At 47.9% G+C, this 885,631-nt stretch overlaps 2 protein-coding genes, 1 long non-coding RNA gene and 1 other non-coding gene across 18 annotated transcripts; 1 reads left to right on the forward strand and 3 right to left on the reverse strand.

Moving 5' to 3' along the window:
- Positions 1 to 17,111: 17,111 nt before the first annotated feature.
- On the forward strand, positions 17,112 to 105,604 carry dhx30 (DEAH (Asp-Glu-Ala-His) box helicase 30). 3 transcript variants are annotated; one of them, XM_072468122.1, is made up of 19 exons: positions 17,112 to 17,214; positions 22,847 to 22,974; positions 25,068 to 25,178; positions 25,732 to 26,030; positions 27,339 to 27,459; positions 30,541 to 30,690; positions 31,796 to 31,948; positions 33,788 to 34,612; positions 38,575 to 38,650; positions 44,963 to 45,067; positions 46,075 to 46,250; positions 65,217 to 65,423; positions 73,053 to 73,134; positions 74,170 to 74,363; positions 83,645 to 83,804; positions 92,358 to 92,515; positions 96,218 to 96,321; positions 97,202 to 97,341; positions 104,126 to 105,604. In XM_072468122.1, exons 1-19 carry the CDS (start codon positions 17,127 to 17,129, stop codon positions 104,350 to 104,352), a joined length of 3,504 nt encoding a protein of 1,167 aa, XP_072324223.1. In that variant the 5' UTR covers positions 17,112 to 17,126; the 3' UTR covers positions 104,353 to 105,604. The 3 variants fall into 3 exon arrangements, with proteins under 3 accessions (XP_072324223.1, XP_072324222.1, XP_072324224.1); XM_072468121.1 differs by lacking the exon at positions 17,112 to 17,214 and adding an exon at positions 17,315 to 17,585; XM_072468123.1 differs by lacking the exons at positions 17,112 to 17,214; positions 92,358 to 92,515; positions 96,218 to 96,321; positions 97,202 to 97,341; positions 104,126 to 105,604 and adding an exon at positions 17,315 to 17,585 and having other exon boundaries at positions 74,170 to 74,380; positions 83,645 to 83,793.
- LOC140385699 (uncharacterized) lies at positions 24,618 to 27,007 on the reverse strand. The gene is made up of 2 exons (XR_011933426.1): positions 26,919 to 27,007; positions 24,618 to 26,214 (listed from the first exon to the last, which is right to left on the reverse strand). It is a non-coding gene; the product is annotated as an uncharacterized lncRNA (long non-coding RNA).
- Positions 105,605 to 129,012: 23,408 nt separating the features above from the next.
- On the reverse strand, positions 129,013 to 790,841 carry LOC140385700 (uncharacterized). 13 transcript variants are annotated; one of them, XM_072468125.1, is made up of 21 exons: positions 790,670 to 790,841; positions 632,267 to 632,552; positions 619,256 to 619,330; positions 423,703 to 423,831; positions 411,688 to 411,819; positions 395,576 to 395,683; positions 394,740 to 394,850; positions 391,742 to 391,846; positions 371,220 to 373,904; positions 270,299 to 270,393; positions 269,400 to 269,609; positions 209,519 to 209,696; positions 208,313 to 208,375; positions 193,469 to 193,797; positions 188,851 to 188,967; positions 165,009 to 165,101; positions 161,573 to 161,629; positions 154,948 to 155,029; positions 145,959 to 146,071; positions 139,973 to 140,138; positions 129,013 to 137,536 (listed from the first exon to the last, which is right to left on the reverse strand). In XM_072468125.1, exons 2-21 carry the CDS (start codon positions 632,532 to 632,534, stop codon positions 137,532 to 137,534), a joined length of 5,121 nt encoding a protein of 1,706 aa, XP_072324226.1. In that variant the 5' UTR covers positions 632,535 to 632,552; positions 790,670 to 790,841; the 3' UTR covers positions 129,013 to 137,531. The 13 variants fall into 13 exon arrangements, with proteins under 13 accessions (XP_072324226.1, XP_072324229.1, XP_072324225.1 ...); XM_072468128.1 differs by lacking the exon at positions 790,670 to 790,841 and adding an exon at positions 790,183 to 790,344 and having other exon boundaries at positions 411,688 to 411,756; XM_072468124.1 differs by lacking the exon at positions 790,670 to 790,841 and adding an exon at positions 790,183 to 790,344.
- Positions 148,609 to 148,715, reverse strand: LOC140386118 (U6 spliceosomal RNA). The gene has a single exon (XR_011933585.1). It is a non-coding gene; the product is annotated as a U6 spliceosomal RNA (small nuclear RNA).
- Positions 790,842 to 885,631: the final 94,790 nt, after the last annotated feature.

Here is an 885,631-nt window from a genome sequence, read left to right on the forward strand (position 1 = left end):
GAGAAAACGAGCTGAATAGGAAGGGACAGTATGTTTCTTATACACTAGAAATTGCTGTGTTCTACCAGGACTGGCATGAGGGTCTAAGCAAGTGTTGAAAGAGGGAAGGCTATTCAATCATGAAACCAGTTCCTTCCAAGTTCCAACCTACATGGTTGTGGACACCATTTCCTGATGGAAAGAGCTTTACAACCATACCCTGATCGCGAAAGTCTATTAAACACAAAATATCTCTGGGTTCCTGGGATCGAAAGCAGCATTAATATCCGCCAATATCTTGCTGTGTTTGCCTGCTGAATATTAATTCCGTGGCTGTGATGGCCGGAGGATGTAAAATGTGTTTGTTTCCCTTGCTGGCAGCTTTATGTGAAATTTACAGCCCAGAAGCCGGTCATTGGCCCACCTCATTTATGTTGGTTTTATGTTCTACATAAGCTTCCTCCCACAACAGAAACATAGAAATTAGGAGCAGGACTAGGCCATTTGGCCCTTCGGGCCTACTCACCATTCAATCTGATTATTGCTGATCCTCTATCTCAATGCCATATTCCTGCTTTCTCCCCACACTCCTTAATGCCATTAAAATCTAAAACAAAAATATGTCCTCTTCTTGAATATATTCTGTTACTTGGCCTCCAAAGCTTTTTGGGGTAGAGAATTCCACAGGTTCACTGTCCTTTGAATGAAGACATTTTTTCTCATCTCAGTCCTGAATGGTCTGCCCTGTATCCGGTTCCAGATTCCCAACTAGGGACAACATCTTCACTGCATCTAGTCTATCCAGCCCTGTTAGAATTTTATACTTTCAATTAGATCTTTTCTCATCCATCTAAACTCTAGTGAATTCAGGCCCAGTCGAACCAATCCTCATAGGACAGTCCTGCCAACCCTAATACCAGCCGAGTGAACCTCAGCTGCACACACTCTGTGGCAAGTGTATCCTTAGGTAGGGAGACCAAAGTGGCACACAAGATTCCAGGTGTGGTCTCACTAAGGCTCTGTATAACTACAGTAAACTCTCTCCTGAACTCAAATCCTCTTGCAATGCAGGCCAACATACCATTTGCCTTCCTCATTGCTTGCTGCCTCTGCTCCTCTACTTTCATTGATTGGTGTACTGAGGCTCGGCTCCGGAGCCGCAGGGGTTAGGGATTGAGCGGCGGCGCAAGGCCGGTTATCATTGAGCAGTTGATGAATGAACTGTTGCTGTCCCTCCGCCTCCAACCATTATTTGTTCCCCATTATAATTTCCCTGGCTTCTGACTGTAAGGGACCTACATTTGTCTTTAATCTTTTTCTCTTCATATATTTGTAGAAGCTTTTCCAGTCGGTTTAAATGTTCCCTGCAATTTTACTTTCATACTCTATTTTCCTTCTCTTGATCAATGTTTTAGTCCACTTTTGCTGAATTCTAAAATGCTCCCAAGCCTCAGGCTTGCTGTTTTTTCTGGCAATTTTATGTTTCCTCTTTGGATTTAATATTATCCCTAATTTCTTTTGTAAGCCATGGTTGAGCCATCTTTCCTCTTTTATTTTTGTGCCAGATGGGAATGATTTTTTAAAAAAAAATTTAGAGTACCTAATTCATTTTTTCCAATCAAGGGCCAATTTAACAGGGCCAATCCACCTACCCTGCACATCTTTGGGTTGTGGGGGTGAAACTCACGGAAACACTGGGAGAATGTGCAAACTCCACACGGACCGGGACCCTGAGCCGGGATCGAACGTGGGACAGACAGGAATGAATAATTGTTGTAATTCATGCACATGTTATTTAAATATGAACCATTACCTATCTATTGTCAACCCCTTTAGCAAGGTTCCCCAATCTAGCCTAGCCAATTTGTGCTTCATACCCTCATCAGAGGAATCTTCCGCTACTATGTTACTCATGTGTTTATCAAGTTCCATTGAATGTATCTATATTAGAATCATTGAATGGTTACAGCACAGAAGGAGGCCATTCAGCACATTGTCTTTGAGTCAGTTCTCTGCAACAACTCATCCAGTCCCACTCCTCGACCTTTTCCCTGCAGCCCTGCAAAATCTTTTCTCTTTAGATAATTATCAAGTTCGCATTTGAAAACCACAATTAAATTTATTTCCTCACGTTAAATCCAAACCACTTGTTCCATAAAGAAATTTTTCCTGATGTTGCCTCTGGTTATTTTGTTAATCCCCTTGGGGTTCTCAGCACTCTGCCGATGGTAATAGTATTCCCCATTTGCACTATCCAGACCCCTCATGATTTTGAACATTCTCCAAGGAGAACAGCCATAGCTTCGTCAATCTATGCACATAACTGAAGTCTGGCTTCCTCAGAACCAATCTCATAAATCTTTTCTGTACCTTTTCTTTTTATTGATTTTTTCAATTAAGAGGCAATTTTTAGTGTGGCCAATCCACCTGCACATCTTTGGGTTGTGGGGGTGAGACCCACGCAAACACGGGGAGAATGTGCAAGCTCCACATGGGCAGTGACCCGGGGCCAGGATCGAACCCAGGTCTTCGGTGCTGTGAGGCAGCAGTGCTAACCACTGCATCACCACGCTTTCCTTCTGCACCTTTTCTGAAACTTTCCATTGAGGCTGAACCAGTGTTTTATGAAGGTTCATAACTTGCTTCCGTATTATTATTCTGCGTCCTGCATTTACTTCTGAATTGCACGCTTTATTTTACCTCGCCTCGTTCTCCCAACCAAAATGTACCACTTCACACTATATCAAGTTTCATCTGCCGCATGTCTACCCATTGCACCAGCCTTTCTACATGCTCTTGAAGTCTATCACTGCTCTCTTCACAGTTCACAATACTTCCGAATCTTGTGTCATTTTCAAATCTTGAAATTGTGTCCGGTACACCTAGATCTAGGTTATAAATATAAATCAAGAACAGCAGTGATCCCTCGATACACCATCCCTCAGTCAGAAGTAAGTAAAGTTTTCAGTACTCCATGTTTTTAATAAGTTTGAATTAAATAAGTAAACTTGCATAATAAAATTCTAGCTATGTTAAATACCAGTGATTCAAAATACCACATGGTTTGAAATAAAATGCCTACCAGCTCTAATATTTTTCACTTCTAAAGCATGGTGTACTGATGTTTGGGGATTGAAATGATTAATACAGAGGAAAACAACGTAATAGATTTAGAAATGACATGACAACACTTCAAAATGTACACCACAACCCTGGCTATTCCCATTTATACCTTCCATTTCTTTAAATGTTCTGTTACTAGGCCCTTTGGCCTTGTACCATCATTCCTTTTGTCATTCAATTTGTTCTCCCTCCACCCTACCACAGACCTTCCCTTTTGTCCTTTCCTCACCATTCCCATTTCCCTGCCTTTGTACTCATTCCAAACCTTTTAAATCACAAACTTTTTCTAGTTCTGTTGAGAAAGTTCATGAACCTGAAAAATTTCCTTTTTCTATCTCACCGCGGATGTTCACCAGTAGTTCCAGTATTCTCTGGGGAAATTGGGGCAATTCCTGGGATTGGATCACTGGGAAAGGAGGAATGTGGAGGAATCTTGGTATTGGGATGACTCTGGGTTCAGGGAATCTGTCGAAGAGATTCTGAGCAGCAAGAGTGGTGCTTCAGATCTGGGAGGTTGGGGAAATCTGGGAAACAAGAGTCCAGCAGGATTGCACAGGCGAGCTTGTATGATTTGGAGTCCAGAAGTCGGCATTACTGAGAGCTGGGATATGACTGCATCCGACAGTGTCTACTTGATTTATGGAGAATTTAAAGGGGTGGCACAGTGGTTGACACTGCTGCCTCACCGCACCAGGGACCCGGGTTCAATTGTGTCCTTAGGCTGTTTGTGGAACAAAGAACAAAAATGTACAGCACAGGAACAGGCCCTTCGGCCCTCCAAGCCCGTGCCGACCATGCTGCCCGACTAAACTACAATCTTCTACACTTCCTGGGTCCGTATCCCTCTATTCCCATCCTATTCATGTATTTGTCAAGATGCCCCTTAAATGTCCCTATCGTCCCTGCTTCCACTACCTCCTCCGGTAGTGAGTTCCAGGCACCCACTACCCTCTGCGTAAAAAACTTGCCTCGTACATCTACTCTAAACCTTGCCCCTCTCACCTTAAACCTATGCCCCCTAGTAATTGACCCCTCTACCCTGGGGAAAAGCCTCTGACTATCCACTCTGTCTATGCCCCTCATAATTTTGTATACCTCTATCAGGTCTCCCCTCAACCTCCTTCGTTCCAGTTGAGAACAAACCGAGTTTATTCAACCGCTCCTCATAGCTAATGCCCTCCATACCAGGCAACATTCTGGTAAATCTCTTCTGCACCCTCTCTAAAGCCTCCACATCCTTCTGGTAGTATGGCGACCAGAATTGAACACTATACTCCCAAGTATGGCCTAACTAAGGTTCTATACAGCTGCAACATGACTTGCCAATTCTTATACTCAATGCCCTGGCCAATGAAGGCAAGCATGCCGTATGCCTTCTTGACTACCTTCTCCACCTGTGTTGCCCCTTTCAATGACCTGTGGAACGGTACTCCTAGATCTCTTTGACTTTCAATACTCTTGAGGGTTCTACCATTCATGTATATTCCCTACCTGCATTAGACCTTCCAAAATGCATTACCTCACATTTGTCCGGATTAAACTCCATCTGCCATCTCTCCGCCCAAGTCTCCAGACAATCTAAATCCTGCTGTATCCTCTGACAGTCCTCATCGCTATCCGCAATTCCACCAACCTTTGTGTCGTCTGCAAACTTACTAATCAGACCAGTTACATTTTCCTCCAAATCATTTATATATATACTACAAAGAGCAAAGGTCCCAGCACTGATCCCTGTGGAACACCACTGGTCACAGCCCTCCAATCAGAAAAGCATCCTTCCATTGCTACCCTCTGCCTTCTATGGCCTAGCCAGTTCTGTATCCACAATGCCAGCTCACCCCTGATCCCGTGTGACTTCACCTTTTGTACTAGTCTACCATGAGGGACCTTGTCAAAGGCCTTACTGAAGTCCATATAGACAACATCCACTGGCCTACCTGCATAAATCATCTTAGTGACCTCCTCGAAAAACTTTCTCCCAGTGTCTACGTGGGTTTCCTCCCACAGTCGAAAGATGTGCAGGATAGGTCAATTGGCCATGTTAAATTGCCCCTTAGTGTCCCTTGGGTTAGGTGGAGTTATAGGGATATGGTGGGGGAGAAGGCCTAGGTAGGGTGTTCTTTCAGAGGGTCGGTGCAGACATAATGGGCCGAATGGATCCCTTCCGTACTGTAGGAATTCTAAAGGAGATTAAGAATCATAACTCTAGGATGTTGTATGATATAATAAGAAAAACAAACTAACAATACAGAAGTCAGTTAATTCCTTTGTGTTATGAGAATGTATTCTGTGCCATTGGGACACAGTGTAAGTTTGGTTGTTGGAAGGTTGCAACGTAAGCAGGAAGTATCAGGTTGATGTAATTCAAGAAACAAAGCATTTATGCAAGAATTAGAACTATCTTGAAGACAACACATTACTTCTCAACTGTTCTGGTATGGTGTGAAGTTTATAAGCTTATAAAGTTGTGTTATCTGCTACATAAAGGGATCTAGATACAACAGAGAGAAACTGCAGAAAGATTGAGAACCCAGAAGACACTGATTTTTAAGGTGAATGGTAAATAAACTAAAGGTGACATAAAGAAACATTTTATTTGCAGTGATTGACTAGGACCCTGAATGAGCACCTGAGAATGGAGGCAAATTCAACCATGGGTTTCTTAACTACAAGCGGAAAAAAGGATGGAGGCATGAGATTGGCTAAATTGCTCTTGCAGAGAAGCAAGGTCATGCTGGGTTGAATGGCTGTAAAACCGTGTTCCAGTGAGAGTAGTGTATGTGGTGCGACATTGCCATCTACTGGTATAGTTGTATTTGACACAAAGATTACATGACTGCATTCAGAAGTGATAGTATGTAAACTGGACGTGAGTATTGGGGGTCAATCATGGCCGCAGGACATTGCTGCAAGAGTTTGTCGGTAGTGTCGTCGGCCCAATCACCTTCGTCCATGATCTTCCCTCCATCTTTTTTTAAAATACTTTTTAGAATTTTCATTTTTAACATTATCACCATATAAAAACAGATGTTTCAAGTTACAATATAAAAGAAACACAACCAACAGTATAGATCACATCGAACAAACCCCAAACCCCCCAACCATAAACTAAACCATCCCCCCACCACTACAACTGACGGTGGCTAACTCTTTAAAAAAGAAATGGCCATCTTAGCTAGAACCCTTCAACCAACCCCCTGACGGTGTATTTGATCTTCTCCAAATGCAAAAATTCCATGAGGTCACTCAACCAGACCGAGGCATTGGGTGGAGTAGGGGACCTCCACCCAAGCAGAACTCACCTCCGGACTGTTAACGAGAACATCTGCCTCAACCCCTGTCTATAGCACCAGCGAGTCTGAAAATGGCCACCAAAGGACAAGTCTTCAGCTCAATGTTAAAAATGGCTGACATGGTGTTAAAGAAGGAAACCCAAAAGCTTAGCAACTTGGGTCATAACCAGAACACACGAGTGTGGTTAGCTGGACGCCGAGGACATTACTCACACTTGTCCTCCACTCCCAAAAAGAAACCACTCGTCCTAGCCTTGGTCAGATGAGCCCAATGCACTACCTTAAACTGGATCAGGCTGAGCCGTGCACAGGAGCTCGTAGAGTTTACGCTGTGAAGAGTCTCACTCCACACCGCCTTGTCCAAAATGGGTCCCAAATTCCCCTACCACTTTGCCTTCACCTCATCCACCTAGGCCAGTTCTTCTGATCAGATATGGCTGCAGACACGCAAAATACTCCCCCATCAGACCCAGCTAAAGACCGAATCCTCCTCAACGGGGAGGACGGTGGCGACAAGGGAATTGAGAGAAAAATCTTTTGCACAACGTTACAAATCTGGACGAATCGGAACAAGTTCACCCCAGAAAGTTGAAACTTTACAGGCAGCTCCTCAAAGGTGGCAAACCATCCGTCCATTAACAAGTCCCCAAACTTCTCAAGACTCTTTCCCCTCTCACGACCTAAACATCGAGTCCAAACTTGACAGCTCAAAAACATGGTTTGCACAAATAACACCAACAACGACATGGAGCAAAGCTTAAAATGTTGTGTAAATTGCTTCCATATCCTCAAGGTCGACACCACCACCAGGTTGGAAGAAAACCTCATGGGAGAACAGAAGTGAGGCAGTTACCAAGGCACCCAAACTAGAACCCCTATACGAACTTGCCTCCATCTGCCCCCATATGGTACTCAGTTTGCTAACCCACCCCATCAACATCTCAATGTTGACCGCTCAATAATAAAATAGCAAATTGGGTAACACTAAACCCCCTAACTGTCTTCCCCTCTGGAGAAACCCCTCAGGATCTTTGGGGCCTTGCCCGCCCAAATAAAGGAGGATGCCAACTTGTTAACCCTAACAAAAAGGGACTTGGGGAGAAAAATGGGGAAACATTAAAAAACAAATGAAAACTCCAGGAGGACATTCATTCTAATAGTCTGGACCCTATCCGCCAAGGACAGAGGGAGATTATCCCACTTTCGTAAATCAGATTTAACCCCACTCGCCAGACTAGCATAGTTCAGGTGATAAAGTGAAGCCCCAATCACCTGGACTCCCAGATAACCAAAGCTAGATCTGGCAGATGAAAAGCTAACACCCCAGATTGGCTCTGCTCCCCGGGGCATTGACCAGAACGTATTCATTCTTATCCAGATTCAACTTATACCCAGAAAAAGAGCCAAAACTAAGTAGCTTTATTAGCTTATCCATAGTAGACCAAAGCCATAAAATAAAGGAGCAGGTCATCAGCGTACAAAGATACCCTGTGTTCCCTCCTTCCCCACCCTATCCCCTTCCATTTATCAGAAGATCTTGACGCTGTGGCAAATGGTTCAATTGCTGAGACAAACAAATTTCTATCCATAGTCTTCTTTCCCCTGGCTTTTTGTGGCACCACTTTAATGTAGTACCTTATATTATCAGTTAATGGGAGTTTTCGAAAAATTGATACCGGAAACTGGGCAGATAAGGCCAAAACTCCAGGACCCTGTCGGGAGCTACCTTGTGCGCGATTTCTCCCTACACGCCACCCCGGAAGTCTTCCCTCCATCTTCAGGTCAGAATTTATGTTTACGAATGATTGCAAAGTTTTAATTTCCATTTGCAACTCCTCGTTAATGAAGTAGTCCATGCCCACATGCAACAAGATCTGGACAATATGCAGACTGGAGCTGATGAGTAGTCAGTGATATTCGTGCCACATAAATGCCGAATAATCACCTCTTCCAACGGGAATGTGTTTTACCACCTCACCTTGATATATCAGAGATTACCATCACTGAATACCCCACCAACATTATCTTTGGGTTCACTGTTGTCCAGAAACGTAAATAGGTGAGACACATAAATATTGTGACGGCACTGCAATGCCATACCTGAGAGTGTGTCGAGGCAAATTCTATCATGGCTTTCAAAAGGGAATTGGCTAATTATCTGAAGAGAGAAAAGACACAGGGAAAAGGCTGGCCTGTGGTACTCGTTGAGTTGCTCTTCCAGAGAGCCAGAACAGACATGATGGGTCGATTAACTTCTGTGTTAGAATCATTCTCTGATTCTACACGAGAAGGTCAGAGATGGTTTTCCACAACAAGTAACAAATCTGACTCCTTTTCACCATCTACAAGGCACAAGTCAGGATTGTGATAGAATGCTGTCCACTTGCCTGTGCTATGATCCTAGCTGATAATACTGGTTAAGCCATATCTCAGGATGGAACCTGGTTTGATAGATCGTAAGTTTTAAACCATGGAGGGTATTTACTGAATTGATTCAGACTTCTGTGTTGATTTTTAAACAAAAAGTTAGACCAGGGAACTTCCGGTAGCGGCCATGACCTGCTAGGTCACGCGAACGGCAGCTCCTGCCGGGATCAGTGTTTCGGGCCGCTAAAAGGAGCGGCGGCGGCAGTTAACAGGAGGGACCGGCGTGGGAACAGACGTGGGAGAGCCCGCCCCCCCACACACACACACCGCCCCCCGCTGGTGCATGGATAGGACCAGGAGCAGAGCCGGCAGACGCGCGAACCCTGGGAAGAAGGTCGAGAAGGTCTGGGAGGACAAAATGGCAGCCGGAGAGGATCGGGAGGTGTGGGCCCAGTGGGCCAGAGAACAGCAGGAGCTCCTTAAAAACTGCTTCGTGGTGCTGAAAACGGAGATGCTGGCCTCCATGGAGAGAATTGTGGTGGCCCAGAAGGCGCAGGAGAAGGAGATCAAGGAGGCGAGGAAGGTGGTGGAGAACGAGGACGAGATCCTGGGCCTGGCGGTGAAAGTGGAGGTGCATGAGGCGCCCCATAAGAGATGGCAGGAGAGGCTGGATGACCTTGAGTGCAGATCTCGGAGCCACAATCTGCGGATCCTGGGCCTTCCTGAAGAAGCGGAGGAAGCGGACGCGAGCACGTACGTGGCCACAATGTTGGGGACGCTGATGGGCGCGGGGGCCTTCCCACAGCCCTTGGAGCTGGATGGGGCGCACAGGGTTCTCGCCAGAAAGCCGATGGTGATATGGTTTCAGCACTTGGCAGACCGCGAGTCCTGCGGTGGGCGAAGAAAGAGTGGAGCAGTAAGTGGGAGATTGGCGAGATACGAATTTACCAGGACCTGGGAGCTGAGCTGGCGAGGAGGCGTGCAGGTTTTAACCGGGCGAAGGCGGTCCTCCACGGTAAAGGGGTGAAGTTTGGGCTCCTGCACCCGGCGAGACTGTGGGTAACATACCAGGACAGGCACCACTATTTCGATACCCCAGATGAGGCGTGGTCGTTCATCAGGCAGGAGAAGCTGGACCTGAACTAAGGGACTGTTGTATGGGGGTGAAATGTGCGGGTGGGGAGGGACCGAGGGGAGGACGGCGGGTAAAGCATTAGTTTATGGGCATGTCTGCCCTAGTTTGGTTGGGGGTTTTGTTGTTTGTTTTGCTTGTTTTCCAGGTGTTTTGTTTTCCAGGTGTTCGGTGCTAGGGGGTGGGAAACGCCCGGGACGGGCTGTTCGGCGCACGGGGAGATCCCAGATGGTGCTTGCCCCTCTACCCTGCGGGGGAGGGGGGTAGGACGGCCGGAAGGAGGCAACAAGTTAAGGATTGGTATATAGGGATGAGGTCAACCTTTCCGTTGGCCATTGCGCTCAGGACTTCGGGGGATTGGAGGGGACTGGTGCGCGGAGGGGAGGAGCACCGGGTCTTCCTCTACGCGGATGACCTGCTGTTGTATATTTCGGACCTGTTAGAGGGGATGGGGAGGTCATGCGGATCCTGAGGGACTTCGGGAGGTTCTCGGGGTATAAGTTGAACGTGGGGAAGAGTGAGCTGTTCGTGGTCCACGCTATGGGCCAGGAGGAGAGACTGAGGGAGCTCCCGCTCAGGATAGTGGAGAGGAGCTTTCGGTACTTGGGGATACAAGTGGCAGGGAACTGGGATGCCCTACACAGGCTCAACTTAACCCGGCTGGTGTGGCAGATGGAGGGAGAGTTTAAAAGGTGGGATATGCTCCCGCTTTCCCTGGCGGGACAGGTGCAGACTGTGAAGATGACGGTTCTCCCCAGGTTCCTCTTCGTATTTCAGTGCCTCCCCATTTTCATCACCAAGTCCTTCTTTAAGCGGGTGAATAGGATTGTTATGGGATTTGTGTGGGCGAATAAAACCCCGCGAGTCAAAAGGGTATTCTTGGAGCATAGGTGGGGGGGAAGGACTGGCACTGAGGATCTGGGGGCAATGGAGGAGACACAGGGGAGAGGAGGGGGCCTCGGTGTGGACCCCGATACGGAATAACTACAGATTTGCTCCGGGTAGGTTGGATGGGGGATACCAAGGCTGGTATAGGGCAGGTATTAGGAGGATGGGGGACCTGTTTATAGATGGGACTTTCCCTAGCATGCAGGGGCTGAAGGAGAAGTTCGGCCTACCCCCGGGGAATGCGTTCAGGTACCTCCAGGTTCGGGACTTTCTTAGAAAACAGGTGGGGACATTTCCGCTGCTGCCCCCGCGTAGGATCCAGGACAGGGTGGTGTCTGGCATCTGGGTAGGGGAGGGCAAGGTGTCGGACATATATCAGGAGCTGCAGGAGGTGGAGGAAGCCTCAGTGGAGGAGTTGAAGGGCAAGTGGGAGGAGGAGCTGGGTGAGGAGCTGGATGAGGGCCTGTGGGCCGATGCCCTGGGCAGGGTGAACTCCTCCTCATCATGTGCCAGGCTCAGTTTAATCCAGTTTAAGGTGGTGCATTGGGCGCATATAACAGCGGCAAGAATGAATACGTTTTTTGGGGTGGAGGACAGGTGCCCGAGATGTGCAGGGAGTCCGGCGAACCATGCCCATATGTTTTGGGCATGCCCGGCGCTTCAAAAATTCTGGCAGGGGTTTGCGAGGGTGATGTCTAGGATTTTGGACACTCGGGTGAAGGCGAGTCCAACAGTAGCGATATTTGGGGTGTCAGAGGATCCGGGAGTGCAGGAAGCGAAAGAGGCCGAGGTACTGGCCTTTGCCTCCCTGGTAGCCCGGAGACGGATCTTGCTAATGTGGAGGGACTCGAAACCCCCGGGTGTGGAGACCTGGGTTAGCGATATAGCGGGGTTCCTCAGCCTGGAGTGAATAAAGTTCGCCTTGAGAGGGTCCTTGATGGGGTTCTCCCGGCGGTGGCAACCTTTCCTTGACTTTCTAGGGGAGCAGCAGCATCCTGGGGGGGAGGGGGCACTGTTGATACAATGTGAGTTGGGCATGGAGACAAAACCCACCTTGTTGTTTTTTTTAAAAATTCTGTTGTGTAAGTAGTTTCACTGTAAGCTTTGGGATATGTTTATTATTTTTTATTACTATCTGTATTTCTACTTTTGTTATGTAAAAACGCTCATTGGAAAAACTTTAATAAAACATTTATTTTTTAAAAAGTTAGACCAGGCATTGTCAAACTCGGGTGCGACCCGCGGGTGGTTTGCGGGCGGGTGTCGGGAGGGTCGCGGAGCCGTCTGTCATGGCGCTCCCGATCGCGCAAATCCGCAGCAGCCGGCTTTTAATAATGCCGGCTGCGAGCATCCTTCAAAATGGCCTGAAAGAGATTTTTAAAAATTCGGCCGCACTGTGCATGCGCACCAATGATCGGGCACACATGCGCAGTGCGGCCGCATTTTTAAAAATATGGTCGCAGCCTTTTTTTTTCAAGTTCGGAGGGACAAAGGGACCATTGGGGCCAAAGGGACCCAAAACCATTTCCCCCATTTTTGTCAACAACACACAAGGTAAGAGAAAATGGTGGGTCGTGCAGGTTGGCCGGCGTGGGCCGCAAAGGTCGGCCGGCGTGGGTCGCAAAGGTCGGCCAGGTTAGGTCCCGAAGGTTGGGCGGTTGGTAAAAATGGGTCCCCGGAAAAAAAAATTGTAAAACATTGCACTAGACGACATACAGTTTGAAAAGATTTCCAAGCAGGGTAGTTTTTTCCAGTAGACTTAACAGTCACTGGAGGCCTTGACATCCAGAAAACTTACTCTAAATTCATTATTACTTTAACTTTAGACCAATATATATGAGTTCTTTAAACTAATTTCTTCAGCAGTCTTGCAATATTTTTAGCTGGAGAGAGTAGTAGACCTTTCTGTTTTCACTCTCTGGTATATCCTTATCAATTTAAAGTAAAGCTGTTTTTCTTGTCTCTCCCTGTCTCTATGTGGGTCTTAGCTCTGATCGCGTGTTGCTAGGCAACTGCAGTTTTTTCCTACTCTGTGTTTGTTTTAACTTCCTGTGCTTAACAAATAAAAATGACTTAAAATTATACCTAGTTCCCAACGCCTGAATGAATGCAGCTCCGATAACACTCACTTTGCCATTGTAACCCGGGAATGTAGGATTGAAGATGTCATCATACTCCTGGGAGGCATGTGTAATGAGGCAGGGTGTGATCCAGATCCCCAGGAACACACTCTGTAAACAGTTCATGGTGCTTGATATTGTCATATTGTCCTGAGAAGCGTCACAGTCTTGGTTGCAGGGGATGAAAACCGATTGTATTTGAGCAAAATGCTCATAGAACCCCGACAGTGAAAAAGGAAGCCATTTGGCCTTTTGAGTCTGCGCCAACACTTTGAAAGAGCACCGTACCTAGGCCCACTCCACCACCCTATCTTATTTTTTTTTCATTTTGAAGTGTCCAATTATTTTTTATTCAATTAAGGGGCAATTTAGCGTGGCCAATCCACCTACGCTGCACATATTTGGGTTGTGGGGTGAGACCCATGCAGACAGTGGTAGCGGGATTATCCGCGCCGAAATCGCACTCGGCGCGGGGACGGAGAATGGTGCGTCAGTCCCGCGATCGGGTCTGACGCCTGTCCACGGCCGCCCTGGTGGGGGCGGGGGGGGGGGACCCATCATCGAGGGGGGGCCTCCAAGACAGCCAGGCTTGCGATCGGGGGCCACCAATCGGCGGGCGCATGCGATCTGGGGAGGGGGCCTATATTGTTGGGGTCGGCTTGCTGTGTGGGTTCCCCAGGACGCGTGGGGCCACCACCTCAGGTGCGGATCCGCAGCCGGAAGTGCAGGGCCCCCTATCAGCAGTCAGAGCTGCATGGACGACTCCGCGGCACTGCAAGCCCCTTTCAAAATGGAGAATCACTCTGGACTTTCTAGAAAAAAGTCCAGAGTGATTCACGCCCGTTGTCTCGCAGGCGCGGGACATAGCCCCATTTTCAGAGAATTTCACCCAAGGAGAATGTGCAAACTCCACACGGACAGTGACCCGGGGCCGGAATCGAACTCAGGTCCTCGGCGCCTTGGGGTAGCAGTGCTAACCACTGCCGCCTACCCAACCTAACCTTTTTAAAAATAAATTGACAGTACCCAATTCATTTTTTTCCAATTAAGGAGCAATTTAACATGATCAATCCACCCACCCTGCACATGTTTGTGCCATGGGATGAAACCCATGCAAACACGGGGAGAATGTGCAAATTCCACATGGACAGTGACCCAGAGTCGGGACTCGAACCCGGGACCTCAGCACCGTGAGGCAGCAGCGCCAACCACTGCGCCACTGTGTTGCCCTCCCCCACCTAACCTAAGGGGCAATTTTATCATGGCCAATCACCTAATCTGCACATCTTTGGATTGTGGGAGGAAATCAGAGCACCCGAGGAAACCCACAGAGACAAGGGGAGAATGTGCAAATTCCACATAGACAGTCACCCAAGGCCAGAATTGAACCCGGGTCATTGGTGCTGTGAGACAGAGGTGCTAACCAATGTGCCACAGTGCCGCCTCTCATTGTGAGGCAGGTCTTTTAATTTATAGGAGAGGTTCGCAAGGCGAATATTGTCAACGGCACTAGACAAAATGTGAGGTAGAGGCCAAATGTTGTGTGGCTTGGTACACTTTGGTCATGGCCTTAGCGCAATGTCGTACCTCTGTTTCATTAGACGAGGTACGCTGGAATGAATTAGTTGTTACCAATGTAGGACCATTACGTTTTCCAGTGAGTATGTCATATCTGGAAGAACGTGATTACTGAGCCCACCTTTCAGCAAGAGGTTATCGTCATAGAAGGACACAAGTAGGCTTACATTAACACTGCAATGTGGTTACTGTGAAAAGCTCCTAGTTGCCACATTCCGGCGCCTGTTCGGGTACACAGAGGGAGAATTCAGAATGTCCAAATTACCTAACCGCGTCTTTTGGGACATGTGGGAGGAAACCGGAGCACCCGGAAGAAACCCAGGCAGACACAAGGAGAACGTGCAGACTCCGCACGGACAGTGACCCAAGCGGGGAATCGAACCTGGGACCCTGGCGCTGTGAAGTAACAATGCTAACCACTGTGCTGTTGTGCCATCAGAGTATTTTTTTTAAATATAAATTTAGTGTACCCAATTCATTTTATCCAATTAAGGGGCAATTTAGCGTGGCCAATCCACCTACCTTGCACATCTTTGGGTTATGGGGGCGAATCCCACAAAAACACGAGGAGAATGTGCAAACTTCACATGGACAGTGGCCCAGAGCTGTGATCGAACCTGGGACCTCGGTGCCGTGAGCCAGCAATGCTAACCACTACGCCACCGTGCTGCCCCCCGTCTGAATCTATGATTCACTTCTCCGAGGTGAAACCATCAACAAGGAAGGGATCAGAGTTAGAATCAAATATCAAAGTATAGATTAGGTCTGATGCTGATGATTAAATTAATGAAATGTTTCAATGCACTGCTTCGGTGCCTGATGTCACAGTTTCTGCTGTTACTGTATTGTAATACATACTGTAGACTAGATATAAATATCCACATGCACATGCCAATCACCAATTTCCTTTGGTTTGATTTAGCAAACGTTATTCTCTGAAGCTAAGGACAGCCTCATTTGCTGAATTTAAGGCAATGAGAATGCCACTAAGTCTATAGAGAGGATCCTCAGTAATGTGCAGCATTATTTGTGCCTCTCTTCAAGTGTAGTTTGTACTGATGTCCTAGTGGTGCAGATTGGCTGCTGAGGGGCTGTCTTCATCCTGTTCAGCAAGGACCACTCTCGTCCTGATAGTTCAAAGTCGACAGATGGGGTTTGTCATTAGGAAATCCTTAGAGACTTCCTGTATGTCTGCTGATAGATCCTACTAAGGAAGGTTGCTTCATGGGGGGGTGCAATGGATCAGCATCTGTTTATCACACCCCCATCAGTACCCAGGCCCCCCTGCAGAAGCAAATGATCCTACCAGCAGACTCAATTCCGAGAGAAACATTTTGAACTTGGAAAAAACCCCTTGCTGAATCTCAGTCCCCTCAGAACCGGCATGCTGGTTCTCAACACTGAGAAGCCACCTGGCTTTATGGCAAGAGGACATGCTTACCGAATCTTACACTTTGAATCATAGAATAGAATCCCTACAGTGCAGAAGAAGGCCATTCGATCCATCGAGTCTGCACCGACCCTTCAAATGAGCACTCCACCCATTTACACTCCCCCGTTCACCCCACCCTATCCCAGAACCTAATCTGCACATCCCTGGACATTAAGTGGCCATTTAGCAGAGCCAATCCACCTAACCTGCACATCTTTGGACTGTGAGAGGAAACCGGAGCACCCGGAGGAAACCCACGCAGATATGGGGAGAACGGACAAACTCCAGACAGAGGCCTGAATTGAACCAGGGCCTTTGGCACTGGTGAGGCAGCATTGTGGCACTGTGCCAGTTAACCAACCCTCAGAATTTCCTTTGAGAAGCGTGGAAATATTCATACACATTAACAGCAGAGCGATTAACATAAGGCGGTGCTGGTTATCCACCATGATCCGGTGTACTGAGGATCTTACCAACTCCTGTCAGAATCTGCCACACACTCAGTGGAAGGGTGATACCTCCAATTTTCGCCTGGAAGATGCTTTAACCTCTGCCCTGTTGTGTCATGTAATTTGGAATAACACAAGCTGCCACTTGATGCAGTTTTGAGTAAATGATGCTCCAGACTTTGAAGTGAGTTCAATGTGTTTTATTGAACTATTAGCAGTTCTCAATGAGTTCAACTCTCTGCTAATCTAAATTTAGTAACTCAGTCTAACTGAACCAGCCTTGCTCTAAGTCACGTGCTGGGGTGTGATGCTGAGGATACACCCTGTCTCACTCTGTAGATGTTGGTCTGTGGAAAGAGGTGGGGTGTGAGTGACTCATTCCTGTTTAAAGTGAGATCCCACCCCTGAGTGTCCTGACTGCTCATTGGCCGTGTCCTATTCTATGTGTTCATTAGCTGCATGTTTGCATATCATGACGTGCCCCTAGAGTGATCTGGATGGAGCAATGGGAGTGAAAAACCTGGAACTGTTTATAAGCAATAAACAGATGCTGCAAGGGGAGGATTATGTTGCCTTTATAGCTGAATTAAGATAGACTAAATGGTTATCCTTGCTCTAAATTATTGCGTTATCCTTGAAGTGATGGGAGGGCTCAGAGACTGCTTAACACTCGTTACATTGCAGTAACCATTTTCATTGTCAGGTTGTTTAGTACTATATAGCAAGGGAATGTGCAGGGATTCTCGTAAATATGGTAACTCATGAATGGAGAGCCTGGGAACCGGTCTCCACTTGTTCAGAGGGAGGAGATTTGATCTTCTGCGCCTGCAAGGGATCCTCGCCGCAATCAAAGGTCAGTACCTGACTCTGCCGCGAGGGGCTGCGCTGGGCTCGTTGTTGGAGTTCGTGGATTCGGGTCCATCTTGTCAGCTGTTCGTTGTCTCTCCGCGAAGCCCTGGAGCCGGGCAGCCCGACTGTGCTTTCAGGCCAACATGGCGGCTGTGGGGTTCTTATTGAGGAGGCTGTGCCCGCTGAGACACCCCAGCGCTGGGCCATGGGCTCCGGCCACCGTCTTCGTCTGGCACTCGCAGTGGGACTGCGGCCGGACTGCAGCACTGAGCCGGTTTAGAAACACGGCGAGTGGGCGCCAGCAGCAGCCTGAGCCGGGGGGAGAGGAGGAAGAGCCGGAGCTGCCGCTGGCAGCAGGGACGGGCAGGCAGCAAGGTGGGAGCCGCCGGGTCCAAACATCAACCTTCACCATTTGCTGTCTATACAAGCGGGCACAAAATATCATTTATAATATTACAATACTAAAACATCAGTTACCAAACATTAGAGTATGATAGCCATTGAAGTATTAAACTCAGCATAAATATACTTTATCACAGAACGAGTGGTTCGGGTCGGGAATGCACTGCCTGTAAGCGTGGTGGAGGCAGGTTCATTCTAGGCTTTCAAAGGGCATTCGATGATCACTTGTGTTGGGGTACGGGGAAAAGGCAGCAGAATGGTACCAAGTCATGATGCTGATTTGAATGAAGAGTAAGTGCAGACACGATGGGCAAAAGGCAGCTTCCTGCACTAACTATTGTGATTTTAATTGGATTAGAAGCAGTGCAGAGAACGTTCATGTGACACATTTCTGGAATGAAGGTTTATCTGATGAGGAAGGGTTGAGCAGGTTGGGCCAATGCCAATTGGAGTTTAGAAGAATGAGATCTTATTTAAACATAGGATCTTGAGGGGACTCGATAGGGTGGCTATCAGGAGGATGTTTCATCTTGTGGGAGAACCTCTGGGACAAAGTTTTAAGAATAAGCGGCATCCCCTTTAAGGCAGATGAGAATTGTTTTTCCCTGAGGGACATTAGAATGTGAAATTGTTTTCCACAGCAGGTAGTGGAGGTTGGGTATTTAAATTTATTCAAGATTGAATTCAGGAGATTTTTGTTACACAAGGGTTGTGGGGGAAAGACAGGAAAGTGGAGCTGAGACCACAACCAGATCAGCCATGATCTTATTGAGTGGTGGTGCAGACTTGAAAGGGCCTGCTCATAAGTTCCATCTTCCTAAATATTCAACTGAACTAAAATAAATATTTAAATGGTGTACTGAATATGAAATTGAAGTCATGCATTTTGGTCAGTGGAATGAGGAGAGGCAGTATAAACTGAAATTTAATTGGCGTGCAGGACAAGTTGAGTTTTAAAAAATATCATACAGCACACTGCTTTATAAATGGAGGCATAGAAAACAAAAGAAAGGAAGTTACACAAAACCTTTATAAAACTCTAGTTAGGCTCCAGCTGAAGCTTAACTAGTAAGTTTTGGGCTGAATACTGCACAGAAACTACCTCCTTCTGCATCTGCCCCTGGAATAAACTATCCCCCAGTTCTCTTGCAACTGCACTTTAAAAATCCCAATCGTCTAGCCCCTGGCTCTTCATTTGCCACTATTTCTGCAGCTACTGATTTACTCAATCACACCCTAACTTGCACCTTTGATGCCCTTATCCCTAATAAAACCATTACTTTCTCTCGCCCCAGCTGTTCGCCGCTACAGTCCTCATCTCAACTTCTTTACGTTCAAGAAACTCAGACTTTAAAGGATATGATGCTTAATGTGTTAAGCCATTCACTACTGGATCTGGATGGACCACATCAAGAAATATCAGGTTCTGCTCTCATCTGCTAAACCTCACTTTACAGGATCATCCTAAAATGGAAAGATAACCTTGGCTTTTCTCTACTGCAGATTGTCTTAAGCTCCTCTGCCACCGCCATCCTCACGGCCAACAATAAGTTGAGGGAGCTCTGGACTTTTGTCACTGAGCACAGGGCCATCTAATGTGCTACCTCTGCTGGTTCCACCCCTTCTATCCTACAGAACCAAATTTCCTCTATGTTCTGTATGCCCTAACCCTGAACTTGCATCTTTCTTTACTTTCTCTCCTGTCTCCTCTTTTGAGCTCATCTTGCCCATGAGTCTCTCTTCCTGCTCTCTCTACCCTATTCCCAATAAATATGGACCACCCAGCTTTCCCACTTGGTCCGATGTCCGCCACCGTCAATGTTTCTCTCATCAGGTGTTGTCCCTCCTTTAAACCTGCTATAATTTCCTCAAAAAAACAACCCTTGATCCATTATCCATGTAAAGCAGTGTTTTTCAAATTTTATTTCCCCGGGACCCATTTTTACCAACCGGCCGAACTTCGGGACTCACACCGGCCGACCATTGTGACCGATCATTTTTGTTTATCTTTAATGTGACGGGTGAGCCTGCTTGGTCCTCATGATCTCACTTGCTTTGTCATTCAATGTTACAATTCTAAGGACTTCAGTTGATTATTTAAGTTCACGTCCATCCTTCGAAAAAAATCAAGAGCTTTGTCTTCGAACCTGCCATGCCTTTGAAGTTTTGAGTGTTTTAATCTTTCATTTGCCAGTACTTCCCAGCACATAACACACATGGGCTTTGCATCCTGATTTGCATTGACACAATTAAAGCCATACCTCAATAAATTATCTTTTACTGCTTTGATCCTGATTTCAGCATCTTAGTGGGTTGTTCATCAGAGGACCTGAAGCTCACACCAGCTGAACCAGCACTGCTTTGCCCTGCCGTGGATTCTTGAGAAGCTCTCTCCAGCATATTCAGTTGTGAGATCCGAGCATGTTTGTGTCTCTGGTCCTCTCTTCCTTATTCCAAAATGATCCATCTTCAATTCTTCACACAATACTGTGGCTTGCTTGCTGACAGCTACAAAACGGAGGAATCTCTCCTTCGTGATTTCATGTCCAAAGCACGGAATGTGTGACCTGCTCTCTGCCGCTGCTTCTGGCGGGAAGATTGCCATTTTAAAAAATGAATTTGGTCCTTGGACGTCAGACGGAGACGGTACTGGGACAGCGCACTGACGTCGGGAGGAGGTAGTCTGCCCCGCTGGGCTCTGGACCTGTGCACTGCCGGATCTGCCTGAGTGGGGTACGCAAGCGCGGGGCAGCAGGCATTCTCAACCTAAAAGCCGGTCACAGCCGGCTTCTTCTGCCATCGGGAACGTGGCCACCAATTGCTCCGTGACCCTCCCAACACCTGCCCGCGAGCCTGAGTTTGAAAAAACCCTGATGTAAATACTGCAACATCTCTAACCTCCCGTTCCTCTCAAGTCCTTGAACATGTCGCCATCCAAGTCCACCATTCCTGAAGCTCCAAGATTGAAGCGTTTCAAACAGGTTTCCATCCCTGGTAAGGTACCTAAACAGCTCTTGTCAAAGTCACATGACATCCTGTGTGTCTAATGATAAAAGTAAACTATCCCTTCTCATCCTTCTTGCGTTGTCTGCAGTCTTTGACACAGTTGACCACACCATCCTCCTCCAACACCTCAACTGTCATCCAGCTGGTTGGGATTACACTCACCTGGTTCCACTCTTAATCCAATTTTAGCCAGAGTATCACTCACAATCACTGTTCCCTGCCCTGCACAATTCCCCAAGGATCTATCCTTGGCCTCTCTTCCTTTCTCATCTACATGCTGCCCCTCAGTGACATCATTCAAAAGCACTTTGTTTTTATATGTACGCTGATGATACCCAGCTCTACGTCAGCATCATTTCTCTCAAATCTTGCATTGTTGCTAAATTATCAGATTGCTTAACCGCCATCCAATACTTGATTACCATAAATTTCCTGCAGTTAAATAGGGAAAGGTTAAAACCCTGCTCCAGAGTGTGTTCCTTTGTTAAAAACTTCATCCTTCGCTCTGGGAGTTGTTTCAGGCTCATCAGACTGTTTGTAAACCTAGTGTCATATTTTACCTTGCGATGAGCTTCCGTCCATTTATCTGCATCACCGCTAAGATTGCCTAATTCCTCCTCCATAACGTCACCTGGTTTTAATCCTGAATTTGTTCATCTGCTGCGGAAGCCCTCAGCCTCTGTTACCTCAAGACAACTGCAAATGCAATCCTGGCTCACCTACCCTTTCTACCCTCTGAAAAGTTGAGGTCATCCAAAACTCTGCACATCCATGTCCTTACTCTCATCAAGTCTCATTCCCCTGTACTCCAGTGATTGCTGACCTATATTGCCTTCTGATCAAGCAATGCATTTGGTTTAATATTCTCATTCTTTTCAGATCCCCCTCATGGCCTTGCCCTTCCCTATCTCTGTTATCTCTTCCAATCTTTCAACGGGTTGATCTAATTCTGCGTCTTGAGCATCGCCAGTTTTAATTGTTCCACCATTTGTAGCCACGTCTTCAGTTGCCTGAGAGCTAAACTCTGGAATTCCCCCCTAAACCTTTCCTCCTCTCTACCATTCGTTCGTGCTTTAAGAAGCTGCTGCTTAAAAACTACCTCTTTGACCAAGCTTATGGCCATCTGAGCTAATATTCCCTTCTCTGGCTCGGTGTTTAATTTTGTTTTATAACACTCTGAGATGTTTTATTATGGGAGCTGTGTAAATATAATTTATTGATTCTGTCATTATTAAACACCCAATTAAATAGTGCAGTTAAATTAGATTCAGTTGTCCCTCTAAAGGATATAAATGCTAGTATCAGCTGTCAGATTGTCTTAAAATACCAACTGGTTCACCAATGTTCTTTTAGAGAAGAAAACCTGTTGTCCTTACGCAGTCTGATCTATGTATGACTCCAGTCCCACACCAACTTAATTGGTTCTTCACTGCCCTCTGAAGTGGTCTAACAAGCTACTCAGTTCAGTCAAGAAGGCAGCCCAGCATCGTGTTTCTGGGGCAACAACTTCTGGACTAATCAGTGATACTCACATCCTGAGAATGATTTTTTAAGAAGTAATTGAGTAAACAGTAACAATGCATTAATAAACCCTAATACTGGGTTAGCTCGTAGTAATTTGATGAGCGCTAATACATTAATAAATAGTACGCAACAACAGCTTTGACAAAGAGCCCTTCTCTCTCCACACATGCTGTCAGACCTGCTGAGGTTGTCCAGTATTTTCTGTTTTTGTTTCAGATTCCAGAATCCGCAGTAATTTTCTTTTATATTGATAAATAGTAACTAAGTTATTTGCTATAACTTCTGCAACGTTGCTCGGAGCAGTCAACATCATGAAATCCTAGGAATGAGCTTGATGGTTGGTGCAGAGGGGCAGGAATTGGCCCTTGGATTGGGGTGATGTGATGAGGAGACGAGGGAATCGCCCAGGGTATCCATTACTATCGTTTTCCAGTGACATAGCGAGTGCACCGTTGGATGTTGAGTGAAGGCAGGACCACGGTAGTCTGTGAAGCCCCCCACCCACACACACAGTGGAACAGCTCTGCAAGTTTTCTGATCTGTGATCACGCCTTGCATAATGGTTGTTTGGGTTATGGTGGTCTGTGTCCGGAGATCTGTACTGCAGCAAGCCGGTGGCTGATAGGGGAGAAATAAATAATTGCCCCAGGTTTTACGAATCTGGTAATGGTTGGCATACTGACTTAACTAAAACTTTTGTTTAGATTTACAGGCTCTGCTCCAGGAGTTTCCACAGCCTAAGGGCCTACTGACACAGGTTATGCAGCGAGCTCTAAAGGTTTCCAATGTAAAGGATCACATTGTCTACAAATCGTTTGATGGAAGCGTTAAAGTAAGTGGTTATCTTGTGTTTATTTTTCAATTTAATTTTGGCAAATAACTCTGGACAGTTTGGCTTTGGCACCTCTGCTGTGAAAAGGATAAACGGACAGGCTTTCTGATTCCACACCCTAGCTGTTCGACCTAACAACCTGCACTAAAGTTATTAGATTAATAGTCCACTGATCTGCATAATAATCCAGAGAACATGAGCGAAAGTCCCACTAAAATAGTTTTAGAATTTGAATTCAGTCAAAACAAAATCTGAAAATAAAAAGCTGATCTCAGTAATAAGTGACCATGGAGTTGTTCAACAGGCTCATCTGATAACTATGACAGTATTATTGATTGTTATAAAAACCCATCTGGTTCACTAATGTCCTTCAGGGAAGGAAATCTGCCATCCTTACCCAATCTGGCCTACATGTGACCCCAGACCCACAGCAATGTGGTTGACTCTTAACTGCCCTCTGCAATGGCTAAGCAAAACTTTCAGTTCAAGGGGCAATTAATGCTGGGGAACAAATGCTGGACCAGCGACACCCATGTGCTGTGAAGGAATAAAAAACAAAGAGTAAACACAAACTCAGCACAAACACCCCCACTCCTTGACGGAAATCAAATCCGCAAAGTGTAAGATAAACAAACCCCATCTCGGGCTGGTTTAGCACAGGGCTAAATAGCTGGCTTTTAAGGCAGGCCAGCAGCACGGTTCAATTCCCGTACCAGCCTCCCCGAACAGGCGCCGGAATGTGGTGATTCGGGGCTTTTCACAGTAACTTCATTTGAAGCCTACTTGTGACAAGCGATTTTCATTTCATTTTTAATTTTCATCTGCCCCTCTCAGAGCAAATTTCACATTCTCCAAATATAGGAACTCTATTAGATCCCCTAGCCACGCCGAGGCACAGGGAGGAGAAGCTGACCTCTACCCCAACAGAACCCGCCTATGAGTGATCAATGAGGCGAAGGCTAAGACATCTGCCCCCGCACCCGTCTACAACTCCGGCAGGTCTGACACCCCGAATATGGCCTCCAGGGGACCAATCTTCGATTCTAATTTACCTGGGCAGGTCTGTTCCACCTCTTTGAAATTGGCCCTCCTCCAATTAACTATTTTTATTCTGGATTGCACCTTGTTCATTTCCAAAGCTAAGTTACACCTTAGGGTACTTTCCTAAATAATATATAATGTTTCTTAAATATTTCCCCACTGACACTTGATCCACTTGATGAACCTCATTCTCTCGGACGAGAAACATACTGATATAGAAAATAGATCTGAACACACTTCATAAACTCTTTCCCCACTCTGCCCTTTACAATATTACTATCCCAGTCTATATTAGGTAAGTTGACAAGCCCTTAAATCTCTTCAATTCTTGACCTCTGGTTTCTCCTTTGAGATACTCCTTAAAATTACCTCTTTGAGCAAGCTTTTGACCATCTGTCCAGCATTGCCATATGCTTCTTGATGTGTAACTTTGTTTTATAGTGCTCCTGTGAAGTACTTTGGATTTCTTTATTACTTTAGAGTTGCAACGTAACCATAAATTGATGTTGAGTATGTGGCCTGCTTAATCTTCCTTTCAAGATGTGCACCTTACACTTGACTGTTTTGAAGTTAATTTTCTAATTGCATATCCGATCTACAAATTTATTATTGACTTCCTTTATTTTGTTGCAGTTCCCTTTTTCATTAACCTCATTTCTGATTTGACATTGCCTGTAAATTTTGAAATTGTACTTTAGATTCCTGAGTCCAAATCTTTACTGTAAATAGTGCTCAACAGTGGCCCCACCACTGATCCTTGTGGTGACTGTGCAGCCAGTTCTGATCACGTTCTCGCCCCATGAAATCTGGTACTTGTCCGGTAAGCAGGGATTGTGGTTTTTCTCGCACACTGGACCTTGCCTTGTCAAATGGGCCTCGGCTTCCTCTACGCAGTTCTAACCTTTTGGCCTTGTTTTATCCTTAGTAGATTTCAGTAATTGTCTTATTTTACATCATTGTCATCAGTGTATTGGGATGTTACTTGTATGTTACTTCTGTGTGGACCCTGTGTTTTGTTAGCAATTTGCAGCAATCTTCTTTCTTTTACAAAGAAAACTGTTCTGCACATCAGTTGGCCAAGAAAACTGAAAGTGGAAGGCTTTGGCAATAAGAAAGTTGTTGCGGAGAAACACGCTGCAGCAACTGCCTGCAGGATATTCAAGGTACGATTACACTACATGCTGGTCGTTGTGGACGGTCACAGTTGGGGCTGAGTGGCACAACAATTCCACTTGTTCCCCATGGGTTCCCAGGGTGACTTGGCTGAGGGACTCCCTTAGAAGCTGCAATGGGAAGTCTTGCTTCTTGCTGCTCTTTCATCGTTCAGAGGGTAGAAATCTGGCGCAGTGTGGCCTCTGATTATTGGGTAAGATAACTGAGGGTTTCTGAGTGTATTTCAGTTTTTGTTTGTAGCAAAAGACAGGGAGAGATCAACTTGCCATTGATGGTCAGATATTCTTGCCAACTTGCTTATGGAAGAGTAATGCACATGAGGGTCACCAGTGCCCATTTAAATAGTTACAAAGAATGGGGCAGTATTATTAAGCACTGAGGACAAAGCTCCTGCCTAGATGTGGTGCTGTGAGTCCCCTGCTTTCGGGACAGATACATATGTTCCAAAATCCCATCGTTTCTACTTTGTACACAGTTCACGATTGATTGATTTGCAGTTTTGCTGATGATGTTTGTTTTAAGATTGTTGGTTGTATTTGGCAGCAATGGGGCCTATTGGGACCAAAGAACCAGCTGTTCCAAGCTCAAGAGTACCAGGATTTGGCTGCAAAACTTTCAGCTTCAGCTGTCGGAGAGGGACACTTGGTGATGGACAGCACAATCAACAAAGCTCATATGAGAGCCTTCAGGAAGGAGAGTTTTAAGAAAGAAGCATCTCAACCAAGTGAAGAGGGTCTATTGGAGGAAAATGAGGTGGACGAGGAAGTAGAGGAAGGGATAATGGACTGTACAGAGTTTCTGTCTGTCACAGACAAAGCATCTCAGAACAAACCCATGTCAAGGTAATCCGAATAATTTTTCATCTTGCTTTGAAATGGAGTGTTGGCAGAGACTCTTATCAAAATTGTCGTTGATGCTTCAAAACTGATAGTTGTGATTGTCTGGTTTGATTCCATGCTCCTGATCTATCTGCAGCTACATTCAGCTCTACACCTTCAAATGGGTGAGTCTGTCATGAGGAAGATTCTGCAAAAAAAACAATTTGTCTTAATAATAGAACAAATCTGGAATGCTGGAGACACCCGGCTCAGACAGCTTGTGTGAAGAAAAGCAGAGTTAATGTTTCGGGTAAAGGTGATCTTTCTCAGTACTGCGCTGAAGTGTCAGGCTAGAAGTGCTCAGGTCTCTGAAGAGAACCCTGAACCTACCCTCTTGACGCAGATGAGAGTGCTAATGCTGAGATGAGGAGGGATGGAGTCTGGGAAGGCCCTTAGGCCTTGGAAATCCAGGGCTCAAAGCCCTGGCAATTCTGCTGCATTTTCACTTGCATTTCCTATTCCTGTTTGTTCTTTTTGAGTTTTGTGGGTATGAAGGCTTGCAATAGATTTTTGTCTTTGGATGATCCTAAATGGGAATCTGCATTGTCAGCAACTTTTGATGGATGGAAATTAATGGGAACTGGGATCTAAAATATGTGGTTCTCTAGGCTTCATGTACATGCCTATAGGTCTCTGACGAAAAAAGGCTTGCATCTTTTGATTTAAGGGTCATTGGGAGGGGAGGGAGTGAAATTGTTGAAATGGATCTCACTGTCTGTTCATAATAAATGTGATAATTATCTTCCAGTTTGTCAAATTTTGTGTTTTAGCATTGCTACCCTTGGCTTCAATCCACAATAGGTTTTGGAGGTAAATGTTAGGAAGCAAAAGGAAACATGGGGAGCATCAAACCTTGGTGCATTGGAGATGGAGGCCTTGATGGAAGACTGGCCTGGGTGTCAATCTGGCTATTGTGCAGACCACTAATCTTGGTTCTGGGATCTGCTCTGACTTTTCCTTCCCTTTCAAGCTCACTCTGATGTCATAAACTGTTGTGATATCAGAGATGCGGCCATGAGCTCACAAAGTAACAGTTTCATCATCATCCTATACTGTCACTCTAGAACAAGATTTACTTTTGAATGCATTCCGTACACAATCTCTTTGTGGCACTGTATAACCAACCTGTGGCCGTGTGCATCCTTTCATGTACTCGCTGTTTATGAGGGCCAGTGTTAACACTGATTTTTGTTTATGAGGGCCAGTGTTAACACTGATTTTTGTTTATGAGGGCCAGTGTTAACACTGATTTTTTTACTGTACTTTGGGCAGAGCAGTGAGGGGTATCATGACTGATGACACCGGCGCGATGAAGGCCCTCTCCCAGTTTCCTGAGCCAAAGAACCTCCTGTCAAAGGTTATACAGATAGCGACCACCTCCTCTACAGTCACAGTGAGTAAAAGGGAGGGACATGGAGATAATTTGATTGCTATCCCCCTCAGTGGGTCTGAAGTGGTGTCTGAGTTGGGGCTGAGAGAAGGTAGAAGGAAGGGAATGTTGGCTGTGGATGGTAGCAAGTCGGAATTGGGTACTTGAAATGTGAGGACAAATCAATGCTCTGGAGTTTTGCTTAATTACTCTTGCCTACCAAGAGATTAAATCGGTATGTCAAGTCCAATATAAAATAGTTTCTGCATGGTTTGGGGGCAGGAATTAAATGAGTGGGCAGAGTCCTTGATAGAGTTGAGGATACAGAACTACTCTTGCTGCCTGTCCACCAGTGCACTCCTTGTCTTCCTGTTCAAATGTCTCTATGGCCTCAGCTCTCAGTAGCTCTACAAATATATTCCCTCTGTGTAAAAGCAAATTACTGCGGATGCTGGAATCTAAAACGAAAGAGAAAAAGCTGGAAAATCTCAGCAGGCCTGACAGCATCAGCTTTGGACAAAGAGTCATCGGACCCGAAACGTTAGCTCTTTTCTCTCCCTACAGATGCTGCCAGACCTGCTGAGATTTTCCAACATTTTCTCTTTCGTTTCATATTCCCTCTGTAAATCATCTTGGGTTGTTTTCTGAATACATGTTATTGCCACAAAGTTGAGGTCAGTAACTGTAAAATGGCGATTGTGCCTGGACTAGGAGAGGATGAAAATCAAATCATCTGATGTTGCACTCTTGTTTCGTGGCCACCCATAGACATTAGATTTGATCAGGATTGGGCATGCTGTGATTACCTTCTTGAACAGCTCACCAACACTTACAGTCGAGGCTGCCACATGAAGTATGGCCACTTGGTTGAGGTAGCAGAGGCCTACTGCTGACTACTACATGATTTGGCAGGTTTCTCCGGCATGCAATGAGGGAAGCAAAAGCCAAGGCGTCGGCTCTCTTCTCCAATTGAAGATATGGGTGGTCCAAAACCCCGAAGACTGCCACTCTCGGGCATGGCTCCACCCTCACTCCCATAACCTTGGACATCACGTCAAGGAAGGCTGTCCAGAACCCGACAAGTTTGGGGCAGGCCCAGAACATGTGGGCGTGGTTGGCCGGGCCTCCCTGGCACCATTCACATTTGTCCTCCACCTCCGGGAAGAACCTGCTCATTCGAGTTCTAGTCAGGTGGGCTCTGTGCACCACTTCAAACTGCATGAGGCTTAGCCTAGCGCAGGAGGAGGTGGAGTTAGCCCTGCTCAGTGCTTCGCTCCAGAGTCCCCAACCCACTTTTGTCCCCAATTCGTCCTACCATTTCCGTCTAGTTGCATCCTGTGGTAGTCTTGCCCTGTCCAGCAACCAGCCGTATATGTTCCCACAGTTTCCCCCCTCTTTACTGTCCATGTTGATTAATTCCTTCAGGGGAATGTCTCTCGGGGCCCTGGGGTAATTTGCCGTCTCTTTGTCGAGAAAGTGTTTAATTTGGAGGTGCCTGAGCTCCTGTCCCATCGGTTGGTCCTCCGTCAGCTCGTCCAAGGTCACAAGTCTGTCCCCCATGTAAAGGTCCCTAACCGCTAGCGTCTCCATGTCCTGGCTCCGTTTTTTAATGGTGGCTTAAAATTCAATTGTGACAAAAATAGTCATACAACGAGAAAGGATGTTTGATTCATCAGCTGGTGTTGATTCCTCAACTGTAGACCTAAGTCTTTTAACCTGCTCCATTCTTCAATTCTTTATCCCCTTTTTGGTCACCACCTATCTAATTTATTTTAAAATGTAACATGGTCTGTGCTTCAATCGTGAACTCTGGAATTATATTTCAGCCTCTGCATAAAAAAGGTTTTCCTGTCCCCAAGCCTCTCGCATATAATCTTCTAACTATAATCTCCTTGTCCCAGATCTCTCAAATCACATGAGACCATTCATGTCTGCTCTGCCCCTTTATAAAATTGTAATCACCTCTGTCAATCACCCCGTAATCTTAAATAAAAGCAAAATACGGATGCTGGAAATCTGAAATAAAATCAGAAAATGCTGGAAAAACTCAGCAGGCCTGGCAGCATCTGTGGAGAGAGAAACCTTTTCGGGTCCGTATGATCCTTCTGCGAAATGTTGTTTCCAGATCTGCTGAATTTATCCGGTATTTTCTTTTCTTACCCATAATTTTCACTGTTTTAAAGCCCTGGTATAACTTGGCTTAATTTTATTAAGAGCTATCTCCTGAACAAGCTTTGTTAAGTAGAGAGTTACCAATCCCTACGGAGTTAGGTAGGGAGTTATCACTTTAAACTTTAAACTTAGAATTTTACTCTAGACAGTAATCTCCATCTGGGTAAAACATTTTGAGAGATAAAACAGGGTTGCATTTAGATAGCACCTTTCACATCCTTGGGATGTCCCAAAATGAAGTTGTCTCATTTATTGAATGCCTGACCAGATGCCCATCCAGTATTGTTATATTAAATAGGTTGTTGGACTTCCTGTGTGATGCTCCCTGTAACGCAATCTTGTTTTTTAAAATTTAGAGTACCCAATTCATTTTTTCCAATTAAGGGGCAATTTAGTGTGGCCAATCCACCTACCCTGCACATCTTTGGGTTGTGGGGACGAAACCCACATAAACACGGGGAGAATGTGCAAACTCCACACGGACAGTGACCCAGAGCCGGGACCTCGGCGCCGTGAGGCTGCACGGCTAACCCACTGCGCCACCGTGCTGCCCTGCCACACATTTTTTTTAAAGTACAGAGAAACAAAAGCAGCCACTTGCAATGTACAGATATATTTTCCAAGAACAAAAAATGCCAGAGCCATGCTCTCTGCAACTTCTTCCTTTATCTTTTCATTAACAAAGTGTGGTTTCTAATATTCAGCCTGATGTTTGGACTTGCCTAGTGTCTATTTGTCATTTAGCTTGTAGACTTAAAAGGACTTCAGCTTCAGAACAGTGTCAGGTGTTTCACATAGTGTAACTCCAATATTACACGAGTGTCAGAATGGTAGCAGGGGTAAACTAGATCAACCTTTTGGGTCCAGCAATTCGTATATTTCAGTTCATATAAGTGGCAGTGATACTTTAACATGTATGTGCTACTCCATCAGGACTATCTGAAATACACCACAGAAGATGGTTCAGTGAAGATCTGTCACCTTGATGTGAAGTGGCCAACCCCAATGACCTTTGTTGCAAGTGGTCGGCGGAAAGCAGAGGCAGAAAGAAGAGCGGCAGCTCTAGCCTGTAAGAAGCTGAAGGTGATTGCAACTTGCTGCAAGCCACACTTGTGCACAGTGTTGAGCTGGGGGCTGTGGCTGTCATTAAATGTTTCTTACTCCTCCCATGTGGAGCACCAGCTGAGTGATTTTGTGGATGACCTTTTATTGCTCTTCAATCATTTGAGCTATCAGGAAGAGCTAATGTATTCTTACTCAATCAACTATTTTAAAGAAACTTTTAAGTGTTTCAATGCCTCAATGTGCAAATGTAGCACTGTGATGTGGCATGAACCATACAGTGTTGGTTCAGTCCCAAGTATGCTAATTTAGCAGCTATTGGCTATCGGCTGGGGCATTGCCATGGGCTGTTGCAATTGTGCAAGCACCAATACCACATGGACTGCAGAGGTTTAAGATAGCCCATTTCCTCAGGCCAACTAGGGAGGGGCAGTAAATGTGGTCCTACCAGTGGTGTCTGCATTGGGAGAAAGATTTGCCCTCATGCTGGTGCAGGGAAAGGAAGAAATATCAGACCTAGTTCCTTCTCTTACTTGATGGAAAAAAGGTTTCTCTACATTGTCCCACAAACTGTCCCAGGACAGGTACAGCACTGGTTAGATATGGAGTAAAGCCCCCCTCCAGACTGTTCAATCAAACATTTCATAGGCAGGTACAGCACAGGTTAAATAAAGTAAAGCTCCCTTTACGCAGTTCCAGCTATGTGCCTCAGCCTCAACTTCAGCCCCGTACTGCACCAGAGAGACATTTTCTCATTTTTCACACCAGCCATTGTGAGGTTGTTAATCAGGAGGAGGTATCTTTCAGACTGTACGTGCTTACCCAGCGGGAATTCTAATAGAACCTTCTCATACTTATTCCTTCAATTTGAATTACATTCAATGTGATCCCAATGATGAAAAAGTGTCTTTGTGAATCACTACACCTCTCCATCCACAATAACTGGACTTGTTATCCATTTGTCTGACATAGTCCTTTTTTTCACTGCGTTGTGCTAGCTGGACAAAATATTTTAGAAAAGTAGAGAAATTTACATGTCTCAACCAAAAGATGGCAGGCAATGAAACACTCCCTAAGTGTGGAAAACAAACCCTTTGATTTCAATTTATTTTTCTGTGTTTTGCAGGATCTAGGCTTGCTTAACCAGAAAAATCATCCACTGACCCATGCTATGTACAACCTGACTGCAATAAAAGAGTTGAGCGAAAAGGAACGGCAGCCGACCAGGCTAGAAATTCCTGAGTGCCTCCAGGAACGAGTCCAGCAATATCTGGATCAGGTAAATTGCAGTCTGGTATCCCTTAAATTAATGCTTCATATGCCTGCCTTTTACTTCAGAGAATTGCTAATCCAGAATATCTTGTTTGTTTTATCTTCCGATCTTATCTTACCCTACTTGGACTGTAATTGGTGATGTGCTTTTCAAATTTCAGTAAACTTATGAATAATTGTGGAGAGACTAGAGAAGCTGGGATTGTTCTTCTTAGGGCAGAGAAGGTTCAAACCTTGAGTGATTTTTGAAAGAGTAGGTAAGGAGAAGCTTTCCACTGGCAGAAGTATTGGTATTCAGAGTTCACGGATTTAAGATAATTGGTAAAAGAGCTGGAGGTCAGGTGAGAAGAAATATTTTTGTACAGCAAGTTATAATGTGGAATGTACAGCCTGAAAAGGCTGGTGGAAGCAGATTCACTAGTAGCTTTCAGAGATGTATACTTGAAGGGGAAAACTTTGCAGGACCGTCAGGAAAGAGCAGTGGAATGGGGCTAATTAGATAGTTTTTTCAAAGAGACAGCACAGATATAATGGACCAAATGGCCAACTGTCCAATAAGATGCTCATTTTATTAGCAGTTCTCCTCGCACGGCATTGGTTGATGCTGCTTTTGAATTGCACAGGCACTGGGAGTCTGCTAGCATTGTAATTGAATGTCATTCATTGATTGTAAGTCTAGTCACTGAGTGTCTTCTGGGTTTCTGCTTTTGGAGATTATTGTTGGTGCAGGGGCACGGTATGTACAGCAGCAAAACCTGATCCCATTCCCATTCGACAAATCTCCAACCACATGTCCCAACAGAATGTCTTAAATCCTGGAGTAGAAAACCTGGTGGATATTCTCCTCCCTTCCCATCCTTGTAGCCAAGTGACAGCAGGACCAGCTGTGCACAGCAACTCCCATGATAATGTGCTAAAGATTATTAAGATTAGTAAAAAAAATGATCCCTACTCCTCTTTGAAATAGTACCATGGAATGTTTTATTTCTGCCTGAGAGGGCAGTCAGTGCCTCAGCCTCATCTGAAAGATGGCACATAGTGAAACACTCCCTAAGTACTGAACTGTAGTGTCAGTGGGAAACCTACTCTTCAACTTCAATTTATTTTTCTAACAGAAACTAATTTTAAAAAGCAAAAAAATAAAGGTTGCTGTAATTTAATGAACCCTTTCCTTATTTGATGAGTTCACCTGCCATCTCTCCCCTCCCTTACTCGTTTGCTAGTCCAGTGAAACTACCACTAAGCCATCATCTCCCCATTGTCTTCTGACAGTCCTAGGAAGCTGCTCTCTTGTACAAGGAATTGCTCCTCAAAAGGCCCACCACCACAACCATCTCTGGGGTAATTAGAGTTGGCCAATTAACATGGTTCTGCTCGTGTTGCACACATCTAAGCAGCAAATTACAACCTCTGATACTGAAGGCTGTGGGTAAAGTAGATGAAGTGGGATTAACTGGATTGATCTTTCAGAGTTACAGCACACACATGATGGACTAAATGGCCTCCTGTGCTGTGTGTTTCTACAAATCATCGCCTGAAACTATACACAAAGAATGTCTAATTATGTAAGATATCAGAGAAATTGGGAAAGAAAGGGCTTGCATTTATGTGGAGTCTCATTGTGCCTCTCAAGCACTAAATGTTCCTCCCATTACTTTAAACCAAGTTATGGCCAAGAGCTGACATATTTAGGAAAGAAAGGGGGAAGTTGGGAAATTATTCTATTTGAATGTTCAGCATTCTTTTTTGTCGAATGTTTTCAATATTTTCTCCTGGAACAGAATTGCAGCTAACTGTTTTATTTTTTCTCTATCTATCGTCCCCACCGCACCCATCCTTCCCCCAGTACACAGTAGTGGCAGCCCCTGATTGTGAGCTCAAGTCTATCAACCCCGGCTTAGAGATGGTAGATTCATTGTCTAGCAATGCCCTGATTAGTGATGCCATCACAGGAGAAATGTATGTCCCTATGTTGCATGGAGAAGCAGAACGCATCAGTCAGAAACTGCTCTGGCTTTGGCAGAGATCCAGGCCTGTGAAGGTTAAGCCATTGCCTGTGGACATGCACAAGAAAGCAATAGTCTCTGCCATTGAAGAAAATCGGGTCACAGTCATAGCCGGAGAAACCGGATGTGGAAAGACCACCAGGATACCTCAATTCATTCTGGAGAAGTTCATAACCGACAACCGTGGAGCTCACTGTAACATTTTAATAACACAGCCCCGGCGTATCAGTGCTGTGTCGGTGGGGCAGCGGGTGGGCTCCGAGATTGGGCCGAGCCTGAAGAAAAATGTGGGCTACCAGGTGAGGCTGGAGAGCATGTTGCCCCCGAGGGGTGGGGCCTTGCTCTTCTGTACCGTTGGCATCCTCTTGAAGAAATTGCAAGGGAATGCCTCACTTGAAGGCATCAGTCATGTCATCGTTGATGAAGTCCATGAACGTGACATCAACACAGACTTCTTGCTCATTTTACTGAAGAATGTGATGGAAGCCAACCCAAATTTGAAGATCATTCTTATGAGTGCCACCAGCGACACTGAGCGGATATCAGAGTACTATGGGAATTGCCCCATCGTGACCGTGCCAGGGTTCATGTTTCCAGTGAAGGATTATTACCTGGATGACTTGCTGCCAATGCTGGGGAAAAGGAAGATCACACAGCTCAATCAAGTAAGTAGTCTATTAAAGAAGGAAATAACTTGTCTTGATGGGACTCCTTTCTGTTTCCGAATGCCTGAAAACAAATTACAGCCAAATTACAATTTTGTAGCCGTAGTGTCCTAGACAATCTCTAGCTGCTTCATCAATGACCTTCCATTATCAGGTCAGAAGATGAGGATGTTCACTGACGATTACACAATGTTCAACACCATTCGCGACTCCTCAGGTACTGAAGCAGTCCATGTCCAAATGCAGAAATGCCTGGACAATATCCAGGCTTGGGCTGACAAAGTGGCAAATAACATTTGTGCCACGCAGGTGCCAGGCAATGGCCAACTCCAAAAAGAGAGATCTAACTATCATCCCTTCAATGGAATTACTGTGACTGAATTCCACACTATCCACATCCTGGTTGTTACCATTGACCAAAAACTGAACTGAACTAGACTAGCCGTATAAATACTGTGGCTATAAGAGCAGGTCAGATACTAGGAATCCTGCGGCAAGTAACTCAACTTCCTGACTCCCTTTCCAAAGCCTGCCCATGATCTACAAGGCACAAGTCAGTGGAATATTCTCCACTTGCCTGGATGAGTGCACCTCCAACAACATTCAAGACGTTTGACACCATCCAGGACAAAACAACCCGCTTGATTGACACTGTTATAATCTGGCAGATGTTAATTGCCTAACAAACGAAATCCCAAAGGAAAACTTGGCCCACTTATCACAACTTTTTGTCTATACTGACCATGAGAAGATAAGTTTACTGAATTCAGAAGCCACTAATTTTTGTACCCTTTTGGGATTTAAAATATTAAATTAAATGTTTATTAACAAGAGAAAATGTAAACGCACAAGAATAGAGTTCCATAGTTAAAATTCCAAAACGACTTCCTACCTGATCAGACTCCAGAGGTAAACACCCATTAGGCAATAATCCCTCATAGATGTTTAATTATAAAAATTCCAGTAATATTATCACAAGGCAAACCTGATGCTGGATGAAAGGTATATTATATGACCTCTCACTCTCCTCCACTTCGTTGTGGAAATTCAAGAAACTTCAAAACAATACCCTGCTTTCTGAAAAAGAAACTTTTCTATGTTGCTGCAATGGCTGCTTCAGATCTTTTCCCAACTCAGAGCGGCACCCCAGCAGGTCTCACGTGGCCACTCTACCTAAGCTCTCAATATCCCTCCGTAAGGATTTTGTTTTCCTCTTTCATCTTTGTTTTCTTTGAAACTTTCCTAGAATATAAAAATATTTCATGTTCTCCTTATTGCCCCCACTTTGAGATCAAATAACAGTTAATAACCTTGCCTTGTTTAGTTATGAAATCATTGAAAGCTGTAAAAGTATTTTTTCTTTTTTAAAAACTGAATTTAACAACTGAAAATAACTCTGCCTTCTCTTGTAATACAAATTTCTACCCACAACTTGCTTACTGAGGGAAATTGACTTGCCATCCTTACTTCAGATGTATGCCTTTTAAAGGCTACATTGCTTAGATGTTCTAACCCTTGTAGACAATCAGTCCCCAGCTTAATTAAATTAAGTTCACTCACAGACGCATAAGCCTACTTCACGGAATAACACAAACTCCAAAAATATTAAATATAATACCAGCTCTTGTCGCAGGCACCCATCCACAAACATTCACTCCCTCCACCATAGACGCATAGTACTCACAGTGTGTGCCATCTCCAAGATGCACTGCAGAAACTCACCAAGGTTCCTTCAACAGCACCTTCCAAACTCACGACCTTTACCATCTAGAAGGACATGGGCAGCAGATACATGGAAATACCACCATCTTGAGTTCCCCCCCAAGTCACTCACCATCCTGACTTGGAATTATATTGCTGTTCCTTTGCTGTTGATTGGTCGAAACCTGTCCCTAATAACACTGGGTGTAGCCACACCACCGCCTTCTCAAGGGTAATTAGGGATGGGCAATAAATGCTGGCCTAGCCAACACATCCCTGGAATTATTTTTTAAAAATCAGGGAATAAGAAGAATATGTGATAAGAATAATACAGTTGTCTTGGCTGAATTCTTCATATAGACTTGGCAAATACTTCATAGACTAGACAATTCATATTGGCACATTTGCAGTAATAATATGGAGGACAAGTTCATGGAATGTATAGAAGAGTTTTTTAATATGTCGAGGAACAAACTACGGAACAGGCTATTGTGCAATGAGAAAGGCATAATTAACCTAGTAGTAAAGGGAAAGGTAGCCACAGTATGATAGAATTTTATATTGTGTTTGGAAGTGATTTCATTGAGTCCGAAACAAAGGTCTTACATTTAAATAAAGCAAAGGTACATTGGGAACTGCATTAAAAGATAGTTGGGGAGATGGTGGTGCAGTGGTAATGCCACTGGACAATTAATGCAGAGGCCAGGCTAATGTTCTGGGAACACAGGTTCAAGTCCCACCAAGGCAGCTGGTGGGTTTTAAATTCAATTGATAAAATCTAGAATGTAAAGCAGGTCTCCATAATGGTTCCTGTGAACCATTCTCAATTGTTGCAAAAACCCATCTGGCTCACTAATGTGAAGGAAATCTGCCATCCTCAGCTGGTCTAGCCTACATGTGACTCCAAACCCACAGTAATTGACTCTCAACTGCTCTCTGCAATGGTCTAGCAAGCCATACAAAATGGGCAACAAATACTGACCTTGTCAGTGACTCCCACGTTGCAAGAAATCATTACAAAAGGCACAGACTAGCATTTAAATAATTAAAACATAAATTTCAACAAATAGAGATCTCTCAAAGGTACAAAAAAACCTACAGAAAAAGTGGTCCAGTTGTGGTTAACAATGGGGGTTGAAGATAATTGATCAAAGAAAGGAACTTATCATATTACAAAAACACTTAAATATGACGATTGCATTGACTTGGAATTCAGCAAAGGAGACCATGAAATTGATAACCAAAGAGTTCATCAAAGCACATTAGCATGAGACATAAAAGCAGACTGGAAAGGTTCCTCTAATTTATGTGAATAGGAAGATATTAGTAAAGGTGGGCCCATTAAGGGGAAAAAGATGAAATTATGGGGAAAAAATGGAGATTAAGAAAATGGTAGAGATATACAACAAATACTTTGCATCTGTCTTCATGACAGAAGTCATGACAAGGCACAAAGATCAGTGCAGGAATAACGGGAAAACAAGGGTCTAGTGACAATGAGGAGCTTGAAGAAATCAGCCTTAAGTGAAGAAATAGCACTGGGGAAATGAATAGGACTAAGTAGCAACAAAGCCCTGGGCTGAAGACCTGCATTCTAGACACTGCAGATGTGGTGAATGCACTGGTTTTGATCTTCCAGAATTCCTTGGATTTTAGAACAGTTTCCAATGATTGAAAGGTAGCAAATTAGACCTTGCTATCTAACGGAGAAAGATAGAAAATGGTGAACCATAGGCCAGTTAGCCTGACATCAGGGCAGGCAAAAGGCTAGAATGTTACTAGAGTTTTGCACTAACAAGCAACAATTTATAGTGAAAGCTTTCCTGTGTCACAAGCAAGTCATGACTTTCCCTTTCCCTGTCACACCTTATTGACAAAGTAGCATATCCTCCAGCTTGCTATGAACAGCACCACAATGTGGTCAGGTTGCTACTGCAGTTACCCAGCCCTTTACTAAAGGCAGTCTTAGTTCCTGAACTATGATTTGACACAAACTGAGGATGATCAAATTTGAGGTATTCATTATCTGTAGTGCATTACGCAATCCAGTCATTGAGCCATCAAGAGATTTCTGAATCTCTGATGGGCTCTTTGAGAGAGTGCAGGATCTGCATGTATGACCTGTGACTTGCAGCACTAGTCTTCTATAAAATAATTGATCCTTAATCTCTGAAGGAATTATAATATGTTATCGTATTTGATAAAGCTGTTTAACTTATTGGTGGTATTAATTGCCTCTTGGTTTTATTATGACTCAACAGGATGAAGATGATCCTGTCCCTGATCTCGACCTGGTCACCGACACAATTTTGCATATTGACTCTTGCAGTGAGTGCGGTAAGCGAAACTTGTTTGAGTTCTTATTGGGGTTTGCTGCTGAAAATAGGAGAGGCATATTTTTAGCCCTCTTTCAGATTTAGTGGGTGACTTTACTGTCTGGTTTACTCCTCAAATACGAGGTCCAGGAAGGCCCCAAGTTTGATTCCTAATACATTCTGAGTTATTGATCTTGGCAAGAGTAACAGCACAGAATAGGAACAGCTTTTACCAAAGGAAATTCTTTTTTTCAATAAATTTAAAGTACCCAATTCTTTTTTTTTCAAATAAAGGCACAATTTAGTGTGGCCAATCCGCCTACCCTTCACATTTTTGGGTTGTGAGGGTGAAACCCACGGATACGAGGAGAATGTGCAAACTCCACACGGACAGTGACCTGGGGCCAGGATCGAACCCGGGTCCTCAGCGCCATAAGGCAGCAATGTTAACCACTGCGACTCGGTGCCGCCACAAATGACATTCTTTGTGACTGTGACAAAGTATCCACCTTTGTCCTGCACAACCTGCCTGTAGCCTTTGACACAACTGACCACTCCATTCTCCTCCAACGCCTCTCCATCGTCATTTAGCCGTGTGGGACTACACTCACTTGTTTTCATTCTTACCTGTCCAAAGATAACCAAAGAACCACCTGCAATAGCTTCTCTTCCCACTGCTGCATGGTGTCTTCCCAAGAATATATGCTTGTTGGCCTTCAATTCTCATCCAGAGGGCGCCCCATAGTGACATCTGCAAATGCATTAGTTTTCAAAAGTTCGCTGATGACTCCCAGCTCTCTATCGCCATAAACGTTCTTGACTCCTCCACTGTTGTTGAATTATCAGATTGCTGATCTGATACCCCGGAAGAGCAAACATTTTCTCCTACTAAATAATGGGAAGACTGAGGCCATTGTTTCTGGTCCCTAAAACAAATTCTGTTCCCATGCTGTTGACTCTATTCCTTTTCTTCACAACTGTCTGAGGCTGAACAATTATACAACATTGGTGTTATATTTGACCCCAAGCTGAACTTCCGGTTACACATCCATACTGTTAATTTAGACTACCTATTTCCACCTCTGTAACGTTGTCTAGTTCTGCAATTGCTCAGCTCATCTGGTGCTGAAAGTCTCATCCTCTGGACTTGACTATTCCAACACACGCCTGGCTGGTCTCCCACATCCTACTCTCTGTAAACTTGAAGTCATCCAAAACCTTGCTGCACACATCCTTACTCCCACCAAGTTCCATTCACCCATCACCCCATACTCACTGATTTTAAAGTTCTCATTGTTTTCAAATCCCCCGTGTTCTTGTCCTCCCTCTGCCTAATCTCCTCTAGACGACAACCTTCCGAGATATTTGCATTCCTAATTGTGGCCTCTTGGGCATCCTTGATTTTAATTACTCCACCATTGCTGGCCACACCTTCAGCTCCCAAGGTCCTAAGCTCTGCAGTTTCCTCCCTAAACCTCTCCATCCCTCTACCGTGGCTTTTCCCCTTTAAAATGCTGCTTAAATAGTATCTCTTGTTCAAGATTTTGGTGATCTATTTGTTGTGAATTACTCACTCGCACAGGGATTTTCATTCAAATGTCAAGAGGCCTTTATTCTTTTCAACTAGCTGTGAGATAATCTCTAGTAGTAAATCAGGAGACCTCTCCAATGATGCAGAGTTTCAAACCAATTTATATACTATTCTAGTTGTATTACAATCACAGTGCAGCTTACAACAGGACTGATACTATCAAAGGGACTGGAACCTAGTGACATAGATAACCACCACCTTGTAATTGAATTAAGGAATGCAGGAGGTCATTGTTCCAACCAAACCTAACACAACATCCAATCACCCTCTATCAGCTCTCAGAAGGAGAGAAATCTTTACATAAAATATCAACTTTGGAGCCAGGGACAGCTTGGGATCCGTTTGCTTCAGTTACATAGAAACATACATAGAAAATAGAAGCAGGAGGAGGCCATTTGGCCCTTTGATTCTGCTCTGCCATTCATTATGATCATAGCTGATCATTGGGGGCAACACGGTGGCACAGTGGTTAGCATTGCTGCCTACAGCGCTGAGGGCCTGGCTTCGAATCCCGGCCCTGGGTCACTGTCGGTGTGTAGTTTCCACATTCACCCTGTGTTTGCGTGGGTTTCACACCCACAACCCAAAGATATGTGCAGGTTAGGTGGATTTGGCACACTAAATTGCCCCATATTGGAGAAAAAAATAATTGAATATTCTAAATTAAAAAAAAAAAGTAGCTGATCATCAAGTTCAATACCCTGTTCCCGCCTTGCCTCCAAATACCATAAGAAGTCTTACACCTGGTTAAAGTCCAACAGGTTTGTTTCGAATCACTGGTTTTCGGAGAACAGCTCCTTCATCAGGTGAGTCACCTAATGAAGGACCTTGCGTTCCGAAAGCTAGTGTTTCAAAACAAACCTGTTGGACTTTAACCTGGTGTTGTAAGACTTCTTACTGTGCCCACCCCAGTCAAATGGCGGCATCTCCACATCCAAATACCTTGATCCCTTTTGCCCCAAGAGCTATATCTAATTCCTTCTTGAAATTACAGTGTTTTGGCCTCAACTACTTTCTGTGGTGAAGACATTTCTCCTCACCTCAGTCCTAAAAGGTTTACCCATGATCCTAAAACTATGACCCCTAGTTCTCGACTCCTCCACCATCAGAAACATTCTTTCCGAATCTATCCTGTCTAAGGCTGTTAGAATGTTATAGGTTTCTATGAGATCCCCTCTCGCTCTTCTAAACTCCAATGAATAGAATCCAGTCTTTCCTCATATGACAGTCCCGCCACCCCTGGAATCAGCCTGGTAAACCTTTGCTCCACTCCATCCTTAGCAAGAACATCCTTCCTCAGATAAGTACACCATAGCTGCATACAATACTGCAGGTATGGCCTCACCAGTGCCCTATAACATCTCTATTCCTTTACTCAAATCCTCTTCCTATGAATGCCAACATACCAATTGCCTTCTTCACTCTTGCTGTACCTGCGCGCTTACTTTCAACGACTGATGCACGAGAACACCAAGGTCTTGCTGAGTATCCACCTCTCAATTTACACTCATTCAAATAATAATTTGCCTTCCTATATTTGCTACCGAAGTGGATAACCTCGCATTTATCCACATTATACTGCATCTGCCATGCATGTGCCCAGTCACTCAGCCTGTCCAAATCCCGCTGAAGCATCTCTGCATCCTCCTCATGGCTCACCCTCCCACCCAACTTTGTATCATCTGCAAATTTGGAGATAATACATTTAGTTCACTCATCCAAATCATTAATAAATAATGTGAACAGTTGGGGTTCTAGATCCGTGCGATACCCCACTAGTCACTGTCTGCCAATCGGAAAATGACCCATTTATTCCAACTTTTTGCTTCCTGTCTGCTAACCAGCTTTTTATCCATCTCAATACACTCTCCGCAATCCAATGCACTTTAACTTTACATAGTAATCTGCTATGTGAGACCTTGTCGAAAGCCTTCTGAAAGTCTAAATAAACCACATCCACGGGTTCTCCCTGGTCAACTCTACTAGTTACACCTTCAAAGAATTACAGTAGATTTGTCAAGCATAATTTGTCTTTTGTAAATCCAGGCTGACATTGTCTGATTGCACCATTGCTTTCCAAATGCTGTGCTATGAAATCCTTGATAATGGACTCGAGCAACTTCCCGACAAGGGGCTGGTTTAGCACTGTGGGCTGGCTTGTAATGCAGAACAATGCCAGCAGCGCGGGTTCAATTCCCGTACCGGCCTCCCCGAACATGTGCCGGAACGTGGCGACAAGGGGCTTTTCACAGTAACTTTATTGAAGCCTACTTGTGACAATAAGCGATTATTATTATTACTACCGACATTAGGCTCACTGGTCTATATTTTTGTCTACCTCCCTTTTTAAATAACGGGGTTATATTAGCTACCCTGCAATCTGTAGGAACCTTTTCAGAATCCAAAGAATTTTGGAAAATGATCACCACACACCTACTATTTCTCGGGCTACTTCCTTAAGTACTCTGGGATGAAGATAATCGGGCCCTGGAGATTTATTGCCTTCAATCCCATTAACTTCCCCCAAACCATTTTTTTACTAACACTAATTTTCTTGTGGAAATAATGTCACTAATGTCTGCCTGGGACAGGATGCAGGCTCAAAGTGGGTGCTAAGCACCAATCGTCCAGCAGGATGTCCTTGGGAAAGGTGTTTATGAGATTGTTTACTGAAACAAACCATGTGACTCACAGGTCTGCACTTTATAAGCTTAGCATCCAAGAATCATTTTAACCTCATAATTGCTGTATGGCTCGGAAGTCCCACTTCGCTGTCCAAATATATCCTAAAGTGGTTCAGTGTCGCACCTTGTTTCATACTGCTGCTTGGGATGTTTTAGTATGTTCAAAACACTGTACCAATATGAGCAGCAGGTTGGCTCCGCTGCTTGCACACTCGTGAGAAGTAGTGAGGTAGCCAGGGCTGGTGCGGGTTACCACCCAGTAGATGCCAATATCTGGTGCGGACATGGTTGGATTAGGCTGTAAAAATGACATGCTGAATTTAACAAGCGTGGGAGGAACATCTTGACATTGAACTTATTCCAGCACTAAGGTATTCCTCGCCTGAAGTTAGAAGAGATTGATTTCTAAAATTAATCAGTAACTCCCATTATCATTGTTTTATGAGAGTGCCAGAATATAAGAAGGCAAATTAAATGAGCCTTGGTGTTTTTCTGTCCAGCGATTACAATTTTCTGTCTCACACGGATAATTGTTGTTTTCTCTCATGTCAGGAACCTTGGGCAGTGTTGTAGCATGAGTCAGTGCCTTCAAATTGCTGGAGTTTCTCAATTAAAGATAGTTCCGGGATCCAGTTTTCACTTCTATTACAGTAATACATGTATTTCAGGCTTTGTCCAGCAATTGGTTGTCTCGTTTAGTGTAGTTTTATAATGCAGGAAATACATAAAAGTTACATCACGATAATGCATTATCCAGCACAAGCAGTCCATTTTCCCTCCATGCGAATAAATGGTTGTAGACTAATTTTCCCACTCTGTTCCCATATCCCCTAATATCTAGTCCATCATCCACCTTTCCGATTTAATCTTGAATGTTGCCATATGATTTTATGTATCTTTGCCTGTGTTAGCGCTGGGTTTTTAATTTTATCCCCAACTAACGGGCAATTTGGCATGGCAGGTCCACCTACCCTGCACATCTTTGGGGTGTGGGGGTGAGACCCATGCAGACATGGGGAGAATGTGCAAATTCCACACGGACAGTGTTCCGCGGCCGGGATCGAACCTGAGGCCTCGGTGCCGTGAGGCAGCAGTGCTAACCACTGCGCCACTGTACCGCCCAGGCACTGGGTTTTGATAAAATATATTGATGGACATGTGCAATTTACTGTACAAGTCCACATGCATTGTGCAAAATTCTCCGTAATGCAGTTATAGATTCTGTCTTGAGAGTGGATGGTGCTTCAAGGAAGCATTTTGAACTACCGGGCATAGGTGGGGGCAAGTTCTGCCAGCAAGAGTACTGTCACTGGAGCTAGGAACACCTAGAATCATAGAATCACTACAGTGCAGAATGAGGCCATTCAACCTATCATTGCACCAACCCTCTGAAAGAGCACCCTATCCCCGTAACCCAATAACCTCGCCTAATCTTTTGGACACTAAGGAACAATTTAGCATGGCCAATCCACCTAACCTGCGCATCTTTGGACTGTGGGAGGAAACCGGAGCACTCGGAGGAATCCCATGCAGACACGGGGAGAACATGCAAACTCCACGCAGACAGTCACCCAAGGCTGGAATTGAACCCGGGTCCCTGGAGCTGTAAGGCAGCAGCACTAACCACTGTGCCACAGTACCACCTTTTGTGATGTATACTGCCCTCTGCCTCAGCAGGTGAAAGCACTGCCTGATTTTGTCCCGAACTTTACGGATGATAAGGTACCACAACCTGTGCTGTGTTGGCTGATCACGATAAACAATGTACATCTTGGTTTTCAGATGGGGGGAAAGAAAATCAACCAATTCTCCATCCAAATCAAGTGACACTTGTGGTGGAATGCACTATGGGGGTGGGTACCAGTAATGTTTCTGGCTGTGATGTGCTTGGTGATTGAATAGCCAACAACATTCATAGAAAGGCTGTCTGAACCCAGAAATCTTTAACAGAGAAGAGGAGACAATGGGAGAGGGTGGCGTTGGGATGGGGAAGTGATAGAAACCTGACTCTTTTTCACTCTGCCTTTGGCTAACTTCTTGTCGTATGTTTGCGTTGCAGGTGGGATCTTGTGTTTCTTGCCAGGATGGCAGGAAATCCGAGGAGTTCAGCAGAGACTTGAGGAACGCCTTTCCAGTAGGAAAGAAAACTACATAATTTTACCTGGTGAGTCTCTGTAAACTCAGTGCAGTTAGGAAACAAGTGGACCTCCCATCGGTTTGCTCTCAGTAATCAGAGGAGGAGGTACATGGCTGAGGATTCTACAGCAAGTAACTCACCCCTTGACTCCCCAAAACCTGCCACCAATTCCGAGTCACAAGTCAAGAGTATGATGGAATACTCTCCACTTGCTTGAATGTGTGCAGCTCCAACAACACAAGAAGCTCAACTCCATTCAAGAGAAAGTAGTTTGGTTGATTGGTATCCCAGCCACCACCTTAAATATTCACATCCTCCATCAATGGTGCACAGTGGCAGCAGTGTGCGCCATCCACAAGATGTATTGCAGCAACTTGCCAGTGCATCTTTAACAACACCTGCCAAACCCAAGACCTCTGTCACCTCCAAAGACCAGGGCAGCAGACACATGGGAGCACTGCCATTCCTTCACTGTTACTGGGTCAGAAACGTGGACCACTCTCCATAACAACACGGATATCTTATGCCACATGGACTGCAGCAGTTCAAGAAGGTGGCTCATCCCCACCTTCTCAAAGGCAATTAGGGATGGGCAATAAATGTTGGCTTTCCCGGTAATGCCCACATCCCAAGAGTAAATAAAAATAAATGCAATGTCTGCTGGCCAAAATTACAGATAAATGTGGCTGACTGGAACCACATGACCGGAAGACTGACATTCATGTTTAAAATATAATCCCTTGTGCTTAAATTCTATACATAGCGGAAAAACCTGTTTGGATCTCATTCGTCCAAACCTTTCATAATTTTAAACACTTCTACCATATCCCTTCCATATCCCTTGGTCTTTTTTCAAGCGAGAAAAGACAGAGTGTCACTGTTTTCCTGGAGAATGGGTGCAAATTCTCAGCTGATTTTGTCCACATGACCGCTGTCACTCACTTCAGAAGATATAATTATATCTAAAAAATTATGAGATGTTCACAATAGGTGAGATAAGGCATTGTTCAAATATAAGTCATCTCTTCTCACAGTTCACTCCAACATTCCTGTGGTGGATCAGCAAGAGATCTTCCGTCAGCCGTCCCCTTGGGTGAGGAAAATAGTGCTGGCGACAAACATCGCAGAAACCTCAATAACTATTGATGATATAACACACGTGGTTGACACAGGGTGTCACAAGGAGCAGCGCTATGATCTGAGGACAAAGGTAACCTGGGTTGTTAAAATTATTTTGAAAGTAGGGGACAGCTCAAATTTGTAAGACAAGTTTTTAGCATTGAAAGCAGGAAAACCTTCACACAAAGCAATCAATACTTGGAACAGACTTGATGCGGAATGGACTCGATCAGATAAGAGGAGTAAGAGGTGGAATACCTGGGCAATTATCATAGAGGAATCCCGGAAGTGCAGAAGGAGGCCAGTCGGCCCATCGAATCTGCACTGACCCTCCAAAGAGCACCCTACCTAGGCCCATGCCACCACCCTATCCCTGTCACCCCACCTAACTTCTGGACACTAAGGGACAATTTTATCATGACCATTCCACCAAATCTGCACATCTTTGGACTGTGGGAGGAAACCGGAACACCCGGAGGAAACCCACGCACACACGGGGAGAACGTGGAAACTCCACACAGGCAGTCACCCAAGGTCGGAATCAAACCTGGGTCTCTGGTGCTGTGACAGAGCAGTGCTAACCACTGTGACCATAGTGTACTACATTTGAAGGTGATTATAGAGAAGACTAAATTACAGATGTGCAATAAATGCTGGATTTGCCAGTGATGCCCACATCCCAAGAGCAAATACAAATAAAAGATGTCTGCTGGCCAAAATTACAGATAAATGTGGCTGACTGGAACCACAGCATCACCAGTTGTGGGAGGGCTGAAAATGATTAAAACCAAATGATTAAAACCAAGTTAAAGATTTGAGAAAAGCTGATTTTGAGAATAGAACTTGGGAAAATAAAGTGATCAAGAACAACCATGGAAAATATTTAAACCAGTCAGTTGCTTGGTAGTGCGGAACTTCAATATTGCTGAAGAGAGAGAGTCATGTCGCTGGGCGAGTAATTCAGAGATGCAGGATAATGATCTGGGAACCCAGGTTCGAATCCCACCATGGCAGGTGGCAGTGAAATTTGAACTCCATAAAAGTCGAATGATGACCATGAAACCATTGTTGATTGTAGTAAAAATCCATCTGGTTCACTAATGTCCTTAAGGGAAGGAAATTTGCCGTCCTTACCTGGTCTGGCCGACATGTGACTCCAGACCCACAGCAATGTGGTTGACTCCTAAATGCCCTCTGAAATGGTCTAGCAAGCTACTCAGTTGTATTCAAAGGCTACAAAAACACAAAAAAGGAATGAAACCGGAAGGACCATCCGGCACCGAACCAGGCACAGGAAAAGGCAACGGCAAACCCAGCCCTGCCGAGCCAGCAAAGTCCTTACTAACATCTGGGAGCTTGTGCCAAAGTTGGGAGAGCTGTCTCACATACTAGTTAAGCAACAGCCTGACATAGTTATACTCACAGCCTGACATAGTCATACTTACAGACAATGTCCCAGACACCACTATCACCATTCCTGGGTAAGTGGTAAGGGAACCAACAAGAGGGAAAAACATACTTGACCTCATCCTCACCGATTTGCCTGCTGCAGATGCATCTGTCCATGACTGTATTGGTAGAGGTGACCACTGCACGGTCCTTGTGGAGACAAAGTCCCGCCTTCACATTGATGATACCATCCATCATGTGTGGCACTACCACTGTGCTAAATGGGATAGACTTCATACAGATCTAGCAACTCCAGACTGGGCATCCATGAGGCGCTGTGGACCATTAGCAGCAGCAGAATTGTATTCAACCAGAATCTGCAATCTCATGGTCCGGCATATCCCCACTCTACCATTACCACCAAGCTGGGGAAGAACCCTGGTTCAATGACGAGACCATGCCAGGAGCAACACAGGCATACCGAAAAATGAGGTGTCAATCTACTGAAGCTACAACACAGGACTACATGTGTGCCAAACAGCAAAAGCAGCAAGTAATAGACACAGGGAAGCGATTCCACAACAAATGCATCAGATCTAAGCTCTTCAGTCCTGCCACATCCAGTTGCGAATGGTGATGGACAATTAATTCGCTGGAGGAGGAGGAGGCTCCACAAATATCCCCATACTCAATGATGGAGGAGCCCAGCACATGTGTGCAAAAGACAGGGCTGCAGTATTGGCAATAATCTTCAGCCAGAAGTGCCGAGTGGATGACCCATTTCGGTCTCCTCCGTAGGTCCCCAGCATCACAGATGTAAGTCTTCAGCTAATATGATTCACTCCATATGATGTCAAGAAACAGCTGAAGAAACTGGATATTGCAAAGGCTATGGGCCCTGACAATATCCCGGTAATAGTACTGAAGACTTGTGCCCCACCCCTAGCCAAGCTTTTCCAGTACAGCTACAACACTGGCATCTACCTGGCAATGTGGAAAATTGCCCAGGTGTCTCCTGTAGTCATGAAACCGGCCAAATCCAACCCAGCCAATTACCGCCCTCTCAGCCTACTCTCCATCAGCAACGTGATGGAAGGAGTCATCAACAGTGCTATCAAGCGGCACTTACTCGGCAATAACCTATTCAAGGATGCTCAGTTTGGGTTCCGCCAGGGTCACTCAGCTCCTGACCTCATTACAGCCTTGGCTCAAACATGGATAAAAGAGCTGAATGCCAGAGGTGAGGTGAAAGTGACTGCCCTTGATATCAAGGCACATTAGACGGAGTATGGCATCAAGCAGCCCTAACGAACTGGAGTCACTGGGAATCAAGGGGAAAACTCTCCACTGGTTGGAGCCATACCTGGCACAAAGGAAGATGGTTGTGGTGGTTGGAGGTCAATCATCTCAGCTCCAGGACATCACTGCAGGAGTTCCTCAGGGTGGTGTCCTGGGCACAACTACTTCAACTGCTTCAACAACGACCTCCCTTCTATCATAAGGTCAGAAATGGGGATGTTTGCGGATGACTGCACAATGTTCGGCACCATTCCTCTGATAACAAAGCAGTCCATGCCCAAGTGCAGCAAGACCTGGACAATATCCAGGCTTGGGCTGAAAAATGGAAAGTTACATTTGTGCCACACAAATGTGAGGCAATCACCATCTTCTACAAGAGAGGATCTAACCATCGCCCATTGACATTTAATGGCATTACCATCACTGAATCCCCCACAAACAACATTCTGGGGATTACCATTGATCAGAAACTGAACTGGACTAGCCATATTAATACTGTGACTACCAGGGCAGGTCAAAGGTTCGGAAACCTACCGTGAGTAACTCACCTCTTGACCCCCAAAGCCTGTCCACCATCTACAAGGCACAAGTCAGGAGTGTAATGCAATACTCTCCACATGCCTGGATGACTGCAGCTCCAACAAAACTCAAGGAGCTCAACAACATCCAGAACAAAGCAGCCCGCTTGATTGCTCCCCCTTCCACAAACATTCAAACCCTCCACCACAGTGGCAGCCATGTGTACCATCTACCAGATGCAATGCAGTAACTCACCAAGGTTCCTAAGACGGCACCTTTCAAACCCACGACCACTACTATCTAGAAGGACAAGAGCAGCAGATATCTGGGAATCTCACCACCTGGAGCTTCCCCACCAAGTCACTCACCACCCTGACTTGGAAATATATCACTGATCCTTCATTGTTGCCAGGGCAACATCCTGGACCTCCCTCCCTAACAGGCATACCTGCACCTGAAGGACTGCAGCGGTACAAGAAGGCAGCTCACCACCACCTTCTGAAGGCAACTAGGAATGGACAATAAACGCTGGCCTAACCAGCAACACCCACATCCCGTAAATGAATTTTAAATAAAGCCCACACTCTCAAAGCTCAAAACAAAATGTTTACTGGTAGAATATGATTCTACAATTGGGCAATGCTTGCTGAACAATCATGAGTGCTAAAAATTACTCTGATAACCAAATTAAGACCAAAAGTTGAACTCCTAAGTGGCTCATTTACTCATGGTTTGTGTCTTAGAATCATAGAAGACCTACAGTGCAGAAGGTGGCCATTGGGCCCATCGAGTCTGCATCGACACTCTGGAGGGTGGAGGTGAAGTTAGAGGCCTTGGGCGTTGACCACCATGCTAGCTGGGCGGGCTAGTTAATGGAAGTAAAGTGGGGGGCACGTCAGGAGGAAAGTGTGTGCGGGGGATGGGGTTAGTTCTTTGGGCTGGAGAGGCGGAGGGTTGCTGGCATGGGTGTGGTTGGTGTGGCACAGTTGGGAAGGGAGAGATGGCGGCGGGCATCTGAGGGCAAGCCCGGAGTGGTGCGTGACGCGGGCCGGGGACAAGCTCAAGAAGGGGTATGGCTGATCGGGGGGGGGGGGGGGGGGGGCTTTGATTGAGCTGGTTAAATGGTCGAGTGTGTTTACGCATCTGAGGAGTCTGCAGGTGCACGTGGTGTTTTTACAGGAGGCACATCTGAAGTTGGGGGATCAGGTGAAGCTGAGGAAGGGATGGATGGGGCAGAGGTTCCACTCGGGGATGGATATGAAGATGAGGGGAGTAGCAGGTGATCAGTAAGAGAGTGACGTTTGAGATGGGAAGCATTGTGGCCGATCTTGGGGGGTAGATATGTGGTGGTCAGTGGGACACTGGAGGGGTTGCCAGTTGTCCTGGTAAACATTTATGGACCAAATTGGGATGATGTTGATTTAATGAGGCGGGTGTTGGGGAAGATTCTGGATTTCGACACACTGGTTGATAAAGGGGGGAGACTTTAATACTGGACCCATGTCTGGACCGGTCGAGCCCGAAGTTGTCGAGGGTGTCGGCAGTGGCTAGGGAGCTGAGGGGGTTCATGGAGCGCATGGGGGCGGGGTTGGGGGCAACGTGCAGAACCGTGAAGGTTTGGGAGGCCAAGGATGAAGGAGTTTTCATACTTCTCCCATGTGCAACGGGTATATTCTCGGATTGACTTTTTCGTGATGGACAAGGCGCTGTTGACGGGGGTGGCCGACTCGGGGTATTCGGTGATCTCTGACCATGCGCCACATTGTGTGGATTTGCGGGTGGCTCTGGGTGAGGCCCAACAGCTGCAGTGGAGGTTAGATGGGGCTGTTGGCGGATGAGGGGTACGGTCACAGCCGCCACGTTTTGTGAGGTACTCAAGGCTGTAGTTAGAGGGAAGTTTATTTTGTTCGCCGTCAGACTCCTCAGATGCGTAAACACACAAGACCGTTTAACTAGCCCATTCAGCCCTATCACATTCCATGTGACCAGCCTGGTCAGGGGGCTCCCTGCCCCCCTCCCTGCACAGGGAGGGGGTGGAATGGAAGGAGAGGGCAAGGCTGGTCAATGAGATCTTGAAGGTGGATTGGAGGTACTCGGTAGCACCGGAGGAGGGGTTGCTGAAGGAGAGACCGAGGCTCCAGATGGGGTTTGGGTTAGTGTCTACGGGGAAGCCGCTGAGGCAGTTGCAGAGGGGCAGTTTACGAGTGTGGGGAGAACACCACAGCCAATCACCAGTTAGAGCACACTCACTATAAAGACAGGGGACATCAGAGTTCCCGCTCATTCGGGATGCAGCCTCCTACAAGGACAGAGCTTACAGCTTCCAGCACAGGTCCTCACCATGTGCTGAGTGCATAGACTGGTTCGAACAGGCATAGGTCTTTAGATTAATCTAACATCGTGTTAACCCACAGTGAAAGTATGTTCAACAGTTTCTAACTTAATAAAATAGTGTTGCACTATTTTATGTGTTGGTGGCCTGTATGTGTTCCACGGATCCAGAACACCCAACACATCAGGGGACAGAGGGTATGAGGCGGTTTCTGGATGGGCTGAAGTTTCCCAAGGTGGATGAGGGGTGGGTTCAAGGTCTGGAGGCCCTCTTGGGCTGAGGGAGGTGATGGTTGGCAAAGGGGCGATACAAGTGGGGAAGGCCCCGGGTTCCCAATAGAGTTTTATATTAAGTTTGGGGAGGAGCTGGGGCCACTGCTGGTTAGGACGTATAATGAGGCAAGGGAGAGGGGGGACCTCCTCCCTACGTTATCACAGGATTCCAACTCTGATTATAAAAAAGGATAAGGACCCGGAGCAGCGTGGTTCATACCACCTGATATCATTATTGAATGTCGATGTCAAGCTTTTGGTGAAGGTGCTTGCATCGCGGATTGAGGATTGTGTGCCGGGGTGATTGGGGAGGATCAAATGGGTTCTGTGAAAGGAAGGCCGCTGCGGACGTTACTTATCGTGATTATGATGCCCTCGGGGGGGAGGGGGGCAGGAGGTGGAGGTACTGGTGGTGATGGACGTGGAAAAGGCTTTTGACCGGGTGGAGTGGGCGTATCTGAGGTGTTGGGGCAGTTTGGCTTTGGGCAGGGGTTGTGGATTGGGTCCGGCTGCTGTCTGTATAAGGCGCTGATGGAGATTGTGCAGACAAACCGAGTGAGTTTGGGGTATTTTGGGCTTCACCGCGGGACATGGCAGGGGTGCCCGCTCTCCGCAATGCTGTTTATCTTGGCGATAGAACTGTTGTTAATGGCGCTTAGGGAGTCAAATAATTGGCGCGGGATTGAGCAGAAAGGTGCTGAACATCGGGTTCCACTGTATGCGGATGACTTGTTATTATATATTTCAGACCCGTTGGGCAGCATTGGGGGGATTATGGAGATCTATGGGCAATTTGGCCTGTTTTCAGGATATAAATTGAACATGAGAAAGAGTGAGGGGTTCCCGATCAATGCCAGAGGGCAGGAAAGGAAGTTAGGGGAGTTACCGTTCAGAGTGGTGGGGCGAGCTTTAGGTACCTTGGTATTCAGGTGGCTGCATAGATTTAACTTGGCTCGATTCGTGGAGGGGATAAAGGTGGATTTTAAGAGTTGCAACGTTTTGCAGCTCGCTGGCTGGGCTTGTGCAGACAGTGAAAATGATGGTGCTGTCTAGGTTTCTTTGTGTTTCAGAACCTCCTTACCTTTGTCCCTAAGTCATTTTTCAGGAAAGTCAATGGGTTGATCTCGGGGTTTGTGTGGGCGAATGTGGCGAGCTATTTTGGAATGACCTGCGCTGCTGACTTTGATAAATTATTATTGGGCGGCAAATATTGCGCTGGTGAGGAAACGGGCTGTGGAGGAGAGGTCGGTCCGGGGGCCTGTGGGCGGGTGGAGGCGGCATTGCAGAGGGAAACGGGTTTGACGGCTTTGTTGTTGGCGCTTTTGTCGTTCTCATCGACCAGGTACTTTGCGAGCCCAGTGGTGATGTTGGCTTTAACGGTGTGGAGACAGTGTAGGCAGCACTTGGGATTGGAGGGTATTTTGCTGTGGGCGCCGATTTGTGACAACCATTGGTTCATGCCGGCCAGACTGGATGCGAGGTTCCAGGGGTGGCGTCAGCTGGGGATTGAGTACTTCAGGGAATTGTTTATAGCGGGCAAATTTGCGGGGTTGGAGAAATTGTATGAGTTGCCCAAGGGGAATGGTTTTAGCTACCTGCAGGTTTGGGATTTTGTGAGGAGAGAGGTGCTATCCTTCCCGTGCCTGCCGCCACTGCCGTTGCAAGACAAACTCTTGTCAGAGGACGAGATAGGAGAGGGGAAGGTGTCAGATATTTATAAGGAATTGATGGAGAGGGAGGGCGCCCTCTGGAGAATGTTAAGCGCAAATGGGAGGAGGAGCCGGGAGGGGAGGTGGGGGTTGGGACATGGGCTGAGATCTTCTTTGCAGGGGTGGAGGATAGGTGTGGGCGGTGCGCGGGGGTGCCTGCGAATCACATCCCCATGTTTTGTGTGTGTCCCAGACTGATGTCCGAGGTGCTGGGTGTGGGAGTGGTTTCATGTCCGGAGGTGGCGATATTTGGTGTGTCGGAAGGCCCTGGAGTCCAGGAGGGGGAGAGGCCGATGTATTGGCCTTTGCCTCCCTGATAGCCCGGAGATGGATTTTGCTGGGGTGGCGGGACTCGGAGCCGCCAAAAGTGGGGTGTGGGTGAGCGACCTGACGGAATTCCTGAGGTTGGAAAAGGTCAAATTTGCTCTGCAGGGTCAGTAGAAGGGTTTGCCTGGAGTAGAATTGAGGGGTCAGCAAGGAGGAGGGGGTTAAAATGGGGAAGGTGGGGCATAGCAAGAGGTTGGTGAGGGGGGCTGGAGGGTTGTGGTAGTTTATTGGGTTGATGTTCTCTACATTTTTGTTAAAAAGCTTGAATAATACTTAGAAAAAGAGTCTGCACTGATCTTCCAAAAGAGCATTGTACCGAGGTACACTCCCTCGCCCTGTCCCGTAACCCCACATAACCTTTTAGACACATTAACGGACAATTTGACAGGGCCAATCCAGCTAACCTGCACATCTTTGGATTGTGGGAGAAAACCGGAGCTCCCGGAGGAAACTCATGCAGACATGGGGAGAGCGTGCAAACTCCACACTGTCACCCAAGGTTGTAAGCGAAACTGGGCCCCTGACGCTCTGAGGCCGCAATGCTTAGCACTGTGCCACCCACGGTGGTGGTCAATTCTGTTAAACATTGCCTAGAAGGAGCCCCACTTTGGCATAGTAGTATCTGCTGTATTTGATGCAGATGAAGGCTGATAGAGTGCAGGATTCATGGGCTCTGTTTACTCTGGGCTCTCTCAACCAGCTGACCTTTCTGTTTCCTCACCTCTTCCAATGCCCCTCTGAACAGTTAGAGGGGAAAACTGTTGGCAAATGCTGTCTTTGTCAAAGCTTGCCACCGTTGCAGTTTTTTGGCAGGTGACCTGGTATTGTGACCCAGTAGGCAATTCACCATACAGAATGCACTTGGGTATATGGCTGACATTCAACCAGTGAACTTGACCAAGTCATCACAGATGTCATTGGCATAAAATGAACATATGCAAGGTTTTCACGACTCCAGACCCTTCAGATATCTAATAGCAAAGTAACATTTCCGTTAGAAGTGAAGTACCTCTTTGAAAATGTTTCAATCACACAACAGAGGGCGCTTGAGGACCAGGCCAAATGCTCGCATTCCAAGCATTGCCTGGCATCTTTGAATCTGTCTATATATATATATGTTTCTGGAACATACCTCTTCATTCACCTGAGGAAGGAGCAGCGCTCCGAAAGCTAGTGACATCGAAACAAACCTGTTGGACTTTAACCTGGTGTTGTAAGACTTCTTACTGTCCTCACCCCAGTCCAACACCGGCATCTCCACATCATATCAGAATGATCAGCAACTCAGTGCTTTGGGAAAGTCTTTGAACTTATGACAGAACTCTACGGTGTACTTCTGTTTAAAGAAGCTCTTCACAAGCTCTGTCTAAGATACAGAATATGGAAGGGGAAGTCTCTCGTCCTAAAAAATGTGTATAGTAATCACGCTAAATTGCACCTTAATTGGAAAAAAAGAATTGGGTACTCTAAATTTTTTTTTTAAATCAGGAACCTCTCAATCTCTGCTTTAAATATACGCAATGACTGAGCTTCCACAGCCCTCTGGGGTAGAGAATTCCAAAGTTTCACAACCCTCTGAGTAAAGAAATTTCTTCTCATTTCAGTCCTAAATGGCATCCCCCTTATTTTGAAATTGTGCCCCCTGGTTCTAGACTTCCCGACCAAGGGAAACATCTTACCTGCATCTATCCTGTCTATTCCTTTAAGCATTTTGAAGGTTTCAGTGAGATCACTTGTCTTTCTCCAAAGCCTCCACGTCCTTCTGGTAGTGCGGTGGCCAGAATTGTGCGCAATATTCCAAGTGCGGCTGTACCAAGGTTCTATACAATTGTAACATGACTTGTCAATTTTTATACTCGATGCCCCATCCAATGAAGGCAAGCATTCTGTATGCTTTATTGACTACCTTGTCCACTTGTGTTGCCACCTTCAAAGATCTGTGGACATGGACGCCCAGATCTCTCTGACTTTCTGTATTCATAAGTTTTGCCATTTTCTGTATATTTCCCCTCTATGTTAGACTTACTAAAATGCATTACCTCACATTTGTCTGGATTAAACTCCATTTGCCATTTCTCTGCCCAAGTCTCCAACCTATCTATGTCCTGCTGTATCTTCTGACAATCCTCAACACTACCTGCCACTCCACCAATCTTGGTGTCATCTGCGAGCTTACTAATCAGACCGGCTACATTTTCCTCCAAATCGTTTATGTACACTACAAACAACAGAGGCCCAAGCACAGATCCCTGTGGAATACCACTAGTCACAACCTTCCATTTGGAAAAACACCCTTCTACTGCTACCCTTTTCCTTCTGTGACCGAGCCAGTCCTGTGTCCATCTTACCACCTGACCTCCGATCCCGTGTGACTTCACATTTTGTATCAGTCTGTCATGAGGCACCTTGTCAAAGGCTTTACTGAAGTCCATGTAACCAACAACCACCGCCCTCCCCTCATCAATCATCTTTGTCACGTCCTCAAAAAACTCGATCAAGTCAGTGAGGCACGACTGCCTCTTCACAAAACCATTTGGATTTCGGCGGCAGCGGTGCGCAGGGGCCTTCTGGGAGGTGAGTAGTTAGTTTAAAAGCACTTACCTTTGCAGGAGCAGCCCTTTGGATTTCGGCGGCAGCGGTGCGCAGGGGCCTTCTTGGAGGTGAGTAGTGAATTTAAAAGCACTTACCTTTGCAGGAGCAGCCCTTTGGATTTCGGCGGCAGCGGTGCGCAGGGGCCTTCTGGGAGGTGAGTAGTTAGTTTAAAAGCACTTACCTTTGCAGGAGCAGCCCTTTGGATTTCGGCGGCAGCGGTGCGCAGGGGCCTTCTTGGAGGTGAGTAGTGAATTTAAAAGCACTTACCTTTGCAGGAGCAGCCCTTTGGATTTCGGCGGCAGCGGTGCGCAGGGGCCTTCTGGGAGGTGAGTAGTTAGTTTAAAAGCACTTACCTTTGCAGGAGCAGCCCTTTGGATTTCGGCGGCAGCGGTGCGCAGGGGCCTTCTTGGAGGTGAGTAGTGAATTTAAAAGCACTTACCTTTGCAGGAGCAGCCCTTTGGATTTCGGCGGCAGCGGTGCGCAGGGGCCTTCTGGGAGGTGAGTAGTTAGTTTAAAAGCACTTACCTTTGCAGGAGCAGCCCTTTGGATTTCGGCGGCAGCGGTGCGCAGGGGCCTTCTTGGAGGTGAGTAGTGAATTTAAAAGCACTTACCTTTGCAGGAGCAGCCCTTTGGATTTCGGCGGCAGCGGTGCGCAGGGGCCTTCTTGGAGGTGAGTAGTGAATTTAAAAGCACTTACCTTTGCAGGAGCAGCCCTTTGGATTTCGGCGGCAGCGGTGCGCAGGGGCCTTCTGGGAGGTGAGTAGTTAGTTTAAAAGCACTTACCTTTGCAGGAGCAGCCCTTTGGATTTCGGCGGCAGCGGTGCGCAGGGGCCTTCTGGGAGGTGAGTAGTTAGTTTAAAAGCACTTACCTTTGCAGGAGCAGCCCTTTGGATTTCGGCGGCAGCGGTGCGCAGGGGCCTTCTTGGAGGTGAGTAGTGAATTTAAAAGCACTTACCTTTGCAGGAGCAGCCCTTTGGATTTCGGCGGCAGCGGTGCGCAGGGGCCTTCTGGGAGGTGAGTAGTTAGTTTAAAAGCACTTACCTTTGCAGGAGCAGCCCTTTGGATTTCGGCGGCAGCGGTGCGCAGGGGCCTTCTTGGAGGTGAGTAGTGAATTTAAAAGCACTTACCTTTGCAGGAGCAGCCCTTTGGATTTCGGCGGCAGCGGTGCGCAGGGGCCTTCTGGGAGGTGAGTAGTTAGTTTAAAAGCACTTACCTTTGCAGGAGCAGCCCTTTGGATTTCGGCGGCAGCGGTGCGCAGGGGCCTTCTTGGAGGTGAGTAGTGAATTTAAAAGCACTTACCTTTGCAGGAGCAGCCCTTTGGATTTCGGCGGCAGCGGTGCGCAGGGGCCTTCTGGGAGGTGAGTAGTTAGTTTAAAAGCACTTACCTTTGCAGGAGCAGCCCTTTGGATTTCGGCGGGAACCGGAAGTTCGACCTCTGGCAAGTGCCCCCCCTCCCCCCCCCCCCCCAATAAATTCTGGTGGAGAGGAAACCCGAGACACTACACGTGTAGTGTCTCCCACCCGCCCTCCTCCTCTAACCTAATAATAAGACCCATTGGTGTAAGGTAAGTGCCATATTATATTATTATATTATTAGCATTGTGCAGGTCAAGGATTGGAGGTGGAGGAGCAGTCTCTGTCAGCGAGGGAACCTGAGAACATCTCAGAAGGTAAGCAAGTGATTTTTACTTTTATACCTGTTTTTCAAATTGTGTGTGTCGGGGGGAAACTGAAGTGACATCACAGAAAAGCTGTGACCTGAGTGGCTGGTTGGGATTCTAACCTAAATTTTTTTGAGTATTTGGGATCTAATTAAACATAATAACTTAATTATAATTTAGAGGATATCTAAGCCAGAGATCGGAGAATATTATAGTTAGCTATCGCATTTCTATTAGAAATCTAGTGCTAGGAAACAGATAGTTGACAGTAACTTTGAAATTTAAAAAAAGTATTAAAAAAAAAAAGACAAATTTTAATTTTAATTAATTGACGCAATGTCAGTTAGAGGGGTGCTGTGCTCTGACTGTGAGATGTGGCAGGTCCGGGAGGCTTCCAGTGTCCCGGATGGCTTCATCTGCAGAAAGTGCACCCAACTGCAGCTCCTCACAGACCGCATGGTTCGGTTGGAGCAGCAATTGGATGCACTTAGGAGCATGCAGGTGGCGGAAAGCGTCATAGATCGCAGTTATGTAAGTGTGGTCACACCCAAGGTGCAGGCAGAGAAATGGGTGACCACCAGAAAGGGCAGGCAGTCAGTGCAGGAATCCCCTGTGGTTGTCCCCCTCTCGAACAGATATACCCCTTTGGATACTGTCGGGGGGGATAGCCTATCAGGGGAAAACAGCAGCAGCCAGAGCAGTGGCACCACGGCTGGCTCTGATGTTCAGAAGGGAGGGTCAAAGCGCAAAAGAGTAATAGTTATAGGGGACTCTATAGTCAGGGGCACAGATAGGCGCTTCTGTGGACGTGAAAGAGACTCCAGGATGGTATGTTGCCTCCCTGGTGCCAGGGTCCAGGATGTCTCCGAACGGGTAGAGGGAATCCTGAAGGGGGAGGGCAAACAGGCAGAGGTCGTTGTACATATTGGTACTAACGACATAGGCAGGAAGGGGCATGAGGTCCTGCAGCAGGAGTTCAGGGAGCTAGGCAGAAAGTTAAAAGACAGGACCTCGAGGGTTGTAATCTCGGGATTACTCCCTGTGCCACGTGCCAGTGAGGCTAGAAATAGGAAGATAGAGCAGACAAACACGTGGCTAAACAGCTGGTGTAGGAGGGAGGGTTTCTGTTATCTGGACCACTGGGAGCTCTTCCGGGGCAGGTGTGACCTGTATAAGATGGACGGGTTGCATCTAAACCGGAGAGGCATAAATATCCTGGCCGCGAGGTTTGCTAGTGTCACACGGGAGGGTTTAAACTAGTATGGCAGGGGGGTGGGCATGGGAGCAATAGGTCAGAAGGTGAGAGCATTGAGGGAGAACTAGGGAATAGGGACAGTGTGGCTCTGAGGCAGCGCAGACGGGGAGAAGTTGCTGAACACAGCGGGTCTGGTGGCCTGAAGTGCATATGTTTTAATGCAAGGAGCATTACGGGTAAGGCAGATGAACTTAGAGCTTGGATTACTACTTGGAACTATGATGTTGTTGCCATTACAGAGACCTGGTTGAGGGAAGGGCAGGATTGGCAGCTAAACGTTCCAGGATTTAGATGTTTCAGGCGGGATAGAGGGGGATGTAAAAGGGGAGGCGGAGTTGCGCTACTTGTTCAGGAGAGTATCACAGCTATACAGCGAGAGGACACCTCAGAGGGCAGTGAGGCTATATGGGTAGAGATCAGGAATAAGAAGGGTGCAGTCACAATGTTGGGGGTATACTACAGGCCTCCCAACAGCCAGCGGGAGATAGAGGAGCAGATAGGTAGACAGATTTTGGAAAAGAGTAAAAACAACAGGGTTGTGGTGATGGGAGACTTCAACTTCCCCAATATTGACTGGGACTCACTTAGTGCCAGGGGCTTAGACGGGGCAGAGTTTGTAAGGAGCATCCAGGAGGGCTTCTTAAAACAATATGTAAACAGTCCAACTAGGGAAGGGGCGGTACTGGACCTGGTATTGGGGAATGAGCCCGGCCAGGTGGTAGATGTTTCAGTAGGGGAGCATTTCGGTAACAGTGACCACAATTCAGTAAGTTTTAAAGTACTGGTGGACAAGGATAAGAGTGGTCCGAGGATGAATGTGCTAAATTGGGGGAAGGCTAATTATAACAATATTAGGCGGGAACTGAAGAACATAGATTGGGGGCGGATGTTTGAGGGCAAATCAACATCTGACATGTGGGAGGCTTTCAAGTGTCAGTTGAAAGGAATACAGGACAGGCATGTTCCTGTGAGGAAGAAAGATAAATACGGCAATTTTCGGGAACCTTGGATGACGAGTGATATTGTAGGCCTCGTCAAAAAGAAAAAGGAGGCATTTGTCAGGGCTAAAAGGCTGGGAACAGACGAAGCCTGTGTGGCATATAAGGAAAGTAGGAAGGAACTTAAGCAAGGAGTCAGGAGGGCTAGAAGGGGTCATGAAAAGGCATTGGCAAATAGGGTTAAGGAAAATCCCAAGGCTTTTTACACTTACATAAAAAGTAAGAGGGTAGCCAGGGAAAGGGTTGGCCCACTGAAGGATAGGCAAGGGAATCTATGTGTGGAGCCAGAGGAAATGGGCGAGGTACTAAATGAATACTTTGCATCAGTATTCACCAAAGAGAAGGAATTGGTAGATGTTGAGTCTGGAGAAGGGGGTGTAGATAGCCTGGGTCACATTGTGATCCAAAAAGACGAGGTGTTGGGTGTCTTAAAAAATATTAAGGTAGATAAGTCCCCAGGGCCGGATGGGATCTACCCCAGAATACTGAAGGAGGCTGGAGAGGAAATTGCTGAGGCCTTGACAGAAATCTTTGGATCCTCGCTGTCTTCAGGGGATGTCCCGGAGGACTGGAGAATAGCCAATGTTGTTCCTCTGTTTAAGAAGGGTGGCAGGGATAATCCCGGGAACTACAGGCCGGTGAGCCTTACTTCAGTGGTAGGGAAATTACTGGAGAGAATTCTTCGAGACAGGATCTACTCCCATTTGGAAGCAAATGGACGTATTAGTGAGAGGCAGCACGGTTTTGTGAAGGGGAGGTCGTGTCTCACTAACTTGATAGAGTTTTTCGAGGAGGTCACTAAGATGATTGATGCAGGTAGGGCAGTAGATGTTGTCTATATGGACTTCAGTAAGGCCTTTGACAAGGTCCCTCATGGTAGACTAGTACAAAAGGTGAAGTCACACGGGATCAGGGGTGAACTGGCAAGGTGGATACAGAACTGGCTAGGCCATAGAAGGCAGAGGGTAGCAATGGAGGGATGCTTTTCTAATTGGAGGGCTGTGACCAGTGGTGTTCCACAGGGATCAGTGCTGGGACCTTTGCTCTTTGTAGTATATATAAATGATTTGGAGGAAAATGTAACTGGTCTGATTAGTAAGTTTGCAGACGACACAAAGGTTGGTGGAATTGCGGATAGCGATGAGGACTGTCTGAGGATACAGCAGGATTTAGATTGTCTGGAGACTTGGGCGGAGAGATGGCAGATGGAGTTTAACCTGGACAAATGTGAGGTAATGCATTTTGGAAGGGCTAATGCAGGTAGGGAATATACAGTGAATGGTAGAACCCTCAAGAGTACTGAAAGTCAAAGAGATCTAGGAGTACAGGTCCACAGATCACTGAAAGGGGCTACACAGGTGGAGAAGGTAGTCAAGAAGGCATACGGCATGCTTGCCTTCATTGGCCGGGGCATTGAGTATAAGAATTGGCAAGTCATGTTGCAGCTGTATAGAACCTTAGTTAGGCCACACTTGGAGTATAGTGTTCAATTCTGGTCGCCACACTACCAGAAGGATGTGGAGGCTTTAGAGAGGGTGCAGAAGAGATTTACCAGAATGTTGCCTGGTATGGAGGGCATAAGCTATGAGGAGCGATTGAATAAACTCGGTTTGTTCTCACTGGAACGAAGGAGGTTGAGGGGCGACCTGATAGAGGTATACAAAATTATGAGGGGCATAGACAGAGTGGATAGTCAGAGGCTTTTCCCCAGGGTAGAGGGGTCAATTACTAGGGGGCATAGGTTTAAGGTGAGAGGGGCAAGGTTTAGAGTAGATGTACGAGGCAAGTTTTTTACGCAGAGGGTAGTGGGTGCCTGGAACTCACTACCGGAGGTGGTAGTGGAGGCAGGGACGATAGGGACATTTAAGGGGCATCTTGACAAATATATGAATAGGATGGGAATAGAAGGATACGGACCCAGGAAGTGTAGAAGATTGTAGTTTAGTCGGGCAGTATGGTCGGCACGGGCTTGGAGGGCCGAAGGGCCTGTTCCTGTGCTGTACATTTCTTTGTTCTTTGTTCTTTGTTCATGCTGTCTATCGCTTGAGTCCATTTGTTTCCAAATGGGTATAAATCCTGTCCCTGAGAATTCTCTCCAATAATTTACCGACTGCCGACGTGTGGCTCACCGGCCTATAGTTTCCAGGATTATCCCTGCTCCCTTTCTTAAACAGCGGTACCATATTAGCTATTCTACAGTCCTCTGGGAACTCACCTGCAGCCAATGGGGATTAAAGATGTCAGTCAAGGCCCCAGCAATTTCCTCCCTTGCTTCCCTCAGTATTCTGTGGTAAATCCCATCCAGCCCAGGAGACTTGTCTACCTTAATATCTTTTAAAAGACCCAATGTCTCCTCCTTTTCGATGTTAACATGATCCAGACTGTCCACACACCCTACCCATGAATCATCTTCCACAAAGTCCCTTTCTTTGGTGAACACGCCTTCTGAAAGTCCAAATATACTACGTCCATCGACTCTCCTTTATCAATTATGTTCGTGATGTCTTTAAAAAAACTCCCAAGTTCATCAAACACGAGTTCCCATTCATAAACCCATGCTGACTATGCCCTATCAGATAATGATTGTCTAAGTGTCTATTTATCACATCCTTTGTAATAGATTCTAACATTTTCCCTATCACTGATGTAAGGCTAACTGGTCTGTAGTTCTCTGTTTCTCTCTTCGTTTTTAAATAGTAGAGTGACATTTGCTACCTTCTAATCTTTAAGAACCATTTCAGTATCTATAGAATCTTGGAAGATGATCACTAATGTATCCATCATCTCTATAGTAACCTCTTTCACCACTCTGCAATTCATAACTTCAGGTTCCGGGGACTTATCAACTTCCAGTCCCATTAATTTTTCCAATACAACCTGCTTAATTATACTAATTTCCTTCAACTCCGCAATCTCCCCAGACCCTGCAATCTTTACATCTGGGAGGTTGTTTGTATGTTCGTATGGTTATAAAGATGAAGGGCTTTCAGAGACATGGATAGATTTGAGAAGCTGGGGTTGTTCACCTTCGAGAATAGAAGGCTGAGCTAAGATTTGATAGAGCTGCTCACAAAAATGAGCAATGCAGACATAGTAAATCGAGAGAGACTGCTCGCAGTGGCTGAAGGGAGAACCAGAGAAGATAGATTTAAGGTGATTAGCAAATGAAGCAATGGCGACAAAAGGGAAAATCTTTTTATGCAGTGAGTGCCTCGAATCTGGAATGCACTGCCTGAGAATGTAGTGGAGGCTGGATCATTTGTGGTTTTCAAAATGGGTAGTGGGACTGGCTGAGTTCTTCCAGAGAGCTGGCATAGACACGATTGGCCAAATATTCTCCTCCTGTCCATTCTATGATTGCATTAAAACAGACAAAAGGTAATGGCATAAAACTGAAGGAAAAAAAATGCAAAAGTGTTAAGAGTAGTGTCGATCCTGGGAACCTGGCGAGATCTAAAGAACAGGAAAGCAAGCCAAAGGAAATAGGAAAATTAACTTTTAAGATACATCAAGATGGACATTTTTTTATCAATTATAGTAGAAATAAAATGGTCATCAAGGAGAATAGAAAAAGTAATGCTACAAAAGATTAACAATTCCCAGGATTTGATGGTTTCCAGCATAGGAGTTTAAAGGAGGTAGGTGAGGGAATTGCAGATACTTTAGCAATAATCTATCAAAACGTTTACGGTTCAGGAATTATTGTCTTATCAGAAAATTGCAAATCAAATTCGACACTTTGGGTGGGATGCTCCGTCCCGCCAGCCCCATTTACCGGCGCAGCATGCCCCTGCCGGCAGCAGGGTTCTGTGTTCCTGCAGCCGGCCAATGGGGTTTCCCATTGTGGCCACCCGTCGGGAAACCCGGGCTTGGGTGCACTTCCGGCAAAGTGGAGGATCCCGCCGACGGAGAATCCCGCAGCATGCTCCTTCAGTAATTTATGACAGACAAAGTACACAAGGTACTCAACCAGCCCAGTGCTTACAAAGCACAAACCAAACTTCTGCTGTTAGATGTGTTTTTGCAATTGGGCAACATTTGCTGAACTATCCTAAGATGGTTCAGCTCCCACTCTCGCCAGTACTAGTGCCAGTGCCCCATGAATTGAAACCCATTTCTCCCATACCAGTCTTTGAGTTACACATTCATCTCTCTCCAATAATCCAGAGATTATTACCGTTGAGATTCTGCTCTTTAATTTTGCCTCCAGCTGCTCACACTCCCTATGTAGAACCTCCTTCCTAGTCCTATCCATGTCATTGGTACCCACGAAGACCACAACAACTGGATCCTCCCCTCTCACTGCAAGCTCCTGTCCAAGCCTGGGTAGATATCCCAAACCCTGACATTGGGCAGGCAATGTAGCCTTCTGGACTCTCACACTCGGCTGCAGAGAACTGTGTTTATTTCCCTGACTATACTGCCCCTATTACCACAGATGCCTAATGACTTCCCCCACTTGAATGGCTTTGAGTACCATGGTGCTATGGTCAGTTCAGTCACCCACCTTGCAGCCCCATTTTGACCCATGCAAGCTGTAAGAGCTTTGAACCTGTTGGACAATTCTTTACTTCAATGGAAACCTATGTTGTGGTTTCCACCTCAAAGGTGGAAATGAGGACAATGCAAGAGTTTTGAAGGTCACATTTTGGGTAATAATGAGTTATTGCGAAAGATGATAGAGCTTTATTCTCTGTGTTACAGGTTTCATGTCTCAACACAGTTTGGATTTCCAAGTCGAATGTGAAGCAGCGGCGTGGGCGTGCAGGTCGCTGCCAGCCGGGTAATGCCTACCATTTGTTCAGCAGGGAGAGGCTGGAGAAAATGGATGACTTTCCGATCCCAGAAATCCTGCGTACCCCTCTAGAGAACATTGTGGTCCAGTCTAAAGTCCACATTCCTGACATTACGGTGCGTGGTGGTCCTTATTTTTGAGGATTCCTCTTTCCGCCATAGGAATGTAGCTGCAAAGGAGGCACGCAGTACTCCAGCTAGGGCCTAACCAGTGTTTTATACAGCTCCCTCTGCTCTTCCATTCAATTTTCCAGGACCTGTATTATTCACCATGTAGGAGACCAAGCTGGAAATCATTTTTATTTAAAAAAATGTTTTTTATTGGGTTTTTGTACAGAGTATATTTCGCCGTTATGTACACAGGATATGATATATCGACTTCCGGGTGCGGCTATGCAGAGCTAGGTCGCATATTCGGCAGCTCCTGCTTGGAACGGACTTTTGGGCTCTTTTACAGGGCCCCCACGGCATTTGTTTGACATTTCCCGGTGTGGGAAGAAGGCGGCAATATTCCCCCGACAGTGTCCCCCAGGAAGGGTATGTCTCTTGGTTGCCAGACACACGCAGAAACAGTGAAAGATTTGGCTGCAACTACAGGATAAACAGGGCCTCTTCCAGCATGCAGGCGGGGGAAGGGCAAGCTTAAAGCTGCAAGCTGACCTGAGGGCCTGTATCAAAGGTGAATTCTAGCAGCAGAGGGAACAACTGTGAACAGACCTCATCAAGGCCACTGAAGGGACTTCCGGTTGCGGTGATGCCTAGCTAGCCGCACGCTTCGGCGGCTCCAGCTCCGACGGACCTTCGGGCTCTTTTAAGAACCTCAACGGGGAATTTTTCGACGACGCAACCCGGTGTGGGGCGTGTGAGAAGGGAGTCCCCCCCAAACGAAGGAGGAAAAAACCAGCGGCGGCGGCTGCAGCGCGAGGAATCGTCGACCAAAGGGTCAGAAAGAGAGAAGTACAAGATGGCGGCGGAGAAAGCGCAGGCGACATGGGGGCCTGAGCATGAAATTGTGAGACGGTGCGTGGAGCTGCTGAAGAGGGAGGTGCTGACCCCGTTGCTACAGGCAATTGAGGGGCTCAAGGAGACATTAAAGACCCAGGAGACAGAGCTCCGTGTGGTGGAGCAGAAGGTGACAGATATTGAGGACGAGATCCTGGGCCTGGCGGTTAAGACACAGACGCACGAGGCACTTCATAAAAAGTGTACTGAAAGGATCGAAGCCCTAGAAAATGGAGCGCGAAGGAAGAACCTTCGGATACTGGGTCTCCCCGAGGGTGTGGAAGGAGTGGACTGTGGAGCGTACGCAAGTACGATGCTGAGCTCACTGATGGGTGCTGAGGCCCCTACGGGCCCCTTGGAGGTGGAGTGGGCAAATCGGATTCCGGCGAGAAGACCAAAAGCGGGAGAACCACCCAGGGCGATAATCGTGCGATTTTACCGCCTTAAGGATAGAGAAGAGGTCCTGAGATGGGCTAAAAAGGTGCGGAGTAGCAGATGGGAGAATGCAGTGGTACGGGTATACCAGGATTGGAGTGCGGAGGTGGCGAGAAGGAGGGCGAGCTTCAACCGAGCCAAAGAGGTGTTGCATAAAAGGAAGGTGAAGTTCGGGATGCTGCAGCCGGCAAGACTATGGGTCACGTATCAGGAGAGACACCATTATTTCGAGACGGCGGAGGAAGCATGGACCTTCATCAAAGAAGAGAAATTGGATCGGGACTGAGGGACTGATGCTGCAGGAAATGTTATTGATAATGTTACGGTGGAAGTTAATTGAGAAGTAAACAGGGAAGGGGGCAGACATTGGGGAAATGTGGGCGCCGGTGAGGGGGGAAAGACGGGACATAGTTGGAGAATGGGGAAGGGGAGGGGGAGGGGAAAGGGAGCTGCGCCATAAGAGGCGGGTCAGGTAAAGGGATGTTCCCGCACCAGAAAGAATAAGGCGGGAAGACGGGCGCAAGGCGGATGGGAGTTCCCCACATGGGGAGGTCGAGGAGTGAGCAGGAGTAGCCGGGGTCAGTTGAAGTCAGCTGACTTACGGAAGTAATATGGGGGGAGCAATCAAGCTAGAAAGAGATCTAGCGGGGAGGGGAGCAGGGAGGGAGAAGGGGGGGCGGGACAACTGGGTTGCTGCTGCGGAAATCCAAAAGGAAATGGCTAAAGAGTGGGTGGACGGGGATGGTGTGCGACGCTGGGGGAGCGAGCGGGAGCGCGGAGGCGGGATATGGGACTGGCCTAGAGAAGGTAATGGCTAGTCGACACGGGAGGGGGGCAGGTAGCCCCCTAGTGAGGCTGATCACGTGGAACGTGAGAGGCCTGAACGGACCGATAAAAAGGGCCCGAGTGCTCGCGCATTTGAAAGGACTAAGGGCAGACGTGGTTATGCTCCAAGAGACGCACCTAAAGGTGGCGGACCAAGTTAGGCTAAGGAAAGGATGGGTGGGACAGGTGTTCCACTCAGGACTGGACGCAAAGAATAGAGGGGTGGCCATTTTGGTGGGGAAACAGGTCGCATTTGAAGCAAAGAACATTGTAGCAGATAGCGGAGGTAGATATGTAATGGTGAGTGGCAGGCTGGAGGGAATGGAGGTCGTGTTGGTTAACGTGTATGCCCCAAACTGGGACGATGCGGGATTTATGAGACGGATGCTGGGGCGTATACCGGACCTGGAGGTAGGAAACTTGATTTTAGGAGGGGACTTTAATACGGTGCTGGACCCGGGGCTAGATAGATCCAGCTCAAGGACCGGAAGAAGGCCGGCAGCGGCCAAGGTACTTAAGGGGTTTATGGACCAAATGGGGGGAGTGGATCCATGGCGATTTCTTAGACCTAGGGCTAGGGAGTATTCCTTCTTCTCCCATGTCCATAAAGTGTACTCCCGGATAGATTTTTTTGTTTTGGGAAGGTCGTTGATCTCTAGGGTGGAAGAAGCTGAGTACTCAGCCATAGCGGTTTCGGATCATGCCCCACATTGGGTGGACCTGGAATTAGGAGAGGAAAGGGAGCAGAGAACACTCTGGCGATTAGATGTGGGACTGATGGCGGATGAGGGAGTGTGTGCAAGAGTGCGGGGGTGTATTGAGAGATACCTGGAGGTCAATGATGACGGCGAGGTCCCTGTGGGAGTGGTATGGGAAGCACTAAAAGCGGTGGTCAGAGGAGAGCTGATCTCCATTGGGGCCCACAAAAGGAAAACAGAGGCCAAGGAAAGGGAAAGATTACTGGGGGAGATTTTAAGGGTGGATAGGGAATTTGCAGAGACCCCGGAGGAGGAATTGTACAGGGAGAGGAGACGACTCCAGACGGAATTTGACCTTCTGACCACCAGAAAGGCGGAGGTACTGTGGAGGAAGGCACAGGGGAGGAGGTATGAATATGGGGAAAAGGCGAGTCGCCTGTTGGCTCATCAATTGCGAAAGAGGGCAGCAGCGAGGGAAATAGGAGGAATTAGAGATGAAAGGGGAGACACGGTGCGAAGGGCAGGAAAGATAAATGAGGTGTTCAAGACCTTCTATGAGGAACTGTATAGGTCTCAACCCCCAGAGGGAGAGGAGGGGATGCGGCAGTTCCTGGACCAATTGAGGTTCCCGAAAGTGGAGGAGCGGGGGGTGGTAGGCCTGGGGGCACCGATTGGGGTGGACGAGGTTATTAAGGGACTGGGAAGCATGCAAGCAGGGAAGGCCCCAGGACCAGACGGGTTCCCGGTGGAGTATTACAGAAAATATGTGGACTTGTTGGCCCCGTTGATGGTGAGGACGTTCAATGAGGCCAGGAAAGGGGGGACACTACCCCCGACGATGTCGGAGGCGACGATATCGTTAATTTTGAAGAGGGATAAAGATCCGTTGCAGTGCGGGTCCTATAGACCCATTTCATTGTTGAACGTGGACGCCAAATTGTTGGCAAAGGTACTGGCATCGAGGATAGAGGACTGTGTCCCGGGGGTGGTGCACGAAGATCAGACAGGGTTCGTAAAAGGGAGACAACTGAATGTTAACGTGCGACGACTATTAGGGGTGATAATGATGCCCCCAGTGGAGGGGGAGGCAGAGATAGTGGCGGCAATGGACGCAGAGAAGGCATTTGATAGGGTGGAGTGGGAGTATTTATGGGAAGTGTTAAGGAGGTTTGGGTTTGGGAACGGGTTTATTAGCTGGGTTAGACTTCTTTATGGGGCTCCAACGGCAAGCGTAGTTACAGGTCGACATAGATCGGAGTATTTCCGACTATATAGGGGAACAAGACAGGGATGCCCGCTGTCTCCATTGTTGTTCGCGTTGGCAATTGAACCTCTGGCCATGGCGTTGAGAGACTCCAGGAAATGGAGAGGGGTGATTAGAGGGGGAGAAGAACACCGAGTCTCGTTATATGCGGATGACCTATTGTTATACGTGTCGGACCCAGCGGGGGGAATGATAGAGGTTATGCGAATTTTGAGGGGGTTCGGGGATTTCTCGGGGTATAGGCTAAACATGGGAAAGAGTGAATTATTTGTGATACATCCAGGGGACCAGAGTAGAGAGATAGAAGGCTTGCCTCTAAGGAAAGTGGAAAGAAACTTCCGATACCTGGGGATTCAGATCGCTAGGAGCTGGGGAACCTTGCACAGACTTAATCTGACACGGTTGGTAGAACAAATGGAGGAGGACTTCAAGAGGTGGGACATGCAGCCTCTATCGCTGGCGGGCAGGGTGCAAGCAATTAAGATGATGGTCCTCCCGAGGTTCTTATTTGTATTTCAATGTCTCCCTATACTAATCACTAAGACCTTTTTTAATAAAATAGACAGGAGCATCACGAGCTTCGTGTGGGCAGGGAAAGTTCCGAGAGTAAGGAGGGGGTTCCTTCAGCGTAGTAGGGACAGAGGAGGATTGGCACTACCGAACTTGGGCGATTACTATTGGGCCGCCAATGTGGCAATGATACGTAAATGGATGATGGAGGGTGAGGGAGCGGCGTGGGAAAGACTGGAGAGAAAGTCCTGTAAAGGGACGAGTTTAGAGGCGCTGGTGACGGCGCCGCTTCCGATCTCACCTAAAAAGTTTACCACGAACCCGGTGGTGGCGGCAACATTGAATATCTGGGGACAGTGGAGGCGACAGAGAGGGGTGCGGGGAGCCCTGGTGGGGTCCCCAATCAGGAACAACCATAGGTTCGCCCCAGGAAGAATGGATGGAGGATTTCAGAGCTGGTTCCAGTTGGGAATTAGGAGGGTGGGAGATTTATTTATAGATGGGACTTTTGCGAGCTTGGGAGCATTGGAGGAAAAGTATAAGTTGCCCCGGGGAAATTTCTTGAGATATATGCAGGTGAGGGCATTTACTAGACAACAGGTGAGGGAATTTCCATTGCTCCCGACACAGGGGATACAGGACAGGGTGCTTTCAGGGGTGTGGGTCGGAGAGGGCAAGGTGTCCGAGATTTACCGAGAGATGAGGGAAGAGGGGGAGGAGTCGGTGGGCGAACTAAAAGGAAAGTGGGAAGAAGAACTAGGGGAGGAGATAGAGGAGGGTATGTGGGCTGATGCCCTAAGCAGGGTAAATTCCTCTTCCTCATGCGCCAGGCTTAGCCTGATTCAATTTAAGGTGCTACATAGAGCACACATAACGGGAGCAAGATTGAGCAGGTTCTTTGGAGTGGAGGACAAATGTGGGAGGTGTGGCGGGAGCCCGGCAAACCACGCACATATGTTTTGGGCATGCCCGGCACTGGAAGGGTATTGGAAGGGAGTGACGGGAGTGATTTCGCGGGTGGTGAAGGCCCGGGTCAAACCAGGCTGGGGGTTAGCTCTATTTGGAGTTGCGGAAGAGCCGGGAGTGCAGGAGGCGAAAGAGGCCGACGTTGTGGCCTTTGCGTCCCTAGTAGCCCGGCGCAGGATCCTACTCATGTGGAAGGAGGCGAAACCCCCCGGACTGGAGGCCTGGGTAAATGATATGGCGGGGTTCATTAAACTGGAGCAGATAAAGTTTGCCCTGAGAGGATCGGCTCAAGGGTTCACCAGGCGGTGGCAGCCATTTCTCGACTACCTAGGGGAACGTTAGAGGGAAGACAGATGACCAGCAGCAGCAACCCAGGGGGAGGGGGGAGGGGGGGGGGGGGTTTAGTTTAGGTCAAAGATAAAGGGGTTTTGTTACTTGTGTATTGTTTAAAATTTCTGTGTTGTTATTGTTGCGTTTGCTTTGTAAGAGGGGAAAAATTGTTGTTTGGGAAAAAATTTTCAATAAAACATTTATAAAAAAAAAAAAAGGATATGATATATCTATACACGTGTAAGTAGGCATCCGTTTGTGCCGGCGAGGCACTTCCAGAGGGCAATCCTCGAGTGGGTCTGATGCCGTGTTGCCCCTCGCCGGTTGGATTTCGCCATTGTTGTCTTTTTGTGCACGCTGCCACTTCAGCCGGCCCCGTCCTCCGCCTGTGTTCTCCTTGTTCTCAGATCCTGTGGATGTCAGGTTGGCTAACGTTTCCCTGCCTCTCTTCCCCCCCCCCCCCCCAAATTGATTTGGATGTGAACGTGGGGAGCACAATTGGGAAATTTGCAGACAACACAAAGATTGGCTGAGTGGTGGACAGTGTAGAGGATAGCTACAATCTCCAGAATGATATAGATGGGTTGGTGGAGTGGGCAATAAAGTGGCAGATGGAATTTAACACAAGAGAAGTGTGAGGTCATGCATTTAGGGAGGTCAGTTATAGGGAGTACACAATAAAAGAGGGGTGGATGAAGTGAGAGATCTTGGCGGACATGTACACAGGTCCCTAAAGACAGCAGTTCAAGTAGACAAGGTTGTTAAGAAAGCATATGGTATGCTCTCCTTCATTGGCAGAGGTATAGAATATAAATGTAAGGATATAATGTTGGAATTATAAGACATTGGTGAGGCCATAACAGGAGTATTTTGTGCAGTTCTGGTCACCACATTACAAGAAGGACCTTATTGCTCTGGAGAGAGTGCAGAGGAGGTTTAAAAGAATGTTGCCAGGGCTAGAAAAGCTATGAGGAGAGACTAGATAGGTTGGGGTTATTTCCGTTGGAACAAAGAAGGCTTAATTGAGGTGTACAAAATTATGAGGGGAAGAGATAGTGTGTACAGGATAAAATTGTTTCCCTTGGTGGGGAATTCTAGAACCAAGGGACATAGATTCAAGATAAGAGGCAGAAGGTGTAGAAGGGACATGAGGAAGAACTGTTTTACGCAGAGAGTGGTGGGCGTCTGGAACTCGCTCCCCGAGTTGGTGGTGGTGGCAGAGACCCTAAACTCTTTTAAAAAGTATCTGGACCCACACCTTAAGTGCTCTAAGCTAGAGAGCTATGGACTGGGTGCAGGAAGGTGGCATTAGAAAGGGCACCTGGGTGTCCTTGGGCTGGCATGGGCAAGATGGGCTGAATGGCCTCCTGTGCTGTAACTTTTCTATGATTCTATGAACATATGGCATTATTTTGAAGTGCTAGGGAGTTATCGCCAGTGTCCTAGCTGATCTGTAACATCCTAAATTAACATCAAATAAGATTGTCTAGGGCACTTTCACATTGCTGTTTGTGGAAGTTTGCTGTGGTTTCTTTATTTCCAACATTACAACAGTGCCTAAACTTCTACAAGTACTTTGTTGGCTGTAAAGCGCTATGGGATGTCCAGTGGCTGTGAAAGGCGCTGTAATACAGGCCTTTTTCTACTTACTTGGGGAAAATGTAAGCAAACAATTTCATTTTTTTAACCACTCCCCTCTTTCAATTTATCCTTCAGGCTTCAGATTTTCTTTCTAAAGCAATGAATAGTCCCAATCCTAAGGCTGTGAATGAGGCTGTGCGAATACTACAGGAGATAGGTGAGTGTGGGGTGTATGGAAATTTACCACTGGAGGAGGATGCTGCAAGACATTTTCAAAGATGCCTTGGAAACTACTCGCATCTAGATGTTTCTACGTTGACCCCCAATTGCCCAGTAAATTTAGTGAAATGTTAAAATGTATAGACCAGTAAATTGAAATTTAATTCCCATTCTGAACTGGTTTCAGTTGTAAATTTGACCAGGGTTCGCACTAATAGAACCCATTCTGTGCATGTGTGTGTAGGACAGGACGTGGCCATGCTTTCTCAACCCATTCCTGAGATCATAGAGCCTATGCCCATGAAGAATCACTAGGAATCCCATTTAACTTGTGCAAAATCAAACATCTGTTAGAGGCAACATTTTCAGGAGTAAAATAAAACACTGTGCTCTATCTCCTCTGTGTGTTAGTTGTAATTGGGGACCCGATAAACCCTGGTAGGTTCCCACTACCAAGTTAGAACATTGTACCACCATTGTAACTAATGAACCATATAGTCTTTGCCTCTGGTTTTGTAATAATGAAAGGAGATATATATCACATCCTTGGAGTATACTGCACGATTACAGCTCAGTTTTCACCTACAAATTAACAACATGTTTTTATTGAGTTAGTTGGTAAATGCTGTTGCATTCCTACCAAGGTTTGATCTTTGGTCTGTACTGAGTCTGGACCTCTGCCAGAACTTGAATGCTATTATTGGCGCCCAGTACAGGGCCAATCAGGCCTTCATGGGGTTTGGATGTCAGGTGACTATAGGATTGTCTGGAAATTACTTCTACTATGTAGGGCCACATGAGGAAAGGCCATTTACATCACTAACACTCAAGGAAACACATTCCAGTTCTGTGCTGCTCTGTTCTACAGAGAAATTCTAGGTGGAGGTTTTAATTCTATTGCTGCAAATATAAGGAGCAGTGATTATTATAATCAGAGCCTGCACACTTTCATGTCATCTGGTTTAAGTTGTAGTGCCAAGAGAAATGGATGAGGAGAATTTACCATCATCTCTCCTCTTCCACCCCACTGCAGGAGTGATCGATGAAGATGAATCTCTCACTTTACTTGGGCAGCGCCTGGCCCACATCTCCACAGACCCGCGGCTGGCAAAGGCGATCATCATGGCCTCCATTTTTCGCTGTCTGTCCCCTGTATTAACAGTTGTCACATGTCTGACTCGAGATCCATTTGTGAACAGCTTATTGAACAGGACAGAGGTTATGAAGGTATAAAAAGAGATCAGGTGATGGGCCTCAGGTGATCTTGGAGTATGTTTTAATTTTTTTGTCGTTCTCCGGATATGAGATGCAGCATATTTCCCTAATCAATCTTGGTTTGAGCCTAGGTCAGAGGTATAGGTTGGTGGCTGATGAAGGAGAGACTTCTTTTTACTGGTTTTGCTCTCACTCGCTCGACACAACTTTGAATGAGGTCAAGAGCACTTACCCCGCCTGTGCCCCCACCGCAACATTTTCCCAACATGTAGATCATTATTCTACAGCATGGTATCCTAAACTGGGTTCAGCACGGGGGCAACCATTGAAAAAAAGCCGGACACACAGCTTGTGCAATTGGAGCTGGTATTCAACGTGCTGTCTACTGACAGGCAACGGGTGAAGGCCCAGCAGAGCAGGTGGCGGGGCAAGGTCCCAGTAGACAGCATAGTACCGGGCAGGGGCCCAGTGGATGGCAAAGCGGATGACGGAGAGCAGAGCAGGTGGTGGAGAGCAGAGCAGACAGGATGGTGGAGTGAGGTGTGGACAGCGGGTGGTGGAGCAAAGGCGAGGGAATGGCAGAGGGGGGCCATTTGTTGAGGACTCTGAGGCAGGGCAGGAGTAGAAGCAGATTTGGAGACTGGGCAGGAGGCGAGGCCATGTGGGAGCAGAAGCGTACTCTGAGGAACAGAGGTAGATGTGAGAGAGAGAGAAAGGTGTGATTGTGTGAGACAGAGAGAGGTGTGCATGAGGGTGAGAGTGAATATGCATGAGAGTGGGGAGTGAAAAAGAGAGGTGAGTGTGTGTATGTGAGAGATGAGTGTGTGCGAGACTTGAGTGCGTATGAGAGAGGGTAGTGTGTGTCTAAGAGGTGTGCTTATGAGCGAGAAGTGCGTGTGTGAGTGAGAGAGAGATGTGAGAGATAGAGCTGTGTTTGTGTGTGTGTGAGAGATGAGAGTGAGTGTTATGAGCGAGAAAGTGTTGATGCTCTCCCTATTTTCCCTAGTTCGAAAGGTTTACTCCAGATACAGCAATCCAAGACCACAAGTGACTTTTCAAACCACTTTGTTCATTATTAAAACTAAAGTTGATAATAGCGATACATTACTGCTACAATACTCATACACCTCAACTGGTGACGGACCTGCTTATGTGGGCTTATCCGATATCCGGACCGGGGCAAGTGATTAGCTTATTCCACTCTGACCGCCAGTTGTTGATCAGATGACTCTGTTCCTGAGCTAGCTGGGTAGGGGGGCTGTGAACTACTTTCTTATAACTGATCATCAAGTGGCTGATGCCTCACTGGTTGTTAAGAGGTGATTGATTGGCCTCCTGATTGACGTTATCCATGAGAACATCAATCACCGCCAGCAGTTCCGCTCTTTGTTCCCTTATCACCACCACAAGTGTACCTTGGTCCTGAGCCTATTATTGCATCCCCCCCACTACTAAGTGCTGATTCCTGCTGATACAGATGAGATTTTCCAAGAGTAAAGCTCATCCAATACATTCTGCGGTCACCAGTTCAGTTTATCCCACTCTCACTCAAGATACCTGACATTTTACTATTGTTTAAAGTATTTCCAAAGAATTGATCTAGTTAAGCTGTTTTGTATCCTGTTGATATTTGCAGAAGTTGTCTAAACATAATAACCTTGAAGCTAACCAGATTAAGTATTTCTAAAGAACTGCTTGTATTTGCACAAATTGTTTAAATATAATAGCCTTGAAGGAAACAGCATTAAGTATTCTTTGACACAGGTGTCATGGTGGCGCAGTGGTTAGCACGGCTGCCTCACGGCACCGAGGACTTGGATTCAATCCCGGCCCCAGGTCACTATCCGTGTGGAGTTTGCACATTCTCCCTGTGTCTGCGTGGGTCTCACCACCACAATCCAAAGATGTGCAGGTTAGGTAGACTGGCCACGCTAAATTGCTCCTTAATTGGAAAAAAACGTATTCTTTGACACAAGCAAAAAGTGGCCACAAGAGAGGTGAGTGTGTATGAGAGAGAGAGAGATGAGTGTGTATATGAGAGAGACAAAGAGATGAGTGTGTATGAGAGAGTTGAGGATGGAAGTGCTGTGATTCCGAAATGCAAACTCCCTCCTTCTCCCCTCTTTCAAGATCCATCTTAAACCTACCTCTTTGAGCAAGCTTTGGGTCATGTTTCCTAATGCTATTGTCTTTGGCTGAGTATCAAATTTTGTATCATTCTGCTCCTGTGAAGTGCCTTTGAGCAATTCGTTGTTTAATCAAGGCTAATGTTTTTGGCATTTGAAGGGTTAATTGTGCAGAGGCTCAGATGTCTCTGGCAGGACTGCATAGCTTCCCATCATCCTTCAGCCAGCCTCCTGTGAATCATCCGTTTCTCATCAAAGCAGTCTTTTAATTTGTTTGCTCTGTGTTGTCAAATCAGGAAGAGGTTTATTTGAATAACAAATTGATCTAGTTATTTTTTGAGTGTGGAGGAGGTTATTGCTCCATAAGAAAATCCAGACTTTTCAGGCAATATTAATGTTTAGAGCAAAAATAAACCAATTTCCAACGTATCAATGTAAGAAAAGCTGTGATATTTTACCCAGGCTTTTGTAATATGATCAGAATGAGTGTTTAAATTACTCCATTTGGAATGTGCTGTGTGTATATATAAACACGTAGTGTGTGCATGTATGTTTATCCATATGGTGTGTGTGTTTATACATATAGTGTATGTTTATACTTGTGTGTGTGTGTGTCTGTATGTGTATATATATATATATACACACACACACACACACACACACACACACACACACACACACACACACACACACACACGTATAAACACACACTATACGTATTTCTGCAGATTCTTCCCAAAACACTGCCAAATCCCGAAACCTTTTGGCTTGAGAATTGAGGGACTGACATCAGAAAGATTGGTGCTGTCCGTGTGGAGTTTGCACATTCTCTTTGTGTTTGCGTGGGTTTCGACCCCACAACCCCAAAGTGTGCAGGCTAGGTGGATTGGCCACGCTAAATTGCCCCTTAATTGGAAAAAATGAATTGGGTACTCTAAATTTAAAAAATAAATAAATAAAAACAAAAAAGGTTGGTGCTGAAAAACAGATTTTTCTAAAAACCTCGCTAGTTCCCCAGGTTCCTTCAGGGAGAGGAACCCTTCAACCCTACCTGGTGGCCGACACAAAACTCCCTAAGTCACTGCCAGTGACCTCTGTGATACTCGTCCCGATTTGGCAAAGTGAGCAGCCAATTGACACGGCTTCCTTGATAGGATAATCCCCAGAGAATAATGGGGAAACTGTGTAGCTACCACTAGTACATGCCTGGAAACCTACACCATTAAAAGGACAATATCAGTTTTTTACAACAACGTGTATTTATTTAGAGTCTTTAACATAGGAAAACATCCAAAGGTATTTCACAGTAGTGTAATCAGAATATAAAGGAGGTTTAGGGCAGGTGATTGAAAGCTTGATTAGCTTATTTGGGATGGCAACAAAAAACGATTATTCAAAATCGCCCACAATCTAATGCCAGAATAAAAAATCCAAATCAGTTGATCAATAATAAATATTTCTGAATCTACCCCACAAAGTCCAGAGAACAGCCTGCAAGATGGCTCCTAGACAATCAGCACCTCCAGATATGTCTGTCTGTGGTGGCCATCTGCTGCTATCTATTGCTCTTTCTCCCCCTTAATCCTCTCTGTTGGATGCATTTTGACCAAAACTTCAAGTTAACTATCATTTTAAAAGACCTCCATTCGTTCGTTCAAACCATATACCCAGACCTTACCTAGTGAGCTATGGTAAAGTTAGGAAAAAGCCCTGCTGCAACCCTCATTCATGCATTTGTTACCTCTAGAATAACTATCCCGATGCACTGCTGGTTGGTCTCCCACATTCTGTTTGCCTATCACCCCTTTACTTGCTGATTTTCTCTCCGGTTTGGCAGAAAATTACTGGAGATCTCTGAACATCGCGACCACGTTGCTGGGCTTGATTACATTGGAATAAACTATAAGATTTTACTTCTGTCTATAAGCTGCGGCTCTTTGTTCTTCTGTGAGCTGTGGAAAAGAAGTAGAAAAATCTAGATTTGCCTTTTCCAGCTCTCCCTCACTTCTATCTCTCTTGACTTCTCCATGTTATTAAATTATCAGACTGCTATATCAACAGGCTGCACTGGATAATCAGACATTTCCTCCAATTAACATTGGGAAGGTTGAAGCCACTGTTGCATAACTACCCACTCCATCTCTCTTTTCTCCAACTCCATCTCTCTTCCTGGCAACTGTCAAAAACTGGCAAGATTGTTTACAACCTCGTCTTCTCCCCCCAAGTTAAGGTTCTAACCACCTATTTGCACCATCACTAAGACTGTCTGTTTCCGCTTCTGCACTGTTGCTCGACTTCAACCTCATAGAATCATAGTATTTACAGTGCAGAAGGAGGCCATTCAACCCATCGGGTCTGCACCGGCCCTTGGAAAGAGCACCCTACCCAAGCCCACACCTCCACCCTATCTCCGTAACCCAACCCAATGCAACCCAACCTTTTTGAACACTAAGGGTAATTTAGCATGGCCAATCTACCTAACCTTCACATATTTGGACTGTGGGAGGAAACCGGAGCACCCGGAGGAAACCCACGCAGACACGGGGAGAACGTGCAAACTCCGCACAGACAGTGACCCAAGCCGGGAAGCGAACCTGGAGCTGTGAAGCAACTGTGCTAACCAGTGTGCTGCTGTGCATGACCCCATTGGCTGGTCTCCCACATTCTGCCCACCACAGGTTTCAGGCCATCCAAAACCCTGCTGCCAAACTGCACCAAGTAGTGTTCACCTATCACCTACACTGGCTTCCGGTCGAGCAGCATCTTGATTTTAAAGTTCTCATTATTGTTTTCAAATCTCTCCATGACCCGCCCCCCCTTTCTCTTTCTCTGCGATGAATATTAGTTCATATAGATCATTTTTATTCTACTGTTCTCCGACCACGCACTATGGTATGATTCTGAGAGACGCTACAATATATCAGGATAGATGCCAATCAGCCCAAGGTTCATAAGCTGACTTATTGAAAAAGCTATCTAATTAGTTCTATTCTCCTCTTCTTTCCCAATAGCCCTTCTCTACATCGCTAATTCCCCATTGAAAATTACTCCTGAATCTACTTCCACCTTCCTGTTAGGAAGTGCAATCCAAATCATAACTCACTGACTAAAAATCAAATTCTCGACACGTCTCATTTACCAGTTATTGTAACATGGCAGAAGCGTTGAAAGGATATTTTGTGTCTGTCCCCATTGTAGAAGAAACATATAACATCCCCAAAATACTTGTAAATCAAGAGGTGCTTGGGAGGAAGGAGCTTAAAACAATTGCAATCACCAGAGAAAGAGTACTGAGAAAACTATTAAAAAGAAGGACTGACAAGTTCCCAGGTTCTGATGGGCTTCATCCTAGGATCTTAAAAAAGAGATAGTAGAAAGAGATAGTAGATGCATTGATTGTAATTTTAAAAAATTCCCCAGATTCTCACAAGTTCCCATCAGATTGGAAAATAGTGAATGTAACTCCTCTTCAAGAAAGGAGGGAGGCAGAAAGCAGAACACTATTGGCCAGTTAGTCTAATATTTATCATAGGGAAAATGCTGGAATCTATTTTTAAGGAGGTTTATAGCAGCATACGTAGAAAATCTTGATGAGATCAAGTTGATAAATCATGGTTTTGTGAAAGGGAAATCATGTTTGACTAATTTATTGGAGTTCTTTGAGGAAGTAACAAGGATAAAGGGGCACCTGTAAATATTGTATACATTTCCAAAGGCATTTGCTTAGTTGCCAGATGAATGGTTACTACACAACACAAGCTCATGATGTAGGGGATAACATATAAGCATGAGTAGAAGATTGGTTAGCTAAAAGGAAGCAGAGAGTAGGGATAAATGAGTCATTTTCAGGTTGGCAAATTGTGACTAGTGGATTGCCACAGGGATCAGGTGCTGTCAAATAATCTTTTTTTAAATATAAATTTAAAGTACCTAATTTTTTCCAATTAAGGGACAATTTAACGTGGCCAATCCATCTATCCTGCACACCTTTAGTTGTGGGAGTGAGACCCACACAGACACAGGAGAATGAGCAAACTCCACACATAGTGACCCGGGCCGGGATTGAACCCGGACCCTCGGCGCCGTGAGGCAGCCGTGGGCTAACAAAGGATCCTTAACGAATTGCTACAACACATCTTACTGCAAACACCAATGATTTGTATGAAGGGAATGAAAGTAGTTGCTAAATTTGCTGATGGCAGCATGGTGGCACAATGGTTAGCACTGCTACTTCACAGCGCCAGGGACCAGGTTCAATTTTGGCCTCTGATGACTTTGTGGAATTTGTACATTCTCCCTGTGTTTGCGTGGGTTTCCTCCGGGTGCTCTGGTTTCCTCCCACAGTCCAAAGATGTGCGGGTTAGATGCTAAATTGCTCCTTAATGTCCAGGGATGTGCAGGTTAGGTTATGGGATTATGGGGATCGGTAGGGGTAGACACTTGTAAATGGGCAGAGTGCTCATTCGAAGAGTCTGTGCAGACTCGATGGGCCAAATGGCCTTCTGCACTGTAGGGATTCTAAAATTCTATGGCACAGGAAGAAGCGTGGTATAGTGATAATGTCAGCAGAGCAACAATCCAAAGGCCCATGCTATTACTCTGGGGACAGTGGTTCGAATTCCACCACATAGTAATGGTGACCATTAAACCATTGTCGATTGTTGTAAAAACTAATCTGGTTCATTAATGTCCTTTCGGGAAGGAAATCTGTCGTCCTTACCTGGTCTAGTCTACATGTGACTCTAGACCTACTGCACTGTGGCTGACTCCTAAATACCTCTGAAATGGCCCAGCAAGCCATTCAGTTATATCAAACTGCTACAAAGTCGACTGAAAGGAATGAAACCGATGGTGACACAGCAACATTTAGCCATTTATGGCATCAAACAGCTTTAGCAAAACTGGAGTCAGTGGGAATCAGGGAGGAAAACTTCCCCACATTGGAGTCATACCTAGCACAAAGGAAGATGGTTGTGGTGGTTTCAATCCCAGGACATCACTGCAGGAGTTCCTCAGGATAGTGTCCTAGGCCCAACCATCTTCAGCTGCTTCATCAATGACCATCTCTCCAATATAAGGTCCGAAGTGGGGATGTTTGCTGACAATTACACAATGTTCAGTATCATTTGTGACTCCTCAGTTACTGGAGTCTGTGCCCATCTGCAGCAAGATCTGGATTACAAACAGGCTTGGGCTGATAAGTGATAAGTTATGTTAGCGGCACAAGCAATGACCATCTCCTTTTGACATTCAATGACATTACCATCACTGAATCCCTCACTATCAACATCCTGGGGGGTTACCATTGACCAGAAATTGAACTGGACCATCCATTTTTAAAAAAGAATTTAGAGTACCCAATTCATTTTTCCCAATTAAGGGGCAATTTAGCGTGGCCAATCCACCTAGCCTGCACATCTTTGGATTGTGGGGGCAAAACCCACGCAAACTCAGGGAGAATGTGCAAACTCCACACGGACAGTGACCCAGAACCGGGATCGAACCTGGGACCTCAGCGCCGTGAGGCAGCAGTGCTAACCACTGTGCTGCCATGCTACCCTCAAACTCGACCATCCATATAAATACTGTGGTTACAAAGAGCAAGTCAGAGGCTGGGAAGTCTGCTGTGAGTAACTCACTTCTTGACTCTCCAAAGCCTGTCCACCATCTACAAAGCATAATTCAGGACTGTGATGGATTACTGTCCACTTGCCTGGATGAGTGCAACTCCAACTATACTCAAACTCAATACCATCTAGGACAAAGCAACCTACTTGATTTTTACCCTATCCACCATCTATTCCCTCCTCCATCGATGTACTGTGGCAGCAATGTGTACCATCTGCAAGATGCTTTGCAACTCACCAACGCTACTTCGACAGACCCTTCCAAACCCAGGATCTCTACCACATAGAAGGACAAGGCCAGAAGATGCATGGGAACGTCAACACTTGAATGTTCCCTTTTCAAGTGGCACATCAACCCGACTTGGAACAGCATCGCTGTCCATTCACTGTTGCTGGGTCAAAATCATGGAACTCCCTTCCTAACAGCTCTGTGGCTGTACCTACACTACATGGACTGCTGTGGTTCAAGAAAGCAGCTCACCATAATTTTCTCAAGGGCAATAAGTGATGGGCAATATAAATGCTGGTGATTTCCACGTCCTGTAAAGGGATTTTAGGAGACATAAGGAGCCTGCAAACGTGTATATATACGTTGAGTGAGTGGAAAAAAATTGGCAGATGTTGAAAAATGTGAACTTGTCCCTTTGGTGGGAAGAATAGAAAAGCAATATATTATTTAAATAGAGAGAGATTATAGAACTCTGTGGTACAGAGGGACCTTAGTGGGTGGTACATGAATCACAAAAGTTATTATGGAGGCATAGTATGTAATTAGGAAGGCAAATGGAAGGTTGTCATTTAATGCAAGGAAAATGGAATATGGCAGTAAGGAAATGTTGCTGAAGTTGTACAGGGTGCTGGTGAGGTCTCATCTGGAGCACTGTGTACAGTTTTAGTCTTCTTACTTAAGAAAGGCTATAATTGCAGCAGAAACAGTTTAGAGAAGGTTTACTCGTCTGATTCCTGGGAGGAAGGGATATCCATTGACGTTTATAAGAATGAGAGGTGGTCTTATTGAAACTTATAAGATCCTGAGCAGAGTGGATGCTGAAAGGTCGGTTCCCCTATGAGAGACGAGAAGTATGCGACACAGGGTCTCCTGTTTAAGACGGAGATAAGGAGAATTGTTTCCTCTGAGAGTGGCTAGTCTGTGGAATTCACTTCTCCAGAGTGCAGTCGTTGAATATTTTTTAAGATGCGTTAGATAGATTTTTGATTGACAAGTGAGTCAGAGGGTATCGGGGTAGAGGGAGAGTAGGCAACAATCAGGTCAGCAATGATTTTACCTAATGGCGGAGCAGTTTCGAGGGGTCGAGGCCTTTTGCTGTACCTAATGTGTATATTTGTCTGTACACATTTATCCTCTGGTTGCCAATCCTCTTGCCAATGGTGAGTAGTTGGGAGAAACTATCAAAGAGCCTCATAATGTTGAACAGCTTTTAAATCTCCCCTTGATCGTCTCGGCTCTAAGGAGAATAATCCCAACTTCTCTACTCTTTCCAAGTTGCTGTACAAACCCAGGTTCTACTTTGTTCTTTAGGCTAAAACCCGTCTGAGTGGAGAGAGCCGAAGTGATCATATGGCATTTATTAAAGCTGTTGAAGGCTGGAAGAAAGTTCTGCAGGAGCGTGATGCAGACTCCAAGAAAGAGTACCTGGAAGAGAACATGCTTTATGCTCCGAGCCTTCGCTTTATTCATGGTAGGTTGGACAGTCTGCAATAATGAGGTTAGAGTTGGAGTAATTAGACTCGTAAGAATATAAGTTGACCCTTTATGTCTGTTCCACCATTCAGTAAGATAATGGCTGATCTGCTACATTATGCTATGATCTATGATTTAAAAATCTATCCTGTCTGTCTTGATTTTATCCAATGACTAAGGAATCTTAGCTTTCTCGGATGGAGAATTCGAAAGATTCACAACCCTTCGAATGAAAAAAAAAAATCTCCTCACCTCCATCCTAAATAGCCGACTCCTTGTTCTGAGAGTGTGACCCCTGTTCTAGATTCCCCAGCCACCGGAAACATTTTCTCAGCATCTACTCTGTCGAGCCCCTTGAGAATTTTATATGATTCTGTTAGCTTACCTCTCATTCTTCTAAACTCCAGGGAAAATATGCCATGTCTACTAACCTGTCCTTGGAGGACAATCCCCTCATCGTAGAAATCAGTCTATCAAATCTTCAGTGCACTCGTTAACAACTTCCTTCTTTAGGTAAGGAGACCAAAATTGCACATGTGTGGCCTCACCATTGCCATATATAATTGTAATAAGGGTTCTTAACTCTTATGCTCCAATCTCTTTGCAGCAAAAGGTAACATACTATTTGCCTTCCTAATTACTTGCTGTACCTGCATATTACTTTTCTATGATTCATGTGCAAGGACACCCAGGTCCCTCTGAATGCAAACATTTCTACAGTCTCTCTCCATTCAAAACATATTCTGCTCCTTTATTTTCCCACCAAAGTGGATAACTTCACACTTGCCAAATTGTATTCCATTTGCCGTGTTCTTGCCCATGCATTCAACCCCTTTGTGGCCTTGTGGTGTTTTCCTCGCTCCTTACTTTCCTGCCAAACTTTGTACCAACAGAAAATTTGAATAAGTTACACTCAGTTCCCTCATCTAAGTCATTAATATATGAGCTGAGGCCTAAATACTGATCTTTTCAGTCCCCCAGCCTGACAACCTGAAAATGTCTTGTTTATTTGACTATGTTTTTCTGTTCATTAACAAATTCTCAATGCATGCTAATATATTACACTCAAATCCATAATTTTGTATAATAACCTCTGTGGCACCTTATCAAATGCTTGACATACTAATCCACTGGTTCCCCCTTATCTATCCTATTAGTTACATCCTTATCAGATTTATCAAACACAATTTCCCTGTCATAAGTCTGTGTTATCATAGAATCATAGAATCATAGAAGTTTACAGCATGGAAACAGGCCCTTCGGCCCAACCAGTCCATGCCGCCCAGTTTTTACCATTAAGCTAGTCCCAGTTGCCCGCACTTGGCCCATAACCCTCTATACCCATCTTACCCATGTAACTATCTAAATGCTTTTTAAAAGACACAATTGTACCCGCCTCTACTACTACCTCTGGCAGCCCATTCCAGACACTCACTACCCTCTGAGTGAAGAAATTGCCCCTCTGGGCCCTTCTGAATCTCTCCCCTCTCACCTTAAACCTATGCCCTCTAGTTTCAGACTCCCCTACCTTTGGGAAAAGATGTTGACTATCTACCTTATCTATGCCCCTCATTATTTTATAGACCTCTATAAGATCACCCCTAAGCCTCCTACGCTCCAGGGAAAAAAGTCCCAGTCTATCCAGCCTCTCCTTATAACTCAAACCATCAAGTCCCGGCAACATCCTAGTAAATCTTTTCTGCACTCTTTCTAGTTGAATAATATCCTTTCTATAATAGGGTGACCAGAACTGCACACAGTATTCCAAGTGTGGCCGTACCAATGTCTTGTACAACTTCAACAAGACGTCCCAACTCCTGTATTCAATGTTCTGACCAATGAAACCAAGCATGCCAAATGCCTTCTTCACCACCCTGTCCACCTGCGACTCCACCTTCAAGGAGCTATGAACCTGTACTCCTAGATCTCCTTGTTCTATAACTCTCCCCAACGCCATACCATTAACTGAGTAGGTCCTGGCCTGATTCGATCTGCCAAAATGCATCACCTCACATTTATCTAAATTAAACTCCATCTGCCATTCGTCGGCCCACTGGCCTAATTGATCAAGATCCCGTTGCAATCCTAGATAACCTTCTTCACTATCCACTGTGCCACCAATCTTGGTGTCATCTGCAAACTTACTAACCATGCCTCCTAAATTCTCATCCAAATCATTAATATAAAACACAAATAACAGTGGACCCAGCACCGATCCCTGAGGCACACCACTGGTCACAGGCCTCCAGTTCGAAAAACAACCCTCTACAACCACCCTCTGCCTTCTGTCGTCCAGCCAATTTTGAATCCAATTGGCAACCTCACCCTGGATCCCGTGAGCTTTAACCTTCTGCAACAACCTACCATGCATTACCTTGTCAAAGGCATTGATAAAGTCCATGTAGACAACGACTACTGCACTGCCCTCATCTACCTTCTTGGTCACTCCCTCAAAAAACTCAATCAAATTTGTGAGACATGATTTTCCACGCACAAAGCCATGCTGACTGCCCCGAATCAGTCCTTGCCTCTCTAAATGCTTGTAGATCCTGTCTCTCAGAATACCTTCTAGCAACTTGCCTACTACAGACGTTAGGCTCACCGGTCTGTAGTTCCCAGGCTTTTCCCTGCTGCCCTTCTTAAACAAGGGCACAACATTCGCCACTCTCCAATCTTCAGGCACCTCACCTGTGGCTGCCGATGATTCAAATATCTCGGTTAGGGGACCCGCAATTTCCTCCCTAGCCTCCCACAACATCCTGGGATACATTTCATCAGGTCCCGGGGATTTATCTACCTTACAAACAAAGAACAAAGAAATGTACAGCACAGGAACAGGCCCTTCGGCCCTCCAAGCCCGTGCCGACCATACTGCCCGACTAAACTACAATCTTCTACACTTCCTGGGTCCGTATCCTTCTATTCCCATCCTATTCATATATTTGTCAAGATGCCCCTTAAATGTCCCTATCGTCCCTGCTTCCACTACCTCCTCCGGTAGTGAGTTCCAGGCACCCACTACCCTCTGCGTAAAAAAACTTGCCTCGTACATCTACTCTAAACCTTGCCCCTCTCACCTTAAACCTATGCCCTCTACCCTGGGGAAAAGCCTCTGACTATCCACTCTGTCTATGCCCCTCATAATTTTGTATACCTCTATCAGGTCGCCCCTCAACCTCCTTCGTTCCAGTGAGAACAAACCGAGTTTATTCAATCGCTCCTCATAGCTTATGCCCTCCATACCAGGCAACATTCTGGTAAATCTCTTCTGCACCCTCTCTAAAGCCTCCACATCCTTCTGGTAGTGTGGCGACCAGAATTGAACACTATACTCCAAGTGTGGCCTAACTAAGGTTCTATACAGCTGCAACATGACTTGCCAATTCTTATACTCAGTGCCCCGGCCAATGAAGTCAAGCATGCCGTATGCCTTCTTGACTACCTTCTCCACCTGTGTTGCCCCTTTCAATGACCTGTGGACCTGTACTCCTAGATCTCTTTGACTTTCAATACTCTTGAGGGTTCTACCATTCACTGTATATTCCCTACCTGCATTAGCCCTTCCAAAATGCATTACCTCACATTTGTCCGGATTAAACTCCATCTGCCATCTCTCCGCCCAAGTCTCCAGACAATCTAAATCCTGCTGTATCCTCAGACAGTCCTCATCGCTATCCGCAATTCCACCAACCTTTGTGTCGTCTGCAAACTTACTAATCAGACCAGTTACATTTTCCTCCAAATCATTTATATATACTACAAAGAGCAAAGGTCCCAGCACTGATCCCTGTGGAACACCACTGGTCACAGCCCTCCAATTAGAAAAGCATCCCTCCATTGCTACCCTCTGCCTTCTATGGCCTAGCCAGTTCTGTATCCACCTTGCCAGTTCACCCCTGATCCCGTGTGACTTCACCTTTTGTACTAGTCTACCATGAGGGACCTTGTCAAAGGCCTTACTGAAGTCCATATAGACAACATCTACTGCCCTACCTGCATCAATCATCTTAGTGACCTCCTCGAAAAACTCTATCAAGTTAGTGAGACACGACCATCCCCTTCACAAAACCGTGCTGCCTCTCACTAATACGTCCATTTGCTTCCAAATGGGAGTAGATCCTGTCTCGAAGAATTCTCTCCAGTAATTTCCCTACCACTGAAGTAAGGCTCACCGGCCTGTAGTTCCCGGGATTATCCTTGCTACCCTTCTTAAACAGAGGAACAACATTGGCTATTCTCCAGTCCTCCGGGACATCCCCTGAAGACAGCGAGGATCCAAAGATTTCTGTCAAGGCCTCAGCAATTTCCTCTCCAGCCTCCTTCAGTATTCTGGGGTAGATCCCATCCGGCCCTGGGGACTTATCTACCTTAATATTTTTTAAGACACCCAACACCTCGTCTTTTTGGATCACAATGTGACCCAGGCTATCTACACCCCCTTCTCCAGACTCAACATCTACCAATTCCTTCTCTTTGGTGAATACTGATGCAAAGTATTCATTTAGTACCTCGCCCATTTCCTCTGGCTCCACACATAGATTCCCTTGCCTATCCTTCAGTGAGCCAACCCTTTCCCTGGCTACCCTCTTGCTTTTTATGTACGTGTAAAAAGCCTTGGGATTTTCCTTAACCCTATTTGCCAATGACTTTTCATGACCCCTTCTAGCCCTCCTGACTCCTTGCTTAAGTTCCTTCCTACTTTCCTTATATGCCACACAGGCTTCGTCTGTTCCCAGCCTTTTAGCCCTGACAAATGCCTCCTTTTTCTTTTTGACGAGGCCTACAATATCACTCGTCATCCAAGGTTCCCGAAAATTGCCGTATTTATCTTTCTTCCTCACAGGAACATGCCTGTCCTGTATTCCTTTCAACTGACACTTGAAAGCCTCCCACATGTCAGATGTTGATTTGCCCTCAAACATCCGCCCCCAATCTATGTTCTTCAGTTCCCGCCTAATATTGTTATAATTAGCCTTCCCCCAATTTAGCACATTCATCCTCGGACCACTCTTATCCTTGTCCACCAGTACTTTAAAACTTACTGAATTGTGGTCACTGTTACCGAAATGCTCCCCTACTGAAACATCTACCACCTGGCCGGGCTCATTCCCCAATACCAGGTCCAGTACCGCCCCTTCCCTAGTTGGACTGTTTACATATTGTTTTAAGAAGCCATCCTGGATGCTCCTTACAAACTCCGCCCCGTCTAAGCTCCTGGCACTAAGTGAGTCCCAGTCAATACTGGGGAAGTTGAAGTCTCCCATCACCACAACCCTGTTGTTTTTACTCTTTTCCAAAATCTGTCTACCTATCTGCTCCTCTATCTCCCGCTGGCTGTTGGGAGGCCTGTAGTATACCCCCAACATTGTGACTGCACCCTTCTTATTCCTGATCTCTACCCATATAGCCTCACTGCCCTCTGAGGTGTCCTCTCGCAGTATAGCTGTGATATTCTCCCGAACAAGTAGCGCAACTCCGCCTCCCCTTTTACATCCCCCTCTATCCCGCCTGAAACATCTAAATCCTGGAACGTTTAGCTGCCAATCCTGCCCTTCCCTCAACCAGGTCTCTGTAATGGCAACAACATCATAGTTCCAAGTAGTAATCCAAGCTCTAAGTTCATCTGCCTTACCCGTAATGCTCCTTGCATTAAAACATATGCACTTCAGGCCACCAGACCCGCTGTGTTCAGCAACTTCTCCCCGTCTGCTCTGCCTCAGAGCCACACTGTCCCTATTCCCTAGTTCTCCCTCAATGCTCTCACCTTCTGACCTATTGCTCCCGTGCCCACCCCCCTGCCATACTAGTTTAAACCCTCCCGTGTGACACTAGCAAACCTCGCGGCCAGGATATTTATGCCTCTCCGGTTTAGATGCAACCCGTCCATCTTATACAGGTCACACCTGCCCCGGAAGAGCTCCCAGTGGTCCAGATAACGGAAACCCTCCCTCCTACACCAGCTGTTTAGCCACGTGTTTGTCTGCTCTATCTTCCTATTTCTAGCCTCACTGGCACGTGGCACAGGGAGTAATCCCGAGATTACAACCCTCGAGGTCCTGTCTTTTAACTTTCTGCCTAGCTCCCTGAACTCCTGCTGCAGGACCTCATGCCCCTTCCTGCCTATGTCGTTAGTACCAATATGTACAACGACCTCTGCCTGTTTGCCCTCCCCCTTCAGGATTCCCTCTACCCGTTCGGAGACATCCTGGACCCTGGCACCAGGGAGGCAACATACCATCCTGGAGTCTCTTTCACGTCCACAGAAGCGCCTATCTGTGCCCCTGACTATAGAGTCCCCTATTACTATTACTCTTCTGCGCTTTGACCCTCCCTTCTGAACATCAGAGCCAGCCGTGGTGCCACTGCTCTGGCTGCTGCTGTTTTCCCCGATACGCCATCCCCCCCGACAGTATCCAAAGGGGTATATCTGTTCGAGAGGGGGACAACCACAGGGGATTCCTGCACTGACTGCCTGCCCTTTCTGGTGGTCACCCATTTCTCTGCCTGCACCTTGGGTGTGACCACATTTACATAACTGCGATCTATGACGCTTTCCGCAACCTTGATGCGCTTTAAGACTTCCAGCACCTCCTCCTCTGTAATATGCACACTTCTCAAGACATCACTATTTATTTCCCTTAGTTTCCTAACATCCATGCCTTTCTCCACCGTGAATACCGATGAGAAATATTCATTCAGGATCTCACCCAACTCTTGTGGCTCTGCACATAGATGTCCTTGTTGATCCTTAAGAGGCCCGACTCTGTCCCGAGTTACTCTTTTCCCCTTTATGTATCTGTAGAATCTCTTTGGATTCTCCCTTGCATTATTTGCCAAAGCAATTTCATGTCCCCTTTTTGTCCTCCTGATTTCCCTCTTAACTCTATTTCGACAATCTCTATACTCTTCAAGGGATCCACTTGATCCCAGTTGCTTATGTACGTCATATGCCTCCTTCTTCTTTTTGACCAGAGTCTCAATATCTCGAGTCATCCAGGGTTCCCTACTTCTACCAGCCTTGCCCTTCACTCTAAAGGGAATGTGCTTACCCTGCACCCTGGTTAACACATTTTTAAAAGCCTCCCATTTACCAGCCGTCCCTTTGCCTGCCAATAGTCTCCCCCAATCTACCTCTGCAAGTTCCTGTCTGATACCATCAAAATTGGCCTTGCCCCAATTAAGAATTTTAACTCTTGGGCCAGACCTATCATTCTCCATTGTTGATTCTGTGTTGATTCTGCTTATTCATATTATGATTTTCCAAGTGCCCTGTTAGCACATCCCTAATAATAGAATCAAGCATTTCCCCTCCTGCTGACATTAGGCTAACTGGCCTGTTTCCTCTCTTCCTCCTTTCTTCCCTAGTGGGGCTTTGTTTGATATCATCTAATCTTGGAACTATCCTAGAATTGAAAAGATTCTGAAAGATCAAAACTTATGCATCCAATATCTCTTCACCTTTCTCTTTTCAAACCCTAGGATGCAGGTAGTCAGGTCCAGGGGATTTGTTGCCACTTAGTTCCATTAATTTCTCTAGTACTTAGTTTTTTTAAAGCATATTGATTTCTTTAAGCTCCTCATTTTTGCTGGAGCCTCGGTCTCCCCATTATTTCCCCAAATTTGTTGTCTTTTACCTTGACAGATATAAAATATTTGTTTAATGTCTGCCATTTCTTTAATCCTCATTATAATTTCAACTGTCTCTGCCTTTGTGGGCCCACATTTGCTTTTACTAATCTCTTCCTACTTACATACTTATAGACATTCTTGGAAGTCTGTGTTTATGTTTCTTGATTGTCTACTTTTCTATTCTCACTGAAGTGTATGTTACAACAGGCCCTTTATCCCTTCTCTATCTGCTCTTCTGGAAGACTTCAGAAATTGAAATGGATTAGCGAGGCTCTGATTCTGGACACAGTTTATTGTCGGAAATATTGCACAATTCCGGCGTCTCAAATTACCACTGGCACCTTGTTAATCAGGTTTAGTTTCTAACGTTTTCCAAAAACTCCGGAGGGCAGGTTGTAATTTCTTTGGAGTACTTTGTTTAGCTATATGCATTCCATGTGGGGATATTTATTTTGCAGAATGTTCAGTGATGTTTTAGCAGGGATAAAGGAGATTGAGCTCCGATGACAATGGTAAAGTTAACAAAAGTGGCAAAAGAGGGGTTTAAACTAATCAAAGCACCTGAACAGGAAAGATGGTGAATCTAAAATGATGAAGACACAATGACAGAATTTGAACTGAACCAGCTAAAGTGAGGGATGTGTGAATGTAGATTAAAAGGGAGATAAAAGAGTATGGGGTTAAAAATATAGATTACCCCAGCAGCCTGCATGGACCTAATGGCTGTAGCCCCTTACTAAATTTGGGATATCCATAATAAATTAGCGTTCATTTTCATTGTCTTTTTATCTCCGTCTTATTTTAGTCATTATAACCTGTTTAATTTTGATTTTAATTCTGCAATTAAATGCATTAATTATATTTAATTAATTTAATTATTTTCCTAAACTAACATGAAACTGTTTGTGCTCTGTTGGCCCAGGATTGATTCTGCAGTTCTCTGAAAATGTTTACAATGCTTTCTTGGTGTCGAATCCTTCGGACAGCACACGTTCCTACTCCTTGTGTAACCAGTACAGTGGGGAGGAAGAACTGATTAAAGGTGTGCTACTTGCTGGCCTGTACCCCAACTTTATCCAGGTGAGAAAGAGAAGCCCCAAGCGTCAGGCTTGATGTGGCTATAATATGTACTTATATTTGTGTAACACCTTTTAATATAAAGAAAAGTCAACAATATGTATGAGGGATGGATGTTAAAGTCAGGAAAGAAGAGAGATCGAGAGGGATAGTAACCGTGCAAAAGCAGGGAAGGAAAAGCGAAGCATTTCTGAAGTGTGTTCAGGAGGATTTTCTAGATTAGTATGTTTTGGACCAACAAGGAAGGAGGCATTGCTGGAGCTGGTTTTGGGGGAAAAGTTTGATCGTACAAGTAAGAACTCAACTGAATATAGAACATTTCAAGGGCGAGTGAAAAAAGTAATGAGATGCAAAGAGAGAGTATGAGATGAGACTGGCAGCTAACATAAAACAGAATCCAAAAGTCTTCTATATGCATATAAATAGTAAAAGAAGGTTAGGACTGACTAGGGACAAAAAAGGGGATTTCTATATGGTGGTAGAAGACATGGCTGAGGAACTAAATGTGGACTTTGCCTCTGTCTTTATCAAGGAAGATGCTACCAGTGCCATGGTGAAAGAGGAGTTAGTTGAGACACTGGATGGACTAAAACTTGATAAAGAGTAGGCATTAGAAAAGCTGACTGCACTTCAGGTTGAGATAAGATGCACCAAAGGATATTGAGAAGTAAGGGTAAATATTGCAGAAGACTAACCTTAATCTTCCAATTCTCCTCGGATTCTGGGGAGCGCGGGGATTATTGATGTGGAATACATGGACTTCCAAAAGGCAGGTGATAAGGTGGCATGTAGCACGTGTGTCAGCAAAATCCCAGGAAATAAAATAATGGCAGCATGGATATTGAAGTTGGTTGAATGTCAGGAAACAGAGTAGTGGTGAATGGTTGTTTTTCAGATTGGAAGACACTATACTATGGGGTTCAGTACTAGGACCACTGATTTTCTTGACCTATATTAATGACCTAGACTTGGATTTGCAAGGCACAATTTCAAACTTTACAGACGAAATAAAACCTGCAAGTTTTATGAACTGTGAAGAGAGTAATGAAGACACATAGACAGGCTGGGGGAACGGGTGGACGAGTGGCAGATTAAACTTAATACAGAGAAGTGTGAAGTAATATATTTTAGTAGGAAGAATGAGGACAGGAAATATAAAATTTCAGACAAAATTCTTTTTCTTTCAATTTAAAGTGCCCAATTGTGTTTTTTTCCAATTAAGTGGCAATTTAGCGTGGCTAATCCACCAACCCTGCACATCTTTGGGTTGTGGGGGTGAGAGACACTCAGACACTGGGGAAAATGTGCAAACTCCACACGGCCAGTGACCCGGGGCTGGGATCGAGCCCAGGTACTCGGCGCCATGAGGCAGCAGTGCTAACCACTGCGCCACTTTGCTGCCCATAAGACACAATTCTAAAGATGCAGAAACAGAGAGACCTGGGGTGTATGTGTACAAAATATTAAAGGTGCGGAAGTGGTTAATAAGGATATTATAGGATCTTAGTTTTATAAATAGAGGCATTGAGCACAATTCTCTGGCCATCTAGCTCTTGAGCAAGAGCATAACGCAGCCGGAGAATCTCTGGAGAGCCGTCTCGCGGACTTCTTGGCAACCTCCGCACCTTGCGGCATTAACCCAAGTCCCGCGAGGCGTTTAATCCGGAACTCTGCCCCAAAAGGGGGGTGAGCAACTGGCGCTCGCGTAAGCAGGTCCTCAACCTACTTAAGACCTCCCTACCCGATATCCACCGGCCGCCCTCGGTTTTCCGACCTTCCCAGGGAGGCTGCAGCTGGGCCCCAATCTACAAGAACATGGACTAGGCAGACCAGCACCCGGGCGGCCAGCGATAGTGCAGGGTGGCCCGCTGGCCCTCCCCCTGGAACTTGGGCACCTTGGCACTGCCACCCTGGCACTGGCAATCTTCCTGTGTGGCACCGCCAAGCTGGCTAGAGCACTGCCTGGGTGTAAAGGTGGCAGTGCAAGGATGCCCAGGTGCTAGGATGGCACTGATAAGTGTCAGAGCCCGATGGGGGCCATGCCCATGAAAGGAAGGTGGGGATGGGTTTGAAGGATGGGTGTGTGCGGGGCAGGAAAGTAGGGGCTGCCTCCAGGAGGTTTGGTGGGTGACGGGTGGGGGTCCTGGAAGGGAGGGGGTGCTGTAAGGGGGTTTGGGGGGGGGGGTTCTGAAGAGGGGGGGGGGGGCTCACAGGGAACCCATAGCGGTGTGTCCTCACTTGGGGGGTGTGGGGTAGTGTCCATATGTGTGGAGTGTGACTTTGCCCATGGGAGGGGGGTTGTAAGCTCACTTAGAGATTGGGGCACCCTTTCAAAACGGCGGCCCGAACTCTGGGTTCAGCTCCACCGTGGTAAAAAAAAATTCTAAGGGCGCGATCTTCCCAAAAGGGAGAAAAGTCCCCGAGCGAGCGCTTTTAGCCTCGTTTTTCCCAGCACTGTAGTGCCAAGAAACACACGGCTATTCAACGCGACTTGCTCTGAATAAAGGGCCTAAACGGGTAACGCGTGGTCGCACATAGCCACGTTTTTGGTTTGGTGTGGTGATGCTGGGTTTCTCAAGCTCCCTGTTCTTGGTGTGCATATAGGTGGCGTAGCATCATTGTCTCATCGTTTGAAGGTGTTCCGCAACTAGTCTGCTGCGTCCTCTGACGTGCGACAACGCAGAATCACCGAGCAGAAACGTATAGCCAAGTTCCGCACGCATGAGTACGGCCTCAACCGGGACCTGGGATTCATGTCGCATTACATTCATCCCCCACCATCTGGCCTGGGCTTGCGAAATCCTACCAACTGTCCTGGCTTGAGACAATTCACACCTCTTTAACCTGGGGTCACCCCTCTCTCTGGACCTGTAAAGACTTAATTACCTGCAAATGCTCGCATTCTAAGCATTGTCTTGCATCTTTGACTTTGTCTATATATATATATATATATGTTTCTGGAACTTACCTTTTCATTCACCTGAGGAAGGAGCAGTGCTCCAAAAGCTAGTGATTTGAAACAAACCTGTTGGACTTTAACCTGGTGTTGTAAGATTCTTACTTAGATTATTGAAGAAGGAAATTAGCTGGGGTTACTGCCTTTGATCGGTCTCCAACTAATGAATTTGGGGATAGGTTCAAGCTTGTCTATAATACCTGCTTTAGGAAGGGGACACTGATATAGATATTAGTTGGGGACAAAACTGCAGATTCACCAGAAGGATATCAGGGCTTAAAGGGTTAAAGTATGCAGACAGATTGGATAAACTTTACTTATTCTCTTAAATTTGAGAGTTTGAATTGGGGTGTTTAAAATGATACCGGGCAGATAGAGAGAGGCTATTTCCTCTTGTGAAAGAGTGAAGAATGAGTGGGCATAATTTTAAAATTAGGTTACATCATTTGCAAGTGAAATAAGAAAGTATTTTTTCTCAATTAGTGAAAATCTGAAACTCTTCCAAAAAAGCTGCAGATGTCAGGTCTATAGGAATTTTCAAGACACAGAAATGATAGATTTTTGTTTGCTAAGGGACATGAAGTAAAGCCTGTTAAATGAAGCTGAGCTACTTATTCAATCATGATTTACCTGAATGGTGCAACAGGTTTAAGGGGTTGAATGGCCAGCTCCTGCTCCTATGTTTTGGGCCTTAGACTGGCTACCCTTTTTAAAAAGCCTGCTTCTTTTTCTCCTGGTTTGCTTTACAGCTGAGACATGGGAAGGTCACCAAAGAAGGAAAGTTTAAACCCAACAGCCTAGTCTACCGTACTAAAAGTGGCCAAGTACTGCTGCACAGGTCTACAGTCAACAGGCAAGTTATGATGTGGGGAGGAAGTGGAGTGATGAAGCTGTTTATTATGTACTAGAAGATCTCTCGTGTCACTGCTTACTTAGATGCATAGCTTTATAAAGCATGGGTTTTGCATCATCTAATGCAAGTTAATAGAAAGCTAATTACATTTTACCTCATTCAACAAAGTGCTCAATCTCAACCATGCTGAGCAGTGGGACTGGCACTGGGGACTGTCGTTGTCCCCATCACTCCTCGGACAGTGCGTAAAGGGAGTTGGTGAATGCAATTACGTGTCCCTAAAAATAAACAACTCTCTGGGTTTGATTAGTTGGTGCTGGTAATGCCCCCAAGTCAACATCAAAAGAAATAGGTATTGTAAAGATTATGTTACTGAACGGGTGATCGAGAGAACAGGAGATCAAATTCCACCAGCGCAGTCTGAGAATTCGAATTCAGTTAAAAAATATGGAAATAAAAAGCTGGTATCAGGAAAAGTGATGATGAAGCTGTCAAATTAATTCACTAATATCCTTCTAGGATGAAAATCTGACCCTACACGCTCTGACCTATAAGTGCCCAATCACACATCAAAGTGGTTATCTAAATGGCCGAGTAAACCACTCGGTCAAACAAACTGCTAAAACAGCACCCACCACCTTCTAAAGAAAACCTAGGGATGGGAAATAAATGCCAGCCTGCCAGAGGTGTTCACATACTGAGAATTGCTACTGTTCGGCTAAGTCACTAAACTGAAGCTCCATCAATCTGCATGTAATGGTGTCAAAGAGGAGCAGGGAGTTCTCTCTTGCCCCTTTTCCAGAGGCCCATCTCAGTGTCAGGAATTTGAATTTTAAACTGTGTTTCTGATCAATGCTAACAGTTTATAATCCACTATCAGGAACGAGGAATCTTTTAAAAGCCGTTGGCTGACCTATTTCACGGCTGTGAAATCCAACGGGAATGTCTTTGTCCGTGACTCCTCCATGGTCCATCCGCTGGCTCTGCTGTTGCTTACAGATTGTGACCTCAATATCAAGGGTAAGTGCTGTGTGGGAGACCTGTTTTACATTTTTGGTAAAGGAGCACATGATTCATTTGCAGGTTATAAAGAGACCTCAGGCTATATAGCGGTGGATGCTTCTGTTAACCAAAGACTGGTTTAAATGGTAATACTTCCACACTTCCTGGAAACTTTTCTAATTAAAAAAATAATAAATTTAGAGTACCCAAATATTTTTTTTTTACAATTTAAGGGCAATTTAGCTTGGCAATCCACCTAATCTGTACATCTTTGGGTTGTGGGGGGTGAAACCCACACAGGCATGGGGAGAATGTGCGAACTCCACACCGACAGTGATCCAGGGCCAGGATTCGAACCTGGGTCCTCAGCGCTGCAGTACCAGTGCTAACCACTGCACCGCATGCCGCCCCAACTTTTATAATTATAAGCAATTCCTGCAAAACTAACCCCCCTGTCAGACTCCATGACTGGAACAGAGGAGACATATAAGCCAACTAAACTCTGCTTCAATTCCTGGGCTTTTGGCACATGCCTGATCTCGGCTTTGGGCAGAGAGGGGCTAGAATTGTCCTTGGTGACCCTGAGCTAGGGAGAGGACAAACCAAGCAGGGTTCCTGCTCTTGATCACCATACAATAACAATGGGTGAGGATAAGAATCTGCTTGATTCAGAGTCTCCCACAGTCAACGTTTGACAACAAATTGTTGTTTTACTGTGCATCGCAAGTGTAATCAGACAAAAATAGATACTGAGCCAAGTTGATAATATTAGGAGCTACCAATGCTCACTGGTCTAGGGTCTTTAATGAGGTGTTGGAGAATTTACTGCACACAAACGCATCTGTGTACAAGTCATAGCCTTCAGAAGATGGGGAAGAGGGAAATATAATTGTGGGCCTCAGCCATGAGAGAATAAGTGATCAGGCCAGGGTTTCAGCCACAAAGAGAACTGCTCTTGGGTTTTAATATTGGTTTATACATTTGAGTGAGTTGCCTGAAGTTCATTGACTTGAAGCCTGGTAATAGGCCAGCTGATTGAGCAACAACGTAAATGTGCTGGTCTTCCAGTTTGTTTCCTCTACAGCTAGTCAAAAATAATCTGCAACCAGAGCCCGACAATCACTCAATGACTTGTTCAATGAACTGCAAAAGGAATGGAAACTAGCTAACAACACATCAGCCTTTAGAAAAGGGCATAGGGATAGCTCAGAGGACCCATAAAATAACCTCCATTGTGGGGCTAAGAAAACACACATGCCAGTGAAGCATAGGCAAGCATCAAATAGGATCAGAATGCAGAATAATGTTAAAACGTCAAAGTTGAGGACACTCGAACTGAATGTATACAGCATCCACAAGAAGGTAGGTGATTTGAAGGCTTGAATAGAGGTAAATGAGTATGATTTAGTTGCCATTATGGAGACGTGGTTACAGGGTGACCAAGAGTGGGAACTGAATATTCAAGGATATTCATGATTTCGGATAGGTAAAACGGAAAAGGAGGTATTGTAGCACTGTTAATAAGGGATGAGATCAGTACATTAGTGAGAGGGATCTTAAATCGAAGTATCAAGATGTAGAATTGTTTTGCGTGGAGTTGAGAAACAGCAAGGGGATCAAACATTGGTGGCAGTTGTTTATTGTAGTGGTAATGTGGGCCCAGTATAAATCAGGAAATTTGAGCTACATATAACATGGGTAATGCTTAATAATGGGTAACTTCAGTTTACATATAGACTGGGTAAACCTTTTGAAAAATATTTTTATTCACCATATTTTCTTCATTTTCGCCATACAAAGACAGAAAACAACAACAAAACCCCAACATTATAAAACCTAAAACATAGACTCGCAATTCAAAAGCGAACCAACCCCCCCCCCCCCCCCCCCCCCCCCCCCCCCAGGCATTCAACAGCAGCCAACTCCCGAAAGTGCATGATAACAAACCCCAAGAATTGTAGAACCCCTCCTTCGCCCCCCCTCAGCTCAAACTTCACCTTCTCCAGGGTCGAAAACTCCAGTAGGTGCCCAAGCCGAGGCACAGGGCGGAGAAGCTGACCTCTAGCCCAACAAGCGATCAGAGAGGCGAGGACGAAAATGTCTGCCCCCGCACCCGCCTGCAACTCGGACCGGTCCGACACCCCGAAAATGGCTTCTAGGGGACCAGAGTCTACATCCAAATGCAACACTCCCGCGATAGTACCAAATCTGGTTTAGCTCAGTGGGCTAGACATCTGGTTTGTGATACAGAACAAGGCCAGCGCGGTACCAGCTTACCCGAACGGGCGCTGGAATGTGGCGACTAGGGGCTTTTCACAGTAACATCATACTTGTGACAATAAAAAAAGGTTAGGTTTAGGTTAAATATCTCCCTCCAAAACCTTTCCAGCTTCAGGCAGGACCAAAACATATGAACATGGTTTGTGGGGCCCCTCTCACATCGCTCACAGACATCCTTTACCCCCTCAAACAGCCCACTCATCCTTGATTTTGTGAGGTGCGCCCTGTACAGTTGTATCAGTCCCAACCTCACACACGAGGTTGAGACATTCACCCTTCGCAGCACAACACACCACAATTATTAATCACCCACCCTCCACCCAGCACTTCCTCCCATTTCACCGTAACCCCCTACATGGACACCCTACCCTCCTCCAGAATCCTCCCATAAATCGCAGATACCACCCCTTCTCCAATCCCCCCCTACCGACAGTACTGCCTCCAACGAGGAGGCCAGCATTATTGGGAAGGTTGGGAAAACCTTCCTTGCAAAATCTCGAACCTGCAGTTGCCTAAACTCTTCCCCCTACGCCAACCCGTACTTCTCTTCCAGCTTCTCCAAGCACGCAAATCGTCGCCCAAGAAACAGATCCTTAATTTCCTTAACCCGCCTCTTCCATCTCCGAAACCTCTCATCCATTCTCCCGGCTTAAACCCATGATTCCCCCGACCCAGCCCCCAGCTTAGAGTTCTGCTAAAACTGCCTCCAGATCTTCAAAGTGGCCACTACCACCCGACAGCCCAAATACTTCCCCGCGCCATCAGGAGCAGCGCTGTTGCCAGTGCCCTCAACCCCGAGCACCTCCACAAGCCCTCCTCCATCTTAAACCACCGGGACTCTGCACACACCCTCCCCCCGGCACCTTCTCAGCATTCGCCGGCCAGTAATAGTACAGTAACTGTAGGAGGCCTAGCCCCCCCCCCACCCCCCACCCCCTTGCCTGCCGCACTATCTGCAAGACGACCCTCCTGACCACCTACACCCCCACCCCCAAAAAATAAACAAAGTAACCAATTTGTTCACCTCTTTGAAGAAGGATTTCGGTTGAAAGACCGGCAGGCCCTGAATTAGGAACAGAAATTGCGGTAACACATTCATTTTAACTGCTTGCACCCGACCCGCCAACGACAGAGGGAGGTTGCCCACCTTTCCAAATCGGCCTACACCTTCCCCACCAAACTAATAAAATTATATCTTCGAAGCCCACCCCAGTCCCGTGCCACTTGCACCCCCAAGTACCTAAAGTGGGTTGCCGCAGATGAAGTGGCCCCCCCCACACCTGCTCCCACCTCCGGCTGGGAAACTATAAAATACTCACTCTTGCCGAGTTCAATTTATACCCCGAGAACGACCCAAATCTTTGGAGCAGCTCCATTATATCCCCACCGATGTGCCCAGCTTTGAAATGTACAGTAACAGATCATCAGCATATAAGGATACCCTATGCTCCACTTGTTCCCTCGCTCCCCCTCTCACTATCCCATTCCACAACCCCGAGTTCCTTTGCGCAATGGCCAAAGGTTCTATAGCGAATGCAAACAACAGGAAGGACGTAGGAGACTCCTGCCTCGTACCCCGGTGCAGAGCAAAGTACCCCATATTATAGGGGACCCAGCAAAGATCCTTTGGACACTGGACACCGGCTTCCAGACACTAAAGCAGCCGTCTGGCATCACCCTCTGTCTCTTACAGCAAAGCCAATTTTGAATCCACCGTATCAAGTTACCCTGCATCCCATGTGCATTTATTTGCCTTCTTAATAAGTCTCCCATGTGGGATCTTCCTGAAATCCAACTGCACCCAAGGTGGCTCATCACGTACCTAAATGTGCCATTACCATCAAGACAGGGTCCTGTTCAAGGAGGAATGCAGGAGAACATGTCAGAGCAGCACCAGGCATTCCTGAAGATGAGATGCTACAACACAGGACGATGCTAAACTGCAGAAGTAGCATGAAATAGGCAAGGAAAAATTATCTGACAACCAATGGATCAGGTCAAAGCTCTGCAGTCCTGCTACAACCATTTATGAATAGTGGTAGACCAGCAACTAACTGAAGGTGGAGACTCCACAAACATCCCCAATGATAGGGGAGCCCAGCATGTCAGTGCAAAAGACAAGCATTTGTAACCTCTTTAGCCAGAAATGTTGAGTGAATAATCCATTTTCGCCTCTTTCTGACATTGTCAGCAATACAGAGACCAGTTTTTAGATAGTATGATTCATTCCATGTGGTGTAATGTGGCAGCAGTGGAGAGAGTGGATGTTTGAGCTGATGGATGGGGTCCCAAACAAGTAGGTTGAAAGCACTGGATTCAGGAACGGCTGTGGACCCTGACAACACACTGAGGTGGTGCTCCAAAACAAGACCAAGCCAAGCTGTTCCGACCCAGCTACAACACTGGCAACTACCTGACAATGTGGAAATTTGTTCACAAAAAGCCAATCGGTCAATTACCGGCCAATCATCTACTCTGGATCATCAGCAAAGTGATGGAAAATACTATCAGGTGGCACTTGGAGCTCCCCGATGCTCAGTTTGATTTCCATGGGGGCTCTGCTCCAAACCTCATTCCAGCCCTGGTCCAAACAGGGACGAAACAGCTGAATTTGAGAGATGAGTCACAGACCTTGACATCAAGGACCGGATGTGGTATTAAGGAGCATTTAACTCCGTGGGAATTAAGGAAAAAAACTCTCCACTAGGTTGAGTCAACTTAGTATAAAGCAAGAAGGTGGTGGTTGTTGAAGGTCACTCATCTCAAGACTGTGTTCTAGGCCCAAATATCAATTAGGCTTCATCAATGATCTTGCCTCCACCATAAGATCTCCAGTGGGCAGTGGAAAGATGCGAGGCCCCCAAGCGTGGAATCCTGGATCAGCGATATGGCAGGGTTCATTAAATTGGAGAGGGCGAAATTCGCCTCGAGAGGGTCGGTACAAGGGTTCTTTAGGCGGTGGCAACCGTTCTTAGACTTTCTGGCAGAACGATAGACATTGGTCAATGGCAGCAGCAGCTCGGGGGTGGGGGGGTTTTACTTTATTTTTGTTTATGTTATTTACACTGGAGAGTCTGAGGGGGTGTATACACCTGTTGTGTTAAGTCGGGGTGTTAATGTTAATTTATTATTTATGTACAGGAGGGGAGGGGCTTGGGGGGTTGCTTTTTTAGATTGTGTTTTGTACTTAACCCTGTTGGGTTCTTTTTTTTTCTCATTTTGTTATTGATATTTTATGAAAAGCTTTAATAAAAATGATTTAAAAAAAAAAAAAAAGATCTGAGTGGGGATGTTTGCTAATGATTGCACACCATTCAGCACCACTTGTAATTCCTCAGACACCGAGACAATCTGTGTCCATATGCAGTATGACTTTCTGGCTTGGGCTGATAAGGGGAAAGTAACATTCGTACCACAAGTGCCAAGAAATGAGAGAATTCAACAAGAGAGAATCTAACGGAGGGTGGAGGAGGGGGGTTAATCATTGACCAGCAAATGAGCGGACCAGCCACATAAATACTGTGATCACAAAAGCAGGTCAGAGGCTGGTAATTATACAGCGAGTAACTTGCTTCCTGACTCCCCAAAACGTGTTGTCCATCGACAAGTCATGAGTGTGGCGGAATACTCTCTGCTTACCTGGATGAGTGCAGCACTAACAACACTCGAAGCTTAACGCCATCCAGGACACAGCAGTCTGCTTGATTGGCACCCCATCACCACCCTAAACATTTATTCCCTCCACTGCTGCCGCACAGTTGCATCGGTGTGTTCTATCTACAAGATTCACTGCAGCAACTCACCAAGCTTCCTTCAAAAGCCCACAATCTTTACTATAAAGAACAAGGGCAGCACCACCTGCAAGTTCCCCTCCAACTCGCACACCATTCTGACTTGGAACAATATCACTGTTCCTTCACTTTTACTGGGGCAGTATCCCTGAACCCCCTCACAAGCCTTACTGTAGGCGTACCTACACCACATGAACTCTGGCAGTTCAAGAAGGTGGTTCACCATCACCTTCTCAAGGACAACAAAGGCTGACCTTGCCGGTCGCGCTCACATCCCATGAACAAATTAAAAAACCTTCAGGCTTTGTTGGCAGTGAGCCAACAGTACAGTGTACTGGGGTGAGGGAGCTCTTCAAAAACAGTGATTCACAAATGGAATAGACTGCAGGATAGATCAGCAGAGGCGAAAAGACCAGGCCTTAATTATTCAAAAGCTGCACTGGGAGAACCTGAGGCTGATTCTGGATAGGGGAATTAATATGAGTTGAATGAGCTCCCTATGTGCAAGTGTTTTGAGGGTGAAGAACTGGCAAATGATGTGATGAGGCTACCTGAGAATCGTACTGTGTAACAGAAATATGTTTTGGCTTTGCTGTAGTCTTTGAGTGACTGTTGACAAAAACAGCCCACTGTAGTCTGGAAGATGAATCTTGTAAAGAATTTACTTCTTAATAAAATGGTCTGAGGCTCTGCATTCCTTATGTTTGAATTTAGCTTCAATTCTTTTTCAGGGGATGGTGACTCAGTGCAGCTCACACTCGCTGACTCTAACCTCTTACAACTCGATCTGGACTCGAAGACTGCCTGCTTGCTATGCAGCTTCCGCACAGCGGTGCACAAGATGGTAGAAAACTGCCTGCATCATGAGCTCCCAGAAACTTCCTCCAATCTGCGCAAGGAGCATGGGGAAGTGTTATCATTGCTTGTGGAGCTCTTGAACTGCTGGCCAACAGTGTGAAGGGTTCACTAAGAGGAGGGTAGGTGGGCGATTGTATTGTATTCTGTATCAGAATTGCCTGACACAATGTACAAAAAAATGAAATATATATCTGCTGTATTTAATGCTTTTGAGAGATTAAAACTGCTCTCACCTCTCTGCGAAATTACTTGAAACTGATGGGCTGACAAGTCTATCATCTCAGATAATTTATAACTGATGTTTATAATGGATTGTGTGTAAAACTGTAATCAGAATAATCTTATTGAGTGAAGGCTGAAGAAGGTGGGTGACATGTTTCTGTATGGATCCATATTTAAAAAGTATACTTTTGTCAACATGTTTTTTGTCTTTTTTTAAACTTGCTTTTCTGCACACCGTGAGTTATTGGTGGCATTTTGGCCTCCAGGTTGAGACCGAGTCAGAGGGTTCATTCTACACTCCGGTTTTTCAGCACTATTGATGACAGTGTGGCCAACCTCCCTCAATTAACACCACCAGCAAAAAAAAGTCATTTGTCTCATTGATTGTTTTTTGAAAATCTTTTGAGTTTGAAAGATTCCCACTAATTACCATAAACAGGTTGTATAGTTTCTTGGTTTGTTATTTTAGCACACCAGCTAATGAATTTTCATAATTTGCAGCAGGCATTATTCTACCAACACAATTAAAAGGAGGCAGGCATAAATTTTAGGTCAATGCCTGCACCAATAAAAATAGTGCACAGAAGAAATTTAAATCATCCATTCACTTTGGGCTGAAAGCAAGTTCCATATTTAGCTGATGACACTTTTACTGCTGGCAAGAGGGTGATCTAATTTTTGGCTTTGGTTGTGCAAGATCTTTTTTCAGGTCTGGGCACTGGTAATTCCAAAAATGGATCACAGTCCCTTATGACCAGAGTGCAGCCTTTTACTGTCACAACTACGTCAAGGATCAGGGACTGATAGAGGATCGTAAACCAGAATTCCCAATTATTGAAATATCTCACGCACTGTCAAGTGTGTTCCCTCTTTGAAAAGCACATGCTGTAACCATACAAGCTCGCTATTTATCTGGCTGTTAGGTTTGGTGTATCTCAGCTTGAAAGCAGACCTAGCTTTCTTGCATTTCTGTATCTTCCTTCTAAAACACTGCTCATCTACTCTGTTAAAATTGAATTCACTCATACATATTTCATCACGATTGATGTTAAAACAGACTTATTCTCTATTATTTGCAAAAGTAAGCTGTCATGTAGTGAACTGCAAGAAATAAATAACTTGTATTTATATAGTGCCTCAAAGATCTCACAACATCCAATTGCACTTCACAGCTTTTGGAAGTGCAATCAATGTTATTGGGGAACACAGCAGCTAATATGTTCACAGCTAAACTGAGTGAGACACCTCATGTGATAGATGGATAAACTCCTTGAATTGCTACTTGGAGCTAATCAAAAATTCAGTCCAGCCAAAATCCAAATGGTGAAAGAGTCTTGTGGGGAGCGATGCAGAGCACTCTAACACACATCCCATTTTGTTTTGTTGACTGTGGCCGACCTTGGAAGTTGAAAACCTATCATTTCTTATTGTACAATTGAAGGAATCACATGGTGAATGTGTCAAAATGCAGATGGGAGAGCACCAACATAGTTCATCCTCCTCATGGTTCATCCGCCCCAAGGAGGACAATTTACCACGGTGATTGAATACCTTCTAGAATACAAGGACAACCAGTAATCCATCAGAATAAATTTGCCTGCAGATAACTAATGCATAGATGAGAGTTTCAGCAACAGATGATCTAAGGCAGGGATGGCAGTCTTGGTGACGGAGAAGGTTTTTGCAGGTCAGAAATGAAACCAAGATTACAAATAGCCTTGATCAGCCTCAGATCAAAGGAATAGCTTTGTTGAGGGGAACCAAAATCAACACTTTAAGTCTTTCAGCTATTGGAGAAAGTTTCTGCTCATCTAGTAGTGGATGGCAGACAAACAGCATGATAAATGAGAGGCAGTGAAGGAATCAAGGGGCGGCGGTGGTGAGTTAAAGCTGTGTGGACAGCATACATGTGAAACCTGCTGTGTTTTCAGATTGCACGTGATAACCAAAGGAGTACTGCCTCTACGAATGTCAGGTCCATAATCCATGAGAGAACCCAGCTGAATACAGAGAGTATAGGAGAGAAATTTTTAAAAATGATTACAAGAGTGTATGAAAATAGATTATCAGATAATATAAAAAGGAACCCCAAAGTATTTTTAAGCATATAAATAGTAGAGTAGAAGAGGGGCTGATTAAGGACCAAAAAGAAAGTTTCTTATTGAAGCAGATGTAGAATCATAGAATCATAGAAGTTTACAGCATGGAAACAGGCCCTTCGGCCCAACCAGTCCATGCCGCCCAGTTTTTTACCATTAAGCTAGTCCCAGTTGCCCGCACTTGGCCCATAACCCTCTATACCCATCTTACCCATGTAACCATCTAAATGCTTTTTGAAAGACACAATTGTACCCGCTTCTACTACTACCTCTGGCAGCCCATTCCAGACACTCACTACCCTCTGAGTGAAGAAATTGCCCCTCTGGGCCCTTCTGAATCTCTCCCCTCTCACCTTAAACCTATGCCCTCTAGTTTTAGACTCCCCTACCTTTGGGAAAAGATGTTGACTATCTACCTTATCTATGCCCCTCATTATTTTATAGACCGCTATAAGATCACCCCTAAGCCTCCTACGCTCCAGGGAAAAAAGTCCCAGTCTATCCAGCCTCTCCTTATAACTCAAACCATCAAGTCCCGGCAACATCCTAGTAAATCTTTTCTGCACTCTTTCTAGTTTAATAATATCCTTTCTATAATAGGGTGACCAGAACTGCACACAGTATTCCAAGTGTGGCCGTACCAATGTCTTGTACAACTTCAACAAGACGTCCCAACTCCTATATTCAATGTTCTGACCAATGAAACCAAGCATGCCGAATGCCTTCTTCACCACCCTGTCCACCTGCGATTCCACCTTCAAGGAGCTATGAACCTGTACTCCTAGATCTCTTTGTTCTATAACTCTCCCCAACGCCATACCATTAACTGAGTAGGTCCTGGCCTGATTCGATCTGCCAAAATGCATCACCTCACATTTATCTAAATTAAACTCCATCTGCCATTCGTCGGCCCACTGGCCTAATTGATCAAGATCCCGTTGCAATCCTAGATAACCTTCTTCACTATCCACTGTGCCACCAATCTTGGTGTCATCTGCAAACTTACTAACCATGCCTCCTAAATTCTCATCCAAATCATTAATATAAATCACAAATAACAGTGGACCCAGCACCGATCCCTGAGGCAAACCACTGGTCACAGGCCTCCAGTTTGAAAAACAACCCTCTACAACCACCCTCTGCCTTCTGTCGTCCAGCCAATTTTGAATCCAATTGGCAACCTCACCCTGGATCCCGTGAGCTTTAACCTTCTGCAACAACCTACCATGCGGTACCTTGTCAAAGGCTTTGCTAAAGTCCATGTAGACAACGTCTACTGCACTACCCTCATCTACCTTCTTGGTCACTCCCTCAAAAAACTCAATCAAATTTGTGAGACATGATTTTCCACGCACAAAGCCATGCTGACTGCCCTGAATCAGTCCTTGCCTCTCTAAATGCTTGTAGATCCTGTCTCTCAGAATACCTTCTAGCAACTTACCTACTACAGACGTTAGGCTCACCGGTCTGTAGTTCCCAGGCTTTTCCCTGCTGCCCTTCTTAAACAAGGGCACAACATTCGCCACTCTCCAATCTTCAGGTACCTCACCTGTGGCTGCCGATGATTCAAATATCTCGGTTAGGGGACCCGCAATTTCCTCCCTAGCCTCCCACAACATCCTGGGATACATTTCATCAGGTCCCGGGGATTTATCTACCTTGATGCGCTTTAAGACTTCCAGCACCTCCTCCTCTGTAATATGCACACTTCTCAAGACATCACTATTTATTTCCCTTAGTTTCCTAACATCCATGCCTTTCTCCACCGTGAATACCGATGAGAAATAGTCATTCAGGATCTCACCCAACTCTTGTGGCTCTGCACATAGATGCCCTTGTTGATCCTTAAGAGGCCCTACTCTGTCCCTAGTTACTCTTTTCCCCTTTATGTATCTGTAGAATCTCTTTGGATTCTCCCTTGCATTATTTGCCAAAGCAATTTCATGTCCCCTTTTTGCCCTCCTGATTTCCCTCTTAACTCTATTTCGACAATCTCTATACTCTTCAAGGGATCTACTTGATCCCAGTTGCTTATGTACGTCATATGCCTCCTTCTTCTTTTTGACCAGAGTCTCAATATCTCGAGTCATCCAGGGTTCCCTACTTCTACCAGCCTTGCCCTTCACTCTAAAGGGAATGTGCTTACCCTGCACCCTGGTTAACACATTTTTAAAAGCCTCCCATTTACCAGCCGTCCCTTTGTCTGCCAATAGTCTCCCCCAATCTACCTCTGCAAGTTCCTGTCTGATACCATCAAAATTGGCCTTGCCCCAATTAAGAATTTTAACTCTTGGGCCAGACCTATCATTCTCCATAGCTATCTTAAAACTAATGGAATTATGGTCACTTGTCCCAAAGTGATCCCTCACTAGCACTTCTATCACTTGCCCTTCCTTATTTCCCAAGACGAGGTCAAGTTTTGCCCCCTCTCTAGTCGGTCCATCCACATACTGAATGAGAAATTCCTCCTGAATACACTCAACAAATTTCCCTCCATCCAAGCCCCTATTGCTATGGCTGTCCCAGTCAATGTTGGGAAAGTTAAAGTCCCCTACTACTACCACCCTATTATTCTTGCAGCTATCTGTAATCTCCTTACATATTTGCTCCTCAATTTCCCGCTGACTATTTGGGGGCCTGTAGTACAGTCCTACCAAGGTGATCTCTCCCTTCTTATTTTTCAGTTCCACCCATATAGACTCAGTGGGCGAACCCTCGGATATATCCCCTCTAAGTACTGCCGTGATGTTCTCCCTAATCAAAAACGCCGCTCCCCCTCCTCTCTTACCTCCTGTTCTATCCTTTCTATAGCATCTGTAGCCCGGAACATTGAGCTGCCAGTCCTGCCCCTCCCTTAGCCATGTTTCAGTCATAGCTATAATATCCCAGTCCCATGTGCCCGTCCATGCCCTGAGTTCATCCGCTTTGCCCGTCAGGCCCCTTGCATTGAAATAAATGCAGTTTAATGTAGACCTTCCTTGCTCTCTGCCCTGCTTTCTCTGGTCATGCTTTACACACTCTCCCTTCCTGCCTTTTGTTTCTGTCCCCACTGACTTCCTACATCGGTTCCCATCCCCCTGGCACATTAGTTTAAACCCTCCCCAACTGCACTAGCAAACACCCCCCCGAGAACATTGGTTCCGGTCCCACCCAGATGCAGACCGTCCGATTTGTACAGGTCCCACCTCCCCCAGAATCGGTCCCAATGTCCCAGGAATTTGAAACCCTCCCTCTTGCACCATCTCTCAAGCCACGTATTCATCCTAGCTATCCTGTCATTCCTACTCTGACTATCACGTGGCACTGGTAGCAATCCTGAGATTACTACCTTTGAGGTCCTACTTTTTAGTTTACCTCTTGGCAGAGGTACTAAATGGGGAGCAGTTAAAGGAGGAGGCAGTAGAGAAATTAGATGTGGTAAAATACATTAAAATGTATTTTAATGGTTGGTTGCACTCAATGTACAAAAGTAATCTAGTTGAAGTGCATCCCAGGCAGCTGGGGAAAACGGAAAACGCCATCGCAGTGCCTGCCATTTTCCATTCATCCTGAGGATTGCAAATGTTTAACAAAAGGGGGGGGGGGGGGCACGATAAATCCAGCAAATGCAGCATAGCTAGTGTAATAATGGCCATCGTGGGGGAACCTTTAGAAACACCCAAGACCAAATTCGTCAGCACTTGTAAAAATGTAAGTTAATAGATGAGTCAGTATAAGTTTCTTTTTAAAAAAAAAAATATTTATTAAAGTTTTTTACCAACACAATTTTTCCCCTTACAAACAATAACCCCCCCCGATAACAAAATAACACAAAATCGCACTGAGCAAGATATATACATGGCAAAATGGTATATTTACATAGCTTTATACACTGGCTCTCTCATGCCCCCCCCCCCCCCCCCCCCCCAAGCTTTATGAACCCAGCCATGTTGTTTATCCAGGCCTCCACGCTAGGGGGCTTCGCCTCCTTCCACATTAGCAAGATCCTTCGCCGGGCTACTAGGGACGCAAAGGCCAGAATGCCGGCCTCTTTCGCCTCCTGCACTCCCGGCTCGTCCACTACTCCAAATATTGCGAGCCCCCAGCTTGGCTTGACCCGGACTTTCACCACCTGAGATATTGCTCCCGCCACTCCTCTCCAGAACCCCTCCAGTGCCGGGCATGACCAAAACATATGGACATGGTTCATCGGACTCCTGAACACCTTCCACATCTGTCCTCTACCCCAAAGAACCTGCTCAACCTCGCCCCCGTCAAGTGTGCTCTGTGAACCACCTTAAATTGTATCAGGCTGAGCCTGGCACATGAGGAGGAGGAATTAACCCTACCCAGGGCATCAGCCCACAAACCTTCCTCGATCTCCTCCCCCAGCTCCTCCTCCCATTTACCGTCCAACTCTTCTGCTAGCGCTTCCCCCTCTTTCATCTCTTGGTGTATTGCCGAAACCTTGCCCTCCCCGACCCATACACCTGTGATCACCCTGTCTTGAATTTTAGTATAAGTTTCTTAAAGGAAAAATAGAATCGTAGAATTTACAGTGCAGAAGGCCACTCGGCCCATCGAGTCTGCATAGCCGTTGGAAAGAGCCCCTACTTAACTCCACGCCTCCACCCTCTCCCCATAACCCCACCTACCGCTTTGGACACTAAGGGGCAATTTATCATGGCCAATCCACCTAACCTGTACATCTTTGGACTGTGGGAGAAAACCGGAGCACCCGGAGGAAACCCACGCGGATACGGGGAGAAAGTGCAAACTCTACACATTAGATAGTTACCCAAGGCCGGCATTGAACGTGGGTCCCTGGAGCTGTGTGGCAGCAGTGCTAACCACTGTTCTACCAAGCCGTGATTACATTTTTGGAAGAGAGGGGGAATGATGGCAGGATTAATGTAGTGTAATGTAACACTATTCAGGCCCAGGCTGGAGTGTTGGGCGCAATTTCTAAGTGTGGTAGCGAGGGGAAATTGTCACAAGCTTCCCGGCACTCGGGAAGATCTGATCTCTTTCTTTAATCTAAAAACTTGATTTTGTGACAACCTTCACAACTTTTAACCACCCTGAAACACTAGAATTGTGTGTTCTCCCTTCAAATCACTTCTGGCTCACCAGCTGATTCGTCAGGACTGCTCTCGCCAACCACTACCCCCAGCTGCTAACAAGGTCAAGCAGCACATCAGCTGCACTTGCTCCGCCAACCCCAGCCAGCTCGCAACAATGGCGCCCAGGAGACCGACCCCAAGATTCGGAGATGCTGACCTGGGAAGACTGTTAGACGGCATGGAGGCCAGGAGGGATGTCCTGTTCCCCTGAGGGTCCCGGAAGGTGAGGCGCAAGGCAGCCAGAGCTGCCTGGGATGAGGTGGCAGAAGTGGTCAGCTCGAGGAGTATGACCAGGAGGACACCTTCAGTGCAGGAAGGTCAACAACCTACATCTGGCAGCACAAGTGAGTGGACAACAATGCCCACCCCCTCCCCTCCCCCCCATGGGAGGATCCACCCCGAACTCTCCATGTGAGCCCCAGCCCTTCCTCCACCCCCTCTCCCACCACTGTGAACCACGCCCAGGTAAGAAAGCAATCGGCAGCCTGCTGGATCCCAAGACCCAGCTGGGTCTCAGCATGATGGTAAGCGTGTGGTACAGAGGTACCCGGAGCTGATGGAGATGATAGGGAGCAACCTGGGCGTTCAGAGATGTCAGCATCACTCCAGCTGATCCATAGAGTGGGCGCAGGGGATGGTGTCGACAATGAATGGCACTGAGGCCAACACTGAAAGTGTGGCGATCGCAGTGGAGAGCCTGATGCATGATGGCGGCACCATGAGTGAAGGTGTCCAAGTGTTGCGCAGTCGGTGACGGCCATGGCCCAGGACTCGGCAGAATGTCCGACTTGCTGGGGGATGTCACCCAGGACCAGGCCAACCTTGATGAGGTTGAGCGGGACATGACCAGCTCTCAGATGGGCCTGGCTGAGGCGCTGTGGAGCTTGTCCCAGTCACAGGTGGACATGACGGAGGAGCTGCAGAGCATGTCCCAGTGACTGAGGAGCATCGCCGAGGGCGTCGACACGATGGTGCAGACCATGGGGAACTGGCTGAGCCAGATGATGCAGGGACAGCCGGGGCTCGAACCAGCTGCCCCTCCATCCCAAGGTGAACCCCAGGGCCCTATGGGCACCGATCAGGAGGAGGGGGCGATGAGTGCCAAGCTAGACCCGTCTTATGGAGTGGTCGATGGTGGCCACCAGCTCCGCCGAGTTCCAACCCTCTGATGAGGCCGCGTCTCACAGTCAGCACATGGGACATGGCGGCATGGGGCCCTCCGGCCTCAGAGCCCAGAGGACACCCGCCAGGGGCATCGAAGGCCACGGGATGAGGTAAGCAGCTGGCTGCCTTTACCTCAGGTGTGCATCCTGGAGAAACATCAAGACATAGTGGTAGAGCTAGGAGGGCCAAGCACGTTGAGGATCACTGAGGGCACCGGGGTAGGAAGGGGGTGCGGCTCCAACGGAAGTCGCACAACCATTATGATGCCTCTGTCACTTCCTTCCGCAATGCGGGCTAACCTCCAGACCCTTTGCCCATCTCTGCAGGCATTCCCCTACCCTCCCTGTGGCTCTCACCCATCCTCTTACAGTGGGCATGTCCCCGGAGCTGTGACCCATCCCCTGGGTATTCTGATGTTGCGTATGTGATGTTGCCTCCCACAGTGTTTTAAAAAAAAAAATTTTGATTAAGGTTTTCATAAAATATCAATAACAAAATGAAAAAAGAACCCAACAGGGTTAAGTACAAAACACAGGCTAGAAAAGCAACCCTCCATACCCCCCTCCCCCCTGTACATAAATCATAAATTAACATTAACACCACGAATTAACACAACAGGTGTATGCACCCCCTCAGACCCTCCAGTGTAAATAACAAAAACAAAAATAAAGTAATCCCCCCCGCCCCCCCCCCCCCCCCAGAGTTGCTGCTGCCATTGACCAATGTCTCTCGTTCGGCCAGGAAGTCTAAGAACAGTTGCCACCGTCTAAAGAACCCTTGTACCGACCTTCTCAAGGCGAATTTCACCCTCTCCAACTTAATAAACCCCGCCATATCGTTGATCCAGGATTCCACGCTTGGGGGCCTCGCGCCACTGAAGAAGAATCCTTCGCCGGGCTACCAGGGACGCAAAGGCCAGAATACCGGCATCTTTCGCCTCCTGCACTCCTGGCTCCTCTGCCACCCCAAATATTGCGAGCCCCCAGCCCGGTATGACCCTGGATCCTGCCACCCTCGACACCGTCCTCGCTACGCCCTTCCAAAATTCCTCCAGCGCTGGGCACGTCCAGAACATATGGGTGTGATTTGCGGGGCTCCCTGAGCACCTAACACACCCGTCCTGACCCCCAAAAAACCGGCTCATCCTTGTCCCGGTCATGTGTGCCCTGTGCAGCACCTTAAACTGTATGAGGCTGAGTCTCGCGCACCATGAGGAAGAGTTCACTCTCCCTAGGGCATCTGCCCACATCCCTTCCTCAATCTCCTCTCCCAACTCCTCCTCCCACTTACCAGGTGATGCAGGAGGAGGAGGCCTCGGTGGTGGAGGTGAAAGGTAAGTTTCTGAGATATTCCCCACTCCCACCCACCCCCCCCGATAGCACCCTGTCCTGTGTGTGGCAGTAGCCGCGGGAATTCCACCACCTGCCGTCTGGCAAACGCTCTTACCTGCAAGTATCTGAAGGTGTTCCCCGGGGGGAGCCCGTACTTCTCCTCCAGTTCACCCAGGCTCGCGAACTTCCCGTCCACAAACAGGTCCCCCAACTTTCGTATCCCTGCCCTGTGCCACCCCGAAAACCCTCCACCTGTTCTCCCTGGGGCGAACCGGTGGTTCCCCTGTATTGGGATCCACGCGAGGCCCCAACTTCCCCCCTATGCCGCCTCCACTGCCCCCAAATTTTGAGGGCAGCCGCCACCACCGGGCTCGTGGTATACCTCCTTGGAGGGAGCGGCAGCTGCGCCGTTGCCAGCGCCCCCAGACTCGTACCCACACAAGACGCCATCTGCAGCCTCTTACATGCAGCCCCCTCCCCTTCCATCACCCACTTGCGCACCATCGTCGCATTGGCAGCCCAGTAGTACCCACAGAGGTTGGGCAGCGGCCAGTCCCCCCCCTATCTCTACGCTCCAAGAACACCCTTCTCACCCTTGGAGTCCCTCGCGCCCACACAAACCCCATTATACTCCTGTTAACCCGCCTGAAAAAAGCCTTTGGGATAAACACGGGGTGGCACTGGAAAAGGAACAAAAACCTTGGGAGCACCGTCATTTTAATTGACTGCACCCTACCCGCCAAGGACAGTGGCAATGCATCCCACCTCTTGAACTCCTCCTCCATTTGCTCCACCAGCCTTGCAAAATTAAGCCTATGCAGGGCCCCCCCAGCTCCTGGCCACCTGGACCCCCAAATACCCGAAGCTCCTCTCCGTACTTTTTAGTGGGAGCTCGCCAATCCCCCTTTCCTGGTCCCCTGGGTGAACCACGAACAGCTAGCTCTTCCCCATGTTGAGCTTGTACCCCGAAAAGACCCGGAATTCCCTCAGAATCCTCATTACCTCCGGCATTCCCCCCACCGGGTCCGCCACATACAGCAGCAGATCGTCTGCATAGAGCGACACCCTATGCTCCTCCCCACCCCGCACTAACCCCCTCCAGTTCCTTGACTCCCTCAGTGCCATAGCCAGAGGTTCAATCGCCAGTGCGAAGAGCAGGGGGGACAGGGGACACCCCTGCCTCGTCCCTCGGTGCAACCAAATGTACTCGGACCTCCTCCTGTTTGTGGCCACACTCGCCATCGGGACCTCATACAACAGCCGAACCCACCTGACAAACCCCTCCCCAAACCCGAACCTCTTCAGCACCTCCCACAGGTACCCCCACTCTACCCTATCGAAGGCTTTCTCAGCGTCCATCGCCACCACTATCTCCGCCTCCCTTGCCTGCATCATGATAACGTTCAAAAGCCTCCGCACATTCGCGTACAACTACCTCCCCTTCACAAACCCCGTCTGGTCTTCATGGATGATCTGCGGCACACAATCCTCAATCCTCGTGGCTAAGACCTTCGCCAGCACCTTGGCATCTACATTTAGCAAGGAAATTGGTCTGTAAGACCCACACGGCAGGGGATCCTTGTCCCACTTCAGGATCAAGGAGATCAGTGCCCGGGACATCGTCGGGGGCAAAGCCCCCCCCCCCCCCCCCCCTTGCCTCATTGAAGGTCCTGACTAGCAACGGGCCCAACAGGTCCATATATTTTTTATAGAACTCGACCGGGAAACCGTCCGGCCCCGGTGCCTTCCCCGCCTGCATGCTTCCTATCCCTTTGGTCAGCTCCTCCAGCCCAATCGGGGCCCCCAATCCCGCCACCAGTCCCTCTTCCACCTTTGGAAACCTTAATTGGTCCAGGAAGCGGCCCATCCCTCCCTCCTCCCGTGGGGGCTCAGATCGGTACAATTCCTCGTAAAAGTCCCTGAAGACCCATTGATGCCAACCCCACTCCACACCACACTCCCTCCCCTGTCCTCAACTCCCCCAATCTCCCTAGCTGCGTCCCGCTTCCGAAGCGGATGCGCGAGCATCCGGCTTGCCTTTTCCCCATACTTGTAAATCGCCCACTGGGCCTTCTTCCACTGCACCTCCGCCTTCCTGGTGCTCACCAGGTCGAATTCGGCCTGGAGGCTGCACTTCTTCCTCGACAATCCTTCCTCGGGCACCTCTGCATATCTCTTGTCTACCCTCACCATCTCCCCCACCAGCCTCTCCCCCCGCTCCTTGTGGGCCCTAATGGAGATCAGCTCTCCCCTCACCACTGCCTTCAGTGCCTCCCATACCATCCCCACTCGGACCTCCCCATTGTCGTTGGTCTCCAAGTACCTCTCTATACTTCCTCGGACCCGCTCGCTTACCTCCTCGTCCGCCAACAGCCCCACCTCCAAGCGCCACAACAGGCGCTGGTCCCTCTCCTCCCCCATCTCCAAGTCCACCCAATGCGGGGCGTGGTCCGAAATGGCTATTGCCGAATACTCGGTATCCTCTACTCTCGCTATCAGTGCCCTACTCAAAATGAAAACGTCGATTCGGGAATAAGCCTTATGGACATGCGAGAAGAATGAAAATTCCCTCGCCCCCGGCCTTGCAAATCTCCAAGGGTCCACCCCTCTCATCTGGTCCATAAACCTCCTCAGCACTCTAGCCGCCACCGGCTATCTACCCATCCTAGACCTGGAGCGATCCAGTGCCGGATCCAGCACCGTGTTAAAGTCTCCGCCCATTATCAGGCTCCCCCCCACTTCCAAGTCTGGGATCCGACCCAACATACGCCACATAAAACCCGAATCATCCCAATTCGGGGCATACACATTGACCAGTACCACCCTCTCTCCCTGCAACTTGCCACTTACCATTACGTACCTACCGCCATTATCTGCCACAATGCTCAACGCCTCGAATGACACCTTCTTTCCCGCCAAGATCGCCATCCCTCGATTTTTAGCATCCAGCCCCGAGTGAAACACCTGACCTACCCACCCTTTCCTCAATCTTACCTGGTCTGCCACCTTCAGGTGTGTCTCCTAGAGCATAACCACATCCGCCTTGAGCCCCTTCAGGTGCGCGAACACGCGGGCCCGCTTAACTGGCCCATTCAGTCCCCTTACATTCCAGATTATCAGCCGGGCGACTTCCGGGTGCAGCTATGCAGAGCTAGGTCGCATATTCGGTAGCTCCTGCTTGGAACGGACTTTTGGGCTCTTTTGCAGGGCCCCCACGGCATTTGTTTGACATTTCCCGGTGTGGGAAGAAGGCTGCAATATTCCCCCGACAGTGTCCCCCAGGAAGGGTATGTCTCTTGGGGGCCAGACACAGCAGAAACAGTAAAAGATTTGGCTGCAACTGCAGGATAAACAGGGCCTCTTCCAGCATGCAGGCGGGGGAAGGGCAAGCTTAAAGCTGCAAGCTGACCTGAGGGCCTGTATCAAAGGTGAATTCTAGCAGCAGAGGGAACAACTGTGAAAAGATCTCATCAAGGCCACTGAAGGGACCTCCGGTTGCGGTGATGCCTAGCTAGCCGCACGCTTCGGCGGCTCCAGCTCCGACGGACCTTCGGGCTCTTTTAAGAGCCCCAACGGGGAATTTTTTGACGACGCAACCCGGTGTGGGGTGTGTGAGAAGGGAGTCCCCCCCAAACGAAGGAGGAAAAAACCGGTGGCAGCGGCTGCAGCGCGAGGAATCGTCGACCAAAGGGTCAGAAAGAGAGAAGTACAAGATGGCGGCGGAGAAAGCGCAGGCGACATGGGGGCCTGAGCAGGATGAAATTGTGATACGGTGCGTGGAGCTGCTGAAGAGGGAGGTGCTGACCCCGTTGCTACAGGCAATTGAGGGGCTCAAGGAGACACTAAAGACCCAGGAGACAGAGCTCCGCGTGGTGGAGCAGAAGGTGACAGAGATTGAGGACGAGATCCTGGGCCTGGCGGTTAAGACACAGACGCACGAGGCACTTCATAAAAAGTGTACTGAAAGGATCGAGGCCCTAGAAAATGGAGCACGAAGGAAGAACCTTCGGATACTGGGTCTCCCTGAGGGTGTGGAAGGAGTGGACTGTGGAGCGTACGCAAGTACAATGCTGAGCTCACTGATGGGTGCTGAGGCCCCTACGGGCCCCTTGGAGGTAGAGTGGGCAAATCGGATTCCGGCGAGAAGACCAAAAGCGGGAGAACCACCCAGGGCGATAATCGTGCGATTTTACCGCCTTAAGGATAGAGAAGAGGTCCTGAGATGGGCTAAAAAGGTGCGGAGTAGCAGATGGGAGAATGCAGTGGTACGGGTATACCAGGATTGGAGTGCGGAGGTGGCGAGAAGGAGGGCGAGCTTCAACCGAGCCAAAGAGGTGTTGCATAAAAGGAAGGTGAAGTTCGGGATGCTGCAGCCGGCAAGACTATGGGTCACGTATCAGGAGAGACACCATTATTTTGAGACGGCGGAGGAAGCATGGACCTTCATCAAAGAAGAGAAATTGGATCGGAACTGAGGGACTGATGCTGCAGGGAATGTTATTGTTAATGTTATGGTTGAAGTTAATTGAGAAGTAAATTGGGAAGGGGGGAGACATTGGGGAAATGTGGGCGCTGGTGAGGGGGGAAAGATGGGACATAGTTGGAGAATGGGGAAGGGGAGGGGGAGGGGAAAGGGAGCTGCGCCATAAGAGGCGGGTCAGGTAAAGGGATGTTCCCGCGCCAGAAAGAATAAGGCGGGAAGACAGGCGCAAGGCGGATGGGAGTTCCCCACACGGGGGGGTCGAGGAGTGAGCAGGAGTCAGTTGAAGTCAGCTGACTTACGGAAGTAATATGGGGGGAGCAATCAAGCTAGAAAGAGATCTAGCGGGGGGGGGGGGGGGGACAACTGGGTTGCTGCTGCAGAATTCCAAAAGGAAATGGCTAAAGAGTGGGTGGGCGGGGATGGTGTGCGACGCTGGGGGAGCGAGCGGGAGCGCAGAGGCGGGATATGGGACTGGCCTAGAGAAGGTAATGGCTAGTCGACACGGGAGGGGGGCAGGTAGCCCCCTAGTGAGGCTGATCACGTGGAACGTGAGAGGCCCGAACGGACCGATAAAAAGGGCCCGAGTGCTCGCGCATTTGAAAGGACTAAGGGCAGACGTGGTTATGCTCCAAGAGACTCACCTAAAGGTGGCGGACCAAGTTAGGTTAAGGAAAGGATGGGTGGGACAGGTGTTCCACTCAGGACTGGACGCAAAGAATAGAGGGGTGGCCATTTTGGTGGGGAAACGGGTAGCATTTGAAGCAAAGAACATCGTAGCAGATAGCGGAGGTAGATATGTAATGGTGAGTGGCAGGCTGGAGGGAATGGAGGTCGTGTTGGTTAATGTGTATGCCCCAAACTGGGACGATGAGGGATTTATGAGACGGATGCTGGGGCGTATACCGGACCTGGGGGTAGGAAACTTGATTTTAGGAGGGGACTTTAATACGGTGCTGGACCCGGGGCTAGATAGATCCAGCTCAAGGACCGGAAGGCCGGCAGCGGCCAGGGTACTTAAGGGGTTTATGGACCAAATGGGGGAAGTGGATCCATGGCGATTTCTTAGACCTAGGGCAAGGGAGTTTTCCTTCTTCTCCCATGTCCATAAAGTGTACTCCCAGATAGATTTTTTTGTTTTGGGAAGGTCGTTGATCTCTAGGGTGGAAGAAGCTGAATACTCAGCCATAGCGGTTTCGGATCATGCCCCACATTGGGTGGACCTGGAATTAGGAGAGGAAAGGGAGCAGAGAACACTCTGGCGATTAGATGTGGGACTGATGGCAGATGAGGGAGTGTGTGCAAGAGTGCGGGGGTGTATTGAGAGATACCTGGAGGTCAATGACGACGGCGAGGTCCCTGTGGGAGTGGTATGGGAAGCACTAAAAGCGGTGGTCAGAGGAGAGCTGATCTCCATTGGGGCCCACAAAAGGAAAACAGAGGCCAAGTAAAGGGAAAGATTACTGGGGGAGATTTTAAGGGTGGATAGGGAATTTGCAGAGACCCCGGAGGAGGAATTGTACAGGGAGAGGAGACGACTCCAGACGGAATTTGACCTTCTGACCACCAGAAAGGCGGAAGTACTGTGGAGGAAGGCACAGGGGAGGAGGTATGAATATGGGGAAAAGGCTAGTCGCCTGTTGGCTCATCAATTGCGAAAGAGGGCAGCAGCGAGGGAGATAAGAGGAATTAGAGACGAAAGGGGAGACACGGTGCGAAGGGCAGGAAAGATAAATGAGGTGTTCAAGACCTTCTATGAGGGACTGTATAGGTCTCAACCCCCAGAGGGAGAGGAGGGGATGCGGCAGTTCCTGGACTAATTGAGGTTCCCGAAAGTGGAGGAGCGGGGGGTGGTAGGCCTGGGGGCACCGATTGGGTGGACGAGGTTATTAAGGGACTGGGAAGCATGCAAGCAGGGAAGGCCCCGGGACCAGATGGGTTCCCGGTGGAATATTACAGAAAATATGTGGACTTGTTGGCCCCGTTGATGGTGAGGACGTTCAATGAGGCCAGGAAAGGGGGGACTCTACCCCCGACGATGTCGGAGGCGACGATATCGTTAATTTTGAAGAGGGATAAAGATCCGTTGCAGTGCGGGTCCTGTAGACCCATTTCATTATTGAACGTGGACGCCAAATTGTTGGCAAAGGTACTGGCATCGAGGATAGAGGACTGTGTCCCGGGGGTGGTGCACGAAGACCAGACAGGCTTCGTAAAAGGGAGACAACTGAATGTTAACGTGCAACGACTATTAGGGGTGATAATGATGCCCCCAGTGGAGGGGGAGGCAGAGATAGTGGCGGCAATGGACGCAGAGAAGGCATTTGATAGGGTGGAGTGGGAGTATTTATGGGAAGTGTTAAGGAGGTTTGGGTTTGGGAACGGGTTTATTAGCTGGGTTAGACTTCTTTATGGGGCTCCAACGGCAAGCGTAGTTACAGGTCGACATAGATCAGAGCATTTCCGACTATATAGGGGAACAAGACAGGGATGCCCGCTGTCTCCATTGTTGTTCGCGTTGGCAATTGAACCTCTGGCCATGGCGTTGAGAGACTCCAGGAAATGGAGAGGGGTGATTAGAGGGGGAGAAGAACACCGAGTCTCGTTATACGTGGATGACCTATTGTTATACGTGTCAGACCCAGCGGGGGGGGATGATAGAGGTTATGCGAATTTTGAGGGGGTTCGGGGATTTCTCGGGGTATAGGCTACACATGGGGAAGAGTGAATTATTTGTGATACATCCAGGGGACCAGAGTAGAGAGATAGAAGGCTTGCCTCTAAGGAAAGTGGAAAGAAACTTCCGATACCTGGGGATTCAGATAGCCAGGAGCTGGGGAACCTTGCACAGACTTAATCTGACACGGCTGGTAGAACAAATGGAGGAGGACTTCAAGAGGTGGGACATGCAGCCTCTGTCGCTGGCGGGCAGGGTGCAAGCAATTAAGATGAAGGTCCTCCCGAGGTTCTTATTTGTATTTCAATGTCTCCCTATACTAATCACTAAGACCTTTTTTAATAAAATAGACAGGAGCATCACGAGCTTCATGTGGGCAGGGAAAGTTCCGAGAGTAAGGAGGGGGTTCCTTCAGCGTAGTAGGGACAGAGGAGGATTGGCACTACCGAACTTGGGCGATTACTATTGGGCCGCCAATGTGGCAATGATACGTAAATGGATGATGGAGGGTGAGGGAGCGGCGTGGAAAAGACTGGAGAGAAAGTCCTGTAAAGGGACGAGTTTAGAGGCGCTGGTGACGGCGCCGCTACCGATCTCACCTAAAAAGTTTACCACGAACCTGGTGGTGGCGGCAACATTGAATATCTGGGGACAGTGGAGGCGACAGAGAGGGGTGCGGGGAGCCCTGGTGGGGTCCCCAATCAGGAACAACCATAGGTTCGCCCCAGGAAGAATTGATGGAGGATTTCAGAGCTGGTACCAGTTGGGAATTAGGAGGGTGGGAGATTTATTTATAGATGGGACTTTTGCGAGCTTGGGAGCATTGGAGGAAAAGTATAAGTTGCCCCGGGGAAATTTCTTGAGATATATGCAGGTGAGGGCATTTACTAGACAACAGGTGAGGGAATTTCCGTTGCTCCCGACACAGGGGATACAGGACAGGGTGCTTTCAGGGGTGTGGGTCGGAGAGGGCAAGGTGTCAGAGATTTACCGAGAGCTGAGGGGGAGGAGTCGGTGGGCGAACTAAAAGGAACGTGGGAAGAAGAACTAGGGGAGGAGATAGAGGAGGGTATGTGGGCTGATGCCCTAAGCAGGGTAAATTCCTCTTCCTCATGCACCAGGCTTAGTCTGATTCAATTTAAGGTGCTACATAGAGCACACATAACGGGAGCAAGATTGAGCAGGTTCTTTGGAGTGGAGGACAAATGTGGGAGGTGTGGCGGGAGCCCGGCAAACCACGCACATATGTTTTGGGCGTGCCCGGCACTGGAAGGGAGTGACGGGAGTGATTTCGCGGGTGGTGAAGGCCCGGGTCAAACCAGGCTGGGGGTTAGCTCTATTTGGAGTTGCGGAAGAGCCGGGAGTGCAGGAGGCGAAAGAGGCCGACGTTGTGGCCTTTGCGTCCCTAGTAGCCCGGCGCAGGATCCTACTCATGTGGAAGGAGGCGAAACCCCCCGGACTGGAGGCCTGGGTAAATGATATGGCGGGGTTCATTAAACTGGAGCAGATAAAGTTTGCCCTGAGAGGATCGGCCCAAGGGTTCACCAGGCGGTGGCAGCCATTTCTCGACTACCTAGGGGAACGTTAGAGGGAAGACAGATGACCAGCAGCAGCAACCCAGGGGGAAGGGGGGGGGGGGGGCTTAGTTTAGTTTAGGTCAAAGATAAAGAGGTTTTGTTACTTGTGTATTGTTAAAAATTTCTGTATTGTTATTGTTGCGTTTGCTTTGTAAGAGGGGAAAAATTGTTGTTTGGGAAAAATTTTTCAATAAAACATTTAAAAAACAGATCATCAGCCGGATCAGGGGGCTACCCTGATGGCCGACTAGCCATGAATCCTCCTCGGCCAGCCACGCGCCTGCACCCCACACCCGGCACGTTCCCCACAGCGGCATACCCCTGTCTCGACCCCCCCCACTCGCTCCAGCTCCCCCTTGACCATAGCAGCAGTAACTAGATTCCCCCCCACCCCCCGGCTAGGACCCATTCTAGCTGATTTACTCCCTCCATTGCACTTCCGCAAGTCAGCTGACCCCGGTCACTCCCGCCTCTCCTTCGACTCCTCCCATTGTGTGACACACCCTCCTTTCCCGTTCCCCATCCATAGGCTCGCCCCCTCCCATTCTAAGCGCTGGAAACAACCCTCGCTTCCCCGCCCCGGCCACTCCAGTCTTCAGCGCGGGAAAAAGCCCGCGATTTCCACCTACCCGGCCCCACCGCCTCCCACAGTGTTAAGCAGTTTCCAGGTATCAGGGTGTGATTGGGATGCTAGGCAATGACTCCCACATGATACATGGCCTGATCACCCACGGGAGTCCACTTTGCATGTGTGAAGTGCTCATTTAACCGCGCTTGCCAATTCTCTATTAGCGATAGCCTTCAGCTGTAGGGCCAGAGGCTTCGGCAGCGGTTATGAGTAGTCGTTTGGTCAGACGGGCAGGGACAGGGGTTGCCCCCAGAACGGGAATACACAATCCAGGGTTTGGCATGGTGGTGCCGCGAGCATTTGCCCCCCGCAGCAATCTATCCCTGCAGAGTGTCCCCCACCGAGCACTGGGGTGGCAAGCCCAGCACCCCCGGACTCTGCCTGCGAGCAACGATGGCTACTCACCTCCTCGGCTTCTCACAGAAGTCTTTCCGCCATGTTCACGTTTTTCAAAAAGAGTACCAATCGGCGCCAGCCACTGAATGACAGGAGGCTGTTGGATATGGTGTGGCTCTTGTTAATTGTGTGGAAATGGGTCTTAAATGGTGATAATTGGTTTCTCACCACGCTACAGCGAGATCCCGATTTTGCCTACGGGAGCGGGCAGGTTGCATCACAAACTGTTTGGCGCCTGACACGGATCAGTTTTTGGACTCTCCTGCTATTCACCGGCCTCATTACGCTCGACTGAGAGCACAACGATGCTGGAGAATCGCGCATATTGGGTCCAATTTTGTGCAAAATACTTAAGTACTTCAGGAAGGATCTCAAGGCTTAGGTGAGGGTACAGAGAAGATTTACTGGAATGTCACCTGGGATAAAAATTAATTGGATAATTGTGATAAATGCAGGATTTTAGATAAATTGCCAAATGTTTATAATCCAATATAATCCAATAATTGCCTTGGTCTGCTTTCAAAGCACAGGGCTAAATCGCTGGCTTTGAAAGCAGACCAAGGCAGGCCAGCAGCACGGTTCAATTCCCGTAACAGCCTCCCCGAACAGGCACCGGAATGTGGCGACTAGGGGCTTTTCACAGTAACTTCATTGAAGCCTACTTGTGACAATAAGCAATTTTCTTTCTTTCTTTTCTTTCTAAGGGTTAAAAGCTGGAGTTAGTGTGTGACTGCAGTAGCCATGATTTTAAAAATAATCTTTTTTTACAAGACCCGAAAGCGTTTAGGAGCTCGAGGTGAAATTGGCTAGAGTAAAAAGCATGGGGGAGTGCACTGTTTGACTAGGGGCAGGCCTTGGGGAGTTAATGTGTTTTCAGCTTGGGGAGATGATGGCATTGCTGTGTGGAGACAAGGCATTCAGACATTTTGAGAAAGCTTTTGATTTGAGTTCTCATCTGGCTAACAGTGAGTCCGCAAGTAAGATCTTTTGCTGTCACAGTGGGAAAGGTGGAGGCCAGTTTAGCTTAGTGGGCTAGATAGCTGGTTTGTGATGCGGAACAAGGTCGGGGGGGGGGGGGGGGGGGGGGAGGGGGGGGGCTCATGGAACCACCATGCCAACTCCTGGCTGAGGTTATTCATTAAAAACCCACCTTCTCAACCTTGACCCTCGCCTGCAATATGGTGATCCTCTGGTTAAACCACCACCAGTCAGCTCTCTCCCTCAAAAGGGAATGCAGCCTATGATCATCTGGGTCTATGGTGACTTTAGGATAGTTAATACAAAAGATTAATAGTATTTAAAGGACTGCAGACTTGTTTGAGGATAAGGGGGATGCTGAATTAAACCAGTTGAAACAGTGTTTTGAAGACCTACAGCCAGAGTCTGCAGGGGTACTAACAGGAGCCATATCTGTTCTGGAAAGCAAGTTTTACCCTGCGCCATTGGGATGCAGGATTGATTGAAAGCTCTATGATTTTCATTTCTTGTTTAATTGGGAATAGATAGTAATTAAAGGTATTATATTTAGTCGTATTGTTTAAGGGGTAATTGTAAGCTATTTTCGGGTGTGATGTTAATGAGTTTAGTAGTGTGTTGGTAATAAAGTTTTGTTTTAAAATACTAAATCCCTATTTCTTCGAGCAATCACTCCTGAAGTGAAGTATTCTTTCTGCACAGTCTTACAAAATAGACTAAAATATTGGGGCTTTGGCCCAGTATCCTAGTCACTGTTGGGGTCTAGTCTGTGACCATAATACTTGGAGCCACTTGAGAAACAGGTTCTCCTTAGACAAGGTTAAGGGAGATTATACAGAGATGTTCAAGGTATTGAAGTGTTTTGAGATAGTAAATAAAGAGGATCTGTTTCCAGTATGAGAAATCTCAGAAAGAGGACACAGATTAAGGTAATTATGAAAGTAACCAGGGACGTCATGCAAAAGCTTTTAAAAAAAAGGGTAGATGGACAAAGTGGAACTCAATAAATACTTGATAAGAGCCAGCACAGGCTGGATGGGCTGAATGGCCACCTCTTGTCCTGTATTAGAGAGGGTGCAGAAGAGATTTACCAGAATGTTGCCTGGTATGGAGGGCATTAGCTATGAGGAGTGGTTGAATAAACTCGGTTTGTTCTCACTGGAACGAAGGAGGTTGAGGGGAGACCTGATAGAGGTCTACAAAATTATGAGGGGCATAGACAGAGTGTATAGTCAGAGGCTTTTCCCCAGGGTAGAGGGGTCAATTACTAGGGGGCATAGGTTTAAGGTGAGAGGGGCAAGGTTTAGAGTAGATGTACGAGGCAAGTTTTTTACGCAGAGGGTAGTGGGTGCCTGGAACTCGCTACGGGAGGAGGTGGTGGAAGCAGGGACGATAGTGACATTTAAGGGGCATCTTGACAAATACATGAATAGGATGGGAATAGAGGGATACGGACCCAGGAAGTGTAGAAGATTGTAGTTTAGTCGGGCAGCATGGTCGGCACGGGCTTGGAGGGCCGAAGGGCCTGTTCCTGTGCTGTACATTTCTTTGTTCTTTGTTCTATTATTTGTGATACTACCTTAAAATGATGCTGAGTTTATCTTTTCAGTTCAGTTTGATATTTTACATATTTGTGTAACTCCCTGCCCCCAACCTCTCATGATCTGTAGAAGTTCAAAAACCCTACTTTCCTGACTGTTCCAGACTACCTCCCACACCAAACAATCTCACACTCCCAAATGTTACCCGAATATTACCAAGGCGTCAGACCTGGCTCATGTGTAGCATGGAGGGGAATGAAAAAAAGCAAAGGGTCAGTGATAATAAAAAAAGCTCATTACCTAAATGGTGAGAGGTTACAGAGCTCCAAGGTGCAGAGGGATCTGGGTGTCCTAGTGCATAAATCACAAAAGGCTAGTACACAGGTACAGCAAATAGGAAAGCTAATATAATAGAATGGCAGCATGGTGATGCAGTTGTTAGCCCTGCTGCCTCACGGTGCCAAGGACCCGAGTTCGATCCCGGCCCTGGGTCACCGCCTGTGTGGAGTTTGCACATTCTCCCAGTGTCTGTGTGGGTCTCACCCCCACAACTTGAAAAGATGTGCAGGGTAGGTACATTGGCCACGCTAACCTGTCCCTTAATTGGACAAAAAGAATTGGGTACTCTAAATTTATTTTAAAAAAGGAAAGCTAATAGAATGTTAGTTTATTGGGAGGTAAAATAAAAATGTAAGGAAGTTATGCTACAGTTGTACAGGACATTGGTGAAATCACATCTGGAGTACTATATACAGTATTGGTCTCCTTACGTAAGGAAAGATTAACATTTTTAAAGTCGTTCGGAGAAGATTTACTAAGCTAATACCTGGAATGGGTGGGTAGTCTTACGAGGAAAAATTGGACAGGCTAAGCTTCTATCCACTGGAGTTCTGAAGAGTAAGAGGCGACTTGATTAAAACATACAAGATCCTTGCAAGCTCTTGACACGGTGGATGTGTAGAGGATGTTTCCACCTGTGGGAGAATCTAGAACTAGGGGTCAGATGGGAAGAACATTTTCCTTCCAGTGGAAGCAAAGTCTTTGAACGTTTTCAAAGTAGAGGTAGATAGATTCTTGATAAAACAAAGGGGTGGAAGGAATTTGGGGGTAGGCAGGAGGTTGCAGTCAGATCAGCCATGATATTGAATGGGGGAGCAGGCTCAAAGGGATGAGTGGCCTACCCTGCTCCTAATTCACATGCATTTATACAATGCCTTTAACAAAGTGTCCCAAGACATTTCACAAGAACATTATCAGATACAATCTGCCGCCGCCAGATAAGGAGTTATTAGATGACCAAAAATATGGTCAAAGATGTAGTTTATAAGGAATGTCTTAAAGGAGGATAGAGGGAGATTTAGGGAGAGAATTTCAGAATTAGAGCCAAAGCAACTTCCAAGGCATGGCTGCAAATGGTGAAGAAAATAAAATAGGTAATGTGCAAGAGGCAAACCTAGAAACGTGTAGAGGTCTCCAAAGGTTAGAAGAAGATACAGCGAAAGGTAAGGATAGGATCTTGAAGAGATTAAAAAACAAGGATAAAAGTTTTGGGTGTCCGATGAAAGGTCATCAACCAGATAGATTAACTGTTTCTTTGTCCACAAATGCTAGCAGATCTGCCAAGTATTTCCAGCAACCATAGCATTTTGCTCCAATAAATGTTAATACCGTCATGTTGACGGACTAGCAACAAATATAGGCCAGTGAGTTCAAGGATGCTGCAGTGCTATTTTGTTACTTACATTAATTTGGTGCAATCTATTTCTGGAAGCGTGTTGCATTCATAAGGCTGGATTTGAAAGACCAGTGTCCAACTAGCATTTCCCCGTTTTATGTTCTGAACAGCAAGGAACAAGTTCTTAGCTCCAGCATTCATTTGGAGCAGGTTACGGACTTTCCATTTTCAGTTTGCATACTTCCTGGTGCCTTTAATCAAGATGCAATCAACCCTTTACCTAGGCTACTCTCTCTACTCCAGGAGGCACCATGAGTATCAGGTCAGCTGAACTAAACCCTTTTCCACAAAGAAACGTTACCTTTGTTTTAAGCTCTACACTTCTCCCACTCCTCCAAGAACCAAAACCGGGAACAGCAAAAAAAGTAGAACTGAACTGTAATAAGGGACAAGATCAATGGCAAAAGCTTACACATATATAGCACCATTAACACAGTAAAAGATTCCGAGGGTCATCACACTGAGCCAAGATGACTAAAGACTTGATCAAAGATGCAGGCTTTCAGGAAGCGAGAAGAGGTTTAGGGACAGAATTCCAGAGATGGTGAAGACACAGCCATCAACAGGATTGAAGGATGGACAATAAGTCAAGAGTGAAGATGAGGATACAAGCAATACCTGGGAATAAATGTAACTATCTCTCGCCCCTCCCCCCCACAGACAGAGTTGTGAATATACCAGATGAACATTGGTTAGAAAGATTGGTGTCCCTGAACTACTGGGAACTTAACACGGAGGCCAATCGCCCCAGCAGGACCACTACACCATAACATTTTGGATATATACACATGGTATAACCTCAGAAAACGCAACACAAAACACACACACACGGCTAACATCAACATATAAGCTTTATTTCAAACCTTTACTTGTACAATAAGGACTGAACAATGGGAATTGAGTTCTGCCACATGAATGATGCTTATCAGCGGCCAAATAGCAAAAGCGAGAAGAAAATTCCGGAACATTAAAATGTGTGGACAACAGCAGCAGCAGAAATACTGTACAACCTCACCCAGATACTCACTGCTGGAGCCATTTACTGTTTTTAAAATCTATTTCCAGATTTCAAAAAAAACACACGAAACACAAATGTCAACTCATGTTCCTCAGTCTTCAGTAACAGGTTATGTTTTAAAAGTCTCGCTTCTCTCATTTCACGCTGTAGAAACAACGAAAAGTCCTTTATTGTAAAGAATTCATGCCTCGAAATTATGTTTGTGACCTTAGTGGATGGATGCTTAAGGCTTCATCACATTTCTCTGTTAGGGAACGATGATTTGATTAAAATGGCCTCAAAGGAATTTTGAACGGGCGCAAGTGAAATAAACTGAAATCTCAAGATCTTTAAGAGTCTCACCATCATAGGCCATACCCCCACTTTAAAAAAAACAAACAAAATAAATGTAAAACCGGTGGGAAAAAAAGACTCCAAGAATAATTTTTGAAATGAATGAAAATTATTGGAAGAAACTAACAGACAAGGTTAACTGCAGACTGATATTTCCAAAATACAGGTAGAGAGAAGGAAAGATGAAGAGAGTGGGAAAGTGTAGGGGAAAGAAAAATGGGAGGGGAGAGGGTGTTGGGGAACTGATGGTTGCGCTACTACAATGGTCTCATCCCCACCTGTTTTTACTAAAGATCTGAGGTGCTTTTGTCAAGTCTCTTTTCTGCTGTTTGTTTTTGTTCGATGTTGGTGGTTCGGGGCATGAATCAACATTTGAAGGGATCATTGATCTGAAGTATGAGAGAGGTGAACCATGAACAGGCGGACATAAACACAATAATGCAGCATCAAAGGAGTGCAGAATTTGTGATGAGAAAGAACCAAATCATTTCAACTTCTGTCGAGGAGGAAATCAAGTCCCTTTGAACAAAGATAGTTTTCTCTCAAAAACAGACATTCGGATGGTGAGACTCTTACTTTAATAGGACAGCCAGCATTTGAAGTTTCTGTGCAGTCTGTCAGAGATACTGGCTCTCCATAACTTACACAAAGCCACAAATCATCCAGTCTCACAGTGGACACAAACATTTTTTAAGGGGATGGCTCTGAATAGACTGCAGTGTTTTTAAAAATATTTATATATAACAGAATCTACATCATTAAACATCAATCACAATGTCTGTCACATCACACACCTGCTCTGTAATCTGATGCAGGTCACACTGGGTTCCACACTCCCCAGGGACACCTGGCTCAGAGTGAAAACTGTCAGTGGCCTGATCATTTCACTGCCTTCCCCCACAAAAGCTGTTAGCTAAAACTCCATATCAGATTTTTGTTTTTGTTTTTAGAAATCTAGGTAGCACATGCAGATTTTAAAAATGTAATATTTCAATATTCATTTAAAGGAACAATTCACAAGCAAATAAATCAAATTCATTCTGGAGAGTATGGTCTGGTATCACAGTGATCAAGTAACAGGAGTAATGTTTAGCAGGCAAGGGGGGTGAGATGCTAAGATGAGGACATTGTAAGACAAATCATTACCTCTGGAATCAGATCCCACTGATTACTGAAATACCAAACCATTTACACATTCCCCAAAACGGGCCCTCATTCAAGACCATCTTTTAACCGCCTGCAGGTTTTCCTCACCCCTCTTCCATGTCACGAAGAATTGGATCCTACCTCCATGGGTACCCAGTTCATGACTATTCATCACATCCAAGTCTAGGTGGACTATTCATCTATACAGGACATCAAAGCCTACTCCTCCTTTCTCTCGACATCTATTAGGTATATTAACGCTGGAGTCAGTTGCTGAATAGCCATTGAAAACTGGAACCCAGGCTAATTTCCACCCTACACTTTCCCTGCCCCCTCCCCAGTCAAGAAGATACTGATGTCAATTGTGGAGTTTCTACTGCTGCTTTAGGTGAGCATGACTGGCCACAATCCCATTATAATAGCTTCATGCTAACTCCAGGTGGCACCGGGAAGTGGTATTGGTGGTTTTAAAAACACAAACAGCATTCAGACGATGTTAAGGGGTTACCATTTGCTCCTGACACAGACCAATTCACATTAAACCACACAAAGGCAATGCAACTAAAACAAAACAAAATCACAATCACAGCAGCACGAACATCACATTAAAATTGATTCTGGTAACAAGTACACATGCACGAAACATCCCGCACAGAGCGGATTGTACAATTCTTTACAAACTGTTGGATGCATAAAATTTTAAGATTGCATTTTTCAACACAATTGTAAACCTGAACCAATCTGTCATGGGATTCTCGGGCCCACATTAATCCTCCCTTTATCACAAAATCAATTCTGTGCAAATGTTTCTTTGTACTGAAATGAATCAAACCTAGTTCCACCAGTAAATGTAGCAATGCTGGATGGCAACGCCTCTTCTCAATGGATTTTTAACAAGTTATTGAAAACAGACAAGGGCCCACGGAACACGAGCCCTCACCTTTTTTTCCTATTAGGAAGTTTGAAGGAAAGGATAAAGCTGACTGATTTACAATGAAGACACTTCTAAAAGCCAACAAAAACCCCCGATAAACGTCATTAATACCTCAGTTTCTTTAACATCTCTCGTTAATTTCCATCCCTTCCTCTCTTGAAGGATGCAGACTCTTGCTGGGAGCCGTTAGTCATCCCCAGACATTGGGTGCAGAAACTCAATAAGAAACAGGCTATTCCAGCACAGCAAAGGCGATCTGACAGCCTGCAATCACATGTGAAACTTTGCAGTTGGGGATCTACTGGGGACATGGTGATCTGACAGATAATCCATACTGCAGGTAACTATACTGCACCAACTGCTGAGTCCACTGAGATCAAACCTAGGACCTCCTCCTGGTCCACAGGGCAAATCCTGAAGAGCCACTTTAATATACTCAAGGGACACAACTTTAGCTGATGGATCCCATGGGGTTTGCTGCCTTTTATTTACTGGATTCTGCAGGAGACATATGCATTGAGGTGCCAATTGAGGGCCTGTTCATTGGGAACCACCAATTGATGAGTAAATTGATGAGTAAATTAGAACTTCACCCACCAGACACTACAGTCCCAGCATGAGTCACTGCTTTTGAGAGAGGAGGGGGTAACGGATGAGAGGAAAAACTGACAACACATCAATGAATAGTGTATCCACATTAGAGAGTCAGGAATCCCAACTACCCCTTGGACAGCAATTCACTGGAATCTCGGTCATCCCCAGGCTCTCAAATATTAAAACCCATTCTCATTCACAAAAATAAAACTGCACTTACATTACCATAGTACTGAAGTCATTGACCTATTGAGCAGTTAAAGTGAGTTTGCTATCTTTCCACTGGTGTAAGTTCTGAACACACTAACATACACACACACTTTAGTCTTTAAAAAAATAACCCAAATTCGTCCACACATCCTTTTCTGTTTCCCAACATACACACGCACAACCGCACACCACCTAGACATTAGTGCAGAGAATAAAGCAATGTTGTTATAACCAGCCATCTTCTACAGCTACTTTGAAGTAAGTGTAAACAACAGAAAATATATTTATATATTAAACGCTTGAGCAATTCTGAATAGTGTTTAAAAGGTTAAGTACAGGCTACGATTGCAAATGCAATACAAGGCTGGAGAGAAGCAGTGTTGGTACCGAGACAGACTGGTACAGAGGCAGTAAATTCATGACATTTAGATTAGGATAAACAAGCAGCGAGTGTTTAACACTCTGCATTCTTCTCAGCAATACCATTAATGTCTACCAAATCTCCATCGATAAAGCAAACATTAATTCTACAACAAAATACCCAACTTCACCTGGAAAGTAAAACCCTGTTTTTGCAAACTTAGATGCACCTACATATGGTTCACCTTCCACTCCTATGTTTCATCTGCCTTAGGGAGATAGGGACAGATTGACTAAGTCCAGGAAGGGTTTAACTCACCATCAGAATCATCTCCCAATTGTACTTTCATCTAGGATACTAAACCTTATTTATGCACCTTCCACTACAGACAGCCCACTATTGATGAGAGAAGGAGAACTCTGCGCCTCTGGTGGCATCCAAGTCTCACTCGGTGACTGCCAGAGGCAGTGTGAAAAAAAGCATTGTCCCTCTTTCTAGTGGCTCTCCACAAACTGAGGGAGACGAGCAGCAGCCCCAGGACTTCACTCTCATCACATAGCATGCAGATAATTTAGAAACTCCTCCGAGGGGAAGGATGTTGCCTACATCTCTGGCGTCACACTTCAGTATTTCATTTCTGGATTGTTCAGACAGATACTTTATACCCCTTTCCCTCTCATTGCTACCAGACACCGTGGTGAAGACCATTTCAGCAATTTATGGTCCAAGCTTTTTCTTTGGAGGCCAGTTACCGAACACCATTGCACTGTGCACAGCTCTCACCCACAATGTGTGTGTAAGTGAGACCTACAAATTTACATTTTTCAAATTTAAAAACTTACAAAAGGCACAAAGGCCCAGACTCCACTCTGTGGTAGCTACCATCTTTTGTAACTAACTTGAATGTCACAGTCCATTAAAGTTTGATTCACTGCTTCACGATGGTGTATGACCAAAACGTGTTTTAACAGCCTCTCTTTCCCTGACCTTTCACACCACATAACTCTACACGAACATCATTTCCACGTACAGCTGCCTTCCTGCTATAGCAAACATCACCGAACGCAAGCCTTCCCACATGACACTAACCCACTCTACCATCCTGCCTGCAACTAGTTATCCTAACAAGGCAGTGCTTCATTTGACACAACCTTAAAGATTATATTGTTTAGAAACCAAAGTTAATTGTATTTTTTTAAATCACTACTCATTTTACAATAGTCAGTACTTCATCACCAAAGATTAACTTTGAAGAAATCTACAAGTTAAAACAATTTACAGTTTTTGTTGAAAGTTTTAAACACCGAGGCGGAAACAGAGAAGCTACAAAGACTACAAGGAAAAAGATGCCTCTGTTTTATTCACTAACAGGACTTGTTCTTATTGCGAGAAAACCAGGTAATGGCTTTGATTCACACTGTAGAGAAATCCAGTTGTGACCCCACTCCCTTCCTTGAGACAAATCCCCCTCAAAACAGCTGCGAGAGGTATCCCACAGAAGAGGATTTATTTTAATTGGACTGAAGGTTGGAACGGAGTTGCTCCAGCTTCACCTGACAGATGCTAGCACTGCAAGTGTCTGTTTTGAACGGCACTATTAATACAGTCTAACATGTGATCCAAATAAAAGATGCTTAAAATAAAGTCCCTTTTCAACAAAGCAGCATCTGGGGACAGGTTCTAAAATTAAGACCCTTTTGAAAAAGGATGAGGTGCCTAAAAATAAAATTACAATCATTAACTGGAGGGATTAAACATTTTAACCATGTTACGTGTAAAACACGTTGTTACATAACTGGGGATCTTTAAACTGGTCGAAATAATATTTTGAGGAAAGGTCGGATTCTTTATTAAGGTGGAGATGGTTCCTGAGAATGTAACACGCAACTGAAAGGAGGAATAAGAGCAAAAACAAAATTATCCCACTTCAACAAAAAGAGAAACAGCATCTCTGGAGAAAGGAAGGATTAATATTTCAGGTCAAATACCTTTCTCTCTGCACATGCATTGCTGGCAGACCTGCCGATTGTTTCCAGCATCTTGGGTATTTTGATTTTTGTTTGTCCTCTTCAAGTTGCTGCTACACTCAAAGGCAGACTGATAACTGGGGAGGATTATGTCAATAGCTTAACAGTTTAGAGAATGAGGAAACTGCAGAAATTTAGGTTGAGCGAATGGATTCAGCTCCCAGACCTACAACAGATCTCTCTATGGTGCACAAACTGGACTGCAAAATATCCACAAGCATTCTGCTGGTTTACATTTTTAGATTTCAATGATTTTTAGTCATATCTACCCTCAGCCAAGCTCAGCTTTGAGAATGAGGAGAATTCATATTGTGATTAGGTTTTAAAGTGCAGGCGGCACGGTGCCGCAGTGGTTAGCACTGCTGCCTCACGGCGCCGAGGACCCCAGTTCGATCCCGGCCCCGGGTCACTGTCCATGTGGAGTTTGCACATTCTCCCCATGTCTGCGTGGGTTTCACCCCCACAACCCAAAGATGTGCAAGTTAGGTGGATTAGCCACGCTAAAGTGCCCCTTAATTGGAAAAAATTAATTGGGGACTCTAAATTTATTTTTAAAAATTTAAAAAGTGCATCCACTAGGTCATCTACACCTCGGGTCAAATCAGCTGTTGCCAATATTTGTAACTCAGTTGAAACACCAAACAAAATCGAGAGGCTCCTCAGATGGAGGTGGCCTTTGACCCTACTCTGTTCCCATTCCAGCTGTAATATCCAGTTCAACAGGATGAACATGGGAACTGAGTGACAACAGAGTAGTTGTGGACTGAAGCACCAGACTCACTAATGTTCTCAAGTGCTGGAGTTAAGCTCAAACTGACAATTTCTTGAGCCAGAGATGGGAGTGTGAACCCCATGAGAAATTGATAATTGAAGAGTGATAAAAAGCTACAGGGAAAGAGTTGGGGGGGGGGGGGGGGGGGGGGAAAGAGGGGAGAGAGTTGGATAGCTCTTTTTACGAGTTGGCACATGAATGATGCGCCAAGAGGCCTCTTTTTGTGCTGTAGGATTCAATAATTTTATTAAAAAAGCATAAAAGGGAAGTGAGTCATGAACAACTCCCCAAATTAGTTCTCTTTACATAAGAATCCAGTGACTAGCACTGTGAGAAACATGGCCAAGAGATTACAGAGCTTCACAAGAGAAAAATAATCAATGCCCTCCTCCTGTTCTCTATCATTCTATGTTTCTGCTCTATAATAATGACTGCATTTTATTTTTTTTAAATGTTAAGAAACAAATCTTTTAAGATTTGAAGATTCCTCATTAACATTCACTTCAAACTTTTTTTCCCCTTTAAATCAAGCTGAACTGAGTTTCTCACCCCGTCCTCTCCTTTCTGACTGTACAGGAAAATTCAATGTGTTCTATTTATTTTGCTGACATTTATGATTTATTTATAGATGAAAAAATAAAGAAGAAATAAATCTGGAAAACATCGACTTTTAGAAGAAAATGGGGTTAGGATTTTTACAAGTTATTTGGAAATTTGGCAGAAAGGGAAAATGATTTTGAAAATGTTTAATTTTTTTTATCCCATCGTTAAAGTTACAAAGCCAATGCGCAGAGTGGAAAGGGCAAACCCTTAATCCATCTCATTGCTTGTTCCGAAAAACAATTCAAATTAAAAAATTGTTAAAAAAATTTAAAAATTTTTTTTTTCTTTTTTAGAGTAACCAATTTTTTTTTTTCTAATTAAGGGGCAATTTAGCCTGCACATCTTTTGACACAGGGAGAATGTGCAAACTCAACATGGGCAGTGACCCAGGGCCAGGATCGAACCCAGGGGTCTTCAGCGTCGTGAGGCAGCAGTGCTAACCACTGTGCCACCGTGCTGCCATAAAACAATTCAAACTGAATCCAATTCACAGTCTCCACAAGAGAAACATGCAAGATCCAAGCTGACAAAAGGCATTGCACCTCATCATGGCTTGATCTGATGCTTGATCTTCGCCAAAAGTCCGAGAAGCGATTTAAATAAAAATGTTAATTCACAGCTGGCATCAGAATTTCAAGGCGAGGGTACAGAAAACAGAATGTTTCAAATTTATGGGAGAATGCAGTTTGGTAAAGTAAAAATGGGAAAAAGAAAACGGAAAATTTCCTTCATTTAGTCAACTGTCTGTTGGCAAGGCAGGGTTCATATTTGGGCTGCAGGTGGGATTGGGAATTAACTAGAACCACTTCCCCAGTCTATCACCCATTGATGATCAGATGATCTATTAGATTCTTCCACTCAAGTCTTCAAATTGTTGTGCCAGACACTGGTTCCTCCATTGAAGTATCAAGCTCAGCTCTTATCTCAAAAGAGCAGAAGTTTATAATTTATTCCCCAATAAGGTTCCATTTGGTAGTAGTACCTCAGATCTGTATTGTGGATTTTTAAGATAAAAGAGTGCAATATAGCCACCCAGCCCCGAAATAACTCAATAGGAACAAATCCTTTTTAAAGCACAAATCCTGTTAATGACGCTAAACTTCTTGGTTCGGTTAAATGTAGTTTGAAAAGAACATGAAGGAAAAAAAATCAGTAGCTTTGCTGTCCTAGAGCAGCGCACAGATCTTCAGCGAGAGTAGAAAGCTGCGGTGATCCGAGGGAGCTGAGGCTTTCCGCCAGTGATGTGCTGCAGAGAGGAGAGGTATTGTCTGAAACGTTGGGGGATTTGTACACAATGTCTGCTCCGTGGTCTGTCCTGGCCTTGGCATTCTCACGGAACTTCAACTTGCGAGATTCAATCTGTTGAAGAGGAAGAGGAGAGAGGGAAGAGTGAAAAATCTTGTTAGGAGAAAAAGTCATTGTGCTCCCCAATCAGCTAGTGACCCTAGCTGGAAACAAGAGTAGAGGAACAGGGGTACGTAATACTGGCCCTCAAGCTTCTCAATTACTTAATCAGATCGTGCTGATCCTCGACTTCAACTCCACTTTCCCACCTGATTCCCATATTCTTCAGTTATCTAGGCCCCAAGCTAGAGTACCTTTGCTACACCTCCCTGCCTCTCTAACTTACTTTTCTTCTTTAAGACATTCCTTAAAGCCTACTACTTTGACCAAGTTTTTGGTCATCTGAGCGAATATCTCCTTACATGGCTACGTCTTGTACTTTGTTTTATAATGTTCCTGTGATGTGCCTTGGGTTTGGTTGTGTTAAAGGTACTATATATAAGTTGTGGTACAGTTGAAGAGCCATGGCAAAATCTGCTGAAGCAGTCAATGCATTCCTGACCTACTGCAGGTTCTTTCATTTCAGCTGAGACCATCAGTTGAAAATTCCACCCTTACAGTCAAGGTTTATACAGGAGTGTCCACTGGTGTGATACCAAGAGAACGCCAGACAAAAGAGGCTCCTTTCGGAGGGAAGGGAGCAAAAACATTGTTTATTCTAAAAGATGACTAGATCATGAACAGTCCAAGGGAATAGGGCAGATCAAAAACTGCCAATACTCACGCTGATACTAAAACAGCTTATATTGTCCTATAACTTCTGAAAATAAAATAAACCTCAACAAATTTTAAATAAAACCATTAATGACGGCACTTCAAATAGTCTTCTTTTTCTCCCGATTCTCTTCCAACTTTATTCATCCTGCTCTTCTTCAGGAACGGACTCACACGGTTACTGTGCTGATGATGGGGAAAGACTATTTGAGCAAAACACTGAAACATCTTTTTTGCATCAATTTAAATGGTGGGTTCGGTCATTGGTGCTAATGGGTTATTTTTGTACTCTGGTGTTAATGGGTTCTTAAAAAAAAAAGAAGAAAAAAAAAGGAACCGACTCACCGGAGTTCTAGCTCAACATGGATGTCATCGAGCACGCCAGCTGCATTCTGAGAGCTTGCTCAAATATCAATTCCTCATGCGAAAGCTTGGACAGTGACCAGGCAGTAGTTGACCCTCACAACCCAGATTGACATTCACCTTGCTAGATAGATGGTCACACTGTACACTTTCTAGTACCATGTAAAAATCAGGAGGTGGACCTCGATCTCAAATTCCCCCATAACCCCTAAAAAATGGCGCTGAACCAAAATGCCTTACACCTGGTCTAGATGAGGAGCCCCACTCTTGGTCTAGATCAGATAACTCACCGTGCATCAGAATGAACCATAGATTGTAGAATACAAAGCAGTGCATTTACCATCTGTGCTCATAATGCCAACAGGTTAGAAATACCTCTTCTATTCATGACCAGAGACTACGAACAAGTGCACTTTAATCAAAAATAGTGAACATACAAGCCTGACAAACTGATAAATAATCCAATCTGTTAAGCTGTGGAGCAAATGACTGCTGTGACACGACGTCCTGTGAATTTCTACACTTGTTGCGCACAATTTTAAATAAAATGCCAGAGACATGAGAATGGAGGTATCTGATAGGATCTGAGCACATGCAGCAACTAATAATTTATCACATCATAGTTAAGGTGCAGGATAACAAAACACACTCATTAAATTCCAAAAATAATTTGAGTAAAAGCCCCTTTTCTAAACTTGCTCAGTTGCATAAAGTTTGGTTTGCACGTACTAGGTCTTGGTTACCGCCCCATCAAACACTCCCAGGCCAGGTACAGCACGGGCTACATACAGAGTATTGCTCCCTTTACACTGTACCAAACACATTCTGGGTAGGAACAGCTCAGGTTAGATATAAAGTACCATGGACACTGTCCACATAAGCACACTCAGGACAGGTACAACGTAGATTAGTTACAGTGTAAAGCTCCCTTTACACTACACCAAGCACTCTCTGGGCTGCTGCAGCTCTGTTTAGGTGCAGTGTAAAGCTCTCTTCAGGTCACAACATAAATCAGTTATAACATCTTGTTTGATGCCATTCCCTCTACACAGGTCAACAATTTTCCAGAACTCTAATCTAGATCAATCACTGCTGCATCCTCACATCCACTACATTAGCTAAACTCTGGTCTTTCGGACTGAGTCAACTTTGGGACTGAAGCAGGGCAATTTTCCATGTGGACCTGTACCCATTAGGAGGTGGAGTGGGACTGCCCAAAGAACAAAGAGATTTTGCAACCTACCAGTCTAGCTTTGATTTGAATCCGGTTCCCAGAGTGAAAGGCCAGCAACAAGTCTACTTTCATAACTAGTGCCCAATTATCAATATTTTTCACAGAACTACACCCCCCACGCAGGCCAAGCATTCACTTACATGTTTCCTGTATTTGTAACTCTTGGCTCTGAGTTTCGTCAGACCTGGCAGTGGGGTCCTCCCCTACTCCATTTTGCTGTGTCCCACTCTCAGCTTGTCCCATCAGATCACCATTTTCTGGAATCTGACTGATCGTTGCTGATTCTGATTCTTCTTCACCCTCATTCTAAAAATAAAATCATGGGGTGGGGTACAATCGTGTATAGTTATAGCAGGGCGTGAAATGAAATGCAAAATATATATACATGAGAAATTTAAAAGAAACAAAATGTTCAGGATTCAAACAATCAAATGCACTGATGGACTGAGTCTAATCTTTGGTAACTGAGGACACATCCTAAGCAATGTGTCAGATTTTATCAGAGGGCAGCAAAGAATAGATTAAAACTACAATTATGCTTTTGTCTATTCCTCTTCTTCATCTCAGGTCACAATCTAATATCGACCTTGCAATGAAATCCTGCCTTGGAGATCTGTCAACCAACCAGATTGGCTATCAGCTCTCCAACTGTCCAGGCACAGTGTTGCAGTGGCCAGAAGAGGTAATAATAATAATCTTTATTGTCACAAGTAGGCTTACATTAACACTGCAATGAAGTTACTGTGAAAAGCCCCTAGTCGCCACACTCCAGCGCCTGTTTGGGTACACCGAGGGGGAATTCAGAATGTCCAATTCACCTAACAAGCATGTCTTTTGGGACTTGTGGGAGGAAACCAGAGCACCCGGAAGAAACTCACGCAGACACAGGAAGAACGTGCAGACTTCGCACAGTGATTCAAGCAGGAATTGAACACGGGACCCTGGCACTGTGAAGCAACAGTGCTAACCACTGTGGTACCGTGCCACCCAACAAAGTCCTGGGTGAGTCCCGGGGATGGAGGGGCAGCGGATTCCCAGTGGTCCGGGGGGAGGGGGGGGGGGGGGTGGAAGAGAGGAGAGAAGAAAGAGAGAATGAGAACTAGGGGCTTTTCACAGTAACTTCATTTGAAGCCTACTTGTGACAATAAGCCATTTTCATTTCATTTCAAATAGTATCAAACTTTCAAATAAAAAAAGTCCATGAGTTCCTTGCACTTATTGCTGGAGATGAGGCTGAAGGAGACTAGGGGGGGAGAGAGAGAGAGAGAGGTGGGGATGAGGTGGTGGTTTGAGACACCGTTTTGTGGTGAAGGAGAGAAGCCGGCTTTTATCGTTGCCTTCCTGGATAATCTTTGAATAGTGAGAAGTTTTAGTGATGGAAAGCAGGACCCAGTAATGCTTTATATGATCCAGCCAGATGGGACAATGGGTAGTTACGTCAGATAGAGACACAGAGTTGAGAATGGTTATGGATAAAGGAAGATTGAGGCTTTTTCATTTCATGGAAAAGCTGAACATTTCAGGAGCACCAGAGTTGAAAGACTCTGTGCACATCAGCTTGAAATGTATTGATGGGTGAAGGTCTCCCATCTCTCTAGTCCCCAAGTGCATTTTCTTTCCTTATCACCATTTCAAAAGTACTGCAAAGATAAAAGATATGGGAAAAACTAAAGAACACAACAGGCAAGGTCAAAATTCAAGCCATTCTGTTTCCTGTGCGTACAGTAATTCCTTAAGTGAAATTACCAGGCACAGATTCTGTGCAGAAACATAAAATGCTGTCACATTGACTTTAATTAAAAAGACACAACACTGTGAAACATCAAGATGGTAACATTTCTAAACACAGTGATATTAGGAGTGCTCAGTAAACAATTAGCAATAGGGAAATCTAAATGTGAATTCAAAAAACGTTTTCTTACCCACTCCAATTTTTCAGCCATTTTAAATGTATTTTTCCAATTTCCTTTCTCTGCTGAAGGTGGGACTCTTACTTGGACTTGATGTTATGTTTGTACCTACCATCCCCAAGGAACCGATCCCAAATTTCCAATATTTGCGCATATTTATCAGCAGGCTACCCAGCTGTGAAGGCATCACTACCAAATTCTATCCAGACAACGATCAGAGGTAGGGATGATTCTTCTCCTCCTCACCACAGGGGTACTAATGCGAACTAGCTTTCTGCTGTTGCTTGCCTCAGATCAACGTCAGTAAGGAAAATGAATTGAAGGTACAAATTGAAGGTTCAATCTACTACTTGAAGGTATCAAACCAGGCAGTGTGTTCACCCATTGAGCCAACAGGGAAAGAGGTTATGAGAAGTGAAGAAAATAACCTATTTCTATTTTGTGACTTGGTTTAGTAGGACAGTTCAGATGCTAAAACATGATATTGTAATGATGGCAGACAGTACAACTGCTGACTGGCAAACACTACAGTGCTGGTTCAGATACCAGGGCACCTCTATCTAGAGTGTGCCAATGACTTCAGACTGGAGTAGTGAGTGGGATCCTTGGTGGAGGGAATTACATCATAAAACAAAAATGATAATCCTTGAATTATCCCATGGCCCCCACAATCAGCAAGACATGATGCAGTACGGAACAAGTCAACAAAAACTTCTGATAATAGGTGATTGATTATGATGACAGTCTGAAAGGAGAAGTGCCTTCCTAGATGGTGAAAGGACTTTGTGTGACCAAGGTGTGGTTTTATTTTAAAGGTGGGAAAAAGGAAGGAAGAAAAAGCATCCACAATGCAGTAAAGGATTAGAAGGTGACAAAAAATGCCAAAGGGTGGGTCATTTAGACAGTCAGCACCGAGCAAACCTTAGCATTGCTTGATCTTCTACTGAATTGACAATTTTCCTCCCTATTCCTCTGAAGGCACCAACTCTTACTGGACTGCAATTCTATGAGGCAGGGCACTACCCAGTACCTCGCGCATTCAACATCTTTAGCATTGTCAGAGAGTGACAGCACCAAGTCAATCATATTCAAGTCCAACCCCATCTTCATCCAATTTCTACACTTCCAGAAAAAAAGGATGGGTGCGGAGGTCAGTAAGCGGAGTGAAACCAGGAGCAGGAACCGCAAGCAGAAAGAGATGTGGTCCTGCAGTCAGCGTTTGGGGAGCTAGGTAGGAAATTAGCAAGCAGGACCCCAAAAGTAACAATCTCTGGATGCTCCCGATAGCACACGCAAGTGAGCATAGATGTGGGATGAAAAAAACAGATGAATGTGTGCCTGAAAAATGGTATAGGAGGCAGGGCTTTAGATTCCTGGGACATTGGGACCAACTCTGGGAGAAATAGGACATGTACATGCCGAATAAGTTGCACCTGAACAGAGTTGGGACTGAGTTCCTTGCGGGTCTATTTTTTAATGCCATTGGGGATGGTTTAAACTAACTTAGCAGGGGTGTGGGCACCAGAAGGTAGTATCAGAGAGAAATACTAACGTGCACAGAATGCTGGGATAGGTAGCAGTAGAGTAAGAAATAATAAGTTATTACGTGGGTTCAGAATAAGGTGAAAATAATAAGATCAGAATTGGCCGAGGACATAAAACAGAGAAGTCCAAAGGTATGCAGGTTAGTTGAGGTTATGGGATTACAGAGAAAGGGCGGGGAAGTGGGTCTAGGTAGGGTGCTCTTTTAGAGTGTCGGTACAGACTTGATGGGTGGAATGGCCTCCTTCTGTACTATAGGAATTCTATGGTTCTAAGTGGTTAATGGGAGTTTCTTGGGCTGGAGGAAGATTAGTAGTGGAGTGCTCCAGGAATCAATGTTGGGATCCTTGCTCGTATCCTTCAGGAAGGAGGAAAGGCAAGGGGTGGAGTGCTTGTGGCCTTCCTGATTTTTCTTATTAAATCAGGTGTGGGGAAGATCACTTAAGATCCTCACCCTGCCTCTGTTGAAATTCTACCAGCAGCATGAAGGAGGGGTCACCCTGTAAAGGTTAACAGCCTTCTTGCAAGCTCACGAAGGGTGATCGGGAACCCTGCAGCCCATTGAGGGCCCCTTCTGTAGCAAAGGTCACCTTTGCTGAAGGAGTGCTCCACAACAAAGCCCCTCCCCCACCTCCTTATCAAGACTGAAGAGCTGGCAGCCCTCTGATTCGCTAGCAGCTCTTGGAGATAAGATCTTTGTCTATAAAAGCATGGAAGACCTCACGGCAGGCAGTTAACTGGCTGATTGACATTTAATCCATTCAGGGCTTCCGAACAGGGTTGTGGCAAGATCACCCCTGTACCCTGCTTTCTGGCCAGTGGATAGGGCCACTGCTATGGTCATTAAATTCAGCCCAATGTATGCAGACCAAACACTCTTGAGCTAAAGTTGATTTAAAATTTTTTTTTTTTTTAAATTTAGAGTACCCAATTCATTTTTTCAAATTAAGGGGCAAATTAGCGTGGCCAATCCACCTACCCTGCACATCTTTGGGTTGTGTGGGCGAAACCCACGCAAACACGGGAGAATGTGCAAACTCCACACGGACAGTGACCCAGGGCCGGGATCGAACCTTGCACCTTGGCGCCGTGAAGCAGCAGGGCTAACCCACTGCGCCACCGTGCTGCCCTGAGCTAAAGTTTATTGAGTTGAAGACTCTACAGTATCTCAATCCTGGAGGACAAGCGTTTAATATTATTGCTTAACATTTTAATCTTCATGCAAAAAGGTACAAACAATATTTTGTGTACAAAGAAAAATGGAAGCTTGTGATTACCTGCACCCTATTCCACTGGCACTTCCAGGTTTGTTCTTTGCTACACCATTCAACTTAATCTTTCTTACCCCAAAGTCCAACTCAAAGGTGGCAAGACTTCACACCATTGACATTTTTTTAAGTGCCCAATTCTCTCTTTTTTTCCCAATTTATGGGCAATTTAGCATGGCCAATCCACCTACCCTGCACATCTTTGGGTTGTGATGGTGAGACCCACGCAGACACATGGAGAATGTGTAAACTCCACACGGACAGTGACCCGGGGCCGGGATTGAACCCAGGTCCTCGACGCTGTGAGGCAGCAGTGCAAACCACTGCGCCACCTTGCCGCCCGTAAAACTTTAGACCTCGATTGTCAACCAATGTATTAATAAATCAGTATAAAAGTGACTAGGACAGCATGTAGAAAGTACACACTGCAGCCATGCCACCAGATGTTTGAAAGAGTGGATGCTTAAGTCATTGGACAGGGTGATAATCAATCAGAATGATTTGTCCTGGGTAGTGTTCAGCTTGAATACTGGCAAGTGCCAAGGAGAAATTTTGCCATATTTCTGGTTCCTTCTCCCCCACTGGGAGAACGTGGAGCGAGTGGTACACATCTGGAAGTGGAGAGGGTGATTGGGTATTAGGTGGGTCACAGCTAACTACTTCTTAAAACAGGTCGGTTGATAAAGACAACATTTGCGCCAAATAACTTCAAAGTCCGCTGAGTTGACTGACTTAAAGTTGGGGTGATGATAGGTGGTAAGGAGGCTTTAGGAAAAGAAAAAAATATATATTTTCCAGTGCTCTTGATCGCTTTCCATTACCAGAATTGCACCAGTACAAATTTTAAGTGAGGACAGTATAAGGCTTCTTGATAATGACCTCACAGCTCTTGCTGCTCCATACTACCTACACCCACTCTTGTAAAGTACCAATCAGTCACCAACATCATCCGTGGACCCACACACCCAGCAAGGACATCAATTCTCTTGAGAGGAGAGAAAAGCAAGAAAAAACTTGGCAGAGGCTGCAGAGCAAAGAATGATGCAAATTAGAAGAGAAAGCAGAACGAGTTCCACAGCCCTTGCTCACAGCTGGTGTGACCAGCTTCTGCTTTTGTGGCCACTATTCTTTTTTTGTTTATAAATTTAGAGTTCCCAATTGATTTTTTCTAATTAAGGGGCAATTTAGCGTGGTCAATCCACTTACCCTGCACATCTTTGGGTTGTGGGGGCGAAACCCACACAAACACGGGGAGAATGTGCAAACCCCACATGGACAGTGACCCAGAGCCGGGATCGAACCTGGGACCTCGGTGCCGTGAGAGTGCAGTGCTAACCACTGCGCCACCGTGCTGCCCTTTGTAGCCACTATTCTGGTCTAGTTTCTGCCATCCTGCATTGCCTCACCTTCACATTGCCTCCTCCTGGGGTATGGTTGAGGTTGTCCAAGGACCCGATTTTTGACTCTGCTTTGTTTTTGAAATCAGTCTTGGTGGTCTCGATCTTCACATCGCCACCACCTAGAACCAGTTCAGAAAGAAATAACTTTTTTCATTATTTGTTTTTTTGCTCCCCATCATACCTCTAAATTTATGATGAATTTCAAAAACATAAGTGAAATAGTAGAAGCAATGGATGCAGCCAGTTAGAAATGAATATAGAACCTGCTTCCAGTTTGTGTTGAATAGGGGGAGGTGGGCTGGTGGTAGAAAGAGATGATTTAAGAAATGAGATAAGCACAGAGGGGAAGAGATGAACACAATTTACAAGCCTGCACTATAGCACTTTTTCAAAGGAATTATACTTGAGCAGTGACTTGTATAGAAAATACTAACCATTCTACGTTAGTAGCATTCCTCAATCATTAATAAAACTGATCCATTTTTTTGTTGTCAGTGTTAATTGAGTGAGGAATGTTGGCTAGGACACCACAAGAACGTCCAATACTCCTTCAATTTAACTAGCGGAACGACAATTGGAGTCGGACACCTAACATCGCATTCAAAAGAAAATATCTCAAATGATGCAACACTCCCTTAAGTAAGGTTTTGAAAAGGCAAGATCGGAGCCCCCCCCCAGGAAAGTAGAGGGTGATCGGAAAACATGTCTATATTGATAAAAAGGTAATTTTCAGCTGAGGAAAAACAAAGTCATTACTGCTGGTTCCTGTCATGATATGCAAACATGCAACCAATGAACACTCAGAATAGGACACAACCAATGGGCAGTCAGGACACTCAGAGGTGGCATCACCACAAGGGGGCATGACATAAACACTATAAAAGGGATGAGGCACTCACACCAGGCCTCTTTCCACAGAAAGACATCTAGAGAGTTAGACAGGGTTGATCAGCAGCATCACACCCCAGTATGTGGCTTAGAGCAAGCTGGTACAGTTAGACTGAGTTACTACAGTTAGATTAGCAGAGAGTCGAACTGATTTGAGAACTGTGCTAATAGTTCAATAAACACGTTGAACTCACTTCAGAGTCTGGAGCATCCTTTAGTTAAGACTGCATCAAGTAGCAGCCTGTGTTATCCGAAGCAGCATAACACAACATGATACCAGGAGTGACTGTTCAATCTATTTAGTGCAACTCATCAAGATCCGTGACAACCAGCTACAGAATACAGGCACAGTGGACAAGATTCAGGCTCCTCATCAGCTCAGGACCACCGGCAATCTTAGTGTCAACTGGCGATCATTCAAGCAGAAATTTCAACTATTGTGGAAGCATCCGACCTCAATGGCGCGACCGATGCTCGGAAGATAGCTCTTCTACTTACCACTACGGGTGACCATGCGATAGAGATCTTCAACTCCTTTCACTTTTCCGAAGGGCAGGACAAAACGAAGTACCAAATCATCCTGGACAAATTCGACAGGCACTGTGAGGTGGACACCAACGAAATCTTCGAGCGCTACATCTTCAAGCAGAGGATGCAAGGTAAAGACGAATCCTTCAACTCCTATCTAACTAACCTTAGACTGCTAGCGCAATCCTGCAACTTTGGTGAGATCACGGACTCCATGATCAGAGACCAAATCGTTTTTGGAGTCCATGCTGATCCTCTGTGAGAGTAATTGTTGAAAATCAAGCACATAACCCTGCCAGTCATGATTGAAACGTGTACTGTGCACGAGCACTCTAAAAGTCGCTATTCACAGTACAAAACGGCAGAAAGTGAAAAACAAGCCTCCCACGAGGTGGAGTGTGTTCTGGCCATCTCCCGGATGCAGCGCCTCCACATTGACGAAAGCGGCCATTTTGCGCGCTCTTCCCGGGGCCCGACACATGCGCAATGCGATCGGGAACACGAAGCGGCCGGAAACCGCACTGCGCAGGTGTCCGAGAACCGCACCGCGCATGCGCAACGACGCACTGAGTGTCATAACGCTGACACCGCCCATTTAAAAAAAAACTGCCCTGCAAGAGCCAAACGCTGTTTAAACTGTGGGAAACCAAACCATTATGCAGCTCTGTGCAGATCTGCACCACCAGTCAGGAGCCAGCGCTCCCAATTCCGACAGCGGCGCATCCGAAGTGTGCAACACCGAATGCATGACTCTGATCCAGGCAGTGCGACAGATCCAGATGATGAATACCTGGACAACACTTACCGAATGGGCATTATTACGAAGTGCGAATACGCCACACCGGACACATCGAGTCCAATCAATCCTGGCCGTGGATTCCGAGGACGAATGGCATGCAGTGATGAAAGTTAACCACTGCCCCATCCAGTTCAAACTGGACACAGGTGCCTCCGCCAACCTGATTACGCAGGTGGACTTCAAGAGAATCAAGAAGCCCCCCACAATCCTTCCAGCTGCCTGCAAGCTCCTGGACTACAATGGAAACGCAATCAAGGCACTGGGGTCCTGCCATCTGCAGGTGTCCAGCCGACACACACAAGCAAGCTTACGCTTCGAGATTGTTAAACCAGACAGGGCGTCCCTGCTAGGTGCGCACGCCTACAAGCAACTGAACCTCATTCAAAGGGTCTACACCACAACGCCGTCCCATTCGGATCTTCAGGCCAGCATCAACGACATCCTTTTTTTTTTTTTTTCACGAATTTGCGTGTCATCCTTGCGCAGGGGCCATGCTAATCTTCTCTGTATCGTTCCAATTTTAGTATATGTGCTGCCGAAGCGAGCACCATCAACGACATCCTAACCCAGTACCCAGATGTATTTAGCGGGATGGGCACACTGCCATATGAGTACAAGATTCTACTGCGGCCTGATGCCAAGCCAGTGGTCCACGCACCACGACGTGTCCTTGCTCCACTGAGAGAGCACCTGAAGGCAGAGCTCACGAGTCTACAACAAAAAGGCATCATCTCCAAGGTCACTGAACCAACCGACTGGGTCAACTCGATGGTGTGCGTAAAGAAGCCTTCGGGGGACCTACGCATCTGCATTGACCCCAAGGATCTAAACAAACACATTATGCGGGAACATTACCCCATCCCGAAGAGGGAAGAATTCACGAGTGAGATGGCACACGCGCACTTCTTCACAAAATTGGACGCATCCCAATGATTTTGGCAAATCCAACTTGAAGAATCCAGAAGGCTCTGCATCTTCAACACGCCTTTTGGCAGATTCTGCTACAACCGAATGTCATTTGGCATCATCTCGGCATCAGAGATTTTCCATTGCATCATGGAGCAGATGATGGAGGGAATAGAAGGGGTTCGTGTCTACGTTGACAATATCATAATCTGGTCCACAACCCCAAAGGAACATGTGTCACGACTCAAGAAAGTATTCCGACGCATACATGAACATGGCCTCAAGCTAAACAGTGCTGTTTTGGGACATCCGCGCTGAAGTTCCTGGGCGATCAGATTTCGCAACACGGTGTGCGCCCAGACACAGACAAAATTAAACCCAGCGAGGCAATGAAAGTCCCCGAGGACAAGAAGGCAGTACTGCGCACTCCTGGAAATGGTCAATTTCCTTGGTAAGTTCACCCCGAATTTGGCTACACACACCACGGCCCTATGCAACCTGGTGAAAAAAATCAACCACCTTTGAGTGGAAGGTGGAGCACCGAACAGAGTGGCTGGAGCTGAAAGCCAAGCTCACCACTGCACCCGTCCTTACATCCTTTGACCCTGACCGAGAGACGAAGATATCCACAGATGCGTGTCAGGATGGCATTGGGGCGTTGTTGCTTCAAAGAGACGACAGGTCATCCTGGGTACCAGTAGCATACGCTTCACGGGCAATGACACCCACTGAGACCAGATATGCGCAGATTGAGAAGGAGTGTTTAGGTCTTCTCACCGGCATCCTCAAATTTCATGATTATGTCAATGGCTTGCCAACATTTACTGTTGAGGCGGATCTTGGGCCTCTGGTCCACATCATCCAAAAGGACCTGAACGACATGACGCCTCGTTTGCAGAGAATTCTGTTCAAACTCCAGAGGTATGATTTCAATTTGGTGTACACACCTGGTAAGGAGCTCATCATCGCCGATGCATTGTCCCGCTCCGCCAACTCACCCAGTGAACCACTAGAGATCATCCAGCACATTGAATTGCAGGTACAACTGTGTGCAAGCACTCTCCCGGCAACAGATGAGAAGATCGTTCTCATCCGAGAAGAGACGGCCAAAGTTGCAGCGAGTCATCCACAACCTCAGCAATGGCTGGCAGAATGGGCAATGCCCTCAATTCTACAACGTCATGGACAACCTGACGCTGATCGACGGCTGGACAGGATAGTCATCCCGCTATGTCTCCAGAGCATGGTGCTGCGGCAGATTCATGAGGGACACCTGGGCGTAGAAAAGTGCAGATGCAGGGCCCGGAAAGCTGTCTACTGGCCCGGCATCAACCAGGACATCACGGACATGGTCCTGAACTGCGAAACCTGTCAGAGGTTCCAACCAGCGCAGAGCAAGGAGACGCTCCAACCACATAACCTAGAGGCCTCTCCGTGGTCCAAGGTTGGCATTGACCTATTCCACGCGAACGGTCGCGATTATATCTTAATCATCGATAACTTTTCGAACTATCCTGAGGTGCTGAAGCTGCCAGACCTCACCTCACGGACCATCATCAAAGCGTGTAAAGAGACATTCTCACGGCATGGCATCCCAAACACCGTCATGAGTGACAATGGCCCATGCTTCCACAGTCGAGAATGGTCCACGTTTGCCAAGAGCTACAATTTCAGGCATGTCACCTCCAGTCCGCACTATCCGCAGCCCAATGGCAAAGTCGAAAAAGGGGTGCACATCGTTAAGCAGCTCATCCGCAAGGCCTCGGACTCCGCTTCCGACATACACCTTGCACTACTTGCGTACCGGGCGATGCCCTTGGCCACTGGCATGTTGCCAGTTCAACTGCTGATGAACAGGGACCTGCGGACGATGCTTCCAGCCATACACCTGCCCGACCTTGATCACCTCCCGGTGCTGCAGAAGATGCAGCAGCTTCGCGACAGCCAGAAGCAGGGCCATGACGCACATGCCACCAATCTGGACGTGCTATCCCGACAGACACGGTCAGGATCAAGTTACCAGATGGTGGTTGGTCTGCTCCGGCTGTCGTTGTTCGACAGCCGCGCCCAGGTCCTATGTCATACATATGGCTGATGGCTCCAATGCGCGAAGGAATCGAAAGGCACTGCGAAGGGTTGCTTGCCCACAACCACCTTCCCCTCCATTTCCACATGTCGAATTGCCACCTCCAGACACCTCGAATCACGAGGCCACCAGTTGTGCCTCCCACTCGCCTGTCAAGACACCGTCATCCCCTCCACCACCTCTCCGGCAGTCGACGAGGATCAGACGCAAGTCTCAGAGACTGGACTTATGAGCATTTGTTTTGTTTGTTCTGTTCTGTATCCCTGTCAGTCACATTAGACAGACACATTCACATGTATATACGTCTAAAAAAAAAAAGGGGAGATGTCATGATATGCAAACATGCAACAAATGAACACTCAGAATAGGACACAACCAATGGGCAGTCAGGACACTCAGAGGTGGCATCACCACAAGGGGGCATGACATAAACACTATAAAAGGGATAAGGCACTCACAGACAGATGTCTGTCTGTTTCCACAGACTGACATCTAGAGAGTTAGACGTGGTTGATCAGCAGTGTCACACCCCAGCACGTGGCTTAGAGCAAGCTGGTACAGTTAGACTGAGTTACTACAGTTAGATTAGCAGAGAGTTGAACTGATTTGAGAACTGTGTTAATAGTTCAATAAACACATTGAACTCACTTCAGAGTCTGGAGCATCCTTTAGTTAAGACTGCATCAAGTAGCAGCCTGTGTTATCTGAAGCAGCATAACACAACAGTTCCATCCTGGGTTCAATCTGTAATCCTTTTCCCTTTGATGGAATAGAACAAATCAAGAACTCAGCAGCCAACCTAAACGAGTATGCCACCACCGTCACAGACTTCATCAGCAGGTTTGTAGAAGGTTGTGTGCCAAAGAAGGCAGTACGTACATTCCCCAACCGGAAACCATAGTTTAATCGGGAGATCCACTCTTTGAAGGCCAGGTCTGAGGGATTCAAGACAAGTGACCCTGACCTATACAACGAATCTAGGCACGACCTCCACAAAGTCATCAGGGATGCCAATAAACAATACCAGACTAAGCTAGAGTCATCGCCTAACAGCATGGACTCTAGTTGGTTGCGGCAAGGCTTAAACAACATAATAGGAAACCATCAAACCGCTGTCAACTGCCCCAGCAGCCTCGGACACACCCATACCTACCATCACAGCTTCCGAAGTCAGATCGCCATTTTTGAAAGTGAACCCTCGGAAAGTGACACATACTGATGGAGTCCCTGGTCGTGCACTCAGATTCTGCGCGGACCAACTGGCAGGTGTGTTTGCGGACATCTTCAACCTCTCCCTACTCCGTTCTGAAGTTCCCACCTGCTTTAAGAAGGCCACCATCATACCGCTGCCAAAGAAGAACCAGGCAATGTGCCTCAACGACTACCATACCTTGGCATCTATCATTATGAAGTGCTTCGAGGCGTTGGTCACATCAACTCCATACTCCCAGAATGCCTTGATCCACTGCAATTCCCATACTGTCAAACCGGTCCACAGCTGACACCATTTCCCTAGCCCTACTCTCATCCCTGGAGCATCTCGACACCAAGGACTCCTACGTCAGACTACATAAGACCATAAGGCATAAAGCACAATTAGGCCATTTGGACCATCGAGTCTGCTCCGCCATTCAATTATGGTTGATATGTTTCTCATCTCATTCTGCAGCCTTCTCCCCATAACCCCGGAACCCCTTATCAATCAAGAATCTATCAATCTCATGGACAGCATGGTGGGGCAGTGGTTTAGCACTGCTGCCTCACAGCGTTGAGGACCCGGGTTCGATCCCAGCTCTGGGTCACTGTCTGTGTGGAGTTTGCACATCCTCCCCATGTTTGCATGGGTCTGACCCCCACAACCCAAAAAGATGTGCAAGCTAGGTGGATTGGCCATGCTAAATTGCCGATTAATTGGAGATAATAGAATTGGGGACATTAAATTTGAAAAAGAAATTGAGAACCTATCTATCTCTGTCTTTCATTGACTACAGCTCCGCCTTTAATACCATAATCCCAGCCAAACTCATATCAAAACTACAAAACCTATGACTTGGCTCCTCTCGCTGCTACTGGAGCCTTGACTTCCTCACTCATAGACCACAATCAGTAAGGATAAACAAAAACACCTCCTCCAAGAAAGTCCTCAATACCTGGCCCCCACATGACTGCGTACTAGCCCCCTACTATACTTCCTACACGCACATGACTGTGTGGCAAAATTTGGCTCCAACGCCGTCTAGAAGTTTGGTGGTGTCACGACCATAGTGGATCGGATCTCGAACAACGATGAGTCAGAGTACAGGAGGGAGATAGAGAATCCCTCCTTCAGCTTCAGCGTGAGTTCCCTCCGGGTGCTCTGCTTTCCTCCCACAGTCCAAAGATGTGCAGGTTAGGTGGATTGGCCATGCTAAATTGCCCTTAGTGTCCAAATAGGTTAGGTGGGGTTACTGGGTTACGGTGATGGGGTGGAGGTGTGGGCTTAGGTAGGATTATTTTTCCAAGGACTCGATGGGCCGAATGGCCTCCTTCTGCATTGTAAATTCTATGATCATAGAATCATGATCTCTAAAACTAAAGAGCTGGTCATTGACTTCAGGAAGCAAAGTATCGTACACACCCGTTTACATCAATGGTGCTGAGGTGGAGATGGTTGACAGCATCAAATTCTTAGGTGTGCACATCTGATATTCTACCTGCAGCATGAAGGAGAAGTCATCCTGTAAAGGTTAGCAGCCTTCTTGCAGTATCACCAACAATCTGTCCCAGTCCACGTCGACGCTACAACCAAGAAAGCACAACAGCGCCTATATTTCCTTACGAAACTAAGGAAATTTGGCATGTCCACATTGACCCTTACCAATTTTTACAGATGCACCATAGAAAGTATCCAATCTGGCTGCATCACAGCCTGGCACGACAACTGCTTGACCCAAGACCGTTATAAACTACAGAGAGTTGTGAACACAGCCCAGTCCCTCACGCAAACCTGCCTCCCATCCATTGACTCTGTCTACACCTCCCGCTGCCTTGGGAAAGCGGGCAGCATAATCAAAGATCCCTCCCACCTGGGTTATTCTCTCTTCCAACTTCTTCTATTGGGCAGGAGATACAAAAGTCTGAGAACACGCACCAATAGGTTCAAAAACTGCTTCTTTCCCGCTGTTACCAGACTCCTGAATGACCATCTTGTGGACTGAATTGATCTCTTCACACATTGTCTCTACCGAGTAGTACTACACTCCATATGCTCACCCGATGCCTGTGCATATGTATTTACATTGTGTATTTATGCATGTCCTATATTTTTTTATGTATGGAACGATCTGTCTGGGCTGTACGTAGAACAATACTTTTCACTGTACCTCGGTACACATGACAATAAATCAAATTCAATTCAAACAGGTCTTCATTCAAATTCCACGGCAGGGGTTTTCACAGTTTCCTACCCATTATTAAGGGAGTGCATTGTGCAAGTAACCGTGTTTTGGATGAGACATTAAACCAAGGCCCATTATAGGTCCCATAACTCTGTCCAAGAGGAAGTTCTCCCAAGTGGTCTGGCCAACATTCTTTTCATGCCTGCCTTCACCAGTGACAGATTAGAAAGTCATTTTTAAGAACTCACTGCTGTGCCTTGAATTGGTGGGGGGAATATTTTCCTGCAACAGTTACTGCAGTTCAAAGTAATGCATTATCTATATGAGAAATATGATTAGATGTTGCTTAAATGTAAAAGCCTTTAAAGTTTCAATATTTGAGTTTAATTTTTTGGAATATATTAGTAGTACCTGCTTTGTGTTTTAGATTAGTCTTGGATCCGCATTTGGAAGATGCACGGCTCATGTCCACCTTTGATTTTGGAATTTGCACCTAAGAAATGAAGAATGTTTAAAAATGCAAATCATATCAATGCTTAAAAATCTTTACAATGAAGGGAAAAAAATAACCACATCAGCAACTGATGCACTACATCAAAGCGTATAAAATATTAAACTGCATAATGTATATCCAGAATATTACTTCAATTAAACCAAAAATCGAGGCCCAGGGAATGTGAAGAGTGAACCCATCAGGAATGGCTTTTTTATCCATAGATTGATGAACATTTTGAAAAATTTACAGAGCAAAGTACAGGCAATAAAAACACTGCTGTCATTAAAAGTACGACAGGAGAATAAATGAACAAGAGAGATTGGTTTTCATAGTCTGGGTACTGTTGCATAGTGGTTATGTTATTGAACCAGTAATCCAACAGACCTGAATTCAAATCTTAATAATTTGAGTTCAGATAAAATAAAATAAATCAGTACAAATGACCATGGAGCTGCCTCATTATCATTAAAAAGAAACTAGCTCACTAATATCCTTCAGGGAAAAATCGAATCTAGTTTATGTGACTCGTCCCACGCCAAATGGCAAAGCAAACCACTCAGTTGCCCCAAGTTGCCAGGCAACCCACCACCATCTTCTCAGGACAACTGGTGGTGAATAATTACTGCTGACCCCATCAGTGATGCACACATGCCCCGAGAATGACTTTAAAAAAGTTTTAATGGCCTTTTCACACCAATTAAACCAACCTCATATTGTTTAACATGGTTTTGGGGTTGTTGATTCACAATGCAGCGAATGGCAAACTGGAATGAACCCGCTGGCTTTAGGCATCTAGGAAGTTTGGGCTGCAATCTGGATCCAGGACTTAATATCCGCTTACAGATACATATTACATACACACATGGCACAGAAAAAACAATGAGCTCAAAATACCAAATGAGTAACATCGTCATGGAATTATTTTAGAACTGTTGTGAAAAGGCCTCAATATTAGTGCTGTGGAAATTACAGGCTAGATTTAATGCTCTCCTGCTGGCGGGTTTGAAGGCAGGGGACTCATTAAATTCAGTGGGAGGCTACCCACATGTGGGCCAATTGAGGCTCTCAAGTGAGCAATTAATTCCCCATTAAGGGCCTCACCTCACCACCGTTCGGATTTAACTGGTAGCAAGAGAAACCCAAGCCAAGCACCAGCTCGATAGGTTTCCCTCCATGAGTTGCTGTTTGGGGGCGGGGGGGAAATTAGGGGTCGCCCTGCCTTAAAGGGCCCCCTGGGTCCATCGGTGGTTCCCTCAAGATGTAACCTCCCTCTCGGTTCCTCTCCTCCCATGGCCTTTCTCTCCACCTGCTTGCCAGGGCCTGCCAGCTTGGCACCAGAAGCAACCAGACTCACCTGCTGGGCTTGATCCAACACAGTGTGCCTCCTCCAACCTGAGTGCAATACAACAGTGGCCACCGCTCCCGGTGGTGCTGCCGATACTGGCATCTGATTGTCCAGCAGCTCTGGTTTGAAAAGTAGAAGTCCTGCCTGAACTTCATTAACAGACAACTGGCTATTAAATAGCTGCGGGTTAGCTGTACATGTGACTGCACTCCTACCCCCTCCAAACTTTCCGGGGGTGGTGGTAGTGGGGCAGAGTAAACGGCATGTCTTTAAATCCAGCAGTGTGTGTAAAGTATGGGAGAGGAGTGCGGAAATTCTTTCAGGGCGAGGTGATCTACCACTACCTGAATAACTCAAAGGCTGAGATTCAAAACACAGGAACCTGGGAGGCGATTCTCCAAAATGGAGATGAAGTGAACGACGGCGCGAAATGGGCACGGGGACGACCGATTCTGTCCCCCACAGGGGGCTGCGCCAACCCGCGCATGCGCAATTAGGCCGCACCAACCTGCGCATGCGCGGAGGAACTTCTTCAACGCAACCGAGGGGGGGGGGGACGGGGGGGGGGACAGAGGCTGACCCGCCGATCGGTGGGCCACGATCGCGGGCCAGACCCCCTCGGAGGCCTCCCCCCGGTGAAGGAGCGCTTTTCTTCGCCCCACAGGCCGTCCCCTGACCCTTCGCGCAGAGTTCCCACCGGCAGCGACCAGGGGTGAAAGGCGCCGGTGGAACTCTGTCGTATCCGTGCGGCCGCTTGGCCCATCTGGGCTGGAGAATCGGTGGCCCCGCCGATTACAGCGACCCGCGGCGCGTCAAATGCGCCGGCGCAAATGGTGCCGATTCTCCGCAACTCAGAGAATCGCGCGCCGGCGTCGGGGGGCGGTTGCGCAACTGGACCAGGAACCAGTTAATGCTCCTTGGATTGTGGATCTGTGGATCCGGCCCGGCGCGGGGCTCGGAGAATCACCCCCCTGATTTAACAATGAAGGTCAAACACAGTAAACAAGCTGGAAGCAATTTGAACATTTAAAAAAAATTCTTGTAGCAGCCTGTGAACTCTAGATCCAGTACTTGAAAACAAAAATTACCTAGTGATTCAAACCCATTTTTTTGGTTCACTTTAGGTATATGTACTCAGTTGAACCATTAATCCACAGATCTGTTATTCGACTTCCCCCTGACCCTGTTACAAATGAACAGGCATTTTTCTAGACCAATTCTCTCCCTTCACCCCAAAGAGGTTGACACCTCGCTAGGATACAGCTCTAAGTGTGCTAGCTGTCTATGGTACTCTACATCCTGTGGAAATATATCACTGTACCTTCGCGGTCATTTGCTGGGAGAAAATTCCCTCCCTAAAAGCACTGTGGGTATACCACATGGACTGCAGCGGTTCAAGGCAGCTCACCACCATCTTTTCAAGGGCAATTAATGCTGGTCTAACCATTGACTGCCCACATCCCATAAATGAATTTAGAAAACTTTTCCCAAGTAGCCATTCATCATCTGTTAACACAGGAAGCTTCTTCAGACTATTCAATTTATACAGAGATTCTTGTTCTCACCTGAAGTGGACATATGTATTTCCCCTAGAGCTCACTGGAAAGTGATCAGGAACTGATTTCCACCACATACTCCTTTGACCAGGTCACCTATAGTATTCATTCCCAATGTCTTTGGTCTTTGTGGAGATCAGCACATATTGGGGATTGAATGTAGGACCTTTAGGTCTGTAATGGTTTAGAACCTGGGCAATAGTTTTAATTAGTCATTGGTGGAGCAAATACCTTTTCTATGTGGAAATTTACTGAGACAAATAATGATCCAGTTTTAACCTGAATTTATCCCAAATGACCTCTTTTCCAGTTTACAAATACCTTGAGCCTTGATCCCCATCTCCTACAATCACCCATTGATAACTGCTTCTACAAAGGTTAGAAACATGAATTTATTCAGCAGAATATCTGAAATCTCTGCAATGAGCATCATTTGTATATCCCCACCAGCCCTCTTCACCAACTTCAAAACAAAATCCAAAATTCTAAGCAGGGGTACAAATGGCCAACTGAGTACATAACATTACACAGGGAGGTATAATAGCAAATGTATGTTCACTCAAGTAGATGACTCGAAATTTAGTTAAGTCTTTAAGAAGATTTAAGTAAGGTAGCAGGCTTCAACCCAGATCCACAATCCAAGGAGCATTAACTGGTTCCTGGTCCAGTTGCACTAGCCTCTGCAGTTGGTCTAGTCCACAGCCTCCCCCTCTCGGTCTCTGTACATAATTGGCAACACATGCAACAGTAAGAAGATAAAAGCGAATTACTTTAGATGCTGGAATTGGAACCCCCCGCCCAGAAAATATTTGAAAATCTCAGCAAGTCTGACAACACCGATGGAGAGAGAAGGTAGCTAGCGTTTCAAGGCTAGATGACTCTTCGTCACTGCTCAGATTATCCAGTATTTTCTGTTTTTGCAACAGTAAGTGAATATTGAAGTCAAATTTCATACAGCACAGTGACTGGATATTACACCTGGAACATCAATTTCTCTTCCAACACTACGAATTGTCAGCTAGGGAGTAACGTTGTCAAGTATGTTAGGGAAACCTAATTAGATACAGGTCTGCGCATCTCCAGGAAATGACTACACAGCACCAAGGGTACCTTCGCTTAACCTAATTTTCCACAGTTTAAAGTATTGTAGTGTTGGAAAAAGAGGAGGTCCTTGAGGGGGCAAGGACAGAATCAATTTTGTTACAGTTGAGAATCAAAAAGGGTACGATCATACTACTGGGGATAGTCTCTAGGCCAACAAAGAGCGTGAAAGAGATAGAGGAATAAATCTGCTGTAAAATCACAGATGTGCAGGACCCAAAGAATGATATTGACATTGGGGATCTTCAATCACCCAAATATCAATTGGGCCAAGTGTAGATGAACATAAACCTGATTGTCCTCATCAATAATTCACTGAAGGCTAACATATACGTGGAGCAGGAAATTAGGAAGGCTAATGGTATGTGTTGGCCTTTATCGCAAGAGGATTTGAATACAGGAGTAGTAAGTCTTGCTTCAATTGTGTAGAACTTTGATTAGACCGCAGCTGGAGTGCTGTGCACAGTTTTGATCCCCTTACCCTAGGAAGGATACTAATACAATAGAGGGAGTGCAACAAAGGTTCACCAGAATTGCTCCTGGGATGGCACGTCTTATGAAGAGATTGGGGAAACTGGGCCTGTACTTTCTATAGTTTCAAAGAATGAGAGGTGATCTCACGGAAACCTACAACATACTTAAAGGAATAGGCAGGGTCGATAGAGGTAAGATGTTTCCCCCGGTTAGGAAGTCTAGAATGAGGGGTCAACATTTCAAAATAAGGGGAAAGCCACTTAGGACCAAGAAGAGGAGAGGGTTGCAAATCTTTGGAATTCTCTACCCCAGAGGGCTGTAGGAACTCAGTCAATGAGTATGTTAAGTGAAGATTGACACATTTCTAAATTCCAATTGTGGAAAGGGATATGGGGATAGTGTGGGAAAAAGGCATTGGAGTGGATGATCCGCCATGATCATATTGAATAGTGGAGCAGGCTCGATGAGCTAAATGGCCTATTTGTACTCTTATATTTCTATTATAGTAACGTAAAGGGAAAGGAATGGGAGAAATTTCTGAAATGTATTGAGGAGAACACATCGAGAGTACTGTGTACAGTTTGGATCTCTTTATTTAAGAAAGAATATAAATGCGTTAGCAATTCAGAGAAATTCACTCGATTAATACCTGGGATGGGGATATGAGGAAACGTTAGACAGAATGGGCCTGTATCCACTGGAGTTCAGAAGTTTGAGAGATGATCTTCTTGAAACATACAAGATCATGTGGGGGGCCTTGATAGGGTGGATGCTGAAAAGTACGTTTCCTCTTGTGCAAACAACGAGAATTTGGGGATAGTGTTTTAAATTAAAGGGTCTCCCAGTTAAGAGAGATGAGAGAAATTTGTTTCTCTCAGAGGGTTGTGAATCTTTGAAATTCTCTTCTAAAGAGTGGATATATTTAAGGCAGAGGTAGAGAGATTCTTGACTAACAAGGAGCCCTAGGTTATTGGAGATAGGCAGAATGTCGAGTTGAGGCCACAACAAGATCAGCTATGATCTTATAATAATAATCTTTATTAGTGTCACAAGTAGGCTTACATTAACACCACAATGCAGTTACTGTGAAAATTCCCGAGTCGCCACAGTACAGCTCCTGTTCGGGTACAATGAGGGAGAATTCAGAATGTCCAATTCACCCAAGAAGCAATGGCTGGATTCTCTGATCCTGCGGATATGTCCCCAGGATCGGTCTGGCCTTATGGCCAGAAAGTCGGTGCCGCCCCACACCGATCCTCCGTCCGGTGGGGGGCTAGCAGCCGCACAGCGCAATGCCCCCAGCTTTACCTGCGGATACGGCCGGAGAATGGCCGGGTCCGTGGCCGCACATGCGCACGGTGGCGGCCTGCGGCGACCGCGCCGTACAGCACGGCGGTGACCGCGCACGGACCCGGCCTGCCAAAAACTGCCCTCCTGTAAACAGCCTCGCCACCCCTGGATCACCCCCCCCACTAGTCCCCCAGCCCCTGCCGAAGGCCCCCTTGCCAGCGGAACAGCCCCCCCCCCCCCATCCGACTGTGGTGGCGCTGGACTCAGTCTGCAGCTGCCACGCGAGGTCCCCGTGGTGTGAGCACACGCACCCCACACCATCAGGGACTCGGCCCATCGGGGGCGGAGCATCGTGGGAGCATCTCAGGTGACGTCCTGAGGCCGTCCATACGGTGTGCCACCGTTTATGAGGGGGCGGAGCATTTCAAAAACAGCACCGCCCCCGATTTCGGCGTAAACAGGGATTCTCCAGCCCATCGCCGAATGCGATTTCGGCGTCGGCGATTGGAGAATCCCGCCCCACATCTTTTGGGACTTGATGGGGGAAACCAGAGCACCCGGAGGAAACCCACGCAGACACAGGGAGAATGTGCAGACTCCGCACAGACAGTGACCCAAGCCTGGGTCCCTGGCGCTTTGAAACAACAGTGCTAACCACTGTGCCCCATACTGAATGATGAAGCAGACTCGAGGGGCCAAATGGCCTATTACAGCTCCTGATTCATATGTTCATATGAAAATTTCCTTGACCAGTACATTCTCAGACCAACTCACAGGCAGCATTGCTGAATCTGGTGCTGGATACTGAAGTGGGACAAGTGGACCACGTGTCTGTGGGGAAAAACATGGGTAAGAGTAAACCATAAGGTTTAGATTAGGAACGGAGAAGAGCAAGGAAAAACTTAATGTTGACCTTCTAAATTGGATGAGGACTAACTTCATTGGGATGAGAGGGGATCTATCCAAGGTAAAATGGAACCCCAAACTGTCAAGAAAAATGGTAACAGAACAATGGGTGATATTCAAAGAGATGATGTTTCGGGTAAAGGCTAGGTACATTCCAACAAGGTCAAGGTATGGGAACCAAAGCCAGGGCTCCTTGGATGAAAAAGGTGATAGAAAATATGATGCATGTCAGCTGAATTCTTCAAGAGAAATCCAAGTCAAAAACAATAAGTTGAGAGGGAAGTGAAGAGGAAAATAAAGAGAGAGGATCAAAATAGAATGGTTGTTAACATAGCAAGGAACCTGAAAAACTTCTACTGGTTGCCTATGAGGAAGGTGAAGTGGGGACAATGATTTCAAAAGGAAATTGGATGGGCAATTGAGGGTTTGCCCATTGGCTTACCTCTGTGCCATAATGACTCTATCACTATATCATAGGGATATGAGACAAGACTTGTTTACCTATCAGGAGTTGGGCATATGCTTTGTTATCATTCAGCAATCAGTATACTCACTGCCTCCAAGCTTTTTTAGGCATAAGTATGATACTCAGTCAACAAATGTGTGCAGAAGCTAGCACAAATCATATTGCCTTGTCATGAGCACTCTCCACTCCCTGGAGAAATGCATGCGATACCTGGCTACACACAATAAGATCCTCTGGTCATGTGATGGAGAAAGACAGCTGATCACTCTCTGCTTAGTTACTTTTTGCAAAGAGACTTTTATTGGCTATTCACAGTGGGTTCAGATGTTAGCAGCAAGTCCTTCATGTTAATTGATAGAGTGCATGCAAGCAAGGCAATTCAGAAGGTTAGAATAGATAAGGATGGCAGGTCCCCTGCTTGAACAACTTTACTAGCTCACAAATAACCACATCTATTTAAGTCAATTTCACACTTACCATGGTGGGATTTGAATTCAGGACCTTTGGATTACCAGTTTTCTACCAAAACCAGAATGGTAAAAACAGCATTTCTACCAAATTCCCTTTCCTCCTTGGGTATTTCTTTGCTACTGAAGACTCCAACAATACTGGTGCTGGAGGGTGTGCAGAGGAGATTCACTAGGTTAATCCCAGAGCTGAAGGGGTTGGATTACGAGGAGAGGTTGAGTAGACTGGGACTGTACTCATTGGAATTTAGAAAGATGAGGGGGGATCTTATAGAAACATATAAGATTATGAAAGGAATAGATAGGATAGATGCGGGCAGGTTGTTTCCACTGGCGGGTGAAAGCAGAACTAGGGGGCATAGCCTCAAAATAAGGGGAAGTAGATTTAGGACTGAGTTTAGGAGGAACTTCTTCACCCAAAGGGTTGTGAATCTATGGAATTCCTTGCCCAGTGAAGCAGTAGAGGCTCCTTCATTAAATGTTTTTAAGATAAAGATAGATAGTTTTTTGAAGAATAAAGGGATTAAGGGTTATGGTGTTCGGGCCGGAAAGTGGAGCTGAGTCCACAAAAGATCAGCCATGATCTCATTGAATGGCAGAGCAGGCTCGAGGGGCCATACGGCCTACTCCTGCTCCTAGTTCTTATGTAATTACTGGAGTTAGCTGCCAGTTATCTCTCAAACACCATTCTCCTGTACAAATTTAAACAACATCATCTGAAATGGGGACATCTCAGAGAGGCTGATCCAGTTCCCATGTAAGTTCCCAGCAGGAGTCAAGTCGACAGTGTCGGAGTCTGCACATCCTCCCTGTGACTACGTGGGTTTCCTCCGGGTGCTCTGGTTTCCTCCCACAGTCCAAAGATGTGCAGGTTAGGTGGATTGACCGTGCTAAATTGCCCATAGTGTCCAAAAAGTTTAGGTGGGGTTCCTTGGTTACAGGGATAAGGTGGAAGTGTGGGGTTAAGTAGGGTGCTCTTTCCAAGGCCCGGTGCAGACTCGATGGGCCAAATGGCCTCCTTCTGAACTGTAAATTCTATGATCTATGATCCCAACACTGCTAACCTATCCATCAGCTAGCTCATCACAAACAAGATGTGGGGAGCCGATGGGTTAGTGGTAATGTCATTGGACAAGTATTCCAGAGGCCCAGGCTAATTCTCTGGAGATAAAGGTTCAAATCCCACCATAGCAGTTCATGTAATTTAATATCAATTACTTTTTAAAAATCTGGAATTGAAAGCAAGTCTCAGTAATGGTGAGCATGAAACTATCTTCAATTGTCGTAAAAATCCATCTGGTTTGCTAATATCCTTCTAGGAAGGAAATCTGCCATTCTTACCTGGTCTGGCCTACATGTGACACCAGGCCCACAGAGATGTGGTTGACTCTCAACTACCCTCTGAATTGGCCAAGCCAATTAATTCAAGGGCAATTAGGGATGGGCAACCAATCCTGGCCTTGGAAGCAACATCCAATGAAAGAATATTTTTTAAAAAGAGTTATCGACTGTCGCCCACTCCTCCTCTCTTCTTCCCAAGCTGCTCTCCTGGTGGAAGAACTGTTTGAACGAAGTCTAACCTTATCGAAGAACAGCAAATACTTTCTATAGTAGTGAACATTTTCAAAGACAACAGTAAGATTTAACAGATTAGTTTTCCTTGCATTCACATAACATACAGCAGACGAGACATGGAAATACAGTACTGTCACTAGGATTTAAGTAATAGAAGTGTCCAAGCCTTTGTCTTTGTGGGACTTTGAGTGTCTACCACAGAACCTTAAGTTTAAACCTATGCTCCCATTAATTTGTGAATACTTAATATAATCTTACAGCTTTGATGGAGGTCTGTGATTCTTGTGCTGACCTTTTACAAGAGCTATCCAATTAGTCTCACTTGCCTACAGAGCTGTTGATGTTAATAGATCGGATTTAGCATCCATCAACACAAAGGACAGTTTCCTTCCTGACTGCCAGGCCCATAAAATTCAAATACAGCAAGCCAGCAAGAAAGACTTAGTGGGCTGCATGATAGGGCTCATGGTCTGCATGTGGCCGACAGTAGCCTGGGCATCCACTCAATGCCCGATGTAAAGTGTATGAGATTTTCTTCAGGAGTCCACTGGAACTGTAGATTCTGTCCTTTCATACTTGTACTATGTAGGAGGGGTCTCAGAGTTGGACAATATTAAGGCGATGCACTGCGAACACACACAGGTAGTGGTGGCAGGTGATGAATTAACATGCCTGATACACTTCTTGTAAATGCAACATTTTCCGACATAACAGTGGCGCCATAGACCAAACAAGCCTAGTGACAGTAATGAAATGGAAGGAGATTAGTGCAGAGAGCCCAAAAGCAAATACTCACATTACCACCACCAGGAACATGCTTAATGTTATCCTTGGAGCCGCACTTTGATTGCACATGACTGTAGTCAATTTTTTTGTTCATAATCTGGACCTAAGACACATTGGAACAAATCAATTCCACATCAGTTTCCTTTATAGAAATCCAAAAGGCGTTTTTGAGGATCCTCAGCTGTATGTGTGATATTTTACAAGAAAGTCAAAGACGAAAATTTATGCAGAGAAAAAATATGTTCAGTTAAACAGATAATACAATCACATCAATTCTTGTCCCAGTTATAAAACACCATGATGTGTGCTACAAAAAACGGGCAGATCATCAGTTTTTGGTGAAGAAAAGCATGCTCAATGCAAGATGAGTGAAGATCAAAAATTAAAAGCATTAAACAGTTTAACGGCATGTTGTACTCAATTATTCACATTTAACCCTCTCTAGCTTTGTTGAGGTTCAGTACCATTTGTTCCCCAGTAAATTCTAGACCACCAACCCGGTACATTTCTGAAACCTAACCTGAACAAGTTCCAAAAGATGAAATAATTCTCCTCCCCTTGATCTCACAGCAATATTTGTTTGCTAGTAGCAAAGCAAACATCACAACTCAAATCTTGTGCCTCTTCATGTCTGAACTTATTCAGGGCCCTAAAATGAGGTACAGTAAGAGAGGAGAATAGTGAAATTAGAAACAGGAAAATCAATCAACTTTGTATTTGAACCTGTTCTTCTTCGGAACCGTGCTGCATTATTAAAGGTGCCATCATTTTTGATGAAAGGAAAGAACATAACCTTGTCTATCCGCTCTGATGGATCTTAAAAATGCCATGAGAACATTAAAGAGGGGGCTCTCCCTGCGTCCTGGCCAATATTCCTCCCTCCCTTAACTGGTCATTCATCTCACTGTTGTTTGAAGTTTGTTTTCATAACAACAGTCACTATCTTTTTGGGATGCAGCATATGTAATTTGAGAGGTGACAGATGTTAAGTTTGTTGACTTTGGACCGATGGTTCACAGAATCACAGAACGATGCAGTGCAGAAAAGGCCCTTCACCCCATCAAGTCTGCATGAAAGGCACCTGATCTTCCAATTTTAATCTCATTTGCCAGCACTTGTCCCATAGGCCTGAATGTTATTGTGTGCCAAGTGCTCATCCGGGTACTTTTTAAAAAATAAATGTTTTTATTCTCCATTTTCACATTTTCCTTCAAAATTTACACCCCACCCACAAACAGTAAACGGTAGCAAATACAAAATAAATCCCCTTAACAATACCAACGATCCCATGCTCCCACCACCCCAAATAACGGCCCACCTGTCAATATATGCATCCAATAAAACAAACCCTCCCACGGTGGCAACAAAAAAAACAAAGGAGAAAATGAAAAAGGAGCCTGGGACCGCCCATGGTCACCATTGACCTATAGAGTCCACTCCCCCTCCACCCCCTACACTCAACGCCCTCCAACCTCAGAGTACCGTACATGATACCCAAGAGTTATAACCCCCCCCCCCCCCCCCCAGTCTCCAACTCCTCCCGTCCACTGCCTCTTGTAAAACTCCTCCTCCCAACCTCGGTTCCTTCCCCCCAACTTTCCACTCCGGCTAGACCACTCGGACCCTGTTCTGCCAGGCTCCGATGGCTGCAGCCCCTCCCCCACCTCACTCCCGTTCACTGGCCGGCTTAAACCGGCCAGCGTGGAGGCCCCCGCCCGGGTCCCTTTCTCCCTTGCCCAGCCCTAGGAAAGTCCAGAAATACCCTTTTAGCACACAAACCCCGCACATCCACCTACACCACAAAGAGCCTTCATTTCGAGTGAAAGTCCCATCACATCCCTTGTCCAAATATATACAACATTGGCTCCTTTAGCCCATACACCCGCACACAGTGAAACAAAAAAGAAGAAAATAGTCATCAGGTTACATCGGAACATGGCCATTTCTCAATTCTGCCACAGTCTTTCTGCCTTCGCAAACTCCTCCGCTGCTTCCGCCGTTCCAAAATAAAAGTCCCTGAGCTTGTAAGTCACCCTCAGCTTCGCTGGATATACAATGCCGCACTGCGCCTTGCTAATGTACAGTGCCCTCTTCACCCGGTTGAAGGCAGCCCTCCTCCTCGCCAGCTCCACCGTAAAGTCCTGGTATACACGTATACCAGCTCCAGCCCACTGCACCACCCGCTTATGCTTGGCCCAGCTCAGGACCTTCTCCTTCACACTGTACCTACAGAAGCACAGAGTCACTACCCTTGGCGGCTCACTCGCCTTTGGTCCAGGCCTCCACGACCGATGAGCCCGATCCAGTTCATATCGGGAGGGATCCTCCCCCTCCCCCAATAGTTTCGCCAGCATCGCGGCAAAATACTCAGTCGGCTTCGGTCCTTCAACTCCTTTGGGAAGCCCCACAATCCTCAAATTCTGTCGCCTGGATCGGTTTTCCAGGTCTTCCATTTTTCCTCGCAGATCCTTGTTAATGTCCATCACCTTCCACATCTCCTTCCCCATCGAGGCAAGTTGATCACCGTGCTGCAATAACGTCTCCTCCACTTCCTTCAGCGCCTCCCTTTGCTCTCGCACCTCTGCCACTGTGCTCACCACCGCCTTAGTCACCGGGGAAATCGCCTCCTCCACCAGCACACTCAAAACCTCTCTCATCTCCTTCCTCATTGTCTCCATGTATTTTGCAAACTGCCTTTCAAATTCCGCAGCAATCACCTTAATTATTTCTTCAGCCGTAAGCAATGCGGCCTCCTCTGGTGCTCCAGCCTCCATTTTCCTTGGTGACCCCGCGGTGACCTTTCCACTCCACGAAGGACCTCCAGCTGTTTTCCTTACGGACATTCTTTTGCTCACCCTCGACATTTTTTTTCACTGTGCCTTCACTCTGCTGCCTGTGCCTTCTCCCTGCTTTTGCTGCCTCCGTAGACCCTGGGACCGGGCTTAAAACCCCGAAAATGCCGTTCCCGAACAGGAGCCCTCCATTGTGCAGCCACCTCCCGCCCGCCGTCACCGGAAGTCTCATCCAGGTACTTTTTAAAGGATGTGAGGCAACCTGCCTCTACCACCCTCCCAGGCAGTGCGTTCCTGACTGTCATCACCCTCTGGGTAAAAAAAGGTTTTCTTCAAATCCCTCTGAACCTCCCGTCCCTCACCTTGAACTTGTGTCCCCTCGTAACCGACTCTCCAACTAAGGGGAACAGCTGTTCCCTATCTCCTGTCCACGTCCCCCATAATCTTGTACATCTCAATCAGATCAGCCCTCAGTCTTCTCTGCTCCAGCGAAAATAACCCACACCTATCCAACCTCTCTTCATTACTTAAATGTTCTCAAACTATTTCAGCACTGGGACCTACCCTCTCTCTATTTCTCAGTCTGTAGTAGACGAATTGATGCATTAATTGCTATGATCAGCAATAAGTTCATCATACTACTATTGGGTAGATGGTAGAAAGTAAACTAGACAGACCTGAATTGTTGCTCATCTAGTAATTCCGATGTTCACAATAATTCACTGAAGTGCAACAGAACATGATGGTTCATTATACAAATCCAAGTTACTCTGATAACAGGCAAGATCTAAAATGGCAAATGCATTGGTTCGCAAAGGGCCTTTCATCAGAAATGTTTACCTCTTACACCTCTGGCATGTGAACAGGCCAGTGTAATTCCAGTATTTGCCTTTTATGTTTTTTTTTTAATTAAAATAAAAATTTAGAGTGCCCAATTCATTTTTTCAATTAAGGAGCAATTTAGCGTGGCCAATCCACCTACCCGGTATATCTTTGGCTTGTGACGGTGAAACTCACGCAAACACGGGGAGAATGTGCAAACGACTCACGAACAATGACCCAGAGTCGGGATCGAACTGGGACCTCGGTGCCATGAGGCAGCTGTGCTAACCACTGCGCCACCGTGCTGCCCTATATGTTTATGATGATATGACCATAAGACTATAAGATATAGGAGCAGAATTAAGCCACTTGGCCCATCGAATCTGCTCCGCCATTCAATCATGGCTGATATTTTTCTCGTCCCCATTCTCCTGCATTCTCCCCATAACCCCTAATCCCCTTATTAATCAAGAATTTATCTATTCCTGTCTTAAAGACACTCAGTGATTCACCACCCCCTGGCTGAGAAATTCCTCCTCATCTCTGTTTTGAAGGATTGTCCCTTTAATCTGAGATTGTGGCCTCTGGTTCTCGTTTTTCCTGCAAGTGGAAACATCCTCTCCATGACCACTCTATATAGGCCTCGCAATATCCTGTAAGTTTCAATAAGATCCCCCCTCATCCTTCTAAACTCCAACGTGTACAGACCCAGAGTCCTCAACCGTTCCTCACACAACAAGCCCTTCATACCAGGGATCATTCTTGTGAACCTCCTCTGGACCCTTCCCAAGGCCAGCACATCCTTCCTTAGATACAGAGCCCAAAACTGCTCACAATATTCCAAATGAGTCTGGCCAAAGCCTTATACAGCTTCACATGCACATTCCTGCTCTTGTATTTTAGCCCTCTCAACATGAATGCTAACATTGCATTTGCCTTCCTAACTGCCGACTGAACCTGCACGTTAACCTTAAGGGAATCGTGAATAAGGACTCCCAAGTCCCTTGTGCTTCTGATTTCCTAAGCATTTTCCCATTTAAAAAATAGTCTATGCCTCCATTCTTCCTTCCAAAGTGCATAACCTCACACTTTTCCACTATGTATTTCATCTGCCACTTCTTTGCCCATTCTCCTAACCTGTGCAAAATCTTTTGCAGCTCCCTTGCTTCCTCAATACTATCTGTCCCTCCACAGATCTTTTTATATCATCTGCAAACTTAGCAACAGTGCCTTCAGTTCCTTCTTCCAGATCATATATTGTGAAAAGTTGTGGTCCCAGCATACATCCCTGAGGCACACCGCTAGTCACCAGCTGCCATCCTGAAAAAGAACCCTTTATCCCCACTCTCTGCCTTCTGCCAGTCAGCCAATCCTCTATCTATGCCAGGATCTTACCCTGAACACCATGGGCTCTTAACCTATTTAACAGTTTCCTATGCGGCACCTTGTCAAAGGCCTTCTGGAAATCTAACTAAATCACGTCCACTGGTTCTCTGTTGTCTAACGTTCTTGTTACCTCCTCAAATTATGCTAATGCTAATGCGCTGGATTCGGTCCCAAGGTGCACAGACAAAGGTTGCATATAAAATTTGGAACAACGTTTGGTTGCAGTTTACCCGGTTTCACACCAGGATCTGTTGGCTTCAATCACTTATAATCAGAACCCAGCACCAGCCCAAATTTCAAACCTGATTTTCTGTTAGACTGAAGTCTGAAACAGAATTCTTTCAGGAGAGTGACTGATCCACTATCCAGATTTTTCTGAATCAGGCAGGAGACTCATTTAGAGTTCACCAAATTGAATCATCTGAACAAGAAACTTCCATAATTGCAAGGTATTAAATGAATAATTTAGGATAATAGTGGTTACAAAGGGAAATTAGGTGAATATAATTCACATATAGATAAGGGATGAAGGAGGAAATACATGCCTTTACAGCCAGTGCAGTGTAGTCACTGTTCTAATGTCAGAAATGTGACTGTCAATTTCTTTTTTTTTTATATAAATATTTTATTGAAAATTTTTGGTCAACCAACACAGTACATTGTGCATCCTTTACACAATATTATAACAACACAAATAACAATGACCTATTTTATAAACAAAAAATGAATAAATAATAAATAACAAAAATGAAAACTAACCCTAATTGGCAACTGCCTTATCACAAGTAACACTCTCCAAAAATATAATTTAACAGTCCAATATATAATTATCTGTCGCAACGACCTATACATATTATACAGTATATATTAACAACCCTGAGAGTCCTTCTGGTTCCTCCTCCCCCCCCCCCCCCCCGATCCTGGGCTGCTGCTGCTGCCTTCTTTTTTCCATTCCATCTATCTTTCTGCGAGGTATTCGACGAACGGTTGCCACCGCCTGGTGAACCCTTGAGCCGACCCCCTTAGAACGAACTTAATCCGCTCTAGCTTTATAAACCCTGCCATGTCATTTATCCAGGTCTCCACCCCCGGGGGCTTGGCTTCTTTCCACATTAACAATATCCTGCGCCGGGCTACTAGGGACGCAAAGGCCAAAACATCGGCCTCTCTCGCCTCCTGCACTCCCGGCTCTTGTGCAACCCCAAATATAGCCAACCCCCAGCTTGGTTCGACCCGGACCCCCACTACTTTTGAAAGCACCTTTGTCACCCCATCCAAAACCCCTGTAGTGCCGGGCATGACCAAAACATATGGGTATGATTCGCTGGGCTTCTCGAGCACCTCGCACACCTATCCTCCACCCCAAAAAATTTACTGAGCTGTGCTCCAGTCATATGCGCCCTGTGTAATACCTTAAACTGAATCAGGCTTAGCCTGGCACACGAGGACGATGAGTTTACCCTGCTTAGGGCATCTGCCCACAGCCCCTCCTCGATCTCCTCCCCCAGCTCTTCTTCCCATTTCCCTTTTAGTTCATCTACCATAGTCTCCCCTTCGTCCCTCATTTCCCTATATATATCTGACACCTTACCATCCCCCACCCATGTCTTTGAGATCACTCTGTCCTGCACCTCTTGTGTCGGGAGCTGCGGGAATTCCCTCACCTGTTGCCTCGCAAAAGCCCTCAGTTGCATATACCTGAATGCATTCCCTTGGGGCAACCCATATTTCTCGGTCAGCGCTCCCAGACTCGCGAACTTCCCATCCACAAACAGATCTTTCAGTTGCGTTATTCCTGCTCTTTGCCACATTCCATATCCCCCATCCATTCCCCCCGGGGCAAACCTATGGTTGTTTCTTATCGGGGACCCCCCCAAGGCTCCAGTCTTTCCCCTATGCCGTCTCCACTGTCCCCAAATCTTCAGTGTAGCCACCACCACCGGGCTTGTGGTGTAGTTCCTCGGTGAGAACGGCAATGGGGCTGTCACCATAGCCTGTAGGCTAGTCCTGACTGTCAATTTCTAAACAACCAACTCCCACAGACAGTAATGTGCCAATGATCAGATAATTTTATTCTTTATGATGTTGATTGAGGGATAAAATTGGGAATGTCAGGAGCGGCACGTGGCACAGTGGTTAGCATTGCTGCCTACGGCGCTGAGGACCCGGGTTCGAATCCCGGTCTGGGTCACTGTCCGTGTGGAGTTTGCACATTCTCCCAGTGTCTGCATGGGTTTCACCCCCACAACCCAAAGATGTGCAGGGTAGGTAGATTGGTCATGCTAAATTGCCCCTAACTTGGGAAAAAAAAAATATTGGGTACTCTAAATAAAAATTAAAAAATTAGGAATGTCACTGGAAATAACCGTAGAACCATAGAATCCCTACAGTGCAGAAGGCCACTATTTGGCCCATCAAGTTTGTACCTGCCCTCTGAAAAACTTCCCAGTTTTTCATTGAAATAGTGTCATGGAATCTTTTATACCCACTCAAGGCCTCAGTTCATCATCTCATCCCAAAGACAGCATTTCAAACAGTGCAGCCCTCCCTCAGTACTATGCTGGAGTATCAGACTAGAATTTGAAGCCAAGTCTCTGGGGTAGGGCTTGAACCCACACTTGCGAGATGAGTGGTTCCCATTGAGCCACGGTCATCATTGAGCTATGAGATCAGCTATTGGGGTAGGACATTTGGCCGAGTATGGCATCAAGGAGCCCTAGCTAAACTGGATTCAATGGGAATCAGGAGGAAAATGCTCCGCTGGTTGGAGTCATAACAAGCACAAAGGAAGATGGTTGGAGGTCAATCATCACAACTCCACGACATCACTGCAGGAGTTCCTCAGGGCCAACCATATTCAGCTGCTTCATCAATGACCTCCCTTCTATCATAAAATTAGAAGTGGGGATGTTTGCGGATGACCGCACGATGTTCAGCACCACTCGTGACTCCTCAGATTATCAAGTAGTCCATGTCCAAATGCAGCAAGACCTGGACAATATCCAGGCTTGGGCTGACAAGTGGCAAGTTATATTTGCGCCACATAAGTGCCAGGCAATGACCATCTCCTACAAGAGAGGATCTAACCATCTCCCCATGACATTCAATGGCATTACCATTGCTGAATCCCCCACAATCAATATCCCTGGGGGGGTTACTATTAATCAGAAACTGAACTGGACTAGCCACATTAATACTGTGCCTACAGGGCAGGGCAAAGGCTAGGAATCCTACGGCAAGTAACTCACCTCCTGACCCCACAAAGCCTTTCCACCTGCTACAAGACACAAGTCAGGAGAGTAAAGAGTGGTGAGCCTGTGTAATTCATTACCACAGGAAGTAGTTGATGCTAAAACTTTGAATATATTCAAGAAACAGCTAGATACAGCAATTGGGGAGAATGGGATCAAAGGCTATGGGGAGAAAGCAGGATTAGGCTATTGAGTTGGATGATCAGCCATGATCGTGATGAATGGCGGAGCAATCTCAAAGGGCCAAAAGGCCTCCTCCTGCTCCTATCTTCTATGTATCCATGTATCTATGTAATCCACTTGCCTGGATGAGTGCAGCTCCAATGACACCATCCAGGACAAAGCAGCCCGCTTGATTGCTCACCCTTCCACAAACATTCAAACCCACCACCACCGATGAACAATGGCAGCCGTGTGTACCATCTAAAGATGCACTGCAGTAACTCACCCACGACCACTACCATCTAAAAGGACAAGAGCAGCAGATACCTGGGAACCCCACCACCTGGAGGTTCCCCTCCAAGTCACTCACCACCCTGACTTGGAAATATATCACTGTTCCTTCACTGTCGCCACGGCAACATCCTGAACATCCTCCCTAGCTACCTTCACCTCAAGAACTGCAGCGGATCAAGAAGGCAACTCACCACCACCTTCCGAAGGGCAACTAGGGATGGGCGATAAATGCTGGCCTAACCAGCGACGCCCACATCCCGTAAATTAATTAAAAAAAAAAAAATTGGATATTTCCAAGAGAGAAGCAATTCGGGATATGGCAAAAAATAGATAACGCCTGTGCTTTTTGAACAGGGAACAGGATCAGTGTTCTCCTGACCTTCATAATTATGTTCCTATGATGTGTCACTTTGAGCTCCAAGTGCAGTTTGTTCTCTCAACAGCAGCAAATGTTGAAAATAGCAGAGTCTCAGGGAGGTTTCAAGAAATAACTCTTTGTAGTGTGATGTTCTCTTTGGGATTGGAGACTTTGCAATACAGGTTGGCCGAGTAAGCATGGTTACAAGGTGGTGCCATTGAGTCAAGAACACCTGCAAATTACCTCTGTGCATGAGGACACCCAACAAACAAATTGTGTGACCCATAAATAATGCAGGTATATGGAGGCCAACTCCAATTCATTGTATGCACCAGAGACAGCAGCCAGAAATTATATTAATGATGAAAGCTTTTGTCTTATCTGATACAGTTTACAATTAAGCAACTTAAAAACAAAACTCAGTTGATGTTTTATTCTTCCTGCTTTTCTTAAGAGGCACAATCTCATGCCAAGGATGTTAGTCACTCTGCTGCCATTGCCCAAGTGTCCTTGTTATCATAAGAGGCCAGCTAATTTCAACAATCGACACAAACACTAACGTCTTGCACAACTTCCTAACAGGTTGCCACTGGATAGTGTTGGGAGAGGTCTTGGTTTCACATTACTCCAGCACTCCCCATCCATCTTTAAACAAGGGACATGTAATTCCGCTCCGCAGTCCATCACAACAGACTTTAATAATAATCTTTATTGTCACAAGTAGGCTTACATTAACACTGCAATGAAGGGACTGTGAAAAGCCCCTAGTTGCCACATTCCGGCGCCTGTTCGGGTACAGAGGGAGAATTCAGAATGTCCAAATCACCTAACAGCACATCTTTCGGGATTTGTGGGAGGAAACAGGGACCACCCGGAGTAAACCCACGTAGACATGGGGAGAACGTGCAGATTCCACATAGACAGTGACCCAAGCCGGGAATCGAACTTGGGACCCTAGCGCTGTGAAGCCATAGTGCTAACCACTATGCTACCATGCTGCCCTATACAACGATTAACATACATGCTACCCATTCCTGATATCTATTCCCATAAGGACTGATGTTTTAAAATAAACTTTCCATGTTCTTCCCCTCTGTTTTCCCCCACACTGATTCTAACAATAGTTAATCTGTTACAAATATTAATTATAGTCTAACTGCGATCATCATTTAAATCGAAGTTTCCGGTATGGTGTATAATTTTACAGGCTGAACCTCAATTGTTTCAATTACAATAGTAGCAGATTCCATCACTAATATGGCCTCTGAACAGTTATTACATTGCCGCAAAAGCACCATCTGGATGCTTCAACTCATCCCCAACCCCCTTCCCAACACACACACACACAAAGTTGTGATGTCAAATCAGGCGAATGAGAGAAAAGGAGATAGGTCTGTCATTTTCTAGCTCTAATCTATGTGAATAACTGCAATACAAACAAACCCTATTCTTTGTAACCCTAATATTAAGTATTAAATACACCATTCAACAAAATGATTAGTGGGAAACAGCATAATTAAAGCCCGAACAGTAATTTATTTTTAAAAATTCATGGATTTTATCTCTTTTCCTCTTTTGTAGCAGGGTTTGATTGAAACAATATCCACAGGCAAAGCAGCAAATATCAGCCTCCAGTGTCTTTGTTCTCTCTGCCCAATTTATGGATAAAGAATGTTGGATAAAGAATGAATGCTCCCTTGCTGGCTCAACAATGATTGGCTAGCTGATCTTACTTGGTGTAAACCTGATGCTGCATCCTTCGGCTAGAGACAGGGCGTTGGGAAAGGACAGGAATCAAAGTATAGTACGGCACAGAAGGTTGCCATTCAGCCCACCAAGTCTGCTCTCACTAGCCCTTGCACTTTGCCCAAATTCTTCCAAGTGTCTGAAATGTTATCACTGAATCTGAATGTTATGACCAAGTCTAAGTCTGGTAGTACATTCCACACCTTAGCCATTCAAAGAACAAAGAAAAGTACAGCACAGGAACAGGTCCTTCGACCCTCCAAGTCTGCGCCGACCATGCTGCCCGTCTAAACTAAAATCTTCTACATATCCGGGGTCCGTATCCCTCTATTCCCATTCTATTCATGTATTTGTCAAGGTGCCCCTTATACGTCACTATCGTCCCTGCTTCCACCACCTCCTCCGGCAGCGAGTTCCAGGCACTCACTACCCTCTGTGTAAAAAACTTACCTCGTACATCTCTTCTAAACTTTGTCCCTCACATCTTAAACGTATGCCCCCTAGTAATTGACCCCTCTATCCTGGGAAAAAGTCTTTGACTATCCACTCTGTCTATGCCCCTCATAATTTTGTAGACCTCTATCAGGTCGCTTCTCAACCTCCTTCGTTCCAGTGAGAACAAACCAAGTTTATTCAACCTCTCCTCATAGCTAATGCCCTCCATACCAGGCAACATCCTGGTAAATCTCTTCTGCACCTTCTCTAAAGCCTCCACATCCTTCTAAAGTCTATATAGACAACATTCATTGTGTCAATGTTTTCCCTCATGTCACCTCTCATTCTTTTGGTAACCATCTTAAACTGTGTCCTTTTGGTAATTGTCTCTTCAGTCATTGGCAAGTTTTTCTTTATTTACTCTATCTAAATCCTTCACGACATTAAACACTTCTATCCCATCACTACTCGAAGGAGAGCAACCCTAGCTTCTCTAGTCTATCCGCAATAACTAATCCTTGAGACCTGGAAACAGGCCAGTAAATTTCTTCTATACCCTCTCCTATGCCTTAAATCCTGAAGTGTGATATCCAGAATTGGACTCAATACTTTTATCCAAGGCTGAACTAGTATTCTTATACAGGTTTCCTGGATTTTGTATGCTATGCCTGGGGTTTACAAGTCCAAGGCCCCATCCATCTGCATTATTAACTGCTTTGTTGGCCTGTCTTCCCATCTTCAAAGTTTTGTGCACAAACACCCCAACTGGGACTTCATACACCCCCTTTAAAATTATACCATTTAGCTTGCATTGTTTCTTATGATTCTTCATCCCAAAATATATCTCGTACTTTTATGCTTTGAATTTCATCTGCCACGTTCCCAAGGATTCCACCACTCTATGTCTTCTTGAAGTCTATTTGTATTTTCCTCGCTGTTTACTACACTTCCAGGTTTCATATCATCTGCAATGTTGAAATTATAATACACACCAAAAACATCAATGGTCTTGGTACTGAACCACATTGTTTACTTCCCTTCAATCTAGAATGCAAGAGCAAGGATGTATTCCTGAGGCTGTATAAGGCTCTGGTCAGACCCAGTTGGAGTATTATGAGCAGTTTTGGCCCCCATATCTAAGGAAGGATGTGCTGGCCTTGGAAAGGGTCCAGAGGAGTTTCACAAGAATGATCCCTGGAATGAAGACTTTGTCGTATGAGGAACGGTTGAGGACTCTGGGTCTGTACTCATTGGAGTTTCGAAGAATGAGGGGAGATCTTATAGAAACTTACAAGATATTGTGCGGCCTGAATACAGTAGACGTGGAGAGGATGTTTCCACCAGTAGGAAAAACTAGAACCAGATGGCACAATCTCAGACTAAAGGGAAGATCCTTTAAAACAGCGATGAGGAGGAATTTGTTCAGTCAGAGGGTGGTGAATCTGTGGAACTCTTTGCCGCAAAAGGCTGTGAAGGCCAAATCACTGAGTGTCTTTAAGACAGAGATAGATAGGTTCTTGATTAATAAGGGGATCAAGCGTTACAGGGAAAAGACTGGAGAATGGGGATGAGAAAAATATCAGCCATGATTGAATGGCGGAGCAGACTTGATGGGCCGAGTGGCTTAATTCTGCTCCTATGTCTTAAGGTTTTAAAATCTGATAAACAGTTCTTCACCACAATTCTGCCAATTATATATTCATACTGCTACTGCCCCTTTTTATCGTATGGGCTGCAACTTTGCTAATAAGAATAAAGTGTATGTGACACTGCACTGCACTTATCCACCTCATCACCTCATCAAAAAAGCTCAAGTTAGTCAAACAGGATTTGCCCTTAATCTGTTTTGCCTCACCTTTATTAGTCCTTATTCAAGCGCCTGTTAATTTCCCCCCGATTTGTTTTTTTGATAAGCTTCCTCACTACTGACACTAGACTGGCTGACTTCTAATTGCCAGGTTTATCCTCCCATTTTTCTGAAAAGGAGTCACAATTGGAACAATTGTGAGCAGTTTTGGGCCCCGTATTTAAGGAAGGATGTGCTGGCCTTGGAAAGAGTCCAGAGAGGTTTACAAGAATGATCCCTGGACTGAAGAACTTGTGGTATGAGGAACGGTTGAGGACTCTGGGTCTGTACTTGATGGAGTTTAGAAGGATGAGGGGGGATCTTATTGAAACTCACAGGATACTGCGAGGCCTGGATAGAGTAGGCGTGGAGAGGATGTTTCCACTTGTAGGAAAAACTAGAACCAAAGGACACAATCTCAGACTAAAGGGACGATCCTTTAAAACAGAGATGAGGAGGAATTTCTTCAGTCAGAGGGTGGTGAATCTGTGGAACTCTTTGCCGCAGAAGGCAGTGGAGGCCAAATCACTGAGTGTCTTTAAGACAGAGATAGATAGGTTCTTGATTAATAAGGGATCAGGGGTTATGGGGAGAAGGCAGGAGAATGGGGATGAGAAAATATCAGCCATGATTGAATGGCGGAGCAGACTCGATGGGCCGAGTGGTGTAATTCTGCTCCTGTGTTTTATGGTCTTATGGAATCCTCCAGTCATTTGGCAAAAGCCCCATATACAAGGAGGATTGGAAGATTGTGGTCAGCATCTTTGCAATTTCTACCCCTATTTTCCTCAGCAGTCTCGAATATATCCTATCTGGATAGGATGACTTATTCACTTTTAAGTACTGCCTCTTTATTTATTTTTATCTTATCCTATATTCCCATAACTTTTTCATTTACTATGGGCACAATTCTCTGGAAAAATTTCTAAGTGTGGTAGCGAGGGGGAATTGCCGCGAGCTTCCTGGCGCTCGACCCAGCGAGGCCAGCAACGTAATTCAATGTTAATTGGTCTGCTTAACGAGGCCTCATGGCCCTCTCGTCGCAAATGAAGACTCACCAGCTGATTCGCCAGGACTGCGCTCGCCAGCCCCCCACTAACAAGGTTTTTATTTATTTTTTAAAATATGTTTATTCAACTTTTTCCAACAAAATTTTTGTTAACAAACAAACCCCCCCATAACAAAAAGAACACAAACACCACAATCAAAAATAATAGACTACTTATACATTGGGTTTCTCCCGCATATATTAACCCCCCCTTATGACATTCAAAAGTACCCTTGGGAAACCCCCCCACCCGCCCAAATACCCCCCAAAAGAGACACCCATCCCCTCCCCCCCCCGGGTTGCTGCTGCTGCTGACCTCCTCCTAGCGCTCCGCGAGATAGTCTAGGAACGGTTGCCACCGCCTGAAGTACCCCTGCACAGACCCTCTCAAGGCAAATTTTATCCTCTCCAGCTTAATGAACCCTGCCATGTCATTCATCCAGGCTTCCACGCTGGGGGGCTTCGCATCCTTCCATATAAGCAAGATCCTCCGCCGGGCTACCAGGGACGCAAAGGCCAGGATACCGGCCTCTTTCGCCTCCTGCACTCCCGGCTCGTCCGTTACCCCAAATAGCGCCAACCCCCAACTCGGCTTGACCTGGACTTTCACCACCTTGGACATAGTCCTCGCGAAACCCCTCCAAAACCCATCCAGTGCCGGGCACGACCAGAACATGTGGACGTGATTCGCCGGGCTTCCTGAGCACCTCCCACATCTGTCCTCCACCCCAAAGAACCTACTCAACCTCGCCCTGTCATATGCGCTCTGTGAGTAACCTTGAATTGTATTAGGCTGAGCCTGGCGCAAGAGGAAGAGTTAACCCTACTCAGGGCATCAGCCCAGAGACCCTCATCAATCTCCTCCCCAAGCTCCTCCTCCCACTTGCCCTTTAGCTCCTCGACCGAAGCCTCCTCCTCCTCTTTCATCTCTTGATAGATCGCCGAAACCTTGCCTTCTCCGACCCATACACCCAAAATCACCCTGTCCTGAATCCTCTGTGCCGGGAACAACGGGAATTCCCTCACCTGCTGCCTCACAAATGCCCTCACTTGCATGTACCTGAAAGCATTTCCCGGGGGTAGCCCAAACATCTCCTCCAGCGCCCTTAGGCTCGCAAACGTCCCATCTATAAACAGGTCCCCCATTCTTCTAATCCCTGCCCGATGCCAGCTACCAAACCCCCCATCCATCCTTCCCGTGACGAACCGATGGTTCTCCCGAATCGGCGACCAAACAGAGGCTCCCACCTCGCCCCTATGCCGTCTCCACTGCCCCCAGATCTTCAACGTTGCCGCCACCACCGGACTTGTGGTGTACCTTGTCAGCGAGAGCGGCAGCGGTGCCGTCACCAGCGCCCTCAGTCTCGTGCCCCTGCAGGACGCCATCTCCAACCTCTTCCACGCCGCCCCCTCTCCCTCTATTACCCACTTACGGATCATCGCCACGTTGGCTGCCCAATAGTAGCGGCACACATTCGGCAGCGCCAGCCCTCCCTGTCCCTGCTACGCTCCAGAAACACCCTCTTTACCCTCGGGGTCTTATTTGCCCACACGAAACCCATGATGCTCCTACCTACCCGTTTAAAAAAGGCCTTGGTAACCATAATGGGAAGGCAGTGGAACACAAAGAGAAACCTCGGGAGGACCATCATTTTAACCGACTGTACCCTGCCCGCTAGCGAGAGTGGCAGCATATCCCATCTTTTGAAATCCTCCTCCATCTGCTCCACCAACCACATCAAATTGGGCTTGTGCAGGGCCCCCCAGCTCCCAGCCACCTGGATCCCCAAGTACCGAAAGTTCCTTTCCGCCCTCTTCAATGGTAGGTTGTCTATCCCCCTTCCCTGGTCCCCTGGATGCACCACAAAGAGCACACTTTTCCCTACGTTGAGATTATAGCCTGAGAAGTCCCCAAACTCCAGAATCCGCATGACCCCCACCATCCCCTCCATTGGATCTGCCACATACAGCAACAGGTCGTCCGCATACAGCGACACCCGATGTTCCTCTCCCCCTCGGACCAACCCCCTCCATTTCCTGGACTCCCTTAGTGCCATGGCCAAAGGCTCGATTGCCAATGCAAACAACAAGGGGGACAGGGGGCACCCCTGCCTCGTCCCTCGGTACAGCCGAAAGTACTCCGACCTCCGATTCGTAGCCACACTCGCCACCGGGGATCTATATAGAAGCCTGACCCAACTGATAAGCCCCTCCCCGAACCCAAACCTCCGCAACACTTTCAAAAGATACTCCCACTCCACCTGGTCGAAGGCCTTCTCCGCGTCCATAGCTGCCACTACCTCCGCCTCTCCCTCCACCGATGGCATCATAATCACGTTGAGGAGCCTCCGCACATTAGTGTTTAGCTGCCTGCCCTTTACAAATCCCGTCTGGTCCTCATGAATCACCCTAGGAACACAGTCCTCAATTCTCGTAGCCAGCACTTTTGCCAGCAACTTAGCATCCACATTGAGGAGCGAGATCGGTCTATACGACCCACATTGCAGTGGGTCCTTCTCCCGCTTCAGAATCAGCGAGATCAGCGCCCCGGACATTGTCGGGGGCAGGGTCCCCCCTCCCTTGCCTCATTTAAAGTCCTCACTAACAACGGGCGTAGCAGGTCCACATATTTCCTATAAAACTCAACCGGGAACCCATCTGGCCCCGGGGCCTTCCCCGCCTGCATGTTCCCCAATCTTTTAACCAGCTCCTCCAACCCAATTGGCACCCCTAAACCAGCCACCTCCTGCTCCTCCACCCTCGGGAACCTCAGTTGATCCAAAAATCGTTGCATCCCCTCTTCCCCCGCTGGGGGCTCAGATCTGTACAGCTCCTCATAGAAGTCCTTAAATACCTCATTTACTCTCACCGCACTCCGCACCGTATTCCCCCTGCTATCCTTAACGCCACCTATCTCCTCGCTGCCACCCTCTGACGGAGCTGGTGTGCCAGCATCCGGCTCGCCTTCTCCCCATACTCGTACGTTGCCCCCTGTGCTTTCCTCCACTGTGCCTCTGCTTTCCCTGTGGTCAACAGGTCAAACTCCGTCTGGAGGCTTCGCCGCTCCCTAAGTAGCCCCTCCTCGGGGGCCTCTGCATATCTCCTGTCCACCCTTAAGATCTCCCCCACCAACCTCTCCCTGCCTCTCTCTTCTCCCCGTGGGCCCTAATGGAGATTAACTCTCCCCTGACCACCGCCCTCAACGCCTTTCAGACTACCCCCACCTGCACCTCTCCGTTGTCATTGGCCTCCAAGTATCTCTCAATGCACCCCCGCACCCTCCCGCACACCTCCTCATCCACCAGTAATCCCACATCAAGACGCCACAGCGGGCGCTGGTCCCTCTCCTCTCCTAACTCCAGCTCCACCCAGTGCGGGGCGTGGTCTGAGATGGCTATGGCCGAATACCCCGTTCCTTCCACTTTCGGGATTAGCGCCCTACTCAACACAAAGAAATCTGTCCGGGAGTAGGCTCTATGTACATGGGAAAAGAATGAGAATTCCCTGGCCAGGGGCCTAGAAAACCTCCATGGATCCACTCCCCGCATCTGGTCCATAAACCCCCTAAGCACCTTAGCCGCAGCCGGCCTGTTCCCGTCTTGGATCTGGAGCGATCTAATGCTGGATCCAGCACCGTGTTGAAATCCCCCCCCATTATCAAACTTCCTGCCTCCAGGTCCGGAATCCGACCCAGCATGTGCTTCATAAATCCGGCATCATCCCAGTTCGGGGCATATACATTTACCAGTACCACCCACATCCCCTGCAACCTACCGCTCACCATCATGTATCGAGCTCCATTATCCACTACAATATCCTTGGCCTCAAACGACACCCGCTTCTCCACCAGTATTGCAACCCCTCTGTTCTTCACATCCAGCCCCGAATGGAATACCCATCCCTTTCTCAACCTGACCTGGTCTGCCACCTTCAAATGTGTCTCCTGAAGCATGACCACGTCTGCCTTCAGTCCCTTTAACTGCGCGAACACTCGGGCCCTCTTAACCGGTCCATTCAGGCCCCTCACATTCCAAGTTATCAGCCGGATTGGGGGGCTTCTCACCCCCCCCCCCGCCCCCCACCCCCGGCCGACTAGCCATCTCCTTTTCTAGGCCAGTCACGTGCCCGTGCCTCCCGCACCCTCCAGTCCCCCAGATGGCGGACCCCCGCCCCGACCACCTCTCCTATTTCCAGTTCCCCATTGGCCAATGCAGCAGCAACCCTATACCCCCCCTCCCCCCGCTAGATCCGTATCTAGCTCTTTTGCTCCCCCCATAACACTCCCGTAAGTCAGCTGACTCCTGCTGACCCCGGCCTCTCCCAAGATCTCAACCTCGTTCTCCAAGGCTTTCTGCCGCACCTCCCGGATCGCCGCCCCCTGGGTCCCCACTAGCTTCTCAATCTCCGCCTTCATTGGCGCCAGCATTTCTGTCTTCAGCTCCTCAAAGCAGCGTTTAAGAAACTCCTGCTGCTCCTGCGACCACTGCGCCCATGCTGCTTGGTCTCCACCCGCCGCCATTTTGCTTTTTCTCCCTCTCACTTTTCGCTGCTCCAAGATCCCTTTTTACACCGCTCCACTCCTGGTCCAATCCATACACTGTCGGGGGGACCTTGCTGTCACCTTCCCACACTGGAAGCCGTCGAACAAGTGCCGTTGAGGCCCCTCTAGAGAGCCTTAAAGTCCGTTCCCGGCGGGAGCTGCCGAACGTGCAACCTATTCAGGCATGGCCGCAACCGGAAGTCATCCCCCACTAACAAGGTTGAGCAGCAGTTAAGCTGCACTTGCTCAGCCAACCCCAGCCAGCTCGCAACAATGGCGTCGAGGAGACCGACCCCAAGGTTCGGGGATGCTGACCCGGCGAGGCTCCTTGACACGGTGGAGGCCCGTAGGGATGTCCTGTTTCCCCGAAGGTCCCGGAGAGTCAGCTACGAAGCAGCCAGTACTGCTTGGGATGAGGTGGCATTGGCTGTCAGCTCGAGAAGTGTGACCAGGTGGGCTGGCCTCCAGTGCCGGAAGAAGGTCAACGACCTACACCGGACAGCACAAGTGAGTAGACATCAAGCACCCCCCCCCCCCCACCAACGTGACCTCCAGCCCTTCCTCCACCCCTTCCCTCTTCATCCCCCCCCCATCACCCCCCAAAAAGCACTTGCTGGGGAAGCTGCTGAATGACAGGAGGACATTGGATATGGGGTGGCTCTAGTTAATTGTTTCGAAACGGGGTTTATATGGTGATAATTGGTTTCTCGCCACATTTCGCCGAGGTCCCGATTTCACCTATGGGAGCGAGCCGGTTGCATTGCAAACTGTTTGGCGCCTGGTGCGGATCTCGTTTTTGGCCTCTTCCGTTATTCACCGGCCTCATTACGCTTGAGGGAGAGCGTAACAAGGCCAGAGAATCACGCCCTATAGCTTTAGCCAAATCCTCTTACTTACTAAACATCAATGCAAAGTACCTGATGATATCTTTTATCTTCATTTCGGTTCCTAATAGTTTTCACCAGTTCTCTGACATCTCTTTTACTATTAATATGCCTATCAAAGACATTTGGGTTCCTTTTTACATTAGCCACTGACCAATTCTCATATTGTCCGATTTCCCCTTTTATTTCTGTTTTCACTTCAACTCTGAACCCTTTATATTCACCTTGATCACCTTTGTAGTACCTAGCTGACATCTATCATACACCCCTTATCCTACTCTCAACTTCTTGGTCATCCTGGGAGCTTTGCTGTTGACTGATCTCCTTTTCTGCCTGAGTAAATGTACCTCAATTTTACCGAAACTATCTCCACTTAAGGTCACACATTGCTCTTTTACATGTCTCTCTCTGCCAGCCTCTAATTTATTACGCAGATCTCCCCAGAATTTGATGAAATTCGCTCTCCTCCAGCTCAGCATTTTTGTTCTGGGGAGTTGGTTAGCACAGTTGATTGGATATCTGGTTCGTGATGTAGAGCCGTACTGGCTGAGGTTATCCTTTTCAACCTTGCCCCTTGCGTGAGTGTGGTGCCCTCACGTTAAATCACCTAGTCAGCTCTCTCTCAAAAAGGGGAGAGCAGACTTTGGTCCTCAAGGACAAAGGTGACTTTCTTCTCATTTTTAATCTAGGTTGCGCTCCTTGTCCTTCTCCCCAACTAATTAAAATCTTTGATACTATGTTCACTATTCTCAAGGCTTCCCCAACTTTGCCATTTGACCCACTGCATTCCACAGAATTCGATGCAGCAATACCTCCTTTCACATGAGAAGGAAACATTGATCAAAATAATATCCTGAAAATTCTTCAGAAATCCCTCCCTTTCTTAGCCCCACTCAATAGTGGGGCAATTAAAGTTTTGCATTATCAATACTTAATAGTCTTTTTAACCTCCCAGTAATTTCTTTGCACATTTGCTCTTCCATTTTCTTCCCATTATTTAGGAACCTATAAATTACACCAAGTAGCATAATAGCTCCTTTACGGTTTCTTACCTCCAATTAAACAGATTCTGTCCTTGGCCTCTCGAGGACCTTCTCTCTTTCTAACAATGTAATATTTTCCATAATCAAAACCGCTAAGCCACCATCACTATCTTTCCTGATGTTTTGCACCCAGGAATAGTAAGCATCCTTTTATATGACAGATCTTAGTTATTGCCATTACATCATATTTCCAGGTTGCTATTCACGCCTGCGGCAATATTAACCACACGTTGTGCATTTACAGATTGGCAAGCGCAAAGTGGAAAGCGTTGAGTGTGGGCAGGGTCAGGTTCAGCTCTTATGTCTTTCATGCAGGAATAATCTACTGATGCTTAACATTGTAGACTTGCATGTAAATAATGTTTCCAGAGGATTACTCATGAAGCTGAACACCAGGAACAAAGAAAAAAAAGTCAGTTAAGCTTTCACAGTGTTATAACAATCGTGCATCTCCAAGACTCTGTCATTAATTTGGACACATATGCCTGTATGGTTATCTTCTTCCTCAATAATTAGAGGACATCATCTCAGATGTTCACACCTCTTGTCTATTCATTGTCAGGCTTCTAAAAGTATGAAGTTGCATAGTAGAGGATGTAAAGAGGGAAACGCGATGGGAGCTATGAGGTTTAAAGAGCAAATATTGTAATTGAGTGAATTTTGTTACTATCTTTTTGCTTCAAGCCCTTTTCTATTAATCCACTCCACTCCTGCAGGTGCTGACTATTGCTGGAGTAGAGTTCCAAGAATGCTTAACACCCTCTAAAAAGCGTGAGGGGAGAGCTGGTGTGATGAGAACGTTGGCGGAGTCAGGGGGAAGGGTTGGGGGGTGAGATAGTGGGGACTGAGAGGGCTGGAGGCCAGGGAGAGCTGGAGTGGTGAGTGAGGGAGGGACGGGAGCGGGGTAGGGACGGGAGCGGGGAGGGACGGGAGCGAGGGGGAGGGACGGGAGCGAGGGGGAGGATAGGAGCGAGGGGGAGGATAGGAGCGAGGGAGGGATGGATGGGTGGGAGAGTGGGAGAGGGCAAGGGCTGGAGGATGGGAAAGAGGATAGGGCTGGAGGATGGGAGAGTGGGAGGGCTGGAGGATGGGAAAGAGGATAGGGCTGGAGGATGGGAGAGAGGGAGGGCTGGAGGATGGGAGAGAAAATAGGGCTGGAGGATGGGAGAGAGGGAGGGCTGGAGGATGGGAGAGAGGGTGGGCTGGAGGATGGGAGAGAAAATAGGGCTGGAGGATGGGAGAGGGTCAGGGCTGGAGGATGGGAGAGAGGATAGGGCTGGAGGATGGGAGAGAGGGAGGGCTGGAGGATGGGAGAGAGGGAGGGCTGGAGGATGGGAGAGAGGGAGGGCTGGAGGATGGGAGAGAGGATAGGGCTGGAGGATGGGAGAGAGGATAGGGCTGGAGGATGGGAGAGAAGACAGGGCTGGAGGATGGGAGAGAGGATAGGGCTGGAGGATGGGAGAGAGGATAGGGCTGGAGAATGGGAGAGAGGATAGGGCTGGAGAATGGGAGAGAGGATAGGGATGGAGGATGGGAGAGAGGATAGGGCTGGAGGATGGGAGAGAGGATAAGGGCTGGAGGATGGGAGAGTGGGAGGGCTGGAGGATGGGAGAGTGGGAGGGCTGGAGGATGGGAGAGAGGGAGGGCTGGAGGATGGGAGAGAGGATGGGAGAGTGGGAGGGCTGGAGGATGAGAGAGAGGATAGGGCTGGAGGATGGGAGAGAGGATAGGGCTGGAGGATGGGAGAGAGGGAGGGCTGGAGGGTGGGAGAGAGGATAGGGCTGGAGGATGGGAGAGTGGGAGGGCTGGAGGATGGGAGAGAAGGAGGGCTGGAGGATGGGAGAGAGGATAGGGCTGGAGGATGGGAGAGTGGGAGGGCTGGAGGATGGGAGAGAGGATAGGGCTGGAGGATGGGAGAGAGGGAGGGCTGGAGGATGGGAGAGTGGGAGGGCTGGAGGATGGGAGAGAGGATAGGGCTGGAGGATGGGAGAGAGGATAGGGCTGGAGGATGGGAGAGAGGATAGGGCTGGAGGATGGGAGAGTGGGAGGGCTGGAGGATGGGAGAGAGGGAGGGCTGGAGGATGGGAGAGAGGATAGGGCTGGAGGATGGGAGAGAGGATAGGGCTGGAGGATGGGAGAGAGGATAGGGCTGGAGGATGGGAGAGAGGATAGGGCTGGAGGATGGGAGAGTGGGAGGGCTGGAGGATGGGAGAGAGGGAGGGCTGGAGGATGGGAGAGAGGATAGGGCTGGAGGATGGGAGAGAGGATAAGGGCTGGAGGATGGGAGAGTGGGAGGGCTGGAGGATGGGAGAGTGGGAGGGCTGGAGGATGGGAGAGTGGGAGGGCTGGAGGATGGGAGAGAGGATAGGGCTGGAGGATGAGAGCGAGGATAGGGCTGGAGGATGAGAGCGAGGATAGGGCTGGAGGATGAGAGCGAGGATAGGGCTGGAGGATGAGAGCGAGGATAGGGCTGGAGGATGAGAGCGAGGATAGGGCTGGAGGATGAGAGCGAGGATAGGGCTGGAGGATGAGAGCGAGGATAGGGCTGGAGAATGGGAGAGAGGATAGGGCTGGAGGATGAGAGCGAGGATAGGGCTGGAGGATGAGAGCGAGGATAGGGCTGGAGGATGGGAGAGAGGATAGGGCTGGAGGATGGGAGAGAGGATAGGGCTGGAGGATGGGAGAGAGGATAGGGCTGGAGGATGGGAGAGAGGATAGGGCTGGAGGGTGGGAGAGAGGATAGGGCTGGAGGATGGGAGAGTGGGAGGGCTGGAGGATGGGAGAGAGGGAGGGCTGGAGGATGGGAGAGAGGGAGGGCTGGAGGATGGGAGAGAGAATAAGGGCTGGAGGATGGGAGAGTGGGAGGGCTGGAGGATGGGAGAGCTGGAGGATGGGAGAGAGTGAGGACTGGAGGATGGGGGAGAGGGAGGGCTGGAAGATGTGAGTGAAACGAATCAGAGGAAATGAATCAGAGAGAGAAAGAGAGGTGGAGGAAGGGAGTGAGGGTAGGTAGAAAGTGAGAATTCTTTCTACATTAAAAGTGCTACAAAAGTGCAAGTTGTTGTTGTTTGGACTATTGCATCAATGTTCACTCGACCTCCAAGAGTGAAAGTTATCATCTGCACAAGGCCGTCCTGTAAACAATCTTTTGATTGATCTTCATAGGGACCATGATGGAAATGCACAGACATTTATTCAACTCAGAAATGAATGTGAAACCAAAATTGACATTTTTATTCACTCACTTTGCCATTGGTTTGTTTTGGGCTATCTTTCATGCTTGTGGTTTTAGTTACTCGAGTGCTGGATTCAATTTTTCGGTTCAATCTTACCAGCTCAGGCCTTTTCTCTACTGGTTTAGCCTAAATGGACAACAAAAGGGATGGAGAAAAAAAACAAGTACACAGACACATGTAATGAAGAAAAATGCTAAAATGCCCTGGAATGAAATGAAATTGAATAATTAACCCAGAGTGAACATTTAAAATAAAAAAATGTATCATCACAATACAGTAGGATAATGTTTTACAGAATGTTGTACAATATTTCATTTCTTAATGGTTTGACATAATTCCAAAGTCATTTACTTACTGATGGTCCAAAACACATTTTCTCCATAGAAAATAGCACCAGGAAATAACCCAGAGTGGTCACTCTTAATTTAAGGCAAAGATTTGACTTTTCTTTCAAAATAATTATTTTCCCTAACATTTGCTTGAATTCAAGAAGGGTAGTGCTCTGAATTAAATACATACCAGCCCCTAACCCCACTGCTCAACTTTCCTCAACATTTAAGCAACTCCTCAGGTGTCAAGTTATTTGAATTGTAAGAAGACCTTTTCTTTATCCATTCCTAAAGCCTATACATTGCTATTTCGTCATTGCCAACAGAACTGTATAAGCACATGCAACAAGCAGTCACTAGGCATAGACACGGAGCAGGGTTGGCAACTAGCCAGGTCTCAACAGTCAACAGATTATATACATATATAAAGTATGTCATTTTTCTGATCCATCACCTAATAGATAGAAAGAAGCATTGCTTAATGTAGCATGAATCAAGAATAACCAGAGGATCGCAAGTCCAATTCCTGGTCTATTCTTGCTGGAGTAGCAATAAGGGTGATGCAATTGGCTCCAGGATTTCTGGGGAAATTCCCTATCCCAGTTTCTATCCATTGACCTCAACCAGAAAGTGCAGCTTGCGGACATCAAGCAAAACAGGATTGAGCTCACCTGCAATATCTCCTACAGTCAAATAGTCTACTGATATGTTCAAGCATCAAAAATCTTTCTTAGGCAAGGTATAAGGTGCTCCTAATACTCATGATCCTATACAGCAAAATATATCAATGCTTTGAGAAGGAGTAACAAGAAGCATAAAAAGCAGCTGATAGTTGGTTCAAAGATTTCTATATAAAATGAGTTTGCATATTCTCAGGGTCAAAAACGTTTCAGAGCCAGGCATAAACTTAATTTAGGGCAAGTCACAAGTTTGGTCGCTTTGGATGAAAGGTAATCAACCTGTAATGTTTTTTTGGTTTCCCTCCATTGATGCTGCCTGACCAGCTGAGTATTCTTGCATTTTCTGTTTTTATTACGAGGATGGCTGGTTTGAGAGATGGGGGAGGCAAGTGGTTCAGAAGGAGATGCAGAAGAGTTAAGCGGTAATTATTTAGAATTATAAAATATAGGGAGGGAGTTTTATTCCACATCTACAGAAAATGCTGGAAAAATTCAGCAAGTCTGGCAGCATGTGTAGTGAGACAGGGTTAATGTTTCGAATCCAATGTAGGTGTTAATAGCAGAAAAAGAGGTCAGCTCTGTCTGAAAGCAAAATACACGAGAACAAGATGCAAACTGGCACTTGGAAAATAAAATAAATCTGTTTTCATTGGAAAAATGGCTGAGGGGGAACTTGATAGAGGTATTCAAGATACTGAGTATTATGGACAGGGTGAATAGTGTGAAACTGTTACCTCTCAAGGGTATATCAAGAACTAGAGGGTACAGATTCAAAATAATGGACAACGGGAGTAAAAGTAATGTGACGTTGTCACCCAGAGGATGGTTGGAGTCTGGAACGAACTAGTGGAGGAAGGGTTGATCAAGATATTCAAAAGGGAACAGGATTGCTATCTGAAAAGAATGTGCAAGGTTACAGGAATAATGCAGGGAAGTGTGATTAAGTAGAATACTCTTCCAGCGAGCCAGTGCTGACTCGATGGGTTGAATGGCCTCCTACAGCAGTGTGAAGATTCTGTGACGAATCTAATTCTCTTTTGAACGCACTATTAAATATGCTTCTATCACACTTTAGGTATGCATTCCAGATCACAGCAACTTAGTGTAAATTATTTCTTCCTGTTGTGTCTGGTTCTTTTGCAATTACCTTAACTTTATACCCACTGTTTAGCAACCGTTTTGCCAGTGGAAACAGTTTATTCTCATACACTTTATCAAAACCATTGATTTTCAGCACCTTTGTCAAATATACCTTTGTCAAATCACCTCTAAACCACCTCTGCTCTCAGGAAAATATAATCAGCTTCTCAAATCTTCCACATAATTGAAGTCTCTCATTTTAATAATTTTCTTCTGCATTTGAAGAAATGTTTTCTCACCCAGAGGGTGGTGTGAGTCTGCAATGCACTGCCTGGGAGGGTAGGAGAGGCAGGGAATATCACAGCCTTTAAAAAGTGCACGGATGAGCACTTGAAATGAAATAACATTCAAGGCTATGGGCCAAGTGCTGGAAAGTGGAATTAATGTAGACTTAATGTAATTTTGACAGTGCAGACCTGATGGACTGAATGGCCTATTCTGTACTGTATGACTATGGCAACTCCTCTGAGGCCATCCAGTGCCAAGAATCAAACAAAATACTCAGACCTAACCAATATTTTATAAAGGTTAGTGTAAGGACCTTGGGGCAGCACGGTAGCCTTGTGGATAGCACAATTGCTTCACAGCTCCAGGGTCCCAGGTTCGATTCCGGATTGGGTCACTGTCTGTGCGGAGTCTGCACATCCTCCCCGTGTGTGCGTGGGTTTCCTCCGGGTGCTCCGGTTTCCTCCCACAGTCCAAAGATGTGCGGGTTAGGTGGATTGGCCATGATAAATTGCCCTTAGTGTTCAAAATTGGCCTTAGTGTTGGGTGGGGTTACTGGGTTATGGGGATAGGGTGGAGGTGTTGACCTTGGGTATGGTGCTCTTTCCAGGAGCCGATGCAGACTCGATGGGCCGAATGGCCTCCTTCTGCACTGTAAATTCTATGACCTTGCTTTTGTACTCTATTCCTCTATCAACAGAGCAAGGATACCATATGTTTTTTTTTTTAATAACCTTCTCAGCTTTGCTCGCCACCTTCAAAGATTTGTGCACACTTAAAAAAAAAAAATTATAAAGTACCCAATTTTTTCCCCACTTAATGGGCAATTTAGCATGGCCAATCCACATATCCTGCACATCTTTGGGCTGTGGGGGCGAAACCCACACAGACACGGGGAGAATGTGCAAAATCCACAGACGGTGACCTGGGGCCGAGATCGAACCCGGGTCCTCAGCGCGTAGGCAGCAGTGCTAACCACTGTGCCACCATGCTGCCCCGAGGTCATTAATATATATCAAATATGGAAAAGTCCTGATACCATCCCCGAGGAACACTACTGTATTTTCTCTCCAGTCTGAGAAAGAACTGTTCAATGTTGCTCATTCTCTCCCGTCCTTGAGCCAAATTTTGTGTCCATGTACTGTCCTTTTTATTTCCATGGCTTTAATTTTGCTACCGCTGATTTTGATTTGACTTTGGGGGTCCCATAAAGATATTTAAAAATTGATTAAACCTCTGCAACTGAGGCCAGTTTGCAGCGAACATGCCTCACAATCTTGGTCAAAACCCTTCAGTTCAGCACCATGTCAAGCTGCATTAACTCTGCCCAGTCCAGTTAGATTAGAATTAAAAGCAGAACATATTGGGAAAAGCTGCAGATAAAGTCAGCGTCTGGTTGGGGAGAGGCAGCATCTTGAGTGATAGCCTTCATAAATCTCCAGTTCATGATAATCACAGTAGTGTTGTGTCTTCTAGTCAGACCCAGTGCGAGTGTTGTATCTACTATTTCAGGTGCTGACTAACTTCATGCTCTTCGCTTTGCTGGAAGCATATCAGTCTTTAGAAACTAAAGGAAGGATCTATAAAGTACTCGCCAGGCACTTCTTAGGAACACTGTACTGCTCTTGTCACATCACAATAAAAAAGATGGCAAGTGGGAAGAGGACAGGAATGAATGATATGAAAATTATGAAGGGCAACATGTTTAGAATAAGCTGTTAGGCATATACATCAGCAACTTACAAAAAGCAACTGGACTTTCAAAATTTCCTACAATAGTGACTGCACTTCAAAAGTATTTAATTGGTTATAAAGTGCTTTCGGACTCCTGAGGCAGTGAAAGGCAGTATTGAAATTCCTGCTTTATTTTTGGTAATGGGAAAATTAGGATATTAAAGGAATGAGTTTTGTTCTGTTGAGTGTCCTTTAATTCACCAGTAATATTGCCCGATTTCCAACACTTCCTTTTTGTTTGTGAAGTTAATTGGACTGGGTAAGCAGATAGGGGAATCAAAATCCATAGAATCCCTACAGCGCAGAAGGAGGCCATTTGGGCCCTTCAAGTCTGCACTGACCCTCCGAAAGAGCACTCTACCCTATGCTCACTCCTCCGCCCTATTCCCATAAGCCTGAGCATTAATCATGGCCAATCTACCTACTCTGCACATCTTTGGACTGTGGAAGGAAACCCAAGCACCCGGAGGATCTTGCTCTTCATTTATCTCCAAATAAAATAAGCAATCTCTTTCTTACCTTGCCTCCTCCGGGTTGGTGTTTGATATTATCGGTGGATCCAATTTTCGACTTGACATTTTTCAGGTCTGGTGCTGGGGCACTGGTTGGCCGTGGTTGCTTTGGAGCATTTGTCACGGTTGATTTTGAAGGAACACGAGGAATGGGTGCAACCCTCTTGGCCTCTGATGCAGCCGTTGTCTTCAATGCCATCGTTCTGGGTGCCCGAGAGGTGTTCGATGATGCCATTGTAGGGGCACTGGTGCCCAGTGGGGTGCTTGGTGCACTTGGAGTAGTACCAGTGCTCTTAACAGAGGTTGAGGAAGCAGTCTTTGGACGGCCTGTCTCACCTAAGGCAAAACAAATTAGGCTATTTTCTCCACAATTGTCACTAGTTCCTATGTCAAGCTGGTCTAGTAGTTAAATTGTGATAATAAAAATAGGAATTATTGACTTCCGGGTGCGGCGATGACCAGCTGAGTCGCACGTTTCGGCAGCTCCCGGTGGAACGGACTTTTAGGCTCTTAATAAGAGCCCCAACGGCAATTTTAACGGCTAAAAGTACTGTGCGGCGAACCAGAAGGGAATCCCCCCTGGATACGGATGAAAAAAGGAGAGGAAGGTGGCCGGATTGCGGTGGATCCTTTAGAGCAGCGGCAAGGAAGGCAAGCAAAAACCAAGATGGCGTCGGAAGGTGGCAGTTTAATATGGGGCCCTGAACAACACGAGTTCTTGAAACACTGCGTGGAAGAACTCAAAAAGGAAATGAAGAAGGAGCTGTTGGCCCCGATATTACAGGCGATCGAAGGGCTAAGGGAGGAGCAAAAGACCCAGGAGCGGGAGCTTCGGGTCGTGAAGGCAAAGGCTGCCGAGAATGAGGACGACATACAGGGCCTGGTGGTGAAGACGGAGATGCACGAGGCACACCATAAACGATGTGTGGAAAGGCTGGAGGCGCTGGAGAACAACGCGAGGAGGAACAACCTAAGGATTCTTGGTCTTCCTGAAGGTGCGGAGGGAGCGGACTTCGGGGCATATGTGAGCACGATGCTGCACTCGTTAATGGGAGCGGAGGCCCCGGCGGGTCCGCTGGAGGTGGAGGGAGCATACCGAGTGATGGCGCGAGGACCGAGAGCAGGAGAAATTCCTAGAGCCATAGTGGTGAGATTCCTCCGTTTTAAGGATAGAGAGATGGTCCTTAGATGGGCAAAGAAAACTCGGAGCAGTAAGTGGGAGAACGCGGTGATCCGCGTATATCAAGACTGGAGTGCGGAGGTGGCGAGAAGGAGGGCGAGCTTTAATCGGGCCAAGGCGGTGCTTCACAAAAAGAAGATAAAATTCGGAATGCTGCATCCGGCAAGACTGTGGGTCACATATCAAGGGAGGCACCACTACTTTGAGACGGCGGATGAGGCGTGGACTTTTATCGTGGAAGAAAAATTGGAATGAGAGGGTTATTTAATAATAATTTTAAAAAAAGAACGTTTGAAACAAAGTGGTGGGGCGAGTATGGGGGGCGAAGAGGGGGGTAAAAAGGGGGGAAAGAGGAGTTTTATGTTATTAATCCTGTGATGTGGTAACTTTTCTCTCTTCCACAGGAGGTGGTGGGGGGAGGAAAGGAGGTGGAGGAGATGGGGCGTTGGCCATTGGGGGCGGGGCCAAGGGGGAAGCGCGGGCTCAGTTCCCGCGCTATGATAATCATGGCGGGAATAGGGAAGCAGGAAGGAGGGGGCGTCGCACGGTGCGAGCCGAGGTCACGGGGGGAAGCCGAGGTCGGCCAGAGTTTGCTGACTTCTGGGAGCAACATGGGGGGTGTAACTACGCTGGTGGGGGATCTAGCGGGGGGGGGGGGGGGGGATTATTGGGCTGCTGCTGCTGGGGAGAGGGGGGAGCTGGTATGGGGTGGGATGGGCGGGGGGGGCACCGCCTGGGGGGGACACAGCTGCGTGGGAACCGGGTGAGGAGCTGGAAAAAGGGGATGGCTAATCGACAAGGGGGGGCGGGGTAAAAAGCCCCCCAACCCGGCTGATCACGTGGAACGTGAGAGGGCTGAACGGGCCGATAAAGAGGGCACGGGGACTCGCACACCTTAAGAAACTTAAGGCAGACGTGGTTATGTTACAGGAAACGCACTTGAAACTGATAGACCAGGTGAGACTACGCAAAGGTTGGGTGGGGCAGGTGTTCCATTCGGGGCTAGATGCGAAAAACAGGGGGGTGGCTATATTAGTGGGGAAGTGGGTAATGTTTGAGGCAAAGACTATAGTGGCGGATAGCGGGGGCAGATACGTGATGGTGAGTGGCAAACTACAGGGGGAGACGGTGGTTTTGGTAAACGTATATGCCCCGAACTGGGATGATGCCAATTTTATGAGGCGTATGCTAGGACGCATCCCCGACCTAGAGGTGGGAAAGTTGGTAATGGGGGGAGATTTCAATACGGTGTTGGAACCAGGGCTGGACAGGTCGAGGTCCAGGACTGGAAGGAGGCCGGCAGCAGCCAAGGTGCTTAAAGATTTTATGGAGCAGATGGGAGGAGTAGACCCGTGGAGATTTAGCAGACCTAGGAATAAGGATTTTCCGTTTTTCTCCTATGTCCACAAAGTCTATTCGCGAATAGACTTTTTTGTTTTGGGAAGGGCGTTGATCCCGAAGGTGAGGGGAACGGAGTATACGGCTATAGCCATTTCGGATCACGCTCCACATTGGGTGGACTTGGAGATAGGGGAGGAAACAGAAGGGCGCCCACCCTGGAGAATGGACATGGGACTGATGGCAGATGAGGGGGTGTGTCTAAGGGTGAGGGGGTGCATTGAAAAGTACTTGGAACTCAATGATAATGGGGAGGTCCAGGTGGGAGTGGTCTGGGAGGCGCTGAAGGCAGTGGTTAGAGGGGAGCTGATATCAATAAGGGCACATAAAGGAAAGCAGGAGAGTAGGGAACGGGAGCGGTTGCTGCAAGAACTTCTGAGGGTGGACAGGCAATATGCGGAGGCACCGGAGGAGGGACTGTACAGGGAAAGGCAAAGGCTACACGTAGAATTTGACTTGCTGACAACGGGTACTGCAGAGGCACAGTGGAGGAAGGCACAGGGTGTACAGTACGAATATGGGGAGAAGGCGAGCAGGTTGCTGGCCACCAATTGAGGAAAAGGGGAGCAGCGAGGGAAATAGGGGGAGTGAGGGATGAGGAAGGAGAGATGGAGCGGGGAGCGGAGAGAGTGAATGGAGTGTTCAAGGCATTTTATAAAAAATTATACGAAGCTCAACCCCCGGATGGGAGGGAGAGAATGATGGGCTTTCTGGACCGGCTGGAATTTCCCAAGGTGGAGGAGCAGGAAAGGGTGGGACTGGGAGCACAGATTGAAATAGAGGAAGTAGTGAAAGGAATTAGGAGCATGCAGGCAGGGAAGGCTCCGGGACCAGATGGATTCCCAGTTGAATTTTAGAGAAAATATGTGGACTTGCTCGCCCCGCTACTGATGAGGACCTTTAATGAGGCAAAGGAAAGGGGACAGCTGCCCCCGACTATGTCTGAGGCAACGATATCGCTTCTCCTAAAGAAGGAAAAGGACCCGCTGCAATGCGGGTAATATAGACCTATTTCCCTCCTAAATGTAGACGCTAAGATTCTGGCCAAGGTAATGGCAATGAGGATAGAGGATTGTGTCCCGAGGGTGGTCCAGGAGGACCAAACTGGGTTTGTGAAGGGGAGACAGCTGAATACGAATATACGGAGGCTGCTAGGGGTAATGATGATGCCCCCACCAGAGGGGGAAGCGGAGATAGTGGTGGCGATGGATGCCGAGAAAGCATTTGATAGAGTGGAGTGGGATTATTTGTGGGAGTTGCTGAGGAGATTTGGTTTTGGAGATGAGTATGTTGGATGGGTGCAGCTGTTGTATAGGGCCCCAGTGGCGAGTGTGGTCACGAATGGACGGGGATCTGCATACTTTCGGCTCCATAGAGGGACAAGGCAGGGATGCCCTCCGTCCCCATTATTGTTTGCACTAGCGATTGAGCCCCTGGCAATAGCACTGAGGGGTTCCAAGAAGTGGAGGGGAGTACTTAGAGGAGGAGAAGAACACCGGGTATCTCTGTATGCGGATGACTTGTTATATGTAGCGGACCCGGCGGAGGGGATGCCAGTGATAATGCGGACACTTCGGGAGTTTGGAGAATTCTCAGGATATAAACTGAACATGGGGAAAAGTGAGTTGTTTGTGGTGCATCCAGGGGAGCAGAGCAGAGAAATAGAGGACTTTCCGCTGAGGAAGGTAACAAGGGACTTTCGTTACTTGGGGATCCAGATAGCCAAGAATTGGGGTACATTGCATAGGTTAAATTTAACGCGATTGGTGGAACAAATGGAGGAGGACTTCAAGAGATGGGACATGGTATCCCTGTCACTGGCAGGGAGGGTGCAGGCGGTTAAAATGGTAGTCCTCCCGAGATTCCTCTTTGTGTTTCAGTGCCTCCCGGTGGTGATCACGAAGGCTTTTTTCAAAAGGATCGAAAAGAGTATCATGAGTTTTGTGTGGGCCGGGAAGACCCCGAGAGTGAGGAAGGGATTCTTACAGCGTAGTAGGGATAGGGGGGGGGCTGGCACTACCGAGCCTAAGTGAGTACTACTGGGCCGCCAATATCTCAATGGTGAGTAAGTGGATGGGAGAAGAGGAGGGAGCGGCGTGGAAGAGATTGGAGAGGGCGTCCTGTAGGGGGACTAGCCTACAAGCTATGGTGACGGCCCCATTGCCGTTCTCACCGAAGAAATACACCACAAGCCCGGTGGTGGTGGCGACTTTGAAAATTTGGGGACAGTGGAGACGGCATAGGGGAAAGACGGGAGCCTTGGTGGGGTCCCCGATAAGAAATAACCATAGGTTTGCCCCGGGGAGAATGGATGGGGGATTTGGAATATGGCAAAGAGCAGGAGTAACGCAACTGAAAGATCTGTTTGTGGATGGGAAGTTCGCAAGTCTGGGAGCGCTGACCGAGAAATATGGGTTGCCCCAAGGGAATGCATTCCGGTATATGCAACTGAGGGCTTTTGCGAGGCAACAGGTGAAGGAATTCCTGCAGCTCCCAACGCATGAGGTGCAGGACAGAGTGATCTCAAAGACATGGGTGGGGGATGGTAAGGTGTCAGATATATATAGGGAAATGAGGGACGAGGGGGAGATTATGGTAGATGAGCTGAAAGGGAAATGGGAAGAAGAGCTGGGGGAGGAGATTGAGGAGGGGCTGTGGGCGGATGCCCTAAGTAGGGTAAACTCATCGCCCTCGTGTGCCAGGCTAAGCCTGATTCAATTTAAGGTGTTACACAGGGCGCATATGACTGGAGCACGGCTCAGTAAATCTTTTGGGGTAGAGGATAGGTGTGCGAGATGCTCGAGAAGCCCAGCGAATCACACCCACATGTTCTGGTCCTGTCCGGCACTACAGGGGTTCTGGGTGGGGGTGACAAAGGTGCTTTCAAAAGTAGTGGGGGTCCAGGTCGAACCAAGCTGGGGGTTGGCTATATTTGGAGTTGCACAAGAGCCGGGAGTGCAGGAGGCGAGAGAGGCCGATGTTTTGGCCTTTGCGTCCCTAGTAGCCCGGCGCAGGATACTGTTGATGTGGAAGGAAGCCAAGCCCCCGGGGGTGGAGACCTGGATAAATGACATGGCAGGGTTTATAAAGCTGGAACGGATTAAGTTCGTCCTAAGGGGATCGGTTCAAGGGTTCACCAGGCGGTGGCAACCGTTCATCGAATACCTCACAGAAAGATAGAGGGAATGGAAAAGAAGAAGGCAGCAGCAGCAGCCCGGGGGGGGGGGGGGGGGGGGGGGGTTGAGAGGAACCAGAAGGACTCTCAGGGTTGTTAATATATATGTATAATATGTATAGGTCGTTGCTATAAATAATTGTATATTGGACTGTTAAATCATATTTTTGGATTTTATCTGAGACAAGGCAGTTGCCATTTAGTTTTCGTTATATATTATTTATTCTTTGTTTATAAAACAGGTCATTGTTACTTATACTGTTATATTATTGTGTAAAGGATACACAATGTACTGTGATGGTTGACCAAAAATTTTCAATAAAATATTTTTTTAAAAAAAGGAATTATTCCACAAGCTAACAGGAGAACTGCCTCCTGGCTGGTCCCAAAATTCAAAAAATACTATATTATGCTCCCATCCTCCTACATCATTTATTTCACCAAACAACAAAATAAAAAATACCCAGCTCTCTCTTCGATTAACTGATCCATTTTCATGGGCATACCATTGTTGTTAAGCCATATTTGGGATTTGTTGGGGGAATGGGACTTTGTTCTGGCCGAGATAAGGAGAGCAAACATTATCAAAAAAACAAGCACTGTTCCAAGGAAAGGTCTGCGCTCATTCCATGTACCTACATTCAAATGGACAGGCCAACAGACTGCCACTGAAAAATAATCATCAGTTTAGCAAATCTAGATACTTTTAAAAAAATAAATGTTTTTTATTGGGTTTTTGAACAAAGTATATTTACCGTTATGTACACAAAATAGAATACATATATACCCATAGAAGATAAGGGAACACGCACAAAAAACAAAACAAACAACAGCAAAAAAAAAGTCAGAATAAAATAACTGGTAGGGTATTATGTGCTAGCTCAACAACAGCAACTCTGGACAATTGGCAATATTGTTTTTAGCACATAAGTAGGCATCTGTTTATGGGGGGAGGGGGGAACTGGGGGGGGGGGTACATATACATTTGTCGCCAGGGAAACAATTACAGAGGGCAATACGCGAATGGATCTGGTGTTGTCGCTTGCTTCTACCGGATGGTTTTCGCTGCCGTTGTCGTCTCGCAAATCTAGATACTTTAATGACTCAGTGATTTTATTCACTGGATGGCTGAACCATTCAGGTCAAAATGATTCCTGGGATGGCAGGACCGACGAATGAGGAGTGCGCGATTCGGGAGTTCAGAATAATGTGGGGGGGATCTCCGAAACCTCTAAAATTTCAGCAGGATGAGACAGGGTAGATTCAAGAAGGATGCTCCCGATGGTAGAATGTGTCCAGAACCAGGGGCGTCATTCTCCGCCGGCGGGAGTCTCCGTTTTGCCGGCGCCCGGGGTTTTCCCGACGGCGTGGGGCTGCCCCACAATGGGAAACCCCATTGACCGGCCGGTGTAACGGAGCATCCCGCCGGCGGGTCGGGACAGAAATGTGGCGGAGCGGGATGGAGAATTTTGCTCCAGGGGTCACAGTCTGAAGATGCAGGGTAGCCCATTTAGGACTGAGATGAGATGAAATTTCTTCATCCAGAGAGTGGTCAACCTGTGAAATTCGCTACAGTAAGCAGTTGAGGCCAAACACTGCATGTTTTCAAGAAGCAAGTCGATTTGGCTGTTCGGGCAAAGAGGATCAAAGGATAATGGGGGGGGGCGGCTGAATCAGGTTATGGAGTTGGATGATCAACCATGATCATAAAAAAAAATGAATATTCTGCTGAGGTTCATTTTTCAGGCTCTCCTGATCTTTATACCAAAGGTCTTTTTTCAGAAATTGGACACGATCATTTCAGACTTTGTATGGGCGGGGAAGGTGCCGAGGGTCAGAAGGGTCCTGCTACAGAGGCAGAGGAAGCAGGGGGGGGGCGTTGACGTTGCTGAACCTGCTTCATTATTATTGGGTGGCGAATGTGGATAAGGTGCGGCAATGGTGGGAAGGAGAAGACGTAGAGGGGGTTAGGATGGTGTAGAAATCTTGTAAGATGTCTAGTTTGAGGACTATGGTGACGGCAGCGTTGCCAATGGCTCCGAGTAGGTATTCAGGGAACTCGATGGTGCAGTCCATGGGAAGATATGGAATCAGTTGAGGAGGCATTTTAAGGTGGAAGGCATGTCGGTGTTTTTTTTTTTTATTAAATATTTTATTGAAAATTTTTGGTCAACCAACACAGTACATTGTGCATCCTTTACACAATATTATAACAACACAAATAACAATGACCTATTTTATAAACAAAAAATGAATAAATAATAAATAACAAAAATGAAAACTAGCCCTAATTGGCAACTGCCTTGTCACAAGTAACACTCTCCAAAAATATAAAATATAATTTAACAGTCCAATATATAATTATCTGTAGCAATGACCTATACATACTATACAGTATATATTAACAACCCTGAGAGTCCTTCTGGTTCCTCCTCCCCCCCCCATCCTGGGCTGCTGCTGCTGCCTTCTTTTTCCCATTCTGTCTATCTTTCTGCGAGGTATTCGACGAACGGTTGCAACCGCCTGGTGAACCCTTGAGCCGACCCCCTTAGGACGAACTTAATCCGCTCTAGCTTTATAAACCCCGCCATGTCATTTATCCAGGTCTCCACCCCCGGGGGCTTGGCTTCTTTCCACATTAGCAATATCCTGCGCCGGGCTACTGGGGACGCAAAGGCCAAAACATCGGCCTCTCTCGCCTCCTGCACTCCCGGCTCTTGTGCAACCCCAAATATAGCCAACCCCCAGCTTGGTTCGACCCGGACTCCTACTACTTTTGAAAGCACCTTTGTCACCCCCATCCAAAACCCCTGTAGTGCCGGGCATGACCAAAACATATGGGTATGATTCGCTGGGCTTCTCGAGCACCTCGCACACCTATCCGCCACCCCAAAAAATTTACTGAGCCGTGCTCCAGTCATATGTGCCCTGTGTAATACCTTAAACTGAATCAGGCTTAGCCTGGCACACGAGGACGACGAGTTTACCCTGCTTAGGGCATCTGCCCACAGCCCCTCCTCGATCTCCTCCCCAGCTCTTCTTCCCATTTCCCCTTTAGTTCATCTACCATAGTCTCCCCTTCGTCCCTCATTTCCCTATATATATCTGACACCTTACCATCCCCCACCCATGTCTTTGAGATCACTCTGTCCTGCACCTCTTGTGTCGGGAGCTGCGGGAATTCCCTCACCTGTTGCCTCGCAAAAGCCCTCAGTTGCATATACCTGAATGCATTCCCTTGGGGCAACCCATATTTCTCGGTCAGCGCTCCCAGACTCGCGAACTTCCCATCCACAAACAGATCTTTCAGTTGCGTTATTCCTGCTCTTTGCCACATTCCATATCCCCCATCCATTCCCCCCGGGGCAAACCGATGGTTGTTTCTTATCGGGGACCCCCCCAAGGCTCCAGTCTTTCCCCTATGCCGTCTCCACTGTCCCCAAATCTTCAGTGTAGCCACCACCACCGGGCTTGTGGTGTAGTTCCTTGGTGAGAACGGCAATGGGGCTGTCACCATAGCCTGTAGGCTAGTCCCCCTACAGGACGCCCTCTCTAATCTCTTCCACGCCGCTCCCTCCTCCTCTCCCATCCACTTACTCACCATTGAAATATTAGCGGCCCAATAATACTCACTTAGGCTCGGTAGTGCCAGCCCCCCCCCTATCCCTGCTACGCTGTAAGAATCCCTTCCTCACTCTCGGGGACTTCCCGGCCCACACAAAACCCATGATGCTCTTTTCAATCCTTTTAAAAAAAGCCTTCGTAATCACCACCGGGAGGCACTGAAACACAGAGGAATCTTGGGAGGACCACCATCTTAACCGCCTGCACCCTCCCTGCCATTGACAGGGATACCATATCCCATCTCTTGAAATCCTCCTCCATCTGTTCCACCAACCGCGTTAAATTTAACCAATGCAATGTGCCCCAATTCTTAGCTATCTGGATCCCCAGGTAACGAAAGTCCCTTGTTACCTTCCTCAACGGTAGGTCCTCTATTTCTCTACTCTGCTCCCCTGGATGCATCACAAACAACTCACTTTTCCCCATGTTCAATTTATACCATGAAAAATCCCCAAACTCCCCAAGTATCCGCATTATTTCTGGCATCCCCTCCGCCGGGTCCGCCACGTATAGTAGCAAATCGTCCGCATACAAAGATACCCGGTGCTCTTCTCCTCCCCCAAGTACTCCCCTCCACTTCTTGGAACCTCTCAACGCTATCGCCAGGGGCTCAATCGCCAGTGCAAACAATAATGGGGACAGAGGGCATCCCTGCCTTGTCCCTCTATGGAGCCGAAAATATGCAGATCCCCGTCCATTCGTGACCACGCTCGCCACTGGGGCCCTATACAACAGCTGCACCCATCTAACATACCCCTCTCCAAAACCAAATCACCTCAACACCTCCCACAAATAATCCCACTCCACTCTATCAAATGCTTTCTCGGCATCCATCGCCACTACTATCTCCGTTTCTCCCTCTGGTGGGGCCCATCATCATTACCCCTAACAACCTCCGTATATTCGTGTTTAGCTGTCTCCCCTTCACAAACCCAGTTTGGTCCTCGTGGACCACCCCCGGGACACATTCCTCTATTCTCATTGCCATTACCTTGGCCAGGACCTTGGCATCTACATTTAGGAGGGAAATAGGTCTATAGGACCCGCATTGTAGCGGGTCCTTTTCCTTCTTTAAGAGAAGCGATATCGTTGCTTCAGACATAGTCGGGGGCAGTTGTCCCCTTTCCTTTGCCTCATTGAAGGTCCTCGTCAGTACCGGGGCGAGCAAGTCCACATATTTTCTATAGAATTCGACTGGGAATCCATCTGGTCCCGGGGCCTTTCCCGCCTGCATGCTCCTAATTCCTTTCACCACTTCTTCTACCTCGATCTGTGCTCCCAGTCCCACCCTTTCCTGCTCTTCCACCTTGGGAAATTCCAGCCGATCCAAGAAGCCCATCATTCTCTCCCTCCCATCCGGGGGTTGAGCTTCATATAATTTTTTATAAAATGTCTTGAACACTCCATTCACTCTCTCCGCTCCCCGCTCCATCTCTCCTTCCTCATCCCTCACTCCCCCTATTTCCCTCGCTGCTCCCCTTTTCCTCAATTGGTGTGCCAGCAACCTGCTCGCCTTCTCCCCATATTCGTACTGTACACCTTGTGCCTTCCTCCATTGTGCCTCTGCAGTGCCTGTAGTCAGCAAGTCAAATTCTACATGTAGCCTTTGCCTTTCCCTGTACAGTCCCTCCTCCGGTGCTTCCGCATATTGTCTGTCCACCCTCAAAAGTTCTTGCAGCAACCGCTCCCGTTCCTTACTCTCCTGCTTCCCTTTATGTGCCCTTATTGATATCAGCTCCCCTCTAACCACCGCCTTCAACGCCTCCCAGACCACTCCCACCTGGACCTCCCCATTATCATTGAGTTCCAAGTACTTTTCAATGCACCCCCTCACCCTTAGACACCCCCCCTCATCTGCCATTAGTCCCATGTCCATTCTCCAGGGTGGGCGCCCTCCTGTTTCCTCCCCTATCTCCAAGTCCACCCAGTGTGGAGCGTGATCCGAAATGGCTACAGCCGTATACTCCGTTCCCCTCACCTTCGGGATCAATGCCCTACCCAGCACAAAAAAGTCTATTCGCGAGTAGACTTTATGGACATAGGAGAAAAACGAGAACTCCTTACTCCTAGGTCTGCTAAATCTCCACGGGTCTACACCTCCCATCTGCTCCATAAAATCTTTAAGTACCTTGGCTGCTGCCGGCCTCCTTCCAGTCCTGGACTTCGACCTATCCAGCCCTGGTTCCAACACCGTATTAAAATCTCCCCCCATTATCAGCTTTCCCATCTCTAGGTCCGGAATTCGTCCTAGCATCCGCCTCATAAAATTGGCATCATCCCAGTTCGGGGCATATACGTTTACCAAAACCACCGTCTCCCCCTGTAGTTTGCCACTCACCATCACGTATCTGCCCCCGTTATCCGCCACTATAGTCTTTGCCTCGAACATTACCCGCTTCCCCACTAATATAGCCACCCCCCTGTTTTTCGCATCTAGCCCGAATGGAACACCTGCCCCACCCATCCTTTGCGTAGCCTAACCTGGTCTATCAGTTTCAGGTGCGTTTCCTGTAACATAACCACATCTGCCTTAAGTTTCTTAAGGTGTGCGAGTACCCGTGCCCTCTTTATCGGCCCGTTCAGCCCTCTCACGTTCCACGTGATCAGCCGAGTTGGGGGGCTTCCTACCCCCCCCCTTGTCGATTAGCCATCACCTTTTTCCAGCTCCTCACCCGGTTCCCACGCAGCTGTATCTCCCCCAGGCGGTGCCCCCCCGCCCATCCTCTCCCATACCAGCTCCCCCCTCTCCCCAGCAGCAGCAACCCAGTAATTCCCCCCTCCCACCCCCCCCGCTAGATCCCCCGCTAGCGTAATTACTCCCCCCATGTTGCTCCCAGAAGTCAGCAAACTCTGGCTGACCTCGGCTTCCCCCCGTGACCTCGGCTCGCACCGTGCGACGCCCCCTCCTTCCTGCTTCTCTATTCCCGCCATGATTATCATAGCGCGGGAACCAAGCCCGCGCTTCTCCCTTGGCCCCGCCCCCAATGGCCAACGCCCCATCTCCTCCACCTCCCCTCCTCCCCCCATCACCACCTGTGGGAGAGAGAAAAGTTACCACATCGCAGGATTAGTACATAAAACCCCTCTTTGCCCCCCACATTCGCCCCACCACTTTGTTCGAACGTTCTTTTTAATAACCCGCTCATTCCAGTTTTTCTTCCACAATAAAAGTCCACGCTTCATCCGCCGTCTCAAAGTAGTGGTGCCTCTCTCGATATGTGACCCACAGTCTTGCCGGTTGCAGCATTCCAAATTTTATCTTCTTTTTATGAAGCACCGCCTTGGCCCGATTAAAGCTCGCCCTCCTTCTCGCCACCTCCGCACTCCAGTCTTGATAAACGCGGATCACCGCGTTCTCCCATTTACTACTCCGAGTTTTCTTCGCCCATCTAAGGACCATTTCTCTATCCTTAAAACGGAGGAATCTCACCACTATGGCTCTGGGAATTTCTCCTGCTCTCGGTCCTCGCGCCATCACTCGGTGTGCTCCCTCCACCTCCAACGGACCTGCCGGGGCCTCCGCTCCCATTAACGAGTGCAGCATCGTGCTCACATATGCCCCGACGTCCGCTCCCTCCACACCTTCAGGAAGACCAAGAATCCTCAGGTTGTTCCTCCTTGCATTGTTTTCCAGTGCCTCCAACCTTTCCACACATCGTTTCTGATGTGCCTCCTGCGTCTCCGTCTTCACCACCAGGCCCTGTATAGCGTCCTCATTCTCGGCTGCCTTTGCCTTCACGACCCGAAGCTCCCGCTCCTGGGTCTTTTGTTCCTCCCTTAGCCCTTCGATCGCCTGTAGTATCGGGGCCAACAGCTCTTTCTTCATTTCCTTTTTGATCTCTTCCACACAGCATTTCAAGAACTCTTGTTGTTCAGGGCCCCATGTTAAACTGCCACCTTCCGACGCCATCTTGGTTTTTGCTTGCCTTCCTTGCCGCTGTTCTAAAGGATCCACTGCAATCTGGCCACTTCCCTCTCCTTTTTCCATCCGTATCCAGGGGGGATTCCCTTCTGGTTTACCGCACAGTGTTTTTAGCCGTCAAAATTGCCGTTGGGGCTCCTATCAAGAGCCCAAAAGTCCGTTTCACAGGGAGCTGCCGAAACGTGCGACTCAGCTGGTCATCGCCGCACCCGCGGCATGTCGGTGTTAACGACACTGTGCGAGAATCATGGGATTGAGCCAGGTGGAATGGATAGTGTATACAGGAGGTGGTGGGAAGTGGGGCTGGTCAAGGTGAGGGAATTGTATTTGGAGGAAGGGTTTGCCAGTCTGGAGGAGCTAAGGGACAGGGTAGAGCTGCCGAGGAGAAGTGAGTTCAGGTATCTGCAGGTTAGGAACTTTGCGTGAAAGGTCTGGAGGGGATTCCCTTGGTTGCTGGGATACACTCTGCTGGAGCGACTGCTGCTTCCGCATGTGGAAGGGGGGATAAGAATTGGGGATATATACAAATAGTTGGGGAGGCAAGCGGGTGGTGAAGATCAAGGGGAAATGAGAAGGAAAGTTGGATGGGGAGATCAATTGGGGAGTATGGCGTGAGGCACTGCGTACGGTAAATGTCACCTCCTCCTGCGCAAGAATGAGCCCGATACAGTTTAAGGTGGTGCACAGGGTGCATATGACTCGGGCGAGAATGAGTGGACTCTTTCAGGGGGTAGATGAGTGTGAGAGGTGTGGGCGGGGGCCAGCAAATCACACGCACATGTTTTGGGGTTGCAAAACATTGCGAAGATTTTGGGCGGGAGTGTTCGTGGTCTTAGCCAGGATAGTGGAGGAGGTGGAGGACCTAGACATTGGTGGCGATATTTGGGATTTCGCCTCTCTGATTGCATAGCGGCAAATTTTACTGGAGTGGCGGTCGGCATCGCCACCAGGGGTAGCGGCTCAGTTGGGTGACCTGTACGACTTCCTGCTGTTGGAGAAGATAAATTATGAGTTAAGGGGCTCTGCAGAGGTGTTTGAGAAAAGTTGGGGGATGTTTGTGACCTGTTTGAGGAGCTGTTCATTGCCCCGGGGGGGGGGGGGGGTCCTCCTGCTCCTATTTTCTCTATGTTTAGATGATTTCAGGGTTTATCCCCAGTCTTTGTAATTAGTTAGTTCTGTGCTGAAGGGAAGAGTGCTCAACAACTAGTTAGGGATATGGTACAACTTTGCTTACAACTTAGAGGTGCCTTAAAATCACTGGGCTAGCAATCCTGGTGGAAAATAGACATGTGCGGACATTGGATGAAGCCAGGCTCGGGTTGTGTTGTTAAGACCAACAATGATTTGAATAATCTGCCAAAATTCATTGTCCAGATTCACTTAGATAGAGGTTCCAGTGGGCAGTTGGTGCACATAGGACAACACCCCAAGGAGCAAATGCCTTCAGGTGAGGACCAAAGGGAGAAATTGTGTGGCAATGCAAAACTATTTGGGTTGGGCTGGGTGAAACAGCAATAACAAAAGAAACAACAGCAAAGAGAATTCACATTACCCAAGGGTGATTTTGCAGACAGAGACTTCTTCATCTCTGCAGATTTGGGTTCAGTCTTGATAGCTAAAAATAAAATGTTTAAAGAGTTATGATAATTTCTATACCACTGGCCCATTGCTAGCTCTTTAACTGCCACTGTCTACTCTACTTTCCCCACCTCTTCAACACACTGTCATATTGTTCTTTCTTTGCCAGGGAAAGTAGTCCTTCCTCTGTACTCCCTCTCCATATAGCCCAAGTTTAAGACTGTTCAGGAGATAAGCCTGAGATCATTGTTACATGATGCAACTATGTGGTGTGAGGTTAAGTAACTGGATATTGAGCCAATCTTTGTCAATGAACTTGAGCCACAATCCTCAACTTCATAGTCGATTATTGAACCTACTTATTGCATCACCATATGAGCAAAGTAACAGGCCAACTCGGGAGGTCACTCCTCCAATATTGGATTGGGAGAGGTACAACAAAACTGGAATAAAGTACTCAGATTATTACTAATAATTTAGTAATTGATATTTCTGAAGCAAAACTCTGATTTGCATTAATTAAGATGAAGGTAGGTTATCACTGGAGAATGGACGCTTTCCCAGTTCAGGCACCCAGTACTCCCAGGTTAGGTATAGCATAGTCAAAGGGAGCAAGGAGCTTTCACATTTCAGCCCCCTCAGAAAAGCACACAAACTATGACTTTCTTTTGCATTTCCCATGCAAGTAATTTTGAGGCCTTCCTGGGTGCATCGGTGGAAAAAGAAAATTTAACCATTTAAGTCGATTATCTTTTCTCTCCACAGATGTTGCCAGGCCTGCTGAGTATTTTTAGCATTTTTTGCTTTTATTTCAGATGGCACAAACTCATTTCACATGGAAACCTTATAGGCAGACAAATGTACCAATCTGGGGCAAATTGGAACCCTAGGGCTGGGGCAGCAAAGTGGCACAGCGGTTAGTACTGCTGCCTCATGGCGCCCAGGTCCCGGGTTCAGTCCTGATTCTGGGTCACTGTCCGTGTGGAGTTTGCACATTCTCCCCGTGTTTGCGTGGGTTTCGTCCCCACAACCCAAAGATGTGCAGGGTAGGTGGATTGGTCACGCTAAATTGCCGCTTCATTGAAAAAAATGAATTGGCCACAAAAAAAAAGAAAGGTACCAGCTAACCCACAACACTGTCCCTTCACACAGCCAGTGACATCAAAACTTCAATACGCACATGTTGGCCTTTTCGGAGTGGAGAGCGTGGTGTTTCTCGGAGTGGACCCAGTAGTAGGGGTCATTTTTTGCAATGATGTCGTATTGCTCTTAACGCTAGTGTTACTGTTCGTTTTTGTCACACCTGCAGACGATGGTCTGGTTGAGGGGAGCTTCACTGGGCTCTTAGCCTCAGTTGCCTGCAACAAAAGAAGTTTGCAGCATCAGTGTCTGGTTTCTAGCATCAAACTTGAGGAGAAACTAGAGCTACCCCTGATGCATCAGTGGGTAAAAGGAGCAGCCTTGCATTCACATAGCATCCCAATGCATCGTTTCACTATCTTAAAATAGTTCATATACAATGAATTACTTTCAAGCGCATTGCGATATGGAGCTAAATGAAGCAGACTTGACAAGAACCCACAAATAGCAATGAGATGAATAGCAAGCTAAAGGATTTTCTGGTTGTGGCTCAGATAATGGAAACCCCAATGATCGTCTTTGAATATTGCAATGGGACACTTGGCATATATTTGAACTTTAGGAAAAGGCTGAGAGAATCTTGGCTTTGTGCTGCATTGAAGGATAGCTATAAAAACATTGATATGTTTTTACATTGTTTTCAATTTAACATGGATAAAAGCTGTAATGAGAGAGGACTGGTTTAATCTGTGTTCTTTAAAAAAAACATCTTTTTCTATCATGTTCTCTAAAACCCTTCTCCACGCAGCTGATAATAAAAGGTTTTGAAGCATAGGCTTTTATCACACCAGGGGTACTTTGAGTGCATGCATCACAGGATTGTTTCCAACAGGGCCATGACTTAGGAAAGCAATAATAGGAAGTAACAGTCGCGTGTAGTAAAGTATAAAGTCTCTCATGTCTAAAACTATTTGAAACAAATAGACCGATGTAAAACATTAAGATAGGGTTGCAGTTGGCAGGAAGAAAACTACAAACAGAAAGGGTACAAAACAGACGCTATTTTCTAGGCAGAAAAAATAGAGTTCTCATTACTGTTGAAACATGGATTGCAAAGAAGCTTGGAGATGCCATCATCAACACTAAAATGGAAACTTGGCTTAAGGAGGGGCACAAAATAGCAGCTCAATATCCCTGGATATAGAATTTTCAGGCAGAATAGGGAGAGGGTAAAAAAGGTGGAGGTGGAGCATTACCGGTTCAATAATCAATTACAGCTGTGAGGAGGAATGATATACTAAATGAAGCATCAAATGGGGCCATACGGGTAAAGCTCAGAAATAAAAAAGGGGCAGCCACACTGCTTGGACTTTAGTACAGAGAGGAAGAGCAAATATGTAGACAGACTTCTGATTTCAAAACAATAGGGCAGTAATCGTTGGCGACTTCAACTAACCGAATATCAATTGGGATACAAACAGTGTGAAAAGCACAGAGGGTACTTAATTCTTGAACTGCATTCAAGAGAATCTTTTTAGCCAGCACGCAAAAAGCCCAACAAAAAGGTGCGCAATTCTAGATTTAGTCTTAGGAAATGAAGCTCGGCAAGTGGATGAAGTAGCAGTGGGAAATCATTTTGGAGACAGTGACCATACTATAATTAGATTTAGCATCATTATGGAAAAGGACAAAGATAGAACAGGAGTAAATGTTCTAAATGGGGGGGGGGGGAGATGGCACAGTGGTGAGCACTGCTGCCTCACGGTGCCAAGGACCTAGGTTCAATCCTGGCCCGTGTCACTGTGTGGAGTTTGCACATTCTCCTCGTGTCTGCGTTTTTCTCACCCCCACATCCCAAAAAGGTGTGCAGGGTCGGTGAATTGGCCACGCTAAATTGCCCTTTAAATGAAGAAAAAAGGAATGGGGTACTCTAAATTAAAAAAATAAATACACGGGGGGGGGGGGGTGAAGAGAGAAAATTTTTACATAGCTGAAAGATGAGCTGTCTAGAGTGAATTGGACACAGCTATTAGAAGGCAAAACGTGTGTCAAATCAGAGGGACCCATTCAAAGGGAAAATTCTACAGGCACAATGTAGACATGTCCCCACAAAGAAAAAGGGTGGTACTGCCAAATCTAGAGCCACTAGTTATCCAGATGCACACAGACCAAAATAAAACAGCAAAAGAAAGCTTATGACAGCCACAAAATACTTAATACGGGGTGAAGTAAAAATGGAAATTAGGAAAATAAAAAGAGGATACAAAGAAATATTGGCAGGTAAAATCAAAGAAAGGGCGGTATGGTGGCGCAATGATTAGTACTACTGTCTCACGGCACCGAGGACCTGGGTTCAATCCCGGTCCAGGTCACTGTCCACGTGGAGCGTGCACATTTCCCCGTGTCTGCGTGGGTCTCACCCTAACAAATCAAAGATGTACAGGATAGGTGTGCTGGCCATTCTAAATTGCCCCTTAATTGCAAAATTTATTTTTTCTAAAAATCAAAGAAAATCCTACACGGTTTTACCAATTAAGAGCCAGAGAATAACTAAGGAAAGTAAATATCAGAGATGCACATGCTAACTTGTGGGTTGATTCAAAGGCGCGGACTGAGTTCTCAATGAGTACTTTGTCTCTGTCTTCACTAAGGAGATGAGGGATGATGCAGACAGTCTAGTTAAAGAGTTGTAATGTGAAATATTTAGTACAATAAGCATTGAAAGAGAAGTACTACTGGTGGGACTGGCATCCTTGAAAGAGGATAACTCACCAGGTCCAGATGGATTGTATCCCAGGCTGTTGAAGGAAGCCAGGGAGAAAATAGCAGATGCTCCAAGGTTAATTTTCCAATCCTCATTCGATACAGGTGAGGTCCCAGAGGATTAGAGGTCCATGAATGTTGTACCATTATTTTAATAGGGTCCGAGGAATAGGATAGAAAACCATAGGCCAGTCAGTCTGACTTTAGTGGTGGGAAGATTATTGGAAACAATTCTGAGAGGCAGGATAAATTGTCACTTAGAAGGCTACAAATTGATCAGGGATACTCAGCATGGTTTTGTTAGGGGGAAATTGTGTCTTTCTAACTTAATAGAAATTTCTGAGGAAGGACCCAGAAGGATCAATGAGAGTAGTGCAGTGGATTTTGTCTACATGGATTTCTGTAATGCATTTGACATGGTCCCACATGGCAGACTGATCAGAAAAGTGAGAAGGTGGGGAAGGTAACAGATTGGTTCCAAAATTGTCTCCGGGACAGGAAACAAAGAGTAATGGTCAATGGATATTTTTGCGAATGGAAAATAGTTTCAAATGATGTCGCACAGGTCTCAGTGTTGGGACCTTTGCTGTTTGTTGTACATATTAAGAATTTAGACTTAAATGTGAGCAACATGATTTTGAAATTAGCAGATGACACAAAAATTGGTCATGGAGTTGCAGTCGACAGTGAAGAGGCTAACTGGCAACTCAAGAATATCAATGGTTTGGTTGAGTGGGCAGAGAAGTGGCAAATGGAATTGAATCTGGAAAAGTAAAGATATGCATTTGGGGACGGAAAACAAAACAAGGGAATACTAACTAAACGGGAAGATACGGACAGGGGTTGAGGAAGTGCGAAAGTTTGGAGTGCATATCCACAGGTTCTTGAAGATGGCAGGACAGATGGAAAAGTCGGTCAAGAAAGCATGTGGAATGCTTTCCTTTGTTGGACAAAATATTGAATTCAAAAGCAGGGATGTAACAATGGAACTGGAAAGAAAGGTTGGTTAGGCCACAGCTGGAAGTTTGTGTGCATTTTGGTCACTGCATTATAGAAAGAACCCGAGGAAGGAGCAGCGCTCCGAAAGCTAGTGACATCGAAACAAACCTGTTGGACTTTAACCTGGTGTTGTAAGACTTCTTACTGTCCAGAAAGAACATTATTGGTCTTGTGAGACTGCAGGGAATATTTACAAGAATGTTGCCAGAGCTTGTGAATTGTAACTATAAGGAGGCATTGGATCTGCTAGGGTTGCTTTCCTTAGAACAGAGGAGGTTAAGGGGTGACCTAATTGAGGTGTGCAAAATTAGGAGGGGTCTAGGTAGAGTAGACAGGAAAGACTTGTTTCTCTGAGCAGAGAGATCCATTATCAGGAGGCATAGATTTAAGGTGACTGATAGCAGGATTAGAGGGGACACGAGGAATAACTTTTTCACCCAGAGGGTGGCGGGCATCTGGAATTCACTGCTTAAATTGATGGTTGAGGCTGAAATACTCCAACTTATTTGAAAGATACCTGGATCTGCTTCCGAAGTGCTGCAACCTACAAGGTTATGGACCAGGTTCTGGAAAGGGGGATTAAAATGAGCGGTTAGTGTCTTTTTTCTCTTTTTTGGCTCGTGCAGACACGATGAGCTGAATGATCTCTTTCTGCATTGTAACTTTTCTATGTTTCATCAATATTTAAGCACGAGTCTCAGACATGAGGCTAATGTGCATTACACTTTGTGATTGCATAGAGCATTTAAGATTGTGTTGTCGATAATAAATCAAGTGGATTATCAAATATTATTACTGTCTCTAGGTGCACAAATCTAGTTAAAAGGATAAAGGGGGAAGTATCCAACATTAGGAACTCTGACAAAGTATATCCCTCAGCACCGCAACAAAGTGTAGCTTGGATTATATGTTGAGTTCACAGAATGCAACTGGAACATAGAACCTTCTGATTCAAAGACAAGTGTACCACAAACTGAGCCAAGCTGGTATGATGCCAAGCCACAAAACCACAACGTTAAATGTTTAATTCTCATTCTAAATTTGTTAATCACAGTCTGTGCATTACGACACTTGGTTTCAGTACCATTGGAAGAGGAAATACCAGGCTAGATTCTTACTTGCGATTATAATACAACAAACATCTGGGGCTTTGGCGCTGAGACTTGCAAGGTTGAATGCCACACCAATATTTGCTGTCTAGATTCACTAGGTAAAGAATGACCATGTGGGTGAAATACAGGCAAATATATGGAGTCTATGGATTTGAAACATGAGTCAGTACCTTCAGACCGAGGAACAAAATTGGAGGAAAGGCCGCTGCATGATAAATTGAATATATAGACCCCACTATATCTAATGTCAAGCAATTTGATAACATGGGAACTTGTACATTATTGCTTCAACATGAGATTGGGAGGGGTGGTGTTTAACATGCAGACTTACTAATCAATTCTAAAATAAGGGAAAATGATGTTTTTAAAATTATGAAATTACTTACCCAAATGCAGACAGCTGACAAAAGGGCTAATTCTGTGCTCCGAGCCTTGCCGTAAGGACTTAAAGACGCAACGCATTTTCCATTTTTGCACAGCGCTCTCCGTAAGCTTGGATCCCATTGGAAATACAGCTTGAGGAACTGGCTCCATGCTTTAGAACATAGAACGATACAGCGCAGTACAGGCCCTTCGGCCCACGATGTTGCACCGAAACAAAAGCCATCTAACCTACACTATGCCATTATCATCCATATGTTTATCCAATAAACTTTTAAATGCCCTCAATGTTGGCGAGTTCACTACTGTTGCAGGTAGGGCATTCCACGGCCTCACTACTCTTTGCGTAAAGAACCTACCTCTGACCTCTGTCCTATATCTATTACCCCTCAGTTTAAAGCTATGTCCCCTCGTGCCAGCCATTTCCATCCGCGGGAGAAGGCTCTCACTGTCCACCCTATCTAACCCCCTGATCATTTTGTATGCCTCTATTAAGTCTCCTCTTAACCTTCTTCTCTCCCCCAACGAAAACAACCTCAAGTCCATCAGCCTTTCCTCATAAGATTTTCCCTCCATACCAGGCAACATCCTAGTAAATCTCCTCTGCACCCGCTCCAAAGCCTCCACGTTCTTCCTATAATGCGGTGACCAGAACTGTACACAATACTCGAAATGCGGCCGTACCAGAGTTTTGTACAGCTGCAACATGACCTCCTGACTCCGGAACTCAATCCCTCTACCAATAAAGGCCAACACTCCATAGGCCTTCTTCACAACCCTATCAACCTGGGTGGCAACTTTCAGGGATCTATGTACATGGACACCTAGATCCCTCTGCTCATCCACACTTCCAAGAACTTTACCATTAGCCAAATATTCCGCATTCCTGTTATTCCTTCCAAAGTGAATCACCTCACACTTCTCTCCATTAAACTCCATTTGCCACCTCTCAGTCCAGCTCTGCAGCTTATCTATATCCCTCTGTAACCTGCTACATCCTTCCACACTGTCGACCACACCACCGACTTTAGTATCGTCTGCAAATTTACTCACCCACCCTTCTGCGCCATTCCTCTAGGTCATTGATAAAAATGATGTGCAGATGCCGGCGTTGGACTGGGGTGAGCACAGTACGAAGTCTTACAACACCAGGTTAAAGTCCAACAGGTTTGTTTCGATGTCACTAGCTTTCGGAGCGCTGCTCCTTCCTTGTCCTGAGGAAGGAGCAGCGCTCCGAAAGCTAGTGACATCGAAACAAACCTGTTGGACTTTAACCTGGTGTTGTAAGACTTCGTATTGATAAAAATGACAAACAGCAACGGCCCCAGAACAGATCCCTCTGACAGACTGTGAAAGGACTCCTCAGACATTCCTATTCCAAACTTGCCAAGCTCCTCTGCTCCCCTCAATCAATAACTTTCTAATCAAGATGCTATGGATTAATGGGTCCTTCAGATCCACATCTTTCTAAGGTAACATGCAAAACTGAAAATTTGTTTTCAAACATAGTGAACAATGAAGATGTTAAAACTCTATCAACAGATAAGCCAGGAAATCACAGCTGCCATTTCAGAGAGAAGCTTTCTAGCTTTATTCAAATACAAACGTCAGTCAAGCACATCACCTTGCCCGAGGCATTAATTCTCCATGAACCAATTACTTTCTATTTTGGTCTGCCTCATCCATGCCTTTGTATTCTTCAGGCTTGATTTATGCAATGCCACTCAAGCTCTACCCTACATGACTTTTAACTTGTCCATAACTGCTTTACAATTTACTATACAGTTTCTATTTTGCATTAAGTCTAACACTCACCATGATACTAATCAACGGCAACAAGACATAGAAAGGCGAGCATAATGGGCAGACAAGTGGCTGATGGAATTTAATAAAGAGAAGTGAGGTGATGCATTTTATCAGAAGCATATAGACACAACGGCAGTAATCGAAGGACTAGGGATAACCCAGAAGGCCCACGAGGTGAAGATTCAGGAGGTCCAGAAAAGAGTGCGTGAGAATGAGGATGAGCTCTTGGGCCTGGCGGTGAGAGTGGAGCGGCACGAGGCGCTACACAAGAAGTGGGCGGGAAGACTCGAAGACCTGGAGAACAGGTCGAGGAGAAATAATCTGAGGATCCTGGGTCTCCCAGAAGGAGTGGAGGGGGCCGATGCCGCGGCATACGCGGGCACGACGATCGGGGCGATGATGGGCGCGGAGGCCCCTTCGAGGGCGCTGGAGCTGGACGGGGCGCACCGGGTGCTGGCGAAGAAGCCCCAGGCAAATGAGCCGCCAAGGGCGATTGTGGTGAGGTTCCACCGGTTCACGGACAGAGAGTGGGTCCTGAGATGGGCCAAGAAGGAGCGGAGCAGTAAGTGGGACAATGCAGAGATCCGAATATACCCGGACTGGAGCACGGAGGTCGCTAAGCGGAGAGCGGGTTTCAACCGGGCCAAAGCGGTGCTGCATCAGAAAGGAGTGAAATTTGGAATGCTGCAGCCAGCGCGACTGTGGGTTACATACAAGGACCAACACTACTACTTCGAAACGCCTGAAGAGACGTGGACCTTTATACAAGCTGAAAAGTTGGACTCTAACTGAGGGTTTGTGAGGGTGGGGGGTGTTTAAGGGTTGAAGTATAATGGTTGTTGTATATAGGGGGTCAATCACGCGCAGGAAATGTTATATGGGCTGGGGGAGAGAGACTAGGCTGCGACAGGAGCTGCGCCAGAAAGGGCGGGGCAGGGTTTGGAAAGCGCGTTTTTTTTTCCCGCGGGCGGGAAGGGGAACGAAGGATTGATTGGGAGATTCCCACACGGGGGGGGGGGGGGGGGGGGGGGGGTGGTCAAAGGGACGGTGGGGGAAGCTGGGGTCAGCAGGTGTCAGCTTACTTACGGGAGTGATATGGGGGGAGCAAAAAAGCTAGACAGGGGTCTAGCGGGGGGGGGGGGGGAGAAGGGTTGCTGCTGCACTGGCCGAAAGGGAATGGGACACAGAAGAGGTGGTCGGGACGGAGGTCCCCCGGCTGGGGGACTGGAGGGCGGGGGAGACGCGGACACGGGACTGGCCTAGAAAAGGAGATGGCTAGTCGGCAGGGGGGGGAGAGAGCCCCTCCAATCTGGCTGATAACGTGGAATGTGAGGGGCCTGAATTGGCCGGTGAAGAGGGCTCGAGTGTTCGTGCACTTGAAGGGACTGAAGGCAGACGTGGCTATGCTCCAAGAGACACACCTGAAGGTGGCGGACCAGGTTAGGTTAAGAAGGGGATGGGTAGGACAGGTATTTCACTTGGGACTGGACGCGTAAAATAGTGGGGTGGCAATTTTGGTGGGAAAGCATGTGTCATTTGAGGCCAAGACTATCGTAGTGGATAATGGAGGGAGATATGTGATGGTGAGTGGTACGCTGCAAGGGACGTGGGTGGTGCTGGTAAATGTATACGCCCCGAACTGGGATGATGCTGGATTCATGAAGCGCATGTTGGGGCGCATTCCGGACCTGGAGGTAGGAGGCCTGATAATGGGAGGGGACATCAATACAGTGCTGGATCCAGCACTGGACTACTCCAGATCAAGGACGGGAAAAAGGCCGGCGGCAGCCAAGGTGCTTAGGGGGTTTATGGATCAGATGGGGGGAGTGGACCCATGGAGGTTTGCAAGACCGCAGGCCAGGGAATTTTCTTTCTTCTCCCACGTGCACAAAGCCTACTCCCGGATAGATTTCTTTGTTTTGGGCAGGGCGCTCATCCCGAGGGTGGAGGGGTCGGAGTATTCGGCCATAGCCGTTTCGGACCACGCCCCGCACTGGGTGGAAATGGGGCTGTGAGAGGAGAGGGACCAACGCCCACTGTGGCGGCTGGATGTGGGACTGCTGGCAGATGAGGTGGTGTGTGGGAAGGAGAGGGGGTGTATCGAAAGGTACTTGGAGGCCAACGACAACGGGGAGGTGCGAGTGAGGGTGGTATGGGAGGCGTTGAAGGCGGTGATCAGGGGAGAGCTAATCTCCATCAGGGCTCATAGGGAGAGGACAGAGGGCATGGAAAGGGAGAGGTTAGTGGGGGAGATTTTGAGAGTGGACAGGAGATACGCAGAGGCCCCGGAGGAAAGATTACTTGGGGAAAGACGACGGCTCCAGACGGAGTTTGACCTGTTGACCACGGGGAAGGCGGAGGCACAGTGGAGGAAAGCGCAGGGGGTGACCTACGAGTACGGGGAAAAGGCTAGTCGGATGCTGGCACACCAGCTCCATAAGAGGACGGCAGCGAGGGAAATAGGGGGAATTAAAGATGGAAGGGGAGCCACGGTTCGGAGTGTAACAAAAATAAACAAGGTATTCAAGGCCTTCTATGAAGAGCTGTACAGATCCCAGCCCCCAGGGGGGGAAGAGGGGATGAGAAGATTCCTAGACCAACTGAGGTTCCAGAGGGTGGGGGAGCAAGAGGTGGCTGGTTTGGGGGCACCAATTGGGTTGGAGGAGCTGAGCAAGGGTTTGGGGAGTATGCAGGCGGGGAAGGCCCCGGGGCCGGACGGGTTCCCGGTGGAGTTCTACAGAAAGTACGTAGATCTGTTGGCCCCGCTACTAGTGAGGACCTTTAACGAGGCAAGAGAGGAGGGGACCCTGCCCCCAACAATGGCGGAGGCGACAATTTCCTTGATTCTAAAGGACCCACTGCAATGTGGATCGTGCAGGCCGATCTCGCTCCTCAATGTGGACGCTAAGTTATTGGCAAAAGTGCTGGCCACGAGGATTGAGGATTGTGTCCCGGGGGTGATCCACGAGGACCAGGTGGGATTCGTAAAGGGCAGGCAATTAAACACTAATGTGCGGCGGCTCTTAAACGTGATAATGATGCCATCAGAGGAGGGAGAGGCGGAGATAGTGGCAGCTATGGACGCGGAAAAGGCCTTTGACCGAGTAGAGTGGGAGTACCTCTGGGAGGTGTTGCGTAGGTTTGGGTTCGGGGGAGGGTTTATCTGCTGGGTTAAGCTCCTTTACAGAGCCCCGGTGGCGAGTGTAGTGACGAACCGGCGGAGGTCGGAGTACTTTCGGCTGTACCGAGGAACGAGGCAGGGGTGCCCCCTGTTGTTTGCATTGGCGATTGAACCCTTGGCCAGATCACTGAGGGAGTTTAATAAATGGAAAGGGGTGATCCGAGGAGGAGAAGAGCATCGGTTTTCGTTATGCGCGGATGACCTGTTGCTGTATGTGGCGGACCCAATGGAGGGGATGGTGGAGGTCATGCAGACTCTTAGGGCGTTTGGGGAGTTCTCGGGCTATAAGCTCAATGTAGGGAAGAGTGAGCTCTTTGTATTACAGGCAGGGGACCAAGAAAGAGAGATAGGGGACCTACCGCTGAGGAGGGCGGTGGGGAGTTTTCGGTATCTGGGGATCCAGATAGCCAGGAGTTGGGGGGCCCTACATAAACTGAATCTGACGAGGTTGGTGGACCAAATGGAGGAGGACTTCAAAAGATGGGACATGTTACCGCTCTCGCTGGCGGGTAGAGTGCAGTCGGTCAAAATGGTGGTCCTTCCGAGGTTTTTGTTTGTGTTTCAGTGCCTTTCCATCGTGATCACCAAGGGCTTTTTCAAGAGAGTAGGTAGGAGTATTATGAGGTTTGTGTGGGCGAATAAGACCCGAGGGTAAGGAGAGGGTTCCTGGAACGCAGCAGGGACTGAGGAGGGTTGGCGCTGCCAAACCTAGGGAGCTACTACTGGGCAGCAAATGTGGCGATGATCCGCAAGTGGGTTATGGAGGGAGAGGGGGCGGCATGGAAGAGGATGGAGATGGCGTCCTGTAAAGGAACGAGCTTGGGGGCGTTGGTGACGGCACCGCTGCCGTTCTCGCCATCAAAGTACACCACGAGCCCGGTGGTGGTGGCAACGTGAAGGATCTGAGGCCAGTGGAGATGGCACAGGGGTGCAGTGGGAGCCTCGGTGTGGTCCCCGATCAGGGGTAACCACTGGTTTGTCCCGGGGAAGATGGACGGGGGGTTCCAGGGCTGGCATCGGGCGGGGATTAGGAGAATGGGGGACCTGTTCATTGATGGGACATTTGCGAGCCTAGGGGCACTGGAGGAGAAGTTTGAGCTACCCCCAGGAAATGCATTTAGATATATGCAGGTGAGGGCTTTTGTGAGGCGACAGGTCAGGGAATTCCCATTGCTCCCGGCACAAGAAATTCAAGACAGGGTGATCTCTGGTGTATGGGTCGAGGGGGTCAAGGTTTCGGCAATACACCAAGAGTTGAAAGAAGAGGGGGAAGCACTAGCAGAAGAGTTGAAGGGTAAATGGGAGGAGGAGCTGGGGGAGGAGATCGAGGAACGTTTGTGGGCTGATGCCCTGGGTAGGGTTAATTCCTCCGCCTCATGTGCCAGGCTCAGCCTGATACAATTTAAGGTGGTTCACAGAGCGCACTTGACGGGGGCGAGGTTGAGTAAGTTCTTTGGGGAAGAGGACAGATGTGGAAGGTGTGCAGGGAGTCCGACGAACCATGTCCATATGTTTTGGTCATGCCCGGCCATGGAGGGGTTCTGGAGAGGAGTGGCGGGAGCAATATCTCAGGTGGTGAAAGTCCGGGTCAAGCCAAGCTGGGGGCTAGCAATATTTGGAGTAGTGGACGAGCCGGGAGTGCAGGAGGCGAAAGAGGCCGGCATTCTGGCCTTTGCGTCCCTAGTAGCCCGGCGAAGGACCTTGCTAATGTGGAAGGAGGCGAAGCCCCCTAGCGTGGAGGCCTGGATAAATGACATGGCTGGGTTCATAAAGCTGGAGAGGATTAAGTTTGCCTTAAGGGGGTCTGCGCAGGGGTTTTACAGGCGGTGGCAACCGTTACTAGACTATCTCGCGGAACGTCAGAGGAAGTTCGGTCAGCAGCAGCAGCAACCCTTGGGGGGGGGGGGTGGAAGAGAGAGATGGGGGATTGCTTGGGAGGATGGAGGAGCAGGAGTTAACATGAAAGGTGGGGGAAACTGGCACGTGCGGGAGAGAGCCAGTGTATAAAGCTATGTAAATATACCATTTTGCCATGTATATATCTTGCCCAGTGCGTTTTCGTGTTATTTTGTTACGGGGGGGGGGGGGGGGTTTATTGTTTGTAAGGGGAAAAAATTGTGTTGGTAAAATACTTTAATAAATATTTTTTTTTTCGAAAAGGGGCCTTGGTAGTATTAGTCAATGTATACACCCCAAAGTGGGACGACGCTGAGTTTGTCAAAAAGACCATGGCAGAGATCCCTGACCTCGACTTTCACCAACTGATCATGGCGGGAGACTTTTAACTGCGTACTGGACCCGAGGGCAGATATAGGTCCAGCCCTAAATCGGGAGTTAAATCAGGAATGGCGAGAGAAGTAACCACCTTCATGGATCAGATGGGGAAGGGGAGAAGGTGCTGGTGGACCCATATAGCTTCAATCACCTGAGGTTCTCCTCCTTCTCCCACGGCCACAAAGCCTATTCCTGTATAGACCACTTTGTAGGGGGAAAGTCGGTGCTTCCGGGGGTAGTAGGGGCGGAATACGCCACAATTGTAATATCGGACCACGCACCACGTGGATGTGAGGTTGGAGATGGCCGGGCCCAGCGTCCCCCATTGAGGCTGGTCACAGCCCTCCCCGCCAAAAAGGCTTTCTGCGAAAGAATGTCACGCGCCATCGACAGATATGTAATCTGGAACCTGGGGAAGTCACCCCCCCTCCACGTTCTGGGAGGCACTAAAGGCAATGACCAGGGGGTAATTAATAGCTTCTCGGGCTCATAGAGACAAGGAAGTGAAGGCAGCCAAACAGCAGCTGATCGACTCCATCTTGGAATGGATCAGTGGTCCTCCATGGCCCTGCCTTTGGAGCTGCTGGCGGAGAGGAAAAAAAAACGCAAATGGAATTTGACCTGCTCGCCACCAAGAAAGCAGTGAACCAGCTCCGCCAGACACAAAGGACCTTATTTAAAAAAAAAAAAAAAAAATTTTTATTCAGGTTTTCATAAAATATCAATAACAAAATGAAAGAGGAACCCAACAGGGTTAAGTACAAAGCACAGTCTAGAAAAGCAACCCTCCATACCCCCCTCCCCCCGGTACATAAATAATAAATTAACATTAACACCCCGACTTAACGCAACAGGTCAATACACCCCCTCAGACCCTTCCAGTGTAAATAACAAAAACAAAAATAAAGTAAACCCACCGCACCCCCCCCCCCCCCCCCCCCCCCCCCCGAGTTCCTGCTGCCATTGACCAATGTCTACCGGTCGGCCAGGAAGTCTAAGAACGGTTGCTACCGCCTAAAGAACCCTTGTACCGACCCTCTCAGGGCGAATTTCACCCTCTCCAACTTAATAAACCCCGCCATATTGCTGATCCAGGATTCCACGCTTGGGGGACTCACATCCTACCACTGAAGAAAAATCCTTCGCCGGGCTACCAGGGACGCAAAGGCCAGAATTCCAGCCTCTTTCGCCTCCTGCACTCCCGGCTCCTCTGCCACCCCAAATATTGCGAGCCCGCAGCCCGGTTTGAACCTGGATCCTACCACCCTCGACACCGTCCTCGCTGCGCCCTTCCAAAATTCCTCCAGCGCTGGGCATGCCCAGAACATATGGGTGTGATTTGTTGGGCTCCCTGAGCTCCTAACACACCTGTCCTCAACCCAAAAAACCGGCTCATCCTTGTCCCGGTCATGTGTGCCCTGTGCAGCACCTTAAACTGTATGAGGCTGAGCCTCGCGCACGATGAGGAAGAGTTCACCCTCCCTAGGGCATCTGCCCACGTCCCTTCCTCAATCTCCTCTCCCAACTCCTCCTCCCACTTACCTTTCAACTCCACCACCGTGGCTTCCTTCTCCTCCTGCATCACCTGGTAAGTTTCCGAGATCTTCCCGACTCCCACCCACCCCCCCGAGAGCACCCTGTCCTGTACTGTGTGTGGCAGCAGCCGCGGGAATTCCACCACCTGCCGCCTGGCAAACGCCCTTACCTGCAAGTACCTGAAGGTGTTCCCCGGGGGGAGCCCGTACTTCTCCACCAGGCTCGCGAACTTCCCGTCCACAAACAGTTTCCCCCAACCTTCGTATCCCTGCCCTATGCCACCCCGAAAACCCTCCATCTGTTCTCCCTGGAACAAACCGGTGGTTCCCCCGTATTGGGGTCCACACCGAGGCCCCAGCTCCCCCCTGTGCCGCCTCCACTGCCCCCAGATTTTGAGGGCAGCCGCCACCACCGGGCTCGTGGTATACCTCCTTGGAGGGAACGGCAGCGGCGCCGTTGCCAGCGCCCCCAGACTCGTACCCACAAGACGCCGTCTCCAGCCTCTTCCAAAAAAGAACAAAGAACAAAGAAATGTACAGCACAGGAACAGGCCCTTCGGCCCTCCAAGCCCGCGCCGACCATACTGCCCGACTAAACTACAATCTTCTACACTTCCTGGGTCTGTATCCTTCTATTCCCATCCTATTCATATATTTGTCAAGATGCCCCTTAAATGTCCCTATCGTCCCTGCTTCCACTACCTCCTCCGGTAGCGAGTTCCAGGCACCCACTACCCTCTGCGTAAAAAACTTGCCTCGTACATCTACTCTAAACCTTGCCCCTCTCACCTTAAACCTATGCCCCCTAGTAATTGACCCCTCTACCCTGGGGAAAAGCCTCTGACTATCCACTCTGTCTATGCCCCTCATAATTTTGTAGACCTCTATCAGGTCGCCCCTCAACCTCCTTCGTTCCAGAGAGAACAAACCGAGTTTATTCAATCGCTCCTCATAGCTTATGCCCTCCATACCAGGCAACATTCTGGTAAATCTCTTCTGCACCCTCTCTAAAGCCTCCACATCCTTCTGGTAGTGTGGCGACCAGAATTGAACACTATACTCCAAGTGTGGCCTAACTAAGGTTCTATACAGCTGCAACATGACTTGCCAATTCTTATACTCAATGCCCCGTCCAATGAAGGCAAGCATGCCGTATGCCTTCTTGACTACCTTCTCCACCTGTGTTGCCCCTTTCAATGACCTGTGGACCTGTACTCCTAGATCTCTTTGACTTTCAATACTCTTGAGGGTTCTACCATTCACTGTATATTCCCTACCTGCATTAGCCCTTCCAAAATGCATTACCTCACATTTGTCCGGATTAAACTCCATCTGCCATCTCTCCGCCCAAGTCTCCAGACAATCTAAATCCTGCTGTATCCTCAGACAGTCCTCATCGCTATCCGCAATTCCACCAACCTTTGTGTCGTCTGCAAACTTACTAATCAGACCAGTTACATTTTCCTCCAAATCATTTATATATACTACAAACAGCAAAGGTCCCAGCACTGATCCCTGTGGAACACCACTGGTCACAGCCCTCCAATTAGAAAAGCATCCCTCCATTGCTACCCTCTGCCTTCTATGGCCTAGCCAGTTCTGAATCCACCTTGCCAGCTCACCCCTGATCCCGTGTGACTTCACCTTTTGTACTAGTCTACCATGAGGGACCTTGTCAAAGGCCTTACTGAAGTCCATGTAGACAACATCCACTGCCCTACCTGCATCAATCATCTTAGTGACCTCCTCGAAAAACTCTATCAAGTTAGTGAGACACGACCTCCCCTTCACAAAACCGTGCTGCCTCTCACTAATACGTCCATTTGCTTCCAAATGGGAGTAGATCCTGTCTCGAAGAATTCTCTCCAGTAATTTCCCTACCACTGAAGTAAGGCTCACCGGCCTGTAGTTCCCGGGATTATCCTTGCTACCCTTCTTAAACAGAGGAACAACATTGGCTATTCTCCAGTCCTCCGGGACATCCCCTGAAGACAGCGAGGATCCAAAGATTTCTGTCAAGGCCTCAGCAATTTCCTCTCCAGCCTCCTTCAGTATTCTGGGGTAGATCCCATCAGGCCCTGGGGACTTATCTACCTTAATATTTTTTAAGACACCCAACACCTCGTCTTTTTGGATCACAATGTGACCCAGGCTATCTACACCCCCTTCTCCAGACTCAACATCTACCAATTCCTTCTCTTTGGTGAATACTGATGCAAAGTATTCATTTAGTACCTCGCCCATTTCCTCTGGCTCCACACATAGATTCCCTTGCCTATCCTTCAGTGGGCCAACCCTTTCCCTGGCTACCCTCTTGCTTTTTATGTACGTGTAAAAAGCCTTGGGATTTTCCTTAACCCTATTTGCCAATGACTTTTCATGACCCCTTCTAGCCCTCCTGACTCCTTGCTTAAGTTCCTTCCTACTTTCCTTATATGCCACACAGGCTTCGTCTGTTCCCAGCCTTTTAGCCCTGACAAATGCCTCCTTTTTCTTTTTGACGAGGCCTACAATATCACTCGTCATCCAAGGTTCCCGAAAATTGCCGTATTTATCTTTCTTCCTCACAGGAACATGCCTGTCCTGTATTCCCTTCAACTGACACTTGAAAGCCTCCCACATGTCAGATGTTGATTTGCCCTCAAACATCCGCCCCCAATCTATGTTCTTCAGTTCCCTCCTAATATTGTCATAATTAGCCTTCCCCCAATTTAGCACATTCATCCTCGGACCACTCTTATCCTTGTCCACCAGTACTTTAAAACTTACTGAATTGTGGTCACTGTTACCGAAATGCTCCCCTACTGAAACATCTACCACCTGGCCGGGCTCATTCCCCAATACCAGGTCCAGTACCGCCCCTTCCCTAGTTGGACTGTTTACATATTGTTTTAAGAAGCCCTCCTGGATGCTCCTTACAAACTCCGCCCCGTCTAAGCCCCTGGCACTAAGTGAGTCCCAGTCAATATTGGGGAAGTTGAAGTCTCCCATCACCACAACCCTGTTGTTTTTACTCTTTTCCAAAATCTGTCTACCTATCTGCTCCTCTATCTCCCGCTGGCTGTTGGGAGGCCTGTAGTATACCCCCAACATTGTGACTGCACCCTTCTTATTCCTGATCTCTACCCATATAGCCTCACTGCCCTCTGAGGTGTCCTCTCGCAGTATAGCTGTGATATTCTCCCGAACAAGTAGCGCAACTCCGCCTCCCCTTTTACATCCCCCTCTATCCCGCCTGAAACATCTAAATCCTGGAACGTTTAGCTGCCAATCCTGCCCTTCCCTCAACCAGGTCTCTGTAATGGCAATAACATCATAGTTCCAAGTAGTAATCCAAGCTCTAAGTTCATCTGCCTTACCCGTAATGCTCCTTGCATTAAAACATATGCACTTCAGGCCACCAGACCCGCTGTGTTCAGCAACTTTTCCCCGTCTGCTCTGCCTCAGAGCCACACTGTCCCTATTCCCTAGTTCTCCCTCAATGCTCTCACCTTCTGACCTATTGCTCCCGTACCCACCCCCCTGCCATACTAGTTTAAACCCTCCCGTGTGACACTAGCAAAGGCCCCTGCGCACCGCTGCCGCCGAAATCCAAAGGGCTGCTCCTGTAAAGGTAAGTGCTTTTAAACTCACTACTCACCTCAAAGAAGGCCCCTGCGCACTGCTGCCGCCGAAATCCAATGGGCTGCTCCTGTAAAGGTAAGTGGTTTTAAACTAACTACTCACCTCCCAGAAGGCCCCTGCGCACCGCTGCCGCCGAAATCCAAAGGGCTGCTCCTGTAAAGGTAAGTGCTTTTAAACTCACTACTCACCTCAAAGAAGGCCCCTGCGCACCGCTGCCGCCGAAATCCAATGGGCTGCTCCTGTAAAGGTAAGTGGTTTTAAACTAACTACTCACCTCCCAGAAGGCCCCTGCGCACCGCTGCCGCCGAAATCCAAAGGGCTGCTCCTGTAAAGGTAAGTGCTTTTAAACTCACTAGTCACCTCAAAGAAGGCCCCTGCGCACCGCTGCCGCCGAAATCCAATGGGCTGCTCCTGTAAAGGTAAGTGGTTTTAAACTAACTACCATGCAGCCCCCTCCCCCTCCATCACCCACTTGCGCACCATTGTTGCATTGGCGGCGCAGTAGTACCAACAGAGGTTGGGCAGCGCCAGCCCCCCCTATCACAAAGGACCTTCTATGAGCACGGGGATGAAGCCAGCCATCTACACTGGCACACCAGCTGACGAAACAGACAGCCACAAGAGAGATAGCGCAGATAAGGGATGAAAAGGGTAGGGTGGTCACCAGTCCAGAGGAGATCAACGGAGTCTTCGCAACCGTCTACCAGGGACTGTACACCTCCAAGCCTCTGGAGGGGGACTTGCAGATGAAGCAGTTCATGCACGGGCTGGACTTTGCAGCTGTAGGGGAGGGAAATAGGCAAGGGCTGGGTCTGGAGATGATCATGGAATGCATCAATTCCATGCAGTGAGGGAAGGCACTGGGCCAAGACGGGTTCCCGGTGGACTTTTACAAAAATGTATGGCAGCAATGGCCCCGCACCTGCGGGAGATGTTCGCTGACTCACTGTCGAGGGGGACCCCACTGCCCATGCTGGCACAGGCCTCAATCTCACTGATCCCAAAGAAAGACAAAGACCCGACGGAGTGTAGGTCATACAGACCCATCTCACTCCTGAACATTGACTCGAACGTCCTGGTGGAAGCTCTGGCGAGGCGACTGGAGAGTAGCCTGCCAGAAGTAATCACGGAAGATCAGACCGAGTTTGTGAGAAGCTCCAGCTCCTGAAAGGGAACGAGCTGCAATTCCGTGACTTCCCCGCAAGAAGGCCATAACGTTCCCCCATACACACCCTGCTGGACAGGCTGTTAGTGCAGGACAAACTAAGGAACAGTAAATGCACAGGCATATATGGACGACTGCTAGAGGTGATATGGGCCCCACTGGACGGGGCAAGACAAAGGTAGGAGGGAGAGCTAGGTAGCCAGATAGGGGGAGGGATCTGGGGCTTGTCATATATAGGGTGAACACCACCTCCTTATGCGCAGGGCTGAGACTAATGCAGCTAAATGCACAGCGCGTACCTAACCAGGACATGCATGAGTGGATTCTTCTCAGAGGTGGAAGTCAGATGAGAGTGGTGTCACGGGGGTCTGGCCAACCACTCCCACATGTTCTGGTCCTGCCACAAGCAAATCTTCACCTTCTTCAAAGCCATGTCCAAGGACGTGGGAGTTGAGCCATGCCCATTAGCAGAAGTCTTCGGTGTGTCACAGCAGCCAGAACTCTGAGGGGTAAAGGGCCGACACGCTGGCCTTGGCCTCCTGGTGCCCGGTGGAGAGCCCTGCTCGGATGGAGTCTGCAGCACCACCCAAGGCTGTGGACTGGCTGTCTGATCTAGTGGAATTTCCAAGACTCGAAAAAATAAAATTTGCCATCAGGGGGTCGGAGGAAGGGTTCGACTGCATGTGGAGGCAGTTTACCATCTTCTTCGAAGACCTGTTCATAACCAGCAGCTAGGGGGGAGAGGGAGGAATAGCCAGAAGGAGGAGGTAGCACCCATATCACTGCAAGGAGAAATCAAAGTATTTCCACTACACCAGGAGAGCAGGTACTCACAAGCAGCAGTACAACAAAATGGCCCAACAAAGGGCGAAATCTCCATGCCAGTTTATCTCCTTTTTCTGCTTCTATGTGTTTAAAAGGGCAGCACGGCAGCCTTGTGGATAGCACAATTGCTTCACAGCTCCAGGGTCCCAGGTTCGATTCCGGCTTGGGTCACTGTCTGTGCGGAGTCTGCACATCCTCCCAGTGTGTGCGTGGGTTTCCTCCGGGTGCTCCGGTTTCCTCCCACAGTCCAAAGATGTGCAGGTTAGGTGGATTGGATTTGCCATGATAAATTGCACTTCGTGTCCAAAATTGCCCTTAGTGTTGGGTGGGGTTACTGGGTTATGGGGATAGGGTGGAGGTGTTGACCTTGTGTAGGGTGCTCTTTCCAAGAGCCGGTGCAGACTCGATGGGCCGAATTGCCTCCTTCTGCACTGTAAATTCTATGAAAAAAATTCTATGAACCACCTCCTCAGTTAACAACGGGATAATTCATTTAAATAGTGGGAGGGGCCAAAATTGGGATCCGCACTGGGCGTGAATCGGTTCGCAATCTAACCATCCTGCTCCCATCAACGGGTTCCAGATCCCGTAGACATCAATTGAGACCAATTAAGAGCAATCTCCAGCTCATTAACAAGATGGAAACCCAATCTGACAGCCTCCCAGGGACTAACTGGCTCCCCAGCAAGAGGTCACGCGGACGCAGTTTAGCACTCCTATTTAAAAACAGGAAGCTAGCTCAACGGCTGCTGAGGCGAGCTGAAGAGGTGAGTACCCATATCCAAACCCAGGCATGCAGCCCAGGGACACTGGAGTTGCTGCCCCAGTGCTCGGGGCGGGGAAGAGGCAGACGGGCTTGGATGGGCGGCTGAGCACTAAAGGTCGGGGGTCGCCCCTAGGCTAGGTTGTGAGGGGCTCGCCATCTGCGGGCCATCCTCCAATATTGTACATATCCATAACTGGGGCTACAACAGCTGCTGTCTGTCTGTCCTACCCAACACTTCCCTTCCAGGACAAAGTCCTGTTCATGGTTATAAGATGAAGGTTATTTTAACTCCCTTTGGCTTTGAGCAGCCTTTGGCTGCACAGCTGTGGCTATTGCAAATAAAGAACTGGTATTGTTAGTTGTGAGAGCACTTCCCAGCTGTAGGTTGTGTTTGCTGCTTGCTCCTGCTGGTGGCTTGGAAATGTCTGGAATCTACTGCTTATTGCTGCCTTTTCCTGCTTGTCTGCTGCCTCTTTCCCTTGGACTTACTTGCTGCTTTCTAGATGAAGGTAAGGAAGAAAGAAGGTAGTTGCCTTTCGGTCTCTTTTACCTATCGTGCGACGAGCTGAGTATTTTAGCAGGCCTACCACCGGGCTGAGTTGCAGGAGGGCTTGCTTGAGCAGTCTGTGAAGGTCTGTTTTGTTTGTTGACTGTGTATTCTGTTCTGGACTTGTGGCTCACCTGTTTTTCTGTGGCCAGGTCTTTGGGCAGGGTGATGATGGAAGATCAGACGCCGGTACTGCCCGACTCAACTATGCAACCCAGCGGTTGCGTCAGGACACTTTTGTGGACTACCGCTGACTTCTTATGTTTAGTAGCCATCTTCTACTCCCGTTCCCTTTCTTCCCTCCCTCCCACCCATTTCCCCCCTTTCTCCCCACCATGCCCCTCCCTCCCACCCATTTCACCTCTCCCTGCCCCACCCCCGACCCTCCCCGCCACTCCCCCACCCTCCCAGCCATTCTCCCTCCCCCCGCGACTACTCTGTTCCAACCTTCCAGGATCTGTGTAACATCGCTCCAGGGTGATGGGCCTGAGTTGGCACTGTTAGCGGGTAACAACACCAGGCAGGCGAGTGATGATAACCCACTGTGAGGTAAGCTCTGGTGCTCCTCAGTTTATGTCAAAGTCTGACTCCTGTCTTTCTGCTGACAGCACGCTCACACCCGCACCTGCACGGGGTCTGCATCAGGGGCTCTTGATGTAGGAACATTGTGCCCAGAGAGTGAGGGAGCGGAGGAAAGCTGGGTGTGGGGTGCGGGCATGCCTGCTGTGAAGAATAATGTGGTAGAGGTTTCACATGTACCAGGTGTAGCATGTTTTAATAGTGAACAATCGAAACCCCCATTCTCCCAAGCTCCCCCCCAGGGGTCTAAAATCTTCTTCATCTTTCCTGCTCTACTGTCATAACTAGGTGTATCTCTAAGATGCCCATCAGAGGATGAGGCAGCTTGCTGCTTTCCAGGTCCTGTGGCCTTTGATGCTGTTTGTGGGCGCCTTCTGGGGGACCAGGAGCTGGAGGGCCCCAGTTGACTTACTGGTGTCACTAGCATCGCCATGTCAATCTGCCTGCCCAATGACCTTGAGACGTGACGGTATCAGGAGGGGGAGGATCCTGTATTCCTGTATTTGCTAACTATTTAAAAGTGTGTTTTGACCAGAGATGAGTTTTGCTTGATTGGAGAAAAAGATAGTGATTCGACTGAGTATATCACTCTCGCATGCTCTTCTGTAGAGAAGGTTAACTGTATCAACACGCTGGGAATATTATCACCTTCTGCTGTCCAACTTAGTCTCACGCCATTGTCATATGAGAGTACCTTTAAGAAATGGGTGTTTATAAATGGGTGTGTATATAAATATCTGTAGTGAGAGTACCGTTAAGAAATGGGTGTTTATTACCGCAGTGATGTCAGACAGTGGGTGGAGCTGGGCTGTCTGTCAGCTTTTTACTTTCGTTTTAGGCTGTTTGCTGCAGGGTGTGTTTTTGATTCGTTTTCAGAGCTGGATAGCTGCAGTCACAGCCAGAAGGTGTATTAGAGTCTCTCTCTGTAATCTAAGAATGTAAATCGATCCTTTGGTGATTTAAAACTAATAACTGCTCTTAGTAGTGACTTTAACCTGATGTGCTAATGCCGAAAGGTTTTTTTTTTCAGTCTTCTGGATGTTAAAAGGATAGCTTAAGAATTACTTAGTGTTGTATTCTTTGGGGGTTGTATTTGAATTAATGGTTGCTGAGATGTTCACTGTATGTTTTAAAAAGGTTAACTTGAGTTCATAGAATAAACGTTGTTTTGCTTTAAAAAATACTTTTCCATTTCTGCTGTACCACATCTGTAGAGTGGGCCCTGTGCTCCCCAGACCACAATCTAGTAAAAATTGTGGGTCAGGTGAACTCCATGATACACTTTGGGGTTCTCTAAACCCTGGCCCATAACAAATTGGGGGCTCGTCCGGGATAAAAGTCTATCTATTGGATTGGCTTTGTGAACTTAACGACAGTGAGGGGTGAGCATGTTGTGGTTGCTTTTCAGGTGTGGTATTTTAGTTTAAGTAGGGAGTGTGTTGTGGACAATGGCTCTTTCAGAGGCTCTGAGGTTTTTGGGGGTGGAAACGGCCACACGCAGTACCTTACGGACAGAGACTAAAAGCAGACTGTTAGATTTGGCAAAAACATTGCAGTTGACATTACCTGACAAGATTAGTTAGTTTTGGGAGATCAGTTTCGGGAGCAGGCCTATTGGCTGACTGTAAATCAGGAAGGATACAAAAGGTGTGGCTGAAGTGCCTTTAGAAACAGAGTGCTGGAAGCAAACAGAGTGTATCTGAGTTTGGGTAAGGCTGAGTTTGGGTAAGAGGTGAGTGTGGGCTGTGTTTTTTGGAGTTTGGGGTTGAGTTTCCAAAAAAAAAAAATCCAATTAATTAAGTAAATTAATTAACTAGTTAAGGGAATTTGGTGCTCATCTTAAGGAGGTGCAGAGAAGCAGACCTGTGAGGGAGTCTCGGGAGCAATTACATCACAGCCAGCAGGTAAGTGATTGGCTTGTGACTGGTAAGTGATTTTTCTCTCTTTGACTTTCTCTTAGCTGTGTAGTGTAGTTCAAATTTAACTTCAGGTTTAAGTCATGGCAGGAGAGCTCAGACCTGTGTCATGCTCCTCTTGTGAGATGTGGCAAGTCAGGGACCCTTCTGGTGTCCCTGACTCCTTCATCTGCAAGAAGTGTGTCCAACTGCAGCTCCTGTTAGACCGCTTGATGGCTCTGGAGCTGCGGATGGATTCACTTTGGAGCATCCGCGATGCTGAAGACGTTGTGGATAGCACATTCAGTGAGTTGGTCACACCGCAGATTAAAATTACTGAGGCAGATAGGGAATGGTGACCAACAGACAGAGGAAGAGTAGGAAGGCAGTGCAGGTCATCTCCCTCCAAAACAGATTTACCGTTTTGGAAACTGTTGGGGGAGATGGCTCACCAGGGGAAGGTGGCAGCAGCCAGGTTCATGGCACCGTGGCTGGCTCTGCTGCACAGAAGGGCGGGAAAAAGAGTGGCAGAACTATAGTGATAGGGGATTCAATTGTAAGGGGAATAGACAGGCGTTTCTGCGGACGCAAACGAGAATCCAGGTTGGTATGTTGCCTCCCTGGTGCAAGGGTCAAGGATGTCTCGGAGCGGCTGCAGGGCGAACAGCCAGCTGTCGTGGTGCATATAGGCACCAACGATATAGGTAAAAAACGGGATGAGGTCCTACAAGCTGAATTTAGGGAGTTAGGAGTTAAACTAAAAAGTAGGACCTCAAAGGTAGTAATCTCAGGATTGCTACCAGTGCCACGTGATAGTCAGAGTAGGAATGACAGGATAGCTAGGATGAATACGTGGCTTGAGAGGTGGTGCAAGAGGGAGGGTTTCAAATTCCTGGGACATTGGGACCGGTTCTGGGGGAGGTGGGACCTGTACAAACCGGACGGTCTGCATCTGGGTGGGACCGGAACCAATGTTCTCGGGGGTGTGTTTGCTAGTGCAGTTGGGGAGGGTTTAAACTAATGTGGCAGGGGGATGGGAACCGATGTAGGAAGTCAGTGGGGACGGAAACAAAAGGCAGGAAGGGAGAGTGTGTAAAGCATGACCAGAGAAAGCAGGGCAGAGGGCAAGGAAAGCCTACATTAAACTGCATTTATTTCAATGCAAGGGGCCTGACGGGCAAAGCGGATGAACTCAGGGCATGGATGGGCACATGGGACTGGGATATTATAGCTATGACTGAAACATGGCTAATGGAGGGGCAGGACTGGCAGCTCAATGTTCCGGGGTACAGATGCTATAGAAAGGATAGAACAGGAGGTAAGAGAGGAGGGGGAGTGGCGTTTTTGATTAGGGAGAACATTACGGCAGTACTTAGAGGGGATATATCTGAGGGTTCGCCCACTGAGTCTATATGGGTGGAACTGAAAAATACGAAGGGAGAGATCACCTTGATAGGACTGTACTACAGGCCCCCAAATAGTCAGCGGGAAATTGAGGAGCAAATATGTAAGGAGACTACAGATAGCTGCAAGAAAAATAGGGTGGTAATAGTAGGGGACTTTAACTTTCCCAACATTGACTGGAACAGCCATAGCATTAGGGGCTTGGATGGAGGGAAATTTGTTGAGTGTATTCAGGAGGAATTTCTCATTCAGTATGTGGATGGACCGACTAGAGAGGGGGCAAAACCTGACCTCGTCTTGTGAAATAAGGAAGGGCAAGTGACAGAAGTGTTAGTGAGGGAGGGATCACTTTGGGACAAGTGACCATAACTCCATTAGTTTTAAGATAGCTATGGAGAATGATAGGTCTGGCCCAAGAGTTAAAATTCTTAATTGGGGCAAGGCAAATTTTGATGGTATCAGACAGGAACTTTCAGAGGTAGATTGGGGGAGACTGTTGGCAGGCAAAGGGACGGCTGGTAAATGGGAGGCTTTTAAAAATGTGTTAACCAGGGTGCAGGGTAAGCACATTCCCTTTAGAGTGAAGGGCAAGGCTGGTAGAGGTAGGGAACCCTGGATGACTCGAGATATTGAGACTCTGGTCAAAAAGAAGAAGGAGGCATATGACGTACATAAACAACTGGGATCAAGTGGATCCCTTGAAGAGTATAGAGATTGTCGAAATAGAGTTAAGAGGGAAATCAGGAGGGCAAAAAGGGGACATGAAATTGCTTTGGCAAATAATGCAAAGGAGAATCCAAAGAGCTTCTACAGATACATAAAGGGAAAAAGAGTAACTAGGGACAGAGTAGGGCCTCTTAAGGATCAACAAGGACATCTATGTGCAGAGCCACAAGAGTTGGGTGAGATCCTAAATGAATATTTCTCATCGGTATTCACGGTGGAGAAAGGCATGGATGTTAGGAAACTAAGGGAAATAAATAGTGATGTCTTGAGAAGTGTGCATATTACAGAGGAGGAGGTGCTAGAAGTCTTAAAGCGCATCAAGGTAGATAAATCCCCGGGACCTGATGAAATGTATCCCAGGATGTTGTGGGAGGCTAGGGAGGAAATTGCGGGTCCCCTAACAGAGATATTTGAATCATCGGCAGCCACAAGTGAGGTCCTGAAGATTGGAGAGTGGCGAATGTTGTGCCCTTGTTTAAGAAGGGCAGCAGGGAAAAGCCTGGGAACTACAGACCGGTGAGCCTAATGTCTGTAGTAGGTAAGTTGCTAGAAGGTATTCTGAGAGACAGGATCTACAAGCATTTAGAGAGGCAAGGACTGATTCGGGGCAGTCAGCATGGCTTCGTGCGTGGAAAATTATGTCTCACAAAATTGATTGAGTTTTTTGAGGGGGTGACCAAGAAGGTAGATGAGGGCAGTGCAGTAGACGTTGTCTACATGGACTTTAGCAAAGCCTTTGACAAGGTACCGCATGGTAGGTTGTTGCAGAAGGTTAAAGCTCACGGGATCCAGGGTGAGGTTGCCAATTGGATTCAAAATTGGCTGGACGACAGGGTGGTTGTAGAGGGTTGTTTTTCGAACTGGAGGCCTGTGACCAGTGGTGTGCCTCAGGGATCGGTGCTGGGTCCACTGTTATTTGTGATTTATAGTAATGATTTGGATGAGAATTTAGGAGGCATGGTTAGTAAGTTTGCAGATGACACCAAGATTGGTGGCACAGTGGATAGTGAAGAAGGTTATCTAGGATTGCAACTGGATCTTGATCAATTAGGCCAGTGGGCCGACGAATGGCAGATGGAATTTAATTTAGATAAATGTGAGGTGATGCATTTTGGCAGATCGAATCAGGCCAGGACCTACTCAGTTAATGGTATGGCGTTGGGGAGAGTTATAGAACAAAGAGATCTAGGAGTACAGGTTCATAGCTCCTTGACGGTGGAGTCGCAGGTGGACAGGGTGGTGAAGAAGGCATTCGGCATGCTTGGTTTCATTGGTCAGAACATTGAATACAGGAGTTGGGATGTCTTGTTGAAGTTGTACAAGACATTGGTACGGCCACACTTGGAATACTGTGTGCAGTTCTGGTCACCCTATTATAGAAAGGATATTATTAAACTAGAAAGAGTGCAGAAAAGATTTACTAGGATGTTGCCGGGACTTGATGGTTTGAGTTATAAGGAGAGGCTGGATAGACTGGGACTTTTTTCCCTGGAGCGTAGGAGGCTTAGGGGTGATCTTATAGAGGTCTATAAAATAATGAGGGGCATAGATAAGGTAGATAGTCAACATCTTTTTCCAAAGGTAGGGGAGTCTAAAACTAGAGGGCATAGGTTTAAGGTGAGAGATTCAGAAGGGCCCAGAGGGGCAATTTCTTCACTCAGAGGGTAGTGAGTGTCTGGAATGGGCTGCCAGAGGTAGTAGTAGAGGCGGGTACAATTGTGTCTTTTAAAAAGCATTTAGATAGTTACATGGGTAAGAAGGGTATAGAGGGTTATGGGCCAAGTGCGGGCAACTGGGACTAGCTTAATGGTAAAAACTGGGCGGCATGGACTGGTTGGGCCGAAGGGCCTGTTTCCATGCTGTAAACTTCTATGATTCTATGATTCTATAAGATGCAAAAAGGTGAGGTCATTATGGCAGTGGCTAAGCATTTAACGTTGCTGAGATACAGTTTGACTCATTGGAAATGGCAAAAATTCAGTTACAAATTAAACAAATGAAACATGAGAAAGAATTAAGCAGCTTGAATACGAAAGAGGGAGAGAGGAAAAAGAAAGTGAAAGAGAGAGGAAAAAGAGAGAAGAAAGGAAAACAGAAAGAATAGCCCCAACAGAACAAAAACAAAGAGAAAGGGAGATACAGATCAGGGAAAAAAATAAAGAGCGAGAGTTTGAACTTCAGAAAATGGCCATGAAACATGATAGTCAGTTAAATTTGGCAGACGTAAAGGGAAACGTACAATTGGATGATAGTGATGAAGATAGTGAGAATGAGCGTCAAAGTCGAAGGCTTGGTGGGAATCTATTTAAATATGTCCAAGCAATGCCTACGTTTGACGAGAAGGAGGTAGAAGCCTTTTTCATTTCATTTGAGAAGGTGGCTAAATGAAATGGCCACAGGACATGTGGATATTACTGATTCAAACAAAGCTGGTAGGTAGGGCTAGTGAAGTGTTTGCATCACTACCGGAGGAGGTATCGGAGACGTATGATGTGAAAAAATCCATCTTAGGTGCATATGAACTAGTGCCTGAAACCTACAAAGGTTTAGAAATTTCAGGAAAGAATTTGGTCAAACATACATGGAGTTTGAAAGGATCAAACAGAGTAATTTTGATAGGTGGATAAGGGCTTTGAAAATAGACCAAACGTATGAAGCTCTCAGAGAAATTATACTTTTGGAGGATTTTAAAAATTCAATTCCCGATGTAGTGAGAACCCATGTGGAAGAGCAGAGGGTTAAAACTGCGAGATTAGCAGCAGAAATGGCAGATGATTATGAATTAGTTCATAAATCAAAGCTTGGTTTCCGAAATCAGTTTCAGCCTGTGAGGGATAGAAACTGGGGACATGAGAAATACTCAAGTGGTAGAGGTAAAGGAGATCTGATGGGAGATAACAAGGAGAGTGTACCTCAGACTAAAAAGGAAATCCAGGAGGGTGGAAGAGACATGAAAAGTTTCAAATGTTTTCACTGTAATAAACTAGGCCATGTAAAGTCAGTGTTGGTGGTTGAAGAAAAGCACTGGGAAGGCTGATGTGGTAAAACAGGATAAGACAGTGGGGTTTGTTAAAGTGGTAAAGGATAGCCCAAGTGAAGCGGAGGTGCAAAAGATTGTACAGCCTGATCAAGAGGTGATTGATAAGAAGGTACCAGATCTCATTAAAGAATTTACTTCTGTGGGTAAAGTTTACTCATATGTATCAGGAGGAGTAGATAAATAAGTCACAATTTTAAGAGATGCGGGAGCTGGTCAATCTTTAATGGTAAGAGATGAGGAGTTATGTAGTTTGGGAAGAATGTTGCTCGAAAAGGTGGTAATATGTGGAATTCAGGGTGAGAGCAGTAGTGTTCAATTATATAAGGTAAGGTTGGAAAGTCCAGTGAAGAGTGGTGAAGGGGTAGTAGGAGTAATAGAGAAACCATCTTGTCCAGGAATACAGTTTATCTTGGGTTATGATATAGCTGGATCACAGGTGGGAGTGATGCCTACTGTGGTTGATAAGCCAGTGAAAAATCAGACAACTGAAGTGTTGAAGGAAGAAAATCCTGGGATTTTTCCAGATTATGTAGTAACAAGGTCGCAAAGTCACAGGTTAAGACAAGAGGAGAAATCAAAGAGTGAAGATGAAGTTGAAGTGCAATTATCAGAAACGATTTTTGATTAGATGGTTGAAAAAAAACAAGAACAGGTGGAGGATGAGGCGGATATTTTTCGTTGAGGAAAATTGGCGGAGTTACAACAAAAAGATATAGAAATAAAACAGATGTATCAGAAAGCATACACGGAAGAGGAATCTGAGTGTATACCAGAGTGTTATTACCGTAAAAGTGATGTCTTGATGAGAAAATGGAGACCTTTACATATGCAGGCGGATGAAAAGTGGGCAGAAGTTCATCAAGTAGTATTGCCAGTAGGGTGTAGAAAGGAGGTGTTGCGAGTTGCACATGGGGTACCAGTGGGTGGTCATTTGGGAATAAGGAAAACTCAAGCTAAAATACAAAAACATTTTTATTGGCCTGGACTACATAAAGGTGTAGTTAAATTTTGTCAATCATGTTACACATGTCAAGTAATTGGGAAACCTCAAGCAGTGATGAAACCAGCGCCCTGAATACCCATTCCAGCATTTGAGGAACCTTTTACAAGGGTCCTAATTGATTGCGTAGGACCACTTCCTAAAACGAAAAGTGGGAATCAATATCTTTTTACTATAATGGATGTGTCTACTAGGTTTCCAGAGGTCATTCCAGTACGTAATATTACAGCTAAAAAGATTGTGGAGGAGTTATTTAAATTCTTAACTAGATATGGACTACCCACAGAAGTACAATCGGATCAAGGATCAAATTTTACCTCAAGGTTATTCAAAGACGTTATGGATAGCTTAGGAATAAAACAAATTAAATTAACTGCGTACCATCCAGAATCGTAGGCAGCGTTAGAAAGGTGGCATCAGACATTAAAGACAATGTTGAGGGCTTATTGTCAAGATTATCCAGAGGATTGGGATAAAGGAATTCCATTCGGACTGTTTGCAATTAGGGATGCACCTAATGAGTCTACCAAATTTAGTCCTTTTGAACTAATTTTTGGTCATGAGGTAAGAGGACCACTTAAATTGATTGAGGAAAAATTGGTGAGTGAGAAATTGGAAATTACATTATTGGATTACGTGTCAAATTTTAGGGAACGATTTAATAGAACAGGTGAATTGGCTGGACAACATTTAAAAGTTGCACAAAATGTGATGAAACGGGTAGCGGACAAGAAATCCAAAGTTCGTAGTTTTGCCAGTGGAGATAAAGTTTTAGTGTTGTTACCAGCGGTAGGTGAACCTTTAAAAGCAAGGTTTTGTGGACCTTATTAGATTGAAAGGAAATTAAGTGAGGTGAATTATGTGGTAAAAACACCAGATAGAAGGAAGACTCATCGAGTGTGTCATGTAAATATGCTTAAAAGATATTTTGAAAGGGAAGGAGAGAAAAAGGGGGAGGTTTTAATGATTCAACTCAAAGTGACGAACCAAATCCAGATGACTGTGAATTTGACATACCTCAAATTAAATTGGAAAACGAGTATGTTCTTAAAAATTGGGATAAATTGTTGAGTTACCTTCCAGAGGAAAAACGGACTGACCTGAAAGAGTTATTAATATCAAGTGGGCGAGTTTGTAGAGATAAATTAGGAAGTATTAAAATCGTTATGCATGATGTAGATGTGGGAAATGCTGTTCCAATCAAACAACATCCATACAGACTTAACCCTTTAAAATTGGCACAGGTTAACAAAGAGATTGAGAGTATGCTGAAAAATGGCATAATTGAAGAGGGTTGCAGCCAACGGAGCTCACCCATAGTGATGGTACCTAAACCAGACGGTACCCAACGGTTGTGTGTGGACTATAGAAAGTTTAATACAGTTACAAGAACGGACTCTTATCCTATCCCACATTTGGAGTATTGCATTGAGAAAGGGACAATCAGCTTTTATTTCCAAACTGGATTTACTTAAAGGTTACTGGCAGGTACCTTTATCCGAAAGGGCGAAGGAGATTTCAGCTTTTGTGACTCCAGATGGTATATACCAATTCAAAGTTATGCCATTTGGCATGAAAAACACCCCAGCCACATTTCAACGGTTAACTAACAAAGTCGTTTCAGGATTACCCAATTGTGCGGTATACATCGACGATCTGGTAATTTTCAGCCAGACATAAGAACTAGAAGCAGGAGTAAGCCATCTGGCCCCTCGAGCCTGCTCCACCATTCAATGAGATCATGGCTGATCTTTTGTGGACTCAGCTCCACTTTCCGGCCCGAACACCATAACCCTTAATCCCTTTATTCTTCAAAAAACTATTTATCTTTATCTTAAAAACATTTAATGAAGGAGCCTCTACTGCTTCACTGGGCAGGGAATTCCATAGATTCACAACCCTTTGGGTGAAAAAGTTCCTCCTAAACTCAGTCCTAAATCTACTTCCCCTTATTTTGAGGCTATGCCCCCTAGTTCTGCTTTCACCCGCTAGTGGAAACAACCTGCCCGCATCTATCCTATCTATTCCCTTCATAATTTTATATGTTTCTATAAGATCCCCTCTCATCCTTCTAAATTCCAACGAGTAGAGTCCCAGTCTACTCAACCTCTCCTCGTAATCCAACCCCTTCAGCTCTGGGATTAACCTAGTGAGTCTCCTCTGCACACCCTCCAGTGCCAGTACGTCCTTTCTCAAGTAAAGAGACCAAAACTGAACACAATACTCCAGGTGTGGCCTCACTAACACCTTATACAATTGCAGCATAACCTCCCTAGTCTTAAACTCCATCCCTCTAGCAATGAAGGACAACATTCCATTTGCCTTCTTAACCACCTGTTGCACCTGTAAACCAACCTTTTGCGACTCATGCACTAGCACACCCAGGTCTCTCAGCACAGCAGCATGTTTTAATATTTTATCATTTAAATAATTATCCCTTTTGCTGTTATTCCTACCAAAATGGATAACCTCACATTTGTCAACATTGTATTCCATCTGCCAGACCCTAGCCCATTCACTTAGCCTATCCAAATCCCTCTGCAGACTTCCAGTATCCTCTGCACTTTTTGCTTTACCACTCAACTTAGTGTCATCTACAAACTTGGACACATTGCCCTTGGTCCCCAACTCCAAATCATCTATGTAAATTGTGAACAGTTGTGGGCCCAACACTGATCCCTGAGGGACACCACTAGCTACTGATTGCCAACCAGAGAAACACCCATTAATCCCCACTCTTTGCTTTCTATTAATTAACCAATCCTCTATCCATGCTACTACTTTCCCCTTAATGCCATGCATCTTTTATCTTATGCAGCAACCTTTTGTGTGGCACCTTGTCAAAGGCTTTCTGGAAATCCAGATATACCACATCCATTGGCTCCCCGTTATCTACCGCACTGGTAATGTCCTCAAAAAATTCCACTAAATTAGTTAGGCACGACCTGCCCTTTATGAACCCATGCTGCCTCTGCCCAATGGGACAATTTCCATCTAGATGCCTCGATTTTTCTTCCTCGATGATAGATTCCAGTATCTTCCCTACTACCGAAGTTAAGCTCACTGGCCTACAATTACCCGCTTACTGCCTACCTCCTTTTTTAAACAGTGGTGTCACGTTTGCTAATTTCCAATCCGCCAGGGCCACCCCAGAGTGTAGTGAATTTTGGTAAATTCAGACATGGGAAGAACATTTAAAACATCTGATGGAGTTATTCGATCGACTTCAGGAGGCAGGTTTGGTGATAAAACTAGCCAAAAGCGAATTTGGAAAAGCCCAAGTCACTTTCCTTGGCCATCCAATTGGACAGGGTTGAATGGTCACACGGGATGTGAAACCAACAGCTATTGAGGCGTTTTCAATACCCTCAAGACAAAGGGAAATAATGCGATTTCTTGGCATGAGTGGATTTGATCGAACATTTGTGCAACCCTACTCTGTTCCATTCTTCCAGGGTTTGTGTAACATCACTCCAGGGTGATGGGCCTGAGTTGGCACTGTTAGCAGGTAACAACACCAGGCAGGAGAGTGATGATAACCCACTGTGAGGTAAGCTCTGGTGCTCCTCAGTTTATGTCAAAGTCTGACTCCTGTCTTTCTTCTGACAGCACGCTCACACCCGCCACCTGCACAGGGTCTGCACCGGGAGCTCTTGATATAGGAACACTGTTCCCAGGGAGTGAGGGAGCGGAGGAAAGCTGGGTGTGGGGTGCGGGCAGGCCTGCGGTGAAGAATAACGTGGCAGAGGTTTCACATGCATCAGGTGTAGCATGTTTTAATAGTGAACATTCGAAACCCCCATTCTCCCAAGCTCCCCCTCAGGGATCTTCAATTTTCTTCATCTTCCTGCTCTGCTGTCATAACTAGGTGTATCTCTAAGATGCACATCAGAGGATGAGGCCGCTTGCTGCTTCCTGGGTCCTGTGGCCTTTGATGCTGTTTGCGGGCGCCTTCTGGGGGACCTGGAGCCGGAGGGCCCCAGTCGACTTACTGGTGTCACTGGCATCGCCATGTCACTCTGTCTGCCCAATGACCTTGAGACGTGACGGTATCAGGAGGGGGAGGATCCGGGTGTATTCCTGTATTTGCTAACTATTTAAAAGTGTGTTTTGACCAGAGATGTGTTTTGCTTGATTGGAGAAAAAGATAGTGATTCGACTGAGTATATCACTCTCGCATGCTCTTCTGCGAAGAAGGTTAATTGTATCAACATGATGGGAATATTATCACTTTCTGCTGTCCGACTTAGTCTCACGCCATTGTCATGTGAGAGTACCTTTAAGAAATGGGTGTTTATAAATGGGTGTGTATATAAATATCTGTAGTGAGAGTACCTTTAAGAAAAGGGTGTTTATTACTGCAGTGATGTCCTTGAGTGGGTGGAGCTGGGCTGTCTGTCAGCTTTTTACTTTCGTTAGGCTGTTTGCTGCAGGGTGTGTTTTAGTTTAGTTTGAACTCCATTATACTTTGGGGCTCTCTAAACCCTGGCCCATAACACCATCCTGAATTGCGAGATGTTTATGGTGGCATGGGCGGCACAGTAGCACAGTGGTTAGCACTGTGCATGTGTTTCCTCTGGGTGCTCTGGTTTCCTCCCACAAGCCCCAAAAGGCATGCGTGTTAGGTGAATTGGACATTCTGAATTTTCCCTCCCGAACGGATGGCGAGTGTGGGAACTAGGGGATTTTCACAGTAACTTTGTTGCAGTGTTAATGTAAGCCTACTTGTGACACTAATAAAGATTATTATTATGATTGGAGGTCAATCATCTCAGTTTCAGAACATCACTCCAGGAGTTCCTCAAGGTAGGGTCTGAGGCCCATCCATCTTCAACTGTTTCATGAATGACCTTCCTTCCAAAATAAGGTCAGAAGTGGATATGTTCGCTGATGACTGCCTAATGTTCACCACCATTCATGACTCTTCAAATAGTGAAGCAGTCCATGTCCAAATGCAGCATAGCCTCGACAATATTCAGGTTTGGGCTGACAAGTGTCAAGTAACATTCGCGCCAATGACCACCACCAACAAGGGAGAATCTAACCATCGCCCCATGACATTCAATGCCATTACTATTGCTGAAACGTTGTCAGAAAGGTACTGCAATAATCATGAGGGATTTTAATCTACATGTACATTGTAAAAATCAGATGGGCTGATGTAGCCTAGATTAGAATGTTTTCGGGATAGTTTCATTGAACAGCACGTTCTGGAGCCAGAGGACAGGTTATACTGGACCTGGTATTGTGCAATGAGATCGGATTAATTGATAACCTCAGTAAAGGCATGCTTAAGTAGCAACAATCATAATCTGATTGAATTTTACATTCAGTTTGAGGGAGAAGAGAGTGCGTTCAAGGCTAATATTTTAAACTTCAGGGCAATTATGAGGAATTGAAAGCAGAGTAGCTAAAGTGAACTGTAAATACTTAAGGGATACATGAACAGACTTCAATGGCAGAGATTTAAAGGGATATTTCAGAATACACAGAATAGGCACAGTCCAATGAGAAAAAGAAAGTCCAATGAGAAAAAGAAATTCCAAGGAGAGGGCCAATCATCTGTGGTTAACTAAAAAAATTAAAGACAGTATTAAACTTAAAGAAATATCATATATTTCTGCAATGACGAGTGGCAAGTCATAAGATTGGAAAGAATATTAAAAACATCAAAGATTGACAAAAAGATTGATAAGGAGGGAAAAAACTAGAGTATGAGAAAAAGCTGGCCAGTAATATAAAGACAAACATTAAGAGTTTCTATAGATAAGTGAATAACCTATTTTAGGCTGCACCGGAGGACAAGACAGGGATGTCCCCTTTCCCCACTGCTGTTTGTGTTAGCCATAGAGCTGCTGGCAATTGCTCGGAGAGCTTCAAGGGGTTGGAACGGGCTGGTTGGGGGGAAGGGGGGGGGGGGGGGGGGGGGAAAGGGTATAGGGTGTTGCTGTACGCGGATGACCTACTCCTATATGTAGCAGATCCAGGGGCAGGGATGGGGGAAATTCTGGGGGAATTTGGCCGGTTTTCGGGATAACAAACTGAATATGACGAAGAGTGAGATGTTTGTAGTCCAGGCAAGAGGTCAGGAACGTCGGCTGGGGGAAGTTACCGTTTAGGTTGGCGGGGGACAATTTTAGATATCTGGGGATACAAGTGGCGTGCGCCTGGGGCCGGTTACACAAGTTGAACTTGTCCCGGTTGGTTGAGCAGATGAGGGGCAAGTTTCGGAGATGGGATGTGATGTGTTGGGTAGGCTGGGTCGATGTGGACTGCACTTGATGCAGTGTAGCGAGAGACAGACCTCCAACACTTGATAAGATGCAACACGATTTTATTTAACATCTAAACTATTATACATGTTCAACTGTGGGTTGACACTATGCTGACTTGACTGGAGACCTGATACTAGCCTAACCAGACTTACTAGCTACCACATGGTGTTTGCACTGGCCAGCTCACAAACTCTGACTGTCTCAGAGACTGGGTCCCGAGAGAGCGGGAAAACTGGTGCCCTCTGGCTTTATAAGGGTCGTGTCCTGTCTGGTGATTGGTAGCTCTGTACTGTGTGCTTACTGGTCATCCTGTGTGTCAATCACTGCCTGTCTGCACCCCATTGAATACATAGATGTATATTATGACATCTGCCCCCCCCTTTTAAATTATTTTTTATTGTTTGTGTAAAGATAATAAATATTAAGGTGCATGAGCGTGTGGAGGTGTATATGTGCGTGTGGAGGTGTATATGTGCGTGACTATATACAGAATGTGCTAAAATGAACTTATGTACATAGGAAGGTGTCGCTAGTGCAGATATAGGGCAGATGAAACGGTAAAAACGCTGGCTGAAATTTCTGACATGTGGGGCAGTTGAGGACCGTGTTGGCAACGTCCTGGCTGATGCCCGGCCAATAGAGCTCTGGGTCGACATTTCTTGACCCCCAGGTGACCCTCATGGAGTTGGCCGACCACCATAGCTCGCATGCTCTGCGGAATCACAATCCTATTGAGCTTCATGAGGATGCCGTCCACCACCGTCAGGTCGTCCTTGACGTTGTAAAACCGGGGACACTGTCCCTTCTGCCAGCCATTCATGAGGTGCTGCATCACACGCTGTAGCAGAGGATCCTTGGCCATTTCCTCACAAATTTGGATGACCCTCTCATCAGCGGCCGGAAGGTTGGAGGCACACAATTGTACCTGCGCATCGATTTGGCAGACAAAGTCAGTTTGTTCACACGGTGTGGTGATAGACCTGGAAAGGGCATCTGCAACAATGAGTTCTTTGCCTGGCGTATAGACAAGTTCAAAGTCGTAGTGGCGTAGCTTGAGAAGGATTCATTGTAACCGAGGCGTCATGTCATTTAAGTCCTTCTGGATTATGTGGACTAATGGCCTGTGGTCCGTCTCAACTGTGAATTTTGGGAGGCCATACACATAGTCGTGAAATTTGTTGATTCCCGTTAGGAGGCCCAGGCATTCCTTCTCAATCTGAGTGTACCGTTGCTCAGCGGGCGTCATAGCTCTGGAGGCATACGCAACTGGGGCCCATGAGGATGAGTCATCCCGTTGGAGGAGCACCGCCCCAATACCGTCCTGGCTCGCGTCAGTGGATATTTTGGTCTCCTTGGTAGGGTCGAAGAACGGCAGAACCGGGGCTGTGGTGAGTTTTGCCCTCAGCTCACGCCATTCGTTCTCATGAGCGGGCAGCCACTGGAATTCCGTCGGCTTTTTGATGAGATGGCGGAGGGCTGTGGTGTGGGACGCCATGTTGGGAATGAACTTCCTGAGGAAGTTGACCATCCCAAGAAAGCGGAGGACCGCCTTCTTGTTCTCTGGGGTCTTCATGGCGTTGATCGCCGAGACTTTGTCAGCATCTGGCCGCATGCCTTGCTGCGAGATGTGGTCACCAAGGAATTTGATTTCTGATTGACCGAACGAGCACTTGGCTCTGTTGAGTCAGAGGCCATGCTCATGGATTCTGTGGAATACCTGCTTGAGGCGATCGATGTGTTCTTGAGGAGTTGTGGACTAGATTATGACATCGCCAACATACACGCACACCTCCTCGATACCCTCCATCATCTGTTGCATGATGCGGTGAAGTACCTCTGAGGCAGAGATGATGTCAAAAGGCATCGCAGTCGCTGTATTTGCCAGAACCCCTTGGAGGCGTCCAGCTTCGTAAAGAATTTGGCGTGAGCCATCTCGCTGGTCAACTCTTCTCGTTTTGGTATCGGGTAATGTTCCGTCATGATGTTGCGGTTTAGATCCTTGGGGTCAATGCAGATTCGAAGCTCCCCTGACGGCTTCTTGACGCAGACCATGGAGCTGACCCAGTCCGTGGGGTCTGTGACCTTTGATATGATGCCCTGGTCTTGGAGGTCCTGTAACTGCTGCTTGAGGCGGTCCATGAGGGGTGCCGGCACCCGACGTGGTGCGTGGATCACAGGAGTGGAGTTTGGTTTAAGCAGGATTTTGTATCGGTATGGGAGTGTGCCTATTCCGTCGAACACGCTGTGGTACCGCGTGACGATGTCATCAATTTCAGCCTGGAAGTTCTCATCAGGCTAGGCCATCACCTGTGAGGATGACATGGTGTGGATCGCTGAACCAGGTTCAGGAGTTTGCAGGCCCGAGCACCGAGCAGGGATGCTCTATCAGGTCCCACGATCTCAAATCGCAGTGTCGCTTTAAATGACTTATTGGAAACTCCGAGTTGGCATGAGCCACTGGCAGCTATGGCATTGCCATTATAGTCAAGGAGCTGGCAGGCCGGTGGAAGAATGCTTGGTCTGACGCGGATTGTGTCGAGATCGGATTTCGAGATGAGGTTCGCCAATGCGCCGGTGTCCAGCTTGAACCAGATGCGAGCCTTGTTGACTGTGAGGACAGCGCGCCACTCGTCGTCGGGATCCACGCTATGGCTGGGATCGCTGGATGCTGGGCAGTGGAGCAGATCTGCAAAGGGCTGCGTAGTGGCCAGGCTTGCTACACTGTAGACACCGTTGTGATTTTGCCGGACATTGTCGCTTTAAATGGGTGGAGCCACAATTCGGACACGTCATGACGCCAACATCAGCGCGTTCCGTGCGCCATCGTGCATGCGCAGTGCGGTCGAACGACGTACGCACCTGCGCAGTCTGGTCGTCGGTCTCGCCGTCCCCTCGGTCGTGGCGCACATGCGCAGGGGCCCGGGAGAAGAGCGAGAAATGGCCACTCTCGTCGATACTTAGGCCCTGCATTTGTGCGATGGCCTGCACCCGTTCCGCCTCGTGGGAGGTTAGCTTTGCCGTTTCTGCCGCCCTGATGTGTGAGTACTGATTGTTAGCATGTTCGTGGAGAATGCACGTTTCGATGGCGATGGTTAGGGTGAGCTGCTTGACTTTCAGGAGCTGCTGGCAAAGGGAATCGGGGTGGACCCCGAAAACGATCTGATCCTGGATCATGGAATCAGTGGTCGAGTCATAGTTACATGACTGCGCGAGGATGTGGAGATGGGTCAGAAAGGATTGAAAAGGTTCACCCTTACCCTGAAGCATCTGCTGGAAAACGTACCGTTCAAAGCTCTCATTCACCTCAATGTCGCAGTGGCTGTCGAACTTCAGTGGGACTGTTTTAAATTTTGTCTTGTCTTCGCCTTCAACGAATGTAAGGGAGATGTAGATGTGGATGGCGTGGTCTCCGGCTGTGGAGAGGAATAGTGCAATCTTCCTGGCGTCCGATGCGGCCTCGAGGTCGGTGGCTTCGAGATAAGAGTTGGAACTTTTGTTTGAAGGTCTTCCAATTTGCATCGAGGTTGCTGGCGATGCGGAGCTGCGGAGGAGGGCGGATGTTTTCCATGTCACCGGATGGCTGTTTGCTGGTCAATGCTGATTCACTCAAGGTAGGTTCGTCAATTTTCAGCATCACTCACTGGTACCATGATGTGTTGGGTAGGCTGGGTCGATGTGGACTGCACTTGATGCAGTGTAGCGAGAGACAGACCTCCAACACTTGATAAGATGCAACACGATTTTATTTAACATCTAAACTATTATACATGTTCAACTGTGGGTTGACACTATGCTGACTTGACTAGAGACCTGATACTAGCCTAACCAGACTTACTAGCTACCACATGGTGTTTGCACTGGCCAGCTCACAAACTCTGACTGTCTCAGAGGCTGGGTCCCGAGAGAGCGGGAAAACTGGTGCCCACAGGCTTTATAGTGGTCGTGTCCTGTCTGGTGATTGGCTGCTCTGTTCTGTGTGCTTACTGATCATCCTATGTGTCAATCACTGCCTGTCTGCACTCCATTATATACATGGATGTATATTATGACAGGATGCGCTTCTGCTGTTACTGGCGGGGAGGGTGCAGACGGTTAAGATGACGCTATTGCGAGATTTTTATTTGTGTTCCAATGCCTCCCAATTTTCAACCCGTGGTCCTTTTTTAAGAGGATCAACAAAATCATTTTGGGCTTTGTTTGGGCGGGTAAGTCCCCACGGGTGGAAAAGGTGATGCTCGAGAGGAATCGGGGGAGGGGGGCTTGCCCTGCCAGATTTTAGTAATTATTACTGGGCGGCCAATATTGCGATGGTAAGGAAGTGGGTGGTGGGGACGGGGGCGGTTTGGGAGCGGATGGAGGCAGCTTCATGCAGGGGCACCAGCTTGGGGGCGCAGAAAACGGCGCCTTTGCCGTTCTCGCCGGCGAGATGTTCCACCGGTCCCGTGGTGGTGGCGGCCCTGAGGATTTGGGGTCAGTGGAGGAGGTACGTTGGTGCAGTGGGTGCATCGGTTTGGTCCCCAATATGTGACAACCATCGGTTTACTGCGGGGAGCTTAGATGGGGGGTTTCGGGTATGGCAAAGGGCTGGAATTGAGAAGATGGGGGACCTGTTTCTGGAAGGGAGCTTCCCTCGCTTGAGGGTGCTGGAGGAGAAGTTCGGGCTGGTAGCAGGGGATGACTTCAGATATCTACAGGTGCGGGACTTTCTGCGCAGGCAGGTATCATCCTTCCCACTCCTGCCACTAAGAGGGATTCAAGATAGGGTAGTGTCTAAGGGCTGGGTGGGGGAGGGGAGCGTCTCGGACATCTACAAAGAATTAATGGGGGCGGAGGAGACGCATATAGAGGAGCTGAAGCGTAAGTGGGAGGAGGAATTGGGGGGCGAGATGGAGGACGGCTTATGGGCGGAGGTGTTGAGCAGGGTCAACGCAACCGCTACATGCGCAAGGCTCAGCTTGATCCAATTTAAGGTGGTGCACCGGGCGCACATGAGAGTGGCCCGGATGAGCAGATTTTTTGGGGTGGAAGGCAAGTGTGTCAGATGTGCGGGTGGACCAGCGAACCATGTCCACATGTTCTGGGCATGCCCAAAACTTAGGAGTTACTGGCAGGGGTTTGCGGATATCATGTCCAGAGTATTGAAGACAAGGGTGGAAATGAGTTCAGGGGTAGCGATTTTTGGGGTGTTGGAAGACTCGGGTGTCCAGGAGGAGAAAGAGGCTGTTGCCTCCTTGGTAGCCCGGCGACGGATATTACTGGCTTGGAGGGATTCTAGGCCTCCGAAGCCGGAGGCCTGGTTAACCGACATGGCGAGCTTTCTCGGCTTGGAAAAGATCAAGTTCGCCTTGAGGGGGTCCGGGTTCGCCCGGAGGTGGCAACCATTCACTGACTTCTTTGCGGAGAATTAATCGTCAGCAAGTGGGTGGCATAGAGTAGGGGGTTAAGTAGGCGGGCCTTGGAGGGACGGATGTCAGCGGCTGCATTATGACTATTGTTCTTTGTACTCTATTTTTTATACTGTGGTTGTTTGTAATGCCAAAAATACCTCATTAAAATTGTTTGATAAAAAAAAAAGATAAGTGAGTAAGAAAAGAGTTAACAGTGAGCAGTTGTCCTGGGGAAAGTGCATCTGGAGAATTGGTAATGGAAAGTAGGGCTCTGGTGGATGAATTGAACAGGTATTTTGTATCAGTCTTCACTGTAGAGGTCACAAGTAACATCCCAGAAATAGCTGTAAATCAGGAAATGGAATGGGCTGGAAGGAACTCAGGAAAATTTACAATCACCAAGAAGTGGTTGAGAAAATTGTTTGGGTCTGCGGGCTTGGATGGACTTCATCCTAAGGTCTTGAAAGAAGTGGGTAATGAGATGGTTGATGCATTGGTTTTAATTTTCCAAAATTCAATAGATTCAGGGAAGATTCTATTAGATTGGAAGATAGCAAATGGAACTCTTTTATTCAAATAGGGTGGGAGACAGAAAGCAGGAAACTATAGGCCAGTTAGCCTAGCATCTGTCATAGGGAAAATGTTGGAAGCCATTATTAAAGATGTTATAGTTGGGGGCTTGGGAAAAATTCAAGGCAATGGGGCAGAATCAGGAAGTGGTGTGACACAGGGATCAGTGCTGGAACCTCAAATTTTTACAACTTATATAAATGACTCGGATGAAAGGGCGGAAGGTATGGTTGCTAACATTATCGACAACACAAAAATCTGGAAAATGGAATAGGATGTGGACAAATGTGAAATTGTCTATCTCAGAGATTCAGAGGGATCTGGGTGCCCTAGTGCGTGAATCACAAAAGGCTAGTATACAGCTGCAAGTAATTAGGAAAGGTAATAGAATGTTATAATTTATTTGAGGGGAATTGGTACAAAAGTAAAGATATTATGCTTCGGTGGTACATGGCATTGATGAGAACACATCTGGAGTATTGTGTAGAGTATTGGTCTCCTTATTTAAGGAAAGATATACATGTGTTAGCAGTTCAGAGAAAGTTTACTGGACTAATACCAGGAATGGAAGGTTGTCTTATGAGGAAAGGGTGGAGAGGTTATATTTGTGTGCACTAATGTTTAGAAGTGCAGGAGGTAACTTGATCAACAACTTTAAGATCATGAGGGGTATTGACAGTGTAGATGTGGAGAGGATTTTCGTCGGAGAATCTAGAACTAGGGGTCACTTTTTAAAAATAAGGGGTCGCTTATTCAAGATGGAGATGAGGAGAAAATGTTTCTCTGAGGGTAGCGAGCATCTGCAACTCGCTTCCTTAAAAGGCAGTGCATGCAGAGCCTTTGAATATTTTTAAGGCTGAGCTAGATAAAATTATCAGGAGGTAGGCAGGATTGTGGGATTTAAATTACAATCAGATCAGCAATGATCTTATTGCATAGCAGAGCAGGCTCAAGGGGCCGAGTGGCCTAATCCTGCTCCGAATTTGTATGTTCGTATGAATCTTCCATTATCAGCACCCTGGGAGTTACCTCTGACCAGAAACTCAACTGGATTAGCCAGAGAAATACTGTGGCTACAGGAACAGGTCATGAATTGAAATGTGAAACTGCGGCCGGAATTCTCCGGCTGTTGTGATTCACTTTTCCCGTTAGCAGCGCACCCATACCTGCGGGGTTCCCGGCGGCGTTGGGTGGTTCTAATGGGAAATCCCATTGACAAGAGGTGGGAAGATAGTGAATGGCGCGCTGCTGAGAAATACGTGGCTGGGCAACCGGAGAATCACGCCCCCCATATTTTCTCTCCCAAGACAGCCCTGCTTCCAGTGGAGACAAACTGGCAATGTAAATCTAAATGTAGGAGGGAAGCATATAGACGGTAATTTGTTATCAGTGCCACAAATAATCTATAGTAGTCTTTGATTCTACTTCCCTACTCTTGCTCTGATGATATTAGCAGGAGTAGAGGAGCAAGTGTTTGTTTTATCTTCATCTAATTCTAAACAACAGGGATTCTCTCCAACTTGGTTCTTCTTTTGATATACATTGAAATCAGTCACTGCTTTTCACTCGCCCTTTTATTGCTTCTCCTTTTAAGAGTTTTTTGTCTGCTACAAAGAACTTTAAACAAGCTCATTGATATTCAGAACCTCTTTAAAACCCTCCAAATTTGCACAGAGCAGTGGCTTGTGTTTAAGTGGCATAAGTAATGTGGTTCAAATAAACTGCTACATATGATGAAGCCTTCTTCCTGCAAGCTTCATCAGAATCTGACTCATACAAATAAAGAATGATGTTTTGATAAACATTGGGCGGGATTCTCCCATCGGGCGGCTAAGTGCCGACGCCGGCATAAAAATGGGTGTGTTTTACTCCGGCGTCGGCGCCCGTTCCGGGACCCCATTCTGCGGCCCACAGTGGGGTAGCACGGCGCTGGAGCGGCTCATTCAGCTCCAGCTGCCGATCCCGGCCTGAACCCGGCTCCGCGTGGTCCGCGCATGCGCAGATGGGCCGGCGCCAACTAGCGCATGCGCAGTGGCCTTCTTCCCTGCGCCGGCCCCGACGCCAAATGGCGCAGGGCTACAGGCGCCGGTGCGGAGGAAAGGAGGCCGGGGGGCAGAGAGGCCGGTCCGCCGATCAGTGGGCCCTGATCGCGGGCCAGGGCACTATGGAGGTCGTCCCCCCCTCCCCCCCACAGGCCACTCCCGGACCCTTCAACGCCAAGGTCCCGCCGGCTCAGTGCATGTTAGAACGGCGCCGGCGGGACTCAGCTTTTTGATGACAGACGTTCGGCCTGTCCGGGCCAGAGAATCGGCGCGCCAGCCCGTGCCGGAGAGTTATCGCAAACCCCGACCGGAGCCACGCTGGCCCCAATGGCGCCGATTCTCCGCTCTTCAGAGAATCGCGTCCCGGCATCGGGGCGGCGTGGCGCGATTTGTGCAGCCCGCCAGCGAATCTCCGACCCGGCCCGGGGGGGGGGGGGGGGGGGGGGTCGAAGAATTCTTCCCATTAAATTTGAACTATTGCTGTTTGGGTTTAAGGTAACATTTAGCTATTCCTTTAATGAGTAAAGTACTGTGGACTCAACTGAAAGCTTACAGAAAAGCTAACATGGCTCAGCGCATTTAATGGTAACCCTGTAGGGCTGTTTGTTCACACAGAACAATGTTACTGGGTCTTGGGCAATCAGTGGCACCATGGCAGAGCTACACAGCAGCAATCAATGGAACTTTAGATAATGTAAAAGAGTTAACCATTGATAGATGTAATGCTGTGGTTGCACAAAAAGGTGTGAAATTACCATAACAGGGTTCAGAAGAAGAGAGTGCCTTGCCATTCAGCCAATTTGATCTCATCTTCAACCTGATCTTGTTCATGCCCAAATTTTGGAGTTGCTGTCATTTGGATAATATTAGTCTGAGATTTGCCATTTCCTGTTCCATTATGGCCTTAAAATTGCATCATTTTGTTCACAATGTCTATCCTCATTTTTCCTAATTTCATCTGCCTTTACTAGTCCATCTTTGTTCTTCTGATATCTGTTCCTATCTTCCTCCTTTTACATCATCTTCAAATTTTGAAATTATTCCGTGTATTCCAGTCCAGATCATTACATCAAAAAGAGCAGTGGTCCTGATACTCAACTCTGGAGAACAGCACACCCTGCATTCTGAAAAACAACTAATTACCAGTAATCTCCACTTCCTATTTGAAACAATTTTGCATTATTGCTGCCTCTGTCCATTTTATACCACGTCATTCAATTTCACTAATAGGTCTATTATATGAAACGTTATCAAATGCCTTTTGAAAGCTTTTGGGCAGGATTCTCCGACCCCCCGCCGGGTCGGAGAATCGCTGGGGGGCGGCGTGAATCCCCTCCAAATATCGGTGCGGTGTGAGTCGTGCCGCCCGCCTCGGAGAATGGCGGGGTCCAACGCGACTCAATGGGCGCCGGGGCTGCCCGAATTCTCCAGCCCGCGATGGGTCGAAGTCCCGCCCGTCTTTTGCCAGTCCCGCCGGCGTAAATTGGAGTAGGTCCTTCCCGGCGGGACCTGGCGGCGCGGGCGGGCTCCAAGGTTCTTGGGGGGGGGTGCGGGGGGATCTGGTCCCGTGAGGTGCCCCCACTGTGGCCTGGCCCACGATCGGGGCCCACCGAACCGCGGGCGGGCCTGTGCCGTGGGGGCACTCTATCCTTCCGCACCGGAGGCTGTACCGGTCCGCCATTCCCGGTGCGGAAACAAAGCCCTCTGCGCATGCGCGGGGATGACGCCAGCACGCGCTGGCGCTCCTGCGCATGCGCCAACTGCCGCCGGCCGGCGGAGGCCCTTCGGCGTCTGTTGGTGTGGCGCCAAGCCCCTTTCCCGCCGGCCGGCGGGCCGCAAACCACTCTGGGGCGGGCCTAGCCCCTGAAGGTGCGGAGGATTCCGCACCTTTGGGTTGGCCCGGCGCTGAGTGGTTCACGCCACTCTGTCCCTCCGGGACCCCCCGCCCCGCCGGGTAGGGGAGAATCCCACCCTTTATGTACATCAACAGCACTAACGTCATCAACATTCACGAACGAACTCCAACAATTTAGTCACACATAATTTGCCTCGAACAAATCTGTGCCATTGATTATCAGCCCCTACTTTTCTAAACTCCAATTAATGGTATTCCAGAATAATGTCTCCGAAAGTTCCTCCACTATTGATGAAAGACTGACAGGCCTGCAGTTGTCATGGTTATTGCTCACCCCTTATTTAATTAGGGGTGTAGTATTTGCAATCGACCAGTCCTTTGGCACCAGCCCCATTTCCAAGGAGGAATGGAAGGTTGTGACCATAGCCTCTGCAATTTCTACCTTTACTTCACTCAATAACCTAGAGTGTATCCCATGAGGGCGGCACAGTAGCACAGTGGTGAGCACTGTTGCTTCACAGCACCAGGGTCCCAGGTTCGATTCCTGGCTTGGGCCACTGTCTGTGCGGAGTCTGCACGTTCTCCCTGTATCTGCCTGGGTTTCCTCTGGGTGCTTCGGTTTCCTCCCACAATCCCTGAAAGACGTGCTTGTTAGAAGAATTGGACATTCTGAATTCTCCCTCCTTGTACCTGAACAGGCGCCGGAATGTGGAGACTAGAGGGTTTTCACAGTAATTTCATTGCAGTGTTAATATAAGCCTACTTGGGACAATAAAGATAATTATTACTTGGTCCGGTAAACTTTTCTACTTTGAGGAACACCAAGCTTTTAAGTACATCCTCTTCTTAATCTATTTTTATCTAATACAATACTACTGATAGTGTCAATCTGGCAATAAATTAAGAGGTATCTGTCTTCACTAGAGACGAGGATGCTAACTACATAAGAACTAAGAAATAGGAGTAGGACGCACAGACCACAATAAGAAAATGACTGAACATATACATCAACTCCCGCCTATCGCTGTATCTCTTGATTCGCTTCTTGGTCAAATATTTATCAAATTCAGTCTTGAATATACTCAACAACCGAGCATTCACAGCCAAGTGTAATGGAGAATTCAAAATATTCACAGCCCTCCAAGTGAAGAGGTTTCTCATCCGAGTCTTGAATAGCCAACCTATTCTCCTCAATGTTTACTCATAGGTTACTCATCCCAGGAATCAATCTAGTGAACCTTCATGGCACTCCTTTAAGGCAAGTATATCCTTTGTTGGATAAGGAGATTAAAACTGTAGACAATTCTCCAGGCGTAGCTTTATCAAAGCCCTATATAATTGCAGCAAGACACCCTTACTTTTATACTCCACGTCCTTGCAATAAAGGTTAAAATGTCATTTGCTTTCCTTATTGTGTGTGTTAACTTTGTACTCATTCAGTACTTGAGCCATATCCTCTGGCTCCTTTTAGGTTCCTAATTGGCATTACCCTTTCACTATCTGTGTGTTTATAAAAATCCTTTGCGTTTCCTTTTATATTAGCTGCTAACCTATTCTCATGCTGTGGCCAGAATCTTCTCAAATGCTGATTCAGGCAAGGAAACCAGTTTGAAGCTCACAGGCTTTTAATAATAATAATAATAATTGTGGATAGCACAATTGCTTCACAACTCCAGGGTCCCAGGTTCGATTCCGGCTTGGGTCACTGTCTGTGCGGAGTCTGCACATCCTCCCAGTGTGTGCGTGGGTTTCCTCCGAGTGCTCCGGTTTCATCCCACAGTCCAAAGATGTGCAGGTTAGGTGGATTGGCCATGATAAATTGTCCTTAGCGTTGGGTGGGGTTACTGGGTTATGGGGATAGGGTGGAGGTGTTGACCTTGGGTGGGGTGCTCTTTCCAAGAGCCGGTGCGGACTCGATGGGCCTCCTTCTGCACTGTAAATTCTATGATAATAATAATCGCTTATTGTCACAAGTAGGCTTCAATGAAGTTACTGTGAAAAGCCCCTAGTCGCCACATTCCAGCGCCTGTTCGGGGAGGCCGGTATGGGAATTGAACCTGCGCTGCTGGCATTGTTCTGCATTACAAGCTAGCTGTTTAGCCCACTGTGCTAAACCAGCTCCAGTTTTCTCGCCGTATTCACAGAATAATAGTGCAGAAGAGGCCCTTTGTCCCATTGAGTCTGCACTGATGCACAAAAAACACCTGACCTGCCTACCTAATCTCATTTGCCAGCACTTGGCCGATATCCTCGAGAGATATGATGTGCCGAATGCTCACCCAGGCACTTTTTAAAAGGATGTGAGGCAACCCGCCTCAACCACCCTCCAAGCCAGTGCATTCCAGACAGTCATCACCCTCTGGGTAAAAACATTTTTACTCCAATCCCTCTTAAACCTCCTGTCCCTCCCCGTGAACTTGTGTCCCCTCGTAACTGACTCTTCAACTAAGGGGAACAGCTGCTCCCTATTCACCCTGTACATGCCGATTATAATCTTGTACACCACAATAAGGTCGTCCCCTGAGTCTTCTATGCTCCAGCAAAAACAACCGAAGCCTATCCAACCTTCCTTCGTAACTTAAATGTATTGAGCAGCACTCTTGTGCAATTTCAAAGGGGAAGCAAGATTCAAACAGTAGCTGAAGCGCGAGGCCCAAGTCAACAATGCTGCAAATCCAGAGAGGTTTCCCAATCTCCGATTTAAATAAAAGGCAGCCCTCCCCACCGCCCAAAGACGTGGGGAACCACCCAACCCCATCACAGTGGAGCTCCCCAGAAGCATTGCATGAGTGCCAGCAGGTAATGCCCAGGCATGTCCCTCACACCCAAAGGCTATACCAACGTGTGCGCCCCCAGCGTGGTCATCCCGTGATTGACTTTCGTTTTTGAAAAAGATAATGAGTCCCGCCTGCATGACATCATACCAGCTGGGTGGGTAGAATGAGGATGAAAGTTGTGGCGTCAAGCCCACAAATGCGCTGTTAATTTATGCAAATAGGCTCATGCCCTTCCTGAGTGTGAACCTGATTACACTGGCAGGAGGAGGGGAAGATGTCATTCTGAGATTTCACCGGTGCAAATCCCGCTTTTGGCCCCTCGTGAGATTTAGCGGCCATTATGGGATTTGCACCTGTGGCTAAAGAGGTCACTAAATCATGGCCTCTTTCTTTGGACAAGGGAAATAAATGTATTATGTCCAAATTTGTGGATGATACAAGATAAGATGGGAGGGTGAGTTGTGAGGAGGATGCAGTGATGCTTCAATGGGATTTGGACAGATGAGCGAGTGGGCATATGCATGCAGATGCAGTATAATGTGTATAAATGTGAAGTTACCCGCTTTGGTAGTAAAAATAGGAAGGCAGATTATTATTTGAATGGGTGCAAATTGAGAGAGGTTGATACTCAGCGAGACCCTGGTATCCTTGTGCATTGGTTGCTGAAAGTAAGCACATAGGGGGGCAACACGGTGGCGCAGTGCTGCCCCACAGCGCTGCGGTCCTAGGTTCGAACCCAGCTCTGGGTCACTGTCCGTGTGGAGTTTGCACATTCTCCCCGTGTCTGCGTGGGTTTCGCCCCCACTACCCAAAGATGTGCAGGGTAGGTGGATTGGCCACACTAAATTGCCCCTTAATTGGAAAAAAGGAATTGGGTACTCTAAATTTATTAAAACAAAGGTAGGTACAGCAGGTAGTAAAGAAAGCGAATGGTATGCTGCCCTTCATAGCGAGATGACGTGAGTACAGGAAATAGGGATGTTTTAATGCTATTGTATAGAGCATTGGTGAGGCCACGCCTGGAGTATTGTGTATAGTTTTGGTGTCCTTATTTGAGGAAGGATGTTCTTGCTATGGAGGGAGTGCAGTGAAGGTTTGCCAGACTGATTCCTGGGATGGCAGGACTGTCACATGAGGAGAGACTAAGTCGGTTAGGATTATATTCATTGGACTTCCGGTTGTGGCTATGCGGAGCTAAGTCGCACATTCGGAGGCTCCCGCAAAAACAGACTTTTGGGCTCTTTTCAGCGCCCCCAACGGCACTTTTTCGACGTTTCCCGGTGTGGGAAGGAGTTTATAACAGCTCCCCGATAGTATATGGCTTCTACTAGGAGTGGGGCGACTAAAAAGATGGTGGTGGACCCGAGGAAGGTGCGAGGGAAGAAGAACAAAATGGCGGTGGGCGGGGACCAGGCAGCGTGGATGCAGTGGGCGGAGGAGGTTATCCAGCGCTGCTTCAGAGAGATTAAAGCGGACCTGCTAGAGCCGATGAAGGCTTCTATTGATAAGCTGCTGGAGACACAGACGGCCCAGGGGGTGGCGATCCGTGAGGCTCAACAAAAGATCTCCGACAATGAGGACGAGATCTTAGTCCTGGCGGTAAAGGTGGAGGCGCACGAGGCGCTCCACAAGAAATGGCAGGAGCGGTTCGGGGAGATGGAGAATCGGTCGAGGCGGAAGAATCTGCAGATTCTGGGCCTCCCGGAGGGGCTGGACGTGGGGGCCTATGTGGTCACCATGTTGAACTCGTTGATGGGAGCGGGGTCCTTCCAGGGGCCCCTGGAGTTCGAAGGGGCCCATAGAGTGCTGGCGAGGAGACCCAAGGCTAACGAGCCTCCGCGGGCGGTGCTGGTGAGGTTCCATCGGTTCGTCGATCGGGAGTGTGTGCTCAGGTGGGCCAAGGAGAGGAGCAGCAGGTGGGAGAACGCGGAGGTTCGAATATACCAGGACTGGAGTGCGGAGGTGGAGAAGAGGAGGGCCGGGTACAATCGAGCGAAGGCGCTGCTGCACAGGAAGGGGGTGAAGTTTGGCATGTTGCAGCCGGCGCGACTGTGGGTTACCTACATGGACCGGCACCATTATTTTGAGTCTCCGGAGGAGGGGTGAGCCTTTGTTCAGGCCGAGAAGTTGGACACAGATTGAGGGTCGGGATGGGCGATTGGGGACTACGATTGATATGTTACTTTTATTTTTTTGAGGGGGGGGGGGGGGGTTTCTTTTTCTGTGTTTTTCTCTTTCGGGGCGGTGAGGGTGGTTGGGGCGGGTTGGGCACTGTTTTGGTTGGGTTGGTCGGGGGGGGGGGGGGGCTCTTGGAGGGGGTAGGTAAACGGAACAGGGGTAGTGGACGGCGGTGAGATGGGGCCCTGCGGGGGAGGGGGAGGCACGAGTCGGGGGTGAGGGGACTGGGCCTGTAAAAGGAGCTGCGTCAGAGGTGGTGGGGCCGGGTAGGTGGAAAGCGCGGGCTTTTTCCCGCGCTGTAGACTGGAGGGGGCGGGGAAGTGAGGGTTATTTCCTGCGCTTAGAATGGAAGGGGGAGGGGGAGAGCCTATGGATGGGGAACGGGAGAGGAGGGTGTGTCACACAATGGGAGGAGTTGAAGGAGAGACGGGAGTGGCCGGGGTCAGCAGGAGTCAGCTGACTTGCAGGGTTGCTGCTGCTATGGTCAAGGGGGAGCTGGAGTGAGTGGGGGGTGGTCGAGACGGGGGTATGCCGCTGTGGGGAACGGGCCGGGTGTGGGATGCGGACGCGTGGCTGGCCGAGGAAGGGTCATGGCTAGTCGACGGGGGAGGGGGGGCGGGTAGCCCCCGATCCGGCTGATAACCTGGAATGTAAGGGGACTGAATGGGCCAGTTAAGCGGGCCCGCGTGTTCGCGCACCTGAAGGGGCTCAAGGCGGATGTGGTTATGCTCCAGGAGACGCACCTGAAGGTGGCAGACCAGGTAAGATTGAGGAAAGGGTGGGTAGGTCAGGTGTTTCACTCGGGGCTGGATGCCAAAAATCGAGGGGTGGCGATCTTGGTGGGAAAGAAGGTGTCATTCGAGGCGTCGAGCATTGTGGCAGATAAAAGCGGTAGGTACATAATGGTAAGTGGTAAGTTGCAGGGAGGGAGGGTGGTACTGGTCAATGTGTATGCCCCGAACTGGGACGATGCGGGTTTTATGCGGCGTATGTTGGTGACCACCAGGAAGGCGGAGGTGCAGTGGAAGAAGCCCCAGGGGGCGATTTAAGAGTATAGGGAAAAGGCAAGCCGGATCCTGGCGCATCCGCTTTGGAAGCGGGACGCAGCTAGGGAGATCGGGGGAGTTAAGGACAGGGGAGGGAGTGTGGTGCAGAGTGGGGTTGGCATTAATGGGGTCTTCAGGGACTTTTACGAGGAATTGTACCGATCCGAGCCCCCACGGGACGAGGGAGGGATGGGCCGCTTCCTGGACCAATTGAGGTTTCCAAAGGTGGAAGAGGGACTGGTGGCGGGATTGGGGGCCCCGATTGGGCTGGAGGAGCTGACCAAAGGGATAGGAAGCATGCAGGCGGGGAAGGCACCGGGGCCGGACGGTTTCCCGGTCGAATTCTATAAAAAAATATATGGGCCTGCTGGGCACGTTGCTAGTCAGGACCTTCAATGAGGCAAGGGGCGGGGGGGGCTTTGCCCCCGACGATGTCCCGGGCACTGATCTCCTTGATCCTGAAGCGGGACAAAGATCCCCTGCAATATGGGTCTTACAGACCGATTTCCTTGCTAAATGTAGATGCCAAGGTGCTGGCGAAGGTCTTAGCCACGAGGATTGAGGATTGTGTGCCGCAGATCATCCATGAAGGCCAGACGGGGTTTGTGAAGGGGAAGCAGTTGAACACGAATGTGCGGAGGCTTTTGAACGTTATCATGATGCCGGCGAGGGAGGGGGAGGCGGAGATAGTGGTGGCGATGGATGCTGAGAAAGCCTTCGATAGGGTAAAGTGGGGGTACCTGTGGGGGTGCTGAAGAGGTTTGGGTTTGGGGAGGGGTTTGTCAGGTGGGTTAGGCTGTTGTATGAGGTCCCGATGGCGAGTGTGGCCACAAACAGGAGGAGGTCCGAGTACTTTCGGTTGCACCGAGGGACGAGGCAGGGGTGTCCTCTGTCCCCCCCTGCTCTTCGCACTGGCGATTGAATCCCTGGCTATGGCACTGAGGGAGTCAAGGAACTGGAGGGGGTTGGTGCGGGGCGGGGAGGAGCATAGGGTGTCGCTCTATGCGGACGACCTGCTGCTGTATGTGGCGGACCCAGTGGGGGGAAAGCCGGAGGTAATGTGGATTCTTAGGGAATTCGGGGATTTTTCGGGGTACAAGCTCAACATGGGGAAGAGCGAGCTGTTCATGGTTCACCCAGGGGACCAGGAGGGGGGGACTGGCAAGCTCCCACTAAAAAGGGCGGAGAGGAGCTTCAGGTATTTAGGGGTTCAGGTGGCCAGGAGCTGGGGGGCCTGCATAGGCTTAATTTTACAAGGCTGGTGGAGCAAATGGAGGAGAGGTTCAAGAGGTGGGACACGTTGCCGCTGTCCTTGGCGGGTAGGGTGCAGTCAATCAAAATGACGGTGCTCCCAAGGTTTTTGTTCCTGTTCCAGTGCCTCCCCGTGTTTATCCCGAAGGCTTTTTTTAGGCGGGTTAACAGGAGTATAATGGGGTTTGTGTGGGCGCGAGGGACTCCGAGGGTGAGAAGGGTGTTCCTGGAGCGGAGTAGAGATAGGGGGGGGACTGGCTCTGCCCAACCTCTGTGGCTACTACTGGGCCGCCAATGCGACGGTGGTGCGCAAGTGGGTGATGGAGGGGGAAGGAGCTGCATGGAAGAGGCTGGAGACGGCGTCCTGTGTCGGTACGAGTCTGAGGGCGCTGGCAACGGCGCCGCTGCTGCTCCCTCCAAGGAGGTATACCACGAGCCCGGTGGTGGCGGCTGCCCTCAAAATTTGGGGGCAGTGGAGGCGGCATAGGGGGGGGAAGACGGGGCCTCGGCGTGGACCCCAATACGGGGGAACCACCGGTTCGCCCCAGAGAGAACAGGTGGAGGGTTTTCGGGGTGGCACAGGGCAGGGATACGAAAGTTGGGGGACCTGTTTGTGGACGGGAAGTTCGCGAGCCTGGGTGAGCTGGAGGATAAGTACGGGCTCCCCCCCGGGGAACACCTTCAGGTACTTACAGATAAGGGCGTTTGCCAGACGGGTGGAATTCCCGCGGCTACTGCCACACCGTACAGGACAGGGTGCTCTCGGGGGGGTGGGTGGGAGTGGGGAAGATCTCGGAAACTTACCAGGTGATGCAGGAGGAGGAGGAGGCCTCAGTGGTGGAGGCGAAAGGTAGGTGGGAGGAGGAGTTGGGAGAGGAGATTGAGGAAGGGACATGGGCAGATGCCCTAGGGAGGGTGAACTCCTCCTCATCGTGTGCGCGGCTCAGCCTCATACAGTTTAAGGTGCTGCACAGGGCACACATGACCGGGACAAGGATGAGCCGGTTTTTTGGGGGTGAGGACAGGTGTGTTAGGTGCTCTGGGAGCCCAGCAAATCACACCCATATGTTCTGGGCATGCCCAGCGCTGGAGGAATTTTGGAAGGGCGCAGCGAGGACGGTGTCGAGGGTGGTAGGATCCAGGGTCAAACCGGGCTGTGGGCTCGCAATATTTGGGGTGGCAGAGGAGCCAGGAGTGCAGGAGGCGAAAGAGGCCGGCGAAGGATTCTCCTTCAGTGGAAAGATGCGAGGCCCCCAAGCGTGGGATCCTGGATCAGCGATATGGCAGGGTTCATTAAATAGGAGAGGGTGAAATTTGCCTTGAGAGGGTCGGTACAAGGGTTCTTTAGGTGGTGGCAACCGTTCTTTGACTTCCTGGCAGAACGGTAGACATTGGTCAATGGCAGCAGCAACTCGGGGTGGGGGGGTTTACTTCATTTTTGTTTTTGTTATCTGCACTGAAGGGTCTGAGGGGGTGTAAATACCTGTTGTGTTAAGTCGGGGTGTTAATGTTAATTTATTATCTATGAACACGGGGGAGGGGGGTATGGAGGGTTGCTTTTCTAGACTGTGCTTTGTACTTAACCCTGTTGGGTTCTTTTTTCATTTTCTTATTAATATTTTATGAAAACCGTAATAAAAATTATTTATTAAAAAAATGTATTGTATTCATTGGAGTTTAGAAGAGCGACAGCGGATCTCATAGGCGGCCAGACTTCCAGTGATGGCCATGGAGTGAGTGGTCGCTAATTTGGTGGCTACCGCTCGTGGCGGTTTTTTCAGACCTTTTCCCTGGTTAACAGGTGGTTGTGAGACGGAAAAAAACCCCGGAGAGTGAGAAATGCGTAGGAGAGTGAGTGGAAGAGATTGACCCTCTGGTGTATGGAGCTGTGGATAGAAGCAGTCGAAAAAGAGGGAATCAGCCGATTGGAGCTGGTGCAGCGCCTGCGACGCACATGGAGATGACGGAGGGGCAGGGAGCGGCCCCGCCGGCTCAGTGGTCGATGGACCAGCTGGTGAGCTTCTTGAACAAGAAGTTCACCTAGTGTAAGGAGAGTCTGGAGGACCTGGTCCCGGCAGTGGATTCAATCAGAGCATGGTTGACCGTGTATAAACGAAGCTGGCGGCCCAGGGTCAGGTAATCCAGAAGGTGGAGGAGGAGGTGGGGGAACACGAGCAGCAGTTCACCTCGATGGCAGCGGAGATGGGCTGTGCGGGACCAGCAGAGGTGGCTCTAGGAGAAGGTTGAAGACCTGGAGAACCGGACACGCAGGCAGAACATAAGGATCGTGGGCCTGCCGGAGGGGAGTGAAGGGGCCGATGCTGACGCGTATTTGGGGAGGGTGCTGGAGAAGCTGCTAGGAAAGGGTGCGTCGGCCGTTGGAGGTGGACCGAGCGCACAGGATGCTAATGAGGAATCCCCAGGGAACGAGCCGCCGAGGGCGATGGTGGTGCAGTTGCACGGGTTCCTGGACAAGGAGAAAATTATGAGGTGGGCCAGGCAGACAAGGCGCTGCACCTGGGCGGGCAACAAAATCAGAGTGTACCAGACCTGGGTGCAGAGCTTGCCAGGAGGAGAGAGAGCTTAAACAGGGTCAAGGCAGCCCTCTACAAGAAGGGGGTGAAGTTTGGGCTACTGTACCCGGCATGTCTGTGGGTGACCTACGAAAGCCGGGAATTGTACTTTGGATCGGCGGAGTAGGCGGTAGAATTTGTCAGAGACAATGGACTGGCAGGAGAAGCTGGACTTTGAACTTTGGAGGAAATGCTGTGATGCTGCTGTTAACTTGTGTTTGTGGCTATTTCTTTTTCAGCTTCAGGTTTGCCCTTTGTTAGAGGATGGGGGATTGGTCTCTTTGTTTGGGCTTAGGGAGGGGGTGTTTTGGTTTGTCTGTAATAAGGTTCGAGCGCGAGGGAGGGGATTAGTGGGGGGTAGGATACTAGGCGCTATGGGCGGGGGCTGCCAGACTAGCTGGGAGGGCTAGTTCACGGAAGCGTAGTGAGGGTCAGTAGAAGGCTAGTGGGGTTGTTGCTGAGGGATTTTGGGAGAGGGGGGGGGGGGGGGGGGGGGGGAGTACTGCCTACAGAGGTAGGGCTTTTAAAGTGTAAGGGGAGGAGGATCGATGATGGTGGGCGCCCGAGGGCAGGCCTGGGGAGGTGCGGGACATGGACTGGAGGCTGGCTCAAGAGGGACTAATGATTGATCGGCAGGGTGCCCCCCGACCATGCTGGTCATGTGGAATTGCAGGGATTGAATGGACCAATCAAAAGGGCCCGTGTGTTTGCACACTTAAAAGTGATTGAGGGCAGATGTGGTCATGCTACATGAGACTCACCTGAGGATGGGGAACCAGATTAGGCTGAGGAAGGGATGGGTTGAGCAGGTATTTCATTCGGGATTCGACTTTAAAACAAAGGGGGTGATGATTTGAGGCGATGCAATCAGGCAAGGCCCCGGGACTGGACGAGGCCCCGGGAATGGACGGGTACCCGGTGCAATTTTACAAGAAGTTCTCAGGGGTGTTGGGACCGCTGTTGGTAAGGGCCTTCAATAAAGCAAAGCAGTTGATAGTGCTTCCCGACATGGTCACAGGCGTCGATCTCCCTAATTTTAAAGCGGAATAAGGATCTGGAAAACTGTCATACAGACCAATCTCCCGGTTAAATGTGGATGCCAAACTACTGGCGAAGATCCTGGCACAAGGATCGAAGACTGCATCCCAGGGGTAATAGGGGAGGACCAGACGGGGTTCCTTCAGGGGCGGCATTTGGTGACCAATATTAGGAGGTTGCTTAATGTAATTATGATGCCTCCAGAGGGGCGCAAGATGGTGGTGGCCATGGACGCAGAGAAGGCCTTTGATCGGGTGGTGTGAGAATACTTATGGGAGGTCCTGGTGCGGTTTGGGTTTGGGCAGGGATTTGTAGACTGGGTCCGATTGTTATATCAGGCACTGGTGGCGAGTGTGCGGGCGAACAGGGTGAGATCAGACTATTTCAGGTTACACCGGGAGACAAGGCAGGGATGTCCACTTTTCCCACTGTTGTTTGCCTTGGCTATAGAGCCGTTGGCAATGCCATTAAGAACGTTGAGGTTCTGGCAGGGGGTGGTGCGGGGGGAGAGAATGGAGCACAGGGTCTCGCTTTACGCGGACAATCTACTTTTTTGGGGGGGGGGGATTGGAGGGATTATAGGGTTATTAGAGGAATTTGGCTGGTTCTCGGGATACAAATTGAATATGGGTAAGAGTGAGGTCTTTGCGATCCAGGCGAGGGGGCAGGAGACGAGATTGGGTGAGATGCCGTTCAAGGTGGTGGGAGGGAGCTTTCGACATTTGTAAATCCAGGTGGCGCAGGAGTTGGGCGAAGCTGCATAAACTGAATTTGGGTCGGTTGGTAGAACAGATGAGGGGGGACTTTCGGAGGTGGGACGCGCTCCCGTTGTCATTTTGGCGGGCGAGTTCAGACAGTTAAAATGATGGTCCTCCCGAGGTTTTTGTTTGTTTTTCAGAGCCTTCCAATTTTTATCCCCAAAGTGTTCTTCAAAAAAGTGAATGCAGTGCTCTCGGGATTTGTTTGGGGGGGCGGGTTGATGCTGCTGGAGCGGGGGCGTGGGGGGGGGGCTGGCTCTTCCGAATTTCATGAATTACTACTGGGCGGTGAATATTGCGATGATCAGGAAGTGGGGAGTAGTCGGTATGGGAGCGGGTAGAGGCGGCATCATGTAAGGACACAGGATTAGGAGCACTGTTAACGGCACCTCTGCAGATTATGGGAGGAGACCCTGAGGCGCGTTACTGCATCCTTATCGTACGTCAGGCTCAGCCTGATACATTTTAAGGTGGTCCACAGGGCATACATGATTGTGGCCCACATGAGCAGGTTCTTTGACGGGGTGGAGGATAGGTGTGGGCACTCTGCAGGGGGGGGGGGGGTCCTGCGAACCATGTCCATATGTTTCGGCATGTCCAAGGCCGAGGGTTTTTTGACAGGGGTTTGCTGATGTCACGTCAGAGGTCTCAAGAATGAGGGTGGTGCCGAGTCCAGAGGTGGTCATCTTTGGAGGCACGAGAGAGGTCAGGAGAACCAACTGAGGGGAGGCTGGGGAAGTTTCATAAAGAATGTTCCCGATGGTCGGGGAGTCCAGAACTAAGGGTCATAGTTTGAGAATAAGGGGTAAACCTTTTAGGACTTAGGTGAGGAGAAATTTCTTCAACCAGAGAGTGGTCAATCTGTGGAATTCAGTACCACAGAACGTAGTTGAGGCCAAAACTTTGTGTAATTTCAAGAAGGAATTTGATATAGCTCTTGAGCTAAAGGACCGGGGGGGGTTCAGGGTATTAAACTTGATGATCAGCCGTGATCATAATGAATGGTGGAGTAGGCTTGAAGGGCCGAATGCCCTCCTCTTGCTTCTATTTTCTATGTATGCTTCTATGTATGCCCTGTAACTTCTTTTACTGGATCTTCTCTGTTTTCTTCTACATTCAGCTCGGTTCGCTACTGGATTATGAACAGTACAATCATCATAAGCCTAATTTTTCTGTCTGATTTTAACCTCTAGAATCTTTAGTCACCCAGGTAGCTCTAGCTTTGGATACCCTTTTACTTTCTCCCTCAGGAATGGGTGTATTCTGTTTCTAAACCATCTCCTCTTTGAAGGCCTCCCCATTTTACAATTGTTGTTCTGCTTATCAAATTTTGCTCCAAATCCAAAGATTCCTTTTGAATTCACTGAAATTAACCCCCTTTCAGCTAAGTATTTTTATGTTTGATTGCATGTTGTCTTTTTCTAAATTTGATATTATGATCACTCTGCCGCAAATGCTCACCCACTGAACAAAGCTCCACTTGCCCTACTTTATTTCTCAGGACTAGGTCCAGCACTGCTTTCTTTTTTGTTAAGTTAGAAATGAACTGATCCAGAAAGTTCTCTTGTACATGTTTTAGGAATTTCTCCCCCTCTTTTCACTGCTACCAGCCCAGTCTCTAGGATTAGTGAAGCACCCATTATCACTATTCTGTAGTTCTTGTATCTTTCTGTAGTTTGCCTGCCAATTTCTTCTTGTATCTTCTTCCTACTATTTGATGGCCTATCATAATAGCTCTCTATTGTTCACCAAATAGATTCCATCTTTGATCCCTCAATCACATCATTCCTCTTCAGTTTACTTGATCAACTGCCGTAGGCCCCACACACCCAATCTTTTGTCTTACCTTGTCTATCCTGTAAGTAATTCCTTGTTGGAGTACTATGTAATAATTATTCTTCGTACCTTTTAGACATGCAAGAGCCCCAGTATCTGATGGCAAGTTATTCAATTGCTGGGGAACATCACTTTCAAGACTGATCCTGTCTCAGCTGGTACCATAGAACCAGTAGGAGCCAAGAGACAGAAAATAGGAGAGGCAATTTTCCCAAATCACCATCTCAGAAGCACAGAGGAGATTATCATAGAATTTACAGTGCAGAAGGAGGCCATTCGGCCCATCGAGTCTGCACCGGCTCTTGGAAAGAGCACCCTACCCAAGGTCAACACCTCCACCCTATCCCCATAACCCAGTAACCCCACCCAACACTAAGGGCAATTTAGTATGGCCAATCGACCTAACCTGCACATCTTTGGACTGTGGGAGGAAACCGGAGCACCCGGAGGAAACCCACGCACACACGGGGAGGATGTGCAGACTCCGCACAGACAGTGACCCAAGCCGGAATCGAACCTGGGACCCTGGAGCTGTGAAGCAATTGTGCTATCCACAATGCTACCGTGCTGCTGAATTGCATTGCATTCAGTCCTTATTGTTGTCCCAGTTAACATCTGTTAACTCAGCAGAGACCAGGGATTGAACACGTCAAATTTACCCCAAAAAAAGCCATCGTGAGGAAGGAAGCTAATTATTTTGAATTTATTAAGGAAAAGGAAAATAAAATTAGCACCTGACACATATGCACACTCCACCCCCTCCCAACCCTTACCTTTGGCTTCATGTCTTTGGTGTTCGCAGAGGAAGGCCGCATCAAACTAGAAGAAGAAACCCGCTTAGAAGTAGAGGCTGCTGTCGTAGCTGAAGAAGACCCAATTAGTTTTTTATTGGGGCTTGTAGCAGCTGCTGTAGGTCGCTTAAGGGAGGCTGGTGGCTGTGGCTTACTTTTGGTTGGTGAGATCTTTGTAGCTGGTGTGCCCGCCTTTTACGTATCAGCAAAATAAAACAAAAGTCAACAATACCAAAGGAAGCATGGAATTAAAAGAAGCAAACCAAATTTAAAAAATAAATGCCAGTGATAATTTTGCGAAGTAAATAAATTCTGTGGTTCTGAGATAATTTTTAATTGTATAGAGGCTGAGGATTGATTTAATTGTCATAAAGTAGAATCCCCCCTCCTCTAATATGACAAAGGATTAGGGGCCAAGCAGGAGTGAGGGCTGGAAGGAGTGTGATGGGGAAGAGAAGGAAGGAAAGGGAAATGAGAGCAGGAGGGTTTATACCATGCAGCCTAATGCATGTATGCCCAGGAGACTGAGCCAGCAAGTCGTACCTCACTCACACCAGCTTAATCACATTGCATTGCTCCAGAGGTAAATGTGACAGTGTCCAGGCACATATGCATTGGCTCAAGTCATATTGAGACATTCTGTGGTGCTCCCTGGCTTTTAAAGGAAGTGGGAATTAGTGGCAGACAACGGCGGCAGCAATTTTTGAAAGATCGTGAAGACATATTTTGTCATTTTACCAAAGACAGAATCAAAGCATAAAGAGAAAAACTGTCTCAAAATCACAGGCTTTAAACTGCATTATGACTGAACAAATTTAACAAAACAATACGAAAATGTAAACCAAATACATAAGAGGATTTTGTAATGGATATATGCCTACCTTTCCCTTTGTATCTGTGCTCAGTGGGCGTTCTTTGGAAGTTACAGCACTTTCTGTTCCAGTCATGCCTTCTACTGATGGTTCCTCTGGTTTGGCTGCAGATATTTAAAAAAAAGCACAATGCAATCTTCGAAATTGAGAGGCCAAATGTTTTAGCTCTTGTCGCGAATCCTTGCTGCTTCATTTAGGAACATTGCGGGAGACCATTTCAAACACTATTACAGTATGCATGGGTGCAGTGTGCCCTATCAAAAGGATGCACCACAGTAACTCAATGTTCCTTAGGTAGCCCCTCTCAAATTCTCAACCTCTACCATCCGAAGAATATGCGCGGGGTAGATGGATGGGAACACCATCACATTTTTCTCCAATTCATGTATTTTCCTAACATGGACATATATTCCCATTCCTTCATAATCATTGGGTCAAAATCCCAGAATTCTAACTATCCACTCTATGAATACCTGAACACCTTCACCTCATGGTCTGCAGTCATTCCATTCAGCACCAGCTTCTCAAGGGCATCTAGGGCTGAGGAATAATGCTAGCCATTGTAATCATGGCCACATCCAATGAATGAATAAACAGATACAAACCCATGTATACAGAGCATGCTTTTAGCCTTTGAGGTAATGGACATTACTGCTTTAAAATGTGGTCCACTGAATTCCACTCATCAGTTCATCTGTGAAACCAGTATGGAGGTTTGACCCTCAAGTCAGTATGGCATCAGCTAATTTCAATTGGGCAAAGTTGGCCTCAGTGGGGTTAAAGTTGCAGAAATCACAACATGGAAACAAGCTGGGACGACCAGCCAGCCTCAGGGTTTTATCCTCCAGATAATTCACTGTACTCACTCTTTTCCATATTCCTTTATCCCCATTTTTCCAGCCACCTATCTAACCTAATGTTAATATAGCCACTGATTGTAATGCACTCAAGGGATTTAAACTCAAGGAGAATGAAATGTTCAGATACTGAGGGATTGGGAACCAATGCACTGGAGGCTTGCACAGTAAGGATAAATACATCAAGCATCACCATAAAGGGGAACCATATCATTATAGTCTACAAGTGCTGCAATACTTGGAAGTCCTCCTTCAGCTGAAGCTCACAAATCTGTTTTGTATTCCCTGAAAAGTCCACCCTTGCCGCTTTTAAAATATTTCTTAAAATTGATCAAACTTTAGGTCACCTGACTTATTATCGCCTTCTGTAGCACAGTTTCAAACTTTGTAAGGTTGCTTATGAAGTGCGTTCGGACATCTTGTTGTTAATGGTTCTATATCAATGGAAGCTACTCTCATTTAGTTAGCTAATCCCAGCCAAGATGGCACTCCACAATTAGGTCTCATCATGCTGCTGCAGAGAGCTTCAATGCCTGGTCATTATCTAGTGACTTCTGCTGGAAAGAGAATGCCACATTAAGACAGGACTGAACTTTGCCGTGATAGCCTGCTGAATTAGTTAATATCCAGGACTGCCAAAAGGAATAGTCAACTGAGCTAGGAAATGTAATGCTGCTGGTTTCCTGTGGAACTGTACCCAGACAACAGTTTGCATCTTCAGATGATAATTTTAAAAAACCTCCCTAAAAAGATATACAAATGCATTTGTAGGGTGGTGGTGGTAGGGGCAATAGTAGAGCAGTGTTGGGTGTATCAATTAACATATTTGCATTGTTCATCTTAATAATGAAGCTGGCAATGTTCTTGCAGGAACTGAATTTCAAAGGCTAGGCTTTTGTCTGCCTCTCATGATGTATAATGAGGCCAGGCAGCATGAGAGCAGAAAAATCTCCATTTCACTGATGTGTTAACTCCTCCCCTCTCTCCCTTTCCTAATTCCTGTAAAACTTCAGCCTGCAAACAAGTGCTGTTGAAGTATTTATGAAGCATTAAATTATTGCTTCACCAAACCACATCTACTTCATTTTGCACAGCAAGATAATTACTGAATATCAATAGATAGCATATGAATAGAATCCACTTAACCAGTGAGAGATTCTTCCCCTTAATTTTCTTCTGAATGAGCAGATTCGTAGGATACAGGCCACAGACATGGGCAACGAAAGTGAGTAGAACTCCCTGCATATACAAGTCTCAATAATGAGCTTTGGAAACGTTTTGGGAATCGCTATCAAACCTAATTCTATGTTCATATGATATTCAAACAAGTACTTCCAGTAATACACACTAAGTAGGCATCAGGAACAAGAAACTTATTCTCTCCTTATTGGGTCAACTGTGAAATCTCGAATACTCTCTGGCTGGGATGTTAACTCAGCACAGGCCAGGAAATAAATAGTGCTACGATCATTCAAGCAATCTTGTGGCACGGTGGTTAGCATTGCTGCCTCAGTACCGTGGCCCTGGGTTACATTCCAGCCTTGGGTGGCTGTCTTTGTGGAGTTTGCACTTTTGCCCGTGTCTGCGCGGGTTTCCTTCGGGTGCTCTGGTTTCCTCCCACAGTCCAAAGATGTGCAGCTTAGATGGATTGGCCATTAAATTGCCTCTTAGTGTCCAAGGATGTGCAGGTTAGGTGGGGTTACGGGGATAGGGCAGATAAGAGGGCCTGGCTGAGGTGTTTCAGAGGGTTGGTGCAGACTTGATGGGCCGAACTGCCTCCTTCTGCGCTGTAGGAATTCTATTCTGTTATACCTGGTGTCAAAATGTTTATGCAAAATCCCTCTCCCTATGAAAACTCCTGCCAGACTTTTCTACCATAGAAGTAATAGGGAGAGGGATTTTGCATAAACATTTTGACACCGGGTATAACAGAATAGAATTCCTACAGCGCAGAAGGAGGCAGTTCGGCCCATCAAGTCTGCACCAACCCTCTGAAACACCTCAGCCAGGCCCTCTTATCTGCCCTATCCCCGTAACCCCACCTAACCTGCACATCCTTGGACACTAAGAGGCAATTTAATGGCCAATCCATCTAAGCTGCACATCTTTGGACTGTGGGAGGAAACCAGAGCACCCGAAGGAAACCCGCGCAGACACAGGCAAAAGTGCAAACTCCACAAAGACAGCCACCCAAGGCTGGAATGTAACCCAGGGCCACGGTACTGAGGCAGCAATGCTAACCACTGTGCCACCGTGCCACAAGATTGCTTGAATGATCGTAGCACTATTTATTTCCTGGCCTGTGCTGAGTTAACATCCCAGTCAGAGAGTATTCGAGATTTCACAGTTGACCCAATAAGGAGAGAATAAGTTTCTTATTCCTGATGCCTACTTAGTGCGCATTACTGGAAGTACTTGTTTGAATATCATATGAACATAGAATTAGGTTTGCTGTCCAGTAAGACCATTCTCTAACATCAGGGAAATAATTATAAAGCAAGAAATGTAACTTTAGAACAAATACATAAACTTTACAGAATTGATTCTATAATTTACAGTAACAGGAAAGAACAATATTTAGAAGAAGTAAGGAAAAACCTAGAGTGGTATAGTCCCTTTCTTCACCCCAAGGATATCTCAGGACTTTACAGCCTCTCAGAGAGAGTATTCACACTGAGCTGCAGCTGGTGCGATGTTATTTAGTGTTTTCACTCAGGGTACTTCATAAAGAATGGAACGTATTACATTTAATGTAGTCACTTTATTATAATAATAATCTTTATTGTCACAAGTAGGCTTACATTAACACTGCAATGAAATTACTGTCGCAACATTCCAGCACCTGTTCGGGTACACAGAGGGAGAATTCAGAATGTCCAATTCACCTAGCAAGCATGTCTTTTGAGACTTGTGGGAGGAAACCGGAGCACCCGGAGGAAACCCACGCAGACACGGTGAGAACGTGCAGACTCTGCACAGACAGTGACCCAAGCGGGAATCGAACCTGGGACCCTGGCACTGTGAAGCAACAGTGCTAACCAGTGTGCTACCATGCTGCCCCTAATATAGCCAAACGTGGCGCTCAGTTTTCACCCAGCAAGATTCCACAGTAAAGGGACAAATGATTAGTTACTCTGTTTCAGTAAGGTTGATTGACCTGAACACCTTTTCAAAAAGCGTGCTGTGCAGTCATCTGAACAAACAGAATCTCACTATAATATTTCATCTAAAAGTGGCCACCTCTGACAATGCAATACTGTCTCAGTACTGCAGTAGAACAAAGGCACCTACTCTTGTGCCACCCTTTAGTTACATGAACTATGAATGATCCCTGTCATATTACAATACAGATCTGAATCTAGGTAATTTAATTTTGCATTGGTTGGCTTGACCCTACAATTTATTCAAACATATTTCACCTCAACGAGATAATCTGCCAGCAGTTCCCTAGACTACATCATACACTAGTATACATAGCATTGGCAAGCTATTTGATGTGGGAGGCAACAGAGATCAATGAGATTATTTTTGTCCAACCGATCTTTTAATCTTTCTCTAACAATGTGCCTAATTGTAGGGCTCGACAGATCAACTGACAACAGGCTGGGGATTGAACCTGGCACCTTTTGAGTCCATGTAATTTAGGATCACATCAGATCGTGCACTTAAGGGGCTGGTTTAGCACAGTGGGATAAATCGCTGGTTTGTAATGCAGAACACAGCCAGCAGCGCGGGTTCAATTCCTGTACCAGCCTCCCCGAACAGGTGCCGGAATGTGGTGACTAGGAGCTTTGCACAGTAACTCCATTGAAGCCTACTTGTGACAATAAGCGATTATATTATTATTATTAAGCAACTGATTGGAAGAGCTGCAAAATATTCTTCTTTACAGAAGATCTCAGCCAGACAACAGTTTTTTTAATATAAATTTAGAATACCCATTTCTTTTTCTTCCAATTTAGGGGCAAGTTAGCATCGCCAATCCACCTATCTGCACATCTTTGGGTTGTGGGGTTGAGACCCATGCAGACACGGGGAGAATATGCAAACTCCACACGGACAGTGACCTGGGGCCAGGATCAAACCCAGTCGTCAGGGCTGTGAGGCAATTGTGCCTGTTCATGTGGACATTAAATTTCTATCGCACTGAGGGTTCTTCTGATGCGTTAGCACTGCGCCACCCCTCAGCCAGACACAGTTGGTAGACTCCCAAACATTTGATCTGCAGATTATGGGTTAGAACCCAATTGAACATGTGCTGCATTGTCAAAAATGCTCGAGACCTGAAACCCTGTGGCCTCATTTGCCTGTTCATGTGGCCAATAAATTTCTATCGCACTGACTGAGGGTTCTTCTAATGAGTTAGCAAAATATCTTCTCTCAGTCGATACCAACAAAAAAAGTATCAACTTTGAACATGTACAAATGGCTTTCCTTTCAATGCTCACTGATCTCATTACTGTTCAAAAAACATTACAGATGCAGAATGCACTGCATACATCATTGTAATTCAAAGATTGTAATTCAATACTTGTGTTTAAACATTCAATAATTTGTATTTATATTGCACCTTTAACGTGATACAACATCACAAAGAACTTCAGAGAGTATAAAGCAAGGATGTACATCGAGTCACTCAGGCAACAACACGGGAGACAGCCAACGGCTTCTTTATAGAGGCAGATTTTAAGGAATGTTTTAAAAGGAAAAAAAGACAGGTACGAGAATGATTTAAAGGAGGGAATTCTGGATCTTAATACATAGGCAGTTGAAGACACATGTCAGGGTTGTGAAATTGGAGGAGATTACAGAGATAGGGAGGGATAAGAACACAAGGGATCTGAAAATAAGGATGAGAATTTGGTTTTGATCACAAAACTCATTCTAAATGAATATATATATTACCATGGTTGCACTGAACATTACAATCAATGTTCAGTTCAACAGTTCTGAAGAAGCCATATTGGACTCGAAGTATTAACTCTGTTTCTCTCTCCACAGATACTGCCAGACCTACAGTGTTTCTCCAGCACTTGCTGTTTTCCTTACAATCCATGAGGTCATGGGTGTGATCCCTGGTGGAGAGAATTTACAACTGGGTAGGAAGAGATAAGGAAGTAGTGAGAAAGAATTTACTGAGGTTCCTTCTCTGGGATCACCATATAGAAATACAGGAGCTGCTGATTGGCTGTTGTGGGCTAAATTTGCATACGCCATTGTGCTCACCCTAACGTGAAGGTGTACCTGAGCAAGATACCCTAGCTGTTCAAGTGAAGACACACATCCAGCAGGGGGCAGTAGCGGGGAGCTGCAGATTGGCTGATGCAGGGGAAATTTGCATACGCCATTATGCTCACCCGAACTTGGAAGGTGTACCTGAGCAAGAGACCCTAGCTGTTCAAGTGAAGACAAGCATCCAGCAGAGGGCAGTAGAGCAGAGCTGCTGATTGGCTGTTGCGGGGGAAATTTGCATACGTTGTTGTGCTCACCCAAACTTGAAGGTGTACCTGAGCAAGAGACCCTAGCTGTTCAAGTGAAGACGGGCATCCAGCATAGGGCAGTAGAGCGGAGCTTCTGATTAGCTGTTGCGGGGGAAATTTGCATACGCCGTTGTGCTCACCATAACTTAAAGGTGGTTTGTGGAGGAGCTGTTGTCAAGTGACACTTCTTCAATGCCAGGAGCATCCGGAATAAGATGGGTGAACTTGCGGCATGGGTTGATACCTGGGACTTCGATGTTGTGGCCATTTCGGAGACATGGATAGAGCAGGGACAGGAATGGTTGTTGCAGGTGCCGGGGTTTAGATATTTCAGTAAGTGCAGGGAAGGTGGTAAAAGAGGGGGAGGGGTGGCATTGTTTGTCAAGGACAGTATTACGGTGGCAGAAAGGACGTTTGATGAGGACTCCAGTTCCTGACGCAGGCCACAGGCTGCAGGGTTGCTAGGAGAGGTGAGTGCATATTTAAAAGAGACTTCAGTTCCTGGAGCAGGCTGCAGGGTTACTGGGAGAGGTGAGTGCATATTTAAAAGAGACTTCAGTTCCTGGAGCAGGCCACAGGCTGCAGGGTTGCTGGGAGAAGTGAGTGCATATTTAAAAGAGACTTCAGTTCCTGGAGCAGGCCACAGGCTGCAGGGTTGCTGGGAGAGGTGAGTGCATATTTAAAAGAGACTTCAGTTCCTGGAGCAGGCCACAGGCTGCAGGGTTGCTGGGAGAGGTGAGTGCATATTTAAAAGAGACTTCACTTCCTGGAGCAGGCCACAGGCTGCAGGGTTGCTGGGAGAGGTGAGTGCATATTTAAAAGAGACTTCAGTTCCTGGAGCAGGCCACAAGCTGCAGGGTTGCTGGGAGAGGTGAGTGCATATTTAAAAGAGACTTCACTTCCTGGAGTGGGCCTATTGGCTCATTGGAAATCAGGCAGGGTACAAAAGGTGTGGCAGGAGTGCCTTTAGACACAGAGTGCTGATTGGAACAGAGTGCACCTGAGTTGAGGTGAGTGCCTGAGTGCTGATTGGAACAGGGTGCATCTGAGTTTAGGTGAGTGACTGAGTTCGGGTGAGTGGCGAGAGAGGGCTGTGTTTTTGTTCGTGTTTATCCTTGAGGTACTTTAAAAAAAATTATTTAAATTAATTAACTAGTTGAATATGGCTGGACAGGTGATGTGCTGTTGCTGTATGATGATGGAACTGGTGGATCCCATTGAGGCCGTCAGTGACCACATCTGCAGCAAGTGTTGGCTGCTCGAGGAACTTCGGCTCAGAATCGATGAGCTGGAGACCGAGCTACACACACTGCGGCACATCAGGGAGGGGGAAATTACCTGGACGCTTTGTTTCAAGAGGTAGTCACACCAGGTAGAATAAGTACTGTTAATTTGGTCAGTGGTCAGGGACAGAGTGGTGTGACTGCAAGGGAGGCAGGTAGGGGGATCCTGAGTTTAGGAGTGGAGGAGCCTCAGCCCTTGACCTTGTCCAACAGGTATGAGGTACTTGCTCCCTGTGTGGATGAGGAAGAGGGCTGTAGGGAGGATGCGTTGACTGACCACTGCACCGTGGTACAGGAAGCCATTCAAGAGGGGGGAGCAAAAAGACAAGTGGTAGTTGTAGGGGATTCTATAATTAGGGGGATTGATGGCATCCTTTGTAAGCCAGATCGTGAGTCCCGCATGGTATGTTGCCTGCCCGGTGCCAGGGTGAGGGACATCTCTTGAAAGGATTTTGGAGAGGGAGGGGGAGGATCCAGTTGTTGTGGTCCACGTTGGGACTAACAACATAGGTAAGACTAGGAAAGAGGACCTGTTTGGGGATTATCAAACACTAGGGACTAAATTAAAGAACGGGTCCTCCAGGGTTATAATCTCTGGATTACTACCCGAGCCAAGTCCCAATTGGCATAGGGTTGAGAAAATTAGGGAAGTTAACACATGGCTAAAGGGGTGGTGCGGGAAAGAGGGATTCCATTTAATGGGGCATTGGCATCAGTACTGGGGCAGGAGGGACCTGTACTGTTGGGACGGTCTTCACCTGAACCATTCTGGGACCAGTGTTCTAGCGAATAGGATAAATAGGTTGGTCGCAAGGACTTTAAACTAGCAATTTGGGGGGAAGGGAAGGGTAAAGCTATGGACAGTATAATAAGACCATAAGACATAGGAGTGGAAGTAAGGCCATTCGGCCCATCGAGTCCACTCCACCATTCAATCATGGCTGATTTCAACTCCATTTACCCGCTCTCTCTCCATAGCCCTTAATTCCTCGAGAAATCAAGAATTTATCAACTTCTGTCTTAAAGACACTCAACGTCCCGGCCTCCACCGCCCTCTGTGGCAATGAATTCCACATACCCACCACTCTCTGGCTGAAGAAATTTCTCCTCATCTCTGTTCTAAAGTGACTCCCTTTAATTCTAAGGCTGTGCCCCCGGGTCCGAGTCTCCCCTGCTAATGGAAACAACTTCCCTACATCTACCCTATCTAAGCCATTCATTATCTTGTAAGTTTCTATTAGATCTCCCCTCAACCTCCTAAACTCCAATGAATATAATCCCAGGATCCTCAGACGTTCATCGTATGTTAGGCCTACCATTCCTGGGATCATCCGTGTGAATCTCCGCTGGACCTGCTCCAGTGCCAGTATGTCCTTCCTGAGGTGTGGGGCCCAAAATTGCTCACAGTATTCTAAATGGGGCCTAACTAATGCTTTATAAAGCTTCAGAAGTACATCCCTGCTTTTATATTCCAAGCCTCTTGAGATGAATGACAACATTGCATTTGCTTTCTTAATTACGGACTCAACCTGCATGTTTACCTTTAGAGAATCCTGGACTAGGACTCCCAAGTCCCTTTGCACTTCAGCATTATGAATTTTGTCACCGTTTAGAAAATAGTCCACGCCTCTATTCTTTTTTCCAAAGAGCAAGACCTCGCACTTGCCCACGTTGAATTTCATCAGCCAATGAAATGGTTAATGGAGAGCAAGGCAGCAGGTTACGTGACAGGTTATTATGTGGCGATATGGGTTCAAAGACAAGGAAAATTAGGAGAAAGGGTAAGAGGAAAAATAATTTGCGAAAAGTTACTGATCAAGGTGTTAGGATTCATAACAAAGACATAAAAAACAGCATAAGTGTACTTTACCTGAATGCGCGTAGTATACGGAATAAGGTGAATGAGTTGATAGCGCAAATCATCGGGAATGACTATGATTTAGTGGCCATTACTGAAACATGGTTAAAAGATGGTCACAACTGGGAGTTAAATATCCAAGGGTATCAGACTATACGAAAGGATAGAATGGACGGTAAGGGCGGTGGTGTAGCTTTGTTGTTTAAGGATGGCACCCGGGCAATAGTAAGGGATGATATTGGTGCTATGGAGGACAAGGTTGAATCAATTTGGGTGGAACTCAGGAATAGTAAGGCGAAAAGGTCACTGATAGGAGTAGTCTATAGGCCACCAAATAGTAACAGGATGGTAGGGCAGGCAATAAGCAAAGAAATAACGGATGCATGTAGAAATGGTACAACGGTTATCATGGGAGATTTTAATCTGCATGTCGATTGGTTTAACCAGGTTGGTAAAGGCAGCCTTGAGGAGGAGTTTATAGAATGTGTCCGGGATAATTTCCTGGAACAGTATGTAATGGAACCTACAAGGGAACAAGCGGTCCTAAATCTGGTCCTGTGTAATGAGGCAGGATTGATTAATGATCTCATAGTTCGGGATCCTCTTGGAAAGAGCGACCACAATATGGTGGAATTTAAAATACAGTTGGAGGATGACAAGGTAAAATCAAACACTAGTGTTTTGTGCTTAAACAAAGGCGATTACAATGGGGTGAGAGAAGAACTAGCTAAGGTAGACTGGCAGCAAAGACTTCATGGTGAAGCAGTTGAGGAACAGTGGAGAACCTTCCGAGCGATCTTTCACAGTGTTCAGGAAAGGTTCATACCGACAAAAAAAAGACGGTAGGAAGGGGAAAAATCGACCGTGGATATCTAAGGAGGTGAGGGAGAGTATCAAATTGAAGGAAAAAACATACAAATTAGTGGGAGACTAGAGGACTGGGAAGTCTTTAGGGGACAACAGAAAGCTACTAAAAAAGCTATAAAGAAGAGTAAGGTAGACTATGAAAGTAAACTGGCTCAGAACATGAAAGCAGATAGTAAAAGCTTCTACAAATATATAAGACAAAAAAGAGTGGCTAAGGTAAATATTGGTCCTTTGGAAGATGAGAAGGGAGATTTAATAATAGGAGACGGGGAAATGGCTGAGGAGCTGAACAGGTGTTTTGGGTCAGTCTTCACAGTGGACGACACAAATAACATGCCAGTGACTGATGGAAATAAAGATATGATAGGTGAGGACCTGGAGATGATTGTAATCACTAAGGAGGAAGTATTGGGAAAGCTAATGGGGCTAAAGGTAGACAAGTCTCCTGGCCCTGATGGGATGCATCCCAGAGTGTTAAAAGAGATGGCTAGGGAAATTGTAAACGCACTAGTGATAATTTATCAAAATTCACTAGACTCTGGGGTGGTCCCAGAGGATTGGAAAGTAGCAAACGTGACACCACTGTTTAAAAAAGGAGGTCGGCAGAAAGTGGGTAATTATAGGCCGGTAAGCTTAACTTCGGTTGTAGGGAAAATGCTGGAATCTATCATTAAGGAGGAAATAGCGGGGCACCTGGAGGGAAATTGTCCCATTGGGCAGACGCAGCATGGGTTCATAAAGGGTAGGTCGTGTCTGACTAATTTGGTAGAATTTTTGAGGACGTTACCAGTGCAGAAGGTAACGGGGAGCCAATGGATGCGGTATATCTGGATTTCCAGAAAGCTTTTGACAAGGTGCCACACAAAAGGTTGCTGCATAAACTAAAGATGCATGGCATGGAGGGTAAAATGGTAGCATGGGTAGAGGATTGGTTAACTAACAGAAAGCAGAGAGTGGGGATAAATGGGTGTTTCTCTGGTTGGAAACCTGTAACTAGTGGGGTCCCTCAAGGATCAGTGTTGGACCCGCAGTTGTTCACAATTTACATCGATGATTTGGAGTTGGGGACCAAGTGCAATGTGGCAAAGTTTGCAGACGACACTAAGATGAATGGTAAAGCAAAAAGTGCAGAGGATACCGGAAGTCTGCAGAAGGATTTGGATAGGTTAGGTGAATGGGCTGGGGTCTGGCAGATGGAATTCAATGTTGCCAAGTGTGAGGCTATCCATTTTGGGAGGAATAACAGCAGAATGGATTATTATTTAAACGGTAAGATGTTAAAACATGCTGATGTGCAGAGGGACCTGGGTGTGCTGGTGCACGAGTCTCAAAAAGTTGGTGTGCAGGTGCAACAGGTGATTAAGAAGGCTAATCGAGTTTTGTCTTTCATTGCTAGAGGGATGGAGTTCAAGACTAGGGAGGTTATGCTGCAATTGTATAAGGTGTTGGTGAGGCCACATCTGGAGTATTGTGTTCAGTTTTGGTCTCCTTACCTGAGAAAGGACATATTGGCACTGGAGGGAGTCCAGAGGAGATTCACTAGGTTGATCCCAGAGTTGAGGGGATTAGATTATGACGAGAGGTTGAGTAGACTGGGACTGTACTCATTGGAGTTTAGAAGGATGCGGGGGGATCTTATTGAAACATATAAAATTATGAAGGGAATAGATAGGATAGATGCGGACAGGTTGTTTCCACTGGTCGGGGAAAGCAGAACTAGGGGGCATAGCCTCAAAATAAGGGGAAGTAGATTTAGGACCGAGTTTAGGAGGAACTTCTTCACCCAAAGGGTTGTGAATCTCTGGAATTCCTTGCCCAGTGAAGCAGTTGAGGCGCCTTCTTTAAACATTTTTAAGAAAAAGATAGATACCTTTCTAAAGAATATCTATCGATTGCCCAAATCGATTTCGGCGGGAGAACAGCTGGTGAGTCAGTTTAAGCGGGAGCAGTGCGGAAGTGGCTGCTGGGAGGTAAGTCTGTCCTTTAAAAGCACTTGTCTTTGCAGGGGCAGGCCAGTCGATTTCGGCGGGAGTGGAGCTGGCTGGTTAGTCAATTTCAGCAGGAGCTGAGAATTTTTCTTTTTTTAATTTAGTGTTTTAGGCGGGAACAGGAAGTCGACCCGCGGACGTCTGGGAATACCCTCACCATTAAATTCTGGTGGAGAGGAAACCCGAGACACTACACGTGTAGTGTCTCCCACCCGCCCTCCTCCTCTAACCTAATAATAAAACCCATTGGTCTGAGGCAAGTACCATATTTTATTATATTATTATTATTTTTTATAAAAAATTTAATTTAGTTGTTAGCCAGATCTTGGTAGAAAGTTAGAGGAATGGCAGGGAAGGGATGCAATGTTCCTCCTGCAGGATGTTTGAGGTGAGGGATGCAGTTAGTGTCCCTGCTGATTTTACCTGCAGGAAGTGCTGCCATCTCCAGCTCCTCCAAGACCGAGTTAGGGAATTGGAGCTGGAGTTGGAAGAACTTCGGATCATTCGGGAGGCAGAAGGGGTCATAGATAGCAGCTTCAGGGAATTAGTTACACCAAAGATTGGAGATAGGTGGGTAACTGTAAGAGGGACTGGGAAAAAGCAGTCAGTGCAGGAATCCCCTGCGGTCGTTCCCCTGAGAAACAAATATACCGCTTTGGATACTTGTGGGGACGACGACTTACCAGGGGTAAGCCATTGGGTACGGGCCTCTGGCACGGAGTCTGTCCCTGTTGCTCAGAAGGGAAGGGGGGAGAGGAGCAGAGCATTAGTAATTGGGGACTCTATAGTCAGGGGCACAGATAGGAGATTTTGTGGGAGCGTGAGAGACTCACGTTTGGTATGTTGCCTCCCAGGTGCAAGGGTACGTGATGTCTCGGATCGTGTTTTCCGGGTCCTTAGGGGGAGGGGGAGCAGCCCCAAGTCGTGGTCCACATTGGCACTAACGACATAGGTAGGAAAGGGGACAAGGATGTCAGACAGGCTTTCAGGGAGCTAGGATGGAAGCTCAGAACTAGAACAAACAGAGTTATTATCTCTGGGTTGTTGCCCGTGCCACGTGATAGTGAGATGAGGAATAGGGAGAGAGAGCATTTAAACACGTGGCTACAGGGATGGTGCAGGCGGGAGGGATTCAGATTTCTGGATAACTGGGGCTCTTTCTGGGGAAGGTGGGACCTCTACAGACAGGATGGTCTACATCTGAACCTGAGGGGCACAAATATCCTGGGGGGGAGATTTGTTAGTGCTCTTTGGGGGGGTTTAAGCTAATGCAGCAGGGGCATGGGAACCTGGATTGTAGTTTTAGGGTAAGGGAGAATGAGAGTAGAGAGGTCAGGAGCACAGATTTGACGTCGCAGGAGGGGGCCAGTGTTCAGGTAGGTGGTTTGAAGTGTGTCTACTTCAATGCCAGGAGTATACGAAACAAGGTAGGGGAACCGGCAGCATGGGTTGGTACCTGGGGCTTCGATGTTGTGGCCATTTCGGAGACATGGATAGAGCAGGGACAGGAATGGATGTTGCAGGTTCCGGGGTTTAGGTGTTTTAGTAAGCTCAGAGAAGGAGGCAAAAGAGGGGGAGGTGTGGCGCTGCTAGTCAAGAGCAGTATTACGGTGGCGGAGAGGATGCTAGATGGGGACTCTTCTTCCGAGGTAGTATGGGCTGAAGTTAGAAACAGGAAAGGAGAGGTCACCCTGTTGGGAGTTTTTTATAGGCCTCCTAATAGTTCTAGGGATGTAGAGGAAAGGATGGCGAAGATGATTCTGGATAAGAGCGAAAGTAACAGGGTAGTTATTATGGGAGACTTTAACTTTCCAAATATTGACTGGAAAAGATATAGTTCGAGTACAATAGATGGGTCGTTTTTTGTACAGTGTGTGCAGGAGGGATTCCTGAAACAATATGTTGACAGGCCAACAAGAGGCGAGGCCACGTTGGATTTGGTTTTGGGTAATGAACCAGGCCAGGTGTTGGATTTGGAGGTAGGAGAGCAATTTGGGGACAGTGACCACAATTCGGTGACGTTTACGTTAATGATGGAAAGGGATAAGTATACACCGCAGGGCAAGAGTTATAGCTGGGGGAAGGGCAATTATGATGCCATTAGACGTGACTTGGGGGGGATAAGGTGGAGATGTAGGCTGCAAGTGCTGGGCACACTGGACAAGTGGGGCTTGTTCAAGGATCAGCTACTGCGTGTTCTTGATAAGTATGTACCGGTCAGGCAGGGAGGAAGGCGTCGAGTGAGGGAACCGTGGTTTACCAAGGAAGTGGAATCTCTTGTTAAGAGGAAGAAGGAGGCCTATGTGAAGATGAGGTGTGAAGTTTCGGTTGGGGCGATGGAGAGTTACAAGGTAGCGAGGAAGGATCTAAAGAGAGAGCTAAGACGAGCAAGGAGGGGACATGAGAAGTATTTGGCAGGAAGGAGCAAGGAAAACCCAAAAGTTTTCTATAGGTATGTCAGGAATAAGCGAATGACTAGGGAAAGAGTAGAACCAGTCAAGGACAGGGATGGGAAATTGTGTGTGGAGTCTGAAGAGATAGGCGAGATACTAAATGAATATTTTTCGTCAGTATTCACTCAGGAAAAAGATAATGTTGTGGAGGAGAATGCTGAGCCCCAGGCTAATAGAATAGATGGCATTGAGGTACGTAGGGAAGAGGTGTTGGCAATTCTGGACAGGCTGAAAATAGATAAGTCACCGGGACCTGATGGGATTTATCCTAGGATTCTCTGGGAGGCCAGGGAAGAGATTGCTGGACCTTTGGCTTTGATTTTTATGTCATCATTGGCTACAGGAATAGTGCCAGAGGACTGGAGGACAGCAAACGCGGTCCCTTTGTTCAAAAAGGGAAGCAGAGACAACCCCGGCAACTATAGACCGGTGAGCCTCACGTCTGTAGTGTGTAAAGTCTTGGAGGGGATTATAAGAGACAAGATTTATAATCATCTAGATAGGAATAATATGATCAGGGATAGTCAGCATGGCTTTGTGAAGGGTAGGTCATGCCTCACAAACCTTATTGAGTTCTTTGAGAAGGTGACTGAACAGGTAGACGAGGGTAGAGCAGTTGATGTGGTGTATATGGATTTCAGCAAAGCGTTTGATAAGGTTCCCCACGGTAGGCTATTGCAAAAAATACGGAGGCTGGGGATTGAGGGTGATTTAGAGATGTGGATCAGAAATTGGCTAGCTGAAAGAAGACAGAGGGTGGTGGTTGATGGGAAATGTTCAGAATGGAGTACAGTCACAAGTGGAGTACCACAAGGATCTGTTCTGGGACGTTGCTGTTTGTCATTTTTATCAATGTCCTAGAGGAAGGCGCAGAAGGGTGGGTGAGTAAATTTGCAGACGATACTAAAGTCGGTGGTGTTGTCGATAGTGTGGAAGGATGTAGCAGGTTACAGAGGGATATAGATAAGCTGCAGAGCTGGGCTGAGAGGTGGCAAATGGAGTTTAATGTAGAGAAGTGTGAGGTGATTCACTTTGGAAGGAATAACAGGAATGCGGAATATTTGGCTAATGGTAAAGTTCTTGAACGTGTGGATGAGCAGAGGGATCTAGGTGTCCATGTACATAGATCCCTGAAAGTTGCCACCCAGGTTGATAGGGTTGTGAAGAAGGCCTATGGAGTGTTGGCCTTTATTGGTAGAGGGATTGAGTTCCGGAGTCGGGAGGTCATGTTGCAGCTGTACAGAACTCTGGTACGGCCGCATTTGGAGTATTGCGTACAGTTCTGGTCACCGCATTATAGGAAGGACGTGGAGGCTTTGGAGCGGGTGCAGAGGAGATTTACCAGGATGTTGCCTGGTATGGAGGGAAAATCTTATGAGGGAAGGCTGATGGACTTGAGGTTGTTTTCGTTGGAGAGAAGAAGGTTAAGAGGAGACTTAATAGAGGCATACAAAATGATCAGGGGGTTGGATAGGGTGGACAGTGAGAGCCTTCTCCCGCGGATGGATATGGCTGGCACGAGGGGACATAACTTTAAACTGAGGGGTAATAGATATAGGACAGAGGTCAGAGGTAGGTTCTTTACGCAAAGAGTAGTCAGGCCGTGGAATGCCCTACCTGCTACAGTAGTGAACTCGCCAACATTGAGGGCATTTAAAAGTTTATTGGATAAGCATATGGATGATAATGGCATAGTGTAGGTTAGATGGCTTTTGTTTCGGTGCAACATCGTGGGCCGAGGGGCCTGTACTGCGCTGTATTGTTCTATGTTCTATGTAGAGGAAAGGATTGCAAAGATGATTCTGGATAGGAGCGAAAGCAACAGGGTGGTTGTTATGAGGACTTTTAACTTTTCAAATATTGACTGGAAACGCTACAGTTCGAGTACTTTAGATGGGTCCATTTTTGTCCAATGTGTGCAGGACGGTTTCCTGACACAGTATGTAGATAGGCCAACGAAAGGCGAGGCCACATTGGATTTGGTACTGGGTAATGAACCAGGACAGGTGTTAGATTTGGAGGCAGGTGAGCACTTTGGTGATAGTGACCACAATTCGATTACGTTTACTTTAGTGATGGAAAGGGATAGGTGTATACCGCAGGGCAAGAGTTATATCTGGAGGAAAGGCAATTATGATGCGATGAGGCAAGACTTAGGATGCATCGGATGGAGAGGAAAACTGCAGGGGATGGGCACAATGGAAATGTGGAGCTTGTTCAAGGAACAGCTACTGCATGTCCTTGATACGTATGCACCTGTCAGGCAGGGAGGAAGTGGTCGAGCAAGGGAACCGTGGTTTACTAAAGCAGTCAAAACACTTGTCAAGAGGAAGGAGGCTTATGTAAAGATGAGACATGAAGGTTCAGTTAGGGCGCTCGAGAGTTACAAGTTAGCTAGGAAGGACCTAAAGAGAGAGCTAAGAAGAGCCAGGAGGAGACATGAGAAGTCTTTGGCAGGTAGGATCAAGGATAACCCTAAAGCTTTCTATAAATATGTCAGGAATAAACGAATGACTAGGGTAAGAGTAGGGCCAGTCAAGGACAGTAGTGGGAAGTTGAGCTTGGAGTCCGAGGAGATAGGAGAGGTGCTAAATGAATATTTTTTGTCAGTATTCACACAGGAAAAAGACAACGTTGTCGAGGAGAATACTAATATTCAGGCTACTAGACTAGAAGGGCTTGAGGTTCATAAGGAGGAGGTGTTAGCAACTCTGGAAAGTGTGAACATAGATAAGTCCCCTGGGCCGGATGGGATTTATCCTAGGATTCTCTGGGAAGCTAGGGAGGAGATTGCTGAGCCTTTGGCTTTGATCTTTAAGTCATCTTTGTCTACAGGAATAGTGCCAGAAGACTGGAGGATAGCAAATGTTGTCCCCTTGTTCAAGAAGGGGAGTAGAGACAACCCCGATAACTATAGACCAGTGAGCCTTACTTCTGTTGTGGGAAAAATCTTGGAAAGGTTTATAAGAGATAGGATGTATAATCATCTGGAAAGGAATAATTTGATTAGAGATAGTCAACACGGTTTTGTGACGGGTAGGTCGTGCCTCACAAACCTTATTGAGTTCTTTGAGAAGGTGACCAAACAGGTGGATGAGGGTAAAGCAGTTGATTTGGTGTATATGGATTTCAGTAAAGCATTTGATAAGGTTCCCCACGGTAGGCTACTACAGAAAATACGGAGGCATGGGATTCAGGGTGATTTAGCAGTTTGGATCAGAAATTGGCTAGCTGGAAGAAGACAAAGGGTGGTCGTTGATGGGAAATGTTCAGACTGGAGTCCAGTTACTAGTGGTGTACCACAAGGATCTGTTTTGGGGCCACTGCTGTTTGTCATTTTTATAAATGACCTGGAGTGAGATGGGTGAGTAAATTTGCAATTGACACTAAAGTCGGTGGAGTTGTGGACAGTGCGGATGGATGTTACAAGTTACAGAGGGACATAGATAAGCTGCAGCGCTGGGCTGAGAAGTGGCAAATGGAGTTTAATGCAGAAAAGTGTGAGGTGATTCATTTTGGAAGGAATAACAGGAAGACAGAGTACTGGGCTAATGGTAAGATTCTTGGCAGTGTGGATGAGCAGAGAGATCTCGGTGTCCATGTATATAGATCCCTGAAAGTTGCCACCCAGGTTGAGAGGGTTGTTAAGAAGGCGTACGGTGTGTTAGCTTTTATTGGTAGAGGGATTGAGTTTCGGAGCCATGAGGTCATGTTGCAGCTGTACAAATCTCTGGTGCGGCCGCATTTGGAGTATTGCGTGCAATTCTGGTCGCCGCATTATAGGAAGGATGTGGAAGCATTGGAAAGGGTGCAGAGGAGATTTACCAAAATGTTGCCTGGTATGGAGGGAAGATCTTATGAGGAAAGGCTGAGGGTCTTGAGGCAGTTTTCGTTAGAGAGAAGAAGGTTAAGCAGTGACTTAATTGAGGCATACAAGATGATCAGAGGATTGGATAAGGTGTACAGTGAGAGCCTACTTCCTCGGATGGTGACGTCCAGCACGAGGGGACATAGCTTTAAATTGATGGGAGATAGATATGAGACAGATGTCAGAGGTAGGTTCTTTACTCAGAGAGTAGTAAGGGCATGGAATGCCCTGCCTGCAACATAGTGGACTCGCCAACACTAAGGGCATTCAAATGGTCATTGGATAGACATATGGACGATAAGGGAATAGTGTAGATGGGCTTTAGAGTGGTTTCACAGGTCGGCACAACATCGAGGGCCGAAGGGCCTGTACTGCGCTGTAATGTTCTATGTTCTACATCTTATCTAATAGTATCTATGCTCCAGTATGAATCACTGCTTTTAGGAGGGGAGGGGAAAAGTAGAAAAAGCTTGGACAACAAACTCCTGGGGCACGATTCTCCACTCCCGCGACGGTTGGGAGAATCGCCTGGGTCGCCAAATTTCCCCGCGACGCCGGTCCGATGCCCTCCCGCGATTCTCCCAAGCGGCGAGGACGGCCCCGTCGAGTTCCGCGCGGCGCAGGCCGGAGAATCGCCAGAGACACCCAAAATGCCGATTCGCCGGCACCCCTGCCATTCTCAGGCTCGGATGGCCAAAACGGCGGGTTCCCCCCGGCGCCGTCCACACCTGGTCGCTGCCGGCGGGAACAGCGCGGGAATGCTGGGGGGGGGGGGGGGGGGGGGGAGGGCCTCAAATGTGGTGTGGCCCGCGATCGGTGCCCACCGATCGTCGGGCCGTCCTCTCTGAAGGAGGACCTCCTTTCTTCCGCAGCCCCGCAAGATCAGTCTGACATCTTCTTGCGGGGCGGACTCGGAGAGGACGGCAACCACGCATGTGCGGGTTGGTGCCGGCCGCGTCATGTATGCGGCGCCGCCTTTACGCGGCGCCAAGCCTGGTGCGCGTAAATGACGCGGCGCCGCTCCTAGCCCATTATCGGGCCCTGAATCGGTCGGGATAGGGGCCGTTTCGTGCCGTCGTGAACCTCGAAGACGTTCACGACGGCGCGAACACTCTGCCTCCATTTCGGAGAATCCCGCCCCTGGGCTTTGTAGTTATTTTTAGATCTCCTTTAATGGTTTTATTCTTGTTGGAATTGTGGGATGTAATAATCACCAAATTGCATGGCTCTAAGCAGTGACTTACAGGAGTCGCTATCCAGTTTATCACTGGTAATAAATAACCTGTATGGCAGTCCAGTTGAAGGGGACTGATTAACTGTTAAGGCCAGGTTCTTTGTGGATTGGGACAACAAGCATACGCTCTTTGCTAATTACTGAGAGCGAAGAAAACCTTGTTTTCTTTGAGCATGTCTTCCAATAGCCGCGCTATTATAATTGTAGGAAGGGGGGTGGGTTAACATCCAAAGATGAAAAATACTGGGCAATTGGGCCCCAAAAAGCACGGAGAGGGAGGGTTAACGATTTCTGAAGGAAAGGAGAGAACTAGTGAGGTGAGGAGATTTCTGAAAGTTTCAAAATGTGTGGATGTCGTCTGGCATGGGTTAGAGGGAGGACGAGTAAGCAGTAAAAAGAGTGGGCCTGCAGATTTGGACAGATGACTGTCAACAATGCAAACTGTTATATTATAGAGTAATTCAAGGTTTGATCCTTGAAGGTACTGTGCTGGCATACGTAAAACTTTGTGCTACTTCCATTTGAAATTCTGTATCCTCAATTCATTCTTCGGTTCAATTCCTAACCATTCTCTGCCACAGAAGAGACTCATGTATTCATCAGCGATGCTTTTGAACTAACAAGTGTTACATCTTAGCACATTTTGCCTCTCCTCCCAGGACGATGTTCGATGTATTTGGTTGACTGACAAAGATTTAGGTTTGGCAGTTTGAACAAAACTCTGCAGTTGTGAAAAACATGGGCCGCTTTTTTCATGACCTCATCGGGTGTTTTTTCTGCATGAGGCATGTAAAGTGGGAGAGAAGTGCACCGCCCCACCTTCCCAACTATCCTAAGCTGTCACCTATTATACATGAGGTGGGCGGGTGCTGAAATCGGCAGCACGCCTGCCATATTTAAATAAATTAACCGGATCAATTAGGCTTGTTACCAAGCCAACTCGGGAAGGAAGGATTCCATCTTTGGGGGTTGCACTTTGCGGATCGGGGAGGTACCACATCCCAAACCACCACATCCACCTGCTGCCTTAAACGCACCAGCCTCACCTCCCTCCCTAATCTGCACAAGTCCTCCCTGCCCTGGGCTTACCTGCTTCTGGGAATCCATGGGCCTTCTGCTTCCCTGTTGCAGTCACAGCAGTGCTCACTAATGTGAGATTGGCTGGCAGCTTCAAGGCCGGAACTTCTTCCCCAGTGAGAGGCTAAGTACCACAGGCTGTCCAGTTAGCCCACCTGCGGTGATTCATGGCTGCAGGGCAGGCTGGTGTGGACTTTGCTTCTGGGTGGGAGGTTATGTGGTGATGATGGTGGCCAGCCACCTGAGCCCCCACCTCCAAATAATATTCTGCCCCATATCTCTACTTATAGTTCTGACTCTTGCTTGAGCCTGATTTGTGATGTGTTTGGTCTTGAAGAGGTCTGTTGCTGGAGCTCAAGGGCATGGAAGCTAGGTCATGTTGATCATGGAGATTCTATGGAAGAGCAGTGTCTACTTTAGGTTGCTTATATTTTGTCCATAATATATATATTTTCCTTTATTCTCTGTGGTTTCTTGGGTTTGTTCTTCATTAAAGGTGCTATTAAAAATGCTAGTTATTACTTGCTACTCCTAATGTCGTAAAGAAAGAGAAGTGGAGAAGTTAAGGGAGGAAATTTCAGTAGGTGAGGCCAAGTTGGCTGATGGCACAGTCTCCAATGGTGGGATTAAAGTTGTGGGAAATATACAACTGGCCAGAGTTCTTGAAAGAGGTCACAGAGGGTTTTAGGACTGGTGTAATTTACAGCGATAATAGGGTCTGAAGGTCATGGAGGGATTTAAATACTAGGATGAAAATTGCAAAATCTAGGCGTTGTTGGATCAGAGGTCAATGTCAATCAGCAAACAGAGAACAAATAAACAGAGAATCAGGTGTACTTCCAGGAATATATATCGAGGCAAGAACATAAAAGTGATGACATAGTGCAATTGTAGAATCAGAAGGGACTCTACAAAATATCGGAAATCAAGTAAAATCTAGAAGTTTAGAATATGGATTGAGTATGAACATACACATTAAGAAACTGGAGTGAAGATTGAAGTGGATGGTGTCGCACTGGGACAAATGAGAACAGAAAATAAATGGCAGATGTGATACAGGAGTAAGAAGGATAGAAATAGCCAGATGTAGTTTTGTGAAGAAAAGGATGTATTAGCAGCAAGAAAACAACGTTTGTAAAAAGGAAAGAAAAATCATTAGATGCTACATTCTATCCACTTTCCTGTCTGTGTACCACAGAAATATGGACAATAAGTAGAGAGATCTGTGGATGGACATAGAGGCCTTTAAAATGTGGAAGACAATATTTATGCTGGAAATTCTATATACACAAACATAAATCAAAGGAAAAGATACTTGCAATAGCATGAGTGACACAAACTCCATTTACAAAAGAAAGTGTCAGCATTTCAGCTGTTTTGATCACAGCTGAAAAGCTACAGAAATCTCTCAGAGGGCAAAGTAAAGGACAACAGAAAGATGAGGATCTATGCACAATTGGATGACACATGTCACAAAGTGGTTGCAGATGGGCGACAGCGGATGTGTTGGAATGGTGCAAGACAGATGAGTGGGGCATACCATGATTTCCTAACAAAAGCAGTTACAAGCACGAGCAGCAGTATAATCTACTACCTAACAATGGATGTCCTATGAAAGATTAGAAACACTGAAAAATATCTAGCAAAACCGAAGAAGAATAATATTAGCTTTGAAAGGTTATAGCAAAGAAATAAAAATTTCCTTCCCGAGCAGATAGTGTTCAGGAGGAGGGATCTAATAAAGGTTTTCAAAATATAAAGACCGTGACAACATAAATGGGAAAGATCATTTCTACTGATTGCATCATCACTGGAAGAAGTGGGGAAAGTCAGAAGAAATTATTCACCCAGGGGTTATTAGAACATGACATGCTTCATCAACGATACCAAGGCATAAAATAGAAAATGTATCATTTAAAAGCGAGTCAGGTAAATATTTGAAAAGGAGAAATTGGAAAGAAGTCCCGGAGGACTGGAGAATAGCCAATGTTGTTCCTTTGTTTAAGAATGGTAGCAAGGATAATCCAGGGAACTACAGGCTGGTGAGCCTTACGTCAGTGGTAGGGAAATTACTGGAGAGAATTCTTCGAAACAGGATCTACTCCCATTTGGAAGCAAATAGACGTATTAGCGAGAGGCAGCATGGTTTTGTGAAGGGGAGGTCGTGTCTCACTAACTTGATAGAGTTTTTCGAAGAGGTCACAAAGATGATTGATGCAGGTAGGGCAGTGGATGTTGTCTATATGGACTTCAGTAAGGCCTTTGACAAGGTCCCTCGTGGTAGACTGGTACAAAAGGTGAAATCACATGGGATCAGGGGTCAGCTGGCAAGATGGATACAGAACTGGCTAGGTCATAGAAGGCAGAGAGTAGCAATGGAAGGGTGCTTTTCTAATTGGAGGGCTGTGACTAGTGGTGTTCCACAGGGATTAGTGCTGGGACCTTTGCTGTTCGTAGTATATATAAATGATTTGGAGGAAAATGTAACTGGTCTGATTAGTAAGTTTGCAGACGACACAAAGGTTGGTGGAATTGCGGATGAGGACTGTCAGAGGATACAGCAGGATTTAGATCGTTTGGAGACTTGGGCGGAGAGATGGCAGATGGAGTTTAATCTGGACAAATGTGAGGTAATGCACTTTGGAAAGTCTAATGCAGGTAGGGAATATACAGTGAATGGTAGAACCCTCAAGAATATTGAAAGTCAGAGAGATCTAGGTGTACAGGTCCACAGGTCACTGAAAGGGGTAACGCAGGTGGAGAAGGTAGTCAAGAAGGCATACGGAACGACGGAGATTGAGGGGTGACCTGATAGAGGTCTACAAAATTATGAGGGGCATAGACAGTGTGGATAGTCAGAGGCTTTTTCCCAGGGTAGAGGGGTCAATTAGTAGGGGGCATAGGTTTAAGGTGCGAGGGGCAAGATTTAGAGGAGATGTACGAGGCAGGTTTTTTTACACAGAGGGTAGTGGGTGCCTGGAATTCGCTGCTGGAGGAGGTGGTGGAAACAGGGACGATAGTGACATTTAAGGGGCATCTTGACAAATACATGAATAGGATGGGAATAGAGGGATACTGACCCAGGAAGTGTAGAAGATTTTAGTTTAGACGGGCAGCATGTTCGGTGCAGGCTTGGAGGGCCAAAGGGCCTGTTCCTGTGCTGTACTTTTCTTTGTTCTAAGTGAAGATTGGGCAAAAAAATTGAATCAAAGTAGGTAGGTCTACATGGAGAGTTAGCGCCAGCACTGACAAAGGAGCCTTTTGCTGAGTTGTAATTTCTATGATTCTCTGGTGAAGGTGAAGGATTCACATTCTAGGAGAGAAATTGAAAATAAGGAAGCTTTTAAAAACTAACTCTGAGATTAGGCATTTATTTCACAACATTTGTTGCCTTGAAGTAGTGATTTGATTCAACTGCGTGACTTGCTAGACCACTTCACGGGACAGCCGAGTGTCAATTACATAAGGAGGGATAGTTTCCTTTCCTAAAGGATGTTAGTGAACCAGATGGATTGTGAAGTTGTGAAATAAAGGAGAAGGCCACTGAGAAGGTGGTCATAAATGGATCCAAAACAGAAATACATGTGCTTCTAGAGGGAGCAGGGAGGGATTCATGTTTAGTGGATGCATGGGGTTACTGTGAAAAAAGATCAGATGCATTTTCCTGGTTCCTGCAATCCTTATATTTGTTGTGGCCCCACTTCCTTTACAAAAAATGATACTCTCCAGGGCTTTTCTTTTGTACAAATATAGAGGCCCTCTTAGAAACCCCTCCCCCTTGTACTAATGATGCTTTCCAAGAAACTCCCTCCCTCTGTACAAATACTAAGCTCTCCTGGAGACTCCTCTTCCTCTATATAAATATGGAAGCTTTCCCAGAGGCCCCCTCCCTCACCACAACCCAAGACATTCAAACAATAGTACACTGAGCCCAGGGGACCCATGAGGGGTTGCCATGTTTAGGAGAACAGATTTAAACTAAGTGACAGTGGCCACACCAAACACCACAAGCTTAAAGAACTCTGAAGTCCTTCTACATTTGACCAATTAGTTGATTATTACTGTTGTATAATAGTAAAACATTTTCTGCAATAATGGAGCTTTTGGTAGCTCTCAATGTCTTTCAGAAGAAAAACTCCAATATTTCCCAGGGAGATTGTTAGTATTTGCAGTGGAAGAACTCTTTGGAGATCATCAATATTTATTGAAAATGTGAGGGTCCCCAGAAGGCGTCAATATTTATAGAGGGAGGAGAATTTTCTGGAGAACACCAAAATTTGCATGAAGGGAGGGGATCTCTAGGGAACATTCAATATTTACATAGGAGGGAGGGAACCTTTGGGAGAGCCTCAACATACAAACCGTGGGGTGGGGGGCGTCTCCAAGAGTGCATCAATATTTGCATGGAGGGAAGGAGTTGTGGGAGTGCAACATTTGTACAGAGAGTGGAGATCTCCGGGAGAACATCTATATTTGTTTAGAAGATGGAGAGGGTTCCCACACAAATAAATTGTTGAAGCACTGCACTATTTGACGGATCCAATCATTTAATGGCACCAATATGTTGGCAAAAACATACTAGTGCTATTAAATGGTTGGATTGCTGCAACAGATCCTTGTAAAGTGCTGGGAAATACAGTTACCTGATTATTTTCAAACGCTGCATTATCTCAATGAAACAAAGCCTTCCAATACTTTTGCAAAACAAAAATCATGACTGCACTCTAATGGTTAAATCTGACACTACAGCTTGTCCTGCGGTATTGTTCTGCTTGAACTGCAGGCATAACTAGTTGGATAGCATTGGTCCTTTCACTGGCCTACTCTACAAGGTTAAGTAATATTTCACACACCGGTGATCAATACAACAGAAGGGTGTTTTAGCTCTAATGATAGATCAGGCATTCATCAAACAAAGCTTGTTCAAGTGGATTAAAAATGGCTGAGGCATTTGTGAGCCATGTAGTATCAAGCTCATGTAGAATTACGAAGAATGGTTGCTGACTTATGAAGTAACCCATGGTAATTTATATGGGAGAAACATGGAATACTAAATATCTACAACTATTTATATGCACCTCACCAAGCTCAGCCTCCCAGAAACAAAGTGGCATCATGTTAAAATTCAAAGCTATGTTCATGTGACCTCCTCTATCATATATGGGACACTGAATAGAGGTCAAGGACAATAATGTTGTTTAGCTCTTTTTTCATTCCTAGCCAAGAAATACTGAGCCATTTTTCGCACTCCCAACTGCTGCCCAGACTGATAATTGGCTAACTTAACATAGTTAGAGCAACTGGGTTCTTCTAGTCTGTCTGGTATAGACCACCCCACTGTGTGTTGCTGCAGTAAATAAGTGGAGGAGCTTGTGGTCACATTACAATTATGGGTCCTCAAATTCTGGACATCATCCAAGATATGGTGCAAGCCTGTGCACTGGGGAACAAACCATCTCAGAGAATGGAAATAAGGTAGCATCAACATACTCAAGTATGGAATGAGACTACTATTGGGACTCGGGAAATTTAAATTGTAGCCCATATAAAATGGTAAATGAAAGCACCTTCGAGTTGGGGGATGCAACATTAATATACTGCACAAAAATATGGAGAGGAAATTGTTAAATAGAACAGATTACCAAAGGAATTCATACAGTACACAAGGTTAAGATTTTTATAATATTGCTCTCTGAAGTTCTGACATATTTGGAATTTGGCTCTACATATGCCTCTCATCCAAGTAACCATTTTTTCACCACACAAGTGAATGTCAGGAATCTCTGCAATACAGGGGGTATCAGCCAAAATTGATCATTTCCAGATGGGGGTGCATGGTGGCAGTGGTTAGCACTGCTGCCTCACAGCGCCAGGGACCCAGATTAGAATCCGACCTCATGTGACTGTGGCGTTTGCACCTCTCTGTGTCTGCATGGGTTCCTCCGGGTGCTACTGTTTCCTCCCACAGTCAAAGATGCACAGGTTAGGTGGATTGCCCATGCTAAATAACCCCTTAATGTCCAAAGGTTGCTGGGCATAAGACAGGGGAGAGGGCCTAGGTGGAGTTCTCTTTCAGAGGGTCTGCACGGTAGGAATTCTATGATTCTATGCACACAGACACATTGATTCCAGCAGGAGTCACTGGAACACAAACCTTAACCATGAATGAAGCGTATCCCAGCTAGGATCAACGCAAGGAAACATTTTCACTGTTCAAATTATTATTTTGTTAAGAATTAGAATCCTCATATACAATTTTACTATAATCACCTTATACACTATCTGTTAGTCCAAGTTTCATAGACCCCTTTCTGCTCACCTTGTGCAGATTTAAGCTCAGGGCTGGTGGCTGTGATAGGGTCACACAATGAAGCAGAGTTTGGCTCCTTGCCTTTCTGACCTGCAGTTTGACTTTGCTCCGTACACTTCCCTCCGACTGTCTTCGAGCTCTCGACAGAGCTGCGGGGAGTATCGGGCTCAGTGGGCTGCTGTTGCACCAAAGAAGAGATGGCATCACTTTTCTTACAGCCGGATTCTTGCTGAAAATTAGGCTGTGCCAGTCCTTGGGGCTCCAATGCTGTCTGCTCAGGCTTGTAATGTGTTATTTCAATTTTTTGAGGTATTCCACTGCTGTTGCAGCTGGACCCCATGAAAGCAGAATTTAGCAACATGGGCTCATGTGGTTTTTCTTGCAGCTGGGAAAATGGAGACGTCTGTACATTTTTGACCTCAATTGTTTCTTTTCCCAATGAAAGGACTGGATCTGAGCCTCCCGACAAGCTGTTCTTCTGAAGGTCATTGCAGTCACTGGTTTGCTCATTTTTGCCGTGAAACATTTCTTCATAAATCTTATTGCTGCTGAACTCAGGGATTTTTTCCAGCTTGCCATGACTAAAGGTAGCATTCACACCACCTTTCATGTCTGACGTGAAATTGGTTGCATTGCTTCTCTCTTTCTCATGTCCTTTGTTAGTGAGCTGGTCAAACTGCACTTCTGTGGCAGTTTCATCAGTGCTGGGGATGTAAGCTGGAATTTGTTCCTCTGCCATGGTCATTGACCGTTTCATCTGTGACAGTGGGCATTTTCTGCTACCAGCAGCCGTTGTTTGGCTGCTGGGGCTATTTGTTGACCGGCCGAATGAATCACCCAGCGAGGGCTCTGGATATTTTTCAGCGATGCCAAAGCTCGTTGGAACAGACAAGTGAGAACATTCTGACATGGCACGCCGCATCACCTTCCTTTGGTGGGCAGCCCTGGTGGGAACACCATCAGTGACCAAATCAACATTCACATCTTCCTTGTGTGCCGGTGTCTCATTTAAAGGACCGACATCAGAAAGATCCTGTTCATAATCCACCATAGTCGGAGTTTCAGACTTCTGTATAGTCAGGGTATATGGGGGTATGTGGTTTGAACGAAGATCCGTTTCACACAAAGTGGTCTTGTCATTGTCCTTAAACACTGTCATTTGCTTGCAGCCCAAGTCCATTTTATTATCTGGTATAAAATTAGGGTTCCATACGCTAATCTCGTCTTTCTTTATATTCTGGGCAGGATTATCAAATGCAGCAGATGGATTTGGCAGTTTGGGATTAGCAGAACAATTTATCAGCTCCCCATTCTTGTCGGTTCTCTGCTCCGTCACATTCTTTGCCAGCTCGTCCTTACCTGTCCCATAATCCCCAGCACTCATCTGCTTGCCCACAGCAGTCTGACTCCATTCATCTGTGACCGGATTCATTTCCCCCACGTTTTGGCCAGAGAGACAGAGATTATCAGGGGAAGTGGACCAGCTCTTGAAGAATTCCTCAGACTGTGCCTCACCGGCTGCGTTCTTCTGTTCTTTTCCTCCTTCTGTTGTTCCAAAGAAACCCAGTTTGTCCTCGTCAGTGAGAGCAATGTGCTTAATCAGACCGTCTTTAGCTAGAGGCGATGCTGCTGAGCTTAACTCAACTTTCAGCTCATTATTGCGCTGCTCCCCTGCTCTCTGCCATTCCCATTCAGAATGGCTCCAGTCCTTTTCAGGTTGCCTGCATGGACCTTTCTCAGTGAAACAATCGACAGGCTTAGCTTTGCAGAGATCATTGTATTCAGTGAGAGGAGCAGCCGGCTGGTTACTGACAGACATCTCAGCAGGCTCCGTTTCTTTCTCTTCACACAGCACAAGCAGCGTAGCCTGTGTGGTTGCCTGACTGGTTAAGTCCGAGAAGCTGTGACATCACAGCTCCCCCCCCCTTGTATTCCTACGACAAAACTATTTTATTGGCTTCAATGTACTGTATTCCTCCGCCAAATAAATCTAATTGCTGTATTTTACAGAATCTCCCTTTCCCATATCCTCTTTGAACCCCTCCCCCCAAGAAATCAGTGTCTGTTTTCAACCTCTGGAAACCCCATTACCCAAAATTATTCCAGAAACTGGTTACAGCAGGACACAGATTTACACATTCAAACTGCTATTGTGTACAGGAAATCAGATCCAGGGAGAAATCATTAATTTCATGCTCTCCAGCTCTGCATCAGACTCATTTGTTGTCAAGAAGATGGCCAGTAATGTGACACAGCTTGCTACTCTGCAATTAACCCTCTGAATGCTGAACCTCAATGCACCATCATCTCATTTAACCATTGCAAAATATTCAATACCAGACATTGTGTGATAGTGCCCTATTATTTAACAACGTTTAGCTGGAATTCTCCTTATGTGACCTTCTCATTACAAGCTTATTTCATGTTTTCCTCGCTGCTATAGAGCTCTCCTGTCTTCACCTCCCCCATTTCAGCATTTCTTTATATCGTGCCTAGATACAGAGGGCTAGGTATCCACATGTAATTTAAAACAGAGGTGATTGTCAATACTTTATAAAAACTAAAGACTTACATCAATAAATATTTTGGTGAGACTCAGTAACCGGTCTTGCATGAGTATTTATATGTAACGTAATTGGCATCTGTCTCCAATTCTTCCATTGTGTTAATGCCATACAATAATATGGTCAAGCTGGATACACGGAAATGGTTCTGGCCACTGTGATACAAGGGTGGCACTGAAGGCTTAAAGTCAGCAAAGGGAACAATGGGATCCTGAGAAGGGGGAGATCCTGATAATGGTGGTAAGATAGGACCAGACAAGCTCAATCTCCAGTTTGGGTGTCTGAGGGGATCTTATGAAGTACATAAAGTAGGAAATATCATTTATTCAGCAAGTGGTTAGGATCCTGTGAGTGTGGTTTAGGCAGATCCAATCATGGCTTTTGAAAGGAAGTTGGATAAGCACCCGAATACAAAAGAATTGCAGGGCTATGGGAAAAGAGTGGAAGAAAAGGACTAGCTTAGTTGCTCTTGCAGAAATCCAGCACTGTCACAAAAGACCAAATGGCACCCGTGATGTTCTCTAATAGAGAATGTAAACATGAAACACTATTTACAGCGCTGGTAGGACAATATGCCATAGGTTCAGGGTCATCAGGAAAGAATAAAGTTGCACTTTTGGTAATTTCAGGGTATCAAAGTACTCAATAGCTGATTAAGTACTTTTAAAGTGTAGTTAATGTTGCAGTGTAAGAAACATAGCAGCCAATTTACATGCAGCAAGCTCCCATAAACGGTAATGAAATAATGTCCAGAGAGGTGTGGACATTGAGGATGGTGTGCTCCTGAAATGGGACAACTCATGAATGGAGATGCACGAGCAGTGGGAGAGACCACATCCGGAGTGAGACATAGCCAGAGTGAGTTTGAATCTCAGAAATTTGAAACAAAATGGGAATTGGTGCAAAGCAGTAAGAGATGCTTTTTGCTTTGTCTCTTGCTTTGTAACTTTTTAAATCTTCAGAGAATGGTCTTGCCCTGCTGCAGCAGTTGGTTGGTAAGTAGTGGGGAAGGTCGCAAAAGGGAGGAGTAAAAAGTGTGTGAATGCAATAGTTATAGGAGATTCAATTCTAAGGGGAATAGATAGACGTTCCTGTGGCCGCAAATGAGACTCCAGGATTGTATGTTGCCTCCCTGATGCGAGGGTCAAGGATGTCTCGGATCGGTTACAGGACATTCTGAAGGAGGAAGATGAACAGCCAGTGGTCATGGTATACATTGGTACAAGCGACATAGGTAAAACAAAAGGGATGAGGTCGTAAAAGCCGAATATAAGGAGTTAGGAAGAAAGTTGAAAAGTCAGACCTCAAAGGTAATGATCTCAGAATTACTACTAGTGCCATGTGCTAGTCACAGTAGAAATAGCAGGATATATCAGATGACTATGTGGCCAAAGAGATGGTGTGAGGGGGAGGGTCTCAGATTCCTGGGGTATTGAGACTTGTCCTGGGGAGGAGGTATCAGTACAATCATCAACCGGACAGGTTACACCTAGGCAGGACCGGGACTGATGTCCTAGGGGGAGTATTTGCTAGAGTGGTTGGGAAGGCATTAAACTAAAAAGGCAGGGGGATGGGAACACCTGTGCAAAGAGACAGAGGAGGAGGAAAGACCCAAAACAAAAGTTAGAAAAGGGAATAAGAAAAATAAACCTAGGGCCAGATTCAAACAGGGCCAGTGTAAAATATTGGGAGCGGGACAAGTATTGTTAAAAAGATGAGCTTAAAGACCTTAATGCGCGGTGCATTTGCAATAAAGCCGATGAATTAATCTCACAAATAGATGTAAACGGGTATGGTATAATCAGGATTACGGAGACATGGCTGCAGAATGACCAGGGATGAGAACTGAATGCCCAGGAGTATTCAATATTTAGGAAGGACAGACAAAAAGGAAAAGGTGGTGGAGTTGCATTGCTGGCAAAAGAGGAAATTAACACAATAGTGAGGAAGGATATTAGCTTCGACAATGTGAAATCTGTATGGGTGGAGCTGAGCCGCACAAGGGGCAAAAACCACTAGCGGGCGTTGTGTATAGACCCCCAAACTGTAGTGGTGATGTTGGGACTGGCATTAAACAGGAAATTAGAGACATATGCAATAAAGGAACATCTGTAATTATGGGTGATTTTAATCTGCATATAGATTGGGCATATCAAATTAGTCATAATACCGTAGAGGAGGAATTCCTGGAGTGTATGCTGAATGGTTTTCTGCAACAATACGTTGAGGAACCAGGAACAAAGAAAAGTACAGCACAGGAACAGGCCCTTCGGTCCTCCACACCTGTGCCGATCATGATGCCCAAACTTTAAAAAACACCTTTATTTTCTTACTCGGTCCATATCCGTGTTTCCTCCCTATTCATGTACCCAACTAGAGAACAGGCCATCCTAAACTGGGTACTGTGTAATGAGAACAGAATCATTGGCTATCTAGTTGTGTGAGATCCCTTGGAGATGAGCGTCCATAATATGATAGAATTTTTCATCAAGGTGGGGAATGAAGTAGTTGATTCTGAGACTAGGGTCCTGAATCTAAATAAAATATACAATACGAGGCACGAGTTGGATATGATATCGATTGGGAAACATTACTTAATGACTGTGGATAAGCAATGGCAAACATTAAAGGAGCACATGGGGGAACTGCAACATTGCTCATTCCTGTCTGACACGGGCAGCACGGTGGCGCAGTGGGTAGCACTGCAGGTCCCAGGTTCGATCCCGGCTCTGGGTCACTGTCCGTGTGGAGTTTGCACATTCTCCACGTGTTTGCGTGGGTTTTGCACCCACAACCCAAACATGTGCAGGGTAGGTGGATTGGCCACGCTAAATTGCCCCTTAATTGGAAAAATGAATTGGGTACACTAAATTTAAAAAAAAAAATCCTGCCTGACACAAAAGCAAAATGAGAAAAGTGGCCAATCCATGGCTTACAAGGGAAATTAAGAGATAGTATTCAATCCAAGGAAGAAGCATACAAATTGGCCAGGACAAACAACAGATCTAAGGATTGCGTGCAATTTAGTATTCAGCAAAGAAGGACCAAGGCATTGATTAAGAAGGGGAAATTGAGTACGAGAATAAGCTTGAGGGAACACAAAAACTGACTGTAAAAGCTTCTATAGGTAAGTGAAGAGAAAAAGATTGGCAAAGACAAATGTAGATCACTTACATTCAGAAACTGGGGAATTTATAATGGGGGTAAAGAAATGTCTGGGCAACTAAATACATACTTTGGTTCTGAATCCATAAATGAAGAAACAAATAAGATACCAGAAATGTTGGAGATCGCAGGGTTTAGTGAAAGGGAGGAACTGAAGGAGATCAATATTAGGAAAGAAATGGTGTTGGGGAAATTGATGGTATTGAAGGTTGATAAATCCCAAGGTCATGCTATCTTCAGTCCAGAGTACTTATGGAAGTGCTTCTAGAAATAGTGAATGCATTGGTGGTCATCTGCCAGGATTCTATGGATTCTGGAACAGTTCCTACAGATTGGAGGGTAGCTAATGTAACTCTACTATTTTAAAAAAGGAGGTAGGGAGAACAGGATATTATGGACCAGTAAGACTAATCGGTAGTGAGGAAAATTCTAAAATTCATTGTCAAAGATTTTATAGCAGAACACTTAGAAAACAGTGGCAGGATCAGACTGAGTCAGCATGGATTTATGAAGGGAAATCATGCTTAACAAATCTATTGGAATTATTCGAGGATGCAACTAGTAGAGTTGATGAGGGAGAACCAGTGGATGTGGTTTATTTGGACTATCAGAGGTTTCTGACAAAGTCCCGCATAAGAGACTAGTGTGTAAAGTTAAAGTGCATGGGATTAGGGATAGTGAATTGAGATGGTTAGAAAACTAATTGGCGGTTCCGGGGCGGCGATGACCAGCTGAGTCGCACGTTTCGGCAGCTCCCTGTGAAACGGACTTTTGGGCTCTTGATAGGAGCCCCAACGGCAATTTTGACGGCTAAAAACACTGTGCGGTAAACCAGAAGGGAATCCCCCCTGGATACGGATGGAAAAAGGAGGAGAGAGTGGCCAGATTGCAGTGGATCCTTTAGAACAGCGGCAAGGAAGGCAAGCAAAAACCAAGATGGCGTCGGAAGGTGGCAGTTTAACATGGGGCCCTGAACAACAAGAGTTCTTGAAATGCTGTGTGGAAGAGATAAAAAAGGAAATGAAGAAAGAGCTGTTGGCCCCGATACTACAGGCGATCGAAGGGCTAAAGGAGGAACAAAAGACCCAGGAGCGGGAGCTTCGGGTCGTGAAGGCAAAGGCAGCCGAGAATGAGGACGATATACAGGGCCTGGTGGTGAAGACGGAGACGCAGGAGGCACATCAGAAACGATGTGTGGAAAGGTTGGAGGCACTGGAAAACAACGCAAGGAGGAACAACCTGAGGATTCTTGGTCTTCCTGAAGGTGTGGAGGGATCGTACGTCGGGGCATATGTGAGCACGATGCTGCACTCGTTAATGGGAGCGGAGGCCCCGGCGGGTCCGTTGGAGGTGGAGGGAGCATACCGAGTGATGGCGCGAGGACCGAGAGCAGGAGAAATTCCCAGAGCCATAGTGGTGAGATTCCTCCGTTTTAAGGATAGAGAAATGGTCCTTAGATGGGCGAAGAAAACTCGGAGCAGTAAATGGGAGAACGCGGTGATCCGCGTTTATCAAGACTGGAGTACGGAGGTGGCGAGAAGGAGGGCGAGCTTTAATCGGGCCAAGGCGGTGCTTCATAAAAAGAAGATAAAATTTGGAATGCTGCAACCAGCAAGACTGTGGGTCACATATCGAGGGAGGCACCACTACTTTGAGACGGCGGATGAAGCGTGGACTTTTATTGTGGAAGAAAAACTGGAATGAGCGGGTTATTAAAAAGAACGTTCGAACAAAGTGGTGGGGCGAATGTGGGGGGCAAAGAGGGGTTTTATGTACTAATCCTGCGATGTGGTAACTTTTCTCTCTCCCACAGGTGGTGATGGGGGGAGGAGGGGAGGTGGAGGAGATGGGGCGTTGGCCATTGGGGGCGGGGCCAAGGGAGAAGCGCGGGCTTGGTTCCCGCGCTATGATAATCATGGCGGGAATAGAGAAGCAGGAAGGAGGGGGCGTCGCACGGTGCGAGCCGAGGTCACGGGGGGAAGCCGAGGTCAGCCAGAGTTTGCTGACTTCTGGGAGCAACATGGGGGGAGTAATTACGCTAGCGGGGGATCTAGCGGGGGGGGGTGGGAGGGGGGAATTACTGGGTTGCTGCTGCTGGGGAGAGGGGGGAGCTGGTATGGGAGAGGATGGGCGGGGGGAGCACCGCCTGGGGGAGATACAGCTGCGTGGGAACTGGGTGAGGAGCTGGAAAAAGGTGATGGCTAATCGACAAGGGGGGGGGGGGGGGGGTTAGGAAGCCCCCCAACTCGGCTGATCACGTGGAACGTGAGAGGGCTGAACGGGCCGATAAAGAGGGCACGGGTACTCGCACACCTTAAGAAACTTAAGGCAGATGTGGTTATGTTACAGGAAACGCACCTGAAACTGATAGACCATGTTAGGCTACGCAAAGGATGGGTGGGGCAGGTGTTCCATTCGGGGCTAGATGCGAAAAACAGGGGGGTGGCTATATTAGTGGGGAAGCGGGTAATGTTCGAGGCAAAGACTATAGTGGCGGATAACGGGGGCAGATACGTGATGGTGAGTGGCAAACTACAGGGGGAGACGGTGGTTTTGGTAAACGTATATGCCCCGAACTGGGATGATGCCAATTTTATGAGGCGGATGCTAGGATGCATTTCGGACCTAGAGATGGGAAAGCTGATAATGGGGGGAGATTTTAATACGGTGTTGGAACCAGGGCTGGATAGGTCGAAGTCCAGGACTGGAAGGAGGCCGGCAGCAGCCAAGGTGCTTAAAGATTTTATGGAGCAGATGGGAGGTGTAGACCCGTGGAGATTTAGCAGACCTAGGAGTAAGGAGTTCTCGTTTTTCTCCTATGTCCATAAAGTCTACTCGCGAATAGACTTTTTTGTGCTGGGTAGGGCATTGATCCCGAAGGTGAGGGGAACGGAGTATACGGCTATAGCCATTTCGGATCACGCTCCACACTGGGTGGACTTGGAGATAGGGGAGGAAACAGGAGGGCGCCCACCCTGGAGAATGGACATGGGACTAATGGCAGATGAAGGTGTGTGTCTAAGGGTGAGGGGGTGCATTGAAAAGTACTTGGAACTCAATGATAATGGGGAGGTCCAGGTGGGAGTGGTCTGGGAGGCGTTGAAGGCGGTGGTTAGAGGGGAGCTGATATCAATAAGGGCACATAAAGGGAAGCAGGAGAGTAAGGAACGGGAGCGGTTGCTGCAAGAACTTTTGAGGGTGGACAGACAATATGCGGAAGCACCGGAGGAGGGACTGTACAGGGAAAGGCAAAGGCTACATGTAGAATTTGACTTGCTGACTACAGGCACTGCAGAGGCACAATGGAGGAAGGCACAGGGTGTACAGTACGAATATGGGGAGAAGGCGAGCAGGTTGCTGGCACACCAATTGAGGAAAAGGGGAGCAGCGAGGGAAATAGGGGGAGTGAGGGATGAGGAAGGAGAGATGGAGCGGGGAGCGGAGAGAGTGAATGGAGTGTTCAAGACATTTTATAAAAAATTATATGAAGCTCAACCCCCGGATGGGAGGGAGAGAATGATGGGCTTCTTGGATCGGCTGGAATTTCCCAAGGTGGAAGAGCAGGAAAGGGTGGGACTGGGAGCACAGATCAAGGTAGAAGAAGTGGTGAAAGGAATTAGGAGCATGCAGGCGGGAAAGGCCCCGGGACCGGATGGATTCCCAGTCGAATTCTATAGAAAATATGTGGACTTGCTCGCCCCGGTACTGACGAGGACCTTTAATGAGGCAAAGGAAAGGGGACAACTGCCCCCGACTATGTCTGAAGCAACGATATCGCTTCTCTTAAAGAAGGAAAAGGACCCGCTACAATGCGGGTCCTATAGACCTATTTCCCTCCTAAATGTAGATGCCAAGGTCCTGGCCAAGGTAATGGCAATGAGAATAGAGGAATGTGTCCTGGGGGTGGTCCACGAGGACCAAACTGGGTTTGTGAAGGGGAGACAGCTGAACACGAATATACGGAGGTTGTTAGGGGTAATGATGATGGCCCCACCAGAGGGAGAAACGGAGATAGTAGTGGCGATGGATGCCGAGAAAGCATTTGATAGAGTGGAGTGGGATTATTTGTGGGAGGTGTTGAGGAGATTTGGTTTTGGAGAGGGGTATGTTAGATGGGTGCAGCTGTTGTATAGGGCCCCAGTGGCGAGCGTGGTCACGAATGGACGGGGATCTGCATATTTTCGGCTCCATAGAGGGACAAGGCAGGGATGCCCTTTGTCCCCATTATTGTTTGCACTGGCGATTGAGCCCCTGGCGATAGCGTTGAGGGGTTCCAAGAAGTGGAGGGGAGTACTTAGGGGAGGAGAAGAGCACCGGGTATCTTTGTATGCGGACGATTTGCTACTATACGTGGCGGACCCGGCGGAGGGGATGCCAGAAATAATGCGGATACTTGGGGAGTTTGGGGATTTTTCAGGGTATAAATTGAACATGGGGAAAAGTGAGTTGTTTGTGGTGCATCCAGGGGAGCAGAGTAGAGAAATAGAGGACCTACCGCTGAGGAAGGTAACAAGGGACTTTCGTTACCTGGGGATCCAGATAGCTAAGAATTGGGGCACTTTGCTTAGGTTAAATTTAACGCGGTTGGTGGAACAGATGGAGGAGGATTTCAAGAGATGGGATATGGTATCCCTGTCAATGGCAGGGAGGGTGCAGGCGGTTAAGATGGTGGTCCTCCCGAGATTCCTCTTTGTGTTTCAGTGCCTCCCGGTGGTGATCACGAAGGCTTTTTTTAAAAGGATTGAAAAGAGCATCATGGGTTTTGTGTGGGCCGGGAAGACCCCGAGAGTGAGGAAGGGATTCTTAGAGCGTAGCAGGGATAGTGGGGGGGTGGCACTACCGAGCCTAAATGAGTATTATTGGGCCGCTAATATTTCAATGGTGAGTAAGTGGATGGGAGAGGAGGAGGGAGCGGCGTGGAAGAGATTAGAGAGGGCGTCCTGTAGGGGGACTAGCCTACAGGCTATGGTGACAGCCCCATTGCCGTTCTCACCGAGGAACTACACCACAAGCCCGGTGGTGGTGGCTACACTGAAGATTTGGGGACAGTGGAGACGGCATAGGGGACTCTGGAGCCTTGGGGGGGGGTCCCCGATAAGAAACAACCATAGGTTTGCCCCAGGGGGAATGGATGGGGGATATGGAATGTGGCAAAGAGCAGGAATAACGCAACTGAAAGATCTGTTTGTGGATGGGAAGTTCGCGAGTCTGGGAGCGCTGACCAAGAAATATGGGTTGCCCCAAGGGAATGCATTCAGGTATATGCAACTGAGGGCTTTTGCGAGGCAACAGGTGAGGGAATTCCCGCAGCTCCCGACACAAGAGGTGCAGGACAGAGTGATCTCAAAGACATGGGTGGGGGATGGTAAGGTGTCAGATATATATAGGGAATTGAGGGACGAAGGGGAGACTATGGTAGATGAACTAAAAGGGAAATGGGAAGAGCAGCTGGGGGAGGAGATCGAGGAGGGGCTGTGGGCAGATGCCCTAAGCAGGGTAAACTCGTCGTCCTCGTGTGCCAGGCTAAGCCTGATTCAGTTTAAGGTATTACACAGGGCACATATGACTGGAGCATGGCTCAGTAAATTTTTTGGGGTGGAGGATAGGTGTGCGAGGTGCTCGAGAAGCCCAGCGAATCATACCCATATGTTTTGGTCATGCCCGGCACTACAGAGGTTTTGGATGGGGGTGACAAAGGTGCTTTCAAAAGTAGTAGGAGTCCGGGTCGAACCAAGCTGGGGGTTGGCTATATTTGGGGTTGCACAAGAGCCGGGAGTGCAGGAGGCGAGAGAGGCCGATGTTTTGGCCTTTGCGTCCCTAGGAGCCCGGCGCAGGATATTGCTAATGTGGAAAGAAGCCAAGCCCCCGGGGGTGAAGACCTGGATAAATGACATGGCGGGGTTTATAAAGCTAGAGCGGATTAAGTTCGTCCTAAGGGGGTCGGCTCAAGGGTTCACCAGGCGGTGGCAACCGTTCGTCGAATACCTCGCAGAAAGATAGACGGAATGGGAAAAAGAAGGCAGCAGCAGCAGCCCAGGATCGGGGGGGGGGGGGGGGGGGGGGGGGGGGGGGAGGGGGGAGGGAGGAGGAACCAGAAGGACTCTCAGGGTTGTTAATATATACTGTATAGTATGTATAGGTCGTTGCTACAGATAATTATATATTGGACTGTTAAATTATATTTTTGGAGAGTGTTACTTGTGACAAGGCAGTTGCCAATTAGGGCTAGTTTTCATTTTTGTTATTTATTATTTATTCATTTTTTGTTTATAAAATAGGTCATTGTTATTTGTGTTGTTATAATATTGTGTAAAGGATGCACAATGTACTGTGTTGGTTGACCAAAAATTTTCAATAAAATATTTAATAAAAAAAAAAGAAAACTAATTGGCAGACAGGAAACAAAGAGTAGGAATTAACGGGTCTTTTTCAAATTGGCAGACAGTGATTAGCGGTATGTTACATGGATCGGTGCTAGGACCCAGCTATTCACAATATATATCAACGATTTAGATGAGGGAACAAAATGTAATAAACATTTTTGCAGACAGAAACATAGAATATAGGAGGAGGACATTCATCCCTTCCAGCCTGCTCCGCCATTCATTGTGATCGTGGCTGAACTCAATAGCCTAATCCTGTTTTCCCCCCATATCCTTTAATCCCCTTCACCCTAAGTGCTTCTTGAAAATATACAATGTTTTGGCCTCAACGACTTCCTGTGGTAACGAATTCCACAGGCCACTACTCTCTGGGTGAATAAATTTCTCCTCATCTCTCTCCTAAATAGTCTACCCTGTAACCGCAGACTGTGACCCCTAGATCTCGACACACCCACCATCGGGAACATCCTTCCTGTGTCTACCCTGTCTGGTTTTGTTAGAATTTTATAGGTTTCTATATTTCCCCTCCCCCTCTCATTCTCTGAACTCCAGCGACTAAAATCCTAACCGATTTAAACTCTCCTCATGTCAGTCCCCCTATCCCGGAATTAGTCTGGTAAACCTTAGTTGCACTCGCTCTATAGCAAGAACATCCTTCCTCAGATAAGGAGACAAAAACTACACACAATACTCCAAATGTGGCCTCACCAAGACATCCCTGCTCCTGTACTTGAATCCTCTCGCTGAGAACACCAACATACCATTGGCTTGACACAAAGTTGGTTGGGAGGGTGAGCTGTGAGGAGGATGCAGAGATCCTTCAGAGTGATTCGGACAAGTTGAGTGAGTGGGCAAATGAATGGCAGATGCAGTATAATTTGAATAAATGTGAGGTTTTCCACGTAGGTAGCAAAAACGGGAAGGCAGACTATTATTTGATCAGCCATAAATTAGGAGAGGGGAATGTTCAACGAGACCTGGGAGTCCTCATACACGAGTCACTGAAGGTAAGCATGTAGGTACATCAGGTGGTAAAGAAGGCAAATGGTATGCCTGTGGAATTTGTTACCACAGAAAGTAGTTGAAGCCAAATCATTGTATGTTTTCAAGAAACAGTTAGATATAGCACTAGGGGCGAAGGGGATCAAAGGATATGGGGGGAGGCAGGATTAGGCTATTGAGTTGGATGGTCAGCAATGAGCATAAAGAATGGCAGAGCAGGTTCAAGGGGCCAAATGGCCTCCTCCTGTTCCTTTCTTCTTTGTTTCTAAGTGAGGAAGAGAAATTGGAAATTGAAACAGAAAGTTTCCCATGCTGCATGATGAATTGGCCTCCTCCCATCACCCTCAAGGAAGAGGACCTCCCTCCTCTGGTTCCCATGACATCTCACTTCTCTGTGGTGCAGCAGAGGTCTTTGCCACAAACTCACCCCCAGGATAACCAGCAGCCTCAGAGGTAGCTGACATGGATGTCTGATTGAGTCCTCCACTTCATCCGATATGCCTCCATTCCTGCTCCTACTTGCTTTAATTGGACAAGAAACCCATCTCCACATTAACGGCTCACCCCATTGATAGTTAAGCTTCTGTCAGTTTCTACCCGAGGCGGGTTTCTGACACAGAAACAGACACAACTTCTGTTTCTCGCCGACGTGACAAAATAAATCCAGCTCCAGGAGCTGGAGCACAAAGATCAGCAGCTGAAACTGATTTCCAAGATGTTTTTTAAGCCATTGGACTTATAAGGCCATAAGGTGATAATTTAGAAAGATAATTAAATGGGCTAAAGGGCCCTTTTCTCCAAATGCATCTTCTACAGTAGAACAATTTCACAAGCACATGAGCTTGAGCGATTCACTAGTTGGTACTGTGCCTTCTAAGAGCTGGAGACTCTAGACTTTAAAATATTAAGACAAAGAAGAACTATGTATTTCTTCACGTTCTCCTATTGACGCTTTGGGAAATAAATTCTAAAAATGAAGGGCTGCGAAAGCAGAGATAGGGAGAGTGTAGGGATAGGGTGTTTGGAAGGAAGGATGCAGTGACAGAAGGGAGAAAGCAGATAGAGAGAGAACCGAGGTCGGAGGGAGGAGGCCAAGGAAAAAAGGGTAGAGTTAACAGAAAAAAGAGAGGGGGGGGTAGTTGAAAAAGGAAAGAAACAGGGAGCAGAAAGGAAAAAGAAACACAGTAGAAAGCAAAAGTTGAAAAGAACAAGCAGGCAAGAGTAAGAAAGGATAGTGGCAGCACGGTGGCGCAGTGGTAGCACTGCAGTCTCACGGCGCCGAGGTCCCAGGTTCGATCCCGGCTCTGGGTCACTGTCCGTGTGGAGTTTGCACATTCTCCGCCTGTTTGCGTGGGTTTCACCCCCACAACCCAAAGATGTGCAAGGTAGGTGGATTGAACACGCTAAATTGCCCCTTACTTGGAAAAACTGAATTGGGTACTCTAAATTTATTAGGGGCAGCATGGTAGCATAGTGGTTAGCACAGTTGCTTCACAGCTCCAGGGTCCCAGGTTCGATTCCCGGCTGGGTCACTGTCTGTGCGGAGTTTGCACATTCTCCCCGTGTCTGCGTGGGTTTCCTCCGGGTGCTCCGGTTTCCTCCCACAGTCCAAACATGCTAAAATTGCCCCTTAATTGGAAAAATGAATTGGGTACTCTAAATTTATTTTTTTTAAAAAGTAAGAAAGGATAAAAACGCAAATGAGAAATTAAAAATGAATATTTTTAAACCAAAATTCATAACTCAGTAAAACTGGGACATTGGAGACACAAACAGATCTTAGCACAATTCAACCAAAATTCCTAATAAAAAGTATGCACCAATCTGACAGGTTAAAAAGTGGCATGGAATCCACAGAGAATGAAAGCATTTCACCATTCCGGTACTTTCCTACCTTTTTTGGAAACAGTGACCCAAATACACAAAATGAAATAGATTTTGACATCAGTCCAAATTCCCTGTCCATTTAGTTCTCTGCCTTTCTTTCTCACAATGTGCTGTTTTAATCAATCCAAGTGGATTTCCTTTACTGCCACTGCGCCAAAATGGACCTAACCAAAGTGACAAATAACATTTTTGTGACTGTGATGCATTATTCCTCCATGTCCACTCTGCAACCTTTGACATGGTCAACCATAACATCCTCTTCCAAAAGCTCCCCTCTGCTGTCCAACTCTCAGTTGGTTCCACTCTCATCTACTTGATTATAGAAGATGCACTTACAGCAACGGGTTCTTTTCCCACCTTTATTTAACAGTTAATCAGGCTCCTTCTTCTTAATACACATGCTACTCTTTGGCAACATCACTTGCAGACTGAGTCAGCTTCTAAATACAAGTCTATGGTTCAAGGGGAGATACATTAATTCATTCTAAACTCCAGTTCCTCTCCCACAGTAACTTCCTTCAGCATAGGTTCAGAAATCTGAATATATAGTTAACAGGCCAAATGGCTGAATTAGGAATCTGTACAATGTCATGTTTTCTAAGTGATCCATGCCTGCATCACGCATATCAACATGCTGAAGATGATTAACATAATTTAGAAATAAATGGGACAACAAGCTTTAAGAGGAAACAAAGCTTTTTAATTGAAATCTTGCTCTAGTTTCCAACACACACTGACCATCCATTATTGCATTATATTAATTAGAATACCTCTGAACATATCCATATGTTTATTGATTTATCTGTTTTTAGTGGTATTGTCAACAGAGCTCTGGTTCAGGATGTTGCTCTCTTTGGTTGGCTCTGAATATGGCGGTCAATATGGTCGCCTTCCTTAATCCTAATTATGTTTGCTCTAGAGTCGCCAGGTATCTTTCGATACCGCCACAAGGTTCAAACCCGAATACTAATCAAAGACTCGATACACCAGTTAGTTAGTTCAAAGTCAATGCTTATTTATTTACACACATAGTTAAATATACTCATGCACAAAACTAAACTATCACTACTGCTAAAGCCTATACTTGGCTATAGCAGTATATAGGACCCCAGCATAGACGGCTCCACGGGGTCGGAAGAAAATGCCACAGTGCAGCAACCAAGACTGGCTTCGGTGACCCTGGACCAGTCACGGCCCCGGACGCTCCAAACGGCAACGACAACGGTGCTGGTCAACGGGTACGAGACACCATGCCTAATCGACTCTGGGAGCACGGAAAGTTTTATCCACCCGGATACGGTAAGACGCTGTTTTCTCTCTATTCTTCCGCGTACCCAAAAGATTTTTCTGGCAGCGGGATCCCATTCCGTAGAGATCAAAGGGTTCTGCATCGCGAACCTAACGGTGCAAGGGAGGGAGTTTAAGAATTATAGGCTTTATGTCCTTCCCCAACTCTGCGCTCCCACTCTCTTCGGGTTACATTTCCAGTGTAACCTCCAGAGCCTTACGTTCCAATTCGGCGGCCCAATACCCCCACTCACTATCTGCAGCCTCGAGACCCTCAAGGTTGAACCGCCTTCCTTGTTTGCGAACCTCACCCCGGATTGCAAACCCATCGCCACTAGGAGCAGACGGTACAGCGCCCAGGACCGAACATTTATCCGGTCTGAAGTCCAGCGGCTGCTGAAGGAAGGCATAATCCAGGCCAGCAATAGTCCCTGGAGAGCCCAGGTGGTAGTTGTGAAGAAGCAGAAGATGGTCGTAGACTATAGTCAGACCATCAATAGGTACACGCAGCTCGATGCGTACCCTCTCCCCCGCATATCCGACATGGTCAATCGGATTGCACAGTACAAAGTCTTTTCCACCGTGGACCTCAGGTCCGCATACCACCAGCTCCCCATCCGCTCGAGTGACCGCAAGTACACGGCCTTCGAGGCAGACGGGCGGCTCTACCACTTCTTAAGGGTCCCGTTCAGCGTCACGAACGGAGTCTCGGTCTTCCAACGGGAGATGAACCGAATGGTTGATCAGCACGGGTTGCGGGCCACGTTCCCATACCTCGACAATGTAACCACCTGCGGCCAAGACCAGCAGGACCACGACGCCATCCTCCGCAAATTCCTCCAGACCGCTAATGCCCTGAACCTCACCTATAACGAGGAAAAATGCGTTTTAAGCACCAACCGTCTGGCCATCCTGGGATATGTAGTGCGCAATGGAGTGATAGGCCCCGACCACGAACGCATGCGCCCCCTTATGGAATTTCCCCTCCCCCACTACTCCAAAGCCCTGAAACGCTGCCTGGGTTTCTTTTCGTATTACGCCCAGTGGGTTCCCCAGTACGCAGACAAGGCCCGCCCGTTAATCCAGTCCACTACCTTCCCTCTGTCGACAGAGGGCCGGCAGGCCTTCAGCCGCATCAAAGCGGGTATCGCAAAGGCCACGATGCGCGCCATCGACGAGTCCCTCCCCTTCCAGGTCGAGAGCGACGCATCCGATGTAGCTCTGGCGGCCACTCTCAACCAAGCGGGCAGACCAGTGGCCTTTTTCTCCCGGACCCTCCACGCCTCAGAAATCTGCCATTCCTCAGTGGAAAAGGAAGCCCAAGCCATAGTAGAAGCTGTGCGACATTGGAGGCATTACCTGGCCGGCAGGAGATTCACTCTCCTCACTGACCAACGGTCGGTAGCCTTTATGTTCGATAATGCACAGCGGGACAAAATCAAGAATGACAAGATCTTGAGGTGGAGGATTGAGCTCTCCACCTATAACTATGAGATCTTGTATCGTCCCGGAAAGCTGAACGAGCCGTCCGATGCCCTATCCCGCGGCACGTGTGCCAACGCACAAGTAGACCGCCTCCAAGCCCTCCATGAGGACTTCTGCCACCCGGGGGTCACTCGATTCTACCATTTCGTGAAGTCCCGCAACCTCCCCTACTCTGTTGAGGAGGTCCGTACAGCCACCAGGAACTGCCAAATCTGCGCAGAGTGCAAACTGCACTTTTTCAGGCCAGATAGAGCGCACCTGATAAAGGCTTCCCGTCCCTTTGAACGCCTCAGTTTGGATTTCAAAGGCCCCCTCCCCTCCACTGACCGCAACGTATACTTCCTGAACGTGGTGGACAAGTACTCCCGTTTCCCATTTGCCATCCCCTGCCCCGACATGACAGCGGCCACAGTCATCAAAGCCCTCGGCACCATCTTTACACTGTTCAGTTTCCTCACGTACATCCATAGCGACAGGGGGTCCTCCTTCATTAGCGACGAGCTGCGTCAGTTCCTGCTCAGCAAGGGCATTGCCTCGAGCAGGACGACCAGCTACAACCCCCGGGGGAACGGTCAGGTGGAGAGGGAGAATGGTACGGTCTGGAAGACCGTCCTACTGGCCTAACGGTCCAGAAATCTCCCAGTTTCCCGGTGGCAGGAAGTCCTTCCGGATGCCCTCCACTTCATCCGCTCGGTGCTGTGTACCACCACTAACCACACGCCCCACGAGCACCTCCTTGTCTTCCCTAGGAAGTTCTCCTCCGGAACGTCGCTGCCAACCTGGCTGGCAGCCCCAGGACCCAGCTTGCTCCGAAAACATGTGCGGGCGCACAAATTGGACCCGTTGGTCGAGAGGGTTCACCTTCTCCACGCAAACCCTCAGTACGCCTACGTGGCGTACCCCGACGGCCGACAGGACACAGTCTCCCTACGGGACCTGGCGCCCGCCGGAAACACACACACACTCCCAACACCGATCACTCCCCCCCCTGCCATCGGCGCACCCCACGACCGCTCCCTTCCCGGGTGGATCGGTCCTCCTCCCGTGCCCGCCCAGGAGTAAAGAAACAGGGACGAACAGCGCAACGCTACCAGAGACGACAGTGCCCGAGCCAGCACCTGCACCACCACCGGGGCTGAGGCGATCGAAAAGGACGACCAGGGCACCCGCTCGACTCGTGGAATCCGCGGGACACAAAAAAAACTTGTAAATAATTCTGACAACCTGTACATAGTTAACTGTTGGGCTAAATGCATAGCCACTGTATGAAATTTGTTCCAGGACCAGCCTTGTAAACCCCTACCACCATGCGAACCACCACCCCGCCGGGTTCCTTTATAACAAGGGGTGAATGTGGTGGTATGTATTCGGGGTAGTACGGTACCTGTGAAGCCGAGAGGCTATTGGCTGACAGGACCCGGGTCCTGGTTGGATCTGCCGCCTGCAGGCTCCGCCCTGAAGGCGGAGTATAAGAGCTCGAGTTCTCCCAGCAGCCGCATTCTGTAACTGAGCTGCTGGGGAACAAGTCTTGCTTTATAAAGCCTCTATTGATTTCATCTCTTCTCGACTTGAGTAATTGTTGCGCTACAGTCCATTAGTATGCTAATGGGCCTACAGTTTTGGTCTTGTCTGAGAGCTGCGGCTCCAATATACAGACAAGCTCTGAACCTGCTTGTTTTCTCAGCATTGCCCATTTTCCCTGCGATCTTTGCAAAGTGTCCATTTTGTAATCGGGAAGTGGCCATCCCAGATGGCTACAAGGATTACAGTCTTGGTCCGTGAATCACAGGAAAGGCATTTAAACTCAAAAGAGAGTGCACAGAAGAGCCATGAAGCTGGATTTGCATTTATATCAAGCCTGCAGTAATTACATTTTTTCAAGTGCAGTCACTTTGGTAATGTAGGAAACATAGCAGCAAAGTCAAAGTGATGATTGTATAAATGTGGGTTCATGCTACCCATGTATCCCAATGTCTTGGACTGTTTGTGGGATCTGCAAATGATGTGTTAAAACATCTTATACTCTGCTGAACAGGGATTATTTGTAATGGAATGGGAAAGGTTTGGTCATTGTTTATAGTAAGAAAATAGTAAAGCTTGGGTGGACTACATAATCATGGTAGCCGAATCATTGGGAGAGATTGATAAATGGCTGCAGCTTATTTAGCTGCATATTATCTGAAGTCTGCATGATGAGTCTTAATTATAATTTAGAATTTGTAGATATGGAAAGTATAGATCAAAGTCCTCGGATACTTGTTACCACAGAATAGTATGCGTGACCTTCTGGTAATAAGAAGACTGGGAGAAGCAGATTAGGACAGATGTGGCAAGAATTTATGGTGAATTTTCATTTCTTATGGAGGTTGTCTTTATTGGATTTTGGGATTCTTGGTATGAGCAATGAGCACATGCAAGAAGCAAGGAGCTCATGAAATTACAGCATTCAAATGTTGCAAAAGAATTGCATAAAAGAAAACTGTGGGTTAGAGAAAATGGTTAGGAAGCAACAAAAGTTAAAAAGAGCCAAGCGAAAGTTAAACTGCTGTGAGAAAGGAATAGGCTGCATATTTTGCTTTGAAGGAAAAGGTTACTGGATTTTCATTTGAGTTTCTGTTTACACGGTGGGAAACGTCCTGATCTATGAATGAAAGACGGTCTTAAAGTTGCGTTTATTACCCCTGGCCAATATTTATACCTCAAAATGCCAATTCTACACCGTGGGGCAACACAGTAGCAGTGGTTAGTACAATTGCTTCACAGCTCCAGGGTCCCAGATTACATTCCCAGCTTGGGTCACTGTCTGCGGAGTCTGCACGTTCTCCCCGTGTCTGCATGGGTTTCCTCCGGGTGCTCTGGTCTCCTCCCACAGTCAAAGATGTGCACGTTAGGTGGATTGGCCATGCTAAATTGCCCTTAGTGTACAAGAGGGTTGGGTGGGGTTGCTGGGATGGATCGGAGGTGTGGACTTGGGTGGGCTGCTCTTTCCAAGGTCCGGTGCAGACTCGATGGGCCGGGTGGCCTCTTTCTGCATTGTGGATTCTAAATCAACATCACAAAATCTGTTTGTGTAAGTTTGCTGTGTGCAAATGACCAATACACGAATTAGGAGCAGGCTGCTCAAACCTGCCCCGCCTTTCAAAAAGATCATGGCTAATCTGATTGCAACCTCCTGCCTACCCCCGATAAGCTTTCACCCCCATGTTTATCAAGAATCTATCTACCTCAGGGCAGCATGGTGGCACAGTGGTTAGCACTGCTGCCTCACGGCACCGAGGTCCCAGGTTCAATCCCAGCTCTGGCTCACTGTCCGTGTGGAATTTGCACATTCTCCCAGTGTTTGCGTGGGTTTCGCCCCCACAACCCAAAAATGTGCAGGGTAGGTGGATTGGCTACGCTAAATTGCCCCTTAATTGGGAAAAATTAATTTGGTACTCTAAATTTAAAAAAAAAGAATCTATGTACCTCTACCGTAAATATATTCAAAGACTCTGCTTCCACTGCAGGATTGGCTGCCAGATTTCCCACATCATGGGCTACAACTTCTCATTAATGGTGGAAATTGATGGCCCGCTGGAATTACAAGAATTTAAAGCACACTAAAGCACTCTGGAAGAGTTTGTTCAAATCTCCGCTGGCCGGAGCTGATTGGAGCCTGTAGAGAAAGAGTGCCCACAGCGCGATGCAATCTCAGTGAACTCAATGAGGCCACGATCCCATTTATACGCAACTGTGTAAAGGGTCCAGTGTAATTGACAGGCCAGGGTGAAGGTAAGCAAATGGGATTGGGATGGCCTGGAGGATTGTGTCGGTAGGGGAAGTGTGGGGAGGTCGGGTCAAGGGACTAGGGAGTGGAGAATCCTATGCGGGTGGCGAATGCCATGAGTCCGACGTATGTGTGTGTGTGGGTGGGTCCTGTGCAGGGCTCGGTCTGTGTGTTAAAAATAGTTACGCTGAAGTGCTTTTATTTTTCTAACTCTTTCAAAGTGACTATTAGCTACACTGGCAGAATCATCTGAAGTTAGTAATTTAAGTCGCCTTGTCAGATGGTTCCAGCAGAGCACAATTGTCTAGGGGAAATGATCGTTTCTGGACACTTTCCAGGTGAACCCTCACCTGGGAACATATGAGAGGGATTCCCCAGCACATCCCCAGGTGCTGGTTTAGCACACTGGGCTAAATTGCTGGCTTTTAAAGCAGACCAAGGCAGGCCAGCAGCACGGTTCAATTCCCGTACCAGCCTCCCCGAACAGGCGCCGGAATGTGGCGACTAGGGGCTTTTCACAGTAACTTCATTGAAGCCTACTTGTGACAATAAGCGATTTACATTTCATTCATCTTTGGAGTACCCCCCAAATCTGACACGGGGGAGCCAGGAGGTTACGGGTTTTGAACAGTGAGTAATCTTCAAAGTATTTCATTGGCTGCAAAGTGCTTTGAGACATCCAGTGGTTGTAAAAAGTGCTGTATGAATGCAAGTCTCAGAGAAAGCAGCAGTTGATGCTCTGTTTAATCCATTATAGTTACTGGCATGTGCAGGATAAATTTGTTGATTGGTAGTCTTATGTATACGCATTGTTGTATTGTTTTCTATTTGAGGTGACTATGATAAGACCATAAGACATAGGAGCAGAGTCCGCCCATTGAGTCAGTTCTGCCATTCAATCATGGCTGATATTTTTCTCATCCCCATTCTCCTGCCTTCTCCCCATAACCCCTGAACCCCTTCTTAATCAGGAACATATCTATCTCTGTCTTAAAGGCACTCAGTGATTTGGCCTCCAAGCCTTCTGCGGCAAGAGTTCCACAAATACACCACCCTCTGGCTGAAGGAATTCCTCCTCATCTCAATTTTAAAGGATCGCCCTTCAGTCTGTGGTTGTGCTCTTGGGTTCTAGTTTTTCCTGCTACTGGAAACATCCTCTCCACGTCCGTTCTATCTCAGCCTGTCAGTATCCAGTAAGTTTCAATGAGATGCCCCCTTACTTCTAAACTCCAACGAATATAGTCCTCAACCGCTCCTCATATGACAAGCTCTACTTTTTAAAAAAAAAAAATATTTTATTGAAAATTTTTGGTCAACCAACACAGCACATTGTGCATCCTTTACACAATATTATAACAACACAAATAACAATGACCTATTTTATAAACAAAAAATGAATAAATAATAAATAACAAAAATGAAAACTAACCCTAATTGGCAACTGCCTTATCACAAGTAACACTCTCCAAAAATATAATTTAACAGTCCAATATATAATTATCTGTCGCAACGACCTATACATATTATACAGTATATATTAACAACCCTGAGAGTCCTTCTGGTTCCTCCTCCCACCCCCCCCCCCCCCTTCCCCGATCCTGGGCTGCTGCTGCTGCCTTCTTTTTTCCATTCCATCTATCTTTCTGCGAGGTATTCGACGAACGGTTGCCACCGCCTGGTGAACCCTTGAGCCGACCCTCTTAGAACGAACTTAATCCGCTCTAGCTTTATAAACCCTGCCATGTCATTTATCCAGGTCTCCACCCCCGGGGGCTTGGCTTCTTTCCACATTAACAATATCCTGCGCCGGGCTACTAGGGACGCAAAGGCCAAAACATCGGCCTCTCTCGCCTCCTGCACTCCCGGCTCTTGTGCAACCCCAAATATAGCCAACCCCCAGCTTGGTTCGACCCGGACCCCCACTACTTTTGAAAGCACCTTTGTCACCCCCATCCAAAACCCCTGTAGTGCCGGGCATGACCAAAACATATGGGTATGATTCGCTGGGCTTCTCGAGCACCTCGCACACCTATCCTCCACCCCAAAAAATTTACTGAGCCGTGCTCCAGTCATATGCGCCCTGTGTAATACCTTAAACTGAATCAGGCTTAGCCTGGCACACGAGGACGAAGAGTTTACCCTGCTTAGGGCATCTGCCCACAGCCCCTCCTCGATCTCCTCCCCCAGCTCTTCTTCCCATTTCCCTTTTAGTTCATCTACCATAGTCTCCCCTTCGTCCCTCATTTCCCTATATATATCTGACACCTTACCATCCCCCACCCATGTCTTTGAGATCACTCTGTCCTGCACCTCTTGTGTCGGGAGCTGCGGGAATTCCCTCACCTGTTGCCTCGCAAAAGCCCTCAGTTGCATATACCTGAATGCATTCCCTTGGGGCAACCCATATTTCTCGGTCAGCGCTCCCAGACTCGCGAACTTCCCATCCACAAACAGATCTTTCAGTTGCGTTATTCCTGCTCTTTGCCACATTCCATATCCCCCATCCATTCCCCCAGGGGCAAACCTATGGTTGTTTCTTATCGGGGACCCCCCCAAGGCTCCAGTCTTCCCCCTATGCCGTCTCCACTGTCCCCAAATCTTCAGTGTAGCCACCACCACCGGGCTTGTGGTGTAGTTCCTCGGTGAGAACGGCAATGGGGCTGTCACCATAGCCTGTAGGCTAGTCCCCCTACAGGACGCCCTCTCTAATCTCTTCCATGCCGCTCCCTTCTCCTCTCCCATCCACTTACTCACCATTGAAATATTAGCGGCCCAATAATACTCACTTAGGCTCGGTAGTGCCAGCCCCCCCCTATCCCTGCTACGCTGTAAGAATCCCTTCCTCACTCTCGGGGTCTTCCCAGCCCACACAAAACCCATGATGCTCTTTTCAATCCTTTTAAAAAAAGCCTTCGTGATCACCACCGGGAGGCACTGAAACACAAAGAGGAATCTCGGGAGGACCACCATCTTAACCGCCTGCACCCTCCCTGCCAGTGACAGGGATACCATATCCCATCTCTTGAAATCCTCCTCCATTTGTTCCACCAACCGCGTTAAATTTAACCTAAGCAATGTGCCCCAATTCTTGGCTATCTGGATCCCCAGGTAACTAAAGTCCCTTGTTACCTTCCTCAACAGTAGGTCCTCTATTTCTCTACTCTGCTCCCCTGGATGCACCACAAACAACTCACTTTTCCCCATGTTCAATTTATACCCTGAAAAATCCCCAAACTCCCCAAGTATCCGCATTATTTCTGGCATCCCCTCCGCCGGGTCTGCCACGTATAGTAGCAAATCGTCCGCATACAAAGATACCCGGTGTTCTTCTCCTCCTCTAAGTACTCCCCTCCACTTCTTGGAACCCCTCAACGCTATCGCCAGGGGCTCAAATCGCCAGTGGAAACAATAATGGGGACAGAGGGCATCCCTGCCTTGTCCCTCTATGGAGCCGAAAATATGCAGATCCCCGTCCATTCGTGACCACGCTCGCCATCGGGGCCCTATACAACAGCTGCACCCATCTAACATACCCCTCTCCAAAACCAAATCTCCTCAACACCTCCCACAAATAATCCCACTCCACTCTATCAAATGCTTTCTCGGCATCCATCGCCACTACTATCTCCGTTTCCCCCTCTGGTGGGGCCATCATCATTACCCCTAACAGCCTCCGTATATTCGTGTTCAGCTGTCTCCCCTTCACAAACCCAGTTTGGTCCTCGTGGACCAGCCCCGGGACACATTCCTCTATTCTCATTGCCATTACCTTGGCCAGGATCTTGGCATCTACATTTAGGAGGGAAATAGGTCTACAGGACCCACATTGTAGTGGGTCCTTTTCCTTCTTTAAGAGAAGCGATATCGTTGCTTCAGACATAGTTGGGGGCAGTTGTCCCCTTTCCTTTGCCTCATTAAAGGTCCTCGTCAATACCGGGGCGAGCAAATCCACATATTTTCTATAGAATTCGACTGGGAATCCATCCGGTCCCGGGGCCTTTCCCGCCTGCATGTTCCTAATTCCTTTCACCACTTCTTCTACCTCCATCTGTGCTCCCAGTCCCACCCTTTCCTGCTCTTCCACCTTGGGAAATTCCAGCCGATCCAAGAAGCCCATCATTCTCTCCCTCCCATCCGGGGGTTGAGCTTCATATAATTTTTTATAAAATGTCTTGAACACTCCATTCACTCTCTCCGCTCCCCGCTCCATCTCTCCTTCCTCATCCCTCACTCCCCCTATTTCCCTCGCTGCTCCCCTTTTCCTCAATTGGTGTGCCAGCAACCTGCTCGCCTTCTCCCCATATTCGTACTGTACACCCTGTGCCTTCCTCCATTGTGCCTCTGCAGTGCCCGTAGTCAGCAAGTCAAATTCTACATGTAGCCTTTGCCTTTCCCTGTACAGTCCCTCCTCCGGTGCTTCCGCATATTGTCTGTCCACCCTCAAAAGTTCTTGCAGCAACCGCTCCCGTGCCTTATCTCCTGCTTCCCTTTATGTGCCCTTATTGATATCAGCTCCCCTCTAACCACCGCCTTCAGCGCCTCCCAGACCACTCCCACCTGGACCTCCCCATTATCATTGAGTTCCAAGTACTTTTCAATGCACCCCCTCACCCTTAGACACCCCCCCTCATCTGCCATTAGTCCCATGTCCATTCTCCAGGGTGGGCGCCCTCCTGTTTCCTCCCCTATCTCCAAGTCTACCCAGTGTGGAGCGTGATCCGAAATGGCTATAGCCGTATACTCCGTTCCCCTCACCTTCGGGATCAACGCCCTTCCCAGCACAAAAAAGTCTATTCGCGAGTAGACTTTATGGACATAGGAGAAAAACGAGAACTCCTTACTCCTAGGTCTGCTAAATCTCCACGGGTCTACACCTCCCATCTGCTCCAAAAAATCTTTAAGTACCTTGGCTGCTGCTGGCCTCCTTCCAGTCCTGGACTTCGACCTATCCAGCCCTGGTTCCAACACCGTATTAAAATCTCCCCCCATTATCAGCTTTCCCATCTCTAGGTCCGGAATGCGTCCTGGCATCCGCCTCATGAAATTGGCATCATCCCAGTTCGGGGCATATACGTTTACCAAAACCACCGTCTCCCCCTGTAGTTTGCCACTCACCATCACGTATCTGCCCCCGTTATCCGCCACTATAGTCTTTGCCTCGAACATTACCCGCTTCCCCGCTAATATAGCCACCCCCCCGTTTTTCGCATCTAGCCCCGAATGGAACACCTGCCCCACCCATCCTTTGCGTAGCCTAACCTGGTCTATCAGTTTCAGGTGCGTTTCCTGTAACATAACCACATCTGCCTTAAGTTTCTTAAGGTGTGTGAGTACCCGTGCCCTCTTTCTCGGCCCGTTCAGCCCTCTCACGTTCCACGTGATCAGCCGGGTTGGCGGGCTTCCTACCCCCCCCTTGTCGATTAGCCATCCCCTTTTTCCAGCTCCTCACCCGGTTCCCACGCAGCTGTATCTCTCCCAGGCGGTGCCCCCCCCGCCCATCCCCTCCCATACCAGCTTCCCCCTCTCCCCAGCAGCAGCAACCCAGTAATTCCCCCCTCCCACCCCCCCCCACCCCCCCGCTAGATCCCCCGCTAGCGTAATTACTCCCCCCATGTTGCTCCCAGAAGTCAGCAAACTCTGGCCGACCTCGGCTTCCCCCCGTGACCTCGGCTCGCACTGTGCGACGCCCCCTCCTTCCTGCTTCTCTATTCCCGCCATGATTATCATAGCGCGGGAACCAAGCCCGCGCTTCTCCCTTGGCCCCGCCCCCAATGGCCAACGCCCCATCTCCTGCACCTCCCCCATCACCACCTGTGGAAGAGAGAAAAGTTACCACATCGCAGGATTAGTACATACAACTCCTCTTTACCCCCTTTGTAACCCCCCTCTTCGCCCCACCACTTTGTTCAAACATTCTTTTTAATAACCCGCTCATTCCAGTTTTTCTTCCACAATAAAGGTCCACGCTTCATCCGCCGTCTCAAAGTAGTGGTGCCTCCCTCGATATGTGACCCACAGTCTTGCCGGTTGCAGCATTCCAAATTTTATCTTCTTTTTATGAAGCACCGCCTTAGCCCGATTAAAGCTCGCCCTCCTTCTCGCCACCTCCGCACTCCAGTCTTGATAAACGCGGATCACCGCGTTCTCCCATTTACTGCTCCGAGTTTTCTTTGCCCATCTAAGGGCCCTTTCTCTAACCTTAAAACGGAGGAATCTCACCACTATGGCTCTGGGAATTTCTCCTGCTCTCGGTCCTCGCGCCATCACTCGGTATGCTCCCTCCACCTCCAACGGACCCGCCGGGGCCTCCGCTCCCATTAACGAGTGCAGCATCGTGCTCACATATGCCCCGACGTCCGCTCCCTCCGCACCTTCAGGAAGACCAAGAATCCTCAGGTTGTTCCTCCTTGCGTTGTTCTCCAGTGCCTCCAACCTTTCAACACATCGTTTCTGATGTGCCTCATGCGTCTCCGTCTTCACCACCAGGCCCTGTATGTTGTCCTCATTCTTGGCTGCCTTTGCCTTCACGACCCGAAGCTCCCGCTCCTGGGTCTTTTGTTCCTCCTTTAGCCCTTCGATCGCCTGTAGTATCGGGGCCAACAGCTCTTTCTTCCATTTCCTTTTTGAGCTCTTCCACACAGCATTTCAAGAGCTCTTGTTGTTCAGGGCCCCATGTTAAACTGCCACCTTCCGACGCCATCTTAGTTTTTCCTTGCCTTCCTTGCCGCTGTTCTAAAGGATCCACTGCAATCTGGCCACTCTCTCCTCCTTTTTTCATCCGTATCCAGGGGGGATTCTCTTCTGGTTTACCGCACAGTGTTTTTAGACGTCAAAATTGCCGTTGGGGCTCCTAGCAAGAGCCCAAAAGTCCGTTTCACCGGGAGCTGCCGAAACGTGCGACTCAGCTGGTCATCGCCGCACCCGGAAGTTCAAGTCGACACCCGGAAGTTCAAGTCGACAAGCTCTTCATTCCAGTGATCATTCTTGATGGTTTAATAAGCTTGGTGGTCATGGAACGATGGGGCCAGAAAAAGGTGGGGATTTCTGCTGCGTTAATAACAACTATTTTTTGACATCTTTTTCTGGATGGTAGCTCAAATTGTTTGTGTTTAAAGTTTTAAACCTTACTTTTAGGCTGCAAGAAGCTGACAGGAGCTGAAATTGATTGATGCCTGGGATTATCCTCTTATAAAATGCAGAGAAGTTAACAGCACAAGCAGCCGAGTTGTCTGTGCTGTTATCACATAATTCAGGTTTTAACTCACCAAGAAATAACTTTCATTTTGAAATTACCCTGAAGTTTAATGGGGTTGTTTTATATTATTTTGGGATCCATAGAGATCAGCATCGATTTACTAAATTCAATTGGAGTTAATTTGAGGTTGTGTTGCAAGTCTGTAGATTTGTGCCATTGTCACTAATATTTAGCGAGACAGACATACATCTAGAAGTTGCAATGTAATATTCTAATCAATCTCTTCTAATTGTGGTAAAATAAATTACTGCGGATGCTGGAATCTGAAACAAAACAGAAATGCTGGGCAATCTCAGCAGGTCTGACAGCATCTGTGGAAAGAATGGAACTAACATTTCGGGTCTGGATGGCTCTTTGTCAAAGCTAGAGAGAATTGGAAATAGCATAAAATTTATACTGTTGTTGGGCGGGGGGCAGGGGTATAGAGCGATGGGACTTGATCGAGGGCCAACGACAGGTGGAGATTGACAAAGATGTTGTGGACAAAAAGACAAAAGGAGTGTAAATGGTGGTGATCAAGGCTAAAAAGGGTGCTGATAGTGGCACATTAAGAGATCAGAATGCATTAATGGCAAAAGGTAAGCAGTGTGTCAAAGAACAACTTTGAACAGATGACCCTAGTGGGGTGGGGGTGACAATGGGGAGGGAAAACGGAACAATGGAATAAAATGTGCTCCGGTTTCCTCCCAGTCTAAAGATGTGCAGGTTAGGTGGATTGGCTATGCTAAATTGCCCTTAGTGTCGAAAAAAAAAAGGTTAGGTGGGGTTATGGGGATAGGGTGGAGGTATGGGTATAGGGTGGAGGTATGGGCTTAGGTCGGGTGCTCTTTCCAAGGGCCAGTGCAGACTCGATGGACCAAATGGCCTCCTTCTGCACTGTAAGTTCTATGATTCAATTAAATGATAAAAATGTGGTGAACGTGGAGGATAAAGTTGAAAATGAAATGAAATGAAAATCGCTTATTGTCACAAGTAGGCTTCAAATGAAGTTACTGTGAAAAGTCCCTAGTCGCCACATTCCGGCGCCTGTTTGGGGAGGCTGTTATGGGAATCGAACCGCGCTGCTGGCCTGCCTTGGTCTGCTTTCAAAACCAGCGATTTAGCCCTGTGCTAAACAGTTTGTGGTGAATGTATAATTACGGATAATTCACCAGTGCACTGTGTTATGTTATTAACCCTGTAGGCTCTACCTATGGGCCACTGTGTGGCTTCACCCACAGGGGGTATGTTGGGGCATGTATGGGCTCCGCCCTAGGTTCCACCCCCTTTACAGGAAGTATAAGAGCTGCTGACCTGCCGCCTTCAGTGTTGTACCGGTCACAGGCAGGCTCAATTCTAAGCTGATTAAAACCACGGTTTACTTCTCCACGTGTCTTCGAGTGAATTGATGGTCGCATCAATTTAATCAGCTTAAAATACTACTATGGAATCAGTCCTCAAACCAGACAGACTGGAACTCGATCCACAGGCAGCGGAGGCGAAATACATTTTTTCACATTGGCTTTGATGCTTCAAGGCCTATCTCGCCGCGTCGTCTACGCCATCCGTCAGTGACGAACAGAAGCTGAGCCTCCTCCACGCACGGGTGAGCCATCGCATTTCTGTCCAGCTCGACGAAGCCGCTTCCTATACAGAGGCCCTCGCACTACTCGAACGCCTCTATGTGCGGCCTGTGAACGAGGTATACGCGCGGCAAGTCTTCACCACTCACCGCCAGCACCCCGGGGAGTCGCTAGATGATTACCTACGCGACCGCAAAGCCCTCGCGTGCAACTGTAACTACCAGGCTGTTACAGCCACTCAGCACATGGAGCTCGCCGTCCGAGACTTTTACGTGGCTCGACTTCCAGTGCAACCTCAGGAGCCTAACTCTTAAGTTCGGGGGGCCCCTGCCCCCGCTCACCATATGCAGCCTCCCGACCCTAAAAATCGACCCCCCCCCCCCTTTCGCAAACCTCACCGCCGATTGCAGCCAACTGAAGCAGGCGGTATAGCATGCAGGACAGGACGTTCATTAGGTCCGAGGTCCAGCGTCTCTTGCGGGCGGGGGGGGGGGGTCATAGAGGCCAGCAATAGCCCCTGGAGAGCTCAGGTGGTGGTCGTCAAGACAAGGGAAAAGTTCCGGATGGTGGTTCATTACAGCCAGACCATTACCGGTTTACGCAACTCGATGCGCATCCCCTTCCCCGGATTGCAGACATGGTAAATCAGATCGCGCACTACAGCGTGTTCTCCACGGTGGATCTGAAGTTTGCATACCACCAGCTCCCAATCCGCCCGGAGGACTGCCAAGACACGGCGTTTGAGGCAGACGGCCGCCTTTTCTATTTCTTCCGGGTCCCCTTTGGCGTCACGAACGGGGTTTCGGTGTTCCAACGAGCGATGGACCGAATGGTGGACCAGTACGGGCTGCGGGCCACGTTTCCGTACTTGGACAATGTCACCATCTGCAGCCATGATCAGCAGGACCACGACGCCAACCTCCACGGATTTCTCCAAACCGCCCAAAAACTCAACCTCACCTACAAGGAGAAATGCGTTTTCCGCACAACCAGGCTAGCTATCCTCGGCAACGTCGTGGAAAACGGGGTCCTAGGGCCCGACCCTGACCGTATGCGCCCCCTCCTACAACTCCCTCTCCCTCATTGTCCCAAGGTCCTGAAGAGGTGCCTTGGATTTTTCTCCTATTACGCCCAGTGGGTCCCCCAGTATGCGGATAAAGCCCGCCCACTATTTAAGGCCACCCTCTTTCCACTGGCAGCCGAGGCCCGCCAGGCCTTCAACTGCATCAAGGCGGAAATCGCCAAAGCTGCGATGCGCACGGTGGACGAGCCCGTCCCCTTCCAGGTGGAGAGCGACGCAACAGAGGTCGCTCTCGCCGCCACCCTCAACCAAGCAAGCAGACCGGTAGCGTTCTTTTCACACACCCTCACCACCTCCGAAATTCGACACTCCTCGGTCGAAAAAGAAGCCCAAGCCATTGTGGAAGCCATGCGGCACTGGAGGCACTACCTCGCTGGTAGGAGGTTTACCCTCGTCACCGACCAACGATCGGTTGCCTTCATGTTTGACAATACGCAGCGGGGCAAGATCAAGAATGATAAGATCTTGAGGTGGAGAATCGAACTCTCCACTTATAACTACGATATAGTATATCGTCCTGGGAAGCTCAACGAGCCCCCAGATGCCCTGTCCCGCGGCACATGCGCCAGCGCGCAAGATGACTGACTACGGGCTATTCACAATGACCTCTGCCACCCGGGGGGGTCACCCGGCTCGCCCATTACATCAAGGCCCGCAACCTGCCCTACTCCACCGAGGAGGTCAGTGTTATAAACAGAGACTGCCAAATCTGTGCGGAGGGTAAACCGCATTTCTATCGACCGGATAAGGCCCACCTGGTAAAGGCATCCCGGCCCTTTGAACGCCTCAGTATCGATTTCAAAGGGCCCCTCCCCTCCAATAACCGCAACACGTACTTCCTTAACATCATAGATGAGTTCTCCCGCTTCCCGTTTGCCATCCCCTGCCCTGATATGACCACCCCCACTGTCATTAGAGCCTGCATAGTGTCTTCACCCTGTTTGCTTTCTCCAGTTATGGCCACAGCGACAGGGGCTCGTCGTTCATGAGCGACAAACTGTGTCAGTACCTGCTCAGTAAGGGCATCGCCTCGAGCAGGACTACCAGTTGTAATCCCAGGGGAAACGGGTAGGTGGAGAGGGAGAACGCGACGGTCTGGAAGACCGTCCTACTGACCCTGCTGTCCAGGAATCTCCCAGTTTCTCATTGGCAGGAGGTCCTCCCTGATGCGCTCCACTCTATTAGGTCCCTCCTTTGCACGGCCACAACCAGACTCCTCATGACCGTTTGTTTGTTTTCCCTAGGGGAGCTACCTCAGGGGTCTCGCTTCCGCCCTGGCTGATGACACCGGGTCCAGTCCTCCTCCGAAAACATGTTCGGAGCCATAAGATCGACCCCCTGGTAGAGAGGGTCCAGCTCCTGCACTCCAATGCACACTATGCGTACGTTGAACACCCCGATGGCCGGCAAGATACCGTCTCCCTCCGGGACCTGGCGCCCGCAGGCTCCAACACCACTCCCACTACTGCATCCCCCCCACACTATGTCCCGTCCAACCTCCCATGTTCAGTGCCCCCACCCCTATATGGTTCCCGCGCTCCCTCCCACCCGCCACACCGGTCCACAGGAATGAAGCTCCGGAAGAGCTGCTCCCGGAGTCCACGCCTGTGCCTGCTCCGGACCCACTTCCACAGCCACCCGAAGCGGCTGCAACACCTGTAGCCACCTAAATTGGCCAACTCCCGATTTAAAATGGCGAACGGCAAAGGCTGATGGGAAAGTCAGCCAACAAGACAGAAACCAGCGGCTGCAGATTTGCTGTGTATTTACCTCTGCAAAAGCCAGACAACATCGATACCAGTGGCCATCAGCAAAACAAAGTGGCAACCATCTGCATACTGATGAGCAATCCCCGGGAACAATAAGAGTATAAGTAACATTTTTGACACACAAAGCAAAGCCAGATTCCTCGGCGCCAGCAGGAGCCAACACAAAGGAGGTGAACGAGCACCTCAAGACCGCCCATCGATCAGGGAACCGCTCCAGTATTGGAGAAAATCGAACCAAGCGATTGGGACAAAGTCCAATCACTTGGGATCAGGTACAGGGTCCGCCCCGAATGGCGGGAAGTCCCTGGGGACTATAAGAGTTAAGCCCCAAGTTCAAATCGCTCTCTTCAGCAGCTCTTCTCTTCTTCACCTCTGCTTCTTGCCCGGGTCACCCAGCAACACGAACCAACATTGACCGTGACTGGTGCAATGACTCCAGTGATCACCAAAGCCCGTAAGTCTTAATTCAATGCTCGCTACGAGATAGGCGCTCCTAGCTACCAATCCGTACCAACTTCAAATCCCGCAGACTCAGAACCCGAACGAAAGGCCATTTGTTCCCCTGACCTGGTGGGCCAGTCCGAAGCTAAATATAGGCCTGTTAGGTGTAGAAGTAGCTTAGACGTAGAATTTGTGCATGAGTAGCGATTACGGTGTATAATAAATGTGCTTTGATTTAAATCTTACTAATCGGTGTATTGGGTTATTGATCATTACTCGGACTTGAACCTCGTGGCGGTATCATAAAGATACCTGGCGACTCAAGAGCAAAGGTAATAAAACAGAGCAATTGAACCAAGGAGAAAGTCAGCAACATTATTTGGCGACTCTGCCGGGACCCGATCTAGAAGTGGAAAACCACTCCGGGAGAACCCAGAATTTGAATTAAAGATCCAATTGGAAACAGAAAACCACAAGTGTTCAAGCAGTTCTGATCAATACTCATAAATTCGGAAGTGTGTGTATGCATGCCTAACTAACAGGGTGATAAGGAAAAACTGAGAGATTTTTTGTTGAGACAAAACTGTCGGAAGTTTGTATACCGGAAAGTAGCGAAAGCCGTACCCGTATTTACAGCACCGCCTTAATACCCCTGTCCCAAATTTGAAGAGCAGCATTCGGATAGGAAAGATGGCAATGCAGGCAATGCAGCACCTCATGAACCCAGAGGAATTTGCGGTCGCAGCGGCCAGCAGCAGTAGAGTGGGACAATGTCCCATTTGGGAGGAAGAGATCAGGAAATATCTCAAAGGGAAAGGATGGCCCCTTTGGAATGAATTCTGTGACAACGAGGAATCAGGTCCCGGGAGTATAGGACATACTTGGTGGGAGAACCTGAGCGAGATCCACAAAAAGAGCTTAGGGAAAGCTCGCAAGCCGATGGCAATCGTGTCCTGCTTGGCACAATTGCGAGGCACAGAGGAGGTCGTTAGGACGCTCTGGAAAGAAGTTGAGGGCATACATCGAATGAGTAAGGTCGATGTAAGCGAGGTGGAAAAGGAGAATTTGGAATTGAGAAGGAAATTGGCAGCAAAAGTCGGAGAGCTGGAGGATGCCAAAAGGGCACACCAGTCTTGTCTGGCGCACTTAAGCAGCTTCCAGTCTCAATATGAAAAGGCCTATCAGGACACTCAACGTGCAGTCCTGGTACGTGAAGAAACAGAAAAGCAGGTAGGAGCATTACAGAGACAGTGTAGCGATCTAAAGGCAGCATTAAGAGCACTTCATGCTGCCACCACAGAACAAAGACAAAGCACATTAGATCACGCAAAGTGCCAGAAGCAGATTGCAGAGCTGCAATCGCTGCTTTCAGTTCAGAAAGGCTTCCAGGAAATCTTTGGAGCAAAATTCGATCAGGAAGACGGCCCTGGTTGGGAAGAATTGAATGAAACAGCGCAGAGATATGTTCAGGGAACATGTGCGCAGGGAAAGCCACAAAAGAGGAAAGCGCCCCAACCCCCCACAGAGCAGATAGTTTAAGCTCCAATGAATCCAGCCACCACCCACCGCACAGCCACATCGGACGATGCGGAATTTCTACACTCCACCCCCTTAACAGTGACCCAATTACGGGACGCGTGCGATAAGATCACACCGTTCCTCCTCACCTCAGACCCCCACCATTTCTTTGCCACAGTCAAGCATCAGGCGACCATGTACTGCCATGTAAAGCTCACGGTTTTAAGTTTAGACCCTTCAGTAGCAGCAGCCCTTCCCGACCCACAGAATGTAGGAGGAGGCACCCTTGCAGAAATGCATACCGCGATCCTGGATGCGATTGGGTATAACCGGGGTGGCCCCGTAGATGGCCTCAACAAATGTAGGCAAAAGAAATCCGATCACCCCACAGCGTTTGCTGGACGCCTGTGGATCCACTTTGCAGCAATCTTTGGAGACTTAGACCGCACCCATTTGTCCCCAGACAACATGGCCAAATGGACCCGCACCCTTATCTCCCATGCCACAGAAACAGGACAGAAAGCTTGCACGAGTTATGATCCCTAAAAGGAGGCCCATAACGAGAAGTGGGTAGTGAAAAGATTGTCCCGCGCTTGGGAGCAATCTATACAAAGTAAACCCGCAGTCAAGAATCCCGAAGAAAAGCAGGCCGCCGCAGATATACAGGCAGTTACAACACACCAGAACCCCGCATGGGTGAATGAAGGAAAGAACAGCCCCCACCCAAGTCACAGGAGTGTTACAACTGCGGACAGTTGGGACACTTCGCAAGAGAGTGCAATGCCCCTAAAAAGCCACAGAGATCCCAGCAGACAGGCACTCTGAGTAAGAAAATAACAGAGCCCATTCATAGCGTTAGCGCCCGTTCAGATCAGATGGACCTGACCGGAACAGACTTACAGTGTACGGGCTCCCCCAGTTGGGTCTGCGACACCCTTTGGGATAGGTCCGGACGACCGGTAGTTGCAGCGAAAATTCGGGGACAGCCCATCGAATTTCTCTGGGACACAGGAGGGTCCTGCTCCACAATAAATTCCTCCACCATGTTCCAAAAAGACACGTGGCCCACTACAGCCACTATCACCCTCAGCGGCTTTACGGGCCACTCACAGCAGGGACACATCACAGCCCCTGTCCTTATTCAAATCGGTACCATCACCACCAAGCACCCCGTAGTTTTAGTTGACCTGCCCCACACAGCAGAACACATTCTGGGAATCGATTTCATGAATTCCCATATACTTTCATTTGATCCAGTCAACCAGTGTGTCTGGAAGATGGCAAAATCCGCAAGAGCCCCCGCAACGCTCAACATAGGAGAGTACGCGAACAAAATTAGCGCAGTAGGCGAATTTTGGTTCAACCCGACCACGCTTAGTATGGACAAGCAGGTTAGGGCAGTTCTGCAAAAGAACAGGGCAGCATTCACGACCCACAAGCACGACTGTGGACGGATGACTGGCTCCGTACAAATAACAGGACCTGACCCTAGACCCCCAAAACAGTATGGATTTCCCCAAGAGGCAGAGGGAGAAATCTCCAAGGTAATAGAAAGCCTATTAGAGCAGGGCATACTTAGATCAGTAGCCTCCACTAATAATGCCCCGATTTGGCCAGTGAGAAAGCCCGATGGATCATGGCGACTGACCATTGATTACCGGGAACTCAACAAAATCACCCCCGCAGCAGCCCCCACAGTAGCAACAAGTCCCGAGACCATGCTCAAACAGGGACTCAATTCCCAATTCTTTATGGTTTTGGGACATCAGTAATGGATTCTGGTCCATTCCATTGGCAAAGGCGTGCCAGTACAAATTTGCCTTCACCTTTAAAAATCAGCAGTACACGTGGACATGCCTGCCACAAGGATTCCACAACTCCCCCTCCATTTTCCACTGACAGCTGGCAAATGGTTTAGCCAAATTCTCTCATCCCGAATGTCTGGTTCAGTACGTAGACGACCTACTACTGCAGACAGACACCAAGGAAGAGCAAATTGAGCTTCTGTCCGAACTCCTGGAACTCTTACGCTCAATCGGTTGTAAAGTCAACCCCAAAAAGGCCCAGATTTTGGAAGATAAGGTGATATATTTGGGAACAATTATCACACATGTTAAACGCGAGATTGAGCATAAATGGATTGACTCGATTGCTAAATTGCCCCTTCCCCAGAACGTTTCAGCCCTCCGGTCGTTTTTAGGACTGGTTGGCTACTGCCGGAACCACATTGACGGTTTCACCAGCAAGGCAGCACCCCTCTCAGACCTCCTAAAGAAAGGAGCCCCCTGGGAATGGCTTCCGCAGCATACGGATGCTGTGGACTCTTTAAAACAGGCACTCATAGCAGCCCCCGAACTACAGGTTCCAGACCAGCTTTCCCCTTACGCCATAGAGGTAGCGACCACAGACCGCACCCTTTCGGCCGTGCTCCTCCAGGAACGGCACAACCAGTTAAGGCCCGTAGCTTACGCCTCCAGAATTTTAGATGCTGTGGAGCAGGGATTTTCAGCCTGAGAGAGGTACCTGCTCGCAGTATTTTGGGCAGTCCAGTATTTTTCGTACATTACCGGACTGAACCCCATCACAATTCTCACCGAACACATCCCCACCCAACTTTTACTGCACGGACGACTCAAGGACGGTACAGTAAGCCAGATTAGAGCAGCGGGATGGAGCCTTCTCTTGCAGGGACGGGACATCACTGTTAAAAGGACAAAGACCTTTTTAGCCGACAACTTACAGTACCCCAGAACCCCCCATGAATGTGAAATTATCTCTCCACACCACAACACAGGCCCCTTTATCGCTAAAACACCCCCCAGAAAGATAGGTAGTTCAACCCAGAGCCCCCAGCACACAGACACGTGTGAGCCCATAAGGATATATGTGGATGGATCTTCCACAGTATTGGATGGGAAGTGCATAACAGGTTGCGGTATCTATGTCGAGGACTCGCAGGGACGCGCCCTTGAGGAAATATCGTTAAAACATCCAGGCCACTTCGGCGCGCAGGCAGCAGAGCTCGCGGCCATCGCGTATATAGTGGAACACCCAGATTCCTTCCCCAGCCCAGCAGACATATACTCAGACAGCCTCTATGTCTGCAACAGCCTCACGGAATTCCTGCCCCTGTGGAAAGCAAGAGGATTTGTTTCCGCAGACGGAAAACCCCTCCCCCTCAGCCCCATTGCTTCGTCACATTTTAGAGAGAGCCCAGAACAGGACTTTTGGGATAGTCAAAGTTCGAAGTCCCCATCGTTCCTCCCCCCCCGGAAATGTAAAAGCCGACGCACTGGCTAAAGCAGGTTCCAGGCACGGATACTTTTGGACACCCCCCCGAAAGCGCACCAGTGAATACAGTTCAGGTCTCACAGACAAAGATCGAGGAGCTAGTGGAGGCCCAGAAGCAGGACAGCAATCTCAGGGAGATTGTAAAAGGAAACTATCCAGCACCCTATGAGAGGTTCAGAAATGCACTGACCACACATGACGGTGTGGTGTTAAAAGACACCCTTTATTGCAGGGCAGCACGGTAGCATTGTGGATAGCACAATTGCTTCACAGCTCCAGGGTCCCAGGTTCGATTCCTGACTTGGGTCACAGTCTGTGCGGAGTCTGCACATACTCCCCGTGTGTGCGTGGGTTTCCTCCGGGTGCTCCGGTTTCCTCCCACAGTCCAAAGATGTGCAGGCTAGGTGGATTGGCCATACTAAATTGCCCATAGTGTCCAAAATTGCCCTTAGTGTTGGGTGGGGTTACTGGGTTATGGGGATAGGGTGGAGGTGTGGGCCTTGGGTAGGGTGCTCTTTCCAAGAGCCGGTGCAGACTCGATGGGCCGAATGGCCTCCTTCTGCACTGTAAATTCTATGAAATTCTAGAAGCCGTTATTAGGGTTATTAAAAGAAGACAAGTCAATACCCCCGATTGCATCAGCTAGAATCCAACGCTGGGCGTTGCTACTGGCGGCGTATAGATACGTTCTGGAGCACAGACCGGGAATGCGAGTAGCAAATGCAGATGCTTTGAGCAGACTTCCCCTCCCAGACACCCCGCCGCTAATACTGAAAGTAGAGGAGACAGTAATGACTCTAAATTTTTTGGACACCCTACCAGTGGACGCACAACATATTCGGTTTTGGACGCAAAAAGACCCAGTTTTAGCTAAGATGAAGCATTTACTGCTAACAGGGGAACTGGAAAGAGCAGTGGAGCCCCAGATGCACCCATACTGGTGCAGAAGGGACCAAATAACCGAAGAAGACGGTATCGTATTATGGGGAGCCCGGGTAATAGTCCCAGCTCAGGGCCGTCGGGCAATCTTAACCGAGTTACATCACGGACACCCAGGGGTGTCTAAAATGAAGATGCTAGCTCGAAGCTACGTTTGGTGGCCAGGATTGGACACAGACATAGCAGCCTTGGTACGTCGTTGCCAGGATTGCCAACAGGGGCAAAGAGTGCCACCAGCTGCGCCATTGCACCCGTGGGAATGGCCAGGCAGACCGTGGACCCGCCTGCATATTGACCACGCCGGCCCTTTCATGGGCTCAATGTTTTTGGTGATAGTGGATGCCCACTCCAAATGGTTGGACGTCCACCGGGTAAACGCGGCAAGCACAGCATCGACAATTGAAAAGCTCAGGGCCTCGTTTGCAACACATGGACTTCCGGAGGTATTGGTGTCGGACAACGGAACGGGATTCACAAGTGGGGAATTTGGAAAATTCCTAAAGGGAAACGGAGTCCGCCACATCAAAACAGCCCCTTACCATCCAGCGTCCAACGGCCTGGCAGAGAGAGCGGTCCAGACACTAAAACCGGGACTCAAGAAGCAGTCGGCAGCTCCCACCCAAATTTTACGGGGAAAGTGGAGAAACAACAGGAGGTCTAACGCAGGGGGCATGATAATAGTCGGCAGCAGAGACATTTCCAGGTGGGGGTACCGGTTTGGGTCAAGAATTATGGGAATGGACCAACGTGGCACCTATAAGGTACACCCCACCCACGTCGGAGAACGACCTGGCAGACGACACAGAGGTAACAGACCCGGACAGGAGGAGCAGGAAGAAGCTCAGAGGAATGCCAGCTGGCAGGAATTCCTCGGACCTTGGGGGGGGGGGGGGGGGGGTGTAATGACCTCCAATTGGTATTATTGGTTGGCCAATTGGAGTGAGCTCCCTCAATGATAGCTCATTGAGGGGGCCGATATAAGCACCTGTGTAGGCTTTTATGAGGCAGTCTTAAGTTGACTGGAATGCTAGCAGCACGGTTTGGAGCTGCTCTTGTATATGTTATTGCAAATAAATACTGGTGTGGTGACGGAACCCCTGCCTCCTGTGGATTATTACCCCCTGAAAACCTATCATCCCTTTACTTACCAAGAATATATCTACCTCTGCCTTTAAAAATATTCAAAGATCCTGCTTTCATCGCTTTTCAGGAGAGTTCTATAGACTCATGAACCTAAGAGAAAATGTTTGCCTCATCTCAGTTTTAATTGGATGACCCCTTATTTTAAAACAGTGACCCCTAGTTCTAGATTCTCCCTCCACATCCACCCAGTCAATTGCCCTCAGGATCTTAAAAATTCTGATTAAGTCACCTCTTACTTTTCCAAATTCCAGTAGATACAAGCCTAGCCTGGGTTTTTATCAAATGCCTTCTGGAAATCCGTACAGTACATCCCCATTGTCCATAGGAACATAAGAACTAGGAGCAGGAGTAGGCCATCTGGCCCCTCGAGCCTGCTCCGCCATTCAATGAGATCATGGCTGATCTTTTGTGGACTCAGCTCCACTTTCCGGCCCGAAAACCATAACCCTTAATCCCTTTATTCTTCAAAAAACTATCTATCATTATCTTAAAAACATTTAATGAAGGAGCCTCTACTGCTTCACTGGGCAAGGAATTCCATAGATTCACAACCCTTTGGGTGAAGTAGTTCCTCCTAAACTCAGTCCTAAATCTACTTCCCCTTATTTTGAGGCTATGCCCCCTAGTTCTGCTTTCACCCGCCAGTGGAAACAACCTGCCCGCATCTATCCTATCTATTCCCTTCATAATCTTATATGTTTCTATAAGATCCCCCCATATCTTTCTAAATTCTAACGAGTACAGTCCCAGTCTACTCAACCTCTCCTCGTAATCCAACCCCTTCAGCTCTGGGATTAACCTAGTGAATCTCCTCTGCACACCCTCCAGTGCCAGTACGTCCTTTCTCAAGTAAGGAGACCAAAACTGAACACAATACTCCAGGTGTGGCCTCACTAACACCTTAGCATATAGCACATGTTACTTCATCAAAGAACTCCAATAAGTTGGTTAAACATGATTTCCCTTTCACAGGTTGACTCTTCCTCGTTACTTTGTTCTTCTACAACTTCTGTAATGATAGCTTCTAACATTTTCCCCATGCCAGATGTAAAGATAATTGACCTGTAGTTTCCGGCTTTCGGTCCCCCTCCAATCTTCCAATTTAATGGGACCTTGCCCGCATCTAGAGATTTGGAAAATTAAAACCAATGCATCAACTATCTCGCTAACCTGAAACCCATCGGGCCCCAGGCACTCGTCAGCCAGCAGCTCCAACAATTTACTCAGTACCACTTCTCTGGTGATTGTAATTTTTCTGAGTTTTTCCCTCCCTTCCATTTCTTGGTTGATAGCTACTTTTGGGATGTTACTTATATCTATTACAGTGAAGACGGGTGCAAAATACCTGATAAATTAATCTACCATGGCCTTGTTTTCCATTATCAGTTCTCCAGACTAACTTTCTATAGGACCAATCTCACTTTGCTAACTCTTTTCTTTTTAAAATATTAATTAAAACTTTATGGTTAATCATGAATGGTGTGGCGGCACAGTGGTGCAGTGGTTAGCACTGCTGTCTCACGGCGCCAAAGAACTGGGTTCGATCCCGGCCCCGGGTCACTGTCCATGTGCACATTCTCCCTGTGACTGCGTGGGTCTCAACCCACAACCCAAAGATGTTCAGGGTATGTGGATTGGCCATCTCAATTGCTCCTTAATTGAAATAAAATGAATAAGGTACTTTAAATTTATTTTTAAAAAAATCACAAATGATGTGACCACCCTTGAACATTTTGTTACTTATTGGAATATATATCTATTCTGTGTATTCTGAAATATCCTCTGAAATGTTTGCCACTGCACCTCTATTGACCTATCCCGTAACTACATTTGTCAATCAACATTAGCAATTCACATCTGCTAATCATCGGAGAGGGGAGCCCCCAAGATCATTCATGGTTAAGTTCTACATAAAGTCGGCCAGGTAAGGAACAGACAGAACAGATTCGACTGGGATCTGATGTATATTGTAAATATCTTTGTGTTGTAATAAACCAAATTTTCTTTTTTACTAACTTGATCCGGACTCATTTGTGGTCTACAAAACACTACATGAATGCAAGCTGTTGTTTTAGCAAGATCATAATTGCTGCAAGATTACGAATAAACCACAGTTTCCCAACACAGCTTTGGGTGAAGATGTGTACCAGACTGCAATACAAAAACTACAGCAGAATGAAATGGCAATACACTGTAGGCATCCATTGGCAACAGCACAGTTCATTTATGTTTGGCCAGTTGTGAGGGGTGAAATAGTCACCTTAATTAGTTTATATTGCTGCTTGTGTCCAAGTACTGAACACTAGTTTATTTATATGTTTTGAAAATTTGATTTTGGCAAGTGGGAAATATAAACAAGGGAGCATTTATTGCCCATTCCTAGTTGCCCTGAGGAAATTGAGCAAACTAGTGTGTAATTGAAGTTACATGTAGGACTTACCAAATAGCAGTGTTAAGTCCCTCCCAAGCAAATGAACCAGCTGGGTTTAATGACAATCTGGAAGCTTTCATGGACCCCAAATTAACTGACTTCAATTTCACAACTAACCTGGTGGCATTTATACTCGCAACTACTGTGATGCTGGTCCAGCACCAGAACCACTATGCTATTGCATCATATACGTGTCTTTGAGATAGGCAGCTAAGTGAGTCTTCCACTTCGGAAGTCAGGAAAATAAACTGCGAGTGTACATCTATGATGGTAATTCAAAAATATACAATTGTAACAGCAAATGCAACATTTGCTTTTTAAATGAATCAAAAATAACACATAGATCAAATTTGACAGGCACTGGATGAACTAATAAGTGAACACTACATCATCAATCTGGTCATTAAGATATGTGAAAATAGTCAAGACCTCTCAGAGGGCAGAAGGTTGATGACAGAATATCCTCCTGTAACTAAAGGCATGATCATTTTGTGGGCAAAAACTGCTAATTCAGGATGGATTTTGATGTGATGGGATGTTGGGAGAATACACAGGTTTTTGTGGGTGGCAAGATAAATGGTCATGTTTGCAATTATTAACACGTGTGGTGAATGTAAGGAATAGTTATATATTACATTTTATATTTTGCTGTAGTGTTATCAAAAATCATGAGTTCAAATACATACAGACAATATGTCTGCTAAAAGTGTGATTAAGGGGTCATAAACAGATGTTAGTCATTGATTTCAACCATTTACTGGTTTACATATAGATGGCTAATGGAATATTGTTTATGTTTAGAAGGTTCTCTGGGTGTAGATACTTTATGAGGTATTGTGCTTATTCCTAGCTAAGCAGGTCATGGGACATCTTACTGGGAGCAGACTGGAGAATGCCTTGTGCTTGGGATACAGATGACGTAATTAATGGAAGGAACGAGGTCTGTCTGTAGTTTTGCCAGAGGATTTGAGTCTGACAAGGAGGACTTTCAGGTTGGTCCTGAAAGGGTCTCCCTCCAAAGGTCTGCCCAGAGAAGCAAGTACCCTTAAAGTAGATTATTTATTAGTGGCATTTGAACTGTATTGGGTTGCTTAGTTTGAATATACAATGGCAGTGTAGATAGTGAGTTAAAGTTTTTTCCCTTTTATTTATTAACAGTTTTAACTGTTAATTGGAAAACTATTATTGTGTTGCTAATGTGATAAGGTTTGTTTTAACATAAAAGATACCTATAGATCCCGCATTTTATAAATTGCAAATTGTTGGGATTCTCATAAAGAAGTCGCAACAATAGGCAAGATTGATCCAGAGCACAACTTCAAGGTATGCCAGAACACTAGAACAAGGGAGCACAGATTAAAATAGGTGAAAACAAAACTCCAGACAGATCTCAGGAAGAACTTTGTCAAGTGGAAATGTGATCAACACTTAGAATGGTCACTTGCAGAGGGTAGTGGAGGAACTTGGTCTCAATCATGACTTTTCTGCAAATGAGATCTTGTAGCAAAAGCAACTTACGTAGGACTTACTAATAGTGATGAAGTTTCAAGTTGCTTTACAAAGTGGGGAAAAAACAAGGGCAAAAGCCACTGTGGGAGAGAAGGTCAAAGGCTAAAGAAAATGATTTTAAGATGACTTTTTATTCTGGATGAATGTCTAAGATGGGTCAAAAGATTCCCCTCCTCTGAAACAATCTTGAGATTTCTAATGTAGCAATATAACAAATTCTGAATTGTATTTTTGTGTGGGCTCAAATCAATTAATTCACATACAAACTATGTCTACCTGATTCCTTCAAACAATAAGGTGCAGAGGCTGCCATATTTGGTCAGAAAGAATTGTTACTCTTTGCAGCCACACACCTAAAATCATTACTGATTTCCATTCAATACTTTAAAAAAAAATCAAATTCAAATGTTTGAATGCAGGACTGCAAAGGTTGCTATGGTGATGGCATTTACTTGCCTTACTGTGACACAGCCCTAGACTTTGAGAGAGAGAGACAATTCCTCCAATTAAGTACAGTACCTTTACCAAAGCCAGCCACCAGTCATTGCTCTCCTGACAGAACCTTCAAAATATCAAAGTCGCATTAGCTTTACAACTATGCAAGAGAAAACAACCAGATTTGACTACATATAATCTAGATCCCGGATAATTCTATGAGATATAGATTATGTTAAGTAAATGCCAGTAGTTAGCTGCAGTGACGGGCAATAAATATTTCTACATTTAAAACAAAGAATACAGCACAGGAACAAGCCCTTCAGCCCTCCAAGCCTACGCCGACCATGGTATCTGCCTAAACTAAAACCATCTGCACTTACGGATCCTTCCATTTCCAACCTATTCATATATTTGTCTGGATGTCCCTTAAATGCCGCTATCGTACCTGCTCCCACCACCTCCCCAGGCAGCGCATTCCATATATTCACCACCCTCTGTGTAAAAGACTTGCCTCACAAATCTGCTCTAAGGTTTTGCACTTTAAACCTATGTCCCCTAGTACATGACTCTCCTACCCTAGGAAAGAGCATCTGACTATCCACCCTGTCCATGCCACTCAATCTTGTAGACCTCTATCTGGTCGCCTCTCAACCTCCGTCGTTCCAGTGAGAACAGACAGAGTTCATCTAACCTCTCCTCGTAGCTAAAAATTACACCATCCAGCTCTATGCTGTTACTTTCCCCCCCCCCCAAATCAAACATCCTGCTCACAACAAACCTTCAGTTTCCTCATCTCCTTTGGTGAATTTTTGCTCAAGGTAAGGGAGTTCAAAACTAAAAAATGGACTTTTTCCATTTCAGGTACTTTTTGTCAGAGCTAAGCACTCCCTGAGCAATCTGAGGTGTAGACAACTCTTTCCAATCCAGGGAAAGTATCCCTACTGCATCAACGTGACACTTTACATTTCCCCACAATGCCAGCAGTGCCAAATTAGGCAAACAGGCCACATCCACCAACTTTGAAATAGAACATCACACATCATTCTGGATCATCTCAATTTGTTCTTAAAGCAGGGACTAAACAAACTATTGAAAATTATTAAGCTCAATGTAACAGACCAGTGGTTAGCACTGTTACTTCACAACGCGAGGGCCCAGGTTCGATTCTCAGCTTGGGTCACTGTCTGTGCGGAGTCTGCTTATTCTCCGCGTGCCTGTGTGGGTTTCCTCCGGCACTCCAGTTTTCTCCCACAAGTCCCGAAAGACGCGCTTGTCAGGTGAATTGGACATTTTGAATTCTCCCTCAGTGAACCCGAACAGGCGCCGGAGTGTGGCAACTCGGGGATTTTCACAGTAACTTTGCAGTGTAAGCCGACTTGTGACACTAATAAAATATTATTATTATTATTAGCTACTTCAACTTTTATACAAAGTTCTGAGTCCTCTAATATGCCCCATCATATCTTCTCCTCAAGTCTAGACTATACATCTCCTTCCCAATGGGCCATAATCTGGAAGAGGAACCATTTCTGCTCTCCCTCCCTTCCCCTTTTCCAAATGACCATTCAACTTCTCTGGTGTTCCATCAACATCCTGACTGAAGTAAACACATTCAACATGTCCGGTTCACTTGACCATAGGAGCCACATTGCTGTCTCAATAGCAGGTGGGAGGAGGGGAGGGGCGAGTAGTCCATTCAATAACTTGCTCAAATTCTCTTATTTTTGGTTACAGCGGTGATAGCCAGCATAAAGTAGCTTTAGGTCACATCAACTTGCATTTATAATACAACTTTCATAGAAATATAAAAATTCAATAAAATCATGCCAATACGTTTCACAGGAGCATTATCAGACTAAAGTAGACATAGAACAACACTGCGAGCTTGGTCAAAGAGGTAGATTTTAAGGAGTGACTGAAAGGAGGGGTAGACAGGTGGAGAATTTTGAGAGGTGGGGAAAAAAAAAAAGAGGGGAAATTGTAGAGCTTCAGGCCTGAATGGCTGAAGACACAGCTAGAAAAGGTAGAGCAATGAAAACCAAAGATGTGCAAAGCACCATAATTGGAAAAATGCAGAAATCCTTTGCATTGCAGGAGTAGGGACACAGAGGGGAAACAGTGTAGGGGTTTGAACACGGGGATGGGTGTCTTAAAAGAGACACATTGCTGGACTGGGAACTAATGCAGGTTGTGAGCACATGCCATAAATCATCTTCTGCATCTGTGGGATCAGCCACCACAGCATGCACCGAACCACCGAGGAAGCTCTGAAAACAATAAACCTTACCTAAACAGCCATTTTCTTGGCTGAGTCAAGACAGTAAGCACTGGCAACTTGGTTAACCTTGGGGTTAACAGATCATTATTGGATTTCACCTCATCCTCATCCATGCGTGTACATTCTTTTTGCGTAGGTGTCACTGGCTAGTAAATCGAGTACAAGAACCATAGCTGATTCTCTCTCTCCTTCCTTGCTCCCCCCCGCCCCCCCCCCCCCCCCCCCCAACCCCCCTTTTCCTAGTACTGATGTCAGTACCCCAGGAATCCAAATCCATTTCTCCTACACCAATCTTTGCGCAATGCATTCAACTCTGACCTTATTTATCCTATGCCAATTGTAGTAATCAAGATTATCTTTGTGGTTCAGCCCTTTCATTTAGCTCCTATCCGAGCTGCCTATACTCCCTTAGCAGAATTTATTTTTAGTCCCATCTGTCATTGGTACCCATGTGAACTATAACAACTGCATCCTCCCCTTCCCAGTTCCTCTCCAGTCTCTGACACCGGGCAGGCAACACAGTCTTCAGAACAAGCGCTCGGCTGCGGAGAACAGTATTTATCCTCTTAACTATACTGTCCCCGATTCCAACTAGGTTACTTTTAAATCCCCCACCCTGGTGCTGTGGTTAGTTTGGTCATCCACCCTCAAGCCCCTGCTGTTATGCACACAAGCTGCAAGAACACTGAACATGTTGAAAAGTGCAAAGGCTGAGAGGCTCCTTCTGGATCCCCATACCTTTTCACTGGCAGTCACACTCGTCTGTCCCTGACCATGTACCAAACAAAGGTTTTCCTACCTCTCTGCAGTTCCAAAATCATATTGGACTCGAAACATGAACTCTGTTTCTCTCTCCCAGCTTCTAGATGTTCACAGGCCTGATAAGATTTTCCAGCACGGTTTCTATTTTATAATTGTGACTGCCTCCTGGAACAAAATATCCAAGTAACTTTCTCCCTCCCCGATGCATCTAGAGGAATGTGCGAGAGGATGACATTGGGGCAGTCAGACAGTCAGCAGCACCTACAGGAGAATGTGAGAGGAGATTGTAAACAGCAGAAATCTGAGTGCTAGCTTGAAGTCCTTGGGTGACGACATCAAGCTTCAAAAATGAAGAGGGGCAAGTGGAAGCAGCTGATTGGGTGAGTACGGTCAGGTAAGCATTTACTACTTTTATCGCTTATACTTTGTACAGTCTTTATTTTGTCATTTATAGTTTTTAAGTGTTATATTCTGTAGTAAAGAGGACCAAGGAAGAAGGGCCGAGAGTAATTGATGTTATTTGACTTTATGTATCCTCCAAAAGGTTGAATTTAAAGGGGTGGAGAGTTGTATACAGACCCCAAAACGGTTGTGGTAATGTTATTAAACTGAAAATTAGAGACACATGCAATAAAATAACACCTGTAATTGTGGGTGACTTTAATATGCACAAATCAAATTAGTAACACTACCGTAGAGAAGGAATTCCTAGAGTGTGTTCAAGATGATTTTCTGCACCAATACGTTGAGGAATTAACCAGGAATTAAACTGGGTATTGTGTAATGAGAAAAGAATCATTGATAATCAATTTGTGCAAGGCATCCTTGGAGATGAGCACCATAATATGATAGAATCCTAGGATCCCAAATCTAAATAAAGAAAACTACGATGTTGTGAGGCGTGAGTTGGCTATGATGGATTGGGCAACGTTACTTAAAAAGGATTACAGTGGATAGGCAATGGCAATCATTCAAACAACTGCAACAATTGTTCAGTCCTGTCTGGCCCAAAAATAAAACGGGAAAAGTGGCCAAACCATGGCTTGCAAGGGGAATTAAAGACAGTATTAGATCCAAGGAAGAGGCATATAAAGTGGCCAGAACAACAGCAGACCTGAGAATTGGGAGCAGTATAGAATTCAGCTGAGGACCAAGGAATTGATTAAGAAGGGGAAAATGGAGTACAAGAATAAGCTTGTGCGGAACATAAAAACTGACTGAATAAGTTTCTATCGGTATGTGAAGAGAAATTGTGAAGACAAATGAAGGTCCTTACAGTCAGAAACAGGGGAATTTATAATAAGGAACAAGGAAATGGCTGACCAACTAAATACATACTTTGGTTCTGTCTTCACAAAGGACGACAGAAATAACATACCCAAAACTGGATGGCAGACAAGAAACAAAGAGTAGGAATAAATGGGTCTTTTTTCAAGTGGCAAGCAGTGAAGAGTGGGGTACTGCAGGGATCAGTGTGAGGGTCCCAGCTATTCACAATGTATATTCAGGATTTAGATGAGGGGACCAAATGTTGCAGATGACAATGCTGGGTGAGAGGGTGAGCTGGGAGGAGAATGCAGAGATGCTTCAGTATGATTTAGACAAGCTGAGTGAGTGGGCAAGTGCATGGCAGATGCAATATAATGTGGATAAATGTGAGGTTATCCACTTGGGTAGAAAAACAGGAAGGCAGATTATCTTAATGGCTATAGATTTGAGAGAAGGGAATGTGCAACGTGACCTGGGTGTCCTTGTGCACCAGTCACAAAGCATGCATGCAGATGCAGCAGGCAGTAAAAGCAAAAATAGTATGTTGGGCATCATAGCGAGAGGATGCCTTGCTGCAATCACATAGGGCCTTGGTGAGACTATACCTGGAATAGTGTGTTCAGTTTTGATCTCCTTATCCAAGGAAGGTCGTTCTTGCTCTGGACAGAGTGCAGCAAAAGTTTACCAGACTTATTCTTGGGATGACGGGACTGACGTACAAGTAAAGGTGGAGTCCACAGGGATCAGTTCTGGGGCCTTTGTTGTTCGTGGTGTATATAAATGATTTGGAAGAAAATGTAGTTGGTTTGATTAGTAAGTTCGCAGACCACACAAAAATTGGTGGCGTTGCGGAAAGTGAAGAGGATTGTCAGAGGATACAGCAGGATGTAAACTGGTTGGAGTCTTGGGCGGAGAAATGGCAGATGGAGTTTAATCTGGAAAAGTGTGAGGTAATGCACTTTGAAATGAAAATTGCTTATTGTCACAAGTAGGCTTCAAATGAAGTTACTGTGAAAAGCCCCTAGTCGCCACATTCCGGCGCCTGTTCGGGGACCTCTAACCCTAACCCAATGCATGTAGGAATTACACAATAAATGGTAGAAAGCTTGCGAGTACTGGCAGGCAGAGAGATCTGGGTGTGCATGTCCACCGATCACTGAAAATGGCAACGCAGGTGGATAAGGCGGTCAAGAAGGCATTCGGCATGCTGGCCTTCATCAGTCAGGGCACTGAATATAAAAATTGACAAGTGACGTTGCAGCTGTACAGGGCAGCACGGTAGCATTGTGGATAGCATAATTGCTTCACAGCTCCAGGGTCCCAGGTTCGATTCCCGGCTTGGGTCACTTTCTGTGTGGAGTCTGCACGTTCTCCCCGTGTATGCGTGGATTTCCTCCGGGTGCTCCGGTTTCCTCCCACAGTCCAAAGACGTGCGGGTTAGGTGGATTGCCCATGCTAAATTGCCCATGGTGTCCAAAATTGCCTTTAGTGTTGGGTGGGGTTACTGGGTTATGGGAATAGGGTGGAGGTGTGGACCTTGGGTGGGATGCTCTTTCCAAGAGCCGGTGCAGACTCGATGGGCCGAATGGCCTCCTTCTGCACTGTAAATTCTATGATTCTATGACTTTAGTTAGGCCTCATTTGGAAAATTGTATACAATTCTGGTCGCCACACTACCAGAAGGATGTGGATGCTTTGGAGAGGGTACACAAGCGGTTTACTATTGCCTGGTATGGACGGGATTAGCTATGAGGAGAGGTTAGATGAACTCAGTTCTCACTGGAACAACAGAGGTAGAGAGGTGACCTGATAGGGGTGTACAAGATTATGAGTGGCATGGACAGTGTGGATAGTCAGATGCTCTTTCCTTGGGTGGGAGAGTCAAGTACTAGGGGACATAGGTTTAAAGTGCGTGGAGAAAAGTTTAGAACAGATGTGCGAGGCAAGTTTTTTTTTTTTTTTTTTTTTTTTTTACACAGAGGGTGGTAAATATATGGAACGCACTGCCTGTGGAGGTGGTGGGAGCAGGTACGATAGTGGCATTTAAGAGACATCTAGACAAATACATGAATAGGGAATGGAAGGATACGGACTCCGTAAGTGCAGATGGTTTTAGTTTAGGCAGGTACCATGGTTGGCACAGGTATGGAGGGTCAAAGGGCCTGTTCCTGTGCTGTATTGTTCTTTGTTCTTTCTTTGAGTCAGTGTTATAACCTGCCTGCTTACCATTGGCTGGGGACTAATGACAATCCAACAATCCTGTGTGAGTATGAGATTCCCAATGAGGGGGGCGGAAAAATCATTAGCAGACTCCCTGTATCAATAAAGCTGGCCAGTTTGGAACCAGCCAGGAAGGAGTGAGCAAGTAAAGTTGCTGTTGTATATATATGTTATTGTAAATAAATGTTATTTCTTTGTATCCTTAAAACTCATGCTGGATTCTTCGTGGCCCTCACAAAACTGGCGACGAGGGTTAAAGTGAATAGCTGTCAACACTGCTGAAGCCACCTCCCTGGATTTTTGTTGGATGCAGGTTGGAAGTTGTTTTCTATTACACCATGCCTCTGTACGGACGCTTGGATGTTTTTGATGCTGCGCTGGAAAGCTGGAACCAGTATGCACAACGGATGCGTTATTATTTCCGGGCACACACCATCACCAAAAACGAGTGCCAGGTGGTCATATTGTCCGAAAACTCCTGCGGTACCTTGGGCGAGGCAACGTCCGGATCGACGCCAGTGGCCGTCGGACATTCCTCCCCGAAGGGAGCCTTCTCCAGAACCAATGGATGGGAAGACATGTCCGTGTCAGACTTGTAGGCGCCGATCCAGTCGATAAAGGCAATCGGCTCAGTGCATCGGCATTCACTATCTGCGTTCCTGGTTTGTGCTCCAGAGAATATTCGTATGCAGCGAGCAACCAAGTCCAGCGCTGGATCCGTGCGGAAGCAATGGGCGGTGCCTTACGCCTTGCTCGAGAAGGTAGAAGGGGTGCTCACTCGTTTGGAGACTTTGGGTATTACCAAGCCCACACCTCCACCCTATCCCCTTAACCCAGTAACCCCATCTAACCTTTTTGGACCCTAAGGGCAATTTAGCATGGCCAATCCACCTAACCTGCACGTCTTTGGAATGTGGGCGGAAACCGGAGCACCCAGAGGAAACCCGCGCAGACTCGGGGAGAACGCGCAGACTCCGTATAGACAGCGACCCAAGCAAGGAACCGAACCCGGGACCCTGGAGCTGTGAAGCAACTGTGCCAGCCACTGTGCTCCTGTGCCGCCCAATTGTGCTACCGTGCCGCCCATTTAGCATCATCTAGCAAGTCACTCAGTGGCTCCTGGTTCGACGTGGATACTGGCTACGGCCCCTTTTATTTTCCCCAAACCGAGCTGCAATACATCTGGGTATCGTCCTAGCACCTCAGTCAACCCTCCAGAAACTGTTTGGAGGATGTGCTGCCACTGCAAGCGCAAATGGCGCAACCAGTCCCGACCCAACAGGCTGGGCCCATGGCCGCGCACCACGATAAGTGGGAAACGCCCCTCCTGGCGTCCATAAACAACAGGGGTCATCGTAGTTTCATTCATAATTTCAGCAGGAAGCGAAGGAAAGAAACAAAGTGTGATTAAGTTAATTACAAAAACTACTTAAAATTTCTTGTGGGAAAGTGCCAATTATCCCAAGATGGTGGAGGAAAGAAATTATTAAATTCCTGAAGGGTCTCTCTCCAATTTCCATCAACAGAAACAAGCTAATGCAAGCCTCTAGCATGCATGTTTTTTTATTAATTGAACAGTGTTCCTGAAGCAGACTTATTTCTGATTCCACCCCTGCCTTCAAAACATTCTCCAGTCCTGGCTACAAGGAACTGTTTCATATAGAGTACCATCTCTTCGGGTTCCATAGGGTAAGACTAATTTCTGACTTCCCTGAATAATAATTGTCCTTTAGACAGATATGGACTGGTTTCAGTTTAAACTACTAACAAACACCAAGAGGTTATTTTGCTGCTGGATGAAAGAGCTTGCTACAACAGAGTTTGGGACCTCACTCAATTTTCAGTGAATGCAACAAAGAACTTCAGAAAACTTTAAGAGACGAGACACATTATAACCTCACAAATGTAGGTTGGTAAAGCTTTTGATAAAAACTATTAACTTAAAAGTAGTGACACAAACTTCCCTGAAGATAAGTGTATGAACTTGATATTGCTCTGTGGCATGAGGTTGTTTTTCAGTATGTTCTGATTGAGCAACTCACATATGGTTGGAGTTCGACAATCAGGCTCATGGACCTTCAGTAAAGGCAAGGAAAAATATGTTTATTAAATTAGTACTCTCCAATCAATGACTCCTACTGGCACAATCAGGCTTGGCTGCGATTTTCCTTGCACTTCATAAGACCATAAGACATAGGTGCAGAATTAGGCCACTCGGCCCATCGAGTCTGCTCTGCCATTCAATCATGGCTGAAATTTTTCTCATCCCCATTCTCCTGCCTTCTCCCCATAACCCCTGATCCCCTTATTAGTCAAGAGCCTATCTATCTCTGTCTTAAGACACTAAGTGATTTGGCCTCCACAGCCTTCTACTGCAAAATGTTCCGCAGATTCACCACCCTCTGGCTGAAGAAATTCCTCCTCATCTGTTTCAAAAGATCGTCCCTTTAGTCTGAGATTGTGGCCTTTGGTTCTAGGTTTTCCTACAAGTGGAAACATCCTCTCCAGGTCCACTCTATCCAGGCCTTGCAGTACCCTGTAAGTTTCAATAAGATCCCCCCTCATCTTCTAAACTCCAACGAGTACAGATCCAGAGTCCTCAACCGTTCCTCATACGACAAGCTCTTCATTCGGGGGACCATCTTTCCCGACTCGTCAAACTAAAACGACTTGCTAACATTTAATGTCTAGGCTCTCACAAAAGCATGGCCACTTAAGCAAATAAATCTTTTGCAGAGATTGTATAACTGCAAAATACGGTGTAAAATTGACCACTGGTCAAAAGTGGCCAAGATGCTCCAACATGGCATTCTAATTCAGAGATTGTGCAATATTTACAAACCACAGTATACTTGTTCATTTGAGATGGCAAATCAACTGGCTTTCCAACAGCCACTGAACTGCCTCAAGGGATTGTGTTGGCAGGAGAGGATATATTTGTTTCTCGCTTACTCAGTGCTGTAATAGTACGGTTTTCCTGCAGCTTAGTACACTATCCTACAGGTTCTCCACGTCTACTTGCCTACTCCATACTGGAATAAATGGGTAAAGTGAGAACACAATCAGCTATGATGTACTGCTCCTATTCAAGTGGATCACAATTAACACATGGAGAGATATCAATTGGTTTTATTACATAGCTACCCTACCACAGCAGAATTAGCTTCAGAAGAGAAATCTGGAACTGGTAGGAGACAAATGAAGGAACAAGAGGAAATAAGAAACATGTTGGCAAAAGTCTTCATAAAATAGCATAAGCTACATTTTACCTGTAAAATACTCTTGATTGCACTATGGAGAATTGATGTCATCTGATAGGTGCCACTCGGAGAAGTCTGATAAAGAAAAACTGGCTCAAGCATTTCTGACAGAATGATGCCAGCCTAGTGCCCGGCATTTTACAAAGAATGCAATCCAGGCGGAAGTATCAACATATGATCAAGCCTGACCTGCTGTCCTTGAGGCTTACTGGCAGACAAAGATTGAGCCTAAGGTCTAGTTTAATGTAGTTGGTTTCCACCTCAATTGGCTGACAGACCACATTATACATTGCTATAATTCTGGGAGAGAGACAAGACCAGGCAGATGAACATCTGCAAAAGGGTAAAATATAGAATGCACTAATTCTGACTAATATATTATTTGGGACAAGACTGAATAATTCATCAGATATATGGTTCTAAAAGGTTATAAAAACTACTTCTCTGCAAGGGGAGAGATTGGAAAGAAGGGAGAGGTAGATTTCACTAAATGTTGCTTGGGTGCAGGGGGTGACATAGAACTGTGCAGTCCATTTAACTGATGGGGCCCCAAGTGGAGCTAGTGAAAGGATAGTTATAGAATCCCTAAAGCGCAGAAAGCGACCACTCGGCCCATCGAATATGCACCGACCCTTCGAAAGACCACCCTACCTAGACACAGTAACCTCACCCAACTTTTGGACACTTAGAGGAAATTTTACATGGCCAATCCACCTAATCTGCACATCTTTGGATTGTGGGGGGAAATCAATTACCCGAAGGAAACCCACATAGACAGGGGGTGAATGTGCAAACCCCACACAGGCAGTCACCCGAGATTGGAATCGAACCTAGGTCCCTGGCGTTGAGGCAGCAGTGCTAACCACTGCGCCTCCCCATGAACGATACACAGCAGATCACTGGTAATTTTGTCAATTATATCATTGTTACCAATGACATTTTCATATTCATGCATGTACAATCATGACAGGAAAATAAATACAGTACTTAGTATGTGTCTTGTATGTGCCTGAAAGGCAAATGGTGCACCTGTTTGGGTCACACCCCTATAGTTCACTCATGAGCCACATGAATCACGTTTGATCCTGGAGCTTTCACGATAGTTGACGGTAACAATTGGGCACTACTAACTAGCTCCAGTGCCGTTGAATTACTGAGGGATAAAACAAGCATGAATTTGTGCATACAAACGTCATCTAATTCCTGCTGTAAAATGTACTTGTGTGAACAAGACAGCAGAAGAGGGATTGGAGACGTTGGAAGGGATTGAAATAGATAAAAAATTAAGTACTAAATAGGTTGACATAGTGGTCTTGTGGCATAGTGGGTAGCCTCCCTGCCTCTGAGCTAGAAACTCCACTCCAGAACTTGATGGACAATAAAGGAAGGTACATTCATAATGTGGTCAAACAGGCTGTGCATCAACCTACAAAATCCTTGCCAATGGCAGGTGTTAAGAGTGGGAAACACACCTGGTCAGCCATGCTTGATGCCCCCGGAATCTAAAAGCCTTTGGTATCAGGCTCGTGACTTGTTCCAGGAAAAACCTCACTATGGGAACAGATGAAAGTGTGGGAAGAAAAAGAACAACAAATAGATTGGCATCACTCAAACATTTTTTTTTAATAAACATTTTATTGAGGTATTTTTGGTTTTACAACAACAACAAAATAAACAATGTACATGAGTCTATAAACATAGTGCAAAAAGCCTGCTTCCTCCCTTACAGGTCCCACCTTTATTAACCCTCTGCTCTAAGCTAAACTAACCCCCCCCCCCCCTCTTCTGCTGACGATTAATTTTCTTCAAAGAAGTCGACGAACGGTTGCCACCGCCGGGCGAACCCCAACAGTGACCCTCTCAAGGCAAACTTGATTTTCTCCAGACAGAGAAAGCTAGCCATGTCCGGTACCCAGGTCTCCGACTTCTGGGGCTTTGAGTCCCTCCAAGCTAATAATATCCGTCTCCAGGCTACCAAGGAAGCAAAGGCCAGAACATCTGCCTCTTTCTCCTCCTGGATTCCCGGATCTTCCGACAGCCTGAAAATCACCACCTCCGGACTCGGTGCCATCCTTGTTTTTAACACCATGGACATGACGTATGCAAACCACTGCCAGAATCCCCTGAGCTTTGGGCATGTCCAAAACATGTGGACATGGTTCGCTGGTCCCCCCGCACACCTATCTTCTACCCCAAAGAACCTGCTCATCCGTGTCACTGTCATGTGAGCCCGGTGAACGACCTTAAACTGTATCAGGCTGAGCCTGGCACATGTTGTGGACACGTTGACTCTACTCAACGCATCCGCACAGAGACCATCCTCTATCTCTCCTCCTAACTCCTCTTCCCATTTGCGCTTCAGCTCCTCAGTCTGCGTGTCCTCTGACCCCATGAGTTCCTTATAGATGTCGGAGACCTTTCCTTCTCCCACCCACACACTGGAAACTATCCTATCCTGTATCCCCCTTGGTGGTAGGAGCGGGAAGGTTGACACCTGCCTACGTAGGAAGTCCCGCACCTGCAGGTACCTGAATTTGTTTCCCCTCGCCAATCCAAATTTCTCTTCCAGCTCCCTCAAGCTAGGAAAGTTCCCCTCTATAAACATATCCCCATCCTATCAATTCCTGCCCTCTGACATCTCCGAAACTCCCCATCCATCCATCCTTCCCGGGGCAAACCGGTGATTATTACAAACTGGAGACGAGACCGATGCTCCCTCCGCTCCCACATGCTTCCTCCATTGTCCCCAGACTCTCAGGGCCGCCACCACCCATGGGACTGGTGGGGTATCGTGCCGGCGGGAACGGCAGAGGCGCCATTATCAACGCCCCCAAGCTGGTGCCCTTACATGAGGCCACCTCCATACACTCCCATGCCGACCCTCCCCCCGCCACCCACTTCCTAATCATGGCTATATTCTCCACCCAATAATAACTGAAGTTTGGCAGCGCCAGACCGCCCTCTCCCCGGCTCCGCTCAAGCATCCCCTTCTTTACTCGCGGGGTCTTGCCCGCCCACACAAAGCCAGTGATCACTTTGTTAACCCGTTTAAAAAAGGACCGCGGAATAAAGATGGGGAGACACTGGAACACAAACAGGAATCTCGGAAGGACAGTCAACTTCACCATCTGGACCCTCCCAGCTAATGAGAACGGGAGCGCGTCCCACCTTCGGAAATCGTCCTTCATTTGGTCTACTAGTCGGGCCAGATTAAGTTTGTGCAACCGTTCCCATTCCCACGCCATTTGGATGCCTAGATACCTAAAGCTTCCCCCTACCACTCTAAACGGCAGTTCCCCTAGTCGCCTCTCCTGTCCCCTTGCCTGGATCGCAAACATCTCGCTTTTCCCCATGTTTAGTTTGTACCCCGAAAACCGGCCAAATTCCCCCAGAATCCTCATGATTCCTTCTATCCTCTCTACTGGGTCCAATACATACAGGAGCAGGTTGTCTGCGTAAAGCGAGACTCTGTGTTCCACTCCCCCCCCCCCCGGACCAGCCCCTTGAGGCTCTTCGTGCAATTGCCAATGCGAACAACAGTGGGGAGAGGGGGCATCCCTGTCTCGTCCCCCGAAGTAACCTAAAATAGTCCGATGTTGTCCTATTCATCCGTACAGGAGCCTGATACAGCAACCTGACCCAGTCAATAAAGCTCCGCCCAAATCCAAACCGTCCCAGTACCTCCCACAGATATTGCCATTCTACTCGGTCAAATGCCTTCTCTGCGTCCATTGTGACCACTACCTCCACCTCCCTACCTTCTGGGGGCATCATGATCGCATTTAGAAACCTTCTTACATTGGCCACCAATTGCCTTCCCTTAACGAATCCCGTCTGGTCCTCCCCAATCACGTCCGGAACGCAGTCTTCAATCCTAGAGGACAAAATTTTGGCCAGCAATTTGGAGTCCACATTCAATAGGGATATCGGCCTGTAGGACCCACACAGCTCCGGATCCTTGTCCCGCTTCAGGATCAGCAAGATCGTGGCCTGTGACGTCGTCGGGGGAAGCACCCCTCTCTCCCTAGCTTCAGTGAATGTCCTCATCAACAGCGGCCCCCTAGGAAGTGCCTCATCACCTCCGGCCCAGGTGGGGGCTCCGATCCATACAGCCTACTATAAAACTCCCTAAATGCCTTATTCACCCCTGCTGAGTCTCCCACCAGGTTCCCGTCACCATCCTTTACTTTCCCTATCTCCCTGGCTGCTTCCCTCTTTCTAAGCTGCTGTGCAAGCATTCTGCTGGCCTTGTCTCCATGCTCATAAATCCCCCACCCCCGGGCAGCACGGTGGCCTAGTGGTTAGCACAGCTGCCTCACGACGCTGAGGTCCCAGGTTCGATCCCGGCACTGTGCGTGTAGAGTTTGCACATTCTCCCCGTGTCTGCGAGGGTTTCGCCCCCACAATCCAAAAATGTGGAGAGTAAGTGGATTGGCCACGCTAAATTGCCCCTTAATTGGAAAAAATAATTGGGTAATCTAAATTTAAAAAATATAATAATAAATCGCCCCCCTCGCCTTTCTCAGGTGCTCTACCGCCCTTCCTGTGGTTAACAAGCCGAACGCCGCCTGTAGCCTCCGCCGTTCCCTTAAAAGCCCTGCCTCTGGGGTCTCCGCATACCTCCTGTCGACCTGCAGTATCTCTTTTACCAGTCGGTCCATTTCTGCCCTGTCTACCTTCTCCCTGTGAGCCCGTATCGAGATCAGCTCCCCTCTAACCACCACCTTCAATGCCTCCCAGACCACTGCTGCCGAAATTTCCCCTGTGTCATTGACCTCCAGTTAGTTCTGAATACATTTTCTCAACCGCCCGCACACCTCTTCGTCCGCTAAAAGTCCCACGTCTAACCTCCTGTGCGGGCGCTGGTTACTGTCTTTACTAAATTGTAGGTCAACCCAGTGCGGGGCATGGTCTGAAACTGTGATCGGCGAGTACCCAGTATCCACCACCCCCGTCAGTAGAGCCCTGCTCAGAATAAAGAAATCAATCCGGGAGTACACTTTATGCACGTGCAAGTACAAGGAGAACTCCTTCACTTTTGGCAGCCCCGATCTCCATGGGTCCACCCCCCCCCCCTCCCGCCACACCCCCATCTGCTACATGAACCCTTTTAGCTTCTTAGCCATTGCTGGCACCCTGCCCGTTTTTGAGCTAGACCGGTCTAAACCAGGGTCAATAACTGTGTTGAAGTCCCCTCCCCAGACCAGCTTATGCGAATCCAGGTCCGGTATCATCCCCAGCAACCTCTTTATAAACTCCACATCGTCCCAGTTTGGCGCATATACATTTACTAGTACCACCTGCACCCCCTCCAATTTCCCACTGACCATAATGTACCGGCCTCCCACATCCAAAACTATTCTTCCCGCCTCAAACACCACTCGCTTGTTGATCAGGATCGCGACCCCGCTAGTCTTCGAGTCCAGTCCCGATTGAAAAACCTGTCCGGCCCAACCTTTCCTTAATCTAATCTGGTCAGCTACTCTAAGGTGCGTCTCCTGCAGCATTACCATGTCCGCCTTCAGTCCTCCCAATTGCGCGAACACGCATGCCCTCTTGACTGGCCCACTAAGCCCTCTTACATTCCAGGTGATCAGTCTAGTTGGGGGGCTCATCGACCCCCTTCGCCGATCAGCCATCCCCTCTCTTGGGCTAGTCGCCCCACGCCTCCACCGGCCCGCCCCCAGGCAGCCTCCGCCCCCGACCTCCTCTCTGTCCCTCAGCAAAAGTCCCCCCTCGTCAGCAGAACATTTCCCCCCTCCTCCCCTAGTAACAGCACAAAATAAATCAACCCCTTTGATAAGCCTAACATCTGCTCACCCCCCATTACGCTTCCGTAAGCTAGCCCGCCCAGCTAGCTTGGTGGCCCTCGCCCCTGGCGCCAGACATTCTCCTGCCTATTGTTCTCTCCCCCCCCTCCCCACCCCGCTCATACATACATATTCAAATGAAAAACGATCCCAACGCAATTGCCCGTCAGAGAAAAAAAAAACCCAAGTTGAACAAAGAAAGGTTCAAGCAAAAGATCCAGCATCTGAACAAACACACCTCCATCCCCCAACAGTGCAAATACAAACTTTATCTCACTCAGCTCTGCAACAGGCCCCAAATCAATACAGCAGGCATTACAAATAATGTCCGCAAACATTATTTTTTGCAAACAAGAAACTTTTTTTTTTTTTTAAACATAAACGTTGCAGCAGAGTTCAAAGTTCTCAGTCTGACAACAGTCCTTTCCTTTTCGCGAAGTCCAGCGACACAAAATAGAAATGTTGCTCCTCATATGTGACCCAGAGGCGGGCCGGATAAAACAGCCCGAACTTCACCTTTTTCTTGAAAAGTGTCGACCTGATCTGGTTAAACCCCACTCTTCTCCTGGCCACCTCCGCACTCAGGTCCTGATAGATCCGCAGGATACTGTTGTCCCATTTGCAGCTCCATGTCTGCTTGGCCCCCTGTAAAATACGCTCCTTATCCAGATACCTGTGGAATCTCACCACCATTGCCCTCGGGGGGGTCTCCCATTCGTGGCTTCCTCGCGAGCACTCTGTGAGCCCTGTCCACCTCCAAGGGTCGGGGGAATGCCCCAGTCCTCAGCAGCTTCTCGAACATGGCCGCTATGTATGCCCCAGCGTCCGCTCCTTCAGATCCCTCCAGGAGCCCAATTCTCAAGCTCTGCCGGCGGGACCTGTTCTCTAGGTCCTCCATCTTCTCCAGGAGCTTTTTCTGCTGGTCTATGAGCATCCCCACCTCCAACTCCACTGCTGTTTGATGTTCCTCCTCGTCAGCCAGCACCTTCTCTACTTTCTGGATCGCCCGATCTTGGGCATCCAATCTAAGCTCCTGCTGCGCAATTGCCTCTTTAATCGGGTCCAAGCAGTCCTGCTTCTGCTTGGCGAAGACCTCCTGGATAACTTGCATCAACTGCTCCATTGACCGTTGGGTCGACAGGCCAGAGGTCCGGTCCTCCGCCATGCATTCTCCCATTGCAGCTTCAGTCCAAGCCTTCTCTGTCCTTCTGTTTCTGCCTTTACGAGCACTTCTAGTCCTCCTCTCCATGCACCGATGTGGGAATCCAGTACACAATTGCCTCGGTCATCGATTTTTCAAATCAAGTCCAGTAAAAAAATCGGGGGAAAAGGTCCAAAAGTCCGACCCGAGTGGGAGCCACCAAATGTGCGACTTACTCCTTCATAGCCGCCACCGGAAGTCTCGGCATCACTCAAAAGTTAACAAGCCATCCATACTAGATGGGATGTATCGCAGGTTGCTAAGTAAAAGGGGAGATAGCAAAAGCGCTGACCAAAATTTTCAAACTTCCTTGTTGGGGTTGGTACCAGAGGACAAAGAGAATTTCAAATGTTATTACCTTTTCAAAAAAGAGGGAGAGAGATTCAGGTTTGTGACTTTCTACATAACTGGGAAAAGTTAGAAATCTAATTACAGTTCTGTTCAAGTGAAAGGGGTGAGGATGGAGAGAACAATAAAAAGGGAAGATTTCTTCTACATTGAGACCACCAAACGCAAACTGTGTGACCGGAGTGATTGCTCTTGTTCCTATTTCCTATAGATCTGGATTGCTCCACAGAGAACCATTTTGGGATAGGGTGGAGGTGTAGGCTTGGGTGGGGTGCTCTTTCCAAAGGCTGGTGCAGACTAGATGAATGCCTTCCTTCTGCACTGTAAATTCTAAGAAATCTATGAAATATGCTCGACGGGCCTAATGGCCTCCTCCTGTGCTGCAAATTACTCTGACTTTCAGTCACCCGGAGCTTCTAGTCGACCATCATTTGAATTCTCCATTTTACTCCCACTGTGATCTTTCTGTCCTTGGTCTGCTGTGACATTTCAATGAAGATCAACGTAAGCTTGAGAATCAGCACCTCATGTTTTGACTGAGATCATGGCAACCTTATGGACTCGAGACGGAGTTTAATAATTCATAGACGACATGGTGGCAGTGGATAGCACTGCTGCTTCACAGCGCCAGGGTCCCAGGTTCGAATTCTGGCTTAGGTCACTGTCTCTGTGGAGTCTGTACGTTCGCCCCGTGTCTGCGTGGGTTTCCTCTGGATGCTCTGGTTTCCTCCCACAAGTCCTGAAAGACATACTTGTTAGGTGAATTGCATATTCCCTCAGTGTACCCGAACAGGCACCGGAGTGGGGCGACTCGTGAATTTTCACAGTAACTTCATTTCAGTGTTAATGTAAGCCCTACTTATTATTTTACATCAGCTGCCCAGTGGGAATGGGTTCCAGTACTTACAGGTGCGGGATTATGCAAGGAAACAGATGCTGACCCTTCCCAACCTGCCGCCCCAGGGGCTACAGGATAAGGTGGTATCAAAAGCAGGATTGGGCGAGGATAAGATATTCGAGGTTCACAAGGGGGTAATGGACTGGGAGGGAGCCCCGATAGGAGAAGTTAAACCAAAGAGGGAGGAAGAGTTGGGGGGGGGGGGGGGGGGGGGGGGGGTGATGGAGGCTGGGTTGTGGGAGGAGGCTTTGAGGAGAGTGAACTCTTCTCGTGTGCTAGGCTTAGCCTTATTCAATTCAAAGTAGTGCATAGAACACATATGACACTGGCCAGGATGAACAGGTTCTTTGAGGGGTTGGAGGATAGGTGTGGGTGGTGCGCGGGGAAGCCTGCGAACCATGTTCACATGTTTTGGGCATGTCTAAAGTTGAAGGGGTTCTGGCAGGGCTTCGTGGACGTTATGTCTGGTGTGCTGAAGGTGAAGGTGGCCCCAAGTCCAAAAGTGGCAATATTCGGAGTGTCGGATGACCCAGGAGTACAGGGGGCAAGAGAGGCCGACATCTTGGCCTTTGCCTCCCTGGCAGCCCGGTGAAGGATTTTGTTGGAGTGGACGGGCTCGGGGCTGCCGAAGCCGGGGGGTGTGGGAAAGCGACCTGGCAGAGTTCCTTAGGGGGTCAGTGGATGGGTTTGCCCAGAATATCATCTTTATTTAATATCATCTTTATTATTCATAGAATTTACAGTGCAGAAGGAGGCCAATTGGCCCAACAAGTCTGCATCGGCCCTTGGAAGGAGCACTAAGCCCACACCTTCACGCTATCCCCGTAACCCAACCTAATCTTACCTTTTCGGACACCAAGGGCAATTTAGCATGGCTACTCCACCTAACCTGCACATCTTTGGACTGTGGGAGGAAACCGGAAGCACCTGGTGTAAACCCACGCAGACAGGTGGAGAACGTGCAGATCCGCACAGACAGTGACCCAAGCCGGGAATCGAACCTGGGACCCTGGAGCTGTGAAGTATCAGTGCTAACCACTATGCTACCGTGCCGCCCAGAAGTAGGCTTACATTAACACTGCAATTAAGTTACTGTGAAAATCCCCTAGTCGCCACACTCAGGGGCCTGGACACAGAAGGAGAATTCAGAATGTCCAATTCACTTAACAAGCATGTCTTTTGGGACTTGTGGGAGGAAACCGGAAGGAAATCCACACAGACCTGGGGAGAACGTGCATACTCTGCAGAGACAGTGACCCAAGCCATAATCAAACCGGCGACCTTGGCGCTGTGAAGCAGGGTGGGTGGAGGGGAACGGCAGAGAGGGTGGGGCAGTTGGGTGTTATTGTTATTTGTTATGAGGTTACCTGTTTGTACTTATTCTGGTTTTGGCTGTGTTTAATGTATGTACAAATGCCTCAATAAAAAAAAATGTCTTAATTATTATTTTAGATCATAACCTCTTCACCCATCTTGTCTTGTGTTACTTTGCTAGTTTGTTTTGTTTCCCCCCCCCACTCCTTTTTTGTTTTCTATACTTCGCATTCAGACAGTAGCTATTCAGGGTCCCACCATTTATACCTCTACTCTCTCTACTCGTTGCATAACCCCTCCATTGAACCATGAAATCTTCTTTGATCAAATCTCTCCAGCCCTCCAATTTATCACAGAATTTTCCTTCTGTTCTTCCCACCCTCCCCTCTTTCACTTGCTCAAAACCCTATTAAATTCTTTTTTTACTTTTCCCAGTTCTTATGAAAGGTAACGGACCTGAAACAGTAACTTAGTTTCTCTCTCCACGGATGCTTCCAGACCTGCTGAGTATCAGTGATTTCTGTTTAATTTTATCTTTGAATTAATGAAACTTGGCAATGTAATAAACAATGAACAGAATAGTAGTAGACTTCAGGAGGACATAGACTGGGGAAATGGGAAGACACATGGCAGATGCAATTTAACGTAGTTAACTGTGAAGCAATGCACTTTAGATGAAACAACATGGAGAACTAACATAGCTAAAATGTACTATTTTGAGAGGTGGGTTGCGAGAAAGTACCTGGGATGCATATTTACAAATCTTTGATAGGTGGTAGGGTAGGCACAGAGGATTGTAAATACAGCCTTGACTTCATAATTAGGGACATGAATACAAAATCAAGGAAAGCATGTGAGCTTTCACAAATCACTGATTATGTCTCACAGCTGGAGTATTGTGTTCCATTCTAACACAACACTTTAGAGAGGGCGTCAATACCTTGAAGAGGGTACAAAAGCGGTTTACAAGGATGATATCAGAGTTTAAAATTAGGTGGAGAGAGGCAAGGTGGGGTGTTAACCAGAAATCATTGATTTAAACTAAATAGCAAAATAACTAGAGGAGAAATCTTTTCGCACAGAGGGATGTTAAAATCTGGAGTATACCATGTAAAAAGATAGTTGAAGCTAACTCCGCAGGGAATTTCGAAGGGCAGTTAGGCATGTACCTGAGGAGAATTAGTTTGCAAGGTTTCAGTGAAGCTGGGGTGTGGGGCTAAATTGGATAATTCTGTCAAAAAGCTAGCTACAACACAACAGATTAAATAAGAACAAAGAACAAAGAAATGTACAGCACAGGAACAGGCCCTTCGGCCCTCCAAGCCCGTGCCGACCATGCTGCCAGACTAAACTACAATCTTCTACACTTCCTGGGTCCGTATCCCTCTATTCCCATCCTATTCAGTCTCCTTCTGTGCTAATTCTATTCTAAAACTGCTGTGGTGGGAGTTGAACTTAACATTTTCCAGAATGTACTCCAGAGCTGTGGCTTACTAGTCTCATAACATAACCATTATACTGTCATACCTTTTTAGCTACATAACCCCTTCTCCAGAATAGTAATGGAATCCATGTAGCATCACAGAAATATCAGTTGTCATTCCTCCGTTTAAACATTGTGTGATGCCATCATTTAGGGATTTCTGCAATCGTGCTAAGTGTTAATTTATTGATTATTGCTGCAGATATGATTAAATCAAATAAAGAATGCTGTGCATTTAACTATAAATTAGTAAAATCAGGATACCGTTTAAAGCAACATCACAGTGCTATTCATGTTGATGCAGTGCTAGAGAACTTGAGCAGAGACCCAAAATACCCAAACATATCTCAGACCATACAATCCAGATTCAGCTCTTGAAGTCACAGCTCTGGGCAAAATATCAAATCCAAGCTTTTATGAGAGGCCTTCAAGTGAAAACTTAATTCAAAGGCATAAAAGGCAATTAAACTAACATTGAATATTATTGAGAAATAAATATTTTTGAATCTGTTATTTTGTTCAGATACTCGAGTCATGATGTCATTTGAAAAAATTGAGAAAATACCAATAGAATTATGGGAACCCAGTGATCAAATTGCACATTTCACAGGGAGCTATTAAATAGCAGCTATTGTATGTCATCCTTAACACTGAAAATACCCATCACAGTGCCTCGAGAAACAAGTATTTACAATGAATTTTACTATAACATACGTCCAATATACTGTACCATATACACATGATATGCAATTAATTCTTGGTACACTATTACAAACTGAAACTGATGTAGAGATTCTGAGGAGTCTCTATGCCATATGGGTTACAGGGTTTGAATCTGATTCGAGTTGAGAACATTTGATGGCTAGAATCTGATTGAGTGGTTCTGAAGGTTAATATAAAGAAAAAGGCAAAACAAGAATTTAGAAATTCCAGATACATATCCTCTCAAACATTTAAATTCTATTACCTATATTGGATTTTAAATACACTCGATTGAAGAGAAAATCACGACAGAAGTCAGATACCACTTTACTACATTACAACAGCAGCTACATTTCAATAGTGCTTCATTTAAGATCATAAGACATAGGAGCAGAATTAGAGCCACTCGGCCCATTGAGTCTGCTCCGCCATTCAACCATGGCTGATATTTTTGTCATCCCCATTCTCCTGCCTTCTCCCCTTAACCCCTGATCCCCTTATTAATCAGGAACCTATATATCTCTCGTCATAAAGACAGTCAGTGATTTGGCCTCCACATCCTTCTGCGGCAAAGAGTTCCACAGATTGGTTTAGCACACTGGGGTAAATCGCTGGCTTTTAAAGCAGACTAAGGCAGGCCAGCAGCACGGTTCGATTCCCGTACCAGCCTTCCCGAACAGGCGCCGGAATGTGGCGACTAGGGGCTTTTCACAGTCACTTCATTGAAGCCTACTCGTGACAATAAGCGATTTTCATTTCATTTCATTTTCAGATTCACCACCCTATGGCTGAAGAAATTCCTCCTCATCTCTGTTTTGAAGGATTGTCCCTTTAGTCTGAGATTTTGGCCTCTGGTTCTAGTTTTTCCTACAAGTGGAAACATCCTTTCCATGACCACTCTATCCAGGCCTCGCAATATCCTGTAAGTTTCAATAAGATCCCCCCTCATCCTTCTAAACTCCAATGAGTATAGACCCAGAGTCCTCAACCGTTCCTCATACAACAACCTCCTCTGGACCCTTTCCAAGGCCAACACATCCTTCCTTCGATACGGGGCCCAAAACTGCTCACAATACTCCAAATAGGGTCTGACCAGAGCCTTATATAGACTCAGAAGTACATCTCTGCTCTTGTATTCTAGCCCTCTCGACATGAATGCTAACATTGCATTTGCATTCCTAACTGCCGACTGAACCTGCACGTTAACCATGAGAGAATCTTGAATAAGGACTTCCAAGTGCCTTTGTGCTTCTGATTTCATAAGTATTTCCCCATTTAGAAAATAGTCTATGCCTCCATCCTCTTTCCAAAGTGCATAACCTCACACTTTTCCACATTGCATTCCATCTGCCACTTCTTTGCCCACTCTCCTAACCTGTCCAAATTCTTTTGCAGCCCCCTTGCTTCCTCAATACTATCTGTCCCACCACAGATCTTTGTATCATCTGCAAACTTGGCAACGGTGCCTACAGTTCCTTCTTCCATTTCACCTTGTCCTGTAGTCCCCTCAGGGGGAGGTGAGGGAAGATTGGAACCTGCCTCCGGACAAAGTCCCAGACCTGAAGATATCAAAACTCATTCCCACCCGGTAACTCAAACTCCTGCTCTAGTGACTCCAAGGTCGGAATCATTAATGTATATTGTGAAAAGTTGTAGTCCCAGCACAGACCGCTGAGGCGCACCACCGGCTGCCATCCTGAAAAAGACCCCTTTATCCCCACTCTGCCAGTCAGCCAATCTTCTATCTAGGCCAGGATCTTACCCTTAACACAATGGGCTCAACTTATTTAATAGTCTCCTATGCGGCACCTTGTCAAAGGCATTCTGGAAATCTAAATAAATCACGTCCACTGGCTCTCCTTTGTCTAACTTCCTTGTTACCTCTTCAAAGAACTCTAACAGATTTGTCAGACATGACCTCCCTTTGACAAAGCCATGCTGACTCAGTCCTATGTATCATGCACTTCCAAGTACTCCGCGATCTCATCTTTACTAATGGACTCTAAAATATTACCAATGACCGAAGTCAGGCTAACCAGCCTATAATTTCCCGCCTTCTGCCCCCCTCCCTTCTTAAACAGCGGTGTTACATTAGCCACTTTCAGTCCTCTGAGACCCTTCCTGCCTTCAGTGATTCCTGAAAAATCACCACCAATGCCTCCACTATCTCCTCAGCTATCTCTTTTAGGACCCTGGGGTGTAGTCCATCCTGTCCAGGTGATTTATCCACCTTCAGACCTTTCAGTTTCCCCAGAACCTTCTCCTGAGCGATGGCCACAGCACTCACCTCTGCCCCCTGATTCTCCTGGAGCTCTGGCATCCCACTGGTGTCTTAGACCATGAAGACAGATGCAAAGTAACTATTCAGTTCCTCTGTCATTTCTTTGTTTCCTATTATTACTTCTCCAGCCACATTTTCCAGTGGTCCAATGTCTATTTTTGCCTCTCTCTTACCATTTATATATTGAAAAAAACTCTTCCTATCTTCTTTTATATTACTAGCTAGCTTGCACTCATATTTCATCTTCTCCCCACCTTATTACTTTTTCAGTTCTCCTCTGCTCGCTTTTAAAGGCTTCCCAATCCTCTGGTTTCCCACTAATTCTCGCCACTTTGTATGCTTTTTCATTTGCTTTTATGCTGTCCTTGACTTCCCTCGTCAACCATGGATGCCTTGTCCTCCCCTTAGCATGTTCCCTCCTCCTTCGGATGAATTTCTGTTGTGCCTCCCGACTAACCCCCCAAAACTCCTGCCATTGCTGTTCCACTGTCTTCCTTGCTAGGCTCCTTTTCCAATCAATTCTGGCCAGCTTCTCCCTCATGTCTTTGTAGTTACCCTTATTTAATTGTAATACCGTTACATCTGACTCCAGCTTCTCCCCCTCAAACTGCAGGGTAAATTCTATCATATTGTGGTCACTGCTCCCTAAGGGTTCCTTCACCGTAAGTTCCCTGTCTGTCTCATTACACACCACCAAATCCAGAATTGCCTGTTCCCTAGTAGGCTCTGTCACAATCTGCTCCAAAAAAACATCTCTTAGACATTCCACAAATTCCTTTTCTTGGGATCGACTACCAACCTGAATTTCCCAGCTCACCTGCATTTGCTGTAAAGTGCTTTGGGATGTCCTGAGGGTGCTATCTATCTAAATGCAAACTTCTCCTCATTCTTGCTTTATAGATAAACAATAGTCTAATTACCAGGATATTTTTCCCAACATGTCAGCACAAATGTAGACAAAACTGTTTTGGGATTAATATTACCAAAATATACAATATACCACAAGTTACTGAAGGCATTTTTCCAGCACATCCACCCTGAAAATATGTTTATTTCAACAACTCACTATTAATGCTCCCCTGTATTTCAGAATTTAGTTTTGAACGTAATATTACAGTTAAAATATTTTCAGGTATTTTTATATCAAAATGTATAACTTCTCAGTATACAATTATTTCCAGAAAATTCCGACGTTATATATACACACACACACACAAGAGAAAATGGAAGGAGACCTGTAAGCTGACTTGCATACAGTGACCCATTTGGTATATAAACAGTAAACAGAGCCACTTAATATTCAGAACATTGTGGATGTCACGAACTGTAGTGAATGACGGCAGCAGGAGAAAAACATCTGTTGCCACTAGACATCACAGAAAAACAGAGACAAAATAAAGTGGAAATCAAACATACTAAGAAGGCGGAGGTGTTGGTGAGGAAATCTCCTCCCTATATAATCATAGGTTTTCAAATAAAGACATAAGGTGCGCAATTCTCCGCTCCCGCGACTAAGTGCCCACGCCGTCGAGGTTCACGACGGTGCGAAACGGCCCCGATCTCGACCGATTCAGGGACCGAAAATGTGCTAGGACGGGGCCGCGACAAACTCGGGGGGCGTGTCGCGAAAGCAGCGTCGTCAGAGTGCGCCGGGCATTGGTGCCGCGTAAAAGCGGCGCCGCGTAAATGACGCGGCCAGTGCCGTGTAGCTGGCATCACCCGCGCATACGTGGTTGCCGTCCTCCCCGAGGCCGCCCCGCAAGAAGATGTCGGATGGATCTTGTGGGGCGCGGAGGAAAGGAGGTCCTCCTTCAGAGAGGCCGGCCCGCCGATCGGTGGGCACCGATCACGGGCCAGACCCCATTTGAGGTCCCCCCCGGTGCAGGAACCCCCCCCCCCACAGGCCGTCCCCCCCAGCATTCCCGCCGGCAGCGACCAGGTGTGGACGGCGCCAGTGGGAACCCGTCGTATTGGGCAGGCCGCTCGGCCCATCTGGGCCGGAGAATAGCGGGGATAGCGGAGAATCGCCATTTTGGGTGTCTCGGGCGATTCTACGGCCTGCGCCACGCAGAACACGACGGGGCCATTCTCGCCGCTTGGGTGAATCGCAGGAGGGCGTCGGACCGGCGTCGCGTGGAAAAATGGCGCGCCAGGCGATTCTCCCAACCGGCACGGGAGCGGAGAATCGCGCCCATGGTTTCTACCTGACCAAGTTCCAAATGTACCACGCATTAAGTGCTGTGTCCGGTTAAATATATTCTATACTCACAACTTTTAAGCATTCAATAAATCAGCGGCACTACTACACAGTAGGAAGTTCATGCCGATTTTTGAACATTAGACCCAGAAAAGCAAATATTTCTGAGAATAAACCCGTGTAGCCGAGTAAAGGAGTGAGAAGAACTTTTTTTTTTTTTTTTTTATAAGTCGCAGGAAATTATTATGATCAGGAATGAACTGACTTGAAAGGGTTATGCAATTTGGTTCAACACCAAAACGGGCAATGGATATATATTTGAAAAGGAAGAATTTGTATTTCTGTGGGGAAAGGGCCAGGAAGTGGGAGATACAAACGTACGAATTAGGAGCAGCAGCAGGCCATTCAGCCCATCGAGCCGACTCCGTCATTTGATAAGATCATGGTTGATCGGATTGGAGCCTCAACAATACTTTCCGGTCTAACCCCAACACCCTTATCAACCAAGAATCTATCCAACTTGGCCTTGAAAATATTTAATGACCTAATCTCTCCTACTCTCTGGACTAATTAGATAGCTATTTTAAAAAGCTGGGACAGATACATTCATTCCGTACTGAGATTTTAAAAATAAAAGGGACATTTCCAGGACTGATGATATGTTCACGGGGTCCCAGAATTCTAAACCCACTGTTACACATCAATCCACTAAGCCTACGTCTTTCATTCAAGCCTAGTAACTAAGACAAACAAGTTAAGAGGCACCAAAAAAAAAAGAAAAATAATAATAAATTACTCATTGCCTTCGGGACACCTTCTTGTATTGTGCATTCTTTATCCTAAACCATAGCACTTTCAAAGGCTTTTACTGGTTAAATCAGGTTGTATCCATCATGACCATTTCATGAGCAGACTTTGTAATGGATTTTAAACAAAGTGCATTAGAAAACTTCATTGAGCCCATTAAGGTCATCCCTTGAGCATCTGAAAAAAAGTGAAATACACAATTCTAATCTCTTCTCGTGCCATTAAAGGAAATGTTTAGGATTGGCAAATACCCATTCACAAACACCTCAGTCATGAGAGATCTATTAAAAGCAGCCTATGTTAAGGAAGTACAGCACGAAAGATGCCCCATGGCATAATCGGATTTCGCAGCTTTAGCTCAGGCAGGTGATCAGAACGCCATGGTGAAATGGAATTTGCATCACCAGATATAACGTTTTATTTTAAAAGGTCATCTAAGTGGCAAATGTGGCTGATTGATCCAAAATCTAAATACTTACCATACCCAAGAAAAATTGGTTCAAAAGTTATGAACACTTTGCAACCAAATTACCTTTTGAATTGAATCTATTTTTAGTGTTTTGAAGTACTGGGTTTTCGCAAAACTTTGCTTTGTCCCAAAGTCCTTTATAATAATCAAACGGTTATTTAGGTTGCTTTAGCCTGGACTGGTTACTTTTTACTCACCGAAAGTGATGGATGTATGTAAACAGCTCAAGCATTCATTCACCAGCGGCTGAAAGTACCAGACACCACCAGACTATCATGCCTTTGTCAATTGTTTGCTTGAGCAATCCCACTTAGCATCTCAGGGGAAAATTCAATAGATAGCCAAACTTGACATCATATTTTAAGCTTTAGTAAGAAAAGCAATCCAAAACTAATCTCGCTTACCTGCTCCTTCCCTATATCTTCCTCGGATTCAAACATTTGTCCAATTTTACTTTTCAAAAGGCAGCTATCTCTGCCTTAAATATTCCAGGAACCTGCAACTTGTCATAATCCCTCATGTCTCCATGTGACGATTTTGAAATGATGACCCTTGTTGCTTGTTCTTCAGTGAGTGAGTCACACCACGATTAGGGAGTAATTGTTGAACCTTGGCTTGCTAACCTAAACTCTGTACAGATTTTGGTTTATAGAAGGCTTTGCTATGGGAAATGCCTTTGTGCGGTGAACATCAAACACAATGTTAGGTAAGAGCCTAAGCAGTAATTACTTCCATTATCCCGATTAACAATTAAGAGTTCTCAGAGAATAATCTTTGTGTCAGACAACACTCTGCATTGTCTACTAATATTTCTTCATTTTGTTATATTTCATCTTCCCATCATTCACATGCCAAGGCATTACTATACTAATACATGCAAATTTGCTCATCAGGGATTTCTAACTCTCCATCATGGAAGCATGCCTGCATCATGGCAGACAACCAAGGTTACATTTTGTTCCCAAATACTAGTTTCCTGGGTGACTCTTCATTTTGGAAGCCAAAACAATTCTAACGTTCAATATTTAGGTATATATTATTCAGTTTAACATTAGCTCTTACCTTTCTTACTCTTCTGTTCCTCCTCTCCCCTCTTTCCAACATAAATATGAATTTAACACCACCACCTCACAAACTGTTTCCAAAATCATTTTTAAAACCAAAACCAACTGTCATGCAGTGGGTTATAAGATATTCAGAAAACACAATTTGCTAGTTACAGCCTACAGAATCTTGCGGTTAGTAAGCAACGGATTAGTTGTAAATTCAAGAGGAATTGTGCATGCAAAATGATGGATGCTTTAGTGAGCCAAAAGGCAGACATCATGCTGTGCCAATCCAGTCAGTTCAAAATCCTGAGCCAGGATTATTAAATTGAAGCATGTGAGGGGTTGGGTGGAGGGGTAGAGGGTTAGCACTCTTATCATTGGTGGAACACACCTTCATCTTGACGAGGACTCTCATCCAGATGCCCCTGATCATCAGACTGTTTATTTACATTCCCAATCTTCTCAGTTTCAAGAGGTTTAGCATCTTTCTTTTGTTGGTGTGGGATCTTCATCACCTTTGGTTGCATTGAAGTCTTTAGGGCTCTGTCTTTAGAGTGTTGTTCGGGAGACACTTTTCCTCCAGCCTCTCTTTGCGAAGTACCTTTAGTAAATCCTCGTTTTTGGAGGAATTTTGTCCCCGCCTCTTTTTTCAGGGATGCCTTTGAGCCTATTCCCTCATCATCATCCAGCAGTTTTGGTACTTTGTGTTTCAGAGAAGGCAGAGTGATTTGGTCAGTGCATTCTGGAAAAATGAGCCCATCTTGACATTCCAGTGGACTCTCCACCATCTCCTGCACCGTGGTTGTTTGCTGCAACTCAGAGGGAATAGTTTCCCTGCTTCGACATTCAAAAGGACTCTCCACCATCTCATCCAGCTTAATCATTTGCTGCGACTCAGGGGGACCTGTTTCTGTGATCCGACATTCCAGAGGGCTCCCCTCCATCTCGTTCGGCTCAGATATTTGCTGTGACTCAGAGGGAACAGCTTCTGTGTTCCGACATTCCGGAGGGCTGTCCACCATCTCATTCAACTCAGATATTTGCTGTGACTCAGAGGGAACAGTTTCTCTGTTCTGACATTCGAAAGGATTCTCCACCATCTCAATCAACTCAGGTGTTTGCCATGATTCAGAGAGAGACGTTTCTCTGTTCCGACATTCCAAAGGACTCTCCACCATCTCATTCTGCTCAGATGTTTGTTGCAACTCAGTAGGAGAAATTTCTGTGTTCCAACATTCCAAGGGACTCTCCACCATCTCCTTCATCTCAGATTTGTGCTGTGACTCAGGGAGAGAGGTTTCTCTATTCCAACATAGTGGACTCTCAACTAGAACTTTTACCTCAGACATCTGCTCAATAGTGGCAATTTCACTACAACAATGCTCTAGAGGAATATCGACTATCCCTTTCACTTCAGAAGTGTCTAAAGCAGTTTCTGTACTCACTTGCTCCAGAGGGGTCTCTGTCGAAACTATCACCTCAGATATTTGCTTTGACCCAAGGGAACCTGTTTCGCTATTCACATGATCCAGAGGGATCTGTCTCATCTTCTTTACCTCAGGTATTTGGTTTGATTCAGGGAGAGTACCTTCACTATCCACAGGTTTTAGAGGGGCCTCAACCATCTCCTTCAGACCAGATTTTTGCCCTGAACAATGGGGAGTAGTATGTCTAGCCATATGTTCTGGAGAAGGCTTTTCTATCTCCACCTCTGGCACTTTCTTTGATTCAAAGGGAGAAGTTTCTCTACCTGCATTTTCTACAAGGGTCTTTGCCACTTTTTTTACCTCACATGTTTGTTGTAAGTCACAGGAAGGGTCTTCTCCACCTCCATGTGCCAGAGGGGTCTGTGCTACCTCTTGCACCTCAAGGGGTGTCTGTGATCCAGGGGCAGCAATTTCTCTACCCAAATGTCCTGTCATTTCATTCACCTCAGATGTCCGCTTTGACCCAGGAGAAGCAGGTCCTCTACCCAAATGTTGCAGATAAGGCCCTTCCACCTCCTTACTTTTAGATACTTCCTCTGACTCAAGGGGAGTATATTCTTTACCATCAAATTCCAGAGAAATCAGTGGTGCTACCTTGTTTACTTCAGAATTTTTCTGTGACCTAGGTGGAATAATTCTGCCAGCCCATTGTTCTAAGGGGGGCTCTACTATCTCTCCCAACGTAGAGGTTTGGAGGGACTCAGAAGAGATGATTTCTCGGCTCCAACAATCCAGAGGATTACCTGTCTGTTCCACTTCTGAGGTTATCTCCATCTGTGACTGGTTGTCTGCATGAGCTGCCTCTCTTCTCTGGTTCCCGACAACAGCCCCCAATTGGTTCACTGAAGAGGTTTTAGTTTTGTGCAGTGGAGGATGAGCTATTTCATTCACTGAACTTCCAGGTGCCCAAATACTACTTTGACTTGGTACACTGTGCACCTGCTGTGCTTTTACTTGCACCCCCGATGCCTCATTACATGGCCCCTCAGTGCTCAAGATATTTTCCTTGTGTTCCCATGTCTCTCCTTTAGGTAGCCCTTCTAGTCGCTGGTCGGAAACAATTGCTTGAGCCTCTTTAGCTTTAGCCTGTATATCCACTGTAGGAGGTTGGGCTCCTTTTGGATGTGAGCGTTTTTTCTTTTTCTTTTTCTTCTCCACAGCCACTTTTACTACTGGTGATTCCATTGATGGTGTGGTTTCCTTAACCTCCTCTGCAAGCTTACCTTTCCCAGAGATCCGTTCTAAAGATGGAGTTTCTGTAAGTGGGACAGCAATACTCGTGGCGCTTGTGGTGTTGTTAAGTTCCATGGTGCTCACTGACAACTCAAAGTTCCCGCAGGCTGGTGGGACTGATTTAGTGGACGCAGTAAGTCCTGCACCACAGGCCACGTTCTCCAGTTGCGGGGTGCGTGGTGAGGTTTTTGTTGGTGTTTGCAGTAAAGCATCAACTGCAACAGTGGTCTTCATCATGTCTGAAACTAGCAAGTGATCATCCATTAAGCCAGCACTCAAAGCTGGGTCACAACGGTCTACAGGGTGGAAAGATGTCTCAACTTGATTCGGGCTGATGAATGGTACACCAAATTCTTCTATATACAAGGGAAAAATAGCAGCTAAATACAACATCAAAGGTATCAACACTCAAAACACATTCAGCATTTTAATTTTTGTTCTCTTATCTGTATGTGGGGGAACAACAATTGCATAATTTTAAAAATATAAACAATACTAATGTAATAGAAGCAGTGACTTCTGTTGTATTAAGTCACACGGAGTAGTAAGGCCTAGGTTCAATCCCAAGTCTGTAGCTAGTCACTAGTTCCAGTTTGAGTGCCATATGGTTACAATTATTGGCTTCCAAAGTCGAGGAAGGGATAAACCAAATCACTGGACATCAGCTGAAGATAGGGGCGTGTTTGCATGCAATAGTCTCCCTTACTTACATCTGGTCACTTGAGAATTACCAAACAGCAACCAACATCCATGGAACTACATTATCAAAACAGTCTTATACACCTTCATGAAGGGAGGGGGAAAACACAGGTTAATAATTTTGCATTGGGAGCACATAAAAAAAAATGCACCCATTCTTTTCACGACTGAACTGCATAATTCCCTTTAAAGTTTTTTGCATGGCAGCTCACGTGTGATAAATTTAAGAAGTCAACTTGTGCATGACCTCTGAAGGAGCTTACAAGTTGTTGTGCAGCTGCCCAGTTCAGAGGAAATATTTCTCTCCTCTCCACATAGAATTTGCTTGCACATTGTATGACAAGGAATACAGACAGCAGCAATTCTAAATATAATTGAACACCAGCACCTCCATGTCGTTTGATGTCATAGAAATTGCCCTAGCTGAACCAATCAGAAACTTTGGGCTGGAATGAGGGCAGGCTCCCTGCACCCCAGCATAAGTTTCAGGGGTGAGCCCAGGAAGGAGGCATACTCCCTTTCACCGACCAGCAGCCCGCAGGGTTAAACTCATGTCTTTCCTGCCACCCATCCTCAGAGTGATGATGGAAGGAGGTCCTTCATTGGACATTCATTACACACTTAAAAAGGTCTCACTGAGCCACGAGCAGGCGGCCCACCTGACATTCCCCCCCAACGGCCATAAAGTTGAGACAGAGGCATGTGGGCCAATGGCAGACACACCGCTCATGGCATCCACCCTATTTTACGGGTCCATGCACCTGTTTTCCAGCCTGTGTGTGACCCATAAAATTCAGTCTTTTGTCATCATTTGTAACATGTTAGCCTAGATCTTCCAATGCCAATTGTGGCCACTGCTGTGTTTCAGGGTGCTCCAGAAGTCCTCACCCTCATGCATACATGGTAATTACCCTGTAAGTTAAAACTGCCACTGGACACATTGACACTGCTGGGGCCCTCCCAAAATATCACCAACCTCACAAAGACAGGGCCTGAGGCACGATACTTAACTGAGTACTCAAACCACCTTCACACCCGACTACCCACCCCGCCAACCCGAACATCCATCTCTACTCCCTACACCCCTCTGCTCAACTTGCACCAGTAAAGCTCAAAAGACCTTTCAAATCTTGCCTGAACAAAGTAGCTGACATTGTAAAAACAAAAAAGAGGCATGGCCTCTCTGTTGATCCTATGTGCACTGCAACACGGGATCACTGTTGTAGCAAGAACAGGAAGGTTGGCTGCAAGGTTGGGAAAAGATAGGACTATAATCATCTTCACAGTCAGCGGTGAGTGCGCCAGCAACACCGCTAACTGGAAGATTTATGCAAAACATTTGGTGCAATTGATATTTTCGCTTAATAGCCAACTAAAAATCAATGTCCCAACTGCAGTAAGATTAGTCCTGACGCTCTTAGTAAAAAATTGTTGTTGCCAACCTTTTTTCCCTGTTTTTCCTGAAAGTTCAGACTCTGACAGCAATATGATACAGGAGCGTTAATCAAATGGACATCCACCATGACAGCCCAGCTCTTTGATGGCAAGGTGCGGGGGTAGATGGCATAGTGGGATCATCACAGCGGTGCCGGATTCAGTACTCGCCCAAAGGCAAAAATCACACAATTATACAGCAACAGTCAGTGGACATTGAGAATGAATGGGAACACTCTTTGATTTTACCCTTTTAGCTTGGTTCCTGAGGGCAATTGTACAGCTACACCATCCGATATTAACAAACTCAAAACACAAGAGCCTCCTCATCTGTACCAGACACTACATTGGAGAAGGAAGTGCATTCTGAACTTGTAGTTAGGCGAGTAATATGATACATAATTTGTTTTTAAATAAGGTGGTGGGACTAAAGGAACACAAAGCATCATAAGCCTTACAAGTTTCTACAAATATAGAAAACAAAAAAGAGTGGCTAAGGTAAATATTGGTCCTTTAGAGGATCAGAAGGGAGATTTAATAATGGGAGATGAAGAAATGGCTGAGGAACTGAACAGGTTTTTTGGGTCAGTCTTCACAGTGGCAGACAGTGGTCATAACATGCCAGTGACTGATGGAAATGAGGCTATGACAGGTGAGGACCTTGAGAGGATTGTTATCACTAAGGAGGTAGTGATGGGCAAGCTAATGGGGCTAAAGGTAGACAAGTCTCCTGGACCTGATGGAATGCATCCCAGAGTTCTAAAAGAGATGGCTGGGGAAATTGCAAATGCACTAGTGATAATTTACCAAAATTCACTAGACTCTGGGGTGGTCCCGGCGGATTGGAAATGAGCAAACGTGACGCCACTGTTTAAAAAAGGAGGTAGGCAGAAAGCGGGTAATTATAGGCCAGTGAGCTTAACTTCAGAAGTAGGGAAGATGCTGGAATCCATCATCGAGGAAGAAAGAGCAAGGCATCTGGATGGAAATTGTCCCATTGGGTTGACGCAACATGGGTTCATAAAGGGCAGGTCGTGCCTAACTAATTTAGTGGAATTTTCTGAGGACATTACCAGTGCTATAGATAACGGGGAGCCAATGGATGTGGTATATCTGGATTTCCAGAAAGCCTTTGACAAGATGCCACACAAAAGGTTGCTGCATAAGATAAAGATGCATGGCATTAAGGGGAAAGTAGTAGCATGGATAGAGGATTGGTTAATTAATAGAAAGCAAAGACTGGGGATTAATGGGTGTTTCTCTGGTTGGCAATCAGTAGCTAGTGGTGTCCCTCAGGGATCAGTGTTGGGCCCACAATTGTTCACAATTTACATAGATGATTTGGAGTTGGGGACCAAGGGCAATGTGTCCAAGTTTGCAGACGACACTAAGATGAGTGGTAAAGCAAAGAGTGCAGAGGATACTGGAAGTCTGCAGAGGGATTTGGATAGGCTAAGTGAATGGGCTAGGGTCTGGCAGATGGAATACAATGTTGACAAATGTGAGGTTATCCATTTTGGTAGGAATAACAGCAAAAGGGATTATTATTTAAATGATAAAATATTAAAACATGCTGCTGTGCAGAGATCTGGGTGTGCTAGTGCATGAGTCGCAAAAAGTTGGTTTACAGGTGATTAAGAAGGCAAATAGAACTTTGTCCTTCATTGCTAGAGGGATGGAGATTAAGACTAGGGAGGTTATGCTGCAATTGTATAAGGTGTTAGTGAGGCCACACCTGGAGCATTGTGTTCAGTTTTGGTCTCCTTACTTGAGAAAGGACGTACTGGCACTGGAGGGTGTGCAGAGGAGATTCACTAGGTTAACGAGGAGAGGTTGAGTAGACTAGGACTGTACTCGTTGGAATTTAGAAAGATGAGGGGGGATCTTATTGAAACATGTAAAATTATGAAGGGAATAGATAGGATAGATGCGGGCAGGTTGTTTCCACTGGCGGGTGAAGGCAGAACTAGGGGGCATAGCCTCAAAATAAGGGGAAGTAGATTTAGGACTGAGTTTAGCAGGGACTTCTTCACCCAAAGGGTTGTGAATCTATGGAATTCCTTGCCCAGTGAAGCAGTAGAGGCTCCTTCATTAAATGTTTCTAAAATAAAGATAGATAGTTGTTTGAAGAATAAAGGGTTTAAGGGTTATGGTGTTCGGGCCGGAAAGTGGAGCTGAGTCCACAAAAGATCAGCCATGATCTCATTGAATGGTGGAGCAGGCTCGAGGGGTCAGATGGCCTACTCCTGCTCCTAGTTCTTATGTTCTTATGATGCAAGGGAGATGAAGAAAAAATGAACAAAGGCCTAAAAATTATATAATCAAGGCTCTATTGTGTGTGGGCTCCCATTTTGGAAAAAAAGCCTTGTTATTCCAGGTAATTATAGGCTGTTTAGATTAAAATCTGTGGTAAAGGAAATTTAAGAGTCTTTGATTATGGATGAAATCTCCAAACAATAAATAAAGAAACTGGTATTCTTATGGCACCTTTCGCAACCTCAGAACATCCCAAAGCACTTCACAGTTAATTATGTACTTTTGAAACGTAGCCACTTGTGCAAAGTAAGGGAATGCAGCAGTCAATTTACACACAGCAAGATCCAACAAACAGGAATGAAATTAATGATCAGAACATCTGTTTTAAATGTTGATTGAGGGTTAACTGTGGTGTAGGCACCAAGGGAATTAATCGGTCATTAAAGATAGAGTGACTCGGCACTTGAGGAAATTCAAACTAATCAGAGACAGACAGCCATTTAAAGCTATTCACGCTTGGCTAATCTGCTTTTTTGTTGTGGAAGAGGTCACCAATAAGGAAGGGAACAGAATATCCACACAAAGGGCGGGATTCTCCACTCCCACGCCAAAGTGTCCGCACCGTCGTGAACGCCGTCGAGGTTCGCGACGGCGCGGAACGGCCCCAGTCCCGACCGATTCAGGCCCTGACAATGGGCCAGGATCGGGGCCGCGTCATCTCCACGCGCCAGGTCTTGTCGCCTGCGTAAAAGTGGCGCCGCATAGATTACGCGGTCGGCGCCGTATAACGGGCGTCATCCGCGCATGCGCGGGTTGGCCGGCGCCAACTCGCGCATGCGTGGTTTTTGTCCTGTCTAAATCCGCCCCGCAAGAAGATGGGGGACGGATCTTGCGGGGCCGCGGAAGGAAGGAGGTCCTACTTCAGAGAGGACGGCCCGACGATCGGTGGGCACCGATCGTGGGCCACCCCACATTCCAGGTGAAGCCCGGTGCAGGATCCCCCCTCGCCCCCCCCCCCCACAGGCCGCTCCCCCAGCGTTCACGCACCGCCCACGACTGCAGCGACAAGGTGTGGACGGCGCCGGGGGAACCCGCCGTTTTGGCTCGGCCCATCCGGGCCTCAGAATAGCGGGGGTGCCGGAGAATCGCCATTTTGGGTGTCTCCGGCGATTCTCCGGCCTGCGAAACATGACCGGGCCGTTCCCGCCGCTTGGGTGAATCGCGGGAGGGCGTCGGACCGGCGTCCCCGGAAATTTTGGCGGCCCATGCGATTCTCCCAACCGGCGTGGGAGTGGAGAATCGCGCCCAGTGTTCCTGGCAAAAGTGAGAGCGCATAGAATTGGAGGCAGCCTTTTAACTTGGGTTAGAAATTGGCTGGGAGATAGGAAAGAATGGGGATAGAGGCTACATATTCAGATCAGCAGGATGTGACAAGTGATATTTCACAGGGGTAACATTTTCATCATACATATTAATTAATTGAGTGAAGTAATAGAAACTTGTATAACTAATATGGCACATAATTAAAAGGAACAGTAAGCATTCCAGATGGGACAGATTAAGTGTGTGGACAGAACCATAGCTAAACAGGTTCAATTTGGGCAAATGTGAGGTCATTCACTGAAAGCCAAGATTGATACACTGGAATATTTTCTAAACTATGAGAAGTTAGTAACTGTTGAGAACAAAGTGATTTGGGAGCCCAAGTTTACTAATAATTTAAACTTAGTAGACAGATATAAAAGCAATTAAATAGACAGATGGAATATGAAGGGTTATGAAGGCGAGGACGTTGTATTTCTGTGTACAGAGCCACATATGGAATACGATGTTCAGTTTTGGGTACCATACCTCAGGTTGGATCATTGGTCTTCGGAATGGGTACAGTGCAGATTCACTGGAATGATATTAGAACTTGGAGGGTTAAATTATGAGGACTGGTTGCATAACTTGGCCTGTATTCCCTTAAGTATAGAAGATGGGGCATTTTATTACATTAAAGGTGCTATGTAAATGCAAATTTTTGCTGATCTTATTGAAGTGCATAAAATGTTAATAGGATTCAATAGGATAGATATAGAGAAACTATTTCCTTTGGAAAGGAAAATTAATTCCAAAGGTACATAACCATCGCTTGGCTTGTGGGAGAGAATAGACTCAGGCCGATAGTTTTTCTTAAATTAGGAAAATACATAATTTGAGCAAACGCAGTAAATAGAACTGAGGTGCAAATCACGATTCACATCCTTAATTTCAAATTCCTCCATGACTTCACCCCTCTTTATCACTGTACCTTTCTCCAGGCCAAGGAGCCTTTGAGATCACTGTATTCCAATAAATTCTAGTCCCATGTACATCCTCAATTTTAATCACTCCACCATTAGAAGCCTTCAACTGCCTAGATATGTTGTAGGTTCTGGAGTTGTCTTCCTTAACCACTCTGCTTCTCTACTTCTCTCTATTCCTTTAGAACATGCCTTAAAACCAACTCCTCTGAAACAAGGTTTTGGGCATCAGTCCTGATGTTTCCTTCTGTGGCTCAGTACCAGATTTTGATTACTAACCTTGATTGAAATTCCTTGGCGTGTTTAACTGAATTAAATGTCCTACTTTAAAGGCACTTTAGAAATGCAAGCTTTTGCTGTTATTTTCTCATTAAGTGGCAAAGCAGACTCAAGAGGCTCACTGAACTATTCAGGTCCCTATGTTCCTCACTGTCCTTTGGGTCCACCCAAAAGGAAAATTGAACTTCAGTTTATTGATTCATCCAAGACAGCAACATCAACTGTGCAGCGCTCCTTTAGTACTGCACTGAATTGTCAACAAAGGATATCTGCTCAAGTCTCTAAGTAGAGCATGATATTGTTAGCCATGGCGCATTGTCGGCACAGATACCTCAGAGCCAGAAAGTTGTAATTTCAAGTCCCATTTTAGAACACAAATCCAGGAGTTCTCCCCGTTGTCCTGGCCAATATTTATTGCCCAGCGATCATCACTAAAACTGGATTATGTGGTCATTGTTGCAGATTATGGGAAAGTATAATTAAAGTGATTAAAGTTAGGAACAGATGGGACACAGTAGATAGCAGATTATTTTCAATATTTGAAGGGTCTAGAAGAACAGGTCACAGATACAAGATTAACCTTTAGAAAATAGAACAAGAAAGCTTCTTCACACAGAACTGAGAGGGTGTGGGATTCCAATTCTGCTAACATTCAAGATTAGATTGGATATGTAAATGAAGGAAATGAGGATAAAGGAATATGGAAACAGGAGGGATAAACATTAAGGAATAAAAAGTGGTTGGACTGATTGCATTTTCATGTTGCAACTTCTATGTAATGTTATTTTTCAACTGGGCCATTCAGTGAAACAACTCAGAAGTCTCTGGTTTCTAAAGATTAGTGTCACACTGGATGCACCAAATCTATAAGTCAATCAGGGAAGGTGGAGCAGGGGAAATAAAAGCCTAAAAACAGGTTGAAAACTTATAACCCCATGCCCGTCAGTTTTTATTTTTGTCTCATCACATAATTTCCTAGACAATGGGAGAAATTAAAGATCTGCGCTGTACCTCATCAAACCACTATCAAGTATTTTATTTTATGTGTATCTGGGATACGGGCATCGCTGGTTAGACCAACATTTACTGCTCATCCATAATTTCCCTCGAGAAGGTACTGACTGGCGAGCCGCCTTCTTGAGCCATGTGGTGTAGAAACCCCACTGTGGTGTCAGGTAGGGCATTTCAATAATTAAACTTTTAAAATAATAATATAAAGTAACAAATTGAAAATTACTCCCCGTGTCAGCATGGGCCTCATCCCCACAACCCAAAAGGTGTGCAGGGTAGGTGGATTGGTCAAGCTAATTGAAAAAAAAAAAATGTAATTAGAAAAAGGCAGACTAGCTGTGTGCTTATTGTTATAAAATGAAGGGATACTTAACCATACAGTTCACATCTTAAAATCAAAATGAGCAATTGTCACTTCTGATCAGTGACACTTGTCAGGTGTGCTTTTGCCTCTGGCTGTAAAGTGGCATAACAGTGCCCACTGCTTCCCTCCCTCCCTGTGGTTCAGCAATGCTTAGTTCATGTTCTGAAACTGCTGACTCCATGACCAGGCTAGTAGTTTAAAGATTTCAACCTTCATTCCTTGGCATGCATGTTGTAATGCCAACTTACTGCGTCACAAGCATATGGCCTCTTCTACTAATCTGCTCATTATTCCCTTGAGGTTGAATCCTACTGAGCATTCATTCCACACACTGGCAGTTTATTTTAGTACTTTGTCCTCTTGGCCAGGCATTGTCAAACTCAGGGGAGCGACCCGCGGGTGGGTCGCGGGCGGGTGTTGGAGCCGTCCGTCGCGGCGCTACCGATCGCGCAAATCCGCGCGCAACAGCCGGCTTTTAATGTAGGCTGTGAGCGGCCTTCAAAATGGCTGGAGCAGATTTTAAAAAATTTACCCGCACTGCGCATGCGTGCCCGATCATCGGTGCGCAAGCGCAAAACTATGCGCATGCGCACTGATGATCGGCATGCGCAGTGCGGCCACATTGTTTTTAAAAATATGGTCGCAGCCTTTTTTTTTTCAAGTTCGGGGGACCAAAGAGACAAAGGGACCATTGGGGCCAAAGGGACCCAAAACCATTTCCTCCATTTCTGTCAGCAACAAACAATGTAAGAGAAAATGGTGGGTCGCGCAGGTCGGCCGGCGTGGGTCGCGAAGGTCAGCCAGCGTGGGTCGCGAAGGTCAGCCGGGTTGGGTCCTGAAGGTTGGCCGATTGGTAAAAATGGGTCCCCAGAAAAAAAAGTTTGAAAAACACTGCTCTTGGTCATAATTAAAGGGCTGGATGCTCCAAGAATTGGGCTATGGCCCCACGCCAGCATCAAAACGCTGGCGTTTCACTCTGGACTTTCCTTAAGAAAGTCCCGAGTGATGCTCCTACCTGCAGGTCGCTGGCAGGGCCCTGGAGTGCTTATTGCAGCTCTGGCTGCAGGTACGGGACCCCGCACTTCCGGTCGGGAGTCCGCGCATGCGCACGGCAGCATCCTGCGGCGGGCACATCGTGTGACATGGCGGATTCGCACCGCGGACCGTCGTGCAGAATGTAGGTCCCCCCCCAAGATCGCGCGCGGCCGCGGAACCGTGCCGCCTGATCACTCCCCTGGACGTCCATGAGGCCCCCCCGATGATCGATCCCCCCGCCCCCTACCAGAGCGGCCGCGGACTGAGTCTGCAGCCGCTACCCAAGGTTCCCGACAATGGCCCCCTACCCGTGCCACGTAGATTGCGCGTGAGAGATTCCCGAGCGATTCTCCGGGGACCAGAAAATCACTTCAGCGCTGCCAGTCTCAATTTCCGGGTAAACGGCCATTCTCCACCCGCGCTCCAAACGCGATTTTGGCGCGGAGGCTCGGAGAATCCAGCCCAAGGTGTCTAGTCACCAGTATTAATGGGCCATGTGACAGCAGATGGCATCAGAGCAATGCTTCGTGTGTCCTGCATGTACCAGCAGGGGTCAGTCACTTTATAGAAAAGAGGAAGATGAACTATAGTCAATTTATTTCTCCCTCCAGAAAGCCGAGGTCCTACTGGCCCAATTGCAGGCCATTCATTGCGTAAGGGGATCATTCCAGTGTGTATGGTTTATTATTATACCTTATGGTGTATTGGCCAGCTAAACCCATTCTATGTATGCTATGTGACACAACTCTCTCTATTTGTTGACTGCAAAGCACCATTAAAAACAAAGTCAGATCAAATTTGTAAAGCTGACTTTTAAAAGCCTAATTCAACTCAGATGAACTAAACAAAAAAGGAACAATGAATGTTTTGACAAGAAGAGAGTTTTCATTAAAGTCACCCCCTTTGTTTAGCTCAATGACAAGGCTTATTGGAAGCCAAGGAAGTGGGCGCCCCACAATGAATAGCTACAATCCTTCTAACAAGAGTTTTCTTTCTCATCTGTATTTCATGTTACAATGCATTCATAGACCATAGAACATACAGTGCAGAAGGAGGCCATTCGGCCCATTGAGTCTGCACCGACCCACTTAAGCCCTCACTTCCACCCTATCCCCGCAACCCAATAACCCCTCCTAACCTTTTTGGTCACTACGGGCAATTTATCATGGCCAATCCAACTAACCTGCACGTCTTTGAACTGTGGGAGGGAACCGGAGCACCCGGAGGAAACCCACGCAGACATGGGGGGGGAGAACATGCAGGCTCCGCACAGGCAGCGAATTGAATCTGGGACACTGGCGCTGTGAAGCCACAGTGCTAATCACTTGTGTTACCGTGCTGCCTAAAACGTCACTTGTGCTACCGTGCATTCAAAACATCAGGTCACTTTAACCAGTCTGTTTTTCTGATAGTGGAATCTTTGCTACCCTCTTCTCGAAACACTGCATCCCACCTCGGTCTCAAACTACTCCGCTCCCTAACTACTCTCTTATGCAGCACAACAGGGGCGATTCTCCCAAATGGAGCCCAAGTGTTCGCGCCGTCGTGAACGTCGTCGCATTTCACGACGGCGCGAACCGGGCCCGGGTACGGCCGATTCTGTCCCCCACAGGGGGCCAGCACGGCGCTGGAGTGCTAACCGCTGGGCCACCTTGCCATCCCTCCCCAGAGTTTAGTAGAAATGGTTTCTCTCCTCTTGATTGGATCCTGTCAGACAGCAGAGCTGCTTTCCTCTGTATATATGAGCAATGATCATAATTCATTATTCATTTAAAAGTGAGTGTGTCGACTTCCGGTAGCGGCCATGTCCAGATAGGTCGCGCACACGGCAGCTCCCGCCGAGATCGGACATTTGGGCCCTTTAACGGAGCTGTAGCGGCACTTTGGCGGTGATTCCCGGCGTGGCAAGAGACGCTGGAGAGGTTCCCCTCATTGCTGCATGGAGGGGACCAGGAGTGGGGCCGTGAAGAGAGCAATTGCAGGGAAGCGAGTGGAAGACAAAATGGTGGCCGGCGCAGACCAAGCAGTGTGGGTCCAGTGGTCACGGGAGCAGCACGAGTTCCTAAGAAGCTGCTTTGCAAAGATGCTGGCCCCTATGAAGGCCTCTATGGAAAGGATGGTGGAGACTCAGAAGATGCAGGAGAAGACGATCAAAGAGGTGGAGAAAAAGGTATCTGACAACGAGGATGAGATCCTGGGCCTGGCGGTCAGAGTGGAGGCGCACGAGGCCCTACACAAGAGATGGCAGGAGAGACTGGATGACCTCGAAAATAGGTCTAAGAGACAAAACCTGCAAATTCTGGGCCTCCCTGAAGGTGCGGAGGGGGCGGACGCGAGCGCATTTGTGACCACAAAGCTGGTGGCGCTGATGGGCACGGGGGCCTTCCCGCGGCCCTTGGAACTGGACGGGGCGCACAGAGTCCTCGCGAGGAAGCCTAGGGCGAACGAACCGCCGAGGCCGATGGTGACAAGATTCCACCGCTTCACAGACAGGGAGTGCATCTTGCATTGGGCAAAGAAGGAGTGGTGCAGTAAGTGGGAGAACTGTGAGATTCGTATATACCAGGACCTGGGAGCAGAATTGGCTAAGAGGCGTGCGGGATTCAACCGGGCTAAGGCGGTCCTCCACAACAAAGGGGTGAAGTTCGGGCTGCTGCATCCGGCGAGGCTTTGGGTTATGTACCAGGACAGGCACCACTACTTCGATACGCCGGACGTGGCGTGGACATTTATTAAGCATGAAAAGCTGGACTCGAGCTAAAGGACAGCTGCACGTGGGTGAAACACCCTTGTGGGGATGTGTAACCGGGTGTGGGCCTAATGTAAGATTGGTAGTAGAATTTAAGTTTTTTTTTTCAGGGGGCGGGGTAACGCCCGGGGTGTGTTTCTTGTTTCACGGGAAGAAGTTGGATGGTTCTCTCTCTCTTACCCTTTGGGGGAGGGGAGGTTGGGGGCCCGAAGGAAGAGACAACAGTAAGATTGGAGATAGAGGCGGGAGCGGCCGGGGTCAGCATGGGTCAGCTAACTTACGGAAGCGTAATGGGGGGAAATCAGTGTTAAGCGGCTGCATGACATGGGGGATTGGGATTGGGGGGGGGGCGGGGGGGGGAAGAAGAGGATGGGGCGCTGCTTTGCTGACTGAAGGGGAGCCAGCTTTTGGGAACAGATGGCGAGTTGGGTTGGGGGGCCTCCGGCGGGAGGGCTTGAGCGAGCGGGGGGCGCGGGCACGTTGGTGGCCGAAAAAGGGAGATGGCTAGTCGGCAGGGCGGGGGGGACGACCCCCTGTCCAGGCTGATCACGTGGAATGTGAGGGTTCTGGACGGGCCGGTCCTCGCACTTAAAGGGATTAAAGGCAGACGTGGCCATGCTACAGGAGATGCATTTAAAACTCGCTGACCAAACGAGACTGAGGAGGGGATGGGTGGGCCAGGTGTTCCATTCGGGGCTGGACTCGAAGACCAGGGGGGTGGCAAATCTGGTTAGCAAACGGGTGGCATTCGAGGCAGGGAGTATTGTGACAGACAAAGGGGGTAGGTACATTATGGTGAGTGGTAAGCTGCAGGGGGCCCGGGTGGTGTTAGTGAACGTCTATGCCCCGAACTGGGATGAAGTGGAATTCATGAGGCACATGCTGGGTAAAATCCCGGACTTGAAGTCAAATAATTTGATAATGGGGGGGCTGAGGACGGTGAAAGGGGCAGTCTACGAGTATGGGGAGAAAGCAAGTAGGATGCTGGCGCACCAATTTCGCAGGAGAGAGGCAGCCAGGGTAATTGGGGGAGTTAAGGATGAGACAGGTAACACGGTCTTGGGCCCAGAGAGGATCAACAAAGTCTTCAAGGAGTTTTATTGTAAACTGTACGAGTCAGAGCCCCCGGTGGGAGGGGAAGGGATGAAGCAAGTTATGGACCAATTGCGGTTCCCAAGGGTGGACGAGGATCTGGTGGAGGGACTGGGGGCCCCGATTGAGTTGGAGGAGATAGTTAAGGGCCTGGATAGTATGCAGTCGGGCAAGGCCCCGGGACCGGACGGCTACCCTGTAGAATTCTACAAAAAATTCTCGGAGCTGCTGAGCCCACTCCTGCTAAGAACCTTTAACGAGGCTAAGGAGAGAGGAACGCTCCTCCCGACGATGTTGTGGGCTTCGATCTCGCTCATCCTGAAGCGGGAGAAGGATCCGCTTCAATGTGGGTCCGACAGGCCGATATCGCTCCTGAACGTGGATGCCAAACTGCTGGCTAAAATTTTGGCTACTAAAATAGAGTTCTGTGTCCCGGGAGTGATTGATGAGGATCAGACGGGTTTCGTCAAGGGCAGGCAATTGAACACAAATGTGAGTAGGCTCCTAAACTTTATCATGATGCCCTCAGAAGGAGGGGACGCAGAAGTAGTGGCTGCAATGGATGCAGAGAAAGCCTTTGACCGGGTGGAATGGGAGTACCTGTGGGAAGTGTTAGGTCGGTTTGGATTTGGTGAGGGAGTCATAGGGTGGGTCAAACTACTGTATCAGGCCCGCGTAGCAAGTGTATCCACGAACCGGCTACGGTCGGAGTATTTTATGCTGCACCGAGGGACAAAGCACCCCTGGCAATTGAGCTGTTGGCCATAGCACTGAGGACTTCAAGGAACTGGAGGGGGGCTGGTTCGGGGGGGGGGGGGGGGGGGGGGGAGGTGCACCGGGTTTCGCTCTACGCAGACAACCTGCTATTGTATATTTCGGACCAGCTAGAGGGGATGGGGGAGATCATGCAGATCCTAAGGGACTTTGGGAGCTTCTCGGGGTACAAGTTGAACGCAGGGAAAAGTGAGCTGTTTGTATTCCACGCTAGGGGTCAGGAGAAGAGACTGGGAGAGCTCCCGCTCAAAATGGTGGAGAGGAGCTTTCGGTACCTAGGTATACAGGTGGCTAGGAAATGGGATGCCCTACACAGGCTCAATCTATCTCGGCTTGTAGAGCAGATGGAGGGAGACTTTAAAAGGTGGGACATGCTCCCACTTTCCCTGGCGGGAAGGGTGCAGACCGTGAAAATGACGGTCCTCCCCAGATTCCTGTTCGTTTTCCAGTGCCTTCCCATCTTCACCCCCAAATCCTTCTTCAAGCGGGTGAACAGGATTATCATGGGATTTGTGTGGGCAAACAAGACCCCGCGAGTTAAAAGACTGTTTTTGGAGCGCAGTCGGGGAGGGGGGAGGGAAGGGGGGGTTGGGACTACCGAACATCTGTAGCTACTACTGGGCGGTTAATGTGGCCATGATTAGGAAATGGGTAATGGAGGAGGGGTCGGCGTGGGAGCGGCTAGAGGCGGCGTCATGGAATGGCACCAGCTTAGCGGCACTGGTAACGGCACCAATGCCGTTCTCGCCGGCATGATACACCACACGCCCGGTGGTGACGGCGGCACTGAGGGTCTGGGGTCAGTGGAGGAGCCACAGGAAGGAGGGTGCCTCAGTTTGGACCCCGATACGGAATAATCATAGATTTGTGCCGGGCAGGATAGATGGGGGGTTTCAAGGCTGTCATTAAAAGGATGGGGGACCTGTTCATAGATGGGACTTTCCCTAGCCTGAAGGCGCTGGAGGAGAAATTCAGCCTGTCCCCTGGAAACGCCTTCAGGTACCTCCAATCCTGTGACTTTCTCAAGGAACAGGTGGGGACATTTCCATTGATACCCCCTCGCAGGATGCAGGACAGGGTGGTGTCTGGCATCTGGGTAGGGGAGGGGAAGGTGTCGGACATCTACCAAGAACTGCAGGAGGTGGAGGGAGCCCCAATGGAGAAACCTAAGGGCAAGTGGGAGGAGGAGCTGGGCGAGGAACTGGATGAGAGCCTGTGGGCTGATGCCCTGGGCAGGGTTAATTCCTCCTCATCGTGTGCCAGGCTCAGCTTAATTCAGTTTAAGGTGGTACATTGGGCACACATGACAACGGCAAGAATGAGCAAGTTCTTTGGGGTTGAGGACAGCTGTGCGAGATGCTCAGGGAGCCCAGCGAACCATGTCCATATGTTCTGGGCATGCCCGGCACTTAAAGAATTCTGGCAGGGTTTTGCGAAGTCTATGTCCAGGATCTTGGACACACGAGTGAAGCCGAGTCCAGAGATAGCGATCTTTGGGGTGTCAGAGGATCCGGGAGTGCAGGAAGCGAAAGAGGTCGAGGTTTTGGCCTTTGCCTCCCTGGTAGTCCGGAGACGGATCTTGTTAATGTGGAGAGACGCGAAACCCCTGAGTGTAGAGACCTTGGTTAGTGACATGGCTGGGTTCTCAGCCTGGAGAGAATAAAGTTTGCCTTGAGAGGGTCCTTGCTGGGGTTCTCCCGGCGGTGGCAACCATTCCTCGACTTTCTAGGAGAGCGTTAAAATGTCGGCAGCAGCAATCCGGGTTGGGGGGGGGGTTAGGTGGGGAACTGTTCATTTAATGTATATTCTCTTTTTGTATAATGATAACAACCACCTGGTTTTGTTAAATATTCTTCTTTTACACTTCTGTTATTGGTTATGTAAAAATTCTGTTTGAAAAAAGCTTTTCATGTTGCATTTGCCCTCAGCAAGAATTCTAAAGTTGCAACATACAAGGCTTGTATCACTAAATGAACTACTGCAGAGAGCATTGCATTGTGTTATCATAGAGTGCAGAGGGAAGTAAAAGAGTGGACAATTACAAACAAAAGACTGATAGAACAATAAAATATACTGGAAAGTTTTATGAGTATCACCTCAATGCTCAGAGGTGCTATTTATTGCCTTATATCGGAATTCAGAGTATATTATTTTGTGAAACGCAAGGGAAAGGTGTTCAGGTTCCTAGTAAAGTGCCAGACTGGCCATCAGGCCCCCCTCCTATACCCTAACTTATGTATCACAATTAGTCCACAAGTGTAATATTCAAAATTATTTAATTCATGTATGATTCAAGGAGCATCTATATTTATTTTATTCTTATGGTATGGGTGATGCTGACAAGATCACATTTATTGCTCTGACATGGTGTGGGTAAGGTCCATAGAGTCAACCACCTTGTGCGCTAAAAGTCACATGCAGATCAGCCCCACATGGGTTGGGATTTCCTTCCTTTCAGGACACTATCAAAGACCTTTGGTTTGCACAATAAATCAATAGTTTTTATCATGAATTTTCAGATGCCAAGTTACAAATGACCAGATTTAAAATCAAATGTAATCTCACAGCTGCCATGGTGGGATTTGAACTCATGATCTCTGGGTTCCTGGTTCAGTATCATAAGCCCAGGGTATAAGTATGGTGGCTTCATTACTGGACTAGTAGTCCAGAGGTTTGGAATAATGATCTGGAGAAGGGGAGGTGGTGGCATTGTCACTGGACTAGCAAAGAGAGGTCCAGAGTAATACTCTGCAGATGGCCAAATTTGAAATCAATAAAAATCTGGAATTAAATAAAAACCCATCTGGTTCACCAATGTCCTTTAGGGTAGGAAATCTGACATCCTTACCTGGTCTGGCCTACTTATGACTCCAGATCCTCAGCAACATTGTTGACTCTTAACTGCCCACTCACGAATAATAAGAGAAGGGCAAGTCCCATGAATGAATAAAAAACAAATTGCACCAAGGTAGCCAAGAAAGGCAAATTCAGCTAATTACTTAAATCTAGAATAAAAAGCTAGTATTAGTAATGGTAATCATAGAGCTACCACATTGTAGTAAAAATGCATCTAAAAATGCACCACTAACGCTCTTCAAGAAAGAAAATGTTTCTCTTACCCATTCTAGCCTGTGTGATTCCAGACCCAACCAGCAATGTGGTTGGTTCTTAACTGTGCTCTGCAAGGCCTAGGAAACCATACTGATAGGGATGAGCAATAAGTGCTTGCCTTGCCAGTGACATCCATGTCCAAGAATGAATTTAAAAAGCAAACATACCATTCCTTAGTAATAGACATAGAATTTGCAGTGCAGAAGGGGGCTATTTGGCCCATCGTGTCTGCACTGGCTCTTGGAAAGAGCACTCTTACCTAAGCCCACACCTCCACCCTATCCCTGTAACCCAGTAACTCCACCCAACCCAGTCTTTTTGGGCACTAAGGGCAATTTAGCATGGCCAATCCGCCTAACCTGCACATTTTTGGACTGGGAGAGGAAACCGGAGCACCCGGAGGAAGCCCACGCAGACACGGGGAGAAAGTGCAAATTCCGCACAGACAGTGACCCAAGCCGGGAATCGAACCTGGGACCCTGGAGCTGTGAAGCAACTGTGCTAACCACTATGCTACCGTGTCCCCCTGGGATAAATCATAGCGAATTCTTATAATTATATTAGATAAAAAAAATATACATTACAGCAAAAGGAACACAGTTTCAACCTAGGCCTGTTACATTTCACATTTTTTATTCCCTGCACAGCGCTTCCACATAAACCAAGGAACTATTGTGATATTATCTCAGCTAGTATCTCAATTTCTTATTCCCCCTAAATATGTTCCACTCCTCTCCAGAAGGCAAGCGTTCCTTGCTAGGGTACAGCTCTCGGGACATTGATTGTATTGGGTTATGTTGCTCAAGTGACCACTCTTCGTGTGTGAGCCCAGGCAGCTAGTCCTTTGGGAAAAATCAATTGTGGAAATATTGCAGCCGAGTCCTCCAAACTGTTTCAGTAGGAGTCATGGGATAATCACCAGAGCTAATTCCTTTCCTAATATAATTGCAACTCTAACTTGCTGGGAATAGTTAACTCAGCACAAACATGGGATTGAACCAAGGTCCTTCGGATACATGTGACTCAGCAGCAAACAGAATGCACTTACCCACAAGGTTACTAGTGCAGTCTAAGTAATGCTGTATATTAAATTTCACTGGTTACCTGTTGCGTCCTGTGTAGACTGTATGTGCTCCTGAGCTGGTGTCAATGATTCCTCTTTTTCCCATAGTTTTACGTCAACCATCAAATTTACTGTAGATTCTGTAACTACAAACAGGGTGACAGATTTATACAAAAACAAATCTCAACTCACCGTTTCTGACTACAAACACAAAGTCAGTTAGTGGTGTCATTGCCAACTTTGCATTAAAAATTGAGGTTTACAGCACTGGAGCCCATCATGCTCATGCCAACTTTCTATTAGAGCAATCCAAAGCTAATCAACTATTCTGTTCAATTCCAAACAATGAACCCTGTCCCCCATTTTGATTCTTTATTTTTGCCATGTGCCAGTTTGAGTCGTGTTTTCTGTGTTTTGCTTTTGGATGCAGCTATTCATTCTTCCAACAGTCACTCAACTGGACAAATGTTTTGCCTCTTTGCTACAATCATTAAGACTCTCTTTGCCTTTTGTTCCATGACATCTTTGCCAGTAAATCTCTCCTGCAACCTATTCTAGAATTTCACTTTTGCTCTTCCTCCCCATCCCCACTTTCAATATTTGTACCCTTGTTCAGTTTTGAAGTAGTTATATTTGATTCTAAACATTAACTATTTCTCTCTCCGCTGATTTCCAGCACTTTGTTTTTATTTCAGATTTCCAGCATACATTGCATTATGCTTTTATTTCACTATTCTGTTCACCTTTTTAAAAATGTATTTATGGGATGTAGGCATCACTGGCTAGGGCAGCATTTGTTGCCCATCGCTAATTGTCCTCGAGAAGATGGTAATGAGCTGCCTTCTTGAACCGCGACAGTCCCTGTGGTGTTAGAGATGGAGTTCCAGGATTCTGACCCAGGGATGATGAAGGAATGGCAATATATTTTCAAGTCAGGATTCTGAGTGGTTTGGAGGAGAACTTCTAGATGGTAGTGTCCCTATGTGCTTGCTACCCAAGATTTCTAGATGGAATGGTCGTGGGTTTGGAAGGTGCTGCCTAAGGAGCCCTGGCGAGTTTCTGCAGTGCATCTTGTAGATGGTACATATGGCTGCCACTGTTGGTCAGGAGTGCATATATATGGAAGAGGTGAAAATTAAGAGGGTTGCTTTGCCCTGAGTGATGTTGGAGCTGCTCTCATCCAGGCAAGTGGAAAGTATTCCATCACTCCTGATTTGTAGGTGGTGGACAGGCTTTTGGGGAGTCAGGAAATAAGTTATTTGTTACAGGATTCCTAGCCTCCGATCTGCTCTTGTAGTCACAGAATTTATATGGCTTGTCCAGTTTGGTTTTTGGTCAACGGTAACCTCAGGATGTTGATAGTGGGGGGACTCAGTGATAGTAATTGAATGTCATGGGCCGATGGTTAGATTCTCTATTGCTGGATATGATCATTGCCTGGCACTTGTGTGGCACGAATGTTATTTGCTACTTGTCAATCCAAGCCTGTACATTGTCCAGATCTGGCTACATTTGGACAAGGACTGCTTCAGTATGAGTCGCTGCAAATGGTACTCAACATTGTACAATCATCAGTGAACATTCCCACTTCTGACCTTTATGACGCAAGGAAGGTAACTGATGAAGCAGTTGAAGATGGTTGGGCCTAGGACACTATCCTGAGGAACTCCTGCAGTAACATTCTGGAATTGAGATCATAGAATTTACAGTGCAGAAGGAACCAATTCGGCCCATCGAGTCTACAACGGCCCTGAAAGAGCACCCTACCTAAGCCCACACCTATCCCTGTAACCCACCCTATCCCTGTAACCCAGCAACCCCACGTAACTTTTAAACATTACAGGGCAATTTAGTGTGACCAATCCACCTAACCCGCACATCTTTGGACTGTGGGAGGAAACCGGGACACCCGGAGGAAACCCATGCAGACGATGATTGACCTCCAACCACCACAACCACCTTCCTTTGTGCCAGATAGAATTCCAACCAGCAAAGCTTCCTCCAGATTCCCACTGATTCCAGTTTTACTAGGTTCCTGATGCCTCACTCGGTTAAACCCTGTCTTGCTGTCAAGGGCAATCCCGGTCACCTCGCTACTGAAGTAGCAGTATCTACTGCTACTTCAAATATTCATGCACTGTTCCAATAAAAGTATACAATGGCCTTTCCCTTGAACCCTTTACCATCTGTTTTGAAGCATACATAGAATCATAGAACCTCTACAGTGCAGAAGGAGGCCATTCGGCCCATTGAGTCCGCACCGACTCTTGGAAAGAGCACCCTAACCCCACCCAACCTTTTGGACACTATGGGGCAATTTACCTACTTCTTTGGACTGTAGGAGGAAACCGGAGCGCCCGGACAAAATCCACGCAGTCACGGGAAGAAAATGTAAACACCACAGAGTCACCCGAGGCTGGAATTGAACCGGGTCCCTGGCGCTGTGAGGCAGCAATGCTAACCACTGTGCCACCCACAGTCCAACTGCCCTCTGCATAAATACATTTCTCCCAACCTCACTCTTTACTCGTGTACTGACAATTTAAAGTTAATGGTCTAATTTATTGGCACCATAATTAGTGCATATTTAACATCAACAACAATTTGATTTATTTTATATGTGTATGCAGGCTATTAGGAAGTGAAGACTCACTCAATACGCAATCCCATCCTAACCCAACATCCACACACACATCCTTTTGCCATTAGGAGTTATTTGATGAGCCCTAGCACCATCAATCCCATCTTTCCTAAGCACAGAAATGCAGAATCCAATTACAGCACCTCTGTTGTTACCACAGCAGAAATTAGGAAGCTCAGAGACCAGCGCCTTTATGATCTATACACGTCAGTTCCACAAATCATTGAAATCATTGAAATTCTTAACTACATCACCATATGATTCACAGAATTTGGTCTTAAGCTAGTTGGAAGTTTGAGCCGTTTAAAGACCTCCAGGGTCATCGCCTCAAAACAAGTAATAATTCAGAAAAGATATCAGCAAAATGTGCATAGTTGCTACAATTTCATTCAACCTACTCGATTCTGGTTCTGCCGGTGAAAGTGTGGTGCTGCTAATTGTTACTTCCTCCTGATTAGCCCAAAGGTCTTCTTCAAATGCTAAGGGTGCTGTGACTGAAGCCATGGAATCTGCACAAATACAATAAAGGTTTGCAAGTCAAAAGTAAAAGGCAACATCTTTTGAATATGATTGGAAAATTCTAAGCAGTGCAGATCAGTTTTCCCCGGTTAAATTCTTGCACTGTGCCATGTAGGTATAATCTGGCAACAACCGTGCACTGCATCTTCAGGCTTCAAAGGGGATTTATTTTTTAAGTCAATATCCCCGCTTGCAACCACCATCCAAGAACTTTACTGGAAAATAGATGAGCATACATATGTAGAAACGCACTAACTATAGAAACAGGCAGAGACAACAAGCAAGTTTGCAACAGATGCAGGGAATAGCTTGGAGGCTAAAAGTTAGAGGGATCACCTTTATAGACAAGGATTCCCCGTGTGTTTTCCAGATTTACAAGGCAGTTCCTAGAAGAAACTCCAAGATAAAGCAGCAGCATTAAAATTATGCCAGATTTAAGTTTAAAGAATACAGCTTCAAGAATGAATAAGATGCAAGAGCTTCATTTGAGGAAGACAAGATGATGAGACTAAAAATATTATAGGAAGGAGGCAAAAGGAAAGACTTCAAAGTTAAGAGATGGTAGTTGTTTCTTCAACTAGTACTGAGAAATGAAAAAAGAGTTTTTCAAGAACTGATTAAATCAAGGCAGTCTGATGAATGTCCCGGTACGTTAGGTACCATCACGTTGTGTTGTAGCAAGTCAAATACACAATAGTTCATTGCCGCTTTATACCTGTGGCTTGCCATGAAATATCAAGCATTTGTTCTTGTGGAGGAGCCATTTCTTCAGAAGGTAGTGGAGCCAATTCAGGGCTTCTCTTCCCTTCAACTGACAGTTCTTCTGCAGGTAGTCAAAGGGGGGGGGGGAATTTTGCTTCATTAAAATCTGAACAACTAAATATGATTAGCATATAATAAAGGCAACAGATATGAGCAGCTCAACGTGCAATGGACCTGCAGCTCAGGTTTTTCGTGGTAGGGAGGTTTTTTTTCACATTAAACAGTGACTACATTTCAAGTCTTTCATAAGTTCGCACCCCAATATACTACAATGGAATTCAACACCTCTGCCTGGACAGGAAAATGACAAATAATAAAATAATCTTTTTGTCACAAGTCGGCTTGCTTTAACACAGCAATGAAGTTACTGTGAAAATTGAGCTTTATTAGTTTTCCATCCTAATTTGCCCCACCCTACTTCTTACTATTTATATGCCTATAGATGACTTTTGGATTTCCCTTTGTTCATTCTCTTCTCATTCTCTTTGTCTCTCTCATTTTCACTGCCTCTCTGAACTTTATATATTATCCTGGTTCTTACTTGTATTATCTTTATTTTAAATATAAATTTAGAGTACCCAATTCTTTTTTTTCCAATTAAGGGGCAATTTGCGTGGCCAAACCACCTACCCTGCATATCTTTGGGTTGTGGGGGTGAGACCCACGCAGACACAGGGAAAATGTGCAAACTCCACATGGACAGTGACCCGGGCTGCTTACTCGTATTATCAACCGGACATGTGTCATACATCAGAATTTTCTTCTTGATCTTATTCTCTATCTCTTTTTGTCATCCAGGGAGCTCTGACTTCAATTATTCTAACATCCCCCCTTGTGGGAATGCAACTTCTGTTACAGCTTTCCCTACCAATCTTTCATTCATATTCACACAGGACAGAAATAAAAACAAAAATTGCTGAAAATACTCAGCAGGTCAGGCAGCATCTGTGGAGAGAAACAGAGTTAACCTTTCAGGTCAAAATGATCTGTCATCAGCACACTTGTTTCTCTTCACAGATGTTTTCTTATTACACAAGGCAGATCCATTTTCATCCCATTTAAATAATTCCTACTCGGTTGCTGTTCCAGATTGCTCGTCTTTTTCCGCAGCCAATCTAAAAATGATGGTACTATGATCACTGTTCCCTAAATGTTCCCCTACTGATTCTTGATCCACTTGACCCATGCCATTTCAGAATCATATCTGGCAATGTCTCCCTCCTTGTTGGATCTGAAACATACTGATCAGAAACATTGGGCAGCACGGTAGCATAGTGGTTAGCACAATTGCTTCACAGCTCCAGGGTCCCAGGTTCAATTCCCGGCTTGGGTCACTGTCTGTGCGGAGTCTGTACGTTCTCCCAGTGTGTGCGTGGGTTTCCTCCAGGTGTTCTGGTTTCCTCCCACAGTCCAAAGATGTGGTTAGGTGGATTAGCCATGTTAAATTGCCCTTAGTGTCCAGAATTGCCTTTAGGGTTGGGTGGGGTTATGGTGATAGGGTGGAGGTGTGAGCTTGGATAGGGTGCTCTTTCCAAGAGCCGGTGCGGACTCAATGGGCCGAATGGCCTCATTCTGCACTGTAAATTCTATGAAATCTATGAAATTATTCGGAACACATTTCAGAAACCTTCTCCCTCTCTGATTGGATATTATTGCTATCTAAGTTAATATTAGGAAGTCCCCTATCACTACTCTATGTACTTGTACCTCTTGTAATTTCCATTCAAATTTGCTCCTTTATCTTTGATATTAGTTTGTAACCAATAGAACACACTGAACAGTACCTCTAATGTTTCTCAACAGTAACCAAGGATCAAGAATGAGAGGGCACAGATTTAAAGTGATTTACAAAAGTAGCAAGTGTGATGTGGGAAATAAACCTTTTCTCACAATGAATGGTCCTGGTTTGGAATTCACTGGCTGGAAGTGTGATGGACGCAGGATCACGCAGGATCAATCGAGGCATTGAAGAGGGCATGGGTGATTACTTGAATAGAAACAATGTGGAGGGTTACAAGAAAAAGGCAGGGGAATGGTGCTAAGTCATAACACTCACCTGGACAGCCAGTGCAGCAGACACAATCTTATTACCACATACTGCCTCCTTCTACACCATGACAATTCTGTGATTCTATGAATTGGATCTTGGCCGTGGCCACTCCAGGACATCAGCCCCCATCTCCAACACTGCAATATTCTCCTTAATCAATATGCCATCCCTCCATGTTTTTCTCCTTCCTCAGCTTTCCTGAATACCTGGGGCGGGATTTACCACCACCGCACCGTGTTTTTTTCGACGGGGGAGGCGGACACCTGCCTGTGGGATTTCCCATTGACAGCACCCCTTGCCACCAAGAAACCAGTGTGCCGGTGTGGGACCAGAATTTCCCACCAGCATGATCAACAGGGCAGCACTGTAGCATTGTGGATAGCACAATTGCTTCACAGCTCCAGGGTCCCAGGTTCGATTCCGGCTTGGGTCACTGTCTGTGCGGAGTCTGCACATCCTCCCCGTGTGTGCGTGGGTTTCCTCCAGGTGCTCCGGTTTCCTCCCACAGTCCAAAGATGTGCGGGTTAGGTGGATTGGCCATGATAAATTGCCCTTAGTGTCCAAAATTGCCCTTGGTGTTGGGTGGGGTTACTGGGTTATGGGGATAGGGTGGAGGTGTTGACCTTGGGTAGGGTGTTCTTTCCAAGAGCCGGTGCAGACTCGATGGGCCGAATGACCTCCTCCTGCACTATAAATTCTATGATCTATGAACCGGTAAATCCCGCCCCATGTACCCAGGGATATTTAAGCTATGCTTCATATTCCCATGTGACTATTTGTGCCTACAACTCACCAATCTTATTACCACACGCTGCATTTCTGCACATGCAGAGTTAGATCCTACTGCATTTGCTCCTTCCTCTGACCCACAGATAATGCAGTACTCTTTCTTACTGCAATTCTATCTATCCCTCCCAATCCTTTGTGTACCATGTTTCCTCTTCCTAACGCTGCATCCCAGTTACCATCCTGATCAGTTTAAATCCTCTTCAGCAGGATTAACAAACTGCCCTGTGATATATTGGGTTCAGCCCTGTCTAGGTACAATCTGTCCAATCTGTGCAGGTCCCACCTGCCCAGTACTGGTCCCAATATTTCAGGAATCAAAAGACCTACCTCCGGTGACATCTCTCCAGCCATGCAATCACCTGCTCGCTCCTTCTATTTTTATGCTAACTCACACTTGGCTCCAGGATAATCCAGGTTACTACCTTTGATGTCCACTTTGTTAGTCCCTTCCTAGCTCCCTAAAAATAAGCCTTCAGGATCACATCGCTCTTTCTATCCACCTTATTGAATCATGACTTCTGGCTATTCACCTTCCTCCCTCAGAATGCTGTGCAGTTGCTCAGTGATATTTTGACCATAGCACTAGGGAGGCTCCATACCATTTTGGATTGACATTAGTCTACAGTTGGTGTCACACAATCATTTTCTACAATGATCTACACATAACTCTTCAACTCAATGCTTGAGAAACAGATCAAGCTGTTTTCCTCATTATGATTTGGTATGAGAGCAGTATTACCTAAAATAAAACAGCTCATAGAATCCTAAAAATCGTGACAGGATAGAAACATGCACTTAACACATCAAGTCCATGCTGAACCTCATTATGATTTGGTATGAGAGCAGTATTATCTAAAATAAAACAGCTAATAATAATCTTTATTGGCACAAGTAGGCTTACATTAACACTGCAATGAAGTTACTGCAAAAAGCCACTAGTTTCCACACCTGTTCAGTTAAACAGAGGAAAAATTCAGAATGTCCAAATTACCTAACTACATCTTTCGGGACTTGTGGGAGGAAACCGGAGCACCCGGAGGAAATCCACGCAGACATGGGGAGAATGTGCAGGCTCCACACAGGCAGTGACCCGGGGCTGGGATCGAACCTGGGTCCTCAGTGCTGTGAGGCAACAGTGCTAACCATTGCGCCACCGTGTTGCCCTAGAAGTCTGGGAAATTGATAGTGGAAAGCGAGGCTATGGCAGATGAATTAAACAGATATTTTGCACCAGTCTTCACTGTAAAAGACACCAATAACATTCCAGAAATAGCTATAAATCAAGAAATGGAAGGGAGGAACTCAGGAAAATTAGTCATCAGGGAAGTGGTATTGAACAAATTGTTTGTGCTGCGGGCTGACAAATTCCGTGGTCCAGATGGAATTTACCCTAGAGTCTTGAAGGAAGTGGCTATTGAGACAGTTGGTGCATTGGGTTTCATTTTCCAAAATTCACTGGATTCGGAAAGGTTCCATTAGATTGGAAGAGAGCAAATGTAACTCCTTTATTCAAAAAGAGAGACAGAAAAGAAGAATCTATAGGCCAGTTAGCCTCATCTGTCATTGTGAAAATGTTGAGGCCATTATTAAAGATGTTATAACAGGATACTTGGAAAGATTCAAGGCAATCAGACAGTCAACATGGTTTTGTGAAAGTGAAATCATGTTTAACCAATTTATTGGAGTTCTTTGAAGAAGTTACATGTGCTGTGGCTAAAGGGGAAATCGGTGGATGTACTGATTTCCAGAAGGTATTTGATAAGGTGCCACATCAAAGGTTATTGAGTAAAATAGGTTCATGGTGTAGGGGGTAACATATTGGCATGGACTGAAGACTGGCTACCCAACAAGAAACAAAGTTAGCATAAATTGGTCTTTTTCTAGTTGGCAATTTGTGACACAGGGATCAGTATTGGGGTCTCAACTTTTTATAAGTTATATAAATTATTTGGATGAAGGGACTGAAGGTATGGTTGCTAAATTTGCTGACAACACAAAGGTAGGTAGCAAACTAAATCGTGAAGAGGACCTAAATGAGGCTATGAAAGAACATTGATAGGTTAAGTGAGTGAGCAAAAATCTGACAAATGGAGTATATTGCAGATAAATGTGAATTTGTCCATTTTGGCAGGAAGAATAAAAAAGAAACATTATCCAAATGGTGAGAGATTGCAGAGCTCAGAGGTGCAGAGGGCTCTGGGTTTCCTAGTGCATGCTGGCTGGTATACAGGCACAGCAAATAATTAGGAAAGTTAATAGCATGTTAGAGTTTATTATGAGGGGAATTGATTACAAAAATAGAGGGGTTACACTTCATTTATACAAGGCATTGTTGAGACCATATCTAGAGCAGTGTACAGTATTGATCTTTTAAGGAAAGATTTAAATGCATTAGAAGTTCAGAGACAAGTTACTAGATTAATACCAGGAATGAACGGGTTGGGCAGCACGGTGGTGCAGTGGTTAGCACTGCTGCCTCACGGCGCCAAGGACCCGGGTTCGATCCTGGCCCCGGGTCGTTGTCCGTGTGGAGTTTGCCCATTTAAAAAAATAACTTTAGAGTACCCAATTATTTTTTTCCAATTGCCATGTGAGAGTACCTTTAAGTCACGGATGTTTAAGCAATGTACCTTTAAGAAAATAGTGATGTCAGAGAGTGGGTAGAGCTGAGCAGTTCAGCCATTTTGAAGTTTCAGTTTGGAGGAAAAGAGCTTGGGGAGTGTCTGTGTTTTGCAGTGAGCTGGATTTGCTGTGATCTCTGCCATGAAAGACATTTGGATCATTTGGGTGATTTAAACTCGTAACAGTAAAGCCTTGAACCTGATGTGATTCTTTTAAAGGTGTTATATCTCTTAGAAGTTTGAAGGAACATTTTGAGGAATTATTTACTGTTGTAATATTTTTGGAGTTATCTTTGAAGTAAGGGGTGTTAAGAGATCTAATGTTTATTTAAGATGTTAAGTTGAGTTCATGGAATAAACATTGTTTTGTTTTAAAAACCCACATGTCCATAATTGTAATCCCACCCCTAGGGAACAAGCCGTGTGCGAGGAAAAACAACAAATACATTAAAGGGAGAGGTTGATTGAACTCCATGATACATTTTGGGGTTCTGAAAACGCCTCGCCCATAACAATTGGGGGCTCGAGGTGGATAAAAGTCTATCTATTGGATTGGCTTTTGTGAACATGAAGACAGTGAAGGATTGTTGCTTTTCGGGTGTGGTATTTTAGTTTAAGTGGGGAGTGTGTTGTGGACAATGGCTCTTTCAGAGGCTCAGAAGCTTTTGGGGGTGGAGACTGTCACACGCAGTACTTTACAGACAGAGACAAAAAGCAGACTGTTGGGTCTGGCAAAAACATTGTAGTTAACATTACCTGACAAAATGCGAAAAGGTGAGGTAATTATGGCGGTGGTTCAGCATTTAAAGTTGCCTGAGATAGAGTTTGACTCATGGTAAATGGCAAAAATTCAGTTGCAAATTAAACAAATGGAACATGAGAAAGAATTAAAGCGGGTTGAATACGAAAGAGAGAGAGCGGAAAAAGAAAGAAAGAGATAGAGTGAAAAAGAAAAGGAGAGAGAAGGAACAAAGAAAGAGATAGAGAGGAAAGGGAAAAAGAGAGAGAGTTTGAACTTCGGAAAATGGCTCTGAAACATGAAAATCAGTAAAAATTGGCAGGCGCAAAGGGACATGTACAGTTGGAGGAGATGGATGAGGATAATGAGACAGAGCGTCATAGTCGAAGACGTGGTGGGGATCTATTTAAATATGTCCAAGCATTGCCAAGGTTTGACGAGAAGGAGGTAGAAGCCTTTTTCATTTCATTTGAGAAGGTAGCTAAACAAATGCAATGGCCACAGGACATGTGGGTATTACTGATTCAAACAAAGCTGGTAGGCAGGGCTAGTGAAGTGTTTGCATCACTACCGGAGGTATCTGGAACATATGAGGAGGTGAAGAAATCCATCTTAAGTGCATATGAGCTTGTGCCTGAAGCTTACAGACAAAGGTTTAGAAATTTAAGGAAAGTATTTGGTCAAACATACATGGAGTTTGAAAGGCTCAAACAGAGTAATTTTGATAGGTGGATAAGGGCTTTGAAAATAGACCAAACGTATGAAGCTCTCAGAGGAATTATACTTTTGGAGGAGTTTAAAAATTCAATTCCTGATGTAGTGAGAACTCATGTGGAAGAACAGAGGGTTAAAACTGCAAGATTAGCAGCGGAAATGGCAGATGATTATGAATGAGTTCACAAATCAAAGATTGGTTTCCGACATCAGTTTCAGCCGGTGAAGGCTAGAAACTGGGGACATGAGAAATACTCAAGTGGTAAAGGTGATTTGATGGGAGACAATAAAGAGAGTGTACCACAGATTAAAAGAGAAATCCAGGAGGGTGGAAAAGAAATGAAAAGTTTCAGATGTTTTCAGTGTAATAAACTAAGCCATATAAAGTCACAGTGTTGGTGGTTGAAGAAAAGCACTGGGAAGGCTGATGTGGTAAAACAGGATAAGACAGTGGGGTTTGTTAGAGTGGTAAAGGAAAGCCCAAGGGAAGCGAAGCAGGTGCAAACGATTGTACAGCCTGTTCAAGAAGTAATTGTTAAGAAGGTGCCAGATGTATTTAAAGAATTTACTTGTGTGGGTAAAGTTTACTCATGTGTATCAGGAGGAGCAGGTAAAGAAGTCACAATTTTAAAAGATACGGGAGCTAGTCAATCTTTAATGGTAAGAGATGAGGAATTATGTAGTTTGGGAAGAATGTTGCCAGAAAAGGTGGTGATATGTGGAATTCAGGGTGAGAGGAGTAGCGTTCCATTATATAAGGTAAGGTTGGAAAGTCCAGTGAAGAGTGGTGAAGTGGTAGTAGGAGTAATAGATAAACTATCTTATCCAGGAATACAGTTTATCTTGGGTAATAATATAGCTGGATCGCAGGTGGGAGTGATGCCTACTGTGGTTGATAAGCCAGTGGAAAATCAGACAACTGAAGGATTGAAGGACGAATATCCTGGGATTTTTCCGGATTGTGTAGTAACAAGGTCGCAAAGTCACAGGTTAAGACAAGAGGAGAAATCAAAGAGTGAAAACGAAGTTGAAGCGCAATTATCAGAAACGATTTTTGATCAGATGGTTGAAAAAGAACAAGAACAGGTGGAGGATGAGGCGGATATTTTGAGTTCAGGAAAATTGGCAGTTACAACAGAAAGATGTAGAAATAAAACGGATATATCAGAAAGCATATACGGAAGAGGAATCTGAGAGTATACCAGAGTGTTATTACCGTACAAATGATGTCTTGATGAGAAAATGGAGACCTGTACATATGCAGGCGGATGAAAAGTGGGCAGAAGTTCATCAAGTAGTATTTCCGGTAGGGTATAGAAAGGAGGTGTTGCGAGTTGCACATGAGGTACCAGTGGGCGGTCATTTGGGAATAAGGAAAACTCAAGCTAAAATACAAAAACATTTTTATTGGCCTGGACTACATAAAGATGTAGTTAAATTTTGTCAATCATGTCACACATGTCAAGTGATAGGGAAACCTCAAGCAGTGATAAAACCAGCGCCCTTAATACCCATTCCAGCATTTGAGGAACCTTTTACAAGGGTCATAATTGATTGTGTAGGACCGCTTCCTAAAGCAAAAGGTGGGAATCAATATGTTTTGACTATAATGGATGTGTCTACTAGGTTTCCAGAGGCCATTCCAGTACGTAATATTACAGCTAAAAGGATTGTGGAGGAGTTACTTAAATTCTTTACTAGATATGGACTACCCACAGAAATTCAATCGGATCAAGGATCAAATTTTACTTCAAAATTATTCAAAGAAGTTATGGATAGCTTAGGAATAAAACAATTTAAATCAACTGCGTACCATCCAGAATCGCAGGGAGCGTTAGAAAGGTGGCATCAGACATTAAAGACAATGTTGAGGGCGTATTGTCAAGATTATCCAGAGGATTGGGATAAAGGAATTCCATTTGTATTGTTTGCAATTAGGGATGCACCTTAGGAGTCTACCAAATTTAGTCCTTTTGAACTAATTTTTGGTCATGAGGTAAGAGGACCACTGAAATTGCTTAAGGAAAAATTGGTGGGTGAGAAATCGGAAATTACACTATTGGATTACGTGTCAAATTTTAGGGAATGATTAAATAAGGCAGGTGAATTGTCTAGACAACATTTGAAAGTTGCACAGAATGCGATGAAACGGGTAGCGGACAAGAAATCCAAAGTTCGTAGTTTTGCCAGTGGAAATAGAGTTTTAGTGTTGTTACCAGTGGTAGGTGAGCCTTTAAAAGCTAGGTTTTGTGGACCATATCAGATTGAAAGGAAATTAAGTGAGGTGAATTATGTGGGAAAAACACCAGATAGAAGGAAGACTCACTGAGTTTGTCATGTGAATATGCTTAAAAGGTACTTTGAAAGGGAAGGAGAGAAAAAGGAGGTTTTAATGATTCTAACTCAAAGTGAGGAACCAAATCCAGATGACTGTGAATTTGACATACCTCAAATTAAATTGGAAAATGAGGATGTTCTTAAAATTGGGATGAATTGTTAAGTTACCTTCCAGAGGAAGAACAAACTGACCTGAAAGAGTTATTGATATCACATGGGCAAGTTTGTAGAGATAAACTGGGAAGTACTAAAATGGCTATACATGATGTAGATGTGGGAAATGCTGTTCCTATCAAACAATCTCCATATAGACTTAATCCTTTAAAATTGGCACAGGTTAACAGAGAGATTGAGAGTATGCTTAAAAATGGCATAATTAAAGCGGGTTGCAGCCAATGGAGCTCACCCATAGTGATGGTACCTAAACCACCAACGGTTGTGTGTGGACTATCGAAAGGTGAATGCAGTTACAAGAACGGACTCTTATCCTATCCCACGTTTGGAGGATTGCATTGAGAAAGTGGGACAATCCGCTTTTATTTCCAAATTGGATTTACTGAAAGGTTACTGGCAAGTACCTTTACCTGAAAGGGCGATGGAGGTTTCAGCTTTTGTGACTCCAGATGGTATATACCAGTTCAAAGTTATGCCATTTGGCATGAAAAACGCCCCTGCAACATTTCAACGGCTAACTAATACAGTCGTTTCAGGATTACCCAATTGTGCGGTATACATTGATGATCTGGTAGTTTTCAGCCAGACATGGAACGAACATTTAAAACATCTGAGGGAGTTATTCGATCGACTTCAGGAGGTGGGTTTGGTGATAAACCTAGCCAAAAGTGAATTTGGAAAAGCCCAAGTCACTTTCCTTGGCCATACAATTGGACAGGGTTGACTGGTCCCACGGGATGTGAAAGCGATAGTTATTGGGGAGTTTCCGATACCCTCGACACGACGGGAAATAATGCGATTTCTTGGTATGAGTGGATTTTACCAGAAATTTGTACCAAATTTTAGCAGTGTGGTCGCTCCACTGACGGACTGAAGGCTGCGTTAACCACTGCTCTTGTGTTAGTCATCCCAAATTATACCAAACCCTTCAAAGTGGCTGTTGATGCGAGCGATGTGGGCGTAGATGCGGTGCTTCTACAAGACGACGACGAAGGGCTAGAGCGGCCTGTTGGTTATTTTTCAAAGAAATTGAATTCTCACCAGAAAAAGTATTCGACGATTGAGAAGGAGGCTTTGAGTTTGGTGCTGGCTTTGCAACATTTTCACATTTATGTGACCAGCAATCCATCTGACACCATTATATATACTGATCATAATCCTTTGATGTTTTTGGAGCGATTTCGGAATAACAATGCAGGGCTGTTTTGCTATGGTTTATTGTTACAACCGTTTCATTTAAAAATAGTACATGTGGCAGGATGGGAAAATGTGATAGCCGATGCTTTGTCACGAATGTGATCAGGTGCCTCACGGGAGACTGCTGAGTAAAATAAGGGCCCATGGTATTCGAGGCAAGGTACTAACATGGATTGACGATTGGCTGTCAGGCAGAAGGCAGAGAGTTGGGATAAAAGGTTCTTTTTCGGAATGGCAACCGGTGACGAGTGGTGTCCCGCAGGGTTCAGTGTTGGGGCCACAGCTGTTCTCCTTATATATTAACGATCTAGATGACGGGACTGGGGGCATTCTGGCTAAGTTTGCCGATGATACAAAGATATGTGGAGGGGCAGGTAGTATGGAGGAGGTGGGGAGGCTGCAGAAAGATTTAGACAGTTTAGGAGAGTGGTCCAAGAAATGGCTGATGAAATTCAACGTGGGCAAGTGCGAGGTCTTGCACTTTGGAAAAAAGAATAGAGGCATGGACTATTTTCTAAACGGTGACAAAATTCATAATGCTGAAGTGCAAAGGGACTTGGGAGTCCTAGTCCAGGATTCTCTAAAGGTAAACTTGCAGGTTGAGTCCGTAATTAAGAAAGCAAATGCAATGTTGTCATTTATCTCAAGAGGCTTGGAATATAAAAGCAGGGATGTACTTCTGAAGCTTTATAAAGCATTAGTTAGGCCCCATTTAGAATACTGTGAGCAATTCTGGGCCCCACACCTCAGAAGGACATACTGGCACTGGAGCGGGTCCAGCGGAGATTCACATGGATGATCCCAGGACTGGTAGGCCTAACATACGATGAACGTCTGAGGATCCTGGGATTATATTCATTGGAGTTTAGGAGGTTGAGGGGAGATCTAATAGAAACTTACAAGATAATGAATGGCTTAGATAGGGTGGATGTAGGGAAGTTGTTTCCATTAGCAGGGGAGACTAGGACCCGGGGGCACAGCCTTAGAATAAAAGGAAGTCACTTTAGAGCAGAGATGAGGAGAAATTTCTTCAGCCAGAGAGTGGTGGGTCTGTGGAATTCATTGCCACAGAGGGCGGTGGAGGCCGGGACGTTGATTGTCTTTAAGACAGAAGTTGATAGAGCGGGTAAATGGAGTTGAAATCAGCCATGATTGAATGGTGGAGTGGACTCGATGGGTCGAATGGCCTTACTTCCGCTCCTATGTCTTATGGTCTTATAATTGAGAAGTTTTTTGGCTGGAGGAAGAAGAACGAAGAAAAATGGACTATATTATTATACCTGTTTGAGTGTGTTGTTTTCTTTTAATGAAAATGTATATTTACTGTGTGCATTTCTTAGTGGATGGTGCAAAAGTGAAAAATGAAACCATCTTGAAGTTGATGGGGTTTTTTTTTTCTTGGGGGCAGGTGTCATGTGAGAGTACCTTTAAGACATGGATGTTTAAGCAATGTACCTTTAAGAAAACAGTGATGTCCGAGAGTGGGTGGAGCTGAGCAGTTCAGCCATTTTGAAATTCCAGTTTGGAGGAAAAGAGCTTGGGGAGTGTCTGTGTTTTGCAGTGAGCTGGATTTGCTGTGATCTCTTCCATGAAAGACTATCTCTGGATCATCTGGGTGATTTAAACTCATAATAGTAAAAAGCCTTTAACCTGATGTGATTCTGTTTAAAGGTGTTAAGTCTCTTGGAAGTTTGAAGGAACATTTTGAGGAATTATTTACTGTTGTAATATTTTTGGAGTTATCTTTGAAGTAAGGGGTGTTAAGAGATCTAATGTTTATTTAAGATGTCAAGTGGAGTTCATGGAATAAACATTATTTTGTGTTTAAAAACCCATGTGTCCATAATTGTAATCCCACACCTCGGGATTAGGTGTGCTAGGAAAAGCAACAAATACATTAATGGGTTGGTTGAACTCCATGATACATTTTGGGGTTCTGAAAACACCTCGCCCATAACACAATTAAGGGAAATTTAGTGTGGCCAATCCACCTAACCTACACATCTTTTGGTTGTGGGGGTGAAACTCACGCAGACATGGAGAGAATGTGAAAAATCCACACAAACAATGACCCGGGGCCAGGATCGAACCCGGGTCCTCAGCGCGTAGGCAGCCCTGAGTTTGCACATTCTACCCATGTCACAAAAGGATATGCAGGGTAGGTGGATTGACCATGCTAAATTGCCCTTTAATTGGAAAAAAAATAATTGGGTATGTTAAATCTATTTTTTTTAAAAAAAGGAATGAATGGGTTGTCTTACGAGGAAAGGTTGGAAGGATGGATTTTTATCCACTTGAGTTAAGGACTGGCTTTATATCCACTAGAGTTAAGAGTAAGAGGTAACTTGATTGAAACCTGCAAGATCCTGAGTGGTACTGACAGGGTGGATTTGGAGAGGATAGGCGGTATTCTCGGGCCGCGTTCGCCCGTAGAATCCTGCACGAGGTCAATGGATTTTTCCATTGTTGGCGTCTCGCCCGTGGTGTTCTTGCGGCGGGTGGGGCGTAAGAATCGAGCCCGATGTTTTTTCTTGTGGGAAAATTTAGAACAAATTTAGAACTTTAAAAAAAAATAAGGGGTCGCTTATTTAAGACAGACATGAGGAGAAACCTTTTCTCTCTGGGGGTTGAGAATCTCTAGAACTCTCTTCTTCAAAAGGCAGGGGAGCAGAGTCTTTGAATATTTTTAAGGGAGAGCTAGAAGAGAGTTCCAATGACCGACTACCCTCAGAAAAATGTTCTCATATGTCTTCAATGAGCGACCCCTTACTTTTAAATCATGACCCCTAGTTCTAGATTCTGTCACAAGAAAAAGCATCCTTTCAACATCCACCCAGTTAACGTTTCCATAAAGTCATCTCTTACTCTTCTGAAGTCCAGCAGATACAAACAAGCCTAGCCTGTCCAACCTTTCCTCGGAAGACAAAACATGCACTTTCCAGGCATTAGTCTGATAAACAAACATGTGATTCATGCACTAGGAATGGTGTGTTAAATGCGATACTTCCTATCCTCTCACGTGAATATAAAAGATATCAACCAACATCACGAAAACAGACTAACCATTGCATATTGGTGTTCATAGGACCTGACTGCATGCAAATTAGAGGCCATGATTTGTACATTAGAACACTGACTACACTTCAAAATGATGCTTAATTGGCTGGAAAGTGTTCTGTGACTTTGTAAAAGGTGTTGTTTTTAATACAAATTCTCTCTTTATGATGGGGTATCCAAAACTCAATATGGTGGTAAAATTAAAGTTCAACATCAGAGGAAAGTGAAAAAGGAGGACACCAGGTGAGGCTGTCAGCAGCACTTAGAGCTTAACATCACAGGAGAAACACAAGATCGTTGGTTGGTGAGAAACTGCTGTTCATGAGAGTAATCAAGTAGCTGAGAATGAGAATGAGAAAAACGCATTTTTGCACGATAGGGAAATAACTGCTTTTTGATTTTAGCTTAGACTGCAAGTACCTTTTTAAAAATAAAATCTGTTGATAATAAATATTTTAGAACTTCCAAACTAAATTTCTTCACTTGACAGTTAAGGGGTTCTGCTCGTTTGCCTGACATAAATGGGAATAAGGGGCGAAATTCTCCGGAATCGGTGCGATGTCCGCCGACTGGCGCCCAAAACGGCGCAAATCAGTCGGACACCGCGCCACCCCAAAGGTGCGGAATGCTCCGCATCTTTGGGGGCCGAGCCCCAACCTTAAGGGGCTAGGCCCGCGGCGGACGAATTTCCGCCCCGCCAGCTGGCGGAAAAGGCCTTTGGTGCCCCGCCAGCTGGCACGGAAATTACATCTCCGGGCGGCGCATGCGCGGGAGCGTTAGCGGCCGTTGACGGCATTCCCGCGCATGCGCAGTGGAGGGAGTCTCTTCCGCCTCCGCCATGGTGGAGACCGTGGCGAAGGCGGAAGGGAAAGAGTGCCCCCACAGCACAGGCCCTCCCGCGGATCGGTGGGCCCCGATTGCGGGCCAGGCCACCGGGGGGGCACCCCCCGGGGCCAGATCGCCCCACGCCCCCCCCCAGGACCCCGGAACCCGCCCACGCCGCCTTGTCCCGCCGGTAAGGTAGGTGGTTTAATCTACGCCGGCGGGACAGGCATTTTAGCGGTGGGACTTCGGCCCATCCGGGCCGGAGAATCACGGAGGGAGGGCCTGCCAACCGGTGCAATTCCCGCCCCTGCTGAATATCCGGTGCCGGAGAATTCGTCAACCGGCGGGGGCGGGATTCACGCCAGCCCCCAGCGATTCTCCGACCCGGCGGGGGGTCGGAGAATCTCGCCCAAGATGTTTCTAGTCTATATATTGTATTTAGTTATGTACTGTGATTTGCACATCCTAGGAATAATAAGGCAGTACTAGCAGGGCATTTTAACTACCCAAATATTAACTCGAATAGTTTTAGTGTGCAGTGTAGGGAGGGAGCAAAATTCTTAAATTGTATCCAGGGAAACTTTCTTTTGCCAGTACATAGAAAGCCCGTCAAGGGAGAGGGTAATTCTGGACCTAATACTTGGAAATTAACTCAGGCAGGTGGAAGACAGGTCAGTAGGCGAGAATTTTGGAAATAGTGACCATTGTTCAGTTAGGTTTAGGAAAGTTATGGAAAAGGAAAAGGATAAGGATGGTATGGGAATTCTAACTTGCGGAAGGCTAATTTATGAAGATAAAGCCCAATTTGGCAAAAGTGGACAGGGAACAGCTACTTGCAAATACATTTGTGTCAAGATAGTGGGATGCCTTCAAGGAAGAGATAGCAAGAGTAGAGGGAAAATATGTTAGACCACAGAACCCTGGATGTCAAGGGACATGAAGGTCAGGATTAGCAAAAATTGATGGCAGTTACGAAGGGCTCAATACAGTAAATGGGTCGAATGGCCTCCTTCTGTGCTGTAAACATCTATGAATCTATTACTTCTTTGGTTATCTATTCCACCCTTCTAGATAGAAAAACAAAGATTTGAATTGTTTTTTAAAAATAAATTTTGAGTACCCAATTAATTTTTTCCAATTAAGGGCCAATTTAGTGTGGCCAATCCACCTACCCTGCACATCTGTTGGGTTGTGGGGGAACCCACGCATACACGGGGAAAATGTGCAAATTTCACACGGACAGTGACCCAGAGCTGGGATCGAGTCTGGGACCTCTGCACCGTGAGGCAGCAGTGCTAGCCACTGCACCAACGTGCTGCCCTAAGATTTAATTTGTGTTTGCTTCAATGGCCTTACATCTGCTTCACTGCATTCTTTAATAATTTGCTCCAACACTGTTAGTTTTATTGTGCAATTCTCAGCAGTACAGGATGTTATTCCTGAAACCTCAGATTAGAACCTACCAAACAATGCAGATTTTTGTATTTGGCAAACAATTTGCGGTTTGATGCTGGAAATTAAAAATTAAAATCAAGGCAGTGTAAGATAGTTTTAACACATACCTGCAACTTTAGCTGGAGAGCTTAGATGTTGCAGTGTTGGACAAGATGCAGTTGAGCTCTTCATTTCACCTACAGGAGATAGCATAGATTTAAAGTTCAGCAGATCTTCAGCATCAGGTCCATCTAAAGTGCCTGCAGGAAACAGCAAAGTATTGTTACAAGCTCAGTTGGTATCCCCCTCCACTCAGAGGCAGGTGGTTATGATTTAACCTCAATCTCGATCAGCAATTCAGTGCAGCACTGGGGGGAATGCTGTCCTTGGACGAAATGTTGCCCTTCCACCTGTTCCAATGGTTTACATAGATGTGAAAGAGCCCTTAGTTTCAACTTGAGTTTCTAAGATCCTGTCGCACATCCCTTCCACATAAAAATCAGACTAACGTGGTCAATCACCTGCCTCTGTTGGGGATATCTTTCTGTACACAGTATATAACCACACAATGGCAAAGCCATTTTGGGACATTGAGATTATTTAAATGAAATTTTTTTTAAACAAAGCCTCTAGTATGATGTCAGGGTTTCCATCTACTTTTGTTTTAAAAAGATGGAAAATGTATAGGTGTGGTAACAAGCTTGACCCTACATTCCAGTGTGAGCAACCATGATCGGGAGAGAGAGCAAGGGAGTGATGGAATTTGCACTTAAAGCAGCTTTTATGATCTCAGGGCATCCTAAAGTGCTATATGTCCAATTAATTATATAATTATATACAATCTTTGTCACTAAAGGGCAGCACGGTGGTGCGGCGGCTAGCACTGCTGCCTCACGGCGCCGAGGTCCCAGGTTCGATCCGGGCTCTGGGACACTGTCCGTGTGGAGTTTGCACATTCTCCCCGTGTTTGCGTGGGTTTCACCCCCACAACCCAAAGATGTGCAGGGTAGGTGGATTGGCCTCGCTAAATTGCCCCTTAAATGGAAAAAACGAATTGGCACTCTAAATTTATTTTTTAAAAAGAGAAAAAAAAATCTTTGTCACTATGATTGAGACCATCTGTTTAGCTGTTTCTGTGACTTCGATCAGGATTGTACAAGCCCTCTTCATCATTTTTAAGCTGTCCAATGTTCAACAGTCAACCACCGCTTTCCAAAGTAACCCAGCAGAATGGGCCTGCCCTTACCTCATTCCACTCTTACTTATCTAATTATAACTAGGAGGATCTCCTGTAATTTTTTTAAAGATTATTCGTTCTAAGCTGGGTGGCAGTGTGTGCTGTGAGGAGGATGCAAAGAGGCTGTAGGGTGACTTGGACAGGCTGGCTGAATGGGCAAATACTTGGCAAATGGAATATAATGTGGGTAAATGTGAAGTTATTCACTTTGGTGGCAAAACCAGGAAGGCAGATTATCTGAATGGCGGCAGTTTAGAAAAAGGGGAAGTGCAACGAGACCGGAGTGTCATGGTGGAACAGTCGCTGAAGGTTGGCACGCAGGTACAGCAGGCGGCGAGGAAAGCTAATGGCATGCTGGCCTTCATAGCCAGAGGGTTTGAGTATAGGAGTAGGGATGTCTTGCTGCAGGTCTGCAGGGCCTTGATGAGGCCACACCTTGAGTATTGTGTGCAGTTTTGGTCTTGTCTGAGGAAGGGCATTCTTGTTATAATAATCGTTATTTTTGTCACAAGTAGGTTTACATTAACACTGCAATGAAGTTACTATGAAAATCCCCTAGTCGCCACACTCTGGCGCCTGTTCGGGTACAGAGGGAGAATTCAGAATGTCCAATTCACCTAGCAGCACGCCTGAGGGCGTCCAGCGAAGATTCACCAGACTAATTCTCCGGATGGCAGGACTGACATATGAAAAAAGACTTGGTCCACTGGGCTTGTACTCATTGGAGTTTAGAAGAATGAGAGAGGATCTCATAAAAACATAAATTCCTGAGGGCAGTACAGTGGCGCAGTGGGTTAGCACTGCGGCCTCACGGCGCCGAGGTCCCAGGTTCGATCTGGCTCTGGGTCACTGTCTGTGTGGAGTTTGCACTTTCTCCCCGTGTTTGCGTGGGTTTCGCCCCCACAACCCAAAAATGTACAAGCTAGGTGGATTGGCCACGCTAAATTGCCCCTTAATTGGAAAAAATGAATTGGGTACTCTAAATTTAAAAAAGAAGAAAACATATAAAATCCTGATGGGACTGGACAGGCTAGATACGGGAAAAGAACTAGGGGTCACAGCCTAAGAATAAGGGGTAAGCCATTCAGGACTGAGATGAGGATGAACTTCTTCTCTCAGAGAGGTGTGAACTTGTGGAATTCTCTACCACAGAGAGCTGTTGGGGCCAGCTTGTTGGATATATTCAAGAGGGAGCTGGACGTGGCCCTTGCGGCTAAAGGGGTCAAGGGATATGGAGAAAAAGCGGGAGTGGGACATGAAGTTGCATGATCAGCCATGATCATATTGAATGGTGGTGCAGGCTCGAAGGGCTGAATGGACTACTCCTATGTTTCTATGCTCTTGGGATGTGGGCGTCGCTGGCTGGGCCAGTATTTGTTGCCCATCCTTAGCTGCCCTTGAACTGAGTGGCTTGCTAGGCTATTTCAACGGGGGACAGTTCAACCACATTGTGGGTCTGGAGTCACATGTAGGCCAGGCCGGGTAAGGACGACAGATTTCCTTCCCTGAAGGACATTGGGGCAGTACGGTAGCCTTGTGGATAGCACAATTGCTTCACAGCTCCAGGGTCCCAGGTTCGATTCCAGCTTGGGTCACTGTCTGTGCGGAGTCTGCACATCCTCCCAGTGTGTGCGTGGGTTTCCTCCGGGTGCTCCGGTTTCCTCCCACAGTCCAAAGATGCGCAGGTTAACATAGAAAACACAGCACAGAACAGGCCCTTCGGCCCACGATGTTGTGCCGAACCTTTGTCCTAGATTAATCATAGATTATCATTGAATTTACAGTGCAGAAGGAGGCCATTCGACCCTTTGAGTCTGCACCGGCTCTTGTAACGAGCACCCTACCCAAACTCAACACCTCCACCCAACACCAAGGGCAATTTTGGACACTAAGGGCAATTTATCATGGCCAATCCACCTAACCTGCACATCTTTGGACTGTGGGAGGAAACCGGAGCACCCGGAGGAAACCCACGCAGACACGGGGAGGATGTGCAGACTCCACACAGACAGTGATCCAAGCCGGAATCGAACCTGGGACCCTGCTGCTGTGAAGCAATTGTGCTATCCACAGTGCTACCGCGCTGCCCTTAAGAACAAATAAATCTACGCTATTATCATTTCACCGTAATCCATGTACCTATCCAATAGCTGCTTGAAGGTCCCTAATGTTTCCGACTCAACTACTTCCACAGGCAGTGCATTCCATGCCCCCACTACTCTCTGGGTAAAGAACCTACCTCTGATATCCCTCCTATATATTCCACCTTTCACCTTAGATTTATGTCCCCTTCCAACCCCGCAACTTTAAAAAAAATTGAGAGTATCCAATTATTTTTTTTCCCAATTAAGGGGCAATTTAGCGTGGCCAATCCACCTACCCTGCACATCTTTGGGTTGTGGGATGAGACCCATGCAGACACGGGGAGAATGTGCAAGCGCCCCAGGATAGAAGATTTATATACCAAGCTAGCAGGAGGTCTTAAATACACCAAGTTGGATTTAAGCTATGCTACCAGCAGCTTAAGGTGGAAGATGAGTCAAGATAGTTTGTTACCATAAATACCCATAAAGGCCTGTTCCAATATACAAGATTGTGGGTGGGATTCTCCAAAAATGGGGCTACGTCCCCATTCCTGTGTTCAAACGTCCTCGCAGCTCCGGCTGCCAATACGGGCCCCTGCACCCGGGGGTCCGCACATCCGCATGACAGTGGCCTGCGTCGGCCGCCCCTCGCGACATGGTGGTCCCACACCGCCGACCAGCGCCAAAAAGATAGCCCCCCACCCCCTCCGAGATCACGCGCACCCGCGGATTGGTGGCCCCCATTCGATATCCTGGCCGCCTGTGAGACCCCCCCCCCCGGTGAAGGATCACCCCCGCCCCCACCAGGGCGGCCGCAAACCGAGCCCGCAGCCGCCACGCAGAGTTCCCGACGGGTGGGCCCATGAGAGACCCACGCCGTTGGGAACTCGGCCAGTTACACTTGGAGAATCCCCGTGGGGGCCTCTGTCAATGGCCCCCTACCCGCACCACGTAAAACGCGTGCGCGATTTACAGCAATTCTCCGGCGACCGGAGAATCGCGAGAGCAGCATCGCGCCGGATTTCGGTGTCAACGCCCATTCTCCACCCCCACGCCGATCGCGATTTCGGTGTGGATGCTCGGAGAATCCCACCCTGCCTTTCAGTATTTTATCGGCCTGTGCGACATTCCCAGATTAACAAAGAAAATCTGGCAGTCATCTATGCCATGAAATGGTTTTACCAATATGTTTATGACCGACACTTCACCATCCTCTCAGACCATAAACCATTACTTGCCATTTTTACATGAAGATAAACCTATCTCATCAATAGCATCAGCCTGAGTGCAAGGATGGGCATTGCTCTTGGTTGCATATTCGTATAACATTCAGCATCGACGGTATCCCAGATATCAAATGCAGATGCTTGATTAGGCTTTCACTACCACAAAGAATATCATAGCCTCGTTCTCCGCAGGAGGTCGTGCTGGCTCTAAATTTTCTTGATACTTTACCTATTTCATCTGGCCATATTAAGGTATGGACCAACAGAGACCTGTGCTGTCAAGAGTTAAAAGGGTAAGAGTCATTTCCGGTTGCGGCAATGCGGAGCTAAGCCGCACATTTCGGCAGCTCCCGCTATAATGGACTTTTGGACTCTCCGGATGAGCCCCAACGGAAATTTTTTGATTGAATCCCGTGTGGGAAGGTGAAGTAAGGTCCCCTCTTATGTCGTATGGCGGCGATTAGCGGTGCAGCGATTAGTGGAGAAAGAGGCTTTGGAGCAGCGGCAAAAACGAGGGGGAAAAACCAAAATGGCGGAGGACGGAGATCGAGCAGCATGGGGGCCGGACCAGCAGGAGTTCCTCAGGCGCTGCGTGGATGAGCTTAAAAAGGAGGTGCTGGCGCCAATGCTGTTGGCGATCGAGGGGCTGAAGGAGACCCAGAAGGCCCAGGCGGTGGAGCTCCGTGAGGTGAGGGATAAAACTAATGAGAACGAGGACGAGATCCTGGGCCTGGCGGTAAAGATGGAGACGCACGAGGCGGTGCACAAGAGGTGGGCCGAGAGACTCGAGGTCCTGGAGAACAGGTTGAGGAGGAAGAATCCCCGGATTCTGGGTCTCCCCGAAGGAGTGGAGGGGGCTGATGCCGGGGCATATGTGAGCACGATGCTCCATTCGCTGATGGGTGCGGAGGTCTCTCCGAGCCCCCTGGAGCTAGAAGGGGCTCACCGGGTCCTTGTGAGGAGATCCAAGGCTGGCGGGCCGCCAAGGGCGATAGTGGCGAGGTTCCATTGCTTCGCGGACAAAGAGAGTGTCCGGAGATGGGCCAAGAAGGTGCGGAGCAGTAGATGGGAGAATGCGGTGATCCGAGTCTACCAGGAGTGCGGAGGTGGCAAAGAGGAGAGCGGGCTTCAACCGGGCCAAGGCGGTGCTGCATAAAAAAAGTGAGATTCGGAATGCTGCAGCCAGCGCGACTGTGGGTCACGTACCAGGACCGACACCACTATTTTGAAACTCCAGATGAGGCTTGGACCTTTGTCCAAACCGAAAAATTGGACTCGAACTGAGGGGCTGTGGTTGTGGGGCAGATGTTGACAGTATACAGGGTTGTAAATATGGGTAAAGAATGTTTCACGGTGGGATGATGGATTGGGATGGGGGAAGAGTTCTTTTTTCTAATGATGAGATAGTGGGGAATGTGGGCGTCGGTGCTGGAGGGAAGTGAGACTCGGGGATGGGGGAACTGGGATAAGACCACAACAGGAGCTGCGCCACAGGGGGCGGGGCTGGCACAGGAAAGCGCGGGCTTTTTCCCACGCTAGGGAGGGGGGGGGGATGGAGGAACGTAAGGAGGAAGAGAGATTCCCACACGGGGGAGATCAACGGGAAGGCGGGGAAGCCGGGGTCAGCAGAAGTCAGCTGACTCACGGAAGTAGCATGGGGGGAGCAAAAGAGCTAGATGAGGATCTAGCGGGGAGGGGGAGGGGAGGAAAGAGGGGGGGGGATAATAGGTTTGCTGCTATAAACTAAGGAGTTTAAGTTTGGGGGCCATGGATCGACAGGACATAGAAAACACGATGTGACCACTATCAGTTTCAACACAACTTTCTGCCAGCAGCAAGTTTGCACCCTTGGGGAGTGACTGAGGTGTTGGTGGATGAGGCTCCACATCAACTTTGCAGGTCCACCATGAACAAGCTGCGGCAAATCTTTGCCATTCACGGCCTACCCGAGGCGATTGTCTCGGTCAATGGTACTGATTTGATTTAGATTTATTGTCACATGTACCGAGGTACAGACTGTTCTGTGTACAGTCCAGGCAGATCGTTCCATACATGAAAAACATAGGCATACGATAAATACACAATGTAAATACATTGACATAGGGTGAAGTATACGGAATATAGTGCTACAACAGTAGAGAAGATGCGTAGAGAGATCAGTTCAGTCCATAAGAAGATCATTGAGGAGTCTGGTAACAGTGGGGAAGAAGCTGTTTTTGAATCTATTAGTGCACGTTCTCAGACTTTTGTATCTTATGCCTGATAGAAGAGGTTGGAAGAGAGAATAACCCCTGTGGGAGGGGTATTTGATTATGTTGCCCACTTTCCCAAGGCAGTGGGAGGTGTAGGCAGAGTCAATGGATGGGAGGCGGGTTAGCGTGCTGGACTGGGCTGTGTTCACAACTCTCTGTAGCTTCCTATGGTTTTGGGCCGAGCAGTTGTCATGCCAAGCTGTGATGCTGGATGCTTTCTAGGTGCATCTGTAAAAATTGGCAGGAATCAATGTGGACATAGAACAAAACAATGTACAGCACAGGTATAGGCCCTTCAGCCCTCCAAGCTTGTGCCGATCACGATGTCCTAACTAAAAAAAAAACCTTCTGCCCTAACTCGGTCCGTATCCCTTTATTTCCTCCCTATTGCATCCAGATGCCTCTTAAATGTTGCCGAATTTCCTTAGTTTCTTGAGGAAGTATAGGCGCTGACCAGGACAGATTGTTAGTGATATGATTTGGATTCTACCAATTTGCCTGCCCTTGCTGTAGACTCAGATGCTTTTAATCTGGAAGAGCCAGTGACCAAGTTGAGATGCTTGGCAAGAGTTAGGAAGTCACCTGATAGACTTATCTTATGAACTTTGTTTTGAGCTCCCTTACTGTATCGCTCTTTGTCTGTATATAACTGTAAAGAAGAGTTTTACTGTTTTTATATTTCAGGTATGTGTAAGGGAACTTAAGGTGGGAGGAATGTGGTAGCATGGCCCCTTTGAGGGGCGATACTTCAAAGGCCATGTGGCGTACCTCGGTCCAGGGGTATGGATTGCGCAAACATTACCCAGCTTATCGGGTGTTTAGGAATAGATCTGACTGTTGAGGCTTGGTCAGAGTTAGCCTGGGAATCTTGGGAACAAGGAGCCCTGCAGTAGTTGTGCTGTCCTGTGTATATATACTATAAATCGCTGTTGTGTTTTAACATGGCCTCATCGATCGTCTTGCAATATAACAGTGGTGGTGCTACCTTCTTGAAATGCTGCAGTCCATCTGGTATATATCCACCCACAGTGCAGTTCGAGAGAGAATTCCAGGATTTGTCCCAGTCACAGTGAAGAAAAGACAATAGAGTTCAAAGTCAGGACGCAGCATGGCTTGGAGGGGATATTACAGGAGGCAGTGTTCCCATGCATCTGCTGCCCTTATCCTTCTAGGTGATAGAGGTCATGGATTTGGAAAGTGGTGTCATTGGTGTTTTTTTGAATTCCTACAGTGCATCTTGCAATGGTACACACTGTTGCCACTGTGCATCAGTAGTGGAGGGAGTGGATGTTGGAGCTGGTGGCTGGGGTGCCAATCAAGTGGGCTACTTTGTCCTGCATGGTGTCATGCTTCTTGAGTTTTGTTGCAGCTGTGCTCATCCAAGCAAGTGGAGATTATTCCATCATACTGAAGACTTGTGCCTTATAGATGGTGTAGAGGCTTGGGGGAGTCAGGAAGCGAGATAGTCTCCACAACATTCCCAGCCTCTGACCTGCCTTTATAGGCATAGCATTAATATATGATTTCTGTTCTTGATGGATCAAAGACATGTTGGTGAAAGTACCGCAGCAGTTGAATTTGTTTTCTGTCCAGAACCATGATTCTGACCCATACAAAGCTGACGACAACTGCTCTGTGTACTTGAATTTTGGTAGAAATGCAAGTGAATGGTTTCTCCAAACACAATTCGAGGGGGGGGAACCAATGAGTTATTGACTTGGACAGTCATCTGTGTTGTTAACAGTTGCGCAGTTTAAATAATAGCTTGATAGGTAAATTGTATGACTACATTGAGGTTGCTGGTTTCAATGCTGATCTACAGTGAATTGTAATTTTCTCGGGAGCGATGTTTTCAGGCTATTATTAAGACCAAAGGCATTTGCTGTGTCAGAGGACTAGTTTACAATAAGCTTGCTCCTCCATGTGTGTCAGAAGGATGCAATTACTATACTAATGCAAATAATTGCCTCATCTGCTTACATAATGGCCATAATAAATTATAGTACCATAGATTGCATTGTATAAGTCGAGACAGTGTATAGGTTAGTCCCATTCTTTTGGTGCATGTTTTACACACCTTAAAAGTCGGTGCATGAAATAAAGTAGGCAATGCCTTTGGCCAAGATGATTTTCAGAAGTTTAAGACACACCCACAAACAATGAGCAGAAATGGGTCCTTTGGCAAAAGGAATGAAGTACAAAGTTGGTTTCAAGCTAAAAGTTGTAATGTTTGCTAATTTGTGAAATAACAGTACTGATGCGAGGGAATCCTGTGTTAGTGAAAAGCTGGTGTGAGAATGGAAGGACGAATCTGCCCTGAAGAAGGTGCCCAAGGCCAAATGTGCCATGAGAACAGGGCCCAGCCACTGCCTGATCATGAGAAGCATGTATTGGGATGGGTCCTCGAGAATAGTCAGAATGGTTATATTATCATCAGAATGGAAATATGCATGCTGTTTTGTGTGGTATTGTCATCAAATCGTGGGATGGTGTAAATGCACAAACTGTCATCAGCGTGTTCAGAAAATGCAGAATATCCAATTCAATGGATGAAGAGAAAGATTATTTGTTCCAGAGGGATGATTCTGAAACCAAAAGCTCCAAATCTGATTCAGAGTGGGATCCTTACGATGAAGCTGTAGCCAAATTGACTCAGAATAATTTTGATAACTGTGTTCGATGTCAAAGACAATGAATTTGATGATTTTAAATTGTTCTTAAATATACGTTTATCGAATTAATTAATAAAATAAACAGTCACATTGTTTAATTTGAACTATACGTGTTTTTTCCCCCCTCATTTCAAAACGGCGACCACCTATACCAACACGAGCAGTTCTTATTTTATACTGTGTATACGCTGATGCCCGTTTTTGGAAGGATTTTTGAAGACTTTAAAGATCGACTTCCGCCATAGTCTACAGTAAACATAGTAGGCAAAGTGCTCAGAGACATTCGAATAAAAGGCATGTTATGTATACATGAAATAGCATTAGCATGTAATTTGTGCAATAAAGGAGTTCAGACAATGGCATTTGGTCGGGCTCCCAAGTCCCTCTTCATAAACTTAACCACTGTTGCCCATATCCTAACTCGCATTACTTCCCATTCACCCAACCCTCCACTTATTGGCCATCAGTCTGATAATGCCTCAATTTAAAAATTTGTACCTTATACCAGACACGTCCCCAACATTTGTTTGAATACCGGACAAGAACCCCAAACAACGTTTTTAAATTTGCAAAACTGTGAGGAAAGGGTACTTCACCCAAGAATGATGACTGACCAATAGGTATCTTATATGTTAAAATAAACTTTAATTTAAACACAGAATTAACCACACTAACATAGAAAGAAAATACTGTTATTTAAACAGTTCTTAATTAAAAGTAAAAACGTGAACTTAATGGGCGCAATTCTCCCATCGGGAGACTAAGTCCCGACGCCGGAGTGAAAACCGGAGTGTTTCACTTTGGCGTCGGAGGCCGCTCCCAGCCCCCTATTCTCCCGCCCCCGGGGGGCTAGGGGCGGTGACACGTCATTTACGCGCGCCGGGCCTTGGCGCTGCGTAAAAGCAGCACCGCGTAAATGACGTGGCGCAATGACGCCACCCGCACATGCGCAGGTTGACTGGCACCAATCCGCGCATGCGCGGTTGCCGTCCTCCCTGCCGCCGCCCCGCAAGAAGATGTCGGATGGATCTTGCGGGGTGGCGGAGGAAAGGAGGTCCTCCTTCAGAGAGGCCGGCCCACCGATCGGTGGGCACCGATCGCGGGCCAGACCCCTTTTGAGGCTTCCCCCCGGTGCAGGAACCCCCCTCTCCCACAGGCCCCCCCCCCCCCCCCAGCGTTCCCGCGCTGTTCCCGCTGGCAGCGACTCGGTGTGGGCGGCGCTGGCAAGAACCTGTCGTGTTGGGCAGGCCGCTCAGCCCATCCGGGCCGGAGAATCGCCGCTCACCCGTTACAAGCGGCGAGAGGCGATTCTCCCAGTGGCCAGCCGTGATTCTCGCCGCGCCGGTTTTTTGGGGGGGGGGGGGGGGAAAGAGAGAGAATCGCGTGCGGGTGCCGGGGCGGGACTCGTGCGGCGCCCCGGCGATTCTCCCACCCGGCTTTGGGGGGGGGGGGGGGGGGGATACCGCCCACTATCTATACCTGCTACTAACTCCAATTGAGAAACCCAATACAGTTCAAATGTCAGTTGCAAATAAAGTTAACAAAAAGATTACTTGCTTAGCTGCACAGAGACTTCTGGAGAGACCCTCTTTTCAGGAGCAGAACCAGTACACCTCTGCTCAACCAAGCGACATTTTGCAAAACTGCTGTTCATCTTAAAATATTTCTGCATTGTCAGACTCAAATCCTATTGCAAACTGCAAAACTACACAGACATACCTCCTCCCATTAATTACATCATCTGGCCACTACGATGTCACATGACCAGCTCGGACTAAATACAACTCCTCAAATTATCTACTCTCCATGGAATCTCCAGCAATACCAATGTTCCATTAGCCCTCTATATGTAAACAAGTACATGGTTAGAATCAATCATGACCTCACCTTTTACGACTTCTTTGTTGCAGCTTTAGCAGACACACAGTCTGGATACCTTAACCTAGGTTATTTAATAATATTACGGCAACAAATTTATACCTTAACCCAGGCTTTTAAAAACCTTACTGCAACAGATATAAAAGGCAATAGATATACCAATTTCTTACATTCATCAACCCGCCATGGTTTCACCCTTCCCTGTTTCATCAACTCCTGCAGCCACAACCCTCCAAGATATTGTGCTACTCCAATTCTGTGCTCTTGTGCAACTTCCTGATTTTTAATCACTTTACCATAGATGGTTATGCCTTCAGCTGCCAAGGTTTTAAACTCTGGAATTCCCTCCCTAAACATCTGCATTTTCCTCCCTCACTTTATTCTTTTAAAACAATCCTTAAAATCTTTGATCAGCTTTTGGCCATCCTACATATCTTATGTGGTTTATTGTCAGATTTTGTTTGGTAAATGCTCCTGTATAGTACTTTAAATACAATTGTAAAAAAGGATATATAAACAATACGGAGTGCTAAAAGTTTCTCCCCTCCATCTCTCAAACACACCAAATAAACCAACCTATTCTAGAGCTTGGGGTGAGGATACAGGGAAAGAGCACCATACTTACAGTTCATTCCGTTACATCTGAACTCATTCCCAATTTCCTGTCAACCCCCAATTGAGGAATATAAGGATTTGAGACATCAAAAGAGAAATGGTCAAATAACACTAAATTTTCTCCTTTCCTTTAAAAAATTGAGTTTGCACTCAAAAGTTTGAAAATTTAGTATCCTTACCAAGAAGGCTGAAGGGAGGCTCTGTGCCCATCTGTGCTGAAGGCTTCATTGTATCCATTATTGTCCCTTTTATGTAATGATTACCACCAAAAGACAGCAGCTCCACACCCAATGGTGTTTTGTGTATTTCTGTAAATAAAGCACATAAGAGCTCAAGATTTACCCACCCTGTCCCGCTATGTAAAGTATTATTGATAAAACGGTCATATCTTATAAACTTAAGTTTGCTTCTGATTTTTTCTTCAATCCTCTCCTTAAGATCCTGCAGGGGTGCAGTTATACAGCACTGATGGCCTAATCAGGTTTTGCAGGCTAAATTTCCAAAGTTGAATAGTTTATTGACTGACTAATAAGCTCATTTACAAAAAGTAAGACACCAAAAAGGACACTTAGTGACCAAGTCAGCCTCGAGACAGAAGGATATCAAAATATTGGGTAGTGAGAAGCTGTTACAGTGGATCAAGAATTGGCCACATTCCCTTGTTATCAGTGGCTGAGATCTGCTTGGAGACTATAGGATCCTTTCTCTTTACAACTGATATTAATAACTTAGATGAAGGGATTTGAGCAAGTTTGAAGAAAAATCATGCATCTGTGATGCGACAGCGATAGGATTGTGGAGGTAAACTATTCAAACAACTTTTTAAATGTCATCCATTGGTAGTACTCTTGCTCCTGAGTAAGCAGGTTGTGGGTTCAAGTTGCACTCCAGAAAGCGTGTACAAATTCTAGATGGGCACTCCAGTGCAGTATTATGGGAGTGCTGCATTGTCAGAGGTGCTGTCTTTCAGATGAGACATTAAATCACACCCTTGTCTGCCCTCTCAAATGGATGTAGAGGATCCCATTTTGAAGAGCAGAGGAGTTATTTCCTATGTCCTGGCCAATATATATCCCTCAAATATCAGCATATTTCTGTTTGTGGGATCTTGCTGTGTGTAAATTGACTACCATGTTTCCGACATTACAACAGTGATTACATTCAAAAATACGTCATTGTCTTCATTCAGGGCCCCGGTTTAGCTCAGTTGGCTAGACAACTGGTTTTGTGATGCAGAACAAAGCCAGCAGTGCAGATTCAATTCCTGTAACAGCTGACTTTCTCAACCTTCCACTTCGCTCGAGGTGTGGTGATCCTCCGGTTAAAACACCACCAGTCAGCTCTCCCCACTCAAAAGGGGAAAGCAGCTGATGGTCACCTGGCACTATGGTGACTTTACCTTGCCTTACACTTCATTGATTGTAAAGTACTTTGAGATGTCTGTGTGAAAGTCATTCTTTCTTTTTGATACGTTTGGGCAATGGGCACCAAGTCTGGCATTTAACTTAGCCTAGCGCACTATTATTCATGGGGGAAGGACCAATGCTAGGCACATTTGCACCTTATAACACAAATTAAAGTTGTAATGAAAGTAAAGGTTGATAGCTCACATTGCACAAGGTTCGCAATCAATGACAGAAACTATAACTACAGCCTGCATTCACTGGGTTATCCATGACAAAATAAACCATTTTATTCTCAGACAAGACCTTGATTAGATTTCAATTCGGTTTACTGTGTTCAGTTTTGGCACCTTTGTAACAGATTATATTGAATCTTTGATACAGATTGAGAAATGGGGGGGGAACGACAAAAATTATCTCCAGTTTATAATGATTTAGGTACTCAAAAGGCCGAAAGAACCAGGTCTATAAATGTGACTGTGGTCTTTGGGAATATATTTACAAGATTGCGAGCACATTCAAGTTATTTCTTTTGGTTGGTGGGGGTTCAAGGTATTGCTGTATTTGCCCTCATGCCAAAACATTGGCCATACTGGAGCGCCCATGAACTCTCAATATCGAACATATCCGAGGCATCTTCATGACTACTTCCCAGCTCCATGTATATTCAAAACCACTTTGTCATTTATATTTCAAACGAGGTTTAATTTCAAGTCCATTTTCAAGTGTTATTTTTAATCCTCTCCTCTACAGAATCATAGAATGTACAGTGCAGAAGGAGGCCATTCGGCCCATCACGTCTGCACTGGCCCATGGAAAAAGCACCCCAGTTAATCCCATTCCTCCACCCCATCCCCGTAACTCCACCTAACCTTTTTTTGGACATTAAGGGCAACTTAACATAGCCAGTCCACCTAACCTGCACATCTTTGGACTATAGGAGGAAACCGGATCTCCAAGAGGAAACCGGGGAGACACGGGGAGAACATGCAGACTCCGCACAGACAGTGACCCAAGCCGGGAATCGAACCTGGGACCCTGGAGCTGTGAAGCAACTGTGCTAACCACTGTGCTACCGTGCTGCCCCATGCCACATCATGAGGGACATTGTTGGGAGTTGCCCCAGCTGTGCCTTTTCCCCTCCCAACACAACTGCAGGTGGTCAGCGAGGGAGGGCAGCAGGGAAGAAGATGCAGAACAGACCAGCCCTTACCAAGCAGCTTGTTTTTCCCATCCAGCATTTCTGTATGTTCATAAGAGAATGAGGCAGTAAAGAAAAAATTGATCAAGAGAAGGAAAAACAAAAAGTTCTTCTAATGCAATTAAGTGATCATACGGATAATAAAGTCACAGTGCACAACCCTGCTATACAAGTGCCTAATACAGGATGATGGCTTAATTACTTGCTTCACTGGCTGCCGTTACACCCAACTGGATTCAAAGGTTGTCACCCAACTGGATTCAAAGGCTGTATCTGCACCTCCATTTTTAATCCCTTGGCTGATGTTTTACTGTTGCATTTGTTCTATTAGCTGGGTGTTGATTTTATCTTTCATTTACAGAGATATATGCTGGTGTAAGGTCTTTAGATGAGAAAAATAGATTGCAGGCAGTTTTCGATGTGATTAAGAGAAAGAGCCTGCACGGATAAATGGTAAATTTTGACATGGTACACTTGAGTTGAGATAACATCAAGTATGCTTTGAGCTGCTAAGTAGAAGAACCAGAGGGTTCAGAGTGCAAAATCATTGACGATCCATGACCAGAGCTGTGCAGCTATTCCAAAAGGGAGACCAATGTTGAAGCCAGGTATTATCTTGGCAATTCCCTATCGAGTACCATCTTGAAAACAATATCACCAGGACAGTAATGGTTCAAGGTGAAAGCCAAAACCAACATATTTTTAGGGCAACTGTGGATGGGCAATACAGCTGTGCTAGCATCACCTAAATTCAAGAACAGTAAAACTAGAAGTTGATGGATGTATAATATAGATTATATACATATTTGCTGTTAAAAGCTGATAATTTTTGTGTTATTTCAGTGGAGTAACTTGGGAACACATTTTACACTTTGGATACACTTCATAGAAGCCCTACAGTGCAGAAGGAGGTCATTTGGCCCATTGTGTCTGCATCGACCCTTTAAAAGACCACGCCACCTCGGCCCAATCCACTGCCCTATCCCAACAACCCCACCAAACCTCAGAACACCAAGACAAAATTTAGCATGGCCAAACTACCCAACCTGCACATCTTTGGATTGTGGGAGGAAACCAGCGTCCCCGGAGGAAACCCCATGCAGACACGGAAAATGTGCAAACTCCACACAGACAGATAACCGAGGTCGGAATTGAGCCCGGGTCCATGGCATTGTGAGGTAGCAGTGCTAACCACTACGCCGCCCTCTAGACTTACATCACTAGAATGGATAAGCAGAGAGTTGCAATGACTATTCCTCAAAGATCAGGAATCTGGGAAAAAATATTTACTAAAGGGTATTAAATATAGTTTGCAAGAATAGGGAGCACGGAAGGTTCAGCCATGAATGAGCAGTATGAAATGGCACACAATTGCCCAGAAAAGTAGGAATACAGATTTATAAAGAATGTCAAGGAACACAGCCAAGGGATCGAATAGTCTACTCCTCTCCAATTACAAACTAATCCAAGTTAAATTTACAAGCCCTCCACTATCCACATCATTAAAATAAAGTTTCAGCAAGCCTGAATCAATACGTTACATATTCCATTTGAACTTGTCGCCATAAATGTGTCCCACATTAATTCTGATTTCTTATTAATTAACCATATCCTTACTTTACAGAGTATTTAAGACATTTTCAGGTCTGAAACACTTTGCATGCCCCCTGTAAGAAGTACTAACATTTGCAGGCTTGCAAGTAAGTTTCAACGATAATCTGGTACCTCAAAATAAGTAGCGTTCCAGAATATTCTTCAAACTACAGTACAGTAGAATGGAGTCTTCATAGTTCCGCTTCCTTCCCTCAACTGACCCCCAAATATGTGCACCTGTCACCCCAACCTCATGAATGCACTATTCAAGTACGTAGGCCGGGACCGTCTGTCTATCTGGTATAGTGTTATGGATGTGCTTTTTCTAGGAAGCCAATAGGGGACCTGGACAGTAGAGTCAGCAAGATTTGCCTGCATTGTTTGGCAGTTCAGCAAACAAGATTTCTAGTGGCTGTAACTATTTTAATTAATAACTAAGATGACAGTGATTATCCTTTGACTGGCTACCCATTAGGTGTTGCACACACCTAGTCTTTGCTAATCAGCGTTTAAGACAATCACTGCACCTTCATTTTATCATCTGGTTTATTTAGCATACTGACACCAACATTTCATTAACACTTTAACTAATGCGCTTTACCGTTGTACAATGTACAACTTCCCAATACTCTTAACTCATTACTTTACCTGTTCCCAATATTAGCGAGTGGCCTACAACCAACAGTACTCGGGTTTCTTTTGTACAACTCAACTCAAATTGCTCCCTCCAGATAGCCAGATTTTGTGGAGTAAATAATAGGAACATAGGAATTAGGAGCAGAAGTATGCAATTCAGCCCTTCGAGCCTGCTCCACCATTCAATCTATCATGGTTGATCTCTTCCTGAACTCAAATGCAATTCCCTGCCTTTCCCTATATCATAGAATCATAGAATTTACAGTTCAGAAGGAGGCCTTTCAGCCCATCGAGTCTGTATTGGCCCCTTAAAAGAGCACCCCACCAGGCCAACGCCTCCACCCTATCCCCGTAATCCAGTAACCCCACCTAACCTTTTTTTGGCCACTAAGGGCAAATTATAAGAACATAAGAACTAGGAACAGGAGTAGGCCATCTGGCCCCTCGAGCCTGCTCCGCCATTTAATGAGATCATTGCTGATCTTTGTGGACTCAGCTCCACTCTCCGGCCCGTACACCATATCCCCGAATCCCTTTATTCTTTAGAAAGGTATCTATCTTTTTCTTAAAAACGTTTAAAGAAGGAGCCTCAACTGCTTCACTGGGCAAGGAATTCCAGAGATTCACAACCCTTTGGGTGAAGAAGTTCCTCCTACACTCCGTCCTAAATCTATTTCCCCTTATTTTGAGGCTATGCCCCCTAGTTCTGCTTTCCCCGACCAGTGGAAACAACCTGCCCGCATCTATCCTATCTATTCCCTTCATAATTTTATATGTTTCAATAAGATCCCCCCGCATCCTTCTAAACTCCAATGAGTACAGTCCCAGTCTACTGAACCTCTCGTCATAATCTAATCCCCTCAACTCTGGGATCAACTTAGTGAATCTCCTCTGCACTCCCTCCAGTGCCAATATGTCCTTTCTCAGGTAAGGAGATCAAAACTGAACACAATACTCCAGATGCAGCCTCACCAACACCCTATTCAATTGCAGCATAACCTCCCTAGTCTTGAACTCCATCCCTCTAGCAATGAAACACAAATCTCGATTAGCCTTCTTAATCACCTGTTGCACCTGCACACCAACTTTTTGCGACTCGTGCACCAGCACACCCAGGTCCCTCTGCACAGCAGCATGTTTTAACATCTTACCGTTTAAATAATAATCCATTCTGCTGTTATTCCTCCCAAAATGGATAGCCTCACACTTGGCAACATTGAATTCCATCTGCCAGACCCTAGCCCATTCACCTAACCTATCCAAATCCTTCTGCAGACTTCCGGTATCCTCTGCACTTTTTGCTTTACCACTCATCTTAGTGTCGTCTGCAAACTTTGACACATTGCACTTGGTCCCCAACTCCAAATCGTCTATGTAAATTGTGAACAACTGCGGGCCCAACACTGATCCTTGGGGGGCCCCATAGTTACAGGTTGCCAACCAGAGAAACACCCATTTATCCTAACTCTCTGCTTTCTGTTAGTTAACCAATCCTCTACCTATGCTACCACTTTACCCTCAATGCCATGCATCTTTAGTTTATGCAGCAACCTTTTGTGTGGCACCTTGTCAAATGCTTTCTGGAAATCAAGATATACCACATCCATTGGCTCCCCGTTATCTACTGCACTGGTAACGTCCTCAAAACATTCTACCAAATTAGTCAGACACGACCTACCCTTTGTGAACCCATGCTGCGTCTGCCCAATGGGACAATTTCCCTCCAGGTGCCCCGCTATTTCCTCCTTAATGATAGATTCCAGCATTTTCCCTACAACCGAAGTTAAGCTTACCGGCCTATAATTACCCACTTTCTGCCGACCTCCTTTTTTAAACAGTGGTGTCACATTTGCTACTTTCCAATCCTCTGGGACCACCCCAGAGTCTAGTGAATTTTGATAAATTATCACTAGTGAGTTTACAATTTCGCTAGCCATCTCTTTTAACACTCTGGGATGCATCCCATCAGGGCCAGGAGACTTGTCTAGCTTTAGCCCCGTTAGCTTGCCCAATACTGCCTCCTTAGTGATTACAATCATCTCAAGGTCCTCACCTATCATATCTTTATTTCCATCAGTCACTGGCATGTTACTTGAGTCCTCCACTGTGAAGACTGACCCAAAAAACCTGTTCAGCTCCTCAGCAATTTCTCCGTCTCCTATTATTAAATCTCCCGTCTCATCTTCCAAAGGACCAATATTTACCTTAGCCACTCTTTTTTGTCTTATATATTTGTAGAAGCTTTTACTATCTGCTTTCATGTTCTGAGCCAGTTTACTTTCATAGTCTACCTTCCTCTTCTTTATAGCTTTTTTAGTAGCTTTCTGTTGTCCCCTAAAGACTTCCCAGTCCTCTAGTCTCCCACTAATTTTTGCCACTTTGTATGTTTTTTCCTTCAATTTGATACTCTCCCTCACCTCCTTAGATATCATAAGACCATAAGATATAGGAGCGGAAGTAAGGCCATTCGGCCCATCGAGTCCACTCCACCATTCAATCATGGCTGATTTCAACTCCATTTACCCGCTCTCTCTCCATCGCCCTTAATTCCTCGAGAAATCAAGAATTTATCAACTTCTGTCTTAAAGACACTCAACGTCCCGGCCTCCACCGCCCTCTGTGGCAATGAATTCCACAGACCCACCACTCTCTGGCTGAAGAAATTTCTCCTCATCTCTGTTCTAAAGTGACTCCCTTTTATTCTAAGGCTGTGCCCCCGGGTCCTTGTCTCCCCTGCTAATGGAAACAACTTCCCTATATCCACCCTATCTAAGCCATTCATTATCTTCTATTAGATCTCCCCTCAACCTCCTAAACTCCAATGAATATAATCCCAGGATCCTCAGACGTTCATCGTATGTTAGGCCTACCATTCCTGGGATCATCCGTGTGAATCTCCGCTGGACCCGCTCCAGTGCCAGTATGTCCTTACTGAGGTGTGGGGCCCAAAATTGCTCACAGTATTCTAAATGGGGCCTAACTAATGCTTTATAAAGCTTCAGAAGTACATCCCTGCTTTTATATTCCAAGCCTCTTGAGATGAATGACAACATTGCATTTGCTTTCTTAATTACGGACTCAACCTGCATGTTTACCTTTAGAGAATCCTGGACTAGGACTCCCAAGTACCTTTGCACTTCAGCGTTATGAATTTTGTCACCGTTTAGAAAATAGTCCATGCCTCTATTCTTTTTTCCAAAGTGCAAGACCTCGCGCTTGCCCACGTTGAATTTCATCAGCCATTTCTTGGACCACTCTCCTAAACTGTCTAATTCTTTCTGCAGCCTCCCCACCTCCTCCATACTACCTGCCCCTCCACCTATCTTTGTATCATCGGCAAACTTAGCCAGAATGCCCCCAGTCCCGTCATCTAGATCGTTAATATATAAAGAGAACAGCTGTAGCCCCAACACTGAACCCTGCGGGACACCACTCGTCACTGGTTGCCATTCCGAAAAAGAACCTTTTATCCCAACTCTCTGCCTTCTGCCTGACAGCCAATCGTCAATCCATGTTAGTACCTTGCCTCGAATACCATGGGCCCTTATTTTACTCAGCAGTCTCCCATGAGGCACCTTATCAAAGGCCTTTTGGAAGTCAAGATAGATAACATCCATTGGCTCTCCTTGGTCTAACCTATTTGTTATCTCTTCAAAGAACTCTAACAGGTTTGTCAGGCACGACCTCCCCTTATTAAATCCATGTTGACTTGTCCTAATCCGACCCTGCACTTCCAAGAATTTAGAAATCTCATCCTTAACAATGGATTCTAGAATCTTGCCAACAACCGAGGTTAGGCTAATTGGCCTATAATTTTCCATCTTTTTCCTTGTTCCCTTCTTGAACAGGGGGGGTTACAACAGCGATTTTCCAATCCTCTGGGACTTTCCCTGACTCCAGTGACTTTTGAAAGATCATAACTAATGCCTCCACTATTTCTTCAGCTATCTCCTTTAGAACTCTAGGATGTAGCCCATCTGGGCCCGGAGATTTATCAATTTTTAGACCTCTTCGCTTCTCTAGCACTTTCTCCTTTGTGATGGCTACCATATTCAACTCTGCCCCCTGACTCTCCGGAATTGTTGGGATATTACTCATGTCTTCTACTGTGAAGACTGACGCAAAGTACTCATTTAGTTCCTCAGCTATTTCCTCGTCTCCCATCACTAGATTACCAGCATCATTTTGGAGCGGCCCAATGTCAACTTTTGCCTCCCATTTGTTTTTAATGTATTTAAAGAAACTTTTACTATCATTCCTAATGTTACTGGCTAGCCTACCTTCATATTTGATCCTCTCTTTCCTTATTTCTCTCTTTGTTATCCTCGGTTTGTTTTTGTAGCCTTCCCAATCTTCTGACTTCCCACTACTCTTTGCCACATTATAGGCTTTCTCTTTTGCTTTGATGCATTCCCTAACTTCCTTGGTCAGCCATGGCTGCCTAATCCCCCCTCTGATAACCTTTCTTCTCTTTGGGATGAACCTCTGTACTGTGTCCTCAATTATTCCCAGAAACTCCTGCCATTGCTGTTCTACTGTCTTTCCCACTAGGCTCTGCACCCAGTCGATTTTCGTCAGTTCCTCCCTCATGCCCCTGTAGTTACCTTTATTTAACTGTAACACCTTTACATCTGATTCTACCTTCTTTCTTTCAAATTGGAGATTGAATTCTACCATATTATGATCACTGCCTCCTAGGTGCTCCCTTACTTTAAGATCTTTAATCAAGTCATTACATAACACTAAGTCCAGAATGGCCCGTTCCCTCGTGGGCTCCATCACAAGCTGTTCCAAAAAGCCCTCCTGTAAACATTCAATGAATTCCCTTTCCTTGGGTCCACTGGCAGCATTATTTACCCAGTCCACCTGCATATTGAAGTCCCCCATGATCACTGTGACCTTGCCTTTCTGACATGCACTTTCTATTTCGTGGTGCATTTTGTGCCCCCGGTCCTGACCACTGTTAGGAGGCTTGTACATAACTCCCATTATGTTTTTTTTGCCTTTGTGGTTCCTCAACTCTACCCACACAGACTCCACATCATCTGACCCTATGTCGTTTAGTGCTATTGATTTAATTTCATTCCTAATTAACAAGGCAACCCCGCCCCATCTGCCCACCTCTCTGTCTTTTCGATAGGTTGTGAATCTCTGGATGTTTAAATGCCAGTCCTGAATCCCCTGCAACCATGTCTCTGTGATGCCTACCACATCATACCTGCCAGTCACAATCTGGGCCACAAGCTCATCTACCTTGTTCCGTACACTGCACGCATTTAAATATAGCACCTTTAATTCTCTATTGACCGTCCCTTTTTGTTTTCTTAGTGTGGTGGACCTTGGTTTACTGAGCCTTTCCATACACTGTGTCATATTTCGTGGGATGGGGACTATCGTAACCTCTCCTGAGTTTTGTCTTTTCGTGCTTTTTTGTATTCCTAAGCAGCTACGCTTCCCACTGATTACTTCACCTCTTGGTTCCCTGACTTTCCCTTCCCCCCCAATCTTTAGTTTAAAGTCCTATTGACCACCCTATTTACTCTTTTCGCCAGAACACTGGTCCCAGTTCGGTTCAGGTGGAGACCATCCCAACGGTATAGGTCCCCCCATCCCAAAACTGATGCCAGTGTCCCATGAAAAGGAACCCTTCTTTCCCACACCACTCTTTCAGCCACGTGTTAACTTCCCTTATTCTTGCCTCCCTATGCCAATTTGCACGTGGCTCGGGCAGTAATCCGGAGATTATGACCCTTGAGGACCTGTTTTTTTAATTTGAATCCTAGCTCTTTATAATCTCTAAACAGGTCCTCTTTCCTAGACTTGCCTATGTTGTTGGTACCGACATGGACCACAACAACTGGATCCTCCCCCTCCCTCTCCAGTATCCTTTCAAGCCGGTCAGAGATGTCCCGCACCCTAGCACCGGGCAGGCAACATACCATGCGGGACTCTTTATCCTGCTCACAAAGGATACTATCTATCCCCCTGATAATCGAATCCCCTACAACTACAACTTGCCTATTTACTCCCTCCCCTTGAATGGCCTGCTGAACCATGGTGCCTTGGTCAGCTGACTCATCCTTCCTGCAGCCCTGTTCGCCATCCACACAGGGAGCAAGTGCCTCATACCTGTTGGACAGGGTCAAGGGCTGAGGCTCCTGAGTTCCTGACTGCTGGTTCCCTTTACCTGCCTGACTTGCAGTCACACCCTGCTGTCCCTGGCCACTGGCAGGATTTAAACTACTTACTCTGACAGGTGTGACTGCCTCCTGAAACACAGTGTCCAGGTAAGTCTCCCCCTCCCGGACGTGCCTCAATGTTTGTTATCCACGGTCGATTTTTCCCCTTTCTACCGTCTTTCTTTTTTGTCGGTATGAACCTTTTCTGAACACTGTGAAAGATCGCTCGGAAGGTTCTCCACTGTTCCTCAACTGCTTCACCATGAAGTCTTTGCTCCCAGTCTACCTTAGCTAGTTCTTCTCTCATCCCATTGTAATCGCCTTTGTTTAAGCACAAAACACTAGTGTTTGATTTTACCTTGTCATCCTCTAACTGTATTTTAAATTCAACCATATTGTGGTCACTCCTTCCAAGAGGATCCCGAACTATGAGATCATTAATCAATCCTGCCTCATTACACAGGATCAGATCTAGGACCGCTTGTTCCCTTATAGGTTCCATTACATACTGTTCCAGGAAATTATCCCGGGCACATTCTATAAACTCCTCCTCAAGGCTGCCTTTACCAACCTGGTTAAACCAATCGATATGCAGATTAAAATCTCCCATGATAACCGCTGTACCATTTCTACATGCATCCATTATTTCTTTGCTTATTGCCTGCCCTACCATCCTGTTACTATTTGGTGGCCAATAGACTACTCCTATCAGTGACCTTTTCGCCTTACTATTCCTGATTTCCACCCAAATTGATTCAACCTTGTCCTCCATAGCACCAATATCATCCCTTACTATTGCCCGGATGCCATCCTTAAACAACAAAGCTACACCACCGCCCTTACCGTCCATTCTATCCTTTCGTATAGTCTGATACCCTTGGATATTTAACTCCCAGTCGTGACCATCTTTTAACCATGTTTCAGTAATGGCCACTAAATCAGTCATTCACAATGATTTGCGCCATCAACTCATTTACCTTATTTCGTATACTACGAGCATTCAGGTAAAGTACACTTATGCTGCTTTTTATGTCTTTGTTATGAATCCTAACACCTTGGTCGCTTTTTGCAATTTATTTTTCCTCTTACCCTTTCTCCTAATTTTCCTCGTCTTTGAACCCATATCTCTACATAATAACCTGTCACGTAACCTGCTGCCTTGATCTCCATTAACCATTATACTGTCCATAGCTTTGCACTTCCCTTCCCCCCAACTTGCTAGTTTAAAGTCCTTGTGACCAACCTATTTATCCTATTCGCTAGAACACTGGTCCCAGAATGGTTCAGGTGAAGACCGTCCCAACGGTACAGGTCCCTCCTGCCCCAGTACTGATGCCAATGCCCCATGAAATGGAATCCCTCTTTCCCGCTCCACTCCTTTAGCCACGTGTTAACTTCCCTAATTTTCTCAACCCTATGCCAATTGGCACGTGGCTCGGGTAGTAATCCAGAGATTATAACCCTGGAGGACCTGTTCTTTAATTTAGTCCCTAGTGTTTGATAATCCCCAAACAGGTCCTCTTTCCTAGTCTTACCTATGTTGTTAGTCTCAACGTGGACCACAACAACTGGATCCTCCCCCTCCCTCTCCAAAATCCTTTCAAGCCGATCAGAGATGTCCCTCACCCGGGCACCGGGCAGGCAACATACCATGCTCTCGATCTGGCTTACAAAGGATGCCATCAATCCCCCTAATTATAGAATCCCCTACAACTACCACTAGTCTTTTTGCTCTCCCCTCTTGAATGGCTTCCTGTACCACGATGCAGTGGTCAGTCAACGCATCCTCCCTACAGCCCTCTTCCTCATCCACACAGGGAGCAAGTACCTCATACCTGTTGGACAAGGTCAAGGGCTGAGGTTCCTCAACTCCTAAACTCAGGATCCCCCTACCTGCCTCCCTTGCAGTCACACCACTCTGTCCCTGACCACTGTCCGAATTAACAGTACTTATTCTACCGGGTGTGACTGCCTCCTGAAACAAAGCGTCTTGGTAATTTTCCCCCTCCCTGATGTGCCGCAGTGTGTGCAGCTCGGTCTCCAGCTCATCAATTCTGAGCCGAAGTTCCTCGAGCAGCCAACACTTGCTGCAGATGTGGTCACTGACGGTCTCAATGGGATCCACCAGTTCCATCATCATACAGCAACAGCACATTACCTGTCCAGCCATATTCAATTAGTTAATTAATTTAAATAATTAAAAAACATTTTTTTTTTTTAATAGAACCTTAAGGATAAACCCGAACACCAACAAAAACACAGCCCTCTCTCGCCACTCGCCCGAACTCAGTCACTCACCTAAACTCAGATGCACTCTGTTCCAATCAGCACTCCATAACTAAAGGCACTCCTGCCACACCTTTTGTGCACTTACCCCTCCCAGCACTGTCCCGGCTCTCTCTCCTCCCGCGCTTTTAAAATCTCCCGGCTCCTCCTGCGCTGTTTTCGCTGTCCCGGCTCTCTCTCCTCTTGCGCTGTTTTCGCTGTCCCGGCTGTCTCTCCTCACGCGCTTTTAAAATCTCCCGGCTCTCTCCTCCCGCGCTGTTTTCGCTGTCGTGGCCAATCCACCTAACCTGCACATCTTTGGACTGTGGGAAGAAACCGGAGCACCCGGAGGAAACCCACGCAGACACGGGGGGAATGTGAAAACTCCACACAGACAGTGACCCAAGCCGTGAAACGAACCCGGGACCCTGGAGCTGTGAAGCAACTGTGCTAACCACCGTGCTACCCACGGTATTCCACAGTTATCCTTTTAATGACTCCATTCAAGTGGACATGGTATGGAGTTTTAGCAACAATCTTAATGTTAGTTATTAATTCTGAAGTTTGCATCAATTACAGTCAAAGTAACACTATGAACTGAATGACAGATCTGATCGATATAATTTGACTGGCTAACTTTAAGCACAAGCTATAATCTACTATTAGCAACTGCTCGTCTATAAAGACAATATTGGCCGAGCAAAGAAGGGCTCGACCTGCAGGCTGTGCATGATTTTATTTGTTTTTCTCATGTACCTGGAGTGTAAAATTGCTTGAACACAATTAAATGGAGGCAATAAACTCCCTTCATTGGCACAGTGGGTAAATACACATGAGAAAATGACTAACCTGATCTAAGCTTTGAAGGAACTGCTTTAATTTTATTTGAAAGGAAATTTGTCGACTGTTGAGCTAAATCGTTACATATGTACACAAATCCTGAACTGGGCAGCATGGTAGCACAGTGGTTAACACTGTTGCTTCACAGCGCCAGGGTCCCAGGTTCAATTCCCGGCTTGGGTCAATTTCTTTGTGGAGTCTGCACGTTCTCCCTGTGTCTGCGTGGGTTTCCTCCGGGTGCTCCGGTTTCTCCCACAATTCCCAAAAGACGTGCTGTTATGTAGTTTGGACATTCTGAATTCTCCCTCTGTGTATCCGAACAGGCACCCGATGTGGCGACTAGGAGTTTTTCAAAGTAACTTCATTGCAGTATTAATGTAAGTCGACTTGTGACAATAAAGATTATTATTATTAAAGTTTAAATTTGATAAAGACATCAGGCAAGATAATTGCTGCTAGCTTAATGCTCCAGGTTTGACAAGGTCTGTTGTATGTCTGTACGCCCTCCATAAAAAGTGCAGAACTCATTGGGCATCTGATGCATGATCAATTACGATTAAAGACGAGGTAGTAACATAACTGAAGGCTTTAATAAACTAGAACTGTTCCCCAGCAGCTTCGGTACAGAATGAGGGCTGCTGGGACGGCACCGGTTCTTATACCCCACCTGTCAGGGCGGAGCTGCATAGCAAACAGCCAATGGTAAACTCCTAGGTTTAACAAATGGTCTTCAGCCTCTCGGGTACTGCAATACCTGATAATACCACATTCACCCCCTGTTATAAAAAAAAAAAAAAAAAAAGAGTCCGGCGGGTGTGGTGGCCAGTGGTTTACAATTGCATCTAACATGATATGATCAGATATGGAAGTACCATGATACCTCCTGACAGAGTTGTCGAGAATATTTACAAGCGTGGAAGATATATACATTGTGTTCATTTACAGTTACAGTTACACTGAAGCAATCAGTCGGTCAGGTGGCCTGGTCGTCCTCCTGGATCGTCTGAGCTTCGGTGGTGATTCTGGTGGGGGTCCAGGCGCCTGCGACTCCGGGAGCGTGGCGTCGGCCTCCATGGCAGCTTCGTCACCCCTAGATGGCGCTGGTGGGACAAACTGTTGACACAAGAGGAGGGTGCCTGTAGGGGGTGTTGGTGGGTGGGAGAGCCTAGGCAGGAGCGGCGGGAGGACTGACCCTCCTGTGAAGTGCTGTGGAGGGGGGTGGGGGTAATTGTTCGGGTGCGCGTGGGGTTCTGGCGGGCGGCAGGTCCCGAAGGGAGACTGTATCTTGCCGGCCGTCAGGGAACGCCACGTAGGCGTACTGGGGGTTAGCGTGCAGCAGGTGGACCCTCTCGACCAACAGGTCCGAGAAGTGCGCCCGCACGTGCTTCCGGAGCAGGATGGGTCCGGGTGTTGCTAGCCAGGTTGGGAGCGAGGTCCCGGAGGACTTCCTGGGGAAGACAAGGAGACGTTCATAGGGTGTCTGGTTGATAGTTGTACAGAGCAGTGACTGGATGGCGCGGAGGGCCTCCGGGAGGACTTCTTGCCAGCGGGAGACTGGGAGATTCCTGGACTGTAGGGCCAGTAGGACGGTCTTCCAGACCGCTCCGTTCTCCCTCTCTACCTGCCCATTTCCCCGGGGGTTGTAACTGGTCGTCCTGCTTGAGGCAATGACCCTGTTGAGCAAGAATTGATGCAGTTCGGCGCTCATAAAGGAGGACCCCCTATCACTGTGTGTGTACGCGGGGAAACCGAACAGTGTAAAGATACCTTGGAGGGCCTTGATGACGGTGGTTGCTATCATGTCTGGGCAGGCGATGCCGAATGGGAACCGGGAGTACTCGTCAATCACGTTCAGGAAATAAGTGTTGCGGTCGGTGGAGGGGAGGGGGCCTTTGAAGTCCTTGCTGAGTCGTTCAAAGGGACAGGAAGCCTTTATCAGGTGCGCCCTCTCTGGCCGGTAGAAGTGCAGTTTGCACTCCGCGCAGATTTGGCAGTCCCTGGTGGCTGTCCTGACCTCCTCGATGGAGTAGGGCAGGTTGCGGGTCTGAATGAAGTGGAAAAAAACGAGTGACCCCCGAGTGGCAGAGGTCCTCGTGGAGGGCTCAGAGGCGGTCCACTTGTGCGGTGGCACATGTGCCGCGGGACAGGGCATCAGGAGGCTCATTTAGCTTCCCGGGACGATACAAGATCTCGTAGTTGTAGGTGGAGAGTTCTATCCTCCACCGCAAGATCTTGTCATTTTTTATCTTGCCCCGCTGTGCATTATCGAACATGAACGCCACCGACCGTTGGTCAGTGAGGAGAGTGAATCTCCTGCCGGCCAGGTAATGCCTCCAATGTCTCACAGCTTCTACTATAGCTTGTGCCTCTTTTTCTACCGAGGAACGGCGAATTTCGGAAGCATGGAGGGTACTGGAGAAGAAGGCCACGGGTCTGCCCGCTTGGTTGAGGGTGGCGGCCAGAGTTACGTCGGACGCATCGCTCTCGACCTGGAAGGGGAGAGACTCGTCGATGGCGCGCATCGTGGCCTTTGCAATGTCTGCTTTGATGCAACTGAAGGCCTGGCGGGCCTCCGTCGACAGGGAGAAGGTTGTGGACTGGATTAGGGGTCGGGCTTTGTCTCCGTAGTTAGGGACCCATTGGGCGTAATAACTGAAAAACCCGAGGCAGCGCTTCAGGGCCTTGGGGCAGTGAGGGAGGGGGAACTCCATAAGGGAGCGCATGTGTTCAGGATCGGGGCCTATAACTCCATTTTGCACTACGTAGCCTAGAATGGCTAGACGGTCGGTGCTAAATACGCATTTATCCTTATTATACGTTAAGTTAAGGATTTTCGCGATCTGGAGAAATTTCCAGAGGTTGGTGTCGTGGTTCTGCTGGTCATGGCCGCAGATGGTGACATTATCAAGATACGGGAACGTTGCGCGTAAGCCATACCGGTCAATCTCGCGTTGGAAGACCGAGACCCCGTTAGTGACACCAAAGGGAACCCTTAAAAAAATGATAGAGCCGCCCATCTGCTTCGAAGGCAGTGTATTTGCGGTCACTAGTATGGAGGGGTAGCTGATGGTAGGCAGACTTGAGATCAACCATGGAGAAGACCTTGTATTGCGCGATCCTGTTTACCAGGTCGGATATGCGGGGGAGAGGGTACGCAGCCAGCTGCGTAAACCTGTTGATGGTCTGAGACTGTAGTCAATGACCATCGTTTGTTTCTCCCTGGTCTTTACCACCACTACTTGAGCTCTCCAGGGACTGTTGCTAGCTTCAATGACCCCTTCCCTCAGTAGCCTTTGGACCTCTGACCTGATGAAGGTCCGGTCCTGGGCACTGTATCGTCTGCTCCTGGTGGCGACGGGTTTGCAATCCGGGGGTGAGGTTAGCAAACAGGGAAGGAGGGTCGACCTTAAGGGTCGCGAGGCGGCAGACAGTAAGGTGGGGTATAGGGCCGCCGTATTTGAAGGTCAGGCTTTACAAGTTACATTGGAAGTCCAACCCCAGTAGTGTAGCCGCGCAGGGGTGTGGCAGGAGATAAAGGCGGAACCTGTTGAATTTCCTGCCTTTGTCAGTGAGGTTTGCTAGGCAGAACCCCTTTATTTCCACCGAGTGTGACCCGGCGGCCAGGGAGATTCTTTTGTTTACAGGGTGGGTAACAAGTGAACAGCGCCTTACCGTGTCGGGGTGTCTAAAGCTTTCTGTGTTCCCAGAGTCGATCAGGCAGGACGTCTCGTGGCTGTTGATGAAAACCGCTGGCGTTGCTGTTGCGAGTGTCTGAGGTCGATTTTGGTCCAGAGTCACCGAGGCCAGATGAAGTAGTTGCGGGTTTTGATCGGGCAGCGTGTAGTCGGTCCTGCTGGGGCCCTGGGGCTCCATCCAAGATGGCGTCTCCCATGGGTCGCACATGGTCGGGGATGGACAAAATGGCGGCAGGGATGGACAAAATGGCGGCGCCCATCCGTCCAGCGTGGTGTCCGAGGGGCAAGATGGCCGCGCCTGTGGGTCGCACGTGGCCCTAGGATAGAGGGATGGAGGTGACTGCTGGCCGCCTGGGGCCCGAAGGAAATGTTGCCGCGGCGGTCTGGAGTCGCTGGAGACCGCGGCCACGGCTCGTGCCTGGCAGACCCCCACAAAATGGCCCTTCTTGCCGCATCCTTTGCAGGTGGAGGTGCGGGCCGGGCAGCGCTGGCGGGGGTGCTTCGCCTGCCCGCAGAAGAAACAGCGGGGCCCGACGGAGTTAGCGGGCTGTCTTACAGCGCAGGCCTGCAGGGAAATGGGGTAGGTCTGTGGGGCTGCTGCTGCGGGATGCCACGCAGCCAGGGTGCCGCCGCGCGGTCGGGCGCATAGGATTGCGCGTTTCTGGAGGCAACATCCATGGGCCCTGCCAGGGCCCGTGCCTCTCAGTCCCAGGGTGTCCTTTTCTAAGAGTCTTTGGCGGATCGCTGAGGAGCTCATACCTGCTACGAAGGCATCCCAGATTAGGAGTTCCGTGTGCTCGCTCCCCGAAACTTGCGGGCAGCCACAGTTTCTGCCCAGCACCAGTAGCGCACAGCAGAACTCCTCCAACGATTCCCTGGGGCTTTGCAGTCTAGTTGCAAGCAGGTGACGTGCGTAGCCCTGATTTACAGGGCGGATGTAATGTCCTTTCAACAGTTCGATCGCAGCATCAAAGTCCTCCGCCTCCTCGATAAGGGTGTAGAACCCAGGGCTTACCCTTGAGTGCAGGAGATGCAGTTTCTGTTCTCCTGAGGGTGTGCCTCCGGCCATCTCGAGGTAGCCTTTAAAGCACGGCAGCCAGTGCTTAAATATCGCCGCCGAGTTCTCCGCGTGGGGGCTGAGTTGTAGACACGCTGGCTTGATTCGGAGATCCATCCTTTCAGCTTAAGTGTAGTCTATTAAATTGATGCACGATCAATTACGATTAAAGACGAGGTAGTAGAGACTTCGGGTGGCGTGGGCGAGCAGGGCGGCCGCAATAACAAGAGCTACCGCCGGTGCCGCGATTCGCGGCGATTTCGGGGAAATCCCCGAGTCCTCACGCACTCCCCGACTATCGTCGGCATTTGGGGCCGCCACGAGCAGCCAGCGGGGCCGGTTTACAAACCAGCGAAGAACCCCGCACCTGTGTCGGGCGCTGAGGCGCTGTGCCTGGCGCGGAGAAGACGAGCAAGTGTTGACAGGATGGTGGACGCCAAACTACTTACGGTGGAGAGGATGACCGAGGTGATGGCGGTGGAGCTGGAAAAACAGTTTGTGAGGCACATGGAGGCCTTGAGGAAAGAGACGGCAGTCGTGTTGAGGTCATTGGTGGAGGAGGCAATCGGCCCGATGAGGGTGGAGGTGGCAAAGGCATAGGCCGAGGTGAGAGAGCAGGGCGAGAAGCTGAAGGAGGTGGAGGAGGCCGTGACACGACACAGCGACCAGGTCACCTCGATGGGGGACGAGCTGCGGAGGGTGGTGGAGGTTAACAGAGGACTCCGAGCAAAGCTGGAAGACTTGGAAAACCACTCAAGGCGGCACAATTTGAGAATTGTGGGCTTGCCCGAAGGGACAGAGGGCCCAAGGCCAACGCAATACTTCGCTAAGAAGTTGGCGGAGCTGATGGGGGAGGGTGAGAGCCCCACCCTGTACAAGCTAGACCGAGCTCATCGGTCATTAAGGCCGAGGCCCAAAGTGAACGAGCCGCCAAGGGCAGTAATTATCTGCTTCCATAAGTTTTGCATGAAGGAGAAGGTATTAAGCTGGGCGAAGCAGGAGCGTGAGGTGCTGTGGGATGGTACTGCGGTTCGGCTCTACCAGGACTTGACGGTGGAGTTGGCAAAAAGATGAGCGGCGTTTGGGCGAGTGAAGGCGGCTTTGTACAAGAAGGGGGTGCGATTTGGTGTGGTGTACCCGGCGAAGTTGAGAGTAACATATAACGCCAAAGACTTTTATTTTGAGACAGCGGAGGCGGCTGAGGCGTTCGTGAGGGCAGAAGGCTTGGGACAGACGTGAAGAGCGGAACTGGAAGAGAGACTGTGGACTGTGTTTGAGCGGCTGGAAAATGTACAAATGTTCCAACTTTATTTTTACTGATTTGTATTGAAATTTACTTCTCTTTGCATTGTTACAGAGTTCAAGTTAATGGCGTTCTGTGTTGCGACGGTTAAATGTTATGTTAGTGAATTGTAGGGGTTGGAGTGTTGCGTTTGTTTTGCTGTTTCTTTCTCTGGGACTGGGTGGAAGGGGACGAGAGGTCTTGGCGGGGGGAGCCACCCGCGCTAGCTAACTAAAGTCAGTTAGTGAACGGGGGTGAGGTGAGAGGAGGGCTGCGGATGTTGGAGCCTGGATAGCAGGCTTCAATGGGCCTACGAGGCGAGCAAGAGGGGGTGGAGGGTTGGATGTTGGGGGATGTTTTTATAGGAGGGGGGGGTTCTTGGGGGGGGGGGGGGGGGGGAGGGCTTCCATGTTAACAATGGGCAGGGGCGGGTCAGACTTATGGGGCAGGGCCCGGTGGTATGGTGATGGTGGATAAGAAAGGTGGAGGAGGTGAGAGACCCCCAGCAAGGATAGTCACGTGGAACGTGAGAGGGCTAGGAGTTCCGGTCAAGAGGTCAAGGGTGCTTGCACATCTTAAAAGTTTGAAAGCCGATGTAGCAATGCTGCAGGAGACTCACTTGAGGGTGAAGGACCAGGTGAGACTTCAAAAGGGTTTCACTCCGGATTTGATGGAAGGGCTCGAGGGGTAGCGGTGTTGGTCAGCAAAAGGGTACGCTTCCAGATGGAGAAGGTGGTGGCAGATCAGGGGGGTATATATGTGATTGTGGCAGGGGCGCCGGAGGGGAGATTAGTGGCGCTGTTAAGTGTATACGGTCCCAATTGGGACGATGTGGGATTCGCGAGGAAGGTGTTTGGGGCTATTCCCGACTTGGACACGCATGAGCTGATTGTGGGGGGGGACTGGAACTTGGTGCAGGAGCCAAGGTTGGACAGATCACGGCTGCGCTCGCTGGTCCCATCAGGGAGGGTGAAGGTGCTGGCTGGGCTAATGGTGGAAATGGGAGGGGTGGACCCTTGGAGGTTCCTGCACCCAAGGGAACGGGAGTACTCGCTTTTCTCAGCAGTCCATAAGGTATACTCGCGGATCAACGTTTTTGTGGTGGGGAAGGCTTTGCTGGCTGGAGTCAAGGGGTCGGAATACTCTGCAATTGCAGTGTCAGATCACGCTCCACATTGGGTGGACATGGTGCGGGAGAAGGGGGCAGCACAGAGACCGGGGGTGGAAACTGGATGTGGGGCTTTTGGGGAACCAAGTGTTCTGTGAGAAAATTGAAAAGGTAATTAAGGAATATGTAGGTTTCAATTGTACGGGTGAGGTGTTGAAGGCAGTCGTCTGGGAGGCTCTAAAGGTGGTGGTGAGGGGTGAGGTAATTTTGTTTAAGGCCAGGGTGGATAAAGAGGAATGGTTGGAGCGGCAGAGGGTAATAGATGAGATGTTGGAGGTAGATAGGAGGTATGCAGAGGATGGGGACCCGGCCAAGCTGGAAAAGAGGAAGGAACTACAGGCGAGCTTCGACCGACTGTCCACCAGGAAGGCGGTGCGCCAACTGAGACGAGCAAGGGGTGCAGTTTATGAACATGGAGATAAGGTGGGGTGTATGTTAGCAGGTCAGCTCCGGAGGGAGGCAGTGGCAAGGGAAATTCTTCAGGTGAAGGATAGGGCAGGGAAGTTGGTGGTGGCCCCAGTGCTGATTAACAAGGTTTTTGAGGCGTTTTATGAGATGTTGTACAAGTCAGAGCCACCTGGGGGAGACCGTGAGATGCAGGAATTTCTAGATGGGTTGGAGTACCCGAGGCTAGGGGAGGGGGACAAGGCTACATTAGAAGGAGCAATAGTGGAGCAGGAGACGGAGGATGCAGTCGGGGAAGGTGGCAGGGCCGGATGGGTTTCCGGTGGAATATTATAAAAAATTTAAGGATAGGTTGGCACCCCTGATGGTGGGGATGTTTGAGGAGGCGATAGGGAAGGGGGTGTTGCCGCAAACCTTGGGGCAGGCATCGATTTCACTGTTGCTAAAAAAGATAAGGATCCGACGGAGTGTGGATCGTATCGGCCCGTATCACTTCTGAATGTGGACGCAAAAGTGTTGGCGAAGGTACTGGCGGGTAGGCTGGAGGAGTGCCTTCCGAAGGTGATAGGGGAGGATCAGACGGGGTTCGTGAAAGGGAGGCAGCTGTTTTCGAACATTATGAGGGTTTTGAACGTTGTTATGGCACCGGCGGAAGGGAAGGAAACAAGAGGTAGTTGTGGCATTGGACGCCGAGAAGGTGTTTGATCGGGTAGAATGGGGGTACCTGATGGCAGTGTGGGAGCGGTTTGGGATTGGACCAAGGTTTGTGAACTGGGTAAAGCTATTATATAAGGAGCCGAAGTCGAGTGTCCGCACAAATAATATCAGTTCGAGATACTTTTTTCTCCACCGTGGGACGAGACAGGGATGTCCTATGTCCCCCCTGCTGTTTGCACTTGCGATTGAGCCATTGGCCATTGCATTGAGAAGTTCGGGAGCATGGAAAGGAATAGTGCGGGGGTGGGGGGGGGGGGGAAATAGAGCATAGGGTGTCCTTATATGCTGACAACTTGCCGCTGTATGTGTCAGAACCGAGTGCGTCGATAGGAGAAATTTTGGAGCTACTGCGGGTATTTGGGTCTTTCTCGGGGTACAAGTTGAACCTGGACAAGAGTGAATACTTTGTGGTGTCTCAGCCGGGGGTTTGGGCAGGGGTGGGGGGGCTGCCATTCCGTAGAGCAGGGACTCATTTTAGGTATCTGGGGGTGCAAGTTGCACGGGAGTGGGAGAGGCTTCGCAGGTACAACATCACTAGTTTGGTGGGGAGAGTGAAAGCCGATCTGGCAAGGTGGGACGGCCTTCCTCGGTCACTGGCAGGTCGGGTACAGGCGGTTAAAATGAATGTGTTGCCGCGATTCCGGTTTATTTTTCAATGCCTACTGATTTTCCTGCCAAAGTATTTTTTCAAGGAGATTGAGGGAAGGATTACCTCATTCATATGGGGAGGGAAGGTGGCCAGAGTGAAAAAGGTGCTGCTACAGAGGGGAAGGCAGGCAGGGGGTTTGGGTCTCCCGAACCTGTTGTACTACTACTGGGCGGCGAACGTGGAGAAAGTGCGGAGCTGGGTCAGAGGGGTTGATTCTCAGTGGGTCAAAAGGGAGGAGAGTTTGTGCAGGGGGTCAGGGCTGAAGGCACTTGCAACAGCACCGCTCCCGATAGCTCCGGTGAAATATTCAGGGAGTCCGGTAATAATAGCTTCATTGAAAATCTGGAGGCAGTTTCGCCAACACTTCGGGTTGGGTTTAGGGTCAAGGGAAATGCCGATTCGGGGGAGCCACAGATTTGAGCCAGGGAGGTGGGATGGAAGTTTTCGGAAATGGGAAGAGAAGGGGATTAAGAAGCTAAAAGGTTTGTTTCTTCGGGGTCGGTTTGCAGGATTGAGGGAGCTGGAAGCGAAGTATGGCCTAGAGCAGGGAGAAGTGTTTAGGTACATGCAGGTTCGGGATTTTGCCAGGAAGGAGATACAGAGCTTCCCAGAGGAACCGGCCTCCACATTGCTGGAGGTGTTGACGACAAGCGGACTGGAGAAGGGGGTAGTGTCAGCACTGTACGGAGCTATTTTGGAAGAGGATAAGGCACCACTGGAAGGGATCAAAGCAAAGTAGGAGGAAGAGCTGGGAGAGGTTATAGAGGAGGGGGTCTGGTGTGAGGTGCTCCGGAGACTGAATGCCTCCACCTCATGTGCGAGGTTGGGGCTGATACAGCTGAAGGTGGTATATAGAGCGCACCTCACGAGGGCGAGGATGAGCTGATTTTTTGAAGGAGTAGAGGATGTGTGTGAGCGTTGCAGGGGGGGCCCGCGAATCACGTTCATATGTTTTGGTTCTGTCCAAAGCTAGGGGAGTACTGGAAGGAGGGGTTTAGGATAATTTCCAAGGTGGTGCGTGTGAAACTGGACCCGGGTCCCCAGGAGGCCATATTCGGGGTGTCGGACCAGCCAGGGTTGGAATCGGGTGCAGAGGCAGATATCATAGCCTTCGCCTCATTGATCGCCCGAAGGCGGATCCTGTTGGGATGGAGAACAGCCTCTCCATCCAGTGCCCTGGCGTGGTGGGGGAACCTGTTGGAATACTTGACCCTTGAGAAGGTTAAGTTCGAACTGAGGGGAAGCTCGGAGGGGTTCTACAAGTCATGGGCACTATTTATTATGCACTTTCAAGAATTGGAAAACATCGAACATTAGTTGGGTTGGGTGGGGGGTGGGGGGTGGGGGGGGGGGGGGGGGGGGAAGAGGGAGGCTGTGTAGATTAAGGGTGACTATGGGTAATCCCTGATTCCCTTTTGTCATTTGTTTATGTAAACATGCGGGCTGATGTTTGGGGGTTGGTGGGCGGATGGGATTGTTGTTATTATGGGGATTGACATATCTTGCTGATTATTGTTTATTGTTGATGGGTGTAAATGCGGGAGAAAATGTGAAAAAGGAGAATAAAAATATATATTTTTTAAAAAGACGAGGTAGTAACATAACTGAAGGCTTTAATAGACTAGAACTGTTCCCCACCAGCTTCGGTACAGAATGAGGGCTGCTGGGACGGCACCGGTTCTTATACCCCGCCTGTCAGGGCGGAGCTACATACCAAACAGCCAATGGTAAACTCCTAGGTTTGACCAATGGTCTTCAGCCTCTCAGGTACTGCAATACCTGATAATACCACAGCATCCAACTAATGAGACACTAAAGTCAAACCCAAAAATTATAAGTCCATACTTGTACTCGTATCTTTTGGATTTAGTTTTGAATTTGGGTGATTTCCTTTCAATTTTCAGAGCGTTTGCTTCGTCCCCATCACATTTCAGAGTTATACTTTTCTCTTCTCCCAATTTGTTTCCTCCTTTCAATTCACAAAGGCATTGTTTTCCTTCTATAGTTCAGAGACTAGTCCCTTTCCCCTCCCTCATAGAAATAGGGCAGAAAGACATAAACACAGTGAACCAAGGCCAAGCCAGTTTTAGAAGCCAAGACATTGGCTTGAAGGATATTGATGCATCAGAAAAGGGTGGGTCTGGACTGAAACTACGAGTAGCGCAGAGCTGAAGGCTTCCCAAACCAAAGCAGGTACACATTACAATTCAAAGCAACACAGACAATTTTGTGCTGGTCCCTCACAACCACATAACCCATGATGAAGAATGAGAGATCATCTTATTGAAACACAAGATTCTGAGGGGCATTACTGGACAGAAGATGAGAGGATGCTTCCCCTTATGGGAGAACCTAGAATTGGGGGCACGGTTTCAAAATAAGCGGTCTCCTATTTAAGATGAAGAGGAGGAGGAATTTCTTCTCACAGTGGGCTGTTATTGTTTGGAGTTTTCTTGCCCAGCAAGCAGTGGAGGCTGAGTTATTAAAGATATTCAAGGTTTAGTGACAAAGATTTTTGACTAACTAGGGAGTTGGGGGATATGGGGGACAGGGAGTTAAGGCCACATCAGATTAGCCATGATCTTACTGACTGGCAAAGCAGGCTCCAGGGGCCAAATAGCCTAGTCCCGTTCCTATTTCTTATGTTATGATCAGGGATGCAATTGTAAACAGGTTTGACCTGTTTCCTGGACTAATTAGATATCTGCAAACTAGGTGGATTGAAAATGGAGACAACTTATATCTAATCCTATTTATATACTCCCTTACATCCACTCACATTTATATTGTTATGGGCCATGGTTTAGAAAACTCCAAAGTATATCATGGAGTTCACCTGACCATCGACTTTTAATAGATTTTAGCATAAGGGCCCACTCTCCAGGTGTTATGCAACAGAGACCTTAAGTATTTTAAAAACAAAACAATGTTTATTCTATGAACCCAGTTAACATTTTATAAACACACAGTAAACATCTTAACAACTACCAATACACGTAACCCCACGGATACAATACTCTATAGGTAACCCTTAATATCTTTCCTAGCAACATCCATAAATTAAACCCTTTTTACAAAGACAGCAGGTTTAAATTCTCTACAGAAACAGGTATTACTTTGAAATCATCAAGTGAGCTGAAGACATTCTTTAACTTGTAGAGAGATAGATCAGAACATCTTCTTGCTTTGAATGCAGCTCTCCAACACTGAAAACGAAACCAAAAACAGTGCCACAAAGCAGCTTTTCAGTTCAAAAAAGCAAAAGACAGAAAAACAGCCCAGTTCCACCTACACATTGACATCACTGCAGCTATTTGATAAACACCCATTTCTTAAAGGTACATCCACATGACAATATACTCCCTTATATCTGTAAGAATCTCGGGCAACCCCTGGTCCCCTTGAACTGCGAAACCAGACTTTAACCTCAGAAACTGTAAAATGGACACCTTTCTTGGCCAAATTTTTCCCAGCAAGCTTGGCTTGCAGGGCAGTCTGTGAGTGTAAAAGGAATGTTTGCAGCAACCCCCCCTGGACTTACAACTCATCAGTAGACCGACAGCACTAATTGGATTAGCAAAAGGCACAATGGAAATGCTAATAGCCCTGAAACTCCCCCAGCCAAGAAACAATGTGTTGGTAAGAACTCCTTACACATGATAATGACCTTGTCTCCATCGGAGCTGAAAAACCCATCAGCATAATCAGGTCATAATGGCAGCAATCTCGAGCGAATGGCAGACTCGAAAATCCCATTTTCTTAACGAGGTGTGGAAGACTGCGATCTCCCAGGACAATGGAGCGGGCAGGAAGCAGTTTACCCTGGAGGGAAACTGCCCGGAGACTGGAGCTGGCTACCTGGACCTATCAGGAGAAGGGGCGGGACCTGCAGGAACTTTGAAATGCTAACTGACATGCTCACACAAAAGAAGCTGGACTGGAGCGTAAAAACATGGATTTTGGACTATAAAAAGGGTGGTCAAACGGCCATTCGATCTCTTAGGATCTTCTGCTCATGCTGAACTCTCTGCTCCTACAACATTAGCCTTGGATTGTAAGTATCCCGCAGCAGCTTGCGAAGCTCCCGGGACTAGCATAGTGGTTGAGGCTTTGGGGAAAGGGGGTGCATGCTCCTATTTTGTCTTTTTAAAAGATTGCTAAAATTGTGTATGTAAGTTTTACGTTGTGCTGCGATAGTATTCCTTCCATAGAATTGTCATTCAAGTATAAGATAATTGTGTGTTTTCTGTATTTGGTGGTGGTTGATCTTGGCAATTAATAAATATATGTGTTTGGATTTTGGAATTGGAGTCTGTCTCAATTCCTTCAATCCCTCACCAATGAGCTCTAGCCAAGTCACTCTATTAAAATACTCCCTACCATAAATCTGGTGTCGAGAACTGAGGGAAATTCCTGGGCGATTCGAACCCGCTCACTCAGGAAAGGCTGTTAGGTACAGGTCGGCAGAGGTTTTCCTTTCCTCTCTCTCTTGGGGGCGCTGCTAAGGTGAAGCAGGCGCAGGTGATAGCGAATCCACCGGTGAGAGCGAGGATCACCCGGGCAGTGGTGGGGCTTGGACGACGGGGTGCCAAGCCTGGTAGAAGCCCACGGGTGTGGAGGTAAAAGGGGATCCCGCTACATATCCACTCCCATTTATATACAGTGATACTCTAGTTCAGGGTTCCCAACCTTTTCCTTTATGCGGACCGTAGATAGTCATCAAAAGTTTTTGCGGACCTCAACAAACGCATGTTGTTTTAAACATTATTTGTTACATAGGCTACAGCTGATGGGAGTCAAACTTGTAAATCAACGAGTATTAAAAATGCAGCTATTTCTATTAGTTTATGTTGCTCAGTCACAAATACATTGCAGACTATATTACACAAGGATGTTTGTGAATAATAATGTAACATGAATTCTGATATATATGAGGTACAAGTAATTGTATTTACACCACCCCACCACCACTACACCACTACCCTCAACCACACATGGACCACATGCAGTACTCTTGGGAACCACTGCTCCCGTCATCCTCAGAAGCTGCTGTAACCGATGTTTTGGGGTCGCAATTCATTCTGCCCAGCTGTATTGTAATTCAGCACTGTTCCTTTCCTGTATAACTTTAACAGAGAGAAAAGAATTTATATAGCAACTTCATAAGCTCGGGTGTCCCAAAGCAATTTATGACCAATGAAGCGTTTTACAGCCAATGAAGCACCATCTGTCCTACAATATCTACTTGCCCCATCTTCCCAGTGGGCATACAAGTATAACATGATGTTCTATCACACACTGTTGCAGCAAGTGGGCCTCGGCTTTCAGCAGAAAGTTGGCAGGTATTCCTTCTTTATGTGTCGTATCAAAAAATGTCAGGGAGAAGTGCTTTACATAAGCAACCTACGCACATCCACTCTGTTTCACATATCATCAAGGTCATTAGAGTCTATGCACAAATCCAAGGGATAGCCCTACATACTAGTTACATGCAGATGGTTACATTAGTTCAGCTGTTGCATAAACATGAGAACCATTTTCAGCTTTTCTCCACAGCTCAATTTGATAACACTTTTTTTTGGTTCTTTCAGAGTTATTACAAAAGTTAAAAGAAGTTCCAGCTGGATGCAATGGTTAAGTTTACACAATGACATTTTTGGTATCTGAATTTGCCATCAACAGCCAAGAATTTGCTATTGTGAGGCATGAATAAAGCTCAATCATGCATATTAACTCTATCTATGCATACATACAAAGGGTATAAACCATAGGGATTTGTGCCAACTGAAAGGGGCAATACGTTTTCAGCTGCAACAGTACAGGTACACTTGTCAATAGATGCAAAGGAGTTGGTAGCATCACAATCAAACACACACACTATCCAGCAAAAATCACTCAATGACGATTGCCAACATCTGAGTTTCTCTTCTATATGAAATACAAACTGTGAAATTTGTCAATTAGAGTCAAATATGCTACTTCCAACATGCTTAATTTTCAAAGTCCTCCTAAAGTTCATCTCCCTAAGCACAGCTTCCTTTTCTCTGCCTCTACGAGGGTGGTTTATAGTGTTGGCCTACAGCACAGTGCAGGAGCTACAATGAAATACTTCAAATTGGCATAAACAAAAACAGAAAATACTGGACAATCTCAGGAGGTCTGACAGCATCTGTGGAGAGAAAAGGGAGCTAACGTTGTATTCAATTGGCATAATTTAGGTTAGCATTTTTGATAAGACAATTATCAAAAAAGAACTACTCAGAACAATTTTAAGTTAATTAGGGAAAATGCAATTTTTTTTTTTTTTAACCACAGCAAATTGCTGTGATCTTGCATACATTGCCTTCAAAGATGCTGAAAGCAGATGCAACAAGAACTTTCAAAAACAATTGGATATTGTATACTTGAAAAGGAAAAATTTGCTGGATATGGGGAAAGAGCAGGGGAGTGGAACTAATTGTAAATTCAATGGACTAGAGGGACCTTGGGGTGCATGACCAAAGATCCCTGGAGGCAGAGGACAGGTAGGTAAGGTGATTAAGTGGACAGCACGGTGGCGTAGTGGTTAGCATTGCTGCCTCACGGCACCGAGGTCCCAGGTTCGATCCCGGTTCTGGGTCACTGTCCGTGTGGAGTTTGCACAGCCTCCCTGTGCTTGCGTGGGTTTCGCCCCCACAACCCAAAGATGTGCAGGGTAGGTAGATTGGCCATGCTAAATTGCCCCTTAATTGGAAAAAATGAATTGGGTACTCTAAATTTATACAAAAAAAGGTAAGGTGATTAAAAAGGCCTATGAAATATTTACCTTTATTAGCCGAGGCATAGAATATAAAAACAGGAAGGTTATTATAATAATAATCTTTTGTAGGGAAGTATGTTTCCCGGGGCGTTTATTCGCTGTAACCTGTTTTGATACATGTTTGTAATAAAATACATTTAAAAAAGAATAATAATCTTTATTAGTGTCACAAATAGGCTTACATTACACTGCAATGAAGTTATTGTGAAAATCCTTGATGATGAAGCTGTATAAAATGCTCGTTAGGCCATAGCTAGAGTAATGTGTGCTTCTGGTCACCACTCTGCAGGAAGGATGTGATTGTACTAGATACGTGCAAGAGGAGGTTCACCAGGATGTTGCCTGGGCTGGAGCATTTTAGCTATAAAGAGAGGCTAGTTAGGCTGGGGTTGTTTTCCTCAGAGTACAGAAAGTAGGGGCGGGACACTTGATTGAGGTGCACAAAATTAAGAAGGGCACGGATAGGGTAGATAAGGAGAATTCAAGGATTTGAGGAAAAGCTTTTTCACCCAGAGGGTGGTGGGAATCTGGAACCCGCTGCCTGAAAGGGTGGTAGAGGTGGGAGCATTTAAGAAACATTTAGATGAGCACTAGAAACACCATAGCATACACGGCTACAGACCAAATGCAGGAAAATGGGATTAGAATAGAAAGGTGCTTGATGGCCGGTGCAGACACATATAATCATAGAATCCCTACAGTGCAGAAGGAGACCATTCGACCCATTGAGTCTGCATCGGCCCCTGCTCCGATAGAGCACCCTACCTAGGCCCATTCCGCTGCCCCATCCCTACAACCCCACCCAACCTCTTTCTGTGCTGTAAAACTATGACTCTATGGATGTCTCTTTGAAAGAATCATCATGGTCTTGAGGGTCAAATTGCCTCCTTAGGTGCTGTTTTAATCTATATATAGGTCAGAGAATTAGTAGCTCAAGGGCATAAATTTAACATCAGCAGTAAAATAACAAAGGGAGCAGTTAAGAGAGCTGTTAGGAACTTGGATAAGCTATCCGTGGTTGAAGCAGGGTCTAAAATGCCCTTTAAAACATAATTTTTAAAATTTATTTAAAAGAACAAGTAATGAGGACCAATGAAGACTTAGACATGGTGGGTTGAATGGTCTCCTTTAGTGCTACAATTCCTTTTGAGATAGTTTTTGCACAGCTTGCAACACTGGGAATTAACTGTACTCAAAACTTTAGGTCCCTCTGAAATTTCCTTATGCCATAGTTCTTTTGAGGTATGAAGCTATGACTGGAGTAAATGATTAAAAACTGAGGTTGTTTACTTTTAAGGATAGGTTACATATGAACTTCAAAGGGAAATAAAGCAATACGAAAATAGAGGCATACAAGATTTGAATTACTGGGGGACAAGCTACACAGACAGGATGGGCCGACCCAATGGGTTGTTTCTGTATTGCAATTTCTATGCAATGCTGACTAATCTTGTCTTGTTTTTTTAAATAAAATTCAAGATATCAAACTGAAGGAAAATGGATTGGATGAAAGTCCTGCATCCATTTGGAGTTGGAAGTTTGTGTGTTCATCAAATTCTTGGTCACAATGTCCAATTCACTTTGAATTAAAAAAGTTAATTAATGGTTATGTTCACAATCAAAAGAACATTAAAGGTCTTTAGCAGGCAAAAAAAAATAAGTATGTGGTTTGCTGATGGCAATTTAAAAAAAATATATAAATTTAAAGTACCCAATTATTTTTTTTTCTAATTAAGAAGCCAATCCACCTAACCTGCACATTTTTTTGGGTTGTGGGGGTGAAACCCACGCAGACACGGGGAGAATGTGCAAATTCCACACGGACAGTGATCAAGGGCTGGGATTCGAACCCGGGTCTGCAGCTCCGCAGTCCCAGTGCTAACCACTGTGCCGCCCTTACTGATGGCAATTATAATTGTTTTAAACTGGTTAGGATTGTAAAAGGGTACTTTTCCTCCAGTTCCACAATTGCACATTTTTGATAATTCTACAGCTATCAATCTCCCTTATGAAGGTAATTATCAGAGACACTGGTTACATGAATAAAGATATTTGAATCATTCGAGGCTATCACCAGAAAAGTAATAAAACATCAATAACAATAGCACGCAGAAATGTTTTTCACTAAGTCAGAGGAAGTTGAATGGAGGAATCAGGGCAAATTAAAATACTACAAAATTCTGGAACATGTTTCAGATTCAGCAAACAGCAGGTAATGATAATAATCTTATTAATAATAATCTTTACTGTCACAAGTAGGCTTACATTAACACCTCAATGACGTTGCTGTGACAAGCCCCTAGTCGCCACATTCTGGCACCTGTTCGGGTACATAGAGGGAGAATTCAGAATATCCAATTTACCTAATAGTATGTCTTTCGGGACTTGTGGGAGGAAACTGGAGCACCCAGAGGAAACCCATGCAGACACGGGGAGAACGTGCAGACTCCGCACAGCAGTGACCCAAGCCGGGAATTGAACCTGGGACCCTGGTGCTGTGAAGCCCTAGTGCTAACCACTATGCTACCGTGCTGCCCAGTGTAGCACAGGTTCAGCATAAAGGAGGGATGCCACTGCACTGTCCCATCAAGCAGTCCCAGGTAAGATGTAACAAAGTTACCTCTGCATTACCCCATCATCCTTCCCCTGACAAGTAAAACATACTTTAAAAGGTCTCCCTGTATCCAATCATTGGACAACACCAACATAATATAAAATTGCAATATTTTTAGTTTTGTGCTGTGCCATGCCAGCACACTTATTAACATGGGGAACCAAAGGCTCATCAAAAACTCACCCCTGCTCCCACTACAACCTGCTGTAAGCCTACTTGTGACACTAATAAAGATCATTATTATAAATCCAGGTGGCATCTGTCAATCTAATCTCGTAAATAAAACATTATGACCTTTACTGCATCAAACTTGACTACTTCATTTTCAATTAAGGTGTCATCAAGTGCTTTACCAGACTTAAAATGGCAAAATTATCTGTGGGCGGGGGGGGAAACCAGTTGCAGTCTGTGGCTAAAGGTATGTTCAAAAGAGCTGCAGAGTGCAGGGTCACACAAATAGACTAAGAAGCTATGAAAATGACATAGGAAAACAGCAACTAGCTCAACCTAATCTATCACATGTAGACATTTTTTTTTATTATTCATTCACAAGATGTGGGCACCACTTGCAAAATCAGAATTTGTGCTTATGCCTATCTTTGTTTTAATGCATCATGATAGAGGGATTCATTCCCTACCAAAGTAAAATCATCTCTCCATCATCCATACACCAAAAATACACAGTAATGATACAAGGGGACTTCTTTACAGGCAGATCAAATATCTGAAGACGTATCATGAGCCCAGCAGCAGTTGGCTGTATGAATCAAAATGGATTTAAATTTCTAAATTAATGCATCATCAAAATAATTTACCAGAAATGTTGGTGGACATACCAAGTCCATGACCCACCCCACTGCTGCCAATGTCTGACTGTCTGCCTCTCTCTGCCTGTCTCTCTGCTCTATCCCTCGTGTTTTTCTTTTTCTTTGTCAGACTGTCTTTCCGCCCTTCTGCAAAACTATGGAAGTTACAAACTTCAATGAGTGTCAATGGCAAAGGAACCACAATTTTTGTTCCCGCTCCAAATCACCATCACTCTCTGCTGGAGAGCATGCATTTATGAATGTTAAGTCAGTATTTGAGCCAGGGCTCAGCTGCCATCTCAGCCAAACTGTCTGTTGACAGTTAAGGTTCACACATAACTACTATCCACAGAATTATTCACTAGAAAGTAGACAACCTTCAAAAGGGACAGGGAAGATAAAAGAGAAAGTCAGGAAATTGGACAGAAATAGAATTCCTACAAGTGCAGATGCACCGACTCTTTGAAAGGGTACCCTGCCGAGCACCCTAAACCCAATCACCGCAAATCCACCTAACCTGCAGATCCTTGGACTGTGGGAGGCCACGCAGACACGAGGAGAATGTGCATACTCCATAGAGTAAGTGGTTTAGCTCAGTAGGCTAGACAGCTGGTTTGTAATGCAGAACAAGGCCAGCAGCACGGGTTCAATTCCTGTACCGGCTCATTACCCGAACAGGTGCTGGAATGTGGTGACTAGGAGCCTTTCACAGTAACTTCATTGCAGTGTTAATGTAAGCCTACTTGTGACAATAAAAAATATTATTATTAGTAATAGTAGTAGTATTAAGGCCAGAATCGATCAAGCCAGAATAAAACTAGAAAAGCGTACAGATGTATCAGGAAGCAGTGATGCTAAGTTTGGGTTTGTAAAACCTGTGAACTATATTATGAAGCAATCAGCTGTAAAGCACTTTCGGACATCGAGGTTGTGGTAGGCAAGTCTTTCTTTCCTTCTTTCTACGAGGGAAGGGAGTGTAGTGCAGTCTATCCATAGTTCAGCTGGAACAGGGTAAAGTTCCGGATTTGACAAAAACATCATCAATTAGAACACGAATAATTGGAGGAATTTCCTCTTCCTCCAATTCAATCCCCTTCTCGGTCCTTCCTCCATTTATTTTCTAATCCTTTAATTGCACAGCAGAAACTATAGCCCCACTACCACTTTGTTTCCTTATGGAAACAAGCCACATAAATGTCGCCTTTGAGAGAAGCAGTTATTGGCAGCAAGTCAGCATGCCTACTGTGCAGGACACAAATAATCTGACAAATGGATTTAAGGAAGTTACAAAACTAAAAACAAAAGGTTTTTTGGGAGGAAAGATGAAGGCATCCTCCAGCTGAGGACAATGACACACTGATTATAGTTATACTATGTATTATGAACCCACTCACCAAACCACATATTTTACAGTCTATACCCATCCCATGCCAAGATGATACCAGATATGTGGGACTTAAGTTACGTGGAGAGACTGGAGAAGTTGGACTCACTCTGCTTTGAGCGCCTGTTCGGGTAATGAGCCGGTACGGGAATTGAACCCGTGCTGCTGGCCTTGTTCTGCATTACAAACCAGCTGTCTAGCCCACTGAGCTAAACCACTTACTCTATGAAGTTTACACATTCTCCTTGTGTCTGCGTGGGCTTCCTCCCTCAGTCCAACAGATTAATAACTGGAGATCATAAATTTAAAGTAATTGCCAACAGAACTCAATGAGGGCAAAGGGTAGTTAGGATGTGGAATCCATAATCTGAAAGAGTGGTGTAATCACATTCCATAGGAACATTCAAAAGGCATGTACTTGAAGATGCCTAATTTGCAGGGTTGTGATGAAAAAGCTGGGGTTGGAACGAATTGGACAGCTCTGTTTATACAGGCACAACAGGCCAAATGGATTCCGCGCCCAAAATAAATACATCACTGTCATCAATGGTCTGTGCACATCTTCTGTGCAGTAAGATTCCAGACCGAACAAAAGTTCCTCTGCACTAATGTACTTGTGATGTGGAGATGCCGGCGTTGGACTGGGGTGAGCACAGTACGAAGTCTTACAACACCAGGTTAAAGTCCAACAGGTTTGTTTCGATGTCACTAGCTTTCGGAGCGCTGCTCCTTCCTCAGGTGAATGAAGAGGTCTGTTCCAGAAACACATATATAGACAAATTCAAAGATGCCAGACAATGTTTGGAATGCGAGCATTAGCAGGTGATTAAATCTTTACAGATCCAGAGATGGGGTAACCCCAGGTTAAAGAGGTGTGAATTGTCTCAAGCCAGGACAGTTGGTAGGATTTCGCAGGCCAGATGGTGGGGGATGAATGTAATGTGACATGAATCCCAGGTCCCGGTTGAGGCCGCACTCATGTGTGCGGAACTTGGCTATAAGTTTCTGCTCGGCGATTCTGTGTTGTTGCGGGTCCTGAAGGCCGCCTTGGAGAACGCTTACCCGGAGATCAGAGGCTGAATGCCCTTGACTGCTGAAGTGTTCCCCGACTGGAAGGGAACATTCCTGCCTGGTGATTGTTGCGCGATGTCCATTCATTCGTTGTCGCAGCGCCTGCATGGTCTCGCCAATGTACCACGCTTCGGGACATCCCTTCCTGCAGCGTATGAGGTAGACAACGTTGGCCGAGTCGCACGAGTATGTATCGCGTACCTGGTGGGTGGTGAGAACTCACCCTGGTGAAAACTTAGTGTGCTTTTATCAATACGCACTTACAGGTTTTTAAAAAAAAAAAATTGCGAGTGGAAGGGTGTAGGGACAAAATCCAACTAACTAGGCTATGCTGTAGCAAATTCTAATCTGATATTTTATGTAAGGTTTCTTGTTTACTTATAAAAGAGATTTCTGGAGCACAATGATTTCCAAACATTATTATTCACCTTTTACCAGAATGCTTCTTTAGTTCAAATCTTTGGACGCTAGTGTCCAAATTGTTAAATCCACTTCTTCATCACTACTGAAGCTCTGTGGACACAACTTTTCAATTCCACTGTTATCTAATTATCCATGCTTCCATCTAATTGTTGCTATGACCAATTTTCTTGTGAAAGGCAAAGGAGAACTAAATGCTCAGAGTGCCTATGCCAAACTGGCAACTTAGTCTGCATCAACAAACCAACTAATGGTGATGTTGTGTTAGGTACACTGGTATAACACTGGCTGCAACTAGATGCAGCTTAGATCAGAAAGATACTCCAGACCTTGAAGTTAGTTCAATCAGGTTTATTGAACTAATAGCACAGTTAGCACAGTTCTCTGTGAGTTCAACTCTCTGCTAACTTAAGTGTGATTACTCTGTCTGACTGAACCAGACTAGCTCTTAGCCACGTGTGGAAGTGTGAGATTGTAACAACACCCTTGACTGACTCTCTAGTAGATGTTCATCAGTGGAAAGAGGTGGAGTGAGAGTGAGTCATGTCTTTTATAGTCAGATCCCACCCCGGAGTGTCCTGCCTGCTTATTGGTCATGTCCTGTTCTCTGTGTCCATTAGCTGCTTGTCTATACCGGTTTGTATATCATTGTGTGTGTGTCTGTATGTCATGACATCTTCCCTTTTTTTAATGTTTGAATGATAAACGTGAACGTATTTACAAGAATAGGCCAATATTAACATATATACATGCAGTGGATGTGAACATATGTACACATGAAAACAGCTGTCTAATGCGAGAACACAGAACATAGCAAGCAGAACAAATGTTCATAAGTCCAGTCTCTGTGGCTTGCGTCTGATCCTGGTCGACCACCGGAGAGGTGGTTGTGGGGACGACAGCGCCTTGATGGGCAGGATTGAAGCCTGACTGGCGGCCTCGTGAGTCGAGTTATCAGGGGGTGGCAAAACAACAGAAGGAAACGAAGAAGAATGTGGTTGAGGACAGGCAACTTTGCGCAGTGTCTGTCTGTTTCGTCGCACAACAGAACCATCAGCCAGACGCACAACATATGAGCGGGGGTCAGCCTGTCGAACAACGACAGCTGGAGCTGACCAGCCTCCATCAGGGATCTGGACCCGAACAGTGTCTGACGGGGATAACACGGGCAGATCGGTGGCATGAGCATCATAGCCCTGTTTTTGCCAGTCTCGGAGTTGCTGCACCTTCTGCAGCACCGGGAGGTGATCCAGGTTGGGGAAGTGTCGTTCGCAGTTCCCTGTTCATCAGGAGTTGAGCCGGCGACATGCCAGTGGACAGTGGGGTCACCCTGTACGCAAGCAAAGCAAGGTGAATGTCAGGCGCAGAATCCGCGGCCTTGCAGATGAGCTGCTTCACTATGTGCACCCCTTTTTCAACTTTTCCGTTTGACTGCAGATAGTATGGGCTGGAAGTGACGTGTTTGAACTGATACGACTGGGCAAACAGAGACAATTCATGGCTGCTGAAGCACGGGCCATTGTCACTCATGACAGTGAGTGGGATACCATGCCTGGAGAACGTCTCCTTACAGGTCTTGATGTGAGGTCCGAGATGGGAGGTCTGAGAGCTTCACGACTTCAGGGTAATTGGAAAAATAATCAGTGATTAACACGTAATCACGACCATTTGTATGAAAGAGGTCGATGCCAACCTTGGACCACGGAGAGGTTTCGATTTCATGCTGCTGAAGTGTCTCCTTACTCTGCGCTAGCTGGAAGCGTTGACAGGTCGCACAGTTAAGGACCATGTTCGCGATGTCCTGGCTAATCCAGAGCCAGTAGATAGCCTGCCTGGCCCTGCATCTGCACTTTTCCACACCCAGGTGGCCCTCATGGATTTGATGGAGCACCAAGCTCTGGAAACTGTGGGATTACAATCCGGTCCAATTTGAGGAGGATACCATCAACCACCGGACAGTCTTCCTTTACATTGAAAAATTGAGGGCACTATCCCTTTTGCCAGACATTGGCTAGGCGTTGCATAACACGCTGCAAGAGGGGGTCTTTGGCTGTCTCCTCACGGGTACGAATCACCTTCTCATCAGATGCCGGGAGGGTGCTAGCACAGAGCTGCACCTGTGACTCAACCTGTGACTCAATGTGCCGGATGACGTTCAGTGGTTCACTAGGCACGGTGATGGAGCGGGACAGTGTATCGGCAATGATGAGCTCCTTGCCAGGCGTGTAGACCAGGTCAAAGTCGTACCTTCTGAGTTTGAGGAGGATGCGCTGCAACCGAGGCGTCATGTCATTTAGGTCCTTGTGGATGTGGACCAGGGGCCCTTGATCTGTCTCGACTGTGAATGTCGGCAGGCCGTAGACACAGTCGTGAAACTTGAGAATGCCAGTGAGAAGGCCCAGGCATTCCTTTTCGATTTGTGCATACCTTTGTTCGGTGAGCGTCATGGCCCTTGATGCGGAGGCAACCGGTGCCCAGGATGAGGTGTCATCGCGTTGCAGCAGGGCCGCACCGATGCCATCCTGGCTCGCATCTGTTGAGAATTTAATTTCCCTGTCTGGGTCGAAAAATGCCAATACGGGTGCAGTGGTGAGCTTGGTTTTCAGCTCCAACCACTCTGCCTAATGGGCCGCCTTCCACTCGAAGGCAGTGGACTTCTTCCACTGGGAATAATGTTTGGAATATCATTGTGCTCCAGAAATCTCTTCCACTGAACCAGACTAGCTCTTAGCCACGTGGTGGAGGTGTGAGATTGTAACAACACCCTTGACTGACTCTCTAGATGTTCATCAGTTGAAAGAGGTGGAGTGTGAGTGCCTCATGTCATTTATAGTCAGATCCCACCCTTGAGTGTCCTGCCTGCTTATTGGTCATGTCCTGTTCTGTGTCCATTAGCTGCTTGTCTATGCCTACCTGTATATTATTATGTGTGTGTCTGTATATCATGACAGGTGACATTACCATTTCTAAAACTCAAGAGTTGGAAAGTATCACGTCATCAAGCGGGACATATCTCTGTCACACTGATACTAGTACAAATTGACCAAGCAGGAGACAAAGAAGTGGGCATCAAATCATATCTTCATGATGATGGGTAGCATAGTAGCATAGTGGTTAGCACAGTTGCTTCACAGCTCCAGGATCCCAGGTTTGATTCCCAGCTTGGGTCACTGTCTATGCGGAGTCTGCACATTCTCTCCATGTCTGCGTGGGTTTCCTTCCACAGTCCAAAGATGTCCAGGTTGGGTGGATTGGCCATGCTAAATTGCTCTTCGTGCTCAAAAAGGTTGGGTTGGGTGGGGTTATGGGGAGGGTGGAGGTGTGGGCTTGTGTAGGGTGCCCTTTCCAAGGGCCGGTGCAGACCCGATGGGCCAAATGGTCTCCTTCTGCACTGTAAATTCTATGAAATTCTATGATTGATCAATTAAGACGTTTGCCAGCCTTGGGCCAGTAGGTGCACGCGTCTCAATTATCAAAGTATATAAAAACAACTTCAGAATAAGTTGTGGTGGTAAATATTCAAACAAATGAGCAAACCTGCACTCATATGGGTGTGGGGGTTAAACGGTGCAAGAAATGAGCAAAAAGGCAACTACATGCATTGGGAATTTAGGTTATATGGGAAAGTTAATAAATGTTAGGCAGAAAGGAGGAGGCATGACAATAGAAGTTTTCACAACGACGAAGGGGAGTAACAAATCAAACCAGAAAAATTATTCACTGTGGCGAAGGGCATAAATGTACATACATGCATGTCACCCAATAGAGGTTCTGACGAAGAATCACCGAGAATCAGGAGGATTATCATCAACCTGAAACATTAACTCTGGGTGTGATCGTCCCAAAAGGGAACAAAATCCCCAAGCACTGCAAGCACGTTTAGCTGCGTGTTTCCCGCCGCTTGCAGTGCCGAGAAACACATGGCTATTCAACGCGACTCGCTTTGAATAATGGGCCTAAACGGGGAACACGCGACCATGGCCACACATAGCCGCATTTTTTATAATGGGGAGCTCCACTCGCCAGAACTCCCCATTGTAGAGAGAGATCGTGACGCCCAGAAAAGAAACCCCACCCCCAGCCCGAACGCCACATGGGAGAGTCCCCTCAACACCCACAGGGGGCAACCCTGCACCCGCCAACACCCACAATGGGCACCCCAACCCGATCGTGCACACGCAAAAAATGCCATCTTGACACCTTGGCAGTGCCCCTGCCAGCTGGCAGTGCCAGGCTGGAACCCAGGTGGCACTGCCTGAGTGGCAGTGCCATGGTACGCAGGTGGCACCAGAAGTGCCAGGGTGCCCAGATGGCACCACACTGCCCAAAGGACATGCAGTTGGGGCCTCTGACCCCTTGGAGGCCCCCATGAGTGCGTTCCACACTGGTCCGCATTTGTGGGGACCAGTATCAAACGGCGCTTGCCCGAGGTCCCCGAGGCAAAGGGATTGAATCCCAAAGCTTCAGGTACCTCGGGAATCTGCACATTAAAGTAAGGCATACTGCCTCGCTGTAATACTCAGATTTGCTAAAAAGTGATCCCACCCATTGTGGGCGGGACTCCCCTTGTGTTGAATCTTGGGAGGCATCGCGAGCCAGGTAGATCCCGGGAGCGTGGTCTCCCGGCTTTCAACAGCCATGCTTCACCGCAGCAAGATGCTTTTCCGGCGCAATGTGGCTGGAGAATCTCTCCCTCTGTTTTGTTTTAGTTTTCGAGTTCCAGAATCTGAAGTATTTTGCTTTTGTGTCAAAGCTCCAGTTTGCTCTACAGTGGGCCCTGTTAAGATTGCAGGGAATAAGGATATGGCTTGCCATTTCAAACATAGTGATTCACAGATAAAGAACTTGGAAATGCAGGGCGGATTTTCCCACCACGTGGAAATGGGCACCTGTACCTTTACGGCAGCAGCATAGTGGAACAAGCCCGAAACAGGCTTCGAGGCACGCACAAAACAATGCGAGAGTCACCCAGCCCGCAGCGCCCAGCACAAGGGTGTGATACAGATAATGATATTTGAATGATGCATTAGACTCACTTAAATATGTGAAGTCTGTTTGAGGTCACAGTCTCACAGATCCTGGGAGTCACCGTGAGGCCACAAGTGTAGACCAGGCGTGATGGCCACTCCGGGGGTTTCGGAGGCCATTGGAGGCCCCTGGTTGGTTGCGTACAGGGCAGGGCAATCCTGGCAGCACCACGGGACAGGGGGAGTACGCAAGCGAGGGGGGAGGGAGACAGGAGAGACCATAGACAGACCCAGAGGGCGGCAAAATGTATGTATGGTCCCCGAACAGGCGCCGGAATGTGGCGACTAGGGGCTTTTCACAGTAACTTCATTGAAGCTACTTGTTACAATAAGCGAATATTATTATTAAAGGACAGGATAAATCTTTCGGTACAATAAAGTAAATTAACGCGGGTAATAAAAATCTGATGTATATATACACAATTGTTTATAAATATGAGAAATTCCAATAAAAAGATTTTTTTTTAAAAAATGACTGGTGAGAGAAACCCCAAACAACGACTTAAGCATGGGTGAATACAGATCTAGGTCTCACCCAAAAAGCTGGTGGGAAACACTCATCCAAGATGTCGGTCATGTTTTGGGAGATTCACACCCGCAGTCATTGTTACTACCTAAGTAAATTGGCAATCATTTTTAATACAAAAGGTTCCAAAATATTCAGTGAATCAGCTTTTGGTTTTATGTTTGAGGGAACAAAATTAGCCAGAGGATCTCCCAGATCTTCTTCCACACAGATGTGTCTGATGCTAAGTTGATGATTTCCCCGGAATCAGGGCTTGAGATTCAAGGCAGAGTAGGGTTGAAAATTACAATCCATGTGCATCTGAATAGGCAGACAAGACCCCAGTTTCTCACCAACCTGCACAATGACCCTAAAAACATATAGGGTGGAATTCCCCCCCCCCCACCACGCCGCCCCGACACCGCACGCGATTCTCCCCCCGCCCCCCCCCAACCACCACCACGCCGCCCCGACACCGCACACGATTCTCCCCCCGCCTCTCCCCCCCCCCCCCCCAAAACCAGCGCCACGAGAATCACGCCTAGCCGCTCGGAGAATCGGCACTCGCCGTTTGCAAAAAGGCGAGCGGCGATTCTCCGGCCCGGATGGGCCGAGCGGCCACCCCAACACGACAGGTTCCCGCTGGCTCTGTCCACACCTGGTCGCTGCCGGCGGGAACGCTGGGGGGGACGGCCTGTGGGGGAGGGGTTCTTGCACCGGGGGAGGTCTCCGATAGGGTCTGGCCCGCGATCGGTGCCCACCGATCGGCGGGCCGGCCTCCCTAAAGGAGGACCTCCTTTCCTCCGCTGCCCCGCAAGATCCATCCGCCATCTCCTTGCGGGGCAGCCTCGGGGATGACGGCAACCGCGCACGTGCGGGTGACGTCATTTACGCGACGGCAGGCGCGTCATTGACGTGGTGCCGCTTTTTACGCGGCGCCAAGGCCCAGTGCGCGTAAAATACGCGACACCGCTCCTAGCCCCCCGGGGGCGGGAGAATAGGGGGCTGGGAGCGGGCTCCGACGCTGGAGTGAAACACTCCGGTTTTCACTCCACGTCGGGACTTTGTCTCCATTTTGGAGAATCGCGCCTATAGTATTCATTCTATACTGCCCTGTGGTATCAGCCTAGGTTGCGCCAATAAGTGAAAGATCATGAAACTGAGCATAGAATAAGCAGCACTACAGGGACAGAAGGCGAAGGAAAGGACAGCTGGTGATTTCCAAAGTAGGGTGGACGAGGCCAAGAAAGCCAAGCAAGGAATCTTGAAGAGGATCAATTAATTTACAAGTAGCCAGCGATATGGGCAAGAGCAGGGGTGATGGGTATATACGGAATTTAGTGGATCCAGTCATGGACTCTGGATTTTTTGATGTCTAAAAGCAAAGAGCTTGGTAAGGAGAAAATAAATACAAAAATCAAATTGATTTTCAGCAACAGAGGGTGAACTGGAGGTTAACGCACATAACATTCCAGAGATGGAAGCCAGTCTTGGCAGCAGACTGAATGGGAGCTAAAGATTTGTTTAGTACAGGGCTATATCGCTGGCTTTGAAAGCAGACCAAGGCAGGCCAGCATCATGGTTCAATTCCGTACCAGCCTCCCCAAACAGGAATGTGGCGACTAGGGGCTTTTCACAGTAACTTCATTTGAAGCCTACTTGTGACAATAAGTGATTTTCATTTAATTTTTCAAAGAGCTCAAATTGTTGTTGAAAGAGGGCAAAAGTTTCACATTCAGTTTGAGTGAATAGGCCTCGGAGGCATTTGGCCATCCTCAAAACAGGTGGTTTCAGTTCAACAAGAGCTCAGCTATGAAGAAGTCATCTTGGACATGCTGAACGGGTAGGTAGAGATATAACATTGGCCTGCTGTTGAGGTGGTATTAGAAGACTAGTTAGACAATTAGATATATTCCTGCAAAGATGAAGAATCAAAGGTAATGATACGAAACCTGGAACATGGGGTTTGATCTGGAAAAACATAGGACTGAAAAGTCTACTGACTGGTTTCCATTCCAAGTTTATCTTCTGGTCTCAGGATATTTTGGCTTAGAAATTTACAATACGCAATAACTTTGTCCAGAATAATCAATCAGGTGAGTGGCATGTTTTCACTGAGGACCCTGGAATCTCTCACCAGAGGTGGATATGGAATTATTAGTAGAGATGATGATTCAAAAAAAGATCATTCTGAAGACTTTATGAGAAAGGACATTGTGTCTGTAATTTTCCAAAATTTTGTTGAAAGGAAATTTATGCAAGATAATAGAAAATATAACACCTCTAAGAAATTGGAACCTGGAAATTTTAGGCCAGCAATTGGTAAATGATTAAGATGGATGAAACAAATGTGATAAGAGATTTACTAGGAGGTTATTATGGATAAGGAATTTACAAAGGGAACGTTGAGAAGTTGGGGCTACTTTCATGGAACTGAAAAGTTTATGGGTGACTGTAAGAGATATCCACGATCAGGAACATTAAATTGGATAAACTTAAATAGATTGCTTTCATTGTTTGGCAACATGTTGAAGAGACATACATTAAATAATCATAATAAATATTAACCGGAACATAGCAAAACAATTATTTATGCAGGGTTGCTAGAATTAAATATTTTCTGCCACAACCCACTGATGAAATTTAGGCCATTCAGCCCCTCAAGTCTGTTCCGTCATGCAGTTAGATCATGGTTGATCTGTATCCTTGTTCAATTTGTTCACCTAAGCTTCATATCCCTTACTACACTTGACTAGCAAAAATATATCAATGTCAAATTGAATATTAATTGTTAACACTGATGTTCCCTCTAAGCTGTGCAGGTGCATGGTCACATAGCAATCTGGAACAGACTGTGAAGTGCAACAAAATCAGCCATGTGCACGCGCAGCCACGCAGCAATCTCAAAGGGACTGTATGGTGCACCAAACAGATGGTGCACAATGACAAAGAGAGACTTCCGCTGGTACCAATTGCTTTTAGTGAAAGAAAATGCCTCATTCTGCTGCCATATTTGCCAAATTCCCTTCTGAATGTTTGACTTGATTTTATCATGCCCCCCCATCCTAGATCAGCAATGAAGGTTTCTCTCAATTTAACTTATCAATTTCTTTCAAAATCCTAAAAATCTCATGCAACTACCCCTTAACCTTTTATTTTCCAGGAAGTACAAGCCCAGTTCATGTAATCGGCACTCATAATGCAACCCATGGAGCCGTCTATAAATATCTTTAATGTTATGCTTGGGTCTATACTACTTACTATATCACAATTTTTCCATCATTGGCGAACTTGGATATGTATGACTCTCTACTGGCTTATCCAAGTCATTAATAAATGTAGCGAATATTTGACATCCCAGCATAGATCCATTTGGGAGATCACTACACCATCCTTTCAATTAGAGTGTGCAGCCATCACTCGTCTTTGCATGGAAAGAACACTTGTGCATAGTTGACAGGATGATTGGCCTGTTACTGTCCTGTAACACCCATATAATTCCTTCAAATTTACACACTGGCAGCAGAGTCAGCTGCTCACTCACTTTTCATTTATGCCTGACTTGAGTGTCCAACATCTGCACTTTGCTCTTTCATAGCACAGGGCTGCTGAGACCCAATGTTCTAACTCAGAAGAGTGATGGGGCTTCATCAGTAGTGTATCTTGTACATGCCTGGTCTGTACATCTCATCACACACTGGGCAGTCTATGTTCCCACTGAGTCTTCAGTGCAGTTCCAGGCAACAGGAATACCAAAGGAACATGGGAATTATGATGTCAAAAAAATAATAGTTTATCATCTATCATCTTTTTGGTTGGATCACAAAATAATAATATTATTGATTAATCATGGTACTGGATCTTCAATTAGTCTACAAGAGTGCCAGACAAGAGCTCCATTCAATTCTGGTGACTACACTTTAAAAAGGATGTGAAGATCCTTAATGAGTAGAGGCAGCTGAAGAGGATTCTGGGAGAAGTCAATTCAGTCACCTCGACTGTATTGTGGGTAGCCGAGGAACCCCTCAAGTGATAAACAGGAGGACGTTCATCCAGTAGAGACGGCAGAAGAGGATTCTGTGAGAAGTCAAATCAGTCACCTCGACTGTAATGTGGGTAGCTGAAGAACTGGTGTTAACGAGCAGTTAAGCCCGAAACACTATGAGGAAGACAAATAAGGGTAAAGAAGGTTATCACGGCTAGCAGGTAAGTGATTGGCTGGTGAGTAAGTAGTTTTTATTTTCTAATTTATTTTCTCTTATTCTTTTGGTGTTGTTGTAAAGTTAACTTAAGGGTTGTTAAGCCATGGCAGGAGATCCCAGACCCATGTCATGCTCCTCCTGTGCAATGTGGGAATTCAGGGACCCTTCCGGTGTCCCTGACTCCTTCATGTGCAGGAAGTGTATTCAACTGCAGATCCTGTCAGAGCACTTGACGGCTCTGGAGCTGTAGGTGGTTTCACTTCGGAGCATTCGGGATGCTGAGGAAATCGTGGATAGCACATTCAGTACGTTGGTCACACTGCAGATAAAAATTACTGAGGAAAATAGGGAATGGGTGACCAACAAACTGAGGAAGAGTAAGAAGGCAGTGCAGGGATCCCCTGCGATTATCTCCCGCCAAAACAGGTATACGGCTTTGGACACTGTTGTGGAGTTGGCTCACCAGGGGAAGATGGCAGCAGCCAGGTTCATGGCACCGAGACCAGCTCTGCTGCACAGGAGGGCAGGAAAAGAGTTGCAGAGCGGTAGTGATAGGGTATTCAATTGTAAATGAAATAGATAGGCGTTTCTGCAGCAGCAAACGAGACTCCAGGATGGTGTGTTGCCTCTCTGGTGCAACGGTCAAGGATGTCTCGGAGCGGCTGCAGGGCATTCTGGAGGGGGTGGGTGAACAGCCAGCTGACGCGGTGCATATCGGCACCAGCAATATAGTTAAAAAACGGGATGAGGTCCTACAAGCTGAATTTAGGGAGTTAGGAGTTAAACTAAAAAGTAGGACCTAAGCACAGACAAAGGGTCATCTGGACTCAAAACGTTGGTTCTTTTCTCTCCCTACAGATGCTGCCAGACTTCTGAGATTTTCCAGCATTTTCTTTTTGGTTTCAGATTCCAGCATCTGCAGTAATTTGCTTTTATACAGGCCATCCAAGACTGGGTATCGTGCAATGAGAGAGGATTAATTAGCAATGTTGTGGTGCGAGATCCTTTAGGGAAGAGTGACCATAATATGGTAGAAATCTTCATTAAGATGGAGAGTGACATAGTTAAGTCCGAGACTGGGGACGGGATTCTCCGATCCCCCGCCGGTTCGGAGAATCACCGGGGTGTGGCGTGAATCCCGCCCCCACCGGCTGCCGAATTCTCCGGTGCCGGGGTTTTGGCGGGGGCGGGAATCGCGGCGCGCCGGTCAGCGGCTGCTGGCAGTGCCCCCACCCCCCCGGCGATTCTCTGGCCTGTGATGGGCCGAGTGGCCACCCGTTTTCGGCGGGTCCCGCCGGCGTATATTACAACAGGTCCTTACTGGCGGGAGCTGGCTCCACGGGCGGCCTGCAGAGTCCTTAGGGGGGGGTAGTGGGATCTGGCCCCGGGGAGTGCCCCGGCCCACGATTGGGGCCCACCGATCCGCAGGCGGGCCTGTGCCGTGGGGGCACTCTTTCCCTCCGCACTGGCTACTGTCAACCTCCACCATGGCCGGTGCGGAGAAGAACCCCCATGTGCATGCGCTGGGATGACGCCAGCACACGCTGGCACTCCCGCGCATGTACCAACTCTCGCCGGCCACTCAAGGTACAGAGGATTACGTACCTTCGGGGCGGCCTGACGCCGGAGTGGTTCACGCCACTTCTCAGCACCGGAGAGGCTCATCCCGCTGGTTCCTGGAGAATCCCACCCATGGGTCCTGAACTTAAAGAAAGCTAAATTTGATGGTATGAGATGTGCATTAGCCAGGATAAGCTGGCAAAGGATATTTAAGGGGTTGACGGTGGATAGGCAATGGCAGGCATTTAAAGAATACATGGATGAACTTCAACAATTGTACATCCCTGTCTGGCGCAAGAGTAAGATGGGGAAGGTTGCTCAACCATGGCCAACAAGAGAAATCAGGGATAGTGTTAAAGCCAAAAAGGAGGCATATAAATTGGCCAGAAAAAGCAGCAAGCCTGAAGACTGGAAGAAATTGAAAATTCAGCAGAGGAGGGCAAGGGTTTAATTCGGAAGGGGAAAATAGAACACGAGAGTAAGCTTGCAGAAAACATAAAAACTGACTGAAAAAGCTTCCATAGATATGTGAAGAGAAAACGACTGGTGAAGACAAATGTAGGTCCCTTACAGTTAGAATTAGGAGAATTCATAATGGATAACAAAGAGATGACAGACCAGTTGAACAATTACTTTGGATCTGTCTTCACTGAGGAGGACACAAAAAACCTTCCGGAAATTCGAGGGAACAGAGAGTCTAGCATGAAGGAGGAACTGAAGGAAATCCTTATTAGTCAGGAAATTGATGGGATTAAAACTCAATAAGTCCCCAGGGCCTGATGCTCTGCATCGCAGAGTACTTAAGGAAGTGGCCCTAGAAATAGTGGATGCATTGGTGATCATTTTCCAGCATTCTATAGACTCTGGAAGACTTCCAATGGATTAGAGGGTAGCTAATATAACCTCACTTTTTAAAAAAGGAGGGAGAGAGAAAACAGGGAATTCTAAACCAGTTAGCCTGACATCGGTAGTGTGGAAAATACTGGAGTCAATTATTAAGGATCAAATAACTGAGCATTTGGAAAATGGAGACAGGTTGGTCCAAGTCAGCATGGATTCACAAAAGGGAAATCATGCTTGGCAAATCTTATAGAATCTTTTGAGGATGTGACCAGTAGAGTGGACAAGGGTGAACCAGTGGATGTTGTGTATCTGGACTGTCAAAATGCTTATGGCAAGGTCCCACACAAGAGATAAGTGAGCAAAATTAAAGCTCATGATATTGGGGATAATGTATTGACATGGTTAGAGAACTGGTTGGCCGGCAGGAAGCAGAATGAGCAGCATGGTAGCACAAGTGGATAGCACTGTGGCTTCACAGTGCCAGGGTCCCAGGTTCGATTCCCCGCTGGGTCACTGTCTGTGCGGAGTCTGCACGTTCTCCCTGTGTCTGCGTGGGTTTCCTCCGGGTGCTCCGGTTTCCTCCCACAGTCCAAAGATGTGCAGGTTAGGTGGATTGGCCATGCTAAATTGCCCTTAGTGTCCAAAACGGTTAGGAGGAGTTATTGGGTTACGGGGATAGGGTGGAAGTGAAGGCTTAAGTGGGTCGGTGCAGACTCGATGTGCCGAATGGCCTCCTTCTGCACTGTATGTTCTATGTTCTAGAAAGTGGGAATAAACGGGTCCTTTTCAGAGTGGCAGGCAGTGATTAGTGAGGTACCGCAGGGTTCAGTGCTGAGACCCCAGCTGTTCACAATATACATTACTGACTTGGACGAAGGAATTGCATGCAATATCTCCAAATTTGCAGACGACACTAAGCTGGGTGGCAGTGTGTGCTGTGAGAAGGATGGAAAGAGGCTGCACGGTGACATGGACATGCTGGCTGAGTAGAGAAATACTTGGCAAAGACAATATAATGTGGGTAAATGTGAAGTTATCCACTTTGGTGGCAAAAACAGGAAGGCAGATTGTCTGAATGGCAATTTAGGAAGGGGACATGCAATGTGACCTGGGTGACATGGTGGAACAGTCGCTGAAGGTTGGCATCCACAGTAGGCGGTGAGGAAAGCTAATGGCATGCTGGCCTTCATAGCCAGAGGATTTGAGTATAGGAATAGGGATGGCTTGCTCCAGTTATACAGGGCCTTGGTGAGGCCACATCTTGAGTATTGTGTGCAATTTTGGTCTCTTAGTTTGAGGAAGGACATTTTTGCTATTGAGGGTGTCCAGCGAAGGTTCACCAGACTAATTCCCGGGATGGGACTGACATATGAAGAAAGACTGGATCGACTGGGCTTGTACTGACTGAAGTTTAGAAGAATGAGAGGGGAGCTCATAGAAACATATAAAATCCTGATGGGACTGGACAGGCTAGATGTGGAAAGAATGTTCCCGATATTGGGGACGTCCAGAACTAGTGGTCACATCCTAAGAATAATGGGTAAGCCATTCAGGGCTGAGATGAGGAAGAACCCCTTCTCTCAGAGAGTTTTGAACTTGTAGAATTCTCTACCACAGAAGGCTGTTGAGGCCAGTTCATTGGATATATTCAAGAGGGAGCTGGACGTGGCCCTTGCGGCTAAAGGTAGGGGGAGAAAACTAGTGTGATACTGAATTTGCATGATCAGCCATGATCATATTAAATGGTGGTGCAGGCTCAAAGGGCTGCATGGCCTACTCTACCTCTATATTTCTATGAATGGAGAAGAGCTTTGGTTCCAGGGTCCCAGGGATGATGGGTTTTAGCAACAAGATCAGGTTTGAAAAGCTGGGAGGCGTTATTCTTGGAGCAAAGGATATGGAGGGGAGATTTGACAGAAGTATAAAAGATTATGACAGGTTTAGATAAGATAGTTTTTTAAAAAGCTGTTCCAATTAGCTGGTCGTGCAAGATCCAGGGGTCACATTTAAGGTTTTTGGGCAAGAGGTGCAGGGGATATGCGAAGAAGGACATTTTTACACAAGTGGTGATGGAACACATGCCCTCAGGGGCAGCATGGTGGTGCGGTGGTTAGCACGGCTTCCTCATGGCACCGAGGACCCAAGTTCGATCAGGGCCCCAGGTACTGCCGGTGTGGACTTTGCACATTCTCCATATGTCTGTGTGGGTCTCACAATGTTGGTGAACCGGCCACACTAAATGCCTCTTAATTGGAAAAAAAGAATTGAGTACTCTAAATTTATTTTTAAAATGGGGAAAAGGAGAAACTCATGCCCTTGAGTGTTGGAAGTGGAGAATATCAATAATTTCAAAGCTAAATTAGATGGGCACTTGCGAGAAATAAACTTGCAGGGTTACAGAGATAGAATGGGAGGGACAGGACTGACAGGATTGCTACAGAAAGTAGGCATGGTCTCAATGGGTCGAATGGCCTCCTTTCATGTCATGTGGGTTCAATTATTATTATTATTATGATTCGAGAAAGAAAAACATTTGGGAACAATAGGTTTGAAGGCACCTGTTCCTTTGGAACACCTTGGGCGTGATTCTCCGATGCCGCGCCGTTTGGGAGAATCGCCTGGGGTGCCATTTTTTCACGCAATGCCAGTCCGACGCCCTCCCGCGATTCACACAAGCGGTGAGATCGGCACTATCTAGTTCTGCGTGGTACAGTCCGGTGAATCACCCGAGACACCCAAAATGGCGATTCTCCGCCACCCCCGCTATTCTCAGGCCCAGATAGGCCGAGCAGCCTGCCCAAAACGACGGCTTCCAGCCGGCGCCATCCACACCTGGTCGCTGCCGGTGGGAACAGCGTGTGAATGCTGGGGGCGGGGCGGCCTGTGGGGGGGCGAGGGGGGTTCTTTCACCGGGAAAGGACTCAAAAGGGGTCTGGCCCGCGATCGGTGCCCACCGATCGGCAGGCCGGGCTCTCTGAAGGAAGACCTCCTTTCCTACTTGCGCCCCACAAGATCTATCCGACATCTTCTTGCGGGGCGACCTCGGGGAGGACGGCAACCACGCATGCGCGGGTTGGCGCCGGCTCATGCCAGCCAACCCGCGCATGCGCGGGTGATGCCAGTTAGGCGGCGGATGACGCGGCACCACTTTTATGCGGCGCCAATGCCCGGTGCGCGCTGACGATGCTGCTTTAGCGACACGCCCCCCGAGTTTCTCGCGGCCCTGAACCTAGCCCATTTTCGGGCCCTGAATCGGTCGAGATCGGGGTCATTTCGCGCCGTCGTGAACCTTGACGCCGTTCACGACGGTGTGGGCACTTAGTCGCGGGAGTGGAGAATCGCGCCCCTCACACTTGTCACATGTCATGTGTCAAATTATTACCACTCTCCATCTCAAATGGTACTTTCTGAAATAAATCATCTAATTCTCATTTTAATTTATTAATTCAGTTTGCAATATTGTCCTAGCGAGCCTGTTCTATAGATTGACTATTCGCTCCCTGAAGTACTGTTTCTACAGATTTGTTTTGAACTTATGCCCTTTAAGCACAGGGTGTGTCCTCTGGTTCTATTGTTCTATATGTGAAATAACTAATCTTTACATTTGGTAGTCCAAAGGCAATCATTCACCTTTCAACTTTCTCTTCTCCAGTGACTTCTTTAATTGCTCCTGATAATTCAGTCCTCCATCCTCTCAACCATTCTGATATCCCTCTTCAATATCCTTTCAACAGCTGCAATATTCCCCTTATATTTGAGTGTCATCCCAAGGATTTCTAAAGTCACATGATAACCTCATGATTTTGACTCGAAAATGACCTTTAATCGCTGCCATTGAGTTGCTGCAGTAACTTAAGTTTGCCCTCAAATTCCAAATCTTTTTAATTTTCTATGCATTTTATAATCTTTGTGATTTTTTGACTTCTACATTGAATTTCACCACAAGTTTTATTGCTTCATGGGATACCATTAAGTGTGGGATATGGGCGTCAAATAGTTAAGAATTAAGTCTGGGGCTTTACAACAGCCTGGAAAGCAATTGAAAAATTTGATTTCCATTATTGCTACCCAGTCAGCCTTTATGCAACTCCAATCCCACAGAACAAACTGCTTAATTCCCTTTGAAATGCCAGAAACAAACCACTCAGCTTCAATACCACCTTCGAAGGGCATAGAAATGTATGAATAGCCTATTCCTCTTTCTATCATCCAATATTAAAATCATGACTGAACTGTACCTCACAGTCCCCTCAACTAATAATTAAAAACAAAGAGATGGGCAGACATGCCTGTGCTGTCACATCCTGAGATACAAATTATATAAAAATAAAGCCAGTAGGAGTTAACATTTTGGAGAGGAGGGGGAAAATCTACTTTTTTAAATTTACCATGAGAATGAGTATTAAAAAAACCATACAAGTTTGTGGGTACTTTTTGATCTTATTCCTGCCCGTCATGCTAGACAGAAAGCCACATTTATTTAATACATGATGATAGACTCAAATATGTTACAAGTCGTTAATTACAGGAAGTTTAGAGCAATTGCCAAAATTGGGAAGCAGGGAACTGTAGTCAATATTTTGTAAATTGATGATTTGCTGCCCACGGTCTCCAGTACTGTTTATACATATCAAAGTAGCTCAACTTCCTTCAGCATATAAAAGCCAACGTTAATACTTTAATTACTAATTGCATTTCCTTTACACCATTATGTGTATAAATAGTGAAGCAATGTGTCTGCATGCAATAGTTATTTATATTTCACCTAAACAATGAGCTTGTTGTAACAGACACCAGTGAGCTCATCTACATTTATAAATATTCCCCCTATAGATCTCAGCACTTTGAGTCAAAAGGGCCATTTTAAAATAGATAGTTAATTTGTTGTGTTCTATATTCTTTCCCAAGGTACCAATTCAAGCTGGAGAATTTAAACATGGTCAGTATTCTGCCCAAGATCTGCCTTTCACGCTGAAGGTCTGCTGACAGGTTATTTAATTAATCATGGGGAGGCATCACAACTGGGCCTAATAATATAGGCATGATGTGTGTGAACTTAACCCTCGGATCACGAGATAGCACTAAGCTGCAAGAGCTCGAGGTGAACTTCCCTGTCCTAGTCCAGGGTTTCTACTGCCACCTTGGCTGAAATCAGAAAACACAGTAGAATTCAGAATTTGAATGTTTACCTTGCAATCTGTGTGGATCAGACATGTTTGTAAATGGCTTTACAAAGTCATTGGAGAGCTTAAAATAGAGCATTTAAAAAACAAAAATAAAAAACTGACAGATGTCGGTACAAACCTGGCAATTTAGAAACCTTGCAAACAACACTAGCAGGATATCACACTGGTGATTATAAGAGAAGTTCCTTCATACTTCTGGAAGAATTACAAGTGTGAGGAGTTACAGGAATACTTGATTTCAGTCTCTCACACTGGTAAATTGCTCAAATTACAGAGTTATTTTCCAATGCATTTAGTAACACACACAATGCAGCCATTGCGATGACGAGGGTGATAAGTATGGTACTTCTATATTGTTAACTGAACAACAGATTGGACCCTAAAATGAGGTAGAACACACTGTAGTGTAGCCATCTGGGATGGCCACTTACACAGAAACATGGACATTTGCATAGACTCAAGGGAAATATGGCCAATACAAGATTCAGGCAGGCTCAGAGCCTAAATGTATATTTGTAAGCAGAGAACCAGACAGTATCGAAACCCCCAGCCGATTTGCATTCTAATGACCCATTTCCCGAAGACAAAGGACTGGTACTCAGGTATCCGATACAATTCCAGACACATCGGCGCAACCCCCTTTACTCAGGAAGCATAAACAGCAAGGTCAATGACTGCTCAGGACACACCCAGCCATCAAGATACCCATCCCTTTATTGGCTCAGATCGAAGGCAGTGATCGAAGTCTGCAGAATTATTGGGTTCAAACCGAAGGACCGCCCAAAAGAGCGCGAAACCCCCCGCAAGGATAAAGAGAAAGACTGCCATGTGTTCGATCTGTTTTGGACCTGGCGCTCCGGCAACGTCCATCTCCAACTGTAGCACCACGACCAGAAGCAAGTCCAAGTTCAACGCTCGCTACCAGATGGATGAGCCTAGCTGAACCGCAGTTACTTCTCCAGACCCAGCAGATCCAGATTCAAACAAAGGCCACTGTTCCTCTGACCTAAGCCGGGTGCCTCTCGTTAAGTACAGGTTGTCATAGTGTTAGGTGTAATTTAGCTCGTAGTGTTTATATTGTATGTATAAGTTTATCTTGTGTGTAAATAAAGTATTATTGAACTTGAATTAACTAACTGGTTGTTGAGTCTTTGATCGATATCCGGTTGAACCTTGTGGTGGTATCATTTGATACCTGGTGACTCTGAAAGCAATATAATATCAATATCTAGACAAAAGGGCAACCATATTGACTGCCATATTTATAGCGAGTAAATATAGCAACAGGTAGCAATGCATTCCATTGTGTACTCCTATATAGCTTCTTTGATGGAATATTCCATATGGAATATTCCATAGTGTGTTGGGAAGTAAAGGCAGTTATCATTATCAAACCAATTCATGTTTACTTGGACACAACGTAGGGCAAGATAGTCACCAAGATAACCATCAAATCCCTGTAGACTAATCACCATTTCCTCGAACCAACCCTCAAATACATTTCTTTCATTAAAGCCCCTTTATCACTTTGCAACTCAGCTCATCACTCAAATTATTCTTCTCCTGGTCGGACAGTCAACCTCTTCCTCTTTTCAGGCACTGGTCATATTAACAAATTACAAGCCGTGTAACTACAATCATGGTTTTCAGTTCGCTCTTGCCCTTCACTGTTTTAGCATTGCAGACCTTCTTTGTTGCACACGTTCCACCTGTAGTCCCACAACAAATTGTATCTGAAATAGTTTCACCTCCCTTGAGCCAACAGTCACCTCAGGTGTATCCTTGAACATAATCCATATGTCTTATCAGTATCATCCTTACATCACTGGATTATTTTTGACATGTATGCCAATGATGCCAACTTCACCCTGATTCACAGAATTACACAGTGCAGAAGAGGTCCTTTGGCCCATCGCGTCTCCACCAAGACGTGAAAAACACCTAACAAACCTTCCTAATCTTATTTAGGCACCTGGCCCATGGCCTTGAATGTTATGATATGACAAATGCACATCCAGGTACCTTTTAACGGATGAAAGACAACCTGCCCCTATCACCCTCCCAGGCAGTCCATTCCAGACAGCCACCAACCACCCTCTGAGTAAAAAAGATTTTCCTCAAATCCTCCTGCCCCTCACCTTGAACCAGTGTCCCCTCGTGCGTGACTGACCCTTCAATTAAGGGAGACAGCTGCTTCCTAAACACCCTGTCCATACCCCTCAATCTTCTGCACCTTAATCAGATCCCCCCATAGTCTCCTCTGCTCCAATGAAAACAACCCAAGACTATCCAACCTCTCTTCATAACTTAATGCTCCTTCCAAGGCAACATCCTGGTGAATCTCCTCTGCACCCCCTCCAGTGCATCACATCCTTCCTATAATGTGGCAATCAGAATTGCACACAGTACTCCAGCTTTGGCCTCACCAAAGTTCTATACAACTCCTACATGACCTCCCTGCTTTTACACCATGCTTTTTCACCATGCTATTAACCTGCCCTTCCGCTTTCACTGATCTATGGACAAACACACCACGGTCCCTTTGTTCCTCAGAACTTCCTCGTATTCTGCCCTTCATAGAATACTTCCTTGTCAAATTACTCCTTCCAAAGTGTATCACCTCACACTTTTCAGGGTTAAATTCCATCTGCCACTTATCTGCCCATTTGACCATCCTGTCTATATCGTTCTGTAACCCAAGACACTCAACCTAACTGTGAACCACCTGGCCAATCTTTGTGTCATCGGCAAGCTTACTGATCCTACCCCCCCACATAGTCACCTATGTCATTTAAATAAATGACGAATAATAGGGGACACAGCAGACCCCTTGGTGACGCACTACTTTTGACTGTCTGCTCAACATCAGTGTTAATAGAGGTATAACTTTCTACTGTTCAATATGTGCAAAACTGAAGCTATCCTGCTCAGCTGTCAACAACAGTTATATACAATCTCCCTGGCTGCTTCTGCAAAAACCCTAGGCTTCTGTTTAGCTTCTAATTTCACCCTTCAATCCATAATAAGTAGCCGATTGCTTGAATCACTGTGTACTTACACCTGCACAGCTCATTCAAACCCACTTTACCACTCCGTGACATCAAAAACCTTCTAAACATCCCTCATTGACCTCCTCCCTTCCACCAAACCTCCTTATATCCTGTTTGCCATTCACTCTAACCACCCTCCAGAAAAAATTCAGGGACCTGCTTCAACATGAGGAGTGAAACATACATGCATGCAACTAACAGTAAGTTCATGGATATATTTGTTTAGTACCACTGTAAACCACATGCTTCAGAAACATGGGAAAAGGTTTTAACTCCCTCAAAACCACTTGCAATGAGTTAAAATTGGGTCAATTGTCTCTTAAAGTAAACCTGTCAAATTTGAGCAACTGATTTTGGTGATTTTGCTAAATAGAATAGACCCGCATGCCTGAGATGGCCGGGGGGGGGGGGGGGTGCTTAGATTTTGAGAAGGCATTTGGTAAGGTGCCACATCAAAGATTATAGTGGAAAATAAAAGCCGATGGTGTAGCGGGTAACATACTGGCATGGATGGAAGATTGGCTACCTAACAGGAAACAGAATTGGCATAATTATAATTATTCGAGGCTTTAGATTTGGGTAAGAGGACACAAATTTGTTAACACAGGAGAAGATTTGGTACATTCTGAAGAGTACTTTCAAGATTCAAATTTAAAGCTTCCTTTTTGTGTTTTGTATAAATTTGGAGTATCCAATTCTTTTTTTCCAATTGAGAGGCAATTTAGCGTGGCCAATTATCCTACCCTGCACATCTTTTTGGGTTGTGGGGGTGAGACTCACACAGACATGGGGCGAATGTGCAAACTCCACACAGTGACATTCTCAGTGACCCGGGGCCGGCACCAAAGCTGGTGTTAACCACTGCACCCCCGTGCCGCCCTGCAAATTTAAAACTTAAAGGAACCGGCTGCCAGTTGATCAATGCAATTTAATAAGAATAAGGAATGGGAGCATATTTTTGAAGGCTAGACACAAAAGGAATACATCGTGAGGTTCAAATAAATAGGGCGGGATTCTCCCGACCCCCCGCCGGGTCGGAGAATCCCCGGTGGGCGACGTGAATCCCGCCCCGCCGCCGGCTGCCGTATTCTCCGGCGCCGGTGTTCGGGCAGGGACGGGGATCACGCCGTGCCGGCCGGGGGCCAATGGCAGCGGCCCCCCCAGCAATTCTCCAGGCCCCGATGGGCCGAGCGCCCGTCGGCTTCTGGCCAGTCCCGCCGGCGTGGATTGGACATGGTCTCACACGGCGGGACCTGGCTGGTGGGCCAGCTGGTGTGATCCTCGGGGGGGCGCGAGGGGATCCGGTGGCCTGGCCATGTGCTATGGGGGCTCTCCTTCCTTCTGCGCCGGCCTCTGTAGGACTCCACCATGGCCGGCGCAGAGAAGACACCCCCCTGCGCATGCGCTAGAATACGGCGGATGGTCTGTGCATGCGTGGAAACACGGCGGCGGTTCTGCGCATGCGCTAACTCGCACCGGCCCTTCGGCGCCGGATGGCGCAGCGGCAACCCCTCCAGCGCCGGCCTAGCCCCCGGAAGTGCGGAGGATTCCACAACTTCCGGTCGGCCCGACGCCAGAGTGGTTTGTGCCGCCTTTTATGCCGGATTCGAGCCATCGCGGGGATTTGGGTGAATCCCACTAATGTGTGTGAATCCCACTAATATGTTTTTGAAAGTCCAAGTGTAGGTGAAGCTATATATAAAAAAAACTGAATTTGAGGTTTCATAAATGCAATCATGGGCTACATAAAAAAGTGATTTAAAAATATGGTTTGTAAATAGAGTGCAGAATGCAATTTTAGCAACCTCATTACACAAAGGGCATTAAAGCCATCGAAAGTGGAGAGCATACATTCACCAGCATAACAGGGATGGCAAAATATTACAAGAGAGAAAGCCAAGTAGGGAAATAACTGGGCGGGATTCTCCGAAATGGAGGCAGAGTGTTCGTGCCGTCGTGAACGCCGTCGGGGTTCACGACGGCGCGAATCGGTCCCTATTCCGACCGATTCAGGGCTCGATAATGGGCTAGGAGCGGCGGCGCGTCATTTACACGCGCCAGGCCTTGGCGCCGCGTAAAGGCGGCGCCGCATACATGACGCAGCCGGCGCCGCACAACTGGCGTCACCCACGCATGCGTGGTTGCCGTCCTCTGAGTCCTCCCCGCAAGAAGATGTCAGACGGATCTTGCGGGGCTACGGAAGAAAGGAGGTCCTCCTTCAGAGGACGGCCCGACGATCGGTGGGCACCGATCGCGGGCCACACTCCATTTGAGGCCCCCCTTGGTGCAGGATCCCCCCCCCCCCCCCCCCCCCCCCCCCCCCCCAGTGTTCCCGCGCTGTTCCCGCCGGCAGCGACCAGGTGTGGACGGCGCCGGGGGGAACCCGCCGTTTTGGGCTGGCCGCTCGGCCCATCCGGGCCTGAGAATAGCAGGGGTGCCGGAGAATTGCCACTTTGGGTGTCTCGGGCGATTCTCCGGCCTGCGCCGCGCGGAACTCGACGGGGCCGTTCTCGCCACTTGGGAGAATCGCGGGAGGGCGTCGGACAGGCGTCGCGGGAAAATTTGGCGACCCCGGCGATTCTCCCAACCGGCACGGGAGCGGAGAATCGCGCCCACAGAGTTTCTTTAAATTATGAGGAATTTGAAAGGGGGAAATGGGGAAAGATTATTTTTGCTGTTCCAGGAATTAGTGATGAGAGGTAATTTGTTTAACATTACCACAAATATAATCTTGAAGATGACGAGCTGATCATTCACTTATTTGTTCCATCTGGGTCACTGCTTTCTGCAATATAGTTGTGCCATTTCCTAAACATTAACAAAGAATGCACTTACGTTCCCTGGGACATCCTGAGGATGCAAATTCATTACTTTATTCCCCCACCCCCACTACTCCCTCACAGCATATCAATCAGCATCTACAAATAGCAAAATGAATGTAGATATGCTGTCAAGAGTTCCAATGAAAGGTCTCCACCTGATCCCTTGATATGTCATTTCTCTTTTCATATACTGAAAGATGTGTTGTGCATTTAACCTTTATCTCATTGCTATTTATGGGACCGTGCTGAGTTCAAACTGGCTGCTGTATGAGCCTGCGACAGTGATTGCACTTCAAAACTAAATATTTGGCTCTGAAGCAGTGTAGTTTGTCCTGAGCACATTAAAAGGCGACATATGCATGCAGGTTCTTTCCTTCCTGGGGTTGTAACAGTCCTTCCTGTTTGTTCCCTTATTTCCCCTTTTATTTTGCTGTTACATTTTGGATTCATGGATGTTTAATCGACCTGTGGACTTTAGAGCAAAGCAGCCATTAAATCAAACAAGCAGGTTGTGCTGTTTTAGACTGGTTATTGGAGATTGGCTGGCTCCAGTGATGATTGATTGATGTGGTTGGTGGCCAATGAATTGGCCCAGAAGGCTGTGGTCTGCCCGGTAACAGGTGGTGATTCTGGAATGTTTCTCAGAGCCACAAGGTTCCATTTTTGCTTCTGCAGTCTGAGTGGAGGATTTCAACTAATTCTCTCCCCAAAGATCCAGCCAAACTCTCTCTTTAAGGTCACTGTGAGAGCTATTCTCTCTCCAGTAAGACTGGGTGTCATTTTCTCGAGACTGCAAAGGCTTGAAGTCAAACTACAAGCTGGAAGAAAGGTTTGATGTGAGATAAAGTGTCTCAGGAAAGAAATAGGCCTGAATGCAGGCCCAGTTCAATAAAAACTAAGGCATCTCTCCAGAAGAAAGCCTGCTGCTTGTGACTACTGAATGAATGACTCTGCGGGGATGACTATTACCAGCTGTAAACTAGAGGCTTCAACCAACCAGCGTCCCATGAGGAAAGCATGCTAAGGGACTGTCATGTGAAGCAGAGACTCTTATGACCTTCATCTTTCCTATTTTTACCCCCTTCCCAGTGTTTGTCTGTCTTATATGTGGAGATGCCGGCGTTGGACTGGGGTGAGCACAGTACGAAGTCTTACAACACCAGGTTAAAGTCCAACAGGTTTGTTTCGATGTCACTAGCTTTCGGAGCGCTGCTCCTTCCTCAGGTGAATGAAGAGGTATGTTCCAGAAACATATATATAGACAAATTGGCGAGACCATGCAGACGCTGCGACAACGAATGAACGGACATCGCGCAACAATCACCATGCAGGAGTGTTCCCTTCCAGTCGGGGAACACTTCAGCAGTCAAGGGCATTCAGCCTCTGATCTCCGGGTAAGCGTTCTCCAAGGCGGCCTTCAGGACGCGCGACAACGCAGAATCGCCGAGCAGAAACTTATAGCCAAGTTCCACACACGAGTGCGGCCTCAACCGGGACCTGGGATTCATGTCGCATTACATTCATCCCCCACCATCTGGCCTGCAAAATCCTACCAACTGTCCTGGCTTGATACAATTCACACCTCTTTAACCTGGGGTTACCCCATCTCTGGATCTGTAAAGATTTAATCACCTGCTAATGGTCGCATTCCAAGCATTGTTTGGCATCTTTGAATTTGTCTATATATATGTTTCTGGAACATACCTCTTCATTCACCCGAGGAAGGAGCAGCGCTCCGAAAGCTAGTGACATCGAAACAAACCTGTTGGACTTTAACCTGGTGTTGTAAGACTTATATGTGACAGTTAAAGGAGGTAATAGGTTAGCTCGCTTGTTATCCAGCTGTAATTACTGCATACTTCATCTTTATTTTTGTTATAAATAAACAATAATTGTGTTTCGACTTACAAACCTGGTGACTGTAATTATTGGGCAGCCAAGGGTCAAATATTTCAGGGATTTCGCTAAGAATTATTGGTTAATTGACTTGTGTTGTGACTCCAGGATGAGTGGGGCTGGAATTGACTGCAAACTTGCCAGGATGTCATAACAGTATACTTCCCATTTCTAGCTTTGTAAATATCTAGTTCGGAATTTTTCATTTGAGAATATAACTTTTAGTTTTAGGAATTCAAGTTAACTATATATGAATGGGAACATCTGATCAAGAAACTGATAAACACAGCTCTGATGTAAATGCAACTCAAATTACAGTTAAAAGCTAACTTATCTTTATCTCTTCTGAGCTACAAGTGTAAATACTGAACAATGGATGGTCCATTTCTGGAATCTCTGTAGAGCTGGGAGTCTATCATTACCTCCATGGAAACAGCTAACAGCTAGAAATTTTGGGAGTCATAAAACTCCATTAGAGATCAAAATTATTCATATGGGTTACAGAATCATTGAGTTGTGTTGAAGGTAAAATAATCAATTGACATTTCTGTTTTAGCAGGCAGTTGCCATTTTAGACTGCATCTCACTGGACAAGAGTCAAAAGGAGATGATTGCTAGGCTTACATTTTAAACAGTGAAAATGCTAACTTTATGAACCACCGCAAGGAAAGTGGGTAGGGCTCAAGCTCAGTTTGGATTTGTGATGAAAAAGCAACCAGAAAATTTGTCTAGTTTGCAGCTGGACGAAAAATCTACAGTCGTCCTCACAGAGCCTTGTGACAGAAAACAGTCAGCAGAGTTAGCTTAGAAAGCAGCAAGAAGGCAGTTGGGTATCTGCCGGCAACCAGAGCAAGATGATGCAACTGCAGTTGTGCAGTATCAAAGACAAGTTGGAGGGTTGCTTAGTTGAAAAGGTAATAGAAGGATCCCCATAAAATCTTTCCTTGAAGAATAGCTGGAACACTGGGGAGAATTAAAGTGAATTTTGGAGGGCTGTTGCATACCAACAAAATTCTTGTACAAGGGAACTCTTGGTGGAAAAGTAGAACCCAGTTCATAGCATGGTGCTAAATACAATCCATAGTGCTAAATTAATGGAACCTGCTTTGATTATATATGTACAATAACGTTTACTTTCTGTTTAAAAAATGTGCAATCTTATGGCGTAGTTCTGCCAGTCATGGGTGTTCAAATTTCTCTTTAAACATTAATTTTTTTTAAAAATTCATTATGGTATGTGGATGTCATAGGCTGGGCCAGCATTTATTGCCCAATCCTAATTGCCCTTGAATGGAGTAGCATTTCAGAAGGTATTTAAGAATCAACCACATTGCTCCCAAACAACATCATAACACTAGCAATTTTCCCTCCTTTTAAACCCATCAACTTTGGTGCCACATTTTGTGACTCCCTCTCACGAAACTTAACTCTGTGATTCACACATGCACAGGACACAACTGCTGTACTGGCCTTGCAACAAATCCAGTAAGGATCTGTAGGAAGCTGCAAATTTAACAGACAGACTAATGCTCCTTGGTCACAGACTAATGCTCCTTGGTCACAGACTTTGCTTTAGAACTAATTTCCCTGCTCTCAAATATCAATGCAAACCCATCATTATTCAGCATCAACTTGTCCTCCTCGATGCATAACACCCATATAACCTCTGCTTTTCACAGTTTGCTACAATTTAGAGCCTTGGAAAAAAATTTGCATTTCAAATCATATCAGTGGATCAATAGCAGCATACCGCACAGATTAAGGAAGCAGGAGAAAGTTAATTCAGCTATTATTCCTCATACATGAAACAAATCAGATTCATAAAGGGCATATTTACAGAAATCACACAAACAAACTACAACACAAAGAGATACTGGGAAGTTCAGATCATGTACAACACAGTCCCTACAGCTTAACGCTCCTCTCAAAGCTACTGCAAGTCATTGTCTGCATTTAGCAAGAGATGAAAATGACCTAGTTTCAGCTTACAGGGAAAGAACAACAGGGCTTTATAGCTTGCAAGCGAGAAATCTTCACTACCATATATGCACACTTAATTATCCCATTTTATTTTCCCTAACAGTGGAGTATCCAAAGGGCCAGGGGCAGAAAAGAAAGTGACCTACTATACTGATCAATTCATACATTGATCAACCTCACTGATTTAAAATTCACACCAGAATGAAAGCATGTCCTGGAACTCATAAGGGTGAGAGATCCAAGTTGTTTCTAGGGAAGAGAAGCACACAAGCAGACATCAGCATATTCACCATGCCTTGATAGACTGGCTAAGTAGGCAATTTTAATTGGAGAACCAAAATACCAGACACCTATGCACAAAATGTCTGTTATCCACCAAATAGTGATTGCATACAATGAAATACAATGGAGTGTAAAGTGTAGTGAGGTTTTTAATAGCTATACCACAAGTCTTAAGATACATTATATAGTTTTAGATGTAACCTGTAAATAATAGTGTATATGTATATTGCTAAAAGTCAAACTAATTCCAGTTATTTAAAGAACAGCAAGGTCTGTACTTGGAGGCAGCCTTACTGTTGTAAGAAGCAATCAAAAATTTTCACTAATAGATTCATCAATGCCGAGGATTTATTGAAGCAAAACTAATCAATGATACACTGATAAAATCAGGAACTGTTGAATGTACTCAGTAGGTCTGGCAGCATCTGTGGAGAGAGAAATATAATTTAATGTTTCAGGTCCACGACCTTTTATCAAATGAAAGAAAAGCCATCGACCCAAAGCATTAACTGTTTTTATTTCTATACATGTTTCTTTCCAAATGGTGCCAGACCTGCTGTGGCATTTGTGATTTCAGGTTTGTAGTATTATATATGACAGGATGTATAGGATGAATAAGTGGCTGAAGAGATGGTGTCAGGGGGAGGGTTTCAGATTCCTGGGGCATTGGGACAGGTTCTGGGGGAGGTGGGACCTGTACAAACTGGATGGGTTACACCTGGGCAGGATTGGAACTGATGTCCTAGGGGGGCTATTTGCTAGAGCAGTTGGGGAGGGTTTAAACTAATATGCCAGGGGGATGGGAACCTATGCAAGGAGCCAGAGAAAGAGGGAGCAACGACAAAAACAAACGGTAGAAAAGTGAATAAGAAAAGTGAAAAGCAGAGAAACCCAGGGCAAAATTCAAACAGGGCAATAGAGAAAAATATTGGGAGCAAGACAAATAATGTGAAAAAGACAAACTTAAAGGCTTTGTGCCTTAATGCTAACCGCGCAGATAGATATAAATGGGTATGATATAATTGGGATTACGGAGACATGATTGCAGGGTGACCAGGGATGGGAACTGAATGTCCCAGGGTTCTCAGTATTTAGGAAGGACAGGCGTAAAAGAAAAGGTGGTGGCGTGGCACTGCTGGTTAAAGAGGAAATTAACACAATAGTGAGAAAGGATATTAGCTCTGACAATGTGGAATCTGTATGGTAGAGTTGAGAAACACCAAGGGACAAAAAACATTAGCGGGTGTCATATATAGACCCCCAAACTGCAGTGGTGAGGTTGGGAATGGCATCAAACATGAAATTAGAGATGCATGTAACAAGGGAATATCGGTGATCATGGGTGATTTTAATCCTCACATAGATTGGGCAAATCAAATTAGCCACAATGCCATAGAGGAGGAATTCCTGGAGTGTATATACGGGATGGTTTTCTTGACCAATATGTGGAAGAATCAACTAGAGAGCAAGCCATCTTAGGCTGGGTACTGTGTAATGAGAAGGGAATCATTGCCAATCTTGCTGTACGAGACCCCTTGGGGATGAGCGACCATAACATGATGGAATTTTTTATCAAGATGGAGAGTGAAGTGGTTTATTCGGAGACTAGGGTGCTGAATCTTAATAAAGGGAACTATGAAGATATGAGGCGTGAGTTGGCCTTGATAGATTGGGGAGAGTTACTTAAAGGATGACAGTGATAGGCAATGGCAAACATTCAAGGAACGCATGGGGGAACTACAGCAACTGTTCATTCCTGTCTGGCACAAAAGCAAAGGGGATAAGAGGGCCAATCCATGGCTTCCAAAGGAAATTGGAAATAGTATCCAATCCAAGGAAGAAGCATACAGATTGGCCAAGAAAAATAATAGGTCTGAGGATTGGGAGCAGTTTAGAATTCAACAAAGGATGAAGGGATTGATTAAGAAGGGGAAAGTACAGTATGAAAGGAAGCTTGAAGAGAACATAAATACTGACACTAAGAGCTTTTATGGATATTTGAAGAGAAAGAGTTTGGTAAAGACAAATGTAGGCCCCCTACAGACAGAAACAGGGGAATGCATAATAAGGGACAAAGAAATGGCTTAACAATTGAATATATACTTTGGTTCTGACTTCACAAATGAGGACACAAATCAGATACCAGAAATGCTGGAGATTGAAAGGTTTAGTGAGAGGGAAGAACTGAGGGAGAATAACATTAGTGGAGAAATGGTGCTAGGAAAACTGCTGGGATTGAAGGGGGATAAATCCCCAGGGCCTGAGAATCTGCATCCCAGAGTGCTTAAGGAGGTGGCTCTGGAAATAGTGGACGCATTTGTGGTCATCTTCCAGGATTCTATTGACTCTGGAACTGTCCCTGCAGATTGGAGGGTAGCTCACATCACTCCGATATTCAAAAAGGGAGATAGAGAGAAAGCAGGGAATCATAGACCAATAAGTCTAACATCGGTAGTGGGGAAAATGCTCGAATCCATTATCAAGGACTTTATAGCGGAACATTTAGAAAGCAGTGGCAGGATCAGCCAGTCAGCATGGATAGGAAGGGAAAATCATGCTTGACAAATCTGTTGGAATGCTTTGAAGATGTAACCAGTACAGTTGACATGGGGGGTGCCAGTCGATGTGGTATATTTGGACTTTCAGAAGGCGCTTGACAAAGTCCCGCATTAGAGATTATTGTGCAAAATTAAAGCACATGGGATGGGGGAAATGTATTGAGGTGGATAGAAAATTGGCTGGCAGAGAGGAAACAAAGAGTTGGGATTAATGGGTCCTTTTCAAATTGGCAGGCAGTAACTAGTGGGGTACAACAGGGATTGGTGCTGGGACCCCAGCTATTCACAATATATATTAATCAATTGGATGAGGGAACAAAATGTAACATCTCAAAGTTTGCAGATGATAGCGAGTTAGGCAGGAGGGTGAATTGTGACAAGGATGCAGGGATCCTACAGCATGATCTGGACAGGTTGGGCGAGTGGGCAAATCAATGGTAGATGCAGTCTAATTTGGATAAGTGTGAGGTTATTCACTTTGGAAGCAAAAACAGAAAGGCAGATTACGACCTGAATGGTTCTAAAGTGGGAGAGGGGAGTGTGCAGCGGGACCTGGGTGTCCTTGTGCACCAGTCACTGAAGGTAAGCATTCAGGTGCAGCAGGCGGTAAAGAAAGCTAATGGTATGTTGGCCTTCATTGCGAGAGGTTTCGAGTATAGAAGCAGGGATGTGTTGCTGCAATTATACAGGGCCTTGGTGAGGCCACACTTGGGAGTATTGTGTGCAGTTTTGGTCTCCTTCTCTGAGGAAGGATGTTCTTGCTCTTGAGGGAGTGCAGCAAAGGTTTACCAGACTGATTCCAGGGATGGCGGGACTGGCATGTGAGGAGAGATTGATTACGTTGGGATTGTTCTTGCTGGAGTCCAGAAGAATGAGGTTGGGGGGGGGGGGGGGGGGGGGGGGATCTCATAGAGACTTATAAAATTTTAACGGGACTGGACAGGGTAGATGCAGGAAAGCTGTTACCAATGATGGGTGTGTCCAGACCCAGGGGTCACAGTCTAAGGATTTAGGGTAAACCTTTTGGACAGATCTAAGGAGACATTTCTTCACACAAAGAGTGGCGAGCCTATGGAATTCATTACCACAGGAAGAAGTTGATGCTAAAACTTTGAATATATTCAAGAGGCGGCTGGATATAGCACTTGGGGAGAAAGAGATCAAAGGCTATGGGGAGAAAGCAGGATTCGGCTATTGAGTTGGATGATCAGCCATGATCGTGATGAATGGTGGAGAAGGCTCAAAGGGCCAAAAGGCCGCCTCCTGCTCCTATCTTCTATGTATCTATGATCAATTATTCTGTCAATTTTGCATAAAGTATCCCAAGCACATTATGTCACTTGAGTTTCATAAACTCCATACTTCCTGCCACAGCCCCGGCTCAAAAATATCTCAAAGTTAAGTCAAATGTTGAAGAAAAAAAACCATTGCATTTATTTCTCGTGCATCCCACATTTTAAGATTCTTGCACAACATAGAAACAGGACTATGCAATTCACCGCTCGAGACTGTTCTACTGTTCATAGAATCCCTACAGTGCTAGAGTGCAAAAGGAGGCCATTCAGCCCATCAAGTCTGGACCGACCCTTCGATAGACCACCCTTCCTAGGCCCAATTCCCCACCCTATTCCTGCAACTCCACCCTAAGGGCAGTTTAGCAATGACCAATCCACCTACCCGCAATTCTTTGGACGGTGGGAGCAAACCTGAGCACCTGGAGGTAACCAACGTGGGCACGAGGGGATTGTACAAACTCTACACAGACAGTCACTCGAGGTCGGAACCCAGGTCCTGGGGCTGTGAGGCAGCAGTGCTAACCATTGTGCCACCATTTTCATGACCTGCCTAGACCATCGCCATGAAATTGATAATCCACTGGCCTTTAGAGGCAGGACACGATCCCAAACACTAATGTTCATGATGGTATGCAAGTAAAAGTTTAAGTCGTTAGTAATATCATGACTGATCTGTAATCTAGCAATTCACCTGCCTTAACTCCATATCCCTTAATATGGAGATAGATATAATTCTGATAAAAACAGGTTCAAGGGATATTGGCAACAGCTGGGGAGGTGGATTTGAGACCAAGAAGAGATCAGCCATGATCTGATTGAATGGCGGAGCAGGCTCTAAGTGCTGAATAGCCTATTTTTGCTCCTAATTTCAATGTTCCTAATATCCTTGACAAGCAAAAATCTATTCATCTTCGGTATTAAATTATTAATTCAGCTAGTATCTACTTTTTGTTGATGGAGGTACCACCTTTGCTCTAAAAAAACTCCGGTTTTTACTCCGGCATCAGCACTTAGACTCCCGTTGGGAGAACCCCGCCCCATTTCCCCCATCCAGAAAAAAACATTTCTCTCTATTTACTCCAACAATTAATTCCTTACAAAATGCCCCCAAAACCCTCAACCTAATCACCTGTTTAACCTTCCATATTCAAGGGAATACAAGCCTAAATTATGTAATCTCTCCTCATAATTTAATGTTTGGAGCCCTGGTAGCATTCTGATGAATCTCCATTGCACTCTTTCCCAAGGTCAAGAAAGTATGGTACCCAAAACTACATGCAGTACTTCAGATATCGTCTGACCAGAGCTTTGTATAGCTATGACAACTACGCTTGACATTCTAGCCGTCCAGATTTAAAGGTTAATATTTCATGATCTTTATTGATTTTCTTTGAACCTGACCTACATTTTAGCGATTCCTTTTGGACCTCCACTGTACCTAGCTCTTCACAGTTTACAAAATACTCAGATCTATCCTTTTTGTTCAAAATTGATGACCTCACAGAAATCCACCAGTTTTATTGACTCTCTTAAACTACCAATGTTTCTTAACTTACCAATGTGCTCCTGTCTACACTACTGACAGTGCTACCAATCCATGTGTCATTGGAAAACTTGGATATATGGTTCTCTATTGTATTATCCCAAGTCATGAATAAATATGCTGAATAGTTTAGGATCACAGATCCTTGTAGGATACCACTACTGGCGTTCTTCCAATTTTGGTTCTTATTCTTGCTACTCTCTTGGGTAGAGATAAGTCTTGAAAGGTTCTGTAGCCATTATACACGGGACCTGACATTCAGTTCCATTGCAGTCAATGCTATTGGGTATAACAGGTAGCTGATTATTTTGCACTATTGACTGGGATGAATTTCTACCCATCTTTTTTCACCTAACTAATCTCCTAACCAGGAGTGCAGTGACCGTTATTTTAAGCCAATGTTTTTCAAACATTTTTCCCCCCTCCAGGACCCAATTTTGCCAACCAGCCGCCTTTGGGACCCACACCGGCCAACCTTTGCGGCCCATGCCACGTCCATATACCTATAATGCGAAAGGGGAACCGGTGCGGTCCTCACAATCTCACTCCAATCACGTTCAGGAGGAGGGGGCTATGAGCATATCAGGTGCAGATTTCAGCCAGTTCCTTTGTGCCACCTTCATCTTTGTGGGAACAGAAAATCCAACCTCCCACATGTAGGTCGTCGTGAAGGTCAAAAGCAAGAAAGTGCTCATTTTACTCAGCACAGGATACTCCTGGGAGATGCTATTCCAGAATGCTGACAGCCTCATTGAGTTTTGAAGTGTTTTTAATGTACTGTCACAGGTCAGGTAGTGCAGCTTAATCTTTCCATTTACTTCCCTGCATATAAGACACATGGGCTTTGCATCCTTATTTGCACTGGCACAATCGACAAAACCATACCTCAATAAATTATCTTCAGATTACGTTGTTCATGAGTTAAGTTTCTTCTTTGTAGGCTGTTAACCATAGGCCCTGGAGCTCTGTAGAGCCCACACTAGCACTGCTCTGTCCTGCCGTGGATCTCCCTGAGCAGCTCTCCAGCAGAGTCATGTCGAGATCTTGGTTAGTAGGTACACTGCTTATTTACGTCTCTAGCCATCTCTTCCTTGTGACAAAATGATCCATCTTCACAGTCCTCTTGCCTTGCTTGCTAGCAGCTAGAAAATGGAAGAAGCTCTCCTCCGTGAATTGGCGCCAAAAGCACGTATGCACAGGATGCTTGATGTCAAGCGTAAATGCAAAGTATGTGACCAGTTCACTGCTGCCTTTTATGGTTGGAAGACTGCATACAGCCTTATTTCATTCTCATTTAAAAGCCAGTGGCAGCCATCATTCTCAATTTAAAAGGCAGTAGCAGCCATTGGGCACTTCTCCCACAATCAGGACCACCGCGGGAATGCCGCGACTAATTGCTCTGCAACCCTCCCGCCACCCACCTCGCAGGATGCAACACACACTTTGAAAAACCCTGCTTTAAACAAATGTAGAAGTCATTTTACACCTAGCAGGATGGTACAAACAAAAATATGAATGAACAGTTTATTATCTGCTTTGGTTGGTGGCATTGTCGGAGGAATATTGACCAGAACACTGGGAGAACGATCTGCTCCTCTTTGAATGGGTCCATTGAACCTTTAATGTTTACAAAAACAAGATAGTTCAACACCTCAACCAAAAAACAGCAATCTGACAATACACACCACCAGCCTAGCCTATGTATCAGGAGACGCCGTAGGAATGGCAGAACACCTTGGGTCGGATTCCTCGCCGGGGGAATGCTCTGTGTTTTGCCGTCAGCCTGGGGGTTTCCCGGCCGCGTGGGGCTGCCCCACAATGGGAAACCCCATTGACTGGCTGGCGTAATGGAGCATCCCGCCGGCAGGGTGAAACGGAAATGTGGCGCGGGCGGGGCGGAGAATCCAGCCCCTAGCGTCGTTGTAAAATCTCTGGTAATGTTAAAATTACATTTAGATAATTACTACACGCAGGAAAATAAATCCTGAGCACTGAAATGTAGTAAATCAAGAATATCAAATATAAATATTATTCTGCTAAAAGTAAACATGGAAGTTCAATGTGCTGACATTTAGTATTGTACAGTAGCTGATACATTTTCAGGTTATTGTCCAACGCAGAACAGGCATAAGATGTTGCCAGCCCCATGAACAAATTATCCTTAGCTCCTGTAATATCAATTAAGATTTTTTTTTTAAAATTAGCGAATAGATCTGTTCTTATCTTGCTTAGAATAAAATATTGCAAATTTTGATCTAATATTTATCTTGACCATTATAATTAGAAACCCAACCATTGCAGAATCATGGAAATCACCAAAACACAAGCTAGCTATCTATCCAATTGGGCTGTTATTTTACTTTCCTGCCCTTCTCCATGTCCTTCGCTTTCAAAAGATGTTTTAGATTTTATAATCTCAGACTCAATTACTTGCAGGAAAGTATTTCATATTTTAATAATCCCAAATAGATTTTTTTTCCAGCTTCCTCCTTTGTTCTTCTATTGACAATCCTCATCTTATGTGTCCTTATTACTGAATCACCAACCAACAAGAACCTTTCACTGTTTACACTCAATCATTCATAACTTTGAAAACCTTTATTAGATCCCCTTTAATCGTCTTTGTTCCAGTTAAAGCAAATTCAATTTTGAATCTTTCTTCAAAGGCACTGGATATTGCAGGGGCTATGTGCCCTGACAATATTCCGGCAATAGTACAGAAGATTTGTGCTCCAGAACTTGCCACACCACTAGTCAAGCTGTTCCAGTACAACTACTGGCATCTACCCGGCAATGTGGAAAATTGCCCAGGCCAGCCAATTACCGCCCTATCAGTTTACACTCCATCATCAGCAAAGTGATAGAAGGTGTCATCAACAGTGCTATCAAGCAGTACTTACTAGGCAATAACCTGCTCACGGACGCTCAATTTGGATTCCGCCAGGGACACTCAGCTCCTGACATCATTAAAGCTTGGTTCAAACATGGACTAAAGAGCTGAATGCCATCAAGGCAGCATTTGAAGGGCAGCACAGTGGAGCAGTGGTTAGCACTGCTGCCTCACAGCTCCGAGGTTCCAGGTTCAATCCCGGCTCTGGGTCACTGTCCGTGTGGAGTTTGCACATTCTCTCAGTGTTTGCGTGGGTTTCGCCCCCACAACCCAAAGATATGTAGGGTAGGTGGATTGGCCACGCTAAATTGTTCCTTTAATTGGAAAAAATGAATTGGGTACTCTACATTTTTTTTTTTTTAAAGGCAGCATATGACCAAGTATGGCATCAAGGAGCCCTAGCTAAACGGGAATCAATGGGAATCAAGGAGAAAACTCTCTGCTGGTTGGACCCATATCTGGCATAAAAGAAGATGGTTGTGGTGGTTGGAGGTCAATCATCTCAGCTCCAGGACATCACTGCAGGAGTTCCTCAGGATAGTGTCCCAGGCCCAACCATCTTCAGCTGCTTCATCAATGACCTTCCTTCCATCATAAAGTCAGATGTGGGGATGTTTGTAGATGACTGCACAATGTTCAGCACCATTCGCGACTCCTCAGATAATGAAGCTGTCCATGTCCAAATGCAGCAAGACCTGGACAATATCCAGACTTGGGCTGGCAAGTGGCAAGTTACATTCGCGCCACACACGTGCCAGGCAAGAGAAGATCTAACCACCACCTCTTGAAATTCAATGGCATTACCATCGCTGAATTCCCCACAATCAACATCCTTGGGGTTTACCATTGATCAGAATCTGAACTGGACTAGCCATATTATTACTGTGGGTACCAGGGCAGGTCAAAGACTAGAAATCCTGTGGTGGGCGAGTAACTCACCTCCTGACCCCACAAAGCCTGTCCACCATCTACAAGGCACAAGTCAGGAGTGTAATGGAGTATTCTCCACTTTCCTCGATGAGTGCAGCTCCAACAACACTCAAGAAGCTCGACACCATCCAGGACAAAGCAGTCCGCTTAATTGCTCCTCCTTCCACAAACATTCAAACCCTCCATCACCGACGAACAGTGGCAGACATGTGTACCATCTACAGGATGCACTGCAGTAACTCACCAAGATTCCTGAGACAACACCTTCCAAACCCACGACCACTACCATCTAGAAGGACAAGTGCAGCAGATACTTGGGAACCCCACTACCTGGAGGTTCCCCTTCAGGTCACTCACCATCCTGACTTGGAAATACATCACCGTTCCTTCACTGTTTATAGTACAAAACCCTGGAACTCCTTCCCTAACAGCACTGTGGATGTACCTACACCTCAAGGACTCCAACGGTTCAAGAAGGCAACTCGCCACCACCTTCTGAAGGACAACTAGGGATGGACAATAAATGCTGGGTTTAACCAGCGATGCCTACATCCCGTAAATAAAATTTAAAAAAAAGATACAGCCCAAAGTGTCTGCCAGCCCTGGCTCAGAGATAACCACCTCACATCAAATCAGAAAGTCATGGCTTCAAGCCCCACTTCAGAGAATGACAAATATATTTCAGGCTGGCAGTTCACCCCAGCATGAAGTGAATGCTGCACTATCATAGGGAAAGGGTTAGATTCTCCATTATTGGGACTATGTCGCCACGTCGGCGTCAAAACGGTAGAGTTTTGCGCTAGAACAACAGGCATCAAAGGGACACCAATTCTTTTCCCTAAAGCAGGCTAGCAGGGACCCGGAGTAGATCTCGCAGTTTTTGCTGCAGATATGGACCCCCGCACTTCTGGGTCGGAGACCGCGCATGCACACGGCGACGGCCTCCTGCAGCCGCGCCGTGCTCCACTTGGACCTCGGAGCTCAACGGCCACACAAGCATTTACCGGCTGCCTACAAGGTTCTTCCCCCCCAGGCCACCCTCTGTTTGGCCTGCCCCCGACCAGGGTGGCCGCGGGCAGAGTCTGCAGCCACCACGCAAGTATCCTGACCGGCTGGAGCACATTAGTTCCACATTGTCGGGACTTCAGCCGGTCGGGGTCGGAGAATGGCTGAGCAGGCCTCTGGCAATAACCCCAGGTAGGTCCCAGTCGGCGCACCGTATTCCCAGAGTACGCCGCTTTTCGGGGCCCGCAGAATCGGGGTACCAGCGCCGGTCCCGATTTCTTGCGGGAAAATGTATTTTCTGCCCCCGCACTGGCCGCGATTGCGTCGTCGGGTTGCGGAGAATCCAGCCCACTGTCTTTATAATGTGACATTAAACAAAAGGCTCCTCACTGCTTCTTCAGGTCAAAGACAGGGAGGTTCCCTCATTGTCCTCATCAATACTCCTCATCTCAAACTAGTTGCCACAATTCCCTACATTGTTACAGTGGCTAAACTTTAAAAGTACTTAATTAGCTATGAAGCAGATTTGTACTGTCCTGAGGTCATAAAAGGTGTTGAAAATAATTATGTTCTCTTTTAACCCCCCCCATATTCCTTTTGTCCTCCTAATTCATATTCACTATTGTATCTTTCTTTTCACGAGATATCCGTAACTGTACATAATTTTCTAAAGCTGTAGTTAGACCAATGTATAAATTTAGCATCCATGTGCTTTCATATTCAACACCACAGTATAACACCCAAAGTTCCATTTGCTTTTATAGCCTTTTCTACCTGTACTTCCTTTCTTTGAAAGTTAACACTCAATTTGCTTAAATTAGACTTCCGGGTGCGGCGATGACCAGCTGAGTCGCACGTTTCGGCAGCTCCCTGTGAAACGGACTTTTGGGCTCTTGATAGGAGCCCCAACGGCAATTTTGACGGCTAAAAACACTGTGCGGTAAACCAGAAGGGAATCCCCCCTGGATACGGATGGAAAAAGGAGGAGAGAGTGGCCAGATTGCAGTGGATCCTTTAGAACAGCGGCAAGGAAGGCAAGCAAAAACCAAGATGGCATCGGAAGGTGGCAGTTTAACATGGGGCCCTGAACAACAAGAGTTCTTGAAATGCTGTGTGGAAGAGATCAAAAAGGAAATGAAGAAAGAGCTGTTGGCCCCGATACTACAGGCGATCGAAGGGCTAAAGGAGGAACAAAAGACCCAGGAGCGGGAGCTTCGGGTCGTGAAGGCAAAGGCAGCCAAGAATGAGGACGATATACAGGGCCTGGTGGTGAAGACGGAGACGCAGGAGGCACATCAGAAACGATGTGTGGAAAGGTTGGAGGCACTGGAAAACAACGCAAGGAGGAACAACCTGAGGATTCTTGGTCTTCCTGAAGGTGTGGAGGGAGCGGACGTCGGGGCATATGTGAGCACGATGCTGCACTCGTTAATGGGAGCGGAGGCCCCGGCGGGTCCGTTGGAGGTGGAGGGAGCATACCGAGTGATGGCGCGAGGACCGAGAGCAGGAGAAATTCCCAGAGCCATAGTGGTGAGATTCCTCCGTTTTAAGGATAGAGAAATGGTCCTTAGATGGGCGAAGAAAACTCGGAGCAGTAAATGGGAGAACGCGGTGATCCGCGTTTATCAAGACTGGAGTACGGAGGTGGCGAGAAGGAGGGCGAGCTTTAATCGGGCCAAGCCGGTGCTTCATAAAAAGAAGATAAAATTTGGAATGCTGCAACCGGCAAGACTGTGGGTCACATATCGAGGGAGGCACCACTACTTTGAGACGGCGGATGAAGCGTGGACTTTTATTGTGGAAGAAAAACTGGAATGAGCGGGTTATTAAAAAGAACGTTTGAACAAAGTGGTGGGGCGAATGTGGGGGGCAAAGAGGGGTTTTATGTATTAATCCTGCGATGTGGTAACTTTTCTCTCTCCCACAGGTGGTGATGGGGGGAGGAGGGGAGGTGGAGGAGATGGGACGTTGGCCATTGGGGGAGGGGCCAAGGGAGAAGCGCGGGCTTGGTTCCCGCGCTATGATAATCATGGCGGGAATTGAGATGCAGGAAGGAGGGGGCGTCGCACGGTGCGAGCCGAGGTCACGGGGGGAAGCCGAGGTCAGCCAGAGTTTGCTGACTTCTGGGAGCAACATGGGGGGAGTAATTACGCTAGCGGGGGATCTAGCGGGGGGGGGGGGTGGGAGGGGGGAATTACTGGGTTGCTGCTGCTGGGGAGAGGGGGGAGCTGGTATGGGAGAGGATGGGCGGGGGGGGCACCGCCTGGGGGAGATACAGCTGCGTGGGAACCGGGTGAGGAGCTGGAAAAAGGTGATGGCTAATCGACAAGGGGGGGGGGGGTAGGAAGCCCCCCAACTCGGCTGATCACGTGGAACGTGAGAGGGCTGAACGGGCCGATAAAGAGGGCACGGGTACTCGCACACCTTAAGAAACTTAAGGCAGATGTGGTTATGTTACAGGAAACGCACCTGAAACTGATAGACCAGGTTAGGCTACGCAAAGGATGGGTGGGGCAGGTGTTCCATTCGGGGCTAGATGCGAAAAACAGGGGGGTGGCTATATTAGTGGGGAAGCGGGTAATGTTCGAGGCAAAGACTATAGTGGCGGATAACGGGGGCAGATACGTGACGGTGAGTGGCAAACTACAGGGGGAGACGGTGGTTTTGGTAAACGTATATGCCCCGAACTGGGTTGATGCCAATTTTATGAGGCGGATGCTAGGACGCATTCCGGACCTAGAGATGGGAAAGCTGATAATGGGGGGAGATTTTAATACAGTGTTGGAACCAGGGCTGGATAGGTCGAAGTCCAGGACTGGAAGGAGGCCGGCAGCAGCCAAGGTACTTAAAGATTTTATGGAGCAGATGGGAGGTGTAGACCCATGGAGATTTAGCAGACCTAGGAGTAAGGAGTTCTCGTTTTTCTCCTATGTCCATAAAGTCTACTCGCGAATAGACTTTTTTGTGCTGGGTAGGGCATTGATCCCGAAGGTGAGGGGAACGGAGTATACGGCTATAGCCATTTTGGATCACGCTCCACACTGGGTGGACTTGGAGATAGGGGAGGAAACAGGAGGGCGCCCACCCTGGAGAATGGACATGGGACTAATGGCAGATGAGGGTGTGTGTCTAAGGGTGAGGGGGTGCATTGAAAAGTACTTGGAACTCAATGATAATGGGGAGGTCCAGGTGGGAGTGGTCTGGGAGGCGCTGAAGGCAGTGGTTAGAGGGGAGCTGATATCAATAAGGGCACATAAAGGGAAGCAGGAGAGTAAGGAACGGGAGCGGTTGCTGCAAGAACTTTTGAGGGTGGACAGACAATATGCGGAAGCACCGGAGGAGGGACTGTACAGGGAAAGGCAAAGGCTACATGTAGAATTTGACTTGCTGACTACAGGCACTGCAGAGGCACAATGGAGGAAGGAAGGCACAGGGTGTACAGTACGAATATGGGGAGAAGGCGAGCAGGTTGCTGGCACACCAATTGAGGAAAAGGGGAGCAGCGAGGGAAATAGGGGGAGTGAGGGATGAGGAAGGAGAGATGGAGCGGGGAGCAGAGAGAGTGAATGGAGTGTTCAAGACATTTTATAAAAAATTATATGAAGCTCAACCCCCGGATGGGAGGGAGAGAATGATGGGCTTCTTGGATCAGCTGGAATTTCCCAAGGTGGAAGAGCAGGAAAGGGTGGGACTGGGAGCACAGATCGAGGTAGAAGAAGTGGTGAAAGGAATTAGGAGCATGCAGGCGGGAAAGGCCCCGGGACCGGATGGATTCCCAGTCGAATTCTATAGAAAATATGTGGACTTGCTCGCCCCGGTACTGACGAGGACCTTTAATGAGGCAAAGGAAAGGGGACAACTGCCCCCGACTATGTCTGAAGCAATGATATTGCTTCTCTGAAAGAAGGAAAAGGACCCGCTACAATGCGGGTCCTATAGACCTATTTCCCTCCTAAATGTAGATGCCAAGGTCCTGGCGAAGGTAATGGCAATGAGAATAGAGGAATGTGTCCCGGGGGTGGTCCACGAGGACCAAACTGGGTTTGTGAAGGGGAAACAGCTGAACACGAATATACGGAGGTTGTTAGGGGTAATGATGATGGCCACCAGAGGGAGAAACGGAGATAGTAGTGGCGATGGATGCCGAGAAAGCATTTGATAGAGTGGAGTGGGATTATTTGTGGGAGGTGTTGAGGAGATTTGGTTTTGGAGAGGGGTATGTTAGATGGGTGCAGCTGTTGTATAGGGCCCCAGTGGCGAGCGTGGTCACGAATGGACGGGGATCTGCATATTTTCGGCTCCATAGAGGGACAAGGCAGGGATGCCCTCTGTCCCCATTATTGTTTGCACTGGCGATTGAGCCCCTGGCGATAGCGTTGAGGGGTTCCAAGAAGTGGAGGGGAGTACTTAGGGGAGGAGAAGAGCACCGGGTATCTTTGTATGCGGACGATTTGCTACTATACGTGGCGGACCCGGCGGAGGGGATGCCAGAAATAATGCGGATACTTGGGGAGTTTAGGGATTTTTCAGGGTATAAATTGAACATGGGGAAAAGGGAGTTGTTTGTGGTGCATCCAGGGGAGCAGAGTAGAGAAATAGAGGACCTACCGTTGAGGAAGGTAACAAGGGACTTTCGTTACCTGGGGATCCAGATAGCTAAGAATTGGGGCACATTGCATAGGTTAAATTTAACGCGGTTGGTGGAACAGATGGAGGAGGATTTCAAGAGATGGGATATGGTATCCCTGTCAATGGCAGGGAGGGTGCAGGCGGTTAAGATGGTGGTCCTCCCGAGATTCCTCTTTGTGTTTCAGTGCCTCCCGGTGGTGATCACGAAGGCTTTTTTTTAAAAGGATTGAAAAGAGCATCATGGGTTTTGTGTGGGCCGGGAAGACCCCGAGAGTGAGGAAGGGATTCTTACAGCGTAGCAGAGATAGGGGGGGCTGGCACTACCGAGCCTAAGTGAGTATTATTGGGCCGCTAATATTTCAATGGTGAGTAAGTGGATGGGAGAGGAGGAGGGAGCGGCGTGGAAGAGATTAGAGAGGGCGTCCTGTAGGGGGACTAGCCTACAGGCTATGGCGACAGCCCCATTGCCGTTCGCACCGAGGAACTACACCACAAGCCCGGTGGTGGTGGCTACACTGAAGATTTGGGGACAGTGGAGACGGCATAGGGGAAAGACTGGAGCCTTGGGGGGGTCCCCGATAAGAAACAACCATAGGTTTGCCCCGGGGGGAATGGATGGGGGATATGGAATGTGGCAAAGAGCAGGAATAACGCAACTGAAAGATCTGTTTGTGGATGGGAAGTTCGCGAGTCTGGGAGCGCTGACCGAGAAATATGGGTTGCCCCAAGGGAATGCATTCAGGTATATGCAACTGAGGGCTTTTGCGAGGCAACAGGTGAGGGAATTCCCGCAGCTCCCGACACAAGAGGTGCAGGACAGAGTGATCTCAAAGACATGGGTGGGGGATGGTAAGGTGTCAGATATATATAGGGAAATGAGGGACGAAGGGAAGACTATGGTAGATGAACTAAAAGGGAAATGGGAAGAAGAGCTGGGGGAGGAGATCGAGGAGGGGCTGTGGGCAGAAGCCCTAAGCAGGGTAAACTCGTCGTCCTCGTGTGCCAGGCTAAGCCTGATTCAGTTTAAGGTATTACACAGGGCACATATGACTGGAGCACGGCTCAGTAAATTTTTTGGGGTGGAGGAGAGGTGTGCGAGGTGCTCGAGAAGCCCAGCGAATCATACCCATATGTTTTGGTCATGCCCGGCACTACAGGGGTTTTGGATGGGGGTGACAAAGGTGCTTTCAAAAGTAGTAGGAGTCCGGGTCGAACCAAGCTGGGGGTTGGCTATATTTGGGGTTGCACAAGAGCCGGGAGTGCAGGAGGCGAGAGAGGCCGATGTTTTGGCCTTTGCGTCCCTAGTAGCCCGGCGCAGGATATTGCTAATGTGGAAAGAAGCCAAGCCCCCGGGGGTGGAGACCTGGATAAATGACATGGCGGGGTTTATAAAGCTAGAGCGGATTAAGTTCGTCCTAAGGGGGTCAGCTCAAGGGTTCACCAGGCGGTGGCAACCGTTCGTCGAATACCTCGCAGAAAGATAGACGGAATGGGAAAAAGAAGGCAGCAGCAGCAGCCCAGGATCGGGGGGGGGGGGGGGGGGTTATATATTGGACTGTTAAATTATATTTTTGGAGAGTGTTACTTGTGACAAGGCAGTTGCCAATTAGGGCTAGTTTTCATTTTTGTTATTTATTATTTATTCATTTTTTGTTTCTAAAATAGGTCATTGTTATTTGTGTTGTTATAATATTGTGTAAAGGATGCACAATGTACTGTGTTGGTTGACCAAAAATTTTCAATAAAATATTTTATAAAAAAAAAAAAATTTGCTTAAATTAGTTTGTACCACCAACCTAATAGCTTTTTAAATGTAATATGTTTCAGTATTGTATTTGGAAAGCACACTCAAAAACAACAGCCTAAACACTTGCACAATAAATACTGCCCTACTTTAACCCATTTACATTTCACAAATTGTATATCAATTAGTAACAGAATCCATAACATAATTCATGCATAACATAGCAACAGGAACAGGAAAAAGCTTTTCAACCTCTTGAACCTGTTCAGCCATTCAGCTAGATCATTGTGGATCCACATTGCAAATGAATTTTCCTGGATACAGTGATCTACCAAAGAAATCTGTCAATCTGTCTGAAAGGTTTTAGGTAAGCAGCAATTCTACGGTGGCACAGTGGTTAGCACTGCTGCTGCACAGCGCCAAGGATCGGGGTTCGATTCCAACCTCGGTTGACTGTGTGGAGTTTGCATGGGCTTCCTCACACAGTCCAAAGATGAGCTGGTTAGGTGGATTGGCCATGCTGAGATGTCTAACGGTTAGGTGGAGTTACAGGATTACAGAGATCGGGCGGGATATTGGGCCTAGGTAGGGTGCTCTTTCAGAGGGTCTGCGCAGACTTGATTGGCCTCCTACTGCACTGCAGGGCTTCTATGATTTGGGTGCAGTGTTCCAGATTTCAACTAGCATTTGTATAAAAACGTGTTCCCTGGTATCACTCCTAAATGTTGTCATAACCTCCATGAGAACCACAGGGAAACCTCCATTGATCTCCCCGTGGGACTCACGGAGTAAAAACACCCTAGGCAGGGAGCGGAGACTTACCACCTGGGGCTCGTTATGAGTCAAGGATAAAAGTAGACCAAGATCAGGGCCTGGTGAGACAAGACCTCCCAGCTAGGATTGCACTGGGCGTGATACTGCATTATGCAGATCATTGTAAATAAACTTATCTTGCGTTTACCGCCAGCCTCCTCGGCAACATTATACTGGTGACGAGGATTAACAATTCCGGACTCGCCCATCGGCTCGCCTAGTTGCCGGAGGTTCGCTCTGGGGAACGTCACGATGTATCAAATAAAATGCCGTTATTCAGGAAACTGGAGGCCCTGGATGCAGATCTGAAGGAATCATATCGGAACGCATGAGATACTTCTTCCAGGCAAATGGAATATTAGGGAAGACCGACAGAACGTTCTCCTCCTGCCGCCTGCGAAGTCAGACATTTGGGATCATAAAGAGTTTGACTTGCACGGCTGCACCGGACTCCAGGTTTTTTGATTGATTGGTGGCTATGGTTTCTAACCACTATAACCTCAAGCCTTCTGTATTTATACTAAGGTATCGTATCGTTGGTTTAACATGGCAGTGCACTCTCCTGATGAATCAGTCACAGATTTCTTGACCCGCCTGCGGTGCCTGGCTGAACACTTGAGTTCAGGCTGTCCATCTCGGAGGTGTTGAGGGACTGGCTTGTGTAGGGAGATATTAGGAAATTAGATCGAAGATGCAGAGGGAAATTTAGGGGCTAACAAATTGAGGGTAAAACTGCTAGTATGGAGACAGATGCCCACACCTGGCCTGAGTTACATTGTCTCATTCAGACTTAAACGCGTTCATGGGAATAAACAGGATATCCCTGTTCAGCCGGGGCGATACACTCAAGATCCATGGTCCTCCGGGACAGTTTGTAATAGGCCATTGTCAGTCAGATAAGAGTTTGATGGCCTCTTTCATCTGTAAAATGAAGGTTAATTGCATATTCAGAGCATGGCCCTGTTGTTTTGTGTAAACGGGAGTGGGCGATAATAAGCCCAGATAGCAATGTTTTTTCCCCAAAAAAGTTCCAATTAAGGGGCAATTTAGCATGACCAATCCATCCAATCTGCATATTATTGGGTTGTAGGGGTGATACCCACGCAGACACGGCATGTGACCCGGGGGCCGGGATCGAACCCAGGCCCTCAATGCCATGACACAGCAGTGCTAACCACTGTGCCACCCTTAGCAATGATGAGTTCAAATCTGGACACCCCAGCACAGTATCATTGTTTGAGGGGCTGGGAAAAGAATTCTGCGTGAACAGGTCAGGACAGAAGGATTTGGAAAGCCACCGGGAGAGGTCATGAAAAGCTGCCACAGAGACAGGCTTTCGGAAAGGGGTCTGAAGGAGATGCCCTATCAGCAGGAACATGTTCTGTAAATGCAAGTATCATTTTAACCTGCCTGGATAAGTGGAGTTGAGAGCTGTCTATTTATTTTCCGTACTATTTAATGGAAATTAGTGCGTGAGGATTAAGAGATTCATACAAGTTATTCTTGTTAGCTTTGGAAGTTATAAGTTTAAATATTGTTTTGTTTTTTTGTTTCAATAAAGTTTGTTTGTATAAATAACCAAGCCCATTTCTTATGCAATCACTCCTGGAGCAAATCGATCTTTCCGCACAGTCAAAAAAAATAAAAAAACGTTGCGATTCTGGTCCAGTGTCTTATCTGCTGTTGGGATCTGACCAGGCACCGTAACAGAGGTATTAACAATATCATAGAATTTACAGTGCAGAAGTAGGCCATTTGGCCGATCGTGTCTGTACCGGCTCTTGGAAAGAGCATCCTACCCAAGGTCAACACCTCCACCCTATAACCCAGTAACCCCATCCAACTCTAAGGGCAATTTTGGACACGAAGGGCAATTTATCATGGCCAATCCACCTAATCTGCACATCTTTGGACTGTGGGAGGAAACCGGAGCACCCGGAGGAAACCCACGCACACATGGGGAGGATGTGCAGACTCCACAGACAGTGACCCAAGCCGGAATCGAACCTGGGACCCTGGAGCTGTGAAGCAATTGTGCTATTCACAATGCTACCGTGCTGCCCTCAATATGACTATGCAGAGGAAGCTACTAGTGGAAACTACATAAGATTTGAAATGAGCCATTGAGCTTGCCCTCTCTTGTGAATACACGGAGAAATGTGTGCAGGAGCTGCAGGGCTCCATGGACTATGGTGCCCAAAGTTTGGACCGTCCACCTTTTTGGAATCAGCGGTTACAGGATAGTGCAAGGCCAGCCAGGCTTCCTCCAACAGAGCAATCCCCGAGGCAGGTCCACCGTTCGGGTCCCGGGTGCTGCTGCTGCCCGATGGGATACTTCACCCGAGAATGATGGTGAGAGCCAACTGCCTTGCCAGCTTTGTGGTTTTGGCTCGCACGAGGGCCGAGATCACATGGTGCGGCACAGGGCACACCATTCGCGACAATCACCGAGGTCATCCTGGACCAGGGCCTTGCACATGGACGCCCTGGAGGAGGACGTCTGTGTCTCGGCTCAGTCGTTCCAATCGGATTACCTAGCAGGTAAATGGGCACCCAGTTCTGATGGAAAGGGACACTAGGGTTGCTGTTGCCATTGTAGACCTCTGCACGTTTCGGTGGCTTCACACGGGGATCATGCCTCTGCAATTGCAAGATACCAGAGCGAGGTTGCCAATCTATACGGGGGAGCCATTTAAGATCATGGGGAACACCCGTGACTCCGGTGACATACGGGCAGCAGTCAGTCCACTTTCCTTTGATGGTAGTGCAATCAGGTCCCAAGTTGCTCCACAGGTAGGGGGTGGAGGCCTACCACCTGGGCTTGTTATGAGCAAAAGATAAGTGTAGGCCCAGATCCGGGATAAGTCCTCCCAGCTAGGATGCACTGGGAATGAGAATGAGATGCTGCGTATGCAGACCATTATAAACACTTGTAAATAAATCTATCTTGCATTTACCGTCAACTTCCTCTGTGCCATTATAGTTCTATGTTTATTTTCGACTGTGTCGTCTTGTTCTGGATTTCCCCACCAGAAGATTATGGTTTCAATGTATCTACTCTAAAATCTTTTTATCATTTAACCATATTCAGGAGAATTGGATAAGGGTGGTAAAGAGAGAGGACTACAGATTGGCTGATGTATACACAACATTAAATTACAAGTTACATTCTTGACATCAATATTATTCCAAAAGGGGAAACATGACGAATTCGGGAATAATGGAGATCTTTATGCAGGTTTTAATATTCAGTTCCACAGATTATTTGTAATGACATTTCTATTCATAGAATCATAGAATTTACAGTGCAGGAGGCCATTCGGCCCATCGAGTCTGCAGTGGCTCTTTGAAAGAGCACCCTACCCAAGCCCACACCTCCACCCTATCTTCACAACCCAGTAACCCCACCCAACACTAAGGGCAATTTTGGACACTAAGGGCAATTTAGCATGGCCAATCCACCTAACCGGCACATCTTTGGACTGTGGGAGGAAACCGGAGCATCCGGAGGAAACCCACGCACACACGGGGAGAACGTGCAGACTCCGCACAGACAGTGACCCAAGACGGGAATCGAACCTGGGACCCTGGAGCTGTGAAGCAATTATGCTAACCACCATGCTACCGTGCTGCCCTCTAATTCTCTAATAAAGTCACTGATTCTTGCTGGGAATAGTTCCAAACCCCAGGCAACCCCAAACCTCTGGTAACATGTCCAAGTGACCATTTTTCATACACAAGACTAGATTGCTCTGGGGTGGCCAGCATAACCAAGGCAGAAGTTATTTATTTCCTTTCCCTAAATCAGAGGCTGTCATGATCGTTACACACAATTAGAGCAATTATGAAGGGAAATATGCTAAATCTTCTACTCCACTAAGTCTTATCTCAGGTGTATTGTCTGGAAAGTTGCCATCTCGCTCCAGAATGGGCAATCTGCATCAGACCATACTTGTATTGGAGGCGATACAGCAAAGGTTCACTTAACTGGTCACTGGGATGAATGGGTTGTCCAATGATGAGAGAGGCTGGGTAAAATTGGGTCTATTTTCTCTAGTGTTTAGCAGAATGAGAGGAAATCTCATTGAAACCTATTAAGATTCTGAATGCCTTGATAGGGTAGACGGTGAGAGATTATTTCTGCTGGTGGAGCAATTTAAAATGTGGAGGTACAGTCTCAGGATAAAGGACCAATAATTTAGGACGGAGATGAGGGAAATGTAGTTCAGTTTCTGTCCCAGAGGGTTGTGGATACATTTAAGGCTGGGATGGTCAGACTTTTGGGGCTGGATTCACCGTTTTTGAGCCAATGTGCCGACGCCGGCGTGGGAACTGTGACATTTTATGACACCAAAATCGCCGCCGAATCCTCACTGATCCTGCGACTGGTAAGGGGCTAACAACCTGGTAAAACCCCCGGTTCCCAAAACAAAACTGGCTGGAGAATGGCCAGGTCCATGGTCGCGCATGCGCACGGTGGCAACCTGCAGCGGTTGCGCCAGCTCAACCTGCCAAATACTGTCCTCCTAGCCACCACCTACAAGTCCCTCCAGCCCTCGCAGAAGCCCCTCCGGCCAGTAGCACGGCTCCCAGACGACTGCCACGCCGGGTTCCCGCCTGCTGAGACCACATGTCCCCCACGCGATCGGGAACTCGGCCCATTGGATTCAGGCATCGGGGAGGGCCTTCAGGTGACACACCAATGCCGTTCCAACAGTGTGCAGCACGCGACGATGCCATTTCAGAGGGGGCGGAGGATAGAAATCGGCGTCAAACCGGCGCCACCCCCGAGGGGCTGGTTAGCACAGGGCTAAAGAGCTGGCTTCTAAAGCAGACCAAGGCAGGCCAGCAGCACGGTTCAATTCCCGTAACAGCCTCCCCGAACAGGTGCCGGAATGTGGCGACTAGAGGCTTTTCACAGTAACTTCATTGAAGCCTACTTGTGACAATAAGCGATTCTCATTTCACTTCATTTGGGCGTCAGAAGGGATTCTCCGCTCGATCGCCGATTACGATATCGACGACGGGCAACAGTGAATCACGCCCGTGGTCTTTCAGGCAATCAAGAGATATGGGGAGTGGGCAGAGAAGTGGAGTTGAAGCCCAAGATCAGCCATGATCGTATTGAATGGCAGAGCAGGCTAGGCAGGCAATGTGGTCTTCTCTTGCTCCTATTTCTTGTGTTCACGTTTGTGCACCTTCTAGTAGCTGAAAAACAATGGCAAAGATACAGAGAGACGAGCTTCTCTTTAACATTCACACACAGACATACAGGCCCTGGTTTTCGTTCCCAAGGTGCAAATAATGAGTCAGGTCATTTCCCGACTTCCTGATTCTGACTCCTTCCCGACTGTGACCGTGTACATATTTTAATGGCAGGGACCAGATAAAGTTGGGGCTGTTGCCTCTCCGGAAGCAGTCTGAAACAGGAGGATGCCGAGGCAGTCAGCTCAGAAGGTCTGCTTCCGTTCATTGGCACATCAGCCCAGTTTTGTACATGAATGTTATGCACAGCCCTACCCCCCTCCTCCACCTCCATGCCACCATTATACCAGTATGCCCTCTCATATACCCTCATTCTCATAACTCATGAGCCCTAAAAGATAAGGATATATTTGCTTATTTTGACAGTTCTATGAGCATCTCAAACAGCCATTCAAAACCCTCTTCACTAAAAAACCCTCTTAGCTTGTAATACTGCCAGTCAAAACAAAAAACTCTCAGCCCCCTTGACAGCTGAATCCACAATCCTCTGGGGCTGAATCTATTTAGAACTCAGCCAAGCAATAATAATGATGAACCAAGTTGCCTTATTGCCAAGTTGCTGAACCGAAACAAGACCACCTCCATGAAAATAGTGGACGTTTTAAAATGCCCATCCCTGCAATGGAGTAGGCAAACATAGCATTGTTGCATGTGGACTCCCTACCTGCGCCCTTATCTCACACAGTTAAAAATGCTTTGCTGGGTATGGGGTTGGAAACCCCTGAATCTACTCCTGCCACTTTTAAATCCTGTTCACCTCCGTTCTGACATAGACAGAAGCATGAAAATTAGGTCTATAAATACAAAATCTATTAGAAGACCAGTGAGAGTGGGCAGCACGGTGGCGCAGAGGGTTAGCCCTGCTGCCTCACGGCGCCGAGGTCCCAGGTTCGATCCCAGCTCTGGGTCACGGTCTGTGTGGAGTTTGCATATTCTCCCCGTGTCTGCGTGGGTTTCGCCCCCACAATCCAAAAGATGTGCAGGCTAGGTGGATTGGCCACACTAAATTGCCCCTTAATTGGAAAAAATGAATTGGGTACTCTAAATTTTTTTTTTAAAAAAGGCAAGTGAGAGGGAGGATAAATAGAGACAAAAGTCTCTTTCACAAGAGGTCAAGCTGAGAGCAATACTGTATTCATATGGGTTATTGCACTCAGAAGAGGAACATAAAGAGGAGCATTTTCAGCCAGTGTCAGCAGCAAAACCTACCAAGTGATGGAAAGTGTCATTAACAGTGTTATCAAGCAGCACATACTCAGCAATAGCCTGCTCACGAACACGAGTTTGCATTTTCCCAGAGCCATTCAGTTCCTGAGCTCATTACAGCCTTAGTCCGAACATGGACAAATAAGATGAATTCCAGAAGTGAGGTGAAAGTGACCTCAAGGTAGCATTTGATAGAGTGTGGCATCAAGGAGCTCCAGCAAAGCTAAAGTCAATGCAAATTTGGGGGGGGGGGGGGACACGACGACTCTCCACTGGTTGGAGTCATATCTAGCACAAAGAAAGATGGTTGTTGGAGGTAAATCATCTGTCGTAGGACATTGCTGCAATAGTTCCTCAGGCCCACCATCTTCAGCCATTTTATCAATGATCTTCACTGCATTGCAAGCTCAGACTTGGGGATGTTCACAGATGGCTGCACAATGCTCAGCACCATACGGGACTCCTCAGACACTAAAACTGTTCATGTCCATAGGCAAAAGTCCTGGACAATATTCAGGAATGCGCTAATAAGTGGCAAGTAACATTTGCACCCGCCATATAAATATTGTGGCTATAAGAACAGGTCAGAGGCTGGGAATTCAGATTAGAGTAATTTGCCTCCTGACTCCCAAAGCCTGTCCACAAGTCAGGAGTGTGATGGAATTTGCACATTCTCCCCTTGTTTGCGTGGGTTTCGCCCCCACAACCCAAAGATGTGCAGGGTAGGTGCAGGATAGGTGGATTGGACACACTAAATTGCCCCTTAATTGGAAAAAATGAATTGGGTACTCTAAATTTATTTTTTAAAAAGGAGTGTGCTGGAATACTCTTCAATTGCTTGGATGAATGCAGCTCCAAAGAAGCTCAACTCCATCCAGGACATAACCCTGCTTGATTGGCACTCCATTCACCAGAATAAACAAACATTCACCCACCATCGACACACCGTGGCATTTGTGTGTACATTCTACAAGATAGAAACATAGAAAAGTCTGCCATTCATTCTGATCATGGCTGATCATCCACTCAATTGCCTGATCCCACCTTCCGCCTCCATATCCTTTGATCCCCTTTGCCCCAAATGCTATGCCTAACTGCTTCTTGAATACAGAGTCTTTCAACTCTACTTTCTGTGGTGGCGAATTCCACAGGCTGACAGGTGAAGACATGTCTCCTCATCTTGCTCCTAGATGGTCTACCCCGTATCCTCAGGCTGTGACCGCTGGTCTGGACATACTCACCATCGGGAACATCCTTCCTGCATCTACCCCTGTCTAGTCCTGTTAGAATTTTATAGGTTTCTCTGAGATCCCCCCTCATTCTTCTGAACTCCAGCGATTACAATCCTAACCGACTCAATCTCTCCTCATACTTCAATCCTGCTATCCCAGGAATCAGTCTGGTAAACCTTTGCTGCACTCCCTCTAGAGCGAGAGCATCCTTCCTCAGAGAAGGAGGCCAAAACTGCACACTATTCCAGGTGTGGCCTCGCCAAGGCCCTATATAATTGCCCCAAGACATCCCTGCTCCTACATTTGAATCCTCTCGCTATGAAGGACAACATACTATTTGTTTTCTTTATTGCTTGCTGTACCTGCATGCTTCCCTTCAGTGACTGGTATACAAAGACACCCAGGTCTCAATGCACATTTCCCTCTCCTAATTGATGGCCATTCAGATAATAATTTGCCTTCCCATTTCAGCTAACAAAGTGGATAAACTTACATTTATCTAAATTATACTGCAACTTCCATTCATTTGCCCACTCACTCAACTTGTCCAAATTACACTGAAGAATCTCTGCATCTCCATCACAGTTCACCCTCCCACCCAACTTTGTGTCATCTGCGAATTTGGAGATTTAACATTTAGTTCCCTCATCTCAATCATTTATGTATATTGTGAATAGCTGGGGTCCCGGCACCGATTCCTACGGTACCCACTAGTCACTGCCTGCCATTCGGAAAAAGACCCGTTTATTCCTATTGTTTCACGTCTGCCAACCAGTTTTCCATCCATCTCAATACACTATCCCTAATCTCATGCGTTTTAATTTTACACGCTAACCTCATTTTTGAAATTTGTCGAAAGCCTTCCGAAAGAAATGCGCTGCAGCAACTCACTGAGTTTCCTTAAATAACACCTTCCAAACCTGCGACCTCTGCACCTAGAAGGACAAGGGCAGCATAGGCACGGGAACACCACCACTTGCAAGTTCCCCTTCAACTGACACACCGTCCAGACTTGGAACTACATCACCTGTCCCGTCCCTGTGCCTGGGTCAAAATCCTTGAATTCCCTTCTTAGCTACACTGTTGATGTTCCTACAATACATGGATTGCAGAAGTTCAAGAAAGCAGGACACCACCACCTTAAGGGCAATTAGGGACGGGCAACAAAGGCTGGACTAGCTAGCGACATTCACATCCCATGAATGAATATTTTAAAAAGTCAGCCTAGTAGGAGCAAAGTATTTTGCGTACTGCATAAATGACAGCACTGCTCCAACTTCAGAGCATCACTAATGAGACACTTGTGTATCTCCAATAGATGGCAATCAGTAGATTTTTCATAGTGTCAACAGTTAACTAGGTTGCAAATGCAAACTAATTGCACTTTCCAGAATAGCATGGTGACAATCATGGTTCTCTTGGTAACACCCTCACCTCGAGTCATGGGTGGGGAGTTCTGTGGTCTCGAAAATGACGTTACACTGAAACCTGGGGATACCTTCTCAAGTGGGATAAACAATCCCATGGAACTGTTTCAATAAGGGAGTTACTGTTGAAACATAGAATGCTTACAGCACAGAAGATGGCACTTTGGCTTGTTGTGTCCAGGCTGGGTGTCCACAGAGCTGCAAACTCGCTCTTCAGAAGCTTATCGAATTCCCTTTTGAAAGCCCCTACTACATTATCAGATAGTGCATTCCAGATTCTAACCACTCGCTGCATTAAATGCTATTTTCTCATATTGCCTTTCGTTTTTTTGAACTGTCGTTTTGCGAATAAATCAGTGTCCTCTGGTTTTTAACTCATCCAATGGGAAGAGGTTCTCCCCATCTAATTTGCCTATCAGTTTCTTGATTTTTAACACTTTTTGATTTTTAACACTTCTATCAAAACTCCTCAGAGAAGGAAAAGGTTAAGAGACCAACTTCAGCTTATCCAATCTATCCACATAACTGAAGACCCCCATCCCTGGAATCATCCTTGTAAATGCACCCTTTCTAAAAAGCCACACATCCTTCCTATAAAGTGCAATGCACAGAACTGTAACAATACTCCAGTTGAAGCAAAGCCAGAGATTTACAAAAGTTCATGACTGTCATGATATGCAAACATGCAGCTAATGAACACACAGAACAGGACACGATCAATGAGCAGTCAGGACACTCAGGGGTGGGATCTCACTATAAAAGGGATGAGGCACTCACACCCACCTCTTTCCACAGACCAACATCTACAGAGTGAAACAGGGTGTATCCTCAGCATCACACCCCAGCACATGGCTTAGAGCAAGGCTGATTCAGTTAGACTGAGTTACTACATTTAGATCAGCAGAGAGTTGAACTCATTGAGAACTGTGCTAATAGTTCAATAAAACACATTGAACTCACTTCAAAGTCTGGAGCATCTTTTACTCAAAACTGCATCAAGTGGCAGCTTGTGTTATTCCAAATTACATAACACAACATGATACCAGGAGTCTGTTCAATTCAGCAAGATCCGTGAAGACCAGCGAATGTATACCGGCACAATGGAAAAGATTCAGGCTCCTCAACAGCTCAGGACCTCCGGCAATCTCAGTGCCAACTGGCGGACATTCAAGCAGAAATTTCAGCTTTACGTCGAAGCATCAGACCTCAATGGTGGGTCTGATGCACAGAAGATAGCTCTTTTCCTCACCACAGTGGGTGATCACGCCTTGGAAATATTAAATTCCTTTCACTTCGCCGAAGACCAGGACAAGACAAAGTTTCAGACCATCCTGATCAAGTTTGACAGCCATTGTGAGGTGGACACCAACAAAATCTTCGAGCGCTACATATTCAAGCAGTGATTGCAAGGAAAAGAAGAATCCTTCAACTCATATTTAACTAACCTTAGACTGCTAGCACAATCCTGCAACTTCGATGATATCACTGACTCCATGATCAGAGACCAAATCGTTTTTGGAGTTCATTCTGATCCTCTGAGAGAGCAGTTGCTGAAGATCAAGCATATGACCCTGCCAGTCGCGATTGAAACATGCACAGTGCATGAGCACGCGGAAAATTGCTATTTGCAGTACAAAACAGCAGAAAATGATAAACTAGCCTCCCACGAGGAGGAGTGTGTGCAGGCCATTTCCTGGATGCAGCGCCTCAACATTGAAGAAAGCGGCCATTTTGCATGCTCTTCCCGGGGCCCGACGCATGTGCGATGTGAATCGGATAACGAAGCGGCCGAAACCCGCACTGCGCAGGTGCAACAATGCACGGAGCGTCAGGATGCCAACGTCATGACGTGTTCGAACTGTGGCACCGCCCATTTAAAGAAACACTGCCCTGCAAGAGGCAGACGCTGTTTAAACTGCGGGAAGCCAGGCCACTATGCAGCCCTGTGCAGATCTGCACCACCAGTCAGGAGCCAGCGCTCCCAATTCCGATGACGGCGCATCCGGAGTGTGCAACAACGCCTACAGGATTCTGATCCCAGCAGTGCAACGGATCCAGATGATGAATGCCTGGACAATGCCTACCGTGTGGGCATTATTACAACGTGTGAATATGCCACACCACACTCATCACAAGACCAGTCCATCCTAGCTCTCAATTCCGAGGACGAATGGCGAGCAGTGATGAAGGTCAACCACTGCCCCATCCAGTTCAAGCTGGACACAGGTGCCTCTGCCAACCTCCTCTCACAGGCAGACTTCAGACGCATTAAGAAGCCCCCCACGGTCCTCCCAGTTGCCTGCAAGCTCCTGGATTACAACGGGAATGCCATCATGGCAGTGGGATCCTGCCATCTGCACGTATCCAACCGACACACAAAGCACGGTTACGCTTTGAAATTGTTAAGCCGGACAGGGCATCCCTACTAGGTGCGCACGCCTGCAAGCAGCTGAACCTCATTCCAAGGGTTTACACCACAACATCCTCCCATGTGGATCTTCAGGCCGGCATCGACGACATCCTCACCCAGTATTCATATGTGTTCAACGGGATGGGCATGCTGCCATATCGATACAAGATTCTGCTACGACCTGATGCCAAGCCAGTGGTCCTCGCACCACGATGAGTCCCTGCTCCACTGAGAGAGCGCCTGAAGGCACAGCTCAAGGATCTTCAGCAAAAAGGCATCATATCCAAGGTCACCGAACCGATTGACTGGGTCAGCTCAATGGTGTGCGTAAAGAAGCCTTCGGGGGACCTGCGCATCTGCATTGATCCCAAGGATCTCAATAAGAATATCATGCGGAAACACTACCCCATCCTGAAGCGGGAGGAACTCATAAGTGAGATGGCACACGCGCATCAAATTGGATGCATCACAGGGATTTTGGCAAATCCAGCTGGATGAGTCCAGCAGAAGCTCTGCACCTTCAACACGCCTTTTGGCAGACACTGCTACAATCGCATGCCATTTGGGATCATCTCGGCATCGGAGATATTCCATCGCATCATGAAGCAGATGATGGAAGGCATTGAAGGGGTTCGTGTGCACGTGGACGACATGATCATATGGTCCACGACCCCTGAAGAACATGTGTCCCATCTCCAGAAGGTATTCCGCGATGTACATGCCAACGGCCTAAAGTTAAACAGGTCCAAATGTTGTTTTGGCACATCGACGCTCAAGTTCCTCGGCGACCAGATCTCACAGCATGGTGTGCGCCCGGACACAGACAAAATCAAGGCCATCGAGGCGATGAAGGTTCCTGAGGACAAAAAGGCGGATGGCATCGGTGCGGTGTTGCTTCAACGATATGACATCATCCTGGGCATCAAGGGCGATGACTCCCACGGAAACCAGATATGCTCAGGTTGAGAAGGAGTGCTTGGGTCTTCTCACCGGCGTCCTTAAATTTCATGAGCATGTCTACGGCCTGCCGACATTCACTGTCGAGACGGATCATAGGCCTCTGGTCCACATCATCCACAAGGACCTGAATGACATGACGCCTCGGTTGCATAAACTTAGGAGGTATGACTTCAACTTAGTGTACACACCTGGCAAGGAGCTCATCATCGCTGATGCATTGTCCCACTCCGTCACCTCGCCCGGTGAGCCGCTGGAGATCATCCAGCCCATCGAATCGCAGGTGCAGCTGTGTGCTAGCACTCTCCCGGCGACAGATGAGAAGGTAGTTCTCATCCATGATTAGACAGCCAAAGACCCCCTCTTGCAGCGCGTCATCCACAACCTCACCAATGGCTGGCAGAAAGGGCAGTGCCCACAATTTTACAATGTTAAGGATGACCTGACGGTGATTGACGGTATCCTCCTCAAGCTGGACAGGATTGTCATTCTGCTCAGTCTCCCGAGCTTGGTGCTGCGCCAGATTAATGCGGGACACCTGGGCGTCGAGAAGTGCAGGCGCAGAGTCCGGCAAGCTGTCTATTGGCCCGGCACCAGCCAGGACATCACGAACATGGTCCTGAACTGTGCTACCTGTCAGTGGTTCCAGCCAGCGCAGAGCAAGGAGACGCTCCAACAGTATGACATAGTGACCTCTCCGTGGTCCAAGGCTGGCATCGACCCGTTTCATGCGAATGGTCATGACTACGTATTGATCATGGACTATTTCTCAAATTACCCTGAGCTGCTGAAGCTCCCGGACCTCACCTCTCGGACCGTCATCAAAGCCTGTAAGGAGACGTTCTCAAGGCAAGGCATCCCAATCACTGTCATGAGCGACAATGGCCCGTGCTTTAACAATCGAGAATGGTCCACGTTTGCCAGGTCATACAATTTCCAGCATGTCATCTCCAGTCCGCACTATCCGCAGTCCAATGGAAAAGTCGAGAAAGGGGTGCACATTGTGAAACAGCTCACCTGCAAGGCCGCGGACTCTGCTTCCGACATACACCTTGCAATGCTCGCATACAGGGTGACTGTCCAGTGGCATGTCGCCGGCTCAACTCCTGATGAACAGGGACCTGTGGACGACACGTCCAGCCATATACCTGCCCAACCTGGATCACCTTCCGGTGCTGCAGAAGATGCAGCAGCTCAGAGACTGTCAGAAGCAGGGCTATGATGCCCATGCCACCGATCTGGCCGTGCTATCCCCGGCAGACACTGTCAGGATCAAGATACCGGATGGTGGGTGGTCTGCCCCGGCTGTCGTTGTTCGGCAGGCCGCGCCCCGCTCTTATGTTGTACGTATGGCTGATGGCTCCATCGTGCGAAGGAATCGACGGGCACTGTGCAAAGTTGCCTGCCCGCAACCACGCTCTCCTCCATTTCCATATGTTGAATTGCCATCTCCTGATACCTCGCACCGCGAGGCCACCAGTCAGGCTTCCATCTAGCCTGTCAAGGCGCTGTCGTCCCCTCCGCCGGTCGACCAGGATCAGACGCAAGCCTCAGAGACTGGACTTGTGAACGTTTGTTTCATTTGCTCTGTTCTGTTGTCCTCCGTCAGTCACATTAGACACTCATTCACATGTAAATACATTCACATACGCCAGCAAAACATAAGAAAAAGGGGCGATGTCATGATATGCAGCTAATGAACACATAGAATAGGACACGACCAATGAGCAGTCAGGAAACTCAGGGGTGGGATCTCACTATAAAAGGGATAAGGCACTCACACCCCGCCTCTTTCCACAGACCAACATCTACAGAGTTAGACAGGGTGTATCCTCAGCATCACACCCCAGCACGTAACTTAGAGCAAGGCTGGTTCAGTTAGACTGAGTTACTACATTTAGATTAGCAGAGAGTCGAACTCATTGAGAACTGTGCTAATAGTTCAATAAAACATATTGAACTCACTTCAAAGTCTGGAGCATCTTTTACTCAAAACTGCATCAAGTGGCAGCTTGTTTTAATCCAAATTACATAACACAACAATAACTTCAATGCTTTTGTACTCAATGCCTATATTGAGGATCTCGTATGCCTTATCACTTTCTCACCTGCCACCTTCAAATGTTTTTGCACAAATAACCTCAGATTTCTCGGTTATTGCACCCCTTTAGAGGCTGTTTTATTTAGCCTCTCCTTATCCTTCCTGACACTTCACACTCATCTGCATTAAATTTCATCCGACATCGACATGTCCATCCAACCATACTCTCTATGCCCCATCCCTTTAACCTCTCCTTTCTCAAGGCCCCAAACATTTCTCCCAGGTGAAAGAACAATTTACACACATCTTGTTCAAGTTAGTATACTGCATTCACTACTCAAAATCTGGCATGCTCTACACCGGAGAAACAAAACGCACATTTAGGTAATTGCTTTGCGAACAACCTCCACTTAAACCGCAAGAGTGACCGCCCCAAGCTTGCAGCTGCCTGTCACTTTCATTCTCCATCTTGTTCCCACACTGCCCTCAACCTCCATCATTGTTCCACTGAAGCTCAATGCAAGCTCGAGGAACAGTACCTCATCTTCCAAGGACTAAGGATAACAGCAGAGAAGACCAGGAATGGAAACGTTTTTAGGCAGCAAGCTGCATCTATTTAACAGTACTCTTGACCTACTTTCATAAAAAAGCACAGGCTGTAACTCTGGCAGAGAGCAGCAATAATAAGTCAATGTCATCTTTACAAACTCAAACTGACTCTCATGTTTTTCATAGCTCCAAACCACACATAGGGAACTAAAAGGGGACAAAGCTTGCAGTACTTTTGCAGAGTGAATACACAGTGACATTGCAGAGGTTTGTTGGAGAATAAAATTCAGCCCCAGATCTGTCTTTGTCTTACATAGTTTTATTGCTCTACATTGAGTTCATGATATTTCCCCTATATTTTGCCTCAACATAAATTGGACAGTCAGGTACATTTCGCAATTCTACACAGAATGATAAGTTGTAAGAGCAAGGAGATTTTCAAACAAGACAACCATTTGGTCTGCTACAGTCAGCTACCATTTAGCCCATTCCGTTTATCCTAAGTCTTTGCCAGCGCAATTTAAAATTCATAGCACAGCCCTGCTTTCTCTCTGCTGGCTTAGCTCACTGGGCTAAATCGCTGGCTTTTAAAGCAGACCCATGCAGGCCAGCAGCACAGTTCAATTCCTGTACCAGCCTCCCCAAACAGGCGCCGGAATGTGGCGACTAGGGGCTTTTCACAGTAACTTCATTGAAGCCTACTCGTGACAATAAGCGATTTTCATTTCATTTTCAGTTTTGTGTTTTCCTCCATTTCAAAGATTTATCTAATTTCTACCGTAAAACCGCAACAATGTTTGCCTCAACCACTCTCTGGACAAAACATTCCATGTTCCAACAACCCACTGCATAAAGAAATTGTCCAACTCTTCTTACTCTTTTTCAAATCTTTCAAGGATCTAGATCTTTATAGATTAGGACCGAAAAGCAGGAAATTCAGAACTAACCTTGTTGAAAGATTCATGGTCAGACTGTGAACTAGCTTTGCAATCCTCAAACTTCAATGGGGTGAAAATTTACTTTTCAAAAATCCACTTTTCCTACACTAAACTACCTCCTCCAGTTTACATGACCATTTAGCACTATCCAAGTGAAAACTAGTCAAGAACATTTTGAAATTAAGAAAGAAGGTAATAATAGCTGGTCTCTCACTGAACTGTGTCAAATTAGCTGGCAGTGAGTACACACTGCTTCTTTACAAAGACACTTTTAACTTGGGCAGCATGGCAATAAAAGTGGATAGCACTGTGGCTTCACAGCTCCAGGGTCCCAGGTTCGATTCCCCGCTGGGTCACCGTCTGTACGGAGTCTGCACGTTCTCCCAGTGTCTGCCTGGGTTTCCTCCGGGTGCTTCGGTTTCCTTCCACAGTCCAAAGATGTGTAGGTTTGGTGGACTGGCCATGCTAAATTGCCCTTAGTATCCAAAAAAAGGTTAGGTGGGGTTATTGGGTTACGGGGATAGGGTGGAAGTGAGGGCTTAAGTGGGTCGGTGCAGACTCGATGGGCCGAACGGCCTCCTTCTGCACTGTATGTTCTATGTTTGTGTCAGCAAGTTTGGGACCAAATCTTTCCGGAACCACTATGTTCAGATAACTTCCTTCCCCCAGCAGTAATTCACTGAATTACATAAAAGGGAGATTACACGGGTATAGTTGGAACATCACGCTCATGAGATACTGATATAATAGAGGTTGGACTAAGCAGCAACCTCTACTAATATGATTTTAAAGTTTGAAGTAAACAAACTTTACTCATTACAATACAAGACAAATTGAAAGACTATATGCAACAGACAATTTAGGAACAGTGAAGGAATCAAGAGAGGTGTTTGTGAGATAGAGTTGGATGTCATCAGCATACATGAAAACCAACACTATAATTTCCAATTATGTCCCCTAGGAACAGTATGTTGGATTTGTTTATTATCACGTGTACCGAGGTACAGTGAAAAGTATTGTTCCCCGCGCAGCTCAGACAGATCATTGCATACATGAAAAGAAAATACATAATAGGGCAAACATTAAATACACAATGTAACTACATAGACAAAGGCATCGGGTGAAGCATACAGGAGTATAGCACTACTCGGTAGAGAAGATGTATGAAGAGATCAGATCAGTCCATTAGAGGATCGTTTAGGAGTCTGGTAAGAGCGAGAAAGAAGCTGTTTTTGAATCTGTTTGTGCATGTGCTCAGACTGTTGTATCTCCTGCCTGATGGAAGAAGTTGGAAGAGTGAGTAAGCTGCGTGGGAGGGGTCTTTGATTATGCTGCCCGCTTTCCCAAGGCAGCGGGAGGTGAAGGCAGAGTCAATGGATGGGAGGCGGGTTTGTGTGATGGACTGGGGGATATTCACGAAACTGTAGTTTATTTTGGTCTTGGGCCAAGCAGTTCCCATACCAGGCATGTCAATGAGAAGTAGGAGGGGGTTGAGGATAAATTTATGGGGGACATCAGAGGTAAATGTGGGAGAAGGAAGAGAAACAGGTGATACTCCAGCATCGATTAGATAATTAGAATGGAAACAGGTGAGTCCAGTCCTAACCAGCTGGACAACAACGGGGGGCTTTGGAAGATGCACAGGGGTTGAAAAGAACGAGGATGGGATAGTTCAAATTTGTCAGGGTTACATAAGATGTCACCTGTGGTTTTGATTTGAGCAGAATTAATGCCGTGGCAGGGACAGAACCTGATCGGAGGGATTCAAACATGGGTTCTGGGAAAGATGGTCCTAACATATACAAGGACTTTGGAAAGGTCGGAGATGGAGTGGTAAGGTGCAAGGATGGTGGGGTCAAGGGCTTGTTTTTATTTAAAAAGCAATGGTGAGTTTGAAAGAAAGAGGTATAGTACTTATTACGGGCCAGGGTTAGAGAACCCCAAAGTGTATCATGGGGTTCACCTGACCCACAACTTTTAATAGATTTTTGTTATGGGGAGCACAAGGGCCCACTCTATGGATGTGATGCAACAGAGATCTAAAGTACTTTTAAAACAAAACAATGTTTATTATATGAAACCAGTTAACATTTTATAAACACACAGTAAATATCTTAGCAACTATCAACTCAAATACTTCCCCCAAAGAATACAGTACTCTATAAGTAAGCCTTAATCTTTCCTAGCAACATCCATAAGACAAATACCCTCTTTAACAAAGACAGCAGGTTTAAATTCTCTACTGAGAGCAGTTATCACTTTTAAATTAGCAAGTGATCTGAAGACATTCTTTTCAAGCAGAGATCGAAATTACACCTTGTTTGGCTGGATGCAGCTCCAACTCTGAAAACATAACTAAACACACTGTAGCTGCCAGCTCAAAAATGAAAGTAAAAGCAGACAGACAGCGCAGCTCCACCCACACTCTGACATCAGTGCAGCTATTTGATAAACACCCATTTCTTAAAGGTACTCTCACATGACATACTTGAAAAGGAAGAACAGTCAACAATATCAGGTCACATGAGATCCAGAAGAGAAAGTTGGCTGGTCCAGAGTGTATTGGGAATAGATTTGAGAAGACAGTATGTGGCTCACAAGTGAGCTTGGAGAGAGCATGAGGGGAGAGAAGAGAGAAATTAGAGATGCTGAGGGTAAAGGTGGGTCAGTGGAGGTAATCTTTAGAGAATGTTTGGTGCAGTGGGCTACAGAAATGGAATGAAGCAGCAGAGGCAGCTACTTGGATAGTGTCAATCTAAATGCCAAAGAAGTCCATGAGCTCCTTGCATTTACCTTTGGAGCGAGTGGAGGAGAGGGTGGTTGAAGATGACAATTTACAATAAAGAAGCCAGGGGCTGTTTTTGCATTCAAAGGTGATCCTGGAATTGGGAACAGGTTGAGCAGACGCGAGCAGGCCCTCTTGCCGCTATATATGGTCCAGCCAGATCTAGCAGTGATTGGCTAAATCAGTCATCTGGCCTATCCTTCCGTGGTGTGTGCGCGTGTCTGTGGCCTTACCCATGATTGATACAACTGGAGTTGCAAGGCCATGTGAGCTGCTGGAAAGATCATGGAGGTGACCGTGAATACGGATTGGGGGGGTTTCATGGAGGGAGATATTAAGTGAAGATAAGAGAGCAGTGATCTCAGCAGAGAGCATGATGATTGAGATGGAGGTTAAAATCATGAAGGATAAGAAATCACTGGTGTAGAGACTTCCGGATGCGGCTATGCGGAGCTAAGTCGCACGTTCTGCAGCTCCCGCAAAAAAATAACTTTTGGGCTCTTTTCAGGGCCCCCAACGGGACTTTTTCAACATTTCCCGCTGTGGGAAGGAGAGTACAATAGTTTCCCGACAGTATATGGCTTTTACCAGGAGCGGGGCGACTAAAAAAGTGGTGGTGGACCCGAAGAAGGTGCGAGGGAAGAACAAAATGGCGGCGGGCGGGGACCAGGCAGCGTGGATGCAGTGGGCGCAGGAGCAACAGGAGGTTATCCAACGCTGCTTTAGGGAGATTAAAGTGGGCCTGCTTGAGCCGATGAAGGCTTCTATTGATAAGCTGCTGGAGACACAGGCGGCCCAGGGGGTGGCGATCCGCGAGGCCCGACAAAAGATCTCCGACAATGAGGACGAGATCATAGGCCTGGCGGTAAAAGTGGCGCTACACAAGAAATGGCAGGAGCGGTTCAAGGAGATGGAGAATCGGTCGAGGCGGAAGAACTTGCCGATTCTGGGCCTCCCGGAGGGGCTGGACGGGCCGGACGTGGGGGCCTATGTGGTCACCATGTTGAACTCGCTGATGGGAGCGGGGTCCTTCCAGGGGCCCCTGGAGCTCGAAGGGGCCCATAGAATGCTGGCGAGGAGGCTAAAGGCTAACGAGCCTTCGTGGGCGGTGCTGGTGCGGTTTCATCGGTTCGCTGATCGGGAGTGTGTGCTCAGGTGGGCCAAGAAGGAGAGGAGCAGAAGGTGGGAGAACGCGGAGGTTCGAATACCAGGAATGGAGTGCGAAGGTGGCGAAGAGGAGGGCCGGGTACAACCGAGCGAAGGCGGTGCTGCACAGGAAGGGGGTGAAGTTTGGCATGTTGCAGCCGGCGCGACTGTGGGTCACCGACAAGGACCTGCACAATTATTTTGGGGCTCCGGAGGAGGCGTGGACCTCTGTTCAGGCTGAGAAGTTGGACACAGATTGAGGGTCGGGATGGGCGTTTGGGGATTGCGGTTGATATGTTACTTTTTGATGGGGGGTCCTTTGCTGTTGGTTATTTTTTCGTTCTGGATCGGTAAGGGTGGTTAGGGCGGGTTGGGCACTGTTTTGGTTGGGTTGGTCGGGGGGGGGGGGGGGGGGGGGGCTCTTGGAGGGGGGGTAAGCAAATGGAACAGGGGTGGATGGCCGGCAGGGTGATGGGGCCCCGCGGGGGAGGGGGAGGCCTGAGTCGGGGGTGAAGGGACTGGGCCTGTAAGAGGAGCTGCGTCAGAGGTGGCGGGGCCGGGTAGGTGGTAAGCGCGGGCTGTTTCCCGCGCTTGGGATGGAAGGGGGAGGTGGAGAGCCTGCGGATGGGGAATGGAAGAGGAGGGTGTGTCACACAATGGGAGGAGTCGAAGGAGAGGCGGGAGTGGCCGGGGTCAGCAGGAATCAGCTGACTTGCGGAAGTGCAATGGGGGGGGTGTAAAGCAGCTAGGAGGGGTCCTAGCCTTGGGGGGGAAGAATCGAATTGCTGCTGCTATGGCCAAGGGGGAGCTGGAGCGAGTGGGGGGTGTCGAGACGGGGGTCTGCCGCCGTGGGGAACGGGCCGGGCGTGAGGTGCGGGCGTGTGGCTGGCCGAGGAGGGGTTATGGCTAGTCGGCGGGGGAGGGGGGGCGGGTAGCCCCCTGATCCAGCTGCTAACCTGGAATGTAAGGGGATTGAACGGGCCGGTCAAGCGGCAAGAGGGGTGGCGATCTTTGTGGGAAAGAAGGTGTCGTTCGAGGCATCGAGCATTGTGGCAGACATTGGCGGTAGGTACGTAATGGTTAGTGGTAAGCTGCAGGGAAAGAGGGGGTACTGGTCAATGTGTATGCCCCGAACTGGGACGATGCGGGTTTTATGCGGCGCATGTTGGGTCGGATCCCAGATAATGGAAATGGGGGGCCTGATAATGGGGGGAGACTTTAACATGGTGTTGGATCCGGCACTGGATCGTTCTAGGTCTAGGACGGGTAGGAAGCCGGCGGTGGCTAAGGTGCTGAGGGGGTTTATGGACCACATGGGAGGGGTGGACCCTTGGAGATTTGCAAGGCCGGGGGCTAGGGAATTCTCATTCTTCTCACATGTCCATAAGGCTTACTCCCGAATCGACTTTTGTATTTTGAGCAGGTCGCTGATAGCGAGAGTAGAGGATACGGAGTACTCGGCGATAGCCATTTCGGATCATGCCCCGCATTGGGTCGACTTAGAGCTGGGGGAGGAGAGGGACCAGCACCTGTTGCGGCGTTGAGAGGTGGGGCTGCTGGCGGACGAGGAGGTGAGTGAGCGGGTCCGAGGAAGCATAGAGAGGTACCTGGAGGCCAACGATAACAGGGAGGTCCGAGTGGGGATGGTATGGGTGGCGCTGAAGGCGGTGGTTAGGGGAGAGCTGATCTCCATTAGGGCCCACAAAGAAAGGAGGAAGCAGAGGGAGAGGGAGAGACTGGTGGGGGAGATGGTGAGGGTAGACAGGAGGTATACGGAGGTGCCTGAGGAAGGACTGTTGAGGAAGAGGCGCAGCCTCCAGGCCGAATTCGACCTGGTGACCACCAGGAAGGCGGAGGTGCAGTGGAGGATGGGGGCGGTCTACGAGTATGGGGAAAAGGCTAGCCGGATGCTGGCGCATCAGCTCCGGAAGCGGGACGCAGCTAGGGAGATCGGAGGAGTAAAGGACAGGGGAGGGAGTGTGGTGCGGAGTGGGGTTGGCATCAATGGGGTCTTCATGGACTTTTACGAAGAATTGTATCAGTCCGAGCCCCCACTGGAGGAGGGAGGGGTGGGCCGCTTTCTGGACCAATTGAGGTTTCCAATTGTGGAGGAGGGACTGGTGGCGGGATTGGGGGCCCCAATTGGGCTGGAGGAGCTGACCAAAGGGATAGGGAGCATGCAGGCGGGGAAGGCACCAGGGCCGGACGGTTTCCCGGTCGAATTTTATAAAAATATTATGGACCTGTTGGGCCCGTCGCTAGTTTGGACCTTTAATGAGGCAAGGGAGGGGAGGGCTTTGACCCCGACGATGTCCCGGGCACTGATCTCCTTCATCCTGAAGCGGGACAAGGATCCCCTGCAGTGTGGGTCTTACAGGCTGATTTCGCTGCTGAACGTAGATGCCAAGGTGCTGGCGAAGGTCTTAGCCACGAGGATTGAGGATTGTGTGCCGCAGGTCATCCACGAAGACCACACGGGGTTCGTGAAGGGGAGGCAGTTGAACGCGAATGTGCGGAGGCTTCTGAGCGTTATCATGATGCCGGCGAGGGAGGGGGAGGCGGAGATAGTGGTGGTGATGGACGCTGAGAAAGCCTTCGATAAGGTAGAGTGGGGGTACCTGTGGGAGGTGCTGAAGAGGTTTGGGTTTGGGGAGGGGTTTGTCAGGTGGGTCAGGCTGTTGTATGAGGTCCCGATGGCAAGTGTGGCCACGAACAGGAGGAGGTCTGAGTACTTTCGGTTGCACCGAGGGACGAGGCAGGAGTGTCCCCTGTCCCCCTTGCTCTTCGCACTGGCGATTGAACCCCTGGCTATGGCACTGAGGGAGTCGAGGAACTGGAGGGGGTTGGTGCGGGGTGGGGAGGAGCATAGGGTGTCGCTCTATATGGACGACTTGCTGTTATATGTGGCGGATCCGGTGGGGGGAATGCCGGAGGTAATGAGGATCCTCAGGGAATTCGGGGATTTCTCGGCGTACAAGCTCAACATGGGGAAGAGCGAGCTGTTCATGGTTCACCCAGGGGGATTGGCGAGCTCCCACTAAAAAGGGCGGAGAGGAGCTTCAGATATTTGGGGGTCCAGGTGGCCAGGAGCTGGGGGGTCCTGCATAGGCTTAACTTTACAAGGCTGGTGGAGCAAATGGAGGTGGAGTTCAAGAGGTGGGACGCGTTGCCGCTGTCCTTGGCGGGTAGGGTAGAGTCAGTCAAAATGGCGGTGCTCCCAAGGTTTTTGTCCCTGTTCTAGTGCCTCCCCGTGTTTATCCCGAAGGTCTTTTTTAGGCGGGTCAACAGGAACATAATGGGGTTTGTGTGGGCGCGAGGGACTCAGAGGGTGAGAAAGGTGTTCCTGGAGCGGAGTAGAGATAGGGGGGGGCTGGCGCTGCCCAACCTCTGTGGGTACTACTGGGCCGCCAATGCGACAATGGTGCGCAAGTGGGTGATGGAGGGGGAGGGGGCTGCATGGAAGAGGCTGGAGACGGCGTCCTGTGTGGGTACGAGTCTGGGGGCGCTTGCAGCGGCGCCGCTGCCGCTCCCTCCAAGGAGGTATACCACGAGCCCGGTAGTGGCGGCTGCCCTCAAAATCTGGGGGCAGTGGAGGCGGCACAGGGGGGGAAGTTGGGGCCTCGGTGTGGACCCCAATAAGGGGGAACCACCGCTTTGTCCCAGGGAGGACAGATGGAGGGTTTTCAGGGTGGCACAGGGCAGGGATACGAAGGTTAGGAGACCTGTTTGTGGACGGGAAGTTCGCGGGCCTGGGTGAGTTGGAGGAGAAGTATGGGCTCCCCCCCGGGGAACATCTTCAGGTACTTACAGGTAAGGGCGTTTGCCAGGCGGCAGGTGGTGGAATTCCCGCGGCTGCTGCCACGCACAGTACAGGACAGGGTGCTCTCGGGGGAGTGGGGAAGATCTCAGAAACTTACCAGGTGATGCAGGAGGAGGAGGAGGCCTCGGTGGTGGAGGTGAAAGGCAAGTGGCAGGAGGAGTTGGGAGAGGAGATCGAGGAAGGGACGCGGGCAGATGCCCTAGGGAGGGTGAACTCTTCATGTTTGTGCGCGAGGCTCAGCCTCATACAGTTTAAGGTGCTGCACAGGGCACACATGACCGGGACAAGGATGAGCTGGTTTTTTGGGGTTGAGGACAGGTGTGTAAGGTGCTTAAGGAGCCCAGCAAACCACACCCATATGTTCTGGGCATGCCCAGCGCTGGAGGAATTTTGGAAGGGCGTAGCGAGGACGGTGTCGAGGGTGGTAGGATCCGGGGTCAAACCGGGCTGGGGGCTCGCAATATTTGGGGTGGTAGAGGAGCCGGGAGGGCAGGAGGCGAAAGAGGCCGGTATTCTGGCCTTTGCGTCCCTGGTAGCCCGGCGGAGGATTCTTCTTCAGTGGAAGGACGCGAGGCCCCCAAGCATGGGGTTTATTAAATTTGAGAGGGTGAAATTTGCCTTGAGAGGGTCGGTACATGGGTTCTTCAGGCGGTGGCAACCGTTCTTAGACTTCCTGGCAGAACGGTAGACATTGGTCAATGGCAGCAGCAACCGGGGGGGGGGGGGGGGGGGGTTACTTTATTTATGTTTAATTACACTGGGGGATCTGAGGGGGTGTATATATTTGCTATGTTGGCTCTGTGTTAAGTTGAGGTGTTAATTTATTATTTTTGTACAGGGGGAGGGGGATATGGAGGGTTGTTTCTTTGACTGTGTTTTGTATTTAACCCTGTTGGGTTCCTTTTTCATTTTGTTATTGATATTCTGTGAAAACCTTAATAACATTTTTTTTTAAGAAATCACTGGTGTAGGCACACAGTTTGGAAAACAGTGAAAATATCTTGGTGAAAATATTTTATGGTACTTGGGTGGATGGTAAAGATCAGGATCTTAAATGAAGGTGAAAGGAATGGAACAAGGCACGATACTCAAATGAGGATAAGTACCAGAGGAGTTTAGGGGTCATGCCAAGCTGCAATGAGAATCACAGCACCACCACCCCATGGTCTTGGCAGAAGAACTGAGGAAGGCACAGTCAGGTAAAGAGGCTTTATTATGATAAGATATCATCAGCCCTAGGTCAGGTTTCTATCAAGGACACCATGTTGATGCAATCATCCACAATAAGTTCATGGATGACAAGAGCCTTGTTCACCAGTGAACGGACATTCTGGAGGGAAATGCAGAGAGATCCCCGGCAGATGTCACAGTGAGAGGGGAGAGTTGGACAGGGTGACAATTGGCAAGATTGGCCCCCAGCTCAGGAAGTTCAGCAACAGGGTAGGATAGAATGGTTGGGGTTTGTAATGAGGCAGCACAAACGGCCCTCAAGAGAAACTGTAGGTTTATCCAAGATGAAAACCAGGCTGGCATAGTGTACAAGAAGATAGGAAGGTTGAAGAGTACTGAAGGATTTGGCGGAGGATTTTGGAGGACAGATTACCTGAAGGAGGAAAGAAAGCATGACAAAAGAACAGGGAGTCTAGGAGGGGCAAGGGAGAATCCAGAGTGGCAACCAAAATGCACACGTGCCTGGCTTTGTAGTAATTATTAGGATGCACAAATAGGAAATAAATTTATAACATTGAACAAAATCCAGAGCAAAGTTCCATCTTACATCCCTATGCTGTACGCGGTTTATTTCTTGCACAGACCCTTTACGATCGTCACATGGCCACATATTTTAAAGGGATCACTGCGCAACGCATTTCAGTTACTATGCACCCATGCTCCCAGAGTTTGCAGCAGTGATGAGCAACCTGGACTAGTGAGTGGACTGGGCTGCAAGATTGAAATCAGACTTTTCATTAACCATGATCCCATGAATATGATTAAATACATTTAATACACGCTGAATACTTCATAAGTTATAGAAAATGCTTAATCATTTCTATATTAATAGAACTATCAACTACAAATGGTAAAAACACAATAGATATTCACACTTTGGATGTAGAGGGGCATAGTTCTCACAGTCAATGTTGTGTGCAGTCAACAATGCACTTCATTTGCAGCCATACTGGTTGGGGGGGAAAAAAGCACGTAGATGGAAATCAGCGGAATGTAGCAACCCTGCACATGGTCAACAGTCAATAAAATGCCTCATGGATCGCACTCCGAATCCAGATGGGCCACATGTGGCCCACCACTGGCTTAGAGGGAACATTTGTCCAGAGCTAAAGTCAGAAAATGCTCAAATGACATCTAAAAATCAGTACCATTTTGGCGGTTGCAGAGCTGCTTATATTGTTGTGCAGGAACAGAATGAGATTGTGGTTGTTTTCCCAAGAATAACTTGTTGGGCCACGTCATGGCAGGTATCCCTCCTTGAAGGACATCGGTGATGGAGTTGGGTTTTCACGGCAGTCTGACAGTATCTTTTCTGGTACCATGTATTGAATTCAATTTTATACTTGCCATGGTAGGTTTTGAACTCAACATTTAGACTGCAAGTTCAATAGCATTACCACTATCCCATTCTACCAGAATAGAAACAGTGGAATTGAACACTTTCAAAAATCAGCTTAAAATTTACTTCTCACTGGAGATATATGGTTATCAAGAGTGAACAATGTGTAAGGCTGCATCACTAACTGGGTGCAATGAGATTGACAGTGTGATGGTCTTTTTCCATCAAAGTGTGTAGTAATTAATTACAGCATATTAATGATGAGGTGCTACATAATAATACTAATTATTTTAGTAAATTAATTCAGTTGGTGTTACTACAGGTGTACTGCAAGTTATTGATCATTACTGATCCTTAAGTGTTATACAGAATTTGCAGCAGGGAAACAGGTTATTCAGCCCAATAGGTCAATGTCTGTGTTAATGCTTCATACATGCCTATGAGCATGTCATAGAATCCCTACAGTGCAGAAAGAGGCCATTCGGCCCATCGTGTAGCTAATGGCACTTTGAAAGAACAGCCTACCTAAGCCCAATCCCCTGCCCTGTTACCCCACCCTAAGGGGCAATTTAGCATGGCCATTCCACCTATCTGGCCTCTCCTTCGATAGCTCAGCTGTAGAACGGAGGCCTGTAGATGATTAAAGCTGACATCCTTAGATCGCTGGTTCAATTCCAGCTCGAAGGAAGCCTTACCTCCCTTTTTGACAGGGTAGATGCAGGGAAGATATTAGCAATGATGGGTGTGTCCAGAACCAGGGGTCACAGCCTGAGGATTCAGGGTAAACCATTTCAGACAGAGATAAGGAGACACTTATTCACACAAAGAGTGGCGAGCCTGTGGAATTCATTACCACAGGAAGTAGTTGATGCTAAAACTTTTAATATATTCAAGAGGCGGCTGGATATAGCACTTGGGAAGAATGGAATCAAAGGCTATGGGGAGAATGCAGGATTAGGCTATTGAGTTGGATGATCAGCCATGATCGTGATGAATGGCGGAGCAGGCTCGAAGAGCCAAAAGGCCTCCTCCTGCTCCTATGTTCTATGTATCTATGTATAATCTCAAAGACCCCTATTGGGTCAGCCTTCTCTTTTCTGAAGAAAAGAACCCTGTCTGTTCAGCCTTTCTTCTGTTCAACGTTTCTTTTTTTTAAAAATATAATCTCTCAGTTCTGTTTTCATATTTGTAAATGTTTCTTGCACTTTCTCCAGTGCTACAATATCTCTTTATAAATGGAGATCAGAACTGTACACGATAGGTCTAAGTATGGTCTAACCAAGGTTCAACACAAGTTTAAAATAACTTCTTTGCTTTCAATTCCATTCCTCTAGAAATGAACTGTAGTGCTTTACTTTCCTTTATTATGGCATTATTAATCTGTGTCACAGCAGCTTACCAAGTAGAAGGAGCTGCATATTTATAGGGCCTTACATAACCTCGGGATGTCCCGATGTTGAGTGATAGTGACTACAAAGTTTTCAATAAACTTTGAAAAAAAAGGTTAGTTTCATGAAGCATACAATAAATAAAATAGTACTTAAATACGTTTAAATCATTGTATCTACAGCCAAACTGATGGTTGATTGGAAATCCAAATGTGTTACAGTTCTCCATTCCGTATCTTTTGTCTTTACAAAACCAAATGCTTGTTACAAACTACCAGTCTTTATAAATTTCTCTCACTTCCTCCATGTTCCTTCATCTACCTGACAATTCTACATTAAATATGTTAAAGTGCAACTCTATGTACGGAGAATTTAATTAACTTTTCCTTTATCAATAAATTTCCTTAATTACTTCCTTTTCCATTATTTTAATCCATTACTTTGTTATCTTTTCGATAGTTCACTCTTATTCAACATAATTGCTAATTCACCAAGTAAAACTTTTAATTACACGTCTGTCTTTGCTTTTGCAACATTTGTACCAATTAAAAAGAACAATCTATGCCCAGGGGTTTTCCTTTGCTGAACTGTTTTTCCACCCAGTTATCTAATTAGTAAAAGTTCTCTGAAATATATGAATGAGTATTCAATTAGGCCTCTCATTTCATCCTGAACTGACCATTGCTGCAGGGTCAGTCCTGGTCTCAGTCCAGTGGTACTTTAAATTGACACTTCTCTACTTCAACAAGCAAGGTTAAATGTCAACATTACTATTACAGGATCATACACATCGCTGAAGTGAAACTAGATTTCAAAATTATTTAGGTAACATCAACAAACATCAGCAAGGAGACTGAATTCCGCAGCTCTGTTGAAATCTAACAGAGAGCAGAAGACTCCAGGCAGAAGCTAATACTCCAGAGAAAACTCCCACATCCCTGAATATCAAAATAAGGACAAAGCAGCTCATATGCAGTTGTTACACTGACAAACAAATCCTTCGAATTCACCCAAATACAAGCCTTGTAAATTATAAAACAGTCACTCGCCTCAATTAGCACATACGGTCAATATATTTTTCCATGTAAACTACATGCTTAAATGTTGCACCAATACATTTAGTGTGCAATAATCTCAGAATCTCAAATTCATCCAACCATGACCACCAGCGACAGATCTGTAATCAGCAGTGTTCCGACCCTAGTCTTTCAAAATGTCTTCCAAATGCAACCCAAGTTGGGAAGGACAAAGATCTATAACTACAAATATAAATGTTTTATTTAGAGTGGATATGAGAGGGTGGCATGGTGGCGCAGTGGTTAGTACTGCTGCATCACAGCACCGGGCTCACGGATTCGATCCCGGCCCCGGGTCACTGACCGTGTGGACTTTGCACATTTTCCCCGTGTCTGCGTGGGTCTCACCCCCACAACCTAAATATGAGCTGGGTAGGTGGATTGGCCACACTAAATTGCCCCTTAATTGGAAAAAAAAAGATTTTGAAAAGAGTGGGTATGAGAAAAATTAAGACAATTCCAATTTATGAATCCCGAACAATGCTGCCTGCATTAAACAAAGAAAATAAATAAATTTTGAAAGCCATTACACGATTTCAGTACTCAACCAGTTAAAGCAAGCTCAGCTACTGCAGAGCTTTGCTGTGTTACACAAAGCACTCAGTGGGGAAAAGAGAGACAGACAGAGAGAAAATTGCATTCTAAAAATAGCAACGGTAGTGCAAAGATGACCTGAAAACTTCCAGTGTAAATGACTGCAAAGGGAGATGGATGGATGTTGGTCTCCAGAATATTTTAACACTTGAAATGCTGAATTCCACCCCCAGTTTCTAAATATTTTTGTAATTTACTTATAAACCCATCTGGGAATTAAAGTGGAAAATACAAAACAAATACTACAGAAAAAGATTAATTTAAAAACATTTTTAAATTAATTCTCTGAATGAAAGGATCGCTGCCAAAGACAGAATTTATTTACCTAGTTGCCCCGACGAAGGTAATGGTGGTATGTTTCAGTCTACATAGTGGAGAAACTTCCCTAATACTGTGAAGAGTATTCCAGAATTTTGACCCGATGACGACTAGGGAATGGTAATATATGTCCATGTGATCTGATCTGCTACAAAACAGGACCCTCGAGGTAATAATACTCCGTGTACTTTACAGCCTTTATCCTTCTAGGTGGTGGAAGATGCTAGTTTTGAACAACTGTTAAATAATCCTTGGAGAGCTTCTGGAGTGCATCCTATAGGTATTACTTTCTCCCAGTATCTGGGTTTCCTCCCACAGTCCAAAGATGTGCAGGTTAGGTGGACCGGCTATGCTAAATGGCCCCTTAATGTCCAACGGGTTTGGTGGGGTTACTGGGATAGGGTGTGGGTGTGGCTTAAGAAAGGTGCTCTTTCCAAGGGCCGGTGCAGACTCGATGGGCTTAATGGACTCCTTCTGCACTGTAAATTCTATGATTCTATGATTACACTGCACCCACCTTTTGACAGTGGGCTCCCAATCAAATGGACTGTTTTGTCCTGGGTACATTTAGTTTGAGTGGCGTTGTTGTTGGAGGAGCTATGGGAAAGATAGTTGGCGAGCCATTCGCAACAATAAACCCAGTTTCTGACCTGCTTTAGTAGTCACAGAATTTATGTGGCTGGTGTTATTGAGCTTTCAATCAATAGGATGTTGGGGGCTCGACAATGGTAATAATATTGAAAGTCATGCGGTGGTTAGCCTCTTTCTTGTTGGAGATGCTCATAGCCTTGTATTTGTATGGCATAAGTCACATTTCAGCCCAAGCTTATCCAGATCTAGCTATTAGCTACTTCCTTATCTGATAAGATGCAAATGGAGCTGAATGGAGGTCCTCCCCGATTCGATCTACCAAAACTCTTGTCATTGTCAGTAACTAACCCCACTTATGCTGGAAGTAAATTCATTGACGAAGCAAGTGAAGATATCTGGCATTGGGATTTTGCCTCAAATAATTCCTGCAGCAATATATTTGCTCTGATATAACTGGCCTCCGACAATTCGAATTTCATTTATCTGAGGTAGAATGCAGCTCTACCTCACCACCTCCTATTTCAGGTCCTCCTTGCTTTTAACTTGTCATGCTGCTCAGCTGACAGTCAGTATTAAGAGTCATAGAGGTTTAGAGCATGGAAACAGTCCCTTCGGCCGAATTGTCCATGCCCCCCACCCAGTTTTGAACCACTAAGCTAGGTCCAATTGCCCGCATTTGGCCCATATGCTTCTGTACCCATCTTATCCGTATAACTATCTAAATGTTTTTTAAAAGACACAATTGTACCCGCCTCTACTACTGCCTCTGGCAGCTCGTTCCAGGCACTCATCACCCTCTGTGAAAAAAATTACCCCTCTGGACCCTTTTGTATCTCTTCCCTCTCACCTTAAACCTACGCCCTCTAGTTTTAGACTCCCCTACCTTTGGGATAAGATGTTGACTATCTACCTCATCTATACCCCTCATTATTTTATAGACCTCTATATAAGATCACCCCCAAGCCTTCTTTACCACCCTGTCCACCTGTGACTCCACTTTCAAGGAGCTATGAACCTGTACTCCTAGATCTCTTTATTCTGTAACTCTCCCCAACACCCTACCATTAACTGAGTAGGTCCTCCCTGATTCGATCTACCAAAATGCATCACCTCACATTTATCTAAATTAAACTCCATCTGCCATTCATCGGCCCACTGGCCCAATTGATCAAGATCCCGTTGCAATCCTAGATAACATTCTTCAATGTCCACGATGACACCAATTTCGGTGTCATCTGCAAACTTACTAACCATGCCTCCTAAATTCTCATCCAAGTCATTAATATAAATAACAAATAACAGTGGACCCAGCACTGATTCCTGTGGTACACCTCTGGTCACAGGCCTCCAGTTTGAAAAACAACCCTCTACAACCAACCTGTCTTCTGTCATCAAGCCAATTTTGCATCCAATCAGCTACCTTACATCGGGGACCGTGAGATTTAACCTTATGCAACAACCTACCATGCGGTACCTTGTAAAAGGCCTTGCTTAAGTCCATGTAGACAACATCGACTGCACTGCCCTCATCTACATTGTTGGTTACCCCTTCAAAAAACTCAATCAAATTCGTGAGACATGATTTTCCACTCACAAAGCCATGCTGACTGTCCCTAATCAGTCCTTGCCTCTCTAAATGCCTGTAGATCCTGTCTCTCAGAATACATTCTAACAACTTATCCATTACAGAAGTTAGGCTCACACGGTCTGTAGTTCACAATGTCATAAGATACAGCAGCAGAATTAGGTCATTCGGCCCATCGAGTCTGCTCTGCCATTCTATCATGGCTGATACGTTCCTCATCTGCTAACTACAATGTTACAGACCAACAGCAAGATTGCGAAATCAGCCAGAGCATCTCCTCCTTAGAACACGTGACCTAGGAGCAGAAGTAGGCAATTTAGCCAACCGAGTTTCTACATACATAGATACATAGAAGATAGGAGCAGGAGGAGGCCTTTTGGCCCTTCGAGCCTGCTCCGCCATTCATCACGATCATGGCTACTCATCCAACTCAATAGCCGAATCCTTCTTTCTCCCCATAGCCTTTGACCCCATTTTCCCCAAGTGCTATATCCAGCCGCTTCTTGAATACATTCAAAGTTTTAGCATCAACAATTTCCTGTGGTAATGAATTCCACAGGCTCACCACTCTTTGTGTGAAGCAATGTCTCCTTATCTCTGTCCAAAATGGTTTACCCTGAATCCTCAGACTGTGAGCCCTGGTTCTGGACACACCGATCATTGGTAACATCTTCCCTGCATCTACCGTCTAGTCCTGTTAGAATTTTATAAGTCTCTATGAGATCCCCCCTCATTCATCTGAACTCCAGCGAGAACAATCTCTCCTTATATGACAGTCCTGCCATCGCAGAAATCAGTCTGGTAAACCTTCACTGCACTCCCTCGAGAGCAAGAACATCCTTCCTCAGAGAAGGAGACCAAAACTGCACACAATACTCCCAAGTGTGGCCTCACCAAGGCACTGTACAATTGCAGCAACACATCCCTGCTTCTATATTCGAAACCTCTTGCAATGAAGGCCAACATACCATTAGCCTTCTTTACCGCCTGCTGCACCTGCATGCTTACATTCAGCGAATGGTGCACAAGGACACCCAGGTCCCCGCTGCACACTCCCCTCTCCCAATTTACAACCATTCAGGTAGTAAGACCATAAGACATAGGAGCGGAAGTAAGGCCATTCGGCCCATCGAGTCCACTCCACCATTCAATCATGGCTGATTTCAACTCCATTTACCCGCTCTCTCTCCATAGCCCTTAATTCCGCGAGAAATCAAGAATTTATCAACTTCTGTCTTAAAGACACTCAACGTCCCGGCCTCCACCGCCCTCTGTGGCAATGAATTCCACAGACCCACCACTCTCTGGCTGAAGAAATTTCTCCTCATCTCTGTTCTAAAGTGACTCCCTTTTATTCTAAGGCTGTGCCCCCGGGTCCTAGTCTCCCCTGCTAATGGAAACAACTTCCCTACATCCACCCTATCGAAGCCATTCATTATCTTGTAAGTTTCTATTAGATCTCCCCTCAACCTCCTTAACTCCAATGAATATAATCCCAGGATCCTCAGACGTTCATCGTATGTTAGGCCTACCATTCCTGGGATCATCCGTGTGAATCTCCGCTGGACCTGCCCCAGTGCCAGTATGTCCTTCCTGAGGTGTGGGGCCCAAAATTGCTCACAGTATTCTAAATAGGGCCTAAGTAATGCTTTATAAAGCTTCAGAAGTACATCCCTGCTTTTATATTCCAAGCCTCTTGAGATGAATGACAACATTGCATTTGCTTTCTTAATTACGGACTCAACCTGCAAGTTTACCTTTAGAGAATCCTGGACTAGGACTCCTAAGTCCCTTTGCACTTCAGCATTATGAATTTTGTCACCGTTTAGAAAATAGTCCATGCCTCTATTCTTTTTTCCAAAGTGCAAGACCTCGCACTTGCCCACGTTGAATTTCATCAGCCATTTCTTGGACCACTCTCCTAAACTGTCTAAATCTTTCTGCAGCCTCCCCACCTCCTCCATACTACCTGCCTCGCCACCTATCTTTGTATCATCGGCAAACTTAGCCAGAATGCTCCCAGTCCCGTCATCTAGATCGTTAATATATAAAGAGAACAGCTGTGGCCCCAACACTGAACCCTGCGGGACACCACTCGTCACCGGTTGCCATTCCGAAAAAGAACCTTTTATCCCAACTCTCTGCCTTCTGCCTGACAGCCAATCGTCAATCCATGTTAGTACCTTGCCTCGAATACCATGGGCCCTTATTTTACTCAGCAGTCTCCCGTGAGGCACCTTATCAAAGGCCTTTTGGAAGTCAAGATAGATAACAGCCATTGGCTCTCCTTGGTCTAACCTATTTGTTATCTCTTCAAAGAACTCTAACAGGTTTGTCAGGCACGACCTCCCCTTACTAAATCCATGCTGACTTGTCCTAATCTGACCCTGCACTTCCAAGAATTTAGAAATCTCATCCTTAACAATAGATTCTAGAATCTTGCCAACAACCGAGGTTAGGCTAATTGGCCTATAATTTTCCATCTTTTTCCTTGTTCCCTTCTTGAACAGGGGGGTTACAACAGCGATTTTCCAATCCTCTGGGACTTTCCCGGACTCCAGTGACTTTTGAAAGATCATAACTAACGCCTCCACTATTTCTTCAGCTATCTCCTTTAGAACTCTAGGATGTAGTCCATCTGGGCCCGGAGATTTATCAATTTTTAGACCTCTTAGTTTCTCTAGCACTTTCTCCTTTGTGATGGCTACCATATTCAACTCTGCCCCCTGACTCTCCGGAATTGTTGGGATATTACTCATGTCTTCTACTGTGAAGACTGACGCAAAGTACTTATTTAGTTCCTCAGCTATTTCCTTGTCTCCCATCACTAGATTACCAGCGTCATTTTGGAGCGGCCCAATGTCAACTTTTGCCTCCCGTTTGTTTTTAATGTATTTAAAGAAACTTTTACTATCATTCCTAATGTTACTGGCTAGCCTACCTTCATATTTGATCCTCTCTTTCCTTATTTCTCTCTTTGTTATCCTCTGTTTGTTTTTGTAGCCTTCCCAGTCTTCTGATTTCCCACTACTCTTTGCCACATTATAGGCTTTCTCTTTTGCTTTGATGCATTCCCTAACTTCCTTTGTCAGCCATGGCTGCCTAATCCCCCCTCTGATAACCTTTCTTCTCTTTGGGATGAACCTCTGCACTGTGTCCTCAATTACTCCCAGAAACTCCTGCCATTGCTGTTCTACTGTCTTTCCCACTAGGCTCTGCTCCCAGTCGATTTTCGTCAGTTCCTCCCTCATGCCCCTGTAGTTACCTTTATTTAACTGTAACACCTTTACATCTGATTCTACCTTCTTTCTTTCAAATTGGAGATTGAATTCGACCATATTATGATCACTGCCTCCTAAGTGCTCCCTTACTTTAAGATCTTTAATCAAGTCTGGCTCATTATATAACACTAAGTCCAGAATGGCCTGTTCCCTCGTGGGCTCCTACACAAGCTGTTCCAAAAAGCCCTCCTGTAAACATTCAATGAATTCCCTTTCCTTGGGTCCACTGGCAGCATTATTTACCCAGTCCACCTGCATATTGAAGTCCCTCATGATCACTGTGACCTTGCCTTTCTGACATGCACTTTCTATTTCGTGGTGCATTTTGTGCCCCCAGTCCTGACCACTGTTAGGAGGCCTGTACATAACTCCCATTGTGGTTTTTTTGCCTTTGTGGTTCCTCAACTCTACCCACACAGACTCCACATCATCTGACCCTATGTTATTTAGTGCTATTGATTTAATTTCATTCCTAATTAACAAGGCAACCCCACCCCCTCTGCCCACCTCTGTCTTTTCGATAGATTGTGAATCCCTGGATGTTTAAATGCCAGTCCTGAACCCCCTGCAACCATGTCTCTGTGATGCCTACCACATCATACCTGCCAGTCACAATCTGGGCCACAAGCTCATCTACCTTGTTCCGTACACTGCGCGCATTTAAATTTAGCACCTTTAATTCTCTATTGACCGTCCCTTTTTGTTTTCTTAGTGTGGTGGACCTTGGTTTACTGAGCCTTTCCATACACTGTGTCATATTTTGTGGGATGGGGACTATCGTAACCTCTCTTGAGTTTTGTCTTTTTGTGCTTTTTTTGTATTCCTAAGCAGCTACGCTTCCCACTGATTACTTCACCTCTTGGTTCCCTGACTTTCCCTTCCCCCCCAATCTTTAGTTTAAAGTCCTATTGACCACCCTATTTACTCTTTTCGCCAGAACACTGGTCCCAGCTCGGTTCAGGTGGAGACCATCCCAACGGTATAGGTCCCCCCTGTCCCAAAACTGATGCCAGTGTCCCATGAAAAGGAACCCCTCTTTCCCACACCACTCTTTCAGCCACGTGTTAACTTCCCTTATTCTTGCCTCCCTATGCCAATTTGCACATGGCTCGGGCAGTAATCCGGAGATTATGACCCTTGAGGACCTGTTTTTTTTAATTTGAATCCTAGCTCTTTATAATCTCTAAACAGGTCCTCTTTCCTAGACTTGCCTATGTTGTTGGTACCGACATGGACCACAACAACTGGATCCTCCCCCTCCAGTATCCTTTCAAGCCGGTCAGAGATGTCCCGCACCCTAGCACCGGGCAGGCAACATACCATGCGGGACTCTTTATCCTGCTCACAAAGGATACTATCTATCCCCCTGATAATAGAATCCCCTACAACTATAACTTGCCTATTTACCCCCTCCCCTTGAATGGCCTGCTGAACCATGGTGCCTTGGTCAGCTGACTCATCCTTCCTGCAGCCCTGTTCGCCATCCACACAGGGAGCAAGTGCCTCATACCTGTTGGACAGAGTCAAGGGCTGAGGCTCCTGAGTTCCTGACTGCTGGTTCCCTTTACCTGCCTGACTTGCAGTCACACCCTGCTGTCCCTGGCCACTGGCAGGATTTAAACTACTTACTCTGACAGGTGTGACTGCCTCCTGAAACACAGTGTCCAGGTAAGTCTCCCCCTCCCGGACGTGCCTCAGTGTTTGAAGCTCAGACTCCAGCTCATCAACTCTGAGCCGGAGCTCTTCGAGCAGCCAACACTTACTGCAGATGTGGTCGCTGCAGCTCGCAATGGGATCTGCCAGCTCCCACATCAAGCAGCTCAAGCACATCACCTGACCAGCCATCACTAATTAATTCATTAGTTTAATTTAAGTTTATGAGTTTAGCTGTGTTTTTTTTTTAAATTTGGGACAGATTTGCTATCAACCACTCAGATCACAGCTTCACTCTGACATCACTTTTGGAAAAATAACTGGAAAACAGGAAGTTTCCGTTAGGTTTTTATACTCACACAGAGACTGCTCCTCCTCCTCCGAACGGCTCCCAAAATTAGGCCCGAAGAAAGAGAGTGAACCAAACAGTAGGGAAAAAGCACCTTCTCCCACTCTTCACCGAATTACCTCACTGCACCAAATTACCAAATTCTCACTCGGTCTGTATCTCTCTCACTCAGGCTGTGTCTCCTTGACCTGCGCAATGCTTTGTAATCAGCATTCCTGTTTTTGCTTCCAAAATGAATAACCTCACACTTATCCAAATTATACTTCATCTACCATTGGTTTGCCCACTCGCCCAACCTGTCCAGATCTTGCCGTAGGATCCCTGCATCCTTGTCACAATTCACCCTCCCACCTAATTTGGTATCATCTGCAAACTTTGAGATGTTACATTTTGTTCCCTCATCTAAATCATTAATATATATTGTGAATAGCTGGGGTCCAAGCACTGATCCCTGTGGTACCCCACTGGTTACTGCCTGCCAATTTGAAAAGGACCCATTAATCCCTACTCTTTGTTTCCTCTCTGCCAACAAGTTTTCTATCCAACTCAATACATTTCCCCCAATCCCATGCGCTTTAATTTTGCACAATAATCTCTTATGCGGGACTTTGTCAAACGCCTTCTGAAAGTCCAAATATACCACATCGACTGGCTCCCCCTTGTCGACTGTACTGGTTACCTCTTCATAGAATTCCAACAGATTTGTCAAGCATGATTTTCCCTTCATAAATCCATGCTGACTCTGATCCTGCCACTGCTTCCTAAATATTCCGCTATAAAGTCCTTGATAATGGATTCAAGCATTTTTCCCACTACCGATGTTAAGGCTTCCTGGTCTATAATTCCCTGCTTTCTCTCTACCTCCCTTTTTGAATATCGGAGTGATGTGAGCTACCCTCCAATCTGCAGGGACAGTTCCAGAGTCTATAGAATCCCGGAAGATGACCACCAATGCATCCACTATTTCCAGAGCCACCTCCTTGAGCACTCTGGGATGCAGATTCTCAGGCCCTGGGGATTTATCCGCCTTCAAACCCATCAGTTTTCCCAGCACCATTTCTCTACTAATGTTGATCTCCCTCAGTTCTTCCCTCTCACTAAACCTTTCATTCTCCAGCATTTCTGGGATCTGATTTGTGTCCTCATTTGTGAAGACAGAACCAAAGTATGTATTTAATTGCTCAGCCAGTTCTTTGTCCCTTATTATGCATTCCCCTGTTTCTGTCTGCAGTGGGTCTACATTTCTCTTCACCAATCCCTTTCTCTTCACATATCTGGAGAAACTCTTAGTGTCAGTCTTTATGCTCCCTGCAAGATTCCTTTCGTACTGTACTTTCCCCTTCTTAATCAATCCTTTTGTCCTTCTTTGCTGAATTCTAAACTGCCCCCAATCCTCAGACCTATTATTTTTCTTGGCCAATCTGTATACGTCTTCCTTGGATCGGATACTATTTCTAATTTCCTTTGTAAGCCATGGATTGGCCCTCTTACCCCCTTTGCTTTTGTGCCAGACAGGAATGAACAGTTGCTGTAGTTCCTCCATGCGTTCCTTGCATGTTTGCCATTGTCTATCCACTATCATCCCTTTAAGTAACTCTCCACCATCTATCAAGGCCAACTCACGCCTCATATCCTCATAGTTCCCTTTATTAAGATTCAGCACCCTAGTCTCCGAATCAACTACTTCACTCTCCATCTTGATAAAAAATTCTATCATGTTATGGTCTCTCATCCCCAAGGGGACTCGTACAGCCAGATTGGCAATAATTCTCTTCTCATTACACAGTACCCAGTCTAAGATGGTCTGCTCTCTAGTTGGTTCCTTCACATATTGGTCAAGAAAACTATCCCGTATACACTCCAGGAATTCCTCCTCTACGGCATTGTGGCTAATTTGATTTGCCCAATCTATGTGAAGATTAAAATCACCCATGATCACCGATATATATTCCCCATTACATGCATCAGTAATTTCTTGTTGAATGCCATTCCCAACCTCACCACTGCAGTTTGGGGGTCTATATATGACACCCACTAATGTTTTTTGCCCCTTGGTATTTCTCAACTCTACCCATACAGATTCCACATTGTCAGAGCTAATATCTTTTCTCACTATTGTGTTAATTTCCTCTTTAACCAGTAGTGCTGCGCCACCACCTTTTCTTTTATGCCTGTCCTCCCTAAATACTGAGAAACCTGAGACATTCAGTTCCCATCCCTGTTCACCCTGCAGCCATGTATCCGTAATCCCAATTATATCATACCCATTTGTATCTATCTGCGCAATTAGTTCATCCACTTTATTGCAAATGCTCCGTGCATTAAGGCACAGAGCCTTTAAGTTTGTCTTTTTCACAATGCTTGTCTTGCTCCCAATATTTTTCTCTACTGCCCTGTTTGAATTTTGTCCTTGGTTTCTCCACCTATCACTTTTCTTATTCACTTTTCTACCTTTTGCTTTTGTCCTTGCTCCCTCTTTCTCTGACTCCTTGCGTAGGTTCCCATCCCCCTGGCATTTTAGTTTAAACCCTCCCCAACCGCTCTAGCAAATAGCCCCCCTAGGACATCAGTTCCAGTCCTGCCCAGGTGTAACCCATCCAGTTTGTACAGGTCCCACCTTCCCCAGAACCGGTCCCAATGCCCCAGGGAATCTGAAACCCTCCCCTTGACACCATCTCTTCAGCCACATATTCATCCTATCTATCCTGTCATTTCTACTCTGACTAGCACGTGGCACCGGTAGTAATCCTGAGTCCACTACCTTTGAGGTCCGATTTCTTAACTTCCTTCCTAGCTCCCTGTATTCTGCCTTTAGGACCTCATCCCTTTTTTTACCTATGTCATTTGTACCGATGTGTACCATGAGCACTGGCTGTTCACCCTCCTCCTCCGGAATGTCCTGTACCCGCTCCGACACATTCTTGACCTTAGAACCAGGGAGGCAACATACCATCCTGGAGTCTCGTTTGCGGCCACCGAAACGCCTGTCTATTCCTCTTACAATTGAATCCCCTATAACTATTGCACTGTCACACTGATCACCCCTCCCCTCTGCAGCAGAACCAACCGTGGTGCCACGGGTTTGGCTGTTGCTGTTTTCCCCCCCCCCCGAGAGGCCATTCCCCTCAACAGTATCCAAAGTGGTATATCTGTTCTGCAGGGGAATGGCCACAGGAGATTCCTGCACTACCTGCCTCGCTCTCTTGCTCTGTCTGGTGGTCACCCATTCCCTTCCTGCCTGCGGAATCTGAGCCTGCGGTGTGACCACCTCTCTGTACGTGCTATCCCCGATACTCTCCGACTCGCGGATGCTCCAGTGTCTCCAGCCGCCGCTCCAGCTCTGAAACTCGAGCTTCCAGGAGCTGTAACTGGAGACACTTCCTGCACACATGCTGACCCTGGGGACTGGAACTGTCCCCAGACTGCCACCTGGAGCAAGAGGAGCAGACCCAAGCCTTGGAGCTGTCCTGCGGTGAATTCTTCCTTTAAATTAAACCTTTGAAATTAAACTTTAGAAAGATGTTTTTGTGTCAGATTAAATCCAATCCCCGTATACTAATAAATTAGATTTTATTTTATTTTTTAAACTGAGTATTTATCCCTCTTGACCTGACAACAAATTAAAAAGTTATTTAATTGAAATTTAAAAAGTTATTTAAACAACTTAAAAATAGTAATTTAAATCAACCCAAAATAGTTACTGTAGTCAAATTAAAATTTTTTAAAATAGTAATTCAAATCAACTTAAAAATGATAATCTAAGTCAAATCAAAACTAGTATTTAAATCAGCAATTCCAGATATTCAAATTTAGCCCAGTCTGCCTTTTAGCCAATCAGGTAACAGTTCCGTGTGATGTCACTTTACTGAGTTTTTTTCAATTTTGAAACAAACGAACAGCTGTCTGATTCGATAGCGCTCTTTATTGAAGACTCGCTGCCCTCTGCACTCTTTATCGAAGTCTCGCCCTCTCTCTCTCCATGCTCTTTATTGAAGTCTCGCCCTCTCTCTCTCGCCGCGCTCTTTATTGAAGACTCGCTGCCCTCTGCACTCTTTATCGAAGTCTCGCCCTCTCTCTCTCCATGCTCTTTATTGAAGTCTCGCCCTCTCTCTCGCCGCGCTCTTTATTGAAGACTCGCTGCCCTCTGCACTCTTTATCGAAGTCTCGCCCTCTCTCTCTCCATGCTCTTTATTGAAGTCTCGCCCTCTCTCTCGCCGCGCTCTTTATTGAAGTCTCGCTTCCCTCTGCACTCTTTATCGAAGTCTCGCCCTCTCTCTCTCCATGCTCTTTATTGAAGTCTCGCCCTCTCTCTCTCCGTGCTCTTTATTGAAGTCTCGCCCTCTCTCTCTCGCCGCGCTCTTTATTGAAGACTCGCTTCCCTCTGCACTCTTTATCGAAGTCTCGCCCTCTCTCTCTCCATGCTCTTTATTGAAGTCTCGCCCTCTCTCTCTCCGTGCTCTTTATTGAAGTCTCGCCCTCTCTCTCTCGCCGCGCTCTTTATTGAAGACTCGCTTCCCTCTGCACTCTTTATCGAAGTCTCGCCCTCTCTCTCTCCATGCTCTTTATTGAAGTCTCGCCCTCTCTCTCGCCGCGCTCTTTATTGAAGTCTCGCTTCCCTCTGCACTCTTTATCGAAGTCTCGCCCTCTCTCTCTCCATGCTCTTTATTGAAGTCTCGCCCTCTCTCTCGCCGCGCTCTTTATTGAAGTCTCGCTTCCCTCTGCACTCTTTATCGAAGTCTCGCCCTCTCACTCTCCATGCTCTTTATTGAAGTCTCCCCTCTCTCTCCCCGGGTCTTTATTGAAGTCTCGCTTCCCTCTGCACTCTTTATCGAAGTCACGCCCTCTCTCTCCGTGCTCTTTATCGAAGTCTCGCCCTCTCTCTCTCCATGCTCTTTATTGAAGTCTCGCCCTCTCTCTCGCTGCGCTCTTTACTGAAGTCTCGCCCTCTCTCTCTCCCCGTGCTCTTTACTGAAGTCACGCCCTCTCTCTCCGTTCTCTTTATCGAAGTCTCGCCCTCTCTCTCTCCATGCTCTTTATTGAAGTCTCGCCCTCTTTCTCGCCGCGCTCTTTACTGAAGTCTCGCTTCCCTCCGCACTCTTTATCGAAGTCTCGCCCTCTCTCTCTCCGTGCTCTTTATTGAAGTCTCGCCCTCTTTCTCTCCCCGTGCTCTTTACTGAAGTCACGCCCTCTCTCTCCGTGCTCTTTACTGATGTCTCGCCCTCTCTCTCTCCGCGCTCTTTATTGAAGTCTCGCCTTCTCTCTCTCGGCGTTCTTTATTGAAGGCTGATCCCATCCTGACCTCAACTCCACCGTCCTGCCCGTTCTCCATAACCCTTCAACCTATTAACAATTAAAAATCTGTCTAACTCCTCCTTAAATTTACCCACTGACCCTGCATCCACCACTCTCAGGGGTAGAAAATTCCACAGATTCACAACCCTTTGGGAGAAGTAGTTTTTCCTCAAATGTGTTTAAATTTGCTACCACTTATTCTAAGATTATGACCTCTCGTTTTAGAATGCCCCACAAGAGTAAGCATCACTTTATCCATACCTCTTAGCATCTTGCATACCTCAATTAGTTCTCCCCTCATTCTTCTAAATACTAGAGCGTATAGGCCTAAACTGTTCAATCTCTCCTCATACGACAAACTCCTCATCTCTGGAATCAATCTAGTGAACCTCCACTGGACTGCCTCCAATGCCACTACATCTTTCCTTAAATAAGGGGACCAAAACTATGCACAATACTCCAGGTACTGCCTTACATAGTTGCAACAGCACTTCCCAGGCTTTTCCCTGCGGCCCTTCTTAAATAAAGGCACAGCATTTGCTATCCTCCAACCTCACTGGTGGCTGTCGACGATTTAATTATCTTTGCTAGGGGACCCGCAATTTCCTCCCTAGCCTCCCACATCGTCCTGGATGATAAAATTTACTCCAAACTTCCATTCTCCTGCTGGAGCTTTGGACACCACAATCTCCCCATCGCCGCCTCTGTAACATCATCTGTCTCCACCTAATCTGTTCTGAAGCCTTCATCCATAGCTTTCTTGCCTGCAAACCCGACTATTCCAGTTTCCCCGGTCAGTATTTCATCTTTCACCCTCCATAAACCTCTGCATATCATAAATTATCATAGAATTTACAGTGCAGAAGGAGGCCATTCGGCCCATCGAGTCTGCACCGGCTCTTGGAAAGAGCACCCTACCCAAGGTCCACCCCTCCACCCTATCCCCATAACCCAGTAACCCCACCCAATACTAAGGGCAATTTTGGACACTAAGGGCAATTTATCATTGCCAATCCACCTAACCTGCACATCTTTGGACTGTGGGAGGAAACCGGAGCACTCGGAGGAAACCCACGCACACACGGGGAGGATGTGCAGACTCCGCACAGACAGTGACCCAGCGGGGAATCGAACCTGGGACCCTGGAGCTGTGAAGCAATTGTGCTATCCACAATGCTACCGTGCTGCCATATCCAAAGTTCTGCTGCCCATAATTCTAACTCCCACCAAGCCCCATTCACCCATCACTCCTATGATCATTAACCTACATTGGCTCCCAGTTCCACAGCATCTCAATTTTAAAATTCTCCCCCTCATTTTCAAATCCTTCTTTTGTCTCATCCCTCCCCATCTCTAACTTCCTCCAGTCCTACAACCCTCCAAGATCCATCTGACCTCATGCACGTTCCCAATTGTCTTCACTCCACCATTGTCAGTTATATCTTCAGCTGCATAGGTCCAAAGCTCGAGATCCCTCCTTATACCTCTCTGCTCAAAATTTACCTGTCCCGATATTTATTTATATGGCTGTCAAATAATGCTCTGGTCAACCATATAGATAAGCTTTTTACCACATTAAAGGCACTATAATAATGCAAGTTGTTGTTGTTCTAATACCCAACTGCATCATTTAAAAAAATTGTATGAACAACAATTTCCAGGACTTGTACAAACAGCCATCATTTTATGCACAAGATCTCAAACATTGATTTTTTTTTTGATGACTTTGAAAGAAAATTTTCCCAGGGCACCACAACCCCCTGCCGTTCTTTTAATAGTGCCATGGGATCTTTAATATCTACCCAATTAAACAGGTGGAATAGACTTTACATCAGTTTCCTCATTCATGCAGTGGATTATCAAATCACTTTCTGACTCAGATAAGATGGCTGCCCAGTGAGCCAAGTGGACAATTATATTGAATCATACCAATAACATCACTTGGCACTGATTCTTTATATCCCTAGCTGTATAAGATTGTATATTTTAATGCAAACCAGATGAGAGCAGCAGCACGGGTGTCACAAAGTTCACGTATTAAAAATGTAATTGAGACTTCCGGTTGCGGCTATGCGGAGCTAAGCCGCACATTTCGGCGGCTCCCCCTAGAACGGACTTTTGCGCTCTCCAGAAGAGCCCCAACGGCAATTTTTCGACGACTTCCCGTGTGGGAAGGTGAGAGCAAGGTCCCCCCTCCATAGTATATGGAGTGAACCAGAAGTGGAGCGGTCAAAAAAGCGGTTTTGGAGCAGCGAAAGAAGTGAGGGAGAAAAAACAAGATGGCGGAGGGCGGAGATCGAGCGGCATGGGGGCCGGAGCAGCAGGAGTTTCTCAGGCGCTGCGTGGAGGAGCTTAAGAAAGAGGTGCTGGCACCACTGCTGACGGCGATCGAGGGGCTAAAGGAGACCCAGAAGGCCCACGAGGTAGAGATCCGGGAGGTGCGGGAAAAAGCCGCAGTGAACGAGGACGAGATCTTGGGCCTGGCGGTGAAGATGGAGGCGCATGAGGCGATGCACAACAGGTGGGCGGAAAGATTCGAAGACCTGGAGAACTGGTCGAGGAGGAAGAATCTTCGGATTCTGGGTCTCCCTTAAGGGGTGGAGGGGGCCGATGCCGGGGCATATGTGAGCACAATGCTCAATTCGCTGATGGGTGCGGAGGCCTCTCCGAGTCTCCTGGAGCTAGATGGGGCTCATCGGGTCCTGGCGAGGAGACCCAAGGCCAACGAGCCGCCAAGGGCGGTAGTGGTGAGGTTTAATCGTTTTGTGGACAGAGAGTGTGTCTTGAGGTGGGCCAAGAAAGAGCGGAGCAGCAGGTGGGAGAATACGGAGATCCGAATCTATCAGGACTGGAGTACAGAGGTGGCAAAGAGAGCTGGTTTTAATCGGACCAAGGCGGTGCTACATAGGAAGGGGGTGAGATTCGGAATGCTGCAGCCAGCGCGATTGTGGGTCACATTTCAGGATCAACACCACTACTTTGAAACGCCTGAAGAGGCTTGGACCTTTATACAAACTGAAAAGTTGGACTCAAACTGAGGGTCTGTGGTTGTGGGGGGGATGTCGGTTGTATACAGGGTTTTAACTATGCGTAGGGAATGTTCCACGGGTTGGGTGATGGGGATGGGGGAAGAGATCTGATGGGGAGACTGTGAGAGAATGTGGGCGCTGGTGTTGGAGGGAGGGGAGGCCCGGGGATGGGGGAATTGGGATAAGGCCGCAACAGGAGCTGCGCCAGAATCTCCACGGATCTACTCCCCTCATCTGGTCCATAAACCCCCTAAGCACCTTGGCCACAGCCGGCCTCTTCCCCATCCTAGATCTGGAACGATCTAATGCTGGGTCCAACACCGTGTTGAAATCCCCCCCCATTATCAAGCTTCCTACCTCCAGGTCCGGAATGCGCCCCAACATACGCTTCATAAATCCAGCATCGTCCCAGTTCGGGACCTGGCTCTGGGCCTGGGCCTGGCTCAGGAAAGTGCGGGCTTTTGCCGCGCTAGGGAAGGACGGAGGGGGGGGGATGGAGGAGCGTACACTGATCGCTGGGGAGGAGGAGGAGAGGGGATTCCCACACGGGGGGGGGGGGGGGGGGGGGGGGGGGGGTCAATGGGTTGGCGGGGGAGGCCGGGGTCAGGTGTCAGCTGACTTACGGGAGTGTTCTGGGGGGAGCAAAAGAGCTAGATATGGATCTAGCGGGGAGGGGGGGGGGGGGGGGGGGGGGAATAGGGTTGCTGCTGCATTGGCCGAGGGGGAACTGGAAACAGAAGAGGTGGTCGGGGCGGGGGTCCCCCGTCTGGGGGACTGGAGGGTGCGGGAGGCGCGGGCACGGGACTGGCCTAGAAAAGGAGATGGCTAGTCGGCAGGGGGGGGGGGGGGCAATCCGGCTGATAACGTGGAATGTGAGGGGCCTGAATGGGCCGTTTAAGAGGGCCGGAGTGTTCGTGCACTTAAAGGGACTGAAGGCAGACGTGGTCATGCTTCAGAAGACACATTTGAAGGTGGCAGACCAGGTCAGGTTAAGAAAGGGATGGGTAGGACAGGTATTCCATTCGGGGCTGGATGCAAAGAATAGAGGGGTGGCAATACTGGTGGGGAAGAGGGTGTCGTTTGAGGCCAAGAATATAGTAGTGGACAATGGAGGTCAATACGTGATGGTGAGCGGTAGGCTGCAGGAGGCGTGGGTGGTATTGGTAAACGTATGCTCCCCGAACTGGGACGATGCTGGATTTATGAAGCGTATGTTGGGGCGCATTCCGGACCTGGAGGTAGGAAGCTTGATAATGGGGGGGGGGGGATTTCAACACGGTGTTGGACCCAGCATTAGATCGTTCCAGATCTAGGACGGGGAAGAGGCCGGCTGTGGCCAAGGTGCTTAGGGGGTTTATGGACCAGATGGGGGGGGGGGGGGGGGGGGTAGATCCGTGGAGATTGGCTAGGCCCCTGGCCAGGGAATTTTCTTTTTTTTCCCACGTACACAAAGCCTACTCCCGGATAGATTTTTTTTGTTTTGAGCAGGGCGCTGATCCCGAAAGTGGAGGGAAAGGAGTACTCGGCCATAGCCATCTCAGATCACGCCCCGCACTGGGTGGAGCTGGAGTTGGGAGAGGAGAGGGATCAACGCCCGCTGTGGCGTCTGGATGTGGGATTACTGCAGCTGAGGTGGTGTGCGGGAGGGTACAGGGGTGCATTGAAAGGTATTTGGAGGCCAACGACAACGGGGAGGTGCAGGTGGGGGTAGTATGGGAGGCACTGAAGGCTGTGGTCAGGGGAGAGTTCATCTCCATCAGGGCTCAAAGGGAGAAGAGAGAGGGCAGGGAAAGAGAGAGGTTAGTGGGGGAGATCCTAAGGGTGGACAGGAGATATGCAGAGGCCCCTGAAGAGGGACTACTTAGGGAGCGGCGAAGTCTCCAGACGGAATTCGACCTGTTGACCACAGGGAAGGCAGAGGCACAGTGGAGGAAAGCACCGGGGGCGACGTACGAGTATGGGGAGAAGGCGAGCCGGATGCTGGCACGTCAGCTCCGTAAGAGGATGGCAGCGAGGGAGATAGGTGGAGTCAAGGATGGCAGGCGAACTACGGTGCGGAGTGCGGTGAAAGTAAATGAGGTATTTAAGGCCTTTTATGAGGAGCTGTACAGATCTCAGCCCCCAGCGAGGGAAGAAGGGATGCGACGATTTCTGGATCAACTGAGGTTCCCGAGGGTGGAGGAGCAGGAGGTGGCTGGTTTGGGGGCGCCAATTGGGTTGGAGGAGCTGATTAAAGGACTGGGGAGCATGCAGGCGGGGAAGACCCCGGGGCCAGGTGGGTTCCCGGTTGAGTTTTACAGGAAGTATGCGGACCTGTTAGCCCCGTTGCTGGTGAGGACTTTCAATGAGGCAAGGGAGGGGGGACCCTGCCACCGACAATGTCCGGACTGCTCATTTCTCTGATCCTGAAGCGGGACAAGGACCCACTGCAATGTGGGTCGTATCGGCCGATTTCGCTCCTTAATGTGGATGCTAAGTTGCTGGCAAAAGTGCTGGCTACGAGAATTGAGGACTGTGACCCGGGGGTGATTCACGAGGACCAGACGGGATTTGTAAAGGGCAGGCAGCTAAACACCAATGTGCGGAGGCTCCTAAACGTGATTATGATGCCATCGGTGGAGGGAGAGGCGGAGATAGTGGCAGCTATGGACGCTGGGAAGGCCTTTGACCGGGTGGAGTGGGAGTATCTCTGGGAAGTGTTGTGGAGATTTGGGTTTGGGGTGGGGTTTATCAGTTGGGTTAAGCTCCTATATAGAGCCCCGGTGGCGAGTGTGGTTACGAATCGGCGGAGGTCGGACTATTTTCGGCTGTATCGAGGGACGAGGCATGGGTGCCCCCTGTCCCTCCTGTTGTTTGCATTAGCAATTAAGCCTTTGGCCATGGCATTAAGGGAGTCCAGGAAATGGAGGGGGATGGTCCGAAGGGGAGAGGAGCATCGGGTGTCGCTGTATGCGGACGACCTGTTGCTGTATGTGGCAGATCCAGTGGAGGGGATGGTGGAGGTCATGCAGATCCTAAGGGAGTTTGGGGACTTCTCGGGCTATAAACTCAATGTAGGGAAAGGTGAGCTCTTCGTGGTGCATCCAGGGGACCAGGGAAGAGGGATAGACGACCTACCGTTGACGAGGGCGGAAAGGAGCTTTCGGTACTTGGGGATCCAGGTAGCTAGGAGTTGGGGGGCCCTGCACAAACTTAATTTGACGCGGCTGGTGGAGCAGATGGAGGAGGACTTCAAATGATGGGATGTGTTGCCACTCTCGCTAGCGGGCAGGGTACAGTCGATTAAAATGATGGTCCTCCCGAGGTTTCTTTTTGTGTTCCAGTGCCTTCCCATTATGATTACCAAGGCCTTTTTTAAGCGGGTAGGTAGGAGCATCATGGGTTTTGTGTGGGCAAACAAGACCCCGAGGGTAAGGAGGGGGTTTCTGGAGCGTAGTAGGGACAGAGGAGGGCTGGTGTTGCCAAATCTGGATGGCTACTATTGGGCAGCCAACGTGGCGATGATCCGTAAGTGGGTAATAGAGGGAGAGAGGGCGGCATGGAAGAGGCTGGAAATGGCGTCCTGCAAAAGAACGAGCCTGAGGGCGTTGGTGACGGCACCGCTGCCGCTCTCGCTGACAAGGTACACCACGAGTCCGGTGGTGGCGGCAACGCTAAAGCTCTGGGGGCAGTGGAGACTACACAGGGGTGAGATGGGAGCCTCGGTGCGGTCCACGATCAGAGATAACCATCGGTTTGTCCCAGGAAGGATGGACGGGGGTTTCAGAGCTGGCATCGGGCAGGGATCAGAAGGATGGGGGACCGGTCTATAAATGGGACGTTTGCGAGCCTAGGGGCGCTGGAGGAGAAGTTTGGGATACCCCCGGGAAATGCGTTCAGGTACATGCAGGTGAGGGCGTTTGTGAGGCGGCAGGTGAGGGAATTCCCGTTGCTCCCGGCACAGGGGATTCAGGACAGGGTGATTTCGGGTGTATGGGTCGGAGAAGGCAGCGTTTCGGCGATATATCAGGAGATGAAAGAGGAGGTGGCTTTGGTAGAGGAGCTGAAGGGCAAATGGGAGGAGGAGTTGGGCGAGGAGATTGAAGAGGGTTTGTGAGCTGATGCCCTGAGTAGGGTTAATTCCTCTTCCTCGTGTGCCAGATAAACCTGATACAGTTTAAGGTTATTCACAGAGCGCATATGACAGGGGCGAGGCTGAGTAGGTTCTTTAGGGTGGAGGACAGATGTGGGAGGTGCTCAGGAAGCCCGGCGATCACGCCCACATGTTCTGGTCGTGCCCGGCACTGGATGGGTTCTGGAGGGGTTTCGCGAGGACTATGTCTAAGGTGGTGAAAGTCCAGGTCAAGCCAAGTTGGGGGCTGGCACTATTTTTGGTGGCGGACGAGCCGGGAGTGCAGGAGGCGAAAGAGGCCGGTATTCTGGCCTTTGCGTCCCTGGTAGCCCGGCGGAGGATCTTGCTATTATGGAAAGACGCAAAGCCCCCCAGTGTGGAAGCCTGGATAAATGACATGGCAGGGTTCATCAAGCTGGAGAGGATAAAGTTTGCCTTGAGAGGGTCTGCGCAGGGGTTCTTCAGGCGCTGGCAACAGTTCCTAGACTATCTCGCGGAGCGTTAGAAGGAGGTCGGTCAGCAGCAGCAGCAACCCAGGAAGGGGGGGGGGGGGGTCTCTTTCGGGGAGGGGGGTATATGGGTGGGTGGGGAAGGGGGTTTTCCTAGGGGCACTTGAGAAAGGAAAAACATAAACATATGGGAGAGTCAATATGTGCGGAAGGAACCCATTGTATAAGTTCTGTATTATGTTTGATTGGTATGTTTATGTTTTGTTCTGTTCCTTCTCTTTTTCTTTTCTGTTACGGGGGGGGGGGGGGGGGGGGGGGGGGGTTAATTGGTTGAAAATGTTGTTGGAAAAACTTTGAATAAACATTTTTTTTTTTTTTTTTAAATGTAATTGAATAAAAAACAAAATACATGGCCCACAAATCAGCAGTATTCTGGGATCATACATGTCCTGCAACATCTGCAAGGACAGGAGATGGTTCTGAGAATTGGGACCATGATTATAGGATTATAGAAGCACAGCATAGGAGGCGGTAATTTGGTCTACTGAATCTCCACTGGTCCTTTCAAAGAGCAATTCCATTAATCCCATTCTCCAGCTCTTTCACCAAATCCCTGCAATTTCTTTCTTCAAGTGGTTATCCAATTTCCTCTTGAAAGTCACAATTGAATCCGATTCCACCATACTATCAGACAGTACATTCCACATACAAACTCCTCAGGTAACCCTATTCTTCAGCAGCACATTGTGTTGATCTGATGAAGGGGGTGCTGGCCTTCATTCTTGAAATCACGTCGGTTTATGTGGTTGAAGGTGCTCCCACAGTGCTGACAGGCAGGTTCCAGAATTTTGACTTAGCAATGGTGAAGATACAGTGACACAAGTCCAAATCGGGACATCATGGTGGAGGTTTGAGGGTTTGAGAGAACCTACACATGAAACTTTGGTAAATTGCTGTGCATCCTGTAGATAGTATATGCTGATGCAACAATGTGCTTGCTGGTGGCTAAGTGTGAGATGCACATCGGGGCGGCACGGTAGGTTGGTGCCAGAAAGGCTTTTGGGGAGTCAAAAAAAATCAACACTACAAGGTAAGGTGCATAAAAATATACCTGGTATTCAGGAAGTTGAATGTTCCTGAATATGAGGCATAGTCTCAGGAGAGGGGGGTACACATTTAGGACTGATTAATAGGACCTGTGATCCTGGATAGAGAGCAGTTGACTCATGACTTCCATGCTAATCATGTGAGGGGGGAAACACCAAGATGGTAAATACTGCAGATAAATGAGCACAGATGAATGTCACACTCGACATTAATTATTTCATCATTTAATCCAATTATATTTTGGATAACTCCACCTCAAACACCGCAGTCCAATCCTCTACTACCTTGAATATATGTAGGCAGAGTATTTTCCTTTATGTAAATTGCGGATATTTTTAAAAACAATTTCCATTTTACTCTGGGATTTGAAATAAGTGTTTTCTTTATTTATACCATGTAATATTATTGTATACACACCTCCATGAAGTCCTCTTGAACCACCTCTTCTCTAAACTATAACAGTTAAACTTCTTCAATACCTGGCATAAAGGAAGGTGGTTGTGGTGGTTGGAGGTCAATCATCTCAGCTCTAGGACATCACTGCAGGAGTTCCTCAGGGTAGCGTCCTAAGCTGAACCATCTTCAGCTGCTTCGTCAATGACCTCGCTTCCATCATAAGGTCAGAAGTGGGATTGTTTGCAGATGACTGCACAATGTTCAGCACCATTCACGACTCCTCAGAAAATGAACCAGTCCATGTCCAAATGCAGCAAGACCTGGACAATATCCAGACTTGGGCTGACAAGTGGCAAGTTACATTCGTGCTACAAGTGCCAGGCAAAGACCATCTCCTACAATAGAAGATCTAACCACCGCTCGTTGACATTCAATGGCATTACCATCACTGAATGCCTCACAATGAACATCCTGGGGGTTACCACTGATCAGAAACTGAACTAGACTAGCCACATTAGTACTGTGGCTACCAGGGGCAGGTCAAAGGCTAAGAATCGTACAGAAAGCAACTCACCTCCTGACCGTCCCCCGTCCCCCCCCCTCCAACCCCCACCCCCCAAGCCTGTCCATCATCTACAAGGCACAAGTCAGGAGTATAATGGAATACTCTCCACTTGCCTGGATGAGTGCAGCTCCAACAACCCTCAAGAAGCTCAACACCATCCAGGACAAAGCAATCGCTTGATTGCTCCCCCTTCCACAAACATTCAAACCCACCACCACCGACGAACAGTGGCAGCCGTGTATACCATCTACAAAATGGACTGTAAGAACTCACCAACGTCCCTTTGACAGCACCTTCCAAACCCATGGCCACTACCACTGAGAAGGACAAGAGCAGTTGATACCTGGGCACCCCACCACCTGGAGATTCCTCTCCAAGTCACTCACTGCCCTGACTTGGAAATATATCGCTGCTCCTTCACTATCACTGGGGCAATATCCTGGAACATCCTCCCTAATAGCACAGTGGGTGTACCTACACCTCAAGGACTGCAGCTGTTCAAGAAGGTAACTCACCACCACCTTCTGAAGGGCAATAAATGCAGGCCTAACCAGAGACGACCACATCCCGTAATTGAATTTTAAAACTTTCTACATCATTCATGCCATAGTAGTTTTAGTAGTTTGATTTGTAACTTCATTCACTTTTTCCCCTTTGCAGAATAGCGGGAAATTTTGGCAGGATTAACAGGTTTATTATCAATCTATTGAACTGCATCAGAATGTTCCTTTTGTGTGCAAGTCCTAGAGGGGGACTTGATTCTGGAGCTTCAGGCTCAAAGACAAGAGATGCTACCTGAGCCACAAGACATCCTTTGATAATGGTTTGGCTGGTAACCCAGGATTCATGAGTTCAAATTTCACCATGACATATGATGAAATATATTCAACAAATATGGTTATTTTTGAGCTGGTACAAAAAGAAAAATAACCAATTAGTCCACTATCTCCAGCAGCGAAGGGACCACCTGGGCTGGCCCAGGTGAGATTCCAGTCCCGTACTCTACAGTTGACACCATGCCAGTTATAAATAACCAAACAAAAGTTTATTTCTACATCATTTGTGAAGTATGACTAAAAATGAACACAGAATGCAAGTATGCCAGTGCATTTAAAAAAAAAAATTTAGAGTGCCCAAATCTTTTTCTCTAATTAAGGGGCAATTTAGTGTGCTAGATTCACCTACCCTACACATCTTTTCGAGTTGTGGGGGTGAGACCCTCGCAGACACTGGGTGAATGTGCAAACTCCACATGGACAGTAACCTGGGATGAAACCCAGGTCCTTGGCGCCATGAGACAGCAGTGCTAACCACTGTGCCACCGTGCTTGGCCAGTGCATTGTAATACCTTTCCAATGTCCATTCTCTTGTGCACTTCAGCTAAGAAAATTCTACTGCCCGAAATTGAACCCGCACAAGCTCCCATTCATCTAGGACCACTCTCCTTAGATTTACATTGGTGACCTTGGGCGACTAGGAGCCAATTTAAATTTCATGTGTATAAATCCCCTCATAACCTCCTGCAGATCTATAATCCACCCTGAAAGCTCTTTTTCTGCCTTTTGTACGTCTCCTCTTCCTTTATCCCAGTGGCAGACATACCTTCATTGGGCCATTCACATCCTACGTGTTGTAATTTCGTTCCTGAACCTTTTTTGACTGTCTAACTGCCTCTCCTCCTTTTATCAGGCTCTTAAAAACCCACCTGTTTGACCAAAATGATCTGCCTGTTACTACTAAGCCCCTTTCAAAGTCTGACTGTGAAAATTTAATGTCATTTATTGTAAATAAACACCATTTACCCCTAAATTTGTAAGATTTTCCAGCAAAGCAGAAACCTGGGGAGTCATTCTCCGACCCCCCGCCGGGTCGGAGAATCGCCGGGGGCTGGCGTAAATCCCGCCCCCCGCTGTCATTTCCGCGCCAGCTGGCGGGGCAACAAAGGCCGTTTCCGCCAGCTGGCGGGGTGGAAATTACTCCGGCGTCGGCCTAGCCCCTCAATGTTGGGGCTCGGCCCCCAAAGATGCGGAGCATTCCGCACCTTTGGGGCGGCGCGATGCCCGTCTGATTGGCGCCGTTTTGGGCGCAAGTCGGCGGACATCGCGCCGTTTCGGGAGAATTTCGCCCCAGGAATGGAATCTTATACCTTTTTAAATTATATGCCACAATACAATGCCACACTGTTCATGTAATCACTGGACTCAAGAGCAACTGAACTTCAGGATCTGAAGTACAGTTTCAGAGCTTGTAGTTAATACAAAAATTGGCAATACAACAGCAGACTTCAGGAGAACTTACGTTGTAAAAACGGGAAGACAGATGGCAGATACAATTAAATACATATGAATGTGAAGTGTGATGTACTCAGGCAGTAACAACATGCAGTATAATCTAAAATGGTAGTATCTTGTGGGACCTTAGGTGGCATGGTGGCACAGTGATTATCACTGCAGCCTCACAGCGCCAGGGACCCGGGTTCTATTCAGACTTCGGGTGACTGTGAAGTTTCCACATTCTCCCCATGACTGAGGGTTCCCTCTGGGTGCTCCGGTTTCCTCCCACAGTCCAGAGATATGCAGGTTAGGCGAATTGGCCATGCTCAATTGCCCCTTAGTGTCCAACGGTTAGGTGGGCTTATGGGGATAGGGTGGGGATTGGGCTCAGGTAGGCTGCTCTTCCAGAATGCCGTTGCAGACTCGATGGCCTCCTTTTGAACTGTAGGGATTCTATGACCGGAGATACACAAGCATAAATCTTATAATAGTGACAGAGTAAATTGATAAAGTGCTTAAACAAGGGTACAAGATACTTGATTTTGTAAATAGGGACATAAATCACAAAAACAAGGAATCCTGTGTACCACTCGAGCCAAAGAGAAGGTATAGTGTAGGTTCACCAGTGTAATCAAAAACAACAATGACCCCAACCTCTTGGGAGGCATAGTGGCGCAGCGGTTAGCACTGCTGCCTACGGCACCGAGGACCAGGTTTCGATCCCGGCCCTGGGTCACTGTCCTTGTGAGTTTGCACATTCTCCCCATGTCTGTGTGGGTTTCACCCCCATAACTCAAAGATGTGCAGGTTAGGTAGATTGGCCGTGCTAAATTGCCCCTTAATTGGAAAAAAATAATTGGGCACTCTAAATTTAAAAAAAAACAATAACCCCACCACCCTCCTAATGTTCGATGGCAACCAAATCTAAAAAGTGCATAATAAATAGTCCCCATAAATTGTAGAACCCCTCCTTCATCCCCCTCAGCTCAAGCCTCACCTTCTCGAGAGTCAGAAATTCAAGTAGATTCCCCCCACCAAGCCAAGGCACAGGGCGGAGAAGCTGACCTCCACCCAAACAGGGGCTGGTTTAGCTCAGTGGGCTAGACAGCTGGTTTGTGATGTAAAAGGCCAGCAGCGCGGGTTCAATTCCCGTACCAGCTGAGAATTCTGAATTCTCCCTCTGTGTACCCGAACAGGCGCTGCAATTTGGTGACTAGGGGCTTTTCACAGCAACTTCATTACAGTGTTAATGTAAGCCTAGTTGTGACAATAAAGATTATTGGGAGGGTGAATTGTGACGAGGATGCAGGAATCCTAAGGCAAGGTCTGGACAGGTTGGGCGAGTGGGCAAACCAATGGCAGATGCAGTATAATTTGGATAAGTGTGAGGTTATTCATTTTGGAAGCAAATACAGGAAGGCAGATTACTACCTGATTGTTTAAAAAGTGGGAGATGGGGTGTGCATCATGACCTGGGTGTCCTTGTGCACCATTCGCTGAAGGTAAGCATGCAGGTGCAGCAGGCGGTAAAGAAGGCTAATGGTATGTTGGCCTTCATTGCAAGAGGTTTCGAGTATGGAAGCAGGGATGTGTTGCTGCAATTGTACAGTGCCTTGGTGAGGCCACACTTGGGAGTATTGTGTGCAGTTTTGGTCTCCTTCTCTGAGGAAGGATGTTCTTGCTCTTGAGGGAGTGCAGTGAAGGTTTACCAGACTGATTCCAGGGATGGCGGGACTGTAATATGAGGAGAGATTGACTAGGTTGGGATTGTTCTCGCTGGAGTTCAGAAGAATGAGGTGGGATCTCATAGAGACTTATAAAATTCTAAGAGGACTAGACAGGGTAGATGCAGGGAAGATGTTACCAATGATAGGTGTGTCCAAAACTAGGGGTCACAGCCTGAGGATTCAGGGTAAACCATTTCGGATAGACATAAGGAGACACTTCTTCACACAAAGAGTGGTGAGCCTGTGGAATTCATTACCACAGGGTTGATGCTAAAACTTTGAATATATTCAAGAGGCGGCTGGATATAGCACTTGGGGAGAATGGGATCAAAGCTATGGGGAGAAAGCAGGATTAGGCTATTGAGTTGGATGATCAGCCATGATCGTGGTAAATGGCGGAGCAGGCTTGAAGAGCCAAGAGGCTTCCTCCTGCTCCTATCTTCTATGTATCTATGTAACAGGACCTGCTTCCGGGCAATCTGTAAGGCGAAGGCTAAAACATCGGGCCGGGCCGTCAGCCCGAAAATGGCTTCTCGGGGCTATGGTTCCAAGTTCACATGCACTACCCCTGAGAAAACCTCCCCCAAAACGTCTCCAGCTTCAGACAGAACCAAAACATATGCACATGGTTTGCGGGGCTCCTCCCACAACGCTCACATAAATCCTCCACTCCCTCAAAGAGTCAGCTCATCCTCGCCCTCGTGAGGTGTGCCCTGTACGCGACCTTCAGCTGTATTAGCCCCAACCTCACACGAGGTTGGGGCATTCACTGCCTGGAGCACCTCACACCACAAACCTTCTTCCATAGCCTCCCCCAACTTTTCCTCCCACTTGGCTTTGATCCCCTCCATCCCGTCCTCCCCCAAAATCATCTCACAGATCGCCAACACCACCCCCTTCCCCATTCCCCCTGCCGTCAGGGACTTGGACTTGACCCCTCCCTGTGCAGCTGGATCCTCAACTTCCTCACCAACAGACCGCAATCTGTCTGGATAGGCAACAGCACCTCCTCCACAATAGTCCTCAACACCGGGGCCCCGCAAGGATGTGTGCTCAGTCCTCTACTGTACTCCCTATACACACATGACTGTGTGGCAAGATTTAACTCCAACTCAATCTATAAGTTTGTGGATGATACGACTGTGGTAGGCCGTATCTCAAACAACGGCGAATCATACTACAGGAGGGAGATAAATCACTGGGTTGCATGGTGTACCAAAAACAACCGATCTCTAAATGTTGGAAAGACCAAGGAACTGATCATTGACTTCAGGAAGCATAGCACGACACACCCTCCCATCTGCATCAATGGCTCTGAAGTGTAGATGGTCGATGGCTTTAAGTTCCTGGGGGTCACCATCACCAACAGTCTGTCCTGGTCCATTCACGTTAATGCAACAGTCAAGAAAGCCCAACAACGTTTCGACTTCTAGAGAAGCTAAAGAAATTTGGCATGTCTGCATCGACTCTCACAAACCTCTACAGATGTGCGATAGAGAGCATCCTATCCGGCTGTATTACAGCCTGGTATGACAACTGCTTGGTCCAAGATCGCAAGAAACTGCAGAGTGCGGTGAACTCAGCCCAAAGCATCGCACAAGCTTGCCACCCCCACATTGATTCTGTATACACCTCCCGCTGCCTCAGGAAGGCAGACTGCATTATCAGAGACCCCTCCCACCCAGGCATTGCCTTCTTCCAGACCCTTCCATCAGGCAGAAGGTACAGAAGTCTGAAGACCCTCACATCCAGACATAGGAACAGCTTCTTCCACATAGCTACAAGACTCCTCAACGACTCCCCCTCGGACTGATCTGTTCCCTGTAAGAACACTATTCACGACGCCCTATGCTGCTCTTGCTCATGTATTTGCTTTGTTTGGCCCCTTGTTCCGCACTGTAACCAATCACTGTTTGACGATGTATCATTTGTCAACGTTCCCTGTTGATTATTCTTTTGTCTACTATATACGTACAGAGTACGTTTCCTCAGCTGCAGAAAAATACTTTTCACAGTACTTTGGTACATGTGACAATAAATCAATCAAATCAAATCAATACATTTTCCAACAATGAGGGGATCGGCGCACTCGGGAAGCTCTGAACCTCCTTCCTAGCAGTCTCGGAGCTGCAGGTACCTGAACCCTTCCCCCAGTCCATAATTCCCCCTAACGTCCCCCCATGAACAGGTCTTTTAATACCCTGATCTTCCCATCTCCGAAACCTCCCATCCAGCTTGCCCAGCTCAAACCTATGGTTCCCCTTAATTGGCATCTCCCCAGACCCAGCTCACTGCTTAAAATGCTGCCTCAACTGCCCCCAAATCTTCAGTGTTGCTACCACCACCGGACTCCCAGAGTACTTGCCCTGGGCCATCGGGAACGGCGCTGTTACCAGCGCCCTCAACCCTGACCCCCTACACAGACCCCTCCTCCATTCTAACCCATCGGTACTCCCACCTTCCAACCCAACTCCTTACCTTTTCAGCATTCACCATCCAATAATAATAACCCCCAAATAAACAAAGTGATCAACTTGTCCACTTCCTGAACGAATGCCTTCGGCACATACACTGGCAGGCACTGAAATAGCAACAGAAATCGCGGCAATACGTCATTCTATCGCCTGCACCCTACCTGCCAATGACAGACGGAAGGCTATTCCATCTTGCCCAATCCGCTTTCACCCTCCCCGCCAAGCTAGTAACATTGTACCCACAAAGCCCTCCCCCCCCCCCCCAATGTTCCATCCCCCCACCCCTGTACAATTCCATTCCACAGTCCCAAACTCCGTAAATCGATGACCAAAGGCTCTATCGCTAATGCAAATAGCAGAGGGGATATAGGAAACCCCTGCCCGGTCCCCCGGTGCAGAGCAAAGTACCCCAAACTCGTGTTGTTTGTACAGACACTCGGGGCGGCACGCGCCACAGTGGTTAGCACTGGGACTACGCCACTGAGGACCCAGGTTCGAATCCCAGTCCTGGGTCACTGTCCATGTGGAGTTTGCACATTCTCCCCGTGTCTGTGTGGGTTTCACCCCCACAACCCAAAGATGTGCAAATTATGTGGATTGGCCACGCTAAATTGCCCCTTAATTGGAAAAATATATATTTGGGTATTCTAAATTTCTAACAAAAAAAGTTTGTGCAGACACTCGCCATCGGTTCCTTATAGAATAGCCTTACCCACTCGGTAAATCTCGGCCTGATCCCAAACCTCACAAGAACCGCCATCAAATACCCCCATTCTACTCGATCAAATGCCTTTTCCACATCTAGCGCAACTACCACCTCCGTTTCCTTTCCCTCAGCCTGCGTCATGATTACATTTACTAACCTCCTAATATTTGAGACTAGCTTCCTTCCTTGCATGAACCCCATGTGGTCCTCTCCAGTAGGCCTGTACAACCCACACTCTGTCGGGTCCTTATCTTTCTTTTTTTTTAATAAAATATTTTATTGAAAATTTTTGGTCAACCAACACAGTACATTGTGCATCCTTTACACAATATTATAACAACACAAATAACAATGACCTATTTTATAAACAGAAAATGAATAAATAATAAATAACAAAAATGAAAACTAACCCTAATTGGCAACTGTCTTATCACAAGTAACACTCTCCAAAAATATAATTTAACAGTCCAATATATAATTATCTGTAGCAACGACCTATACATATTATAAAGTATATATTAACAACCCTGAGAGTCCTTCTGGTTCCTCCCCCCCCCTCCCCCCCTCCGATCCTGGGCTGCTGCTGCTGCCTTCTTTTTTCCATTCCATCTATCTTTCTGCGAGGTATTCGACGAACGGTTGCCACCGCCTGGTGAACCCTTGAGCCGACCCCCTTAGAACGAACTTAATCCGCTCTAGCTTTATAAACCCTGCCATGTCATTTATCCAGGTCTCCACCCCTGGGGGCTTGGCTTCTTTCCACATTAGCAATATCCTGCGCCGGGCTACTAGGGACGCAAAGCGGTCCTTATCTTTCTTTAACAGCAAGGAGATTGTGGCCTGCCCCAATGTTTCTGGCAGAGGGATAAAGAGTTATGGGGATAAACTGGCATTATTCTCCGCAGAGGTGAAAGGGAGATTTAATAGCAGTATTCAAAATTAGGAGGGGTTTTGATAATTTCTCCCTACTTAATCCATTTCCTCTGACAAAAAGGTCAGTAAACAGAAGGCATAGATTTAAGCTAATTTGAACAAGAACAGGAGGGGAAATGAAGAGAAAGTTTTAAGACCATAAGATCATAAGACATAGGAGTGGAAGTAAGGCCATTCGGCCCATCGAGTCCACTCCACCATTCAATCATGGCTGATTTCAACTCCATTTACCCGCTCTCTCTCCATAGCCCTTAATTCCTCGAAAAATAAAGCATTTATCAACTTCTGTCTTAAAGACACTCAACGTCCCGGCCTCCACCGCCCTCTGTGGCAATGAATTCCACATACCCACCACTCTCTGGCTGAAGAAATTTCTCCTCATCTCTGTTCTAAAGTGACTCCCTTTTATTCTAAGGCTGTGCCCCCGGGTCCTAGTCTCCTCTGCTAATGGAAACAACTTCCCTACGTCCACCCTATCTAAGCCATTCATTATCTTGTAAGTTTCTATTAGATCTCCCCTCAACCTCCTAAACTCCAATGAATATAATCCCAGGATCCTCAGACGTTCATCGTATGTTAGGCCTACCATTCCTGGGATCATCCGTGTGAATCTCCGCTGGACCCGCTCCTGTGCCAGTATGTCCTTCCTGAGGTGTGGGGCCCAAAATTGCTCACAGTATTCTAAATGGGGCCTAACTAATGCTTTATAAATGCTTTTCTCACACACTACCAGAGAGTTGATGGAAGTATAGTTCATGGAGCCTTCAAAATACTAATTTGCAGAAAGTCTACAGTGTGGAACTAAATTAGTCAGCTCTATCAAAGAACCAACAAAGGCAAAGTGGACTGAATGGCCTCCTTCAGTGCTGTAAAATTCTATAATTCTAAGGTGATCCTTAACAAGGCTGCCAACTGACCTTTCTTCCAAGCTAAGCTTTGAAACCAAACGCCTCAAGTTGTCTGTTTGAACATTTAAACACAACCCACTCAAAAGAACTCAACTGCCTGCTATTTTAACAAAAGCAGTTGCCCATTTAACACCTCTAAGATACAGACGGAATTTTATTTAATAACACTAAGCTCCTTCAACTGAATACCACTCTTCCAAGTCACCGAACTCCAAACAACTAGGCTAACAACAACTTTTCCAATACAGCCCTGCAGCAAATTATAAATATAGTAATGCTGAAAAAAAATCTTCTGTGAAATGGCACAGGTCAGTACTCCAGAGGCTGAATACTTTAAAAAAATTAATTTGACTGCATTTATTCTATCGTTCAAAATCATCATGCTTTACTGTATTCAACCAACTCTAATTAACTTTGATACACCCCAATGATTTGGTGCTAAATACCCATGCCGGACCGAGCTACAAAGACCCAAATGGTATAGTTTGGCTTGTGCCCATTAGCCAAAGGACATCGGCCAAGAGCAGAATTGCACTTGGGTGCACAACTGGCACTTTCCCGATAACATATTCTAATCATGCTCTGATGTTCTGTTGTCACAGATGAGCAAACTAGCACAGCAGAAGCATGTTGGACCCTTACCCAGAGGTCAATGAATCTGAACCATTTTTGTAGGAATGCAAAGGTTTTCTAGGGACGTATAAATAGTAGAAAAAGTAGCAGAGGGAGAAAAGGTGGGGTCACAAGGGACTAAAAAGGCATTCTACGCTTGGTGATGTTGAGGTAGTAAATGTATATTTTGCATCTAATTTTAATAAGATGCTCACCAATGCCATAGTCAAAAAAGAGGTAGTCATGATACTGGGATAAAAACTGATGGAAGAGAAGGTATTAGAAATGCTGTCTGTACTTAAAGTTGGAAATAACCATGACTGGGTAAGATGAAGTCGAGGATACTGAGAAAGTACGAGTGTAAATTGCAGAGGCACTGGACATCCCCTTCCGGTCTAAGGTACAGGAGTCATGCCTACAAGATTGGAAAATTAAAATGTTACAACTTTCTTAAAACGGAGCTAGGATAAACTCATCAACAGGCCAGCCAATTTAACCTTGGTGCGAACACATTTGGAACAAAATTGCCACTTGGATTGGATTTGATATATTTTGATATATTTTTTAAATTTAGAGTATCCAATTCTTTTTTTTCCCAATTAAGGGGCAATTTAGCCTGGCTAATTCACCTACCAGGCACATTATCGGGCCCACTCACGATGTATTGTATTGTTTACTGTCAAGTGTACCGAGGAACAGTGAAAAGGATTTTACTGCAAGCAGCTCAAACAGAACAACACAAGGGACACAATGTAAATACATGGACCGTGACCGGCATCGGGTGAAGCATACACGAGTATAATATTAATCAGGTCAGTCCATAAGAGGGTCATTTAGGAGTCTGGTAACAGCGGAGAAGCTGTGTCTCCGATGGGCCGAGTTCCCGGCGGCGCAGTCCACGTGTGCTCTCAACAGTTGTGAACTTGGCCTGGTGGCTGCAGAGAGGGCATATGGACAGTGTCCAGCACTGCCATACTTCGCCGACAGTTGTGGCGCTGGCTGGGGGGCGATTGGTGTGTGTGGGGGGTGTATAGTATATGTGTGGCTGCAGCTCGTCAGTCCTGCGCGGGTCCATCACAGATCCGGCGATCCCCGAACTGTTGTTGCGTTCTGCGGGTGTTCCACGTGGCGCCGGTGCTAGCCCCTCACCGGTAGCAGAATCGGTGCGGGTGTGGCGCACTTTTTCTGACGTGGAACTCCATGGGTCCTCCGTTGGCATCAGCACTTAGACTCAGGAATGGAGAATCTAGCCCTATGTGTTTTATAAGTAAGAGACATAGAGTGCATTAGCACGGTGATGATGAACCCTTACAAAACGGTGATTCGGCCTCAACAGAAGTAATGTGTCAAATTCTAGCCACCACACTTTAGAGAATGTACAAAAAGATCTACGAGAATGGTTCCAGGGATAATGAACTTCAGTTACACGGACAGGGAGGCTATTAGCACTGATATCTTTGCTACAGCACAAAACACTATTGTTCAGAGGGGAGAATGCTATGAAATAAAATAAAAACAACCCTACCTTCTAAAAAAGATTAGAGCAACCTCCTAGCAATCAGGTTTCTTTAGGAATAGACTTTGAAACTAACAAATACCTATCCACAAGCAGCCACAGCTCCTGGTATTGCCAAAATCAAGAGCTGTTATGAAATGGACAGACTTAAGTTCCCTCCAATTGCCCTCAGAGTAACCACTCATCTACATCACTATCTTCTCAAAGCAACTAAGCCTGCACAGTAAATGTTGGTTTTACTAAAGCTCCAACTTCCGGAGAAGCATCAAAAAAGACTTAGGTTGAATATCTACTTTCCATTCCTGATTTTTATGATACTCTTATAAATGAGAGCAGAGACTTTCTTTCCATAACTAAAGGGATTATTGGGACCGTCAGCATTTTACACTACAAAGGATGACTTCATGGACAAATGTTTTGCCATTCCAACTGGCAGGTGGGATTAGCAAAGTCACCCTCCAAGTTGACAGCACTGGAGTTACATGTATAGAAAATAAGAGGCCATTCAGCCCTTCGAGTCTGCTCTCCTATTCATTATTATAGCTGATCATGAAGTTCAAAACCCTGATTCTGCCTCCCCCCCCCCCCCCCCCCCCCCCGATATCCCTTGATCCCTTCAGCCCTAAGAGCTATATGTAATTCCTTCTTGAAATTACATAACATTTTGGCCTCGACTATTTTCTATGGTAGTGAATTCCACGGATTCACCACTCTCTGGGTGAAGAAATTTCTCCTCACCTCAGTCCGAAAAGATTTACCCATTATCCTCAAACAATGACCCCTAGTTCTGGTCTCCCCCACCATCGGGAGCATTCTTTCTGAAATTTCTCGGTCTAATGCTGTTAGAATTTTATACGTTTCTATGAGAGCCCCTCTCATTCTTCTAAACTCCAATGAACATAATCCTAACCGACTTAGTCTCTCCTCATCTCCTCATATGGCAGTCCCACCATCCCAGGAATTTCAAACTATATTAGCCCTTTGTGCCTAGAGGGGGTAAAGGTCTTTTCAAAAAATTAACATTCAAGGCCGGAGTGTTGTTATTATAAAATAAATTGACAGCGCCTTATTCAGTTTTTCCAAAAAGAAATTCTGAATCCGATTACACTGTAGTCTGAAGGAACAGCAAGTATTTATTAATAGCCTCCCATTGCACAGCAATTTTTCTAGATTTCCACTCATTTGCCCTGGAGCCCCACAACAGCAGCCAAAGCAGCCTACATAACGAAGAGAAAAATAAAAGAGATTTTGACTTCTGGCTGAACTTGCTGCTCAGACATCCGAATAATTCTAAAACAAGCCATTTGATGCAGAGAATTACCGCAGTCTGATTTTCTTTTCAGTCCCTTTGTCTTCCCTCTAAGATAAACCAACAAAATATAATGAAAACAGATTTAAGAGAACCTATAGGTTATGTAAAATGGAAGAGATTGGTGAACTTAAACATCGATTCCATAGAGACAATGATAGGAGAAATTATAATGAAGAATAAGCAAATGGCACATGGTAACTATATATTTTGTATCTGTTTTCACTGCAGAGGACAAAAAATACCAGAAATAGTTGGAAACCAAAAACTCTTTAGAGAACGAGCAGCTCAAAATTAAAATATTTGTAAGGAAGAATTATTGGAGAAATTAATGGTACTAGAAGTTGAAACCCTCTGGAAATAATGGCTTACACTCTTTTAAAAAGAGGCTGCTGAAGAGAGTGTGGATGCATTGGCATTGAAAGTGGTGTTAAGATCACTGTACGAATGTAGGAATTTCAGATGTATTGTATTACAGGTGTTTGTGCACTAAGGATTAAAGTATTTATGACTGCTGCAGTGGTATTTGTGAAATAATCCTAGTTTGAAAGGTTGGGAGTCAGGGCTGCAATTAAGGCATTGAAAAAAGCTTGGGCTATTGCAGTTTTGTTTGGATTTTAAGGGGGGTTCTCTGTGGAGTTAATTATATTTCAGCTTGGTAAGATGATGTAGTTACTGGGTGGGAGCTAAAGTATCAGACATTTTGCAGAAATCAGGTCAGTTGAGTTTTAAATGGAGCTGTGAGCAGAAGTCAAGCATTTTTCTCTCACTGCAGTTCAGTTAAAGATATGTCTATAGATAGATTAGCAGTCTTTCCAAGCAGTTCGGAAGAGTCTAATTAGAAGGTGAATTGAAACAAGCTGAGTAGCATCTTCTGAAGGAATACAGCCAGAGTATCTGCATGGTTCTGAAAGGAGTCAGTTTTTTTTTTCTTTAAGTCAGTGTCAAAAGATCTCTTTCTCAAAGTATTGTATCCAAACATCTCTGTAAAACAGGTATTCTTGAGTGCTAATTGTATTTAACAGTGGATTGAGAGAGGAGATGTTTCTTTTATTGTTTCAGTGGGAATAAAACGTAGCAGTTAAGAGTTACTGTGTCACTGCATTGATTAGTATTGTTTAAGGGGGCAATTGTAAGCTATTTTCTTGTGTGAATTGAAAGATATTTTAAAATTGTGTTAGTAATAAACTTTGTTTGAATATATCATATTCCTTATTTTTTGTGAAATCACACCTGGAGCAAGATATCCTTTCCTCACAGTCTTTCAAAATTAAAATTAAATATTGGGGCTTCTATTCGGTATCCAGGCCACTGTTGCATCTGGTCCAGGATCGTAATACTACAATCAGATCAGCCATGATCTTATTGAATGGTTGAGCAGGCTCAATGGGCCAAATGGCCTATTCCTACACATTGTTCTCATGACCTCATTTCAGAATTCACTAAATTCTGGAAAGCTCCCAATGAATTGGAAAGTAGCAAATTTAACAATTTATGTTTATGTAGCACCTTTAATTTAGCAAAACGTTCCAAAGCTCTTCACAGGAGATTAAAAATTAAAGTATGACACTAAGTCACATAAGCAGATATTAGATCGGATGACCAAAAGCTTGGCCAAAGAAATACATTTTAATGAGTGTAGGAAAGAGGAATTGGAAGTAGATCAGTCATAATCTTGAATGGAAAAAACAGGCTTAAAGAGCAGCATTGCCTATTTCTGCTGCTATTGCTTATGTCCTATTTTAAACATAGAGAGAGAGAGGGGGTTAGTTTTGCTGTAACCCAGCAACAGGGAGGGGCAAGATATAGTAAAAGACAATGGTTGGTATCCAAAAGAAAAATGTCCAACTTGAAATATGGTAAAGGCACAATATTCTCCCCGTTATCGGTTAGCTCGTCCAACTATTTCAATCACAGGGAAATTAGTAGTGTTGGTAAACAAGTTATTCAACTCCAATGAGTTATTGAACATGATGGCTGAAGATAATCTTGAGTTCTGATACTTGATCTAAATAATTACTGGCTGAATCATGCTGATGCTTTTTCTGACTCAAATGATGGAAAGTCCCCCAAAAAAGCGGTGTAGAAAAATAACCTAATAGGAGAGAGAGCAACCAAGGGTCTAAATAGGACCAAGAGCAGGTGCGTCATGCAACACCTCCCCCACCCCTCGAGTAAAATTTCAGACATGTCAGGGCAGGTGGGTAGGCGGCAAGCAGGCCACACACTAGCTTTTATATGCCCCCCCCCCCCCCAGCCTTCAAACCCACCGGCGGGGTGCATAAAATCCAGCCCTTTAGTACAAACATTTGATTTGCTTAAGAACACAAGAACGTATGACCTTTTAAAAAAAGAACAGTAATAGGTAATTATACAATTTTCCTCAACACCCTCAGAGGTTGCCTTATGATCGGTCCAATATTTCTCAACAACCAATGCCAGCAGGGAAAAATACAATGGTCAATTAATTTAATGGTTGTTAATGGTCCAGTGGAACACGAACAGAAGTAGACAATTCAGCCCTTCGGGGCTGTTCCATTTTAATTAGACCACAGCTGATCTGTACCTCAGCTCCATTAATTAAGTAGACAGAAACTTTACCAAGATGGAGATCTAAACAATTTGGTATGGATTCATTTTTGGCAGGTTTGAGTGTGCCCCACAACAAGGTGTTCAGCTCCTTTAACATAACATCAATCTGCCTCACAGGACACCAAACTACATGAGGAGATACTAGGGAGATGACCAAAAGCTGGGTCAGGCATAGGTTTTAAGGAGTGTCTTAACAGAGGTAAGCAACATAGAAAGCAGGAAAGGTTCAGGGAGGGAATCCCAGAGCTGAGGTCCGCTACAGCTGAAGGCAGGGTCACCAATGATGGGGCAGCATAATAGCACAGTGATTAGCACAGTTGCTTCACAGCTCCAGGGTCCCAGGTTTGATTCCCGATTTGGGTCACTGCACGTTCTCCCCGTGACGGCGTGGGTTTCCTCCAACAGTCCAAAGATGTGCAGGTTAGGTGGATTGGCCATGATAAATTGCCCTTAGTGTCCAAAAAAGGTTAGGTGGAGTTACTGGGTTACGGTGATAGGGTGGAGGCATGGGCTTAAGACTTAAGGTGACCTTTCCAAGGTGCAAACTTGACGGGTCGAATGGCCTCTTTCTGCACTGTAAGTTCTATGATTCTATGATGGAATGATTAAAATCCAGAATGTTCAAAGTCAGAATTAGAGGAATGCAGACATCATGCACGGTTGTGTCACTGGAGGAAATTACAGATATAGGAAGTAGTAAAAGCCATGAAGGGATTTGAAAATGTAAAAATTGAGGCATTATTTAAACATAAGCCAGTTAAATCAGCAAACATGAGTGATTGGTAAATAATGGGTCAGAGGCTTTCTTTGTCTGAATAAAAATGTTTCAGAGCCAACTGTGCATCGCCTGAGCCAATTCAAATTCGATGGAGCACCATAACACATAATCTAAGTTGACAATCAATACAATGCTCAGGAAATATTGCTAAAGATAGTGTATTCAATGGAGATGTTTACAGTCTCATAGCATTCTTCCTCCTTCAACCAACACAACAGAAACTGGTAATTTCTCCTCACTAATTTGTGAGATCATGTTGCTCAAAAATAACAGAACAAGAGATGGCAATTTGCTCATTCTTAACTGTGAAAACTCTCTGTTAGAGCTAGCTAAATGTCAGTCATAGCTCAGTTGGTAGTACTCTCACCTCAGAGTCGCACAGTTCTGGTCGCACTCCAGGACACAAGCAGACACTGGCACTCCCCTGCAGTACCGAGTCGGAGGTGCCTTCTTTTGGACGTTAAACCGTGACTCTCAGGTGGATGTAAAATAGCCTGTGGCATTATCCCAAACAAGAGCATGGGAGTTATCCCCAGTGTCTTGTACAATATCTCTGAATCAACATAACAGGAAAACAGATTATCTGATCATATCACATTGCTATTTGTGGGAGCTTGCTGTATGCAAGCTGGCTGCCATGTTTAATGATCCGGCTTCAAAAGTATGTCAGTGGCTGTGGGCATGTTAACGCTATATAAATGCAGGTCTTGCTTTTAATTCTATTCCAAGCAGGTCTTATTACCCTGTGAGGACATGAAATGCATATGTGTATGACATTTCTCTCTGATTCCCCATTTACACCTCTTTCTCAAACATTTACCTTGATTTCCCTTTAAAAGTCCAATGAATTCTGCTTCCATCATTTCTGGGAGAAAATGTTATATCCTAACAACCAGCTGAATTTACATAAACATCTACTAAACATTTTAGTTTTTGGTTTAAATGTATGGTCTCTTGATGCAGACTCGACAACTAGTGAAAGTAGTTCTTCCCTCTAACCTATCAAATCCAAACTCATCAGTCATGTCTCCTCTTTGCATTCTTGCTCTTAGTAAAAAGGAATCCCTGATTTGCGTCAGAATTAGTCTTTCATCCTTGGTTTCTGCACTCTTCCGATGGTCCTGACATCCCCAAAATAGGCATCCCAAAAATCGACACAATATTCTAGTTTTTATATTTAAGTTTTGCATCACTTTTGTTTTGATTCTCAATGTCCTATTAGCTTTCCCATTTAGCAGTTATCATATTTCAAGGTAATCCATTGTGTGAGGCTGCTATCTTCTTCCAGACGAGCTATCGCCTCCATGCTTTCATTCAACAAATGGCCAAGATACTAGCAAAGCTTTAATCTATTTCACATCAGCTGCCAAATCTACTGCGTATTTCCAGTATTTTCTATTTTTATCTAATCTGGATCTTTGAAATCATCACTGGTTCTTTCCAATTTGTAAAAATGTGAAAGATTACTTCAAATTAGTCCAACACATTCCTTTTCAGAACATTCTTTCCTTCCAGGACAGCATTTTACATGGACCTTTTGTTATGTCTTCACTGCACATCGGGCAGCATCCATTAAAGTTGGGGCATTATGGGGTGCCTCTGCAATGGATGCTGCATAATGTGCTGTGAAGATTGGGGGATTCGTTTGCTGACCATCGCTGTTTTATCTCGAGGCAAGATCCTAACCTCCCTCTCACTAGCTTATCATTACCTCCCATCGTCGCTCTGACGTTTCATCTTTTGGCTTACTATATTGATTCAAGTTTCAGGAGTACTTTACCTTCTGACAGCAGCGTCCCATTCTGAATGTAGATTCCAGCAGAATTCCAGATGGCTCTGTGGACTATCCAATACTTTGAAATTACTTTTACAATAGCACTCATGGCGATAACCAGAGAGTTGAGACTGAATAGATTGCTCTCAGAGACAGCATGGAATCAATTGATGAATGGCCTCCTCTTTGCCACAATGACCACATGACGATGACCCATCTATGATATTATAAGTCCAATTTCAGAGTCCAAATAAGTTATGTAAATAGTAAACAATGCTGCCGGCACCAATCCCTGTGGACCACAGAGTAAACAACCTTTAATACTAGTTCAGTTTTCTGTTTTGTAGCTTCTTTGCTATCTATTTTGCTACTTGTTCACTGACACCTCATGCTCTGACTTTAATCTCAAGTGTACTTTGCAGTACCATAAAAGGTCTTTTGAAAATACATGTCTATTTCATCTACTGCCTTACTCTAGCTACTCTTCGATGCTACACTTCAATGAATTTAATAAGGTTGATGAAACATGGCTTTCCATTTAGAAATTCGTACTGGCTGTTCTTTTTTATTCTTCACAGGATGAGGGAATCGCTGATTAGACCAGCATTTATTGCCCATCCCTAATTGCCCTAGAGGTGCGGTGGAGTAACATCCTTGAACCACTTCAGTCCATGTAGTGTTGGTAGACCCACATTAGTGTACGGAATGGAGTTTCAGGATTTTGGCCCAAGACAATGAAGAAATGGTGATATAGCTCCAAGTCAGGATGGTGAGTGGCTTGAAGAGGAACATGCAAGTGGTAGTGTTCCTATCATTTGCTGTCCTTGTCCTTAGAGGTGGTTTTGGGTTTGGATGGTGCTGTCGAAGGAGCCTTGATGAGTTCTGACAGTACATTTTGTAGATGGTACACACACTGCCACAATGCATTGGTGCTGGAGGAATTGAATGTTTATTGTGAGTTAAAGACCCTGCTCCCATGCCCACATGTCTGTCCTTGGCCTGCTGCAATGTTCCAGTGAAGCTCAACGCAAACTGGAGGAACGACGTCTCATCTTCCGGTTAGGCACACTACGGCCTTCCGGTCTCAACATCGAATTCAACAACTTCAGATGATTAGCTCTACCCCACCTCACCCCATTTGTTTTCATCACATTTAATTTCAACTGTCTTTTACCATTTCTTTCTCTCTTGTCTTTCTTTATATATATTTAACAACCCCCCACCATCTTTTCCACCTTTCCTTACCCTTTCTGCCCTTTGCTTCCCCCTTTCCCTCCCCCCCCCCCCCCACATCTACATCTGTCACAGTTTACCCGCTGATAGTTTCTCTGCAGTTTGGCCTTTCACACCTTTTGTTCTCTCTGGGGACTGCCATTAGCACTCTTTCCCCGTGGTTTCTGTTGCTATTAGCACCCCGTTTCCCTGGCTTTCTGTGGCTATGACTCATCTTTCATTCTCACTCCACAGTAGAAATATTTCCCACTTTCTCTGTATTATAGCTTTGACAAAGGGTCATCTGGACTCAAAATGTTAGCTCTTTTCTTTCCCTACAGATGCTGCCAGACCTGCTGAGATTTTCCAGCATTTTCTCTTGGGAATGTTTATGGCGATGGGTGGAGTACCAATCAAGTGGGCTTTTTTTTTAATAGAACATACAATGCAGAAGGAGGCCATTCAGCCCATCGAGTCTGCACCAACCCACTTGAGCCCTCACTTCCACCCTATCCCTGTAACCCAATAACCCCTCCTAACCTTTTTGGACACTAAGGGCAATTTAGCATGGCCAATCCACCTAACCTGCATGTCTTTGGAGTGTGGGAGGAAACCGGAGCACCTGGAGGAAACCCACGCAGATACGGGGAGAACGTGCACACTCCGCACAGGCAGTGACCCAGAGGAGAATCAAACCTGGGACTCTGGCGCTGTGAAGGCACAGTGCTATCCACTTGAGCTATCGTGCTGCCCTTTTGTCCAGGATGGTGTCAAGCTTCTCGAGCAAATGGAGATATACCCTCACACTCCTGACTTGGGCCTTGTGGATGATTGATAGGCTTTGTTTTTCGTTTTTTTAAATAGTCATTTATGGGATGTGGGCATCGCTGGTTAGGCCAGCATTTATTGCCCATCCCTAGTTGCTCTTCAAGTGGTGGTGAGTTACCTTCTTGAATCGCTGCAGTCCTCGAGGTGAAGGTACACCCACTGTGCTGTTAGGGAGAGAGTTCCAGGATGTTGCCCCAGCAATTGGGTAGCACAGTGGTTAGCACAGTAGTTTCACAGCTGCAGGGTCCCAGGTTCAATTCCCAGCTTGAGTCACTGTATGTGCGGAGTCTGCATGTTCTCCCTGTGTCTGCGTGGGTTTCCTCCGGGTGCTCCGGTTTCCTCCCACAGTCCAAAGATATGCAGGTTAGGTGGATTGGCAATGCTAAATTGCCCTTAGGTTAGGTGGGGTTACTGGGTTATGGGGATGGGGTGGAGGTGTGGGCTTAAGTGGGTGCTCTTTCCAAGAGCCGGTGCAGACACGATGCGACGAATGGCCTCCTTCTGCACTGTAAATTCTATGACAGTGAAGGAGCTGCGATTATCCTTCTCGACGGTAGTGGTTGTGGGTCTGGAAGGTGCTGTCTAAGGAACCTTGGTGAGTTACTGCAGTGCATCTTGTAAATGGTACACAAGGCTGCCACTGTTCGTTGGTGGTGGAGGGAGTGAACGTTTGTGGAAGGAGTAACAATCAAGCAGGCTGCTTTGTCCTGGATGGTGTTGAGCTTCTTGAGTGTTGTTGGAGCTGCACTCATCCAGACAAGCGGAGAGTATTCATTACACTCCTGACTTGTGCCTAGATGGTTGACAGGCTTGGGGGGGGGGGTCCAGGAGGTGAGTTACTCACCGTAGGTTTCTTAGCCTTTGACCTGCCCTGGTAGCCACAGTACTAATATGGCTAGTCCAGTTCAGTTTCTGATCAGTGATAACCCTAGGATGGTGATTGTGCGGATTCAGTAATGGTAAACCATTGAACATCATAGATTATCATAGAATTTACAGTGCAGAAGGAGGCCATTCGGCCCATCGAGTCTGCACCGGCTCTTGGAAAGAGCACCCTACCCAAGGTCAACACCTCCACCCTATCCCCATAACCCAGTAACCCCACCCAACACTAAGGGCAATTTTGGACATTAAGGGCAATTTATCATGGCCAATCCACCTAACCTGCACATCTTTGGACTGTGGGAGGAAACCGGAGCACCCGGAGGAAACCCACGCACACACGGGGAGGATGTGCAGACTCCGCACAGACAGTGACCCAAGCCGGAATCGAACATGGGACCCTGGAGCTGTGAAGCAATTGTGCTATCCACAATGCTACCGTGCTGCCCCAAAATCAAATTGGAGAATGTGGGCATCGATCCCACTACCTCTTACATGCAAAGCAAGCACTCTCCCATTTGAGCTAATTCCCCAGTCATGGGGCAGTGGTTTGATTCTGTCTTGTAGGAAATGGTCATTGCCTGGAACTTGTGTGGCACAAATGTAACTTGCCACCTGTCAGCCCAAACCTGGACATTGTCCCGGTCTTGCTGCATTTGGACATGGGACTGCTTCGTTATCTGAGTCGTCGCGAATGGTGCTGAACATCCCACTTCTGACCTTATGATGGAAGGGAGGTCATTGATGAAACAGCTGCCGATGGTTGGGCCTTGAGGAAATCCTGCCATGATGCCCTGGAGCCGAGATGATTGACATCCAACCACCACAACCATCTTTCTTTGTGCCAGTTAGGACTCCAACCAGCGGTAAGTTTCCCCCCTGATTCCCATTGACTCCAGTTTAGCTAGGGTTCCCTGGTAGCCAGGAGGCAAGTTACTCACCACAGCATTCCCAGCCCCTTGAGTTATTCCTGTAGCCACAGTATTCAGTTCAACTTCTGGTCAATGGTAACCCCCCCCAGGAGGTTGATAGTGGGGGAATTCAGTGATGGCAATGCCATTGAATGTCATGGAGATGGCTAAATTATCTCGAGTTGGAGATGGTCATTACCTGGCACAAACGTTACTTGCCATCAGTCCAAGCCTGAACGTTGTCTTTATTTTTGGTTTCTAAACATTTTCTTATTTTGAGTAAAGATTCCAATGTTTCTTACCAACCATGTTAAGTTTATAGTTCCCTAGGTTTATTCTATCTTCCTTTTTGAATATAGAAATGACATTAGCCATCCTCCAGTCCTCTGGGCCTAGTTGGGGACAAAATGTTGATGAGGATATTTTTATACAAATAATAACCACTTTTATAAGAATTGCTATTTTTCTGATCACCAGGCCTGTAGCTGCTGGTACAGTTCTGCCAACATTAAATACAGGAAATATGTTTTTCTAGTAAATTGGCTCCTTCAAAATTGCATACCATTGAATTCAGTGAGATAGTTCACCCGTGTTACAGGAGTTTATTGATTTATTTCAGTCTCTTCAGCTTGGCTAGAATCTCTGCTTCAATAATGATCAAAGTCTTAGAGAACACATGACATGTTTAATATTGGAAGTCATGCATAGTGACCTACCCTGTGCAAAGCCCACAGAAGCTCCAACTACCTTGCTCTGTACAATAAACTGAAAACATGCAGGTACTTTCTTCAATCTGCTTTCTTAACACCACTTGAAGTTTTCTCAAGATTTAATGATTTCTTCAATCTCGTGTCCATTCAATTTCCCAGTCTTAAATGCTTTTAGAAGGTCTCCAAATAATAGTACACAAGTTATCCTCCAGAATGTACACGCCCTTGTAGACAACTCCTCATCTACAATCGCACTTATGTCAAATAGGTTGTAACTGAATGAACGACAGTGACACCTCCACTAAAATTGCTTCACATGGACAGCCATTTGGTAGCTCTTGCTAGAGGTGGAACTTTTTGATCCTTTCCCACCCGATTTAGGGTCTGTTTGCTGATGTGAGGTGCAGGAGCACTGAGGAATTGCAGCACTCTACCGGTGGGGCTTACCAGACGAGGAGAGTAAAAGGGCAGCATATTCAGCAGATTGCTGCAGTGTATCTGCAGATGTTACATACTGTAGTCAGGGTGAAGGGAGTAATCGTTTAATATGCCAATCAGGCAGGTTGCTTTGTGTTGAGCTTGAGTATTGTTGAAACTGGCTAGTGGGAGAGTACTCCATCCACTCCGGACTTCAGCCTCACCCAAGCCAGTGGGAGAGTACTCCATTCACTCCTGACTTCAGCCTTGTATAAGATGCTGGATACAGCAGAGGCTATGGGCCCTGACAACATTCTGGCAATATTACTGAAGATTTCTGCTCCAGAACTAGCTGCGCCCCTAGTCAAGCTGTTCCAGCACAACTACAACACTATCATAGAATTTACAGTGCAAAAAGAAGCATCTACCTGCCAATGTGGAAAATTGTACAGGTTTGTCATGTCCACAAAAAGCAATCCAAAACATACCTGCCAATAACCACCCTATCAGGTTACTCTCAATCAAAGTGATGGACGGTATCGTTAACAGTGCTAGCAAGCAGTACTTACTCAGCAATAGCCTGCTCAGTTTGGGTTCAGCCAGAGCCACTCGGCTCCTGATCTCATTAACTTGGTCCAAACATGGACTAAAGAGGCAAGGTAAGAATAACTGCCCTCGTCATACAGGCACCAATTAACCAAGTGTGGCATCAAGAAACCATAATCACAGGAATGGTAATGCCATTGAATGTTATGGGGTGATGTTAATCACAGGAATCAGGCGAAAACTCTCCATTGCTTAAGAGTCACAACTAGCACAAGAAAATGGTTGTGGTTGTTGGAGGACATCGCTGCAGGCATTCCTAAGCATAGTATCCTTGGCCCAACCACCTTAAGCTGTTTCATTGATGACCTTCCCTTCATAAAAGGTCAGAAATGGGGATATTCGCAGATGATTACACACCAGATACTGACGCAGTCCATGTCCATACGCAGCAAGATCTGGACAATATTCAAGCTCAGGTCCTGATGTACTGCTACTGGGCGGCGAATGTGGAGAAGGTGCGGAGCTGGGTCAGAGGGGTTGATTCCCAGTGGGTCAGAATGGAGGAGAGTCTGTGCAGGGGGTCGGGGCTGAAAGCACTGGCAACAGCGCCGCTCCAGATAGCTCTGGGAAAATACTCAGGGAGTCTGGTAATAATAGCTTCATTGAAAATCTGGAGACAGTTTCGCCAACACTTTGGGTTGGGACAGGGTCAAGGGAAATGCCGATTCGGGGGAACCACAGATTTAAGCCAGGGAAGTGGGATGGAAATTTCTGGAACTGGGAAGAGAAGGGGATTAAGATTAACTAAAAGATTTGTTTCTTAGGGGTCGGTTTGCAGGATTGAAGGAGCTGGAAGCGAAGTATGGGCTGGAGCAGGGAGAAATGTTTAGATACATGCAGGTACGAGATTTTGCCAGAAAGGAGATACAGAGCTTCCCGGAGGAACCGACCCCCACATTGCTGGAGGAGGTGCTGACGACAAGGGGACTGGAGAAGGGGGTAGTGTCAGCAGTGTACGGAGCTATTTTGGAATAGGATAAGGCAGCACTGGAAGGGATCAAAGCAAAGTGGGAGGAAGAGTTGGGAGAGGTTATAGAGAAGGGGGTCTAGTGTGCGGTGCTCCGGAGAGTAAATGCCTCCACCTCATGTGAGAGGTTGGGGCTGATACAGCTGAAGGTGGTATACAGAGCACACCTCACGAGGGCGAGGATGAGCCGATTCTTTGAAGGACTGGAAGATGTATGTGAGCGTTTGGGGGGGGGGGGGGGGGGCGCTAATCACGTTCATATGTTTTGGTCCTGTCCAAAACTAGAAGATTACTGGAAGGAGGTCTTTAGGGACCTCCAAGGTGGTGCAAGTGAAACTGGACCCGGGTCGCCATATTCGGGGTGTCGGACCAGCCAGGGTTGGAGACGGGTGCGGAGGCAGATATCGTAGCCTTCGCCTCGTTGATCGCCCGAAGGCGGATCTTGTTGGGATGGAGAGCAGCCTCTCCACCCCGTGCCCTGGCGTGGCGGGGGCACCTGTTGGAATTCTTGACTCTTGAGAAGGTTAAGTTTGAACTGAGGGGAAGGACAGAGGGGTTCTACAAGTCATGGGCATTATTTATTATGCACTTTCAAGAACTGGATAACATCGAACATTAGTTGGGGGGGGTGGGGGCTGTGTGTATTAAGGGTGACTATGGGTAATCCCGGATTCCTTTTTGTAATTTCTTTATGTAAACATGCGGGCTCATGTTTGGGGGTTGGTGGGAGGATGGGATCATTGTTATTGTTATGGGGATTGACATATTTGTTGCTGATTATTGTTTATTGTTGGGTGTAAATTTGGGAGAAAATGTGAAAAAGGAGAATAAAAATATTTTTTTTTTTTTATTAAAATAAAATATTCAAGCTCAGGTTAATAGGTGGAAAGTAACATTTGCACCACAATGACCATCTCCAACAAGAGAGAATCTAACATCACCACATAACATTCAATGGCATTACCATCGATGAATCCCCCACTAATGGCATTATCATCGATGATTCTTCCACATCCTGGGGGTAACCATACAGGAACTGAACTGGACCAGCCATATAAATACTGTGGTTACAAGAGTTGTTCAGAAGATGGGAATTCTGCAGAGAGTAACTCATCTCCTGACTCCCAAAGCCTGTCCAACGTCTAGATGGCACAAATCAGGTGCATGATGGCCTACTCTGCACTTGCCTGGGTGACTTCAGCTCCTACGATACCATCCAGGCCAAAGTTGCCATTTCATTTTGGGGGCAGTGATATTGTCATTGGACTAGTAACCCAGAGTAATTCTCTGCACAGCAGAAGGTTAAATCTGAATCCAATAAAAGCTGGAATTAAAAGTCTAATGATGACTGTGAAATCATTGTAGACCATAAGACATGGGAGCAGAATTAGGCCACTTGGCCCATTGAGTCTGCTCTGCCATTCAATCATGGCTGATATGTTTCTCATCCCCATTCTCCTGCCTTCTTCCCATAACCCCTGATCCCCTTATGAATCAAGAACCTATGTATCTCTGTCTTAAAGACACTCAGTGATTTGGCCTCCACTGCCTTCTGCGGCAAAGAGTTCCACAGATTCACCACCCTCTGACTGGAGAAATTCCACCTCATTTCTGTTTTAAAGGACCATCACTTCAGTCTGAGATTGTGTCCTCTGGTTCTAGTTTTTCCGACAAGTGGAAACATCTTCTCCAAGTCCACTCTATCCATGCCTCAGTATTCTGAAGTTTCAATAAGGTCCCCCCTCATCCTTTTAAACTCCAACGAATACAGACCGAGTTCTCAACCGCTCCTCATATGACAAGTTTGTCATTCCAGGGATCATTCTTGCGAACTTTCACTTGACCCTTCCTAAGGCCAGCACATTCTTCACAGTACTCCAAATGGGGTTTGACCAGAGCCTTTTACAGCCTCCGAAGTATACCCCTGGTCTTGTATTCTAACCCTCTCGACATGAATGTTAACGTTGCATTTGCCTTTCTAACTGCCAACTGAACCTGCACATTAACCTTAAGAGAATATTGAACAAGGACTTCCAAGTCCCTTTGTGCTTCTGATTTCCTAGGCATTTCCCCATTTAAAAATGTCCATTGACATAAAAACGCAACTGGTTCACTAATGTCCTTTAGGGAAGGAAATCTACTGTCCTTACTGGATCTGGCCTACATGTGACTCCAGACCGACAGAGATGTGGTTAACTCTTAAATGCCCTCCGAACTGGCCTAGCAAGCCATTCAATTGAAGGGGATTTAGAGATAGCAATATGCTAGCCCAGCCAGTGATGCCCATCTCCCATGAATGAATGTTAAAAAAAAACCTCTTCCACTACCATAGTGATAGAGTGTGGACTATCTACAAAATCAGAATCCCTTCAGTGCAGAAGGAGGCCATTCAGCCCATCGAGTCTGCACCGGTGCTTGGAAAGAGCACCCGACTTAAAATCACGCCTCCACCCTATCCCCATAACCCCAGCTAACCTTTTGGACAGTAAGGGGCAATTTAGCATGGCTAGTCCACCTAGTTTTCACATCTTTGGACTGTGGGGTGGAAACCGGAGCATCCGGAGGAAACCCACGCAGACATGGGAAGAATGTGTGAGCTCCACACAGTCACCCGAGGCCGAAATTGAACCTAGGTCACTGGAGTGGTGAGGCAGGAGTGCTAACCAGTGCCACCGTGCCATAGGATGTACTGCAGGAACTCAACAAAGCTTCTTCAACAGCACCTTTCAAACCCGCAATCACTCATCCTAGAAGGACAAGTGCAGCAGATGCATTGGAACACCAGCACCTCCAAGTTCCCCTCCAAGCCCCACACATCCTGATTTGGAAATAAAAATCGATATTCCTTCACTGTCACAGGGTACAAATCCTGGACTCCATGTATAACTCCTCTGTGGCTGTTCCTACAACATATGTACCACAGCAGCCAAGGATGCAGCATAGCACCACCTTCTCGAGGACAATTTGGGGAGGGTTTAAACTAATGTGGCAGGGGGGTGGGAACCGATGCAGGAAGTTGATGGGAAAAGTGCAAGGCAGAGAAACCAAAGTCAAATCAAAAAGGCCACAGTACAGAGTCTGTGGAGAACTCAGTGAATGGGCCCAGTAAGGCTAACAGAAGTAAAACCCAGGGAGAGTGTACAAAACATGACCGGAGAGATGGTCTGAGAAACCAGGGCAAAGAGCAAGGGAAGTTTGGATTAAATTGCATTTATTTCAATGCAAAAGGCCTGTTCGGCAAGGCAGATGAGCTCAGGGCATGGATGGGTACATGGGATTTGGATATTATAACTATTACTGAAACATGGCTAAGGGAGGGGCAGGACTGGCAGCTCAATGTTCCAGGGTACAGATGCTATAGGAAAGATAGAACAGGAGGTAAGAGAGTTGCGCATTTGATTAGGGAGAATATCACGGTAGTACTGAGAGGGGATATATCCGAGGGTTTGCCCAGAGTCTGTATGGCTAGAACTGAAAAAATAAGGGAGAGATCACTTAGATAGGATTGTACTACTGGCCCCCAAATAGTCAACGAAAATTGAGGAGCAAATATGAACGGTGATTACAAATAGCTACAAGAAAAATAGGGTGGTAATAATTGGGGACTTTAACTTTCCCAACATTGACTGGGACAGCCATTGCATTAGGGGCTTGGGTGGAGAGAAACTGGTTGAGTGTATTCAGGAGGAATTTCTCATTCAGTATGTCGATGACCCGACTAGAGAGGAGGCAAAACTTGGCCCCTTGGGAAATAAGGAAGGGCAGGTGACGGAAGTGTTAGTGACGGATCACTTTGGGACCAGTGACCATAATTCCATTAGTTTTAAGATAGAGATGGAAAATGACAGGTCTGGCTCAAAAGTTAAAATTCTAAATTGGAGCACGGCCGATTTTGGTGGTATTAGACAGGAACTTTCAAAAGCTGATTGGGGAGACTGGTGGCAGGCAAAGGGACAGCTGGTAAGTGGGAGGCTTTCAAAACTGTGTTAACCAGGGTTCAGGGTAAGTACATTACTTGGAGAGTGAAATGCAAGGTTGGTAGAAGTAGGAAACCCTGGATGACTCAAGGTATTGACACCCTAGTAAAAAGGAGGCATATTATATGCAAAGGCAGCTGGGATCAAGTGGATCCCTGAAAGAGTACAGAGATTGTTGAAGTAGAGTTAAGAGAGAAATCAGGAGGGCAAAAAGGGGGCATGAGTTTGCTTTGGCAGATAAGGCAAAGGAGAATCCAAAGAGCTTCTACAAATACATAAAGGGCAAAAGAGAATGAAGGAGAGAGTAGGGCATCTTAAGGGTCTACAAGGTCATTTATGTGCAGATCCACAAGAGATTGGGGAGATCCTAAATGAATATTTCTCATCGGTATTTACTGTTGAGAAAGGCATGGATGTTAGCGAACTTGAAGAAATAAATAGTGAAGTCTTGAGGAGTGTACATATTACAGAGAAGGAGGTGCTGGAAGTCTAAAAGCCCATCAAGGTAGATAAATCCCCAGGACCTGATGAAATGTATCCCAGGATGTTGTGGGAGGCTAGGGAAGAAATTGCGGGTCCCTAGCAGAGATATTTGAATCGTCAACAGCCACAGGTGAGGTGCCTGGAGGGTACCAAATGTTGTGCCTTTGTTTAAGCAGGACCGCAGGGAAAAGCCTGGGAACTACAGACTGGTGAGCTTAACGTCTGTGGTGGGTAAGTTGTTAGAATGTATTCTGAGACAGGATCTACAGGCATTTAGAGAGGCAAGGACTGATTAGGGACAATTAGCATGGCTTTGTGAGTGGAAAATCATGTCTCACGAATTTGATTAAGTTTTTTGAAGGGGTAACCAAGAAGGTAGATGAGGGCAGTGCAGTCAACACCGTTACATGGACTTTAGTAAGGCTTTTGATAAGGTACTGCATGGTAGGTTGTTGCAAAAGGTTAAATCTCACAGGATCCAGGGTGAGGTAGCCAATTGGATTCAAAATTGGCTTGACGACAAAAGACAAAGGGTGGTTGTAGAGGGTTGTTTTTCAAACTGGAGGCCTGTGACCAGCGGTGTGCCTCAGGGATCAGTGCTGGGTCCACTGTTATTTATTTTAATGATTTCGATGAGAATTTAGGAGGCATGGCTATTACGTTTGCAGATGACACCAAGATTGGTGGCATAGTGGACAGTGCAGAAGGTTATCTAGGATTGCAACGGGATCTTGATCAATTGGGTCAGTGGGCCGAAGAATGGCAGATGGAGTTTAATTTAGATAAATGGGAGGTGGTGCATTTTGGTAGATCGAATCGGGGAGGACCTACTCAGTTAATGGTAGGGTGTTGGGGAGAGTTACAGAATAAAGAGATCTAGGAGTACAGGTTCATAGCTCTTGAAAGCGGAGTCACAGGTGGACGGGGTGGTGAAGAAGGCATTTGGCATGTTTGGTTTCATTGGTCAGAACATTGAATACAGGAGTTGGGACGTCTTGTTGAAGTTGTACAAGACATTAGTAAGGCCACACTTGGAATACTGTGTACAGTTCTGCTCACCCTATTACAGAAAGGATATTATTAAACTAGAAAGAGTGCAGAAAAGATTTACTAGGATTTACAGGGCTTGATGGTTTGAATAAGGAGAGGCTGGATCGACTCGGACTTTTCCCCCCGAGAGCATAGGAGGCTTAGGGGTGATCTTATACAAGTCTATAAAATAATGAGGGGTGTACATAAGGTAGACAGTCAACATCTTTTCCCAAAGGTGTGGAAACTAGAGGGTATAGGTTTAACAGAGAGGGGAGAGATACAAAAGGGTCCAGAGGGGCAAATATTTCACACAGAGGCAGCAGTAGGGGTGGGTACATTTTTGGCTTTTAAAAATCATTTAGACAGTTATATAAGTAAGATGGGTATAGAGGGATATGGGTCAAATGTGGGCAATTGGGACTAGCTTAGCGGTAAAAACTGGGGAGGCATGGACAAATTGGGCCGAAGGGCCTGTTTCCATGCTGTAAACATCTATGACTCCAGGAATGGGCAATAAATGTTGACCATACTGATGGCACCCATATCCCATGAACAAATGTTTTTAAATGTCAAGGGCAGCACTCTCACCAAAGGAGGTGGCAGCAGAGACTGTGGATGCATTGGTTATGATATTTTAAATTTCCTTGGATTCTGGAAAGGTCCCACTGGATTTGGAAAATGCAATGTGATGCCCCTGTTCAAAAAGGGACCGAGGCAAAAAGGTAGGAAACTAGGCCGATTAGCTTGACCTCTGTGGTGGGAAAGTTGCTGCAATAAGGAGGAGACGACTGAACATTTGGAAAGACAAAGCTCAACCCATCATTGTCAGCAAGGTTTGTGAAGAGTAAGTCACTCTTGACAAACTTGCTCGAGTTCTTTGAGGATGCAACCAACAAGGTGGATAACGGGGAACTTGAGGATATGGTATATCTAGACTTCCAGGAGGCGCTTGACAAGGTGCCGCATAAAAGACTGATCCAGTAGGTGAGATCGCAGGGGATTGGGGGTAGAGTACTAGATTGGATTGAAGATTGGCTGACCGACAGAAAGCAGAAGGCCGGGATAAATGGGTTCTTCTCTGGCTGGCAAACTGTAACTAGTGGGGTGCCGTAGGGGTCAGTCCTCGGACCACATCTGTTTACAATCTATATAAATGATCGGCAATCAGCGACCGAGTATAACGTAGCAAAATTTACAGATGATACTAAAATAGGTGGGAAAGCAGGCAGCGAAGAGCAGATAGAGTTTCATAGAATTATCATAGAATTTACAGTGCAGAAGGCCATTCGGCCCATCGAGTCTGCACCGGCTCTTGGAAAGAGCACCCTACCCAAGGTCAACACCTCCACCCTATCCCCGTAACCCAGTAACCCCACCCAACACTAAGGGCAATTTTGGACACTTAAGGGCAATTAATCATGGCCAAGCCACCCAATCTGCACATCTTTGGACTGTGGGAGGAAACCCATGCACACACGGGGAGGATGTGCAGATTCCGCACAGACAGTGACCCAAGTCGGAATCGAACCTGGGACCCTGGCGCTGTGAAGCAATTGTGCTATCCACAATGCTACCGTGCTGCCCACTCGTTTACAGACGGATAGGCTACAAGAATGGGCCAAAATGTGGCAGATGTGGATATGTGTGAAGTTATCCATTTCGACCGAAAAAATAGAACGGCAAATTGACGAAACGGAAAGCAGATTCAAAATGTGTCTGGACAGAGGGATCTCTGGGTGTCTTTGTTCATGAATTGCAAAATTTCGGTATGCAGGTGCAGCATGTAATTAAAAAGGCAAATGGAATTTTAGCGTTTATTGCAAAATAAATAGTTTTTTTTTTAAAGTAGAGAGGTGTTGTTGGAACTGTTTACATTGTTGGTGAGACCGCATCTGGAGTAGTGTTCAGTTTTGGTCTCCTTATTTGAGGAAGAATATGGTGGCATTGGAGGCAGTTCAGAGGAGGTTCACCAGATTGATTCCAGGGATGAAAGGGTTAACATATGGAGGAGAAATTGCACAGTTTGGGCTTATACTCGCTGGAGTTTAGAAGAATATGGGGGATTTGATCGAGGGATATAAAATACTAAGAGGGATTGATAAAGTAAACGTAGACCAATTGTCCCCCTTATGGGGCAATCTAGAACGAGAGGTCACAGATATAAGTCGAGAGGTGGTAGATTTAAACCAGAGATAAGGAGGAACTACTTCTCGCAGACGGTAGTGAATTTGTGGAACTCAAGAAGGAGATAGATATATTTCTGATTTTAAAAATGGGTTAAAGGGATTTGAGAACAGGCAGGGAAGTGGATTTGAGACCAGGAAGTTATCAGCCATGATCTGATTGAATGGTGGAGGAGGCTCGAAGGGCTGAATTGCCTACTTCTGCTCCTAATTCCTGTATTCACCTCATCCCTAGAATTTAGCTTTTTTTCCCCCCATGTTTGGACCAAGGCTGCAATGAGGCCAGGAGACGAGGGTTCCGGCCGAATTCAAACTGAGAATCAGAACAGGTTTTTCTGGAGTCAAGTGCTGCTGATGTCAGTGTCAATGACACCATTCATCACTGTGCTGATGACAGAGTAGACTGATGGAGCAGTCTTTTGCTTGGTTGAATAGTCCTGGGCAATGTTCAACTTGACCAGGGAGATGTGAGTGGTGTAACTGCTTAAAATCTATTTGGTTAGAAGTCCAGGTAGTTTTCAGTGGGATCTTGTCATGAACCATACCTTTTGCTATATTCAGTATGCTCAGCCTTTTCTTGATAGCACGTGGAGTGATTAGAAACAGCTTTAGTTTGGCATTTTTAAAGCTGGGGACCACACGATGAGGTGGAGATGGATCACCTACTTAGTCCTTCTGGCTGAAAATAATTGCAAAATGTTTCATCCTTGTCTTTTGTATGGACATGCTGTGTTTGGCCACCTTGGAAGATGAGGATGTTCATTGAATCTGCTACTCCTGTTCATTATTTAATTGTCTAACAGCATTCAAGTGACACAACTGCAGAACTTTGATATGATCCATAGGTTATGGGATCGCTTATCTCTAGCATGCAGTCCAAGTTGCCACTTCATTTTCAGATATACCTCTGGTACTTGTAAGAACGAGCAGGGCATTCAACTCCAAAGCAGCACACACACCTCACACCGCTGCCCCCCCCCCCCTCCTCGCACCGCTGCCCCCGCCCCCCCCCCCATGTCTGACCCTCCCACCCAACCCCCTTGCACCATGTCAGAATCCCCCACCCCCGTCCTCTGATATCCGACTCCCCCCCAAATTCCCATCTTCCCAATGTGCAAACCCCCCACCCTGGCCCCCGATGTTCAAACCTCCCAACATCCCCTCCATTCACTTGCTTTAGAAGCTTATCTTCTCCCTTTCATTGGGACCTTTAAACTCAGCTGTTCTACAGCAACTAGTGCTGTAAAAAGGGGGCGTGCCCTTGTTCGCACCCTCATTTTACAGTTTGTTGGTTGAATCTCATCAAGCCTGATGGGAAGATCGACGAGACCGAAGCTTTAGAATTTGAGTACAGAAAATAGACACAGAGTGACAATCTGCTGTTGATTGCCAATCTGACGAAGTTACGGCAAGATCATTGCTGACCCAATTGTGGACTCAATTCACTTTTCTCCAACAAGGGAAAAACATCCTCTCAGCATTGAACTCATCAATGCCCCTCAGAATCCTGTTTTTCAGTAAGATCACAAATCATTCTTCTGACCTCCAATATATATAGGCCAAACCTGCTCAACCCTTCCCAAGACCTTATCCCAGGAATCAGCCAAATAATTTTTCTCTGAACTGCTTTGAATGCAAGTATACCTCTCCTTAAGTAAGGAGACCAAAAGTGCTCCAGGTAAGATCTCACCAATGGCCTGTACAATGTAGCAAGACTTCCCTCCTTTGTGCTCCCCACCCTTGCAATAAAGCCTAAAGTTTATTTGCCTAATTACTTGCTATATGTGCTTGCTAACTTTTCCCAGATCACGCTGTGCCATAGAATTCTGCGGTCTCTTTCCAATTAAATTCTGCTTTTCTATTATTCCTGCCACATTATACCCCATCTGCCAAAATTTTGCCCAATCACTGAACCTATCCATATCCCTTTGCAGACTTGCCTGCTTACTTAACCTATCAATATCCCATCACAGCCTGTGTATCCTCCTCATGCTATCTTTGTATCATCAGCAAATTTGGCTACAACATAGTCAGTCCATTCATCCAAGTTATGAATATAGGCCTAAATTATTATGGAGGCGGAAGGTATCCGCACCTTAGTCAAAAGGGCACCAGAGCCTCAAATCCAGAAGTCATGCCCTGAACCCAACACCCACCATTTTCACTGGGGTGGGGGAAGAACGGGAGTGACATACTTTGCACATGTGTGGTTCATGCTGGCAGCTGCACATGTAAAAATGCAGCTGCTTTCAAACAGATCCAATTTTCATTACTGGAGTTGCCAAAGCATGACTCGTGGACTTAGACATTTGAGGAAATTTCTGAAGTTATTTGAAGAGGTCAGATATGCCTTTGGGATTGTTAAGAGTAGAATGAATGTGCATAAAAAGTGGATAATCCCTGCGGAACTATCAAGCTGTCAAGTCATTTAAATCCCCAAGCTCTTTAGGTTTTTGTCAAAATACCATCCAGCCTGCAGTTGGGAGGGGAAAAAAATCAATCTTGCTGATTTATTGATTAGTGCTGCTTGATTGCTTCCACAATCTATCACTCAAAGGTCTGAAAATTCAGTTTGATTGACAGCTTCAAGTGGCTAAAAACAGATTAGCTGTCTTTGATGTGGGGCTATGAATACAGATGTAGGTTTTCATTAAGGAATAAGTACTTGAAGAGATTTAAAATGTTAATGTATTTCTAAATGTAGCAAAGTCTGCAATTGACACTTCGAACTGTATTTATTTCATTTCTCCATGGTTCCGGAGGTCTGCTCATGGCGGACACTGGCTAAGTTGGCAGGAAGGGTGTAAGGCAATGGTGAGCAACCTGCAGCCCGGGGGCCATACATGACCCATCTGGATTGAGTATGGCCTATGAGAATTGTTGACCATTGCCCACACACAGGGTTACCACATCCCTCATATTTGGATCCACGTAGATTGTTTTCCGACTGGTATGATTGAAGTGATACGCACATAAAGCAAGGGCATGTGAAGTTAGGTGGCTGCTGATTGCACACAATATTGACAGTGAGAGCCATGCGCTCCCTTTGCTTCCAAAGTGTAAATATTTATTTTGCTTTTACCATTTGAAGATGATAGTTTTATTAATATATAAATGATCAACCATTTTCTATAACTCAATGAAATATTTGGAGTATGAAATGTATTTAATCCTATTCATGGAATCATGGTTAATGAACAAGCCTGATTTCAATCTTGCAGCCCACTACGACACAAAAATTGGTGGAGTTGCGGATAGTGAAGAGGATTGTCAAGAGGATACAGCAGGATTATAAACTGGTTGGAGTCTTGGGCAGAGAAATGGCAGATGGAGTTTAATCCGAACAAGTGTGAGGTAATGCACTTTAGAAGGTCTAATGCAGGTAGGAATTACACAATAAATGGTAGAACTCTTGCGAGTACTGACAGGCAGAGAGATCTGGGCGTGCATGTCCACCAATCACTGAAAGTAGCAATGCAGGTAGATAAGGTGATCAAAGAAGGCATACGGCATGCTGGCCTTCATCGGTCAGGGCATTGAATATAAAAATTGGCAAGTCATGTTGCAGCTGTACATGACCTTAGTTAGGCCTCATTTGGAATATTGTGTACAATTCTGGTCGCCACACTACCAGAAGGATGTGGATGCTTTGGAGAGGGTACAGAAGCGGTTTACCCAGATGTTGCCTGGTATGGAGGGCATTAGCTTTGAGGAGAGGTTAGATAAACTCAGTCTGTTCTCACTGGAACGACGGAGGTTGAGAGGCGACCTGATAGAGGTCTACAAGAATATGAGTGGCATGGACAGAGTGGATAGACAGATGCTTTTCCTAGGGTAGGAGAGTCAAGTACTACGGGACATAGGTTTAAAGTGTGTGGGGAAAAGTTTAGAACAGATGTGCAAGGCAAGTTTTTAACACAGAGGGTGGTAAATATATGGAACACGCTGGCTGGGGAGGTGGTGGGAGCAGGTACAATAGTGGCATTTAAAAGACATCTAGACAAATATATGAATAAGGTGGGAATCGAAGGATACAGACTCCATAAGTGCAGATGGTTTTAGTTTAGGTAGGTACCATGATCGACATGTACCATCGAACAAAGGGCCTGTTCCTGTGGTGTATTGTTCTTTGTGATGGAGGGCCACTCATGATGCCCACTCACTAGCCTGGGTTGTCCATCACTGGTGTAAGGAGAAAATGGTGGCGGCTGAGAGGCATGGATTAGCAGGAGTTGGCACTAAACTAGCAGTGAGACTGTACCATATAGGGCTATGGGGGTGAGTGGGGCATGGGTAGACATGGAGAGCATGAGGGAGAATGAGATGGCACAAGTTGGCATGGATGGAGCATGGAAAGTGGGTTAGGGAGAGGGTGCAGAATGCGAGGGGGAGAGCTATAGAACTGTTTTCTAACTTGGATGAAGTTGCACATCATCAAAGCAGCCCCCCCCCTCCCCACACCCACACCCCCAAAGATAACCCATAAATCCAAGGCTTATTCGGCCGAATCGGGAAGTACCCCAAAATGGCAGTTCCAACGGAGGACAAACATTTAGCCCATCGATCATAAATAGTTGCATCCCCAGTACTAATCCCTATGGCACTCCACTAGTCCCAGTATATTTTTCTGAGCTCATCATTGAACCAGAATTGATCTTTTCTTTTTGTAGAGTGAGGGATATTTCAGGCTATGAACTTAAGATTATGGTTGAATACAATTCTGCTGCTGCCGATGGCCTACAACAACTCATGGATTCCCAGTTTTGACCTACTGGATCTGTTCTGAATCTATCCCATTTAGCACATTGGTAATGCCACACAACATGGAGAGAAGCCTCTGAAGACAAAGTCCCATCTTCACACCCAGGCTCTGCAGTCGGTACCTCCTACCAATACTATCATGGACAGATGCATCTGCGACAGGTAGATTGTGGAGCACGAGGCAGAATAGGTTTTCCCCCTCATGTTGGTTCTCTCGCCACACTGCAGTCCCAGTCTGGCAGAGACACCTTTCAGAATTTGGCAAACTGAGTTAGTAATGGTGCTACCAAGTCACTCTTTGGAATGACCACTGAGGCCCCCCCCATTGCAGAGTGTATTCTATACGGTTGCTCCCCACAGTGCTTCTTCTCGTTGATGTTCAGCATGGAGGACTACGAATTAAGTTAGGGAAGGGTAATAGGTGGTTATAAGCTCCCTTATCTATATGTAACTCAATGCAATGAAAGTTCAGGAATTTGAAATAAGGTTGAGGACTTCCACAATTGTTCCTTCTTGCCTGTATACCACTGTCACTACCTCTGGTGGGTCTGTCCAGTAGTGAAAAAGGACATATCCAGAGATGGTGAAAGCCAGGCCTTGTGTATTCATGTTTGTTCCTAGTTGGAACAGTGTCATTAAGAGTTTGATCATGTGACATACTGATGACATCATTGGCAGTTTGGGTGGGCTAACAAGTCAGTCTACATTAGCAGCCTGTGTGACAACACCTTCCCAATAAAGCTCTTGTTTATTCTGTGCCTTTCTGGTCTGCAAGCTTCTCTTTTAAAACACAAAGGAAACTGGCGACAAAGTGGTTGTAATCCACACGGCAAGCACCCAAAAAACTGCAGCAATCCAATGGAGTAAGAAAAGTCATTGATCCATGCCGCAGCCATCCAAAAATGGTAAAGTCATCACTACACCAATGCTGGCAACAGAGGGGAGCCGAATAATACCAGAAACTACCGAACAAACCAAAGTTTAAACAGAAATTTTGAAAGAGACAGAATCAAAAAGCTGCCATGCGCTCTGCGCTCGGAATATTCTGGAACAGTGCTCAAGTGCTCCCTCTACTGTGAGTAGCAAGTAACAAATTAATTGAGAGCAGGGGAAAGCAGCAAGCTGGCTCAAGATTACATTTTTTAAAAAGCGAGGTAGTACTAAAACAAAAATTGTGGCACACTTGAGCTTACGCAAGCCCTTCCCATGGTGAAAATGGCAGGGGTTTTTGGCAGCATGGGACAGAATGATGGATGCACAGAGCACTGGAACTCATATACTGAAAGATTAGAATACTTTGTCCAGGTAAACAAAATTTCAGCAGACATAGTAGTTCCAATCTTCCTGAGCATGGAGAAAAAGATACTTTCAACTGCCTGTGAAGTCTGGTGCAACCAGAACAACAAGGCTCAAAAGCCTGAGATTGTGGCGATATTGCAGGGCCTTTTTTCACCTAAAATCTTGGTCATTGCCAAGAGGGTTCTATAAACATTACCAAGATGGTGAATCACATATTTCATAGCCACGTTGAAGAAATTAGCTGGTCTTGAATGACATCATTTGAGTCAGACTTGTGTGTGGGTAAAAAAGCAAAGCTATCCAGAAAAGACTTAACAGAAAGAAGGCTTTAGAAGTTGAACTTTCTATGAAAGCTAAGAAAGCACAACAATCAAGCTCAGGAACTAAAATCCATAAAATTTCAACTGACAGACTGCAGACTTGTCCTTGCACATCGTTAAAGGTAACTGTCCAGCCTAATGGGGAGGGCCTGGCTGGAGAGAATCAAGCTAAGCTGGACAGAGGTGAATCTCATATCAGAGTCCAAAGCAGATCTACCGAAGATTTTAAAGAAATATGCCATTGTCTTTAATGGAGAGCTGAGAAGCATGAAAGAGATCCAAGTCAAGCTAAATATTTAGGATGAAAGCCAAGCAAGATGCTTAAAGTCTAAATCAGTGCCGTATGCCATCAGACTTAAGGTAGAGGCAGAATGACGAGGCTGATCAAGACAAGGGTTTGTGAACCCATTAATGCAAGTAATTTGGCGAGGATGAGGTTATTCATGAAATGCCTTCTTAACCTTGCCCCTTGCCTGAGGCATGGTGATCCTCCGGTTAAACCACCACCAGTCAGCTCTCCCTCTCAAAGGGAAAAGCAGCCTATGGTCATCTGGGATTATGGCAACCTTACCTTGCCCTCTGTCTTTAATTGATGATTTGCTGGATGCCAGTATTTTAGTAAAATTGATCTTAGTCAGGCGTATCTCCAGATAAATGTGGATCCAGATTCACAACAATATTTGACCATAACAGATAAATGGTATCTATGTATGCACGTATCTATGTATGTACGCACGTATCTACGTATGCACACATGTATCCATGCAAGTATGCACCCATCCATGCACGTATGCACCCACCCCGCACGTATGAACACACCCATGTATCCATGTATGTATGTATCTATGTATGTACAGGATCAGGATATTGAACTTGATCAGCCATGTTAATAATGACACTTGACCTGTATGCTCAGAAATTCCTCTCCAGCTTCTTCGCACCTTACTCTTACAACCTTCTTTTACACCCATGTCCCAGCCTATGCTCCAAGTCTACTCTTCTATATCTCTCCTTTCTTCCACTATCAATAGTAAAGCCCGTCCTGCGCTTTCCAAACCTCCATCTCTAAACATCTCCACATTAGCAATTCTCCCTCTGCATTCAAAAATGTAATAAAATACTACCGTTTTAACTTTGCCTGTACGTCTACTGAAGTTGTTTCTATTTTCTCAGGTGCTTCATGATGTCATTATCCAGCATAGTAATGTTAATAATGCAGGAATGATGTTACATGCAGCACGGTAGCACAGTGGTTTCATCATCTGGTTTCATGTTATGGGCAGCACGGTAGCACAGTGGTTAGCACTGTTGCTTCACAGCGCCTGGGTCCCAGGTTAGATTCCCGGCTCAGGTCACTTGTCAGTGAGGAGTCTGCACGTTCTCCCCATGTCTGCGTGGGTTTCCTCCGGGTGCTCCGGTTTCCTCCCACAAGTCCTGAAAGATGTGCTGTTAGGTGAATTGGACATTCTGAATTCTCCGTGTACCCAAACAGGCACCGGAATGTGGCGACTAGGGGCTTTTCACAGCAACCTCATTGTAGTGTTAATGTAAGCCTACTTGTGACAATAAAGATTATCAAATTAAATATGCTGTACAATTAAATTAATGCCTTCCATTTACATTTATGGAGTTCAAAAATTAGAGCATGTAGCTGAAAGTGGCCCCACCACCGCCACACCTTTGACTATTCCAGCAATTATTACTGCACATTGATTCAGCCAATATATCATACATATTAGATACAAACACTGGTACAGGAAATGATAGACAGGTGACAGAAATATTTAGCTTATTAGTGAAGCATGTTTATTAGTGTCATTAGTACACTGAAAATGATAAAGTCCACACATTACAAGTGTTAAGAATTAGAGGGGGTTTACAAGACAAGATTAACTTGGGTTACAATGTAAAACACACACACAATTCACCTGAATGTTAAATCAGTTTACACAAGTAGCTTCATACCAACTTTTTTTTTTAAATCTTAAAAGTGACACATTTTAAAAGAGAAAAAAAAAAATCATTAACTCCAGTGAATCTGACCAGGAAACTTTAGAGCCAATTTAGAAGAAACTATGGGCGTCAGGGGAGGGGATGGGTCTGAAAGATGAGACAACTTTTTAGTGGTGATGTGGTGTGACTGTCATTTAATCGGTGGTAAGGTGACAGGTGGGGATACCACTGCCTTGCTACCTCTAACCTGATCAAGTCCAGGTGACTCATGGGCCTCGTTCCACCACTGCTTGTATTCACCAGGCAGGGAATTACATGTGCATCCAAAATGCAAACCTGGTTGGTGTAGCTTTGGTGGGGGGGGGGCAAGATAAATGCACTGCAACTCCCACTCCATGACCCCCATCCTGCCATCACTACAGTGGCCTGGGTCCCTTTGGCGATCTTGGACCTCAGCTGGGTGCACTGCCTGCAGCAGCCACCATTCGAGCTGGCATTGCCAGACAATGTATAGCTGTCAGCTTGAATAGCCAGCAGCTCTCAGGGGACAGGATTTCATGGTCCTTGATCCTGTGAAAGGTCCGCCATTGCCCAGCTATGTGCATGATGGTCACTTAATTCGCCTTCCCAAGGTGGCATTGTAGGGCTATCACTAACTCTCCAGCCAGCAGGCAAGACTCCTGTCACTGTTGTTAAACACCACTTGAGGAGACCAAGACAATATTTAGTGGAAGCAAATTCAGAAGTCTTAGGATAATTATTCCATAATATACAAATATAACAGTTTCCATTTTTCTTTTAATAAGTCCTATTCTGCTCTATTTTTCCATTTAATTTAGAAATGTGAACAATTTGGGGTGGCACGGTGGTGGTGGTTAGCACTGCTGCCACACAGGTGCAGAGGACCCGGGTTCGATCCCGGTCCCGGGTCACTGTTTATGTGGAGTTTGCATATTCTCCCCATGTTTGTGTGGTAGGTAGATGTGCAGGGTAGGTAGGTTGGCCACGTTAAATTGCCCCTTAATTGGAAAAAGAATTGGGCACTCTTGTTTTTTAAAATGTAAAAAAAAAGAAACTGAACAATTTACAATAGAACTATCCACCCAAATTTGTCACACTAATTAGACCCTCCTGCTAGTGGCAAGAGTGACTAAACCTCATGGAGACAGAGGAGAAACTGTAAATTTACTCAGATGAAGCTAGTTGCTGGGGAGTCCAACATGAATCTAGAGCATCTAGTACTGAATTTTGAGTCAAGGCCAGAAAAGAGAGTGCCGTAACCAGTTGCAACACACCACCCAATGATTTTATGAAAAATTAAAACCGCTTCCAATTCAGGAGCATAATTTATATTCCTTTACTGAATTTATCGCATTTGAAGAGTTCCAAATCATGAATGTGCCTTGGCAACACAAGTTCAAAACTCTGCTCCCATTGTCCCCAGTTATTCAACTAAATGATGCAATGGGAGTTGAACAAAGGAAGCAAACAGCACAGCTAAAGTTTCAATCAATGAAATTAATGATGGGATGTGGGAACTGGGGAGATGCAGAGAAGTCACATGAAGGAACACAAATTAAACCTAAAACTGCTAATTTCACATTGCTGGAATATGAGCACGAAATGTTGAAGCACTGTTGTGGACATGAGGCTCCTCCCCTTCAACCTCCCACAAATTGGAAAAGTTAACATGCGAGGCAAGAGACAAAAGTAAAGCAAATGGCATATGGACCGACCAAAACTGCTCAATTGCGCACGGACAAATTAGAATACTTGGAAAGCCATCTTTCCACTCATTCCTTTTTGATTGTGCAGTCAATACACAAGGACAACTTACAGAATTGTGACTAGTGGGTACTGGAAAAACTAAGCTTTTAAAATTTTAAAACCCCACTCAAAGAGAGTAAGCAGGTACAAGCAAACTGTTGTGAATTTACAAAATTCAGAATGAATGAATAAAATGAAAGCAATCTTAAAACTGGAAATGACACTGCAAGCCTGCACAAGACTCCAAATCAAAAAATAAAATGTAAAGTTCACATGCATTACAACAGCATGACACTCCTGGCTCCAAAACCAGGACAACTTTTCTGGACGAAATTAAGTGTTATCCACAAAGTGAATGCAAGTAGGTTTGGTCATTTCAGGAAGTAATATGCATTGGGTTAATTTAATCATTGATAAATAATATTAAATCAGTAAGGACTTATAAAAGGGAAGTTTCAGGTTTGTTAACTTTGTAATGCAGGCACCTGCAAATTTTCAAAGTATTTACTGAGTTTGGTTTTTTTGACCAAATATCTTTCCTCGTCACCAGATGTTGTGCTTGCCAGGTTATGGTTCAACAGACACCAGAATCTCTTTGGCACAGCCTAGGTAGGTAATACTACCCAAACATGAATAAACACTACAGCCACGCCATGTACTCCTGGCAGACGTAAATGCACAATCCAACAAAGATAACTGCTAGTAATCAGAAGCTGAATCCATGACTGAATTTTCCACTCCCTCACCCAGGAGCATCAAGGCCAACTGTAGAAAAAGTGTTGTATTAGCAGAGACCAACTAGAGTCCTGGAGAAGCAGTACACACAACCAACTGTAGTTGAAATTCACCTCCTTACAAAATGAAGTTAAAATATAAAATATGTAAAGAATGTGCATCTGGAAAGAAACTTCAACCATTTCATCAACATAGCTGTGCATTAAAAATATTTGAGTATCTTCTTCTCTCCTCCTCTCTCTCTCTCTCCCCCCCCCCCCCCCCCATGAGTGACACCAAAATTGAAAGTGCCTGAGCAGTTAGACAGGACAAGGCAGAAAAATATCACAAGCACTAGTGATAAGATTTGTGTAATTGACATTGATGAGACCAGAAGTCTTAAAAAAATTAACAGATAGGAGAGTGTCTTAGAAACTTTTAGTTTACAATGGAAACTTAAATAAAAAGTCTTGGCTTCCAGCATCAGGCCTGTTTGTCATTCAGCATCCAAGCCCTTTGCACAGTAAAGAAATGTTACAAATATAGGTTGCAACATCAACAAATTTTAGATACCTACAAGCAGACTAGATTTTAATCTCTCTCTTCTTCCCCCCCCCCCCCCCCTCCAATATAGTACCAATACTGATTAAGTCAGGGGTGACCAAGGCTAGACTATTCCAATTCCATGCAACTGGGGAGTGAAATGGTCAGAATGGTGTCTCAACTTCTGAGCATTTCTACCAGGGAGAAAGAGAAGGGCATCTAGTTCACAAACTAAGCCATTGATTGAGGCTACCCAAATCTTAAATATTTCTATTGATGGGCATGAAATATGTATAGTTAGCATCCACAACTGCCGTGCATTCCAAAAGAATTCCAATCACAATCGTTGCTAGGGCTAAAATCCCACCATTTAGTGAATACTCTTAAAACGGGACATAGAGTAATTAGTGATAGCCAATTCTGAATTTGTCAGTTTTCTCCTCCCCTTCTGGTTTCATTTTTTTTTTTTAAATAGCCATGGAATAAAGTTTTAAATTTGTAAATACAGTTAAATTGCAAACGCTATTCACAAAGTACAGGTAAAATGAAATTTGAAATCCATAGAAGTAGGCATTCAGACGACTTCAGTCGTTGAAAACCAGCCATCGCAGTATTGGTAGCCTTTCGGATTGGCGATGCAAAATAAACATTTGGCACTTCCATTGTTTTAGAATCAACTAAGATTTGGTTAGACGCTCCATTCCTCAGCCCGATAGTTCCGTTACCAGCACCGTCAGCACTCCATCAAAGTCCAAAAGATCAAAACGGTGGTGTAGAATACAAGCAGATCCCATTCCATCCCTTCTCAGGTACACAAATGAAGTTACAGCCCTGATAATAAAAGCTATACAGATTTTCAATCGTTAGATAAACTATTCAATGAGCTCTTCTATAAGAGTTACATGGATAGCGTCTGATTAAATTTAAATTTTTATTTTTCTAATCATCACTAAACTCTAGACCCATAATTCACTACACCAGTCTGCCAGTCAGATTCAAAAAGATTATGAAAACAAAACAGAAATGGCCAAACGTGTAAAGACGCTCTTTGTATCTTTGATGCTTGCCAAAAGTGGAACTGGAAATAATTGACAAAAATATTCTCAAGATGACACTTTCAGAGCTGTAGAGTCGAGTTCTGCAAACATTTAATCACTGGAGCTGCTCTTGTGTATGGTGCAGAGTGGCCCGAGTGATAAACAGCTCCATTCTACTCTGCTAGAGATACAAATAGTTGGAGGTAAGGGAGGAGAGAAATAGGGAAAGGAGAAAGGAAGCAAAAAAAGCACAGGAAGTTAGTATAAAGAAACAGAAACCAGATATTTCAAACAGACAAGCCATCTGGAAAATGTTAGATCACAAACCATCTAAACCATATAATGTTCTCCGATTTTCTCCCTTCTCTTTGAAACTGATGGGCAGAGGCTGCCATCTGGTACTTCACCCAATGTCCATTATTCATGTGTAAGCCTCAACAGGCACTCAACTGTGGAAATTACTGCTGAGCTTAATCTGAGATTCAGAAAATGGGCTTCCAGCTAGCTAATGCTTTTCCCTTCTCTGGCCAAAGGGACAAACAACAAACGCCGCTGCTCCAGCTTTGTGATGAATGTAGGAATTTAAGATATATTGTTTTATATGTATCTGGTGCAGAAATAATTTTTTTAAAGCCTGGGTTAATGTGTGTGTGTGTGACTGCTGCAGTATGTTTTTTTTTAATCCTGGATTAAAAGAGAAATTTTAGCTGCAGAACTTGCAATTAAGATGTCGTAAAAGATTATAATTCATTCCAACCAAGTATATTGTTTACCCTGAATATGGCTAAATGGAATTTTGTTTATAGAAAGAAGATTCACTGAGGGAGTAGATAATTAGAGACAGTGTGTTTAGCCTTAGTAAGATGGTAATAACCCAGGTTAGTGGGATATAGATTTAGTTAATGGGAGGAGCCGGGGCTGAAGCAGTGAGGTATGGAGTTCTCACTTTAGTTTTTGGCTGGAAGGTGAGCTGAAAAGCAGTTTCTGAAGGATAAAGCCAGATATTCTGCATTATTCGGACAGGGTATCAGGTCTCTCTTTTCAAGCAGTCTCAAAAGATTTCTATCCAATATTTGCCAAGTAGTGCTGTGTTTGATACCTCCAGTTAAAAGTGGATTTTAACCAGAGGTGGGTTTGCTTGATTGGAGATAAAAAGGTAACAGTTAGATGTTAAAGTGCTTCATTTCATTGTTAAACATTATTTAACTGGTAATTGAAAGCTCTTCTTGTATGATGTTAAAGTTAGTTTCATCCTGTGTTAGTAGTAAAGTTTGTTTTAATATACCACATCCCTTTTGTGCATGGTCACCGGTGGAGCGAAGTACCCTTTCCTCAGTCTTACAAATTGAATAAAATATTGGGGTTTGTGTTCGGTATCCTAGTAACTGTTGGGAGTCTGGTCCAGGATTGTAATATTTGCCAACTCAAAATCGATGGACCATATGGCTCAGTGACTTTACCTGCAATACAAATATTTTCTCTTATCTCAACCTATATATTACACAATCATTGGACACGATGCCTCGGAATACAAAATGAACTGGAATATTTATAGTGCAAAATTACTTAATACATTAATAAAGTCCATTTGGGTTGAATTTAAATTGTACCTATGCACTTAATCCCTTGCGTGGAGCGCAAGTTTGCTGTATTTTAAAATCAGTGATTAGATGCCAATTAATTAATTCAGATGGCTGAATCATCATCATCTGCAATCGGTTTTATCATTCTCTAGTCGTTACGGACAATACAAATACTGGATATGACTCATCATTCACTGCTCTTTGAAGAAAACATGCACACATTCGTCATCCTCTGCTAAAGGGGATGACTGCTGCTCGTGTACAGTTCCACAGCAGCCCTCTGTACTTTATTAATTCCATTCCATTCAATGTGCCAGGGTAGTGTGCACTAAGCTATGTCACGGTCAACCCACCCAATCTTTCAAGAGGGTCAGTGCGGACTCAATGGGTCAAATGGCCTCCTTCTGCACCGTAGGAATTCTATGGTAAGATCCACCTGATGCAGGCCATTCAGTTCATCTTAATTTATTCATCCAGAAAGACTTTAAAGCCCTTACTTTTCAGCAGCAACTTTAAAAAAAAAACAACACAATCACAGGGTTTTAATGGTACTGCTGCTATGCTACCAGCATTGGTATTGCTCCTGTCTGTTCCCATCTCACATACATCCTAAAATTCTTCACACACACACACTATGATCAAAGTCCTAAATTTAGCTTTGCCTAATTTGAACTGTCACTTTGTCCCAAGGACAGTAGTCACATTCCATCATTTCCTACCACCCTCTAATACAGGCAGAGGCTAAATTATGTTCTTACTCCCAAATGCTCAGTTAACTCAACACAAATTTTATCAAGCAATTCATTTATTTAAAATATATTTTGGTAAAGATGAATACAACACGGTCAGGGTTGTAGTAGGGCATAGTACCCACAATTTTATTCTAAAATTAGAGGCTTGCAAGCATATAGAATGAGGTTAGGATTGTATTTGGAGTAAGGAAGGAGTTAGAACAACTGCACTTGTGCACATCCATGTTTGACCTCTGGGTACAATACCCGAGTGCCATTCAAACAGCCAAAAGAAAGTCACTCAGTTAGTTGCTTCTTGCACTGCTCAACAGCCAATTCAAAGAGTGGCAAGAGGTCTGGATACATAAACCCCATGAGAAAAAGTAGAAAGCAGTTAAATCAGCTGTGGGGGCTGAGCTTAATATGAACGAACAAGGCACTTTACAAGAATACAACTTGCAATAAAAATGGCCTTATATCCAAATCATCGAAGCCTTTCATATAGCAAATTACTTATTATGCAGTCATCTTACACTCAGACATCCCAGAAACAGTAATGCTTTTGGTGATATTGGCAAGTTCAGCAGGGAAACCGCACTGTAGATCATGCGTGGACTTTTAAACCCATGGCAAACACTTCATCTGCAAGACTGTTCAACTCTGACGAGCCAACACCAAAATAAAGGCTTGAACCCACAATGATGCAAAAGGCGAGTTGCTACCAACTGAGCCAAGACAGTAAAGACTATTCAGGTCATCAAGCTCATTCCTTCCGCAAAATGAATCTGCACTCAAAGCAAATTTATCCATGTCAAAAAAATTCTAATCTAAAAGGGAAGGGGGGAACCAAAAAACTGAGACTACGGAGAATAAATGACAAGAGTAAAACTAAATTATAAACAAACTCTGATAGCGGTATATTCAAAGACAAGAATAAATCAAAATTGCAATATTTGGTTAAATTAAGCTGTACCAAACTACCACGTTCAAGTTCAATAAGTCTGTCCAATACACATCATGTTATCTACTACCCAGTTAGTATATAAATCTGCACACATTTTAACATGGTCATGAAAACAAAGTTAATTAATCTTCCTCAGAAGGATTCAAGCAACCAGATCAAAACATATGTACAGTGATGATGAACCATCACACACCAACCGGCTCCAAATCCATCAAAACAACTGAGACTTGGATAGACTTACAATTTGGTGGTGGAGTTTCCCCTAGGGGAAACCAGGGCACTTATAGTAATAAAACATGCAGGCCAGAACAGCAAGGTTCAGTTCAATTATATGATCATAGCCAAAGAGTCAATTTGCCTCAACACTCGAGCTTTTGGAGGAGAAACAGCGGGTGGCAGGATATAGAGGAAAGATTTTTTTTTAAAAGGCAGACAAGATTCTGCCATCACAACCCTGCAATTTTTGCTGATAACAGCACTTGTCCATGGCAATTCTCTCAGAAATAAACATCCCAGCCATAAGAGTCACATATGCAATGACATATAATGGCTACTGAGACAAAATATTGAATCCCTGCCAGCACACACAATTGTATCATGAGTCAATACCGTGAGAGAAGATTCGCAAGGGGAAGAGAAGTTTTTGTTGCTGTCTTGGTCAAACACTGGGAACATTCAATCGCAAGAACAGAGAGCCAATTATTTGGTTCTGATATGTTTAAAACAAAGAACCAACCAGACAGAAGGCACCATACTTCTTTAAATTCTATGATAATCTATGAAATTAAAACCAAATAATTAACCTTCTCCTCCACTTCCCATTTAAGTGACAGAACAAAGATCAGCTTCTAATCACAAGCTCCTCAGTGGAAGGTTTAACTTTAATATTTAGTTTTGTTTGCACACTTCTGCAAAACAGTTTCCCACTTCTGGCAACACGCTTCCCTTGATAATTCAACAATTATAATATTTTAGGATAAACTTCCAGCTTTTCACATGCAAATAAAAAGTATGTACAGCAGCAGTTAATACCAAGACAAAAACACCTCTACCCGATTTACACAAATTGATTAAATGGAGAATGTACATGTGTAGTTTAAAGTTGAATTTCCATGCAAGGAGCAAATGGATAGAAGTATCCAATTAATCAGCATTCTGCAATATTCAGCATCAACCGAGTCAAATCTTTCTTCATTCACTTCACTTCTATTACTAATAGTTCAGGAAGAAGGAGGGACGCTCATTTAATGAAGATTCTATGTCAAAAATAGACATCATTTTGCCTTTTTGATAACACTGAGCAGACATTTCAAAATGTCTCATTTCTATTGTTACGATTCCAGTCTTGACTGCTACCCAATCAACTGTCACATGGGGTGGGCTGCAGTCTCCGAAATTGCAATACCATCTGTCACCATTCAACAGCTGGTGTTGGCAGCAACTTCAATAATGACATGCACAGCAAATACACAAAGAAAAATTAAAACCTACTTCAACAAACCAAACCTACTTTAGAAAATTTCACAAGTTTCAGTGATATGATTTGGTTCCCACAGTCAATCGGCATCCATGCTACCAGCAGAGTCACATCAGATTTCCATTAGATGGACTCACAGGATCAGTAATATAAAAACCATCAACTGTTGCCTTTTAATCTCCTTCTCCTGTTAAATTTGCAGGACCAGTTGCAAAGTTAAAATATGTTGCCAGCAATCAGGTTATATTTTTCTAAAAGGGCTCCAGTTTAGGACATCACAATGTTCAACGTTCAAGGGAGTTATCAGTTAGAATTCAGCTGGGGTAAAAGAGGCTGTAATACCTGGAATAATACAACTTGGTGGGAGGAGGAGGAAAGAAGGAATAACCCGTATGGTTTTGTCCATGAAGCTACAGTGGGGGAATATTTCTTATTAGTAGCCAACTTGTGATCATGATGTGTCCTCAAAAGATTAACATAGAAGTAGCAACTTTACTAAGATAAGATAGGAGAAGGAGAACCAACAGATCAACACTTTTCTGTATTAGTTTAGAACATGTGGCGGGAAAGTGGCATACATCAACCCTTCTGCTTTGAACTTGCATTAATTAATAGGTAAGTCTTGTTTTCCAAAAGTCAGATGCAAGTAAAACCATTAAAATTTAAATGTCTATCGTGTTTGCTTGGGTCTCACCCTACAAGCCAAAGATGTGTAGGGTAGGTGAATTGGCCATGCTAAATTGTCCCTTAATTGGAAAAAAAATTGGGTAGTTCAACATTTTTTAAAAATGTAAATGTCTATAGGAGAAACAGATTACAAGTGCTAGTGGGCCAAACTGGGCACTTTGTCTTATTACAGCAACTGCCAATTGTTATTAGTGGCTGCATTGCTGTCCTGACTCCAACCATAGTCCATAGCACATTCTGGTGGATAATTTGAAGCAAATGTGTAAATAGAATAGGTTTACCACACCATAGCCCCTCTAACTCAAACATTTGAGGGCAAATCTACACCCCAGTAACCTGTTTCATCCACCCAAGAGGCAGGAGGCTGGCTGGAATGTTCATAAATGCCCTGATTTAGGGTAGGAAATCTGTCATCCTTACCAGGTCTGGCCTACATGCAATTCCAGATCCACACCATTGTAGATGTCTTTCAAATGAAGAGCATTAAGAGATGGAATGCTGGCTCAGCCAGTGATGCCCACATTCTGTAAATGATTGTTTTTAAGGGGGGGGGGACTGGAGGCGAGAGAAAAAGGTTGTGGGGGGAACTGATAGCAAGTTCTACATCAAGACTGAAAGCAAGACAAAAACACCTTGCCTCCTGATCACAGAACTCCTTTATGCTGATGAGGCTGTGCTATAATCCACATAGAAACTCAGCTGCAAAGACCAATGGGCTCTCTCTCCCATAGCTGTATCTTGAATACAACAAGAAAATGGTGCTCATGGTACAGGATCTTACATTGCCACCCTGATCACACTAAATGGTCACTGGAAATGGTAGGCAAATTCTGCTCCCTTGGGTTCACAATGACAACCTGTCTCTTGATGCAGACCTCAATGCATGCGTAGGGAAAGCAGTGACCTTATGAGGCCAACTCCGAAATACACACGGAATATCAAGCTGACTCTTAGGACCAAGCTGATGATTTAAAGGGCCTGTGCTCACCACTCATGTACACCACTCTTGTATGGCTGGGAAATGTGGATGACTCACAGCAAGTTATGCAGCTCACCAATTTCCACCTTTGCTGTTTGCAACACATTATGGGTATTGCCTGGCATAACAAAATAACAAATCCCGAAGTCCTCTCACAGTCAGAGCTCCTCAGTTTGTTAGGTGTTCATCAAATAAGAGGTGGCTTGGTTGGCTCGGGCAGGTCTGCAGGATGGAAGACATTTCACATACCCAAGGACTTTATGTATAACCAGATGACCAATGGGCCCCAAAGCTCTGGTTCAAGGATGTTTGTAAGCATGACATGAAGGCCCTAGACATCAATACCACACCTGGGAGTCACCAGCAGATGAGGAAAATGACAACACTTCCCATGGAATGGTTTGTCGCACCACAATCACCAGCGGCTCAGCAACAGGAGTCAATGCTAAAAACAACCTACAATGAAACTTAGTTTCCTGTGCTGCACTTGTGGCAGAACCTGCCTCTGAAGGATTAGTTCATTCAGCCATATGAAGACACCCCATCTGAAATAGATCTGTTTGCTGCATGCCCAGCATCTCTCAGAATCATCTCCCAGATGGAGGCGTGCCAGACATAATGTTTAGGTGCCAGACGTAATGTTTATCGGCATAACTCCATACTTACCCACCAGACCACGGAGACCAAAGCAGAACTATAAAATAGGATTGTCAAATATGGTATTTTCAAACTACACCTTACCAACGAAATGAATTTTAAAAGCACTCCGCAACTACAAACGTTTGTCAATAACTTCCAGTAACGTCACATGCAGTGAGGACGCTCACATCACAGATCCCACTGCAGGTCGTCGCCGTGCGCATGTGTGACCAGTGACTCGGCAATTCTCTGGCCGTTTCTGTCGGGTTTTACGTGGCGCGCCTGCTAGCTCCCCACCAGGCGGAGCATCAGTGCCACTACCTTTTTCATCGTAAGACTAGACACATGCTCCAGACATAGCCTCAAAATCGGAGAATCCAGCCCATTATGTTTTGTTTGGCCTTTGACCACTGTAGGTTAGGAGGAAATTTTGGGTATCCTATAAACAATTGTTCTTTGAGAGGGAAATTTGAGGATCCGCTTTTTAGACCCTTTTTCCTCCATTTGTTTGGGAATTTTTTCCTCACCAAAATGGTGTTTTTTTTTTAAAAAACTGAATGCAAAGGACCCCTAACCCACTGCAACGAAGATGAAAAGACATAAGCAACCTACAGAATGATATTCATTGACGGATTCGGAGGGGTCAAGCAGCTCCCTCGTAGACCAAATGGTAGAGGTTGCATTGACGACGACGGCCTCCCCGATTACTGCAGACATGCTGAACCAGCGTGCTAGCTAAAGAATTTGACACGCACTTCAAGAAGCAATGGAGGCGGGTGGAAGCAAAACTATGCAAGTCATTTGAAGAAGCCCTAGGCCCTGTCCCAGTGAAGTTAGAAAAAACTGCTGAGTCGGTTAAAAAACATGGTGAGGTGATTGAAAGCATGGAAAAAGCGCTGATGACTCACAGGGAAAAGCTTACCTCACTAGAAGCTGAAATAAAGGTGTTAACTGCTAAAGACGGGAGGCTGAAGGCTAAAGCAGACAACCTCAAAAACCGAGCTAGGATGCAGATCCTTAATCGTGGGGTTGCCGGAGGGAGTAGAGGTCCCCATTCAACTGCATACCTTGCTCGAATGTTCAGGAAAATGATGGGATGAACACTCCCTGGAATTGGATAGAGCCCACCGGACCCTTCGCTAAAAGCCCCGACCAAACGAGCCGCCACGGGCGATAATATTGCGCTTCCACAGTTTACAGGAGAAAGAGTGCATCCTGAAATGGGCCAAGGATCATCGGGATTGGAGATGGGAAGCCATTCTTTTGCGGATATACAGGGATATGGGAGGTGAGCTGGCAAGAAGGCTGGCAGCATTCAACAAAGCTCAGGCTGCCTTGTACAGGAAAGGGAAAGGAGTTCGGTTCTCGGAAAGGATAGTGTACAAGGAGAGAGGCTGCGGGTCACTTACTAGTCAAGGGACTTCTACATTGTTACACCAGAGAGACGGACTCCTTCGTCAAAAGCATGAACTTGAATCAAATTAATTATGTTTTGTTTGGTCAAATTCATTGGGCAGGATTCTCCTATAGCCGACGCCGAAATCGCATTTGGCGATTGGGCGGTGAATCCCTTTCGACGCCAAAAACAGGGGCGGCGCCTGTTTTCAGATGCTCCGGCCCTCCAAAACGGCATCATTGGTGAGTACGCCACACGCCGCTGGGACGGCCCCAGGATGTCACCTGAAGGCCATCCCCCGATGCACCGCCTTCGATGGGCCAACTTCCCGATGGCGTAGACCACTTGTGGCCTGCGCTTTCATCAACCTCGCGTGGCGATGGTGGCTGCGGACGGTGTCCAGCGCCACCATAGTCGGGTGGGGGAAGCTGGTGAGGGGTGGTCCAGGGTGGCGAGGGGGGTTACGGGGGGGCGGCATGACCACTGCAGGTCGTCGCTGTGCGCATGCGCAGCCACTGACTCGGCAATTCTCCGGCTGTTTCGGTCGGGTTTTATGTGGCGCACCTGCTAATCCCCCACCGGGCGAGCATCAGTGCAGGGGCACCACCAACTTTTTCATCGTAAGACAACACACGTGCTCCGGACATGTTAGGAGGAAATTTTGGGTATCATATAAACATTTGTTGTTCTTTGAAGGGCAAATTCTTCTTATCCTTTTCGGTTTTCTCTTCTATGCGGATAGCGGGGGGGGGCTATTTGCTTCATGTATGGTGTGATTGGGGTTGGGGGGGGGGGGGGGGGGGTGTCACTGTCCGTGTGCAGGTTGCACATTCTCCCCGTGTTTGCGTGGGTCTCACCCCACAACCCGAAGATGTGCAGGGTAGGTGGATTGGATACACTAAATTGCCCCCCGAGAAAATAATTAAAGTAAAATATTAAAATTCAGCCAGTTAACAGAAGCGAGGTTGGTTGGGGGGCGGGGGGTGGGAAGAGGAGAGAGGGAGGAGAGGAGAGGGAGGAGAGGAGAGGGAGGAGAGGAGCGGGAGGAGAGGAGAGGGAGGAGAGGAGAGGAGAGGAGAGGGAGGAGAGAGGGAGGAGAGGGAGGAGCGAGGAGAGGGAGGAGAGAGAGGGAGAGAGAGGAGGGAAGAGAGAGAGAGGAGAATTGCCTCTGCCAAATTAGTCTCACGTGGTTCAACTGTAAATGGTTGGGGTTTGATGTGAGGGGTTCTTGTTTTTATTGGATGTCAATATGCACATTTGGGTAAAGTGTTACGGGTAGGGGCTGGTTTGCTGATGATGATTACGAGATTCTCTGTTTCACTCTGTGGGCGGATTTAGACAGAACCATAGAATTTCTACAGTGGAGAAGGAGACCATTTGGCCCATCAAGTCTACACTGACCCTCTGAAAGAGCACCTTCCTTGGCCCACTCCCTCGCCTGTAACCTGCACATCTTTTGCCACGAAGGGGCAATTTAGTTTGGCCAATCCACCTAACCTGCACATCTTTGGACTGTGAGATGAAACCGGAGCACCCAAAGAAAACCCATGCAGACACTGGGATAAAGCGCAAAATCCACACCGTACCCAAGGCCAGAATTGAACCCGGGTCCCTGGCGTTGTAAGGCAGCAATGCTAACTACTGTGCCTCCCGATTTGCTGGCCATTTGGGTGAGCCTTGGGCCTGTTTTTCTTGAGTAAGAATGTAGCAACACCTGACAGTGGAAACAACTGACTCAGGGATATCCTTTTTTGCTAAGATTTTTTAAAAAAAGATCTTTATTCTCCTCATTTTCGACATTTTCAAACAAACGAAAAAAAAACAAACACGATAACAATAACCCAGAAACAACATCCCTCTCAATAATCCCTCTCAGTCCAAAGATGTGCTGGTTAGGTGGATTGGCCATGATAAATTGCCCTGAGTGTTCAAAATTGCCCTTAGTGTTGGGTGGGGTTACTGAGTTATGGGGATAGGGTGGAGGTGTTGACCTTGGGTAGGTGCTCTTTCCAAGAGCCGGTGCAGACTCGATGGGCCGAATGGCCTCCTTCTGCACTGTAAATTCTATGATTCTATGAATATACAATTTAATACATCAATTTGTGCATTCCAGGTAAACGTTAACAAAACAAAACAATGAAACAATAAGCCCAACCACCCCATCGCACCCCCCCCCCGCCGAATGTTCAATAGCAATCAGTTCCTGAAAGTGCATAATAAACAGTCCCCAAGAATTGTAGAACCACTCCTTCATCCCCCTCAGCTCAAAGTTCACCTACTCAAGAGTCAGAAATTCAAGTAGGTCCACCCACCAAGCCGAGGCACAGGGCGGAGAAGCTGACCACCACCCCAACAGGTCCCACCCGCAGGCAATCAGCTTGGCGAAGGCCAAAACATCTGCCCCCGTACCCAACCGCCTGCAGCTCAGGTCGGTCCGACATACTGAAAATGGCCTACAAGGGACCCGGTTCCAGGTCCACATGTAGTATCCCTGAGATGATACTAAAGACTTCCCTTCAATACCTCTCCAGCTTCGGACAAGAACAAAATATATGTACATGGCTTGTGGAGCCCCTCCCACACTGTTCACATACATTGTCCACTCCCTCGAAGAGTCAGCTCATCCTTGCCCTCGTGAAGTGTGCCCTTTACACGATCTTCAGCTGCATCAGCCTCAACCTCGCGTATAAGGTTGAGGCGTTCATTCTTCGTAACACTTCACCACAAACCTTCTTCCATTATCTCCCCGAACTCTTCTTCCCATTTGGCCTTAATCCCGTCCATGGACACTATCCTCCTCCAGAATCTTCCCATAAATCCCTGACACCACCCCCTTCTCCAATCTCCCCGCCGTCAATACCTCTTCCAACAATGCGGGGGTCTGCGCTATCAGGAAGCTCTGATCCTCCTTCCTAGCAAAGTCTCAGAGCTGCAGGTACTGAAGCCCCAGTCCATACTTCTCTCTCAACTCTTCCAACCTCGCAAAACATCCCCCCAGGAACAGGTCTTTTGATACCCTGATCCCCCTCTCTTCCCTTCTCAGAAACCTCCCATCCAGCCTCCCTGGTTCGAACCTATTATTTCCCCTGATCGGCATCTCTCCTGACTCAGCCCCCAACTTAAAGTGCTGCCTCAGCTGCCTCCAAATCTTCAGTGTTGTCACCACCACTGGACTCCTGGAGTATTTGCCATGGGCCATCAGAAGCGGCACCGCTGTCAATGCCCTGAGCCCCGACCCCCTACACAGACCACCTCCATCCTAACTACCCCCTGCCGAACTCCTCGCCTTTTCAGTGTTCGCCGCCCAATAATAGCCTCACCTGGTCCTTCACCTTCAGGTGGGTCTCTTGTAACATGGCAACATCAGCCTTTGAAGCTTTTTAGATGCGCAAACACCCTCGATCGCTTCACTGGCTCCCCCCAAACCCCTCACGTACCACGTTACTATTCTGACCAGGGGTCTTTCAACAGCCCCCCCTCATCCACCATCGTCACAACTCCGGGCCCTGCCCAATGAGCCTGGCCGGCCCCATCCCTTTGTTGCCATCAAACCCCACCCTCCCAGAATCCCTTTTACTAAGATTACTAAGTTTGTGGCCTCTTAATTGGCCAGGTAAAACCCCCAAAATTCTGCAGAGCTTTCCTTTAGAGGAAACGGGGATGGGGGGCAGGGGTCGTCTGGATTTACCCAGTTTATTATTGGCAGCCAACATCTAGAAGGTATTGGCCCCATGTGGGGACAGATGGAGGCAAGCTCCTGTAGTGGCTTTAATCGAAGGGATTTGGCAACGGCCCCACTTACATTCTCTCCGATGAGGTTCTCCTCGAACCTGGTGATGGTGTCCACTCTTAAAAGTTTAGGGGAAATTTAGGCAGCAGTACAAATTGGGAGCCATGTCCTTGCTATCCTCTATCTGTGACAGCCACATATTATTTGCTCCAACAAGTTTAGACGCGACGTTGAGATCATGCGAGGAGAAGAGCCTTGGGAGTTTTAGGGATCTATTTGTGAAGGGACGGTTTGCTAGTTTGCAGGTATTATCGACAAGGTTTCAACTCCCGGGGACAAACTCGTTCTGTTACCTCCAGGTGTGTGATTTTGTTTGACAGGCTTTTCCCACATTCCCCTCGGCTCCACAACCCTCCTTGACAAATGGGATCCTATCGCTTGCAGGGCCTTGCACTTCCAACATCTATGGGCAAATCTGGTCAATGGAGGTGACCCCACTGGATGATGTACGGGCAAAATGGGAGGTAGAACTGGGACCTATTTTAGACGAAGACGTGTGGTATGAGGCCCTTCATAGGGTGAACTCCATGTTCTCCTGTGCACGTCTAATTCAGCTCAAGGTAGTACATAGGACTCACCCAACCTAAAGCTAGGTTGAGCGGTTTCTTTTAGGGACAGGTGTGAGCGGTGTTCTTTGGGTCCTGCTAATCACACCCACATGTTTTGGTTAGTCCCAAGATGGGAAGCTGTTGGGTCTCCTTCTTTATCATATCAGCGGTTCTTAACATTCATTGATCTGGAGCCTTGTCCTTTGGTGGCCATTTTCGGGATATCGGACTCACCAGGGTTGGGGATGGGGGTGAAGGAGGATGTTCTTGCCTTTGCAGTTCTTAGTTCTCATTATCAGAGGGACAGTGGTTCGTTTTTTTTTTGGGGGGGGGGGGGGGGGGGGTGACTACTACTACTTACACCAGATAATAAATAAGGAAAAATATATTTGTTTAATTGTTCTGCCCACACCTTCACTAATCATGCATCATAGAATTGAATGAGCAAGTTACATGAACATGATGTATTCTAGGGTTGCGATAAATCTGAAATAGTCACCATTAGCATCAAGCATAGAGAGAAAAAAATAATTGCATTGTTACCGATTATTTCCCTCATTAGAGCATGCAAGATTTCAGACTGAGGTTGAACTCCATACTCCAGTCCCACTGTGTACCAGAGAAACTGCCGATGTGTGATTCATGGAGAAAACAGCACGCAGTACAATAAACTCAGTACAATTTACTAAATCTCAATGCAGCCATGTAGCAAATACTTCCTGTTCACAAATGCTGTACGTTTGACTTCCATCCGCCCAATCTGTTTGTCACGGTGGAGTGTTCCAGTAATTATTCCACGGTCTCATCTTTCTTCTTTTTTTAAATAGAAAGAAAATCTGGGACTTGCGTAACTCTGGCATCATAATGGGGAGCAAAGAAGAGTGTTCCAGTCCCTGAATACTTCCCAGTGTATCCAGCTGATCAACCTGATAGTCAGGTTAATGGTCTATCCATAAAGGATCTTTGTTACAAAACAAATCTACTGGGTGTAAGAGCAATGGGGTAAAAATAAGGGTTGTCTCAAGTACTGTCAGGCATAAAAGAGAAAGGAGAAATTCTGGCAAACTGGTCTTCATTGCCCAACACAAGAGTGAAGGCAGAGAAAGATCGATAGGGAGATAAAGAGCAGACGCAAAGGGACCCCGAGACCAGCAGTGAGAGCAGAACAAGACAGACCACATTTTAGAATTAGAACGTTACAGCACAGTACAGGAAGAAGAAAAATTAAACAAGAAAGCAAGTGATTGGTTGGTGAGCATGTCTCTTTTTCTTTCTCTAAATTAGGGCAAATTCAAACTAGGAGCCAGAAAATGATAAATTTCAAACACATTAATTAATTTACTGCAATACTCGAATATAAGCATAGTTTAGATCTGGAGGCAGCAATTAAACTCCATAGACTGGATGAACTGGATTCTAAAAGAGGAAAACTATTTTTTGATCATGATGCGTCAGTCATTACTTCACAGAAGGAGACCATTTGGTCCAATGAATCCATGCTAGCTCACTGAAGAGAAATCCAGTAAGTCCCATCTCCCTCAAATGTCCTTCCAATTTCCTTTTAAAATCTTTGATAGTCTCCACTACCACCGCCCGAATAGGCAAGCAGTTTCCTCCTTCACCATACCCCAAGCCACACATTGATCATCCCGATCTTCCTATTCTTGTGTGCATGTGATCCAAACATTATTACCTGTCTCCACTACCACCGCCCTAATAGGCAAGCAGTTTCCTCCTTCCCTCCTGCACCATACCCCAAGCCACACAGTGATCCTCCCCATCTTCCTATTCTTGCGTGCATGTGATCCAGACATTACTACCTTGGAAGTCCGACCTTTTAAAACTTTCTCCCTAGCTCCTTAAATTCTAATTATAGAATCTCAGTACTTGCCTTCTCTATGTCGTTGTACCAAAATGTGCAAAACTTCTGCAAATTCCACTCTCTGCAGGGTATTCTCCACCCTCTCAATGATATCCTTTACCTGGGCACCAGGAAGACAGCACACCATGTGGGAATGACAAAAATCACTTTTTTGGGTTTATTCATTCAGGGGATGTGAGCACTGGCTGGACCAGCATTTATTGTCCATCCCTAATTGCTCTTGAACGGAGTGGTTTGCTAGGCCATTTCAGAGAGTATTTAAGAGTCAACCACATTTCAGTGGGCATCTTCCCACTTACCAGAGCTTGTTCCCTTTCGGGAGCTGGAGCTTCTCAGTTAGTTCCCCCAGGGTTGCCCCTCTGCCGTCTACGTACAAGCCTCTGACTCTCAACACCCCTTCCTCCCTTATCCGGGTTTTGTACATAGCGCCCATGATCCAGGTTTTAAACATAACGTCCATTTCGGCCAGGATGAATGGTGGTTTTTGGAGGTAGGGCTGACTGACATGTCTTTTAGCTTAAAGTACTGTCTAAGCGAGTTCCATGCTCTTAGTGTGGCTACCACCTCCGGGCTCGTAGAGTACTTGGCTGGGGGAAATGGGAGTGGGGCAGTGGTCAGGGCCTGCAGAGTCATCTCAGTACAGGAGGGCTCTTCCATCTGTACCCATTCTCCCCCCCCCCCCCCCCCCCCCCACCCCACCTACCCCAGCCAACCCTGCACCCTTTCTACATTTGGTGCCCCCCCCCCCCCCAACACCCCCAGAAGACGCTGGGGTTCTCTCCTGCCCACACTTTGGCAAAGAAGGATTTGGGGAAGATCAGGAGTGATCTAAATATGAAAAGGACCATTGGCAGCACTTTAATTTTTATTGTCTGCACTCTCGCTGCCAGGGAGAGCGGGAGTGAGTCCCACCTCCATAGGTCCCCTATCACCTCCTCCACCACCAGGCTAGACTTTCCAGTTGTGGGCTATCTGGATCCCGAGGTATCTGAACTTGTTTTGGGCCAGTCTGAATAGCAGCGTTCCCAGCTCTGCTTCTCCCCCCCTGCGGGATCACCAGAAAGATTTTGCTCTTGCTTAGGTCAAGTTTGTATCCAGAGAAGGCTCCCCGCAGGAGTTCCATCATCTTACCCATGCTGGTTAGGGGGTTCCAGACATAAAGCAGCAGATTATCCGCATAGAGAGAGACTCTGCTCCCTGCCTCCACTTTGCATGGATCTCCACCCCTCACTGATCTAAGCTAGATAGCCAGTCGCTCAATTGCCAGAGCGAACAGCAGCGGAGACAACAGGCATCCCTGCCTCGTACCTCTGTACAGCCAGAAATAATCTGAGCTGGCAGTGTTGGACTGTACGCTCGCCATGGGAGCATTGTACAACAGTTTCATCCACGAGGTGAACACTGGCCTAAACTCAAACCGTTTCAGTACCTCAAGGAGACACCTCCACGCCAATCGGCTACGGTCTTCTCTGCGTTCAGGGAGATGATCACTTCTGGGTCTCTTACCCAGTTGGGGACATGACCATGTTTAGCGTGTAATGTTCACAGTCAGCTGTCTGCCCTTGACAAACCCGGTCTGATCTTCCGCGATCACTTTTGGCAAGCAACTCTTCAGTCGTCTTGCCAGAACATCTTTCCACGACTTTACAATAATCTTTATTATTATCACAAGTAGGCTTAGGTTAACACCGCAATGAAGTTACTGTGAAAATCCCCTAGTCGCCACACTCCGGCGCCTGTTCGGGTACACAGAGGGAGAAATCAGAATGTCCAATTCACCCAACAGCACATCTTTTGGGACTTTTGGGAGGAAACCAGAGCACCCACAGGAAACCCACACAGACACACGGAGAACGTGCAGACTCCGCACAGACAGTGACCCAAGCGGGTATCGAACCCGGGTCCCTGGAGCTGTGAAGCAACAATGCTAACCACTGTGCTGCCTTAGTCGGTGTTCAGGAGTGACATGGGTTTGTATGACCCACACTTGGCCGGGTCTTTACTTTCTTTGGGATCAGTGAGATCGAGGCCTATGCCAGTGTGGGCAGCAGTGCCTCCCCCTTGACAATGAAGCCATCAGGTCCTGGTGCTTTCTGGATTGCATGGAGTTGATGCATTCCACGACCTCCTCCAGATCCAACGGTGCTTCCAGTCCCTGTCCTTGTTCCTAGAAAATAGAAGCAGGAGGCGGCCATTCGGGCCTTCAAGTTGCTCCGCCATTCACTATGATCATTATTAGTCACTCTCTGGGTGATTATTAGTCATCAAGTTCGATACATTGATCCTGCACCCCCCCCCCCATCTGCCCCCATGTTGAAGTCCCTGATTTGAAACATTGAAAAAAAACACAGAAAAGTAAGAGGGCCTTCAAGTCTGCTCCGCCATTCATTATGATCATGGTTGATCCTCCACTCAATAGCCTAATCCCACTTTCCCCTATTCGTTGATCCCCTTCGCCCCAAGTGCTATATCTAACTGATTCTTGAAACCATACAATGTTTTGGGCTCAACTACTTCCTGTGATAAATTCCACAGGCTCACCACTCTTTGGGTGAAGAAATTTCTCCTCATCTCGGTCCTAGATAGTCTACCCCGTATCCTCAGACTGCGACCCCAGGTTCTGGACGCACCCACCATTGGGAACATCCTTCCTGCATCTAGATTTAATCTCTCCTCGTACGTTAGCCCTGCCATCCCTGGAATCAGCCTGGAAAACCTTTGCTGCACTCCCTCTACAGCAAGATCATGTAAATCATTTTTGCAATCATCTAAAAGGGGATTGAGAGGCAGTTTCTCTCCCATGCAAACCATCCCCCTCTCAAACCCTACTGGTCAAAGCGTTTCCCAGTAGATAAAAGTGTCTAGTGATGCACAAAGATCATAACTATACAGGACATACTAGGTGGATTATTTTTTTTTTCATGACTAACAGAGGAACATATGAAAATTATGGCCAAGTTATCAGATGGAGGAATATCAACTCAATCTTTGTTTCTTGCTAGTGTCATAACAGTACATTGCCATATTATTGTCTTCTCCATTCCCAATTAACAGTGATCATTATGAAGCTACTAGGGAAGTGTAATTATCTACTTCAGTCTCAAGCTTCCCATTTTATTTAAGAACACAATTTCAAAATAAAATGCTTGGGCAATGAGAATATTGAAAATTTTACGCATGTGCATCATTCAGCATTGAAAAGTTTGAATCTGCTCTGTAAAGCTGTTCTTTTGGCACACTTTCAAAGAATAACCGTGAACATATTCAATTGTTCTACTGATTAAAGCATTATCATGGAGATATACCGATTAGGAAATTACCAGGTTTGATCACCAATCTACGCTGAATTGTAAGAACTCATCAATGTAACAGTACGATCACTGCAAAACAGCCACAAAGCTCTTCAGTTAGAGGAAGCAAAATAAATGATGGTTCTTATGGCCAAACATTTACCATGAAACCTTAGCTGGAACTGCACCTGCAGAAACAGGTGACAACTAGCACACTCAGCTATGATAACCAGAAGGTGAAACAGTCATTCATTGCTTAGGTACGCATTAAGAATGGCCAATTGGGAGAGGGTGCAGCTCCTGCTGTATCTTATCCCAATGAGAATCAAAACCCTCTGGAGAAAATGGGTAGAAAAAGGAATCCTTGTATCATTAAAACATAAGTTCCTTATCTATGCAGAGAAAATTACATCCAAAATAAAAAATAAAATAATCACAGCTATTGTCTGCAGGGAGTAGGGATAATGAAAGCTCCTGATGCAACCTTACCTGTGTCATCAGCTTTTCCGACACCATGCTCCCCATTGGGCACATCCCCTGGTCCTTGCTCACTTGCTCCAGAACCTACAGAATTTCACACACAGCAGACAGTCAGATATTACACAACATGAATGGCATGATTCATAATACTCTAAACACCAGAGTTCAAAATAAATCTCACAACCAACTGCCTGTCTAGAGCAAAGGAAGAAAAAACAATACACAAGATTATTACTGCTTCTGGAAAGTGCTACGTTTAAATCAGATTAACCTATGGAGCAGTTAACAACTGTGCACAGCCCTTCTAACAATTCCATGGCTGTATTCTTCAAGAGGGTTGGATCAATGTGTCACAACTAGCAAGTGGGACTGGAATGATTAACTCATGAAGAATCATCACTATCACTAATTTTGGCAGCTGAATAAGTCAAATTCATTTTTTGTTGAGGGTTTCTGGATCTTTTTTAAATAACAGGTTGCCATTCTGCAATTGCCAGTTTTCAAAAAGTACAAATCATCACCTTTATTACGATTTTATAACTTCTGAACTATTTTATGAACTTTATAGTCAATGGTATTTAATGGGAAAAGTGATCAAATCATTATTTTCTTTCCCAATTAAGGGACAATTTAGCATGGTCAATCACTTACCCAGCATATCATCGGGCTGTGGGGATGAAATCCATGCAGACGCGGGAAGAATATGCAAACTCCAAACAGACATTGACCCGGGGCCGGGATCACACCCGGGACTTGGCGCCATGAGGCAATAGTGCTAACCACTGCGCCACCATGCTGCCTCTAGTGATCAAATCAATAGGAATCACAGACCACTTGCAAGACAAACTTTAACAAAAATGTCAGACCTCTTTAGAAATAGGAGTATCACTATAGAAAGCAAAATGGGATTTGTTTTATCATCTTTTATTGTCAAAACAGGTTACAGCGAATAAACACCCCGGGAAACGTACTTCCCAACAATCAACTATACATTCTGTACAGATTTTTCCCCTTTTTTCAAACCCCCTCCCCCGCGATGAACAGCCCCTCAAACACGGTCAGAAACATCCCGCACATTTCCTCAAACCCCCCTGAAGATCCCCTTAACTCATACTTTATCTTCTCTAATTGCAGGAAGTTGTACGGGTCACCCAACCAAGCCGCTACCCTGGTAGCGATGCCGACCGCCACTCCAGCAAAATTCACCACCGTGCAATCAGAGAGGCGAAGGCCAAGACATTGGCCTTTCTCCTCTCCATGAGCTCCGGCTTCTCTGAAACCCCAAATATCGCCACCAAAGGGTCCGGGTCCACCTCCTCCTCCACTATCTTGGCTAAGACCACAAACACTCCCGCCAAGAATCCTCAATTTTTCGCAACCTGAAAACACGTGCACGTGTTTCGCTGACGCCTGCCCACACCTCACACTCATCTGCTACCCCCTGAAAGAACCCACCCATTCTCGCCCAAGTCATATGCACAACCTTAAACTGTATCAGGCTCATCCTTGCATAGGAGGTGGTCCCCGTTTACCCTACACACTGCCTCACTCTATACTCCCCAATTGATCTCCCCTCCCAACTTTACTTCCCATTTCTTCTTGATCTTCACCACCCGCTCACCTCCCTGATCCCCTCAGGCATTGAATATCAAGGGTTGAGGGTACATTCGCTCTTGTTGGAGATGGCCATTGCCTGACACTTGTGCGGCAAAATTTTAGTTGCCACCTGCCTGCCCAAGTGTGTACATTGTCCAGGTCATGCTGCATTTGGACATGGACTGCTTCAATATCTGTGTCGCCGCGAATGGAGCTGAATATTGTGTGCACAATCATCACTGAACATCCCCACTTTTGACCTTACGATGGAAGGAAAGTCACTGATAAAGCAGCTGAAGATATTTGGATCTTCGACACGATCCTGAGGAACTCTTGCTGTGAGTCCTGGAACCAAGATGCTTCACCTCTAACCATCTTGTTTTGTGCCAGGTATGACTACAACCAGTGGAGGGTTCTCCCATCAAATGCTATCTTTTTGTTAAGGTCAGTCACTCTCGCCTCACCTCGAATTCAGCTCTTTTGTCTATGTTTAAACCAAGGCTATAATGGAGGTCAGGAACTGAGTGACCCTGGCAATCCCAAATTGAGCATCAATGAGCTGGCTATTGCTAAACAAGTGCCACTTGACAGCACTGTTCATGGCCCCTTCCCAACACTTTACTTATGATTGAGTAGACTGATGGGGCAATAATTGGTCATGTTGAATTTGCTGTACTTGTGTACAGGACATAAGAACAGCAGGAGTAGGCCATATGGTCCCTCGAGCCTGCTCCGCCAGTCAATGAGATCATGGCTGATCTTTTGTGGACTCAGCTCCACTTTCCGGCACGAACACCATAACCCTTAATCCCTTTATTCTTCAAAAACTATCTATCTTTATCTTAAAAACATTTAATGAAGGAGCCTCAACTGCTTCACTGGGCAAGGAATTCCATAGATTCACAACCCTTGGGGTGAAGAAGTTCCTCCTAAGCTCAGTCCTAAATCTACTTCCCCTTATTTTGAGGCTATGCCCCCTAGTTCTGCTTTCACCCGCCAGTGGAAACAACCTGCCCGCATCTATCCTTTTGAAATGAAATGAAATGAAAATCGCTTATTGCCACAAGTAGGCTTCGAATGAAGTTACTGTGAAAAGCCCCTAGTCGCCACATTCCGGCGCCTGTTCGGGGAGGCTGTTACGAGAATCGAACCGTGCTGCTGGCCTGCCTTGGTCTGGTTTCAAAGCCAGCGATTTAGCCCTGTGCTAAACAGCCCCTGTTTTTATTCCCTTCATAATTTTACATATTTCTATAAGATCCCCCCGCATCCTTCTAAATTCTAACAAGTACAGTCCCAGTCTACTCAACCTCTTCTCGTATTCCAAACCCTCAACTCTGAGATTAACCTAGTGAATCTCCTCTGCTCACCCTCCAGTGCCAGTACTTCCTTTCTCAGGTAAGGAGACCAAAACTGAACACAATACTCCAGGTGTGGCCTCACTAACACCTTATACAATTGCAGCATAACCTCAATAGTCTTAAACTCCATCCCTCTAGCAATGAAGGACAAAACTCCATTTGCCTTCTTAATCACCTGTTGCACCTGTAAACCAACTTTTTGCGACTCATGCACTGGCACACCCAGTCTCTCTGCACAGCAGCATGTTTTAATATTTTATCATTTAAATAATAATCCCTTTTGCTGTTATTCCTACCAAAATGGATAACCTCACATTTGTCAACATTGTATTCCATCTGCCAGGCCCTAGCCCAGGCATTGTCAAACTCAGGGGCGCGACCCGCGGGTGGGTGTCGGGAGGGTCGTGAAGCTGCCCATCGCGGCGCTCCCAATCATGCAAATCTGCAAGCAACAGCCGGCTGTTAATAACGCCGGCTGCAAGCGGCCTTCAAAATGGCCACGAACATGTTAAAAAAATGTGGCCGCACTGCACATGCGTGCCAGAACATCAGAACGCATGCGCAGTGCGGCCGCTATTTTAAAAAACGGCTGCAGCTTTTTGTTTTATAAGTTCGGGGCAGTTTTATTCATTCATTTTATCTTTATTCTTTTTTACAAGTTCGGGGGGGTTTATTTGATAAACTCTTATAGGAAAAAAATGCAGAACTTTGGACAGATGGAGACTCCATACTTTCCGACACCGGAAGGCTTCACTTTCATCCAACAGGTCCCATTGGAGGAGCGTGTACAAGGGCAAAGGGACCCAAAACCATTTCCTCCATTTTGGTCAGCAGCAAACAAGGTAAGAGAAAAAGGTCGGCCGGCGTGGGTCGCGCAGGTCGGCCGGCGTGGGTCGCGCAGGTCGGCCGGCGTGGGTCGCGCAGGTCGGCCGGCGTGGGTCGCGCAGGTCGGCCGGCGTGGGTCGCGCAGGTCGGCCGGCGTGGGTCGCGCAGGTCGGCCGGCGTGGGTCGCGCAGGTCGGCCGGCGTGGGTCGCGCAGGTCGGCCGGCGTGGGTCGCGCAGGTCGGCCGGCGTGGGTCGCGCAGGTCGGCCGGCGTGGGTCGCGCAGGTCGGCCGGCGTGGGTCGCGCAGGTCGGCCGGCGTGGGTCGCGCAGGTCGGCCGGCGTGGGTCGCGCAGGTCGGCCGGCGTGGGTCGCGCAGGTCGGCCGGCGTGGGTCGCGCAGGTCGGCCGGCGTGGGTCGCGCAGGTCGGCCGGCGTGGGTCGCGCAGGTCGGCCGGCGTGGGTCGCGCAGGTCGGCCGGCGTGGGTCGCGCAGGTCGGCCGGCGTGGGTCGCGCAGGTCGGCCGGCGTGGGTCGCGCAGGTCGGCCGGCGTGGGTCGCGCAGGTCGGCCGGCGTGGGTCGCGCAGGTCGGCCGGCGTGGGTCGCGCAGGTCGGCCGGCGTGGGTCGCGCAGGTCGGCCGGCGTGGGTCGCGCAGGTCGGCCGGCGTGGGTCGCGCAGGTCGGCCGGCGTGGGTCGCGCAGGTCGGCCGGCGTGGGTCGCGCAGGTCGGCCGGCGTGGGTCGCGCAGGTCGGCCGGCGTGGGTCGCGCAGGTCGGCCGGCGTGGGTCGCGCAGGTCGGCCGGCGTGGGTCGCGCAGGTCGGCCGGCGTGGGTCGCGCAGGTCGGCCGGCGTGGGTCGCGCAGGTCGGCCGGCGTGGGTCGCGCAGGTCGGCCGGCGTGGGTCGCGCAGGTCGGCCGGCGTGGGTCGCGCAGGTCGGCCGGCGTGGGTCGCGCAGGTCGGCCGGCGTGGGTCGCGCAGGTCGGCCGGCGTGGGTCGCGCAGGTCGGCCGGCGTGGGTCGCGCAGGTCGGCCGGCGTGGGTCGCGCAGGTCGGCCGGCGTGGGTCGCGCAGGTCGGCCGGCGTGGGTCGCGCAGGTCGGCCGGCGTGGGTCGCGCAGGTCGGCCGGCGTGGGTCGCGCAGGTCGGCCGGCGTGGGTCGCGCAGGTCGGCCGGCGTGGGTCGCGCAGGTCGGCCGGCGTGGGTCGCGCAGGTCGGCCGGCGTGGGTCGCGCAGGTCGGCCGGCGTGGGTCGCGCAGGTCGGCCGGCGTGGGTCGCGCAGGTCGGCCGGCGTGGGTCGCGCAGGTCGGCCGGCGTGGGTCGCGCAGGTCGGCCGGCGTGGGTCGCGCAGGTCGGCCGGCGTGGGTCGCGCAGGTCGGCCGGCGTGGGTCGCGCAGGTCGGCCGGCGTGGGTCGCGCAGGTCGGCCGGCGTGGGTCGCGCAGGTCGGCCGGCGTGGGTCGCGCAGGTCGGCCGGCGTGGGTCGCGCAGGTCGGCCGGCGTGGGTCGCGCAGGTCGGCCGGCGTGGGTCGCGCAGGTCGGCCGGCGTGGGTCGCGCAGGTCGGCCGGCGTGGGTCGCGCAGGTCGGCCGGCGTGGGTCGCGCAGGTCGGCCGGCGTGGGTCGCGCAGGTCGGCCGGCGTGGGTCGCGCAGGTCGGCCGGCGTGGGTCGCGCAGGTCGGCCGGCGTGGGTCGCGCAGGTCGGCCGGCGTGGGTCGCGCAGGTCGGCCGGCGTGGGTCGCGCAGGTCGGCCGGCGTGGGTCGCGCAGGTCGGCCGGCGTGGGTCGCGCAGGTCGGCCGGCGTGGGTCGCGCAGGTCGGCCGGCGTGGGTCGCGCAGGTCGGCCGGCGTGGGTCGCGCAGGTCGGCCGGCGTGGGTCGCGCAGGTCGGCCGGCGTGGGTCGCGCAGGTCGGCCGGCGTGGGTCGCGCAGGTCGGCCGGCGTGGGTCGCGCAGGTCGGCCGGCGTGGGTCGCGCAGGTCGGCCGGCGTGGGTCGCGCAGGTCGGCCGGCGTGGGTCGCGCAGGTCGGCCGGCGTGGGTCGCGCAGGTCGGCCGGCGTGGGTCGCGCAGGTCGGCCGGCGTGGGTCGCGCAGGTCGGCCGGCGTGGGTCGCGCAGGTCGGCCGGCGTGGGTCGCGCAGGTCGGCCGGCGTGGGTCGCGCAGGTCGGCCGGCGTGGGTCGCGCAGGTCGGCCGGCGTGGGTCGCGCAGGTCGGCCGGCGTGGGTCGCGCAGGTCGGCCGGCGTGGGTCGCGCAGGTCGGCCGGCGTGGGTCGCGCAGGTCGGCCGGCGTGGGTCGCGCAGGTCGGCCGGCGTGGGTCGCGCAGGTCGGCCGGCGTGGGTCGCGCAGGTCGGCCGGCGTGGGTCGCGCAGGTCGGCCGGCGTGGGTCGCGCAGGTCGGCCGGCGTGGGTCGCGCAGGTCGGCCGGCGTGGGTCGCGCAGGTCGGCCGGCGTGGGTCGCGCAGGTCGGCCGGCGTGGGTCGCGCAGGTCGGCCGGCGTGGGTCGCGCAGGTCGGCCGGCGTGGGTCGCGCAGGTCGGCCGGCGTGGGTCGCGCAGGTCGGCCGGCGTGGGTCGCGCAGGTCGGCCGGCGTGGGTCGCGCAGGTCGGCCGGCGTGGGTCGCGCAGGTCGGCCGGCGTGGGTCGCGCAGGTCGGCCGGCGTGGGTCGCGCAGGTCGGCCGGCGTGGGTCGCGCAGGTCGGCCGGCGTGGGTCGCGCAGGTCGGCCGGCGTGGGTCGCGCAGGTCGGCCGGCGTGGGTCGCGCAGGTCGGCCGGCGTGGGTCGCGCAGGTCGGCCGGCGTGGGTCGCGCAGGTCGGCCGGCGTGGGTCGCGCAGGTCGGCCGGCGTGGGTCGCGCAGGTCGGCCGGCGTGGGTCGCGCAGGTCGGCCGGCGTGGGTCGCGCAGGTCGGCCGGCGTGGGTCGCGCAGGTCGGCCGGCGTGGGTCGCGCAGGTCGGCCGGCGTGGGTCGCGCAGGTCGGCCGGCGTGGGTCGCGCAGGTCGGCCGGCGTGGGTCGCGCAGGTCGGCCGGCGTGGGTCGCGCAGGTCGGCCGGCGTGGGTCGCGCAGGTCGGCCGGCGTGGGTCGCGCAGGTCGGCCGGCGTGGGTCGCGCAGGTCGGCCGGCGTGGGTCGCGCAGGTCGGCCGGCGTGGGTCGCGCAGGTCGGCCGGCGTGGGTCGCGCAGGTCGGCCGGCGTGGGTCGCGCAGGTCGGCCGGCGTGGGTCGCGCAGGTCGGCCGGCGTGGGTCGCGCAGGTCGGCCGGCGTGGGTCGCGCAGGTCGGCCGGCGTGGGTCGCGCAGGTCGGCCGGCGTGGGTCGCGCAGGTCGGCCGGCGTGGGTCGCGCAGGTCGGCCGGCGTGGGTCGCGCAGGTCGGCCGGCGTGGGTCGCGCAGGTCGGCCGGCGTGGGTCGCGCAGGTCGGCCGGCGTGGGTCGCGCAGGTCGGCCGGCGTGGGTCGCGCAGGTCGGCCGGCGTGGGTCGCGCAGGTCGGCCGGCGTGGGTCGCGCAGGTCGGCCGGCGTGGGTCGCGCAGGTCGGCCGGCGTGGGTCGCGCAGGTCGGCCGGCGTGGGTCGCGCAGGTCGGCCGGCGTGGGTCGCGCAGGTCGGCCGGCGTGGGTCGCGCAGGTCGGCCGGCGTGGGTCGCGCAGGTCGGCCGGCGTGGGTCGCGCAGGTCGGCCGGCGTGGGTCGCGCAGGTCGGCCGGCGTGGGTCGCGCAGGTCGGCCGGCGTGGGTCGCGCAGGTCGGCCGGCGTGGGTCGCGCAGGTCGGCCGGCGTGGGTCGCGCAGGTCGGCCGGCGTGGGTCGCGCAGGTCGGCCGGCGTGGGTCGCGCAGGTCGGCCGGCGTGGGTCGCGCAGGTCGGCCGGCGTGGGTCGCGCAGGTCGGCCGGCGTGGGTCGCGCAGGTCGGCCGGCGTGGGTCGCGCAGGTCGGCCGGCGTGGGTCGCGCAGGTCGGCCGGCGTGGGTCGCGCAGGTCGGCCGGCGTGGGTCGCGCAGGTCGGCCGGCGTGGGTCGCGCAGGTCGGCCGGCGTGGGTCGCGCAGGTCGGCCGGCGTGGGTCGCGCAGGTCGGCCGGCGTGGGTCGCGCAGGTCGGCCGGCGTGGGTCGCGCAGGTCGGCCGGCGTGGGTCGCGCAGGTCGGCCGGCGTGGGTCGCGCAGGTCGGCCGGCGTGGGTCGCGCAGGTCGGCCGGCGTGGGTCGCGCAGGTCGGCCGGCGTGGGTCGCGCAGGTCGGCCGGCGTGGGTCGCGCAGGTCGGCCGGCGTGGGTCGCGCAGGTCGGCCGGCGTGGGTCGCGCAGGTCGGCCGGCGTGGGTCGCGCAGGTCGGCCGGCGTGGGTCGCGCAGGTCGGCCGGCGTGGGTCGCGCAGGTCGGCCGGCGTGGGTCGCGCAGGTCGGCCGGCGTGGGTCGCGCAGGTCGGCCGGCGTGGGTCGCGCAGGTCGGCCGGCGTGGGTCGCGCAGGTCGGCCGGCGTGGGTCGCGCAGGTCGGCCGGCGTGGGTCGCGCAGGTCGGCCGGCGTGGGTCGCGCAGGTCGGCCGGCGTGGGTCGCGCAGGTCGGCCGGCGTGGGTCGCGCAGGTCGGCCGGCGTGGGTCGCGCAGGTCGGCCGGCGTGGGTCGCGCAGGTCGGCCGGCGTGGGTCGCGCAGGTCGGCCGGCGTGGGTCGCGCAGGTCGGCCGGCGTGGGTCGCGCAGGTCGGCCGGCGTGGGTCGCGCAGGTCGGCCGGCGTGGGTCGCGCAGGTCGGCCGGCGTGGGTCGCGCAGGTCGGCCGGCGTGGGTCGCGCAGGTCGGCCGGCGTGGGTCGCGCAGGTCGGCCGGCGTGGAAAAAATGGGTCCCTGGAAAAATAGTTTGATGAACACTGCCCTAGCCCATTCACTTAACCTATCCAAATCCCTCTGCAGACTTCCAGTATCCTCTGCACTTTTTGCTTTACCACTCATCTTAGTGTCGTCTACAAACTTGGACACATTGCACTTGGTCCCCAACTCCAAATCATCTATATAAATTGTGAAAAATTGTGGGCCCAACACTGATCCTTGAGGGACACCACTAGCTACTGATTGCCAACCAGAGAAACACCCATTAATCCCCACTCTTTGCTTTCTATTAATTAACCAATCCTCTATCCATGCTACTACTTTACCCTTAATGCCATGCATCTTTATCTTATGTGTGGCACCTTGTCAAAAGCTTTCTGGAAAACCAGATATACCACATCCATTGGCTCCCCATTATCTACCGCACTGGTAATGTCCTCAAAAAATTCCACTAAATTAGTTAGGCATGACCTGCCCTTTATGAACCCATGCTGCATCTGCCCAATGGAACAATTTCCATCCAGATGCCTCGCTATTTCTTCCTTGATGATAAGATTCCAGAATCTTCCCTACTACCGAAGTTAAGCTAACTGGCCTATAATTACCCGCTTTCTGCCTACCTCCTTTTTTAAACAGGTGTCACGTTTGCTAATTTCCAATCCGCCAGGTCCACCCCAGAGTCTAGTGAATTTTGGTAAATTATCACTAGTGCATTTGCAATTTCCCTAGCCATCTCTTTTAGCATGCTGGGATGCATTCCATCAGGGCCATGAGACTTGTCTACCTTTCGCCCCATTAGCTTGCCCATCACTACCTCCTTGGTGATAACAATCCTCTCAAGGTCCTCACCTGTCATAGCCTCATTTCCATCAGTCTCTGGCATGTTGTTTGTGTCTTCCACTGTGAAGACCGACCCAAAAAACCTGTTCAGTTCCTCAGCCATTTCCTCATCTCCCATTATTAAATCTCCCTTCTCATCCTCTAAAGGACCAATATTTACCTTTGTAGAAACCTGTACTATCGGTTTTTATATTCTGAGCAAGTTTACTCGCATAATCTATCTTACTCTTCTTTATAGCTTTTTTAGTAGCTTTCTGTTGCCCCTAAAGATTTCCCAGTCCTCTAGCTTCCCACTAATCTTTGCCACTTTGTATGCTTTTTCCTTCAATTTGATACTCTCCCTTATTTCCTTAAGACATATCTGAGCAATTTTCTTTCCACATTGCCAGGTAGATGTCAGTGTTGTAGCTGTACTGGAACAGCTTGGCTAAGAGAACAGCACATTCCGGAACAAGTCTTCAGGATTATTGCCAGAATAGCGGGGCACACAGACTTTGCAGTACCCAATGCCTTCAGTTATTTATTGATATCAAGTGGAGTGAATCGAATTGGCTGACTGGCATTTACGATGGATCATGCACTGCATTTCGGGCTGAAGATTGTTGTGACTGCTTTAGCCTCACCTTTTACACTAATGCATTGGGCTCCTCAATTATCAAGTATGGGGATAATTCGGGAGCCACCACCTTCAGTGAGTTGTTTAATAGTCCACCACCATTCACAGCTGATGTGGCAGGACTACAGAGCTTAAATCTGATCCATTGGTTGTGGAATCACTTAGCTTGTTCATTTTTGGCTCAGTGGTAATGGTAGAGTGGGGGATATGGCAGGCTGTGATGTTAGATCAAAAGAGAAAATGCTGGAAAATCTCAGCATCTGCACAGAGAGAAGAGAGCCAACGTTTCGAGTTCAGATGACCCTTTATCAAAGCTGGTAGATGTTAGATTGTTGTAGAGTTCAATTCTGCTGCTGCTGATAGCCCAGAGCCTCATGCATACCCAGTTGAGTTGCTATATCTGTTCCAAGTTATCAAATTTAGCATGGTGGTAGTGCCAAACAACAAGATGGAGGGTATCCTCAATGTGAAGACGGGACTCAACGACTGCGCAGTGTTCACTCCTACCAATATGACAGTGCAGAAGGAGGCCATTTGGCCCGAGTCTGCATCGATCATCCGAAAAAGCACCCAAGACCCACTCCCCCACCTTATCCCTACAACCCCATAAACCCACCTAACCTACACATCCTTGACCACTAAGGGGCAGTTTAGCCTGGCCAATCCATCTCACCTGCACATCTTTGGACTGTGGGAGGAAACCAGGGCACCCGGAGGAAACCCACGCAGACACGAGAACTATGTGCAAACTCCACCTGGACAGTCACCAATGGCCAGATTCAAACTCGGGTCCCTGACTCTCTGAGGCAGCAGTGCTAACCACTGTGCCATCCTCAAGTATGTTTTTCCCTCTGATTGGTTCCCACACCACCTGCCGCAATCTCAGTCTAGCAGCTTTAAGACCCAGCTAGCTCTCTATGGTGGTATTACTGAGCCACTCATGGTGATGGGACATTGGAAGTCCCCATCCAGAGTATGTTCTGCACCCTCGTCACCCTTGTGTCTAGGACATAATCTAGAAGGCATGTTTTCGAGAGTATGACTATGTCAGACTGTCGCTTGACTAGTCCGTGAGACAGCCCTCCCTCTTTTGGTACATGCTCCCAGATGTTTATAAGGAGGAGGGCTTTGTCAGGTAGACAGGGCTGGGTTTGTCATAGTTGTTTCCGGTGCCTAGATAAGTGTTGCGTAAGGACAGTAGGTTCCCTTCTCTAAAAGAGATTAGTGTTCCAGGTGGATTTTTAACAACAATCAACCATGGTTTGCTTCATGGTCAAGGTAAATTCCACCATCTACCACGGTGGGATTTGAACTCGCATCCCGAAAACATTACCCCGGGTCTCTGGATTACTAGTCCATTGACAATACGACCAGGCGGGACTTCCGGTGGCGGCATGTGGAGGAGAAGTCGCATGCTGGGTGACTCCTGCTTGAGGCGGGCTTTTAGGAGTTTTAAAGTCCGGTCCTGGGGGCAATTTGCGAATGATTGAATGCTTTGGAGTTGGAGAAGCAGTTTGCGAAGCACATGGAGGCGTTGATGAAGGAGATGGCGGTGGCTTTGAAGATGTTGGTGGAGGAGGTAGTCGTTCCGGTGAGAGTAGCTGTGGCGAAGACATTAGCCAAGGTGAGGGAGCAGTACGAGAAGGTGAAGAGAGTGGAGGCTGTGTCGCAGCACAGAAATCAGCTCACCTCGATGGGGGATGAACTGCGGAGGGTGGACAAGGCCAATAAGCGGCTTCGAGCAAAACTGGAGGACATGGAGAACCGCTCGAGGTGGCAAAACATGAGTATTGTGGGCTTGCTAGAGGGCTCGAGGCTGACTGAGTACGTCGCCAAGATGTTGGAGGAATGGATGGGGGAGGGAGAGGAACCATCCTGGTATGAACTGGACTGTGCTCATCGGTCGCTGAAGCCGAAGCCAAAGTTAAATGAGCCGCCAAGGGCTGTGATCATCTGCTTCCACAAGTACCACATGAAGGAGAAGGTTTTGAACTGGGCGAAGCAGAAGCGGGAGGTGTAGTGGGTTGATGCTGGAGTTCGCATTTCTCAGGACTTGACGGTGGAGCTGGCAAAGAGGTGAGCAGCTTTCGGCCGAGTGAAGACAGTATTATACAACAGCAGGATGCGATTTGGTGTGGTGTATCCAGCGAAGCTTAGGGTGGCCTACAACGCCAGAGATTTCTACTTTGAGACGGTGAAGGCGTTCGTGAAGGCAGAAGGCTTGGGACAGAAGTGAAGACTGGAAGTGAAGACTGGAACTGAAGAGGGGTTGTGGACTCAATGGGGAAATGGGAGAGTGGATAAATATTTTGTTTTTTGATCTGCGCTGTTGATTTTCTTCATGGTGTTATAGAGTTTAAGTGTTTTGATTGTCATTCTTTGTTGTGACGGTTTTATTATAACAATAACTTATTGTCACAAGTAGATTTCAATGAATTTACTGTGAAAAGCCCCGAGTCGCCACATTCCATGTTATTTTATTGAGATGTTTGGGTTTGGTTGTTTTTTCCTGGGATGGGGCAGAAGGAGAGGGGAGAGAAAGCTTTGGGTGGGAAGGCCCCCGCGTTGGCTAACCTAAATCAGCTTGTGAGCGGAGGTGAGGTGGGGGAGGAGCTGTGGATATTGGAGCCTGGCAAGCAGCTTTTGATGGGCCGAAGAGGTGGGAGGGGGGGGGGGAAGAAATCGATATTGGGTGGGTCACCCAAGGAAAGGCTGGGTCAGCTCCGACTTTCATTTGGGATTTGATGGTACGGCTCAAGGGGTAGTGATCCTGTTTAGCAAAAGAGTACGGTTCCAGATTGAGAAAGTGGTTGCAGACCAGGGAAGCAGATATGTGATAGTGACAGGGGTATTGGAGGGGAGGCTGGTGGCGCTGGTAAGCGTGTATGATCCCAACTTGGATGTTTATGAACACCCAAGCTTCAAAGGCAAGTCTTCCTATTATTCCAGGCAGTGAGGTTTCCACTTGCTGCCGTAATATAAAAAACTCGTATTACGCATGCACTCACGTTCTGCCAATTGTCCCCCATCACCGTCTTGTTCAGGCGAAGTCTTTCCATACAAATGCACCACAGCATTCGCTTTAGCTTCTGAAAGAGATGGTGATTTTGTCTCATCGTCATCCAGCAGTGGAACATAATTTTCTTTTGTGAAACTTTCCCCAACAACATCATCATATTTCTCTGCCTCCAGAGAGGCAATGAAATCCCTCTTAACTTCTGGTTCGACACTGGGAGTGCTTTCATGTAGTGCGTCAATCAGATCGAAGTCAGCCATCCTAAGCAAAACAATGTCCTGAAAGAAGATAAAATGAAAGATTTAACATTCCATGAAATGGTGCATTGTAGAAACTGCATGCTCAATAAAAATGCTCACTATGTAAATGTATGGTGATGCAGCCACGCAAGCACAGAAGTTGGATGACAATCACTTGGCATCTGATAAGCCCAATGAGGGACACTGACATTAATAATGCAAGATAGTTTATTTCTGACTTGCTCTTCCTCATTCATATTTTTATCCATGCCAGCTTCAGGTAAAAATCACTTGTTGTAAAGAAGACAAAGTTAATCTGCAGCACGAAGTAATTTGATTGTACTGACTGCATTCCTATCCATCATAATACCTGAAGCAGAGTTAAGGATTGGGAACCCAATTTGCATTTTAAAATCTTAAAATAGGTTAGGACACTGAGATGCGCCTTGGGCTTTAACGTTGTTCCAGTAGAACATAAGAACTAGGAGCAGGAGTAGGCCATCTGGCCCCTCGAGCCTGTTCCGCCATTCAATGAGATCATGGCTGATCTTTTGTGGACTCAGCTCCACTTTCCAGCCCGAACACCATTACCCTTAACCCCTTTATTCTTCAAAAAACTATCTTTATCTTAAAAACATTTAATGAAGGAGCCTCAACTGCTTCACTGGACAAGGAATTCCATAGATTCACAACCCTTTGGGTGAAGAAGTTCCTCCTAAGCTCAGTCCTAAATCTACTTCCCCTTATTATGAGGCTATGCCCCCTAGTTCTGCTTTCACCCACCAGTGGAAACAACCTGCCCGTATCTATCCCCTTCATAACTTCATATGTTTCGATAAGATTCCCCCCTCATCCTTCTAAATTCCAATGAGTACAGTCCCAGTCTACTCAACCTCTCCTAATAATTTAACCCCTTCAACTCTGGGATTAACCTAGTGAATCTCCGCTGCACATCCTCCAACGCCAGTACATCCTTTCTCAGGTAAGGAGACCAAAACTGAACACAATACTCCAGGTGTGGCCTCACTAATACCTTCTACAATTGCAGCATAACCTCCCTAGTCTTAAACGCCATCCCTCTATCAATGAAGGACAAAATTCCATTCGCCTTCTTAATCACCTGTTGCACCTATAAGCCAACTTTTTGCGACTCATGCACTAGCACACCCAGGTCTCTCTGCACAGCAGCATGTTTTAATATTTTATCATTTAAATAATAATCCCTTTTGCTGTTATTCCTACCGAAATGGATAACCTCACATTTGTCAACATTGTATTCCATCTGCCAGACCCTAGCCCATTCACTTAACCTATCCAAATCCCTCTGCAGACTTCCGGTATCCTCTGCACTTTTTACTTTACCACTCATCTTAGTGTTGTCTGCAAACTTGGACACATTGCCCTTGGACCCTAACTCCAAATCATCTATGTAAATTGTGAACAATTGTGGGCACAACACTGATCCCCGAGGGACACCACTAGCTACAGATTGCCAACCAGAGAAACACCCATTAATTCCCCCCTCTTTGCTTTCTATTAATTAACCAATCCTCTATCTATGCTACTACTTTACCCTTAATGCCATGCATCTTTATCTTATGCAGCAACCTTTTGTGTGGCACCTTGTCAAAGGCTTTCTAGAAATCCAGATATACCACATCCATCGACTCCCCATTGTCTACCGCTCTGGTAATGTCCTCAAAAGAATCCACTAAATTAGTTAGGCACGACCTGTCCTTTATGAACCCATGCTGTGTATGCCCAATGGGACAATTTCCATCCAGATGCCTCGCTATTTCTTCCTTGATGATAGATTCCAGCATCGTCTCTACTACCGAAGTTAAGCTAACTGGCCTATTAAAAAATGCAGAACTTTGGACAGATGGAGACTCCATACGTTCCGACACCGGAAGGCTTCACTTTCATCCAACAGGTTCCATTGGAGGAGCGTGTACAAGGGCAAAGGGACCAGAAACCATTTCCTCCATTTGTCAGCAGCAAACAAGGCAAGAGAAAATGGTGGGTCGTGCAGGTCGGCCGACGTGGGTCGCAAAGGTCAGCCGACGTGGGTCGCGAAGGTTGGCCGGCTGGAAAAAATGGGTCCCCGGAAAAAAAGTTTGAAGAACACTGCCCTAGCCCATTCACTTAACCTATCCAAATCCCTCTGCAGACTTCCAGTATCCTCTGCACTTTTTGCTTTACCACTCAACTTCGTGTCGTCTACAAACTTGGACACATTGCACTTGGTCCCCAACTCCAAATCATCTATGTAAATTGTGAACAATTGTGGGCCCAACACTGATCCCTGAGGGGCACCATTAGCTACTGATTGCCAACCAGAGAAACACCCATTAATCCCCACTCTTTGCTTTCTATTAATTAACCAATCCTCTATCCATGCTACTACTTTACCCTTAATGCCATGCATCTTTATCTTATGTGTGGCACCTTGTCAAAAGCTTTCTGGAAAACCAGATATACCACATCCATTGGCTCCCCGTTATCTACCGCACTGGTAATGTCCTCAAAACATTCCACTAAATTAGTTAGGCACGACCTGCCCTTTATGAACCCATGCTGCATCTGCTCAATGGGACAATTTCCATCCAGATGCCTCGTTATTTCTTCCTTGACAAGATTCCAGCATCTTCCCTTCTACCGAAGTTAAGCTCATGGCCTATAATTACCCGCTTTCTGCCTATCTCCTTTTTTTAAACAGTGGTGTCACGTTTGCTAATTTCCAATCCGCCGGAACCACCCCAGAGTCTTGTTGTAAAGGAGACAAAGTTAATCTGCAGCACTAAGTAATTTGATTGTACTGACTGCATTCTTATCCATCATAGTAGATGGATCATAGAAGAAAGATTGCAACTTACTTTGTGGGAAACCAGTTGCCTGGGCTGAGGGTGGGAGGAGGAGAGAAAAAGAACAGTACTAATTGTAGGTCATAGATCATATACTTACCCCAGTTTGAATGAAATCTAGCAAGAAAGCAAAATTGCCAAAGCTACATTTGACTTCAGCGCTGAACCATTTGTACATTCGAAGTACAACAAATCCCCTTTCCTTCTCAGGACTGTGCCAGGCCACCACCTTGCCAAATGTCACACAATACTCAGCATTAGACCATGCACAAAATCCTTTGCCTGCATCACAGCCACCTGTAACATGTTCATTGAATTTTAGTTCTCTGCTGCAGGTGCCAAATATTTTTTTGCTTAAATTTCGCAGGCTTCAGCTGCCTTCCTCTACCTCACCAAAACAGGCATTCTGTAGCAAATTTACCTCACTCTTCAGATTGAATTCATGCATTTTGGGAGGAGAAATAAGGCAAGGGAAGACAAACTAGGCAAAGGAATATACAATAAATGGGTAAGATTCTATAGAGTAACAGAAGGTGGCTAGACAGTTCGAAAAGGTTGTTCAGAAAGGATACAGTAGCCTTTTGTTTATGGGCTGGGGCGTGGGGTGCAAGAACGAGCAAGGAGGCTCTGCTGGAACAAAGTTAGACTGCAGCTAGAGTACTGCGTAGAGCTCTGGTCATCACATTACAGGAAGGGTGTACAGATGGTACAGAAGAAATTTAAAAGATTTTACCAGCAAGTGAGAATTTTAACCATGAGGTACAATTGGATGGGCAGGGTTAGTTTCTTTGGAACAAAAGAAGGATGCAGGGATATTTGAAATGTATAAAATTGAATGACCTAGATAAAGTGAAAGATCCATTTCTGTTAGCAGAGGGGCCAATACCAGGGGTCATAAATTTAAATTAATTAGTAGAAGGATTAGAGGAGAGTTTAGTAATTTATTCACCCAAGTGTGGTGAGGATCTAGAACTCTTGAAAAGATGGTAAATGCAGAAACTCTAATCCCAAACAAAACCTGGAAAGAAACAGGTTAAACCAGCCACTTGAATGGCACCTATCCACCAGCTTCACTCCTTCCACCACTGATGCACAGTGACATGAGTGCACACCATGCACAAATAGATTAGACACTGGAAGTGCTGTAAACTACGTGGCAATGGGCCAAGTGCTGGAAGGGGAGGATTAGAGTAGATAGTTCTTCAACTAGCACAGACACAATAGGCTCACTGCCTCCTCCGGTACCATGGCCGGGATTCTCCGAAATCCCGGCCAAGTGTTGATGCCAGCGTAAACACTGGAGTGGTGTACGCCAGCGTCAACGGGCCTCCTGGCCCAGCAATTCACCGCTGTTCAGGGGGCTATACGCTGCTCTGGCACCGAAAGACACCCCTGCACGGCCGGTGCGGGTCAGCGCATGCGCACGACGGCAGTCTCCGCACCGTGCATGCGCATGGTTGCCGCCGGCGCGGAGCAACATGTCAGGGACTTTCCAGCGGGCCGCGCGGAAGGAGATAGGCCCCCTCCAGATCACGGCCACCCACCGATCTGATGCCCCCAATCGCGGGCCTGGACCCCGTGGAGGCCCCACCCCTGGAGTCAGATCCCCCTGCCCCCCCCCCCCCCCCCCCAGGACGTCCACAGCGGCCACGGGTCCGAACTCCCGCCGGGTGGTACCAGGTTAGAACCACACCGGTGGATGTTCGGCCAGTCCCGCGGAGAATCGCCACGGGGGCCTATTTCAGTGGCCCCCGACCGGCGCCGCTGCGACCACGATTGGTGCCGATTCTCCGGTCACCGGAGAATCAGCAGCCCGTCGACAGAGCGGCGTGGCGGGAATTTCCCTCCCCTCGGCCATTCTCCAACCCGCCACTGGCTCGGAGAATCCCGCCCCATATCTTTTGGTGTTCAGTCATAATCCTTCAGTTTCTTTACCGTGATTCTGGAACTAAAACTTAATCACCTCTACCAACAATATGTTTTACTAGTCATAGTTTTCCATTCCAATACCTGTTCTGGCAAGGGTTTGAACAAAGTCATCCAGGCTCAAAACATTCATTCTGTTCTCTCTCCACCCAAACCTGGTGTCAAACCTGGAATTGTCTAGAATTGTCTGTTTTTGTTTCAGATTCCAGCATCCGCAGTTAGGGCCGGTCAAGGACAGTAGTGGGAACTTGTGCATGGAGTCAGAAGAAATAGGAGAGGCGTTGAATGAATACTTTTCTTCAGTGTTCACCAAGGAGAGGGGCCATGTTTTTGAGGATGAGCGTGATACAGGTGGGTAGGCTGGAGGAGGTAGATGTTCTGAGGAAGGATGTATTAGCAATTTTGAAAAACCTTAGGGTCGACAAGTCCCCTGGGCCAGATGGGATATATCCAAGGATTCTTTGGGAGGCAAGGGATGAGATTACAGAGTCTTTGGGTCCTCCCTGTCCATGGGGATAGTGTCAGAGGACTGGAGAGTGGCAAATGTTGTTCCTCTGTTCAAGAAAGGGAATAGGATTGACCCTGGTAATCATAGGCCGGTTAGTCTTACTTCGGTGGTCGGTAAGTTAATGGAAAAGGTCCTGAAGGATAGGATTTATGACCATTTGGAAAGATGCAGCTGAATCCGGGATAGTCAACACGGATTCGTGAAGGGTAAGTCTTGCCTCACAAATTTGATTGAATTTTTTGAGGAGGTAACTAAGTGTGTAGATGAAGGTAGAGCGGTTGATGTCGTATATATGGATTTTAGTAAGGAGTTTGATAAGGTTCCCATGGTCGACTTATGAAGAAAGTAAGGAGGTGTGGGATAGAGGGAAATCTGGCCAATTGGATAAGTAACTGGCTATCACATAGAAGACAGAGGGTGGTGGTGGATGGAAAATTTTCAGACTGGAGACCAGTTACCAGCGGTGTACCACAGGGATCTGTGCTGGGTCCTCTGCTATTTGTGATTTTTATCAATGACTTGGAGGGGGCTGAAGGGTGGGTCAGTAAATTTGCTGATGACACCAAGATTGGTAGAGTAGTGGATGAGGTGGAGGGCTGTTGTAGGCTGCAAAGAGACATTGATAGGATGCATAGCTGGGCCGAAAAATGGCAGATGGAGTTTAACCCTGATAAGTGCGAGATGATTCATTTTGGTAGGAAAAATTTGAATGCGGATTACAGGGTCAACGGCAGGGTTCTGAGGAATGTGGAGGAACAGAGATATCTTGGGGTCCATGTCCACAGATCTCTGAAGGTTGCCACTCAAGTGGATAGAGCCGTGAAGAAGGCCTATAGTGTGTTAGCATTTATTAACAGGGGGCTTGAGTTTAAGAGCCGCAGGGTTATGCTGCAACTGTACATGACCCTGGTGAGACCACAGAGTATTGTGTGCAGTTCTGGTCACCTCACTATAGGAAGGATGTGGAAGCATTGGAAAGGGTGCAAAGCAGATTTACCAGGATGCTGCCTTGTTTGCAGGATAGGTCTTATGAGGAAAGGTTGAGGGAGCTAGGGCTTTTCTCTTTGGAGCGGAGGAGGATGAGAGGTGACTTAATAGAGGTTTATAAGATGATGAGGGGGATAGATAGAGTGGACGTTCAGAGACTATTTCCTCGGGTGGGTGTAGCTGTTACAAGGGGGCATAACTATAAAGTTCAGGGTGGGAGATATAGGAGGGATGTCCGAGGTAGGTTCTTTACTCAGAGACTGGTTAGGGTGTGGAATGGACTACCTGCTGTGATAGTGGAGTCAGACACTTTAGGAACTTTCAAGCGGTTATTGGATAGGCACATGGAGCACACCAGAATGACAGGGAGTGGGATAGCTAATCTTGGTTTCGGACAATGCTTGGCACAACATCGAGGTCCGAAGGGCCTGTTCTGTGCTGTACTGTTCCATGTTACTACTTTTATCTTTTCTGGCAGTATGTTTCACAACTGATCAATTTGTGGTGTTAGCATTGGCTCAATGGTTCTACTTTTGCTCAAATCAGAAAATTGTGGGTTTCAAGTCCCACTCGAGTCTAGAACACAAAGTAGGGTACAGTAAGAAGTCTTACAACACCAGGCCTGAGGAAGGAGCAGTGTTCCGAAAGCTAGTGTTTGAAACAAACCTGTTGGACTTTAACCTGGTGTTGTAAGACTTCTTACTGTGCTCACCTCAGTCCAACGCCGGCATCTCCACAACAAAGTAGGGTGACAGTGCAGTGCAGTTTTGAAAGATTGCTTTTTTAAAAAAAATATATATATATTTATTAAGATTTTTTGACAACACAATTTTTTCCCCTTACAAACAATAACCCCCCCCCCCCCCCCCCGTAACAAAATAACACAAAATCGCACTGAGCAAGATATATACATGGCAAAATGGTATATTTACATAGCTTTATACACTGACTCTCGCCCACACGTGCCAGTTTCCCCCACCCTCCATGTTATCTCCCGCTCATCCATCCCCTCAAACAGTCTCTCGTTCCCCCCTCCCTCCCCAGGGTTACTGCTGCTGCTGCTGACCGGCCTTCCTCTAACGCTCCGCGAGGTAGTCTAGGAACGGTTGCCACCGCCTGTAGAACCCCTGCGCAGACCCTCTCAAGGCAAACTTAATCCACTCCAGTTTTATGAACCCGGCCATGTCATTTATCCAGGCTTCCAGGCTAGGGGGCTTCGCCTCCTTCCACAATAACAAGACCCTTCGCCGGGCTACTAGGGACGCAAAAGCCAGAATTCCGGCCTCTTTCGCCTCCTGCACTCCCGGCTCATCCACGACTCCGAATATTGCTAGCCCCCAGCTTGGCTTGACCCGGACTTTCACCACCTGAGATATTGTTCCCGCCATTCCTCGCCAGAACCCCTCCAGTGCTGGGCATGACCAAAACATGTGGACATGGTTCGCCGGACTCCCTGAACACCTTCCACATCTGTCCTCTACCCCAAAGAACCTACTCAACCTCGCCCCTGTCAAGTGTGCCCTGTGAACCACCTTAAATTGTATCAGGCTGAGCCTGGCACACGAGGAGGAGGAATTAACCCTACCTAGGGCATCAGCCCAAAAACCTTCCTCGATCTTCTCCCCCAGTTCCTCCTCCCATTTACCCTTCAACTCTTCTGCTAGGGCTTCCCCCTCTTCTTTCATCTCTTGGTGTATTGCAGAAACCTTGCCCTCCCTGACTCACACACCCGAGATCACCGTCTTGAATTTATTGTGCCGGGAGCAACGGGAATTCCCTGACCCATCGCCTCACAAAAGCCCTCACCTGCATATATCTAAATGCATTTCCCGGGGGTAGCTCAAACGTCACCTCCAGTGCCCCTAGGCTCGCAAATGTCCCGCCAATGAACCGGTCCCCCATTCTTCTAATCCCCGCCCGATGCCAGCCCTGGAGTCCATCTTCCCCGGGACAAACCGGTGATTACCCCTGATCGGGGACCACACCGAGTCTCCCACTGCACCCCTGTGCCGTCTCCACTGGCCCAGATCCTTAACATTGCCGCCACCACCGGGCTCGTGGTATACTTTGATGGCGAGAACGGCAGCGGTGCCGTCACCAACGCCCCCAAGCTCGTTCCTTTACAGGACGCCATTTCCATCCTCTTCCATGCCGCCCCCTCTCCCTCCATAACCCACTTGCGGATCATCGCCACATTTGCTGCCCAGTAGTAGCTCCCCAGGTCCCTACTGCGTTCCGGGAACCCTCTCCTTACCCTCAGGGTCTTATTCGCCCACACAAACCCCATAATACTCCTACTTACTCTCTTAAAAAAGCCCTTGGTGATCACGATGGGAAGGCACTGAGACACAAACAAAAACCTCGGAAGGACCACCATTTTGACCGACTGCACTCTACCTGCCAACGAAAGCGGCAACGTGTCCCATCTTTTGAAGTCCGCCTCCATTTGGTCCACCAACCTCGTCAGATTCAATTTGTGTAGGGCCCCCCAACTCCTAGCTATCTGGATCCCCAGATACCGAAAACTCCCCGTCGCCCTCCTCAGCGGTAGGTCCCCTATCCCTCTTTCTTGGTCCCCTGCCTGTAATACAAAAAGCTCACTCTTCCCTACATTGAGCTTATAGCCCGAGAACTCCCCAAACTCCCTCAGAGTCTGCATGACCTCCACCATCCCCTCCATTGGGTTCGCCACGTACAACAGCAGATCATCCGCGTATAGCGACACCCGATGCTCTTCTCCCCGCGGACCACCCCCCTCCATTTATTAGACTCCCTCAGTGCTATGGCCAAGGGTTCAATCGCCAATGCAAACAACAGGGAGGACAGGGGGCACCCCTGCCTCGTTCCTCGGTACAGCCGAAAGTACTCCGACCTCCGCCGGTTCGTCACCACACTCGCCACCGGGGCACTGTAAAGGAGCTTAACCCAGCTAATAAACCCTCCCCCGAACAGAGACCTACGCAACACCTCCCAGAGGTACTCCCACTCTACTCGGTCAAAGGCCTTTTCCGCGTCCATAGCTGCCACCATCTCCGCCTCTCCCTCCTCCGACATCATCATTATCACGTTTAAGAGCCGCCGCACGTTCGTGTTTAATTGCCTGCCCTTTACGAATCCCGTCTGGTCCTCATGTATCACCCCCGGGACACAGTCCTCAATCCTCGTGGCCAGCACTTTTGCCAATAACATAGCGTTCACATTGAGGAGCGAAATCGGCCTGTACGATCCACATTGCAGTGGGTCCTTGTCTCGCTTCAGAATCAAGGAAATTGTCGCCTCCGACATTGTCGGGGGCGGGGTCCCCTCCTCTCTTGCCTCGTTAAAGGTCCTCACTAGTAGCGGGGCCAATAGGTCCACATACTTTCTATAGAACTCCACCGGGAACCCGTCCGGCCCCAGGGCCTTCCCCGCCTGCATACTCCCCAGACCCTTACTCAGCTCCTCCAACCAGATTGGTGCCCCCAAACCAGCCGCCTCTTGCTCCTCCACCCTCGGGAACCGTAGTTGGTCTAGGAATCGTCTCATCCCCTCTTTCCCCCCCCTGGGGGCTGGGATCTGTACAGCTCTTCATAGAAGGCCTTGAATACCTTGCTTATTTTCATTGCACTCCAAACCGTGGCTCCCCCTCCATCTTTGATTCCTCCTATTTCCCTCGCTGCCGTCCTCTTGCGGAGCTGGTGTGCCAGCATCCGACTGGCCTTTTCCACGTACTCTTACGTCGCCCCCTGCACCTTCCTCCACTGTGCCTCCGCCTTCCCTGTGGTCAACAGGTCAAACTCCGTCTGGAGCCGTCGCCTTTCCCAAAGTAATCTCTCCTCCGGGGCCTCTGCGTATCTCCTGTCCACTCGCAAAATCTCCCCCACTAACCTCTCCCTTTCCATGCCCTCTGTCCTCTCCCTATGAGCCCTGATGGAGATTAGCACTCCCCTGATCACCGCCTTCAACGCCTCCCATACCACCCCCACTCGCACCTCCCCGTTGTCGTTGGCCTCCAAGTACCTTTCGATACACCCACTCACCTTCCCACACACCACCTCATCTGCCAACAGTCCCACGTCCAGCCGCCACAGTGGGCGTTGGTCTCTCTCCTCTCCCAGCCCCATTTCCACCCAGTGCGGGGCATGGTCCGAAACGGCTATGGTCGAATACTCCGTCCCCTCCACCCTCGGGATGAGCGCCCTGCCCAGAACAAAAAAATCTATCCGGGAGTAGGCCTTGTGCACGTGGGAAAAGAAAGAAAATTCCCTGGCGTGCGGTCTTACAAACCTCCATGGGTCCACTCCCCTCATCTGATCCATAAACCCCCCGAGCACCTTGGCCGCCGCCGGCCTCTTTCCAGTCCTTGATCTGGAGCGGTCCAGTGCTGGATACAGCACTGTATTGAAGTCCCTTCCCATCAGTCCTCCTACCTCCAGGTCCGGAATGCGCCCCAACACGCGCTTCATGAATCCAGCATCATCCCAGTTCGGGGCGTATACATTTACCAACACCACCCACGTCCCTTGCAACCTACCACTCACCATCACATATCTCCCTCCATTATCCACTACGATAGTCTTGGCCTCAAATGACACATGCTTTCCCATCAGAATTGCCACCCCTATATTTTGCATGTCCAGTCCCGAGTGAAATACCTGTCCTACCCATCCCCTTCTTAACCTAACCTGGTCCGCCACCTTCAGGTGTGTCTCTTGGAGCATAGCCACGTCTGCCTTCAGACCCTTCAAGTGCACGAACACTCGAGCCCTCTTCACCGGCCCATTCAGGCCCCTCACGTTCCACACTATCAGCCGGATTGGAGGGGCTCTCACACTCTTTCTCCCCCCCCCGGGCTAGCCATCTCCTTTTCTGGGCCAGACCCATGTCCGCGTCTCCCTCACCCTCTGGTCCCCCAGCCGGGGGACCTCCGTCCCGACCGCCTCTTCTGTGTCCCATTCCCTTTCGGCCAGTGCAGCAGCAACCCCCCCCCACCCCCCTGTCTAGCTTTTTTGCTCCCCCCCCAGGCCCCTGTCTAGCTTTTTTGCTCCCCCCCCCCCCCCATATCACCCCCGTAAGTCAGCTGACACCTGCTGACCCCGGCTTCCCCCACCATCCCTTTGACCCCCCCCCCAACCGTGTGGGAGTCTCCCCATCAATATACGTTCCTTCGTTCCCCTTCCCGCCTTTCTTCCCGCGCGCGGGAAAAGAACACCGCGCTTTCCAAAGCCTGCCCCGCCCCCTCTGGCGCAGCTCCTGTCGCGGCCTTGTCTCTCTCCCCCAGCCCATATAACATTCCCAGCGCGTGATTGACCCCCGAAATACAACAACCATCGTACTTTAACCCTCAAACACCCCCCACCCTCACAAACCCTCAATTAGAGTCCACCCTTTCAGTTAGTATAAAGGTCCACGCCTCTTCGGGCGTTTCGAAGAAGTGGTGTTGGCCATTATGTGTAACCCACAGTCGCGCTGGCTGCAACATTCTAAATTTCACTCCTTTCTGAAGCAGCACCGCTTTGGTCCGGATGAAACCCGCTCCGTTAGCGACCTCCGTGCTCCAGTCCGGGTATATTCTGATCTCTGCGTTGTTCCATTTGCTGCTCCGCTCCTTCTTGGCCCATTTCAGGACCCTCTCTCTGTCCGTAAACCGGTGAAATCTCACCACCATCGCCCTTGGCAGCTCATTTGCCTTGGACTTCCTCGCCAGCACTCGGTGCGCCCCTTCCAGCTCCAACAATCCCGGGGGGGCATCCGCGCCCATCAGCGCCCCGATCATTGTGCCCGCATATGCCGCGGCGTCAGCCCCCTCCACTCCTTCTGGGAGACCCAGGATCCTCAAATTATTCCTCCTCGACCTGTTCTCCAGGTCTTCGAGTCTTCCCGCCCACGTCTTGTGTAGCGCCTTGTGCCGCTCCACTTTCACCGCCAGGCCCAAGAGCTCATCCTCATTCTCACGCACTCTTTTCTGGACCTCCTGAATCTTCACCTCGTGGGCCTTCTGGGTTATCCCTAGTCCTTCGATTACTGCCGTTGTGTCTATATGCTTCTGATAAAATGCATCACCTCACTTCTCTTTATTAAATTCCATCAGCCACTTGTCTGCCCATTATGCTCGCCTTTCTATGTCTTGTTGCCGTTGATTAGTATCATGGTGAGTCCTCATTCTCACTCACTTTGTCCTGGATCTCCTGGATCTTCACCTCGTGGGCTTTCTGGATTGCCTCCAGTCCTTCAATTATTGCCAACATAGGCGCCACCATCTCCTTACGCAGCTCCTCGAAGCAACGCTTGATGAATTCCTGCATTTCCTCTTTGCCCTCGGCCGCCGCCATTTTGCTTGTTTTCCCTCCAATGCCACTTTTTTGGCTGTTTCACTGTGGGTGCGGTCCATACAAGTTAGTAGGGGACCTCTCTCCTCTCTTCCCCATGGGTTGGCTGTGAAAAAAGTTCCGTTGGGGCTCTTCTATCGGGCCCGAAAGTCCATTTTCGCGGGAGCTGCCGAATCGTGCGGCTTAGCTCCGCATAGCCGCAACCGGAAGTCTTTTGAAAGATTGCTAATCTTGTTGGAGGTGCTATCTTTCAGATAAGACATTCAATCAAAACCCTGTCATTCCTCAGGTGGATGTGCAGAATCAGAATAAAGTATTCTAAGAGCAGCGAGAGAGGTCTCCCAGTGTCTTCGCCAATATTTATCCCTCAACCTACACAATGGGGTCACTTTCATTTTATTAAAGGGAACCTCAGCGTAGCCAATTCACCTATCCTGCACATCTTTGAGTTGTGGGGCTGAGACCCACGCAGACACTGGGAGAATGTGCAAACTTCACACGGAGAGTGACCCGGGTCCGAACCTGGGTCCTCGGTGACATGAGGCAGCTGTGCTAACCACTGCACCGCCCCACATTTCCACTATAATGATCATCGAACTAAGTTTCAAGATTTTGACTCGGCTACTATGAAGAAACAGAGATATATGCACAAGGTGGACTGGTGTATGACTGGAGAGGTACAGAGGTAAAGCTAGCCATCTGCACCTGTCCAAACTGATGGCGATTGTAGGCTTGGGAAATGCTGCTACAAGAGTGTTATGGGCCAGGGTTTAGAGAACCCCAAAGTGTATCATGGAGTTCACCTGAATCACAACTTGTGGTTATGGGGAGCACATGGGTCTACTTTACAGGTGTGGTGCAACAGAGCATTTAAAGTACTTTTAAATTAAAACACTTTATTTATAAAACCAGTTAACACTTTATAAACCCACGGTAAACATCTTAACACTATCAATACCAACCATCCCCAAAGATACAATATTCTATAAGTAACCCTTGATCTTTCCTCGCAACATCCATAAGACAAAAGACCCTCTTCATCAGATTTAAATTCTCTACTGAGAGCAGTTATCACTTTGAAATCACCCAAATGATCTGGACACAGTCTTTACATTGCAGAGATCCTTATGCAGCTGCTTGCTTTTCCTGCAGCTATCCAGCTCTCAAAACGAAACTAAACACACCCTGTAGCAGACAGCCCAAAGCGAAAGTAAAGCAGACAGATAGTGCAGCTCCACCCACACTCTGACATCACTGAAGCTATTTAGAAACACCCATTTCTTAAAGATACTCTCACAAGACAAAAGTCATGCAGAATTTTTAGTGCTTCTATAACTACACATTAGCCACAGTGCCAGGGTGGCAGAAGGAGTGGATATTAGGCTAATTGATCAGTGTCAATCAAGCAAACTCAAATCCTATGAAGGTTCTCCCTCCCCCTCTTTCCCCAGAGGGTAAAATATGACATTTTGGAACTTTTTAAGAATATTAGTCCTAGTAAATATCAGTAATTTGCCTTGTAGACCTCCTCTGAATGCATTCCAGCATTTCCGCATCTTCTCTCCAATACGGAGCATACATACCAGCTGTCACCTTAACAAGTATGATGAAAATTCAACATCACCGCCTTAGAATTCTACGTCTCATTTCCAGCTATACATCTTAACCCCTACTTTTCTCAACTCTCCAATCTATTGGGCGGCACGGTGGCACAGTGGGTTAGCCCTGTTGCCTCACAGCACCAAGGTCCCAGGTTCGATCCCGGCTCTGGGTTGCTGTCCATGTGGAGTTTGCACATTCTCCCCGTGTCTGCATGGGTTTCGCCCCCACAACCGAAAAGATGTGCAGGCTAGGTGGATTGGCCATGCTAAATTGGCCCTTAATTGGAAAAAATTGATTGGGGACTCATAAAAAATTTTTTAAACTCTCCAATCTATTTTTTGTCCCAATATTGCAAGCGTATTTCCATTTAATGAGTAATCCACATTTACTCTGCTTCTAATGTTGTCATTGACAACTTTCCACGTTAAACTTCATTTTCCACTTCCTGTGCACCAGTTACATACCCAGATCCCTTTATTAGCAAAGATCCAAATTACCGACACTTGAAAGGTGACCAGGATAGCCAGATATGGTCACGGTAGGTTACTGAGTCACCCAGACGAGACACGGATGACTGAGTTACCCAGGTGAGATTGATGGAGGTAATTTAACAAGGTCTATATAGATTATTAGAAATGGATTAACCCAATTTGGTTGTCATCCAACAGTCACACTTTTCATCAGGGGTCAGTGGATAATAATTAATAGCAATGACACCAGTTAATGCGGATACTAAATGCACCAGTTAACTTCTCCCCCTCCATGGTGCAAGTAAATATTTCAGCTGGTATAGCTAAATGCTACAGAGGAAACCTTGGCACAGTAGCACAGTGGTTTCACAGCTCCAGGTTCGATTCCCGGCTTGGGTCACGGTCTGTGTGGAGTCTGCACGTTCTCCCAGTGTCTGCGAGATTTCCTCCTGGTGCTCCAGTTTCCTCCCACAGTCCAAAGATGTGCAGGTTAGGTGGATTGGCAGGCTAAATTGCCCTTTGGGTCCAAAAAGGTTAAGTGGGGTTACGGGGTTAGGGTGGAAGTGTAGGCTTAAGTAGGGTGCTCTTTCCAAGGTCCGGTGCAGACTACATGGGCCGAATGGCCTCCTTCTGCATTGTAAATTCTATGATTTGCAAAATTAAAGCAAGAATATTGGATTTTTTAAATATATACCCATTATTACATTTAGTAATTTCATGTATCAAACCTGGATGGTATGAAGACATTCAGTCTGAAGATGTTTCAATACAATAGGAAATGACCGTTCACTGGGCCTCAAGTTATCCATTTTTTCCCCCCCATCAACTTTCTTTATCCATCTTACCTCCCAATACTTTTTTTTACAGGAAAGCACTTATTGGCAATAGTCTCTCGAACCCACATATTGTGTTTCAAAATTCCTACATTGATAAAGAATGATAATCTTTATTATTGTCACAAGTAGGTTTACATTAACACTGCATGAAGTTACTGTGAAAATCCCCTAGTTGCTACACTCCGGCGCCTGTTCTGTTAAGGGAGAATTCAGAATGTCCAATTCACCTAACAAGCACATCTTTCGGTACTTGTGGGAGGAAACTAGAGCACCCGGATGAAACCCACACAGACACAGGGAGAACGTGCAGACTCGGTAGAGTGACCCAAGCCAGGAATTGAACCCGGCTCCCTGGCACTGTGAAGCAACAGTGCTAACCACTGTGCTACCATGCCGCCCCGTGCAATGTTACACAATGTTAGTCGGGTGTTACATGGAAGCATATTCACAATTGAAGTTTTATTTCTACCTGTCTGCCAGCACTCATCACCTGACAGTTATAGTAATTGGGGAAGTTGTGCTGTGACAACCATTTCGATGAAGCTATAATACTGATATGGCAAGTGATCTTCTAAAGTCTAGATTCATTAAAATCTAGTCCTTACCCAAACAAGTCTGCAGGGCGTTTAACTCAAGCTACATGTGTCCTTGAAGTAAACTGTACTTGTGGCTAAATTTTCCTTCCTATTTAGACAAGTTATTTTTCCCAGCTCACATTTGCAGCTTTACGGTTAAGTTTGTAGGTAATGTTACTGCCAATTTTCTCCGAGATATAAAATGAAAAAAGTACAGATGCTGGGAATATGCAATAAAAGCAGAGAATGCCATTCTACAGAGAATCAGAGCTAACATCAAACCTAAAACCTGTTATATCACTAACTTGTTCTAGTTCTGATTAATTATTTGTGGTGGGTGAGTGGATGGGAAGTTGTCCAGGAGAGTTTCAGAATAGCAGAACCTGGAGGTGACAACGGTATAGGCAAAGTTTCAGCAGATGCGGGTAATATTATGGAAGTGGAAGGAGGCAATACGTGTGATGAGATGATGAGATTAAAAGCTGAATGGAGTTCATAAAAAGTAAAACATCTTGTGAAAAATCCAACATAGATGATCCCTGACTTTGATCTTCCACAAAGCTCATCGGCAACCCCAACCATATCTGTACAAATCATGGCAAATGTGGATACTTTGCATAAATTGAACACTTGTGACTGCAGTTACCCACAACAGACCACAGAATATACAAATATGCCTGATTCACAAATATGAAAGAGGCATCACATCAACATACTTCTTTCCCTGAATTATCTGGCTTAACCACCTGACTATAAAATGTGTTCTCCTATTCATCTGTATCAGCCCTAAGAAAGACAAAGAAGCTGCAGCTCATTCAACGTCAGTCAAAACAAGAAATACAAGGATCATAGATCATAGAATTTACAGTGCAGAAGGAGGCCATCCGGCCCATCGAGTCTGCACCGGCACTTGGAAAGAGCACCCTACCCAAGATCAACACCTCCACCCTATCCCCATAAACCTCACCCAACACTAAGGGCAATTTTGGACACTAAGGGCAATTAATCATGGCCAATCCACCTAATCTGCACATCTTTGGACTGTGGGAGGAAACCGGAGCACCCGGAGGAAACCCACGCACACACAGGGAGGATGTGCAGACTCCGCACAGACAGTGACCCAAGTCGGAATCGAACCTGGGACCCTGGAGCTGTGAAGCAATTGTGCTATCCACAATGCTACCGTGCTGCATTTTCATCGATTTCATTGGGCAGGTTCCCAGGGTTTGTACACAGTGTCCACCAGATTCGACTTCGGCTTTAAAAGCCACAATGGAAAAACTGTGGATATTGGTGGTAACATGCCTGAAGACATTTGGTGACACTTTTTTCCAAGGGTTTTCCTTTTGTTTTCTACTCTTATTATTCCAAAATCCTGGCATGTCCTACCCAATACCATTGTAAGAGCACCAGCGCTCAAGGACTGCTCAGGTTCAAGGAGGCCCACTACCACTCAGGGTAACCAAAGACAGCTTGACCTTTATCAACCAGATCCTAACAGCATTTTTTTATAAAGTTGGTTTCTACTGTGTTGCTTAATTGTAAAATGAAATTTTACAATCACTACCCTTGGTTTCCTAATACAGTAGTATTTAGGAAATATCAGTATTTGAACTTTCTTTTTAGTCTCAAATCATGTAATAGAATATTAGCAAACAGCACCTGAAAGTGAAAATACTCAACAGCATAACATCCTAAAAAGATTCTATGAGACTTGTTGGCCACAACCTGCCTTTATAAACCTGGTGTTGGCTTGGAATCATATTTCCTCTCAACTTTGAATTGTTTCCTCTATAAACAGACTCCAATGTTTTTCATGCCATTGATGTCAACCTAATAGCTCCATAATTTTGAAGATCATTCTTCTGACCATTTTAAGAATTGGAACTGAAGATATTTTTCCAATTGCCTGATACTACCACTGTTTTCAGTGAGCTGATCAAAACCAAGTCAACTTTCCCTCCTCCCACCTGACCTCAATAAGTACTTGTGCTTTTTATTGGTTTGTTTTAATTTAGATTCCAGAAGGCAAATGTCTTGTGAATCTGGTCTCACGGTTTGTTAATAAATTCCAGGTTTTTTTAGGGGGCAATTTAGCGTGGCCAATCCATCTACCCTGCACACATTTGTGTTGTGGGGCTGAGACCCATGCAGACACAGGAAAAATATGCAAACTCCACGCGGACTGTGACCCAGGGCCGGGATCAAACCCGGGTCCACGGTGCCGTGAGGCAACAGTGCTGACCACTGCGTTCTTCTAACCTAGTGGGAGACTCGCAGAATTTGCCACTTTGACAGAGCAAACAGGTTTAGTATAAACTCCAGGTGTCGTTTTATGGGCATTGATTTGCTGGATTAATTAATCCCGAGTGAATTAAGGACAAGATAAAAATAATCCGAGTACTGTCATTTGAGTGTCCCTTTAAGAAAGGTTTTTGTCTTATCACATGGCTTCAGTGATGTCATTGTGTGGGTGGAGCTGGGCTGTGACTCTGTGAGCTGTTTTGGGTTTCGCTTTCACATTTTGGCTGCTGTGGACTCAGACAGAGAACACGGGTGTTCCAAGAAATAAAACATTGATTATAGCTACCTGCTGTTTTGGTGACTTTAAAAATATAGTTTGCTTTCCAGAAGGGTTTAAACCTGCTGGTGAGACGTGGTCAGAATCTCAGGAAAAGCCGGTCTTATTCAAGTGAGAGTGCGGAGTGCTGGGTCACGCCCTTAAACAAGGGGTTTCGGTTATGGGACAGTTAAGGGAGAATTCATTAAGGGTTATACATAGACTATTGTAGCTGTATGGGGACTTTATCTTTTAATTGATAAAAATTCTTGCTAGGTGTGTTTATACAAATGTTAACTAAATGCTTAGAATTTTGATTACAGTGTCTAGGGAGACTGTTGAATCACACCTGAAGGGTAGACTGTTGTGCTCATCACACCCAAATTCAACATAAAAGTTATAGGTCAGGTGAACTCCATGATGCCCTTTGGAGTTTTTTAAAACCCTGGCCCATAACAAGATAAAAATAATCTGAGTGCATTGCAATTGGTCCTGTAACCGCCTGTTGAAACACTGAAAATATTCTTTCAAATCTCCATAAATTCACAATTGCATCGCCTGCTTATAAAGTAACAAAAGAATACCAATGCTCATGACAACATATTTCACATTTTTGCCGGTTTTCCTTCTCCCACATCTGTCCCATATCTTTGGTACTTCATTTTCAAAGTCTGTTGCTTTTTTCCAATTTTCTCTTTAATGAGAATTAACTTTAAAAGCAGTTTTAGAAATTGTTTCTCATTTAATTCAAAATATTTGGCTGACTTTCTGTCAAATAGCTTATATAAGTGCATACATTTTTGTCCTAATAAGTACCCCAAATAAAAGCAAAATTAAAGTCACCATAGTCCCAGATTTCCCCTGGGGGGAGGGAGGGAGAGCTAACTGGTGGCGATTTACATGTGGTGGACCAGCAGACCTCAGGTGAGGGGCAAGGTTGAGAAGGCAGGGCCTTTATGAATAATCTCAGCCGGTACAGGAATTGGATCCGCGTAGTTGGTCTCTTTGCATCCTGGACCAGCTGTCCAGCCAACTGAGCTAAACCGGCCCCCTGTACCCAAAATACTGCGCATTTAAATGATTTGATTTGTATTTGGGATGGATGGCATTGATATTTATTGCTCCTCCCTCTGCTCCTGGTGGATGACCTTCATTGAAGCAATTATTGAACAGATTGCTGGGTCACTCAAAAGGGAGCGCCAGTGTGAACCAGACACATTACAGTTCCCCTCCCTGAATACCATTACTGAACTAGTTTGGTCTTTTAAAGTCAACCAGCAGCTTTTAATGACCCAATTTTTCACAAATTTCCACTGAAGTCAATTTCACCATGTCTTTGTGGGTATTCGATGTCTTCTTACTAGACTAATAAACCAAAGGCTTGGGTTGCTAATAATCCAGAAAATGAGATTTAACATCATCACCATGACATAAGAACATACATAAGAACATAAGAACTAGGAACAGGAGTAGGCCATCTGGCCCCTCGAGCTTGCTCCGTCACTTAATGAGATCATGGCTGATCTTTGTGGACTCAGCTCCACTCTCCGGCCCGTACACCATATCCCCGAATCCCTTTATTCTTTAGAAAGGTATCTATCTTTTTCTTAAAAATGTTTAAAGAAGGAGCCTCAACTGCTTCACTGGGCCAGGAATTCCAGAGATTCACAACCCTTTGGGTGAAGAAGTTCCTCCTAAACTCGGTCCTAAATCTACTTCCCCTTATTTTGAGGCTATGCCCCCTAGTTTTGCTTTCCCCGACCAGTGGAAACAACCTGTCCGCATCCATCCTATCTATTCCCTTCATAATTTTATATGTTTCAATAAGATCCCCCCCGCATCCTTCTAAACTCCAATGAGTTCAGTCCCAGTCTACTCAACCTCTCGTCATAATCTAATCCCCTCAGCTCTGGGATCAACTTAGTGAATCTTCTCTGCATTCCCTCCAGTGCCAATATGTCCTTTCTCAGGTAAGGAGACCAAAACTGAACACAATACTTCAGATGTGGCCTCACCAACACCTTATACAATTGCAGCATAACCTCCCTAGTCTTGAACTCCATCCCTCTAGCAATGAAAGACAAAACTCGATTAGCCTTCTTAATCACCTGTTGCACGTGCACACCAGCCTTTTGCGACTCGTGCACCAGCACACCCAGGTCCCTCTGCACAGCAGCATGTTTTAACATCTTACCGTTTAAATAATAATCCAATCTGCTGTTATTCCCCCCAAAATGGATAGCCTCACACTTGGCAACATTGAATTCCATCTGCCAGACCCTAGCCCATTCACCTAACCTATCCAAAGCCTTCTGCAGACTTCCGGTATCCTCTGCACTTTTTGCTTTACCACTCATCTTAGTGTCGTCTGCAAACTTTGACACATTGCACTTGGTCCCCAACTCCAAATCATCTATGTAGATTGTGAACAAGTGCAGGCCCAACACTGATCCTTGAGGGACCCCACTAGTTACAGGTTGCCAACCAGAGAAACACCCATTTATCCCCACTCTCTGCTTTCTGTTAGTTAACCAATCCTCTACCCATGCTACCACTTTACCCTCAATGCCATGCATCTTTAGTTTATGCAGCAACCTTTTGTGTGGCACCTTGTCAAAAGCTTTCTGGAAATCCAGATATACCACATCCATTGGCTCCCCGTTATCTACTGCACTGGTAACATCCTCAAAACATTCTACCAAACTAGTCAGACACGACCTACCCTTTATGAACCCATGCTGCGTCTGCCCAATGGGACAATTTCCCTCCAGGTGCCCCGCTATTTCCTCCTTAATGATAGATTCCAGCATTTTCCCTACAACCAAAGTTAAGCTTACCGGCCTATAATTACCCGCTTTCTGCCGACCTCCTTTTTTAAACAGTGGTGTCACGTTTGCTACTTTCCAATCCTCTGGCACCACCCCAGAGTCTAGTGAATTTTGATAAATTATCACTAGTGCGTTTACAATTTCCCTAGCCATCTCTTTTAACACTCTGGGATGCATCCCATCAGGGCCAGGAGACTTGTCTACCTTTAGCCCCATTAGCTTGCCCAATACTGCCTCCTTAGTGATTACAATCATCTCAAGGTCCTCACCTATCATATCTTTATTTCCATCAGTCACTGGCATGTTATTTATCTTCCACTGTGAAGACTGACCCAAAACACCTGTTCAGCTCCTCAGCCATTTCCCCGTCTCCTATTATTAAATCTCCCTTCTCACCTTCCAAAGGACCAATATTTACCTTAGCCACTCTTTTTTGTCTTATATATTTGTAATATTTTTACGATCTGCTTTTATGTTCTGAGCCAGTTTACTTTCATAGTCTACCTTACTCTTCTTTATAGCTTTTTTAGTAGCTTTCGGTTGTCCCCTAAAGACTTCCCAGTCCTCTAGTCTCCCACTAATTTTTGCCACTTTGTATGTTTTTTCCTTCAATTTGATACTCTCCCTCACCTCCTTAGATATCCACAGTCGATTTTTCCCTTTTCTACCGTCTTTCGTTTTTGTCGGTATGAACCTTTTCTGAACACTGTGAAAGATCGCTCGGAAGGTCTCCACTGTTCCTCAACTGCTTCACCATGAAGTCTTTGCTCCCAGTCTACCTTAGCTAGTTCTTCTCTCATCCCATTGTAATCGCCTTTGTTTAAGCACAAAACACTAGTGTTTGATTTTACCTTGTCATCCTCCAACTGTATTTTAAATTCCACCATATTGTGGTTGCTCTTTCCAAGAGGATCCCGAACTATGAGATCATTAATCAATCCTGCCTCATTACACAGGACCAGATCTAGGACCGCTTGTTCCCTTGTAGGTTCCATTACATACTGTTCCAGGAAATTATCCCGGACACATTCTATAAACTCCTCCTCAAGGCTGCCTTTACCAACCTGGTTAAACCAATCGACATGCAGATTCAAATCTCCCATGATAACCGCTGTATCATTTCTACATGCATCCGTTATTTCTTTGCTTATTGCCTGCCCTACCATCCTGTTACTATTTGGTGGCCTAGAGACTACTCCTATCAGTGACCTTTTCGCCTTACTATTCCTGATTTCCACCCAGATTGATTCAACCTTGTCCTCCATAGCACCAATATCATCCCTTACTATTGCCCGGATGCCATCCTTAAACAACAAAGCTACACCACCGCCCTTACCGTCCATTCTATCCTTTCGTATAGTTTGATACCCTTGGATATTTAACTCCCAGTCGTGACCATCTTTTAACCATGTTTCAGTAATGGCCACTAAATCATAATCATTCACGATGATATGCGCCATCAACTCATTCACCTTATTCCGTATACTACGAGCATTCAGGTAAAGTATACTTATGCTGTTTTTTATGTCTTTGTTATGAATCCTAACACCTTGATCAGTAACTTATTGCAAATTATTTTTTCTCTTACCCGTTCTCCTAATTTTCCTCGTCTTTGAACCCATATCTCTACATAATAACCTGCTGCCTTGCTCTCCATTAACCATTATACTGTCCATAGCTTTACCCTTCCCTTCCCCCCTAACTTGCTAGTTTAAAGTCCTTGCGACCAACCTATTTATCCTATTCGCTAGAACACTGGTCCCCGAATGGTTCAGGTGAAGACCGTCCCAACGGTACAGGTCCCTCCTGCCCCAGTACTGATGCCAGTGCCCCATGATATGGAATCCCTCTTTCCCGCACCACTCCTTTAGCTACGTGTTAACTTCCCTAATTTTCTCAACCCTATGCCAATTGGCACGTCGCTCGGGTTGTAATCCAGAGATTATAACCCTGGAGGACCTGTTCTTTAATTTAGTCCCTAGTGTTTGATAATCCCCAAACAGGTCCTCTTTCCTAGTCTTACCTATGTTGTTAGTCCCAACGTGGACCACAACAACTGGATCCTCCCCCTCCCTCTCCAAAATCCTTTCAAGCCGATCAGAGATGTCCCTCACCCTGGCACCGGGCAGGCAACATACCATGCGGGACTCACGTTCTGGTTTACAAAGGATGCCATCAATCCCCCTAATTATAGAATCCCCTACAACTACCACCTGTCTTTTTGCTCCCCCCTCTTGAATGGCTTCCTGTACCACGGTGCAGTGGTCAGTCAACGCATCCTCCCTACAGCACTCTTCCTCATCCACACAGGGAGCAAGTACTTCATACCTGTTGGACAAGGTCAAGGGCTGAGGCTCCTCAACTCCTAAACTCAGGATCCCCCTACCTGCCTCCCTTGCAGTCACATCACTCTGTCCCTGACCACTGTCCGAATTTACAGTACTTATTCTACCGGGTGTGACTGCCTCCTGAAACAAAGCGTCCAGGTAATTTTCCCCCTCCCTGATGTGCCGCAGTGTGTGCAGCTCGGTCTCCAGCTCATCAATTCTGAGCCGAAGTTCCTCGAGCAGCCAACACTTGCTGCAGATGTGGTCACTGGCGGTCTCAATGGGATCCACCAGTTCCATCATCATACAGCAACAGCAGTTTTGAGAATTTAAAATCTGGAAATAAAAATGTTGGCATCGATAAAAAGTGATTTTGAAGCTGTCAAATTACCCTAAAGAGGTTTATCTAGCCTGGCTTGTGTGATTTCAGCCCCACACCAACATAGCTGATTCCCAACTTCTCTCTGAAGGGGCCTCGCAAGGCTCTCTTTTGCATCATTAGCTTCGGCCGGGGGGGGGGCAGTAGGTAGTATTGCCAGTGGTGCCTACAGCCCAAAAAATAATTTTAAAAACTCCTACATTTGCTCACTTGCTAAATGAAGCGATTAAATACCTCCATTTGAGCAGGTATAATCTTAGCTCACATGGTAGGACTCTTCTCCCCTCCTGTCCATGACTTCTCTTAGGCTATGATCTGCACTGTCAGATTCTTCCAATGAGTAGCTAAATGAAGGACTTGTCTATTTGTCTAAGAGGTACCATTTAATCGGAATTTACTTGATGACATAGTTCTATCCTTTCTACTAAGTTTCCATTTACTACTTCAGAATCTCACAGCTCAAAGCTTTTCCACCCACTGTTCCAATTAATTCCACTAACCTGCACTTTTCCTACAGTGAAGCACTTCCCTCCAAATTATTCCCCCAAATTACCTGATGTATACAATAGAACTGGAGGACGTGAATGTAAATAAAACAAGCTACAAATCAAACACACTCTCTCTTTCTACTTCTCCCTTCAACAGCAACGTAAAATAGACTCAGTGTAAAAGTTTCCTTTGTGTTGACACCCATTCAAAAACTTGGTAAAGAACAGGGAGATTGGGTGGCAGTTGGCAAAGACAGTGGGGTTAAAAGGTGGGTTTCTGAGGAGGGCTGTTATGACAGCAAATCTTAAAGGATAAACAATACCAGATGACTGGAAACAAACTATAATATCTCCCAGTATGAGGTTCAGGGAGAAAAGGTGGATTAGTCAACAATGGCATTACCATCACTGAATTCCCCCCTATCAATCCCCTGGGGGTTACTATTGACCAGAAACTGTACTGGACCAGCCATATAAATACTGTGGCTACAAGAGCAGGTCAGAGACCAGGAATCCTGCGACGAGTAACTCACCTCTTGACTCTCCAAAGTATAAGTCAGGAGTGTGATGGAATACCCCCCACTTGCCTGGATGAGTGCAGCTCCATAACACTCCAGAAGCTTAACACAATCCAGAACAAAGCAGCCTGCTTGATTGGCACCTCTTCATAAGCATTCAGATGCGCAACAATAAGAAGTGCAGACAAACCACTACCATCTAGAAGGGCAAGGGCAGCAGGTACATGGCAACACCCAGCACCTGAAAGTTCCCTGCAAGCCACTCAACATCCTGATTTGGAAATACATTATTCCTTCACAGTCGTCAAGTCAAAATCCTCGAACTCCCCAAAACCTGTAGGTGTATCTCCACCACATGGACTGCAGCAGTTCAAGAAGGCAGCTCACTATCTACCACCTTCTTAAGGGAAATTAGGGATGATCAATAAATGCTGGCCAAGCCATCACACAAATGAATAAAAGTTAAGTGAGAAGTGTGCGTGCAGGAGGAGAGAAGTGTGATGAGCAGAATGATGGCCCTGGACTTAGAGAAATTTAGCTTTATGGCCTAGGGGGAAGGAAGATGTGGGATCTAGAGAGCGGAACATACAGTTTCACCCTTAGTATTAAAGATCAGATTCCTTGTCCCTTTAAGAAATGAGGTGGAGATGCCGGCGTTGGACTGGGGTGAGCACAGTACGAAGTCTTACAACACCAGGTTAAAGTCCAACAGGTTTGTTTCGATGTCACTAGCTTTCGGAGCGCTGCTCCTTCCTCAGGTGAATGAGGGTGGAGAAGAGCTTTATATCTACCCACCACACTTCCGGTTGCGGCTATGCGGAGCTAAGTCGCACATTCGGCGGCTCCCGCAAAAACTCCCGGTTTTAGGCTCTTTTCAGGGCCCCAACGGCACTTTTTTGACGTTTCTCGGTGTGGGAAGGAGATTACAACAATTCCCCGATAGTATATGGCTTTTATCAGGAGCGGGGCGACTAAAAAGGTGGCGGTGGACCCGAAGAAGGTGCGAGGGAAGAAGAACAAAATGGCGGCGGGCGGAGACCAGGCAGCGTGGATGCACTGGGTGCAGGAACAACAGGAGTGTATCCAGCGCTGCTTCAGAGAGATTAAAGCGGATCTGCTTGAGCCGATGAAGGCTTCTATTGATAAGCTGCTGGAGACACAGACGGCCCAAGGGGTGGCGATCCGCGAGACCCGACAAAAGATCTCCGACAACGAAGACGAGATCCTAGGCCTGGCAGTAAAGGTGGAGGCGCACCACAAGAAATGGCAGGAGCGGTTCGAGGAGATGGAGAATCATCTGGGCCTCCCGGAGGGGCCGGACGTGGGGGCCTATGTGGTCACCATGTTGAACTCGCTGATGGGAGCTGGGTCCTTCCAGGGGCCCCTGGAGCTGGAAGGAGCCCATAGAGTGCTGGCAAGGAGGCCCAAGGCTAACGAGCCTCCGCGGGCGGTGCTGGTGTGATTTCATCGGTTCGCTGATCGGGAGTGTGCGCTCAGGTGGGCCAAGAAGGAGAGGAAAAGCAGGTGGGAGAACGCGGAGGTTCGAATATACCAGGACTGGAGTGCGGAGGTGACGAAGAGGAGGGCCGGGTACAATCAAGCGAAGGCGGTGCTGAACAGGAAGGGGGTGAAGTTTGGCATGTTGCAGCCGGTGCGACTGTGGGTCACCTACGGTGGGCCTTTGTTCAGGCCGAGAAGTTGGACATAGATTGAGGGTCGGGATGGGCGTTTGGGGATTGCTGTTGATGTGTTACTTTTGGAGGGGGGGGGGGGGGGGGGGGGGGGTCCTTTGCTCTAGGTTTCTTTTTCTTCTTTTGTGTTTTTCTCTTTCTGGTCGGTGAGGGTGGTTAGGGCAGGTTGGGCACTGTTCTGGTTGGGTTGGTCAGGGGGGGCTCTTGGAGGGGGGTAAGCAAAGGGAACAGGGGTGGATGGCTGGCGGTGAGATGGGGCCCCGTGGGGGAGGGGGAGGCCCGAATCGGGGGTGAGGGGACTGGGCCTATAAAAGGAGCTGCGGCAGAAGTGACGGGGCCGGGTAGGTGCAAAGCGCAGGCTTTTTCCCGTGCTGAAGACTGGAGGGGGCGGGGCCGGGACGGGGAAGCGAGGGTTGTTTCCCGCACTTAGGATGGAAGGGGGAGGGGGAGAGCCTGCGGATGGGGAATGGAAAAGGAGGGTGCGTCACACAATGGGAGGAGTCGAAGGAGAGGCGGGAGTGGCCGGGGTCAGCAGGAGTCAGCGGACTTGCGGAAGAGCAATGGGGGGAGTAAAACAGCTAGGATGGGTCCTAGCCGGGGAGGGGTGGGGGGGAAATAGAGTTGCTGCTGCTATGGTCAAGGGGGAGATGGAGCGAGTTGGCGGGGGGGGGGGGGGTCGCGTGGCTGGCCGAGGATAGGTTATGGCTAGTCGGGGGGGGGGGGGGGGGGGGGGGGTAGCCCCCTGATCCGGCTGATAACCTGGAATGTAAGGGGACTGAATGGGCCGGTCAAGCGGGCCCGCGTGTTCACGCACCTGAAGGGGCTCAAGGCGGATGTGGTTATGCTCCAGGAGACACACCTGAAGGTGGCAGACCAGGTAAGATTGAGGAAAGGGTGGGTAGGTCAGGTGTTCCATTCGGGGCTGGATGCCAAAAATCGAGGGGTGGCGATCTTGGTGGGAAAGAAGGTGTCATTTGAGGCATCGAGCATTGTGGCAGACAATGGCGGTAGGTACGTAATGGTAAGTGGTAAGCTGCAGGGAGAGAGGGTGGTACTGGTCAATGTGTATGCCCCGAATTGGGACGATGTGGGTTTTATGCGGCGCATGTTAGGTCGGATCCCAGACTTGGAAGTGGGGGGCCTGATAACGGGGGGGGGAGGAGAGAGAGACTTTAACACGGTGCTGGATCTGGCACTGAATCGCTCCAGGTCTAGGACGGGTAGGAAGCCGGCGGCGGCTAGAATGCGGAGGGGGTTTATGGACCAGATGGGAGGGGTGGACCCTTGGAGATTTGCAGGGCCGGGGGCTAGGGAATTTATTCTTCTCACACGTCCATAAGGCTCATTCCCGAATCTACTTTTTTATTTTGAGCAGAGCGCTGATAGCGAGAGTAGAGGATACCGAGTACTCGGCGATAGCCATTTCGGACCATGCCCCGCATTGGGTGGACTTAAGAGCTGGGGGAGGAGAGGGACCAGCGCCCGTTGTGGCGCTTGGAGGTGGGGCAATTGGCGGACGAGGAGGTGAGTGAGCGGGTCAGAGGAAGTATGGAGAGGTACCTGGAGGCCAACGATAACGGGGAGGTGCGAGTGGGGATGGTATGGGAGGCGCTGAAGGCAGTGGTTAGGGGAGAGCTGATCTCCATTAGGGCCCACAAGGAGAGGAGGGAGCAGGGGGAGAGGGAGAGGCTGGTGGGGGAGATGGGGAGGGTAGATAGGAGGTATGCGGAGGTGCCCGAGGAAGGATTGTTGAGGAAGAGGCGCAACCTCCAGGCCGAATTCGACCTGGTGACCACCAGGAAGGCGGAGGTGCAGTGGAGGAAGGCCCAGGGGGCGATTTATGAGTATGGGGAAAAGGCAAGCCGGATGCTGGCGCATCAGCTTCGGAGGTGGGACGCAGCTAGGGAGATCGGGGGAGTTAAGGACAGGGGAGCGAGTGTGGTGCGGTTGACACCAATGGGGTCTTCAGGGACTTCTATGAGGAATTGTACCGATCCGAGCCCCCACGGGAGGGGGGAGGAATGAGCCGCTTCCTGGACCAATTGAGGTTTCCAAAGGTGGAGGAGGGACTGGTGGTGGGATTGGGGGCCCTGATTGGGATGGAGGAGCTGACCAAAGGGATAGGAAGCATGCAGGCGGGGAAGGCACCAGGGCTGGACGGTTTCCCGGTCGAATTCTATTAAAAAATATATGGACCTGTTGGGCCCGTTGCTAGTTAGGACTTTCAATGAGGCAAGGGGGGGGAGGGGGCTTTGCCCCCGACGATGTCCCGGGCACTGATCTCCTTGGTCCTGAAGCGGGACAAGGATCCCCTGCAGTGTGGGTCTTACAAGCCGATTTTGTTGCTAAACGTAGATGCCAAGGTGCTGGCGAAGGTCTTAGCCACAAGTATTGAGGGTTGTGTGCCGCAGATCATCCGCGAAGACCAGACGGGGTTCGTGAAGGGGAGGCAGTTGAACGCGAATGTGCGGAGGCTTTTGAACGTTATCATGATGCCGGCGAGGGAGGGTGAGGCAGAGATAATAGTGGCGATGGAGGCTGAGAAAGCCTTCGATAGGGTAGAGTGGGGGTACCTGTGGGAGGTGCTGAAGAGGTTTGGGCTTGTGGAGGGGTTTGTCAGGTGGGTAGGCTGTTGTATGAGGTCCCGTTGGCAAGTGTGGCCACAAATAGGAGGAGGTCCGGGTACTTTCGGTTGCACCGAGGGACGAGGCAGGGGTGTCCCCTGTCCCCCCTACTCTTTGCACTGGCGATTGAACCCCTGGCTATGACACTGAGGGAGTCGAGGAACTGGAGGGGGTTGGTGCGGGGTGGGGAGGAGCATAGGGTGTCGCTTTATGCGGACAACTAGCTGCTATATGTGGCGGACCCGGTGGGGGGAATGCCGGAGGTAAATGAGGATCCTTAGGGAATTTGGGGATTTCTCGGGGTACAAGCTCAACATGGGGAAGAGCGAGCTGTTCATGGTTCACCCAGGGGACTAGGAGAGGGGGATTGGCGAGATCCCATTAAAAAGGGCGGAGAGGAGCTTCAGGTATTTGGGGGTACAGGTGGCCAGGAGCTGGGGGGCCCTGCATAGGCTTAATTTCACAAGGCTGGTGGAGCAAATGGAGGAGTTCAAGAGGTGGGACGCGTTGCTGCTGTCCTTGGCAGGTAGGGTGCAGTCAGTCAAAATGACGGTGCTGCCAAGGTTTTTGTTCCTGTTCCAGTGCCTCCCAGTGTTTATCCCAAAGGCCTTTTTTAGGCGGGTCAACAGGAGTATAATGGGGTTGGTGTGGGCACGAGGGACCCAGAGGGCGAGAAGGGTGTTCCTGGAGCGGAGTAGAGATTAGGGGGGGGGGCTGCCGCTGCCCAACCTCTGTGGGTACTACTGGGCCGTCAATGCGACGATGGTGCGCAAGTGAATGATGGAGGGGCAGGGGGCTGCATGGAAGAGGTTGGAGATGGCGTCTTGTGCGGATAAGAGTCTGGGGGCGCTGGCAACGGCGCCGCTGCCGTTCCCTCCAAGGAGGTATACCATGAGCACCGTGCTAGCGGCTGCTCTCAAAATCTGGGGGCAGTGGAGACGGTACAGGGGGGAAGCTGGGGCCTCGGTGTTGTCACAAGTAGGCTTCAAATGAAGTTACTGTGAAAAGCCCCTAGTCGCCACATTCCGGCGCCTGTTCGGGGAGGCTGTTACGGGGATTGAACCGTGCTGCTGGCCTGCCTTGGTCTGCTTTCAAAGCCAGCGATTTAGCCCTGTGCTGTGGACCCCAATACGGGGGAACCACCGGTTCGTCCCAGGGAGAACAGATGGGAGGGTTTTCGGGGTGGCACAGGGCAGGGATACGAAGGTTGGGGGACCTGTTTGTGGACGGGAAGTTCGCGAGCCTGGGTGAGCTGGAGGAGAAGTACGGGCTCCCTCTGGGGAACACCTTCAGGTACTTACAGGTAAGGGCGCTTGCCAGGTGGCGGAATTCCCACGGCTGCTGCCACACACAGTACAGGACAGGGTGCTCTCGGGGGGGGGGGGGGGGGGGGGGGGTTGGAGTGGGGAAGATCTTGGAAACTTACTAGGTGATGCAGGAGGAGGAGGAGGCCTCGGTGGTGGAGGTGAAAAGTGAGTGGGAGGAGAAGTTGGGAAAGGAGATTGAGGAAGGGATGTGGGCAGATGCCCTAGGGCATCATGACCGGGACAAGGATGAGCCGGTTTTTTTGGGGGTGAGGACATGTGTTAGGTGCTCAGCGAGCCCAGCAAATCACACCCATATGTTCTGGACGTGCCCAGCGCTGGAGGAATTTTGGAAGGGCGTAGCGAGGACAGTGTCGAGGGTGGTTGGATCCAGGGTCAAACCGGGCTGGGGGCTAACAATATTTGGGGTCGCAGAGGAGCCGGGAGGGCAGGAGGCGAAAGAGGCCGGTATTCTGGCCTTTGCGTCCCTGGTAGCCCGGCGAAGGATTCTTCTTCAGTGGAAGGATGCGAGGCCCCCAAGCGTGGAATCCTGGATCAACGATATGGCGGGGTTTATTAAGTTGGAGAGGGTGAAATTCACCTTGAGAGGGTCGGTACAAGGGTTCTTTAGGCAGTGGCAACTGTTCTTAGACTTCCTGGCAGAACCGTAGACATTGGTCAATGGCAGCAGCAACTGGGGGGGGGGGGGCGGTATTTGTATTTTTAAAAAAAAATCTACCCACCAGTACATTTTGCATTGGCTGATGGAATATCGACTTGCAAAGTAGGTAGATACATAACAATTCTCTTCTTTCACCTAATAGTGCATTAAGGCAGAATTTCATTTGTTTCCATAGCTAGTAATTCCCAGAACAGGTCGCTAGTCTGTCATCAGCTCTTAATGCACATCTAGGTGCAGCACGGTAGCATGGTGGTTAGCACTATGGCTTCATAGTGCCAGGGTCCCAGGTTCGATTCCTGGCTTAAGTCACTGACTGTGCGGAGTCTGCATGTTCTCCCCGTGTCTGCGTCAGTTTCCTCCGGGCGCTCCGGTTTCTTCCCACAAGTCCTGAAAGAAGTGCTATTAGGCAATTTGAACATTCTGAAATTCTCACTCTAGTACCCGAACAGGCGCCGGAATGTGGCGACAAGGGGCTTTTCACAGTAACGTCATTGCAGTGCAAGCTGACTTGTGACAATAAATATTATTATATTATTATAGCTACAAACAGGATTCTGGAAATTTATGTTATTTCAACTGTTACAACTACAGAATGGCAATATTATGCTACAGCATTTTAAATTTAATCAGGGATGTGTGAAGTTATACAGTCAGGAAACAAATACAAATCTAAATTACTTAAACTATATCTATGTGTATTAGGAATAAGATAGTTTTAAGCAAGCTTAATTTGTGTTTCTGCATGTGTTAAGGGTCAAGAACTTCAGTTAGAAGTGAAACTGAACTTTGCTTGCAATTGAGTGAGGTTTATAGCACTAAACAAAATATGGTGTAAAAACAGGGCTGCTGCCTAGAAATCAGGGGCCTACAGAAATAACAAAAACAGCTCGAGGTCAGTTCCACAAACTGCCAGACCAGGCAGGAACATATGCAGGGACAGAAAGCAAGTCCCAGAAACTGAAGAAAGTGTCAAAAACCAGTGAGGGAGCTCAGAAGCAAAGTCCAAGAAGAACTTCTATTCAAAGGAACAAGAAAAAAGAATCCAGAAAACAAGTCCTGTTCAGTAAAGTTGAGAGTAAGGATCAGGGACTCCCGATGACAGGGATGTGCTGAGCAGACGCACGAAAGGTGGCTCTCCTGAAATCAGGCGTTTATCCAAAATAGCCCGCAAGAACAAGGAAAAAAGCACACCTTCACCCTCTCCAAGAGAAGAACGAGGAGCGATGCCAAACAACAGCATTTCCTGAGGCCGATAAGATGCAAAACAGAAGCCAGGAGAAGCAAGCGAACAAAACAGTGGACCCACGAGGCAAAGAAATGCCGGCCACACCCATTCAAGAGGGACCAACAGGCCGCATATAGAGCTCCCTCTCCCCAAAGGGTGGATGGAAGAAGTTCCTCACCAGGGAGTTAACGGAGCTCAAAGGCAACATTAAGGCCAACATAAAAGCTGTGATCAGGGTGGTGGTAGAGACGGCCCTGGATACCACGCAGTTGGCCCTGGACAAGGCAGAAAGGTCCAGGGGACATCAAAGAATTGGTAAGGACCTCAACAGACCAGAGGGACTGGAATCATCGCCCTAGAGATGGGATAGAGAGGTTGGTGGCGACACAGGGAAGCCTAAAGGGGAAGATATAGGACCAGGAGAACTTGTCGCAGCGCCTAAATCTAAGGATAGTGGGCCTGCTGGAGGGAACCAAAGGCAGGCTCCATATGAACTACGTAGCCCAGATGTTGGAAAACCTGGTAGGAAGTGACAGCTTCCCCAACCCGTCAGTGAAGACAGAGCCCACAGGTAGCTCCGGCCAAAACCCAGGGCCGAGGAGCAGCCGAGGGTCAGATGCACCAGTACCAGGGCCGGGAATAAAATCCTGCGCTGGGCCAGAAAGACGAAGACCTGCAACTGGGAAGGACACCAGATTAGGATATATCAGCACAATGGGGCAGGCCTGGCCAAGCGCCGGGCGGAATTTAATAGAGCAAAGGTGACCCTGTACAAAGGGGTGGGGTGAAATTTGGGGTGCTGTACCCAACCAAACTATGGGTCACTTTCCAGGACAGGAAGCATTACTTTACGGCCCCTGAGGACGCAGACAAATTTGATCAAAAGAATGGACTGGGAAGGCAGCAACAAAGACAAGTGAAATGTACACCGAGAAACACTAAGGCACTAAAAGACAATTTGCATGGGACTATTCCAGGGTGACTATTCTGGTTTTTAAAAAATCATCAGAATAGTCACCTGGAACGTCAATGAAAAGATCCAGAGTCGTTGCACACCTGCGAAATATAAAAGTTGACAAAGTCTTTCTCCAAGAGACAAATCTGAGGGAGAAGGACAAATTGTGGGTTAGAAAGGGCTGGGTGGGACAGACTAACCATTTTTGCTGTGGGACGAGCGCTAGGGAAGAGGCCATTCTGCTTAATAAGAGCCATGATGTGGAGATGCCGGCATTGGACTGGGGTGGGCATAGTAAGAAGTCTTCACACCAGGTGAAACGTCCAACCGATTTGTTTCGAATCACAGCTCCTTCATCACTTACCTGATGAAGGAGCTTAATAAGAGGACTGTGTTTACTGCAATGAGGACGATTATGGATCCAGGGAGACAGCAAGTCATGGTCAGTGATGTCCTGGATGGGCACCAGTGATCCTGGTTAACTGGGACGACACAAGAGTTTATAAAGACGACTGCCATGGTAGAAGTCCATGTTTTTTTACATGGACTTCAGTAAAGCCTTTGACAAGGTGCCTCATGGCAAACTGGTACAAAAGGTGAAGTCACACGGGATCAGAGGCAAGGGGTAAGACGGATACAGAACTGGCTCGGTCACAGTAAGCAAGGATAGCAATAGAAGAGTGCTTTTCTGAATGGAAGGTTGTGACTAGTGGTGTTCCACAGGGATCTGTTCTTGGGCCCCTGTTGTTTGTACTGTACATACACGATTTGGATGAAAAGGTAGCCGGTCTGATTCGTAAATTCGCAGATGACACCAAAGTTGGTGGAGTGGCAGATGGTGCTGAGATTGTCAGAAAATATAGCAGGACATAAATAAGTTGGAGATTTGGGCAGAGAAATGGCAAATGGAGTTTAATCCGAACAAATCATAGAATTTAAAGCGCAGAAGGAGGCCATTCAGCCCATCAAGTCTGCACCGGCCCTTGGAAAGAGCACCCCACTCAAGCCCACGCCTCCTCCACCCCATCCCCTTAACCCCAAATAATCTTTTTGGACACTAAGGGCAATTTAGCATGGCCAATCCACCTAATCCACACATCTTTGGACTGTGGAAGGAAACTGGAGCACCCATAGGAAACCCACACACACACACACACACACACACACAGGGAGCACGTGCAGACTCCACCCAAGCCAGGAATCGAACTTGGGACCCTGGAGCTGTGAAGCAACTGTGCTAAACACTATTCGAGTGCTGCCAAATGTGAGGTAATGCATTTTGGTAGGTCTAACATAGAGGGGAAATAAATGGCAAAATACTTAGGAATATAGGAAGTCAGAGAGATCTGGACGTGCATGTCCACAGATCTTTGAAGGTGGCTACACAAGTGGACACGGTAAGTCCAAGAATGCATACGGAAGGCTTGCCTTCATTGGACGGGGTATCGAATATAAAAACTGGCAAGTCATGCTACAGTCTTATAGAACCTTGGTACGGCCGCATTTGGAATATTGCGAACAATTCTGGTCGCCACACTACTAGAACGATGTGGAGGCTTTGGAGAGGGTGCAGAGGAGGTTTACCAGAATGTTGCCTGAAGGGCGTTAGCCATGCGGAGAGGCTGAATAGACCCGGACTGTTTTCATTCGAACGACGGAGGTTGAGGGGCGACCTGATAGAGGTCTACAAGATTATGAAGAGCAAAGATAAGAGTGGATGAGCAGGCACTCTTTCCCAGGGTGGAGGGGTTAATTACCAGGAGGCACAGGTTTAAGGTCCGTGGGGCAAAGTTTAGAGGAGATGTGCGAGCCAGATTTTTTTTTTTTTTTTTTTTTTTTTTTTTTTTTAAACAGAGGGTGGTGAGTGCCTGGAACACGCTACGAGGGGAGGTTGTGGAAACAGATACATTAACGGCATTCAAAAGGCATCTTGACAAACACACGGATAGGATGGGTACAGAGGGATACGGCACAAGGAAGTGCTGAGAGTTTGGGAGGCGCTAGGAAGGTTTGGGTTTGGTGAGGGCTTTACTGACTGGGTGCAGTTGCTCTATCAGGCACCAGTAGCGAGTGTGCGTACGAACCGGCTGAGGTTGGGGTATTTTGAACTACACCGAGGGACGAGGCAAGGGTGCCCCCTCTCCCCGTTACTGTTTGTTCTGGCCATCGAGTCATTGGCCATGGCATTAAGAGCCTCTAGGAAGTGGAAAGGGCTCGTTCGGAGGGGGGGTGGGGTGGAGCACCGGGTCTCGCTCTACGCAGATGCCTGCTCTTGTACATTTCGGACCCGTTGGAGGGGATGGGGGAAATAATGCAAATCTTGTGGGAATTTGGCAATTTATTGGGGTATAAATTGAACATGGGGGAAAAGCGAGATGTTTGTGATACAGGCAAAAGGACAGGAGAAGAGACTGGGAGAGGTGCCGCTTAGAATCGTAGGGAAGAGCGTTCGATATCTGGGAATCCAGGTGGCCCGGAAATGGGAGGTACTACACAAGTTAAACCTATCCCTGTTGGTAGAACAAATTGAAGGGGACTTTAAGAGATGGGACATGCTCCCGCTATCACTGGCGGGGAGGGTACAGACCGTGAAAATGACGGTCCTCCCCAGATTTCTGTTTTGTCTTTCAGTGCCTCCCCATCTTCTTCCCTAAGGCCTTTTTCAAGCGGGTGAATAAGATTTTTTCAGGCTGTGTGTGGGCGAGTAAAACCCCGCAAGTGAAGGAAGTGTTGCTGGAGCGCAGTTGGGGGGAGGGTGAGTTGGCGCTGCCGAACTTCTGCAATTACTACTGGGCGGCTAATATAGCGATGATTAGGAAGTGGGTCGTGGGGGAGGGGTCGGCATGGGAGGGGATGGAGGCAGCGTCATGTAAAGACACCAGTCTGGGAGCATTGGTAATGGCACCTCTGCCATTCTCGCCGTCCCAATACTCCTCAAGTCCGGTGGTAATGGCGGCTGAGGATCTGGGGGCAATGGAGGACCTATAAGAGAGTGGAGGGAGCATCGATTTGGACCCCGATTTATAATAACCACAGATTTGTACCGGGTAGGCTAGTTAGCGGGTTCCGGAGTTGGCAGAGGGCAGGAATTGGAATGATGGGGGATCTATTTATAGACGGGAGCTTTCCCAGCTTGAAAGCTTTGGAGGATGAATTTAAATTGCCAGCAGGGAATGGTTTTAGATATTTGCAGGTGCGAGACTTCCCAAGAGGTGCCGGCCTTTCCGCTGCTGCCGCCATGGGGGATACAGGATGGAGTAGTTTCCAGTACCTGGGTGGGCGAGGGGAAGGTATCGGATATTCACCAGGAGCTTTCGGAGGCGAAGGAAACTCCGGTGCAGGATCTTAAGGGCAAGTGGGAGGACGAGCTAGGAGGAGAGATAGAGGCGGGGCTATGGGCGGATGCCCTAAGCAGGGTTAATACCCCCTCATCATGCGCCAGGCTTAGCCTGATACAATTTAAGGTAGTCCACCGGACACACACGACAGCGGTTAGGATGAGTTAAGTTCTTCGGGATTGAGGATAGGTGTGCAAGGTGCGCGGGAAGCCCAGCAAATCATGTCCACATGTTTTGGGCATGTCCGAAGCTTAGAGGGTTTTGGCACGATTTTGCTACGGCAATATCCACGGTACTAAAAACACGGGTGGTGCTGAGTCCGGAGGTAGCGATCTCTGGAGTGTCAGAAGATCCGTGAGTTCAGGGGGCGTAAGAGGCCGACGTCTTGGCCTTTGTCTCCCTGGTAGCCCGGAGACGGATCTTGTTAATGTGGAGGGACTCAAAGCCCTCGAGTGTAGAGACCTGGGTTAGTGACATGGCTGGGTTTCTCAGTTTCGAGAAAATAAAGTTTGCCTTAAGAGGGTCAATGTTAGGACTCTCCCGGAGGTGGCAGCCGTTAGTCGACTTTCTCAGGGAAAATTAAAATGTCAGCAGAAGCAGTATTCCAAGGGGGGGGGGGGGGGGGGGCAGATTGTTGTTGTATGATTGTGGTGCGTGAAAATTGGGCTGGGTGGGGGGGGGGGGGGGGATGTTTATTTTATCATGTGGATGTCATTGTTTATGTCACTGTGATTAAAATTTTCAAATACCTTAATAAAATATTATTTTTAAAAAAGGAAGTGCTGAGGGTTTTTGGCAAAGGTTGGTATCATGACCAGTTCAGGCTTGGAGGGACGACGGTCCTGTTCCTGTGCTGTATTGTTCTATAGGGGCACAAACCCCAAATTCTTAGATGGGTATATTACCAATAACCAGAATGGGGAGGATTTATCCTCCATGCTCTGGGAGGTGCTGAAGGCTGTAACCAGGGTTGTGATTACCACTTATAAAGCGCGTAGAGATGGACAGGAGAGGATGGCTAGGCAACAACTGGTCAACTCCATACTGGTGGTGGACAAGCAATATTGTATTGCATTTATTTTGTCACATGTACCGAGGTACAGTGAAAAGTATTGTTCTGCGTACAATCCAGGCAGATCATTCCATACATGAAATAAAACATGGGGCATACATAAATACACAATGTAAATACACAGAAAACAGGCATCGGGTGAAGCATACAGGACTGCAGTACTACTCAGTAGAGAAGGTGTGTGAAGAGATCAATTCAGTCCATAAGGGGGTCATTTAGGAGTCTGGTAACACCAGGAAAGAAGCTGTTTTTGAATCTGTTAGTGCATGTTCTCAGACTTTTGTATCTCGTGCCCGATGGAAGAAGTTGGAAGAGTGAATAACCCGGATGGGAGGGATCTTTGATTATACTGCCTGCTTTCCCAAGGCAATGGGAGGTGTAGATAGAGTCAATAGGATGGGAGGCAGGTTTGTGTGATGGACTGGGCTGTGTTCACATCTCTCAGAAGTTTCTTGCGGTCTTGGGTCGAGCAGCCAAGCTGTGATGCAGCCAGAAAGGATGCTTTTTATGGTGCATCTGTAAAAGTTGGTAAGAGTCAAAGTTGGCATGCCGAATTTCCTTCATTTCCTGAGGAAGTATAGGCGGTGCTTTCTTGATCGTAGCATCGACGTGGGTGGACCAGGACAGATTGTTGGTGATGTGCACACCTAAGAATTTGAACCTGTCAACCATCTCCACCTCGGCACCATTGATGCAGCCAGGGGTGTGTACGATACTTTGCTTCCTGAAGTCAACAACCAGCTCTTTAGTTTTGCTGACATTGAGGGGGAGATTGTTGTCGTTACACCACGCCACAAGGTTCTCCATATCCTTCCTGTACTCTGACTCATCGTTGTTTGAGATCCGCCCCACTATGGTCGGGTTGCCAGCAAACTTGTAGATGGAGTCGGAGCCAAATTTTGCCACACAGTCGCGTGTGCATAGGGAGTATAGTAGGGGGCTAAGTACATAGCCTTACGGGGACTCGGTGAGGGCTATTGTGGAGGAGGTGTTGTTGTTTATCCTAACTGATTGTGGTCTATGGGTCAGGAAGTCCAGGATCCAGTTGCAGAGGGAGGAGCCAAGTCCTAGGTTTGGAGTTTCGATACGAGTTTGGCTGGGATTATGGTGTTGAAGCGAAGCTATAGTCAATGAGTAAGAGTCTGACGTAGGAGTCCTTGATGTTGAGATGCTCAAGGGATGAGTGTAGAGCCAGGGAGATGCCGTTTGCTGTGGACTGGTTGTGGCGGTATGCGAATGGAGGCCACGACCATATATCTTCTGGCGGAGAGGAAAAAGCTACAATAGACTTTGATCTGCTCTCCACTAGGAAAGCAGTCCACCAAACATGGGAGATTTTTACGAACACTGAGACAAAGGCAGCCGCCTGCTAGCTCACAGCTGAGAAAGCAGGCAGCCACGAGGGAAATCGTACTGATTAAAGACAAAAGCGGCAGACTAGTAAACTGCCAGAAAAGGTTTCTTCCAGGTACTCTTGTTTCCTCCAGCAAGTCCTGAAAGACGTGCTTTTTGGACATTGTAAATTCTCCCTCAGTGTACCCAAAGTGTACACTCAGGTGCCGGAGTGGGCGACAAGGGAATTTTCACAGTAACCTCATTGCCGTGTAACGTAAGCCTACTTGTGACAATAATAAAGATTACTATTCTGAAGCATTCAAAGCCTTCTACCGGGGGGCTGTGCACCTCCGCGCCCCCCGAAGGGGACTCGAGACTAAAGCAGTTCCTCGATGGACTAGACATACCAGTCATGGGGGAGGATAGAAAACGCAGGCCGGAAGCACCATTCAAACTGATAATATTTTGTCACAAGTAGGCTGACATGAACACTGCAATGAAGTTACTGTGAAAATGCCCTAGTCACCACACTCCGGCGCCTGTTCGGGTACACGGAAGGAGAAATCAGAATGTCCAAATTACCCAACAGCACGTCCTTCAGACTTTTGTGGGAGAAAACCAGAGCGCCGGAGGAAACCCACGCAGACACAGGGAGAACGTGCAGACTCTGCACAGACAGTGACCCAAGCCAGGAATCGAACTTGGGGCCCTGGTGCTATGAAGCAACAGTGCTAACCACTGTGCTACCATGCTACCCCCATATGGCCACTCCTCTCCCCCCCCAAAGTTTTCAGTTGTCCTTATCCTTCTTTGAAATTTAGCTTTCCCTGAATAAAGAACGCTTATGTTTTCCCTATTGCTACAACTTTCCAGTCATTTATTTATGATCTTTTCCAAGTTGTAAACCCTTTTTACTTCCCTTTGAAATTTAATTACAGAACATAATCAACCTTCTTTATATCCTGAACAAACCTTCTTTATATCCTAATGCAAATTACCGTCATGAATCTGCCTAGCAACAGCAGTAAAACAAAGTGAACAAAACATAATAGGATGGCACAAAAACAGAAATACTGAACAATCTCAGGTCAGACAGAATCAGTGGAGAGAAGGTAGCTAACGTTGAGTCTGGATGACTCTTTGTCAAAGCTAGAGAGAACCGGAAATAGGGTCAGATTTGTACGGTTGGGGGGGGGGGGGGGGGGGGGGGGTTGTGGAACAGTGGGGCTGGATAGACGGCCAGCGATAGGAGGAGATTGATAAAAATGTTGTGGTCAGAAAGACAACGGATGGCAACACGGTGGCGCAGTGGGTTAGCCCTGCTGCCTCACAGCGCCGAGGTCCCAGGTTCGATCCCGGCTCTGGGTCATTGTCCGTGTGGAGTTTGCACATTCTTCCCGTGTTTGCGTGGGTTTCGCCCCCACAACCCAAAAGATGTGCAGGCTAGGTGGATTGCCCACACTAAATTACCTCTTAATTGGAAAAAAATTGGTACTCTTAATTTTTTTTTTTTTTAAAAAGACAACGGAAATGTAAATGGTGGAGATAATGACTAAGAAGGAGGCTGAGTGGCACATTTAGAGATCAGAATATGTTAATAGCAGAACAACGGTAAGCAGTGTGTCAAAGGACAACTTGGAACAGGGAACAGATAGCCCAAGTGGGGTAAGGGGAGGGGGGGGGGGGGGACAATGGTGAGGGGGAAAAAAAGAGATTGATGGAAGAAAATGATTTGATAGAAATAAAAACAGGGGCTGGTTTAGCTCACTGGGCTAAATCGCTGGCTTTTAAAGCAGACCAAGGCAGGCCAGCAGCACGGTTCAATTCCCGTACCAGCCTCCCCGAACAGGTGCCGGAATGTGGCGACTAGGGGCTTTTCACAGTAACTTCATTGAAGCCTACTCGTGACAATAAGCGATTTTCATTTCATTTTCAAAAATGGAATGAAGGTGGAGGAGAGGGTTCACAGTTAGAAGTTGCTGAACTCCCAAGTCTGGAAGGCTGTAATGTGCCTAATCGTTAGAGGAGATGCTGTTTCTTCAGTTTGCACTGGTCTTCACTGGAACATTGTAGCAGACCAAGGACAGACCTGTTGACATGAAAGCAGGATGGTGTTGAAATGGCAAGCAACAGGAAGGTCTGGGTCTTGCTTGTGGACAACCAAAGGTGTTCTGAAAACAGTCACGCAGGGGGTAAAATAGGAAAGTCTTCAGACTTCAGGTGTCATAGGCGTATATTGGAAGAAGGGGTATGTTCTGTTTAAACAACACGCACCCCACACCCACAAGAGCTAGAGACCTCAGTTACAGGGATACATTTCAGAATAAAGTTTGTTCTCCTTAAGAGGAAGTGGAGGAGATTTAGTTAAGAGTTACTAAAAACATGAAGGGTCGAGACAGAGTAGATGGATAAATTGTTCCTGCTGGCAGAATGGTCAAAACCAGAGGACACTAATTTAAGGTGATTGGGAAAAAAGCTAAAAGCTGAGGAAAGGCTGTTTTTTAAAGGCAGGGGAAAAAGCTAAAAGGTGAAGAAAGGCTGTTTTTTTTAAAGGCAGCAAGTGAACACAATGTTGGGAAGTGGTCTTCGCTTTCAAATTGGAACAGAATAAGTACCTAAGGAGAAAAGATTTGCAGGACTACAGAGATAGGATGGTGAGTAGGAGTAGTTAAAATTGTTCTTGGAGAGCTGGCACAGGCTCAAAGGGCCAAATAGTCTCCTTCTGTGATGTAAACATTCTATGAGGCTTTAAAATGTGTTAGATGGCCATTAGGAACAGAATTAAAGTTAATAAATTGAAGATCATATATATATATATATATATATATATATATATATATATATATATATATACACACATATAATTTTTATATTACTTTTGCCTCTACAATGTAATCCTGGTTTCTACCTTGTTCATCCCGACTGCTGCCAGTCAAACCACAGCTGTGTACCATCCATAGTCTGATAGCTAAAATTGCATATCATGGCAGACTTTAAAGCAGTATAAAGGGTTAATCTTGAAAAATATCTTAAAATGAAGACAACTGTATATGGAAGGGAGCATAGCCACTTTAAGGAAATGGTTACATCTCAATTTTGTTCAGGCATGAACCAAACTGGAAACCTAGCCAGCAGCGTTTTAAAGTCAGTCAACCTGAAGATACACAAATGTCACATTAACAGGATCCCTCACAAAGACACAGACCAGAATACAATTCAAATGAACTTTTACCCAAAGCAGCTTGCTTTCAAAAATACTTCATTTGAAACTGTGTTATGACTATTTACATTTTGAGCATTTTGAGAGAGCAGGAAGAAAATCTGCAAGTCAAAAACAAGCTAAGGCAACCATATTGCTTTCCTGGATGCGACCATTACAGAACATAATTCTTCTATATCTCTCCTGTCGTCAGCCCTGTCACAGACTTTCTTTCTGCCCCTTTCCCATCCCTTGCTATTACATACCTAACTTTTAAAAGTTCTGAATCAAAAGGTCATTGACCTGAAATATACTGATTTCGCTCTCCACTGGTGCTAACTGCATACTTCCAGCATTTGCAGATTTTATTTCAGATGTACAGCATCTGCAATATCACACTTTTAAAAATCTGTAAGGTTCAGTCACATGCAATCTTTACTGATTAAAGATCTTGTATCCGCATGAATGCCCTGCACCTACACAAATGAAAATTAGCAATGTAAACTTATCACAAAGTATATCCTCGCCAGTTTGCAGCACCCAAGTTTTCTTTCTTCCAGTTGACACCTTCACACTTTCTATTTATTTTTATTTTTTTTAAACTTTTCCAAATAAGTGACAATTTAGCATGGCCAATTCACCTATCCTGCACAGTTTTGGGTTGTGGGGCAAGATTCACACAGATAGGGGGAGAATGTGCAAACTCCACATTGGCAGTGACCTGGGGCCGGGATCGAACTCAGGTCCCAGTGCTGTGATGATCCCACTTTCTAACTAGCTCGGCTGCACTTTATATTTATCTATGAAAAAAAAAGCAGAGGATTTTAAAATCAATATTTAGAGAGAAATCTCATATATAAATTGCAAAACTAAAGGGATTAAATTCCTACTCTTATTTGCAAATCACTCTAATCAGTGTGAGGCAAATCCACTGTTAATCCGCTCTATTTATGTCTTCGAAAGAGATTTTACTAGTGATGACAGCAATGATGTTTCATGCTGTCCTAAAGCCATACCTGCCATTCCCTGACCTGTCAACAGAAGTAGGACAATTGCTTAACCAAATAGAAAATATTAAAAGGAAATTACAGCACTGTTAAACTGTCTGCACTTCACTTCTCACACTCTACCTGTTGTTTCCCCCCATTCTTCTTTGGAAGTTGCTGACTACACATCCACAGATGTTATTCCTTTGGCACCTTAATATGCATATTCACATAAACAACAGCTGAAATTGACAGGCTATTTGAAAATAATGGGCAACATAATCAAGCCTAATTTTATTTTTTGTTCAACAAACATACAAAACGGGAATCACGGAATAGCAATCAGGAGGAGAATGCCTAGAGGTATAACAAAGCTGTAACACTAACAACAGGGCACAGGCAAGGCCCGTCATTGGTTGCCAAATGCATGCAAGGCTCTCTCCCCAAATCACTACTACCAGTGCACTGATTGCATTCATGAAGCATTCATGAAGCTGTTTAGGAGTGCCTGAATTTGGTCCAGAGTCAAATGAAGGAACAGCACTGTTAAAACCAAGGGATTGGAGGCAGTCATTCCCACAACACTACTATTCTGGTCTCGGTCAGTGGTACTGGTCTTAGAGGGGTAACCTTGGCAAGTTGCAGGAGTACACCCTTTACAGGCAGTAAAGACTGCAGCCATGATGCACAACAAATTGAGGAGCCAGATGTTCGGTTCAATGGCAAGACTTTAGATTGTGTTCTAATGTCAAGATGCTTCAGTTTTGCAGCAACTGCATCAAACAAAATGGTGAGTATTCCAACAATCTTTACTTGAGCCTGGTTGATAGAGCTGGTTTGAAAAGTCAGGTGATGAGCCACCATGTTGATCTGAGTAGCCCAATTATTAGTTAGTGGTGGTGACTTTAAGGTGTTGATGGTGGAGCATCTGGTGATGCAGTGCTATTAAAGTTCAAGGGGATCTTTTTGGTTTGTCGAATTTGGACATGGCCATTGCCAGGTACGTCAGCCCTAGCCTAGATAATCTTCAGGCCCCACTACACATGGGCAGCTTCATGAATGCAGTCGTGATTGGAACTGAACTACAGAATTATATCACGCCGGATGTTAATACCCACAACATTGCAGTTGACTTGCCCCATTTAAAGTCTGTAGCCTTGAAATAAAATTAGTTAACAATGTATCCTGAAAGAAACCATGTAAAGTGCCAAGATTTGTCCCAGTCAGGAAGAGACAATCATGCACAGCCTACAATTTGCGGTTATCCAGCTGAATACTTCTTCCAAACATGACTGCTTCACAGCTGTGATGGACCAAAGTCACACTCTAGATGATGCAGACAACAGCCAGAAAACATGTTCCATGTGTTATAACTTCTTTAAGTTATGAAAGGTGTTGCATGAATCCATGTTTCTTCTCTTTAAAGATTGAAATATAGGGGCAGCACGTGGCAGTGGTTAGCACTGGGACTATGGCGCTGAGGACCCGTGTTCGAACCCTGGCCCTGGGTCACAATCCGTGTGGAGTTTGCACATTCTCCCAGTGTCTGCGTGGGTTTCACCCCCACAGCCCAAGGATTGGCCACGCTAAATTGCCCCTTAATTGGAAAAAAATAATAATTGGGTATTCTAAATTTTTTTTTTTTTTAAAGATTGAAATATAACAAAACAAATTAAGGTAAGACAGATAAGGCAAAATAATCATTTATAAAATAACTGGATTGATGCTTGTAATGGAGGAAGGATTGTAAGCTCTTTTACTTATGAAATGGATGAAACAAATTAACTTCATCATTCACATCCTGTAATGTGCAATGCACAGCTTTCTGTGCATAGTTACCCTACAAAGGGCACATTACCTGGATTGACAACATCTACATAAAGTAGTTTTTATTAATAGATCTCCAGGTTTTGGGGGTGGGGGGGGGGGGGGGAAGAAGAGAGAAAGAGTTGACGAGAGTGAGAAAGACACATGGCTTCAGAGGACACAGCAGGGACCTTGCAAAATGCAATCAGGATGCATCTGGAGCTCTACAATAACTCTGGTTACAGTGACATACATCATTGGAGAGAAAGACAGCAAAGAGCATAGGCATGAACTAACCAACAGATTCATTCTGTGCTGTAAGATTCTATAATTCAGTTAAATGGTATCAGAATGAAGAGCTTGATAAGCTAGGACCGTGCAGCTTTAAAAATCTTGCCTTCTAGAAATACCTAGGAATGGTATTGTCAAATCCTTAGGGAGAGTGCAGGGGAGATTTAATTGGGATACCACCAGGGATAAGGGACTTGTGTGGAGAGACTAGAGAAACTAGGATCCTTCATTTTACACCAGGGCAGGTTAAATGAGATTAAACAGAAGTGTCCAAAATGAGGGAATTTTGATACAATAAATTCAGTGGATGGACTGTAACCGAAATAATTGGCAAAGAGCCACAGGGAAGAAAGGAGTTTTTCTTAAAAATACAAGATGTTGTGAGCTGAAATGGACAAGTTGAAAGCATGCAGATTCAAAGGTAAGTTTCAAAAGGGATTAAGATAACTTGAAAACTTTGGCTGCTCAGTTATAGGGGCAAAACAAAGCCAGGAAGTTGGACTGAAGGGATCGCTCTTTCAAAAGATTCTACACAGGCTACAAGAGTAATCAACGCAAGGTTACGGTACTACGTTCTGAAATGGGAGGATGGTATTCTGAAAAGGAGATACTAAATGTGCCTTTAAGGGTTTTCGTCACCCAAAATTATCTTGGGATCTTCCAGGAGCAAATCCTACCTTGGTTATTGCATGTTAGAAATGCAAAATACAGAGGTTGTTGATTCAAAACCCACCAGAAACCTAAGCGCACAATTCTTGATTGACAGTACTAGTGCAGTATGCGCTATGATGTGATGAGGCACCAACTACTCCCCTCAGGTGCACTTGATGTTTATTTGAAGAACAAGGGGGTACTACCAAAAGCCTTGCTAACAGTTATCCCTCAACCAACATCTAGAACAGGTGTCCTGGTAATTTCATCATATTGTTGTCTGTGAGAACTCTGGTGCATACAATTGGCTGCTACTTTTAACTACATTGTAACAATGACTACACAAAACATTGCAAATGGTTTAATGGGTCTTTGAGATGTCCCAACGGAGCTGCACAAATGCAGGCTTTTCTTTTAGGATAACCAAGTGTTTACAGAAACAGCAACCACTGGACTAATGCAGTACAGGATTATTAAAAAATCACAAGCCACCATAGCCTACAAGGCAAGCAGAGATAGGGAAGAGAGGATTACCAGGCAACGATTAGTGGACTCCATTCTGGAAATTGACAGAAAATACTCCAAGGACCCGATCGTAGAGCTGCTGGCGGAGAGGAAGAAGCTGCAAATGGACTTTAACCTGCTATCCACTAGGAAAGCAGTGTACCAACTCCACCAGACACAGAGGACCTTCTACGAACACGGAGACAAGGATTTTGGCTCACCAGCTGAGAAAGCAGGCAGCCACGAGGGAAATAGTGCAGATAAAGGATAGACTGGTAACAGAACCAAAGGAAGTCAATCGGGCAGTTGAGACCTTCTACCGGGGACTGTACACCTCAGAGTCCCCCAACGGAGACGCAGGGATGAAACAGTTCATAGACTTGGGGGGGGGGGGGGGGGGGGGGGGGAAGAGCTGGAAGCACCAATAGATCTGGGCAAAATCATGGAGAGCATCAGCTCCATGCAGACGAACATCTGGTGGCTGCTGAACGTAATAACGACCCCCCCCCCTTCACTCCAGGAGAGAACACCAGAGGTGGTCGTCTCCATAGATGTAGAAAAGGGTTTCAACAGAGTCGAATGGAATTACCTCCTCGAGGTACTGGAACGGTTTGGGCTAGGAGCGGGGTTCACCGCCTGGGTGAGGCTCCTGTACAACGCTCCCAAAGCGAGCATCCAAACTAACACCACCAGCTCTGAATACTTACAACTATAGAAAGGAACAAAACAGGGCTTCCCCCTGTCCCCACTCTTGTTCGTGCTAGCGATCAAACCCTTGGCGATAGCCCTGCGGGAGGCAAAAAGCTGGAAGGGAATCCAGAGAGGAGACAGCGAGCACAGAGTTTCACTCTATGCAAATGACCTGCTCCTCTATGTCTCAAAGCCACAGGAGGGACTGACAGCAATACTGCAAATACTGAGAGTTTGGAACCTTCTCGGGTTACAAACATAACCTGGGCAAAAGGGAGACATTCTTAGTGAATCCAAATTTGGGGGGGGGGGGGGGGGGGGGGGGGGGGGGGGGGGGGGGGGGGGGGGGGAGGAGAGAGAGAGCTGGAGGGGTTCACGTTTAAAACGGCCCAGAACAGATTCCGTCACCTGGGGATCCAGATAGCCACAGACTGGGCACAGATCCACAAGTGGAACCTGACCAGCCTGGTTGAGGATGTAAAAAAGGACCTGCAAAGGTGGGACTCACTCCCACTCTCCCTGGCGGGGAGAGTGCAGACGATCAAGATGAACATACTGTCAAGGTTCCTCTTCATGTTTACATCCATCCCGATCTTCATCTTCAAGGCCTTCTTCCAAAATGAGGGGGGGGGGGCCGAACCTACAATATTACCACTGGACAGCAACGGCAGAAAGAGTGAGGGGGTGGGTACACAAACGCAGCACAGAGTGGGTACAGATGGAGGAGGCCTCCTGTAAAGGAACGGCCCTCCGGGCCCTGGCTACAGCAGCAATCCCAACCCCTCAATAATATACACAATGAGCCCAGTGGTAATGGCCACGCTGAGAACATGGGGCCCAGCTGAGACAACACTTCGGGCTAACTAAAATGTCCCCCATCTGCAGCAATCACTGATTCCCTCCCAGCCATGCTAGATATTACCTCAAAAGATGGAGGTTGCACACTGACAGTCTGGGATTTTTACGTAGGGCACAGACTGGCGACACTGGACAAACAGACGAGGAAGTGGAAATTAACTAGCAAAAGGGCAGGAAATTTGACACCTCCAAATAAAACACTTCCTCCGCAAAGAGACAGTAGGGTACCCGGAGCCCCAGAAAACACACTACTAGAGGACCTGATAGGAACAGGTAGCATGGAGGGGGGGGGGCACAGGCCGCAAGGAGGGGGGGCTATGTGGGAAAATATATGGACAGCTACTGGTCGGAGCTCCAACACCAATGGACGAAGCCAGACAAAAATGGGAGGACGAACTGAGGTCAGAGGTAGGGTGGGGAATCTGGAGCTAAGCACTTAGCAGGGCTAACTCCACCCCCTCCTGCACAAGGCACAGCCTAATGCAGCTCAAAGTGGTGCACATAGTGCACCTGACCAGAACTCGAATGAGCAGGTTCTTCCCAGAGGTAGAGGATAAATGTGAGCGGTGCCAAAGGTGCCCAGCCAACCACGCCCACATGTTCTGGGCTTGTCTCAAACTTACTGGGTTTTGGACAGCCTTCTCCGAGGCAATGTCCAAGGTTGTGGGGGTGAGAGTGAAGCCATGCCCAATAGTGGCACTCTTCGAGGTATCAGAGCAACCAGAACTACACATGGGGAAGGGGGGCTAACGCCCTTGCTTTTGCTTCCCTAATCGCATGGCGGAGAATCCTGCTCGGCTGTCGATCAGCAGCACTACTCACAGCTGCAGACTGGCTTGCTGACCTCTCGGAATTTCTCCACCTGGCGAATATAAAGTACATCATCCAAGGGTCGGAGGAAGGCTTCCTGGAAACTTGGGTGGGGGGGGAACGACCATAGACCGACCCAGAGGCAGTAAAATGTATATAGGACCAATTAAAAGAAAGAAGGAATAAATCTTTCTGTACAACAAAGTAAATTAACGTGGGTAAGAAAAATGTGATGTATATATACACACACACAATTGATTATAAGTGAGAAATGCCAATAAAGAGATTTTTTTCTCTTTAAATCTCAAGCCAATAAATGTCCAATTCTCTTAATGGATCTCCTCAACTTGCTCCCACCACTACCTCCAGGAAACCATGGCCCCATCTGCCTTCAGGTGGAGATAAAAGATCACATGGCACCATTATATTTAGAAGAGCAAGAAAGTTATCCTCGGTGAACAACATTTCTTCCTCAATCAAAAATCACAAAAACAGATTATCTGGTCATTCCACATCGGTGTTTCTGGGAACTTGCTGTACATAAATTGGTTATTGCATTTCCTACATTACAACTGTGACTGCAAAAGTATTTAATTGGCAGCAAATTCCTTTGAGAAGTCTTTTTTTTTTAAATTAGATTTTAGGAGGGTGTGGGTAGGTTGCTGAAAGGGACAAACTTGTGGCTGATGGAATTTAATGCAGCAAAACATGAAGTGATGCACTTTGGAAAGAATGATAGGAAAGGCTGAGTTCTGAGTGTAGAACTCGCTTAATAAGTGTCAGCCTTGACTTCTGTGCACAAGTCTCCAAACTACTCTCCGAGTTTTTTGCCTCAGACCTCACCTCCATCTTAAATTGGATTCACAGAGTTGCTGATGTACAAGTTCAGTGTACGAGATAGACCCTCCAGGTGCAGCTGCAATCCATTAACAAGCTGCTTAAAGGATTAAAAAAAGCGTGCTCCACTGCCTACAGTGCACTTCCAAATATCTGCAATATTTTGCACATTAGATTGTTCAAAGTGAAGCCTGGGAGCATAAATGGAGGAAAGTAAACAGCATGCCAAGGCCCACTATGCCATTAACCCAAACATACCTCATTTTCATGAGAGGAATAATGTTTGAACTCCCAAAGGATATGATTAAGTGGAAAAAGATCTGCAAAAGAAAACTAATAATATGCCAGTTATAAACAGCCAAAATAACAGAAATGTAGCCTGACTGATAATCTCTAGGAGGAAGTCTGACTGCAAACCCTATTAATTATAAGCCAGCAAACTGAGTTGGAACAGAGTGTGCATTCAATTATAAATCAATGGGAAATCTATTTTTGAACATTGTCGTTAAATATAAATCTACCTCTGCCGAAGACTATGCAATTATTTTTGCATGTTTCTTGCTCATGTACATACAAGGATGGATGGTCATGTGGACAAATACTGAGCAGATATCAGACAGATAGAGGGTGGATACACACCTCGTCAGATCTATGAATCTTTGTTAACTTTCTCCTTTCCAAGTTACTGGAGATCCAGCTTTGCAGATAGCAAGCAATGAACGCAATGTGAGGAAAATCAGAACCAAATCCTCCCTTTTCCAATATCCACAAACACTTGCTTGGTCACTGCTGGCAATCAAAAAGGGCTACCCTGGTTGTTTTTCTTCTCCTTGACCACAGAAGTGAATGTTAATTCATACATCTCATACCACTGCCTTGGCTGAAATTAGCTACTTGGCAGAGACGGAGTATTGATCTTCCAGGTCTATATGGTTCAGAATCAAAAACTGGGCTAAGCTTCAAAACAAAGACATTATGAAACCTTTACTATGCTCAGCACAGTAAAAAAATACAGCATTCAGCTATCAAAAGTTAGAAAAATACACAGATGATACCATGCTGCCCCATTATTCCAATTTAGAATATTTGCCAAATCAACGAGTGTGAGGATACATTATCAGTCATTTTACACCATGCTTTACTTATTTCAACAAGCTCTGCTCATTCAGCTTCCTTAACAAAACTATGATACCAACTCGGGGGTCACCGGCAGTTAAAATAAAAGTGCAATACCACTTTTAAAAAGGACAACTCCGAGAAGACTCCTGATGCTCCACTGCAAGGCAAAACAATTCCCGTGGAAAAGAGCCTTTAGATCAAAATGTCAGTATCAGAACTCAACACCACCTACATGTATCCCTCAGTTGCTTCCCTTTCGTGACCAACGTTCAACTCAAATACATCACATGCCATGGACTTTGACGGGCAGAATGACCACCTCCAGTGTAGTAAATAGTCCATAATTCGATGTCTAAAATTCTGGATATTGATTGTAGTTAGCAAGAATGTTCTTTTGACTACTCAATATTTTTTTTTATTTTGTCAAAATAAGGGGCAATTTAGTATGGCCAATCCACCTACCCTGCACATCTTTGGGTTGTGGGGGTGAGACCCATGCAGACACGGGGAGAATGTGACACCGTGTCTCCACAAAGTGACCCGGGGAGTCATGGAGGGGAGAATTAAGGGAGGATAAACAGTCACTGAAACCAGGAGTGAGTGTAATGAGTTGAGATGAATGGTAAAATAGTGAGATGCCAGTCGCTGGCAGAGGGAGGCAAGCTGTGAAGATATCTCCAAGAAATAAAAATATTTAAACCATCATTCAGGTGGAGAACAAGGACTTTATAAATAAACGGATAAGGACATTTAACATTTCCTTTCAAAGATATGACACACCCTACAATGTTTTCATACAGCCTCCAGGAGTTAGTGCTCAAGCTTGCTATCATCCTGGAAATGGTTAGTTCTGGATACAAAATCCTAAACATTTATGGCACCAAGAGAGACCATTTAACTCTGTCTCCTACAAAATTTTCAGAAATTATATAAGCTTGTTCACATCAAGTATTTGGGTCCTCTCAAGTTAAGCCCTAAAGTCATCAATAAAATGTTTACATCAAGTCTGTCACAGTAAGCAGTGTGTTATAGTCATGTCTCAATATTTAATGCCCAGCTCTGTTCATACAATGATTGGGTCTCCTGCATATATTCTGGGACATCTGGACCAATGACCAGATCTTCCAAATAGAGCAATTACATTTGCAGCCAAAAGGCAGATATTTTAGTTGTATTGGGGCAAGTAGTATTTTGGAGATGAAGTGTTGGTGATGTCTAGTAGAATGACATCTGCTAGTTTAAAATTAAATTGCTACTTACTCAGCAGTGAACATTAAAAATTAACTTTTTTTTAATAAAAGCTACCAATTTAAATGATGCATACTGTGGTGAACAAAGGCATCAAGCCTACAGTCGGCATCATGTTTACAAAGCTATCCAGTCTCTTGAGGTGTACATATGACATGGTAGCTACACATGACCTGACACACAAGCAAACCATGTAATTTGGAGTAAAATCATTTGCTGGAGTTTAGATAACAGCAATACAATTACATGTAAACAGACACCAGGCTTGGGAGAATTAAAAACTGCCATATCAGCTCCCTGGCTGAGTGGATAGAATGGTTTCCTCCACCCTTTCTCCATAGCTTGGCAAATTCCCTCTCTTCAGGTGCTTATCCAATTCCCATTTGAAAGGAATGATTGTATCTGCCTCCACCACATCCAGCAGTGCGTTCCAGATCCTAACCACACACTGCGTAAAAATGTTTTTCCTCATGCTACTTTTGGTTCTTTGCTTGTCACCTTAAATCGGTGTCTGCGTTCTCAATCCTTCCAGCAATGGGAATAGCTTCTCCCTTTCTACACTGACCAGGCCAATTTTGAACATTTCTATCAAATCTCCTCTCAACCTACTTTTCTTGAAGGAGAAAACTGCAACTTCACAGATCTATCCAAGTAACTGCAGTCTCTCAGCGTGGAACCATTGTCTTAAATTATTTCTGCACCCTCCCCAAAACCTTTGCATCCTTCCCAAGCGTGGTGCCCAAATTGAGCCCAGTATTCCAGTTGAGGCCAAACTAGTGCCTCAATGTTCACCATGACTTATTTGCTTTAAGGGCAGAACAGTGGTGCAGTGGTTAGCACTGCTCCCTCACAGCAGTGAGGACCCGGCCCCGGGTCACTTTTCGAGTGGAGTTTGCACATTCTCCCAGTGTCTGCGTGGGTGACACCCCCACAACCCAAAAATATGCATGTAGGTGAATTGGCCATGCTAAATTGCCCTTTTCTATCGCTTCTCAGCATTTTGGCCAAGGTCAAGTGTAGTATCTGCTCGGCTTTTTGGCTCAGATTGGTTATGTCTCTCTTGTGGGGACCATGAATTGGATTCAATTTGAATTGGTTTTTGGAGCAGGCAAGGAGCTGGATTAGGGGTTCACCCCTGTCCACACTCTTGAGCCCTGGCTTTGTAACTCAGAAAAAGTAATTTAACAAAGTAAATAAATTGCCCCTTTCTTGGTGAAAAAAAATGGGTACTCTAATGTATAAGAGAAAAAAAGGACTTATTTGCTTTTGTATTTTATGCTTCTAGATATGCTTCTATATATAATGTCTACAAATCCATATACCTTATTACAGCATTTTGGCTAGTGCATGATCAATTCTAGTCCCACGTGCCCCAGAGTCACAACAAGTGAATTAACCAATAATCCTTATAAAAATACCCAAAGTTTTTGGCGCTTGGCTGCCCAATAATTACAGTCACCAGGTTTGTAAATGTAAACACGATTACTGTTTATTTTCTGACAAGAACTATAATTAAATATGCAGCAAATACAACTAGTTAACTATGAACTAATCCCAATTCCCTGTGTACATACACCATACACATATAAAATCATAGCTTTTTTTTATAACTTTAAAGTGCCCAATTCCCGCCACCCCCCAAATTAAGGGGCAATTTAGTGTGGCCAATCCACCTACCCTACACATTTCTGGGTTGTGGGGGTGAGACCCACGCAGACACGGGGAGAATACACAAACTCCACAAGGCAGTGACCAAGGCCAGTAGCGAACCCAGGTCCTCGGCACCCTTGAGGCAGCAGTGCTAACCACTGCACCACCGGGCCGCCCCTGTAAAAATCATAAGTAAAAGGAAAAACAGTCTTTGTTTCAGATGGTAGCTTCCAGCACCTTACTTCACTTCAAACGTTTGCTTTCAGTTCATTGTTTGTATTCAGGCCTCTATAGAAATACAGCTCTCAAGGAGTTTGTGGAGAGAGAGATAGCAATGCAGCACGCAGGCTCACTTGAGAGATATAGCAGGTCTTTGTTTGCACAGCCTGTAATGGTTCTCCTGTAAATAGATTCATCCAGATTCTCTGCCATTTCAAAAATACAGCCCATACAGCCTAGCTGGAGAAAAAAAACAAAGGAGAGAGAGCAGCAGGATGTTTCCCCTTGCTGCTAAGATCAAACTGAAACTCCTTGGGACTCTGAAAAGCATTCCACTGGGATAGGATCCCATCACCACCTGTTACCAAGAGTACAGCCTTTAGGGCCAATTCATTGGCCACCCGCTAATCAGAGACCCAGCCCCAAGTCTCTCTCTGGTGCAGACAATTCTGCAGCTCTTCTTTAAACCAGCACAGAGTAGCAAAGTGATCTCTCCTCTAACTTCTGGATTCTTCTGCTTGAATTAAAGATACAGGCTGCTTGCCTTAATGAGACATGTCCATTAATCAAAAAAAATGTAACGGCAAAATAAAAGATAGGGGACATAAGTGAATAAACAAGGACTCTTACAACCTCTTAACCACTTTCTCAACCCAACCTGCTATCTTCAATGTTTTGTGCACATATAGCCCGGAGGTGTCGCTGTTCCTGCATCCAGTTAGGATATTTTATCCTTCATTTTATATTGCCTCTCATTCTTCCTACCGAATTGCTTCTTCTACATTAAGTCTCATCTAACATGTACCTACCCACTGCACCAGCACATCAATTTCTCTTGAAAGCTATCACCATCATTCTCAGTTCACAAGACTATGAATTATGTTGCAAATAGAAGGTTGCACTCCTAATGGTTTAGGAGGGAGTTCTAATTCTTCCTTCAAAGTAAATTTAAAGTTAATTTATCCCTCTTCCCTCAAAAGGTACACAAGGTTACACTTGCACACTCGTTCAAACAAAGGTTATTTGATAGCCAGTCAATACTGGCAATCGTTGCTTGATTTTCCGCCTCTTTTGGAAGAGAGGAAACTATCCTGCCCCAACTATTTAATCAGTGCCCAGTCAGAAAAGCTCCACAAAAAGTCTCCAGTCCTCTGGCGGATTGCAGTAGCGAAGAAGAACTGGAGGTTTGAGCCACACATTCTCTGCATCCCCTCAGATCCAGCTCCACACTTGGTGCCCCTTTCAAGCTATCCACATTTTGTTTCACTATCTCCTCGGACCACAAATAGAACAGTCACAACTACTCCACTGCACTAACTGCTTCCAAGAAGCTTTTTGAACCCCTCTTAATGGTGCACTATCGGCCTCAACTCTATAAATATTAAGCTCTCAAGAATAAATATTATTGCCATATCTACAAAGCCTCTTCTAACACTGCTGGACTAAGATACAAGAAGTTGTTTGATTCTCAGCTCTAATCCCCCACTCATACTTTTAGTTGATTTGGACAATTGCTTTGTTTGCCTGATATTCTCTTCCCAAGGGGCAACAACTTGCATTTGTACAGCACCTTTAATGCAGTAATAAAAGTTCCCCAAAACATCATTGAAGCATAATCAAATAAAAACATCAAGCCAAACACAGGAACATTGCAAGAGGTGACAAATTGCTTATAACATTAAGAAACCGTCTAATATTGGACATCAGGTGCCTGCCCTTCACAAATCCAGTCTGATCCTCCCAGATTATCTCCGGGACACAATCCTCTATTCGGGTGGCCAAGATCTTTAGCAGCAATTTAGCATCTACATTTAAAAGGGAAATTGGCCTGTACGATCCACAGCTCTCTGGGTCTTTGTCTCGCTTCAGGATGCGAGAGATTGATGCCTGTGATAGCGTTGGGGGAAGCACTCTCAGCTCCTTGGATTCGTTAAAAGCCTTGACCAGAAGCGGCCCCAGAAGCCCAGAAATTTCACTGGAAATCCATCAGGTCCCGGGGCCTTAACAGATTGCATCACCCCCAATCCGTCCATCACCTCCCCGAGCCCAATTGGGCCCCCAGGACCTGTTCATGGTCATCTTCAACCTCTTCCTACTCCGTTCTGAGGTCCCCACCTACTTCAAGACGACCATCCGGTGCCAAAGAAAAAACAGGATATGTGCCTCAATGACTGCCAGTGGCCTTGACATCGATCGTAATGAAGTAATGGGCGGCACAGTGGCAAGTACTGCTGCCTCACAGCTCCAGGGTCCCACGTTCAATTCCTGCCTCGGGTGACTGTGTGGAATTTGCACTTCCTTCCCACATCTGCATGGGTTTCCTCCGGTTTCCTGCCACAGTCTAAAGATGTGTAGGTTAGGTGGATTGGCCATGCTAAATTGCCCCTCAGTGTTCAAAAGGTTAGGTGTCGTTACTGGATTACGGGGATAGGATGGAGGCCTGGGCTTAAGTAGGGTGCTCTTTCCAAGGGCCGATGCAGACTCAATGGGGTGAACAGCCTCCTTCTGCACTGTCAATTCTATGAAGTGCTTCAAGAGGTTGGTCATGAGGCACATCAATTCCATACTCCCAGAATGCCGAGACCCACTGCAATTCACATACCACCGCAACCGGTCCACAGCAGACACCATCTCCCTGGCCCTACACTAATCCCTGGAGCATCTTGATTCTTACATCAGACTCCTATTTATTGACGACAGCTCCGCCTTCAACACCATAATTTCAACCTAGCTGTGAAAAGTTACTTTTCACAGTAAGCCTCACTTCCCAACAGCACTGTGGATCTCAGGACCACAGGAATGGCAGTTTCCAGAAGGTGACTCACCACCATCTTCTGCTGTTCATGTGGTACTGGAAGTGAGTTTCAGGATTTGATCCAGCAATAACGTAGGAATGACAATATAGATTCAAGTCATGATGGTTTGAGGCTTGGAACCGAACTTGCAGTTAGGTAATCCTCCCATGCTTCAGCTTCCTTTAGGTGGCAGAGGGTTTGGCAGGTGTTGTCAAAGGAAACTAGGTGAGTTGCTTACAAATGCAGACTGCTGTCACGGTGTCAATGGTGGAGAGAGTTAATTTTTTTGGTGGATAAGGTGTCAATCAAGTTGGTTGCTTTGTCCTGAATGGTGTTGGAGCCGAATGTTGTTTGAGCTGCAGTTATCCAGGCAGTGGAGAGTATTCCATTACACTACTGACTTGTACCTTGTAAATGGGAGACAGGCAGCGAGTTACTCACTGCAGAATTCCCAGCCTCTGACCTTCTCCAAAAGCCACAGTATTTATATGGCTTATCGAATTCAATGGTAACCCCAGAATTTTGATGGCAGGAAATTCAGCAATAGTGGGGGACTCAGCGATTGTAATGCCATTTAATTTTTTTTAAAATTAATTTACGGGATGTGGGCTTCGCTGATTAAGTCAGCATATATTTCCCATCCCTAGTTGCCCTTCAGAAGATGGTGGTGAGTTGCCTTCTTGAACCGCTGTAGTCCTTCAGGTGTAGGTACACCCACTGTGCTGTTAGGGAGGGAGTTCCAGGATTTTGTCCCAGCGACAGCAAAAGAGCGGCGATATATTTCCAAATTAGGCTGGTGAGTGACTTGGAGGGGAACCTTCAGGTGGTAGGGTTCCCAGGTATCTGCTGCTCTTGTCCTTCTAGATGGTAGTGGTCATGGGTCTCAAAGGTGCTGTCCAAGGAACGTTGGTGAGTTACTGCAGTGCATCTTGTAGATGGTACACAAGCCAGCCACTGTTTGCCGTTGGTGGAGGGTTTTAATGTTTGTGGAAGGGGCAAGCAATCAAGCTGGCTGCTTTGTCCTGGATGTTGTGTTGTTGGAGCTGCACTCATCCAGGCAAGTGGAGAGTATCCCATCACACTCCTGACTTATGCCTTGTAGATGGTGGGCAGGCTTTGGAGGGGTCAGGAGGTGAGTTACTCGCTGTCGGATTTCTAGCCTTTGACCTCCCCTGGTAGCCACAGTATTAATATGGCTAGTCCAGTTCAGTTTATTTTTAAAATGTATTTTATTACAAACATGTATCAAAACAGGTTACAGCGAATAAACACCTCGGGAAACGTACTTCCCAACAATCAACTATACAGTCTGTACAGATTTTTCCACTTTTTCACCCTCCCCTTCCCCCGTGACGAATAGCCACTCAAACACCATCACAAACAGCCCCCACCTTTCCTCAAGCCCCCCTGAAGAATTCAAACTTTATCTTCTCTAATTGCAGGAAGTTGTACAGGTCACCCAGTTCAGTTTCTGATCAATGGTAATCCCCAGGATGCTGATTTGGGGGGCATTCAGTGATGGCAATGCCATTGAATGTCAAGGGCCGGTGGTTAGATCCTCTCTTGCAGGAGATGGTCATTGCCTGCCACTTGTGTAGCCCAAATGTAACTTGCCACTTGTCAGCCCAAGCCGGGATGTTGTCCACGTCCTCCTTCATTTGGACATGGACTGCTTCATTATCTGAGGAGTCGTGAATGGTGCTGAACATAGTGCTGTCATCTGCAAACATCTCCACTTCTGACCTTATGATGGAAGGCAGGTCATTGATGAAGCAGCTGAAGATGGTTGGGCCAAGGACACCACCCTGAGGAACTCCTGCAGTGATGTCCTGGAGCAGAGATGATTGACCTCCAACCACTACAACCATATTCCTTTGAATGGGAAGACGGCTAGATTCTGTTTTGTTGGAAATGGTGATACGGCATGAATGATGCTTGCCACTTATCAGGCCAGGTCCAAATATTGTCCAGGTTTTGTTGCATTTGAACACTGGCCACTTCAGTATCTGAGGAATCACAAATGGTTACAATGCAACTGGATACGGTGCAATCAGCAAACATCAAAAAGTAATTGATTAGGCATCTGCAGATAGTTGGGCCTAAGCATTACCCTGAGGAACTCCTGCAGCGGTATCCCAGGGTAGGTATGACTGGCTTCCCAACAATCACAACCATCTTCCTATGTGCTAAGTAGGACTCCAACCAATGGACAGTTTCCATCACTGCCACCCCTTCCCACCAATTCCCATGGACTTCAGCTTGGTTAGAGCACCTTGATGCCACAAACTGACTGCTCTTGACATCAAGGCAGCATTTGACACTCAAGAGTTTAATTCTTTTGTCCACATTTGGACAGAGGACAGGAGCCAAATGGCCTCGTCAACAGGTTATTGCTGTGTAAGTGCTGCTTGATGGCACTGTCAATAACAGCTCCGATCACTTTGGATGATTAAAGTTAGATTGGAGCAGTAGTTAGACTGAGAGGATTTTTCCTGCTTTTTGTGCCCAGGCATGGCCAATTTTGTCAGGCAGAGGTCAGTGTAGCGGTAGTGGAACAGCCTGGCTAGGGCCACAGTTAGTTCTGGAGCTCAGATCAGAGGGCGGCACGGTAGCACAGTGGGTAGCACTGTTGCTTCATAGCGCCAGGGTCCCAGGTTCGATTCCCGGCTTGGGTCACTCTGTGCGGAGTCTGCACGTTCTCCCCGTGTCTGCGTGGGTTTCCTCTGGGTGCTCCGGTTTCCTCCCATGTCCCAAAAGACGTGCTGTTAGGTAATTTGGATATTCTGATTCTCCCTCAGTGTACCCAAACAGGCGCCTTGCTATGGAGACTAGGGGATTTTCAAAGTAACTTCATTGCAGTGTTAATGTAAGCCTACTTGTGACAATAATAAAGATTATTATTGAAGGCCCTACCTTCTCAAACTTGCCCCACAGAGGCCTGGTGATCCTCAGGTTTAATCACCATTAGTCAGCTCTCTCCCTCAAAAGGGGAAACCAGCCTATGGTCATCTGGTCTTCTGTACTCCAGCCAGGATATCGCTGGGGCCCACAGCCTTGTATATTGTATTATTGCAAGTTAGGGAATTCTACTACCTTAAGCAGTGATAAATTGTTAACAAGGATTACAAGCTGCTCAAGTGTCAATATTAATTGTCCAGTGCCCACTATTCTAACATTTGTTCTTCACCCAAAATATTTTAAGTAGAGATCCTAAATCTTTTTGAGTTCTTTAGAAGTAGCAATGTAAATTAAAGGGAGAAAATTAACAAAAAAGCTATACTCAACAAAGCAAAAGATTTAACAGCTGAGCTGAATAGACTGGTAACATTTACAGACATGCTTCCATTAGTTTGAAGATTCAAAAGCACAAAAACAAAATGAGCATCAAATTCAGTCCAGGCAAGGATCCAGATGAGTCATTTGGCAAAGATCACCTACTGAGCTGTCAGACTCGATGAGCTATTCCAACCACCTCAAGGTTGGGGGGCAAGATGATGTTGATACTATGTTCAATGAAGCAAGAAAAGAGGGACAGAATGTCAGTGCAACTGCAATGGGAAAAGAGGAAGACAGACAAGTTCCAGTCAGTTGAAATATCACAACCGTGGTTTAAAATCACTTCCTTCCACACTCCCTCTGCAGACATTACAACCAAAGTCATTTCCGTCCCCTTTTTGAAAAAATTATTCTTTCATGAATACCATCAGATAAACTATGAAAGGATAATTTAGATGGGACAAATGTCATCCTATCGTTTCTTTAAAAAGAGACAAATATAGCATCTTGTTGATAGTCCTCCTACGCAATTGTTAATAGTTATCAAGTACAGGACTGCATCCATGGAAAAAATAACAAGATTTGCACAGAAGCTAATAAAATGTGGTACACATTTTTTAAAAATCTACACTGTAAGCTGAAGGGAATGAGTTCAAAAGTTTATGAATTCCATGTTGCTTCTATGTAACAATGAACTACAGAGCAATATCAGATGGATTCCTTAACTCTAATTCCGATGGAGAAAATGTTCATTATCTCAACACTTAAGTAGTTATTTATGAGCCATGCTGTACTCCATCTAGTTTTCGTTTCAGGTTTTCTTCATACCCCCAAATGCAACCATCAGAAGCAGACTCAAAATCTCTTCCTAGTATAAGATAACAAATCTAACTGCAGCACCTTCACCACAGCTGTGATCACAAATGAAAAATCAAAGCAAGCACACCCCAACTGGTCATTTTTTATTTTGAGCTGAGAATGCAGTGGTTGTGCCAACATCAAAATTAACTGTTTACTACCCCTAGTTGGACACAGATAGTGATGTGTCTTTTTCTTAAATTACCAGATGAATCAGTGTGGGACTGAATTCAAACTCAGCCAGAATAGGTAGAGTTGAGTCTTTACAAAATTTGAACAGTTTTTAAAAAAATTTAGAGTACCCAATTCATTTTTCCAATTAAGGGGCAATTTAGCGTGACCAATCCACCTACCCTGCACATCTTTGGGTTGTGGGGAGCGAAACCCACGGAAACACAGGGAGAATGTGCAAGCTCCACACAGACAGTGACCCAGAGCCAGGATCGAACCTGGGACCTCGGCGCCGTGAGGCAGCAGGGCTTACCCACTGCGCCACCGTGCTGCCCTTTCGAACAGTTTTTGTGGTCATCTCTTCAGGTGCTAGGCTCAAATGCTCCAGCCTACATTTTCTTCCTCTGTTCAGTTAAAAACAATTTCATCTGCATGCTTTTCAACTCTATTCAATCGTTTTAGACTAGAACCATTGATTGATATCCAAAGGGACTAGGGTGTTCTTGTTCATAAGCCACTGAAAGAACATGTCAGTGCAACAAGTAATTAGGAAGCCAAATGGCATTTTAGCCTTTTTTGAAAGGTGATTGGAGTACAGAAATAAGGAAGCCTTGCTGCAGTTGTATAAAACCGGAGACCACATCTGGAGTATTGTGCGTAATTTTGGTCTCCTCCCAAGAAAGGATATACTGGCCATAGAGGAAGTGCAACAAAAGTTCACCAGACTAACCCCTAGGAAGATGGGATTGTCCTATGAGGAGGGTTGGAGGAGACTGGATCTGTATTCCCCAGGGTTCAGAAGAATGAGAGGTGTCCTCGTTGAGGTAGGTGTACAAGACTCTTAGGAGGGTATGACTGATGCAGGAAGGATGCTTCTCCTGTTTATTGGGGTGGGGTCTAGATCCAGGGTACACTGTCTCAAAATAAGGGGGGCATTTAGTTTGGAGATGAGGAAGGATTTCTTCAGAGGGTGATGAATCTTTGGGATTCTCTAACCCGGAAAGCCGTGGAGGCTCAGTCATTTTTAAAAAAAATATATTTATTAAAGTTTTTTAACACAATTTTTCTCCAGAACCCCTGCGCAGACCCTCTCAAGGCGAACTTAATCCTCTCCAACTTTATGAACCCAGCCATATCATTTATCCAGGCCTCCAGGCTGGGGGGCTTCGCCTCCTTCCACATTAGCAAGATCCTTTGCCGGGCTACTAGGGACGCAAAGGCCAGAATGCCGGCCTCTTTCACCTCCTGCACTCCCGGTTCGTCCACTACTCCAAATATTGCTAGCCCCCAGCTTGGCTTGACCCGGACTTTCACCACCTGAGATATTGCTCCTGCCACTCCTCTCCAGAACCCCTCCAGTGCCGGGCATGACCAAAACATATGGACATGGTTCGCCGGGCTCCCGGAGCACCTTCCACATCTGTCCTCTACCCCAAAGAACCTACTCAACCTCGCCCCCGTCAAGTGCGCTCTGTGGACCACCTTAAATTGTATCAGGCTGAGCCTGGCACACGAGGAGAAGTAATTAACCCTACCTAGGGCATCAGCCCACAGATCTTCCTCGATCTCCTCCCCCAGCTCCCCCTCCCATTTACCCTTCAACTCTTCTACCAGCGCTTCCCCCTCTTCTTTCAACTCCTGGTATATTTCCGACACCTTGCCCTCCCTGACCCATACACCCGAGATCACCCTATCTTGAACTTCTTGTGCCGGGAGCAACGGGAATTCCTTCACCTGTCGCCTCACAAAAGCCCTCACCTGCATATATCGAAAGGCATTTCCTGGCGGCAACTTGAACTTCTCCTCCAGTGCCCCTAGGCTCGCAAACGTCCCGTCGATGAACAGGTCCCCCATTCTTCCAATCCCCGCCCGATGCCAGCTCTGGAACCCCCCGTCCATCTTCCCCGGGACAAACCGGTGGTTACCCCTGATCGGGGACCACACCGATGCTCCCATTGCACCCCGGTGCCGTCTCCACTGGCCCCAGATCCTTAGCGTTGCTGCCACCACCGGGCTCGTGGTATACTTTGTCGGCGAGAGCGGCAGCGGTGCCGTCACCAACGCCCCCAGGCTCGTTCCTTTACAGGACGCCATCTCCATCCTCTTCCATGCCGCCCCCTCTCCCTCCATAACCCACTTGCGGATCATCGCCATATTTGCTGCCCAGTAGTAGCTCCCCAGGTTTGGCAGCGCCAACCCTCCTCGGTCCCTTCTGCGTTCCAGGAACCCTCTCCTTACTCTCGGGGTCTTATTCGCCCACACAAACCCCACAATACTCCTGCCTACTCTCTTAAAAAAGGCCTTAGTGATCACGATGGGAAGGCACTGAAACACAAACAGAAACCTCGGAAGGACCACCATTTTGACCGACTGCACTCTACCTGCCAGCGAGAGCGGTAACATGTCCCATCTTTTGAAATCCTCCTCCATTTGCTCCACCAACCTCGTCAGATTCAGTTTATGTAGGGTCCCCCAACTCCTGGCTATCTGGATCCCCAGATACCGAAAGCTCCCCTCCGCCCTCCTCAGCGGTAGGTCCCCTATCTCTCTTTCTTGGTCCCCCGCCTGTAATACAAAGAGCTCACTCTTCCCTACATTGAGCTTATAGCCCGAAAACTCCCCAAACTCCCTCAGAGTCTGCATGACCTCCACCATCCCCTCCATTGGATCCGCCACGTACAGCAACAGGTCATCCGCATATAGCGACACCCGATGCTCTTCTCCCCCTCGGACCACCCCCCTCCATTTATTAGACTCCCTCAATGACATGGCCAATGGTTCGATCGCCAATGCGAACAACAGGGGGGACGGGGGCACCCCTGCCTCGTCCCTCGGTACAGTCGAAAGTACTCCGACCTCCGCCGGTTCGTCACTACACTCGCCATCGGGGCTCTGTAAAGGAGCTTAACCCAATTGATAAACCCTACCCCGAACCCAAACCTACGCAGCACCTCCCAGAGGTACTCCCACTCTACTAGGTCAAAGGCCTCCTCCGCGTCCATAGCTGCCACTATCTCCGCCTCTCCCTCCTCCGATGGCATCATTATCACATTTAAGAGCTGCCGCACATTGGTGTTTAGTTGCCTGCCCTTTACAAATCCCGTCTGGTCCTCGTGGATTACCCCCGGGACACAGTCCTCGATCCTCGTGGCCAGCACTTTTGCCAGCAACTTTGCATCCACATTGAGGAGCGAGATCGGCCTGTACGATCCACATTGCAGTGGGTCCTTGTCCCGCTTTAGGATCAAAGAAATTGTCGCTTCCGACATTGTGGGGGGGCAGGGTCCCCTCCTCTCTTGCCTCATTAAAGGTCCTCACCAGTAGCAGGGCCAACAGGTCTGCGTACTTCTTGTAGAACTCCACCGAGAATCCGTCCGGTCCCGGGACCTTCCCCGCCTGCATGTTCCCCAAACCCTTGCTCAGCTCCTCCAACCCAATTAGTGCCCCCAAACCAGCCACCTCTTGCTCCTCCACCCTCGGGAATCTCAGCTGATGTAGGAATCATCTCATCCCCTCTTCCCCCGCTGGGGGCTGGGATCTGTACAGCTCCTCATAAAAGGCCTTGAATACCTCGTTTATTTTCGTCGCACTCCGAACCGTTGGAGGCTCTGTCATTGAGTAAGTTCAAAGCAGGCGTCAATAGATTTCTATCTCGACACCAATGACATCAAGGGATACAGGGATAGTGCAGGAATATGGTGTTGAGATAGAAGATCAGCCATGATCTAGTTAAACAGCAGAGCAGGCAAGAGGGCCAAATGGCCTATTCCTGCTCCTATGTTCCCAAGTTTCTGCTGAACAACCTGCATTTGGCTTGATCAAGAAAGATGCTCCCAAAGTCATGGGGAAAGAGATTATAATTGAGACATTTGGATAGGCTAAAAATGGATTTTAAAAAGGTAAGATAATAGAAAGGCTAGTTATATTTAAAGTCAAGTCCCAGACAAAGCAAGATGCATCCATGAATGCGGAGAACACACAAAAAGGATGGCCATATTCATCCAAACGCCAGATTCAGGGGTGGTGCAAAAGGTCTGGAGAACAGCAAACGTGAAACCATTGTTCAAATTTAATCTCGGAAGTGTGAAAACATTTAGAAATGAAAATCCGGAACAAAATTAACACTTTGGCACATGTGGATTAAGGAAGTCAGCATGGATCTGTTGAAGGCAAATAGTTTCAACTAAAGAGTTTTTTTTTATGGAGTAATAGAAAGATAGAAAGACTAGACGAGGTCTGCAGCGGTCAGTACTTGGACCACTGTTTATCTTTATTAACTAAGCCTTGGATGTGAAGGACAATTTCACAATCTGCAAAAGACAAAATTTGAAAGAACTTTGAAGAGGATGTCAAGAGGATAGAGAGAGGAATGGGTAGATGAAATTTACAAGTGCAAAGTGATAAATTTTGGGAGCAAGATTGAGAGGCGCAACAAAGGCTATAATTCTAAATAGGGTGCAGTGCAAAAACAATGACTCTCGGGTAAATATGCACAAATCGTTGAAGGTGGCACGACAGGCTCATAAAGCGTACCGGGGCAGCACGGTGGCACAGTGGTTAGCACTGCTGCCTCACAGCTCCAGAGACCCAGTTTCAATTCCAACCTCTGATGATTGTCTGTGTGGAGTTTGCCCTTTCTCCCAGTGTCTGCATGGGGTTCCTCCGGGTGCTCCAGTTTCCTCCCACATTCAAAAGATGTGCAGGTTAGGTGGACTGGCCATGCTAAATTGCCCCTTAGTGTCCAAAAGGTTAGGTGGGGTTACTGGGTTACGGGGGATAGGGTGGAGGCATGGGCTTAGTGTTCTTTCGAAGGGCTGGTGCAGACTCAATGGACTGAATGGCTTCCTTCTGCACTGTGAATTCTATGATCTTTGGCTTTTAAGTACAAAAGCAAGACGGTTATAGTGAGCTTTAACACTGGTTCAGCATCAACTGTAGTATTGTAGCCACCATACTCAGAAAAGGTATGAAAGCTTTAGAGGAGGATGCAGAATAGATTTATGAGAATGTTTCCAGGGAAATTAGTGACTTACCAAGAAACTTCAGTTACTTGGATAGATTGAAGGCGCTGGACCAGTCCTTGAAGAAGGTAGAGTATAAATTTGGTAGAGATACTCAAATTCATGAGGAGTCTGGACAGTAGGGAGAAACAGGTGCAAGAGTCAATAGCTAGATGAAATCAATATATGGTGATTGATAAAGAACCAAGAGGAAAAGCATTTTTTTAAAAAAAAATTTTAAACCGTTACAAGTGGTCAGGATGCGAAATGCAATGCCTGAGAGCATGGTGGAGTCAGACCCAATTGTGGTTCCCAAAAGGAAATTGGATGATTATCTGAACAGGACAAACTTGAGGACCACAGGAAAAAGACAGGGGAGTGCGACGAGCTAGTTGCTCTTGCAGAAAGCCATCATGGATATGATGGACCAAAAGATCTCCTTCAGAGCTGCAATATTTCTGTGATGCCAGCAAATGAGATTCTCTAATAAACTTGAGCTACCTACGGTTTTTGGATGTGTCAGGCTTCATATCTAAAAAAAATTCAAGTTATTCCCACTGCAAAACTACAACCCCCAGCTCACAAATTAAATCTCAGTCACCAGTTGCAATTTCACCACAAATGCACTGCTACCAATGCAGTCGGAGAAGGCCCCAGGGCCAGATGGCTTCCCGGCAGAGTTTTATAAGCCGTTTGTGGCAGAGTTGGCACCTCATTTGTTGGGGATGTTCAGTGAAGCATTGGAGGGTGGAGGAGGAGGGGTGGATTTGTCAGAGATGCTGCCGATTACATTAATCCCGAAGAAGGGGAAGGTTGTGCTGGAATGAGAGTCGTACAGGCCCATTTCGCTGTTGAATATGGACGTGAAAGTACTGGCTAAGTTGTTGGCGGGAAGGATTTTTTTTTCTCCAAATTTCCCAATTATTTTCTTTCCCCTGTTCAAGAAGAAATTTAGCCTGGTCAATCCACCTGTCCTGTACATCTTTGGGTTGTGGAGGTGAAACTCACGCAAACATGGGGAGAACGTGCAAACACTACACGGACAGTGACCCAGGGCTGGGATCGAACCTGTGTCCTCAGCACTGTGAGGCAGCAGTGCTAACCACTGCACCACCATGCCACCCCTCCATTGGTGGGGAGGATGGAGAGATGCGTGCCAGGGGTTGTTTCTGATGATCAAACCAGTTTTGTAAAGGGCTGACAGCTCCCTAGCAATATCAGGAGGCTGTTAAATGTGGTTATGACTCTGTCAGGGGGCAGGCGCCGGAGATTATTGTTTCTATGGATGTGGCGAAGCCTTTTGACCGGGTGGAGTGGAGTTACTTTGAGAAGGTCTGGGCCAAAGTTTGTGTCGTGGATGCGTCTTTTGTATGCATCACCGGTGGCAAGTGTATGCAAGAATGAGATGAGTACACCAAGTTTTTGACTGCAAAAGGAACAAGGTGGAGTGTCCGTTGTCGCCACTGCTGTTCACGCTGGCAACGGAGTCCTTGGTGATGGTCACTCGGAGGTCTGTGGAGTGGCAGGGTGTTGTGAGGGGAATCAGGGAGCACTGGGTGTCGTTATACGCAGACGACCTGTCGTTGCTTACGTCGGACCCGCTGGAGTGTATGGGTAAGATCGTGGGACTATTGGGAGATGTTTGGGGCATTCTCCGGGTACAACTTAAATGTCGGAAGAGTGAGGTGTTTCTGGCGAAAATGGCGAACTGGGGGGGGGGCAATTTGGAGGTGTTGTTGTTTAAGGTAGCATGGGAGAGTTTAGGTATTTGGGGATTCAGGTGGCACGAGAATGGGTTACGATGCACAGGTCGAACTTGACAATGTTAGTGGAGGAGGTTAAGGGGGATTTAAGAGATGGAATACGTTGCATCTGACATTAGCAGGGGGGGGGTGCAGGTGGTACAGATGAATGTGCTGCCATGGTTCCTGTTTGTTTTCCAGACCCTCCTGATCTTTCCCCCCCCAAGGCCTTCTTCCGGAGGTTGGAGGCAGTGATCTAGGAGTTCATATGGGCAGGGAAGGTGCCAAGAGTAAAGAGGGCTCTGTTGCAGAGTCAGAGACAGAAAGGTGGGTTGGCGCTCCCAAACACTATTATCGGGTGGCGAATGTGGAAACGGTGAGAGGTGATGGTTTGTGGGGGGGTGGAGTCAGTTCGGAGGGGATGTCGGTGTTGATGCTATTGTGTGGGAACCATAGGTTCAAACGGGGAGATGGGTGTATGGGAAATGGGCCTATTCGGAAGGCAGGCCTGGATGACTTGTGGAAGCAGCCTGAGGTACCGAGGGGTAGTGAGGTTGGATATATTCAGGTGCGGGACCCTGGCAGCACAGACACAGACACGAGTAGGAGGCGCAAGTGGTGAGATCAAGAGCAAGTGGGAGGAGGGGGGAGGGGAGGGGAGGAAAATAGTAAGCTGGCAACTGTGGTGCAAGGCAATGCGGAAGGTAAATTCAACCTCCTCCTGCTCGAAGATGAGCTTGATTCCGTTCACGGTGGTGCATCGGGTACATGTGACTCAGGTGAGGATGAGTGGGTTCTTCCACGGGGTGGCCGATGTGTGCGAGAAGTGTGGGCGAGGGCCGGCAAAGTATTCGCAAATATTTTGAGGTTGCGAGAAGCTGGAGCGATACTGGGAAGAAATGTTTGGGATGCTATCTAAGACAGTGGGGTGGCGGTCAAGTCAGACACAATGGTGGCTATTTTTGGGGTATCAGACGTGCCGGTGTTTCTGGAGGGGAAGGGGGCCAATGTTGTGGCCTTCGCCTCTCTAGTGCCCGCCGAAGGATCCTGTTAAATTGGAGGCCGGATACGCTGCCCGAGTGACGGCTTGGCTGGGGGACTGGTAAATCATCTCCAACCGGAGAAAGTCGAAGTTAGAGTTGAGGGGGTCAGTGGAGGGCTTTGAGATGGGGTGGAGGCTGTTGATTGTATGGCGTGTGTATTTTATATGCTGCTGTTTTTACACATGTTTGGAATAAAGTACATTTAAAAAAATACTTTTCCTTTTCTCTTGTGCAGCACCTTAGGACTATTTTTAAAATTGTAGCAAAAAGTTATGTCGCAAGCTCCTCAACCCAAATACAAAGCAATCACCCCATTAAAAATAACACCTTTCATCACCACAGGGTGCAATTCTCAACTGGATCATGTCTGCTTCAAGCATTTTTAAAAACACCAAATCACTCACTGACACTCCCAGAGGTTCCAAGTGATGTTTACACAAATTATATTTTCATGGGACCATAAGAAATAGGAACAGGAAGGCCGTTCAGCCCCTCGAGCCTGCTGTCATTCAATGGGATCATGGCTGATCCAACATTTCTCGTGTGCACCTTCCTGCCCTCTTCCTATATCCCTGGATTCCCTTACTGATCCCTTACTGATCAAGAACCTGTCTATCGCAACCTCAAAAATCCACAAAGACTCTGCCCCCCACAGCTCTCGGTGGCAAGGAGTTCTAAAGACTCGCAATGCTCAAAAGAAATTCCTCATCTCAAGTCTTAAATTGGCACCCCTTTATTCTGAGACTGTCCCATGATTTGATCTTAGTTTCAGACTAGTTTGGCACAACATCATGGGCCAAAGGGCCTGTACTGTGCTGTACAGTTCTATGTTCTATATCCTGAGGCTAATCTCAGCATTTAACCTGTCAAGCTGCTTCAGAATTCTACATGTTTCAATGAGATCACCTCTCCTAAAATTCCAATGAGTAGAGTTTCAACCCGTTTAACCTTTGCTCACAAGGCAATCCCTTCATTCTCAGGATCATCCTAGTGAACTGTCTCTGAATCACCTCCAATGAAATGAAGGGACCAAAACTGCTCACATTACTTCGGATGTGGTTTCAACAGGGCCTTGTACAGTTGCAGCAAGACTTCCCTACTCATACTCCAAACTCCTTGAAATAAGGGCCAACACATTCCCTTAACCTTCCTGATTACCTATGTGCTATCTTTCCATGTTTTGTGTACAAGTACCCCCACCGCCCCCCACCCTAAGTCCCTTGGTGTTGCAGCTTTCTGCAGTTTTTCCCCAATTAAACACTCTTTTGCTCTCCCTTTCAAAATGAACTTCACATTGTCCCCAAAATACTCTCATTTGCCAACTTTTTGTCCACTTACTTAACCTATCAATATCTCTTTGCAAACCATTTGTATCCCTCACACAACTTGCCTTTGCACCTATTTTTGTGTCGTCTGCAAATTCTCTACAGTACATTCGCTTACTTCCTCCAAGTCATTGATTTAGATTGTAAATAATTGCAGTTCCAGCATTGATTCCTGTAGAACCCCGCTGATTACAGGTCACCAACTGAATAAGAACCCCTTATATCTCCACTTGCTGTTTCCTGCCCATTAGCCAATTCTCCATCGATGTCCATATACTACCTCCAACACCATCCTGTGGCTTTTGTGAGGTACATTGCTGAACGCCTTCTGGAAGTCCAAATACAACAACATCCACTGGTTCCCCGCTACCCACTCTGCTTGAGACGTCTCGAATTCCCTTTCATGAAGCCATGCTGACTTGCTTGATTAGATTATGACTTTCCAAAAGTGCTGCTACATTTTGTTTCCCCCCAGACAATAGATGGTAAGCTAGACAGAAGTTACTCACTTTTTGCCTCCCTCCCTTTTTGAATAGGGATGTCACACTGGCAGTTTTCCAATCCTCCGGTACTTCTCCAGGATCCAAGGATTTTTGGGAAATTACAACCATACATCCACTACCCCTGTAGCTACTTCGTCTAAGATCCTAGGATGCAAGCCATCAGGGTTAGGGTATTTATCTGCCTTCAGCTTCATTACTATTTAACACACCAGTGATCTTCCAAAACATCTGCCTTCTTCCAAAAAAAATGAGAAACATTGCCTTACATGCTATTCAGCAGAAATAGTCTAATCAAAAAAGCAGTGCCTGCGGCCATCGGAGCCTGGTAGAACAGCCGGGGTGAAAAGTTGGGGGATGGAACCGAGGCTGGGGGAGGAGTTTACAAGAGAAAGTGGAGGGGAGGTGTCTGGAGGGAGGGGGGGGGTCTACAATTCATGGGTGTCATTCACGGTACTCTTTCGAGGATTGGATGGCGTTGAATATTAAGGGGGGGGGGGGGGGACTATATTTGTCATTGGTGACCATAGGCGATTCCGGATTCCTTTTTACTTTTTATTCTCCTTGGGAGGTTTCGTTTTATTTGATGCTTATATTGTCAGGCGAGCTGTTGTTTGGGGGGGGGGGGTGGGAGGATGGGATCGTTGTTGTTAATAAGGGGATTTACATTGTATTCGTTATCGTTTATTGTTTGTTGGCGGGGTGTAAATTTTGAAGAAAATGTGAAAATGGAAAATAAAAAATGTTTTCAAAAAAATTATCAAGAAAGCAGTGACAAAAGAAGCTTCTATTTGGAAGCTCAGGAGATCACCATGAACAACCAACAAGGATTTGTTAACGGCATATTATGTCTGCTTAACTTTGTTGAATTTCTTTGGGTAACAAAGAAGGTTAACCCCCTCCAATACAAAGGGAAATTCAGCATGGCCAATCCACCTACCCTGTACATCTTTGCGTTGTGGGGGTGAGAAAAGAAGGTTAATCATGATAGTACCCATACATGTTAGATACCTGGACTTTAAGATAAAATGCCACTCAGGACTTTTGGTTGGAAGATGAAAGCCAATGAAATTAAGGGGAAATCTGTAGTATGGATAAAGAAGTGGCAGTGACATGAAGCAGAGTGTGGTATCATCATAGAATTAACAGTGCAGGAGGCCATTCGGCCCATCGAGTCTGCACCGACCCTTGGAAAGAGCACCCTACCCAAGCCCACACATCCATCCTATCCCCGTAACCCAGCAACCCCACCCAACCTTTTTGGACACTAAGGGCAATTTAGTATGGCCAATCCACCTAACCTGCACATCTTTGGATTGTGGGAGGAAACCGGAGCATCCGGAGGAAACCCACGCAGACACGGGGAGAATGTGCAGACTCCACACAGACAGTGACACAAGCTGGGAATCGAACCTGGGTCCCTGGAGCTGTGAAGCCACTGTGCTACCATGCTGATAATAGATGGGTGTTTTGCAGATTGTAAAGTGGTCACTTTTGGGTTTATTACTCTTCAATCTTTATTTTTAAAAATGACCTAGAATCAGGGGAAGGGAACATTAGAAAGTTGGAAAATGGTTGAAAGGTTGGCAACAATGTTGATGAGGAGAGCCAAAGACTTTGGGATAACATATAGGATGGTTAAATGGGGAGAAGCATGGCAGACTGATTTCAATGCAGAGAATCGTTGGTAGCACTTTGACTCAATTTTCAAGTGTAGATGAGCAGAGACCTTGGCATACACAAATTCTCAAAGGTGGCAGGATAAGTTGACTAGCTGGTTTAATAAGCTTATGGATTAATTGGATAAAGAGGCATAGAATATAACAGCAAAGAGATCAGGTGTTAATTAAATTAGATTTCAGCTGGAGTATTGTGAATATTTCTCAGAGATGGTATACCAGTTTGAAGACTTCACCTACTCAATTGGAAAAGTTAGGACTGCTCTCTTTGAAACAGAACCATTTAGAGATGACCTGACAGAGGTTTGATTCAAGAGGTTTTAATAGGCTAGGGAGGGAGAAAAAGTATTCCCTCAGGTCAATGGCTTAATAATGAGAAATCATAGATTTAAAATTAGTTGCAGAAGATCTAGGAGAGAGATGAAGAGTAGTCAGGATCTGAAACGTTTACCCAAGATAGTGGCAGAAACTGATCCCATATATTATTATTTTTTTTTAAAAAGGGAGAGAACTTGTGGCCAAATTAATTGTAGAAATAAATAAACAGCTTTTTTATAGAGCCAGCACAAGCAAGAATGGGTCCTTCTGTGGTACAAACTTTTATGATTTCATGAATGGCAAGTTTTCATATCCATGAAGTATGACTGTCAGATGTGACAGATGGTGCCTTCAGCTCAGAGACAGTCTAATGTCTCCTGGAATCAATCCAATAATTTAAAGTCAGCAAAAAGTTAAAATCCAGTTTTCCTTCTCCCAGCTTGACAAAGTCAGCCAAACTAGAAATTTTAGCTCTGTTCTCTCACCACAGATGCTGTCAGACTTGCTGAGGTTGTCCAGCGTTTTCTGTTTATGTCACACAGCCAAATAACCAACTCAGCATCCAGCTAAACCCATCCTCACCCAACTTCCCCATATAGGGCAACAGTCTCACATCAGCCACCACGAAGCTCAGGAGCAACAATCCCAACTAGCATTTCCTTCCTAGCTCAGGAGAACTGAAGCTAATTGCAATGCCCTAGCTGAAATTAGCTAACTCAGCAAAGGCTGGGGATAAATCAACAGCCTTCTGCACCAGATGGCATTGTTTTTAACCTATTCTGTTTGGATCTCTAACGGACTAAATAAATTATACTTGGACACTATCAGTAAAATTTTAAAATTAGTTTTCACACTCGTAGAACAGCACTATTTTACAACATAGTGTCTTCTTCCAGCCACAGTAAATGCTGGAAGTGGGGTTTCTAGTTAAACTATTAATTTTATATAAAATAATAAAAATGAATGTCTAGGAAAGAACAGAGTTTAAATCCCAGTCTTTACTTTTTTAAAACAAATGGTTATTAAAGGTATTTTACATATATACATTGAAATATCAGAACAAAAAACAAATACAAAAACCCCAGCCAACCTCAGCAACTGATAACAAGCCTGCAACTCACCCCTTCCCCTTGTAGTGATCTGCATATCTGTGTATATACACAAGGGGTCAATGTAAATGCAATACAACTAAGCAATCACTAGAGGGAGCACGGGGATGTATAAATACAGACAGACAGGAAGTCAGAGACTCTTCACAGGAACGGCAGCTGGTGAGCAGGACCCAGACAGGCAGCTCAGATGTAACATAGTACAAGTGCTGGAGAGAGAACGAACTCATACAAATAAAGCATCTACTTCAACTGTAAGACTACGAGCTTTATTCAGACACAAGGAATAACACATGGTACCAGGAAACTTCAGAACGCTTACTAGACGATTACACAAGATGCAGACAAAGGAAGATCGAAATGACAAGAAAACTCGACCGGACATTCGATGTGGGGAGGCTTCGCTGATTCAATGAAACTCGTTGGAACTCCACCACAGCTGAAAACAACCGGTAATTTAAGTCATAGCTGGAAAGAACAAATGTTCGAAATATATATATCATAGCTAATGATTTGAGAACAGCCTCAGAAGAAATAATAGCACTGCTCCTGGCAGGACATGAAGCTAGAGAAATCTATAACGGCTTTAAATACTTGAAAGGTGAAGACAACACCAAATCTGAAGTAATACTCAAAAAATTTAAAGATCACTGTTGACACCAGTAACAATGCTGCTTTAAGACATTCAATGCTTGGAGACCAAATTGCACAGGGAATGAGTGATGCAAAACTCAAACAATCATTATCAGAACAGAAAGGTTTAACGCTGTAAATCGCACTTGACAAGTGCAGATCGCAAGAAAAAAACTACGGTTTTAACAAGAAAAAACGCTGTAAAAGCTCTTTTCCACAGGTCTGAAGTTAAAATGGCGTCGGAGCACATTTTAAACTGCCCGGGGAAGAAAAGACGCAAATCTGTGTTTGCGCGTGCACAGGAAACCGCAGCCGCGCATGCGCAGTTGAAAATAGCCATTTTGGAATCGGATCGTTCTGCACATGTACAAGCCACGCATGCGCAGTCAGCAGAAGATCGTGCACCGTTCGCCGATGGATCTGCGCATGCGCAGTTAAACGAAAAGACCGCACAGTTCAACGATGGAACTGTGCGTGCGCAAAGCGCAGATGCGCAGTTGGACAAAAAGAGTGCACAGTTCAAAGATGGATCTGCACATGTGCAAGCCGCGCATGCGCAGTTTAAGAATAAGCGCACAGTAAAGGAAACTCAATTTGCGTATGCGCAAACGGTTCCTACGATTTACGTCACAAGCATCATGACATCAGAAAACTCAGACCACGCCTACTTAAAGGGGAAATGCCCAAAAATCACAAACAAGACGTTTAAAGGCACAAAACCACAAAATTAACCTCAAAAGGCACAACATTGCCTGAACCACTACCGGCAGTTGAAAATAACTTTTGCAGCACAATTTGCACCCAAATGGCAAATCCAAAACCAAAGAAGATGATTTGTTCATTGAACATGAAGAGAACAATAACAAATCCGAAACAAAAAAGATGATTTGTTTATCGAAAAATACTACTCAGACATGGCTGAGTTATTCGGAAATGCTAATCATAGCATTAGCAACACAGTACTCATGGTAGATGAATCCAATACCATGATGCAATGGCAGATCGTCGATACATTGGATGACAGGAACCTGTCAAATACCCAAGAAGAACACGATGCAACACAGAGTATTGACCGACTCCATTGAGAGCACAGATCGACTTCACAGAGAGCACTTCTCTTTGCAGGGGCAGGCCAGTCGATTTCGGCGGGAGAACAGCTGGTGAGTCAGTTTCAACGGGAGCAGTGCAGAAGTGGCTGCTGGGAGGTAAGTGTGTCCTTTAAAAGCACTTGTCTTTGCAGGGGCAGGCCAGTCAATTTCGGCGGGAGAACAGCTGGTGAGTCAGTTTCAGCGGGAGCAGTGCGGAAGTGGCTGCTGGGAGGTAAGTCTGTCCTTTAAAAGCACTTATCTTTGCAGGGGCAGGCCAGTCGATTTCGGCGGGAGAACAGCTGGTGAGTCAGTTTCAGCGGGAGCAGTGTGGAAGTGGCTGCTGGGAGGTAAGTCTGTCCTTGTCCTGTCCAGTCTTTGCAGGGGCAGGCCAGTCGATTTCGGCGGGAGTGGAGCTGGCTGTTTAGTCAATTTCAGCAGGAGCTGAGATTTTTTTTTTTTTTTATTAAATTAGTGTTTTAGGCGGGAACAGGAAGTCGACCCGCGGACGTCTGGGAAGACCCTCACCAATAAATTCTGGTGGAGAGGAAACCCGAGACACTACACGTGTAGTGTCTCCCACCCGCCCTCCTCCTCTAACCTAATAATAAAACCCATTGGTCTGAGGCAAGTACCATATTTTATTATATTATTATTATTTTTTATAAAAAATTTAATTTAGTTGTTAGCCAGATCTTGGTAGAAAGTTAGAGGAATGGCAGGGAAGGGAGTGCAATGTTCCTCCTGCAGGATGTTTGAGGTGAGGGATGCAGTTAGTGTCCCTGCTCATTTTACCTGCAGGAAGTGCTGCCATCTCCAGCTCCTCGAAGACCGAGTTAGGGAACTGGAGCTGGAGTTGGAAGAACTTCGGATCATTCGGGAGGCAGAAGGGGTCATAGATAGCAGCTTCAGGGAATTAGTTACACCAAAGATTGGAGATAGGTGGGTAACTGTAAGAGGGACTGGGAAAAAGCAGTCAGTGCAGGGATCCCCTGCGGTCGTCCCCCTGAGAAACAAGTATACTGCTTTGGATACTTGTGGGGGGGGGGGGGACTTACCAGGGGTAAGCCATGGGGTACGGGCCTCTGGCACGGAGTCTGTCCCTGTTGCTCAGAAGGGAAGGGGGGAGAGGAGCAGAGCATTAGTAATTGGGGACTCTATAGTCAGGGGCAGATAGGAGATTTTGTGGGAGCGTGAGAGACTCACGTTTGGTATGTTGCCTCCCAGGTGCAAGGGTACGTGATGGCTCGGATCGTGTTTTCCGGGTCCTTGGGGGGTAGGGGGAGCAGCCCCAAGTCGTGGTCCACATTGGCACTAACGACATAGGTAGGAAAGGGGACAAGGATGTCAGGCAGGCTTTCAGGGAGCTAGGATGGCAGCTCAGAACTAGAACAAACAGAGTTGTTATCTCTGGGTTGTTGCCCGTGCCACGTGATAGTGAGATGAGGAATAGGGAGAGAGAGCATTTAAACACGTGGCTACAGGGATGGTGCAGGCGGGAGGGATTCAGATTTCTGGATAACTGGGGCTCTTTCTGGGGAAGGTGGGACCTCTACAGACAGGATGGTCTACATCTGAACCTGAAGGGCACAAATATCCTGGGGGGAGATTTGTTAGTGCTCTTTGGGGGGGTTTAAACTAATGCAGCAGGGGCATGGGAACCTGGATTGTAGTTTTAGGGTAAGGGAGAATGAGTATAGAGGTCAGGAGCACAGATTTGACGTCGCAGGAGGGGGCCAGTGTTCAGGTAGGTGGTTTGAAGTGTGTCTACTTCAATGCCAGGAGTATACGAAACAAGGTAGGGGAACTGGCAGCATGGGTTGGTACCTGGGACTTCGATGTTGTGGCCATTTCGGAGACATGGATAGAGCAGGGACAGGAATGGATGTTGCAGGTTCCGGGGTTTAGGTGTTTTAGTAAGCTCAGAGAAGGAGGCAAAAGAGGGGGAGGTGTGGCGCTGCTAGTCAAGAGCAGTATTACGGTGGCGGATAAGATGCTAGATGGGGACTCTTCTTCCGAGGTAGTATGGGCTGAAGTTAGAAACAGGAAAGGAGAGGTCACCCTGTTGGGAGTTTTTTTATAGGCCTCCTAATAGTTCTAGGGATGTAGAGGAAAGGATGGCGAAGATGATTCTGGATAAGAGCGAAAGTAACAGGGTAGTTATTATGGGAGACTTTAACTTTCCAAATATTGACTGGAAAAGATATAGTTCGAGTACAATAGATGGGTCGTTTTTTGTACAGTGTGTGCAGGAGGGTTTCCTGAAACAATATGTTGACAGGCCAACAAGAGGCGAGGCCACGTTGGATTTGGTTTTGGGTAATGAACCAGGCCAGGTGTTGGATTTGGAGGTAGGAGAGCACTTTGGGGACAGTGACCACAATTCGGTGACGTTTACGTTAATGATGGAAAGGGATAAGTATACACCGCAGGGCAAGAGTTATAGCTGGGGAAGGGCAATTATTATGCCATTAGACGTGACTTGGGGGGGGATAAGGTGGAGAAGTAGGCTGCAAGTGTTGGGCACACTGGATAAGTGGGGCTTGTTCAAGGATCAGCTACTGAGTGTTCTTGATAAGTATGTACCGGTCAGGCAGGGAGGAAGGCGTCGAGCGAGGGAACCGTGGTTTACCAAGGAAGTGGAATCTCTTGTTAAGAAGAAGAAGGAGGCCTATGTGAAGATGAGGTGTGAAGTTTCAGTTGGGGCGATGGATAGTTACAAGGTAGCGAGGAAGGATCGAAAGAGAGAGCTAAGACGAGCAAGGAGGGGACATGAGAAGTATTTGGCAGGAAGGATCAAGGAAAACCCAAAAGCTTTCTATAGGTATGTCAGGAATAAGCGAATGACTAGGGAAAGAGTAGGACCAGTCAAGGACAGGGATGGGAAATTGTGTGTGGAGTCTGAAGAGATAGGCGAGATACTAAATGAATATTTTTCGTCAGTATTCACTCAGGAAAAAGATAATGTTGTGGAGGAGACTGCTGAGCCCCAGGCTAATAGAATAGATGGCATTGAGGTACGTAGGGAAGAGGTGTTGGCAATTCTGGACAGGCTGAAAATAGATAAGTCCCCGGGACCTGATGGGATTTATCCTAGGATTCTCTGGGAGGCCAGGGAAGAGATTGCTGGACCTTTGGCTTTGATTTTTATGTCATAATTGGCTACAGGAATAGTGCCAGAGGACAGCAAATGTGGTCCCTTTGTTCAAAAAGGGGAGCAGAGACAACCCCGGCAACTATAGACCGGTGAGCCTCACGTCTGTAGTGGGTAAAGTCTTGGAGGGGATTATAAGAGACAAGACTTATAATCATCTAGATAGGAATAATATGATCAGGGATAGTCAGCATGGCTTTGTGAAGGGTAGGTCATGCCTCACAAACCTTATTGAGTTCTTTGAGAAGGTGACTGAACAGGTAGACGAGGGTAGAGCAGTTGATGTGGTGTATATGGATTTCAGCAAAGCGTTTGATTAGGTTCCCCACGGTAGGCTATTGCAGAAAATACGGAGGCTGGGGATTGAGGGTGATTTAGATGTGGATCAGAAATTGGCTAGCTGAAAGACAGAGGGTGGTGGTTGATGGGAAATGTTCAGAATGGAGTACAGTCACAAGTGGAGTACCACAAGGATCTGTTCTGGGGCCGTTGCTGTTTGTCATTTTTATCAATGACCTAGAGGAAGGCGCAGAAGGGTGGGTGAGTAAATTTGCAGACGATACTAAAGTCGGTGGTGTTGTCGATAGTGTGGAAGGATGTAGCATGTTACAGAGGGATATAGATAAGCTGCAGAGCTGGGCTGAGAGGTGGCAAATGGAGTTTAATGTAGAGAAATGTGAGGTGATTCACTTTGGAAGGAATAACAGGAATGCGGAATATTTGGCTAATGGTAAAATTCTTGAAAGTCTGGATGAGCAGAGGGATCTAGGTGTCCATGTACATAGATCCCTGAAAGTTGCCACCCAAGTTGATAGGGTTGTGAAGAAGGCCTATGGAGTGTTGGCCTTTATTGGTAGAGGGATTGAGTTCCGGAGTCGGGAGGTCATGTTGCAGCTGTACAGAACTCTGGTACGGCCGCATTTGGAGTATTGCGTACAGTTCTGGTCACCGCATTATAGGAAGGACGTGGAGGCTTTGGAGCGGGTGCAGAGGAGATTTACCAGGATGTTGCCTGGTATGGAGGGAAAATCTTATGAGGAAAGGCTGATGGACTTGAGGTTGTTTTCGTTGGAGAGAAGAAGGTTAAGAGGAGACTTAATAGAGGCATACAAAATGATCAGGGGGTTAGATAGGGTGGACAGTGAGAGCCTTCTCCCGCGGATGGAAATGGCTGGCACGAGGGGACATAGCTTTAAACTGAGGGGTAATAGATATAGGACAGAGGTCAGAGGTATGTTCTTTACGCAAAGAGTAGTGAGGCCGTGGAATGCCCTACCTGCTACAGTAGTGAACTCGCCAACATTGAGGGCATTTAAACGTTTATTGGATAAACATATGGATGATAATGGCATAGTGTAGGTTAGATGGCTTTTGTTTCGGTGCAACATCGTGGGCCGAAGGGCCTGTACTGCGCTGTATTATTCTATGTTCTATGTTCTAACGCTGCAAGACACCACAGAGAGAGCAATGAAAGACTCCACACAGAGAGAGCGACGCAAGTCTCCACAGAGAGTTCGTTGATAGACTCCAAAATGGAAGCAATTAAAGACTCCATAGCGAACGCCATGCATGATCAAGATCATGAAGGTCCATCCACCTCATGTGAACAAGAAAAAGACTATGAAAGTCTACCCAGCTCACATAATCAACAAGTAGACAATGTAAGTCTACCCACTATGTGAAAACAGTGACAATCTGATCACAATCGACATACAGATGCGCAGGATCACAGCGAGATTGACAGATTTCAGCTAGTCTGTACAGAAGCACTCAACAATCAATCAGAGTAGAGCTCCTCATGAGTCCAGTGAGATCACGTCAATTGAAACCTCATCCACTCTAAACTACCCACAAGAAAATGAAATCTTGAAGGTTTTGACTTGAGGAGCACCAAGAAACCAAAGATGATTCAAATGAACCAGAAATGACTCCAGAAGAGGAGCACCAAGGAAGCAAAGAAGAGGAATCAAATCCACCACAAATTACTGATGTCACCAAGATCAATGGAACATCAGATCATTCTCACAATCCTCAAGAAGAAACGCTCAATGAAACAGCAGATACCACAAAGGACACTGACACCAATAACTTGGAGAATGACTCAAATTATCCACACAGAACAGTCATTGAGCGCAACAAGAACAACAAGAACCATAAGAAGCACAGCAGAAACAAGAACAGCAACAAAAACAACAAGCACAACAAGAACAACAACAAAAAGTACAAGAACAACAACAAGCATAACAAAGACAACAAGCACGACAAAAACAATGAAAACAACAAAAAACAGAAACAACAAGCACGACAACTAAAACAAAGACAGAAACAACAACAATGAAACAACGACCTGTACAACATGGTACAACTCTGCACATGAAGGACAATGCAACAGCACACTCCAAAACAATGACAAGAGTACAAACATACCATGACATGACAAGGAATCTCACAAATTCCCATTTGCTGCGGAACAAACAAGCACACCAGCTTTCAAGGCAGATGACACACTAAATCGATACCACAAGCACAGAAAAAAGTCCACGTCAGTCAACATCAGTGGTTCAACCATTCAAACACCCCGTGATGACTTGGTGGTTACTTAAAACACAAGAACACTGATGACATTCACAAAGAAGTTCCTCTTCACAGGAATGGCAGCTGGTGAGCAGGACCCAGACAGGCAGCTCAGATGTAACATAGTAGAAGCGCTGGAGAGAGAACAAACTCATACAAATAAAGCACCTACTTCAACTTTAAAACTATGAGCTTTATTCAGACACAAGGAATAACACATCCCTCATCTCACCACCCTCCCGAAATAAAGAAAAAACCTTCACCTCCAACACTTAATTCAATTTAAAGAAGTCGATGAACGGCTTCCACTTCAGGGTGAACCAATCCTCTGCTCCCCATATGGCCTTTTCCAAGTACAGGAGTTCTGTCAGATCATTCACCAATAACCTCCCTCCCCCCCCCCCCCCCCCGCATTTGGCAGCTCCAAGTCCCACCACCCCAACAAGGAGGCAAAGGCCGAAACATTGACCTCTCCCCCCACCTGGATTCCAGATTCATCCGACACGCCAAATTTCGCCACCTCCAGACTCGAGAACACTCCCAAAATCTCAGACATGGCAACCGAGAACCCCTGCCAGAACCTCCTCAGCTTTGGACACGCACAGAACATATGGAAATGATTTGTAGGCCTTTCTGCACGTCGCACACACCTATCCTCCACCCCTACAAAGAGCCAGCTCATCCTTGCAGTCATCATATGGAGGGTATTAGCTAGGAGGAGAGATTGAATAAACTGGGATTGTTCTCCCTAGAGAGACGGAGGCTGAGGGGCAACCTGATAGAAGTTTATAAAATTATTAGGGGTATAGATAGGGTGAACAGTTGGAGGCTTTTTCCCAGGGTGGAAATGATAATTACAAAGGGGCACAAGTTCAAGGTGAGGGGGGAAAAGGTTCAGTGGAGATGTGCGGGGGAAGTTTTTTTTTTACACAAGAGGGTGGTGGTGGCCTGGAATGCACTGCCAAGTGAGGTGGTTGACGCAGATACATTAGCAACCTTTAAGACTTATCTGGATAGACACATAAACAGATGGGGTATAGAAGGATACAGGCAGTTGGTCTAGATACGAGACGTGGTTGGCGCAGGATTGGAGGGCCAAAGTGCCTGTTCCTGTGCTGTATTGTTCTTTGTTCTTTGTCATGTGGGCCAATACACCAGCTTAAATTGGAGGAAGCTTAATCTGACACACGACAAGGGTGCATTCAGCTTCCGGAGCACTTCTTTCCACAGCCCGGCCCCCAACTCAGCCCGGCCCCCAGCTCAGCCCAACTACTCCTCCAATTTGTGCCTAACCTCCTCCACCGGAGCACCCTCCTGTTCCATCAGCTCTCCTGCTCACCTGCAGGTTACCTGAACCTATTTCCCCTTAAGCAACTGAAACGTTTCCTCAAGCTCTTCCAGGCCTGCAAATGTATTCCCTACAAGCAAGTCCCTGAAGTACTCTACCCAACTGCCGCCGCCCCCAGAACCTCGCATCCAGCTCCACCAGCACAAACCTATGATTATCGCCTATCGGCACCCACAGAGACATGCCTTCCAACCCGAAATGCTGCCTGCACTGGTTCCAAACTCAATGCTGAAACCGTCATTGAGCTCACTGAACATCCGACCAGCGAGAACGGGAGGGGTGCCAACAACAGTGCCCTCAAACTAGACCCAAATTTAGAGTACCCAATTCTTTTTCCCCCAATTAAGGAGCCATTTTGCATGGCCAATCCACCTGCCAGGCACATCTTTGCGTTGTGGGATTGAGACCCACGCAGACACAGGGGAAAATTTGCAAACTTCACACTGACAGTAACCCAGGGCCAGGATCGAACCTGGTCCGCAGTGCTGAGACATTAGTGCTAACCACTGTGCTGCCCTAGGCGTTGCCTCCATCCGCCCCAAACCCAGCCCTCCTCCATTGCCACTGCTCATTTCCTGACCATTGCAATATTCACAGACCAGTAGTAATTCAACAGATTTGGCAGTGCCAGCATCCCCCTTTCCAAAAACACCCTCCTCCCCAACAGGGTTTTTCCTGCTCACACAAACCTCAAAATCAACCCATTCACCATCTTAAAAAAGGACTTGGGAAATAAGATGGAGGTGGTTCTGGAACATGTACAAGAACTTGGGAAGCGCCGTGATTCTAACCGTCTGCATCCACCCCACGAAAGACAAGGCAACATATCTGACCTCTCAAGTCCGATTTCATGCCCTCCACCAGTCGCACCAAATTCAATTATGCAGCTGGGCCCAGCTCCATGCCACCTGTATCCTGAGATACCAAAAGCTCACGCACACCACCACCCCTAGCCTCCTCTCCTGCTCTTTGGCATTAACCGGGAACATCTCACTTTTCCCCACGTTCAATTTATACCCAGAGAAACGGCCACATTCCCTCAGGATCTCCAGAATCCTGTCGAAACTTCCCACCAGGTCAGAGATATACAACAGAAGATCTGCATACAACAAAACCCTCTGCTTGATCCCTCCCCACTCAATACTTCTCCAACCCCTCGATGCCAAGAGCACGTTGCTAACAGCTCTAGGGCCAGAGCAAAAAACATGAGTGGAGTGGGCACCCGTGCCTTGTCCCCCAGTTCAAACCAAAATATTCCGAACTCGTCCTATTCACCCGGACACTAGCCATTGGTGCCCAACCATTGGTGCCCTTTACAGCAGCCAAACCCAGTCCATGAAGCACTGCCCAAACCCAAACTGGCCCAGCACCTTCAACAAGTAAACCCATTCATCCCGATTAAAAGCCTTCTCCCAAGTCCATAGCCACCACCACCTCTACCTCCTGCCCCTCAGAGGGCATCATAATAACATTGAGCAACCTGCACGCACATTTGTTGACAGCTGCTGGCCCTTCACAAAACCCAGTCTGTTTCTCTCCCATCACACAATCCTCAATCCACAATGTTAACACCTTCACTAACAACTTTGCACCCGCAATCAACAGCGAAAGCAGGTGGTACGACCCACACTGCTCCGGGTCCTTATCCTTCTTTAAAATCAACGAGTTGGACATCTGCAACAATGTGGTGGTGGGAGCACCCCCTTCCCCTCGACTCATTATACATTCCCACAAGCAGGGGCCCCAGCTCCACACCAAACACAAGACCTCAACTGGAAACCCATTCGGTCCCATGGCTTTATCCACCTGCATCGAACCTACGCAGTCCATCAACTCCCTCAGCCCAATCGGGGACCTCAACTTCTGCAGCTTCTTCTCCTCCACCCTTGGAAACTCCAGCCCATCTAAGAACCACCTCATACCCTCCTCCCCAGGCAGAGGATCCAACTCATACAGCCAACTATAGGCAGAGGATCCAACTCATACAGCCGTCTATAAAAGGCCTCAAATACCCATTCACCCCCTCCGGATCCAACACCACCTTGCCCCTCTCATCCCTCCCCCTTCCAACCTCCCTCGTCATTGCTTGGCTTCCTCAGTTGGTGCGTCAACATCCTGCTCGCTTTTTCCCCATCCTCATACACTGCCTCCTGGCCCTCCACAGTTGTCCCACTACCTTCCTGTGGCCACCAATCCAAACTCCATTTGGAGCCTCTGCCTCTCCTTTAATAGCTCCTCCTCTGGCGCAACCGAGTACCTCCGGTCCACCCTCTACTACCTCGCACTCTCCGCTCGTTCCACCTGCTCCTTGTGCGCCAGAATCAATATCAATTCACCCCTTACTATGGCCTTAAGTGCCTCTCAGAGTGGAGGCTGTGACCTCCCCAGGATTGTTCAGCTCGATGTCCAGGTCCGTAATCTTCCCCAATACCCGCCTCAAGAAATCCACATCATCATTCCAATTCGGGGCATAAACTGTCACCAGAACCAGGTGTCCCCTCCAGCTTCCCATTAATCACATATCTGCCCCCAGGCTCCGTCACAATATGGTCAACCTCAAAGGCCACTTTCTTGTTGACATCCTTATCCCCCCCTCCCTCCCCTCCAGCCCAGAGTGGAACACCTGCCCCACCTATCACTTCCTCAGCCTTCTGATCTCCCAGCTTCAGCAGTGTCTCCTGAAGAAACACTACTTCCGCCTTCAGATTCCTCAAGGGTGCGAAAACATGTGACTGTTTAACCAGCCCATTCAACCCTCGCACGTTCCATGTAATCAACCGGGTCAGGGGCTCTCTCTTTCTCGCTTTCCTTTCCCCCTCCCCCACAATTGATAGCGCAACTAAATCCAATTTCCTCACACTCTTTCCAATCCATGATCTCTCACCACCTCTGGGGAGTCAAAACAGAACTCTTGATTCTGGTGACTGACCCACAGACGAGCGGGGTACAGAACCCCAAATTCTTAGAGTGCAGCTTTGATCAGACTGTAACCGGTGCCCTCCGCTTAGCCAGCTCCGCTCCCAGGTCCTGATAAACACGCAGCTCGTTCTCCTCCCAAGTGTACTTTTATCTGCATCACCCACTTCATAATCTTCTTTGTCGAGAAAAGGATGCAATCTCACTACCATCTACCTCAGCAGTTCCCCTGTGCATTCAATCCACCTCAAGAGGATGGTCAAAGACCCCTCCCTCCACAAGATTCTCCAACATGTTCGCCACATACTTGGCGGTCTGTGCTCCTTCAATACCCTCAAGCACCCCCACAATCTGCTCCTTCAATACCCTCAGATACCCCCACGATCTGGAGAGTTTGCCTCCTGGAGCGGTTTTCAAGATTCTCCAACTTCTCCCTCAGCCTTTTTGGGCTGCTCGCGGCCATCCCCAACTCCGCCTCCAGCGAGATCAATCGATCCTCGTGGCCCCCCATCGAGTACATCTTCTGGATTGCCTTGCCCCGTGTCTCCTGCCTCTGCTCCACATGCTCAATAGCTGCCCTAAGCGGCTCCACCACCTTAGCCAGCTCCGCTGAGGCCTCCTTCCTTTGCTACTGGAACGTATTGTTGCAAAAGTTCACCAACTGCTCTGTAGACGACTGGACAGGACTGCCCCACCACTCTCCGCCATCTTTTCCTGTGTTGCAACTCTATTAATCTCTTGGTCAAGGTGCTGCCCCTTGCTCATTGCACTCCTCTTCCGGTAAGCCATAAACCGGTCCAACCAGAGGACTATTACATTCCCTCAGTGCTCATGCCCCTTTTGCCAGTGGGGAAGGACCAAAAAATTCCACCTCAAGCAGGAGCCACCAAATGTGCGACTACTCACTCCATGGTAGTCACTGGAAGTCATCCCAGTCTTTACTAAGTATGCCAGTGCAGCAATAATGCTCCAGTTGGTCAGTGTTCCCGAGTTAGAAGGGATTAAATTGGCCTTAATTCCAGTGCTGATCATCATCCAATAAACCCTGCTAAAATATTAGCATGTATGCAGATTAAATTCAACTGGGATGCCACCTGCCAAATATCTTGATAATACTCACTGTCTGAGCTCACAAAAGGAAATTTGGTCACCTGGTGAGGTATTAAATGACAGCCATTATACTCTTATTCTCAATCCTGGGTTCATTGCATTCTGCAACTACACATGAATACTATTGTTTAGTGTCACCAACTTGATCATGTGTATTCTGTTCAGTGGAACAAATAAGCCTTTTCATTACCTTCAAAAGTAAATTTCAGCACAAATGCACAGTAAATAACATTTCAGGCAATGACCATCTCCAACAAGAGAGGATCTAATCATCCCTTGACATTCAATGGCATCACCAAATAAATATCCTGGGGGTTACCATTGACCAGAAACTGAAGTAGACTAGCCATATAAATACTATGGCTACCAGAGCAGGTCATAAGCTAGGTATCCAGCAACAAACACTCACATGCTGACCCCCCCCCCCAAAAAAAAAGCCTGTCCACCACCTACACGGCACAAGTCAGGAATATAATGAAATACTCTCCATTTGCTTGGATGAGTGCAGCTCCGACAGCACTCAAGAAGCTCAAAACCATTCAGGACAATGCAGCCCACTTGATTGCGACCCCTTCCACAAACATTCAAACCCTCCACCACTGATTAACAGTGGCAACTATGTATACCATCTACAAGATGCACTGCAGGAACTCACCAAAGTTGCTTAGGCAGCACTTTCCAAACCAACACCGAATACCATCTGGAAGGACAAGAGTAGCAGATATTTAGGAACACCACCATCTGGGGGGTTCCCCTCCAAGTCACTCAGGATCCTGACTTGGAAATAGATCACTGTTCCCTCACCGTCACTGGGTAAAAATCCTGGAACTCTCTCCTTAATAGCACTGTGGTGTACCTAGTCAGGTTCTGCAGCGGTTTAAGAAACCAGCTCACCACCACCTTCTGAAGGGCAACTAGGGATGGGCAATAAATGCTGGCCCAGCCAACAACACCCATTCCACAAAATGAACCAGTGCAATACTCTGTTGGTTTAGTTCTACTGGATGTTAATTGGATACCCATTTGCCAAATTCCCCAAATTCAAAATGCCTCTACACTATTTCCAAATGCAAAGGTAACACCAACTAAAGCATTAATGAGTCTTAGCCAAAGCAGCAGTGAGCTATGATTGCCTTCATTGCTACTGGTCTATGATAGGGGAAATTAAGAACAAACCATGTCAGATTTCAGCTTCTGATCACTATCGAGCGAGTTCAGCTGGAAATTTTGCATTTCAAAATGACTAGATGGGACGACGGGGGTGCAGATGGGTGGAGAGAGATGACATAAAAATACCATGGTTCACAAAATGAACCAAAGGAATTGATCAGATTTCTCACAAATCAACTACCTCAAACACCCTCAAGTGTAAAAAAGGAGGGGGGAAAAAAGATTAAAAAGCAATACTACTGACCTAAATAGAATGGTCATTTGGGGAGATTTTCTTAATTTAAAGTACCATTTTTTTTCCAATTGAGGGGTAATTTAGTGTGGCCAATTGACCTATCCTGCACATCTTTGGGTTGTGGGGGTGAGACCCATGCAAACACAGGGACAGTGACCCGGGGCCGGGATCGAACCCGGGCCTCAACGCTGAGGCAATAGTGCTGGCAACTGCGCCACCGTACCACCCAAAATGGTCATTTTTAATTTGTCAACATCTACAAAAGGAGGAACAGCATTCAAACTATATTCATTCATATGCCAAAATCATGGTTCTTGCAATAGTGCCATTGGGACTTTCACATCTATTAACATAGATAGTATTGTTATGAGCAAGGGTTTCGAGAACCCCAAAGTGTATAATGGAGTTCACCTGACCCACAACTTTTAATAGATTGTGGTATGGGGAGCACACGGCCCACTCCACAGGTGTGCTACAGCTGAAATGGAAAAGTATTTTTTAAAGTAAAACAATGTTTATTCTATGAGCTCAAGTTAACCTTTTTAAAACATAGTGAACATCTTAGCAACCATTAATTCAAATATAACCCCCAAAGAATACAACACTAAGTAATCCTTAATAAATTCCCAAACAACATCCAGAAGACAAAAGACCCTTTTAACACAGATCATGTTTAAATTCTCTAATGAGAGCAGTTATCCCTTTGAAATCACCCAAATGAACACTCTTTAGCTTGTAGAGAGATCCAAGCACAACTGCTGGCTTTCACTGCAGCTCTTCTCACTGAAAACAAAACTAAAAAAACTAAACTAAAAACTCCACAGCAGCCTGCTCAAAAACGAAAGTAAAGCAGACAGACAGCCCAGCTCCACCCACTCTCACATCACTGCAGTAATAAACACCCATTTCTTAAAGGTACACCCACTACAGTAATTCTATTAAAAAAACACCCATTTCATAAAGGTACTCTCACATGACAGTATCTTAATTTAATCGCTCATCCAAAAAGTACCTACAAGGCAGTACTTCACGGAAATGTTGTCCAGATCTGTAATGGGATGTGAACTTAAAAGAGACTCTCAGAAGACAATTAAGGGATTTAACTACTAAATTTTGCGATTGGCCAGCCAAATTCCTTTTGCAGACAAACATTATCAGGGTTTTGAACAGAAGGATCATGCAACCCAACAGGACACAATGACACTGCTATTTCTTTTTTTTTTTATAAAAGAAAATATTTTGAAGCATTTGTAATGTTCACAGTTTGACACATTAACATTTCTAAACAACCACACGGACCGACACATGCAAAACTCCTAAACGAACAAAAAACAGAAAACAACATTCCCTGCTACCCCCGCCCTATTCCTTAATTACCCGTATACCAATTTCCCTGTCCTTATCTAACATTGCCATGCCTTCTGTCCGCCCCCCCCCCCCCCCCCCCCCCGGTCCTGTCCCCCGCTGCTGCTGACATTCAATTTTTCTTGAAGAAATCGATGGACGGTTGCCATCTCTGGGCGAACCCCTGAATTGATCCTCTCAAGGAGTACTTGATTTTTTTCCAGACAGAAACCCTGCCATAATTGCTGACCCACACTCCTGCCTTCAGGGGCTCAGAGTGCCTCCACCCCAGCAAAATACGTCTCTGGGCGGGCAGGAGAAGGCCAGGATATCGGCCTCCCTTCCCCCCCTGGCCTCCGGATCTTCCGATACCCCAAATATTGCCAGTTCTGGACTCGGAGTTACCCTCCCTACCAGGACTTCTGACATAACACCCGCAAATCGCTGCCAGAATCTCCTCAACTTTGGACAAGCCCAGAACATATGTACATGGTTTGCCGGGCTGCCCCCACACCACCCAATCAGTCCTCCACCTCCTCAAAGAACCTGCTCATCCGGGCCGCCGTCATGTGGGCCCTGTAGACCACCTTCAACTGGATCAAGCCAAGTCTGGCACACGAGGATGAATTGACCCTCTTCAAAGCTTTTCCCCACAGTTCAATTTCCAGCTCCCCTCCCAGCTCTTCTTCCCACTTCCTTTTCACCTCTCTGATCGGGGCCCCTTCCCACTCCATAAACTCCCTTGTGTAGCTCCAAACCCCTCCCGTCTCCAACCCCACTTTTTGACATCACCTTGTCCTGAAGTCCCCTCAGGGGGAGGCGAAAAAAGCTTGGAACCTGCCTCCGTACAAAGTCCTGTACTTGTAGGTACCGAAACCCGTTCCCACCCAGCAACTCAAACCCCTCCTCTCTAATGCCTGCAGGCTCGGGAAACCCTCCTGAATGAAGAGATCCCCAAATCTCTCAATCTCTGCCCGCTGCCCCCTCCCCCCAGGGCAAACCGGTGGTTGTCACAAATCGGTAACCACACGGACTCCCCCTCCAATCTCATGTGCTGCCTCCATTGCCCCCACACCCTCAGGGCTGCCACCACCTACACTGCTATTTCACTTATCAAGTGTTCGACTTTGAATTTGTAGCCACTTAAAATGGCCAACTCCCGATTCAAAATGGCTAACGGCAAAGGCTGATGGGAAAGTCAGCCAACAAGACAAAAACGAGCAGCTGCAGGTTGGCTGGCTATTTACCTCTGGAAAGGCCAGACACTATAGATACCAGCAACCATCAGCATAACAAAAGTCATCTGCATACTAATGAGCAATCCCCGGGAACAATAAGCAACATTTAGACACACAAAGCAAAACCAGACTCTTCGGCGCCAGCAGAAGCCTACACAAAAGGAGGTGAACGACCAGCTCAAGACCGCCCATCGATCAGGGAACCGCTCCAGCATTGGAGAAAATTGACCCAAGCGATTGGGACAAAGTCCAATCTCTTGGGACCAGGTACAGGAGGGAAGGCCCTGGGGACTATAAGAATTGAGCCCCAAGTTCAAATCGCTCTCTTCTTCACCTCTTCGCTCTCTTCACACTCTTCTTCCTGCCCGGGTCACCCAGCAACAACGAACCAACATTGACCGCAGGGATCAGTTCTGGGTCCTCTGCTGTTTGTGATTTTCATTAATGACTTGGATGAGGGAGTTGAAGGGTGGGTCAGTAAATTTGCAGACGATACGAAGATTGGTGGAGTTGTGGATAGTAAGGAGGGCTGTTGTCGGCTGCAAAGAGACATAGATAGGATGCAGAGCTGGGCTGAGAAGTGGCAGATGGAGTTTAACCCTGAAAAGTGAGAGGTTGTCCATTTTGGAAGGACAAATATGAATGCGGAATACAGGGATAACGGTAGAGTTCTTGGCAATGTGGAGGAGCAGAGAGATCTTGGAGTCTATGTTCATACATCTTTGAAAGTTGCCACTCAAGTGGATAGAGCTGTGAAGGCCTATGGTGTGCTCGCGTTCATTAACAGAGGGATTGAATTTAAGAGCCGTGAGGTGATGATGCAGCTGTACAAAACTTTGGTAAGGCCACATTTGGAGTACTGTGTACAGTTCTGGTCGCCTCATTTAAGGAAGGATGTGGAAGATTTGGAAAAAGGTGCAAAGGAGATTTACCAGGATGTTGCCTGGAATGGAGAGTAGGTCTTACGAGGAAAGGTTGAGGGTGCTAGGCCTTTTCTCATTAGAACGGAGAAGGATGAGGGGCGACTTGATAGAGGTTTATAAGATGATCAGGAGAATAGATAGAGTAGACAGTCAGAGACTTTTTCCCCGGGTGGAACAAACCATTACAAGGGGACATAAATTTAAGGTGAAAGGTGGAAGATATAGGAGGGACATCAGAGGTAGGTTCTTTACCCAGAGAGTAGTGGGGGCATGGAATGCACTGCCTGTGGAAGTAGTTGAGTCGGAAACATTAGGGACCTTCAAGCAGCTATTGGATAGGTACATGGATTACGGTAGAATGATATAGTGTAGATTTATTTGTTCTAAAGGGCAGCACGGTAGCATTGTGGATAGCACAATTGCTTCACAGCTGCAGGGTCCCAGGTTCGATTCCGGCTTGGATCACTGTCTGAGCGGAGTCTGCACATCCTCCCAGTGTCTGCGTGGGTTTCCTCCGGGTGCTGCGGTTTCCTCCCACAGTCCAAAGATGTGCAGGTTAGGTGGATTGGCCATGATAAATTGCCCTTAGTGTCCAAAATTGCCCTTGGTGTTGGGTGGAGGTGTTGAGTTTGGGTAAGGTGCTCGTTACAAGAGCCGGTGCAGACTCAAAGGGCTAAATGGCCTCCTTCTGCACTGTAAATTCAATGATAATCTATGATTAATCTAGGACAAAGGTTCGGCACAACATCGTGGCCGAAGGGCCTGTTCTGTGCTGTATTTTCTATGTTCTATGTTTTTCTATGTTCTATGACCATGACCGGAGCAGTGAAGATCGAACTCGTAAGTTTAATCAATGCTCGCTACGAGATAGTCGCTCCTAGCTACAAATCTGTACCAACTTCGAATCCCGCAGGCTCAGAACCCGAACAAAAGGCCATTTGTTTCCCTGACCTGGTGGGCCAGTTCCAAGTTAAGTATAGGCCTGTTAGTTGTAGGAGTAGCTTAGACGTAGAATTTGTGCATGAGTAGCGATTACGGTGTATAATAAATGTGCTTTGATTTAAATCTTACTAATCGGTGTATTGGATTATTGATCATTACTCGGACTTGAACCACGTGGCAGTATCATAAAGATACCTGGCGACTCAAGAGCAAAAGGTAATAAAACAGAGCAATTAAACAAAGGCAAAGTTAGCAACAAATTTCAACCTGAACCAACACCAAATAAACTTCACTTTCTACAAATAGAAATTAACTCATATTCTCTACTCAAAATTCCTGAAACAGTCTTCACTTGCAACTGCCCACATATGCACTTTTAAAAATGCCAATCAGCACATTATGTAGGAAAAGGGCCTTGTAGTTTTGATCCTTCGAGCCCGAGTTTCCAACCAATGCCGAAACGGTTGGGGAAGGGTGAAGAACGATGGGAAACCAACTGGAGTTGGTCCTACTACTAAGAGTTATTCACACATCTGTTAGCAAGTTGATTTACAGGAGGCCGTCCACCAGTTGTGTAGATCAGTGAAACAGATTACCAGTCTGCTGCATCAGTTAAACTGCAGACCATGTGGCATTTGGGTGCTTTAACTGTGGAGTCCCAGGTTGTACAGGGCGAGGGTGGGGAGACGAGACACAGAGCAAAGAAAGTGCAAAAAAAAGTTAGTTACCATTTCTTTTGGGAAGGGGCGAGACAAAAAAGGAAAGATTTGTCTGCAATTTCCTCCATAAGATTGTTGACACAAACTTGAAGATTGGGGGGGCAGTACGGTAGCATAGGTGGGCAGCATGGTAACACAGTGGTTAGCAATGTTGCTTCACAGCTCCAGGGTCCCAGGTTCGATTCCCGGCTTGGGTCACTGTCCGTGCAGACTCCGCACATTCTCCCCATGCTTGCGTGGGTTTCCTCCGAGTGCTCCGGTTTCCTCCCACAGTCTAAAGATGTGCAGGTTAGATGGATTGTCCTTAGTGTCCAAAAAAGGTTAGGTGGTGTTACGGGGATAGGGTGGAGTTGTGGGGATAGGGTGGAGGTATGGGCTTAGGTAGTGTGCTCTTTCCAAGGGCCGGTGCAGACTCAGTGGGCCGAATGGCCTCCTTCTGCACTGTAAACTCTATGAAAAACTTACCTCAGCAGTTAATCAGTACTTCTAGGAGTGCAAAGATAAGCAGTGATTCCGGGCAGCACAGTAGCAGTTGTTAGCACATGTTGCTTAACAGCACCAGGGTCCCAGGTTCGATTGCCGGCTTGGGTCACTGTCTGTGCATAGTCTGCATGTTCTCCCAGTGTCAGCGTGGGTTTCCTCCCACAAGTCCCGAAAGACGTGCCGTTAGGTAATTTGGACATTCTGAATTCTTCTCGTGTACCCGAACAGACGCCGGAACGTGGCGACATAGTAACTCCATTGCAGTGTTAATGTAAGCCTACTTTGACAATAATTATTAGAATTAGAATCCTAGCATGTCTGCCTAATCTACATACCAGTAAATAATTGAGCTTGAAATATAGTGCTACGTCTCCAAGTATTTTGTTAAATATTAATGCAATCCACTGCAAATTCATACAAGCCATGTACAAGAAGCCAACAATTTAGCAAAGCTACACCAAGACTTGGTGATCTTTAGCATCAATGAAGTAAAAAAAAAAGTGAAAAATGGCCAAGTTGTAAAAAAATGTTCACCGCCCACAATCACTGTCACGAACAGCGGGAAACCACATTCAGCAACCATAGCATCTCAGATTAGAGTTCTTGAAAAGGGGCAGGGCCAAAATTCATGAGGAAAGAACTATCTGTAGAAATACAAAAGAGGGCTAAAAATTAGCTCTGGAAAAAAAATCCCTGCAGTAACCACAATTCCACGGATTCACCTTCATTGAGCTGCAACATAGAACATAGAACAATACAGCGCAGTACACATTTCTAGTCTTTGAAGATTACAGTCTTCCACAGCTGTGTGGACTGGAAAATACTAACTCAAATGAAATCCTGAGGTGAACAGGGGGGACCAGATGACAAAAAACAATGTTTCCAAAGGATTGTCAATCAAGACTAGGACTGAACAGTGTCCAATTGAGGAAGTGAACCTACAAATGTTACTTCCCTATTCTGACTTCTTTATCCTGTAGGTCCACAAGTCAATCGGATAGATTAGAACAGGCCTTTTCAAAGTGGGGGGTGCAACCCGCGGGTGGGTCACGGGTGGATGTCGGGAGGGTCACAGAGCCATCCATCGCGGCGTTCCCATTCACGGGAATTCAGACGCAACAGCCGCAGCAGCTGGCTTTTAAAAATGCTGGCTGCAAGCGGCGTTAAAAATGACAGCCACCACCGGCATTAGTGGGTTGACCCAGGAGAAGGTTTTTTTCTCAATTCAATTCAGTCTTCCTGCATCTGTCTTGAATATGCTCAATGGCTGAGCCTGCAGAACTCTTTGGCAGTGAATTTTAGAGATTAAAAAGATTCACAATACTGGAGTTAAGTAATTCCTCCTTATCCATGTCTAAAATTGTTGCATTGTAATTTGCAGACTGTATTCCCAGGCTGTAAACCACCCATCTGAAAAAAAACTTACATTCTGCACCTGCTCTGTAGAGTCCTGAGAGAATAATGCCGGTTTTATTGAGATTATTTCTCATTCTTCTCTACTCTAGACTATAGAATACAAGACCATGCTGACCTCTCGCATTAAAGGCAAGAGAAAATGGTGGGTCGCGAGGGTCAGTCGTTGTGGGCGGCAGGCGTGGGTCACGAAGGTCGGCCGTCTGGTAAAAATGGGTCCAGGACCCATGAAAACCTTCGGCCTGGACAACGTAGGCTTGGGAGTTTGAGTCAGAATATTTGCAAGTAGCAGCAACAGCGTTGGGTGCAATTGGTTTATGTAAAATAAAAAAGCAACTACCAAAAGTCAGTATTTTGTTTCCCTGCATGCAAGGCATTGCAAAGGACCACCATGCAACATTGATTAACTAACAGTCTCACGCACAACCCAAGAATCTAATCCTGGAAAAGGATCACCTATTGTGGAGCTCAATGATGTACTGATTTCCCCCCCTTGTCGGATGTCAAGTCAACTTGATCACCACATCATGAGTTGTACAAACAATTCACCACATTGTAATCTTTTATAGGAAATGCAAACACTAGAGACATTACAAAAGAAGGGTGGCAAGTTAAAACATTAGTTTTATAAAAAGAAAAATAACCAAGCTAAAAGCCAGCAACTTCAGCTTGTGACCTCAGTTTTGAGCAAACATCTTCACCACACCATGAGGGAAAATACTCTGGGAGTGGACCCAAGAAACTAAACACAGCTGCCCAAGAACAGTTACCACAGAGCTTTGGTTATAATAGAGAAAAATGCACAACACTCCAGCACCTGGAATCAGAATCAAACTTCTGGCCATTTGAGAATGCAAACACATACAACTTACCCACCAAATTTCTCACTAAATTTTCAATATATAAAAACCATTGAGTAGTGAATGAATGAGTGTATCATAGTTCAGTAATTGATTATACCAAAGATAAAATGCACTTCAAATAGGAACAGGAATTACTTCATTCACTTGCTTGCCACAGAGGTGGGAAAATGATTGCCAGTTTTTCTTGTACCCAGTCCAGATTCAGACAAATCCATGTTTTTCACACATTAATTCTGCAAAGTTTGTCAGGAGGGAAAATAATCAATAGATATACTCCTACAAATAATTTACTAGAGTGCCAGAATAACAAGAGTATTCTTTATTTTGGATTTTTGCCACAGACTACATACTATTAATGCAACTACATCATTTCCGGTGTGCCAGTTTGATTTCAAACTACACCACTCAGCAGCTGAATAACACAATGAATTGGCAACATGCTACATTGATTGTTTTTGGTGATGGGAAACTGGGGGGAGTAGAGGAGAACCAAGTCAATAAGGAGCACTGTCAATCACAGAATTCCATGAGAACAGTTCCTTCAAGGCAACTTCACCACCAGCCCCCACCGCACCCCTCCTCTTCTGAAGGAAATGATTTGTTGTTACAGCTCTAGTTGCCACCCAATTGTTCAACCAACCAGTCTTCATTTGTGTACCCAAAGATCATATGTTGGCAGTTGGGGTCAAGTGAGCAGGAGAAGATGTAGCTCATAGTACCATAATTTGTTCCATCGTCATACTTGCATTTTCAGCAAGAGTGACTTGATAGGAAACGCCCATCTCTTCCTTCTTCCTGAACTCAGGAATACTGGAGCAACTAGAACACTGGTACTCCCATTCATTCTGGTGAGCCAACTCACCATTGAGCAGGAAAGAAACAACCATACAAGTCCAATCGTTCTCAAACCAGGGTATAGAGACCCCTGCAGTTCCACAAAGACCCTAAAACGTATTCCACAACGCATGTATGGCTGTACAGCTGGGTGACAGGGTCCAAAGTAAGCATTGGCTAGAAGCATGCTGTGTGTTTCTGGACAACCCCACCTTGCACTTCTACGTTCGACAGATTCATATTTACTACAGGTCTCTGCTTTCTCCATACTTCATCTTTCCCTGCTCTCTTTAGGTTCCTGTTTTCTCTGGCCCAAGTGTTATTCCTACTCTCCACTTATTCCCCCAATGTTTTGGGTTTGTGCTCTTTCTGCCGTGCTTCCCCAGTGCTCCTGCTCTCCCCTGCACTTTCTCTATGTTCCTACTCACTTTGGACTCCTGGGGCTGGATTCTCCGATTCTGGAGCTATGTTCCCATGCCGGCGTGGGAACGGAAAAACTGGCACAAAACGGCCACCGATTCCCTGTTTTGCTGGGGGCAAGCAGGACTGCGGTGTAGAGCAGTGTTCTTCAAAGTCGGGGGCGAGCCGCGGGCGGGTGTCGGGAGGGTCTCGGAGCCGTTGTCCGCGGCGCTCACGAACGCGCAAATCCCCACGCAGCAGCCGGCTTTTCATAACGCCGGCTGCAAGCGGCTGCGAACATGTTAAAAAGAAAATAATTCGGCCACATTGCGCGCATGCACGCACGATGATCGGGCACGCATGCGCAGTGCGCTAATTTTTTTTTTTTTTTTTTATATAAATCGGTTGCAGCTTTTTGTTTTACAAGTTCTGTAGTGGTTTTTATTCATTTATTCATTCAATTTATTCATTTAATTTTTATTTTTGTCATTTATCTTATTCATTTTATTTTTTTTACAAGTTCGGAGGGGTTTTATTCATTTTTTCCATTTATTTTATTTGTTTTATTTTTATTTTTTTTACAAGTTCAGGGGGGGTGGGGTTTATTCATTTTATTTATTTATTTTTACAAGTTCGGGGGGGGTGGGGGGTTATTTGATAAAATTTTAACAGGGAAAAAATTCAGAACTTTGGACAGATGGAGACTCCATACTTTCCGACACCAGAAGGCTTCACCTTCATCCAACAGGTTCCATTAGAGGAGCGTGTACGAGGGCCAAAGGAACCCAAAACCATTTCCTCCATTTTTGTCAGCAGCAAACAAGGAAAGAGAAAATGGTGGGTCGCGAAGGTCGGCCTGGTTGGTAAAAATGGGTCCCCGGAAAAAAAAGTTTGAAGAACACTGGCGTAGAGCACCCGCCTCTAGCTGCCGATATGCCCCAGAGAATTGACGGGTCCATGGCAGTGCAATATGGTAGCGGCCGCTCGCGGACCCAGCCCACGAAATAGTCGCCCCACCCACTTCGGCTGGCTCGCACTTCCCCCCCCCCCCCAACAGTGCACCCCGTCCACGGATCGGCCCTCCCCAGACTGTGGCGACGCTGGACTGAGTCCGCAGTCGCCATAACGAGTTCCCGGCGGGTGAGACCATGAGAGACCCACTCTATCGGGAACTCAGCCGGTCGGGCGTGGAACATCAGGGGAGGCGGGCCTCAGGCAATGTCCTGATGCCGTCGATATGTACAAGTATGCCGCTTTGGAGGGGGAGGAGCACCATGAAAGTAGCGCCGCCCCCAATTTTGGTGCAAACTTGGATTCTCCGGCCGGTCACAGAATGCAATTTCGGCGTCAGCGACCAGAGAATCCAGCCCCTGTTCTCTCTGTTCCTGCCAAGGATAGACAGACTCAACAGTGAGAAGCCCGCTCCATGATATTTGTAAATACTTGTTCCCTTAAAATATAAAAATATTCTTTACATGCAACTCTTTCATAAAATTATTTAGATGGGGATTTCATTATTACTAATCCTTATTCTCAAAAAATGTAAGAATCACTGTACCAGTGGCTCAGCACCACAAATGAAATCTACCAGCAGTCTATGCGGCAACAGACACAGCTATATTGTGTAACACTACCACCATGCTAAACAGGAGGGGTTCAGATCAGATATAGGGCTCAAAACTGAGCGACGATGAGGGATTATGGGCTATCAGCAGCAGAATTCTTTTCAACCATAATCTGTAACATTGTGGCCTGACATGTACCTAATTTTCCCATAAACCATCAATCATCTCAGGGTAGTGTTCTAGGCCCAACCATCTTCAGCTGCTTCATCAATGACCTTCCTTCCGTCATAAGGGTCAGAAGTGGGGATGTTTTGCAGATGACTGCACAATGTTCAGCATCATTCGCGACTCCTCATATAATGATGTGGAGATGCCAGTGTTGGACTGGGGTGGGTACAGTAAGAAGTCTTACAACACCAGGTTAAAGTCCAACAGGTTTGTTTTGAATCACTAGCTTTTCACCTGAAGGAGCTGCACTCCGAAAGCTAGTGACTTCTTACTGTGCCTCAGATAATGAAGCAGTCCACGTCCAAATGCAGCAAGACCTGGACAATATGAAATGAAAAGAAAAATTAAATGAAAATCACTTGTCACAAGTAGGCGACAAATGAAGTTACTGTGAAAAGCCCCTAGTCGCCACATTCTGGCGCCTGTTCGGGGAGGCTGTTACGGGAATATCCAGGCTTGGGCTGACAAGTGGCAAGTTACATTCGTGCCACCCAAGTGCCAGGCAATGACCATCTCCTACAAGAGAGGATCTAACCACCGCCCCATGACATTCAATGGCATTATCATTCCCGAATCCCCACAATCAACATCCTGGGGGCTAACATTGATCCGAAAGTGAACTGGAATAGCCACATTAATACTGTCAAGGCTAGGAATCCTATGGTGAGTAACTCACCTCCTGACCCCCCAAAGCCTGCCCACCATCTACAAGGCACAAGTCAGGAGTGTAATGGAATACTCTCCACTTGCCTGGATGAGTGCAGCTCCAACAACACTCCAGAAGCTTGACATCATCCAGGACAAAGCAGCTCACTTGATTGCTCCCCCTTCCACAAACATTCACACCCTCCACCACCGACAAACAGTAGCAGCCGTGTGTAACATCTACAAGATGCACTGCAGTAACTCACCAAGGTTCCTTAGACAACAGCATCTTCTGAAGGGCAACTAGAGATGGACAATAAATATTGGTCTAACCAGCGAGCGACACCCACATCCCATAAATGAAATTTTTTTAAATTAAATCTGCAATAGTTCCATGGAAGCTAGCTGCTCTACTCTATTTATCAGTTGCCCATTCAAAGCCTAAAGGATTGCACCTTCCCTGTTGGTGACTGCTATCACTCCACAAGGCACAAAAAGTAGCATTTGTCATAGAAGCACAAGGTGGCAAAGCACTGGGGATCGAAGTGTACAACCCTGAAGATCAGGAGTGAATAATTTACACCAGTGCTTCAGAATTATTAAGATAAAATTTATCTGAAGGGACTTGCATTGTGCTGGGACCATTTGGATTCTTAAAAAATCCAATACAAACTCAAAAAAATCTGCAAACAAAGCTGAAAATTAGGACTAAAGTCACTGCTCCAATTGTTAACGCTTCAGTTCGATAAAGTAACATGCGTCAGTAGAAGTTTGTAAAATGCCGGCTTGATGAACTTCCTGCCTGTGCTTGCACATAGCAGGGAGCATAGGTCAGTATCAGAATGTGCTCACTTCAGAACAGACTAAAACCAGCAGCTCATTTGTACAATTACTGGAATTCATCCAAAGTCTGTTTCCAAGCTCTGGGTAATGCTTCCTGGTCAGCCAGTAACTCACATTTACGTCAGGTTACTGAGCCACTGCTCCACATTGCTGGAGGAGGTGCTGACGACAGGGGGACTGGAGAAGGAGGTAGTGTCAGCAGTTTACAGGCTATTTTGGAAGAGAAGGCACCACAGGAAGGGATCAAAGCAAAGTGGGAGGAAGAGTTGGGAGAGGATATGGAGGATGGGTTCTGGTGTGACGTGCTCCGGAGAGTGAATGCCTCCGCCTCGTGCACGAGGTTGGGGCTGATACAGCTGAAGGTGGTATACAGAGCACACCTCACAAGAATGAGGATGAGCCGATTCTTTGAAGGAGTAGAAGATGTGTGTGAACGTTTGGGGGAGGGGGGGGCACTAAATCACATTCATATGTTTTGGTCCTGTCCAATGCTAGAGGATTACTGGAAGGAGGTTTTTAGGGTAATTTCTAAAGTGGTGCACGTGAAACTGGACCCAGGCCCCCGAGAGGCCATATTCAGGGTGTCGGACCAGCCAGAGTTGGAAACGGGTGCGGAGGCAGATGTTCTAGCCTTCACCTCGTTGATCGCCCGAAGGTGGATCCTGATGGGTTGGAGAGCAACCTCTCCACCTGTGCCCTGGCGTGGCAGGAGGACCTGTTGGAATTCCTGACTCTTGAGAAGGTTAAGTTTGAACTGAGGGGAAGGATGGAGGGGTTCTACAATTCAGGAGCGTTATTTATTATGCACTTTTGAGAATTGGATTACATCGAACATTAGGGGAGGCGGGCTGGGAGGGTTGAGGGGAGGGGGACTGTATGTGTTAATGATGACTATAGGTGATTCCTGATTCCTTTTTGTCATTTGTTTATGTGAACATGCGGGCTCATGTTTGGGGTTTGGTGGGAGGATGGGATCGTTGTTATTGATATGGGTATTGACATATTTGTTACTGATTATTGTTTATTGTTGGTGGGTGTAAATTTGGGAGAAAATGTGAAAAAGGAGGAGAATGAAAAGATTTTTTTTTTTTTAAATGTTACTGAGCCACTGAGCCTTTGAGGTTACTCATACTAAGCACAATTCACAAAACCATCACACACAAGAAAACCCTGGTGATCATCAAACTCTCTCTACTGGCCTCAAACACTTTACTCAATTCTTCTGAAGGCACCAACTCATGCTACACATGATATAGCTACACAGACATTGGCCAGTGCTATTGCAGCCATTTTGCTGTCAGAGTATCCAAGCACAGCAAGCTATCAGACTACAATAGCAATTCCAGCAGAGATGATCCCATCATCCACTCGCCTGCCCAATTTTGGGGTAGGATTGGTTTTACCTGCTCTGGGGTACAGCATCCACTTCAGTTACCATCCCCCTTGCTGCTTATCCTTTGGAAATAAGCTAATTAGGACAAGAGATGCAAATCATTGATCTTATTTTCCTCTCTTCACCATTTACGGATGGGTAAAATACCGATTAAGGCTAAGTGAATATCTTCTGGTTGGAGATTAGCCATAACCTTAAAATGCATAACACCAAGGTTTTCGCTCAGGTAATATGCAGTAATCCCTGGTACGCCATCAGTGTCACATCTACTTCAACTTGTACTGAAACAAACTTCACACTAGACACAGCCATCATTTCATTACCTTCAGCAACAGGTTCATAAGGGGTTAAGGGCAAGAGGAAGATTGTCTCAAGAAGATGATTGATTTCAGGCTTCTTGTAGACGTGTTAGCATTTAATTACAACAAATCGGACTAAGCATGGCAAATACAAAAGCTAAACCCTGTGGAGAGGCACACTTTAACATTAATTATTATATCTTATTGGCAGCTATTAGGTTTCCATTTCCAGCTGATTTCATTACACGAAGAAATGAACAGAGTTTACAGACATTCAAATATTCCAATTACTCTATGTAGTGTTGGGTGTTCTGATGTACAGATGAACCAACACGGTTGTATTTGGTACAACGCTGTTTTATTTCAACTTGTTATTTACAGTTCTGTCTTGATACTCTGCACGTGGTGACTCCGTGTGTGATGTTAATCGGGTCCTGTCCTTGTCCTGGTCTCCAGATCTACTGGCCACAAGGTGTCGTGTTTCTTCTCTTATACTGTCTCTGTCCTTGTCTATGATTGGTTGTCGTGTTGTGTGTGCTGATTTGTCTGTTGGTGTGTCTATCATGATGTGTGTGTTTGAATATCATGACACTCTAGTCTCTCCATGAACTGTGTCAACTCTTGCTGGCAGCCTTCCATGGTTTCACCCAAGTGGCCAATCTTCAAATATGGCCCAGATGGAAAAAAAAAAAAGAGAGGACATGGGGGGGGGTTTAAACTAATGCAGCAGGGGCATGGGAACCTGGATTGTAGTTTTAGGGATCGAGAGATTGAGAGTATAGAGGTCAGGAGCACAGATTTGACTTCGCAGGAGGGGGCCAGTGTTCAGGTAGGTGGTTTGAAGTGTGTCTACTTCAATGCCAGGAGTATATGAAATAAGGTAGGGGAACTGGCAGCATGGGTTGGTACCTGGGACTTCGATGTTGTGGCCATTTCGGAGACATGGATAGAGCAGGGACAGGAATGGTTGTTGCAGGTTCTGGGGTTTAGGTGTTTTAGTAAGTGCAGAGAAGGAGGCAAAAGAGGGGGAGGTGTGGCGCTGCTAGTCAAAAACAGTATTACGGTGGTGGAGAGGATGCTAGATGGGGACTCTTCTTCTGAGGTAGTATGGGCTGAGGTTAGAAACAGGAAAGGAATGGTCACCCTGTTGGGAGTTTTCTACAGGCCTCCAAATAGTTCTAGGGATGTAGAGGAAAGGATGGCGAAGATGATTCTGGATAAGAGCGAAAGTAACAGGGTAGTTATTATGGGAGACTTTAACTTTCCAAATATTGACTGGAAAAGATATAGTTAGAGTACATTAGATGGGTCGTTTTTTGTACAATGTGTGCAGGAGGGTTTCCTGACACAATATGTTGACAGGCCAACAAGAGGAGGGGCCACATTGGATTTGGTTTTGGGTAATGAACCAGGCCAGGTGTTAGATTTGGAGGTAGGTGAGCACTTTGGGGACAGTGACCACAATTCGGTGACGTTTACGTTAGTGATGGAAAGGGATAAGTATACCCCGCAGGGCAAGAGGTATAGCTGGGGGAAGGGCAATTATGATGTCATTAGACATGACTTGGAGGGGGATAGGTTAGAAAGTAGGCTGCAAGTGTTGGGCACACTGGATATGTGGAGCTTGTTCAAGGAACAGCTACTGTGTGTTCTTGATAAGTACGTACCGGTCAGGCAGAGAGGAAGGCGTCAAGCAAGGGAACCGTGGTTTACCAAAGAAGTGGAATCGCTTGTTAAGAGGAAGAAGGAGGCCTATGTGAAGGTGAGGTGTGAAGTTTCAGTCGGGGCGCTTGATAGTTACAAGGTAGCGAGGAAGGATCTAAAGAGAGAGCTAAGACGAGCAAGGAGGGGACATGAGAAGTGTTTGGCAGGTAGGATCAAGGAAAACCCAAAAGCTTTCTATAGGTATGTCAGGAATAAAAGAATGACTAGGGTAAGAGTAGGGCCAGTCAAGGACAGGGATGGGAAGTTGTGTGTGGAGTCTGAAGAGATAGGCGAGATACTAAATGAATATTTTGCGTCAGTATTCACTCAGGAAAAAGAGAATGTTGTGGAGGAGAATGCTGAGACCCAAGCTATTAGAATAGATGGCATTGAGGTACGAAGGGAAGAGGTGTTGGCAATTCTGGACAGGCTGAAAATAGATAAGTCCCCGGGGCCTGATGGGATTTATCCTAGGATTCTCTGGGAAGCCAGGGAAGAGATTGCTGAGCCTTTGGCCTTGATTTTTATGTCATCATTGGCTACAGGAATAGTGCCAGAGGACTGGAGGATAGCAAATGTGGTCCCTTTGTTCAAGAAGGGAAGTAGAGAGAACCCTGGCAACTATAGACCGGTGAGCCTCACGTCTGTTGTGGGTAAAGTCTTGGAGGGGATTATAAGAGACAAGATTTATAATCATCTAGATAGGAATAATATGATCAGGGATAGTCAGCATGGCTTTGTGAAGGGTAGGTCATGCCTCACAAACCTTATTGAGTTCTTTGAGAAGGTGACTGAACAGGTAGACGAGGGTAGAGCAGTTGATGTGGTGTATATGGATTTCAGTAAAGCGTTTGATAAGGTTCCCCACGGTAGGCTATTGCAGAAAATACGGAGGCTGGGGATTGAGGGTGATTTAGAAATGTGGATCAGAAATTGGCTAGCTGAAAGAAGATTGATGGGAAATGTTCAGAATGGAGTTCAGTTACAAGTGGCGTACCACAAGGATCTGTTCTGGGGCCGTTGCTGTTTGTCATTTTTATCAATGACCTAGAGGAGGGCGCAGAAGGGTGGGTGAGTAAATTTGCAGACGACACTAAAGTCGGTGGTGTTGTCGACAGTGCGGAAGGATGTTGCAGGTTACAGAGGGACATAGATAAGCTGCAGAGCTGGGCTGAGAGGTGGCAAATGGAGTTTAATGTAGAGAAGTGCGAGGTGATTCACTTTGGAAGGAATAACAGGAATGCGGAATATTTGGCTAATGGTAAAATTCTTGGAAGTGTGGATGAGCAGAGGGATCTCGGTGTCCATGTACATAGATCCCTGAAAGTTGCCACCCAGGTTGATAGGGTTGTGAAGAAGGCCTATGGAGTATTGGCCTTTATTGGTAGAGGGATTGAGTTCCGGAGTCATGAGGTCATGTTGCAGCTGTACAAAACTCTGGTACGGCCGCATTTGGAGTATTGCGTACAGTTCTGGTCACCTCATTATAGGAAGGCCGTGGAAGCTTTGGAGCGGGTGCAGAGGAGATTTACCAGGATGTTGCCTGGTATGGAGGGAAAATCTTATGAGGAAAGGCTGATGGACTTGAGGTTGCTTTCGTTAGAGAGAAGAAGGTTAAGAGGAGACTTAATAGAGGCATACAAAATGATCAGGGGGTTGGATAGGGTGGACAGTGAGAGCCTTCTCCGGCGGATGGAAATGGCTGGCACGAGGGGACATAACTTTAAACTGAGGGGTAATAGATATAGGACAGAGATCAGAGGTAGGTTCTTTACGCAGAGTGGTGAGGCCGTGGAATGCCCTACCTGCAACAGTAGTGAACTCGCCAACATTGAGGGCATTTAAAAGTTTATTGGATAAGCATATGGATGCTAATGGTATAGTGTAGGTTAGATGGCTTTTGTTTTTTGACTTCCCATGTCGGTGCAACATCGTGGGCCGAAGGGCCTGTACTGCGCTGTATCGTTCTATGTTCTATCAGAACCCAAGTCAATCCTGTGATTACATGCACACGGTTTATAGTAGGGGTGGAGGAAGGCTTCAAAGGCGTGATTCTTCTAGATATACGAACAGTATTCAAGTACTGAGAGGAATGAATTTAGAGCAAGAGTTGTCGGAGAGTGAGGAATAATATGAGACTACCCTTTTCAATAATGTCAACGGAGATGAGTTTTAAAAGATAGTAGCATAATCACGATGTTCCAGATTAAGGAAGGTCAAGGAAGCTGCAATAGACTCAATGGACTGAATGGCCTCTTCCTGTGCCACAAATGACTGACTCTATAAATAATAGAGTCCCTCAATTTTTATTTTTTTTTAATATAAATTTAGAGTACCCAATTAATTTTTCCAATTAAGGGGCAATTTAGCTTGGCCACTCCACCTACCCTGCACTTCTTTTGGATTGGGGGTGAAACTCACGCAAACACAGGGAGAATGTGCAAACTCCACATGGGACAGTGACCCAGAGCCGGGATCGAACCTGGGACCTCGGCGCCGTGAGGCTGCAGTGCTTCCCACTGTGCCGCCGTGCAGCCCCTAGTCCCTCAATTTTCATAAACTTTAATAATTATTATTATCGTCACAAGTAGGCTTACATTAACAATGAAGTTACTGTGAAAGTCCCCTAGTCGCCACACTCCGGTCTCTATTCAGGTACACAGGGAGAGTTCAGAAGTCCAATTCACCTAACAGCATGTCTTTTGGGATTGTGGGAGGAAACCAGAGCACCCGGAGGAAAGCCACGCAGATACAGGTAGAAAGTGCAAACTCCACACAGTCACCCAAGGCCTGGGTGCCTAGCACTGTGAGAAAACCGTGCTAACTACTGTGCCACCATGCTTGCTGCAACCCAAATCACACCACTCAATTCTTCCCACCCTCCACCACCCTAAATGTTTACACAGAAAAAATGGACTGGCCCATGAAGCAGAAAACAAAAAATACCTATTGGTGCTCTGCCACAGCATTTGGATGCCAAAACAAGTCACCTTGTACTTGTCGAGCAGCTGGGGCACAGCTTCCTGCTCCTACCCAAACATTAGCTGCTAACTGGCCATACTAGAAGGGTTCCATTCAGTAAGTCAAAATGAGCAGCCACAGACCCCATTTCAGGCTCCAGTACAAGCTGTACAGCTTGAACACTGACATTTGTCCTTCCAGCTAAATATAGAATAATGCTCAATGGTAAACTAAAACCAGAATCTCACCATCCTGGCTCAGACAGGCATTCATTACACAGTTTAAGCTGCTCCTGCTGATATAGAGTTAAACTGGTTTAAAAACATACAACTTCATCTATTTAGCAGCCAGAGAGATAATTCAATGTAACCATTTGAATTAGACACAAGTCATATCTCACACGTACACATCAGATCACCTCAAGTTCTGTAACATGACTAGCCAGAGGTAGTTAAAGTAGTTAATATGATCCTTAATGCAGTGAAATACAGAACCACCACATACTTAAAATGTGACATCCTACACCGGCTGCCACCATCTACATCACTGCAGCAAACTTCAGTGTCACTTCATATGTGCAGCACATCCAAGTATACAAGGAGCGGCAAGACACTCAAGGCAGCAATCAGTTGTCTGTTCTGGTCAACAAAAATAAACAATATAAGCCTCCCCAATGGCATATTGGCTAAATGCACAAAGATGTGGCATAAATCAGGGCCCAACACCCCACGTGGAGGTTGGACACTGCCCTACTAGCAGACAAGGCCTTCAGCGAAAAGATATCGCAGGTCACAGCAGATTACACGGCGAACAACCAAAACGGGGAGCACTCACCCTCCACGTTCTGGGAAGTGCTAAAGGCCGTAATAAGAGAGGAAATTATCGCTTTCAAAGCGCAAAGAGATAGGGAGGAAAGGGCAGCTAGGTAGCAGCTGGTCGTCTCCATTCTAGAGGTAGATCGTAATTACTCTGAGGCCCCAGCCGTAGAGCTCCTGGCGGAGAGGAAAGGGCTACAAAGGAACTTCGATCTGCTCTCCACCAGGAAAGCAGCGTACCAACTCCGCCAGGCACGGGGGAACCCTACACGAACACGGAGACAAAGCCCGTTTGCACACCAGCTGAGAAAGCAGGCAGCCACCAGAGGAATTGCACAAATCAGGGATAACCAGAGGCACATTAGAAACAGAACCAGAAAAGATCAACAAAACCTTCAAGGCCTTCTACCAAGGGCTGTACACCGCAGAGCCCCTAACAGGGGAGTCCGGGATGAAACGGTTCCTTGATGGACTGGACATGCCAGTCGTGGGGGAGGGCAGAAAACGGGGCCTGGGAGCACCACTAGCACTGGGAGAGATCATGGACAGCATTAGCTTCATGCAGGCGGGGAAGGCGCCGGGATCGGACGGGTTCCCGGCAGACTTCTACAAAACATTTGCGACAGCACTGGCCCCACACCTGCAGGGGATGTTCACAGACTTGCTGGCTAAGGGCACACTGCCACCTACACTAGCACCAGGACTCAATCTCGCTGATACCCAAGAAGGATAAAGACCCAACGGAATGTGGGCCGTACAGACCCAGCCTTCTTTGAGGCAATGTCCAAAGTTGTGGGGATGAGGGTGGAGCCATGCCCGAAAGTGGAGGTCTTCGGGGGTATCAGACCAGCCAGATATATTTATGGGAAGGAGGGCGGACCGCCCTTGCCTTTGCCTCCCTGATCGCCCACCATAGAATCTTGTTCGGCTGGCGGTCAGCAGCACCACCCAAAGCTGCAAACTGGCTGTCCGACCTCAGAATCTCTCCAAATGGAGAAAATAATTTCGCCATCCGAGGGTCGGATGACGGCTTCCACAGAACGTGGGGGCCATTCACCCAACTGTTCCAGGACCTGTTTGCGGCCAACGAACAAGCAGAAGAATAGCCAAGAATCAGGGGAAAGCAGCTAAGGCACGAGATGGAGAGAAAGACCGGGTGAGGGGGCCGAAACGGAGGTGAACTCGCAACGACAACGGCCGTGAAAACCATCCGGGTGAAGCAAGTAACAACACCAACGCCAGATCAATTCTCGTATTGCCCTCTCTCTACTGGACATAACTACTGCAATTGTTTCTCCGGCACCCAAACGTATATACACCTCCCCAGTTTCTCCCCTCCCCCCCCCCCCCACCACCACACACACACACACACAAACATGTGCCTACTTATTTGTTAAACGTAATATTGCTAATTGTACAGAGTTGCTGTTTCTGAGCTGGTGTAAAATATCCTATCAGTTCTTTTTTTTTTTTAATACATATTTCAATCTGTGTACATAACTATAAATATACTATGTTCAAAACCCCAATAAAAAACATTTATTAAAAACATGATGTGGCATTAATGTGACATTTCCTGGTTCAATCCTTCGTCAGGTTAGCTGATATCAGTTGCCTCTGAGCTATGAAATTAGGAAAGTCCCACAGTTGGGGTCAGAAAGTAAAGGAGGAACGTCAGCAAGGGGAAAAGTTGGAAATGCACGGAGGAAAGCAATGGAGGTAGAAACAGCCAGTCAGAATTCCCACTGCTGATCGTATTACCATTCCCTATGAAGAATAGAATAGGAATGAACACTGCTCCAATCAAAGGGTTCTCCTCACACAGGCATGGCAATTTGAGCAAGCTGCCAGCCCCCATAGAATTCTACTCCAAGAAAAATTAAGGCTTTCCCAGGGGCAGAATTTATTTTGGGCTGTTAACTGGAGAAAATGTTGGGAATGCTGTTTACATTGCACCCTCTTAAATACTGAATGTTAACAGCTGTGAGCCCCCTTTTAAATGCTCACGCCTTTTTGGGAAATGGTTTATTAAATATTTTGCATTTTATACAAAATTTCAAACACAAACAAAAACTTCACCAAACACAAACCCCAAACAAATGGGTAGCACAATGGCACAGTGGTTAGCACTGCTAAGTCAGAGTAAGTAGTTTAAATCCTGCCAGTGGCCAGGGACAGCAGGGTGTGACTGCAAGTCAGGCAGGTAAAGGGAACCAGCAGTCAGGAACTCAGGAGCCTCAGCCCTCGACTCTGTCCAACAGGTATGAGGCACTTGCTCCCTGTGTGGATGGCGAACAGGGTTGCAGGAAGGATGAGTCAGCTGACCAAGGCACCATGGTTCAGCAGGCCATTCAAGGGGAGGGAGTAAATAGGCAAGTTGTAGTTGTAGGGGATTCGATTATCAGGGGGATAGATAGTATCCTTTGTGAGCAGGATAAAGAGTCCCGCATGGTATGTTGCCTGCCCGGTGCTAGGATGCGGGACATCTCTGACCGGCTTGAAAGGATACTGGAGAGGGAGGGGGAGGATCCAGTTGTTGTGGTCCATGCCGGTACCAACAACATAGGCAAGTCTAGGAAAGAGGACCTGTTTAGAGATTATAAAGAGCTAGGATTCAAATTAAAAAACAGGTCCTCAAGGGTCATAATCTCCGGATTACTGCCCGAGCCACGTGCAAATTGGCATAGGGAGGCAAGAATAAGGGAAGTTAACACGTGGCTGAAAATGTGGTGTGGGAATGAGGGGTTCCTTTTCATGGGACACTGGCATCAGTTTTGGGACAGGGAGGACCTATACCGTTGGGATGGTCTCCACTTGAACCGAGCTGGGACCAGTGTTCTGGCGAAAAGAGTAAATAGGGTGGTCAATAGGACTTTAAACTAAAGATTGGGGGGGGGGGGGGAAGGGAAAGTCAGGGAACCAAGAGGTGAAGTAATCAGCGGGGAGCGTAGCTGCTTAGGAATACAAAAAAACACGAAGACAAAACTCGAGTGGTTACGATTGTCCCCATCCCACAAACTATGACAATATCGAAAGGCTCAGTAAACCAAGGTCCACCACACTAAGAAAACAAAAAGGGACGGTCAATAGAGAATTAAAGGTGCTAAATTTAAATGCGCGCAGTGTACGGAACAAGGTAGATGAGCTTGTGGCCCAGATTGTGACTGGCAGGTATGATGTGGTAGGCATCACAGAGACATGGTTGCAGGGGGTTCAGGACTGGCATTTAAACATCCAGGGATTCACAATCTATCGAAAAGACAGAGGTGGGCAGAGGGGGTGGGGTTGCCTTGTTAATTAGGAATGAAATTAAATCAATAGCACTAAATAACATAGGGTCAGATGATGTGGAGTCTGTGTGGGTAGAGTTGAGGAACCACAAAGGCAAAAAAACCACAATGGGAGTTATGTACAGGCCTCCTAACAGTGGTCAGGACTGGGGGCACAAAATGCACCACGAAATAGAAAGTGCATGTCAGAAAGGCAAGGTCACAGTGATCATGGGGGACTTCAATATGCAGGTGGACTGGGTAAATAATGCTGCCAGTGGACCCAAGGAAAGGGAATTCATTGAATGTTTACAGGAGGGCTTTTTGGAACAGCTTGTGTAGGAGCCCACGAGGGAACAGGCCATTCTGGACTTAGTGTTATATAATGAGCCAGACTTGATTAAAGATCTTAAAGTAAGGGAGCACTTAGGAGGCAGTGATCATAATATGGTCGAATTCAATCTCCAATTTGAAAGAAAGAAGGTAGAATCAGATGTAAAGGTGTTACAGTTAAATAAAGGTAACTACAGGGGCATGAGGGAGGAACTGACGATAATCGACTGGGAGCAGAGCCTCGTGGGAAAGACAGTAGAACAGCAATGGCAGGAGTTTCTGGGAGTAATTGAGGACACAGTACAGAGGTTCATCCCAAAGAAAAGAAAGGTTATCAGAGGGGGGATTAGGCAGCCATGGCTGACCAAGGAAGTTAGGGAATGCATCAAAGCAAAAGAGAAAGCCTATAATGTGGCAAAGAGCAGTGGGAAGTCAGAAGATTGGGAAGGCTACAAAAACAAACAGAGGAAAACAAAGAGAGAGATAAGGAAAGAGAGGATCAAATTTGAAGGTAGGCTAGCCAGTAACATTAGGAATGATAGTAAAAGTTTCTTTAAATACATTAAAAACAAACGGAAGGCAAAAGTTGACATTGGGCCGCTCCAAAATGACACTGGTAATTTTGTGATGGGAGACAAGGAAATAGCTGAGGAACTGAATAAGTACTTTGCGTCAGTCTTCACAGTAGAAGACATGAGTAATATCCCAATAATTCCGGAGAGTCAGGGGGCAGAGTTGAATATGGTAGCCATCACAAAGGAGAAAGTACTAGAGAAACTAAGAGGTCTAAAAATTGATAAATCTCCGGGCCCAGATGGGCTACATCCTAGAGTTCTAAAGGAGATAGCTGAAGAATTAGTGGAGGCGTTAGTTATGATCTTTCAAAAGTCACTGGAGTCAGGGAAAGTCCCAGAGGATTGGAAAATCGGAAAATCACTGTTGTAACCTCCCTGTTCAAGAAGGGAACAAGGAAAAAGATGGGAAATTATAGGCCAATTAGCCTAACCTCGGTTGCTGGCAAGATTCTAGAATCCATTGTTAAGGATGAGCTTTCTAAATTCTTGGAAGTGCAGGGTCGGATTAGGACAAGTCAGCATGGATTTAGTAAGGGGAGGTCGTGCCTGACAAACCTGTTAGAGTTCTTTGAAGAGATAACAAATAGGTTAGACCAAGGAGAGCCAATGGATGCTATCTATCTTGACTTCCAAAAGGCCTTTGATAAGGTGCCTCACGGGAGACTGCTGAGTAAAATAAGGGCCCATGGTATTCGAGGCAAGGTACTAACATGGATTGACGATTGGCTGTCAGGCAGAAGGCAGAGAGTTGGGATAAAAGGTTCTTTTTCGGAATGGCAACCGGTGACGAGTGGTGTCCCGCAGGGTTCAGTGTTGGGGCCACAGCTGTTCTCTTTATATATTAACGATCTAGATGACGGGACTGAGGGCATTCTGGCTAAGTTTGCCGATGATACAAAGATAGGTGGAGGGGCAGGTAGTATGGAGGAGGTGGGGAGGCTGCAGAAAGATTTAGACAGTTTAGGAGAGTGGTCCAAGAAATGGCTGATGAAATTCAACGTGGGCAAGTGCGAGGTCTTGCACTTTGGAAAAAAAGAATAGAAGCGTGGACTATTTTCTAAACGGTGACAAAATTCATAATGCTGAAGTGCAAAGGGACTTGGGAGTCCTAGTCCAGGATTCTCTAAAGGTAAACTTGCAGGTTGAGTCCGTAATTAAGAAAGCAAATGCAATGTTGTCATTCATCTCAAGAGGCTTGGAATATAAAAGCAGGGATGTACTTCTGAAGCTTTATAAAGCATTAGTTAGGCCCCATTTAGAACACTGAGCAATTTTGGGCCCCACACCTCAGGAAGGACATACTGGCACTGGAGCGGGTCCAGCGGAGATTCACACAGATGATCCCGGGAATGGTACGCCTAACATACGATGAACATCTGAGGATCCTGGGATTATATTCATTGGAGTTTAGGAGGTTGAGGGGAGATCTAATAGAAACTTACAAGATAATGAATGGCTTAGATAGGGTGGATGTAGGGAAGTTGTTTCTATTAGCAGGGGAGACTAGGACCCGGGGGCACAGCCTTAGAATAAAAGGGAGTCACTTTAGAACAGAGATGAGGAGAAATTTCTTCAGCCAGAGAGTGGTGGGTCTGTGGAATTCATTGCCACAGAGGGCGGTGGAGGCCGGGACGGTGAGTGTCTTTCAGACAGAAGTTGATAAATTCTTGATTTCTCGAGGAATTAAGGGCTATGGAGAGAGAGCGGGTAAATGGAGTTGAAATCAGCCATGATTGAATGGTGGAGTGGACTCGATGGGCCGAATGGCCTTACTTCCGCTCCTATGTTTTATGGTCTTATGCTGCCTCATGGCACCAGAGACCCAGGTTCAATTCGGGCCTCGAGTGACTGTGTGGAGTTTGCACGTTCTCTGTGTTTCCTCCTGGTGCTCCAGTTTCCTCCCACAGTCCAAAGATGTGCAGGTTGCGTGGATTGGCCATGATAAAAAAAAATTGCCCTTTAATGTCTAAAGATGTGCAGGTTAGGAGGGGTGGCGGGGTTAGGCTGGGAGAGTGGGCTCCGGTCGGGTGCTCCTTCAGCAAGTCGATGCAAACGCGATGGGCTGAAAGGATTCCTAGAGATCCTATGATTCCATTAAATCCCTAACACAACCTTCCAACCCTTGAAATACAAGAAAAGAAACCCCCCTATTTCCTCCCCCTCCCTGCACTTTTCCCCACCTCTAACAGCCAACAGTGACCAACTCTCTGAAACACAATATAAATGGACTCTCACCCTTGAGTCAGCCATTACCACCATGATGTGATGTACATTCTTCATCAGTTCCTTGGCCGCAGATCCACTAAAGATGGCCCCTGATCCACCTGACAGGTGAGACAAAGAAAATCGCCTGGTCACTGAGCCCCCCCACCAAAGCCAGCAGACTGCCTACCCACTCAACTAATCACCTTCCTCTCCCAAACTAACATTCTCGACTCATCAAGCCTCGCCAAAATGGCCCAAACAAGTTGCATCCCCACCCCCCACACCACTCCCATTCACTAACCTACCTCTTACTGCTAGCAAGATGTTTCTCCTCTCCCCCCAGGTCCTGCCCGCAAATGACCAAAACAAAGGCCAACTCCATCCTCCCTATTCCATTGTCCAAATCCCAGCATCCTTATCATGCTTTCCTTTCCCTCCAGCTACCATGTCAATCCCCCCCCCCCCCCCCCCGACTCTACCATCCCCAATGACCCTGGCCTCCAGAAAAAAAATCTCCTTTCCGCCACCCCACCCAAACAATCTCCAAGAAAAAGAGCAAAGACATAACACAACATTGCAATAGTTACAGCCATCCCGACCCAATTTTCACATTAAAAAATCCCACTAGCCCTCCTCAAACCAGTCCAAATCCTTTGCCCTTGATGAAGATCACAGCCATGTTAAAATCGTGGCCCATTGAGTCCAGTGCGACTCTCGGCCTCGCTGGATACACCACCTCGAACCGCAGCCCCTTATTGAAGGCCGCCTGCCATTTTGTCAGTTTGGTACCAATGTCCTGGTAGATAATAATAATCTTTATTGTCACAAGTAGTTTACATTAACACTGCACTGCAATGAAGTTACTGTGAAAACCCCTAGTCGCCACATTCTGGCACCTGTTAGGAGGGAGAATTCAGAATGTTCAAATGACCCAATAGCACGTCTTTCGGGCCTTGAGGGGGGGAAAACCAGAGCACCCAGAGGAAACCCATGCAGACACGGGGAGAACGTGCAGACTCCGCACAGAATATGACCCAAGCCGGAAATCGAACCCAGGACCCTGGCACTATGAAGCCATAGTGCTAATCACTATGCTACCGTCCTGCCCGTCCCAATAGATATTCTGACTCCTCTTGGCCACTCCAGGACATGTTCATTCCTCCATTAACTAAAATTGGAAGATCACCATCCACGGAAGCTGGCTCGGCCGCGGCCTCTGCCGCAGAGCCCGGTGCGCCCTGTCCAATTCTGGAGCACAGACCACTGCATCCCTCACACCAGTTGGGAGAACATTTCTGAAAATTGCTCAGTTGGTCTCAGGCCCTCTACACCTCCGGCAAGCCCACCATTGAGGTTAATGTGCCTCAAACTGTTCTCCAAATTTTCAACTTTGGCCTTCAGGCCCATTTCACAGTAACATCATTGTAGTGTTAATGTAAGCCTACTTGTGATAATAAAGATTATTATTCCTGTCCGCCATCATCAGATTCTCAGCTTCCAATGAGGCAGGCTGATCCTTGAAGGCCTCCTCCACGTCTTCAGCGTCTCCCCTTGCTTCTTCACAGCCTTAACAGACTTGCACCACTGCTCCCATATCAGGCCCAATGTCTCCTCAATGGTGGCTATGTTTGGCTTTCTCCTTCCCTTGTCATTCAAATTGACCATCCATCTGCCTGCCAACTCCTACACCATCACCCCAGCAAATGTTTCTAGCGTGATAGGTTTAGCCACCCTCACCTTTTCTCCCTAGATTCCTTTGTCAGGCTACCAGCTGGGGATTTCTTTCCAGTGGCCACTTTCATTGAGGCTTTTGACATTCCTTTGTCCTCTTTCCATTCTCCACATCAACCTATTCGGTAAGAACCCAAAATCTCCCCCCAAAAAATAGGCAAAAGGGATTAAAATATTGGGACCTTGGCAGGAGCCACCTTTTGTGCGACCTACTTTCACGTTCCATCACCGGATGTCCACGCTCACGTCTTTTTAATGGTGGTTGTGGTCTAATTTTATTTTTTTTTAAATTTAGAGTACCCAATTATTTTTTTTCCAATTAAGGGCCAATTTAGCGTGGCCAATCCATCTATCCTGCACATCTTTGGGTTGTGGGGTGAGACCCACGCAGACACGGAGAGAATGTGCAAACTCCATATGGACTGTGACCCGGGCTGGGATCAAACCCAGGTCCTCAGCGCCGTAGGCAGCAGTGCTAACCTCTGCACCACCGTGCCACGGCTGTGGCCTAACTAACCAATGTTTGAGGCCCAGAGTCCTGTTCCAAACAAAAAAGTAAGTGTACGGGTAGGTTTTTAAAAATTTGAGCATTAAGGCCCTCCCGCTATCTCAGCTCCCATCGAGGATCATGGCAATTTTCTAGACTCAAAATGGTGTCAGTGAGGAAAAGGTTTGTGATGTGCTGAATTTCCACACTCACTAAAACATTGGAGATATTATTCTCTAGCTATACAAGTTACTCAGAGTTAGACATGGGGCAACTAATTGGCATGTAAACACAGATGTATTTCTCAATCCAATATCATTAGCCCACATAGATGCCCAGAAGGAAATTTCTCAGCTGGGGTGCTACAACCAAAAGTTAATGTTTTACACACCATTAAAATTTACAGTAAAACAAAAAATGATTTTTACATTTCCTTCAATTTAAAAACAAAAGAGGAAAAATACAGCTTCAGCAGTGGGCTAAATAATAGGCCCTCCCAAAAGTAAAATCCAATTTACATGTTTTACACTCCTGTAACATACCCATTAGGTTGCTGTCACTGGTGCCAAAAAGTCCATCTTTCTGTAGATGCTTACATTTTAAAAACTTAAACTGGACATTAAATTTCTGACAGAAATCATTTTCAACTTCACTTACGGCTGGGTCGAACAATTCAGAAGCTTTAGCTAGTAATGCTGTCAAATTGACCATCAATAGGAAAAAAAAGTTACAGCTCAAGTCACAATCCCACTTCATCTGCATCCTGACACAAGATGACAATTCTGATGACCATGTAAAAATGGCAGTAAGAAATGCATGAAAGGAAACAATTCAAATGCTTGATCAGGAACAGTTATTCACTCATTATATGACTGGACTAAGAAACCAAAAGACGGGAACCAAAATCCCTTCACTGCAGTTTGAGAATTTAAATTTGGCCTTAAAAGTCTGGAAATAAAACCTGCTGTCTTTACCTAGTCTGCCATAACCCAAGTGTTAGGACTGTGCAAGAATCCCAACCATTTGCAATTTGTAAAACTTGAGGGAAGACTAGTAAACCACAGGAGTGATAACACTGACCAATAGGTATCTTTCATAGCAAAACAGACTTCAATTTAAACACAGAATTAACCATATTAACAATAATAATAATCTTTATTGTCACACGTAGGCTTACATTGACACTGCAATAAAGTTACTGTGAAAAAATAGTTTCACAATTAACAGTTAAAAGTTACGAAAAGGGAAAAAACTCACCATCTAAAACTCAACACCTTCCACTATATATTCCAATTAAGCAACACAATATAGTTCAAATGCTACTTATAAATAAAGTTAACAATCAGGGTACTTGTTTCTGTCAGACCTTTGTAAAGGGACCCTTTCAGGACAACATATATTCTTGTCTGGTCAGACATTGCTATTCAACTTTTAACCTATATCAGACTGCAAAACTACAGATACACCTGGCTCCTCCCATTAATTACATCATTTGCATCCTAAGCACAAGGCATTCTCTAATCTCCTCCCACTAAGATGTTCCATGACCTGCTCAACTAGGACCAACACAGTCCCTCAAATTATCTACACCCAAGGGAACCTCCTAAACAGAAACAATATTCCATTAACCATCTATATGTAAACAAGTAATGGTTAAAATCAATGATTACTTCACCTTCATGGCCCCTTAATCATAGCTTTAACAGACATACTGTATGTATTTGAATCCAGTGATTTTAATAAGATTACAACAAAATACAAAAAATATATAACTATTTCTTACATTCATCACAGAAGTCCCACGGCTACCATGTTGACTCTTCAGTACCTTCTGAAGTTAGAGGAGGACAATTTAAGGATAGTCATATCGCTTCTCGGCCTTTTGGCTAAGATCAAATGTAGCGCTTCTTGGCCTTTTGGCTAAGATGAGCGTGGGATCAGGTGTAATCTCTGGATCGGGTATGTCTCTCTTGTGGAGACGAGGAATTGGGATTCAATTTTAATTGGTTTTTGGAGCAGGCAAGGAGCTGGATTAAGAGTTCACCCCTGTCCACACTGAGCCCTGGCTTTGTAACTCAGAAAAAGTAATTTAAAAAAGTTTTTAGAAAAGAATTTTTAAAAGTTTTTTAAAATTTAAAGTTAGTCATTTATGTATCAAACGTGCCAGAGATGTTTACAACCCGGAAATTAAGTTAATGGTGGAATTGATTATTTAGTCCACATGAAATTCATCACTCCAATAACTTTCAGATGAGGGTGAGCTGTGAGGAGAATGCAGAGATCCTTCTGTGTGATTTGGACAAGTTGAATGAGAAGGCAAATGAATGACAAATGCAGTATAATCTGGATTAATGAGGTTATCCACTTTGGGAACAAATACTGGAATGCAGATTATCCGAATGGCCATAAATTAGGAGAGGGGACTGTGCAACTAGACCTAGGTGTCCGCGTACATCAGTCACTGAAGGTAGCATACAGGAATAAAGGCAGTAAATGATATACATAGATATATAGAAGATAGGAGCAGGAGGAGGCCTTTTGGCCCTTCGAGCCTACTCTTCCATTCATCACGAAAATGGATTATCCAATTTAATAGCCTAATCCTGCTTTCTCCCCATAGCCTTTGATCCCATTCTCCCCAAGTGTTATATCCAGCCGCCTCTTGAATATGTTCAAAGTTTTAGCATCAACTACTTCCTGTGGTAATGAATTCCACAGGCTCGCCACTCTTTGTGTGAAGAAGTGTCTCCTTATCTCTGTCTGAAATGGTTTACCCTGAATCCTCAGGCTGTGACCCCTGGTTCTGGACACACCCATCATTGCTAATATCTTCCCTGCATCTACCCTGTCAGAATTTTAGAAGTCTCTGAGATCCCCCCCTCATTCTTCTGAACTCCAGCGAGAACAATCCCAACTTAGTCAATTTCTCCTCATATGACAGTCCCGCCATCCCTGGAATCAGTCTGATAAACCTTCGCTGCACTCCCATGAATCAAACCCATGATTCTCGCACAGCGGCGTTTGCACCGACATCCCTTCCACCCTAAAATGCCTCGTCACCGTGGACTGCACCACTGGGATCCCTGAATACCTACTCGGAACCATTACCAATGCTGCTGTCACCATAGCCCTCAAACTAGACCCCTTACAAGATTCCTCCTCAATCCTAACCCACTCTACCCCTTCTCCTTCCCGCCACCGCCACCTTGTCCACATTCGCCACCCAATAATAATGAAGCAAGTTTGGCAACGCCAACCCCCCCCCCCCCCCCCCGCCTCTGTAGCTGGGTCCTCCCCACCCTCGGCACCTTCCCTGCCCATACATAGTCAGAGATGATTGTGTCCACTTTCCGAAAAAAGACCTTTGGTATAAAGATCGGGAGAGCCTGAAAGATAAACAAGAACCTCGGCAGAATATTCATTTTCACCACTTGGACCCTCCCCGCCAATGTTAAGTGCAGTGTATCCCACCTCTTAAGATCCTCCCTGGCCTCCTCCACCAGCTTCGTTAAGTTCCACTTATGGAGCCCACTCCATTCCCTCGCTACCTGAATCACCAAGTACCTAAACCGGACTTCCGGTTGCGGCGATGCACTGCTAAGCCGCACGTTTCGGCAGCTCCCGCTCTAACTGACTTTTGGGATCTTTTTGGGAGCCCCAACGGAAATGTTTTCATACCAAATCCAGTGTGGGGTGACGAAGTAAGGAGTCCCCCCTAGTGTGTAGCGAAAAGATCGGTGGTTGTGGCCAGATTGCTAAGGATCCTCTGGAGCAGCGGCAGGGTAGAGAAGGAAGAAGCAAGATGGCGACGGATGGAGCCCAGACGACATGGGGGCCGGATCAGCAGGAATTCCTTAGACGGTGTGTGGAGGAATTAAAGAAGGAGGTGCTGGCGCCGATGTTGTTGGCAATTGAAGGGCTAAAAGAAACGCAAAAGGCCCAGGCGATAGAGCTCCGCGGGCTGAAGGAGAAGGCAGCTGAGAATGAGGATGAGATTCTGGGCCTAGCGGTAAAAATGGAGACGCAACACAAGAGGTGTATCGAAAGACTCGAAGTCCTGGAGAACAGATCGAGGAGAAAGAACCTCCGGATTCTGGGTCTCCCCGAGGGAGTGGAGGGAGCTGGCGTTGGGGCTTATGTGAACACGATGCTCCATTCGCTAATGGGAGCGGAGGCCCTCTCGGGCCCCCTGGAGGTGGAAGGGGCTCACCGGGTCCTTGAGAGGAGACCAAAGGCTGGAGAACCACCAAGGGCGATAGTGGTGAGATTTCACCGCTTCACCGACAGAGAGGCTGTTTTGAGCTGGGCCAAGAAGGTACGGAGTAGCAGGTGGGAGAATGCAGTGATACGAGTGTATCAGGACTGGAGCACGGAGGTGGCGAGAAGGAGAGCGAGTTTTAATCGGGCGCTTCACAAGAAGAAAGTAAAGTTTGGGATGCTGCAGCCGGCGCGATTGTGGGTCACGTACCAAGATAGACACTACTATTTTGAAACGTCGGAAGAGGCATGGACCTTCATCCAAAAAGAGAAATTGGACCAGAACTGAGGGACTGATGCTGTGGGGGAGATGACGATGTTGATGCATAGAAATGTAAATTGGGGAATGGGAGGTTCGCCGTATCGGGACGATAGATGGGGAGGGGAAAGGGAAGAGAAGAATCCCTTTTCTTCTTTGACGGGGGGGACATTGAGAAATGTGGGCGCCGGTGGAAAAAGGGACACAGGTGGGGGGATGGGGAATGGGAACAAGGCTGTAGGGGGAGCTGCGCCATTGGGGGAGGGGCTGATCTAGGAAAGCGCGGGTTTTTTCCCGCGCTAGGGAGACGATGGCAGGAACATAGGCGCAAGGAGCATGAGAGTTCCACACACAGGCGGGTCAAGGAGAGTGGGGGAAGCCGGGGTCAGCTGACGTTCGGAAGCATTATGGGGGGAGTAACCATGCTAGATGGGGATCTGCAGGAGGGGGGGGGGGGGGGGGGGGGGGGGGGGAGACGACAACTGGGTTGCTGCTGCTGGGATCGAGGGGGAGCTGGCAAGGGAAGAGGTGGTCGGGACGGGAGTGCGCCGCCTGGGGGACGGGTGGGTGCGCGGGACCTGGATGTGGGACTGGCCTAGAGTAGGTGATGGCTAGTCGGCGGGGGGTGGGCAGCCTCCCCAATCCGGCTGATCACGTGGAATGGGAGAGGCCTAAATGGACCGATTAAGAGGGCCCGAGTGTTCGCGCACTTAAAATGACTGAAGGCAGACGTGGTCATGCTTCAGGAGACGCATCTGAAGGTGGCGGATCAGGTTAGTTTAAGGAAAGGATGGGTGGGAACAGGTGTTCCACTCAGGGTTGGAAGCGAAAAATAGAGGGGTGGCTATATTGGTGGGGAAACGGGTGTCGTTCGAGGCTAGGAATATAGTAGTGGACAACGGTGGCAGATATGTGATGGTGAGTGGTAGATTGCAGGGAATGGAGGTCGTGCTGGTAAATGTATATGCCCCGAACTGGGATGATGCGGGATTTATGAAGCGGATGCTGGGACGTATCCAGGACCTGGAGTTAGGAAGCCTAGTAATGGGGGGGGGGATTTCAATACTGTGCTGGATCCAGGGTTAGATCGGTCTAGATCCAGGACCGGCAAGAAGGCCGACAGCGGCCAAGATGCTCAGGGGGTTTATGGAGCAAATGGGGGGAGTGGACCCGTGGAGATTTGCCGTTGGCCAAAGAATTTTCCGTTTTCTCCCACGTTCATAAGGTATACTCCCGGATAGATTTCTTTGTTTTGAGTAGGGCACTGATTTCGAGGGTGGCAGGAACGGAGTACTCGGCCATAGCCGTTTCAGACCATGTCCCGCACTGGGTGGATCTGGAAATAGGAGAGGAGAGGGAACAGCGCCCACTCTGGCGACCTGATGTGGGACTATTGGCGGATGAGGGAGTCTGTGGAAGGGTGCGGGGATGTATTGAAAGGTACCTGGAGGCCAATGATGGTGAGGTCCATGTGGGGGTAGTATGGGAAGCGCTGAAGGCGGTGGTTAGGGGAGAGTTGATCTCCATTAGGGCTTTCAAGGAGAAAAAATGAGGGCAAAGAAAGGGAGAGATTAGTGGGGGGAGATTTTGAGTGTGGATAAAAGATATGCGGAGGCCCCGGACGAAGGACTATATAGGGAGAGGCGAAGACTTCAGACGGAGTTTGACCTGCTGACCACAGGGAAGGCAGAGGCACAGTGGAGGAAGGCACAGGGGATGAGATACGAATATGGGGAAAAGGCAAGCCAGCTGCTGGCCCACCAGCTTCGTAAGAGGATAGCGGCAAGGGAAATAGGGGGAGTTAGGGATGAAACGGGAACTACGGTGCGGAGTGCAGGGAAGGTAAATGAGGTGTTTAAGACCTTTTATGAGAGGCTATATAGGTCCCAACCCCCGGAGGGAAAAGAGGGGTTGCAACAGTTTTTGGACCAACTAAGGTTCCCGAAGGTGGAGGAACAGGAGGTGGCAGGTCTGGTGGCGCCAATCGGGGTGGGTGAGGTGACTAAAGGGCTGGGGAACATGCAGGCAGGGAAGGCCCCAGGACCAGACGGGTTCCCGGTGGAATTTTATAGGAAGTATGTGGACTTGTTGGCCCTGCTGTTGGCAAGAACCTTTAACGAGGCCAGAGAAGGGGGGACTCTACCCCCGACAATGTCGGAGGCGATGATATCATTAATCCTGAAGCGAGATAAAGATCCGCTGCAATGCGGGTCATATAGGCCTATCTCGCTCCTGAATGTAGACACCAAGTTGCTGGCGATGAGGATCGAGGATTGTGTCCCGGGGGTGATGCATGAAGACCAGACAGGGTTTGTAAAGGGGAGGCAATTGAATGTTAACGTGCAACGACTGTTGGGGCTGATAATGATGCCCCCAGCGGAGGGGGAGGCAGAAATAGTGGCAGCGATGGATGCAGAGAAGGCATTTGATAGGGTAGAGTGGGAGTATTTATGGGAGGTGCTGAGGAGGTTTGGGTTCGGGGAGGGGTTTGTCAGTTGGGTTAAACTCCTCTATGGGGCCCCAGTGGCAAGTGTAATCACAAATCGGCAGAGACCGGAGTATTTTCGGTTACATAAGGGAACAAGGCAGGGGTGCCCTCTGTCCCCATTACTGTTCGCGCTGGCAATTGAACCACTGGCCATAGCGTTGAGAGACTCTAGGAAATGGAGGGGGTAGTTAGAGGGGGAGAGGAACACCGAGTGTCACTCTACGCAGATGACCTACTGCTGTATGTGGCGGATCCTGTGGAGGGGATGACAGAGGTTATGCAGATATTGAGGGAGTTTGGAGATTTTTCGGGATATAGGCTTAATATGGGGAAGAGTGAGCTTTTCGTAGTACACCCCTGGGATCAGGGAAGAGGGATAGACGGCCTGCCGTTAAGGAGAGCGGAAAGGAGCTTCCGATATTAGGGGATTCAGGTAGCCAGGAGCTGGGGAACTTTACACAAACTCAATCTGACGCGGCTGGTGGAGCAGATGGAGGAGGATTTCAAGAGGTGGGATATGCTGCCGCTCTCACTGGCAGGCAGAGTGCAGGCGGTTAAGATGATGGTCCTCCCAAGGTTTCTTTTTGTGTTTCAATGTCTCCCCATTTTGATCACGAAGGCCTTTTTTAAGAAAATAGATAGGAGTGTTATGAGTTTCGTGTGGGCAGGGAAGACCCCGAGGGTAAGGAGTGATTCCTGCAGCGCAGCAGGGACAGAGGGGGACTGGCGTTGCCGAATCTGGACGATTATTACTGGGCCGCCAATGTGGCGATGGTTCGCAAGTGGATGAGGGAGGGAGAGGGGGCGGCGTGGAAGAGGCTGGAGATGGCATCCTGTAAAGGAATGAGCCTAAAGGCGCTGGTGACGGCGCCGCTACCGCTCTCCCCGAAAAGGTATACCACGAACCCAGTGGTGGCGGCAACCTTAAGGATCTGGGGGCAACGGAGGCGACATAGGGGTGTGACGGGTGCCTCGGTGTGGTCCCCGATCAGGAACAACCATAGGTTTGTCCCAGGAAGGATGGACGGAGGGTTCCAGAGCTGGCATCGGGCAGGAATTAGGAGATTGAGAGATTGGTTTATTGACAGGACGTTTGCGAGCCTGGGAGCGCTGGAGGAAAAGTATGAGTTGCCCCAGGGGAATATCTTTAGATACATGCAAGTGAGGGCGTTTACAAGGCAACAGGTGAGGGAATTTCCGCTGCTCCCAACACAGGGGATCCAGTATAGAATAATTTTGGGGGTATGGGTCGGGGAAGGCAAAGTGTCCGAAATATATCAGGAGATAGAGACGAGGGGGAGGCGCTGGTAGAGGAGCTGAAGGGAAAATGGGAAGAAGAGCTGGGGGAGGAGATTGAGGAGGGTCTGTGGGCTGATGCCCTAAGTAGGGTAAATTCCTCTTCCTAGTGTGCCAGGCTTAGCCTGATACAATTCAAGGTTCTACACAATTCAAGGTTCTACACAGAGCACACATGACGGGAGCGAGGCAGAGCAGGTTCTTCGGGGTGGAGGACAGGTGCGGGAGGTGCTTGGGAAGCCCGGCGAACCACACACATGTTTTGGTCGTGTCCGGCACTGGATGAGTACTGGAGGGGAGTGGCAAGAGTGATTTCAAAGGTGGTGAAGGTCCAGGTCAAGCCAAGTTGGGGGTTAGCTATATTTGGGGTAGCGGATGAGCCGGGAGTGCAGGAGGCGAAAGAGGCCGATATTGTGGCCTTTGCGTCCCTGGTAGCCCGGCAAAGGATCTTACTCATGTGGAAGGAAGCGAAACCCCCCGGCGTGGAGGCCTGGATAAACGATATGGCAGGGTTCATAAAACTGGAACGGATGAAGTTTGCGCTGAGAGGATCGGTTCAGGGGTTCTCCAGGCAGTTGCAACCGTTCCTTGACTATCTCACGGAAGGTTAAGGGAAAATAGATAGTCAGCAGCAGCAGCCCGGGGGGGGCGGGGCAACCTGTTTTGTTCTGGTTGGGGTGGAAGTTCACTATTTTATTTAAATAATGTTATTAGTTATTGTGTTATCTTTTTTGTTGATTTGTAAGGTGGAAAGATTGTGTTTGAAAACTTTTTTTTTTTTTTTTAAATTTAAAAAAGAATTTTAAGTACCTAAACCGATCCCTCACTACCGTAAATGGCATCCCCCCCTAAATTAACCCGCTGTGCCAGCTCATTCACCGGGAATACCTCGCTTTTCCCTACATTCAGCTTGCATACCGACAACACTCCAAACCTCCCCAACAGGCCCATAATCCTTCCCATACTCTCCAACGGATCCGAAACATGCAGCAAGAGGTCATCGGCATAGAGCGACACCCGATGCTCCCTCTGTCCCCGCATTATCCCCTGCCACTCTGCCAACCCCGAGAGCCATCGTCAATGGCTCGGTGGCCAGCACAAACAGCAGCGGCGACAGCAGGCACCCCTGCCTCATACCCCTGTGTCAGTCAAAGCTTCGTGAGCTCATATCATTCGTTCTCACCCTCGCTCTTGGCGCCACATACAGCAACCTCACCCATGCCACAAATCTCGGCCCAAACCCAAACCTTCGAACAAGTACCGCCACTCCACCCGATCAAATGCTTTTTCCGCGTCCATGGACACCACCACCTCCGGTACCAGAGCTCTCGACGGATTCATCACCACATTCAACAGCCGTCTTATATTACTTGCGAGCTGCCTGCCCAATCTTCTGCAACCCCCGGGACACAATCCTCCATCCTCCCTGCCAACAACTTAGCCAATACTTTCACATCCGTGTTCAATAGTGATATGGGTCTATACAACCCACATTCCACCGGATCCTTCCCTTTTGTTGGGATTAGTGTGATTACCGCTTGCTTCACTGTCTTCGGCAACTCCCCCTTCTCCAGTGCTTCATTAAATGCCCCCAACAGATGTGGTGCCAGGTCCGCTGCAAATTCCTTATAAAATTCTGCCGGGTACCCATCCAGCCCAGGGGCTTTCCCAGACTTCATACCCCTGATACTTTCCAGCACCTCCCTCTGCCCCAGGGGCTCCTCCAACACCTGTCTCTTCGCTTCCTCAACCTGGGGAAATTCCAGCTCGTCCAAAAACCGCCCCATGTCCCCCTCCTCTCCTCCTGGGTCTGCCTCAAAGTCCCTGGTAATACTCTCTAACTGCCTCATTTATCTTCCCTGGCTCTGACACCACATCCCCAGCCGGGATCTTCAATATTTCCCTGGACGCAGCCTGCCTCCGCAACTGGTGCGCCAGCATGCGGCTCGCCTTCTCCCCATACTCGTACTGCACCCCTCTTGCCCTACGCAGTTGCCCTACCGCCCTTCCCATTGTCAGCTAGTCAAATTGCCCCTGCAAATTTTTCCTCCTCGCCAATCCCTCCACGATGGGCACATTCGAATATTCCCTGTCCACCTCCACTACCTCGCTCACTAGGCGGTCATGTTCCGCCCTCCTTACCTTATTCGCACGAACCATGAATGAGAATTTCTCCCCGGACCACTGCCTTCAGCGCTTCCCAAAAAATGCCCGCCGACACCGCCCCATTCTGATTGAACTCCACATAATCCCTAATCGCCAACCGCACCTTATCACAAAGACCTCTATCCGCCGACAACCGAGAGTCAAACCTCCACCCCGGCCTCTGCTCACGTCCCATACTGAACCGAATATCTAGCCAGTGGGGTGCATGGTCCAAGATAACTATCCCTGCATACTCTGCCCTCTCCACCCCAACCAAAATCTCCCGACTCACTACAAATACACCTTAAAGAAGTGTGAAAAGAAGGAATACTCCCTTCCCCTGGGTTCTGAAAGCACCATGGATCCACCATACCCATCCTCTCCATAAACCCCCCGCAGCTCCCTTGCCATTTTACCCTACCCATCGACCTGGGGCTCGATCTATCCACCCTCGGCTCCAGGACACAGTTAAAATCTCCTCCCATGATCAACTGGTGCGTGGCCAAATCCGGGATTGCTGCCAACAACCCCCTCATAAAACCCACATCATCCCAATTTGGGGCATACACATTTACCAACACTACCGGTGCCCCTTCATATACCCCACTCACAATCACATATCTCCCACCTGGATCCCTCACCTCCTTCGCACTCACAAATCCCATTTTTTTGCTCATTAAAATCGCCACACCCCTCAATTTCGAATCAAACCCCGAGTGAAAAACCTGCCCAACCCACCCCTTCCTTAACCTAAACCTGGTCCTTCACACGGAGGTGTGTCTCCTGCAAAAAGACCACCCCCGCTTTCAAGCTCCTGAGGTGCGCGAACACCCGCGACCTTTTAACCGGCCCATTCAGTCCCCGGACATTCCACGTTACCAACCTTACATAAGGAGTGCGCCTACAATCCCCTCTACCGTCCCGTCATCTTCCCCACTTAACTCCTGCCCCTTTAATCGTGGGCAGCACGGTGGTTAGCACAATTGCTTCACAGCTCCAGGGTCCCAGATTCGATTCCCGGCTTGGGTCACTGTCTGTGCGGAGTCTGCAAGTTCTCCCCGTGTGTGTGTGGATTTCCTCCGGGTGCTCCGGTTTCCTCCCACAGTCCAAAGACGTGCAGGTTAGTTGGATTGGCCATGCTAAATTGCCTAGTGTCCAAAATTACCCTTAGTGTTGGGTGGGGTTACTGGGTTATAAGGGTAGGGTGGAGGTGCTTGGGCAGGGTGCTCTTTCAAAGAGCTGGTGCAGACTCGATGGGCAGAATGGCCTCCTTCTGCACTGTTAATTCTATGAAATTCCACTCTGTACCTAGCTCACCCCAGATGGCCCCTTTCTTCGCCCTTGCCCCATCTCTCACCCCCTGCCACGTCGCACAAACCCCCTCCTCACTTTTCCCCTTACCCTTCTTCCCCCCCACCTCCCCTTCCCCCCCGGCCACCCCTCTTGGCCTTCTCCCCCACCACCTCACTTCCGTTCACCAGCATAACCTGCTAGCGCAGCTGCCCCTGCCCAAAGGCACATCCTAATGACCTCTCCCTCCTGCTCCTCTCCCCCACCCCACCCCTCAGCTCCAAGAAGAAGGCCTCCTGCTGGCCTTACCCTCCCCCACCCAAACAAGGACTTCTCCTGAACTCCAGGTAGCCTTCTCCAAAAGCAAACAAACAGATGTTAAACACAAACAGTCCCATAAAACAGGAGGGGGAATGGGAACATCCATCCCCACATAAACTTTTCACCCCTACAATGTCCTAGCACTGCTAACTGCTAACACTGTTGGGGAGGTTTTAAACTAATGTGGCAGGGGGATGGGAACCAGATTAGGAAGTTAGAGGTCAGTAAAGAGGCAGCAACTAAAGCCAGTAAGGTACTAGATAATAAACTCAAAATGTGACTAAGGGGAAGAGTAGACAGGGAAGAGATGATGAACGCAAAGGGACAGGTGGTCTGAGGTGCATTTGTAAACTACTCCACTAACATTCACCTACGCCTTTTCATCAAAATTCCACACGGATCGATGTGAAAAGAGCCCATTTCTGTGACTTTAAGCAGGAACAGCCCTGTATGTGACCACTCACTCCATGGTCATAACCGGAAGTCTTTCCCCGCTACGATGTTAGGCTTACTGGTCTATAATTACCTGATTTCTCTCCACCTTCCTTTTTGAATATCGGAGTGGCGTGAGCTACCCTCCAATCTGCAGGGAAAGTTCCAGAGTTTATAGAATCCTGGAAGATGACCACCAATGCATCCACTATTTCCAGAGCCACCTCCTTAAGCACTCTGGGATGTAGATTCTCAGGCCGTGGGGATTTATCCGCCTTCAATCCCATCAGTTTTCCCAGCACCATCTCTCTACTAATGTTGATCCCCCTCAGTTCTTCCCTCTTACAAAACCTTTCATTCTCCAACTGATCTACCCTCAATTATGACACGAGAGTGTACTCGTAAAACAAAAGCTTTAATAAAGAGAACTTCGCCAGCCAGAGAGATGAGTGCTCACTGAGCGCCGCCCACAGGACGTCACCTTATATCCGGCCCCTGGGAGGTGGAGCCCAGAGGCGGAGTCCCCCAGGGTTCCAAACCCAGTCTTAATGGGACATTACATACATGATCTTAAAGGCACATTACCCATTCATCACTCCAACATTTCTGGGATCTGATTTGTGTCCTCATTTGTGAAGACAGAACCAAAGTACGTATTTAATTGCTCAGCCATTTCTTTGTCCCTTATTATGCATTCCCTTGTTTCTGGCTGCAGTGCCTTCATTTCTCTTTATCAATCTCTTTCTCTTCACATATCTGGAGAAACTCTTAGTGTCAGTCTTTATGTTCCCTGCAATCCTCCTTTCGTACTGTACTTTCCCCTTCTTAAATCAATCCCTTCGTCCTTCTTTGTTGAATTCTAAACTGCTCACAATCCTCAGACCTATTATTTTTCTTGGCCAATCTGTATACGTCTTACTTGGATCGGATATTATTTCTAATTTCCTTTGTAAGCCATGGATTAGCCCTCTTACCCCCTTTGCTTTTGTGCCAGACAGGAATGAACAGTTGCTGTAGTTCCTCCATGCGTTCCTTGAATGTTTGCCATTGTCTATCCACTGTCATCCCTTTAAGTAACTCTCCCCAATCTATCAAGGCCAACTCACGCCTCATATTCTCATAGTTCCCTTTATTAAGATTCAGCACCCGAGTCTCCGAATCATCTACTTCACTCTCCACCTTGATAAAAAAAACTCTATGTTATGGTCGCTCATCCCCAAGGGGTCTCGTACAGCCAGATTGGCAATAATTCCCTTCTCATTATACAGTACCCAGTCTAAGATGGTCTGCTCTCTAGTTGGTTCCTTCACATATTGGTCAAGAAAACCATCCCGTATACACTCCAGTAATTCCTCCTCTACGGCATTGTGGCTAATTTGATTTGCCCAATCTATGTGAAGATTAAAATCACCCATGATCACCGATATTCCCTTGTTACATGCATCTCTAATTTCATGTTTGATGCCATTCCCAACCTCACCACTGCAGTTTGGGGGTCTATATATGACACCCACTAATGTTTTTTGTCCCATGGTATTTCTCAACTCTACCCATACAGATTCCACATTGTCAGAGCTAATATCCTTGCTCACTTGTGTTAATTTCCTCTTTAACCAGCAGTGCCACGCCACCACCTTTTCTTTTATGCCTCTCCTTCCTAAATACGGAGAACCCCGGAACATTCAGTTCACATCCCGGTTCACCCTGCAGTCATGTATCCGTAATCCCAATTATATCATACCCATTTATCGCACTGTGCTGTTATGTTCTATGTTCTATCTATCTGCGCGATTAGTTCATCCACTTTATTGCAAATGCTCCGTGCATTAAGGCACAGAGCCTTTAAGTTTGTCTTTTTCATAATGCTCGTCTTGCTCCCAATATTTTTCTCTACTGCCCTGTTTAAATTTGGTCCTTGGTTTCTCCACCTATCACTTTTCTACCTTTTGCTTTTGTCCTTGCTCCCTCTTTCTCTGACTCCTTGCATAGGTTCCCATCCCCCTGGCATTTTAGTTTAAACCCTCCCCAAACACTCTAGCAAATAGACATCAGTTCCAGTCCTGCCCAGGTATAATCCGTCCAGTTTGTACAGGTCCCACCTCCCCCAGAACCGATCCCAATGCCCGAGGAATGTGAAACCCTCCCCTGACACCATCTCTTCAGCCACGTATTCATCCTATATATCCTGCCATTTCTACTAGCACGTGGCACCGGTAGTAATCCTTTGAGGTCCGATTTCTTAACTTCCTTTCTAGTTCTCTGTATTCTGCCTTTAGGACCTCATCCCTTTTTTTAAACTTATGTCGTTTGTACCGATGTGTACCACGACCACAAGCTGGCCTTCATAGTGAGAGGATGAGAGTCCTGGAGCAGGCAAGGCCTTGGTGAGGCCACAGCTAAAATAGTGTGCGCAGTTTTGGTCTCCTTATCTGAGGAAGGATGCTCTTGCTATAGAGGGACTACAGAGAAGATTTACCAGACTGATTCCTGGAATGGCAAGACTGAAGTACAAGGAGAGATGTCCCTGATGGTGGGGGAACCAGAAGCAGGGGTCACAATCTGAGGATTATGGGATAGCCCATTTAGGACTGAGATGAGAGAGTGGTCGACCTGTGAAATTTGCCACCAGACATTGTATGTTTCTAGGAGTTAAATGTAGCACATGGGGCGAAGGAGATCAAAAGATATGGGAGGAGGTGGATCAGGCAACTGAGTTGTAAAGATGGTGGGCAGAGCAAGCTCAAAGGGTCAATTGGCCTCCATCTGCTCCTATTTCCTATGCTTCTATGGCAAAGACCTTGTGCACAAAAGTAACAATCCCCAAATTTAATACTTTGGCAGAGTTAAAACATCTACAAATACCAAATCGTCATTTATAGTCCAGGTACAGCATATACAATCATGAAGATGCACATTAAAAAACTGTCCCACCAATACAATGTAATTATTGCATGAAATACACACCAACATTTGAAACCAAAGTCATTTTGCTCCACAAGCCTCGCACACCATTCAATGAGATCATCGCTGATCTGAGACTTTACTTCTTATACCCACCTCATTTGTCATAAAAGTCTATCACAAGATGTAGTATTAATTGATTGAGCATCAAACACCATTTGGGAGAGAGTTCTAAACTTCTATCGTGTGCAAACCTATTACGCAGTTTCACCATGCCACCCAGTTCTAAACACCCCAACCAACAGAAAATGTTTCTCCATCTACCCAAACCTCTAGGGGAGGCAGTGGCGAAGTGATATTGTCGCTGGACTAGTAAACCAGAGACCCAGAATTATGTTCTGGAGAACCGTGTTTCAATCCCACTACAGCAGATGGTAACATTTGAATTCAATAAAAATCTGGAATTAAAAGTCTAATGATGACCATGAAACCATTATCGACTATTGTAAAAACCCATCTGGTTCACTAATGTCCTTTAGAGAAGGAAATCTGTCATGCTCACATGTGACTCCAGATCCACAACAATGGGTGGGTGAGTCTTAAATGCTGGCCTAGCCAGCAACGCCCACATCCCATGAACAAATTTAAAAAATTATCTTAAAGCTTTGATCGAATCACCCTTAACCGTCTAAATTCCAGTGAATACAACCCTTGTATGAAATTTTGTAGCTTAATGCTGGGTGGGCCAGATAATATTCTGATAAATCTCTGCTACCTCTCCATGGACAAAATATCCTTCCAAACACGTGCTCATTGTACTTCAGAGATGGTCTAACCTTGGGGCTTTGTCTAACTCAAGCATGAATACTCTGGGCAGCACGGTAGCAGTGGTTAGCGCTGTTGTTTCACAGCACCAGGGCCCCAGGTTCAATTCCCGGCTTGGATCACTGTCTGTGCAGAGTCTGCATGTTCTCCCAGTGTCTGCGTGGGTTTCCTCCGGGTACTCCAGTTTCCTCCAACAAGTCACGAAAGAAGTGTTGTTAGGTGAATTGAACATTCTGAATTCTCCCTCTGTGTACCCGAACATGCACCAGCGTGTGACGACTATGGGATTTTCACAGTAACGTCATTGCAGTGTTAAGGTAAGCCTACTTGTGACGATAATAAAGATTATTATTACCCTCTTGTGTACTAGTTCTACAGTATGTGGTCAGCATTCCATTAACCTTTTGATTATTTTCTGACCGGTTTATAACATTTTAGTGAGTAATGTCTGGACCTTTACTGTTTCTAGCTGCTCCCTTTTAGGAAGTACCCAATTCTATCCTTTATAGGTCCAAGACCCTCACATTTGTTTGCATTAAAATTTATCACCATTTTGTCCTTTCATTTAATCTATCAATGTATTTTCATAATTCTACCTTTCCATCTACACTGCTTACAATACCACCTACCTGTGTCATTGCAATTTGGATTCATGGCTTTCTATCCGGTCATTAGTAAATATGGTGGTGAATAGTTGAGGCACCCACACAGTTCCTAGTGGGTCACTACTAGTCACATCCTGTCAATTAGAAAACCTGTCCATTAATGCTGCGCTGTCTCCTTCTACTCAGTCAACCTCGTAACCAGATAATAACTTGCCTTCAATTTTACCAATTGTCAATGTTCTCTGTTGATTATTCTTTTGTCTACTATGGACGTTCCCTCTCTCCAACCAACTGAAGATGCTGAAGGCATGCGACAGGTCTATAATTTCCTGGGTTTCCAACTTTCTTACAATGGCAGAGCGACATGGGCAATAATGAAAATGAAATGAACAACTCCTGTATCAAAAGAACTTTTGAAGTATATAGTTAAAGCATCTGCAAATTTCTCACCTAAGTCCTTCAAAGCTTGGGAATGGAACCCATCTGGTCCTGGGGATTTGTCACTATTTTCCTCATTATTGAAGGCAGTATAGTCTGCATTATTCAGCACAGAAAGTGGCACTGGTTCACTACTGGACAGTCATAAGGATTTCAATTAAGTATAGGTACAATTTATATCTACCTAATTTGTGAGGAAAATTACAGACTACAACATCAGAGTGAAGCACTGGTTACAGATAAAAAGGGTCACTGGTGGAAAGACCAATTGCAGTGATGAGAAATACGACTGAAGAATAAAGCTTAAATATTACTTTCTGCAGTAAAATAGTATCTTAATAGGCAACTTTTTTTTTTTTTTTTTAATTTAGAGTACCCAATTATCTTTTTCCAATTAAGGGGCAATTTTAGAGTGGACAATCCACCTAACATGCACATTTTGATGAGACCCACACAGACACGGGGAGAATGTACAAACTCCACACAGTGACTCTGGGCCAGGATCGAACCCAGATCAGCACCACTGCACCACCCATAATAGGCAAATGTAACAGAAGACTGGTGCCAGATATTTGATGACAAAATCTGGTTGAATAAGTCACAAAATGAAAAGTTTACCCCTCCGTTGTGGATAGTTTTGGCTTTAACAAACTTTCAAAACTACCAAATGCAGTTTGGTTACAAACTTTTAATTTATTAGTACCCAAATCATTCATACATTTAGTGCAACTGGCTTCTTGTGAATTTCAGAACATATTCAACACCAGACTGGATCGCAAAAGTGAGAGTTTCTCCACTGCTAGGCAATCAGGATTTGTATTTGAAGATAAACACAAATCAGCAAAATTAGAATGTACTAAACTTGAATCTCCCTTTATTCAGCACCTCAAACTGTTCACACCACTAAAAAAATGTGTCACTTCCAATAGGTCAACCTAATGTACAAACGGTTCAAAATGCATTCAATACAAACCACATTGGGAAGGAGGGTCTATAATTGCACGACATCATTTCAGAACACAAGTCGCTTCAGTGTGTTTGCATGTCACCATTACATTAATGGAGAGAGAACACAGCTATGTGCAAATTAACTCGGCCATTCCATTTTAAGTATGTTGTGATCAAATCCCCAGTTTCTTACATAAGACATACTGTCCCCATTTTCCACAACTTACAAACACACTCCTATCAGCCTCTCCACATTCCACAAATGTTCAGGCTTTTACTCCAGAAAGAAGTTACCAACTTCAACAGTTGAGGAAATAAAACTAAAAATATGTAGTGTACTTCCTCAAAATTCTACCAAAAAATTACTATGCTGCATCACATGTTACCACGCACACATAGGGTCCTATTGCATGCACTTCTTTATTTTTCTCTTTATGTCTGAAAATCTGGTTAGTTCAATAGAACCACATCAGACGGATCAAGCACTCTTTACCAACAATCAGAACAAATTAGTTGCAGCAAGTGGATTGCAAGACTCTGTCAAAGTAATAGCTGAGCTACGTCGCAATTGTTTATAGCAACATGCGTTCAGCTCTATTAAGTCATTAATCACCATCTGTTTTCATTATTACAATATCTGAAACAGTATAAAATGTTTTCAAAAATTTGACAAACACACCACTACTGAAGCAAATAGCCACAAACAAAACTAGGATACCTCCTTTCATCCAAATTCCTTTACTTGGGTCAGTTCAAACCATAGTATGAAGAATCAGAATGCTTCCAGCAAGGAAGGTGGCCATTTGAGCCATCAAGCCCATACAAGCTCTTTGCAGTTGGTCCCATGTACTTACCCCTTCACTCCTCTCCAACCACACTCTCAGGCAGCTCTTAAGCTACTCACCACAAAAGTGCTTTCCCTCATGCCAATCACCTTAAATTGTGACCGCTGGCTCTCAACCCTTCTGCCAATTGGAACAGTGCCCCCCCCCCCTCCCATTTACACTGCCAACAGCTCAATATTCTGATAACCTCTATCAAATCACCTTTCAACCTCATCTTCTCCAAAGAAAACATATAACCCCTAGCTTCTCTCACTGAAGTCCCTCAATCCTGGAATAATTCTTGCAAATCTTTGCTACACTTTCTATAGACCCTTGGCATGCTTCCAAAAGTGTGGTGCCCAGAATTGGATGCAATACTCCTGCTGAGGTTGATCCAGTCTTTTTAATAAAAAGGTGCATCACAACTTTAACCGCTTTGATACCTTCAATGATCTGTTCATATATATGCCCCCAGATCTTTCTGTTCCTGTACCCCATTTAGAATTGTATCCTTTATTTCATCTTGCCTCTCACTGATCTCCCTATAAAAATGTATCACTTCACAACTCATCTGCCATGTGTACCCATTCCGCCGCCCTCATGTCCTTTTGAAGTCTATCACTATTCTTCTCATAGTTCACAAAACTTCCAAGTTGTGCATCACCCACAGATCTTGAAGTTGTGCTCTGTGCATTCTTCAAGTCACATCAAGAAAAGGAGTCCCTTTTATTCCTTGGGCTTCAGCTTTGCTGACATGCCTGTTTGTGTGGCACTTTATTAAATGCCTTTTGGAAGTTCACATGCACTACTACTCAAGAAAACCAGAGAACCATAGAAAAGCTACAGCACAGAAGGAAGCTTTTTGGCCCATCTTGTCGATGCCAGCCCAAAGACACCCAGGTGCCCTTTCTAATCCCACCTTCCTGCCCCCAGCCCATAGCCCTGTAGCTTACAGCACTTAAGGTGCAGATCCAGGCACTTAAGAGTGCCTCCTCCAATTTGGGCATCAAATTCCAGACACACATGTAAAAACATTCTTCCTCATGTCCCCCCGACACCTTCTGCCACTTATCTTGAATCTATATCCCCTGGTTGTAGAATTCTCACCAAAGGAAACAATTTTATCCTGTCTATTCTAGCTCCTCCCCTCAATTTAGTACAACTAAATCAAGTCACCCTTCAGCTTTCTTTGCTCTACCCAATCTCTCCTCATAGCTACTGATGTAGCTCCTTGTGTAATGTGGTTGATATGATGTTTCGAAATGGAAGCCGAAGACTACACAGCCCATGAAGCCTGCTGTTCCATTAAATATCATGGCCAATGATGGGCTTCAACCCCACAATCTCTCTCCACCCCCCACACCCAACCATATCCTGCTCCCCATATCCCTTGATCTCAGGCACTGAATATATTTAAGGCTGAGGCAGATTTTAGTGATGTCACACTTCAAAAACAATTCTAAAAATTCACAACCTTTTGAGTAAATAAAGTTCTTCCTCACTGAATCCTAACTGGTTAGCCACTTAACCTGAAACTGTGCCCCCTTTGTCTAGATGCCCTAGCCAGGGGAAACAACATCTCTGCATCTATCCTGTCAAGTCTTTTCATAATCTTGAATGCTTCAATGAGATTTCTGCTCATTCCTCTAAACGCCAGATAATTTGAGCCAATTTAATCAGCTTTTCATCATAGGACAAATCTCTCATCCCAGGGATCAATCTAGTGAACCTTCATTGTACCACCTCCAATGCAAAGAAATACTTCCCCAAATACAGTATTCCAGGTGTGGTCTCAAAACCCTGTACAGTTGAAGTACATTTGAAGCAAGACTTTTTGATTCTCCAATCCCCTTGCAATTAATGCCAACATGTTATCTGTCTTCAGAACTGTTTGCTGTACCTGCATGTCAAGTTTTTTGCATTAGTTGTCTGAATACACCCAAGTCTCTCTGAACATCAACATTTACAAATCACAGACCTTTTCTGCTATTATAAAATATTCTGTGTTTATTCTTATGACCAACATGAATAACCTCAACAATTCCCCACATTATAGCCTATCTGCCATCTTGTTGCCCATTGACATGCTCTGTCTATATCTTTTTGCAGCCTGTGTCCTCCTCACAGCTTATATTTCACAGCCCTCTGACATCACTCCATATTATGACCAATGTCTATGCAATTTTCACCATTACCTCTCTCGGCACCCTTGGACGCATCCCATCTAGAATTTCTACTCATCAACTTTAGGCACAGCTATGTAACTTCCTTTTCTCAATGTTTAGCTCATCCAATACTTCAAACGACCTCCTTTATTGATTCTGGCACCATCTTCCTCCTTGGGTAAGGCAGAGCAAAGTCCTTATTTCGTATCTCCACTATGCCCTTCAACTCATGCGCCGATCTCCTCCTTGGTCCCCAATTTGTCCCAGCCCTCATCTTGTTGACCCTTTTACTATTTTGAAAAATACTGTGCCTGTAGGTACAGCACATTTTTGCATCCCTCATCTATTCCTTATGATACGAAGATCACTGCTCCCTAAATGTTCCCGAATTGACATTGATCCACTTGACCACCTCATGACCCAGAACCAAATTCAGCAATGCTTCCTTCTTCATTGGTTCAGAGATGTATCAAAGAAAATTCTCCTGAACATACTTCAGAAACTCTTTCTCCCTCCTGTCCTTTACACTCCATAGTGTGAGATAGGTAGTGGCAGAGAAGGGAACTCTCACAGCTCTGCAGAAGCAGTTGGTTTTAGAAGGCTAAAACAGCAACATCTCTCTCAGCCTTGCTTCAGAAAACAGATGTCGAAAATAAAGAGAAATGAAGAGAAGTTCACAAGAAGTCTGGAGAACAGTGGAAACTGGGAACCAGAACAGATTATTGTTCAGTAAAGTCATGGTTGAAAGAAAATTGGATCCGGAGAGGCAGAAAGATATCTGCAATAGTACTAAGGTTTGTAAGGAATTACTACAGTTTGGGAGATATATGAAATAATTGCGGAAATCAGTGGCTGGACCTCGGCGTATGTATAAAGCCTTTAAGACAAAGGAAACCAGAAGGAAGTGGTGAAAACCCAAAAGCGAGGAAAGCTTGATGGAGGCAGCAGAGGAAAACCATAATTAAAAGAAGATTTGAAAGTATGACTTTGAAAGCAGAATTAAAATCACTTGTGTAGAAGCCAGAGTTCACTTCAGTCAAGCATTCATCGGTTTTATCATTTTATTTCGACAAGCACAATGGTTTAGTGATGGAGAGATTTTAGCTGGAAATAATGCATGGTTTAACAATTCTGCAGTCAGCGAGTTTCTACTCCTTGAACAAACACATAGGCAGTCAGAATGCACTTTGAGGATTATAGCTGTTACTGCAGTGCACTATCTGTAAGCTTGTGAAGAATTAAATTTCCTGCTGGACAACCAGGAGGCCCACACTATACTATGGAATGTTCTCTTCTCAAGGCTCCTTTCAGAGTACATCACTGTAATTGAAGTGACGAAGGAGAAAAACTTGGAAATGGCGACCCTGTTTACAGGATATTGTATAAAAACAATCATACTTATAAAATGGTCCATCATTCTATTGCTGGAATTCCAAATGCATAGCAAGGACAACAGGTTTAGCAGTTAGGTCCCACATCATTAATTTGAGTAATAAAGACACGAACACACAAGTTAATTTGAACATAACTGCAATAGGGTGTTACGACCGGGATGGGAGGGGTAAGCACATTATCTCGCCCCGCTACTCCACAGGCCGTTTATAAATTTAAAAGCTAGATTTTCTCACCATAATTATACACAAGAACATAAGAACTAGGAGGAGTAGGGCACCTGGCCCCTCGGACATGCTCCGCCATTGAATATCATAGTTGATCTTTTTGTGGGCTCAGCTCCACTTACCCGCCCATTCACCATAATCTTTTACACTTCAAAAATCTATCTACCTTTGCCTTTAAAACATTTAACGAGGTAGTCTCAAGCCTCAACTGTTTCACTGGTCAGGGAATTCCACAGATTCACAACCCTTTGGGTGAAGAAGTTCCTCCTCAACTCAGTCGTAAATCTGCTCCCCCTTATTTTGAGGCTATGCCTCCTAGCTCGTTTCACCTGCCAGTGGAAACAGCCTCCCTGCTTCTATCCCATCTATTCCCTTCATAATTTTATATGTTTCTATAAGATCTCGCCTCATTCTTCTAAATTCCAATGAGTATAGTCCCAGTCTACTTCATCTCTCCTCATAAGCTAATCCTTACAACTCCGGAATCAACCTAGTGAATCTCCTCTGCACACCCTCCAGTGCCAGTACGTCCTTTCTCAAGTAAGGAAACCAAAACTGTACACAATACTCCAGGTGTGGCCTCACCAGCACCCTAACCTCCCTGTTTTTAAACTCCATCCCTCTAGCAATGAAGGACAAAACTCCATCCCTCTAGCAATGAAGGACAAAATTCCATTGGCCTTCTTAATTACTTGCACCTGCAAACCAACTTTTTGCAATTCATGCACAAGGACACTCGGGGCCCCTCTGCACAGCAACATGCTGCATTTTTTTACCATTTAAATAATAGTCCATTTTGCTGTTATTCCTACCAAAATGGATGACCTCACTATTGAATCAATATTGTACTCCATTTGCCAAGGCCTTGCCCACTCACTTAAACCTCAACCACTGGTACCCAGAATAAAAGAGACTTTAACCAGGCTCAGAAGTGCAGAACAATTGTTTACTATAAATCAAAACTGAAGATGGACTTCAGTGGCAGCAGGAGCTGAGCGGTCGCATGCAAGGTGGCTCCCGTATGAACACTGAAAACAACCTTTTAACCCTATCAAACGGGCACCAAAATTATCCACAACCCTCAGACCATATCAAAGAGGAACCCGAAAAGAGAAGAATGGGAAAGAACCAGCCTCTCACAAAAGAAGCCAACAAGGACAAGGGGAGGGAAACCTCAACCTCTGAGCAGGCAGCCACAAGAGGTGGCACAGAAATGGGGAGTGCCGATTCCATGGAGTTCTGCGCTGACTGGCAAGCTCATGGGCTTTATCATCACTGAGCTGCAGAGGCAGATGAGCAGAAAAGAGACCTCCTGGCAGCCGTCGAGATAGCGATGGAAACAGCGAAGGCCCCCATGAGGGAGCCGAAGGGCAAAATGGAGCAACGGCTGGAAGCCCAGGAATTGAAAATGAGACCTAGAGAAAGCTTCCTCAGACCAAGTGGGCTGGATTGCAGAATTGAAGACCCAAGTGAGGAGCTTGATCAAGACCCAGAAGGGCCCAAGGGAGAAAATCAACAATCAAGATAACAGGTCTCGCCGCCAGAACTTGAGAATCATGGGGCTGCCGGAGGGGAGAAACCCCACAGAATACGATTCGGAGATGTTCAGGAAACAGAGGCTGGTTGTACAGACCCATGTACAGTTTTCTCCTTTGTCACTGTATGACACTCTACAGGTGAAACCCAACTCTTTTTTTCTTTTCTTGTTTATTCTGTAACCATTACTTGAAATACCAATAAAAATATTTTTCAAAAAAAAAAATTAACAATTGCAAGTACTGGTTAACACACAATTGTAATTGGGAAGTATAATTATCTGTCTCAGACACAGGCAAAGGACAAAAGGCCTCTCTGCTGAGATGGGCTTTAAGGGACGGACATTAAAAAGAATATTGTATGCAGTTGACCTGGAGTTCCCTCATGTGAAGATAGGCTGCTGGTCCCAGTGGTTGCCTGGAAGTTCTCACCAATTGGTCTAAATGCAGAGCGGTTATTATACAAACGAGGATTCTTCTCTGGCTACAGGTTGATAGCCACACAATTGCAGGCATTGCCTTCAAAACCAACAGGTTCAATTTTTTCCTCTCTCCCAGGTCAACACCCAATTGTACAGGTAATGCCATGTTGTTCCGTTTTGTAAAAAAAAAAAATTCAGTAGAGATAAGATTCTAACAAAAGGCAATCTTTCAGCACAGGAGCCAAAAGGGCAAGAGAAGCACTGACTGCAGTCATACTTATAAATAGAGAGGGGGATAATAATAAGAGTGGAGTGTTGGATGGTAAGTGGAGCCTAATGTGGATATAAAAAAGGAGCAGAGTGGGAGGACAGACTCTTAGGAAATCACAGTTAATAAAGTAATAGCATGATAGATCAAAACATTTACTGCAATTCCAGAGGAAACTGGATAGCCTCGAATATGGTACTGGAGGGAGGATACACGATTGTAACACATTGCCACAGGTCCAATGGCTCTGAAAACATATACACCAATGAGATGAATCAAAGTGTTTGAGGGTTTATACAGTAGTAAGATCACCAGAGAACAGTTGTACTGAAAGCCAGAGTGCTAATCTTTACATTATGTATAAGAGGACAAGGTGTGCCAATGTAAAGTATTGCATAAATACTGATGGGGAGAAACAGAGCAAGAAAAATGTAAAATAACAAATCAGGAATCTGATATGTACATTATATTCATCATTTTCAATGCCAAGGTTACATTGAGAAAAACAAATGCTGGATATATTGCCAGAGTAGTGGTGGATTAATGTGCAAAGTCTGTTCTTCACATCAGCCAAAACAGTGTTATATCTGACACCAGACCCAGCTTAACTGTGCACACTTTTGATAGCTACACTTCAAAAGGGATATAGGTACACTGAAGACTTAGAGGACTAAGTGCAAAGAGGATGAACTATAAGGACAGATTAGATACATTTAAGTGCTACAGTCTAGGACATGGGAAGAAAATAACACCAAATATTAAATTGTGGATAATGAACTCAATATTATTTAGCCGGTCAGGCCATCAGGGCCAATGGACACAGGCTTAAATTAATAGAAAAGCAGTCATTAAAGCACAGAAAGAAAAACATTGTTCTGTTAAAGAATTATAAATGTTTGGAATAATTTACCATGTAAGGTAGTAGAGAGAATGATCATACAAAATGCAGTTGGATGCTGGGCTAATTCAGAATTGCCTTAATTTTATTCTCATGTTTCCATATCTCAGAAAAGGAGTAAACAAATAAATAGCAATAAATTATCCTTCCTGATCCATGGTCCACGTTAATCAGTTACAGCAACAGCTCATCCAGCCAACCTCTGGGTAGGAGGGAAAAGGTGAAGGAGAAAGGGAACAAAGGAGAGACAATAAAAGACATTTCTTCAGCCAGCTTATGCACAGAAGACCCAAAGATCGTAAATAAAACCCAGAACCATGCACTTCCAGCTATTTCCAGGCAGGCGGCAGGCACATGCATAGAAGGCTTCAAGAATGGAAAAAACCCAAGCCCGCGCATTTGCGGGTATTCTAGTCACAGCGTGTGAACAGAAATTCTGAACATGATTCAAACAAAGTTTCCCCCCACTCCTCCCCAAGTGATTTGTTACAGCCCACATAATCTCTAGCTCTTTAGATATCCAGTATTCTCTGAAGTCACTGCCAGAAAATACATTTAATACCAGACAAACAGAAAAACTTGCCATTCTGCCCTTTGAGCCTGCTCTGCCATTCAATTTGATCGTGGCTGATCCCTATCTGAATGGCAAAATCCCATGTTCTCCCCATACCCTTAGCACCTTCAGAGTCAAGAAATTTATTTCCATCCTGAATATATTCACTGACTTGGCCTCCACGGCCTTCTAAAAGTTCCACAGGCTTACCACCCAGAGTGAAGATGCAAGTAATCGGCGATCGGGCGCAGAATCCATTTTTCCGACCGAATCGGGAGCGGCGCCTGCTATACGCAGGTTGCGCATGCTCCACCCCTCCAAAACTGTGTATTTGCGGCATATGCCGTTGGGACGGCCACAGGGCGTCACCTGAAGCCCTTCCCCGATGCTCCACCCCTGATGGGCCGTGTTCCCGCCCACGCGGTTGATGTGTGGTTTCAGCGGTCGGGAACGCCGTGTGGCGGCTGTGGTCGTGTCCAGCGCCGCCACAGTCAGGTAGGAGCCGTGCTGCTGGCCGGGAGACAGCCAGGCAATGTCCAGTGGCGCACTATCTGGCAGGTGGAGTCCACGCACAACCAGCGCCATGTTGTACGATGCGACCGCTGCAGGTCATCGCGTTGCCCTTGGGCGGCCACAGAACCACCAATTCTCCGGCCGTTTATTTTGTGGAGCTGGGCGTTTTACGTGGCGTGGCTGCAGGCCCCTCACCAATCAGAGGATCGGTGCTGGGGCGCCGCTGATTTTTCCACATAAAACACCCCGGATCCTCCAGACATAGCCTCAAAAATCAGAGAATCCACGCCAACACCTAGTTGGTTCATCGACATACAGATCTTTAAAAAAAAACTCATACACGTTCCAGGAATTCAGCCGCCACAGAATTGCTAATTTGGTTTGCCCAATCTATATGCAGATTCAAGCTACCTATGATTACTGTAGCACCCTTGTTACATGCATCTCTAATTTTCTGTTTGATAATAATAATATTTATTCTCACAAGTAGGCTTATATTAACACTGCAATTAAGTTACTGTGAAAATCCCCTAGTCACTACATTCCGGTGCCTGTTCGCGTACACAGGGGGGGAATTCAGAATGTCCAATTCACCTAACAACATGTCTTTCAGGACTTGTGGAGGAAACCGGAGCACCCGGAATAAATCCACGCAGCCATAGGGAGAACGTGCAGACTCCTCACTGACAGTGACCCGAGCCGGGAATCGAACCTGGGACTCTGGCGCTGTGAAGCAACAGTGCTAACCATTGTGCTCACACAATTTAATTGCATCCCCGACCTTACCACTGCTGTTTGGACAACTCCCACAAATGTTTTCCTCCCCTTATTGCTTCTTAGTTCTACCCAGACTTATTCAACATCTAGATTCAAGTCATTATCCTTTCTCATTCCTGCATGGATTTCTACCTTAACTAACAACGCCATCCCACCTCCTTTTTCCCAGTCATTCCTAAATAGAGTACCCTTGGATGTTCCATTTCAAGCTTTGGTCACCCTGCAGCCACATCTCCAGAATCACAATCTTATTGTATCCGTTTGTATCAATTTGCACTGTCCCGAAAGGCATGCTGCGAGATGAATTGGACATTCTGAATTCTCCCTCAGTGTACCCAAACAGGCGCCAGAGTATGGCGACTAAGAGCTTTTCCCAGACCTGCAGGTACCCGAAAAAATTCCACCGGGCAACTTGTACTTTTCCTCCAGGTCCTCGAACTTCACAGATTTGCACCCATGAACAGATCGCCAAATCGCTCAATCACCCCTGCTGCCATCCCCGAAACCGCGTATCCAATCCAAACACCCTCCGCCCAATGTAAACCCATGGTTGTCACAGATCGGTGCCCACACCGAGGCAGCCTCCAGGTCCAAATGCTGCTTCCACATCACTGGGCTCATGGGAGTGCCTGGCCCACGAGAACGGCAGAGATGCTGTGAACAAAGCCGTAAAGCTCATTGTCCTACATGATGCCGCCTCCATCTGACCCCTCCCCAACATCCCGTTTCCTAATCATGGTGCTGTTCGCCACCCAATAGTTCATCATGTTCGGCAAAGGCAACATCCCCCAAAAAAATCTCACTCCAGGAAAGACCTCCTGACCCACCCACAATAACCCAGTGATCATCGGAATAACCTTTTTGAAAAACGACTTCAGGACAAAAGATTGGGAGGTTCTGAAACACGAACAGAAACCTTGGCAGCCACGTCATTTTTACTGTCTGCACCCATCCCGCCAGCGACAGCACATCCCACCTCAAAAGTTCCCCTTCATTTTCTCCACCAACCTAGTCAAGCTCAGTTTGTGCAACTGCACCCAGTCCCATGTCACCTGAATGCCCAAGTATCTAAAACTTGTCCCCACTATCTTGAATGGCAACTCCCCTAATCTCCTCTCCTGCCCTCTAGTCTCAATCAGGAACACCTCGCTCTTTCCCATACACAACTTGTGCCTGGACAACCTGCCAAATTCTTCCAAAACCCTCCGATACTATGAAAGAGGAAAGTCACTTATTGTCACAAGTAGGCTTCAAATGATGTTACTGTGAAAAGCCTGTCGTCGCCACATTCCGGCGCCTGTTCGGGGAGGCTGGTTCGGGAATTGAACTCGCGCTGCTAGCCTGCCTTGGTCTGCTTTAAAAGCCAGCTATTTAGGCCTGTGCTAAAGCAGCCCCTGGGGTGGTTACCCCATACTACCCAATGGGTCCGAAATGTATAGAACATAGAACAATACAGCGCAGTACAGGCCCTTCGGCCCACGATGTTGCACCAAAACAAAAGCCATCTAACCTACACTATGCCATTATCATCCATATGTTTATCCAATAAACTTTTAAATGCCCTCAATGTTGGCGAGTTCACTACTGTAGCAGGTAGGGCATTCCACGGCCTCACTACTCTTTGCGTAAAGAACCTACCTCTGACCTCTGTCCTATATCTATTACCCCTCAGTTTAAAGTTATGTCCCCTCGTGCCAGCCATATCCATCCGCGGGAGAAGGCTCTCACTGTCCACCCTATCCAACCCCCTGATCATTTTGTATGCCTCTATTAAGTCTCCTCTTAACCTTCTTCTCTCCAACGAAAACAACCTCAAGTCCATCAGCCTTTCCTCATAAGATTTTCCCTCCATACCAGGCAACATCCTGGTAAATCTCCTCTGCACCCGCTCCAAAGCCTCCACGTCCTTCCTATAATGCGGTGACCAGAACTGTACGCAATACTCCAAATGCGGCCGTACCAGAGTTCTGTACAGCTGCAACATGACCTCATGACTCCGGAACTCAATCCCTCTACCAATAAAGGCCAACACTCCATAGGCCTTCTTCACAACCCTATCAACCTGGGTGGCAACTTTCAGGGATCTATGTACATGGACACCTAGATCCCTCTGCTCATCCACACGTTCAAGAACTTTACCATTAGCCAAATATTCCGCATTCCTGTTATTCCTTCCAAAGTGAATCACCTCACACTTCTCTACATTAAACTCCATTTGCCACCTCTCAGCCCAGCTCTGCAGCTTATCTATATCCCTCTGTAACCTGCTACATCCTTCCACACTATCGACAACACCACCGACTTTAGTATCGTCTGCAAATTTACTCACCCACCCTTCTGCGCCTTCCTCTAGGTCATTGATAAAAATGACAAACAGCAACGGCCCCAGAACAGATCCTTGTGGTACTCCACTTGTGACTGTACTCCATTCTGAACATTTCCCATCAACCACCACCCTCTGTCTTCTTTCAGCTAGCCAATTTCTGATCCACATCTCTAAATCACCCTCAATCCCCAGCCTCCGTATTTTCTGCAATAGCCTACCGTGGGGAACCTTATCAAACGCTTTGCTGAAATCCATATACACCACATCAACTGCTCTACCCTCGTCTACCTGTTCAGTCACCTTCTCAAAGAACTCAATAAGGTTTGTGAGGCATGACCTACCCTTCACAAAGCCATGCTGACTATCCCTGATCATATTATTCCTATCTAGATGATTATAAATCTTGTCTCTTATAATCCCCTCCAAGACTTTACCCACTACAGACGTGAGGCTCACCGGTCTATAGTTGCCGGGGTTGTCTCTGCTCCCCTTTTTGAACAAAGGGACCACATTTGCTGTCCTCCAGTCCTCTGGCACTATTCCTGTAGCCAATGATGACATAAAAATCAAAGCCAAAGGTCCAGCAATCTCTTCCCTGGCCTCCCATAGAATCCTAGGATAAATCCCATCAGGTCCCGGGGACTTATCTATTTTCAGCCTGTCCAGAATTGCCAACACCTCTTCCCTACGTACCTCAATGCCATCTATTCTATTAGCCTGGGGCTCAGCATTCTCCTCCACAACATTATCTTTTTCCTGAGTGAATACTGACGAAAAAAGCAGGTTGTCCACATACAGCCCATCCCTATGCTAAGTGCCCCCCCCCCCGCGCAATCGTTCCCCAGTCCCCTGATGCCCCAAGCACCATTGCCAGTGACTCTATCGTCAAAGCAAATAGGAGTGGACACCCCTACCTTGTCCTCTGATGCAGCCCAAAATACTCACTCAGTTTGTCTGCACACTTGCACCTGGTGCCTTATATAGCAACCGGACCTAGTCCACAAACCCCATCCACAAACCCCTGCCCAAACTGTCCCAGCACCTCCAAGAGATACTCCACCCGATCACTCCCACTCCACCCGATCAAAGACTTGTGCCGCGCCCATCGTCACCACCTACTCCAGCCCCTCCGAAGACATAATAATTACATTAAGCAGCCTCCTCACATTCACCGACAACTGCCTCCCCTTCATAAAACCCGTTTGGTCTTCGCCAATCACCCCCGGGACTCAGTCCACATCGCCAACAGCTTGCCATCCACATTCAGCAACCATATTGGGCGATACAACCTACACTGCTCCGGATCCTTGTCCTTTTTCAACATCAGGGAGATGAAAGCCTACGACAATGTAGGGGGGGGAAATTCCACCATCTCCCTTGCCTCATTATACGTCCTCACCAGTAGCACCAGGTCCCCCTCCCAAAATGTTTTTATAAAACTCAACTGGGAACCCGTCCGGTCTGGGTCCTTCCCTGCCTGCATAGCCTCCATACTCCATCGCCTCCGTCAAATCAATTGGGGCCCCTAATCCCTGAACCAGCTCCTTCTCTACCTTGGGAAACTCCAGCCCAAAACCGGCAACCCCCCCTCGTATAACCACCTATATTTACGCCTAAAACACCACCTCCCGGTCCAGCACGGTAGCATTGTGGTTAGCACAATTGCTTCACAGCTCCAGGGTCCCAGGTTCGATTCCCGGCTTGGGTCACTGTCTGTGCGGAGTCTGCACATCCTCCCAGTGTGTGCATGGGTTTCCTCCGGGTGCTCCGGTTTCCTCCCACAGTCCAAAGATGTGCAGGTTAGGTGGATTGGCCAATCTAAAATTGCCCTTAGTGTTGGGTGGGGTTACTGGGTTAAGGGGATAGGGTGGAGGTGTGGACCTTGGGTAGGGTGCTCTTTCCAAGAGCCGGTGCAGACTCGATGGGCCGAATGGCCTCCTTCTGCACTGTAAATTCTATGATTCAACCCTAATTGTCCTTTACTCAGCGCCTCTTGCATCCTCAGCTACTGGGCCAGCATTCTGCCTGCCTTCTCACCCTCCTCTGGCCCTCTGTTACTGCCCCACCACCTTTCTCATGGACACTCACCCAAAATCTATCTGGAGCCTCTGCCTCTTCTTCAACAGCCTGGTCTTTGGGGCCTCCAAATACCTATCTTCTTCTCCGCTGTTACCAGACTCCTGAACGACCCTATTATGGACTGACCTGATTAACACTGCACCCTCGTATGCTTCACCCGATTCTGGTGAATACCCCCATTAAGTATTTTCTTTTTTTAAATTTTATTTTCATGAACTAATGATTTGTTTTGAGCTGCTCACAGAAAAATACTTTTCACTGTACTTCGGTACACATGATAATAAACAAATCCAATCCAATCCACCCTCAGGATCTCATCTACCAGCCTTGCCATCTTGGCCTGCTCCACTTTCTCCCGATGCACCCAAATGGAGATAAACTCTCTCCCTAACAAACACCTTAAGCGCCTCACACAGCATGGCAGCTGTGACCTCCCCCTTACCAATTAGCTGCACGTACTCCCAAATGGCAGACCTCACACCTCATCAGCTAACAGGCCCACCCCCAGCCTCCACTGCTTGCACTGGCACCCTGGCACCCCCCCGGTCCACTTGCAAATCCACCCTGTGCGCCGCAACTCCTGAGTCAACCATCTATGCCAGCAACGCCTTGGGTTTTTTCCCCTCCCCCTTAAATGATCAATCAGTGTGAGTCCAAGTCAGGAATCTTCCCTAGCACCTGCCCCATGAAATCTACATCATCGACTTCCGGTTGCGGCGATGCGGAGCTAAGCCGCACATTTCGGCAGCTCTCGCTATCACGGACTTTTGGGCTCTCCAGAGGAGCCCCAACGGAAATTTTTTGATTGAATCCCATGTGGGAAGGTGAAGTAAGGTCCCGCTTACGTTGTATGGCAGGGATTAGCAGTGGAGCGCCGGAGAAAGAGGCTTTGGAGCAGCGGCAGAAACGAGGGGGAAAAAACAAGATGGTGGAGGGCGGTGATCGAGCAGCATGGGGGCCGGACCAGCAGGAATTCCTCAGGCGCTGTGTGGAGGAGCTTAAAAAGGGAGGTGCTGGCGCCAATGCTGTTGGCGATCGAGGGGCTGAAGGAGACCCAGAAGGCCCAGGCGGTGGAGCTCCATGAGGCGAGGGATAAAACTAATGAGAACGAGATCCTGGGCCTGGCGGTAAAGATGGAGGCGCACGAGGCGGTGCACAGGAGGTAGGCCGCGAGACTCGATGTCCTGGAGAACAGGTCGAGGAGGAAGAATCTCCGGATTCTGGGTCTCCCCGAAGGAGTGGAGGGAGCTGATGCCGGGGCGTACGTGAGCACGATGTTCCATTCGCTGATGGGTGCGGAGGTCTCTCCGAACCCCCTGGAGCTGGAAGGAGCTCACCGGGTCCTGGCGAGGAGACCCAGGGCTGATGAGCCGCCAAGGGCGATAGTGGCAAGGTTCCATCACTTCGCGGACAAAGAAAGTGTCCTGAGATGGGCCAAGAAGGTGCGGAGCAGTAGATGGGAGAATGCAGTGATCCGAGTCTACCAGGACTGGAGTGCGGAGGTGGCAAAGAGGAGAGCTGGCTTCAACCGGGCCAAGGCGGTGCTGCACAAAAAAAAGAGTCAGGTTCGGAATGCTGCAGCCTGCGCGACTGTGGGTCACTTATCAGGACCGACACCACTATTTCGAAACGCCAGAAGAGGCTTGGACCTTTATCCAAACAGAGAAATTGGACTCGAACTGAGGGGCTGTGGTTGTGGGGGGGATGTTGACTGTATACGGGGTTGTAAATATGGGTAAAAAATGTTTCATGGGTGGGATGATGGATGGGGATGTGGGAAGAGTTCTTGTTAAATTTTTTTTCTGTTGACGAGATAGTGGGAAATGTGGGCGTCGGTGCTGGAGGGAGGTGAGACTCAGGGATGGGGGAAACTGGGATAAGGCTGCAACAGGAGCTGCGCCACAGGGGGTGGGGCTGGCTCAGGAAAGCGGGGGCTTTTTCCCGCGCTAGGGAGGGGGGGGATGGAGGAAGGTAAGGAGGAGAGACTCCCACACCAGGGAGATCAACGGGAACGCGAGGGAAGCCGGGGTCAGAAGTCAGCTGACTCACAGTAGTAGTATGGGGGGAGCAAAAGAGCGAGATGCGGATCTGGCGGGGTTGGGGGGGGGGGGGGGGGGGGGGGGGAGACAATAGGGTTGCTGCTGCACTGGCCGAGGGGCAACTGAAAATGGAAGAGGTAGTCGGGGCGGGGGTTCCCGGTCTGGGGGACTGGAGGGTGCGGGAGGCGCAGGCACGGGACTGGCCTAAGAAAGGAGATGGCTAGTCGGCAAAGGGGGGGGGGGGGGGAGCCCCCCAATCTGGCTGATCACGTGAAATGTGAGAGGCCTAAACGGGCCGGTTAAGAGGGCCCGAGCGTTCGCGCACCTAAAAGGGACTGTAGGCAGACGTGGTCATGCTTCAGGAGACACATCTGAAGGTGGCAGATCAGGTCCGGTTAAGGAAGGGATGGGTAGGACAGGTGTTCCATTCGGGGCTGGATGCGAAGAATAGAGGGGTGGCTATACTGGTGGGGAAGTGGGTGTAGTTTGAGGCCAAGAACATTGTAGCAGACAATAGAGGCCGTTACGTGATGGTGAGCGGTAGGTTGCAGGGGACGGAGGTGGTATTGGTAAATGTATACGTCCCGAACTGGGACGATGCTGGTTTCATGAAACAGATGTTGGGGCGTATTCCAGACTTGGAGGTAGGGAGCTTGATAATGGGTGGGGATTTAAACACGGTGTTGGACCCAGCATTAGATCATTCCAGATCTAGGACAGGGAAGAGGCCGGCTGCATCCAAGGTGCTTAGAGGGTTCATGGACCAGATGGGGGGAGTAGATCCGTGGAGATTTGCCAGGCCTTTGACCAGAGAATTTTCTTTTTTCTTCCACGTACACAAGGCCTACTCCCGGATAGATTTTTTTGTTTTGGGCAGGGCATTGATCCCGAAAGTGGAGGGAACGGAGTATTCGGCCACAGCCATTTCAGACCACGCCCCGCATTAGGTGGAGCTAGAGCTGGGGGAGGAGAGGGACCAACGCCCGTTGTGGCGGTTGGATGTGGGACTGCTGGCAGACGAGGAAGTGTGTGGAAGGGTGCGGGGGTGCATCGAAAAGGTACCAGGAGGCCAACGACAACGGGGAGGTGCAGGTGGGAGTAGTATGGGAGGCGCTGAAGGCGGTGGTCAGGGGAGAGTTAATCTCCATCAGGGCTCATAGGATGAAGAGAGAGGGCAGGGAAAGGGAGAGGTTAGTGGGGGATATTTTAAGGGTGGACAGGAGATATGCAGAGGCTCCTGATGAGGGACTACTCAGGGAGAGACGAAGTCTCCAGACGGAGTTCGACCTGTTGACCACAGGGAAGGCAGAGGCACAGTGGAGGAAGGCACAGGGGGCGATATATGAATATGGGGAGAAGGCGAGTCGGATGCTGGCAAATCAGCTCTGTAAAAGGATGGCAGCGAGGGAAATAGGTGGAGTCAAGGATGGCAGGGGAACTACAGTGCGGAGTGCGGTGAAAGTGAATGAGGCATTTGAGGCCTTTTACGAAGAGCTGTATAGGTCCCAGCCCCCAGGGGGAAAAGAGGGGATGCGACGATTCTTGGACCAACTGGGGTTCCCGAGGGTGGAGGAGCAGGAGGTGGCTGGTTTGGGGGCGCCCATTGCGGTGGAGGAGCTGGTTAAAGGACTGGGGAGCATGCAGGTGGGGAAGGGCCCGGGGCCGGATGGGTTCCCGGTAGAGTTTTATAGGAAGTATGTCGACCTGTTAGCCCCGTTGCTGGTAAGGACCTTCAATGACCCCAGTGGCGAGTGTGGTCACGAACCGGCGGAGGTCGGAGTATTTCCGGCTGTACCGAGGGACGAGGCAGGGGTGCCCCCTGTCCCCTCTGCTGTTTGCATTAGCAATTGAACCTTTGGCCATGGAGTTAAGGAAAGTCGGGGAAATGGAAGGGGGTGGTCAGAGGGGGAGAGGAACATCGAGTGTCGCTGTACGCAGACGACTTGTTGCTGTATGTGGTGGATCCAGTGGAGGGGATGGTTGAGGTCATGCAGATCCTAAGGGAGTTTGGAGACTTCTCAGGCTATAAGCTCAATGTGGGAAAGAGTGAGCTCTTTGTGGTGCAGCCGGGGGATCAGGGAAGAGGGATAGACGACCTACCGTTGAGGAGGGCGGAAAGGAGCTTTCGATACTTGGGGATTCAGGTAGCTAGGAGCGGGGGGGCACTGCACAAACTTAATTTGACGCAGCTGGTGGAACGGATGGAGGAGGACTTTAAAAGGTGGGACATGTTGCCACTCTCGCTGGTGGGCAGGGTACAGTCGATTAAAATGGTGGTTCTCCCGAGGTTTCTTTTTGTATTCCAATGCCTCCCAATTGTGATTACCAAGGCCTTCTTCAAGAGGGTAAGCAGGAACATTATGGGATGTGTGGGCGGGCAAGACCCCGAGGGGAAGGAGGGGGTTCCTGGAGCGTAGCAGAGATAGAGGAGGGTTGGCGTTGCCGAATCTGGGTGGCTACTACTGGGCAGCCAACGTGGCGATGATCCGTAAGTGGGTGATGGAGGGAGAGGGGGTTTGTTTTGTATGGTTGAAAATTTTGTTAAAAATTCTTAATAAACATTTTTTTTTTAATAAAAAAAAAAGAAATCTACATCATCCCAATTTGGGACATGAACGTTTATCAAGACCACTGGCAGCCCTTCCACCTTCCCACTCACCAGCATGAACCTCCCCAAGTTTCCCACAGTAGAGCATCGGGTTAGCCATGCTGCCTCACGGAGCCGAGGTCCCAGGTTCGATGCCGGCTCTGGGTCACTGTCCGTGTGGAGTTTGCACATTTCCCAGTGTTTGCGTGAGTTTCGCCCCCACAACCCAAAAACGTGCAGGGCAAGTGGATTGGCCACGCTAAATTGCCCCTTAATTGGAAAAAGATAATTGGGTATTCCAAATTTTTAAAAAGATAACGTTTGCCACAGTATTCTCCACCTCGTCCATCGCCACCACCACCTCCAGCCCCTCCGAAGGCATAATTACATAAAACAGCCTCCTCACATTGCCGGCAACTGCCTCCCCTTCACAAAACCTGTTTGGTCTTAGCCCATCACCTCCGGGACTCAGTCCTCGATTAGAGGCCAACACCTTCGCCAACAGCTTGCCATCTACGTTCAGTAACAATATTGGGCAGTACAACCCACGCTGCTCCGGATCCTTGTCCTTTTTCAATATCAGGGAGAAGAAAACCCTCGACAATGTAGTGGGGAAAATTCCTCCCTCTCCCTTGTCATCAACAAACACTCGCACAAACTCCTCCACAGTTCAATGCCCTCACTCTCCTCCCGGTCCATTGTCCCTCATGAACTCCATTGCCTCTTCTAGTGTGCCAAAATAGTACTCGCGCTTCTGGAAAGTCACCCAGAGGTGGGCCAGGTATAGCATTCCGAACTTCACCGCCTTTTAAAGAGGGCAGCCTTGACCTGGTTAAACCTGGCCCTCCGCTTTGCCAGTTCTGCTTCCAGGTCCTGGTACACCGCAGTTCGTTGCCTTCGATATGCGCTTCCTAGTCTGCCTCACCCATTGGACAATCTTCTCCTTATCCAAAAGGCGGTGCAACTGCACCACCATCGCCCTTGGTGGCCTCATCAGCACCCTGTGCGCTCAGTTGACCTCCAGGGGCCGATCAAAGGCCCATTTCCCCCATCAGCTTCTCTAACATTTTGGCCACATACATGCCAGCCTCCATACCTTTGATGGCTTCGGTCGTCATCGCGATCCTCAGGTTGTGTTTTCTGCAGCGATTCTCCAGATCCTCTACCTTTTCCTTCAGCCTCTTTTGGGTCTCCCACATCAACCCCTAACCTCTACCTCAGTCACCAACGAGGCCAACTGCTTCTCAAGCTCCCCCACCACCTCCTCCACTTTCTGGGTCGCCCAGCCCTGGGACTCCATCCTCTGCTCCACTTTCTCGATCCCCAACTTGGTCAGGTCTTCCAGGCCCTCCTCCTTCTACCTGACAGAACTTTGCATTTGGGAACACTACTAGTTGCTTTATTGACCACTGGGCAGGCAAAACAGCTGCCTTGCCCTCTTATCCTGATGCACACCCCGAAGACTCTCCTGTTCCAACAGCTCTTTTATTCTTGCCTCATTCCTAGTTTGTGGATCCATCCACCAGCCACACCAGAGAAGCAAAACCTTCCACAGGCACTTCTGCACCTCTTTGCATTAAATACTTCACCCTTTGGCAGGGAAAAGATCATAAAATACCACCTTGAGCAGTAACCATCAAATGTGCGACCGCTGACTCCATGGCCGCCACCGGAAGTCCTTCAACCCGGTTTGTCAGTCTTGTGTGCATGTGTATATCGAGGGTGGTGCAAGTTAACGTGGGAATTAAAAATTAGATAATAGTTAACCAGTTGTATTTGCTGCATGTTTCATTATAGTTCTTGTTATAAATAAAATGTAGTCGTGTTTAAATTTACAAACCTGGTGACTGCAATTATTAGATAGTCAAAGGCTATTGTGTTGTGACTCCGAGTCAAGTGGAATTGACCATGCACCAGCCCAGGGTGTCATAACAATATCATCTATCTCAACTGGAAACTTGAATATTTGGTTTTCTATGTTATCAAAGTCATTAATAAATATAATTTTGGCTCCAAAAAGAGGCGATTAAAATGGTTCCTGTTTTCGATGGTTACTGGTAACTTCTGCTGAAAAGTGCACCTGTGAACAGCAGGCAAAGAGAAGTGAAGGCCAAGGAAACTCACATGAGCAACAGCTACTTGGACAGAGTCTAAAGGAAACACTGACGCCTGTGGAACCATACTCCAACCTACAGAGGTAGAAAGTTGGGGTGGTGCTCAATTATGTCTAGATCACCAATGCAGAGAAAACGCTTTTTAAATCCAGAGCGATTAAAACCTGGAACCACCTAGTTGTGGTAAATAGCATAGATGCATTTAAGGGGAAGCGAGTACGCTACAGTGAAAGAAATAAAAAGGTTATGGATGATCGGATTGGAGAAAGTGAAGTGAGCGGTGCCTCATGTGATGCATAAATCAGCTGGGCCAAATGGCCAGTTTCTGTGCTGCAAGTTCTTGCAAAATAAACTGTAGCTGAGAAGCAATAATCAGCATTCCAGTTTATTGAGATAGTGAAGAGGAATCCAGCTCCAAATTGGAGATGGATTGTTTCAGCAAGTGTCGTTACAAGTGATCCTGTGCATGACTGCACATCAATACATTCAAAACAATATTTTACAGAATTATACACATTGCACAGCTGGATACGCACTTTATACACATTTTAAATATTTAATTTGCCTGGGGTACTCTTAAATTGGATGGATACCATGAATTAGATATAATCCAGTTGCATCAAAACCTTTATACAGTGTAGTCACCCTAGGATATTGCATGGCATTAGCAAGGGTCAAGCAAAAAGTCTCCAGAGCAGTACAGCTGAAGAACGCCATTGTAAATTAGCTTAGTCATGGATGAGGCATACTTTTAAGAGTTACTACCAGCAACACTCCTCCCAATTAGCATCTTGTTCTAAAATACTGGTTACTAGTCCGTCACACACCACATATAGGCTGCTTGCAATCTTAAACCCCCCCTTAACCTCCACACATTTTTATTAAGTTAGCCTTTGTTTTCTCATTCCTTACCTCGTACTATTGGCTGAATGCCTGCATTACAGAACTGCAAAATGTCACTTTGGAACTTTTGTGGGGAGGTGGCGGCGTAGTGGTATTGTCACTGGATTAATAAACCAGACTCCCAGAGTAATGTTCTGGGGACCCAGGTTCAAATCCCACCACTGCAGATGGTGAAATTTGAATTCAATAAAAATCTGAAAAGTCTAAAGATGACCATTGTCGATTGTTGTAAAAACCCATCTGTTTCACAAATCTCCTTTAGGGAAGGAAATCTGCCGTCCTTACCTGGTCTGGCCTACATGCGACTCCAGACCCACAGCAATGTGGTTGACTCTTAACTGCCCCCTCAAGGACAATTAAGGATAGGCAATAAATGCTGGCCCAGCCTGCAACACCCATGTCCCGTGAACGAATTTTTAAAAACTGATCACCAAGAAGCAGGCAAGCTGTTCAGATAAAACCCTATAGGCAACACACAAAGGCATAAATTCACATTCATGGTTTTCCCAATTGTCAACTTCTAAGTCAAGTTGAGGCGATTCCTTCAAGAGGTAAACAAACTGTTAATTCACAAGAGATAAACTAATGCTCGTCCAGTCATCTCCCATGTCAGTTCCCATCGGGTTCCTGAGCAAAGCCAGGGAAAAAAATCCACACTCCCTACAAACTGAACATGGGCAGGAGATCAATTTTAAAACAGCCATAGAAATGTATTCACTATAAAATTAAACCTTGATGAGGAGAAGATAACTAATCTGCGATACATACAACCTACACAAACAAGGGGAAACAATGGCTGGTCACTTTAACCCCTGCTTATTCATCACCTCCCAACAGCAGTTGGGTGGGTGGTGTCTTAAACTAGTCTCACTCATATTCATCCATCCCTTTTCAAACAAAAACTCAATAGATCTTTTAACCATCTAATTTCCCCAAAACATTTAACTTAATCCATTGCATCGGTACACTTGATTAGACAATCTATGCTGAATGGCCAAGCCCCATGCTTCGTGTTGCCACACCCATTCTAACTGGAATCCTACAATTCCAAAATCACAACAAAGAATAAAACAAATACAACGCAATTGAAATATACACACTCGCACACAAAAGTCATCCAAATACAAAATAGAGTTTAGAAAAACACAAATCTGCATTGCACCAGACATCAGTTCACGAGTTAATTTAAACACAAAGCTAGCTTTAAAAAAAAAATTACACATTTTGACAAGTTCACCCAATCACAACAGAAAACGCAGCCGTGTAATGCCCCAAGTAATAATTAAGAAGCGCAAACCATCTTAACTTTTTTTCTTTTACCTGTATTGGGTATAAGTTCCTGTATTTTTTTTTAATACCGCAGTTGTTCCTCAGGATATGAGGATCTTTATCGCTATCTATTGTACCACAGAGAGTTCTCTAACACACAGGGCTGGGGATGAAGAGACAAGTCAATCCCGCAAAGTTAGTCAGCCTGCTGAAAGGGGGAGGGGCGACTACAACCAAACCTGATAAACCGTCGCGACGTGCGAACGCCACCTTCTCCCGCCTCCTCGGCTCTTGACCGACAGGCGGGTCAACCAATCGGCGCTCGGATTGGGGTTCTCTCTCACTCCCCCCCCGCCCCACCAGCGCGAGCTTTCGACGTCAGACTTCCGCTAACAAGTTGCGTTGACAGGAAAGGCACCGCCCCGAATAACTGATAATCCTCCCCCCCACTCCTCCTACTAATCCGCCCCAACCCAACCACCTCCCTTTAATGTGGCGGAATTTGAATATATATTTTAACGTATGAAATACGACTTACGTTTTGCTGACTGGAAATCTTGCTACGGTATTTTTTTTTAAATTTCTATTTCTTCCCCTCCCCAACTTTTATTTGAATTTCTCGCTGCCCCCCCCCCTCTCCCTTGTCGTTTTCAAGCTTGGCAATTCAATCTGTGCGACCGCTAAAAGGTCCTCTTCCCAAACTAGTGCGATGACGCAGCGTCTGATTGCCAGGACCTCTGGCCAATTGCTTGCTGCGTCAGGGCTTGGTGACGCCGGATTGTGATGTGGGCCGGCCAATTGCGCCGGGCGCCCGGGGGCGGGATCTGCGGCGGCGGCGGCGAAGTGAGGCTGAACAGAGGGCAACGGGAGGGAGGTGTGCCGAGTGTCCAGGTGCCCATCAAACTGACTGATGGCCTGACCGTTGATCGGACTATTTCCAGCACTCTTCCCGCCCCCCATCCCAAATACGGGAGATTCAACCTTATAAGTCAGCCTTTGACGTTTTTGGTGTTATCATGCGTATTCTTTCATTGAGGGCACATTTTCCAAAATGTCCTCTTGCATCCCATATTTTGACAACTCCGGTACAAATATGTGCTACGCCTGATTCCCCCACGCCCCCCACCAGTTTAGTGAAAACTCCCAACTTCCATTTGACACAGCCCTAAAGGATCAGCCTATGTTTCCCCATGTGTGTGATGGGAATGGTGTGGCAGCCAGGGGAGGTTGGGCGAGGTCGTGGCTTCAAAAGTAAAGTTGGGTTCATTGGCCTCTGGATCGTACCATCATACTTTCTATCCCCACAGCATGCAGTATTTCTTGGGGGTTGCTTGAGGAAAAATATCCGAATGGGCACTGCACTGTCAAGTTGCTTTTTTTCCTGTGCTGTTTCTGGCTTTATTTTTTTTTAAACTGTTGGAAGAGCGGGTAAGTGCAAAAACAAAATTCTGCAGAGGCAAATCTGAAGTGAAAGGAAATACCAGAAATACTCAGCAGGTCTAACAGCATCCATGAAGATCATAAGACGTAGGAGCAGATGTAGTTAATTCGGCCCATTAAGTCTGTTCTGCCATTTAATGTGATCATGACTGATTTGATGTAATCCTCAACTCTACTTTCCTGCCTTATCCCTATAACCCTTGATTCCCTTACTGATTAAACATTTGTCTGTCTCAGCTTTGAATATACTTAACGACTCAGCCTCTACAGCTTTATGCGGTAAAGAATTCCACAGATGCTACCCTCAAGAGAAGAAATTCCTCCTCATATTTGTCTTAAATGGGTGAACCCTTATCCTGAGATGATGTCCTCTGATCCTAGACTCTCCAACAAGAGGAAACAACATCTCCGCATCTACCCTGGCAAGGCCCCTGAGAATACTATATATCTCAATAAGGGCAACTCTCTTTGGAACACCAATGAGTACCTACTTAATCTCTCTTCTTAAGAAAATCCCTCCATACCTGGGATCAACCTAGTGAACCTTCTCTGGACTTCCTCCAATGCCTGTATATCTTTCCTTAGATAAGGGGGCCATAACTGTTCACAGTATTCCAGGTGTGGTCGAACTAGTGCCTTGTCTATTTTTAGCATGACTTCCCCATTGCTGTACTCCATTCTCTTTGAAATAAAGGCCAACATCAGTTAATGTTTCAGGTCAATAACCATAAATCAGAAAGACACTGCCTCGCCTGCTGAGCATTTCCACATTTTTTGACTTTATTTCTCGGTGTGTTCTAGTCGCTCGACCATCATCAAGTTACAAGCAAAAATGATTATGGTATTTGACCAGAGAGAGAGAGAGAGAGAGAAAAGCCCCTGTTGCAAATATGACGACATCCAGGGATGTACTGGATGGAATTGGAGAAGATTAGATGTCGCCAGAGATGAACATCCAAATGCCATGAGTTTATGTCCAACCAGGAACTAAAAATCTCACCTCCTTGATTAATTAGGTGTGTGTGGAGCTGTTTCACTTTATTTCACCTTTCTTAGACTGGGGCATCTCCTGCAGCTGAGGCCCCAGTGGCAGCATGTGGAGGAGGCCAATAGATGAATCATTAGGGGAGTCTTGGGGCAGCAGGGCAGGTGATGAGCAGAGAAACATTTACTGGAGCTGCCACCATATGCAGAGGGATTGTGAACTGCAGGAAGACTTTGTTTGCCGAAATATCAATTGGGATGGTGTTGAAGGATAAGTAGATGGAGGAATTTATGAAATGTGTTCAGGACAACATCCTTGACTATCTAGTCTTGATCCAATTAGAAAGGAGGCATTGCTGAAAATGGAGCTGGGGATGAGATGAAAATGGTGCTGGGGATGAGATGGGCCAAGTGTTGGTTGGGGAAGTACTTGGGTAAGAGTGATCATCTTATAAGGTTTTGACTAGCAATGCGGAAGAGCAAGGAGGAATCTAACATAGAATATCTAAATTGGAAGGGAGCTAATTTCAATTGGATGAAAACGGATGTATCCACAGTAAAACGGAACCAAAGATACAGGAAAACTGTAATGGAACTTTAATGGGTGATCTTTGACGAGGAACTGCTTCAGGCAGAGCCGTGGTACATTCCAGCAAAGGTAAATGGGAGGGAAACCAAAACCAGAGCTTCTTAGCTGATGAGGGCGATAGACAATATGATGAAACAAAATAAAAGGTGAATGATGCATGTCAGATGAATTCTTCAAACGAAAAACAGGTCAAATATAAGGTTGAGAGGGGAAGTGAGGAAAATAAGACTATTAAAGAGAGAATATGAGAATGGAATGGCAGCCACCATAAAAGGGAACCCCAAAATATTCTACTGACATGAATAGTAAGAGGTGTAGTGGGTGCTATTGGGATAACATTTCCGGTACCTTGTTTACAGACAAGCCTGTGAAATCCCCTGGATGGGCTTCTTCCCATCTTCCCACCCATCCCTGACTTGTCTGCAATTTTACAGGGGCACATGAGTCCAAAGGTGGCCTGCCCATCCTCACAACAATCAAGACTTTTAAGTGATGATTTATTGGACACTTCTGCCAAGCAACAATTTTTCTGCTAATGGAACGCAATCAGGGATGGGGAGGAAACCTGGCTGACCACCCTACTTAGGCCTCAGGTGGGAAAGTTGGCAGGAGAGGGGGGGCCTTCATTGGACCCCTTTCCCAATCGGGGCACTCCCTCTCCCCAAGGTCTGTCCCGTTTACCTCCTTCCATCCCTCCCTCAACTTTCCTTTAAGAGCACCGCATCCCCTTCCCTTGGGCTTTCCTCCTGGTTCTGCTGCAAGACCCTGAACCTACCTGGTCCTGTGTGATCTGGCAATTAGACTGGTGGGACTGCTTGTAGTACCAGCAGTAGCCAGTGCCCCAATGGAGCTGCCAGGACTACAAAGCTGCCCGCCAATCAGATTAGCTAACCACTCTGAACCAGGACTTCCTCCCAAGTAACGGACAAAAATCTCGCCTCCAGCCAACTAATGCTCCTTGGAGTGTTAAATGGCTGCAGGACAGCTGGCATCAGCATAGGTGCATTCCCTACCAACTCTTTAGGTGATGCTACCAAGCGGGGGAGGAGAGGAAGCGATGATTCCTAGATCAGCTGAGGTTCCCAAGGGTGGAGGAAGAGGAGGTGGCTGGTTTGGGGGCGCCGATTGGGCTGGAGGAGCTGGTTAATGGATTGGGGACCATGCAGGCGGGGAAGGCCCCGGGGCCGGATGGGTTCCCGGTTGAATTCTACAGGAAATACGTGGACCTGCCGGGCCCGTTGCTAGTGAGGACTTTTAATAAGGCGAGGGAGGGGGGGATCTTGCTCCCGCCAATGTCCAGGGCACTGATTTCTTTGATCTTGAAGTGGGACATTGCAATGTGGGTCGTATAGACCGATCTCGCTCCTCAGTGTTGACGCTAAGTTGCTGGCGAAGGTGCTGGCTACGAGAATTGAGGACTGTGTCCCGGGGGTGATTCATGAGGACCAGACGGGATTTGTGAAGGGTAGGCAGCTAAACACAAATATGCGGCGGCTCCTCAATGTGATTATGATGCCCTCAGTGGAGGGGGAAGCGGAGGTAGTGGCAGCTATGGACGCGGAGAAGGCCTTTGATCGGGTGGAGTGGGAGTATCTTTGGGAAGTGTTGCGGAGGTTTGGGTTCGGGGAGGGGTTCATCAGTTGGGTCAGGCTGCTATATAGAGCCCCAGTGGCGAGTGTGGCTACGAACCGGCGGAGGTCGGAGTACTTTCGGCTGTACCGGGGGATGAGGCAGGGGTGCCCCTTATCCCCCTTGTTGGTTGCACTGGCAATTGAGCCCCTGGCCATGGCACTGAGGGAGTCCAGGAAATGGAGGGGACTGGTCCGGGGGGGAGAGGAACACCGGGTGTCGTTGTATGCCGACGACCTGTTGTTGTATGTGGCGGATCCAGTGGAGGGGATGGCGGAAGTCATGCGGATCCTTAGGGAGTTTGGGGACTTTTCGGGGTATAAACTCAATGTAGGGAAGAGTGAGCTCTTTGTGGTGCATTCAGGGGACCAGGGAAGGGGGATAGACGAGCTACCGCTGAAGAGGGCAGAAAGGAGCTTTCTGTACCTAGGGATCCAAGTAGCTAGGAGTTGGGGGGCCCTGCACAAGCTCAATTTAACACGGTTGGTGGAGCAGATGGAAGAGGATTTTAAAAGATGGGATATGCTGCCACTCTAGCGGGTAGGGTGCTGTCGGTCAAAATGACGGTCCTCCCGAGGTTTCTCTTTGTGTTCCAGTGCCTTCCCATTATGATCCCCAAGGCCTTTTTCAAACGGGTAAGCAGGAGCATCATGGGATTTGTGTGGGCGAATAAGACCCCGAGGGTGAAGAGAGTGTTTCTGGAGCATAGCAGGGACAGAGGGGGCTGGCGCTGACAAATTTGTGTGGCTATTATTGGGCAGCCAATGTGGCGATGATCCGTAAGTGGATGATGGAGAGAGACGGGGCGGCGTGGAAGAGGCTAGAGATGGCGTCCTGTGTGGGCACGAGCCTGAGGGCGCTGGTGGCGGCAGCTCTGCCGCTCCCGCCGACAAGGTACACCACGAGTCCGGTGGTGGCGGCGACGCTGAAGAGCTGGGGGCAGTGGAGGCGACACAGGTGGGAGCCTCGGTTTGGTCCCCGATTTGGGAGAATCATTGGTTCGTCCCGGGAAAGGTGGATGGGGGGCTTTGGGCAGGGATTAGAAGAATGGGAGACCTGTTCATCGATGGGACGTTTGCGATCCTAGGGGCGCTGGAGGAAAAGTTTGGGCTACCCCCGGGAAACGCTTTCAAGTACACGCAAGTGAGGGCGTTTGTGAGGCGGCAGGTGAGGGAATTCCCACAGTTTCCGGCACGTGGGATTCAGGACAGGGTGATTTCGAGTGTATGGGTTGGAGAAGGCAAGGTTTTGGTGATTTACCAGGAGCTGATGGAAGAGGAGGAGGCTTTGGTGGAGGAGTTAAAGGGCAAGTGGGAGGAGGAGCTTGGGGAGGAGATAGATGAGGGTCTGTGGGCTGATGCCCTGAGTAGGGTTAATTCTTCCTCCTCTTGCGCCAGGCTCAGCGTAATACAGTGCAAAGTTACTCACAGAGCGCATATGACAGGGGCGAGGTTGAGTAGGTTCTTTGGGGTGAAGGACAGATGTGGGAGGTGCTCGGGGAGCCCGGTAAATCATGTCCATATGTTCTGGTCGTGCCTGGCGTTGGATGGGTTTTGGAGGGGTTTTGCGAGGACTATGTCCAAGGTGGTGAACGCCCGGGTCAAGCCGAGCTGGGGATTGGCATTATTTGGGGTATCAGACGAGCCGGGAGTGCAGGAGGCGAAAGAGGCTGGTATTCTGGCCTTTGCGTCCCTGGTAGCCCGGCGGAGGATTTTGCTACTATGGAAAGATGCGAGCCCCCTAGTGTGTGTGGTGGTATGTATTAGGGGTCATGTGGGACTGTGAAGCCGTGATGCTATTGGCTGACAGATCCCGGGTCCTGGTTGGCTGTTGACCCCTGGCTCCGCCCTGAAGGCGGAGTATAAGAACCCGTGCTTCTCCCCGCAGCTCCATTCTGTTGCTGAACTGCAGGGAACAAGTCACGCTTAATAAAGCCTCATCGACTTCATCTCTACTCGTCCCTCTCGTAAGTCATTTTGCGCTACAATTTATTAAGCGTGCTTAAAGGACTATGGAGCTCCGGATCGCCCCGGAATGCCTGCGGTTCAGCCCCCACGCAGTGAACTCGGCAGCAGTCTTTAAACACTGGCAAGCTTGTTTCGAAGGCTACCTCCGAACGGCCCCCGGCCGGATCACAGAAGACCAGAAACTGCAGGTCCTGCACTCAAGGGTAAGCCCGGAAATTTACCCTCTCATAGAAGACGCAGAGGATTTCCCAACGGCGCTCGCAGCACTGAAGAGCATCTACGTTCGCCCCGTGAACCAGGTCTACGCACGCTACCAACTCGCAACGAGATGGCAAAGTCCCGGAGAATCGTTAGAGGAGTTCTACGCCGCGCTGCTAATTTTGGGACGGGGCTGCAGCTGCCCGCCGGTAAACGCGACTGAACACACGGACATGTTAATTCGCGATGCGTTTGTGGCAGGTATGAACTCTCCCCAAATCCGCCAAAGACTTTTAGAAAAAGAGTCGCTAGGACTCTCAGAGGCACGGGCCATTGCAGCCTCCCTAGATGTGGCCTCGCAAAACGCCCGCGCCTACGGCCCCGACCGCGCGGCAGCCCCTTGGGCTCCGTGGACCCCCGTCGCGTCAAACCCCCCCCCCCTCCCTCACAGGCTTGCGCGGTTAAAGCGCCGGATCATCCCGGGGGGGCCCGTTGCTATTTCTGCGGGCAAGCGAAACACCCCCGGCAGCGCTGCCCGGCCCGCGCAGCTATTTGCAAGAGCTGCGGCAAAAAGGGCCATTTCGCAGCTGTGTGCCAGTCCCGGGGGGTCGCCGCGATCCCCGGAGAAGAACGAGCCCAGCGCATCCCAAACGCTCCCCAGCCCCCCCCAGCGCCCCATGTGCGACCCGCGGGCGCCGCCATTTTGGGTCCCGACCACCACGAGGGGAGGATGGGCGCCGTCATCTTGTGACTCCCCAGTCACGTGCGATGCATGGGGGCGACCATTTTGTCCACCCCCGGCCGCGTGCGATTCATGGACGCCGCCATCTTGGATGACAACAAAGGACCCCAGCATCGACGGCTCCACGGGGTCCGAAGAAGACGCTGAGACACTACGACCACGACTGGCCTCGGTGACGCTAGGTCAATCACGGCCCCGGACGCTCCAGACGACGACAACAACAACGGTGCTGATCAACGGACACGAGACACCATGCCTGATCGACTCCGGGAGCACCGAAAGTTTCATCCACCCCGACACGGTAAGACGCTGTTTTTTGACCATCCATCCAAGTACGCAAAAGATTTCCCTAGCTGCAGGATCCCACTCCGTAGAGATCAAAGGGGTCTGCATCGCGAACTTAACGGTGCAAGGGAGGGAGTTTAAAAACTACAGGCTCTACATCCTTCACCAACTCTGCGCGCCCACATTACTGGGATTAGATTTCCAGTGCAACCTGCAGAGCCTAACGTTTCAATTCGGCGGCCCAATACCCCCACTCACTATCTGCGGCCTCGCAACTCTCAAAGTTGAACCGCCGTCCTTGTTTGCAAACCTCACCCCGGATTGCAAACCCGTCGCCACTAGGAGCAGACGGTACAGCGCCCAGGACCGGATATTTATTCGGTCTGAAGTCCAGCGGTTGCTGAAGGAAGGCATAATCCAGGCCAGCAATAGTCCCTGGAGAGCACAGGTGGTAGTAGTAAAGACCAGGGAGAAGCAAAGGATGGTCATAGACTATAGCCAGACCATCAACAGGTACACACAGCTGGATGCGTACCCTCTCCCCCGCATATCCGACATGGTAAATCGGATCGCCCAATATAAGGTTTTCTCCACCGTGGACCTCAAGTCCGCCTACCACCAGCTCCCCATCCGCCCAGGTGACCGCAAGTACACAGCCTTCGAGGCAGACGGGCGTCTATACCACTTCCTAAGGGTCCCATTTGGTGTCACGAACGGGGTCTCGGTCTTCCAACGGGAGATGGACTGAATGGTTGACCAACACGGGTTGCAGGCCACGTTCCCGTATCTCGACAACGTAACCATCTGCGGCCACGATCAGCAGGACCACGACGCCAACCTCCAAAAATTCCTCCAGACCGCAAACGCCTTGAACCTCACATACAACGAGGAAAAGTGCGTTTTTAGCACAAACCGGCTGGCTATCCTGGGATACGTAGTGCGCAATGGGATAATAGGCCCCGACCCCGAACGCATGCGCCCCCTTATGGAATTTCCCCTCCCCCACTGCTCCAAAGCCCTGAAACGTTGCCTGGGGTTCTTTTCACATTACGCCCAGTGGGTCCCCCAGTATGCAGACAAGGCCCGCCCGCTAATACAGACCACTACCTTCCCCCTGTCGACAGAGGCTCGCCAGGCCTTCAGCCGCATCAAAGCGGATATCGCAAAGGCCACAATGCGCGCTATCGACGAGTCCCTCCCCTTCCACGTCGAGAGCGACGCATCCGACGTAGCTCTGGCGGCCACCCTTAACCAAGCGGGCAGACCCGTGGCCTTTTTCTCCCGAACCCTCCACGCCTCAGAAATCCGCCACTCCTCAGTGGAAAAGGAAGCCCAAGCCATAGTGGAAGCCGTGCGACACTGGAGGCATTACCTGGCCGGCAGGAGATTCACTCTCCTCACTGACCAACGGTCGGTAGCCTTCATGTTCGATAATGCACAGTGGGGCAAAATTAAAAATGACAAGATCTTAAGGTGGAGGATCGAGCTCTCCACCTTCAACTACGAGATCTTGTACCGTCCCGGAAAGCTGAACGAGCCGTCCGATGCCCTATCCCGCGGCACATGTGCCAACGCACAAATAGACCGTCTCCAAGCCCTCCACGAGGACCTCTGCCACCCGGGGGTCACTCGGTTCTACCATTTTATTAAGTCCCGCAACCTCCCCTACTCTGTGGAGGAGGTCCGTACTGTCACCAGGAACTGCCACATCTGCGCAGAGTGCAAACCGCACTTTTTCAGGCCGGATAGAGCGCACCTGATCAAGGCTTCCCGCCCCTTTGAACGCCTCAGTTTGGATTTCAAAGGGCCCCTCCCCTCCACCGACCGCAACACATACTTCCTGAACGTGGTGGACGAGTACTCCCGTTTCCCCTTCGCCATCCCCTGCCCCGACATGACAGCGGCCACAGTCATCAAAGCCCTTAGCACCATATTCACACTGTTTGTTTGCCCCGCATATATCCATAGCGACAGGGGGTCCTCCTTCATGAGTGACGAGCTGCGTTAGTTCCTGCTCAGCCAGGGCATAGCCTCGAGCAGGACGACCAGCTACAACCCCCGGGGCAACGGGCAAGTAGAGAGGGAGAACGGCACGGTCTGGAAAACCGTCCTACTGGCCCTACGGTCCAGGGATCTCCCAGTTTCCCGGTGGCAGGAGGTCCTCCCGGACGCTCTCCACTCCATCCGGTCGCTGCTGTGTACCACCACTAACCAAACGCCTCATGAGCGCCTCCTTGTCTTCCCCAGGAAGTCCTCCTCCGGAACGTCGCTGCCGACCTGGCTGGCGGCCCCAGGACCCATCTTGCTCCGAAAACATGTGCGGGCGCACAAGTCGGACCCGTTGGTCGAGAAGGTTCACCTCCGGAACTTCCGGGTGCGGCGATAACCAGCTAAGTCGCACGTTTCGGCAGCTCCCGGTGGAACGGACTTTTGGGCTCTTGACAGGAGCCCCAACGGCAATTTTAACGGCAAAAAACACCGTGCGGTAAACCAGAAGGGAATTCCCCCTGGACACGGATGGAAAAAGGAGAGGAAAGTGGCCGGATTGCAGCGGATCCTTTGGAACAGCGGCAAGGAAGGCAAGCTAAAACCAAGATGGCGTCGGAAGGTGGCAGTTTCATATGGGGCCCTGAACAACAAGAGTTCTTGAAATGCTGCGTGGAGGAGATAAAAAAGGAAATGAAGAAAGAACTGTTGGCCCCGATACTACAGGCGATCGAAGGGCTAAAGGAGGAACAAAAGACCCAGGAGCAGGAGCTTCGGGTCGTGAAGGCGAAGGCAGCCGAGAATGAGGACGATATACAGGGCCTGGTGGTGAAGACGGAGATACAGGAGGCACATCAGAAACGATGTGTGGAGAGGTTGGAGGCACTGGAAAACAACGCAAGGAGGAACAACCTGAGGATTCTTGGTCTTCCTGAAGGTGTGGAGGGGGCGGACGTCGGGGCATATGTGAGCACGATGCTGCACTCGTTAATGGGAGCGGAGGCCCCGGCGGGTCCGTTGGAGGTGGAGGGAGCGTACCGAGTTATGGCGCGAGGATCGAGAGCAGGAGAAACTCCCAGAGCCATAGTGGTGAGATTCCTCCGTTTCAAAGATAGAGAAATGGTCCTTAGATGGGCGAAGAGAACTCGGTGCAGTAAATGGGAGAACGCGGTGATCCGCGTTTATCAAGACTGGAGTGCGGAGGTGGCGAGAAGGCGGGCGAGCTTTAATCGGGCCAAGGCGGTGCTTCATAAAAGGAAGATAAAATTTGGAATGCTGCAACCGGCAAGACTGTGGGTCACATATCAAGGGAGGCACCACTACTTTGAGACGGCGGATGAAGCGTGGACTTTTATTGTAGAAGAAAAACTGGAATGAGTGGATTATTAAAAAGAACGTTTGGACAAAGTGGTGGGGCGAATGTGGGGGGCGAAGAGGGGTTTTATGTTCTAATCCTGCGGTATGGTAACTTTTCTCTCTCCCACAGGTGGTGATGGGGGGCGGTGGGGAGGGAGAGGAGATGGGGCGTTGGCCATGGGGGGCGGGGCCAAGGGAGAAGCGCGGGCTTGGTTCCCGCGCTATGATAATCATGGCGGGAATAGAGAAGCAGGAAGGAGGGGGCGTCGCACGGTGCGAGCCGTGGTCACGGAGGGAAGCCGAGGTCAGCCAGAGTTTGCTGACTTCTGGGAGCAACATGGGGGGAGTAATTACGCTAGCGGGGGGTCTAGCGGGGGGGGTGGGAGGGGGGAATTATTGGGTTGCTGCTGCTGGGGAAAGGGGGGAGTGGGTACGGGAGAGGATGGGCGGGGGGGCACCGCCTGGGGGAGATACAGCTGCATGGGAACTGGGTGAGAAGCTGGAAAAAGATGATGGCTAACCGGCAAGGGGGGGGTGGGAAGCCCCCCAACTCGGCTGATCACGTGGAACGTGAGAGGGCTCAACGGGCCGATAAAGAGGACACGGGTACTCGCACACCTTAAGAAACTTAAAGCAGATGTGGTTATGTTACAGGAAACGCACCTGAAACTGATAGACCAGGTTAGGCTGCGCAAAGGATGGGTGGGGCAGGTGTTCCATTCGGGGCTGGATGCGAAAAACAGGGGGGTGGCTATATTAGTGGGGAAGCGGGTAATGTTCGAGGCAAAGACTATAGTGGCGGATAACGGGGGCAGATACGTGATGGTGAGTGGTAAACTACAGGGAGAGATGGTGGTTTTGGTAAACGTGTATGCCCCGAACTGGGATGATGCCAATTTTATGAGGCGAATGCTAGGACGCATTCCGGACCTAGAGACGGGAAAGCTGATAATGGGGGGAGACTTTAACACGGTGTTGGAACCAGGGCTGGATAGGTCGAAGTCCAGGACTGGTAGGAGGCCGGCAGCAGCCAAGGTGCTTAAAGATTTTATGGAGCAGATGGGAGGTGTGGACCCGTGGAGATTCAGTAGACCTAGGAGTAAGGAGTTCTCGTTTTTCTCCTATGTCCATAAAGTCTATTCGCGCATAGACTTTTTTGTGCTGGGTAGGGCATTGATCCCGAAGGTGAGGGGAACGGAATATACGGCTATAGCCATTTCGGATCATGCCCCACACTGGGTGGACTTGGAGATAGGGGAGGAAGCAGGAGGGCGCCCACCCTGGAGAATGGACATGGGACTAATGGCGGATGAGGGGGTGTGTCTAAGGGTGAGGGGATGTATTGAAAAGTACTTGGAACTCAATGACAATGGGGAGGTCCAGGTGGGAGTGGTCTGGGAGGCGTTGAAGGCGGTGGTTAGCGGGGAGCTGATATCAATAAGGGCACATAAAGGGAAGCAAGAGAGTAAGGAACGGGAGCGGTTGCTGCAAGAACTTTTGAGGGTGGACAGACAATATGCGGAAGCACCGGAGGAGGGATTGTACAGGGAAAGGCAAAGGCTGCATGTGGAATTTGACTTGCTGACTACAGGCACTGCAGAGGCACAATGGAGGAAGGCGCAGGGTGTACAGTATGAATATGGGGAGAAGGCGAGCAGATTGCTGGCACACCAATTGAGGAAAAGGGGAGCAGCGAGGGAAATAGGGGGAGTGAGGGACGAGGAAGGAGAGATGGAGCGGGGAGCGGAGAGAGTGAATGAAGTGTTCAAGACATTTTATAAAAAATTATATGAAGCTCAACCCCCGGATGGGAGGGAGAGAATGATGGACTTTTTGGATCGGCTGGAAATTCCCAAGGTGAAAGAGCAGGAAAGGGTGGGACTGGGAGCACAGATCGAGGTAGAAGAAGTGGTGAAAGGAATTAGGAATATGCAGACGGGAAAGGCCCCGGGACCGGACGGATTCCCAGTTGAATTCTACAGAAAATATTTGGACTTGCTCGCCCCGGTACTGACGAGGACCTTTAATGAGGCAAAGGAAAGGGGACAATTGCCCCCGACTATGTCTGAAGCAACGATATCGCTTCTCTTAAAGAAGGAAAAGGACCCGCTACAATGCGGGTCCTACAGACCAATTTCCCTCCTAAATGTGGATGCCAAGGTCCTGGCCAAGGTAATAGCAATGAGAATAGAGGAATGTGTCCCGGGGGTGGTTCACGAGGACCAAACTGGGTTTGTGAAGGGGAGACAGCTGAACACGAATATACGGAGGCTATTAGGGGTAATGATGATGGCCCCACCAGAGGGTGAAACGGAGATAGTAGTGGCGATGGATGCCGAGAAAGCATTCGATAGAGTCGAATGGGATTATTTGTGGGAGGTGTTGAGGAGATTTGGTTTTGGAGAGGGGTATGTTAGATGGGTGCAGCTATTGTATAGGGCCCCAGTGGCGAGTGTGGTCACGAATGGATGGGGATCGGCATATTTTCGGCTCCATAGAGGGACAAGGCAGGGATGTCCTCTGTCCCCATTACTGTTTGCACTGGCAATTGAGCCCCTGGCGATAACGCTGAGGGGTTCCAAGAGATGGAGGGGAGTACTTAGGGGAGGAGAAGAACACCGGGTATCTTTGTATGCGGATGATTTGCTACTATATGTGGCGGATCCGGCGGAGGGGATGCCAGAAATAATGCGGATACTTGGGGAGTTTGGGGATTTCTCAGGGTATAAATTGAACATGGGGAAGAGTGAGCTGTTTGTGGTGCATCCAGGGGAGCAGAGTAGAGAAATAGAGGACCTACCGTTGAGGAAGGTAACAAGAGACTTTCGTTACCTGGGGATCCAGATAGCTAAGAATTGGGGCACATTGCACAGGCTAAATTTAACGCGGTTGGTGGAACAGATGGAGGATGATTTCAAGAGATGGGATATGGTAGCCCTGTCAATGGCAGGGAGGGTGCAGGCGGTTAAGATGGTGGTCCTCCCGAGATTCCTCTTTGTGTTTCAGTGCCTCCCGGTGGTGATCACGAAGGCTTTTTTTAAAAGGATAGAAAAGAGCATCATGGGTTTTGTTTGGGCCGGGAAGACTCCGAGAGTGAGGAAGGGATTCTTACAGCGCAGTAGGGATAGGGGGGGGCTGGCACTACCGAGCCTAAGTGAGTACTATTGGGCTGCTAATATTTCAATGGTGAGTAAGTGGATGGGAGAGGAGGAGGGAGCGGCGTGGATGAGATTAGAGAGGGCGTCCTGTAGGGGGACTAGTCTGCAGGCTATGGTGACAGTCCCATTGCCGTTCTCACCGAGGAACTACACCACAAGCCCGGTGGTGGTGGCTACACTGAAGATTTGGGGACAGTGGAGACGACATAGGGGAAAGACTGGAGCATTGGGGGGGGTCCCCGATAAGAAACAACCATAGGTTTGCCCCGGGGGGAATGGATGGGGGATATGGAATGTGGCAAAGAGCAGGAATAACGCAACTGAAAGATCTATTTGTGGATGGGAAGTTCGCGAGTCTGGGAGCGCTGACCGAGAAATACGGGTTGCCCCAAGGGAATGCATTCAGGTATATGCAATTGAGGGCTTTTGCGAGGCAACAGGTGAGGGAATTTCCGCAGCTCCCGACACAAGAGGTGCAGGACAGAGTGATCTCAAAGACATGGGTGGGGGATGGTAAGGTGTCAGATATATATAGGGAAATGAGGGACGAAGGGGAGACTATGGTGGATGAACTAAAAGGGAAATGGGAAGAAGAGCTAGGGGAGGAGATTGAGGAGGGGCTGTGGGCAGATGCCCTAAGCAGGGTAAACTCGTCGTCCTCGTGTGCCAGGCTAAGCCTGATTCAGTTTAAGGTATTACACAGGGCACATATGACTGGAACACGGATCAGTAAATTTTTTGGGGTGGAGGATAGGTGTGCGAGGTGCTCGAGAAGCCCAGCGAATCATACCCATATGTTTTGGTCATGCCCGGCACTACAGGGGTTTTGGATGGGGGTGACAAAGGCGCTTTCAAAAGTAGTAGGAGTCCGGGTCGAACCAAGCTGGGGGCTGGCTATATTTGGGGTTGCACAAGAGCCGGGAGTGCAGGAGGCGAGAGAGGCCGATGTTTTGGCCTTTGCGTCCCTAGTAGCCCGGCGCAGGATATTGTTAATGTGGAAAGAAGCCAAGCCCCCGGGGGTGGAGACCTGGATAAATGACATGGCGGGGTTCATAAAGCTAGAGCGGATTAAGTTCGTCCTAAGGGGGTCGGCTCAAGGGTTCACCAGGCGGTGGCAACCGTTCGTCGAATATCTTGCGGATAGATAGATGGGGGGAAAAAAGAAGGCAGCAGCAGCAGCCCAGGATTTGGGGGGGGGAGGAGGGAGGGATGGGGGGGGTGGGCGGGGGGGGGTGTAGCTTGTGACAAGGCAGTTGCCAATTCGGGCTAGTTTTCATTTTTGTTATTTAATATTTATTTATTTTTTGTTTTTTGTTTATATAAAATAGGTCATTGTTATCTGTGTTGTTATAGTGTTGTGTAAAGGATGCACAATGTACTGTGTTGGTTGACCAAAAATTTTCAATAAAATATTTATTAAAAAAAAAAGAGAAGGTTCACCTCCTCCACGCGAACCCGCAGTACGCCTACGTGGCGTACCCCGACGGCCGACAGGACACGGTCTCCCTGCGAGACCTGGCGCCCGCCGGCAACACACACACCCCCCCCGACACCGATCATCCCCTCCCTGCCACCAGCGCACCCCGCGACCGCCCCCTTCCCGGGAGGATCGGTCCTCCTCCCGTGTCCGACCAGGAGTGAAACAGAAACAAACAACGAAACGCTCCCGGAGACAACAACGCGGGAAGAAGCACCTGCACCACCACCGGGGCTGAGGCGATCGACAAGGAAGACCAGACCGCCCGCTCGACCCGTGGCATCGGTGTGACATCAAGAATGTTGTTGGGACTGTAACGAAAATGTTGTTTTCTCTTACGAACATTGTAAATAGTTCACAAACCTTGTACATAGCCCAGTGTAGGGCTAAAATTGTAATGACATGCCCAAAATTTTCCTCCCAGGACCAGCCTTGTAAACCCCTACCACCATGCGAACCACCACCCTGCCGGGTTCATTTTTAACAAGGGGTGAATGTGGTGGTATGTATTAGGGGTCATGTGGGACTGTGAAGCCGTGATGCTATTGGCTGACAGATCCCCGGTCCTGGTTGGCTGTTGACCCCTGGCTCCGCCCTGAAGGCGGAGTATAAGAACCCATGCTTCTCCCCGCAGCTCCATTCTGTTGCTGAACTGCTGGGAACAAGTCACGCTTAATAAATCCTCATCGACTTCATCTCTACTCGTCCCTCTCGTAAGTCATTGTGCGCTACAGTGTGGAAGCTTGGATCAATGACAAGGCAGGGTTCATCAAGCTGGAGAGGATGAAGTTTGCCTTGCGAGGGTCTATGCAGGGGTTCCTCAGGCGGTGGCAACTGTTCCTAGACTATCTCGCGGAGCGTTAGGAGGAAGTCAGCAGCAGCAGCAACCGCGGTGGGGGGGGGGGGGGGCCGCGGTTCTTTTGGGGTGGCGTTTGGGTGAAGTTTTTTTTTTCCCTATTTGTGTTTTTAAATGTTATATGGGGGGTCATTGTATATGGGGGAAATCCAATGTATAATTTCTGATTGTTGTGTTCTTGTTTCTTTCTTTTTGTTGGGGGGGGGTTGAAAATTTGTTGAAAAATTTGAATAAATATATATTTTTTAAAAAGGGGCCACGCTCGACCTAGCTGAAACAAAGAAGTTTGCGCTCTCCATGACGGTTGCCTCACGTAACATTCAGGCCTACCCCACCAGCCGCGCGGCCCACCCCTCCTACCCCTCGTGGACCCCACAGACGGCCGCCCCAGCGGGGGCCTTACCCAGCCAGTACGCCTGCGCCACACGCCAGCCGGCGCACCCCAGGGGTCCCCGATGTTACTTCTGCGGCCAGCAGAAGCACCCTCGCTAATGCTGCCCGGCCCGCTCTGCCCTTTGCACGGCTTGCGGCAGAGAGGGGCACTTCGCCACGGTGTGCCAGGCCCACGCAGTCGCCGCTATCGCCCCTCACCCCCCTAGCCTACACACAATGGGCGCCGCCCTCTTCACCTCCCCGGACCACATGCGGCCAGTGGGCGCCGTTTTCTTCATCTCTCGGGGCCACACGCGGCCAGTGGGAACCGCCATCTTCACCTCCCGGGGCCACGCGCGGCCATTGGGCGCCGCCATCTTCTCCCCCTCAGTCCACGTGCAGCCCATGGGTGCTGCCATCGTGTCCAACCCCCGCAACGTGCGGCCCATGGGCGCCGCCATTTTGTCCCCCGCAGGATCTTCAGGCGCTGCCATCTTGTCTCCCCTACGGGACATGGACACCGACAGCATTCCAGGACCTGGGCCCCCCAGGCTCCCCATCATCCGACGACCGACCACGACTCGCCTCAGCGACGATCGACCAGTCTCGTCCGCACAACCTGGCCACCGCATCGACCAGTGTGAAAATCAACGGCCATGTAACCTCTTGCCTGCTGGACTCCGGAAGCACCGAAAGCTTCATACACCCGGATATGGTAAGGCGCTGCTACCTCGTGGTACACCCCGCCAACCAAAGAATTTGCCTGGCCTCCGGATCCCATTCCGTCGCGATCCGAGGGTTCTGCACGGTCACATTCATGGTCCAGGGTGTAGAATTCAGCAGCTTCCGCCTCTACGTCCTCCCTAACCTCTGCACTGCCCTACTACTCGGCCGGGACTTCCAGTGTAACCTCCAGAGCCTAACCCTCAATTTCGGCGGGTTAGGCCCTCACTGTGTGCGGCCTCGCGACCCTAAAGGTCGATCCGCCCTCCCTCTTCGTCAATCTAACCCCGGATTGCAAACCCGTCGCCACCAGGAGCAGACGGTACAGCACCCAGGACAAGACCTTCATCAGGTCCAAGGTCCAGCGGCTGCTTCGGGAGTACATTATCGAGGTCAGCAACAGCCCCTGAGAGAGCCCAAGTGGTTGTCGTTAAAACTAGGGAGAAACACAGAATGGCCGTGGACTACAGCCAGACCATCAATCGGTACACGCAGCTCAACGCGTACCCCCTCCCACGCATATCTGATATGGTCAATCAGTTTGCAGAGTACCGGGTCTTCTCAACGGTCGACCTCAAATCCGGCTACCAGCAGCTCCCCATTTGTAAATCAGACCGTCCATGCACCCCTTTCGAGGTGGACGGCCGTCTCTATCACTTCCTCAGGGTTCCCTTCGCCGTCACTTACGGGGTCCCGGTCTTCCAAAGGAAGTTGGACCGAATGGTCGACCGGTACGGTTTGCGGGCCACCTTCCCATATCTAGACAACGTCACCATCTGCGGCCATGACCAGCAGGACCACGATGCCAACCTTGCCAAAGTTCTCCACATTGCCACTCTCCTCAACCTCACCTACAACAAGGAGAAGTGCGTGTTTATCACGACCCGCTTAGCCATACTCGGCTATGTGGTCCAGAATGGAGTTCTGGGGCCTGATCCAGACCGCATGCGCCCCCTCATGGAGCTCCCCCTTCCCCACTGCCCCAAGGCCCTCAAACGCTGCCTGGGGTTCTTCTCGTATTACACCCAGTGGGTCTGAAACTATGCGGACAAGGTCCGCCCACTCATTCAGTCCATCCATTTTCCCCTGACGGCCAAGGCACAGTAGGCCTTCGCCCGTATCAGAGCCAATATCGCCAAGGCCGAGGATGCACATAGTAGACGAGACACTGCCCTTTCAAGTAGAGAGCGACACATCGGACGTTGCCCTAGCCGCTACCCTCAATCAGGCAGGCAGACCCATGGCATTCTTTTCCTGAACCCTTCATGCCTCAGAAATTCGGCACTCATCCATCGAAAATTGCAGATTGGGGAATGAGCTCAAATGGTAGAGCGCTTGCTTAGCATGTGAGAGGTAGTGGGATCGATGCCCACATTCTCCACTTTCATTGCGTTTGATAAAGTTTCCCATGGCAGGTTGATGGAAAAAGTGAAGTCATATGGGGTTCAGGGTGTACTAGCTAGATGGATAAAGAACTGGCTGGGCAACAGGAGACAGAGAGTAGTGGTGGAAGGGAGTGTCTCAAAATGGAGAAAGGTGACTAGTGGTGTTCCACAGGGATCCGTGCTCGGACCACTGTTGTTTGTGATATATATAAATGATCTGGACGAAGGTATAGGTGGGCTGATTAGCAAGTTTGCAGATGATACTAAGATTGGTGGAGTTGCAGATAGCGAGGAGGACTGTCAGAGAATACAGCAAAATATAGATAGATTGGAGAGTTGGGCAGAGAAATGGCAGATGGAGTTAAATCCAGGCAAATGCGAGGTGATGCATTTTGGAAGATCTAATTCAAGAGCGGACTATACGTTCAATGGAAGTGTCCTGCGGAAAATTGATGTACAGAGAGCTCTGGGAGTTCAAGTCCATTGTACCCTGAAGGTGGCAATGCAGGTCGATAGAGTGGTCAAGAAGGCATACAGCATGCTTGCCTTCATCGGACGGGGTATTGAGTACAAGGGGCGGCAGGTCATGTTACAGTTGTATAGGACTTTGGTTAGGCCTCATTTGGAATACTGCGTGCAGTTCTGGTCGCCACATTACCAGAAGGATGTGGATGCTTTAGAGAGGGTGCAGAGGAGGTTCACCAGGATGTTGCCTGGCATGGAGGGTGCTAGCTATGAAGAAAGGTTGAGTAGATTAGGATTGTTTTCGTTGGAAAGACGGAGGTTGGGACTTCCGGTGGCGCCAATGAGTGAGTGAGCCGCACATTCGGGGGCTCTCACTCCGGCGGGATTTGAGGACCTGGTTCCCCGGTTTTGCGAGGCTGTGAAAGGACGGCCACGGGGGGCTAAGGAGCGAGCAGAGCTGCATGGAACTGCGGGAGAGCAGAAAGCAGCGCAAACAGAAGAGGAAGGGACAAAGGCAAGGTGCAGGGGAAGCTGACCCGGGAGCAAAGATGGCGGACATGCGGACCTCGGACCCGGCGATCCAGCAGGCGCTGGAAAACATGCTGCAGGTGATAAAGAGCAGTTTTGAGTCGTTGAAGCGGGATAACTTGGACCCACTTCAGAAGGCAGTGGATCAGCTGAACCAGAGACTGGATACCCAGAACGAAAAAGTTAAGGAGCTGGGGGAGGCGGTGGAGGAGCAGGCGGACGCGCAGACGATTGCTGTGCTAGAAGTCGACGGGTTGAAGGAGAGACAGAGAAGACTGCTGGACAGAGTAGAGGAGCTGGAAAATAGAGCCCGTGGACAAAATCTGAGGATCATCGGCCTCCCGGAGGGAGCTGATGCCAAAGCGTTCATGGCGGACCTGTTGATGCAGCTGATGGGGGCTGAAGCCTGTCCGCGACCGCCGGAGCTGGAGGGGGCACACAGAGTACAGGCGAGACAAGTGCGTCCGGGGGGGGGCCCTCCCGTCCGATGGTGATGGGGGGGGCCCTCCCGTCCGATGGTGATTGGGTTCCACAGGTTTGTGGAGAAGGAGCGGGTGTTGCAGTGGGCAAAGAGCACTAAGAGCAGCACGTGGAATAACAGTGTCCTTCGCATTTACCAGGACCTAAGCCAGGAGGTGGCCAGGCGGCGAGCAGCCTTCAAACAAGTTAAGGAGGTGTTGTTCAAAAAGCACGTGAAGTTTGGTCTGCTCTTCCCGGCCCGACTTTGGGTTACGCATCAGGGCCAACACCACTACTTCTCCGAGCCCGAAGAAGCGATGGACTTTGTGAGGGATCAGGGGCTGGTCTCGAAAAAAGGACCCACGGACGCAAGCTAGGGTCTGAGAATTATTAGCTGAAGGGACGCCTGGACTGCAGGTCGACTGTTTACTGCTTTAAAGGTGACTTGTGGTGTATTTTTTATGGGCAGTTTTTGCCTGTGGGGGATGTGGGGGAAGGGTATTCCCCCCCCCCCCCCTCCTCTCAAATTGTCTTTTTCCTTTTTTCTGTTGTTTTTTTTTCTCTGGGGGGGGGGGCGGAGTTATTTTGCTGACGTGAGGGGGGATCTGAAGTAGGTAATGGAAAGGAGGTGGGGGGTGGAGGCAGCCAAGAGGCGAGCCAGGAATGGCACGGCGCATGGGCCAGGGGTGGGCCCAAGAAAGGTTATGGCTGACCGGGGGGGGGGGGTTGTGCCCCCCAACCAGGCTGGTCACCTGGAATGTCAGGGGACTAAATGGGCAAGTTAAAAGGGCACGTGTGTTCACGCATTTGCGGGCTCTAAAGGCGGACGTAATTATGTTGCCGGAGACACATCTGAAAGTGTCTGACCAGACTAGGCTAAGGAAGGACTGGATCAGCCAGGTCTTCCACTCGGACTTGGATTCTAAGTCCAGGGGGGTAGCAATTATGATCAATAAGCGGGTTCAATTTGAGGCGGAGGGCGTAGTCGCAGACGGCGGGGGCAGATTCCTTATGGTAAGGGGCAAGCTGGAGGGGAGAAGTGTGGTGCTGGTGAACATATATGCGCCGAACTGGGATGACATTGACTTTATCAAAAGAGTGCTGGGGAAGATCCCGGACCTAGACTCACGTAAGTTGATAATGGGGGGGGGACTTTAATACGGTCCTTGACCCGGGGCTTGACCGGTCATGTCCCAGAACGGGCAGACTCCCAGCAATGGCAAGGGAGCTGAAAGGGTTCATGGAGCAAATGGGGGCTGTGGACCCATGGAGAGCCAGACAGCCGACGGGAAGGGGCTACTCGTTTTATTCGCATGTTCATAAAGTATATTCTAGGATTGATTTTTTTATCGTGAGCAGGGACTGTGTAGGTAAAGAATACGGAATACTCGGCAATCACTATCTCGGACCATGCCCCGCACTGGGTGGACCTGCAGATCGAGGGGGGCGAATTACCAACGCCCGCAATGGAGGTTAGACGTAGGACTGTTGTCAGAGGAGGGGATATGTGAGAGACTTCGGAAGTGTATGCAAAATTACTTGCAGGTCAACGATACGGGGGAAGTTTCAGCAGCGACCCTGTGGGAGGCACTGAAGGCAGTAGTGAGTGAGGAGCTGATCTCAATTCGGGCTCACAGGGTCAGGGCGGACAGAGCAGAAATGGACAGATTGGTTAGGGAAATTCACCGGATAGACGAAAAGCATGCGGGGTCCCCGGGGGAGGACCTACTCAGGGAGAGATGGAGATTGCAGGCGGAACTGGGGATGCTATCCACGAGTAGGGCCGTGGAACAACTTAGGAAGGTGAGGGGAGTGGTGTATGAGCATGGGGAGAAGGCCAGTAGATTGCTAGCGCAGCAACTCAGGAAGAGGGAGGCGGCTAGGGAAATAAGTAGAGTGGTTGATAGGGAGGGGAGCAGAGTGGAGGACCCGGCAGGACTGAATAAGGTATTTTGGGACTTCTATAGTAAGCTGTACACTTCAGAACCCCCGGAAGAGCCGGAGGAGATGAAAAGGTTCCTGGATGGACTAACCTTCCCAAAAGTAGGCAGGGGACAAGTGGACGGGCTGGGGGCCCCGATTAGAGCGGAGGAGGTATTGGGGGGCCTAAAGGCCATGCAGTCGGGGAAAGCCCCGGGACCGGATGGATACCCTGTAGAGTTTTACAAGAAGGTCTCAGAGATAGTGGTGTTGCTAACTTTCCGGTTGGTTCAATTGCTCTGTTTTATTACCTTTGCTCTCGAGTCGCCAGGTATCTTTATGATACCGCCACAAGGTTCAAGTCCAAGTAATGATCAATAACTCAATACACCGATTAGTAAGATTCAACTCAAAGCACATTTATTATACACAGTAATCGCTACTCATGCACAAATTCTACGTCTAAGCTACTGCTACAACTAACAGGCCTTTACTTAACTTCGGACTGGCCCACCAGGTCAGGGGAACAAATGGCCTTTCGTTCGGGTTCTGAGTCTGCAGGATTCGAAGTTGGTACGGATTGGTAGCTAGGAGCGCCTATCTCGTAGCGAGCGTTGAATTAAGACTTACTTCTTTCCGATGGTCACTGCACCAGTCACGGTCAATGTTGGTTCGTGTTGCTGTGTGACCCGGGCAGGACGAAGAGAGAGAGAGAGATTTGAACTTGAGGCTTAACTCTTATAGTCCCCAGGGGCTTCCTTCCTTCCGGGGCGGATCCTGTACCTGGTCCCAAGTGATTGGACTTCGTTCCAATCGCTTGGTTCGATTTCTCCAATACTGGAGCGGTTCCCTGATCGATGGGCGGTCTTGAGGTGTTCGTTCACCTCCTTTGTGTTGGCTCCTGTTGGCGTCGGGGAGTCTGGCTTTGCTTTGTGTGTCCCAAATGTTACTTATTGTTCCCGGGGATTGCTCATCAGTATGTAGATGGCTGCTACATTGTTATGCTGATGGTTGCTGGTATCGATGTTGTCTGGCCTTTTGCAGAGTTAAATACACAGCAAACCTGCACCTGCTGGTTTCTGTCTGTGTTGGCTGACTTTCCCATCAGCCTTTGCCGTTCGCCATTTTAAATCAGGAGTTGGCCAATTTAGGTGGCTACACGCCCTCCTTGTGATCCTAACGCAAAGCGTGAAGGATCACATAACTACATTGCTTTCATTCCCTGACCCAGTAAGCACTTCTTTCATGGCCTCTACACTGACCATAACTATGCAAAAAAGTTTTAACTGACAATTCTAAGGGGCGCTATGTCAAACAGGGACATGCATTACAAAACAAGAAAGTGGGAACCTCTAACTATCCTTAATACACTATACTCACTTAAACATTTCATCACTCTAACTTCCTCAACCATACAAACAAAATCATAGCAGTTTATACACATTTTTCCTGGCTTGGCAGTCAAGCTCAGGATCGTACAATTGCTCATGAACATTTCTTTATTTACAACAAAAACGCAAACGAATGCTCTTTATTATAGATCGCGGGGGTCGGAGGTCTGGTCGTATCTGAAAATAGGGGATCTGATCCTATATACCGGGGTGCGAGCGCGGTAGGCTCTCCTTCTCCATTTTCTCAGACGCATAGTCTGCACGATGCAGCAGAGTATCGCCAATACCAATAAGCATTCTATCATGTAGGACAGGGAATACCAGGTTATAAACCTGTCACAGCAAGATGGTGTGGTGTCGCTGGTGACTGGGCTCTGGGTACTGTGGGGAAGTGAATCATTAACGGCTGGGGGGGTTGAGGTCATGTGGTTCGTGTTCGCGCGCAACCAAATGTCCATTATCACGATGAACAATCCGGAGGATGTCCTCATGGTTCTTCTTCTTTCACTTCTCTTCTCTTCTCTTCTCTTCTCCGGTCCTGGAGCTTCTGGAGTTCTGTGGAATCAAGCATAGTGTCTGTAACTATCTTGGTTTAACATCTTGTACGATAGTCTGTCTGTCCTTTAGTCCCAATTACTCCCTTTATAATTGGTCACTATGTGTGACTCCCTCATTTTTTTCCCAAAAACCGAATTTTAGGACAAGACACACTTTCAAATAATGAACCAGTGCGAGCCGTCTCGCAGACTGTGCGGTTTACCATCCAAATATTTCAGGATGTAAATAGCATATGGTTGGCAACCTAAGGGTTCCCTGAAACAAAACAAAACTTTTTGAACAAAAACTTTCCAAAATGAGGTGCGTATGGGCCGCGACGGGCAAGCATTGGATGGAGTCCCCGGGTAGGACGGCGACCAATGCCGTGTCACCCCAACCCAAGCGTAGTTGACCAGAGTGGGGTTCCCAGGCAGGGTGGGTCCCAAGCCGTTTCTCCACTGCCTGAGCAACCGACAAGAACGGGCAAGAAATGTAGTCATCGTGGGGGGTTGCCAAATTGGTTCTACCTTCGAACCAGAAGGGCAGTTATGAATGGGCGTGTGGTATCTGTTGACAGATGAGTTCCGCTGAACTGGCATCTGGGACCTTAACAAGTCTCTGCAGACAAACAAATTCCTCTGAACTAGCGTCTGGCCAATAGCAAGTCTCTGTGGGCAAGTCCTCAGAGGTTTCTGCCGAAAAGGCGTGGGGCCGTGGAAAAAAAAATTCCGGTCTAACATACAACATTTAACAAACACTACAAACAACATAAAACATGCTGCAGGTTCCATCAGAAAGGACACCGTTTCTCCCAAGCGGTTCCTTTTAAAACATCATCTGGACACCTCCGTTATTGGTTGCGAACAGGGTCGCAAAGGGGTTCTCGTTTTGGGAGTCAGACTCAAGGTCGTCATCTTCTCCCGGATGCCAAACTCTTGAATGTATCAGGGCTGCTAGGGCTGCTTGATATGATTTTGGATCGCTCTCGTCATTCCGGACGAGTCTGAACGAATTGTCTCTGTGCCAATAGGTGGTATCTAGTTGTGTGGGGACGGAATCGGGGTCGTCATGGTAGGTCGGTGGTCGGTGGTGGGGTTTGTTTAGGAACGTGATCATGAAGGGATCACTCGAATCGTGGTCAGATTCGCTGGGTGGGTCCTGTTGCATGGGGATAGTAGGGAGGCGTGCTGTGGCTATTGTCCGAGTCACAGTCGCTGTCTCTGCTGCTGCAGTCTGTGGGCGTTCCGGGGCGGAGTGTATATTTCGGGGGTGGAGTCGAGGTCGAGTCCGTGGCTGGGCTGGACGTGTTGGGGGATGGTAGGGTTACATTGGCTGTGGGCGGGGTGTGGTGTGCTGCGCCGAGCATGACGTGGTGTGCGTGGTTAGACTGTGTTCCATATGCCTTCAGCTGGTTGATATGGAACCACGCAGTCTTTCCGTTGGAATGCTTCATCTTGCAGACGGAAGGGCTTACTTTGTCCGCAATGGAGTACGGACCCGAGTACTTTGGTGACAGGAATGTGCTGGGGTTGTATACGGAGAGCATGACTTGCTATCCTACACTGAACTCAGTCGCATGCACTGTCTTGTCGAAACAGGCCTTGCTCTGTTTCTTCCTTGTGCCCAATTTCACTGCGGCTGCTAGCTGAGCCGTTTTAACATTATCCACTAATTGCTCTACTGCTTTCTCGGGTGTGAGGGCCGTCACTTCGGGGCTGGTCAAGTCTAAACCTAATAAAAATTCTGTGCCTTTCATGGGGCGTCCGGTCATGAGGGTGTGTAGAAGTTGAAACTGTATTTCGCAAAAACATCAGCGTAAAAGGGAGGACTGAGTCCCACGTGGTGTCGTTTTGCTGGACCATTTTTCTGAGGGTGGATTTTGGGGTCCGATTCATGCGCTCCACGATACCACTCGACTGTGGGTGGTATGCTATGTGGAATTTTTGGGTGATGCCAAATATCGTGAGGACGTTCTTCATGACACGTCCCGTCAAATGGGAACCTTGGTCGGATTCAATGCTGCGGGGGAGTCCCCATCTTGTAAAGATGTGGTGGGTCAAAATCTTGGCTGTGGTCTTTGCCGTGTTTGTCCTGGATGGGAATGCTTCCACCCATTTTGTAAACGTGTCTATCACCACGAGTACATATTTATAACCATTCCTGCAAGGGGGCAATGGTCCTATAAAATCAATTTGGAGGTTAGTCCATGGGCCATTAACGGGTCGGGTGTGACTAAGCTCAGCCTTTTTGGCCTATCTGTCCGGATTATTCTGGGCACAGATAAGACAATTCTCGATGTAGTGATTTACATCGTCCTTTAAATTCGGCCACCAACAAAGCTGCCTGAGGTGGGCTGTAGTGGGATCGATTCCCTGATGTCCATGACCGTCATGGAACAAACAAATCAGTTGATTCCTGTCCTGTTCAGGAACCACATAAAGGGTGTCTTTTAACACCACACCGTCATGTGTGGTCAGAGCATTTTTAAATCTCTCGTAGGGTGCTGGATAGTTGCCTTTTCAAATCTCCCTGAGATTGCTGTCCTGCATCTGGGCCTCCTCTAGACCTTCGATCTTAGCCTGCGAGACCTGAACTGCATTCACTGGTGCGCTTTCGGGGGTTGTCCAAAAATATCCATGCCTGGAACCTGCTTTAGCCAGTGCGTCGGCTTTTACATTTCCAGGGGGGGAGGAACGATGGTGACTTCGAACTTTGACTATCCCAAAAGTCCTGTTCTGTGCTCGCTCTAAAATGTGACGGAGCAATGGGGCTGAGGGGAGGGGTTTTCCGTCTGCGGAAACAAATCCTCTTGCTTTCCACAAGGGCAGGAATTCCGTAAGGCTGTTGCAGACATAGAGGCTGTCCGAGTATAGGTTTGCTGGGCTGGGGAAGGAATCTGGGTGTTCCACTGTATATGCGATGGCCGCAAGTTCTGCCGCCTGCGCGCCTAAGTGGCCTGGAAGTTTTATTGCTATTTCTTCTAGGGCGCGTCCCTGCACGTCCTCGACATAGATACCGCAACCTGTTATGCACTTCCCATCCAATATTGTGGAAGATCCATCCACATATATCCTTATGGGCTCACACGTGTCTGTGTGCTGGGGGCTCTGGGTTGAACTACCTATCTTTCTGGGGGGTGTTTTAGCAATAAAGGGGCCTGTGTTGTGGTGTGGAGAGATAATTTCACATTCATGGGGGGTTCCAGGGTACTGTAGGTTGTCGGCTAAAAAAGTGTGGGTCGTTGTCCGTTTCACAGTGATGTCCCGTCCCTGCAAGAAAAGGGTCCATCTGGCTGCTCTTATTTGACTGACTGTACCGTGCTTGAGTCGTCCGTCCAGTAAAAGTTGGGTGGGGGTGTGTTCTGTGAGGATTGTGATGGGGGTCAGTCCAGTAATGTACGAAAAATACTGAACTGCCCAAAATACTGCGAGCAGGTGCCTCTCACAGGCTGAAAATCCCTGCTCCACAGCATCTAAAACTCTGGAGGCGTAAGCCACGGGCCTTAACTGGAGGAGCACGGCCGAAAGGGTGCGGTCTGTGGTTGCTACCTCTATAGCATAAGGGGAAAGCGGATCTGGAACTTGTAGTGCGGGGGCTGCTATGAGTGATTGCTTCAACGCATCCACAGCATCCGTATGCTGCGGAAACCATTCCCAGGGGGCTCCTTTCTTTAGGAGGTCTGAGAGGGGTGCTGCCTTTCTGGCGAAACCGTCAATGTGGTTTCGGCAGTAGCCAACCAGTCCTAAAAACGACCGGAGGGCTGAAACGTTCTGGGGAAGGGGCAATTTAGCGATCGAGTCAATCCTTTTATGCTCGATCTCGCGTTTACCATGTGTGATAATTGTACCCAAATATATCACCTTATCTTCCAAAATCTGGGCCTTTTTGGGGTTAACTTTACAACCAATTGAGCGTAAGAGTTCCAGGAGTTCGGACAGAAGCTCAATGTGCTCTTCCTTGGTGTCTGTCTGCAGTAGTAGGTCGTCTACGTACTGGACCAGACATTCGGGGCGAGAAAATTTGGCTAAACCATTTGCCAGCTGTCGGTGGAAAATGGAGGGGGAGTTGTGGAATCCTTGTGGCAGGCATATCCACGTGTATTGCTGATTTTTAATGGTGAAGGCAAATTTATACTGGCACGCCTTTGCCAATGGAATGGACCAGAATCCATTACTGACATCCAAAACCGTAAAGAATCGGGAATTGAGTCCCTGCTTGAGCATGGTCTCGGGACTTGTTGCTACTGTGGGGGCTGCTGCGGGGGTGATTTTGTTGAGTTCCCGGTAATCGATGGTCAGTCGCCATGATCCATCGGGCTTTCTCACTGGCCAAATCGGGGCATTATTAGTGGAGGCTACTGATCTAAGTACGCCCTGCTCTAATAAGCTTTCGATTACTTTTGCGATTTCGCCCTCTGCCTCTTGGGGAAATCCATATTGTTTTTGGGGTCTAGGGTCAGGTCCTGTGATCTGTACGGAGCCAGTCATCCGGCCACAGTCGTGTTTGTGGGTCGCGAATGTTTCCCTGTTCTTTTGCAGAACTGCCCCAACCTGCTTGTCTGTACTAAGCGTGGTCGGGTTGAACCAAAATTTGCCTACTGTGCTAATTTTGTTCCCGTATTCTCCTATGTTGAGCGTTGCGGGGGCTCTTGCAGACTTTGCCATTTTCCAGACACACTGGTTGACTGGATCAAATGATAAGTTGTGGGAATTCCTAAAATCGATTCCCAGAATGTGTTCTGCTGTGTGGGGCAGATCGACTAAGACTACGGGGTGCTTGGTGGTGATGGTGCCGATTTGAATGGGTACAGGGGCTGTGATGTGTCCCTGCTGTGAGTGGCCTGTAAAGCCGCTGAGGGTGATAGTGGCTGTAGTGGGCCACGTGTCTTTTTGAAACAGGGTGGAGGAATTTATTCAGGTGCGGGACCCTCCTGTGTCCCAGAGAAATTCGATGGGCTGTCCCCGAATTTTCGCTGCAACTACCGGTCGTCCGGACCTATCCCAAAGGGTGTCGCAGACCCAACTGGGGGAGCCCGTACACTGTCAGTCTGTTCCGGTCAGGTCCGTCTGATCTGAACGGGCGCTAACACTATACATGGGCTCTGTCTTCTTCTTACTCAGAGTGCCCGTCTGCTGGGCTCTCTGTGGCTTTCTAGGGGCATTGCACTCTCTTGCGAAGTGTGCCAACTGTCCACAATTGTAACACTCCTGTGACTTGGGTGGGGGGCTGTTCTTTCCTTCATTCACCCATGCGGGGTTCTGGTGTGTTGTAACTGCCTGTATATCTGCGTCGGCCTCCTTTTCCTCGGGATTTTTAACTGCGGGTTTGTTTTGTACAGACTGCTCCCAGGCGCGGGACAATCTTTTTACTACCCACTTCTCGTTATGAGCCTCCTCTGAAGGATCATAATTGGCGCACACTTTCTGTCCTGTTTCTGTGGCATGGGAGATAAGGGTGCGGGTCCATTTGGCCATGTTGTCTGGGGACAAATGGGCACGGTCTACGTCTCCAAAGACTGCTGCAAAGTGGATCCACAGGCGTCCAGCAAACGCTGTGGGGTGCTCGGATTTTTTCTGCCTACATTTGTTGAGGCCATCTACGGGCTCACCCCGGTTATACCCGACCGCATCCAGGACCGCGGTATGCATTTCTGCAAGGGTGCCTCCTCCTACATTCTGTGGGTCAGGAAGGGCTGCTGCGACTGAAGGATCTAAACTTAAAACTATGAGCTTTACATGCTCTCGCTCATCCAGGCAGTACATGGTCGCCTGCTGCTTTACTCTGGCAAAGAAATGGTGGGGGTCTGAGGTGGGGAGGAACGGTGTGGTCTTATCGCACACGTCCCGTAATTGGGTCACTGTTAAGGGGGTGGAGTACAGAAATTCCACATCGTCCGATGTGGCTGTGCGGTGGGTGGTTACTGGGTTCATTGGAGCCTGAACTATCTGCTCTGTGGGGGGTTGGGGCGCTTTCCTCTTCTGTGGCTTTCCCTGGGCACATGTTCCCTGAACATATCTCTGCGCTGTCTCGTTTAATTCTTCCCAATCAGGGCCGTCTTCATCTTCTAACTTTGCTCCAAAAGTTTCCTGGAAGCCTTTTTGAACTGAAAGCAGAGATTGCAGCTCTGCAATCTGCTTCCGGCACTTTGCGTGGTCTAGTGATCTTTGTCTTTGCTCTGTGGTGGCAGCATGGAGTGCTCTTAATGCTGCCTTCAGGTCACCACACTGCCTCTGCAATGCTTCTACCTGCTTCTCTGTTTCTTCACGTACCAGGACTGCACGTTGCGTGTCCTGATAGGCCTTTTCATACTGGGACTGGAAGCTGCTTAAGTGCGCCAGACAAGACTGGTGTGCCCTTTTGGCGTCCTCCACCTCTTCGTCTTTTGCTGCCAACTTCCTTCTCAATTCTAAGTTCTCTCTTTCTACCTCGCTTACATCGACCTTACTCATTCGATGTATGCCTTCTACTTCTTTCCGGAGCGTCCTAACGACCTCCTCTGTGCCTCACAACTGTGCCAAGCAGGACACGATTGCCATCGGCTTGCGAGATTTCCCTAAGCTCTTTTTGTAAATCTCGCTCAGGGTCTCCCACCAAGTATGTCCTATACTCCCGGGGCCTGATTCCTCGTTGTCACAGAATTCACTCCAAAGGGACCATCCTTTTCCTTTGAGGTACTTCCTGATTTCTTCCTCTCAAATGGGACATTGTCCCACTCTACTGCTGCTGGTCGCTGCAACCGCAAATTCCTCTGGGTTCATGAGGCGTAGCATTGCCTGCATTGCCATCTTTCCTATCCGAATGCTGGTCTTCAAATTTGGGACAGGGGTATTAAGGCGGTGCTGTAAATACGGGTACAGCTTTCGCAACTTTCCGAAATACAAACTCCCGACAGTTTTGTCGCAACAAAAAAATCTATCAGTTTTACCTTATCGCCCTGTTAGTTACGCATGCATACACACACTTCTGAATTATGAGTATTGATCAGAACTGCTTGAACGCTTGTGGTTTTCTGTTCCCAATTGGATCTCTAATTCAAATTCTGGGTTCTGCCAGAGTGGTTATGCCACTTCTAGATCGGGTCCCGTCAGGATGTTGCCAAATAATGTTGCTAACTTTCCGGTTGGTTCAATTGCTCTGTTTTATTACCTTTGCTCTCGAGTCGCCAGGTATCTTTATGATACCGCCACGAGGTTCAAGTCCAAGTAATGATCAATAACTCAATACACCGATTAGTAAGATTCAAATAAAAGCACATTTATTATACACAGAAATCGCTACTCATGCACAAATTCTCCATCTAAGCTACTTCTGCAACTAACAGGTCTATACATAACTTAGGACTGGCCCACCAGGTCAGGGGGAAAAATGGCCTTTTGTTCGGGTTCTGAGTCTGCGGGATTCGAAGTTGGTACGGATTGGTAGCTAGGAGCGCCTATCTCGTAGTGAGCGTTGAATTAAGACTTACTTCTTCCCGGTGGTCACTGCACCGGTCACGGTCAATGTTGGTTCGTGATGCTGGGTGACCCGGGCAGGACGAAGAGAGAGAGAGAGATTTGAACTTGAGGCTTAACTCTTATAGTCCCCAGGGGCTTCCCGCCTTTCGGGGCGGACCCTGTACCTGGTCCCAAGTGATTGGACTTTGTTCCAATCGCTTGGCTCGATTTTCTCCAATACTGGAGCGGTTCCCTGATCGATGGGCAGTCTTGAGGTGTTCGTTCACCTCCTTTGTGTTGGCTCCTGCTGGCGCCGGGGAGTCTGGCTTTGCTTTGTGTGTCCCAATGTTACTTATTGTTCCCGGGGATTGCTCATCAGTATGTAGATGGATGCTACATTGTTATGCTGATGGTCGCTGGTATCGATGTTGTCTGGCCTTTTGCAGAGCTTTTTTAAAAAATATATTTTATTGAAATTTTTTTCCCTGAGCAACATTTTTCCCGCTTACAAAACAAGCGAAATGATAACAGTAACAAAACAGAAATTTTAAAACTTTTTAACAATAGTAATAATAGTAGTAATAATATACAAGTAACAAAACCTCGTACTCTATTGCCCTATACTCAACTGCCTCCTCCCCCCCCTCCCCCCTGGGTTGCTGCTGCTGGTCATCCGTCTTCCCTCTAACGTTCCCCTAGGTAGTCGAGAAATGGCTGCCACCGCCTGGTGAACCCTTGAGCCGATCCTCTCAGGGCAAACTTTATCTGCTCCAGTTTAATAAACCCCGCCATATCGTTTACCCAGGCCTCCAGTCCGGGGGGTTTCGCCTCCTTCCACATGAGTAGGATCCTGCGCCGGGCTATGAGGGACGCAAAGACCACGACATCGGCCTCTTTCGCCTCCTGCACTCCCGGCTCTTCCGCAACTCCAAATAGAGCTAACCCCCAGCCTGGTTTGACCCGGGCCTTCACCACCTGCGAAATCACTCCCGTCACTCCCTTCCAATACCCTTCCAGTGCCGGGCACGCCCAAAACATATGTGCATGGTTTGCCGGGCTCCCGCCACACCTCCCACATTTGTCCTCCACTCCAAAGAACCTGCTCAATCTTGCCCCCATTATGTGTGCTCTATGTAGCACCTTAAATTGAATCAGGCTAAGCCTGGCGCATGAGGAAGAGGAATTTACCCTGCTTAGGGCATCAGCCCACATACCCTCCTCTATCTCCTCCCCTAATTCTTCTTCCCACTTTCTTTTTAGTTCGCCCACCGACTCCTCCCCCTCTTCCCTCATCTCTCTATACATCTCTGACACCTTGCCCTCTCCGACCCACACCCCTGAAAGCACCCTGTCCTGTATCCCCTGTGTCGGGAGCCTCGGAAATTCCCTCACCTGTTGTCTAGTAAACGCCCTCACCTGCATATATCTCAAGAAATTCCCCTGGGGTAACTTATACTTTTCCTCCAGTGCTCCCAAGCTCGCAAAAGTCCCATCTATGAATAAATCTCCCACCTTCCTAATTCCCAACTGGTACCAGCTCTGAAATCCTCCATCCATTCTTCTGAGGGCGAACCTATGGTTGTTCCTGATAGGGGACCCCACCAGGGCTCCCCGCACCCCTCTCTGTCGCCTCCACTGTCCCCATATGTTCAATGTTGCCGCCACCACCGGGTTCGTGGTGTACTTTTTCGGTGAGAACGGTAGCGGCGCCGTCACCAGCGCCTCTAGACTCGTCCCTTTACAGGACTTTCTCTCCAGCCTTTTCCACGCCGCTCCCTCACCCTCCATCATCCATCTACGTATCATTGCCACATTGGCGGCCCAATAATAATCTCCCAAGTTCGGTAGTGCCAGTCCTCCTCTGTCCCTACTGCGCTGCAGGAACCCCCTCCTTACTCTCGGAACTTTCCCTGCCCACACAAAGCTCGTAATGCTCCTATCTATTTTATTAAAAAAGGTCCTGGTGATTAAAATAGGGAGACATTGAAATACAAATAAGAACCTCGGGAGGACCATCATCTTAATTGCCTGCACCCTGCCCGCCAGCGATAAAGGCTGCATGTCCCACCTCCTAAAGTCCTCCTCCATTTGTTCTACCAGCCGTGTCAGATTAAGTCTGTGCAAGGTTCCCCAGCTCCTAGCGATCTGAATCCCCAAGTATTGGAAGTTTCTTTCCACTTTCCTTAGCGGTAAGCCTTCTATCTCTACTCTGGTCCCCTGGATGTATCACAAATAATTCACTCTTCCCCATGTTTAACCTATACCCCGAAAATTCCCCGAACCTCCTCAAGATTCGCATAACCTCTATCATCCCCCCCGCTGGGTCCGACACGTATAGCAATAGGTCATCCGCGTATAACGAGACTCGGTGTTCTTCTCCCCCTCTAGTCACCCCTCTCCATTTCCTGGAGTCTCTCAGCGCCATGGCCAGAGGTTCAATTGCCAGCGCAAACAACAATGGAGACAGCGGGCATCCCTGTCTTGTTCCCCTATATAATCGGAAATACTCCGATCTATGTCGACCTGTAACTACGCTTGCTGTTGGTGCCCCATAAAGTAGTCTAACCCAGCGAATAAATCCATTCCCAAACCCAAACCTCCTTAACACTTCCCATAAATACTCCCACTCCACTTTATCAAATGCCTTCTCTGCGTCCATTGCCGCCACTATCTCTGCCTCCCCCTCCACTGAGGGCATCATTATCACCCCTAATAGCCGTCGCACGTTAACATTCAATTGTCTCCCTTTTACGAACCCTGTCTGGTCTTCGTGCACCACCCCTGGGACACAGTCCTCTATCCTCGATGCCAGTACCTTTGCCAGCAATTTGGTGTCCACGTTCAAGAGTGAAATAGGTCTATAGGACCCGCACTGCAACGGATCTTTGTCCCTCTTCAAAATTAGCGATATCGTCGCCTCCGACATTGTCGGGGGTAGTGTCCCCCCTTCCCTGGCCTCATTGAACGTCCTTGCCAACAACGGGGCCAACAAGTCCACATATTTTCTGTAGAATTACACCGGGAACCCGTCTGGCCCCGGGGCCTTCCCTGCTTGCCAGTCCCTTAATAACCTCGTCCACCTCAATCGGCGCCCCCAGGCCTGCCACCGCCTGCTCCTCCACTTTCGGGAACCTCAACTGATCCAGGAACTGCCGCATCCCCTCCTCTCCCTCTGGGGGCTGAGACCTATACAGTTCTTCATAAAAGGTCTTAAACACCTCATTTATCTTTCCTGCCCTTCACACGGTGTCTTCCCTTTCATCCCTAATTCCTCCTATCTCCCTCGCTGCTGCCCTCTTTCGCAGTTGGTGCGCCAACAGGCGACTAGCCTTTTCCCCATATTCATACCTCCTCCCCTGTGCCTTCCTCCACAGTACCTCCGCCTTTCTGGTGGTCAGAAGGTCAAACTCGGTCTGGAGTCGTCTCCTCTCCCTGTACAGCTCCTCCTCAGGGGTCTCTGCAAATTCCCTGTCCACCCTTAAAATCTCCCCCAGTAATCTATCCCTTTCCTTGGCCTCTGTTTTCCTTTTGTGGGCCCCAATAGAAATCAGCTCTCCTCTGACCACCGCTTTTAGTGCTTCCCAGACCACTCCCACAGGGACCTCGCCGTCGTCATTGACCTCCAGGTATCTCTCGATACACCCCCTCACTCTTGCACACACTCCCTCATCCGCCATCAGTCCCACATCTAATCGCCAGAGTGTTCTCTGCTCCCTGTCCTCTCCTACTTCCAGGTCCACCCAATGTGGGGCATGATCCGAAACCGCTATGGCTGAGTATTCAGCTTCTTCCACCCTCGAGATCAATGACCTTCCTAGAACAAAAAAATCTATCCGGGAGTACACTTTATGGACGTGGGAGAAGAAGGAATACTCCCTAGCCCTGGGTCTAAGAAATCGCCATGGATCTACTCCCCCCATTTGGTCCATAAACCCCTTAAGTACCTTGGCCGCTGCCAGCCTTCTTCCAGTCCTTGAGCTGGATCTATCTAGCCCCGGGTCCAGCACCGTATTGAAGTCCCCTCCTAAAATCAAATTTCCTGCCTCCAGGTCCGGAATACCCCCCAGCATCCGTCTCATGAACCCCGCATCGTCCCAATTTGGGGCATACACATTAACCAACACGACCTCCATTCCCTCCAGCCTACCACTCACCATTACATATCTACCTCCACTATCTGCTACGATGTTCTTTGCTTCAAATGCTACCCGTTTCCCCACCAAAATGGCCACCCCTCTGTTCTTTGCGTCCAGTCCTGAGTGGAACATCTGTCCCACCCATCCTTTCCTTAGCCTAACTTGGTCCGCCACCTTTAGGTGCGTCTCTTGGAGCATAACCACGTCTGCCCTTAGTCCTTTCAAATGCGCAAGCGCTCGGGCCCCTTTTATTGGCCCATTCAGGCCTCTCACGTTCCACGTGATCAGCCTCACTGGGGGGCTACCTGCCCCCCTCCCGTGTCGACTTGCCATTACCTTCTCTAGGCCAGTCCCATATCCCGCCTCCGCGCTCCCGCTCGCTCCCCCAGCGTCGCATTCCGCCCCCGACCACCTTCTCTTTAGCCATTTCCTTTTGGATTTCCGCAGCAGCAACCCAGTTGTCCCCCCCCCCCCCCCCCCCCCCGCTAGATCCCTATCTAGCTTGATTGCTCCCCCCATATCACTTCTGTAAGTCAGCTGACTTCAACTGACCCCGGCTACTCCTGCTCGGTCCTCGGCCCCCCCGGTGTGAGGGAACTCCCATCCGCCTTGCGCCTGTTTTCCCGCCTTATTCTTTCTGGCGCGGGAACATCCCTTTACCTGTCCCGCCTCTTATGGCGCAGCTCCCTTTCCCCTCCCCTCCCCCTCTCCTTCCCCATTCTATGACTATGTCCCGCCTCTCCCCCCTCACCGGCGCCCACATTCCCCCAGTGTCCCCCCCTTCCCTGTTTACTTCTCGCTTAACTTTCACCATCCCATTAACAAAAACAATAATAACAACAATAACAGTTCCCTGCAGCATCAGTCCCTCAGTTCCGGTCCAGTTTCTCTTCATTGATGAAGGACAATGCTTCCTCCGCCGTCTCAAAATAATAATGTCTCTCCTGATACGTGACCCATAGTCTTGCCGGCTGCAGCATCCCAAACTTCACCTTCCTTTTGTGCAAAACCTCTTTGGCTCGGTTGAAGCTCGCCCTCCTTCTCGCCACCTCCGCACTCCAATCCTGGTAGATCCTTACCACCGCATTCTCCCATCTGCTGCTCCGCACCTTTTTGGCCCATCTCAGGACCTCTTCTCTGTCCTTAAGGCGGTAGAATCGCATGATTATCGCCCTCGGTGGTTCTCCCGCTTTTGGTCTTCTCGCCGGGATCCGATTTGCCCACTCCACCTCCATGGGGCCCGCAGGGGCCTCAGCACCCATCAGTGAGCTCAGCATCTTACTTGCGTACGCTCCACAGTCCACTCCTTCCACACCCTCCGGGAGACCTAGTACCCTAAGGTTCTTCCTTCGTGCTCCATTTTCAAGGGCCTCAATCCTGTCAGCACACTTTTTATGAAGTGCCTCGTGTGTCTGAGTCTTGACCGCCAGGCCCAGGACCTCGTCCTCAATACCTGACACCTTCTGCTCCACCACGCGAAGTTCCGTCTCCTGGGTCTTTCAAGTCTCCTTAAGCCCCTCAATTGCCTGTAACAACGGGGTCATTACCTCCTTCTTCAGCAGGTCCACGCACCGTCTCACCACCTCGTCCTGCTCAGGCCCCCATGTCACCTGTGGTTTCTCCGCCGCCATTTTGTTTCACTCCCTCTCTCTCTCTCTCTGATCTTCTGGCTGCAGATTCTTCAGGCTTCAGCCGCCGGCGCCGGTTTTTCCCTCCGTCTTTCGGGGGGGACTCCCTTCCCTCGCGCCTCGCACCGGGTTTTACGGCCGTACAAGTCCCCGTTGGGGCTCTTAAAAGAGCCCGAAGTTCCGTCGGAGCTGGAGCCGCCGAAACGTGCGGCTAGCTCATCCCTGCCGCAACCGGAAGTCCTGGCCTTTTGCAGAGTTAAATACACAGCAAACCTGCACCTGCTGGTTTCTGTCTGTGTTGGCTGACTTTCCCATCAGCCTTTGCCATTCGCCATTTTAAATCGGGAGTTGCCCAATTTAGGTGGCTACAGTGGGACCGGTCTTGACAAGGGTTTTTAATGAGGCAAGGGACAGAGGGACCCTGCCACCGACGATGTTGCAAGCCACCATCTCGCTGAAACTGAAGCGGGACAAGGACCCAGAATCCTGCGGGTCATACAGGCCAATCTCCCTGATCAATGTGGATGCCAAGCTCCTGGCCAAGGTCCTGGCGATTAGAATTGAGGACTGCATACCGGAGGTGATTGGGGACGATCAGACAGGGTTTATGAAAGGCAGGCAGCTGACAGCTAACTTGAGAAGATTGCTTAATGTGATCATGATGCCCCCGACGGGCAAGGAGGTGGAGGTAGTAATGGCAATGGATGCTGAGAAGGCCTTCGACCGGGTGGAGTGGGGCTATTTGTGGGAGGTGCTTGGACGGTTTGGGTTCGGGGAGGGACTGGTTAATTGGGTCAGACTATTGTACCAGGCCCCAAAAGCCAGCGTTAGGACGAACAGGATAATGTCAGATTATTTCAGACTACACCACGGGACCAGGCAGGGGTGCCTACTCTCCCTGTTGCTGTTCGCGCTGGCCATTGAGCCGTTGGCGATGGCGTTGAGAGCTGCGAAGAGGTGGAAGGGAATGACTAGGGTGGGGGGGGGGGGGGGGTGGGGGGGTGGAACATAGGGTCTCTCTCTATGTGGACGACCTGCTCCTGTACGTGTCGGACCCACTGGCCGGGATGGAAAATATACTGGAAACATTGAGGAAATTCGGCCGGTTTTCAGGGTACAAATTAAATATGGCCACGAGTGAGTTGTTTGTGGTGCAGGTAAGGGGCCAGGAGAATAGACTGAAGGAGCTGCCATTTAGGCTGGTTGGGGAAGGTTTTCGGTACTTGGGGATACAGGTGGCACGAGACTGGGGCAGGTTGCATAAGTTAAATTTGACTAGGGTGGTGGAACAAATGAAGAGGGAGTTTCGGAGATGGGATGCACTCCCGCTGTCACTGGAGGGGAGGGTGCAGACTGTAAAGATGACAATCCTCCCTAGATTTCTGTTCATCTTCCAGTGCCTCCCGATCTTTATCCCACGGTCCTTCTTCAAAAGGACCGGCAAAATCATCATGAGCTTCGTCTGGGCGGGAAAATCCCCGCGGGTGAAGAAGGCGATGCTTGAAAGGAGCCGCAGCGAGGGGGGACTGGCATTGCCGAGTCTGATCAACTACTATTGGGCGGCTAACATAGCCATGATAAGGAAGTGGATGGTGGGAGCGAGTGGAGGAGGCTTCGTGCAGGGGAACCAGTTTGGCAGCCCTGGTCACGGCTCCCCTACCACTGTCGCCGGCCAGGTACTCCACCAGCCCGGTAGTGGGGGCGGCCCTGCGGATATGGGCCAGTGGAGGAGGCATGTGGGGGGGGGGGGGGGGGGGGTGCGTCTGTCTGGGCTCCAATATGTGATAACCATCGATTCGCCCCCGGGAACATGGATGGAGGGTTTCGAACAAGGCGGCGGGCGGAGGTCGGGAGGGTGGGCGATATGTTCCTGGAGGGGAGCTTTGCGAGTTTGAGGGAGTTGGAGGAGAAATTTGGGCTGGTAAGGGGAAATGACTTTAGGTACTTACAGATGCGGGACTTTGTTCACAGACAGGTCCCATCCTTCCCACGCCTCCCGCCAATAGGGATCCAGGACAGAATAGTCTCTAGAGGAGAAGGAGGAGAGGGTAGAGTCTCGGATATCTACAAGGCGCTCATGAAGGGGGAAGAGTCCCAGATGGAGGAACTGAAACTCAAATGGGAGGAGGAGTTTGGTGGGGAGATGGAGGACGGGTTGTCGGCGGAAGCCCTGAGTAGGGTAAACTCAACCGCAACATGTGCCAGGCTCGGCCTGATTCAATTGAAGGTCGTTCACCGAGCCCACGTGACGGTAGCTCGGATGAGCAAATTCTTTGGGTTAGAGGACAAGGACGCTAAATGCGCGGGAGGTCCAACGAGCCATGTTCACATGTTTTGGGCATGTCCTAAGCTTAGGGAGTACTGGGAGAAAGAGGCAGATGTTCTGGCCTTTGCTTCCCTATTAGCCCGGCGGCGAATACTGCTGGCATGGAGGGACTCAAAACCCCCGAAGACCGAACTATGGCTTTCTGGGTATGGAAAAAAATCACGTTTGCCTTGAGGGGATCTGTACTGGGGTTCGCCCGAAGGTGGCAACCATTCATCGACATCTTCGTGGGAGAGTGAACGTCAGCAGGGGGGGTGGGTGGGAGGATTAGAGTACAGAAGGAGGTATAAATAGGCGGGTAGTGTCGAGGGGAGAGGAGCGGGCATGTGCAGTATGGTTTAATTGAAGTATTGGTTTTATATTGATGTTTGCACATTTCTGTTATCTGTAACTGTTTACAATGCCAAAAAATACCTCAATAAAATTGTTTGTTAAAAAAAAAGAAAGACGGAGGTTGAGGGGGGACCTGATTGAGGTCTACAAAATTATGAGAGGTATGGACAGGGTGGATAGCAACAAGCTTTTTCCCAGAGTGGGGGTGTCAATTACAAGGGGTCACGATTTCAAGGTGAGAGGGGGAAAGTTTAAGGGAGATGTGCGTGGAAAGCTTTTTACGCAGAGGGTAGTGGGTGCCTGGAACGCTTTGCCAGCAGAGGTGGTAGAGGCGGGCACGATAGCATCATTCAAGATGCATCTAGACAGATATATGAACGGGCGGGGAACAGAGGGAAGTAGATCCTTGGAAAATAGGCGACAGGTTTAGATAAAGGATCTGGATCGGCGCAGGCTGGGAGGGCTGAAGGGCCTGTGTGGTAAACCACTGTTGCACCTGTATTAGGTGATGTACGGTAGGACCTGTACTACAGGTTTGCCGGTAGTCTCTGCCTGTATAATTATGCGTGTCCTCCAGCCAGCAGCCATTTCGCCTGCTGTTGTGGGAGGTCACACACCTGATAGCAATAAAGCCTCAGTTGGATTCAACTATCGTCTTTGTCCAATTGATCGTGCCTCAATTTATTGCTATCAGTTTCTAAGGATGGACCTCCGTATCAAACCGGATTGCCTGCAGCTGGATCCTCATTCAAGCGACGCCAGAAAGGACTTCCAGCACTGGCTAGCTTGCTTCGAAGCGTATATCAACGCAGCGCCGACCCCTGTTCCGGAGACTCAGAAGATTCAGATTTTATATTCCAGGTTGAGCTCCAAAGTCATTCCGTTAATCCAGGACGCGCCGAACTAAGCCGAAGCCATGGCTCTACTCAAGGACAACTACGCACAGAAAACGAACACGCTCTTCGCCAGGCACGTACTCACCACTCGCTCTCAACTCCCTGGTGAGTCCATAGAAGACTTCTGGCGGGCCCTAATCCCACTAGTCCGGCACTGTGACTGTCAGGCCGTTACGGCCACGGAACACTCAGACCTCCTTATGTGGGACGCTTTTGTGACTAGAATTGGGTCAGATCTCATACACCAGCGACTCCTAGAAGGGGCCATGCGCGACCTCGCAGAGACTAAAACGCTAGCGCTCTCCATGACGGTCGCCCTGCGCAACGTCCAGTCCTACACCCCCAGTTGCGTGGCCCACCCCTCCTACCCTTCATGGATCCCACAGACAGCCGCCCCAGTGGGGGCGCTACACACCCAATACAGCCAGCGAACTCCGGGGGGGCCCCGATGCTATTTTTGCGGCCAACAAAAGCACCGCCGCCAACGCTGCCCGACCCGCGCTGCCCTTTGTAAAGCCTGCGGGAATGAGGGCCACTTCGCCGCGGTGTGCCAGGCCCTCTCAGTAGCCGCTATCGCCCCCACCCCCCTCGGCCATGGACAATGGGTGCCGCCATTCCCCCTCTGCGCAACATGTGCGTTCCATGGGTGCCGCCCTCTTGTTCCACCCCCGCAACGTGCGTGCCATGGGCGCCGCCATTTTGTAACCCTCAAGATCTTCGGGCACCGCCATCTTTTCTACCCCTCAGCACATGGACACCACCAGCGTACCAGGACCTGGGCTCACCAGCCGCCTGTAGCGCACAAAGACTCCGAGAGACGAATAGAGTGAAGTCGATGAGGCTTTATTAAGCGTGACTGTTCCCCCGCAGTTCAGTAGTAGACTGCCTGCGGGGGAGGACTCCAGGTACTTATATTCCGCCTTCAGGGTGGAGCTAGAGGTCAACATCCAACCAGGACCCGGGATCTGTCAGCCAATGACATCACGGCTTCACAGTCCCACATGACCCCTAATGCATACTACCACATTCACCCCTTGTTAGAAATGAACCCGGCGGGGTGATGCTTCGCATGGTGGTAAGGGTTTACAAGGCTGGTCCTGGGAGGAAACATTTCGCATGTTATTACAGTATGTACAAGGTTTTTTTTTTGTTTCAAACTATTTACAGTAATCGTCAGGAAAAGACAAAATGTTCTCGTTAAAAGTCCACATATTGTACTGTTAGATCGACGCCACGAGTTGGTCGGGCGGTCTGGTCGTCCGTGTCGATCGCCTCGGCCCCGGTGGTGGTGGTGGTGCTTGTTCCGGTGTTGTCGTCTCCGGGAGCCTTACGGTTTCAGCTTGGGCTTCATTCCTGGTCGGGCCTGGGAGGAGGACCGATCCTCCTGGGAAGGGGGCGGTCGCGGGGTGCGGCGGTGGCAGGAAGGGGGGAGGGGTTGGGTGATTGGTGTCGGGGGGGTGTGTGTGTTGCCGGCGGGCGCCAGATCTCGCAGGGAGACCGTGTCCTGTCGGCCGTCGGGGTACTCCACGTAAGCGTACTGCGGGTTCGCGTGAAGGAGGTGAACCCTTTCGACCAACGGGTCCAACTTGTGCGCCCGCACATGTTTTCGGAGCAAGATGGGTCCTGGGACCGCCAGCCAGGTTGGCAGCGACGTTCCAGAGGAGGACTTCCTGGGGAAGAAAAGGAGGCGCTCATGAGGCGTTTGGTTAGTGCTAGTACACAGTAGTGACCGGATGGAGTGGAGGGCGTCCGGGAGGACCTCCTGCCACCATGAAACTGGGAGGTCCCTGGACCGTAGGGCCAGTAGGACGGTCTTCCAGACCATGCCGTTCTCCCTCTCTACTTGCCCGTTACCCCGGGGGTTGTAGCTGGTCGTCCTGTTCGAGGCTATACCGTTGCTGAGCAGGAACTGGCGCAGCTCGTCACTCATAAAGGAGGACCCCCTGTCGCTGTGGACGTATGCGGGGCAACCGAACAGTGTGAATATGGTGTTCAGGGCTTTAATGACTGTGGCCGCGGTCATGTCAGAGCAGGGGATGGCGAATGGGAAGCGGGAGTACTCGTCCACCACATTAAGGAAGTATATGTTGCGGTCGGTGGAGGGGAGGGGTCCTTTGAAATCCAGACTAAGGCGTTCAAAGGGGCGGGAAGCCTTAATCAGGTGCGCACCATCCGGCCTGAAAAAATGCGGTTTGCACTCTGCGCAGATGTGGCAGTCCTTGTGACTGTACGGACCTCCTCTAAAGAGTATGGGAGGTTGCGGGACTTAATAAAGTGGTAGAACCGAGTGACCCCCCGGGTGGCAGAGATCCTCGTGGAGGGTTTGGAGGCGGTTAATTTTTGCGTTGGCACATGTGCCGCGGCATAGGGCATCGGACGGCTCGTTCAGCTTTCCGGGACGATACAAGATCTCGTAGTTGAAGGTGGAGAGCTCGATCCTCCACCTTAAGATCTTGTCGTTTTTGATTTTGCCCCGCTGTGCATTATCGAACATGAAGGCTACCGACCGTTGGTTCGTGAGGAGAGTGAATCTCCTGCCGGCCAGGTAATGCCTCCAATGTCGCACAGCTTCCACTATGGCTTGGGCTTCCTTTTCCACTGAGGAGTGGTGGATTTCTGAAGCGTGGAGGGTTCGAGAGAAAAAGGCCACGGGTCTGCCCGCTTGGTTAAGGGTGGCCGCTAGAGCTACGTCGGCGGCGTCGCATTCGACCTGGAAGGGGAGGGACTCGTCGATGGCGCGCATCGTGGCCTTTGCGATACCCGCTTTGATGCGGCTGAAGGCCTGGCAAGCCTCTGTCGACAGGGGGAAGGTCGTGGTCTGTATTAGGGGGTGGGCCTTGTCTGCGTACTGGGGGACCCACTGGGCCTAGTATGAAAAGGACCCCAGGCAGCGTTTTAGGGCTTTTGAGCAGTGCGGGAGGGGAAATTCCATTAGGGCGCGCATACGTTTGGGGTCGGGGCCTATTATCCCATTGCGCACTACGTAGCCCAGGATGGCTAGCCGGTTTGTGCTAAAAACGCACTTGTCCTCGTTGTACGTGAGGTTCAAGGCTTTAGCTGTCTGGAGGAATTTTTGGAGGTTGGCGTCGTGGTCCTGCTGATCGTGGCCGCAGATGGTTACATTGTCGAGATACGGGAACGTGGCCCGTAACCCGTGTTGATCAACCATTCGGTCCATCTCTCGTTGGAAGACCGAGACCCCGTTTGTGACGCCAAATGGGACCCTTAGGAAATGGTATAATCGCCCGTCTGCCTCGAAGGCTGTGTACTTGCGGTCACTTGGGCGGATGGGGAGCTGATGGTAGGCGGACTTGAGGTCCACGGTGGAGAAGACCTTATATTGGGCAATCCGATTGACCATGTCGGATATGCGGGGGAGAGGGTACGCGTCTAGTTGTGTGTACCTGTTGATGGTCTGGCTATAGTCTATGACCATCCTTTGCTTCTCCCCTGTCTTTACTACTACCACCTGTGGTCTCCAGGGACTATTGCTGGCCTGGATTATGCCTTCCTTTAGTAGCCGCTGGACTTCGGACCGAATGAAGGTCCGGTCCTGGGCGCTGTACCGTCTGCTCCTAGTGGCGACGGGTTTGCAATCCGGGGTGAGGTTTGCAAACAAGGATGGGGGTTGCACCTTGAGGGTTGCGAGGCCGCAGATAGTGAGTGGGGGTATTGGGCCGCCGAATTTGAAGGTTAGGCTCTGTAGATTGCACTGGAAGTCTAATCCCAGTAATGTGGGGGCGCAGAGTTGGGGAAGGACGTAGAGCCTGTAGTTTTTGAACTCCCTCCCTTGCACCGTTAGGGTAACTATGCAGAAGCCTTTGATCTGTATGGAGTGGGATCCTGCAGCTAGGGAAATCTTTTGTGTGCTGGGATGGATGGTCAAAGAACAGTGTCTTACCGTGTCGGGGTGGATAAAGCTCTCCGTGCTCCCGGAGTCGGCCAGGCATGGTGTCTCGTACCCGTTTATCAGCACCGTTGGCGTCGTCGTCTGGAGCGTCCGGGGCCGAGCTTGGTCCAGCGTCATTGAAGCCAGACGTGGTTGTAGTGGTTGAGCGTCTTCTTCGAACCCCGTGGAGCCGTCGACACTGGGGTCCGTTGTTGCCGTCCAAGATGGCGTCGGGGGTGAACAAGATGGCTGTCCCCATGCATCGCACATGGCTGGGGGGGTCACAAGATGGCGGCGGGGGTGGACAAAATGGCCGCCCCATGCGTCGCACAGGTCTGGGGTGGCCCAAGATGGCGGCGCCCTTCCTCCCCTCGTGGTGGCCGGGACCCAAAATGGCGGCGCCTGCAGGTTGCACATGGGGCGCTGGGGGGGTTGGGGAGCGTTGGGAACACGCAGGACTCCCTCTTCTCTGGGGACAGCGGTGGCCGGGACCCAAAGTGGTAGCGCCGGCGGGTCATACATGGGGCGCGGGGGGGGGGGGGTTGGGGAGCGTAAACGGCGTGCAGGGCTCCCTGTTCTCCGGGGAGAGCGGTGGTCGGGACCCAGAGTGGTTGCGCCTGCGGGTCGTACATGGGGCGATGGGGGGGTTGGGGAGCGTGAACGGCGTGCAGGGCTCCCTGGTCTCCCGGGACAGCGGCGACCTCGCGGGACCGGCACACAGCCGCGAAATGGCCCTTTTTCCCGCAGCTCTTACAGATCGCTGCGCGGGCCGGGCAGCGCTGCCGGGGGTGTTTCGCCTGGCCGCAGAAATAGCAGCGGGCTCCCCCAGTGCGACTTGGCGTTTGGACCGCGCAAGCCTGTGGGGTGTCCGGGGGGGGGGGTTTGTCGCGACGGGTGCGTACGGAGCCCAATGGGCTGCCGCGCGGTCGGGGCCGTAGGCACGGGTATTTCGCGCGGCCACGTCTAGGGAGGCTGCTAGGGCCCGTGCCTCTGAGAGTCCTAGCGACTCTTTTTCTAGAAGTCTTTGGCGGATTTGGGAGGAGTTCATACCTGCCACAAAAGCATCACGCATTAACATGTCCGTGTGTTCATTTGCGTTCACCGGCGGGCAGCTGCAGGCTCGTCCCAAAATTAGTAGCGCGGCGTAGAATTCATCTATCGATTCTCCGGGACTTTGCCGTCTCGTTGCGAGTTGATAGCGAGCGTAGATCTGGTTTACTGGGCGAACATAGAGACTTTTTAGTGCTGCGAACGCCGTCTGGAAATCCTCTGCGTCTTCGATGAGAGAGAAAATCTCCGTGCTTAACCTCGAGTGCAGGACCTGTAGTTTTTGGTCTTCTGTGACCCGGCCGGTGGCCGTTCTGAGGTAGGCCTCGAAACAAGTCTGCCAGTGCTTGAAAGCTGCTGCTGCATTCACTGCGTGGGGGCTGATCCTCAGGCATTCCGGGATGATCCTGAGCTCCATAGTCATTTAGGCACGCTTAATAAATTGTAGCGCACAAAGACGCACAGAGACGAATAGAGTGAAGTCGATGAGGCTTTATTAAGCGTGACTGTTCCCCCGCAGTTCAGTAGTAGACTGCCTGCGGGGGAGGACTCCAGGTACTTATACTCCACCTTCAGGGCGGAGCTAGAGGTCAACGCCCAACCAGGACCCTGGATCTGTCAGCCAATGACATCACGGCTTCACAGTCCCACATGACCCCTAATGCATACTACCACACCGCCCCATTACCCGACGACCAACCAAGACTAGCCTCCATGTCAATCGACCAGTCTCGTATGCATAACCTGACCAACGCATCCACCAGCGTGAAATTCGGCGGACATGTAACCTCCTGCCTGCTGGACTCCGAGAGCACCGAAAGCTTCATACACCCGGATACAGTAAGGCGCTTCTCCCTCACGATACACCCCACCAACCAAAAAATCTCCCTGGCCTCCGGATCCCATTGCATCGCGATCCGGTGGTACTGTACGGTCATGCTCACGGTCCAGGGCGTAGAATTAAGCGGCTTCCGCCTCTACATCCTCCCTAACCTCTGCGCTGCACTAATCCTCGGCCTGGACTTCCAGTGCAACCTCCAGAGCCTAACTCTGAAATTCGGCGGGCCCTTGCCACCCCTTACTGTGTGCGGCCTCGCGACCCTAAAGGTCGACCCACCTTCCCTCTTTGCCAATCTAACTCCAGATAGCAAACCCGTCGCCACCAGGAGCAGACGGTACTGCACCCAGGACAAGACCTTCATCAGGTCCGAAGTCCAGCGGCTGCTTCTGGAAGGCATCATCGAGGCCAGCAACAGCCCCTGGAGAGCTCAAGTGGTAGTAGTTAAAACCCGGGAGAAACACCGAATGGTCGTGGACTACAGCCAGACCATCAACCGGTATACGCAGCTCGACGCGTACCCCCTCCCACGCATATCTGACATGGTTAACCAGATTGCGCAGTCCCGGGTCTTCTCAATGGTAGACCTGAAATCCGCCTACCACCAGCTCCCATCCGTAAATCGGACCGTCCATACACCGCCTTCGAGGCAGACAGCCGCCTATACCACTTCCTTAGGGTCCCCTTCGGCGTCACAAACGGGGTCTCAGTCTTCCAAAGGGAGATGGACCGAATGGTCGACCGGTACGGGTTGCGGGCCACCTTTCCGTACCTAGACAACGTCACCATCTGCGGCCATGATCAGCAGGACCACGCGCCAACCTTGCTAAATTTCTCCACACTGCTACTCCCCTAAACCTCACTTACAACAAGGAGAAGTGTGTGTTCAGCACAAACCGCTTAGCCATCCTCGGCTATGTGGTCCAGAACGGAGTTCTGGGGCCCGATCACGACCGCAAGCGCCCCCTCATGGAGCTCCCCATCCCCCACTGCCACAAGGCCCTCAAACGCTGCCTGGGGTTCTTTTCGTACTACGCTCAGTGGGTCCCAAACTATGCGGACAAGGCCCTCCCACTCATACAGTCCACCCAGTTTCCCCTGACGGCTGAGGCCCAACAGGCCTTTGCCCGGATCAGAGCTGATACTGCCAAGGCCACAATGCACGCTGTAGATGAGACATTGGCCTTCCAAGTAGAAAGCGACGCATCGGACGTCGCCCTTGCCGCCACCCTCAATCAGGCAGGCAGGCCCGTGGCATTCTTTTCCCGCACCCTTCATGCCTCAGAAATTTGTCACTCATCCGGCGAAAAGGAGGCCCAAGCTATCGGTGAAGCTGTGCGGCATTGGAGGCATTTCCTGGCCGGCAGGAGATTCACTCTCCTCACTGACCAACGGTCAGTAGCCATCATGTTCAATAACACACAGCGGGGCAAGATCAAAAACGATAAAATCTTGCGGTGGAGGATCGAGCTCTCCACCTATAATTACGAGATTTTGTATCCCCCCAGCAAACTCAACGAGCCCCCAGACGCCCTATCCCGAGGTACATGTGCCAGCGCACAAGTAGACCGACTCCGGACCCTGCACGACAGCCTTTGTCACCCGGGAGTCACACAGTTGTACCATTTCATAAAGGCCCCCAACCTGCTGTACTCCGTCGAGGAAGTACGGACAATCACCAGGGACTGCCAGGTCTGTGCGGAGTGCAAGCCACACTTCTACCGGCCGGACCGTGCGTGCCTGGTGAAGGCCTCCCGCCCCTTTGAACGCCTCAGCGTGGATTTCAAAGGGCCCCTCCCCTCCACCGACCGAAACACGTATATTCCCAGTATGGTCGATGAGTACGCCAGGTTCCCCTTCACCATCCCATGCCCCAACATGACGTCTGCCACCGTCATCAAAGCCCCGCCTATATCCACAGTGACAGGGGATCCTCATTCATGAGCGATGAGCTGCATCAGTTCCTGCTCAGCAGGGGTATCGCCTCCAAAGGGTGAGCAGCTATAACCCCTGGGGAAACGGGCAGGTGGAGAGGGAGAACGGGACGGTATGGAGGGCCGTCCAACTGGCCCTACGGTCCAGGAACCTCCCAGCCTCTCGCTGGCAGGAGGTCCCACTGAGGCACTCCACTCCATTCGGTCACTGCTGTGCACCGCTGCTAACAACACACCCATGAACGTCTTTTTGCCTTCCCCAGGAAGTCCACATCTGGGGTGTCGCTCCCGACTTGGCTCGCAGCTCCAGGACCAGTCCTGCTCCATATGCACGTCCGCCTCCGCAAGGCGGACCCGTTGGTGGAGAGGGTGCAATTGCTCCATGCCAACCCCAGTATGCCTACGTGGCGTACCCCGACGGCCGCCAAGATACTGTCTCCCTCAGGGACGTGGCACCAGCAGGTTCCCCATACACACACACCCCTCCGGCCCGTCGCCACCCTCCCCTCCCCTGGCGCTCCCATCATTAACCCACCAGGACCATCCAGGGACACCCTACTGCAGACTGAGACTTCTTATAAGAATTTAACCCAACACTTCCATCTCCAGAAGGATGAGTCAGATCTTTAAACGGGAAGCATTGGGACCACCCAAAGGACAGTCAGTTGCAAGGCTGCCGAATTCAACCTGAAGCCAACCATGTCACTAAACTACAGAATGTATATTCCTTTTATAGACTCTGATTTGACCAACCTATCCTTCTCCACTCGGTAATCGTTTTTTGTATGCTTGTGCACAAGTCGGTAGGTATTTTATAAATTTATTTAGATCAGTTTAAATATTTTAAAAAATAAATGTAGAGTACCCAATTAATATTTTTTCCAATTAAGGGGTAATTTAGTCTGGCCAATCCACCTACCCTGCACATCTTTGAGTTGTAGGGGTGAGAACCCACACAGACATGGGGCGAATGTGCAAACTCCGCACGGACAGTGACCCCGGGCCAGGATCGAACCCGGGTCCTCTGCACCATGAGGCAGCAGTGCTTTTTTAAAATAAATTTAGAGTACCTAGTTCTTTTTTTTCCAATTAAGGGGCAGGTTAACGTGGCCAATTCACCTACCCAGCACATCTTTTTGTGTTGTGGGGATGAGACCCACGCAGGCACGGGGAGAATGTGCAAACTCCATACGGACAATGAACCGGAGTCAGGATCGAATTCGGGTCCTCGGCGCCATGAGGCAGCTGTACTAACCAGTGTGCCACAGTGCCGCCTTAATCAGTTTAAATATAATAAATCTGGCCTCTTTGTTAATTTCAAGAAAACCTGTCCAATTGGTTCTTTCATGATCATAACATGTAAACTGGTAAGTACTCACTGAATTGGCAAGTATATCTTTTTCAAAGTAAAAAAACTTGTTGCGGTCAAACAATGAGAGGGAAGCCATTTGATCCCTCCTCACCTGATCATAACATGATTCAAAAAAGGGTATAAGGATATTTTGAGTGACCACGGGTCTGTTCATTTAACATCAGTGGGTAAGGTATTAGAAACAATAATTGGGAAAATCAACAGGCATGTGGAGAGGTTAGAGGTAATTTCAGAATAGTCAGCATGGATCATGCTTGACCAATTAAATTGAATTTTTTTTTGTTAAGAGAGAAGGTTGAAGTAGGGCAGCACGGTGGCACAGTGATTCGCATTGTTAACAGTGAAAAGTATTGTTCTGCATACAGTCCAGACAGATGAAAAACAGGACATATGAGCGATACATCGACACAGACATCGGGTGAAGCATACGGAGTACAGTAAGGAAGATGCGTGGAGAGATCAGTTCAGTCCATAAGAGGGTCATTCAGGAGCCTGGTAACAGAGGCGAAGAAGCTGTTTTTGAATCTGTTAGTGCATGTTCTCAGATTTTTGTATCTTATGCTCGATGGAAGAAGTTGGAAGGGAGAATAACTCAAGTAGGAGGGGCCTTTGATTATGCTGCCTGCTTTCCCAAGGCAGCGGGAGGTGTAGACAGAGTCAGTGGATTGGAGGTGGGTTTGCATGATGGATTGGGCTGTGTTTGTGACTCTCTGTAGTTTCTTACGGACTTGGGCCGAGCAATTACCATACCAGTCTGTGCTACAGCCAGATAGGATGCTTTCTATGGTGCATCTGTAAAACAATTTAAGAGGACATGCCGAATTTCCTGAGGAAATATAGGTGCTGTTGTGCTTTCTTGTTTGGAGCATCGATGTAGGTGGACAGAACAGACTGTTGATGATGTGCATATCTAGGAATTTGAAACTGTCAACCATCTCCACCTCGGCACTATTGATGCAGACAGGGGTGTGTATGACACTTCTCATCCTGAACACAGCAACCAGCTCCTTAGTTTTGCTGATGTCGAGGGAGAGATTAAGGGGCTGGTTTAGCACAGGGCTAAATAGCTGGCTTTTAAAGCAGACCAAGGCAGGCCAGCAGCGCGGGTTCAATTCCCGTACCAGCCTCCCCGAACAGGCACCAGAATGTGGCGACTAGGGGCTTTTCACAGTAACTTCATTTGAAGCCTACTTGTGACAATAAGCGATTTTCATTTCATTTCATTTTTCAGATTGTTGTCGTTACACCATGCCACTAGGTTCTCTATCTCCTTCCTGTACTCATCGTTGCTCGAGATCCAACCCACTACGGTCTTGTCACAGCAAACCTGTAGATGGAGTTTAGAACCAAACTGTGTCACACAGTCGTGTGTGCATAGGACATAGGTGGGATAGCAGAGAAGACAAGTGGCAATTGGAATTTACGATAGAGAAATGTGAGGTGATGCATTTTGGCAGAAGGAATAGGGAGAGGCAATATAGACTGAGTAACACCATTTTAAAGGGTGTTCGGGGACAGAGGTGCCTCAGCGTATTTGTCTATAGATCTTTAAAGGTGACTGGGCATGAGTGTGGTTAGCAAAGTATATGGGATCATAGGCTTCATAATTAGAGGAATTGAGTACAAAAGCAGGGATTTATGCTGAACCGTCATAAAGCTCTAGTTTGGTCCCAACTAGACTGTTGCATCCAGTTCTGGGTTGCATACTTTAGGAAAGTTGAATTTTCTTGAGAGGGTCCAAAGGAAATTTACCAAAATGATTCCAGGAATGGAGGATTTTAGCAACAAGATTAGGTTGGAAAAGCTGGGGTTGTACTCCTTGGCACAAAGGAGATTGAGGGGAGACAAAATAGAAGTGTACAAGGTTATGACAACTTTGGACGAGGTAGATGAAAGAAACTGTTCTCATTAGCTAATGGTGCAAGGACTAGGGGACACAAATGTAAGATTTTGGGCACGTGACGCAGGGAGGATGTGAGGAAGGTTTTATGAAGCAAGTAGTTATGACCTGGAATTCACTGTCCTCCAGTGAACTTGTCCGTGACCTTCCTGGTCACTTCCTCCCATTCCCTTCATAAGGTAATCATTGAGTGCTTCCTGGCACCCTGTGGGAATATGAACTCTGTTTTCCCGTCGACCTCCACCACTAAGGTCTCCAGTGTAGCATCTGTGAACCTCGGAGCTTTCTCTCATTCCTGATGCTCCATTCTGCAGCTCCTACTTACAGTCAACAGAAACTCCTTTCTAATGAGTGCATTCATCTTTTAAGTGGGGCAGGCTGCCTTTAAGAGGAGCAGGCTAACCACGGTCCGTGCTATCAGTCCATGCTGTGGGTTCCCGGCTGGTTGCTCAGCCAGCCAATAGTGCATGACTTGCTCAGTAAAATGCTACAACTATTTTAAATGCCTCTATAGCACCCAAAAATGGGATGAATGCAGTTTTTACCCCGATGTGCTCAAAACCTTTGAGTGGAACTTGAACCTGTTATAACCTGCCTGCTTACCATTGGCTGGGTACTAATGACAATCCCACAATCCTGTGGGAGTATGAGCTTCCCCAATGAGGGGAAATTGTTAGCAGACTCCCTGTATAAATAAAGCTGGCCAGTTTGGAACTAGCAGGAAGGAGTAAGCAGCAAGTGAGGTTGCTGCTGTTATATATATATATATATATATATATATATGTTATTGTAAATAAATGTTATTTCTTGTATCCTTGAAACTCGTGCTGGATTCTTCATGGCCCTCACAAAACTGGCGAAGAGGGTTAAAGTGAATAGCTGTCCACACTGCTGAAGCCACCTCCCTGGATATTTGTTGGATACAGGTTGGAAATTGTTTTCTATTACACCATGCCTCTGTACGGACGTTTGGATGTTTTTGATGCTGCGCTGGAAAGCTGGAACCAGTGCACACAACGGATGCGTTACTATTTCTGGGCAAACAATATCACTAAAACGAGCGCCAGGTGGTCATATTGCTCACCGCCTGCGGCCCGCAAACATTTGGGGTGGTTAGGAGCCTTACGTACCCAGCTGCGCCGGACACCAAAACGTTTGAGGAACTTGCGAATTTAGTGGGGCAGCATTTTAACCCAGCCCCGTCCACGATAGTCCAACGTTACCGGTTTAATACCACTGAGAGGACCCCAGGAGAATCCCTTGCCGATTTTCTATCCAGGCTACGCAGGATTGCAGAAATGTTACGCGACCGTTTGGTTTGCGGTATTAACAATGCGACCACCCAGAGAAAGTTGTTAGCTCAGCCAACATTGACTTTTCAACAGGCCATTCAAATAGTATTGTCCCAAGAGAGTGCAGAACGAGGAGTGCAGGAGATACAGGGAATGGAAGTGCATGCCTTGGGGCGCAACCCCTTTCGTCCGAAAATGTCCCCCCGCACTCCTGCGGTACCTTGGGCGAGACGACGCCTGGATCGACGCCAGTGGCCGTCGGACATTCCTCCCCAAAGGGAGCCTTCTCCAGAACCAGTGGATGAGGAGCCATGTCCGTGTCAGACTTGTAGGTGCCCACCCCGTTGCAGACGCCGGTCCCGGGGGCGCCAGAGGCGCCGTCGTTCCAACCGAAACTGGGACCAGCCCAGGAGCCGTAACTGGGACCAGCCCAGGGGCCGTACCTTCCATGTGGATGAACCTGCGGCGACTACTCCTGAGGATGTGGAGACGGAGGACGACTGCCTGCAGCTGCATTGTGTGACAGCTCCCCGTGTAGCCCCCATTAAGGTGACAGTATGGGTCAATGGTCACCCACTCGAGATGGAGTTGGACACTGGCGCAGCGGTCTGCTCTTTTTAGCCTTAATTTATTAGCTCTGATTACGTCACCTTTGCTCACGAGTCACCAGGTATCTTTCTGATACCGCCACGTGGTTCAAGTTCAAGTTATGATTAATAAGTCAGCACACCGCTTAGTAAGATTGAAATCAACGGTCATTTATTATATACAACAAGTAATGTTTACACAATAATCCTACTATCTATATAATAAACCTATCACTACTGGCCAATACTTAACTTTAGGAAGAGCCCACCAGGTCAGGGAAACGAATGGCTTATCCAATCGGATCTGGCCAGCGGGATTCAAAAGGCTGATACAGGTCGATGACTAGGAGTCTTTATCAGATAGCGATTGCTGGATTCAAACTTACAGTTGCCGGTTGCTGTTCTTGCGAATGTCTCGAGCAGGCAAAGAAGGGAGAGAGAGAGAGCGAGATCTGAACTTGGCCCCTCACTTTATAGGGCCCAGGGGCTTCCCGCCTCTCAGGGCGGCCCTTGACCCTGAGTCCCAAGTGATCGGACTTGTTCCCAATCACTGGGTTCGATACGTCCAATTGCGAGGCGCTTCCCCGATTGGGGGATGGTCGTTCACCTGCCTTTGTTTCGGCCACTGCAGGCGCCGACAGGTCTGGCCCGGTATTCAATTGCTAATATGTTGCAATTGTTCCCGGGGATAGCCGATTAAACTGCAGATGTCTGGGTTGATGGGCTGTTAAGAGTCCTGAGTATAACTGCAAATGTCTTTTTTTAAAAATATATATTTATTAAAGTTTTTTAACACAATTTTTCTCACTTACAAACAATAACCGCCCCCCCCCCCCCACCCCGTTACAAAAAAAACCGAGAAATCGCGCAGAGCAAGATATATACATGGCAAAATGATATATTTACACAGCTTTGTACACTGGCCCTCACCCGTACGTGCCAGTTTCCCCAACCCTTCATGTTATCTCTTGCTCATCCACCCTCCCAGGCAGTCCCCCCTTTCCACCCCCCTCCCCCCCCCTCCCAGGACGTCCTCTCCACCCCCCCCCAAGGTTGCTGCTGCTGCTGACCAACCTTCCTCTAACGCTCCGCGAGATAGTCTAGGAACGGTTGCCACCGCCTGTAGAACCCCTGCGCAGACCCTCTCAAGGCGAACTTAATCCTCTCCAACTTTATGAACCCAGCCATATCATTTATCCAGGCCTCCAGGCTGGGGGGCTTCGCCTCCTTCCACATTAGCAAGATCCTTCGCCGGGCTACTGGGATGCAAAGGCCAGAATGCCGGCCTCTTTCGCCTCCTGCACCCCCGGTTCGTCCACTACTCCAAATATTGCTATCCCCCAGCTTGGCTTGACCCGGACTTTCACCACCTGAGATATTGCTCCCGCCACTCCTCTCCAGAACCCCTCCAGTGCCGGGCATGACCAAAACATATGGACATGGTTCGCCGGGCTCCCTGAGCACCTTCCACATCTGTCCTCTACCCCAAAGAACCTACTCAACCTCGCCCCCGTCAAGTGCGGTATTCAATTGACCCCTGTTGTTTATGGACGCCAGGAGGGGCGGTTCCCACTTATCATGGTGTGCGGCCATGGGCCCAGCCTGTTGGGTCAGGACTGGTTGCGCCATTTGCGGTTGCAGTGGCAGCACATCCTCCAAACAGTTTCTGGAGGGTTGACTGAGGTGCTAGGACGATACCCAGATGTATTCCAGCCCGGTTTGGGGAAAATAAAAGGGGCCGTAGCCCATATCCAAGTCGAACCAGGAGCCACGCCGCGCTATTTCCGGGCCCGCCCGGTGCCTTATGCCTTGCTCGAGAAGGTAGAAGGGGAGCTCACTCGTTTGGAAACTTTGGGTATTATCAGGCCCGTCCATTTCGCTGACTGGGCAGCACCAATTGTACCTGTAATGAAGCCAGATGCCACAGTTCGCTTGTGCGGCGACTATAAACTTACAGTGAATACGGCTTCCCGACTTGACCGATATCCAATGCTTTGCATAGAGGTTCTCTACGCAATGCTTGCAGGTGGACTCTCATTCACAAAATTAGATTTTTAAAAAAATAATAATTTTTATTAAAGGTTTTCATAAAATATCAATAACAAAATGAGAAAGAAAAAAGAACCCAACAGGGTTAAGTACAAAACACAATCTAAAAAAAGCAACCCTCCAAACCCCTCCCCCCCGTACCTAAATAATAAATTAACATTAACACCTCGACTAAAGACAACAGGTGTATACACCCCCTCAGACCCTTCCAATGTAAATAACATAAACAAAAATAAAGTAAACCGCCCCCCCCACCCCCACCCCCCCCGAGCTGCTGCTGCCATTGACCAATGTCTATCATTCTACCAGAAAGTCTAAGAACGGTTGACACCGCCTAAAGAACCCTTGTACCGACCCTCTCAAGGCGAATTTCACCCTCTCCAATTTAATGAACCCTGCCATATCGCTGATCCAGGATTCCACGCTTGGGGGCCTCGCATCTTTCCACTGAAGGAGAATCCTTCGCCGGGCTACCAGGGACGCAAAGGCCAGAATTCCGGCCTCTTTCGCCTCCTGCACTCCCGGCTCCTCTGCCACCCCAAATATTGCGAGCCCCCAGCCCGGTCTGACCCTGGATCCTACCACCCTCGACACCGTCCTCGCTATGCCTTCCAAAATTCCTCCAGCGTTGGGCATGCCCAGAACATATGGATGTTATTTGCTGGGCTCCCTGAGCACCTAACACACCTGTCCTCACCCCCAAAGAACCGGCTCATCCTTGTCCCGGTCATCTGTGCCGTGTGCAGCACCTTAAACTGTATGAGGCTGAGCCTCGCGCATGAAGAGGAAGAGTTCACCCTCCCTAGGGCATCTAGTCCCCTCTTCGATCTCCTCTCCCAACTCCTCCTCCCACTTACCGTTCAACTCCACCACCGAGGCCTCCTCCTCCTCCTGCATCACCTGGTAAGTTTCCGAGATCTTCCCCACTCCCACCCACCCCCCCGAGAGCACCCTGTCCTGTACTGTGTGTGGCAGTAGCCGCGGGAATTCCACCACCTGCCGCCTGGCAAACGCCCTTACCTGTAAGTACCTGAAGGTGTTCCCCTTCGGGGGAGCCCGTACTTCTCCTCCAGCTCACCCAAGCTCGCGAACCTCCCGTCCACAAACAGGTCTACCAACTTTCGTATCCCTGCCCTGTGCCACCCCGAAAACCCTCCACCTGTTCTTCCTGGGGTGAACCGGTGGTTCCCCCGTAATGGGGTCCACGCCGAGGCCCTAACTTCCCCCCTATGCCGCCTTCACTGCCCCCAAATTATGAGGGCAACCACCACCACCGGGCTCGTGGTATACCTCCTTGGAGGGAGCGGCAGCGGCGCCGTTGCTAGTGCCCCCAGATTCGTACCCACACAGGATGCCGTCTCCAGCCTCTTCCATGCAGCCCCATTCCCCTCCATCACCCACTTGCGCACCATTGTAGCATTGGCGGCCCAGTAGTACCCACAGAAGTTGGGCAGCGCCAGCCCCCCCCCTATCTCTATTCCACTCCAGGAACACCCTTATCACCCTCGGAGTCCCTCGCGCCCACACAAACCCCATTATACTCTTGTTAACCCGTCTGAAAAAAAGCCTTCGGGATAAACACGGGGAGGCACTGGAACAGTAACAAAAACCTTGGGAGCACCGTCATTTTGATTGACTGCACCCTACCCGCCAGGGACAGCGGCAACGCGTCCCACCTCTTGAACTCCTCCTCCATTTGCTCCACCAGCCTTGTAAAGTTAAGCCTATGCAGGGCCTCCCAGCTTCTGGCCACCTGGACCCCCAAATATCTGAAGCTCCTCTCCGCCCGTTTTAGTGGGAGCTCGCCATCCCCCTCTCCTGGTCCCCTAGCTGAACTACGAACAGCTCGCTCTTCCCCATATTGAGCTTGTACCCCGAAAAGTCCCCAAATTCCCTAAGGATCCTCATTACCTCTGGCATTCCTCCCACCGGGTCCGCCATATACAGCAGCAGGTCATCCGCATAAAGCGACACCCTATGCCCCCCCCCACCCTGCACCAACCCCCTCCAGTTCCTCGACTCTCTCAGTGCCATAGCCAGGGGTTCAATCGCCAGTGCGAAGAGCAGGAGGGATAGGGGACACCCCTGTCTCGTCCCTCGGTGCAACCGAAAGTACTCGGACCTCCTCCTATTTGTGGCCACACTCGCCATCGGGACGTCATACAACAGCCTAACGCACCTGACAAACCCCTCCCCAAACCCGAACCTCTTCAGCACCTCCCACAGGTACCCCCACTCTACCCTATCGAAGGCTTTCTCAGCGTCCATCGCCACCACTATCTCCGCCTCCCCCTCCCTCGCCGGCATCATGATAACGTTCAAAAGCCTCCGCACATTCGCGTTCAACTGTCTCCCCTTCACAAACCTCGCCTGGTCTTCATGGATGATCTGCGGCACACAATCCTCAATCCTCGTGGCTAAGACCTTCGCCAGCACCTTGGCATCAACATTTAGCAAGGAAATCGGTCTGTAAGACCCACATTGCAGGGGATCCTTGTCCCGCTTCAGGATCAAGGAGATCAGTGCCCGGGACATCGTCGGGGGTAAAGCCCCCCCCCTCCCTTGCCTCATTAAAGGTCCGAACTAACAGCGGGCCCAACAGGTCCATATATTTTTTATAGAACTCGACCGGGAAACTGTCCGGCCCCAGTGCCTTCCCCGCCTGCATGCTTCCTATCCCTTTGATCAGCTCCTCCAGCCCAATCGGGGCCCCCAGTCCCGCCACCAGTCCCTCTTCCACCTTTGGAAACCTCAATTGGTCCAGGAAACGGCCCATCCCTCCCTCCTCCCGTGGGGGCTCGGATCGGTACAATCTCTATATTTCCTCGGACCCGCTTGCTCACCTCCTCGTCCGCCAACAGCCCCACCTCCAAGCGCCACAGCGGGCGCTGGTCCCTCTCCTCCCCCATCTCCAAGTCCACCCAATGCGGGGCGTGGTCCGAAATTGCTATTGCCGAATACTCGGTATCCTCTACTCTCGCTAACAGCGCCCTACTCAAAATGAAAAAGTCTATTCGAGAATAAGCCTTATGGACATGTGAGAAGAATGAAAATTCCCTAGCCCCCGGCCTTGCAAATCTCCAAGGGTCCACCCCTCCCATTTGGTCCATAAATCCCCTCAACACTCTAGCCGCCGCCGGCTTCCTACCCGTCCTAGACCTGGAGCGATCCAGTGCCGGATCCAACACCGTGTTCAATTCTCCCCCCATTATCAGGCTCCCCACTTCCAAGTCTGGGATCCGACCCAACATATGCCGCATAAAACCCGCATCGTCCCAGTTCGGAGCATACACATTGACCAGTACCACCCTCTCTCCCTGCAACTTACCACTTACCATTATGTACCTACCGCCATTATCTGCCACAATGCTCGACACCTCGAATGACACCTTCTTTCCCACCAAGATCGCCACCCTCGATTTTTGGCATCTAGCCCCAAGTGAAACACCTGACCTACCCACCCTTTCCTCAGTCTTACCTGGTCTGCCACCTTCAGGTGTGTCTCCTGGAGCATGACCACATCCGCCTTGAGCCCCTTCAGGTGCGCGAACACGCGGGCTCGCTTAACCGGCCCATCCAGTCCCCTTACATTCCAGGTTATCAGCCGGATCAGGGGGCTACCCCCCCCCCTCCCCTGCCTACTAGCCATGACCCCTCCTCGGCCAGCCACGCGCCCCATTGCACTTCCGCATGTCAGCTGACCCGGCCACTCCCGCCTCCCCTTCAACTCCTCCCATTGTGTGGCACACCCTCCTCTCCCGCTCCCCATTCACAGGCTCTCCCCCTCCCCCCCTCCGTTCTAAGTGCGGGAAACAATCCTCGCTTCCCCGCCCCGCCCCCCCCCCCCCCCAGTTTTCGGAGCAGGAAAAAAGCCCGCGCTCTCCACCTACCAGGCCCCGCCACCAACCAAAACAGTGCCCAACCTGCCCCATCCACCCTCCCCAACCCGAAAGAGAAAAACACAGAGTAAAAGAAACCCAAAACAATGCAAAGCCCCCCCCACCCCCACCCCGAACCAGAAATAGGCATAACATATCCACCACAGTCCCCAATCGCCCATCCCGACCCTCAGTCTGTGTCCAGCTTCTCGGCCTGAACAAAGGCCCACGCCTCCTCCGGAGACTCAAAATAATGGTGCCGGTCCTTGTAGGTAACCCACAGTCGCGCCGGCTGCAACATGCCAAACTTCACCCCTTCCTGTGCAGCACCGCCTTCGCTCGATTGAACCCGGCCCTCCTCTCCGCCATCTCCGCACTCCAGTCCTGATATATCCGAACCTCTGCGTTCTCCCACCTGCTGCTCCTCGCCTTTTTGGCCCACCTGAGCACACATTCCCGATCGACGAACCGCACCAGCACCGCCCGCGGAGGCTCGTTAGCCTTGGGCATCCTCGCCAACACTCTATGGGCCCTTTCCAGCTCCAGGGGCCCCTGGAAGGACCCCGCTCCCTCAGCGAGTTTAGCATGGTGACCACATAGGCCCCCACGTCCGGCCCCTCCAGCCCCTCCGGGAGGCCCAGAATCCGCAGATTCTTCCGCCTCGACCGATTCTCCATCTCCTCGAACCGCTCCTGCCATTTCTTGTGGAGCGCCTCATGCGCCTCCACCTTTACCGCCAGGCCTAAGATCTCGTCCTCATTGTCAGAGATCTTTTGTCGAGCCTCTCGGATCGCCACCCCCTGGGCCGTCTGTGTCTCCAGTAGCTTGTCAATAGAAGCCTTCATCGGCTCTAGCAGGTCCGTTTTAATCTCTCTGAGGCAGCGCTGGATACCCTCCTGTTGCTCCTCCGCCCACTGCCTCCACGCTGCCTGGTCTCCGCCCGTCGCCATTTTGTCCTTCTTCCCTCCCTTCTTCTGGTCCACCACCACCTTTTTTGTCGCCCCGCTCCTAGTTAAAGCCATATACTGATGGGGAGCTATTATTAACTCCTTCCCACACCGGGAAACGTCGAAAAAGTGCCCTTGTGGGCCCTGAAAAGAGCCCAAAAGTCCGTTTTTGCAGGGGCCGCCGAATGTGCGACTTAGCTCCGCATAGCTGCAACCGGAAGTCCACAAAATTAGATATGAGTCACGCCTACCTACAGTTGGAGCTGGACCCTGCCTCCCGACCATATGTAACGATTAATACACACCGGGGCCTTTATGAATATACACGTTTGCCCTTTGGAGTATCCTCTGCCTGCGCTATTTTTCAACGTGTTATGGAGGACATTTTGAGAGGTTTACCGTGTGTTGCTGTCTACTTAGATAACGTTTTGATCACAGGGACGTCGGAGCAGGAACATTTGGAAAATCTGGAGGCTGTCCTTAGACACTTTTCGGAGGCTGGAGTCCGTTTACGTCGCACAAAGTGCATCTTTCAGGCGAAGGAAGTAGTCTACCTGGGTTATCGGGTGGACCGCGAAGGTTTGCACCCCGTCGCAGAGAAGGTGCGCGCGATTCAACAGGCCCCCGCCCCGACTGACACTTTGCATCTTCGTTCTTTTCTTGGCCGCGTAAACTATTACGGGAAGATCCTCCCCAATCTGGCAACTACGCTGGCCCCGTTGCATCTTCTGCGAAAGAAAAATCACACCTGGGTTTGGGGTAAGCCGCAAGAAACCGCTTTCCGGCGGGTAAAACAACAATTGTCGTCGTCTGGGTTACTAACGGTAGCCTTGTGGATAGCACAATTGCTTCACAGCTCCAGGGTCCCAGGTTCGATTCCAGCTTGGGTCACTGTCTGTGCGGAGTCTGCACATCCTCCCCGTGTGTGCGTGGGTTTCCTCCGGGTGCTCCGGTTTCCTCCCACAGTCCAAAGATGTGCAGGTTAGGTGGATTGGCCATGATAAATTGCCCTTAGTGTCCAAAATTGCCCTTAGTGTTGGGGTTACTGGGTTATGGGGATAGGGTGGCGGTGTTGGCCTTGGGTAGGACGCTCTTTCCAAGAGCCGGTGCAGACTCGATGGGCCGAATAGCCTCCTTCTGCACTGTAAATTCTATGATTCTATGATTCTAACCCACTATGATCCTGGAAAGCCTTTGCTCGTCACATGTGATGCATCCCCGTATGGTATTGGGGCCGTCCTGTCCCACAAGATGGAGAACGGGGCCGAGCGGCCGATAGCTTTCGCCTCCCGCACGTTGACTGCAGCGGAAAAAAAGTACACGCAGATCGAGAAGGAGGGCCTGGCAGTGGTCTTTGCGGTGAAACGTTTCCACCAGTACGTGTATGGCCGCCATTTCACTATCGTGACTGATCATAAGCCTCTGCTGGGACTTTTCAGAGAGGATAAGCCAATATCGGCCATTGCTTCCGCACGGATCCAGCGCTGGGCTTTGTTGCTCGCTGCCTACGAGTATTCTCTGGAGCACAAACCAGGAACGCAGATAGCGAATGCCGACGCACTGAGCCGATTGCCTTTATCGACCGGCCCCATGTCGACCCCCACGACCGGTGAGGTGGTTGCAACCCTAAATATTATGGACACCTTGTCTGTCACGGCATCACAGATCCGTGAGTGGACCCAGACGGAGCCAGCCCTGTCAAAGGTTCGGCACATAGTCCTGTATGGTGGGCAGCATAGACAGCTCCCAGGCGAGTGCGGGCATTTTCCTCCAAGCTGTCAGAATTCAGCGTGGAAGACTGCATCCTCTTGTGGGGGACGCGTGTGATTGTCTCTTAGTATTAATACTAAGAGACTTGCACAATGGGCATCCAGGTGTGACCAAAATGAAAATGTTGGCCTGGAGTTATGTCTGGTGGCCAGGCCTCGACGCCGACATTGAGAAGGTGGCCCAAAGCTGCTCCATTTGTCAGGAGCATCAGAAGCTTCCGCCGGCCGCGCCCCTACATCACTGGGAATGGCCAAGGCGGCCTTGGGCACGCTTGCATGCGATTTCGCTGGCCCTTTTCAAGGATCCATGTTCCTTTTATTAATTGACGCCCAGTCTAAATGGCGAAAGGTGCATAAGATGCTGGGCACAACGTCCTGTGCAACAATTGAGAAGATGCGTTTGTCTTTTAGTACACATGGCCTCCCCGAGGTGCTGGTCACGGATAACGGCACTCAATTCACCAGTGAGGAGTTTGCGAGGTTCATGAAGATGAACGGCATACGCCATATCCGCACTGCCCCTTACCACCCGGCTTCAAATGGGTTGGCGGAGCGCGCAGTGCACATTCATACGAGGCCTAAAAAAGCAGTCTTCCGGGTCAATGGACACGAGACTGGCTCGCTTTTTGTTTTTGTTTAGAACCACCCCCTATGCGGTGACTGGGGTAGCTCCCACAGAACTCCTAATGGGCCGGAGACTTCGCACCCGCCTTAGTATGGTTTTCCCGGACATTGGCACAAAGGTACGCCACACACAAGAACGGCAGGGACAGGGTTTTTCTCGGCATCGCCTGATTCGGCAGTTTGCGCCCGGTGACCCAGTGTTCGTTCGGAATTTTGCTGGGGGTGCCCAGTGGGTCCCTGGCGTAATCTTTTGCCAAACGGGCCCTATATCTTACCAGGTGCAAGCCCAGGGTCGTGTCCAGCGCAAACATGTAGACCACGTTCGGTCCAGAAGGCTATCCCTTCCAAAGATTCCCCGCCCCCGGAGATCATTTCTACAGCCGCAGAGACCAGAGACAATGGAAATTAGTCCTCAGAATCTTCCTCTGGTGCCTCACTCAAAGCCTGCGCAGGTCATTACAGAACCACGCGGAGATAGGGACACCGAGATGACAGAGGCAACAGAATGTCTCCGAGATGGAGACACAGGACGCATCAGAGGGGGAATCCTCGGACCCACGGGCCGTGGATGTACAACCGTTACGCCGTTCATCACGGAAGCGCCGGTCTCCGTCTCGTTACATGCCGCCCGATACAGCGCCTCGTGCAAATGGTGTCCGGCCTGCAGCAAAACGAGTCCGAGCCCTCCTTCGCCAGGGTCTTCGGTGGATTCCTTGGACTTCGGGGGAGAGGGATGTTATAACCTGCCTGCTTACCATTGGCTAGGGACTAATGACAATCCCACAATCGTGTGGGAGTATGAGCTTCCCCAATGAGGGGGGCGGAGAAATCATTAGCAGACTCCCTGTATAAATAAAGCTGGTCAGTTTGGAACTAGCAGGAAGGAGTAAGCAGCAAGTGAGGTTGCTGCTGTTATGTATATATATGTTATTGTAAATAAATGTTATTTCTTGTATCCTTGAAACTCGTGCTGGATTCTTCGTGGCCCTCACAAAAGAGCCCATGACCATTTCACTCAGAGGTGAGATTGTTTTCACTGATAAATATAAATATTGCTGAAAAAGGGAACATGCTATCAAACTTTTTCTCTTACACTCATCAAGGTAGCACGCAAGAAATTAGCAACAGTAATGGGGAACAACAATTTACACTGCATTAGCAGAGTACACTAATTGATTGGTATGGCATTTCTGATTGATGGAGGCATTGCCATGGAGAATGCAGCATATAACAGTTAACTGCCCAGCATTATTCAAATTCAAACCAGGCAGGTCAACTCTCATTTGTCAAGGTATTGCTCTGGGGATAGAACCAGGGAATGGCTGTTCCCTAAGCTTTTGTTTATTTGAAAAAGGAGCAAAAGTGTGGACATATTCCTTCTGTCTGCAAAAGACAGGGCTATGTGTGTGAATATATCACAGTTAACTGTGAACAGCAACATATGATTCAGCGAAGATAATTCGATCATTGTGTATAAATTGTTCCACTTGTCGATAATCTCTTGTGAAATATTCTGATGAGTGCAAAATGAAAAGATTTGATAGCATGCTTTTTTTTTCAGCAATACTCACGTTCTGTACTGCCAAATGACTATTGATAAATATAAGTTATTGTTGAGCTACAATTAACACAAATGGTTGACTCCTGAATTTCATATATTAAACTTAATCACAGTCAACTTCCTAGAAGATTGCTTATAAATAGTTTCCTACACAACAGACATCTTTTGTATACTAATTCAATTTATAATTAAGCAGATGAAACACAAGTTTTAGGAAAAATATAGTGATATCCTTCAATCACTAAATGTTCAAATTTTAAAGATACGTCCAAGGTATTCGAGGCAAAATCCTGGAATCCTATAAGTAATAGTTGGAAAAAGGGTGGCACGGTGGCGCAGTGGGTAGCACTGCTGTCTCACGGAACCAAGGACCCAGGTTCCATCCTGGCCCTGGGTCACTGTCATGTGGAGTTTGCACATTCTCCCCGTGTCTGCGTGGGTCTCCCCCCATAACCCAAAGATGTGCAGGGTAGGTGGATTGGCCACGCTAAATTGCCTCTTAATGGAAAGTAAAATAAAATTTAAAAAAGAAAATAAATAGTTGGATACAGTGATTGGGGGGGGCTTGTAAAGATCTTGATGGACAAAGATTTAAGAATCTCTCTTATTCATCTGTGTCCACCATGTGAATTAAATAGTGCACTGATCACTTCCTACAAGATGAATGAGATCAGGGATATAACAGCAAATTAAATGTATGAATTATACATTTGACTAGTTTTCGATCATAGGCAATAAACCAGTGTTTTAATTCACAGGAAATCTCTAATGGTGAAATAATTGAATGTTTGTTGATTTGGTTTGAAAACAGTCACGGTGAAGACAAACCTACTTCATTAGATCAAAAAAAAAGCATGTTCTCTTAAATGTGCACTTTGTAACAATGCAGCTTCTGATCGCTATCCTGTGGCTCCAGCCTGAACATGTTTATGGTGTATCAGGAGAAGACAATCAGGCTCGTGTGATGCCAATCAGATTCAGATTCATCCACTGACATTGTGTAGGTTTTTACATGAACAAAGGCCTTTTCGGCAAAGCACTGTAGGGTTGTCAATGTAACAATGGAGCCATATCACAACATGAGTCAATGTGTTGGAGTGTGGGAAGAAAATGGAAAACATAGTAGCATATAAACATTACATTGCATCAAAGAAATGAATGAAAAGAGAAATCAAAACAGGTTAGACACTGAAATGCTGCCAATTTGTTGTATTTTGCTTCACAATTTTTACTGAATCACTTGTTTTAAGTTGAACCCTGGTCCAGAATCTTTATGAATTACAGAAGGAATTGTACAGTATCACTTTTTTGGAGGAATTATTCGGCAGCCTCTGTTCCTGGAACAGCAACAAACAAAATGTTCCACAAGCCACTTGTTAGAGCTGCATGTTGCATGAACCTGTCATTATGGGACCTTGCCGTGCACAATAAATAATAATTAGATTTGTTCACCTGGCAACACTCACTGCATTTCAAAATAATTAAATTGTACATGCTATGCTTTATGAGGCTGTTTAGCTCAGTTGGCTAGAATGATGCCAACACCATGGGTTCAATTCCCATACCAGGTGAGGACATGGGGTCTGCCTCCTTGCCTTGCCCCATAGTAATCATAGAATTTACAGTGCTGAAGGAGGCCATTCGGTCCATCGAGTCTGCACCGGCCCTTGGAAAGAGCACCCTACCCAAGCCCACACCTCCACCCTAACCCGGTAACCCAGTAACCTCACTCGGCGCACCCGGAGGAAACCCACCCAGGCACGGGGAGAACGTGCAGACTCCACACAGACAATGACCCAATCCCGGAATCGAACCCAGGACCCTGGAGCTGTAAAGCAACTGTGCAAACCACGTATGCTACCGTGCTGCCCTACAGCTCTGCGTCCTGAGACTATCGTGCTGTCAGCTCTCTCCGGCCTGATAAAGAAGGTGAGTCATGAAATCCAGAGTGATGTGCTCGCCAACAATTAGCGAGATTCAGGCGGCTGCTGACTATTGGGGGTTAGTGTACAGGGGAATGGGGGATAAATTGGGGGTTTGTGTACATGGAATGGGGGTTAATATACGGGAGAATGGGGGTTAAAGTTGGGGTTAGTTTACAGGGAAGTGGGGTTAGTGTACAGAGAATTGGGGTTAAATTGGGGCATAGTGTTAAGGGAGTGGGGGTTAGTATACAGTGGAATGGGGGTTAAATTGGGGGGTTTGTGTACAGGGAATGGGGGTTAGTGTACGGGGGAATGGGGGTTAAAGTGGGGGTTAATGTACAGAGGAATGGGGATTAAAGTGGGGGTTAGTATACAGGGGAATGGGGGTTAATGTACAGGGGAATAGGGATTAAAGTGGGGGTTAATGTACAGGGGAATGGGGATTAAAGTGGGGGTTAGTGTACAGGGGAATGGGGGTTAAAGTGGGGGTTAGTGTACAGGAGAATGGGAGTTAAAGTGGGGGTTAGTGTACAGGAGAATGGGGGTTAAAGTGGGGGTTAATGTACAGGGGAATGGGGATTAAAGTGGGGGTTAGTGTACAGGAGAATGGGGGTTAAAGTGGGGGTTAATGTACAGGGGAATGGGGATTAAAGTGGGGGTTAGTGTACAGGGGAATGGGGGTTAAATTGGGGGTTAGTGTACAGGGGAATGGGGGTTAATGTACAGGGGAATGGGGATTAAAGTGGGGGTTAATGTAAAGGGGAATGGGGATTAAAGTGGGGGTTAGTGTACAGGGGAATGGGGGTTAAAGTGGGGGTTAGTGTACAGGAAAATGGGGGTTAAAGTGGGGGTTAATGTACAGGGGAATGGGGATTAAAGTGGGGTTAGTGTACAGGGGAATGGGGATTAAAGTGGGGGTTAGTGTACAGGGGAATGGGGATTAAAGTGGGGGTTAGTGTACAGGGGAATGGGGATTAAAGTGGGGGTTAATGTACAGGGGAATGGGGATTAAAGTGGGGTTAGTGTACAGGGGAATGGGGATTAAAGTGGGGGTTAGTGTACAGGGGAATGGGGGTTAAAGTGGGGGTTAGTGTACAGGGGAATGGGGTTAAAGTGGGGGTTAGTGTACAGGGGAATGGGAGTTAAACCTGGGGTTAAAGTGAGCGTTAATGTGTTTTGTTGTAATGGGTTGATTAGTCATGTTAATTAATGCAAAGGAAAACCAAAACAAAATGTCCCATATGCCTTTTTAACCATCTTTTCTACCTGTCCTGCTGCCTTCAGGGGCACATGGACATGCACTCCAAGATCCCTCTGGTCCTCTTACCCTCTCGCGTCCTACCGCTCATTGTGTATTCTCCTGCCTTGTTAGTCCTCCCAAAATGCATTACCTCACACTTTTCAAGGTTAAATACCATTTGCCACTATTCTGCCCAGATCTCCTATATCGCCCTGTAATCGAAGGCTTCTTTCCTTGTTATTTACCAAACCACCAATTTTTGTGTCATCTGTGAACTTACTGATCATACCCCACACATCCCCGTCTAGATCATTAATGAAGAGAGACAGAGAGAGATATGTGCTTTCTGATCTGATGAAGCAAAAAAAAGCGCTTTGAAGTTAATGATGGGAAGAAATAAATGGGGCAGTATTCTCCATTCCTGAGACTAAGGGCGCAATCTACCCGAAAGGGAACAACGTCACCGAGCGAGCGAGTTTGGCGCATGTTTCCCGGCACTCAGAGCGCTGAGAAACATGGCGATTCAACTCGACTCATGTTGAATGAGGGGCCTGACCTGGGAACGTATGTTTTGTAGAGTGGAGAGCTCCGCTCGCCGGATTTCCCCAGAGATCAGGATGCCATTTAAAATGGCAATCTCTGGGCCATCAAATGAATCAACAGCCGGTGCCCCCCCCCCCCCAACCCCCTCCAGCCGAACGCATTACGGGAGGGTCCCCAGTCCCACCCCTCCGCATCCCCAACATCCGTGCCGTGCAACCCCAGCTCGATCACGCGCGTGCAAAAAATGGCAGCTTGGCATCTTGACAGTGCCGATCTTGAATCCTGGCAGTGCCCCTGCCAGCTGGCAATGCCAGACAGGCACCCAGGTGGCACTGCCAGGGCACCAGACTGGCACCAGCAGTGTCAGGGCATCATCCTGCCCAAAGGGCATGCACTAGTGCCGTTGCATCTGGTTCCCATTTGTGGAGACCAGTACCAAACGGCGCTCGCCCGAAGTCCCCAAGGTTAAGGGGTTTGAATCTCAAAGCCTCAGGTACATTGGGAATCTGCACATTAGAATAAGGCTTTCTGCCTCGCTCTAATATGCAGAATTGCTAAAATCGGATCCCGCCCATTGTGGGCAGGATTCACCTTGCAACGTCTCACGAGATTGCATTGAATCCCGCGAAGCAGTTGCGAGCCGGGTAGATCCCGGGAACGGGGTCTCCCGGCCTGCGGCGAGCTGGAGGATTGTACCTTAAGTGTTGATGCCGGGGCAGGATTTATGGACTTATAATCACAATAATAATCTTTATTAGTGTTGCAAGTTTGGGCAGCATGGTAGCACAGTGGGTAGCACTGTTGCTTCACAGCACCAGGGTCCCAGGTTCGATTCACGCCTTGGGTCACTGTCTGTGTGGAGTCTGTATGTTCTCCCCGTGTTTGTGTGGATTTCCTCCGGGTGCTCCGGTTTCCTCCCACAAGTCCGGAAAGATGTGCTATTAGGTAATTTGGACATTCTGAATTCTCCCTCTGTGTACCCAAACAGGCGCCTGACTGTGGCGACTAGGGGATTTTCACAGTAACTTAATTGCAGTGTTAATGTAAGCCTACTTGTGACAATAAAGATTGTTATTATTATAAGTAGGCTTACATTAATACTGCAAAGATGTGACTTCCGGTGACGGCAGGCGGGAGGCAGCCGCACACTGGAGGGCTCCCGCTTGGGAATAGAAATTTCGGAGTTTTAACGCACGGTCTCGGGGGCTACGGAGGCTGAAAAGGCTGTGAGAAGGCATAGGGAGGAAAATGTCCAAGCTTGGGAGAAAAATGGCCATGAAAAAGGGGGTGAACAAAAGTCCGCCGGTGAGTGAAAAAGTCAGCGCAGGAACTGTAAGAAAGAGGAGGCTGGAGCACCAGGGGAGGCCGCATCGCTCACAGCAGAAGAAATGACCAAGGTGATGGCTGTGGAACTTGAAAAACAGTTCACAAAGCACATGGAAGCGATGAAGAAGGAGATGGGGCCGGTACTGAAAATGCTGGTGGAGCAGGCGATTGCCCCAGTGAGGGCGGCGGTATCAAGCGCAGCGGCGGAGGTGCGGGAGCAAGGTGAGACACTGAAGCAAGTGGAAGAGGCATTATCGCAACACAGTGATCAACTCACCTCGATGGGAAAGGAGCTGCGGAGAGTGATAGAGACCAACAAGGGTCTGCGAGCCAAAATGGAAGACCTGGAAAACCGATCCAGGCGACAGAATCTGAGGATTGTGGGTCTGCCCGAAGGGGTGGAAGGCCCGAGGCTGACGGAGTATTTTGCCACAATGTTGGCAAAGCTATTGGGGGAGGGGGACGATCCCTCCCGATATGAACTGTACCAGGCTCATCGGCCCTGGAGGCCTATACCAAAGGCAAGTGAGCCGCCAAGAGTAGTAACTCTGTGTTTCCGTAGATGTAGCGTGAAGGAGAAAGTCCTGTGCTGGGCAAAGCAGAAGCGGGTGGTGCAGTGGGCTGGAGCTGGTATACGCATATACCAGGACTTTACGATGGAGCTGGCGAGGAGGCAGGTTTCATTCAGCCGGGTGAAGAAGGCACTGTACATCAGCAAGGTGCAGGGCGGCATAGTATATCCAGCTAAGTTGAGGGTGACCTACAGTGCAAGGACTTTTATTTTGGGATGGCGGAAGCAGCGGAGGAGATTGCGAAGACAGAAGGACTGTGGCAGAATTGAGAAATGGTCGTCTACCGATGTAGCCTCATGTAACTTTATTTTTTCGCTGCGTGTTGGTGTATGTACTAAATGTGTTTACGCTGTATATATTTGGACAAGGGAAGAGATGGGACTTTCATTTGCAATGATGGTTCTTTGGGGCTTGGGTGTGTGTGGTAGTCACCACTGATGTATATATTGTATATATAGGATGTTGATATAGGTGCTTTATGGTAAGGCCCCCGTACTACAGGTACGGGGGTAGATTCCTGCCTGCTGGTTCCGCCCAGTAGGCGGAGTATAAATATGTGTGCTCCCAGTATAGCAGCCATTTCGTCAGCTGTTGTAGGAGGCCACACATCTCAGTGTAATTGTAGCGCACAAAGACTCACGAGAGACGAATAGAGATGAAGCCGATGAGGCTTTATTAAGCGTGACTTGTTCCCCGCAGTTCAGTAACAGACTGGCCTGCGGGGGAGAACTCCTGGTTCTTATACTCCGCCTTCAGGGCGGAGCTAGAGGTCAACAGCCAACCAGGACCTGGGATCGGTCAGCCAATGACATCACGGCTTCACAGTCCCACATGACCCCTAATGCATACGACCACATTCACCCCTTGTTAAAAATGAACCCGGCGGAGTGGTGCTTTACATGGTGGTAGGGGTTTACAAGGCTGGTCCTGGGAGGAAAACTTTTGCATGTCATCACAGTATGAACAGGGTTTTTTTTTGTTTTGCACTATTTACAGTAGTCGTAAGGGGGAAAGAAAAAGGTTCTCGTTAAAGTCCACGACATTGTAGTGTTACATCGATGCCACGAGTCGGTCGGGCGGTCTGGTCGTCCTTGTCGATCGCCTCGGCCCCGGTGGTGGTGCTTGTTCCCGTGTTGTCGTCTCCGGGAGCCTTACGGTTTCTGCTTCAGCTTCACTTCTGGTCGGACCTGGGAGGAGGACCGATCCTCCCGGGAAGGAGGCGGTGGCGGGGTGCGCCGGTGGCAGGGAGGGGGTGATTGGTGTCGGGGGGGTGTGCGTGTTGCCGGCGGGCGCCAGATCTCGCAGGGAGACCGTGTCCTGTCGGCCGTCGGGGTACTCCACGTAAGCGTGCTGCGGGTTCGCGTGAAGGAGGTGAACCCTCTCGACCAACGGGTCCGACTTGTGCGCCCGCACATGTTTTCGGAGCAAGATGGGTCCTGGGACCGCCAGCCAGGTTGGCAGCGACGTTCCAGAGGAGTACTTCCTGGGGAAGACAAGGAGGCGCTCATGAGGCGTTTGGTTAGTGCTAGTACACAGTAGCGACCGGATGGAGTGGAGAGCGTCCGGGAGGACCTCCTGCCACCGTGAAACTGGGAGGTCCCTGGACCGTAGGGCCAGTAGGACGGTCTTCCAGACCGTGCCGTTCTCCCTCTCTACTTGCCCGTTCCCCCGGGGGTTGTAGCTGGTCGTCCTGCTCGAAGCTATACTGTTGCCGAGCAGGAACTGGCGCAGCTCGTCACTCATGAAGGAGGACCCCCTGTCGCTGTGGACGTATGCGGGGCAACCGAACAGTGTGAATATAGTGTTAAGGGCTTTAATGACTGTGGCCGCTGTCATGTCAGGGCAGGGGATGGCGAAGGGGAAACGGGAGTACTCGTCCACCACATTCAGGAAGTATGAGTTGCGGTCGGTGGAGGGGAGGGGCCCTTTGAAATCCAGACTAAGGCGTTCAAAGGGACGGGAAGCCTTGATCAGGTGCGCACCATCCGGCCACACTCCGCTGCACTCGGCCCGAGTCACCACACTCCGCTGCATGTCGGCCCGAGTCACCACACTCCGCTGCACTCGGCCCGAGTCACCACACTCCGCTGCATGTCGGCCCGAGTCACCACACTCCGCTGCACTCGGCCCGAGTCACCACACTCCGCTGCAGGTCGGCCCGAGTCACCACACTCCGCTGCATGTCGGCCCCGAGTCACCACACTCCGCTGCATGTCGGCCCGAGTCACCACACTCCGCTGCAGGTCGGCCCGAGTCACCACACTCCGCTGCATGTCGGCCCGAGTCACCACACTCCGCTGCAGGTCGGCCCGAGTCACCACACTCCGCTGCATGTCGGCCCGAGTTACCACACTCCGCTGCAGGTCGGCCCGAGTCACCACACTCCGCTGCATGTCGGCCCGAGTCACCACACTCCGCTGCAGGTCGGCCCGAGTCACCACACTCCGCTGCACTCGGCCCGAGTCACCACACTCCGCTGCATGTCGGCCCGAGTCACAACACTCCGCTGCATGTCGGCCTGAGTCACCATACTCCGCTGCACTCGGCCCGAGTCACCACACTCCGCTGCATGTCGGCCCCGAGTCACCACACTCCGCTGCACTCGGCCCCGAGTCACCACACTCCGCTACACTCGGCCCGAGTCACCACACTCCGCTGCACTCGGCCCGAGTCACCACACTCCGCTGCATGTCGGCCCGAGTCACCACACTCCGCTGCATGTCGGCCCGTGTCACCACACTCTGCTGCACGTCGGCCCGAGTCACCACACTCCGCTGCAGGTCGGCCCCGAGTCACCACACTCCGCTGCACTCAGCCCGAGTCACCACACTCCGCTGCATGTCGGCCCGAGTCACCACACTCCGCTGCACTCGGCCCCGTGTCACCACACTCCGCTGCATGTCTGCCCGAGTCACCACACTCCGCTGCATGTCGGCCCGTGTCACCACACTCTGCTGCACGTCGGCCCGAGTCACCACACTCCGCTGCACTCGGCCTGAGTCACCACACTCCGCTGCACTCGGCCCGAGTCACCACACTCCGCTGCACTCGGCCCGAGTCACCACACTCCGCTGCACTCGGCCCGAGTCACCACACTCCGCTGCATGTCGGCCCGAGTCACCACACTCCGCTGCAGGTCGGCCCCGAGTCACCACACTCCGCTGCACTCGGCCCGAGTCACCACACTCCGCTGCACTCGGCCCGAGTCACCACACTCCGCTGCACTCGGCCCGAGTCACCACACTCCGCTGCACTCGGCCCGAGTCACCACACTCCGCTGCATGTCGGCCCGAGTCACCACACTCCGCTGCATGTCGGCCCGAGTCACCACACTCCGCTGCACTCGGCCCGAGTCACCACACTCCGCTGCACTCGGCCCGAATCACCACAATCCGCTGCACTCGGCCCGAGTCACCACACTCCGCTGCACTCGGCCCGAGTCACCACACTCCGCTGCACTCGGCCCGAGTCACCACACTCTGCTGCACTCGGCCCGAGTCACCACACTCTGCTGCACTCGGCCCGAGTCACCACACTCTGCTGCACTCGGCCCGAGTCACCACACTCTGCTGCACTCGGCCCGAGTCACCACACTCCGCTGCACTCGGCCCGAGTCACCACACTCCGCTGCACTCGGCCCGAGTCACCACACTCCGCTGCACTCGGCCCGAGTCACCACACTCCGCTGCATGTCGGCCCGAGTCACCACACTCCGCTGCACTCGGCTCCGAGTCACCACACTCCGCTGCACTCGGCTCCGAGTCACCACACTCCGCTACACGTCGGCCCGAGTCACCACACTCCGCTGCACTCGGCTCCGAGTCACCACACTCCGCTGCATGTCGGCCCGAGTCACCACACTCCGCTGCATGTCGGCCCGAGTCACCACACTCCGCTGCATGTCGGCCCGAGTCACCACACTCCGCTGCATGTCGGCCCGAGTCACCACACTCCGCTGCACTCGGCCCGAGTCACCACACTCCGCTGCAGGTCGGCCCGAGTCACCACACTCCGCTGCACTCGGCCCGAGTCACCACACTCCGCTGCACTCGGCCCGAGTCACCACACTCCGCTGCACGTCGGCCCGAGTCACCACACTCCGCTGCACTCAGCCCGAGTCACCACACTCCGCTGCACTCGGCCCGAGTCACCACACTCCGCTGCATGTCGGCCCGAGTCAACACACTCCGCTGCACTCGGCCCGAGTCACCACACTCCGCTGCAGGTCGGCCCGAGTCACCACAATCCGCTGCATGTCGGCCCGAGTCACCACACTCTGCTGCACTCGGCCCGAGTCACAACACTCCGCTGCACTCGGCCCGAGACACCACACTCCGCTGCACTCGGCCCGAGTCACAACACTCCGCTGCACTCGGCCCGAGTCACCACACTCAGATGCACATCGGCCCGAGTCACCACACTCCGCTGCACTCGGCCCGAGTCACCACACTCCGCTGCACTCGGCCCGAGTCACCACACTCCGCTGCACTCGGCCCGAGTCACAACACTCCGCTGCACTCGGCCCGAGTCACCACACTCCGCTGCACTCGGCCCGAGTCACAACACTCCGCTGCACTCGGCCCGAGTCACCACACTCCGCTGCACTCGGCCCGAGTCACCACACTCCGCTGCATGTCGGCCCGAGTCACCACACTCCGCTGCACTCGGCCCGAGTCACCACACTCCGCTGCATATCGGCCCGAGTCACCACACTCCGCTGCATGTCGGCCCGAGTCACCACACTCCGCTGCATATCGGCCCGAGTCACCACACTCCACTGCATGTCGGCCCGAGTCACCACACTCCGCTGCATATCGGCCCGAGTCACCACACTCCGCTGCACTCGGCCCGAGTCACCACACTCCGCTGCACTCGGCCCGAGTCACCACACTCCGCTGCACATCGGCCCCGAGTCACCACACTCCGCTGCACTCGGCCCGAGTCACCACACTCCGTGCACTCGTCCCGAGTCACCACACTCCGCTGCACTCAGCCCGAGTCACCACACTCCGCTGCAGGTCGGCCCGAGTCACCACACTCCGCTGCACTCGGCCCGAGTCACCACACTCCGCTGCACTCAGCCCGAGTCACCACACTCCGCTGCATGTCGGCCCGAGTCACCACACTCCGCTGCACTCGGCCCGAGTCACCACACTCCGCTGCACTCGGCCCGAGTCACCACACTCCGCTGCATGTCGGCCCGAGTCACCACACTCCGCTGCATGTCGGCCCGAGTCACCACACTCCGCTGCAGGTCGGCCCGAGTCACCACACTCCGCTGCACTCGGCTCCGAGTCACCACACTCCGCTGCAGGTCGGCCCGAGTCACCACACTCCGCTGCAGGTCGGCCCGAGTCACCACACTCCGCTGCACTCGGCTCCGAGTCACCACACTCCGCTGCATGTCGGCCCGAGTCACCACACTCCGCTGCAGGTCGGCCCGAGTCACCACACTCCGCTGCATGTCGGCCCGAGTCACCACACTCCGCTGCAGGTCGGCCCGAGTCACCACACTCCGCTGCATGTCGGCCCGAGTCACCACACTCCGCTGCATGTCGGCCCGAGTCACCACACTCCGCTGCACTCGGCCCGAGTCACCACACTCCGCTGCATGTCGGCCCGAGTCACCACACTCCGCTGCACTCGGCCCGAGTCACCACACTCCGCTGCATATCGGCCCGAGTCACCACACTCCGCTGCACTCGGCCCGAGTCACCACACTCCGCTGCATGTCGGCCCCGAGTCACCACACTCCGCTGCACTCGGCCCCGAGTCACCACACTCCGCTGCAGGTCGGCCCCGAGTCACCACACTCCGCTGCACGTCGGCCCGAGTCACCACACTCCGCTGCAGGTCGGCCCGAGTCACCACACTCCGCTGCACTCAGCCCGAGTCACCACACTCCGCTGCAGGTCGGCCCCGAGTCACCACACTCCGCTGCAGGTCGGCCCCGAGTCACCACACTCCGCTGCACTCGGCCCGAGTCACCACACTCCGCTGCACTCGGCCCGAGTCACCACACTCCGCTGCATGTCGGCCCGAGTCACCACACTCCGCTGCATGTCGGCCCGTGTCACCACACTCTGCTGCACGTCGGCCCGAGTCACCACACTCCGCTGCAGGTCGGCCCCGAGTCACCACACTCCGCTGCACTCGGCCCGAGTCACCACACTCCGCTGCACTCGGCCCGAGTCACCACACTCCGCTGCATGTCGGCCCGAGTCACCACACTCCGCTGCATGTCGGCCCGAGTCACCACACTCCGCTGCACTCGGCCCGAGTCACCACACTCCGCTGCAGTTCGGCCCCGAGTCACCACACTCCGCTGCATGTCGGCCCGAGTCACCACACTCCGCTGCACTCGGCCCGAGTCACCACACTCCGCTGCACTCGGCCCGAGTCACCACACTCCGCTGCATGTCGGCCCGTGTCACCACACTCCGCTGCACTCGGCCCGAGTCACCACACTCCGCTGCATGTCGGCCTGAATCACCACACTCCGCTGCACTCGGCCCGAATCACCACAATCCGCTGCACTCGGCCCGAGTCACCACACTCCGCTGCACTCGGCCTGAATCACCACAATCCGCTGCACTCGGCCCGTGTCACCACACTCCGCTGCACTCGGCCCGAGTCACCACACTCCGCTGCATGTCGGCCTGAATCACCACACTCCGCTGCACTCGGCCCGAGTCACCACACTCCGCTGCACTCGGCCCGAGTCACCACACTCCGCTGCATGTCGGCCCGAGTCACCACACTCCGCTGCACTCGGCCCGAGTCACCACACTCCGCTGCAGGTCGGCCCGAGTCACCACACTCCGCTGCACTCGGCCCGAGTCACCACACTCCGCTGCACTCGGCCCGAGTCACCACACTCCGCTGCACTCGCCCCGAGTCACCACATTCAGCTGCACTCAGCCCGAGTCACCACACTCCGCTGCACTCGGCCCGAGTCACCACACTCCGCTGCACTCGGCCCGAGTCACCACACTCCGCTGCACTCGGCCCGAGTCACCACACTCCGCTGCATGTCGGCCCGAGTCACCACACTCCGCTGCACTCGCCCCGAGTCACCACATTCAGCTGCACTCAGCCCGAGTCACCACACTCCGCTGCACTCGGCTCCGAGTCACCACACTCCGCTGCACTCAGCCCCGAGTCACCACACTCCGCTGCATGTCGGCCCGAGTCACCACACTCCGCTGCACTCGGCCCGAGTCACCACACTCCGCTGCACTCGGCTCCGAGTCACCACACTCTGCTGCACTCGGCCCGAGTCACCACACTCCGCTGCATGTCGGCCCGAGTCACCACACTCCGCTGCACTCGGCTCCGAGTCACCACACTCCGCTACACGTCGGCCCGAGTCACCACACTCCGCTGCACTCAGCCCGAGTCACCACACTCCGCTGCAGGTCGGCCCGAGTCACCACACTCCGCTGCATGTCGGCCCGAGTCACCACACTCCGCTGCACTCGGCTCCGAGTCACCACACTCCGCTGCACTCGGCCCGAGTCACCACACTCCGCTGCATGTCGGCCCGAGTCACCACACTCCGCTGCACTCGGCTCCGAGTCACCACACTCCGCTGCACTCGGCCCGAGTCACCACACTCCGCTGCATGTCGGCCCGAGTCACCACACTCCGCTGCAGGTCGGCCCGAGTCACCACACTCTGCTGCACTCGGCCCGAGTCACCACATTCCGCTGCACTCGGCCCCGAGTCACCACACTCCGCTGCACTCGGCCCGAGTCACCACACTCTGCTGCACATCGGCCCGAGTCACCACACTCCGCTGCATGTCGGCCCGAGTCACCACACTCCGCTGCACTCGGCCCGAGTCACCACACTCCGCTGCAGGTCGGCCCGAGCCACCACACTCCGCTGCAGGTCGGCCCGAGTCACCACACTCCGCTGCACTCGGCCCGAGTCACCACACTCCGCTGCAGGTCGGCCCGAGTCACCACACTCCGCTGCACATCGGCCCGAGTCACCACACTCCGCTGCACTCGGCCCGAGTCACCACACTCCGCTGCACTCGGCCCGAGTCACCACACTCCGCTGCATGTCGGCCCGAGTCACCACACTCCGCTGCATGTCGGCCCGAGTCAACACACTCCGCTGCACTCGGCCCGAGTCACCACAATCCGCTGCATGTCGGCCCGAGTCACCACACTCCGCTGCATGTCGGCCCGAGTCAACACACTCCGCTGCACTCGGCCCGAGTCACCACAATCCGCTGCATGTCGGCCCGAGTCACCACAATCCGCTGCACTCGGCCCGAGTCACCACAATCCGCTGCATGTCGGCCCGAGTCACCACACTCAGATGCACTCGGCCCGAGTCACCACACTCCGCTGCACTCGGCCCGAGTCACAACACTCCGCTGCACTCGGCCCGAGTCACCACACTCAGATGCACATCGGCCCGAGTCACCACACTCCGCTGCATGTCGGCCCGAGTCACCACACTCCGCTGCATATCGGCCCGAGTCACCACACTCCACTGCATGTCGGCCCGAGTCACCACACTCCGCTGCATATCGGCCCGAGTCACCACACTCCGCTGCACTCGGCCCGAGTCACCACACTCCGCTGCACTCGGCCCGAGTCACCACACTCCGCTGCACATCGGCCCGAGTCACCACACTCCGCTGCACTCGGCCCGAGTCACCACACTCCGCTGCACATCGGCCCGAGTCACCACACTCCGTGCACTCGTCCCGAGTCACCACACTCCGCTGCACTCGGCTCGAGTCACCACACTCCGCTGCACTCAGCCCGAGTCACCACACTCCGCTGCAGGTCGGCCCCGAGTCACCACACTCCGCTGCACTCGGCTCCGAGTCACCACACTCCGCTACACGTCGGCCCGAGTCACCACACTCCGCTGCATGTCGGCCCGAGTCACCACACTCCGCTGCATGTCGGCCCGAGTCACCACACTCCGCTGCACGTCGGCCCGAGTCACCACACTCCGCTGCACTCGGCCTGAGTCACCACACTCCGCTGCACTCGGCCCGAGTCACCACACTCCGCTGCACTCGGCCTGAGTCACCACACTCCGCTGCACTCGGCCCGAGTCACCACACTCCGCTGCAGGTCGGCCTGAGTCACCACGCTCCGCTGCACTCGGCCCGAGTCACCACACTCCGCTGCATGTCGGCCCGAGTCACCACACTCCGCTGCATGTCGGCCCGAGTCACCACACTCCGCTGCATGTCGGCCCGAGTCACCACACTCCGCTGCACTCGGCTCCGAGTCACCACACTCCGCTGCATGTCGGCCCGAGTCACCACACTCCGCTGCACTCGGCTCCGAGTCACCACACTCCGCTGCACTCGGCCCGAGTCACCACACTCCGCTGCACTCGGCCCGAGTCACCACACTCCGCTGCACTCGGCCCGAGTCACCACACTCCGCTGCACTCGGCCCGAGTCACCACACTCCGCTGCACTCGGCCCGAGTCACCACACTCCGCTGCACTCGGCCCGAGTCACCACACTCCGCTGCACTCGGCCCGAGTCACCACACTCCGCTGCACTCGGCCCGAGTCACCACACTCCGCTGCACTCGGCCCGAGTCACCACACTCCGCTGCAGGTCGGCCCCGAGTCACCACACTCCGCTGCACATCGGCCCGAGTCACCACACTCCGTGCACTCGGCCCGAGTCACCACACTCCGTGCACTCGGCTCGAGTCACCACACTCCGCTGCACTCGGCTCGAGTCACCACACTCCGCTGCACTCGGCCCGAGTCACCACACTCCGCTGCACTCGGCCCGAGTCACCACACTCCGCTGCAGGTCGGCCCGAGTCACCACACTCCGCTGCACTCGGCTCGAGTCACCACACTCCGCTGCACTCGGCCCGAGTCACCACACTCCGCTGCACTCGGCCCGAGTCACCACACTCCGCTGCAGGTCGGCCCCGAGTCACCACACTCCGCTGCAGGTCGGCCCCGAGTCACCACACTCCGCTGCAGGTCGGCCCGAGTCACCACACTCCGCTGCACTCGGCCCGAGTCACCACACTCCGCTGCACTCGGCCCGAGTCACCACACTCCGTGCACTCGGCCCGAGTCACCACACTCCGCTGCACTCGGCTCGAGTCACCACACTCCGTGCACTCGGCCCGAGTCACCACACTCCGCTGCACTCGGCCCGAGTCACCACACTCCGCTGCAGGTCGGCACGAGTCACCACACTCCGCTGCACTCAGCCCGAGTCACCACACTCCGCTGCAGGTCGGCCCGAGTCACCACACTCCGCTGCACTCGGCCCGAGTCACCACACTCCGCTGCACTCGGCCCGAGTCACCACACTCCGCTGCACTCGGCCCGAGTCACCACACTCCGCTGCACTCGGCCCGAGTCACCACACTCCGCTGCACTCGGCCCGAGTCACCACACTCCGCTGCACATCACCCCGAGTCACCACACTCCGCTGCATGTCGTCCAGAGTCATCACACTCCGCTGCATGTCGGCCCGAGTCACCACACTCCGCTGCATGTCGGCCCGAGTCACCACACTCCGCTGCACTCGCCCCGAGTCACCACATTCAGCTGCACTCAGCCCGAGTCACCACACTCCGCTGCACTCGGCCCGAGTCACCACACTCCGCTGCACTCAGCCCCGAGTCACCACACTCTGCTGCACTCGGCCCGAGTCACCACACTCCGCTGCATGTCGGCCCGAGTCACCACACTCCGCTGCACTCGGCTCCGAGTCACCACACTCCGCTGCATGTCGGCCCAATTCACCACACTCCGCTGCATGTCGGCCCAATTCACCACACTCCGCTGCAGTTTGGCCCGAGTCGCTGCACTCGGCCCGAGTCACCACACTCCGCTGCATGTCGGCCCGAGTCACCACACTCCGCTGCATGTCGGCCCGAGTCACCACACTCCGCTGCACGTCGGCCCGAGTCACCACACTCCGCTGCACTCGGCCTGAGTCACCACACTCCGCTGCAGGTCGGCCTGAGTCACCACACTCCGCTGCACTCGGCCCGAGTCACCACACTCCGCTGCATGTCGGCCCGAGTCACCACACTCCGCTGCATGTCGGCCCGAGTCACCACACTCCGCTGCACTCGGCCCGAGTCACCACACTCCGCTGCACGTCGGCCCGAGTCACCACACTCCGCTGCATGTCGGCCCGAGTCACCACACTCCGCTGCATGTCGGCCTGAGTCACCACACTCCGCTGCACTCGGCCCGAGTCACCACACTCCGCTGCACTCGGCCCGAGTCACCACACTCTGCTGCACTCGGCCCGAGTCACCACACTCCGCTGCACTCGGCCCGAGTCACCACACTCCGCTGCACTCGGCCCGTGTCACCACACTCCGCTGCACTCGGCCCGAGTCACCACACTCCGCTGCACTCGGCCCGAGTCACCACACTCCGCTGCACTCGGCCCGAGTCACCACACTCCGCTGCACTCGGCCCGAGTCACCACACTCCGCTGCACTCGGCCCGAGTCACCACACTCCGCTGCACTCGGCCCGAGTCACCACACTCCGCTGCAGGTCGGTCCCGAGTCACCACACTCCGCTGCACATCGGCCCGAGTCACCACACTCCGTGCACTCGGCCCGAGTCACCACACTCCGCTGCACTCGGCTCGAGTCACCACACTCCGCTGCACTCAGCCCGAGTCACCACACTCCGCTGCAGGTCGGCCCGAGTCACCACACTCCGCTGCACTCGGCCCGAGTCACCACACTCCGCTGCACTCGGCCCGAGTCACCACACTCCGCTGCACTCGGCCCGAGTCACCACACTCCGCTGCACTCGGCCCGAGTCACCACACTCCGCTGCACTCGGCCCGAGTCACCACACTCCGCTGCACATCACCCCGAGTCACCACACTCCGCTGCATGTCGTCCAGAGTCACCACACTCCGCTGCACTCGGCCCGAGTCACCACACTCCGCTGCACTCGGCCCGAGTCACCACACTCCGCTGCACTCGGCCCGAGTCACCACACTCCGCTGCACTCGGCCCGAGTCACCACACTCCGCTGCAGGTCGGTCCCGAGTCACCACACTCCGCTGCACATCGGCCCGAGTCACCACACTCCGTGCACTCAGCCCGAGTCACCACACTCCGCTGCACTCAGCCCGAGTCACCACACTCCGCTGCAGGTCGGCCCGAGTCACCACACTCCGCTGCACTCGGCCCGAGTCACCACACTCCGCTGCACTCGGCCCGAGTCACCACACTCCGCTGCACTCGGCCCGAGTCACCACACTCCGCTGCACTCGGCCCGAGTCACCACACTCCGCTGCACTCGGCCCGAGTCACCACACTCCGCTGCACATCACCCCGAGTCACCACACTCCGCTGCATGTCGTCCAGAGTCATCACACTCCGCTGCATGTCGGCCCGAGTCACCACACTCCGCTGCACTCGGCCCGAGTCACCACACTCCGCTGCACTCGCCCCGAGTCCCCACATTCAGCTGCACTCAGCCCGAGTCACCACACTCCGCTGCACTCGGCCCGAGTCACCACACTCCGCTGCACTCAGCCCCGAGTCACCACACTCCGCTGCACTCGCCCCGAGTCCCCACATTCAGCTGCACTCAGCCCGAGTCACCACACTCCGCTGCACTCGGCCCGAGTCACCACACTCCGCTGCACTCGGCCCGAGTCACCACACTCTGCTGCACTCGGACCGAGTCACCACATTCCGCTGCATGTCGGCCCGAGTCACCACACTCCGCTGCACTCGGCTCCGAGTCACCACACTCCGCTACACGTCGGCCCGAGTCACCACACTCCGCTGCACTCGGCCCGAGTCACCACACTCCGCTGCATGTCGGCCCGAGTCACCACACTCCGCTGCATGTCGGCCCAATTCACCACACTCCGCTGCAGTTCGGCCCGAGTCGCTGCACTCGGCCCGAGTCACCACACTCCGCTGCATGTCGGCCCGAGTCACCACACTCCGCTGCATGTCGGCCCGAGTCACCACACTCCGCTGCACGTCGGCCCGAGTCACCACACTCCGCTGCACTCGGCCTGAGTCACCACACTCCGCTGCAGGTCGGCCTGAGTCACCACACTCCGCTGCACTCGGCCCGAGTCACCACACTCCCCTGCACTCGGCCCGAGTCACCACACTCCGCTGCATGTCTGCCCGAGTCACCACACTCCCCTGCACGTCGGCCTGAGTCACCACACTCCGCTGCATGTCTGCCCGAGTCACCACACTCCGCTGCACATCGGCCCGAGTCACCACACTCCGCTGCATGTCTGCCCGAGTCACCACACTCCGCTGCATGTCGGCCCGAGTCAACACACTCCGCTGCACTTCGGCCCGAGTCACCACACTCCGCTGCACTCGGCTCCGAGTCACCACACTCCGCTACACTCGGCTCCGAGTCACCACACTCCGCTGCACTCGGCCCGAGTCACCACACTCCGCTGCACTCGGCCCTAGTCACCACACTCCGCTGCACTCGGCCCTAGTCACCACACTCCGCTGCACTCGGCCCTAGTCACCACACTCCGCTGCACTCGGCCCGAGTCACCACACTCCGTGCACTCGGCCCGAGTCACCACACTCCGCTGCACTCGGCCCGAGTCACCACACTCCGCTGCACTCGGCCCGAGTCACCACACTCCGCTGCACTCGGCCCGAGTCACCACACTCCGCTGCACTCGGCCCGAGTCACCACACTCCGCTGCACTCGGCCCGAGTCACCACACTCCGCTGCACTCGGCCCGAGTCACCACACTCTGCTGCACTCGGCCCGAGTCACCACACTCCGCTGCAGGTCGGCCCGAGTCACCACACTGCGCTGCAGGTCGGCCCGAGTCACCACACTCCGCTGCACTCGGCCCGAGTCACCACACTCCGCTGCACTCGGCTCCGAGTCACCACACTCCGCTGCACTCGGCCCGAGTCACCACACTCCGCTGCACTCGGCCCGAGTCACCACACTCCGCTGCATGTCGGCCCGAGTCACCACACTCCGCTTCATGTCGGCCCGAGTCACCACACTCCGCTGCACTCGGCTCCGAGTCACCACACTCCGCTGCACTCGGCTCCGAGTCACCACACTCCGCTGCACTCGGCTCCGAGTCACCACACTCCGCTGCACTCGGCCCGAGTCACCACACTCCGCTGCACTCGGCTCCGAGTCACCACACTCCGCTGCACTCGGCCCGAGTCACCACACTCCGCTGCATGTCGGCCCGAGTCACCACACTCCGCTGCACTCGGCCCGAGTCACCACACTCCGCTGTATGTCGGCCCGAGTCACCACACTCCGCTGCATGTCGGCCCGAGTCACCACACTCCGCTGCACTCGGCCCGAGTCACCACACTCCGCTGCACTCGGCCCGAGTCACCACACTCCGCTGCATGTCGGCCCGAGTCACCACACTCCGCTGCACTCGGCCCGAGTCACCACACTCCGCTGCACTCGGCTCCGAGTCACCACACTCCGCTGCACTCGGCCCGAGTCACCACACTCCGCTGCATGTCGGCCCGAGTCACCACACTCCGCTGCACTCGGCCCGAGTCACCACACTCCGCTGCATGTCGGCCCGAGTCACCACACTCCGCTGCACTCGGCCCGAGTCACCACACTCCGCTGCATGTCGGCCCGAGTCACCACACTCTGCTGCACTCGGCCCGAGTCACCACACTCCGCTGCACTCGGCCCGAGTCACCACACTCCGCTGCACTCGGCTCCGAGTCACCACACTCCGCTGCACTCGGCCCGAGTCACCACACTCCGCTGCATGTCGGCCCGAGTCACCACACTCCGCTGCACTCGGCCCCGAGTCACCACACTCCGCTGCACTCGGCCCGAGTCACCACACTCCGCTGGACTCGGCCCGAGTCACCACACTCCGCTGCACTCAGCCCCGAGTCACCACACTCTGCTGCACTCGGCCCGAGTCACCACACTCCGCTGCATGTCGGCCCGAGTCACCACACTCTGCTGCACTCGGCCCGAGTCACCACACTCCGCTGCACTCGGCCCGAGTCACCACACTCCGCTGCACTCTGCCCCGAGTCACCACACTCTGCTGCACTCGGCCCGAGTCACCACACTCCGCTGCATGTCGGCCCGAGTCACCACACTCCGCTGCACTCGGCTCCGAGTCACCACACTCCGCTACACGTCGGCCCGAGTCACCACACTCCGCTGCATGTCGGCCCAATTCACCACACTCCGCTGCAGTTCGGCCCGAGTCGCTGCACTCGGCCCGAGTCACCACACTCCGCTGCATGTCGGCCCGAGTCACCACACTCCGCTGCATGTCGGCCCGAGTCACCACACTCCGCTGCACGTCGGCCCGAGTCACCACACTCCGCTGCACTCGGCCTGAGTCACCACACTCCGCTGCAGGTCGGCCTGAGTCACCACACTCCGCTGCACTCGGCCCGAGTCACCACACTCCGCTGCATGTCGGCCCGAGTCACCACACTCCGCTGCATGTCGGCCCGAGTCACCACACTCCGCTGCATGTCGGCCTGAGTCACCACACTCCGCTGCACTCGGCCCGAGTCACCACACTCCGCTGCACTCGGCCCGAGTCACCACACTCCGTGCACTCGGCCCGAGTCACCACACTCCGCTGCACTCGGCCCGAGTCACCACACTCCGCTGCACTCGGCCCGAGTCACCACACTCCGCTGCACTCGGCCCTAGTCACCACACTCCGCTGCACTCGGCCCGAGTCACCACACTCCGCTGCACTCGGCCCGAGTCACCACACTCCGCTGCACTCGGCCCGAGTCACCACACTCCGCTGCACATCACCCCGAGTCACCACACTCCGCTGCATGTCGTCCAGAGTCATCACACTCCGCTGCACTCGGCCCGAGTCACCACACTCCGCTGCATGTCGGCCCGAGTCACCACACTCCGCTGCATGTCGGCCCGAGTCACCACACTCCGCTGCACTCGCCCCGAGTCCCCACATTCAGCTGCACTCAGCCCGAGTCACCACACTCCGCTGCACTCGGCCCGAGTCACCACACTCCGCTGCACTCAGCCCCGAGTCACCACACTCTGCTGCACTCGGACCGAGTCACCACATTCCGCTGCATGTCGGCCCGAGTCACCACACTCCGCTGCACTCGGCCCGAGTCACCACACTCCGCTGCACTCGGCTCCGAGTCACCACACTCCGTTACACGTCGGCCCGAGTCACCACACTCCGCTGCATGTCGGCCCAATTCACCACACTCCGCTGCAGTTCGGCCCGAGTCGCTGCACTCGGCCCGAGTCACCACACTCCGCTGCATGTCGGCCCGAGTCACCACACTCCGCTGCATGTCGGCCCGAGTCACCACACTCCGCTGCACGTCGGCCCGAGTCACCACACTCCGCTGCACTCGGCCTGAGTCACCACACTCCGCTGCAGGTCGGCCTGAGTCACCACACTCCGCTGCATGTCGGCCCGAGTCACCACACTCCGCTGCACGTCGGCCCGAGTCACCACACTCCGCTGCACTCGGCCTGAGTCACCACACTCCGCTGCACTCGGCCCGAGTCACCACACTCCGCTGCACTCGGCCCGAGTCACCACACTCCGCTGCATGTCGGCCCCGAGTCACCACACTCCGCTGCACGTCGGCCTGAGTCACCACACTCCGCTGCATGTCTGCCCGAGTCACCACACTCCGCTGCATGTCTGCCCGAGTCACCACACTCCGCTGCATGTCGGCCCGAGTCAACACACTCCGCTGCACTTCGGCCCGAGTCACCACACTCCGCTGCACTCGGCTCCGAGTCACCACACTCCGCTGCACTCAGCCCGAGTCACCACACTCCGCTGCACTCGGCCCGAGTCACCACACTCCGCTGCACTCAGCCCGAGTCACCACACTCCGCTGCACTCGGCTCCGAGTCACCACACTCCGCTTCATGTCGGCCCGAGTCACCACACTCCGCTGCACTCGGCCCGAGTCACCACACTCTGCTGCATGTCGGCCCGAGTCACCACACTCCGCTTCATGTCGGCCCGAGTCACCACACTCCGCTGCACTCGGCCCGAGTCACCACACTCCGCTGCACTCGGCCCGAGTCACCACACTCCGCTGCATGTCGGCCCGAGTCACCACACTCCGCTGCACTCGGCCCGAGTCACCACACTCCGCTGCACTCGGCTCCGAGTCACCACACTCCGCTGCACTCGGCCCGAGTCACCACACTCCGCTGCACTCGGCCCGAGTCACCACACTCCGCTGCAGGTCGGCCCGAGTCACCACACTCCGCTGCATGTCGGCCCGAGTCACCACACTCCGCTGCATGTCGGCCCGAGTCACCACACTCCGCTGCACTCGGCCCCGAGTCACCACACTCCGCTGCACTCGGCCCGAGTCACCACACTTCTCTGCATGTCGGCCCGAGTCACCACACTCCGCTGCACTCGGCCCGAGTCACCACACTCCGCTGCACTCGGCCCGAGTCACCACACTCCGCTGCACTCGGCCCGAGTCACCACACTCCGCTGCATGTCGGCCCGAGTCACCACACTCCGCTGCACTCGGCTCCGAGTCACCACACTCCGCTGCACTCGGCTCCGAGTCACCACACTCCGCTGCATGTCGGCCCGAGTCACCACACTCCGCTGCACTCGGCCCGAGTCACCACACTCCGCTGCACTCGGCTCCGAGTCACCACACTCCGCTGCATGTCGGCCCGAGTCACCACACTCCGCTGCACTCGGCCCCGAGTCACCACACTCCGCTGCACTCGGCCCGAGTCACCACACTCCGCTGCACATCGGCCCCGAGTCACCACACTCCGCTGCACTTCGGCCCGAGTCACCACACTCCGCTGCACTCGGCTCCGAGTCACCACACTCCGCTGCACTCAGCCCGAGTCACCACACTCCGCTGCACTCGGCCCTAGTCACCACACTCCGCTGCATGTCGGCCCGAGTCACCACACTCCGCTGCAGGTCGGCCCGAGTCACCACACTCCGCTGCATTCGGCCCGAGTCACCACACTCCGCTGCATGTCGGCCCGAGTCACCACACTCCGCTGCACTCGGCCCGAGTCACCACACTCCGCTGCACTCGGCTCCGAGTCACCACACTCCGCTGCACTCGGCCCGAGTCACCACACTCCGCTGCATGTCGGCCCGAGTCACCACACTCCGCTGCACTCGGCCCGAGTCACCACACTCCGCTGCATGTCGGCCCGAGTCACCACACTCCGCTGCACTCGGCCCGAGTCACCACACTCCGCTGCATGTCGGCCCGAGTCACCACACTCCGCTGCACTCGGCCCGAGTCACCACACTCCGCTGCATGTCGGCCCGAGTCACCACACTCCGCTGCACTCGGCCCGAGTCACCACACTTCTCTGCATGTCGGCCCGAGTCACCACACTCCGCTGCATGTCGGCCCGAGTCACCACACTCCGCTGCACTCGGCTCCGAGTCACCACACTCCGCTGCATGTCGGCCCGAGTCACCACACTCCGCTGCACTCGGCCCCGAGTCACCACACTCCGCTGCACTCGGCCCGAGTCACCACACTCCGCTGCATGTCGGCCCGAGTCACCACACTCCGCTGCACTCGGCCCGAGTCACCACACTTCTCTGCATGTCGGCCCGAGTCACCACACTCCGCTGCACTCGGCCCGAGTCACCACACTCCGCTGCACTCGGCCCGAGTCACCACACTCCGCTGCATGTCGGCCCGAGTCACCACACTCCGCTGCACTCGGCCCGAGTCACCACACTCCGCTGCACTCGGCCCGAGTCACCACACTTCTCTGCATGTCGGCCCGAGTCACCACACTCCGCTGCACTCGGCCCGAGTCACCACACTCCGCTGCACTCGGCCCGAGTCACCACACTCCGCTGCACTCGGCCCGAGTCACCACACTTCTCTGCATGTCGGCCCGAGTCACCACACTTCTCTGCATGTCGGCCCGAGTCACCACACTCCGCTGCACTCGGCCCGAGTCACCACACTCCGTGCACTCGGCCCGAGTCACCACACTCCGCTGCACCCAGCCCGAGTCACCACACTCCGCTGCACATCGGCCCCGAGTCACCACACACCGCTGCACTCAGCCCGAGTCACCATACTCCGCTGCACTCGGCCCGAGTCACCACACTCCGCTGCACTCAGCCCCGAGTCACCACACTCTGCTGCACTCGGCCCGAGTCACCACACTCCGCTGCATGTCGGCCCGAGTCACCACACTCCGCTGCACTCGGCTCCGAGTCACCACACTCCGCTACACGTCGGCCCGAGTCACCACACTCCGCTGCATGTCGGCCCAATTCACCACACTCCGCTGCAGTTCGGCCCGAGTCGCTGCACTCGGCCCGAGTCACCACACTCCGCTGCATGTCGGCCCGAGTCACCACACTCCGCTGCATGTCGGCCCGAGTCACCACACTCCGCTGCACGTCGGCCCGAGTCACCACACTCCGCTGCACTCGGCCTGAGTCACCACACTCCGCTGCAGGTCGGCCTGAGTCACCACACTCCGCTGCATGTCGGCCCGAGTCACCACACTCCGCTGCATGTCGGCCTGAGTCACCACACTCCGCTGCACTCGGCCCGAGTCACCACACTCCGCTGCACTCGGCCCGAGTCACCACACTCTGCTGCACTCGGCCCGAGTCACCACACTCCGCTGCACTCGGCCCGAGTCACCACACTCCGCTGCACTCGGCCCGTGTCACCACACTCCGCTGCACTCGGCCCGAGTCACCACACTCCGCTGCACTCGGCCCGAGTCACCACACTCCGCTGCACTCGGCCCGAGTCACCACACTCCGCTGCACTCGGCCCGAGTCACCACACTCCGCTGCACTCGGCCCGAGTCACCACACTCCGCTGCACTCGGCCCGAGTCACCACACTCCGCTGCACTCGGCCCGAGTCACCACACTCCGCTGCACATCACCCCGAGTCACCACACTCCGCTGCATGTCGTCCAGAGTCATCACACTCCGCTGCATGTCGGCCCGAGTCACCACACTCCGCTGCATGTCGGCCCGAGTCACCACACTCCGCTGCACTCGCCCCGAGTCCCCACATTCAGCTGCACTCAGCCCGAGTCACCACACTCCGCTGCACTCGGCCCGAGTCACCACACTCCGCTGCACTCAGCCCCGAGTCACCACACTCTGCTGCACTCGGACCGAGTCACCACATTCCGCTGCATGTCGGCCCGAGTCACCACACTCCGCTGCACTCGGCTCCGAGTCACCACACTCCGCTACACGTCGGCCCGAGTCACCACACTCCGCTGCAGTTCGGCCCGAGTCGCTGCACTCGGCCCGAGTCACCACACTCCGCTGCATGTCGGCCCGAGTCACCACACTCCGCTGCATGTCGGCCCGAGTCACCACACTCCGCTGCACGTCGGCCCGAGTCACCACACTCCGCTGCACTCGGCCTGAGTCACCACACTCCGCTGCACTCGGCCCGAGTCACCACACTCCGCTGCATGTCGGCCCCGAGTCACCACACTCCGCTGCACGTCGGCCTGAGTCACCACACTCCGCTGCACTCGGCCCGAGTCACCACACTCCGCTGCATGTCGGCCCCGAGTCACCACACTCCGCTGCACGTCGGCCTGAGTCACCACACTCCGCTGCATGTCTGCCCGAGTCACCACACTCCGCTGCATGTCTGCCCGAGTCACCACACTCCGCTGCATGTCGGCCCGAGTCAACACACTCCGCTGCACTTCGGCCCGAGTCACCACACTCCGCTGCACTCGGCTCCGAGTCACCACACTCCGCTGCACTCGGCCCGAGTCACCACACTCCGCTGCACTCGGCCCGAGTCACCACACTCCGCTGCATGTCGGCCCGAGTCACCACACTCCGCTGCACTCGGCCCGAGTCACCACACTCCGCTGCACTCAGCCCGAGTCACCACACTCCGCTGCACTCGGCTCCGAGTCACCACACTCCGCTGCATGTCGGCCCGAGTCACCACACTCCGCTGCACTCGGCTCCGAGTCACCACACTCCGCTGCACTCGGCCCTAGTCACCACACTCCGCTGCATGTCGGCCCGAGTCACCACACTCCGCTGCAGGTCGGCCCGAGTCACCACACTCCGCTGCACTCGGCCCGAGTCACCACACTCCGCTGCACTCGGCTCCGAGTCACCACACTCCGCTGCATGTCGGCCCGAGTCACCACACTCCGCTGCATGTCGGCCCGAGTCACCACACTCCGCTGCAGGTCGGCCCGAGTCACCACACTCCGCTGCACTCGGCTCCGAGTCACCACACTCCGCTGCACTCGGCCCGAGTCACCACACTCCGCTGCACTCGGCCCGAGTCACCACACTCCGCTGCACTCGGCCCGAGTCACCACACTCCGCTGCATGTCGGCCCGAGTCACCACACTCCGCTTCATGTCGGCCCGAGTCACCACACTCCGCTGCACTCGGCCCGAGTCACCACACTCCGCTGCACTCGGCCCGAGTCACCACACTCCGCTGCATGTCGGCCCGAGTCACCACACTCCGCTGCACTCGGCCCGAGTCACCACACTTCTCTGCATGTCGGCCCGAGTCACCACACTCCTCTGCACTCGGCCCGAGTCACCACACTCCGCTGCACTCGGCCCGAGTCACCACACTCTGCTGCACTCGGCCCGAGTCACCACACTCCGCTGCACTCGGCCCGAGTCACCACACTCCGCTGCACTCGGCCCGTGTCACCACACTCCGCTGCACTCGGCCCGAGTCACCACACTCCGCTGCACTCGGCCCGAGTCACCACACTCCGCTGCACTCGGCCCGAGTCACCACACTCCGCTGCACTCGGCCCGAGTCACCACACTCCGCTGCACTCGGCCCGAGTCACCACACTCCGCTGCACTCGGCCCGAGTCACCACACTCCGCTGCACTCGGCCCGAGTCACCACACTCCGCTGCACTCGGCCCGAGTCACCACACTCCGCTGCACATCACCCCGAGTCACCACACTCCGCTGCATGTCGTCCAGAGTCATCACACTCCGCTGCATGTCGGCCCGAGTCACCACACTCCGCTGCATGTCGGCCCGAGTCACCACACTCCGCTGCACTCGCCCCGAGTCCCCACATTCAGCTGCACTCAGCCCGAGTCACCACACTCCGCTGCACTCGGCCCGAGTCACCACACTCCGCTGCAGGTCGGCCCGAGTCACCACACTCCGTTACACTCGGACCGAGTCACCACACTCCGCTGCACTCGCCCCGAGTCCCCACATTCAGCTGCACTCAGCCCGAGTCACCACACTCCGCTGCACTCGGCCCGAGTCACCACACTCCGCTGCAGGTCGGCCCGAGTCACCACACTCCGCTACACGTCGGCCCGAGTCACCACACTCCGTTACACTCGGACCGAGTCACCACACTCCGCTGCATGTCGGCCCAATTCACCACACTCCGTTACACTCGGCCCGAGTCACCACACTCCGTTACACGTCGGCCCGAGTCACCACACTCCGCTACACGTCGGCCCGAGTCACCACACTCCGCTGCACTCAGCCCCGAGTCACCACACTCCGTTACACTCGGACCGAGTCACCACACTCCGCTGCATGTCGGCCCAATTCACCACACTCCGCTGCACTCGGCCCGAGTCACCACACTCCGCTGCAGTTCGGCCCGAGTCGCTGCACTCGGCCCGAGTCACCACACTCCGCTGCATGTCGGCCCGAGTCACCACACTCCGCTGCATGTCGGCCCGAGTCACCACACTCCGCTGCACGTCGGCCCGAGTCACCACACTCCGCTGCACTCGGCCTGAGTCACCACACTCCGCTGCAGGTCGGCCTGAGTCACCACACTCCGCTGCACTCGGCCCGAGTCACCACACTCCGCTGCATGTCGGCCCGAGTCACCACACTCCGCTGCACGTCGGCCTGAGTCACCACACTCCGCTGCATGTCTGCCCGAGTCACCACACTCCGCTGCATGTCTGCCCGAGTCACCACACTCCGCTGCATGTCGGCCCGAGTCAACACACTCCGCTGCACTTCGGCCCGAGTCACCACACTCCGCTGCACTCGGCCCGAGTCACCACACTCCGCTGCATGTCGGCTCCGAGTCACCACACTCCGCTGCATGTCGGCCTGAGTCACCACACTCCGCTGCACTCGGCTCCGAGTCACCACACTCCGCTGCATGTCGGCTCCGAGTCACCACACTCCGCTGCATGTCTGCCCGAGTCACCACACTCCGCTGCATGTCGGCCCGAGTCAACACACTCCGCTGCACTTCGGCCCGAGTCACCACACTCCGCTGCACTCGGCCCGAGTCACCACACTCCGCTGCATGTCGGCCCGAGTCAACACACTCCGTGCACTCGGCCCGAGTCACCACACTCCGCTGCACTCGGCCCGAGTCACCACACTCCGCTGCAGGTCGGCCCGAGTCACCACACTCCGCTGCATGTCGGCCCGAGTCACCACACTCCGCTGCACTCGGCCCGAGTCACCACACTCCGCTGCAGGTCGGCTCCGAGTCACCACACTCCGCTGCAGGTCGGCTCCGAGTCACCACACTCCGCTGCATGTCGGCCCGAGTCACCACACTCCGCTGCATGTCGGCCCGAGTCACCACACTCCGCTGCACTCGGCCCGAGTCACCACACTCCGCTGCACTCAGCCCGAGTCACCATACTCCGCTGCACTCAGCCCCGAGTCACCACACTCCGCTGCAGGTCGGCTCCGAGTCACCACACTCCGCTGCAGGTCGGCTCCGAGTCACCACACTCCGCTGCATGTCGGCCCGAGTCACCACACTCCGCTGCATGTCGGCCCGAGTCACCACACTCCGCTGCAGGTCGGCAGGCCAAAGAAAGGAAAGTTGCCGGGGAGGTCGGTATCGAGCAAGGAAGTGAGACCCCGCTGAGTTGTAGCTCTCCATGGCACGTGCCCCCACACCCCCCTACACCACCCACCCCCCACCCCACACCACCCCCACAGCCCCACACTGCCCTCACACCATCCCCCACCCCCCCCCACACCACCCCACACGCCCCCACACCCTCCCCACTCACCCCGACTTCACCACACCACCCCACCCCCACCCCACACCACCCACACACCACCCCCGCTCCCCCACACTACCACCACACCCCCCACACCACCACACCACCCCCACACCACCATATCACCACCACACACCCCCACATCACGCCCACACCCCCCCACACACCCCCCACACCATCCCCACGCTCCCACGCCACCCCCACGCGCCCCCACACCCTCCCCACACCACCCCCACACCCCAACGCCACACCACCCCCGCACGCCCCTCACACCACCCCCACACCCTCCCCACACCACCACACAACCCCCGCGCCCCCCCCCACTCCCCCCGACCATCCCCATACCACCAACACACCCCCCCGCCACCCCCACACCACCCCCACACCCCTGCACCCCCACACCACCCCCACACCACCCCCACACCATCCCGCACCCTCACACACCACCCCCACCCCACGCCACCCACACACAACCCACACACCACCCCCACACCACCCCTACAACCCCACACCACCCCCACACCATTACACCACCACCACACACCCCCACACCAGCCCCACCCCCTCCCCAAACCCTCCATCCCCCACCCCACACCACCCCCACAGCCCCACACTGCCCTCACACCATCCCCACCCCCCCACACCACCCCCACACCCCCACTCCACCCCACACTACCACCACACCCCCCCACACCACCACACCACCCCCACACCACCATACCACCCCCACACCACCCCCACACCCCAACACCACACCACCCCCACATCACGCCCACACCCCCCCCACCATCCCCACGCTCCCACGCCACCCCCACACGCCCCCACACCACCCCCACACCCCAACACCACACCACCCCCTCACACCACCCCCACACCCTCCCCACACCACCACACCACCCCCGCGCCTCCCCCCACTCCCCCCGACCATCCCCATACCACCCCCACACCAGCGCCACACCACCCCCACACGCCAACACCCCCGCATCTCCATACCCCCCACACATCC

Source organism: Scyliorhinus torazame, chromosome 11 (assembly GCF_047496885.1).
Source record: "Scyliorhinus torazame isolate Kashiwa2021f chromosome 11, sScyTor2.1, whole genome shotgun sequence".
Lineage (NCBI taxonomy): Eukaryota > Metazoa > Chordata > Chondrichthyes > Carcharhiniformes > Scyliorhinidae > Scyliorhinus > Scyliorhinus torazame.

Bases quoted from the DNA above. Each gene is read 5' to 3' on its own strand.
- LOC140385700 (XM_072468125.1), bottom strand. From the start codon at position 632,534: ATGGCTGACTTCGATCTGATTGACGCACTACATGAAAGCACTCCCAGT. The intron at 146,072-154,947 runs GTACTACTAATA...AACTGGTTCTAG, and splicing joins TAATCTAAAACACAAAGCAG to GTGGTGGCGATGTGAAGATC. The intron at 140,139-145,958 runs GTGAGGCAATGC...TTTTATTTTTAG, and splicing joins CAGGAGGAGGCAATGTGAAG to AATGAGGGTGAAGAAGAATC.
- dhx30 (XM_072468121.1), top strand. From the start codon at position 17,354: ATGGCGGCTGTGGGGTTCTTATTGAGGAGGCTGTGCCCGCTGAGACAC. The intron at 45,068-46,074 runs GTGAGTCTCTGT...CTCTTCTCACAG, and splicing joins AAACTACATAATTTTACCTG to TTCACTCCAACATTCCTGTG. The intron at 83,805-92,357 runs GTAGGTTGGACA...CTGTTGGCCCAG, and splicing joins GAGCCTTCGCTTTATTCATG to GATTGATTCTGCAGTTCTCT.